This window comes from Emydura macquarii, unplaced genomic scaffold, assembly GCF_026122565.2.
Source record: "Emydura macquarii macquarii isolate MOO-44397 ecotype Brisbane River unplaced genomic scaffold, CSIRO-AGI_Emac_v2 contig_499, whole genome shotgun sequence".
Classification (NCBI taxonomy): Eukaryota; Metazoa; Chordata; order Testudines; family Chelidae; genus Emydura; species Emydura macquarii.
In genome coordinates, this window is record NW_027130636.1 from 8,694,511 (window position 1) to 9,847,943 (window position 1,153,433).

General features: G+C 41.4%; 6 protein-coding genes and 5 long non-coding RNA genes across 17 annotated transcripts; 7 read left to right on the top strand and 4 right to left on the bottom strand.

Annotated features, from left to right (window-relative positions):
• Positions 1-19,292: 19,292 nt before the first annotated feature.
• LOC137147116 (glypican-5-like) lies at positions 19,293-552,170 on the bottom strand. The gene is made up of 9 exons (XM_067538902.1): positions 551,987-552,170; positions 520,363-520,524; positions 404,869-405,563; positions 344,613-344,746; positions 337,726-337,785; positions 335,560-335,685; positions 212,574-212,694; positions 146,602-146,743; positions 19,293-27,618 (listed from the first exon to the last, which is right to left on the bottom strand). The coding sequence occupies exons 1-9, from the start codon at positions 552,168-552,170 to the stop codon at positions 27,416-27,418; spliced, it is 1,827 nt and encodes a 608-aa protein (XP_067395003.1). The 3' UTR covers positions 19,293-27,415.
• On the top strand, positions 468,082-469,341 carry LOC137147117 (uncharacterized). The gene is made up of 2 exons (XR_010918155.1): positions 468,082-468,203; positions 468,966-469,341. It is a non-coding gene; the product is annotated as an uncharacterized lncRNA (long non-coding RNA).
• Positions 552,171-675,446: 123,276 nt separating the features above from the next.
• Positions 675,447-679,604, top strand: OTOS (otospiralin). Of its 2 annotated transcripts, none has more exons than XM_067538641.1 (4): positions 675,447-675,487; positions 675,904-676,000; positions 676,336-676,362; positions 679,384-679,604. In XM_067538641.1, exons 2-4 carry the CDS (start codon positions 675,943-675,945, stop codon positions 679,566-679,568), a joined length of 270 nt encoding a protein of 89 aa, XP_067394742.1. In that variant the 5' UTR covers positions 675,447-675,487; positions 675,904-675,942; the 3' UTR covers positions 679,569-679,604. The 2 variants fall into 2 exon arrangements, with proteins under 2 accessions (XP_067394742.1, XP_067394743.1); XM_067538642.1 differs by having other exon boundaries at positions 675,456-675,476.
• Positions 679,605-681,255: 1,651 nt separating this feature from the next.
• COPS9 (COP9 signalosome subunit 9) lies at positions 681,256-689,338 on the top strand. Its single transcript, XM_067538903.1, has 3 exons — positions 681,256-681,484; positions 683,673-683,745; positions 686,136-689,338. Exons 1-3 carry the CDS (start codon positions 681,422-681,424, stop codon positions 686,171-686,173), a joined length of 174 nt encoding a protein of 57 aa, XP_067395004.1. The 5' UTR covers positions 681,256-681,421; the 3' UTR covers positions 686,174-689,338.
• A 10,664-nt stretch (positions 689,339-700,002) lies between these two features.
• On the bottom strand, positions 700,003-711,949 carry LOC137147119 (adiponectin-like). The gene is given in 4 exon segments (XM_067538904.1): positions 700,003-702,129; positions 707,472-707,681; positions 711,884-711,904; positions 711,907-711,949. Coding segments are annotated over 4 exon segments (801 nt in total). The 3' UTR covers positions 700,003-701,602.
• Positions 711,950-725,515: 13,566 nt separating this feature from the next.
• LOC137146988 (uncharacterized) lies at positions 725,516-727,323 on the top strand. Its single transcript, XR_010918120.1, has 3 exons — positions 725,516-725,613; positions 725,807-725,831; positions 726,962-727,323. It is a non-coding gene; the product is annotated as an uncharacterized lncRNA (long non-coding RNA).
• Positions 727,324-751,033: 23,710 nt separating this feature from the next.
• Positions 751,034-846,017, top strand: ST6GAL1 (ST6 beta-galactoside alpha-2,6-sialyltransferase 1). Of its 5 annotated transcripts, none has more exons than XM_067538907.1 (7): positions 751,034-751,075; positions 815,381-815,524; positions 818,832-819,519; positions 826,718-826,815; positions 833,390-833,491; positions 837,280-837,454; positions 845,240-846,017. In XM_067538907.1, exons 3-7 carry the CDS (start codon positions 818,883-818,885, stop codon positions 845,479-845,481), a joined length of 1,254 nt encoding a protein of 417 aa, XP_067395008.1. In that variant the 5' UTR covers positions 751,034-751,075; positions 815,381-815,524; positions 818,832-818,882; the 3' UTR covers positions 845,482-846,017. The 5 variants fall into 5 exon arrangements, with proteins under 5 accessions (XP_067395008.1, XP_067395006.1, XP_067395009.1 ...); XM_067538905.1 differs by lacking the exon at positions 751,034-751,075 and adding an exon at positions 751,638-752,112; XM_067538908.1 differs by lacking the exon at positions 751,034-751,075 and adding an exon at positions 751,638-752,112 and having other exon boundaries at positions 837,379-837,454.
• Positions 846,018-877,764: 31,747 nt separating this feature from the next.
• Positions 877,765-883,687, bottom strand: LOC137146990 (uncharacterized). The gene is made up of 2 exons (XR_010918121.1): positions 883,545-883,687; positions 877,765-878,986 (listed from the first exon to the last, which is right to left on the bottom strand). It is a non-coding gene; the product is annotated as an uncharacterized lncRNA (long non-coding RNA).
• Positions 883,688-910,447: 26,760 nt separating this feature from the next.
• On the top strand, positions 910,448-911,898 carry LOC137146991 (uncharacterized). Its single transcript, XR_010918122.1, has 2 exons — positions 910,448-910,758; positions 911,527-911,898. It is a non-coding gene; the product is annotated as an uncharacterized lncRNA (long non-coding RNA).
• Positions 911,899-925,532: 13,634 nt separating this feature from the next.
• Positions 925,533-1,050,720, bottom strand: LOC137147018 (vertebrate ancient opsin-like). The gene is made up of 4 exons (XM_067538672.1): positions 1,050,360-1,050,720; positions 1,037,793-1,038,121; positions 970,868-971,101; positions 925,533-925,796 (listed from the first exon to the last, which is right to left on the bottom strand). Exons 1-4 carry the CDS (start codon positions 1,050,718-1,050,720, stop codon positions 925,533-925,535), a joined length of 1,188 nt encoding a protein of 395 aa, XP_067394773.1.
• LOC137146992 (uncharacterized) lies at positions 928,048-948,399 on the top strand. Of its 2 annotated transcripts, XR_010918123.1 has the most exons (4): positions 928,048-928,212; positions 929,022-929,121; positions 944,118-944,266; positions 947,961-948,399. It is a non-coding gene; the product is annotated as an uncharacterized lncRNA (long non-coding RNA). The 2 variants fall into 2 exon arrangements; XR_010918124.1 differs by lacking the exon at positions 929,022-929,121.
• Positions 1,050,721-1,153,433: the final 102,713 nt, after the last annotated feature.

Genomic DNA, 1,153,433 nt, shown 5'->3' on the forward strand with positions numbered 1-1,153,433 from the left:
AGAAGGTTTCGGGTGAGGAAGGTTTTCAGAAGAGGAGTTGGAGGATGGAGAGAAGGGGCACACAAAAGGCTGATCCAAGGCCAAAGGGATATGTTGAAGGAAGGAGAAACCAGATATAAAATAGGAGAGATGGTGTGTGACCTGTGTGAGTACATTTTGTTAAAAGAGCAAAAGTGTCTTGAGCTACCAGTGTGGATCTTACATCACTGTATGATAATGTGACTAAAATAAATCAGGCAATAGCTTGGTAAACTAAGTGAAAAGCCTTGCATCAAGAAATATAGTTCAATGGTGCAATAAATATGTACGAGAATATCTTGTCCTCTTGGCAAAAGAAATGCCAGAATATTTTTCCATATTTCTGCCTTTGTTACTTCCGGTGAAAGAAATGCCCACAAACTAGGTCAGGATGACACATCACTGAAGAGAAGGCCTGCTGTGATGGCTGATCAAAACTGACTCTTTGGCACATTTTGGAATATACAAAATTCCACAATAATGTATGAACCTCACTGGGCAATCTGTGATACGCTTTTGGAACAGTTCAATGTACTGAAATTCTGAAAACTATATTTGTGCCCACAGGGGTAAAGTCAATTTAGTATTCAGCCTTTAAGGAAGATAGAAAGCATCTCCATAGACCAAACTGAAGTGTAGTTAACAACAAACCAATGCACTGTAGTCACCTTGAGTATAAAACCAGTGATTTCACAGCAGCTGGAGGTGAACGACAACCTATTCCCATAATGCTGCTTTACAAAAAAAAAAACAAAACAAAAAAAAAAACCCCTCACTTTAGTATTTTACAAGCAATTCAATGATGAGCTATAAACAAGCAGGACAAAGTCAAACAAGCAATCTAGTGGGAAATGTTGGTGATTTAATATTACATTAAGCTGATTTGGATAGTTAAGAATCAGTGGGTGCACTTGCACGGCAATAAACATGCAATAAAACAAACAAACAAGCAAATAAAAACATATAATCCTTTCAGTGGCTTGACAAGTGGAGGTAAAGAGGGAGAAGATTTCATGTATACACTAATGAGATTATATAAATGCAACCAGATGTCTTATGCTTCATAATACCCTGTGAGATATCAGTAGAAAGTGCTTTAAGGATTTCATTTTGAAATTCTGCCTTCTGCTTCCCTTCACTAATATTCTGTTTCTCTTTACAGTGGACACAGATCTGCTTGAAGCAGATGTTCAACTTGGTGCAATTCCATTCTTTTCATTTTAAAAGGATAAAGAGGTGCAAATAAATTTATGAATTTAGGGGCCCTAGAGCAGTAGTTTCCTGTTTGAGTAATGCTTGCATCAACAGAAGATTAAAAATGTGAACCCACTCTCTAGCACTTTGTATGCATTTTCAGTTTAATTGTATACTGTATTTTAAAAGCTTTAAACACTAGAATTTCATGATATAGTATTTATGGCAGAACTTAGAAAAAGTGTCACCATGGTAGCTATCCTTTTTTATTCTTTCTTAAAAGAACATGAACCTGGCAATAGAGGGCTGGATCATTTAAGGCTTGTCCCTGAGGACTGTAGTTCAATGTATAGCATATGAGCCTCATGGACCTATTACAGATGAGCTAATTGAGCTAAAATGGGCATTAATCTGATTGTTCATTACTCAGACCTGAACACATGAGATGTGAAACTCTAGGTAACCTGGTCCCAGCACCTGCAAACTTCAAATTGTCTCTTTTATTTAAGTCCACAATTAAAAATACAGCTAGCTAACATCTGTTGGTAAACAAGGGTTGGCTTTGGTCCTGAAGAGCTCCTGTGGCAGCTCAGACTTAAGGAATTATTGACTGGCTTTGGTCTGGCTTATGTTCATATCTGTACGTCCATCTCCACCTCCTTTCTGAATGAATGGCAGAGAACTGCTAGTGGGTAATGAGATCATAGAATATTAGAGTTGGAAGGGACCTCAGGAGGTCATCTAGTCCAACCCCCTGCTCAAAGCAGGACCAACCCCAACAAAAATCGAGTAAGTCCTACCCAAACCCAAATTTCTATTTCACTGCAAGGCAAGGCCCAGGGAGTTTATGCCACTGGCATTGTACCTTAAGTGGTCTATTGAAGGCTTCAGGTTGCACTACATGGCAGAACATTGAATAGACATGGGAAGGAGGCATGTGGCTGTGAAGCCACCAACTGCTCCCTTTGCATCAATATTTCCAAAGACCCCAGTGAGGGAAGGTATTCAGAACTTCATAGCCTAACCCTGTGGGTGCTAGGAGTGGTACCCAGAATATTGAATGGTGTAAATGAGGCATTTTTGGTTGGATAAAAATGTCACAGGTATCAGCTGTAGTGATCAGTGTGACAACCGAAGAACAGGACATAGGGTTGGGGTTATGCTTTAATAGAGAAGCCATATTAGGATTCTTTGTTTTAGTTTTAAGTTCCTAGCTGTGCCATTGAAAATCAGTAGGGAAGCTAGTGGTTGTACAGTACTTAACAAATGCTTTGGTGAGCTATCATGACTAAGTTTATAAACTAACAATAGACAATGCAAGTTTTAAAAAGGTGAAATGTAAGCAGAGACCAGACATCTATTTAGATGGAACTGGAGGAGTAAAGGCTGCATTTAACTCCAGGAAAGTCAAGATAACTGTGTAGCTGAGAATTAAAAAAGTTCTCTAATTATTTCCCTGTGTGTGGAGGACAAAAGAGGAGTTGTGAAGGAGAGAGAAATTCCAGATCTAGCAGTATAGCAGATTATTGTTCGAGAGAAAGCTTTCATGCTACTGGCTTGTCCAGATTGAAAGCAATGGAATTATATGTGGTGGATTTAGTTCAGAGTTCATGTCCTGCTAATTACTCTAGCTGTGACTTGATCCATAAGCAGTAATTGTATCAGGTGAATCAAGAGATTCCTTTAGATAGTCCAAAGTTTGAACTGTATCTAGGATGACCATCCTGGTAGTACCTAAACACTAGCCTTGTAAGAGCTATGTTAGACACTGTAAAACATGCAGCCTATCTTGATTGTCAGTGTCCAAGTTCCCAAACTCTCTTGCTTTGGCTGTTGGCATCCAATCATAAGTTTTAAAAAGTGCTGAAATATATGGAAGCCATAAAGAAGAAATCATGTTTTTCCCCCCCTTTTGATGCTCTGTTGCCAAGCGCTTGATTCAAGAAATTGTCCAAGAATAAAGTTGGGGAATTTTCTTTGACTCTAGAATGGCCTGTATTTTCCAAAAAGTCAGTGCAATTAAATCTGGATCACTTTGATCCAATGAAGCCAGATGGAGGAACTTCACTAATAGTTAGCTCCACTCAGAATCTCATCACTATGTAATAGTGAAAGTATGGTCCAGTGGAAAACACACTGGCCTGGGACTAAGGAGAACTGGTTTCTATTGCCAGTGCTGCCACTGACCGACTCTGGGACCTTGGGCCAGCCCTTTCCTCTCTGCATCTCTCTTTTTCCCTTCCACACTTTGTCTTGTCTATTTAGATTTTAAGCTTTCGGAGACAGGAACAGTCTCTCGCTAGATATTTGTACTGGGTATAGTACAGCGGAGGCCTGGGTTCAGTTTAACAAATAATGATGCTAAATGATGGTAAAGATTTGATCTGCTCTTAACTGCCAATCCAAGAGGAGGAATGTGGGAGAGAGAGAGCAACGCGTGTGTGCGCGTGTGTGTGCGCGTGCGTGCGCGTGCGTGGACAAATATAGTATAGCAAAGCTGCTGCTGGTTGGAGAGAATACCCCCACATAGGCTAAAGCAGCAACAAAGCAGAATCTACAGCATGTTGGAAGTCACCACAAATGATCTAGACAGTGTTTTTTTTTAATGTATGTTCATATTTAACAATATAATGTCTCATTTCTATTAAGCAACCATTTTCAATTTGATAATTAAATGCCAATTGTTGGCTATTTTAGTATTTACAGAATATTTTAGTATCACCCCACTTTTTGGGGATAACAGTGCACTACACGTACATCCAGAGCCTCATATTGTGATGTTTTACTGGTCAGCCTTTGGATGGAATACCAAATGGAGTTGAAAAGATGCCTGCTTAGTTCATAGCTCTGTTTCAGGGATGCTAACTGGAGGTACTGAAGAATTCAAACAAAAATACTTGATTCATTCAGGCAGGTAAATTTCCTGTACACACTTGCAGGTATTTCCCACTGGGAGAAATAAAGTAGGCTGATTATGTTAGTTAAGAGGTAGTTTAAGCACCTCTTCTGCTTAACTTCCAGGCAAGGACTACTTCTGGTTGCAACTGAGGGCAGGATAGCAAGGGCTAGTAACAGACTATTGTCACGGGGAAGGTTGGGTGCTTGTAGCTGTGTCAGTCCCAGGATATTAGAGAGACAAGGTGGGTGAGATCATCTTTTATTGGACCAACTTCTGTTGGTGAGAGAGATAAGCTTTCAAGGAAGGAAGGAAGATGGACACAAAGTGACACATTAACCATACTAAGGTGAACTCAAAAAAGGAGTTAATGAGCCTGGAGTTCATAATTCTAAATCCTGTTTAGCATTGGATACAACAGAAGATACCCAGGGTTTATCCCTAACCTCATACACCACGTAATGGACTACAGAGGCAAACTTTTTCTGCTTGGAAGCAGCCAAAGATTAACACACTATAGGAAAGCATCCAGCCAGGATGGTAGAGAAGAGGTTTCTTGGCCCAAAATAAAAGCTTCCCCATTGTCTGCTTCTTGGCAAGCCACAGTGAATCCTCCCATCCAAGTCTGAGCAGAGCTTTGGATAGGAGCCATGATTACTGTGGGCAATCTCTGCTGCTATAATCAAAGCTTTATCATCTCAGGAAAGTCTCAAAATAAAAGTCAGAAAGGAGCCCTGCTCATTAGGACACTCTAGCCCTGGAAGTTCCCACGAACACGGCTGCCATATCTGTGTGCTGCGGTATGTGATGTAATGGGAATGCTGGAGGAGAAGAGAGAGAATGGTTTGGTGACTAACATTAAGTAACAGTTACTTCTGATTTACCCCTGGTGATGTTAAAATCTCACTTCTGATATTCACAAGCAAAAATATCGAAAGAGCACCCATTCTACTAACACCAAGAAAGGGTGTAAGACACTCATTGCTACACAGAATGCTTGAAATATCAAAAGAGAGCCCCCTTTCTCTCCAGCTACCTTTAATTTATAGAAACAAACAAAATCAAACTTCTTGATTTCCTCGGACTCTTGAAAATTCTCATGAAATACTCTAGGGAAGAAGAAAATTACTTCCCAGGAAATTTCTTCAGCTCTGCTGAAGGGAAAATTGTCCTCAAGGTGTGAAGCAAGGTGGGGTTTTTGTTCTTTGTTATCTGTAAGGCTAAAAAATCAGTTTAACACACCTCCACTGACCACCCAACTCCACCTCTTTGATGCCCCAGGCAAGGGGCTTGTCCTATTTCACGAAGGGCTCTTATATCCTTAACACTGCACACTTAACACTAGGCTTTAGCTAGAAAATTATTTTGCTCTTCTTTCACTCACTTAAAAGACCACTAACAACTCCAGTTTCATATACCGGAAGAAAGGCTTGCAACCTCAAACTTGCTTTGTGAACCCATAAAATAGCTTGTGAGGTTTTCAAAATCCCAGACATCCATCACAGTTTGCCCAGCCCTAGTCACTGTCTTCTTCTTCAAACACGCTCCTTAGACCATAGAGCACAGCCTGCTTGCAAAGCACAGAAATGCTATTTCACTGAGCAACTTTAAGTGAGGAGTAATTTTGGCTTTTAAAAAATTTAAAAAGAGAAGGTGAAGAGTGTACACACTGGCTAATGGAAACCAAATTAAAATGGGAGTGGGAGAAAACACAAAAGAAATTAGAGCTCCACAGTCCAAAGCAAGAAAACAAAACATTCAATATAAAAAAATAAAATTTGACCTGAAACAATTTAACAAAATATTCAGCTAACTGAAAAGTTAAAGAAAAATTTTGGGTCCACGTTTTCATTTGGGCTTTATCCTAAAAAACTCCTTAAAATTAAAATTTAAGTACACTTTGAAACAAAGTACTTTGATTTCTTGATTTAAAACTGTTTTCTTTAGAAAAATGTCAATGAAGTATCTCAATTTTCAGAATTTTAGTTCCCCTCCCCAAACTGAAACAATTCAGTGAATTTGAAATGAAGCCAAAGTTTTCAGTCAGCCAAAATCTGCATTTTTTTAGTGAAAAGAAGTTTTGGCTGAAATATTACATCCAGCTCTAGTGCCTCACTCCTATAGGAAATCTATAGAGCATTCTTTTCCCTTTTGAGAAGGCCAGACTTTAGTTTTTGGAGGGAGATTTTTCAAAAATGCTTATCCCACCCTTATCCATACTAATAGTTTCCTGTTATTTTTTCTCTCCCTGACTTCATTCCTTTCTTCATGGTCTCTCTGTATTGTTCTTCATTCTGTCTAATCTCAGTTCCTAATGTTCATCCTGTTGGATTTCTGCTCTGTGCCCTGTCTTTGTTCCTGCGTCATAACCTCTCCTCCTGTGCAGGAGGCAAACTCAATATAATGCTTAAATCTGAGCTGCATCCTTGCTGCTGTTGCCAAAATGAAGGCCAACATTCATCTCTGACTGTGTTTTCTTAACCCTACATTTGCCTCTTTTCCTTGGTCTTATTTTTCCTTGGGTTAACTCTGCCCAATGGTTACCAAAAAAGCAAAAACAAACAAACAAAACCCCATGTAGCCAGGGAGTACTAGTTAGTCCATTCAGTTGGATGAACATGGGAGATGGAGTGTCACTGGAATTCTATTTGTCTATAGGGAACTTTTCTTTTTACTGGGTCTTCAGAGAGCAGCTAGCTTAGTTTAGTAGTCTGGCCCCAGCACTACCACTAGTACATATTGCTAGGTCTAGATGGCTCAGTAAAAGAGGGACCTTCATGCCAAGAGGAGTGTTTTAAAAAGGGGGTGCTACAGAGATACCATGGTGACTTGGAGGGGAGATGAAAGTTTAAGGCAGGTTAAACCTTCCTCAAAAAGCTACTAATAAAATAAGTCTCTTTTCCTCTCAGTACCAGTTTTTTGGGACTGACAGACATGAGGGGAGTTCTTCAGGAGGATGGTTCCAAAAGGCATGTCTAGATTTAAAAAAAAAAAAAAAAAAAAAAAAAAAAAAATTCAAATGGAGTGTGAATTGGGTTCACACCGTGAATTCACCATAGCGTATGTGCACTGCTTGACTCTTTCCCAGGGGATAGCTCACGAGGGTCCCCACTCATTAGGTTCCAGACAGAAATAAACCACTCATTCATTAACAGAGGGCTGTGTATCCTGTTCTTTCATTGATCAGTTAGTCATTTACAAAGACCATAAGTGCCAACAGACACAGCTTTTCTATTTCCCATGGATACACTCTCTTCGGATGAATAGTCACTTTTTACTGAGGTTTGGATTTCTTTTACTGTAAGAAAACATAACTGTGAAACTTCCCTGTTTTCTCAAACCTTAGTCCCTCCCTCCTGAGGCAGCAATTCCATTCCCCCCCAATTCTCCTTCCCCAGTGTACTGAGTAATTTGCTCCCTGGTACAGTTTGTGCTGGGCTGAACTTAGGGGGAAAAAGAGGGTAGAGCCTACCAGAGGACTCAAATCAGCCTTAAATGCAATACTCAGTACTCCTAGTAAATAATATTTTCCCTCAGGTAATTTCTCTGCATTAATCAATACGGACAAAGAATTGAGCTTCTGTTCTTTGGGGTCTCAAGTTTTCTGTAAGGGTGGTGAATTTCCCTTGGTAGGTAACATAATAGGTCAACAACAAAAGCAGGAACTTTCAATGCCACTCTACATAGAAGAGGGACTTTCCAACATCATGTGAAACATCAGTTTCTCTTCTCATGGGTGGCAGTCTTCTATTGCTGATTGATTATTTTAGTCCAATCCAAAACGTCCTCCCCATGCAGGCCAAACAAGAGTTTTTGCTCAGTTTAAGAGAACATTATCTTGTTTGGCAATTTTCAAAATGGTTCTCCCCATTCTCATTCCACTCACCACTGCTTTCCTGGTGATTTAACACAGCTAAGCCCCTGGACAAGTGAGCACATGAAAGGTTCAGGGTAAAAATCAGCTCATATTCCCTTAGTTCTATGCATTTCTCACCCTTCCATCATGGAACAAGTGAGTTCAGCCACTTCCACAGTCTTATTTCTCTTTTCTCCAGAGCCCACAGAGCTCTCTCATTGGGAGAAAGGTTGAGTGGGTTGAAGAGCACCTTGTGCTGTGCGGAGCTGGGTGGAGCCAGTGGATGGATATGTTTCCTCTCCCTGACCCATGGTAATTCTCTCCCACAGATGGAATCTCCATTTGATGTGGGTTTGGGGGTAGCTGTGGCCAGGGTGGTTGCTGTTAGAAGCAGACTGTGGATGGCATTAGGGCAGAGATTCTGCCATTAGTTCCACAGAAATAAAATCACCACTCCATACCAAACCCAAATGGGGGAAACTCTGAGAAATGACCCTTCCCTTAGCTCTTGCTGCCTATTAGAAGCAATAGTTTGGACTACTTCCACCTGTAGCTGGGGCCTACGGTAACTAATCACTCAGGAAAAAGACTGGGGCATCATCAGCATACAAATTTAGTAAGAACCACCCAACTGTTAGCCAGCATATCAAATGGAATGGAAACTACAACTGAAAATAGAACGCCAAGACAGAAATCAATGGGGCACCTTCAGCTGATTGCAGTAATCGTTTCTGGTCACTTCTTCTGAGGGGGGGGGAAAAGTTCAGAGACTGGAGACAAAATTTAATTTAGAAGCATAGGATAGAGATTTGTGCTAGAGACTGCAAAAAAAAAAAAAAAAAAAAAAAAACAAACAGGATGGTTTCCTTTATGAGAGAAGTATAAAAATGAATGTATGGTGTGAAAAAAGGTTAGTCAGATAAGAGAAAGGGTAAACAGGAGTAACAAGGACAAGTCCGGTGAAGTTGAAAGGTAACAAATTTAAAAGTGATAAGAGGATTTGCACACTCCCTCATATACACAATGCACAATTAACTTGTGGAACTTGCTGCCACAAGATACCTTGGAGTCTAGGAGTTTGGCAGGGTTCAAAATAAGTGGACACTTCTATATGGCAAATCAGAACACTATTCTGATATAAATATAAACCACCACACACAAACCTTCTCATTGTTCAATGCTTAAGACAACATCCAACACACTGGGGTAGAAAGAAACATCCTCAGGACATCACCCACCCCTAATGAGTTTTTCACCTTCCTCCAAAGCATCTGGTACTGGGTTACTGTCAGGGAGAGGTTACTTTGACTAACAAACAGACTAGCTAACCTAGCTCAGAGGTAAGTGGGACACCAGGAGGAGGGTGCAACAGGGGAGGCCTCCTGAATTGCACTGAGAAAGTAGGGCAATCGGCCAGTTATCTCAAGTGCCTATACACAAATGCAAGAAGCCTCAGAAACAAGCAGGAGGAATTTGAAGACCTGGCACAGTCAAGGAACTATGATATGGTTGGAATAACCGAGCCTTGGTGGGGTAAGTCACAACTGGAGCACTGTCATGGATGGGTATAAACTGTTCAGGAAGGACAGGCAGGAGTGAAAGGGTGGAGGAGTTGCACTGTATATAAGGGAGCACTATGATTGCTCTGAGCTCCAGTATGAAACTGGAGATAAGCCAGTTGAGTCTCTCTGGGTTAAGCTTAGAAGCAAGAACAAAAAAGGTGATGTTGTGGTGGGTGTCTGTTATAGACCACCAGATCAGGAGGATGAGGTAGATGAGGCTTTCTTCAGTCAGCTAAGGAAAGTTTCCAGTTCACAAGACCTGGTTCTCATGGGAGACTTCAATCACCCTGACATCTGCTGGAAGAGCAATACAGCAGAGCACAGACAATCCAGGAAGTTTTTGGAGAGTGTTGCAGACAACTTCCTGGTGCAAGTGCTCGAGCAACCAACTAGGGGCTGTGCTCCTCTTGACCTGCTGCTCATAAACAGGGAAGATTTGGTAGGGGAAGTACAAGTGGGTGGCAACCGAGGCAGCAGTGACCATGAGATGGTCGAGTTCAGGATCCTGACAAAAGGAAGAAAGGAGAACAGCAGGATACAGACCATGGACTTCAGAAAAGCAGACTTTAACTCCCTCAGGGAGCTGATGGGCAGGATCCCCTGGGAGGCTAATACGAGGGGGAAAGAAATCCAAGAGGTCTGGCTGTATTTTAAAGAAACCTTATGGAGGGTGCAGAAAGAATAGCAAATATGGTAGGTGCCCAGCTTGACTTAACAAAGAAGTCTTTGGGGAGCTTAAGCACAAAAAAGCAGCTTACGAGAAGTGGAAGCTTGGTCAGATGACTAGAGAGGATTATAAAAATACTGCTAAAAAATGCAGGAATGAAATCAGGAAGGCCAAAGCGCAAGTGGAGTTGCAGCTAGCAAGGGACATGAAGGGAAACAAGAAGGGTTTCTATAGGTATGTTACCAACAAGAGGAAGATTAGGGAAAGTGTGGGCTTCTTACAGAATGGGGGAGGCAACCTAGTGGCAGAGGATGTGGAGAAAGCTGAAGTACTCAATGCCTTTTTTGCCTCTGTCTTCACAGACAAGGTCAGCTCTGAGACTACTGCACTGGGGAGCACCGAAGAGGGAGGAGGTGAACATCCCTCAGTGCTGAAGGAACAGGTCCAGGACTATTTAGAAAGATTGGACATACACAATTCCATGGGGCCAGATGCAATGCATCCAAGGGTGCTGAGGGAGTTGGCTGAGGTGATTTCAGAGCCATTGGCTATTATCTTTGAAAACTAGTGGCAATTGGGGGAGGTCCCTGATGACTGGAAAAAGGCAAACCGTGCCCATCTTCAAGAAAGGGAAGAAAGAAGATCCAGGGAACTACAGACCAGTCAGCCTCACCTCAATCTCTGGAAAAACCATGGAGCAGGTCCTCAAGGAATCCATTTTAAGGCACTTGGAAGAGAGGAAGGTGATCAGGAACACTCAACATGGATTCACCAAGGGAAAGTCATGCCTGACCAACCAGATTGCCTTCTATGAAGAGGTGACTGGCTCAATGGATGTGGGAAAACAGTGGATGTGATATACCTTGACTGTAGCACAGCTTTTGATACAGTCTCCCACAGTATTCTTATCAGCAAGGTAAAGTAGTATGGGTTGGATGAATGGACTATAAAATGGAGAGAGAGAGCTGGCTAGATCAGGGTCAATGGGTAGTGATCAGTGGCTCCATGTCTAGCTGGTAGCTGGTCACAAGTGGAGTGCCCCAGGGGTCAGAGCTGGGGCCGGTTTTGTTCAACATCTTCATTAATGATCTGGAGGATGGGTTAGATTGCACCCTCAGCAAGTTTGCAGATGACACTAAGCTAGGGGGAGTGGTAGATAGGATACAGAGTGACCTAGACAAATTGGAGGATTGGGCCAAAAGAAATCCGATGAGCTTCAACAAGGACAAGTGCAGAGTCCTGCACTGAGGATGGAAGAATCCCATGCACAGCTACAGACTGGGGACCGACTGTCTAGGCAGCACTTATGCAGAAAAGGACCTGGGGGTTCCTGTGGATAAGAAGCTGGATATGATTCAGCAGTGTGCCCTGGTTGCCAAGAAGGCTAATAGCATATTGGGCTGCATTAGCAGGAGCATTGCCAGCAGATCGAGGGAAGTGATTATTCCCCTCTATTCGGCATTGGTGAGGCCGCATTTGCAGTATTGTGTCCAGTTTTGGGCCCCCCACTACAAAAAGGATGGGGACAAGTTGGAGAGAGAGTCCAGCAGAGGGCAACAATAATGATTAGGTGGCTGGAGCACAAGATTTGAGGAGAGGCTGAGGGAACTAGGTTTGTTTAGTCTGCAAAAGAGAAGAATGAGGGGGGATTTGATAGCAGCCTTTAACTACCTGAAAGGAGGTTCCAGGGAGGAAGGAGCTAGGCTGTTCTCAACAGTAGTAGGTGACAGAACAAGGAGCAATGGTCTCAAATTGCAGTGGGGGAGGTCTAGGTTGGATATTAGGAAAAAGTTTTTCACTAGGAGGGTGGTGAAGCACTGGAATGGGTTACCTAGGGAGGTGGTGGAATCTCCATCTTTAGAAGTTTTTAAGCTGCAGCTTGACAAAGCCCTTGCTGGGATTATTTAACTGAGGTTAGTCCTGCTTTTAGCAGGGGGTTGGACTAGATGACCTCCTGAGGTCCCTTCGAACTCTAATCTTCTATGGGCCACTGATCTGACTGGGAATGTCATGACTATATTACTTCTCTCTACGGATGGGCAGCTAATTCTGAGTAACGTTTTGCTTTATTTAGTCCCATTTGTGTAATTATGGTTTTTAGTTTAAGGATTTTTCTTTTAAAAACTTTGATTTTTTTAAGATAAACAGTGAAAGACATGCATTCATTTCCACATACAAAGATGCAGTCTGGAATGCCTAACAAGAACATTGGTCCAAGTAGATTCATAACACGGAATGACAGGTCAGTGACCTCTGCTCACAAGGTAACAAGAAGCTGTGTCCTATAGAATCATTAAAGCAAAACCCCTTAAAGTCATTTTTATAATTGTTGCCTTCCTCTTCATGAGCTGTGAATTAAGTCCCATCATAGCCAGCCCAGGGTCAGAATGCAGCTGCCAGTGACAATATCACAGCCTCATGTCCTAGCTAGACTCCTACCTAATGACTGGGGATTCTAGGAGAAAGATAACTTTTTCCTGCTGCTGATGAGAAGAAGTCTGCTAGCCAGGGAATACAGGCTCAAATGTTCAGAAGTGACCCATAATTTAGGTGTCTTGATTTTTGGGTGCTGTCACAGGTGTCATCTCACACACCCGCTTCACCCCCCATGGAGTATGAGGAGACACTGTACTCACCCAACCTCCAGTCCTCAGCATCCTGGTAGTCATCAGCACAGGGAAATATAGCCCTCTTCTGAGTCCCACAACAGGAGTCTGCCCCTTCCAGGGCTTTCAGAGGTCCAACAAACTGAGGCAAGCCTGGAGCTGGCTGGCCTCCTTTCCTTCAAGGGGCCTTGGGGCAGGCTGTAGGTCAGCTCCAGGCCCACAGACATGTCACTAGTTAGAGCTGCAATGCAACAGTTCAGAGTCCAGCCTACATTCCCCTCAGGGGGTTGAGACAGGCAGCAGTCATGCCAACCACCCCTCTGCTCAGCCACACTCTTCTCAGGGAATAGTAGTCTATTCTTCCCCCAGGGCTGCAGCTAACTGAGTGCCTCATTCCCCCTTTTAGGCCCTTCCTCCAGGCCTGCTACACCTTGCAGCTGTGGAAGGGTGGGGCTGCTTGAGCCCATGGCAGTTCATTACACCTGACCTGGCCGGTGCAGGGTTTGTACACAGGGTCACAGGTGCCCAACTTGAGACATCTTTTAAAGGGCTTGATTTACGCTTGGCTAGACTCAAAAAATCATGGACGCTACAGGACACTGGATTTATGGTTTATGACAGCAATCTGTAACCCACTAACAACCCCCCACCCATCTGCTGCCTTCTCCCATATGACTGGAGAGTTGTTTAACGGCCCACTTCACATTGAATGGTCCTGTGAAATATGTGTGAACTACTTATGCTAAACCATCTGTTCCACCTTGTATTTAGCTGTGACACTTTGAGTAACTTTCCCAGACCCAATGAAGAGCGCTGTGGAAGCTTGTCTCTCTCTCACCAACAGAAGTTGGTCCAGTAAAATATATTACCTCGCCTGCCTGGTCTCTCTAATATCCTGGGACTGACAGGGCTACAACAACACTGCATTCTTAGTTTCTTTTGAACTTTTAGTGCATAATCTTTTAGGAAGGAAACATATGCTCTGCAGAGCAGTTTTTTTTCAATCCAGTCATAGTGGCTTGAAGCAGACGGTACTTGGTTCAGATCAGGCTGTTGGACTATGCTTAGTGGATTGATCTATCTATCATCACTCCAGAAGGAGCACTGAGATCCTTCGTGAGTGTGTGGGGGACTGTGCCTACTATGCCAGTCATTTTGTGAGATGCAGTTTATACCCTGCGCTGTGTCAATCCTGCTCTGTTGACTGGTGTGGAGATAGCAAGTCCCTTTTATCTACCTATCAGGAGGACAAGAAACAAAGCAATCCTTGCATTCCCTGCAGCACACAGTGGTATCTGGCTGTTACGTGCACTGTGCATGGGGAGGGGGGAATGCCATGACTTTTAAGCTTGAGGGAGTCAAGCTAGGAGTGTTATAGAATCATAGAAAGGTAGGAAGGGACCTCGACAGATCTTCTGGTCTAGTTCCCTGCACTGAAGCAGGACTAAGAATTATGCAGTTTGAGGATATGTTAAACATTTTCTTCCACTGCTCACCACCTCAGAGTAGAGTCCTAGACCCTCTCCTATGTTTGCCAATACCAGTGAAGGTTTCCCAGTAAAAGCCATCTCCTAGGGAGTATTCTTGCTTTCTGCTGTGAACTCATTTATTTAACTCAGCAAATTTGATCACCAGTTATTGCACTAGGAAAGTGTTTGGCATGTTTCAGTTGATTGTCTGGGCTAATTACTTGTCCCCCTGCTATGCCAATTAGTGTCACAGAGAAACCCTGAATCACAGAAGAAATAATTCCAATCCTGGTCAGAAAATAGTCTTGAAACCTCTCCCCTCTACATCAGTTCTGTATTCTCAGCATTCAGATGAGATCACAGTATCCCAACCACCTATTTAAGTTAGAGAGGGTAGCTTGCCCCTCATACTTTATATCTGAAGTTTGATATTCCCTATTCAGCAGCAGAAGGGTTCCCTAATTTGCTTCTGCAGTGGGGGCACTGATTTTCCTATTCCATGATGAAATGGAGTATGTGAAAAGGGCATTGCTTGGAAGCATTGTTTGCCTTATTCCTGTGGCTGTGCTGCTGGCTGGTATTTAGGTAAGAATGAAAACTATTTAACATTCTTATTTTGCCCTAGTTTGGGGGGGTGGATGGCAGCATTAAGGAGAAGTGGAACAAATATTTTCCAGCTACACATCTATGACCGCTGCCTATGCCAGGTTGTGTTTTATTATTATTTTTTTAATTTTCTAGTCTGTGAAAAGGGGATATTACAACTTACTTACATATCTGTTGCTGAGGACATAACATGTAGAGGACGTTAGAAAGTCAACATTTGCCAACCCAGTTACCACTGAGATTTCGTGTTTGGAGTACAAGTAGTCAGCCACCCGTGGATAGTAACTTGGCACATGCTGATTCTTTAATTCAGTCTATTTTCAGATAGTAACTATGGTCAATATTATTCCCCCTTTACAAGTAGGAGAACAGAGGCTCAGAGAAGTTAATGAACTTGTCTGAACACAGTGCTCTATTAATTTATGCACAGACAAGGAAGCTGGACATGAGTGCCGACTGTGATCTGACACTAATTTATGTAACATTGATGAGAGTACGACGCTCTGAAATCCATTTTCCCAGCCAAACAATGAACTGCGGTCACTTCTCTAAGGTTGGTTACTTTCTCCACATGTGGAGTCACCACTGTAATTTTCTTTGTATTTCAATAAATGCTATAATGTAATTGATGCACTAAAAGTGGTTCAAGAGCTTTACATTGAGTTTAAGATGGAACCAAGAAATGAAAGAATTAAGATGACTGACTGCTAGGTAAATCGACTGGAGGTAAAAACTGTGATCAATTAGTCATGCAGGTGGGAAGGAGCTTGTGCTTTGGCAGACACAGCAGAACTGCTACCATTCATACAGGTACCTTGTAACACTTTCTGGTGGCACACAGTGGAAGGAAGTGATGTGGCATGTTCGTGTAGCAGGGGAGCTAGTGATTAATAGGTGTGTAGAAATCCACATTTTAATCCAACAAGATTAGGATACTTTCTGGTTGTGCAGATCTGAATTGCTCTATAATAAAATATTAATTTTCAACACGGAAAATCTGACTGCTTCAGATTGGGAAAATGGAGGCCAACTCCTTAGCATTTTGTGTAACAAAATAAAGAGAGCAGACTCCTGGAGCTATCTTGCTGCTTCGGAACTGGGAATGTCATTCAACTCTCCATTGAGTTCTGGGCTGTCTGAAGAAGGCCCCCCTTTTCTACAGGATTATTGTAATGCTGTGCGGTCTCTAAGACACTAGAGCCCATCTGCTTCTGCGTGCAGGTGATTCAGACTGGGCCTGAACATCAGTGTGGGAAGTGCAGGTCCCATGGTATCATCACCAGTGCAGCACTGCAGGGATTGGGGATGGCAACTCACTGGGATACTCTCACCCGCCACCCCATCGTTCACATCAAATGTGTTGTTGACAATAGTATTTTGCCATGTGTTACTGTTGCCATTGGAATTCAAAACCTTCCTATTTGTGTCCTCTACAGTTAACTTTGAGTCACCCTTGTGAGCCAATAAATGTAAATAAAATCAGTCTCTGCGCATGGAAGCAGAAAGTATTTTGCATTTGTCCTTTGGGAGGGTAGGAGACAATTTTTGGTTTCCAAGTCATTAGGATGTGATGAGCATTCTTTCCAAAGGGACTATTTCCTTCAGGGTGTAAAGCTGGCAAGCAGAATTTGAAGGACAACCTTTGTCCAGTAAAAAAGCCAGACCGCTCCTCTTGATTATTTGTCCTAATTCTGGTGAGGCCCGTCACTGCGTCTAGGGCCGAACTACAGTGGAATCACCAGGGTGAGTGAGGCCATGCAGCCACCTTTTGGGGTGGGATTTCCTGCACAAAAATGTGTGTATGAAACATCCAGACATGTCCTAGAGCAAAACGTCTATATTCTGTTTAAAAAGGACTTATCTGGGCCCATGCAAGGACTCCTAGCAAAGGCATCACACTGTTCATACAGTGCTACAATCATTTCTGCCACTGGGATAGCAGGCGGGCATGTTACTCTGTAGACTTGGGACCAGCATTTGGAAGAAACCCCTTAGCCTTCTGACCACACTTGCAAGGGCATTGTATATTTTGGGGGAAAATGAGAATCGAATCAAGAGCGAATCGGGCTTTAAAATAACTTTCCTATCGTGAAATGTAAAGGGAAATATATATTTTAATGTAATTAGGGGGGAAAAAAAGTCCTTTTTGAAGTGAAGTAAGGCTGGACTTCAGAATGAGGCAGTTCTACAGATTTAGACACCTACTTAACTGGAGGATGCATGTGAGAGCTTTTAAATTAAAAGGCCTTTTACCAACCAGTGTTTCAGAGAACAAGCCATCTTTTTCCCTCAGCAGAGGCATAGCCGCTAATACCTATGGAGATGGGTCAAAAACATTCAGCTCAGCAAAGACCACGCTGTGTGGACTGTGAGCTTTTACATTTACTGCCGGACTTAGAATGGGGAGCATTTTTAACTGAAAATGGCTGGTGGCAAGGGATAATTTAAGAGCCACAGCTAAAAGCACCTTAGAATGGAAAAGCAGTCTGAGTAAGACCAAAGACTTGGGCTGATAGGAGGAGGAAAGTAATTATACAGTAACTGGAGCACAAAAGTGTGTTGTGGTTCACTGGTCTGTTCTGCCATACAACCCATTTGAGAATTACTACAAGAGAAAGCATGGAGCTATTAAAATAAAGGTAAATAGAATCATAGAGACGTAGGACTGGAAGGGACCTCAAGAGGTCATCTAGTCTAGGCCCCTGCATTTATGGCAGGACTCAGTATTATCTAGACCACCCTGACATGTCTTTGTCCAACCTGCTCTTAAAAAATCTCCAGTGATGGAGAGTCCACAACCTCCCTAGGTAATTTATTCTAGTCTTTAATTACCCTGACAGTTAGGAAGTTTTTCCTAACGTCCTACCTAGACCACCGTTTTCTTCTTGTCCTATCCTCAGAGGTTAAGGAAAACAAATTTGTCCTCCTCGTGACAACTTTTTATATACTTGAAAACTGTTACGTCCCCTATCAGTCTTCTACAGACGAAACAAACCCATTTTTTTCACACTTCCCTCATTAGTCATGTTTTCTAATATTTTTTTGTTGCTTTTCTCTGGACTTTCTCCAATTTTCCACATCTTTCCTGAAATGTGGAGCCCAGAACTGGACACAATATTCCAGTTGTGGCCTAATCAGCATGGAGTAGAGTGGAAAATTTATTTCTTGTGTCTTGTTTACAATACTCCTGCTAATGCATCCCAGAATGAGGTTTACTATTTTTGCAACAGTTGTTACACTGTTAACTCATATTTAGCTTGTCATCCACTATAACCCCCACATCCCCTTCCCCATTACGCCTTTGTAGGAAGTCCTTTCCCATTTTGTATGTGTGAAACTGATTGTTCCTTCCTAAGTGGAGTCATTTATTGAATTTCATCCTATTTACTTCAGACCATTTCTTCAGTTTGTCCAGGTCATTTTGAATTTTAATCCTATCCTCCAAAGCACTTGCAACCCCTCTGAGCTTGGTATCGTCCACAAACTTTATAAGTGTCCTCTCCACGCCATTGTCTAAATCATTGATGAAGCTAATGAGCAGAGCTGGACCCAGAACTGAAATAAATTAAACAGATTTCATGTCTAGCCAGTTACTTTGACAAAAGAAGAGTGAGGCTGTTCTGACATGGGGGTAAAAAGCAGCTCATTAAAGGAATTTAAAACTATATTCCAAAATGGGAGTGTCTGCCTTTGTCATCTCTTGAGCGGCAAAGCAATGACTGAGGCATATTAATAATAGTCAACCTCCTGGTGGGAAACATTTAGGATTGGTTTCATTTTCCAAGGAGGAGAGAGAGCAAAGTCCATTAGTGCCTACTGGTGACAACACTAAACCCAACGTGGGATGTTTCTAATCTCTGCACATACAATGGTTGATAGTAGGATAGGATAGGACAAGAGCTTGGTCCGAGCAAAAATATTTCAAAAACCTCAGTCTGGTCTTTGGCAAAGGACACAGATATTCCGAGGTCCATCTTTTTGCCCAGGTGAATGAACAGGTTGGGCCTGGTAGAGGCGATTGTTTATGGGGCAATGGAGGTTTGGTGAAAAAAGTCCTGCTTATTCATTACGATAGAGCTTTACTGGAGTTTTCCTGGGAGGTTGCTGCCAGTTTTGTGTTATGTTAAAGAATAGCAGTTGGGCACCTGTACATCACTTTAGTGGTATAAATGGCAAGAAAGAGAAAATTGCTGTATACCAAAGAAAATGGTCATTTCTTAACTCTGGGTATGTTTACACTACAGTCAGAACAGCATTATAGGCAATTGCAAGCAAACGTGATCAGAGTTTACTCGCGTATGCCTACATGGACTACAGTCATGTCACCTGACTGCAGTGTAGCCGTTCCCTAAGGCTGACCAGGGGGCTTCCTCAGCAGTCCTAAAGTTCTCTCTCGATCATTCAAAGCACAATATGAAAAGGTTAAAATCCTTTTATTTTAGCTTTTATCAGTTCTGTAACGTACAATAAAGGTGTTGAAAAGTATCCAGAAAAAAAGTTACAAAAGATTCTAACGGAGGACACAAGTTCCTGTTGTGGATTATTTATTTTTATTACCATTCACATTTCACTGTCCTTTACAAATCACACCATTTATTACAATTTCTCAAAGTACTCTTGTTGATTACAGTTAAGCCAATGGTTCTGGACTGCTTTTTAAAAACTTTATCAGGTTCAATACTGAAAACAAACTGAAGAAAGTTGATGAGTTTAATTCAATAAAATACAAGCAAAAATTTTAAAAATAAAACAAGTGCTCGGCTGATATGAATAGTTGTTAGGGTTTGAATATAGCGTAGGGCCAAAACAATCTACTTTGGAGCTTAAAATACACACAATACAATTAATATAAAATAAAAATGTAAATGGTCTATTAGTTTCCATAAAGTAAGGAGAACTAAAGAAGACCAAGAGACCATAAACTAATTATTTAAAGGCCTAAATGACAAAGCAGGAATTTTTATTGCAACTTCTACTCCTGATGTATTGTAAACATTCATACTATATTAGTTTTGATACATTAAAGTACAGTAAATACAATAAATGGTTGTATATTGCAGGTTTAGTATACTGGTTTCTATTTTTTATTCTAGTGTTGTCCCATATAATAAATGAGGTACAATAAATGTTTGATATAGTATTGCTGCTACAATAGCCTTTTCCAGTAAACATTTGGAAAGTAGTTTTGGAACATGTTAAATCCATTGTTCATCACTAACATGAAATTCCAAAAGTTCCAGTAAAATTATTGTTTTTATTTCCAATTAGATAACAAGAAAAGTCTTATTAATGTTTCTCCAGGGTACTGCTTACGAAACTTGTCTAAGTGTTTTGCCCACAGATGTTTCATCATCCATAGGGCATGAGCAATCTCACCACTCCTTTCAAAAACAGAAAATAGCCCATGTATGGTCATTCCCTTTCATGCCAAGTGGGCAGAATTTGACTCAGTTTTGAATTAAAATGAAATCCTTCCCAAAATGCAGTCGTCTTTCGGGCCAAATTCTGATCTCAGTTTGTACCAGTGTAAATCACTGTAGCCAGTGGAATATATGTCAAAGAGATGCAGTGACCCCAGATCCTGTTTGACTCCTCACTAAGCTTGGAGGACCAGGTAGTATCAGTTTCCAAAAATGCCTTTTTTTACCTCCAGTTTGCTAGGAAAATTTGTCTTTTTGCCCCAGATGAAGAGCTGGCCACAGTGATCTGTACTTTTGTTACCTCCAGGCTAGATTACTATAACCAGGCTGCATAACTGTAACTCCTTGTACCTGTAGTTGATGTAAAGATACACAGGCTCCAAGTGGTACAGAATGCAGGTACCCACCATCTCCATGGCTTAGGCGACATGGAGCTTGTGAGCACATCAGGCCTTGGTCTTCATTTTCAAAGCAATAATAGCAAGCCCCAGCTGCATGAAAGATCAGATTTTTATCCGTGACCACCATGCTTCTATGGGACAATGCAGGTCACAAGGCCCAGGAGGAAGTATATAAGAGCTGGGGACAATGCATTCTTTGTCAAGTAGATCTGGCTATGGAACAATCTTCCAGAGGAGATCAAGCAAATCCAGTCTAACCATCTTTAGGAAATGCTGCAAAACCTTCCACTTTGAGAGAACCTTTCCACCATATGTGATGCTCCCAATATGAATACCTGCCTCTACCTACTCCAAACAGAGTTTTAACCCCAAAAAGGAATGAGTATCAGAGACTCGATGGGCTTGTCTACAAGGGGTCACTTAGGAAAGTTAATCCGAATTAACTAAGGTGTGAATTTAAAGTGATTAGTTAAACTGCATTAGGAGCCTGTGTGGACACTCTCATTCAGAAATAAAGTGACCTTAATTCAGGTTAGCTTCTAAACTAGGGTTTAATGCAGTACAACTAATCCATTTTAAATTCACACTGTTAGATAAATCAGATTAATTTTCCTAAGTACCCTCATGTGGCTATGGTTATTGATTGTATGGGCAAGGCGCTCACTGGTGATGGATGGCAGTATAAAACCCTAAAATAGACATGTTATCAATTAAGTTACTTTGGATTTCCATAATATAAGTAAGATCAGAATTGTGCCTGAAATAAGATTCTGCTCTTTGGGAAGGATTTAATGTTCTTGATCCAGAACCTTTGCCAGAGTAAACTGGCATAGCTACACTGAAGCCAATGGAGCTATGTCCATTTACAATGGGAATCTGGCCTCTTGCTACCAGTCGGCCTCACAAACGCATGGAAAAGCCTCAGAACCTCTCTGCTACCATGACATTTATGAAATAAGTAAATCAAATGCCATTCTTGCTGGAAAGCTTGTCTCAAATCTCCTTTCTTGACAGACCAAGTGATCTTCCTCAATATACTGCACATTTAAATAGAAAATATATCTAGCTAAAAATGTATATTGCTTAAACAGTCTGATCGAATATGCACAAATTTAACATCATATCCTTGACACTCCAGTATAGCAACACTTTTGATATAGTCTCTGATCAGCAGAACTTCCTAACATGGATATGCAGATACAGAATTCCATTAGGAGACATGTTCTTGATGTCTCATTGCTTTCTTTTTCATTACTGAATAAAGCAGGCTATAAATCCGATCTACAACAATGAATTATGGAAAAGAAGTATCTGACTAATTCCATTTTTAAAGTGCATGAAAAATGTCAGTACCTATTCTAGGTATTGGAGCCTAAAAGCCTATCATGTAAACCCAAAAGATACATGAAAACATAGTGTTCTACTTAGCAGAAAAGTAATTTTACAAGCGTATATTTGCAAGGAATTTACAAAACTAGCAATATATTACTGGTCAAATGTCCATATCTTGTAGAGTAATTCAGTCAGGTACTAATTAGGTGCATAGAAAGTTGCACCTAATTAGTGCACATTGTGGAAAAATTATATATCCCCCTGTAACAGATAAAGTGAATAAATGTTAATTGCTCATACTATGCAACACATGATTGTTTTAAAAATGGTGTTAAATTAGATGCTACTATTATAATTACAAAGGATTGGGCAATACACTAAAGATTAACTATAATAAAAAAGTGCAACTATAGAATTGTGCAAGGCAGTACTAATGCATTTTGCACAGATAGGACAATATTAGCAGTTGATACTTGCTATCTAATGAAGTATTTTCTGTATTGCATAAAAAGCACCAATAGATTTCAATTAGAATGTATGCCCATACATTCATGAATATCACACTGCTTTAGATTAACACTGGCGCTAAAAGGTCAATAAAGCCCAGGATTTTCAATACTGTACCACTGTATGGACTTGATACTAATCTCAGTTGCAAGGGTGCAGCACAAAAATGTGGCTCATCTGCTGTATCCTGCAGTCACTTCTCATAACTGTAGTGACATTGGGAAGGATTCTGAACTTTTCAGGAGATTAACTATTCAATCTAAAATTATCATGGTGGCAGGTGTGGGGTTTTTTGTTTGTTTCTGTTTTTGACTGAGGCATGTCACAGCTATCAAGCCAACTTTTGATCCGTCTTTCACATCTCATTCATAGACATGCCATGTGCCACTAAAAGCAATGACCCTAAGAACACAATGTTGCAATAGACACTGTGTGGCTCAAGCATATAGTATTGCTAGGTTATTTGAAATTTCAACAATGATATTGTGAGAGACGATGGCAAATGTACTATACGAAAGATGGTATTTCTGGTTTGGACAGAGTGAAATCTGCCCATGTGCATAGAGGATGAGCAAAGGTTTATGCACTGCTTGAGTTCTATTTGAGCAGTGCATAGGCCTCCAGGGGCTCTCTGTAAAAGGGTGAAATTTCACTCACACATTAATTATGCTGTTTGGATTCTGTAATTTCAGCTGAACTCTGCTTATCGCTGAGACCATTCCTATCAGTACCACACTTAAACACCTGCTTAAGTTCTACTGATGTGAATGGGGCTGACTTAAAGTTAAGCATGTGCTGTGCTAAATAAGGGCTTGCTGAATCAGGGTTACAATGCTTATATCAGTTAAAATGAGGCTCTATAAACATCCAGGAGGGAAATGACAAAGAAACCCATTCTAGATTGGAGAATCAAATCAAGATACATGGTTACAATATATTGCATGTAGACACACACATGGCTATGTGTTAATGACAGACCAGATTTGGAAAGAGATGGAAACCCACAGCCAGATCCCAATACACAGATCTTCTGAAAAAAATGGGGTGGTACATAACTATTGTTGTGCTGCCCTTACAGATCTCTGACAGGTACTATTTGTACCTCTAAAGATTTATTACTGAGCAAGAGCTCAGCTAGGAGTCCTAAATTTCTCTGTGCAATGACACAATAGCTTGTGTACTTGAAACTAGGTCTCACTGTAGCAATATATAGTCTAGAAATTATGAGCCAGGTGCTGGGGTGCAATAAATCGCACAGAGTACAAGTTATGGCATATGAACTTCAAGTTGCCTTAATATGCACCCTTGCAATCTCCAAATCCTGCTGCAGCTGTTTGCAGAGCCTCGATCCCTGTGCCAAGTTACCTTTAGGCTGCTCTCACTTCAGCAGGGCTTCAATAGCCCCAGGGAGGTTGAAAACACAACTGTGGATCAGCATGGCATCAAGGCATCTCATTCACACACCATTTCCTCCAATCACGCCAACTTTTCTCTCTGCCAGGAGAAAGAATATCATACAAACCTCTCTGTTCGCTCAATGCTATCAGGAACTTCACCCTTATACTGGGATGAACCTCACTAACTGGAACATAACCCTTACATTGGGGTGACTCTCCCTGGCCCAGGATAGACTAGTGGTATAGTGCAAAGTGGCTACACCACATGGGCCAGTTTCACTCTATAAGTTAAGAAGTACGCATCACTACTGAAAAAACTCCAACAAAACAAACAAAACCCACTGCAGACTCATTTTAACCCACAAATGCAAGAGTTCTCTATGTGTCAGTCTTTGCATTCACAACTACCAGATATTGCAAAATACTAAAAATCGATCGTATCAAAACAACAAACATAAAAAAGCAATGGCTAAATAAAACTCATAATTGCTTGGGAAAACTATCAAAATGCTTTTGCCTGGGTGTGTTACTTTAGGATGAGCTAGCACAGTGTAGGTCAAATGTGAGGCTAGAATATTTTAATCATTCAGATTCAGGATGTCCTCTGCTTTAAAATACATTTATGTTACATCTCATTTTTTGTCTGAAAAGATATACTCCCTGTGTTGGATATGGTCAGTTGTTTTTGCCTTAGGATGTGAATTTGATACCTAATGAAGAATATTTCTCAACTCAACTCACCCATGAAGAAAAATGCTTCATAATGTGTTGGATACAGTGCCCTATTATATCTTTAAAGCTGCACTACATTTCTGATGTACATTACGAATGTGTTACACTCTCTATGGGCAGGTTATTCCATAACTGCTTACTGCAGGATTTCTTCTACCTTCCTCTGAAGTACTGGCACTGGCCATGCTTGGTTATATGATACTAGGCTGGATGGATTGCTGTTGTCTGATTTAATAGCACAGTGCCTCTGACAGTGCAATTCTCAAAAAACACACTTTAGTACATTGTGGATGTTCAAACTCTCTCACAGACTTGAAGTTGAACATCTGGAATTTGGGAGAGCCAATTTCAAAGCACAGATACCTAAATCTGTATTTTGGCACCTAAATACACATTTGAGATACTCAAGTGCTGATATACTCACCTACATATTGATTTTAGGTTCCATAGTGTGAAAGTGCTGACTGAACAGCCAGATCCTCTGCTGGTGTAAATTTGTGAATTACTTCAAAAGAGGTTTGCTGATTTACACCACCTGAGGATCTCACCGTAGGGGTCTAAGTCAGCACTTGGTGCCTATTATTCATATTTAGGTGCCTGGTCACAGGTACAGCTGGCTAATGGCAGGCATCCCATCTGGTCTTGTGAAACTATAAAGAATTATGAAGTCTCTTCAAGGTATAAAAGGAACAACTTGCATAAATCCCCATGTAAATGTACACTTTTCTAAATGGAGGCAAGGGCCGTAAAAATGTGCGTAAATGGCTGGTGCTGTTCACTCACTGTATCAGTGAACTCTGAAAAATTGTATGACAGCAACTTTCATACTATGTTTGCAAAATTCATCCTCATTAATACGATGTGAACTTGCTACTTAATGGTATTAACAAGTTGAAAAGTCAGAAATCTAACACTAAACGTTTCACAATAATAGGAACATCTTATTCATTTTTGTCTTGGTGGTGTCAGATTGTTTTCCCCACATTAAAAGAACTGGAATGCTACTCTGGCCACTTTCAGTTTAGATAAGCATCCCATCCCCACAACTACATTCGTATGCTTTTGCTTATACAGTGATGCACTTACACGTTTTTAAAGATCAAATGCAAATATGTCAAAACCCCTTCTCTGCAAATATAAAGCTAATTAGTAATTTTTGCTAACATCACATGAACACACACACAAGTACAACAAGATCCTGCCCCCCTATTCTATAGTGTCAGACCCAGAAATTGGTTGATCCGATATAGGGTTGGTCTCTTGAATCAGTCAGTGCTTGTGTAAATCTAAGTGCTGAAAGGGCTGTTTTAGTCCCCACTTACCAAAAAAAAAAAATTAAAAATTAAAAATGTTTTTATATTAATTTTTGTAAAATGGTACATCATAATGATCATAATAGTCTGTAACATAAAAATGGACATGAATCGGTTATGAAATTAAGTAAATACGATAACAATCCCAATGCTTCATATATTTATCATGAATCACTGTACTCATACAATACCGCATGTGTATATTTCAATGGAACTATAAATACTGTTGTCAGAAAATACACATATTATTTCTCAACCCATCTAATGCTATCATAGTACCTTTCCAGGATAGTTCTTAAAACGCATCAGTTTCCTTGATTTAAATAAAAAACTCTCATCACGATAAAATGAAGATGTTGACTCTGTCTGATATAGAAAATCAAAGTGAGAAATAACTGAGAATATTGTTTTAGATTTCAGATTGCTTTACATTTACTTCTACGGTGATAGCACAATTTAAAACATAATTAAATAATAAACGGTTTATGAAACATATTGTACTGTAGAGGTCTACAATTCATGGAAACCACTTTTTGGGTAAGAGGAATCCAAACGTTTCTCTCTGACACTTAGATGGAAACTTTAAGTCAGTTCCTCTCCAACTGGAAGCATGTAAAATATGTTTGAACAAAGTTAGCTTTTTTCATATATAACTGAATTCAGCTGATTAAAACATTATAATGTTTACTTATGTTTCCCTTTGTCAGACATTCATCCAATAAGCTTCGAGCATATAGTAATGAAGTTTTATGGGGCAGGGAAACTCATTGTCTATATGCCTCAGTAAAACTCAGTGTTTCTAATAAAAAAATGTAAATGGCAACTATAGTTACATTACAGACATACTATATGCTTTTTATATTGTGTCCTACAGTCTAAACAGTAAGAGCGAAAACAAGAGGGTCAAACATGCTCCTATCTTCTTGGCCACTTAGGAACTTTATGAAACTAGTTGAGAATACTTCACTTAACATGGTTCACTACTGTAGACGTAGATTCACTAGAGAAACAACATAGGTATTAGCTTGCACCTGAAGACTGATCATACATTTGAACTTATCGGAAGAATCCAACAAACAGAAACAAGCAGTCAGATTACCCAGTGAGTAAAGTAAAAAAAAAAATGCCAACAGGGTAATTTACAATTTTAGTGTTAATTATTTCTACTCCAATAACTTAAGCTACTTCAATCCCCATCATCACTCACTTTATATCTTGAGTGGATAAAATATTATCAGGGACCCTCTTCAGACACAGTGTAAGTGCTGACACTCACTGTCAGCCAATCTCAGCCTTTTTAAATTTTTTTTATTTAGCATTCATTCTAACATACCGTATAATATTAGAGGGCCATTTAACTTTGTTTTCTGTTGGGTAAGGCTGTAGTTATAAATGACAATGGACAGAAATTCTTGGACAGTTACTGCAATACCATGCAGCTACGACAGGAAGTACCACAAAATCGCTAATGCTGTTACAATGAAAAGCGAGGAACTTGAGGCTAGCTTGCCCACATTTCCAGCTACATTGTGTTTAGAAGGTGACTTGGTTGTGGTTGTGGTGGCTGTGGTGGCAATCTTTTTCACAGTTGGTTTTGCTTCATTCCTATCTTCCGCGTAGACCTTCTTTTCTTTGAGTACATCTGACCAAAAAAAAAAAGAAGAACATGACAATTGTCCATCTTAAAGGAAGGCTTAGTATAATGTCTATTACTAGAATACCTTTTGAAGTAAGCACTGTAACTTGTATCACAGGTGCCCTATCTGAGTGTGTACTGAGGCTACAAGTATGTATAGCAGAGCTGGTCGAAACTCAGCAGCAGCCTGGGAACTGCCCTGGAGTTGGGGTCCCCCCACCGCAGAGTTGAGAGCCTAGAGGCCCTGAGAGCCCTTGCTTTAGCCATGGCTTCCAGGGCTGCCAGCCTTCTTTTTGCACAGCAGGGAGCCTGGAAGCCTTGAGAGCCTGCACTCACGGGCAGGAAATTAGGCCCATTTCCAACACAATTTTGTCTCAGTGGAAGTTCATTGAATCTGAGATTTTTTCCCCACAAAACACTTCTGTTGTGATGAATCTGCATTTTCCAACCAAAAAAAATTGGAAAATTCCCAAACAGCTCTGATATACAGTATGTTCTTGTGAAAGGCTCTAAAACTTTGTTTCCTTTCTACTGTCCTCATCCAACTTCACAATGTCAACTGCAATGGGATCTAGCCATAGGCCAATGGTGTTTTTTCCCTGTGGTACTGGATTAGCCATTGACGGCACTATGTAAGATCAATAACGTTTTTAATGATAATGTTAGGGGTCAGGTGTGGTTTTGTAAGGGGCACTGTGTTGTGCTGTCCCAGGAGCAGACTGACTCACTCACTGTCTGTGTCCTGGTTTCCCTTTGTTCTCTGGGGTCTGGGAATGAAAATCAGCACCATCCCAATTACCTGATGCATTCTATGTCCTTCTGACATGCTGGTTCAGCTGTGTTGGCCAGCGTGATATTAGATGGAGCCTAGTCTCTGGCTATTTCCCTAACCCTTTCTGTCCATTTTAAATGGGTGGGAGATTTAGCAGCCTGACATAAGCTGCTTTCTCCCCGTTGATCTACCCGCTGAATGAGTAGCTGACACAGGGAAATCAGGGGATGTCTTACCTCCCTTGGCTCCCCATTTCGGTGTACAATCTGGCTCAACGAGGAAAAATGAGTAAGAAAGTAAACATGAAAATATCTTTTTTTCCCCAAGGCTGAACCTGACCCAATCTCTTGAATGGTAAATGCAAATCAAGTCAACTTGAAACCATTTTCTTCTTGCTTGGAACTTGTTAAAAATCATTCCATTAGTAGATTCTGACACGAAATGTGGACTTTTAAAACAATGAGATGACTAATGAGGGTAGTTTTGGAAAGTCCAAGTAAATGAAGACATCTCCTTGTGTGTGGTACTGAAATCCTATTGCCCTTGTGCTCTTTCATAAGCACTGTTAGAAAAATTACTATTTCATCCAACACTGGGTGCAATTCATTTTAAAACATCCAAGTGTTTAGCAAAAACCAAAATAGTTTATTAATTAGCGGCCATTGTTCACATCCATACGTTGTGAAAATAAAGAATGCAATGCATATTTGCACAGAGAGCAAAGGCATACATTTGTAAGACAAATTAAGCAACAATCCTATTTTAAGATAACAACTCTGAATTATAGAAGCAAATTTTTGGAAAAGATTCCAGAAATGTAAATGCAATCTGACATCATTGTTCTGCAAGTCTAGTTTTGAACAACCATCAATAAAATCACTTCATAATAAAAATGAGCTATCGTATTGGAAAATACACATTGTTTTTTCACCCATCTAAACTGTAAAATAAAATGCAATGCATTCCTCCATCTGTCCCAGAATATCAACATTAATTTGGGAGGAACTAATAATTTCTAGAACTGAAATAAGGCTGAATGTAGGGAGAGGATGCTGGCAGGTATTCAGTGGAAACAGATTAGCCTCTCCAGCTGCTCTCACATTTCCACTACAGAGAATATAGTGATAGTTTCTTTTCAATAACTTTGTGGTAGAGTTCATAGAAGGAGGGAAAAACATGTGATAAACATTTAAAAAACATCAGTATTCTGAGAACACTTAAGGAAAAATAGTCAACTTTCAGATTGTCATTAAAGTAAATTAAGAATAAATCACTGAAATAGGTGTGTTCTGACAGTGCTTAGCTTCCCCTTCCATCACTGTCAATCTCCTTTTCAACTGTGGTAAAGGCAGCATTTCTCTAGTGCCTCTTATATCATCCCAGCCTGCTGACTTCAGCTCTTGTGGGCCAGTTGATTAAATTAAGACCTCACTGAGCAAATCTATTCCCCTCTTTCACTTGGCCATGTCCAGCATTGTAACTTGATTGGCCTCTATAAATCAGGCAGACTGAACTGTATTAATTCATTTATTTTTTTGATATTGACTTAACCAAAAATCTAAGATAAGATTTAATGCTATCAGTGAGGCTGTTGGTTTTTAAAAGCCTTTCTCTCAGCAGTGACTGCTTAATGCACTACACAGCAAGCGCTAAATAATACATTAGCAAATTCTGCCTTTAACATTTCCAGGGGAAGGACTAACATTTTAATTCTCTCTCTCTGCTTTTATAGCAAAGGATATTCTCTGATGCCATTCACAGCCATTTCTAATTTGGGGTTTAACTGTGCAAAACTGGTATTTTAAGATGCAAAGGACCTACTGTGGTTTAAATTCTTTTTCAAACATGTATTTACTTTTTATTCTACAAATTTAACTCTTGTAAGTATTTAACATTTTATTGCACTTAGATGGGCGTTCCTGTTGCTGACTCATGTGCTTTGGTTTTGAGATTTGGAGGAAAATGAGTTTCTCTCTTTAATCTCCATCTCAGAATTGAATCTAGTTATGTTTAGTTTAGTACTGCAATTCAAATGGGAAAGTATAGTGGTTGTGCTTGAAAATGTGTCAATGTTACCACTGGCTAAAAAACCCCATCTTGGACTGCCAAGCTCAAACTTTCAAAAACCAAGAGTCAAGGCCTCCAAAATCATGAGATTTCTTTTTAAAATAAACTTTGGATTCTTTTTACATTATTCTTCTGGTTTTTCAGACTTTCAGGTTCATGTTTTCAAGCTTTTCTCCACAACCATGACTTTTTAAAAAATGAAAGCTTAGATTCTCATGTAATCACATGGCTCCAGGAGCTAGGGCTTGCCAAACATCATGAGAATTGTGATAAAATTGAGAGAATTGACAACACTGAATCTTGATGTTATGTTATGTTACGTTCTGTTTATTATTATAATATTTTTAGTAACTTCACTTTATTTACTATAGGGAATATCTGTGAAGTGCAGTATTAGGAAAGACAGCTTGTAAGCTCTGTGGAGCAGGACCATCTTTTTGTTCTGTGTTTGTACAGCACCTAGCACAATGTGGTCCTAGTCCAGGCCTGGGCTCCAGGTCCAATCACAATACAAATAATACTGAACTAATGTTATCTAAGGCAAAATTTTAAAGTTTTAAAATTAAGTGACCACTGCACATGAACAGGAGGATTTCAGTAGTTCCAGCTTTCATGGGGTAATCTTTAGAGAGGATGAAACGTATTGACAGCAGCACTAGGATAGCAAGGTGAATTTCAGTGTTTTACTTTCTTTTGGGATTATTTATTGTGAATAATCTGATTGGTTAGTCAGATATGCTCCCCTTTCTGTTGGTAAATTATCTGAACACATTGTGATTTTCACTAATTTGTTACTCAATTAGTATGTTTTATGAACAAATTGGAGCTCGGAGTTATTTATTCAGGGGAGACCACCCCCCCCCAAGAAAGACCATGAAGGAACATAAAAGGACAGTGGAGAACAGGAATGAGAGTATGGCATGTGAAGCCCAGCAGAGAAACCCAGGAGGATGGGAATGGAGTAGTTGCCCTGAAATATGGCTAGGAAGACATCATTGAAGACATTGGCAAGAACAGTTTCAGTATCATAGCAAAAAGAGAATGAGTAAATTTAAGGAACAAGGGAAAGGAAGGGGCTGGAAGTGGGGCAAGTGAGGAACTTTGGTGGTAGTGGTGGTGATATGGCAGAGGAGGTGACAAGTGGTAGGAGGGAAAAAGGAAGAGATGGGAAATCTTGGTAGAACTTCGGCAAACACTGTGATGTCAGCAAGATGTTACACAGAAAGAGATAGGTGCAAGAACAGGGGAGGATTCCAGGAAGGAGTATGATCTGAGGGTGGGAAAGTAATGTTGTTTGGCCAGGAAGATGGGAGAACTGGAGGAAGAGAGAACTAAATTATGGTAGAGGAAGATTGTGTAGTCATGGAACCAGGAACTGAGGAAGCAGAACCTGGGGGCAAGCCAGAGCTGGATGTTTGTGAAATGGGTTTTGTGGTGAAAGAGGCTAAAAGTCAAGAGTGGAGAGACTCTGTGTGCCTGTCTTCCCTCTAATTGTAATGTGTTTATTCATTTTGTTGGAAAAAGTCAGGATTTTAAAAACACTCTTACTTTCTTCCTGGGTGACCATCTTCCACTTTGATTAAGTGTTTGAATGTGAATATAGGAATCTAGGGCAGATGTGCTTATTTGTACAGACTTTTGGGGGGCATGGGGGAGTGGGTGGGCATGAATTCCTGTGTTTACACAAATAAGAACTCCTCCCCAACATTAAATGATTACACAAGAGTTGGTGGAAAGGTGAAAGAAAGTGTATGAGCATGGTCAGATCAAATCCCAATTCTGATCTTGTGAAAATACTTGTGAACAATTTCCCAGCATTCAGCCAGCTCATCTGCTTTGCACATCGTAAACGTTTAACGTATGCAAGTGTATTTATTTCTACTTTTTCAAATGTTTATTGAGAATGAGGCCAAATATATCAAAATAATATATAAAAGCTCAATCCATGTTAGCTGTTTACAGATTCTTTGCCTTTTCACCAAAATTCACTGAATTAATTTTATTGACGTGAAGCATAATATATATATTTTTTCAATTTACTTCTCCATATACTTGCATCTGAAGAATTCCAAATAAAATCTAATCATTCCTTTATAAACAGTAGCAGTTTCCAGAGATATTTGGTGTTACTTCATCCCCCTTCCCTTCCAAACGTTGTATCCAATCACACATCAGAGAATACTCTCATGGCTTAAGGTTGACAACTGACAAAGCACTAAGGATGTTAAATGTCTACTTTAAAACATAACCAGTCATTGGCAACTAATTAGTTGCATTAGTCCATCCAAATGAAGACTTCATTCAAAATTTTAACATAAAATAATAAACAGTAGAGAGATGTATATTCATGTTCCTAAATGTGCCTTTAAGGAAGACAGGCTTTGCAAAATCTGTCATCCCTAATCTGATTGAACTATTGGGTATAACGGATTTGAAAGAGCATTTGCAAAGAAGACTCATGCCAAGAACATATGGCTAAGTCTTTGCATTGCAGAATTTACTCATGTTATCTACACTCGAGTTACTCCTCTCAAGTTAGCTTTGCTGGAGTAAGAGCAGTCACACTGCAAAATGATACTTGAACTGCTGTGTCCACATGGACGCTGCTCTCACTTGTGAGAGGTGCTAAGACTTCTGGGGGCCCATCCCATGGTTCTTTGCACTGCAGTAAATTGAGCTGCTCTAGGATTTCTTTCCCAGTGAACAGTGGGAGAATTTGTCTGTCCTTTCTGGACACACAAGGAGAATTGTGGGAAGGCAGTGGAGGACTAGAGGTCCTCAAATGGCACTAACCTGGATTCCCCCTGCAGAGTGCTCATGTTAGCAGCTAAGAGTGCTCACGCAAGCTTTAGCTTATACCCCCATATACCAATTGAGGGTTTTTGTGTGTTGCTGGGACTCAAATTATCTCTGCAAAGAAGGCAAACCCTATGATTTCCTTGGATAAGTACAAAAAGGAAAGTTCATGATTTGTTCATAAGAATTTCAACAAAGTTGCACACAGATATGATTTCCTTCACATAACACCTAGCCTGCAATATGTGCAACCCAGTGGCTAACAGAAAAAGAGAACAGATTGTGAAACACCTGTTTGTAAAAAGCTAAGCACAGTGGAGTGGACCCCTACCGTTTCTTGCTGGAGAACAGAAATACATTAACAGGTGACAGTGCTTAACTACGACTGAGATATTGTTTACATTTTATTTTGCCTTTCATAAATCAGCAGTTAAAGTAAGTCATCAGGTGAGCTACAACTCAAGAAAAGGTCGCTGCTAAAACAAGCTCATGAGTCCAGATATTAGAACAGGAATGTTAAGGTCTTACCTCTTTTCCAGGAAAAGGAGTGGTGTGCATACAGAATCTGGATGGTCAGTGATAACCTGGCACTGTCAAAGCCTAATTACACTACCAAGATAGAGATGAACAGTAGAGGAATTTCAGATGTTATCATAGACCTTTGCTCAAGTCACAGCCAGGTGATTCTGATTAATTGCAAAGTTCTATTTCCAGATCAGATGCGAATTTTGTTACAGTTCTGATGATCAAACCTAATAATTTGTTGGCAGATCCTCAGAGAAACCATAAGACAGGGACAATCATTATATTTACTATGCTGGCCGTGTTGTAAAACTGCCAGAGAGACTGAAACGTTAAGATTTGTTATGAATATTCAAACATTAAGTTATTAAATATTTGGCAAAAGATAAATTCAAGTCTATGTTAATACTAATCAACAGTGAACTTGATATGGTTTTTTTTCTTCTGTAAGCAAGGGATGTGACATTATGGGAAGTCAGCAGGTAACACTATTGCAGATGTTCTTGCTAGTTCCATTTCTCAGGTAGATCTTGAAGAAATGGCTATGGCCTGCTTTTTTTTTTTTTTTTTTTTTTTTTTTTTTTTAAGAAACTGACTATTCTAACAGATCTTGAACCTCATTCTTAGGTTCTAGCTGCTGCCTACAGCAAGCAAGTGTGGCACATTCACATACACTAGGGTGGTCAAAAATGTTTAAGTGTGGAAAATATAATTAAAAACTGAGTTAACTTGTTTAGGGCTTATTATGGTAAAACAGTAATACACAGCTGTGCTGGGTCAGATCTTGGACCCTGCTTTGCTCTCAAGAGGCACAAAGCAGCCCATAAAAACAGTTTAAATGGCTAATGGAGAATTCTCTTTGCCTGGGGTGTTAATCTGTGGTGGCATACAGCCACTGTAGTGGCTTGTATGCCATCCCCTCATTTTTATCCTCTGTGTAAAGGGTATGGCTGGAACATCCATACATCCCAATGATCTCCAGCTGCTGGAACAGCTGTTTGGAGCCAGGGGCTGTTGAATGTCAATTAGAGCAGCCTTGTGGCTGCTCTGACTCCTGTTGAGGACCAGACCAGTCCCTGATCAGTAAAGATGGCTTAAAATCTGCTAAAACCTCCCCATTTTGCACTGAGTGCAGCTCATCTAGACCAGAGGATCTGGGCCACTATTTAACTGATCTTGCATCCTTATTAACTGCTGTTAAAATCGTCTCTTGACAACATAAACAAAATGCTTAATGAATATTACTTGACCTTCATGTTTAGAGCATTTAGCGTTCTCTTCACCTCAAAGATCAGATTGCTACACAGTAATGTAAACTGTTTCTCAGATGGGGCTGCAATTCTCCTAAATACTTACACCGATCAATACGTTCCTTTGGAGAGGCTAGCTAGCCTGCTAGGGGAAGTTGAACATGTGAAGCCTTGTTTTGTGTCCCTATAGCTTTCATGCAATTGTTCTGCAGTGTGTTGCCCTGCTCCTGGCCCTGACAGGGCAGATTAAATATCACCAAATTATTTACTAGTAGTATAAATACTACTGCCCTCTAATTAACATCATCAGGAAGTCCTGCTTAAGTGTGTGTTACGGTTTTTTATTGACTCTCTGAGGGGTGGGCACACTAACTTAATTAAAATGAGAACTCCTATCAATTTTTGCCCTTCTTTTGGACTGAGTTGAGCTCAAACCTTTCTCTGATGTTACAGAATAGTGTGCTGTAATGCCCACGGACACTGCTGTATTTGCTCAGCCTCCCTTAACCCCTGACAAAATAATGCTTCCATCGAGACAAAGGTGAGACTGCCAAGTCTCCTCTGACTGGTAGTGTTGCTGTTGTCAGTGAAGAGGGGCAACAAAGATAAGAGGTAGGAAAAGTGATCATCTTGAAGTATGGGGAACTGGATGAGCTTCAGATGAGTGTTTGAACTGCCCTGGATATTTTCAGGTCCATCTCTTCCTAGTCTCACCATCTGATGGCTGCACAGTGAAGAGAATATTACTGACAGGTTTCTATTTTAGTGCAAGAGGTAAAACAGTGATATTTGTGGGCAGGAAGGTAGTCATGGCTCATGGGCTCTATTCCTCATGCAGCATGCATGTGATCAGCTGACAGCTGGGGAGTGGGTGCACATGTGAGGCCATGGATCATTACAGCTGACGAATGTACAACCTCTATGAGATTTGCTCTGAAGAGAGTCACAGAGTTTGTTTTGAATAAAATCAAAACTGAGATATTTGCCAGTCTACTTATAATGATTTTGTTTATAGTTTAGTGAGCTTAGGCTTAGTTTGTTGCGGAGTGAGCATCAGCAGCACTGAAGGGACCAGCTACTATCACTAAACCTCTAGGCTAGGACGAAACAAAATAGGGAGCTTGAGCCAGTTGCTTAAGGAGCGTGAGTTACTGGGGAGAACTTTCACTGGGCTGAAATCTGTGACCTTTCCTGGTTCTCCCTCCTCACATAAATTGCACAAAGCCAAATCTGTTAGGTTCTCCCGGGGCATTCGTGCAAGCACTATCTTTTGAGAAGACAAAAGGTGTCAGTGTGCATATCGGAGAATTTGTGCCTTGGTCATGAGTGAATTATCCCGGTTGGAATGAGAGTCATAACATGCCTCAAGGGAGGGATCGGTACCTGCAGTGACTTTTGATGTTGGTGCTCATTCACTTGGTGAGTTTTACTTCAGTCATAGGCTCTACGTTGGCTGACAGCTTTTTGAGAAAATTAAAGCAAGGTGCAACCTGCTGGAACAGGCTCTTAAATTACAGTAGGTGCTGCAGTATTATTATTAGCTTTTATCACCTTTGGTAGCACAAGCTGAAATTACTTTTACATATCCAAAGAAGGAGCCCTGAAATCTCATAACAATGTAATATCCATGAAATGCATAATTATTGAACAGCACCAACCATCTCCAAATGATGTATTATCCTGACATCATGACCAATACTAATTATTTTCAGATGCAGACAAATGGAAGAAATGGAAGATTATCCTTCCGAGAGTGGAAATGGGGAATTTGAGAACTCTCCAACTGTCAAAAAACCCCTCCCCATCGAGACTGCAATTCCGAAAATGTTGGGTTGTTTAGTGTAATTGTTTCTGGACGAGGTAGATAATATGACATTTATTGAAGCAGTAAGAGATAAGTTTAGTACATAAGATTTGGAATCCAAATGATCCCTTAATTAGATAAAAGTAAAACCTTTTTGGCCCCCAAATTTATGTAATGGTCTTAGTGTATCAAATTATTCCTATGGATTTGAGAAATGTGTACCTGTAAAGTCTGTTTCTCCCCAAAGCTCCTGCTAGGGTGGGGGCCTGAGGTAGTGGTGAATGAGGAGCTATAAAAATCCTAAGGAAGCCCTCTGGAGTTCAGACAATACATAGTGGATGCACAAATGAAATCTTCAAAACAAGTTTCTGAGGATACCTTCCTTTCCATTCGGGAAAGTTTGATGTGTGAAGTCCTTGACTACGCAGAACACTATTGATTACAGCCAACTTGCCTCAGTTTACCCATTTAACTAGTTAGTTATCTCAATGGGTTTTGGGTCAGGGAGAGGAAGATACCTTGGGAGACAAGGTTGTGAGGGCTAGCTGACCTCTATAGTTGGCATTGGTGCAACCACTGCTGGAATACCATGCCCAATTCTGAGGTCCACAATTCAAAAAGGATGCTGATAAATTGGAGAGGGTTCAGAGAAGAGCCAGGAGAATCATGAAAGGACTGGAAAACCTGCCTTATAGCGACAGATTCCAGGAGCTCAATCTACTTAGCCTAACTAAAAGAAAGTAAAGGGGTGACTTGATCACAGTCTATAATATCCAGTGGGGAAAAGATATTTGATAAGGGTCTCTTCAATCCTGCAGAGAGAAGTATAACATGATTTAATAGCTGGAAGCTGAAGCTAAGCAAATTCAGACTGGAAACAAAGGGTATATTTTTAACAGAGAGCTATTAACCATTGGAATAGTTTAACAAAGATCATGGCACATTCTCCATCACTGACAATTTTTAAAACAAGATTGGATGTTTTTCTAAAAGATATGCTCTAGGAATTATTCTGGGGAAGTTTTATGCTGTATGCTGGGGAAGTTTTATGCTGTATGCTTGTGAGTACAGGCCTGGACTGGGGCTCAGAATACCTGGATTCAAGTCCTTATTCTGCAACCAACTTCTTGTGTGCTCTTGGGCAAATCACTGAACCTGGGTACACTGGAGACAACATTTCTTCCTTTTTCCCACCCTTCGTGTATTTTGAATGTAAGCTCTACAGGGTGGGGACTGTGCCTAGCATCTTGGGGCACCAACGTTCGCAGGTGAGTCTAGGCATTACTGTAATAAAAATAAAATGTCCAAGAAAAAGGAGAGTGTGTGGGATAACTGTATGACAATTTGAGATGTTCGGCACACAGAAGTTATACTTCAACTGTAATGGCAGCCTCCTTCCACCACTCCCAGAAATCAGTACTGTATATAAACTTATGTGCAAGCAACATATTCAATATCACATTGACTTAGCCAAACTGTAGTAAGGAAGCCTGTCCCTACATTTGTTTTGCTTTTGATATACAGCTACTATAGCAAGCCAGGCATGATTTTCAAGAGACACAATAAAATTCTATTAGTTCTGAGAGCTAAAAAGTAAATGCACAGAGATAACTGCCTCAGTCTCCACAATGATAAAAATGTCAAGCTAGACCAATCATTCCTTTCCTTGGGAAGAAATAGACTAAAATATCCAACTGGGGTGTATCAGTGGTAGTACTGTAATCACTCAGTCATCCACAACAAAAGGTTTCATAACTTTGTGTGTATTAATAAAGGACCTATTTGAATGCGGACAAGCTGAAAGTATGTGTTCAAAACATGCCAAGCATGTTTTAAATGTCTTTGAAACATTTGTTTTTATTATAGTAGCAGACATGTGTTTATCATGGTTTCATGTTTAGGCTTAATAAGTTTACCAGGTATCCCAAGTGTGTGACATTATACTCTGGTACAGAATATGGAAGTATCTGTAAAACATGATATTCCTGGTATATATTCTGCTTATCTTTTGTTGTAACTTTTCTTGTACTGAAAGAAACAATGAAAATACTTTGACAGCCTCACTATATGGTACAATTAATTAATTATGCCTAGAAATTCTGCACATATGTAACAAGTCACCTACAAAAGCCTGAGTGTGACTCTGATCCTGCATGCTTTGCATGCTCAAGACTCCCATTAAAGTTAATTGGAGTTTGGGGGATGCCAGGAATGCCGGATTTGCCTTGATGGCTAAAAATAAACGTGTGCTCCCAACTTCAGAGGTTAGGTATTCCTGCCAATCTGGCGGGGGGATATAGGGGGTGGACGCGATCATAGCACCAAGCACTGAAGGCATCTGCTAAATGTCATGCCACAGCTAAAAGCCGTAATTAAGAAAAATATAAACAGACTCAAGGAAGAAAAATACTAATAATAATTGAAAATGCTTTGACTGTTGCATTTGTCCTGATGATCTCATTCATTTTGGTTGAAGAAACGACTCTCACCTTGGCTGACGTGGGGTGTGCTTTGTTTGTGTTCTCATTCCACTCCCATCTTTCCCAGTTAACTTTTATTGCTCAATGCAAAGGTCAAACCAAAGACTTAATTAAATTGAATACAGGGAAACTATAAACTTATTTTGGATGGGGGAATGAAAAACCATTTAAAGTCATCTCGCTCCTCTCCCCCACACACTCCTCATTTTCTTCAGACTGAAAAGAGCTTGCGTTGACGGTAATCATTCACTTAAAGGGAAACTGCACCTCCTTCACTTAAACGTTTCCATGATAAAAAATAGTTTCAGCCCATTTATCAACTGTTAATGGTATTTACAAAGCTGAAATTATAAATGCTGTTTTTAATGCTATCTAAGAGTGATAAAGACACAGAAGAACTATCTATAACAGGCAGACCAAGATGTGAAGGATTAGTCCTGAAGACCAAAAAATCAGCATTGAAAGTCAAGATACAGCAAAATCCAGTCTCTGCTGCTTTTGCAACTGAGAATAATAGGTCTTAATGAAACAGCTGAGTCTTTATGACTTTACAATTACACATTACGGAAACCGGGTAAGTGTTATGTTCATAGTTCAGTTAAAGATAATTGCTAATTGTACAGGAGAAAGTGGCTCTTGATCTTAAAAAGATTGCACAGTGGCCCACCAGAAGTAGGTTTTGCTTGATAATTCCTAAAAAGCCAAATATCAACTTTCCTGATGAAGGGAATCTAAGAAACACAAAAATATTTGTACCCTATTTACAACTGATTGTTTAATCAGATAAGGGCCAGATTTTCAAAACAGCTCAGCTCCCATTGAGGCATTTAGCTGAACTGGCTAGATTTTTCAAAAGTGCTGAAGCATCAAACATCTTCCAGTGCTGAAGCATCAAACATCTTCCATTGTTCTCAGTGGGAATTGCTGGGTGCTGAGCTCTTTTGAAAATCTCGCCCTTAAACCTACAGTAGTTTGCTAGAAAAGAAAAGATTCCAGAGAATCTACCTTGGTAAAGAACATGGGAAAATTGGTCTTTCAGGAGCAGTAAAAGCAGCAGCATTTGTTGAACTTCATTAAATCCTTGTTTAACTTAAATTGAGATGGGTGAAATTAACCTTTATATCCCTCTAGAGCTCTTCTTTTTGAAGCAATTGAATCAAAGCAGTGTTAGCAAGGGCATCATTCCATTTTATAACCTCAAAGAACATTTATTCAGAGATAGCATGTGAGTAACTCATAACTGGAGCCAGCCTACAGCAAAGGAGCTGCATACCAAACTGTTTTTTTTTTTAAAAGACTTAATTTGAGAAGAGATGGGAGATCTAAGGCAAAAGTTAGTAAAGATGGATGTGTTACAAATGGAGGTAATCATTTTCTAGAATGGTTCTAACCACTACTGGTCTTGTTACATTTGCTGGGATGCATGAACTGGCAATGAGCCACTCTCCCAAACAATTCTGGAACCAGCAAGACATTTGCAGCCATCACTCTGATTTCTCTGCTGTTAAATTATCTCTCTTTCACTTTTCAGGGACAGTCTTCCTTTCTCTGTTTAGACTATAAACTTTTTAGTACAAGACCTGTAATTTACATGGATCTACAGCACCTAGTACAGTGGAGCCCTAATCCTGATTGAGACAACCAGGCATCACTGGCGGTACTGGGAGGATTAGAAAAGAGCAAAAGGGTAAAATTCACAATTTTTGCTTTGATTTCAAATTAACCATTCACAGATGTGCACATCACAATCATCAGCTGTCCACGAGTGTTAAACTCAAACCAGAAGTCTCCATAACTCTGTAGCCATTTGATTCTCAATTTCAATTGAAAATAATTATAAAATGCAACTGAACGGTTCATTTCAATGAACCAATCTGCACTGAAACTGAATTATAATTAATATGCACTAAAATAATACAGAAAATAAATTCTCTCCAATCCCAAACTTTATAAACTCAGTAATATATTATTACAAAATCTCCAGAGTTTACAAGGATAATAACACTGTCTATTATGGGGCAGGTTGCTGTGATAAGGCGTATAAATGTCGTCTACTCTGACACATCACATATCAAATATCACGAGACTTGCAATAAAATTGTGAGAGACGGCAATGCTCAAAGCGCCTACTTCTAGCTTCCCCTCATAGGAGCAAGAGGACATAGAGAGATCACCTCACACTTATCTCCCCATGCCAGAATCCTGCTTCTTAGAGAAGTCAAGAGGGGAAGTTTAGCTCCACTATCAGTGACAAACATCACAAGGTGGATGTGCCTGGGTGGGGGCAGTGTCTTTAAAGCAACTCTATAGCCCCCCCAAGTTTGCATTTCGAATACAAAGGAGCCTCTAGTCAGGACAGAAGTCCAGGAAATGCTGCAATATCTTCCTCTTTGAAAAAGCTTTTCCTCCATAAGAATGATACTCAGAGCATTGCCATGGCTTCTTCTACAGCTAAACTCCCTATCAAAACCCCTATTGATTTTATGTGGAAGGTGTTCAGATATGATGGTGATAGGAGTTGGTATAAATTCGACAGATAGACAGACAGAATGAACTAGCTCACAACATTGGGACTAGTCTAAACACAAGCCTTCTCCCTAGACCCAAGGTTTTCAGGTGTTTAAATCTGATAGGCTAAAGAAATAGCCTTCCAACAAGCAAGCAAGTCAGTCAATCAGCTCACCAGGCAGCGCCTTCTGAACACCTTTTTCTCTCCCTGATTTCTCTGCTTCTCCCTTTGTAACCTCTCCCATAGTTTTCATTTGGGCTTCCTAATCCATTTCCCCAGGGACCACCCCTTATGTTGAGGAATGGGGTGCAGAGCTCACCAGATCTATTTCACCCAGAAACTCCTTGCTTCGTGCCAACAGATCACATGGGAGGGTCTAACCACTTACCTCCACAGGAAACATTAATTCTCACATACATGTGAGCAGCCATCTTGGCTAACACACCAGGAATTGACCTGGGGACCTCCAGAGCTGAAAGAGGAGCTATGACAGCTTGATATACAGAGCCAACACACCCTCACTGTGGGCTGTAACAACTCATGTCCTCTGTGCATGAGGATATTAGATGCAACCACCCACCCATGCCCTGGGTTACACCTGCGAAGCAACAGGCATCTGATAGGAATCCCACTTAGCCATACTCACACTGGGCATGCTGCGTTAACTACTGAGTAATCACAATGGAAATAGTCAAGTGTTTCAGATGGGTGGTGAAGAGGGTTTCGGTTTCATCCACAGGTGTATTTATTTTTTTTAGGGTTTTTAAGTAGAAAACTGGACATTTGAAACTCTGAATACCCCTGATTCTAAATCTGAAAAATGGCAAAAATTGACTATCTGCTGTATGTATGTGTGCATGTGCCCCATGAGTTTACAATCTAAAAAGGCAAATGGAAAATGACATATCTGGTTGGTTTGTGTGACTGAATTTGTAATCGTTTCTAAAAACAGAGCGCGAACATCTTGTAAATGGAATATTCATTGGGAGTTACTTCTGCAGAAGAGCTATCCGTAGGGACCAAAGCCATAAATGGCGTGTTGTTGGCAAGTGAGAGGAATTGCTGCATAGTGTAAAAATCCAATCTGTCTGATGCACGGAGGGTACATAAAATAAAGCAAATTACAAAACACATAGACATGGTGTACAGAGGCATGGGTGATGATTAAGGAGTCCCAGTGCAGGAAGCTCAAAGGCTGGCCAAATTTATTTTAATTTTCAGGCACCCATTCCAGCCGCTCAGCTAGTAAAGAGCATTTTCTGTTATGCAAGAATACATATGGTGAAAAGTTGTATAGTGATGGTTTATTTGGAATGTCACTGGGAGCTGCCATAACTATATCAGGACAATAATTCCTTTAACCACCTCAATAATCTTGGATAAAACTCCAAAGAGTGAGATTTGAGCAGCCCAGCTCTAGCATCCCTCAGCATGGGACAACTAGGATTGTGGGTGGATGTGCTATGTGTCACCATCACATTAAATGTCTGACATTTGGAGTCTCTTCTGTTGTAGTTTTACTTTCTGAACATTGGGTACATAACAACACATTTGTAATGTGTTACAGGAGTATTAGTCATCAGCCATCTCAAGGCCATGGATAATTGTTTCTGTTCCTCCGCAGTAGTCTTTGTTGTTTAGTTAGTTAGTTAGTTTTCTCTTTACTGTTTTTCTCTAGATATCCCAGTTCCTTCTACTTACTTATACTGAAGCCTTCCCCTTTAGCCCTCTAACTGCAGAACAACCAAATGGCTTAGAAAAACAAGGAGCACTCTCACTGAGCCTAGTTTTGTTCAAAAGGAAAATGTCTGTTACTAAGCACCCTCATTTTTTAATTTTAGTCAGAAATGATGGATCACTTAAGTACCAGGTCAAATTCTGCTCTGGTGTAGACATGGAATAACTTCAATGGAACTCTTCTGGATTTACAGCAATATGTCCAAGAGCTGAATTTGACTCAGCACAGTCATAAAGGGATTGATTTAGCTGAGGGGCAGGGATGGGAGATTGCCTTGTGCTTCAGTTGGGGTACCCAGGAAAATGCTGGGTTTGGTGAAAAACTGCTAACCTGACCAAAAGTTTGCTCAGATGAAGATCAGCAAGAGTCCTGATTCTTACCCCTTTTAAGAGAATCTGCTGTAAATGAAAACAAGGGCCAGGCAGAAGGAACAGCAAGTGGCTGTTCATAAAATCTCATTTGTGGGCATATTCAAAAAAGAAAGCAAACCCCCTGAAAATTATATACACAGTTGAGCTGATTGGGGCCTCTGGATGTTACAGTAATGAATAGACATAATAAAATAGGCATGGGTATTCACATTTTAGCTTTATTCAGCTTTGTTTCTTCACTGGTCTGGAGCAGAAATCATTGACAACATGCTGTTTCAAATGTCAGGCCAGCGTTTTTCAAAAGTGAGGGCCAATATGATTATGATATTCAGAGGATCTCTAGAAGATACACCACAAAATTAAGCATACAGCTGCATTCTGCACTAGCTGGTTTCCCAGTGGTATTTCAGGTGTAGTCTCAGGTATGGTACTTTCCTGCATTCCAACATGGAGATGAGAAAAAATTCATCTACTGTGTCCAAGCCAATGCCTGAAAGCATGTTGCTCAAGTGCAGATTAGAAAAACCTACTCATCACTGCAGCTACCTGAACATCAAAAGCAGCACAGAATCCAACAGAAGCATTGAACTGCAAATGTGAATAACAAAACCTTTCAGTACAGGGAGCAGACATTGCCTCCACCAGTCTCTTTGCTTTCCAGTGGTTTCCAGCACTACCTGGATCTCATCTTGGAATAGGATCATACATGTAGTTTCATCTCTTCCTCTTTTAAAAAAGATGACTGGTGCTTGAAAAGGAAAATGCACAGCATATATGACTATAAGGCCTGATTCTCCACTTCCTTAACCCCTATTGTCATTTTACCCCTGTGCAAAATGGGTGCGACATTACTTACCAATGTAAGTGTGTGGAGAATTGTGACTGGGTAGAACCTATTTTACAGAGATGTAAATGACTATGTACGGTTCCAGGCAGTGATGAATAAGGTCCACAGAATTTTTCTTTCATTTTCACTATTAAATGCTTCCCTAATACCTAGAGCGCAAGGTACAGTGGGAAAACCACACTGTTAGTGCTGCATGATGCACCAAATCCATCATGAGCCCTGTACGAATGGAGTATCAAGAGAACAGTGCCACAGCACAAGCACTGCAGTAGAAAACCAAAAGATTAAGCAGTTAATATATCAGCATTAGTAGGTATGAACTGCTTTCAGTTTATGGGTTACTATGCCCCAATCATAGTATTTTAGCCAATACAATTAAAATCACAGACCGCTTTTTACAGCTGCTGCAACTGATACTGTTAAAGTGCCCATATTATTTTTAAAAGGTCTCTCTGAAAAACTTGATAGAAATAAGGATGCAAATAAATAAAAAACAAAGCAGCATCCCCCTCCTTCAAACCCCCATCCTCCAAACATCCTTACTGCTTCATTACGGATATCAGCTTCTCTACTGTCTTCTGCCATTTGCCATTCAAAGTTTTTCTTAGTGTTAAGATAGTCATGGTATATAACTTTGCTCATCACCTTTAGTTTTCAAATAATCAAAATGTCCCATGGAAGAACTGAAAACACTGCATTCCTACAGCATCTTCCATGGAAGGATCTCAAAGCCTTTACAAATACTGAATCTGACAATGCCACTGTGAGGTATTTGCTTCATTCCTCAGATGAGGAGACTGAGGCAGAGAGAGGTTAAAAATGACTTGGCAAAGGTCACGAAGCCTGTGACAGAATCAAGAACACAGCCTATGTCTCTGACTTCTAGCTTTGTACTTTAACTGCAGACTGTTTCTAATTAGGAATGGACTTCTGCTTAACCTTTTGCTGCAGGCATTATGGTTTGGCTACCAGCACAAAGGGTTAATTACAGAAATGTATAATATCAGAGCCTAGTATAGCAAGCAGCTCATCTTAGTTTAGATCCTTCAACTAAGGCAGAACACACTGACTTGAAGTGACTCAAACGTCTACGACTTTCTCCTTAGTACATTCTTAGTGGTGGTCCTTCACCTCTGGAACTCCAGCCCATAATCCATCTAGACTGGACCTTGGCACCTTCAGAGAACACTGCAAAAATGCATCTTTGTTCAGGAATAAATATTAGGTATTGGAATCACCTTGATGAGTAGTGCTGGTACTTTTAGCGTACATCTACAGTTCTGGTGGCACGCAGAGTACAGACACTGCATGCCCAGCTAGCACAGGTATAAACAGTAATATAGATGGTGAGGCATGGCTCAGGTGAGTTGAGTGCCCTACATGCCTGAACCCCAGGTACTCTACACAGCTCTCTAGATGCCCAAGCAGTGCCTCTCCTGCCTATACTGCTATTTTTAGCAGTGTAGTATCCTGCTGACAGAGCCTTTCCCCACCACAGTGAAAGGTTCTGGCAGCGGGGAAAGGCTCAGGCAGTGGGGTGGCAGCAAGGAAAGTCTGCAGCAGCGGGGAAAGTCTCCAACAGTTCCCCATTGCCAGAGTCTTTCCTTGCTGCCTCCTTCCCACCAGAGCCTTTCCTTGTCACAGTGAAAGGCCCCAGTATGTGTGTGTATGTATGTTTACACCCCCACTCCAAAAGAGTCCATTCTGAAAAGGCCAGTGTTAAGATACCTAAGGGCTCATCTGAAATTTCTTTCCCTGTTCTCAAATGTAACACTATTTAATTCACATTCATTTCCAGGGGAACAACGTCCAATCTCTATAACAGTCACTTACATAGCAAATTAATTCATGATTTATACTACGAGGCTCAGGATAAAATGCTACTTTCTTGACTTTACCGGCAAGGATAAAAGTCTAGTAAGAAGCATATGTTACGAGCCACTGAAATGGTCTATAGAAAATCCCGTAATTATTAGTGCAGCTATTGTTACAATTTGTTATCATCAAACCCCGCTTGTTTTTACAGTACTGGCCTCTATACGTTGGGATGTAAAAGAGAAGACCAATAAACACTCATTATTACTGGGGTATGTATAAGCTTAATCTAAATTGAAAAGAATTTGATTTTGTACACCATGATGCCCCTCTTACCAAGATGTCCCAAAACAAGTAGGTAATGCTGTGATGTAGATAAATGTAGCAATCATTATACCATAGGATCAGCTCTAGCCTTATGCCCCAATCCTACAAATTCTATTTTTATTTAGATTAAGTTTATAGCAAAACAGGACTTGAATGGGATTAAGTGCTGGATACATCTTCTTCACAGGGGTGGATTCCACCCTTAGAAAATTGTCATTATGGTGCTGGCTTCCATCCTCACGGTAAACAGAAACAGTTTAATTTAGTCCCTTGAGAGAAACCCCTCAAGTGAAATGGTCCCTACTATTGCACTGCAGTTTCAAGGCAGAATGTGATCTAGAGAAAGGCAAATCCCAGGAGGTTTGGTGATTTATGTCTTGATCTTGCAAATATGAAGCCAAGGGAATTATTTATGTCAATAAGGTTGGCAAGGCTGACCCTTGGTGCAGTTCAGATCAGTATTATTTGAACCTCTCTGGGCTAGAAACTGGTTGAGAAACCTTGTGATAAATAGACCTCGTTTTGATCTGGCCAGAAAAATAGAGCTCACAGCTTTTCTCATGAGATTTCATCTTCCAGTCCTGACCCACATCAGCAAATGCAAAGGCACAGAAACAAGTATATAGAACAATAAAACAATATGCAACCTCATGAAAGTTTCACGTTTGGGTGACATGAGTTTGGGGTGAAGATCTGACAATATTTTATTTGACCCCTCCCTCCTATGATCCCAAGTCCCAGTGAGGACAAATGCTACCAGCTGATCACATGGACACTGACAGGGGAACATTTGTCAGGGAATGCCAGCAGCTGCAACAGGGTTCCTGAGCAGCTGCTGCTATGCATGGTGGCGATATCTGTGGAATCCCATTATCTACTATATCATTATTGGCAGTGATTGCAGGCATTCATTGTTTTGTGTTAGGCTTTTCTGTTACATTCTTCTGCAGCAAAATGTGGCAACTATAAGACATGGGATACGCTTTTGTATTTTTTTTTTTAACTGGACACTTGTTAAACTAAATTGGATAGGAAGAAAATTATAGTTTTCTTTTGTAATAAAATAACATTGCTGCCTGGAGCACTGTTTGACAGTTATCAGTTCATTAGGAAATTCCCAACATCTTTTAAATGTTGCCAGGCAACACCACCTTCTTGCTAAGAAATGAAGTTATCCAATGACAATTTACTTAGATTAATGTGTGACATATGCTGTGAAGCTAATTTTCAAAGGCTGGTATAGGGGCTTAACCTGCTTTTTGTCCTTCAGTTTAGAACCGCTCTATTATTATGTCATCATTGATACATAATGAGTTACCATGGAAAGACAACTGCATACCTGGTCAAATGTGAACGTAATTCACATTTTTAAACCATTTGGCGCATATCCATTTATTGTCTTGGTGCTTTTTTTTCCTTTCCTTATTCTTTGCAATACTCAGTTTTGGTGTTGATCTGCACTGAGAAACAGAGTGACCCTTCTCCTTTCAGCTCAGCATGAATCTGGAGTAATTCCATTGATGGGAATGGAGTCAGTCTGGTGTAAGTGAAAGGCCATTCAGAACCAGTAAAAATATTCTTATGAAAAGCATGTTAGCAGTGAATGTAGAAATTAGGTCCATAATTATGGTCCTGATCCTGTGAGAGGCTGTGGAAGATTGGTCTTCTGCTCAGTGATCTCAGAAGGGTTCAATTCCTAGCTCTGCTACTGTCTTCCAGAGGGACCTTGGGCAGGTCACTTAGGGTACGTCTGCACTGCAATAAAAAACCTGCAGCACCGAGTCACAGAGCCCACTCTCATGGGGACTTGGTCTTACGGGGCTAAAAACAGAAGTGCAGATGTTCAGGCTTGGGCTGGAGCTGGGGTCTGAGACCCACTCCTGTTACAGGGTTTCAAAGCGCAGGTTCCAGCCCAAGCCTGCATGTTTACAGTGTAATTTTTAGCCCCACAGCCTGAGCCCCACGAGCCCCTGTCAGCTGACCTGCACCAGCCATGCTGCAGTGTAGATGTACCCTTACTTTCTCTGGTCCAGATCTCTAAAGTTATTTAGGCACCTAGCTCCCATTGCAATGTGTCTCAGTTCCCAAACAGTAAAATGGGGATAACAGTACTTCCTTAAATACATGAAGGGTTTGTGAGATGCACAGATACTAAGGTGGCGGGGCCATATAAGTACCTAAGGCTATCACGATGCTGTGTAGAGTACATACACTGCACACACTCCTAGCCTGGATATAAACAGCATCGTAGACAGTGAGGCATGGCTTAGATGAGTACAGTAAATACACTCCTGAACCCTTATGGTACACACCCTACCTAGCTCTCTACATGCCCAAGCGGTGTCTCCTCTAGCTACACTGCTACTTTTAGTAGTGTAGGGTCCCACTGCCGGAGCCTTTCCCTGCCGTAGGGAATGGTCCAAGCCTTTCCTAGCTGCCTTCCCCTGCCAGATCCTTTCGCTGACATATGTAGCCACCCACTGCATAGGTCACGGCCTGCTTTTCACCCTGGCATGTAGCTATACGTGCCCTACATGCTGCTGCTGGTGGTGTGCAGTGTAGACGTAGTCTAAGATGATAGAATGTCACCTTTTTCCCAGCCCCTTGGAGGCTCGGCATGAATAGGGACTGCAAGTTGTGCTGGCCCTGGCCAACGAGCAGGGGGAGAGCAGGCTTCGTGTGCCGCCCACTCAAGGCTCAGACACAGTCTAACCATCAACTTTTAGCCTTGCTTCTTTTTCTTCCTTGTTCAGACTGAGCTGTTTCATCTGTCCTGTGGATAAAATCATGGAAGATTTTCTCTGAGAAATTGAAGTTGGGAACCCTCCTCCACCCTCAAGTGAAAGGCAAATGGAAAGAAAACCCACTGAACTTCCAGAATATTTCGGTAGGTAGTCTGCACTCTCTTCCCACATCTCTGCTTCTCCTCCCACTCTCCACTTACTTCCTAGAACCATGGCATTAACTTATCTTGCTTCCTCAGAGCCTTTCTGGATGTGCCGCATCCTGAGGGGAAAAGCATCAGTTCACCAATAGAGAGGATACGGTGTGACATTGATCTGCTTGCTATACATGGCGACACATATGGATGGCTTCATAACAAAAGTCAGTGTGTGTCTGTACGCGACACAGGTACATTTGGGTGTGATGTGTATTGAGCAGGTAGGTAGAACTGTGAGGCGGTTCTCAATGGAATACTTCAATATAATGCTTTTGTGATTGTCTTGCATGTAAACCAAGAGAGAACTGGTAGTCTGATCTTGATTTATGCAGAATAAATACATGCCCTCTGTTTTAAAAGAGAAAAAGTGGTTAAGATTTAGGGAGGGGGAACCTCTCATCAACAGCTTCTTTCCACATAAGTGAAAGGAATGAGCGCCTCCATACACAAATACTATAGAAGGGATTCCCCTTTCCCTCAGCACCATGGGCATTTTATGGCTCTAATTGGCTAGAGGAAGTGAAGGGAATTCATTTGTATGTACATCAATACAGCATTAGGAATGTGTCCCGGCATGCAGAGCTGTCATTTCAGGTTTATTTGTTTATGTACCTCTTTTAAAAATAATCATAGACCGTCATTATGAACTTGTTCTAATTTAAATCAAATCGGTAAAGCGATATGTTATTGCTGTCTCTTTTGGTCTGGCTTCTTTGCTAACTGGCCTTCTTACTTCTGTCAACAGGTCAGCAACGCAGCTCGGAACAATACCCAGGTCTCTCTGCTCTCAAGTCTAGTGCCCTATCCACTGGCCCATGTCACTTCTCTAGTCAAGCTACGGTATTTAGATTGTAAGGTCTTTGGGCAGGGAGTGCCTTTTCATTAGCCATGTAGAGATTGCTTAGAACAATGGGGCCCCTTTCCCTGATGGGGGCTTCTATACACTACTACAATACAACTACATAAAAATAACGTTGAGGGGAATATTTTTTGCCCTTGAAACGCATTAGCTACTGTGCCTTTTTAAAAGATTCTCCTGCAGTGGAATAATCCTCCAGAACCCTCCAACAAAGGCTTTCCTTCCCTCTGCCTCTTCTTTTAAATGACCTGAAACACCTGAGTGGAGAAAGACTGAGGAGAGAAAAGGGGAAAACAGCCCACAAAGGGGCCACTGACTACAGCTGTTAGTGATATCCTAAAATCGGACTTTGGGTCCTCAGGCAAAAATGAGTCAGTTCCACTGTTCTGTAGGAATACCCAGGCCTGTGTTTGGTTTTGATCTATTAAAAACACCAGTCGACTGATCCACTCTCCCCCTCTCCCTTGCTCCCCACCCCCGGAAACAAATATTTAGAAGTTCAATTGCTAATTTCTTATCTGCCTCTATCAGGTATATTGATTAAATCTGATGTGCTCTTTAGCTGGCCCATCTTAAATGTAACAATTTTTGTAACAGAAAATAGAACATCACCTTTCATTTTTATCCCCACCCCAAGTAAAGAGGCTGCCACATACTGAATTTGCAAATATATTCTAGAGGATATTCTGCTCTGTGATATTTCCAATATTGCATCCTATGGTTGCTCAAAATGAATATGGACAGATATTTGCTATAATAAATACCATCTGATAGCAGGGATTATAGTCTATCCTGGCTCTGCCATTTCTCTCTAGAGCAAGCGTGGTTAGAAGAGTAGTATTCATTAGAAATGATCTCTTCAGCATTTTGATCTGACACCAATTGTTCCCTCCACTGTGATTCAAAAGCACCTTTCCATTTGATACGGTACAAAAATTCACGCTGGTATCCTGCATAGAACAGTCACCATGCCCCAGAGATTAAAGGGCCATGATTTGTGTTGCAGTAGCAGAACGTGGGATACACATTGCTAATTGCTACTTAGCAAAAACAGTGTATGCTCAATCCATAAACTGGAAAATTAACATCAATACCACAAACATCAATAGAGAAAATGAAACAGAGAAACAGGGCTACAGCTGCATTCCCCGCTCCATTCATTATTGATTACTATTATTAGTGCGATTTGATTTTGTTCAAAGAGGTGCACTCTGGGTCTGTGGGTGGAGAGGAGGAGGGGCAAGAGCTCTGGGTAGCAGCACCTCCCGACACTTGCTTCCACTAATCTTATCTGGGAATGCCAGAAGAAGAGTTGACTGCTAAAGATCTTTGAATTTATGACATGGGCCGGTGGATATGGCATCCAAGACCCATGTTTCATGTCAGACGCGAATAGGTAATAAGGAAGATCAGATTTTCAGTAGAAACATGGCCATATATCCTGCCTAAGTGGTGTTTGAGGACCCACGTATTCAGGGGTCTCTCACCAAGCTGCTACTGCTGCATGACGCAGACTGTGTCTCCAAGTGCAGTCTCCCCCATATCGCTCTTTGGGATGGCATGGAGGGGCAGGGCAGGAAGGAGCAGCAGAAGCACTGCAGAGTGCCTTCATTTTTTTCTATGTTATTAAAGAGCTTGCTGGTTCCTATCATTTCTATCTAACAAACAAATAATGCAAAATGCATATTAAAAAAAGGACTTTACACATCTCTGAGGGCCAGAATTTCAAATGCTCACTCAGGTTAAATAGTACCTCACTCCAGAAATAGTCCCATTAAAGTCAGTGTTATTTTTCATGCATAGGGCAGCAGATTTGTCATGGGATTTTTTAATCAAAAATCACAGAGCAGGCACAGTAAATTTAGTAGAAATCACGAAGTGCAGGAGAAATGGTGTGTGGCCTTACCCACAACTTTACACATCATTTCCCCCTAAACTTGTGACTTTTAAGCTCCGTGATTTTTTATTAAAAAATGCTGTGACAGACAAAATCAATGACACCTCTTTAGACTCATAGGCCAGAGTCCTCCGCTGCCTCCACTGCAGAACCACTCATGTTTGGCTACCTCTCTGCCATGGAAGACATGGCAGGGCCAAAACTGAGTGGCACTGCAACCCCACGTGCCAGGTTGCAACACTTGGGGCAGAAAGATAAGCCCAGCCCCGTGGGACAGCAGCCACCACTGTGGGGTGAGAGCAGGGTGGTCTCATTTCCAAGCCTCCTTCTTCCCCTCCTCACTGGGCCAGGATTAGGTTTGTGGTCCCAGGGTAGAGGGTGCTGCTGCAAGCGTTCAGATCTCACTCACGGGCAGATAGAAAAGTCAGGGTATCCGTGACATTTTCACCATCATCACAAACCCGCAGCCCAGTTCATGGAATAAGGCAACGTTTAGAGAATTTGTGTACACATCATAGGGGCATTCATGTCACAAGGATGCAGAAAAGGCCCACCACAACAGAGACTGTTTTTCTAAAATGGCCTGCACAGAAATAATGATACGAAGGAACAGATTTCAATTTATAAAAAGTCACTGTCCTATGAAATTGTTCCAAATAGCGACAACCTACCATTTAAGTCATACGTTACATTTGCACCTGGCTTATCTGAATCTGCATGAAATTAGCACTATCTTCATCATAAAAATTACACCTATCTAAAAATCCCATGGAAAAGATAGATTATTGCACCTTTCCGTTAGCAGCTTATCACAGAGTGACAGGTTATTTTGATCATTCCTTTATGGCTGCACTCACAGGTTCTTGCTAAGATGCAATTTGAGGCATTATAGATAGCACCATGTAGCTGCAGTTGAAGGAATATCATTGGAAATTCAAGGCCAAATCTTGAGCCCTTCTTATGTAGCTAGGATACATGGGCTGTGAACTGGGAAACCATGCAGATGACTGAGAGTTTGAAATCCTCCCCCAAACACATGGGGAAGGTACAGGGCATCTGTGCAGTCCCTCTGTGGATGCTATTAGAGTCTTAGGGCTGTAGTGATAACCAAGGCTCACTACATACCCACTCCATACCCCCATATGTGGGTTGGGCCAGAAAATCCACGTAGCTGTTGATCCAGTGGTTGTGTCAATGCCCTCTATTCAGTCCCATCACCATAGCGGCCCTTCCATCAGAGACCTAGTATGGAGCTCTCTGCAGCACAGAGGGGGCATGGAGGTCTCCTCTGTGATCTCACCACACCTCACCTCCTCCCATTCAGTGGTTTCACTGTGCTCAGAAATTTCCAGGCAGGGTAGGAAGAATGCTCTAGTGCACAGGGCACTGGATTGGGATTCAAGAGACCTGGATTCAGCTCCCAGCTCAGCCAAAGGCTTCCTCTGTGCCCGTGGACAAGTCTAATTTATGCCAAGCCTCAGTTCTCCATCTGTAACATGGGGACTGTGCTTCTCTCCTCCACAGGGGTTTTGCAATCATCTATTTATGACTGCAAGGCTATAGAAATGCTTAAGTAGAGAGATCCCACATCCATGGAAAAGAGAAATTATGAATGCAACTGAGAAATGTAACCTTCTCTCCTTTAAGAAACACAGGAAAAGATGGTGAGATGCTGTTTGACTACCACTGACGAGAAAAGTCTCTCACTGAAACACCTGCACTGCTCACAAGTTTTTATGTTATCAGTCAATCAAAGGATTCATTATCGCAATTCATGAGCTAGGGAAAGTGGGAGAATGACTGACTCCCTTATCTTCCTTATTCAAGGCTAATGTCAGGGGTATAGTACTCTAAGGATTGAGGAAATTTATGCTGTGGTCTTTCAGCTCTGCATCTAACTTGTGAGATAAAAAATTACAGTTTCTAGCAACTTAAGAAACTTCAAGGGAACATGGAAATTCTGTGGCATGTTAGAGCTTTTTTTGATCTAGCTAACCTCACATTAAGCAGGAAATTGCTGCTGTAGCCTATTTAGTACAAATAAGTAGACCCGCTAGTAAAAGAGTCTTATCTATGGAATAATTACTTTTTACAGACCTCAAAGCACTGATAAACATGCATAAATGAGCTAAGGCAATAGAAAACAGTGCTCAAATAATTCTGTCACACTTTTGTTGCTGTAATGAGAACAAATAAATAAATAAATAGTCAAACCTTCAATAAAAAATAAAGCAAAGTCCGGCAAATATATATAAATATTGTGGGTGCCATTCCTCCACTGAGGTTGTCTGAGAGTACAATTTTGTCTGGCCTGTATCTCTGAAGAAAGAGTGATTAAATTAAAACCCATACTGCACCAAACACCTCTTGTCAAGCCCATACGTAAGTCCCATTAACGTCAATGGGACATGCTTAAGTGCTTTGCTAAATTGGGATGATTTGGTGAATCGGGGCCAAATTTGAGAGGGAACAACTGCTATCAAGTCAGTTGAAAGGGTTTGTCCCAGTTATTCATCTGCAGATAGTCATTTTTTTGTATGCACATGAGATTTACTCAGATTTAATTAAATGTCACAGAAAAGTTTACTTTTGTTTGGTTAATGAGGGAAGACACAGGCAGACATCAGCTCTTGTGTCACTGCTAGAATACTAACAGGACATCCTGCAGCATAGCAAGGTTAAAACCTTTAAAACAGAGGGGCTTCAACTGGAAAAACTACAGGAAAGGAAGTGGAAAGCATTGGCAGTCATGTCCACAGGCACACACACGAAGTTCAGTGTCCAAGACGGGGAGGAGACTGGCAGCATTAACATCCTTCAATTTCAACAATTTGCATGCAAGAATAAACTTATTTACTATGTAAAGCGACTGTTATGCAAAAATAAAAGACATTTAGATTTATTTGTTCCAAATGTTAGTCTATTTTTTTTGTATTTGGAGAGGACAAGGAGCCATGAGCAGCTTTATGTTGCTCAGCTTGTATTCTCTTTGGGTCTGATCAACAGACCTTTGAGGTCAGTGGAAGCACTTCTGTTTAAACCTGGCTGGTACTTGGAATTTCCAGTTTGGGGAATATTTCAACATTTTGAAATTTCCCACCAGTTGGAAAATCCCATACATTGTTTGTTTTGGAAACACCAACATATGGTGCCTCCCAGATGAAATAGGATCCCTGGGATTGGCAGCTGCTGACTGAAATTGACAAGACTGTTACCAGTTGAAACTACTGCTATTCAGTGGTGAGCAGCAGTGAAACTGACAAGAATCATGCCAATTTCAGACAGAGCTGCCACCACTTCCAGCTACAGCCCCTCCATACAGACATCCCTGAGGCCAGCGTCTCTAGGGCTGCCAGACTCCAGGACCAGCTGGCTCCCCAGAGCTGACTGATTTCTGCAGTCTGGTGAGGGTATAGTGAGACTCCCAGACTCCCAGCTCTGTGGCAGGCAGCCTGGAAAAGTCTGCATGGTAGGGCTGTCCTGAAGCCACAGACCCTGGAATTCCAGTGTGCTCAGCCCTAGGGCAGTTTGCATGGTGGGACTGCCCTGGAGCCATGGATCCTGGAAGTCCTAGGCCTGGTCTACACTGGCCGCGGATTTCGGTGGCAGTCGATGGGAGATATGCAGACTACTTACAGTAACTTGCGTATCTCCTGTCGACTTCCTAACGTCTACTTACTGTAGCGCCTCCACTACGCTGAGCCAACGGGAAATGCCCTCCTGTCGACGCAGCACTATGCTTCTTATCAGGGTGGATTTAGAATCAACTTCTGGGTTCGATTGAGCTAGTCTTCACTGCTGCTGAATCGAACCCGCAAAATTGATCCTGCACTGCCGACGGTAGACATAGCCCTAGGGTCTCCTACATAGTTCACATGGTGAAGCTGACCCAAAGCCGTGGCTCTGGAAGATCACAGAAACCTTCCTGTGGTTCTTTGAAAGTTTGTTGAACCAGGTATACTTTCACAAAAAAATTTCACAAAAATTCCTGACTTCTCCGTTCCTGTGGATATCACTTGGCTTTGGACCCGGCCCTTTATGTTGTTGCAAGATGGATGCATCTGGTACTAGGTACTTGAAAATGTTCCTTTTCAGAGGCCACCCCCTCTTTGTCTCACAGAATCATAGAAATGCAGGGTTGGGAGGGACCTCGAGAGGTCACCTCATCCAGCTCCTACACTGAGGATGGACCTAAGCCATTCCAGACAGGTGTTTGTCTAACCTGTTCTTAAAAACCTCCAGTGATGGGGATTCCACAACCTCCCTTGGAAACCTATTCCAGAGCTTACCTGTCCTTACAGTTAGAATGCTTTTCCTAATATCTAACCTAAATCTCCTATGCTGCAGATTAAGCCCATTAATTCTTGTCCTAGCTTCAGTGGACATGGAGAACAATTGATCCCCGTCCTCTTTATAACAGCCCTTAACATATTTGAACACTGTTATTAGGTCCCCTCCCTCCAGTCCTCTTTTCTCAAGGCTAATTATACCCAGGTTTTTCTAACCTTTCCTCACAGGTCAGATTTTCTAAACCTCTGGTCATTTTTGTTGTTCTCCTCTGGGCTCTCTAATTTGTCCACATCTTTCTTAAAATGTCTCTCCTAAAACTGCACACAATTATCTCCCATGTCTTACATACAACACTCCTGTTAACACACCCCAGAAAGATATTAGCCTTTTTGGCAACAAAATCACATTGTTAGCTCATGTTCCATTTGTGATTTATTATAACCCCCAGAAGCTTTTCAGCAGTACTATCACATACCCAGTTATTCTCCATTTTGTGGTTGTGCATTTGATTTTTCCTTCTGAAGTGCAGTACTTTTGCACTTGTCTCTACTGAATTTCATCTCGTTGATTTCAGACCAATTCTACAGTTTATCAAAGTTTCTAATCCTGCCTACCAAAGTGCTTGCAACCCCTCCCAGCTTGGTGTCACCTGCAAATTTTATAAGTATTCTGTCCATTCCATTATCCAAATCATTAATGAAAATATTGAATAGTAATGTACCCAGGACAGACCCCTGCAGGATCCCACTAGATACATCCTCTCTGACAGGCACCAAATCGATAATTATTTTGAATATGGTCTTGTAATGCAAGCAAAAAATCCACAATTGCTTTCCACCTTCACTCTTGTACCCATGAATGCATCAAGGGACCCCATTTTTTGGAGGAGAGGCCTGTTGCGCTTTTTCCTAATGGTTTGGGTAACTTACTCATTTTACTCCTATACCTGAGAATGAATGAACCTTTGCAATTCTCACTGTAGTCAGCTGGAGATGCAGGAACTCAGCATCTATCAGGATCAGGCCCCTTCTTTGTGAAATGTGGCATGCCCATGAAGCACCTGCAACATGTCACCTCTTTTTGTTGGCCTCTACTGACCCAGGAAGCAGGAGTTCAGAGTTCACTCAGAAACCTGACAGAATAAGCAGCAGCTGACTGGCCAGGCTGTTTTAGGAAACAGTTAACTTTTTAAGCCCATGTAAGCAATGGCGAAATACCCATTTGGCCTAGAAGACAGAAGAGCTATTGTTGCTTATTTATGTAACCTATATTAAAATAGAAACGTAACGTCACTTGAAAGGAATCTACTGAAAACACCCACCATAATTTCCTTATCATTTATCTTCAGTCTAAATGTATTCTTCTGCATTCAGCTGCATTGCACAGTGTGAACTAAATTTCAGTTACTGCAGAAGCCTTCAGATAAGCAAAAGTTATCTCAGATTCACAGCACTGACCTTGTCTTGGTATTTTGGAAAGGACTATCTTGTGTACGTCTCACTGTGGTAAAATGCTCTACAGAATGGTTTAGTGCAGATTAACTGCATTCTTCTTGACGGCAGATTCTTCACCAAATGTGGTTTTCCCATCATTTTGTCTTGTTGAAATGACAGTATTCTGATAAACATACAGACTTTGTATAATTCATCAGAAATTTAAATAAACATTGTCTCAAACTTCTAATTCCCTCTTCTTAACCCCAGTGGCATGTTCCAAAATAATAACTTCTGACATGGAAACACAAGACCAAGTTTCGGTATGCTAAGCTCTAATGAAGTCTCTCTGCACAATATTTATATATAAACTTTTAAACAGACACAGTGTATCTGAGTTTTCTAGTCTGAGGTCATATTACTGTAGGACCACAGCTCCAAGTTTACACAATCTGCTAGTTTGTTTATCAAAGTATGTGACAGTGACTAATTTTGTTTTACATGGCTGGGAGTAGATGAGGTGGGGTGAAGGTCAGCTGGAGAAGAAGGCATAGGGATGGGGATGCAGTCTATATTGGCAGTCAGGAGGTGGCGAGGGGCAGGTGGAGTAGCCAGGGAAAGGTGTAGCTTGAAAGCTTGGGGAAGGGGAAGGGCCAAATGGGGGAGAGAGTCTGAAAGCAGCGGTGTGTGTGTTTTTGTGTGTGTGCATGTGCTACTACACAGTAGCGTGAATCTGGGCAGAGCAGGGTGCTGTGGAAAAGGAAGAGGAGCAGAGAGAGAATCATGGGAAAGCACAGGGAGGCAGCACTGGAGAGAAAGGAGGAGACCCAGAAGGCAAATGGGGAAGGAGCAAAAGAGGATGATTGGCCAAGGGAGGAGAGGAAGGGACAGCTAACAATAAGGCAGCTATCATCGAAGGATGACCGCAAACACTTCAGCCTTTTGGTCTAATAAGCAACAAGGCAATGGAAGGAGTTTCAGGATATGTCTACTCTACAAGTGAGGGTGTGATTCGCCTGCGTGTGTGCACACACTCATGCTAGCTCTCATTGAGCTAGTGCACGTCTGAATCGCAGTGGAGCTGCAGCAGCACAGGTAGTGGCAGCAGAGAGCCGTGTCAAATACAAACCTCCCTAAAACTGGCGGGTGTCTACTTGGCACAGCTCAGCCGTGCCTCCGCTGCCGCTACCTGTCATACTGCAGCTTCACTGCTATTTTTACTCCCACTAGCTCGATGAGAGCTAGCATGAGCACGTGCACACGAGCAGGGGAATCACACCCCTAGCTCAGAGTGTGGACCTAGCCTAAGAGAAATACCTTTCCACCGTGGAACAGACAGAAATAAACAAGGGACTGGTACAGAAACCAAGTGCTCTGATTTTCAAATGTGCTGAGCATCTGCCCAGAGAATGAAAGTCAGCCCAGGGCCCAGGGTCAGGAAAAGCCCCATGCACCACTGAAGTCTCACTTAAGCCCTGTTCTGAGGGCATGAGTGGCGGGTAGCCATTGTGCGGATCTCTGCACCCTCACCCTGCCAGAGGTCTGTGGAGGGACCTGTGGGTGCTCTAAAGATCAGGCTGATTATTTAGGTGCCTAAAGGCCAGATTTGTAAAGTTATCTAAGGGTATATAAACAAAGCAAAGATAAACCTGCGGCTGGCCCACGTCATTTGACACGGTCTTGTGGGGTTCAGACTGCGGGGCTCTTTCATTGGTGTGTAGACTTCCAGCCTTGGGCTGGAGCCAGGGCTCTGGGACCCTCCCACTTCACAGGGTCCTAGAGCCCAGCCTTTTCTTTGTTGACTCTTCTTTGCTGTGTCGGTGTACCCTAGGTGCCTACAGATGCAGGTAGGCACTTAGTGGGATTGCAGAAGTGCTTTAGAAAAGCGGGGGGCATTTGAAAATCCCACTAGGCATCTAAACACCTTTAAAAATCTGGCCATGGATACAGATTTAGGTGTCCCACTTTAGGCATCCAAGTTTGAAAACAGCAACCAAAAAGTCCCTAAAGTATTAACTATAAAAAAGTTGGTTTAGCCTAAAAATTTCACACAATCATGGATATTCCCCCCCCCCCCCCCCACACACACACACACATTGTGTTACACTGCAGAAGATCACCCAGGCAATAGGTGTATGATCTACACTAGTCTTAGTCCATGCACCAATAAAGAATATCATTCTCTCAACCTAAAACAGAAGGAAATTAGAATAAATTAAAGATAAATTGAATCTTTATGCATTTCTCCAAAGGACCCAAGATATCCAAGTTCTATAATGGGATTTTGCCTTGATGCTGTAATAGAAGCTTAAAATAGATTCATTTAAGCCATACTTTAAAATAATACAGAAGACATTAAAATAATTAAGTAGCCTGAGATTTCAAATTTTTTCTGTTCTAGCTATAGATATACTCACAAACATCCACACACATGTATACATATAAAGAAACATTTAATTATTTTCTTTGAAATCATATAAAATTAACTTTTAAGCAGATCCCTAAAAAGTGTATTAATGCACTTGGATGCTTTAAGTCACCTTTTAACTCCAGTAACTGTTGGTTATATAATCTTCTCCTTTTTGTTCAAAGGTCCTCATGCAAAACATATTTAAATCCCACATTTAAAAAATGATCTGTTTGAAATATGTGCATTTCCACATTTATCAAATAGGACTTTACAGTGAAAACAAAATGAAAATCTATTAGCTGCCATTCAGAACTGTGACTACAGAATAATGGTTTCATTAGGAGTGAGGCTGATGTACATTTTTAACCATTTATTCTATTGCAGAAGCATCTACATAAAAACAAACACATAGCTCAGCAGCAACACAGCCTCTTTTCTATTTTGTTTCTTTCACAACAGCACACACAAGATGACCTTCCATAAGAAGGATGGTCCAGTGTGGTTATTTGGTTATTGTGTGACCCTGGGACTTAGGTGTCCCAGGTTCAATTCTCTGATTTTCTGTATGGCAAACAACTGAGGTTATGTCTACACTGGCAGCGGATTGATTGAGCAGAAGTGAACATCTGCTCAATCCATCCGGAAGTCTATATATTAAAACCACTTCCAAAAAAAGCGTAGCACTGTGTCGATGAGTACGCATTTCCTGTCGGCACAGTGCAGTGGAAATGGTGCACTAAACAAAAGTTACAAAGTCGACGGGAGTTATGCAAGCCACTCTGCATAACTTGCCTAACTCCCATCGACTGCTGCCGAATTTCGCCGGCAGTATAGACCAGAGGCCTTAGTCTCTCTGTGCCTTGGTTTCCCATCTGTACAATGGAGCCATCAGTACTGCCCTACCTCAAAAGGATGTTGTGAGGATAAAAACACTGACAGATTATGAGGTGCAGAGATATTACATTAATGGTTGGCATGTAAGTACCCTAGGTTGCCATTATAGTTAAGGTTGCATCATGACATCTGTTTACAAGTCAACTTTTCTAAGGCTCTAAAATTAATGTGCTTAGTCAGATTTCTCTGAAAACTGGTATGCCTCAGAAGGATGCAGCGAAGGGTTAGTGACCCAAAGGTGGAGTCATTTGAGCCAGGGCTTCTGGAGATATAAGCCCTGAAAAATAGTTATCTTTAAAAACATTTTTATGTGGATTATTTTTGCGCAGAGGTAGAGATCAAACTATTGATGTGTTGTGGGTCAAAATTGGTCTCAGTCTGTCACGTTTTATCCAAGATTGTGCACGGCACCCACTAAACATTTGGGGACCCAAACTGAGAACAGTATTTAAGAAAACGTACTTTTTTACACTGCACATGCTCCAAAACAGAAAAAATGGCTAGAATGTTTCCTTTTCTGCCATATGCTTTTAAGTGCAATTGTTGTAAATGCTCTAAAATCCGAACCATTGATTGGATTGCTGTGCAATTTGGTATGCTTCATGGGGGTGCCGCCTTGCATTAGTGAGCCATATTCAGGGTCATTTTACGAAAAGGTTCCAAAATTACAGCCCCCCTCACTCCCTCTCCCCCCCAAAAAAAAAACCAGTTTCCTTCTGCTGCCTTGTGAGGTACTGAGAGATACTAATGACTGGATGAGTCACAGCCTCCTGGAGATTGTTGTGAACTCACCCTTCAATTAACATATAACATAAAATCATCACAATCCTCCACCTAAAATAGAAGGATTTTGGACTGAGAAGCTGGAGATTGCTACATTTTGCAAGTCATGGGTGGCAATTTTATTTTGGGAGGAATGTAATCAAAGAATTGTTGGGGAAAAATTAGACTTGTAAATGCTTCATGGGAGTGGATGAGTATTAGGGGTGTAGGAAGGGGGGGAACAGGGCTAGGAGTTTGATGCTGCAGTGAGGGAGGAGTGTTATTGGAAGGGGGATAAATAGGGATGGATAGTAGGGGAGCTGAATGAAGTTGGGGGCTCAGATGAGGTAGGCATTGCACCCCCAGCTCTGCCAGTGCACCCCAGCCCCCTATACCCTCCAACCACCCTGAAAGCCTCAGCTCTGCGGGAGCATCCCAACTCCCATGCACATCACAGCTCTGCCAGCACACCCAAACCCATGTATGTCCCCCATCTCTGCCAAGGTACTCCCACCATCCTGTACCCCAGTACTATTTCACTGTAACATAGTTGTCTTTTGCTCTAGGCACTGCATGGAAAGTCAGATTATAGGAGGAGGAGAAAGTAATGGCAATAGAAAGTGACTTTCCCTTTAATAGTATAAAATGGAATCCTAGGGGTGAGAGTGAATGGGTTGTAAAAGCAGGTGAAGAGCTTGTATGATTCAGCAACCGTGGGGTTGGCAGTGTAAAGGTATGCATGCATAGTGGGGCATTGCTGAAAGAGGCGAGAGTAAGGTTTCATGGGCAACCTTAACTGTGCATTTCGGGGTTTTCAGAAGTTTGAGTTTTGCTCAAATCAATGCTCTGTAAGGGGATGATATACCACCATGCAAACTGAACTCTGTGTTAATGTACTTTTATGCCATTTAATAGATTATAGTGACTTCCACTGAATTTTAACAATAACTTTTTGGTGAACTATTAAAATGAAATCCATGTGAAGAAGCCTTTGTTCTCTACTCAATCTCTGTTAAACTTAATGTCAGATTGTGAAACAAGAAAAAACAACCACTTGGAAATTTAGGCCAGAATCTGAGTTGCTGTAAATTGACATATCTCCACTGATTTCTATGAAGTTATGCTAATTTACACCAACTGAGAATCTGGCCATTACTCTGGGGATTTACTTAAGCCAGGTGCAACATTAGCCATGGAATAAGACCGCTTTGGAGCTCTTAACTCTGTAAATTAGGCTGAATTCTTTATTTAGAATTGTGCTGATGAATGTAAGCAGTTATCTGTTTGTTTTCCTGTTGGTTAGTATCATTTATAACATCTGTGCCCAGGCTGTATACAACTCATATTGAACATAAAGTCAGGGTGATATACCATATGTCCCTGTGTGTATGGACAGTTGAGAAGTGTGGGCAGACTTGGCAAACTTGTTAGTTTATATTCTACCTGTTAATAATAAAATACCCCAAACCAGTCTTCAACAATGAAGATCAAACCTTATTAACCTGTCTTACTACACAGAATACTAAAGAAAAACACTGAAACATTTCATCTTCATAATTAATTCCGTGCAATAAATAGCAACAATGCAAGATTAAGGTTGCGAAATCAAATCCTCAAAAATCAGGAAAGTCAGTCAAGGTGAAAAGCTCAACCTTAACTCTTCTTCTTTGTGCTTTTGCCTTAAATTGTTGTCTTCTTTATATTTTCTACATTCTTTGTCAATTAATTAATACAAACTAAAGTTTCTCATCTAATTATACATACAGTACAGATGGTGTATGGTATGCATTATTCAGACTTTGCTTGATTTTAACCCTCAATAAGATCAACAAAACAAGGCTAATGTGAAGACAATCAGTTCATTTAGGCCATATTTTATTTAAAGCACAAACAAAGAGGCAGGATTAAGTTTGTGGTTTGAGCTTTTTTTACTTTTGAGTGCTTTATTTCTCATCATAATGTCATGTAAATATTATATTTTGTATGGAATTTCCTTGTTCTTTAAAAAATATTAAAGAGAAAGAACAACACTTCCAATGCAACGTGTAAGTTTCCTGAACAAGAACTATTTAGATTGTTGCATCTTGGGACCTGATCTCCCTTAACTGAGACCATCAAAAACCAGCTACCCTTGACAGGCTTTCCAACTACCCAGGAAAATATTACCTTTAAATTTTATTTGGCAACTTATGCATTAAGAGGCCAACTCTTAGAATTTAACTTCTGTTTAATACCACTTAACCATTTGGCACTAGCTAAATTTATGATCATTAGATTGACTTTTTGCTAATTAAGTAGCAGTCATTACCATTCACTATTAGGCTAATTCAATTTTCTAGGAAAAATCCCAATAAAGAGACCAATTCCATTCAGCATATCCCAGTTTTGTAGTGTATACTGTAATCATGTACATTTACATCGCACCTCTTTTCATCTTCAAGCAGTTTTTCAATGACATATGTACAGTATCAATAGATGTGAGCAGCCTCTAGGGTGGAGGGAAGCAACCAATCAGCACAGAAGATGCTGCATAACAGTGACAGGAAGATGAGGATGTAAATCAGTGTAAATACCTATTTCTACAAAATGTGTTACAGGACCTTAAAAATCAAAAAGCTACAGTTTTTAAGGTTTTGGCTGGGAAAAAATCACTTAGTAAACTACACTGAACTCAGTATATCTACCTCCACATTGAAGAGCTCAGTTGCCCCTGACCAGATTTTGAACATGAGAATCCAGGAAGCCTAAACATTTCAAACCTGATGTTTAGACTGCAAAGGAAATGTCTACACTGCAATTAGACACTGGCAGCTGGCTCATGCCAGATGATTCTGGCTCGCAGGGCTCGGGCTAAGGGGCTGTTTAATTGCAGAGTAGATGTTTCAGTTCAGACTCCAGCCTGACCTTTGGAACCCTCCTACCTCTTAGGGAACTAGAGCCTGGACTCCAGCCTGAGCCTGAATTTCTGCACTGCAATTAAACAGCCCGAGTCAGCTGGCATTTAATTGCAGTGTAGACATTCCCTGGGTTACACCTCAAGCAGAGTCAAGAAGGTCAATGGCTACTCTTTGCACTTTGCTTCTCTGCAGAAAGTGCTTCTGCTGATCATTCCCATCCAGGCCTTTTAACTTCTATACACTGAAAAAAAGGCAGAAAGAAGAAATGAAACAGAGATAAAAAGGAAAGAGGGAGACAAAGGAGGCAAAACAGAATGAAAGAACTAAAGGAAAGAAAACAAGAATGAAACAAATGTAGCATAGGATTCTCAAAAGCACTGAGCATCACCTATTACTGTTATTTATCATTTGTATAACCATCGCTCCCAGTGACCTGAATCCTGGACCACTGTGCTTCACTGTAGAATCACAGAAAGTCTCATCCCAAACAGTTTACAATCTAATTACTAGAGAAGAGACAACAGATGGATACAGAGTGACAGAGAGGAGCAAAAGGAAACAAAGAGACAATACTGGTCAGCATAATAGGCAGTGGTGTCAGAGCACCAGTGGCCTGACCATCGTCAAGTGTTTTGTAGACATCACAGCAAAGGAGAGTTTTGAGGGATTTGAAGGACAAGAATGAGGTAGCTTAGTGGATGCTTACAGGGAGCTCCTCCCAAGCATGAGGGGCAATACAGGAGAAAGCATGAAGGTGTTTACTTGAATATTTAACAAGTGGGCAACGGAGGCTGGCATCATGGGCTGACTGGAGGTGGGAGCTGACACTTCAGTAGTGAATGGGAGAGGATAGGGAGGGTGAGGATAGACTGTGAAAGGGCCTGGAAAATGAAGAGAAGTAATGTATGTTTGATAAGAGAAGGGGGAGCCAGTGGAGGGATGGAAAGAGATACACAACGGTCAAAGTGACAGGCTAGGAGAAAGATCTTTGCAACAGCATTCTTAATAGTTATGAGCAGGGCAAGATGGCATTTGTCAGAGAGAAGGATATTAAATCGAAAAACACAATTATGACAGTCTGAACGAGAGTTTTAGTTGTGTGGATGGATAGGAAAGCCTATATCTTAGAGATAATATGCAGAAAGAATCTGCAAGATTTAAACATAGCCTGGATGTGAGGACCTTGAGAGAGGGCTGAGTTCAAGGTGAAACCCAGGTTACAGGCCTGGGTGACTGGCAGTGATCAGGAAAGGAGGTGTAGGGGAGATCTTAGGGGGAAAGATTAAGAGCTCTGTTTTAGCCATATTGCGCTTCAGATGGTCAGCTGACATCCACGAGGAGATGTCAGAGAGACAGGCCAGAATTTTAGTTTGGACAGGAGGAGACAGTCTGCAGCGCAGTGGTAGATCTGTGAGTCATCAGCATAGAGATGGTAGCTGAATTGGGACTAGTGGATGAGATTACGCAGAGCGTAAAACTTCCATTGATTTACACCAACGCTGAGCGCTTCTGAAAATCCGACCCGCACCATTTTGAGCACTGTTTCAGAATACTGTAGGGACTTATTTTTTTTCTTTTAAAACAAGGGGTGTCCTCTAAGGAAGCCTGGGATGCCTGCAGCATAATTAGTGAAACTTTACCTCCCATGGGTAACTTCAGACTTTCAGGTTCAGGAGCCCCTCCTTTTCCCCCAAATCATTCCACACATCTAATAATTGATATATATTACTTTATAAAACCCACAGCTCACAAGAATTAAGTTGTTTTGAACCCTGTAAGCTTATAATAATTTCAAAGATCCAGAGAGTGCTGGAATTCAGTATTCCAAGTCATTGTTAGTCAATAAAATGAAAAATGCCATTCCTGTTTTAGCAGATGGCAGCAGAAATACAATACAAGGAGCAAGAACACTAATATAGAAATCAATATCTATTACAGTTTAAATCACATTTTGGTCCTGAAATGAAAATAGCAAATCTTTAAATCCTTTAATGCTGATCCTGTTTGTATTAGAAATCTGTTCAATGTGTTTCAGGATTTTAATTCTATTACTAAAATAATTACCTCTTAACGTAAATGTTCAAACACCAAACTCCCTCTCGTCCCCACACCCAGCACCCCTAACTTGAAAACCCCCCAAAACAAACCTAAGCCCCCTTCTTTGTTCCAACATAGTAAAGAACGCAGAGAATGGATTCTTAAGAGAATGGCTAGGAACTCCTGTGACATCTGTGGCAAGTGTAATTTAGAGTAATTCTTAAGGTGGGCATATTTTATACTTGCACTGCCTCTTTTGACATCTTAAGACTAATATAAAGAGGAAATAAAATGAAGCTTTAGAAACTAGAGGTAGAGTGAAGCCTTCATTATTTCAGAAAAACTGCAGTAGAAATCTTACAATAGAAATCAATCTTTTTGACATACTCAGAGCTGGGGAAACAATTCACAACTACTGTGTTTTGTAAATTTAGTCCTTTTTTCTGTGTGCAAATTATCTGTGCTCAGGTCATGATTTGCCCAAAGCTAAAGTTGTTTGGCGAATCATTTCTATGACTTGTTCAATTCACAAAACTGTTTGTGAATATGCACAGTAACTTATCATGATTTGCTATTCAAGATACAGGACTGGTCACCTAAGTAACATGGTATTGTTTCTCATTCCAGGCTGGAAGAACAAAGACTCAAACAGGAAAAGAACCTGAACAAATAATTGGGACTTTGATTCTCTCACACGAGCAGAGACTGGGAAAAGGAGAAATCTGGCAAGAGAGAGAGAGATGAGGAGATAATCAAGCTTAAGGAAATATTTAGCATCTTTTTCTATTCTCATCTGGACAAAAATTGGCTACATAAGTGAATCCCAGATTTGAAAAAATAACTGGAATCTTTGTGAATGTGGGAGAGAGAGAAATGTCACACTTATTGGCTCTCTAGAAAAATTTACATTCAGTGTTCTTTTGTCACATTCACACCAAGTGCCTGTGTGCATGTATGTGCATGTCTAGATGTTCATTACTAGATGGAAATGGTAGAATTGTCAATAATAATACAGAATAAAACAGAAAATGCAGAAGTGTTACATAAATATTTCTGCTCTGTATTTGGGAAAAAGCCAGATGATGTACTCATAATATATGATGATGTTCCAAAAGTAACTCTTAGATTTTAAATAACATCTACTAAAGTTAGACATTGCTAAATCAGTGGATCCAGAAAATTAGCATCCCAGAGTTTTAAAAGAGCTGGCTGAGAAGCCCTCTAGATCATGAATGTTGGTCTTTAATAAGTTCTGAAAAATTAGAGACGTTCCAGAGGATTGGAAGACAGCTAATGTTGTGCTAATATTTTAAAAGGATAAATGAAATGACCAGAGTAATTATAGGCCTGTCAGCCTGATGGATATCCTGGGCACAATAAAGGAATGGCTGATATGGGCCTTGATTAATAAAGAATTTAGAGATGGTAATACAATTAATGCTAGTAAACATGGATTTATGGAAAATACATCTTGACAAACTAACTTGATATTTTTAAGACTGTAAATTTGGTTCATAAAGGCAATCATATTGATGTAATAGATAGGACCCTATCAAATTCATGGTCCATTTGGTCAATTTCACGGTCATAGGATTTTTAAAATCCTAAATTTCACGGTTTCAGATATTTAGATCTGAAGTCAGGGGCATACCGAAGGGGGAGTAAAAGGGGGTGCAAGGCCCCTGGCACCAGCCTGTGGGGGGGGGGCACCAGACCAACCATTCACGATACTCAGGAAGTGGGGGGCTCTGAGGGGTGCAGAGCCTCCTGTGCCCCTCGCCAACCACCTGTCATGAAGGGATGGCCTGGAGTGTGCTTACCCACCACTCCAGCCCGGCAGCGGCTCAGATGTGGTGGCCTCACCTCCCGGACGGGGGCTGGACAGGCCCTTCACGATGCGTGGGCGGGGGGGTGTGTGTGTGCAGGAGTGGTACTGGGAGCAGCTGCCCCTCAGCCTCCTGTGCTCCCTGCCCTCGGCAAAGGGCTGACTTGACGCTCTCCCACCTCCAGGCTTGAGGGGTGAGTCCACCCCATCTGAGCTGGCTGCAGGGCTGGAGCGGCAGGTAACTGTGGTACAGGTACAGATCCCCCCGTCCCCAGGGCAGCTGGGGGGCAGTGCTGGGACCCCTCCTGTCCTGCACGGGGAGGGGGGCGTAAGGCCAGGGGGGTGCAAATGTAGGCGTGGCCCTCAGGTGCCGGAGGCCCTCTGTACACCAGTGTCTGAAGTTTTCTGGTGTTGTAAACATGGGGGTCCCAACCCAAAAGGGGGTTGTGTGGCATTTGCAAGGCAGTTGTAGAGGGGTCGCAGCACTGCCACCCTCGCTTCTGTGCTGCTGCTGGTGGCAACGCTGCCTTCGGAGCTGGGTTCCCAGCCAGCAGCTGCAGAGCTTCTTGCAGCCTGGGGAGGTTCCTGGAGGTGGGTCCGACCTGGCCCTAAGAGCAGCTCATGCAGGGGAAAAGGAAGTCCTGTCTCTCCCCAGCCCACCTGGGACTAGCAGCAGGAGCCCGGCGCATGGTAGGAGCCCCCAGCCGGGCCTCCCCGAGTCCTGCCTCTCCCCCAGATTTCACGGGGGAGACCAGATTTCACTGTCCAAGATGCATTTTTCATGGACGTGAATTTGGTAGGCCCTAGTAATAGAATTCTGTAAGGCATTAACTTGATACTGCATGACATTTTGATAAAGAAACTGGAGCAATATAAAATCAGCATGGCACAAATTAAATGGATCACAAACTGGCTAACTGAGAGATCACATTATTGAGGGGTCCCAGAGGGATTGGTTTTTGGTCCTACATTGATAGAGCTGTACACGAATTGAAATTTCCATTCAGTGAAAAATTTCACAATTTTCAAAATTTGTATTTTATTTTCTCAGTTGGAACAAAGAGTCGGAAATGTGAAATTTTCCTTGGAACAGAATTTTTTTCTTTTAAATTTTGTGCAGGTCAGCTGGGCAGCAAGCTATATGGGACAGCCATAGAGCCCAACTACCTGCCCACCAGGCAGGCAACCTGGGAAGCCTGGCAGCTGGCTAGCCAGGGAGCCTGCGAGCCCACCAGATGGACAGTTGGGAAGCCAAGGAGTCTGGGAGCCTGAGGAACCGGGCAGCTTACCCACTGGCTTGCAGGAAACCAGGTAGCCAAACTGCCTACCTAATTTCCATTAAAACTTTTGATGGAATCGACAGAGTCCTGAAGAATGTTTCAATTCTGTGGACTCAGCATTTTCCAAAGGAAAACTGTTGTGTTGGAAAACTTTCAATCAATTTTATATGCTCCCTGCCTCCCCGCCTCTGCCTGCCCGACTCCTCGGCTCTCCATCTTCCTGCCTACCTGGTGCCTTCCTGCTTCCCAGAGCCTAGCAACAGGATAGCCCACCAGGTAGGCCCCACCTGCCCTGCTATATAACATATACTGAGATGTCCAGATCCTCATCTGGCTCATTTCCAAGCCAAAGGGCATTCAGGGAACTGCAGTTTATTTTCCCACCTCACATATAACACATGCTATTAAATGCATCTGCTAAGTTTATAAACTGGGTCCACTGGTCTACATTTTACATTGTACTAACATCAACCATTCACCAAGTGACTAGTCATGTGTATGTGCACAAAAATATTTGCAAAGACTGTGCTCTTATCGGTTTCATTGTACTGGCTGTGTTAGTGCTAGGTCTCAGAGGTTCAGATTCAAGTTCACAAACACTGTTTTACTGCCATGTTAAGTGTCCCTTATACTGTTATTTTTCATATATCTACAAAGCTTTTTATTGGATTTTCCAATCTCCCATTTTCTCTCATTATTTGCTATAATCACTGACAATCACCAACAATTTAGTAGTCAGATGTGTGCATTCAGTCCTAGTTGTGAGGGTTGCAGTCACCTATTGTGTGTGTGTCCCATATGATTTGTTATTTTTTTAATAAACAAAACTCCCTTAAATGTGCCGGATACAAAAGATAAAAAAAGTTTATCAAAACAGTTTGCCTTTAAAACAAACTGATTAATTAAACAAAGAAAGTGATGTCTGTACTGAGTGAATTGAACTGATTGTTTCTGCTCACCACATCCTCCATGATTTTAGAATTAGTAGATCTCATCCTCTCACACCTAGTTTTTATTCACAGATTGGAAGAAGAAAACAAGCTTTCCTGCTTTCCTACTCCTAGTCAGTTTGCCAACTTTGAATGAACTAGTCATTGAACTGAACTGGCTGAATAATCTGATGTAGAGAAAAAAGTCCCTCTGTACCTGCAGAAAAGGCTACTGCAGTCAAAAGCTGGCTTCGCACGTCAACAAACTCTGGTTCCAGGTGCTTACCTAGTGACTTCCATTAGTTCTGTGATCTGACTTTCTTTAAAACTTGTCAGCAAATATTAAGTACTGCTTAATATTTTTGTATTTAATTTAAATACTTTTAAATACATTATAATAATTTGGGGGATAGTTCATCAATTTCACATTTAATTTTAAATAGGTTTATTTAAAAAAAATAAACCTTATTTAATTTAAATAAAAATCCATTTTTTAAATTAAAAAAAATCAATTTTTATCTATTCTGGTCTTTCATACAACTCAGAGACTGATCTGTTGACTTAGGATCAAGCCCATAAATAATGATGTTAAACGGTGGCAAATACTGTAAAAATAAAACAAATTGAAAAGCAAATGGTTACATACATCAGTCAGTATAATAAACCTCTGCTGATTTATTATATGTTTTTAATTCTTGCAATCTATAAAAAGATTAAATTAATCGTTACTATAGAAGCATATTAATATTGGGCTCAAATGACATATCTAGGCAGTGCAGTTTGCCTGGAGGAATAATAAAAAACGGATTATTAAAACAACTGGATTTGCCTCTGATTATAACAAAGGGAAGCAGCTGAATTACAAGGAGAAAAACTGGGCAAGTAAATGAAAAAGGATACACAATGCTGAATACTATACATTAATATGCACTAAGGAATTAAAGAGTATTCAAAACATATTAATATAGTCAGCAGTGAAGTGTGAAATACACCAGTAACATGTTACCCACTGCTATTTCAGAACACAAAGCTGCAGGGATAAGATATAATGAGAGGTCAGTCCGATGGCTCAGCATTTAAATACACTATCCCGCCTTTGGAAAAACAGAGGAAGTTTTGAAACAGAACTTTGCAAACCAACTATGTTTTCTTTTGCCCATAAGTATGTGTGAAAAATTAAATACTTTGCTAATGATCTAGAATCACATTTCATCACCAGGCACTACTTCGGTTTTGAATATGGTATGTTCTAGAAGTTGCTTATCACAAATTTGCCTTAAAGATGAAAGCAACCATTTCACAGTCAAACAAATTTCCTTTGTGTGTGTACAAAATGGCACATTTCCACCTGAAGAAGTCACTGGCTGTTTTCTCCAACACAAGCAATGAAAAAAAAATTGAGATGAGATTCAAAATTGTTTGGAGCTTTTTGGAAATCACAAAAAAAAAACAAAAAACCCAAGCCCCCCCCAATGGTTTTACAAGTGTTGAGAGTTGTTATTTCCACTGCTTTATTTTTCTACACAGGATTTGTTTGTGATTTATAAACCTACCTTAAACTAATATTAGAAATGTGTAGGTAGTGAACCACCTGCTTTTCTCAGGTAGCCCAATTACTTGCAAAGTTTTGGCTCAGTGTTTCATAATCATGGTGTTTCATATAAGGGGCCTGATCTTGAAAATCTTCATCCCATATGAGTATGCCTTACTGAGATGAATAATAGTGAGTTCAATAGAACTAAATTTGTGGACAGGGATTACTTGTATAAGAATAAAAGTGTTTATATGTCTGGAAATCAGGAATTTCGGATCCCCTTATTCTCAGAAAGGCTCCCAAATTCTTTTATATATCTTGTGGCAATCTGACAATAGCTCTCTGGATGGCATTTAATTAGGGGACGTTCCACATGGGAATCCCATTGATTCTGAAGACAATTCTGCTCATGGAATTACAATAGAATCAGGCTCTATGAGTGGAGATTCACTTGCTTAAACATCTTGGGCCTTGATTCTCCAGTGCCTTGCTCCTTGTTCACACCTAAGCAGTTCACACCCAAGTGACAAGAGGGAATTCAAAGTCTCCAGATCAAAATGTTAACTTTGATTTCCCCCCTGCTCCTGGAGGAGGGTGAAGTAATCTGCAACAGCCCTCAACCTGGAGCAGATTATGTCCTCTGGAGCACCTGACAAAACAGCAGGCTGAAACGAAGGAAGGGATGAGGAGGAATGAGCCAAGGTGCAGGAAGGAGAGTAGCAGTTTTGAGGAGGCTGTTCTCCCACCTCTGCAACCTTGCTATCTGTGATGCAGCCTGGGCAAGAGAAAATGGGTGGTTTTACGTCCCCATATTCTTTTATGCAGCTACTTAAATCAGTCACAGCTCATATCTGAACCCTAAATATTAAAGAAGTTCAAAACTGAAGAAGAAAAAAGGACTGGTTTGAATTCAGGTCTAAAAATGAGTAGAAACTTAGGGGACCTGGAAGAGCCTGTGTCAGATCCTAAAATGATGTCCTCATCCCCTGTGACAACATTACACATTTACAACTCAGGTGAGTCTCACTGTAGAAATAATCAGACTAAGATTTCCATGTAAAGTCTTATATTTGCACCTAGAAAATGTATTTGGCCCTATATATAACTTTGTTTTTATTCCTTGAAATTTAACACAACGTGCAAATCAACACCTTCCACTGCTATGGAAACCTTAGATATTTAAAATAACAATACAACAACAACAAAAAGACAACTGCCAGTAGCCTCACTCTTTGGAAACACTCCAGCAAAACTCCACCCCTAACACAAGCTAGTGGGTCAGACTTCCCCCACCAAACTCCACCTTCCATAAACAATGACCTCTATGAGGCCCCAGCCTTTACAGTCACTCTGACAAAAATATAGACTTTGCAGCATGCCTTGAAGGTCAACAATCCCTGACTACTTTGGACCAAAGGTGGAAATAACAAAAGTTGGAAACCCAAATAAATATATATTGATTAGTAAATAAATGCAAGTGTACTTTGCAGACTATTCAAAAAAGTCCTTACGGTGTGTTGCACCAGTGTGTGGCTTTAGGTGTGTGGTAACTCTATATACAACCAGTAAACTCACACCCAAATCAACTGCAATATAGGAAATTGTTCAAGATATTGAAACGTGCATTGAGTTGTTACAGTGCATCACCACAAAGGGCCAGATCATTGCAAATACTATCCATCTTCTGGATAGTGGAAGCCCAGAGAAAGCCATGAAGACCAGTGTGGTGTTGGGGTCTTGAGATATTGCTCACATTGAGGATGGTACAAAACATGTACTACTAAAATACTTAATGGCTCAAAATGTGCTCATGGCTTCTTTTTTGTACACTCTGTTTGGTTCTGCCTTTATATCTGACACATGTACCAAAAAAGCACAATACAGGCTAAACGATGTTATCAATATAATTGAATTTGCACTAAGGAAGAAATAAAAAGTTAGGAAGAACAATAGAAAAAGTCCACACTGGGTTTTGATATAGGATCTCTTACATTCCATGACAAAGGCAGAATAAGACGACAGATTGAGGTCAAATGAGAATATCTTTTTTCAATAAAAAACGTGAATGGAATTTCCTTTTTACCAGTGCATCCTGGCTTAAGATCAACGTGCTAATTTAGATCGTTGCATGACGTAAAGGAACAATACCGCTACACGAGTGTCCTACAATATCTTTAGTATATTCTGGACTTTATATATATCCCACAGGAAGTGGGTTCACAGTGACTTGGGCAATCTAGGACCATCCTCCAAAGTTTGGTGTCATGTTTGAAAGCATCGGTTGCTACCTGTCCCGATCATCATTTTAAGCAGATTGTGATGCAAAACTTTCTATGTACTTCAAAAACAAGCTTATAAATGTGTCAGTTACATGATCTCAATCCAGTTTAACAAGAGTCAGAATGGAAAATTTCTCACAGACAATTTCCTTTCTGCTAGCAGCATCTCCCCCAATTCTGGATGTCTGGGCTGCTCCTCTCCTCTAAGCAGCTTATGGAGGCAGATCAAAGTCTTGGCGCAATGCGCTGCAGCCACACCCTCTCTGCTCCTGCTTGCTGCCAGATGAGTTATTCCAAAGCTGTTAAATGATATAATAATATTAGTAACAAATACTCCAGCGGTAAGTAGACGAACTATGTAAGTAGGCCCAAAATGGTCACAAAGTAAAGAATTCACTCAGCATCTGACCTTTTGGCTCATAATCCATCCCGGGTGGGTAGAACTGTGGGAGACACTGCTTGCAGAAAGGAAAATATCAGCAAGACATTCTGTTCTGCTGTCCAGCACCTCCCACAGTTCTGGACAGCTGGCAAGTTGCAAGCAATGAACAGATGCAGGGAGCGTTACAGAAAAGGTCAGATAAAAGAGAGAAAAAAACCCGGTACCCCTTCCCATTAATAAGATGTGCTCAAAGGACAACATTATTCTTTCTAAGCCACTGCCTGCAGCACCTTCCTGCCAAAGGACACCTCTACAGAGACAGGAAGGCCACTTATTACTGCTTGATAAAGGTAGTAGCAGTTGATCAGGTGGCCAGCTTGTAAATTTCTGATGTGGACGCATTTGCTCTAGTTGCCAGGGATCTTGGGGAGCTGCCCCCATGTCTTCCAGTATTGGAATTTCAAAGCCCTGTATATCTCCTCGATGCATAACCTAAGTCATCTCGCAAGGAAGGACCTGGAAGCTCTGAGTCCCTGTCATTTTGGGTGAAAAGATATGAATGGATGCCAATCTCGTGGATTCTGTATGTCTGAGGTAGATTTTCACAGCTCTTATGACATCTAAAGTGGTCAGCTCTTTTCAGTGGGATGTTGCAGCCTTGGACAGAATGAAGGAAGAAGTGAGGAGTTCACCATAGGAATAAATGAATCTGGAGTTTTGAGCACCACCTTGTCCTCCTGGAACACGCAATGAGGCTCCTGCATAGTAAGGCTCATGGATAGTAAGGTTGCCAGCTCCGACACTTGCCTGGCAGACATGATGGCTATCAGAAAGCAAGTTTAGATGGACAAATAGAATGCTGACACTAATATCGGTGGATCAAAGAGATGACTTGTCAGCCTCTAAATGCAAAGAAGGTCCTAACCACCATCTTGGCTAATTGGATTGCTCTAATAAATCTAGCTACCTGGTGGTTTTCTGCCAGGGAACCCAAGGATCCTGCAAACATCATGCCACTAAAGGCAGACACCTGACATGCTAGGTTGGAGATCTTTGTCAAAGCCTTCTTGTAGAAAGCCTAAAATAGCCAGAAACCCTGGATTCCCAGGATTTGCCTTGTGTTCCTGGCATCAGCCACAGAACCTGGTCCAGATAGAGGAGTGAGCTTTTAGTATTGATATTCTTCCAGATGAAAGAAGTATTGATCACTCTGGAGGACAAACCCAGAGATCCTAGCGCTTCCCTTTAATAGCCAGGCTGTTAAATTCAGCTGGTTTGGTTCCAGATGATGAAGAGTGCCATATGAGAGACTGTCTTGTTGCTTTGGAAGCTGTAGTAGAGATCCTATTTTCTGCTCTATCAGGTCTGAAAAATTGGGTCTCCTTGACCAGTGTGGCTTATCGGTATTACTATTACCTGCTCTTGATTTACTTTCTGGACAACCTTCTTTAGTAATGGGAAGGGTGGAAACATTCAAAGGAGACTCTGCGGCCATCTGTGCAATAGGGCATCTGTCCCCATGGATCTGGAGTCCACCTCCGTGGTAAAGTATTTTGGTCTTTTTGCATTCTTATGGTTTGGGAATAGATCAATTGAAGGAAGGCCGAATGTTTAGTTGATTAAGTCAAAATGGTATCTGATTCAGGTACCACTCAAAGGTTGTTGTTGTTGACCTGGTGCCTGCTGAGCCAGTTCACCTTTTGGTTCAGGTCTCCTTTTATTTGAATCGCTCTGAAGAATGGGAGAATGCTCCATCCACTACATGATTTCTACTGATTAAGTCAAAGACCTCCTGATATAGGCACCACTCAGAGGCGGTTGTTGTTGGCTGACTGAATCAGCACATGGTTCCTCTTTATTCTGGATTGGCACCATCACAGCGCCACTTGACCACTCTTAGCTCCACGAGGTTTATGCTGTGAATCCTTTCCTCTTGTCTCCAGATGCCTTGAGCTGTTTGGGACCCAAAGTGTGAGCTAGAAATGGGCAGATCTCTTTGCTATCGAGGTGTCTGTGTCCATTCTTAAGTGAGTTATTTTGATAGACAGAATAAAGGAATTTTTCTTGACATTTACAACAAAGCTGTGTGCTTGCAGGAGATTCAGTTTCAAGGATGTGGCTGTTGCCGGGGATGAACCTCTGATCAAGATGTCATCCAGGAAGGGACACAGGTGGGCATCCTCTATCTGAGTCTGGCTATGATTACCACCACTGTCTCTATAAAGACCCTGAGGACCAAGGGCAAGCCAAATGGGAATGTTTGGTATTATACTGCTTCCTGCTGTAAGCAAACCTTAGAAATTTGCAGTGGCATGGTAAGAGGAGGATATGGATGTATGCATCTGCCAGATCCATTGATGTAAAAAAAATCCCCTAGGGACCAGGATAACAACATAAGGGGCAGGGTCTCCATCTAAAACATTGTTTTCTACATCCACTTATTGAACTTTTGAGGTTGAGAATGGTTAAGTTTCATCCCTTGCATTGCTGAACAATGAAGAAGATGGAGTAGAACCGTGAGAATCTTTCTTCTGAAGACATGCTTTTTATTACTCCAATATCTAAAAGATGAGATATCTCGCTTTGGATTAGATCTCACTTCAGAGGGTCGTTGGAGAGAGGGGACAAGATGAAGAATGGACATTTGACTCACCGTCTCTCTGACCTACTTGTCCATGGATGATGCAACCCTCTCCTCCAGGAAATGGGAAATTCTGCTCCTTTTCTTCAGCTCTGGATAGAGGCCATGCGGTCTTTGTCAGGAAGAGGTTTTGGGAGAGGCAGGGTTCCCTCTGGACTTCCCTCCCCAACCTCAGTTACATGGCTTTCCTTTGGAGAGCCTGCTGCCCCTTAGTTGGCATCTCTGTGAGAAGGAAAGCTGAAAAGAGTGCCTCTGTCTGTAGGCCAGTCTGTACTCTCTCCTGATGGCACCAAGTATACCCACTTGAAAGACAAATGTAGGGGAATTGCAGCCTCAGGGGAAGATTTGAAGGGAGAAAATTTTCTCTGGGGCTTACTCTCGATCTGTTTGGGTTGAATCTGAATAGTGGAGCCAACATTGATGCACATGGCCTAAAATTTCTCATGTAGAAAAGAAACCTTTGCTGAGTTTTTCTCAGTCAGTTATGGATTCAGAGTCCAACAATTCACTGTCCTCAGTTGTGGAGAGAGAGTAGGAGGAAGAGCCACAGGATTCATACCTCCTAGATCTTTTGTGCTTTTTTTCCCCCTTTTTTCCTTTCTCTGATTTCAGAACTTTTTTTGCACACTTTGAGATCGTGTGAGCCACTTTGGTAAGGCCTTGTGAGGCTAGTCCCCCAATACTTGGATCCACATTTGTGAAATGCAGAGACCAGGGAAATAGCCCACACATCCAGAATTGTGGCAGATGCTGGGCCGCAGTAAAATAGTTTGCATTCTGACTTTAAACATGTTTTAATTTCTTGATCCCAATGTTACGCCTCATTTAGAAATCTCTAAACTTCAGGGATTATGCCAGCTCCCAATACTAACAGCACATTTCAGCTTATCTTTATGGTTACAAGTCATGGAAAATTGCATTGTGCTAAATTACACATTGTGACTGAGAGGTTCTTAACCACGTGGAAGAGCCTTCTTGTCTGCCTCAGTGATTCTCTATCCTCATTAAAATTTTAGCTGCAAATGCATTCTTGCCACTGTGCACACTTCTCTTTTCTTTCTTCTTCTTCTTCTTCATTAACATGGCAAATCCCATAGCCTTCTTGCATAGTGAATGCCTCCCAGAACAATCTCTAGTGAGGTCCTTAAAATGGTCTGACTGGATATTCAGTTTATGTCCCTCATTGGCAATCTTATCACACCACTGACATTTTGGCGTCCAGGTGACCAGCAGTTGCGTAGTGGCATTACACGGTAAACATGCTTCCAAATTAATTGGTCTTCCAGCTTAATATGTCTGTACTGAGAGAGTCACCAAACTTGAAACAGTGCTGAGGGAGGCAATTGGTGGTTCACCTATGAATATCATCATTCCTGATCTTGTCCTGCCCCTTGATATGGGGCAACTGATGAAGACTCATATCTTCTGTTACTATTTTAGCTCTCCAACTGGATGGCTTATCACTGTAGAAGGTCACAAGCTGATCTCAGTTGACTTCAGTGGAGTTTACTGAATTGAAACCAGCCTAAGAGCTGTATAGGGCTCAAAATGTTTTGAGATACAACTTCCACACAAACTGTGATACAGAAGACGGACTTGATTCTACAATCGCCCTCTCCTCCTCTAAATAATGTCTGAAATCCCACCTGATCCACACATGCCACTCCTAGTCCATTCTATTGTACTGCCCCTACCTGTATTTTTGGAGAAGAGCTTCATTTCACTCTCTGTTGTATTTTTTACCAGCTGGAAAGGGATGTGTACACATAAGCACTATGTGAATAATAAATCATAAACATCACCTGGCGGTATGAATTGGGTTTAGCTAATATATATTGTCTCCTGGATAAATTTACTGGTGAGTACATAGGTCCATTTGACTGATACTGCAACCTTATTTTCCCTCCTAGAAAATTCTAGGGGGGAGGAATTATTCAGACTATAATATGCTGTTTGAATGGAAGTCTGATTAGGAAAGGCTTGTATATTTCCTAAATGAGCACCTGCTGTAAGAGAAGCTGCCAATATCCTGTGCAGTATCCTCTACCAAGAGTAGAGAAGTAGGTATTGATTGGTGCCTGCAGGGTGTGGGAAGCACTGTTAAAGGTCTCATGTGAGCACAGCCCACACTATTTCCTTTGAGATGTGTGAGTTGCCGGTAATAATGTTATCCCTGCAGTACCCGTAAGACAAATCTGCAGTGCCATGGAGCAGAACTGATAAAGACTTTTTACAGAACCTGTAATGCAAATGAGAATCTCATTTACTAACAATGTCATTTTAAAGCAGATATATTAAATGAAGCCCAATTCAATGTTTCTAAGTAGCATATTGTTGTGGGAAAATACTTTCTACAATGGGGACTTCTTATCTCTAGTGATTCCAGCTCAAAAAGCTAAGACGGATTATACGTGATGTGGTAAATGTCACTTAGTCACAATATGAGATGTTCCTCCCAACCCACAGGGAAGAGAAGAAAACAGATGGAACTACAGTAATTTTGTACCATTTACAGAAAGTTCAGTCACCAAAGGACCAAGGAAAGGATGCCAACCGGGTTGGGGTGAACAGAATGGAAGAGGGGAGAGAAAGAGAGAAACTACGGATGCTTGAATTATTATGAATGTTTTAAGGGTCTAAATTTAACTAACTAAGCAGATATTTTTGGAAGCAAAATACTTATTAATGTGATGCTCATATTAAAATTATAACTGGATTGTATACTAGTACAAAATATGTCACTTGAACTAGAATTTCCACATAATATGCTGTGATTTTGCCTTGAGGACACATGCTTGCACTTTTTCTTGAAGAAGAATTAAATAAAAGAAGGGAATATTTTTTTCCTCAACTGAGTTTTACATAATTATACAGATGAGTTTACACATTAAAAGATATGTTAGAAACAGGGTATTTGGAAATTAATCAATGATGATAAGACCCTTTAGCACTTCTTTGGCTGTTGAATAAAATGATCTTTTGAATCACTTTGGGGAAATACATTTGCTAAAGTATTTTTAGGTTCCAGTTTAGTACGACTAATTTTGGTGCTGCTGCTACACTATTAAGGGCTATAAACAACTACTTTGCAAGAAAAGAATGGTACGTCACTCTATTTCTTTGAAATACTTTTTGGGAGATAGGGTTAAAGGTAAGTAGATGAAGGTTATGGGGTGAGCCTCTGTGCATCCTATTAGTGAGATATGTGCAAAACCACTGACATATGTCTTGTTAGTGGGAACATGGAGAGGCCCATTTGAAGATGAACAAAAGACCATTTAAGCCTTGGGTTCTCAATCAGGGGGTCATAACCAGTTTTCAGGGAGAAGTCACCAGCCTCCCTTTTCTGTATGGTTAGTTATGGAGGGGAGGGTCCTTAAATATTCTTCCATTGTAACTGGGGATCAAAGGGTGGAAAAGATTGAGACATACTTCAATTCTTGATCGGGGACACCTTTTACTGCAATCAAGCCTATTTCATGATACGTTTGTGAAAACTGAATGACATCCTATAGCCAATATTTTCTCTTACATTAAAGAAATAATAGAGACAGAAGCAGGAAGGACACTGCTATTTTCAGATAACAGAAAAAGCTAGATACATTGAAATATTCTTAGCACTGTTTATTACACTTGCAAGAGAAAGAGCATATGCTATGCCAGTTTTTTTTATGGGCGAGGACTATAAAAGATTAGGATGGCAGCAACTATAGTACAGTGTATCATACCTAAATGGCTCAGGGACATGAAGAGTACTGTACATATTGCACTTGAATTGATGCTATGAGTCACCAATGTGATGTGGCTGTGGAAAAGACTAATGCAATCCTAGGATACAGGGAAGTGTTAATATCATTATACAAGGCACTGGTGAGACCTCATTTGGAATACTGTGTGCAGTTCTGATTTCCCATGTTTAAGAAAGATGAATTCAAACTGGGTCAGGTGCAGAGAAGGGCTACTAGGATGATCTGAGGAGTGGAAAACCTGCCTTATGAGAGGAGACTCAAAGAGCTGGGCTTGTTTAGCCTAACCAAATGAAGGCTGAAGGGAGATCTGATTGCTCTCTATAAATACATCAGAGGAATTAATACCAGGTTAAGCGCCAATGTTGATACAAGAACAAATGGATATAAAATGGTCATGAACAAGTTTAGGATTGAAATTAAATGAAGATTTCTAACCCTCAGAAGAGTGAAGCTTTGGAACAACCTTCCAAAGGGAGCAGTGGGGGCAAAAAAGCCCAACTGGCTTCAAGACTGAGCCTAATAAGTTTATGGAGGAGATGTTATGATGAGCATGTAGCCAATCTGTGACTGCTAGTAGCAAATATCTCCAACTGCCAGTGATAAGACACTAGACGGGGAGGGCTCTGAGTTACTGCAGAGAATTCCTTCCCAGGTGTCTGGCTGTTGGATCTTGTCAAAATGCTCAGGGTATAACTGATCATGATATCTGGGGTTGGGAGGAATTTTCCCCTGAGTCAGATTGGCAGAGACTCTGGGAATTTTCACCTTCCTCTGCATCATGGGGCATAGATCACTTGTACAGTAAATGGTGGATTCTCTGTAATTTGAAGTCTTTAAATCATGATTTCAGGACTTCAGTTACTCAGCGGGAGGTTATGGGTCTATTACAGGATGGGGTGGGTGAGGTTCTGTGACCCGCAACGTTCAGGAGGTCAGACTAGATGATCATGATGGTCCCTTTTAGCCTTAGGTCTATAATGCAGAGGCTCAACAAAATTGCTTGGTTTAAATATCAGTGCTTCTTAAAGAAAGAAAGAAACATTGCCTGTAATAGCATGGTAGATGGTTTGAGTCTTTCATCAGAGTATAAGAATAAGTTTTGCAAGCCCTTTGACCTCTGCCTGAAAACTGAATTATGGTTACTTCTTGAGTGACTAAAGGTCTGTTAAATTACTTGACTTCCTGCTGTGATTTAGTAAGCATGTTTGGCAAAACACAGTCAAAATGATGCTTGTCTCTGTGCTAGCTATATCTTGATGAAAGAGTGGGAGCCCCTGTGCTGTGACTTTAACAGATGGAAAACTCCACACACACTGAATGTGCCAGGCAAGCAAAACAAGTATTAACAATGAGAAAAGGTGGGTTAGTGCTCAGGGAAACATTATTTTAGCTTGCTACAAACTACAGATTTTCTGCATTTCAGCTTTCATACAAGCAAAGGGAAATTGTTGACACTAGTAAGTAGAATGGTGTTAATAATTATGACTGCTAGCTCAGACAGAGAAACTTTCATTGTATGGAGGGTTTGGTTTTGTTTTTTCACTCAGATGGGCATCTTCAAAATCTTTGACCTTTCGGTTAACAAAGGACTTTAGAGGAAACACTCAAAGTGTCTAACCACAGAACTAATAGTTACAACTGTTTTATTGACTTACTCTCAAAACCTTGAGGATGGATTTTTCAAAGGATTTTATGTGGATGTGCATTTTCTCACCTGCAGCGTTCAGTAGATACCTTGGCACAGTTTAACCTCACAATAAACTCTGTCTATCCATTACTTACACTGGTTTAGATGCACCACTCTTAGCACTCTCAGATGCTCCTATTGTTGGCAGGCTGCCACAGCCGTTTTTAACACCGCATTGACCTGCTCCAAACATTGGTGTCCCATATATACCAGGACTCCCAATGCACCAAATATCACCACCACCAAAGTCAGAAATGGTAGGGAATAGTTTAGAAGATGTCCCGAGAGTAGACAGGGCCATAGAGTCTAAACTAGGATTTTCATCTGTGCTTCCAGACTGCTGTAATAAGAGAATTCTATTTCAGGAGGCCAATTTAAATGAAGCTTAGGAAGAAGGGAAGCTGAATACTACAGAGGCCAAGAGGAGCATAATCAATCTCTTTATTATTAAAAAACATATTCGGGGCATGTGTTTTCTTATCTGATCACCGTCCAACAATCCCTCCTGCTGTGTATTAAGGGGGGGGGGGCGTGGAGGATGTATTATCTTAGAATTGTCCAAAATAGGCGCAACATTGTTCATTGATTTTTTTGCCAATTCCTTTTGCTCATATTTTTCCCAGAGTATTAATGTGACAATTCCACTTCCAGTCTGAAATCTTGTACTTGCCAGAGATCATGTGGCAACACAGTGACATTTTTGGTACTTTTGGTTTGTTATGCAGAAGAGAGAGGTTTAGGGCAGTACAAAAAATTCTAATTGGTCTCTTGCCTGGTAACATGTTGCTGGAGAGGCCATGGGAGTGGGTCTATTTCTGAGAACTTGGTGTCCCAGCCAAGGGAAAGGAAGTCACTGCCTAGGTCACTAGCCAAGGGAAAGGAAGACACTGCCTCATCCCAACTTTTGGACTGGCAGTGCTTTGTACCTCTCCCATATCCACTAGATCTCCCATCCTGCAATCTTGGAAAGGCAGTGGGCCAAAGTAAGCCACTGGTGTGTCAGAATAGAACTGTTGGGGAAAGCAGCAGGAAATTATTGCTGCTGAGCAGGAGCTGGTGTTGGCCCTCATTAGTGCCATCTCACGGCAGTGACAGGAACAATTGGAGCAAACCCTGAAAGAGGAGCTCCTGGTCGCTGAACCCCAGTATTGCTTAAATGACTGTGAAAATAGGACTTAGGCACTTTGGAAATTCCCTTCTTTAGGTGCTTCAATATTGAAATTTTTGGCCAAAGTCACAACAAATATTCATGGGTGTTACCACTGCGTGTTCATGATATAGAATTTTCTGCTTAACTAATCAATACATATTTCTAAAGTCCTCATCCCTGTAGCATCTTGGTGCACTAAAGCATTCGGAGAAACACAGGTTTGTCCATAGTGGCCCCTGCTGCCATCCACTCCTAAATTCAGATACCTTTTACTTTTTTCCCCCAAAAATTATTTTTCATGATGAATTTCCGCATTTTAATCCCATTCCTTTAAAAAGTCAGAGCACAATTTTATATGTATAGAAAACCCATAGTAAACAGCAGCTAACGTATGGGATGTTTTGAATTGCAGGTATTTATATCATATTTACTGAACTTGTACCTTGCTGTCTCACTCCCCTTTTACTGATGCACTAACTGACCTATTAAACATTGACACTGATGGCAACCGATTTACTAAATAGAAATCGTAAAGATTCACAAAATTATAGCAGCAGCAGCTGTTACATATTGACATTTGAGACCTGTACTTGATATATTTTAACATCCAGTGTTCGAGACACCTACTGATATATTCAATACTTGAGTCAATATACCTCATAAAAATCAATAATAAATACTGTATCACCTGAGAGGCCTCTCAGCGCTTGCAACATTTGCCTTGATGTTCAGGGTTATATGCTACTCCCTATTAGAACCATATCAAGCAAAGCCATACAATATATCAGCCCAGATAAATTCTTCACTAAAAGTAAAGCAAGTAGTGAAGTCTTGTTTCCCAGACACAAACCTGCCTCTGCTGTGATGTCTCTAAATCACTATCCTCTGAAAACCACATGTGACTCCTGGGGCCAATGTTATGACTAATTCATGCAAACACAACAGTATCCACTATATCTTGTTCTCACCCATTCACACAAACCAACATCCATTACAATGGGTGACGCTTTTGACATAAATGTCAGGGACCACAAATCCTTAGTTACTTTTGAAAATTTTGGCCTCTTTCCAATAGAGAATCACCACAGGACCAGCGTCTCCTGTGTTGAAAATAAGCCTCTTGGTTTTGCCTGCCCTTTGTATTCCATGGCGTCTCATACAGCAACAGGAAAGAACTTAGAAGAAAGCCAATGGTCCAGGGATTTGTGGTGGGCAGGGAATCTTTCTCTTCTAGACTGTCAGTCTGACTTTGGCCCAGATTGCTAGTGTCTGAAGGCTGTTACTATCAGAGGGAGTACAGTACCCTGTGTAAAATGGATTGGAGCTCTTGTCTCAACCCAATTTCTAGGGAACAAATATCTATACCACAAAACCTCCACCACCACAATTTGCCCCTGTTGGCAGAGTACCCCTCGCAGCCCTAAACCAATAACTGGATCACCCTCTTACTTCTACACCAAGCCCTCTAGTTCACAGGTAAAGGCTTACGCTAGTCCTGTAATTTACCTGCAGTGTTTCTGGGGATAAATAAAGGAATGTAGTCCTTCCACTGACATCAGTGGACTTTGGATGAGCCCCTAAAGATGTCAATCTGCCAACTTCCACAGACACCCAAAATGAGAGTTTGAATCAGGATTTGATTTCCTAGCACGAGCCTTTCTATATATTAAAATCTGAACGGCAATGAAGGATAAAACAAGTTACTATTAAACTTCTTACAATGTTAACTACCTCCCACCTCTCCCTCAAGAACAATGATGACAATTTGCAAAAACAGATCAAACTAAGACTGCAGATTGTGAGAAAACCATAAAGTAAATAAAGACAGACAAACCCGATGACTTCCTACAGTATATCACAGAAAGCAAATGACACTATTTGACATGGATTACTGACAGCAGCCCAGCGGAAGTCACATTTTGCCTGCTACATATCAGTTGTCTCCCTCAAAACGTTGCCAGTGAATCCTCTAAATTACAAAGCTATAAAGCAGCTTCATAAGGCTCACTGTATTAAACTCTCCTCTCTCGTAATTTAATTTATTTGGTGCCAAGACCATTTCTGCTCAGGATTGTTTTTCAATACCTGTGGTAGTGGATCATTTACCTAGATGACATTTTATTTCATTTTTACAATTCTAATCTAATCTGCAAGTTAATGGAATTGTTTTAGCAGCTGTAAATTCAGCAGCACATATAACAGCTTGATTAGAAAACAAGCTCTTTCTTTGCTGATGGTTTTAAAAATAAATGTTTCCCTAATTTTCATGTGTAAGATTATAAACTGTATGTTACTCCTGAGGTTAAATAGACACAGAAGGGTGCGTCTTCTGTTTTTATTAACAAACTTGAAAAAATTCAAAATCAGTCTCTGGAAACAGACTATGTTTCTCAGTTTGCACAGTGTGTTTATCTTTTTAAAATATCTCCTCATGTAAAATTTTTAACTACTAAACCAATACACATTTGTCCCTTTCAGACCTTTCAGACCTCGGGCTTGGCTGGCAATGGTTTTCCCATCCTGCAAATATTTTTGAGAGTTTGAATTTTCCTCCATCTCAAATTGGGATAAAAAGTCAAAATCTCAAAAATATTTGCAAACTGAAAAAACATTTATTTTCATTCAGGTCAACCAAAACATTTCATTTTGGTAATTCTGAAATGTTTGTTTCAATTTCAACATTTTTCTAACTCTCAGTCTTACGCGCTTAAAATTTCAAAACAAACCGTAATTTCAAACTGAAAACAGGAGGTTTTTTTCTTTTCAAAAACTTCAAACTGAAATGTTGCTACAATTTCAAAACATTTTTTCTTCACATTTTTTCATGTTGGGTAATTTGTTCCTTGAACAGTTTTGTTTACGACAAATCACCATTTTTGATGAAAAATGATTTGTTCGTATATTCTCTACCATCTCTCTGTATATTATGCTTTTAAATTTCTAGGCAATCTGCTCTCAAAAGAGCAAGCTACCATTTTTCTTTCTGCTGGATGCAGACTGCCAAAGGGGAGGACACAGACTGTGCTATCTAACAGAGACATGATTTTGTTCTTTCTTTCTTGTTTTTCATTCATCTAAAATAAAAGTCATTCAAACTATAACTACATGGTTATACTTGGAGCATGGAAGGATACAGAAACCATGGGAAAAGCTCTGCATCAGTATTGAAGGTCTAACTCCATGGGAAATTTCCAGCTGGATCACAGGTAACAGTGTTCCTAGTTTGACAATTTAATACTCCTCCTCTCTGTGCAACCAGAGCTCTTTAGCAAACTTGTGGGTATTTTTTTCATATTATCAAATAAGGACTTGAGCTTGCAAAGTACTAAAGGCAAGATTTTTAGATGCCCAGTGGGATTTTGAGTAACACCTGGTTACTTTTGAAAATACCACCAGATGCCTATCTGCATCTTTAGGTGTCTAAATACCTTTAAAAAATCTGTCCCCAACTGCCATTAAATTTCAGTTCAATTGGTAGTTGAGGGTGTACAGCATCGTGGAGCCCCAGACATTAAATGTGGGGGGAAAAGACTCTCAGTCTTCAAACCGTTTTGATGGTATGTGGGTAACAATCACACAGAAACAGTCACATCTTTGCCGAAACTCACGTTTCTTCAATAAAGAAGAGGATATGGTTCCATATCGCCTCTGAGATTTCTCAGCAAGGCCCCAATTCAACAAAGCATTTAAGCATGTGCTTAAGTCCTACTGAGGTTAATTGGATTCAAACATGCATTTCAGACCCTGTCTACACTTACCTCCAAGATTCGGTGGCAGTCGACAGGAGTTATGCAAGCTACGCAAAAAACTTGCATAACTCCCATCAACATCTCTGCTTCTCTTCTGCGCACCACCTTCACTGCGCTGCGCCAATGGGAACCAAGTTCCCGTCCACGCAGCACTACGCCACTTGTGAAGGTGATCTTAGTACGTCGATTTCTGGATCGATTGAGCAGGTCTTTACTGACCGCTCAGTCGATCCAGAGAAATCGATCTGACAGCAGCGACTTTGCCGCTGTCAGTGTAGCCGTAGCCACAGTGTCTTGCTACCCAGGGATGGCCAGCTGAATCAGGGCCAAAGAAGTAACACTGAGGAAGTGCAATTTATTCAAATTATAGTCTATGTTAACTCCCAAATATTGCAAGGAGTGTTTCAATCCTTTACATTGCAGCTTTCAAGACAATGCCTTTACACACTTTACTGAACCCTTCAGATATCTCAATGTTTGTCTTAAACCCAATTATTTCTTTAACAAACATTGGCTGGGTCAGTACAGGTTATATACAGTGAGTGATTGGTTTATCCCTGCACAGGATCCCTGGAGTTCCTCTACACTATTGAATCTTCCGATGTAGCAATATCTAAGCAAAACAAGAGGATGAGGATGCAGTACCTGGCAGGCAGCTCGGTCACATCTGCTTCCAGAGCTGAAAAGTTGCCTGGGAGGAACCATTTACAAACACAGACTCTGTGGGACATTTCTATCTGATCAATCCGGTTAAGGAATTTTGATTCACCTCAGATCTGGAGTACACAGAATGCTTTCAATCATATCCGGTATATTTCCTGCATCGAGACCAAAAGCAGCCCTTGGAGACTTGCAGTGTTACCCATTGATTTATTGCATATTTGCGTATTGCATATTGAGAAAGCCCACTTGGCCAGGATTAATTTCCACCTGCTGCTGGCTAACCCCCAATCTGGCCACACACCTGCAGTCAGCATTACAATGACACCATCTTACCCTCACAGGTCTGTGAGTCGACTAGCAGCTTTCTGAATTAAGTGTTGCAGCTGGGATCTTGTTTCTAGGGAATGATTAAAGACTTTTAGGAACATAAGAGTCTGGCTGCTGATCCTGGCAATAGAATTCATAGCTGTACCCATGCTCTCCAAATCTGTCTTTACCTGCCTCTTTTAGAGAAAGCTCAAATTCTTCTGGATTGGATTATTCATGTCTCTCTGTATCATCCAAGTGCAGCAATTTGAGAACTCTCTAATTGCCTATGGGTTATAGGCAGAGGATGAGGCATACAGCTCTTTACCGAAGTCCATGAAAGCCTGTTTGATCTCTTTTTGGATCCTTAGTTACCTTTCCCACAGGGGGGACTTTATATTTGAAATTACTGGGGATTTGTTCTGTTGTTGAATTTTCTGTCCTAACCATGTTCCAGCCTTCTTTCCTTTTTAATTATAAAGTTGCATAGCCTAAGGCAAACTGATGTGCTTTTGATTTGGATACATTTTGAAAGACAATTTAAAGTAATCGCATTTTTTGTTTGGTTGGGTTTTTTTACATCTATTGTTTGGGAATCTTCTCCTATCAGTTTAAGATTTCTTTCAGCTTATTTAGGGTTAACCTCTCTGTATATATTTTCCTCCTAAAATAAAAAAGCTTTCATTTTGAAAATAGGATTCCCACTTCCATCTGGGGCTTTGCATAATAAAATTGGGAAACTGCTGCATCAACTTTAACAGGTGAAAAAAGATTAGCACTGCCCATATGTCTAGTTAAAAAACTTCCATTGAAGTTAAACTGAGAGGTGTGATGTTTTGTTAGCAGGTTATGGTATCCCCCATTCTGATTTACCATCAGATGGTGCTATTAGGGCCCGACCAACCCATTGGCTTGGACAGTTACTTTATTTATTTTACTCAGGTAACGAAGAGGCTTTTTTGCAGCCCAGCTTGTTAGACTTTGCAGGATTCTTGATCCTTTTTCTGTCCCAGGACATGTGTCACACCCCTTACCCTTGACACATAATGATATGTTAATATAAAAGACACAAAGCTAATATTAACCATCCAAAATTATCAGATTGCTTGTGGATGCTATCTACATGCAGGCATGTTATCTGCTACCTAAAAGTCAGATTGATGCATATGAAGAGGTGACATGCTCCCACCTGACAGCTATTCTACATGGGGAAATTGACCAGCATAGCTATAGCAGACTAAGCTACTCAGCTATAGCTATGTCAGACAACTCCATCTATGGTCATACGATTCTGGAATAAAAGTGATTCCAAAAAAGGAATAACCAAGCACAGCTACAACAATTTCCGCATGTAGACAAACTGTAGGCCATGTGGAACCATAGGAAATCATGCCCTGGTTCCCCAAAGCAGGGAAGACCAAAGATCAAACTCAGGAAAGATCAAAGACTCCTCTGGCAGCGAAACAGAGTGAAATGGCTTCTTATCCATCACAAATGTAGACTTCAATGATGAGCAAATCTCCATTGTCAATTAACTATGGTCAAAATTTATCTGTGAAGGAAACCAAATAAGTTCAAAGCTCATCCAAATTGGGACCACTCCTTGACATGCTGTAGGTAAACACGGCAGGTATATGGGGGAAGTGAAAGAAAGAATAACTGATCTGTGACTTCCACACGCAACTAGTCGTTACACTTACCATGTGACACTGTGATGGGATATGCCCCGCACTAGAATGGAAGAGGTTAAAGAGATACTTTGGGCCGAGTCAGCCCCACCTTGCCACACCCACAAAGCTTGCATGGGCTGGAGGAGGATTTTACAAGGGGGAGAAGAAGACAGACAGTGAAGGTGAACAGGCCTATAACACTTAGCTCTTCGGAGGAAGCGCTCTGTGAGACCTACTTGCCTGGGGCCCCTGACTATTGAGAGTTTACCTGACCTGCTGAGAGAAAAAGGATTCTGGACACTTGCCCACAAAGTCTGGACTTCATCCCTGATTTATTTTGTTTATATGTCTTTGCTTTGCAGTTTTGTGTAATGAAGCTGGTAGGAAACAACCCAGGGGAACTGCTCCACAGCACCTTTTGGGGTGCAAAAACTTGTGCTTCCTACCACAGGTCCCTGGACTGAAACCTGTGTTTCCCTGCCAGCCCATAGATGGGGCTGAAGGTGGACAACCTACGCCTGATATAGGGAACATGGACCAGGAAGACCTTATAACCTGGGGGATCATGACTCTGGGACCTTGGTCTGGTGAGGCCTGGAACCCCTTGCCTGATAGCGAGGCTATCCTTTCTTGGACTTTTTGTATACTCTGAAAGGGGTGGACACAATTCATGGCCTGGCTGAAGGGCTGAGTCACTGAAGGGGCAGACCAGTGAGGGCTAGAACAGCTGTGTACGGAGGATGCTTAGAAAAGAGAGCCTGCTACAACCTTGACCACTAGGAGGTGCAAGGTGAGTGATTCCCCCTTCCCAGGCACACTACAGCTGGTTGCCCTATCACAAATACACATCATCGGTATTACATTCTTCACACTTCACTCACACGAATATGCAACATGACCCAAAATACTGCACTTCATACTGCTTTCTTGTGGAACCTAACCTCCTAGTGAGAGTCCACATGATTTGACAGAGGGGCCAAGAGATGAGTTACATGATTTGTTTGCCTATAACATTCTTGGGAAAACATTGTCACAGATCATTCACTGCAGAACAATATTTCAGGTTAATTCTTGTGACTCAAGTCTATTTGACCAAACATAGATGTGACTCAGACATTAGTTTGATATTCAGTGTGTAGGGCAGTAGAGTGAGTGACTAAGAAATGAGATCTGCATTTGCCAGCCACAACAGGATGCTTCGAATGAAGAAGAAACTCCAGTCTAACAGCAGCTGTGATGCTGGCTACAGTCATCAACCATGTGCTGGGTGACTGTGAAACTGGAAATCCCTTTCAGAGAGATCCAGGCCATTTAGCAAGCTTGCAAGCAAAGGACGATTGGAAATGGCACCTGCTGCTATGCAGAGAACCACACAACCAGGGACAAATCACCATGGCAAGATTATTTTCCTCTTAATTCAACAATAATTCAATCTGCATCTCGGTGTTGTTTTTTGTGTAGGAAATAGGGATTGAGTCTGGGTATCAAATTTATGCTTTGTCTCCAGTGTTCCTCTGCACAGCTTTTCTTTATATACAAACTACATTCTAGCTTCATTCCCCCGTGTCTGATTATTTTGTTCATCTAGTCTCAGAGCTCTAGTCTCTCTCTTAACTGCACAGGTATCTATGTGAGGAAAGGCCTGTTAAATTATGTATACATACAAAGTAGATTACAATCACACAGAAATCTGCATTGGAAAAGCACCCGTTATCTATAAAAATGACAGAAGAAGTAGCCTCGTCAGAATTAGCAGAGCAGTGCTGACACTGTGTACTATGCCTTGGGGGATTAATGTGGTGTAACATGCATAACAAGATGAAATACATCCATTATTTTGAAAATGAGCATTGGAACATAAGGTTCATATGCCAGTAGCTGTGATGGGACGTTTAATAGGGGGGGTTTTGAGTTATTACAGAGAATTCTTTCTTGGGTGTCTGGCTGGTGAGTCTTGCCCACATGCTCAGGATTTAACGGATTGCCATATTTGGGGTTGGGAAGGAATTTTCCCTCAGGGCAGATTGACAAAGGCTCTGGGTTTTTTTCGCCTTCTTCTGTAGCATGGGGCATGGCTCACTTGCTGGTGGATTCTCTGTACCTTAAAGTCTTTAAACCATGATTTGAGGAGTTTAATAACTCAGTCATAGGTCAGGGGTCTATTACAGGAGTGGATGGGTGCGGTTCTGTGGCCTGCATTGGGCAGGAGGTCAGACTAGATGATCACATTGGTTCCTTCTGACCTTAGAGTCTATGAGTCTTAATCTAGATTTATTTCTCGTTTAAATTTCATCCAACTTTTTCTAAATGACGCCTGCAATATTTTGATTTAAATTATAGTTCTCAGTTCAATTGTTCATTTCAGGTGTGGCAGTAAAAGGTAGTACACTGTAAAATTCATTCTTTAACTCACGTTAGGGAATCTTTTAAAAAATATGTGACTGTCTAAAATAGCTGCTGCTTTCTGTGCATTTGCCTTTAAAAATATCTCTAGAAACATTATTGCTAGAACACTGTGGTAAATGAAAGTACTTTCTCTGGGCTCCTTACCGGCAGAATTGGCTGTATAAAGAGAAAGATGCTGAGTTGTAGGAACTGCCCAGCTTTGTGAGAAAGCTAAATATAGATATGAGGAATGCATGCACATTCCCATGTGCAAATTGCATGGGATCTTACCTACTAACCTAGAAAAAATAAATAGTGTGTTCTAATGCACTCAGAGATACAAACAGCCAACTACCATTAACAAAAAGAAGAAGTCTAAACAGCCATCTTGAGAGACATTCCTGCGATCATTCTCTTCCTCTCCTACGTGCTGAAATCCTTTCTTCATTTATTATAACTGTGAAACTCTTTGGAAACTTTTTTTAGCTCAAGGGGACTACAGTAGCATACTGTACAATGCTTCAAATTCCTGTTTATAAAGATATTTTTATATGTTTTTTTCTCTTACAGAAACAATATGAGAGCAGCACAAGTTTCAAGCATACATTACTGCTGATGACTTCCCAAGTGGCTCCTTTAAATGCGTAGAGGGTTTGATTCCAAGCCCACCGAAACTAGTGGAAAGATTGTGGTCAATGGGCTTGGAAGGAGGCCTGACAGTGGTAATAAGAATCCAGTGGACACACCTCTGTGAGAACATACGTTTCCAGCTTTGCTTAGCAACAGTCTGATTTGCCCACTCTTTGGTCTCGAGGCCTCACAAGCAGATTGCCTGAGCTGACGGTTTGGCATTGTGTTTTCTTAACTGGCCTTTATTTATTCATATGCATTTCTGCAGTGCTCATCACTGGAATAGCTGAGCATCCCAAAACTATCTGTAAGACAGGAAAGTACTATCCTATTTTATTGAAGGGGGTTGTGTGGAAATTGAGGATCAGAAATGTTAAATGACTTGCCCAGGGTCATGACAGAAGTGGCACAGCAGAAAGAGAAGCCAGGTTCCATAGCTTCTACTTGTGCATCTTGACCACCCTTTTTTTTAAATTTAGATTTATAAATGTTTCAGCTTCCACGAAATGGTGAAGTATGCACAGATTTACCCACTTGGCACCTCCCATCCAGTGGCTGGACTTAACATACCTGTGTCCTAGTGGTTTCCAAATAAGACTGGAGATCAGCAGACCTAGGTCCTATTCTTTGGTCTGCTGCTGATTTGCTGTGTAACTTTAGTTGATTTTACTAACATTGTCTTTCAGCTTGCACATCTGTAAAGTGGGTCTAAGAGCTCAGACCTACTTTCAGGTATATGCTAATAGACTTGTTTATAAAGAGACTTTGTTAGGAGACTACAATATATAAAGTGCTGTGCTAGACATTATTGAAAGGCAAAATATTAATAATCATAATCATTCCAGCCAATCTTTGAACCAGAAACTTTTCCTCTGGTGAAAGCAGTAGCTTCCGTCGAGGAAACTGAATGCATAGTAAAGAAAATATAAGTGAGAAGTTGTAGTGGGTACATAAAGCGGTGAGATGCTGCAACTGAACTGTTGGTGGCCTATTGCCTAAACAGAATATAAGTAGTACCGAAACAGTTACATTATTTTACAGAGGTTATGTTAAACTACTGCATATGTTGCATTGCCAAATTAATACTTCACATGGAATGGAGATAAAGATGAAAATAATGCTGGCACAAAAGAAATTCATGTATTAAAGATCTAATAGTCAACTCATCGCTTAGTATAAAGCACATCATGCATCTGGTACTGGTGTGTAATATTTTTGGCCAGATTCTATGCTCTAATGCTTTGTTTATATAAACGAGTTGGTTTAAATATATCTGCTACCTACTTGCACCTTGAGTTATATGCTGGCATGACCCATGACAACAGGGGACTAGAATCTGCCCTTCTCTGTGTAAATTCTGTAAATTGTACACATGCAGAATAGGGCCAGAATGAGGGAATAATTGGTGTGGTTTTGTTCAGGAGCTGTCTGAACAACAACAAAAATGCATTTAGGATTGGTTTAGGATCGAACTGAAACTAAAATTTTTCTTGTTTTCTTGTTGAAATGAGAAATCTGAAAACAAACTGTTTTTGGCATGGTGTTTTCAAAATGAACCTTGCTTTCTGGGGATCAGCAGCTGCTGGGTGAACACCAAAAGAATGCCAGTTTTACCCAGAAGCAGCCCTGGGACTGTCTACGTGGCAGGGCTGCCTCAGAATTGCAGACCGTGGATGCTTGAGTCCTCCTGTTAGGCTTCCAGACTCCTTGCTGCAAAGCCAGGAGCTGAGACCAAGGTAGAGTTAGGGCTCCCAGAGTTTCCAGGCTCCCAGCTCCACAGCAGCAAGCCTGAAAACCCTGGCAGGTTTTCTGACCCTGAGCTGCAGATCCTGAAAGCACCAGTGTCCACAGAAACGCTCCACAAGGCCAGGCCAGGTTCCATGGGAACCCTGCTTTGGATTCACCCAAAGTTCATTAAACCCTGATGTTTCAAGTGACACATTTTGGGGTTGATGAATTGGCATTTTCCAACAAAAAATTTTCTGACGTGTTTCATTAGAAAATTTCCGATCAGCTCTAATGTTAAGTCATTGGGTGAGGCAAGTGGGAAAGAAGGTGCAGAGGTGCTAAGAGCCATCATATATCAGTAATGTTGCCAGGAACACCAACCAAGGTAGTCTGCCACAAGGTAGCTGGCTTTTGAACAGGAAGTCAGGCACCCCACCTACCTTTGACACACTCCACTAAGGAGAATGAGCCAATGCAGAGCCACCTGGGGATGAGTAATTGCCTCGCAGTGAACAAATTAAGGAACACCTGGGCGTTAGAAAGGGTTAGGAGGACTCAGACAGGGAGCAGAGCATAGAGAGAAAGCTCCTAAAGGACAGCGCTTCTTAGGGGAGCTCTCCAGGAAGGGAAACTGAGAGAGAGCTGTGATTGACAAGCTCTAGTGAAACCTGGTCCCTGTGGAGGCCCTCACTGGATAGCAACAAGAGCTCCAGATCACAGAGGAATTGTATGATATTCCAGAGAAGAGTTGTTGTGGTTTAAACTCTGGATCCCAGATGAGGAACCCTTCTCAGGTGATGTCGAGAGGGCATGTCTCCTCTGGTCCTGATAAGGAGCTCAGATGGATGAGGTAGATGGACTTCAACAGGGTTGATGGACTAAGGTTAACTTGGCCCCCATCTTCCCCCCACTTCACTCCATCTAGGACATTGGGGTGGAGGCTTATTTGCGTAAAAAGAAGCCTTTGGATTAAACAAACTAGACCCCTGAAGGGGCAGAGTTCAATATATACATAAGCCTATCTGAACTTATTGAAAGCGCACTATGGGGAACCGAGGCAGAAGTACACCCACTGTTCTGCACTGGGCTACCAGAGAGTGAGTGCCTGCCATTACATCGTAGCACTATTTCAAAGGCTGCACCATGTGCTTTTCATCATGCTGGCTTCACTATGCCCTGCCTTTGCTCCTCTCCTTTAGAGGAGACTAGGTATGGACATGGTTCTTGGACTGATCATGTGATGAACTCACACACATGCAGGCAGACACTCATGGCAACACTTCGTAAATGGGCTTACTCTTTGGGTATATCTACACCAGCACTTGGGGGTGTAATTCCCAACTCAGGTAGACATACGTGTGGTAGCAGTGTCACCACAGCAGCACGGGTGGTGGCTTGACTGAGTTGAAGACAGTCCCACCGAACCCACTGGGTATCCATGCCGGCAGCTAGCCTGAGCCACTGCCCATGCTGCCACAGCCACTCTGCTATTTTTAGCCACTAGCCTGAACAGAAATAGCATGTATATGTCTACTAAAGCTGGGAATCACACCTCCTAGCTACTGTGGAGATGAAGCCTGTCAGCTCCAACTGCAATATGTTTGTAACTGCTGAAGAAAGGGAGAAAAAAGACATGTTACCCTCCTCTGCTTTGTGCACCTATGCAAGGCTAGTCACAACAGGTATATGAGTGCAGATGGGTTTAGTCAACTTAAATGAGTTACAAAACACAGGGCAGCCAATTATATCTTAGGGATATAACATTAAATGGGCAGAGTAGAAAACATGGTGTTCCCCTTAGCATGGCAGGTGAAGTTCTCGTACTGGTTCAAATAGCCCCACATTTGTTACAAATAAGTCACAGTGTACCGTTGGAATGGCGATTCAGCCCCAAAATATAAAATGCTGGAAAAGAAAAGTCGTAGTACTTTTCAAATTCCTTCAGTGTTATTTCCTTCATGATCTTAATTGGTAAGACGGGCTCTTTTTCTTCAGGGTATTTTGCCGTACAGCAAATACAATTTTGCAGAGCTATGGTAGTTTCTAAACTAAAAGTGAAATACACTTCAGACAAATTATATGGTTCCAAGTCCATCTTCAAATGCATCCACTCTTTCATATCGAATAATTTCAGGGCATTTTGCATAGGCTCATACTCAACTAATATCCTCCTGTCCTGAACAAATGTTTACTGTAATATTTTTCTTCAGATACTGCTACAAGTCACACACAGTGATCACTATCACAATAATTTAAATATGTATTGGGAAAATACTCTGAAATTAACACTTCATTTTATCCAACTTTAAATTTCCTATTAATTTGAATGGATTGACTGTAATGGAGCCTGCTGTTCTGAATTATTCCAACTTTCTAACATATCTATAGATCCAATTCTTGGGTTAACTGGGCTAAACTCAGCCCTGGTGTAAGCAGGTACAACTTTATGCTTCAACGGTATTATACCTACCTATGCCAGGGATGAATTTGACCCACTGAGCATAAAGTAATGTAAAAGGGTTAAATTTGCCTTTGTTACTCCATAAAAGAGAAAATACTATAAAACTTTAATTGCTAGTTAGTCAACTTATTGCAAAATAAATGAATCATTATCTTTGCTTATCCCTCATGTGGTTTAAAATAGCATGAAAATTATATGTTTATTTCCCTGCAGGGCTCAGCAGTTGTGAACTATTTCAAAGATGAAACAATTTACCCAGAACCCTTTACTTCACTGTAATCACAAGCCCATAGTTGAATGTGTATATGAAAGAACTACCGGATTTCTTAGAGTGATAGTTGCTGAAACATGCATACAGCTTTCCATGTGAAGTAGGGTTTACAGAAATGAAAGCTTTTTGGAGATAGTTTTCAAGCACAATATCACTTAAGTTCTTAAATGCTCAAGTTTCCAAAACACAAAAAAAATAAACTGCCACGAAGTGTATAGTGCTGCCTTCATGTTAACCACCAAAAATGGCCCCTCACACAAATCCTGAAGACATTAAAAATGAGACCATGTGAAGGGAGGAGTTATTTTGCTTGTTGAATCTCTTACATTCAAATACTGTGGGCCTGTGTTTATGTGCGTGTGTGTGTTTTTTTTTAATATCAGTATCATTCCATTGGTTTAAATGGAGTTAGTTTAATTTACATAGTGAATATGAGAAGAATCAGAGTTTTGGGGCCAGATCTTCAGGTGCGCTGCAGCCGAAAAGGGCAGCCCACCTGGAGATGGCATCTTCTGGCTACCTTTCTACCCTGTTGCTCGATTCTGAGGCCCAGTACCTTGAGCGTCCTTTCCTGCTGTCTCAAGACAATAGTTGTAAGGGAAAGGAGCAGTGTGAAACTTAACTGAACAATGAATATCTGAATCTCCCATGTGGGTCTTTTAAAACTGCCATTGACTGCAGTGAAAAAGTGCTAAACTCTTGGAGATCTAAATTAAGATCTTGATCTTACATTGCGCTTTGCACAGGGAGACTCTTATTATAAGTCCACATGGTTTTAGAACAGAAAATATTCAATTAAATTTGCACTATATGTTTTGGCCACAGGACATGAAGTGGTGAAAATATTTGCTTTACTGTACAATAGCTCCAATAAAATGAGTGCAAAGGTCACCGAGAGGATTTGTGAATATTTTTTCTTCTGTTCTATGAACCAAGAGTCTCGAATGAATTAGAGCCAATGGAATTGGGAAAAGACGCTTCAGGCTGAGAATATAATGTCTGCAGCTCTGCTGAAAGACAGGACATAATCCCAAAATTTTCTGTTAAAAAGCAGACTGAAAGGAAAGTCTTCGTACACCACAAATACTACTTTGTAATCAGTCCTGTGATTACATTTTTATAGCATATGGTACAGTAAGAACATCTCTGTGTTCTTTATGGAACTTTTAAACACCTTGCAAACATTAGTGCACATTTTCTAAAATATTCCAGACTGTAAATGTATTACAACAGAACGTGGAATTAACTAAAATTGCAGGTAATCTCTAGGTAAAGGAAATTCAGCTTTTTAAAAAAACATCTAACTGAGAATGGAAAACAAAAAGCCTACTGTCTTAAATCACAGACAGCATACATCATCTGTGCTACAGAAGGAAGGGTTTGTTCCACTTTCCACATTACAGCTTGTTTTCCAGAGTGTTATGACAACATGAGAGTTTACTTTTGTAGAAACTAAAACTTTGGGATTATTGGAATGAAAGTTCTTTTTGTCTTTAATATGTACCTATAAACGAGGTGTTTGTCCCTCCTGCTGTTTAATGATGCTGCTCATAAACCAACATTAAATTTCTGCATGCTCTTCCCTTTAACTTAGACAGTTTAGCCACTGAAGTCAATGTTTTGCCAGAGTAAGACCATTATGCTCTTGCTCCCCAGAAAGACATATCATGCTCCATATGCAGGCAACAGCTCACAACCTGAAAAGAGGACTGTTTTATGGGAGGTTTCCTTCTACCATATGTGAAGATGTAAACTGGGGTAAGAAGGTGGGAGATAAGGTGTGTCATTCAAAGGAAGTAATTACCTGTTTCAGACACAGGTGATTGAATGGTTTGGAAGTCACTGTTGCAGGTGATAGGTGAGAGTCTGAATTATCAGCTACACGTGTAGCAGGGGAGATAAGGAGGGGCAGTGAATACAATGCTGTGGAATCGGCATTCCATGGCAGAGGAATCTTCAGATATCACCCATCAGCGACGGGGGTGGGGAATGCTGAAGAGAACCTAAAAAACTGGCTGCTTAAGAGGAAACCAAGGAAATCAGGTTTTGAAGGTCCCACGAGCACTATGAAAACTGAGTTTAACATGGCTGTGAAATACAATTATGATTCAACCCTGTTATCATGCTTTCCACTCACTCTATGCAAGCCAAAATGATATTTCTCTACTTTCAATGGTTGTTGAACTTAATTGCTGTCATAGTACAGGGCCGAAGAGAGAAGGAAAGACTTTTAACATATTGACTAGTGAGCAGAAAGCAGGAGAGCCTCATTGCATGGTAATGGCTGCAATAAGATTGAAAAGTATAAGGTAGAGAATAGAATTCCAATCTGTTCTGCTCAGCACAGCATAGGTAGTGCATAAATAAAATATATACTGTGTGGGCTTTGCCCCTTGTGAATTCTTATCTATGTTCACTTACAGCATGAATATGAGGTCTTAATTTAGCCCATCACATATCCTCTCTGCACACATCTGTAAAAGGCAAAAGTATATTCTTGCATATGGCTTACCATTTGAGAAATATAACAATTTGATTCAGACCCCTTTCTTGTCTGAAAACAATAAAGAATTTGTTCATAAATGCCTGATTTCCATACTGAAATTGGATTGTATGTTAGTGGTACATCATAGGGTTGAGGGGAATTATATTTGTGAGAATTCCTAAGGTTGGGGGGGGGGGGTATGTTGGGGGTGGATCATAGGGTGAAAAGGGTAGAGGTAAAATAAGAATTTTTCAACCACTTCTATTTGTACTGAAATAATTTCTTACAGATAACCTTAATATCTCATTTGCCAGTGCTTCTTCCCCCCCTCCCCCCACCCCAGAAAGTGAAAATACCCTTTGTTTTGGAACGCTGAGACTTTCACTAAATGTATTTATTCTTTTGTTCTTTAATGTTGTAAATAGTCTGAAATTGGTTTGGAAAAAATCAAAGATTTTTTAAGCCTTTTTCATTTTTTGGTCAAAAGCAATCACAAACATAATGCTAGTTTCAGCTTGCATGAGTGCTTTCTCTCTCTGAGTATATTAGGAAATGCTCCTGGGTACTAAATATTAAACACCAGGAATCAAAGTATTTCCTGACTTACACCTTGTGCAATCTCATTGGCCAAACTAATCCCTGGTGTAGCTGTACTGGAACTACAGCAGGAATGGATTAAGCTCACTTATTCCATTAGGGTTGCAAAGGATGTAAGCAAGTAGAGTATTTGGCCTGGGATTTTCTCAAATCTAGCATTATCTGACCTATTATAAACTAGAGAGAGAACCTACAGCTGAAAGCAAATATGTTTTGGTCTTGGCATACTTGCTAATCAGCAATGTTTGACAAAGCCGTATCCAATGAAGAATTAAAAGTAAAAGGAAGGGGATGGACTCAAGTGCATGTGTACACAAAGCACAATCTAAAACTTTCATAGATTTCCCTTCTTACGCTGTGGGAAAAGGCGTCTTTGCGGAGGCCGAGAGCATGGGGAAGCTGAGCTCCAATACACCCGATTGCTCTTGGTGTAAGTTAAAGTAGGTCTCTGGGGGCTGGGTGACTGAAGACTAGGGAGCTGTACCTGTTGGCTGCCTGAGGCCACCTCTCTCTCTAAGTGCAGCTCAGATGTAATGGAGAATCGGAGTCTGTATCCTCTTATGTATTAGTGAGCACCCAGCGCAATGGAGCCTCACGTCTGATTGAGGCCCGTTGGTGCTACAATAATATATCATCAAGCTACAAGGATTCCGGCATCTCCTACAGTGCTAGTGTTTGTGGGTGCCCTTATGACAGGTAACTAAACGGTTTGGAAATTAAAAGTCACTACTGGACAGAAATGATTCCACTCACTACCCCTGCTGACACACTACCTGACAATCTCAGCAGATACTGCAAGGACTGAATGGGTATAGATACCAGACAACCCTCTACTCATCTAAATGCTCCCAGGTTAATAGGAGGGCAGCCTTGGGATGCTGTTGCCACTGAAGTTACAACAGCCAGGATGAGGCACTACAGAAACTCCTCCACATCAAAATGTTCAGGTTGTAACAAAGTTTTGGAACCTTCTCCATGGAAGGAATCTTTTCCTCCCCTCCCCCACATTTTTCTGATCATCTCTAGGTATGTGAAGCTATGGTTGTAATTCAAAAATAGAGATGGAAAGTTTTAAGGAGGGATAGGTGAGCCTCTTTATAAAGCACTGAATACAAAGGACTGTATAAAAGCTTATTCTTATGTGGCACAGAGGACAGAGTTTCTTCATACGAGGATGAATTTCACCTGTGTGACTTTGCTTTTTAGTTGCTCAATGATCTGAAAAGGCTGTTCCTGTCACTCTGCTGCTTATGGTTTTTTAGAACATCCCCAAAAGAGCATTTTCTGCTTATCTCAGTCCATTGTCTGTGCTGCTGTAGGGTTTTAATACATTCTTAAATCCTAAAACAGTTGGGTATTTTCTGGGAGGAGGGAAAGGGAGAATAGTAATATTCCATTCATTAAAAGTGTAAAAATTGTGACAGTAGGCATTTTAGTCCACCTGACACATGTGCCAATCGACTGTATATATAACCATTTGGGACAAGTTTGATTTTCTTCATAAATCATAAAATGTAAATGACAACCTTTTTACACATTGACAGCCTTTTAATGTTGACTAGTCCACAGACTGTTTTTAAAAAACAATCAAACTACTCCAAAACAAAATATCAGGTACAAAACAGCACAGGGCTTTTAGTGCTTTACTTGTGTCCAAATAACAGGGCATATATCATTTTTCTAACAGGGTGTGTTGCGTATACTCCTTCTCTTATGTAAAAGCATTAGGACTGTTAACCTGTAAATGGCAACTGCAGAGTCAGGCAATAAAAATGCACTTAGAGCTCTTTTAGCTCCACATGTAAGTAATTTGAGCTTTTAAATTATTGTAAAATGCAGTAATTGTGACAGAAGGGAGATTTTTTCTCCCCTACAGTGCACATATTGCATTGAGAAGGGAAGATTCTGTCTGTTGGCTTTGGAGTTTCTCAGGCCCGGTCTAAACATGTTTTTTGTACTGGCATAACTGTCAATTAGGGGTAATTTTTTTATACTAAAATATCTATACTTGTACAGTGTGGCTGCAGTTATATGGTATAAAAGTGCCTTAGAATGGTTTATCTTATTCCGCATCCTGTGCAGAAGCACCTTTATCCTGGTATAACTGCATCCACACTAGGGGGATTGTACCACTTTAGGTATGGGGTGCTACACGTGCGGCCCCCATAGTGTCTCCCCTCCTGTCCTGTCCTTGAAGTGGAAGTGGCAGAGGCCATCCACAGAAGAATGGCCTACTCGACTGGTTATGGGAGCCAGCACCATTCCCTTTTGGGCACACATAGGTCTTCTTCCCACCCCAGACCATCGCTGTTTTCAGATAAACTGGAGTCTGCCCACAGGAGAGAAGATGGGGTCATTACACCACCACCTCAGCCAAGGTCCCCTGTGTGCGCACATAGGATGAGATCACAGCACTTCTAGGTCAAGGGGAGTTTTGCTAATGACTGCAGCAGTGCCAGGAATTCACCCACAGACTGCCCCACTGGGGTGGTCTTGGTGCAGATCCTGTCAGGATAGTGGGTCTCAGAGTTAACAACTCACTGAGACAAATGGGACCATTCACACTACTCAGTTACTGTTTCAAGCTGTCTGCAGACTCAGGCAGATATCATTGCATCACCATGTTTCCAAGGTCATCTTCACAAACGTAAGAGCTAGAAACAACCACGAAAGCTGAGGTTTTGAGATCATTACTTTACTCCAGGAGCTGGTAGGATGACCAGATAGCAAGTGTGAAAAATCGGGACATTTTTCTGGGGAATGGGTAGGAGGTATACTTGCATATATAAAATGAAGCCCCTAATATCAGGACATCAGGTCACTCTAGGAGCTGGAGCCTTAGGCACATTCCCTTAGTGCCTAAACCTGACTCTAACCCTGTTTTCACACCCTTACAAAAATCCCACCCTTTGGCAAGCTGACAAGGCTGCACAGCAACAATATTCTCCACTGACGAAAGATTTATGATAAGGCATCTATGTGGCTATTGTATGTTGCAGTCTCTCCTTCTCAAGACTTCATTGTGTATTTTAAGCCCACCTGCTTACAAGTGTCTTTTCCCAGTCATGTCTATTGTGCATTTAAAAAGTACTTGATGGATTAAAAGATGAGACGTAATTTAATGCCTTAGAATAAGACTTGGACTGAGCTGCATCATAAAAGACGGTTACTAACCTTCTGTAACTGTTGTTCTTCGAGATGTGTTGCTCATGTCCATTACACGTTAGGGGTGTGTGTGTGCATGCCACATGCACCGGTGCCAGAGAACTTTTTCCCTCAGTGGTATCCATAGGGTCTGGCTCTGGTGCCCTCTGCAGTGGCACTTGAATGCGCTGGTATATAGGATGCCACCCCTCTACCCCCCTCAATTCCTTCTAGCCAGAATTCCATCAGTGGGGAAGGAGGGTGGGTTATGGAATGGACATGAGCAACATATCTCGAAGAACAACAGTTACAGGAGATTAGTAACCGTCTTTTCTTCTTTGAGTGCTTGCTTATGTCCATTCCATGCTAGGTGCTTAGCTAGCAGTAGCCCCTGGAGGTGGGCCAGGAGTTCATGGACGCAGGGCCCGAGCATAATTTTTTTGGACCCCGTACAAACTTGGCCCCCTCCCACACACATACACCACAATCCCTCATCCCATACATGCAATCTCATGAGCCATGAAAAAGATTTGTATTCTGAAATTACTGTTACATATTTTACTTTTCTGAAAAATGCCCCCCTTTGCTATTTTTATTTAACATAACACCCAGCCTGAGAGTCCTACAGATTTGCTGACTATTTTGTATTTTTTTGGTCATTATAAAGGTATTATATCCCGTCAATGTCTTGATTTTTTAATTCTAATGGACCAATGTGACCGCAAATCTTTTATAATGAGGCCAATTAACTTTAAAGCTTTCTTTTTCTGGCCTTTTTCATTGCAAAATCATGAATTAGCCCCCCAAAGTCAATTTCTCTTGCAAGTTCATAATAGACAAGATAGCTATGTGGCTTAACCATTCTTGCCCCATTGTGGAACACCTGCAGTTTTTGAGGAGTGCTAGCTTGCTGAAATTTTTTTCAGCTTCTGCTACAGTCACTGGCAGTGTGCCACCACCAGACATGGCAGTATGGGGTGTGTGTGTGATTGTGAGTGAATTAAACACTTACTCACATATATTTTGGGTCTGCAAATCCTACCAGAAGAAGCAGCAGCACTGGCTCCCACTGCCTTATGGTGCTTTGCTTTGCCCCTCCCACCGGCTGTCCCTCCCGCCTGCCTTTGCACAAGGAACTCTGGGACTGGTAGTTCTTGATATGTTAGACCATGTCACAGAGAGGAGCACGAATCTCTCTGTCTCTCAGTCTCAAACTACAAGTCCTAGTTTAACTGCACAAGCACACACTCTCTATTCTAGAGAAGGGCCTGGGCTGGGCCAGCAGGCCCAGAAACTCACTGTTCAGAATGTTGCTTGAGACTGCTTGAACACTGCTTCTGATTGGCTCCAGCAAATCTCACAAGATCTGGACAATAGATACATAGATACAGGGAAATAAATGTCTATAAATATCCTCAGGCATGATCTACAATTTAGCCTCAATTTTTTCCTCATGGTAATGGGGGTTGCAGCCTGGGCTCTGGGCCCCGGTAAAGTGTACCCTTCCCGCCCCCCATGTAGGGACCTTGCATGGATGTACCTATTGCAAGACCACTCTGCCAAAACTTGCATCATCCTGTGTCTGCTGTACAATCACATAGTGAGATGCAAAGGTGTGTACGGAGGGCCAAGCTGCAGCCTTACAGATATCCTGAATTGGCACCTGAGCTGAGAAAGCCACTGCCTGGGCTCTCGTTGAATGCGCTGTCAGAGAAGCTGGGGGCGTGACCTTAGTCTGTTTGTAACATGTACATAGGCAGGAAGTGATCCAAGATGAGATTCTCTGAGATGACACTAGCTGGCCTTTCATGCGATCAGACACAGCCACAAGAGCTGAGTCGATTTCCTGAGAGGTTTTGTCCTTTCCAGATAGAAGGCCAATGCTCGCCTTACATCAAGGGTGTGCAAGCACCACTCCTCCTGGGAGCCATGGGGCTTAGGAAAGAATACTGGAAGAATAATGACTTGGTTGACATGGAACTGTGAGACAACTTTACACATGAACACAGGATGGGGCCTAAATTGGACCTTATCCTTATTAAAAAAAAAATGTGTAAGGAGGCTCAGAGTTCAGAGCCTTGATCTCTGACATTTGTTTTGCTGATGTAATCACCACCAGAACCGCGACATTCCAGAACAAGTGAAGGAGGGAGTAGGAGGCCATGGGTTCAAAGGGCGGTCCTGTAAGTTTGGAGAGGACCAAGTTAAGGTCCCACGGTGGGACTGAGTCTCTAACATGCGGGAAGAGCTTTTCTAGGCCCTTTAAGAATCTAGTTGTCATTTCATGGGAGAAGACCGGGCTGCCTTGAATCCTTTTGTGGAAAGCCAAGATCACTGCTAGGTGCACCTTGATGGATGAAAATGCCAGGCCTTGTTGTTTCAGGTCAAGTAAGTAGTGTAGGACAGCTGACAACAGGGCCTGAGATGGAGAAAGCTCACATTCCCGTGCCCAGGTGGAGAACCACCTCCATTTTGCCAGGTAAGTGACCTTAGTGCAAGGCTTCCTGCTCTCCAGCAGAACCGTCTGAACTCAGGTGGAGCAAGAATGTTCCTCCTGGCTTAACCATGCAGCTTCCACGCCATCAGATGCAGGGAGCTTCGGTTCGGGTGCAGCAGCCAACTGTGGTCCTGAGAGGTTAAGTCTGGACAGGCTGGGAGTGTCCAGGGAGAGGTCACCGACAGGCTCATGAGCATGCCAAACCAATGCTGAAGTGGCCATGTTGGAGCGATCATTATGATGTGCACCGTGTCCCTTTTGATCTTTATGTATGTATCTTTAGGACTTGATGTATGAGAGAAATTGGAGGAAAAGTACACAAGAGCCACCTTGACCATTGCAGAAGAAAGACGGTGAATACGGATTCGTTGTCCTGTGCCCTCAGGTAACAGAACAGCTGGCACTTCTTGTTCTACCTGGTCGTAAATAGGTCCACTTGGGGAGTTTCCCACCTTTGGAAGATAGCCCTCACCATGTCTGGGTGCAGAGACCATTCGTGGTGAGAGAAGAAAGACCTGCTGAGGTGATCTGCAAGGGAGTTCTTGGCCCCTGGTAGGTGAGCAGCCTCCAGGGTGATCACACTCTATGCAAAAACTTCACAGGCTGAGTGCCTCCTGGCACAGAGCTGAAGAACGTGCCCCTCCTTGCTTGCTTATGTAGTACATCGTCGCTGTGTTGTCTGTCAGCACGTGTACTACCTTTCCCGCCGTCTGGGGAAGGAACACCTCGCAGGCGAGGTGAATTGCTCTGAGTTCCCTGACATTTATGTGCAGAGTCAGATCCTTTGCAGACCACAGGCCCTGTGTTCTGTGATGGCCAAGGTGAACCTCCCAACCCATGTCTGAAGTGTCTGATACTAAGGTAAGTGAGGGGTGAGGTGCTGCGAATGGGACCCCTTCGGTCATGTTCGATGGAACTGTCCACCAGGCTACGGAGATAAGTATCGGGGTGGACGTGTGAGGACCATATCTATGTGTCGTGTCTCGATGGGAAGTAAGCCGATGCATCCACTTTTGAAGGGTTCTGAGGTGGAACCAACCTGTTTCTCTTTTTGTAGGACTCGCTCCTGGAATGGCCTGAGAAACAGTGCTGGTGCTGTGGTCAGAAGTGTTTCCTGGATGACTGAGGGTTGTACAGACCCAGGGAGCGTAATGTGGCCCTGGAATCCTTGAGCCCATGTAACTTGCCATCCGTCTGGTCTGAGAACAAGGACGTGTCATTAAAGGGGAGGTCCTCTATAGACTGCTGGACCTTGGACTACAGACTGGATGCTTGGAGCCATGACACCCTTCTCATAGAGACAGCTGATGCCATTGTTCTGGCTGCTGAGTGCGTGGTATTGGCGGCTGCCTGGAGAGAGCCCCTTGCTATCGTTTCCCCTTCTTCCAGGATGGCCTGAAACGCTGACCTTGACTCCTGAGGCAGGGAGTTTGCGAAATTTGACATTGAATGCCAGACATTAAACGCATATCTCCCCAACAGTGCCTGTTGGTTCAAAATGTGGAGCTGCAAGCATGCCATCGAATAAATCTTTCGCCCAAAGAGGTCTGGTTTCTTTGCCTCTTTACTTTTCAAGGTTGAGCCCAACTGTCCCTGCCTGTCACGCTTGTTGGCAGCTAACACTGTCAGTGATCCAGGAGAAAGGTAGGAGTATAAGTATTCATATCCTTTCTCTGGGACATAATACTTTTTCCCTGCCCATGTAGAATTTGGGGGCAGGGAGGATGGGTTTTGCCACAGGGCCTTCATCAGCTTTATGACCTCTTTGTGGACAGGGAGTGCTAACCTAGAAGGGGCTGCTGCCACCAAGATGTCAAACAGCACGTCAGTAGGGTCTTTCATTGCCTCCACCTCTAGAACCAGGTTTGCTGCCACCTATTTAAGGAGTTCCTAGTGGGCCCTGAAGCCGTCTTGTGGCATTGCGCTAGATGAGCCTGCCACAGCCTCATGTGGGGATGAGGAGAAGGATATCGGTAGTGGGGGCGTTTGCGGCCATTCCTCCATGGCTTGTGCCTCTTTCAGGAAGGACCTTGGTGTACCCTCAGTCTGGGACAAGTCATCATCAAAATCTGGGGGAGGTCGTGCTGTTATGATGGAGGACGCTCTGATGCCCCAGAGAACGACCAATGCTGGGATGCAGGAGCAACGGGGAACCCCCACAGGTTCCAAAATTGCCATGGTCCTGGCCACTGCATGGTCAGCCAGGTACCTAGTGGGACGGTGCCCCATCAACGCAGCTGAATGCCCACACGTCCCATGAGAAGGACTTTCCTTGGGGTCCGATTCCGAAGCGGATGATCACAGTGGTGCCGTCTTCATTTCCAGTTCATTATGATGCTGAGGGCGATGCTCCGGTGCCACGGAATGGCATTGAGATACTGGTGAGCAGGGCTGCGACTCTCCGGAAGGCCAGTGCTGTGGGGTCCCATGCTCCCGATCTCTTGAGTGGGACCTTGAGATCAGGGAACGGTACCACAAACTCAATGTCCCTTGCCGATGCTCTGCCAAGCGGTGCTGTGGAGCTGGTAAGCTGCCCTCCAAACTCCACCTGCTACTGCACCATGAGGGTCATGGTGCCGTTGGTGACCAGTGCCGAGGTGTCGGCGGGCACCATGGTGATGAGCCATATGGTGGCACCAGCGACACAACAGGGCCCTGACCAACAGTTTTTTCCCTTGAGCTGTCCTTGGCTGACCGGCCCTGTACAGCATCTCGGTGACTGAAGCTGTCCTCCGGGGGGGGTGGGCAGCACCAGGAGAGAGAGTATGTCCGCAGCTGCCTGGAAGGCCTCAGGCATGGACGAGACTGCTAGGTGCCGGGACCCACTTCCATCACCTGGTGCGGGTGGGGATGCCCAGGGAGCACTGGGAGCTCTAGGGGGTGAGGCCACCCCCGTTCCCGCCTCGGGTCTCATCTTGTTGTTTGCCCCCACTTGCTCCGTTGGGGTGGGGAACGCCCCCATCACTGTGGGACTTCCTGTGCCGCTTCTTTGGAACTGGCGATGGGGAATGGTGCCGGGATGATCCCAGTGCAGACGCCGGTGCTGGGGGCACACTTCTTGCTACCACTGCTGCGCTAGGTGCCCAGTCTGAGTGACTGGGGTCAGACATCGGTTTAAGTGCCGATTCCATGAGAAGGGCCCTTAATCTGATATCGCGGTCCTTTTCAGTGCAGAGTTTGAACTTCCTACAATTCCTGCACTTCTCTTTTATATGCTTCTCGCCCAGACACTTAAGGCAACTCTGGTGAGGGTTGCTCATGGGCACTGGCTTCTTGCAGGCTTGGCAAGACTTGAAGTCCAGGGACTGGGGCATGCCCCGACCCCCTGGCTGTCCCAGGTAAACAGACAGTCCTTAAAGTACTAAGAGTCACTAAAACTACTAAAATTCACTAAAACTGGTAAACTTCAACTGTGGAACTATATACAATACGAAGGAGAGAAAAACCACTGAGAAGCTGCTTGCTGAGGCAAGGACGTACCAGCATCGTTACAGGCGGTAAGAATGAACTGAGAGGAAGAGGGAATTGGCAGTGCCCTATATACCGGCACATTCGAGCGCCACTGCATAGGGCACCTGAGCTGGCCCCTAGGGAAATCACTGAGGGAAAAAGTTCTCCCAACACTGGTGCATGTGGCGGGCACGCACACCTAGCAGGAAATGGACACGAGCAAGCACGCGAAGAAGAATGTATAGTTTTAGATAACAGATCTAAGAAAATAAGACCAAATGTTTCATTAGGCAGTAATCAAACTTGTTTAGGCAAAAGGGCCAAATAAGAAAAATTATACTGGAGACTATACAAGAGTAGCCCATTTCTAGAATGCCCTTTGCCAGCATTCCAAATATCTTAGCAGTGCCAAAGTAGCCATGTTTCTATGTATAGTCAGTATTCAAAGCACCCTGCAGAGTGCTTCCAAAGCTGTTATCCATGGCCTCATAATGATGCATGTCCCCCCTGCAGCAATTTCTTTCCCCGCTACCCCCTCCACTTACACATGACTTGTGCTAATAATTGTGTTAATTGTGATTGGTTAGAAATTTGACCAATGGTTGCATTACATAGTGCATTTCTACAGCCTCTTCTCAGTCACTAGTTCAAGGCAATGGGACTTGTATTTGTTCTTAAGTCACTCAGGTGCTTTTGAAAATCACACACTCTGTCTCTAATTGTCCTTCCTTACCCATCTGAATCCAAAGAGTATCCTTGGTTTCTGAGGTGGCTTCCAGGACTGCGTCTACTTATATCCTGGACCTTGATTTCAACCTCCACTTAAAATTCCCTTGTTCATTGGTCCTTTAATTTTAAAGGGCACAATTCTGTACTCCAAAAGTGCCTCGCATTGAAACCAATAGAAGTTACAACTTTAGAAAAAACCAATGACCTATGTTTTTTAAACAGTGATATATTGGTAGGACTGAATATGGACTTATCACTATGTTAGAGCACTACTGGGTATGCCAGAGCTCGCAGGATTGCTGTAGTTGAAAAGCAATTTACTAATGTAAGTGTAACACACACATTGGTTCTCATAATAGGATGGACCGCAGCTTCAATAGAAAAATTACCTTGAAGACCTTCACCCCTTCGATTCACAATTGCACGAATCCCTTTCCTTCTCACTAACAGTCATATGACAACCCTCTGGCAACATCAGCATGCCAAAGAATGTTAAATTATCTAATGCATTTTTAGCTTCTTGAAATGTAATTCAGCAGCTGGAAACTTGGAGTCAGCACCACGTGGCTAGCCAGTTCTCCATGGCCACTAATAAGTGCTCTGTGGACCACAGACCACACTTGGAAACCCCAGACACGGAGAATAAAATAGAGTAGAACATACTGTACTGCATATAGAATAAATGTCTAGTTTCTGTATACAGTTATTCATTATACTCCAATTACCAGTGCTCAAATTACATAGGGTAAGATTCTTCCCTCAGATCTGCCCAACAGCTCTCAACAAGATACACTACACAGGGAGAAGAGAATACTCCACGTGAGGAATTTTGTTTGATGTCAGTGGGTGACCTGCACATTTAGGAAGAACAGAAGATCAGTGCTGCTTTGGAGATCTGAGAGGAGAAGTTTGCCCTCAATGTCTAAATGCATATTCATCTCGCTGTGGTATTTCACATTACTGAAGTATTTGAAATTTCTCCATACTAGAATGGAAAACATTATAGCAACAGTTGCAATAATTTAGCTTGCAGTTACTTCTCCAACTTACTGAGTCTGTTTCTTTCCTCCAACTTCTCTCTGAAGCTGTCTCTGTGTATTTTCTTTTCTGAGTCAGCAAACTTCTGTCTCTCTGATGAGAAATTTAGATGGAAGACTTGTCATGCAACCCATCAGCACTTTGTGTTCATTCTCAGTGACTGAGAACCAAAGTGAACATGTGGATACAAGGAAAAAGTACTCTTTTGTTATCTGAATCTGAATCCTGACTGGTTGCATGTTCAATTCTTGAACATGGCCTCCAAAACACAGTAGCTTAAATTCCTCTATTGACAAAGTCCCCAGAAAAACTGCAATGCAAGCCAAGAAAGTAGGTGCATGTACTGAAGAAAGAAGCAAAAATAAAAGATAACATTCACAGCTGCTAAAATAACTCAATGCCCAACAATTAGTAACAAATGCAAGTGGCAACAAAAGCCTTTTGAAAACATAAATTAGAATCTTCTCCCCTATACTGCTTAAAATCATCTGATATTTCTGCTTTAGCAAGACCCTTTGCACAACACTAGTTTTAAACAAGAGTCCAGTTCTGCTGAGATTTTATTCAAATCCAACACAAGGAATTCTTTAAGAGTTGTTAAGAAAAAAGTCTTTAATGGTTAAGTCAGTTAATAATTTGGAACTGATTTCAAAAGGTTTCAGTGTATGATCATCAACAAAAAAGACTCTGATATGCACCTTTATCACATTATCTCCAGGATGTCAGCTGAAAAAAAACTTTCTTTCTGACACCAGGAGTTATTTGATATCTGGAAAATATTTACACCTATTACAGTTCTAGTGCTGCTGTTACCTCAGAGCAATTGAGTCCAGACAGAATTGTTCTGAAGAAAACAGCACATTAAAAATACACACTGAGTTCCACAAGATAATTTATAATAAACCAAAGGTCCAAACTCTGCTCCCATTATCCCTTCATAACCCAAGTGTCAGTAAAGGGCTGCAGGTATGCAAATGAGTGTTGATTTTAACCTAGTGGAACATTTTCCACTTATGTCTACAAAGCATTGGTGGTTCTTGTCTATTGCTAAGGAATCTCTCCACACCTTCTCTGACACAAGCTAGAGAAATAAAGCAATAAGGGGCAAGATACATACTTGTGCCACAGCATGATGCCCGGCATTCATTTTTTAAAACATTATTTTGATGCTCCCCGTGATGCTGGTAGACCAGGTGCCAGCCCATGCCAAATCCCCTAGGTTTCACTGAATACTGACAAAGGCACAGGTGGAAGCCAGTCTGGTTCACCTGTGCGTTAGCATTGTCAAAATAGATGTTAAGTTTATAAAAATGTGTTTAGACGATGAAATCCTTGTAGGATGCAGCATGTATTGATCTCACTTATAACCTCTGTATTCCATGGTATAAAGTTATATTGAGTGTGCATCGGGAACCTTTGTAACTGTAACTCACCGAACAGGAAAGAAGCTTTAATTAATGTAAAATGCTAGTCCTGCACAGAAGGTGGCCCATTGAAACCAAGTGTGCCATTGTGAAATATCAAAGGACAAAGACTTTTTGATTTGTGCCTCCCTGTCCACCTCTGCACAGCCATGAATTGGGGCTGGGTGCAAACACTTGTCCCATCAGTTTGAACTCTGGGGGAAGGGAATAAAAATCTCTGACCAGAAGTAACCGTATCATTATGCTGCTTGGAATTTGGAGAGGGCAATATTTCTAAGCATAAGCACAGAATCCACAAACTGCTTGGCTTAGCAGAAGAGGATTGCTGTGATATGCAAACTATTACATTTTGGAACCTAAGATCACCAGGGAGCTAAGAGAAGCAAATGCAAGGGCAGAGGCAAGAAGTTTCTAAGCAGCAGGCCCTTATCTTGGGTTTAAGGTGATTGAGCCTCTGGCATTAATATGAGGATTGGGATGCGGGTGCAGATTTACACAGCACCCTGGTGAACTCCTCAGTAAGGACTTCAGGATCTGACCTGAAGAAAATGCACCCATTGTGGATTCAGTATTTGTAAAAAACCTGGCAGAATTTCCACTAAAAATCACAGAACAGTCACTGTAGTTTTCACCAATTGAAATTTGGAGCGCAATAGGCCAAGTTTTCAAATGTAGGTATCTAAAATAAAGTACCTAATTCCATATTTAGGCATTCAAATAATGATGTGCTGATTTGAGAAGCATGGAGTACCCACAAATCTGGCAATTGCCTAATGGATCCAGGTGACTAACCTGAGGTACCCATGTTTGAAAATTCTGGCATTGGATTCTAAACCTGCTTCTGATACCATTTCTGGTGAGAGACCTGGGGGAAGTCACAAATCTTTGATCATCAGTTTCTCCCTCTGTAAAATGGGGGTAATATTTATCCACCAAATTATGGCCCAGTCCTGCAAATACTTAGATGATTAATTTTACATATGGCTCCTTGACTTGAATGATACAACCTTTAGATGACTTAAAATAATTACAATGCACAGATGGACTTCAGCATGCCATCAATGGGTGGTATGGAAAGGATCCCAAACCATATAGAACACACAAAGTCTCTGACCACCCCCATCACTTCTTTGGACAGTCAAGAGACCGGGCTAGTCTGTTAACTGACAACATTCTAAATATGTTAGCTAATCCTCCATACATTGGCTAAACCCCTCCCAAATTAACATACTGTAACATGAATATTTCTTTTAGTCTGGGTCTAATCTCTGATGGTGACCTATATCTGATGCTTCAGGGAAGGGTGAACTCCTGCTGTGTGGCAAGTGCATGATACTGTACCATGGGGGCAAGGGGATGATTTCTTCCTGACTCCACTTGATCAATTCATGCCTTGAAGACTGATAGTCCTACCCCATGTAAGTGTGGGGGCCTTGAAAGGACATTCTAACTTCTACCTCATTCATTTTGCCTGGCAGTCTCAGGTTTCTTAACTGTCCCAGATGGCTCATTTGAAAGGAACTTACTTTTATACTTCAAATCATTCAGACTGCTCTCCTGTCCCCTGCTTCAAATAGATGAAGCAGTTACGTTAGGGTTCTTTGACTTGAGGGTCAGAACCTAAGGTTTACAGAGAGATTCACTAAACCACAGAGCACTGTGCATTGGCTATTCTCCAGAAACAGTAGTGTGGTGTAACCCGATATCTACTGTATTACACCTCAATCAATGTTTACACTGTGCATGATAACCTTTCAACTACAGGGCAGGGGCAAGATTCACAATTGGTCATGACACTCGTGGAGCCCTGCCAATTAGCAACAGCTGAAAACTAGCGCAAAATGAGTAGTAGTGTTCACATTTATTTCTGTTCATTCAAACTGATGCATATTTATTCAAAGTACAGTGTAAATGTACTTCTGAAGTAGGTCCGTTACACCTTTAGATTGCTAAATACAGTCTAGCTGTCTGAGACAAAATCTTATGTAACAGTAATTTATCAGGGGGGGCGGGGGGGTTGAATATCAAGGTGAGCAGAATTGCTTCTTCAGCTTAGTTAAGACATGGGAGGATTGTGTGAGGAACTGTCAAAGAATTTAACAATCTAAACAACCAAGGCAAGGCCGTTTAGGTACTTGTACCCTACACAAACATACATGGAGGTTACTTAACTGTAATCAGAGTTTTTTGAGACTGAATCAGCAGCACATTCATGATTCCTGCCCACCTTCCCCTCTTCCTTGGAGTCCTAACAACCTATCCAGACTTTGAGGTGGTGGCAGATGGAACTGAGCAGTTGGCACACCCTGTTCCCTATTATATCCTTGTCCTCTGTGAATTTTAATCTCTCTGCTTCTCTCTGGAAGCTTTTCAGGGCAGGGATTTCCTCTCACGATGCAATTATATGGAACCTAGTGTAATGGGGTTGGGGCCTCTAGACACAATTGTAATACAAATAGTAAATAACTAGAAAGCTCAGAGAAGACAAATTGGCACAGAAGAGTTCTTACAGCAGAGTGTTACGTCAAGGTATACTATGGCCACAGGATGGTCCCTTGGTTAGTATGTGACTCTGGACACCTGGGTTCAATTCCCTTCTCTGCTACAGACTTCCTGTGCAACCTTCGGCAAGTCAGTCAGTCTCTCCCTGCCTCAGTTCCCCATCTGTAAAATGGGGATAATAGCACTGCCATACCTCACAGGGATGCTGAGAGTATAAACAAATTGAAGATTATGAGGCACGCTGATACTATGGTAATTGGGGCTATATAAGTACCTTAGATAGACAGACAGTCGAGGTAACATGATGTTGTTCTGGTTTGAAAGGAAATGCCACAATGGCTGGGAGGGAGGTTTGAAAAGTGATAAGAGAGCACATTGTGTATTTTAGATCTATAAATTTATAGCTTTACAAACAACTATAGATTATCCATGATTGCTATATTGTCTAGAAACTGCAAGCACTGCTAAACAATTTTTAATAGCAAGGCAGTGACATATTTCAAGTCGTACTGTTTTGTAAGGTAATTTGAGGCCATTTTCATCAGCATTCAGATCCTATAGAATATCAAATTGTTGGAAGTACCATCCTTTCAAATGTTTTGTACACATTTTATCAAGCTGACTAGTGTCTTTACCGCAGCATGTCTCTGAAATACAGATGAATCAAAGACTCTTACAGGTATAATGGGGTAAAACTTGGCAGCTGGTTCTTGGTGCCAACAGGACAGGCTGTCATTGTTTACTGTCAGCTACACTACATAAAAATAGTCCATTACAGCCTTGGCTCATCCTTAATTTATACCAGGAGAACTATTAGATCGATGGGAAACCCTGAAGGAATCAAGGTGCATCTCTCTCCTGAAATCCATTCTGATGAAAGAATATGCCACTGACAGATATTGCTTGCAAGGACTGAAAACACTATAGCTTGCAGTGCACTACACTATTTCTTAGGGCTCTATCGCCAATGAAAATAGAAAAACAATATGGTTAAACAACAGAGCTAGCTGGGAAGTCTTGAACAAAATATTGCTCTGTCAGAACGCTGATTTGACAAAACTGAAAGGGTCACTTGATTTTTTTTTTTAATTCAAATTTTTGGAAAAAAGGTTAGAAAGTGTTGACTTTTCATTTTGACATTTTCTCAACAAAAAGTCCAGTTTTCTCAGTTCAGAATAACTTTTCTTTTTGAAATTTATAATAGTAAAAACAAAAACAAAGAGGAAAAAATGGATGAAATCAAAACATAACATTTTGAATGACCTAAACAGAATTTACTTTCAGACTTTTGATCGGTGAAACTTTTTGAAATTTTTACCTTTAGTCTCCATTAAGGAAACTTTGTTGATATCTCAGAATTTTTCATAGGTTGGAAAAACAGTTTTCCAGTCCTCTCTACTGCATAGATCAACATGTTCTCTGCCAAAGAGCTATTTAAATTATGTTGGTATTTTTTATTCAGTGCATCTCAGATACAGGATTACTTTTCAGGGCTAGGGTCATATTCTGCAGCTTTACAAAGGAAAATCTCCCGTTGTCAGAAAATGACTTTTGTTTTTTCTCTTTGATACAGTACTGCATTTCCTTGTTTTTCAAATGCACTAAAACTCCATTCCTGTCATCATTATGTTGAAACAGTCCTTTTAAGAGAACCAAAACGTTTTGCTTTTAAGGCTATTATGCTTTTAGCATGATAAATATACTTCAATAATAATAACTAATTCACAGCAGCAGGGGGAAAGAAATCACACCAGTGGCAAACTTACCAATTCCCATCTCTCACCCACCCTTCTCCTCCAGCAACTTCGTGAAATACAAAGTGTTTTTAAATAAGACTCAAATTTTGTTCATGAAAACAAATGCAGTTTTTGCAGGGGGAAAAATTCTGCCTTTCTGCCCAATGGGGAAGCGGGGAAAATTATGCAAGACGTAAAGTGGGCCTAAATGAAATCTGAAATAAGCCTCCTTCTAGGTGTGGTTAGGTAGTCAGGGACTTAAGAAGAAATTGCTGGAATTTGGCTGGAATTTCACCCAAATTCCAGCTATTTCTTCTCAAGACCCTGGCTCTATAGAGGATTGTTTTTATTGGCTGCTGGACAGTAAGGAGCAGAGATCCAGGACAACTTCTAGCACTGTAAGTGAATTTTGTTGATGTTGAGGCTGAAATTCTCAGATGGGCTAAAGAAGCAATGTATACTTCTCTATTTATATGCACCCATAAACATAGTATCTGTGCACCACAAACATTAATGGATTTATCTTTACAAGACTCCTGTAAGGTGAGTAAGTTTTATCATCCTCATTTTACAAACAGGGAAATGAGGCCCAGAGAGATTACGTGATTTGCCCAAGGTCACAGAGAAAAGTCTGTGGCAGAGGAAGCAACTGAACCCTGATTTCCTGTGTTCCAAGTCAGTGCCTTAATCATCCTCCCCAGAATGACCCTCAAACCATCATGGATGAAATCCTGAAAAACTGGGAGTTTTTACCATTGACTTCAATGGAGCCAGGATGTCAACCTAGGTTTGCATTCATTGGCCTGATACATCATGCATATGCATAATCTGGTAACTAGGAATGGGGATGGAAATGTATTAGTAGGCAGCATACAATGGAAAGGGCTAAAGTAACATGTCCTGCCTGTTGAGAGCATTAGGAGACATAAATGGTAATCTATACTAATGTATTTGCTAACCAAATGACAACTCAAAAGAATTCAAACTATGGGCCTGATCCTACTTGAATTTAAGCTAATGACAAAACTGTGATTGATACCAGAGGGATTTCTGCTGTAGAGCAAGGAGAGTATACAGCTCTAAGAATCAGATTTGTTTAAATGGGTTTCTCAAAAGGTCAGGTCACTGGAGGCAGATCATATTGCTAAGTATTTCTCTGGTTTGAGTCACTTTCTGTATGCCAGGAATGCTGCTGAGTGCAGCTCTAACGTCACCTCTGCCAGATTGACAGAGGGATAAAATGAGGCCATTTACAGTACGGGAGGATGCTTTTTTCAGGTTGATCTAAGCAGTGTAGACATTTCTTTTTTCAAGCTCTCACTGTAGTTACACCATCCCAAGCCCAATTCACAGAAAGGGTTAATTGGTAATTTATATTTGGTCAACAAGAGCTTATTCAAGCCACAACTAACTGTGTGTATGAATTACAGGGCAGTGACAGAGGTAATGCCCGGAACTACCATGTACCTTTTATATTGTACCTTACACAATTGTGTCCTAGCCCATTACAGTAATACTACTATTACTACTACTATTCTTTCTTAGCATCCATCACTTCCCCTGCTCAACTTAGATGATGAGAGACATATAGCAAAAACATGCTGAATTACTGTGCGGAGTCCTGGAATCTCCCCCAAACTTGCCTTTTGCCATGCCAATGCTAGGCATCTGCTGTGCTGAATTTGGTGTAATGAAATTGAAATATTCGTTGCATTGGGATACTTCAGTGTTGGGATAAGCAGATAAATTGAATGGAGTGAAGTGAGTCTGTTTTATCACACTGTATGGAAGGCTACACAAAGGATATTTTTTATACATAGCAATCTGATACCTGCATGCCTAAAGATTTGTGTCCAGGGCTTGAAGAAAATGCATTCTAAATATGAAATTAGCACATTACCAGGTAATACACTTTTAGCATGCTGAAATGTATTCCATTTTCACAAGGGCCATAATTCCACTGAGAATCAACTTTTATGGAAAATCAATTTTTGACTTTCATAGCCATATTTAAGTATTTTACCTTGGTTACTGTGTACTGAAATGGCTTTTATGATAGCTTTCTCAATATTAATAATAATCTCAAATAAGCAGAGCAATAAATATGACACTCAGCACTTATATCCATCTGGTTTACAGTTATACTTATGACTTTTTATGCCATCTCCTATGGAGGCTGACATATTTGTCAACGCTGCTTTTCTCTGACTTTTTCCCCCACAGGCTTATTGTTTCTAATTTTCCTCTTGGTCACTGCTGGATGCTTTTACAGAAAAGGAATGAAAAGAGATGAGAGACTCTCTGCTGCATCTATAGAGATTGGTTGTTAAGGAGCCTTTAAAAACTTTTGGCTCTTTACACACATTTTGGAAGCTTTCTTTAACTAAAACAAGTGTAACTTCTTATTTTAAATGTTACAGAAGCCAGAGGGCATGGTATGAGCTTAGGAAAGCAAGGATGAGGCGAATCAGCTGGAGGACACAACTCCTACAGTTAATAGGAGATGGCTAAATGGGACACCAAGCTGAATACAAAGGGCGGGGGGCGGGGAGGGGGGATTTTATTTTCTTAGGAATGCAAGTTTTTGAATAAAAGGTAGAACAGAGTCAGAGTTTTGGGGTTGTAACCTAAGGTGCTGGCAGCTACAGCTGAAGTCACCAAACCAGAGCGGCTTCACTAGAAGCCAGAAAAACAGGTTGCTTGCAGGGATCATTTGGTCTTATATGTGCACCATAATGGATGTGCACCAGATTGGCACTGACTAAGAGACTCTACTTAGAGGTATATGATTTTGAGTGCTTACAAAGTCTTGAATAAAATAAGTTCTCTCTCTCCTGTGCTTATCAGGTCCGCTATGGACAATATGTTCTTGAAGGCCTGGGGTAGTGCCAAGGACTGGAGGAAGGTGGGAACCATAGAAAACAATCTGGGATGTTTTCATTGAAACACAGAGAATTATTTTGAAAATCTGGTACGAAGGCCTGGAAAGACCAGGGTAGAAGAGGGTAATTCCTCACTATGGCTGCACTCCAGCAAAGAATTTAAGCACATGCTTAATTTTAAACATGAGTAGTTCTAAGGGGGGAAGAAATAAAATTAAGCACATGCTTACGTGTTTTCCTGGAGTAGGGCCTTCCCCCATTTAGGTTCAAATGTGGGCTCCGATTCTATAAACTCTTATGCACATGAGTTACTTTATCCCTCTGAGCTAATCTCATCCATTAAATATTGCAAGACTGGCTCCTTACCTTATCCCTACACAAATGTGCTGCCATTTCTCTTATTCAATATTACCATCATGATGGGAAAATGACACAATGTTATTTATGTTTGAGGGATTAAACGTGCATCCATCTAAGTCTGCGATGCTAGTCAGATCCCTTTGACAGTGCTCTCTACAACTGGACTTTGGCAGGAGTAGCAGCACAGAGAGCCAGCCTGGTAGAAAATGGTGGAGTTGGAACACAATGTTGCTGACGGGACGGTTTGATTTGCTGCTGCACATTAGGCATTTTTAAATTGCTGATGTCTCTCAAACTGAAAGGGAGGCATTTGGAAGGTATTTCTGCATCAGGACTAGAAGCATATAAATAGCCACTTGAAAAGTAGGATTAAATAGAATTGTGCTATAGTTGTAAATGGTCCTATTTGTGATCATGTAGAAATTGCCAAGAAAGTGTCTAAACCATGAAACTGTTCTTAGCAAACCGCAGAGACAGAATCCCACCACAGGTTCACTGGGTAGAATGGGCACAGACTGTCAGAACACAGGGAAAGTTCAGCTGATGAGTCAGTTGGAGCAAGGAGGGGGAAGGCATGTGACCTGAAAAACTACTTTGAATTGGAGGGGATCAGAAAGGAGGAAGCTGAAAGGGACTTTGGGAAAATCAGGAACGGAAAGAGCAGAATTTCCAAGCTGCTGATGGCCTGGATAAGAGTGGGGAGCCATACTTTGTGAGGGTGGATGGGAGCATATTAATCGTTTCTCCTCCTCTCTTTCCATTTTGTGCCCTGATTGGCAATAGTTTGCCTGCCTGCTGCACACACCAGTATCAAAAGTCATGTGAGATTCGTGGCTTCTAAAATACGGCCAGGACACTAATATTAACATATCTACTCTTGTAAAAAAGTGCCATAGGGTTTTCAATGAGCAAGAGTGATCAAAGTTTTGGTTTTACATTTCCCAACCAAAAGAGAGTCCTTCCCACTGATCTACTCATGTGCTCTTCCCCATTGAGTGCAATGCTTGAGCCAATATCATGCTGGAACATTTGTTAAGCACGATGGGAAAGGAAATATTCCACTTACTGAATCACTAACAGTGATCCCTGCACCACCAGCATTTTCCTCAGAAGTCTCCAACATAAGAGAAATAGGGCTTGATACGACTTAGCTCTTAAGATCTGGTAAGATCATAACCCAAAGTGGCGTGAAGTTGCAAGAAAGCATAAAATGGGTTTGAATAACGTGCGGGTGATGGGTTTACTACAAAATGTGAAAAAGAATCATTTTAATATGTTTTTTACAAACAGAATCTGAGATTTATCTAAAGCTAATCATCTTAATTCTGAGAGAAGACGAACAGACTAGAACAGTGGGGAGAATAATAAATCGATAACTGCATTTATTCATGTAATCTGAGAAATGACATTGAAAGTTGAATTTTTATGGTAATAAAATTATTTTAAAGTTACATTTTTATGTAGAAAACATAACTGTATACTCATGCAACAACAAAAGAAATTTAGGCCTGTTAAAATTGTCTCTAGTTTTTTAAATGGAATTATATTTTAATTTCAGCAAGTCAGAAGGTTTCACATCTTAATCAAAATTGTTAATCCAAAGGATGAAATGCAATTTGTTAATCTTGAGACAGCTGAGATACCAAGGGATCCTCTCTAGCAGCATTAACTGATCATTAATAACTGTGTTATAGTTTGAAACATATTCTGTAACATAAAATCTGATTGTTCTTTTGGCAGGGGACTATTTTCAGTTCATGGTCAAATACTGCCTGTTTTTCCTTAATAAATATTTATTTTAAAATTGGAGTTAAATTTTTTTTTCAGTTTAATACGGCACTTAAAGAAGAGGGGGATTCGCAGTTTCGCTATAAGTAGTGTTATTGCTAAGTTACGGTACTGACTCCATAATCTAATGTGATGCAGAAGAAAGAGATGAAGTGAATACTAAAGAGCAAGAAATCAGCAGGTGTAAATTTGCATGGGTGAACTTCATGGAGCTATGCAGATATACATCAGCTGAGAATATGGCCTCTGTTTTATTGGCAATACACCAATAGGATAGGAGTGTATTCTTACAGGACAAAGAGAAGCACTCAGAGAAGTTTTCCATCCTAATTCTAGATCCCTCCAAAATCCACAGAGAGGTTGCTTCACAGGCCCCCTGTGACAGATGCTGTGCAGAAATAAGGGGGTAATTTTGGGAATCGATCATACATTAAGGGCTATGCATATGGCTGGTGCTGGCTGGAGTAGAGGCCCATCTTCATGCCTTTGCAGTAGGAACCTGTGACTGTTTGGGGACCTTTTTGACACTGGATCAGATTTGGTTCATGGGGCCAAATCCTGAGGCATGCCCAGCACCTACAACTCCCATGGAGAACTAACAGGCAACTCCTGTGAGTTAACTCATAGGAGCCAATTTATTTTAATTTAAGATATACAAAGAGCACCTAACTCTCAGTGCCTTGAGGAAAATATTCAAAATTCAATTGGTCTCAATACAATAAAATAATATAAAAATAGCAATAGATCCCAAATTCAGCTCCTTCTACAGAGAAAATAAAACTCCCCAATCCTAGGTTCCCCAAGAACCCCTTTAAACCACACATCTCTGCAGTGTTTAGGATTTTGCCCAGAGTAACTTCACAGGCCATATTTAGACTGGAAAGTAATAAAGAAATCCATTAACTACATAGCAGATTGTTTTAGCATCTAGATTGTTTTAGCATTTAGAAAGATACTTGACTGCGATTCTACCCATGTAGGAACTCTGTTTATAGGTACCATTAAGATTTCGGAGAAAGAAATCTTATTGCCTGTTTTGATGTGATACATTTGTTTAGATCAGTTGCTGTATTTATGCCATAAAATTATAAATATAAGCAAAAAAAAGAAAGTCCAACAAAAATATTTTGGTGCAGCATATTAGCTTGTAGTCATTTAATTTGTTTGTTTGTTTGTTTCTGTATCAAAGATACTAAATTAACAAAATACTTAAAATCATACTTAGGGTATATGTAAGGTATGGAAATGAGTTTTTCCTAGCTCTGTATAATGTGCATGCATTATCACAGGCTACTGAAGCAATTATATATCAAAATTAAAAGATAATTTTAGAAAAAAACGTGTGGGCTTCCTACTGGTTCATCAATTATTATTTTCACTTGCCTTATATTACTTGAGAATGTAATAGTCATGCACATGACAGGCATTTAAAGGCATTAACACTGACAATTTTCTCTAATTTCTTTTCAGTACAAATCTCCTTAAATGTATAATATCTTAAAACTTTGCAAGAATAAAGACCTTACATCCTGAAACTTTATGTTAACACATTCTACATGTGACACATCTATTGTTACTGAATATTGTACATGACCCCAAGAGAAAACACTTTTTTACATTTGAGAAGTGCTGTGGGAATTACCATTGATGTGTATTTTGTCCTGAGCCTTCAAGCTACTCCTTACAATATGTGCCCATAGACTTCACCGAGGCTCTGCGTGGACACAAAGGTCTGCCTGCGGACTGCAGATTGTTATAAATACAGAAATAAATTAACCTTTCCAACCAAACTAATGGCCTGATCCTGTAAATCAATGGGACCGCTCACATGGTGATAGTCTGCAGAACAGAACTTCTATGCCTCAGAAGTTCATTTAGGGCCAGATCCTGTACCACTTGAAAGAAGACATGCTGAGCATCGAAGGTTAAAGAGACTGAAAACTCACTGGGAGAGGAAAGGATTCTGATTTAGACAATTTAAAACCCTGGTTTTTGTTAACACCTATCTGAATCCAATAACTAATGAACTGCTTGGATAAGCACTGCAAAACTGCAAAATCTGGGTAGCGTACATATGATATAAATCTAGCTAAGGAGGACAAACAACGAAGAGATGTAGTAATGGGTTAAGGTAGTCTTCATTACTGGTACTATGTGAAGAATTTAAAATTGATGATTTGATTTTTAACAAGATTCAGAGAGTTCGCACATGGTCAGTCAATAGTGTAGTACTTTACATAAATGCTTTACAAATGGTGACACAGTAATTACAATTCCAGCAAATGGTTATTATCTATCTGTTCTGCATTTTACAGACTAAGTAGAAATTTCATGCATATTGAATACACTTGTGCTAGTTCCATTCATTATTCCTCCTTTTATCATAAGTTGCATTTTAATAAAATGCATTTTTAATATAATACAACTGCATTCAAGCCATATGCAATGTTTCCATAATCTTTTGGAGAAAATTGTTGTTCTAGCAATTAATAATTTGCATCTCTCTTACCCCTTCATTTAACATTCTGTAGTGTGATGGCTTTTCAATGTGTGGTCTGTGTGTATAAATAAATATTTACTGCTAGTTGCATATTTGCTCTTTTGCAGCACAGACCTCTTCCTAGTTGGCAATATATTTTCATATATTTTGCAAAATAAGTTTGCTTTATCTACAGTTTATAAAATTAATTTCAAATCCTCTTGAGTACCAAGTACTTCCAATTTTTGTTGTGACACAGATTATGCAAATTGTCCTGACAAAGAGTATGCAAACTGATTTTAAAGTAGGAATTCAGCAATGCAGTTTAGTTGACTGTCTCTACTTCTGTATATTAAATCAAAGGCAGTTTGATTTCTTATGTATGGGCATTGGTGACTCTTTGTTAGGGGTTATTAAGGAGATTACCATTTCTGGGTGCTGTATTTGAGTATGATGCTTAACCACAGATATGAACTCATCACTGTCATGCATCCCTTTAATTTACTGATAGCCTGTCAAGGGCCTGTTGAGATGTCACAAGATCATGGAATATGATTAAGGAGGTTTTTGAATTAAACCCTGCCCTATAATAATATATAACCAGAGATGATGTGATGAGTGAGAGAGGCAAAGATCTTAGAGCAGACTGCACTTTCCTACTCAATTGGATAGGGATGCATATGCACGAGGATACCGCTAAAGAGGATCAATTCATATTAACTTATCACCAAATGACGTGGATATACCTGGTACCAATAACAACTACAATGCAGAGCAGAAATCAAGCCACACTGCAAGTATTTGCCAGCATGAGCCACCATTGGATCCCTATACATTTGTTCTTACAAACTTGCTTTAGAAGCTTCCAACTTTTTCTGGTAGGAGACATGCCCTTTCAAGCTGCATTTGTAGCAGCCCTCCTTCATCTGTGCCCTCTCACATCATGCCTTAGTGAGCTTGTCAAATCTCATTTGTTTACTGGTATTGTCTCTTTGATTTCTTGTTTGTTTTTCTTGTACAGGTGCTTTCCCTTGTTTCTACTTTCTAGTTTTCTTGTTTCTGTTTATCTTTATAGGTGTCTTTGTTTTTATCCCCCTCTTCTGCTCTACCTTCTAGATTTCCCTCACTGCTCTTTTTCCAGATCTCCCCTCCCTGTGTCTCAAAACATATTGTTCTTTCCCTCACGTCCCACCAATTTCTGTCTCCTCTTCTGTTACGGCCATTACTGTCACTGTATGTTCTTGCGCATCCTCCTCTAGCTGCCAGCTTTACACAGTGCAAGCTGCTTTTTACCAAAGAGAATGCTGAGAGAATACATGCCAATGATAACTCTGCTGCTTCCCCCTCCCCCAGAACCTCAGTAACACCCCATTCCCTGAGAAGTCTGGCATGCACCCCACAGGCTGGGAATCCCACCCTTACAGTAACATTCTCATTCTACTCAGCTGCCACATTCCAAAGCCTCAAACTCCAAATAATATAGAGCCACATTTAGGACAATTTTAGTGGCATTCACCAAACCTGCATTTGTGTTTGTATGTGGGTTCTTTAGATGTACTATTACTCACTCTAAGTATGCAATGGGTATGTTTAGACAATAAGTTTCTTGAAAACTTGTCTGGTCTTGATGAGCACAAAGTTTTCCCAGGGAAGTGATGTCAATTTCTGAGGAATCAACTTTATTTCAAAAGGAAAAACAAAATACTAAAACAGAGTGTTCCTTTTCCAAGAATGTGGGGTGTGGGCTTCAAATTTATCAGACACCTACTAGCAAGAGGCTAGAAGACAGACTACATTTTTCAAGCCCTGGTCTCTTTAAAATTTAGCTCTGGTATCTTAATAGAATTGAAGAGGTGAAAGAAAGACAGACTTCTGCCAATGAACCTGGATACTTGGGCACTTCCAAGAGAAATAATAAAAAATGATGTGTGAACATAAAAAGAATTTTTCAATCCCCACATGTATGATGCAAGTCCTTTTTATGATGAGTGATACAAATGTTCCAGCTCGCCTGACATAATACTGAATTGTTGTAATGGGATTTTATAGTTTTCCATGGGATGGGACAATATCCCAGTTTTGACCAAACACTTGCTCTATCACCAACAGCTAATCTTGAAACTCTGCCACCAAATTAATCGATTTATAAATAAGAATGTGATAAATACAGTATCATGTCTTTACTATAACATGGAACAAACAATATCATTTATATACATTGTGGTATATCAAGGCCAGATTCCATCATTATTACTTATGCTGAGTCATACCTCAGTCTGCAAGTAGCTTTGCTGACATCAACACAACTACTCACTGAGTGAGGTCCTACACAGAATGAATAAGGGAAGACAGAATCTGACCTTCAATTTGTTGAGCCAAACTGTCATCCCACTGGAGTCAAAGGCAAAACCTCTCATCAGTGTCAATGGGACCAGAATTTAGCTCTTAACTTACCTTTCAAACCCGTCTCAATCCTCAGGAGTATGAGTAATATTTCACATACCTATTACCATCTACTATGGCACAATTAATTGTTATTAAATATTTCCATACACAAGGTGTTCTCTATCATGCTTATTAGAACTGGCTGAAAATTTTTCCTGACAAAAAGTGCCTTTTTGACAAAACTTGAAAGTGTCTGATTTCATCTACATTTTTTAGGTTTTCGTCAAAAAACTGAAAACTTAAACATATTCTTCTGATTTAATTTTTTACTGTTTTTTAATGAAAATGATACGTTTTCATTGACACTGAAACTTTTCACAGGGCACAAACTTCATTTCTCGACTAGTTCTAATGATTTTATTGTGTGACAGACTCTTGTTGCTACTATTTTAACCCTGAGAGAGACAGATCCCTAACATGCTCAGGTTAGTCAAGCTAATTCTCTCTACTAGTTATAATCTATTGCATTGCACAATATGTTCTGCAGCACGATACATATTTAAAGTCTGTTCCTTTATAAGCACATTTCAAAAGATTTTATCTACTCACACTTTAAATAGGAAATTACTTATCTGATTTCACACCAGCAAGCTTTTCCCTTCCACATTGTCATGGATCGGATTATTAGTACTTCACTATTGAACAGTCAGTAGCATGTCTGAGTCACTAAGATTAATTTTAGTCTATAAATACCAGATGATTATTTATTACCTGGCAATTTCCACCCTGCAATGGCTAACACACGTCTTTTTAATTTGAGATAAGCAGAAAATAGTTTTGAAAGTTGAGAAATGCTGAAGTTCTCTATGCAAAGAATGGACAATTTATGGGCAAGCACAGTGAAGAATTTCTGCCCTTAATCAATTCACTTCAATCTATCCACTTTCTAGAGATTCAAAGGATTTTTTCAATCCCCATGCTGATCTAATCCTGTTTATCTTTTTGAATGACCTGCCAACTGTAGACAACAATTTGCTGGAAAATGAGCTAAAACTTCCTTTTTGAGAAAGTTTCATGATTTTTACAAATAAATTGAATGAAATGAAAGACCAGTTATTACCCTTGCATGCTTTTTAGATCATCACTGTTTAATATTCATGCTTCAAGGCTTGTTTTATCACTGCTGACATCTTGACTTTATTTCACATAAGAGCTTGTGATCTGACTACTGCCAGAAATCCTACTATATGCTTATTCAGAACCTGAAGTTCTTTCACCAGGATTACATTTATTGCTCTCACCTCCTACTAAGTGTTATTTATTCTTTTTAAAATAGAACTAGATCTCACTACTGTGCAGGAATGCTAACTGGGTAATATTTGCTAGTAAAAACACTGTGTGGATAAAGAAAAATGTGTTGTGTTCTCAGAACACATAAAAATGGGAAGCAGCCATTTATTTACCTGAAATGAAGACTATTTTGTAAACTTTTAGAGAGATGATCATTTGGAAGATGAACAAACTTTACGTTCACATAGTACACTTGGACATAAGAAAACAGGATTTATCTTGATTTTGTGGAGTAATTTAATCGCGTTCAAAGTTTTTCAGTTCCCACATGACTCTACAAACTGTTCAAAGTTCATAAAAACACAACAAAACTAATCAGGGACTGAAGGAATTTACTTGAGAGGAACGACTCAAAGTTAAAATGACTAAGGGGCAGGGGAACATACTGACAGTCTAAAAATCCATAAAAGTCCTGGGATTGCGTGGGACATTCTGAAATTCTGAAAATTCATTCAGATTTGGAACACAAAGTAGAAATTTCAAAATTTTTCATGGCAGGGAAAATATCCAGAGAAGTTAACTTTGGAAATAATCAAAACATTTCCTTTTTAAAGCTTCAAAATGAAACTGAGCCTGGGAACTCAAGCTTTAAGGCTCCCAGATCAGCTGTGACTCTCAGCACTTCTATGCTCCCAACTCAGCAGCAGATAACCAAGATACCCTGAGAAACCCCAGGGTTCCCAGGCTCCTTGCTGTACAGCAGGGAAGCTCTGGGATCTGCAGCCCAGGACAGTCTGGCCAGTGGGGCTGTTCCATAGCCATGAACCCTGGGAGCCCAAGCTACCCAGCAGCCTGCCAGGTGAGCCATGGAAAAATCTCCTGCTGGAAGTACTAGAAACCCAATCTATTGAGCATTGTAAAACTAGACTCTAAAATGACAGTAGAAGAGGTATCATAAGAAGCAATCCTGCATCCAGACCGAATGATCCAACAGCTCTTTTCCATCCATAATTCCGTGGCCATAGAAACCACCCCTTTCCATGGAATTATATTCATATCAATGTTAAGTTTTTCTCTCTCATGATTTAAAGATCACCTTGAAGACATGAATGGAATGTAAACAGAGGCACTGTTGCCTTCCTGAGTCTGCAACACAGCCTGAACCAACAGCTCTGACAGGTGTGAACTGCCCCTTTTATCTCAACAAGGTGTTCGATTTGAAAACTAATGATGAAAATTTAAATGCCAAAGTTAATTATTTCACTGATGATAATTTATCAGAAATATCCAGATAATGTGCTTAACCCACAAACCCTCCCTGCCTCCATATGTCTTCTCAGAGACCAAAACTCCTAGCCACCTCCTATGCAGCTTTCAAAACTTCCAGCTTCCTCCAACAGCAGCTCCAATGCAATTATGTGTCTCAACACAAAAAATATGCAGCACCTTAAAAAAAGAAAAAAAGAATGTGTGGACAGCATAAAATAAATTGAATTTAGGATAAAAATAGTGCAGGGGCTACTGTACCAATTGCATTATTCATTTCTGTATTTCATCAGTTAAACCCTCAATTTTGCATTATAAATGAAGCTACTGCAGAATTTCTGATCTACTGCACCAGAATGTTCTGGAATCCAGAAACCTTGCTGCTCAGTTTCTTTACCTGCTTTCCCCACCCCTAGTACTTAAGTAGTGCTGTCATAAATTATGGTGGACAGTTGTAAATACGCTCCGAGTCTTTTTCTTAGTCATGTACACCAGAGTTTTACTCCTAAAAAAATTGTGAAGTGCCCGATCACCGACTTCCTTGCAGGAAAGGTACCCAACAATGGGCTAGACCTTCAGTTGGTTTAAGCTATCATAAATACACTAATCTCAACTGACCTATGGTGATTTACACAAGTGGATCAGAGCCCAGTAGGATTATGCTCTTTTCAAGTGACCAGAGTCAGAGAACATGGTATACTAGGCCTGGTCTACACTGGCAATGGAGGTCAACGTAATGTCACTTACGTCGATCTCTGAAAGCCTGCGTCTACACTGGTACGGCAGTTCCGTCGACTTAAACCGCGGCAAAAGTCGATGTAATAAAACCACCTCCGCAAGTGGCATACCATCTAATTTGATTTTATTGGGTCGATTTTGAGTTAATGTAGACAGAGCATAACGTAATTCGACATTAATGGCCTTTGGGAGGTATCCCACAATGGCCCATTGTGACCGCTCTGGACATTTGTGCTCTGCTGTTATGTGCTCACGCTACCCGGAAATGGCCCCTCCCCTCATGCCCCAGGAAAGTTTGAATTTTCATTTCCTGTGCAGCGAGCGTGGAGAGAGCTTTGTCGCTGGACTCCTCATGGCTACTGCAAAGCCCAAACGCGCTCCAGAATGGAATCGACCGGAGGTTTTAGATCTCATCAGTCTGTGCGGCGAGGAGTCTGTTCTGTCTCAGCTCAGAGCCAGCAAAAGGATTTTGGACATTTATGGAAAGATATCCCAGGGCATGCTGGAGAAGGGACACAACAGGGATGCGCAGCAGTGCCGCGTGAAGATTAAGGAGCTGCGTCAGTCATATCAGAAAGCCAGGGAAGCTAACAGCCAATCTGGCACCCTGCCAAAAACATGCCACTTCTACAAGGAGCTGCATGCAATTCTTTGAGGCGATCCCACCAAGGCGCCGCCCCGCAGCATCGATACCTCCACTAGATAACAGTCCATGGACAATGATGAGGAGTCCGTGGATGAGGAGGAGGAGGAGGCTGAGGAGAGCAGGGTGCATGAGAACGGGGTGTCTGTTCTCCCAGACAGCCAGGACCTATTCCTGATCCCAGAGCAGTCCAGCAGCACACAGGACAGCAATAATGATCCCGGGGAAGGCACATCTGGTGAATTTTTTCTTCTTCTTAGCAGTTCTGTCCTTTTAAAGGGGGGTGGGGCTCAGGAAGGGGATTTCAGGTGTTTAGAGGACTTTACTGTGGGGTTACCCCCGGAACAGATTATTTACGTGCAGAGATATGCTCCGAGAATCATCAGTTGATATCTCAAGGAAACTTTCATGTAGGTAATCTGTTATCCTTTGCACAAGGTTTCGGGGGAGGGCAGCCTTGTTCCTTCCTCCCCGGTAGGATACTTTGCCGTGCCATGCTGCAATCAAGGGAGCCGGCATCATGGTGGAACACAGCATAGCGGCATAAGGGCTGGTACCCCGCTGCGTGCAGCAAATCTTCCCTTTCCTCGTGCATTACTCTCAGGAGACTGGTATCGCTTATGGTCACCTAGGGAAGATGGTGCATGTTTAAAATACCCAAGCTGTACAGCAGATATCCTGTACCTCTATATTCCCCACTGTAGTGTCCTACCAAGTCACTTTAATTATTTTGATTTGGTTTCAGAAGGGACTATTAACCCCCCTGGGCTATCCACAGATCCCTTGTGACCGCCTTGTGAGAAAACGGTCATCCAAATTAAACCATGTTGCTCAGGCACCCCTCTAATACAGGGCATTTGAAATGAGCTTTTTAAAGATCATTAATCCTCTCTATAGCACAGTAAAGTGCACCTGGCTTGCCATCTCTGTAATGGCACAGCAAGCTGACCCGTCTGGGATGACAGGAATAGAATGAGGGTCTGGGTTTGCCTTGTGTACTGCAAAGGGATTATTGGAGGTCTTGGAGGAGAATGGCCAGGCTGAAGTACATGATGCACTCCATCCCAGTGGAGGTGAGCAGAAAGCAGCAGCGGCCCCACTGACAGCTGGCCTGCAAGAAACCACGCTATCCCTTGAGACTGTGACTGAACACTACCCTGCACCCTCCAGGACTTGAATGTTCATAAATAAAAGTTTGCATCATTTCAACACGTTTCTTTATTAAATCATATCTTGTTTTGGAGGGATTTGGAGGGTACTGATATCGATGGTAGGGGGGGATGTTGAGCAAAGGCAAATAACATACACGAACAGAAATCAGTCCTGCATCTCATTGCAGAACCTGTTTTTCAAAACTTCCCTAATGCAAAGCGCTTCGCGGTTAGCTGACAGTGTAGTGCTGGCATCTGGCTGCTCATAATTGGCGGCCAGTCTTTCTGCCTTCACAGCCGAACCCTGGGGGAAGCTCTCCCTCTTCGCTTCACACACATTATGAAGAACACAGGATGCAGATATTTCTGATGGGAGGTTCTTTTCACTCATGTCCAGCCTAGTGAGCAGACTCTTCCATCTGGCCTTTAAACGCCCAAATGTACATTCAATAACCATTCTGCAAGTGTCATTAAAACACTCCTTGTGACTGTCTACGGTTCCCGGTCTATGGCTTCATTAGCCAAGGGAGAAAGGGGTAAGCAGGATCCGCCAGGATCACTATTGGCATTTCCACACCCCCGATGTGAACTTTTTGGTCAGAGAAGAAAGTGTCCGCCTGCATGTTAGAGAACAGCCCCAAATTCCTAAATATGCGTGCATCATGCACCTTCCCAGACCACCCACACAGATGTCGGTGAAATGACCCCTGTGATCCACAAGGCCCTGCAGAACCATGGAAAAATACCCCTTGCAGTTTATGTACTTGGTTGCCAGGTGGGCAGGCGCTAAGATAGGGATGCACGTCCCATCGATGGCCCCCCCGCAGTTTGGGAACCCCATTGCGGCAAACCTGTCCACTATGTCCTGCACATTTCCCAAAGTCACTAGCCTTCTTAGCAGAAGTCTATTGATGGCCCTGCACACTTGATTCACGGCTATGCCCACTGTAGATTTACAGACTCCAAATTGATTCCCAACCGAGCAGTAACAGTCTGGGGTTGCCAGCTTCCACAGAGCGATGGCGACTCTCTTCTCCACCGTCAGAGCTTGTCTCAAGTGAATATTCACATGCTTCAGGGATGGGGCCAGCTTCGAGCAAGGTTCAAGGAAAGTGGCTTTTCGCATACGAAAGTTTTGCAGCCACTGGTCATCATCCCACAGCTGCATAACGATGCGGTCCCACCAGTCTGTGCTTGTTTCCCAGGACCAGAACCGGCGCTCTGTGGACTGCAGATGATGTGTTACAGCCTGGAGCAATTGGGAATTTTTCCATTCAATGGGTTGTAGCAGGGCAGCCTTGGTGGCATTGCAGTTGCCTGTGCTTCGGCTTCTTGCTCTACTGTGAAAATACTCAATGATAAGCCGCAATGTATTAGTGACGCTCACAATAATAGTGCAGAGTTGAGCTGGCTCCATGTCTCCACAGCAATGGCGAGTGCGCAGCATAAACAAACGGCATGAAAATCGGTTTCCTGTTTGTTTGGGGGAGGAAGGGAGGATGAGGATTGTTGCATCATGGGACGATGAAATTTGTCCCAACAGCCACTGCAGCTAGTTGCAATGTGGGATAGCAACCCACAGTGCACTGCTTTGAATGTCGACACAAGCGTGGCGAGTGTGGATGCACGAGCCCGGCACAAAGAGCGTGGTGAGTACACACTCCAGCGCCTTCTAAAAATCGGTGGGTGAAAGTCGACTTTAAGTAAGTCGACTTCACTCTGCAGTGTAGACATACCCCTAGTAATATGCTATTTCCATAGGGAAATGGTAAAACCAAAATGTGATTTCTTTTGGGATATCACTGTGTTCCTAAATGATCTCCCCTCAGCTGGAGAGTTCAGTTAATGTGTCTATTGGCTTTACGATGGTCAGCCAGACTAGCACAACTTTGTGGCCAATTAAGGGCACATCTGAGACCTTCAATGGGTTTGTCAATAAAAATAGGGAGGACCAGAATTGACTTTGCTGATATTTCTTGGGGGTGGGGAGGATAAGCAGAGACAACCCCTCCCATGCTTTAAAACGGAAACCCTTCTGGCCTTCTGTATAAATCATAAGACAAGAAAAAAAGCCACAAATAGTTTTTTTCATTGGCGGCTCACTTAACTCTACCTTTACCACCAACCTTCCATGTTTCACGGCCATCATTTTTTGCATGTCAGAGGAACTGCAGATGAAGGAGGTTTTAAAAGGGACATTAAGAAGTTTGCAGCCTTTGTCATCTTTAAGTTATAAATCTGATTTGCTTTCAGAGTTGCCCCTGGAGCCAAGAAAGCCTTAAATACATACAAAATACATACATACATTCTGCAGCTAGATGTACTATGTTGCATAATAATGAGGGGGTAAGGTAAGTTCTATTTATGGGGCACTCCAAGCAGTGGTTCTAATTGTTTTCAAAGTTCTTGGATGTCCAGTAGTGCCAAGCCAAGCTGGTGATAGACTCCCTGTGATACAATCTGACTAGTGATCCTGTCTAGTTGTTAATATAATTTGACCCAGTGCTTGGGTCAATCCAGGGTCATCTGTCACCTGTCACTTAGGAACCTGTCTCAATTTGCCCAGAGGAACTCAAATTGATAGTTTTTATAAGGCCTCTGATTCTGCTTTTGCCATCTTTTTGTTCAGGGAGACCGACTACTGTAGATAGCCACATGTACATATACATTGCCTCCCACAGCTACAGGGGCCTCCACCAGAACTAAGGGAATCAAGGCAGTTACAAATGGCCGGTGGGGCAGGGGTTTAAACAGCCGCAACTGTTAGATTTCTGGATTCTTCTAAGGTAAGCTATCATGCCTCTTAGCTCTGGTTTGGTCCTAACTCTGTCCCCCTCTACCTGTAATGTGCCTTCTTTTCCTGCTCAGCAAACAGGGCTGCACAAGGCTAAGAAGGGATGCACAGGCTCTGAACAACATAGTGCAGCACATGGAGCTTGTACTACTATGTTCCTTGCCTGTCTGTTCGCCAGATAAGCATACCCCTGTGTGGAATCAGGCCTAATTCTTAACTGGAAACACTTTCCTTCAGCTGGCAGGGCTTTTTTAAAATGCACAGCACAATGTCGTTGACATTTTATATCACGCTTCCATTAAGTTATATGGTTATCTATTTTGGAGTAATTCTAAGGCCCTTTTATTATTAGCTCCTCCTAATTAATTTTGGCTTTATGGTATTTTCGGAGCAAATTTCCTTAGCCTTCACATTTATCCCATTGCTACTCAGCATGACCAAGCTATTACAGCTCTTGTCAGAGGGAGCTAAATCATATACCGCTTACCAGAGTTATTCAAGAAGAAGAGTTTTCACTCCTGTGTAGTCTTTCGAACTCTGGGGCTGGTACTTCCTCCACTGAAGTAATTTGCAAATGACTTCCATGGGAGTAGACACCCCAGTAACTAGGATCAAACTCTCTGCTGATCTAACTCTATTGACTTGAAACAGAGAATACAGTCTCTAATGTTTTGTACGATTAGCTTTATATAGAGTTTAACTTCCACGTATCTCCAGCTACCACATACCATCAGGCTGTGACTTCTCAGTCTGGCTCCATCATTGCTATCAATAGCTTCATAGCTCAATGCCAAGTTGATTTTTCTTTTATAAATGAGTATTTGTGAAAGAGCACTGTAATAAGTGTCCAACAGGGAGTTGAGTAGAAAATCAGTTTGAGGGAGCTTCCAACGTAGGGCTATTTACAAAACAAACCCCTGGCATGTATGTACTTAAATAGTCATTCCTGTGTAAAGTAGCCTAATCAAATATTACTGACAAGCTATAGTAAAATGTATCGCAACATAAAGTCTTCAACACAGTGTCTTCAAAGGACTCAGACTAATAGTACTATTTTTAGATTGAAAGCCTTCAAAATGATCTACCATAGTGTCTCTGATCTGTGGGGTTTTTTTTTATATAGGTGTATTCCAAACAGACAAACCCCAAATATCCTGATCTTGGTCTCCCCCGTGTTTACTTCACCCTTGTTCCAAAATGCATTTGAAGACATACCGTAAGTACCTGAAATGTTTTTACCTTTTAGTTGTTCTTAAGACCAGCTGATGAGAGCACAAATTTGCTGCAATTTACATTCATCTGATAAGATGGAAAATTAAACTTCACGAACTACCTTTGTGCCTCTTTGAACAAAGACGTCAAAGCTCATTCTACCCACTGTAACTACTAACGTTAGAAGAAAACTCCCATGATAGGACATGGTCACACAGTCAGCTGTAATGGGATATTATTAGAAAGGAGGATCTAAATCACTCTGTAATTCAATTATATGGCATGGCAACTATTAATGTCTCTCTTATTTGTCCACATATAAAAGTGACTGCTATGAGGCAAACTCAGATCTCAGTTACACCCAGTGTAAATGCAAAGCAAGTGAATCAGACACTATTACTTACATTTCTCAATGTCTCCAAATCCCCAGTTATGGGAGTATTAAGTATCTCATGCTTTTCAGTATAAATCAGGTTGTCTTATGAAGGTTGCCCTAATGACAACATATTACCTTTACTGTAAGTTAGCAGATTTTAACATAGATGTAACAAATAGGCATGGGAAAATCTTGCAAATGATTTTTCATTAGAATTTTTCATTTCTCCTTTCCATTTCTTGTCTCTGAATTGCTCCCTGTACAGCTCCTGATGAACATCACTAAGACAATGAAGTTATAACAGTGTAAATCCAAAGTAATTGGGATCAGAATCTGGCTTTCTAGGTTTGCTTATTTCCCCCAGTCTCTGCTCCATTTCTTCACACTGATTTTAATGTGTTTTTTCCATGCCTCTTCTTGTTACTCCCCCTTCAGTCAAGTCTCTCCTAAGCAGAATACAGACTCAGTAATGACTTTGGGACAAATGTTTCAGTCCATGGAATTAAAGGCCAACTGATGGGCCCTGCTTATGCTGTAGTTAGAAACAGGTAACTCTCTTCACCAACAGGATGAGTCACTTACAATAGTATAATAATAAAACTAATAAATAATAATAAATAATAAAAAAAATTAGTAAATGCAGTTAAAACTCAGTAGGAAACACAATATTTCATGTAATGAAGGATACAGAAAGGTAGTATCACGGGGATGATGTGTGATGTAGAGGATTCTAAGGACAGGAGAAAATCAGAGCTAAGAAAATGCAATATTCACATAGAATCATATAAGATGAGGGTTAGAAGGGACCGCAAAAGGTCATCTAGTCCAACTCCCTGCTCAAAGCAGGACCAACCCCAATCAAATTATCCCAGCCAGGGCTTTGTCAAGACGCAGCTTAAAAACCTCTAAGGATGGAGATTCCACCATCTCCCTAAGTAACCCATTCCAGTGCTTCCACCCTCGTAGTGAAAAAGTTTTCCTAATATCCAACCTGGACCTCCCCCACTGCAACTTGAGACCATTGCTCCTTGTTTTGTCATCTACTACCATTGAAAACAGCCTAGCTCCATCCTCCCTGGAATCTCCTTTCAGGAGTTAAAGGCTGCTATCAAATCCCCCCTCATTCTTCTCTTTTGCAGACTAACCAAACCTAGTTCCCTCAGCCTCGCCTCATAAGTCATGTGCTCCAGCCCCCTAATCGTTGTTGCCCTCCATTGGACTCTCTCCAATTTGTCCACATCCTTTCTATAGTGGGAGGCCCAAAACTGGACACAATACACCAAATCTGGCTTCCCTAGTGCCGAATAGAGGGGAATAATTACTTCCCTCGATCTGCTGGCAAAGCTCCTACTAATGCGGCCAATATGCTATTAGCCTCCTTGGCAATGCGGGCACAGTGTTGACTCTCATGCAGCTTCTTCTCCACTGTAACCTCCAGGTCCTTTTCTGCAGAACTGCTGCCTAGCCAGTCAATTCCCAGTCTGTAGGAGTGCATGGGATTCTTCCGTCGTAAGTGCACAACTCTGCACTTATCCTTGTTGAACCTCATCAGATATCTTTTGGCCAAATCCTCCAATTTGTCTAGGTCAATCTGTATCCTATCCCTTCCATACAGGGTATCTACCAATCCCCCCATCTTAGTGTCATTTGCAAACTTGCTGTGGGAGCAATCCACCCCATCCTACAGATCATTAATTAAGATGTTGAACAAAATCAGCCCCAGGACCGACTCTTGGGGCACTCGGCTTGTTACCAGCTGTCAACTAGAGATCGAGCTATTGATCACTACCCATTGAGCCTGATGATCTAGCCAGCTTTATAACCATCTTATAGTCCATTCATCCAACCAATACTTCTTTAACTTGCTGATAAGAATACTGTGGGAGACTGTATCAAAAGCTTTGCTAAAGTCAAAGTATATCATGTCCACCATTTTCCCCACATCCACAGAGCTAGTCATCTCATCATAGAAGGCAATCAGTTTGGTCAGGCATGACCTGCCCTTGGTGAATCCACGTTGACTGTTCCTAATCATCTTCCCTCTTCCAAGTGCCTCAAAATAAATTCCATGCAGACCTGCTCCATGATTTTTCCAGGGACTGAGGTGAGGCTGACTGATCTGTAATTCCCTGGATCCTCCTCCTTCCCTTTTTTGAAGATGGGCACGATATTTGCCTGTTTCCAATCATCTGGGACCTCCCCCAATTGCCACAAGCATTCAAAGATAATAGCCAATGGCTCTGAAATCACATCAGCCAATTCCCTTAGCACCCTCAGATGCACTGAATCCAGCCCCATGGACTTGTGGATGTCCAGCCTTTCTAAAAAGCCCTGAACCTGTTCTTTCAGTACTGAGGGCTGCTCACCTCCTCGCCATTCTGTGCTGCCCAATGCAGTAGTCTGGGAGCTGAACTTGTCTGTGAAGACAGAGGCAAAAAAAGCATTGAGTACTTCAGCTTTTTCCACATCATCTGTCACTAGGTTGCCTCCCCTATTCAGTAAGGGGCCCACACTTTCTTATACCTTTTTCTTGTAGAAACCCTTCACGTCCCTTGCTAACTGCAACTCCAGTTGCGCTTTGGCCTTCCTGATTTCATTCCTGCATGCTTGAGCAGTATTTTTATACTCCTCCCTGGTCATCTGACCAAGCTTCCACTTCTTGTAAGCTTCCTTTTTGTGTTTAAGCTCACCAAAGACTTCTTTGTTAAGCCAACTTGGTCACCTGCCTTATGTGCTATTCTTTCTGCACATCGGGATGGTTTGTTTCTACGCCTTCAATAAGGTTTCTTTAAAATACAGCCAGCTCTCTTGGACTCCTTTGCCCCTCATATTAGCTTCCCAGGGGATCCTGTCCATCAGCTCCCTGAGGGAGTCAAAGTCTGCTTTTCTGAAGTCCAGGTTCTGTATTCTGCTTTTCTTCTTTCTTCCTTTTGTCAGGATCCTGAACTCTACCATCTCATGGTCACTGCTGCCCAGGTTACCACCCATTTCTACTTCCCCTACAAAATCTTCCCTGTTAGTGAGCAGTAGATCAAGAGAAGCATGGCCCATAGTAGGTTTGTCCAGCACTTGGACCAGGAAGTGGTCTGCAACACTCTCCAAAAACTTCCTGGATTGTCTGTGCTCTGCTGTATTGCTCTCCCAGCAGATGTCAGGGTGATTGAAGTCCCCAATGGGAACCATGTCCTATTATCTGGAAACTTTCACTAGTTGTCTGAATAAAGCCTTGTCTACACCTCATTTTCCTGGTCTGGTGGTCTATAAGAGATGCCCACCATGACACGATCTAAGATAATCCGAAAGGGAACTGAAGAGATGTGGAGATGACAGCTTGATATGTGTGGCTGGCTGCCAGCAGATATTCCATCAATATTCTGAGATAACAATAATTATAAAAATCAGCAGCTGTAGAATTACTTATTTAGATAAATAGAAGTATAATATGGCAATTAGGAATGAAGTATGATTAAGATGCCAATTTGTACAGTACACTGATATTTAGAAAAGACAGAGAAGCAAAGAGGATAAGGACATAATAAAGGACAAAAGGATCCTGATATGCAAAAGAAATTCTGATGAGAGAATTCATGAACAATGAGAAAAATACATTAACCTTCAACAGCTGTTGAGATCTGATACAAATCAGGCAGAAGTTATCAAGAGAAAAAAGCAAGTTTTTTTTTTCTCTGCATTTAGAAAGAAAGGATGTTCTTAGGGAAAAAATATCCTGCTCATTTGCCCTCAAAAGGAAACGTGTAACCCGATAACCACCTGGTTACAATATTTGGAGAAGATGGGGGGGGGGAAGGTGCTTCCATCTAAATAGTCATGTAGGAAGCAAAGATTGGAATCAAATTGATTTAATAACCCAACCTGAATGCTATAATGAAATAAAATGCTGGGTATCTTTAAGATGATGAAAAGAAATGTGACAACAATTCAGATATACCACAAGGAGAAGAGTTTTTGAACAAGAGATGCTTAACAATATCACAAGTCGCAAGAGAGTTGTAAAAGAAAATGGTTAGTATCGTATCGATAAATGTTTGGCAAAATCGGATATTTGAATAGATGGCCATGTGAAAGAACATACTGAACACTCTTTATTCACTATTTAAAACCTGCTGACCATTCAGATGTCACAGCAGTTGCTCATTTATTCAATGCCCACTATATCAGATACAATTTTGGCTTATTGATGAACATTTGTCATACCTAAGAGGCAGCATTATTCAGGGTCTTCCTCTCATTGAACTTTGCAACCCCCTCCTTTTGGGTGGAGCTCCAAGAGTAGCAGTTGATGGGGAAGCACTGTTCTGGAAGAGGGTTGCCTATAGCTAGTGCAAAGGCACACCATGTCTTTATTTCTGAGATCCAGTGTTTCAAGGCTTTTTGGGAGGAGGAGGATGAACACCTGGCTTGTTCTGTTTGGGTGCAGTATTCCCAGGCTCTGATGTAGGTTATTTCCATGAAGGGACCACTATGCACTGACTGCTGCACTAGCATGAGGACAGGTGCATCTTTCTTTCCCTCCAGAGTAAGGGAAAGAAAGCACTAGATTGCAACTCTCAAAGTCACTCTTCTGTCTTACTGAGGCTGCAGTGCAATCCAGCCCTTGATATGCACTGTCGTGGCTCAGTTCTGCAAGGTGCTGAGTGTTCTCCTCAACGCAGGAAAGCATTGAAGTATATGAGTTAACTACAAGTATATGAGTTGTTGCATTGAAATCAATAAGATTACTCACATGCTTAAAGCTAAACATGTTCCTAACTGCTTTGCTGGACTGGGGACAGAGTGCCAAACTCTTGTGGGATGGATGTTGGTTCACTCCTATACCTAGAAACCCACATTATCTGAACGGTCTCAGATCAGACAGTAAATTTGCCCCTCCCCATTATACATTTATATGACTTGCTTTCTTCTTCCTTATTCTTTCTTTACAAAGCCTTGGTCACAAATGATCAATGGGCGTTATCTTTAAAGGGTCAGTACACACCAACAGTTACTATATGGTGTCACCTGAGTTACAGTGCTATTTCCACAGCCTTCCCCAATACTTTGAACAAGAGATACCTGTGGCAACTGGCAATGGTTGGAAAATGTTAATTTTTAATGGCCTTTATCACTGTGACAGAGATACAAATCTCGCACCAGTAAGAAAGGGGTTAAGCAGCTGCTCTGGATCCAGACAGCCCTACCCCACCATCCCTGCAAAGCATGCATGGCTTGGGGAAGAGCTTAAAAGAAGAACAGGCCAATTTATCAGGGCAGTAGACAGTGGAAATGGAGTGACCTACACTCTGAGCTCTGGAGGCCTAGGTGTCGTAAAGTTGCCAAACCCACAGAGAAGAGAATGGAGATTCTCAGAAAGTCCAAAACTTTCTTTGATTCAAGTTATTTAATGCCTTTACTCTTCCTGTTGGGGAAGATGGGTCTGGTAGGAAGTGATCCAGGGAGGCATCAGTATATCACTTTAATGGATTGGAACCAAATGGAGAGGGTGGGGCCGGGTTCCCCTACTAACTCTTAGGGGCGTGGAAGGCAGAAGCCTACCTCTAGGAGGAGTCTAGAGGAGAGAAGGCCCTGAGAACAGAAGGGTTAATTTCCTGAGACCTCAACCTAGGTGAAGATCCAGAGACCCTTTACCTAATCCAAAGGGCTACCCCGTTGCTGGACGTTTTATATACCTTGAAAGGGGTGGACATAATCATATGACCTGGCAGAGGGCTGAGTCACAGAAGAGGCAGGACAGCGCAGAATCAAAGCAGCAACTAAAATGAGGTGCCATGAAACAGGGAACCTGCCAAACGTTGCCCGACCTGTAGGTGGCACCTGTGGTGAGTGTTCCCCTTCATAATCATATATAATTCTTCAGAACTTGTTTATCTCAGTGGTATGAAATCATCTGAGTAAACACATGTGGTACTGTACATATAATTAAATATAGTATGCTTAAATGTATAAGTGGTGGTCTTTACAGATAATAATGGATTTGACTTTGAGTATAAAAGGCTTATATGTAACTGCCGAAAATAAAACACGAGTACTAAATAATACTCAAGGTACAAATCTTAATGGAAGAGATTAAGGGAACTGGTGAATTTAACTGATATTCAGAAAAGATTCTAGATAGCTGGAAAGTGGTAAACAAAACTTCAGAATTTGAAAAATGTAGAAGTCAACTGTGAAATATACCGATATTGGTTGTGTGTAAAAGCTTGAGGAGCTATGCATAAGTATCTGAGTGTAGAATTGGAATATACAATCGCAGATCCTCAGCTTGTGTAAATCAAAGTCAATATAAATACATTAATTTAAACCGCATCAGGATCTGGTCTCTAACTCTCTTTCTAGAAAAAACGAGAGCTCTGTAGCACCTTAAAGACTAACAAATTTCTGCGGGCATAATCTTTCGTGGGCTGCAACCCACGTCAGATGCATGAAGTGGAAACCACAGATAGGAAGTATATATATACATCCAAGGGTGAGCAACATAAAAATGGGGAAGGCAAAAGTCAATTCAGTTAGGGTAGATGAGGCCTATTCACAACCGTCGATTAGAAGGTGAGAATGTCTGAACAGTGACAATTACTTCTTGTAATGAGATAACCATTACAAGTCTCTATTCAGACGGGTTATCTCATTACAAGAAGTAATTGTCACTGTTCAGACATTCTCACCTTCTAATCGACGGTTGTGAATAGACCTCATCTACCCTAACTGAATTGACTTTTGCCCTCCCCATTGTTATGTTTCTCATCCTTGGATGTATATATATACCACTTATTTGTGGTTTCCACTTCATGCATCTGACAAAGTGGGTTGCAGCCCAGGAAAGCTTATGCTCGCAGAAATTTGTTTGTCTTTAAGGTGCTACAGGACTCTCGTTGTTTTTGCTGTATACAGACTAACACGGCTAACCCTCTCTATCTCTTTCTAGAGAAAGTGGGAACTGGGAAAGAAAAAAGTCTCCCTGACCAAATGTTATTAACGGTCCTACAGTTGAATTTGTTGAAGCAGGTCATCTAGATGCTGGTGAAATCCACGTGCTTTGGGGATTTATTGTTTTTGTTGGGATGAGGGCAGGGAAGGATGGTTCAATAATACTGCAAAAACTACTTGTAAGTAATCCATACACTATGGTTCACAGCAGCAATGTTTCTAAATCTATAGAGCATGACTATGTACACAATGTTTGTAAATTATTTTCATATAAAAGGTTAAATAAATGATGATTAATTTAGTGTACTTTGCAGGATTCTAGTTTAATCATTTCAGAATTAGATACTTAGACATGTCCTCTTTGGGGAGACTTTTGCATAGTCCAGGTGTTAAAATCATAATTATTATTATTGTTCTGCTAAAGAATTTTACCCTTGGAAAGCCTTTTTCATTACATTGAGACTTGTCATTTAAGGCCTGATCCAAAACCCACTGAAGTCAATGGAAAGATTACCATTGACTTCAGTGGGCTTTGGCTGAGACTCCTACTCAGTGCTTAGTTATTAGTTTCAGAAGTGCTCACTTCAAGTGAGCTAAATTTACTCCTAGTAGCCTCCTGTCAATGTAATATATTAATTATAAAACACTATTACAATTTTTACAAGATGGAATATCTACTCTTACTGTTCTGAATCCAAAGCATTCAGTCAAATTAATTGTAAATATATTTTTGGTTGAGATAAACCCTACCACATCAATGGAAGAGGTAGTTGTTCAAATGTAATTCTCCTTAATCCACAACAATCTCATCATAAATAATTTTATTTCAACAGATTGCAAAAAGGAAGGAGGAGACATTATGTTGCTTCCTTATTTCACATTACTAAAGTTAACAATAAACCATATTTCAAAAGCTTTTATTTTTTCATTTTTGAAATCGAACTACAAAAGAGCCACTGTATATTTTGGCAATTGAAAATGATTTAGTACCTGGCTACTGTTTATAATATACCTCATGGAGAAAAAAACATCACTTAAAACTTTCATAGCTGTAATCTCCTGCAGCTTGGGTATCTAGTCACATACAATACAAAAACAATAAAATATTAATTGGCGAGCAAATAATTTTTAATTGATAATGTATTCAGCTAAGTTTTCCAACCTTTGCTTGTAAAAGGTTTGTGAGAAGAATGTGGAAAATCTTTAACTTCATTTGTTATTCAAAATTATTTCTCTCCACATAAGAATAGCTCATGAAATATTTGTTGGAAATAGGGCTGGCTGAAAAACAACAATTATTTTTGTTTCACATAAAATTTCAATGTTTTGAAATTTGTTTTCATTCTGATGTTGAACAAAAATGAGACTTTTTGGAATTTCTTTGTGAAAACACACACACACACACACACACACACACACACACACACACACACACACACACACACCCACACACACACACACACACACACACACACACACACACACACACACACACACACACACACACACACACACACACACACACACACACACACACACACACACACACACACACACACACACCAGGAACTTGAACCTTGGTCTTCTACATCCCAGCTGAGTGCTCTAAGCATTGGGGTCTGTCTCTTTCTGTCCCCTCCAGCCCTGTCTCCAGGCATGAGAAACCTTTTTGTCAAAATCAATACTTTTCTGCTAAACATGTCAGTTTCCACAGAAAAAAAGTTATGTTGACATTTTTTCAAACTGCTGCAGTTGCAAATGTTCAGTATTTCAAATTTGAAAGTTATGTTGTTTTGGTTAGTTACCTCATGCCACTTTCCTCCCCTTGGTTATATAAAGTCACCAACACAATGTAAATTTCAGGTATTACAATCCAATATGGAATTTTAATTCACTTTCAGCAAATATTTAAGTTTAAATTTACTTTCCATTAGCATCATGTTTTCCTGTACCCATGTTCATGGAAGGGCTCCAAAACACAACTCAGTTGAAACCTGCTTTCAAATATGAATGAAGAGTCACAGAACATTGTTCCTGCATTTACCTGTTGTGTGAATTCTGTCACCAGATCCTTGACATCCATCTTCATCGTCACAGTCCCCGCTTGATTCCATTGCTTCACTTTTTCCACCCCCACTGCCACTTTCCCTTGGTTCCAACTTTGATTTTGTCTTCTCTTTAACCAGCTAAAAGGCAAGAAAACAAGTCACGATGAAGTTTCATGTCTTCACACAGTTCATGATGCAAGTGACAAAGAGTCTGAGTCTATAATGGGCTCAGGACCCTCGGTTCCCAAATACTGTGGGTCTGATCCTGCTATTCAAAATGTTATATTTCACTATACATTTAGTGCAATGTTTTGGGTTATTTTCATATGAAGTCAACAGGAAAGTTTCCTGGGCGGGAGGAGTGGCATCAGAGAGGTGTTGAGGGTGTTCAGTATCTCATACATGAGGGTCCCAGTACCTTACAGGATCGGGCCCTAATATAGGATTTTCGGGCACCGAGCAGTTGGCAAGATCAGGTTCAAAGCCTGTGCAGACTGCAAGTTGTGCATTTAGCTTTTACTTGAACCAGCAAAACATTTGACTGAAATAATTCTTGGAATCACCATAGAATCAGAACAAGCTGTTTCTGGAGTCATTCTGAATTCACGGCATTAAGTTATGCTAGCTGCAGTACGGTGTTTGCTTATGAAACAAATCTTTTTGAGCTTCATTCACCATCCCCATTTTTTGTGTGTAGTGGCTGAGCTGTCATACTTTACAATGTAAGAAACACAAATGTGTTATCACAAAATTCTACACCACCACTAAAACTAAGTGGCCAGCTCTTCTCCCTGTTTGTAGTATAGAAAGCTCTGTTTGGGGTAGGGCTTTTTCGGTGGTAGTTTGAGGGGGAAAAGGTTATAGCTGATGCTGTGAATGTCATTCTGGTTATGTTGGAAAAGCTCTCACAATAAGAAGGTGTTTCAGTGTTTCCTAAACTTGGCCGAACGCTGGATTTCTCTAATCTCCTCTTGGAAATTAGTTAATTCCCCAAGTGGGTGCCCTTAACTGAGAACGTCTTGTCCTTAGCTCTCACATACATCATTCTGGGCTTTGGTTTTGGCAGTTTGTAGATGGAGATATGGTCTCCAGTAGAGCTGGGACCTGATCTGATCTATTTACTGCTTTGAAGATTGGGACTGATCAAACTGGCAGTGGAAATGGAGTGGGATCTAATGGAAAAACTGGAGCTCAGACTTGATGCAGTCACAGAGACTTAAATGGTGGAAGAGGCAGGCAGCAGCATTTTGCATCACCAGGAACTCTTGAATTGTTTTCACATTCCTCTTCAGATACAGGAAAGTTCCATAATAATCCAATCTGGAGATGACAAATGCATGGATCACTGGGCTAGGGGTCTGTTCTAGTGAACAATAATAGCTATTGTACAGGCTAATTTACCTTTTACCTGAAATTGTCTGTTTTGATTATTGTGAAAACGCACATATCACTGCAGTGAGAAGATGAGTTTGTGAGGGAGAGGAATATGGATTTTAGTTGGGAAGGGCATTGTAAACCGTCCAATTGTTGTTGGATTTTTTTTTTAACAAGCTGCCTGATGTTGAGCATCATTATTCACAGGCTGAAAGCCTGCTGCCATGGGGAAGTAAGAGAGCAAATATTTTTAGCAAATGTAAAAAATAAATCTGTGTACGTGGAGGAAAGGATTATCCAGTTACTTCATAGATTTATTGTATCCTGACCGTCTTGGAGGAGACTCATTCATTCTTGGTTATAATCCTTCAGAATGAAAAGAAATGGGTAAGTGGTGAACAGAACAGATGCAAAATTTAATAAAGGCTTTTAATGATTGTTTGCCAGTCAAGGCAGAAATGTTTACTGCCTGTTAAGGTAATAACTCTTTCTAAAATTGATTTCATTCAGCACTCATGACTCAAAAGTGAATAACTGAATGGTGTGTGCTCAGCTGCCTGGGAAAAGGGCAGAGAAATGAACTCAGTTTTTAAATAAGGGTGCACTGCAGCATTTCCCAGACTGTTGAAAGCTAGGTCCTGCCTCCTCTTCAGAAAAACAGTTCAACGTCACTTATATCTGCTAACCCTTACATCTGCTAACCCTTTTCCCTACGCTCTACATTTCCTTCCCAAAACCTCCTCTTTCTTAAAGTCTTTCCCAACTAAGACTTCTACACCTGCAGTATCTCCCAGCTGGTGTAGCAAGGACCCCAACCAGGTCTCCACCTCCTCTGTCTGAAAAAAGCTCGTTTTTATAGTCAGCCCCATTTCTGGACTGCTGCCATGTGACTTTTGGTTGCCTGACTCAGCTCCAGGCCAAAGCCTTGCAACAGGGCACTAGGAAACATGCCTGTGCCTGAGGACTAGTACCCTGTTTATACCATTTATGCATTTTCATGTCCCTTGCCCCTACCTATCAATTGCATGTTCCATGCTTTGGGAAATCAAAAAAATAATAGATATGTGGGGCTGGAAGGAACCTTGAGAGATCATCAAGTCCAGCCCCCGGCCCTCTAATATCTAACCTAAATCTCCTTTGACATAAATTAAATCCGTTACTTCTTGTCCTACCTTCAGTGGGCACAGAGATCAATTGATCATCAACCTCTTTATAACAGCCCCTAACGTATTTGAAGCCCATTATCAGGTACTCCCTCAGTCATCTTTTCTCAAGACTAACCATGGCCAGTTTTTTAAATTTTTCCTCACAGGTCAGGTTTTCTAAACTTTTTATCATTTTTGTTGCTCTCCTCTGGGCTGTCTCCAATTTGTCCACATCTTTCCTAAGGAGCTACACTCAAAGCTGGACACAATATTCCAGCTGAGGCTCACCAGTGTCAAGTAGAGCAAGACATTTACCTCACCAGTGTCGAGTGGAAAGGAACAATTACACTTCTGTTAATACACCCTAGAATGATGTTAGCCTTTGTGCAACTGCATCACATTGTTGGCTCATAATCAATTTGTAATCCACTATAACCCGAGATCCTTTTCTGCAGTACTACTGCCTAGTTAGTTATTCCCAATTTTGTAATTGTGCATTTGATTTTTCTTCCCTAAAATTCAATAAGACAAATGCAAAGTATTATATTTATCTTGTTGATTTCAGACCAATTCTCCAATTTATCAAAGTCTTTTTGAATTCTAAGCCTGTCTTCCAAAGTGCTTGCTCCTCCTCTCATCCTGTTGTCATCCACAAATCTTATAAAACATACTCTCCCCACTCCATTATCCAAGTCATTAATGAAAATATTGACTATTACAGGACTACTGTGGCTGTACTGGAGCAGTTAACTAAATTAAAAATAGATTTAACTTGTACAACAGTCGCAACTTTAATTACTCCTGAAATGCTTATTGCATAATAAAGACTCAGATCACCTTCCCCACATGCATGCATGTAGGGTCTCCTCTTCATGCAGATCTCCCTTACTGCACAGAAGGGGATTTAACAGTTTCTACAGTGCTAGCCCGCCTCCTCCAGAGGTTTGAGAATCTGCACTAAGAAACGGATGGAGGCAGAGAATGGCCTGTCATGGGGGAGCTGGCAGGTTGGGGTGGCAAGAGACATTATCTTTCCTGTGGACCTTATGCAAAACAGATTATATGGCTTGTGGCTGTATTATCTTTCTGTGTTTGTGGGTCCTGGAGACAGCCCTGGTCAGGGTGGTCCTTGGTGCTTTGCTCCAATGGAGTTGTGCTGCCAGCTCATTGACTCATGGACTTTAAGGTCAGAAGGGACCAATATGATCATCTAGTCTGACCTCCTGAACAACGTAGGCCACAGACCCTCACCCATCCAGTCCTGTAATAAATTATTGAAGTCCACAAATCATGGTTTAAAAACTTTAAGGTACATAGAATCCACCAGCTGTGGGAGGAGTTTCCGAAATTGATGGATCAGCGCGAATTTTCAGCGGAGGGTAAGAGACGAGGGGAAACTGAAAAGGTAAATGTGGCTCTTTGTGGCTCTTCGTCTCTGACTGGTTTGCCAGTACTGGTACTAGTCTATAAAAGTGCTAACTATTGTATCTGAGGTGAGAATTCAGCAAAATAGAAAAACAAGGGCTCATTTTATCAAAAATAGTTTTTTTTCTAAATTATATTTTTCACCATACTTTCAATTTTATCAGGTCAGTGAATATGGCATTGAAAACCTATGAGGATACCATATGAATAAAGTCACCTAAAGGTGAGTGTTTGGAATATTCAGAGATGACTCCTATATGCTAATTGTTTCCCAAGAAGTGTGTTAATTTGTTTTCTCTATGATGTACTTCAGTATATATATTTTCATATTCCGAAAAGAGGCCATTGCTATGAACTGAATAAACTTGACAGTAGTCCACCTGTTAGTCAATTACAAAGAGTATGAGTCAAGACATCTCTCACTTGCAAAGTTTTCATAGAAATCAAGACTGACATAAGATATGCATCATTTAGCAACTGAAAGCAAAGCATGATCTTTCCTCAACATACTGACAAACAGTTTTCTTTAAAAAATGCTCTGGTGAAATACGTAGCATTATCTTCAGAGACAATGAATTTTGCCAACTGATGCATTAACAATGTGAAAAAGCCTAATATGGAAAACTAAAGTCACAAATGACTCAATCCTTCCAGTTAGAATATAAGTTTTTATTCTCAGCCTGCTCAGTGTTTAATTAAAAAAAGGCCTTTCTAATGTCTTATTAGGTCAGAAATGACTATAGCAGAATGAAACAATACTCTGCTTTCTTACCCCATTTTTCATAAGAAGTGACAAAATTATTGCTGTACATAAAGGGCTGCATTTTACTAGAGACTGACCAGATGCTCTGTCAATTCACAAAACAATAGGAACATAAGAAATGTTAGAACATAACAGCCACATATACTTATTCCAAACACATCCTCTTCTTTGAGATGACATTTATAGTCAATTTTCCTCCCTATGCGCACTTAATCCCCCCTTTAAAATTGTTTGCTTTTGTTTCTGCCCTTCACATTTACTCCATGTAATCCATTTCTTTCTTTTGGCATAAAGAAGCAAAACTCTTCTCATTCTTCAATCTCTTGTCAGGCATTTCCTTCAGTTTACTCTCCCTCATACTTGTATTTCACACTAACTCCAAAAGGCTCATTGCACTTGCCTTCTCTAGTCCCTTCAGAGAGGAGTTTAACTCAATGGATAACTCTTATGTTCATTTTTATCTAAAGAATAAAAATGTATAACCTTTTTGAACAACTGAGACCCCTAGGTATCATTCTGGTTTCCTTCTGCTGTATTTACCCCATTCCTTCCAATAACCCTGGCATAACAAATCTGGCTTCACCTACATGATACTAAAATAATCTAATTGAATTGTAATGCATACTTCATGCAACTTGGTTGAGCACTTTCAATGGTTTTAGAATTTTAGTCTTGTCTTCTCCCCACTCCCCGCAAGGTCCTTCTGCTTCATGTTTTGACCATTGTGGGTAGATTTCCTTTTCTTCGGTTTTATCCCAGTCTAATCACCTTCATTTGTTTATGATGAGTTTTATAAGTCACTTCTCTGCCAGCGTTCGTAGTTCATGCAAGTCATTTTGCATTTTGTTGCCTTTTCCTTTCTGCTTACTTTTTTCCTACTATTTTTGTTTCATCAGCAAATATCAAATTTTCTTTCTTCTGGCCATTGAGGATGATAAACGTGAACAAAATTGTTTCTTGTGCTGATCTTTGTGGTCTCCATTATCTACCTCAATTCATCCTGAATCACTCCACTTACAAGTTGACCTGAGTCTTCAATAACCAAGCCAATTCTTTTTCTATTCAAGCATCTCTCCTCCTACACCCATTTACTAACATTGCACATGATCACACTTTTCTAAGATCTAGATAATCAATAATTTTGGCTTCCACCAATTGATGTTTTTGTTATTGCGTTAAACAATTCTAAATAATTTTACATCAGTAGTTGTCCTTCTGTAAATCCATACTAATTAATTTTACTTAGTAATTAAGGATAAACTTTCAAAAGGGAATCCAACCTGCACCTTCAGTTGAATTACAGTGGCAATTCTGTATCTTTACCTAATTGTAGGTACAGTCTGCAAGTTAGATGACCAAACACTCAGATTTACACCTATTTTGATATTGTAGATACATAAATGCAGACGTAAATTACACCTGCAAAAAAGGAAGGTTTGGCCTCAGCCCTGTTGTAAATACATTAATTAGTTTACAGTAGATAGGTATTTTTTTCTTGATTTGTGAAACCAATATTTTTCTCATTGCTTAAGTGAAGGTTACAAGCTTGAAATTATTTATCTCTTGCCCAGACAGTCTCTTACTTATCAGTAAAACATCACAAGGCCTGTTGCTAAAGTATATTACATGTTTTTTCTTCCCATCTCTTTGCTTTCTCCCTTATAAGAGTTCTAGAAAGGGCTCAATCTGCTCTGAGAATTTTGTCAATTGTAAGTGTTTTCATTACTTGATCAACTCTGCTGTTATAATGCTGAGTCCCTTCAGCACTACTTATTCATCTCCTGGGAAATTTGTTTTCTTTCTTGCATTTCTCTACTTATTCTCAGGACAAATAATGGATTTAGTTAATTGGTGTGGGTTTTTTTAAAGTTGTTCTTGTTGTTTTTGTTTACCCTTGTCTATCATAAGTCATTAAATTACTCTTCTCAGGTCTTAAAAGCCATTCTGATTCCTTCAACTAATTTTAGCTCCTAACCTTTTTTCAAATCTCTCTTGTAATCTCTCTTTCATTCTCCACATATAACTGCTTCCTACTGTTTTACAACGTTAACTTCACTTTGTAATCTATTCAGTCCTTTGTACTTGCAGCTTTAGACTTTCATATCTTTCTTACATGTAATCCGTTTTTGCACTTCCTGGTTTATGCAAATAAACTTTCCAGTGTGTTGATTGCTAGATAACATACTTACCACTAAGGCAACATTCATTTATCTTTGAATAATTTCCATTTACCCTGTGTGTCCTTCCTCTAATTTTTCTTTTTGCCTACTCATTCTATTTCACTTTCTAAGGCCTTCCAGAATGTGCATAGTCAATGGAAGACCTACATCCCAGAATAAAGAGGTTAAATAAAAGCTACTTCTTCTATCAGATGAAATAGTCTTATTTAATCAGGACTCTAAAGTGGCTTTAGGAGTTTTACCCTGTTCGCTAGTTCAGGATTACTCTATCTATTTCTGATGTTAGCATTATAATTGTTACCCTCTCAAACAGTTATTAAAAACGGCTATATGTATGTTATGTTTTCACAGAGTGCTAACAGTACGACCAGTTTAATGAGTTAAAAGTCTTGGGTTGCCCTTGAAATATATTTACTCAAATGTATAGATTGCACAATGGAAGAGAAATAGGAATGTGAATTCTCCGAATCTTTTACGTTATTAACAAAAGCTCTATAGTAACCATGCTTCCCATTGGTCAAGGAACCCCATTGCAAATGTGCGTGCTACAGTGAAGCCTTCACTGTAAGCAATCCCTGGAAGTGGAATCTTTCCTTGAAAACATGGTTTAGGTGGTTTCCACCTCACAACACGTTTTAGTAGCATTTACAACAATATTTTATAACTTCACATAAAATCCAAGAGGATATTAATGTTTAGCAGATCAAGACTTTTCAAATAATACCAAACAAGGCATACTTTATACAGAACTTATCAGAATTATACGACATTGGTGAATATGGGTTTTTTTGGGGTGTTGTTTTCAGACACAGGGTGTCACAATTACTACAAACTATCAGCTGTAATTCACGAATTCTAATGATCTGAAGTGAACGTTTTCTCTCTTATTACTTTACCATTTACTCTAAACAATCACTTGTTCTATCTGAGCAGAAAAATGGTTTGAAAAGATCTGATGTATTTTGGGTGTTCAGTTTGATAGTCATGTCTCAGAAGAAGAAATAAGCACCTGACATATCTTTTTACATTTTAGCTACTCATAGATTACACCTGTAGGGATGAAATTCTTTCTGTGCAGAGAGACAGCACAAGACCAATGGACTACTTAAGTTTTGTGGCTTAAGTGATGAATACACCCTGTGCTCGTCCTCTGCATGGGGTAAATTTTCATCCATACACAGTCATTTAATGCAGCCCTTTAAAAAAAGATAACTTTCCTTTTTAATTGAGGTGGAATATGTAGTATGTATGCAAATAAAGCCAAGGGCTAAAAAATCTGTCATTTTAAATTAAGACTTTTTTTGGCACCTTACTACTTTTTGTAAACAATTGTAATAAAGATGTAAAATGATCACTGTTGTCACTTGTAAAGTGCATGAGAAGTCACTAGCAAAAACATCTCTATAGCTGGCAATTTTTGAGACCAGCCTTGCTTCACAAGGACTACTAGACACAACAGTTTCCTGAAGCATCTGTGTGTTCAGTGGCATAACAAGAGGACTCTGGTGCAAGAATAGGTTGAGACACCACTTCCAGATTCTGCAATTCACGCCCTTTCAGTTCCCTCACAGCCCCAACTGAGCCCCCCTTACATCCCCACATCCTGCTTAGCTTTCCTCCAGCTCCTTCACAGTCCCTCCTACGGACCCCTAGTTCCCCTCTTGGCCTCCTTCATTCCCCACAATTTCTGATCCAGCCCCCTCCCGGCTCTGCCTGAACCCTTCTACATCCTCCTTCAGTCCAGCCCTCAGCTTCCTCAGGCCTGTTCTAATCACCCCTCTAGGTCTTTTTAGCTCCCTTCCTGCTCCCCACTTCCCTGATCTGCCCCAATTCAAGTTCTCCCCTCCTGCTGTGTTCCACCCACACATCCCGAGCTCTGCTCCAACTTCCAAACTTCCCCAGTTCCCCCGATGCAAAGCAGCTGAAGTTTCTACCTTGTGCTCTGTCTTAGGGTATGTGTCTTAGGGTGTCTCCCATCTCCACACCCCTCCCGCCCCTGAGAATCCCCTGATGCTGTGATTCCCCCATGCCTTCTCTACACATCCTTGCTGGTTGCTCAAACCTATGTCCCAGGCTTGCTCCAGCTAGAGGTGCCATCCATCCTATTTTTCCCCCTGCCCTGGGGTCCAGCTGGCCCCACTCTCCTTCAGTAGTGGTGGCCTGTCTGTTTGGGCCCCTATCATGGTGTGAGGCTGGCACGACTGCACCACTTGCACTATTGTAGCTACATCACTGAATGTATTAAGAGACACAGAAAACTATGATCTTGTGATTCCACTTTTCTGTAAGTGTGACGGAACTTGGGAAAAGAATCAGAATGTGGGGAAAATGAGCATGGGGACCCTTAGAAAAGAAACAACATACACTGTCATGTCACTAAAGGGGCTTTTCCTTCTTCCTTCCAAGAGGAGATGGTTCAATCTTTGCTTTTAGCTGTAGTTGTCCCACTCCGTGACCTTGATCCATGTCATAGCCAAAACGTTTTGATTACAGCTAGCTTGGTCCTGGCAAGGGATGCTGGTGAGAGGATGCTTGTTGGGTGGCTCAGAGCTCTGCCTGGAGGGACAGTCCTTGTTGTCCAGATGCTGAAATCATGTGTTAGTTTCTGCATACATGCTGTGGGTTAGGAGGCCCATTATTTGTGGACCACCTTCACGATAGCTTTTTTATGGGGCATTCTGGGTCATCAAGCTGTCTGGGTTGTGTTGGCACAAGATTGTGCTCTGTACCTAGGAGAAAACTGCTGAAGGGAGCGAGGGGGTGGATTGAGCATGTTCCTTTTGAATTGATGCTGCCACCTCAGCAACCATGACAGCTGTGAGGGCATGTGATGGGATGTGCTCCCCATACTTGATCTGAAAGGGTTAACGTAGGCCAGACTGGCCAGTTATCCTATTAAGCTGCAAACTGGAGGACATTTAGGCTGAGATGAAAGCCCTAGTCCAGGGAAGCTCACCTGTGCAGGAACAGGCGGGACTTCTACAAAACCAGGGAACTGGTAGCAGAAAAGAGGCTGCAGGGAGGACAGCCGCAGTTACTCTCTCTGGGATAAGGGAGGGAAAGAGATTTGGACCCAAGAGGAGTGGTTTGTCTAGCAGGCCCAGAGGAAAGGGGTGTGGTTAGGAGGGGGGAGAATATGAGCATGAGATAGGCAAGGTAGGAAGTAGTTCAGAGGAGTGGCAGGAAAGTTTGTGGTTGCCCGGACCTTCGCTGCTGGAGATAGAGCCCTGAAGTGGAACCAAGAGTAGAGGGCAGGTCTGAGTTCCCTGATCAGCCAGTGAGTGAGTGGCACAATCTGGGCAGTGAACTTGGACGCTGTCCAGCACCATCCATACTAGCCCCAGAGAGGGTGGCCTAGTCAGGGCAGTGGAGTTAAGGACTGCCTGGGACAGTGAGGAAGATGTTGATATTACCCCGGAAAGGGGGAATCTTGCGAATTAGTGGCTAAGCCACAAGATGAGGCACTGCAGCCTCTGAGGAGCAAAAAAAGGGGCCGCAGACCAAGAGTGTGAGACAATAGGATGAAGAACCGCAAGAAGAAGGCATCAGACTGAAAGAGCTAATCTCCAGAGCAGCCAGGAGGAGGCACAGCCAAGTAAGTGGTGAGCAGAGGTCCCCCTGACAGTGCACCAATATTCAGGCTCCTGGTGGATGGTGCTCAGACTGCTGTGGGTCATATATAAATGCACCACAGGATTAAAGACTTCAGGGGATTGTCTGGACTGAAAGAGTGCCTTAAAAATAATTCATGTGTTGTGATGTCTTGCAATAAAAACTAGGGTTTTAGCATCTCCAATTCGTGTGTGTGTGTGTGTGTGTGTGTGTGTGTGTGTGTGTGTGTGTGTGTGTGTGTGTGTGTGTGTGTGTGTGTGTGTGTGTGTGAGAGAGAGAGAGAGAGAGAGAGAGAGAGAGAGAGAGAGAGACCCCACAGAAAGCCAGATTCTGTACAGGAATAGGTGGCTTGCAGATCAGCGTACTATGTTGGATGACTGGGGCACAGACACACCCTGTCCTACATTGACTGAAAGAAAACTGCAGGAACTTACTGCTGCTGGGCATCAGCTGTTATTTTCAGGTAACATTTATGATAAAGTTGTAAACTGAGAACTTTAGCACAGGAACAGGTGTAGTATATTTGTTTTATGCCATCCTGGAAGGTGACACTTGCCAATTCCTTGTTCCTGTCTGAACCGATTTTTTATGTTTATTTTAGTTTTCATTTTCTTTAACACCTGTTTCATATTTTGCTAGATTTTATTATTCTGCAACTGTTTATAACCTCAAAAATCATAAACCAGAACCACTCAGAGTAGCTTAAGCTACTGGAACATTATTTTCAAGACTGTCTAATTTCTGTTTGGGCAGGACCAAATTATGTCCACAGTTACATCTGTGCAATCCTATTGCAATCAGTGGGGTTTCACAGGAAGGTAGAATTTTACTCAAAGCATTTATTAATTATTTTTCACATTTAATCTGGATATGGCTGTCCTGTTTAACTTAAAGCTCATACTTGTTAGATTTTAGAGTTCTAATAATAGGACAAGAACATTCTATTTGATCAGACTTAGGAAGTGTGAAATGAGAAGTGCCTGCAATCAGCAGGTTGGTTTCACTCCATCAATCCTTGAATGGCACTCTTTTGATAAGCTGCATGTTTTTATGGGTTAAGTAAGTAAACAGTGGCCTCTCTAAATTGGCTGAAGGAACTGAGCCAAACCTTTCTTGTTGCTTTGTACATAGACAGCAATTACCTTTTTTATTTGCTGAAGGAAATGTTCATGACATGCTCCACTGCATGTTAATTCTGTTTCATGTTCGTGGATAATTATCTGTTTTCAAGCTCTCTGTTAGTGAAGATCATTTTCATCACAGTAGGAAAAGTTTGATGTTTCTCTTCGAAGACTAGTGAACAATCCAAACATCTCATTACAAGGTACCATTTACTGTGCTCAGGTTTTGAATTTGATGTTAAAACATAAATAATGCTATGTTTAGCTTCCCTGAAATTAATGCCATCAACTGAGCTCTTCAGTTGTGATATTCATCTCATTCTATGGATATGAATGTGGTGAAAATATGGCAGTAAGAGAGATAAGTGTTTGTGGGTTTTTTTAACATAAACAACCTAATTTAGTAATTAGCCAAGCTAACTAGCTGTAATACAGTTAGCACTCACTTCTAGTGAAGAGCAATGAGTGAGCATTGCAGCCAAAGGAAAAATCTAAAAACCATCATGATATCCCTGTTGGCTGCCAAGGCATCTAAAGAAGCAGGCTCACAAATGTGGTATATGATGAAACTCAATAAAGGCAAGTGCAAAATACTACCCATAGGAAGAAAAAAAAATCAAATGCACAACTACAAAATGGTGAATAACCGGTTAGGCAGTAGCACTGCTGAAATGGATCTCGGAGGTATAGTGGATGACAAATTGAATGAGTCAATAATGTGATGCAATGGTGAAAAAGATGATCAGTTTGGGGTGTATCAACAGGAGTGTTGTATGTAAGACGGGGGGAGGGAAGAAGGTAATTATCCCACTCTACTCAGCGATGGTAAGGCCTCAGCTGGAGTATTGTGTCCAATTATGCGTGCCATACTTTAGGATAGATGTAGATAAATTGGAGAGAATCCAGAAGAGAGCAATAAAAATGGTAAGAGTTTTAGAAAACCTGACCTATGAGGAAAGGTTAAAAAAGCTGGGCACATTTAGTCTTGAGAAAAGACTGAGGATGGATCCGATACATATTCAAATATGATAAAGGCTGCTATAAAGAGAATGGTGTTCTATTATTCTCCACATCCACCGAAGGTAGTACAAACAGCAATGGGCTTAATCTGCAACAAAGGAGATTTAAGTTAGATATTAGGAAAAACTGACTAACTATAAGGATATTTAAGGTCTGAAATATGCTTCTAAGGGAGTCTGTGGAATCCCCATCATTAGAGGTTTTTAAGAAAAGGTTGGACAAACACCTGTCAGGGTAGTCTAGGTTTATTTGACCCTGCATCAGTTCAGGGGGCTGGACTTGATGAATTCTTGAGGTCCCTTTCAACTCTTCATTCTATAATTCTATCTATTACACCAATCCTCTACTGATGTAAATCAGCATATTGACTTCAATGGAGCTACGCCAATTCACAACAGCTGAAGTTCTTGTCCAGAATATTTAATATGCTAAATCAGAGAATTTGATACAACAGAGAAATCTATCTAATTTTGTGTGGTTTGATATATAAAAAGACACTTATTTCCTCTATATTGTACCTTCATGATTGCATTCTATCTTTCCAGGACACATGACTGAACAACTTGTTTGCCAAATCAATTTCATTACAATATAACAGGTGTGTGTGGGTCTGGAGAGAGAACAGGCAGGAATTGGGCACAACCACACGCTCCCTTAATAGATCTTTACAGAGAGCAAGGGTACCTGTTGTACCAGTTACCAACTTTGCCTTTCACGTCAAAGATTGGGGTTCTTGTCTTGCCTACAACTACCACAATATATGAAATGAACTCTGATGCTTCAGTCTTTCTTTTAGCACATAGACTATCATCCTATCCCATTACCCTTTCAGAAAAGCACTAACAGGATTATTTGGTCACAAAGACAAAAAGGTATCAGATGATGTACTAGGGAAAAATGACAGCCACATTCTGCCTTGTATAGTACATGGCTATACTGCAATAGATGGAAATTGGCCCCAATTGCAATATATATAAAGTATTTTGAAAGCCAACAATTACCATCTTTGTATCTCATTCAGGCTACTTAATTAAGCTATTGTACTAGAGAAGAGGATTGAAATCTCCAGTATACTGCATTGGCTGCACTTTAGCACAGGGAACTCATTTAAGCAGTTTTATTAGTGAATACATGCAACATTCATTTGTTCTGCAGTTTTGTCTACTGCTGTGCATTTTATTTCAGATCACTTGGTTTACAATTAAAGTTCCCATTAAATAAATTGATATCTTCACTGAACTATACTTATTGAGACTTCTGAAATTTTTTCCATTTCTGTATTTTTACCCATCATCACAAAATTTAAAACAAATACCCTTTCCTGTCAGATGATAGGGCTAAATTAGATTCTACTCTTGAATTGTGTTGCAGATTTTAACTAAAGTTACAAGCAATGCTGGAGAAAAGCAAATAATAGAGAACAAGTCTATTAGCGACAGGAGAGAAATTCTCATTTGAGACACTTTCTGTTAGGGAAATGAGATTGGAATGGGAGAATTACAATGATTGAAAGTGTTCCCATCAAAATGATCTGATACTAACTCTGAGAAATATTCAATTTAGATATAAAATATTCTATTGATATTCAATTTTTTCTCTTCTCTGTGAGATACTTTTGCTCTTCATTTCATCTCCCCTCCCCTCTGTTTGTTTCTCTCATCCTGCTCCTCTGTGACTTGTCTCCTGTGTCTGTTGCTCCATCCTGTTTCCTCCCTAAATATAGTTCCCTGGTCCTCTACTCCCCTGGATACGCTGCATAGCAACCTAATCTTCTCTTTCCCCTGCTCCTCTGGAGAGTTAGCTATTACTTGTGAATGTTCTTCTTTTGTTGGTGGTTGGCAGCTCAAGTACCACTTGTGGGCTGGGCCTCAGGGTGTCTCCTTTCATTCTTTCATAGGTTAATAGTTTTTAAGGTGCGAAGACACGATTATGATCATCTAGTCTAACCTGCATAATACAGGTGATGGAATTTCACTCAGTTCTTTTATATAGGTGAGGCCTCTAATGAAAGCAGCTCAGCTGTTTTTTCCTCCTCGTTTCTAGCTGCTTTCGCACACTTCTAGCTTCTCTTTTATACCAAGCAGCTGGAAACAAGGAGAAACAGCAAGCACCATGACACCAGTCAACTCTCCATAGTCCATTAGCAAGTGCTTCATGGATCACAGTTTGTCAGTTCCTGGGTCACTCAATATCATACTGTTGTAGGCAAGAAATGTGGCCTGAGGGGCACTAATGTTTCCTTGGATGGCTATATTATCCAGGGAGAATTTACTCTCTGGCTGTAAATTGGTCCATGTTGGACTATAGCCTTGCTAGAATCTGGCATGGTGATGACCTCAGGTTTTTTGGGATGGAAGGAGGGAGAGGACTAGGAGGAATTGCTAACGTTTTGTACAAATGTCTGTTACTGTTTAATCATTGCCTAAAACTGCAGCAGGCACCAGAAGTTTCTCTCTCTCTCTGCCGGCATTAAGTTTAACATGAAGTGAAGTTACCTATGAGGATGATACGGTTTTGGAATAAAACACAAATGAACACTTAGACAAAGCTCTGACTCAGGCAAAGCTACCATTGAAAATAAGAACTATAGGATTTGGCCCATCTCATTTAGAAATAACCCTGTACATGTGTATCTAACTCTTCAAATGTGCATGTAATGCTTTACACGGATTACTGGACGTTATAACAAAGGATAATTTAAGCAAAAAAAAAAAAAAAAAAAAAAAAACGGCCATGGGCTTCGATGCAGTTGACTTGTCAGTTCGATGCAGTTGACTTGTCAGTATTATTAATGACCTATCACTACATTAGGTAGCTTTGATTTTGCCTAGGACACTCTCCCCACATTACTCACTAAATAACAAGAAAGACATAGCACATGGAGATTATGATTAAAATAAAAGTCTGGTTTAAATTTCTCATGTACTTAGACTAGATATTAACCTTCTTTCCTCTCCCATAGTTTAAGTTCTTATCCTAGAGTCCTGAGTGAGACTCCATTCTCACCAAACATAGAAGCTTTGACTATCATAGAAATGGAAGGTGCCGAGGTCTCTTAAAGAGCCACTGGCATGATTGCTATATCTGTTTTTTAAAAAAAGTATTCTTGAGGTACTACAGCTGTACTAAAGCTGGTTGCTGAAGCATAACATGATCAATAGCGATAACACTGCCCTCATATTATTGTCAGATATTGTCACCTGACACTAATTATATATTAACCTGTGAAAAGATGTAATCAGTCTTCAGGATAACTGCCAGGGCAGCATTCTTGTAATCAAGATTTCACCACAATTTTGGTAATGGAAGAGACATTCCTGTGCTTATAACTACAAGGGAAGTAGCTACAGCAGCATCAGGCTCACCAGGGGAAATCTAAGGAAGCAGTAAGGATCAAGAATGCTAACTTTTCGCCCCCTCTAATGGCCCTATTAGGTGACAGGTTGTTACTAACTTGTTTGGATTATCCTGCTGTTGTGGTCAATGACCTCCATGTTATACATCAGTGGTGAAATCCTGACCCTACCATAGTCAATGGGAGTTTTGCATTCTCTTCAGTATGGTCAGGACTTCAGCGCTATGTCTTCTGCCTGGGACTAGTGATCTGTTCAAACCATGGGCTACTGTGGGATTTCCCAATGAAACACCCACAAAAGGAATTAGGTTTCTCACAGGGAAGTTTCAGAAGTTTGTTATTGGAATAGTCTAGCCCTGGCCTAGTAAAGGCACATGATAAAGACTTCTTAATGACAGGGAAGTCTGGATTTCATGGAGAAGGGGGGTAGGGTACAGATGCCTGTTGAAGTCACAGGAATGGAGTAGGTTATATCTTAACCTCCTCACTTCCATCCAAATCTGAAACATGGACTGTCCATCCAACGCACATCCAGAGTACTCTTTAAAAAAATGGTGGCACTTCTGTGAGCTTTACTACCAGTACACTGACTTCATTGCTTGTGTGTTATATCCCTTTTCTTTACCCCTGTATGGTCTTGTCTATTTAGACCGTAAACTTTCTGAGGGACTATTCTGTGGGGGATGTCTACACTGCAATTGGAGGTGTGATTTGCACTCAGCTAGGCACACTGGCTTTAATCTAGCTAGTGCTCCTAAAAATAGCAGTGAAGACAAGGCTGCACAGACCCCAGTGTGGGCTAGGCATGAGAGTATCTACCAAGGGTTCAGCTGCACTTGTACAGCCCGCACTGCTTCATCTGACTGCAATGTAGACATAACCTGTGTATGCGAAGTGCCTGTACAATAGGATCCTGTTGTGGATCAGTCCCTAGGTCCTGCTGTAAACGATTGGGTTTTTTTTATTATTAATCTCTTTTTCTCTTTGTTCTTTCCATATAGTACAGATGGTAAGATTTTTTTTAATCTGATCCAACCACTTCTACTTTACAGTGTATATACAGCAGTTAACTAATCACGCTATTTTCATAAAGGAACGATGCTTAAAATTCTGCCCATATTACAGTCAAGCCTCCTCTGATGCCTTCTTATTTGACAGGTTTTACTCCAGGAGAGTTATATCATGACTATAGCCACTGAGAATCTTATCATGAATATTTAAATATATCTACGCACTAATTCTCATTTGCTTCAGGTGGTTTTTTTTGCTAGGAGAGATGGCAATATGGAACAATAATAAAGGATCTCCTTGTCAAATTTTATCTTCTAGAATTAACATGAAACACACATCTGAGGTATCCGTGTTTTGAAGTGCTTGAGAGGCTCTTTTAATTGCCACAACCTGTTATGCCTCTTAGATCTGTTTGTGAAGGTGTTGGGCATGGTATGCGTTTTCCGGATGAGCTTTTCTATGTCTTGCAATGCAGAAATGTTTTGTCTTGTGTCAGATGTTAAAGTTGCTGATATTTAAATGTTTAAAAATGGGAAATGAAAGTAAGAAGTCTGAATACTAACAAAAGAAGAAAAGCAGATGAGACAATGGCTGTTAGATGTGATGTAATATGTGATGTTACATTATTTTATTCAGCTCTTTTCCTTACAATAACTGGGACTCAGGGGTTTGTCTTTTAGGAATTACCAGTATAACAGTTTTCAAGGATAAAGTCAGTTTATTACAGCTAGCCAAATAAACTGTGCCTGTGTGTGTGCACGTGTTATTTTTAACTCTCTCTAGATATAGATAGGTTTATTCTTTAGCTTTGCAATAGATGTTTTATATTAGTGGCCTTTTTAAAAAATGTCTATAAATGTTATAGATACAGTAGGATGTTCAGTAATAATGGTCTACTCTCTTTGATTTTCTTTCCAAAGGTAGCTATTATAGTCTTTTTAAAACCCACTGCCAAAAATTTCCAATCATCCCTCCATATGGATGTGAATGCCTCAGGAACACAGAACTACACTATGAAAACTATACTTTGATATTAATGACATTATCTATTATCATCTACAGAGCAGTAATAATAATTACATAAAGTGGCAAGCCCAGAGCAGATCAGCAAGTAGTTATTATTTTATACTTCTCATTGTTTGTAAGTAGTGGTGGGTGAGATTCAGCAGCTTCATAATTAGAGTGCTTCGGTAATCATTATGAAATCTCCCTTCCCCTCTTTCTCATCCTTCTCCCTTCCTCCTCCCAACCAGATTATTCTCCATTCTGCTGACCACTGACTCCCATATCCCAGTAAGGGCCAATGACTCCTCCCCTAGATCTCTCCCCTAACCTCTCTGCCTGACATTCATCCTGCCCTCTATCTCCTGGGGCCGATGCTGGTATCCTTTCTCAGGCTGATTTAGAACAAATCCCTTAGCCTGCCCAACTCAATCACGGATGGTTGCTTACATCAGCAATTCTGAAAACCCTCCACTATTGCAGTTTAATTGCTATATTAAGTGGAGGCACTTCTCCTTTTATTCTGACATATACACGATAAAAAAGAAAGCATTTTGTGCCCTTCTAATCTCCTCGAAATGGAAGCATGCCTGATATTTGCACAAGTATTTATTGATATTTGGAGCATGATTCTGATCTCACACTATGGCATTAGCCACTGTTTGCAAGGTGAGAATTGGGAGGTTCAAAGATAACTTCTATACCACTCCTATGTTATTCATTGCAATGACCCTGTGCAATGATTTTAGTCAAGAATTCTTCATCTTTATGTTTCTGATAGAATTGCCAAGATATCCAATACCTAAGGAGGGATAATGGTCTTTCTCCAGATCTGCCTTTAATATTTAAAAACCTCTGATCAGTATTAATTTGGAGCAATCCCATACTGCATGCAATAGACGTCTCTCTACTGGTTCCACATCTGTTAAATGTTTTAGATATTTTAGCTTTATATTTACATAGCTGGGATGGAGTATAAAGTCTGTTAATATGAGAAGTGCATGAGGTTATACTGGGTATTCTGAGAGAGACAGATTTAGCAAGCGTAATAGGAACCGTTCAATCCTCTATTGAGATGTCAGATTTGTTTCTCACAGTTTTGCACATTATATTTAACTCTGTTCTTCCCATCAAAAGCAATTCATATATTCCAGCAACACATTCAGGCATGGCTTCCTTCTTAATTCCAACTGCAGTTCTTCAAAATAAATTATACCATGGACTGTAATGAGCAGACTTTTTCAAATGCAAAATGACATATCTGTAAAAATGTAATGGAGCCCAACTTGCTGTCTGCAAAGTGGTGGGCTCTCTTGATTTGATGATGGGGATCTTGTTAACACTTGACAGTTGGATAACACATGTCCAATGCAAACCAAAACTCTTCATATGAAATTTCTAAACCTTTGATCAGTCAAGAATGTAAGACTGGTTAAAACCACATACAATATGTCATTTAAACGTTCCAGATAATTTTAAGCTAGTAGATATACAAAGCTTGAACGTCATTAGGTGCATGGTGTGTTGGCAGTACGTCACTTTCAGTCACTTCATTTGGGGCTTAAGCTTTCATTTACTGAAATCAATAGGCCATTGATCCTGTGGGTCCAGGATCAGGACCTCCGTTTTCAAACATATCAAAGACACTTGTCCTCAATTGAGTTATATGAATATTAAGAGTCTTTGTGATAAATACTGCTGAGGCTGGTGCTGCAAGGACCCAGCCAGATTTAATCTTCTGCTACTCTCCTGCCAGTCATGGCAGGATTCTATACAGTGCACATTAGGGCACATAAACTAGAGTGAATTTTGATGCTATTCTTATAATTTCATATAAGGATGTTAGAGTCACAGGAAGTACTTTAGAAGCCAGGGGTACAGTTAAGTATGGCAGGTCTAATCAGTAAAATTCATACAGTAGTAATGTATCCCACTATCAAATCTCAATGCCATCATTTAAGGAGATCTTAAAAACCAGAGATACTCTTACAAGTCTTAGTGAATAAACTAGGTCGTACCAACCCAAAAGTTCTGCAGTGTCCTAGTGAATGAAGTTTTGTGTATTATGTCACAATTAGAGAGTGGATTAGTAGGATCTCTATTAAAAAGAAACAAAGAGACTCTTTTACTTTACTCTACTCTATAATTTACAGCCCTAATCTTCCAGTGAAACATATAGGTAGCAATATTTATTTTTATTTGTGATGTGATATATCACTGGTATTTTGCTGACAATATACACTTATGCAAGATGTTAATGAGCACTATTAGACAATTTTGAAAAACAACATTTCATTTTAAAATGTGTTCTATATGTATAAATTGTAAATTAGGAAGAAGATTTAATAAGGTAACCAGGAAGGACTATTAGAAAAGAACTACTCTTAGGGGGACTATACTATAATACAAAAGATACATTGCTGTTCGGTGAATTACCTTTACAAGCACTTGGTCTCTCATTACAGCATTAATCTTTGCACTTTTGATACAGGATTTAAGATTAATATTTCACATTGCTCTGAGAGGAACTAATGTACTGAAGAACACTATTGGCCTCTACTCTTGTCATCAGTATCTGAGTGTATCAAAGTCTAACCATGATAAACCATTTACTTTTGTTACATTTTGCACAGCCGCACAGAATGGCTCTGGCAGGGCGAAGAGGCTTAATTGTCAGATAATCTGACAAACCATCTAAATGAATTTACCCCACCTCTCCTCTGTATCCTATTCTCCCTTCCCCTGTTCTCCAGGGGCTTGCTCTGTCTAGACCAGCTCCCTATGGACTGCTCCACCAGTGGGGCTTCAGCAGATAACATTGTGCTCCATCCCCCACTCTCTCCAGACCCTATAACCCACCCTCCCTGCCCCAGAATACCCCTTCCCTGGCCCCAGCAGCCCTGACAAGCACCTGCGTTACAGGGAAGTCAGAGCTTGAATTATGGGGAAAAGTGGGGGGAGGGGGGAGCTTAATGACAGTAAATAATTAATAATTCCCTCCCTCACTTTGAGTAAAGAAAAAAGTGAGGTAGCTCCTAAAAACAGTAAGGGGCCAACCCCTTCAAACCCCTCCCCACATAATTCAAGCACTGGGGGGAGAGCTCAATGAGGAAGGCATGGTGCCTGGGGGAATCCCTCAGATGCCCCTGTATGGCAGCTCTCAGACCACTTTCCAGTAATGCAAAATGACTTTTGCAGCATCCAGGACTGGCCCTAAATGTACAACATAAAACCCACTTAGGATCGCAGAAAGTGCTTGGAATTGTAAAACACACAGGAGACATATTATCTGCACCGGCAGAGGGGGAAAAAAAAATCACATCATCTGTAATCTCTCAGTTTATCCAACACAACAGTAGCTTCCAAGGAAAACTAGTAGTCATCTTTTGATTTACACTTGTAACATCACAACCTCCGTGCATGATTTCAGAGGTCAGGGTAATACACTGAGTCCTAGGAGTTACAGAGTGAGTTCCTGGATAATTTTGGCTCAACCCCAAAAGGATAAATATGTCTAGATAAGACAATCATTTAAAATTAAAATGCTGTGATTTTAAATGTCACTCAGGAATGTTTGAATAATAGTATAACAAGCAATCATCATGGGGGAAAAACACCCCCCCCCCATCATCACCAAAAACAAACAAACAGACAGGTACCACTGTATTAATCTGATCCAGTGTAGGAAATACTGAAGCGGGGAGGGGAAGCACAAGGGAATGCATTTAAGCATATCAAATAAACCTGGGGTTTCTTCTACACAGTTCTGTAAATTTATTAGACATAAATAACCCCACATGTAAATACTGATCTTACAAAGGACCCTCCACAGGACACTGAGCACATCCTGAAAACACCAGTGAAAGGGAGTCCTCAGATATGCTAATGACTTCTTATGGAGCATGCAGCTACGAGCTGAGAGGAAGTGCAGCTAACACTGTCCATTAGTAACCCCAGATGGTTCCCATAAAAAAAAAAAGTAGAAGTGCAGGAAATGCCTGGACGATTGCGTAACCGATCATATACATTTGTGCAGGCTGGCAGACAGATTTTCATCATTCACTTCATGCTGGTTACATCCTTTGAAGAAACAGCAGTTTTTCGGGTGTTTGCAGCTGTGTTTGAAGCACACATTAGTTGGTCAAAACGATTTGCTCATAAACTTAGTGTCTAGCTTGTTCAGAGAAAAAAAATGCCAGCACTTTCAAGCTTTTGTGGGGTTGAAAGGACCATTTAGTTTTTCAGGATCATCTTTAGCTTTTTTATCATCATCATTTATTTGAAGACTGAAGAGACAGTTTGAAAAATGAGAGAGAGAGTGAGGAAGCATATAGCATTTTACTACTTGTAAACAATGTGCTCCAAACAGTTTTGCCACTTCGAAAATTGCTGTGGTACAGGTTTGGTCTAAGATCAATTGAGGAGATCCAATATTTTCTAGATATGTGACTGTATATTTGTTTCTCCTTGTTGCCTTTTCTTTTTCTATCTTTAATTCTCTATTCAATCTAACCAAAAGATCCCATTTTATAGGTTTTATTTTAAAATCCCCAACAGAAATAGGCACATTGTTGTGGACAGACAAACACAGATCCACTTGGTACACCCACCTGCCCTATTGTACTCTGCCTTTAAGGGTCTATCTACACACAAAAGCTGTATACAGGCTTGCTTGCCCAAGCTCTCATGAGTCCAGCTAGCATGAGTAGTGAAGACAGAGCAACGTCGCTTCAGAAGAGGCTAGTGAGCCACATGTGTACCCAGGGTCCAGGCCGGGCTTGTACCATCCACTCTGAAACCCAGGTTGCGATGTCTCCATTATTAATGTGATTCAAGTTAGCTCAGGTAGGCTAGTATGTGCACAACTTTCACTGTGAAGACATACCCTAAAAGAGTACTGGATAACTTCCTAAGGGACAGATGCTGATGTCCTTACTTACAATGAGCGGTATAGTCCTATGAAACCAATGGGATTAATTGTTGTGTAATATGCTATTCAACATGAGTAAGGGTGTCAGAATGTGGCTTTAAATGAATATCCATCACATGCAATGCCATTACATGAAGGTACATAATTGGCCTAGTTCCCTCAGCCTCTCCTCATAAGTCTTGTGCTCCAGGTCCCTAATAATTTTTGTTGCCCTCCGCTGGACTCTCTCCAACTTGTCCACATCCTTTTTGTAGTGGGGGGCCCAAAACTGGACACAATACTCCAAGTTTGGCCTCACCAATGCCGAATAGAGGGGAATAATCACTTCCCTCGATCTGCTGGCAATGCTCCTACTAATGCAGCCCAATAGGCTATTAGCCTTCTTGGCAACCAGGACACACTGCTGACTCATATCCAGCTTTTTATCCACAGGAACCCCCAGGTCCTTTTCTGCAGAACTGCTGCCTAGCCCGTTGGTCCCCAGTCTGTAGCTGTGCATGGGATTCTTCCATTGTAAGTGCAGGACTCTGCATTTGTCCTTGTTGAACCTCATCAGATATCTTTTGGCCGAATCCTCCAATTTGTCTAGGTCACTCTGTATCCTATGCCTACCTTCCAGGGTATCTACCACTCCCCCTAGCTTAGTGTCATCTGCAAACTTGCTGAGGGTGCAATCTACCCCATCCTCCAGATCATTAATGAAGATGTTGAACAAAACCGGCCCCAGGACAGACCCCTGGGACACACTGCTTGTTACTGGCTGCCAGCTAGACATTGAGCCATTGATCACTACCCATTGAGCACAATGATCTAGCCAACTCTCTATCCATTTTATAGTCCAATCATCCAACCCATATTTCTTTAACTGCTGATAAGAATACTGTGGCAGACTGTATCAAAAGCTTTGCTAAAGTCAAATTACATCACGTCCACCGCTTTCCCCACATCCACTGAGGAAGTCACCTCTTCATAGAAGGCAATCAGATTGGTCAGGCATGACTTGCCCTTGGTGAATCCACGTTGACTGTTCCTGATCACCTTCCTCTCTTCCAAGTGCCTTAAAAGGGATTCCTTGAGGACCTGCTCCATGATTTTTCCAGGGATTGAGGTGAGGCTGACCAGTCTGTAGTTCCCTGGCTCCTCTTTCTTCCCTTTCTTGAAGATGGGCACTATATTTGCCTATTTCCAATCATCAGGAACCTCCCCCAACTGCCACAAGCTTTCAAAGATAATAGCCAATGGCTCTGAAATTACATCAGCCAACTACCTCAGCACCCTCGGGTGCATTTCATCTGCCCCTATGGACTTGTGTATGTTCATTCTTTCTAAATAGTCCTGAACCTGTTCCTTCAGCACTGAGGGATGTTCACCTCCTCCCTATTCTGTGATGCCCAGTGCAGTAGTCTGGGAGCTGACCTTGTCTGTGAAGACAGAGGCAAAAAAGGCATTGAGTACCTCAGCTTTCTCCGCAACCTCTTTCACTAGGTTGCCTCCCCCATTCTGTAAGGGGCCCATAATCTTCCTCTTGTTGGTAACATACCTGTAGAAACCCTTCTTCCCCTTCACGTGCTTTCCTAGCTGCAAATCCAACTGCGCTTTGGCCTTCCTGATTTCATTCCTGCATAATCCTCTCTAGTCATCTGACCAAGCGTCCACTTCTTGTAAGCTTCCTTTTTGTGTTTAAACTCACCAAAGACTTCTTTGTTAAGCCAAGCTGGGCGCCTACCGTATTTGCTATTCTTTCTGCACATCAGGATAGTTTGTTCCTGCGCCTTCAGTAAGGTTTCTTTAAAATACAGCCAGCTCTTTTGGATTTCTTTCCCCCTCGTATTAGCCTCCCAGGGGATCCTGCCCATCAGCTCCCTGAGGGAGTTAAAGTCTATTTTTCTGAAGTCCATGGTCTGTATCCTGCTGTTCTCCTTTCTTCCTTTTGTCAGGATCCTGAACTCGACCATCTCATGGTCACTGCTGCCTAGGTTGCCACCCACTTCTACTTCCCCTACCAAATCTTCCCTGTTTATGAGCAGCAGGTCAAGAGGAGCACAGCCCCTAGTTGGTTGCTCCAGCACTTGCACCAGGAAGTGATCCTCAACACTCTCCAAAAACTTCCTGGATTGTCTGTGCTCTGCTGTATTGCTCTTCCAGCAGATGTCAGGGTGATTGAAGTCCCCCATGAGAACCAGGTCCTGTGAACTGGAAACTTTCCCTAGTTGACTGAAGAAAGCCTCATCTACCTCTATAACAGACACCCACCACAACATCACCCTTATTGTTCTTGCTTCTAAGCTTATCCCAGAGACTCTCAATGGGCTTATCTCCAGTTTTATACTGGAGCTCAGAGCAATCATAGTGCTCTCTTACATATAGTGCAACTCCTCCACTCTTTTGCCCCTGCCTGTCCTTCCTGAACAGTTTATACCCATCCATGACAGTGCTCCAATTGTGTGAGCTACCCCACCAAGTCTCGATTATTCCAACCATATCATAGTTCCTTGACTGTGCCAGGTCTTCCAATTCCTCCTGCTTGTTTCCCAGCCCTATATGTGTCATCTCTATTATATTCCACAGGATTTTTCCATAAGGAAATAAAAAATTTGGGCCTGAAAGCCTTGAGCATTCTTATAAAACTGTCCGAGGCTTGTGAGCCTGCAGGATTATTTTCTAAGTAGGAGGAGCATGATCACCAGACAAAGTATTTCAAGGTTCTCAGGGATCTAATGTGAAGTTACTTAACAAGTTGCTGAGTGACCCTGAATATTAAATATATTTTACAACTAGATGCTTTGCCAGCTGCAGTACAGCTGTAAGCATTAAATATTTAAAGAGTTGCCTTTGCCAGTTGCTGAGTGACTAAATATTAACCATACACATTTCCCCTCTCCCCCCCACTGGACCTCATTGGAATACAGCTGATTGTTAAAAGCAAGTGTGAGATTTTGTTGACACTGCCTAACTCTTGTTTTTCAGTTTGTCTTCCAAATCCTATTTTTCTCTGTATTTATGGGACCACCCATCTGATTTACACAGTAAGCTGTCACATCAAGTGGAAGGGAATTCTAAATTGGAGTGCATTAAAAGAATCCTGAGTGCAGAGTACATCATCAAGGCAGAGTGAAAACTTCCTGTAAGCACCCTTCTGGATGAACATCACTGAGTGGGCTTTTCATTTATATTCTAGTATGGCAGAAAATAATGTACTAGCTGGATATCTTTGTTCACGTGCTCAGCAATGTGAGTGCTAAGAATGGGGAAAGGAGGTTTATAGCAAGGAAAGTTTGGCGTGCAGGATACATACAGATTGAAGATTTCATTGTGCTGAGAAATAATGGTGTAATTTTCGATTGATGGGAGCATCTATAAGACTCAAAGCTGACTGCCTCTATTTAGAATTATCATGAGGTTCTCCATATACTATAGCTCCTGTAAAATGAAACCTGTTCACAGGGACATTAAGTGGGTTTTTTCTTTCTGATGTATAGGGTTTCTTTATTAACTTGCTCTTATGGGACTTCTGCAGGGTTTATGCTGCTATCACATAGTATTGTTATGTATACATATCATTGGGTCACTTTTTAAAATATACATCAATTTTAATTATATTTGCAGTGATTTCTCTCAGTGTAAAATCTTCCAATCAGATCTATGGGTCAGATACAAGATAAGCAGCAGAAAGGACAGATCTCTTTGAGCAAACAATATAGCTTCTCTGGTTACTTCCATGCTTTAAACAGGAATTCTGCAGCCTATGGTTAAAATGGTCATAGTAACAACATTTTCAAATGGAGCAAATTATTATTATTATTTATTTTTATAGTGCCATAAATATGCATAATGCTTTACAATACAAATGAAGCTGGAGTTCCTGTCCCAAAGACTGTACATAATAAGGGCTAGATTATGCATTTTAGCTCTGTTCCAGCAAACTACGCATGTGCTTAGCTTTAAGCACATAAGTAGTCCTAGTGAGGTCATACACATGGTAAGTGGTTACACAGCCCTGAGTAAGGGGAGTTGTGTAGCTACACCATCCCAGGAGGTGCTGTGCTTTAGAGAAGCGCAATGAGGCAGAGGCACCCAGAGTGCACAAGGGAAGGTAAGAGCTTGCTACAGTCTCTTTCAGGGTGAAATTTACTCCCTTCTGCACAGGGAAGTGGGGGTAAAGAGGGGAATGCAGCCAAGATTCCACCTACTCCTGGCCCAATTTCTCCTTGTAGGGAGAATCTGGGAGGAGCTTTTAAGTTCTGGATGCTGAGGGGAGTGATGATCCGGGCAGCTCTGATGCAGCCCTATATAAGGATTTGTCAGAACGTAACCCTAAATGATGACAAAAAACAAATATGAAGGGTTAGAACAGGGCAAGTACAGTATGATTCTGTGTTAACTTACGGAACTAGTGGTTGTGTCTTCAAGATAATAAAATATGGATTTTTTCATTTCTGTTTCAGAATTTGTGGAAATGAAAGCCATATTCCAAGGGAAATTTACTCCACTTAAAAAATAGGATAGCTGATGAGAAATGACCATCTTAGATTTTGTTAACGTCTGGTATATTTACTTTCTGCTTTGAGTGAGATTTTACAGTTGAATTGTAAACCACTTGGAGCAGGAAGTTCCAAACGGAAATGCTGACACACTCAACTATAGTGACATGAAATGGCGTGGCTAGAAAAGGCACAGCTATGCCTCATTTTCAGGGCAAGCCGAATGGAAAGTAATTTGTCATCACAAATATAAGCCACATTTATCAGTGCTACAGATGTCAAAAAGAAAGAATTTTTGGATATGCTCTGAGCATGTTAAAAATTAAGAGGATGCTGGCTTAAGACATTAATGCATACCTTACATCACAGATGATAAAACACAAGATCATGTGTAATGTATTGAGCATTCATTAAAAAATAAAACATATATCTATGCTTGTATATTGGAAATGCGGCTCATTTCTGTATTAATACCTAGAGGCAAAGATTCCACCAACCATTCTGGCCTGAACTAAAACATAAAGGAGGCTACGCCAAAGAGGAAAAAAACAAATGTATGTCACAAGGCCATTTAAATGACTGATATGGAATGTGAACCCTTAAATTCAGCATCTGGAAAACTGGGTTACAAAAAGTAATTGAGAACAAAGAATCCACAAACTTCACAGCATTTACAAAAATAATGTCTTCCTTTAAAACGAAAGATACAATGTTTCATTAATGCTCATATAGCCTTATGTGAAGTTTTGCTGCAGGTTGGTCTTATTATGGTACTGATTCCATGGAAAGCAAATACAAATTTAAAGAATATACATTGTCATTTCAAATACTGTTTTTTAAAATGTTCTCTGGACCTGCTAATTCCTACGGCAGGGGGTGGTGGAAAAACTAAAAGCCCCCACACATTATCATTTCCTTAATAGTTACCACTTTCTATTAACTGTGGTCAGACTTCGGGTCCATGGTTAAGTGGGAGAAAGTAGTACAGTAGCTTCTTGTCATTCTATTTCTGCTCTGACCAAGGTCAGTCAGACAGGTGCAGAAAGAACCAGAGGAGCTTTACAACTTTGTATGAGATCCTTGTTCTCTCTCCCCCTGCCTTGCTCCATAGATCCTGGTCCCCTTTCCTCCAGCTAGGATAACCCAAGGGCTGTAGTGGATTCTCCAGCTCTTGAAGTCTTTAATCAAGACTGAATGCCTTTCTAAGTGAGATGCTCTAGATCATTCAGAAGTTATGGGCTTGATGCAGGATTCACTGAGTGAGGTTCTTTGGTCTGTGTTATACAGGAGGTCAAGCTAGATGACCAAAATAACCCCTTTCTGGCCTCAAAAGCAACCAATATATCAGCTGTATCGTCTCAATGGAAAAAGATATTTTTTAAAAATCAATAGCTTAGAATGGGTGTATTGTTTCAGAAGACAGCAAGAATTAGAGGGACATCTTCATATTATGGAATCCACTTATGTCTAGGGAGCAAGACATTTTTCAAGACCATCAATGTCATCTTATCCTATTCTGTGCATGTGCATTTTAAATACCCTTAAATTCCTGGCTGTAGTGGAGTGCTCTTAAGATAGTTAATTCTGAAGGTATTCAAAATGTAGGCCACAATACAAGCACTAAATTCATGTTTCAATGGTCAAGACACTGTCTCTTGTAGTAAATATTGAACTTGCTTTTGTCTCAGTCAGCATTTAATTCTTGGGTCAATAAGTCTTGATGTTCTCCTCAATGCAAGTCAATATCTGTTTAATATTTCACGATGGAGCTAATCAGGGAGCACAACATAAATCTGCTTCCTCACACTGTGGGAAATGAACAGGAGTAATCCAAGATCTTGGAGAACATTTTGATTTCCACATAGTGTGTGCTGTGTAATGGTACAGGTTACCATTTTATTTCTGTTTATCTTGTTGTGTCTACATGCCGCAATCTGGAATCACCGTAGGTCAGAATGGCCTCTGTTTTCACTGATAAGCAGGTGATTGATACCCAGGCCTGCCGGACTCTTCCTGCCAAACATGCAGTCTTTCTTCTGTTTGAGTGCCTCAGACATTCAGCCCTAGATTTTAACCTAATGCTATGGATGTGCTGTTGGTTTCAGTCCATGTGTCTCTCGATACTAGTCAGATGTGTCCAGGCTATTAGAAATCTTGGTGTCTTTTCCAAGTCAGATCACTTTTCTGAAGATCATCCCTGTATAATACTAACCATTAGCCACAAGGGCTGAGTTGTCACAGCCCCTACTGGCCTGTGCAGGGGAGTAAGATGGAGTATGGCCTTTGCGCTGGAGGTCAGCACTGCTTAGATTTTTGTCTCTGGTTACAGTAAAGAAAGCAGGAGCTACTTGTCTGGTGTTTCCTACTGTGATGGGGTGGGAGTGGGAGGAGGAACACTCTTTGCTCCTCACGTCCCCTGCTTTCTATCCACCCACCAGTGAGAGGAGCTAGCTGGGTACACAGGGGAAGTAAGCTACTTCATAAAAGCAGGTGAAGTAACTCTTCCCAATATTCCTCCTCTTGCCTCAGAGTTTCCTCCCGGGCACCTCTTGTCATGCAGCTTAAGGATGTGGCTGACATCCCAATTCTACCTCTCTTAGGTACTTATACGGCCCCCAGTACTGCAGCAGCTGGGCACCTCCCAATCGTTAATGTATTTATCCACATAACACCCCAGTGAGGTATGGAAGTGTTATTATCCCCCTTTTACAGATGGGAAACTGAGGCCCAGAAAGACTCAGGCCCAGATCCACAGAGGTACATAGGTTACTAACTTCCAGTGAAATCAATGGGAGTTAGGGGCCTAAATGTGAGGCTCTGAGGATCTGGGCTTAAGTGACTTGCCCTGTTTCATACAGGAAGTCTGTAGCAAAGCAGGGAATTGAAGCCAGGTCTGCCAAGTCATAGGCTAGTGTCCTAACCTCTGGACCTCTGAATAAGTGGCTAGGCTGAGAACACTATTTGACAGGACATATTGGTGAGTCTCTTTGTCATATTATTTCATTACTATAATTAATTTATGCAGGACTCCCTATGGTGTCATTGATCAGCTTCAACTAATACAGAATGGTAGCTGCTTTTTTTTTTTTTTTAAATAATGGCAATCAGCCTTTTCAGTAGTTAACACTTTCTGAAGTCGCTCCCTGGGCTCGCAATAACATTTTAATATTTTTTTTTAAATTGACTGATTTTATTGCAAATTATATAGTAAAACAAACAGTGACATTATGTGAGCTTTCCCTGAATAAACTGTTTTTCTTGCAGTGGATACCTTGAGCAACATTGCCACATTTTTGGAGGGTTCTTTAACATAATTTTGCACCCCAATTTTGCAGCTGACACCCAATTTGGGCAGAAATTAAACAATGTGAATGTTGCTACATAAAACCACCTTTCCATAAACATTCAGGCCTTGTCTACACATAGAAGTTGCACTGGTTTAACTTAAATCTATAGTATTTCAGAACCCATTTAGTTAAACCACTGCCTACCCCTGCATAGACACTCTATTTTGGCTTAAGAAGGTCTCATTTGGGTTTATCTTAAATTAGTTCCTAACGGACTTGAGCTAAATAGATATGTGAGGTCCATTTGCACTGATTTCACCAAAATCAATTTTAGATCACCTGTCTACTAAGAGAGTTGTACTTGTGCCTGTGAGCAATCCCCAGTCTCAGGGGCCGAAAGGGATTATTTGTGTATGCATGGATATGTATGTGTGGAAATGGTCACAGGCACAGGGCCCAACCAGCTCAATTAAACTGTGAAGACTAAGTGCCTGTAATTTTGCACTTGCAGCTGACTGTGTATGTACATTTGACCTCTGTCATGTCAGTGACCCATATAGGAAATTCTCTCTCCTTGCCAATGGAGCAAGCACAAACTAAAAAACAAACCCTATGTCCAGGACTGTCCTAGCACTGTTAATGACATCCCTGCTCTTTACAAAAGTAAGGAAGTAAACACACAGGCTTGCTGGTTTGTGTGCCATAGAAAATGGAGGTGGGGAAAAAAAGGAATGTTGGCTATGCAGACAGGACCGACACACACTCGGAAGTCAATGTTACTTTGAAAGTTCTCAGAGGCCACAAGGAACACTGGGACAAAAGAACTACAGAAGGGTGGTTGATGTTGGGCTCTGTCCAGGTATCTACTGGATTGCAGTCAAGATGGGGGGAACTGCAAAGCAGATATTCACAGCTTCCCAGTTTTGGGGCCAACTGGCAACCAGCTCAGCCCCAATGTAATTTAGAGCAGCCTCAAGGCTCCTCTAAACTATACCTGATAGCTAATACTCTCACAGTTCTGTCTGCCAGGTGGGGATAGCCAGAATGAATCAGTGCTCTGAGTATGCGCTATCCCACTGGGAACGATCCCACCAAGCACCATATATTGTTTGTTGAGAAAGGGGTGGCTTAGAAGCTGGCTATATCAATTCTGCACCACCCACAGACTCACCCACACCGGGCAAACTCCAGCTGGGAAACTTTCTAACTCTTTTCCACTGCTCTCAGGGGGACTCAGGATGAAGCCTATGGTTTCTAATTATTGTGTTTGTGATGTCTTGTTTTCCATTAGAAATGTCCCTGAACCAAAAACCCTGGCTCCATACAACCCCAAATTTAGGAGACTTTCATTTCTAGAGCAGAATTTTGTAGTTCAGGCATATCTCTATTTACTTATTTACCCTTCTGAATGAACACAGGTGCTTCAAGAGAGCATTTTTTACTTATAGCTTTTAAGTGTTTGTGTTAGTGACAAAGAACTAGGCATTCACTGCCATGTGAGATGATGCCTGCAGATGTTATAGGGTATATGTGTAGTGGTATTTGGTTTTATGATTCCTTTTAAGATCAAATTATGAACTTCTATCATCATATTGGACTCTTTCTTATATTAACACTTTTATATTGGAATATAAAAACTCAGGTTCTGGAAACAAAACAAATAACTAATATACATCAATTATATAAGTGATTCCCAAACTAGTGTCTACAGTACTAGCTCTCATCTTGGTTTCCAAATGAGAAAAACAGAACAGATGTGAAAGGAACAACTGAAATAGATGGTGTGACTAAGTTTTTCAAATAGAAGAAGACTGTTGTTGCACCAAAACCAGCTAAAAAGGACAAATACTTTGCCATTTAGAATAATAAAATCATAGAAACAAAGGGCTTCTTTTACCCCTTCCCCTTCTTTCCCCTCCACCAAAAAGGATTTTTTTTTGTAAAAGTTAAATTAAAAAAATCTGATTTGTTGGTTAAAATCTTCTGAAGTTTGCAAATTCAATAAGCAACAACTGGCTGAAATGTCGATAAAAAAAACCATAGCATGTTCCTGAGACAGTCTATCTAACTAAGATATGGCCCACACAACGACAAAGTTTGGGAACTCCTATACGAGATTAGATAGTATCTTGATTTACGTGACATGGGTATATGTTAATGCAAACATGTTACTATTTCTAAGCCTATGATTAAATCAAATGACATTTGTGTCTTTAATATTGTTCAAATTTTTGCATATACATCTTCCTTTGAATGTAATTACACATATTTTCCCAGGAGTTTGTAGATTTTTGAGTCAAACAGGTCATGCGAATTATCTGGTAGCTTTTACATAGGATTCAGATTGTTAATTAAATAGAGATCACTTTTCCCAGAAAAAAGAAAATATATATCTGACAGTTTTGGGAGAAAAAATAGGATTTATGCCTATTGAAATTTTGCTTGTAGTGTATTTTAAATAAACTGAGCTACAAAAGAGCGTGCTAAGGCCTCTGCTAATCTGACAGAATGTATTTCCAAAAAAGGATTGGTCTCCATCTGCATGTTGAATTCTACCAAATTGCTTTGTGGGGTTCATCTGGCTGATGACACCTCTAATAATGCAGCACCACTGTAATATGGAACTGGAGCTTCAGCACTGGGGAGCGGTCCAAGCCTTCATGTTCCCTCAGTCTTTTCTCTATGCTTTTGGTCTGTTAAGGACTCTGATCCTGCTCAATTAAAATAGCAAAGGTCCATATAAACCATTTGCTGAGGTAACTGTTGTGAATGACTCTGAAATAACCTTAAAACCAACATGAATTGTCAGTGCTTCATTTTCCCTCATGAATATGCATAACTAATGTATAAAATGCTAATCTTGCCCTCCTCCATTTCCTTTCTGCTTTCCCTGTCTGCCCCATTTGGAATTAAGCACTTATCTCCCATGTAGTGAATAGGGCTCCATTATGTGAAGGCCTGCAGAATTTTAATGAATTGCAAAATATAGTTAATTATGGAAAAAGACATCTTCTGCACTTTTTCATGTAAATTAGACAAATTAATTGGCGTTCAGTATTTTTTTTTAAATGTATACAGCCCTTGGGGGGAAGAAAAAAACTTGACAATTCAGCATCTGAATCTTGACAGAGAAAGAAAGAAAAACAGAGAGGGGGCATTTTTGATATGTTGAGCTAATCCAATCTCCAAAGTGAACACTTTCTACTTCCAATCCAGAACCGTGAGAATGTTACAGAAGTCTGTTCGCATAAACTAAATTATTAATTTTTCAAGTTTCCTGTGGTTTCAGCTCCTGAACCTCAAGAACTAATAGCACTGATCTAAACTTATCATGAGGTAGGCATTGTGCAAACTTTCCCACACTGTTCTACCAATGCATCTATATCCTTATCTTCTCTTTAGATGACACCAGCAATTGTGTCAAATTGTATGGTGGTTCTGTGTTGGGAACAAATGTCCAATACAGACTACAATGAGCCCATTTGGCTAGTTTTCAATTATAGCCTATCAGTATTTGAATCCAAGAGTCACAAGATGAAAAATTAGCCATTATGTATGAAATCCTGGCCCCAGTGAAGTAAGAAGCAAACTGTACAGAACTGAGTGTACAAGACAAAGATTTAAATAAACTTTGAAACTCTGCTTAATTCGGTAATTAATTTGAAGGCTCAATTTTCAGTCATCGGTGCCGAGATAGGACTTCCAAATCAACGTTCAGGCACAGAAAATGGGCATTTCTGTATCTAACTGTCAAATGTGGAATATAGACTTTTCTGAGTTTGAATGTTGGGCTCCCAGTTATTTGCTCTACAAGAAACGTGTTTTATTTCATTAAACAGAAGACCTAGCACCACATAATTTCAGGGAATGTTGAGTGTCACTAGACAACATAGTGTCAATATACTTAATAATACAATAATAATAATACCCAGCTCTTATATAGCCAAATTAAGTGTTTCTAAATAATTCCCAAAATATATATTTTCATGCTTCTGCAGTTTGAAAGTATCATGGTAGCTTTATAACACTAAAATTACATTTTAAAATCTGATATGTTGTAGGATAAATGCCTCAACTCACTTAAGGTCAGATTCCGCACATGCAGACTGGTACCTAACTCCTGGAAGGGTCCCACTGAAATCAATTAATTATTACCACACACTTTTAGGAATCCAAACACTACTCAGCATTCTGCCAAAATATTGTTTCCTTTTCAATCTTGGCCCTTACTTTTTATATCTGAATTCTGAATGCCTTTATTCGCTCACATAATCCATCTCTTCCCCAAGTTTCTCCAGTTTGGTTTTAAACATTCTAACTAATGTAGCGTCCCCAAAAGGTTAAGAAAAATCCGCTTGTTTTTTCAGGAAACCATGGTTTTCTGTTTTTGTTTTTTCCCCTCAATTTCTGAACATTATAAATATTTGCATTATAGAAGTGCCGACATGCCTCAGACAGGATTAGGACCCATTGTATTAGGTGCTGTACAAACACATCTGAATAATAAATAAATAAATAATACCACCTAGCTATTATGCAGCACTTCTCATCTGCAGATCTCAAAGTGTTTTTCAAAGGAGGTCATTTTACAGATAGAGAAACTGAGTGGGGAAGTGCACAGAGTGGGGAAGTGACTTGCTCGAGGTAACCAGCAAGTCTGTGGCAGAGCCAGGGACAGAACCCAGCTCTCCTAAATTCCAGGCCAGCGCTCTATCTACTAGACCACAGTGGGATAAGAGGGAAGGTTCTCTTATTAGTAAAAGACAGGAATAAATGGTCAGTTTTCAGAATGGAGAGAGGTAAATAGCTGTAGCCCCCAGAGATCTGTATTTGGACCAATGCAGTTCAACATATTCATAAATGATCTGGAAAAAAGGGGCGAACAGTGAGGTGGCAAAATTTCCAGATGATACAAAATTCATCAAGATAGTTAAGTCCAAAGCAGACTGCAAATAGTTACAAAGTGATCTCACAAAACTGGGTAACTGGGCAACCAAATGGCAGATGAAATTCAATGTTGATAAATACAAAGTAATGCACATTGGAAAACATAAACCCAACTATACATATAAAATGATGGGATCTAAATTGCTGTTTACTAATCTTCTGTTACTCAAGAAAGAGATCTTGGAGTCATTGTGGATAGTTCGCTGAAAACAACCACTCAATGTGCAACAGCAGTCAAAAAAGCTAACAATGTTAGGAACCATTAGGAAAAGGATAGATAATAAGACAGAAAATGTCATAATGCCTCTTTATAAATCCATGTTACGCCACAGCTTGAATTCTGCATGCAGTTCTACTTGCCCCATATCAAAAAAGATATTAGAATTGGAAAAAGTACGCAGAATGGAACAGCTTCCATATGAGGAGAGATTAAAAAGAGTGGGACTTTTCAGCTTGGAAAAGAGATGATTAAGGAGAATATGAAGAAGTCTATACAAATCATGAAGGATGTGGAAAAAGTGAATAAAGAAGTGTTATTTACTCCTTCACATTACACAAGAACCAGGGATCACCCAATGAAATTAATAGGCAGCAGGTTTAAAAGCAAGATGATGATATACCCAGAAATCCATTTAGAGATTCTCTGAGAGGATATAGCTTATCCTTGCGACCTTTCTGCTATGACAAGAAAGAGCCTTGGTGACTTTCTAACAGGCTTGGTCCTCTGCAGGTAAAATGCCAGGGCGTGTCTGACATTGAGGGAATGAAGTCTCCTCTCTTCAGCAGAAGAAGAAAACAGGTAAGTGGACAGTGGAAGTCAGAAATAACTTTTAGGGAGGAATTTAGAAGGGAGATGAAGGGAGAGCTTTTTCTTATGAAAAATAGTACACGGTGGGCCTGTCAGGAGGGCTCCCATCTCACTCACCCTTCTGGCTGATGAAAAAACAACTAAAAATGCAACTGTCATGGATAGGTGGGACATGGAGCATATTGGCAAGGGTTTAAATGGTAGTCTGGTGAGTGCTGACTGGACGAGATTGAGGTGGACAAGAGAATGGGGTGTAGGTTTGACCACTTGCAGAGAAGTCTTGACTAGGCCTTTCACGAATCTCCCTGTCATAGGGTGAGTGAAAATGGAGCATCGTTCTACTGGAGGAAGGAAGGCACTGATGGCTGTGAGATGGACCTGCAGTGAAATAATAGAAAGACAGGAGTTTTTTAAAAACAGGAGATAATCTAAAATGACTGGGATACCTGCAGAAGGCTGATGACTCTGAACGCAGGTAGAGAAGCATCTCCATTTAGCTAGGTAGCAGGCTTCTAGCCGAGTCTTTCCTACTTTGAATAAGAGTAGCTTGGACATGTGCTAAGCAAGAACATTCCAGTTCTGATTCCCATCCAAACACCGTGCCAAGAGGTGGAGTGGGTCTGGACTGGGGTGTCTAAATCATCCCCCTTCCTAAACAAGGAGATCTGAGAAGGGGCAGATCTGATAGGAGGACAGATGCACATTCTCAGGAGTTCCAGGTACCAAAACTGTCTGAGCCAGTTGGGTGCTAGGAGAATGACTCTGGCCCTGTCGTGGCAGATTCTTCTCAAGACTTGTGATATCAGGGGAATAGGAAGAAAGGCATACTGGAGTTTATTTGTCCATGACAACAGGAGAGCATTGCCCTGGAGCCAGGATCCATAGCTCCTCTGGCACAGTACAAGGGAAGTTTTGTGTTTATTTAGGATATGAAGAGATCCCATTGAGGTGTTCTCCACTGAGTGAAAATCTCACAGGACAGACCTGTGAATCACCCACTTGTGGTCTTCAGAGAAGTATTTGCTCAGGTTGTCTGCTAAAGAGTTTTGAGCACCTGGAAAGCATGTGGCTTGGATGGTGATGCGGTTTCTGATGCACCAGTTCCAAAGCCTGACTGATTCTAGGCATAGAGGAAGAGATCTTTCTCTATTCTGTTTGTTTATGTAAAAGACCGTTGGTGATGTTTTTTGACATCAATTGGACATGGAGAGAATGAATGAGTGGGAGAAAAGCCCTGCATACCAGGTGGACTGCCCTCAGTTCTAGTATATTGATGTTCAGCCTGGCTTCCTGTGTGGTCCAAGTACCTTGTATGGTGTATTTAGGTGAGCACCCCAACCCATAAGGGATGAATCTATTACAATGGTAGCACTGAGGGTTGGAGTGATGAAGGGGACTCCAACTCTGACTTGATTTGGATCTGACCACCAGGTAAGAGAGGTGATGACCCTGGTGGAAACGGTCACTCAGGTGTCAATGTGATCCTTGTCGGGTGAGTAGTTTGACCAAAGCCAGGACTGTAGGCAGTGGCAAATGGTGTCACATGAAGCCCTGTGACCTAGAAGAGAAAGGCACACCTTGACCATAGTTCTTGGTCTCTGAGTAATCTGTGCTATCCGATTGTTCATTAACTGAAATCTTTCCATGGGGAGGAAAGCTCTTGCTGAAATGGAATCCAGTGTTGGTCCGATAGAGTTTATCATTGGTGTGGTGTTAAAACAGAATTTTTCTTTGTTCATACCAACACCCAGCACTGCTAGAAGATGGAGCAAGAACAAAGTCGCCAATCTAACCTCATGGCTGGAACACCTACTAAGAGTCAATTGTCAAGATAAGGGAAACCTGTGTAACTCTGATGTCTCATCGTCACCAATGGAACAGACAGTTCCTTCTTCTTGTGTGCTTTACCCTCCAGCCTGGGGATGTTTAGTGGTCCTGCACCCATAGGATCCATGCACGAAGGCTCACCTGAACTGGATGGGCTCAGGAGGGATCTCTTCTTTTATGGGCAGATCTGGACAGGGCTCTGTCCTTGTGACAATGAGTGTGCCCCCTACTTTCATGGGAAGCCCAGGAAGAGGAATCCTTGGGTTTAGCAGCTGTAGGCTCTGCTCCAAAGCTTGTGCTTGGATTGTGCTGCTCATCTGAGGGGGCTCATGTACCGGGGACCTCCTTGGCCAGGATCAGAGTGAGGCCTCATAGCCGTCTCCATAAGGTGTTTCCTTAATCGAAGCTCATGAAGTTTGTGCGTTCACAATGGAAACAAACGACATGCTGCACTTTGCAGCGATATGGATCTCACCCAAGCCGTAGAGACAGTGTTGGTGATCGTTGCTCACAAAGAAGGAGTGAGAGCAGGAGACAAAGTTCTTGGCCCCTGGGACTGTAGGCATAGTCCCAGACTATGGAGAGGAAGTCCCTAGTATGGGGAAAGAAAGCAATAACTAACTATGCTAATGTAAAAGCTATAAAATTATTAACAGTATCCATTTATAGGCTATCAAAGATAAATCAGGAGAAATCTGTGGACACATGGATTCTGACTCAGGCCATGTGGCAGTAAGAAGGAATTGGAGAGGAGTTGACCTGCACTGCCTCTTCTGCCCTCTGTCTGGAGCACGAGGAGAACTACTATGCATGTGCGGGCCAATGGACATGGCTTATTTTAATTTCCGGACACAGGAGCAAGGCATGTATGCGCACCCATGCGTGGAATACACATAGGCACAAGCACTCAAAGAAGAATTATAAGCATGTTCAGTCAAACTATCAGGCACAGCCATGACATAACGCTTGTGAACCATAAGCTTTTCAATATGCCATAACTATGAAGTACCATCCCATGAGAAGGTAACCTAGATACAACTGTGATGAATATGATATAAATATATCATTTTCCATAATAAATTCATTGAAAAACAAACAGGAAATTTAAGTCGTTTTAGTACATGTATCGTGGCCCCGATTGCTGTCTCAAGCCTGCAAGTGATTCTACATGAGCTAAATTCTGTTGACTTCAACAAGAATCAATCTGCAGACAGTCACGTGCAGGACTGGGGCCTTTGAAAGCAAGTGTTAGTTATCCCACTCAAAAAGATATTTAACTGATGAAATCCCACTATGCTGCATTTAACTCCCACTAGTTTGAAATTGGGTCCATAGTGAGCAATGGAAGAGCTAGCATGTAAAAGAGAAAATGAGAGTGATGCCTCTGTCCAAAGAGCTAGATATGTATATGGTATCTCAACACCTCTGTGGAGAGAAAAAAAATCTCCATGATGATCTTACTAACAGAAGCAATGAGTTTTTACTGTGCAGCAAAATCTATATAATTAAACCAATATTTTAGAGGACTATCATTCAGCTACCTGGTAACAAACTTTTTAAAACCATCTTTTATGTTTCCAGTTGTAAAAATGATTTGGAAACCAAATGATAAAAGTGTCTGCTTGGATTTTGAGATTTGCTTAAAATACAGTCACCCTACATCCCTGCCTGTAACTCAGTCTCACTGTACTTGCTTCTTATTCTGGAAGAGAAGGTTTAACAGACAAAAGTTGGGAACAGAGATCTGTGTGCTCTCTTTTAATTCCATGGGCCAGATTCTCAATTTACATTCTGGACCCTTTGTGCTGCCTGAATGGAACAAAGGGGCTGGAAAGCAGCCAGATCTGCCTCACTGAGAATTTTTTCAGCACAGGGAAGCTCTCATTTGGCACAGAGTCAATGCAGCTAGCCTGTGTACCTCCTCCCTATTTGGGGTTTTTGGAAGGGTCATGTCAGGACAAGGATGTAGTTGCAATACTGTGCACTTCAGGCTCCAGCTATGCTCAGCTGGCATATGGCCTCTTGGTGACCATGGCCAGATGATACATGTTAGAGCAGCCCCGAGGCTGTTCTAAAATTTGTCATTGCTCAATGCAGTGTGAATCTATCCTGAGAATCAGGAGGCCATAATAACTGACTCCTGGAGCAGAAGCTCAGCTCAGTGTCTCAGCCTATGTAGCTAATCAATATTTTCAATAGCATGTTTTAACAAGATATCTTTTTTTGCCTTCCAAACACCTTGGGTCTGGTTCATTACAAGCTTGCAATTACTCAGCGGCTACATTGTAGCTCTTATATAAGTAGCTATAGTAACACTTAGGCATAGTTATTCATGGTTACATGGTTGACCTATTCCAGAGATAGCAGCAATATCTGAAGGATTTTAGTATTTTTTAAACAAAGCTCCTTCATGTGTGAGACATTTATGCGGAGTTATTCAGTCCAAACACATAAAATGTGACTGACAGCTGTCAACTCTGTGATTTACCCCCTCAATAAAACAATGTAATTGTTTATGATTTAATGACATGTTGAGTATTAAAATGAACATCCAAGATACAATTAACACTGAAATTTAGTGGAGACATCCAGTATAAATGTCACTCCTGAGCGCTTAAAATTTACACTCTCTGGAAGCATGGGGGTATTTGCCATTCTTAGCACAGCAAGGCCCATCTGAAATGGCACTAACTTTCAGCAACTAGTCATTAACCACAGCACTGAGCTGAGGTCACATACTGGCTGCTGTGTACAGTGCATTAACCTAGCTTAAATTTTCCTCTTTTCTTCTCAGGGGAGAAGTGGGGTATATGAGTGTGTTCAAGCCCATCCTCTCTTTTCTTTAAAATAAAATGACACTCAACTTTATCATGTTTCTTTCTTATAAATTATGTTTGCTGATTATGCAAAGGTACTAAAATATGTTTGGTTTTATCATCCATCCTTTGGGCTTCAGTATAATCTACATTCCCATGGGACCAACCCAGTAGGAAGAGGGGAGAGGATGGGGGTGGGGAAACAAAACAAAATACATAGTAAAAACAAATAAAAAGTGCACAGAGGTGAAAAAAGGTAGGAGGAAAAAACCAGAAAGATAAAGGTGGTCCCTGGGAGTAGCAGGAGATGAATGTCACTTGTCCTCCTGTGCTGTTGGCTAATCTACACTGCAGAAATCTACTGAGAGGAAGTTGGAGACTAATCTGTGTTCCCTAGTGATATTTCTGTTGGGTCCTGTGCTGAGCATGCAGAATAAAATGGCAGATCCTCCTCCCTGGGCCACCTCTTATCCAAGTCATGCCTCATCCAACTCCGTAGGCCTTAGAAAGGGGGAACTTACTATGTTGGTTCTGCTCCCCCGGTTCCCTCTTCCATGGATGCAGGGCCTCTCAACCATATATTGCTCAGTTTTGCTCAACTCCATGCCTTACAGCATAGCACAGTGACCTTAATTTAGTATTTACTTTGGGTTACAGCACTATCATTACAGCACATATTAAACCCAGATACACCATAAGCCACTTAAGATGAGTATGTTAAAATGTATGGAATCACTGATTAACTTGTTTAATTACTGACAGCTGAGCTGGCTATTATTATATTACCTTGTATTCACATCTGTGTGTTTGAACAGCGGTACTCACTGTGTAGTGGACAACCTGTGATCAGATGCTATTCGCCAAGGCACTTGGCCTTTGAGAAGCAGCACTTCCAGGAAAGAAGCCAAAAAGATGATAGTCCCAAAAGCAACTAGATAAGTGTGGAGTGCAGGTATCAATAATCAGAGGTACCTAAATCATTAAAGTGGCAATCCGATATCCACTTCAGATAGGAAGAGCAGACAGAGCGCTGCTAGGGTAGAAATGAGGGAGCACAGGACCTGTAATTGTCCTTCATATGCCAATATTTGGAAACAACAAATTTATTCAAATTAATTACAGAACCTTATGGAGGAGAGGTTGGGAAATTATCTGTAAATCTTCTTCACTGAAGGTATTATTACCCTCCCTAGCATAAAACACATAAGAACTACCCTAAACTCTTAGATTTTTTTGGTCTCTTGGGGGATTAGCAGTTGAACAAATGTCTCTCCCCCATCTTTCAATCCAAATGCCTCTACCTCAGTTCGTTTTAGAACCTTCTCAGTCATTTCCTGAATGAGCAGCAAGCCAGAGCTCCCCTAAAACCCTCAACTATACATGAACACAATTGTCAATTTTCCAAAATCCACAGAATCTCCAGGAATTCTCCAATGGTGCAATGAACTCCTCCCCACACCTCTCAATTCTGAAAGCAACACCTCCCCCCACAAAAGATAGAACCTTAACTTATGAAGAGAGATGGATAGGAATTTTGTTCATGGAGATCTTCAAAGAAGATGAATTGCAAGATGGCTGTTATTTAGATACCCCCGGTGTCCCCCATGATTTCTGCTTTTGGAGAGGGGAAACTTCCCGGACGTTGCATAAAACAGAATTTAAATGGTGCAGTTCTATTGCAAAATAAACAGTGAAAAGAGTAAACCAACAAAGAATAAAAGTCCTCTATGCTTTATTTTTACTTAAACCCCTCCAAAACAAAGTTGTCTAAAAACTTCTGAGACATGAAGCAACTAAACCGCAAGGACACAAAACCCTTTCACGTGTGCCTCTCTGAAAAGGTCATCCTGAACCAAGGACAAATCGAAGGGATAGGCAAATTTAGAAACCCTCACCCTGGAAATGTAGAGCAACACAAATACGCAGTACTCAGACTTCCTGCCTGCAGACAGACGGTAAGCAGTAGTATTGAATAAAATGCCTCTAGGCCGATTATGATTCAGTCCAAACCTCAGACTGACGATCTTGCCACTGCCTCAGGATGAGAGCCAGGACATGGCCCTCAGCTGCTGTCTGGCAGGTAAGGGACATAGGGAAAGACATTAGTCAGCTCCTTAAAATGTTTATCCCTGAATGTCAACCCTGCCCCAAAAGTTGGTGTCCAGTGAAAATGTCTGAGTGAGTCCTTCCATTCCAGACGGAACATTCCATTCAAAGTTTGAAGTGAAGGGCATCACTAGTCTGGACATGGGGAAGGATAATGGATTGGACAGACCTCATCCTTAGGAGGAATCCAAAACTGAGTTTACTTGAATTTCAGTTCACAGAGTCCATCTGTCCCTTAGCATTCATGATGAAAATGCTACCGTCAGGAGTAAATCTTGCATGTAATAAGCCGATGCCATTGGTAAGGAGGAGGATCAGGATATTTTCATTTTATGGAAGACTACCAAAATGTCAGTCCATCATGACATTCCTCAGCTAACTGTCCCATGGGCCCCATGCTATCGCTCACTGGTATTCCTGTGTTGGGAAGTGGAAATGCAGAGAGTTTAAACTCACCATATTTCCTCTTCATTGGAGAATCACTGCTGTCTACCTCCCTCTCAGCCTTGAGAGCATTTTTCCCACAGGAACCATACTGACAAGACACTCCCCTATCAGCTGCCATTTCCTCTGGAACTCGTCTCTGGGTGCTCACAGCACGGTGGAGGAAACGGGAAAGTCATTGGAGAAACATATTCTGCTTTGCACAGGGAGATGACTCGAGTACCTGTCAAAGCATGGCCAGCTCCCCAACCTCACTCTAGTCATGGATCAGAATCGCTGAAGAGATTGAGTCTAGGCTGAAGTAAGGGACTAAGTGTGCATTATCCAGCTCATCCTGCTTCTGCCTCTCCTCCTGCCAGGGTTTCAGCTCCCCTAAACATCCAAAAGCAGAGGGGTGCATGTGGCCCTTAATTTGCTTCCCACCCATTCTAAGGCTATGTTTACATTACGGCCTGTGTTGACACAACTTAGATCTCTCAGGGGTTTGAATAAACCAGCTCCCTGAGTGATATATGTTACACTGACATAAGCACTGGTGTGGACAGCGCTATGTCGGCAGGAGAGCTTATCCCGCCGACATAGCTACCATAAATCGCTAGGGATGAGATCCTTACCCCAACTCCAGATATTTTATAACATGTAAAAGGCCCCCAAAAGCCCCATATGCAGCTAAGAGAAGAACTCACCAGCATGGAACATGGCTGCTATACTACCTCCCAAGGACATCGTTGCAAACCCTGGTGTAGGGGACAAGTGGGAGACAGGTCTGGGTCTGGGATCAGGAGGGGCAGAGCTGGAGTGGGCCACAGTACACAGTGCTGCAGGCATTCCATACCACGTGCTGGCCCATAGGCAGCCTTGGGAAGTGGCCATAACATAGATGGGACCAGCGTTGCCAACTCAGGGTTATTAGCCCTGCCCAGGGGAAACCCCACTCTGATTGGCTGTCTTCCCTATATCTCTATTGGGGAAAAGCAGCCCATCCAGGTTGCTAGGAGAGTCAGGACCAGCTCTTCCCCTTCTCAAGAGCCAGAGAAATTTTAGGGGACGGTGGGGGAGAGGAAGTGATCAATATTTTCACAAGAGGAAGGAAGGCACAGAAAGAGCATAAGCTGCTACAGCATGAACTAAAGAGGCAAAGTTCTGTAGCTGGGGATGTAAGAGACTCATATCCTCTGTGGTTCAGTAACACACACACATATTCACCAGTAGGTTGCAGGAGACGTGTAACACACACACACACCGGTGGATTACACCAGAAACCTACCTTCTGAGGGACAGGCTCTTTTTTGTTTCTGTAATCTCTTATGAGATTGAAAGTATCTTACTCTTGTGCAAAGTGTGACAATTTGTATGACATTGAAGTTAGCTTTCTATTTTTCATTAAATAATTTCAACTATAGTCACACCAACTTGTGTAAAAACAAAAAGAATGCACCAACATCATTGTTCTAAGCACAGCATTGGAAGTGCCACTTATGAGAAGTAAAAAGAACATAAAATAAGAAGTTATAGGTGATACAAAAATAAGAAGCAACTTTTTAAATGCATCAGTTAGATATTCAAAATCCAAAGGGACTTTTCCCTATCAAATTATAGTTATTTTTATGTATTATAGTTCCAATTCTGAGCTTTCAAACTTAGATTGTGCCTTAAATTATTAGAACATTGCAGTGCTAAATTAAAACCTCTTATTGCAAACTGTAATTATTCAGTTTTTCAAAATAAACTCAATATATTAGCTGTGCTTGAGTACGTCAGAACTGAAAAGCCATTTGTTATCTTTTGCTTGGATTACTCAGTAATATATCAAATTACTAGGCCAAAGGCAAATTACACATGTGGTAGATGTTTTGTAATTTTTCAGTATACTAAGTAATTGGAAGTGATTAGTAAAGCTGAATGGAAAAAAATCCTTTAAAAAAAGTGTTCTCACCAATAATTGAGATACTTTTTATAATAAGAAAGTGTAATATCATTTTGTATGGTTCATAAGCATTCTAAATGAAGTCCAAAATTGGATTTTTATACTTAAAGCGCTTCATTTTTAAACTCCTCAGTTAAAATTCCTTTATCATGCTGAATGACTCAACATTACCTTTGAGACTAAAACTTCATGCAACAAAGTGCCTTAATATTAAAGTTTTATTCAAGTCTCTGGCACAAATGGTCATTTTTATAGAGAAATTCAAAGAAGCTTCAATCCCACAAGGCACTGAGCCCTCACTTTATGACTTCATCCAGGCCCAATTATATTGTCTAAGAAAGCCAACTCTAAAACTTTCCATTTACCATTCTGAAATCCATTTTATATGATTAGATTCTCCTATTTCAAATGCCACATCAATTATGGGCCTGCATCGTTTTACTGCAGTGAAGCACAAATCATATTTCATTATATTATCCAATCAGTACCTTGTTTGTCTGACAGTTTACTCCCATAAACATGTCATTTTGAAAAACTCTACCGACAGAGGCTCATCTAAGAGATACCAGGAGGAACAAACAAATTAAAGCACAGACTATTGAAATGAGATTGAACACCCTTTGGTCATGTCTGCAAGTCTGATATGTAATGGGACATATGGCTGCACCTGAAACACTATATGTTACCTATTAAAAAGTCTGTATTGGAATCTATTTGCTTCTGGCTATTAAAAAGCTGCATTTAAATTTGAATATACTTACCCCATTTGAATTAGTTATTGGAAAGATGCTGATTGTACAGAGAAGTGTCCACTACTTCAGATGAGAGCTGGTAAACAGTTTTTAAAAGATGGAAATAATTTAATGTGTTCATTAGCATTTGATTTGCTTTTCTAAACATTTTTAAATAAAATTTTTACAATTTTAAATTTAACATACAAAAAAATTTGAAGGTATCCCAAAAAATGTACCCTCTCAGATGCCACTGTGTTGCATGAGTGATTTTTGTTTGTGTGTGGTTGCTTTAAGATTGAACTCTATTGTGTGAGTGTGTGTCCCAGAACCAGCAATGCAGATAAGTATGTGCATAATTTTAAATACACGAATAGTCCCTTTGGCTACTCACATGTATAGTTAGGCATGTGTTTAAATAGCTTGCTGAATCAAGGCCTCTGTCAGAGCCAAATACGGGAAGAAATGATGTTTCTGTGAATATATGAATAGTTTTATGGGAACTGTTTGGAATTTTGGAGGAGACAAATACCAGTTTCTATCACTTACACAACAAAATTGCTCCTTTCTGAAGAAATGGTAAAATTACACCATAGCGAAATTCCATCTGGAACAACTTGTGAAAAGCTCAGGTTTCATATATAACTATTGACATTAGGCGAAATTCATTTCTTTACAGAGGGTCAACCCTTAAAGGACTTACGTGGGACTTAAATGGTGCATAGACCCATTGCACTGAGATGTCTTTCATCCTGTATGAATACTGGCATTTTTGCACAGTTCTAATGTGAAGCAGGGAAAACAGGAATGAAAACCTAAAATCTCTGTATGTGAAGCAGCGATGCTGTTATTGACTAGCTGTCATTTTCACTTTAGCTATTACTTTTGACAAAATCTATCAGTTTCTGGGCAAAATGATATTCTGCATAAGTTAAAGGGCACCCTTAGTTTCTGGATCCCCGTGCACGAAACCCAAATAGTTCCTCTTCCTCCCTTCTGCATGGAGAGAGCGTTTGACTTCAGATGTATGTGAAAGATGAATAAATGCAGCAGCATCTCTTTTACTCGCATGCACACCCAGGATGCAGAGTGGATTGCAGGCAATACTAAGTAATCTATTGTAAAAACCTCATATTTGAAGAGCTGGCAACAGGAAGGAAGCATCAACTATGACAACCACAGAGGTGTTTTGGTAGCATGAGGCTTGGGTCTAAGGTTTTCATGGAGACAGATCCCAACCCCCTTATGTGGAATGGTTATAGAGTTCTTGGTTCTCCACAGACATCAGAGAGAACCGGGATGTGTTGCAGCAAGGAGCTCAATAAATGTAGGAACTTCCTGGGTAGGGACTGGGAGTTCTCTAGTTACCGCTTAAGCCATGGCTTTCTGCGTTTACGTCCTCAGACTACATGGAATCAGAAGTTAGTGGATCCCTCCTTCTAAATAAGGAGTAAAGGAAAGAAAAGAGATCACAAGACTGCCAGAGTGGTGAGTGGTGGGAAAAGTGGAAAAGCAGGAAGGAGACCTGTGAAAGCTGACAGGCAGGAGCGTCTCAGTGCAGCAATGGAGCCCATAGCACCAATGGTTCTGTTAGAGAAGTTTGATTTTGTTAACTTATGCAAGCTTGCCTTGCTGGATCTGTAGATTTGAGTGATTCTCGATGGCTTGTGGTTTAACAGAGTAAACACAAGAATATCAGGTACATGTCTTGATACTTACCTTGGGTGATGCTGCTGCTGCTATCCTACATGCCCTAACCCCACACAACTGGGGAAAAGAAAGCATACTCCAAAGTGAAAGAGGCTTTGATCCCATGTAACAGACAGACAGAAAATTACATATGAAAGGACAAATTTAATAGGAGGTACCAGGAACAAGGGGAAATAACAGACTTTTATTACTGGAGTTCATTGTTTTGCTTAACATTACAAACATGGAACACTAAAAGAACTAATAAGAGACAGGACAGTTGTTGGCATAAGAGATACCAATTTATCAGCACAGCGTCAGTTAGACCCAGATCTCTTACTAGCAAAAGCTACAGGAAAAATAAGAATGCAAGGGACCATAAGGCAGCAGCAGTGTGACTTACATTCTTGCAGAATAAGGTGATTGAATCAGAGTATATGGACCCAGTTAAGAGAAAAGATACAAATGTGACAGAAGCAGTCAGACAAAGTTTCCAACATAAGAGCAGTGCACAAGTAGAGACTGAGAGACCAAACAACCTTACAAGGAGGGAAGCTCGGAAAAGCTGTGGAAGACATAGCAAGACACCAAGCCACAGCTGGCAACAACGTCACACTGTTGCCATCCAGATGATTTGTTGGTATATGCCAGAGATAAAAGTGAACATGATGAATGATCACATGCAGTTTAGAGATGCTTCCAACAGGCTGAAAGAAATTTGAATTTGGAAAAGAGCAGATAAAATCTGTAGGATACATAATTAGCAAACAATGAATTCAGCTGGGTTCAGACAAATTCAAGGCATCACTCACCTTACAGAAACCTGAAGGTGTTTTTGATGTAAAAAGATTCCTGGGCATGGCAAATCATTTGGGGAAATTTTTACTAAAGTTAGTTCATCTAACTAAACCCTTATGAGATTTCCTTAGTGGTTACAATATGTGGATCTGGGGTAGTCACAACAAAACACATTTAATAAAAGAACTACTGACATCTCCACCTTTGGCACACTATTCAGTAAACTATCCAACAACAGTATCAGCAGAGGCATCTTCTTAAGGTTTAGGAGCAGCACTCACACAAACACAGCCAGAACGAGACCAGAGATCTGTCACATTCATATCAAGAAGCCTCCCAGAAACCGAACAGTGGTATGCTGAAGTGGAATAGGAAACTCTAGCAGTCCTTTGGGCCTGTGAACGGCTCAGTGCCTATCTGTTTGGCTTGAATTTTAACACAGAAACAGAACACAAGCCCTTAGTGGCATTATGGTTTCAAAACCACTGGATAACTTTCCACTTAGGATTTAGACTGATGTGATTTCTTTTCCAAACTGAACGCATACTAGGAAAAGCACTTATAGCAGCACTCTGTCCAAAGCTCCAATTGAGTAGCCACCAAAGGAAGAAGAAAAGGTTTTAGAGAAAGATGTCAAACTCTACACTGATCTTGTTCTGGCAGCAATTCCAGCATCTGCCAGCTGACTTCAGCATATTAGAGACAAACACCTAAAGGACTTGACAGAAGCTGACCTATTATTATATTGGCAGGACCAAAAAGACCTTCAGATGGCTGATGGTCTGCTTCTGAAAGGATGGAACATTCTTATCCCTACAGCACTTCAGAAAGGGATGGGCTCCAAAATCTATGAGGGACACCAACATATAAACAAATGCAAGGCACGAGCACAGCAATCCGTATGGTGGTCTGGTAAATTGAAGCAAATTCAGACCTTAGTAGAGATCCATGAGATATGAAACAAGGAAAAAATCCCAAACAATTGTCTGGACCTACAAAGCTATCTGACTGGAAGTGGGTGTTCGCAGACTTCCTTTTCCAGAAAAGAGACACATACATTAATGTAGTCGATTATTTCACCAGATGTCCTGACTTGGCTGTACATACACAGACTTTATTAGCAAAGATCATCCAGAAACCAAAGTCAGCATTTGCAAGACGTGGAGTTCCTGAGGTCCTTATATCTGATAATGGACCTCAATTTACCTGTGAAACATTCCTAGTTGTTGACAGGACTTTGATTTTGAACATCATAGTAGTAGTCTACATTGTCCCCAGAGCAACGGGGAGGTGGTGAGACCAATGTAGGGTTTAAAAAGTGGGCCAACATAAAGCGCTCCTGGCATATTGTTCAACACCGTTTGTATCTGGACTATCTCCAGCAGAACTTCTGATGGGAAGATGACTAAGGATATCTTTATCTGTTAAACTGATACAGGTTAACACTAAAGAGCACGACCTGAAGGTGTTTTGAAAATTCAGAGGCAATAAAATCTCAATGTTCAGCACAGAACAAAAGCATGACCTGAAATGAGACCAGGAAACAAAGTTTAGCTCAAAAGCTTCCAGACATTTGGAACTGTTTGGAACTTGGCAGCAACTCTCAGATCCTACCTAGTAGAGACTACAAATGGACTTCTCTGGAGGAACTGGGTTCATCTTCAATATTTTCCAATATAACAGAAAGAGGATCTGGAATCTACAGGTACTCTGCCAGGAAGTGAGCCCCCTCCACAGGAAACTTCACACATGAACTCAAATGAGAACATGGTGTGGAAAACTGATCAAACTCCCTCAGACTTGATCTTTAGAATACTTCTCAGGACTATTTAAATGCAATTGATATGGGGACATAGTAGTGTAAATAGTTTTAAGGAATTAGAAGTTTATTTTGAATTGTGGTGTGTATATACTTTCTTTATAACAAAAATTATAACTTAAATTATAAACCAAAGGCAGATGAGGAGTGGTTATAGAGTTTCTGGTCCTCCACGGTTACCAGAAGGGCTATGATGTGTTACAGCAGGGAACTTCATAAACGTAGGAACTTCCTGATTAGAAAGTTTATCTAGATTCTAGTTGATCCTTAAAGCTTACCTCTTTGTGTTTATCACCTCCCACTACACCTCACTGGGCATGTTCATGTGGCAGGTGTTCCCTGTATGCTTAGGAGCTGGCCATACTTGTAAACGCACCAGAACCATGGTGAATAACCTGATATGCATGTGCTACTGCTATTCAAAACACCAACAACTAGGCAACCAAAATATCTGCAGCTTTTCTGGGTGTTGCATGCAAGGTAGGAAACTTTGCCCTTAGCATTCCCATGTAACCAATAACAATACCCGCTCAAATTCTGCTCTTGGCAAATATAGCTTTGTGTACCCTGAATACTATGGGCCTGATTCTCCAATCCAATCCATCACATCAGTTTTACACTGATATAAATTCACGGAAGTTAGCAGGGTTACACTGGTATCAGGTTGGGGTAAGAGAGTAAAAGATCAAGCCCTGTATGTCTCTGATTATGGGCAGTTTCCCCCAGGCAGTGGGAGTTTCTGCTATCTTTCTAGTAAATTACTATAAACTGTTCTGCTTCATTCCATGGAATAGCGAGAGGCAGCATACACATATTATGTGAGTTAGGTGCCTAACAACCTCTAAAATCAGTCCGTAACCCTTCAGCACAGATCAGGGGTGTGACTGCTTGGTCTAGGTCTATGCATATCCATTGGCAACATTCTCTCCCCAGGAGAGGGTATGCAGAGGTCAGGCCAAGTGGCAGCAGAGAGGCTGCAGGGCATTCCCATTACTTGTGTAGAGGTTGAGGGTGGGTTCTGCACCTCTCCTCAAGTTATAGGTACTCCCATGTAGTTTCCCAACACTAAGCCCAGTTACTTGGGCTTTTTGCAGGAGTGTGACTCCATTCTAGATGTTGGTCCATTTAATCTGTTATTCATTTTAGCACTATCTCTCGATAAGATAAGCAGAATGATGGTTGGTGGAAATCTGTGTGTTGGTTCCATAATGCCAAGTTAAAGTTTTCCTTTCTATTCCCTAGTATATGTTTTTCAGACCTGTACAAGGGTGAATTGAATTAGGAGCAAACTGCATAGACTGTGGTTGCAGTGAAATCAGCTGATTATGCCCTTGGTCAAAGAGCTTTTGTTGTGCCTTTAAATACTGTAAATGTTTAATTTGATTATTTCAAAATGGGCTTCAGATAGGCTCATTGCTGGAAACAAAATATTTTCATTTAGTTAAGAAAGAACAGTAAACAAATTATTTTTAATATTTTTTTCAGACAGCCAAATGCTAGTAAAAAGTAACAGACAGTTAAAATTAAAGCACAGTGGGACTTGCAAAATTTCCACTCAATCTTCTGGTATTAGTGAGAGAGATGAACTCACATTGTCAACACATCCTAGGCCATGATATTGAGGCAAAAGGAGAAAATAACTAATATAGAACTAACTATAACTAAAAACAGATGTTCTTTTTTTCCTACTTCATTGCTGATTTGTAGTCAATAGCAGGAAATACATAGGAAGCAAAGTCAGTCACTCACTGCTGACTGCAAGTTTATCGTGAGAAATTCTAACAAGAGATTAAGGAGGAAACAGCACTTTAGAATATTAACCCTATTAATACAGACCGGTTCCCAGCTTAATGGATGTATTGAAAAGTTTGGAGGCAGGTGAAAGAGGCTTTGTTCCAGGATCTGGGAGGCTTTCTAGGAGAAAGAGAGCAGGGAAAAGGAAAGGGGATTAAGTAGGTGGCAGGTACATTGAGTCAGTACTAATCAAGTGCCGGGGCACTGTGCTGCCGGACGTACTATCTTTTGGATAAGATGTAAAACTAAAATCATGACCATTTGTGGTCATAAAAGGTCCCATGATGCTTTTAATTAGGAATTAAATTAAATTAGGAATTAGGAATTAAATTAGGAATGTTAACCACAATTACATTGTCAAACTCCAATTTGGGTAATTCTTACTAATTAGATTAATACCACTAAATATATTCTGTTTACCTCAATCCAGCTTGGCAGAATAACTAATGGTTAGAGCAGAGAATGCAAGTCAGGAGTCTTGGACTGCATTCCTGGTTCTACCACCGACTCGCTGAATGAATTTAGCCAAGTCTTTTTGTCTTCATTTACCCAGTCAGGGTGGTTGAGAGACACAAGTATATATTTTAGAGGAGCAATATATGGACAGAAACTAATGTGTCTCTCTTATAGGATGGTATTTGCTGAACTGACAAATGATGCGAGTACAATGGCGTGATTCTGGCTCTCATAAACAAAAGGTTTGCGCCTACCATATAAGAATAACATGTCAATGTTTCCTGAAGTGGAAATGAAAGATGGCAAGGTTTGTTCCAGAGACTACTACTCTTCAAAATCAGGCTTTTCTTTTTGAAATCCAAAGATAAGTAACTTTGATAAAAAGCGTGCAGATCAAGTGCTCCTCTGATGCCTGCTCTTGGACCTTAGTTTCTCCTTTAGAGATTTAGACTATGATATCAGGAAGTCTGTTTGCCCTTTTCTTGCACCTACATCATATGCCTTTTTAAAAGGAATACATGATTTATTACCCATATACAAATTTCATGAAACTGATTCATAGCTTTTAGCTTCTCCACATCCTCTAGCTATGGTTAGGAGACTTTTAAAAAAGGATATTTGGGTGGGTACGGAACTCTGACTTATTTTATATTATATTGTGAGGAGTCTCTGCTAAACAGCACCACCACTTCCTCAGTCTGCCAGTGTCGATGACAGTTTGGGGCTGGATCCTATATTCTTGGCACATATAAATCTCTTGAAATTCACTCATTCACAGCCAGATTCAGATACCCTTGCTCACGTTCAGTAGCATCTTACTTCAAGATTAATCACATTGTTATCAATGGGGCTACTGTGGGATAAGGCTATGCAAATAAGAGTATCAGAATCTGGTCCTCGGTTTCTTGTTACACTCCTGAGCAGAAATATTTTAAAGTATTAATTATGATTCAGTTAGGCTTATCCAGATAAAAATTATTTTTATCCCAGACTTGTAGAGCACGACACCCATAGTCCTCTCCATCATTCCCTCTCTGCCCTGTAATGCATTTAATGTATAATAAATAAATACAAATACATTAAAATAAAACCCCAAAATTATTTAAAAAACCAAAAACAACAAGAACAAAAATCACAGAACTACCATGAGTCTTGCTAACCACCACTCTGCTTGTATGGTACATCCTTTTCTGTCACACCTTCTCTGTTTTATCTATTTAGTTGGTGATCCGGCAAGTTGTAATATCTGTAACTGGCTTCAATGTGATTCTGCACAGGCAGACCACAATGGTTTGCAGGATTAGGGATTTAGTTTAGCCTTTCTGAGTGGTTTGACTTTGAACACTAAAATTTGGGCTTGATTTGTTTTAATTAAAATGTGTTTTAAATTGCTTAGAACATCTTTTTTGAAAGCATATGAAATAACCAAATACTTGGGAGGTCCTTGGGGAGGAGGACTATCTGTTTCCTTCATTCAGTGCTCGAACTGGGAAAAAGAAAAATGCTGGCCTTGTCCCAACCTCACATTTGGACCATGATCAGTCTGACAGTCCTTTCTCTGCTCCAAATTAACCATGATCTCCCCCAAAATTCTCCAACTCCCTTTCCATTTTAATACTCTTATCCAAGTCAACTCTCAAATAAACATATGATCATAGCTCAGATGTGTTCCTCAGAATGAGATCAAACACTGGCTGTCACAATCAGCCAAGAAGTGGCAATATTCCAATATGTCACATACCATTGTTATGTGTTAAAGGGATCAGAACATTACCCCGGGTTAATGCAATAATTTCTACCATAAAAATAATTGAATACATTGTAATTTTAAATAAACGTCCACATATCCATTGGAAATGATAATTGTTCCATTACTCTACATTTTAAAAAATTAAAACACAAAATCATTAATCAACATTAAAAATAAATTAACATATCGGTCAAAGATATTCACTCATATTTTTTGCCTCCTGTGACATTTCTGGTCAAGGACAGTGATGTCATCCTACAAATCCAATTTGACAGCTATTCAGTTTGGATAGTACCTTACATCAAAAAGGACGGTTTATGGAGTAAGGTAATACTCAGTGCGGGCAGGGTGTCACAATCTGACGACCTGTACTGAATGAAGGCTCTCCCTAGCTCTTTCCTCCTCTCACAGACAGTTCCCCTCAACATACAGAGACAGCTATTGTCTTATATCCACAACAAGTTCTTTTCCCCCTTATTCACAGGGCAAGCTCTGGTCTCCATCTCTCACTCATCCTACAGCAGTTTCCTCCCTCCTGGCTCCTGTCTCTCTGCCCACTCTCCCATAGTAGCAAATAGCATCCTTGGTAGATAGGACCAGAGCTCCCAGATGGAAATGCAACCACATAAGCCATTTTTGGAGGAAAAACAGGACTGCAAATGCATAAATCTACTTTGAGAGAGTCAACATGAAGGTGGTAATAAGCTGGGGCACAGGGGGCAGGGATACAGGGATACATTCCTTTCCTCACCTCAGAATGGTTGTGCCTTTACTTCTGGGCCCAGTCCAGCAGGCAGGAAGGGTATTATGCTGCTGCAGGAGCTGGACAGCAGCAGTATCAAAAGAAAGGGAAAAGCCAGGACTGGCCATACAGATTCTATTCCAAATAATTCACAAGTTAAAGCACCCATGAGACAGTGAATGCTGCTTCGTTACAAAAAAATGGGATATTTATAAGAGCAAACGTGCTAGAAGAAGGTTAGAATGTAAATGGTCAGTGTGAATTAGAGCTAACTCTATTACTTGTGCCACTCCCTGGGTTAGTCTGACTTAATTCTGGACTCCCAAGTAGAGGTTTATGAGCCCCTTAAAGAATTGCCCCTAATTGTGTGACTTGCTGAACTCAATGAGTGCATTTCTAATTCTTTCCTAAAATGGCTGCTTTAATACAAATCATATCGGCATGATAAACACTGGCCTAGAATGCCTGTGCAGATCTGTTTCATTGTCTATAAGCTAAGTGGCAGGCAGATTTAGGATGATTTAGTTGGGGTTGGTGCTGCTTTGAGCAGGGTGTTGGTCCCTTCCAACCCTAATCTATGATTCTATGATTTATAGGAAAGCAATCATTATTAACCATCATGAGAGGCCAGTGTTGCATATGCTGTCCTAGAGATCCAGAGATAGCAGCCCAGGCCTTTTTAGCATTCCTGAGCTACTGATGTCACAACAAACCAGATCCCTCCTGAAACCTGCCCCTTCTTCTTCACTTCCACTCATCACACTACAAGATACACAATGCATTTCAATGGGGCTATGCCAACTAATACCTGCTCAGGATCCAGCTAATTAGCTTTAACTAATGTCACACATGCACATCCCAAGGCAGACTCTGTCTCTTTAAGAGGATGAAATATGCCTTTTCTGTGTTTTTCATACATGTTAAATATTTCAGCTCAGCTATAGATGGAAACAGTAGGATTCTTTTCCTGATTTGGCTCAAGTCACTACAATAAGTCAGTATGTGATTTTGATTTAACATTAATTTTCTATAATGAACAAAATAAAACACACACAATGACTTATCTGGGCAAATTTCTTGACAATATTTGCGAGGCAAATGATATACCATACTCTAAGACACAACACATGAATAATAAATGGGGATTTTAGCATTATATTTTTGCCAGCACATAAGATATGTAGGATTTACACAGCGATTCAGATTGGTCTTATTTAAACATGTTTTATTTGGGTTTAATTGAGTCAGTTTACATGATCTCTGTCTCTCTAGTAAATCTTTATGCTAGTTTAATTCTGAAGAATGTTCCTAATTTATAATTACCTGTTTAATTATATCTCAAGTCAATGTATTTTACAAAAACAAACAGCGGCCCTGAATCTGCAGTTCTTAAGCAAACAAAACTCCACTGATTTCAATGGGAGTTGTGAATGCTTGCTGGCTCAGGTCCCAAATTAACAGTAAATTATAATGTTATCAGATACTCTCCCTAACATTTTGCATCAGAGGTGTTTTTTGCAACTGAGCACATCTCTGGGGGCTGGGGAGACAGGACAACCTTTGAAAGTGTTTAGTAAAAGCTAAAAAATTATAATTGCGTCATTGGGACATGAAAAAGAGATCCAATAAATCTCCACACAATTCAACTGTGTTTTTCCTACTCATGACTTCTGAGGTCTGTTTACTTTAAGAAATTTACACGGGTCTCACTCCATTGATGTAAGCTCCTACTGGAGATGGGCTGCGCTGGTGCAAAGTGAGGCATATGCCAGTGCAGCTTATTTTTCTACCTTCTAAATTTAGCTACACCAGTAGAAGCCTCATTCTGTGCCTGCATTAGGGGTTTGCTCTGGTTTAATCACTTAATTTATATCACCATTACAGCTTCTAGGTGAATTTGGAGACCATTCCTCCAGGAATGGTGCACAGCCGTGTGAACAGCTCTGTGTCCCTAGAAGATTTATGATGATTCAAAGGGAATGTAAGAAATCTGGATTTAGGGGGCAAACTGCTAACATTTCTAGAGTGCATCCTTGACTGATACGCCTGAAGAGACAACGGTTTCAGTGACAGTCATATGTGCTGACCCCTTTTGCTGATATTATTGTATTACTCCTCATGGAATTTTCCTCCCTTCATGACCCCCAGGCAGGTTTTGTAGTGGGAGTGGTGATTGGTGATCCCAGTAGAGATTGTTGGTTATACCAGAATACTGTACACACAACAATCTTAATACATTTAAAAACAGCAACATTTGTAACTTATTTTAACTAATTTGGACTTCTTTAAAAGCCACCATAGTTTGTACTTTAAAAGTTGTTTGCCATGTGCAGTATCCACAACAGTATCCAAACAGAAAAGACAGAAGCCTTGACAATGCCTTTGATGAATACAAAGACTGCCACATTCTCAGTTCTTTGCCTCTCTTCTGGAGAGATTGCCGTTTTTTAAAGGGCATCAATAAGTAAATTACTCAAACAACCAACCATCAAAATCCAATTCAATATAAATTAAACAAACGACTCCCCCACCACTTTTTTATGGACAAAAGGGAAAATAAAAATTCTCTTAAATGCATGAGAATGAACACAATGGGAATTTCCCTTCAGTGGCCCTAAACTTTAGTTACATAGAAAAGAAGTTTAAAGCAATATAAGTACCTAGAATTTCCTCTCTGTGGGACTACAACTAAGTCCAAACCTTGTCACTATTAAATAAATCTGCAAGAAGCACTTCCATAGTACTGGTCTTCCGAACTGATTAATTCCTGGTTTCCTACCTGACTGATAAAGCAGCAGGCAGGATGGTCTCTATTAGTGAGATGCTGATTGTCTCAACTTAAAACTTGTAAGCCCCCCAGATAACATCATGATGAGCTTCGAATAAATAGTTTTAGTAATACAACAACAACAACAACAAAAGAGGTCCGCACACGACTCTCCCAGAAACTTCTTACTGTTGCATCTCCAGAGAGCTATATGGAAACATATGGTTTTGATGTAGCGCTGTCAGTTGTTATAAAACGTAATTATGGATCAATCGAAGTCCTAATGAGCCAGAGGAAAAATACCCATAAATTTCAACAGGGATAGACTGGGTCCCATATAAAGTGTTGAAATATCAGCTATGGAACAAACCATCCCTTCTTTTGAAATTAGACAATATATAAAAATTACTTCTTATAGTTTCCTTCTTCCTGGTACACAGTACGCTGAAATTGCATAACAATCTGTTACTGTTTATTTCTAAATCATTTTTATTCAGTTCAAAGGAGAACAGATATTCTTGCTGAACAAAGCTGTTGGCTTTCTGTATTGCTAATGATTGCATTCAATGCCTCCAGGAAAAGAGGTTCACAGAGAATGTTTTTTGTTGAAATCTATTAATGATGAAATGAAGACGGGTCATTGTCACACAGCATAGCTCAATTGTGTAAAGTAGCTGTAAGGGTCAGGGCAGACCTACAGCAGCAGGAATCACAGATATAGATATCACAATGATTAAAAATTGGATAAGTTGGTTTCACCTGTCAGAGAGTAAAGTCACCCCTTCTGACATTAAAAGCCATAAAAAGGAGGACTCACCAAAGGAGGCGTGCAACTCATGGTTGGCTTCTGCTCTACCTCTGAGGAGTGCTGGATCTGTAGCAGAAAGTAATGGTTAGGACCACCAGTTCTTATGGAAGGCAGAGATCTGCAGGAGACCTGGGGTTAGTTCCTTATTCCTGAGGATCTAAACCTCCACTGCAGGACCATGGTAACACTTTCTCCTCCCATTGGCTGGGCTCCCACCTGTAGCTCATGTGTATCCTACCTGAGGTGAGGAAAAATCGCAGCTGGGGAGTGTCGATATTTTGTTTCTAAATGAATCATGTCATTTGAAAATAAAATGTTGATTCATAACAACACTTCAAATCAACATTGAAGTCTGCCACTTCAAGGCCTCACTGCTATACAATGCACCGTTTAACAGAGAAAGAGTGTTTAAAAAAATTCCTTTGGAGTGGTCAAAAGGTATCCAAAAACAGAATGCAGGTGCTCTGTCTCAGTTTTGATTGACAGGGCAATGCAAAATTACATTAAAAAACCCAAATATAATTAAAACAAAGATGACTCACTGAGAACTGTATATGACAGAAACATGCCTGGTTTCACATAGAAACCAAAGAATGCTAAATTACAACTAAACTTTTCTATACTGGGGTCAAACTGATAGTGGCATCTTTTCTGTGACAGACGTGACAAGATCTGATTCCTCAAAAATGTGTTACAAAGTGTTAATTATACCTGTTCATGTATATTTCTTAAGAAACTCAAAACTATGTGTGAGCCTAGGGAAACAAAAATTAAGCTTTGTCTTTGTCCCTAAGGGGGCTGGACTGTGTTAAGAGTTGGGATGAGTCTCTTCATTTCAAGTGCATTATGAAAAGGGCCATAAATAATCTTAGGGTAGGGGGCATTAAGTTTCCATCCTATAAACAAAGAGGTGTCTGATTCCCAGCATGTGGGGAAAGAAACTGTCTATACAGATAATTAAGATCCACACTATAAAAATAAAATAAAAAAGAAGAAGGGGAGAAGGGCAGGGAAACCAGTATGCAAAACTTATTAGGTAATTCGGAAATCCACCGATTGGTTTGTCTGGAGTCTGAGATCACCCAGTCATTACCCCCTGTGGTGGCAGTGGAAATGAACATAGAAAGAAAAAAATCACAATCTCTCTCAAGCTTCTTGATGTTATGAGATATAAAATAATAGGTATGAGATTTCATTTAGTTTATCTTTAGTTCTCCCTAGCAATGTACATTTCCTGCTAATATTTATAAAACTACCAGTGAATTTGCATTAATTTTGTTTCCATATATCATTTCCTCTATAGTTAATATTTGGATCTGAAAATGATGAGGTTTTTTATGTCACCCTTAGTTTCTGTGGGAGTAAATTTCACAAACTTCAGCCTGCCACTCAATCCAACTTTCCAACACTTATATATAACAGAAAAAGGCTCAGAACATCTATGCTTATGTGGTCAATTTTATATGAGCTTGAAAATGTCACATACAGTGCTTACATTTCAGTAAGCAATAGGTTTATTAATTTACTGAATTATCCTGTACTTCCTAACCTGATTTAACCCATTTTGAAGATTCAACTATTGCTGGCTCACACTACTTCTAACAAATCTTTTGGTGCCATCACTTCCATTTTTGCTAAGACAGACTTACTTTCAGTCCTGCAAGGGATTTTAATTGTATGCATTTCTTAGTTAACCAGTTAACCTGTGCATCTAAATCCCATTGCCTTGCTGAATTAGGACCATACTTTTGAATATTCACATCTTTTCCTGGCAACACTTAAATGCTTTGTAGTGTCAAAAATGTCAGTGGACTTAGGTTATGTTTTATTACACAGGACAAGTGTGACAGGAAGAGTGAAGGGTTAAGCTGGAGAGCATATAATATTAGAGAATGCCTACAGTAAGTGCTTTGTCATTTTCCTAACATTCTCATCATCTTTCCAATGTAATTGATTCTTTAGGATTTCTAACCTCAGTCTCAAAGTCTGTGGGTTTGAACTGTGAAAATGTATTCTACTGAAAAAAATACATTAAAAATACCTAAGTGTAGCTATGTGTTGAAAAGTGCCTCTAAAAAAAAGACAGTGTGGGATTTCATGTTTATCATCTCTCAGTGAATCCCAGATCCTATGATCTTTGTTTATGAAAAAATGGAAAACATGTTACTTCTTCAAAATTAACCTAGGATTTCATCTGATCTGACGCTGGTGCATTATCAAGAGTAATAAAGATTCTGCAATTGCAACTCAATTAAAAATTCTATTGATATGTAAGGCTGCTGCAATAACCAGAGTAAAGAGTATTAAAACATTATATGTTAATGATGCAAATAATCAGAGGTGATGCGTGTGGGCACATGTGGGGTCAGGTGCCCCACCTAGATTTGCTGCTTGGCTTTTACTGAGCATGCTCATATGGACTGAATGTGTTCAGTAACACTGCCGAAGCCGGCTGCCCTTACTCTGCCCCCCTCACCATTGGCTAGCACGGATCATCTCTGCAAACTATAGCATGGGCTGAGCAGTATTAACTAAATGCAACATTTAGAGAATTTTGGCTCTGAGAAGCATTTGTAAACCAGTCTTTTATTTGCAAATCTATTTGGTATTTAAAAATATAAGGGGTGAAATCCTGGCCCTGCCTGAAGACAGTGGACAGACTCCCATTGATTTCAGCGGGGCCAAGATTTCACCCTATATGTATGTTACAAATTAACAAATTGTGCAGTATGGACTGTTTGTGAAGTACCAGCTGAGAAGTACCAACCAGAGCAGTTTTACAACGAGCCCAGCTTCTATTCCTGAAACTGATACCAAACCTGAAGGGTTTAGCAACCAAGTCGATATTAACACTGGCCTCCTCTTTTACCTTTGACAGTAAAGTCACCCCCAAGGAGCTACACAAAGGAATAACTTTACACCCAAGAGCCTCAACTTTTCAGAGTAGGAGAATTTAAGGCCAGAAGAGACCACTGTGATGTTCTTGTGTGACCTCCCGCCTGCCCTGCTACATAACACAGCCCACAGAACTTCCCTGAATTAATTCCTATTTCAACTAGAGTGTATCTTTTACAAAAACATCCACTCTTGATTTAAAAATGTCCGCTTACAGAAAATCCAGCACAACCCTTGGTGAGTTGTCCCAATGCTTAATTACCCTCACTGTTAAAAATCTGCACCTTAACAGAGCAAAATTAGAGAGCCAGAGAGTTATAGACAGAGGTCCAAACATTCTGAAGGAACATGGACTTCTTGTGGTACAGCACTAATGCAAATTGATACAAAACTCTATGTGATGCACTCAACTCTGTTGGTGACCTTGGGCATGACTTGGTCAGCAGACTCCATCTACTTTCTCTTCCTCCACACAGGGTAAAAATCTCCTTCATTACCCAATTTAAGTCTTACATGTCAGAGGTTATTCTCTCTCCCCTACATCCTTGATGACTGATCCTTCAGACTCACAGCCTGCTTCTTTTGCTGTCTTAAAAGTCCATGTTTCTCTTTCTTCCAGGGAGGGAACTGGGTTTATACCATTAAGCAATGCAATTCAAAGAGGTGCTCACTTACTAGTGTCATTATTTCAAATCACTCATGACATGACACATTCCTCCTTACCCCTTTACCCTCCCAACCTCATCCTTCTCCAGGGTCCCTTCTGTAAAGAATACCTGCAGTTACTATATACAGTGAGGTTGCAAATTTCATACAGTTAATAAACAAAGGTAACACATTATTTGTCACATATTTTAAATTCCACCCTTTATATTGTTTGGGGGGGGGGGAAAGGAAAGAGAATTATTACTCTTTAAATTCAATTCACTTGTGTGACTGAATGCACCCCTGTATTCATACCCTACACACCACTGTAATAATCTTTGTACAAAATAAGCCTCGTGAGGTATCATTTGAAAACTAATAACTTGCTGGTAAAACGTTACACATAAATGTCTGAATTCCCCCTGCATGATGTTAGTGGCACATGTTCATACCTGCGTAGCGCCAATTAGGCAGGACTGGTCAAGCAGGTCTTAAACAAAGGAATGTGTGTTTACCTTAGTTTACATATAAGATGTGGCTAGCAAGGTCCTCGGACAGTGAGAGAAGGAAGACAGGAGACAAGAAAAATCTACTTTCTAGCAAACAACAGCATGAAACGCCTTTCACAAGCTCATGTCTCCAACCTCACAGCTGGAAGGAACTTTATATAGGGGTAACTCTCAGGAAAATGCATTTCAAAGGGTGACTGAACTCTGAAAGTAAGACAAAAACACCCCAAGTATCTCTCCCTATCCATCTCTCTTTTCCACCTAAGAAGAAAGAAGAAACAGCCTATGGACTTCAGGAGCAGATCCTGACATGAAACTTGGTCAACAATGATACTGGGAATCTGTGGTAAGAACTTCACCTTGAAGCAAGTCTAGCTTGCTAAGCTTAGAAAAGGTTTTATCTTTATTTCTTTTGTAACCATTTCTGAATGTAATGCCTCATTACCTGTACTCATGTCAAATCTCTCTTTGTAGTTAAACTTATTTTGCTCTTTAATTAAAACTAATCCAGAGTTGTGAATTGTTTGGGTAACTCCATTTAAGGCAGCAGACTGTTGTATGCTGAGGCTTTCAGAGGGGCAACGGAGCTAATGTACCTGGACTATCCAGGAGAGGGCTGGACAATGCAGAACACCTGTTTTGGAGGGAAAGTCCAGGACTGGTAGCCTAGGGGTCACCCTGCAAATAGCAACTAAGGCTGCTAGAAGCCAGAGTGTGGCTGGTGTTTGCTGACAGGCTGCGGGAGTCAGAGCTGCAGGACCAGCGCTGTGGCTGTACACAGATGCTCAGGGTGTGACCTGCAGGCTGTTTGGGAGGAGCCCAGTTTGGGAGCGACAGCAGCACAGCACTGTGAGGCATCCAGGTTGCAGAACAAGTGAGGATTGCACCATGGGGTGTCATAACCTGTAAAAACAGTACTGGCAAGTATATGTACTTTACACTCAAACCACTGAGGAGATTTTAAAATCCTGATTTATCTGGCTTCACAGTGTCGGTTTTTATTTGTATATTAATATCACAACTTAAATGAAAATCTCAAAAAACACAAAAGAGCTACATGTGTTTGATACTGGGTGCAACAGTCATAAAAAGAAATGTAGCAACATCTTTGATACTGTGATCTCCAAAGAAATCTCACTAAAAATTAGGATCAAAGGAATTTATATGATTCCAAGTACTTAACAACAAACCATCTTAGGGCAGAACCCTGTATTCTGTTTGATCCGTCACCCTTGCAATCTGTTACTTTCCAAGCATCTCAGTCTGATGGAACACAAGTTCACTTAAAAATAGTTTTCACTTAAAGCAGAACCAGAAGTTGCAGAAAGCAACTCTTCCATCTAACTTACACAAAGTGCTGGGGGGAGGGAGGGGGAAGGATTTTATACTACCAAGCAAAGCATGCTGCTTTTAAAAATAACATTCTAAGACAATAGGTGCACATCTCATGAAAATTAGAACCTTTAAGTAATTTTTGTTTAGCAGACAAATGGTATTTTTGACAGGCATCTGCTTTCAAATTAATCTATTTCTAATTACATCTGATTGTCAGAGTTTATAGAAGACTATTACACAGATCGATTATAATTACTATTTATAAAGTAAATTAACACTATTTGATAACATGCAAAAATCAGATAAATAATGAATTATCACTTTACTCAATCTGGCTCAATAATACTTATTTCACCTCAGTATTAAATACCACATCCTACTGACAGTTTTAATTCCCAATGGTAAATTAAATCAAACAGCATGGTACAAAGAATCCCTAAATCCTCAGCCTAAAGAAATATTAGAACCAGCTCAAATTTCATAGCAATGCTAATTGATGGCTAGACTGTGGATTTGCCATGAGCCCTGGGTAAGGGGAAAGTTATGCTTCTCCAGGAGCAGATGAGAGACCAAATTCTGACACAAAGTCACAGCTATTCAGTTCATTGTTTCCTCCCACACCCAGTAAGAAAATAATTCACCTTAGCACATTATCTGGTGCAGATTACTTTCTCCTCCATACTTTCCAGAGCAGATGAGGTTAGGTTCAATAACCATTGCCTATAAACTGCCTATTTTCAGTCTCCTGCTACACCACATTCTGATGGTGAAAAATTAGGGATGAGTTAATGTATAAACACTGCAGACTCAAGCTGTAAATATTTTTTCCACTGGACAAGAAAACATGCCTTCTTTAAATGAAAATCAATTGCTGTTAAATCCGTTAGTGCTGGCTAATTTGGACTGATGCTATTTCTGCAATGTGCAGAGTTATGCTGATGCAATAATACAATAGAATCATGATGGATTCAGCACTGAAAGACTGCAGTTTAGGCTGGACAGCAAGCACAATCAGTTGAGCAGGAGCTGAACATTTATGCAGGCTAGGTTAATCATGTTTCTAGTCAACCTATTGGCAGATCATCTTTCCTTTTTGGCTGGGAAGGATAGAAATGACACTCAGGCAAGAAAACATTTTAAGAGTTGCACAGGAGGTTAACTGACCTAGTCAAACTCTGTATTTTGACTACATCCTATATTCTAAGTAGGTACTTCCATACATTCTATGGAATTCAGTCACCACTAATTCGAGGATCCACTCTGACAGCAAACAAGTCTGCTCCAAGCTGGAGGAGAATTCCTCCAGCATAGCAACATCATAGGGTGGCATAGGCAGCCTCAGATTTGTCACAGGCCGCTGTGTAATGAATGGGGATACGGATGAGAGGGCATCTCCACAGCCCTCGGTACTACAGGAATTCTAGGTTGCAGAGCAGTCCATCAACAGCTGTGGGGAGGCTGCCATAAATTAGAGCAGTTCCCAAGGCACAAAAGTAGTTTATAGCCCAGTCTGCCACCATCCCACTGTGCTGTGCTTTCGGTTCCGTGCTTCTCAGGCAGCATAGCATACAATATGCTCCGTGTTTTTACCTTCAGATCCCTTCTAAAATCCAATGTGGACAAGCTTTTTATTGTGAAGACTTACTTACCTGGTTAAAATATTGAAGTTTCTTAATTAAAAGACTGATGAGAGGGTCTAATCCTTTGACTTTCAATTCTGGGTTATTAATTTGTGCCTTCAATCCATTGGAAACAACTCTGCTGGTGTAACTAGAAATGAGAAGGAACAAAAGATCAATCAACCAGAGAGAAAATATTCACCGTGAAAATGAGAAGGTAACATTTTACAGGCTATTTTCATTAAAATAACAAACATACACAAGTTTTCCTTACTGTATCAGAGTCAATAAACATATTACAAAGCAAACATGTTTGTAAATAGTGTAATTAGTGCAAACAATTCTTTCATTAACTCAAACCTGCATAAAATGACATGATTTCTTACAGTATTATCAACTACAACCATTCAAATATCATGAGTCAGTCCCCAAAAGATCAGGAGGGATTTTTTTAAAACCCACATTTCAGGTTTCTTATTTGTATTTTGGTGTTTGAATCTCGCAGGGTTATATTTCAAGTTTTTCTGTGAGACTTTAAGAGCCAGTAGCTTGCTTTAAAAAAAAAAAAAATCAAATTGAAATTCTCACATAATCACTGGAATCCAGGGGCTTTGAGGAAGACACCAAATATCGCAAGACTTGAAGTAAAATCACAAAAGTTAGCAAAATTGTGCAATTTCTCAATCAGCAGTGGAAATGTTTCACTCAGTGAAATGAGGCTTTTCAGGAGAGGTCAGCAATTCAGAAGATGAGATTGCTTCAACCTTAGATATACTGTAAGAACACTTTAAAGCAGCACAATCTGATACATCAGTGGTCTTCATCTCAGTCATACCTTATCTTTACCATTATAACTTTGTTAGGAGCAGTTCAGATACAGTCATGTTTAGGGCCTGCTTCTAGGCAATCTCATTTTAGACCTTTGGATCTGAAAAACGCTCACACAGTAAATGCATGCCTCTATCAGCATCCTTATCCTATCATCACGGGTGAAGTTATAAACACAGACCAACTAATCATTCAGTCACTGCTGTAGTTCTGCTTCAGCACCAAGATATTGGTTTTTTCCCTACTTGTTTTTACATCCTTAAGTAAAAGCAATAAATTGGTCCCCGTGGTTCTGAGGATCCTGTGCAAACTACTTTGATTTTCCTGTTCCTCCTCTGCAGCAAGCCTGGACAAAGAGGTACTCATTGCCCAGCTAGGCAGTGGGCCTGATGGGGAAGGTCACTCATCAACTGGCCTCCCCTGTGCATCCATATCTGCTTGGGAACTGTAAACCCTAATGCCAAATGTACGCCTTTGTAAACTCCAGCAGAAGGAGGTTGCATTCGTCTGGATTGGAACTCAAAGACAAAAGCCCTGTTATGATTTTCTCCTTAGCCACACCTACATTCTCTACATGGTAACTGTTATTTTCGCCTGTCAGCAATCTTCCTTTAATAGCCTTTTAAATCTGGAAAATTAAGGATGGTGTTTTCAAAGGGGGCTAAGAGTATTAGGTGTTCAACTTTTATTGGCTTTCAATTAGAGGCAGGCACCTAATGCCTTTTGAAAATGCCAGCATACATTATCTCTTATCTCAGTGACTAACAGAATTGCAAATTACAATTGGACTTTTACTAGGATGTTTGTCCTGTCTTAATTAAAACCAAAGGAGATGAATAAAGTTAGACTTCAAGTAAATCTGACAGTAAAAACATTACATACTGCAGGATAACATTTGAGGTCCAGGTGCAATTCTGGTGAAGACTAGAGGAGGTGGCATGGTTACAGGAAAACTATCAATAACTTTCACCTCTCAGACAAAGGAAAGATGACAAGCATGAAAGAGAGCAGGAAAAAAGAAAAAGTGCAAAATAATGGGGAAAAAAGAGAAAAAATAACATTCATCATATTAAACTACACAACCAATGGTAGCCTGTCTCTTAGTATTAGATGCAGAGAAGGCCTGTGATACAGTTCTTCAGGATCATCCTATTGTAATACAGGAGGAATTAAGTTATGGACATCAATTTATCTCCTCCATCAAACTGTTCTTCAATTCTCCACGTGCACTCCTTTGTCTGAACATCTTCCAATCACAAATGCTCTCTTTAAGCAGCAGCACAAGGCAAGAGAATGCTTCGTCACCTCTTCTCATTGCTCTATGCATTTTATCACTTGTTATAGCAATCAGAGTTTCTCCAGATATTCAGGGCATCACGATAAAGAATGTAAAAAATGCTTTTCCCTTCCTGCAAATAATATTGCTTTACCTCTGCAAATCACAAGCCTCCATTCAATGCAGCATTAAAGGCAGATAGCATTATATAGATTTTGTGTACATATGCCCAAACCAGAGGCAATGCATCTAATGATACTCATTCATTTTCCATGTCAATGATCCCCTGAGGGATTCCAATGCCTGGCTGTGCAAATCTCACTCCATTTTATTATACACTACTGTTGCTACATGGGCATCCTCTTTTACTTAATTTAGATCAAGAAAAATGGCATAACTTTCATTATCGGTATGTGGTTGAGTTCAAAGTCCATTGAGATCAGTGGAGCTACTTGTGTTCAAATCAGACTGCTACCCAAGTCTTTATTAGTGTTTGATATTTAGATTTTTAATTAGGAGTATCATCTAATCTTGGATGTCAAGGAAAGCAAATATCAAATGTGTAAGTCATGGGACAACTCTGTACCTTAGTGCTATTTATTGTATGTTAATTATGTTCATATTCAAGCCAATACACCTATAGCCAACTGCTCTCTGGAGGCTACATAGAGGGTTAAGGACACTCAGGATCTCAAGGGTTTGGTTACTCATATGCCTGAAACATGAATAGCCTGTTGGGGCCATACAAATACCATAACTGACATGCTTGGGTAGCCAACTGCAGGCCCCGGATATGGCTGGGACTGCCCAGACATCTGAACTGTGTTAGGAGCTGATGTTAAGTGCAACTAGAGGAAGCCATTTGCACAACACAGCAAGTTTTATTGCTCCTAGAAAACCCAAGAACTTTAGTACATCTTCTTGGGTGCCATTTACTGTTATCTTATCCATTAGGTGAGCATTTATATATAGAACACTTCTCTAACAAACTGAGTCCAGAGAGACAACGTGGCTGAGGTAATATCTTTTATTGGACTGACTCTTGTTGGTGAGAGAGAGGCAATTCAGATGACCTGAAGAAGAGCTGTGAAAGCTGGTCTCTCACCAACAGAAGTCAGTCCAAAAAAAGATATTAGCCTCATCCACCTTGTCTCTCTAGTATCCTGGGACTGACACGGCTATAACAACATTGAGTCCAGAGAGACACGTATTGGCTGTAGGTTCCAGCAATAAGAGGAGACACAGCCCCGCTGTTGCTCTTGTGGGGAAGGAGAATGTGGGGCACTGAAAATTGTGTTAAAATGATAAACTACCACTTGAACTTGAAAGGGGTTTCCTGGTCCTGCGTGCAGGCTAGGGGACTACGTAAGGAAGTGTGTGATCAGAGTTAGGGTGCAGAGCACCAGCCTAGAATAAGGTGGGTTGAATTATGCTTCTGTTTTAAGGAGCAGCTTGCTTTGTATCTCTGGGTTTTTGCGCTCTATTGTTCTGAATTGTAAGAAACAGTGTTATGTCACAACCTTCCAACAAGAGTATTGTACGTTTTCATCTAATTTCTCTGTGTGTAGGCTGTCAAACGTAATAGAAGGCACATGAACAACCCACGGCGAGTCACAAAGCTACTGAAGAGGGAAGAATATATAGGTGCTGGCACTAGGAGTGGTGGGGGTGCTATTGTACCCCATGGTTTGACATGGTTTCCATCACATACAAGGTTTACAGTTTGCTTCAATGGCTCTTAGCACTCCCATCATACAAATTGTTCCAGCACCTCTGGCGGAGTAAGTGCAGGCTGCCACAACTGGAGATCAGGGTTGTTTCAGGAGGCAGCTACATAACCATCTGACTTGAACACCTATCCTGTAAGCACAGAATTAACCTATTGGCTCTGTATCATGTCTAATAAACCTTGGAATAAACATACATTTCCTGAAACGTAATTTGATTAGTTGACTTTTTTGCACTTCATAATTTTTTTTTGCTGACAACAGATCCTGAATTACTGAGAATGCACATTAAGAATAGTCAGAAATTGCCTGATTTTATCTAATAATCTGTAATTTAACTAAAAAAATAATAGTACAGAATTGTTAACTCTAGTAATTCCTAGATTCCAATACCAGAAAGGACCATTGTGATTATCTAGTTTGACCTCCTGTGTAACATATATAACACAGAACTTGCCCAAAAATAATTCCTAGAGCAGATCTTGTAGAAAAACATCCAATCTTGATTTAAAAATTGTCAGTGATGGAAAACCTACCATTACCCTTGGTAAATACTTCCAATGGTTAATTATCCCTCACCATTAAAAATATATGCCTTATTTCCTCTAGTACTTTATTCATACTAGACACTGAAATGTCTGTATCAACAACCTACAGGTTAAAAAGACCAGGAGATTTGTATAAAACATCATCTATATGCAGCAATTCTGAACTATCCATTCTGCTAGTATGCAATGAATAGCAAATTTAGGAAGAATTACTAATCTGTTTCAAAACTGTGGGTTTAATAGTAACATTATTCTACTGACCTTCTGGGAAAAGCTAAAAATGTTATTTTAAAAAATCTTAACAGTTTTCCAGAAGTATAGTTTAGATTACTTTAGCTCATACAACTATCTTAAGTTGAAATGAGTCAAAAGCAAAATGTTGCTTAGACACTGGCATGAATAATATTTTGAATATAAATATACATTTCTTTCCTCATTTAAAAAATATTTTGACTTAAAAAGTTCTTTTGAAAGTCAGAACTATGCAAGTTATTTTGAAACACTGTATTATTTTTATTTGTAAGCTGAAAGAGGACAAAACATAGGATCCTCCCAAACTACTGAAGAAAAACTGAGATGAAAGGTGTTGCCTCAGAAATGTCCAAAACTAAGCCCATGTTTCCCATGGCTTTTTTAGATAGCTAAAGACTTCAGAGAACACCACTTACAATTGAAAGATTCCAGACAGACAACTGCAGGAGCTGCATTAAATATAATAGTAATGATATTTAGCCACATGAGACTGGGAGATGGGGGGTAACATTATCACACCATTCTCTTCCCTGCTCCCTAAAGGAGATGGTACCAGTTTTGTTACAAGCATATGATCAAAGCTCTTATAGTCAGCAATTCCATGTATTATTGATCAGTGTCCAGCTGTGATACCATTTCCATTGCTCCATTTCCCTCAGGATGCTATTACTCTGAGCTGGGCTACTATATGCCATTAAGCACCCCAGTGCTCTGATCTGTGGTGGCTAATGGTCCAGGATCAAAAAGAAACTGAACTCAGCTGACCAGCCTGAATGAACTCAGGCTAAATAATGACGTCAGCTTCCACATATATTCAAAGAATATATTCAAAGAATGTTTCAACATGGAAACCCCACCAAAAATCATATGTACTTATCTCGTACACTAAATTTCTCAATTCATTTAAAAAACATTTGTGTACTGGATACTTGATATTATAGCAAGATCTTTTAAAGGAATACACTGACCTTATCTGGTGTAAATCAGTGTAGATCTACTGACTTTAGTCCTATTTTACTCCATCTGAGGATCTGGCTCACTGTATCTAAACCTCAGAAGTTGACAAAAACTATCTGTGATGGGACTTTCAAAGCTGCTTATAGGGTTCAGGGGCCCAATTCTTAATAATTTATAGTAGAAACTGGGTGGCCAAGTCCTTTAGGCTACTTTAAAAATCTGAGCCCTCACTTTCTTCTCAAAAGTAATTGGTGAATACATTTAAAGATCTTAATGGGCTTTGCACATGGATCCAAATTTTACATGTCTTAGGTCTTTGATTTGCGGTCTTAAGTCCTGTAAGAAGTACAAAAAAGCAGCAGAATATTGGCCGAACCCAGAGACCGGAGTCTAGGCGGACCCATTCAGAGCACCGACCATATTTTTTCAGTTTGTTTGGCAAGGCACCTAGCACACTGCTGTGTACCTGGAAAATGAGATATAAAATAAAAATAATGGTGGATACTCTAATTAGATATTTACAAATAATTTACACTTCCTCTAAAGGAAGAGGACTATTTTATCATTCCCCACACTAGAGGGAGAGGAATATATACAGGACCAAGCCCTCTGGGCCCAATTCTCCTCCCTTTTATACCTTTGTAAATCAGGAGTAATTCTAGTGAAGCCAATGGAGTTACACTGGGGTAAAAGCAGGGTGGGTGATAAGACATTCAGACCACTGGGCACCAAAGGAAATCTTAACGTGCTAAATATTCAACACAACGAGGCAACAACCCTTAGTAATATTCTCCAAGAACTATATATATTAAATAACTATATAAAACAGAGAACTTTGGACAAGGAATAATGAATGCAAATTTAAGTGATATTCCTGAGAGACTGGTGTACAAGCAGCCCAATTCTAGATTCAGTATATAATGCAATGTCTAGGGAACCATGTCTAGTAAATGAAAATAAGAGTGAGGCACATGCAGTTCCCCTACAATCTCATGAGGTGGAAACAACTTGATGTGGATACTGTATCTGACATAACTGCTAAAATAGGCATTGACTTTCACAAATAGCCTTACCCAATAATAACAATGGGAAATGAAGACGAAATAGTTTGCTAATATTCTTCAATGGAACTAAGTAGATGGTGTCAAAAGAAACACAAAACTAATTATCTTTGTCCACTTTGTGTAGCGCTCAAGGGACCTTTTACAGTCTAGTTTATAAAGGAAAGCCTCCCGAGTACTGGCATGAGGGCAGGTTGGCAGACAGATTTAAGTAATTTGATGACACCACCTTCTGAAGACATTCTGGCTGCAAATATCATACAAGACAAAGTACACTTTGAAAAATTTAATGCAAGGTAACTCAGTCACTGGAGTTTGTATACAAATGATTAAAGCAAACCAAGTATTCTACCATTAGTCAAATCAATTCATTGGTTTTACTGGGAGCATACCGATAATGCATTAACCTAAGTTATAGAATACATTTTAAAAATGCTTGAGATGTGCCCTTAATAATGCTAATGGATACTGAAAATACTGGCTTACCTTCTTCTAGGTCTGTGAAAAGCTGCGACCAGGTAAATTACCAAAGAGAACTGTAGATGTTAAACAAGCAGGTTTTATTGTGGTGCGTGAAAGAATGTAGTTGCTTGGAATAACATCAGTTGGAATACATCTTCCATTTACAGTTGTATGGCCTTTACAAGGGCACTGAAAATGATTTCTGATACTTCCCTGTACACCTTTAATTTATCAAAGCCAAAATAATGGGGTTAGGAGACGAGTGTGATACAAAGTGGAAGATGATGCACTGACTTGGAGAGCTGGCTCAGATGCTCTTTCCTTTTAAAAGATTATTGAAAAATAAGCCCAGGAAACAGGACAATAAACAAACACAGCAAACATCTGTCAAGGAAACATTTGCAGCAATGCCTAAGGGACAGAGCAAAACACATAAAGAATTCTTTTTTCTCAATGACCCTACTAGTTTCCTAGACCACAAGATGGGATTTTTCAAGTACAAGCACAAGTGAGATCACAAAAGAGCCAAAACTAGACACAGAGCTCTATTCAAAGTCTCTAGGAGACTTTAAACTTGAAGCCTGACAGCCTGTAAACTTTCTCAACAGTTTCAGACAAAAATGCAGAATGTTGGACACAAACTGGAACATATTACAGACTAACTTTTTAACATGGGCAGCTAGATGACCACGGTGGAAGATACACTCTGAGGAGTCTAGAGTTCTTGAACGCTCAGAGAATAAAAACAGACTAGCAATAAACTTCACAGGAGTGGAGAGATACTGAAAATCAAGTGAGATCCCATAATACTTGGTCGATAGGACTTTTGGCAAGGAAAGAGGGAAGGATCCAACTAGCTTTACAGAAACCCCTGGCTGCAGAAATTTTAAAATTAGATTTTAAAGATGACCCACAATGTACAGAAAGATATTTTATGATCCCAACACAGAATTTGTTAGGAAGCATAATGGGGAACATCATAATTTTATATTATCAGACAAAAGTTATAGGTTTAGGATGTTGGCTACAGTTCATACAGAAACAAAACAAAAATTTATTTTGAGAAGTCAAAGCACCTGCTTTTTCCCAAAGTCAGTTGCTCAAAAGAGACACATTTAAATTTTCGGAATTAAGGAACAGCTATCAACAGGGAATATATGAACTGTAGTATTATATGCATCCCGGGATTGATCCCATTGACATCAATGGGCTTTGGATCAGGCCCTTCATGTTTGCTCTGGCCTCCACAACACCCACGTCATCCCCATCTCCCTTTAACCAACTCAAACACAGCTGATTATCTTTGTTGCCAATTGCTCATGTCGTGCCTCCCTCTCTTTGGGTTTGATCTTATGCTTATTGCAGTCAAAACTCCCACTATTCTAAACAGTGCAAGATCAGGGCCTACAATCCCTCAGCTGCATCAAGTTCAACTTCCTTGTCCTCTTCTTCAATGCTCTTCACAACTTTGACCACCCCTACTTTTCTCTCTTACTGTGCTATTTATGCCATCAGCTGTGCTTTTTTCTAAAATCACGGCCACCTCCTTGCTTTCTTCCATCCCATACAAATTAATTACCCTCCCCAACTTAGTCTCTAAGATCACTCACAACCTCCTTTTCAAGATCCCACAGAAGACCTTCTTCTAGTGTGACATCGAGACAAAACCACCAACTCATAATGGTTTGCAAAGGGCTAATGGGAATAATTGAAACTTATTGGGGAAAACTATTTTATGTTTTATCCTTTTCCTCCATCCACCTGCATTGCTTGACTTTAACTGTGAGCTTATTGGGATAGGTACCTTCATAAGATCAATCCTTTAAAGGTAAGAGACTTCTGTGGAGTTACAAGGCAAGCTTTCACCATCATTAAATGATGTGAGAAGTTTAACAAGATATTAGTACACATAAGGATCATAAAATAATCTCTCTGAATTAATGTATTTTCCCATCACTCAGGTTACAGTTCCATCAACGAAATTAAAACCATCTGACACAAGTTACCAAATGACGAACAGCCATGGTCAGTGGGTGTTTTGCTTTTACCACTCAATGAACTAGTTAATTAATTGTGAAAGGAACCTTAATTATTACTAATTTTACCAAGATGGACCTTTTAAACTTAAGGTATTGTTAAGGCTCTGACTATAATGCTGAAATCTAGTCATGTTATATTTTTATCTTTTTATATTTTCTGACATTTTGTAATAAATTTGAAGAAACTAAATACTTTTTAAAGAAAATCCAAATACTGAAAGTCTGACAGGATCAGCTATAATATTAGAAGGAAGTCACTTGGTTATACCTAAGCATAGCTATTATAATAATGAAAAGGGTCTGAGTCAAAAATTTATAGTCTTCAACAAAAGTTTCAAGCAAGTTAATTAAGAAGAGCATTTGTATTCAAAACTGGTGTGTATTTTACATATGCCATATTTAACCTGAAAATTAATTAGATTTTGGTCAAATTTATTCTCATTGAGAATGTGCAGCACACTTTTATAATAAGCAAAAAGCTAAGGCTTAAAACAAGAGACCTAAAAATTGTACAAAAAATGATCAGACATAGTAACTTCCAAACCTCTTGAGATTTACACTTGTTCAACCGCTTACTCCTCTTAAATCTTTCTCAACACACATTGAACAAAATCATCCCAAAGCAATGAAGTTCTAGCCACGTGGGTTGTGTAGCTACAGGTGGGCCACCACTTTGAAAGTGGGCCACCCACTTTGAAAGCAGACCCACCCAATCAGTTGCAGAAGTTATGCTACCTTGGCAACTGAAGCATTGGGCAGCTTGGTTTCTTGGCCAGTTGCTTCCCGAACTTCCGGCTTCCAATCATGTGGCCAGAATCTGGAAGTTTGGGAAGTGCTTGTTTTTTGTGCCCACTCGTGTCAACCACAGGCCCTGCCAAAAAATCAGTTCTGGCTATGCCCTTGATCCATGTAGGGAAAGCAACGCTTTGCGGGTAAAGCAGGACACACAATCTATTCACCTCACCAACAGCTTTATAGAACACAAGTGATTACTTCCTTTGCTGACATGCAAGTGGGCACGGATCAGGGAAAAAAAGAAATCAGCATTTGTTGATTCCTCAAATCAACAGGAAAAATTCAGTTACGGGACTCAACCATCTTTGGTTGGTTTCAATGACAGACCCATGGTAATTAAAACAGATCCACAAGCACCCCGTGTTTCTAGAATTCTTGACAGACATCCTAACCTATTCTATATCAAGCTCAGAGGGACAATGGACTGAATGTGGATCCTTTCAGAATTAGTTGAAAAGTTTAGGTCCAGCTCAGGTAAGCTGTGACTGAAATTTGTAGCCAGATGATGTTTGCTATCCTCTGTGAAATAAACTGTTCTCATTCCAGCATCTAGGAAAAGGTTCTTCTTACCTCCTATATGGCAATCTCAGTGTAAGGCAAGGATTACCTAGGTATATACAGACTCTTCTCTCTAAAATGGGTGACCATCCAGTTCAAGGCTGAAACACTCTAGAGCAGTAATACTCAGAGCTCAATGGTTCAGGAGACAAATTAACAAGCACCATTACCCAAAAGAGCGGCAGTAGTGTGAATTCATTGTTTCATTTACTATTTTTATGCATATATATATATATATAATTCTCACAGCAAAATGACTGACCAAGAATTATTATTTTATCAACTAAAGTTGGTTAATAACATAGTAAAAGCATCCTGATTGGTTAATAAGTAAATCACAGTGTTTTAATATCATGTGCTGCAAAGAGCCGCAGGAGATGTATTAAAGAGCCACTTGCGGCTCGCAAGTCTCAATCGGAGTATCACCACTTTAGAGGAAGCTTGCACTATCCTTGCTGCAGCTGTTTTGTGGCTAAATAAAGGACTTCATTCACAAGCACTAAATTCACTAAAAAAAGAAAGGTCCAACAAACTGACTTTTGTGCTATGACAAATTTGAAAGTGTCAAAATGAGAACATTTATACAAAAATCAATTTACTTGGCCTGTTTTTTTCAGTTCTTCTGCTGATATTGTTGAAGATTTATGTCTGATTAAGTTTGTTCTCCCTCACAATTCAGCTTCTCCTTCTACTTGATCCTGCAGTAAAGTCATAATCCTGGGTTTATGATTTCACAGTTTGCTGCCATTGACGTGATTGGTGTCACAAATTCAACACTATAAATTCATTACAGGATTAAGTAGGGCATGGTTTGGCTTGCTAGGGAGAAAACCCTTATTTAAACACAATGCCATCAATCGTTAACGTATTTACAGGAAAAATGAAGAAACATATGTAGAAGAAAATGGATTTAAATATAATGAGTGGTTTTTTCACTATGAAAACCCGTCTTCAAGACTCAAGTAGTTTAGGGCTAAACTCTGCCACCCTTATTCAGTGAAGAAGTTCTGATTCAACATGAGCAAGACTGGCAGAATGTGGTCCTTAATTGGTATTTCTAACCAGAATACCATTAGGTTGGACTGCTTTACTTATTGCTTCCTTGACATCCTCAGTTTATAATCACATACAATGTTAATCCTTGTGGCACATTTCCTCATCACCCTGACTTGGAATGAATCGTTTTTCTCCAGTTTTTTAATCCACTTCCTTGTGTCCACCACTAGGGCATTAAGATCTTTGTCAGTTTCGCTTTAGATACAGTCAACATGCTCTGACAACAATCCTTAAGTACCGAGAAGTAAATAAACTACACAGCAGCTCAACTGTCTCAACAAAAATAGATAAACTAAAATGAACTTCCTACAGCGTGCACACACACAAACACACTCTGCCCCAGAAAACACATCTATAAGCAAAAGGAAAAACAACCTGAACTAGAGACACCACTAAATGGAATAAAGACAGCAATTAGAAAGGAAAAGTGTACTTAAGTATATAGGGCTACATGGTGCATAGCCCTGCACGGGTGCACATCAGGAGTGAAGTCCTGGCCCTGCTTAAAGTCAATGACAAAATTCCCATTTTTACTTCAATGGCACCACAATTTCACCCCAGGAAAGCAGGTACAAAGGGTCTACCTTCCTGCCTCCACTGAAGTCAATGGAATTTTTGCTATTTACTTCCACAGGAGGAGGATCAGACTCAAGCTTTCTTCCCTTGTCATTTACATCCTTGTGCAAGTGCAGGAAAATTTTCTGTCCACACACTCTGAGTACACAAGACCAAGGAGAGTAGCAACAGTTTGCCCAAACAGAACTTGCCCTTCTGGCAGAGAGCTGATTTGGCTGAGGCAAGAAACGCACACAATAACCTGTTATTGTACAGCAAGTGGCTTGCCTGGACTGGAATTCCACACAGATATGGGGGTGTGCTTAGGAGCTCAGCCCTGACTGCCTCTCTGCTACACAAGCAGTAGTTTTTAGGCCATAATCTTGCCTGAAATGATAAAGTAACATCTTATTTTTGGATATTTAATTTTAAGGTGCAATATAGAGTATTGCAGATTGAAGATGACCACAGAAAGGACCTGGCAGTTTTTAGCTACTTTGATGCCCTGGGAAGCTACAGGAATCTTTCATAGACCAGAGCTGATGCCTGAAGGGAGAGGATGGTTTCAATCCTTTCTAGAGATTCAGAGAATTCTTGACACCAAATACACACTGGAGGCCACGTGACTCAGGGAAGTGAACATATACATGGCTTCACTCAGCTGTAAGGAAACGTCCGTAAACAGAAAGAAAATAAACTAAGTGGAGGAGTGAATCTGTTCTTCTGTTAAAATTAGCAATAAAGAGGCCACTTCGAAACTGACAGGAAGTCACATTTTTAATGTGTATGATAATAAAAGAACACAGCAAACTGAAATCTTCTCAAACTCAAGACAAAAGGAATGAAAGAATAGCAGGCAGTTTGTTGTGTCACAGTAGTCAATGACAAAGCAGCATTTGTTATCTCCCCGCAAAAAAAAAAAAATTATGATTAATGTCAAGCAAGAAGGAAAAATGAAATAATAGATGTGAGAATGAATGATGTAGAAACTTTAAAACAAGAATAGAAAACTGGTGACATTTCCACATTTACAATAGGATTTGAACAGACTTTGGTTTTCTATAGCTTCATTCATCTTGGAGAGATCCTGAAGAGCTTTACAAAGTCTGGTAGTGCAGTGACTGCACAGACTACTGGAGTGATCATTGTTCACAGAGCAATTGCTCACAAACAGCCAAAGACATTAGAATATGTTTTCAGTAAAAAGAAAAAACTTGCAAGTTGTGTTGCTATCACCTAATTCCTTCCAAAAGTGTCATGGGACCTCTAACTGCCACCTTGAACAAGTGTAACTGGATAGTACAAGGAAGCTGGTAATAGGCTACTGTTCCCTTTGAAGTCATTGGTTCAAATTTTCCTGTATCAGAGTTCGAGTATTGACACGGCTCAAAGGTTATTCAGCAGTCAATATCAGTGGTTTCATTTCCTTGTGGACATCTTGGGTTAAACTTTTCAAAATGACTAATGATTTTAGGAGTCCCATTTTTTGGGTGTCCAAACTGAGACAGCTTAAAGAGGCACCTTCTGAACATCAAGACTCTTAAAAGTGTCTCAAGTTGGATAGCTGTAACAGAGTTTGCTACACACCGCCTTGGCACCTCCTTGTGGCCCTGTCTGGGGATTAGTTCTTGACCAGTCTGGTGCCGCCTCCTTCTCCTTTGGTTGCTAATCCTGTCTCTCCCCCTTTCTGGACTTGATTGCTCCCTCTTTGTAACTCACGGTGCTCCCTTTTCATGACTTTGCCCTCCAGCCAGGCCACAGTAGTTTTTCCCATCTGGAGTATCAAAGTCCCACTGAATGAACTGTCTTAGGCAGTCTGCTGTTCCACTGCCCAGACTACAACACTTCCCCAGTGGCTGGTAGGGAAACCTGGGCCTGCCATCTACTCCGGGCTCCCGACAAGGGACCCTTTGTCCAAGAAGCAGTCTAAGAAATCCCAGACCCTGTCGCAGTTTCCCTGGGCTCTCTCCTACCTTCTTTTCTCTGTCTTCTGGCTAACCCCTTGGTTACCACTGGAACCTCCTCCATCCCCTACGGCTCTTCACTCTCTCTTGGGTTCCTGTCAGAGTCTGTACTCCCAGACAGGATCCAGGGTTTACTGACAAGGACAAGGACTCCTCCTCTCTTAGTTCCCTCCTCTCCAGGGAGGGATTGCAACATTCCTTTCTACAGCCCCTTCTTCCTCACCATTTCCTGGTTTTGTACCAGTTCAGCCTGCCCATGCGCAGCTGTGCTTCATCCTCAGTTAGAGCTTAGCAGCTCTGACTGTCCTCCAGGTGCAGCCTGTTATGGGGTTAATTGGCCCTTTTAACCTATTCAGGCTTTGTGAGGGATAGACACCCCATCACAGCAGCCAAACACAGAGGCCTCTAAAATCACGAGTCATGCCTATTGGCAGTCACCTCATGTCAAGGCCTCATGACTGAAGTGGCATGGTCAGTGAGCAGCCTCACCATTCCTAGAGGTGGTTCCTCCAGGGAAAGGTTGAAGCAGCCTGGTAGGCAGTGATGCTGTTCCCGATGGGGAAGTCTGTAACTTTTGATGGCCAAACAGAGCACTAGTGTTTCCTTCAGGAAACTAAATGAATTTTAAAATAAACTTAAATGGCAACTACTGAGAGACAAAAAGCTTTTGTTGGAAGGTCAGTATCTCTGACAGAACAGCAGCTATGAGCACTGTATTGTGTCAAGTGGATGTCAGTTTGTATGTGATGTGGTATTTGAACCCATGACTTTCTGACTCTGAGGTGAGAAAGGGACACACACATGGCCAACAGCAACAATTCAAGTAACCGAAGTGACAGGCATCTATGACACTCCCTTTATTGACCTACTGATAACATTATGGATTCACATAATGATTCTTATATTATAAAAAGTCACAAGACCAGATGTAGTAAACTGCCTTGTGTTAAATGGTGAAATTATCTTATTGAAGCCAACCTTGGTCACCTGCAAAATGTGCCCATTTTGCCTTATTTATTTAGTATTTATATATTTGGATTTAAATAATAAAAATGACACCTAACTAAGAGCGGCTGATGTCCTGACATTCACTCAGTGTCACAATCATAAAGCACTCACAGCAACATTAAAAAACAAACCTCCCAACAGGAACAAATAACTCAACTCGGCCAGCCTACCGAAGACTCCTCTGCAACAACCCCATCAAACAAATAGCTTTTGCAGCATGCCTGGAATGTCATCTAATGTGGGCTATTTTGGATGAAGTTGGGGGAAGCAAGCTCCAGAGTCCCGGAGCTCTCAGGGTATGTATACACTGCAATTAAAAACCCGCAGCTGGCCCGTGCCAGCTGACTCAGGCTCACGGGGCTCTGGCTAAGGGGCTTTAACTCTGGTGTAGACATTTGGGGCTTGGGCTGGAGCCAGGCTCTAGAAACCTGTGAGGTGGGAAGGTCCCAGAGCTTGGGCTGCAGCCTGAGCCTGAATGTCTACACCACAGTTAAACCGCCCTTAGCCCAAGCCTGAGTCAGCTGGCATGGGCCAGCCACAGGGTTTTAACTGCAGTGTAAACATACCCTCAGAGAGAATGCCCTGCCAGCAAAGCCTTCTGACCACAGCTATGGCAGTATGGCACAGGGAGAGAGACCTCCCTCAGCTAGGCCAATCCCAGGTCATTTGGGGCTCTATAGGTCAAAACCAATACCTTAAACTCGTCCAAGAGACCAGCAGGAAGCTAGTGCAGATCCCAGTGCACTTGTGTCATGTGCTGCCAGTGAGATGCCCCACTCAATAAGCAAGCTACTGCATTCAGCACCTGCTTCAGCCTTTGAATGGTCTTAATGTGTAGCCCCATGTAGATCACACTGCAGTAGTTTTAGGGTTCGTCTACACAGCAAAAGCTGCACATGGGCTGGCCTACCTGAGCTAGCTTGACTGCAGCTAATGCAGGTAACAATAGCAGTGAAGGCAATGCACCACAGAAAGGACTAGCCTGGTGTGGACCCTTGGTATATATTCAGCTTTCTGGTCCACTCAGAAACCCCCGCTGTGTTGTTTTCACAGCTATTGTTACCCATGCTAGCTGGCTTCAAGCTAGCTTGGGTAAGCAAGCCCATGCACACCCTGTATCATGTAGACATACCTTAGGTGACAAAGGTATGGATAACAATGGCCAAGAGAAAAGGTTGTAATCTTCTGGTCAAGTTCAAATGGCAAAAAGCTGACTGGTCACTGCTGAAATATGATTGACCCCACATAGCTGGGTGTCTAGAATCACCTCGTTGTGGCAAACCTTGGTAAGTAAGGGTGGACACACTCCCTGATTCAAAGGGACTGACATTACCTCTGCCCTCTCCTCTGGCTGCATCCCCCAATCCACCATCACCACCTTACATCAATAAAGTTAACTCAGTAAGGGCCTGACCCAAAGCCCACTGAAGTCAGTGGGAATCTTTCCCCTGATTTCAGTAGCTTTAGATTAAGTCCAGTTTATCATCTATGCTTCTATATATTTACTATAAGGAATACTCTAAATACTGTAGCAACATTATTTAATTACCTAAGGCAAATTGGCACTTTTTAAGGTGCCCACTATATCTTGAATCACTATTCTTATTCAAATGGCACTTGGCGGAATTTTTTTTTTTAATCACTATTGTTTTCCTGCTAAAGCTGACAGCAAAGGGCCTCAAAATGGGATACAGCAGTGACATAACCAGAGATGTTTTCTTCAGTAGGCAGCTGAAATTGAAGAGCCTAACAGAGTTGCTACCATTAATAAAACATTTTCCCTGGTTGAAGACTTTCTCTGGAAATTTGGCTAGGAAATGATGTCTGAAAGCTGTTTTGCTCTGATTCACAGGAAGAAAAAAACCTCTACACACCAGCCCCACTACTTGTACTGCTATGCAGAAGTAAGAAGAGAGGGCAGGGCAGGACCAGGATGATGTTCATCAACCATGGTAATGGTCCTCAATAATCCTTTCATTCAAAGGGCAAGAAAAAAGGAGGTGGGAAATCTATCCATTATACTAGGCTAATTTCTGCTCTCAGTTACACTGGCTTAAATCCACTCCACTAAAGTCAAAGAAGTTACTCCAGAATTCATGAAGTTTATCTGAGAGTAAAATATGGCTCCATTTCATGTTGTGCTGCCTCTTATATTAGGTCTTGTTAAAATGAAGATACAAGTGGCATTACTATTGGGATATCTTCTGCTTCTTTAAACCCCTGCCTAAAGAAGAGAGAAGAAAAACTTTTCACCCTTAATTGTTCCTATTCCGTTTGGGACTTTGTAAAATATTCAAAAATGCATTAGCGATTTAGGAACTTAATTCTCATTGAAAGTCAATGAAGCTAATAAGTTAATTAAGCACTTCTGAAATTTTTACCTGCTACCTTTAGGTTGGGCTTCCAAAACCATCTGGCTTAATCAAGGAAGAAAAGTAACTTCTACATCAATTCCTAAGCATTAGGAACTCAGCTTTTAAATCCAACCATTGGGATCTAGATATTTTGAAAAATGCATAGAATGCAGTTTGTATAATTAATTTTGATGTCAGCACATTCCATCCATATAGCTTTATATACGTTAGAAGCTCCTGAGTTGGATCTTGCCCTGGCATGAAAGTAATTATTATCAAAAATTAATAGTCTCCATGTAGACACTTATGGTCAGCAATAATGATCTCTAATCTATTCCTCCAAAGCATCACTCGAAACCTTCATGACAGCTCTCCTTCAGGCATATTGTGCAAGCAGAGGGAACTGCTTGTGGAAAAACATTTAATCAATTTTTTATTAGTTTGCATTTTGAAACAAGCAATATAGTACCCACATCAAAAGGAAAGGTACAGAAATAGAAGAAATTACTGGATGATTACTTATACCCAATACAAAACTTGAGCAGGCTAGACGATCAAAGCTATGTGGCTTAATGTCTGTGCTCCTTTTGCAGGTAAGTAAGAGACAAGTCCATACAAGCCTTCCACAAAAACTATAACTGCATCCAACCTCTCAATTTTTCACCAAAATTTAAAGTCGATCCCATTTTCTTAACCACAAGCAAACATATATTCAGTCAGCCCATTTATCAGAGCACATTTAGGCTCTGATCCTGCAATAAGAATCGTTAGTCCAGCCCCCTTCACCTGTGTCAAGCCTAATTGTCTGAATAGATGCAGGTGTCCATGCTAGAGAACATGATTGTAGAATGGAGGCCTTAGGCCCCAATCCTGCAAACAATTACTCTTGGGACTATATAAATCAATAGGATTACTCATGTGTTTAGCATTGCACATGCATAATTGTTTGTGAGATTGGAGTCTTAGTTAGCAAGCAGTCAGAGTTACATAAAATCTATTAGCACAGTAATCCAGTAAAAGCTATTGATGAAGGCATAGTGATGAGAAATGATCATACTTCATAACAAAGCGCAGACTTTCAGCTCATGGTCCACATTAATCAGAGCCCAAGAGGCCAAAGTTCTGTACTGAGCCTGTGAGAGGCACTTTCCAATTTTGGGATGCTCCAGTCATAACGCAGACACCCCTGGATTATTTCCAAAGTTTCAGTAGCCTGTCTCCAGCTGCCTTTGGGCAGCAGCATTTCCCACAATCTCCCTAGCTCAATGTGCTGCAGTTCCAACCCCTTCCACCACCAGCCCAGCCCTTGGAATGGCCTTACAATACAGGGGGTGTTGGTGGATGGCCTGCAGCTGCCTCTCTCATTTCCCGTGGATGTGGAGTGCTTCCCCAGAAAGATTCAGCACTTTTATTGCCCCTTTATGCCACTCCTGTCCCTTTACCCAACATAGGCCATGTACACACTGATGGTGGCAAATTCCCTGCCATCAGATCAATCTCTGGATCGATTGAGCGGTCGGAAAAGACACGCTCAATTGATCAGGGAATTGACGCACTAAACCACCCCCTCAAGTGGCGTAATGCTGTGTCAATGGGAACGCATTTCCTGTCGGTGCAGAGCAGTGAAGATGTTGCGCACAAGGGAAGTTAAGACTTTGACAGGAGTTACGCAAGCTACTCTGCCACCAAATACTCCGGTAAGTGTAGACCTGGCCGTACAGAGGCCGGAGTAGCAGTGAGAATATCACCCTAGAAATCCAATTATTTTCCCCTAAACTGGATGAATCTTAAGAAAGATCAATACATAAATAAGAATAACTGCAATCACAGTAGCACTGTGCATGAAAATCACAGCACAGTCACACCGGTGCTTAGCCCAAACGGTCTTGCTGAAGACAAGGCCCTAGAAGACCTCATATGGAAATGCATCCCTACCCAGTAATGAAAGGATGTCTGCCTTCCCATATTATTTCCTTTGGTGGGGGGGAGCAATGTCAACAATGGCTCCAAAGTGGGGAGGTGGGAGGGGTGGGGGCATTATTGCAAGGAGATATTAGCAGTTGTGCAATTCCATTCCCCTTTGGGGAAGAACATACTTGGTAATTAAAACAATCCACCTCCATCTGTACCAATATAACCCCCTTCTGTGTCTGCTGCTCCAGCATCCCAGCTGCACTACTTGTGCAGGTTGTTAAGGCCAATGGAGCCATGTAAAGACAGATCCAATATCTCTCCCAACTACTCATTCCTAATGCCACCTATTTGGGGCAGTGCAGACCCCACCCACTCTGGCATGTAGGTGATACAAAAACACCCAATTGTGGCTGCTCAGTGAAGACCATCTTCTGCAGGGCAAACACAAGGGTTATGTGTTTGCACGTAGGCCCTCTCTGGCGGTGTGAATTTCCCCCATAGTGAATATCAGTGCTTGCTTTCATTCCATCGTTCCCACTGAGGACCTCAGCACTAAGTGCTATATCTTCAGTAAGAGGAATAATTAATCTCACAGTTGTACACTAGCGGGAGCGGAAATGAAAAGCCTTTTACTGGCATCCTCATTGTTTAATGATAATTAGGCCCTAGTGTGACATAACTGCCCCCAATTCTTATTTTACAAATAGGAGGCAAATTCATTGCTTTTCCTACAGCTGTCTTAAAATCTGTTAAGTCAGACTCCAAATGAATAGGAAGCTGGAAATGCAATGGTGTAGCGGTTTTCATGTAATGTAGGGGAAAAGCAATCCCTTGCATAAGAAATGTGTGATGTTTTAGCTGCCTAACTTGTTCTTACAGCTTTTCAGTGCTGGTCTCCTGCAGCTCTACCGGTCTCATTTCCAGTTTCTACAATTACAGGAGGTACATAAGAATTGCTATAGAAGATAAGCTCACCAATGCAACTAGACCTGGATTCCTGCCTCTGGCAGTAAGCTAATACCTGATGCTTCCCAGGAAAGCAAAATAAATAAATAAAAGCTTCATAGTACTCCTAACAAAAGGTGTTGTCCTGAAATTTCACAGTTACCAGCCTGTAGCCTCAAGCGTGAGATTATTTTAGATTGCATCTTTATGCCTTTGCTCCAAGTGGCCTACCGTCATCTAAGGTTTATTTGTAAAGGTGGGTTTCTAACCTCCTCCTACCCCCCCCCCCCCCCCCAAAGTTCCCAAACATACTTTCACTCCAAGAAGGGAAAGCAACCTCTTAACCAATAAAAGGAAGAGAACCGCTTACCCAAATCATAAGCCAGAGGTGAAATCCACTGATGATTCCATTGATTTCACTGAGGCCAGGATTCACCCCAGGAGTTACTGGAGCCATGCACAAACTCAAAGCAGAGGCATAGCATGTCTATCTGAAGTGTATATAGAACTGTCATTAGCCAATGAAGACTTGACTTCAACTTTTATTTATTCCTTAAATATAAAAGCGTGCATTATATTTTTATTTTTAGTAGAAGCAGAGAAAAGCTTGTTTATTCCTGTTTCTGAGAATCACAAATCAACCAGGAAATTTGGCAAAAATTTGAAATGAAAGGCGGTGCCACTTCTAGCAAGTTTTGGAAGGGTGTCAGCGTAACTTTGAAAACTGCATGGACATAAATTTGAATATGTGGGAGCATGATTCTGTTCTATTAGGTCCTTATATCACGCCCATCACCATGGTATCATGAGGTACTGCAAGTGTGTTGTTGTTATTTTAACATTTTGAGACCACTGTAGGTCTCGATGATATTGCTATTAAATTCTGATTTTCTGTAAGAAAATGATCTTAGGAATCTTCATTTCTAATTTAAAAGAATGAAATGATAGAAAATGACTGCACCATGTGCTCATAGGACACGCCAGTCAGTGATTCTGCAGGAAATGTGTTCAATTTTAATATAATTCAGTATAATGGCACATCCATTGCTAAAGCACAATTACTGCCAAGTTACCATTAAAAGTTAGGTGGTACAGTTCAGAACTGCTGCCAGAGAAGAAGCATTGTATCATCTCACTTGTGTTGCAGAGCTCCTACGAGTGCTCTACTGATTCTTAAAGGATACTGTAATGTGGATATTGTCATGTGGTTAATATCTCTGTTTTGATGTCACAATTGTTACATGTGCATACGTATAATGTATATGTAACTACAGAATGCATGATAAAGGGCTTATTTTAGTGCCATTTTGGGTGAAAGAACAAAGCAGACTTATAGTTACATTCAATAATATTAAATCTATAATATTTCAAGTACCAGATTCTAGGAAAATCTCCATTTACAGTGGTGTCTAATGCACTAAACAGTTTACAAAACTTAGTTTGGCGAATAAAATGTGCTTTCGTAAAATGTTGCAATGAATATTTAGCAACTTTTTGAACCTTGAGCTCCCCCTTGTGTCAAACAACCTAATTACCAATAAGTTTACTTGGTTTTCCTTCACTCAACTGAATGTGTGACCCTTTGGTCAGTCAGTGTAAGCATTCATTTATGTAGCTGGTTCTACCCAGCACAGCTATGGAGTGATGTGCATGTCAATACAAAGTAAAAATTGATGACCCAAATAGGAAACACAGTGGAACCTAACTGCATTAATGAGACTCCTGTTGTGTGGCCCAATGTTAATCTTATACAGAAGCAGAAATAAGCCCACAGAAGGGAGCATGTAACCAATCGATTCATAGCATTGCCAACCCCAAGCATTCAAATTAGCAGCTCCCCGCCCCCCCCCCAAACAAAGAACCACATGAGACTGGCATAAAATCATGAGATTTGTTATAAATAATACATTTTGGGTTCTTTTTATTTGCGTTCTGGTTTCTGAGACTTTAGGATTCATGTTTTCAGGCTTTTCTCTGCACCTATGAGGGCTAGAATCTTACTTTAAAAAAAAAAAAAGAAAGCTGAGAACCTGATGTAATCCAAAAGCTGGGGTTTTAAGAAAAACACCAAATACTATAAGACTTTCAATAAAATTGCAAGAGTTGCCAACATTGTCTTCATTCACACACTGAAGAGTGAATCAAATCTCTGTCTCTTTACACATGCCCATACTCGTCACATTTCCCTCCCTTTGCTCTTGAGATTAAGGCAACTGGAGCACATGGGGTTTTCCTTTTGCTTAGTATGGAGTATGACTAGCTATCAACTTTCCTGGCCCCCTTGTGAATCTTTCATTCACACTTCCATTAGAACACATCATCCTTGCGGTTCATACTGCACATTCCACACGCAGCTGTAGGAGCAAGACTTCAACATCTTCCTGGTTTGATTTATATTGATAGGACCAGAGTTTGTGACAGTTTTCAAAGAAATAATCAATTTTTCTACACAAAAATGGAAATGCAACATAATCTGCTGCTGCAGTCCCAAAGTGATAATTGGCTCTGAAAATCAAAATATACATTGCATGCTTTACACAGAGCAAAAACCATAGACCAAATTTTCTGGTCACTAAGCTAAACCAGTTCTAAGGGAGAGTGTTTCACTCCAACAACTGTATTCCATCTTTCAGGCCTTTTTCTTCCATACCCAAATAGTAGACACTTCTGTGTGCTTGATCCTGTATACTAGCCCATGTGTAAACTCTCAATGAAAGTAAAGGTCATTTGGTCAGTACTGTGACTAGAATAAAGAGGTTTATTGAAGCTGACAGCTGAGCATTACAGAAATAACAGCTTTCTATTTAGTTTACAGAGAAACAAACATTTCTGAAAAATAAATAACATCTCCCCTGTAGAAAGGAAGACAAAATTCCCATGAAGAAAATCTATGTTGGTAACTGAATTTTGCTCATATGCAAATAAAAGTCTACTAAAAACAACCTTTCTCTGAAATCAAATGAATGCATCCACAAAATTCCATCACAAAAATCCCACACAAAATATTAGCAGTCACTCCTGCACACCGCCACACGATACCTGGCGCCCAAGGCTACTTCTACTGAAGCCAATGAGAGATTTGACTTCAATAAGAGCAGGATAGTTTGTACCCCTCTATCAAGTACCTGTCATATGCATAAGTATTTTAAAGTGCAACATCTAAGATATAGTATGACAAGTGGGCATGTCATGTGCAGGCATTTTGGAAGATCCATTAATGAGATAACCCCTTTCATTTTTTAATAAATTGTATTTATAATAAAATATGATAGAAACATGTCATTAAAAACTGTGTCAGAACATTCCTTAGTACCTTAAAGGTAAGTTCTACTCTGCAATGTGACTCTGTAAAACTGCCATCTTGGGGGGGGGGGGGGGAGGAGGGGGGTCACATTTACGGCATTGCTCATGATTTCTGTAGTAAATACATTCAATTTGCAAGTAAAAAGATGATACTTGAACTGGCAAGCCCTGGAAATATGATTGGGATCTATAAGCAGAGGTGAATTAATTCCTCCTCACACATGCTCATCAGTAATAAAGGTTGTAGAAGGTAAATTAGGCCCTCAGTGACCCTGGGTCCTATATAATCTCCATTGTCTTCAGTGGGTTTGCACAGATGTAACTTATTGGGAACTCCAGAAACCAATTCTGTTGATATGCATGAAGAAACAGACTCCAGCTCAGTGATTCTGCTATGCTGGCTCTGCAAGGCTAATAGGAGGAAAAAGCAATAATGGTTCTCAGTAAAGTCAGAAGATATGACAAAATACACAGAGGGAGAAGATCAGTTTTTGCATAGTCACCTTTCAGAGCAGAACCACATTTTAATTTACAAATTATTTTTGTGATATAGATGCACATAGAATAAAAATAGTTGAGTGACTACTAATAAAAAATTATTTTCGGATAGAAAGGAGAGCTAGATATAGTTAAGACAGAGTCAATGGAAATTTAACCTGTTTTCCCCACAGCTATACTGACCAGTACTTAAGATCAGCTTATTACATAGTTGTACTTCTGAGTATCATAATGAATGTGATTCTTTAAGTCCTATATACCTCCACTTTTAAGTTCTCTACTGGATGAAAAACTGACTGCTAAATGGCAAAATATAATTGATATACAAATTATCCCCATCATGCTCTACCCTGCCACCCATTTGAAAGTCATATGGAAATTTTACCAGCAATTAATATTTTCTTCCAGATTACTGACATAGATATTGTCTAGAGTTGGACTGAGAAAAGATTCCTACAGAACTGCAATAGAAACACCTTCGTTAGATGAGGATTCCTATTGCAATTACTTCTTGCAATCTATCAGTTAATCAGTTTTTGATTTATTGAGTATGGGCAGCATTGATTTGGTATAGTATTAATTTTTAAAAAAAATCAGAATATCATGTGGGACTGAGTCAAATGCCTTACGGACATTGAGATATATTAAGTCAAGTTACCTTTATCAACCCAACTTCTGATCTCAACAAAAAATGATATCTAGTTTGTTTGACAAGACGTATTTTCCATAAAACCATGCTGATAGGTATTAATTGTGCTTCCATCTTTTAATTCTGTACTGACTGTGTCCCATACAAGTCTTTCCTTGATTTTATATTTTTAATGAAGGCTAAAGAATCTTTAGTTTCCCAGGTCATACTATTTACCCTTTTAAAAATATTGGCAATCCTCTGGAACTTTCCTAGTATTCATGGATCCATAGATCCCAAGGCCAGAAGGGACCACAGGGACCATCTAGTCTGACCTCCTGTGTAACACAGGCCAGGGAACTTCCTCCAAATAATTTATTTTGAATGAGAGCATATCTTTTAAAAAAGATATATTTGATTTAAAAGATTAACAATATTTCTGTCTCCCAATATGGATAGTTATACATCATGGGCCAGATACTAGCTGGCATAAATCACTCAAATCAATGGAGTTACACCAATTTACCCCAGCTAAGGATCTGACCCCATATTTCAGCAATTATTGAAGCTTTTAAACTATAAGTATACAATGTGTACAGACAGCTCTGCGGCACTAGAGTCTATAAGAGCATTGAAGACAGCTGACAAAACTAACCACTAGCCTTGGCAACAGAATGTCATCGTGTGCTCAAATTAATTGTGTTCACTTTTATCCACCTTTCCCATCCCTGTGTTTGGCCACAAAGCAGTAAAACAAGACAATTAATATTAGGACCATATTCACAATGAAACAGCGGGGGTTTTCTTGTAAAAAATATAAGGTGGGATTTTCAAATGTGCTCAGCATTGGCCTAACTCTGCTTATGCACAAATCAATGAAAAAACTCCCACTGACTTCAAGTGGAGCAAAGTTTATTTTAAAATAGTTGTGTTTGAAAATACCACCCCTATTTCTTTCTCTGGAGCAGAACACCACACTAAGGCAGATTAATTCATAGTAAAATGGGCAGAATTATTAAGAATAGATGAACCAGCTTAGATGATAAAATAAAGAAGTCTCTGAACCTTCACTCACTTTAGTAGTGAGTCCCCTGCTGTTCACTCCAACTCCTTCCTGAGCACTCCCTAACAGTCTCCTCTCTTTGCCCTCGCTCCACCTGCTCCCGGGCTCCCCTCATGCCTCTCCTTCATCCCCTTCTCTCACCTTTTCCTTTCCCTTCTTCCCTTTGGCTCACGCCCTCCCCAAACAATTTCAACCAAAACATAAAAATATCCCAAACAATTGTTTGGGAGCAGGATTGTCTCTTAATCTGTTTGTACGGTGCCTGGTACAATGTGGCCCATCTCTCTGCTGAAGTTCCTAGGTACCATAAAGGTGATACGGCTCTCAAGTGTCTGGGCACCTCCAGAGTGCCTGAATAAAGCAACATCTGAAAGTGGACAAGCATACCTATATGGGGTGACACTTGCGATGGAGGGGGGTGGAGGAGGAACGGGAGGGGAAGATCCTGTCAAGCATATTGTTTATAGTTTTAAAATAAAAATGGTTTAATTTGATTCAGATGGACCCCATGTTCCAGATCTTAGGACCCCTGGATCCCACTGTATATGTCTGTAAAGGATAAAATAAGCCTGACCCAGTAGCCACAGGCACACAAACATGCACTCCTTCACCTCCAAAGGAGCAGAACTGGAGATGAAAAGAAGCAGCCATGAGCCAGAAGGTACAGATGGAAAGAATAAAAGAGGAATAACAGCATTTTAGGGAATTGTCCAAAATATTTGAAATATATTGAAAAATTCTTACCATAATTCAGCTCTTTCCATCTCCTTGTTCTCTCATTTTTCATCCCCCTCACTCTGTTTTTTCTGTTACCCTCTCTCTTGCTGGTTTATACATCCTTGCTCCTTTTCTCCTCCTTGTATTCAATACTTGTCTGTCCCCCTTTTCCCTCTTGTAGGCAATTCCTCTTCTTCTCCCTCCCCTTGATCCTTAAGTCACTTTTTTCCCTTCTTAAGACCAATCCCCTTCCTGTGTGTCCCTTTCCTCTCCACATCTCCTGAGTTCCCAACCCCGCTCATCCCTCCATACCCAGCCTACTAACCTCTTTCTCCCCCTCTTCAGATACAATTGGACTTTTTTTCCTGGTCTGAGCTTCCTCTGCTAAAGACTCTCCTCCTGTTCCCTCCAGTACCAGTTCTCTTGCCCTAAGACTACCCTTTTCCCGCTCCCTCAGCCAACCGTAGCCAAGATCTGGCTTTCTGTTTCTGGAAAGCTAGACCTATTGGACAAACAGTAGCAGCAAAGAGGGAGGAAAGAGTAATTCTGATAGCCAGGGCGGTAGTCAGTTGGGACAGAGAGTGCAAGGCGGGAAGAGAAGGCTGGAGCCAAAATTCTCATAGTTGACGAGTACACTGGCAATTTTCAATACCCCTCCCATTGGGGCAGAAGCAGCTGGTTCAGGGCATCACTACCCTGCTTCAGACAAGAGAATCAGATGCAAGAGCAGGGGAGAGGGGCAAAAACAACAAGAAGTCAGGAGTTCTGTGTCCTGAGGCCGCTAGCTTTTCTGCTCTTGCTACCGATGGTGGAGCTGAACCTCTCCTACAAACAGTGTAAGAGTGCTAGTCTACCAATGCCAAATTCACAGGACTGTGATATTATGGTTATAGTAGAATAAAATGCAGACATTATTATACTGTCATCTTTACGTTTGTTAATATTGTTTTTTAAAGCTTGCTTTTGCTTTTTGTAACTGGGAATATATGGATCGAGAATCAGTGTTCTGAGCCTGTGTTGACCTACCCAAATAATTGGGAGACAAAACCCTGAAAAACAAACAAACACACACGTCCAAACGGAAAAGGAAAAAAAAGGAGAAAAAGAACAAAAATGGAAAAGGGGGAGGGAAGGGTAAAAACAAAAGACTGAAAAATTTCAATTTACTTTTTCCCAAAAATGTCAAATAAACAAAAAATTGTTCCTTTTTGAATGAAAATTATTTTGATATGTGTGTGTATAACCGAACTCCTACCCTTCCTGGACCAGGTCTAATTGTTCTGTTAAACAAAATGAACCTTAGTGCTGATATGTTTAACTTACGGCAATATTTTTGAAAGTTTAATTCGATTAATAAAAATACATAATAAGGTGCCAAATCTGGTGTTCTGAACAGAAAATTGCAAAACCTTGATCACTACATGATCTGTGAATGAACTGCAGGAAAATTAAATTGGGGGAACTTTGTTTTGAGTGTGGGCAAGAGAAAAGTATACAACGTGTTGCAATAAAGCAAAGTTGATCTGTTGTCATCTCTCTTAATGTTGCTAACCCACTTGGCTTGAACATCACAATTTACCACGCAAATAGAGCAGCTGGAAAATCAATTTCTTCATTCGTGTTAAGTAAAACCTCCCAAAGCTTGATTGTGGGGAATTACTACCAAAAGTATGACGTATGAAATATATTCTCAGTTCAGTGCACAAGGCTCTAGTCGTAGATTTCAAAGGAAGAATAATGAAAGTTGCATTGTTAAATCCCACAATGCTGGGCAGACAATATACCTTTCAAATTTAAGTCTGGTAGTTCACTCTTATGTTTACATATTTTATATTTTATATCTGAGATTGTGACATGTTTCTATTTTAACATGCAGACATATAGCGGGTGCTAGTAAAAACATGGCTTCTTACTGCTACATGACACTTTCACCTTTTATCAGAGTGTTCCTTATACTTCAAAAAGGAAAATACCACCCATTCTACATTAAATTTACCACAGCTTGTGAATATCCGAATTTATTAGGGTGCTTACTGTTTCAGAAAACAATTACTGATCAGTTTAAAATGCAAATACACAGAATGCTTCCCCTTAGGTAGCTAATCCTACAAAGTTTATTTAAGCGAAGCCAGCCTCTACAGTGAAAATAAATAGAAAACAGAGAGATTTGAACAGAATCTCTATGGCACACGCTTTAATAATGAATGAATGGAGGATGTGGAGTTTAAGGTTTGCATGACTCTTTATATTATGTCCTGCTGTTTTGTGCTAGGCAGTACTATAAATGGTTTTAGTATAAAGTGACAAAGAAGTTACAGGGCCAGCAGATAAGAAGGACAAAAGTCTACCAAAAATTGCTATTTGAAAAAAACAAACTTTAAATACAATATTTTTTCCATGATTTATTCATTTTCTTTAAGCCTTCTCCCACATTGTTCTTGTCCATCTCTCTCCCTTTTATGAGCTCCTTTCTACTGTTGCTCTCAGTGGTATCTGTTGATAATTGCAGGCAGTGATAAAGTACAGTCCTACTAGCAACTGGTATGTTGGCTCAATAATGCAATCTCAGTTATGGACAATCCCTAAAAGGCAATTTATCAAAAGAAGAATAAGCCTTCCTCTTTGTCCCAAGGGCAGAGTCAGAGTTTTATTAAAAAAGGAGGAGGGTGTTTCAGACAGATTTCTTTCTCAAGAGTTTTTTATCATTAGATTTTTGTTTTTATTTCAGTACTGGAAAACCATGTGCTCCCCACCTCTCTTTTCTGGTCGCTCTGTATAAACAAAACTCATATAACAGGGCAGCAGTGAATGGTGGATTTACAAATGAAGGGATGCTCATCTGAGGGACATGCATACTGCATCTCATGTTTCCATTACATGTGAACAATAATATGATTTTCCTTCTGGAAATGTGCTGTTCTAGATATATCTAATCCATTCAGAAACCCAATTTATAACCTACTCTACCCACACAGAAAGAGGTTAAAGCTAGGGTCTAGGTCTATGCTGCTCTGTTCCCTGCCTCTCCTCAATCACCTTTCAGATGGAATCTTTCACTCTAATGGGGCCTGGTTTCAGAGCAGGGATGGCAGATGCCAGTTACAGGTTTGTTCTTGTTCCACGGTGTTTCAAAGGGCCTGCCCAGCTGAAAGGGGAAAAACTAGGGAGGACCTGCCTGCAAGTGAGAGATCCCTGGGTCAGATCCTGAGGGCCTCACTCAGAGACAAATTCTATTGAAATCAATGAGGACCTGATTATGTTCCTGGTGTCCACTTTGACTATGGCTATATTTGATCTGCTCAGCACCACAAGAGCTTCACCATTCTTATTCTTCTGGCTTTCCCTGCAGTTCAGCTTGAACCATCTCTTCCTACCTCGTTCTCCTCAACAATAACCTCTCCACGCCCTCCCTTGCCTTACCCACCTTCTTTCTCCTTTTGTGTTGGCTTGTCTGATCAATCTTAAACTAAAAGCTCTTCACCCAAAGAATGCACTTTTGCAAATGGAACAAGACACAATGTAAATTTATAGTGCTACACAAACAATCTCAACTAAATAATAACAATTACTCACAAGATCTTTTTGGGGGAAGTTATAACTAATTCAGAACTCACCCCTATGCACAGTCCATTTAAACTGTTCATTCGACTATACAGGACATGACACTGTTCCTACAGACCTCAGTTTGGCAAGACACTTCACCACATGCTTATGAGTAGTCGCACTGACATCAGTGAGACTAATCATGTGCTAAAAGTTAGGCACATACTTAAGTATCTTGTTGAATTGTGGCCACGATTTTTCCTGAATCAAAAAAATATCTATACAAAGCCAAATTAAAACATATGAGCACTGCTGGTTGTATGTGTCTGCATTCATCTGGGGCTATCTGCTCCATTAGGAAGTGAAGGAAAACCAGGAACTATAAAAAGGGAAGTGTTTGTAATTCACTCGCTCTCTTCTACTGGGGGTTTGGAGGAATCTAGGGACCAGACTGATTCTGGGATAAGGAGAGATGATTGGAGTGATTTTGCTTTTGGTTCCACTGGTGTAAATTTAGTATGTGCACATCAAGTCACTCAGAAGTTACACCAGTGTAAATCAGGGCAGAATTTCGCCTTTTGGCTAAAATTTGCCCTTTTGCTTTTTGTGTATCTGAACCAGCTCATGGATCTACATTTCTGGATTTCTCTCTAGTGCTGAAGCTAAGCTTGCTTGACTGGTGAGACTCTCAAATTCACAACTTATGGATTTCAAAAGAGACCAAACTCCTTTTTTTTTTTTTTTTTTTAACTTGGACTCACTTTGTATCTGTCTCTTTCACTTGCTGGCCCTAAGCTCAAGATGGAATTTATTGCAGTTTAATGTTGTGTAGCATGTGTACAACTATGAATTAATCATTGTCAGAGAAGAATAAAGATAATTAGTTTCCTACTGCATGTCTTTTTCTTTAGCTGTTAATTATCCATGTAGGGACTTGCACCTTTTACAGAGTCAGCACATTTACAGCATCCAAATGTCATTATTCAATCTCTCTCTGAGAAAATACTAAATATCTTTGATAAGATGCCTAAGCAGCATTACAAGTTAACTTAATCACCCAAATGTTATTAATTCAGTGGATATATTATTGTGTGATGACAGCAAAATTATTAAAATGCAGCAGGCTGCTACACAATAAACATTCAAGTGTGGAGGCAAATTCTCCTGACCAATTAATGTTGCACAATCTTTCTGAATTAGAAAAATGTATTTAATTAGTTAGGAATATAGCTGTGTTTCCCATTTATGGATGCTTCTTATATTTTATTAAAATGCAATAAAATAAGACACCACCACCATGTTTTCAGCAGCCATATTACTACTGCACAGAACTAATACTATACTACATAGAGACCGTTTGGCACAATGTATAGAGCACCCCAGACTGGGATTTCGGACACCTGTTTTATTCTCACCTCTGCCAGGGACTTTCTGTATGACCTAGGGCATGTTACTGAACTTCTATGTATCTCAGATTCCTTTTTGTGAATTGGGATAATGAGGCACTTTTGAGATCTGTGGAGAAAAGGCAGTATTTAAGGGCTATGTATTAATATTACTATGGTACACTGAAGCACAGAGAGTTTGTGTTATCTTTCCTCCAAAATAATCTCATATGAACTTTTGACCCAAATAGCATTTTATTTATAGAGCTGCTCTGGTCAAAAAACAAACAAACAAACAAAAACAAACAAAACCAACAATGAGTTTTTGCTAAAATGTTTTCCTTATTTCATCAAATTTAAACATTTTCTGCCAGCTCTGATAATTTACTGTATATCTAGTGAACCTAACCACATGAACAAACCTCAGAATGTTGCTGTAGACCTGGGATGGAGAAATCTTATCCTTTTTCTTAACAATAGTTTTGTAATCCAAGAAAAACTTGAAGTATAAAAGGAAAATTAAGGGCTGAGTTGTGCCGGTCGGCTCTGCCCTGTATTACAATACAGAATGCAATCTGCCCCCAGAGCTCACCAGTGTATGGAAACTGCAGACACTGCCATGCCTATTCAGGAAGTGCAGCATGTTCCAACTGGCTCCCGTGAAGGGGTAAGAGAGGTATGGCCCCACCTCCTGTGTAAAGAATCCATCCTCACCCCCTCGCTGCTCTGGGCCTCTTCCCCCACAAACCACATGCAGATCAGCTTCATGCTCCCACTAGTGCTCTTTATTTACAAGCTTTTCTTCCCACCACAAACTATTGACAGTGTCAGTCTCAGGCCAGGGGCTGCCCACACAGTCTCAGCCACCAGATCAGGGCAGCTCATCCACACCTGAGGTTTCTCCCTTTCAGGCTGACCCCTTGCCCCTTTGCAGCTGCTGCTCTTACTACCCTCCCTTTGGTGAGCCTCTAGTCAGCCCCCTGAGCTCCTTCCTGAGAGCCTTTATAGGGCCTGTCCGTTAGCCCAGTCCCTGCAGGCTCACTCAGCTGGCTCCATTCCCCCTTTAATTAGGGCTCCGTGGAAGGGGGCTGGCTTAAGCCTCAGGGCTCAGCCCTGTTACAGGCTGCTAGTACCCATAAGGCAACAGACCCCATTTAGGGAGCTAACAACTTGGATGAAGTCCTTGCATGTTGTAGCGGAAGAACGGGGAGGAAACATTAACACTGTATCACCACCCCTTACTTCTTTGCTGAACTGTGGCAATCTGGCCCTTGTAGATGTTTAACAACTGGAAACAAGTTTCAGGGAGGATTTTAGGATATAAACCAATGGATGACTATATTGTTACTTAATTCAAGTAGATAGACTGGTTTAATATGTATGTATAAGGATGTATAATCGCTAATATTCAAACTCCAGCTACACTGAAAAGATTATATACATGAATGATCTCTCATTGGCCAGAGGAGATACACTCCAAATTACACTGTGGAGAACGCAGGGCAGTTGTTAAACCAAATGACTTGGGTGGAAAGCTGGAAAATGAAACAGAACTAGCACAAAGCAAATATTCTGTGATGTGAACACATGGCTAGAAACCTGTAGCTTTGATTCTTTGAAATCAAAGTCCCTGTAGGCAAGAACTTGAAAGAGAATTTCAAAATTAACTTGCAAGAGTGGTCTTTTTCATACCACAGATCTCCAATAATGGCTCTCACCAAGAATAGGTCTGAATATTCTCTCTCCTAACAGACAGAAGGTGGCAATATTTCAAAATATTAATAGTATTGATAAAGAGAGATGTTAGCTGGTTTATGACGTTTGGATGCCTGCTAGCACTATATTATTGATTCATTAGAATTACAGGTCGGCAGCAACGCTACATGGTAATCTAGTGACTAAGGTATCTGAGAGATGGGAAATCAAACGGCAGTGTTGTTATTCAAGATAACTCATTCTAGGGAAGATGTATTAATACCTGCCTGCCTTGTGAGGTTACCTAACCCTATACAGAACACCAATGATTTTTCTGGAATCTGCAAAATAAGTTGAGTGAAAACATTCAAGATCATGAGAACAGAAGTCTCTATAGGAACACCACAGGCCTAGTCTTATAATATGAATGACTATCCCTTTAAGATCTATTCATTCTTTAAGGGTTGGTTTCAGAAAGTTTCATGAAATAATTTCCCAATGAGGACAAATTTGATTTCAGTCTGGATCTGTAACTAAAGGAGGCTGCCAAAGAACGAGTCTGGCCTACGTCAAAAGCCAGACCTGAGCTTACAATTTCATAATATCTATCAAGGTATCCTAACCAAAACCATTCCCACATAAATGTCAACAAAAGTATTTTGAGTATTTTTTGCTCAAAAATGAACAAACTGTTGAAAATCTTAGGATCAGGAGAAAACTGCCCTAGCCACATAAATATAGTGCACTTTGCTTAGACCAGATATGATTCATACAAAGCTTTGGTTATAAAACAGATGTCCAACCAAATAAATAATAAATTCAATACATTTTTCATTGGATATGAGACACAGAAATATCAGCTTTAATGGCCACTTTCTGATCATTTACATAGATCTTATTAGAGCACTTAGGACAGGGAGAGAAGAGCCCATGGGGAAGATGGAAGTTTTTAAAATGAGTTTTTAAAATGAGATAGAAGAGCTACTAAGATGTTTTCCTATCAAACAATATATCTGCATCTGACGAAGTGGGTTGCAGTCCATGAAAGCTTATGCCTGCAGAAATTAAATTTGTTAGTCTTTAAAGTGCTACAGAACTCTCGCTGTTTTTATCAAAAAATACTATTTCAATTCTGCTAACAACTTATATATTACCAAAGAAATCCTAAAATACAAGCATTCTAGTAACATGGCCCATCATATTCAACTTCCTTAGAAGCAATGACCAAGTCCTAGTTCTATACTCAGGGCCTAATCTCCCCAATTCTTCTCTCACGAGGAGGATCAGGAGGTCAGGAGATAAATGGGGACAAGTGCTGTGCCTCACCTCTGTGTCTTCAGTGAGAACCTTCCCCCCATTCACTGGCTTCTGTGTTGGGCATGCAGCCCCAGGACTCTTCTTAAAGAGGAAAACCACCACATGTGGGGAGTAGAAAGCAGATATTTAACAGAAAACCTGGTTGTGTTATGTTTCTGTAGAAATTTCCACAAGGCCCATGAGGGCTCCTCCCATTATCCCACAATAAACCTAGGACCCACAAGATCCTTCCCTGGAGTCTTGGGGAACATTGGCACAAAGGATCCCCTCCATGTGTAGATCTAGGGGCCACAATCAGGTCCTCATGGAGTTTGTCTGAGAAAATGCCAAATAAAAGCTGAGTTAGGCCCTCAGGATTTGACCTTTTATATATATATTTACCCAACTACCAAAGGAATGTCAGCAAACATGGTATTATAAGAAAACTTCTGGGCATGGAAGCATTATCTGGAGTCTCTCATTTTACTAATAGATTCTCTCACACTGGGGACATCCTGATCATACTTTAACACAATTAAACTCACTGGGATGCCTAGTTATGCTCTTCCTTCTTACTTTATAACACATCTGTCTACCCACCAGTAAAAGAAGCAGAAAAACCGCCAATCAAAATAGTTGCACATAATAGTGTTCGATAATATATTTTTATTTCTGCAGAAGAATTTTCTCATGGCTGCTTGTTTTTTTCATTTCTTTCCTGAATCTTTAAGACATACAAGTTTAGCAGAAGGACCCTTCAAGTACTCTGAAAAAAGGTTTCCACAAAGGCACTCTGGGAACCAAAAACAATACTGCTGTCTTATTCTGATGTGATCTGTGAAGCCTGAAAACTAATCTAAAAAACCATTGTGCTACTAAAAGAGGAAGATCCCTTTTGGGGAACAATATTTCCTTATGGCGTGATACACAGGAAAAAAATCACAAAGAAATATACAAATCTTGATTACACATAGAAAATTGTTTCATGTGCTTCAAAAGGAGCTCGTTTAGCTATGGTCAAAAGTCAGTCAGAAGGAACGACGTTAAAAATAAAAAACTATGTGGGAGATCCTTCCTGAATCAAAGGAAGTCTCTTGTTCCAGAAAGGAGAAGACAGCCACCCAGGAACTTGGCTTGCAACCTAGTTTTGTGATTGGGTGCATTTTAGGTTCAGAGGGTAACAACTCAGAGCCAAACTCAGCCTGAGCAGAATGCATAGGTTTGGCCCCTTAGGCACTAACTCCCAACATAAAAGACTTAAAAGACCTCTTATGTAGCTTATAGGAATTTTAAAATGGGAGATTACACGTTTGCTTTCAGATCTTTTGTATTGTCCTAGGGTCAGGTTCTGCAGTTGTTGTTCAGGCAAAACTCTCACTGAAGTCAACAGGAGTTCTGCCTGAGGAAGGACTGCAATGCGGACCCCTCAAATGTCAAACATCAAGCAACTCACATACATCGAATTATGATAGCTCTTTGTGGGAGGGGTCATCCTTTATTCTGTTTGTACATTACCCTGCATTGCTACGTGACTGCAGCCTCTGAGAATAACATGGTAACAACAACAGTGAACCCATTTCTTTAAGTGTATAAATATAAACCTGTGTTCAGCTTGTTTCTGGCAAATGGAAAAAATAGCAGCATTTCCATTTGATATTCTGGGATAAATTCTGCTCTTGTTTATACCTTTCCTTAGGGGTGCTGGAACTAGGGGTGCAGCAGCATCCCTTGGTTTGAAGTGGTTTCCATCATACACAGGGTTTACAGTTTTGTTCAATGCCTTTCATCACCTCCACTATAAAAAATGTTCCAATGCTACTGCCTGCCCTCAATGAAATCAATGGAGTTCTAAGGGTGTTAGAGAGAGCAAATTTTGGCTCACTATATATTTGTCTTGAATTATTAAGGAAGCTACACCCAAACCGGGAAATTGTAACAGTACCAAGAATCCTGCACTATACCCTGGTGCTGGTTGGAGTCACTCAGAACACCTGCTGTCCTGCTTCCTCATGGAGAACATAATGTAGCAACATGCACTCCACCATACCCCACTGGGGTCAGGAAATAATGCTTTGCAAATGTAGATTTTCCTTGGTTCTCTGCAGGACTGTACAGAATCTAGGAATTCCTTATTGACAGGAATTTTATACTTATCTGTCTCCACAGGAATATCCTATTAAAAGTTATTTATTAGATATTCAGTTGACAACTCCATGCAATTTAAAGCCATTTCTCAATGCAATCTGTTGGATAAGTAATAAAATTCTAGCTCAATCTTTTATTCAAATCCAATAAAACTGGGGGGCCCTGTGTACTTTTTTTTTACTTTCCAGATAGGATTTTCAAAGTTACCTACGAATACTGGACACTCAATTTCTGCTATTTTTATGGGAACTGAGAATCTAAATACTTTATGTAACATTGAAAATCTCAACCTCTGACTTCATTTTTTCAAAGTTTTTTTTTTTAAACTTGAACATGAATATTGTTGGCTGCCCCTATATTTATCATCTTCCCCAAGTCCCCTTTCCTAGAATTTTAAGCGGTTGTTTTGTTAGTGATGTTTTGATTATGCTGTATGGTCCCTTTGATGGGGAACACTTTATAAGTAAACAGCAAAATAAAATAAAATAAAATAAAATAAAGCTCCTTTCCCAGGCTGATAATGTCTGCTGTCTGGCTATACAGGTATTTCCAGAGAAGGAACATAAAGACAGAGGGGCCTTTCCCAGAACTATAGAGGCATTAATAAAGATTGTCTTTCTATCTAGATGCAAGCTAACCCAAGTGTCTTGGATTGCGAGAGCCGCAGTTACAAATAAGAATGCAATTGACATTTGTGGGAAAGATTTATCACTATAAATATGCAGTTATTGTCACTACTAATAGTGCTGGTTGGAAATTTTTTATCTAAACCTTTTCTCAATGAAAAATGCCATTTTTGTGTGAATTGAAACATTTCTAAAAACATGTCCACTTCAACAAAAACTCCCTTGGCAAAAAAATATTTCACAAGGAAAAAATGTATGTTTTGGGAAATCTTTGGTTTTGAAAAGTTTCAAATTTTGTTTTCAAATTTTGAAATTCCCTTTAAAATTTTATTTAATGTTATTTATTTTTATATTATTTTTACATTATTTCAGACACTAGTAATGGTTCATAAAAGACACTTCTGACATGTCATAATGTGACATTTATATAATAGTCTATTATTTTAAAAATCATTACGGGCAGCTGCTACTTAGTACTGATTGAAACATCTTCTCTTTCCTAGATTCTATGAAGTATCAGAATGTTTCATTACACCACAACTAAGAGGTACTTTGATTTAGAAAAGAAGAAAAGGTTACTTGCAATAGGGCTGACTCCGTATGAAGGTAGGAGGCAGAACCTTCTGCAAACCGAGGACTAGGTGAGGCTGTTGGGCACAGGCCTTAGAAGATGCACTAGAAGGCATTATGATGATTGATAGATCCAGTTCCTCCAAGCACCTCTGGTCAGTGCAAAAGGGGTACGGAGCTGTGGCTCTGCCCATTCACTGGCTCCTGAGATTGATGGGGCAGCATTTGCCATGCAGCCTCCTCACTGCCTGAGCCTAAGAGCTGTAATCTAGGCTGTGTGTATGTACAAATCAGATCCTTACCCCTTCCTACTCCCTTGCACAACTACATCCTAGCGAGGCACAGTAACTCACAATAGCTAACAGACAACTTTTAATACAGAAACATATTTCTTCCATTTAATGGAGGAAAAGGCTTGACAACGCTGTGGGCACTTCAGACATCTGGCTTCTTCAGCTTGTACTTTTAAGTGTGTTTGTTCCATACATTTAGTAACAGCGACTCTGTATTAGAATTCCCTTTTCCCGAATATTTGATTAATCATTTTGGTGTCTTCAGCCAGGGCTACAATTGCTGTGTAAAGTGCGAGCATCTGATTTAATTTCACAGCAGGTGCAGCACCTTTCAGCTCCACACCTCTCCACACCTGGACTTTTTGTTGCAACTCAGGGGCCTCTTAAGTGATCCTTAAGACAAAGCTGGCTTTAATTTATAAATGTCTGGGGATTTTACACAGTAAAATGAACAAAGTGCTGGGATTGCTAATGCAGGAGGGTGTGTGGATGCTGATAGGCTTTTGAATCAAGAAAAGAGAGATATATGCTCAAAGTTGATTTACTCTCAGCAAGGTAGTATACTGTATATATAGAAAACCAAACAAGATCCAAAAAAATAAATTAAGCATATTAGGGCTTATTATGAAAACAGATGGATCAGCCTTATATCATTTTTGGAAAAGTTTCTCCCTCAATTCATCAATTGAGACATTAACTAATATTCAGCTTATGAAGACATAAGGAACAGAATTTTTCCAAGGGGTGGGGCACCTGACTAAGATGGAAATGCCCCTGCAATGTAATCCATTTAAGTGCTACTAATGTGCTCATCACTGTGGTATATTACAATTAATTGTTACTAAATTGTATGTCCAAGAAAGAGAGCAGAGAGGGAAAAACAGCTATAGAATAAGAGGAAAAAAGGCTCAACTCCCAAACAAAACCCCTGCCCTCCCTTGTCACAACTTCTCTCCCTCCTCTTATCTTTCACACACCCCAAAACCAACCCCCCACTCTCCAAATCCCTCACTCCTTACTGGCCAAGTGCAGGCACTGAGCAGGTCACTTCCCCTCACACACAGGACATCCCTCATTTAACTGATGTGAGCAGAAGGGAGAGAAGCCACTTTAAATACGATGGCTTTTGTTCCCCTTCACTTGGAAGGATGAGGGAAGGTTGATAGGGGCCCGGAGGACAAAAGAGGTCTGAAAGAGAAGAATGGATCAGAGTTGATAAAGAGAGGGGGCTTCTGGGTTTGGTAAGGCAAGTTATAGGGTCAGCTGTAGTAAATTAGCTTCAGTGGAACTTCACTGATGAACTGGCCCTGTTTTTGTGGGAGGGCAAGGGGGCTGACCTGGGAGAAAATGTCTGTTTGAGGGGCCTGAATCTTCAAAATGCAAAAATTTGGTTGATCCACACTTGGGGCTGCCTCAATCTGCCTCTAGCCTTGGTATTACAAACTGAAGAACCCTCATCTTCCCCTGTGTTCTGTAGCTGTGAATTTCTGAACTGGTGACACTGAATTTTAGGAGGCAGTAGTTCAAAGATGAAGTTTGAAGGCTCAGTTACACCAGGCTAGATCCTGGGCCCAATTCTCCATTGGCCTGTACCAGATTTAGTCATTTATGCTGATCCTAAGTGAGGAAAAAGAGGGTGGAAAGCAGAATAGTAGCACCTGACACTCACATTGCACTGGCATAAATGACTGTATTACAACAGAAAACCAGGCCCTCCAAAGGTCAGTGGCTTTGCTCTGAAACAACACTGGAGCAACACAGAGGAATTTGGCCCCTGGACTTTAGAACTAGCTCTTATTCTCAGAACTTAAACATCCTATTTCTCCTTGAGAAGAGAAACTCTCTCCCCAGTCAGAAACAGGCAAGACAAGTGATCCAAATGCAAATATTTCAGTCTCTTGCTCAAGCACAGGTGAATGACTGGCATGAGTAGAGAGGCCACTTGAGCTGCCCTGGAGTACTCTACTCTCTTAAGTGAGTCACATTGTGGCTCTTTTCCAAAGTGAAGGTGCAAGAGAGTGTGTTTGAAAACATTTGTTGATTATGTTGGCAGAGTTCACACTAGAAAGCGTGAGCAATCCAACCTACTGAAATGCACAGGAGAAAAATTAACTGATAGCAAGACTAGGAGAAAAAAAAAAAGCAGCAAGGCACAGCACTGCTAATTTAACCCTCTACTAAGTTTGGAAGAGGCCATCTGTTTGTTCTGAGAAAAAGTCCCTTAAATGATTAACAGAGTCATTTAGAGCAATTCAAAAGAAGTGTGAATTGCTGGAGCAAGCCTACAGGCTAATGTGTGCTGTGTAATGGCTCAGACACATGGATAGCTTTACTCCAGAAACACATTCCTGTGCTGAAAAAACCCCACATTGCTCAGGGCTAGCAATATCAAGCTGAGGCTCCTTTAGGACTCAGGAACCAGGAATGTCTGAGGTGTCTTCGCAAATAAAGAAACCAGCTAGAAAGAAGTGTCTGACTTCGTTTGTTTCACTCCCTTCTGAAGAGGTTCCCTCTCAAAAGTTTCCATCTGTCCCTTCCTCCATCTAGCTAGCCTTGTTTTTCCTACAGCTTCCATCTCACTCATATCTAAACCCATCACCTCCTGCTATTTTATTCATCCCCCTTCATCTCTCCAATGTTATGCTGACTCCTCCCCTTTGGCTTCTTTTATCTGGTCTCACCATTATAGCCATATTTCTATTTCTCTCCCCAACCCCTCCTGAATGAAAAAGACCGAGGCCAGATTCTGACCTTCCACAGGTTTTACATCAGTGTGACACAACTAATTACAGTGGGATTATTATAGTTATTATAAGTGGGATTTTCAAAAGGATCTAAGAATTAGATGCCCAACTCCCAATTAAAGTGTAGTGGAGTTGGGTGCCTAACTCCTTTAGGTATTTATGAAAATCTCACCCTGTATGTATATCACTGGCATTTACGGGACCCAAATGAGATAAGGACCTTGTACTAGGCACTGTACAAAGGAATAGTAAGAAAAAGCCCCCATTTTAAAATCCTTACAATCTAAAAAGACAAGATAAAGGGAGGATCATTATTCCCATTTCACAGATGGGGAACTGAGGCATAGAGACACTAAGTGAATTGTTGGCACTGAGTTTGCAGCAGAGCTGGGAATTGAACCCAGATATCGAGACATGGCCCAGTACCTTAACCACAAGGCCTCCTTTGTCTTATCTGTAGCGTAGCCCCACTTCTTCTAGGTACTCCTGATTTAAAATGACTGGTGTAAGTGAGGTCAGAAACCACAGAGATTACCCATTTAAAGGCCTGAAAGAGTCTGAAAACTGGAGATGGGGGGGGGCTACTGTTGGCGTGGCCCTTAGAATCAGCCTGGACTACTGGCTGGCCCAGGTTCTCCCTCGTGCTTTCATTTGAACAAGTTTAAAAAAGAGCACCAACCCTTTTTTGTTTTGTTCTGTGCCTCAAGGGCAGAACTTTGCCACAGGAATGCAGCTTTATACCACTGCTTCCTCTTCCTTCTGCATGCCAAGCCACATATGCAAAACAGTTTTCCCTCATCACCTTTCTCTGCTTCCTGCTTTGCACATGCTCCTTTGTGTTGCCATCATCCTCACAGTGACAGATTGTCATAACCATTTCAAACAGATCGTTGGGCAGAAGGTGTGAGGAAGAAGGTGTCAGTGGATACAAATGAATTGTCAGTGATTAGAAGTTTAGCAACACATAGGCAGTCACACATTATAAAATAAAGCCAAAAGCAGGTGAACAACTGAGACCATCACAAGCATAATTGTATTGAGGAGTCTTTTTAGTCTAAATCCTTTTATACTTCATTATGAATTGAACTCTTTCCAGCTTAACAATGGTGGTTTTTTCCACTAGACTAATCATAACCAAAAGAGCTGCAGACTTCCTCAGCACTGTTGCTTTACTGAAAAATAGTTTGTTTTTAGCAAATTAGTTTGGAGACTCTATTAAATAAGCACAGTTCAAATCAGACAAGCGCCCTCTCTTCAAGAGGTGCGGGGGGAGAAAATTATCTTGAATTTCAAGTAGACATGTGAGAACTAGAACATCACTTATGTTTTGAGAAGGAAAAAACATATTTGCATCTGGCACACACATCTCATTAACAGTGCAACCTTCACGATCCATAAAAATAATACCATGGATTTACACAGAATCTATATGCAGAAGCAACTGACCCTGGGTCTTTTGATTCTGCATTAAGATGCTGTATAAATGTGTCTGATAAAACATTTCATGTGCAAAAATATATAGGCAAGTTAGAAACAGAACAGTTCTGATACAACAAGGTGATGGATCTGCTTCTCCACTGCCTTGTGGTCTTTTGCACTGACATGAAGTGGGTAATCTTCCACTTCCACTTTGCACAGGTTTAAGTGACTTCACAAGAAGTAGAGCAGTGGACAAAAGAATGGCATTACATATTCTCCAAAAGAGTGGCATTAGGAAAGGGCTGTCCACGTGAATGGCCAAGTTAAGAAAGAGATAAGCATCCAATTCCATCCTGACTTACAGTTGTGTAACTCTCATGAGACATGGGTGCATATTAAGACAGTCTGTCAAAAATTTCTTCCCTCAGCTGCAAGTAGAAAGCTTGGAATCAAAATGAGGAATCAATTCTTTTTTAGTTCAGCTATTTAAACGGCTGATTTTTTTTTTTTTTTTTTTTGGGAAGACTGATAGTGGATGGATGGGTGGATGGCCAATTTGTCTCTAGTGCTCAGCATAGCATGTTTAGAAAAAGTGTGACAAGCTAGACTTTTGAAGGAGTTAACAGCTGCTTTTCCTCCTTCACTTACAATCAGAAAATAGCATGCTATCGTCACATATTTTCAGATTCCCCCAGCAACTTCCTTATTTGTGAGCAGCACGGTCTAGAAGATTAGTCTCATGCTATCAGCTAAACAGGAAAGAGTTTCAGACCATTTTCTAAAGACACAGTTCCCATTTCTGTATGCCCACACAGGATCCACACAGCGCCTCATTGAATTCTGTTGGGCTTCATGCAAGCACAAGGCTTTGTCTGTGTGAAGCAGCTTGCAGCATCACAACCTTTGTCATCAGAAAACTGTCTCAATTTGTGCTGGATTCACCCCAAATGTGCAGTGATCAGGGAGCTGTCTGACTGCATGAGGATTTCAGAAATTGTTCAGCTAAACCCAAATGCAAACTCTGAGATGCAGTAACATCATGGAAATTTCCAAGACATGCTGCAGGACTTGGGCCCTGATTCTGGTCTCACTTAAATGGGGTTAGTTCTAGTGATAACTCCATAGGACCAGAGGAACAGCTGGTATAAATTAGCATCGCTCCCTGGATTAAGATGCAGCTATGCTGATTTACACCAATTGAGAATCTGGCCCATGAACCTCCGTAGAGTTCCTCCTGAGTGACACTGATTCAAATGAAATCAGCATTGTGCCCTTGAGCTTAGAAGCCAATGACTGACTTAACTAACCCAAAAAAGTATGGATTTTTTCCTCTCTCGTTATCATCTTATCTGACAGATATAATATAAATGTTCTGTATTAGTGTCCCACAGGAACAAGGGCTACTGAAGACTCAGGGTCAAAGTAGCAGCCACACAGAGAGCCACTACTGTTCCGTGGCCAAGGGAAGAAATTCTCCCTTCTCTACCCTAAACAGCCCCACTGCACTAAAGCCCAGATAGTTGGACGGCATAGGATAAGGGGCAGGAGAAGGGCTTAGTCCTGAGTGAACAGAGGGTGAAAGTTTCTCTCTGTAAAGAACCTGTTTCCTACATACAGTGCAAACAACAAGGCTCTAGAGGGAAAAGGGGTTCAGTTACAATGTTCAGTCTGCGGTGAGGTTGCTGGGATTTGGTAAACAAACATTTTTACAACTCATTAAGAGGAGTTTGGGGAAATGTTCTCATATCCGTTTTCAAGGGAATGTGGAGAGTCCATATTTTCCTATGGGATCATTCATTTTAAGCTAAACTTTCAGCATGAAGATGCAGATCAGGCTTAGGAACAGTGACATGTGTTAGTACTTTATACAACTGATAAATGGCAGATTATTAGTGGGTTATTGCTTTTACCTGTTAAGTTTGACAAAAGGGCAGTGTTTAGATATCATAATAAAACAACTGTAAACCAGCCCATGAAGATAATGCGTATAACCAGAGCCCTTGAGCTGGTTCTGCAAGAACAATAAGTAATTTTTGTGTTCTGTTATTCTCTATACCACATGAATAATATTTTCCATGTGTGCAGCTGAAATTTCCACCTATACTTCATAAAAGAAGCACTCGTCTCTCAGGTCCTTGGAGAGAGCAATAAAACATAGAAAAGCAGGGCTGGAATGGACTCAGAGGTCATTTAGTCCAGTTCCCTACACTGAGGCAGGACAAAATATACTTAGATCATACCTAATAGATGTTGATCTAACCTATTCTTAAAAACCTCCAGAAATGGGGATTCTATAATCTCCCTTTGAAGCCTATTCCAGGGTGTAACTATTCTTACAGTTAACGATATTTTCCTACTATTTAACCTAAATCTCCCTTGCTGCAGCCTAAGCCCACTACTTCTTGTCCTACCTTCCGTTTATACTTGGACATTGTCTTTCCATTATTCTTCTATGTCAGCTCTCTATGTTAAAATAATCCACACACGGAAGCCCATCAGATCCATGTTTGGAGGGGACCCATTGCACATAATTTTGGCAATCACTCAAAGAAGCAGAGGTGGATCAGCCGCCCACTCAACAGTGCCCTGCAACACCCCAAGGAAAGCCTTCAGTGAAGTACCCAAATGCACGTGGAGAGCACAGCTGGAGTGGATCACGGGCTGAGAGGGGCTGGTGAAGTGCACCATATCCTCCTCCCTCAGCTCTGCGGGGAATACAGAAAGCACAGATTTCTGGTGTATTCCTTTAGTGAAGCACCCTCTCTGCTCCTGAGAACCCCTGTATGGGGTGGTTTTGGGGGTAACGCCAGCTCAAGTGTCCAGGGCCCCACATGGGGGGTGAAAAGGGTACATTTTACTGGGGCCTGGAGGCCCTTGGGGGCCCAGCCAAGGCTGCAACCCCCATTACCATAAGGAATTTTTTTTTCAGGGCTCATGAGATTGTATATATGGGATGAGGGATTGTGGTATATGTGTAGGAGGGGGCCCGTGTTACATCTTTGTACTGGACCCGAAAAAATTATGCTTGGGCCCTACAAGTGTCTCTGGAAGCACAAGCTCCTGACTTGAGAGCCTGGGTCTCCTGGCTTTGATAGGATCATATTGCATCTGAACTGGAAAAGAGCTGGGGAGGACTCAGAGTTGGTTCAGGGCCTCCATGTGGTTTTGATTTTTTGTGGATTCCCAGAGCTGAGGACAGAACTATTGCCTCTTCTGGGGGATGGAGGCAATGTCCTAAGGGTTTCAGTTCCCCCGTTCCTCTGTCCTGTAGATATTTTAATAGGATCAAAGATACAGGCCATTATCAGGCACCGTTTATTTCTCTACTGTTTCTTGCAAACGGCAGCCCTTACTAGAATTTTTTCACAGATCTCAGAAAAGGTGTACATTATAATTTCAAAATCTGTCTATCCAGAAATATACTGTATTCTATACTTCTATATTGGTGGGGGGACGACGACGACAATAAGTCATGAAAAATAAATTTCATGGTATGAGTAGCACTATGTTACTAACTGCAAAAATGGTTCATGTTTGCAACTAAGCAAAACAAACTTCTTGGCTTCAAAGGGAAATTCCCTTTAAGAAAAATCTTTGCTTCTGGGATTATACTTTTAATAAGAAGTTTAGTGAGTTTGTGCTGACTCAGATAATTATCTAAATGTAGATAACCTGTTATCAGGTAACACTCTGCCTTTCTAATATTTATGGCTGTAATATTTTTGGGCAGGGATGAACCAAAAGTAGCAGCTAATACACAGGGTTTGCCATTAAAAAGTTAACAGTTACAAATGGTTATGATACAGTGATAACATAAGAATGTAAGAATGGACATATTGGGTCATATCAATGGTCCATCTAGCCCAGTAGCCTGTTTTCTGACAGTGGCTGGTGCCAGATGCTTTAGAGGAAATTAACAGAACAGGGAAATTATTGAGTGATTCATCTTTTGTCATCCACTCCCAGATTCTGGCATTCAGAGGTTTAGGGACACCCAGAGCATTGGATTGCTTCCTGACCATCTTAGCTAATAACCTTTGATGGACCTATCCTTCATGAATTTATCTAATTCTTTCTGGAACACAGTTATACTTTTGGCCTTCATAACATTCCTTGGCAATGAGTTCCACAGGTTGATTGTGCATCGTGTGAAGAAATACTTTCTTATGTTTGAAACATGCTGCCTATTAATTTAATTGGGTGACCACTGGTTCCTGTGAAGGGGTAAATAACATTTCCTTATTCACTTTCTCCACAACATTCATGATTTTATAGACCTCTACCATATCACCACTTAGTCATCTCTTTTCTAAGTTGAACAGTCCCAGTCTTTTTAATCTCTCCTGTCTTGGAAGCTGTTCCATACCCCTAATCATTTTAGTTGCCCTTCTCTGTACTTTTTCCAGTTCTAATATGCCTTTTTTTGAGATGGGGTGACCAGACCTGCATGTGGTATTCAAGGTGTGGGCATATCGTGGCTTTATATAGTGGCATTCTGATATTTTCTGTCTTATTATCTATCCCTTTTTCAATGATTCCTAATATTCTGTTAGCTTTTTTGACTGCTGCTGCACATTGAGTGGATGTTTTCAGAGGACTATTCACAATGACTCCAAGATGTTTTTCTTGAGTGTCTATGATACCCCAATTATTTCCTATGCAAAGCCCTTTATGTCATTATTCACCCAAATAGATCCCTGATGACAATGGGATTGCTTGTGGAGTAAGATGTTATTCACTGTGAGAAAGTGTAGTTGAATCTAGCCCATTATGTCTAAGCAACCTTCTTCTTGTGTTGTGATCTCAGTGTTCTCAAACAATTAAATTAAAAATAAGTTCTGCTCCTTCTGGGCATTTTTACAGCCATAGGAGGAGGAATAGGATTTTTCCTGCAATAAGTCATTGGACAGTCCAATAAAATCATGAAGAGCTCAGAACTGTCCCTTATATACAAAAGAAAATCCACATTTTACTTTTTAATTCGGAGCTGCACCTTAGTATAAGAAGTCATGATTTCTTACTATATTGTAAGAAGTAAGAACAAAGTAGGGTCTTGAAAATCATCATTGTTTAATCTATAGCTGTGCTTAAAATCTTAAGATTATGAACCAGATCCTCAATTGCTGAATATTGGTGTAACTCAGATTACTTTCATGGAGCTATGTCAATTTATACGTGCAGAAGACCGGGCTTTATCGGCCTTATTCTCCTTTAACTTACACCATTGACTTCAGTGATGTCACTCCTGATGTAGGGCTTGCTTTTGCAGAATCAGACCCTTATATTGGATAGTCAGGCTATGCACATTAAGGAATCAATTATATCAATCAGGCAGGCCATATTGTCCCTTTCTAGCCTGTTGGTCCTAGTTACAGTTAACATCTTTTGTTATGAATGTATTGCTGGGAATTTAATAGCTATACCTTGACCTAGAAATATTGTCAGGATCTGTAGCATTCAGAGGAATTGATAGTTACTGTCATCTAGAAAGAAAAATATAATTCAACTTAATGTAAACATCAAAAGCCTAGAACACAATTAGTATAAAGATACTTTGTGTAAAGGTAGGGTTGCCTAGTTGAGTAGAAAGCACAGGGAAAAGAGAAGAGCAACTCTGGCATCTGAGCTCTTCTGAAGGGTTAATGAATTTTATCAACACAAAAACCCTGTGAGGTAGGAAACTATTATCTCCATGTTACAGAGGGGGAGCTGAGGCACAAGGCAGATCAAGTCACATGTCCAAAGTTGCACATGAAGTTTGTGGCTGAGCCAGGAGTTGAACACAGCTGTCCTGATTGCAAGCCCAGTGCCCTATCCGCTACACCACTGTTTCTCAACCTTTTCAGCTTGGTGATCCCTTATTCAAAGACAAACATTTTGGTGGCCCCCTGATGTGCACATTTTCTTACTCTTACTTTTGCAGCATCAGTGGTAAGCCTATATAATTTTTGGTGTGTGTATTGCGAGACGTTGAGAGAATACCTGACCTTGAAGGGCATGTGTGTATATGAGAGCAAGATTTTCTTTTATTTAGACTGTGATAACATTTTCAATTCTTCACAGCCCCCCTGAGGGCCTTTTGTGACCCCCCGCCTCCAGCAAGATTGCAACCCACCAGTTAAGAACACAACACTAGATCATCCTTCCTGCCCTGCTAATCCATAAAATCCAGGACACCAAAGTCTTCTCAGAGTAGCTGAGAGAGATGTGGCCTGATATGAGGTCTTTCACATGACTGCTGTGATATGATAGCTCAAAATCTGAACTTTCCATTTTAGGTTCCCCATAGGTAATCTCTGGACTCACACACAGAGCTAGACATATCCACATCAGAGCACTTTTTCCCTCCAGCTGGACATGAAACTCCATGCCCTGCCAATATCCAAAAATTACTTACAGCAAATTTTACCTAACCAGTATGTCAAGGAGAAGAATTAATGAAGCACCATAACCTCCCCCTGATGACTGCTGTAAAGACACTCAAACATCTAATCATCCAATGCCACTGCTCCTGCAAATTGTTAGGGTTCTTTGACCGCCTGTGACAGAAAAAGGATGCTGTTTGAGAAGTTGAACATTGGTGGAGCAATGGCGAATCATAATGGTAAATCTTTTGAGGTGCTCTCTTCACCACTTTGAACAAAACATATAACCTTGCCAATTTTCCCTTAAGCATGTAAAATTGATTTCTCTGGCTGAATGTGGACACCTATTTAAATCCAAGTTCTGGGCCACATATAAAACTGAAGACATCATAAATATTTAACAGAAGACGATAAATAACTCATCCCATCTTTCCTTTGCTTTAGTGTTTTAAGGTCATTTTAGTTTACTGGGAGTTGTTCATTCTTTATCTGTTAACACAGGGAAAAAAACTAGATCACACAGAGTGGAATAATATTTGGTCATGAAAGAGCACCTAATTAAGCATCCTTCTTACGTTTTAAAATGTCCAACAGTTCACAAGTATGTTAAAGAAAGGATCTCTTAAAAAAGAAAGTGTATGAACTCAAACAACAACAAAATAAACTTAAAATCTAGCACATCAGTCCATGCTTAACAGAGATTTATATACATTTGAAAGCATCTTAAAATTCAAATACTGATCTTAGCTTCATGCTTCAAAGAGAACAGCTTACCCAATGAGGTGTGCTTGGAATTAATGTATTGGAATGAAATTTGCTGATTGGCAGGAAGTGTGATGAAGTCGACAGCCAAACATTTTCTGGGATTGTTTCAAATAAGTTATACAGGACTTGGATTATGACTATCCCTGAGGAAGGAGTCTGTCACTCCTGATTAGTTTATCAAAATGATTCTGTTTCTTTAGAATGAATCGACTTAATTCTTGCATTTGGTCAATTTTCCTTCTCACATTTTTTATTCATGGCACATCAAGAAGGCACTGAATTTTGCTACATTCTGACACTTCCCATAGAGGACAATTATTAATAATTCTTCAGTGGACGAAGATGAACAAAATTCCTTAAGATCATGTCAAATAGTGAGAGATGCTGAAAACAAGCACAAACAGTAACTCGTCAGCTCTGTCAACAGCAATTTCCATTATCTATCTGGACATGCCCTTCAGCACAGCCTTCCAGGCTCTCTTCAGAATGAAGTCTTCCTAATATTAACAGCCATGGCTCCTACTGTTGACACTGCAAAAGTATCTCACATGCAATGTTTATAAGTTAAAAAAAATAGTAGAGGCTCAAGTACTGCACCCATTGAAATAACTAACAAAGATCCCAAGAAAGGTGCAAAACATTTATATTCATTTTTCTGAATGTCAGAAAACAGTCCGGGTCAGTTCTTATATGAGGGCAAATTCTGGACCTTACTCTATTCACTAATCACTGAGTAAGATGCTACTCAGTGTGAGAAAGGGAATCTTGTAGCAATTTCCTCTTCTGTCCAATGTATCCTATTTCACTGTGCATTTCCCCCCATCTGGGTGCATAAGTAAAATAAGAATCACTTGTCAATTAAAGGATGCTAATTTTTAAAATGGAAGTAATGTAAAACTGTTATCACAATAGTTCGCCTATAAAACTGCAACACAGCATCAACTTTAACAACTACTCAAGGCAGACTTCCAGAGTATTGTCTGAAATAATGCTTGAGGCCCCAAGAAAAACAGAAGTGAGTTTCTCTTTTCCTTTAATACTTTTGTCATCTTTTACATCACTGAGAAAATAATAATTCTTCTGAAGAAAAAAATACCTTCTGGTATCATTAAAAGGCTTAAAACACTGCAAGATATAACTCTCTGAAGTCAAAGCAGCTATTTCTGTCAAAGAAAACAATATAGCAATTTATATCTCCACTCCCAAATTTTATGTTATTGCAGAAAATTTGGTCCTTTAACAATTAATCATAAATCCAACCACTGACAAGATATTGGCCTCTGATTCCTTTGAGAGGGAAGTGGAATGTATCTCAAGAAGCAAAAACAACAGGCTCTTTGCCAATTTGTCAGAGCAAAGCCCCGTTCGGGGATGTCTGAATTTCCTACCAGAACAGTCATATGGAATTTCTGATTCACCATTAACCTAATGACCTGGGCACCCAAGCTTTAGATGGAATCTATGGGTTTTCATATGAGTTGATGTTCTGGAATACTCAATGAATTTAGTACAGTGAGACTTACAATCTCTACTGAAATGGTTTCTACAGTGCATTTTTGCTTTACATCAGGGAAAGGCAGAGAGAGAGGCTAGGGGAGAAGACTTTATATGAACAGCAAGAGGGCAGCCATAATTTCAAGAGTGTGGAACATGAATTTTTCGCATGACAGATGGGCAACTGGTTTAATTTAATCAATGACCTTTCAAAGACACTCACAGTTATGGAATACTGGAGCCTTCACATTAACAGTGGTTTTAGGTGTCTGAAACAATTCATATGGAAAGAGAGAACTGCAAACTACGAATATAAATTGCTAAAAAATGTTAAAACTGTCCAAAATTCCTATATATGTCATTTATATATGTGGTATAGTTAGCTACCAATAGCTTAGGCTATATATTTATCTAGTTTGCTTTTTGTGAAGTAGGATGCTGTGTATGACACTTACCCATTATGTTTTACATGAGAAAGGATATAATCAAAGAAAAAAATGTAGTTCCTTGGATTTATGCAGAAGACTTCCAGTGTGCAAAATTAATGGCTATTTTTTCTCTGCCCTCTCAAGGTAGCTGGAGCCCTCCAGAGAGAAGGATTTGGGAGCAAATTCGCCCACATTGGGCAACCCTTCAAAGCAACAGATGACTCTTTCTTAGTAAACTTAAAATAAATGACCCTCAAAAAAAACCCCAGCCTATTAATGGGATGCATCTTTACTGTTCAGATAGGTTTTCTTGCTGATAAACCAAATAGGGTGTTCCAGACAGCAGCAGCCTCTCACAGATAAGGGTAAGCACCATGTATTCTTACATGTTTCTGGAGGAGTCTAGCACATTTTGAGATATTGTTAAAACCATAGCAAGGAACAACACCCTAATCTAGAACTAATGAGTTCTGTCTAGCAACACAGGACAAGCCCATAACAATTAGCTAAATTACCTTAATTTCATTTACGACAGACCATAGCACACTGACCCCTCTGACAGAAAGCAGTGTCATAGCAGGCACTTATAGTGGCTTGAGAAAATAGGAACTGAATATCAGTCGTGCTTTTGGTAAGGATTTAGAACTGAAGCAAATTCCTATTCAACCCAGGAAGAGTACGAGGAAGTGCACCCAACTAGATGAATGGGTGATATGATGGCAGATGAAATTCAATAATAGTAAATATAAAGCCATGCACACTGGGGGGGGGGGGGGGGGGGGAGGAGAACTGAACTACTCATACACCTTGTGGAAATTAAATTAACCGTATCGACTGTGGAAAAGGACTTGGGCATTGCTGTGGATAGGCTCAGTGAAGTCCTCTGCTCAGTGTGCAGTTGGGGTCGAAAAGCAAACAAGATGTTAGGATGCATAAGGAACATAGTTTTCCCATGCCAGGCTCTTGCTCTGTGTCCCTCCCTGTTTGCTGATGTAGATCACAACAGCAAAATGGTCTGTTCAGATTACAAGGTTGTCACTTTGATCTATGAGAGCTAACAGGGCTCTGGGCACTGTCTTGAGTTCTAACGTACTGATGTAATAGTTCCTGTCAGACCAAGGGTCCATGGGCTGGAACCCAAGTGGTTAAGGTCTGTCTGGTTAGACCTCCTGCTTCTTCCCTGGATTACTTCCTACGTTGGCTGATCTTCTCATATTCTCAGCATGTTTCTGCCCTGGGGTCAAGCCCCTGCTTCCAGTTCTCAGCATAAAGGAAAGGAAGCAAAATTACCAGAAATAAAGAGTGGCATGAGCTTCTCGGTCCTACCAAGATCCTCCAGCTGTCTATTCTACTGATCTGTGTTCCCTGTGCTCACAGTGTGCCGCCGAAGGTAGCTCAGCTCTCTAGGAGCTGAGGATGAGTGGTCCAGCATGGAGCCTTCTGAACTGAGCGGCTCCCCCCTCCAAGACTGGCATGCCTCATGGGTGTGGTGGGCAGGGATGCTTGAGCCCAAAGCTGCTCTTCAACCCTTTCTTGCTTGGAGTGGGATTTGCACACGCTATCATGACTGAATGTTGGCTCTTAAATCCCCCTCTTTTAGGCCTGGACTAAGGTTTCCACAGACAGGCATAAACCTGGAAACGAAACAGAAAGGAGAGCTCTGCAATGCAACCAACTAAATGTGGATCTGGAGTTCTTGAAAACCCAACTTTAACCGTGCATCATGGATGAAAGTTCCACTGGTGCTGCCTAGCAACAGTTTACCAAAAAAATCATATCAAATCAAGCTACCAAAGGTATTATATTCCTATATTACTGAAAAGAAAAATAACGTGGAGCTTATTCAGAAATGTTTGCCATTGCCATTTCCCTGACATTATTCTATGCATGCTGTGTATTTTAATTCTTTGGAGTGCTTGATAGAAGGAAATATTGCAATATTGCCTTTAGATTTGCACTGCAATGCTCAAAGACACATAGGGAGATGAACTGCTACACTACGATTTTTGTTTAAATTTGCCATCATTTTTCCAACAAGGCACAAGAGAATTTGACAGAATTTGCTGCAGTCTTCAAACTGAAGCTGGCTTGCAAGGGTCTTGCAGAAAGACCTGTACGGCTTCCAGGTAGCCGTGGTGTACTCCCAACCTTTTCGCTAGGCAATTCCACACCGGTTTATCAGGATGAGGCACTAGTAAAAAGTGCTGCTGCATGCCCACTCCATAAACCAGGCTGCAAGTGAAAGTGATATGCTGATGTAATATCTGGCACCAGGACTGTGGTTCCATATTCAAACCTTGATAGCATTTGGACTATGGATGATGGGCATTTCTGTGAGGTGTGTAGCACCACTGACTCCCATTAACTTCAATTAACTGAGTCACATGTGGCCTAAGGGATCAATCGCTGGTACGGAAAAAGGATCAAGGATGCGATAATTAAAGGGACTGGCCATTACCTCCCTTCCTGTAACAATCTCCCAAGTTCTCTTTAGAGATCCACTTTTTGGTCAACAGAATTGAGAAATTTTTTCCAACTGATATTTTAAACTTCAAATAGTCTGTCCTCATTTGTGCATTTCCCTTGGCAAGACAACACCAATGGCACCAAATGGAAAGCTTACTGGAAGGAGTAAAATGGGGGAAATACTGCTGCAGAATGTTCAACTAAGCCTTCTAAACATCTTCCACACTGACCCTAGGAAACAGCTTACTTGTTCTGAGATGGTGCAATCTCACAATTCAGGTCTGAATACTTAATATTACACTAGTCCTAACATCTCTGTGAAATATTGCTTGCTGCCCAATTTCCATATCATTTTCATACCTCATGATCCTGGTGAAATTGTTGATCTGCTACAGAGGCAATGAGTACAGAACTAATATGTAATCTTTTTCTCTCCTCTGGGAGTTTGCAGGCAGTTCTTCTTCTGGGTTTCTCACAAAGAAAAGCTGCAATTTCTTTGTTTCTGTTTTAGAACTACGAATAAGAAATCCTGATTACCATTTCTTCAGGGAATGTAGCTAAAATCCTCACTTGCCCTCAATTTAAATAACTGCTTAGTATATCATTTTTAATCTGTTATTCCTAAACAAAAACTTTTTATTAAACAAGGACTCAAGATTTAAAGCATGTCAATGGAATCGGCAAACATCTACAGAAAATCTACACTCTCTTTACAAAACATCTGTACTTTTACCAAAACAAAGACAAATGTTTAAAAGTCTGGATTGGAACAATTAAGGGATCCTGCCAGTCACTCACTAATGCCCCACTCAAATTACACCACTGGTTCAACCTTAAATTTGCCTCCTTGTTCTATTCTATAATGGAAATATACAGCTGAGCGCAACTGTTGATTTAATGTATTGTATATTAAATGTGCAGGTAAGATTTCAAACTTATATACTTGTAGGGTACATCAAATTATACCTGCATTCCAGATATTTTCTCATAGTGTATAGTGTTGGTGGAGCACAAGACTATTTTTATGAATAGAACTGAAATGACTTAACTTTATATTAGAGCGACAAGGTGGGTGAGGTAATATCTTTTATTGGACCAGCTTCTGCTGGGTGACAGAGACAAGCTTTTGAGCTTTCAAAAGGCTTTTTTTTACTGGGACCACCACAGCTACAACACTGCATAAACTTTGGGTTCAACCCAAAAAAGGATTTTTTTTTTAATCATCATAACTTGAAAACAGCTTTTCTGATTTCCCCCCCAAACATTCCAGGAAAAGTTTATGCTGGGATAAGATATGGCATTTAAAATTTGTGGGGAATTCATTATTTTGTGGGGGTGGGACGGGGGGATAGGTTGGGGGGGGGGGAGAGGGAGTTATAAAGGAATTGAATATTTGACTTACAATGGGAAGCCAGCGTCAACCTCACCTAGGCAATGGTTACAACCTGGCTACAATACATAGCAACAGACACTCTGTAACACTATTGTTCTACTTCAAGTTGCTATATTTTGCTTTGAGCAAGGCTCCCAGTTTAAATTCTGTCTTTATGGTTTATGGACAAGCCTGAAAATGCAAACTGTACTAAAAATGAACTCTAAGAACATCTAACATAAGTTAAGGGCTCTGTTATGATTCTCAGAGCCAGAGTTATGCCAGTGGGTTAGGAGCATGTGCACAGCACTGGCTAGAGACCAAGAATATACCGAATGCTCCCAGGTGTGCTGAGCAGACACGGCAACAGCCCTATTACAGCTTTGGAATGATGTGGATTTTGTGACGTGGAAGGGTGAGAGAAGAAGAGGATCCAGGTACCCTTTCACTTCTTGCATATTCAAACTGTGACACCTGTGACAGGATATACAAGCCCTGCACTGGACCAGCAGGGGTTAATCCCACTCTGTGGGCCGAGGAGGCCACACCTCCTTGGCTCTACAGGGCATGTTCCACCTGCAGCCTCAGTACAAACGGGAATAGCCCAGATCAGTTGGGGCTGACCACCAAGGAGAGAGGATGAACCTTGCAGGTTCCTGCCTGGAAGTGGATGGAGCCCTAGACTGTAGAGGCTGAGGACACCGCAACCTAGGCAGGCACTCCACTGTCCACAGGAGCCCCAGAGGGAACGGAGACACCAGGAGCTTCACCAGCCTACAACCCCAGAGATTCGGGAGGACTATAGACCTTGACACCAGAGAACAGGGAAGGAAGTAACCCAGGGGAATTAGACTGGGATCCGTTGTGGAACTGGGAAACTAGGCAGTCTGTTTCGGCCAGATTCCCGTTGACCTAGTTGCGATCCATTCGCAGCTAATAGGGCCCTAGGGTTGGGACTTGGTGAACTAGGGAGGGCCCAGTTCCCCTATCCCAGCCACCACCCACCCTTCGTCAGATGTCAAGTGGGTTACAGCCCACAAAAGCTTATGCCTGAAGAAATTAAATTTGTTAGTCTTTAAAGTGCTACAGGACTCTCGTTGTTTTTGCTGTATTCAGACTAACATGGCTACCCCTCTGGAACTTTTCAATTGGGAATGGGACTCTAACTGTCTTGTGTCTTTTGAAAACACCAGTACAAAATGTGAGGACTCAGGAAATTTGATAATCTGGAAATTATGGTAGTTGTTCATTACAGAGGGTTCGATTCTACTATTCCTCAGTCCCACTTTGCAAGCATGTACGAAAATACTTGTAAGTTTTACGTCTCACTCGTCGCTCCATCTCTGCAGGCTGCCACACACCAATCATTCCACCTGAAAGCTAGAATGGCTTTTTCCACTTAAATTGTTCTTTCCTTTAAACCAGGGTCAATATCATGGCAAAATCTGATTCAATAATGCATTGAGCTACCAGTAACCTGTTTGGCCAACTCACTTTCTATGTGGAGAATTCATTACCCTCTGTTAGCCAGAGGTCCCGTTCTTATGTAAAACACGATTTGGCATGAGAGCAACATCTAGTAGATCTCTAGCCAAGTCCATAAAGCAGCTCAGTTTTGAAAAAGCAACTCTGTGGGCCTGATTAAAGCATTTGATCATTCTACTGAAGTTCTCTAAAAAAGATCAGTATTAGTTCAACAAGTCAATGTTCTCTATAGACTAAAACAGTTTAACTTAAAAAATAAATCTATTATAAGTATGACATAACTTTAAATATTAACATGTGAGTTGTGAGCATTACTATTTTCTTATACAGTGAAACCTGTCTAAAGCAACCATCCAATGGACCACCAAAAATCATTTACCTAGTATATGTGCTTTTTAACTAAATGTCTAATAAAATTGTGCTGGAAAGCTTGGGAATACATTAAGAAGTTGCATGAGGCAGTGGTCTGTCAACTGGAAGTGTTTTTTAGTAGTTTCTTTGTATTTTATCCTTCTTTTACAAAAATCATACTAGTCTGTGATATTCAATTATCTTTTTACTTTTGCAATATACTTGTTCAGTGGAAAAACTGATAAATGAAGTTGAAAAGACATCACATCTACAGTCCTAATGATCTATATTTGATAAACTAATTGCCAAGCACCTGCCAATTTGGAGAGTTCACAATCAGCAATTTGGAGACGTCTATATCTTTTACCTACCCAAAAATAGGCTGCAGTGCTAAGCATCAAAATATGTTAGATTCAGGTTTCTAAAGCAAGATCCTGGAGCTATATTTATATGAATGTATCACACACACTCCTTATATATCATCCCTACAAAAGTGTGTTAACTTTACATTAAGTTTGTGAGACTGCAGACTACATGGAACTGAGGCAGCAGTGCTGGTGGAGGTCTTCAAGAACAATCTCTCTCACCTCAGCCCCCTATATCCACTCCTATCATGTCTGCTACCTCACCACCTACTACTGATGCCCACAACACCTCTCTCTCCCCCTCCTGTCCTCTGAAGAATTATTGAGTCAAACTCTGATACTAAATTAAATTATTAAAGTGGAAGTCAACAGAGACATGTCAATCCTGCTTAAAATGCAAATTTCAATGCAACCACACCTACAGAGTGCCTAGCAAGCCTTGGTAATATATTCTGTACATACACTCCACCTGGAGGTGATATCCAGATGATTTATGTGATTTATCCATGTGATAAATTTCACAGGAAATTTATCACATGCCTATGATTGCATCACATGCCCATTAATCCATCTCTCATTGATTCCCAAACCCTTGAGTAACTTTAAATAGCTATCTTTTTCCCCTAATATTAACTAACCTGTCAAATAAATTTCTGATTTTCCACAGCAAAAAATGTGGAATTTCTCTCCAAATTTCCACTCTGGACTTCAGTCAAAAGAAAAGATTTAGTCGAAGCCTACTGCCACCTTATCTAGAAAAATACCATGAAGTATTGAAGTCAATGGACCTGCACAGTTGGAAACGTAAGTTTGATTCTATCAAGAAAGGTGATTCCCTGACTTCCCACTGGGACTCAGAACAGACTCCTAGTCCTGGGAGGGCCCAAGATATTAGACTTTAAAAAATGTCATGATATTTTCATAGAGAGAAAGGTTGTTTAATATCCTTATCTAAAAGTGATATAGCTTAATTTTAATTTCTAGCTCCACCTGATCTCTGCCTAGTTGGGCTCACTGGGCCAGGTTCTCAGCTTGCAGTCAGCAGAGCTATGCTGATTTACGCCAGCTCAGGATCTGGTCTAGCAAAACGAAAGCATCAGGCTTTAAAGGCAGAGGTGTACAAGAAACAGCCTCACTGGAATTCTCTGAAACATTGCTTTTTTTTTTTTTTAAGCAGGAGGCAAATAGTGGGGTGTGGCATAAAGGTTTATTCAACACTCATTTGGCTTCTCCATTAGTGAATCATGCAATCATCTCAAATTCTGCTGAAAAAATCTCTGAAGAGATGATAACCTCATATTACACACATGTAGAAAATGATGTTTTTGCATCTTTTGGAAACCTAGCATGTACTGTGTAAACTCAACCAAGAACCTACCTTCATGTTCTCTTATTTAAACAAGTCTTTGCCTCTATTCATATTTTCAATGGAAAACTCAGCAAAACACAATGAAACACAGTATTCGTTGATAACTTTCTTTTTAGTCCGTTAAATAAAATTTTGGACAAGCTGATGCCTTAGAACCTTTTTCCTCTGAGCATTTTGATTTGGTACTGTAAAGAACTATCTTTTTCTCTCTCTACTACACTCATGGGAATTGAGCTAAACAGAATGACAAGAAGGTTAAAAGACTGAAAGCTTCTAGTTAAGCTTCTTCCTTGTGTTTCTGAAAATCTGTCCCATTTCTGGAACTGAGAAATGTGCTATGTGAATTGCTGATATGTAAAGCTGTAGGTATACTGAGTCCTGTTGCTGACTGCAGTCACTGATGTCCACCTGCCCAAGTCTCTCCTCTACAAAACCCCCCAAAAACATTTCTTATGGGGAGTTTAACACATATCAGCATAAGAGTGGAAAAGACTTCCTGGGTCATGGAGTCCAGTCCTCTACTATTGCAGGCAACCCCATCATGCACGTGACCAGGGTATTTTGCAGAAGCAGGAAGAATCAAGCCAACAACACTTGACAGCAGTAAAAGATGTTCAAAGTGAGTATAAAATCAGTACAGGTGTGCATGGGGACTTTTTAACAGCTTGGGTACAGTTAAATGTTTGCTTTCAGGTAGCAAAATGTAGATGCTGGCTTTAAAATAATGCCTAGGTGTGCTGCATCTTAAAATGTTTTTCTCTCTGCACTGTACCTTCACATTTCTATGTAGTCTTCCAATCTACAGCTTCAGTTGAACATTTATGCTCTCCCACGAAGCCTATACTATTGTTCCTGTTTTGTCATCTTTTTCTTAAACTAAAAGTCACTGAGTCTGAAGGATATGTTTTTTCTTTGTGTATGGAAAACATAACATGAATAAAACCTAATAAATAAAAATGTGTAGCTCTTACATAGCATTTTTCATAAGTACATCTCCAAGTGCTGCTCAATCTTTAAGGTATTTATCCTCCTAGAATCTCTGGGAGGAATTGCAGTGCTATTATCTGTTTTATAGATGGGAAATTGAGACACAGAGAGGCTAAGAGACATGCCCATGGTCACACAGGAAGTCTGTGGCAGGTCTCCCTGTGAATCCAGGTTTTCCAATTCCTGGGGTAGAGCCATAACCACTGGACCATCCTTCCTCTATTATGCAATAGTCATAGAAATTTTGTCATGAACTTTAATTTTTAAATGAATTTAAACAGTTTTTGATTCAGAATTAAACATTCCTCTGTGGTTTGCAACCCAACATTGCAACACTGTCCTAATGCATGAAAACCATCAAGTGAAACTGACTGTGACGAAAGTAAATTGGAATAATCTCTTGTCATAGAGCTGACCAAATAATTAACAAATAATAATATGATGAATTGAACCTCTTCTATTTTGTGGAATATCCAACAGCAGATCACAGCTTTCTCAAATGTATTCACTACTTCAAAGTACTATTCTACAATTTTTTTAAAACTCTACGGATTAACTGAGAATAGTAATTCTTTGTGAGTATTTGTCTTCCCACTGCACGAGTTACTTGTGATTGGTCAAATATATCACATGGTAAATTTCTGTTCCCTGACTAGATAACCATCTAAAGTTTAGTTTTCACAAGCATATGACACTTTGAAATTTGCTTTCTGCAACATTGTGTCAATAAAACTCTTCCAAGAGAATGCTCAAAAATGAGAGAAGCACATGCTCAAAGCAAATTTTAAAACATGAGTGGATATTCAGCATAATACTTCTGTGGTATTTTCCCAACTCTACTCTTCATTGTCCAACCTGAATGAACTGGAAAATGTAAATAAATACAACAATAAATAAACTATATATTTCATTTTGCTGTCACTTTTAAAAACCTGGATGTTGCTAATAGAAAAAAGAATGTGGTTTAATAAATATATAATATGCCTTTTAACCTGGTAGTCTCTTTTTAAGATGTACTGAAATCAAACAGCATAATAGATTCTGATGAAAGAAAGGGAATTATGATGAAGATGATGAAAAAAAGGAAGTGAAGAAAATCTAATGTGTTTAAAAGTTATAAGAAAGGGAAAACCGTGAGCAAGACATTGATTTGTTTTCTAAATACACAGGAGAATTGTAAATGGTAATATGACACAATCCAATTGCATTACATACTCAGAAGACACTTGCAAGCATGTGAAAGAGCTAGCAATTAAAAAAAAAAAAAAAAAAGAAGAAGCACGTTCAGGCCAGTTATGTATTTTGAAGATCCCTTTGGAGCTGACTAAATAAGTCAATTTGTGTCAGTGGTATGGTTTTTGTATGTTTATATAGACATTACAATAAAATGTTCCTGTACATACCAATGAGAGCCAAGGAGCTAACATATGCAACGTTAACAATAACCAAGCCTTCAGGGGGAAATACCAGGGTGGAAAAATTCAAGGGCCTTTCTTTTAATCACCTCATCCCTTTAGGAGAGAGTCAAGAGTGGATGCTGGAAGAAAAGGAGGAGAACAAGCTCCTAACAAATCAAATCATGTTGCATATTCTCTATTCTTATGTTCCTTAACACAGTGTTTCAATGTAAAACCTTCCTTTTCATGCATGGTAATAGAGTCAAAAATAAATAAATATAAGAAATGTGAAATAAAAGAAAGCAAAGTCTTCTCCAGTCTGGTATTCATACAGGAGAAGTGAACTGACATTTCCTCTATTTGCTCACATCACACTGTCCTGCTGTTTGTGTTATAATAAACAAAAGTGGCCCTCTGGCTTCCGGTGAGTTAATCACATAGTCTATGGCACTCAATAAGTGGGGCACTACTGAAACTAAAGACACCAAAACATTCATGGCTCTTGTAAAATCTCCTTGAGCAGAAGTGCTGTATAGCAGCTTTATGAATATCAAATACGTTCCTTGGCTCATCAGAAACTACTCTCTTTTAGCATGTTGGTCAGTTGTTGCAACTCAATAAATGCAGAGAGAGCTGAAGTTGCCCAAGTGTCTCCATTTTAAAGGGCCTTTTTCAGTTGCTTAGGATTTTCTGAAATATTACCTGTCAGGCTAAAATTTTGCCCATGGGATGTCAGCCTGAAAGCTTGTATTTTTGGAAAGTATGAGAAAAATTGGTGCAACTGTCTAACACACACACACACACCTTCCCCCCCCCCGCCCCCCCCACAACTTTTTAATTAAGATCTCAAGTGGTTCAGTGGAAGGATGTAGAAACTGGAAAATTGGCAGAGGTGGTGCTACATTCTGCAATCAGTTACATCAGTGTAAATTCAGAGTAACACCATCGACTTCAATAGATTACTGTTGAGTTTACAGCTTTGTAACCAAGCAGAGTCCCTAGACCACAGATGTGGTCCCTTTGAAGGTCCGGGGAATATAGTAGATTGAGTTACGAGGGTGTAAGAGTGCATTTTGCACATGTACACTTTTTATTTTTGGAATACATGTGCAGGTTTTTATTTTTATTAAAAACTCCTGCTGTCCTACTGACACACTGCATGGGTAGGTGAGGGGAAATTCTCAGTCACTGTATTGTGTCTCAACTTTCTATTGCATTTGTGCATATATGGCACTGCTAGGGCCAGAGAGCGACACTGCATTATAATCGGTTACATATGTAATAGCTTTCCATATCCAGAGCACGTATAAGTAATATCTAACTAATGATTAGAAGAGAAGGTCCACTCACTCATGGATAACAACCTCACTGCTTATGTGTGATGTGTAGAAGGTGACCTGAAGAATGTTAAATCACAGCAGGGCCTTCTAACGGGCATGGAAAATTCATCCTGATTGTTGGAGGATGGTTTATTACAGCATGAGCCAAATGGGCAACTTCTAAAGTTTTCAGATGAGGATTAAATGAGTAAGAAGTTCAAGGAAATATCTTTGGCGCTAGCCAATTTCTATTCCTCCAAGTTGCAAGAGGCAACTGATAATAGAGAAAAGCAGATGGTGAAATAAATCTGTACATCTATTAGCACCTGTGTATGTCCCTAGATCAAGAAAAACATTTGCCTTTCACATAGCAAAGTCTACCTCACAGGAGACACAATTGTGCCATTAACCCTTTCACTGCCATTGTAAAATACGTATGTTCTAAATTTTAAATTGAGCATCTATTCAAATAAAGGGAACAGCAGGATGTACTACTTATCACTGGCAGCACTAGACAAGCACATTTGATAGCTATACCCAGCACATCATTCAGCACAAAAATGATCAAAGATACCCTGAATCAAAATCTTCATTGAGAAAAGAAAAATCAGAAGATGGTCAACAAATCAAGTGTTAATATCCCCAACAGTCCAAAATTCTGCTCCAGTTTATGGTGGTAAAAAACCACATCAATGTCACTGCTACAGATCAACGCAGCTGAAGCCAGTGGAGTTAACTTGGCATTTACAAGCAAAAGCCGATTTTGGACCTATTGTTCAAAAGGCAGGAGATGAGATCTGACAGTGATGCGATTTCTTATTCAGAGCTTTAGCATAGAATCGTGTAGTACAAGCTGCTCAAAATAAAAAGTGTATTTAATTGAGAATGAAAATGGGAAGACAGTGGTGCTAACAAACAAAAAGGATTAACTAATGGCCCAGTTGCCATAGTAGCAATACTCCCTTTCACTGTGCAAGCCCTAACCCTGTGAAGGTACAATTTAGATGGAAAGGTTGTCAGACGTACTACTGAGTAGAGCCCATAGGAAAGGAGGAAGCAAATAGACTGGTATTTGCTGGGAGAGTGCTTAAGCTAACCTTTTTTTTTTTTCCCTACTGTGGGAATTTGACAAGCTGCCGCAGGTTTGTGTTGCTGGGCTTTTCAGCTCTTCTGCATATTAAATAACCGTTGCAACTTCAGGTTGATAATTAGATGCAAAGTTTGCATAGCTACAATTTCAAAACTTCACTCCACTATTTTGGTTAGGGTATCCCAAGGGACTTCTCATTAGCAGGAAAAAATCTGTCAGTCTTTTCCCTGGCAGATTTCACTTAGCTCCTACAGTCCAAGTTCAGTTATTTTTCTTGTTGAACTTAGCACATTATTAGCACCCATATCATGCCTAAAAGATTTCTGATAAAATATATTGCCTGCAGCACACTTTTATTAAAAAGACTTAACCCTACAGTATTCACATGAATTGATAAAACACCAAGTTATAATGAAAAAATAAAATATTCAAAGTCTTTCCAGTGTCTTTAAAACTAATGCTGAGTTCTACTAACTAAAGATGCTTCAAAGTCCCAGTTCTCACATTGCACATTCTTTACAGAGAAAACGAGACTTTCATATCATTATGTAAATTTGGTCTCAGGTAAAGTTTCCCAATTTGCCCACTAAAAAGTTAGTAACTATGCAAGTCCCAAGTCTTGCAAGAATGGAAGAAAAATACAAAACAGGTGATTTTCGAGGGACACCAAATTTTATCTTGACCTTTCAGAGGCTCTAGATTTTCTGGTTGGTTTGAGAAGTGCTCATGGGTAAAGACAGCATTAGTGGCTAGTGGGATTTGTAGTTCACATGAATCCATCCCAGACAGACCATGAAACTGAAGAACAATATTTACCCATTAGCTGTATATAACTGATGAAAAACAGTTTCATAAAAATAATTGCACACTTTTTTGCCAGTTCATATTATCACATTTTTGCATCCAGGAAGTGTCTATTTTTCATGAAATGTCAAGAGAATAGGATTTTTTCACAATGGTTTTGTTGGTTGTGTTTAAAGACTTGAAGAGAAAGCAATCCTTTTTGGTGGTGGAGGCAATATATTCTAATAGAATAGAATTGTGGGCAAGGCATTTCTGAATTCTAGTCCCATGACTGCCATTGACTGTTCTTTAACACTTTGCCCTTGATTAGCATTGCACTGAGACTATTTAGTTATGCTTCACAACACATCCATGCGATAAGTAAACATAAGTAACTCAGTTGATAGGGAAACAGACTCAGCGGGTCTAAGTGACTTGTCCAGGGCCATATAAAGATCATTGCCAGAAGGCATATCTACTAGACCAGTGGTTTTCAAATTGTGGTCTGCAGACCACTGAGGGTCTGCAGATCATGTCAAAGATTTCCAAATGTTTTTAGGGGTCCACAAATGAAAAAAGTTCAAAACCACTGTACTAGACAACAGTCCTTACTGTGCACTTCTCTAAGCCTCAGTTTCCCCATCTAGAAAATAGGGCAAATTACAGTTACCTACCTCATGGGCGTCTTGAGGTTCATTCCTAAACTTTATAAAGTGCTAAATATTAACAAGGCTAGACAGGTGCACAGGTGCAAAAGAGAGGACAGATTTCCTGCAGAGGACACACCAAGTGTGCAAGTGTATGCATGTGTGCGCGCACACACACACACACGCACACACACACTTATAGGATATGTCTACACAGCTACAGAGAGCAAGTCTCACAACCTAGGTTAACAGGCTCGAGCTAGCAAATGTAAATTAGCTGTGTAGACATTGTACTGATGTGTGGGCTTAGGCTGGAGCTCAAGTTGTGAAGCCCACCCCTTCTCCCTAGACTACAGACCCCAAATTGGAACATCCACATTGCTATTTGTAGTGCGCTAGCATAAGTCTCTTGACCTTGGTTGTGGAACTCACCCTCAGTAACTGTGTAGACATGCCCTAAATGTGGCTTTTTGAGTTAAAGGACCTTTTTGCGTTTCAGAAACACTCAGACGCTGGAAAATTAATGTATTGAAAAAAAATTGGAAATGCAAAATATTTTGCAAAAATGCAGCATTTTGCAGAAATTTCATAGGCTCAGAAAGAGTCAAATTTATTTAAAAATTAATTTTCCCAATGAATATGCCTCATTTATAACATTTAATCAGTACTCTATTTACATTCGACAGTACTGTCAGATTTATCTTAATTCTACATTTCTTGGCTTTTGTAGCATTTTCCACAGTCTTTCATTATAATAGCATTACTTTTTAAATAAACAGGAATTTGACTGTCCTAAGAAGAAAAAAATACATCTCTTTTACTGTAATGCTCTCATCTGTTTGACCCATTTTTGTTGGGCTGGTAGTGTAACAGTAGTGGTTCATGTCCTGTAACTCCTAGGTAGGCATAGGGGTGATCTGCTTTGTCTGAGGAACTCAATGCCAGATACTACACTGAAGTACTACCTTTAAAAGATGAATCAGGTTTACTCTGTCATTTCAATATCCTCTTTCCTCAACTGGGATTAGACTGATACAGGAGAAACTACACTAGTGCTAAGGAACAAAGTGGAGAGAGGGTGGTGGGGGAGAGACAGCGTAAACTCTTAGCATAACGTATGTGATAAGATATTAGTTCAAACATTTCCTACCAAACATTCCCAGACGTTCATTCTTACATTTCATAATGGATTGCATTATAAATGATGCCTCCCTTGCAGGTGCTCCTATAAAATGAAGAAATAATAGAAACATTCATGGGGCCTCTCTGTGTGAAATAAAGTTAATCTCTTACAAATTGACACAGCTGAAGTACAACAGAATGGCAAACATCTTTCTGCACCGTTCTTGTGTTACAGTAAGCCTAGTATTCTCAGCTTTTGGTAAAAGCACTCTGAGAAGTCTTTTAATTATGGCATGCTGGCTCCCTTCTTACTGTCAGCATTTGTAGAGTAGCAAAGGACCAGCAGGGTTCCTAAAATCACTCAGCAGAACCCCTGCTAGAATTCAGAACACCCCATCCTTTGAGAAGCCTATTCTGCTCTACAACAATTCCACCAGTATAATTATGTTTTTTCTCAGCTGTTGACACAAAGGCTGTTTTCAGATATGGGGTGAAGTGTCACAAAGTGGCACACATTTCTTTTTTTCAAGACAATCACAGATTTGAATGAAAGACTGATACTAACAATATTTTATTAAATTCCACTCTCAAGTTCACTCATATTCCTTATGTTGCAGTAAAACATGAGATATTAAATGCCATTACCAATTCTTAAAGCTCCTATTTCATTCCTTTGAAACTCACCAGCTTCAATAGAAAATTAAGTACTTCCCAGCTATCTACATTTTTTTTTCTTTAAAACATCACTACTGGCAATACAGGGATGTCAGACTTTCACAGCAAAGGCATTTACCTTGTGACATCTTGAGAAATTTATGTTGAAACCTTCTGATGTTGGTTGTGATAATTTCTTTGATAACTTTGAAATTACTATTCATCACAGAAGTGGGAAACATTCATTTAAGCAACTGACTGAAATTTTTTCAGTTTCTGGTTTAGAAGCTAGGATGGAAAAATAGCTAAACTCCGGCAGTCATGCAACATTGTTAGCAGAAGTACTAACAGCAGTGCCAAGAGGCTCCACATAGGTCTGTGGCAGAGCCAGGAATAGATACCAGGTTCCCCAAGTCCAGTAGTTGTGACAAGGCAGAAGCATTAGGAGCACTTTTGCAGGAACGCACTCTATAAACTTCATTGGACTGGATACTCATTTAGTCAGATTTCACCACTGCTTATAGTGCAATTAAATTTAGGAACTGCAGAACCCAACAGAACCAATCACTCAGTCATATTTTTGTTTTGTTTTCCCCTCTCTAGAGAAACCACAATTAGTTTTAAACCCTGCTTCAAACTACATTGCTCGACTTTGGCATTCTGTGTGTCTCTGCCCATGATGGGCTGGGCAAGAAGCAGCTATCGACGAACTCCAGCTCCAGGAGGTGCTGTGCCTGAGGCCTCTAGTAGCAAAGGGGGGAGCACAAGCTAAGGCAGCAGCTGCTCTGCATGAGTTTCCACCACTGCTGTCAGAGTCTGAATCCCCAAGAGCCCACGGACCAAGATGCAGTTGGCTTCTGCACAGGGGCACAAAGATGAAAGCCTCTTGTGAGTTATGTCCACCACCCACTAAAGTCTAGGCACAATTTACTCAATACGTTATAGGACTATGACTTCAATTTTATGATGTTTTATAGACATTTGGGCCAGAATTTTAGCTAGTGCAAACTGGCATCACTCCATTGAAGTTAATTTGCACTAGCTGAGGATTTGGCTCAATTATGTTAAATTAACAATACAGAATTAGCTAGATGAAACAGTTATCCTCTATTTTAGCAACATAACAGGAATTGCAGATGCTGGGATTGTGCTGAGTAACTCTCATGCCAGGCTTATTTGTACTGGTCTCCTTATTCAGCCTCACTGAATTAAAATAAACAACAAGCAACACAAAACACGATGATGCTCACTTAATGGAAATCATGTTATAAATGCCTCCAATGCAACATGCACCTGTTGGATGGGACATATGAAAAGATTTACACACAGATAGCCATAACTTCTAAAGGAATGCGAGGCAGAAAGGGAATACCCGTTGGCTGGGAAATCTGATATTTTCCAGAACAGATTCTAATAATGAATGGAGTTAGAGGAGATTTAATGGTCTATTACTTTTGCATTTGTCATATTCCTTCAAGTTCTTTTCCTTATATTTGATACAAGTAGTAAAATAAAAAAAATGATTGACAGAATGTATCACCCCTTTTTTTCTTTTCCAACAAGATGATGTGTTAATTTTGCAGAACACAAAAACTGAATAGTACTCTCCAGATGTATAACATTTAGGTTTAATGACTGACTAAGGCGAGAAATTCTTTTACAGGATCACTGTTTCCTCAATTAAATTTTAAGAGAAGTCAGCCTTGGAAACACTGAGTACTATATTTTATAGTTCTCACTAGGGAAAATAAAGAAAGGAAAATGTATGCCTGCTTTCAAAGTGCAGAGGGTCAATAAAGCATATTACTTCAAATTCATCAATTTTACACTCAGCTGTTCTTGGTTGCCTAAATTTTCACTGGGTAAATATGCTATAGTTGATGATACACTTTAGATTTTTTAATACTGTTACCATACTCTTCAGAGAATTATTATAGTCCACAGTCAAACATTAATTCAATACTTAGTCTTAAGAAACAAAGAAAGGAACACAGTTAATTTTATGGAGCACCGTAAGACCCCGAGTTGGGATCAGGGCCTCATTGTTCTAGGTCCTGTACACACACCCACTAATACGGTCCACGCCTCAAAGAATTTACCACTCATACAAGGCAGACATTGCAATCTAGCATGGATGTGGTGATTCTAATATTAGGGTGCAGTAAGCAAGTTGAATGCATGGTGTAAAGGCCATGTTTAGGCATTATATTATCTGAGGGAGGGCCAGAACTTTAATGACTGAAACCTGTTGGTTGTCTGAAACGCAGGTACTATTGGGACCTCTTCAGGCAGAAGTGTGCATGGATGTGTGTGTTTACATAATCAAAAGGCTGGAGTGGAAATCTGGATCTACATGGCATCAGTTAAAGTCAACAAAGTAAACCAACAAAGTTGGCAATAATTGGCTCCCAGCAGGATAGAAAAAGACAGAATCGGTAATAACAAGGATTAAAATAATTAGAGGCTGAAAAAATTTGCAAACAGACTTGCAGAATTATAGGTATCTTGTGGATACCATGTCTGCAGTAGAAAACTGCCAAAACTCTCTTGTAGCTTTTAGTTTCGCCAAACTTGCAAAATGGTTACCAAAATTTACTATCTCAGGTACAACATTTCCTTAGCCACCTTTTACCAAGTTGAAGAAAACATAAAAAAAACCAAACACCCCTAATATTTTACTGACTTTTCAAAACAACAAACAATAAAACTGATAAGAATTTTTCAAGACTGATTTTAAAGTACAAAAAAGAATGCAGGATGGCCTTCAAAATATGTGATCATTCACTTGTATGTTGGTGGCATTTCGCCATCCAGATTGTATCGTGAATGCAGATTTTAAATATTGGCAGACAAACCCCTTTTGTAACTCTCACGGGGAACAGCACAGCCTTCATAATTGCACAAGATTTGGTTAGTTTCATAGAAGAGTGTGAGAGAAATTCTTTACAAGAAACTGTTCATACTGATAGAGGCCCTGATTCAGGACAGCATTTCTGTTCAGAACAGCATTCAAGCATGTGCTTAACCAAAAAAGGATTTTTTTCCTTTCTGGAGAGAAATGGGAGGACATAGACACAGTAAATTATTTTACTTATTTGAAATTTACAATATAGATAGGCAACCCCTATTCTACTGTTGCTCTGAGATGATGTAGGTAATAACGAATAAAGACAGCACGTTTTCAGCCTATGTTTTCAAAAAGATTATCAAGACAAACTAGTTGTCCTCTAAATTAAAATTAGCCTTATGACTGGGCTATAAGAACTTGAACAACCCCTATTTAAGGACATCTAAATTCCACAATACGTATCTGTATTTGTGTTTTTATTTCTTATGGGCTTTTTGGCCTTCACAAACAATTTATGGGGCTGAAATAAAGGAGGAGCTAGTCCTCAGAAGGTATTTCTACTCTCTAGAAACTGAAATATTGTAATATTTCAGTCTCAAAAACTGCTTCCTAAGGCATTTCAGCAAAACGGTTTCAGCAACTAGGGACTTACCATGTAAATAGAAATCACACTGTATACACAGTCACTATATCCATGCTTTACCAACTACTTATATCTTTACAGAGGAACATAGCTCCACCCATAAACCACCCTACTCACATATGAGCGTGCTACATCAAACATATACCAACCCTACGACACCTAGAGCCATGTATAATGGTACATCAGTAACTATGCATATACTCACAAATGATATTTCTGTATAAATACAAGTTCTACTACCTACTATTGTAGTTGTGAGCCTACTGATATTTAACAAATCTGTACCCACAATCTACCTGTTGACATTGACCTACCTAGCTACTTGTAAATCTACCTACTCTCTTTAAAAAAAAAAATGGATTTTTAAAACCCTTTGAAGACTAGCACAGATAAAAAAATAGAACCCATATCCACTGTAATTTAGTTAAATAATTAAACTGAATTAGCTACCTATGTTAAAGAAATGTACAGTAAAAAACATCAGAATTAATGAAACAATAAATAGACTAGAGTCCTGATGTTTCCCCTGCCTTCCCACAATTACAAGCACATCTCATAGATGAGGTGAGTCAGGTAATATCTTTTATTGGACCAACTTCTGTTGGTGAGACAAGAAGCTGGTCCAATAAAAGATATTACTTCACCCACCTTGACTCACTAATATCCTGGGACCAACACAGCTACAGCTATATTGCACAAAAGCACGTCTGATGTCATTTAGACTTTTAGTTACCTAATTTGCAGTCACATTTACATCTAAATGGCATCAAAACAGTGCCCACATACATCTGTCCACACGGAAATCAGGCCTCTAACATTAATGTGCATCTACATCTAATGTATAAATGAAAATAAACTGTATTTAATATAATACTTCTAATAAGATTGGGAAAGAGAGTCTTGTCAGTCCAACTTCATCATTCGACAGCAAAAACCTGCTTTAAGGTTCTGTGGTGTATGGCCTGTAAAGAAAGCAACTTCTATGGGAGAAAAAAAGAAAAAGCCAGTTCTTTAAGGTGGGGTGCCTTTCAATCCCTCTGGCTGAACCACTAGCGACCTCGTTAGAACACTGCACAAATCACCTATCTCCCTGAATGAGCTCAGTGAGGAACTGCATTAGCAGAGCTACCTCTTGCCAAAGTGATAAATTGCATCTATCAAAACATCAGTACAAGGAAAACTTGGCCATTGCAGATTACTAACTCCCCTCCACCCTGACATACGCGTGCATGGGGAGACGGAGCCAAGGCTTCCTCCGCTGTCTGCCAGCTTCCAATGTGTTCAGTGCTGGATAAAACAGAAGACGACATATTTCCTTCTCAAAAGTTCTGAACCATATGAACTTATGAAGGGCCTTATCCAATACTGTGAAATTATGGGACAAGCTAAAAGAGACTTCTAGATCATATGATACAAGAGAAACAGCAACAAGTCAGCTGCATAAAGTACTGGCTAGCCCAGTGATGGACCCACCACACGTGGTGCAGCATTTTCTCTCTGAGTAGGTTTTTTAAAAAAGTATATAAATAATAGCATCTCTGCATATGGTAGAACACCTATTCTTTTATGGAAGAAAGTTCCAATGAAGACATCAAACACGCTGTAGTCTTTTCAATCAAGTAATTCCTCTTAGCACTAATTTCCCCTCTAATGTCATACCTCAGTCAGAAGCTCTCTCAAACAGTGGGATTACCTGACAACTAAAGGGTGGGAAAGCACCATCATTGTAAACACATCTGTGCTGCTCTGAGGAATTTATTGACGTTCAGATTTTTCAGGGGCCTCCAAGTTAGTTTGTTTCTACAAATTGACATGTTTTCTTCCTTCTTGGGTTTTTTTAAATGCTTTTATTGAAATTCCTTTTAAATTCAAATTCCTTTGTCTGTGTAGATTTGAATTTACACAACAATACTTCTTTCAGAGTGAAAAAAACAAGACAAGTATTTTTTTTTCCAGGGGAACTAATGTTGAGCAATGTGAAGCCATGGTAACCGTCAACTTACACAAGGTTGTGCTTTAAAGGAAAATGAATTGGTGTAACAATCTCTTAAACATTTCTGTGGGTTATCACCATAGTAAATCTAACAATAATACACTTCATCCTATAACTAGATTTTCATTTCAATGAAGGAAACCATTGACCATTTTAAACAGCTATTCACGATCTACAGTCAGTAGTTCCCATAGGAAGTAAATCTGTGCTGGGATGGGGGGGAGGAGGGGGGGAGGAAATGTATCTTTTTCAATGGTTTCTTTTCTAGGACTACAGGGCAAGGGTTGACAGCAAAGAATGAGATTTAGGGGCCCTTGCTGGGATAGGAAATGCTAGATAGAAGCAGCTATAGATTTCATGCAGTGCAAGAACCTACAACAATATTCAGCTTCGCTGTCATTTGAACAAATGAAAACCAATGACTGTGGGGGCCAATTAACTTCATGGAGTTGCTGAAGTTGTAACAAACACAGAATAAACTTTAGCAGAGCAGAGTCATAGCTAAGAGTTCTTGTGAAGACTGCTCCACATCTGTCATCTTACAAATGAAAATCAAACACCACGAAATCTCATTGTTAAAAATAACATTAATTGTCACTGTTGACACTATTAACTAGGTATATGTGGATCCTTTTACAGATGACAGGAAAAATTACTAAATGCATTGAGGAGGATCTAAAAATCCTGTATTTCTGGCAATGCCCACTGATGTCCCACACTGCTCTACCTTTTTCTAGCATCCTACACACTTCATTTGGATGATCTCATATACTTTCATTGTTCCTACCATCATCTCTATAATGACTTAGAAATCTCTGTGCTCCTGTCTTTTCATATCCTGGCCTGGTCTCTTGGAGGCTCTGATATTTCCTCCTGGATGTCTCACCATCATCTTGAACTCAACATGGCCAAATCTCAGTTCCCCATCTTCTTTCTCAAGCCCTTTCCCAATCTCTCTCTCAACACCACCAACATCCTCCCCATTCCTCAGACCTGTAATGTGGGGGTCATCTTAGATTCCTCTCTCCCCTTTGCCCCAGGACATTAAGCACATCCAAATCCTGCATTTTCTTCTATCTCAATAGCTTTAGGTCTTAGGATCTGATTTTTTCCTCTCCATCCTCACAATGAACCTTCCTCCCAATCTCTGCTTGACACTTGCAATTTCTTCCTCTCTGGCCATGCTGACAGCCACATGCCTCCCTCCAGTTCATACAAAGAACTACCATTAAGATCTTCCTCCCCCTTATTTTGGCCATGCTGCTCCTCCCACACTGGAGTTCCTCTACTGACTCTCCCTCCAAGCATCTTGTGAACAATCTCACAGCTCTGCACAACTCTACTTCCCACCCTGCATCACCACTTTCTGCATCAACCGCCACTGGCTCAGACATTTCATTGAGTCCAGCCTCATCCATCACACAAGCCTTTCTGTGCTTTCTTCCATGCTCTTCCCCTATTCGTGCAATATCCTTTCCAAGTTCATCCACAAGCCCCTAGCCCTCTTCACATTCAAATCCCTCCCAAGGTGCCATCTCTGTCACAGAGCCTATGGAAACCTCACTGGCTGACTGTTTGTGTTTCTATAGTTGTCTAACTTTAGATTGTAAGTCTTCATGGGCAGGGAGTCCCACGTTTCTGTTTGGAAAGATGACACACTGGAAAGATTACAACTATCACACAGAACATATGCTGAAGACTATAATTGGGTAATACTGGTTTCTGAACACCATTCTAAAGAGGGCCCAAGGAAGTCTGTATGGTCTATATTGAGGCACAGAGTTATAAATCTAGGAAATCCCAATCAGCTGATGTTAACTTGAAATCATAGTGTCTGTACCCCAGACACTAAATGTGACTAGCTCCCTCTTAGATCGATGTCTGGCTGAGCATTATTGCTGCAACCACAGAATTGACCATGAGGGAATAGGCACAGATTAACAATTTGTAAAAGCATTAAAACATTTGTTGTGACAAACTATTGCTCTACGGAATGAATTTTGGGGTTTCTTTGTGTTGCAACAAAGCAATTTGTAGAGAAAGATTACATATAGATTTCATCATGTCTTACACAATAAATCTGGTAGGGAAGGGACAATGGAAAAGCAAGTTTTACATAATTCTCATAGAGCTCAATGCAGGTAAAATATAGCAAAGCAAAAACAAGTCAAACCAACGGTTAGTTTATAAGACAATGTCTACAGTTTGAGCCAGAAATGTTAGCCAGGTAAATAACTCTGAGAACAAGAGAGAGATTAAAGGAATCAACACTTAGCTATGAAAAGTAATATTATAGACCAGCGGTTCTCAACCTTTTTTTCCCCGAGTACCACTCGGGAAAAAAGGAGGGGGGGACTTGCGGCGGGGTTTTGCGGCGGCGGCGGGCCGGGACTTTCGGCAGCGGCGGGGTTTCGCAGCGGGCTCCATGGCGGGAACACTGCCCTCCACCGAAACCCTTCCACCGTTTCCCCTCTTCGGCGGCACAGTTTAGCGAGGGTGGGAGGGAGGGCCCTTCCGGTGCGGCGGATTCGGCGGCGCGGTACGGCTCGCGTACCACCCAGCCTTCTTCGGCGTACCACCGGTGGTTGAGAACCGCTGTTATAGACTGACAATGCCAATGGGCTTGCTGTACACACTTGTAGAAAAGGGTTGATCCAGCAAGAGTGTCAGAATCATAATTATTTTGGTATTTATGAAAGTCTTCTAGAAGCAAGATTTCCCATCCTCTCGGAAACTATTTCTTAGCCATCAAGAAGACATCCTGACATGCTCCTCCAGAAGGCAGCCCCAATTTCATCCTAACACATGAGAGCTCAGCAGAAGGGAATCCAGTCATTGGAATTCCAATGACTCCTCCAGCTGTTTTAAAAGCCCAATGCCTAATGACATTTTATGTTTTAGAAAAATTAATGCAGACTTTGACTTTGTTTCACTTCTTTAAAAAAACATTTTGAGAAGTTTAATTGGTACCATTGAAGATAGATAAAGATATCTGGTTAATATCACCATTTCAACTGTGTTTATATTCCCAACAAACTGCTCAACAAATCTAACCATAAGTTTACATTGTGTGTCACTTGACCAAAACTGTCAGCGTTTACTATGTGTGGTTTCGTAGTTCCCAAAGACAAGAAATTAGAAGCCATTTACCAGATTGCAACCTTTTGTAGCTTCACTATAAGGTTCAAGAGACAGGTAACATGGAAACATTCAGAAGGTGACTCCAAATAGCATAGAGTAGAGATTTGTGGGAGGGGGTTGGAAAGGAACACCAAAAATGAACTACATTTGAAGAAAAACTTTTGGTATGGCCATTTTTAATTTAGAAGGTGTGCCGAAACACTAAAATAGATGTGTGAGGTTTCAGCTGCATTTCAGAACTCAACTTGAAATGTTCAGGTTATTGAAATGAAAAATTTTAGGCCATGAGAGTTTGTAATGAACTACAAACATCTGAATATTGGGAGGTGGGGAAATGAAACAAGAGACATTTTGTCAAATAAACAGCTACTAGGCAACTATAATCACTTATTAAAAAGGTCAGGCTATCTGCTGGTGTGAACTAGTGGAGCTCCATTGAGATCAGTGTAGCAATAACCCAGGTAGAGATAACCTTGGCATGAATCAGCGTGTTAGGAATGGGGATGCAGACGAGAAGATGGATTTTACGAATGGTATACAGGGAGAAATAACTAGATTCTGTGAGTACCAGGAGGGGGAGGAATCAAGGATAACCTTAAATTTGCAAGCTTCAGAGACAGGGAGGATACTGGAGTTGTGAGTGGTGATGACCAAAGGTGAGGGGTGCATGGAGAGGAAGAAACAATGAGAAGATACTCTGGGTTTATACCAATGTAACTGAGATGAGAACGTGGCCTAGTGTTTCCACTGAAAACCAATTGCCACTTAATAGGCTTTGTTGAAAATTTGAGAATGAGAAGTTAATTTATTTGCAGTCTTCAGGCAAAAGAAGATACTTACTGTGGAATATGACATGTCGGTCTCATGCTGCTTTACATGTTACTGTAATGAAGGTAACTAACCGTGGGAATTTTGCTATCCCTAAGGGAGCTGGACTTATTAGCTTTACCAAAGTGAATTTCTTAACATCATAATTGTGTTCCTCTACATGGTACAAAGCTGTATCCAAAATACTTGCCTTTAAACTCTTTGTAACAAAATACGGGAGATGAAATTCCTGACATACCCAATTATGCAATTTATGTATTCAGAAACCCTATGGTTACAAAAACTGTTCACTGTGAATTATTGAACACAGAAGCAATGTCACCAACTTTTTTAATAAATGCCAACATTTTAATTTTTCCACTGAAGTCATGATTGAACTAAGCAACTCTAAAATAGCATCCTTACCTCAACAATATGATTTAGAGAAAGCTGCTACAATGGACAAGCACAGGCATTCCAGAATTCAGAGGTTCTAGCTTTGTTTCAACAGCTTGAACAATTCAGGGCTTGTCTACACGTGTAAGTTAAGAACATAAGAATGGCTATACTGGATCAGACCGATGGTCCATCTAGCCCTGTATCGACAATGCCAATTACCAGATGCTTCAGAGGGAATGATCGGAACAGAGTAATTATTGGGTGACCCATCCTCTGTCATTCACTCCCAGTTTCTGGGAGTCAGAGGCTTAGTGACACCGAGAGCATGGACTTTGCATCCCTGACCATCGTGGCTAATAGCCATTGATGGACCTATCCTTCACGAACTTATCTAATTTTAATTTTGAACCAATTTATTCTTTTTGGCCTTCATAACATCCCCTAGCAATGAGTTCCATAGGTTTACTGTGTGTTGTGCAAAGAAGTACTTCCTTTTGTTTGTTTTAAACCTGCTGCCTATTAATTTCATCAGGTGTTCCCTGACTCTTGTGGTTGGTGACAGGGGTAAATAACACTTCCTTATTCACTTTCCCCACACAAGTCATGATTTTATAGACATCTATCATATCCCCCCTTAGTCATCCCTTTTCCAAGCAGAACAGCCCCAGGCTTTTTAATCTCTCCTCATGGAAGCTATTCTATACCTCTCATCATTTTTGTTGCCCTTCTCTATACTTTTTCCAATTCCAATACACCTTTTTTGAGAGGGGGCTACCAGAACTGCACACAGTACTCAAGGTGTGGTCAGACCATGGATTTATATAGTGGCATTATGATATTTACTGTCTTATTATTTATCTCTTTCCTAATGGTACCTAACAGTCTGTTAGCTTTTTTGACTGAGGGTGCACATTGAACAGATGTTTCAGAGAACTATCCACATTGACTCCAAGATCTCTTTCTTGAGTGATAACAGTTAATTTAGACACCATCATTTTGTATGAATTGTTGGGATGATGTTTTCCAATGTGCATTACTTTGCAGTTACCAGCACTGAACTTCATCTGCCATTTGGATGTTCAGTCACCCAATTTTGTGAAATTCCTTTGCAACTCTTTGCAGTCAGCTTTGGATTTAACTATCCTGAATAAATTTGAATCATCTGCAAACACTGCCACCTCACCGATCACACCTATTCTATATCATTTATGATTATGTTGAACAGCACTGGTCCCAGTACAGATCCTTGGGGGACTCCATTATTTACCTCTCTCCATTGTGAAAATTGACCTTTTATTCTTACCCTTTGTTTTCTATCTTTTAACCAATTACTGATCCATGAGAGGATCTTCCCTCCTATCTCATGACTGCTTATTTTTCTTTAGATCCGTTGATGAGTGACATTTTCAACGGCTTTCTTAAAGTGCAAGCACACTATATTCACTGGATCACCCTTGTCCAAATGCTTGTTGACCCACCCCAAAGGATTCTAGTAGATCAGTGAGGCATGATTTCCCATTACAAAAGCTGTATTGACTCTTCCCCAACAAATTATATTCATCTGTGTATCTGATTATTCTATTCTTTACTTTAGTTTCAACCAGTTTGCCTGATCCTGAAGTTAAGCTTACTGGTCAGAAATTGCCAAAATAACCTCGGGACCATTTTTTAAAATTGGGTATTACATTAGCTATCCTCCAGTCACCTGCTACAGAGGCTGATTTAAGTGATAGGTTACATACCACAGTAAGTAGTTCTGCAATTTCATTTCCCAGATCCTTCAAAACTCCTGTGTGAATACCTTCTGGTCTTGGTGTTACTGTTGTTTTATTTATCAATTGATTCCAAAACCTCCTCTATCGACACCTTAATCTGAGACAATTCCTCAGATTTGTCACCTAAAAAGAATGGCTCCAACGTGGGAATCTCCCTCTCATCTTCTGTAATGAAGACCAATACAAAGAATTCATTCTCCACCATGGCATTGTCTTTCTTGATCATTCATTTATCAGCTTGATCGTCCAGTGGCCCCACTGACTGTTTGGCAGGCTTCCTGCTTCTCATGTACATACATTTTTTTTGCTTTTAGTTTTTGTATCTTTTGCTATTTGCTCTTTAAATTCTTTTTTGGCTTGCCTAATTATACTGTTACACTTGACTTGCCACAGTTTATGCTCCTTTCTATTTTCATCACTAGGATTTGACTTCCAATTTTTAAAAGATGCCTTTTTGCCTCTAATTGACTCTTTTACTCTGTTGTTTAGCCATAGTGGCATTTTTTGGTCCTCTTACTGTTTTTTATTTGCAGGTATTCATTTAATTTGAGCCTCTATTAAGGTGTTTTTGAATAGTTGTAATGCAATGTGCAGGCATTTCACTCTTGTGACTGTTCCTTTTAATTTCTGTTTAACTAGCTTCCTCATTTACGTGTAGTTCCCCTTTCTGAAGTTGAATTCTACGGTGGTGGGTTTCTTTGGTATTTTTCCCCTACAAGGATGTTAAATTTCATTATATTATGGTGGCTATTACTGAGTGGTTCAGCTACATTTACCTCTTGGACCAGATCCTGTGCACCATTTAGGACTAAATCATGAATTGACTCTCCCTTTGTGGGTTCCAGGACTAGCTGCACAAAGAAGTAGCCTAGAAGTAGTCTAGAAATTTTGTCTCTGCACCCTGTCCTGGGGTGAACTGTATCCAGTCAGTATGGGGTAGTTGAAATTCCCCATTATTACTGAGTTTTCTATTTTGCAGATTAAAATTCAGACAAAGGTAGGATGGGTATTAAAAGAACAATAGTTATTCCACATGTAGACACTCTTACTATTCTGGAATGAGAGTGCTTTGTCCCTGTGTAGCTTAATCTACACGAACAGCTATTGCTGAATAACTCCATGTATAGACAAACCCTAAGCCTGCTCTTGACAAATTCTAATTGGCGTGTTTTATTATACAAATGGTCATTTTCCCAGATATTTACAAATATTAATGTCACTAAGGCACCGATTCAGTAAAGATACTTAAGCATGAATCCAACTTTAAACACCTGATTGGTTCCCTAAAAAAGTAGCTTGAAGTTAGGCACATACTTAAGTACCTTGCTAAATTGGGGCCTAAATCATCACTAGTCAGATGGTGTCCTGGATCACACAGTGCTAAATGGTAGCGTGCAACCTCATGTCTATCAACCATTTAAGTGTTAATTAGCACATCAAAACTCACACCCAAGTCATGGCTTTTATTTTAAATAGTATGGTATTTATTTTTGGTATAGCATAATAGAAGTTCATTTTTCCATTCCCAAAATCAAACAATGAAATTTCACGCTCCCACTCTGTATTACAAGCAGTCAATATGAAGCACCTGAAGTACTTAAATCTTTTTATCCCTGTGGGCATTCTGCTCCAATGTGGCATTGCTTATTACCAGATCTAAGGCAAAAAAGCCAAATTCTCTTATTTCACATTTGTGTCTGATATATGACATTACTGACATAAATATTAATATCTAGAGGATAAATTAATAGAAAATCCATATCTGATGCATATTTTAATGCTAATTGTTCTTGTAACTTACCAGAAAATTTCCATACAGTATTTACAGTAGCACTGTAAAAACAGTCTGTAAATACAAATGGAGAAATTCAATTAATTTAAAATTTTGATTTCGATATTGTAGAGCTTTTGCAAATCTGTAGAAGCCACACACACAATTGTCCAGGCTTTTGTAGTATAGAAACTGGGGATGTTTTTATTTTTAAACTGGATCAGCCCCTATTATTGAAGGCAAGCCCTTATACATATAGAATATGTAGGCTTTGTAAACAATTCATGTCAGTCTGTGAGGATAGAACTGAAAAAATTCTTCCTATTAAAAGGAATCTCTTTTTATGTTCTAAGTCTGTTTGCAATCAGCAGTCCTCTGTAGGCGCTAAGCTTAGCATCCTTTGCCAAATCTCAATGGGTGGCCACTGTCTGAAACTGACTAATTCAGTGCACTTGGAATTCACGAAATGCCTAGTTTTCCAAGGAACTTGTCAGATAAAAAAAACAAAGTTTAAAAAAAGATCTGTCATATTAATTTACATTTCTCTTAGATTATAAATTCTATTTAATTCAATTCACATTTAACTCCCAAGAGTTGATTCCTAAAAATCTATTTTGCTCAGTGTTAATTCCATCACCATCTATAAAAGGCAGCTACTTGCATAAAATAACTAAGTCTCTGGTTCAAATCTAGTACAACCTCGTAATGGCTAAAAGTTATTATCTGAAGGCTGGTAGGTGGTTTATGTGTAAAACAAACCTAGTCACATTACTTGCTGTGATTGTCTGACAAATATAGTATTCTTTTTTTCCAAGAATTGTTTGTAAATTGACCTGGATTTCTGTGAATGTGGTTGGCAGCTATAAGTAACTATCAAACATTTTGATCAAAGAATTTTTATCCCAGGGGCTGTTCACAGATAATTTTCTATTTGTGATATGTGAGTAGCCATATAAGTCATCTTGTTTTGCTTCTTCTCCCTAAAACTTTTCAAATCAAAGTATAACAAATAGTGAACAACATGCATGTTCACAAATAAATATATTTCTTTGCAGGTGAACATGTGTCTTAGTTAAAACAGCCATTCCCCAAATGTTCATACAGACAAGCCTTTTTGAATGCAGGTTCACAAAAAGTGAAACAACAGGGGCTCAATTCAAAAAGTTGGTTTTCAGTACTTGAGCAGCTGATGTCTTCTCCATTCTGCTCCTAGTGGGCTGGTGACTACATCACAATGTAGTAATCCACACCCACATGCACCTATAGCTCTGAGGCCCCCAAAACCCTCCAGGCGGCTGCCCAACAGCTGATCAGTGTGAAGGGGATCCCAGTGGAACAGCTGATTGGGTGGCAGCCTGCAGGGCAGCCCCCCCAAGAGCTCTTCCATGGGGGCTCCCCCGCTGGCTGCCAATCTGGCTGGCAGGGAAGCCCCTCAGAACGGCTGATCAGCAGCCAGCCCCTATCCCCGGATCTGAAAGGCGGGGAAGCACCCTCAAAGGCTATGAGCTGCAGAGAGCTGCTTCCCCGCCTTTGAGATCTGCATCCGATCCACCATCTGCCAGAAAATGATCTGCAGATATTTGCAGATATAAAGCAGATTTACAGGGCTGTAACAATGGGCACGCTAGTCAACCTCCGACAAGCAAAGGACTGGATGGGGATGGAGAATGAAGTAGGGGGCCGGAGGCTGAGGCACACTGTTGGGGCAGTCTGGGGAAGCTTGCACTCCAAAAGCTTGCATTGTACTTTTCCAGTGAAACAACAGAGTGTTTTGGCTCCTGTGACTACCAGCCCAGCACCTTTCACAAACATGGTAGGTTAGGGCCCTACATGAAGACAGGATTTTGTGTCCTCCTCCCCAAATATACCACAAGATGCCAAGTCTGTGCCATTGCAACTGGCAAAGAGGATTCTGGGGTGAATCTGTGTTTGTCTTTCCAGCTCCTCTGTCATTGTTTCAATGTCTCTCTTTCTTTGCATTTTTCTTGTTTTGATCTCCTTTTAAATCTCTTTTCCTGACTGTTTCTTCTTTTGCCTCCCCTGCCCCTCTTTTCTTTCTCTCTTTTATGTGGTGGTTATATTTTTAGCTATTTTCCCCTGTTTGTGCCACTTTGGGGGTTTTTACACATCCTGCTCTTCACAGATTCCACAGGGTCAGCAGCAGTTGCACTTTAAAATATGCAAAGGATACAGCCTGCAGAAAAACACACTCCGGGGGTTGTCTAGACTAGGAATTTTTGTACCAACATAGTAAGGTCCTTCTTTTTCAGTTGTTTTGTTTAAAATTTCCCATGAATGTATCAGTGTTTATTAAAAAAATAATACATGGGTGAAAACCAATGCAAAAAATTAACATCACCGTTTTCCGGATAAATATTGTGGTTAATACTGCAGGGTGAGAGGGTAGGAAAAAAGCAGCATATAGAGAAAAATAAGAGTAGTGAAAGAAAAAGCAGTTTAATTCTTTGATTTATTACATGAACTGTACATTAACAGTAGGAACACATGCACATATGTGTGTGTGTGCCTATCTTCTATGACAATGCCTTACTTTAACAGACAGGCTCACATTTAAATTAGGCTAATTTATTATTAACAAACATATCTACTGAATAAAACGCATTTGGATTTTCTTAACATAATCAGTATTTTCATGTAGTTGAGTGGTGTAAAATTCAGGTGAAAAATCAGTAAAAACCAAATAGCAGCTTCTGTAAAACTTGGGAAGTTTTCAGTTTAAAAAACAAACAAACAAAAAAACAGCTAAAGACTGAAAATGAATGGCTTTGTAGAAGAGCTTGAACCATCCGTCCCCCACCCCACCCCCGTGCAGATGTACCTCAGTGGTGTAAAGTGGAGCTTGCACTGGCTGGGGCAAATTGCACTTGTGAAACCCCACTTTACACTGGTGCAGCACTTATGCACAGGGGCCTTGGTCTAGGATAGCTACACTGATGTAGCTAGACAGGCACAAAAATCCCTAATGTAGACAGGCCTTAAGAGGCCTAATTAACTTCTGACTAACTCCTTCCATTCTGTCCATGTTGCAGGGCGAAACTGATTAGGGTCAGTCAGTAGCCTTTGGCACTCAGCTCTGTTCATATGGAATCTATTAAATACTGGACAGTTTACCTTGCAGCCTACTAAGACTTTTGAAAGCCCTTTTCCTTACCCCTTTGGCGCACCTGCACAGAGGGGCAGGCAAATCCCTGATACTTACAGTCCTAGACCTTGCATATAGAAGCAGGGTGCTGGCGTTCTCAGCAGTACTGGACACGCTAAAGCTATGTCTACGCTACGAGCCAGGGTGCGATTCCCCTGCTTGTGTACATATACTCGCCTTAGCGCTCATGGTGCTAGCGTATGTAGAAAACAGCAGTGCACCTGGGGTAGCACCGGTAGCGGCAGCAGAGGCATGGCTGAGCCCGTGGGTATGTACTTGAGACAGGTCAGCCATGCCTCTGCTGCTGCTATCTTGGGCACTGCAACTACACTGCTGTTTATACTCAGACTGACTCGATGAGAGCCGCCCTGAGTATGTGTACACATCAGACCCCTAGCTCATAGGGTAGAGCTGGGAGGGTGCAGACAGGGAAAGAAGAGCCCCACATTACTTTAATTCTCACTCCTGGGTATGCTCTTCCACTGCTCTGCCTAGCAAACATTTCTGACTCCTCACACACCCAGTCCAGGGCCCTGTGCATAACATTTGTTTGGAGGAAAATGCTGCCAGCCTCTCCCGCTCAGCAGCATTGAATGCACTTAACCAAACTGAAGATAAATTATACTGAATTTTAGATAACATTCAGCTTCTTGTAATATTACTGCATGACGGTTTATCTCGAGGTAAAAGCAAAGGGCTGGGACTAAGGTGATCTAGGGTCACCTCCAAACTCAGCTACAGACTTTCAGACTTTACAGACTTGGGTGAGTCACTTAATCTCCCTGTGCCTCAGTGTCTGTGGTATAATACTTTGTCTGTCTTGTCTATCTTAAATGTAAGCTTTTTAGGGCACGGGCTGTGCCTTGCTCAGTGTTTGTACATCCACTAGCACAATGGAGCCCCAGACACAGTTGGGTCCTCTACATGCTACTGTGATACAAACAATACATCATAATAATATTAATACCATTTAATTTAGGTTGACATTTTGGCACCCAACTCCCATTGAATTTAAATGGGATCAGAGTACCTAACTCCCTTAGGCTCCTTTGGAAATCCCAAATTTAACCAATGCAAAAGATAAGGGGATAATGGGAAACCATCACTATATTAAAATGTATCCATTGGTTGTGTGCTATTTTGCTCTTATCTAAAAAGGCAACTGATGTTCCAGTTCCTTAAAGTTATAGAAGTTTTAATCAAAGAGCAGTTTCCCTTTAAATTTTGCTATGTGGCTAACACAATCATGCCAGCTTCCAAAATCTTGGGGATTTTGAGGAGTTCATTCATTATACAGCCCCTCACATTGCATTTTGGAATCACACTGCATATTATTTTGAATCCTATTTGAAAGGCTTTATGCACATTACTTATTGCTGAGAAAAAAGTAACAAAGGAACCCAAGAGACTACACTATTTAATGAAGTCCCCAGAATTAAAAATGAAGGGATTAAAGCCTGGATATAGCCCAATGTAGTTCATAATTAAACTTGAATTCTTACTTGCAAACGCCTCCTTACCAAATCTGAAAAATCACTTGCATATTCCTTTATCTTCATGTTGAAAAATATGAGACAGTCTTCTTATACACATAGCTGTACCAAGTCAAGACCAAAGAATTTTTCCATAGTTTTGATCAAAGTTATAGCAGCTCCACATCTAGTTTGAATTAGTACAGCAGACACATTTTAAGAAAGCTATTGCCATGAAGTCAGCTCTGTGTTCTCACAAACGCTAGATACAGTGCTAAGAATGTAAAGGCAGTGTTTGTAAATGTTACTGTGCAGTGAGTATTGGAGATCACACAGGCAAGAATGATAGAGGACTTCCCAAACTTCCCCCTTCCCCCCCAAGGTCCCTTTGGCATCTGACTAGGTATCGCAGACACCTTTCATCACTGGTACTACTGGAACACCCTCTCCAGCATGGGAATACCCCTGCCTGAATGACCTCTCACATACATTGCACTACACAGACTAAGTATTGAGAACAAAATGGTGTCCTCCAGGTGGCAAAAGTGCTGGAATGCTGTTCTAGCCCTGGTTCAAGAGACAGATCCCTGCGCAACCCACAGTGGTCCTCCAAGGGCCCGAGGACCCCACTTGTTAGGGTTCCCCAGAGACCTCTTCTACTTGGTTCCCCAAGAACTCAGCCCAAGTCCAGCCTCACCTCTCAGGTTCCTTTATCTGGCATTCAGCAAAGCTCTGCTGAATTGATCAGACTCAAGAACGGGGGGGGAGGAGGGGCTATAGGGTGTACCACACATCTAAAGCTACACAGCAAACTTCTTCCTTTATATTTACATGTTACATTGCATTGACTAAATAGGGCATTACATATTGTAGAATTAGCTTGGTGACTTTGTAGGGACCAGTACCGGTACAGCACATACTATCCGTGCACTGTCCATGCCCAGTTTACCATTTATCTCATCTTATGTTCCATGGTTATCATCTCCATTGTTATCCTGTCCATTTTAAATGGTTTTCTGGGTGTTCCCCCTTACTTTAGCTAGTACAGACACCTTCTTAATCCATGTTCCCACAAAATAAGGCTTCGCCCATGACCCGTTCATTACTCATGTCAAGCCAGGCCTACATACCACCGCTTTAGTTTTTCATTGTTTTATATTTGCATTATATTCCCGTCTCTGTACTTTTTAAAAAAAATAATTACTACTGAGCAACACGTTCCCAAGACCAGAGTAGCTGTAGTCCTTTGAACCATCATTAATACTAGACTCAAAGTACGAATGAGGAGGTGCAAGCTCACCTCCGCTGGTATAGCCCAACAGGGTGTAATCCCATATTATAAACTTGCTCTACCTTTTAAGCATCCATTCATAATTTTAACTTTACTGTTATTTTAGTTACATTATAAAAAAACCTGGCAGAAGATATAAAAATCTTTCCATTCATCACCACAAGAAATTTAGGTGTGAAATAAATCACAGGCCAGCTAAAATAACATTTCCTGGGTCCATACCAGAAGTGGTCCTTTTCAGTCACCACACAATACTTATCACCAACAGAGGCAGTTTTTACTTTACCGAAGCCCCAGTGTTTCAGCTGTACGGTGCAATTTGGATACTGTTTCTCAACAGTGAACCCACATGTCGGCATCTCTGTACACATTACACCTGCACATATAAGTGTGCCGGAGGTGCAAACAGCAGTAAAAGTCTGGGGCTTTCCAGACAGTGCATTGTCTTGCAACATTATTTGAGAAGGGAAAACAAACTTCTTCCACACCATATGGGTTGCAGTAGTTTAGGTTTTGTGCCAATCTATTAAGTTTCTTTTAGTGTAGTTGGCTCCCACCTTGGCAGTCTTACACATTTTAAAGTACTGTTTAGAAAAGTTTTTTTTTTTTTTTTAAACACCCATTTTTAACCATATTTTGCTAAATTTAAATGGCACAATTTTGTAGGTAACTGCAGATTGGTAAAATTTAGTAACATTGCCACACAAATAAATTGAACATTTTTGTATAAATTTTAAATTATTTGGATCTATTTTTAGTCAAGGACATTTTATTTTTTAATTTAAAAAACTGCACTATATAGTTTTTGTTTTTACTTTCTTAGTAACATTTATTTGATACCATAGCTAAGCAGAACTTTTGGATATGATTTTAATGGTTGGAGGGTTTTTCTCTTATTTTTGAATGGCTACTGTACCATTCAAAGTAGCTTTATTATCTATAGTCATAGCATTTTAAAAGAAAACAGAATTTGGATGGCACTTTCTAACAGAATTTTGGTGGTTGGGCCTTACTATTGATGTTTACTGATTTTCCTTGGCATTGGCTTGATTTTTGCTTTAAACACTGCGGTCCCTTGCTATGTTGTAAATAGTTTATTACAAGAGACCAGAAAAATATTTTTAACTTCCTTGGCTTAACCTTGCCAGCTGAGCCTTTGAACTTTTTTTTTAAATGGCTTTTCACTTGAAGTGTTTGGTTTGTTTTTTCTGGTAAATTGTAAGTTATGAGCACATGACATATTTAAGTTGTTTACATTTTTAAACTGCAATTTTTATTTTTATATTTAAGCCTTCAATAAGCTTTTTCTTTATAGGAGACATAACTCCTTTGTCCTGGGCTTTAATAATTATTGTATTTTAGTAACATTTTGTTTTAATGTTTTTATTTTTTCAATTTTTTTCCCCACTGTTTGAGATTTTAGTAAGCTTGCTGTTGCACATGATTTTTTTTGGGATAGGCAGTTTTTGCTGTTTTATTTATTTTTTTAACTTAGCATTATAATTATTTGTGTGTGTTTAGATTATATTTTTACTAGTATATTTGAAAGTAGTTAAGCTATATAGAAGTTTTTATTTTTTAAATGATTTTAATTAAATTATTTATAGTTAAACAACTTATATTAGATTGTTTTTGAACTTGCAGCAGTCAGCACAATTTATTATTTACAAAAAACACATTTATTGGGACAGGCCCATTTTTTTCAGAATGGCTGTAAAGGCTTTTTTTGGGGAAAAAGGCATAGTGGTGGTAGTTAACACCTGACCTTTCTTGCATAATTTGTTTGATTACTAAGGATTTTATTAGGTCCAATGGCAGATATATACTGCTATAATGGGGTTTACTATTAAACTAAGCATTCTTTTTTCTTTGTTTCTTTTAAACACTAACATTCTTTATTAATATTTCAACTTTTTAACATTTTATTATTTTACTACTTTTGATTATTTAGGTTTATTTGAACTTTGCAATGTTAATTTGTGCAAAATCTCCTTTTAATAGCAGAAGCCTTTGTTTTAAATCACTTACTTCAGTTTTTCATTGTTTAATTAGACACTTTTAAAGATCTCACCAGCTACTATATTCTGGGATTGTAAATCTTATTTTATTTTTTCAGAGTATCATATTTTTAGCTGACTTTTTTAGCTTATTTTATGTTTTTGTACTTATTTTTTAACTTAGTACACTTTGCCTGCAAAGCTGTACTCACTAAGTAAAGTCCTTGAAGGACAGCTGGTCTTTACTTTTGATTTATGCAAATAGGTAACAGATATTTTGTTCTCCCTGACCTTTCAGGAATCTTTTCCATTTAGTCTGTTTTCTCTGATTTGCTTTTCATGCATTATTTTATTCATTTCTTAAAGTGGCACATTTTGTTTGTAAAGCTTTAGCCATCAGAAATAATCCTTGTAAAACTGCTGCTTTGATCTGGGCTTTTTTGGCTTTAGGATAAAAACAATTTTTTTCCAGGGCTGACAATGGGTCCTATTTTTTCAACATTTCAGTGGCATTTAGAAAACTTTTGCTGTGTTCTGCAAAAATCATTGATTTATGGCATTGGATGGATCTTGCCATGCTCTGCCAAGCATTCTGTTTTTTTGGGTTTTGTTATTTATTTGTTTATTTATTTCATAATCTAATACAACTCTGTGGAGTTCCTTTTTCACCTGATCCCAGTCTGCCCTTAATTCTTCTCTGGGGAGTCCATAGGGTCCGCCCTTAGATTTAACCAACTTCTCCAAGTGGTACTAAATTCCTTCTAATTAAACCCATAAACTCTTCCAATAACATTTTCCTTAATGTTAAGTTGTGACTCTCAGACTAAGGGGTGTATATGCTGATACGTCAGCTGGAGAAATGCGAGCTCGGCAGAACTACCATCAGTGGCTACATTATTTGTCAAACAACTGCAAACAAAGAATAACTATTAATGAAATGATGTCAGATTGGAGGTAGGTCTCAAGTGGGGTTCCACAGGGATCTGTTCTGGGCCCAGTGTTGCTTAACATGACCTGGATGTAGGAATAGAGAGCATGCTGATCAAATCTGCAGATGACACAAAGTGAAGGGAGATTGCCAACACCTTGGAGGATAAAGCTAAAATTCAGATGGATCTTGATAAATTGGAGGACTCAGCTATAGTCAACAAAATAAAATTCAGCAAAGACAAATGTCAGGTGCTACACTTAGGAAAGCAAAATCAAATGTAAAAACGCAGAATGGGGGATAACTGACTTGGCAGCAGCACTGCTGAGAAGGATCCAGCAGCTGTGATGAATCAACACCTCAACGTGAGTCAGCAAGATGATGCTGTTGCAAAAAAAGCAACACAATTTTAGGTTGCATTAACAGAGGCATAGCATAGTTATGGGAGGTGATAGTAGTGCTCTTCTCGGCACAGGTTAGGCCTCAGATGGAGTACTGTGTCCAATTTTGGTCACCAATGCGTAGAGTGGATGTAGATAAACTGGAAAGAGTCCGGAGATGAGCAACAAAGAAGATCAAAGGGATGGAATGCAAGCCATATAAACAAAGGCTGATAGAACTGGGTATCTTTAGCTTGGGAAAGAGGAGATTAAAGAGGTACATGATAGCAGTCTTCAGATACTTGAAAGACTGCCCTAAAAAAGATGGAGAAAAGTTGTTCTCTCTTGCCACAGAGGGCAGGACAGGAGGCAATGGGTTCAAACGACAACATAGCAGATTTAGATTAAATCTCAGGAAAAAATTCCCAACTATAAGAACAGTAGGACTATGGAACAGACTGCCTCGGGAGGTTGTGGAAGCTCCTTCACTGTAGGCTTTCAAAAGGAGGCAGGTTAGCCATCTGTCTTGGATGGCTTAGACCAGTGGTTCTTAACCTTTCCAAACTACTGTACCCCTGAAGCCTGAGTCCCACCCCCACGGGGCTGAGGCATGTAACTTAGTTTCATGGTGCCCCTGTGGCTCCAGGCAATTGCCTTTCTTGCCACCCCCAATACCAGCTCTGCACTTGCGACCCCTCTAAAACACCAGGTTAAGAAACACTGGCTTAGACACAACGAATCCTGCATGTTGGCAGGGGGTTAGATTAAATGACTCTTGTGGTCCCTTTTAACCTTATGATTCTATATATATTACCTGCTCCAGATGAGCAGATGCGCTTCACGGCACCGCTACGTTGGGGTTTCTCTGAGGCCTCTTTCGTTTGGTTTACCAAGAACTCACTCCAACTCCAGTCTTGTCACTCAGGTTTCTTTATTTGGCATACAGCAAAGCTACGCTAACTTGATCAGACTCAGACATAGGGGTTAGGTATAGGATATACCACACACCTAAAGTTACACAGCAAACATCTTCCTTTATATACATTTTCACATTACATTACATTTACGATACAGTGTATCACACATTATGGGATTGGTTTGGTCACTTTGTAGGAACCGATCCTTGTACAGCATACTATGTCCACACACTGTCCATACATGACTTAGGCCAGGTCGACACTACAGGCCTATATTGGTATAACTATGTTGCTTAGAGTTGTGAAAAATCCACACCCCTGAGTGACATAGTTACACTGACCAAACACCTATGGAGACAGCCCTGTCGACAGGAGAGCGTCTCCTGTCCACATAGCTACCACATCTCGGGGAGGTGGGTTAACTATACCGATGGGAGAAGATCTCCTGTCAGCACAGGAATGTCTTCACTAAAGCACTACAGAAGGCAAACTCCTCATTCTTTACCTCCTATGATCCAGGCTCATCTTATTCATTGTTATCTTGTCAATTGTAAATGGTTCCCTGGGTGTTCCCCCTTATCTGAGCTAGCACAGACATTCTGTTTCCCGCCTGCTGATTCATTTACCTCATTAATCCTGTCTCTCAAGAAATGAGGCCTCACCCTTGTCCAGTTACTCATGTCAAACCAGGCCTACACCACTTTGAGAACCACTGCACTAGGGACTCTCCATGCATCAATATCCCACTGACTTATCTTCCCCTCCAACTCTATGGAAGGCAGCTTCAAATAGAAGGGATTCAGAGCAGGTTTAGAGTTGGAACAAGTTGAAACATGGTGGTTTCTCAAAGGAAAGTCAGAGCCTTCCCTTGAAATGTTAATTTTCCAACATGGGATGGGATGCAGCTTCTTTCCCAGAGGCAGTCAGAGGCTACTAATACCAGCATAACACTGAACAGAGCTTATACTGCAAGGTTAAAAAGACTACTGACTTCAAAGATTTGAATTAATAGAACACTTCCTTCAAGTGAGAAGATGCTCTGCTGTATCTAGGGTGGTAATTTTTTCAACCCTCGTTGTTTCAGGAAGCCTGTGGTTCTGGCATTATGGTGCTGAACCACAAGTCTCTAAACGTAAAGTTACTCCCTATTTCTATGTTAGAAAACACTAGCAAAAATGGTCTCTTCTGCCACAGTTTGCCTCTGGGACAGAAATAAGGCTGCTTCAAAGACACCATTTCTCTGCAGGACCCAGGCAACCCTAACATTCTCTGGAGTAGGAAAGGATGTTTGATTTCTAAGTCCAAGAGAATGCCAGCAACTGGATAGGTCCTTCAGGTACCAACTACATTCCCACATCCCTTCTCTCCATCTTTTAAGATGGGTTCAGTGTTTCCCTCTGAAATTCCCAAACACTTGCTGCAGACTTTCTGGCAATAAGACTTGTACGCTAGACTTCAGCAGCAACAGTATGGTACTAGTACTTTCACTAGCTCGGCCTGGGTGAGGGCCACCTTCTGCCCTCAGCTGCATGTACGCAAGTCATGTTGACTTCAATTGGAGCAGAATTTGCCCTTAATGATTATATAAAGGACCTTTGCATATTACTGCAGGGATCCATTCCACTCTGAGTCTTCAGCTGATCAAGCTATGGAGTGGTGTGTAATACTCATATGCTGCTAGGTGGCATTGCACTACAGCAAAGCACAGGATTTGTAGGAATCCATTATCTCTCCATTTACTTCACAGAGACATTGCAAAACAGCAACCTTCCCTTGTATTCTCTCTCCCTTTGTGGAATTTATTTGTGGTTAACATCTTGCTCCTATTAAACTGTTTTGTTTCTTTGCAACACCCACTCAAACATTTCACTAGTAGCCTACAGTTTCTTTACACAGAGTGAAAGAGCAATAGAACACCCCCAGATCTTGTTCATACTATTCCGGACACAATCAAAAACACCAACACTGCCATTTGAGTCATTTAAAATTAGACTGGTAGAGCATTTGAGAATGTTCTATGAGGAACAGTTCTGTCCTGGCAGGGGCATTCTTTACTGTCTAACGTTCTACAAAATATCTTTCCTAAAATGATCTCTACCATAAATAATACTCTCGACGGATATGTATTTTCCTACTTGTTATTAACAAGCCCTCGGATTCTTTAGTAGTTTTGACACACCACAAGCATTACCTCTTAACACTCCCTCTCCAGGGAACAAGGCTATAGCAAATAATTAATATTAAGGACCAGATCTTCAACTGGCATCATCATTGGAACTAGGCCAATCAACAGCAGCTCAGAACCAAGCCCTCACTTGCAGTTTAGTATTTCATGTTTCATGAAACATGAAACGATAACACATCCCCTTGCCAAATCCTGTTACTTTTGACTCTATATAGAGTTTAAATGCCACCTTCTCTTCTAATACTTGACAAAGAGCGTTGCTGGCCAAGGGAAAATAACTAGATATCATCAGGCTATGCTGCCTTTGCTCCCCTAATTGCACTTGGCTCTTCTAGCCTCTGCTCCAACGTAATATGTAACTGCAGTAATTTTTGTTCTGGCCTCAGGTGTTGTTGTAGCAGCAAGTCATTGATTATCTTGCTTTACCTGGGGCACTTTCAAATGAACTAATGAGGACTTTACCATCACAAATCAACTTCAGGTATTTAAAACACTACCGAGAATGTTGGCTTTTCTTAGAGAAGCTGAGTTTACTTGTGCACACTCAAGATGAGAACAAGTTTTTAAGATGACAGTGCAAAGAAAATGTTTTAAGTGTATTTTCTTACCCTGTAACTGCTGCTATACTGTATGGATTCTGAGAAATCAAAACCACATGTATATTTCTTCCAACATCTGAAATTCACAGGGCCAAATTCTACATGCAGTCGACAGGGTTTCAGATGGTGCAAGTCAACACTGAATTCAGACCAGTCTTCTTATGTTAACTTATGAAATGTCTTAATATTTCCTCGCAGCTGAAAGCATGTCATTTGAGAATGCTGTTGGACTGGGCAAATACCGCACACCACTTTTTAGAATTAGTCACTTTTTTTTTAAATGAATATGCTTCTTGCCCCCTTTTGTGTTAACTTCCCAAAAACATTCATGCAAACAGCTTTTACTGGCCCAAATGTTCCAGCAAAAGTGAATTTCCACATGGCACATGCAAGTATTCTCAGTAATGGAATTCAAAAATTGCAGGTAGGATTATTATTATTATTATTTCTCTAAAGAGAAAGTAATCAGTTATTGGTCTATACTACAGTCAGATTACATCCCCTCCTCCCCCCTACGTCTCCATGCATCCAATGACATCACTCCCTTTTCTATACTTGATAATCACTCCCTCTATCAGTTATTCACTTTTTAGATCAATCCTCAAATACAAATTATTCATCTAAACTATGTCTTAAAATAACACTGATGGAATGTGAGAGAAAATACAACAGTGTTAGTAACAGGCCTGATCTAACGGCTATATATATGTGTGTGTGTATGTGTGCATATATTTAATTACTGCAGTCTGTTGGAGCTTCATAAGTCTTATATAACATACATAGCATTGGAGAATATTTGCTTGGAATGGCTTTTGCAGTTATCAAAGTTCCACTTCCATGTTTAACCATCCACAAAAGGCAGTTTATTGTTTTGTACACGCCGGTGATGTGACTATTATCCCTTAATTAAAAACAAGCATAACTTGACATTTTCATCATTTTAACCAACGAGTGAAATGATTTTATGAACAGCACCAAGATTTCACTGGTCGTATTCAAAAAAGTGGATGCCCAGCTTCTGTGGCTTACAATGGAAGCTACCATTTGTTTGTTTGTTAATCCAGCTGTAGTACCCGCACAACCACATAGTACTACTGTTCAGTAAATTTTCTTCCTACCCTAGACTTTTTTTTCCACCACTGGAACAGCTTTCAACAGTGTTTCAGCTGCCCTAAACTCAAAGCTGCCAAGAGGATAAATTCTGGGACGTTTGTAAACTCAAGGTCCCCTTTTCATGATCGAATCATAATTCTCACAAACAGAAATTGGATGGGCTGCCCAGAATACCTAAAAAAATGGTATTTATTTTAAATTGAGCTATGCAATTATGCTTACAAATAAATACAAATCTATGTCAAAAGGCAACATATTTAATAAAAAATGCAAAAGAAAATATATTTAATATATTCTTTGGTAGCATCCAAGTCATATAAAAGACTAAATGTGGCCAATAAAAATGACAATAGCACTTATATGTTTTAAAGTTATTAACAAACATTCAAAACACTTCAAATCAATATATATTTAAATGGCCAACATTATTATGTGAACTCGATAATTGCTAGAGCAGGTGATCTATTTGCAGTAAACAATTTGACAAATTAGACCCTTTTTCTGTTCATGAATTGCTGTCAAAGGCCCAGATTTTTAAAGGTATTTAGGTGGTGCTGTGCTCAGCATGATTTAGGAGCCTTAGAATCATTTTCAAAAGTCAGTTAGGCATGTAGGAGCCTAGGTCTCATTGACTGTCAGTGGGATTTTGACTCCTAAATGTCTAGATCCCTTTTGAAAATGAGATTTAGGCGTTGCAATGCTGACTGCAGCAACATCTAAATACCTTTAAAAATGTGTTCCTTAGAGATCTGTTGGTTATGTTAAATGTTTCTTGTAGCCTCTAAGACCTTGTCTTCACCAGGAAATAGAATAATTTTTCAGATCCATTTTTAACGATTGAGTTAGCTGACACGATGCTGACTGATCAGCACAGACAGGTCATGTTCAACATCAGGCTAGATAATCATGAGCAAACCCTACTGGGAATAAGGTTTAATCACAGCTAGCTGACATAACCAGTCCTTGATGACACTGAGCAGTCATTACTATGTCAGCTAACTTGATGGTTAAAAAAATCAAGTTTTAACATGATTAATTTCCTTATAAAGAAAGCCCTTTGTCAGCACCCTGGCCAGGGAATTGGGGAACATCTTGGAAAGCATCACTCTGTTGGGTTAATGAAGCACTTGTATTTGTAAAGGATGGTCATCAGCATAGACAATGAACAAGAGAGGGTGCAGTGGATGGAGAAACGGATGTGCAAAAAGCCTTGTGCAGATATTGTGCGGAGTGTTAAGTGGGGCACCACTAACAATTTCTTTGATACTCCAGGCAGTCTGGCTAATAGCAAACCAGGGAGATGTGCTGCAAAGAAAGGTAAGTCCTCTTTGGACAAATGAAATACCAAAGGTAGGAAGTCTACCGCTTCCACCCTCCCATAGCCTGACTACTTTATTCAGTTACAAAAGACTTTTCAGCTACTGGCCAGAAATTAATTTGATTACTCCAATTTATTTTTGTTAATACCTGGTCAAAACAGGCACTATGCTTGTCATCTGATGGGAGTCCCCAGGTAGTTCCAGCAAACTACACATTTCTTGTAAAACATTGGTCCAAAAGTCGCCCATTTCTGGGCTTCATTTTACTGATGAAAAAGGGTAATTCCACATGAATAAACATGAATCCTGCCTTGGGTCATCTCCCCAGGTTTGACTACTCTGAAGTTCTTTTCTCCACACCTGGTCACTTTTAGGAGCTTCCAGCATAAATATTTTCCCTCAGACTTGGTTGTTCCTAGGGTTCCTTCGTCTTTGGATCTCTCTGTCCCAGAGCCCAGCTTCCTCTCCCCAGAAGGCTATTCCCACTTCCCTTCAGGGTGGAGTCTGATGAGCCACATCTGCTCCCATGAATCAGCGATAATTAAACTGACACTCTCTGCCGGATTCTAACACCTGGTACCTGGGAAACCCCACCCTCTCTCCCCCAACCCCAGCTTCATCACTGTTCTGTACAGACACAGGAAAATGTAGCTCCTGGGCAGAAGAAAGTACAATCTAAATGACACATTTCTATAAAGAGTGGGAAACAGGATTCACCATACCAGCAAAATGGTCAGACGGGCCCTTGTACTGTTAGTGCCAGGTTTTAATTATTTTGGGAAAACAGTTTCATCATTTGGATTTGCTTTGTTCGTATGATCTATCCCTAGTCATCCTCTAATTACCCCCAAATGATGGTGATGGTGGTGGAGGTATTATTTTTATTATTACTATTTATTATTTGTATTGTGATAGCACAAAGAGGGGCTCAGCTCAGGAATCAGGCCCCTGTTGGGCTAGCCATTGCACTCAAATATAATACAATAGATAGTCCCGTGCACCGAAGTGCTTGCAATCTAAAGATCTGATTAGATGCAATATGTGGAGTAAAACAAACAATGTAGAATTTAAATGATCATGTTTGATACAGTAGCCAGCAGTCACAGCTACTCATGAATAATGTTCCCTGCTGTGTTTGCGGCTCTAAGAAGTACTACAAAGATTAGATGATAAAACACAGGTGGTTAAAGAAATCTCATTATGAGGCAGGGAGGTCATTATTATGCAAGATTTAAATGGACAGGAAAAAAAAATGTAAAAAACCCTACATCTTCCTCCTTTCCCCTTGGGTTATTAATCAGCCTCATGCAGAACAGATAGAGAAAAACAACACCGCAGCTATTCTAGCCTCTGGAATTCAAATAATTTTAGTGTGTTCATGTGTCCCTTATAATCAAGAGAAAAGCATTTAGGAAGTTCTACACATAAACTCAGCAATTACCCTCTCAAAAAGCTCATGGAAAAGCTTTTCTCCCTCCACAATGTAGACACACTTGAAAAGCCTTCCTTCCAGCATCAATTAAACATTCACTTTAAAGCTCAGTCTAATGCTAGCTACACACACTAACATGCACGTCTATCCTGATAAATCAGCAGCTATTATCCCTTCCTAAATAAACAGTTGCTAAAAAGATAAAGCCTATTATTACTCCTTTTTAATAGAGATAGAGGGACAAACCCATCAGGGCTCATGCAGTTGCAACTCTGCCTATGTCAACAGAACTTGGTCTCCTTGAGCCACCACTTAAAGCTGGATCACAGACCTCAGATAAAATTAAATCAGTCTGCCAACCAAACTCAAGGCATCATACACGACAACACCTGTACTCCATCTTGTCCTCGACACACTTCCTCCCATCCATGACACCTTTCCTGGGGTACGCCAGCTACATGAGAGTTGAAAACGTCCCACTGGCAGGAGTGTCCTCAGATGGGCAGTCAGGACCAGATTCAAGCCCCTTTTCATCACCTGTGCAATGCAAAGGGGCCCAAGTGGAGAAGAGAATCTATTGTGCAATCTTGAAATACTCTGGAATGTAGCATATCCACATAATTATTGTGGATCAAATATTTCACATCAGTTAGTTTGAGGCATTGGCTTAATTCCATGGAACTGAAAATAAAAACGTATTTTGTGTTTTCTCGCCCCTTTAACATCAGAGTTCAGATTTTCAATTGTTCTTGGAAATTCATACGGTACTTTAAGTAGCTGTACTGAAATGTTTGCATTTTAAACTGAGTGGTTCCAGAACAAAACAGATCTGTTTTTTAAAAAAATCAATAAAAAAAGGTCAGTAAAAGTACAGAGCAGATACATGAATTTAAAACAAGATGTTTGTAAAGTAGTAGTTTACCGAGGTTTTAAAATAAACCATATATAGTTTAAGTTTCTTTTACTTATGTTTAATGTACTTGCTAGTCCATCTTTGTGGCACCCCCACTTTCTACTAGATGGAATGTCAGACCCACTTATCTGCGCATGAGTGTGTCATCTTCTAATGCCTGAGCTATAGGGAATATGAACCTGAATACCATCACAGCTAACAGAAATTCTACTTCAGTTCAAGTAGAAGAGGCCTGCACATTTGGAATTGAATATCTGGGTTCTATCCCTGAGGATGCAGAGCTTCAGTTTAGCTCATGACTATGCTGGGCCACCACAGATTCATTATAGTAAGTAAAAAATACAGGAATCTACCCACAATTGTGCTGTGAAATAACTGCCCATTACCATCAATGTAACCATTTTGCTAAATTACCACTAGGAGTCAAATAGCACATATGCCTCTTGAACCTTTCATTGGCCAGGATTCAAGGTGGACAACAGAAAACTAATGAAAAAAATGCTTTAATCTTCCATGGTTCAATCTCACATACAGTGATGCTGAGTTTTGTCAATGATGTCAATAGAAGCAAGCCTTTGATCTAAAGCCACTGCCATGGCATGGCATGAAAATGAAGTAAATGTACAGAGGGAAGGAAACAGAAAGGAAGCAGCAAATGAGGGGGAAAAAATTATGTTCTGGCCTTCTAGATTGGAAAATATCAGAGAGAGATTTCCAGCCTACCCTTTGGAACTACAGTATCTGATGAGCAAATCACACCAGTGTGAATGCCTGATAAAGCTGCATAATGGATATGATCTATAGCAAAACAATATTTACTGTATCAGGTTTCTGAGGCAGTAGGACTTGGGTCAAACTGAGTAAAGATATTTGAATATCAAGAGGCCTCTCTCTAATCCTTTTGACCGTAATTCAGCAATCTATTTATGCACATATGTCCCAGGGCCCTCTTGGTGCCAACTGACAGAGGGCACCGGTAGTATATAGAGTTTTAAAGGGGATCCCTTGGGTCAGGTATGTACATAATAGTTTACTAAACAGTGGCACATGAGGTCTCAGTCATGAGCCAGTAGGCCACTGGTCATCATAATCATTTTAAAATGTATGTACGGATAATATTTAAGGAATTATGTATCTATCATGGAAATGTAACTCTAAGGCTTTGAGAGCATAAGGCAGGTCACCAGAAGATGACATGTCTTAGGTTCTTTTCAAGTAGGAGATAACAGATGCTTCCCTCTGTGTCTGGTCATGTGCATATTGGGCATCGTATGTCTCACAATGGAGGCCAAGTTGCATACTGAGCCTGATACTAGTTGAAAGCCTGCAAAATCTACAAGAGAGGAAATGTACAGGAAAAAATAAACAGCAAGAGGGGATCTTGTTTATAAGGAAATGCTCCTCACTAGGATGCCATTTGGTTTAGGGCCCAGGTCTCTAAGGTCTTGACCCAAAGCCCAGTGAACACCTTTTCATTGACCTGAATGGGCTAAGATATTGGGAGGTAGGTGGCTAACCACTTCTAAGATCTGGGCCCACATGCTTTTTCAATCATATTTTTGAAAGAAAGAGAGCATATGACACACTTCCAAGAACTTAGATCTTTCTATGGAATGGTGCTTCAATACTTGCTGGTTTTGTTTTAAAAACATGGCTCAAGACATAGCTTCTTTCACTTACTTAGTGATATTTTTTTCTCATTGCCTTAAAACCTCACCTCCAAGCAGCCACTAGCATCACTACCATTGCTACAGCAAAACTTTAAGAAACATCTCCTGCTTTTCCTTTCTTGCAAGTAACTTTTCCCAACTGTGGCAAACCCAAGTATAATATTATAGGCAAATACACATTCAGTTCTGCTTTTACACACATAGAGATTCAGCTAAATTGCTTTAGGTCATAACTTGATGCAAAGCTGAAAATAAAAAAGGTCACCCTACTCAGATTAGAACAAAGGTGTAGCTTTCCAAGAAAGGGAACCCATCCTAAAATTACCTCACATGTATTCTTGTTCCTGCATCCTACATTCATTCTTCTGATATTTTATTCCTAGCAGGTGTGTGGCTAAAACTGGAAATTCTGTTCCCCCATGTAGGCAGATACCACAGTTACTTCTAAACCATTACAGTCTCTTCAAAGGTTTAGGTATACCTAACACCATACTCGGCCATCAGTTGGGAATGTCACTCTCTTGAGAAGCTGATGGAACTTCATCCAAGATAGTATGACTGGTAACACAGGTTGCATCTCTGGGTATAGTATCCAGCTATCTTCTGAAGAAGTCAAATTCTGTTTTGTCAAATTGGTATTGTTTAATCTGGATTCTAGTTCAAGGATTCTTCACTTAAAATGAAATCATGATAAGAATGATTCTACAGCTTCTGAAAATGTTTTTGCCATTTTAGTTGCATGACAAAGTCAACCTGTATGTTCCAGCTGCTTTGGGCTTTTCAGGTGATGCAAAGTAGCAGTGAGCCCATTTTAATTGACAAACTGGAGCAGACTGGTGAATCTGGCCCTATAATTTGAGGTATGAGAATTAGGTAGAATATTAAAAGTGATTTTAATATGCTTGTTTAAGTTGACTGATCTGCTTTGGATTTTATGAGTTTTCAGCTTCACCTGCCCTTGATTAAAGTAAGATTTGCCTTTTCCTGTTGACACCACCATACACACATAGCTATTGCAAATAAATGCAAATAAAATTAAATCTCCTGGGTGAAAAGCCATTGATTAAGAAAGCAAATATACTAGGCAGCCTCAGAAATCAAATAATGCTCTCCTCTTTACATGTACTTTCTAATGGAAATTTGACTTTGACTTTTCTAATGGGAATGGGGGGAAATTCATTATGTTGGATTAAGAGCAAGAAAATAAACTTTAGCTTGAATGTTTTCCACTGAAAAATAAAATGTTGACTTTAGCCATGCCTATGTTGTTTTTCTTAGAGGAGTTTCAATGACTGGAACATTGCTATATTATTACTGCATTATTTTAATTGGGAAGTTTCATTTTTCTGACAAAACAAGGGCTGTTCTTTATTTCTTCTGAACAAAAGAATATGTAGGAAAAATGTTATATAAAATAAAACAAACCTGATAGTCATTCCTCTTCACCACCGTTCAGTAAAGATGGCCCTCCAGTTGCCAGAATGAAACATATCATACAGAGAGATCAAAATTAGCACCCATTACAATTGTATCTACATTACATTTCTGCACTGCTGCTATGTATAGGATTGTATAGCAAGACTTATTCTATCTCCCATTCTGTTCAGGATGGACCTGATCCACACAGCACTGAAATCAATGGGAGCCATTCCATTGGCTTAGTGGGTTTTGGATTTGCCCGTTCAGGTTTACCTCTCTCCACATTGCTTTCAAACCCCATCCCACGGCTGACTGAATCCTTGAACCTGATAAAAAATAGCAAGTTTTGATGTATTCAAAAAGTGTCTTAAGAAGGCCTTTGCTACTTAAAGCATGATTGGGATTTAGGAGAAACAGCACATTACTATTATTGATTTGTGCCATCAGTATATACTACGTAGGCATCTCATGATCATAATATTCAGAAAGAAGGATAAAAGCTTTCTACACAGTACATGAATGATAGATACGTTTCAATAAAAGAATGGCCGGGCTAGATCATTTTTAGTCAAAGAATGAAGCACTCCTTACTAGGGGATCCCTGCTCAGCTCTCCCCACATAACTCCCCCAACTGATGGGCAAGGATGGATTTCATCCTTTTACATTGCACTGTGCAGTGTAAAGTACACCATGTTTTTAAATCCTAATGTGGCAGATAAGAAAGACCCACTGGTGGGAAGAGGCTGCCCAGCTGCCTCCAGAAGGTGAGACCTAAGTGGCTTGGCAGCCTCACCCAGCCATTCCCAAGTGACCCAAGACCAGACCGGGGAGTACAGCAGTTGGTCACTCCTGCAGGGATCACGCACATAATAAATGGAACAACCGACGCCAACTCTCTCCTTCCATCCCCAAGGCAACCACCTGCTTCCTTGCACCGTCTTGGGGCCTAACCCTGCAGATATTTGTGCACATAAGTACTGCTCCTCACCTCACCTCAGAGGCACTATTCAGTGGGGTAAAGTTACAAATGTGCTGAAGTGTTTTCAGAATCAGACCTTTGGCACTCGGTTTGCACCCCTTCTGAATGACACATCATGTGAACTGCATCCGCCTCCTACTAGCGCCCCCTGGCAACTGGCAAAGGGAAATTAATCATCTCCCTTCTTCTCTCCGCTATCTCTTCTCTCTCAGGTACCGGCAAGAAATTCTAGTTAAAAAAGAAAAATCTCTTTCATGGAAGCTAATTCTATTCTATTTACAATTTCCAGCCTTGCAACCCATCAGATTTCCCTCCCCAGTTCATTATCAAACAAAGGAAAGAATCAGCTAGTCCAAAACTATTTAAAAAATAATCCTGTTTTAGTTTTGCTGACCTTGCTTCATTTTTCTTGAACACATGACATTGCCCTCCACTAGGTTTGACATTGGTGCATAACTTGTTCCCAGCCAAGGATCAAACAATGGAAGCCTTGTAGGTAGACTAGCACGCTGGCTCAATGCACCCTTATGCTAGAGTGTCAAGCCTTTGCTTTCACTTCAGTTAGCTCAAGTCCCAGCAGGCAGTAAATGACAATGTTATCGCAGTAAATTTCTGGATCTCAATTGCAATGACCATGCAGACATTCTGGTAATGAAAGCTGTTGCCTCTGTGAGAAGGAGAAACTAGATCTCGAGTAATCTTATGCATGCCCGTGGCCAGGAACACATACTGTGAACCTGTATACTCTTTTGATCAGGAGCAGATGTTGGCTAGGAAGTAGTTATAGGGAGTCTGTAGCTATAGATGTCTGGATGAAGCACATTTCCTGGAACATTCTTCAAAGAGAACCTGATTTCTTCGGCTCAGAAGTTTGAACAAAATGGTAAATGCTACTTATTTGTTGCATGTCTAGTGCTTTCTCTACTTGAATTGAAAGTTGGTTACATCTTGAATCTTCCAATTACTTTCATGCAGTTCATAGAAACTTCTTTTTCTCAAGCCTTCATGGTTAAAAGGCAAGTTCCTTGGGTCAGTGAGACACCACACAACACAGGTCAGGGGACAGGGTAGAAATCTGGGGTAAAGCCCCCCCACCACATATCACACCTCCTTTGCATTCCCCTGATCCTGAGGATGATGTGTGTAGAGCTCAGAGCATCCTCGCTGTAAGATTGCAGACAGCATCATCCAGAATAGCCCTTAGCCTGCACTAACAGCCCAAAGAGTCAAAATTACTCTTAACCCCCTTGCTCTCCCCTCCCCTCTCCACCACCACCACCCCGCCAGGAGAAATGATGCACTGAGAGGTACATGCCCTGCCATGCCCCACCTGGCCATTTCCCTATGCCCACAACAAGTTGGGGAACAGTGACATCTCTATGCTGGCTCTGTGCCCCTTTGTACTGGAATGACCTTACCAGTGCTAGAGATGCCGGTGTTATGGCCAGGAGCAGAGTGTGGTTGTGTTTCATGCAAAGCAGTTGTTTTGCAATAGAGGATCTGGCCCCAAGCATCTTTCCTGCCCTGGCAATGACCCTCTGTGGCATTCTCTCAGATATATGTTAAATAGCAAATAACAAATGAAATAAAACTATGATAAAGATGAAGAAAAAGAGATTTTAAATGATGCATCAGGGACAAATACAGAGCATGATTTGGACACAAATTCTTACCAATAAGGGACAGATTTTGAACAGAGCTCAGGTCTAGTTTTGGAAACGTGCTCAGCATCCAGCAGTTCCCACTACAATACTTGTGGGCAAGATTTTCTGAAGAGCTCAGCACCCAATGGCTTGATCTCTTCTGAAAATCTGGCCTCAATTGTGGGTGCTGTGCACTGGGGCCCAAGCATAATTTTTTCGAGCCCAGTACAAACTTGTAACATGTGTCCTCTCCCACACACATACCCCTGGGGATTGCAGCCTGGATCAGCCCCCCCCAGGGCCTCTGGGCCCCAGTAAAGTGTACCCTTTCCCTCTTCCCTCCCCCCCATGTGGGGGCCCTGCTGTGCACTTTGGAACATCTGGTCTTAAATGGAGATCAGAACTTCAAAAGGAGAACTCAAAAGAAACCAGTACAGATCTTAGGGCACATGTTTCTGGAATATTCTTGCCAATGTCTGCAACATCTTTTTGTATTAATTCATGCTGACATAAATATATGAAGGAAAGAGATTAGGGTGGGGAGTTATCTAACCTTAAAATACCAGCCTGAAATAACATTTGCAGGCCTGATCCAGTCAGAAGGCGTTGCTGTGGCTGTTCATTAGAGTTGCACAAAACTCAGTGACTTATGATTATCAGGGGTTTCATTTAAGCATTTTTTTTCTGCTTGGGTGCTTATGGAGTTATGTCTCCCAAGCTTTCTTATGATTTGGTGTTCAAAGTAACCTAAATTCTTGTAGCAAACTTCAGCTGAAAAATGACGGTTTCAGGTCAAAAATCACACAAAATTTCTTTTCGTAGTTACAAATGGTTTTATACATTTTAAAGGCTTTTAACTACAGGCAACAGAGCAATCAAAACACAGTTAAGGTGAGGATCTGTAGTGATCAGTGCAGGCAGTACCTCCATCAATAGACCGTCTTACTTTGATATTGTGTTGTTGTCTGGGTTGGGAGAGGGGAGTTAGGAAAAATTTGAGTTCTTCCTGTATACTGGAGTTATTACTTTCAGTGTCCTAATAAATCTATTTATTTCTATAAGCAAATATCATAGATCCGTACCTTGACACAAAGACCTTTCATCCTACATATTTGTACAATACTCCCAATAGTCCTCTGGGAGATTTCAAACCCCATTTCTCAGAGTACTCTGTTTTCAGCATAAGCACCTAAATCCTTCAGTTTATATCGGTCTATTGTATTTGTCTATCTGAGCTTGTGGAGGGGATGACAGCTTTGGGGTCAGTATATGGATTTTTAATAACTTCTACGTTGAATGGGATTTGTTAGTCGAAGTTATTGCGCTTTCTTTTGACAAGAAAAACCTTATTTACTGGAGGTGCTAGAAACAAATATCCTCTGCTAACTGATTATTTTCTCGATATGTTTGTATATGTGAAATGGACAGGAATGGTTTCATTTTTTTTATTTAAAAAAACATTTTTGGACCATATTTTCTGTTCCTAACCCAAAGCCACAACGTCTTTTTCTTAAATCCCATTTAAGCTTGGACTTGGCAAGTCCTATGGTATTGGGAAAAGGTACAGACAAATATATCACAATGTCCACATATCTATTTCCTAGTGCTGCTACAATGATTTGGAAATACTGTTTTAGCTGAGTGCTGGCTTTGTAAGTATCTGTTTTTAAAAGCAGATGCAAATTAAAACAGAACTCTGTGAATGCACTATTTATACCACATGTATTTTAATGAAAGTACTGTAGCTTTTTAATCCAAAGTAAGGAACAGTACTAATCCCATCCTGTGCATAAAGCTCTGGGTTTAAAATGTAATTGTCCCTTTCTGGCATCAATGAAATCTCTTGCCTTGTAAAAATGGAATATAATGCAAACTTCTATTTTTTCCAGTGTATCTGACAGCTATTAAGTAAGTCAGCTCTGTGCTGAAACTTGTTAGCTTTCTGGTAGCGCGGTCCCCAAAAGCTTAAAGGTCACCAGAAAACATATATCATTTTAAATCATGTGATTTTGGGATAATTTGCCAAATGCCTCACATAACGAGGGTAAGAGGGGCATTCAACATCCTTAATTTAACCCTTACCATCTTGTCCGGTTTTTTTTGTTAAAATGGTCCTAGACTCCCCAAGCTGGATTTCTGATCCCAGTTACACCCATGTAAATGCAGAGGAAGGTCACTGGAGTCACTGTGTTTTTAACCCCCAGTGTAACTGACATCAGAATTTGGCCTCTGGTGCCCAGATGTGCTGGCTCCCAGTTGTGGTATCTCAGCATGCACTGCTCAAGACCACCTCAAAACCCACCTTAACAGTTTGCTTTCCACCAGTAGCTTCCATCCCTGTACTGACTCCCCTTCCCTCAGGTCTCCATGTGCACACATCACAACCTGGGAGGTTCCCTGCCTGTGTAATATGACCTACTCTTTATATTGGTTTTAAAACAGTCTTCCCAGCCCCCTTACTTTCTCTGTTTTCTGCATATTCTAGGGGCCTGTGTGCATGGAAAAGTTCACCGGTACAGCCTAAGGCGTGAATTTAAACCATCTCCTGTGTGGATGCTCTTCTGGTTTATGAGTGGCTTTTTTCAACATAGCTTAAGTTGATGGGGAAAGATTTAAACTATACTGAAAAAGAAAGTCACTGAAACTGGAACAATAGTGTTTGCAGTGGTTTAATTATATCGATTTAAAAACCCATTCAAGTTAAACAGATACAACTTTCCTACGTAGACATGGCGTTTTGGGGGTCAGCTAATTTGGGGTCAGCCTCTCCCTTGCTCTTATGCAGATGCACAGGGGGAAAGGCCACAAGGAGCTTTCAACTATTACCTTTAGTACACCACAAGCAAGGACATGGGGCAATTGCGGTCCTTGTGCTCTCTCCATGTGCTCTTAAGGACATGCACGACTGCAGGGAGTAGTGGGCCAAGCAGACTGACCTGTCCTAAAAATGCAGGCAGCACATTCCCACACACACACTTACCAGAAAATCTCTGAGGGACACTCCTTAGAATCCAGCCCTTAATTTTTAAAGTTATATTTTGACAACAAATGGGCTAGTTGAAAGCTCCAATATTGTTTTGTAAAGCAATTCTCATTCAAATTGATAAGATAATTATTCATTTATTATTATTAATTATTTGTATTGTGGGAGCATCTAGCAGCCCCGGTCATGTAACAGGACCACACTGTGCTAGGCGCTGTACAAACAAACACTTAAAAACTTAAAATACAATCAAATTATAAGTGAAATCCTGTATTCATTCATTACTCATGGAAAGAAAGAAAAAACAGGGTCCTGTGTTGTCTTTTGCTACTTATATGATCCACTGCAGTGATCAGTGAAAAGGTCAATTCAGGAAGAAGAGAGAGCAGTGTTCTCGAGGTACTTAAGTTGCCCTGACAATTCTAATATGCCTTCGCTGACAAGCTGCCCTCCAGAGCCAAGACTCACAGCATCTGATCCCTTATTCAAAAAGAACTGCTTTGCCAAGAGCAAGTTATCGCATTCTCTTTTCAAATAACATAAGCGCCCTTGACTAAAAACTTCTTTATATACATATAAATTATGCACATGAAACACAGCCAAGGAAGAATCATTTTTAACAGAGTGGGGGGAGAAAAAGCAGGGCCCAGTTCAGACCTGGCGTTAGCGGGCTTGACTCCACTGGAGTTGCTCTCGCTAACATCAGATCTGAATTTGGCCTGCCTGAAGAGAAAGCAAAGTTATATTTAATAAGCTGTAATAAGTCAGATGTTGTCATATTCATGTAAACTGTATTATTTATTCAGCATAACCCAACTGGGACTGACTGTAAATTTTAAAGGGTACAATCACATACACAAAAGGCTAGACTGTAACTGTATAACCTGCCTTGACTCAGGGGCAGTGCATAGTTTCACCACCCCAAGAGCAGACCAGAGAACAATCTGCCATTCAGTCAGAGTTCCTGCCCTGACAAAGCCTTCTCTGCAACTTACTGGTTAAAAACAAGCACAGTAGCATAAAATACTAGTAGCCATTCTCTTCAGTTTCTTTGGGCCAGATCGTCAGTTGGTGTAAACTGGTCCAGGTCCATTGAAGCTAGTGGAACACCACTGATTTACACTACTGAGGATTTGCTTCTTAAAACCAAAGAGGCTGATAAAATGGGAGTGAAGAAACTGTGATGTGCCCTAACTACATTGAGAATGTGGTTAAACCATGGTATCCTATAGCTCCTGTCCAGTTTTGGCTATTTTAAATAAAGGGCATACATTTTCTCCAGCTCCTTGATTATCTCCATAGAAGGATTAGTATAAAGATTGCACAGTATTCTGCCCAAGGAACATTGGAATTACACAGCTCTGCATTATTCTCTTGGTCAGATTAGGCAAATGTATTTCTCAATGTCCATTTCCAATACAAGCAGTGCAGTAGGGCTTTTTTTTTTTTTTTCCCCTCTCTATATAAGGAACCAACATTATCAAGTTTGGGTTGTTTCCTATGAATAAAGTATTTTGCAGCTTCCACCAATGGGTAATCTCCAGAAATTGCTGGTATTGATGGCACATGAAGAGCAGAATAGGTTTAACACATTTTAAGTATGTTGATGCTTCAGAAGTTTTAAAGGATTTTGTCTCCTTTTTCTCTAAGCAGGTGGCTGCTTGCTATGGCCTTAGAAAAATTATAAAAGAGACAAGGAAAGTGCCCCCAACAAAACCACAACAAAACCAAAACAAAAAAGCAATCACAGCCTTTTTAAAAGTAGAACCTTTGAAAAAGAAAGTCACCCTGATTTGGCAGTTCCTTCTCCAGACCAGAACCAGAGGAGTTCTAATGACCCATGCAATGATCCACAGATAGCTGGAAGTAGGAGTCCTGCAAGTGCCCCATGACATACAAAATTCCAAAGAGAGGCATTAAAGTGGGGAGACAGAAAGAGAGAGTTTGTGGAAAGGAAGAAGAGATGCAGAAGCCAACATGATGGTATATTGCAGGGATGGTCAAACCGCAGCTCGTGAGCTGCATGCAGCTCTTTTACAGTTAAAGTGCAGCTTGTGGAGCCCTCTATGCTCCCCCCATTCTTCGCCTACCAGAGTGGGGTGAGGAGCAAAGAGCTTCTGCCCTGTGGCAGGGTGGTGGGGCTAGAGGATTCTGCCCAGCGGGCGGGGGGGGGGTGTAGGGGGTCAGTAAGTTTGGCCACCCCTGGCATATTGTCTCCTCCCACTTATCACCAATGACTGGGCAGCAAGGCTGTTTTTCTCAGAGTTTTTATTTCAGTGGTTACATTTGGAGCATACTGAAGGTGGGTCTACTCTGAAAAGTGGCTATGTAGAAATAACCTAATTTCTGCCTACAAATCAGACGTATTAAGAGTCAAACTGCTGATCATAGTGACACAAACACCTTGTTACTACTTTTCTCTCTTGATTGCACTTCAGAGCCGATATTGAGAAGGAAGAGTGAGAAGCAGGATCCTAGTCTGTCTTGTATGTTGTTAATTAAGTTCCAGATACAGGGTCACTACAGCTGCATAATCTCACTAAAGACAATAGGGCTGCACAGGTGTAACTAAGGGTATGTCTACACTACAAGCAGTGCAACTACACAGACATTTGTTACAGAGATGGAGGGGGTTTCTCAGTTGCTGTAGTAAATCTACCCCCTCGAGATGGGGTAACTACGTCAACAGAACAATTCTTCTATCAGCCTACCAGTGTCTATACGGGAGCTTAGGTCAGCATAACTATGTCTCTCTCTGGGGTGTGATTTTTTCACACCCTTGAGACACATAGCTGGGTTGACATAAGTTTTAAGTGTAGACCAGGCCTAAGGGTAGAAATTTGACACAATGGGTTTTGCGCATGTGTAACGGAGTTCAGAATTTGGCCTGCAGAATCTCTATGGCTGGTGATGATGCACAATTTAGTAAGAATTCAGCTTAACGTCCAGATTCCAGTCCAAGTGTACATGGGCTTGGCTGTTAGAAAAGACATTGCAAACTATGAACTCAGGAAATTTCATCTTGAAATCATTGAGAGGCAACAAAGAGGGAGTTTCCCCCCCAAGCCATTTTTCAATAGTCACTTTCCCAGTAGATCCAAACTTTAAACTCCTGATTTAGCTATTTAAACAGACGCTTCAAACTGAAACTTCTGTTGAGCCTGGCAGATGAAAGGAGTTTAGGGAAACAGAGAAAATAACAAAAAATTACAAGCTTTAAGCATTTTTACAAAGGTTATTTGTGCCCTACACACATTACCTAGCTCTGTATCGTATACATTAACTAATCTCAGGATAAGAATAGTAATCATGCAAGTGGTTCATGGTGTATTTAATTGGACAAGGTCAATTAAAAATATCATGTGTCTGAAAGTGTTTTAACCTGCTATTGTTATAAGTAACATCTAAGATTCCTAGAACAGAGAGAGGTTACTGGGGGATGGGGAGAAAACCCAAATTTTCTCCACTTTTTTTATTTGGTTCTCTTAGTGTATTTGAGCACCCTTTCTTCTATAGGCAGTTTCACCGTTTCTGTTGTTGGTGCGGGTCTTTCACACAGCAACAGGGGAGAGGATTTTAAAAAAACCCTTAGGAAAATATGACTGGCAAATCCACAAAAACTGACAAGGAGACTGCAGGGCAGGTGGGTACAATACCTAGAAAATAGTATGCTTTAAACTCTCTTTTTAATTGACTGCATGTCAAGTTGACAGTGTCCCTTTAAATTAGAGATGGACTGTAGAAGATTCACTCATTAACTACTGTGCCCGCTCGTGGCTAGGCATAGTGTAGCAGCCCTTCCGTGTCTGTCACCTGTGCCTGCAGCTACTTGGGCCACTCCATGGTCTGTTCCTTTTTACAACAACCCTCTGGACTGGGTGCTTAGAGCCTCGGTAACAAAACTCCAAACAAAAACCTGAAGTTTTAGTGACTATACACCAGGACTTCAGCTCTAATCTGGGCTCCATAGCTCTTGTCCCTTTACTCCACCCTTCTTCTCTGGGTTCCAGCCTGAGGTCCTTGTGATAAGCAATGAGGGCTGTTTCTTATTTTCACCTGTTTGTAGCATCTGTCATGGAGCTGCACTCTCCTGTTCCCTCTCCCTGTAGTTTTGTTTTTCTGTGCCCCTTTTCTCAGGTTGTTGCTGAGGAGCTTTCTCAGCGTGGCTCCCAGCCTCTGTGCCACCATCTGGAACCAGTATGAGCTTATATTGCAAGCTCTCTCTCTGCTCTCCATCCTCCCTTATTGGCCTGGCAATACTTCCTTTGTATGAATCACCCACACTGCCTGTGTGGAGTTCATACACCCCATCATGTGGGCAAAGTGGCTAAAATTGAGAGAAATGGCCTACATGTTGCCCAAAATCAAACCATATGTTAAAGTGATGTACAGAAACTCAGTGATTTATCATTAAAAAACAAAAGAAAACCCCAGTGCTCTTCCTTGTCTTTTCTGGAACTAGAGGCAGATGTATGGAAATATCAAAAGGCTATTTACTCAGGGTATTTCTGATCTCGTTGAAACCTGGATGCCCTGAAAAATCTTGTGAGAGCTTGTTTTTTCCAACCCAGTTCCCAGATAGTGTAAAAGAAGCAAATTGAATCAAGTCACTGTGATCTTTTGTGTTTCATTCCTCACTAATTTAAACAGGATATGACATCATCAGAAGGGTTAAACAAGCTAAATAGCAAGTTTCCTAAATGAAGACCACACCTACTCCTACTGAAATCAATGGTGCCATGATCCAGAGGTAGTGGAACTTTATATTCAAAATTGGATTATGCCCCTGATCCTGCAGTTGGATCCACTAGTATAGAGTGCAGGCAAATACCATTGTAGAGCTTCAGAGTTACAAGAGAACAGAGGCCTGCCCTAGTGGAAATAATTGCAGGATCCAGGATCATAGTTGTTAATCTTTAATTATGAACTTAAACTTTAGTAAAGCCATAAAATTCCTCTTCATTTAAAATAAGGAGCACATGTTCAGTGTTTGATTACATTATATAATTTGTAACTCCATTTACTTGTCCAATGGGCTTTCACTTAGATCTCTTGAAAATCACCTACAAACTTATAATTTATATATTCTACTTATTAAAACTGTAGTGTCTGTGACATCAATCATATGCACAGATACTGTGATAACACAATGTTATGACTGCAATAAGCAGCTGACAATGGAAAGTGCTGATTTGCAGTGTTCAAAATATAGCAGTTCCATATAAGCAGATGTAAAAACCATATGAAAGAGTAAGGTTTGTGAGTTTTAGTCCTACCATTTTGGAATTGATAAAAACAACATGGCCAGGAAAGTGCTTCACTGCAAGTTTTGCTCTTTCTGTGAAGATAAAAACCATCAAAAATAACCTCAAAGTCGAATATTAATGTTTTACAGTGAGGATTTTTACTAGCAGTTTCTGATTTAAGTGTCATTCAATTAATGCTATGAATGCTTTCATTTTTGGAAATAAATTAAGCACTGCCTTTTTTTTTTTTTTTTTTAAATTCGTATCCTGCCTCTTATTCTCATGGGAAAATCCTCTTTGATTTGAATGGAAGCAAGACTGTCGGCCCAAGATATTAGGTTTTGAACCACAAATAAAAGAGTTTGAAAATATTTTTGTATGGGCTGGCCAGAAGGGAGCACTGTGAAATGGTAAATAATCATCTGGTTTTTAGGGCAGCATTTCATTTACTTTGGAAATATTTAGATGACTGTGGAAAACCAGAAAAATCCAAGTAACATTCAGTTCCTCTTGATACAGTCTACCATTTCTTCAATTCTTTAGATTAGTCATTTCTAATACATACTGCAGCTCAATGAACCACAATAACCACTTCAGCTGCTCTCCTTCTCTCTAGAGATTCACTCCACCAAAGCCCATTATGTCTCCGGTAAACTAAAGCACTCATCTTAGCAATACTGAAATGTTATGATGGAATGAATGGTCTTAGAATGCTGGGGACTTTTGCAAAGTATCAATATATAACCATTAACTATGCACTTTTCCTTCACACTTTCTACCTTACACGTTCATTTGAAAGTATTTTGCAACCTTTGCGTCTACAATTTTCTGCTAATTGGCTTTGTACCCAACATACTTTTATGCAAAGGAAAAAGACGCACAAAACAAAATAACCCCAATCAGCTTGTCGAGGATTCTGAAAAATTTCTGAGTCAGCCAAAGATTTAGTCATCATTTCATCCTCCCCTTTTTTACATATGTTAAAATTGTACATTCTTCAGACATGCCCCATACATGTTACATACATGTAGCAATAAATGCACCTTAACAGAAATTACTCCCCTATTGGGTCTGCCCCAGAAATACCACATCACTTTGATTAGTAAAGGCAATACAAAACTCCTATAATCCTCCATTATGGATTTGTTCCTTCTGAGGAACAATTGCCTCTTGAACTTGAAAGCTTTCATTTCCACTAGCCAGGCCCACCTGAAGATTGACTATATTCAAATAGGCTTTTGGAACTGAAAAAGTAGTTTCAAAAGCAGCTAGAGAAGTAGTCTAGTTACCCCTTGCGGCCACGCCAGTTTATGCTGTGATCCGACTAGAACTCACAAATTGCACAGTGTCAAGCTGCGTCAGCACTGGGATGAGAGATTTCCAGGGAGTTCCTAGGTGCTGCAGGAAGGGCTGCTCATGATTCCACAGTACTCTGCCTCTGAGACAACAAGGAACCATGGCACAAGCAGAGCATTAGAGGACCCTATGCTGCTGGAGTTCTACCCAGGTATAACACTAACTAATTCACACAGTTCCATCCAGCCAAGGACTTCTGTGTGCCTTGCAAACACTAATTACAGCTTCACAGCACTCTTGTGAGATCTGTATTATCGGAGGCATGCAGCAATTAAAGACAAGTTTTCAAACCTGGATGCCTAATTTAGGGATCTAAAGACATATTTAGGCACATAAATACAAGTGGCCTAATTTTCATGTGTGCTAAGTGACTGCAGCTCCCATTGAAGTCAATTACCTTAGCTTTTTTTTTTTCTACCCTTGTTTTCTCACTGGGCAGGAAGATTAAAACTGTTCTTTAGCTTATTGTAATGTCACAATAAGAAAATGGTAATTATGCACTTTTTCAAATTGTAAAAGCAGCCATTAGGACTCGTTCCTGAAAAGCAGCAGATTCAATGTGTCAGTGGTAATTTCACGGTTCTCACTGGAGCCTGCCAAATCTTGCATTTGAATCCACAAGACTGCAACCCTTAAGTAATAAGAATGCATATCCACAGTGTACTAATCAGTTTAGATCACAAGTGAAAACAAGGGTGGTTGTGTCCTCTTAGTATATATTCACCCATACTGCAAAGATACGGCATGCTTCATTACAGTGTTGCATGATTCATCATTCATAGATCTGGCTCTAGAAGCAGAAGGATTCTGAGCCCACTGGCACAGTGACATGGGGAAATTTGCACAGTGCCTGTCTGTATTATGCTTGGCTCAGCCACCTGCATTAGTATCTCATTTTAATGAACACCAAATTTATTCACAATTGTTTAATTGCTCTAGATTTGGATTAATTGTGTTTGATTAATATTTATTACTGCTTCATCGGCCTTGAAATGGAAACTGCACACACTGATAAAATGACGGTCTAATTTTAGTGTAGAATTTGAACGTACCTGTACATCTCCTGCTAAAATGCTGTATTCCTCAGTGAGTATAACCAAAGAATCTCTACAGCACATCTGGACCAAGACTGTACCAGTGAGATTATAGTACTTGCCTTTCTCCCAGGACACAAAAAGGACCGAATCAGAAAAGATTGTTCTACTATAGCTCCGGCCATAGGAAATTAGATTCCTGCTTTTCTTTTGGATCTGATCCAAAGCCCATTGCAGTCAATGGAAAACCTCCCGCTGGAGCTTTGGATAAGGCCCTTAGTCACCTACATAAGTAAGATTTTCATAACAGGGGAGCAAATGGTACTTCCCTCTGAATTCCCATGGACTCAAGAGATGAATGTTAAGCACCCAAGTTCTGAAAATCATCGCCCAAGTCTCTTAGCCCTCTCTTCACTGACAATTACAAGACCTATACATACAGCCTGACTCTCTAGGCCTCAGCTCACAATGAAGCCAGCACTTTGCAGGACTGAGCTTTTACAAAAGATATGGAGCCCTTTTATCCTGCTGATTGGAAAGTGGGGCAAAGAGAGGCAGGATCCTCTAGTGACTAATGAAGGGCTCTCCCTAAAAGGAGTAAAGGGATTGTGTTCCAAACAGCAGCAAAGCAGTAGTATTTGCAAATACAGAAAGTTCCTCAGAGGGGTGTTGTGAGGTACCACGGTAAGTGGGAGGGTATATAAATACCCTACGATTATAATATTTCCCCCCAAGTTTTCATGAAATAATAGTGAAAGAGAAGGCTACGCCCCCGTGCAGTAACTGAGGTTCTTTGAGATGGTGGCCCTGTGGGTGCTACACTTCAGGTGTTCATGCATCCCTGCGTCTTTGACTGGATAGTTTCAGGAGCAGGGCTCGTCAGGCTCGTGCATGTGTTCTCCACATCTCGTGCCATTGTCGGCACCTGTCTCATGCCACATGCCTGACCCCCCTCAGTTCCTTCTCCACCACCAAGACTATAGATTGAACTCTGAAGTGGGGGGGGGGGGTAGTGGAGCACACACAGGGACAACATCTCAAAGAACCTCAGTTACTGCACAGGGTGAGTAACCTTCTCTTCTTCTACGAGGAGTGTCCCTGTAGGTGTTCCACTTCAGGTGACTGTCGAGCAGTGCCCCTTAGTGGACAGAAGGTGCTTTGGAGTTATGTAGGTAATAGATGACAATACAGTAAGTCCTACCAATACATCCGATCCAGACACCCTCCTCTTCAATCTCTTCCTCCTCACTGGAGAATGGAGGGGCCAGAGGAGAAGTGAGCTGACAAAGTGACGTGCATGCCAGAGAAACATCAGTGCTGAAGAGAGGTGATTCTGGCATCAATGAAACATGCAGGTCTGCATGGTGTAAAAAAAGGTGCAGTGCCCAACTGCCCTCTTGAGGTCACTGGCTTTCACAGTATGCATGGTACTGGAAGATCACGGTGCCTTGTAAGTATCATCCGTGGTGCGGTCAGTACCAAGGATGTACAGCGGGTCAGAGACCGCTTCTTTTTTGTGGCTCCTTGAGGGGAGAAGTCGAAGCTCTTTTCCTCTGTACCTTTTCAGGGGAGTGAGCCTTCTGCTGTGCAGTGGGTGAAGAGACTGTTATCCAGACGGGGTCTGCAGATCGGGATCAGATGCTGGGGTGCAGAAACTTCTCCATTAATGTAAGTTTGAGATGTGGGTCTCTGTTCTTCCTGGCATGAGGCTTCAGGTTGGTGCAGTGAAAGCACTTTTGAGGAACGTATCTCCCCCCAGGCAATGGATGCACTGAGAATGTCCGTCTGAGACCGGGATCGCCTCTTGGCAGGAAAGGCAGTGCTTGAAACCTGGTGAATCGGGCATGGCATAAGTTATAGTGGTTCAACCCTAACGGTGAGCCCTAACCATGCTAAGGGGTATTCAAACATGGAATATAAAGGAAAAAATTTTAAAGAAAATAAATGGGGAGAAAGGGATAAGTAAACCTAACTAGGGTACTAAAGACTATGTTAAACTATTTTAAACTCTAAGTATAGCTATCAGTCTTAACATTGCTGGGAACTCCATCTCAGGCCGAGGGTGGTTGAGAGGGAACTGAGGGGGAGTCAGGTGGCATGGAGCTAGATAGGTGCCAAAAATGGCGTGAGACAGGGAGAGCACATGCATGACCCAGACGAGCACTGCTGCTGAAATTCTCCAATCAAAGGCGCAGGGATGCACGAACACCTGAAGTGTAGCACCCACAGGGACACACCTTGAAGAAGAACCTCCTTTCCCACAAGAAAGAGTAGAAAAAATTCTATTCACAGGCAGAATAGGGTTAGTGACAAGAGGGGGTGAGGGGACTTATTCCCACTGATGTCATTCCATAACCCACAAAGGCCCCAGTGTATCAGCTTGGAGGTCACTGGTGGGGCTGTCTTTTGTTGTCCATCTGAACAGCATGGCATTGTCTGTTCATAAAACCTGCAGAAAACACTCAGTCTCAAACATGAGAATGAGAAATGACAATGTGAATTTTGCGTACTAGATCATTTGTCAGAACTTAACAATCAGCTATATTTGCTGACTGATGTACAAGCCCATTTTTTAATACTGTCTTGTGGTGTTTTATGTTGCATTTGTGTGTTATAAATTATGTAAGTGTTGTATTTGTTTTTCCTAAAGAGTCTAATTGTCAATTAGTGTATGCCATAAATAAATATTGTTCAGTTTCCAGATATCCTTACGAAAAAAAGAAGGGACAAGGAAATAAGAACTGAGATATTCGTGCCAGATTCATAGGCTGAGTAACCTCAAGCTAAGGTTCACAAGAGAGCCCACCAAATTAATACTGGAGATCTATTTTCTGATACTGCAGTAAGTCTCTATTTTGGGTTCAGTGCTATTTATTATGGAAGAAATCTTACCCTTGAAGTTCTAGTGTACTGCGAAGGGAGAAAGAGCAGAGAGAAATGAATCTTCAGGCAAGTAGCAGACCACACTGCTAAAGAGGGCATGAGGAGGAAGAACCGGCTACTATGCCAGCCTATTAAACAGGTTCTTAAAGAAGCTATACTTGTCAGCAGTGGGGGACATCCAACCCTCATCCAGCTATTACATGTGTGTGCCACATTCTCCTCCTTTACAGGGGAACAGCCATGTGCACAGAGCTGGTTGAAAAAACACATTTTTTCCTGCCAGAATTTTTGAATGAACAATTTTCATTTAAAAAGTTTTCATTTTGGGGTGGACATTTTAGATATCAATCAAAATGTCCATTTTACTTTGGTTTTTGAAAAGGAAATGTTTTCTTGATGTTTTCCTCACTTTTGGTGGCCGAAAATTATTTTGTTTGAAAAATTTTGACAAGCAGTTCATGTGCATCCTGCAGCATGTCTCTTGCCCTGCAGGATCTTCGAACAGAAGCACTGACCAGAACCACAGACAGGTAGAGCTGATGACTTCTTGAGTTTTCTTCTAGCCCTACATTTCTATGTTTCTAATACTAATTAGTGAAGAGCCCGGCTCTTTTTATATCACTATAAACTACTATATACTACTATATACACTGTTGCTGACATCTCCAAGATTAGTTTGCATGAAGATCATTTGTCATGCAAGTAGCTCCTTAAATATGAAATGTCCAAGTTATCTCTGGATACCATAGCCTTTTATTCAATTATGTTGAATAATTAGTGTTATAGTGTTATAAATAGAGCTGTTGAGGAACTTCTGTTTCATGGGAAACGTGGTGATGGCAAAATTTGTTTTTGTTCCAAATCGGACTAAAATATATCTCATTTTGAAATTTCCAGTGAAATGAAATTAAAAAAAAAATAATTTTTGTTTCAGATCAACTGAATTGTACTGTTTTGAAAAAACAGTTTGAAACAATGTAAACTGTAATCTATACTATAATATAAAATAAAACACAGCTCAAAACATAATTTCGTCAAAATCTACGTGTTCCCACTGAATGTTTTGATTTCAGTGGATTGGCATTTTCCAATGGGAAAAAAACATTCAGATGGAAAATTCTCTACCAGTTTGAGTTATAATGCACTGACACACACTTTGTCAATAACATTATTGGACACAGCTAGAGTCTAAGACCCTCTTTTCTCCCTAGAGTAAATGTTATCTTGTACTGTAAAATCATCATAGCAGAGCACCAGAAATAACACTGGAAAGAGTCCCAGAGAAAGAGTGAAGCACATTCTCCTGCATTGATTTCACTGGGCTGGGACAAGGTGGGAGAGACTGAAATAACCAATATTTTCATCTTCTTGTCAGTGAACGAAAGTTAATATACTCTCACATTACACAGCTCTCTGCCTGTTTCCATGCCGAATGATATATTTATATGGACTCCCCTGATCCATTCTTTCTGCTCTCATGAGGTCTTTGGGCAATTCCAAGAATTGCTGATGTGCACCCAAAAGAGCATTTCATAATTAGAGGATGAAGGTGGCAGCGGAATCCTTTAAAAATTTTTATCCTGATAATTTTACTTTTATGACATTTTTGTGTTTCAGACTCGCATATTTCTAGCAATGTCTGAGTAGTGCAAAAACCAAACAAAATCTCCAACTCTGAACTGAAGTACAAAGACTCCAACTGGTCCATATTATTGAGGAACAAATGAAGAGTATTAAAGAATTACAAATTCCTAAAGTATTTTTCTCACCTAATGCATTTCATTTGGGATTACTGAAGCCAAGGTTTTCAAAAATAGGAGCCTAAAACTAGGCTCCCTAAATAAAGTGATCTGATTTTCAAAAGTGCTGCACATCTAGCAGCTCCCACTGCAGGCAGAACCCAGCAGTTCTGGTTTATGATGATTATCTAGTGGCATAGAAGCAAACATGCCCAGTTCTCACCCACTCCTGGCTGCTGCTCAAAAGAGGACATGACTGGAGCCAACAGGCATTACCAAAGCTTCCCTATGGTCCCCTACTCTCTGGCTTCCATTATGACTTGTCAGGACAGTTGGTAGCTGGCATAACTTAGAATAGATTTTAGGCTGTTCTGTTGTTGACACCACATTGCCTGCCTGCCCAAGAGTGCCCTCTGCATCCCTTTACCTACACCACATGAGAGTTGAGGGCAGAACTGGGCTTCTAAAAAGGAAAGAAACATAGTTGTGTTGCTAGTGCTCCAGGAGCACTGGAAAGCAGAAGACCATCTCGTACAGATCACGGCACTTCAGCCCCTTGAGGACAAGCCAAGCCCAAGTGTTTCTGAGGCCATAGCCCTGTCCCCTCCCCCTCTCTGAACAGTAGCTTATGCCTCAGAGTAAACCTGGTGGAGTAAAGCTACCCTTGCAGAAGAGAGCATTCCCTTAAGCATTCCAAGGCATTATGCCTGCTCCTTGACTACCCATCTGTAATGCTTTCAGAGGCCCTGCTCTAGCGGTGCTCCTTGAGCAGGACTCTGACTAACAGAGACACAGGAGCCCTCAGTAACATGGCTCCTTGGAAAGTAAATGTACTAAGGATTTTAAATAAAAACACGAGTTCCAGTGAGGAACATTCAGCCAAAGTTTCATTCTCTGAAAAGGTGTGATCACATGGTACCTGCTGACTACTCAGTTTCCATATAACTAATGTCTCTTTTAATTTTAAAGACCATGTTTTGTATAGCTGCTGTGGTCTTGCTCCGTAATAAACATGAATTGTACATTGGTTAAATGTATCCAAGCAATATCTTGACTGGCCAGGAATCTATTGCAAAGGATGCTCAGTGAGACTCATTTTTCTGGTAAACTAAAAGAACAATAAATGAATTAAAGAGACACAATTTCAGCAAAGAATTCCCGAAGGCTCTAAAAATGGAACAAGTTGCAGGAAAACACATCTTTAAAACGATGCATATACACATGCTGAATTTGTGTACTGTAACGGCATGAAAGCACAGGACAGAAAGGAGTTTTACAACCACAACCATTTTTCAGTGGGAGATCATTGTTAGATTTCTTTAACTGAATTTGTCACATTTGTTCAGTTGCGAGTTGGTCCACTCATATTCAGATAAAAAACAAACCATTTCATGCAATGCGAAGAACTCCAAAGAAACCAATCTACGTTACCTTACATTAGTCTGCATTACATCTACATCTACATCAGTCTGCCTGTCCCCTGATGATAGCTGCTGCTATCAGTATCTCAGCTTCATCTGAAACAACGCATGGCTTCATCTTACTGTAGTTCCACAGACGTTGCTCAGAGAGAGCACAAAATGAAACCAGTTTCCTGCTTTCAATCCGTTGATCTCTGTAATGCTCCAGTTATTTGCTTTCATTGGTTTGAGGATTTTTGCACTAACCGTGACGGCAAGTTTACACCCAGCCCCACATGGCTTGGAAAGGGTGGAAGGAAGAGGGCACACACAGGACCTCCCATTTGTGCACACACGCACATGCAGCAATTGGGCAAAGTACGGTCCTTTTGCACTCCTGACTTCAATGACTATGCAGAGCTAATGCTGCAGCGAGCCATCTGTGACCATGCACTGCCCCCCCCCCCCCCCCCCACATTAACTGGCCAGTAGCACTGGCCAAGCACAAAGTGTGACAGATTCTGAACTTTCTTCATGGGTGATGAAGCAGCTGCTCTTCCCTCTGCATTCCCTGGTAGCTCCAATTAACACAGACTGCTTCAAGCACAGTAACTCCTGGAGTGGCACTGCCTCCCTCAGCGTGGGGCACAACAGAGCCTGTAAACCCCACTCCTGCAATGTGAGGCACATGGATGAATTCAACAGGGTCTGCGGGGGTGCAGCAGTCTGACTAGGTGCAACATATTGCAGGGTTGGGGCCTCCATCTGGATTCTCACTAGCCCTAAAAGAGTTCATGCCCTCTCTGTAGTCTGAACAAAAGTCTTGGATACACCATTTCCTAAAAACCAGTGCACCCTTGAGCAATTGTAGCAATTACTGTGCCTAGGAAATGAGTATTATTGTCTCTTGACGAGGCTTGCTTAGTCACCGGAAGGGGGCAGATTTGGTATGAAAGAGTCCAAAGTAAAGGAAATAGACCATCCAACAAAGTTCCACTGTTATTCTACAACCTCACTGAACTCTAAGGGGAATGTCTACGCTGCAATAGAACCCCCACAGCTGGCCCATGTCAGTGGACTGAAGCTTAAGAGGCTCAGGACGTGGGGCTATTAAACTGCAGTTTAAGTGTCCAATGTTCAGGCACCCAGAGACCCTATGAGGGCAGAGGATCCCAGAGCTTAGGTTCCAGCCCAAGCCTGAATGTCTACACTGCAATTTTATAGCCCAAGCCCCATGAGTCCAAGACAGCTGACCTGAGTCAGCCGTGGGTGTTTTATTGCCGTGTAGACGTACCTTAGGGGTCTAATCAACCATTCTGGAACATGTTCTTCGTCCTCCCATTTTACTTATAAAACAAAGGAGTCTGCACACTAAGAATGACTTACATATCACAACTGCACCATTTTCTTCTTTCTTCTTACCTTCAAGACTCAAAGCAGCTAACTTAACTTGGCTGAAAAACTTTACTGGTATGCAGGTTACAAAAGATCAAGACAGTACGATCTGGTATTTCTGGATCTATAGCGTCAACACTTTACTGTTAAAAGCATGACCCTTATACTCTCAGCAAGGAGTATCTGTAACTAGGTCAGCAAGTTATTGTAGGGGTACAGTGAAAAGTGAACCCAAAAACCAGTGTTGCTCAGTCTTCTCTGGAAAGTGTTTCAGTTCAATGTATAATTCATTAGAATTCAAAATGGGTGGGGTTCTTTTTGCATAGATATTAGAATAGAATCAAAGAATCATAGAATATTAGAATTGGAAGGGACCTCAGGAGGTCATCTAGTCCTATCCCCTGCTCAAAGCAGGACTAACCTCAGCTAAATCATCCCAGCCAGGGCTTTGTCAAGCCACAGCTTAAAAACCTCTAAAGATGGAGATTCCACCACCTCCCTAGGTAACCCATTCCAGTGCTTCACCACCCTCCTAGTGAAACTTAGACCTCCCCCACTGCAATTTGAGACCATTGATCCTTGTTCTGTCATCTACTACCATTGAGAACAGCCTAGTTCCATCCTCCCTGGAACCCCTTTTCAGGTAGTTAAAGGCTGCTATCAAATCCTCTCTCATTCTTCTCTTTTGCAGACTAAACAAGCCCAGTTCCCTCAGCCTCTCCTCAGAAGTCCTGTGCTCCAGCCCTCTAATCATTTTTGTTGCCCTCCACTGGACTCTCTCCAACTTGTCCACATTCTTTTTGCAGTGGGGGGCCCAAAACTAGACACAATACTCCAAGTGTGGCCTCACCTATGCTGAATAGAGAGGAATAATCACTTCCCACAATCTGCTGACAATGCTCCTACTATTTCAGCCCAATATGCTATTAGCCTTCTTGGCAACCAGGGCACACTGCTGACTCATATCCAGCTTCTTATCCACTGTAACCCCCAGGTCCTTTTCTGCATAAGTGCTGCATAGACTGTCGGTCCCCAGTCTGTAGCTGTGCATGGGATTCTTCCATCCTAAGTGGAGGACTCTGCACTTGTCCTTGTTGAACCTCATCAGATTTCTTCTGGCCCAATCCTCCAATTTGTCTAGGTCACTCTGTATCCTATCCCTACCTTCCAGGATATCTACCATTCCCCGTAGCTTAGAGTCATCTGCAAACTTGCTGAGGATACAATCTACCCCATCCTCCAGATCATTAATCATTATAATAAATTAATCATTATATAACACTACTTAAAGAACCCATTAGCGAGATCTCATGTGTTAATAATATGATCAGGTATTTAAGGATCATGAAGGTCAGAACTGTTTATAGTGTATAAAGTAAACTGACATTTCAAGACAGTGTATCGTATATCATAAAATACTTTTTAAAGCATCAAGAGGATGGAAAGAGGATGTACCCAAATATGTCATCTTCAGTACAAAATTTGACTCTCACAATTACCTTTCTACAACATCCTCTCCATTCCAGCAAGTTGAGCTGTCTCGCATCACCAGGTCCCCATCGCACAGTCTTTCTGCTATAGAGGCATAAAAGGTTCGGGATCGTTTCATGTAGTTGATGAACTCTCTACAAATTAGGAAGAGAAGAAATTAAAAACAGAGCAGTGAATTCATGGGGTCAATTAAATCATTGTTCATGGTTCTGTAAGCTTAGAAATTTGCATCCCTTTCAAAAAGAAAAAATCTAGCAAAGTTAATTTGCTCTTGTTTAAAGTGTATTTCTGTTGTTGATGTATCCTCCACCCCTTTTTACTAAGTGTTAATAGATTTACCTTTTAAACGCAAATGACAGTAATGCATCACACAATTGAAAAATTCTTCATTTAAATAAAACTTTTGTATCAACAGGTAACAGTAGAATGTCCAAATAATGTTTTAAGTGGATGTTTTCTGTCAATATTTAAAAGTCAATATTTTTACCCCCACCCCAAGCCAGGCAGAGATTAATTAATCATGCTGTCAATGCTACTACTGGATGGAGAAGACTACCTATAACCAACCATGCAATCCTCCATTTGGTGACCTGAGTACACAATTCAGGTGCGGAAAAGCCAATCTCCTTGGGTTGTGAGGGTTTCATATCACCACACTGTCGCAATCCATGTCAAGTTGGTCTTACGTAGGTGCTCCCTCTCATCAAGATTGGTGCCCAGCTTTTAGTAATGGCCTGTCCTTCATGTTTTTGAGGAAAAACAAGAAGCCTGGACCATGCAAATAGCCTCTAGTCTGATGTTGCATGGAAGGAAATATTCCTTCCCATGGGCAACCAGCCGATGTCCTAATACATGATTATACCTGTCTTACTGAGTTGACCATATAAAATAAACATTTACCAACCATGACCACCAGAGTATTTTTTTTAGAATATCAAGGAGTGAGATTATGGAGTATTTCTGTAAATTTAGGTAGTCCTAATTGGTACCCCCAATGTCTAAGTGTTGGTGCTATGAAGACACTGTTCTGGACATGAAGCACAGCAGTGCATAAAGACAAAAACTAAAACTAGAGCTCTGAAGGTCAATTGTTGCTATTCCTCCTCTCCCACACCATCAGCACTGCAGGATTGAACATTGTGATTTCATTGCTTCCAGGTGGCCAGCTGTACAGGATAAGGAGGACACTGCCTGGAGGAGGGGTTTTGTGATATGATGGGAGGACGTTGCAGGGGAGTTGTCAGGTTATTTGTTACTATGTTGGGGGCAAACAGAGGCCTTTAGCAATACTCAACTCCCCAGCATCCATCAAACACAGCAAAGCCACTAGACACTCACTCCTGCCAAACCATGGGTTTGGGGGAGTGGATTCCTTTTCCTCCAGCCTGTTTTAGGCCTAGTTTTCACTAGTTTTAGCTAATCTGTGGTAACTAACACATGACTGAATCCTAGCATGGACACAACTGTTGTAGTTTTCACACGAGGGCCATTCTGGATCCTAAGGAAGATTTGAATTGACCCTCTTCATGTCATGTTAGCAGAACTGTAGAGTCACTGTGCGTTCACAAGTACATAATGAGCACCATCACCTCTCTTTCCTCCTACTCCAAATTTTCTCTCTGCTTAGTGCAGTAATTAATTATGTAATGAACCTATGACTTAGATACATCACTACCCACCCATCCCCCATGGAATTAATTGTCTTAATGGCTATCGATTGTATGAAGGTGGCATAGATGCCTACCTTTCAGACTGGTCAGTTTTCCCAACAGCATTGTTCTCTCAAAGTGCACTCTTCTAAGAGTCTGCTGTTCATCTTAACCTGTTTTCCCAAAGTTGTAAAGTCCTTTGGCATCCTTGAAAGATTTCGGTTATGTTGTACACATATAAATTTAAAGTTTCAAAATAATATCATAGTAAATTTAAAATTACGTGTTGATTTCTACTGTTTTCTTTCATTTCTTACAAAGACAAACTATTTAAATTTTAATAGGAAAAATGGGTCTTCTGAATGGTTTACATGGTAATAAACAATTGTTAAGTGATTTCTAAAGTAGCCATATTCGAACATATGTCTTTCCTAGACCAGAATTGGTAATGGAACCAAGAGTCTTATAATTTGGATGAGCTACAGGAAGAGACAACAAAATATGTCACCTTGTTTTCATTCTTACCGAGAGATTTTTTTCAAACTTCTGGATTTGTCATTCTTTGAAGCTTTCAGAGGCAGAGAGCTGGAATAGGCCGGGGAGAATAAGCATCAGTCAGAAGAGGTTGGGGGGTGAGGGAGGAGCAGGAATTCAGGCAAATGAGGGAAAGAAATGAGAAACAAAGAAAAAAGTAAAAATTATTTGAAAGAAAGCACATGCATAGGATTATATCAGAAAACAAATGAGGAAAACAATCATGAGATTTTCCAAAGTATAGGTGCAATCAAAAATAAGTCAACACATTACTGAAAAACATTACAGGCTGCTAGTTGAAGAGCTTTTTCCTAACAAAAAAACAAACAAACAAACAAAAGTTACAATTACAAATGTAGCAAATACAACAACATGCTAAAAATAAAGTCTATGGACTTGAAATCTACCATATTCATATATGGAATGAATGAGTTGGAAATACAGGTCAGCTATTATGTATATGAGAAAACAATAGGAAATATGGTTTTGAATGGGCACCACACAAAAAGGAGTACAAGTGGAAAGTCTCTGTTGTTCAGGGTAATGGGCAATTTGTTGCAACTCTTCACAGTTATGCAAGAACAGATGTTTCGTGCTGCTCAGTAATGAACATCTGATAGCATTGAATGAGACATGGCTTCACATGCATAAGAAGAAGCTTCCAACATAGAAAAGCCAGCTCACAGGGTCATGCCCGAGGAAACAGCACAAAGGGATCTCTCTAGGAATGCCGCCATTTCCACAAGATGATGTCTTTTTTAACGGTCTATGTTAAAGCCCTTTTCAAGCATACATATGTGTTTTGTGGTACTGCCATCTTGAGCTTTATAAAAATATTTGGATTAAATATTTAAATATGCTCTCACTTACACCAGATAAATCAGGAGTAGCCAGTGTGCCTCAATACTCATGCGTACATGTCTGCACCTTACATGCCCAGTGAAGCTTTACTGAAGAAAAAGGACTACTTTTTCAACAGCACTGAGCAGCACAAAGCTGAAGTCAAAGCATTGGTGGGGATAAGGTGGAAGGCTGTTCTAAATTACTAATGGTCCCAAGAAGCCATAGTAACACCCATGCCCTGACTACCTCCTCATTCACCCATCATACCAACTACACAGCATGCTGTGCCACTAGAGGGACTATGGGTGTGGGTCAGACTACCAACACTTGGTCTTAGATATCTTATTCTTCTCCCTAGTCATTTGATTTGAGGTTGGCATTAAAAATGTATTTTGTACTTCCTCTTTAATGCTCAAATCTGATCAAACACGCGTACAGTTGGATCCAACAGATACATTTAATTAAAGTAAAATAGATGGAATTGATTTCATACATTTAGGAAACTCAAAATTAGTTTTTTCCAATAAAGAATAAAAGACCTGCGGGTCATAAAATAACAATGAAACCCTAGCCTGGTATGATTTCAACTGCTACCTTCTCCAATTAGAGACCAAATGCCATGTTTTATTTCCTTGCTAAGCAGAATATATTTCTCTATTTGTAGATAGATCTGTATCCAGTCTGTGTTTAGTGGAGTGAAATATATTAAATAAAGCACAGGTATTAAAAGAAGGTATCTTGGCTTTGCCAAGAGTCCTGGTCCAGGCCCAAAAAGTATTTTGTGCTGAAATCAGCAATAAAATCCCAATTCACTGATTGAGATATATGCTATGCACATTCCTACAGCATCATATAGCTTCACTTTTCTTGACATCCCTGCTATACATCAAAGTAACTGCCACGTTGAAAAATAGCTACAACACGCAGTGTTGCCAATTGCAGTTAACTTCTGAAGAGTTTTGTGCAATTAAAAAAAAGTCATCAAATCTATAAATCTTCTTCATGTTGTAGTGTTGTAAATACATTTAGAGTTAGAAATTAACTAAGATCATGCAGTATTTGTACAAATTTCAGTCAGCGTGCATTGTCTCAAAGGAGGAAGACTTAGCAGAGTTAAGAAAAAAAAGGGGCAGATAAATTAGGCAATCTATTTTAGTAAGAGGAAAAGTCTGGGCAAATACAAACATGTTACAGATATTTACCAAAGCTTACTCCCGCAGAAATTTCTTAGTCTTTAAGGTACTATAGGACTCTCAATGTTTTTGCTGTACACAGACTAACACGGCTACCCCTCTGGAACTTTTTACCAAAGATGGTAACCTGAAATATGCCAGCATGCGGTTCTGCAGGGTGCTGAGAGCTCTGGTCCTGAGCCAGGGGAGAGCACTTAAACATGAACTTAACTTTAAGTGCATGAGTGGTCCCATAGCTGAGCATGTGATTAAAGATTTAATTCAGCAGTCCATCCCTCTTCAGCATAGGACCTAGGCATGTGCTTAACTTGAAATACATCTTTAAATCCCATTGCACTCAAAGGGATTAAATTACGTGCTTATAGCTAGGCACCTGTTGAAATCCTGTGCTGCATAGGGATGAACTTAAGAATGTACTTGAGTATTTTGCCAGATCAAGGATAGAGTGCCAGCATTTTGAGTTAGTTTACTGAGTGACATCTAATCTATTTTACAACATACTGGCATTCCTCAGTAGGTACTGAGGTATTGGAAAACCTCTCTTTGGGACACTTACTCCAACACGTATCAATAAAACTTTCTATTTTCTCCCTGACTTAGTGTAAGTGGTGCAGCCCCTATTAAAAGGAACTGTTTAGCCAGAGGTATCAGACTGTGGTGTCTGATGTAATGTAGTAGTTTGCTTTTCTGACCATAGGGAAATATCTTGGAAGAGGAAGAGGGTGTGTGCACGTCTGCCTGCTGAGGCTAAGGTCGTGGTGGGATTACAAGGCAAAGATCAGTACAGAGGCTGCGTGTAGGTTACGCGCTACACAAAAATGATCCCTGTGGGTGGGAGAGATCAGGAATGGGCCCTGGGCTGGGGTGGAAAGAGGGAATAATCATGGTGCAGTGTGTGTTTGAATTAAGAGAGCCACAGCAGTGCACCATCCTCTCTGATCCCCTTCTCTCGACATGAGCAGGTTATGGGGACAATCCAGACCCACCGACAGCAATTCCGGGACCCAGGGCAGAACAGTAAACGGCCCCCATAGAAAGGGATGGCTGAGGTCCAAGTGGGCTTCTGCCAGAAGTTTTTACTTATTTATTATGTGCCAGGCATGTTCTTGGGTGGCTGAGGCAGTATCTGCTATTCAGCTTCCCAGGTCCCTTGGACTCCCCAGGGAGATGACTGATGAACCCGGGAAGCCGAGTTCAGATAACACCTCCTCAGCCCCCCAGGAACCTGCAAGACATATAATAAATAAGTTCGCTTGGGGAGGAGCGAAGAGCACGAGCGGTGGGAGCCTCGGGGGGGGGAGGGGGGGAGAGGACAGGTGTGAAGGAGAGGAGGATACATATGTATCCTACTATCTGCCAGGGCTCTTTTAAATAGCCACGCCCCTGGGCAGCTGCCCCCCTTGCCCTCCCATCAGCGGGCTTGAAACAACTAATAAGCAACTTGTCATGGATGAAGAGCTGGCTAACTCACTCTTCTGTTTCTAGCACTGTAGAGCATGAGAAGGGAGGCCACTCCCCTGAATAAACAAAAAAGGAGGGGAGTTTATGGATGGAGAGGGAAAAATACCCAGAGCTTGGGAAAAGGAGCTCAAATTTAGGGTCACAGATTCATTGTGCAGAGTAGAAAGGGATTTCACTGGTGCAAAAGAGGGCCGGTTAGATATGTTCAGGAATCATAAAGCAGCAAGGAGCGGATAGCACCTGTGGGCTGGGAGTTCCGTGAAAAGGAAGACTGAACTGAGAAGGTCCTTCTCCCAGCCAGATCTTACCAGGATTAGGATGGAAAGCCAGGCTGGTAAGTAATGGTTTCAGAGGAAGATAGAGGAAAAAAAGGTTCTGTCAATTAGCTATCATTTTCAAAGGTGCTGAGAACCCTCAGCTCCCACTGAAGTGAGTGTGCAGTTCAGCTGCACAGTGCCTTTGGAAATCAGGATATTAATGATTCAGGCCATGATTCTGCAAGTGGTCCTGCACAGATGAAGCCCTGTGTCCATGTGCAGCTTACTGCAGAATGGAGGCCTAGGTAAACAAATGCTTGGCGCACTCTCTCTATTTTTTTTAAATACAGGCTGTCTGATTAGGAGCTGTAGCAGAGACTGATGTGATTCCCTCAGTGTGTTGCGAAAAGAAACATGGTAAACTAGACTAATTCTTCCCTTTGAACTCGGGATCATTCTGGCAAAGGCTATGGGCCTGTTCTATGCTTCTGCACACTGCTGTTCCTCCATTCAATTCAGGATGTGTATGAGGGATAGTCTCATTTGCAGGGTAATAGATTGGGACTTGGGAGATCTGGGTCCTATTCCTGGCTCAGCAAATCACTAAATCTACCCTGTTCTTCAGTTTCCTCCCGTAAAGTGTGGCTAATACTTTCCTACCTCCCAGGTGTGTTCAGAGGGCAAAATCCACTAATTACTGTGGACTGTTATGAGGACCATGTTAGTACCGAAATATGCAGCTGAGAATCTAGCGCCTTGTATTTTAAATTGCCAAAAGTCATGGCATCACATAGCATTAATATAATTAAGATAATCTAGATTCCCCATAACAGTTAAAGTATCCGCCTGTCTAAATACATTTTAACGTAACTCACTGCACTTAGGAGTTCAGACATCAGTTATAAAATTTTATATTAGCTAAAATTGCTTTTTATTGATACCATATGCAATTAAATGACAAAGAATAGTAAGTCCATCACTGTATATTTCACTGTATTTATAGCTCTCCAGTAATTTCCAAAAGCAAAACACAAACTTTATGCACTGTGTTTTGCAGCAGGTCTTGGAAAGTTGAAGAAGATTCCCCCACATATTTACCAACATCAGGTCACACAGTAACTTCAAGTATGCTGGTTCTCCATCACATCTCTTCTTTCACTACATTTCTATAACACGTCACAATAATCAGTTAAATGTAAGGATGTACTTAGTTCAGCTGATGTTATGATGTTCAGATCAGCTTTTTGCAACACTTTATAATTAGTGGCAAACTAGTTTTATTATATTTTCTTTGGTATCTATAGTAATAAACACCAAAGGGCTGCTCTCTGGTTAATTAAAAGTCTCAGGGCCAGATCCTCAGCTGGTATAAATTGGTGTGGCTCCATTGGAGTTGCTCATTTACACCAGCTCAGGATCTGGCCCATGGGCTGCAATTCTGCTAAGATGCAATTCCAAGTGAAGACAGTAAGATAGATGATATTGGGGACAGAACTGGGCCTGTACACTTAAAAAACAAATTCTGTTAATTGTATTTTGATTTATACTTTGGATTACCACCACTGAATTTTTAAAAACCAAATTTCCTTTTTTTCAGCCATGCTACTTTCTTTTTTTATATCTCAGTCAGCTAATACAATGGAAATTGATTCGCCCCAAACACCAGCACAAGCTTCTTTATTTTGGTTGCACACTGCAGAAGAACATGCACAGCTGTCCCTAGGGTACGGCGAATTGGGGTGACCACCTCAGGCCCCACAGTTTGGAGGGCCCCACGCTTTGTGCCAAGACAGAGTGGGAGGCAGGCGGCTGCAGCCTGTCTCCCAGTTGGGAGCAGGAACCAGGCGGGAGGCTGCACCAGGGTCCCAGCTTTGCCCCGTGCTCCACACTCCCCCTAGGGATGGCCCTGAGAACGTGAGAGGTAAGTACACTGTAGTCACTTAGCAAACAACTTTTTTTTAAGCCAGTGTATTTGGTTTTCAGAATGCATGTAGGTTTGGACAAAAATCAAAACAGATGTGGGCTGCAAATCGTACAGCCTGAACTCATCTGTGCATGCACCCAGGTGGAGTAAAGCCAAACTCTGCTCTCAGTCACACCAGTGTAACTCCAGAGCTATTCCACTAACATCAGTGAAGTTATTCCAGATTTATACTGGTGTAAGGGAATAAAATTTAGCCAGTAATAAGCAGCTGTAATTCTATTGTAAATTGGCACAGAAATGCACATAAATATACCCTGGGGGAGATCAGCCTACCAAAGTCACACATGGAAGAAACCTCCAAACAGAGACACCCTCCCTTTCCCACCCAAACCCTAAGGGTCCAAGGTTCATGTGGGGGAGGGGGGTGAAGACTAGGCAACTTGGGGGCAGGAGTGTGTAGGACAAGGGAAGGGCCAGAGAGGAAGCACATCACAAAGCTCCCTCTCTCCCACCACACAGTTTAGGCACAAGAGAACCACGGCAGAGGGAGAGCTTGGTAGCACAGCTCCATTGTAGCTGCACTGGCAGGTGGTTGGAAGGCTGGAGCCAATGTGGAGGCACAGGGCCTATGCGTAGACGGACCTGGCCTTGCTCTGATCCCTGACAATTTACCAGATTTAGCAGGAGTCCATTGTCTAATCCACAGGGGGAGGAGTAGGTATGCCAAATTCTTTCCTCCACTACAGAATAGGGGAGTAACTCTGCATCATGGAACCCCCTCCCCAACACCCATATACACAGCCCAGTCCCACGAATGATCCATCCCCATATCAATAATCTTTAAGAACCTGGGGCAAACTGTAGACTACTATAAGGCAATGTCCTGAAGTCACTCAGTTTTTACTCTGGCACAACTCCCATTGTTTACAGTAAGAGTTTGTCAAATTAAAGACTGAGTCAATACTGAGTAATGACATCAGGACTGGCCTGTAAGAAATCTTGTCAGGCTTCAACTGGAAAGCTCCACAGGGACCAATTATTCCCTCAGATACATCGACGCAAGTATCAGGAAGGAAAGCCAGGAGGATGTCAGAGGACAGAATTGGGTTTAGACACTCCTGCATGAGAAACAGTTAATGCAAACTATGAGGAATAAGATTTATTTCAATTTATTTAGAGATAAGATTCACTAAAGATTACCTCCTTTTATTGTTTAGATTAGCTGAGTGCGCCATCGTGAGAACCTGCAGTTCAGCTACTTCCTTTGCTTGCACCACATTATCTGGTGAAGGTTTCGCTTCTCTTTCTTGGGGCTGCCCACACACTTTGTCAACCTGTAACAAAGAAGGAGGGGGGAAAAAAAAGTGTAATCATGTTGTTTGAAGTAAAAAACAGATTATGAATAGCACAGAAGCTAATTTGTCCCATTTGGTTCATGTGAAATACGAGGGAATCTCTGCACCATGCCATAAGAGGTTGTCTGGGGCAGATTCACAATGGATCTTTGCTTTCTTGAGATCATACCACTGCACTAGAGTGTTAATGTCAACAGGCTGGACATAGATGATTGCTACCAGCAATTTACTAGCTACTGGGACATCATGTGGTGTCCCGACTCTACCCCACTTGGAGATGCACTCCAAGGGTGAGCCTCAATCCCCTCTTCCTACATCACGATTTCACTTGACTTGGTGACCAACCTGAAATGCAATGTGTGTGGACAGCAGGACAGCTGGCATAAGGAGGCTGCCTAGCAGGAAGTTAGAGTGACCAGATAGCAAATGTGAAAAATCAGGACAGGTATGGGGGGGTAATAGGTGCCTATATAAGACAAAGCCCCAAATATCATGACTGTCCTTATAAAATCAGGACATCTGATCACTCGCATTGGAAGTACACATTGGTGTGGGGCCTTTCAATAGGAGAGGAGCTGAAGGAAATGTTTCTACATCCACTTGTGTTTACCTGGCAATCTATGCAGTATGTATAGGGTGAATGGAGTAAGATGAATCTCTGGCTTGTATCTGAAGGGTGAGGACTCTGGCTTGTATTTGGAGGGTGAACAGGCTAGTCACAAAGATTTTCTAGCTTGTATTAGGAGGTGGATGGGGAAAGACTGGAGCCTTCAGACCTTACTGAACTTTAAAACTTAAGATGCAAAATGATGTGGGCTCTAGCCTGTGGCAGAAGGATGGAGGGAGGAAGGGTTGGACCCCTAGCCTGTATGAGATGGTAAGAAATGAGATATTGGTGTCTCTGTTCAGAACTGGTGATTGAACTGGGCATGTAGTCCATACATGGGCGTTGTTCACCAGTCAAAACATAGGAAGTAGGTGGGTCTAGCGGATGCCTGCGGCCCACAAAAAGAAAATGCAGTTGGCATAGGGTGAGATACAGGGGTCAGGCTAAGGCTGGTAATGAACCTTCACTGAATTTCCTGACTTTTAAACATTGTGTTTCTTTTAACTGCCGCACAGTGCTCTGATAACATCATTTTTAAGTGCAATATTTCCAGTAGTAACTTGGTCTTAACTAAGGTTTGTCTGGGACTTATAGCCAAATTTCCAAATGTGGGTACCTAATGTTAGACACTCAACTCCTCATTTAGGGACGTAAGTAAAGATTGCCTGACTTTTAGTGAGTCTTCACAGCTGGCACAGGTTCTCATTTTGGTGCCTAGGCGCCAGTGGGCACTCAAGTTTCAAAAGTTTTAGCCAGCATATATTTTTTGTTCCTAGATTATTCCATCCTAATTAGAATAGCCAACGGTTGAATTTGACCCAAATGACACTGCTTATTGTAAACTAGCTTCTCAAGCTAGTTGTGGTGTATTGAGGACTGTGTTGGAATTGGAAGCTATCACTTTAAAAGTGTGGGAGTGGCAACGGAGGCGGATACTAGTCCTGATTGCACAGTGCGGTTCATGCAAGCAGAGTCAGTCTTCACTAAACCAAAAGCGGGGTGAGTTGTGTCTCTCTGCCACAGGGAGCAGCCTGTTTTCTCCCTCAGTTTTTGGGTTCTTGTGCATTATTGTTCTGATTTCTAAGAAAACAAAGTAGTGTTACATGGTAGCCTTCCTTTATGTTTTTAACTAACTTCTCTGTGTATATACTGTGAACATAACATAAACACCAGTGTAAGCTGGGGGTGTCTTGGCAGGACTTAAACAAGTAGGAATCAGCAGGAGCAATAAAAATCCATGCAAGTTACCATAAGCAAAATAAAATAGATTCCTCAATCGTAGGGAATCACTCAGCTCCCAGTCCATCCCATAGACCCTGCTCTTTTTCCAGGAGCCCTTCCCATGCGGATTTTCCAAGGGGAGGGGAAAGTTAAGTTAGTGGACTCAGGTCCAGGGACAGCCCCCGCATCTTATCACACGGTACACTTCTGTGCTGCAGTATAGACAAATATTAATACTAGGGCAAAAATTAGCATATTTCAATATTTATTTCTACATTAAAACCTTTACAAATATCTGAAAAACAACACAAAGAGATCCATCATCCAGCATAGCATTCAATTTGGTGTTGGGTGTCACTGCCTCTATCCCCTTCCTTATGCCATTTGATTATATGGATTCTTGCTGCACTGGGCATTCTACTGCCCCTATAAAAATCCCACTGAGTCTCTCTGTGTCTCTCTCTCTGCCACTTGCTGAGTATTCATGAACGTGGATGACTTCAAATATTTTCTCTCTTTTGCCATTTCACACTGCTGTCTCTCTCTCCTCAGCACAGAGCTGGTACAGGTAACTCCAACTTCATTTGCTCACTCGAAGAAAGTTACTGCTACATAAGCCAAAAGGAGACATTTGCTTGAGAAGTAGGCACAGTGTAGATATTGCAAATGAACAGTTGGGAGGCTGCATGCAAGATGCTGACAAACAGTGCTAGGAACATGAGTTACTGCCTATTCCAATGTAACGTGCTGCAGTGAATTTATCTTACGGTGAACTAATTTGAAATGCATTGGATTAATCCTAACATTTCATAGGGGAGTAGGAAATGAACCCATGCACCTGGCTCAGCAGTGGCATATGCTTTGGTCTCGCCATGTGTGGGGCATAACTTTAAATATGCTCAAGGCAGAGCTTTGTGAATAAAATATTTTATTTCAATCTCTTCCAAAACTTTAAGAGAACAAAAAATTAAAACCACATAATTGGAAACATACAACAAAAATCCTGTTTCAACCTACAGAAGACTGGCAAGATGGATGAAAAAGCAGCTGAACCACATTCCTGTGTAGCATTTCCTGCATCCTTTGCTCTGCACCTCATGGGTCTCACAAACAGCAAAGTTCCAACTTCCCAATAAAAGCTACTGAAAAAGCCTCTCTAACTAAACTACATCAGAAGCAGAAGCCTCTGCCTTTAAATCTTAGACCTGCCAAATCAAGTCTCTCACTGTGGATTAGCTTTAAGACAGTTCTTAAGGAATGAACAGAACTGATAGGGAAAGTGAAATTTTCTCCATGTGAAATTTTGGTTGGAAAAAAAAATCTTTCTTTGAGTTTTTTGGGATTCTGAGGAAAAACTTAAAACTCTGCTTTGAAACTAATATTTTCTTGCAAAAAATATTTTCAGTTTTGACAAAAATTTATTTTTTCGCAGGAGAATATTCCCAATAAAATATTTTGAGCAACTCAACTAAGGTTGTGCAGAGAGATGGTAAATCTCTCTGATAGTTTATTGTCTTTTGGGCGGTTCTTATTATTCCTCTCTCTTCATCACTATGCCACTGAAGGGGAGGAATGTTACATAAATCAGGATATCACACAGATCTTACCATGACTCCAAGTGGAACTAACAAACTGAGGAGTATAATTATTTATTATTTGTATAACAGTAGTGCCTGGAGGCCTGATTTGAGATTAGGGCTTCATTGAGCAAGGCACTGAAAATACACAGAATGGGAGACAGTCCCTGCCCTGAAGAACTTGCAACCTAAAAAGATAAGATAGGCAAAACGAAACAGGCACCAAGAGGTGAGTGACTTGCTCAAGACCACATGGCAGGTTAGTGGCAGAACCAAGAAGAAAACTTAGATCTTCAATCCCAGGTTAGTGCCCTATCTACTAGACCTACTGCATCCCTGACTCTTTCCATGGGTCCTTTCACTATTCCTGTTAGCTGTCTCTACATTAGGAACATTTGGATTAGCTGAGCAGTAATCTGATTTTAATTCTTTAATTTCTACATTTACTTCTAATGTCCCATTGGATGAGACATTTTTCTGCAGTCAACATCTGGTTTTTATTAAGTAGTTTCTCCAATAAACTAAATTTGACTCCTTCGAATAAAAAAAAAAACCAGATTATTTCATATACAATAATAAATGTACCAATCAATAAACAATTTTGGGAAAAAAACTAGTGAGGTTGATGGTAAGATTAAGGATTTTCACATACAGAACAAAACTAAAGATAAAGATAACGAGTGTAAATTAGATGAGAAACATTATTAAAAACAGACATATTCAGGTTTTAGGATACTCGAAATCTACTGCTACAGGTGATTTTTCTATTAAAGAGGCTAAAAAAGTTGAGACCTTAATTCCCTGGTTTCATTTTCACAACATACTACATTATTGCCAACCTCAAATTATAAATTATAATGAGAATGGCTTAAAAATAAGATGATAAAACAAAAAAAATTATCTCTGTATTTGCTTTCTGGTTTTTGAAACTTTAGGTTTCACAGTTTCAAGCTCTTCTCTTCTACTTAGAGGGCTAGAAACTTGGAGGAAGGGGAGGAAAAGTTGTATGCTTTTTGGAAAAAACTACAACAAGAAAAACAGAAGATGGAATCCCCTGACTCTAGGAGCAGATGCTTTAATGAAAACATAAAATATTGTGGGATGCAATAAAACCACAAGAGCTGGCAACACTTACAATACAAATCAATCATCAGTAAGGCTGGAAAAGAAAAACAGCTTGCTATTTTGCACAATTAATTTTTCAGTTACCTCAGATATTTCTAAAATAACTTCATAGTCAACATACACTATTATTAACCTAGTCTTCCAAATTTGCTTCTTTGAATATCCAGGCCTCAGGATTAGGCCTGATAAATTTCAGTTACTAATAGATGAAAAGTTACGTCTCTTTGTCAACTATGAAAGTGCCAAGCCCTTCCTATTGTCTTATTTTAATAATAGTAAAAATAAGAATCAAATGCTATTTTTAATGGTGAAGAACTATATTGAGAAGCTGATATTCCTGATAAGTTGTTGTCACCTGAATATCAATAATCTTTTATGAGGCCATATATTTTTCTTGGGTTTTTTGCTTTAAATGCCAAGGACTCTTAAATCCTAGTTTGTCTGATAAATAAATGTTAGCTAAGTTTTGATCTGTGTGTCTCTAAGGTGTTTTCTTTTGTGGATTTTTCTTAGCACAGAAACATACACTCACGTACATGAAGGATTACTTGACCCCTGCCATTTGTCCTTTATAAGAATGAATATCTGTAATTATTGCAAAGGCTTAACAAAAATAAACTGAAAAAATGTCATTCAAAAATCTTTTGAACTCTCACAGCTTGTGCAGCCTTAAAAATTAAGGTCATATTTAATATACCTAATATAATCAAACAAGGAGAAAATGTCATGCCCTTCTAGACTTGAAGGGAATCTTATTTCCCTAAATCTGGAGACCTTTTCCCCATTTCAGAACATAATGTTCTCTAATTCCACAGAGGGAAGCTTTGAAATTTTAAAATAAAAGATTTTCATGCAGTTAGGACTGAAGTTACTATTAAAGTACTTGGTGTCCTTTCAAACAGCTTTCTACCCTTAGCCATAATCATACAGCATCAGTGAAATCAAGTCCAATATGTGCCCTGACAAGTTTCACAATCACAGTGACTTCCAGGGTGGTTGCCCAAGTGTAAACAAGAGCACAGTTTTGACTAGTAGGGTCATGTGAGAAAAAATAAGGGTAGAGTTACTCATTTCATGTTGGGCTCTCCAGAGATCTTCCCAAGCTGACTTCAGAGATCATTCAATGCCTCAAGACCATTCAGCTGAGGGTTTTTTTTTTTTCACCTAAACCTTGCTTTGCTTGTCTTGCCCACACCCAGTCACTGTATCTATCTATCTATCAGCTACTTTGATGGTGCGTGAGATAACTTTCTAAGCTTGTCTCTGGAAAACAAAGAGTGCCCTGTGCCCATGTGCTAACAATACATAAAGACATTCAGCTCTAACTGTTGTACCAAATAATTGCAATAATTGCAGGTTAAAATATTATTCTCCCTTCAGAAGTGATGTGTGAGATCACTTCTGATGTTAGGTAAGCTGGAGCCAAATCCCATAAACCCTTATTCATTATGACTTCTCAGGAACAGGACATAGCAGTCAGTTCAGCAAATGAAAACAGATGCTCAAAATGTGAAGAGGAGATAAATTTTTTTTTAAGAGCAAACAAAACATAGGGTGGATAAGGAAGGGGATAGAAAGTAATATCGAAAATAATATAATGGTTTATATAAATTATTGGTGGTATGCCCTCACCTGGAATACTGTGATCGGTTCTGATCACCCTAATCCAGACTTGCAAACATGAATCATGATTTTGAGTCCTTCCATTTGTTTGATGCTGAATATAAGGCTTAGTCACTTTTGAAAATACTGGCTCTTTATAAAAAAGGATATAGACAAAAAGAGAGGGGAGTTCAGAAATAGGTGACAAGAGATATTAGAGGTGCAAAAAGACTTTCAGAGAAAGAAAGATTGAAAATACTCTGGCTATTTAGGAGGAGACAGGTGAACCAGTGCTTCACAGAACCTTTTCTTCTAATATAAGAGCCAGAAAACATCAATGAAACTGAAAGGTAACATTTAATAAAAATGTGTTTTACACAATAATAATGATAACATCTACCTTTTAAATAATGCTTTTCATCAGTAAATCTGAAAGCACTTTACAAAAGAGGTTGCTGTCTTTATCCTTATTTTACAAATGGGAAAACTGAGACACAGAGAGACGTGACATGTCTTAACTAAATGCATAATACAGTTGTGGAACTAATTGCCACTAGATATCATTGTGGTCAAGAACTTAGTACAAAAATGTGTTAGACATTTATATGGATAATGAGAACATTTGCTGTTATATTAGATAGGAATTTATTTGTTTAAATATGGGATACAAACCCCTAAGTGTCAAGGCATAAGCAATGTCCCCTCTGGCAAATTATTCCATAATAGTCTACTATGGAATTTCTTCACCTTTCTGTGTAACATCTGGTATTGGCTACTAGGATATGGACTAGATGGATCAAGGGTCTGATCCACTATGACCATTCCTATGTTTCTATGCAATATGGTCATTGACCTCTATGGGAATTTTGCTGAGTAAGGACAATAAGATTTAGTCCACAGTTTGAATGATGAAATTATTTTAATTAATAAAATTATTGCACTTCTATACTAAAAGCTCATTCAGTAAAGGAACTACCTGTTCTCCTGAAGGGTAACCACTGCTCTGGAGGCAATAATGTAGTTGTTGTTATTAATGATTTTTATGATTATACCTCTCAGGACGCAGCAGGGTCCATTGGGTATGGCAACAGGCTGGGAGTCAGGAGATCTGGGTTCCATTCCCGCCACTGACCACTTACATGACCCTGTGCAAGTCACTCCATCTATTGATGCCTCATTTTTCCCTGCTACCTTTTCTCTGCCTTGTTTATTTAGCATGTAAACTCTTTGGGGGCAAAAACAGCCTCTGAGTATGTGTCTGTGCAGTGCCTCACAAAACAGATCCTTGAATTCGGTTGGGGCGTATGGGTGCTATTGTAATGGAAACACATAACAACAACAACAAAGTTCTTAACATTTTTCATCCCAAGTTTCCTTGTGGAAAAAAATTGAAGTAAAAATGAAAATTACGTTTTCCCCTATTATCTAGTTTTTTTCTATTTTGGAATGATTTAAACAGCACAGAAGCAGACATTCAAAATTCTACAGAGCAAATGTGCCCTTTAAATTTGATCTATTATATACAAGCAGCTAAAACAAGTCCATTTTTGAAGAAAGCATATATATAGGTTTTACAAGTGAGAACTTGGCTGTTAAAAGTATCTATGTTAACTGTGGGTCTATTTTAATTATTAATTATTTCAATAGTGATAGTGCCTAGAAGCTACAGTCAGGGATCAGGGCCCCATTTTGCTAGGTGCTGTAGAAGAATACAACAACAACAAAGTCCCTCTACCAAAGAGCTTACAAACTAATTATAAGACAAAAGATAATTGGTGGATACAATAAACAGATGGGGGAAATCAAGATAAAACAGATGGTTATGCTCTTGAAACAGTTCTTTGTATACGATGCTCTTATATTAATTTCCCTTCCTTCCTAGCAAACAAAAACAACAACAAAATGCCATATTACTGAGAATGCTAACACTGACCAGACATCATTTTAAATCTGGAAACAAATTGGATTATTTGATACTAAATCCTCCTGAGTCATGCTCATTGAATTCCATTGACTGCAAAGGGCTTGTATGGGTGACAGCAATATTTTTGGTGCTTATGATGCTACTGCGCTGTACTCAGAGCAAGAGAACTGCTGACCGTGACAAAATCCAGTAGGATAAAGCACTTTCCCCATCACCCAAAATCTCCTCCTGGTTGCTGACATGCTCCTGACTGCTCTTCCATCAGTGCCTTGCTGCTCAGGGAAACCTTTTGCTTCAGGCTCTAGCTCCCTGTTTGGTCCTCAGCCCTCTCAATAATGTTTGGCAAATGAGATCGGCTGCAAGCATTTGGATGCCAGGTGTCTGAAGTGTGAAGGCAAAACTTCTTGGGAGGTTGTCACATTCTGGAATGCAATCCTCACCAGGGAGGGGCTACACAGCCTGCCCTGTAAACCTGGGTGCCTTCAACGCTCTGCTGCTGCAGCTCACAGCCTATAGCCAGCAGACAAGCATGCACACAGTGTCTGGCCTGGGCTATACTGTCGGCGAAATTCCGCAGCAGTCGACGGGAGTTATGCAAGTAACTTCATAACTTCCGTTTAGCGTGCCGTCTCCATTACACTGCGCCAATGGGAAATGCATATCCATCGATGCAGCACTTTGCTTTTTTTGGAGGTGGTTTTAAAAGATTGATTTCTGGATCAATTGAGCAGGTCTTCACTTCCGCTCATTCAATCCAGATAGATCGATCTGACGGCGGCGAATTTGCTCACTCTGCTACCCACCAGCCTTAGCTACTACTGGCCAAATGACTAACACACTGTCCCTGTCCTAATTTCCCCAAAACTCTGAGCTTTGCAATGTCCAGCCATTTCCTGGACCATACAGGGGAATAATAAGGTCCATTTGCTCCTTGAAAGAGTCAGCACCCAGCAGTTTTCCACATTAATTGGAGTTAACAAACACTTCAATTCAAAACACAGCAGTGGGTTGGTTCAGATTAAAATAAAACACATTTATTAGCTACAGGACATAGGCTATGTAATGCCAAGTAAAAGAAATGAAGGTAGAGATGGGTACAAGCAAATAAAAGTGAAAAACATGCATCTAAAAGTCCAAAAATTAATCTAGCAAGGTACAAGCCTTTAAGATAGTTTCTCTCATCAGTCACACTTTGCCCAGCATGGCTGACTTTCTCTCAGTCAAGACCTACTACCGAAGTACAGGTCTTCCTAGGTGAAAGAGAACTTGAGGTTATTTGTTCCTCTCTTCTATAGTCCAGTGAACCTTTGAAATGGATTCTTCTGAAGGTTACCCCCCAAAATAAAGTTAATTCAAGCTGTGAAGGAGGAGACGTGGAGTCTGGCTGAGAAGGAAGTTCCATGCTGGTTTCTTCCCCTTTAGGGTTTGCTGAATGCAAAATGATCTGTTCCTGTCTTCTCCGATGTAAATGAATGGCCACGTGACATGTGATTACTAATCGACTCTGATGACACCTGGTGGGAGGCACTGGCTTGTCCTTTGTCTGGGAGAAATCTGTTTACCCACACCCCAGACGTGTCTGGTAAACACATTTCAGTCCTTTATTTCCTTCATATTTGTATGGCCCCTTGGGCATTTATCATACACACACCATGCAAGAATATTAATGATTAATGTGCTATTAGTTTTCCAGTGATACCTTACATGATACATATCTGATACAATTTATGACATTAATGAATTGGGGTACATTAAACTAAACTAGTCAGGCCAGCTGAAACTTTCTACTGGATACCAGTGAGCCACTTGCACTGGGACGCTATTAGGGTCACTGAGATGCCTCGGGTTTACAATCCAAGCTCCTGGTCTTCTTCTCAGGGGATTATGTCCCATATATAAAACTGAATCATAATAAATGTGTGTTATTTACAATTGCAAAATACCGGAACATTATCAGTAACTCAAGAAAGCACTAATAAATTCCATGGCTAAAAATGGCACAGTAACTTCAGGCAGTCATCTCCTTTAAATTCATGGGAAGATTAAATGAAAGCAGTGGCCAGTTAGACTTCAACCACATTGCAGAGGAGGTAGGAAACTATTAATAACACAGATGCAAGAGAAGAGAAATTAGGGAGAAAGATGCCTTGTGGGACCCAGAATGCTGTAATACACTGTGCAAATATAGCCTATCAAATGATAATCAAACATTTCTTAAACTATTGGAATTGGAAAAATGAAAAGAAAGTCTTATTATTATTGTTATTTAAAGTTCACAAACTGTAACCTAATTATTGCTTCCCCATTCGTAAAGCAGAGTCAAAATAAGCTCTGCTGATGCTCCTGACTACGAGACAGGCTCAGCCAACCAGGGAACCAGAACTAATAACATGTGACCAATCCTAACCAATCCATCTTGAAACTCAAAAATGCATTGCAAAAAGATGCACTGAAATTTTCAGATATAAAGATTGGGGGGGGAGGAGGGGAGAGAAGGATCAGTGCCCAGTTTAGTGGCAGTGTTCATGAATATGAAATATTGAACAAGAATTGTAAGCTCCATGAACTCAAAAAGGTGCATATTTCAAGTATTTAGAGTTTCTCTGTGAACAATTCTTTAATTAATTCTAATGAAAAGTGAAAGCTTTAATAAACTCTAATATATTTTAAAAACAATCTAACCTGAGGCACTATGAGGTCAAATTGTGTTTCTGGACATCTCTGTGGAAAGTATCATGTAATGACTCTGTCCATCTACTCAAAAAGGTTTAATCTATCTTCCTTTTTGAATAAAAAGGTCAAGCTTTCAAGCTAGTCTATTTATTGGAAAAGATGAGTGTTTTGCAAGTATGACAGCAAAGAGTAGTTTGCAAACGAGCCATGAAATTGCTTATTAGGAAGTAAATGCCCTGTTAGGGCTTTTTGTGTGTAGCAAGGCGCTGTGGCCTTCCTCAGAGCCTGGGACTGAGGAAAGGTCGCTCTACCCCTCCTGGACAGAACCAGGCCCTGCAGGCACAGCCACCCGGAAGCAGAGGGGTGGAGCCAGGCCCAGGGCAGGAAGTATAAAAGACAGGCTGAGCAGCTCAGTTAGGGGGAAGCTGCCACTGGAGGCAGATGTGTCTCGCTGGAGGCTGCAGCCTAGGCCCCACCCAGGCCCCACGGCTGTTTGGCGTAGATGCCTTGCCACCTGGAGACACCAGACCTTGCCAAGCCTACCAGGTCCGAGTGACTGGAGGGGGCTGCCCGACCCTGGTGACTGGGTAGGGCCACCTGGCCCGGAAGACTGGAGAGGGTTGCTGGACCCTAGTAGCTGGGAAAAGCCAACCCTGCCCATTGGATGGGAGAAACCCCCGGAGGCTGATCCTGACCTGGAGGAGCTGCCTGACGCTGGGAAACCCTGGGGGCCCTGCGACCTGGAGGAGCTGCCTGATGCTGGGGAACCCCAAAAGCCTGGTGATCTGGAGGAGCTGCCCTCTGCTGAGGAGTTCCCAGACTTACTGCCAACCTACACAGAGGGACTGGAGGGCCTGCTGTGAGCAGAGTGCCCCAGCGACCCGGAGGAAACGGAAAGCAGGTACCTGGGGACCATGGGAGGAAGTGGCCCAGGGACAGCCATAGTCATGGCTGAGTCGGGGCAAGGCCCCGTCGGCGTGTTGCGGCGGGAACCCCGCCGACTCAGTGGCAAATGCCTTTGCCACTGCTAGGGCCCTGGGCTGGGACGCAGTGGAGATGGGTGGGCCTGCGTCCCCCTCCCCCAGCCACCCTGGGAGAACGTGCTCTCCCCTACCGCTACCGAAAGCAGCACCACTGCTCACTCGCCCGCCCTGCCTAAGGGGCCGGGGCAACAGAGTCCTAACAGACTGCTAATTCCCTTTAGCAGAGGCGCTGTGGCCTTCCTCGGAGCCTGGGACCAAGGAAGGGTCGCGATGCCCCAGCTGGGCCGTGCCGCCCACTTACACTGGTTATGTGAATATATATTTTCTTTTTCAGGTCTTTTCTATAGCAGAACAGACACACACTCCATGACATGCGGCTCTTTCATATACAAACACTGGGTCAGATTCTGCAGTTGCTAGTTGAGTAAAACTCCCAACATCGCCCACAGGGATTTTGCTCAAATAAGGAATGCAAAATTTACCCCATAGTGATTTTGGGGAAGGACTGACGGCCAGAATCAGCCACACATTTAAGAATGTGCTTTAGTTTATTTCTGTTAAGCAAAGCAGTTAAGATTATACTTAAATCCAATTAAAGCCCTACTGATTTTGGATTTAAACATATACTTAAAGTGAAGCTCATATTCATGTTCTTCAATGAATAGGAATAGTTTTCTGAATTGGGCCTTAGACAGGAACATGTATTTTGGAAATTTAATGTAAAGTCACTGTGAAATCTTTTTATATGAACATTTCAGAAACCAGCTGGGTATTATTCTGCGTTTAGACCAGCAAAAATGTGGGCTGATAAAAGGCACATTCATCTAAACAAAAATATTTTATGGCACTTCATGTAATCTGACTTTTTTTTTTTCCCTTCATTTGCTTTTCAAATGGCACATAGATCAGCATATCAAACAATCTACAAGGTATGTTAATGTACAAAATGTCATTGGTTAGCTTTTCAACATTTCATTAATGATTTAAAAACAAACCATTGCTATGCAGTAACCATAACTGATTGATAACTAGTTATCTATTATAAAAACTAAAACCATATACCAGCACTGAAGAGGGCAGTGATTGATTTCCCCCTACTAACACACCTACAATCACATACTATCATTTCTGACAGCCAGTCCTGCTTAGTGGTGGCATTTGTCCTTAGATATTGACAACCTAGAAAGGATACGCCTCATTTTATAATGAATTTCAATAATCTAGTAAAGAGAGGGAATTCTATTGGGAATCAATCCAAGTGAATCACTTTAAAAGCGCTCCGAAAAATTAGATAACTCTCTAAAATTAACATAAAAAGAAATCTATTAAAAGATTTCCATTTAGTTTGATTTCCTTTTATCACTTTTGAAATTAAATTACATTAAACCAGAAATGTAATGGCATGCAGTGTTTTTACTGTTCATTTTCATTCCGAAATGAAAATATTTTTTGAAATATTACTGGATTTTCTCCAAGCACTCCAAACTTAAAAAAAAAAAAAGAATAAGATAAAATCCATCATGTTGCATAGTACCTTAGTTCTCAAGTAGGTCCATTTCAGTGGGACAGACTGTGACCCCCTCCATCAAATATGTGATGCCACACCCACATGATCAGTCCCGTTAACTTCAGTGGTCTTGGTAACTGCCCATCAATGTAAGCAAAGCATTTCCAATCTAGTCCACTCAAACCAGTGGACCCACTTGAAGAGTAAGACACCACTCAAAAATGAATGCTTTGGACCCCATCTGGTCCTAAATTTAGGCTCATTGTTACGGATATTCTATAATTACACAAAGGGTGGTTTCTTGCAATTATATGGGGGGTTAAAGCCCTATGATACTAATTCCTTAATGACTTGACCCAGAGATCACTAGTGTGAGGCAAGGTAGTTTATTTACATGTAAAATGTTTTCTGTTGTTAAAATACACTTATACATCCTCTTCCCTGAAGCTTGTTTTTGGTAGCTTTTCCAATGATACTTGGAGACTTAAATTCCTGTATTTATCTATACAACAGCTGCAGCTTGAACAGGACCAGTAAAAGCTTCCCACATGGTCTCAGCAACACTAATTTGAAAGTACAACCATTATGGTTGAGTCTTCATTGTTGTTCATTTCTTGGCCTCTCTGGGACCACCACCAAGGGTGCCAATTAGTGACAAATGCAGTTGTGATTTCTGTGAATCAGATAAGTGGACTGCAGTAACAAACTTCACACACACAGATTTAATAGCTTGTTGTGAACCTGATCTGGATTTGACCCAAAGACGATTTAGAGGCGAAAGTTTCAGTATTTGCTTAATTCTCTGTGTGAAATACACCCACACATTGTGGATGACATCATAGCCTATGCAGATTAGTATTTGGTTAGGAGGGTAGACATGCAATTATTTCACTGGCACAACTGATGCCAATATTGTTACACTGATTAGCCCAAACATGCCTCTAAATTGATGCACCTTGTCTCCACTATTTAGAGGTCTGGCATCCATCACGGCTCATGAGAATTATTTATTAAGCACCAGTAACATGCCTAATGCTATATAATACATCTAACTGAAGGCAATAAACAAGGGCACATTGATCCAGGCTCACTCCTTGACTTGCATTACTTTCGCTGTCTGCTTGTTACTATGTTAATTGTTATCTGCTTTTTTACAATTTGCTATCACCTTCAAGCTTTGAAACTGGTTTAGCTAAATGTATGTCTCTCTTTACACACACTGCACCTTGTTGAGCTTATAATGAGAACTACTGCTCATCCATTACATTACTGTCGCTGAAACAATACTATCACACTGTCCTTTTTCTTGTTTTGTAAAACTATAGATAACTTGAAATGCCTCTCAGAATGGGTTGTATAATCTGCAAGGAACTCCCTTCCGGTTTGGGTTGAAATGACTATTTGGGTTTCTAAAGATTAAACCACAAGCACTACTAGAGAACGAAATCAAATTGTGTATCCCCAATAAAGATGCACAATGCAGAGGTTTACTAGATAATTTCCCATTCTTAACTGTGCCCAGTATCAGATTGTCATACATCTGTGCTGAATTATACAGCATAATGTTCAAAACTGTCCATTATTGGCCAAGTTGGGCAAGACCTGGTATAAATCAGCATAACGCCATGTAAACCATCTATGCCAGTTTACCCCAGCTGAGGATCTGGCCCTGTATTTATGGCCAACATATCAGATAATGTTATAAAAAAATCTTTGATAGTACATTATCTCTATATGGATGCAGTGATTGTAGCATTTATATGGATACTATGATGTGAATTATATTATAATGCAGTTATAAAGTTATAAATTATAAAGTAATTTACGTGAGTTAATTGCAGCCAGATCATCGCTCTTAAATAGCCTGATCACTAATGAATGAGATTCCTGGCAGAAGGAAATCTCCCTGAGGATTAACAGAAGAGATGCTAATCATGGCTAGTAGTCAGAGGAGATGGTGGCTAAACTCTTGTGGGAGGGCGTCTCAGATGGAAAGAACTGTCCGCATCACAACTCTCGCCATCTTGACATCCCCAGTGGGGTCCAATGACATCCTAGAAGCCAACACAGCATCCAAGCCTGTAGCATCCTGTAAAAAGGGTGCTGCGCCCTTCTCCACAGAAATCAGATCAAAGCACCCTTCTCTAACTGTCCTGGGAGAAGCCCCACTAAATGTTACACAGAAAAAAGCCGACTCTGACCTTACTTTTGTTTGACACAACCCTTTTTCCCTAAGCTATACAAAGACTTTGACAGAACAGCAGTATTGTAAGCGCCTACAATCCTCCTGTGATTGCTATATCTGCAAGAGGAATTACACACTGGCAGGCTCATGGACTCAAATAAGGCGCCTTTCAGCTATTGAACTGCATGAGGAAGCAAGGTAGTGTGTGCTTGGTCTATTTTCACATAGCATTTTGTTCATTTATTTAGGCAAAGTTCTGGTCTCCAGATGGTAACGGAAGGCAAGACATAGCACAGCTGGTGGGCTGTCCTTCACAGAGCAGACAATGAAAAAAACAGAACTCTTCACTACAGAAGTATCTTAGCTAATTAAAAAGCAACTTTGGGAATACTTCCCCCATTTATTTTCCTGAAAGAAGAATAAGGATCAAAATATCTAGTCTAACAGTCCTCCAGCAGGAACTGCCGTCCCCTGTTGGAGACACAACACAACTGAGCTATGAACTAGTTCAGATAAAATGCACACTTTTGCCTGAAATTCTAACAAAATACAAAGGGCAGCATTACTGAGGTTGAAAAATGTTCATCTACATTTTTAATAAAGTGTCTCTTACTGGGCTTTATAGGAGCATAATATCAATTTCTTCACCCAATGAAACACTGTATTTTTGTACACAGGATTCCCTCAGTCACTTCAAAGACACAAAGTATGTATCCCTAAACCTTCTGCTCCAGATGTCTTCTACAACGTCTAGTAAAAACAATTTGTGCAGGAAAGAAAGAGGCCGTGATACTAAGCTCAGACGTCATCAAATTAGCTGAAATCACCTTAGAACTTTTTGCAGTTGCTAAATAAATAATGTCAATAACAACTAGTTCTCAGCTCCCTCAAAAGAAGATCAGTGTGATTTTTCTATTTCATAGAAAACTTGGCTACACAATCAGAAAAAAAGAGCTACTGAGACATTTGTTAGGTTTCTTCTATAAAATCATAATTTTTTTTCAATTATTACTACTTATTGAGAGCAAAGAATGTATTTAGCAAGTTTCCTCTTGCTTTTATTTTGTCTGAACACAAATTTAAGCAATTTTAAGACAACATTATTAACAGGAGAACTTACTCAAGAACTGCTAGAGATATAACATACAGCAGCAGATGAAATATAGGTGGTGAATGTACTTAAAAGATATTTCTAAAGTGGCGACAAGATAAAATATATTCTAAAGCTAATTCCAAGATTCCTTTAGTTTGTCCTAAAAAAACCCCACTACTGTTTCTCTTCCAGTGTAATATCCTTATATTGTCTACAATGGAGCAAAGCGTTCTTTTGCTTTCTTCACTTCCAACCTGATCCTACTCCCATTGTTGTCGATGGGAGTTGTGCCATGGCACAAAAAGTAAAGCCTGATCTCTTTTGGAGGTTAGATCCAAACCCCAATTAAGTCAATGGAAAAATTCTCATTGATGTCAATGAACTTTGGATCAGACTTCTGGTTTCCAAATTTATGTGATCCTTCCAGCTCCCATTCCTAAGTGGAAGCCACTAACTCTATACCTGGTGAGAGGATGCCTCTATTTGGGGTTTGTTATTGTTTGTTAAGTAATCTGGTAACAACATAAAAACTGTCATCCTGAGTCAGACCAATGGTGCCTGTAATCCTGCATCCTCTCATCAACAGGGGGAGTGTGCAGAACAGGGCAATTTTGGAAAGATCCATCCCTGTCTCTGCTTCCCAGCTTCTGGTATTGTTTAGAGATCTCTGATAATCTACCTTCTTATCTTGCTTGATCTTCTCTTTAATAGTTGATACATCGGCTAGACAAATAAAAAAGGATACAATATTACTGTTAAAACCTGAACTATAGATCAGACATTTGATTTTTAATGATGTACCTTTACACTTTAGTGTGCGAAAGGTCTTGCTGGTAATATATTAAGCAAAAAGGCATTTTTGTGTATTTTTCCTATTTTAAGCTTAGAAACCCAAGATTAAAAAAAAACTAGACTGAAAAAGGCGTCGTCTTGTTAAATTGTGTGTTTCTGGCAGAACTCAGATTGTGCTGGAAGTGCTAGAGGGCCCTGTTATTAGTATGGCAAAGTTGGTAATAGAATAAAGAAACAGTATGAAAACCAACAGAGCAGGAAACAAGGAAGGAAAATGCTTATTATGGAGTCATGACTATGGCTCCATAGTTGTGACTGTCAGGTCTATTCCATTCCAAGCTCTATATCTGACCCATTCTTTGTTAAAACAAAAACAACAAAAGGGTCCACTTCACACCATTGTATCTAGCCAAGAAGTCTTGTCATTATTTCTCAGTCTATAAACCATTTCTTCACTGTAGCACACTGTGACATTTCTTAAGTCCATTCATGTACTTGTCTGGCCATTTCTGGTAAAGTTGTGCAAAGAAGTGGGGGAAGGGAGAATCTTCCTTTTGACCTGAAAATTCTCATGCTTCGTCAAAAACCACAGAAAAACAGTTGTGGAAAATGTGATACAAATCAGACAGGCTGTTTCTGAGTTAGAGATTGTAAAAAAATTTATGTTTGGACTTAAAAAAAAAACCCCACAAACTACGTATATCTTTGGGAGCAAATCATAACTCAGGAAAAATGCATTTAGACCCCAATTCAGCAAAGCACTTGCATAACTTTAAGTATTTGAATAGCCCTAATGAAATCTGGCACAGAGTCAATAGTGAAAGTGTGTTAAAGTTACATGCATGCCTCATTCCTTCCTAAGAACTAACAATAGTTTATTATTTACACAAAACTGGTATAAAAAAAATCAATACTTATTAGAACATTTCAGAGCAAACTGACAGGATAATGGCCACCGGCTCTGGCAACATGTTCAATTTGTGTCAGCAACTTTGTGAGGCATTGATTATGCCTCAGCAACCATGCATGCAGTAAACACATTATACAACACATGATCATTTACAAAGTAGCAAAGTAAATGTGTTGAGCCTATGGGAGAGCTGGATAGGTCCCAGCAAGCCTGTGGAGAATGAGATATGTGTCATATGTACTGTGTAGAGAAGAACTTGGCCTTGCAAGGAAGGATGATCTTATGGGCATAGATTAAGACTCAGACGATCTGATTTCCACTTCCTGGCTTAGCCACAGACATCCCGTGTCATTTTAGACATATCACTTAACCTGAGGGCCTGATCCAGCTCCTACTGAAGTCAGTGGTGCAGGATGAAGCCCTCTGTGCCTCAATTCTTCATCTGTAAGATGGGAATAGTATTTTCCTACCTAAAATCTATTCATGTTTGGGAGCTGCTCAGGTACCAGATATGTCTCCAAGGACATCGAAGTACCTAGAGCAACAGAAATTTTGCATCATTGCATTTCTAATTATTGCACTTAGTAAATATTCAGTACTTCCTAGTAAATACATGACAACCCTGAAGTGCTGTTGTTTAATATATTTATATAGTGTTTATATACACATTGTGACCTGTCCGTGCCTAGGGTAACCACCTGAAAATGCCAAGGTCAGGGCAGGCTGCAGAAGGAGAGCAGATTCTCTCAACACTGGTGGGACACTGAAGTCAGACTTCCCAACCAGCCACAAACAATGCTCCTGATTCCCCACACTGGTTATCAAAAAGCTAAAATAAAAATATACACAGCCCCCTTTACTGCATTTCAGTCTCTGGCTCCCAATCAGCCACTAGGTCCAGTAAAGAGATCAGTTATTTAAAACTCTATGCTCTTTACCAAAAAGGTTCTCCTGACCCCAAAGGGTCAGCCACAGTACCAGATCAATATAAGTTTAGATCTTACTCAAAATATCATGCTGCCAGCCAATCCTTAAGTAACTAAAACTAAAGGTTTATTATAAAAGGAAAGAAACAAACTAAGAGAAATGTTAAATGATTAAAGCAATCAAATACATAAAATTGATTTGAAAGTCCATATATATCAGGTTTCTAGTAGAACTGTGGAGTTTGCAGGCTTGTATAGTCCCTCTGATATACATCCAGTACCTGGATGGTTCTCTGTCCTTTGTTTCACAGCTTCAGTTCAGTTGTAGATGAGTTGATCCAGAGGTGATTGAAGACTGAAGACAAAATGGATGTGGTGCAGCTGCCTTTTATGTCCCGTGGCCTTTGACATGTTGCTTGTGGAAATTTACAGGAATAAGATGGAGTCCAAGGTCACATAAGTAAGTCCTGGTGACTCATCAGGTATATCCCTGACTTCTCCCCCTGGGCCCATTGTACCTGTGAGTTTCCTTAATGGGTCATTAAGCAGGCTATTGCTGCAGCCATCCTGTCTGGGGTGATGCCCAGAAACACAGCACAAGTTGAAATAAATATATATCAAACATATCCATAACTTCCATTACACATACAACACATGAACATAAACATTATCATCTTACTTAGCACATTATAGCCTTTCTAACGGTACCTGACACAGCATGTCTCATATGAATTATTATGATTTTGACATATTGATATTAAATAATATAATAAACAGCCCCCCTAATCCAGCCAGCGTCACACACACAGAATCATAGGACTGGAAGGGACCTCAAGAGATCTTCTAGTCCAGTCCCCTGCACTCAAGGCAGGAGTAAGTATTATCTAGACCATCCCTGACAGGTGTTTGTCTAACCTGTTCTTAAAAATCTCCAATGATGGCGATTCCACAACCTCCCTAGGCTTTATTCTTGTACTTAATTACCCTGACAGTTAGGAAGTTTTTCCTAATGACCAACCTAAATAGTTCTTGCTGCAATTTAAGCCCATTGCTTCTTGTTTTATCCTCAGAGTTTAATGAGAACATTTTTCTCCCTCCTCCTTGTAACTCTTTATGTACTTGAAAACTTGTTATCAAGTCCTGCCTCCCCTTCAATCTTTTTTCCAGACTAAACAAACCCAATTTTTTTTCTCTTTCCTCATAGGTCACACTTTCTAGAACTTTAATCATTTTTGTTGCTCTTCCCTGGACTTTCTCCAATTTGTCCACATCTTTCCTGAATTGTGGTACCCAGAACTAGCTACAGTATTCCAGCTGAGGCCTTATAAGCACAGAGTTGAGTGGAAGAATGACTTCTCATGCCTTGCTTACAACAACACTCCTAACTAATACATTCCAGAATAGTGTTCACTTTTTTTTTTCTAACAGTGTTATATTTAGCTTGTGATCCGTTATGACCCCCAGATACCTTTCCTAGGTAGTCATTTCCCATGTGTGCAACTGATGGTTCCTTCCTAAGTGGAGAACTTTGCATTTGGCCTAATTGAACTTAATCATATTTACTTCAGACCATTTCTCCAGTTTTTCCAGATCATTTTGAATTTTAATCCTATCCTCCAAAGCATTTGCAACCGCCCTCAGCTTGGTATCTTTATAAAAGTGTACTCTCAATGCCATTATTTAAATCACTGATGAAGATATTGAACAGAACAGGACCCAGAACTGATCCCTGCGGGACCCCACTCGATATGCCCTTCCAGCTTGACTGTGAGCCATTGATAATTACTCTCAGGGAACCGTTTTCCAGCCAGTTATGCACCTTCCTTATTGTAGCTACATCTAAGTTGTATTTCCCTAGTTTGTTTATGAGAAGATCGTGCGAGACAGTATCAAAAGCCTTACTAAAGTTAAGAAATACCACATCTATCACTTCCCCTCTGCTACAAGGCTTGTTACCTTTTATTACATATATACAAATATTACCCTTTGTTATATATATACACATGTAACAAAAACAAATAAGAACATTTCCACAGCAAGAAAACTTGGTTATGAAAAAGTTAAAGTGGCTCATTTAAAAACAAAGTCCAGGAAATGCTCAGTTAAGGTTCCCAGTCCAAACTTTATTATCCTCTCAGGGGTGTGCATTACAATATTTCATTACAGGGTAATTAGGCTCCTGTTGTGTCTACTTTTGGGGAGAGAATCCCCCCTCCTCACCTCTTGTTGCAACAACCTACAGTGGCAACTAATAATACCGCTACTTTGCAGGCCTATGGCCTTTCATGCAAAGATCTCACAGTGTTTTACAACTTTACATTATTACAATACCAACAACCTCTCAGAACCCCATATCAGACAGGTAAGTGTTTGTATCATCGCCATTTTACAGATAGGAAAACAGAGACAGAGGGAGGTTAAATGATTTGAAAAAGGTCATGCAGGAAAGAAATAAAACCCAAAATGCTTGATGGCTAAATCTGTTCTCTGACAAATCATATTCCCTGCTGAGTAGATCTGGCTAAGCACCCAAATGTTTTGATGTTTACGCTACATCTCCAAAACTCTTTGGTATGCAGAATCGAGCTGCAAATCTTACAACAAAAGGTGCTCACAGATTTCTTGCGAGTCAAAAGATCTCCGTCCAGACACCAACCTGCAGTCAACCCTGACCTCTCAAAGCACGTGCCCAATTAATGCCCATGGCTATGCATCAGCATAGCATAACAACAGTCAGTGGCACTGCCCACTGTTTAAGGCTGTCATTAGTTTTCTGAATAGACAAATTTGTTTCCCTCAATAAATGTTTTGCTTGCTTTGAGATAGGAATTGCAAGCACTTCATTAATTTAAAAGTCATTTTAGACCTCCCAAACACCTCTAGATGCTCTGGAGCCATTCTACTTTCTAAAACATGTAACTGGAATTTTTCATGAATAGCAGATATCCCTACACTTCCTCCAGCATTCACACACAAGAGAAGGGTTTACTTTTTCTCTCTCTCTCCAACAGCAGAAACATACCCCGGCACAAATTTATGCTAAATTAAGCCACTGGCCCTTTCAGCACTGATTCCAACAGATCCTGCCCTCAAAGTGCACGTCCACAGTAATGTAAAACACAGTAAAAACAAAAAGCAATATTGTTCCCTGGCTTATCGTGAAATCCTGATCTCTAGTCTGTGATCTTCTCCCTGAGTTGACAAACAGGCATTTGCACTAACCAAAAAGCAGGGGTTTTCCCTGTACTTTGTGGCGGTGGAAACAGCCCTTTAAGCTCAATAAATATGTGCTATGATTTCACTATGGATTTTGTGTTTCTAGCATTTTAGTAATCCTGACCTTAGCTTGTGCTTCATGCGAGATTCAACACCTATCCAACCTGAAGGCCATTTTCAGTTTGTTGGTAAGTTCAAAAATGACATTTTATTAAAAATAGAAAAAAATCATTCTTCTTAATTCCCTGATGTTAATATTGTTGTTGTCATCTTGGCCCACGATAATCAGATCAGATTAGGCCATGAAGTCTGAGAATGAATTTGGTGACTCTTACAGGGTGCTTTGTAAGGCTTTGATCCACAGTGTCAGATCCAAACAGTATTTCTTTCCTTAAAATATTACATTCAAAAGCGTGGGCAGATGTTAAAGCCTGTTCCTAACACCACTTACAGAGTAGATCTTGATTTCATCTCTGCTGATTTTCATTCCTGTGTTATGCCCTGTTTGCAATCTCCCAATAGTGGATGTTATTGTCTGAGATGGTCTGAGGATCTTTTGACCGTTTATTTCAGCTAATACTTTCCTTGATGGGGCATTAATATCCTTGACAGATGTCATTCCTACCTGAGCTTCCAATCTTGCAACTCTGACCAGATCAACAGGTACATCTCACTCCCATATATACCACTGTGCACAGGCGACTGGTAAATGCTGATAGTGGAGAGGCAACCCCCCCATCCCCTCGCCACCACAGCCACAGTCAACTTTCTTGGGACTGCCAAGGAACCCTCCAGCAACACACTCTTGACCATGGCACCCCCATTCATGGTATCCTGGGCAGTCACCCACCCTTAAGGCCAGACCTGCCAGAGTCGGCCTTAGGGAAAAGGGGCCCTGGGTGAACTTGTATTTTGGTGCCCTGGCCCCCGCTACCTCCCCCAGCCGATCCCTGCTACTTTCCCTGGTCCCCCCTATCCCTTGCAGTCTCCCCCACTCATCCTCCCACCCCCTGGTCCCTGCTGCCTCCCTGGGCTCCCCACTTCACCCCCAGCGCCCCTGGACCCCGCTGCCTCCCCCCATTGCCCCAACTCCCCAAGATCCCTTCTGCACAGCCCAGGTAGGCTAGTCAAGACACGCCCGAGCAGGTAACTGCAGCAGCTGGCAAAGGGACGGAATCAGCAGGCAGCCCCCACCCCCTGTGGCAGCAAGCCCAGTCTTGCTTCCCTGCTTTGGGTGACACCCTGGTATGGCTCAGTAAGAATGTTAGCTGCTGGTGCCCTTCAGCCACATTCAGCCCAAATCTCACCCTGGCAGAAATCTGGGGGAGGGGGGCATGTGACCTCATGTGCTACCCTCTCACCCCCACCCTGCATTGCCTTTACCACCGTGTGATAGAATCCATTGACAAGACAATTTATTGCTGGCACATAGTGCCGGTAGTACAGCATTCTGACCATCTGCTGCCAGCGACCAGGACATGGGAAGTTGTGCCTAGTAGTTAGAGTGGGAGTCAGGGCTAGTGGCTAGCATGAGGATCAGTATCCAGGAATAGGAGTTGAAGATCAGGGACTGAGTCAGATGCCGGAGCCAAAATCAGGAACTGGAGCCAAGGGTCAGAACTAAGTTAATCTGGAGTGGGCAAGGCTGGGGCCAAAGCAGGAGCAGGGCTCGAACAAGGCTGGGAACAAATACATGCAGGAGCTATCGCAGCAGTGGGCGAATGCTTTGAGCAGCAGCTGCCGCTGCTAGGCTTAAGAATCGGTCTGTTGACTCTTCCCACCCATCAGGCAGCCTATGACAGGCCAACTGCACTCCTTAGCTGCCCTGGAGATTAGCTCTGCTGCAGGCCTTGATTCCGGACACTTGCTGTGGTTGTTATAGAGCACCAATCCCTGCAAGGTCTGAGCAAACACACCGATGTCTGCATGACAATTTGGGAAGGTGTGTACAAACCTGTCACTTCTGGTTGATATTATGAAATTATGAGGTGTTACTATGAAAATCTCTGTATCAGGATAGTCTCTGTGTATGTGGATCCACCATGTCTGAGCACCTTGAAAAGTACGTCTACCTCTGATTGAGAACAATAGGAAGGTGTTCAACTTTTAGCAATGGTACTTTAGTCACAATAGCATGTGAAAGAGAGTCACTGCATCCTTGTACTATCTCGCTCAAGCTTTATATGATTAAGCATAAAACAGAAATAATGTGTTGGGCTTATGCAAGTCTCTCTCTCTGTGTTGAAAGCTTCACAACAAGTGCGTGCCTTTGGAAAGGATTCATCTGTAACCAGAAGATTCACACCTTTGGGGTGGTGTTCCAGGAAAGCGTGCGCTTAAGTACAGGGGAGTTTGTAGGGTCAGCACTGCACCCAGGGGCCAGCAGGCTCCAACTGGACAGCAGGTGCCAGCTCTGAGAAGGGGATGTGTCAGATAGAAGTCTGCACCCCGAGAGCTTGCCTAGGGGCAGTGGCTGGACTCTGATCAGGCTCCAGAAGGCTTAAAAACACTCTGGGGATCCAGGAACCCAGAGGCATGGATTCCACTCAGAGCATTTTGTTGGGTGGCTTTCTAGGGAGCGCCTGACCAGATTTGTTACAGACAGTCAAGGTCTTGATCCTACAAGGTTCTGGAGACACTGGCCTCAATTCAGCAAAGTGATTAAACACATGATCCTGACAGGCTGAAAGTTGAGCATGTGCTTAAGTACTTTGCTGGGTTGAGGCCAAAGCACCCAGAAATCTTGCGGGATCAAATACTAAAGTTGGATTCAGGACTGTGTATCCATCAGCTGAGCCTCAGGGACCTAGAAAGATACAGATTCTAAAATAGAAGCAATAAAACAAACAGAAAAGCTCTGAAGCATCAACTTGCAGAGCTGCTCAAAGGAGCAAAGCGCATGCAAGATAGCATCTCACACCCAGCAATCCCAGCTACAACCCCCAATTCTCAGTATGATCCATTTCTGCACCCAGGACTGTGCAGGCGCTCTGCTTCTCTCCTGATCACCATTATGACCGTCGTGCAGATCTCATCCACTCACATACATTACTCTCCCTCTCTCTCTCTCTTCTTCCCTCTTCAGGACACATGCTCTCTTGCTTTCTTTTCCTTATCAGTCTCCAGCATGGTGCTGCCAGCCAGGGGCAGCACAAGAATTTCAGGTGTGACCCCTTTAAAATTCTCCCCCAGGAAACAGCTGTTCCCTTACTAAGGGTATGTCTATATGGATGGTGGCAAAGTCGCCACTGTCAGATCGACCTATCTGGATCGATTGAGCGGTCAGTGAAGACCCGCTCAATTGATCCAGAAGTCGATGCTGTTAATCCACCCCCTCAAGTGATATAGTGCTGCGTCAACATGAATGCGGTTCCCGTCAGCGCAGTGAAGTGAAGACGGCGCGCAGAAGGGAAGCACAGCAGTCGACGGGAATTATGCAAGCTATTCTGCATAGCTTGCATAACTCCCGTCGACTGCCACTGAATCGCCAGGTAAGTGTAGACCAGGACTTAGTTGTTGTCCCTAGTGTCCAAGTGCCATGTGAGGCAATCAGGCTCCAGGGTCACAGGATGAAATCCTGGCCATGCTGAAACTCAGTGGCAAAACTCCCATTGACTTCAACAGGGGCAGCATTTCACCCACAGACTGTATCTATCTCTGAGAAGGGAGTGCCCATAGAGTGCCTAATTTTTATCCACATTACGGAAAAGGGACATACATAAAATCTGCCTTTGTCACTGTGGACCCTGCTGAATCTCATTTTGAACCAGGCTCATTTGCGATAACATTAGGAAATCTAAGTTATGGAAGACGGGCAAATTACTGAAAGAAGAACTGAGCAGATTTGTGACATTAGCAAATGGTCCACCTGAATGTAAACAAAACATCATCTTAGGACATATACATTTAAAACCTCACACTGCTGTATGAAGACGACACTGTAGTTTTAATTCCATTTCCATTTCAGTATCCTACAAGGCTTAGTTGTAAAACCAAGTAATGTTCTAGCAAGAAATAATAATAAAATACTATTTATTTCCCGTTTTTGATTCCTTGCATTCAGATTTTATTTATTTTTTATTGCTCTCTGTACGAGTTTGTTCACCACTTCTAGACATTGGGGCAAATTCTGCATTTCCACTGATGCAGCACCTGTGATGCCAATGCTCCAATGAAAGAGAGCTCAATTTGGCCCTTTATCTTCATGAATTTGGGGTGCAATGTTAAAATATACAAAAAAGGCCTCAGTGTTGCAAAAATTAAAATGGCCATTCAGCAAGCAGACAGGGGTTAAAACCGATCATAATTAGAATTCAGGGACTGACTGGCTCAGGGGACTGGCAATGAGATACAGACACTTTCATCCAGGTCAGCCACCCATTCAAATGCAGTAATAGTGACTGGAAATTGATACTATTAGATGGCTCTTCAGTTATCTCCGTGAAAGCTGATGATGTTAGCCTAGCTCCCAGAAGATGGGAGTTGCCATTACAAAATCCATCACCATCAAACTCAGCCTTACCAGAGAGACCAAGTACTAAATGGTTATGAAGACTGAATGCTTTTCTGTATCCTAGATGTGAGCCCTCCTTTTCAGAGATGAGGCATATTTGGGAACAGAGTGGGGCTAGATACTAGTGTAAAACTTGTACTGCCACTACCTGTGCTGTCCATATAGTCTTCAGTATCCTCAGCTGTCAATCCAGAGCAATAAAATCCTTTTTACACAAGATATTGATTGATTAACAAGACACACTGACTGACATGAACATGTGGCTGAAATCCATGTGAGTTGAAAGTGTATAGCTGTTAGCAGAAAGTGCTCAGCACCTTCAAAGGAAAATTACAAGCCAAAGGAATACTTCCAGACACTAAAGGCCTGATTCTGACTTATGCTACCCTGGCCATGTAAAGGAACCTATTTATACCCACTTTAAGATGTCCCCTTTACACTGAAAGAATACTGGAGAGGGGCCTTCGTGAAAGTGAGAATCCAACCCAAAATTAATTAAATAAATAAATTATTTTAAATAAATTTTAAAAAATATTTTTTTATATATAATGTCCCTTAACCAAAACAATTTTTTCAGCAGACTAACATAAAACACAGTAGGTTAAAATATAAAATAGACCTGTTTCTAAATCAGGTCTTAATACAGTATGTCTGTAATAACGAAAAAGGGTAAATGAAAAGCATGCCAACCATATTATTCTTTGCGTAAGGACATGCCCTTGGGTAGTATATGAAACCCCAGAAATGTAAAATATGAAAGTAATAAGCATACAATTGCTCAGAACTCGATAATGATCTTTGTGAAACAAAATCTGAGGATTTTTGGTGGTCTTTGATGAAACTGAACATGGAATTAAGTTGAATATATTTTAAATTAAACCTAAAATAAAAACAGCTGTTGGAAAACATGCATGACAAAAAATTCCATCTGAATATGTGCTGCTTTTGGCTATTTTGCTTTAGCTTATTCTAAAACTTCATTGGCATTCAGTAAATTCAATTTCAATATAAAGCAACTTACAGTAGCCCTTATTGGCATTCAGCTAAGCCAATGTGATTTTATAGATATTTGTCAAACGACTCAAAACTACACCTTCAGATGGCCAATTCCACCAATGTCAAGGTTTATATTGCCCAGCAAATGCTTTGTTTGTTGTTGTAGTTACATTTGTGTGATGCATAGAGTCTAGAGACATTCAGTCGTCATCCACTGATCTACTGGCACCTCCCCTACCTAACCACCATTAACCAAGATGCACATTATTTTTCTGTAGCCCAGGGTCAGTCTGAATGTACATAATGGGTTGGATCCTGAAACTGAATTCTCCCACTTTGAAGGACTCATGCACATCCAAACAACAAAGCAGCATGGAAACAGTCATGATGCATTTGACAGACAGAAGAAATGTTGTATGCAAGAAGAGAAATCTACACTTTCACTAATGGTTGTGATACCCCATTATGGCAAACTGGAGTGTATGATTAACAAAAAGTATAGAATTTGCTTCCATTTTGGATTAGATTACTGGGCAAAGGCTGGGTGGAAATGCTGTCACTGAATAAACTTTTAAATGCTGTTTCTTTGGGAGTCTAATTTGATAATCTCTGGTCCATCCCTAGTGCAGAATTTAAGAGAAATTCAAGAAGAGATACGAAACTCTGCAGTTTTGATCTTGAAATAATTTTCATTCCTGTAATGTTTTTGTAGCTATCAAAAGCCTTAAATCATCATTCTGAATGATTCTTTTGTAGTTGCTTGAGTGACAGCACAAAATTTAAAACATTCCTTTATAGAATACATGTCTAAAAATCATCCTTCATTCCACATTTAAGGACTTTCTTTTAGGCATGTATGCAGAGTGACACCAGCTGTAGAGGCAGCAAAATGTAACTTGAAATGATTTCTTGTAGGAACACTAAAGGAAGATTTATAGGGCCAGATCCTCAGGTGGCATAAATTAGTTCAGTTCTAATCAAGTCTCTGGAACGATACAGATTTGCACCAGCTGAGGATCTGGCCTATTATGTTTCTAGCCTAGAAATACTGCTTCAATAAAATGACTTCCAAATATAGCACATTTTTCTGCCAATGAATGAAAGCTACTTTTCTATCATCATCTTTGCCCAAATAGATTTGGTATTTGTTCCCTTCTAGGTTTGTAAAGATTATTCCCATGAAATCACACACTCCCTTCTTTCTGCTTTAATGTCACTCTATTATCTGCCTGTCTGGGACATCACTGCAACAGTTGGCAAGGGAAAGACATAGATTTGTCATTAATAGGGGCATGCAGTTATTTACAAAACATGGGCAAAACACCTTAACTCTCCCAGCTACCCAAAACACAGACAGCTAAGATGATGGCTAAAATTGAAAAACAGTAGACCAATTTTCTGGAGAAAGCAAAATAGTTATTTATGTTAGAGCTGACAAAATTCCTATTTATAGCAGGCCCTTAGTTACTATTTATGAAATGCAAAGACATGGGCATCATGTGAGACATATGCTCAAAGCTGGATGAAAAACAAAACAAATATATTTCAAACTACCCTTTTTTACTATAGTCTAAACAAATTAGAAAGATGAAAGAGGATAAATGCTCAAACAGTGGTTCTCAACCAGGGGGCCGTGGCCCTGTGGAAGGCCGCAAGCCAGTTCCAGGGGGCTTGTGGGGCTCCACGGCTGAAGGTGGACACCCAGTGGGGCTGAAATTGGGAATGGGCCACAGGGAGCCCCCCCTCCCCCCCCCACTTCTCTCTAAGATCATTTTTCCATGTCTTCTTCATCAACCATATTTAAAAGTAGTTATTCCTTCATCATACTGCACAAAATTCACCTCTCTCCTTCCCTGCCATCCATTTCACTTGCAAATTGAGTATAATTAAAAAGAAACCTAGGCAATTAGAGCCAAGATAATCATAATGTAATCAGTCTTCCCAGACCCCCACAGTGGTAACAGTGGTATTTGACTGATTATTGCTTTACTCTTTGCAAGCATGCGGGAAGCACTCTTGACTCTGAAGCACTTTGGTTAATGGTATATTCAGCAGGGCTTTCCCAAGTTTTTCAATGGTTTTCATTAAAAAAGGTTTATGGAAACTTTACTGAGCTTGCTTTATCAGGGTTTATTTACTAAATTATTTCAAAACAATGTCGAGGCTTCCAGGAATCTGGCTTGGAAACTTTCTGAGAGACTGTAGATCTTGTAAGAAATGGCTAAGCAACACAGTTCTCAGTAAATAAAACAATTTGAAAACCATACTGATAATGTTTTCAATACCATTTTAAAGGCACGAAAATCTTTCACAAAAGATTAAAAGATTAAATGTCAAGAGTTTTTTGGTAATTAATTCATTTTTGAAAAGAGAGAATTTTTCAACAAAAAAATCTTTTTATGCAAAACTTCTCAACCACTTCTACTCATCTATATGGAGTTACTGTCATATTTCCCAAAGACACTGTTTTATAAACAAGGACATGAAAGATTCACTAATACACACACAAATAATTGGTTACTTGCAAATATAGGTGCAGTTCAACCCCATTACACTCCTTAACACCCTTAATATACCCAGAGGGTAGAAAGCAAGTTCCTTTCAGTATTGAAATGTTCCCTTCTAAGGATCCAAATCCTGAGCCATTGAAGTTAATGGTACTTTTGCCACTGACAACATTTGGAGCAGAACTGGGCCCTATTTTAGTTGGCTACACTGCAAATTAATATTACATCAATTTCCAGTTTATTACTCTGGCACTGTAACTACATTCCTGGAAGAACCATCTAGAACTGTTTTTGAGAAAACCTATTAATTACTTTCGATATTGTGTTCACACTAAGCCAAAATTGGAGGATTACAACACATCACCATGTTTGTGTGATTTTTTTGTATCCTGTTATTGTTGTAACTGATATGCTGAGAATCCTAGGAAACTACATGTGTTTTTAATTTCTTCAGAAAGAAAAGACAAATACAAAGTATATACATTTACACTGGATTAGCAGACAAATCATCTTCATGAGCTAATGCAATTTATTTTTGGAAATTCCAAATGAGAAAGTTGTTGTCAATTTGAATTACATAACAACACATGTTTTGTGAAATAGGAATGTTCACACAGCCTTCAAGCTTACTTACAAAAGATGTAGGGAAAATAAAAAAGGAGTTTGGAAGCTATAGAAAATTCAAGATTCCCAAGAAAAGGAAGGCAGACATCAACAGTATCAATAAATAAAGCAAATATGATATTTTGCTATGCAACTCACAGTAATGTCATTTTCCTTTTCCATAGGATATTATTTCTCCAAGTAATTTACATTAATAGGCATTATCCTGACATAAAATGTACATCGTATTTAAAAGTTTATTTGAGAGAGGTATAATCTTACACTTTTCAACCGTGGCCTATTAGAAAAGTTTATTTGTGAAAGGATGATCTTCAGCAGTTTGAACTTTCTCACCAAGTTCTCTTCTCATTGCTATGCAGCGTGGGAGGTAAGAGTACTTGCAATGCTAAACATGTCTATTGAATAAGAACTAACCTTTTGTTCCAAATATTTTCTTTGCAACTTTTGGCCATTGGGACACACTCCAGGAAAATATACTTTTATGCATTTGAAGCCATAGTGTCTTTTAGATAATTCACCCCCATGCTGGTTCACTGGCAATAAAGATTCATCATTTTATGGAAGGTGGTTCAGGACTTATCATGTAAGGCAGAAAAATGTAGCCCTGTTTTGTCACATATACTTTATGAGTGCTAGATGTAAAGTAATATACAAACAAAACAAAGCATCTAAGATAATATAATTGAAAAATTATACTGCAGACTAGTATAAAATTACAGACTAGAAGACAGATTCCTACTGCTTATAAATATAGCAGCATGGCACAACTAAAGTAGATGCCAAAACTAAATCAATTTCTAAAAAATTAACATATTAAACATCAACATATTCATAATAGGACAAAACATATGAAGAGGAACAAAGAAAGACTGAAGATCAGGCTACTAGTTTTACTCTAAGAAAAAGAAATATTTCTTCGGGGATAATCATCCATAATGTATATGACAGAGGAATTAGGTTTTGTTCTCTTTATATATTACATATACATACGAAACAATAAAATAGATGTGCAATTACTATGCAATGCAAAAAACACTGCTACATCTTGGTCTCTGAATGGAACATACATACCACACTAGCCATATAAGTGAAAAAAAACATATCAAACATATATCATTTATATGCCAAGGGTATAATTTTTATCATTCTGAACAAAAAAAATTTAAATTTTGCATAAATTAAGCATAAAACTTTGTTTTTCAATATGGTTTCATAGGACATTTTAAAAAATAAATTAAAAAACAACTACTGGTAAAGCCGTACGCTGGAAGAGCAACACTGGGGAATCTGGTAAAGAAAAAAAAATCAGCTTTTTAGTCAGCCAACCCACAAAGCATCCACACAGTGTAATTCATCATGAAAGTACCTGGCTGTCTGACAGCTGATTGACAGGCTAGCAGCCCTTCCACTTGCTCCCTCTCCCCACATAGGAGAATCTCTTTGATGCAACACAGTTATTACTCATGACGAGACAAATATCTACACAGAGTGGTTGTCGACTGGATTTTAGCTAGGGAAACAGAGGGACATGTGACACAAAGGGGATAGAAAACTGCCCTACTGGGGCAGGTGGGGATTCTCCAGGTGAAGAGAAATGCCTGTGTGGTTAAAGATGCCATTGCCACTTGTTTCCCTCCTTGCCTTCCCAGATATAGGGGTGTTCCCTGGGCAGGCTGAGGGCGCTAAGGAATGTAGTTGGACTGAGCTGCACTTCAGCAATTTCCTGCCAGTTGGTCACGAGGGGACCGGTCTAGCCTCTGTAACTGAGAGCAGCTTAGGGCTGCTATGCCAGCCTGCCCCAACCAGGAGCGATAGCTGGCCGTGGCCCAGCTGGTAAGATACCTTTATCTGACTCCCATTGCAGTGCTGAGGATTGTGAGCTCAAGCCTGTTGGGTGCCAATGGAACAACTTACATGCTGTAAAGTGCTCTTCTGGATGGGGGCCAGAGTGATCAGCACCTTGCAGACTGAGCCCTGCCTCCCTATGCACACACTGTTAGCTGACACTTTCATGCAGGCAAAGCCCTTTAACTTGAGTTTTAAAGTTTTGCTTACTTTTTCAGGATTGAGCCCATTTCTTTGAAAGGCTACACACTCTGTGTCTAATCCTCCTGTATACTGAGGCCATTTTACACTGCTCTGCCAGTAAAGAGCTTCTCAAGTGGATATAAATGTAACTTATATCCACTTAAAAGTCCCTTTACACTGTCAGAGTAATGCAAAGCTGCACTGATGTACCTGAGAATTAGGTCCTCTTTCTGACAGAATGGGCCGTAGTCACAACTGGAATGACAGACACTTACCTCTGTAATGTAAGTAAGACGACTCTAGAGATTGGGTTGTTCCATCTAATTTTTTTATATTCCTTACGAACATTAAAATGTAATGGACTACAAATCAGTACAGTGAACAAATATTTCACAAATTTTTGGATAAAATGGGAAAAAAACACTAGCTTATTTATGTATCCAAATAAAAATAAAATATGAATAAATACTTCTATTCATGCATACCATCCGAAGTCAAAAATTAATGTTTTCTGTCACCTTTATATTTCAAAGATTCTCTCTTTAAAAATAACCAAGTGGACAAATTATTCTATTTTGTGAAATTTAACCAAAAAGCTGTCTTATCTTTAGTTTCCTCTTCCCCTCCCCCAACTCCGCACACACCTGTGGCTATGCTGGGTTTTTAAAAGGTTGCCATGGCACAAGTACACTTAAAAACTACTGGTCCCCTCCTTGTATTAAAATGTACACATATCCTTGAAGGATTGCTCTCAGAAATTAAATTAAGGAATATGATGAGAAACTATTGAGCAATAATAGAAGAAATTAACTGTCTTTGGGCTTGTTTCTAAAAGGTTCAAATACTATAAAGTGAAAAACTGAGATTCAGCTTCCAATAAACTTGCAGTGGGAAATTACATGCCATAAAAACCCTCACAAACCTAGCATTGCATTCAGTTTGAGAGAAGAAGTCAAGAAATGCTGCTACATGGTTGAACACACAACTTTACCTCTGCCCCTTTCTGCATATGCCTTAAAATTAGGCTCTCCTTTTTCTCCATAATTCTACATTATTGGTAACCCAAGAAGTCTAGGGATAGGCCAAGAGGCAGGGCCACAGGAACTGCCACTACATGGATTCTCTGTTCCTTCCCTCTCACAGAGGGCAGGAAGACTAGGCATTGTAGAGGATATTCAAGCCTCAAGGGTCCGCTGCTGCTCCACAGCATAGATGATGTCTCCCTTCTGCTTTCTCTGTACAGTAGTTTTTAGGCCAGTGCCCTCACAACTCATGCATTGGCCTCCCTCAACATGTCCCTCCTCAACAGACAACCCCACGTATCTCCAAACTTTGGACAAAGAGCATGCATGAAATGCTGAGTACATAGCTAAAAGCTGGAATTTTAAAGCATACCTGCCACTAAAAACAGAATCAATATTATTAAAGCAAATAATGAGACATCCCCCTTGGACGAGTCACTGCTTTGCTTACATCTCAGTCTCATGGCAAGAGGAATTCAATAGACTCAGACTATAAAGTCAGAATTGACCATTATGCTGATCTAGTCTGGCCTCCTGCACAACACAGGCCACAGAACTTCACCCACCCACTCCTGTAATACACCCCTAACCTAAGACTGAGTCCTTAAATAATGATTTAAAGACTTCAAGGTACAGAGAACCCACCAGTGTGGTAGATATTAATTAATCAAGAGTTTTTAGAATTGATTGCCTGAAGCATTCAAAAGTCACCACTGGACACTTGCAGTGAGTTCCGCAGCAGCAAACTGTTTTGGCTCTGAACAAGTCCCAGTAAAGTGTGCACAGCAAGCAGCACAGACAAATTCTCCCTGACCCCAGGACGTGTAGTACTGGCTAATGCTAGAAAACAAAAGGAAGATGCTGGCAAAGTCCATAGAAGCAAGGCAAAAATGTTGCTGATCCAAACTGTGCATCATGAAAGGCATTATACTCAAAGAGCACTGAGTTGGGAATGCAACAAAAATAAGTTCTCACCTGCCATTCCACAGCACAGAACCCCAGGTAGCTGGGTTACAGCTAGGTGAGGACTCAGTGAAGGGTACTGCTTGGCCATAAGCCACTCTCCACCTCTGCATGTCTGCCCTCCTTCTGTAAAGGGCTTTATGCATTGCTACATGTTACATTGCTACTGCTGCTTTTGGTTGCAACGGATCGTTAACCACACCCACTGATCGAGAAGACATTTCTTGTACTGTGCATCCATTGGTATGCTCTGCAGCTACTTCTGTTACTGTTCTCAGGCCTGTAATTTCTGTGTATATCACTTTCCTCTGTACTTTCCTGTGAAAAAGGAACTTTGATTCAAAGAAGAGTCTTATTCAATTATTTGCTATTACAACAGACACCAACTTTATTTTGCAGAACATCTAATAGTGTGTCTGATTCTGATTATGTCCATACCAGCATATATTTGAAGTAAGTCCACTGAAATCAACAGAGTAACACTGATGTACAAATCTTTTGAGACCAGAAGCCATAGACTCAAAACTTTTGTATGTTCACCCAATAAGGCTATCACAAATACTCCTAAGTTCAGTACAGTTCTGCTGAAAATTCATGATGCTCAGGGTATATTGGAAAGGATGTGATATTGTACCCCGTGATCAACCACTCTCTCCTCTCTCAGCTACCATTCACCTCATGCTGACAGATGAGCTTTAATAGCCCAATAAGCTTTCACTCAGGAATTGGTTGTTTTTCCTCGTGTAAAGGAGGCAGCAGAAGGCTTTCTTCTCTTTGTCTGCCCTATGCCCTCCAATATTATCCAAGCTTTGTGGGTGTTCTTGGTCATATAACCTATTTTTAGTTCCACTTTGGTAAGACAAGGCAAGACACACTCAGAGAAGTTCATACCCTGATGATTTTGCTTCTCCAGACACAAAGGTTTGCCATCCCGATGATGATTTTCCTATACTCTGCAGCTCCAGGAGACAAGGCCAGATCCATCAATCCCAAGTGTGGGGCTCCCTCTTCCTTATGCTGAGAGCGTGGGTTATGTTAATGTTAATAATGTTGGGTCTAATGTTAATATTAGATTAACATTTCCAGAGATCTACAGAGCATAGGAGAATAAATGATTAAACGTAACTTTAATCATATTGGAAGGATCCTAAGCTACAGCTTAATATGCATGGTGCAGCCTGTGTTGGGTGGAGGGGATATAATTTACAGCAGCAGTGAAGCCACTCTAGGACATTCCTACTGCCAATCATTGTCTAAAAATGGCCTTAGTTATTTCTGTTCAACATCCAAGCTTAGTTGTCTCTGTTCAACATCCAAGCAGTTAGACAAAGTTTTCCTGTCTCTGAGTATACTGGGGCCTTTGCGATAGTAAATCTTTCTCATGAGCAGATGGAGCAATAGATAGGGTGATAGTTACAAGGATCTCCAGGGCCAGGATTACTGATGCCATTTCTTACCTTATTTATCTTGGGGTTCTAGATATATGAAAAGGTGGAATGGCATAGAGAGGACTAGATGGCCGGCACAGGGACAATGCATCCACAGCTTTTTGCTCTTGATTTCAGTGTCAGAAGAAGAAAAGTGAGTTTTGGCATTCTGTTTGATTGCAGAATGGTCCCACATTTGTATTCCCTATTTCTGAATCAGGCAGTGGAGCACAAGCTGATGGAGGCTCCATTCTGCAGAGTCTATAAATTGCCTGCTCAGCCAAAATGCCTCTGTGCTAAGTTGGCCTTTGATATGTAGGGCCTGAATCAAAGCCAGATTGTATTGTGCCTATCTTATGATCAGCTTTGTCTCTTTGTGCAGGAACAATGATCCTGTGCTCTGATCACATAGACAAGAACCTGATTATGGCCTGTCACCATCAAAGTGTTCTTCTTGTGAGTTGTTCTTGAAGGGAGGAGAGGACTAGCTAAATGGTGCTCAGTTGCAGCAGATTTATACTTAGATGTCTCTCCTCCTAGGAGTGAGGACCACTGACTCTGTATCTTAATGTGATAGGTAAGGTCTCCAGCCAGTTAATCTAGTAGCCACACTGACCGTCTTCTTGTCCAGTTCTGAGATTCGGATTCCTTATCTGAAGCAGTCCACGCTGACCATCAAAACTGGAGAACAACTTATGTCTGGAGGATCTACATTATTGCAATGTGCATGGAGATACGTGCTCAAGGACAGCAGTAGGTAACTTTTGGTGGGATGAATGTGAAAGTTACCCCAAATCAGTAGGTCTCTGCAAGACGTTAGCATTCCAAAAAGAGATTCTCTTTTTCCCAAAATGGGTATTTCGATTCTATTTAAGATACTTTCAGACAAGGGTTTTTCCCTTTAAAAGATTCTATACCAACAGACAGAGGGAAACAAGGAAGCTTGCTAACATGAAAATGCCTGGTCTTATATACCCTTCTTCTTTGCATCTTGTTGCTTGAACTTTCAGAAAGAGCAACAGGAATTGTTTAATATTAGCAGTGATGGGAGATCATATGATCAAATATAGTGAGGTTTTTAAATAGGCTGTAGGGTGACCGGACATCCCCATAAAATCAGGACTGTCCCGATATTTAACCCTTTGTCATGCATCCCGATCAACGTATGATCAGGATGTCATCTGTCCCAATATTCAGGTAAAATTCAGTTCCTAACTGCCGCGGGCGGCCCCACAGCTCCGAGCCCCTGTGGCAGCAGGGAGCTTCAGGTCCCCTTGCCCCCAGCCCCAGGTGTCCCGATATTTTACTGTTGCAATCTGGTAACCCTAGTAGGCTGTGGTTTTTAAGTAGAATTTACTAGTGGAGTCTTCCCAGATCCTAGACAGAGTTTGCATGTTGAACCTGTTTGTGGATCACTTTCCAGAGTTGTTGTGGGGTTGTATTTTTTTTCCCCCCAATCATGACTATATCTGACCTATATGGAAATATCCAGTTCATAAATTCAGTTAACTCTCGTAGTGGCTTTCCCATACTTTGCATCTGATTAATCGCTGGGTTTTACCAGTTCTTTGCCAGTGTAATTCCATTGAAAGCAATGGTGTTACATTGATGTAAAGCAGTAGAAATCCAGTGGTAAATCGAGGCCCTTGTGCTTTAGTAAATAGATGAACCCTAATTCCTATTCTGAGAGTTCAAAGCTATGAGGCATTTTACACTTGCTGATCTTTTAAGGCTGGGATCACAAAACAGATTTTTAGGAAATGTATCTCGAAAGAACTGACACTGTCCATGGTATCTCAGGAACAAAGGTTTCCTTTGGTATGTGGACTGCTAGGTTAGTGATATGTTGTTTTTGGTGTTTTTATCTTTCCTCATTTTCCTATGTGAATTCATTTGCGAGCGTAGCGATTGTCTGGTTTCACTCACATAGTTGTTATTGGGGCATACAGTGCACTGGGTGAGGTACACCACATTTACCTCATCAAGATCAAGGCAGGGATCTTGAAAAGTGTGTTGTGGAGTGTGTTAATCATTGTAGCGCTGGAGATATGTTTGAGGGTTTTGCAGCTGTTGTTCTGACAGGATCTGTTGCCACCTTTAGTTGGTGTGTCCAGGTCTGTGTGGAGAACTTGCTTCTGATGATGGACTTGGAGAGGTTTGGGGATTGTTTGAAGGCCAGAAGAGGGAGTTCAGGAAAGATTTATTTCATGACGGGGTCCCCATCGAGTATCGAGTGTAGTTGTTTGATGATATCCCATAGAGATTCCAGCGTACAGTGGAAGGTGACAACTAGGGGTGTGTAGTGGAAAGGAGCTTTATGTCTGTACTGAAGCAGGTTCTCAGGATATTTAGGAGACATGTTCCATGATGTGATCTACTTCTCTGGTGGCGTGTCTTTGTTTGGTGAAGGTGTTTTTGAGCGTATTAAAGTGTATATCCTGGATTTTCTCCATGAAGCATATTCTGTGGTGTCTGAGTGCCTAGCTGTAGATAGGAGATTTCTTGGTGTGTTTGGATGTGGTTACTGGATCTAGAAATAATTTTTTCTAGAAAAACTAAAAATTTTCAGCCAGCATTAGTTTCTATGTTTATCATCACTCAATGATTTCCAGACCAAGTTTGCTCAGCTGAGACGTTAAAAGAAAGTTCTCTTTTCCTAATTTTAAACTCAGAAAATTCAATCCAGGCTCTGAAAGTCAAATTGGGTTGTTTTCTGTTCATGCATCATTCCATCTGTCTAGATACTTATACAGCTTTCATCATTGCATTATCTGTGCACTCCATCATTAATGGATTTTTGTCCTCAACACTCCTTAGAGGCAGGGAGGCATTATCCCCATTTTACAGATGGTGAACCGAGGCACAGAGCAGATTAGGTAATTTTCCAAGGTCACAAAATCTGGGAATTTAACTAAACCACAATCTATTGCCTAAGCCTCTAGACCGCCTTCCTACCCAGAGCCAGTAATAATGAACCTTCAAGTCAAAATATGTCCTCAATAACACATCATGGTCCACAAGTCATTGTCTCAAAGCAAAGTTTGTTCAAACAGTAAAGAAAACAACATGGTGCCTGGGGGTGAAGGTCCCCCCCATGCTCTTTCTTCTTCCCTGTGTATGCTGAAATGCAGATCTGCTTTGTCTCCCTCTTGCTGTCTCAAGGACCCCGTTTACTACTTATATGTAACTTGAGGTAAATACACATTCCTTTGTTTAAGACAGACCTGTTCAACACCTCTTGCCTAGTCAGGGCTGCATGAATCATACACGGGGAATTTATAACTTTTAATGTTGCTACATACATGTCACCATGATATTATTGACCAGTGAGTTATTAGTTTTCAAAGGATACTTCACAAAGCACATGTTGTGCAAAGACCATTACACTAGTTTGTAGGGTACGAATACAGGGGCGCATTTGGTCACACAATCAGAGAGGCTAGAGAGGAATAGGATGTGGCAACACTGGAAGTAAAGAGTCAGGAGTCCAAATGACGTAGAAATTGGGAAGCTCGGGTGACAGGAAGGATGGTGCAATCATCAACAGGTTGGAAAGGGGAAGGTAAGTCAGAGAAGTGAATGAATAAGTGTGAGGTAATAAGGATACAATTGATGAAAAAAATACAGTTGCTGCAGAAAAGTCTTTATCAGGGCAGAGATTGAGAGCTATTAGCTATGCAGCAGTCTCCCATAGGAAGTGGCCTCACTAGCAATCAATCGAAACTATGAAAGTGCAACTGCAGTAAATGGACGAGAAGGTATAAATCAGCACTGGCAGTGAGAGGGGGTCTTCTGCATCTCTGGGATCTGTGACTGTACACTGTGTGCACCGATGGCACTTCAACAATAATATTACAAATATCCCTTCTCTGTGATTTCTTTGTAAAATCCCAGGTAAGACGGGAAGAGAACAAGGACACACAAACATGCTGCCACTGTACCATACAGTGTGTTGTGATCTATTAAGTAAATAAATAACATAATGCAAACCAAAGAGAACTGTACATAAGTAAAAGGGAAAGAGATGGGTGAAATAGATATGCATTTCTGGATGCTGGGAAGCTACTGAATACATAAAGTCAAGCAATGAATACCATAGTGGGAGAAATTTCCCAGGCTTCTCCAGAAAAAAAAAAAAAAATTATTACTCTAAGTGCTAATACAAAATGCGTCCTTTTCAATGCCCTTCCATAAGGGCAGGTGTTTGAGTACATGACCTGCCCCCTTCCCCACCCTGCCAAGAAATGAAGTAGAACAGAAATTTAGAGAAGCAGGACACTCTGTTGGCCTTATCACAAACAAGAATTTCACAGAAAATGAAACGGCACTGGTGGCAAAGCCAATTTCCATTTCTCAGTGAATTTGTCTGACGTTAGAGTAAACTGGCTTCAAACAGCAGATATGGCTGCAATTATGATGCACAAAATCCTAACAGTAAGTAATGCAGCAAACCCCATGCTGCAGTCATCTGAACATAAACACACAGAATTTACACTTTCTCATCATGGAAAAAAGTGGATCTCCTAGTAGACATCAGTAAGTCCCAACCTCTTGCTTGGTCTTGGGAGAGCTGGGAGGAGAGTTAAGATGTTTACATTATTTCCTTCTTTTGACACTAGTGTCCCACTGCTAACACCAGTGTCGCCCCACTGCTGAGTTGTAGCAAAAAGGTGTGTTGCATGTCAGTGACAGAGAGTCAGAGACAGATACATTAGTCCTGGACAGAAGCCATCACAGACAGTACATGATCAGTCCCCTCTTTCATAAAGCTCAGCCCACACACTAATGCCCGGTTCCCAGGAACCACTCTGCCCCATAAATTGACTCGAGTTAGCAGATAGCAAATTCTCCCACTTTTTTCCACAGCTTCTCACAAGGGACTGTTGTATAACCAAACTAACAACCAGAGAGCTTTTCATCTAAGTCTAAACTCTTGCCAGCTTAGAAAAATAATTTGGAAGACTATGTGTAACGGCACAACCTGGTGACATCAGCCACAACAATATGGTGTAATTTAGTTAGTTGAGCTGATGAACCTCTCTCTCTCTCTCAGCTCCATTCCTTCATATATGTTATGGTTTTCCTTAAAACAACAACTCTCCCTCTTCCCCCAATTGTCTCTCTAACTCTCTGCCTATGGCCCTCATCTCCTTTGTCCCTCAACTTAAGTGTGCGGTCTGTTTTCACTCCCTTGACTTCCTTTCCACCTTGCTCTCTCCTGCATATCTGCCATCCAGTTTTCCTTCTTTTTCATTCCATGCAAACTACTCTCACCAACCATACCAGTTACCTTATCCTAGGCGTGTCCAAACATCGTTTCTGTGTTCTTATTCTCCTCTGTCTACCCACTCCATTTTTCTCTCCTTGGGCTTTTGTGACTCTGCTCTCCTGGTTCTCCTTCCTCTCTCCCTATTTACTAGTTCAGTATCTTCTGGTTTCTCATCCTCAAGTTGTTGTATCAGAATTTTGCCCATGGTTCTCTCATCTTTCCCATCTACACTTTAGATAAGCTCATCAGCTATATTATGGCTTCAACCACTTCTATGCTGATGACTCCAAATCTTCTTCTATACCCCAAACTTTTTCCCCTTCCATCTACTCTTATGCCAAGGCTACCAGCAACAACTCATCTCTGGCCTTGCTATTGCTTACTTTACTCCCTTGGTCCTTATCAAAAGGTGGTTCTAAAATCAACTCCCTTTTTCTCCTCTTCTAATCACATAGTGGGGAGTAAGATTACTGCCTTTACATGGAGCCCCATCAGTAGCAAAAGCGAAGCTAACATAGACAAAATACAAAATCAGAGCTCAAGTTCTCATCAGAAAAGCAAAAGACAAATACAGCCTGAAGGAGTCATTGTCCTATTAGGACTGGCATTACAAACCTTAGCTCCAGGATCGGCTCTCAAGGTGCTGCAATTCAACATCAAGAGAATTTCAGCAGCCAAGAGGGATATCCTCTTTCAGCCAGGAGCAGAACATTAAGCACATGTCATCTTGCATCAGGAAACACACTTGACTACTGACAACAATCCATCAATCAATCAATCCATTCCTGGCTTTGCTGTTGTGTCTCAGCTCCATCACAGGAATACAAGATGGCATCTTACCTCAGGGAAGGTATTTCAGCAACTCCAGTTTCATCTGGTCCAAACGATGTTAATGAATGGCAGGCTATAAAAGTGAAGGACCTGACTTTTATCAATGTCTACAAACCTTCTTCTGCCAACTGGTCAAATCCTGTCTTACTGTCTTCTTAGAACTTTTAGTCTACTGCGGTGATTTTAATTCACATCTTTTTCTCTGATGATACCGTGATGATGCTGTAAATTAAGTAAGGCTAGAGAAGTGGGTGTTGACAATCGACCTGCAGTTTCTATATGATCTTAAGCGGACACCTACTTTCCATAGCAAAGATGGACCTTGGTTTCTTTTTCTGACCTTATCTTTTTTCCAATTGGACTACACTCTGTGCTTGATATATTTCCTTAATCTCAGCATCAGCCATGCTTGATCATAACAGGCATGCAAATTCCAACTACAACAGGCTTCCAGAAACCTTGGAGGAATTTCCAGAAGGCAAGAAGGGATCTGTTCCAATCCAGGTTGGAGTCTCTCGTCAGTAAAGACTCAGAATCAGATATTCAGAACAATATCAATGTCATCTACCAAGCTTTCTGCAATAAAGTTCTGGCTGCTGCAAAGAAATCTATGGCTCGGGGATTTCATCCACAATTCATTACTGAATGGTCATCTGATGCAACCACACAATAGCAGGAATTTAAATCCTCCAAGAATGAGCAGGAGGTTTTTGACAGAAACAGGCCTTTTTTCACCTTTTAGATCAAACCAGCAAGAATGATGGAAAGAAACTGTTTCCAAACTGAACGTCACACATTCCAGTTGAAAAACCTGGCAAACTTTCAAGAGGCTGAGCAAAGATTTCAGCCTGGGCAAGAGGGAATACCCAGTCACAGCAAACTCCATCAAATCCCAGCTGGCAGCCAATGGCAGAGCTCCTAATTGAGATAAAGTTTTCAGCCACACAGTTAAAATGATGGTTGCTAAGAGATGGCAATCTCTGAGGATGGACACAAAATAAATGGTTCCTTTTACTGATCAAGAGCTTCACCTGTTTATACATCAATTGCAACCAAACAAGGTTCTTCTTGATCTAGATAACATCCACAACAAAGTTTGTCTCTGATTTTGGGACAATCACCAAAAGCTGGCTACTTCGATTTCTGAATCATTGTACCCAGGATTGTAACATTCAAAAAGTCTGATGAGGGCAAAAATCATGGCTGTTCCCAAGCCAGAGAAACCAGAGACCCAAAGAGCTACCTACCGATTTCCCTGCTGCATATTACCTATAAAATGGTGGAGAGACTAATCCTGATGCAGATTAATGAGGTAGCCAATCCTCGGCTGCCTCACGTTCAAGCTGGATTCAAGAGGAGATGATGCACCCAAGATTAGGTCCTCAACTCAAGACACAGAAAATACATTTGAGCCAGGAAAGAAAATTGGCGCAGTCCTTATTGACCTGATGGCAGCCTACAACACAACGTGATAGGTTGGGCTGAGTGCCAGTAGTGTGGTTCTTCTGAGAAACTATTAGTAACCGAGATTTCATCTGCAAGACGGGGAGAAAAATCAGTCACCTTAAATGTCTCTACAGTGGTCTTCCAGAAGGGTCAGTTTTGGCTTTCCTTTTGTTCACTACATACACATATACGGTACCCATCCTACACTGTCTATGTAGCCTCCCTCCAACAAATTTAACACTGCTCCTGTGCAACAAAACACTAGCATACCCAAAAGTACGCCTTTGTTATTACGCTCTTCACTAAGATCACAAAACGGCCTGCTTGGCAAATATGCTGAGCACCCAGCAACTCCCACTGACATCTCCATGCTGAAATATGGACACAGGAGCTTAAATTTAGGCACCCTTTTTTAATATAAATATAAATATTATACAGACACACACACATATAGAATCTTGGCCAGACTCCTGTATGGGTAATGCATTTAAAATATATCACTTCACTCTCTCTCGCCTCACTACCTCTCCTACTAACAAAGATGCTACTAGAAATGCACAGAATGGCTGCCAGCCCTACGTCTGGGAAGCTTCAGGTTTCATGTGCTGTCACAAATGAATAGGCAAGTGGGTTTCAAGCCTGCAAGGTGTCACATCTGGGAAAGTGAGACTTTACACTCAGATGCCTAAGAACATTTGGTCTTGAAAGGAAAGATCACAGCCAGCTGTGTGACCCAGACCCAGGGAGGCAGGCAGGCAGGCAGGCAATCTTCACCTGATGCTGGCATATAGGATATGAGGGTCTTACAATTTTAAAGTCCAAGACTTTCAAACATGCTTAGTGAATCTGAGCGTCTTCATTTTTGAGGCAACTTAAAGGGGCCTCACTGTCATAAAACGCCAAGCACCCATCTTCAGAAAATAAGGCTCATTTCAGGGGTGCTAGTTGGGCCTCTGAAAATTGAGGAACCCAAAAATCACTATTACATGTGATAACCTTGGACAAATGGGATATATTTAAATATATTTCCCCCCCACACACACACACACAACCCCTCCAAACTTCACTCTGGGCAGAGTTTTGTTGCATCAGGAGAGAGAGAGAGAGGCTACCTGGGGAAAGACACCCCCCCTCCCATGCACCTGTATTGCAGTGAGCCCTGGCAGCCACATAGACAGGGAAGGGACATGGAAAGGCCATGCCTGCACTCCCAGCACTGTGTATCTATATCTAGATGGCTCTCCTCTTCATCCTCTTCTAAAACCAGCTGCAGCGAGACCAAGAGCCAGGGATTCCTCTTTCCCCCTCCTCCCACAGGGCCATGCAAACTTCTCATCTCCTTCTCTGTTCACCTATGACAGAGGAGGGCAAAAGGATAATCCTGCCAGCCAGGTGAAGAATTTTGTGATGCATTCCAGGGGGTTAGCATGATGGAGCCTAACTACAGAGGAGTGAAATTCACTAAATAAAGAGTAAAGCTCCATTATAGTGAATGAAAGTCCATTGAAACACATTGAAGCCACTAAGGACTTTCACTCCACTTCAGTATAGATTAAGCAAAAAGCATAACATGAGTAAATGGCTTCCTAGGAGTTCTCTATTCTGCCCCTTGGACTCTCTCTCATGCATCCTGGCTGCCCTCCTTGTCCTAATTCAGTTTAGTTCCAGCACCGCACGAAGGATGGGGTGACACTGGCACCTGGCCAAAGTCTTACTGGTGCAGCTGGTATTTTTCCCTTCAGGCCAGTTGCTGGTAAAGACCATTTTTATTTCAGTTAATCAACTTGACGTTGACATAATTACTTGACAGTGAAATAAAAAACAGGGGGGAAACCAATTTGTAGCCAATTATATGGACTAATTAAAATATTTTCTGTTACATGGAAGAAATATTTTGTACAGGTGACAATGTTAGCTGGGGCAGGTGGGGGAAGCATCACCTCATGCTGCTTATGGTCCCAAGTTCACTTGGCCATCTGTCCTCAGCAGATACGAATCCTGTGCCCATATATTCATTGTTGTCCTGGGCTTCCCATTACCTCCTCTACCCAGATCCTCAGCTGGTGTAAGTCTATTAAGTGGATTACACCCTTTTACACACAGAGTGATAGGGTGAATCTGGGTGGCTGACTGGACCATGGATCATTCTCATTCTCCAGCCCTGAAATAACATCCCTCAGACCTGGATTCTCTTGCTTCTAGCACAGGCTTGTACCTTCCAAGGTCCTTGCTACCAGTCTTTGTTTGGTTTGGTCCTACAGCGGCAAGTCTGTTTCATCCTGGCTCTTCCTAGCTCTCCTTCTTATAGTTTGGGCTATTACACATTCTGTTGACCCCAGCTTTTATCTCAGTCTATGATAGGCTGCTCTTCCAGGACTCATATTTACCTCCTTTTTAACCTTGGATCCAGAGTCTACACCATTTCTAGACTCTCAAGTAAGTCGGGGAAATAACAGGACTCATCTATACCTCTAGCCAGGAGTCCAAGAGGACAAATTTTTTCTCCCAGGCTGATTTTAAAAGGTCATGGGGCATTTGGCTAAGTTGGGCTTTCAAAGGCTAGGAAACAAGTAGAGGCAGGAAGTTAGATACCTACATATGAGAAAAATAGCATATCCACATTGCTTGAATCTCTCCTTGATCATAAGACTGAAAATTATTCACAGCCAGTCCATTTTAAAAAAATAAACCTGTTTTCAAAGCAATAAAATTAGAGCATCAGGAATACGAAAAGGAGGGGCAACGGTCTTAAATATAGGTTTTGCTCTTGCAAAAAATCTAAGTTAGAGTAGATGTGAAATCAGTGACAAGTCCATATAAACAAATTAAGAATGTTTACTATTTGAATTGGCAAATCTTCTACCGGCAACCAAACAGTTAAAAAAAAGAAGCCCCAAGAGACCCAAGAGAATTAGCTGTTGCTAAAACAATTTTATGGTACTTTCCACTTCAGTGGAGGTAGTTTGTATGGCTGACTGGAATCTATTCAATGCTGTCAAACATCTAACACTCCCATTGCTAGACGCTTTACAATGAATAACAAGCAGTCTAGCTGCCAATATGCTGGAACTGCATTTTTTACCAGGGACTGGACCCCAACCCAGCAACACTCTACCTTCATTGTCTGAGGCCTTGTTACTTTATAAGACCAACAATTAACCACAACAAACAGAAGGGCCAAAAATTCCAAACTACTGCAGCTACAGAAATCCATTATATTTAATAAACTACAGCAGGCTTTAAAAAAAACAAGTCAGCTCCATAAAAGATGCATATTTCTTTTTTTAGTGTGAATTGATTCTCTGTAATACAGAGTAACACTCAGATATTTTCAGTGGGCAACGTATACAATGTATGTGAGGGTTACGGCAATTACACAGAATAAAATACAGAAAAAAAAGAAAGGACACAATGAATAGGGCAGATGCAGTTTTTTGGTGGAAATATTAGGCATATTTGAGTCATGCTGCTTAGTTGTGATTGGTCAAGTAATCATATCAAATTGCATCTACTTCCTGATTGGATGAGAACCCTTCCATATACAAATTTAAAATTCATGTTTTGTGAAAACTTGCACACCCATTTCTGAAATTTGCTTTCTCCAAACATTTTGGCAGTAAACTCAGATTGAACAAATGTTTCTGGAAGGTGTTATGGGAGAGAAATGAATGAAGCAAATTTTCTAACCAATTCAGATGACTATTTCCAGAAAAGTTTCTGTAGCATTCCAGGTTCAGAATGCTTGTAAATCAAGAAAATAATTTAGGGTGAGATTTTCAAAAGTGTTTCTGGCAGTTAGGTGCCCTATACCAATAAATCTCAATAAGTGTTGGATGCCTAATTCCCTTGGGGGCTTTTGAAAAATCTCCCTCTTAATTATTTGACTATAAGAGCAGAATGGTGTCTTAACAAGTATAAAACACAAGAACAAACAAAAGGCTTAATGTAGATTTAGAAGACTGGTTTACATCCAGGATGAATCTCAACCCTGACCTTTAGTAAAAAGCTCAGTCATTCCACTCTGAGCTGCTTGTGCAATACCCATTCAAGACAGCCTTCAGTGTGTAGTCCACTGGTTAGTGTCTCACACATCCCTCTCTGCGCCTGATCTGTAGAGAATTTCAGGCTGTAAAAGGCTCATTTAGTCTTGCCTCTTTAGCTCAAGATGTAGCAGCTCATACTTTCAGTTCTGGACATCCCTGGTGTGGCAGACAAGCTGGGAGCTGTCATAAATTCATTTAAATACCTTATTTCATTTTTAATAGACAGAACTTACAAGGAGAAAATTCTATTTCTTCACCGCTCACATGTCAGTTCCTAAGTTGTAGCTGGTTGTTGCTCTCATTTCCTGGGGGTCAGGTTGTTCCTCAGAAAGAGAGGCCCCATAGAATTGCAACACAAGTTATTTTACTGTGTCCCTAGTGAGTGCCCTCCCTGTGGTATTATATTAACATATAATTCACTGCACCTTTCTATTGTTCTTTTCAGCTGTCTAGCCACAAGAAATTAAATGTGATATTTTAAGCTATGTAAACTATGGTTTTGCCCTTGTTGACAGCTAGTTTTGATCCTTTGACACTGGTAAATTTTCAGGAAGGAAGCACCTGGAGGGTTCAGTTCCTGGTGTTCTCCACGAGTTGTTTTATGACACTGCTCAATCTACTTACCCAAGTAGTTAGTTACCAGTTGGCAGTTAGCCCTTGTGGCTATGAATTCACTCAGCACAGTACTGCCCTTTCCTCTTCAAATTTATAAATGTACTGTGCAGTAATCTCCTGCTGCTGTATATTCAGTAGCTTTTTCTCTACACTCAAGTTATTTTCCTAAAAGTGACTATTTTGGCAACACTAGACCAAATTGTTTATTTTTTTCTGCTCCCAATGCTTTCAAACAATCCAAAGGATCATCCCCAAAAACTTTGGATCCTTTGCTGACTTTGTTTTAAGAAACTTATTTCATCATTTCATTTTGCCCTCCAACTGTTTGTCCTTCAGCAGGTTCTGACTCTGTAGCCAAACTAATAGCTGTTCTCTAATTTAGGCATTTCAGTCTTTTTGAAAAGAACATGTCCCTTGAGGATGGTGCTGGAAACCAGGAAGAGTTCCTGATTCCACCTTTGCTACTGTCTCACAGTATGGCCTTGGACAAGTCACTTCACCTCTCTGGTTTGCTTCTCCGTCTGTAAAATGGTGATACCTACCTAGCCACAGTAAGTACTTCACAAGGGTGTGAAGTTGCCACAGGGTTGGAAGGACTGTATTTGGGTGGCTAGCCTAAGCCATTGCCTGTGCCTGCAGTTTTTAGGCAGTATGTGAGCAGAGCTAGCTCATGCACACTTATCTGCACTGGGTATTACACTCCCAGCTGCTGTGTAGACAGACATTGTGTGTTTGTACAGTGCCTCACACAATGGGGCCCTGATCTTGGTAAAGCCCTCAAGGGGCTATTATTCTGCTAATAAGAAGTGCAGAAGTGCTAAATATGATCAAGATGATGATCCTCAGGCCATGAGCAGTAAGGAAACAATGGAATTCTCATTCATAGATATGTGCTCACTGCAATGAAGCCAACTTTCTCTATAGTTTCTTTCAATTTACATATCTCTTTAAACATTAAGCAAGCCGCAAGGGCCACCATTTTTCCTCTTCTTTTTCTTTCAATGACACCTTCCAATAGTCTGATGGATAGAATCCAATCTGCCAGATATGAATTTTACCTTCTCTAGCTGGATGTGATATACTGTTTACTACACACACACACACACACACACACACACACACACACACACACACACACACACACACACACACACACACACACACACACACACACACACACACACACACACACACACACACACACACACACACACACACACACAGTTAAAAAAACATTATTAAGATTGCAAAGTCAAGCTCTCAAAATATAGGCAATGCCAGAATAGAGCTTGTCTGTGCACCCTTATTTCAGCCCTGTTGTGAGTATGTACTAGGATAGTGCATGATCATGTCAATGGAGATTTTTTTCCCCACGGACCTTTGCCTCATTCAATGCACAGGGTGAATGGTGCTCACTGAAAGAACAGCAATTCAATATTTTTTCTCCTCCTTTTTCAGTGTGTGGCTCCAGGTCTTATTTACCGCTCACTATTCAAATCCTGCTCTGAAGACAGGAATATTAATTTTTTCATAGGCTTTTCTATGGCGCTTATATTATCTGAGTGCTTCACAGATTTAATTAATTTAGTTGCTCAGCACCTTTGTGAGAAGAGGGTGTTATATTATTTCAGTTTCAAAACATGAGGAATTGAAGCACAAGGATTAAAGTCAAAAGTATCCACTAATTTGGGTGCCCAATTTGACATACCTGGGACCTGATTTTTCAGACTACTTAGCATTATAAAATAATTTCTATGTTCAAAGCACAGTTCCCAGGACATCAGCTACAGCTGTGAGTGCTCTGCACTTCTGCAAATCAGATCTCACGGTCTCAGGTCAGGCACCAAGAAATTGAGGAACACACACCCTTACAGGCCACCTGTGAAAAGTTTGGTTTAGTGACTTTCCCAGCATCACAAAGGAACTGTGTCAGGGGTAGAATCCAATTCTCCAGGGCAGCATTCAACTGTAAGCAGAAATAAGATACATTCAACCTTGAAATAAGACGCACTTTGTTAGCTTTAAGGGTGATTAAACATTGGGCCAGCTTACCATGGGACTCGCCATCGCTTGAAGCCTTTAAATAAGGTTAGATCTCTTTAAATCTAGCTTCAGGGAGAAATTTTGCAGCCTATGTATGCAAGCAGTCAGGGTGGGTGATCATGCTAATCCCTTCTGGCCTTGGAGTCTGATAGTCTCCGTCTTCATCCCCTTCCTTCATGGGCCACGGGCAGAAAAGATTGCCTGCATTGCCCTCAATGTGCTCTTAACATTTGTAGCTCTGCATTAAGATAACAACAATAACCAGGTCCCACACTTCAAGGTTTTAGCCTGTCACCTGCAGGGGTCAGGAAGGAAATTTTGCCCTGATGCACAATTGGCTTGATATGTTTAAGGTGATATGTTTGAGGTGTTTTTCACCTTCCTCTCATTCATCAGAGATTGGCCACTGCTGGAGGCTGGACAACAGATGGGATAGACCAGTGCTCTGAGGTGGTACAGAGAAGCCATTCTAGATGCCTGGCTGGTGTGTCCTGCTCACATGCTCAAGCTCTAATTGATCACCAGATTTGGGATCAGAAAGAATTTCCTCCCAGTCAGATTGTCAGGGACAATGGGAGTTTTTCACCTTTTTCTGCAGCCTGGGCATGGCTCTGTGACAATCAAGGTCCAGACACCTCAAAGGGAGAACAGGGGGGTCTGAACTCCCAAAATAAGCAACTGAATCAACTGGTTGTAAACAATGTTATTGTGTATAAAAATATGTCAAGTAAGGTCTTCTATGAAAGCTTGTAATAGCCTGAACTTGATGGTCATTAGGAGACCTGCATACAGGTAATGGTTATGAATATATGCACGTGTATATATGTAGAAAACTGTAACTGTAACTATAGCTTAACAATAGCAACACCTCACAGCAGTGCTGTGAGGCAATCAGGCAGTGAAGGCACCTCCCACATCAGGTGTTTACACAAAATCAGCTCCAAGCAACTAGCATTGTCCAGCCAGGACCATTACCCTTAATGGGCAAACACTGAAACAACTTGGAACAGAAAAGAGAACCCCAGTCTGCTCTGTGTAATCATGAATTACCATTGTCTGAGAAAAAGAGGGGGAAAACCCACAAAACCTATTAAAAGGGAAGGGATTTGAAGTGAAGGCTATCCAGAAACTGAGGGCCAACATCTATGCGGGGTGCTATCCATGAAGCATTGGATCCCCTCTAGGACAGAGGGCATGCTGGAAAACTATTCAGAGGCAATAGGTAACTTGTACTGGAGAAAGGAATTTAGCTAAAGTAGAAGTGTTAAGCCTGAGAATACATCTTTATGTTTATTTTCTGTATAACTTTGTCTGGGTTTGCTTTTCCTTACTAGTTCATCTTTGAAGCCATGATTTTTCTATTAAATAAACGTTTTACTCCTCGCAGGTCTCTGATGTACTAACTGGAGCCAGTTTCATGCCTTCAGGGGTGATGAACCAGAGGGGAAAAGTCCAAATGTCTGGTCGTTAAGAACTTGGGGAGACAGATTTGGGAGACCTCTTTTTAGCATGTGAATGCTCACTTTATTTTCTCTTCTTAATCACCACCTCAGGAACTAGTGCCTAAAATTCCTTTCACCTCCCACCCTTGCTTGGAGCAACAGGAGAAGAGTGATGTTAACTTCCCTTTCAAGAAAGAGAAGAAACACTACTGAAATGATTTTTCCAAATCAGGCCCCCTTGTTTCACTACAACCTCTTCACTTCTCCCCTTCCACCACAGCTGAAGTCAACCTGATTTCATCTAAAATATACCCAGTCTTCACTGGATCCCCTTTCAACCACAACAATCCACCTCTCCTGCTTTCTAACTCTTATCTCTATGCACCTGACCTAACTTCCACTGACGTCAGTGAAAAAGACTCCCCTTGACATTGGATTGGCCCCTATATCATCTCAATCAACTACACCATTTTTACTGGATCTTTCCCTAACAGACTTAAAATTGCCACTTACATGTTGGAAAAATCCCTCACTTGTTAACTACCATCCTGTCTCCATCCTCTTTTTTTCCCCAAGAGGTTAATTCTTTTCTCACAACTCTCCCGGTATAACCTCCCTGACCACATTCAGCACTTCTTTAATTGTGCCTCCCCTTCTCCAAGTGATTAATTAACTCAGGTCACAGATCCCTCTGCTTTCTCATAATACTTGACCTATGATCAGCTCCATCAAGATTTGTGTCACTTGTTGTTTTCTTTAGTATAACACAGAAAATACAACGTGGCAGATCCTCAGTGTGTGTAAATCAATACAGCTACACTGAAGTCAATGAAACTATGGCTCTTTGTGTCACCTCAGAATATCATCCAATTTCTCTCCTATACACCATTTTCAGGTATTAAGGTAGTGATAAAAGAAAATACACAAGGGTCCATATAAAATCTTTATGAAACACAAGGAACAATCCAGACCTAGGAATATAAGTCTTACCCAAACTCTATCAGCTTCCTCTTTCTAAAAATAAACCGAATATAGTTGCACAAATCAATGCTTTTGATTCTTGAATTCTAAGACCCTGATCCTGAAAGAAAACCTCCTGGGTGGACCCCTGAGCCACAAGCCTACCGAAGTTTATACACTACATCCAATAAATCCACTTTGTTTCCATTTGACAATGATATTCTATGAGCAAACACCTGCCATCTTTACAAAGGGCTTGGTCTTTCATGCTACTGAATGCTGCAGCAAGAAGTGAAGAGCCAAAGCAGTAATACCCAGCTCTGACGGGGTGTCCAAACTGGACAGGAATAGGATGGGTCTGTATAAAGCCCAGTAACTGAGTGTTACAGAGAAGTAGCCTGCAGTCACTCCCTGGGCAAAGAGAGACGTGTTTGGGACTATGGAGTGTAATCTGCAGTTATTTCTTGGGAGGAGGGAGTTTGGTCTGGCAAACCTAGGGGGGGGGAGTGGAACTGGAAAGGTAAGAAAGTCTCAGGAAAAAACCAGCAAGATATAGGATAGTACAGATCTTGGCTGCTGATCAGAGGGTCCCTGAGCTGGAACCTGGACTCAAAGGTGGGCCTGGGTTCCTTACCAGCCACTGGGGAAGTGGCACAAACCAGGCAGAGGGGAGTGGGCTACCTGGGACAGTTTGCTCCCAAAGATTTTGATACTCTGGAAAGGGAGGACCACAGTGACCTGGCCAGAGAGCCAGGACGCAAAGAGGAAGCTCCTGGAGCAAGAGGGTGAGTGGGGATGACAGGGATAGACCATCAGAGGAGGGAGCTGCACCTGGAAGGAGCTAATCCCCAGAGCGGCAAGAAGGAGGCGCCCGTAGTGGTGAGAGGATCCCGTGACACCAGCACTCAGCATTTTCCCAATACTTGTGCAGAGAGGTTTCTAGATAGTGTGAAGAACCATCCATGGTGCTCAGCAATGTGAACAAACCTGAGGACCTCACTGATAAGCTTCTCAAAAGGCACAAATGGCAGTTAGGTGCTCAACTCCCATTGAAAATCAATGGGAGTTGGGCTCCTAACTCATTTGTCTCTTTGTGTCACTGAACTGAGCAGTGGTGATTAGAAGAATTAGAAGTTATGGGGGAGGGAAGGTTAATTTGAAATGAGAGCTGATATTTTCATGTAGTCACATGACTCCAGCAGCTGAGGCTTTAAGAAAAACACCAAAATGTGACAGTTGGCAACTTTGCGAGCTTAGATGCTTAAATGCAACCCAGTGATTGCAAACGAGGCACTGATCAGCCAGTTGTAACTTGCTCAGCTGGTTCACTCAAATGCGCTTAATGGCTTAGAGGAAACAGTTGGGCTGTCAGCCATGAGCAGCTGCCACTGGCACAGAAGTGAGCCCAAGGGTTCTAAGAAAGCATTATATTCTCAGCAAGCGGCTCAATTCTTCCCAAGATAGATGAGACACGGAGTCCTTGCCAGCCCACCAGCCTGCAATGCCCACCTTATTGGACTGTGAGCAAAAAACCACCATGCTCAGCAGCCTGACTCAGGAATGCCTCAACACATCACTTATCAGCATTCACACAGGATCAAGCTGTCAGCCCTCGCTCAGGCAAAGCTTCTGTTGAAGTCGATAGGTGTTTTGCCTGAGATCAGTGGGAGTCTTGCCTGTATAGGGACTGCAGAACTTTGCCCTGTACAATTTTTACATTTCTAAAGGCTATGATGAATCTTTTCTACTTCTATTTTCAACTCCTGAATGTTAACAGAACTGTCCATTCGACTGTCCTGCCATACGCAAAGGACCAGATTGCATTTAGCCCTGCAGAAGGGCATACCTGAGGGAGAAAGGGTCCAAGGAGCCTTCCTTCCACAGAATCCTGACCTCTCTTGACCCAAAGGTCCCCACATCATGCACCACTCTGAACATGCAAGAGGAAGCCTAGCTCCTGGTGAGATTTAATTCTTTCTTGGGCAATAAATGAACAGATGCAGACCAAGGATATATCTGTTTTTGCTTGCAATCTACACAGATTCTCTTAACTTTGAGCAATGACAAAGGCATAGTACCATCTTCCAGAACACCAGCAAAACAGCCCAGTTCAAACCTCCCTCCGTGTCCAAATGCAGCTTTTAATCTATGTATTTTAAATCTAGCCCAGCCATAATAAAATCCCTTTGTACGAGACAGCACGTACTGGGTCCCGTCTGGGTTCCATGAGATTCATGAGTGATTGGCACTAGGGTGCACATGGACAGCCCCATCCCAACCTCCTCCTTCCCCAGTGATTTTACAGGGTTGCAGAAATAAGCAGACAAGGGTCTGTGGTCAAGCACAGCATGTTCACCTGGGCAAAAAAAATCTACCTATCTATACTTACATGGACTCCATCACTCTAGTACATGAGCACCTCACAATCGTATAGTACTTATCCTCAAAGCATCCCTGTGAGGTACTAAGTGCTATTATCCCCATTTTACAGAGAGGGAACTGAGGCCCAGTGAAATGCAGTGACTTGCCCAATGTCACACAGGAAGTCTGTGGAGGAGCAGGGAATTGAACCCAGCTCTCCCAAGTCCCAGGCTACCACTGGACCGCTCTTCTTCTCAGTTCCAGCCACTAATGAAAGAGGGCTAATCAGTGGTAATCTGGAAGGAAAGTGATCAGACTCAAGAGGAAAAGCAAATACTTATCTTCTCCTTATACCCAAAAGGGGAGAAACTTTAAATTACTACTGTCCTAATTCTTTACACTTTCGGTTCATAGGTCTTTAACAAATATTCTCTTCCCTGCCAAAACACATTGTATCAGACTGAACACTTCAAAGGTGATGTGTAGAAAGACTGAAAAAGGACATAGGGTCAAATTCACTCTAAGTCGAGGGAGATGCACTAGGAATGAATTTGTTTCATGAGATTTTAAACTCGTTAGGCCCAACTGCAGAACTCTGACTCACCTTGGTGAGCACTTACTGATGTTCACTCTGTTGGCATCATTTGAAGGTATGAAATGTTCATATGTATTTATATGGGTAACTGTTCACCAGTGTGAGGAAGGATTCCACATCCAAGCCTCTCTCAGCCCCCCACAAACAGCTGCAATTCCACCTTCCTTTGATTTCTTTCCACGAATTACTAACCCCAAAGCTGACCAGCACTTGATATACTAGCTAACTGATATATAGAAATGACTGCGGCATCCATTCAGCAATGCAAATGTGTGCTTAAGTTTCAGGTAAACAGAATTATGCATGTGCTTAAAGTTAAGTGTGTGCTTAAGTGCTTTGCTGAATAGAAATGGACTAAAAGCATGTTTTAAATGCTTTATTGAAAGCCATTATTTCCTTAATCATCATCTTTTAGGGACAGTGACATTTTTTTCTGAAAGTGAATGTGGGAATTTGGTTTTGATAAGCAAATTTCGTTTAGTTCCCACAGGTGCCAGTGGGTAGCATGCATTTCAGTCCTGCTTCACCTCAATTAGCATTTTGCTCAGGGATTTCTTCCACTTTAAAAATTCACTGATGCATGAAATACCCGGACCTTGCTACTAAAGTTGATTTTATGTACAATAAAAAATATAGCATTAGAATGCAAAAACATAAGGTGGGAGGGGGGGGCGGGGAAGAGGAAAGCCTCAAAGTGATATCAAGAGTAAACAAGCTAGGTCTCCATATCTGGCACCACAAGGCAGTCAGCATTCCTTTCAATATGACACACAATTAGATTCCAGCAGACGAAACAGAAAATAATGATTATGATTGCTGATGCTGCAGACCATGGCAGACTCGCATTAGTTTAAGAAGCTGGATGTATGCCAGCCTCATTGCACAAATGGCACTGCCTGTTCTATAGGAATCTGAAGAGAAAGAGAGTATTAATAGCCTAACGGTGACCTTTCACACATGCCATCCAGGTGAATCAGACTAATCTCTTTGCTGTAATGGAAGAGATCACTATAGGCCAATCTCAAAGAAGTTATGCACTATTCATGCAAATAGATTTTTCTTCTAACAAGTATGGAATACACGTCTCTTGAGTAAAGTACAGTAAGCACTTTTTTGGTTTACTTAACCCTTTTCTCACATGATAAAAAATGACAATGAATAGTGGAAAGTTGGCTATTAAACAATCAGCTAATATGAAACTTTAATTTTTAGCATATAAGCTCTACATCACTATTTCAAAAATTGTAAATGTTTCCTAAAAGGGAAGGTGCATTAATTAAGGTTGCCAGGGGATAAATGAAAGTGACTAGCAGTGCTTTGCTACTTGATTGAGTTTTCCATGGCTAGAGTATTTACTATTGAATGAAGACAAGTACAGTGTTTGTTACAGTCATTGCTGTCATATAAGATATGCATCTCCTTGTTTCCTCAAGCTGAAAAATAAACTGTCTAAACACAAAATGATCACTACATTGTGATATAAAAAGGAATGGGAAGGTCACATCTGTATTTGAGAGCGTGTTTCAAATGAATAAATACAATAGACACGAATACTGTCCGAGCAGCATAAAGGGGAACGAGTGTATTTGAGAATCGGGACCCAGGATTCTAATCAGCCATCACACAGCTGGACATTCTAACACCATAGACAGAACTCTCTTCCATTTCTTCAGAGACATCAGCCTGACTAAAGGAAATAGAGCATAATTGGGCTTAATCTTCTAAATAATGGTTAAACCCTGCAACTAATCACGAAAGTCATTTTTAAACCAATATCAGATTACATGCTTACTCAAATACCAGAATGTGCTCTGTCACAGAAATATAACATTACCCTACAGAAATCTGACAGCTGAAATGACTCGAAGACTGAGGATAACATGAACTGCAGTATCCTTTTCATTGTCAAAACACCAAATATCTTTTGCTAATCTAAAGACCAGTCCATAAAATAATAAAGAAAAAGAATATGCAGCTATCTTTGTACACAGAGATTCTACTAGTGAAAGAAAATCAGACGATCTTTGAAAGAGGAATGGAAAATTCCATGTATTTATCTAGGTGAGGTCATTTGGAAAGTTGAAGGAAAATGTTTAATGAAAGGGAATCATGTACGACTCAGATGAGACACTTAAATAAGAATTAACAGAAAGTTTCTCAGCCTGAAAGGCACTTCAAGACCCAACTGTGCTTCCACTGAAATTAAAGGCAAAATTCTCATTGACTTCAAAGTGCAGGATAAGATCCTAGATTATCTGATATTCACCTGCATTGTCTATTTCTCCCTCCCCAACACTTAACATAAAAGAAATAGAATATAATATTTCCTACAGCAGATACAATGCATATGTTAGGTCATTTTTTCTGCAAAATCCTAAATTTGCTCTCATTTACTCCTATGGAAGTCAATGGGGATGTATGGATCTGATTTAGGATAAAATATGGTCTATGTACTGTAATTCTCCTTGCCACCAGATTCACTTCTTATACAATACATACATATATACAAAATATCTCGGTCACCATATCTCCTAATGTACCACAACAATGGCATCACAGCACAGAGGAGTGGAATGGGTCTCTGACAATTTGTTCTTCAGGTATCTGAGGTATGGGTGGTTTTTTTAAACATACAATGCCCTATGATGGACTCATCATCAAATGAAAGGAAGTTCCATGGCTCATGTACGCTGCACAGTATCCCTATAAAATCACCATCCTGAATCATTCTATGAAACCAGACAACCTTGAGACCAGCAAATGTCTCCACATATTCAAGTGTGATTGAAGAAAAAATATCCTAGGCATTATTACGGTCTGTCTTCTAAGTTTACATTTAACAAATGTTTTGATCATACAGCATATTCTGAGTTTTTACATTTTCATTTGTGCTTTCACTGTTTTACCTGATCTGTTCAAAACTGAATATGTTGCTAATTTGATAACTTCATTATTTTTCTAAACTATAAACACTTAGGTTTACCATGCCGGCATACCCGTGTAGCACAAATTTTCCTGGTTTGGAATTGCATTCTTTTTTCCTCCCCTTTCTTTAGTCTTTCAAGTATTTTCCCCCTAAATAATATGGTAACCGAAATTCAGGACAGGACTTAACCTTCTAAATCTGTGCAACTCATTTCCTTCTCACTTTTTCGCTGCATGGTTTCCTTTTCATCAAAGTCAAGGGGATCAATCTGAATTTTCCTAGATCAGTCTCAACTCTGTTTTGAGCACAGTTGCCATGATTCTTTATTGACAATGGTGTTGGACTTCATGCAAGTGTAGCCAGCTGCATCATTAGTCATTTCAATAATTTTTGGCCCAGTGTTCAGCACTTTATCAGAAGGCTTGTCAGTTATGTGTTGCCATTATTTATTGTGTAATTCTAACATCCTAGCTCTGCCTCCCTAACCCTACCCCCATAAAAGATGGATCCACTATCAGCATATTTTTAGCCTTCACTCATGTATATACTGTACATTAAACAGCATTTTAATCATCTCACTACTCTTTCCTTCTCCATCCATTTTCTATTCTTTGCCATCATATCATGTTACGGTTTCCTCCCTCCTTCTTTCTTTGCTTCTTTCTCCTGATACTTTCTTTAGTGCTAAATATCAAGGTGCTTTTAGGAATTCTTAGCAATTAGAGATATTTACACTCACAATCCCACTTTCCCAACATTGACTCTTATGGAATCTCCCCATGTCTTTTGTTAAAAAGTCCTCAGCTGGAATGAGACTTCTGAAAAATGTTGCTAGGCATTCTAACATGAAGATATGTACCTGAAGTCCCATCACACATTGAGCGGATATGTAAAGTACTCTAAATTCTCTATTTAGCAAATTCCACAGAAAGTTTACAAAATTCTCTCTCAAGGAGCTAACTTTTCTTCATTTCATTTTAAGTCAGGCTCCAGTGAATCCCAAAGTAATTATCTGTGATATTTGCATGCACTATAGACAAAGGTCTTGTTGACTGCTAATTGATGCAAGAACAACATCAAGTGATCAGATGTGTATTCAGCAAATGAAAGCCGAAAACTGAACTTCAAAAACAATTAAGGAGTACTTACTGTGGCAGAGAGTTGTGGTCCATTCAATTGTGCATGCAGGATGGCTTCATTGACTGAATTCTTGATTCCCACAAGTGCAAATTCCAGATCATGTGACCCAGCCATTTCATTAGTCAGATTTTCCAGTGTGGAGATATACTCCCTCCATTGAGTATCCAGCTCCGACACACTGGCCAAACAGCCCCTCATTACATTTAGACAATATCCCACGCAAGGTCTGATTAGCGTCAGACCTTGGCAATGTGGACAATACTGCATCTTCACCAGCGCTTTGCTACATTCCTTTGTAAGAGCAGCATGCTCAGTCGTGTTTATCACTTCAATGCCCATACTGAGGGCCTGGTTTAGCATCCTACTTGCCCAAAGAGATTTTGACAGCTTTGTAACCACTTCTTTACAATAATGTCCAAAGGGATTTATGTCTTGTCTTGTTAGTCGGAGACACTCAGTATATTCCTCTGATAAATCTATAATTCCAGGGTTTATTAGCCGACTGTAAACCAAAGGAAAGAGACTGTTGAAGAACCGTAAAACTGCATTTTCCACTGTAGTCTCAGCACCCAAAATGTACAGAGAGAGGTCTGTAAAAAGTTCTTTGACAGGTTCTGCCGCTTCTTTTGCCATGGCTCTGTAAGCAGTCTCAAACAGGGATGTTGTGTGATTCTCAGCAAAGCGAAGCAATGACTCAAAGGCCTCTGCAAAACACAGACACATTAGAGGTTGACAGAAAAGTGGTTTATAACTTACGGATGCCCAGGGACACTGATAATAAAATTATACAACTCTGCCCCAACAAGATTACCAGACTCTGACTATTTAGGGCCTGATCCACAGCCAATTGAAGTCCATGGAAACATCCCCATTGATTGCAATGGGCTTTGGTTCAGGCCCCTGGGTAGCACCTGGCAGGGCAAATCCACACAGCATTAGTAGAGCCATCAGTGGTGCTGGAACAATTTTTATAGTGGGAGTGCTGACGACTGAAACCATGTATTTGTGTTGTTATTACTACTTCAAGCCAAGTGGTGCAGCAGCACCCCCCGCATACCAAGTTCCAGCACCTCCGGCTGCCATTGTATGTGGACAGGTCCATTAGCTACATTTCCAAAGCAACACTCTTTTTGACCAGTAAATGATATATCTCCAACTTACAGTGAAAAGTCTGTCATTCTAGTAACAAGTACAAGTGAACCAAGACAGCAGGCATCGAATTCCTGAATAGGCAAAAGCCCTTTCGATGCAACCTATGTCTGGCTGTAATGTGACAGTAAGACGAGCTGGTAGGATTGCTCTATGATGAAATGCGCTGAAATTGTAAGAAGCCATTTCCACAGTAATTGCTTTACCATGCAGCATACACAATTTTATAATATTTACATTTACTAAGAGTGAACATTCTTGTTCGCTAATGCAAATTGTGAAAACGATACTACGCTCTCAATCTTGTCATTCCTCAGTCTGTACCATTATCAGAATCAGTGATGAAGCTTTATAATATTAAGTCTAAAAAAACCCAGCTGAGAGTAAGAATCACTTAAATTACCAAATATTTCAGTCAATAGAGACTCCGATTTAGAGCATATTTGCACTTCTCAAATATTACCATGTTGAAATGACAGGACAATTAACTTAAGAACTCTATGCATGTGTTTAAAACACTCCTTGATACCATAACCATTGGGTAGTGTTTAATTTGCTTCCCATCTCACATAATCCACCTGCTACCCTTGTAGAACTATAGAAATCAGGCATCGAAAAGATAGAAAAAACAAGCCATTTCCATCCCTCTAAAGCCTATTCGGGTTAATGATTTGGACTTTTGATGTGGAAAGTGAATATGTATTAGAATGAAGACTAGATAAAGCTTGGCATATAAAAACAATCTCGGATAAGCCTGGACAGTAGCTCAAAGAGCACTTGAGAGACAACTGACTATGAAAAAACGTTAAAGTTTCTATTTCATAATGCTGTGACTAGGGTGCTTCTTCTTGCAGAACAGTACTTCAGGGATTAGGTTAAAGAATGAAATCAAAGCACACACCACTCTTATAGAGGGGCCAGAGCAGATGACTAGTGGAGTGGTGTAGGCACAGCTATCACTCTGACAATTACTTTCTCAATATTAACCTCCACTTGACTTGGTTTGTAGCTGATGTTTGGGATGAGGATGGGGAAGGGTGTAGGGAGAAGTTCGCTGCACACCACAAATAAGAAAACAAAATTACATCCAGTTAAAACAATCTATAGTGTATCTATTCCTCGCAGCAACAGGTCTCTGGTTAGGCTAAAGGTGATTGGTGGAGGGGGGCTGTCATGTCTAAGCCAATTCAAATTCCATCAGCCAAATTCTGTATGCACATGTTGTTGGCCTGGAAGCCAATGACTGGTGGGGGAGAGGTGGAATTAATTCATTAGGCTGCTTTTTGAATTAGAGAGAGATAAAATAACCCTCACCAGTTCTAATGTTCTCTCATAAGGCCCTACACCAAAAGGAACTTGGGCCCAAATCACCTTCTCCACCTACAGAGATGAGTTGTTCTTCTGAAGCCAGTGGACCTTACATCACTTTACACTAGCTGATGCTCTGGTCCAAACAGAATTATTGGCCTAATTTTAGTCTCTGTTTATTCTCATCCCAGCACTGTCATGCTGTTTGCTGCAAGTGTTCAGCATGGGCACTTCACAACAGAAGCACTGCCCAGCAATCTCAGATGCAAGTGCTTAACTAAGCATGTAAACAGGCTCACTGAAGTCAAAGGGGCTGCTCATGGGCTTAAAATTAAGCATGTGTGTAAATAAATCAGGATCTCAGCCATAACCACCATGCTATCAGATCACCTCAACGTTGCTTTAAAAATATCTAAACAAATGCAGATGACTAAGTTGTAATTTTTGTAGCTCAAGAGTTTAAAGCTCTATTAAAACAATAGTATATGAGAAATGACAGCAGTAAGTAGTGGGAGATTTTCAGAGGTAGAAAGGCGTCCAAATCCCATTAAAAAATCAATGAGATTTGAGCACATAACTCCTCAAATCTCCCCCAGATCTGCACTTTAAGGATAAGTTTATGATCAAGGTTAGCAATGGAATATGTTGACATTGTGGTATGACTATCCATCTGCTTATAATGGTCACATCATTACTGCTACACAGTTTCATTCTTCTGAAATGGAGCTTAAAATATTATTTAACATCGAAATTATCATGGTGACTAGAGGCCTCGTTGTACAAGGCACTGTACAGACAGTAAATTAAAATTCCTGCCCCAAAGGTCTTAACTAGTAAAATGACTTTCACCAGCTTTATTATTGGGACATTAGATTGTTAAGATGATGACATTATACTTTATTTCTAATATTCTTTTTGCTATGAAAATTCTCTATTCCATAAAAACAAAAACAAAAACATAGAAATGTTTCTCAGCCAATGCCATTTATTTCCTAATGTGGTGGGAAGAAGGTCATGGTGTCATGGTAGGTAATACCTCCTGGAAACTGAACTGAAATATGTCAAGTTCACAATATGAAAAGAATATTTTTGTTCATTTGAGATTTGCAGTGAAATATACTAAATGACTTTTGATTCAATATCACTATTCAACCACGGAAAAATGAGAACTGTCACTTCTAGGTACTCAACAATCTTGAAGGAAGGAAATCTGCATGATTTTTTCCATTGTTGTAAAACACTATGAAAGCACTGGCATGGCTGAATAGCCTTAGTCCTCTAATTAAGAATAATGGGGCCTCATGCAGTTGAATGGGTTCTGTAACAATAGACAGTTTCCACTCAGATTGTACAAAGGAAGCAAGCAGACCATCTTGTTTGAAATGTTTTTTAATTATATACTTTTAATGCACTTTGTAGAGTATGTTGTAGGACGTTTATAAATCACTACAAAGCTTCACCTTTATCTGAGGCAGCGGGTGCTCATTTGTGCAGTCTAATAGAGAGAATGTTAGAGAAATGTATAAACTTGCAAAAGATCATTCTAAGTCAAAGCTCATTTAAGTTAACTGAAAGACTAATGCTGACAGGCTTTGGATCTAGCCCTTTAACAGCAATGCATATTTCAGCACAATTTTACAAGTAATTTCTAGTGTGGAAAGAAATGAGCCTGAAACCAGATCCTGGAATGGAATGCCACTGAATTTGGGGAACATTCAAATTGACTCAAAATTTGTAGCTTGGGCCTCTCTCTAGTTCTAAAACATGGAGGGAAAATTAGCTTTATTTTCAGGTTCATTACCTGCCCCTTTCAATTTGACCCCATGTGAAATGTGAAACACAGGGTGTGTTCAGCCAACTTTTGAATTTTAAAACTATATGGGTGCACTCATGACTATTTAATGAAAGCCAGGAAATGTCATCTTCCATGGGGAGTGTTTTGCTCAAGTTGTTTATCTTGGTCAGAGTGCACTTGACAGTGCAGTTGATGTTGTGTCTGTGATGGCCAAACACAGTTGATCAAATATAGTTCACCTCTGGAAACTTCACATCTGAATTGCTGGTCCTTTAAAATTAGCTTCGGGAGATCAGCCAAGTCATTACAGATTCCAGGCCATCTCTGGTTTTGCATTGGAGGTGTAGAAACTATAATGCTGAGCAGCTGATTATTTTGTACACTAGGATTCTCAGTTGGTTCCTTGTGCTAATGCACAATAAGAAATAAAGCTTGATGCATGACACAAAAAAAGGACACACTTTCTCTTAGAGAGACAAGGTGGGTGAAGTAATATCTTTTATGGACCAACTTCAGTTGGTGAGAGAGACAAGCTTTCAAGACATACTTCACCTCATCCATCTTGTCTCTCTAATATCCCGGGACTGAGATGGCTACAACAATACTGCATACAAACTTTCACTTTGCATTTATAGCTACTGTGCTTATTCTTGAGCAATAAACACTGCATTCTGGAGTAATGCATTCCTTCTGGTCGAATGAAATTCACTACTTAAGACATGTGAAGGATCTTCTGCACTGGGGTGGATTCCACATATCAAATACAATAAGAAGAGGTCTGAGGCCTGACTCTGATCTCAAGCTAGCTGTACACTGGTGTAACTCCATTCACTTTAGTGGAGTTACTACTGATTTACTCCACTGAAAGATCAAAATCAGGTCCACAGTACCTCAGGATCTCTACTTAGTCTTCAAATACAAAGGGAGTTGAAGGGGTTCAGTTGTCTCTGCAGAGAGCACTTGCCAGTCCTGGAATCTGTTCAGGGTGGTCGAGACAGATTTAGGAAACATGTACTAACCCACCCAATAATGAAGAGCTACCATATTCCAGAGATCTCCTAACCCCTTCTGTGAGTTTCCTATGGAAGGGAGCAACTGGGCCCTCAGTAACAATATATAGACAAAAATATCACACAAATTGGACCAGATCCTCATTTGGTATAAATCAGTGTTGCTCCACTGAAATCAATAGACCTATGGTGATTTACTGAGGCAGGGGATCTGAGCCATTGTTGTGATTTCTTCTGTTATTTTTCAACTAATGTATCAATGTTTCAGTGCATGCTGCTCTCCACAACACTAATAATTCATTATACCATGCAATAACAGAACAGATGTTGAAGTTATTTAAAAAAAATCCTTTTAACAAGCAAGCCATGATGTTAACTCTAGTAAGCACATTTAGTAGCCATCAGAAGCTAAAATGCAAGCAATAACAGAATATAGAAATACTTTTAAATGTATGTAATGCAGTCCCACACGTGGGCATTGGCAGCAGGGATCAAATCTGGGACGTCTGGAGCTTAATGCATGAGCTTCTACCATAGGAGCTAAAAGACATTATTAGCCAACACTGTAGAAGGCTCATCATTCTCTATGGGGCCTAGCCACCACTAGAGAGGGACAAAGCATCTCCCCAAGCAAGCAGGGGTTACATGTAAAATGTACATACAGTGTAACATAAGAAAGCAAATGTGATGAATTCAAGTAGCACTGTTATTTGTTTAGCTCTAATATAGTCTCTTAAAGCTACATTAATATTTGGCTTTTTATCCTTCAACACCTTGCATAGATTACAAAGCTGCAAGCTGACAGAAAGCCACAATCTGTAGACCAATAGGTGCTGCTTTTGAATGCTTTTAGGTCCTTTAAGCTTTCTGTATGATTCTTACAATGTTTGCTAAGTTCCAGTACAACAACCGGACATCCTTCCGCAGCAGGGCTTAAAAGTCAAAATTTTAAGCACAAAGAGCTTAATGCACGCAAGACAAATTCACATCTAGGGGCATTATAACTACAACCCTCTGTTGCCTGGAGATGAGAACTACTGATAAGAATAAAACATGAGCCAACCCCTAAAACTTTGCGTGTTCGATCTGGTTCCCAGCAGTGTGGATAAAAATCAATGATTTAAAAGAAAAATTAAAATAATTTTTTAAATCATTTTTTTTTATTATTTATATTAAAATACTTTTTCTTTTAAAAAATAAACCTCTTTAAAACGAAATCTGAATTTTATACAAAACATGCTGAGGCCTAAACTTATTATAATTTCTTAGAACATTCAAATAAAACAAATATGCTGAATCCATGAGCCTTTATAAAAAATTTTGAGCTAAAGGCTGTTTTTCTACAAGAAAGAAAGAATCAGGGGACAAATATCGAACTTTTGTGGTCAAGGTTTATGAATATGGCACAACTGGTCATGTACCGTATTCAGGGTTTGTTTTCTTTTATTAAAATAAATGTTATATGCTCTTATGTGTTTAATTAAATTCCAGTTACTATCCTAATGAAACTTGACACAGATCATGAACAAAAAGTTAAATATTTAGTAAATAAGCAATATATCATTCATCATTTTCTAACATACAAAATATACAATTAATAAGAATCTGAAAATATTAAGCTATATAATTGCTTAAATAAATGTATATAGTTATACATATATACATTTATATTTATATCCTCCCAGACAGCAAAAAGATGTACCAAATCTAGCGTCAGGGCTCTATTTAGTTGTAACTTAATGATTTAATCGTTGTATCAACCAATGAGAATGCATCTTCCTTTAGAAAAAAAGTACAAATGGAAAAGTTGATTAAAATAAATTATTCAAATTGAGGCTTTTCACTTGGCAATTTAAATCATGATGTAAAATCTCCTTGATGTAAATCAGTCTACTCAGGTTCACAGGGGTGTCATCCAAATACATATGGATAGCTATCGTTTGGAAATCTCAAGAGATTGGGCTCTCACTTGAGACTGTCAGAACTTCTGCTAACAGCAATAAATCTAAAATAAATGGAATTTTAATTTCAGGTTTGGCCTGGTTTTCTGTGTTGAGTGAAGGGTGGAAGCTTCATGTATGTTGTTAGTTTTACACTGGCAGGCCATATGGATGTAGTTGCTCTTGATGAAGCTGACAGCAGAAACAATTAAACAAGAGGGTTATATCAGCACTCTTGCGGCAGCAAAATGGCCATGAGGCAGGAAATTCAAATTGGAAGCCCTGTGCAATTAAACACCCGTGGCTGGCCCAGGTCAGTTGACTTGGGCTCGCAGGGCCCAGGCTACGGGGCTGTAAAGCTGTGGGGTAAACGTTCAGTCTTGGGCTAGAGACCAACCTTGGGGATCCCGTGAGGGTTGAGGGTCCGAGAGCCTGAACTCCAACCTAAGCCCAAATATCTACACTGCAATTCTATAGCCTTGCAACCTGAGCCCCATGAGCCTGGGTCAGCTAGCACAGGCCAGCTCCGGGTGCTTAATTGCTGTGCAGACATAGCTTAGAGGGTGCTACATCCAGAGTGTTTCTGCTGCTGGGAAACGGACTATAACTCAGGTCATTTCAGTGGGGAAAACAGGTAGTCCCCAATGAGACAGGAGAGAAAAAACACTGGTGTATGACAATCTTCCCATATATCTTGATTTGCCATTCTATTACACCAGTTTTACATCAATGTAACTCCACTGCAATGATTACAATGAAATCAAGTGTTACACAGTACAGAATACAGCTCTCAGAGTATGTCCACTCTACAACGTAAGCCCAGGGTTAGTATAACTCAAGTGAGGAGACCCTGGGTTTGTTAACCCTGAGCGTCTTCACTTATTTGTAACCCCAGTTTAGAAATTGTTGAATCCTCAGTCCCAACCTGGGACTCCAGTGTCTCCACTGCATTAGTGAGCCTGACTCCCACCACCCATGCCCCAGACTTCATAGTGCCCTCCCACAATGTGGCCGCTCTAGCCTTTTCTTTGTGTTGCAGTGTGAGAAAACTTGACTGTCCACTAAACTTGACTGCCCAGAGGACAGAGACAGTTGGCTTCTGGGATTGTAGAATACTTTTGGTGGAGTCCCAGATCATCAGTCCAGTGAGGCTGTATCTACAAACAATAGGGCTTGAACCCTGGGTCCTGGATTGACTCAGGCTTGGATTCTGTACTCCCATGGGTCCAGGGATCTTGGGTCCAAGCCTTGGGTTAGTGTGATCTGTCCGTAGAGGGAAGAAGGGATAGCCTTGAGCCTGGGCTTACACTGCAGTGTAGACATACTTTGCGACTACAAGGAAAACAGGAATTAATGGGCTGTTTATCCTGTTGGACATCTATTAACTTACAGTCAATTCAGCTATTTAGCCACGTATGTTCTGTTTCTTTTCTCACACTTGGGTAAATCAGGAGTAATTTTAATGAAGTCAGTAATTACACTGGTATAAAATCAATAGAAGAAAGATCAGAATCAGGTCAAATGTAGTGATGTACATGACTTTATTCTAGCTATAAAATCAATTAATTTTGAATACATCCTCTGCAGCTAGCTTTTTTTTTTTTAATATATAATGTTTGCAGATGTTCAGTATATGAAAGGATACTATTGCTTATCTCAGGGATGGGTAACTGGTGCCTGCATCTGGCCCCCAAATCATTTTATTTGGCCCACCATCGCCCAGCTTGGGTTAGGCTGGGGGCAAGATCTGACCCCTCTCCTGGTGTCACACACCCCCGTGGGCAAGACCTGACCCCCTGCCACATCATACGTCGCAGCCCACCAAAGCATTTTAGTGGACTTTGTGGCCCTCTAGTACCTTAACATTGCCTATCCCTGGCTTATCTCATTTTACTCTGATACTGAACACCACAAACCTGGTGTTCTGGTACCAACTTGTTCATAACCAAACAGGCTGTTCCCATATTGGGAGGCTCTATTTGCTTCAAAAGGAGCAAAGCTAAAACCAAAACATGTTGGCATCAGCTAGCAAAAGGGATTAAAGGGAGGCAGAATACTTTGAAGTTATGCCAAGAGAGCATCTTCTGAACTTTAATAGCAGCTGTACCCTGTATAGACAAACAAAGCCAGTGTGAGACAGCTGCCCATAAAACATATTGTATCTATTGCACAAAACAGCAGTACAGTGTCCAATCACCATGAGCATATAAACCTATACATTTTATAGACCATCTTTTGTATAAATCAATTATAGACAACCCCGGTGGGCAAAAAAAAAACCCCAGGAATCTGCTATTGCATTTATAGGTAATGCATTTAACTGCCTCTAGGATTCCTTCTTTATCTCTAACATCAAACAAGGATCTTATGATGATATGGCCGATATTGCTCTTCATCCCAGTTTACACATAAGAATCTGGTAGTTCCTTTCAATAGACGTTGGTGCTTGGATTCCCTAGTTTGGCCAATCTGTGCTTAATATAATACCCAGTGCCTATTACTAACTAACTAAACAAACTAACTAAGCAACTTCTACACTCCATGTACACTGCAATTGGTCTCCAGCATAAGTTAGACTAGGCCAAAGGCTGCTGAAACTTATAACCAGCTGCCCAAAGCTCTTAAAGGTTCTGGTAACCGGGGATGGCCATACCACAGAGACAGCCGGGTCTTGCCCCCTTTCTTTAGGGATGTCCCTTGCACCAGCAGTTGGGAGCAGGGGAACTGTTATAGTGGCTCTAGGATACCTACTGATTCCCCAGTGCAGAGTGACTCCTCAAGGGGACTGGCTTTATGGCTGCTTTGTGCTAGTGGAGAAGACACAGGCTCTTCAGGTGAAATGTGTTTCCAGCAGGATTGTAAGGGGATTGATTGGTTCCCTGCCAAACTCCCACTGAAAACCCCAGTTTAGGCATATAAATCACCCCTTGTATATGAATAGAGGAATACACAAATCTCTTCTTCAGAGTCAGTCAATCTGCAGGGTTTTCTTCAGCTCTTTAACTTGAATTGCTAATTTAATTTGGAATCAAACAAAATGCTGCTGGGGAACAGGGGGAGGAACATGGTTCAATTTTTGGTGAAACTGACGAACATTTGAAACAACTAGCACTGGATTAATTTTTTTTCCCCTTCTGTATTTGATGTGGGCACATAATAACAGTGACAGAAGTGATATCACCCAGACAAAGACAGATTCATCACCTTCCAGGTTGGCAGCACAGTGAGAAACAAGAAGCTAGACACATGGGTATAGGAGGCACTTCTGTTACAAAACAATTTAGATACAGCTCTATATTTTCATTTGCACTGGTTTAGCCGTTTCCACATGAAATTGAATGGTCATTTCTGCAGTTCGTATTTTGGAAATATTTCTGCACCGTTGCATATAGCCATCATAATTCACCATTGCCAATCTTAGGCGTCTTTTTGCTTGACTGTTAATAAAACAGCAATATACAATGAAGTCACTATTGGCTGCAGAAGTATTAATCAAAGACACAGTCTATGGAGAGCTGCATATATTTCACTGCCAAGCTGCTTCTGCAAGTGTTCTTTGGTTGCTATGTCTTGATCACCATTGCTGAAGAAAACAGTGGATGGAAGAGTTTAAACAAAAACTCCTCTCCAAGATTTTATGCTTTGGACAATTGGCTACAGAGTTTTTTAAAAGTTCTTTTTTACTGTTCAGCATTTAGTCCCTCTTCATAGTTTTGGTAAATATAAAAGCACTGATCAAGATTAATTAGCTAAACAATTAAACTGGAACTGTTTATTATTTTGCTATATGGCATTTCTATACAATTGTCTATTATTCCTCTATACTGTAATTGGAGATGGTAATTGTTTATTCCTTTTTCAGGGGAGCAATTTAGATTACAACTAGCTCATATTAGTGGTGAAAAGGCTGGAATCCAGATGTGGTATAAGCTTTCACTAGTGTGCTTCCATTGACAGAAAAATAAAACAAATAGTTCTAGTATTGCTGTAGGAGTGAAAGGGATTTCTAATGTTGCAATGGGACGATGAGCTAAATAACAGAAAGTCTTAAGGACTGTGGTTATATTCTTAGTTATAAAAGTGCAGCTATCCATATTATTTAATCAATCAATTAAAATCTATCATTCACATGATCTAAACCTGCTGAATTTGAGCCTGTAGCTATTATTTTATGCTCTCAACTCATGATATTAACAAGAACTGGGCAAGTGCAATCAAATAAAAACAATGAATGTGCTTCAACGGTATTTGCAAGCACTATTATTTACTTTCTGAGAACATCTGTGTTAGGAAAAAATGTTCTGAAGAATGTGCAAGGAAAGGAAAATGCTACAAATATGTATTTGCACACAAATAATCTTGTATTTATGTATTATATTAACAGAACAGGCAAAATGCATTGAATAGACAGTTTGCTGTGAAGAGTTCACCTACTTCAGCTATTTTAATAGATAGGAAAGTTTTTGCAAAGGGCAGTATTTCAGCTAAATGGACTCAGAGTAAGGGTATGTCTATACTGTGGAGTGAAGTCTATTTATTTTAAATCGACTTTCACCTGTCGAATTTTAGAAATTGAAGGAGCATGATCACACCATGCTCATTGCGTCGGGGGATCGCGTCCCCACTAGCCGTGCTTGGGTCAACAATCAAAGCAATGCACCATGGGTATCTATGCCACAGTGCAACTAGTTGCAGAAGCTTTTGGGAAGGTTGTCGTCCTCCCCCACACTTCTTGTCCCAGTCCAAACAAACAGACGGTCACCTTTTCGCGCCATTTGTTCAAACACTTAATTCTGCCACGCACACGCCATTGCCAGGGAGGAATAGAACCCCCTCAGCTCTGCACTATTATTGTGAGCATCACAAACACCTCACGACTTATTCTGCAGTATTTTTAGGGACAAGACAAGAGCAGCACCACTGAAAATTGCGATGTTACAGAGGCTGCCTTGCTACAAGCCATAGAACAAAACAATTCCTGTTTATTGCAGGCTGTCACACACCATCTGCAGTCAGTGGAGCACCGCTTCTGGTCCCAGGAAACAAGCAGTGACTGGTGGAATCTCATCATTATGAAGGTGTGGAATGACGAGCAGTGGCTGCAGAACTTTCAAATGTGAAAGGCCACTTTCTTTGAACTTTGCAGAGAGCTCTCCCCAACCCTGAATCACATGAATACTTGCTTCAGACCAGCTCTGACAGTGGAGAAGAGAGTGACCATCACTCTGTGGAAGCTAGCAGTGCCAGACTGCTACTGGTCAGTTGGTAATCAATTAGGAGTTGGTAAATCCATCGTGGGAGCAGCTGTGATACAAATGTGCTGGGCCATTAATAGACTTCTGCTAAGAAGGTTAGTGACTTTCGGAAACGTGGAGGACATAGTGGAAGGTTTTTCCACAATGGGGTTCCCTAACTAGGGCAGGGGGGAAAGGGGCATAGATGGCATGCACTTCCCTATCTTAGCCCTGGACCACCTAGCCACAGAGTACGTAAATCAAAAGGGATACTTCTCAATGGTGTTGCAGGCCCTTGTGAATCACAGAGGATGCTTACCAACATCAATGTGGGGTGGTCTGGAAAGGTGCATGACGCGCGCAACTTTAGGAACTCAGGTCTGTTAAAGAAGATGCAGGTGGGCACTTTCTTCCCTGACCAAAAAATAAATTCTGGCGATGTTGAAATGCCAATAGGGATCCTGGGGGGTCCTGCCTACCCCTTGCTCCCCTGGGCTAATGAAACCTTACATGGGGCACCTGGACAGTGAGGAGCGTTTTAATAATAGGCTCGGCAAGTGCAGAATGGTGGTGGAATGTGCATTTGGACATTTAAAGGCATGCTGGCACAGTCTGCTCACTAGGTTAGACCTTAGTGAAAAAAAATCCCTATATTTATCTCTGCCTGCTGTGTGCTCCATGTCTGTGAGACAAAGGGGGAGACGTTCCCATTGGGTTGGGTTGTGGAAGCAGATAGGCTGGGCACAAATTTTGAGCATCCAGATGCCACTGAAATGTTGAGAGCCAATCGCAGAGCGCTGCACCTCAGGGAACGAGACACAACAGTAATGGGCATTGCTTATCTGTGCTGTGCTTTCACTTCGCATCCCCTACCATCTCCCACTGAGCCAGTTCCCCTCCTCAACCCTCACCCACCGTTCCAGTCCCCACATCCACCTCTGTTTATTCCCTTCTTATCAATAAACAAACAGCAATGAATTGTGAAGCAGTATGGTCCCCCCAACCTTTCCCTTCCCCCTCCGATCCATTCCCTCCCCCCAACTTCCCCCTCCCTTTATTCCCTTGTTGTCAATAATAAAGAGTAATGAATTGTAAAGCAGTACTTTTTTTTATTGGTGATCCTTCACAGAGGAGGGAAATGGAAGATAATGGAATGCTCCGCATGCATTGTGTGGGGCCCATTTTGGCTGTGCACACATGGAAGAAACACACATCCCACTCCTTAAAGAGTCCATCGTCTCTTTCTGCTCGCCTCAACCAGCGAGGAGTGCAGCACATACTGCACCTTGCTCAACCTCCTCCTAGACCGTTTTAGGCTGGGGCTAGGGAAGAATGTGTTAGCTCAGAGTTTTGCAGGGGCTGCAGAGGGAATCTGTCTTGCTGCTGAACTTCCTGAAGCTCAACCAGACGCCTCAACATGTCTGACTGGTCATGCATTATACACAGCATCTCTTCTTGTGTTGAGCACTCATATTCCAGTGCTGCCTTCCTGTTGTACATGTCCATGTTCAGTTTGTCAGATAATGGAATCCTCCATGCTCTTAGTGCTGTGTCAGCAGCCGCAGAGGCATTCATCAGCTCATTAATCATATCCCGGGGGTTTTTTTTCCCTCCCTTCTTATCTGCAACAGGTGCTCTGCAGGAGTATGAGATGGTGGTGCGCTGAAGGCCACGTTGTCCACTGTGAAGGGAGCAAAGCATGAGGTACCGATTGTTTTCATGCATGGGATAAGTTAACAATGTTACAATGTAAAAATAAGTCCCCTAAACATTCCCAAGGGAAGACTACAACCGCATACCAATGTCTGACTGTTGCAGGGGTCAGAGTGCCATTCCAGCCATGGTAAGTAAGGGGCGAGTGCTGCACAAGTCCATGCTCCCTAAAGCAGCATGGATGTCGGGCTCCCAACTGATGAGACTTTTAACAGGCGGTAGAAGGGGCGAGGTGTAGGTATGGGTTAATCGTCTGTGGAGGAAAAAAATGAGAACCTGTTTGCAGATGTCCAAGGCCCATAGCAACAACATCCTGCTTAGGGACTTGCGGTGTGCTGAACCAAGAAACCATTCCCAGCTGTGCAATAACACACAGTTTAAAAAACTTTCTTGGGTGGGTACTGTAAATGTGCACCATCTTCCCTAGGTAACAATGAGTGATATCAGCCTGCTGAGGATCACACAGGCGGAAAGGGAGGATTCACTGCAAGCATCTGGCTGCAGGCTGGCCCTTATGCTGCTATGCTGTGTTCTGTGATGATGCCTACACAATTAATAACAGGGTGGCAGGGAAATGTGTCCCATCGCAGTGGAAGAAATAAGGCTGCCCTCCCAAGAAACTTCTGCAAAGGATTTCAGAGTACCCACATGAAAGCTTCCTGGAGATATTCATGGAGGATTCTTGGAGCATCCCTGTGCACATAATCAATCTTTTCTGGAGTGAACCCAATGCTTAAGCACACCAAATATGAGGAAGCACAGCCCCACCGCCACACACACCACTTTTCCCCACTGGTACAAGATTATGGACTGGGGATATAACCAAAGACATGCAATTTCCACTACATACTCACCAGATGTGCCTTTCCCGGCATCCCAGTCAGTCATGCTTTCCTGTATCTGGCTGGGCTGCTCCTGTGTTGCAAACAGCTCCTGGCTTTCAGGGAGAAGAGATACCCCACTCGCCTGCCCCCTGTTCTTATCATCCTCCTCCCCCTCATCCACAGACTCGTCCTCATTCATCCTGGCCTTGGATTCCCCTGAGGTATCAATGCTGCATGGTGGCACAGTGGTGGGGTCCCTACTGAGAATCGCATGCAGCTCCTCGTAAGAGCGGCATGTTTTTGCTGAGGAGCCTGAATGGCTGTTAGCTTCCCTAGCTTTCTGATACACCTGACTCAGGTCTTTGATCTTAACATGGCACTGCTGCATGTCCCTGCTGTGCCCCTTCTCCAGCATGCCACAAAATATCTTCCTGTAGTTATCCAAATTTCTTTTGCTTGCTCGGTGCTAAGCCAGAACAAACTCTTCACCCACAGATTGATGAGATCCAAGACCTCAGGTCGACTCCAGGCTGGAGCGCATTTGGGGCGTGCAGTCGCCATGATCTTGTGTTGTGCTGGCAAGCTCTCTCCACGCTTACCTAACAGGAAATGGGAATTCAAAATTTCCTGGGACTTGCGGGGAGGAGCTATTTCCTGTTTATGTGGCCACAATGCAGCAGACTGCGAATGTGCAGAGCAGTCACAACAGAGCATTATGAGATACCTCCTGGTCTACACTGACAATGTAGGTTGACGTAATGTGGCTTATATCGACAACATAAAGTATGCATCTCCACTGGCATGTCAGTTCTGCTGACCTAAATTGCAGTAAAATTCGAGTTAATAAAACTACCTTCTCAAGCAGTGTAGCACTGAAGACAAATTCTGTGGGTTGAATGAGTGTCAGTGTGGGCAGAGAGCAAAGTAAATCAGCACCATTTGGCCACCAGGCCACAGCTGCTCTCATGATGGATTTACTGACTCTGAATTGATTCCCACCTGACCGGTAGCAGTCTGGCATTGCTAGCTTCCACAGAGTGATGGTCACTCTCTTCTCCACTGTCAGAGGTGGTCTCAAGTATTCATGTGTTTCAGGGCTGGGGAGAGCTCTCCGCAAAGTTCAAAGAAAGTGGCCTTTCACATTCGAAAGTTCTGCAGCCACTGCTCATCATCCCACATCTTCATAACAATGGGATCTGACCAGTCACTGCTTGTTTCCCAGGACCAGAAGCGGTGCTCCACTGACTGCAGATGGTGTGTGACAGCCTGCAACAAATGGAAATTGTTTTGTTCTATGGCTTGTAGCAAGGCAGCCTCTGTAACATCGCAATTTTCAGTGATGCTGCTCTTGTCTCGTCCCTAAAAATACTGCAGAATAAGTCGTGAGGTGTTTGTGATGCTCACAATTATAGTGCAAGGCTCAGTGCATTCCATTCCTCTCTGGCAATGGCATACACATGGCAGAGAGTGAAAGGTTTGAACAAATGGCGCAAAAATGTGACTGTCTGTTTGTTTGCTCTGGGACAAGAACGGGGTGGGAGGAGGGAGTACGTTGCATCATAGGACGACGACAACTTCCCCAAAAGCCTCTGCATCTAGTTGCACTGTGGGATAGCTACCCACAGTGCTCTGCTTTGAAAGTCAACCCTTTCAAAGCACGGCTTGTGGGAACGCAATCCCCCGACACAATGATCAAGCTTCTCCAACTTTATGGACTTTATATTTTTTTTAAATATGCATTTTTTTTTTAAAGCAACCGCCTACAGAATATTTAAATAAAAGTAAAAGTCAGCCAAAACCAACTTTAATTCACAGGGTTAGACCAGCATTGATTCTCAGTCACTCTTTTAATCAGGTCCTTTGCTAAGGTTCTAGATAGAATGAGGTATAATGATTAAAAATTAGCTAGAAAGATTGAGTCCTTGATCCAACCATGGAATGAATTTCATTATGTTAGATCAGCCCTAAAATAATTAAGTCTGCCCTGACTGGTCTTCTTGAAAGTATAGGTGTTTTGAAGTTAAAATGGTTGTTGTGCCATCACATCTGCAATTGCTTGATGGTGAATTTCAATATCTACAGTTACAATTCATTTGAGTGAATACAGGTTCCAGTGGCTTTGAACAGTTTTTATATTGCTTTTCTATACTCTAACAGTCTGATTATTGAACTGTAACACACTTTATTTAGAACTTTATTTAGCTGCTACAAAAACACTTCCCAAAGGTGCCGCTCTAGGGATTTCCATTTGGTGAGAAACCTAAGGAGAGAGCTGGATTTGAGGATGCAGGGGAAGCAAGTTCTCTTTGTGATTATGCATGTAAAGTAGTGACCCACAAACATGGTTCTGTCACCAGGAGATGATGTGAAACAAAGACCTCATTTGTGTTAGGCTCCTATGGCAATTGATGAATGTCACCAGTCACTGGATTATACATGCTAGGGAGGGAGGGGCTTTTACATAAAGTTAATATGTTTAAAATAATCTTTCAGGGTTACTTGGGAATGCTAAAGCTGTACTCTTATCTTGCTTTCCTGGACAACCTGTTACTACAATTGTTTTCTGAATGAACTATACAATATATACAGTGTTGTCATTGCCATGTTAGTCCCAGGATATGGGAGAGGTAAGGCAGATGAGGTAATATCTTTTAATGGACCAACTTCCACTGGTAAGAGAAACAGTATACACACTTAGAATTTTTAAAATATTTAGGAGAAATAGCATGGAGTCTTCATCCCTGAACATTTGCAGATATTTACCAGTACAATATGAACACATGTTGAAGACCTGTCATTCATCTTCATTCTTTGAAATGTGCATAATAAAATACATCACAACCAATGTTTATTTTGTTTCTTTTGTGCATCCCTAATTATTTGTATTATAGTCTTGCCTACCAGCCCCAACCATGATCCAGACCCCATGATGCAAGACACTTCACAGAGTACAAGGCAGTCCCTGCTCTGAAGAGCTTGCAATCTCTAAAAACAAGACAGTGCATTGTCAAAGTACACAATGATTAATCATGAGCTCAGTAGTCTAACAGAGGGAACTGATAGAGATTCTGGGCCTAATTCTGTCCCAACTTCAACGCGAGTTACACCACTGTAAATGTGATCAGAAATGGACCTATTAATTAATGCCTCCCTATAGACACTCAAGTGCATCCACCAAGATCAGGCAATTTGAAATAACTGTGAGCAGCAACTGAATGATAAAAGAACACTTAAGGAGTAGTATACTAGAAAAATGTGATATGCTGGTAATGCACCAATAAGTAGGTAAAATGTAAACATTATGGTACTATAGCACCATACTATTCTGAAGGTGGGCAATATTCCAGAAACAGAAAAAAAAATGCCAGAAATTGTTTTCGCAGCTTTTATGAAAATGAAAACCATGGAGAAAGTAAAGACTATGTCAACCCCATACAGTGCCAGGTGACGGTAGTGGACAGAAAAAAATGCCACCATTGCAGAGAGAGGGCATTTAATGTTGGTGGTCTGCTGAAGCTCAAAGGCATTGCAGATTTAATACATTTGGGCTCAGAGAGAGCAAGTGGAGAATACCAGATGCACTGCAGAGTGCTCTCTTTTGCCCGATTCACAGAATGGCATTGATGATGAATCTCGAGGGGCTGAGCTTTGGATTGGTTGCATGTGGACAAAAGGAGAAATAAGGGGTCTAAATTATTCCTGTAGAATCTGATCTGAACCTCCACTACAGTACTGAATAATCTTAATATAATTGCTCTGACACGTTGTGGCATTATATATTTGTGTACCTTCTGGCAGGGAAATACTTTAAAGCAGCCAGTAACTTTGGGGCAAAGCAGAAAGTGAGATATTTTCTTTGTATATCTCTGGTGTATTGTAAGCTATGAAGAAGGGAATGACAAATATTTTAACAAGTTATAGTTGCTTGAAAATAATTTTTTTTCCTTTTTAAAACTCATCAAGGGAAAGCAGGAATATGATCTGCTCAGATATAAGCCTTTCTAAACACTTCTGGGAACTTTTTCATTAACGGGAGTAGCAACCAGACATGTGTCTCTTGAGAGACTTTTCTTGACCCTCTGATTAGACAGTTCAACTGGCAGTAGGAAAACTAATATGTATTGCTTCAGAAGGTCATGAACTTTTTCATGATTTCCAGCTGAATTGGTTAGGTCATTGACCTGTTCCTAAAATCTAAGAGAAAAATAATAACCACCCTAGACAGTACTAAGTTTAACCAAGCTAAAGATTTTTTAAAGTGTTCTTTTTGCTCTGTTGTTTATTTCCCCAAGTAGAAATATGCCAAATATTTTGAGTCCCGTTTGAGGACTGGGGCCATGACCGGGATGGAAGATAAAATAACCCTCCCACAATTAAAAAAAAAAAAAAAAAGGCGATTAAGTGCACATTTATCAACAACTTTAAGATGAAGAAAACAACCTTTTATTTAGGGAACAGCAATAATGCAACCCTGTGTGCTCTACAATGGAGAGTTTCTAATCCAGAACTGCCAGCTGGCTTGAAAACAACTCCCTGTGCCCACATGCCAAGATTCCAGCTCTCCATTGCAAGAGGAAAAAGGATCATCACTCACCATGGCAGCTAGACACTGAATGGAATTTTTCACAATCACTGTGTTCCTAATTTCTTCAAAAGAGTGGGCCACAAAAACTTTTGTGCCATTTCTCCTGGTTCTGAATTGGCTAACATGAACTGGACTCTCACTAACTTCATCCACCCACGTTTCTCAGAACTTGTTTGATATCAGCCGGCCACAAGAAAGTTAAAAGAGATTTCCAGCACCAGCAGGTTTCTCTGCTTTGAGAAACAGCAGGTATTCATTAATTTTCTTTTCAGTCAGACCTAAGGACTTGATCCAATGGACACTGAAGTCAATGGAAAGACTTCCATTGACTTAAATGGGTGTTGGATCAGGTCCATCATGAGTATGGGAAAGCATGGCTTGATTTGCTTTTTAAGAGCTTGACATGTTCACAAGCCTAGGGAAAACTTAATTAAACTCAGTGGAGACATTAAATGTTGAACGACATTTCAGGTAACCGCAAAGAAAAACATGTTAAATTTCTCTCTTATGGTAAAGATTTCCTTCTTAATTCATCTTCCCAATACCCTTGGAGTAAAATGACTGGCATATGTTCAGCATATGGATCTGCACTGGCAGAGGTATAGGTGTTGGTGATTTTACAGTTAGCCAGATGTTTTGAGGAATCAGCTACAGTTATTCCACAGAGAGAATGCACAGTCCATTAGTGCTAATAAATCAATAACCTTATATTTCTCTATTGTAATTTCCCCTTTAAAACACACACACACACACACACACACACACACACACAGAAGAGTTTAGTGTCATTTTTCCAATCTCACTAACTACTGGAGGATAGTACAGAACAAGAGCAACAACATCATAGTAAAAAACAATTACAGGGCTTGCCTCAGACACACAAAATAACCTCTAACATTTTAAAATAATAAAATCATCACAACATGCTTACACCTAGGCAGCGCCTCACTGAAGCCAAGGGGGTTCCATGAGGTCACAGAAGTTTGTCTAAGGGCAAGAAGTTGCAGGATCAAGGCCTACACTTGTTCATTTGTCGTATGCTTAAGCAACTGTTGTTGTTGATGCCACAATTCAATAACTGACCACCACATCGGATGAATTTTGAAACAGTGGGTTGGAAAAGCTTTGTCAGTGTTTTGAGATATAAAACTGGCTTTTGATTAATTCTTGTTTAATTTATCCCTGCCAAAAACATACCTACAGGGTTTAGGTTTAAGTTAGTCAATTCATGCTCCATCTTGACCAATGAGATCAGTTGAGGTGTTCTCACTGAGAATCCTTAGATTTGTACATCTGGAGTCTGGCAACAAGGCAATATAAGTGGAGGGCCCTTAACACTGGAATTTTCCCATTAACAACCGAGCTCAAGCCTGTTGACCTTCTGGATATGCTGAAAGGCTTATCCATTTATCCTGGCTTTTGCCAGCATAAAGGGGAGTTCGAGGTTCTTTTGTTTAAGGAGGTTTCTCTTGAGCTACTCCTGAATCAATTATGTGTTTTCATTTAAGTAGCTTTATTATGTATATTCCTCTAGAGAAGGTGATAGTCATTTTTGATACATGAAAACTAGGGCAGGATTGTTCTCCCATGACTGGACACAGTGTGTTACCTTTTCATTCTCCAGTGAAAAGGTGTATTGTGTGTGCTGGTAGAGAGTGGGGTGGGAATCAGCTGTTTCTATGGTAACCCTCTTCTTGGGACCCCCCTCAGAGACCTCTCCAGAAGCAAGAGTTCTGACGGAAGTCTAAGGGAGAAGCATAGCAGAGAATCCACAGGGAGGGTAATCCAACCTGGGGCCAGTTGTTCTTAGCCGTCATTCTGCACTGTGGAAAGCCCCTGTGTAGGAAGCCCCAGGAGCAGCCATCACACTGCTAAGAATATGGAAAATGGCAGCAGTCCTCAAAACCAGTGCAAAGGCACAGAAATTCTGAATGGATGTGCCACCAGCAGATTCCTTGAGATCTACAGGGATCCAAAATGTTTCATGTACAGCATTCTGGGCAATAGTGTGAGATACCTCCATTCGCATTAAATTGAACTGACTATTAGACAGAGCTTCTCTGGCCGTAACATGGCATTCTAGGCATTTGAACATATACTGACTTTTCGGTGCCTCTTCCAATTCTTCCTCCCTGAAACCCACGCTTCTCTCTCCAGGTTCCATGCAGGCTAGATAGGGGGCATCACTGAACTTCCTTCTTGGTCTTCCTCTGGACTCTGGGAAGGTGGGATGACCTCTATTAAAGGGAAAATCTCATGGATTTTTCCTTCCTTGCAACCTCTTGCCACAAAATGGAGTGGATCCCCCACTTCTCAATAAAAGTTTCCTGCTCTTTTTTTTTTTTTTTAATTTAATTTTATGTTTAAGGTCCCAATTCAGCAAGGTATTTCAGCATGTGCCTAACTTCACTGGGACTATTTGTGTGCTTAAATTAGATGTGTGCTTAAGTACCTGACCGAATCTGGGTCTAAAGAAAGAAGAGCAGTAGATAGGTTTGGTAACTTATCTAGGGCACAATTTTCCTCTCCCTTTTTCTCATACTATGTCGTAGAAGCCTTCCATGCATTTCTTCTCTATTACTTACAAGTGATTTTGCATATTATGTCCTATATATGGTTTGTTTTGGTTAGTTATGGGTCACCAGAGATGGAGACTCAATTATAGAAATATTATTATGCTCCTATGAATTGAGGCTATGTCAAATATATCTGTCACAACTGAGGTTTTATTGTGTAGTTTTTTTTAGGTCTCATTTGTATGCAGCCTTTATGTTCATGTTTAATGTTTTCTGTTCATTTAATCAACAATCTAATGAAAAAATAAGGGTTGCAGATAAATCAATTCGACAATAAAAGCAAATTAGCCATTTTATTCCAGTAGACTTCCAACATGAATTATTGAACTGAAAGGTGATTGACTGCACAAAGATAATACTGGTATTCTAATTACAGTTCAGAACTTCCTTTGCAGGTAGCCTTAATGAAGCTAATTAGCATTCATAATTAAAGCTCTGATTCCACAATCTGATCTGAGCAAGTGGGCCCTGAGGGTATGTCTAGACAGGGATAAAGAATCTGTGGCTGGTCTGGGTCAGCTGACTCAAACACGTGGGACTCTGACACCAGGGTTGAAAAACTGCTGTGTGATTTTTGGGCTCATGCTGCAGCCCAAGCTCTGGGACCCTGCGAGAGTGGAAGGTCCCACAGCTTGGGCTCTAGGCTGAGCCCGAACATCTACAGCACCTGCATCAGAGCCCCATGAGTTTGAGTCGACTGTCCCGAGCCAGGCATGGCTGTGCCATGGGTCTTTTATCCTGGTGCACATCTACCCTAATTGTCCTAACGAATTCCAATAAAGCCAAGCACTCCATGTAGGCAAAAGGGTTGGTTGGCAAGGGTTAGATTAAAGGATCAGGGCTTAAACAGTTCCCCAAAGTAAATAAATGAATGAAGGTCAGGGGAAAAAAAATATTTTAAAAATTGGCTGAGAGGTTGAACTCAAAGTAGATTAAAATGTGCAGAACCATTTATAGCCAGACTGAGATACCATGACACTCTTAGTAGAGCCCTCTTCCACCAGTAGCCTTATAGATTTTAATGGGATGCCATAATGCAAGATAAAACTCATTGTGAGTAAGGATGAGAGCTGGGGGAAATTGTTTGGCTGAAATGTTTTTGAGAGGAAAATGAAGATTCAGCAACACCAAAACATTCTGTGAATTTGTGTCTGTTTCACCAAATTGTTCATGTAGAAAAAGTCCAAACACGTTGTTTCAACTTTTTTAAAACAAAAAAAGCATTTTGATTTAAACAACTTTTCATTTTGAAATGTCCTTCAATTCTATTAAAGAATAAATAAAACTATTTTTAAAATGATGTCAGTCAAAACAAAAACCTTTTTTTGCAATGGCCAGGAAACTAAAATATCAGTTATTTGTACTGCTCTAGTGAGGATATTACAATCTGGTCTAATTAGCATAGATGAACAAGGGGAAAGGGACTGGGAGATACTGTGTTGGGGTACAATCTACGGCTGAATACAAATTGCAAAAATCTCTTCAGTTCTATTCTTAGGAGGCTAGACACATGCTTTTCTCATATTTAATGGCTTCTGGAGATTCTCTAGAGTTTTATTTGGGGGGAAGATTCCTCAAAACAGATTTTTACAAAGATGCTCCATTTCTATTGAACGTCCTTCCTGAATGACCTATTTTCCTTACCTGTCTGATGTTATTAGGGACCCTTATCTGCAAAGAGTTTGGGGATCTTCAAAACTAGAAGGGAGTTGGAACCGATTAGTAAGAAATATGAGGAGTAGCAGCTTTACTGAAATGGGACTGATCTGTTTACAGGAGTTCTAACAGTGGTGTGCTTCATTTTTCAATTATTACCTGCATTTTGATTTTGCCATCTACTATCCCTGTTCAAATGTGTGCATATTTGCAAATAAACCGCTAGGATACAGTATCTTGCCAGGAAATAACCTACCCCTGAAGTCCAAACTTTCCTGACAGCTCTGAGCCATAGAGGAATCCTAGTCCATAACCATCTCAAAGACATAAATAGTCATGGTATTATTTCAAACATGCCAACCTTCCAATTTAACATGACAATATAGATTTGAGCTTCAGTATATGCAGTGATTCAACATGCTAAAGTCTGTCATGGAGAATCACATTTGTTCTCACTGCTGTAAGAAATAATGATTAATTCTCACTGTGGGGTCACCAAGCAATTAGAGATATCTTTTCAACACTAACTACAGCAACTTCACAGGGAAAAACTTGACCATTCCTTTTTGATCTAACATTATATTATGTTAAATTGTGTGTAATGTGCAACCACATACACTGCTAAAATTTAGATGCCACATTTTTAGCCCCTAATAAAATCCCAAAGAGCATCCTTAAGGTAAGTTTGGTTGGTTTTTTCTTTTGTTTGTTTGTTCTTTTGGGGTGAGGAAGGAGGAGAAGAATCATACAACACTCTGGCAGCAGTCACATTGCTTTGACCACAACGGTCAACTTCATATTTTTCCCCTTCCTCTGGATTTTTAAATTTATTTCAATAAATATTTCAAATGGCTTAAATTCCTGAAAGTCTGATTGCTGCAAAATGTATTGATGCCTGATTGATCACGTAATGATTTATGAAAGTGTGGGTCAAAGCCCAGGTAGCCGCTTTGCATATTTCTGTGATTGGCACGTTATGCAAGAAGGCTGCAGATGTAGCTATTGATCTAGTCAAATGTGTCCTGACCGTTTGGGGTGGTGTTACTCCCTACTGTGTGTAGGATATTCGGATACAGCTGGAAACCCACTTTGATAGCCTTTGGGTAGATGTGGCGTCGCCTTTGGAGTGTTCTGCAATGGACACAAAAAGTTTGGGAAATTTCCTAAAGGGTTTTGTTCTTTCTAGGTAAAATGAGATGGCTCGTCTAACATCCAGTGTATGGAAGGCTGCATCCTGTGTATTAGCATGGGGTTTCGGATAAAACATAGGTAATGGAGTGCTGATGACGCTATGACCTCATCCTAAATTTCTCCCCAAAGTGTTACTTTATCTTTATGAAGTAGTGTGTATGGTGGGTGGGCTATAAGAGCTGCAAGCTCACTTATGTGTCGTGCCAAAGTAATTGCTACTAGAAATGACACTTTTATTGACACGTGTAATAACGAGCAAGTCACTAAGGGCTCGAATGGTGGTTTGATAATGGTCCTTAGGACTAAACTGAGGTCCTAAGGTACTGTGGGTGGACGTATATCAGGATACACATTTTGTATACCAGTCATGAAACGTTTCACAATTGGGTGTGCAAAGATTGTGGTATCCTCTACAAGATCGTGGAAGGTAGTAATAGCAGCTAGGTGTACTTTAAGTGAGCTCATTGATAGTCCTGCTTTTTTTTTTTTTTTTATTTCCAGGAGGTAGTCCATTAAGACGGGTATAGGCGTTACTGCTACATTGATTTGTCTCTGTTGACACCATAAGGAGAATCTACGCCACTTTTGGAGGCAAGTTTTCCTAGCGGCAGGTTTTCTGCTATTCAGTAAAATATGCCTCGCTGATTCTGAGCATTGTAGTTCCGTTTGTCGGAACCATTTAGGAACCATGCTGTTAGATGTAACTTCTTCAAATGTGGATGGGCAATGTGTCCCTTGTCCTGAGAGAGGAGATTCTCAATAGTGGAAGAGAAATTGGCGTGCGAATTGACATTTGTGTCAGGTAAGTAAGCCATGTTTGTCTGAGCCGCGCTGGTGCTATCATTATCACCTTTGCTTTGTCTTTGCGTATTGTGTGTATGGTTTTGGAAATCATGGGAATGGGTGAGAATAAATAAAGGAGATTTGTATTCCAATTGATGAGGAATGCATCTCCCATCAATCCTCTGCCCAGACCCGCTCTGGAGCAGAAGTAACAGCACTTGAAATTCATTGTTGTCGCAAATAGATCGATTGTGGGGCAACCCCATTGTTGGAATATGTTTTCCATGACTTTGTTGTGCAATTCCTACTCGTGATTGTTGCCAAATTGTCTGCTCAGATTGCCTGTGGTAGTGTTCTGGATACCAGGTAAGTATGCTGCTGATATGTGGATATTGTGGCCTATGCACCAGTTCCATAGCCTTATGGCTTCTGAACATAGGGTGTCGGATCTTGCCTCTCTTTGACGACTGATGTAGAACATACATTCCATGTTGTTCATCATAATTTTTACGGTTTTCCCTGCTATGAGAGGTAGGAGATGTTGATAGGCATTGCGGACAGTACATAACTCCAGCAGGTTTATATGCAATTTGCTTTCCTGTAGTGATGATTTTCCTTGAACGGTGTGGTCTTGTAGATGTGCTCCCCATCCAATTAGTGATGTGTCCATAGTGATCATGATGGAAGGTGTTTCCCTTATGAATGGAATCCCTGACAGAAGGTTGCTGATTTTAATGATTGCTTGATCTTTTTTGGCATCACCACATTTTTGTATAACAATTGCCTGTGTAGTGCCATTTTTTGAAGTGGGCTATGAAGAGCTGCTGAGGGCTCCATCTCAGACCACAGATGGTTGAGAAGGTTCTGAGGGGGTTGGGTCACACACATGCCAAAAAGGGCGCCAACAGCGCTGTGAGATGGGGATGGTGTGTGCACAACCTAGATGGGCACTGCTGACAAAATCTCTGATCAAGGACGCACCAACACCTAGAGTGGAGCACCCACAAGGACATTACTTGAAGAAGAATCTTCCCTACCTTTGCACATCCTCATGCAAAGAGTCTCTCTTAGAATCAAGAGCTTCCCTATTAAAGATAGCCTTAAAGCAGTGGGAATTCATTGATGCCAAAAAGCCTGCACTCTAATTTAGAGAGGCAGGCCTGGAGAGAATTCTCGAAACAAGTATTTAGCAAAAACTAACAGACAGCCTGGAGACAAAAGCCATTGAAAAGAAAGTGGCACCAAGTGAGACGTTCTCCAAATTTATGGAGAGGGTGAGTTCTCAATCTTCTCCTCAGGTGGGAGGTTTGGTACTTGGGGAATTTCATCATGATGAAGGAAGAGGAATGGGGAGAATGGCAGAGAAGCATTTGATAGGAGTCATTAATCTGATTCTGAACAGTGCAGAAAAAGATAATATTTGAAAGCTTTGTGAAGTTTGGGTGTCTGGATTTGTTTAATATTCTCTGTGCAATGCTGAATCAGGAAGCTCATACATTTCTTACAATAACAGATCCTTAATTTTACAGACCTGGTTACATTCCATTTGGATACAGTAGTGTATATGTGCAGCCTTTTAGACTGGCAAAAACAAACACCAACCTGCTGTTAGTCAGTTGACAACAGTACTGAGGACAAAAGGACTGAGGCTGTTGTGAGAGTTTAGGGTGCAGAAAGCACGCAGCACTTGGCCCTAAATTTGGAATTTGATTCAGCTGAAAACCACAGAAATATCATGAAATTGGCAGGGAATTTTACCACTTTGTATTGGGTTTTCGGGGTGGGAATTTTGCAGCCCATTGTGATTGTCACATGCAAAATATAGAAATTGCCATATTGGATCAGAGCAGTGATCTATCTAATCCAGCACCCTACAGCAGAGAGTGGCCAGCACCAGCTGTTTCAGATGAAGGTACAAGAAACCCTGCAGTAGGCATTTTCTGGGGTATAGAATAACTTCCCCATAGGGACCTATCCAATTTCTCACAGGCTTCCTGTTTCTCATGTACTCCAAGAATTCCTTGTTATTTGTTTTTATGTCTTTGGCTATTTGGTCTTCAAATTCCATCGTATACCCCCTAGTATTCTTTTGACACATCAAGCAGCATAGATTATGTCCCTGTCAACTGGATTCAATAGGGCTGGATGTCCATTTTCTGAAGGATACCTCTTTGGCTCAAATAACCTCTTGAACTTTGCCATTTAGCCATATGGATTCACTTCTTGCCTTCCTGCTTCTTTTTTTAAAATCTGCTCTGACTGTGCTGTGGTATGCTGAAGTAGCCTCCACGCCAAAATGTAAGGGACTTTAATGTCTTGATTTAGTCACAGTTATATATTTAAACCAAATGTCTATGAAGATACCACCTCCTGGAAGTGCCCTAAGCAGGCCACTCAGACCAAAATTAGCTTCAAAAAGCAGCAACTAGGCATCTGCATGTGGGTAATTGGAAAGCAGGAGACCCAACTTTAGATCTAAGATCAGTCTTCCACTCCCTAATTTTGTAAGAGGCTAGGTCTTTGTGAAGGTATGGGCAACAAAATAGTATGTACTATAGTAGATTTCAGATAAGATGCAGAAGTCTGCATAAGGCAGTCAGATATGACTGCCACTTCCCCATTCTAGCCGCTTGTAGCACAAGTTGAAAAAAGACCATGTGCCCATCTCCTGCTGTGATTGCTATGGAGGAAATAAAGAGGAAAGGTTTCACAGGCTGAATAGTTATAGGGCTTTATATCCTTTCAGGATGGATAATGGGACAGAAAGAGTCCCTCGAAGAACAAAGGAAAAATAAAGTTAGGACAGGAGAAGACTGTCCTAATAGGCTGTTAGTGTTCCATGGGCAATGAGGTTACAAGCATGTCACTTAGAACAGTAACATATGAATTTAGATGAATTATAGGAACACCAAAAGGGTTCCAGGTAGGCCAAAGACAATTCATTTAAAACTGAAGCAAATGCTCCGAATTTTTGGCCAGGCTTATATCACTCTGCTAAATAGGCGAGTGCCCTATAAAGGCTGGCGGTTGTTTTCTCTGATGTTCCAAGTAGGATAAGAAGGGTTTGCAAAGTTTGTACTTTGAGTTTAAGAGTTGCCTGTCCTGAGGCTGCCAGAGGATTTGCACATTTAAATAGGACTCTTCATGATCGAGGCCCGCCTTCAAATTAACTGAGCCAGCCAAAGAAGAAAAAAGGTGTTGGGAGCTATGAGTGGAGAGCAAGCGACAGCTCCTGCAAAGGCTATCGGCACTGTGAGGATAAGCAGCATATTGTCTTAGCACAAACCTGTGCACAGGAAAGGACAAACAGAATTTTATAAAGGGGCCAACATGGAGAGCTTTGTGACAGAAACACTTTTTGAGAAAAGCAGGAAGCCCAGGAACTCAAAATCCACCACTGGGACCCTAGGAATTTGTATAAAAGAAGTTGATTAACAGACCCCACTAAAACCGTTGAATAGGTCTAAATACAATGTACTTGGGAATCTCAGACTTATTTTCCTTTTGTCTAACCCAATAAAAGATAAGGGAGGGCCAGATTCCGATTCCCTTTACTCATAATGAACAGTACCTTACTAGACAAGCAGACCCATTCATTTAAATGGGGCTACTCAGAAAGTAAGATAACTCTTCATTGAGTATCTGGGTATCAGAATCCAGCCCTACGTTCTTTACATTTGGTATCAGAGGTCTCCCTCATCTAATAGACAGATTACCCCTAGACTGATGGCAAAAGTAAATCTCAGTAGGTCATCCCACTTCAAGAGCCTCTGTGGATTTGCCTCATCCAACCTCTCAATTATTCTCTTCCTGTGTTCCAGCCCATTCATCATGCTCCTCAAATGCCAGACTTCCTTCTCTTCTACCTCCCACTCTCTTTATAGCCCACAGTATCTTTCATCTCTGCTGCAGTCACAATTTGGAGCAGCCTCCCTGGCTCTGTTAAATCCCATCTCAAGAGCTCTTTTTTCTGGCATTGAACTTCAAATCTCTTTGGAATAAAATAATTAAATCCTACTCCCTGTACCTCTGTTTTCTTGCATCATTGTTCCTAAATTCGGTCATTGTCTGACCTCCCTTCATGATTAGCCTTTGATATTTACAGATGCTACCTGCATGAATATAATGTAAATTCCAAATTCAGATTTGCATATCTAGGGACAGATACTCCACAGGTGACAATCAGCACAGTGAATGGAACTACACTGATTTACATCAGCTGATGATCTGGTCCATAGCAGACTGCAACTGGTTGGGTAGGGTATAGGTGTTCTTGTATGAAAGATACAAATATAACTTTAATTTACTATGTTGTCTGTCTTTGAAGGCCAGTAGCATTTTGGAAAGAATTCTCAATGTGTCAGTCATTTCACATTTAGTTGTCATTCAGTGACAGCAATGGCATGTTTGCAAAAATAGCTTCACATTGTAAATTTTGTAGAATCCCATTTTCTTGCAGGTTGCTACCTAAAAAAGCCTTTCTGCTTTATATTACTGTCAGATATTTTACATAAAGATAAGCAGTGCTTAACTCTATGTCAGTTTCAATACCGTATTGATAGAAGAACACCAATGATTTCAGTGGCCAGTTTTGGAAATGTAATGAAAACATAATGGGGTCCCATTCCACTCTCCTCACACCCATCCAGTCCCATTTAAGTGAGCAAGGATGCACTGACATAACTGAAGGCAGAATTTCACCTGTTAAATTTAACACCCTATTTTATTTTTTCTATATTCATTTATCAACATCAACATCCATTTACACCACCTTTGACAATGTAATTCTCCAGTGAATCAGGACTGTTTACTTAATAAAATATATAATAAATCTCTGCTAAGTAAAACTGTACAGTAAAGACTGACTGTTTACACCACTGGTGTTTGACCTGTTCAGGCGGAGTGCAGAATGTATTATACCTAAAGGACAAAAGGTCACTGGAGGGCAGATTCTCTTCCTTGTTCTCCTCCCTTTGCAATACTCAGGTGCACAAAGGCAGTAGAAATCACTTACATGTCCCCCACTGGCAATTGCCATAGCAGGAAGAAGTAAGCCTTGTCATGCCAGTAGGCACTGAGCCAGCTCCCCAGCTCTCTCTCTCTGGAGCACCTGGTACAAAGGGTACCAGGGTGGGGAGGAGGAGTGGAGTGTGATGTGCTCCGGCTATTCCTAACTGATGTATGGCCCGTTGGGACCAATGCGAGCTACTGTAACCCCAGTGTGTTGTGCTATGAAAACCAGGCAAAAATGTATTCCTTTGAAAAAAAATCATTTCTAAATCTAAAAATCACAACAGTCAGATTTGTTCTTCAGTGGTATGAAATAAACTGCGCTTATTTTTAAAGTATTTCTAATATACACCCAGGCATTAAGAGAGAAGACCCTGGCCTAGCCTATACCCAGCCATGGCAACACCCTAAAGTACAGGTGTTACAGACACTAAGTCTGCACAAGGATTCCCTCATAGAGACACCCCCCTATTGGAGGCAGCAGGTCCCCTCTAAGGAAAAGAGAATGAGCCGTTCCCCTAAAGCTGGCAGATCAGTGGGGGGACTAGAGCCATCTGCCAGAGGCCCTCTGTTGCTGCATCAGCTCTACCCCAGCACTGTGCGGCCCCAAGTCCCTGGCAGAGTAGCTCAGTTTGAACTGCGCTAAGATCATTCCCAAGGCCAACCCGGGTAGATGGGAAATGCCATGGACAAGATACACAGATGCAGGGTTTCACAGATGACTTGCTTCCCCATGTTTAAAATTGTTTCATTAAAGCCTCATCTTTCAAGGCACAAAGCATTATCCGTGTTCCCCAATATATTCAAAATATAAGTAATAATATTCAGAGCCACCTGCATTGTAAAATATACCTTGATCTGTGAATACAACAGATAAATTTCCAAAGTGTCTAAGGGGCTTAGGAACACAGTTCTTATTGAAAGTCATTGGGACTTATGTTCCAAAATCGCTTAGGTGCTTTGGAAAATCTCCCCCATAACTAAGAGTTACAATATATTGTCAGCTTATTAATACTGCACAGTACTGATGTAATCAAGTAAATGAACACACACATGTAAATTACATCATATCTGGCTATGAATTAATGACTTTTATAATTTCAATATACAGCATATTGCATAACAATTACTTATTATATAAAAATATTACTTAAAAGGCACTTTTTCAGAATACATCATCTCTTCCAGGGCTATTTGGTCCAAAAGACACCCGCAGAATACTCAAAGGCTAAAGTGGGTCAGAGTGCACAAGCTGGTGGGAGTGATGGAGGCACTGCTTTAACTTATTCCTTCCTGCTATCACCTTTTGACCACTTACACTGCTGCAGATTTGTCTTAATGAAGCCTCTGCCCGGATGTGGCCCTGGGACCCCGTCTTTTTGAGTCATGAGGACTCCTCTTCTGAGCTCCTGGGTGTTTTAAGTGGAATTACATCACTTTTCCATAAGTCCCAAATGGGCACAATTTAGAGCACCACTTTGGCTCTTGCGCACACATTCTGATCGTGCAACCAATACATATAACTTATGCCACCATTTAATGCCAAATACGATAATGAAAATAATTCAGCTTAAGTGGGACAAAGGAAATATCGAAACTGATCATTTAAGATGAAACACTGTAAATACAGATTACATTTCACCTTTCCATGATCCACTCAGTCTTCCATAACTGAACTCGCATCAAACCTCTCTCCATGCAAGCCTGAGAATTACTGGAAGCATTCTAGCTATTTATGTATCTGTTCTGCTTAGGCCTTTCCTTTGTCTTAACCCTATTGATGTCTGGGTGTATATATAAGCCAATTTTATGTTCCAAGAACAACATGCACATCTACTTCATAATAGACTCCTATAAGATCTCTACTTATGATTGCAGTATCTGAAACATGCATGCTCCATTTTCGTCCGCCGCATTGCTTGGTTATGGTATTACTGAGAAATACTATAAAGGTCCCTTTAATAGTGAAAATTGCTCTGTATGGCCAAGTGCCGAAGCCCTGGCTGGGATGATTTGAGTAGGTGGTTGGACTAGATGACCTCCTGAGATCCCTTCCAATTCCAACCTATGCTTCTAAGAGCCCACTACCTCTGTCTGGTCTCTTCTTTCCATGACCGTTAAGTGTATGGACGAAGAAAGAGGGCACAACTCTTCATCTTCCTACGGGAAGAGCAGCCACCACATACATTTACAAAAATGAGTTAACCCACTGAGCACTTTGTTTCAACTTTCTGATCCAAAGCCCATTGAAGCCAATGAAGAGACTCTTGACTTCAATGGGCTTTGGAGCAGGCCCCTTACTTCAGACAATTAAATGATATTCTCAGGAATACCCATGGTTAAAATCAGCTTTGAGAAAAGGTATATTGACTTCCTAATGTCTCCAAGTTTTTGATCAGCAGTAGGCTGATCCTGCAAACCCTTGAGATCTAAATTAAAAAACAATGAACAAAATTCATCCTCCAACTAAACACTGACATTAAACCAGTTGCACTGAGGATTAATTGGGCCATTATCCTGTAGACTTCCTAAGCAGCAAGTCCAAGGCTTCTGCACAAGATAAATGACAGGTATTTGCCAAGACTGGTCTCAAAACACAAACATTGGCAGCCTTAGGACTTTCAACAATTTCTTGGCTTTTAGGGAATAGGTAGCACCAGGAACATGAACCAGTAGAAAAGACCTACAACACAAGTTAATCAGTATCTGCTGACTGCAAGAGACAAGAAACTGTAATCTAGATAAGTCAAAAGTTAAGTGCCCACTCAGGAGTATAGTGTCATCTCAGTGCAAGATCACGCTCCTTTTATATTAATTGGACTTAAGTAAGTGTACCAACAGAATGCGATGCCCCTGAGTGTGCCTCCACATAGATTATCATTAGCGTAAATGCACATTTAGTAAGGAGCTTGATTTACTTCAAAGAAGATTCCAAAATCCAGCTGTAGTGGAGTAGATGATTTTTAAAGCAAACATGGAATTCATATCTTTCCATAAAATACATATCAATCAATCAATGACTGTGCTACACTGAGCATTAGCTATCATTTTCTGGGACTGTATAATCAAGAATTTGAACAGCATCACGCACTGTTGATATCTACAAGACTTCTGAATAATCTAACTGAAAATGCAGTTATAAAATTGGTTTGCTTATGTATACTGTTTTCTTATTATATTTGTATACTTCCTTTGATATATAGCAAATTGAATAGGTTAACAATTGATATTTTTCATCATAGGACCAATCCTGTTCCCTGCATATCCCCTCCTACAACTACCACTTCACAGCCTGGGAGAGGTGTATTTCTTTCCCATCCCACAACACAGACCTCCTCAGCACACAGATAATTTACTCAGGCTGTGTGGTTGGGTAAGGATTTGGCCATAAATAATGGCTTCTCACCCCCAAATGAGTTAAAAACTTAAGACAGCATAATGTTTACTTTCTGTAAAAATACCTATGGCCCAGTTCTGCAAGTATACAAGCACAGGCTTAATTTTACACAGTTAATTCCATTGAAGCCTGTGGCACTATTCAGATGCATAAAGTTAAGAACATGTTTATATGTTTGCAGGATCTGAGCCTATATTTGTAACTTTGCACTGTGACATAGGGGTCAGAAATTGGCCTTACAACTCTAACACCAATGCAAATCCAGAGTCATTCCACTGAACTCAAGGGATCACTCCTCATTTATACTCCTGGAACCAAGAGCAGAATTTAACCCTTAATTCGAGTCTCCATATAGCTATGAAAAAAGACTAAGCTTTTTTCTGTTCTGCAGAGTTTCCCCCCTAAGACTAGTCCTTTGACATACAGTGACAGCTAAGATTTTTTTTTTTTTTAAACTGACAGGCTAGCAATTAACCTGCTGCCATAAAAAAGTAACAAAAGATAAAACAATAAAATGTGAGATATGAAAGATTAATCTCTGGTGTCAGAGACAAGTCTAGAAACAGCAGAATTTTTGTTTGGGGTTATTCTCCCCTCCCGTTCATACAGTTTCTCACTTAAAAATATGCAGCTTTTTAGTTATTATTTCACCTTCAGTATTTTGTTACTTCTGGGCATTTGATAGGCAAGAAAACAGGAAAGGAAAGCAAAAAAGAATGAAAAAGAAGAAAAATAGCCATGAAAATCTGTACTTAGCTTTACAGATCTAATAAACCCTTATCTAAAGATACAAGAATTTAAACTACTTTGTACTCAAATGGAAAAAATACACTGACAATGAGAAAATGTAGTACTTTTTTTTTTTTTTTTTTTTTTTAATTGCCCACTAAAATGTTTTGGTTCTTCAATGAAAACCAAAACCAGAAACAATTTCTATAACTGTTTACAATAGAAATGTTGGAGGTTTGGTAAGAATTTTTTATTTGAAAGAAAAACAAAAAATTTTGTTTCTCTTAAAAAAACTGGAAAATTTCAATCAAAATTAAAATTTTCCACACAACTTTTTAAAATCAAAAAAGCCATTTTTCAGTGAAAAAATATTTCAGCAAAAAAATTCTACCAGCTCTACTCAAAACCGTCAGCTCCCCGCATTTATCACACTCCCCAAGACATGCTAGGTCTGGGAACAACAATGTTCTTTTATAGAATCTGCCATCCAAAAGTTACAAAGCACATTCCAGACCTTAGGGTGATATGTGCCATGGGACAGAGATGCCAATGCAAGGCCATCTATGTCAACTTAAGCCTTTCATGGGATTATCAAGGTGACCAATGGCAGAATGCCCACACTCAGGAGCCTAAAAAGCCCTCCACTCCTGGTGCTGCTGAAGAGGTCTATGTGCTGGCCCCATGGATGTCATCATGGTAGGCCACAAAGAGGGTGGACCATGGCAGGGACTACAGATGAAGTGAGCCACAGAAGTAATGTGGCCACTCTTACAGGCCTATGGGTGGCCTGCATGCAGTAGCATACACTTGGGTCCTGGGTTATTCGGGTGCCTTTCACTTCCCCAGTCACTCCACACTCCACCCATCTACATCCTAAATATTGACCTGTGAACAAATTCAACACCCTTCCAGGTAAGTATTGTTATCCTCATTTCACAGGTGAGGAAACTGGAGTGTCAAGAGAAGATAGCAAGTCTGTGGGAGACCCAGGAAGAGATCCCCAAAATCTCTTAAATCCTTGTCCGGCATTTTAGCCCATAGATGTGTTTCCATAACAGCCATGGTGAGCATTCCCCATGCTGAACTGGTATCTCCTTCAATGTTACTGCTACATGGCCAATTTCTCTGTTTTGCCACCTTTTTTTCCCCTTTAGCATTTGTTATTTCCCTGATAAAACTGCTAGGGTGAATAAATTACCTGTAAAAAGGTATACACATGTCCACTTTTTGCAGCATTTCAGTTCTCTAGTGTTCAACACAGAAATAGCCTATGAGATACAAAAAGGCATTTTTAATTCTTTTTTCCTTCTATGCTTCTCTTTTCTTAAAAAAAAAAATACAATGTGGGCACGTAGTTCTCTTAAATGAGGAAGCAGTTATTCAGAACCTCAAAGAACTCTACCAATACACTTCAATCCTGATCTCTGATTGTAAGCTCCTCATGGCAGGGAACTCTGCCTTCTTTTGCTTGTGTACAGCGCCTTGCAGAATGGGGCTCTGATCCAGACTGGGGCCTCTGGGCTCTACTGCAATAGAAATAATATGTAACACCTCTCTTCTATTTTGTGTCTTTCTACAGCAGCCATATCCCAAATGGCTTTAGAACCTACATGAGGGATCCTCTCTCTCCCTCTTCCATATCGCCACAGAGGAAGGCAGCAGACTGGTATAAAAGAGAAGGGGCTATTGGTAGGGAATGGAAGATGGATGGCTTTGGAATTTCCTCCTCTTGGTCCCAAATACTCCAAATATGACGACTTTCAGAGCATGTAAAAATGAGGTTGGGGTGAGAAAAATTGTCAGGCTGGGGAATTGCTGTAGGATGGCGGTTTGAGCTTTTAAGTTGTCTGGTTGGTTGATGGTGAATTACCAGAACTTGTACTACTGAGCTTCAGTTGTGTTGAGGCAGCATTTTTGTTGAATTTGAAAGTTATTTCAAGGCTACCAGAGCACATGAATTGACTCTCTTTTCTAGCAGTTGTAAACACGAAATAAATACCAAATTGTGTGGTAGTTTTGCAGCACAAAGATAAGATCACTGAAATCATTCCCAGCTGTGACTCACGTCAATGTTTTATCTTAGGTCTCCGAAGATGAATAGCTAGTGTGCACAAACATGCATAGCCCTCATAAATTGAAACCTCTTTCGCTATTTGGGTTTATCATTTTTAAAGGTTTCTAGGAAATTAAAAAAAAACAAAACTTAAGCTAATTGTACAAAAGAAATTACACTGGTCATTAGCAAGGAAAAACTGCTAAATTGACAAACTTGGAAAAGCACAGAAAAAGCTTTTAAATGAATTTATCTGCATTCTACAATTTAAGCCTCACCCAAAAAAGAGCACTGCAGATTTATAGTATGGTAATGATACATTAATGGTTCTTCAGAAGCGCTTTGAGTAACAGAACAAATAAATGAACTCTATTAACTAACAAGCAAGTTATAATTACAATAGATTTTCAACCATTGCAAAATAAAGCAGATATTGAGTTATTGAAATACATACTCTATCCATCTCTCTCTCACACACAACCCTCTTTCTCTGCCTGCACTCTGATCACATGTTAAATATTCAGAACATGTCCACATTCCCCAATCTACACATCATATTCACCCAATTACTACTCCTTATTCTGTCCTGTGCACCATGCTGCATGAGGCCTCTGAGGGCACTGCAGACTAATCACCAAAATGATCATATCTAAGATTTTATCTTCATTTTATTTAATGCCATTCAGTTAGACCTCTATAACAGCCTGTGGATTCTTTTTTTGGTTGTGCTTCTTGTCATCGGTTTGACTATTTGGCAAGCAAAAAGCTTTTGATACCAAGTATATACAGTAAATACAAAAGTGTCTTTGGAGTGGCTCTCCCAATTGAAAATAAATATTTTTTGCTTTAAAGCAACATTCCTGGATTATTTTCACTATGAAAGGAAGGCCACTAATTTATTTCACCCAGCAACAGCAGCATAACTTTTTATTAAAGCGGTCTGCAGTTTCACACAACACCTCTTGCTGACTTCTATGGGAAGTTTTGTTTGATGAAGAACACAGTAAGAACTTCAGAATCCAGACCAATAGGTACATTTATAAACTGTCCAAACATTAACTGTGAAGTACACGGACATGGTACTCTGTGAAAGGTATCATATCACCATAATTTGACGTCTTGAGGTCACTTTGAAATCGGCATTGGGTATACTGGAGTTTTAGTCCCTAGCAAAAACTAGTTTAATTTGTGCAAGATGGGAGTTGTAAAAGGGATTCTGCAAACCTTTATAAGCTTCTACCACTAACACATATAATTAAATCATCTTACACTTTTGTAAATCCACACTAACTCCCCTGAAGCCAATAGATTTACACCTGTGTAAGTGACAGCAGAAATTGAGCCCAAAGGCATTAAAACCAATAGGCAAGATTCAGGCAGGACAGACACAAGCAGAGGGACCACAGCAACAGAAAGTCTATCTGAAAAGGAGATGTGAAGTGGAGCAAGAAACCCTCAAACACTCTTCTCATGGAAGGTTCACAGCCACCAGCATTGTACAAAAGGTGGGCAGTACTGGCTGGGTCAGGACCTGACTTTACTCAGCTCAACCAGTAGGCAGATTCCATCGGCAGGGATCATGCACAGATTAAAGCAGCCCTCCCAGGTTAGAAAACCAGGCAGGCTTGTGAATCCTCCCCAGGACAAAGCAGGCCATGCTGGTGCAAGGAGATGCAATTTTCCCCTCTCCACAGCACTTTCTGCCAGTGAAATTGACAAAAGCTTTCCCATAGGGCTGCCAAAGCTGAGCACCCCAGATCTCAGACTTTCCAGCACCTGGAGCTGGGGGAGGCAGGAGATGTGGAGGCTGAGTGCTTGCTCAGCCTCCCCCGCCTCTCAGGCTGAGGATCCCTGACCTGGGAGGAGCAGTTGTACTCTTTGCCTCTCCAACACTGGAGCTGCAAGGCTGTGTCAGTTTCACCTATGAACCTGCAAGATCTTTCCAGCCTGGCAGACAGGAAGCCAAGAAGTTCCCACACAGCATGATGGGCTCGTGAAAGCCCATCTTTTGGGCACAAAATTTTTCAAAACCCCCAAATTTTTCACAGGAAGGGATTTCCATTTTCTGGCCAGCAATAGTCATTAGCGTTCATGTTGTACACAACAACAGCTTTGATTGTGTCTATATTCATTTGGCTGTTCACTCCAAACACTATTCAGTGTAATGAACACTCAGTCCACTGGACGTTTTGTAGGAAATTCTATTTGATAGAACAATATGCATTGAACAAACATGTTATCGTAATAAAAGACCAAACATTTTGACTGCTAAATGAAAAACTGGAACCTTTCTGGTATCTCAAAAGTAAGTTTTTAGACATCACATGAATCACAGATATCCAGTCACTTTTAATTAAAATATCATCCAAAAAATCTCCATATATCAGCATAGTATATGTTTTTATGAGGATAAGGAAGAGAACTAGGGTCACACTCAAACCCACATAAAAAAAGAAAAATAGAACAACAAAACTAAATGGAGTCTATCGCTCTCATGAAAAATTGTAACTTTGCAGTTATGAAAACTTCACATAGCTTTTAATAAGTGTCATGTTTTCTCTCCGAGAACAAGAAGAAAAGAGTACAGCTGCCACTGCCACTCTAAAATAATGAAAAAAAATGCCCGTGTTCCTAATTAAGGTGAATATCAGCCATCTGTTATGAAGCTGGACAACCAATTAGAAGGAAGGTTTCTAATTTGTTCATCCTTCATTGGCCCGATTAATCCATTAGAGGAACCAAACAATGTCTAATCTTTTCTAATCACTATCTGGTTAGACTGGATTAATCAAACAGGAGGTAGCTGATGTTCTAACAAAACCCAAACACCAATACTGTGTGTGTTTTCATTACTTCATTTTTTCTCTTTATGGACAACACTAGATCACTTGCTGGAGAAAATGTTTTCCAAAATTGTCATACTCTTATCGAAGTAGAGGAAAAACCAACCAGTAAAGCAAGCGACATTTGTCACTAAATAAGTAATTCTTTGGTAAGATAACACACATCTTTTTTTCCCACTTTCTAGTGAAATATTTGTCTCAAGAAAGGTTAAAATTGTAACCACCACCTTATATCTACTTTGCAATAGAAACAATGCATGAGCATATTAAAAATAGCATCCACGGTTTCCTTATCTGTGAAACATCAGCACATAATTCATAATATATTTGCATGGGAGAGCTGACTATAACGGATGTACATCATGAGTACACAATATACAACAATGGATCTATCAAGGCTTTTTACATTGTACAGTAGGTGTCCTTAATTCACTTGTTGATACTTGCTGCCTGATTCCATGGGACCATATGGATTCCCCAATTCTGGGAGGTCTTTAACCCTAAAGAACCTGCAAAGTGGACTGATGGAAAGCCCCTCCATCTGTAGCTGCTCTGCTCACTAGCAGTCACAGACAAAGTACTGGGGAAACAGTGGGGAAAGATATTTGTATACATATAGGTGACTTTTCAGCAGAGTTTCCCTTTGCCCATATTCACATCTTGTTTTTTATTAGGTTTATCACGAGCATTTGGCTAAGTGAAAATCTGTTCATATGAATGTTCACAGAAGATTAATTCTGGGTCCAGAGATGAGATGCATTTAATCATGAAACAAAATTCAATTTATGACTAAATAAAGTTAGAAATGGAAATAGTTTATAAAACTAACGCCAATCAAGCAGGAAACGACTACAATACCATACGATTTAAGATGCCTAACCATGCTGCTCTTACATCGAACCATGAACAACAATTGATCAAAGGAATGCAATGAACAATGCACAGACCAAAAGCTCAATTTGTTCATATGGTACAAAAGATTAACTGTATATACAGAAATTGAAAGTGCTTCAGTAAACATTACATAAAATCTAAAGTCAGTTGTTCATGCTGGGTTGTAGGAATGCATGAATTTGTTAATGTCCATGGTAAGTTTTCATTCAAATCCTACAAAATAAATCTGCACCTAACATTTCCATTTAACGTATCACACCAAAGTCACCCCTTGTGCAACTCCACTGACTTTAGTAACGTTAAATCAGGGATTACTAAGGATATGTACACATTGATGAGGGCAAATTTGACACCATCAGATGGATCCATCTGGATGGACTGAGCGGCAGTGAAGACCCGTTCAACCTGATTCGGAAGTCAATTCAAGTAAACCATCTCCTCAAAAGGCGTAGCACTGTGTTGATGGGAACACATTTCCTGTTGGCGAAGCGTAGTGGAGATGGTGCGTAGAAGAGGATTTAGTAAGCTGACGTGAGTTACGCAAACTACTCTATGTAACTTGTGTAACTCCTGTCGACTGCCACCAAATTTCCCAGTAAGTGTGTACTAAGCCTTAGACATCAAAATTTCATACTACCAAGAGTGTCTGTGGCAGTGAAAATACTTTGCATTTCAACCTGGCTTTACCATTTTTTTCCCCCCAATCTGGAAGTACTTTTTTTTTTTTTTTTTTTTAAAGAATACTTTCAACAAGATGCATTTGCACAACCAAAATTAATAGAAAAGTATAAAATAATGGAGGTCTTTATTTATAATTATTAAACTATGTTTTATTCAGCAAACCAACTGCTCCTTGAAAATAACAGACCATTGCAAGTACAATGGAAGACGTGAATAAAAGGGAAGCTGTCACTCTTTGAAAGGGCACATTACTTCACGATGGCACTAAAAGTCTTTAAGGGAATATCAACCAAAGGGGAGGGCACTGTTTACGCTTCTAAGATAGGATCTTCAAAAGAGCCTAAGGGAGTTAAGCACCCAGCTCCCTTAGGATCTTTTGAGAACCCAGAAGTAAATCATTTCTCCAGTACAGCCTTCTTTGGCATCATCTCATGTTCACCATCTTAGTGTAGTGGACAGAGTCACTTGCTGATGTCATTTTGGGTGAATGTCACCTGATCACTATCAAAGGGACAATACAGCACTAAGTGTTTTGCACTTTGTCTTCTCTAGGGCATAGTGCTACACAATAAAGAACTTTTATCATGGCGTATCAATGATTTTTTGGAGGTCACTATTCTCAGTTTCCTCCATTCAAAAGTGAATGATGTATTGAAAGAAAAAATATAATAAAAACTAAAGCAAAGGCAGTCAGTTTCCATGACCATTATTTCTCAAAACATATCAAGTTAAAAGGACATCAAGTCAAAGGTTTGTGGGGAGAACATTTTGCAGATGTCAATTAGCCTCACACGTCATTATAAAGGGAAAGGTTATAACTTCACCAGATTGACTTGTCTGTGTGTTTAGTTCCATAGCCTTGGGCACTTTCAGCAGCCCGACTCATTATCTGTCTAGGGATGGGATTTTAATATCTCATTCTTGGCCTATAAGTTTGCTCTCTCTTCTACAGGCAGAGGTGACATGTGCCGGGGGGGGGTGGGGGGGGGGGGAAGACGGGACCTGCCGCCACAGGGTCATGTGCTCCCTCCAGCCTTCCAAGATTTCTGCCTTCCATTTAGCAACAGCTAAATGTTCCAAGGGAACACATCCAGAGGGGGCGCTGCACATTCTGCCCCACCGAGCAGTGGGGGGAGAGGGGTATGGCCTCGGGAGAGGCGGTGGCAGCTTCCTCTGGCGGTGGCACTGATCATGCAGCACAGGGAAGGAGGAAGGAAGCAGCAGGGTGACTGGCTGCAGGCTCCATCCCCATCCTGCCCCTCACTGCTTCTCCTTCCCTGCTGCTGGAGTCCAAGTGCTTCCCGCTGCCTGCTCTGCAAGCCGCCGTGGAGTTAACGCCCCAGGCCTGTTCCCATGTCAGAGGCCACGCTCCCTTTTCTATAACAGGGGTTCTTCCCTGGGGAAACTGCTCCTCTCACACTGCAGCGAGGCTTGCCCTGCCTTCCATTTAGCAACAGCTTCTAAGGTGAGTCAGGGGGTGGACATGGCTCTCCTTCCCTGAGCCCTGACCCGCAAGGCTGGCCTGATGCTGCTCACCCCCAGGAACGTTTCTGCATGCACCCCTATGGGGGCTGCAGCCTACAGCTTTGTTCTAGATCCAGACACAATGCATGGGGTGGTCATGTGCATCCCTCCAAACCACAGTTATGTGTCCACCTCTGTCTACAGGGCCACATCTTGCTTTGGTCAAATACAAATACCTGCACTTTAGGCAACCAGCAATGAGCAGCAGGTGAGCAGGTCTACCAATTTGTCCTCCAAATAGCAACAACACAACTGAAATAAGCTGTGAAAACCTGTCCATGGTCATCCCTACTCTCTGCCCACACTGTGCCTTTCCTGTCCCTCTCTTTGTTATGGAACAAGCTTTGGAAGCACACAAAATGGGAGAAGCATCCACAGATCACATGGCTGTGCATTGAAAGGCTTGCAATCCTGTTATATCTGTGCCTCTTGCAGATGTGCAAAAACCCTTTCATTCCTTCTCTCACAACACACACAATCAACCATGCGGTTTTCAGGAATTTTCAGTTGGATGTGAAGAGCTTTGGGAATAACCGATTTCCAAGTTTTCTAATAACTATTATTTACATAAGACATACAGTATTCTTTCCCATAGTAAACAACATTTGTTTTTAATTATCCCTGGTATTTTGCACATCCTACTCTGAGTTCAGTAATCCTATATTTAAAAAACCCTGCTTAGTATCATGAGGACTAAAGAACTATCTTCTTTTTATGCAATTAAAGGCTGAGTGCTGTGAAAGATTTAAAAAAAACCTATGCTTTTATCATTCATATAGTATAGAAACTTGATAACCTTGATAACTTTTCCTATAATCAAGCGGGTTTGCAGGCAAGAAGTCAAAAGACTCTTGGTTCAAGAAACTGGGCAAGTTAAGTAGAGAGATCTTCATGCCTAAACTTAAATAACTAAGAACTAACTATTAAAGTAGAACTCTTTTTACTTCCTGGAGGATTCTCATGCTCTTACTCTTGTACAAAAATGTTCTTCTTCCTAGATCAAATACACTGCTGACATATAGATAGTTCACAAACATTCTGCCTATTCAGGTGCAACCATATTTATATTTTTCAATCAATGTGTAATAATTTGAGAGGAATTGTCCTATGCCTTATGAAAAATATAGGAAAACTTTCTTTGTTGCAATGATCTATCATAGTAAATAGAGCAAGCTATACAAATGAAATCATTTGCAGGAAAAGAGCAGCTTATTAACAGAATTATAACTGTGGCTACCATTGCAACATACATAGTTGCCCAAAAGTTCCCATTATTTCCTTCTGATTTCATTCACACACAACTTTGCATAACATTTGCCTTTGGTTTTGAAAATGTTCATGCTTGGTCTCTACCCAAATGTAACAGTGACAATAACACAAAATATTTAATAGCTGCTTTGTCAGTCCTCACTATCCATCTTGTGCATGGAATGAGGCAAGGTTCCTGAGGAAAAAAAATACCTTTTGAACTTGTAATTAAGGACTATTGTAATGCATAAGCACAAGGGGGCTAATTAAGGTTGCACAGGCAACTTAATTCTGCTTTGCTTAACTTTTGAGTGCTTGACTTTGCAACTTTAACATTCTTTTAATGTAGTTTTTTGCATGCACTGTAATTGTAAATGTATCATTGAAATACACATGGGAAAATCTTCTACAAACCCCAGCTGTTACATCAGAGATAGGAGAATATCATAGATACCTTTAAAAATGTAAGTAGATCTGTGCATTTTAGGGTCTTTGTAACTTCAGCTCTTTTCTGCAAATTCTAAACTTGCATATAAAAAAATCCAACATATATTTTTGGGCACAGTCCTCTAATCCTTAGTCAAATCACCCCTTTGCTCCAAGGACTATCGTTTTCCATTGTAAATATAATCACAATATAAACCAAATTGCCTTCAAGCCCAGTGTAGCGATGAAGAGTCTCTAACCTATTAACAGCAGGCTGAGAGTTAGTTATCTGATTACTGTAGATCTCCCAGGTGAACAGGGAGGACTCAACACAGCAGAGTGGAGCCTGAAGGTTCCAGTCAACATTGAAAGAAAAACCAGGGACTTCTAATGAGAGCTTAATTTGTGCCACCTAGGCAGAGCCCCAAGTAGGGAGGCAATGCAGTCGAGCTGGTTGTAAATTTGTTGTTGTTCCAAACCAGAATGGAAACAAATATTTTCAAAATTGCCTATGAAATGGAAATTTCAGAACAAATCCATTTTGAAGGTTTCATTTAGGAATATTTTTGAAAATTAATCTCACAATGAAATTTTTGTTTGACGTTTACTTTAATTACTTTATATATATATATATATATATATATATATATATATATATTATTTCATGACATGTCAGCAGTAGTAAGGCGCAACATTACATGTAATACGTCATGTTAGGTCATATTATGACAGTCAAAAATATTCAGTAGTCTCTTCTATTTTTGTCAATCTAGGGCAGCCACTGACACTTATAAGGCGTTTCAATTTATACTCATTTTCCAGTTCAAAGTGTCTTTTGTTTCTGTTGTACTGAATCAATCTGACATATCGAACAAGCAAATGAACTAAGCATTCACTGTTCTAAATTAGAGGAGCAACTGTTTTCAGTAAAGTTGTGTTAACCTGGAATCATTTTTCAGTAGTAGGAGTCTATAACAGGTCATTGCCATGTCACAAAATAATGGAAATAGTAATAATAAACATGACAAACACAAAATAGAATGCATTTCAAAATGAAAATTTCATTTAACTAAATTGGTTTTGTTTCAATTTTTCCCCCCTTGCTGGACTTTTATCAAAATCTATACCACTTCACAACATTTTTGGTTCCATCAAAACGGTATTTGCTGACAGAAAACTCAGTGAAAATTTCCCAGCCAGCTCTACAATGCAGAGCCACACAACCTCTCAGGTGTTGCTTAGGGAGTGTGTATACTGTACCACCTTTTAGCTATATAGCATAATATATTTCTGGGTACACTGCAAAGTAAATATGGCAACACATGCAGGATGTGAGACTGTAAATGCGTTGGCCACCCCTCATGTGCCCCTTGTGGCTGGGGTGCTTCTGCATTGCCATGTTCTTTATTCTCCCTGTTCCAGGCCCTTTCACACAGATTCCACACACTTGCTCATCCACTCATCACCCTTATTGGGGCAGGGATTATTCAGACAAAACAAACTCAAAAGTAAACTCAAAGTCCCAAAACTCTATCCCAGGGCATGGTTCTTACCTGACAGCTTGGATGAGTGAAAGGGTTTCCTTCACAGGGTTTTTTTAATAGTTCTTAGGGGGTGACCCACTCAGGGGGTGGGAAAGGAGAGGGAGCTTGCTGCTGCCCTGCTCAGAGCTGACTCCCTTTCAGATTTCCCAGAGTCAGCTCTTATATGGAACCACCTCCACGAGTTTCCCTCCCCGTGCCAGGTGTCTCTGGTTGACTCATTTAGCAAGCCAGCGCCAAGCTTCCACTTTCTTGCAAAGAACTCCCTCGTTCCTGTTTCCAGACTTGCCCGTTACCTTGGGGTATGCTCATTTATTAGGGTTACCTTCCTGGAAAGGTGGGGGGGTGTACTTTTATTAATGTATTGCTTGTGTTACTTGGGGTGTGTGATTCTATTAATGTACTGCTTGTGTTACTTGTGTGTTCATATGGCTACAAGTCCCCTCCCAATGGAGCTATCCTGCAGGACCTAAGGTTTTCAGGGCTGGGTTCCTCCAGACCCAGATTCAAATAAACCCCCAACATATATACACACACACGTTCCAGATTAACCGAGTGCATCAGCACTCTCAGCTGCCTCTCTTATATGCCCCTGGACTCCATAGCCTAGGCAGAGCAGCACTTCTCAGCTGCCTCCCCCCATCACTCTACAATTATTCTAGCAGTAAACCCCTTGATGAGCAAACCCCATAGGATTTTTGGGCACTCCAGGGATCTTTGGCTTAGGTAAAATAAGCGTTGCTGCAGAGCAAGATAGGGAAACCAAGAACACAAAGGAGTAAATGCAGTTTGGAGAGAGAGAGAGAGGCAACCAGCTTGATAATAACAGTTATTTTATTGCCAGGTATATAAAACTTATGATACTAATAGTAATATCCTATAAGGAGAGAAAAACAATCACACGCTTACAATACTACACAATTACAGTTGGGGTATTGGAGAAAGCTAGCCCAGGTTTGATTACAAAAATAGGAAGTTATACCTGGACTAAGAGAGAGAGGGAGAGAGAGAGAGTGTTGGGGGGGAATATTGGGGGGGGGGAGGGGTCTCACCACTCCAGGCAACTCAGAGGTTCCCAGGAGACAGGCTGTTCAGCTTAGGGTCTGGAGCACTTGAGACAGGCAGAGCCCCCAACACGATCAGTCAGGAAGAGGGGAAGTTCCAGTGGAACTGATGCAGAATTTGGATCCAGGCATCAGAACAGGGGTTTGAACTTGGGTAGGGGTTTTTGTAGACCACCAGGTTTGTTTATGGGGAAACAATGTCTCGAGGAAGTATCCCAGAGTGGTTTTCTTTATGCTGGACAATAGGATCTGATCATTCCTGGCTTTGGGCAGTGTTCCTTGAGGGACCTCACAATGCAACCAGGCAGATTCAGTGTTTTGCATATCAATAACTAGAATGGTCTGATAACTGCGGAGCCGGATGTGTGCAGGTGTGAGTTCATTTACATCAAGAGCAGAGATCTCCCATCATGTGTGCGTCCCTGCTTTGGCAATCCCAGAGTTCAGTGTGGTCCCTGCTTTGGAGGTTGATTCTCCATACACTATGCTAATTCTTGTTCCATCTTCGATATAGATGAGGCTTCTGTTCTCTATTCGATGTGCTAATTGAGATGCCTCCTCTTTACATCTTTGATGCAGATGAGGCTAGGGGAGTTGTATCACCCTTGTTGGGAGGGTTTTAGGTGTGTCTTCCACTGCCTTTTCATATTGAGATGCCTTTGGTTTCTGGTTCAAGCAGGGGGTGGGGAGGGATTCATGTGAGCCAGAGAGAGTAGGGGTTTTGCGCCCTGGTTCTCCAAGAACACAGAGCTGCCAGGTAACAACTCCCTCTGCTTTCTCACAGAGATATTGCTGAGTTAATGTTGTTATGGGAATATTGTCTTTTTCACAGATGATATCTCAGAAGGCAATCTCAGAAGAAATGCCATCTTAATATTGTATTAATTCAGAGTATCTACATTTAACACAGATACGCATTTGTTACTGGAGAAAGACAGGGAAATATTCCTTTCTGAAATATTGTGCAACTATTTCCCAAAATGATTTCAAAAGTCTCAAACTAGTACAACCCAATTCAGACTTCCAAAAGATTCACATTAAACAATAGACTTTTAATTTTCTCCTCCAACATTTCTCAGTATCATATCATTTTTTCCCATCACAAATATTGGTACAGGAAATCTATAACAAACGACCTTGAGGGTTTCTTCAACATTTGTTCTATATTACTTAATAAAAATGTTTAATTTACAAGTGTCCAGAGAACAGTATATTGAATTTATTTTTAAAAAGGGTTAAAAATGTCTGATAGATTTCCTAGGGGGAAATTCCACACCTCAATGCTTAGATTGGAAGATGCACAGAAATCGTAATAAAGGATCCAATTCAGCAAACACTTAATATTGACTGCAAATAAAAGTATTAAAGACAGCAAAAAGTCATTTCTAGACTGAAAGATGGAGGTGGAAACTTGGAAGATGAGACTCTGTTAAATAATGTATTGAAAACAAGCCCAGTTTTTTAAATATTTGTTTCTTTTGTGTTAAAGTATAATAAAAGCAACATCAGTTTTCCTAAACGAAATTGATTATATTAATAATGCAAAATTAAATCAGCCATATCTTGTTCAAATATGAGACTTATTCATGAATCATAATTTCATCTTTTCACTCTACAATTAAGCCAGAAGCAAAACGTACATTATGCATTGAGAATCTTTGGTCCAGATTCTCAGCTGGCCAAAAGCAGTGTAGCTCCACAGACTTCATTGGAGCTGTACTGATTTACACCAGCTGAGATCTGGCTCTTTGCCCACAGCTCCATTAGCTTGGCATAAAATAGCTCAGCACAGTAAGATATTTTAGAGTTCATTTTAAGGGCTGCCTTTTTTTTTTTTTTTTCTTTTTTAGTTCAGAAGTAATTTGTCTGGACAAGATTCATAAATGTAAAATTCAAGTTAAATAAAGAGAGACATATTAATTGCTCAATTCAACATTTTAATATATAAAAATTAGTTTAGCTCCCTGTATAGCACAAGGCACTATCCATTATCAAGGGAGTGCTACAATATATAGTTCAGGAAATAATCTCCTCATATGCTATATTGTGCATGGCATTCAAATATCATTTCCTTGTGTATGTAGTTTGTACCAACTTTAACATATGATCTTGATCTAGTGAGATCATTTTGTGCACTCTTGGATCTGTAAGTACTATGTTCTTTCCATTTATAGGCCTGCAGTTTTATTGGGCCATTCTTCATGTCCATAAGAAGTTTAAATGATCTCTTTAGTCTTCTATTAGCAGCTGCACAATCACAACTACATTGTTACTTATTGCTTATTTCAGACCAAATATCACAGTGCTTCAAGCCCAGGCAAAACTCTTGCTATTCTTTGGAGCCATGTGATAATTTGCACATTAACTTGAACTACATTTGTTAATATCACCGACAAGGTACTTTTTATTCATTCCAAAATGGAGCCCCTCCATGTGATGCGACTGCTTTTAAGAGTTTGTAACCAGCAGGAGAATCCCAGGAAGTGAGGCTGCCTGACAGTGATCTAAGAGAAAGGGACTTCAAAGAAGCCCAGAGTCCTAAATGGAATGTTGCAGAGTCTGCGTTACAAATAATTGAGCCTTTTGAAAGAGACAATTGGTAAGATATTAACTGGCCAAGGTGGTATGATCCCTACTGTCTACTGACAGTTCATTTAAGAGAGAGAGAGGTGTCAAATATATGGCACCTCTGATGCATTAATGCGGCCTGTACAACACATCCAGATTCTCCAGAATATAACCATTTTTAAAGCAAGCTTCTAATCCTCATGGCTGCAGGAAAAAAACCTTCCAAACATTAATTATGTAACTGATGCCTGAAACAAGAACACAGAGGTGTGAACTCCCCCACCATCCAGGATCCCTTTTAATCTGATTGGATGTCAAATCTAGAAACGCACTAATGACACTTCAATGTCAACATTAGCAATGTAATCACTGATCATGTTGCTAGGGTAAGAGGTAGGACTGAAGCACTCTGGGTTGAGAATTGCAGCAGGAATAGAAATGCATTTAAAAAAATAATGGAGGAGCCTCACAGAGACAGAGAATGAGGAGAAAAACAGAAAGAAGGATGGGGAAGGAAGAGAAACAAAGGGTACAAGTAATGATGGTCTAAAGTGAAGAATGTTTTCTCAATGAGTAATGAATGAGAAAACAACACACCGAATAAATAACAACAATGTTAAGTTACTACATAAAGGCCATATTCTTCCCTTGATCTCTGTGCAAACATCATACGGACAGTGGTGGGTGCATAGTCCTAAATTTATGTCCTAACCTGTGGACTATAATTCAACATGGAATTCAGCTCTCTCCCCCAAAAGAAAGAGTCTGATACTCCGACATAAGCAATGAAGTTCCAGGTAAAAGTATCCACAATACTTCTGCATATAGGGTATAGGTTGCTGACTGTAGCTGCACACCTGCTCCATAATCTGGCTCCATAATGGGGTGAGGTTTCCATCCAGACAGCCCTTTACTTGCACGTAAAGCCTGTCACTTCAGGCTTTGCATGGTTGAAATGTATCTAAGAACTTGGTCCTATATGCAACACATTTTGCAGACTGGATCCATGAATGAACAAATCAGGATAAGCAATGCATGTCCTGGTCACGGTGCGGTGAGTTAAATCAAGATGATGTAAAACGTTCATTTCAAATCACCTAACATTGACTTTAAATAATTTATTTAAGCCAGAATGTGAGTCTTTGGAAAACTGATTTGAAAATCTATATTACTGTGATTTATTATTTAAAATTTCACATGAACTAAATAGTTGTTTTTTAATGCCACTACTGATAGGGTGTCTTCTCTGAAGTTCACAAATTTCTACAGATAAACAAAATATTGAAAATGAACGCCCAAACCTGCAAACACATAAGCAAGTACTATGCTCACCCATGTGCTTAAAGTTAGGCACGTGTATAAAGTTTGCAGCATCAGGGGGTTAGAATTACTTTTTATTGAAAACATTCTCTTTGTGGCATAAAATCGTTGTCACTTCAAATCAAAATTGCTTCACTGATGTCAGACAACAAATGCTGATGAAGAAACACAACCTGGCTGCAGCATTCCAGTTTTCAACATTGTGGAAGTTCAATATATAAAAAGCAAATATTGGCTACAGATATAGCACAGGCTTGCTAATCATTCTGTCTTGTTCTCACTGTGAGGATGTTAGCAAAAACCTAAACTTGACATTTGCATCTATGCTGAAAAAGACAAACTGTCAGATATGAAATTCTACCAACAATGAGGAAACTAAATTAGAGAAACAAGTACAAAATTGTGACAGTCAGGGTCCAGACACCTCCAGTAGAGAACAGGAGATCTGAACTCTGAAGAGTAAGTAATTGAATCAACTGGTTGTGTACAATGCTTATTGTGTATACAAATATGTTGAGCGAGGTCTTTTATGAAAGGTTGTAATGTTCTGATGGTCGTTATGAAATATGTACGTTGACTGCAGTTATGAATCTATGTATTTAGAATACTAAGCTCATGACCTGTACTGCAATTTCAAATACACCTCACAGCAGGGAGGGATTCCTCCCAAGCCAAGTGTAAACACAAAAAAAGATGCAAGTAAATGATCTATTGTGCAACCCTGGAAAAAGACAAATGATGAGCCATTATAGTTAATGAAAAGACACACAGATGCTCCAGCTATCAAGTCCAAAAGGAATTACCCCCTCCCACACACATGCACACAGTGAATAACCATGAATTACCATGATCAGAGGGGGGAAAAAGGGCAAAAACCTGGAAACCAATAAAAGAACTGAAGTGAAAGTTAACCAGAAAACAAGGGGCAGCTTCTAAGCGGGAAGTGATCTGTGAAACGCTGGATCCCCTCTATGACGGGGGCATGCTGGGAACCTGTTTAGAGGCAATTGGTAACTTGTATCAGAGAAGGGTATTTTACTAAAGCCTGAAGTTGCATCCTGATGTTTATTTTCCGCATAACTTGTCTGAGTTTGCTTTTCTTTACCAGTTCATCTTTGAATATGTAAAATTTTTATTAAATAAACTTTGTTTATTTTTAGCCCAAGCATATCTCCGTTGTGCAAACTGTGTGGAGTGTGTGTGTGCCAAAGTGAACTGATAACCAGAGGCTGTTTTCACACCTTTGGGGGTGACGAATCAGAGGGGAAAAGTTGGCGTGTCTGATAGTGAGGAACTTGGGGTAGACAGATTTGGAGAGAATCTGGGCTCTTTGTGTCAGTCTGAGAGGAGTAACTAGGCTGGTGGAGCCAGGGTGAGACCTGTGTGCTTGAGGGCTGGCTACTGATGTCAGGGCTCTGAGCCATAGCAGGACAGCATCAAGGCAACCAAAGTTACAAGGCTGGTGGTGACTGAACCCCTTACTGGTTTGTGTGAACCCCAAAACATCCATGTTAGCAATTTAAGACTATCAAATGGGAAGAAAGGAAAGAATCAGCAACATATAAATACAAATTTAATTTATAGGTAAATATGGTTTAAATTTAAACAATTTTTTAAAAATCATGATTTTTATTCTGGTTGATTTAAACTGCTTAAGATTGTGTCTAAAAGAAGCAAAAGGCAAGTGACACTGAAGGTGATTTTAACCACCCAAGAACTTCAATTCATTTGTAAAGTTGTATGTAAACGTAATGAGGTTATTTCGATAAAGGAAACTTCCACTCAGATATGTAAAAAATTAATCTTCTTGGAAGGCACTGTTAATGGTCCCTTCTCGCTAATTATACATAGAAAGGGAAACAATTAAAATTGGCCATTTTGTAGGTATGACAAACATATACAGGGTATCATTGGCAACCAATCAGAAAGCTCTAATTGTGTCCAGAGCTCTACAGTAATTTCATAATACATGTGTGACTTTCCCTGGGTACAATTTGGACTATTTAACCGTGGTGTACCCTTGACTCTATAGCCTGGTGTTTTTTTACACTGATTTGCTGTGAACATCCACCACTCCTGGTCCTGCTCATACACAGCAGCCACTAGCATGTAAAATCACTCCCAGGTGAATACGTGAATGCTCTTCCAGCCACTCATAATTTACATACAACCTGTAAATTCTTAGTCCCAGCCTTGAGCCCAGAAATGTGTGTCTTGTACTGCACAGTACCCGCCTGGACCATACTAGCTTATAGTAAATTCATCATTTCAAACAAAGGAAAGTGATTATGCACCAGCCTTGTCATCTTAAGTGGGGTTTCCCAAACAAATACACCCTGGATTTGATAATATTAACTACAGAAAGCTAGACTTTAAGTGATTACAAGTGATAAGGTATAAAAGTCAGAATTGACTACAAAAGAAATAAAAAGATAAAAATGCAAGCTAATTCCTAAACTTTAACAAGCTAATGGGATTTAAAGCAAGTATCTTTCTCTCACCAGAAGCTGTAATAGTTCACAGGCTGGATTTCCTGTCAGCCAGGGAGCCCTACCCCACTTCTGAGTACTTCAGGTGTTCATTGATATCAGGAGCAGAGAAATGGGAGGAGGAAAGGTGAGTTGGAGGTCACTGTCTGTCTCTCTCTCATGTCACCTTCCCCTCTTTGAGGATTACACCTTGCTGGGTTGCAGGTGACACGTAGTCCCTTGTGGACATTCCTATGATGCAATGTAAATTTCTTATTTGCACCTTCTCCCTGCTGGAGAATGGCTGCTTAAGTAAGCGATAGCCCACTTGACTTTGTTGATACCTGTCTCTGTTGATACCAGTGTGTCTTTGTCTCTGAAAACTGGTTTGGACCTGCTTGTCTTAATCTTGGAGCATGTTATAACAATGATACATAGTAGAATCTAATAACGTCTCATACAGTCTTGATACACACATTTACCAGGACAACAATATTCAGCAGATTCTGAGTTTTCAAATGATATCTCACAAGGCATACTTTGTACAAAATGTATCATAGTTTTGTAAAAGTGGTGACTGTAATAGTGTAGACTGTCACAGTATGTATATTCTACAGTACCATAAAGCACCCTTTTTGTTCCTTTAAAGTAAATACTGAGATAGAAAATGATCTGGCAAACAAATTCTATTAATGTACAAACACCTAGGGGAATGCAATGCCAATGAAACTCTCACCCTATTCATTGTCCTGCCAACACCAATGATCCACATGTTCAAATCTATCCATATACATGGACTCTCTATAGTTGCTTCAAGAACCTGCTGCAGCATTTTCACATGCGGGCTCTCATTTTTTTTAGAAACGATTTTTGCATTTGTCATCATCTACTGTGTTTCTCTTTCTTTGAGGAATGAAATAGGGATTATCAACCGCCCAGAAGAAGTGCATTTGAAGGGATGGACTTGTATTACATTTCTGTAACATCAAGTGGTCGGACAGCATACCAAACATCAGAGTCCTGGAGTATGCTGCATGACTAGCACTGAATCCCTAATCATAAAGGAGCAACTCTGCTGGGCTGGTCACCTTGAATATATGGATGACATGCATCTGCCTAAAGCCATATTTTATAGGCAGCTGAAAAGGGAGAAACATGCACGGGAAGGCCAACAAAAATGACATAAAGACACTCTCAAAGCTCACCAAGTCAACTCGTATGCACAGGAAGCTGTTGCCGCCCTCAGATCAGGATAGTAGAAGTTCTGTTGGTCTGCAGCTGAAACCACTGAGAACAGCAGAACAGAAACAGCCAAAGGGTAGTGCGAGTGGAGAAAACAGGCTGTGGCAAAAACATGTGGCCGCATCCGCCTGACATGTGGACACATCTGTGGATCTCTCCATGGTTTAGATTCACACAAGCCAACACACTGAAATAAACTGATCATCATACATTGCGCCTGCAAAGACCCGTTCCCCATGCTGAGCCAAACACAGGGGTCAGCCACAATATGATTGGGAGTTCCATGCCTGTCCATGAATACTGCTGGCGGTGACACTCTCCTCCCCAAAAGAAAAACCCAAGAACAGCATGAGGGTCAAGCCAGCAGACTAAAGAAGGGATTGCTCTTTGGGCCCTGCTTTCACGGTTACCTCTGATTTAGATTCTTTTAAACATACCATTAAAAATATTTTAATGGATTTACGAGAGTCTTTCTGAAAGCTATAGCTATAGCCTTCATCAGATAAACATCTCAGTTAATAGTCATGTTCCCTTGTTTTTTTATTTATACTTTCACAAGCTGTTGTTTAAGATGTTTGTAACCAAACCTGCTTTCCAAAGTATTGTGAACGATGAGCTACTTTTTTAGGTAGGCAGGGAAGGGTTAGATTTTTATCAATAAATGTCGATTTCACCATACACATACAAACCGACGAAGAAGTCAACTGGGAAAGTTTCCAGTTCACAGGACCTGGTTCTCATGGGGCACTTCAATCACCCTGACATCTGCTAGAAGAGCAATACAGCAGAGCACAGACAATCCAGGAAGTTTTTGGAGAGCATTGAGGACAACTTCCTGGTGCAAGTGCTGGCACAACCAAGTAGGCCGTGCTCCTCTTGACCTGCTGCTCACAAAAAGGGAAGATTTGGTAGGGGAAGTAGAAGTGGGTGGCAACCTAGGCAGCAGTGACCATGAGATGGTCGATTTCAGGATCCTGACAAAAGGAAGAAAGGAGAACAGCATGATACAGACCATGGACTTCAGAGAAGCAGACTTTGATGGGCAGGATCCCCTGGGAAGCTAATATGAGGGGGAAAGGAATCCATGAGACCTGGCTGTATTTTAAAGAAACCTTATTGAAGGAGCAGGAACAAACCATCCCTATGTGCAGAAAAAATAGCAAATATGGTAGGCGCCCAGCTTGGCTTAACAAAAGTGTTTGGTGGGCTTAAAACACAAAAAAGAAGCTTACGAGAAGTGGAAGCTTCATCAGATGACTAGAGATGATTATAAAAATACTGCTCAAACATGCAGGAATGAAATCAGGAAGGCCAAAGCACAATTAGAGTTGCAATTAGCAAGGGACATGAAGGGGAACAAGAAGGGTTTCTACAGGTATGTTACCAACAAGAGGAAGATTAGGGAAAGTGTGGGCCCCTTACAGAATGGGAGAGGCAACCTAGTGAAAGAGGATGTGGAGAAAGCTGAAGTACTCAGTGCCTTTTTTGCCTCTGTCTTCACAGACAAGGTCAGCTCCCAGACTACTGCACGGGGGAGCACAGAATGGGGAGGAGGTGAACATCCCTCAGTGTTGAAGGAACAGGTCCAGGACTATTTAGAAAGATTGGATATAAACAAGTCCCTGGGGCCAGATGCAATGCATCCAAGGGTGCTGAGGGAGTTGGCTGATGTGATTTCAGAGCCATTAGCTATTATCTTTGAAAGCTGCTGGCAATTCAGGGAGGTCCCTGATGATTGGAAAAAGGCAAACATAGCGCTTATCTTCAAGAAAGGGAAGAAAAAGGATGCAGGGAACTACAGACCGGTCAGCCTCACCTCAATCCCTGGAAAAACCATGGAGCAGGTCCTCAAGGAATCCATTTTAAGGCACTTGGAAGAGAGGAAGGTGATCAGGAAAAGTCAACATGGATTCACCAAGGGAAAGTCATGCCTGACCAATCTGATTGCCTTCTATGAAGAGGCGACTGGCTCTGTGGATGTGGGGAGGGCGGTGGACATGATATACCTTGACTTTAGCAAAGCTTTTCATACGGTCTCCCACAGTATTCTTATCACCAAGTTAAAGAAGTATGGGTTGGATAAATGGACTATAAAATGGATAGAAAGCTGACTAGATCATTGGGCTGAACAGGTAGTGATCAATGGCTCCATGTCTAGCTGGCAGCTGGTCACAAGCGGAGTGCCCCAGGAGTCGGTCCTGGGTCTGATTTTATTCAACATCTGCATTAATGATCTGGAGGATGGGGTAGATTGCACCCTCAGCAAGTTTGCAGATGACACTAAGCTAGGGGGAGTGGTAGATAACCTGGAAGGTAGGGATAGGATACAGAGGGACCTAGACAAATAGTAGGATTGGGCCAAAAGAAATCTGATGAGGTTCAACAAGGACAAGTGCAGAGTTCGGCACTGAGGACAGAAGAATCCCATGCACAGCTACAGACTGGGGACCGACGGGCTAGGCAGCAGTTCTGCCGAAAAGGACCTGGGAGTTACAGTGCAGAAGCAGCTGGATAGGAGTCAGCAGTGTGCCCTGGTTGCCAAGAAGGCTAATAGTCTATTGGGCTGCATTAGTAGGAGCATTGCCAGCAGATCGAGGGAAGTGATTATTCCCCTCTATTCGGCATTGGTGAGGCCGCATTTGGAGTATTGTGTCCAGTTTTGGGCCCCCCACTACAATAAGGATGTGGACAAGTTGGAGAGAGTCCAGCGGAGGGCAAAGAAAATTATTAGGGGGCTAGAACACAAGTCTTATGAAGAGAGGCTGAGGAAACTAGACTTGTTCAGTCTGCAAAAGAGAAGAATGAGGGGGGATTTGATAGCAGACTTTAACAACCTGAAAGGGGGTTCCAGGGAGGATGGAGGTAGGCTGTTGTCAATGATAGTAGATGACAGAACAAGGAGCAACAGTCTCAAGTTGCAATGGGGGCGGTCTAGGTTGGATATTAGGAAAAAGTGTTTCTATAGGAGGGTGGTGAAGCACTGGAATGGGTTACCTAGAGAGGTGGTGGAATCTCCATCTTTAGAGGTTTTTAAGCTGCAGCTTGACAAAGCCCTGACTGGGATGATTTAGCTGAGATTAGTCCTGCTTTGAGCAGGGGGTTGGACTAGATGACCTCCTGAAGTCCCTTCCAACTTAATCTTCCATGATTCTAAGAAAATATTTCCAGCTATAATTGAACTTTACAGATCGGCAAAGTAAGGTTCTCAGATAGCATTTTTTTATCAGTTTGATTAGAGGACATTTACTTTATATCTTTTTACAGGTGATTGACAATTTGTATTTTAACTGGTATAATGCTTTAATTTTGAATCTCAGCATCTATTAAATAATTGTCTGACCTCCCTATAATTTCCTGCAACTGTGAACATTTATATAGATAAAAGTAAAAAAATAGTTAAAAATAAACATCATTGCTATCCATCGAAATGATAAAAAAAATAAAAATAAAATTCTACCAAGCCTACTGTTAGCTTGTTTTGTTAAACATTTTCTGTGCCAGCCTCAGTGATGGAAAACAACGTAATGATGAGAACATTTGGAAGAGGAAATAATGTTTATTTTTTATGGGAAACCTTTGGATGTTTGAACTAAGTAACATCATGGTGAAACTTACTGGGAAAATATTACCGAGAACAGATAGTTTGGAATGAATGCTTCATTTATTCAAGTCCCTTTATCAAACCCATATGTACACAAAGTTCTTCATTTCAGCTACTGTAAGTGGCAAGTCTCTTACAACATTGAGTGAGCATTGCAGAATGAATCTGTCATGCTCAGAATTTAGCCCTTTTTTCTTTTAATGAATTATTCAAGAACAGCCTGTGATATTTCCTAATTTGAGCCGTAATTTAGCCAAGTGTTTAAGCATATGCTCAATTTTAAGCATGCAAGTAGCTGATGCCAGTGGAACTACTCACATGTTTAACTATATATTGCTGTACCAGAACCTTGGTAGCTTTTCCTATTTGCTTAATAAATCTTTGGTGGCAGATAAGTTTCAGCCTATGAACTGCTTGCACACTGTTCAGTGTAAATACGCATGAAAATGTTCCCTACTCATGCTATGTGATTGGCCATCCATGTCAGGCGGGATTGCTTTTGCACCTATACAAATCGAGCGAGAGCCCTGTAGCACCTTAAAGACTAACCAATCTATTTGGGCATAAGCTTTTGTGGGCAGGTTTCTGCCCACGAAAGCTTATGCCCAAATAAATTGGTTAGTCTTTAAGGTGCCACAGGACTCTCGCTGTTTTGCTAAAAACAGACTAACACGGCTACCCCTCTGGAACTATACAAATAGAAGTGCCTAAAGAGTGGAAAATGAACAGGTTTAGGGATTTACAGGACTTGAAAAACATTCTCCTGTACTTTTCTGCATTGTATTCAGCTCCATAAATGGACTCCAGATTTTTCAGAATACCTGGGGTTCTTCGTGACTAAAGAAGAGAGGAAGACTTTACTGGCTCTTTGGCAGACTTTGCATACCATTTTCTCTTTTCACACTGACAAAGTAGTCAGTTGCATGCATGTTCATAGTGCTATTTGTGAAAGGCGCAACCCTGTTTCTGTGTGTTTCTAGTTCTTGAGCGTTAGGTCTCTGACCAGTATGTTTTCAGGGGCTGTTACACACGCCTCTCATCCCAAGTACAACACACTGAATCCAGTGGGCTCTTCTTTGTATCAACCAATCACCAATAACTACATATACAGGTTTGATCTTAGTGCAAAGGAAGTGGTCATTTACCCCTTGTATGGACTGTGTTGGTGCAACTCCTCTCTCTTCCTGGAGTCTTGGGAACACTGTGTTACTGCTAAATGAACCCATCCCACATACATCCCTCTCCAATTTTCTCTCACCACAACCATTGCCAGTCATCAGCAATGTAGTAGTCATATTTGCAATGTCAGACCTCTTTTGCAAAAGATGCAGTCACTTCCCTTTATGCATCTCCTTTAGCTAACTGCCTGAGGCGCACAGCTCTGGCCTGGAGGTTTAAGAAAGTACTGTCTTAATTGCCCTGTTATTGTATATAAAATTGGGCACAAGCATTTAATTAGGATATTGGTCACCATATATTCAAGCATTCACCACATTTTTGTCACCTGCAATTTAGTAACAATGCATACATCCTCGGTACCAGTTGAGAAGGGTGCATCTCTTGATCTGCCTGTTCACCAGCAGTTTTACGGTTACTTCTGTCCTCATGCTGTGTTAATATGAAGCAGTGTCATTTTAGTTTATTTTAGTTATCCTTTATGTGCCCCTGCTAATTATTTCAAATCACAAGCAATAAAAAAAGAGGAGAGAGCCAGTAGCATCCCCACAAAATAGTTAAACAAACTGCACAGTGCAGATATCATAAGAGAAATACGGCACCTTCCCTAATCACCACCCTGCAAGCAGCAATTACCTCTCCAAAAAGCCCCCTTAAAAGATTTGTGCCTTGAAGGGCAAAGAGAGGGGAGGTGTAATCCAAAGGAAAGGGGCAGTTACATGGAATGCCCTGCCCACATCTCCTTCTTTTACACCGAGGGGGCTATGCATCTGACCAGTGGCAGCATGGCACAGAGAGATAGATGATCTCTCAACTAAACAAGTCTCAAGCAATTTAGGGCTTTATAGATCAATATCAGCAATATATGATTCAGCCAGAAGCCCATACGTAGCCAGTACAGGTTACAAAACAATGGTGTAACATGCTCATGGTGGAAAACTCTGCTTAACCAGCGAGCTACCATATTCTGCTCTAGCTTCAGTTACCAAACAGATGTAAGGTCTATCCCCAAGTAGAGTGTCTTAGGGTAGTCCAGTCTAGACGTGACCTAGTAATCAGTCATGGTGGACAGGAGGACCACATCAAGCTCCTGGTCAGATATATATGAAAAAAGCATATTAGCTACTGCTTGAAAGGTGGACTTCCAGGTATAATGGAATCTAATCAGTTGTGAACATGAGCAGCATGCCCTCAATCAAAGGATTAGAAATAATTTCTGCCATATCTTCCGATCGCTTCTCCCAACCCACCAACATCACCTTTATTTTACCTGGATTGAGCCTCAAACACTTAACAGCAGAAAATTGCCCAGTAAGTTACTTCCAAGATTCCAGTAATATTACTGCAACATGTGCCACTCTATCCCACCAGAGAGGCCAGGAAGGATGCTGTCAACACACCTGCAATCCAGTTTCTGGGTTAGCCTCCTATGTATACTGAAGTGCAATGCAAACTACTTCCCCCAAACACCAGCGAGCTAACACCACACCTGACCTCTGGTCTTCCATGTGACAGTGCACAGCACTACCCTTGACTTGGCAGGGTTTGAAATTGTACAAAGGAAAACATTGAAACAGACATCAAAGGATATATAGGTGACTGACTAGTTCATTGTTAACTTGGCTGAGATCAAACAATGATTAGATCAATGTCTCTTGAATCTGTCCCTTTTATACAATCAAAGAAGAGGACACTGTAAGATACATTATTTTTATCCACTTTATGAAACCAAGAACTGGCCAAAATGTAGAACACTCACTGACCATGTATTTTTAAAGATTTGAATTGCCAGATGTTCTAGCATGTGATAGTTGGCTTCCTTCCTTACAAATGGAAAAACTGTTTGAAAAGAAGTATATTAAGTAAGTTTTGGGTTTCTTTTTCTTTTTTTTTTTTTTTTTTTTAAGTTTACATAAAACAAATATATCTACAAGAACACAAAGATGAGTTGACTATTCACCATTATCATGGAACTGTAAAGAACATGATGCCCTTAAGTTCAGCAAACTCTGAAAGATTCTTACATTTATCTTTTGTGAGTTTAATACAAGAGAGAGATTGCAAGGAAAAGGTTTGAGGGTCTGACAGATTCTGAGGGTTATTTGACCGAAGTTGGTCTGCAAAATTCATCAGATATAGTTGACCCATTTTGTAATACAAAAATACTTTCTCCTATTTAATGAGCCCTAGAAAGTGATTTGGGATACAGTACTTTCATAAGGCAAATTTTGCAGAAGATGACTAGAAAGAAGAGAACATGAATTTTCAAACCCATGAAAAAATAAGGAATTTCACCTGAGCGTCTCAATGTACCATTAATGTTCTGTTCTGGTGTTGATTAAATCAGTAATCTTATATTGCTACTGTGGAATCAAAGAAATAAGCATTACATTTATTAATAGAATGCTTGGCCTGAAACTGGTCATGGAAGGCCTGGCCTGAAGTTGTAGCCTGAAACTGAAATAGAAGGCCCAGGCTAAACCATTAACAGAATGCCTCAACTGAAATTAGGATAAAGATGTTAAAATCCCACAAGAGGTCTCTGAACCACACCCGAGAGGCAAGTCTCTGTTATGAGCCTTAAGCCTTATTGAAGTCTGAACAGACTTCACCTGTTTGATAAGTACCAGTACTTGTCCCTTTGTCTTACCGGCCCCACAGAGACTCACACCATTGTATACTCAAGTGACTCATTGGGCGTCTCTGGGAGGGCGTCTGGTGTGCCCACTATGCATTGTGATTGTCTACCTTTTTAAGTATAAACTGTTAATCCAATCCCACTATATGATCAACATGTAAATGAACCTAAGCAACCCCTATATAAGTCTTTTGTATCTGTTAGCCAGTTGAAGTACATTTGCTCAGCATCCAGACATGCTGCTTGACTTCCCTATAGCCACCTGGGTTTTCCCTATGGCTATAGTATTCCCCATAGCTATGATTATGTGATTGTGTGTGTCACAATTAAAGCTGCACCCGATCCTACTCTAAAATGTAGCTGTGTGATTCTTTTCCACGACACTACTCATGTCTGTAATTCATCTGTTTTAAACTATACTGCGTGCACAGTAGGGCCAGATCCTCAGCAGGTGTAAATTGATGTAGCTTCATGGAAGACTTCAATGGAGCAATGATGATTTAAATCAACTGAGCATCTTTGTAGATTTAAGGCCAGAAGGGATGGCCATATCTTATTCTGACCTGTTTCATGATACAGACTATGCAATTTCATCCAGTAATTCCTGTATCAAGCCCAGTAATTTGTAGTTGAATTAGACCATGTATCTTTTAGACATCTAACCTTGACTTAAAGATTTCAAATGACAGAGAATCCACACCTAGATAAATTCTTCCAATAGTTAACTACCCTTGCTGTGTACCTTATTCCCAGTCTGAATTTGTCTTGCTTCAGCTTCCAGCCACTGGATCTTGTTCTGTCATTGTCTGCTAGATCAAAGAGCCCTCGACTTTGTGTGATAAAGTAGAGGTCAGAGGGCCTCAAAAGGGCATACCAGGGCCAGAGTGTGAGCCCTAGAATGCCAAAAACCCTTTCTCCTGCAAGCAGAGGAGAGATGATTGCAGGGCAATTAGAGACACCTGACCCAATGAAGGGCTAGTCCAGATGTACTTAAATCCTGCCTTCCCTAAGGGGGGGGGAGGGGGCACAGGAGAAGGAAGCTACCAGAAGGCTTCTGGAGGAGAAACATCCCCCAGGCTAGGAGACGGTGGTTCTCTGCAGCCAGAGGGGCAGAGGAGGAGACAACCCTTGACCCCAGCCGGTAGGAGGGAGCCACGGTAAGGTACCCCCCTGGCCCTGGGGGCACGTTGAGGGGAAAGGACAAAAGACTTGCCCAGCCTGGGGAGATGGGGTAACTGGTGACTTCCTAGGCCCCTACAAGGGGTAGAAGCGTGAGACCCACAAGGGTGAAGCTGGCTGTTTGCCACAGTTGTAATTCCTGATGCAAAGAGTTTAACTTACGGCTTTCTTTGTCAGATGCTTCCTCCAAAAATCTTTCTATTAAACAGGTCCAAATGACTTGCAATCACATCCATTTCTATTTATTTGTTACCCAGTTTCCAGGATGTGATCTCCACCAAGTCTTCTGGCAATAATTAGGGATGGTTTTGGCTTAGACAACGGAGGACTTGTTCACACAAACATTTAGTTCATGGCAAGCCGGTGTGTGAATCTACCCTGCACTAGCCCGCCACACGCCTGCTATCCACATGGACTCTGCTGACATGCATCAACAGCTCGTTAGCGCACTGGAATCTACCTGCTTTGAAACAGGAGCAGATTACAACACACTAACAAACTGTCAGTGAGCATCAGCAGTGTCTACATGGGCCGTTACGGTGCGGCTGGCTAGCGCAAGGTAGATTCATACCCCAAACTTGCCGCAAACTAAATGTTCATGTAGATAAGCCCTAATACATTAAAGAACGACCCACAAGCAGTAGAAGTACATGCCGTCTCTTCTTGACACATCCAATCTCCTTTACTCTACCTGTTCCTTGCTGTCCCCCTCTGACCAGTTTTTATTTTGAATTTTGCAGGTTTTAAGAAAACATAAGCAATACAGACAGCGGGAGACCATGTCATCTAGTACGTAGAGTAGGGATCAGATACTCGGAAGACCTGCATTCTGTTCCCCATTCTGCTACTGAATCACTGCCTGACCATAGATAATTCACGGGTTAACCTTCCTGAGCCTCAGTATCCTCATCTGAGGCAGTACTACTTCCTGCCTTGGTACAACACTCTGCGAAGCACACCACCGGTGGGGGGTTGTTACTACAATACAGATAGCTTGAATTCCTTCTGTTCACTCTTTAATGTTCATTTGTAAAATTTAAAATTTTATTGGTTTCCTCAAGGCAATATTGTTTCATTTATTACCCTTGACTGCATTAAAGCTTGTAATGGCTGTTGCACGTTTCTCCCTGTGCTGCAGGTCAGAGAGCAGCAGACATGGGGCAGGATCAGAACCTGCAAAAGGGGGCACTGGGCAGAGATTTGTGGCTCAAACCACAGGGCTATCAGGCCAGATTCGCCCAATGATTTCACTTCATGCACCTCTCAGTATCCCCAGCCCACAGAACCAACAAGCCTTGCAGCCATTGGCTGAATCCCACCTGTTCCACAGTCCTGAACCCTCTGTGACCCTCAAAGCCCCTCAGTGCAGTGGTGTAGCTATAGGTGGGCCTGGACGACCCATCCACTTTGAAAGCAAGCCCACACATGCTCCGCATAAGCTACCTTGGTACGCGGCTGGAAGCAGGAAATTCAGGAAGCGATCAGCCAAGAATCACTAAGCTGCCTGATGTCCAGTTGCCAATGGTAGTGTAAGTGGCACATCAGCAGCAGTGTAGCCTGCCACTCCGCTTACACTACCCTGGGCAACTGGAGCATCGGGCAGCTTAATTTCTTGGCCAATTACTTCCTGAATTTTTTGCTTCTGGTCTGACCGGAAGCAGGAGGTTCCGGAAGCACTTGTTTTTTGGCCAGCCCACCCTTATCAGCCACAGGCCCTGCCCAAAAATCACTTCTGGCTATGTACCTGCCTCAGTTCCCAGAGGGCCCACATACCGTGACTCATACCAGGGTCTGACACATTCACCCTGCACCCTCACTGCTGCCATAGCACATACCTTATGATACACCTCTTAAATATCACATGTAAACTGGTGACACACTGGCCTTAAAATATCAAATGATGCATGTATGGGTTGTGTACCAAGTGTTACAGATGGGGGCTGGATACATGTCCTTCAAATGTGTTTGGGGGGCAGCGCATACACCCAGCCTGCCCTAGATGAAAAAATGGGAATTCACCTGTCTCGCCACCTTGATTACAGGCAGAGGACAATGAAAGGACATTTATATAAGGTAAAGAAATCCATAAAGTTAACAAGCAGCTGCTTAGTAAGCACCCAGGGGACAATCTGCATCCCAGAAATCCTTGCTGGCTCAAGGCAGGACTTTGGGTAATTTAAGGTGAGCAAAAAGACATTTTAGTTATGCATTTCTTCAGGTGCTGTTCCTTATGTCCCCTGCGAGCCTGTGAAAATTGGATCCTCTTGGCCTAAAGGGCACGAGCTGTTGATAACTTGCTATACATGAGAGCCTGTTTCAGGCAAAGATTTAACTTGCTAGAATAAAGGTTAATCAATAGAAAACATGTTTTGTTTTTGTTTGTAACCATAACTGCCTTTCCCTCTTGCTTAGGATCACTTAAATCAGTATTCATTTTTCATACACATTCTTTGTTTAATTACAAAACCATCTCATGCTGCAAATTAAAAGTGAAGCATGTGTCTTCCTGCTAACCTAAGAGGCTGGCATGTTTCCTGTCTATTTGGAGGTAGCAAACAATTTCTGAGGGTGTCACAGTAAGAGGGACTGTGGTCTTTATTTGTAAAACAGGGACAATTCTTCCTTTGTCTCATCTACTTAGGCCCCAATCTTGCAAATACCTAGCAGTATACTTATTTTTACAATTAAGCACATGCTTCGTGTTTGAAGGAAAAGCCTGTCAACTCTCTGGGCACTATTTCTTACTGCATGTATGTACAGCGCCAAGCGCAATAGGGATAGTACAAATAAATAATTATGTTAGCATACTTTACAGTGCCAAGCAAGCTAACAGCTCCAAATAAAAAAAAAATCATATTCCAGAAGTGTGTTGTTTCAACCATTACAAGCTTCTCTACACAACAAGATATTTCTGTGTCAGCTGTAACACATGTACCATAGAACCACTGATAAGAGTGTTTCTGAATTACTGTTTTTGCTACTTACTGAGCTGTATTAACAGGCGCTGATATTGTTTTTAAAAGGTAATGGAACTTTATGAAAGCAGCCAAGGTCAGCCATCAGATGCACTCTGATTATTTCAAGGAATTCATTTGGTGTTGTTCAAAATATGAAGTGGCTGACCAGTGGCCGTTCTATCAATCTTTCATGGTTATTTCTTTAGATCTGGTGTTATTTCATACTTCCCACTAACTTTTTATATAAGGCCCTGATCCTGAAGAAATGTAGACTTGCTTAAGTTTACACACTGAATAGACCCACTGAGATCAATGGAATGACTCCCAGTGCATAGTTAAGCAAGTGCTGAAGTCTGTGCGGGATCAAAGCATTAGTCGCTGCGCCATTAGAGACTTTTTCTAGGGGAAAAAATACAATATTTGGAAACTTATTTTCTGCATACTGAACAGATTAAATAGAACCCTATAAATCCTGTGGTGGTCTTGTTTTATTGGTGACACCCGGCAATCAAAGAATTCAGCCTTATATTGCTTTAAAGAGAACATTTTGATATATTCAGTATACATGTTTCTGTATCTACAATCCTTGCTACCTGATTCCACCTTCTGGTACAGGATACTATTACCTGCTTTATTTGAATAACTAAGCTAATCAAACATCACCACTTGACCAATAATCTACAAATCCTGTGCTTTTAAAACCACAGACTAAAGTGGTAAAACCATTGCAAATTCTTGAAGATTATGTTACATCCACTGAATTAATGCTAATCCAGTAAAACTGGATAGACCTTAATCAATTAAAATGTAACATTTGGCTTTATGTAGTTTGTCTGCTGGTCAAATCTGAACTAACAGAAACCAAAAGCTTGGTTACTTTCACAAATGTGCTAAAAAAGTGATCATATTTCACAGATTTTCCTGAGCTGGAACCTTGTTGGAATTAACTGCATATAATGTGAAACACTTTCATCCAAATATGTTAAATTCAAATGAAAAGGAAATTAATTTCTCTGTGCCAATACAGTTCGCAACTATCAAGAATATCACATACTCTTATATTACTAAGGTTTGTTTTCACTTTTTTTTTTTTTGGTTATGGTTAACATTAAGTCTGGGATTTTCAAATTTCCTGAGGTCTGAAAAATACCAGTTTAACCCAATGGTTTTATAATATAGGATTGCTACATATTGTGGCAGAGCTTCTTCTCCACCTCCATGGGTCAAGGGTTTCCCTCTAGCAGCAGGCCAGGGGTACTCCCTTGTCCCTCGGGATTTCCCCCCTCTCTGGTGAGTGAGGGTAATTCTGCCTGTCAAAATGGCCATCCCCCTATGGCTTTCAGTCCTCTTTCTAGGTCGCTAGGCCCTCGCCTCCACACTGGGTCTCTGGCCACCCCATTGAATAGCTGGTAAAGGAGAGAGGACTGTCCCACCCTCTAATCTGGGCCCCTACCAGGGGCCCTACAAGTAGCAGCTTCGTGCTGCTGGCTTCCACAAAAACGCTGCAAGCTTCCCTGAGTTACTCCCCGCCCCCTTGACTTAGCATCCATGCCCTGCTTGGGCAACATATCTCCCAGCCTTCTTGCCTGGGGAGCCTATAAGTCTCTGATAATCCCTCCAGGCATGGCAACACCAAACGAAACACACCGTTCAGTTGCTCCTCTGGAAGGGTGTTTTCCCTCAGATGTCTGGGGCTCAAAAGATCCTCAGCCCTTTTTGGGCAGGGTTTCTCCCCAGTCTCTGTACCTGTAGAATTCGTTCCTGGTCCTTGCCAGTGTCTGCATCATCCAACCTTCCACTAGCTCACTTCACTCCACAGCTCCAATCACTCACACTTGTCTGGCAGGAGGAGAGAGAGACTTAACAGGTTCCAGGAAGGTTCTTAATTGGCTTCAGGAGTTCTAATTAACCTCCAGTAACCCCTGTTCAGCTACCCAGGGACAAAGGGACCTGCTTATCCTGGGATTGTTATATTTGCCTTCAATCAAGGTTTCAGCTGGTTGGTGGGCGAGCTCCTTCCCACCCGTGCTTCAGGCCATCTGGTGGCGCAGGTCCACTGCTCTATCTGTGTTTACCTTTCTGCCACTCATCCTTCTCCGTAGGAGAACTGGGAGGATTTGGAAGGCAGGGTGGCTGAGCAGCTCCAGAGGTGGACAGAACTGCTCGGGTGCTTCTCCCTTTGGGGAAGGGCACTGGTGCTCAATCAGCTGGTCCTGTCCATGCTCTGGCACTGACTCAACACCCTGGTCCCTACCCCAAGTTTCCTGGCCCATCTCCAGAAGACCATTCTGGAGTTCTTCTGGCCAGGACTGCACTGGGTCTCTGCAGGGATCCTGGTGCGTTCTCCAGGAGGTGAAGGCAGCCTTGCCCCCTGTTGCTCAGGTCTACCTCAAGCGGGTCTTGCGAGAGGGCACTCCCTGTCACCCACCCCCAGTCCCAGCCCTTCAGAGCTTTTCAATCGGGCCCAGGTCTCATGTGCCCCCACCCAGCTGCCCTCTCCCCACGCACCGAACCAGCTGCTAGACTTGCAGCCGGTCCGTTTCCGAACCGCACCCAGGAACCATCTATACACGCTCGTGCTCCACATCCTTCATTTCCTTGCCCTCGTATCCCACCCAGACACCAAATGGCGAGACCTGATATCACCTGTGGAGAGTGAGGGTCCCTGGTGGGCCAGCTTCTATTCCACCCTGACCCTGCAGCCCGCTGTGGACAGCAGTGAGCAGCTTCTTCATGGAACCGTGAGCATGGGCATGTACTTGGTGTGGTTCACCCCTCACCCCAACACCTGCCCCTTCTGCAGCTTGAGGGAGACCCTGGCACACACTACCTCGAGTGCAGCAGGCTGCAGCCCCTGTTCCAGCTCCTCCAGAACCTCCTGCTGAGGTTCTGGCTGCACTTTTCCCCACACCTGTTCCTCTATGCACACCCCATCCGAGGCCCCACAAAGTCGCAGGACCTCCTCGTCTACCTCCTCCTAGTGCTGGCCAAAGTGGCCATCTATAACACCAGGGAGAGGAGGTTGGAGGGGGGGGAGGGGGAAGCGGCATTCTGCAACTGTGGAGCCTACTTCCGTTCCTCCATCTGTTCATGCATCTGGGCACAGTTCCTCTGAGAAGCATCTGCTAACTCCCTAGATACCTTCCGGGAGCAGTGAGTGCTGTCCAAGGTTCTCTGCTCGATGTCCCTGTCAGGTTCCCTCCATTTAGCCTTTGACCTTCACACCTGTCCCTGTTTTTTCATCTGTTGTCCCCCGTAATTAATTGAGTCCAGGCTCAGTGGCTCTTCCCCTCAGGCTGGGGGAGGAGCTTTCAGCAGTGGGTGGGCTTGTGCCCGCCCATGCCCTGGAGCTCAAATAGGATCAAGGTTTCAGTTGGATTTCCTCATCCCTGTTTTTAGGGAGGGGCTCAGCTCCCAGTGTCACATAGGGGGCTTATTCCTTCACTAACTGCCCTCAGAGGGCTTTTCTCCTTGTTTCTGGAGTGAGGAGGGGTAGATGTCCTGTTTTTCAGTTTCCTACAATAGCAGGTTCTGGATTGAATGACACAGGAGCCCCCTTCCAGTCTTATGTTCCTACTTCTGGAAACACAGGTTTTGGGGGAATCTTTATTTCTTACTGAAGTTTTTGCCTAATTGGATTCTGATTTTCACAGAAAAATTTCCAATAAAATGTTTGTTGTGGGAAAAAAAAAATCACTCTCCTGTAGGTGTGTGGCCTGACCCTGTCACAATATCTAATGCACTGATCCCACAAACACTTACTCATGCTTTACTTTAAGCTTTCAAGTAGTCAATGGGACTACTTATGTGTTTAATGGTGAGCAACTCTTTAAATTTTGCATGCTTGAGATCTGTTTGTGAATATGCAGAGTACCCAGTATTGTACCTGTTTGCTCACTGTATCCGTTTATAAAAAGAAATGTAAGCCTTAACTTATGTAAATGCTTGGGGTTGGAATTACTTGTTAATGACAAAACTTCTTCTAATTTTAAAGACAGGAGGACCAGGCCCTAAATAAATGAGTGAACTAAATGCAGAGTACAACATGAACTCCAGCAGTGAGTGAGGTCATTCTCTGTGATAATCCAGGGCATCCCTTGTTTTTATTTATTTATTTATTTATTTTATTAAAAGTAAGATTGTTTAAAACTAGGAGTCCCTTAAAGGCTACTGGAATTACTGTACAAGACAAGTGCTTTCCTGTGCACTCTCTCTGCACTTGATCAATACTGTATGTAACTTTGTTAGAAGCCCTAGTTTTTGATGACAGCAGTTTTCCAAATGTGTGTGTACATCTCATAATCTCTGCTAAATCTCAGACACCTCTTCATGTAATGAAAGAGCTATTAATCCACTAGTGTTTTCAAATGAGAAGGTGTGCACACAGAGAATACTGGCAGTGACTGTCTACAAATAGCTTTAAGAATTCATCCATAATTACTCATCAGCTGATCAATTATGTCTACAGAAGGATGGTATATTACTTCAGCTCCTTCCCTGTACATTTATGCATTTTCACTGTCCTTTTCCTGCCTGATTAGTTCATCATTGTTGTCTTAATCAGAAAGTACTAAAGTAACCATCACAGGAAATCAATAGGTATGATGCTGAAGTCATTTATTTTAATATAATCACCTGAATCTTTCATTACTCTTAGGCTTCTTTGCTTTCAGCCTTTTCACTGCATAAAGTAAACAACACATGTAGAGTGAAGAACAGTTCAGCTTCCACAGGTTCTTAAAACAGAAACTTAGGAACAAAAAGAATTACCATCTCACATCAGAACAGCGTTCCACTTACAACCATCTCCCGCCTCTGTAGCCAAACACAGTCTGACAGTGACCATTACCAACTGCTTCAGAAAAATGTGCAAGAAACCCTGCAGCAAACAATTATGCAATAAGCTGCCCACAGGCGAACCCCTATCAATTAGAAATGTGTTAACTCTAATTTTTAAGAGTCCTATCTAACATAGTTGAGGCTGTTCTCATTCACTATAGAAAATCCTTTCTTGAATATATTACACTCCTGTCCTTCATGATATCATGTGGTAATGAGTTCCACAGGTTAACTATTTTGTATAAAAAGAATTTCCATTTGTTTTATTTTAAATTAGCTTTTTAGTATCATCGAACAACCCAACCACTTATCTTAGTATCATGAGGAAAGGGGGATAATTTTCTCTGTAAACAAACTATATAAAGTATTGAACTGCTTAAAAATGAAAATGCCAAACTAGGTAGTTCATTTTATGATAAACTCTAAGTCCTAGCCATTTGTCAGTAATAGAAAGAAAATAGGGTTACCTACCAGTAACTGTTGTTCTTCGAGATGTGTTGCTCATATCCATTCCAATTTAGGTGTGTGCGCGCCCCGTGCACAGGTTCCCGGAACTTTTTTCCCTTAGCACACCCGCAGGGCTGGGCGGCGCCCCCTGGAGTGCTGCTCTCATGTCACGGTATATAGGGCGCTCCAGCTCCGCAGGTCCCCAGTCCCTTCTTTCTGCCGACTCCAACAGCGGGGATGGGGGGTGGGTTTGGAATGGATATGCGCAACACATCTCGAAGAACAACAGTTACTGGTAAGTAACCCTGTTTTCTCTCTTCGAGTGATTGCTCATATGCATTCCAATTTAGGTGATTGAGTAGCCATACCCTTGGAGGTGGGTAGGAGTCACTGACGAGCGGCTCTACTCAGCACGGCTCTGCCAACCACTGCGTCGTCTCTCGCCTGTTGTACAATGGCGTAGTAGGTCATGAAAGTGTGAACTGATGACCAGGTGGCTGCCCTGCAGATGTCCTGCAGTGGCACGTTCTCCAGGAAGGCCACTGATAAGGCCTGAGCCCTGGTCGAATGTGTCATTACCATTCCTGGCAGTGGCACTTTCGCTTGCTCGTAACATGCCTTAATACATGACATAATCCAAGAAGAGATTCGCCGGGTGGAGACGGGAGAGCCCTTCATCCGGTCTGCCACTGCCACGAACAGCTGCGTTGATTTACGGAAGGGTCTGGTTCTCTCCACATAGTATGCCAGTGCCCGCCTGACATCCAGCGAATGCCATCTCCGTTCCTCCTCCGAACCGTGCGGTTTAGGGAAAAACACAGGGAGGAAAATGTCTTGATTACAATGGAACTGGGACACTACCTTGGGCATGAAGGCCGGGTGAGGCCGCAGTCTAACCTTGTCGCTATAAAAAACCGTATATGGGGGCTCCGATGTTAATGCTCTTATCTCAGAGACCCTCCTGGCCGAAGTAATGGCCACCAGGAATGCTACCTTCCAAGAGAGGAGCAGCAGAGAGCATGCAGCCATGGGTTCAAAGGGGGGTCCTGTCAGCATGGTGAGGACCAAGTTTAAATCCCAGGGAGGGATTGGGTCCCAAACCTCTGGGAACACCCTCTCCACCCCCTTCAAGAATCTGACCGACATGGGGTGGGAAAACAAAGACCGCCCTTCCATCGGCTGGTGAAAAGCCGATATGGCCACCAAGTGTACCTTCAGGGAGGCTAAGGCTAGGCCCTGGAATTTAAGGTGCAGAAGGTACTCCAGGATCACCTGTATAGGTGAGCAGGTTGGTGTGATACCCCTGGCTTCCGCCCAACCCGTAAAGCGCCTCCACTTAGCCCGGTATGTAACCTGTGTGGAGGGTTTTCTGCTACCAAGCAGAATCTGTCGGACCTGTAAGGAACAGGCCCTTTCACCCTCTGTCAGCCAGAGAGTCTCCAAGCTGTCAGATGGAGGGAGTCCAGGTCCGGGTGCAATAGGCGCCCCTGGTCCTGGGAGAGCAAGTCGTACCGGTTGGGAAGTGGGATCGGTGTGGTGATGGATAGGTCGAGCAATGTACTGTACCAGTACTGCCTCGGCCACGCTGGGGCAATCAGGATGATATTTGCCCTGTCCCTCTTGATCTTGAGAAGGACTTGAGGGAGGAGTGGGATGGGGGGAAAGGCGTACATCAGGGACCCCGACCATTCTATTAAGAACGCGTCGGACAGGGAGCCTGGCTCGCGACCTCTGAGCGAGCAGTATTTCGGGCACTTCCTGTTGCAAGAGGACGCAAAGAGGTCCAGAAGGGGAATGCCCCACACTCGGAAAATTGAAGTCGCTACCTCGTGGTGTAGCGACCACTCGTGCCGGGGAGAGAATGACCTGCTGAGGCGGTCCGCCTCGTCATTCCTGATTCCCGGGAGGTGAGAGGCAAATAAATGAAAATTGTGCCTTACTGCAAATTCCCATAGACGTGTAAGCCTCCTGGCACAGGGCCAAGAAGCGCCCCCCCCATCTGTTCATGTAGAACATAGCTGCTGTATTGTCCGTAAGGACCTGAACCCCCCTGCCCTTCAGGAATCTTAGGAAGGTCTTGCAGGCCAACCGGACCGCTCTGAGCTCTCGAACGTTGATATGTAGAGCTCTCTCCGCCGGTGACCATAACCCTTGGGTGCTCAGGTCTCTGCTGATGTGGGCTCCCCATCCCACATCCGAGGCATCCGTGATAAGGGTCACGGATGGAGCCAGGTCTCTGAACGGGACTCCCTTGAGCACCTCTCTCGGGTCCCTCCACCAATGGAGGGAGGACAGCACCTGTGGGGGAACTGTGACCACCTTAGTCAGTGAGTGTCTGGAGGATGCGTAGACCGAAGCTAACCATGCCTGTAAGGGCCTTAGCTTGAGACGGGCAAGCCTTACCACATAAGTGGAGGCTGCCATGTGCCCCAACAGCTGCAGACAGCGTCTGGCTGTCGTCATGGGGGACCTCTGTAGGTCTACGATAATGGATGCTATTGCCTCGAAACACGGCAGTGGTAGGAAGGCTCTGGCCTGTATGGCATCCAGGGTGGCGGTGGCCCCTATAAAGTCTATGCACTGCACCGGGGCGAGTATGGACTTCTGCTCATTGATGAGCAGCCCCAGTCTGGTGCATGTGGTGCAAACCAGCTCCAGGCTGCTCTGCACATGATCCCGTGATCTACCTTTGATGAGCCAGTCATCCAGACAGGGGAAGATTGGTACCCCTTTGCGGCGCAGGTGGGCCGCCACTACCGCCATGCACTTAGTGAAAAATCTCGGGGCTGAGGACAGGCCAAATGGGAGTGCCGCAAATTGGTAGTGGCCTCCCTGTATCCTGAATCTCAGGAACCTCCTATGTCCTGGTAAAATGGAGATGTGGAAATAGGCATCCTTTAAATCGAGGGCAGCGTACCAGTCCCCTGGGTTTAGGGCAGGAATTATGGAAGCAAGGGAAACCATACGGAATCTAGCGCGTCTGATATATCTATTCAGACGACGGAGGTCCAGGATCAGCCTCAGTCCCCCTTTGGCCTTGGGGATCAGGAAGTATCTAGAGTAAAAACCTCTTCCCCTTTCCGCCTGCAGAACCTCCTCTACTGCGCCAAGCCCCAGGAGTGAGTGGACCTCTTGTAGGAGGAGTTGCTTATGCTCGGGATCCCCGATAGGGGATGGGGTGGGAGGTGCATCCGGGGGGAAGAGTCGTAAGCTGCAGGGCGTAGCCCTTGAGGATGACCCCCAGGACCCAATGGTCCGTAGTGATTGCTTCCCAAGCATGATAGTAAGGGCAAAGCCTGTTTTCAAAGGGTCGGTTAGGATCCAGGGGAAAGGAAAGAGCACCACCCTCGTAGTCGCTGTCAAAAGTGTTTATTACCGTTTGCACCACCAGCTTTGCCACCATGCTGCGCCCGCGCCGAAGAGCCCTGCCGTTCATGGCGATTAGGCCCTCTTAAGCGGTCCCGCCCCCTCCTTTGCTGACTGAGTCTGGGGGCTGGCCTTGGCGGGGGAGGTGGCTGCCGCTGTGGTTGGGGGCGGGACTGGCATCTTGATGCTTGAGGGGTGTACTGCCCTAAGGACCTCAGGGTGACCCTTGAATCTTTAAGGGCGTGTAACTTGTCGTCCGTCCTCTCCGAAAAGAGGCCGGAACCCTCAAAGGGGAGGTCCTGAATAGCCTGCTGGACCTCTACCGATAACCCAGACGCCTGTAGCCAGGAGCAGTGGCGCATGACGATGGCGGAAGCCATCGCCCTGCCGGCGGTATGAGCTGCATCACTGGCAGACTGCAAAGCTGCCTGGGCCACAGTCTCTCCCTCCTGCGCTACTGTGGGCAGGTCCGCGGCTTGATCAGGGGGAAGAGCGGCAATCAAACGCTGCAGCGAGGCCCACAAATTTTGGTTATACTTCCCCAGTAGGGCCTGATGGTTAGCCACCCTTAATTGCAATGCGGCCATAGAATATACTTTGTGGCCGAAAAGATCTAGCTTTCTCTCCTCTTTGTCCTTAGGGGTACTTCCCTGACCACCTTGGCGATCTCACTGATTCGCCACATCCACAACTAGGGTTCCTGGAGCAGGGTGACTATACAGGAACTCGAATTTTTCCTTAGGCACATAATACTTCCTCTCTGTTCCCTTAGATGTTGGGGGAACAGAGGAAGGAGTTTGCCAAAGGGCCTCAGCAATACTCATGACCCTGTCATGGGCAGGGAGGGCTACCCGCGAAGGGCCTGAGGATCCTGAAGGGCCAAACAGGATTGTCCTCCTCGGACATCTCCTTAAGCGGTAGCCCTAAATTGTTAGCCACTTGCTTAAGAAGCTCTTGGTGCGCTCGAAAATCGAAAAGGGGCATCTTATGGTCCCTGGAGGTCCCTTCATCAGGGGATGAAGAGGAGGACAGGAGAACAGGGGGACAGGCCCTGTAGAGGGACCTTCCTCTGGGTCTGTATCCCTATCAGAGGGAATGTGTGGGGGCAGCTGTGTAGGAGGAGGTGGAGGCTGCACCACCCCAGAGTGGAGCGAGTCAGCCCCCTGCCCTGGCTGAGCTGCCCAAGGTCCCCAGTACGGCCAATGCCATGGCCCTTGCAGCCACCCTGGCACAGGCAACTGCTGGGCGTCCACCTGGCAACCCCGGTGGCCTGAACCCATAGACCGTCTCTTATGACGTCTCTGCAGGGAGCAGCTCCGGGAAGAGGAGGATGAGTGGCGCCAATGTCTGCGGTGCCTCCTAGAGGAAGACCGACTGGTGGAACTAGTAGACCTCCTACGTCTGCGACCCGACCGCTTGTAGCGACATTTCCCACTATAAGAGCGGGAGCGGTGGCTTCTACGGCTACGAGATGAGGATGCCGAACGGGGACGTTGTGCATCCCCCAGTGCGAAGCTTGGTGCCGAGGCGGTCGGAGCGTGTGTCGGTGCCCGTGCCGCGGTCATCGGTGCCGGTAGACTCGGTGCTGAGTATATCGGTGCCATTAAGGGCGGTGCCATCAGTACCAGTGCCGGTAGTATCGGTGTCAGAAACCCTGGAGCCGCCAACATCAGGGCCGTTGGTGGTTGGGACACCAGAGGAGCCGGAGGCATGGATGGTGTCGACCACATCAGGGAGGTCTGTGGTGCCGTTATGGGATCCGGCAGCGTTGTCAGCCCCGGTGCCAGTGCCACTGCGGTAGCCAAAACGGTCGGTGCCGTTGTAGTCGGTGCCGCTGCGGGGGGAGCCTCCTGAACATCGCTGCGGTGTTGCGATGTTCTCTGCGCTGGAGAGCTCGAGCCCGACCCCCTGGTGGTGCTGGAGTCAGCGCTAACACTCCTGTGCCGGCTCTTAGGGCCTCTCGACCACCCCCGGTGCCGCGGTGCCGAGGCACTCGATGACAGAGTCAGAGCTCAGAGGAGATGCACTCTCCACCCTCCGTGACTGTCTGGGTGAGGATTGAGAGCGTTGATCCCTCCACCCACCGGGGCTACCCAGCGCGGGTTTGCCCCGAGACACAAGTCCTGCACCCCTCGGCCGAGGGTGGGACAGAGGCGTGGGCAAGGCTATGAGGGCCCTTGCCACCACGAATGCCTCCAGCATCGACGGCCCTTGTAGGGGCGCTCCCCCACCCCTCAGAGTCGGGGGAGGCTCCCTACGAGGAGACACCGGTGCCGGAGGGACCTCCATGGCACGTGGCTGGGGTGTCTCCTGCTCCTCTCCGTGCCTCACTGGTGGTTGGGAGGAGTCCCTGGAGGCGGTGCCGGATCTCTTCTTCTTCGACACCGAAGCCTTCGGTGTTGGTGCCGGCGGTGCGCTCTGCACCGAGCGTACACTCGGTGCCGGGGATCTCGACGGCTCGGATGCCGGACTGAGTGCAGCCTCCATGAGAAGCGCCTTCAGCCTTGCATCCCTTTCTTTCTGGGTACGGGGCTTGAAGGACTTGCAGATTCTGCACTTTTCCTTTCGGTGCTGCTCTCCAAGACAACGGAGGCAGCGATCGTGAGGATCACTTACAGGAAACTGCTTAGAGCACAGAGAACATCTCTTAAAGCCCGCGGAGCCCGGCATGGCTCCCTCAAAAGCCCCTAAGGGCCCTTTAACACTACAACAACTATCACTAACTGTTTTCTTTGAATAACAATACTTCAACTAACTCACGAATCTAGATTTCTACAAGAGCAAAAAGGCTAAGGACTGCTGCTTGCAATAGCAAGGGGCAGAAGTTCCAGCAACCGTCAGAGGCAGAAAGAAGGAACTGGGGACCCATGGGGCCAGAGTGCCCTATATACCGCGACATGAGCGCAGCACTCCAGGGGGCGCCGCCCGGCCCTGTGGGTGTGCTAAGGGAAAAAAAGTTCCGGGAATCTGTGCACGGGGCGCGCACACACCTAAATTGGAATGCATATGAGCAATACTCGAAGAGAGAATAATAATGCTTATACTCTGAATCCAACTTTGAGGGAGTAGAAGGAAAAAAACAACCAGTAATTTTGCGTGCATGCAAGCTAGCTTTAAATTCAAATAGCTCCATTCATGTCAGTGCTAGTTCTAGAGCTGGTCAAAAATTTTCTGCCACATTTTCTTTTCTTTGGTCAGAAAAATCAGCTTTTCAAGAAAATAATTTTATTGGAGAATGTCATTTTCATTGGGAAACCAAAAACCTGAAACTCAAAAATATTCTGGTTTTCAGCTGAAATGTTTTGTTTTGAGGCCAAACTGGGGCACACCATTTTTCCATCTGCAAATTATCCTACCAGCTCTAGATAAAGTACTTCAAATTATTCCCTAAACTAATCTCCCCCTGCTCCTCTCCCCACCAAAAAAAAAAAAAAAGGAACTTGCGCATTACACAAGGTAACATTGGAGGTTTCTAATATGCAGATGCTTATGATTTTCTAAGCACATTCATAACAGAGTAAATAAGTAGAAAATAATACAAATCTCCTATAGTTTTTTCTGTTCAATGAGAATTTATTGCAATGGAAAAATGTGGAAATAATTTTCATTATTAATGCAAACATTCAAGGCCCAGTACCGCATTTTTTGCCCATTGATTTCAGAGAGAGGTCTTGGTGCATGGCCAGGATTAAGGTACACTGGAAGAGCTACCTCACAGTGCACCCAGTCACCAAGAATGACTTTGATATTAAAAAAATAGAGCCCATCTTCACCATAGTGTAGAGTCGTGGGTGTGAGCAAGGATCATTAGCTGTGCCCATGACCTCACTCTGCCACCCCACCATCAGCAAGCACAAGTCACCTATGCTTTTGCAGGATTGAAACTACAGGGTGAGAGGTAAATGGGATAGAGCCTGTTTCAAGGTGCTGCACTGTGTTTTACTGCTATCTCACGGCTGTTGAATTTGCTAATTAGTTTGCTTTCAGGATCAGATGTAGAGCTGCATAAGCAAGTCTAATAGGTTGTCCTCTGCTTTCCTACTTCACAGTATTACCAAGAATGGCGATATGAATATAGACAGGTAATTGTTAGCAGAAAGGCAAAAAGAGAAAAATTAATTCTCTGTAATTCTTCTATGCTGAAGAATCCAACAGAATTCTGATCCGAGTGCCTCAGTGCAAGTTTGGCAGAATTCCCTCAGCTCAAAGATTTTTGACCCTTGAGAGCAGCAGTAATGGAGTAAAGTGTGATACTACTGGATATTGCCCACTGTATAGCCGTATATGGATACACTGTATATAGGCTATATTGTGGGATATGAATATTGCCATCCAAATATTCCCATAAGTTTTTTTGGTTGGGCGGTAGGCAATGCTCATAGGAGGGTAAGGATGATAGTCTAATTTAAATTATTCATTTAGACTTCATATCAGCATAAGGGCCTGCCACAGAAAAATTGGAGCTCTGGCAAACAGTATCAGAGTCAATAATACTGGTGTTGTCTTCGCTACACGATACACACAGCTTGCGATGACAAACGGTACTGGTGACTGTGGTTAGTTTAAGAAAGTTTGTCCAGAAGCGCTTCCCTTTATAAATTTTCTATTTTTAACTCTTTTGAAATGCTCATAAAAGTGTGAAAATAAAAAGAGACACAAGTAAAAAGATTCTGCCACTGTGACATGTGTATCAGGCCCTTTGATGCCCCCTGCTGGAGGCCTTATGACCTTACCATACCCCACCCCAAGAAAAAGCAATAGAGATGGGTTCTCCAGCTTGCCTAGAGAAGCTGCAGGAAGCAGCCAATCAGAGCCCAGCAGGCTAATATAAAAGGAGCTGCTGGAAAGAGCACATCAGTTGCTGGCTGGAGCCATGGGAGCAAAAATGATGCTCCTGGCTATGTGCAGGAGACAGGCAGTTGCTGTCTAGAGCCAGAAGAGCAAGGAAGGTGGACCTGGCTGATGACTGGGACTCAAGTAAAACTTGAGCCCTGAGGTAAGGTTGAAGGCGGCAAAGAGCCACAGGGGAAGGTGAGTGAAGGTGCAGACATGCCCGGCTGGCAGAGGGCACTCATGTGAGGTGAGTGGCTCCACCAAAATCACCTTTTCTCCCTGAGCAACCTGATTGAAATGAGTAAGACAATTTGTGGAGTAAAGTACTAATCAATGTAAATAAGAGGAGTCAGACTCTGACCTCAAGTTCCCAAGTGTAAGGACAAAAGTATGAATAAAACTATCAGAGGCATACCAGCACTGGCAGTGTCCCTTACTACTCAGATAAGCTGAAGGGCCATTACAGTTGTATCAAAGATATTATCAGTCCATGTGAGGTCAAATAGTTAACATTTCATCATGGAACTACAGGTTAAAATTGCCAAAATTAAATTACCATTCTCTAAAGAGGGTTTATTCTTAGCAATATTAAATAAAAAGTCATTTTTGTGACTAATGGTCTTTTTCTATTGTAAAAAAATATCAGAAGGCTGAATCTGTCCACCAGACCCAAAGCTTATGTAGTAAAGTAAATAGATTTATCTTGTTTTAGGAACATTCTGCTGAAAAACTCTTGTCTAATCTGTCTTTCAGATTCAGAAGATAAACTCATACAATATTGCAAGCCTCATCCAAATCCCAAACACTTTATACTCCTAAATGTGTTTGAACATGGCAATAAACTAAGAGCTAAGACTATGACAAAACTCTTCCAAGTTCATGCAACTGAACAGTCTCTCAGGGTTGCTGCAGTGCTTGGATTTACTGTGAATGAAAAAGCAGAGCAGCGCTCCAGCCACACTGCCAGGATTTCCTGGCTCTGCTACAGACGATAACTTACTTGACTTTGTGGTAACAGTTAATTCATGATGTCAAGGAGCAAGTTTTGGGATTGTCTTTATTATCAATGACAACATCGGCTTCCATTTTTGGTGCATTAGTGTTTACGACAGTGCTATCAATGTTTCCCATCTGCTTCTGGATAACCAAAGATCATCTGTCATTATCAGAAACTGTTTCACATAAGAAAGTTGCTTATTTATAATGATTTACACTTTCCTTTGTAGTGAGTCCTAATGCAAATTCTTAAGGTGCCTCTAATGCATAGTTGCATTGACCATGCTAATAAGACCAGTCTTCTTAGCTTTATCATTTGATATTTCTAATGCTGATAAATGAAAAATTATACCAAAAAAAATCAAAAATCACTGCTTCAACAGACAAGTGGCTATTCCTTATTCTTTTTAGAGATTTGTCCATAAATAATTCCAGACAGATCAATGAGAGAGGGATAAATCTAAGAAGAGAAGCAGAGTCAGGTAAATTATGATACAAGGGGGTCTGTAAAGCAGTCAAATTAAAGAATAAAATAAATTCCAAACAATAAAACGAACAAAAAAATAAAGGAGGATAAATCAAATGGAAGACAGTTTGCTTGAGTGGCCATTAAATGATAGTTGACCTTGCCAACAATAAGGAAATAACGTCTCCTAACATTTTGCCCTTATCACTTGGAACTGCAAAAACAATGTGTTCTGGTCAACTTTATTTGTCTTGAAATCAGGCCGGGATTTTCAAAAAGGGCCTAGGGAAGTTAAATGTCGCACTTCCATTGAAAGTGAATGAGAGTTCAGTGCTTAACTCCTTTAGGCATCTTTGAAACAACCCGTCTCATTGTTTCTAGCTGCTGGTTTCAGCTCTGTCTCTTTTCCAGGTGGCTCTAACAATCCTTAGTAATAAGTTTCTGAATGAAGAGAGTGGGCTTGCCACCTGCTCACTCTTCAGAGACAGCAATAGCATGTATATTGGATCTCCTGCTTCTCTTTTCAAGATCCCTGCATCTGAAAAAGAACCCTGTTCCTGTTTTCTAAGATCTCTAGCTTCCTCTCACGTTCTCTGCGTCCTCCACACTCTCTATTATGGATTTAAAGGAATCCATTACCACCTACTATAGACTTGATTTCACCTATTTTGTGTCAGACTGCACTCTGTGATCTTTAGATTTTTTCCTCTTTCACTAAGCACATCTGAAGCCTCTAACTGTACGGTATCCTCAGAGCCACTACCTGCTATGCTGCTGCAGTAGGGCTTTGAATGCTGAGACCCATTACCAATGCTGGGTGTTTTCTAAGATAAACAAACATTATTTTAATGGTCCTGTCTGAGACTGTGACATTCTCCACCACCATTAGCCAGAGCATGTATCCAACCCAACCTCAACAAAGGCAGTTAAGAACAGAAGAGCAAATGCTCTTCTGGTGTAACTGCTTTGAAGTTAAGTGGCCCTGTGGCAAAGTCTGCTTACTGCCATGTTCAGTGATCACTCAGTGCTTAAAGTGTTTGCAAGATCTCTGCTTTATTTTGTGTCCTGTTCACCAGGACAAGACTTAAGAGTCTCACAGCATATGATAACATGCTTCCCCAAAAGGTGGAAACTCTGGAAAAATGTTGACAAAGTTCTACCAGCTATTTCTGAGCTGAGTAAGAGTGAAGGATATGCTTTGGGCATTACAAAAATATCACCCATACTAGAGTGAGTGCTATAGGAGAGTATGAAACCTGAGCAACTTGACCCAGAATTGACAGAATCCTCACTGACATCTGGTCACTTTGGTTTGAGTTACAAGCATTTAAAAATAGCATATTGAAGACACGCAATAGATTTGCATGTGTAGCTAGGTAAGGGCCTGATCCTGCATCCACTTATGCATGTGCTTTGCTTTGAATTCAAATGAAACTACTCAAATGCATAAAGGCATGCACCCCTAAAGTCTTTGCAGGATTGAGGCCTAATGATCTAATCCAGAGTCTGTTGAAGTCAATGGTAGCTTCTCCATGGACTTCAATGGGATTTAGATCAGACCGTAAATGCACACTTTACACCACCAGTTTACTGTCTTCAAAGACCTATAACTTATCACATGTAGACCAAGTTTCTTTCAGCTTGATTTGTATGCTGGATTTCATTGAGACCTAAAAGTCTGAAGAAAGACAGATCAGCAATGGTCAAACGTTTAAAACCAGCAAACAGCAACTTTTTTCCATTGGAAATCGCATTGAACAAATAAACAGAGCATTCAATCAAACTGTATTAGACTACACAAAGCAACTGTCAGGAGGCAATATGACTTTTCCTAGTGCCAAATATTATACTGAAACTAACCTAGTTCAGCAGCATCACAGATTTATTGGTCTGGAAAGAGTGAGGAGTCTCTCAAGCCAGCATTACTACTGTGGGAGTTGAGTTGGATCAAAACACTGGACACTGTTACACCAATGGGACTAAATGAAAGCACTGAATTTACACTTATTTTTATAATTATGATGAAGTCAGTATCTGGCTTCCTTTGCTAATACTAACATTTTTAGTACAGTTCATTGTTATGCTGTATAGCTGGAATCAATTTATACTTTTCTAGACAGACACATCCAGTAGGGGGGTTTATAAATAATGTGTCAGAAAAGAAATATTTTTCACCTGCTGCTTAAAATGAGAAGCTATATAAAGTTTGACACATTGGTATTTGGCCTTGTTGAAAGGGTGCTGAGACATGTAGGTTCTACTGTATTTATCTTGGTAAAGAGCAACCAAGCGATACTTGCCACTTGTTACTGTACAGAATAAAGACATTTCTATTTGAAAATGGAATGAATCACTGAGTCTCTCCTGAGTTTTGCCAGCACTGACTATGTGCGTTCTTTAATTATATTAATTTGTAAATCTGGCAAAATAAAAGAGAGCTGTCGAACTGAGATATAAATGTATTAAAGTGGTGTTCTCACCACAGGGAAAAATAGACTCACTGAATGCAGTTCTAATCAGAGATAGTGGTGTTCAAGAACAGTAACAGAATTGGAAATTCATGGCAAAGTGCACTGACTTTTTCCCAGGTTTGAATCAAGGCCATGAACTGTAAATGGAAACATCCTAATCTGATATAGCAGCAACGAGAAGCTCCCCATGTCCTGGTGACACATCAGATAGAATCTGGGGTAAGGATCATATTTCCCAAGAAAGTTGGTCAGAGAATATACTGAATCTTTCACCAAAAAGTTTTCATGAAATTTGTCCTAAAATATTTTAGGTTTTCATCAAAAAACAACAGAACATTGTATAGTGTTTCATTTTATGATGAAAGCCAAAAAATAATTTGATAAATTTTCAACCAGCTCTCCTTTTGAACCTCTGGGCCATAGTGCAATGTATTTTTCCAGATATAGGACAAATTGTCAGAAGTTGGACACTTTTCCACTGGGTGTCTGTAGCTAATGGATTGCATCCTGCAGTTTGTACTCACAGTTCAAATGCTGGTGCAAAAACATAGTAATTATGGGCATGCATTTTGCAGGTCCACGTTCGGTAGGTGCAAATTGCACCAGCAACCTTGGAGGCTGAGGTTTTTTTTTGTTTGTTTTTTTGTTTTTGTTTTTTTTTGACAATCTAGCCCTATATATTTTAAATTTGAAAAACTTTAAAAAATAAACTAATAACTTTTGAATAAAAACAAAAATCAGACACTGGTCAGTAACCCTCAAAATTGGCCTGCAGCAATAGGGGTGCCCTATTAGGTTTTTAAATCAGAGTCCTTCATAGCTCCTTACTCCCCTCCCAATATCTCACTAAAAGTTTATTTTCTATATCTAGTCTACATTTTTTGGTTTTTTTTAAATCTCAGATTCTCTGTTATGCTTGGATTGTGATCTTAGAACCATCTTTTTGTCCTGTGTTCATACAACACCTAGCACAACTGGGTCATGGTCCATGCCTGGGCCTCCCAGAAGCTACAATAATACAAATAATTGATTAAAATTGATTAAATTTTTAATCAAATTGATTAAAAACAAATACTATCCATAAAGTCTTTATGTACATAAGAAAAAGAGGCATTAATGGGAAAGTTACATGAAGCTTAATCTAGAGAGTGGGCCTGTGTTCAGGACCTAATCTCATTCTCCTGTCCCACTGAGGCAACAGTGTTTGCTCAGGTGCAGTAGTTTGGATAAGAGTTAATCTCTGTTCTGTTTCTGGTGCAACATCCATTGTGTACAATATGAAGTACCCACTCCAAATCTTTCCATTCTATTACACACTAAAGCTACACTAAAAGAGCATTAAGGTTGCAAGTCAAGCAATCAAAAGTTATGAAATCTCAAAATGAAGGTTGCCTCTGCAACCTTAATTTAGCCCTCTTGTGCATGTGCATCATGATGCAGTCTTTAATTCCATGATCAACATACTATTTATCCACAGGATCCCTGCTTCATTTAGTGCATAAGATGGCCAGGGCTCACTTAAAGAGCAACTATTCAATATTTTGTTTTCCCTTCACCACTCAATGTGTGGTCCCAGGCTTTATTTATTGTCACTGTTCAAACCCTGCTCTGAAGAGAGAATTATTAATTTCCTCATGGGCTTTTCCACTTCAGTATCTGAATACGTCACAAACAATGAATTTATTATCTCCATGTTACAAATAGGGGATTGAATCACAGAGAGATTAAGGTCAACAGTATCCACTAATTTTGGGTGTCCAACATGAGATATCTAAAGCCTGATTTTTCAAAGTACTTTGCATTATATAGCACTTTACATGTTCAAAGCACAGATCTCCCTTGGATTTCTATTGCAGATGTCAGTGTTCTGCACTTGTGTATATAAATCAGTCCTCAGGGTATCAAGTTGGGCTCCCAGAAAATGAAGAACACAAAGTTAGTGGCCACCTGGGAAAAGTTTGGTTTAGTGACTTGCCCAGCATCGCACAGGAACTCTGTGGCAGAGGCAGGGATGGAATCCAGTTTTCCACTCAGTGAGCTAAGCCATGAGACAAACCTCCCTTTTCCTGCAATCCTTTGCCTGAGTCACTATGTATCTTTCAAATTCTGCAACAAATGAGGAAAAGGTCCTACAGACAATAACCTCATTCACTAGAAAATCCTGATTTATCCCCAGAGCAGGTTCATCCTGTGCACTGAATAAAACAGGGGTTCCCATGGAAAAACAGTATGTGATCAAGTAACTAAAGACTGTCATAATGCAAACTCACAAGAGGGCCAAATTAAAGTTGCATAGTCAATGGTACTTCTTACCATTTCAAAAGCTCTCCTTCGGTGTCAAAATCTCTTTGCATTTACCTTGGCCAGAATAAAGCTATTTTCCATTTTCCTAGGGACATTTTGGCTGTGTTCATTTTGCATTAGACCGACGTCCACTCCTCATTCATTTACAGTCATGTTGCCATATTTGTCAGTCATTGCATACCTCTGGAAAATACTAATCTGTTTCAATTATGTTTACACAATGGATGCTATATAGAGTCCATCATGGGGGACGAGGGGAGGGAGGAAGGAAGGATGCAGAACACAGAAAAACAGGACAGGGTAGAACTCGGATAGGGACAATGGAAACCATTATTATACAATGCAGAAAGAGGCATGAAAAGAATAGGATGCTGAAAAAAGAAACAAGGAAAGAAAAAATAGTGTAAAGGCAAAAAAGAAGAAAAAATGCAAGGAAGACAAAGTTCCCAAATTACTTATTAATTAATATCAGGGTAATGCAAAAATGTAAATAGTCCAGCACAAAAATGGGCAGGACTTGAGTGAAGGACTCAGGGAAGAGAGGATTCACAAAGGCACTGGTTCAGCAAAGCACTTAGGCATGTGCTTAAGAAGGCACTTACTAACCAGAGACAGATTTACTCGTGCACTGAAAGTTAAGCATATGATTTGCTGAATCAGAGCCATACTGAAATTCACTAAGATTTCAACTCAGGAAAGCACTTAAGTATGTGCTTAAAGTTAAATATTCTTCCTTAACATGAATGTTTTCCTGAATGCATGGCCCCAAGCAGCTCAGGGTGAAATTCAGACCTATGCAAAGGACCAACACAGAAGCCTATGCACCTCTTAAATCCCACTTAAGTCCTCAAAACAAACAAACAGGACATAAACCGTTCAGAAGCCTTGTGCTGCTCCCTTCCAGAGGGAGTGACTCATATTATCTCTGCCAGTAGCACTTCTCCATTAGTGTTGTGTCTTTCCATGATTAGCCTTACTTCATTACAAAGCCCTTGCTCCATCATTCTTGGCCATGACCTTTTACTTTTCCCATTTTACATTTTTTTTCCCCAAAGCATTGGTGGCACTCAGTCCCAGATTAGCACATTTCTGAAATAAACCCTGTGGCTTGCTCTATATTAAAGATAATTTGCAAGTATCAGGAACACACTTGTTAAGCTCAGGCATGAAACAATACTATTAAAATATTTAAAAGACAAAGTATCTTGTAAATAAACAGGCTGATCAGATTTTAAAAGAACTAAAGGTAAAACACTGAGGGGACCAAAGAAAAGGGGAGAAAACCCATCCACTGCAGAAGAATGTCTCAAATATCAATACAATATTTTTTTCTAAGGTTAAATGGTGAAAGATAAAACTGGCTCTCAAAAACAATAACAGAAGACCTAGGCAATAAAGCACTAGCAAATGCTGCCTAGTATAATTTACCTAAAGCACAGATCAGATTAGTAGGTACTGCATTTAAGAAAAGGAATTAGGGACTATAAAGCTAGCCTTGAAAATGGTTAATAAAATGGCCCTAGACATTTACAGGCAACTAAGCAATATGTGGCCATGTGCTGTGCATGTCAAAAGAGACTTAAAGCATAGTCCAACTATTTATAACCAGTTATGCTTCTATAGATGTTTTTGCAAGTTCACTCCATTCACATGTAACTATCAGGACTATAACTAGCCAATTTGACTTTGTACACCAAGGCCTTTGATCTGCAAACAAAAGCCCAAGCATAATTGTATTGATATGAGCAGCTCCTTCACTATCACAGGAGATTTTTACCAAATTAAATATGAAAAGGAATAATACCATCAGTACAGTATTCCTTGGATTATTTATTTTGATGACTGCTAATTTTCCAATATGTACCAAATATTCAAAATATGGCAAGTGAGATGACCTGGCTAACTATAGGCCAGTTACCTTGACATCAGTTCCAGGCAAAATAAAGGAAGAGCTGACACAGCACTCAAAGGATGGAATATAATTAATGTCAGTCAACATGGCTTTTATAGAAAATAGAATGAAATCAGGTTTGTTTGACACCACCTTTCAGGACCTTACAAGTTTGGTTGCTAAAGGGAACTGCATAGATGTAATATACTTAGACTCTTATAAGGCATTTGACTTAGTGCCTCATGATATTCAAATTAAAAAATTAATACTATACAACATCAATAAAGCATCTATTAAATCAATCAATCCCTGCAGCCTGTGGATTTAATAGGCCTACCTGGCCACCTTAACCCTTTCCAGTCCTGTGCTGGGTGGACACCCCATCACAGGGTGTCTTCTCTACATTCATATAGTGAGCTGTCCTTTGCTTTCCATTTGTGTAGGGGGTACATGTAATGCCCAGGCAAGGTTCTGATGGGGTTCACTGATCCATCTCTTACAAAGCAAGGTGAAGCCAGGTGGTTGGTCTGTAGGATCCATGATCAGGTCTTGATTCTTGGCCCCGCTGTTTCCCCACAGCCTTCACCATGTCTCTTTTGGTGACAATCCGGATGTTCTGAGAGTTTTGGCTGCTAATCAGTATGGGTTCCTGGATTTAAGGTGGCATCATGGCTTTTGAGAGAACTTCACAGATGGGCAAGTCTGGGTTCATCTTCGCACAATATATTATTGCTGCTTCTCTGCAGAGGGATGGTGGTGAGATACACATGAGGATGGAGAGCCAGTCTGTCTGTGTTAACTTCAGCACTCCTGTGACCTAGCAGTATTCAGCTTCATGTCAACACATTTCATATGTATGCTACCTACTCATATCAGCTAACTGACAGATCTGAAGAAGTAATCATCAATGGGGAATCATCAATGAATGCGGGTGTTTCTAATGAGATTTCAGGAAGTGGTGCTAGGCCCAACACTATTCAACATTTTTATCAATGATCTGGAAGTAAATATAAAATCACTGCTGATAAAACCTGCAGCTGACACAAAGATTGTCGGAACAGCAAATAAAGATGAGGGCAGGTCAGTCATACAGAGTGATCTGGATCACTTGATAAGCTGGACCAAGTCAAACAATTGCATTTTAATACAGTCAAATGCAAGATCATACATTTAGGCATAAAGAATGCAGGTCAGACCTACAGAATGGGAGACTATGTCCCGGAAAGCAACAACTCCAAAAAGAATCCAGAGATCATAGGAGACAAGCAACATGACATGAGTTCCCAGTGTGATTCTGTGGTGAAACAGGCTAATGTGATCTGTGGATGTATAACAGAGGAATATTGAGTACGAGTAGGGAAGTGATTTTACCTCTGTATGGCCATGGTGAGACCAATGCTAGAATACCACATGCAGTTCTGATGTCCACATTTTAAAAAGGATGTTGAAAAACTGGAGAGAGTGTAGAAATGATTGACAGCTGGAGAAAAACCTTTTCAGTGAGAGATATAAAGAGCTCAATCTGTTTAGCTTAATCAAAAAGAAGATAGAGAGGTTGACTTGATTTCAGTGGGTAAGTACCTTCACAGAGAGAAAATATTGGCTGTTAAAAGCCTCTTTAATCTAGCAGGGAAAGGTTATAACAAGAACCAGTGGCTGGAAGCTGAAGCCAGACAAATTCAAAGTGGAAATAAAAGACAGATTTGTTAACAGTCAGAGTGATTAATAATTGGAACAAACTGTCTAGGGAAGTGATGCATTCTTCATCTCTTGATGTCCTCATATCAAGACTAGATGTCTGCCTGAAAGTTACGCTTTAGCCAGTCACATGTTCGCTTTAGTCAAACACAAGCTATTAAGTTACTGGGCTCAATACATGGGGAACTGGGTGAAATATAATGGCCTGTGAAATACAGAAGGTCAGACGAGATGATCTAATGGTCTCCGATGGCCTTAAAAACTCTATGAAAACCCTCTTCACATCTGCACAAATGATTGATGCCAGCAGCCTAATCTACAAGGGATGGAGTCATTAGAGCTGCACTGACATTATGAACTTGTATTTATTAACATGCTCTGGATGGAGATTAATATTTTCTGCTCAGTATTTATCATGGTTTCACTTGCCTGGAAAGGGGATGTGCCAACAGTTTGGTAAACTTAGAAAGCACCCCTGCTCGTACTGTATCTCCTCCCTGGACCCTTTGCTGAAATGTTATTGTATAATTTCCCACAACTGTGGTACAAAACAGTATTTAAGTATTGGGTTTTTTATTTCATTCTAGTTTTAGTATGTATGTATCCACATTTGCTTAGTATTGAACACTATCTGCATTTTTTCAATTTACTGTATTCAGTGAGACCGAAAGTCAACAAAGCACTTAAGCATGTGCTTAACTTTAACAACATTAAATCCACATCTATTAAACTAAACATTTAATCACAACCTTAAATGTCACTGACTTCTATAAATTGTAAGCATATGCTTAAGAATGAGCTGACTCAGGACCTACTACTGTACAGTGGAGTTGTAATCCTGCTTTATTTGTTGATGTCTTCACAGTGCACAGAAAGCTATAAAATCCAGATAAATATACAACTATTTCCCATTTATCAACTTTCAGATTTTAATGAACAGAATGTCATTTCTCAGTTACAATTTTTTTAAACAAACTTATCCCTGATCCTGCAGACACTTATACAACTGCTTAATATAAGGCACATGAATAGAAACTAAAGACTTTCATGATCCGGGCCTTCCTCATTAACCCTTCACTTGTTACCTACTCACATTTTATAAACATTTGTTAATGGTAAGAGCTCATTATGATCATATAAGTGCTCTAGCTTTGCAACAACTGATAGGAATAAACACTTCTCTTCATCAGTCATAGAAATTTAATTCCAAGGTAGACCTTGGATTTTAATTTGAGGATGCACACAACACAACAGAATATTGAGGCAAATTCAAGGTGTTGGTCCTTATCTTAAAAGTGCTCAAGTGGGCCCAGAATTTCTAAAAGAACCTAAAGTTCAGGATGAAGATTGGGATCAACAACTCCACTCCTCTGGCCCAAGGGAACTCTACAATAAGAGTAAAGCGGTATGAGAGCCAGAGCTGTTTTAGGAGCTTGTTGGAGACCACGGATTGAAATTCTCCAGAAATGGAGGCCCATCACAAACCTCACCACCTTCCACTCCAAGTTTAAGGTGCACTTCTTCTACCTGCCTTCTCTAAACGTTCACAGACCAAATCAACTCCTACATAAAAATAAAATAAAACCTTACTAAAACAAAACATTCCACTGCACACATAATCCTCCTTCTAGGGAGTGAGAGAACAAACCACACGACAGATGTTTAGTCCATTGCTAAATGGACTGCTGTTGGATGGTGCTCAGGTACTATAAAGATGAACAGAACAGAACACTGGAAATACATTGTGTGCTAATTAGGCAATAAAAATATGCTAAGGTAAAAAGTCTCAGAAAAAAAGTCTATGAAAAGTGAAAAATGAGAATGAGAGAACATTTGAGTGAAAAGTAAAAAAAAATTTAAATCCACTTGTCTCTAAAATTCCTGGAGGATACGCAAGGGGAACACAGGTGTGCTGCTGTCTTGTGGAATTCAGAACTCTGGCCCCAGGCCCTCAATACAATGCATGGGGAGAATTAGGCACCTAAGAATGGGATTCACAAAAGCCAGCTAAGTGGGGAGCTGCCTAAACTGGCCAATAGGAAATGCCAAGGAGAGGGGTGTGGCCCAAGCCCTGCTCCTGCAAGAGAGTTAGGTGCCTATCTCCCCACCTCCCAGATGAGTGCTTTGACGACTGAATTATGGAGTCATTCTCACTCTGTCTGCCCCAATGAATATTTCATTATTTATACACACTGGAACAGCTTCAACAGGAGAGACAGAGAGAGATTCTCCTAGAATATCCCATAGCCCCATAGTAAGGGCACTGGAAGGTGAGAGACTTAAGGTCAAGTCCTTTTTCCACATCAGATAGAGGGGAATTGAACCTGGACCTCCCACCTCCCTGGTGAGTGCCATGACCACTGGAATAAAGGTTATAAGGAGACCACTACCACTTTTGTATGGGTTAGGCATGCTCAGAGCACTCCTACCAGACTGGGCCCCAAAGGCAAGATAGATGGGGGAATGCCTAATTGGTGAGTTATGCTGGGATTTAGGTGCTGAGCTTCTGGGTGGTGGAAGGACTGAGATGGCAGTGGGGTGCCCAGCCACCAAAAGTAGGCACTTCAGGCACTTCAAGGAAATTTAGGTATTTGGGGAACTTTAAGTTCCTATAAGGTTAAGTGGCAGCTGAGCTGCAGTTTTGTGAATGCCAGGAGCACACAGAGGTTGGACTCAGATGCCTATGTGTCCCTTGTGAATGCCACCCCTTGTATGACTTGTTCCAAGCTTTAAAGAAAAACAAAACATCCTGGAATGAGATACAAGCAATGTGATATTTGATGGTCTTGATTTTACTGAAGTGGGAAGAGAGGTACCAATACATTAAAAAAATCAGGCTTATAGCACTAAGCTAGCTTCAGCCACGGAGAGACCACACACCTCTCCATAATAAAGGGGATCTCTCTTTTAAACAGCTGCTTCTAAGGTGCCACTTCTACAGAAGAGTGTTTCAATTAAATGTTGTTTAGCCAGCCAACAAAGGTGATCAGATGCCATGGTGATAAACATGGTGTCAATACCTAGATAAATAGATGGTATTTCAAGTGGTACAATTATTTTTCCTCTGTGGAAAATGGAAAAAAGAAACCTCCACAAAATGTTCTTTGCCTCACATATATAACAGATATTTAGTGAATTAATTTTATCTAAAGTTGAGGAAATGTGTAAAAATATGAGAAGTCCCCTTATTTCCAAATAAAGGCTGGTGACACATCCACAGATGGAATGTGAATGAGATCAGGTGATGAAACCCACACAAACCAACGCTTGATGCTTGCAAACTGGACTAAAAGAAAGCCAAAAATAGTACTAAGGAGAGATGGGCCTCCACACAATTAAGATTCAACACAAACATTAAAGCAGACCCAGTTATTATGTCATAATGGCATTCTCTGAAGCATGGGTCAGGAGCTGCTCATAGGTTTGAAACAAGCCAAGACAAAAACATGTCCAAATAACTCTAAACATCACCATAAAGATTTAATTCCATTTTTGAACCAAATCACTAATCATGAAACCAATCATCCTATACAAGTATCTGGGAAAACCAAAGGTTAATCTGTAAATAGACTTGAGCTGCATTGTTCAAGAGCCCTAAGATAGTTGAAATTCATTTCCTGGGGAAAAAACTAAAATGCATAAGAAAGGTGAAAGACACTGATTCTGCAAGGTGGTGACCAATCTCACCCAGCCACACTTTTAAGCACATAAGAAGCCCCAGTGAAGTCAGGACTGAGTCCCAACTGTGTAAAATCACCGTCAGGAACTTGTGCTGCAGAGGGAAACCAGTCTAGAATTGTTGATCTGAGGAGGGCTCAAAAAACTCAAACAGCAGAAAGAACAAGGGACTGCTAAAATATCCACAGAGTTTAGCGCATTACTGTACTGCAGAACACAGGCAGATGACGAGCTGCTTTGTTGATTTAAGAAATAAATTCCTTTTTAACCTGCAAAAATCTTTGGAAAACATACTGAGCTTACTCCATGAGTAGTTCCACCAAAAACAGCGGGACTACTTGCAGAGGAAGATACTACTCACGGAGACATGGAGGAAAAATTTGGCTGTTACCCAGTTGTGGTGAATGGCGGTCCGGAGCACCACAGGGCATGGCTGAATGGCACCTGTTGCAGTCATCATATTAGCGTGTGAGTAGACAGCAGTAAATATAGCAGGAAAGTACAACTGCATGGTAATATATTGCAATGGATACGCAGTTCTAAAATGACTGTTCCCTTCATAAATAAGTACAAGAACACGCACTGGGGAAGGAAAGACGGTTTTGCAGTTAGGAGTCTAATGCACTTCGGCCCCAGTCTTGCAGTGAAAATTCTGCAAATAGACCTTTGCACCCCACCCTGAAAATCAAGGCGTATAGTTGTTTCCCCTTTTGGCCCTCATCCTCAACATAGCTGAGGATCTGCCCTGAAATTAGATGGCTCCATTTCACTTTGGGGGTTCTCATGAGCACATCAGGAATAATTGTTTCTAATAGTATTTTGATCTTGAGAGTGTTACTTCAAATTTGAGACAACCAACACATTGTCCTCCCTGCAAGATCAGCGGGAAGTCAGCAATGGAAGATAACTCAAGGAAAAGGACAAGACTCTCTTCCAGTTCCTGAAGCTGAGGGGACACTAACAGGATGGCTCTCAACTGCAGAGGCATAGAATGGAGGGAATTGTCAGCTTCCAGGCATAATTCCTTGTTCCCCAATGGATTCCCCAAGGATCAGGCTCCTCTGGTGCTTGGGCGTGGTTTGGAGAAGCCACATTCTTCAGCACTTGCACATGCACCATCAGTCTCATGGCAGCAGACATCCAGGTGGACAGCTGTGGCTAAATTACCTCTCCCGGAAGCAGCATTAAGCGAGTCTGCATTTGCGCCTCTTTTCAGGAGAAGTATTTGGGTAAGTGCTGAACAACAGCAGCATGAGAGAGGAGGGGCAGGGCAGTATCATAAAAGGGGAAGGTCTTCCATGGGGCTGGAGTCCATTTCTGGTGAACCCCCACCCCTACTCCACCCCTCTCCCCAAACAAGGGAGATTGGAAGGAAAGTGTGCATGGGTCACTTTGCAAAAGGTTTGTGGGTCTCCCTATCATTCTCCCAAAATTTTGGCCTTTTCAGGATTTGGCTTGAACACCTCTTTGTAAAAGCAATAAAGATGGATACATTAATATTGGTTTGTAAATATTTTCCACCTCGCCCAGGAATGCCAGATTGCTACACTTCCTCTAGCCACATGCCAAGCCCTGAAAGATGTTGCACTCCTTTGACTGTCAAACCTACTCCTGCTCCTGCCCCATTGAAGCCCGGGGGGGTGAGGGGGGCGGGAGGACGCTGAAGCTGCTCTGTGCCTCTTTGTATTTTGCTATTTATATTTAAATTGATTTTGAAACAAGCTGCAAAAAGTGATTACAAAACCCCCGACGGTTAGAAACCAAGATCAAATACAAAGAAAAGATGCCAGCATGAGGAGCAGACCTTGATGATGGCTCAGAAACACATAGAAAAGCATATCCTTAAATAATATTTATAGCCTTAAGACTACTTCATTCAGATGGATTATAAAATTAGATAAAACTATCTATTGCCTTGAGTGATGACAGGGAAATGAACATGTTTTCCCTGGTGCAGAGCCAAGAGATTTTAGATAAGATTTGTGTCAATCTTCACGGGATAAATCATAATGGGTCTCACTCTTCTCTGGTTTACACCAGTTATAAGCAGATGTTATTTCATGGACTTCAGTCAAGTTATTCCAGATTCACACCCATGTGACTAAGAGCAGAATCAGGCTCTAGAGAGTGACAGATAAATTAATGAAGGTTCCTGAAACTTCTTAGCTATTTTGCAATTTCCTTCAAGCTATGTTATTCTGAGCTTATTTTATCTGTGCCATTCATTAGCTGACTTTTTCTAAACATGTCGTTCTCAGATATGTAAATAAAAAACCACCCAAATATTTAACATTTCCTATATTTCTGTTTCTTGTCCTTGAATTCCTAAATATTCTCCTACTTACAAGTGCCAAATTTATTAAAATATTGCTGAGGCTAACTTTGCATCAAGGAGATTCAGTACAGAAATAAAAATCAGAGCCAGGAAAAAAACAAAACAAAACAAAACCTGGGAACTTTGTAACATTTTCACAAAAAAAATGTGATTTTTTTTTTCTTCAATCGAAGAATTTCTAAACAACATTTTTCAACCAGTTTTGGAAGAAATATCTCAATCATTTCAAGCTCTGTGTGCCAAAAAGCAGGTGGCATTAAAGTGTCCAGTTCTGCAAACTTTCAGCTTGTAATTCCATTGACAGTAACAATACTCAGGTAAGGGCTGCAGAATTCAGCCAGTAAATTTTAAGGATCAGATTATTGTGCTTGGCCTTTGTCCAGCTGTGCAAGGGAAGAAAAAGTCAAAATTCACTTCTTCCAATTGTATTCGTATGCCGGGACCAGGTCACTTTGGGGCTGATCTTGTGCTCAGTTAGGTCAATGACTACATCCATTTAAGTCTATGGGCACTCAGGATGAGAGCTCTCTGCAAAAGGACCATGCTTAAGTGCTCTGCTAAACCAATTTTATGTCATATGTTGCAACCTTAATTGTTTCATGACGACACTCTTTGTGTATTGCTACTAATAGTGTTTGTAAATTTCTGTCTTTACATTTTGGTATCGAAGTAGTATTGGTTTCCTTCCAGTATTTCATATTATTGCTTCCAGTCAATGACAATATGAGCCAGATCCTCAGCTACTGTAAATCAGTATAGCAACATTCAATGACATAACACCAGTTTACACCAGGCAAGGATCCAGCCCTATGGACTTAGAATTGTGAAACAAGTATTTTAAATTAATATTTCTAGTTTGTATGCAATAAAATATATAGCATTATAACCTCATTTGGTTTAGGACTAAACCTCACAAGGCTAGATATTAATTCCTACTATAATTTTTTTTAATATAAAACATAACCCCTTCTAAACCCAGTTCCTGTAAATAGGATTATTAATCTCAAATGAGAATAGAACATCAGAAGTTTCAAAAATGGTAAAAAAAACCACTGACATGCTGCATTTTATTCTAATGGTTCTTGCTTTCTTGCAGGTCCCCTGCATGAGTGGGTGAGTAATCTTCCTCTCAGGAATCTGGTGTTTTGGGCCAAATAGCAGGTTACCAGAAGGAGGTTTCTCAGTAATACTGGCCTATAAGGACTCATGCTAACTGTGATTCACACATTTGTCATTTAGCAATATAGTCCACTCAGCTTCCCAATAACATAGCTATGCTTGGGAAATTAAAGCCTCTCCTTTAGTCTTCTTAGGCATGGACTGTCATTTTAAAGAGGTACATGTTTGTTTCATTCCGACAAGGAGCTGGAATGCCGATGCAAAGTCACGGAAAGACCCCACTGACATTAATGGGCTTTGATTCTGGACTTGAGTATGCACTTCATTCATTTTGTAAAGACTATTTTTAACAGTTTTAAAATCACAGGGGAACATTTTCATTTGGTATAATAGGTGTAGAAGAATATTCATCTTGGTAAGAGCTACTTCTGCCCCACACGGAAAGTCACCTATCCATATCTGCCTTCATTCCATCAATCAATGGCTTGATATTTAAAGGAAGACCCTCAGCTGGTGTCATTAGAGCTCCATTGACTTCAATGGCACTTTGACAATTTACACCAGGTGAGGATCTGTTCCTTAATGTTTATATTTTCTTAAGATTGGAAAGAACTGTAATTCTTGTATGTGAATCCCCAAATGAAGTGCAAAACAGGCAAAGTAGGGCTATAGAGGAATTTCTCCTGAAATCCATTTCTGATTTATTAAATTTTTTTTACCTCTTGGTTATGTGCAACACCTTTATTGATCCAATCAGCACTGAAATAATTACTAAGCCAGCATCACATAAATCTGTTTTGTGTGGTTCGGTAGCTGTCTTTTCCCTTTCATCTCATTATTTGCTCCAAGAGGAGCAGTTAAGGGTTTTAGAACCATAATGAAAAGCAGGGTTAACAAGGAACATCCCTGCCTGGTTATTCTGGTTAGGTAAAATGAAAGAGAAATATTTCCATTAATAGCAGCAGCAGACAATCAAATGGAATATTTTGAGCCATTGATGAAATTCTGCACCTAGGCCAAATCTGGCAACAACTTGAAACATGAAGAGCAACTGAACACTGTCAAGAACCTTCTCTGTATCTAAGAAAATCATCATTGTTTCAATGTTTGATTTTGCTGCATAAATAGGATTTCCTGAGGCTCATCTCTCTTCACAAAGCCTGCTTGGTCATTCTGTAGACTACCTAACCCAACAGTCAATATTTTAGACAAACGTTGCATGTGAATTTATCTCTGAGATTAGTTTTCAGACACATCAGAAAAGGAGAAGAGAGGAAGTTATTTTCCAAGTTTATGAATTACTCAGGGGAAGTATTTTTCTTTCATAGGAGACCCTATACATTTTTAAAGGAATAATGAATTGATCTATATAAGTCTGGGAGATATCAATAGCAAAGCAATTTGGGCTAAAGGATTTCTTTTCCTGCAGTTGTTTTATTGTCTCTATATTCAAATTCATTTAGTAGTACCCGTAAAACTTCCCTTTGTTGGTCATTAGTTTAGGCAAGATTATCTTTTCTAAGTACAGATTTATAGATGACTGTAGTTGAATTAGTTCATCTTTTTGGAGCATTTAAAGGATTAGGTAAAAAGCAACATTCCTCAATGTCCCTTATATTTGTAAATTTACATCCACTTTTGTCTTTGAGGACCAGTGTTTTGGCCTCATGGTTATCATGTTTTAATTTTACTGTATAGAAATGTATTCAATTTGGGCTTTTTTTTCCATTGCACATTGCAGCAGCTCAGAAGAAATTCAAAGTGTACCTTGCTTCCTGGAGACTTTAAAGTACATATCCGAGATGTCAGTTCTAGACACTTCTTTTACTAGAAATACCATTAAAGGGCCCAATCCTGCAAACCTTAACTCAATCATATAATCGGATGGGACGATGCCTGCAAGTAAGGACTACTCACATGTGTAAAGGCTCCCAGTCCTGGGCCCAAGTGCTTATGGTCCAGATTTAGAGAGAGGTTGTTAGGCACTGCGCCACTCAGTGTTGCAACAAATAACTGATGTAGGAGCCTAAATCTCATTTTCAAGGTAATTTAGGCATTTAGGAACCTAGTGAATGGCAGGCTCCTAAATGCCTGTCACATTTGCAGATGAGACAGGCTCTTAAAATCAACTAGGCACTGAAACATTGAGCCAGCAACGCCCAAACTCTTTAAAAAATCTGGGCCTTGTAAGTGACTTGCTGAATCAGAATCTTCCTGACTGATGGGTTTCTCCACGAGTCTAAATTGGCATATCACCCCCGAAATGGGTGAAGCTACGACAAGCGAGGGTCTGGCTCTAAGATCCTCTTTCAAAGGAAATAATCTGTGCACTCAGGAGGACTGTTGATTGTCCTCTGAGTTATTGGACATAAAATCGTCAATATTTTCTTATCACATGAATAAAAAGGAGTAGCTTATCAGAGTGGCCTGGATCATCCCTTTGCTGAGCCATGCATGGAAAAAGACTCATTGTGGAGCTCTCCCCCTTAAGCAGGGCAAGTAAGGAGTGACACCTTTATAGCACCTTCTCCACTCCCCCATGCTGATGTCCCTTCCCCAGGAGTTCCAGGGGGGTGGGAGCAAATAGAGGAAGGGGGTTGCATCTCCCAAAAGACATGATCCCCTACTCTCTGCCATGCTTTCCACACACAAATCTGGGCCAGGAGTAACAACTCATTATTACTTCTCTCCAGGTCCCTATGCTTCGTTATTGAGCAGCCACAATCCATGGACAGCATGGATCCTGCTGGGTTTTTGCTGCAGGAGGTAGTATGACTAGTGAAGCCGCAGCAAACGTCCACTCAGATTTACATGCTCAAGAGGGAGCATATCCTTCAAAATCTGTAGCCTCCCTAAGCCTTGAATAAGACATCAATATTGATGCAATATCTGTCTCCTCATGTATGGCGCACGGTGCCAAGGAGCCAAAATGGAGACTCTTATAAGGAATCTGTTTTGCTTGCCTCCTCCCTCCTTTGAAATCCACAAAGCAGGCAGATGATGTTGATTTTTATAGTAAACCTCCACTAAGTGTAAACTGAAAGCTATGTATAACCACAACAGAGACTTAAGAGTCACCAATACAAGAATGGGTAGAGCAATTAAAAGATCCAGTGATGCCCCTCCCCAGCCATCTGACATTAGTTACAATAAGCATATTTCTGGAAGACACACAAAATTTGCCCAAGAGTTAAGTACAAAATAGAAACAGCAGCCAAGGAGCAATACCAAGGATACCGATGAATGGCTCATTGAGGCCTTTTGCTTCCAGTAAGAATCCTGGTTGATTTATTTTATCTGATCACCATGATGCGTTTGTATTATTTCCCCCATTTCAACCAGAGAATGACTTAAATTTAAGTATAAAATGAGCTTCTGCAGACCCCTCTGGAGTCTGAATTTAGCACGACAAATGACTGCTAGAGACGCATGGTTTCACTGAGTACACAAAGTCAGTTTCTCTCTCTAGCCCTTTTCCTTCCAAATGTAAACCTCAATTGCTAGCCTCAAGTACAGGGGCTGATGAGTCCCTCATGACTTGCTAAGGGCCCTCCCCTCCTGCAGATAGGAGGAGGTCCACAGGAAATGGGGTGGGGAATACCCCTGGATTCCTCACCTCCCAACTGTGGTCTCACCATCCCTGCCACTTCCTGGAGCCCTCTGTGGCTTGTGGCAATGGGACTCCCCTCTCGAGCCATAAAAACAACACTGGGTGGAAAAGCGAGGGAGAAGCAGCACTGCTTTACTATTTCCCCTCTCTCTTGCTCCTCCTGCAGCACCCTGAACTGCACCTGAGCATGCTCTCTGTTCCTGTCATCCTTCCCATGACCCCAGCAAGAACACTTACTCCCCTTCTACCCCCAAAAGTCCCTCTTCCTCATCCATCTCCACAGAACTGATTTTCTCCTAAGTCCACTCCTATGCTCCCCTAACTTCTCCACCAGAGACCTGATGACTGGGGACTCCGCATCATCTTAGGGTGCAAGAAGAGAAGGTGGTGGGTGGGGCGGGGGGGGGGGGGAGAAAAGGAACCATCAGTGCACCTCTTCCTTCTCCACCCAACAAAGCTCCTGGAAGAGAGGGAGGATGTTGCATCAAGAGTTCCCTGTTAAGGAATGCAGAGTTTGCAGTGTAGCAGCAGTGTGTGTTACTAACTCATCCAGACTCCAGACCCTCAAACTACACCACCACGTAACTTCCTTTCAGCACAGTCTGGAAGATATTTAAGAGAGGGGATGATAAATATATACTAAAGCTGTCCCATATTTATTTATACATTAATTTGCAATGTGTCTCTCAGAATAGCTACACATGGTTATAAAATTGACCCAAAATTTTCAAAGCCCAGTCAATGGGGCTATAGAATCAACCCACTCTTCCAAACTGGTAACAAATCATGTATGCTCTGCCCTGGAAACAGCCAGCAAAAGCATTGCAGCCAATCAAATCTGGCATAGTGGAATATCGGGGAGGAGGCAGCATCAGATACAGCCAATAAAGCCTTGCAGATAATCACTGGCACTGTGATGTACACTGAAAGTGAGCATGAACCCACTGTAGAGCTTGGCGCAGTTGTATGCCCATAACAGCCTGCACCATTTAATAACGGACAGCCACATTCTGCGTTTGCTGATTTAGCGTTTAATACTCCCCTATGCCTAATATTTAAATATCCATTACAAAATATTCCTGATAATGTAGTATCTTGTTTTGTAGTTATACTCTAAAACATCTGATTCTGCAATACACATCTTAAGCTTTGCGTAAGGATACGGTAATTATGGATGTAATGTTACACTGAATAAATCCAAATTCCCAAAGTAAACAACAAAAATAAAGAAAGGCTAGAATTCAAATAGCTACATTTCCAAGAATTTCCACTCCACATGCAAAGCTAAAAACATGGAAATGCGATCCAACAGATAGACAGGCATGGAAGTAGAAGTCCATGTTAGTTTCATACCAGTGCAAACTTGCAATGCATAAATTTGTGTACATTTTTGTGCAAGACAAAAATCAGCAAAATGGTTTGGGGGTCAGATCTAGAGTAACTTTTTGCTTACAACTGTGTTTATATACATTAACATGCTCATTTGGCAATGGGCCTCAGCAAACCTGTGTGTTCTAGCCCCAGCAGTTAATGATATATCACCATACACCTTCAAATTGTCATTTACTTATATCTCTGTTAAATGATGCCAACATCAGCAAAAGCGGAATGTTTTAGGGACTGAGTCTCTCTCATTTACTTCGGTTTGACTCAGCTGACAGCAGTGATGCTCCTCCCAATTTATGCTGCAGTAAGAGTAGAGTCAGACCCAGAGGATTTAGGTTATTTTGGTGGCACAGTGACTACTAAAGTGGGGCTCACCCACCACAGGACTAGGGGACTTCCCCTCTGGGCAAATATGCTCTCTCCATCACCTCCAATAGGAACATCTCGAGGACAAGCATAAAAGGAGAGAGAAGTAGAAGGAATAAGGAGACAAAATAATAATAAAGCACATATGTCCCAACATGCGTAAGTGCTTTGCGTGTAAGGTATAAAATTACAGATCAAGTATAAGAAAAATTAGTTTTGCCTTCCTTCACCATTTAATACAACTTTTTTAAATGCATCAATATAGGGGCCAATCTATGGACCAATGTCCACAGCTGTGAACCTTCCCAGATCTGCCTCACTCCCTTTCTAAAGCCAAACATTCCAAGCACATTTGTCTCTTCAATCCTACCCCCCTTCCCCTGCCCCGGGAACAAACAGATCATACAGTGTGACCCAAAGGGCAGCAAGCTTTTTGTGGAGATCATGTTAAATGTTGCAATTCAAGCACAGAACCAAGATCAAAGTTCGGGGGAGGTAAACACTGCCTTGTTTTAAGTTTAGGGAAAATTTTAATTTTCAGTGCTGAGATGAGACCACTACCTAGCATGTTGACCAATAATGTCTCATTGTTTCCTTGTACTCTCCCATCTCTCTGTATCTGCTGTCGCTTATGTTATACTTAGACTGTAAACACTTTGGGGCAGGGATTGTCTTTTTATTCTGTTTGTGTATACTGCCTAGTGTGACAGGGTCCCATAACTGGGCTCCTGAGTGCTATGGTAATAAAACATACAAATCATTTTCTGTTAACAATTTGCCATTTTAAATAGCTTTTCCAAACAATAAAAAAAATTCTATCCTCTGATATGCTCTCAGTATTTCCAATCACCAAAATCTATAAAAATAAAAAATAAAAAGTATAAAAGCGTCCTAGAAAAGATGCCTTTGTTGCTTATCTGCTCTTAAAAGAAGGAATGACAAAATAATAAACTCTTCTTCCAGAAGGATTTAGAAGGATCTATACCACTACCATGCATTTCCCTCCTGGAACAGAGTCAGTGTGATGAAAAAAAAAAACTTCCTAATGTCATTTTATCCTGAAAAGTTGCTTTTATTCTTCTAAAAGTCATTCATCCAGACTCTGCAGTGGGCAGGTGACATAATGCCGCAAGCTGAAATGGAATATTGTTATTACTGGGCCATAGGGCTAAGATTTGCCTCTACTGTTTTCTACAGAACACATTTGCTTTCAGATATCTGCTCTCTTAACCTTGTCAGTCTCACTCACCCACTTCCTTTTAAAAATATAAAAATGTGACAATGAGAATAAAGTGACAATTTCCTGCAAACCAGCCCTTTCATGTTTAGCTGATTACCTCCAATGGCTATTTTTATTGAATTGCCCAACAGTAATAATACATAATGATAACATATATTCTTCCTAAAAGAGATTGTTAAATTGTGCATCTAAAAGGAGCACAAGGGCTTGCTTGTTCAGTTTTCAATTTCATAACAAAGACTAATAAAACAATAAAATTAAATTACCAGTTAATCACCTTTCTTTAGGCGACAGGGAAGGAGATGTGTAACTATGCTGAATCATCATTAAAATAATAATTATATACTGAAAGTTATCCTGGGCAGCTGCCTAAAGCCCCCTTGTTAAATTTTTGCCCACAATTTCCATTATAGGGATGAATTATCTGCCTTTAGCATGGACTAGATTTTATCAATTATCAAAATTGGAATATACTAATCCCCAGCCAGATCAAACGTCTTCAGCCTCAACATGAGCTTCAGTAGGCCCATTGCAAACAGGGCTACATTATTAATATATTCATAAATAATATGTTTGTTTGCCAAGGTCCCAGTTCAACAAAGCACCTGCTAGTATCTCAGTGAAGTCAATAGGATTTAGGGCTTGTCTACAAGGGGAAATTGACCAGACTATCTTCCCGTGTGGACACTATTCCGGAATAAAATTGGTTTTATTCCAGAATAATTCATCTGCTTTGAAAGTGCATTAATTATTCCAGAATGGAATGGCCACACATGGAGCAATTCCAGAATATTTTACTCCACAATAGCTATTCGGTCAATTTCCCCACATAGATAAACCCTCAATCTCCTATGCTCACTCTGCTCTTGGTAGGTTTTTCTACATTTTCTAGACAGTTTACTCATTTATCTTTGTGCTTTCCTTCTTTTGGGATTTATCCATCAATTATCTATCAACTTAATCCTCCATTGTGCATTCAGACACTGGGGGGAATACAATGACCAGCCAAGGCACTTTCACAGTGTTGACATGCACTGCAGTCATTTAAAGCCCGTTACATTAAAATATTGACACGCACACTGATGAATAGATCCCCACTAAATTGTCCTGCAAACTTAGCACTATGAGTAGATTTCAAGTGTTAACTCTTTCCTGTTTTCCCACAGAAATCAAGGTGGTTCTTGTGACAATAGGTGGCTAAAACATGGAAACCCGAACATTTAAAATGAACCAACAAATAATATATTACATCACGTATTAGTTGTACTGCAGTGGCATGTAAAGGTCCCAGCCCCATTGTGCTAGGCACTATGTAAGCAGATAATGAAGAAACAGTCCTTGCAACAAATTGCTTACAATCTAGGTATCTGATGACAACCAACACATGGAGTCAGACAGACAGACAGAGACTAAAGAAGCCCAACAACAATCAGATGACCAGATGGCCTAAACTGATTGTATCTTATGTTTTGGTTTTTTTTAAAAATAGTTTTTAATATAATTTGGTTTTACCTTTTGACATATAATTTTAAAAATCAAGATCACCAAAGCCTCTTAAGTTTCCTGATCCTAAATGTATACTTTCTAAATACTTACATTTAGAATATTTATAAAGGTACTTATCAATATGCCTCTAAGTGGATGTGATAAAAATCAACTCTCAGTATAGGAATCAAAGCAGTGCCTTTCTAGTAACCAATCAGAAGAGAAATATTTGCATAGTCACAGCACTATTAAGAAATAACAGTGCAATTATTATACAAGTCCTTGGACTCAGGCTGGTTTACAATGATTGTCAGTCACCCAGAGTACAGGGTTCTGCAAACCATATAGTTGAAAAATAACCACATAGTGATCATACAAAGCAGACTTGCATACAGATTCATGAAACCGTGTAACAGAGGACTCATTGTACTAGTGGACTAGTACCACTTCAGCATCCCTATACTCTGATTGGCTAAGATAATTTACAACACTGAAATGGGCTTATAAGACTTGATACAAGGGTCTTCTCTACATTTAAAAGGAAACAGATTATGTTTGCAATGCAGTCACTTACCCCTTTTAGTGATCATGTAATGACTCCTTTGGACATGATTTATGTCAGTGGACTTGGTTTGCAAGACTGATTTATAACTGAGAGTTAGGATTAAGTGTTCCCATTAGGTTTTTGTTCAATTTTTCATCTGAGGCTGCTATTTTGAATGCGTATCTGAAAATCAGCTGAATTTTTAGGATATCTTTTCCTCCCTTTGCCCATCTTGATTTTTCAAATTTTTAAAAATATATATATATCCTAATCACACAGTCAACAACAAAAGGCCAAAGAAAAAAATAGCTCTTTCCTTGTACATTCAGAAAACCCCACAAAACTCAGAAGACAAATACCAAGATTAACAACAGATGAGGAGTACCACCACCACCACTGCCACCATAACTAGGAGCCCTAATCATGGACCAGGATCCCATTGTGCTAGGTGCTGTACAAACACTAAACAAAAAGATGGTCCCTGCACCAAAGAGCTTCCAATCCAAGTGTAACTCAAGACAACGGGTATATACAAACAGGGGAGCACAAGGAAAGAACGAGATCGGTCACTCTGATTGACACACGTGTCAGTACACCAGAAGTGTAATCATTATTAAGTGTTTAGTAGGCATCAAGGCAGATGACAGTTTTCAGAGGGATTTGAAGGACAATAATGAGTTAGCTTTGCAGATGTTTATGGGGAGTTCCTCCCACGTGCGAGAGGCAGCATGGGAAAGTGCTTGCTTGAAAATTTAACAGTGGAGGGTGGCATCATGGCCAAATGGAATCAGGAGTCAACATTTTGATGGAGAATGAGAGATGATAGGTAGGCTGGGGATAGACCATGAAGGGCTTTGGAAATGAAGACAAGCAGCTTATGTTTGATGTGACACAGAAGTGGGAGTCAGTGCAAATATTCTAAGAGAGGGGTGATGTGGTGAAAGCAATGGGCTAGGAAAATAATCTTTGCAGCACCATTCTGAATGGATAGGAGCAGGGCAAAAGTGCATCTGTCATGGGCAGAGAAAAGAATGTTGCAGTAATCAAGAGGCAAGGTGAGAGCCTAGATAAGAGTTTTAGCTGTGAGGATAGGAAAGGTCGTACCTTAGATACGTTATGCTGAAAGAATATAAAAATTTAAACCATCTGGATGTGAGACCCTAGAGAGTGGTCAGAGTCAAAGATGTTTCCCAGGTTACTGGACTGAATGCCAGCCCAAGATGGTGGTGTTATCCACAATGACCAGAAAAGTACATGGGGTCTGGCACGGAGAGAAAGCTTAATAAATCTCTTTTAGCCATGGTGAGCTTAAGCTGATGGCTAGATATCCACAAGGAGAGGTCATTTCTTTTTGTATTGTACATCCTTTCTCACCTGCTCTATCTTGATCTTTAAGTTCCAAGTGACATTTTGATAACAGCGTTCAACTCTTGTGTAGATTTTTTCCTCCACAGAACTCAAAGCATCGGGGTGTCATTATCCTCACTGTCCAGATGGGGAAAGTGAGGCAGAAAGGTAAAGGCACTTGCCTAAGATCACAAAGCAACTCAGTGGCAGAGTCAGAAACAGAACACAGATAAATGTCAGGAGACCTAACTGGACCAACATACTTTCTTTACAAGCAAATATTACTGTGAAAGAGGATTTTGAGGCATCACATGAAAAACTGGACTTGATTAATGTTCCTTGGTTTAACTCAAATTATCACTTTTAATACAGCTTTGTAATGTTCCATTTCTACAAATTAATCCACTGACACATTTTGGGATGTAAGCCATTTAAGTGCCATTTTATGTTTATAGTAAAGTCAATAGGAACTTTTTCACAGTAAAAGACAATATGATGATGTGATAGCATTTATCATACTCAGATATGAAATATTAAGAACGCTGTCATTGCTCATATTAGAAAAGAGAAGAAAATTTCCTAGTGTTTTCTGGGATTTTTAAAATTAAGTAGAATTGATTAAATAGATTCTGGAAAACTTCTTCAGACTTGCAATAATGTCAGAAAGACAAAGTTTAAAATAGTCATAAAATTAGAAAGTAGTCAATGAAAACAAATTCAAAAGCAAACCTTATTTCCAGCAGCTAGAAGCCTGGAGAAAATAAATTAGAAAAGCAAAAAAGATGCAGGTATGTCCTGCTTGTTGGGCCAAATTCAGAATTAGTGTACGTAAAGTCAATGGAGTTATGATGATTTACACCAGTAGAGGGTCTCTGTCCTCACCCCTATTTACATACATGCTTACGGATTTCCCCGAATTAGTCACAATTTCATAGTCACAAAAGAAGATCAGGAACTCTGTGGTCTTCTAGCCAGTTAGGAGAGCCTTACTATGTGCTAAAATAGGTATAGAGTCTCATGCTGAATCATGCAGAAAATGAGTGGCCAAAAACCACATGAGAAGCCTGCCTTTTTGGAAACCCAGGCACATTTTTTAATTCAAAGAACACAATAATTCTACCACCACTGTAGGAGAGCTCTGGAAATGCCACTGCTCTCTGAAATGGAAGGTTTAGACTTTATACAAAAAAAAATACAGCAAAAACCTGACATAAAGGTTATTGATCTGAATACAAAATGAATAAGGATCTGGATTATCAACACACATCCTGATTGGTTGAGTGCCAACTTGTAGTATTAATTTATTCTTTTTTATAATAAATTAAAAAATACCATCCAAACTATACAAAATATTCAATGCTTCCAGTTTGGACTACATATAACCCTTCTTAATACATGTTATTACTCTGTATTGACTATGGTTTTGCTGACTTTTTTCTCCCATTACTTGAAGATCTATAATATCAATACATTCAGTACTCCTGGATGCAATATCTAAAACACTTTCCTTGCATTCATTTATGTGTAGTAAATTACCGCACTGACAACGTTCTTTGCAAACTAGGCCACACAGAGTAGACAAGCTGCACTTTTCTTCTATGGCATCAGAAGTTACAATCGTTTTTCATATGAAAATATGTCAGTCTGAATTTAAAAACTCAGAAAGAGCCATGTACAACTTCTGACAATGTACTGTATTTCATAGGCTCCCAGAAAATAATCCTCTTTTGCTCCACAGCCAAACAAATGCCTCATTTCATTTTAAGAGTTTAGAGGTCAAGTATGCACAAGATGCGCACTGCAGTGCAAGCTCTATAATCATTCATTCACAACATGATGCTAATATTTATTCATGCTCCCTGGCACAGCTCAAAGGTATTTTAATTTTACATGTTCAGAAGATAAAAAGGTTAGAACTTCAGGGAATATTGGACATTGCAAAGTATAATTCAATATGTTGCTGAGAAAAGGAAACTGGTCAGAAAGAAGTTTGAACTTTTACTCTCCATATGTAGACTAAGATTGAAAGTGTGAGTAAAGCAGTAACGGGATGTACACAACATTTATGTATTCTGTTTGTTTCTTGATGCACAGAGTGAGAGGGAGCCAATGGAGGAAATGAAGAAAGGCGGGGTATGCGTATAATGCTGAGCATGAATTACTTCAACAAAGATGATCCTTCATTCAGCATCCCAAGCCAGTGCCTTATCCCTGCTCTACACTGCCTCTCATGAGGGACAAGACTGGGACTCAGGAGACCTGGAGTCTATTCTTGGCTCTGATACTGGCCTGCTTGGTGCCTCGGGCAAGATACTTCACCTCTGTGCCTCAGTTTCCCCATCTCCCCATCTGTAAAATGAGGAAAGGATACTAATCTTTGTCAAGTGCTTTGAGATCCATAAATTAAAACTGTGATAAAGAGCTAGGTATTATTATTATTAATGAAATAATAATAATAATAAAACAGACAGCAATGACAATATGATGGAGCTTGATGTAAGCAAATGTATCTTATGTCTGTGAAGATATAGTGCCATCCCAACTAGTAAACATGATCACAGCCCAAAGCCAACAGGAGACAAAAGACTCATCATGCAGAAGATGCCAAGGCTAAAAGGGACATTCCAATCTTCCTTTTAAATATTTTTCAAAAATAAGAGAGCGCCTTTGCAGCTACAAATAGCGATCATTTGGCCCATTAGACTGGAAATGAACAGCGTACAGGAGGGGACGTGAAATACTCTAATGGAGCCTCTCCCCAGTCTCTCACCATAGGGAGCCCTTTGTGCAACAAGCCAAAATACAATTATACTCCCTGGCCAACTTTCAGCTCAGTAGGTCAGTAGGGTCCAGGACACTACTTAGCAGGGTCATGCATGTGGAAAGGGGTGTGTAACAGATTGTCCGGATAAAAGACCAAGTATGAGATTACAAAAAAACCTATTTAAAAACAAGACTCTTCGTTCTCTATCATCCAGCAGTAAATAATGAAAACCACAGGCAGGATTTTTTTTTTTAAAATAGCTCATTGATTTTGGATGCCATCCATTTGCCACACTGTGCCCACATTTCATATAGTAATTAACTGCAAACCAGAATGTATTTCTGCAGCCAAATCTGTTTTGTTTTGTTTTGTAAATTTCATTGCACATCAGCTTTGCTAACCAGTCGCCCACATTTCAAGCTGATATTTCCAAGTTCAGTAAAATGTATGTGTCAGCAGCATTGTGACTCAGCAAATTTACATGCAGAATGCTCATTTTCATAAGAGAGCCAGGAGGCTGGTGGTGCTGGCTAGTTACAGTACTCCTTTCTTAGGACGCCAACATCATGCAGGAAGGGACGCCAGTGACATGAAGACCTGTTCCAGGGCCCATTGAAAGCAATAAGTCTTTCCCCTGGCCTCAAGGAAAAAGCATGCAGTTCCCGATCCAGCACCCGTTGATTACTGCACTGTCACTCATTTTACTGTCTGCACTGAGAAAAGGCCAGAGGGGATTTTGGGTTTGTAATGGGGGCATAAAATGGGAGGCAGAGTTGCCTAGAGGGCAGAGCACTGGCTTGGGAGTCATGAGTCCTTAGCTCTGTTCCTGGCTCTGCCAGTGAACAGCTGGGTGATCTTGGACAAGTTGCTCCACCTGTCTGGGCCTCCCTTTTCCCTCCCACCTATTGCCTGTTCAGATAACAAGCTCTTGAGGACAGGGCCTGTCCCTTAATATGCATAAAATCTCAGCTGGAGATGCTAGGCACTCTTATTAATAATACAGTAGTAACAGGGAGCAGGTCTATCTTGCATTTCCCTACCCTGTGCCAGGGCGAGGCGCTGTCATGGCCCCTCCAGCCACCTCAGGGGCAATAGGGAGGCAGGGTGAGGGAATGGCACCAGTTGTGAATTCCCCATGTGTCAAGGCACCATGGGAAGGAATGCACCTATTGACTCAAATGGCTTCTTCCGCACAGCTGTGTCTGATAGGACAACTAAGCCCCAAGGGAAACACACTAAAACTTGGCGGGGGCACTGGAACCCAATGTTAAGTAGTAGTTCTGGTTTGAAGCAATGATCCACAGAATAAAAATATTGCTTTCTGGCCAATATGCTTTTCTTCACACAACAGTATTCGTGAATGTATATTTCCTGTAGCCTATTGTGAAAGGTAAATAAAATATGAGGGAAATACGTCAATGAGAAACCAAATTTGTCAGAAACAGTCAAACTCAAACAAAGCATACCTGCTAATTTGAGGACTGAAAATTGGTATAGGTTTCAAAGTACATTGTCCTGCCTCTCCCCAGAGATCATCAGCCGAATGAATAAATTACAAGCATTTGGATTCTCATTACCGCAAATTAGCCTCAGCATAAGATGACAGGAGCAGAGCCAGCCTTTTGTGGTCTCATACAGAGCACCTGTTACCGCTCCATTGAAAGGATATTGAGGAGGGAGGCAGGTTTCTCTCTGCTGTCTGCACACAACAAAGCTTTATTGTCGGACTATTGAAACCTCTTCTGACAGCAACTTTCAGTCTCCACACTCGCGCCACTTTTTATCCACTAACAATGAATCAAAGTCGCCTTGTTTGGAACTGTCTCCATGAAGAGTGGGGGGGGGGGAGGAGGTGCAGGAAGGGGGTAGGTGTCAAATAATGTGTAATATCACCACAGGCAAATTAATCTGTTAAACTCTAACCTACAGCAATTCAACTGATGACTTGCAAGCAGAAAGGTCGGAGAAAGGACCATTTAGTTCAAGAAAGGATATTCTTTAATTCATTTTGCACTTTGATAACAGAATGCAAGGTTTTGTTCGTAATAAGGCTGCATTTTAGATTCTGTTCAATTTAAAAGTGGGGAAAAGAGGATTAGTTGGTCAGACTCATCCCAGTCTGGGGATAGTGGGGCGGGACAAACTCACTTTTCCATTACTGCATATGGTAAAGTACAACCTGATAGTGGCTAGGAAGTTGGCAAGCTGTGATCACTCTACCTGGCCGACTAAGAATTGTAAACACTCTATTCTATTTATGTGTTACACTGTTTTCTCCATCCTGGCCCTCTTGTTTGTCCCATCCACCTTCTACATCTTCTCTTTTAGACTGGAAGCCCTGGATTGTGGCTGGGACTGTCACTAACAATATGTCTGTACAGTGGTTGTGGCTTTTAGACTTTGCCATGATATAAAAATGTTAAATAATAGATTAAAATTAAACAACAAATCCACCAATTTGCCCATGAAACCTTTACATGGGAGCCTGGCTGTATTCAATATGCCAAATACACAAAACGACTTTTTGATGTTGCATGATTTCATAGACACTCAGGACCTGATTCTGATGACAGAGTGTCTGGTTCTTTTATCATTGTTGAATCTAATTGCTGGTGGTGCCTCTCATGATCCAACTGCCCAGCTGGCACCAGCCTACCAGCATCCATCCATCCCCAACATTACCAGGAAAGGTGTCTGTCAGACTTGTAGCCAAGGCCAAACGGGCCCTTTTCCTGTTCAAGTCAGGTATTACAGCAACAACACAATAGGCAGGAACTCGAACTAAGACATCTGCAGAATGTGAACGTTTGATTTATTATTAAGTGTTTGTACTAGTGCTAGTTTGCTAATATTGTAAAAATTAGAAGAAAAACAAAAAAGATTCAGCAGTAGTGCTAAAGCTGCCCATATGCATGAAATGGGAACTAATCCAAACATAACAAGTGTAATACCTTTCACTGAGTCTTATACACTAATTATTTTGTGAGACTCTGGCAGCTGTTAAAAATAGTCCTATTTCAGCATTGACTGCAGAATTATTTAAATATCTGTGTTGTGGTGTTTTTTGTTTTTTTTTAATTGAAAATAAAATGAAATCTCCTTTGTCCAAAATATACACAGCCTTTTGGGGTTCACATACATTTCAGAGAGAGTATTCAGATGAACCCTCTTCATATTGCCCTGCTCGCATCAAAATCCCCTCCAATCAAATATCCAAGCCTTCTCATTAACACACTTAGAACCCAGTTATGTTTTCATCTAAGTAAATGGAATTTAGCCTCTACTCAGCAAAATGAGAAACAACATTGTCAAAATGGGAGGGTTTTTAAAAATGCATCTATCATTTTAACCTAAAGCATCTCTTTAGGGTCCAATTCTCATGTGTGCTCAGCACTGCCCTAACTATTCTCCCATTGAAGTCCAACTCCCACTGACTCCACCAAGAGCAGAGTTAGGTCAGCACTGAGCCCATATTATAGTGTTAAGAATCACATACTCAAAGTGTGTATAATACAATGATTTTGACTTGTGGGAGTGCATGAAAGCATCTAAGGCTTATTTTTTCCCCCAATAGTAGGCAACAAGGCCTACTAGTGAGCTACCCTCTAAGAAGCGGAGATCTTCTAAAACATTCAAGAAAGCAAAGAAAATTGCACAAACAGACACCTTCAAAAAATAAGCAACTCTATATGCTCTGATATTGGCAACTTTATTGAATGATGTCCTATTGTCCCTACAGCCACCACGTCTAAGGAAGACCTGAGGCCCTTTAAAACTAGGTTTGTTGAAACTTTAAGCTGATTCATCTCTTTGCAGCCCTAACTTTTTAATAATAATGCAAAACAGCAGCAAACTAAAATGGACAAAAAGGACTGAACTAATTCAATACAAAGAACTCTTTCGGTAAGTGTCTCGTATCATAGCTCTTAGCAACAGAATGTTTATACAGTGTCAGATAAAGAAAGGAACTTAAGGCTTTTCTTTGCATAAAACCGAAGAACAAATGAAGCTCTCGGTGTAACAAAGCAAAGTTACATTTTCAAAAGTTCTCACCTAACCTAGACAGAAGATAGTCCATAACTTACAATAAACAACCTATTTGCCCATTTCTAGAAAACACTTGTAAATTTAAGCTACTTGAAATGTCCAAAGACTCTTTTCCCTCCCTCAGAAGGCTTCATCAGCATCAAGGAATAAAGCAGTTGGCTTGCCCTAAGAGGTTGATAGGTTAATCTATTCTGACCTTATCTTTATTCTGTAAGGATACTGAAAGATCACTTGAATCACTCACCAGCATTCAACAATGCTGATGAATTTCCCCGCTTTACCACAGTGCTGCTCAAAAGGACCTTGCTACCGGATTTTAAAGCAATGTGGGATACTGAAGCATTTCCCAAGACTAACTGTGAAATAAAACAAAATGCCATTTCTCTCATGCTGTCCCCTTCCTGCCCTCCAGCTTGTAACATCCAAAACCAAAAGCAAACTTTAAGTGTGTAATTTGACTGTCTTTTTAAGCTTTCAACATTTGTTATGGTCATACTTTAAGCTGGTGGTTTTCAACCTTTTTTCATTTGTAGACCTGTAAAAAATTTCAAAATGAGGTGTGGACCCCTTTGGAAGTTTCAGACATGGTCTCTTGACGCTCAGGGGTTTGTGGACCACCAGTTGAAAACCACTACTTTAAGCCATTTACTCATTTCTATTTATTTTAAATCATCTTTTTTTCCCCCAAAGGCAGCATCTAGACAAGAGATCTACAAATCTGCTGAGAACACCCAGTATGCACGGTGATGCTAATTCTATTAATCAAATGAATCTTGGTCTATTTTCCATATGGTAAGCTATTTTAAGGACTTAATCCTGCAAGGTGATGAGCACTCAGGCCCAGATACAACAAAGAATTTAAGTACAGACTTATTTTTAAACACAAGTAGTCCCCATCCAAATCAATGGGATCACTCACATGTTTAAAGTTAAGCATGTGCTTTGCTGGGCTGCTGGCAGAACGCTTAGCACTTTGCGGTATACAGTCCTATACAAGCATTTGATTTTCCTTAGTAATACTGTGACCAGAAGACACCAGCCCATATATAGCAATCTCCACATGAAAGACAGTTCCTACCTGTTGTTATTAAGATAACTGTCACTACCCTCAGAGGTTGGAGATTAATCTTACAAGTGTCTGTTCCTTCATGTATTCACATTTAACTGTGTGTTATGACTCTTCAAAAAGGAGTCAGGCTTCAAGTGACTCAATAGCTCGTGAACATTTTAAGGCATCAGTCAGATTAGAGTTCTCTCTCTGAAATGTATCAGTTTCAAAACAACAGGCTGGAACACAGCAACTCAGAACTCTGCAACTAGTGGATTTTAAAGACAGTGTTAGGATGACCAGATAGCAAGTGTGAAAAATCAGGATGGGAGTGGGGGGTAACAGGCACTCTAACATCAAGGAAGAAAAACATTTTATTCTACTTTCTGTGCCTCTACCTTCCTTGACGCTGAGTGGGAGGCACAAATGTTTCCAGTGTTGTTGCAGCCATATTGGTCCCTGGATATTAGAGAGGCAAGGTGGGTGAGGTAATATCTTTTACTGGATCAACATCTTGGCAGAGGCAGAGATCTTCTCAGATCTTAGTTCCTATCTGCCATTTGCGCCTTTGAAAATCCCAACTGAGTCTTTTTCAAGTCTAGAACATAGGCTCCCAGTTCAGTTAAACACTTAAACATTTGCTTAAATCCATTCCAAGATAGTAGAGAATTTAAGCATGTGCTTAAAGTAACACACATGCCCAAGTGCTCTCCTGAATAGGGATGTTTTCCTGAATCAAGACCTTAAAGTTCTGAGACACAAACAATGACTCAATGTCTAGCAGAAATGATAAAAACCCAAGAGAGAGAAGCTTGATGGCAACTGTAATAGCATCTATACACATTCTACAACATTAGCTGGCTTATTTTATGTGTTCATTAAGTTTCATGTGTTTCCTACCTTGAAAAGCTGTGATATGACCAACTATCATATATTTCAATTCAAAGTTCAAGGCCTGGATGTTCTGAGTCCTCTCTCTCCGAACAGCTGTCTGGTAGCTTTCTTCCATCTTTTTAGTGCAACAGGTTGGTGCTCTGTGCTGACAGATCTGCAAATCTGATTCTTTTGGGGGTAAAAAACAAAAACAGAAATAGAAGAATTAAAAAACTAGCTTCTAGATAAATACCATACAAGTCAAAGAAAATTATTTTCTTACATTCAAATTAACAACTTAGGTGGATGTCCTACAATAGGCAACACCTACCAAGAAAGAAATGTTGAAATTGAGTTAGCACTTGAAGGGCTCTCATTTATTATATTTTATGTCAGTATCAGCTAGATCTGGATAACTTCATAGTGTTGTGTGCTCCCACTCTGTGTCATATCACTGTTAAAAGCTTGTCACTCATTCCATCATTTGTCAATGCTGAGTGTCATGATGAAGTACTTTAAAAAAACCACACACACAGAAGAAGTAACAACAGCATAAAACAATAGGCACAAAATCACCTGAACTAAAATACTAAAAGACAAATCATGTTACAGGGATGTCCCTTAAACCCACTACATTTAAAGGAGCAGCATTTCCTCTAGAAAACATGGAACACAAAGTGTCAACTCAGAAGTGTGAAATGTTTGTGTCAGATTCTGCTAGGCTGCACTAGGAATTATGTGGAATATAGGTGCTACTGTAACAAAATAATAAGACCTGTTTTTAATCCCAGACTTATATTGAGGAGCCTCCTTACTAATAAAATAATAATTTGGGGGAGTTTTATTTAAATAAAATGTAACTTTAAATATTTAGGGCCAAATTCTGCCCTGCCTTAAAATGCAACAGAACTGAAGTCACATTTGCTTTGCAACCACAGAGAAAGCAACTCATTAGTTTTTATGTAAAAATAAAAGGTTCTTCTGGACGATACCGGTCTGATTTTTTTTTTTTTTTTCCATTTTATCCTTTTATGTGTTTTTATGCAAGTTGTGTATTCATGATTATGGAATTTGCACTATATACAGTCACGATGGATGTTCACAGGTTACATATTGTATTTTTTCATAGCGATAGCAGAGGCCATAAAGTTCAATATAAGGCATGATTGTAGAATAGAGATAAAAATATCTTTGTGATGATTCATAAAATGTATTTTGTCAGAGGAAAAGCAAGAGGCTATCAAAAAGAACAGAGAAAAGTTGAGTGAACACAAATAGAAAATACCAGTGTATAGAAAAAACATTTTAAAAAGAGAGAAGAATTTCCTCTCTCATGTATGCAATTTCTAAGCAAATTCAAAAGGTTAAGAAAGCTCCTAGAAGAAAAACTACCTGAAGTGAGTGGTTTTAGGAGTTTACAAAAAAAAAAAAAAAAAAAAAAAAAAAAAAGACAACATTTTCTTTCAATGTAAAAATAAAACTTCTGGATATCAGGCAAATCCTGAGTGTGACCATCTTTAGGAACTGTTGCACAATCTTCCTTCACAAAAAAACCTTTCTACCATAAAAATGACACTCGCATCACTGACTCCCCCTTTCTATTATTACCCCATAGCAAAAAAAAAAAAAAAAAAAAAAAAAAAAAAAAATTAAAAAAAAAATTTAAAAATTTATCCCAACCAGAGTTTTGACCTCAAAAGGGAGAAGTGCCAGAGACTCCATCAAGTCCATTAGGGACTTGGCTAGTGCGATTGATTTTACTTGGAAGGTGTGATAGATATGGCAATTTCCTGCATATCCTTAAGAGACTTTACTGAATTAAGATTAAGTACCTTTGGGCCCCACTGTATTAAATGCAAAGATTATGTAATACTGTGCGCCAGGATTGCATATAACCTCTCTAGGGGAGAGATGCAAAGTGAGGTCTGGGAGTTCAAAGGATTATATTGAAAATGTTCCAGATAAGAATGGATAATTGGGAAAATATGTGTGAAGTGGATTTCCTGGAGAATACCTAAGGAAAGATGAATGCAAAATTCCCCACATCTGGTTATGCAAAAACCCAGCATTTTGCAGCTGTGCAATGAGGACTGGATCACCTGTTCCTGAACACTGGAGATCAAAGGGTCGAGCTGTATAAAGAAACAGCTGAATTGCCCAGCCTGGGTTCTGGTTCTGACTTTGAGACAGTCATGAACATGTAGCTGGGGCAAAACCCGGTTGTAGGTTTGAAGGCCTGACACCTATCAGAGGCTCAGATTGGAGATGGGGTGACCTCTAGTAAACTTATTAGTATGTATGTAGGCTTTTATTGTCTTTAATAAGTTTTCATCTTAAGAATAAATGTGCTTGTATCAGCTTATCACTGTGGGCAACACACTGGTCACAGCCTCTAAAGAAAAAGCAAAGTGCAGATGAGCATTTAGGTAGTCTGACGTGGTGTGCACACCACAGTATAAATCTACAGAGATGTGCAGCCATAAAACCCCGGTCTGAAAGGAGTGAGATACCCAAGAGAGGTGGGGAGCCAGAAACCTACAGTGGGTGCCCTGAAAGGACCATGAAGGAGGAATACAGATGCAGTTGGCCTGAAATTTCACCAGAAGCACTTAGCTACTAAGTTGCTGGGCAGCAGGATTCCACCCTAAAATAGAAACCTTGAACATCTGCATTATTTGCAATACCTACATTGTTTTCGAAATATTAATATGGTTTAACTTTCAAACTACAGTAAGTGAATAAAAAGAAAGATTAAAAAAGATATAGGTCACTAACTACAATTAATAGATTGTTGGCTGGATTTTCAAAAGTGCCTAATGGTATGTCAACACTGCAAGAAAAAACCCAAACACCGAGTCCCAGTGCCTGGGTCAACTGACTCTGGCTTGAGCTGCAAGGCTAAAAATAGCAATATAAATGTTCCCACTCAGGCTGGAGCTCAGACTCTAAGACTCTCCGTCCCTCCCTTCCCCACCGGGCTTCAGAGCCGGGATTCCAGCCTGCGTGTGAACATCTACACCGCTAGTTTTAGCCCTGCAGCACAAGCCCCGCCAACATGAGTCAATTGACCTGGGCTCTGAGACTCGGCCCTGTGGGTTTTTCTTCACAGTCTAGACATACCCATTGTTGGTTAAATTCAAGTCAGAGGCAATAAGAATTTTGCTCCTAACTCATTTACACGCTTTTTGAAATTCCACATTGTGTAACTAATATTTGACCTATGACAAATTAACTAATGAATATGACCCCAATTCTCCAAGGAAATTTATTTGCACAGATTTCAAGTGGGTTATTCTGCATCTGAATCTCTTTGGAGAATCAAGCCCAGCAACAGTAATACTAGTTAGTATTTATATCTGTTTGGCTTTTACAGACTAATTAGTGCACTGTAACCTTGCATGGACATATAAATATGAAAAAAACATTAAATAGTGCACAGTATAGAGAAGCATATCTGGAGGAATACATGTTTGTATGCTGCTAATTTAAATTCAAAATCCATTGCATGACAACCATCATTTTAGAAAATACAGCTGTTTTCCACCCACATATACACATGCACATGGATTACATATATTTCATGGACAACATAACTAACTTGGCACTATGGGCCAATTCTTCATATTGATGCCAAGCAAATCGACTGTGCACACGGGTAAATGCAAGTAGGGTTGAAGAATAAGGAAAGGGTAATATTTTCCAAAGTATCTAAGTGACAGAGGAATAGAACTGCTTGGGAATTTTCCAACATTTTTCAACAGAAAATACTGGTTCATTGAAACCAAAACTGTTTCCAGGAAAGAACTGGTTTTGATGATTCATTCAATTTGAAAAGACATTTGGAAAAAAAAGTTTTGAAACTGTGAAATAAGTCATTATGGCATTTTTCAAACTGAAAAGTTTTGTTTTTTGGTTTGAAATGAAATTTTATGGTTTACGCTAAAAAGGTAAAATAAATTTAAAAAGTTGAAATTGAAATGAAAAGCTTGGGAATTATTGAAATTAAACATTTTAATTGACTGGATCCAAAATGTTTCGGGAATTATCAATTTGCAAAAAAAATTTTTAAAGATTTTGACTTTTTGAACTAATTTGGGATGGGAACATTTTTCAAAGTCTCAAAAATTCTTGTGGGACAAGAAAAGTGTTTCTTGCCTAGCTCTAGTTACAAGCATGAGGGCTTGTCCATACAAACGCTTAGTTTGCAGCAAGCTGGAGTATAAATGTACCCTGCAGTAGCTGCCGCACACTAAGCATCCATGTAGAGCCTGCATTAAAAGTTCAATAGTGGCTTTAATCTCCTCCCACTTCAAAGTGGAGTAGATCAAAAAACAGAACTTTTAGTGCACAGAAGAGGGTCCATGCAGATAGTTAATGCGCAGCAAGCTAGTATGGGGTAGATTTACATCCCCACTTATCGCGCACTAAGTGTTTGTATAGACAAGCCTTAAGACTCATTGAAAGTCAATAGGACTTAGGTTTCTATGTGACCAAGTCACTTTTAAAAATAGGATTTAGGCTCTTTTGGAAATTGTACCTAATAGCCATAGCTCCAAGCTGTTGTTACTCAGGATGCTGAACACTTCTCCTTAGTTTCCCTAGCCCCTCCACCCAAAGGCATTCTGAACTTCTGCTCTGAGAGCCCCTGAAGAGCTCAGATTCACAGTATATAGAGTTTGGGAACTAAAGCCCCTTATTGCCAGCTCAGTGCTCAGCTGGTAAAACAGAAACATGGTAATTCTGTAGGTTATGCACCTTGCAGGCCCATGCAAAGGGCCAGAGGATTTGAATCAAAGCAGCTACCTGGAAGAATCTATGTCTCGTTAAGAAAGCTTTAAGAAAGCTGCAGGAAGCCTCAAGGGAAGCTGCTTTCATGAAACTCTTTGGATGAATAGTTCAGGAGGCTGATGATTGTGTCTGCTGATTCAGAACCGAAAGGATATAAAAGACATTCTTAAAAAGAAACAGCACAAAGACCCTGAAAGTTAAGAACTTGATTTAATACTCTTGTGTTCTACAAGATCAAGAAAACAAGCCTTAGTCTCCTAATGATACTTTCAAGTCAGTATTGTTATCATATTGTGAGCTTGGCAGCTTTCTTTTATTTAGTATTAGCCTGGGGGTAGAACCTTTTACCCAAAAGAACTTTAATAGAACCTTTCTTTGCTCTACATTCCTGGGTACTGAGATTAATTAGAGATGATTAGCACTGGGTTGAAGTCTTCAATAATGCTGGAAAGATGATAATAACTTCATCCCATTACATCTTAATGCAAAACACAGTCTCCATCAATAAGGCATGGGGTAGAGTTGGGGGAGGGGGTGACTGAGTGGCAAACTGCAATAATGCTGCTGAGGCAGGTTCTGGAATACATCTCAGATTTCAGCCAGGGGTGCTGTGCAGTTGACTTACTAAATACAGCAACTGGTTCTGTTTGATAAGGACATCACAACACATGACTGTTCCTAGAGCTGAGGTGGCTAAACTTCCCTTATGAAAATCTCCTCCAAGTACATCTTGAACAATCACCACGATAAAGACATTCATTTAAAATTACAGATGTAAAGAAAGAAGAAAATTGATCAGTAACATCATTTCAGGCAGAGGCTAATTATGGTAAATTTCAACCCCAAATAGGAATGTTTTGGACAGTTTTGAGCATGGGAAACCAAAGGCTCCTCTTGGATATTTTTCTGCAATCTTAAAAATATTTCACATGCACAAATGTGCAAATGCTATTGTAAAATACACCCTGAGAGCAGCAGATTAAAGCTCGATGGCCAGATCCGCAGCTGGTGTAAATCAACATATCTTTATTGAAGCCAGTGGAGCTGCTTTGAGGACTTGGACCAAAGACCAGCTGAAGTCAAAGAGAGCTTTGCCACTGACATCAGCAGAACCAGTATTTAGAGGTATATGCACAAGTCCCCAAATGCTAAAAAAAAGGCTGGGAGTTAGGAATGAAATCCCCATGAAACTAAATCAAAACACACCCCCTCTGAAAGGTAAATAAATATTCATTTTGATGCACAGAAGTTTAACCACACAACTTTCATTAACATCATCAGAAGAGAAATGGCCAGTGCTCTGCGACGTTTTCAGACACCCAAGGGTAATACAAAAGCCATGTTCTGAAGACAAGAGCCGGACCCTCAGTTGGTGTAAACTAACCTAGCTCTCCTGATTTAAATGGAGATAGGCCAATGTACACAAGCTGAAGCTTGGACCTATTGTTTTCATGGTATAAAGTATAAAGTATCCCTGTGCTGGCACTATCAAAAAGCCAGCTCAGTATAATCTCTCTGTTTCTCTATATTTTGACAGCTTTTTAAACAGTATTTCCACAAACAAAAACCTGAAACCTGACTTCACTTTCTCTGCTTCTCCTCCTGCATCCGAAGGAAGAAGCACAGCGGAGGCCTTGCCAGCCCCACTGCGGGGAACCAGCACCACAACACTGCTAAACACAGGTGAAGCAATCACAGGGTAAGGTAAACCGAGGTAGCCTAACCAAGTGAGTTATCAACCTTTCCAGACTACTGTACCCCTTTCAGGAGGCTGATTTGTCTTGTGTACCCTAAGTTTCACCTCACGTAAAAACTACTTGCTTACAAAATCAGATATAAAAATACAGAAGTGTCTCAGCACACTGTTACTGAAAAATTTCTTCCTTTCTCATTTTTACCATATATTATAAAATAAATTGTAACCCTTAGGTTGAGAAACACTGCTAGAATATAGAGAGCTGTACAAACAAGTCATTGTATGAAATTTTAGTTTGTATTCTGACTTTGCTAGTACTTTTCATGTAGCCTGTTATAAAACTAGGCAAATATCTAGATGAGTTGACATATACCCTGGAAGACCTCTGTGTACCCCCAAGGGTATGTTGCCCCTGGTTGAGAACCAGTGGCCTAACCCATGCGAGTGCGATCACATTGGTTTGCTGTCACACCCCATGTCCACACTGGTGCTGGATCTGGCCATGACAAGCAATACAGGCATCTGGGCATGTATCCCAAGATGTATAGCACCATAATATACTATGCCACTCTACGCTCACATTTGCAGGTGTGGTGGGACAATGTGGCTGCTCACATTGGGAATTGTGGGAGGAAATGGTCCAGGCTTGCAAAAGTCATTTCCTGGCAGGACCCCAGCTAGCATGCTGTTCTGTGCCCTACGTATGGATCCCGCCCACCTCAATAACCTACCTCTTCCCCATTCTCCTTCCTGCCCCTCACAGGCCGGTGGTGGTAAGGGTAGGGCCAGTCTGCCTCTAAAAGCCAGTTATAGTCCACTTCCAGAGCTTATGGGAAGAGATAGGAAGATTATCAGGTCTCAACTGGTGTGACTGCACATCTTCACACATACCTTGTGGTAGCAATACACATTAACAGCTACCTCTGAGTCTGTGCTATAGGCTATAGCTCAGGGAGTGGTGGCAATTTTGCTATGTAGCATGGACAGAGGTGTGTAGATGTGTGAACATGGAGCATTTTAAAGGCAAACCCATGGCTGAGTCTGAGTTAAGTATGCAGTGAAGACAAGCTCCAAGACCACTACCTGCCTCCAAACATTATAACATACCCTTAAAAGGGGGGGGAGAGGCTCCCTATTTGTAATCCCACTTCTCACTACCCTAGAATGAAGCATTACCAGGCTTTGTCCCTTCCCAGAGCACACCAACAGCATGGGTAAGGCAAAAATTTACCATACCTGGGGCAAAGTCATGGGGTCACCCACCAGTTAGAGCACCCCATAGCTCCCACAGGTGAGTAAGCCAAGTTTCTGCCTCACTAGTGTCCCTTCTAAATGTTCAAGGGTTCCCTTCTTCTTTTGGAGACTTGGCCCCCCAGCCAGGTTGCACACCGTTGCACCTCTTTCAGGATACCGAAGTCCCACGTCCAAAATACATAAAAGTCAACCACTACTCTCACTATCTTCAGGCCTTCCTTCCTGGGCTCTGGAGCCTTCAGGGCTTCCCCTGGGGTTCCCAAACATAAACCGCTCACTCAATACTAACTCAGATATTTGCCATTCTGAATAACTCCCCACCAAAGTCCTGTTCCTATTCCTTCCAGGGCCCTATTTTGGGTTGCCACAGCAAGAATCTCTCAGTTCCTTGTTGGCTCTTTTTTCAGGCTCAGTTCCACGTCCTCCTCCTCTCTCCCCTCAGACTTCACAGGCTTTCTACTGCCACTCAGGTCTCCCTTTTCCCAGCCTGCCTGGCTGTTCCATCCTGAGGACTTCCTCCTTTACCAAAGTCCCTCTTTTCCAGGTGTACCAGAAACACCCCTTTCCCAGGTGCTGCAAGGCTGTCCTAACAAAGAATTGCTCCATTTCATTAATCCTTTCCTGGGTCCTGTTCCTTTTCACCTAAACTCCCCTGAGGGAGGCCGAGGACCCTGAACCAGCCCCTGTGACAGGCTGCACCCCAAACACAACTCACCATAACCAAGTCCCTTGGGGAGTGAAGCAGTCCTGTCACTCTCTGTAGATCCATTACATCACGAAATCACTACTGCTGCTGATTAGGCAACCACACCTGCCAGTCTGCCCCAGGCATCTCGTATCATACCATATTCTCAAAAATAAAACCAGGATGCTTTTGTGGAGGTATTTTTTAGGGCTGTGAAACCATCATACAAAATACAAAAGCACATTAAAAAAAGCAGCTGTGCACTAGTAGTGTCACAGCTTATTACGAAATATGGAACAAGTGACATTGACAATCACTATGAGCAATCAAACAGCTTTGATAGCATCTATATTGATTTGACTTTTTGCTTCACTCCAAACCCCATTTTCGCACTGAATGCTCGTTCCACCGGACAGTTTGTTTTCGGTAAACACAGAACAAATTCCACCCATATAACAAAATGCCTAGAACAACATTCTGTATTTATAAAACCTGGGATATTTCAGGTGTCCTGGAAAAAATTCTTGGGATACCATATGAAAATTGGGAGTGTCCCACATAAAACCAGGATGCATGGTCAATTTAGTCATAACAATAACAAACAGGAAATGCTAACCAACCAAAAGGTAATGCCAGCCAATCTACAAACAGCTACCTCTGATGGCCCCAAACCATCCCTCACCGTAAGATTTCAGTCTTATGATGATCAACAAGATCTGAAGTCAGTAAACCTTTGCCCTCCATGAGATGCTTGACCTGGCCTGCATCACAGAAACCTGGCTGGCTGATGCCAAGGATTGATGTTAGCATGCTGTCTTTTTCCTCCTTCCCTGCCACCTCCCAGCCCCAAATATTCATCACACACACACACAGACTCGAGGAGAACAAATCTGGAGGTGGAGAGATCAGCCCATTCTTTCAGGCTCAACTGTAGGGAAAGCTCACTTGAATCAAAACCCTTAAGTATTTGTATTGTGGTAGGACCTACAAGCCAACCAGGTCCAGGATCCATTGTGAGAGGTACTGTACACACATACAGAAAATGACAGTCCCTGCCTCAAAAGTTATAAATCTGAGGAGTACACCTGCCAGGTGGAGGAGAGAAGCAAGTGGAAATACTTTTGCAATCTTGGTAGACTCTTCTATGAGCTTTAAAGATTCGTATAACTTTCAACCCCAAGTACTCAAAAATCATAAATCAGGACAGCCCAAAAATATCAGATTGGCTGAAAAATCATGAGGTTTCTTTTAAAAAATATAAAAAATTTGGGTTAGTTTTATTTGCCTTCTGATTTTTGAGGCCTTATTCATGTTTTCAAGCTTTCCTCCACAAAAGATAAAAACATACATTTTAAAAACATGAATGCTGAAATGTTCATGTAATCACATAACTCCAGCAGCTGGGGCTCTCTAAAAAAACAAACAGCAAATATCAGACTCACTCAAATTGCAAAAGTTGGCAACACTAAACTTTTTAAAGGATTTTAACAATATTTTTGAAGAAACAGGGCACACAAAGTAAATTAAGCCTGTCTAGTGGCATGTCTGCATTATCTAACAGTTACTACTTGACTTACCAATGTTTAAAATGCATACAATTATTTCTGGGAGGATCATTTGTGTCACAACTAATCAGGGAACTCAACAGCCTTTACAACAGATTAATTATAGGAGAACTTTGCTCATTTGCAGTAATGAGCAGAAAATCCATTGTGGATTACTGTTAGCATAACGGACCTGATCCTATAAACTTTCACACGTGAGCAGAGTAGAGGATAAATTAATGGTTGTTGGAGTAGGGCACAACATCCCCTCTTCTGCTAAAGCAGTGGGGGGAGAGGTCTAATCTGCCTGCTTCCCCCCATGGATCTGATCATCTGCCTTCTCCTTGACCAGTACAGAGAGCTCCCAGATCTGTTTCAACATACTCCCACCACTGTGCCAGAGCAATCCCTATATTAACCCTATCAATATGCAGATTACATAAACTATGTTAAAAGAACATTATTAAGTTTGCAAAAGCCAGCATTCAAGAGTTAAGAAACGCCAGAATTAAGGTTTCCTATGCCAATAAGGTGCCCTTGTGCATATAAATTATCACAGTCTGTAAGGATATGATCACATACTAGTTTTTCCACAGGACCCATCACATTCCATATGACATTAATTCTGGAATTTTCTAACTTTTGAGCACTTGACTTCACAAACTTAACTTTCTCCTAATGGAGGTTTTTGGGTGTGATTTCTTCTGTTTTCTAAAAAGCTTCAAAACTGACAAAAAAATTCCATCATCATATGGGATCTTGACCCTCACATTGGTCAGCAGGAGAGCTGGAATCTTTGTATCCACACCACAGTTCTCCATTGCTTCAGGAAACAGGGTAGCTGATAGCAGTAAAAGGCTGTTATCTTCTGTGTGGATATGCCACTAGAGGGGGATGGAGACACATTTGCCCAGCAGGTTACACCGTTATTTGCAGACAGCAAAGGAATGCTGAGACTCAGGAATAATGGGTTCAATATAGAGATATGTGTTCTAGTGGTTACAGACCCTTCTGCCCTTCTTCCCCCCCCCAGTCCCTCCCTGTTCTTTCTGCTCCCCATCTTATGACCCTTTCCCCAGCCCTGCTTCCTCTGCTTCCAAACTTCTCTCCCCCCCCCCCATTCCCTGGTGTTCTGCCCCCCTCTGCTCACACCCATTCTCCTCTCTGTGCTCCACAGTCCCCACCCCAACCAGGTGTCTATCCTCCCCCTTCAATCATCAGCCCTCTCCATGCCAGTGATTGTTCCTCGTCCTCCTCCACGCTGGGTAGGTGCCAGGAGGATGAACATTGTGAGGACAGAAGAGAGTTTCCCTGCTTTTGGTTCCTGTGCCTGGCGCCACAGCAAACAAGAGGAGCAATTGCAGGGAGAGTCTGGCTCAGTCCCTGCTCTGTGGGGATAGCACACTTGTAGCCCAGCCAGCACATCGAAGCTGCAGCCAGAAGGAGAGTGCACAGTACAGATGGAAACTTCAGAGAATTTCACTGCCAACCTCTAACAAGTCTCTACTGTATCTGTGAGAACTGAGATTTTTCAGAAATTTATAACATGGCCAAATGTTCACATGGATGGCAAAAAGGTACATCCTTAACATCAGGGCCATCCCCGGCCACAGTTCAAGTCCCTTCTCCGAGGCATGGAACAACTATAGTTATTCTTTGAAATGGTTTGCAAGAACTTTTTTCACATGGGCAAAACAATGGATTTTTCCTTAGCTTTATCTCACACGGATGAATCATTTTTGCTGAAATTCCCACATTTCTTCCCTCCCCACTCCCCCAAAAACTAAACAAAACAAAAAACAAAACCCACACAGCCTGCGGCAGACACCTGGCATAGAAAATCTCACAGTGAACGGCTAATGTTTGATGATGTCATAAGCATCTGAAAAGAGGATTTTATAATGGAAAGGGTGGGACAGCCTTAAATATAGGTGGTGCTGCCTACAAATGGAGTCAAAGGATTTTCATTCAAGTGAGTTTCCCTACTTTTGAGCCTGAGAGGGAATGGCAGGGCTAGTCCACCTCCAGATTTGTCCTCCCAGAAACTGGTGGTGAATAGCTTAATCCTGGCTAGAGGAGATGAGCTAACTCCTGGCCTGTGGTGTCAATCAGCCAAATTTTTGTGGGGCAGAGCAATTCAAGCGACTCATCAGTGAGAAAATTGGGGATGGTGAAGGGCTTACCAACCCCAGAGCTCATGTGACTTTGATGGAGTTACTCTCGCTGAGGAGTAGGCCCCCATACATATGAGCATTGCAACAGAAGTCATGTGCAAAGTGAGTAGAAAAAGCAGCATGTTATTTATTGTAATACTAAAATGTTGTTTCTTAACTTTTCCATAACATTTATCATGGGACAAATTCCCAGAATTGTGACAGATCAACTGAAAAAGTCTAGTATCATTGTTGCTTCTCTATGTCCCTCTGTATCTGCAGCATGCCAGAAATGCTATCCTTTGATGTCTTTAAAAAGCACACACACTATTTCTTACAGCAGCACAATAAATCTCTCTCTCTTTGCTTTTCAGGACCACAGTCAACTAAAGGCATTGTATTTCCTCTCTCCATTGTGGGAAGCATATCATTCTCACAAAACTTTGAGCTACAGTGCACCAAGAAAAGTGCCACATGAAATATATGCAGTGGAAATTCTAAACTGAAGCGCTGATATGTCTATCTCCATGGATTAGTGTTTACAGCAGAATTGAAGCTGTGATTTTTAAATGAAGGAAGTAGATTTCTAGCCCCTCTACTTGCAAAGAAAAACCTCAAGTGCAAATCAATACAAGCCTGTCTTTCTAGTGCTGCAGGGAGACAAAATGAAATAGCTCCGAGAGGTGTGAACTGCCTCATTCATCTCAACTCCGAAGCCAAATGATAATTCAGATGTTAACACTAACTGCTTTTCCAGTGACAGACAATCATTTCAGTAGGCTCTACCTGCTAATAGCTTCACTCACTGTGGTAGGATTAATTTGAGGGGCAGAAGGTGGGAAAATTTCCAAAATACACATAAATTAAAAGTTCTATCATAGATGTGATTCTTTTTTCTCCTTTTGGCCCACAGCGTAAGAGTCTATGAGAAGAGTCCGGGCTAAAAGGGAGGTGAACACAGAAGATGATTCTAAAGCAACTGGAAGATCTTTGGGGTGGGATTGGAAGCTTTTGGGGGAGGGGGTGACCTCCAGTGTGAAAGGAAAGATTTTAAGGAAGTGTGGAAGAAAAGGTAAAGTTCACTGAAGTTAACTCTAAGGGTAGGATTTTCAAAATTAGCTAGTGATTTTGGGTGCCTCGATTTTTGATGAAATCTTAAAGGGGCATAATATACAGAAAATGATGTGCATCTGCTTTCTGAAAATCAGGCCCCTTTAAAGGGATCAAGTTTGACACCCAATATTTGAGACACCCAAAATCAAACTGCTTTTGAAGATCTTGGCCATTTGTTATTTGAAGCTAATCACCAAATAGACATATAATGCATTGAATAGTTAAATTAATTTATTAGTGTTTTCATCAATATTTTGAATAATGTAGTTTAAAAAAATCCAGATTTCCCAAAATTGTTCATCAAATTCCAGGGGTCTTGTTTGGTTGGTTGGTTAGTTAGTTTCTTTGGAGGCGGGGAAGGAGGAGGAAATTCTGCAAAATCTGGGAAAATGTCCACAGATTTCCAATGACCCTATTCAGGACCTTTCTATGCCAATAACATTAGCAATCCCACAGAACTGAACTAAAATCCACAGCTGATTACAAACAAGTTTCAAAGATTCTGTATGTGGCTGATGCTGAAGATGCGTTGATCATGCCCCTGTAACTACTTACAATAGCGGGTAACAATGACCCAGTGTAGCCAACTTTCTGGGCTCGGTTTACCACTGTGTTACTCCAGTTTTAGGCCAGTGTAATTCCATCAAGATCAGATGGAATGACTGATGTATAACTAGAGTAATGCAGTGGTGAACTGGGCCCACTGTGTCTAAGATGATAAACCCACAGCTGACAAAAGGAGTGAACAAACAGCCAAAGATGCATACCGTTTATTCATTATTCATGAGTTTATTCATCATTCATATCATCGCAACTCTTAAGAGCCCCAGCTGAGGACTAGGACCCCCTGTGCTAGGTGCTTTACAAACACAGAACAAAAAGACGGTCCCTGCTCCAAAGCATCTACAGTCTAAGTGGAGTTGATTGGCGATTAATGACCATATAAAATGGCTACGCAATACATAAATAAATGCTTGCAAATGTTGTCTCAGCAATTTGGCATGACATCTTAATCTACATCTTAGAGTAGAGTGCTGGTAAATGAAGAGTACAAATTATAGAGTAGAGTGTCTTGCTCTTGGTTGTGCTATGTTGAAAGATGCTATACAATTGAAAAATACTATTGCGTAAGCAAAACCATAACATTTTCTACAACTATCATGAACTCCTGCCTGGAAACACCAATTAACAGCCTTGGTAGACATTTATAATAGACTTATCAACTTGCTTCTGAGAGTCCTCTCTGTACAACCATCAGTTCTCATGACTACTGCTCAGTTGCCTCTGTGCTATATCAATTGTATGAGCCACATGTCATACAAAGGATAGGAGGAAGGCATGTCCTTATCTTCTGAGTTTTGGAAGCACAGGTCCTAACCCAACATGTGAGGAAGTCAATGGAAAGACTCATTGACTTCCATATTCATGAGTCATTATATCAGACCCATAATTCTGCTGCTAGCTATATATAATTCTGAAATGTGGAACCATAGGAAAGAGATAATTTCAGGCCACTATGACCCTGACTTTGAGGGGTGTGGATCAGGTTGTTAATGTGGATCAGAACATCAGAGTCCTGAATACCCACTGGGCAGACCATAGGCATGCAGAATCCAAATGGCCGTTAAGAGATCTGCTAAGAATAATGATTCTGTCTCTCTTTGGTCACTTCACAGATACAATGCAAGACAGTCATCTACATGCTTCCACAGAGTTAATTGGGATTTCAGTTGCAGGAAACCCATTAAAGTCAGTGGGAGGTCACATAAGATACAGGATTGGCGGAGACCTTGTGAGACAAGTCCAGTCCCCCACTATCACAAGGAACCTTATTATAGAATCCTGTTCATAAATGTATCAAGCTATGTCTTAAAATTAGCTAGGTTATTTGCCCACCACTCGCTATTGAGAGGTTGTTCTAGATCCTCTGATGCTTAGAAATATTCTTCTAATTTCCAGCCTACATTTATTCAAGGCCAGTTTATAACCATGTGTTCTTATGCTAGCATTGTCCTTTAGTTTAAATAGCTACTCTCCCTCTCTGGTGTTTATCCCCTGATGTATTTGCCGAGAGCAATGATATCGCCTCTCAGCCTTCACTTTGTTAGGCTAAACAAACCAAACTCCTTTAGTCTCCTCAGTAAGATACGCTAAGACACCAGGCAGATTTGCAGGCTTTGGGGCTAGTGGTTAGTTTTCATCTGAACTCATTTCAAGTTGTCCAAGAAACAATATGGTCCCATTAGAAGACTGTATTCCACATGAGGCGAAGATTAAGTGACAACACTTCCACTTTTACCGGGGGTGTTCTTTGAATGTGTGACATCAGCAAAGGAAGGAGATCTGTGCCCTTTCCCTTCCCCACTGCTTTCTCTTTTCTTTCCTCTATCCACCTTGACCATTGATAATAGTTTGGTTGTTCTGGATACAAACTAGCATTTTATTCAAGACTGTTGCAATGAGAACAGAGAAATTATTCACTGGGTAAGAGAAAATCCACAGTGAAATGACATCAGAAGAGGTCTCTTACCTATTTCCTAAGGTCAGGGCTAGGGATAGCCAGCATGGGATCATCACAGATAATTGTATCTGCTGTAGCTTTCCTGCCCCTACTGGATGAGTTTAGCAGTAGGTTCTATTTCCGAAGAGATTAAGTCTGCTGAGGTGTTTTGAATTAAGAGAATGGATTCTAAAACAGATGTTCCCACCCCAAGAATTGAAGACAAGAAGGGCTCTGTGGGACAGTTCCAAAAGTCTTCACACTGTGATTACAGATCAGAAAAATGTGGAGTCTAACATGGAAACCTGTGAAGCACTTTTAAGTGTGCTGATGGAAAAGACCACACTACCCTCAGGCAAGTCACAAAGTCTCTGTGCCTCGGTTCCTCATCTATAAAATGAGGATAATATTTCCTCTCTCCTATATTTTATCTGTTTTGACTATGTAGATTGCCAGCAATTCAGAGCTGAGGCTGTCTTTTATTGGGTGTGTCTGTACACTGTCTAGCACAATGAGGACCTGAGGCATTATATACATAAATAATTTATAATAATAAGCCATGCTTCTCTCACCTGAGACACCAGAACAAGACACCACTCACAGTACATTGTGCTGATTTTGGATCATCCGGTCTCCTTTGCTCCTCCATGAACTAGCCAACAACATTGACATTTACATTATTGTGATGATGCTTCAGGGTTAACACACCACAGAGATGGATGGAATAGTTCACACCTTTCAGTGCTGTTGTTTCAAGCTGGCTGTAGACTCAGGCAGAGAATGATGTATTGGTTACACTGTATTCCCATTTAGGAGGTATCATCACAGCTATGAAGGCTAGAAGGTTGTGTTTGAAATGGCAGCCGAGTACAAGATGGCAGCATCTAGAAAAGCATTCCAACTTGCCAAATTGACATATATTGACCTAATTCCACCTCTGCTATTGATCTAAGATATCAGCATCTGTGATACTATCCCCAGAATGAACTTTTGGATTCTTGTCTAAATCAACAGCCCTTTTAAAAGAAAGGATATTAGCATTTAAACTATTTTCTCCCCAGAGGGGCTATTTCTGTGAAAGAGGGATACAGAGAATGGTAGGTCAGTGTTGAGTGACTGAAGAATATACCAAAAGTTTTAAACTCACAAATAGGTGCAGTCAAGTCACAGTTTTGGGAAGGCATATTTTTATATTTCCTGACTTATCTAGGGCAACCCAGTTTAGGAAGGGAAATTTTGATTTATTGAATCTTGAATCCATACAGCTTGAAAGCGAGGAGGCAATATTTTAGCCTACTAAACTCTGAACTGCTCTGAATGGCAATAAATAGATTATCTTAGACTTCAACAAAACTTAAGACCTTTTACAACTCCAACATCTAGCACTCCTGAGAACATTAATTTGTAGACACTCCTTTGATTGGTTCATTTGAAGACAACGATCTTTAACAATTCTTACCTTCCAGAGTTCTGCTCCATTTCTTTGCTATATTCTCTCACCTTCAGACTTATTATAGAGCTCTTCTAGGTTGTCCATATAAATGTAACGTAGCTCCAACACCATGTATCACTCTAGTGGCTGGCAATCTTTATGTGAGGTTGCTCCATTTGGGATACATTCTGACTCACCCTGCGCAGGTGTGCAGTGGAGAGGGAACACCTCTACTACTAATCCTTAGCTCAGCCAGACAAAAATTCCACTTATTTGCTGAGCACTGGGGGGGGGGGGGAAGAATCAGTTGGCAGCGCACGTGTACCTGAGGCAGTATGGCCACGCTAGCTTTCATTTTTGAAAGCGGGGAAAGAAAGGTTGCTCCACAGATTGGGGCACTAACCTCAGAGATGGGAGACCTGGATTCAGTTACCTGCTGTACCCCAGGCTTCCTGTATGACCTTGGGAAAATCACTTAAGACAGATCCTCACTAGGGACTAGGCACCTAAATACTTTTGAGGATCTGGGCCTTAAGGATCTAAGGCACACTGAGACTAATCTGTGAAATCAGGATACATACATTTCTCTGCTTCATGGGGATGTTGCGAGGATAAAGTGGCATTCAGATACTACTGTGACGAGGACCTGAGATGGAACAGGATGGCATCAGGTGCCAAAATACAGAGGGGAGCATATTCAGCATCTTGTAAGCCAGCAGTAAGTAGTGGTGTTGTTAAGTTTGCTCCACTGAAGCACTGACACATTATGTCTCAGGCCACTTCCATACCCCTGTAGCACGCCAGCTCCATGTTATCGCCCTGCTCTTCTCACTAGCTCCGCTGCAAAAGGGACGTGTCTGCATTTGGTCATTTGTAAATAGATTTTCTAATGTAGTCTTCCTCTTCTCTTTCATTGTATTGCAAACAGCAGATTAAAGTGGTTTGGGAAGATTTTGTTTTGCTTTAATAAATCTAGTATACCATTTTTGTATATGATTATATACCCCATCTCCAATGTTAAAATGCATAAAGAAAAGAAAATTTTAGTCTAATATTAGACTTCATCAAAAGACTTAGGACCTGATCCTCAGCTAGTGTAAATTAACATAGCTCCGTTGATTTCAAGGGCCTTAAAGTTGTAATTTTCTAATCACACTTCCTTTTTACCAGATTACCCTCCTTTTACAGACACCTACCAGCAGGAATGTATATGGCAAACAGTTCTGGAGATTGACTTCACTGGATCTACACTGATGTACATCTAGTGAGGATCTGGCTCTTAAACTTCCTCGAGTGTAGCATTTTTGTTTCACATCACAGAGCTTGTTCATTTAACTCCATATTTACGGAGAACAAAGAAAAGACTGTGCCAATGTCCTGCTACTTAGACTTGAACAAAGTGGAAGTGAACGTTGTAGATGTAAAAGAAGTCCTTTTCAAAAGGAAAATGACTTTGTCCGAGTCCCTCGGCACTATGTGCATGGATGGTTTGCAACAGAACAAAAAAAAATGCTGGCCTTGCACATCACCCATGTCAGAGATTAGAGCACTTGAAAACCCTTAGGAGTTCAATCACTTTCTGGGACCTGAAAGGCTCTCTCAGGCAACGTCTAGCTTCTTTATGCTGCTTTGATGTGCACCTAAGAGTGATAAATCTTAATATGCAAGTATGTGTGAGGTTTTTATATGGAAATAACCCTACTGGATATTAACCAGAAAACCTCGCTAGACTCTACCCTTATTAATATGAGCCAAGATCTTTCAAAACTGGGTTTAGACTCCTGGGTCCTTATTTTGTGGCTTGAATTTCCAAAGTGATGGACACCCGACAACTCCTGCATAGGTTTCCTATTAACAGCATCATATTAATATTTATACCTACTGATTCTCTGGATATCCTCTATCACTCTGCATCCATGATAAACCAGTACTTACTTAAATAAAAAGGGATCGCAGAAGTTAGGGAATTTGTGAGAATTTGATCCATTTCTTGTGCATAGTACACAAACCGTCTTTTCTAATTGCAGATATGGATGTGTAAAACATAAGCTTTATTCTCCTCCTCACTATGCACACTTACCCCCCCAGCAGCATTAATGAGAATTATGCATGCGTAATGAGTGGAGAATAAACCCTTCATGAATAGGGCCCTTGTTGATATAATGAATACATTTAACCATTCATGGTTAAGGAGGTGCTGAACTATTCCACAAAGCTACCATGACCTGTCTGATATCATGAGACTCTGAAGGTGGATCTCTGAAATTTGTCTTTTGTTTGTTTTGTAACAAAATGAGGGCATTGTGCTCCTCTCCTCTGAAAATAATGGATCTCCAGAATGGCTTGGTGGAAGAATCCTAGAAAAGCAGAATGATCTGAGTAAAAATGGCAGGTGGAATAATTAGAGTCATACAACATCAACAAGGGCCCAATGCAGTCCTCAGATTCGTATATACAGTTTCAATTCATTTCAGTGGAAGCCCCATAGAAATATTAAAAGACCAAATAGAAGTCAAACTGTATCATCAGGAAATGGTAGGTCAAGTGGTAAAGTCTAGTTAACGAAGACTTTAACTGGAACAACTTGCTCTCTGCTGCAACTGGTGGAGTCACTACGGAATTGCCTTACTACATGCATCAGCTAAAACAGAGATTGAAATGCAAAACAGAGCACATGGGGACATTACAGGTATTAATGACATTTCCTGAAGGATTCAGAGTCCATAAAATAATGAATAAATTTACTAGCATCATCTATGAGAGATCTAGAATTCTTCCAATATTGACTGCTTTGTATAGCCTCCAAACCAGTGTTCTAAAATTTCAAATGACAAGCCTCTTTGTATATGAATTATGCATGCATGCATGAATAAATTGAAAATATAATTAATTTGGCACCATCTTTTAAAACTGGTCTTCTAAAATGAGCAAATTAGATGCAGTTTTATTTTAATTAACACACCTGGGACAATGCTTACCCAAAACGTGACATGGGGTTGCAGCATTTTGCATTACTAATTTGTCAAAACTGATAATGTGCTTGGTGCTGTACAATAGAAAGTTCCTGCTCAAGGTATCTCCAATTTAGCATACCACACATGCATAAGATCGCTGGGTCAGCAATCATGTCATCTTGTGTGTTTGTATAGCACCTAACATAATGGTGTTGCCAAGTGATAGGGTTTTAGGTGCTATTACAATGTTGAATAATAATACTGCCATTGTACACCCTATATGACTTTTTATGGCCAAACAACATGAGAATGACAAGCCTCCCATTTTAATGATACATTTGCTACAAAAAGCTGAAACCTCTTTTATTGCAATGCAGTAGTGTCTAGGCACATTGTATGTCTGAGCTATATAATTTATAGCCCTGTGGCATAATGGTTAGGCAAAACGGACTGTGTGACTCACTGTGTAGCCTTGAACAAATATTAACCACCCTGGCTCTACTTCCTTCTCTGTAAAATGGGGACAACAATAATACTTTTCTTACCTGCCTCACAGGGGTGTTTTAAAGATTAGCCTTTGCTAAACACTTAGGGTATGCAAAGTGCTAATCTGGGTATGATTATTATTACAGAAAATGTTTAAATCTAGCCCACAGTGGATGTAGCAATTGAATGAAAAATGATCACATGTTTCTAAATGCAGATCTACAAACACCCCTCCACTGCTAGAGTTGCAGCGGGAGACCAATGTTCATAAAAGGCACAGAATCAAAGAAGTTTCATCATGCTTATGCCTGAATTAGCTAACATTCTGGACTGAAATCTTGGTCTGATGCTATCGCTGCTTTTAAAAAAAAAATATATAAAGTATTGTGCAGAAATGTTTTGCTATTTTCATTTAAGCATTTCCCCCGCTCCCAAAACAGCATGTGGCCACAAAAGCTTAGCATGAAGTGGTGACAATCTGTTGCTTCCAGTTCTCTTTATCCACAGAAAAAGATAACTTGTTATATATTAAGTCAGGCATGTGTATCGTTTCATCTAGTGGTGCTTCTTCCTACAAATGTACTCTATATAATACGAATGAAACATGTTACATCTTAAGAGGTATTCAGAGAACATATAATATGTAAACCAGGATGATTCAATCACATTAAACGGGGATACCTAATCAAACTGACTGACAAGACTGAAAGACTGGCATAAATTCTCATTGTGTCACAGGCCTGGCTGGTGTTAGGAAATTAATTCTGATCCATCAAAACACATTTTCCCATAGAAGCAGATGCTGTCCTCCAAAGTGATAAATGATGAGAACCTAATGAAGTATTATTAAGCATAAGCCTTTTTATCGTGTAATTTTATGCTTTCATGTAATGGGGATCTAATTACAAAGCCGTTGGAATACGCTGAACTTTGTCTATGTTTTTTATACATAAACATTTTTTTCACATAAGAGAAAAATCTGCTATATTGTCTAGGGTACATTTTACATATATCTTTGCATTTCTAGGATCCTCAGCTTTATGTCAGTTTACATGATTAATTTCTATAAAAGCTCTTACTAATTTTGATTTTATTGATTTATATAGCACCTATTACCATGGCAGCTTTGTTTCCATTTATCATGTTAATGCCTTTTTATTAGTTCTGCCCTTTTGTAGAGCACCTATTACTATAAGTAGAAAGAGGGCTAAAGTCTTTACTGTACTGTCTGTAGCTAAATAAAAGACCCCTAACATTTCCATCCACAGTTACCATCGGTTCAACTTCAACAGTGGGAATGCTAACATAGAGAGAAATCTAGATAGCCACTAGCATGTTAAAGACCATGTAGTGCAACCTTGGTTTTTAGTAAACTTGTTCCAAGTCTGAGATACAGTATAGTGTTAGATCCACTACATCTTAGGAGAATCAAAATAAATAAGCTCAATAGAACCTTCCCAGCTGAGATAGTGGCTCTGTGCTTTCTATTTCTGATAGGTGGTAGGTAGCTTTCCTCATAGGTTGAGCTGATCCTATCATGTTGTCATTAATAAGTCTGGAACTTGTCCAGAGGGAATTCTTCCAATTTCTGGATAATTCCCAGTACACCCCTGTTTTAAGTGCTTGCTCTGCATCCAGAACAAAGGATTGGAGTCCAGTGCCTATGGACATGTCATTCTTGGACAGGGTAGACTTGAAGTTTTCTGCTGTAACTGTTTCTGGAGAAGGAGTTGGATCTGACAGAGAAATCCCATCTAATCAAAGACATGAGGTCTAGATATGTCCAATCATCATCTGAAGAAACTGAGACATTTGCAAACTTGTATACCTGGCAGAACTAACAACTCCTACAGAACCAGCTACATTCCCTTTTTGACCTTTTGGAGGAGAGCAGGGAATCTTTTCTTTTCTCACCATTCCAATAACTGCTTTAACCAGAAAGCTTTCCTCCAGAGTAGTTAGGTGCAGCCATTAATTGCTTGGTTTGAGAGTCAGCCTTCCATGACTTCAGCTAAGCACAAAATACAGATGCAAACTGAAAAAGACAAGAGACATCAGAAACAAAGGGCACAAAGAGTGATATTTTCTGCAAAACGGATGTGGACCTTCTGTATTAACTGAAAGTTTATCTTTACATGATAAAATGGCTTGTGAGGCATATTGATGGTGTGAAAGCAATATGTTACAGTGCTCTCGTACATTCTGACTTTAAGAAATGTATAGTCACATCCCTAGGTTCTTTGGCTAGAAATGTCCCATAAAGAGAACTATCATATATTTCATTAAAGAGGTAAGAACAGCACTTCCCAACCCCACCTGCCCGCCCACCCACCCCGGTTAATAAAAGAGATCGTTTGATTAGCTTTCCTGCACTGACTAGAACCTCTGGGTTTCCCTACTGACTATCTGAGCAATCTCACACAGCTTCTAGGTCTGCTGGAAGTGTTGAATATCCAAGTTCCTTTTCTGAACCTAAAGAGAAATACTATCTAGTCATTCAATTGCCTTCCTTGGTTTTCTTATCCCTTTTTCTTCCAGCTGCTCTTGCTCAGGCTGAGTGTCCAGCATGCTGGTGGTCTATTTTTAGCATGCTGGTGCTCTATTTTTAATCACAAACTCCTAATATTAATGAGGATATGAATGGATGCTGTGGATATCATCCTCTGAACAGTCATGCTCAAATTCAGAAAGTACTCCTTTCTCAAAATCCAAAGTAGACTGCCAGAGCATGAGGGACATGTTTTCCTATTGCTTTTGACAGGGAATTTCCAAGGAATCTAAGGAAGTTAATAGATTCCAAGGCCAGAAAGGACCACTGTGATCATCTAGTTTAGCCTCCTGTGTAAAACAGGCCATAGAACTTCCTCAGAATAATTCCTAGAGCTGATCTTTTAGAAAAACATCCAATCTTGATTTAAAAATTGTCAGTGATGGAGAATCCACTGTGATCCTTGGTAGATTGTTCCAGAGGTTAATTACTCTCACTGTTAAAAACATACACTTTATTTGCAGCCTGAATTTGTCTAGCTTCAACTTCCAGCCATTGGATCATATAAAATGTTTCTCTGCTAGAATGAAGAGCCTTTTTAAAATATTTGTTCCCCGTGTAGGTACTTACATACTGTAATGAAATCACTCCTTAACCTTCTTCTTCGTTCAACTAAATAGGGTGAGCTCCCGGAGCCTATCAGGCAGGTTTTCGAATCCTTTAATCATTTGTGTGGCTCTTCTTTGAACCCTCCCCAATTGATCAACATCCTCACTAGGCCCTCAAATCCATTGAAAGGCAATACATTAATAAATAAAGCCGAATTACTTCCTTGAGTACAATTTTTTGAGGAATTTTCCTAACTATTGGATTATGAACTTATGAACTTGAACTATGGGACTGCTTGCTCTTTCCTTTTTGTAATACTGGGGACCTATCAAATTCCTCAGCTTCTGATGAAGTTGAGGAAGATGAACTGGAGCATGAAGGGATGGCCTGAATCCTCCTCTTGTTATATTGGATTTATTTCCAATATTAGGCTTAAAGGAGAGTCTGGTCTGAATCACTAAACGAGTCACTTTTTGCTCACCTGAACTAAATGTTCATACAAATCACTGAGGATATTGCTGGTTTTCTGAGGCTCGGGGCTAGGAGGCTGGAGATTCTCATCTGGCTGTAGAGCAGCAAATTCCATCTAAGCAAATTTAAACAGATTTTCTTCTTATGGATTGCACCTGCGGGGTAGGGGGCATTACAGAGTGGACAGCTGGCCCCATGTCAGCTAGAGATTCATTAAACAGTGGAGGAAGTAGAGGGAGAGAAAGGCAAATATTGCCACTGGCAGGAGTCTTGCCCGCTTTTACAACAACAAACATGGCGAGGTTAACACTTCGAGGGGAACATTGGAACCTGAAGACCTGTAACATGCTAGCTGAGAAGAATAATGTAGATTGCCCAGGCCTCTGGAGTAACTGCTGCCTTACATAAACTGTCCTCCCCATCCCTCAACTTCCCCACTCTAAGGAAAACTTCAGATTCATCCCCCCCATTCAGCAGGGACCTAGTCTAATCTCAGGCTGCTCTGCAGGTAGGGGCACAAAAGTTAATTTGCTGGAGGAATGAAGAGAACTACAGGAGACATAGGTAACAGTCAGGAAGGTTATCTTACTCTTTTATAGCTACTTTTCCTCTGCAGAGCTCAAAGCACTTCACCAAAGAGGTATCATTATCCCCATTTTACAGTTGGGAACACTGAAGCACAGAGCAACTTGCTCAAGATCACCCGGGAGGACAGCAGCAGAGCTGGGAATAGAAGCCAGGTCTACTGAGACCCAGTTCAGAGCTTTATCAGCTATGGCACGAGTCTGACCCAGAATCTGTGGCTTAAACCACTAGGAAGAAGGCAAGTGTGTATCTAATGTATACATGAATTTTAAGTGCTGTAGGAAAGGTGACATACTGTACAACAAAGCAGCATCCAGGAGCTCTGGCTAGTCTACTGCAATTGCAGAGATTTTCTGCAGAAAACCATGAGATCATGTAAATAAAAGGAAAGGAAAGACATAAAATTTACATCAAACTTCTGCATCATTTCAAAGCATTAATGTAGTCAAGCTTCAGCACTAGCCACAACTCCTCAGATACATCCCTAGTTCAATGCTATTGATTGCAATGGCACTACATCAGTGATGAACTTGGTCGCACAAGATCAAATATCAGAGTTAAGAGTAAACTTGAATATAAATTACAATTCACAACAGAATTTCAGTCACTAATTCTGATGTGGTAAAAGCTTTCCAGGGCCAGTGAAACGGGTCCAATTTGCATGTGGTACACACCAGAGTTATGAGTAATGGCAGAAAGCTGTTTGAGCAAAATGTGTTTCGGCACCACACCTTTAGCAGTGGGAATTACACAATTCTTATTAAGATGAGAGAAATAAAGAGTTGAGCAGTCATAAAGGAAAGGAAAATAAAGCAGTGCATGACCCATTTTATAACGAAAAAGGTAAGTTTAATGGATATTCTCAGACAGCTCCTGCTCCTTCTTAACTCAGTCACAAGCTTTGTCACAGATTTCACTTAGAGCAGATCCGGCCCAATGTGTATACTGTAGCAGCACTCGGTTATTGATAGGAATCTATGTATTTCTTATAGCTATTCAGAAAGAGAAGCAGTTTACATGTTAATGCCTAAAGTAAATTGTTACTTCATGCCTGATCTTGCTATTGGATATGCAGAACATATCCATGGTAGCAGACTAATTTACCAATTTAAGGTGCGAGATCAGGCTCAGAAGGGTGAAGAAGTTGTAGTTAGGACAAAGGTATCAGTCACTGAGCATGGTCTGTGCAACCTGTGTGTGTTACAACTACTAGAGAAATAAAAGCAAGCATGACAGGGAAAATATTTTGATATTCCTCCTTCACAAAGTGAATCAACACAGCCATTTAGGAGGTAACAAGTTACTGGAGTAACTACCCCTTCCAGTGAAATCAATGGGATTGATTTCCATAACAACGTGCAAGTCAACAAAATTAAAAGAGACAAAAGTGAGCTTTTAGAGAGGAAGGATGTTCTTGTGGTTAAGGGACTGGGCTGGGAATCAGAAGATCTGGCTTCTGTTTCTGGCCATGCCACTCCCTAATTGTGTGAAAGCAGGTATGTTGCTTACCTTTTGCCTCAGTTTCCCCACCTGTAAAATTGGGAGGATACCCCCTCATAGCAGTGCTGTGAGGCTAAAGATGTTAGTGTTCAGGTGATGTTCAGATACTATAATGCTTAGCTCCACAGAAAATCTTATAAATATGGGAATGTAAAACACAGCATATGTGTAAATAGAATCTAAATAGATTCTTAGTCTCATAATATATCACTTACTACCAGCCCCTGATGTGGAGGGTGTGGGTACCTTGTGGGGTCTAAGTACCAGGTTTGAAATATCTAGCTTCCCGGGAATCCTAGGCTTTTCAGTCATAGTTTTAGGAGCACAAAATGGCTGAATTCCACTGGAATCAGGGAAAACATCCCAACCCTCCCTTAGTTTGAAGTAATTTGAATGAGAAGCTCCTGAAAATCTCCAACAGCTCCCTTTAAAATATAACTAGCGTAAAAGTTATTGCAAGTGAGTCTTGCAGATGACATCATAAAAACAGAAGCCCTCTCTGCAGCGAATGGCCCTTATGAAAAATGTCTTGATTTCTTTAAGGTAGTGGTTTGCTCAGGTGTCCCTGGCCAAAAAAAATCCCTTCTCCACACTATTGTGCAGCATGTAGGCTCCCTTCTTCCAATCACACATAACTGAATTTCAGTCAGGAAGTGACATGTGTGTACTGCATATATTGTATAAGGCCAAATCCTCAGCTGGTGTAAGTCTGCAGAGCTCCACTGACATCATTGACAGGGACTACAATCAGTGACTTCATTGGAGCTACATGTATTTATACCACATGAGAATCTGGCCCAGGGTCTGGAAAGTGCTTTAGGATATGAAAAATTAGTTTTATTATTAGTTGAACAAGCACCACCTATAAAAGGAACATAGCTCCTTGCAGGCATCTCACACCCTTCCTCAGCCTGATATGCAAAGGTGCATCTCAGCTTTTAAATATTACTCAGTTCTGCACTCATTCTTATGACAGAGCTGAGAGCAGTGTATCTGAGCACCTTCCAGTAGCACGTTAAGCAACATGACTAACATCTGTCACATGGGTTTTATTCCTTTTCTCATCTTCCCCGCAAGGAGTAAATTGTGTGTACAGTGAATTTGTTTTATTTTGCTCGGGGGGTGAGGGAAGGAGGAGTGCTGACACCACACTTCTACAGACAGGTAGGGTTCTCCCGTCTACTGGCAGGAAAAGTTTGACAACCCGAATATGGCAGGGCTGGGCCCACATTTTACATCTGTTTACAAGCTCCACAGAAAACACGTACCGGTAAAAATGACGCAGTTGCCTCTTACTAAGACAACAGACTTGAAACGAACCTGAACTGAACTGAACCATAAAGTCCATCACACCACACCTCTGCTGTGATGCCTACAAGAAATCAGCCGACTACAGCTGGTCAAGTCAAAGGGAGCCAATATGTATTTTAAAAGCAAAAAACAAAACAAAACAAAAAGCCCATTCAGAGGGTTCAGAACTATTCAACTGTGCACACAGGGCATGATCCAAAGCCACTCAAGTCAGTGGGCAGTCTTCCCATTAGATTCAATGGGTGTTGGATAAGGCCCTCAGCAACCCTATATAACTGAACGACCTTCTTACTGTTCCTTTCACCTCACCCCTTTCCCGCCTATTGTGCGTTACCCTCTTTTGTGTAGAGTATTTAATTAGATTGTAGACTCTTCGCAACAGGGACCTGTCATCCTGTGTGTTTGTATGGTGCCTAATACAAGGAGGCCCCCAATTCTGACTGAGGCTATAAGTGCTGCCACAATATGAATGACAAATAATAAAACAAAGAGCTGGTCACTGTAAAAATAATTTGTGGTTTCCTACTGGGGGACGAAAACCCCACAAACACAAAGGTAATTAAATGAACAACTGATGTACTGGGAAACACTTGAATATTTAATTAAGAGGACACAAAATAGAAGGCTGTATAGCCTGACAACAGATATTAAGAGGTTCAGAGTTAAGACTTCTGGTGGAGTTGGGAACACTTAACGCACAAGGAAGATCAATATTGCCCTTTGTGCACTTCTTCCCTCCTCCCACTTAATTAAAGAGAAACCGCCATGTCAGCCAAAGTTTAAAAGCACATTAACTTTTAAACATCTGTAACTATTCTCTTCTGTATGTCACTTATTTTTGAGAGAGTTTGCTAGTCAATGGGAACATTCTATGTGAAACTAGCATGCTAAGAAGACAACCTCTCCTCTGAAACATCACAACAGATTGCTACTTGACATTACACTGAGAAATCTAACTTTCCTGTGCACAGGCAAAGGAACAGTCCATCTCTTCCTTCTGAAAACACGCCCTTTCTCCCATGTTTTCCCTATGATACTAGGAGGCTCCCTAGAGAATGGAAAACAAATAGGCAAACTTTCTATTTAAGTTTGAAAAGTTTCTTTCAGAAAGAGCTCTTTTGATTTGTATCCAGAGAGACAGTCTTCACCCACTTGTAAATGCTCTGAAATAATTAGCGGTTAGATAGTCCCAGCCACACATGGGCCTAAGACATCCCCACCCCTTACTTTTCAGACCCCCTCTCAGGTTGTGACTCTGGCCACAGCATGAAGAATAGATGCTACTTGCCTACTATTCCCCATTGTAGACAAATGGTTGGGGAAGGAGTGGAAAGGCACAGAGAGTGCAAGGAGCCCTGACTCTGTCCCCACCAGCCAAAGAGTAGTTTGCTGGTCACGCAGGGGGAAAGAAGCTGCTCCACAAAATGGGGTGAAGCAACTTATTCCCCTCCCTAGAGCATGCAGGGACTAAGGGTAGAATTGGAGTGTTCCAAGTCACAATTCATTGATTGATCTGCTTCGGGGGTGTTGTAGATGTGAGCCACCCTGGTGGTCAAAACCTATCAGTAGCTAAAACAGAGGTATAAGAAATGCTTCTTTTGAAAAGATAATCTGACATATTTTAGGAAACAAGAAAATAGGTTGTGCCCAGACAAGTCTCATCAAACATTTCATTAGCTTTCATACATAAGGGCCTGAGGGATAAATAACACCTACTTGCTCCTGGTGTCTACTACTTTATTAATACCAGAGACTAGTAAAATAGCTCAAGTTTTCAAAACACTGCTCTTATTATTTATGATTTTGAGACACGAAGAGATTCATATCTAACTTCCATACAGAACTTTTATCCACAGATCTCAAAGCACTTTACAAAGGAGAAGGCAATGGTCACCTGCACTGAATCCACACAATGGGCTACAAACACAGGAGTTGCCATAACAGAACAATCCGTCTAATCCAGTATCGTCTCTCTGATAGTGGCCAGCAACAGGGGACTGATCCAAACCCCAGTTTAGATTATGGAGGTCTTTCCACTTCAATGGGCTTTGGATCAGGCCCCAAATGATTTAAAGAAAGGGGTAAAAATAACCCTACCTAAATGGACATTTATGCAATTGCATGTCTATAGCTTTAATCACTTCTTAACAATAGTAGTCAATAGTTTACTTACAACCTGAAATATGAGGGTTGATAGTCCTCCTGACTTTTAATCCTAGTTCTTTGTATTATATTCTTAAAACCCAGGCATACTATGAGATATGTGTCTAGATAGATAGATGGCAATTCATATAAGTGTTTAATCATTGAACACTACAAAGCTTTGCTTCTGCAATGTCCTGTGATAATGAGTTCCACAGGTTAATTATGCACTATGTTAAAAAAAGGATCTTTTATTAGGTATAAATGTGTTGCTTTTTCATTTAATTGGGTGATGCTTTGTTCTTGAATTGTGTGATAAGCTAAATAGAAACCCCTGACCAATCTTTTCCATAACATTCATAAATTTAGATGTAAAAAATATCACAGATACTATATTAGCTATATAAAAGCTGGGTTCTGTTTATTATTCTATACCTCCATGTTGCCTCTTATTCATGTCTCTAAACAGAACACTCCTAACCTTTTTCCTAAGTCATCTTGGCCCTGAAAATTGAAATAGAAAATTACAGTACATCTATTTAGAGAAAGCAAAGAAAAAAAATCAAACTATAACTTATACTTTATAAGAGTATTGAGTATTGATTCAATTGACTCAAGAGTATTCCTATTGACTCAATTGTTAATCCATTTTCCATAGACGGGATTATGAAAAATGTTCCTGTATCGAGTCCTTCCCAGACATCACAGAGTTGTTGTTTTTCTTAAGTTAAGAAGCATGGTAAAGAATAGTCAATTCTCAGATCTTGTTTTCGCATATTTTAGTGAAATTGGATGTATGGAGACAATCAGTGAACTATAGTAGCACACTTTAAAAAACAAAAAAACAAAAAACAACAGCACTAGTAAAAGCACAGCTGCCACTTCTAATTATAAAAAAAAGTTTCCTTTGATTTTAATATATGCCAAATGTATTGAATTTTATCCCACCTGTGATCTAGTAAAAAACTGGGTCAAATTCTCCAGTGAAGTTAGGTCAGGAGATAATTTGGCTCTATAAACCTAAACTGCTCCTAGCTAACCAGTATCCCCTTTTCTGTAGCAGGTGCCCAAGAGACTTTGAAAAAACCTTTTTAGATCCAGAGAGGCACAGTGATTTACTCAGTTCTGAGATTTATTGCATTAACAACTTCTCAGAAAATAAACACAGTAGTGTAAAATCGAACTGGAAAGAGCAGAGCACTAAGATTGTCAAGGGTAAAGAGTATCTAGTATAATTAGCTATGACTGAATTTTGAAAGTATTTCTTCAATCTTCTCAGGCATCCAAAAAAAGTTTATGTTTTTGTTTTGTATTTAAAAGCCACATGATGACAACAATCAGACACTCAAAACTGCTGCTCTGAAGGGAACTTTTAAAGAGGGCTGGGTAAAGAGATCTGCATAGTGAAAATGAGTCATGAACACTCGGGAAACTTTGTAGCCAAATGTAGGTATATTTAAGTTTCAGCTCGTATTGTTTTCCCCCAATTAGTCTGTGATCTCTGCTCGTTCCTCCACTCAGAAAAATGCATGGGACTGGCACTGTCTGACCAACTTTGCCCCTAACCTCTGCAAGATGACTAAGAGGAAAGTTCAATCAGGGTTTAAAGAGGACACTATCCTCGAATTCGTTCATATCTCACTGAACTATTGCAGGAAAGTTCATCTGCTGTTGTCCGCATCTATTTAAACTCCGGTGCATCCTCCCACCCTCCATCTCTCTGGCTTGGGGTCTGTACGTCTCCCCCTTGTCTTGATGCTGCTCTGGGTCTGGGTGGTGGTGGTTAGCCTCTATCCAGATTTCCAAAGTAGTTTCCTTTAGGTTTTAAAGTGTGTCCACGCGCGAAAGCTTCAGAGCCCCTGCTACCAAAGGGGCCCGGCGCAAACGGGGAGGAGGGGGGAGCGCCTGGGAAAGAGGAAAGAGTTAAGGGCAGTACTGACCAGCAGTGGGCACATCGGGAACCAGCTTGAGCGGGCCGATCTGCCGGATCTGAAACGCCGTCCTCACTTCGTGGCAGCTGGGAGACTTGACTGCAGAGACCCCGCCGCACAGCCCCGCAGCCGCCAGTAGCAAGAGCCCGAAACGCCGCCGGCAGAAGACCCCAGGGCTCCTGTCACCAGCCATGTCCACATTCCCCCCGGGCGCAGAGCCAAGCCAGGCACCGCAGCGCGCCCGCCGCTAGCCAGGGCCAGGGCCCGAGCCCAGGAGCGGGACCGGCGCCCGGGTGAAGTTGCGAGCTGCAGGAGGCTAGGGGCTTAGTTCGCTCGGGCACCGAGCCTCGCGGGAGCCTCCGAACCCCGCCACCAGCTGAGCAGCCTCGCGGGAGCTTCCGAACCCCGCCACCAGCTGACCAGCCTCGCGGGAGCCTCAGAACCCCGCCACCAGCTGAGCAGCCTCGCGGGAGCCTCCGAACCCCGCGCCCGGCGCCCGCTGCCTTGAAGGAGTGCGCCGGCCGCCGCCTAGCCCCACTCGCTAGGCTGGGTCTGGAAGGGGAGCCTCCGATCTGCTCATTGGCTTGTGCTATAATTAGACTTTAAAAAAAAAATCTTGGAGGGAGTCTCCTTTAAAGCCGCACTGACTGACTCCGCAGCTAGCGGGCAAGCTCGCCGCCGGCCCAGTCCGCTCGCTAGCTGTGTTAGCTACCGCGGGGAGCCCTCAGCTGAGCGTGCATAATGGGCCGCCGGGCGACGCTGAACGGCACGCCCTGCCCTGCAACGCCCAGTGGGCTCAGGTCTACCAGAAAGCCAGGATACCCAAACGCCAGAATTCACAGTGGCCGATGGGGAGAGAAAGCACTAGAGAGGAACTCCTGCCCCACTGAAATCTAAGAGAGATCTGCTGGAGTCCAGGACGGCTAGGATTCCCAGCCCCTGGCTTCCGAGCCGTTCCCTGGGCAGAATCTGCGGGCAAGGTACACCACCAAACGCAGCACCCTAAGATAAAGGAAACACTCAGGCCAGGCTTGTAAAGCCCTCTGTATAGGGAGAGGGAGCCCACCTCTGACAGTGGCTGCACCACTGAATTCTTGGGTGGCCCTCAGCCAGCCACTTCACTACCCTCTACCTCAGCTCCCCTCCCTCTAGCAGAGACAATTACCATAATCTACCTGATACTTAGTAGGTGCCAAGCACTTTGAGAGCCTCAGCTGAAAGGAACTCTGAAAGAACAAACTATTTAGTATTATTTATGTATGGGTTGTGCTGGACCCCATGCAAAATGCAAGGCACTCAAATCCAAGGGTAGGGCTATATAACCACCTAGATAGAGCTCCACTTCAAACCAGGCCAAAGTCTGATTCCTACTGAGTTTCACTTTAATTTAGCTCCAGCATTTGGGGAGGTGTAAATCCATGTGAACAGACAAAAAGGGGGGAAGGCTTTCTGGTCTTCAGAGTCACTGGAACTTTTAAAAAAAAGTTTTACAAAGTGATTCATGAAATAACATCTGACAGTCACTGTGGTTTTTAGAACCCCACCTACATGGGGCAGGTATCAGGGAAGTTTGGGTAGGATCAATTTATAGAAGGGTTTCCAGAGGGGGGAAATCCATACTAAAAGAGACCAGCTCCGCAGGGGAAAGCAAAGCCTGGTTCCCAAGGAAAATAGGTTTAAAGATGAGGGAGTACACAGTCAGTGTTTAACAGCATTATATTTAAAAACACTGACAACCACAAAAACTTAAGCACAGTAGGCTGGAAAATCCTGGGCAGGTTTGTTTTATATTCCAAAAATCCATATAGAGGACATTGATTGCCAAAGGAGAGTCCTCAGAAGACAGTTAATAATTACCAATAGACACTATCGTAAATTGGAATACCTTTAATTTCACACCCAGGAAATCCATACATTTCTCTCTACTGCTAATAGTCAGTTCTTGCAATAATTCAGTCGCCGTTAAATTCTGTTGCATTTATAGTGTTTCAAGCAACACAACACTGAGATTACTTTGAGAACCCATTTGGTGCTTTAGATGATTCCTGGAGGCATTAAAAACACATAAACCAATAAATCTGCCTGCAAATGTATCAAGTATCAGGAAGGACTCTGCCACGAAAGGTACATATCCATGTATAAATGCTTTATAACAAAAGAGTTTATATGCTGATTGTGTTACCAAAATAAGCTATTCTCCTCTCTGGAGGCTTGATCTCATATTATCTACATAGGCAAAATACTGCCCTTCCCAGTGGAAATTTTGCCTCTGTATCAAATATAGGATTGGTCCTACTGGCCAGAGTTTGACCTTACTTACAACTGTGTGAATCCAGAGGAACTATTGACTTCAGTGGAATTACATCATTGTAAACATAGAGTAATTGAGATCAGAAGCTGGCCCTCTGTGTTTAAGAAACTTGCCATTCACTGGACACACTGGGAAAGATTCTGTGCCCCATTTCCTGAGAACTGCAGTACAGATTGTGCAGCCCAGGTGGGGAGAGAAAGTGGCTGCTATGTGAAAGGAACCCTAGCGTAAGTCAGAGAAGCCCTAGTCAAGCATTATAGTTACTCTCCTTCTCACCCTCTAGTTTTGATCTTGTAAGGAGGTGCAGCACAGACCCTGTGTTATCCCTTTGCTGCCCCTGGGCTGGGGGACTTCCCCCAACCCCATGTGGCCTGTCTATACCACTGGAGAACATTGGGGCTGTACATTTCCGTACATAACTTTTCTGTGGCTAGACCCTAGCGTGCAGTAGCCAGTTCCACTGCCATTGAGGTCATCTGCAGGCCTTTGCTCAAGTCGCAGGAGTTGCCCTGCCATGTCAAATGGATTAGTGCAATCTGCAGCATACAAAAGTGTTCTGCACCCAGGAAAATGTTTAGGTATTCTCAAAGCATCAAAACAAGTAAACTAGGCTAATTTGCATGGCATCGTACATGCAGAGCATGTTATGAATTAAAAGAACTAGCTTTGAGGCCATTACATTTGATTTTTTTAAAAATGACTTGCAGTTCTCAATATGCTTTTAATGTTCTGAAGGAACAATGGGGAGCCCACCTGTAGCTAATTTAACTTTTATAAATTCCCAGAGGTGGTAATGAAAAACTGAGCAGCTTAATACTGTAGATCAGTTGTCTTTGTTATATTTCAAAGGGGAGGAGTGCAGATCCCCTAAGTTTTTTGCCTTTATTAACTTTTTCCATCAAGGCAGTTATAGATTAATTCTTACCACTTTTGTAAAGTAAAATCCACTTTGATTCAAAAACACTTATCATGCTAACTAAAATCAAGTAAGAAATAATATGGTTCAATCACTTAAATGGATTTTCTATAAAAAACCGAGCCACATTAGAAAAACATGGGTCACTCAACAGTTCTGAACTCCAGTTATTATTTATTTGAAATGCAGTAGCTCTAAGAGGCCCCAGTTGGGGATCAGCACATCATATAATGAAAAGAATTTGCAGTCTAAGGCCACAATCCTATAAACACATACGCAAATGCTTAATTTTAACATGGGCATAGTTTCTTCAATGGAATTACTCTCATGCTTCCAGGATCAGGCCCTAGATATAAGAGGAGAGACAACAGGTGGATACAAAAAAAAACAAAACAACAACAACAGACAGCGGAGCAGGAGGTAACAGTGAAATGATTATTAGCATAATAAAATGAGGTCAAGTACCCCAACTGCCTGGTTATTCTCAAGTGTGTGGTTTTATGAACCCAAGGAAAAGACAAGAAGTTAGCCACAGTTGCATTTTTTTTTAAGCTTTGGGCCCAATTCAGGCAAAGTTCACATTGATTTCAATGGGAGTTCTGCCAGAGAACAAAAAGACAAGATAATGGATCTGTCCAATAATTTACTTGACAAATAACAGCATTATTTGCCATATATATTACTCTATGAATAGTGTCTGATCAGTTCTGTTTAAGGGCTGGAGGCATTTAATTCCATGGAATGTTTGCCATGGTCTTCAAAGGGGGTCAATGACGTCAATGATTAAACCTTTTCTAATGTGACTGTTAATCAAGATGCCACATATTAAAATGCTGAGACTGGTTTGTTTTGGGGTTTTCTGGTCTTTTTATGGGTGTGTCAAATAGTTTGGTCTAGATATATATTTTCTAAATGGGTTCTCATTTTGTTATAATGAAGCCATCCCATCGTAACATATTACCATTAAACCACAAAATATACTGTTAAGGGCCTGAATTACACACACAAAGACAAAGAAAATGTGGAGCTGGAGTTACAAGTACATAAATTATGAAAAGCATTCATGTTCTGAAAGCTTTGTAATAACTAAGCAGAAGACGGGGAATTAAAGATGGTCCATTTGGATATATAGTTTTATGTCTGAATTTCTTTTATTTGCAGATAAAATGCAGTCTATACATACACACTGTATGAATATAACTTTTGCCACTGATTTAAATTGTATTTTTAAACAAAAAAAGATAGTCTAAACTGAGTTTTATAGTAGATGATCATTTCCTAAGCAATATTTAGACCACCATTCGGTTAACTGTGAGTACATATAAATATGTATTTTGACAAACTAAAAACACACAGTGTTGTTGGTATATGCGCATACTGGTGGGTGATGATAATCACCAGCATTAATAAATACTATCATGTAATATGCACTGATATATAATATAAATATATATATATAATCAAATTTTGCTCTCATTTACACTGATGCAGTGCTATTAAAGCCACTGAATTTATGTCAGTGTAACAGAGAGCATTATATGCTCCATGTGATATTATTTTGATAATGGTCTAACAATAAGTCTCAATGAATGTTTACAATAATCTGTCATGTTGCTGCTTAAATAGTGAAGTGATTGATGCCTTACAAATCAGGAGTTTTCCTCTGTCAGATGCTAACCACTCCTGTGAGATGCTGAGGAACCTCAATGCTCACTGACTACCAGGGAAACTGTGGGAGCACAACACTTCACATGTGTTTCAGGATGGAGCCCAAATACCTTAGGCTCTGATCCAGCAAAGCACTTAAGCACATGCCCAACTTTCAGCTCAGGAGTAGTGACACTGCCTCATGGGGAGTACTCATGTGCTTAACACACATGCTTAGGTGCTTTGCTGGATCAGGGCTGTAGAAAATATAAATAGATATTTAACCAAGCATTTGACATGCCTTTGTCACTCTGCAGCAGTTTGCTTGGAACCATCACAATCCACCTTGTCAATGGGTATTGGTGGGTTTTTTTGGGGTATGTGTATTTATTAAGTTAAGCGTATAGTATGACAGCCTAGAGTATCACATAAACCCTCAGTACAAAGAATAGCAATATGAATATATACAAACCATCCACTATGGCCCTGATCCTGCATTGCCTGAGCATCTAAAATGACCGGTGATCTCACTGGCAATTTTGGATATGCAAGGAAGGTAGGACCAGGCCCAGGAACAGGTTCGGCATGTCCATTGACTCAATCCTACTCCTATTGGAATACACTGGGAGTTTTGTCAATGATTTCAATGGAAGCAGGGTCAGTTCTCGTACATTAAAACATTAAAGGTAGGCCTCTGTGACACTCTGTACCTCAAAGTAGCACCCTGGAACCCCATTATTCACCACTGTGATATGATTGTGATGTGTTAGGTATAAACGCATGCCTTGTGAGGTATCATTTTAAAAGACTTGATTTGTTTAACATTAATATCCTGCTGGATTGTATGTACCATCATTGTATGTGAAGTTATGAACTATTGCTATATGTGCTATTTAAATATGTTGGGAGGCTGGGATATGCCCACAGTCAGACTTTCAGTAAAGACAAAGGAGCAGGCATCACTGGCCAGACGGGTGTTGATGGCCCTTCAAAAAAGAATCCACTATCCCAGAGGTTCCTTAGAGAAGGCACATATGAAATGGAGACTGCTTGACCAATGGGGACTGGCTGACCCCAAGTCACAGCAAAGATCTTTCTAGCAGCTGGAAGAAGGTATAAAAAGAGAAACGGTGACATCATCACTTTGCCTCTCCCCTCCCCCCCACCTTCCTCATCTCAACACCTGGAAGACAAACACTTTGAACTAGGGAGTTTGTTCCTAGACTGGAAGAGAGTCCAGTCTGGATATTGAGTAACTGTAAGCTGCTTGTACCATCTATTTGGGCGAGAAACGGTTTGATTCAAATCTTGCTTAGTCTGTTTAAATTAGAATTTAGACTGTGAATTTATTTTTGTAGTAGAAAGAGAGCCTGAGGCCTAGTAAAATGGGCCTAGATGCAAGATCTGAGACCTGAACCAAAGTTAGGCTTTATGAAACAGCAACTGCTTGCCTGCTTACAAGTTCACTGACTGGTGCAAGAACTTGGCAGAAACACAGCATTAGTAATGCATTGGCATTCCTAAAAGCAGTAGCAGAAACAGCATTGTTAGAGCACAACTCCCCCGATACATAGTAATTGCAGAAACATAATCCTGGGAGACAGTCCAAGTACTCCTCAAACAGCAATACAATACAGGGAGGCAGTATAAGCTCTCCCCAAGATGCAATAGTGCATGAACACAATCATGACAGACAGTAGAGAGACACCCCAACCTAAAGTAAAGACAGGAGAATGGATGAAGACGTTATGCTTGATTTGGAGGCAAAGTATGGAACAATAGTCAACATCAAAGACACACTAAAACTTGTTTGCATCAGAGTATAAGAAGAGGGCCCTAGCAAGGGCATCTTTGTCTGGCCTAGGTGATAACAGAAACTTCTGCTAATAACTGAGCTAGTCCATTGTAACAAACATACACATTGTAGCACCCCATAGGAACTACAGGTACACTAGCACCATGGTTTGCTTACAATAAATCTGGCCAAGTGCCTTCGCCATCTAACCGAGTCTGTCGTTATTCCTGGGCAGTGCTAATGAGGTCTGCCGACTCAGCTAGCTGCAGAAGCTGAGATGGCATATAGAGGGGAACTCAGACCAGCAAGCACGCCTGACTGATAATTTTTATTTCTTAGGTAACCAACTTTGATCTCTATGTCTGCTACTTATAATCACTTAAATTCTATCTTTCTGTAGTTAAAAAATCTGTTTTATATGTTACCTAAAACAGTGTGTTTTGGTTGCAGTGCTTGGGGAATCTCAGCTCAGATTACAAAGGGTAGTGCATGCCCACTTTCCTAAGAAGAGACAAAATTATTAATAAGTTTGCACTGGAACATTGAGCAGTGCAAGATGGTACATTTTGGGGTGTAAGGCTGGAGAGCTGGGGGAATTGGCTGAAGCTTCTCTATTGAAGGTTCATGAGTGGCTGGGAAATCATTCATGTAACTCAGACTGGATCAAACAGTGGTGGACCCTGAATGTTCAGTGGGATGGATTGTGGATAGGAATGGGAGTCTGTTCATGCTGATTTAGTTGGGAGATCAGGCCCTTTAGTGTGCATGTCCATTAGCCAGTCCATAAAACTGAATAACCTAGCCATTACAAACTTATTTTATTTTTAGAGGCCCAGTTCAACAAGGTGAGCATCTGAGCAGTCCCACTGACTTCAGGGAGATTATTCACCTGCTGAAATAACTTGCTGAATCAGGCCCTAAACACCAAAAGAGCCAACGCTGCATGCAAATTTTTGTTTAAAAACAGCTGAAGTTGTCTTTGGGCTTGTCTACATGGAAACTTAATGCGTGGCAAGCCTGGGTGTGAATCTTCAGTGCACTAACTGGCCAGGTGGGCCTGTGGAATTTTTAGTGAGTCATAAAGTGGTCCACATAGCCAGTTAGCATGAAGCAAGCTGCTGCATTGTAGATTCACACCCCAGCTTCATGTAGACAAGCCCTTTGATCTAAAAGTGGTGCAAAAATCTCTGTTGATAACAACCAGTAAACTTAAGACATTTTTCTTTTTTCCATTTCCATCATTTACAGTAAGCAAGGATAGTTAGAGGTGAAAAACAAAAAATTATATGTATATTTCCAGGAGCTGAATGAGTGTGCCATGTTTCAGTTCAGGGTAAATTTTAAAACTGAGTTCTAAACTTCTAAATATGGACTTTTCAATATTAAAAGCACTCACTCATCCACAGAATAACCCTTAACTATATCAAGACTAGCAAGCATTGCTCAAATGTTGTTTCTGGTAATTTTGTTAGAAATTTTCTATCCTGTCAAAAATGATGAACATCATGAAATTCTAACAGAACAGAAAAACTGTCATGCTCTTTTGGCTAGGGATTCCATTACCTTCTCTTCTCATTTACCTTCAGTACTTCTGTGAGCATAATGGAAATAAGTGTTTCCATAACATGAATTGTTTCCTGTGCTGTACGAATTCCACATGGAAAAATGTGCACAGTCCTTTGTGAGGGTCAAAATGTAGTGTTACTCTGTTCTCTTATGATTCAGTGGATATTTTCCCTTTATTTATGCATTACCAGACCAACCTGTTCAAATGCCTGCATAAAAAGCACCTTCTGCACTTACACCTTTTTGAGGTTAAGAGAAGAAAAATCAACACCTGAAAGGCACAGCTGTTAGCTATTCAGTAATGCTCATACATTCTATTTAGACCACCACCATTAAAAAGCTATGAAAGAAATGTTAACAATATAGAAACCCAGCAAAAGGCAGGACACTCTTGTTATGCTTAAGGCTGAAAGCCTGGGCTTGCGCTCCAAACTCAAGGCACAATTTCCTCTCAGAGTTGGCCCAAGGCACATGTTAAGAATGGCGTCGCACAGGGCTCTATTTGGTCACCACTCACCTATTATCTCCTCCTGTGACCCCTCCCCCCCCATCTCACTCACACACACACACACACCCCTCTTAAAGGTGAACATGAAGGTCCAGCTTTCCTGTGCCAAATTCCCTTAGTAGCTGCCAGAATTCTTCCTCCCCTGGTCCCACAGTGCCAAGCAATCAGGGCAAGGGGTGAGGCAGAGGGTGGAAGCTGAGAAAGAAAGAAGGGCTACAAAGCAAGAGGGACATGAATTTCCCTGGACCAGTCTGACGTGGTGTCTACACAGACACTAAATCGATTTAACAAATTCAATTTAGGCACTACGCCACTTGCAGAGGTGGTCTTATTAAGTTGATTTTCCAGGCACCTTAATTTGAATTAACAGTGGTGCCAGTGTAGATGCGGTGTAAGTAGGTCGACATAAGTGACTTTACATTGACCTATGTCACCAGTGTAGACCAGGCCTGAATTGCATTAGATTGGAATGTACTGCGACAAGCAAAGGGCTTGGGTCCTCCATGTGGTGGAGGGAAGTTCAATTAAGCGTGATTGTAACTATCATACTGCTTAAATGCCTATGCCATCTTCACCATGTTTATGACAGCCAATGAAGATTCATTGTCTGGATTGCAAACAGGCAAAGGCAAGATAGACAAGGAGAATGTATGTATACAAAATCCTTCATCTCTCGGGTCACCACTTCAAATCTCCCCCAGGTTGTTAGTAATCTAAGGACATCATCACCTGAAGGCCGATGGGTGGTCGGTCTGTGTGAAACAAGTTTGGGATCTGAGTCTAGTCACCAGCAGTAGAGTGCTCATGTCAAAAATACACCATCCCAAGTGGTACTCTCCAGAGATGCCAGGGACTGAATGGGCATGGAGACTGAACCACCTTCTCAGCCAAAATAATGGAGTCTCAGTCAGAGCTGGGCTGCAATACATGTGTAGGTTTGGGAAGCTAGCACTGTAGATAACTAGGAGTTCAGTCGCAAGTGCTACTGGTCTGTTTTATTCAGGTTCTTATGCTGCCCCATGTACTGTGGTATCCAAGCACCTATAAGCATTACTACAGCCATTGGCCTGATCCTACACCTCTTATTCCCATGGGCTAGATGCTGACCCTTTCCTTCTGTTGAATAGCACCTTAGTGGTCAAATAGTCCTACTGAAGTCACAGAGTACTTGCAGAGTATGAGGCGACACAACATGAGTAAAGGTTTCTGAATCTGGTCCATGTTTATTTTCATTTATTTCAGTGGGACTAACCAGAAGAATAAGGGAGGCAGGAATGAGCCTTATATCCATGTAAATTACTGACCCACCATGATTCTTCCAGAAATTCCCCCTCCTAAAAACAGCACTGCTGAGACTGGTATTATAGATGCTGCAATTTGGTGTATTAGTAGCGAGTACTGTATTATCATTTAAAGTACAACCTCTTTCAATACACAGTTCTTGCTGGAATCACGTCTCAGGAGCCCTGAATTCAATGTTGAACTAAACTAAAAAATGTAAAAGGAAGTGTGTGTCATTCACTGATCTCAAGAAGGTCTTCCACACATACTGATATACGGTACCACATTGGATATGTCATTTTTAACCACAGGACAATTTAAGCCTAAACATAAATATTAAAAATCTGTCTGAAATTTCTGATAGCCTATAAAACAAATTAACTGTCTTACATTTCCCCCCCCTAAAATAGTAAAAAAATTGGTTCCTATTACAGGCAAATTACAACACACTGGGATTTGTTTGTTTGAAGCTGTTTATGAGATAGCTGAACATCTAAAGCCAACCACTTTTTCTAAAAAAATATTGCTTCTGAACCAGGTGCCTGTTGCATGAAGGAAATTCACCATCTAAATTACTAATCCCTAAAATAGTTTAAAAGATTGGATAAAACAATAGAAGTGTGAATAACTTCATAATATTTGTAATAGCTTTTTCTGGTAGAACAAAATGCTCTAACTTTCATTTGTCTAGCTGGACACTCAGAAAAGAGGATTTCTAACAATGTGTCAGAATTTGAAATTAATTAAAACTAATTGCTCGCTGTATTGTAAATGATGCCACTGAATTTTCAAATAGCTCTGTGACCGTGGGATGGATTTACTTAATGCTGGTCTCTCTCATGCTGACTTCTCTTTTTGACTTAATTGTATTGTTTGAGTTGTTTGTCTGTCTTCGAGCTTGTTACATTACACAGAAGAACATCTACACTGCAAGGTTCATAGTTAGGATCAAAACTTTATCATCAACATATGATGAAAACTCTTCCTAGAGGATAACTAGGTTGTGGAGATAAATGACCATGCTTGAAATGTCCCATTCCTGCTCACTCTAGAAACCAACTTTCCGCCTTCTAAATATTGGTTTACCTCTCATTTTGATTCTTAGCAAAATGGCACTTTTCCACAGTTCCAAATTAATCTACCTCATGAATGACAGTGTATTGTACATCAACGTTAGCATATGACTTGGGCTAAAGTAAATTTCTCTCTGCTGACAGTAGTAGTAGATCTATTAGCATGTATGTTATCCAATCACTAGAAGGCAACATCAGAGAGAAAGAATGAACAATATGATACTGTTAGGTTAGTTGCCAGTGCACTCTTGTATGCAGTGGTAGAATCCCATCAGCAAGCCCACATCAATGTTTGAGCATTAAGGAGTGCAGCTTTGCTCTCCTTACTAGCTTTCTCTCCTTACACATCTGGAAAGTATTTAAAACCAGGTTTCTAGGATTGCTGGGGGCTCAAGTCAGTACATCAAAATACCTTATATCTAATTAAGTAATTATATTTTTTGGCATGAGGACATGCCTTTTGAAGTTATCCCATACACTCTACCCTAGTCCAGTTTCCAGGGGTCAAATCATGCCCATACTCATTCCACTGTGCAAGGGAAGGTGACCAAAACAAAAAGGCTTCACAGGAGTATTTTACACACTGTGCATGCCATGAAGTAGAGCTGTACTTCAGCTCTCTGCAGCAGCACAAAGTGGAAAGGGATGGGAGGAGGTAACATGACCAGTTGGTGTATCCACTTGCCAAAACCAATACGTAGGGATCACGGATGCCAGCTCTTCCTACAGCCCACGTGACTGACTACTAGCTTTGCTTGTGCTCCATGGGTAGGGGATGATTCTGTTTCAACCAGATTCCACGGAGCTCATCTGTGCAAAGCATCCAAGCTTTGTGCAGGGAGACCCAAGAACTTATCCTGTGAATTATTTTATTGTTTTAGGATAGTGGGTTGCATTACAATAAAGAATGCTGGTTTTAGTTTTAGACCAGTGTTTTTTGGTTAAAGTCTGCTGAAAAAATGAAATCACACTGATTCATATGTAGAAACGTGCAGTGCTTCACAAATCTGATCAAATTTCAAACTGTTTCATGATACTCCTAGTTAATTACATAATGAAGGACAGTGACAGATTGATGGCCTGGAGGCGGGAGTGCTCATATCAGGATTGGCACAAATAAATTGCTGAAAAATGCCCAGGAAATGTACTTGCAAAATTTTAACACATAGTTGTTGAAAATACAAACCTCATAAAAAATACATGTTGGGAAGAGTTTGTTCTAATTAGTATTCAATTTTGCTGATTTTAGACAAAATACTGCTGCAGCTAAAACACATTACATTTGCAAAATTGGGGGAGAAATCTGCACCTTCGGGGAAACCAACGAACACTTTTATTGTCTCTGGACGAAGAAAAATTCAAAATCAAATTCTGTGATAATGGTGTAACTTCACTTCACATTTTTCCTCCAGCCACTTCTGTGTTCAACCCATTAACCTCACATGAACTTGTACAGATGTCACTGAGGCATAATCTGAAGACAATGTGTTTAAAACAGGTAACACTGAGGGCATAAATCTGAAAGCGTGTATTTTAGGTCATAATTTGGCCTGCAGAATCTTTACTATTGGTTACGATGCACAAGATGGAAATGTTCCAGCATGACTGTCAGAGTCGTGGAGTGAGTTTCCAGGGTTGCCAAAATAACACCTCTTTACTTGCAACCTGAGCAAATGTGATCCAGAAATCAGTGAGAAACAGTGCATGTGCAATCCCGACATGCCATTTGTATTGAGAAGAATTGCACTTTACAACTTAATTCTTCTGGCTAGCCTTCCACTAACCATCATCTCCTGCTTTCTTGCCTTCCACACAAATATAAAACGGACAGCATAAAATATTGTTATTGACCCCCCTGTAAAAATCCTGGAACTGAACAATGTTAGCCAAACTGAACTGCAAGTCCCATGATTTTATTAAACCTAAGTACTCAACCTAAGTTTTCCTGCTAGGCTTGCTCACAACAGTAGTACCAGAGATGTCAGTGGAATTCTTCTCAGGATTACAGTGAACAAGATTTGATCCTTAAGTCCCAATCTTGCATTTGGAATCCACTGTCTTATCACAGAACTCCCCTGGAGTCCTACTGATTTAAAATAAACTTTGCACCGTTGCAGGAATCCATGTTAGTGGATCTTGACAGAGGAACTTGGCTTTACATTGTAAGCTCATTGGAACCTGAACTGCTTCTATCTTTCTCCAGAATTCCATGTTACATCTATGACTGAAGAAAAACAAGGTTACTTACCAGTAACTGTTGTTCTTCGAGATGTGTTGCTCATATCCATTCCAATATAGGTGTGTGCGTGCCCTGTGCACAGATTCCCGGAACTTTTTTCCCTAGCAAGCCCCGCAGGGCCAGCCCAGGAGCCCCCTGGAGTGCCGCGCTCATGTCGCGGTATAAAGGGCGCTGCTGGCCCTGCGGGCCCCCAGTCCCTTCTTTCTGCCGACTCCGACAGTGGGGACGGAGGGTGGGTTTGGAATGGATATGAGCAACACATCTCGAAGAACAACAGTTACTGGTAAGTAACCTTGTTTTCTATCTTTGAGTGATTGCTCATATGCATTCCAATATAGGTGATTAATTAGCCATACCTTGGAGGTGAGTAGGAGTTATCGGTGACCTGCTCTTGTCAGCACGGCTCTGCCGAAACCCGCGTCTTCTCTCACCTGCTCCACGATGGCGTAATGCGATGTGAAGGTGTGGACCGATGACCAGGTCGCTGCTCTGCAGATGTCCTGCAGGGGCACTCGCTCCAGGAAGGCTGCGGATGAGGCCTGGGCTCTAGTTGAGTGCGCCTTCACAGCACCCGGAAGGGGCACCCCCGCCTGCTCGTAGCAGGCTCTGATGCAGGCGGTAATCCAGTTGGAGATTCGCTGGGTGGAGACCGGCGAGCCTTTCATCTGGTCAGCCACTGCTACAAACAGCTGACTTCCGAAAGGGCTTGGTCCACTCGATGTAGTAGGCCAAGGCTCGTCTGACATCCAGCGAATGCCACCTCCGCTCCTCCTCCAAACCGTGTGGTTTAGGGAAAAACACGGGGAGGAAGATATCTTGATTACAATGGAACTGAGACACCACCTTAGGCAGGAAGGCCGGGTGGGGCCTCAGCCGGACCTTATCCTTATAGAAAACCATGTAGGGGGGCTCCGAGGTCAAAGCTCTTATCTTGGAAACCCTCCTAGCCGATGTAATGGCCACCAGGAAGGCTACCTTCCAAGACAGGAGGAATAGGGAGCATGTGGCCATGGGCTCGAACGGGTGTCTCATCAACATGGTAAGGACCAGGTTGAGATCCCAGAGCAGCACCGGGTCCCAGACCTGAGGGAAGGTCCTCTCCACCCCCTTAAGGAACCTAACTGACATGGGGTGGGAGAACAGGGACCGCCCCTCCATCGGCTGGTGGAAGGCCGAGATGGCCGCCAAGTGCACCTTCAGGGAAGCCAGAGCTAGGCCCTGAAGCTCAAGGTGCAGCAGGTATTCCAAGATTGCCTGAATAGGCGAGAAACTTGGCGGTATACCCCTAGACTCCGCCCAACAGGAAAACCGCCTCCACTTGGCCCTGTACGTAACCTGTGTGGACGATTTCCTGCTACCCAGCAAAACCTGTTGGACCTGTAGGGAGCAGGCTCTCTCTCCCTCCGTCAGCCACAGTCTCCATGCCGTCAGGTGGAGGGAGTCCAGGTCCGGGTGCAGCAGGCGCCCCTGGTCCTGGGAGAGCAAGTCGTAGCACCTGGGTAGCGGAATCGGTGCGGTGATGGAGAGGTCGAGCAGCATGCTGTACCAATGCTGCCTCGGCCGTGCTGGGGCGATCAGAATGATGTCCGCTCTGTCCCTCTTGATTTTGAGAAGGACTTGGGGCAGGAGCGGGATGGGGGGAAATGCATACATCAGGCCCCCCGTCCAGTCTATAAGGAACGCGTCAGACAGGGAGCCTGGCTCGCGACCCTGGAGCGAACAAAACCTCGGGCATTTCCTGTTCCAGGCCGATGTGAACAGGTCTAGTTGGGGAACACCCCACTTTTGGAAAATTGAAGTCACTATATCCTGGTGCAGTGACCAGTCGTGGCAGGGTGAGAACGACCTGCTGAGGCAGTCTGCCTCATCGTTCCTGACCCCAGGGAGGTGAGAGGCCGATAAATGAAAATCGTGCCTCACTACAAAGTCCCAGAGTCGGATAGTCTCCTGGCAAAGAGCCAAGGAGCGTGCTCCCCACTGCCTGTTCACATAAAAAATGGCCGCCGTATTGTCCGTGAGAACATGGACCACCCTGCCCCTCAGGAATCTGAGGAAGGCCTTGCAGGCCAATTGGACTGCTCTGAGTCGCGTACGTTGATGTGCAGAGCTCTCTCCTTGGGTGACCACAGCCCTTGGGTGCCCAGGTTGCAGCTGATATGGGCTCCCCATCCCACATCGGATGCATCTGTGATGAGAGTTACTGATGGAACCAAGTGTCTGAACGGGACTCCCTTCATCACTTCCCTTGAGTCCCTCCACCAACTGAGAGAGGGGGGAACCAGGACCACTCTAGTCAGTGAATGTCTGTTTGGCACATACACGGAGGCCAACCATGCCTGAAGAGGCCTAAGCCTGAGGCGAGACAGCCTAACCACATACGTAGACGCTGCCATGTGTCCCAACAGCTGCAGACAGTGTCTGGCCATAGTTGTGGGGGACCTGTGGAGATTGGCTATTATGGTCACCATTGCCTTGAATTGAGGCTGTGGGAGGAAGGCTCTGGCCTGTACAGCATCCAGTGTGGCCCCAATAAAATCTATACGCTGCACCGGGGTAAGCGTGGACTTCTGCTCGTTGATGAGCAGCCCCAGTCTGGTGCATGTTGCACAAGTAAGCGCCAGGCTGTTCCTCACATGGGCCCTGGACTTGCCCCGGATCAGCCAGTCATCCAGGTAGGGGAAAATTTGTACCCCTCTGCGGCGCAGGTGGGCCGCCGCCACTGCCATGCATTTTGTAAAGACCCTGGGTGCTGAGGAAAGACCAAAGGGCAGGGCCCCAAACTGGTAGTGGCCGCCTGCTACCACGAACCTTAGGAACCTTCTATGGGCAGGTAATATAGATATATGAAAGTATGCATTTTTTAGATCGAGGGCAGTGTACCAGTCCCCTGGATCTAGGACAGGAATGATGGAGGCGAGGGAGACCATGCGGAATTTGATGTGTCTGATATACTTGTTCAGATGGCGTAGGTCTAAGATGGGTCTAAGCCCCCCCTTGGCCTTGGAAATCAGGAAATACCTGGAATAGAATCCCCTCCCCCTCTCGGTTCCTGGGACTTCTTCCACCACCCCGAGTGCCAGGAGGGAATTAACTTCCTGTACGAGGAGTTGCTCGTAGGCAGGGTCCCCGAGGGAGAATAACGGGGGGGGGGGGGGGGGGGGGCGGCGGAGTCGGGGAAAAGATGTGAGTTGAAGGGCATAGCCCTTGAGAACCACCTCTAGGACCCAACGGTCTGTAGTAATGGCTTCCCACTCTGCATAGAATGGACGAAGCCTTTCCGCAAACGGTCGGGTAAGATCCAGGGGAAAAGGAAGAGTGCCACCCTCGTGCACACTATCAAAATCGTTTATTAGGATTACCGCCTTTAGGAGGCCCTTGCCAGGCCCCAGCAGAGGACCCCTGCCGACCTCACCTGTTTGGCCCCCGGTAGCAATCCTGACCTCTCCTTGGCTGGGTGGGTCGTGGAGCCGGTCTCGGCCAGGGGGGCAGTTGCCTCTGGGCCTGAGGCCGGGACTGGCGTCTTGAGGCCTGGGGAGTATACAGCCCTAGGGACTTCAGGGTAGCCTGAGAGTCTTTTAAGGCATGCAATTTCTCGTCTGTCTTTTCCGAGAACAGCCCGCTGCCATCGAAAGGGAGGTCCTGTATGGCCTTCTGGACCTCTTGTGACAGGCCTGACACCTGGAGCCAGGAGCAACGACGCATGACAATAGCCGATGCCATGGCCCTGCTAGCTGTGTCCGCTGCATCACTGGCGGACTGCAGGGCCGCATTCACCGCAGCTTCTCCCTCTTGGGTCACCGTGGCGAAACCCGCCGCTTGGTCAGGTGGTAACGCCGCTGCAAATCTCTATAGTGATGACCAGAGGTTGAAATTATATTTCCTCAACAGAGCCTGGTGATTTTTTAATCTGAACTGCAATCCTGCAGTAGAGTAGATCTTCCTCCCAAAGAGATCTAGTTTCCTCCCATCTTTATCTTTGGGAGTATTCCCTTGGTTCCCCTGGCGGTCTCTCTGATTGGCTGCATCAACCACTAGAGACCCGGGCATCGGGTGATCATAGAGGAACTCAAAGGGCTCCTTGGGGACATAATATTTTCTTTCTACGCCTTTGGACGTAGGAGGTACAGAGAATGGGGTTTGCCAGAGGTTTTTGGCAATTTTCATAACCCTGTCGTGTACAGGGAGGGACGCTCTTGAAGGGCCCACCAACCCTGATGGCCCAAAGAGAGGGTCCTCTTCATCGGACATTATCTTAAACTCCATGCCCAAGTTCTCAGCGGCCCTTTTAAGAAGGTCCTGATGGGCCCAGAAGTCAAACAGGGGAGCCCTGTGATCCCTGGCCACTACATCGTCCGGAGACGAGGAGGAGGATTGAGGAAGGGGCCCTGTAGAGGGGCCTTCCTCAGGGTCTGAGTCTCCCTCCGTATCATGCCCCTGGGTTGACTTAGCTAGCAGGGGTGCTGGCGGGGCCGCTGAGGAATGCAGCGACGCGGTGCCTTGTGCCACTTGTGCGCCCCATGGGCCCCAATAAGGCTATTGCCACGGCCTTTGGCCCCATCCTGGTACCGGTATGGGCTGTGGCTGGTGTGCTGTAGCGTGCCGGCCACCTGAGCCACCAGAGCGTTGTTTGCCACCCCAGTACAGAGAACGGCTTCATGACGAGGATGTCGACCGGCGCCGACGCCTTCAGTGCCAGCAGAAGGACAAAGCCGAAGAAGAAGAGGTCGAGGACATGCCCCTGCGCAGAGATGTCTTGTGACGCCACTTGCCCCCTCGAGAGCGGGACCGGCGTCGGTGATGGCTGCGTGGAGCAGATCTGGACCACACAGCTGTCGGTGCCAGCACGGGTAGCGGGACCACAAAGGACGGCAGTGCCGTAAAGTCTGGGACCGGTGCGGAGGCTGGTGCCCGGACCCTCGGTGCCGGTAGTGATGCCCGGACCAGCAAGAGTGGGCTGCTGTCCCTGGATTGGCTGCGGCTGCAGGACAGGGATCTGGAATGGTGCCACGGTGGGCTCCGCACCGGAGTTTGCAAGCCCGAACTGCGGTCCCTGCCGGGGTCGGAGCTGGATCTCTGACGACCCCAGTGCCAGCCTCGCGACCGCCCACGGTGCCGAGGAGCTCAAAGACCTAGAGTCGGAGCTTGGAGGGGAGCCGACGCTCTCCACCCTCCGTGACCATCTGGGAAGAGACTTAGATTGTAGACGTCTCCACCCACCGGGGCCACCCAGCGTGGGTTTGCCCCGAGACGCAGGTCCCTGAGCCCTCGGCCGAGGGGGGGATGGTGGCGTGGGCATGGCCACGAGGATGCGTGCTGCAGTGAACACCTCTGGTGTCAACGGCCCTTGCAGGGGCGCTCCCCTACCCCCAGGAGTCGGGGGAGGCTCCCTGCGTGGAGACGCTGGTGCCGGAGTAATCTCCACGGCATGTGGCTGGGGTGTCTCCTTGATCTCTCCCTGCTGTCCCGGTCACAGGGAGGAGTCCATAGGTGCGGCTTCGGGCTGCATTTTCTTCTTAGGCACCTTCAGCCTCGGTGCCGGAGGAGCACTCCGCACCGACGACACGCTCGGTGCCGTCGGGGACTGCGATGGTTCGGATGCTGGCCAGAGCGCGGACTCCATCAAGATGGCCTTCAGCCTGGTGTCCCTCTCTTTTTGCGTCCGGGGCTTGAAGGCCTTACAAATCTGGCACTTGTCTCTTCTATGCTGCTCTCCGAGACATCGGAGGCAGCGGTCATGAGGATCACTCACGGGAAAGGCTTTAGCGCAGAGGTCACAGCTTTTAAAGCCCGTAGAGCCAGGCATGGCTCAGCAGGAACCCCTAAGGGTACTTACTCTAATCTACTTAACTAACTATTAACAACTACTTAACACTAGAACTTCAAAGAAGAATCGAACAACAGCTAGGGTATGAATGCTACTTGCAGACAGCAAGAGGCAGTAGTTCCAGCAACTGTCACAGGCGGAAAGAAAGAACTGGGGGCCCGCGGGGCCAGCAGCGCCCTTTATACCGCGACATGAGCGCGGCACTCCAGGGGGCTCCTGGGCTGGCCCTGCGGGGCTTGCTAGGGAAAAAAGTTCTGGGAATCTGTGCACGGGGCACGCACACACCTATATTGGAATGCATATGAGCAATCACTCGAAGATAGAACAACAAATATTATGATAACTCCTCCTGCCTAGGAAGTCCCCTCACTATCCTCTCTAACTCCTTGCAGAGCTTACTCTTCAGTCCAGTATTCTCAACAGGCACAGCGCTTACTACCAGGCATAGAATTTTTCCAGTATATGGAAGTAACCCTCTCTTCTCTGACACTGCAAGAAAATGTGGCTAGACCCTTAGCGAGTGTAAATTAATGCTGACATGAGCCTTCCCATCTATGATGGCAGAAGGGAGCTGCCTGGGGAAGTGAGTTTTTGGACATATCTTTCAGCTAAATCAAAGCATCTCCTGCACAAATCAAGCACTTGGGAGACATTGTTGAGATTTACAATGCTCCCTGCAGGACAGTGGGGCAATAAAGCTATGAGCAGATTACATACCCTCTTTTCTTCCTGTTGACTTGCAAGATTTCTTAGAGAGAATGGAGAGTGGCAAATCTGAGAGGAAACTTTACCAGTACTTCCCGATGTAACAGTTTTACTTTAAAGTACAGATTGCTGCGGTGGCAATAGTACAATTATTACAAAAAGTTTGGGCTTTTCTCAAAAAATGGAGGCTATAGGACAGACTGCATACTGGCATCTCCCTACACAGGAGAATCAAAATTCTGCGTGGGCTGTCTACTATAGGCCTGATCCAAATTCTATTGAAGCCAATGGAAAGACAGACTTTGGATCAGGCCCCTTATGCTTTAATGTGGCTAAAGACAGAACTTTCTTACATCAAACTGGGACCTATGAGAATGACAGCCTTGCTCTCACAAATGGGCCCCAATGAAGTACATACATTGTATGCAGGTGCCTGGGACCGGCCTTTGTTCTAGCTCTCCAATCCAGCCATTTCTTTATTGCGCATGCAACAACATACAACAAACCAGAATAGTAATTTAAGGTCAGTCTTTGAGTCACATGCTGACACTGAATAATATCTTGCTCCACAAATAATCCCACTGACTTCGGTGACACTACTCATTCAGTAAGGATATCAGAATTCAACCCTTAGGCAAAGATTGCTTGAGGAATAAATAATATTTGTTAGAAACTACTGGCCCTAAGCATTAGCCAATATCCACATCAGCAATAAATTCTATGCTAAATATTCTCTCAGCAAAATCACACATAACACATAGCCCAGTATTACCATCTACCTGACCAGCATCACAACATTTTGCACTTAACTAACATGTCAAATTCTGCATCTCTTATTAAATGCAAACTCTTATCCTATAGCTGTAAGAAATGGAAATGCTGCATATGGCTGAGTGTAATCCATTAACTGGTTTATGGTGCCAAAGACCTTCAGAGAGCATTACAAATCCATCTAATGTCCCTGTGTGCCAGATTTAAAAACCTGGATGTACGCGCTGTCTGAAAGATGCCTAATATCATATGTAGGTCTCCTATAACTGGGCATCATATACTTTGTTTATGCCAGCAAGAACATGGAATATATATTTTATATATATAATTATATATAAAAAAATATACTGAGCTCATTAACTGTTTTCCTGATACATTACTTTCCAGACAGGGATACTTGGTGCATACTGATTTTAGGAACTGATACAAAGACACCCCAATACAAACAAACAAACAAACAAAAAAAAAGATTACTCAGTTTGTGTTGACTTCACCCCTTTCCCAGTACAGCTGGTTTATACAGACAACTTCCCTGCTCCCTGGCGTGTATCTAAGGTTTGTTTATATGGAGCAGTAATGAGGACAATGGAGGTGTGATTTCTGAAGTGCACTAACATGTTGCACATTAATTGGGCTGTGTAGACTCCGGTGGGGGAACTAAAGGTTCCCAAGTGAGCTTTAACGTGGTGCTATCTGTATATACAAAGAAGAAGCCCTGAAAGCCCCCAATTTTTGGACATCCACATAGAACTCAGAAATTGCTTAAACAAACCCTGGAAAATGAAATTAATAAACTCGAAAACCCAGAAGCCTTATTGGTGCATCAAGAAAAAGCCAACTATTCTACTCAAACCGTGTCACATCGGGGGATATTCAAGGATAGGTAGTGTAGACAGGTGTCCGTCGTAATTTGCCTTTTGCAGGACAGCAATTCATCTGGTGCAGCTACACCTTGGAGTGGAGGCTGAAGCTTTTGAGGGGAGATTTCCAAAGACACAAAAGGTTACTAGGTGTCCAAATTCCATTGAGAGTCAACAGAAGGGTGCCATAACTGGCCTTTGGGCAATAGTCCTCAAACTATAAGCAGGAGCCTTGGGTCTGCTGGAGACTCCAGGAGGAGAAATCTCCTGTCAGATTAAACAAAGCGCAGTGCCTCCACCTCTGGAGACAGTCTTCACACCATGAACACAGGCTTTAATTCCCACTCAGCCCGTAAACTTTACAGGGGTGACCCAGAGCATCCCACTTCCACTAATGGGAGTGCTGCACGGTTCTCAATGGGAAATGACACTTTGCAAAACCTGACCCCAGGTGTAGGTGCTTTTATGGAAACAACCTGTGCTACTGAGCCTTCCTCACGCATTCCTTCTTCTTGACTGGCTTCTCATGGCAGCAGTGGGATTTTTCTCTCCATTTTAGGCAGTCACCACCTTGCTATCTAGGCACTGACAATGTAAGAGAGCTGCCACCTGCCTTTCTAAGAAACCCTGCAAATATTCCTTTTTAATTGCTTGTATTCAGAGAGAGAAGCCAACACAGGAACACAGAGAGATGCAACACAGGGAGCGTTTTTATTAAACTAACAATAAAACTAGCCAGGACTGGCTGAGCTATCCCCTAATAGTCTAACTCTATTGCTATGGCAACAAGCTAAGCTCCGTTGCTACAACAACCTAGGCAATTAGGCAAGACACAAAAGACACAACAGTAACTTTTGCTGGTATAACTGAGAACAGAATCTGCCCCCAAACGTTTACACAACAGTGCCTAAATATTTTAGTATAGTGAATGGCTTTGTCCGAGTGCAGTGGTTTTTAACCCATGGTCCACGGACCCATGGGGGTCTGCAGACTATATCTAAGGGGTCCATGAAAGATTGTTGTTACCATAGAACAGTGGTTTTCAACCTGTGGTCCGTGGACTCCTGGGGTTCTGCAGACTATGTCTAATATTTCTAAAGGGGTCTGCATCTCCATTTGAAAATTTTTTAGAGATCTGCAAATGAAAAAAGGTTGAAAACCACTGTCCTAGTGGACCATCACCTGTATGTTTTTGAGCATCCCTTATTCAGAGAATCTCTTTATTGTCCACTCCAAATATTACCATGGCTGCAGGGTGATTGGATTAATGTATTTTGGTAGATATGATGTAAATAGGAGCTTTATTTTCAAAGAAAAAGCTTGCCTCCAGATGGAGGCACAACTGTAGCTAACGAACTGATGACGATGTATTAGAAAGACCAGCTCTATCTGAAATTGTTATTTCATATCTTTGATCAAAGGTGTTTCAGTATACTTTAGCTATGGTTCTAGAAACTGGGTAGCATTTCCTCTGTTAAAAATGGGTTTTCCCAAGTACACAATAGTTATAAAAAATTCTTTGAAGGTTGTCTTTTTTAAAAATAAATAAATAAATAAAAACACAGTTGATGTTGACAGTGCAGTAATATAATTTCTCCATAACATTTTACCATAATCCTTTCCTGGATACCCACAAGACTGCCTAAATAAATACTTGATATACAAATAAATCAGTCTGTTGAATACATTTACTAAACACCGATTTTCATAAATCCTCCATTGGCACTTCAACTTTTCATAAATGAACAAGAAAAAAAGGGCTTTAAAAAGAAAAATAAACCCAAAAAATAATTGTGCTGATGATTAAACTATGTGGATGTTTATGATGTTGAATATATATGGCTGGAATATAATATATTTTATGCATCAGCATATATATCAGTGGCATATGCAATGAAATCTCTCCTTCCCCAACGCATGTAACAAAGGAATGAACATGTTGCAGCAGTAGATTTACTACGCATCAAAACTGCACTTTCAGAGGTCTCCAGAGCAGTATCATCTGCTAGGTACTCTCTGATTGATAGCAACTTCCAGTTCAGACTCCTTTATTCCCTGACATATTTCACTATCACATTAAGGGGCTTTGTTTGCTTGCTCTTTTTCTTTGCATGCAGAGAGTTAAGAACAGGGATACTTGCTTTTTAAAATGCTGTCTAACTTATAAGGGCTCGATTCTGACACCTGAGCTCAGATTAAGTAATACCGTATTCATGTATTTCTACTGATCTATGGGCTATGCACCATAAGTACATGTAGCAGAATCTGGCCAGTGGGAAAAGCCTACATTTCAGTTCTCTGAAAACCACTGCACTGTATACAAAAACACCTAATATAGCCTCTGATCCAAAGTCCATTGAAAACCATAGGAATCTTTCCCCTAACTTCCATCAGGTCCTTATAGCTTAAAGAAAATCATTTAGAGGTACCATTGTATCAGAAAATGGCTTAATTTTACCCCTTCTCTGGGGAAGGATTTTCTTCAGCGTGGACTGAAATAGGTTGGATTTTTGAGCACTCCGTGCTACGTCTCTGTACTCTCGGGGCTCTATTATTATGCAACCAGCAGAGCATTATAAGTAATGGAATAAAAAAAAACAATGATCCATATCATGCCATTGATTTTACAGCAGAACACCCCATTGAAACTGATACCATGATATGATCCAACATTATTGTTTGATTCAATTACTAATTCCCCCCACTGCCCCAGATTGGTGGATTTTCATTTTTATGTCACTATAAACAAGCTCATGATGATTCGATTAATTACAATTTAGTAGTGGCATGCACGAAACCTCACTAAAATCAATAGTGTAAGGCCCCAATGCTGCAAGAACCTACACACATGCTTAAAACTTTAGGCTTGGATTTAGTCCCATCAAAGTCATTTTAACTACTTGCAAAAGTTAAGAACATGCCTAAGTGCTTGCAGAATCAAAATCTAAGTTGGGAGACAATTTGATCCAGTGTGTTTTATATCTCTCATGCAATATATTTGTCTGCCTTATTCAAAATTCTAAAATTGGTTACTCTCCTTTTATGAGCAGATTTTTCTTTATTTTATTGATTTCTGTCTTATTTCCTTTAAAAACAGCAATTTTATGTAGATATATAAAAATGGGTAACAAAATATGGCACCCTGTTTGTTTTGAAATAAAGAACTAATTTGTACATCTTATATTAAATAAAAAGTGGTGTAAATAAAGAGTGGCATAGAGTAATTTTGAAAAGTTTTCTTATGAGAGAAAGTCTGTTTCCTTCATGCCCATATTTGCTGTTTACATGTTTATCCATACTTTCCTAAACCTGCCTCACTGCCAGGACATATCCAAATAAATCTAGGATTATTTTTTTCTTACCATTTGAAACAAGTGTAACATGTGATTTATACAACTGGATTGCACTGTTCCTGCAAATTTTTATGTACTATTCAGGTTCATAAATCAGACTACATTTCAAATATGTATTTGGTTTTAGATACTATGTAAAATAGTATATTTCCTAGAGTCCTATGGTCATATTTATATATTCTCTCTCCTTTTTTCTGGTTACATTTCTCCTGTTTATTATGCTGCCATTTACTAAAATCAGTAAAGAAAACCCACTGCCCTACACTAAAGTCCTGCTAATTAATTACAGATATTCTTACAGTACCATGTTCTGCTCAGCGGGGGAAAAATAATCTGTGTCCCATACTTTTCCTTTGTTTTTAGACTTCCACACCAGGGAAAATGGCTCTCGCTTTGAAACCCTATGCTGGATGTAATGAGATGCAAGACTCTTCTGCTTCCATGGTTACTATTTACTAACAAAACTGATGATGTCAGGAATTTAATTGGGTTGTTTCTAGCACAGAGATTTAAACCATGAAATCATTATACTGTCTAATCTTTTCTTGTTTTGTTTTTATAAACCCATCCCCGACAAAAAACCTAAGCACCAGTTTTCTATTGCAGAAAGCTGAATTCCAAACATTTTGCCAGGCATAACATACTAACAGGTTTAGGAGTAATTAACACAAGCTATTCCATACAAATTATTTTTTCAAGCCAGATCACAGCAACAACTGTCACTAGCATTGCTGTAGTTAAGAGAGTATATCAGTATTTTTATTATAAAGCCTTATTTTCAAGATAACTTTGTTTAAATAGTGACTTCAGTATATGTGCTCAAGCAATATTTTTTTTAAACCGAAGTTGTTATAAATTGGATTAATTGATTTTTCTTTTTTTTAGGGGTGCAGAAATGTAGATGTTTTGTGGTTAAAATGTTTTCTGTATTCCTTGAACACAACTGTACCTTAATGATAAAAGACAAAGACACCATATCACCCGTGGGCAAACCCTTTTCACAAAGCAATGGCTCTATATCTCACTTCAGTCCTCATCCTCAAAGGAAACCTGCACAACACCTTCAAAAGATGATCCTGGGAGCTTCAATTCACAACTCTGCTAGACACGAAAAATCATGAATTTAACAGAGACACTCATTACAAATTACAACAATTTGTAGTACACTCTACAGCCTGCTAACCTTTAATTGTCCACTTAATTTTAAATGGTCTCCTGCAGCATGTATGAAACCCTTATGCTTAATTATTTGTCTCACCTTGTATTTAGCAATGCACCCTGGTTATCTTCTCCAGACCTGAAGAAGAGCTCTCTGAAGCTTGAGAGCTTGTCTCTTCCACCAACAGAAGATGGTCCAATAAAAGTTATCACCTCACCCACCTTGCCCTTCTCATATCTTGGGACCAACAAGGCTACAACCACACTGCAATCAACTGTACCTTTGTCACTCTAATCACTCATCACCTTCCACACTGAAACAACTTGGGGTAAGATTGTCCCCTGAAAATCCTCATGCACAGGGAATCTTTCAAGCATGGCTCCCCAACTGTCTATGTGATCGCCAACTCCTATGACTATACCTCCTTCCTTTGGCCCTGCAGATGACCCTCATTAAGGCTGGAAATCTGTGAGTGGGGAGGGATAGTGATTTTGCCCCTTCTGTGCCTTCTGGGGAACACACTCAGGAGTTGATGCAGCTAGTGGGGCCCTGCCACTCTGTGGAAAGCCCTTACAGGCAAGGGGCTAGGAGATAGTACCAAAAACACAAGTAAACTGATCTCGGGGATCCAGTGAATCCTGGATTCAAACGCCCTACTTGGGGAGCAGCAAACTCCATGCTCCAAACTCCACAAAAGGAGCCTCACACTTTCCAAGCCCACATGCAGGGCTAGTCCATTCACTGTCACTTAAAATCAGCGGCGCATCTTAATTGCCTTCATCTTTTAATTTGAGTTCTTAGCACAATTCTTCATGCTCCTCCTAATGCTTTCAGAGAGCACGCACACCAAAATCTGACTCCCTGAGATCCACATAGATCTCAAGCACTTCCCCAGAGGTGACTGGGTTTCACCCACAGATGCTTTGTCACTACGCAGCCACTCCGTCCTGGCATCCTGCTGCCCATTGATGGGGACAGGGGCAACGTTAGAATGACCCAGTGCGTGGGGAGGGACCACAGTAGGGAGGAGGGACCCTCACAAGTTGCCACGGATGCTGTCTGCAGCAACTTGCACTGTGATGTTAACAAGGGTGGAGGCAGGCAGAACACAGCAGAGTATGTGGCCACTCCCCAACTGGTCCTTTGTGTCTGCCCCCTACTCCTCACAAAGTTACATGCACCTACCGAAGAGCTTTCGCAGGATGGAGCTGAAGCTGAAGCGCCCATCAACCAAGGATCCACTGGAGCCTCTGCTCAGAAACAATGGAGCCAACAACAAGCAAAAAAGGTATAGAAAGTCAACAAAGCCTGCCCAGTATCCGCAACACACCATTCTGATGTAGCTGGGAATAAAGGAGGATTGGGCTTGAGGGGCCAGGGTGCAGAAGGACTTGTTTTCTGGGAGCTTTGGCTAGGAGTCTGGATTTTACAAACTAAAAGCATGAGCTATAGCTCAGTGAAGTCAGAGGGAGTCTTTCCATTGACTTCAGTAAAAATTGTATCAAGCCCCAACTTGCACAATACACCACCAATATGCCATTTAACACAGTGTATGATGTCAAAATACTCGACAATGGCTGGGCCCACCAGGACTACTGTTTTTTACTCTAATCATCATCTCACAGTTACCTTGTGCTCTATTCTATCCAGCCATTGTCTATTATCTTCTACTTAATCTGTAAACTATTTGGGGCTTGGGCTGTCTTTTTGTTACATCTCTGTGTACAGTCCTTAGCACAAATGGCCCGGAACCCCAGTTGAGTCTACCACAAGACAAACAACGCTAGGGCAGCTTAAAACTCATGAGCCCTCAACAAAGCCGCCACCAATGGAGAATTCAGTCCCCTTTGCCAGAGCTGTGGTGGCTAAGCCATTGTTTCAAGCATAGTAACAATAGTAATGATGTACAGAGCAGGGGTATCCTGAAATAAGCCATAGGATGCTCAGATAGTCAAATAACAAACCCAAGAAGAAAGACTTTATTAAACCCCATATCTCCCAGAGAAAAAAATGCAGACATTCCTGCAGCTTCCTTTTTGTCACTGAGAGGAGAAATTCCATGAAGGAGGTGTCTGAAATTCTCAGTTACATGAATGTGATCACACATAAGAATCATTCCCCAGAGAACAAAAATTGAAAGGTATCACTTCAAAAGTGAAATAAGCTAGAAAGCAAACTCGAGAAAACAAATCAACACATGAAATCACTGGAGGCCACAATCATTTTTCTGAGCAAACCCTTTAGATCAGAAAACTGATGAAAGGTAAATTGGCAAAGAATCATTACACTGAATATTTGCAAAATCCATGGACGGTGCTTGAGGTTTGTCATCCAAGAAAATCAAGGAAATTCTGATTTGCTGACATTCATGGATAATATCCTCTCCCCAGAATTTAGGTTAAAGATTAAAGATTATTTTTCCCTCCTCTTTGTAGAGTCCACCTTAGGTTTACAATAAAGAAAGGAAACCCATGTGTGAAGGAAGACCAGGAAGCACTAGATTAATATCTTCATCTAACCTGTGACAGTTCTCCAGATGACATATGCAATTCAGAATGGAATTTGTTCTAAGCCAGAAGCAATAGTTAAAGGGGTCATTTCTGGACAGAGGAATGAAGGCTTTTATGCTATTCCTAGGGAAATTCAGTTCACTGCTGTATTCCAGTGGTGAATGAAGTGATTGTGTGTGTATTTGTTTCTACATATTCTGCATATTCACTTGCTTGCACATGCACACACATGTACAAGTATAGCCTGTCTAGTGGCTCCCATTTCTAATCTTCCCACATCTTGAGATGTTGGATTTTAAGCTGTCACTGGATTGGGGATGAACACTGACTATCATAGCGATAATTTTGGGAGAAAAATTCACATTTGATGGGAAAGGAGGAGACGTTTCTCTAGCAGATTGATTTTTCAAAATGGCAGCTGTTCAAAAGTTTCACAGGTATATTTCAAATGTTAGACATAGTCCTGGTGGAGATCGCATAATGGGCCAGAGTACAGGAGAGTAGGTCAAAGCTTATAACCACAACCACGTTCTAGTAATAGTAACAGTTCGGAAGGGCATGTAGAATAGGGACAAAGGTATTTTTTTCCTCATCTTCCTGAGTAGGGCTGTGCTCACCTGGCAGAAATGGCATTATGTGGGCCTTATCCATCAATCTCTGAACCTTTTGAGATACTCCCATCTTACTGCTTTCCCCTCTGTAGAATCCCTTCCCTATGTACTCTTCTCTTCATAAAATACATTGTAAATAAATAAATACTGAAAACCCTTATGAAATTGCAGTGTCACCTTGGGTCAGGTGGGAAAGGAGGAAAGAGGAGATTTTATAAATAAAATTGGGAGCTGATCACAAGAAGGGGATGGTTCTCCTTCCTGAATTATTCCATCACAGGCATAAGTCCAGGACAAACAGCCTGTGGTTGATGATCCACCCGAGTTGTGGACCACCCACCCAAGATCTCTGGTCCCTGGACAGAAGAAATACTGCTGAAGACTGTGTCTGCCCTCTTTCTTTCCACACAGGGACTCAGGGAACCACACGAGGAAAGTCTATGTCTGCTGCAGTCCCGCCTCTGATTGGGCCTTAGGGCCAAATTCTGTCTGTAGGAACACACTGACATCAGTGAGGTATGTGTCTGGGCAGAATTTGCCCCACACATTTACACAGAGTTCTGCATGCCTGGTAAAATAGCTTAAATCTGTAGGTAAGGGAGGTGGAGACTGAAGAAATATTGTCAATTAGAACTTGGCACATTTAGATACATAAAACAAGCTTTTGGAAAAGCTGAGAACAACTTAAATGTGCCCACAAGATTTTTGTGTTTTTAAAAATAGGTCTGACCATGACCAACTAACATGTTTTTAACCACCCTGTCTACACAGAATGTGGCATTAAAAAATGTTAACTAATGTATTAACTAATGTTCACCAGTCATAAAGGCAGTCTAGATACTATTTACTAATCTGCACTAGACAGTCTAACTGTACTCTCTATGATGACATTTTTGTCACTCATTCTTGTCATTCACTTTTATAATAACCATACCTAGTTTACACAGTGCTTTTCATTCACAGCCCTATAAGCACTTCAGTCTTTCAATGAATTTATCCTTTTTTGCAGCCATGTAATTATCACGTGTCTGTATTAAAAATGCTTATTTGTTTTTATGGTAAGTTTTACATAAATGATTTCTTCTTCTTTGATCACTTAGCAAGACATACCTCTTCCTGGATAAAGTTGTGCTATTGTTCTCATCACTTTCCTCAGACCCTAGAATACGACAGTGTGCCATGTTATTGCACGAAAAGCAGAAACAACTAGTTCTGGCTGTCTGTCATTGCGCTTGTTTTCATCTTAAGTGCAAACTCTTTTCTTGGCAAAAATAATGTGTGTGTCACAGCAGGGAGGGCAACAATATGAGCTGAAACTCAAAAGGATACATTCTGCTCACCAGGACATGTTTTCATGGGCTGGTTGTCACCCATGTGACCAGCTGACTAAGACTTACTAAGGAAAAGCAGCTCATGCAGGGATCCAATGAGAAAACCTTGGCAAGTTACAACCCTGAAGCTTCAGGTGGTGGAAAATTAGCAAGATTCCTTCATCTTTATTTACATTGTGTTGGAGAAAAATATTTTGAGCATGGTTTATCTTGTCAGGGAAGAGCGAGAAGGATGGAGTGGAGCAAAGGATTGTTATCAGAAGTGGGGAAGTGTTTAGTTGTTCATACTGTAGAGAAAGAATGTGATTTATTATTGTGTCCTTCCCCTTTGAGCTCTCTATCTAAATAAGATGAGGCAAATAAACACATGACAAGATATAGGAGCACCATTTAGAAGAAGAAGGTTGCGAGACAAGTGAGGAGGGATTACTTGAGGAAGCAGAATTTAAAGGAGTGATCTGAATGAGAACAGAAAGGCTGTTTGGTGGATGTGGCTATGGAGACTGATGCAGGCATAGGAGGTAGACTATTAGAAAGCATGAAGCCAAGAATGGGAATAGAGCAGGGCAAGATATATTTTTCCCCATCCCATGGAATTTTTGAGATTTCAAAAAAATTTCCCATGACAAATCATGGCAGAAAGTCTAAATCTCAAAAAAAAAAAATTTACAAACTGATAATCCAAACAAAATTTCAGGTCAGGTCAATCATTTTGGTTCAATTTTGACTTTTTTTTTCTTTTTTTTTTTCAGTATAAATTAACTAAATTTCAAAATGTAAAGTCATTTCAAACCAAAACCCAAACCCTTCATTTTAAAACAGTGAAATGGGATGTTTTGATAGTTTAAAAAAAATAAATCCATCAGTCAAGAAGTTGGTCAAAAATTACCCTTTCCCGCTAAAAGTTCAGAAAAAAACGGTTAATTAGAAAATTCCCAGCCAGCTCTCAGTGGGAGTGAGGCTTGGTTCTGATCTCACTTATATTGGCGTAATTTCTTTGACTTCAGTGGCACTATTCCACACTCACCCTAGTGTCTATGAGATCAGAAGAAATAGGTTGAAAGGTTGCAGAAAGGCAAAAGGATTGAGTGAAATTGTAGACAGGAGGAGGGATGCAGAGGAAATGACAGAGATGTGGGTGATGGCAAGATTACATGGGGCCTTGTTAGGTGGGTGTTAGGAGCTAAAATCGGATGTGGTAGATCCTTTAAAAGTGCCAAGAGAGAAGAGAAAGGGAGGCATGAGTTTCTGTGAGGAAAACAAGTTAAAAGCAGATTTCAAAAGAGGTGCCATACTGAAATATAAGCTCTCTACTACAAAGCAACCAACTAAATGAACTTTATAAGAACATATGTAGATTATTCAGTTTAGTTTTTCAATGGGATGAATTCAGCCCTTGTATAAGCATGAGCAACTAACTTCAGTGGAGTTGCATCCATTAATGGAATTCCAGGTCTGAATTTGACCCTTCATGTCGTTACAGTGGTACTTTCAATTATCTGTTATTCATTTGAAAAGGGCCATCAGTCTAAGACCTGGGCTGAAAAGAATGAGTTGGCAGAAATTTAGGAACAATAGGCATAAAACAAAGGAGGCACTGTGTTATTAATCCAAAGGAATGATGACAAAAGAGGAAGTAGGTGATGGCTTTGATTTGGGATAACTTAGTTTTGTTCTTCTAATGGACAAAGTATAGTAGAATTGTAATTACAACACCATCAGAATAAAGGAACCTGTATGTCTGAGCAGAGAATACTTGGGAAGGTGATGCCATACTAGGTCTCAGAGTGGCACTCAAAGGATAAAATTGCTCAGGAAATCTTCAGCATACCAGCCCCAAACGAAGGCCTCAGAACCTCTGCAGTGTGGCTGCCAAATAATGAAGTTGCATAATAGCGTGAGAAATGTGGGTTGTTTTACTATTGCTATGGGCCACACTGTGACCTTCTTACTCATCCTAGTACCTAGTTACTCACATGAGTAGTCACTGCTCACCAGCAAGAATAGTGAGTATGTGTGTCACAATGTGGCCCTTGGCTACAGCTCAGGGCCAGCATGTGAAGCTAAGGTATTCGCAGGTCAGGAGATGTGGGTTTAATTTGTGGCTCTGCCCCAAGCTCCCCTGCCTTGCCTATAAGGGTAAAATGGGATCTTTACCTTTAGGTGGGAGCCCTAGGCTACAACACAAGGAAATAAAACAATTACAGAGATGTTAAACTGCACCTACATATGTGTTAAGGGGAGGATTTCAACTGAATTAAATTAATTGCAAAAAGCACCTTTTGCTCATGTCAACATACCCCCCATGTGACCTTTGGCAGAGCACTTCGTTTCTCTGGACCCAAGTTTCCCATCTATAGAATGGGGATAATATTAACACTTCCTTTGACTGTCTTGTCTATTTAGATCGTAAGCTGTGAGGCAGATACTTTCTGACTATGTATATGTACTATGGCTACCACATTGGGGCCTAGCTCTCATCTGAGGCCTTTATTTATTTATTATTTATAAAACAAATAATAAATTCCACACAGGAGCCTCTGAAAATTCTGTAAAGGTATAAGAAGATCAATCAATATAAAGAGAATTGTTGAGGCACTCATAGTGGAAACAACTGCGTTAGTGATTAATTTAATTTATTTAAAAAGTTATTTGGTTATTTAGGGAAATTAGCTTTTATGAAATAGGCAGAATTGTCAGCCCTAGAAAATGATGTCCTCTTTTAATCAATTGGTAGAGACCAAATACCACACGGGCAGCAGGGATGCAAACTTCCTTGTGCTTCTTTGTCAGCACTCCCCCAACGGTAACTGGATCTGGACAACAAATCACTAGGAACTGGACAGAGACCACAACTCATTTCATAGGTCCACCATATTGCGACTAGTACAAACTCACCACTGACTTGGGCTACACATTTTAAATGCTGTTCTTGAGAGGAAGGATGGTTCTGAGGTCAAGGCGCTGGGATGAATCTTAGCCTGGGTTCAACTCCTAAATCAGCCATAGACTTCCTGTGTCCTTGGACTAGTCTCTATGCCTCAGTTCTCCATTGGCAAAATGGAGTAAATACTCCCATTTCTTCCAGCTTTTGCTGGCCATGTCTGTTTAGACGTTAAGCTCTTTGGGTCAGGGGGTTGTCTCTTACTACATGGACATGTGGTGCCTTGGCACAATGAAGACCTGATCTCAGTTGGGTGCCCCTGTAATACAAACAAATAAAAATAGCAGCAAAAGGCTCTGCATCAAATTATGAGTCCCCTGAACCACCTAATCCACTGCACTGGTGGTGTATTGAAAGGTTTCAAAAACCATTTGACCATTTCTTCTCACAGCGTAGCTTGATATTGGTACAAAATGTGTGAAAAGGAGAGAGAAAACATTTCCCCCCTTATCTAGAGAGCTGACGGTGGAACAGAGGTCAGTGAGTTTGCCTGAGTAAGGATTGAGTACAAATTGAGTAAATTCCTCAGGATTTGATTCAGTTGGTTTCTGTAACACAGCTCTCTTTCATATGTTCCTTGCCCATCTGATAAATAAAGTAATCTTACATGTAGGCCCCAATTCTGAAAGAGAACCATGTGAGCAGACCATTGTGACTACAAGGAGCACCACTGTCTTCAGCAGAGCACCATGCAGGCCCCTGTGGTTCTCCTTGCAGACACACTCCAAGTTCTATATGCAATGACAGCCATGGATGGAGGCATAGAGAGCACAATGAGTTTGCCAACCTTGTATTCCTGAGCGCGGGGGGCTTTATAACAGAGCCTGACTTCTTTGGGAGGAAGGGATGGAAAGTTGGGTTCGTCAGAGGTGAGGCAGTGAATCCTAAAAATATTGTTTCAAGCCCTTACCCTATCAGGTTTATGCCCTTCAGACAAACTGATGTTTTCTTGAGAAAAATCAGTTGTTTTGTCTTTGTCAGGAATAAGCTAGCAGAGCTTGGTGTTTTTCCTCATTGCCTGAAAACCAGAGTGCATTATTCATAGCAAACATCTCATCCCACCTCTTGTCATCAGAAGCTAGATGACTGTTTAAGGTGAAGTTATTCCAGCCAATGGGCTTCTAGAGAACTATGTGCCATGACTATTGAGGCGAGGAGTTGCTATTTGTTATTGACTCTTCCTGATGGGTAATTGGGAACCTATGACATACACTTTTATTTCTGCTTCCTAACTGGATGATTCCCAAACCCACAAAGGTCATGTGAATGCTGCTGGCATTAATAACTCATGAGAACTTACACACATGCAAATGTGTGCACAAATACTTGTGACAGACACATTCCTCTGCACAAAATTTCAGTAGCACAAATAAATGTTTGAAAAGAGAGTCTGACATTCTTAGGGTTTTGTATTGGCATTTGTCACCATGGCATCTGAAGTCTCCCATCTTATATCAGCAGAATAAAATCAGGGGACTAAGTCGAAATTAAGAGACTGATGTCCACTGACTTTCTCTATTTTTATACCAACATAGGCTAAATTAGTCCATATTACTCCAGAAGAAATTAGCTGTGTCTACACTTGCCGCCAAATTCGGTGGCAGTTGACGGGAGATACGCAAGCTACATAGAGTAGCTTGCGTATCTCCCGTCAACTTCCTAACTCCTACTTACCACGGTGTCTTCAGTTCGCTGAGCCAATGGGAAATGAGCTCCCGTCGATGCAGCATTACTCCACCTGGTGGAGGTGGATAAATAGCATCCATTTCCAGTTCAATTGAGCGGGTCTCCACTTCTGCTCAATCGATCCGGATAAATCAATCTGAGGGTGGTAAATTTGCCACCATCAGTCTAGACATAGCCTTAGATTTAAACTTGAAAGTGGCAAAGCTAGATCACATTGGCTCATCTTTTTTAGTGAGAATCTTTCATCTTTGAACAGCAGTTCCGTGGATTAGATTGATTGTATATCCTGCTCTCAAATTTGGGGGAGGGTGTGCCCTAAATGGAGCACAAAAATGAACATTAAATCTTCTTTATTTTAATCAAAACAGGGTTTGTTTTTAGGCATGGTACTTGAGAGGGGACTTTGTCCAGAAATAATAAATCTCGATCCTATATATATGGTACATTAAGCTGCCAGTGCAGCAGGTGGTGAATTGCCAAAGGCATTTTGGCTTTCATTTAACTGAGGATGACTGCAAAAAAATAGGGAGGGTGACAACACAACTCCACAATTTGCCAGAGCTAAGAGTCCAAATACAAGCTATTTTACAAGACTCATTGGGCCCCCAATGAAACTTAATTTCATGGATAATAAGCTCTGATAGCAATGTAGGACTGAATTTGAACCCTTTCAGCTTATGATGTGCAGCAGAATTCTCAGTATAAAGGTATTCTGGGTTGTGCTTTTTCATTTTAGAGTCCAAGTGTCTAGTATAAAGTGGCTTCTATTTCTTGAGCTTCAGAGGGAGGTGATGAGCTCACAGACCTACAACCTGAGTAACTCCATTGACTTATTAGTTACCCAAGGATACATAGGAGGAGAATACAGCCCTGCTTATGCATGGGATTTACAGCAGTGTTCAGCATTGCCATAGCCCAGCCTCTATTGAGCTAAATGGTAAAACTGTCATTGACTTTAATGGAAGTAGAATTAAGCCAAAGGCGAGTACTTTTAAAAATGCCACCCCAAGACTCTGCGAGAGGCTAGATTCATCTGCACAAAGGCTCTGAGCCTGATTCATCTTCATGCCAGCCGAGAGAGAAAGAGAGAGAGAGAGAGAGAGAGAGTAGTTGCAAAGACTTTACATAGAGCCAGGTGGCTGCCTGATATGCACAAAACTATCTATGGCCCTGTGATGGGGTACTTACCCCACACTGGCGTAGAAAGAGTCAACCATGCCCTGCTCTGAAAGGAGCAATGGAAGCGAGTCCTCCAAGCAGCCCGGAGAAGCTGCATGGAGCAAAGCCAATCAGGGAGGAGTTGCAAGGAGCAACCAGTCCGGGCCTGGCAGGCTCACATAAAAGGAAGCTGCAAGGTAGAGTAGGATCAGTTGCTGCTGGGAATTAAAGGAGTAAGGACTGTGTCCCTGGAGGGCTGAGAGTACTGTAAGCAACTTGCAGCTGCTGGCAGGGACCAGGGAAGTGAGAAGGCACTCCTGGCTGGCTGTATGACTGAGCTCAAACAGTGCCTTGAGGTGAGGGCAAAGAAAGTGCTACCCAGAACTACCAGGAGGAGGCGCCAGTCTGATGGTGAGGGCTGCACCCCAGGACAGGCCCCAAGGTGCCATTGAAGTAGATGGGAATAATTGGAGCATAGCAGTGCCCCAGCCACGCCCCTTTTCCTCCAGGATCAACCCCAACACACCACCTCCCAGAGTGAGAAAGCAGCTAAATGTTAATATTAAGTTTCCTTGCTCAGAGTTGAAGGATTTAACGCACAACTCAGCTCATATTAGCAAATGCAAAGCTAACTGCAATCTGGACAGATGCTATGTACTATATATGCTGAAAAGCTATTAGTGTTGAAAGCTGTTGCTACCTCAATTAATATGAGTCAGCATTTAGGGGATCCTCTTCCCTTATTGCAATAGAGAAAGGATGAAAGGGAAAATATTATTCTACCATATGGTTAGTGTTGCCTACAGGTGCACAAAATCAGATTGCTGTGTGAGAGTGCGATGGGGTCATGCTATCTTGACACTTGGGTGCCCTTTCATGTGTAATTGGAGATTCTCTGCCTTTTCAAACTTACGTATTTTGAATGATGCCTAACATTTGTAAGAGCTTCCCTAGGCATGGCGCATCTCTGAGAATATAAAAGGGAAACAAGCTAGCTTGCAGCTTTAGGGCCAGAATGAGAAATGCTTACTCCCACGCACACACTCCCATTGGAGGTAGCAGGATTGCTCCTGTAAGTAATCCTTTCCTAGAGTGAACAGGTGGTTCACAACTGTCCTGTTATTTATCAGTGTGCTGATGTGTGAGGGAGGTGACATCCAAAAGAGCCCATCAACACAAGGTGGGATTTCCTCTAAAGCTCTCCACATTGGACTAATTCTGCTCCTATTGAAGTCACTAGTAAAGTGCCTATTTGACCTAAGTGGGAGCATATTAGACCAACCCTGAGCACTTTAGAGAATCCCTCCCATGATAAATATCAGACCGTTTCCGCCATGTCCAGATGAATAAGCACTAAATTAAGGGTTAGGAACTTTGTTTTTGTTATAGCCCTCCTTTTTCCTCCCCTTTGCTTTAGCATCCATTATAGTTTAAAACCTTTGTAAAGGCACATTTCCCTGATCCAAAGGGAGAGAGTATTGATTCTGAGTAACAGCTGATGTACAGCTTTGTTTTCCAAAGTACTTTAGCTGCAGTTTTTGGGGAAGAGACTTGGATTGAGTTTCCACCCAATAACAGAGACATGTTGCCTGTCTCACTGTGAGAGATAAAGTTAATTAGCTGCTGACAGCACAAACAGGCCTTAGAGAAATTACACACCACTAGGTTTTTATGATGGGGAAAAAAAGCAATGAATTGAAGTTGTGGCCTACAGTGGACAAAAGACACCAAGGTAACAGATGCTGAATATGCCAATGGGCTCCCTTTACACACTCCTGCTGAAGAACTAATGTAAATAAAAATTAACAACCGAAAGAAAGAAGCAGCAACAAAGGGATTCATCTGAAAAAGCTACCGGGATGCTCTATCAGTTCTACAGACTTTCAACTACCGAGGATTTTAAACTCCTCTGCTTGCAGTCAGTGGAACTACACAGGATTTACATCCGCTAAAAATCTGTCCTCATGTGGCAGATTCTCCTCTTATTGACACTGGTGCAGTCCCACAGACACAGAGGTTGTGCTAGTGTAATTGAGGAGGTGGGATTTGTCCCCAGCACCTTCCACAAGTATTACATTTCACCTAAATAAAAATTAATGAAACACAATAAAATGGTTTTCAAGTGCATTAAGTGGGGACTGGACTAAATCAACAGCAGTTAACATCTAGAATAGGAGATGCTTTGCAAATGAAAATATAAAGCTCTGAGCTTCCACCAAGACAAACCTTTAATAGTGGTGAAATTCCAGTCTCATTATTTAAAACTTCAAAACAGCCTGGCAAGAAGGGCCCACAACAGAACATCCTGTGTTTTGCCAGTTAAAGGTAGGTCAGGAACCAATCAAATGCAATATCTGCCCAGCTCTTAACTCTTCTGGCAGCTCAAATTCAGGTCTTGAGCACTGTGGTAGGTGAGGCGTTCCCTGAGCAGGGAGAGAAATGATGTTTCCCCAAACAGATTGTAAGTGGACTGATGAATGGCCAGTTGGGACTGCAGATACTGCTGAATACTGTATTTGCTCAAAATCTATTTGCTTAAGGAATCCAGAGATAAATCACTGAATGGCCAATCAGGAAAGCCAACTGGAGATTGTAAATAGTGCTCCCAGTAGAATTGCCTAGAAGAGCAGCTAAAAAACAGACATACTTCTGCATGAAATTTAGATCATTTGAAAGTTACAGAAAATGATCCTGTACAGAGACCAAACAGAAAAACAATGCATTGGACCGTGCTGCATTTGTCCCATGCTCATAAGTTCTCTTTTGTCTTCCCTAAGGGCTACATTTGGTGGCTGCACTGCAGGTAGATCACCAGCAATAACTGACAAATTCTGAACAAGCCTATTTTATCCAGAATCTGGTTTTTGCTGTGCATGTCACTGATGGAGAAAGGAAGGAGCTATAAGGTTTCTCCATAGTACAAACCATTCTCAGTAACTGGGAAAATATGCTGAATCTTCACCTCTCTTCCCCCCCGACTCTTCTGCTTTCTTGCTGACATACAAACATCAAAACTTATATTCAGGATGAGATCATGTCACAATGACCTCAGTCTGAATATTACCATATGGTTTTAGAAGTTTTGTTGGCTCCCACACTAGAAGCAGTTTAAATTTTCCAGAAGCTCAGTGGCCCAATTTAAGAAAAGAAAACAAAAAAACAAAAAGTTTTGTACCAAATTAATCCTTGGTGCAATTGCAGGGCAGTCAATAGATCTACACCAAGGAGAATTTGGTTCTCTCTTTATATCATAAAGGTATATACCTAATATACTGCATAAGAAACAGTGTTAACATCTAAGGAGAAATGAAGTTATGCTTTTTTTTTTTTTTTTTTTTGTAAAAAGAAGAAAAGAGATGCCCCAATTTAAACAAGATTCAGCATCACAATTTATAATCCATTTAAGTTTGTCTAGGTCTATAGTTCACCCACAGCTTCAAGAAGAAAATAATGTGGACATTCCACCAGTAAAAACATTCAGAAAAGATACTTACATTTAACTTTGCCACAAATTTAAATGAGACATAACCTTACATACACATGTAGATTACAGGCCTCAGCTCTTATTACCAAACATTGAGCCCGCAGCTATATTTTTTATAGTTACTACATGCACACTTTGGTGTCTGCTATACTGAATCCTTTCCAGAATTATATAACCTTGTTTTACTCAAATTACTAGCAAAATCCTTCCTCCATAAATTCTACCTTATTGTAAATAACAGTCAGCATAGATTTGTCAAGAACAAATCATATCAAACCAACCTAATAGCTTTCTTGGACAGGATAACAAGCTTTGTGGATAGGGAGGGAAGCGGTAGATGTGGTATATCTCTACTTTAGTACGACTTTTGATACAGTCTCGCATGACCTTCTCATAAACAAAATTAGGGAAATGCAACCTAGATGCAGTTACTATAATGTGGGTGCATAACTGGTTGGAAAAACTTCTCAGAGAATTGTTATCAGTGGTTCACAGTCAAGCTGATAGGGCATATCAAATGGGGTCCCAAAGGGATTAATTCTGGGTCCAGTTCTGCTCAGTATCTTCATCAATGATTGATAATGGCATAGAGAGTATAATTATAAAGTTTGCAGACAATACCAAGATGGGAGGGGTTGCAAGTGCTTTGGAGGATAGGATTAAAATTAAAAATGAGCTGGACAAACTAGAGAAATGGTCCGAAATAAATGGGATGAAATTCAATAAGCACAAATGCAAAATACTCCATTTAGGAAGGAACAATCAGTTGCACACATACAAAATGGGAAATGACTTCCTAGGAAGGAGAACTGGGATCTGGGGGTCATAATGGATCACAAGCTAAATATGAGTTAACGGTGCAATATTGTCGCAAAAAAACCCAAAGATCATTCTGGGACGTATTAGCTGGAGTGTTGTAAGCAAGACACAAAAAGTAATTATTCCACTTAATTCTGCATTGATTAGGCCTCAACTGGAGTATTGTTTCCAGGTCTGGGAGCCACATTTCAAGAGAGTTGTAGACAAACTGGAGAAAGTCCAGAGACGGGCAAAAAAGGTGATTAAAGGTCTAGAAAATATGACCTATGAAGGAAGATAGAAAAAATTGGTTTGTTTAGTCTGGGGAAGAGAAGACTGTGGGTGCACATTATAACAGTTTTCAAGTACATAAAAGCTTGTTACAAGGAGGAGGGAGAAATTGTTCTTTTTAACCTCGGAGATAAGACAAGAAGCAATGGGCTTAAATTGCAGCAAGGGCAGTTTAGGTTGGACATTAGGAAAAACTTTCTAACTGTAAGGGTGGTTAAGCACTAGAATAAATTGCCTTGGGAGGTTGTGAAATCTGTCACTGAAGATCTTTAAAAGCAGGTTAGACAAATACCCGTCATGGATGGTTTAGATCAGTGGTTCTCAAACATTTTATAAAGGCAACCCCTTTCACACAAAAAGCCTCTGAGTGCAACCCCCCCGCCCCCTTTAAATTAAAAATACATTTTTTATATTTAACATAATTTTAAATGATACATGTATAACCCTATTGTTTAAAACAAAATTACCTTTTTTCACCACTTTTAAATTAAGTCTATTATTGTTATTGATAGAAGCAGAAAAGGTTTTTTATTTTTTGGTGTTTTTGTTTTGTTTTGTTTTTTTAAATAGTTACTGTTTAATACTGGGGGTGTGAAGAAACTGTCAATATCACTTTTCACAGCAGATTTAGCACCCAATTGCCACCCTTATGTCTGAGCTGCTGCTGGAGGTGGTGCTGCCTTCAGAGCTGGGTGCCTCTCATCCCCACATAACCACCTAGTGACCTGAAGGGATTGCAATCCCCAGTTTGAGACCCTCCGGTCTAGAAAATATTTAGTCCTGCCTTGAGTGCAGGGGGCTGGACTAGAAGACCTCCCAAGGTCCCTTCCACTTCTACAATTCTATGACTGTATATGTCAGATAAAAACTTGGCAAGGTAATACAATGTTATATTGTCCCATAACAGGTACAGTCATGAACTCAATTTGCTTACACCTTAGCATTCGATATACCACAGATGGCTGCTGTGATACAGTTATCCAGAAATGCTTTCTTAGTTCAAACCAGACCTCTCTTTTTAGTCAGAGTCCTTGAGCTTTTTGTTCCTCTGCTCCCACTTTTCCCTCACAAGATCCTATAACTCAATAATATAATTTTAAGTGGGATATCGACACTGTTCTTCTGTTGGATTCCTGTGGCTGGAAGCCTAGTATTATCAGGTGTATTGTGGGATCTCCTACATCCAGATCCAGAATTTCTGCATTCATTTCCTCTACCAATTCAATAAGGCACAGACCTCTGGTATCCCCAGGCCTGTGGCTATGTTTTCCAATAAGGTTCCCCATTTTTTCCATGCACGCCTTTAGAGGCTTTAGGCCAGCTTTTTCCAAAGTGCCTTAGACAGTTGTCTTCAGTAGCATATGGTGGGTGCAGAGCATGTTTGAAAAATCTGACTCCAGCAAGTAGGTGACTAAGCAGAAATGAAGCTCTTTGGAAAACCTGGACAGTAATTTAGACACTTACGTGACAGCTGTTGAATGCTGAGCTCTTTTGAAAATCTGGCCCTCTTGTAGCAACGCTTCTAGATGGGTCATCAGCAAAGATTGAACCCACTGCCTCTAGCTGGAAAAGGATGAACATGTATTGCCTGAACTAAAGGATCGGGGCCCGATTTACAAAGATATTGAGGCACATCGTAGGATTTACAAAAACACCTAAATAAGTTAAGAGCCTAACTTCCACTGAAAGTCAATGGGAGTTAGTTGCCGAACCAGTTTAGGCACTTTTGAAAATCCCAATAGGTACGTATCTGCATCTTTAGGCACCTAAATCTCTTTAAAAATGTGGCCCCAGTTCAATTAGTTCAAAGGTAGTAGCAGACTCAAACCTCTATGTCTGGTCTAGCCACTCATCATGATCATACTCCTAGCAAATCCCAAAAGGACATGGCCTCCTTTCAGATCAAGAGCCTGAGAAATCAATCTCTGGCTAGGTTTTTTAAGTGGTCTGACTGTATATTCAGTTTATGTTGATCACTGGCAAGCTTATTGTGCTACTGAAGCTTTCGGTGCCCCCATGATTGCTGGCCATGTAGTGACATTACTGGGTACACACACTTTGGAATTCGCCAGTCTTCCACTCTAATAAAAATGTCCATACCACAAAAGCTGCCCAGACTGAACCAGTGCTGATGGAGGTACTTGCTGGGTTTGGTTCTGAGTATCTCATTGCTGATATTGTCCTGCCACTTCATAAAGAGTAGCTGATGAGAACTGAAAACATCAATACAGTGTTCTTCAGCCTTCTTGAATGTCCGTGTTTCATTTCTGAGCAACAAACAGTGGTTCTATAGATCCTCAGCTTTGTAATAAACTTGATATCATAGTGTCCGTCCCCCCGCAAGACCACTGATGGGCCCAAAACATGGCAGCAGCTACTTCTATGCCAGCATCCACATCTTTTGAGCATCCTCCAGCATGGTCTGTGATACTGCCCAGATACTTGATAGTTGCCACCTACTCTATGTCCTGTCTGGACAGGTTAATACCGATCTGGTGGCTGTTTGATGGTAATGGCCAGGGATTTCTCAATCTGGATAAAACTAACTAGACGAATGCATGCTGCTTCTTGCCCAACCAGGTTGTCCATCAGCTGCTGGATTCACCAAGTTGGGCCAACAAGACAATTTCATTGGCATATTCGAGATCTCAAAGCAGAATGGTGCTCAGCTGACCACCACCACAACAGCTGCCAATCAATGCCAATATTAAACAGTGATGGTGACTAAACACAACCTTGCTGAGCTTCCATGAATACTGGAAGCCATGCTGTGTATCTGCTACTGACTCAAACACCGCTTTCTGTTCCATTATAGATCTTTTCTATTAATGACAATACCAGGGAAGCTGAATTGTGTTATCAGATCCCACAATTTTGCTTAATGCACTGAATCAAAGGCCTTACAGAAGTCTAGAAAAAGTGCTGTATACAGCCTATAAAATTCAGCCATCTTCTCTAAAATCTGTCTGAAGATAAAGATTTGGTCAACAGTGGAACAAACAGCTCTAAAGCCTCACTAAGTATTCCAGCCTTTGTCATAAAGTGCATCATTGATTTGAGACTTTCCCTGGGACCGACAGCAGCAAATTACCTCTGTAGTTGCTACATTCGGCTATATTGCCCTCTTTGAACAGAGGCAGAATGACACCCTTCTTCCAATCATTGCGGATGATATTCATGTGCCAGATGGTCTGGAGGAGCCATTGCAGCCATGATTAAATATTACTCTGACCTGTCTTCAGAAACCCAGGGTAATGAACCCCTGGTGCCTTGCCAGATTTAAGCTTATGGATTGTGATCCAGATCTCTTCTTGGTTGAGGGAAGGTGGCTGTACTGTAACTTCCAGGCTCTTCAAGTGGAAGAGGGGACTGCAGGTGATGGAGAATTAAGCATCCCTCTGAAGCATATGGCACCTGTCAGAAGACAGGATACTGGGCTAAATGGACCATTGGTCTCATCTAGTATGGGCATTCTTATGTTCTCACACAACGACTTGACAATGTTCCAAAGTTAAACCCATTCACCCTTTACCTTTGCTCTCAGTAAATGTGTCTTTGAAGACTCAGATTGTAGCCTTGCTTTTTCTTAGCTGCAACTGCAGCAAGCTTCAACTCACTGATCCACAGATGTTTGAAGGATTTGAAGCACTGAGCTGGCAGTGTTCAGCACTGATGAATTGAAACAATGCCATTCCTCATCAGATGACAGAAGCAGTGAAACTTCAGTTTTTTTTCTAATGCTTCAATGGCCCTAAGCAGTTCAGAACAGAAAGCCATCCGATAGCTTGTTTGTAATGAGAGCTTTTAGTTGACTCGCACTAAATTTTGACCCATAAACTGGCTGTCTTCGAAGTCAGAGGTGCACGATTGTCAGGAGAAGCATCAAGTTCAGCTCTTCTTCAAACTCATACATCCGTGGTTGTTGGCTGCCAATGATTGTTAATGAGGACATGACCAATCATAGTCTTAGTGGAACATCTGGGCTGTGTCAGGTCTGTTTATGAATCTGCTTGTGAATCTGATGGAAGAACATGTCAGCACTCAACATGTCATTAGCAGCCACAAATTCCAGCAGTTGCTGCCCATTCCTATTCTTTTGCCTGATGCCAAATTTCTTGAGCATACTTGCCCAGGTGTCATTATTCTTTTCTACCTGTACATTAAAGTCAGTCAAGATCAGCATTGCATCTCTTCTCAGAGTTTCATTAACAATTGCAGTTGCTGGTAAAAATTATCGACAGCTGCAATGTTGAGTTTGGTGTTGGTGGACTTCATATTGCGATGATGGTAAGATGCCCATGAACAGTACAGAATCAGACACTGATATGTTGCTCATTAATAACCCGCCAACCCTGAAATGCCTGTCAGGCATTGAATGAAATTACAGTGATCACCCCTTTCTGGAGTAACCTGACAGGATGGGTTGAGAACAAAATGCATTGTCCTCAACTTTCTCTTCACTGCTTCCTGGCCAGCACACTTCAGATAAAGAGCAGATATCAATGTTCAGGCTTTTCAATTGCTTCACAAAGGGGACAGCTTTACCTGTTTTGGACAATGTTCAAACATTCCAGGCACTAATTTTATGTTTACCACCAATACACAATATGCTGGAATAGACCTTTCACGAAGTTTCATTGGTCACTTTTGCATCAGCTGCAGAGAAACTCTTGGCAGTTTCAGCTACAAAGACAATAAAGCAGACTGTTTCAAATGGTCAGCTTCAGTTATAAATATCTTCATAATTTGAATGTACTGACGCAGAAGGTCTAGCCACCAGAGGGAGACAAAGCCACACTGTTAGTGTGAATGAAAAGTTGTTGAGTTCAGAAAAGTTATGTTCATTAAGTTTCAAATGGCTTTGTTGTGATCAATTCAAGTAAGAGGAAAACATCAGCACACTTAAAGATCTAGAAAAAATAAAAGCTTGTTGATAGACTAAAAAAATTCCAGAAAAAAATGGATAAGCACCCTTCCATGTGAATACTCAGATTACTAATGCTGGCAGAATAAATATGGTGTAAGAATGGCCAGAAAGATCCTTAGCACAGCAAATGACAAGTAGGGTGGATTTCAATTCATCACTGAAATAGAAAGACATGAGAAAAATGTTGCCAAAATCTAACTGACAGAAAACTGGCTTCTCTGTGATAGTAAATTAGACAGTGTCCTGACAAAGCGTAAGCTATTTGCATGACTTTCCTCTCTTTCAGGGGTGATGAATGGAATTAATTATTTATTTCCGATCTACTTGAAGGGTTAAGGTTTTTTCCCATTAGTTGGTTCTTATGGAGTTTATTTTCCATCATGTCATCTTATTGTTCCTTAGATGACTCAAGCAGCCCTCCATGTTGCCCATCTTCTGCATGAGCAGCACCAACAAGTCTTCATTAATCCCACTGATCATATCTAGTTAAAGTCTCTACAAGATAATCTGTTTGATTTTGATCTTGCACTGGATTTACATCTGTGTAAATCCATTGCTTTCAATGGATTTAATCCTGGTTTATGGCAGTGTATGAAAAATCAGAATCTGGCCCCAAAAAACACTTTCAGAGCTAAGGATTGATGGCATTATCTACAAAAGCTGTCTGATGAAGGGAAAATGGCACATAAGAGCAAAGCTAGGGGATCATACTTGGAGCGTCTAAAAGTTTGATTTGATTTATCTGTCTTGTTTATCTTCCAGACTCCCTAGTGCTATAGAATCCAGGCAGAAAACAAACCTCTTTATGGAGAACTAAATAAAAACTAAAAACCAGGCAGAAAACAATCAAAATACCAAGCCAAGAGAAATTTCTACTCATAGACAGATAAAGAAGGCCAACCAACTTGCTGCCAGTCTCTCCCCTTGCTGGCATTATTTTTAACAGATTGTTAAGGCTGATCAGGCAAGCCAAGATAATGAAGGTTCCAATTCACTTCTCACATCGGAGTAAATCAGGAACAAGCCCATTAAAATCAACAGAGTTAAACAGAGGTAGGATGAAGATCAGAATTAGGCCTGAAGTTTTTGTTGTTTGTCTTGTTATGTTATATTAGTTTCCTCAGATTAAGGACTCTTGCTAAGGCTCATCACCAAACTGGAGGGATTTGCTCAGAAGTTCAGCCTTTGGACATCTTGCTGAAGCTTTGTATCTCTGTTTGACCTTGATACCCAACAGCACAGTACATCAGTACACACTGCCCCTATTTCTTTGCCATGAATAACCACCAAAGAATTCTGAGTTTAGTACTAAACTGAAAATGGTTTCATCTTCTGATCAGTGTCTCAGTGTAGCTCAAATATTAGTTAAATGGAAAGTACTAGGCAGCTCAAGGAACTGGTAATAGGGCACACTGAGTTTTACTTCTGAGTCACTGATTTGAATTTGACCCAGGTTGATAATGTTCATTGCCATTTGATGGCTATTTGGGTCATCTTTGAGAAACAAGTCGGTGGTCTCAATCCAATTCTTAATGAGCAGGTGTCAACATCACCAAAATTGCCATTATATTTATCGCTAATTGGCATTCTTGTTTTCAAGCTCAATAAGGAAGTCAAGAATGTAATAGAAATAGACACCAGAACTGGTCCCTCCAGCTCAGAGTTGAGGACTGAGAAGTGGGGCAATATAAAGAAACATGACAGCATTCACTATCAGGGCAGTTTATTTAATGGGTGGATAAGGACAAAAGTTTGTAAAGCTTTCACTCTGACATTTCTTTTCTATTAAATATAAAAGGCTACAAATTAACAATTTACTTGAAATAAGCCTTTATTTTAATATTTCAAATTGCCTTTTAATAATGCCCCATTAAACAAACAGTGAGACTCAAGAACACAAATATAGGAGCCCAAATTCATCTCCTGTGTTAAAAGGTGCAATGCCAGTCTCCATGTGTGAATTTGTCCCAGGAAGGGCCAACGAAAGCCTAACAAATGTAGGAGCTGTAGATTTCACAAGGTAAATTTTAGGGTTTAAGCTAACATGTAGACAAAATAGTCTGAACAGGCAATGTTAATTAATGATCAAATGCATTCTCTGTTCACTGAGTTGAATATAAAAAGATAGGGGAAAAAGTTTTAAAAAAAGAGCAATAGTTGGAGAAGATTAATGTGGGTGAATTTGCAATGTACCTATGTTCTGTTATCATGCCATTACTTATTATTAAAAGAGAAAAGGCTGTAAGAGGTCATTACCACATGACTTTGAATGGAATTACTGGGAGTAAGTCCCTCCCATTAGAAAAGAATAAGGATAATGGTGAACAGCTCTGAGGGGATATGCAATTAACATTTCTTGTGTTGCACTTCCAATGATCTGGAGCAACCATGAATATTAGACAAAAATGTTAACTCTGATTAGGGGGCAATTAAGATTTTATAGTCTGCTGAACTTTGACATTTAAGGAAATCGGTCTGCTAAATTAAAAATTAAATAGAAAAATATTGGGATTTATGCAATTTGCTTGCATTTGAGTTTTGTTTTGGTTACAGTAACTATAGCCAGGGACAGATTAAAGCATAGACATTATAGTCCCATGCCCAGGGACCCAGTTCTTGGAGTCATCTGATTACATCAGAATCTCAACTCTCAATAGAAGCATTTCTAGCTCTCATGTTTGCAAAAAAGAGCAACTTGAAAATGGGATTTGAGAGTAGTTTGTAGAGGGCTTCAAACAAAACTGAAAGGGGAACTGCCCATGCGTCTCAATGGGGTGTTAACATCAATGCCCACTGCATTGAGGAACCCTGCCAACACTACAGCAGATGACTGTGGCAGGAGAAAACTGCTAGCAAGGGCTGGTCCAGTCACACAAGCAGATCCTGGGGCAATAATTGGGGGGCTCCCATTGCCACACTTTCCACTCCAGAGGTGAGGCCGCCTGTTGCCACCTCTGCTACTCCCATGTGGAAGGGGCCCCTTTGTTGCCATTCCTGGTGAGAAGAAAGAGAACCCATGCTGCTGCCCCTAACTATCTGTGGGACGGATGGACCACCTGCCTGCCATTGCTATTCCAAGGTGGGTCAGGGCCACAGGGACTCGTGTCATGGTGTACCAAGAGCCCAGATTGCCTTAATCCAGCCCTGACTATAGTGTAACATTTGTAATATCATGAGAAATAATACCATCTGTCAGTAGGTTTGTGTTCTCTTTGGGGCTCTTGAGCACAATGGGACTAGACTCACGCTTAAAGTCAACCAAGATTAAATTTAAAATGCATCACTGGATCAGGCCCTCGACTTAAACTGCTCTTGGATTCAATGGTGAGAAAAGTCTGTTACACATCAATTAAGATTTCCTTTTCCACTTTGGGTTTCCTTTAAAAAAACCACACACCCACACACGCCCCGCCCTGCCCCCCAAATGACTCATATAAACACCTACTTAAATTCCCTTAATAAAGGAATCAAGCATGTCATTCCAACCATGTAAAGGTCAGATTCAAAATGTTTTATTCATTTTAAATGTAAGAAATTGTCTCAAACTACTGGTAAATGCTAATCATCTGGCAAGTCTAGAAGTTCAGTAACTTCTGGCACATTCAGATAGATGGTCTCATCAGATAAAAATGTTACGGGAGTTATCAGTCAATGTAATCAACTTCATTTTGGCAAGAATATAAAATAGAGTAAATTGCTTGTTAGCTTTTGGAAGTGTATGTGTCTTCCATAGAATTAAAGAAAAATACCCCAGAAGTTTTCATCTTGAAAAATTAAGCAATGAAAGGCATGTTTCAAAATATTCTCTGGCAAAGTATGTGCTTGATTCTGCATTTTGAAAATTTACTCTTATAAATATCAGTGACTGTTGCCATATCAATGAAATCAGATTAGCTAAAGCACTGAGATTTGAGGTACAGACACTGCCCAACCTGTTGGAACACTGATTTAGGATGTGATCATGCTTTGCTAAAAGAACTGACTGAATTTGTGATTCACAGATCATATTTAAGATGAAGAACCACTAACCCATTTATCATCTTAGAACTAAATAGAGAAAGATTTTCCTTGGCCTTTTTGAATGAAACAAAGTTATTCAAATCAACCTGGTTAGATATTCAGCACACACTTTTTTTTTTTTTTTTTTTAAAGTTATGAGTGTCAACGGTATGCTCAGTTCTGTACAAAGAAAGAAGAAGATAAGGAATCAACTCAAAGGCTGTCATTGCTGCTGGGCTCAGGGGAGGTGGATGGAAAGCTGGAGAATGTCCCTGCAAGGAAACAGGAAGAGGAGATCAAGAGAAAGAGACAAAGGGATATTTGGGTCAGAGGTGTGAAGATATCGGGAAGAAATGAGAGTAAAAACAGATATAATATTGAAGTTCCCCAATGGCACCTTTTTTCCCCCTGCAGATCAGTCTTTATTCTTTATTGCAAGGGCTAAATCCTGCTGCCCTTAGTTTATAATTCAGACAAAAAACTACCACTGTTGTCAATGGGAATTTTGCCCATATAAAATTTGCCTCTACACACGTACATGACAGGCACAGGAAACATTCTTTTGTGACACCATCTGATAACTTAATGAGCCATGCCAAGATTTAATTTATCAATGTATCAAAAGAAAGTAGAATAGAATTTCTGCTAATTATTGTTATTTCCAGCTTCACAAACTCAAATCTTGAGTATGGAATTCCATGTATTTTGATTTTATATAAGATATTCTCCTGCAAACAATTCTGGGTTTCTGCAAGCTCTACCTAAAGTTTCTCTGGGCCTTCAGTATTTTAAACACCTGCAAACACTAAACCAGGAATAAGAAACAATCACTGAATACACCTTTTATACTTCTCTGTGGATCACTTGCCCCGGCTTTCCCTTTGGCCCAATCTTGGCACACCTATCTGCATCACAATAAAATGACACATTCTGTGTCACTAGAAATACTGGCTATGTATCAGTGGATACCATGCCATTTATTTTACCATTGTTGAAATAACAAGCACTCTCTCCCTAGGTAAGATGTTGAATACCTGTGCATAAATGGCTAGGTTTACATGAGTTATATAACAACCGCTTCCTCTTTTAAAAAAAAAAAAAGAAAAAAATTATTAAGCAATAGTCAATGGAACAAACAATAATCAAGTGAACAAGTAACACTTTTTTCTATTTTAGTGCAAGCTATACTATTACAGCGTAGTGTAATTCAGCCTTAAAGGGATTCAGTGTACTACTTAAATAAAAAAATCTTCTTAGAAATCTTTAAAGCCTGTTCTCAGGTTATTTCACTAGAGCAGTGTTTCTCAATTAAATTTGGCCACGGAACCCTTTTGAACTCCATAAATAATTGCGAAACACCCCAAACTCTTAGCAGTCTTCAAATGTTGAAATAAGCAAAGGTCAGCATTTCTCACTTAAATTAACTTACACTGGATACCCTCCACCGGAAAATCCGAGACATCTTCCCTTTTTCGGCGGCGCGGAGAACAGCTGCTCTCGGAACCCTAACACTGTTCCCATGGAACCCCAGGGTTCCACGGAACACCAATTGAGAAACACTGCACTAGAGAATTCTAAAACCACCTTTTATTTAAAATTATTGATCACCCAAAGAAAGCATCCATTTAACTGCTAGCCAGACTCCTTAACTAAATCATAGAAGACAGAATGTTTAAAATGGCAATTCTGCCACAAAGCTGAGGTCCTTGTATGCTTTTTTTTTTTTTAATTGGGTGGGAGTTTTAGTTGATCCGACATTGCAGTAAGGAGAAGAATCCCAGTCAGACAGCTTTTGTCTGAACTCCTGTGGACTTGCTGAGACTGGGTAATAGGTTCTGCTTTCCTGATTATGGAAACAAAAGCCAAAAGGTTTCAAGCGTGGGTTCCTAAACTTGTGTTTAGGCATCTTCATAGCAGGATTAATAATCCATACTAAATACAGATTTAAGAGCCTAATTTTAGAAAACTAAGACTGAAAGTTTTGGCCAAAGGTATTTAGGATCAGCTGATAGTCTGGATGTCAGAATCTACCTAGGAAATGGATTGCTGATTGGTGTTGGGTGGCCCTCGGATCCGGCCAGACCGCTGAGGCCCTTCCTCGGGTCCAGACACTGGGGAAGGCCACAGCGCCTTCCTAAATGGGGAACAGCATCTCTGTATACATCGTAGTCCGGGCCCTCTGGCAAGGTGGGCAAGCAAGCAGTCAATTGCTCCGGCCCTCTGGCAGTGGTATGGGGTGGCTAGGGAAGGAGGGAGAGGAACGCAGCCCACAGCCCTAGCAATGGCAAAGGTGTTGCCACTGAGTCGGCGGGGCTCCCGCCGCAACATGCCGACGGGGTCTTACCCCTTTCTCAGCCACAGCTATGGCTGTCCCTGGGCCACTTCCTCCCTGTATCCCCAGGTACCTGTCTCGTCAGGCTCCTTGGTGCCATTGGGGTACTTGGTCCGGGGTAGGCCCGCCAGTCCCTCCTCATCCACAGTTGGCAAGGTGGGGAGTTCCTCTGTGGGGGGGCAGCTCCTCCAGGTCACAGGGCTCGTGGGATGGCTCGGCTCATCTAGTTCCTGTCCCATCTCTTGTGGCTCGGCGTCAGGCAGCTCCTCCAGGTCCTGTCCGGCCTTGAGGTGGGGAGGGGGGGGTATCTCCCATCCGGGTTGCTCAGGGGTCTCGGTAGTTTGGTCGAGTCACTGTGGCCTGGTGGCTTGGTCCAGCTACCCTAGGGCCCCACCCAGTCTCCAGGCCCTGAGGCAGGATCGGGGAATGGTCGGAGTCTCTGCTCTGGGAGGCGAGCGTCCCTGGTGTTGGCTCAGCTCGGCTCCACTCCAGTCTAGGCTTCAGCCGGTGGGGCAGCACATCTGTCTCCAATGGTACTCTCCTCCTTACTGAGCTCTGGGGCCTGTCTTTTTATACTGCTCCTTCCTGTAGAGGCTCCGCCCCGCTGTCGCTGGTTGGGCGGTCCTATCATGGCCCGGCCTTTTGGTTGCCAGGCAGACTGGCCTGCCGGCCCTATCACAGCCCAGCCTCTCTGTTGCCGGGCAGACTTGTCTGCTGGGCCTGTTTCAGTCCAGCTGGGTCGCTGTGGCCCTTCCTCGGGTCCAGACTCCGGGGAAGGCCACAGCGCCTTCCTACAATTGGCAACAAAATGTAACTTCTTGGGCAGTTTATTAGCCAAATATCCATGTTGTGCTTCTGAAGCAGTTGGTTATTTTAACTGGCACCGATCTCAAGGAATAAATACAGCAGCTAGGGAGAACTACAGCACAGAGACGCCCCCAGCCATGCTCACTTTCTCCATGTGCCCAGCAGAGTTTACAAGGAACAATAATACAGACTGGGATTGCAATATCATTTATGGATAGACCCCGCCACAGCTGAGATCCCTTTTAATGGAGCTGGGGCATGTGTTCCATGGTCAGCCAGGATCATGAACAATGCCTGGTAACATGGCAACACCCCTAGGGATTGAGGCTGCTAGAGCCAGAGCTACTGCATAGACCCAAGGGCTGCCTTTCGAATTGGTTGGGCCTCCCACTGGGTCTCAGGATCCACGAGGATCCCAGGGAATTTGTGATGTTTGGGGGTGAGCATAGTGCCCGATTATTTGGGGGAGTTTGTGTGGGGAAATCTACAGACACTTCCTATTACTTAGATTGAGAGTTCTTTGGAGCTGGGACTGTCTCTTATTATGTGTCTGTACAGTACCTAGCACAATGGAGTGATAGCCCACAGGCACCACTGATTGGCATCCTTTCATCTGTGAGAAATAGTGGAAATTGCAGCCTATAACATAGATGGTTTGCAATGTCTCGTGACTAAATAGTCCAATCCGAGATTTGCATAATCTTTGGCCGTTATTATAAATATACTTGTCTTGGATGGGAGTTGCTTGCTTCTTACAAGCTCTTTTCTCTTCAAGCTGTATGAACCAGCTCCTGTCATGGACTTTGATGCCCTGATGGAGACAATGGCACCACTTGTTATGATCACTTGCCAAGGTTTCCCATTGGTCAAGATCAATTCTACGTGCCCTCATATCTCACTTGCACGTGGTCTTTATAGCAAAGCTTGGGACGTCCCATTGTTCTTGTTCCCTCTGATAGCTCCCCGTATAGTGTTTCTTTAGGTATGTGTCCATCTTCCAACCTACTCAGATGGCCCAGCCAGCTCAGTCATCTTTGCTTGAGCAGGACTGTCGCACTCTGACTTCCCAGTGGATATTTATAGGAGCTTTACTCACTTATTTCTCACAGAGAAACCAACACCATGCAGATTATTTTCTTTCCTGCTTTTACCCTGCCAATAAAAGGTATAATTGGCCTCTTGGACAGAATTGGCATCTGCAAATCTTGTTCCCCGAAATGCTGCAATGTCAAGGCTGAGTTTGTACAGCTCACGCTCTATCAAAACTGACTTCCGCATGCTGCTTGTGTATTGTAGGTCCTCATCATTTGTCAGTCCCGGACACGTGGTCCTGACATTCCAGCATCCAAGCTGGAAAATTTGTAGTGTCTTATTTTTTCCAGATGCAAGATTTCTTGTCTACCTTTCGTGTGGTGTCATGCTGCCAGAAAGGATGGAGTGTCCTCTCCATGTAATATGGCTGCAATAGCCCATGTGTCAGCGTCTCCCTCTCGGCTTCACTGATTTGGACCAAGGGAAGGGCACAAGTCGATACATTTGGAACCAGCTATGCTGCAGGAGTTGCCGGTGCAGAGGAGACCTTCCATCTGCCTGCCTTTGGGGCTCCATTCCTAGACTGGTTATCAGCCGCAGCTGAAAGGCCCAATCTATCCTATGTGGATACTGTTGGCAAATACACTAAACAAATTTACTCATCCATCTTTTGATGGCATTTCCTTCATCAAGGGTTCCACTACCCAGCTCAGGTGCTTATCCGCCCAAGGCTGTCAGCACTTCCTGAGGGTTCTGGGTTAATTAACCTTCACCCAGCACTCAGCACCACCACAATACAAAATAATAATATATGCTCCAAGGTTACTCAATCTTTAGCATTTAAGAAAAATTAGATGATTTCACCAATATAAAAGAATAACTAATTTAAAGATAAGGAAAATGGAACAAGCCATTTCTATTATAGAACAAATTACTGATAGGCATAAATCATCCACAGAGAAGGAAATTTAAATGTCTTAGATAGAGCGCAATGTTATTTTGAACAAATATTGTATATGCAAGCTAAATTTATATAAAGGTCCAGCTCTCCAGCCAGTATAAATCACCCTACCTCCTATATTTATACACATTTAGTTTGCTTCCAAGAAATTCTGCAATTGGACAATTATGAAATAGCCAGTGCACTGAAGTCAGTGTAGCTATCCACCCAGTTGAGCACAAATTATGTAGACAAGGGTGCTGCAGCAGATTTTTATCCCTGAAGCAAAGGCTATGTTTACACTGGCGGCGTTTACACTTTCATGATCGATTGAGCAATCAGTGAGACCCACTCAATAGATGAGGGAGTCAACTTAATAAGTTCACCTCCTCAACTAGCGTAGCGCTGAGCCGACGGGAACACTTTTCCCGTCGGCTCAGCGCAATGTGAACAGCTCACAGAAGCAGTCAACGGGAGTTACGCAAACTACTCTGCACAGTTTGCGTAACTCCCATCGACTGCCGCCGAATTTCCAGGTAAGTGTGAACAAGTCCAAAGACACCATCGATAAGAACTGGATTATGTGCTAATACTAATGATACCTCATTCTGCAGGAATATGCACATTTTTATTCTGCCTTGTATAGGTCTCATTTTCCTAAAACTAAATTACGGTGGTTTACTTCTAAAGATCATTTCCCATAACCTCGACTGCTTGTGAGGCCATTTTCCATGGTAACAGAACAGTGTCTCAGGAAAAAGGCTGTTTGGTGCTCAAAGATTTACTTCATAATATCCTAGCCCAGACAGATTCCCCACCAAGCAGGGGCAGAAAGGTTGGCCCCATAAGTTCCACAATATCTGGGGGCTCTGATTCTCGGAAGCCCTGCAGGAACTAGTCATGGGGGAGAGATGCTAATGAGGCTGCAAAAGCTTGCTACAGGCCAGGAGAAAGAGGGCGATTGTAGGGCTGCTGGCTTGTCCCTCAGCCCAGGAAGGACTAACACCACCCCAAATCTCTTTCAGACCCTTCCTCAGGGCATGGGTTGCTAATTCAAATAAACTCACAAAGTAACACAACACAAAAGCTTTTCCCCTGACCAGAACAGGCTGCAAGAGCCCAGAGGCCTTTCACTCTGCTACAGGGCCAATCACGGGAGCCAATCTCCTGGCTGCAGGTCCCCATTTGCACAGAGCTCTTTCAGATCTTGGTAGGAATTATTTGCTGCCTTCCCATCTGAGTCTGATGAAGGAACAGGACTGGCTGGGCCCAGGCCTCCAGGCTCTTAAAGGAGCAGGTCATCCTATTACAGTGAGACTGTTGCAGGACGAGGTTAGGGGGAAAGACAGACAGAGGACAGTGAGCACTGTTAAATCCTCATCCCATGCAGCTGCTCTCCAGGAGCTTATTAAATTTCCATTTATCATCTGATTAAAGCCCAGCTCCAGGAAAACACGTCAGCATGTGAGTAATTCCACTGACGTCACTCCTGTGAAAGTCACTAGAGCTACCCACATGCTTAATTTCATGCTCATGCTGAAGCAGTTTGCTGGGTCAGGCCCTAAATCTGGAATTTCGCAATGATCAACATTTTGCAAAAAACTTTCTATGCCCAGCTTGGAAGCGGCCCAGAGCCAACTAAAGAATAATAACTAGACAAGTCGCCTGAGTGAAGGGAACAAAGCACTTTGACAAGCCCCAGAATTCAGATTATTCCCCCTCAACCCTTTTTCAATATTACCATATCTTTTCCTTTCTTAAATGTAGGCAGATTCTCTGCCCCCTGCATCTGCCACGTATTTATCTATTTGTTTGGTTATTGTAACTACTGCATATCTTTTTTAAAAGGATTGAGAATATCCTTGACAATGTTGTACTGCCTGCCTAAAAATGCAGGCTCTTGACAGAGCTCTAAAGCAAGTGCAGCTGGACTGTTTCTGGGTGGGAATTTTCCTTAGGGGAATCTGGCTTAATTGCTTATTGGATACATCAACTTCTTGGAGGTAAAAGACAAATAAAGGCAAAAATTCAAACCAAAAGGCACTACGGGGAGACCATTATTTTCCACAGCCATCTTGTACTGCTTAGCATACGAGCACTCTGTTATAATAACTTTTCAGACAATTCAATGCGTACACCATATTAATTAGAAAAAACTTGCTAAGGACTTGAGAACAAAGACATTTACTTTAATGACTTACATTTCTGAAAATATAAGCTAGCAAATGTCTGTGATACCTTTCCCCTCTCAGTTCATTATCATATCCATTGTCACCCACTAAAAAAGGGGGGAGGGAAATGATCCATTTATCAGTAATTGATGCCAGATTACTCTTTCCCTGGTTTGTTTTGAGGTTTTTTTTCCATAGTAAACTCACTGCAATAATTCTTTCCACGTGGTCATGCAAGCAGGAGGTCTGTGACCTCAAGCACTCCACATGCTACTGCAACAATGGTTGTACCATATTTGCCTTGTGAGGTACCATTTGAAAACTAATAGCACGCTGGTCATTAATGTCACTGTAAAATGCAGGTGTTAAATTTCTATGTGAAGTTATGAATTCCTTCTCTATAATGGTATTAGAACATGTGTTAAGAAGACAGGTAAAGGTGATAAAAAGGTCTATCTTAGGAAAAGGAATGTGGGTTTACCTCAGTTCACATATTAGCTGTAAGGAAACCAGCAGGGGTTGTCTTGACCCTGAACTTGCAAAGACAGAAAATTAACATGGCTCCTGCACCCCAGAGAGACACAGGTGACTAACTCCCCAGTAGACCTTTCTACCTTGGAAAACAAAAAGACACTTCTTTGGGAATATAAAGGACAGAGAGACATTCCATCTTTATCCTTCACCTCAGAAGGCAAGGGAAACCAGCAGCTCGTACATCTGTGGAAGGGACTGATATTGAACCAAGAGTGAAGCCATCTTAAAACAAAGATTGTGCCTTGCCAGATTATGTTTTAGCCTTTTAGATGTGTTTTCACTTTTGCCTGTAGCCATCTCTACGTTTAGTTCTTTTACCTGACCTCACTTAACGTATGTCCTGTTGTTAATAAACATGTTTTATTTTAATCTAAACCAACTCAGTGCTGTGTTTGAAGTAATTGCTAACTCCAGTTAATGTGGCAAGCTGCTGGGTATTCTCTCTTTAAAGGCGCAATCTAACCTTATTGTTTCTCTGTGTGGTCCAGGAGAGGGCTAAACTCTTCAGGGCAGATGGTGATGGGAAAATTTGGGACTGGGAGTGTGTTGGTATCATCATGGCAGATGTAATCAAAGCTGGTGGAAACAAGAGTGAGGCTGTTGTGTTGTGGAAGGCTGCTGGGATCAGAAACACTGAACCACGGCTGTGAACACATAGACACTCAGAATACTACAAGCTTGTCTGCTGGCTGTTGGTGTTTGGGCTGCAAATCACAGCTGCACCCAGGGTTACAAGGCAGGCAATGACACAATCTCTCACTGGTGTGGACTGCATCTCAGAATGTGATAAGTCATGATAGGTGAATACTAAAAATAAAGTGAATTCCTATCACTTTAGATGTATTATGCACATGTAGGTGGAGATGTTCCAAGCTGGCAAGAAGATCTGGATGCTCAGTTCCCACAAAGCTGAATTGGGGCCACATCACTGACACGCTCTAGAAATGTTAATTCAGACCTCAGGGAAACTACCCGATTGTCAGTGGTAACAAGTCTCTTAATGGGCGTCTACATTTCCTAGGCAATTTTAAAAAAATTCACCTCTAATATCTTGCAGAGTGAAGGACCATGTAGCACAGCTTCTGCCATCCTGATGAAGCATTTGATTGGAAACTTCATCAGTGGCCCAAACCTTCTCCCACTGAAACCAATGAGATTGTTGCTCATGATTTCAAAGGAAGCAGATTCTAGCCCCAAGACTGACTACTCCCAGCCTCACAGAAATGATGCCAGAACTTTTCCTAGAACACCAAAGTTGTACTGTTGTCCACAAAGGCATTGTTCAAAATTGTGCGCCAGATTTGTCACCACTGATAGTGGGGTGGTACTTGCAACTTCTGAATCAGCATCTCTAGTACAGCATCACTAAAAGGTTACCACAGATTTTGCAGAAGCAAAAGCTATAGTTAAGGTTGAAAATCAACTTCTGTTATGATCCCCATGTCACACATACCTTTTCCAAACATCTTTATTTGGGGCTACAGTTTCACTTTGGGTGCTGAGCCCTTGAAATGAACTATGAAGATCATAGTGAGTTTGGCTCCTATTTTGGCACCAAAGCAGGAACTGAACTCTTGAAAAATCCGACCCCAACTGTGGGTGCTGAGCTATTGAAAACCTGGCCCCTAATCGCTGTGCCTCAGTTCCCCATCTGTGAAACGGGGATATTACTTCTCTTCTCCCACTCTGTCTAATCTATTTAGATTAGAAACTCTGCCGAGGAGAGCCGGTCTTTTATAATCCTGCCTATGCAGCTAGTACAACTGAGTCCCAGTCTCAATTGGGGCCTCCAAGTTCTACTGTAATACAGTAATTTAAAACACTACCTTCATCTTTTCATTCCTGGGCTTGAGTGTTTAAATTTGCAACCTTAATATGTCATTCAAGTAAGTTTTTGTATTTAATTCAGAGCATATTTAAGAAGAGGAAATATATACCAATTGCTACATTTGCAGGTCCAAAGAACTGAAATAACTTTTTGGCATGTAGTCCATATAACATCTTGATGTAATAGGATTTTAAATCTTTATTATTGTACAAAGAGTGGCTGGCTGAATTTTTCCCATTGATGAGGTACAGTACTTTATGCCAATTTAAAGTTAGATATCCATGAATAAATCTGCTGGTTACTGTGCTGGAAAAATGGCAACTACTTCTAAAATAATTCAAACATTAGAGAGCATCAGTTGACAACCATTTTATGAGAACTATAAACATGAACTATCTGCTCCCTCGTTCTACAGAGATGGTGCATATCTCAGATTGTAGCCCTCTGTACTTTCCATGATTGAGACAGGCTAAGAGTGGGCCTGGCCTTATGTGTTTTGGTGACACACACACAGCTGAGTTCATATCAAAAGGTGACTGACAGATCAGCAATGTAGGCCAGGGGCTAAATTCTGCTTCTAGTTTCACCAGTGTCAATCCAAGCTAACTCCACTGAGACTGGGGCTGGTGTATCTGGAAGAGAATTGCCTAATATGTCTTTTTTTTAAAGGAAAAATGGGAAATCTATAAAACACAGCCTTGTAACATGCCTTTAATATACAACATAACTGAATAAGACAAATTACACTGCTTTGTTCTAGATTGGCAAATGGAAAGAAAATCAAGACATTTCCTTATGTGCTTTCCCCATTCATCTTTTTTTGTATTTTCACTCTATTTTGTCTCTCTCTAACCATTTCTTTCTCCATCCCCTAAGTCCTTCTCCAAAGCCCCATTCTATTTACCTCTCAGGGATATTTTGGCTCCATCCCTGTGTGCGCCCCACTCCACCCTCTAGTGCTCTGTCTCACACACACACACTCTTTCTCTTCCCATACTAATTTTTCTCTTGGACTTCTGCACTGCCACATACACACCAACACCCCTCCCTCTACAGTTCAATGACTGCAGTGGAGAGGGTAGTCTCTGCAGTGACTGGACAGAATAGGTAATCCCCTCTTGATCCCCAAGTGGAATAAAAATCTCCATAGTGACCACACACAGATCTGACCACTTCACATAGATCTACCAAGATGCTGCTGCCCACTTGGCTCTGGTTCCGGCAGTGCAGAGGCAATGAATTGCTAGGTCACTGAGGAGCAGCAGGCTGCCCAGCAGGATGCAAACCAATCAAGTGACTCTATCCGTGTTCCAGAAGCATGTCTGGTTTGCTGGTACTGCACATGCTCCTGTCTCCAAGCATGTGACATGCCTTTTAGAATTTCCCCAACATGGCTTTACTTTACCTCAGGCCTGTGGTACATGCAGCTTGATAAGACAAGCAGCTGGCAAGGGCCCAGATCCTGTGGGCAGGCCCTCTTTCCCCATGCCTACTATCTTTAGGACCATGCTCCCCAGTTTCTTGGCATATCTGAGGAATGTGCTCTCTATGCATAGTAGGTCCCCGGTAGCACCAATGCAGTGGCAGTGCACGCTACAGAAAGGATGCCACAGGTTTTGAACTAAAGCACTGTGAAAGACACCCTACTCAGGACCTGTCCATTATCTTTCAGCTTGAGAAACCCCTGGTGCTTAATGCTGACCACCAGGACTGGCTTCTGTGAGAGCTGCAGGTTTTAGGCACCACTCAGGATTTGACAATTCAAACTGAATGTTTTATTTGGAAGCCATCCACGATAAGTGATTCATCTGCCGCTAACTTAAACCTATCTACAGCTTCCAGGAATCATTTGCAACCTATTTAATGTCATTATTGTATGTTGCTATGTTGTGACAGTATTTTCATTCCTAGGATTTCACTCTGTGCTGGGTGGATTGAGCATTAAGTCAGTGTGGTAAATGCATCCCAGGCATCCCACAGCTGCATCAGTCATCAGCTCCATTTGGAGGATATATATCCAGAGCGTCACGTGTTTGTCTCATGATATGACTAGTAAACTTAGTTCCCCCAACCAAGGTAGCAAAGGCTCCATGGAGACTGAATGAAGTATGTCATCTAACTTACAATGAAAATGTCTGCCTGCTGTGTACTAATCTAGGCAGCCACTCAATGAAAATAATGACTAACCTATCTTTCATTCCCAGTAGATAGTTACCAGCATTCTCCATTTTCTCTCTCTCTCTCTCTCTCTCACACACACACACACACACACACACCCATTAGTTCAAAGGGGTAGAATTTCTTCCAGCAACGAAGGATCCTAACACCAGCATTTTATAGACCAAAAAGTGAAGTGTGTGCACTTCCCTTTGAAAAATTACTATTGCTTGTGTAAGATTTCATTATTATACACAGTCTTTGACCGTCATGGTGTGTGCCTAAGACTACAACTAGAAGCAGCAGGAGTCTGTATTCCCAGCACAAATGTCTGTCAATTAATTTCCTTCTCTTCCTTTAACAGTTACCATAGGAGCTGAAAGTCAGCTATGTGTAAATAGCAAGGATTGTGTACTCAGTGGGGGGGGACCAGAAGGAGTAAAATAGGTTTCTGCTGAAGGCATATGCAATGGATAAATGTTTTATACCAAATATGACTATGAAGAGAGTGGAACTTCAGAAAATATTTGATGCTCTGTTATTTTAAGGATGCAGCATTTTGCTTATTACTCAATGCTTTAATGGGAAAGTTGAAGTTGCACAGTGAAAAATATAGTATTTCTGAGCAGTTGTGAGGGAGGAACTTAAATACCCACCCCCAACTATGCCTCTTAATTTGTTTCAAGAAAACAAATCCAGAATAGTCATCATAACACAGCGGAGTAAGCTAGAAAAGCATTCTGGGTACTGTTGTTGCTATGCTCATTTGCAAATTGTTTCTTAGATTCCCGTATCTTGGGCTACTACCTGGGACATGTTGTACAAAGAGGCATATGAAGTGAATTCCACACTCAGTCATATCGGTGTAACCCCATTAGATTCAGTAGGACTGGACTGGCATAACCAAGAAAAGAATGTAGTTCACAATACATTGAGTGCTGGCCTCAGAACTATGGCAGTGATAAAACTTCCTGTCTTTGGATAGTGAACCAAAGAAAACCCTCAGATCTTGAGTCTATCTGGAGCCACTATTACATAGTTGTGGAGAAACCGTAAGGAATGTTCAGGTTTCTGAACCCTACGTGCTTGGAGCAATTTAACTGTTGGAAAGGAAATTTTAAAAGGAGTATTATATAAACATTATTTTCTGCAACCCTCCACATATTTTTCCTGCCCTAACCACACATATGCAAGTAAGGCTCACATCCATGACAGGAGCCACGAATACCAGTGGTCCTGAATTATGCTAAGCCACGACTGCATATTACCCAGTTTCTACCACTTTTTCCTTATATTCCAGCATTTCATCTTCATCCACAATCTCTCTCTCCAACTAACAGTATCTCTGAAGTTTTAAACAGACAGTCCTAGCCTCCTCTTTAAGCTTCTGACACACAAATGATACCTTATGTATTATTATTATTCCAGCCCAATAGTTGTGAGTTACATCAAACTTCAACAGGTGGAAGAACAGAAGTTCCAGTGTTGTCCTTTAACCAGAATCCTAACTTGTAAATCCATCCAAACTGTAGCACTTTACATTTCTTTACAGTCAGTGCCATTAAAATCTTGACATCTACCACTTGCAGTCATTAAACTTACAGTGGGATTTGTGGGATTTCTCCACTCTAAGTATAATAAACACCACAAATAGCATAGGAAAGGTAAATAGTGTGGTGTGCAGGAAAGGTCAAGAATTTAATGGTGCCCATTATACTGCCTCATGCCTCTCAGATACCATTGAGAATTGTCCTTTCTTTTGCTCCAGGAAGTTTTGTGTATCAAAAAACAGGTTAGCTGGTTCTACAGTTAACTGGAGAAGAAACTTAAGTGTAATTTACTAACAAGCAATGAGCTTTTCTAGATATAAACAGTCTGGGCCATATCCTCAGCTAGTGGATAGTGGCTTAGCTCCACTGACAGCAAAGGTGCTACACCAATTTACAGCAGCTGAGGATCTGACCCACTCCACTTAGTGGGTTGCTCTTGTAGCATGTGTTGTTCCTTCTTTCTTTATACTGAAGAAGGAAACTGCAGATGAATTACAGATGCGGGCAAAATCTTCCAAGCCACATTCAATTTGGTTGCTTTATCATTTAGTCCAGATACCATGAAATGTACAACTACTCAACAACATGGATTCCAATGTCACACATTAATGTTATCTATTATTATACGCTCACAAAAAACACTTTTCTTCCAAGCTGCATATTTTTCACAGCTGTTATTTCAGTGCAATTTTGAAAAGATAATGGATTATTCCTGAACTCTGGCATCCATTTTGCAGCCGGGCGGTTGGATGGCTGAAGCCCATAGAGCCTAAATTAAGCATTTCAGTGCACAAAAAAAAAAAAAAATATATATATATATATACACACACACACCTCACTTCAGCCATTTTTCAGCAACATCTGAGGGTGAAGGATTCTTGGGGCAGTAGACAACAGCCTTTAACATGGCAGGAATAAGGGCAAATTTTCAGTTAACGTTACCATTTTTGTATGTTTTTTTAAAAGAAAATAAATCAGTTTTTAATATTATTGGTTAAATGCATTCAGGCCTGGATTGGGCCTAACCCTGGATAGATGTGCAAGGATCCTCTTGAACCCCGATGCAGAGGCTGGCTACAACTGTAGTCAGTCACAGTTCCTGGCTAGCATCACTAGCAGCATTATGGTTCTCCACCCCTTCCACACTGGCTGGGCTTGGAGGGCAGTACAGGCTGCACCCTTCAAAGGGATGACAGTGACTGCACCCTTCGGGAGGCATTGTACCTGTTTGAGTCCAGAACTTCTACTAGGACTACACAGCCCAGTAGTGGGGGCAATACAGGGCTATCCGGAGTGTTGAGGGCACAATGGCATATCAGGCCTTAAAGTACATGACCAGAAGGAAGAGAGCACTTCCAGCTCACGCTTCAATTTTTTTAACTGAAATATTGTGGCACCATGTAATATTTTAGTTCACATGGGTATATCCATGCACATGAACAACAACTCTTAGAGGCGTTTCAGGCAGTGAACAACTTTTTTTACTAGTGCTTCTAACATGAGATCTGCATCACAACAAACACAAAGATGTTGTCTGTCGATCGAGTTGCCTATACATTTGGTTAAACAGAATTTGGACCAATAGCTGTAATAGCGCCCTCATGTATCTTTTTAAAACTTTCCGATCCAGCGAAGAAAACTTGCAATGTTTTTAAGCCCTTAAAATGAATAATCCCTTTCTCTCCCTGCCTCACCCCCCGTACAACAAATACATTTCTGGATACATTCAGCAGATTAGCAAGGAGAGATGCTGAGAGTCTCATCCACCATTTTTTCTGCTCCCAAAAGTCCTAGGCATTTCAATGAGAGTTTTGGGTATATGAGGAGGAGCAAATCTTTCCCTCAATTCACTATCTGAATAACCAGGAGGTCCACAGGAGTTGGGGAAAGACTTCCATGGTGAGCTACTGACTTAACAGCTTCCACGGTTCCACCCCAAACTGAGCTCCATTAAATGCAAGTCGTGCACCACAGACCCTTGGGTTTATCTAAGCCTGCCCTACCTGTGTAGGGGCCAATGCATCATCATTGCAGACAGGTATCTCAGGAAACCAAATTTGCCATTGAATACAGAATAAGGCCCTAAGTGATGAATTTCTAAAACATGAAACCCTACAAAATACAGGCATGCTGCAGTCTAAATAACTTAAGCAATTGCTGAACCCACGGAGCTCACCCATCATCATTTATTTTAAGGCATGCCCCAGTCTCTGTGCCAGAAGGGCTATGGCTCCTTTTGAATCTATATAGGATACGCTGTGCCATAGGTCAGAAATAATCATGCAGAGGATTGTAATGCTGTGATAGCACAATATCATGTTTGTACTACAAATAAAACACTGCGGGCCAAAGTCGCTTAAAAATACATTTTGTCCAGTATTCTTCATTGGGTTGTCCTTTGTATCCTCAGAATGTAGATTCTACAGGTGAAACCCTGGTCTCCTCAAAGTCGATGGCAGCTTTGATCTCCCTTTGTGTTTGTACAGCACCTAGCACAAATGGCACCTCATCTGGTTGGCCTCTGACAGCAACAGTAATAATGATTATATGGTAAAATGTTGAGCTGAATTTTTCCCTTGCTGCATCAAAATATTTTTTTAAAACATACGTGTATGCAGAATGTTCTGTACGAGTCTGAGAGTGCCCTAGTCAGAAATATCACACAAGGCCTGAGGATCTCAGGATAAAAATGACTTAACTAGTTGCTTCTTGGGGTCTTATTAAATTCCTTGGGTCTCTAGTGTAATATCATTAATCTTGATAAACTTAATTAATAATAATGCCAATGCCAGCTCTCGTAAGTGCTTTCCACTGTAAGGCAGCACTAATTGGACTATTACTTTTAACAGTAAGTGGCAATTTTTCAATCATGTCCTTTTTCAAATCCCAACAGTGACATCCCCTCATCTTCTGAGTCAACTTCAAACCGGTTCTCCTCATCACTGCTCCATTCCTGCCGATGCCGACTCCAGCCTTTGTCCTCATTGCCACCTTCTTCTCTGGTCTATGCTCCTCCCTATTATCCCTCCATAAGGGCTCTTTGCATTCTTCTGCCACTCCGACCCGTGTGCTTTCCCCTTTGCTCAGGGACTTGGGTGCCAGATCAGCCCCTCCTCTTTTTTTTAAAAGAGAAAACACAGCACCTGGGGGGCCTTGCAGTCATAATCCAACCATAGACATAAAAAGCCACATTCCTACAGCATTAACATGTAAGAATAGTATGAATCCATTAGGCTGAATTCTGATTTCAGTTCATGAGCGTAAACCTGGAGGAAATCCTAGTTCACACTGTTGAGAGATCAAAATCAGGGCTATTTTTGTCATTTTTATTTTTAGAGTACCCAACAAGCTTGCATCATTTGCAGGCTGGACTTTCAAAATATGTATTACAATTCCTCCCCCTGATTGGCTAAGAATTGCACACAACTTATTTTTGTTAGTAATCACTTGTCTCCACCTGTTGTGTCTTGTCTTTTAGATTGTGGGCTCACTGGGACAGGGATTGTCATTTTATATATGCTTCTACACCACCTACCACAATGGGGCACCAACCTAGCTGACCTATAGGCACCATTGTAATATAAGTGTTAAATAATGTTATTTTTTTCTGTCTAAACTGAACAGTGCACGTCTGATTTAGATTGAGAGCACCTTAGGACAGGAATTTTCTCAGCTCCAAACACCAACGAAGCTCAATGAATCACCGAAGTTCTTTGTGTTTGGATTTTGGAAGTTTGTCTTTAAAATAATATATTTCCTTCTAAATATTTTAGATGCATGAGCCAGGGTTGCTCAAAGTTAATATCAAACTAAATATTTGTGGCCATAAAACATTGAGATTAACTAGAGCAGATGCTGTAGTCCAAAACCAGCTAGAGAGTAAATTCAGGTTATGTGCACACTTCTTTGCTCTGGATGTCTATTTCAGCTGGCTATATTTCACTGCTAATCACCTTGAGACATGGACAGAAGGGAAACTTCAAAGAACTCTGCCATGATAAAACAGCAAGGCTCATCTTAACTCAGACAGCAACCTTCCTCGGCAGAGGTTAAGCAGATACAGCTGCAGCTGTGATAAAATAAGACTAGAGGAAAAGGAGATTAGATGTGTGTATTGCTTTCACAAAAAATGAACTGGTGTTTTGCCCCATCCAATTCATACTTATAAGGGTTATGGTGTTTAATTTTAACTTGCTGTTTTGCACTGTGATTCAGAAGGGGAGTTTGATATTATTCATCATAACACAATAGCACCTAAAGACCTCAGATAAGATCATGGACCCACAGTGCTAGGCATTATACTCAGACAAAGAGTGGGAGGAAGAAAGCGTTATCCCCCATTTATTTCCAGTGAACGGAGGCATAAAAAGAGTCGACTCGCACAAGGTTGCAAGGCCATCTGTGGTAGAGCCTAGAACTTGAGCCCAGATTTCCTGAGTTCTACTCCACAGACCATTCTACCTTTCCGATACAGTTTTTCCTCAGACTACCCAGAGAAGCGAATCATAATTATGTGTGGATTTGTGGGGAGAAGAGGAGAAATGGGGTCATCATGTGAAGGAAAGTTGAGGTACATGGCAGGCAACAGCAGTTCAAGTAATTGTTCAGAACCAAGATTCCTGGATATACACATCCAAGGGATTGATTCACTCCACTAGTGATGGATACTTATGGTCCTATTGACAAATCTCATGGTAAGCGTGTACTGGTTACTGATCTTGCTTTGGTTCCTGAGCAGACAAGCTTGCAAAATAAGAGATAATTCCTCATTCTCCAGACAGTGCTAAGTTCATCTCAGTACTCACTATTTATATTTTAAAAGACTTATTCCGTCTGGACTTGGAGCTTACAGATGCTTTTATATACGTGTCTTTACATTATTATAGTCAGGGATTCCAGTATTAGGTTTAAAGTGATATTTACTGTTGTTAAAAGCCTGTCAGAAATAGATTGGCAAATATTCATACTATAGGAAAAAAGAACCCCCTTTTTCCTGAGGTACTGGTTTCTGCACTCCAGGTCAGCTTCCTGCCACTCAGACTATTTCACACTGGAGAGCAGTTTAGCTCGGATATCCAGAACTATTGGGAGCAGCACAGAAAAACAGGCACAAAAAATTGGCCTTTCCAGCTCTCTATGTAATTTCCTTAACAAGACCTGTGACATTTTTAGCCAATAAATGCTAAAGCCTGTAAATCCCCATCCTAGCCATTTTTATCACATGCACTGCTAGGGTTTAACATGTTCTCTTTCTGCGGTCAGCATGATTTGATCTCATTTTGGATTTCCTGGGTGAGATTCTGGGCTATGACTAAGAAGTGCAGCACAGAACCCACAGCACAGGGAAAGGCAAGTTATGATGGCTTTAAGCCGCACTTGTACCCTCCCAGTCCTGGCTGCAGAGGCCCTATAAACTGTTCCACTTGCTGCTGTAGCGCCACCTGGTAACAACATGTCCTCATCTCTGCCACCCCCTGGTAATCAGTTCTTTGGCCTCATGGTGGCCTGTCTGTTTACATCTTCTGTGGCCCAGCCTCTGGCCTGGGCACATTTAAGTTCAGTCCACTTCCTGCATGACAAAAGTCCAACTAAAGAATCCAAATCAATTATCCTTCTGCCCCTCATCAGCTGCACTGAAGTTCTCTGCCCTTCACCCAATCTCCCAGGGACTGCAGACTTCCTTCTTCGCTCCTTTAGCAGAGCGCTGCTTCCCTGGAGGCCCTTCTTCCTGGCAAGTGCCCTCATTGCCCCTCCTCTCCAGGGACTGACAGCTTCTCCCCAGGACCTCCCAGCTTCTTCCAGGCCCTATCTCAGGGCATCCCACAGGAACCTAGCCTGCTCCCTGCCTGCCTTCGCTAGGAACAATTCTGATTTCTCTGCTGAGAGTCCCCTCCCCCACTGAGCTCACCTCTCTCTGAGACCACCCTGAATCTTTCACATCTAAGGTTTCTTACAGCAAAGCCTTCAGCCAAGGATCCACTGGGGGACATCTGCTACCTCACTGGCAAGGCTGAGCCCTGCTTGCCTTAAAGAGCCCCCCAGTGTAACAGTCATTTCTAATAGCCTTGCTGCACTGTTCTACAGACTCTAAAGTGTTGTGGCACTTTACCTCACAACCAGTCCCACACCCCCTCCTCTGGTTTCCCATCCCATAGTCTCTCACTCTTTCTGGAGTCAGGTTACTCCCTCTTCATCACTCAGGGTGCTACCTTTTCATGGCTTGACCCTGTGGCCAGCTCAGTGTGTGTTTTTTCCCTCTTCCAGGGTATCAAAGTCCCTCCAGACCAACTGACATCTCCCACAATCCTGTGCCACCTCCCAGTGGTTGATAGGGGAACCCAGACTCAGCTGCTACTCCAGGCTCCAGCTCAGGAATCTTACAGTCTCAATCTTCTAGCCTCCCCACTCTTTCCCTTAACTGCTTCCAACTCTCTTCTCCACTCTTTTAGATGAAACCTTCCCTCAGGGTAAGGATCCTAGGGCTTCTTGCTGGTTCCTCCTTTTCCCTCTCTTAGCACCTTTCTGCTGCAAACTTCCTGGCTTTATACTTTAGCCAGCTTCTTTCCCAGCTGGGCTTTATCAGCCATTAGTCATTTTCAGTCAAGCCAGACTCCCCACCAGGTGTGGCCTATAAGGTTAATTGGTCCTAGCTGCACCACTTTAAACCATTTCAGGAATGGAGGACCCCCCAGCACACTCCCAGTGAAGTGAATGGGAGTTTGCCAGAATTAAGACCACATAAAAACTGAGTAAAGGAACTCAAGACTGTGATTGCCACTGAGCCCTACTCCTGATAAATGTATATAACTCTCTCCTCTTTACAGGTGGGAAATGAAACATGGATGGTTTGATTCTCCCCTGCCTTGCACCTTATGGAGACATTTACATCTGGACAAAGTGAAGGCAAAGTTCTGATTTAGTAGCATCTCATGCCCACTTTGCACAGTTGTGAAGGACTATAAAAGGCACAAAGCAGTGGAAAATTAGGTCCAATGAGCCTAGCTGTACACCATAGACTTTAATAGAATTACTCCTGCCTTACACCACTGGAAGTGAGATCATAGTCAGACTCAAAGAGAGTAGGTGACTTGACCAAAGCCAAGCTGCAAGCCAGTCCATAGTCAGAACTAGAACTCAGAAGCTGCTGGCTCCCAGTCCCATGGTCAGTGTAGCAGATCACTGACAGATTGTATCACTGAGTCAGAACAGCAGGTGATATGACTAATCCCATCACCAAACATCATCGTAAGGCTAATTATGGCCCAGCAGCATCATTGAGATGTATTGCTCTGGAAGAAGCACAGTCTCTCTCAAGAGGGGCAGAGAGCAAAGGAGACTATTACAATGAAAGTGGTATTAGGTTGCAACATTAGCTACAATTTCACCAAAGGGATTGGATGGAAACATAGAAAAGATTGGTTTTCTGTAACGATAATGGAGGCAGCAGCTGGTGTCATTTCTTTAAAATGCTCATTTTTAGTGTGATTTTTTTTTTTATTTCATGAGGAGACTTTGTTGTGTATGTGCACACTTGCAGGCAACACCCAACGGAGGGCTGCTGGTGGGTTTAAAAAAGGGGGGAAAATGCACATTCCACATAACTAGAGATTTGCAAAAAATAATAATTAAAAAAAAAATCGAAGAGTGTGGCTGGTATTGCATTCCTCCTTCATTTAGGCTTGTTTTCACAAAACCCAAACTAAGGGTGGTGTCCCTATTAAGTGCGGGGGTATTGAGATAAGTGGCCCCATTTTCTTCCCCTTTCTATACTGGCACATTCATATACATACAACACTATCAAAAGGAACAGAGACAAACTAGCCAGGGACCAGATGAGATTTGGCATTTCTCAGCATAAGCTACACAAGTTATTGGCAAATGAAGGAGAGGTGGGGAAGGGCAGCTTTGTCCTGGTTCAGAGACAGTGGAGACGTGCACAGAGTCTATTAAACAAGAGGCCCTTCATTTCTCTCCCTGTAGGGCAGGCAGGCTGTCCTTGGAACCACAACAGCTTGCTTGAAGGAGAGTAGGAGCAGTTTTCATCCTGACCTTCTGTTATTTCAGTGTACATCTTTCTACTTAATCATTCTATAGCAGAGAGTTGAACTATGATACTGTCAAGGATGGGTGTCAGCAGCCTGGCCTAGGGTTTAGTGTTGGGCACAGACTAAGTATCCAGGAACAAGTTACCAGGAGTCAGGCCAGGCTGGAATGCTAGGAGATTAGAATCAACAAAAACAATTGGAAAAGAGGAATCGGGAGCTAATCACCAAGGGTCAGGCTATATCAGCAGGTCAAGATCAGAGGGGAGAAGCAGGTAAACACCAGCCCAGCAGGGTGAAACTCAGTTGTACAGACAACTTGGTGTTTCCTCCTCTGGCTGAAATTGGGGCTGTGGCCCAATCAGGAGCTTTGGATCTCTCCCAATAAGAGTATAGAGGTGGGGCTTGTACACTAGGTCCCTGTGATGATTCCCACAAACCCAGGCTCAAGACTCACAGGGAGGAATTTTAGCGGGGGGGATTTTCACAGGCACTTGAGTTTTAGGAGCACAAGTCCCAGTGAATTTGTGGGATTTATGTTTCTAATGCCCTTTGGCCTTTTTGAAAATATCCCTTTAACATGGTGATTGTTGCTTAAGGGTAGTAAGGCCTAGTAGTTAGTCAACACCTGTTCTGTGTTAAAGACGTGTCCCTTAGACTTTTAGAGTGACTGAAGATTTAGAAAAGGCAGAACTAGGTGGGGAGAGAGGAAGATGGTCCCAGGAGAATAGTTAAGGGTTGGGGAAAGCCCTAGTTTCTGTCTTTAACAGCCTGGGTCAAGGAGCCTTGTAGAGTGGGTAAGGTAGGACTGCTCTCTCACCCAGCCACACAGGAGATGCTCTGGGAACTATATGTGTTCTGTTTCTTCCCTGAGACCAAGAGACACACCAGTAGGAGAATGTGTGCCTGGTGAACTCTCATCTTAAGGATGAAAGGACTGACTGGGGGAAAAGGACCAGCTGGAGAGGAAACTGGCTGAGGCTCTACAGCTGGCTTCCACTCCAGCTCCAAGGAGGAGAGTTGGGGCTGAAGCAGATGGCAGACTCCAGGAGAGCAGAAGATGACTCCAGCCAGGTAGGGCTGGGAAACAATGAAATGTGGACTTTAGAACTGATTTATGATAATAAACCAGGGTATTATTGGAAGAGTGTTAAGGATTCTACAGGAAAGTGAGGTAGGGTACTGCTAAACCTTGGTTGGCCAGAAGAATATGCTAGAAGGCAGGTACACCCTTTGACACCCCATTAATTTTAATCTTTCTGTAGGGAAAGCCAGACATTTGACTAGTGCAGGGGGGCTTTTAAAAAATGAAAGGTTGAATCTCACAGCTAGAGCTAAAAAGTATTGATTAACAACAACAACACTTGAATTAAAGGTTAAGAATGCAATAACTAAAACAAACATTCTATAAAGTTAGCAAATGCCAAAATTAGGGCTGGGTCCTTCATTCAGCCCCCTCGTACCATGCATTAGGATACAGTCTTTAATGCCATGATCATATATGACTTTTTCCCCCCACAGAGCTGGAACCTTTAAAGCCACAGCACAGACCTCTGCCACTTGAGCTGAGTAATGCTGGCAGTAGTAAGCTGTCATCCTCTAGTCAGGCCAGGAGTTGAGGGGAATGAAATGCACTTTGCCAGAGGGTTTCACAGATAATTGCTGACAGCAGAGGATGGCGAGACTTGGGAGTCTTGGACTCAATTCTAGTTTCTGGAGGGGAGTGTCTGCCCCAGGTTCTGCCAGTGTCCCCTCTAGTCTGTCCCCTGTGTCAATCTTGTCTTCTCCCTTCGAGGTCCAATATTCATACTCCGCTAGTCCCAGTCTCTCTCTTCTCTGCCTCCTTGCCCCAATCTATTTCTTCCCCACCCTCTGGTCCACTCTTGCCCTCTCCGCATTTCAGCCATACGACCTCCTCTTTTACACAGCCTGGACAACAGAAGAGGGAGCACAGGAGAGAGTCTCTCCCTGCTCTCAGTTCCTGTGCCCAGCACCACTGCAGCTTGCTGCAGACAGGAGCAGCAATTGCAGGGAAAGTCCTGCTTAGCCCTAGCCTGCAGCATGCCCAGTGCAGATGGATTAACTAGAAAATTTGGCAGCCAAACTAACTCATCTCTACTGCACATGTGTGAACTGAGATTTTTCAAAGGGATTATAACTTGGCAAAATTTGGGTGGCTTTTCACAGGGACAGAAAGAGGCCCTTCTGCTGTCACTAAGGCAATCCCCTTGCTAAATCTGAAGGCCCTGCTCCAAAGCATGGAGGCACCAGAGCTCCTCAAAGAAAAGGTTTTAAGAATTTTTTGAACATGTATTTTCCCCAGTCTCATGAACTGGCTGAATAATTTTTTTTGAAGCTTTCCAAACACGTTTAGCGTGAGGCAGACACTTGCCAGGGAAAACTTAGCCCAAACGATTCAAGTTTGAGAGACTCAAGCAACTGAAAACAAATCTTAAATGGGAAGTTTGGGCAACCTTAACCATAGGGAGCAATAGCAGCTCCACCTATAATTCTGAAGAAGAGTGCTTTATCTACCTATCAAATTTGAAAAGAGAAACGAAAAGTGAATGGCCTTCACTGTATTGCTCTTGCTGTTCTCCATATTATCAGAGATGACTATTAGCAAAGAGCTTTCTCCATCAGCTCAATTGTACAGGGAAGTCATAAGCCTGTTTACAACACCAGTCAGTTGCTATGGAGCTGATTATGATGTCAACATTATGACTAATGTAGGATGAAAGGCAGCTAGATGGGTTGCAAGGAAGAAACCCCCAGTTCAAACATAACATCTTGATTAATTATTACTGAAAATTAGAGACAGGCTCAAACTATAATTCTGGATGTGGATTTTGAAGAGCCTGAGGTTCAATAGCATTGAGCTCTCAAGTGTTCGTTTTGTCCCTTATAAATCTAAGAACCATTTGTATAATTTGGCTCTGGGTTCAATTTTTGAAAACCCCAAAAGTTCACAGCTATTGGTTTCTGAGGTTTGAGTCTAGCTCTCATCTAGTGGAAATGGCAAGGAAAGTGATGAATATAGCAAGAAATACTTCCTCTTTAACTGCCATATCAGTTACTAAGCACATATCAGAATCATTGGTGTAATACAAAATACTGTAACTTTCCTGTCAACTAAATGTAGTAACATTGGAACAAAAGTATTGAGTGTCAGTAATGATGATGAGAAGGTTTTGCTGGGAAAGAATCAGATACTGTCTGACACATGGAACAGCAGCAATAGTGTGGAAATTAAAGCTCCAGACATGTGCTTTCTAAAATTATCTATGAAACTAAAACCATGGGCAACATACTTAAAATATTCTTACAGCAAGCCTGCAGACAGTCTGTGTGTAGGCTGCAGGACTGCTGTCAGGAGAAGTGAACAGCAAAGCAGTCTTCTGTGTCACTCCTGGAATTTGCCTTTGATACTAATGCCCTGGAGTTTGACACCCGGTTATCCTGCCTTCCCCACCCCAATAGCTGGGGCCTATAGTGCTGCGCATTGTTAACATTGTTCGTGCAATGCTGCAGGACACACCTTCAGTGGCTCTTGTTACATACGAGAGTGCTCAAACAACATATTCCACATTTATTTTGTTATGCCCTAATTGATTTTCCTTCCCCCAGGATAACAATCAAAACATCTTTTTGGATGCAATGAGATTTTAAACTGACTGCAGAAAACAGCTTAACTTTTGAGGACAAAAAATGAAACTTCAGACACTTATGCAGAGAGATGGTAAGATCCATGACTAGACTCATGTAGAAGGATCGTCTATTGCAGGGTTTCTCAACCTTTTTGATACTAGGAACCGGCTTGCTGTCTTCCTAAACAGCGTCAGGGAGATCTCAGGGACTGGCACCGGTCCACAGACCAGTTGTTGAGAAACACTGGTCTAGTGGATAGGGCACTAGATTGGCTCCCAAGATGACCTAGGTTAAATTTATGCTTCAGCCACAGACTCCCAGAGTGACCTCTGAGCAAGTCATTTAATCTACCTTCTGTCTCAGCTCCCCATCTGTATAATGGGGAAAGCACTTGTCTACATTAGAGATATTGTGAGGATAAGTCTATTAATGGTGAGTCACTCATATAATGGTGACGAGGGCCGCCTCTGCAGCTAAACAGATAAATTCATGCTAAGCCACGGCTCTCTGCATTGTTTTTTCATCCATTTTCTTCCCATACTTCAGTGATCTACCATTTCAAATAGGCTTATTATATTAAAATAGTGAGTAGCATCAGATATTTGGACATGAGACCTCACCAATGACAAGCTTTGCTCTAGCAACACACTCTAATTCATGGTCACTTTGATTTCCTTCCACCAGTTGTCCTCTAAAGCTTCCTGGGGCCAATGGAAAGATTCCTCCTATTGACTTCAGTGGGTTTGGATCAGGCCTATAGTCTTTTGCTGAAGGAAGACTGCCTTCCTTCTCCCACTTAATGTATCCAGCAATGCCAAGAAGATTGTGCCAGGTCCTACTGCCACTGCTCAATCGGTCCTTTAGCCTTACGCAGGGGCTGAGGACCCCCCACCTCCACCAAAGAGCACACAGCAATGAGGGGATCTCCCTCTACCTCTTCAGTACATTCTGGGAGGCTTCAGCCCTGGAATGGCTAAAGGTGCAGTCCAAAGGCAGCACTGGGACTTGGTGGAATCTATGATCTCCCAAAGAGATCAGGGACAGCATGGAAGGGGAAAAAAGATGCCAGCTCCCAGAAGAGTCTGAAGCAGTGGATGAAAAGACGAGACAGCTGTTCCTAAAGATTCTGGGACAGGGGAGGGAGCTAGGAGGGAACTACCCACCCTAGCGGAGATGCAGGGTGGGGAAGTAAAAGGCACTATGATGTTGGTGTTATCAGGAAGACCTCAAGCAAAAGCAGGGGGGGGGAAGAGAGGGAATGTTGGGGTCTGCTGGAGGAAGGGAGTTCCTACAGGGAAACAAGAATGGCACAAAACTTGGCTCAGGTTTGTCAAAGGGGCCACAAATCTCACCAAGACAAGTTCTGGCCCTGTAACAAATCAGAGAGTAGCTGACATCCAGAATCTGGCTCCACTCCTCATTTGGAAAATTCTATCCAGTTGAAATCCTAATTTCCCTCCCATTTCTTACAATTTCTATCACCCTGTATAAATTCTTAAGCTAAATGCCTAATGTAAAGATTCACAGAGGGACTGCAAATCAGGAGGCTCGTTTAATGACTTCAGCTGATGCTCCACAGTATTTCATGCAACTTGTAGCCAGCAGTATTTTATTAGTTGCAGACTAGCGGATCTATGGCTAATGCTATTATTTAGTCTAGGGTAGATCAAGCTATATGACAAATTCCAGCTCAAAGGGAGGACCAGGGGGGGCAGGAACAGATTCCCCCCTTCTTTCCCCCCTTAGTGTCAGAAGGTGAGCAGAGACAGAGCTCTTATTTAGGAGAGGTTGGTGGATATGGGCACAGCCCTCTTGTTTTAGAGTTGGAGCAGTTTAGAAGAGTGCTGGTTGTTCCTCCCCCTCTGGGTCAGAGGGAAGCCACACTGCCTCACTCACTAGCTCACTATCCGTTGGCAAGGGGCATTAGCCAATCAGCCAAGTAGCAGTCTATTGTCCTGGCCCTCAAGAAGAGTGGGGCACACAGGGCAGTCTAGCACCCTCAGCCCTCAGGCAGGGCTAGGCCAGACAAAGAGGCTGTGGCCCAGGGAAGCTTCAGAGGCCAAGGTGAGGCTGCCAATCCAGAGGTGGAATGGCAAAGGGGAAAGGAGCATAGACCCTCCCGACTCCACTGCGTCCCAGCCCAGAGCCCTAGCAGGGGCGGAGTGTTTCACCACTGGGTCAGCGGGGCTGCAGCTGCAACTCACTGACCTGGATGTAGGCCACAACACAACCAGACAATTGTCTTGTTCTTCTGGGATCCTTCCTAACCCCCTTCCTTTCAGTACCTGGGCCTCAGTGTCACCATTGGTCTCCCCAGGGTAAACCACAAGTGATAGCCCCAGCAGGTCCTCTGCATCACAGGCAGCTGGAGGCTCCAGGCAGCTCCTCAGCAGTGCAACCGTCAGGCTCAAGCCCCAGCCCTGGGAGAGAGATGTCCTTCTCCTTTGGCAGCTCCCTCCTCACCAAGCTAGAGGCCCTGTCTTTTGTACATCCTGTCCCACCCACTTGTACTTCCTGTCCCACTTCCAATGGGAGGGCTGAGGTTGGTCTAGCTCCACCTCCTTGGGTATGGAGGGTGGCTCCTCCCACTCTGGCTCCAAGGGAGGCCACACCACCTCACTACAGGCAAGGTGTAGACAGAGCCCTCTCAGGGTCAGGAAGATGGCACCAGAGCTTCAATCACAGGGCTGGAGAGAAAGATAACCAGACCTGTGTATGTGAGGTGGGGGCCTCCTAACAATTGCCCAGTTCTTTTGAGGAACAGGGGAAAGGGCTAGATATTTATCAGGATATCGGGAGAATGAAACAGTCATGGTGGCCAGGGAACATGGCCTCTTGCATTGAGTTTGAGTTTAATGTACATATGTATATAGAAGATGTAGGTTTTTAATTACAGTGGGCACAAAATACATTTAATACATTGACTAAAAGTCCTGTCCCCACTTACAGATACAGCAGCCACAAAGAATCATAGCTCCTCTAAGATGTAGAAAGGGGCAGAGAGAATTTAGATTTCTACAGAACGTGCTCCTGCTGCCTGCCCAGCTGGAAAAGTAAAAGATGGGCCTGAAGTGCACAGCTCAGATATGGACCCTTGCTTCCCTCAGAGCTGTGGGGTGCTTGGAGACAGGGTTTGCTACAACCACTTACACACATGCTTAATTTTATACTCAAGTATAACCTCTCTGCAAGGATATTTTTCAGTCCTGATTTCAATGGGACCATTTCCTCATATAAAGTAAAGTATGTTAGGTTTTACAGGGTGAGGGCCTTGATTTGGGCCAAACTGTAGCAGAAATGGATAAACATCATCAGCCACCTGCCACAAAGTGAAATTATGAAGTATGTAGAGCACTTTGAGATTGTTGGCTGCAACAACCTAGCCCAGAAGTACAACTGCAAATATTAGGCAACTAACTGAACCATGCATTACATTTGAGCCTACCACAAGGGCAACGTATAGATTTCAAAATATTTATTAAAGACAAAACTTTTGTAAAAAAAAGTATTGATATTCAGACAAAATAGCCAGCAATAAACCTGATTCAGTGCGAGCAGATCTCTGTTCCCATGCAGAAGCCATTACAGGACTGGAGCCTTGGACACCTAAATTCATATTTAGGCAAAGAACACCTACATTCATATTTAGGTAGATAGGTACCCATTTTAAGGATCAAAGGGCTGATTTTAGTGCATAAACTATTAGCTGTGGGGCCAATCCTGTGGAGTGCTGAGCATTGTAAATTTCCAGTGAGACTGATGAGAGTTGGAGCATTTGTAAATTCACAGGATCTGGCTCTTTAAAAATGGAAAGAAACATTACTGCAATACAATACTTCCGCTGCAGTTAGCTGTAAATACATCTAAGCCATGGATGAAGTTGAGAAGGCAGTGGATGCTGCTGTTTAGTAGCTTGGTGGTGGGGATTAAAAATAAAATTAGCGAGTGTTTTAAAATCCACGTCAGTCACTACCACTTAGTGAATATTGTTAATAGTAGGCTTCAGCTTATAAATGGCTAGGAAACAAAAATCAGGAGGATATGAGATAAATGTTCTTCAGATGAAATAATTAAAGGTTAATTATAGCATATGTCTCTGAGGATACCCATTCTCCCTCTTCATTAATGAAAAATCATCCAGAATTACAACACTTAATTATTAAATTTCTAAGATCCATTCTGTCTCATCCAAAAAGAGACCGGAGTATGCAAAAAGTTCACCAAGCTGGTGGAAATCTCTTCAGTCTCCCAAGGCTTGTTTCTGGGACCATTCTTCCTCTCAAACTATAATGAAAATTGAGGCAGCCCCTTGGTCATCTGTACCTCACTGAGGCTAAATGAGAAAACTGCAGAGCAAGGTCATATCTGAACAGTGAAAAGTCAATAAAACAAAACAATCACACAAACAAGAGGTGCAAAAGATCTTGTTCTCTTCCATTCTGCCACAGTGGAACATTCCCTATGGTGGATATTCTAGCATTGTCCAGTCTAGTTTTAAGTGCCCCAAGTTATAGGGCTGCTCCCATTTCCCATTGGAAAACTATTCCATAATCTTATACATGGTAGGTGGTTTCCCATTGTTCATTTTAAGTCATCACTGAGTGAAATTGAATCCTACGCAGAGGTTGTCAGCACCATCTAAGCAATATATAGGCATCTGCCCAGGAGTCAATTTAATGCCACATGAATATTGATGTGATAACCCAGTATTGTGCCTGTTCTCACTGGGATTTTCAGAGGAGCCTAAGGAAATTAGGCACTCAACTCCCATTGAACTTCAGAGGGAGATTGGCTCCTAACTATCTTAGATGCCTCTGAAAATTCCAGCCTTAAATTCTAAGGTGCACGTATTGTCCCTTAGTACGTGAATACTAGTTCCTAAATTCCATGATAATCAGCTTTCAGGGAGCATTGCTTCAATATAATGTATCATGACAGGAGAGGTCTTCTGAATGCAGACACCATAGTTTGTTCTCTGAAAAGTGATGTTGTAATAAGACTGTTTGTTTATTGTTTTCATTTTTAGAGATTATGAGGGAGGAAAAAACATTATTTTCTGCAATGAAAGAACAATGCCCTCAGCTTTGGTGGTGGTACTGATATTTGGTGCCCTCTATTGGTACTAATATAGCAACACTATTTGGTTCGTCTTTATAATGAGTGATTATAATAAACACACAATCAGGACTTCTAAACTTAGCCCCAAAGATTAACTCCATGCTAAAATGTGTTAAACAAGATCCTACAAATTGGCAGAGATGGGGACCTAGGCCAACTGGGATACTACAAAATTAGAGAAGTGCATAAGAGAAGATATTCTGTGGAATTAAAAAAATCATGATTTTTATGCCACATATCTCCCCCACTTCCCCCATGCTTCATTTTCCATTATAAAATTCTGCAGTCCCACCATATAAAATTAAGATATGATTGGTAGAATGCTGTCCTGAATACTGGCAATGCCTTGGACAGCAAGATAGGGAATCTGACATGAGTTATAGTGTATTCAACTCTGCCTGGTGCTTCCAACTGCTGATTATAAAGCATGGATTGTTTAAAAATAAATACATCTGTGTTCATTTTAAAATAACTCATTTTTAAGAATTGGCAACACTTTAAAACAATTGGCTTAATCATCATTAGTCCTTTTGGAATGAGCTGTAGCAACATTCATTACCAATTAACTTTGTGACTGGCACAATTACAGTGAATACTACAACCATAATTAACATGGAGATTGTAGGTAGGTTTTCTCTGCATCTCAACATTAAATATTGCTCATGTTAAAGTGTTACAAAAACTATTCTAACTTTCTAAACTACCACCATAGGGTGACTTTCTTTAAAATATATAATACAAGAACAAGAGGCCATTCTATGAAACTGAAAGGAGGCAAATTCAAAACTAATAAAAGGAAATGATTTTTCATACAAGCCCACAATTAGCCAATGAAACTCACTGCCATGAGATATTGTTGAGGCCAAGAGCTTGACAGGTCTCAGACAGGGACCAGGTGTTTATGAGGATAACAAGAACATCCGGAGTTGTTATAGTAACTATTAAGGACATCAGCAAGAGTTTTGGAAGGGATATAAACCTTCCTGATTCAGGGCATGAGCCAGCTTCTAACTACAGGGGCTTAAGAAGAAACTTTTTCTTTTCTGGATGGGTTATTCCAAAACTGCCAACTGCATGGTTTCTTCCCGTGAAGCATCTGGTGCCAGCTACTGTCAAAGACAGGATACTGGCTTAGATGGACCTCAGGTCTGATCCAGTATGCCAATGCCTGGAGAAATAAAGTTCATATTTTTCTTAAGCGTATGGGTTATTATTTGCATTGCATTAGCACCTAGGAGCCCTAATCATGGACCAGGATCCCACTATGCCAGTGCTGTACAAACACCGAGCCAGGGCAGACATTATCTTCCTCCTCTTTGATCCTCTGTTTCACAAAAAATGGAGATAGAAAAGACCTGTTACCATTCAGTCTAAGCCCATCTAGTCTAAAATAGACTAATCTAAGTTAGACTAATCTACCATCTAGTCTAAGCCCTCACAGAGTTGTTTGCAACAGTATTTTTCTTTTCTATCCATCTCTACTCTGCTTCTGTGTCCAGTCCTATTACTATTGACCATACAGTATAGCCCAGCTTATGCAAAATATTGTAAGGATGCACAGGAAGACAATCCATGCCTCCCAGAAGTTTATGGTTCATAGTGACAAAGACAGATGAAATGTGGGAAGGGAAGGGATACAACACATAAGCCCAGGTTTGGGGGCATTGGCCACACCATTTTTATATGTCAGTGGGACCAGAATTGGACCCTAATGAAATACTTTTAACAATGACTCTCTCTTCTACAGGGTTTGGGTCACATTTTCTTTCCTAGAATTGGAAGAGTCTCTCCATTAATTCTGCCCCTTTATAGTTCACACAGCTATGGGCTGAGGTACAGTGGAACTAAAGTCAAGTGGATAGTCAAGTGGACAAGCCACAGGCTTTCTGTGTGACCTTGGGCAAATCACTTAGTCTCTCTGTGCCTCAGTTCCCGATTTGTACAATGGGAATAGGAGCACTGACCTACCCCCCACAAATGTCTTGTAAGCATAAACTCTATTAATGATTGTGAGCTCACATGCTATGGTGATGAGGGCCACAAAGGCACTTAGGTAGCCTGGAAACAAATCCTTTATTTCCAGCCTGGACAGGAAGGCCTGGGTTTAGGCTTTGCCTACACTAGCACTTTTGTTGATAAAATTTTTGTCGGTCAGGGGTGTGTTTTTTCACCAACTTAAGTTTCACCGACAAAAGTGCTGGTGTGGACAGCGCTATGTTGGTGGGAGACACTTTCCTGCTGGCATAGCTACTTCTGCTCATTGGAGGTGGCTTAATTATGCCGGCAGGAGAGCTCTCTCCTGTCAACATAGAGCGGCTCCACGGGAGACCTTCCAGCACTGCAGCTGCAGCGACACAGCTGTGCCACTGTAAGGTCTGTAGTGTAGACATAGCCAAAGTGTATAAGGTAATCACAGAGCACACTTACTTATCTTCAGTTACTTCTGTTAAAGATAAGCCACAAATCTCATACATGGAGCATATTTGTTTTGAACTGTTTTGAACATATTGTTCCTGTTTTCACTGGTTCCCAACCCCACTCTTTTCTCAGAGATGACTGCCACTTAGATACCTTTCCTGTGGCCAAGAGTACATGTGAGCAGCTCATCTCTTTGAAGCAGATGCCAGTTTGGGCTGTGTGTATTATAGTTGAAGTAGCGTGACTGAGTGCCTCATCCCTTCGCTATGTCCAACCTCCCTGAGGGTTTAAAAATCTGAGCTTGCTCCTAAACCCACATCTCCCCACTGGCAGAAAACTGAAGTAAATATTTTCAGGAAGCATCCTCCTATAATTTCCATTCCTCTGCCCCTTAAGCCTCCACCCCAGCCCCCCACCCACATCTGACTACACAGAAATATTAAGAGTCACCCTATGTTCACAAACGGAATGAAATCTGAGATTCTCACTCTAAGTCAAGCTGACACAAAGTCATGAAAGGCCGGGTGAAGTGAATGAAAAGGTTTCTGTTGATTTCAATGGACCTTAGCAGCCCTATAGACAACACAACTGGCCTTTGTTTAGAAAGGTGTTGGTTTCACAAGTCACAAATGTAAGACATTTTATGAAACATCTAGACCTTCTCTGAGCTCCAACATTAAACAGAGTATACTCAAGGTCCGTGTATTCTGCCTTCTATGCAGAACCAACAATAGAAAACTACAACAAAGGAGAGTATAAGGCTTCTTTTCAGATATACAATAAATAAAAGATGAATACAAAGAGAGGGCAATTTTCAGATCCAGATTAGGCTGAGGTTGGGAGTTCACAATTGAGACTGGAACACAGCTAGTGTTCAAGGTCAGGTGAGATGCTGCAGAAATGTCAAAGGAGTGGGTGGGGAGAGGTGAATTCAGATCTAGGTATCTGGATGCAAACCCTCCCACACCCAAAATTTAGAAGGTGGAGATCTGATCTGAGTTTCCTGTTCAGGTCCTTCTCCACACTTTATCTTAACAGCAGCAGCAAAATCACGGCAGCACAAGCTTTACAACCCCACCTGGGACCCTGGATATGCACTTCAACTGCCATTGACATTCAAACTAGCTAGATCAAAGCTTGCTTGGATATGTCTATATGTGCTGCAGTAAAGACATCCAGACAGTGAGGCCCCAATCCTGTGCTGAGTACCCACTAGCAGATGGAAAATCCCAGAACAGGGTTTCATAGGACATTAGTCTAGATCTGGCCCCAGAGGTGCAGTGTCAGACAGCATCAGTTAAGAGTGTTTGGTTATCAGCAATGGATACAAAGGGTATGTCTGCACACTTGGAGCTGGAGGTGTAAGTTCCAGCTTCGAGGGGATATCCTGCACCAGATCTGATCTAGCACTAAAGATAGAGTGTATCCGTGATGCAAACAGCAGGAGGAGCTACTGACCTGAGCATGTGGCTAGTGTCTCAGACAGGCGCAACCTTGGGGGTTGGCTGGCCCCTTGCATCTCGGACAGGTTGAAGCGGTTGTCCCCTCCCACCACTCGCACCACAGCAGCTACACTATTTTAGCATGCTAGCTCAATTAGAGCCAGCCAGCTGTGTCTCCTTGAGCTGGGAATTATCCCTCTAGCTCAGAGTGTAGATATACCCTAATGCTCCAGGCCCTGCTCCTGCATTGTACAGTGCATGGATACACTGCTGCTCCCACATGGAACCCAGCTGAAGTCCACAGGGCCGTGTGCAGGCACAGCAGTCTGGCTGCACACCACACAACACAGGGTGGGAGTCAAGAGGAGCACCTGGCAGCATGCCAATGGAGATGACTTTAGTGCCAGCCCACAAGCAAGGAACATTCCTGGCTAGAGAAATTTAAGGTAGCAGTCACAGTAGCAATTTCTGAGTGAGGGAGAGGAACTGCAATGCAGAAAGCCAGTTTGAAGACGAAGTCTGTTCTTCATTTTCCTAGAAGCCAACCTGCAAAACACACCTTGCAATGCCTGCAAATCCTATCAAGACCACCCTCCCTGAGCAGCAGACTTGGGGATATGTATTAGAGAATAGTAAGAAATATGGTAAATCTACCAAAAGCTGCAGTTTGGTGAAAGGATTAAAATATCAGAATAAGGGTGATAGCCACAGATCTGAGATTATGAAAAGACCTCTCATGTTTCTATGACACAAATTATTCTGTCAGTCTCCACTGGAAAACATTTTGCCTATATATTTACTTCCCTAAACTTAACAGCATCTGGGGGAATCCTCATCACGGCCTCATTGCAAACCAAGCCACGCTGGAATTTAAGTAGGTGGTATATAGGGTTTGTATTAACTTCTCATGTGACTAAACAAAAAGGTGTCAAGCACAGAAAGTAATCAATTTAATTGCAAACATATTTCTTCTCCATTAGCAATATTTAAAGGGACAAAGACATTTTTAACAGGCTCCAAATCTACCCTTTTTAGCTGGCTCTGTGACCCAAAAACTCTAACAGCTGCCCAGAAACATGACTGCAAGCACTTATGCCCATGCTTACCTTTACTACTGTGAGTAGGCCCGCTGGGATCACTCCTATTAGTAAAGTCAGGCACATATAGAATTACTTGCAGACTCTAAATTTAACTACTAGAGTGGACTGAATCACAAAAAGCAGGTCATTTTTCAAAAAAGGTTGAAACTTTTTTTATTTGGGAGTTTTCTTTAAAAAAAAATTCAACAAAAATTGTATTTTTTTAACTGGAAGTTTTGAGGTTCTAGTTTTCCCTAATTCCTCTCTATTTTGCCACTGAAAAAGGGGGACAAGGGAAAAATGTGAATAAACCCAGGACACTAGGAGAAGGAAACACAAAATAAAACAATTTTGGGCAAGGGGAAGATAATTTTGAAAAAGTTAAGACTGTTGGGAAAATTTTGGTTTTGGAAAAAAAGATCATTTTTCACAGGAAAAAAATGTCATTTGAAAAATTTCAGCCAACTCTACTAACTGATCTGAGGAGTAGTCTTCCAACATTTTACCCAACATGCTGTGTTTTTTTAAACTGTGGGGCTATCAGCATAGGTGACGCAAGCACACATGTTAAATTTTCCTGCTGTCCAGTCAGTCTGTCTGCTCAATTCTTGTGAGTCAGCAAAGATCTCAGCATGCAGAGAAAGCCAGCTGCTCTAATATTAGATTCAACAAAATCAAAAGCAATCCCAGCTTCCTTTTAAAACACTCACACCAGTCAGAATATATTAAGTACGACTAATCTCCACACCACCTTTTTTTAAAAGTCAAGTTATGGAGTAAACACATAGGAATCATCACAGCAAATATTAGCAATAGTTTTAGCCAGCTGATTGCACTGTTTGCCTCATAGTTGGTCTTATTCTTACGCTGGCATAAATCAAGAGTGACTCCAGTGAAGTCAACAGAGTTTCATTCATGTAAAACCAATGTAAGCAAAAGGAAAATAGTGTTTATCCACAGGTAAAAATTCTGAAAATTAAATCTCACCCACAAGTTTTCACTAACAGAGACATACCCAAATAATGGGCAAATTCCTTGTTATACATTGCTTTCACTGAAGACTTTGAGAATGGAAAAAAATTGCAGCCATACTAGGTTGATTTAAAGTGACACTGTAGCATTACATTTCAACTGATTTAAAGAGCAGGATGTCCCAATGGATGACAGCAGAAATATTTGACAGTTGCTGCTAGCTGGGAGTGGGCATTGCAGACTTTGTAAAAAATACAGGGACTGATTCAAAAGTAGAAAACAAAGGAATGAAAATCAAAGGCTTTGGTTCCTTTTGATGTTCAATTACTTCTCTCCCTCTCCCCACACCCCCTTAAAATTAAATTCACTGCACTGAAGTTTCATGGATGTGACTGAAATCTTCAGAAGATGAAAATCTAAATCACTTTCCTAATATTTCTTTCAGAGGTTATTGGTCACGCAGGACCCTTTACATCATTAAATGTGCGTAATCAATACTAGTAAGCTCACCGTCACTAGATTTGAAGAGAACTGGCTTGATTGTAATTAAAGTTACAGTTACCTTAATCAACATCCACGCTGGAGCAGAAAAACATATGGAAAAGTAAATATCTCATCTGTACATGATAAAGACAGAGTGCGGATGTTGAAACTGGCAGCTTGAAACACCATATAACAATTCCTGTGCTCTAATGATTTCTCTGGCCTCTGAAATACAGACTGTAAAAACAATGAGCCACTTGGACCAATTCTTCTGGGATATGTACAAATACAGATATGGAGCAAGGGTTGAGAGAGAAACAATTTCTTCACGTTGACATGCCTGTGTGATAAGAATTCTAGAAAACTAGCAGAATGAAGGAGAAGAGCTGCACTGGGTACAGTTAAGCGCCAATGATGAGATCTATCACTTCCTGTTTGCCTGCAGTTTCGATAGAGAGTACTAAAATAATAAATGATCAAAAAAGCAAGTCATGGCTGTTGTAAACAGGGAGCATCAATCCATCAGTGGTGATGAGAAAGCAAGCAGAGAAGAGACATTACAACAATTAACCCTGAAAGGCATCCTAATTATATTAACATCCTTCCCTGCAATGGAAAAAGAGAGTAGGAAGCAGCTTCTAGTCACACATTGCAGAGTTCTGTTGCCCTTATGACTGGACCCTCTCACTTGAGGGGCTCTGACTTTTTTCTGCATCTAGTGGCCCAAGAGAGGTGACCAGCACTTACTAAAAGATGCCACATTGGGATCACTTGCATGGCAGGAGTGCTAAATTGATAGCCTCACATAACACCATACAATAGAGAGATGTAGCATTGCAGGTTTTCATGGAGTGAGTGGGGAGAAAACAGCAAAAATCTGGTTCATGTTTGTCTGCCTTTTGTTTGTTGTTGTTGTCTTGACATGAGTGGCTGGTGGTGGTGGCCTCTTTCCTTCCTACTGGCCAATAGGGCTAAGATGGCAGATGGCTCTAATGGTTAAAATCAAAAACACATGCTAACAAGGAAAAATGAAAAGAAAAAGGTGGTGATAAAAGGCAGCATGGCGAGGACTGGTTGGCTGAAATCAAAGGCAGATATAGTCAAGATGCTATAAATCTGAGCCCTGAGTTTGTAAACTGCTCCATATGGGTGGACCCCTATTAACCTCAGTGGGGCTCTGCATAGACACCAGGGTTTGCCTGCCTGCCTGCCTGCAAGGAGCTGTTTTCAAGAGTGTGGATCTGGTCTTCAGCACCCTTAGCAGGCCTCAGGCCTCCTCTAAAGGTTGGATCTCCTTGGAAGGGATCGTTTTGACCTGAACTGATATTTCCTGAATTTATGTAAAGATATTTAATCAGGAGTTAATTTAATTTGAAATTTTATTTTTATATATAATAGATTTCAGAGTAATCTGTGTCCTTCATTCCTTTCTTGCTGAATGACTACTGATCCTGCAAACGCTTAGGCACAGACTTAGTTTTAACCTTGGGAGTAGTCCCATTGATGCCAGACTCTAAATGACTTGAGAGCCAGAATCAGGTACATAAAAAAGTGCATGGGTTCGTAGGTGCAGACCTGATTGAAAAAGTGGGCTTTATTGGACAAAAAGTGAACAGAGATCATAAATAAAGGAAATGAGCATGGTTTTGTCTTTCTGTGGTAGACCCCATCTCAGAGCCCCACTATCTGTAATGTATTTATTCTCACACCACCCCTGTAAAGCAGGAAAGCACCACCATTTTACTGATGGGGAACTGAGGCACAAAGATGCTAAGTCTGAGGTCACAAAGGAAGTCTGTGGCAGAGCAAGGAATTGTATCCAGGTCTCTCAAGTGCTAGGCTAGTTCCATGTTCACTAGACTACCCTTCCTCTTGTGGTCAAGGCAGTGGGGCTGAGACAGGAGGGCAGAAGGAAGGGGAATCCAGGCTTAATTTCTGGCTCTGTCATAGGCTTTCTGGTTGACTTTGGATGAGTCCTCCTCTGGGCCCCAGTTCCCCTGTGTGTGAAATAGGGACAATAATACTCTTGTTTTCTACCTTTTGTGTGTGTAGGCCTGGATCCTGCAAAATTTTCTGCAGGGTGTTTACTGTGCACACTTGAGTAATCCCATTGAGGTCAAATCCCTGCTCCAATGACCTTAAAGTCAAAGGTCTGCAAAGACTTACACATGTTCTTATCTATATACTTGTAAGTAGTTCCAATGGAAAATTTATTGTTGGTTTTTGTTTAGTTTAAGACACAATTTTAAACAGGGAAGTGTCCTTTGAAATGGCTTCATCCTGCAGTTTTTACTCAGGCAAAGCTCTCATTGAAATCAATTGGACCTGGGAACGGGCCCAACATTTGCAAGTACATTTATATGTTAAAACAATTTATCTGATTTGCACATTTTTTTAATAGGAACTTTTTATGGTTTTATGTTTTTAAAATTAACCTGATTTAGCAGTGCTGTAAAACGATACAGAGCTTTTTAACTGCACTGGAAAAGCAGATTAATATTTTTTAAATAAGTTCTTATGAAAAGTTATTTCTTACTGCTTTTATAGTTCAGCACTGATGTAATTGGTGTTGTTTCATGATCAAAGCAACACTGATGCTGAAATAGGGATCGGGGGATGGGGGATCACCAATCCTGCAGTGAGCTCCACATGGGATCGGAGCCATCAGAAGCTGAAGGACAGCTGACTTCAGTCATGTTGCAATGGAGAAGTATTTGGACATTGACGTATAATGTTCCTTCCTATCTAATGACAGTTAGAATAGGATTTTTGAAGGAGCCCAGGAGAGTTAGGTGCCAAAGCTAATGAAACTTTTGAAAAATCTCAGCCTGGAGTTTTGAGGGCTTAGTGTTTGATAGAGCATATAATGCGCCAAATTGTACTTGTATGAGCAATCATGCAAGTAATCCTGCTGATGTCAATGGCGCTACTCACATGACTAAGGCTTGTAGCCTATCACACCCTGGAAACCATTCACTTATTTCAGCGAACTGCGAAGACTGTACCTCAATAGCAGCTGGGCCTGTCTAAGAAATTTGCTCACTCATAAACTGTTACTGAAGGTACTGACTGTTCACAGAAGCAACCACTTGAGTCATGGATGTTCTGAGGCATTAGAGATGTGCACTCTAGTGCCTTCACCATCAGACCATTCTTCCTGTCTAAAGAACAAGGTGTAAGGAGCTGGAAAGTCATTCTGTACTCATTTTACCAATGGTTTTAATTCAGTAGGAATGCAGGTTAACAATCATGAGGATCCCACCTGAATTTGCATGGAAGCTCATGAAATATTTTGAAGTCAGGGGAACAAGAACAGACATGAGAAGTCTTGAGACCATAAAGATGTGTTTACAGGTGACCTCATGTTACATTTTTCTGTCTAAAATTCTTTATAAATACAAAATATGACTAATTGTTTTCCAAACACAGTGGCTCATAAATCATAAATCTTTAGCCCAGACCATCAGAAGTATTTAGGCGCTTAACTCACATTGAAATCAGTGGTGCCTAAATATCTTTGGGGATCTTGACCTTTGCATGTACATTGTAGGGAAAATTCTGCCCTCCTCTGATTGCAGAAGACCCAAAAAGCAGTGGAATCAGTGCAGTTTCACTGCACAAATCAGAGCACTGATAGGATGATGGGAGCCCACAAAAAGGCTGTGCCTTCTGGTGCTCCCTGTCCTCCAGTAGAAGAGTGTTTTGCTGTGAGAGTGATGGGGCAATGAACAGATCCACAAAGATCCCTCCACAAAGAAGGACTGTGACACATATGGTGGCACTTGTAGCCCCAAAGCAGCAGACATGAAGTGGCCTGCAGAGAAAGGTCCGTTCTTGGGCCTGAGGAGGAGAATAGTGATTATCTGAACTGTACAGAAAGAACAAAACTGAAACCAAAGACTACAAGATGTTATTATCCAGTATCGACTGAGTTTGCTCTTGAATATTGTCATCCACAAAATAATCCTCGCAGAGGAATAAAACTGCTTAGGTGAGAGACTCTGATGGACCATTTTTCACAACATGGACCAATAATTACAGCAGGGGTTCTCAAACTGGGGGTCGGGATCCTTCAAGGGGTTACGAGGTTATCATGGGGGGGTTGCGAGCTGTAAGCCCCCGTGCATGCCGGGACTGCAGCTGTCAGTCCCGTGCATGGCTGACTTCCAGAGCCTTCAGAGCTGCGCGGCTGGAGAGCAGTGGCTGCTGGTCAGGTTCTCTGAAGGCAGCGCTACCCACAGCAGCGGCACAGAAGTAAGGGTGGCATGGCATGGCATGGCATGGAGGGGTGGGGAAGGGTGGCAAGGTATAGGGTGGGGGGTCATCACTTTTTTGGGGAGGTTGTCACAGCCTGAAATATTTTCAAAGGGCGTTCCAGGGAAAAAGAGTTTGAGAACCCCTGAATTACAGACTACAGTCACAGCTGTTCAGCATTATACTGCTGCAGAGCTACCATTTTTCTCTCCAGTTCATCCTGTATGAGTTTATTAGATGACAGATTTGGAAACTAGAGAGGCCTATGGTGATATATTAACATACTATCTGGTTGCTTCTTCAATGAATAGCCTTTAGCCATCTGGAAGTCTCTTTACATTACTGGCCTGTTTCATGACAAAAACCTGGACTGATCAGAAATCCAAATAGAAACGATGAAAAATCCAAAGAAAAATACTCAGAAATCATCTTGGAGAATGGGGTAATCATTCAGGACCTGATCCTACAAAGACTTATGCACTGCGAATACTTCCATTAAAGTCAACTTTTTTCATAGTTCATAAAGTTAAGCATGTGCAGAAGTCATTGCAGGATCAGGGCCTCCATTTGTAAACAAAGATGATAACTTGAGACAAACAGGGATCCCAAATATACTGATAACACCATAAACCAAATTCAGCCCTAGTAGAAGGCCCCCATTCAAGAAAACAGTTAAGCACAGGGTTAAGTCCATTTCTATTCAGGACAGCACTTAAGCGGTGTCCTGAACAGGGACGCTTCTCTGAATCAGGGTCAAAGTGAGCACAACAACCACTGCAGTCCTAATATGGCTGGATTTGGCCCGCGGGCTCCAAATCACTATGTATGTTACAATGTGTTCACCTGTTGCATGGCACTCAAGCATTTTCCCATAACTTGGTTGTGAACAAATGATTTTAAACTGGTCTTCTGAAGCCCTGGTATTATGAAACTGGGAAGCTGTCATTCTTCTTGCCTTTTTTAGGGCTAAGAGGCGGCATTCCTGTTTTTCAGTAGCTAGCTGTAAAGGCTTTATCTCTAGATAGCACTTCAACTCTGCTGCTGATTTGGGTGCTCTGAGGTGCCTGTTTTATCAACTCCACTTGTAATGCTGGGTTCTGTTTGCTGAAGGGTGGTTGCCATGACAGTTTATGCCTCTCTTACTGGGGGGCCTTTTGCTGCTCATTTTTATATTAAGAAGTGTGGTAAAGAGCGAAGATCCACGAAAACATATTACAAATCGTTTGATATAAAGTACAAAGTATAATGCCTTCCAAATTAGAGACCACAATGGACCCAATCCTGCCAAGTGCTAAGCACCTTTGGAAGGGTGCTGAGGTCTCAACATCCATTGCTGTCAGTGGAAGTTAAGGCAGCTCAGTGCATTCTGTCATTGTTCAGAGCCTCCCATGACTGGGTCAATGTTTGTAGTGTCAGCAAGTGGATGTGACCAAAAGCACCCATTAATCAGACCCAAAAAACTGCAGCTACTGTGCTGGGAAACATTCAGAGCATGTCATTGTTATATAGCAACATCTTTATCAGGGTCTTGGCGTGAGGAAACACGCAGCAAATCTTTTGGAGTCCGTGCAATCTGCTACACAGAACACCATGTGGAGATGGTTCCTGTAAGCGTCTTCTTACCCCTGACTGCCTTGTTCAAACTGATTCAAACCTAAAAAAGGTTTGAGTTTCATTCAGGAATTTTTCCTCATTGATGAGGGTCAAATAAGAGAAAGAAGCATGATGACATGAGGAGAGAGAGTGGTGGGATGCAGAAAATACAGGGACTCAATAAAGCTGATTTAAGTTCCTGCGTCAAAGTTATTTATGTGTTTCATAGTTATTGGACCCCAACTAAGAACTGAAAACCCAAGTCAAACTAGAACCATAACTTACTCTGTTTTATTATTAGGTCTAAACCAAGATCTTGGTCCATTTCCCCCCCAGATCCCCTGCCCCAGACTTTGGGAGTTTTTATTCTAATCTGAATTTTGCAGTTTAGGTCCTCCTCTCTTCCAATCTAGTTTGTAACAGGAAAGAGATGGTATGTTTTAATAATACTTTTCAAGCCCTATTGTCAAAGTTTCTCATTTCTCCCTGTCTAATGAGACATAGCAAGATCCCAGGTCCTGGAAATAAAGGTCAGAACCTTTGGAGGTTTTCCCACCCTTGATATTTACATTTTAAAATGTTTCACAGTGTAGGAGTCTGAGAGGCAGTCAGATTGATTTTCATGTATTTGTTTATCTAAACTGATTGACACTGTAGCAGAGAAAGTTATGAAATAATAATGAGGTTTTCCACTGCGACACAGCAGGAACTGCAGTTTCATTATCAATCCAAGTCATGTCCTACCATGGTGGGGCCATTTGTCAAATCACAGTTACTGAAAACTTTAAACCTAAGAGGCCTTCTGCCCTTTCCCCTCTTCCTCTTAATGTATGTAACCAATTTATATTACTTATGTAATGAATTTGTGTAAATATAGATGCTGGTGATATGGTAGTACATAGGGGTCTTAACCAGGTCAGGGACACATTGTGTTAGGCACAGTTTAAACATACAGGGTAAAATCCTGGCAAAATTCCTACTCATCAAAATATGGCCAGGATTTCACCCCTAGTAAATGACAGTCCCTGCCCCAAATAGCTTACAGTGTAGATATACAAAACATAGCAAATGAGTGAAAGCACAAGCAGCAAGGGGGAAGGAGGATGACGCAACAACAGTGACGGGGTGCTGGATTATAGACTAGCTGCGGGCACTATTTGCAAATTCAGTAAGCCAATTGCTAGCAGCAATCCCAGTGGTGGAAAGTACATTCCATTTCGGAGATTCTTGGAGTTGTCAAAGGGGCTTCTCACAGGCACAGGGACCTGCCTGTGGATACATTTGCAGGATCAAGGCCTATGATATTACTTACAGCACAGAAAAACAATATATGGAGCCTGTTCTTTTCCAAGGTGTCGAGTGCCCAGTTCTCTAGCTGAAATCAGCAGGAGCTGTGGGTACTCAGTATGTTTTAAAATCAAGCCCACGGTTTTTTATCTGGAGAGAAATGATCCTTTTATGTCTTTTCTCTTTGTTCAGTGGAATATCTTTGACATCTACAGGAACCCAGTAAGCAACACACAAGTAAGGGTCGTCTAGTTCATTCACAGAGAATCAGTTGTTACCTAAATCCTCCTTCCTCCCAACCCCAAATTCTTCTAGTCCTTCTGCCACTGCCTATATACTTCAGTGATGGACTCACATCTCTAAAGTTTGTATGGGAAAATTAGGGGGTGCCAGTGTGTCTTATCCTTGTAATCCTACAAGCCCATCTAGGTTTCATCTGGAGCTGCATGAGCCCATGAAGAATTTCCCAAGTCTGACGCCCTTTCTGTCTGGTTTCCTTTAGTCTGATGTGCTGACCTATTGGGTCCAGCCCCTTTGCAGAACGAGATGTTGCCTGCTAAGTTAGCCAAACCAATTTTTCATCAACCCTGTGTCACTGGCCTTAATCGATGGAGAGGGACTTAAAAATTGATTCAGTACTGCCTGCTAACTTTAAACTGACATTTTATTATTTAAGAGCCTCTGATTGGACCATTCAGCACTTTTGTTTCCTCAAACCTTACTCGGGTCAACTTGAGGGCAAGAAAATACCTGACTGTCGATGGCTACAAAGTTAAGTTATAGCTACGTTCTGCTATGCGGTGAATGATAATGATATACAGTAGAGACCAGAGCAGTAGAGGGGGCAGAGCAGCATCTCGTATTCTGCTCCCTACCCCATAGACCGGGGCGCCGCACTTTGGAGGATAGAGAGAGGCCAGGGAGCAGCTGCACCTCACAGTATTCTCTCCTCAGGGAGAAATCTATCCCAAGGTTACTGTTGTTTGAACTCACAGTAACAACCTCTCCACAGCTGCAGCCATGCTGAGAGGTTGTTTCACTTGAGCTGTTGGTGGAGTCTAGGAACCAGGCAACCACAGGGGTAGGCAAGGGAGCAGCGTGGAGGCCATGGCGCTACACGAAGGGCAGCTTGGTATCTATGTAGAGCTCCAGACCTTCACAGGCCTAGGAGGCAGTGACTTAGGCCAGTTCTGCAGGCACAAAGCCTAGGGAATTTCTTACTATCTGGGCTCTCCTGGACAGGGGTAGGGTGGAGGCCCACAGGATAGGTGCTTTTGCCCCTGTATTATAAAGAACCCGTTGGTTTCTTACTAGGCTCTATGTTTAACCCTCAGTGCAACATGCAGTCAGCAGAGGACTCCATAATTCCTCCAGCACAGGAAAGACAAGTACTGCCAGAGCACGGAGGGCACCTGAGTGATGAAGACACAGAAGCAGCAGGCAGGAGACAGCAGCCTGGGAGCTGACTGCAGAAAGAAGGCCTGATGGCAGGCCGCCTGAGAGCTAGGTTTGTACAGTCTGGGAGCTAGGGTGACTTGATAGCAAGTGAGAAAAATCGGGATGGGGTGGGGGTAATGGGCACTTATATAAGAAAAAGGCCCAAATATCGGGACTGTCCCTATAAAATCAGGACATCTGGTCACCCTACTGGGAGCTGGGCTGAGATGCAGCCTGTTGCTGGTAAAGGTCAGAAGTGTCCGCAGCAGAAAGATAGAGGTCTGTAACCTGCAGGCAAGAGGATGATGCAGAAGGGTTACACTGGAATATTTTTACCTTTTCTCTCCCTGTATTGCACTGCCCCAAGGGGCTGGCGTGGGAACGGTCGGTTCACGTTTTCGGTTTATAAATGCTTGCAACTTGTGTGTTCTTGCAGCCCTGGTAAAGGAATTCTCTATCTCAAGGAAGTGTGTGAGTTGTCCTGGGAACCCCCGAAGGCTGGAGCCTGGAGGGCTTAGTGTTTGAAGTGCCCACAGCACTTGCCTTTTGAGCACGAGGCAGCCAGCATGATCCGGTGACTGGTGACACAGCACTCACAGTGACACCCTGCCGTGGGGTCAGTGACAGTATTCTCCAACATAGGTGGGTGGTATAAAGGCCTGTCCATGATGGCCAGAAGCACCACCTGCAGCTGGGATGCTCCATTCTGAACTGCCCTGAGGCCGAGTGAAGAATAAAACTAGAAATTGCTTGGGCGGGTGAAACTTCTCTTTTCCAAACGGTCTGGCTGCATAGCTGCTAAGGGGAAAGACAGTGTATCATACTGAATTGGGGGATCTGCTGAAACAGAAAGTAGAACTTTGGATAAGGTACTGCCCTGGGACTTGGGAATGGGGGTATTCAATTCCTGGCTCTGCTACACCCTTTAGTTGTAACCTCAGGAAAGTCAATCAATCTCATCTGTAAAATGGGGATACTTCCCTCCCTCCCTGGGCCATTGTGAGGATACATGAATGAATGATTGTGAGTTGCTCGGATAATACAGCGACTGGGTCATGTAAGTACCTAGAGGGATAGTTGTGATTCCATTACAGATCTCAGCTTTGCACTGCTTGTGTACCACAATCTCCCATTTGATTTCAGTGACAGTCTTTGATGCACAGAGGTTTTAGGATAAAGACCCATAAACAAATCTTAAACCTGTCAAGAAAACTTGATCCTTCTGTGGTCATAATGAGAAGCACACTGCCTGGGGTCTTTCAATGTTAATGCTTACTACATGTTCAGGTTATTTCACATATCTACCAAAAGAGGCTCACATCAGCATTGACAGAAGCAATCATGGTGGCATTCCATCAGTCCAGTGGCTGATCCAAATAATGAAAAGCATATGGCTTCCTATTGTGAAAATTTTCCAAGTCTTTCCTAAGTAATTGATGTCAGAATCAATACGCTGCTTTTCCTTCTATATCTTAGCGGAGTTTATGATAGGTTTCTCTTTACTGTACTTTCATTTTTTCAATTTCCTGCTCTTAGAATCCTGTCCAGTAAATTCTTTGAATGATTTTTATGGAGTTTTTTATCATGTTTCTTAGACAGTAATTCTTTTGGGATGTCTCAGGCACTGAGGAGTTCAAAAGAATTATCATCACTGACAAGATGTTTGACCATGAACAAATGTTCTTCATTAAGAAAAGGTTCTATTTTCTACCTATAAAAACAAACTTCCTGCAGATTGTGTTTACAAGAAACCAGCCATATTTATATAGATGAGTTGACATTTAAAGCCAACAAGATGCTTGAGCATAGACTGTGCCTGCCTTGGCCTTTTCTCACGTTAGTGTTTGCTTTTCCCCTGGCATAACTTCAGAGGAGCTATTCTCAGTAGTTCATCAGTTTTGTGCCCTAAGCAAAACAAAACAATCCTGCAAGGTTTGCTTGGACTAGCGTAGTCTGTTGGGGCCTTATAAACATACCATCCAGCGCCTTCCAGTTCATCCATTCCCCTGCTCCCATTTAGTGTATGTTTGTCTTAATAACAATTTTTAGCTCCTAAATAGTGTTTTGCATCTATAAATCTCCAAGCATTTTACAAAGGAGATCAGTATCATCTCCATTTTGATAGATGGGGAAACTGAGGCACAAGGAGGGTGACATGACTTGCCCATGGTCACCCGGCAGGCCAGTGGTTTATTTTTTCTTTTCTTGCGTCTTGCGTTAGGAGTTAAAAAATAATGGTGACTGTTACAATGGAAGTAAACCAGTGATAACTGATGGCACCAGGACCACCTACAGCTGTGCGGCAATCACAAGAAACCCTCTGCATCAGATAATTGTAGTGCCAACAGCTATTTCCAGCACCAAACGGGAAGCAATTTTATTTGGTTCACAAGCAAGTTAGGCATGGCTTTAAGTGCTTTGCTTATTAGGGAGGGGATTGCTTACATGCTTAAAATTAAGCATACACTTACATGCTTTGATGAACCAGGGCCTCAGTGAAAGTCCAGGGTCCACTGATGATAATGGGAGACTCTCCATGACCCCAACCCAGCAAAAGCACTTCAGCAAGTCCCTGAGTGGAACTTATTGTCAGGGGATGTTGTGAAGGCCAAAAGTATAAAAGGGTTCCAGAGAGAATTAGATAAGTTCATGGAGGATAGGTCCATCAGTGGCTATTAGCCAAGATGGTCAGAGATGCAACCCCATGCTCCGGTTGTCCCTCAACCTCTGACTGCCAGAAGCTGGGACGGGATGAAAGGGGATGGATAATTGCCCTGTTTTGTTCATTCTCTCTGAAGCATTTGGCACCAGCCACGGTCAGAAGACAGGACACTGGGTTAGATGGACCTATGTTCTTATGAATAGTCTCACTGACTTCAGTGGGACTCCCTATGCATGAGCTTAAAGTTAGGCATGTGCCTAAGTGTTTTGCTGGATTGGCATCAGAGTACTCAGCCTTTTAGGATGGAGCTCGATATCTATAAAGTGCTTTGAGCTCTCCACACGAAAGGCACCACGTTATACGAATATAATGTCTTTATTTCTATTTCACATTTATTAAATAGACTCCTGAACACACACCCTTGCCGATGTGTGACCCAAGAACTGATTTTCAGAGCTCTCACTTCAAAATGTAACTGTGTAAGACTATATGGATATTAGATTACTCTTCAGTCCTAGGGAAAAAACATTTGTCATTTTCCTAACAAATATTTAAAACATTAGATGCTTTGGGAGCCAGATATAAAAGTAGCAGCTGTGGTCATTCCAGGCTGGGAGGGGAAAAAAGTGAAAAATGGGCTACCTAGAAGGATTTATAGCCTTTATATCGGGTCTCTCCTGTGTAACATATAAAAATGGGCATTTGCTATCATCCATATGAATTTCTCATTGCCCTAGGGACACTTGGAAGTATGTGAGAGAGGACGGGAGGGCAAGAGAGAAAGGGAATAGAAGAGTAATACTAATGTGAGGGTGGTCTCACATTAATGATAGTGGCTAATGAGAAATGGGAGTTGTTTGTTAAGAAATATTGCTGGCTATAAGAGAGCATGGGAGCAGGGGAGGGAGGTGCATGGTAGGAATAGTAAATCATGCTTACTGTGTTTTGATTAGGCCTGTAGTTGATTATGGATGTCGGGCTTATGTTTCTATGTCAATTTCAAAAGGATTAGAAATTGTGCTGTTTTAAGATTTCAGAATGTGTTGTGAGACTTATGTTATCTCCTGTACATGCAGTTCAGATAATGAGGAAAGAAATGACACTGTGTTGGAAGGGAAGGTATGGACCTTCGCCTCCAGGCCAGGGCCAAGGTAATAAAGAGTCTGGGATAAGTGGGTACATTTTTTATAAGGGTGAGGAATTTTCTGGTGCCTTGTTCAGGGGGAGTAGTAAACTACCATTTGCAATTAGAAATTGGAATTAAGCCAAAGGAGATGGTTTAATGATCTAAATATAAGGTTTGAAATACCTGGAGTTAAACATTTTTGCTGGTGGAAGTTGGTGAAATTCAAGGAGTTGTGCCAATTAACACCAGTAGAGATTTTTTGGTCCCCATTCTCTATGGAGCTAAAGGTTCAAATCCCATCATCATCAGTTCAACCTTTCCTGAGGAACATCCATTGAGAACCATGTAATTTCCAGGTCGGAGGGAACTGTCTTGCAGAAAACCATCTAAAAAGAGTAAGGGACTTCATAGGCATTCAAGATTAGTGTAAGTCTCATAGGGGGGCTATCCCAGACACCTTGGCCAGATGTGTTCCTTTCTTCCATTGGGTTACAGGTGCAGAGTTCTCATATTCTCTTCTTTCCCACTGTGTGGTTAAAATTGTGTTATGCTGTGCTAAGAATGATTTGGTGCTGCAGCATATTTCAGATACTTAGTAACAGAGCAATATATTTGGAAATTGATATTTCAGCAGGACAGTCCCTATCCAATGGTTGATTTCCTTAAATTTACTCTGCTCAACAGAATGATCGAGCAACTCATAGACAACATGTTCCCAGAATCACAGTGTAGATTCAGAGCTGGCTGAGGAAATACAGACACGATATTCACAGCCAGACAGATTCAGGAGAAGTGCCTGGAGCAAAACCGAGGTCTATACATGATCTTTATAGACCTGATGAAGGCCTTTGACACAATTAATTGCAATGGTCTGTGGAAAATCCTCCACAAACTTGGCTGCCCAGAGAAGATTGTATCTCGCATCAGATCCTTCCTTGAAGGGATGATGGCTAGGATGCAGGAATGTGGGAAATCCTCTGACCCCTTCCCAGTCTCAAATCACACAAAACAAGGCTGTATATTAGCACCAGTACTCTTTTCTATCATTTTCTCCATGATGCTCCTGGAAGCCTTCCATGATATGGACCGTGGTGTCTACATCCAGTCTCGTACAGACGGAGGGCTGTTCAATCTGAGATGTCTGCAGGCACTCACTAAGGTGGTAGAACTAGTGATTAAGGACCTGTTGTTTCACAGACGATTGTGCATTGGTAGCTCACCCACTAGAGGACATCCAATTTATCATTATCGGTTTGCACAGGCAGCTAGGTGCTTTGGACTTAATATCAGCTTGAAAAAAACAGAGGTCATGTACCAGCCATCTACAATCACGGACAATGCTGAGCCTGCTGCTGCTATTGAAGGCACCCAACTTAGAGCAGTTGACCAATTCTGTTATCTTGGAAGTCTACTCTCCAACACTGCCAATGTTGACGCTGAGGTAATTCAGCGCATTGCCAAGGCAAATTCCTCCTTCAGGAGACTTCATCATAGTCTGTGGAATGAGAGAGGGGTCAGATTGCTCACAAAGATTAAGTGTATCAGGCAGTGGTGCTGCCCACACTGCTGTATGGAGATGAGTCATGGACCTCTACCATAGACACCTTAAGCAACTCAATCAGTTCCACCAGCACTCCCTGAGATCCATTTGTAACATTCAATGACATGACAGAATCACCAATACAGAGGTCCTTTAAAAATGCCAAATTTCAAGTATGGAAGGCTTGGTGCTGAAAGCCCAGTTTCGGTGGGCTGGACACATTAGAGGATGGAGGACACCAGAATCCCTAAAGCTGTGCTTTCCAGTCAGTTGAAAAATGGACAAGGATCACAAGGAAGGCCACATCTGAGATATGAGAACACCCTGAAACAAAATCTTAAGGCCTGTAACATCGATACTGTGGAGACTGAATCGCATAGTGGCGTCTGCAGCACCACATGCACTGCCCCCCCCACGTGGATAAAGAGGCAGCCTAGGGAGGGTTGACTCAGCAGCACGAGCCGCATGTACCTGTCTCCTTATAAGGAAATGAAGTGACCCCACCTGCTGGTGCGTGGTCAGCAACTGCCCAGGATAATTGTAATCACCTGGTTGGCTGGTTCATACCTGCCCAGGAAATCAAGAGCACCTGGTTGGCTAAACTCCGAGCCATGACCTTAGAAGGTCATGCAGCAAATAGAAACCAATGGGGCTTAGCCTCTGCTGACCAGGGGAAACTATAAAAGTTCAAACCCAGGTGGCAGAAGGCAGAGAGGAATTGAATCTACCCGGCACCCCGTGTATCTCTTGGTCGTGTCGGCTCGGCGGGCTGACGCATCTTCCCCAGCCCACTTCACTGTGAACTGATCACTCACAGTGGCTCTCTCCCGTCTGCAGTATCTAAAGCAAACGGCAACTGAATCTGGCCAGCATGGTATACCTCTATATAATGTTTGTGAGTATGGATTAACTGTTTTCTGTTGTGTTTGTCTTGTAACTTCTTTGGGGAACTCCAAAACCGGGCACCTTAGTGTCACATGCTGGCAGCCATGCGTTGATCCAGGAGAGATCACAAAACGTTAAAGTCTTGGGTGGCACATTTTGTCCTTTCGTGCACGGAGTTCTCCTGCCCTTTGCTATCACTGTTTGCTGTGCAATTGCTTGCTGTGAAACTGTTTATTATAGAAATAGAACTGTTTTATTATAAGGATAGGATTGTTTATTGTAAAATAAAGGGTTTATTGATTAAGCAAACCCCCAGAATCATCACTGTCTCGCTTAACCCCCTGTATCCCAAACCGAACCTATCAGAGAGTTTTTCTCTCCGTTTCCACAGATACCAACTATTGGGAGGACTGGGCCATGGACAGGGCCAGCTGAAGGCAGTACTGTCATTTAGCTATTAAAAACTTTGAAATCACACAAGCAAGTATAAAAGAGGAAAAGAGAGAAAGGAGAAAGACCATCTCAGTAACTCCATCAACGGCAAGTTTTACCTGCAGTATCTGTGGTCGCATCCGTGGATCAAGGATTGGCCTTATTTTGCACAAACCCACACATAAACTTAGTCAAAAAGGGTTGCTGATACAACTCATTTGTTGACATCAATGGGAGACTCCATACCATACTATACCCTTGACTTCCATACAGTGTGAGATATGTGTGATGGAAACAAAATCAGTTGGATAAACTGCACCTGGGAAAGGGTGTCCTTTTGATTTTTGCTAGGGAGTAGTAACTCTGCACAGTAGTACAGTTTAATTAGGACTAAGCAATACAGTATATGAATAGTGCATGTGATCAGTATTTAGTGCCAGAACCTGTGGTTCATTTTGAAGGCCAAGCACAGGGAAGAGAGAGATTTTGTGGTTGAGTGGGATCTGCTTGAGAAGGTGCAATAAAAATAGGGAAAATGCAAAATAGCCCTTTTTGCTGTTTGTGCTGAGTGAGCATATAACTGGAGTATTTAGTCATGTTTATAGGTGTATTTGTTTATTACATTCACTGAAGTCAACAGCAGGTGATGATGCTAATAGATAGTATGAAGATTCTCTATGATGTTACCATAAATCCCCAAAAGTCCCTGGAAAATGTGAGAGATTCCAGGAGCTACTGGGTGAACCTCAGTGCTGAAGCTAAGGGACTGTAAATATGGCATGCCTGTATCGTGCCTGTCTTGGTAAGAGAAGGGGAGAGAATTTAACTATCCCACAATCACAGGTCCACTGCTTTCCTGACTGTGAACAGATCTTTAATACTGAACTTCTCTCTTCTCTTTTGAAGGGAATTACTGTAACGTACAGCATCAATTTACATCAGCTTGAACAAAAAACAAAACAAAAAAAGTGTGCACTCATTCTCAGCCCTCTGCCAGGAGTTGGAGGGATATTTTAAAGTTTGTTATTTTATGCATATATTTTACACATTCTGATGCAATTCCAGTGCTTGCTTCCTGGGTGACGTTGTATGACTGCTCCACTACAGTAAAAGAAGAAGCAGGTGAAAGGGGCAGGTTCTACATTCTCACCTCTTGTGCAGTCACAGTGAAGTCGATGGACATCGGTGCAGAAGTTGACTTGGGAGAATGAACAGATAGCAGTGCAGGCTGCTGAACAGCTAATCCAAAGGCAACATGATGCTTTGTAAATGATGAATAAGTTGGTGCTCGTGGAGCCCAGGTGGTGCATCGGCAGTGCAGTCTGCTCAGAGTGGAGGCACACAGCACAACTGCTCATGTAATGCTATGCTCCTACATGGATCAGAGGCAGCTGGGATTTAACCTGAGAATTCTGGATCTTAAAGCAAGAGCCTCCACTGCCTGAACTAAGGGACACAATCTGGCTAACCAGGGCTGCCACAGCCTCAATCAATCTCTGTATGTGCTGCAGCCACCAGTAGAGGGGGACATAGTGCCACACTGAGTGATTTTAGGAAGAAGGCTCTCAAGACAGAAAGTGGATGGGGCTATGTGAGGAGAGAATGGGACCAGTGTATCTCCCAGGCATCCTCCATCTATGTCTAGAACTTTAAGCTGCTCCCCCTGGCAGAACCCATAGGGAAGGCCAGTTGTAGTATCTGGCTTTCGTGTACACCTCCTTCAGCACAGCTGCCCATGCAGATGCACGAGTGAATCCAGCCTGTTGTCTACAACTCTTGGCCTTTTTTCTGTCAGAGAATTTGAAGTCCCTTATTTGTTTAACATTTGATGCCGAAGGAAATGGGAGACAAAGTTTCACTGGCTGCCCACTGCCAAGTGTGGAGTGTGAAAGCATCATGCAGTGGCAGTGGGCACAGTTGAAAATTTTAGGGAAAAGAGGCTCATGGTGCCTTAGCCACAGACTGCCCCCTCGTTACACAGATCAGCTAAACCAAACAACAAGCAAGAAGGCAACAAGAGAAGAAAGCTCTGACCCTCTCCTCTTACAATGAACAAAGAGGCTCAACATGGGCTCTCCTTAAATTCTGAACAGCAGTTGGAAAAGAAAAATGGCGCTACAAATAGTTGTAGTCTAAAGGCCTCCTTCCAAGTCCATTGAAGTTAACGGAAAGATTCTCACCAACTTGAGTGGGCTTTGCATGAGAGATTGCAGTGGTATTTTGTACTTTACATTGATATCTGTGCTCATTTTATAGCCTGTGTTTTTTACTTGACTAAATGGGCAGTTATCTATGGAAGCTTACAACAGGAAATATGGATAATATTGAACAGAATGGGAAATATTAATTTTACCCTCATTCCCATGCAGAGCTCCCAGGGATATATGCCCTGATTCAGCCAAGCAGTTATGGATGTGCAGAAGTCCCATCAAAGTCAATAGGACATAAAGTTCAACACATATTTAAGTTCATCCCCATTCAGCAAAGCGCTTGAGTATATGCTTAAAGGTAAATGTATCAGGGCCCTAGGGACTTTGCCCAGGTCACCCAGGAAGTCTATAGCCGAGGCAGGAATTGAACCAATGTAGGGCTGTAGCCACAAGACCATCCATCTTCTTCTAACATGCTCATGGACCAGTCCTCAGACCTTCTCCAGCTCCTTAGGTGAACAGAAACCTAGGTAAGTTTCTTGCCATCTTTTCCTAGTGATAGAAACACATCTTTTGAGCAATCCTGCTGCCTAAAGCATGTCTTGGTAGGTAACCTGGGAATTCCCAAGTTTAGCTTAGATTTTTTTAAGCCTGCCATTCTAATTAATAAGAATTTTTTATTCTAGCTGTTTCATGGACCCCAGCCCACTCTGCATATGAACATATTAACATTCTGAATGCAGCTTTGACATTCAGTTTGAGTGAGCATGGGTAGTAGCTTCTGTGTGCAAAATACACACTTAATACGGACTACTCCTGCTCCTATTGAAAGCCAGTCCTACCCTAGAAAAGGTTTTCTGGTATAGCTGTACTAGGAGGCCCTCTTAGTGTAGATGCAATTTATACTAGCAAAAAATTGCTTTTGTTAGTATAGCTTATACCAGTTTCTCAACTGAAATAAATTTTACAGGAAAAAGCACTGGGCTTGTTCTGGTATAGAAATGTTGCATGCTTGCTCACACACAAAATTATATGCCTATCTGATATTGCTATATCAGCAAAACTATCTAGTGTAGACTTAAGGGAAGCCATTGAAAGTTTGGCTATTGGCTACAATGGGTATAGGATCAGGTCATTTATACAGCATGCAACTGACTCTTTTGCTCAGATCACAAAGCCTGATCTTGTATTTTTCTTAATAAAATCAAAGTAAGTGTATCTGTTTATCTGAGCTAGGTATTTATATGACTCTTTACTGTAGCATCTGCACACTCCACACCTTCAGTGTATTACCTTTGTGAAGTAGGAAAGTATTATTATCCTTACTTTACAGATGAGAAACTAAAGCCCAGAGAAACTAAGTGATTCACCCAACATCACACAAGAGGCCTGTGGTGGAGCAGACTTGAATCTTTTAAGTCCCGGGCAGCACCCTGACCACTAGATCATCCTTCCTCTACAGATATTTCAGTTTTTCTTAACAGTACATCTGCTCTGAGCTAGTCCTCCACAGACATGTTCCCACTTGTATTTAAGACCTGCTATCCATTAGACTTTCCCTACAGTGTATATATCAGAGAAATATGGACAGCCCACTGAAAATGTTTTAAAGAGTTTATGTTAAATGTCCTCCCTGCAGAAAAGTGGACTCATTGCTGCCATAGCAGCTCTTCCCTCTCTATCACCTCCTGGTCGCTCTGGTCCTGTAGTGGTGTCTTCTCACAACTTGGCCCTCCAGCCAGTCACATGTTAGTTCCATCCCTTTTGGGGTAACAGAAAGTCCAGCAATCAGTGTCCTAACATCTGGACTTCCACCCAACTCTGAAACTCAAGGTCCTTACACCCTTTTTCTCAGGGCTTTAAATCTTTCTTATCCCCTTATGTCAGGAGGCTTCATGCTACCTTCCTCGTTGTTAATAGGGGAATCCAGGCTACTCACTGCACAAGGTTTCAGTCCCAGGGATCCTATAAGCAGCAGCCAAGGACAGCTTTTCCCATCTCCTTGCTGTTGTCTCCTTAGATTCCTTCCTACTGTAGCCTTTTTTCAGGCTCTCTTCCCACAGCCTCCAACTTCACACTTCCTTCAGCTCTTGCCTGGTATCCCCCAACAAAATTCCAAACAAAGTACATACTTAAACCAACTTCAGCCCTTTCTGCACTTCCTCTTAAGTTTCCCATGCTCCGTTCCTCAGTTGAACACCTCCCACGACTCTCTCCCTAGAAATCCAGATCCTGCCCTTTTATCAGGGCTCACCCATCAGAGTGTACTCCATCCCAGTGGCTGTTCCATGTTGCTCCTGGCTTCTTGCCAGGCATCATTACTCAAGAAAAGGTCTCAAGACCAACTATCCTGTTGGGCCTCCTCTGTGACCCTGTCAGTCTCACCACTCTTACTAAAAGAGGGACTGCAGAGCTCTCTTCCTCCATCCCTGAAGCCTCCTCAATATGTTAAAATGTGCATACCTTCCCCTTCCTACCCTAGGGATTTGAGTCTTCACCCACTGAAATCAGAGGCAAAAGCTCTCAGTAATGTTCCATCTACCTTTTATGAAACTGACCTGGTGCCACTGAATTATAATGGGCACAGTATGACTAAGGGTTTGTCTTCACTGCAGAGTTAACTCGAGTTATAACTTGAGTGTTGCTCCTAACTCAAGTTCTATCCACATACAGAAACCCTTAACTTGAGCTGGGCGGTGCTTTTAGCTCAAGCTGGCTGGCCAAACAGGGTTCTCAGGCCAATGCTTGAGTTAGCACAGCTGGTCTGCTGCTAACATGACCACTCAGAGCTTGTCTTCACTACTTAAAAAAAAAAGTTATATCTTTTACCTTGAGTGAGCTATCCTGAGGTTAAAAAAAGACCCACGAAGAGCAGCCACTGTAGTTTTGCCATGAGGTAAACACACCAAGGTCAGCATTATACCCCTGCATGAGGCTGTCAGCAAATGTACCTCGCAGCAAAACTACAGTGCCTGTCTTCACTGTTTTTCTCTTGCGATTGCTCACAGGCATTAGTCACGCAAGGTAAAAAAAAAAAAAAAAAAAAAAAAAAAGATACCTTTTTTAGCAGTGAAGGCAAGCCATGTGCTGCTGATACAATCATGCTGTGCAGATTGAGTGCTATTTTTCAGTGTGACTGCTCTCACTTGAGTTAGGCTAACTCAAGAGGCATTAACTCAGAATGTAGATAACTTGAGTTAACTCTGCAGTGAAGAAAAAGAAAAAGATGCACCATATCTCTGGAATTCAGAACAGTTTTTCCTCCTCTCTGCAGCATCCTGTATGACCAACACAGTATGTTAATGTAGCTTTTGGATGCTAAAGAAAACCATAAGCATTGATCTGTTTCCTTCTGCTGGCTAGACAGAGGTGTCAGAGTTTTAAAGGAAAAAAATCAAACATTTTATGAGATGATGGAACCTTACCCACTTCCAATAGCTTCCTTGACTGCCGGAAAAGCCAGGCGAGTAAATAAAAATGTGTGCCAGACAGACAGCAGAGGGAGCTAGTTCCCTTTCCATGGAGGGAAGGTTGGTTAGACTGGACAAACTGACAGCGGTGACTGAACAGTATGATCAACAACATTCGTTTTGAACCGTAAAAAAAAAACAAAAAACAAAAAACATGTTGGAGGCAACATATTCAACTAGAAAAGTTGCACAGACCTCATCCATCTAACCAAACAGAACCATAACAAAAGTGAAAGCACTATTGAGCAAACATAGAGGGGAAAAGCTTTTTATTCGGATGGGTGTAAGAAATTCTTCAGTGGTCATGTGTTGTCAATACCAGTGTTCTGCTGAGGTCAACCTGATCACTATTTAAAATACACACTGGTGTGGCTAAGGTTTTCAGCTTGATATAACAAGGAAACTTGCCACTGCAAGCAGTATCAATACCTATTATGATATATTGTTTGGGGTCTGAAAGTAAATAATTTAGCCAAAAGACTAATAAATATAATTTACAGAACCTAATTTAATACTTATACTTTATATTAAAATGTATTTCATTAATGGTTTTGATAGGGCTCAAATGATTAATAGATATCAGCATATTAGCTACATTAGTATTATACGTTGATTGTTATAAGCACCTAAATAGGGGGTGTTACAGATGGTTGTAAACCATGTTTATAAACAGCTTTTTGACCTGTTGGATTCTACAACGATCAATCAAGTAACCATTTAGAAATCCTTTGCAAACTACTTCCACATGAAACGTTAATATAAAGTGTGGCCAATTTGACTAAATACTTTAATTTAATCAAATTATCCACCCAATCCAGGAATTAAAGCACGCATGTTTTCAATGGATTAAAAGAAACATTTATAGCTGCTGCTGAGTGGCAAGTGGAACTCAATGAGGCAAATAGATTCAATAAGGATTAAATACTTTTCTAAACAAAATTAGTGCCTACAAGTATATTAGCTAGAAAATTTCAAGCTCTGTCCATGTCCATTCTTCACAGCAATAGCTAATTGCCTGCTGGGGTCAGGAAGAAATTTCCAAACTGCTATTTCGGCTTAGGAGTTTAATGGGAGTTTCCAGCTGAAGCATCTGGCACTGACCACTGCTAGTAACGTAAAACCGGATGAGATGGATCATTGGTCTGTTTTGGGACGGTGAATATTATGTTCTTTTTTCCCAGTCTTTAAAAAAGATATCAAACCAAACTCTCATGAAAACCAACAAAGCAAAGCCCCCAACCAGAAAAGAAGTATATTCAGGTTCCTGTGTTAAGTGCCATATTTCCCCTCACCGCCCACTCTCACATGGAATGTTCAGGGGAGAACAAAATATTCCAAACTCTGTATTGCTTCTGAGATGGAGTAATTCGGCCCATTCCTCCTCCCACACAGGACTGGAGGGCAGGCAGAGTGGTTGAGGTCATGGCTACATGAAGAAGAATGGTGGTCAGAAATCCATTAGGTTATGGTCAATGTTTCTTGCCTGGCTGGCGGGACAGCTGGGGGCTCTTTCCCCAGGCACAGCAGTAGATCTGGTTCCCAGCTATAATTCCATTAGCTGCCAGGCCAGAGCCTGAGCTCTATGATCATTCTTGCCATTGGACACAAAAGTTACAGGGACAGTAATGCTGCTTCAACCCTCCATTTTGAATACCGATGTTGTGCTACACATGAGGGAGAACTTTCCTCAAACAGAACTCCATCCCCTCACCACCGCCATCCCTACCAATTCTCCCCCCACACACACACAGTCCACTGGTCATTCATATATTGGGCAAAGGGACTATACAAAGTTGGGGGCCACAGCCTGATTCTCCATTTTACCCCTCTGCATAGCTCCATTGCAGCTTTTTCCATACTTTTTGTTCCCTTCATGCCACATGTCAACAGGGAGCATATAAACTTATTGGCCAGATTCTGATACCCTTGGTCCCATTGAATAGCAGCACCTTGTTCACAAGGAGTCCCATTCACTTCAGTGGAGCTACTTAACATGAGTAAGGGTATCAGAATCTGGCCCCATTCTTGCACATTGTAGCAGAGCACCAGCTTTGCTATAGTTAAGACCAGCTTTCTTTTATAGCTCAACTCTTCTAAGTACTCTAAAAATCTACATGGTTATTCAAATTGCCTTGAAATTTGGTGTGCCTCATGGGGTTGGTCAGTGTTCCAAACTGAGGCTATTTGAACAAAGGGTTCCCTAAATACAGCACTCTGAAAAGACAACTTTTCGAAAGGTTGACATATTTTGGCAATGTTTTTTTTTTTTTCCCCCGGATCTGGGGAATCAAACCATGGCTTTGATCCTAGGGGACAAACTTGCTTAAGCTTAGTCTTAGAGAGTGCATGGCATCCATCAGCTCCTTGGGAGAGCAAAATTCAGAGTGCTATTAACAAAAGAGTTTGGTTCTTCTGTTAGGTGCTTGACTAAGAGCCAAACACTAAACAGATTATACACTGAGCATGTGCAGAGAGAGAGAGAGAGGCTAAGAGGTATTGTAGGTGGAAAGCTTTTATGGCAGCTGGGTAGCATAAGGGGTTAAGCAGTGAGTCTGCTCTTGAAATCAGCCAACTAGTGTCACTTCAAGTCCCTCCCAGCTCAGAAATCTAGAAAAGTTTTGAAGGTCTGTTGTTAAATCTCTCTCTTGGGTGTGTGTTATTTTGGAGGAATGTAACCAAAGTATTTTTGGGGGGAAAAATAGATATGCATATGCTTGCTGAAAGGGGGGTTGGGATGGAGGAAGTAGGGGAGAAGGCTTAGGGCTGCAACAAGGAGAGAGTTGTACCAGATGACTGAAGGATAGCTAATGTAACACCAATTTTTAAAAAGGGCTCCAAAGACGATCCTCTCAATTACAGGCCAGGAAGGCTAACTTCAGTGCTGGGCAAATTGGTAGAAACTAGAGTAAAGAACAGAATTATCAGACACATAGATTAAAATGATTTGTTGGGGAAGAGTCAACACAGTCATGCCTCACCAATCTGTTAGAATTCTTTGAGAGTGTCAACAAGCATGAGGATAAGGGTGATTTGGTTGATATAGTATTACTTGGATTTTCAGAAAGTTTTTGACAAGGTCACTCACCATAGGCTCATAAGGAAACAAAGTAGTCATGGGATAAGAGGGAAAGTCCTTTCATGGATCAAAGATAGGAGACAAAGGGTAGGAATAATGGTCAATTTTCACAATAGAGAGAGATAAACAGTGAGGTTCCCCGAGGAGCTATACTGTGACTTGTACTATTCAACATATTCATTAATGATTTGGAGAAGGGAGTGAACAGTGAAGTTGCGAAGTTTGCAGATGCTGCAATATTATTCAGGATAATGAAGTCCAAAGCTGACTGTGAAGAGTAACAAAGGGGGTAACAAAGTCTCAAAGGAGTAACAGTCCCAAAACTGGGGGACTGAGCAATAAAATGGCAGATGAAGTTCAACATTGATAAGTGCAAAGTAAAAAAATTAATCCTACTACACATAATGATGAGCTCTAAACTAGCTGTTATTTCTCAAGAAAAACCTTGGAGTTATCGTGGAAAGTTCTCCGAAAACTTCAGCTCAGCGCATAGCAGAAGACAAAACAGCTAAAAAAGTTAAGAACTATTAGGAAAAGGATAGAAATTAAGACAGAAAATATCATAATGCCACTATATAAATCCATGGCACACTTTGAATACTGTGTCCAGTTCTGGTTGCCTCATCTTAAAAAGAATAGAGTGGAACTGGAAAAGGTTGAGAGAAAAGCAACAAAAATGATCAAGACTATGGAATAGCTTCCATATGAGGAGAGACTAATAAGATTTGAGCTGTTCAACTTAGAAAAGAGACAGGTAAGGGGGGACATGATAGAGGTTTATACAATCTTGAATGAAGTGGGAAAAGTGAACAGAGAAGTGTTATCTGCCCTTTCCCACAATACAAAAACCAAAGGTCACCTGATGAAATTAATAGGCAGCAGGTTTAATACAAACAAGAGGAAATACTTTTTTCCACACAATGCACAATTAATCTGTGGAACTCATTGCTATGTGATGTTGTGATGGCAAAAAGTATAGCTGGATTTAAAAAAACCTAGATAAATTAATGGAGGATAGGTCCATCAAAGGCTATTAGCCAAGATGGCTAGGGATATAATCCCATGCTCGGGGTGAACCTAGATTGCTGAGTGACAAAAGCTGGGAGGGGAAGACAGTATGGATCTCTCCAAAATTACCCTGTTCTGTACACTTCCCCACTGAAGCTCTTGTACTGACCACTGTTGGAGACAGGTTACTAGGGTAGATGCAGCCTTGATCTGACCATTATGAGTGGGGATTGTGAGGAGGGGATAAATCGGAATGGCATGGGTGGGTTGGGCTGCTCAAGTGAGTGAAGGGAACATGGGAGTTAGTGGCAGAGGGTCTGGGGGAGAATAGGGCGGGGGTACCTTCAGCCCCACATTCTCCCCTTCGGTGTGTGTAACCAGGATCCGGGGATCTAAGCCCATCTCCCTGCCCCCTGGGTGAGCCAGGATCTGGGGAAGCCCTGTCCCTCTGGGTGCAGAGCTGAGAACAGAGATTATGCACCAAGAACACTCTTCTGACCCTGAGATGAAGAGCTGAGAACAAGCAGATTGATGCATATCAAAGGTCTCCAGCAGTGGGAAAGGAGGATAGGAACACCCACTGACATGAATGGAGCAATTCACATGTCGCAGACCTATTGTTTCAGGCTACATTCATCTCCATGGTCTGTTCTCATCCAGCAAAGACAATCACTTTGAGATGAATAGGCTCCTTTACATCTCAGCAACTCCTATACTGTCAGGATTTTCCTGTGCTGGGGATCTGCATATAACAAAGCAGTAGCTGATTATTCATTTCATAAATATTACAGCAGAGCAACAGTTCTGCTACAGTTATGATTGAGAACATTTTTCTGTTTAAAGGACGATTCTTCTAAGGCTATATATACACTACATCTGATGTCAGTGTAAGTTATACATCTGACGAAATGGGTTTCTGCCCAAGAATGCTTAGGCTCAAATAAATGTGTTAGTCTTTAAGGTGCCACAGCACTCTCGCTGTTTTAATATAAATTAGGTCACTCAGGGGTGTGAATAAGCCACTCCCCAAGTGATGTAATTTACATTGACCTAAGCACCAGTATGGACAGCACTATGGCGGTGGGAGAGCTTCTCCTGCTGGCATGCATCCGACGAAGTGGGTTGCAGCCCACGAAAGCTTATGCCCACAGAAATTTGTTAGTCTTTAAGGTGCTACAGGACTCTCATTGTTTTTGCTGTATACAGACTAACATGGCTACCCCTCTGGAAGAGTTAAGATACACGCCCATGCAACCTTAACTCTGTCCTCTTTGAGCAACACATCTAAAAACATACTTGCACTCTCCCTGTACAGAACAGGAGCTACTGACACTTGGCCTACACTCAAACACTTAAGGTACGTCTACACTACAGCTGCTGCAGTGGCACAGCTATGGCATTGCGGTGTGCCACTGCAACATAGATGCTTCCTAGAACAACAGAAGGGTTTCCATCCCCCTCCCTCCATCAATGTAGTTAATCCACCTTTCTGAGTGGAGAAGCTAGTTGGACCTAACTATGGCACTTAGGGTATGAAATTTTTCACAGCCCCAAGTGCTAATTTTTAAGTGTCAATCAGGCTTGTAGCCTATGCCCCAAAAAGCACACCACATCTGCTAAATTTTACAGTCCTTTCAGCCCCTTTTACAAAACCTTCATCATTATGTGCATGATGCCATCTAACATTATACTTTCCCTTACCTTTTATTAAACTCACAGACCACACTCATCTCCCGCCTAATGGCTGACAATCCCCATGGCAAAAAGACTGCTGTGCTCCATTAGAGACACAGCGTACACACTGCAGCGCAGATATGAGGTATACTGCTTCTCCCAAGGTTCACATGCACCTTATTCCTTTGATCACACACAGGCATCAGGAGGGGAAGCTCACACACACCAGAGCACCACAGCCCTCCAAGATCTCCTAATATCTCTATCCCAGCTCTTCCAAGTTCTCCAATTTATTCCTTCACCATCTGGTACAGCTATACTTAACACAGAGAATGAAGTCGGAGTTCATGTAGATAATTCCTAGTGGCTATTGCCAGCTCGAGAAGGAAGAATTAAGGTTGTGTGCGCATGTACATTAACTTCATATTTCCTGGTTTTCACGAGTTTGAGTTTTGCTGAACTCGACCTTCCGGAAGGGCACAAGATACCCCTGATCAACCTTAACTCTGCATTAAGAGAGGCTTTTTTTTTTTTTTTTTTGCCATTTAATTAATTAATTCAGTACAAACTTTCTCAACATCTATGTGTATTTTAAAAAGAAAATGTTTGAAGGTGCAGGGGTGGCATTTGCAATCAAAATGATTTAGGAGCACGAGTCCTATTGAAAGTCAAGGGGCTTGTGCTCCTAAATCATGTAGGCACTTTTGCAGATACCACTCTAAAACAATAGTTGATTTGATAAGAGCCATATCCCCTTTTAGGAGTCTACTTTATAAGGCCGTACTAGCACTTCCCATGTGTTGATAATGCAGGCCCCAATTCTGCCACCTTGACTCCCTGAGTACTCCCACTGAGTCCAGTGGAGGACGGTGCTACTCAACATGAGTAAACGTTGGGTCCATCAACATTCTCCAGGGCTCACGATACTGAAACTAATGCATGGCACAATCATTGATACAGCTTCCTCTGAAGCGTGCTCTTGCTGACATTAAGTACACCTACCAGCTCTTCAGACCTCTCTGTGATATAAGCCATTTGATACTATGTTATCTTTTCATCATCTTATGATCAATTTTATTGTAGCTGGCTGCTGTATAAAGATGGAGCTATCTTTGGACATGAACAACTCCCATTGGCATTGAAGGAACTTAGGTGCACGAATCAAGGGAAGAAGATTCCCCGGATTATTGGCAAATTTTTGTTCATGCTGCAAAACTCTGGCCATTCTTTGATAGCATCAAACATGTAATTAAGTCTTATATTTAAAAGATGATTTCTATTGCCCCGTGGCATGAAAACAATAAAATGCTGCTGATTGCTTAATAGCTAAAGTGCAGCTGGGGCATTCAATCAATCTGAAAAACAATGTACTGTGAGTATATTACAAAGCAGTGGAGATTATTGCTGTGACACATCTACCTGTATTATGAACACAGAACTACATCTTCCCTAAAAGGGTCTGAAAATGCTGTGTGGCCAGTTTTTCAGATGCTTGGCTTAGTTCACCTTGGGACATTGCTGCTATGAATTACTAAGTAGGGATGAGATGCAGGACTGCCCAACCGATAAACTAAAAAAAACTTAATTGAGGCTTTCATGTAGCTGCAGAAAGGAGGGAACATCTCATGGGAGGTCTCCCACCAGAATTTAAAATACTACTCGTGATACGACCAGTGCCCAGGGTAGCCAACTGATAATGCCAAGGTCAGGGCAGGCTGCAAAAGCAGAGTAGATTCTCCCCATGCTGATGGGTGACACTGAAGCCCGGCTTCCCAACCAGCCACGAACTGCTTCTGATTTCCCCACACTGGTTATCAAGAAGCCAGTCCACAAATGCCCGCAGCCCCCTTTATTGCATTTCAGCTCCAGGCTCCCAAATCAGCACTAGGTCCAGTAAAGAGACCAGTTACTAGAACTCTATGCTCTTTACTAAAAAGGTTCCTTCTGACCCCAAGGGGTCAGCCACAGTACCAGATCAATATAAGTTTGGATCTTACCTAAAATACCACGCTAGCAGCCAATCCTTTAGTATCTAAACTAAAGGTTTATTGTAAAAAGAAAGAAATAAACCATGAGAGAAATGTTAAAGGGTTAAAGTAAATCACAGGTATACAAATGATTAAAAGTCCATTTACATCAGGTTTCTGGAAGAGATGTGGATTTGCAGGCTTGTATAGTTCCCTCTGGTTCACATCCAGTACCTGGATGGGTCTAAGTCCTTCAGTTCAGTTGCAAGATGAATTGGTCCAGGGGCAGGTGTGTGTCTGCAGCTGGACAGGATCATAGACCAAGATGGATCCTGTGGTTTGATCTTATAAACCCCCTCCCCCGGCCATGCGGCCTGCGGACAGTCACAAGACCCAAAATGGAGTCCAGAGTCACATGGGCCAATCCTGGTGACTCTTCAGATGTGCCTGGGGTTCAGTCACATAAGCAGGTTCTGGTAACTCATTAGTGATGCTGGCTTCTCTCTCTGGGCCCCTTGCACCTGGGAAGGCCTTAATGGGCCATTACACTGGCCATTGTTCTGCAGCCATCCTATCTGGGGTGTTGCCTAGGCAACACAATTTGAAATACAGATATCTCAAATACATCTATAATTTCCATTTCACATATTACACATGAACATAAGTATTATTCTCTTACTTAGCATATCATAACCTCCCTAACCACACCTGACATGGCCTATCCCACATGGATTATTATGATTCTGCCATGCTGATATCACACAATACACTAACTGCCCCCCCTCTCAAGCCAGCCCGCATGACACTACTACCTTGTTTTATCTGCTGCAGATTCTTTAGGTGGGTAAATCCTACCACTGATGATGACTATCAAAGCAATGGGGGTCTGTCTACACATCCAAAACAACCAAAATGATGTTGGAAAGAGGATGCTTGAGTAAATTGGCATAGCTTTGGACCTGGCCCACAATGTCTTCTAGTGCTGAATGGGGTTGTAATGTGATTTGGCCTACATGGAAAAGGCCAAACTATGTTATAACCAAGTTAAAAGTCATGCTTTAGCCCTGATCTATAAGGGCTCAACTACTCAGCTCATTGCATCTGTGCTAGGCTCAGCTATGATTTGTAGCCAGTATTGATGCGAGTTTAGTAAATATAGATCAATTTGTCCACACACCATGCTTCAAAGACATGTCCGAATGTGCACACTATGAGAATTTCTGACAGCTATCGAACACCAGTTCAAACACCCCCCGATGCACAGTGCATTCTGAGTAAAGATTAATCTGAACTGCAAAACTGCTTGGATTTCAATCCCTTGAAAATATGGGATGTTCAGATCTTCAGTTTCAGTTTGGCCCATTATAAACAGAGGCCAGATGCAAAAATGAGGTCTCGACTTCAGACTCCTGTGTCTGTTTCTGGGAGGTTTGGCTGCCAGTCCCAGAATCCACAGGTGGTAAGTGCGCTGCAGGCAATTCTGAATATTTCCAAAATGGCCACCAGCCTGGCGGATGCTTCTTCTTTGTTCTCTGGCTTTGGAAAGGGGTCCGGAGGGGATGGCACAGAATACGAGAAGCAGAAAATACCAATGGCTCGATGGCCCATTGCCATTCAAGATAGAGTGCCAGCAGTGTTAACTGGTTTTCCAAATTGTGACTTGAGCTGACAAGTCTGGAGCCAGCTGTATTCTGTGCACTGGCAGAATGGGGCTACAAGACCAGGTTAGGGTGACACTAAATGGCTCAAAAACATCAAATGAACAAGGTTTAATTCCGCTTTTGCTGCAAGGAGTTTACTGTGATGTTATAGAAACTATCTACTCCTGTGGGAGCTGCAGTCCTTGTGCAGGCTGCTATGTCTGGATCCCAGCACTGGGCCAGTGTGCTTTCAAACTTTCCTAAGTCTGAGCAAACTTTCCTAAGTCTGAGCAAAGTCCAGGCACTGCCTCTAGCTCTTGGTTTCTAGGCACATTCTCAGGGTGTATATTCTCTGTCTACCATCCCTTCCTCTAGCTGAGACCATGCCATGCAACTGCCTAGGCCCTGAGAATAGTGTCAGATCCCCCAGACTCCCCAGTTGCTTAAGCACAACCTTTCCGAGAGTTCCAACTTGTGGGATCTCTGGTTTATAGTTTACCTCTTCAGTGACGCATTCTAGTTGAAGCAAACAGACAGAGGCTTTGCAGAGAGTTTCTTAAAACAATTACTAAGCACACAAGAAATACAGATGCAAGTAAGGTCAGAAACATCTAAACACCATTCCCTGCCTCAGTTTCCTTATCAGTCTTGAGCATTCTTTGGGATTTGGATCAGTGTCTAAGATGTCCCAGCTCCTTCTCCTGTACATGGCTTCTCCTCCAAATCACAGGGTCACTTTTGGACCTCTGCAGTCAACTTCTTCCCTCTCTAACTGGTTCACCAGGCAAAAGCATTCTCTCTCCCACATAAGCCTCTGAAGTTTTAAAGGCTAATGCTAATATCTCATGTCCTTTGTTCTCTCTCCTGAGGAAATTCCATTCCTTCAATCCCTAGCCCTCTTCAGAGAAGTTAGAGAAAACTGGGTTTATCTAGGGTCCCGTCATTCCTCTGTTCTGCCTGGTCAAGATCTATCCAGGTGCTAATATTCTTTAACAACCAACTTATTCATATATAAACGTCATTCCCCTGTCCCTTAGCACAAGAAGCGTGAGGTAAGAACACAGTAGAAGACAGCCATAAGATAAGGATTCAGACAGTTCATAAAATCAAAGTGGAATTCATAAGTTGTAAATAGGCAGATTCCCCAGATTGTCAAAAAGGGCAACAAACTTTAAATTAGATGTGACAGTAAAAGTACAAATGCAATTTATTTTTCAATAAACTGATATTACATGACTGTGGAGGGAACATGTATTGATTACATGAGAAACATTTTATATCTCAGAAACAGACTGCATGGATTATTGCATTGCCCTGGAGGACCATCCCACTTTTTCTGGATTTTGGATTCTAACTCCATCCCAATGGTGCTATTGTAAAGGCAAAAGCATCCATATGTTTCTTTTTATACATGCACCTTTATTTCTAGTCACTAGAAAAAACAAGAGAGACCTGGTTTGCTCCAAAGAACATCACACAGTGCTTAGGTCTGTGCAAAACTGATTGCTTGGCCATTAGAAATGGGGCCACCCTGGGAAAGGCACCAGGTGCTGTCAGTTCCAGAACTATTCCCCATCAGGGAGCAAGTCACATAAAGAAGTATACTGGCCAAACTGTATTTCCCTATTCCCAAGGGGAGCTTGTGAATGTTCCCTTTGATTCCAGCCTCTGACAAAGATGACCAATGTGCCTGCTTGTACTTCCAAGAGAGAGAGAGCTACAAAAAGTACTTATTGATTGGATCTGCCTGGAATAGGCTGGTGGGATATATTCTTTAGTACAAGCCACTTCTATAATGCAGGAATAAAGCTCCTGTGAATTAATGGCCTTTTTATTACCAAGATTCTTTAGCAAGCGTTGGAATGTAGACTCTGAAGAACTGAGCCTTGCTCTTTGCACCACATAAGCCGTTTGAATTAATGATCCTCCCTGATAAAGGAGCACAAATATTTGCAAGTAACTTAAAAATAAAAATACTTGTTTATTCCAGACTAGCAGGGAAAATACTGGGCTCTTTCAGCAGATGCTGTGCTGTTAAATGCTACAGTATCTGCAGGAAAGGGTGGTCACTGCTGTGATCAATTTGCATTTGTGGTCACCATGGAATTTTCCAATTACTGCTCAGTAGTGTGAAAAAATGCAAGTCGGTGATCACTAATAAAGCGTTCTGCTAATTGATCTGTACAAGCATTTGTATTGAGCACAGTGAACTGTTGCTTCTGCAGTATTGTCACGAATTGTCATTGACAAAGGGAAGACAACCAAATGAGAATGCATGCAGCATATTAAAAATGCTGCCAGATAGTGCACAGAGTACGTGTTGGGCAGCTTCCAGAAAATGTGGAATTTGGTTTGGCATGCAGTGTTAAGAGTGAACATTTATTCTACTCAAGCAAGAGAGCAATCTGACTAGATCTCTCCATTCCAACAACTTCTGAATTAAAAAGTCAGCTCAAACTCCTCCATCTTTCTGTATTCCAATGTCATTTTCAATCTGAGACAGGCACAGTGGGGAATCAGTAATTACAGCAACTCAGACCTCTTGTTCAGTTTGTTCTACAGCAGATACAGGTATTCTAAATTTCATTTGAGTCCTCTGTTTATAAATGCCTGGGTTCCATTTAGTGTTACAGAATAAAAATTCTTATAATTTATTTGCATTTTCAATTTGTGGTTAGCAAACAGAAAACTTTGAGATAGTTAAGGTTGAAAGTGTATATCGAGTAGAACACAGTTATTGCCATATCAGAAAAGATACATGGTCCATCTAGTTCACTATCCTGTCTCCAACATTGGTGGGCACTGGGTGTTTCAGAGAAAAGTATGAGAAACACAATAGGCAGATGGGGGATAGTCTGCCCCCCGTGAATCCCTAATGGTTGGAGATTAGTTTAAAATCTGAACTGTGTTTGATCACCCTTCCAATTCCCTTCTTATTAGCATTAACTCTTACAACTCTGAATATTCCTGTTATCCATATAAGGGTCCAATCCCTCTTTCAATCTAGCTCATATCTCAGCCCAAAGGGCATCCTCTGGCAATGAGTTCCACAGGAACTGCGGTGTCTACCTACATCCCAGAAAATGTATTACCATTTCCATATAATCCTTCTTTTATCTCAAAAGGGAGATCCAGAGGGGTAGCCGTGTTAGTTTGTTTTTAGCAAAACAGCGAGAGTTCTCTGGAACCTCAAAGACTAACACATTTATTTGGACATAAGCTTTCATGGGCAGAAGCCCAAAGCATCTGACGAAGTGGGTTTCTGCCCACGAAAGCTTACGCCCAAATAAATTTGTTAGTCTTTAAGGCGCCACAGAACTCTCGCTGTTTTTCAAAAGGGAGAGTCTGGAAAGGCACAGTTAAGGTATGTAGTGACTCCAGCTATGCCATTATTCTGCCTTGCCCTCATCCCATGTGAGTTACATCTCCCCACCTAACCTAAACTACACTCCCTTATGGTGTTCTGGAATAAAGATATAATTTGGTACTGCCATGAGACACGGCACTCACAGTTGGACTGGCGTCTCCTCCTAGTCACTCTGGGGATTAGCTCCAGGACGACACCCCCTGTCTGTGGTTTGCATCCCATCACTCTCTCGCCGCTCTTGCTGGCAGTCTCTCCAGGAACTGCCCCATCCCCTTCATGACACAGCTCTTTGGCCGTGTCACTATCTGTGTTTCCCCCTTCCAGGAGTCAGAACATCACAGTCCATTTACCCAACCACTTCCTTCAATGGCTAATGGGAGAGGACCTGGGCCCACCCACTACTCCGGGTCCCAAGCCAGGGATCCTGTAGTGGCAGCCTCATGCTGCATCTCCTCTAACTGCTCAGTGCGTTCCCCTGGGCCATATCCCTGTGCTCCCAGCACCTTCTTCACCCTTACTTCAGGGCTGCTGCTACTGAGGGTATGTCTTCACTGATGGCGGCAAATATGAAAATTTGCTATCATCAGATTGATTTATCTGGATCGATTGAGAGGAAGTGAAGACCAGCTCAATCAATCTGGAAGTCGATTTAGTAAAACCACCTCCACAAAAAGTGTAGCGCTGCATTGACAGGTACGCATTTCCCGTTGGCGCAGCATAGTGGAGATGGCGCACAGAACGGACTTTAGGAAGTTGACGCAAGTTTAGTCGAGGTAAGTTTAGGAAATCTTCGTAGCTTGCATAACTCCCATCAACTGCTGCTGAATTTGCAGGTAAGTATAGACCAAGTGTCAGTCCTAGCAGCTAGACAGCAGCTCCCCTTGTTCCCCACCAGCAACTGCTCTGTCCATGGTGCTAGCACCTCTTTTACCTGCTAGGAACCCAGATCTTACCTCTGGAGCCCTAGACTGTGACTGCATGACTCTGGCCAGTGGCCACTCAGCTCTTTTTACATGAGCCCTGCTGAGCCCAGATTGGTTGGTCCCTACAACCCCTCTCTGATTAGTTGTGGCCCATGCAGCTGCTCTAGGTCGCTCAGAGGACTCACCTCCACTGCTCCCTCCTGTGTTTAAACAGGTCCATGCTGGTGTGGGGTAGACACTTCCGCACAAGGGTATATACAGAAGCAGTAATATGGTATTTATTTAATTAGAACTAAAAATTTCAAAACTTACTGAGTCCAAGTGTGCATTAGTATATGTCATAGCTCTTATTGGCTTCCGCTAGTACGATACACTGACTGGGTGACAAAAGGGAAAGCGTTATTTGTGGGTTTACAGAATGTGTTGAATTTACAGACCCACATCTGCAGAGCTGGCAAAATGAGGAAGGGCACTTTTACACTCCAGCTGCCACTATGGGAACTAGGGATCACGAAGCACCAGAATTCTCTGGCCACATTACCTTTTCCCCAGTCCTGCCCTCAGTGCTGGCCATAGGGAGAGACTGAGTGACATAGAAGCTGCTCCAGCAGCTCTCAGCCACCTGAGGATGCTGCTATGTAGGGAAGATCATCTAGGGGCTGGATCTGTTGGGTTTAGGGCCACTAAAAGGGAGGATTAACTCCTTTATGGAGTGTTTTGGGGCCTGCTACCTCAGGATTGTTTTTCTAAGATCCGTAATATTCTAAAGACACAAAGATGTTTCCTTTCAGAGAGGCCTTTACGAATCAAGGCTGTAACGTGCTCAGCTATCACTCAAGCAACCCCGCATGGCCAGAGGTCACTGTGCAGCACCCCGCCTGTTTTCTCTCTGTTCAGGGGACCTTACACAGACTCCAAACACTGTGTCAATGGTCAAAAGTATCTCTCTTTAGGGGATGGGTTTATTCATAGAAGATAGACTCAAAATAAAACAAAGTCCCAAATTAAAGTCCAACAAACAACATTTCTCTTCCTTCTGCCAAGACTTCCTGCCTGGGGCCTTTTCTTTTAGTGGGCTACTCTGAGGCCTTATATGGCTGGAGTCTCAGTCCGGACTCTCTGCTAGAGCCTACTTTGTTCCTATCAGTCTCTGGTCCCTGAGCATCCCCCTTCTTCTTCTTCAGTTTTCTGGAGCAGCAGACTCACTTCTAGATAGAGTATGATTTCCATGTACTGTGCTTTGTATCTTGTTCATGACTTAGAGTCTTGTACCCTTTCCTTGTGTTCATGGTGGATATTGCCAAGAAATTCCACCTCTCTGCAGTTTCCAGCTGCCCTTTCTGAGGGAAATCACCTGATATTCTCTTTCAATAATTAGGCGCAGGCCCTCCAGCCCTTACTTACAGGGCAAGCCATTCTGTTGCAAAGGTCGCAGAATCATTCCTGGCAGGAACGACTTAATAGAGTGTGTAGTCGGGGAGGAGTTCCACCAGCAAGACGCATCTGAGCAAAGTTGGGACACCCTGCAAAGTCATTTGGTTGGGCCCACACACACCAGGCCCAAGATTGAGAGTGTAGCCTTCCCCACCCCCACTTTCCCCAAACTGCATTCCTATTCCACATAAGCAGGTTCTGAGTGGGGGCATGGACCAGTCCCACATATGAAGGGATAAGGGAAATAATAACAAGTATCTCCAGAACTGGTGAGAGTGTGTTTCTGCAGAGAGTGAGAGGAGCAGTGGCTGGAAGCTCTCTGTGAAGCAGGGGGAAGGTGAACCTATGATGAAGGAGAGCTCACTTTATGATGGTCATAGATCTCTTAGTCTGTATAAGACAGCTCACACTCCACACCTACAGAGTTGGAACATGAGCTGTGAACATCACCCAAGTGATGTACAAATTAAATCACCACTGTTAAAGACCCAGACGGGAATCCACAGTATCCATTGGCACATGGAAAACCAGCCCCACTCCTTTAGGAAATAAATGTAAATAGCTAACTGCACTTTAATGGGCCTCACTGAGCCTTGTCTGAGCATCACAATACACAGACCCAGGCCCAGGACAGTTAGTTGGGGACCACAAGCATCAGCACAACATCCAAATTGTTGGACACCCAGTTTCCTTTGTGTCCCACTCAGAAGACGGAAGTTAACCTGCCTCTTTAAATGACAACGTGAGCTAAGCAAGTAACCTGTGAAAGTGACAAACAGACAATTTCTGCAGTATTACATTTATTATTAAATCATTGCTATTAATTTTATTTGCTTGCACTACTGAATAATTATAGACAGACTTGCCCCCCGCAGCTATTACCTCAAAATTTACAACAAATGCCAGCCAGAATAACCTATTTCTGAAAAGACCTTTTCCTATAAAGATAAAAATTAGAGAGTTATTGCAAGCAGCAATTACTAAATTAGCTGCTGGATTTTTTTTCTTCTAGCTTTATACTATAGGAATTTTTTTTCCAAAGCTTATCTGGATATTTCTGACTATGGATGGCGTTGCAATATATTATAGATATGTGCAGCTATATACTTTTAGATTAGATTGAAAAAAATCAGATTGGTGTGCTAAGTAAGTGACGTTCCTTTCCTTATTCCCCACCCTTCTCTAAACAGTGGTGCTATTTTACAGAAATAGAAGCCCATTCAGATTTTTGCAGCTGACTCAGAGCTACAGACCTCTACTCATATAAGAGAAAGGTGGGAGAAAGGTAATTTCTAAAGTAGCCACACACAAAAAAATAATTCCTAGACATTTACTTTCATGTCAATGCAGGTGAACTTTTATTGATTTTTTAAAATGCCATAAATCCAGAAGGATATCATACTTCAGTGCTGTAGTTATTTTAATATACGGAAAGTTTTTTTTTTTTTTTTTTTTTTGTAATTAACAATTTTTATAAGAGCATAAGAACCATATTGGATCAAAACAATGATCTCTCTAGCCCAGTATCCTGTCTCTGGCAGCGGCCAGTTCCAGGTACTTCTGGCAGCTGGAGGTTTAGGGACACCTGGACATGTTATAAAAATCTTATTGTCACTGTAGTAAAAATAAATTATTCCTGCCTTTTTTTTGTATAGAAGAAAAAATGTGTTTTGATATATTTTGATCCATTTCATTTTATAGATTATATTTCAGAAACAGGAATAATAATTTCCAGAGACAATGAGGTTTATCTTTATTGGCTTAATTTCTCTCTGCATGTTGATGAATGCATTAACAGGTAAGTTAACTTTTATATTTATCCTTGTTTATTTTTTGTCAGCTGCCATAAATATTTCAATCAATATATGTTCACTTGCATTTGATATCAAATGTTATTTGTATACTGGTCATATTTGCCTCATTATTAGCAAACAGTATTCAATTTGTATCACTGAGTGACTGGAAACAGAGAATTCTTTATTCAGCTGTTTCAGACACAGAAGTTTAGCTGTCAGTAGGCTCCTATCAATGCATTACAGAGCTTGTCAGCTTCTGGGCTCCACAGCACCTCTTTGTACACTGCAAACCCTTCCATCTGAGACCTTCTACTTATGATTTTTTATTTATTTACAGATGCCCGGCCAATACAGGATGAAGATGGTAATGTTTTCAGTCTTTTTCTCCCCCTACATTCCTAAAAATTGGAAGAACTACTTGTAACTAGAGGGCCCAATCCAAAATGCATTATAGTCAATGGAGAGATTCCCATTGACTCACTGGGCTTTGGATGAGACCCTGATAGAAATGTTTTCATCTGTTGCTGACAGAGTAGGAAATGAGTAGTAAATAAATAAATATGTGAAGTGATGCTAGGTAATTGATTAAAATTATGAACTTATTTTGCATATTACAGAGAGCAGATGTGCTAGCAAAGTTAAAATAAAAACAGTAAAACTGATAACTAAGGCAAATCCTCAGATGACCACCTAAGTTAAGAAACACCAGACTTCTAAATATACTGGACATACAGGAACCTCTGTATGTATAGCATAAAATTCGTGTTTACTTATTGGTAAGAAATCCCAACTTCCAGGCCAAAACCTTAAAATCTACAAATGACCAGAAAGCCAATTAAACAAAACAAACAAATAAACAAACAAAAACACATCCTCATCTGGTAAATATCAACATAGAGTTTGTGGAATTATGTTGATTTACATCAGCTGAGGATCTGGCCCATCGTATGCAATGTTTGCCTTTGCTTTAAAAAAGTCATCCTAATAACATTTCAATTGCCTTATTGATTGATTGATTGGTGCTTTAGAGGTCAGCTAGTTCTTTCTGAGGACAGCATGGGGAAATTTTGTTGACAAAATATTTACTTAAATTCTTGTTGAGAACAAAGAGCAGCATTTTCTAGCACTGCTAAAAAAATGCTGAACACGAATACTATACCACGTTCATTGATACATGTATTGGCATGAGAGCAATGTCTGTCCTGGATATGCTGATATCCAGTATAGTAACAGTCCACTGGCAACAGCAGGGCTCATCAAAACATGAACGTGGGCATACAAGGGGGGATGGCATGGAAGGAATTTAATTTGACTGTATGTTAATTAAAAACAAACATTTTTAACTTCACACAATGAGCCTCATTGACTTGCTTTAATTACAGTACAAAAACTCAAATTTTTTTATAATGTTTTCTGTGCTCTAACAAATTTAAAGTGTAATAGGGAAAGTGCAGTATTTTATTTGAATCCAGGAAACAATTTTTGATGCAACATCCCAATTAAATAACCACACAACTCTTCTGTGTGTGTATTTTATGTGTGTATGTTACAGTATAAAAAAACCTAGCCTGGGTAATAGTTTACAGCTTGCATCAGCAAATATGTATTTGTTTCACATTGTGCCAAGGAGCAGATTGCAGCATGAATCTGAAGGTCAGCTAATACAAGCAGTGAACTCTATTCATTTTTAATTAATTTTGATTTTGTTTTGTTACAATCTGTGACTATGCACTGTAAATTCTAGCTTATAAAATTAGGGTCTGATCCTGTGACTTGCAGAGAACTCCTAGATCCCACTAAAGGGTCTGATCTGAAGCTCATCAAAGTCAATAGAAAGACACCCATTGATTTCAGTGGGGTTTGGATATAGCCCAAACATTAGGCGTGCAGAGGCCTTCATTCAGCAAAGCACTGAAGCACGCATGTAACTTTATGTTTGTTAGTTGTTCTTCAGCTAAATTCCACATACGCTGATTTGTTGGTTCAGGGCCTGACGGTGTTCAGAACCTGGCAGCATCGAGCCCATAGCTCACTGAATTGGAAACCCAAGTCCAGATTAATTTTTATGTCCTCTTTAAAAACAAACCAAAACCTGGTTGTTTGCCAAGTGGGAAATGTCTGCAGCTTCTGGACACTTCCTAATTGGATCTCTTTTTCCTTCTTTGTAGCCTTTGGTTTCTGTTATCAACTGAGAAGAGACATAATTCTGAGGCTTCAGACTTCTGCAAGGCACCTCAGGCCCTGCTCCTGATATTTGACTCCTTCACCCAAGCAGAGCCCTACTGATGCAAGGGTCCACCTGCATAGATCCCACTTGCAGGATCAGGTCTCAGTGTGGCTCTGCTGCTGCTCCCACTGTGTATGAGAAGTCTCAGGATGTGGTCTGCACCATGCATGAAGCTGAAGCCAAATGTTAATAATGTTATAACGGAAAAGTACAGAAGCGTTCTCTGCTACTCACATTGTATATGGGGAAAGGTTTGTTTAGCTGAAAGCAAGAATCGAACTTGGCTGGCATCCAAGCAGGAAGGACAGGGCACTGCTAAAAAGTATTCCACTCGAATCATTTACAGTGTATAGGAGAAGCCATCTTTATTTGCAGAATAATTAATCCAAGGTGAGGTGATCTTGGAAGGCCTAGCTATATAAAGCCACACAATGCCATAAATTTTCATGCAAAGCTCCCATTGATTTCATTTGTCTATGAAATGTTCTAACATTGAGTACAGCATTTTCAGTTACAACCTACTCAATTTGGAGTACTTCTAGCTACATTAATAATAGCAGTACTTTACTTTACAATCACGAAGTGGGTAAGTACCTCAATAAGATAGTTCACAAGGATTATATCTTTCACAGATGGATCTAATGACACACAGCCAGATTCTCAGTTACTCCTTTCCTGTCCTGGGCAGAGGGAAAGTGGCAGAGGAGGATGGCAAAGATGACTCAAAGCCACCTTTGGCTGCCCTAATTTTGGACTAGGTCTAGTCCCCAACCAGTCCAGAGCACAAAAGTAAAGCAGCGTCAGGGCTCTTCTAAGTTGTGCCGGCTTCTAACAGCCCTCTGTCGGCCATTAAACCAGGTCACAATGTTTCTGACCATACCCTCTTTTACCCCCTCCCTGCTCTGCCTATCATTCCCCCCACACCGGGGCAAAAGATTGGGCAGTGTAGAGCTTTTACACTGCTTGTATGCCAGGCAGAGAACCACTTGATGGCATAAAGGGCCATACCATTAGAGAGAATCAGGGCCTGAGTGAGAGTAAGTGACCTGCTCTATAGTGAGACCTAGTACTAGAACCCAGGAGTCTTGGCTCTCAGTTTCAGGCTCTAACCAACCCATTTCATGTTATGTTAATCTAATTCTGCAATTTTTATTATAGACCCATATGAGGAACCTGCAATCCTGCCATACTGGCCTTTCTGGTCCAGTGATTTTTGGTCATATGTGGAGTATTTCCGGACGCTGGGAGCATACAACAGAGTCAATGAAATGGCCAGAACCCTCTTTGCTCAATACCCTTTTGGAAATACGCTTGGTTATGATGTTCCCTATCATGAGCACTAATGATTTTTGCTCGTTTTGCTAAAGCTAGTGCAGTGATCTTTACTGCAGTCGGTAAACACACCTGAATTGCCCATTTAGTCTGTTATGTTGTTTCAATGTTTTTAAACATTCAAGCACCCTTATGTTGTAGAGTGTTTCCATGTGTGTAAAATGGAAGATAACATTAGTCTGGCTTTTCCTTTCAATATAGTATATACTTTTATGCAAAAATAAAGAATCCATTGATTTCAGTCCTGTTCTTAGTTGTTTGTATTTTAAAATGTATAAAAAAGTGACCATTGTGTAAGTCTCTGGACTTTGACCAATATATAAAGAGTAGCATCCAAAACTTAACCAAAATCACCCTTATGAGCCTCTTCCAACCCTATTAGTCACTTTTTTGCAAAAGCCAAGAAAGGAGATTAGCCTTATGTCTTCTGATAACCCAATATGGCCAGGGAATGCCACATCAAGGGCCCCCTACTGACAATGCTTTGCCACCTGCTCCCTGACTTTTAAATTAAGAGTTTGTGGTCCCCATTCTCTACTATGCCTGAGCACAACTGTGCAGAGTCGATGTTGGCTCCCTCATTCACTATTACCCAATTACTACTAAATTAGTGTAGAAGAGATCCTACTCTAACTTATGCTGCTGCTACACCACCAGCAAACCAACTGAAGCAAAGATAAGTTTGGCCCTATGGCCTACCAACCTTAGCATGTTCCTCCCCTCCTTACTTTGAGTGTGGAGGACACTTGGCACAGGTGGCAGAGATTGTCACACGGTGTGCTCCCCCACCCTGAATTTCTCTTTGCAAGCAGTCCTCATATACTCTTATATAAATTCACCACAGAATACGTTTGACAATATTTTAGGCAGTTTTAAGTTCCATCCCTTCAGCATACCCCCGGCACCAGAGAAGGGAGTGGAGACAGAGCGTTCATTTCTCTGAAATCCTGGCCCTATGCTACTCCAACTCTGTCACACAGATACTCTTCCTCCACCAGCTCTACACAAGCTGGGAGCCTCCCTACACAGGGGAAATACTCTGCTAGGAATCTCCAGGGGATTTAAGACCACCTTGCACTGCTTAGCAATGGTCTTGGCAGAATGGACAATCTAGGAATTCTTCTATCCACCTACCTACTGCTTTTTGAGGATGTGGATTTACTACCGTGATGGAAAAACTCCTTCTGTCGCTGTAGCAAGTGCCTACATTACAGTGGTGTAGATGTACTCTTGGAAGATAAAGTCCCGTTTTTAAGAGACCTAGGCACCAAGGAATCCATGCGTCACTGAACGTTTTTGGGACCTAAATGCCTACGTCACTCGTGAAAACGGCTCCTTACGTCTGGTCTGCATACCCCTAGAGCTGTGAGTGAGGTGTGTGATCTTTCCCCCGTAGAGTTAAACTGGCCCGATCCCTTTGAGGCTGCCGTTATGCCAGTATAAATAAATAAATAAAGCTCATCCCCGTGGGCCTTATACAGGAACACTTATGCTGGTCATCTTCGTAGCGCTACTGGTCGCACGGCAGCCACACCCGACGGTTGTACTGTGTCAGTCACACCCGGGCAGCTAAAGTGGTTCCGCTTCCCCACTCCCCGGGCAGCCAGCAGCGGAACCAGCCAGTGCCAAGGCTGGGGGGCGCGACAGAGCAGCTCTGCGGGAGGGAATGTGCACCATAGAGTGATCGGTCCTCCTGGCTTCCAGAACAGCCACGAGGAGAACGGAGCTGCGCCTGCGCAGACGCTCCAGAGACCGGAAGTTGGGGACTTGAGCAAGTTTTTTGAGCTCGGAGGACCGGAAGTGGTTCCGAAGGGGGAAGAAGGCGCCGCCAGGGCCGTTCGCGAGCCGGGGAGCTGACAGGGCGATGAAGCCAGCTGTAGACGAGATGTTCCCCGAGGGCGCGGGGCCCTACGTGGACTTGGACGAGGTGATGATGCCGCCAACGGGGGGCGGGTATTGGGGAGGCGGCGTGCGCAGTCCCCAGTTAGAGATGCCGCGGGCTGAGCCGGCGGTTACGGGCCCGCCTCGCTCGCGCTGGACTGGGGCTGGGGGACGGGGAGAAAATTAACTCGCGCGCGTTGCCTTGTGTCATGTCGCGCGCGTTGACTGATGACGAGGAGGAGGCTGGGCTGCGGTCTTACACCTGATTGGCTGGTTCCTAGCTCCACCTACAGGGCGGGGCACCCCAAGGGGCGGGGCAGGCAGTTCTCTCCCTTCGGGGCAACTGTGATGGCCTGGCCTAGTCTAGAGCCTTCCTTTTCCAGTGCGTTTGTTTTGCCTGTAGGCAGAGCTCTGTGTGCAGCCCTGCATAGTCCTCAGCTCACCGCCCTGCACCTTGTGCGGCTCTTTCCCAGGCCGATGGCAGAGAGAAAACCATCAATTGTAAATACCTGGCGACTAGCGCTTGGGGGCAGCGGTAGGAGCTGAACCTACTTTTCACTCACACTTTGAACAGCCTGTACCTCAACTCAGTTGTGTCCCTTTGAGATGGAAGCTCACTTCAAATATATTCTGTTAAATTGCCATCTTAATCCTAGACTATTATTTGGGTGTATGGTGGGGAAGGGTCACACCGGTGCCACTGTCTGATGTAAAACTGCAAATTTAGAACTGTTTGCATTGAAAAATGTATAAGGTGATTTGCTGAAAAAATGCACGTTTTTTGCACGTGTTACTCAGCTGTTCATGTGTTCAAGTAACAGAGTTGGACTTGAATACTTTTATCGTTGATAGGAATATTTCAGGTGAATTTTTCACAAATGTTCTTTGGTCAGTTATAGTTGGAAAGCAATGAAATGCTTTGCTTGCATGCAGCATATCCTGGATAAATGTGAAAGCTTTGGGACCTGGACAGTAAGAGAAATTGGACAGTTTACAATAAAAGGATAGATGCGGGAAGAAGCAGTTGCAAGAGATGATTTACTCATGGTGTTGTAGTCGTACAACCTCTCCATTGGAATAGAGGAGGGATAGGTATAATTTCTGACCTCACAATCCTTTTGGAGAGGAAAAGAGATAATCACAGGTCATGATCCTGCACTAGCATTCGCACAGAATAACTAGCATAATCCAGTGCAGAGTCCCATTGAATTTTAAAGCAATGGTCATAGAATCATACAAATATAGGACTGGAAGAGAATTGAGAGATCATCTAGTCCAGTCCACTGCACTGAGACAGGACTACTGAATAACTAGACCATTCCTGACAGGTGTTTATTTAACCTGTTTGTAAAAACCTCCAGTGACAGAGATTCCACAGCCTCTCTAGCTAATTTGTTCCAGTGCTTAAGTACCCTTTCAGTTAGGAAGTTTTTCCTGCTGTCTAACCTAAATCTCTCTTGCCACAATTTAAGACTATTCCTTCTTGTTCTGTCCTGTGTAGGTAAGAAGAACAATTTGTCACCCTCCTCTTTGTAACAATCTTTATGTACTTGAAGACAGTTATCATGTTCCCTCTCAGGCTTCTCTTTTCCACACTACACAAACCCAGTTTTTTCATTCTTTCCTTACACGTCGTGTTTTCTAGACCTTTAGTCATTTTTATTGCTCTTTTCTGGATTTTCTCGAGCTTGTCCATATCTTTCCTGAAGTGGGGTTCTCCGAACTGGACACACTACTCCAGTTGAGGCTTTGTCGGTGGAAGAGTGGAAGAATTATTTCTCGTGTCTTGCTTACAACACTCCCGCTAATACATTCCAGAATGATGTTTGCACCCTCCCGCCACCACCACCCCTCCAACAGTACATTACTGTGATCTTCTATGCGGGCACCACAGTCTGTTTGCATAGAATTTACTGCAGGATCGGGACGTTGGTTATGTCTGTCATGGTTATACTAAATTTCTTAGTATATCACAGGCTGGGAGAAAATGAAAGTTATTACTGATAAAAACAAACTGAGTGCACGCCACTCAAATCAATTGTACAGATGGCAACAGAGAAGGAGGAAAATGGGGCAATTTACTATACCTGAAGTCAGTATTATTTTGCTAGGTATGTAAATGTTTGTGTGAATGATCAAGGATAATTAAACTATATAAAATTTTAAATAATTAATATTGTTACGGTTTGTCACTAACTACACGCAGTAGATGATAAAACATTGTTCTTTCTTAGGCAGGAGGAAGTACAGGTTTATTGATGGACTTAGCAGCTAATGAAAAAGCAGTGCATGCAGATTTCTTTAATGGTAAGACAATTCAATACATTTCAGTTCCAGTGCTACTTTGTTTTCATATTTTAGTCATTTTGTATTTAGTTATTAATAGTTTAATAGGTTTGCAGTGTTTGGTTCTAGAAATAAACAACCAGAATCATTAGTTTCGGAAGGAGGAATAACCAAGGCAAGCCTAGCTTGAGTAATGCACCATGACAACTTCTGCCATATTTGAGTTAAACCTGCTTTTGGTTATTGTATTCTTCACATGTCTTGAACTTCAGTTTTTGAATGGAAAAATTACATATTGTGATATTTCAGTTTGTACTTTGTCACATTTGTAATAATTAAATCACATTTAAATATAAAACTGGGCAATGTCTAAACACTGCTTGTCTGCCTCAACTGTCCCAAATAAATTGGCTGATTTATTTCCCAGATTTGGTCATTTCAAGTGAAATTGCCCAGTCACAGTTGCATGACTGACTCTGTGTTTGTAAGCTTTTACTAGTAGTATATGGAAATTGTGAACCAAATTATCGTTTACAAGAAATTATCTCATATATCAATACCTCTAATCCTTTACATAGTAAAGTAGATGGATGTTACTATTTTCAAGAATAGTCAGTTGCATAGTTGGAGGAATAAGACATCTTTGTATTTAGCCAGTTTTGGATGGGAAATACAACATATGCCTGGGCATTACACATTTTCAATGTATGGTAAATAATACAGCTTTGACAGCTATATGGCAAAGAACTAACACAAACCTGTGGTATTACTAAAACTTGCTGTGGTTGAGGCATCATTGTCACAAACTATGGAGAATGTTTAATCTCAAAAATGTCTTGAGACTATTTAAGGTTTCTGTCTGTATTCAAAATGTTTTAGAGTTTTTTGAAGTTTTTAGATCTGGTTATTCAACCCGTAAATTAAAGGTTTTACTTGGAATGACCCAGGTTTTGGTGGATATGTCTTACAACTGAAAGAGTGACTGCATAGGGTACAGCCAGGCACAAGTGCCATGGAAGCATCTCCATAAAGTTCCACCAGTACATTTAAGTCAAGACATTGGAGTAACAGTGGGATCTAACTTTGGACCTCTCCTAAACAGAAACTATGAGTAATACAGTAGAGGCTTGTTTGCAGCAACACCTTGTGAGAGCAATCGCGGCTTACAGCAACATTTCCCCTGGGAACACTTTCCCTGCTGTGAATTGTTGACACTCCCCATAACAGCAACAGCTGCTTAGGAGCAAATTAGCAAAAGGGTACTGATACATTGCTACTAATGAGCTTCTACTGTAGCAAATTGTGGGGCAATGTTCTCCCATAAGCGAATGTCCAACAAGACTAGGTTTCTATGACAAGGCTCATCTGCACTTGAAACCTTGACAAAGTACAAACCCCAGATTTCAATGCACATTATAAAAAAAAAAATTCAATTAAAAAATTACTTAATAGAACAAAGGGTGCTTAGGAGTTCATTCGAAGTGTATTATGAGGTTACAGTGTGTTCTTAGAAAAAGAAACATGGGAGTAGCAGACATAGCTATGATCTCAAACCCAGGGTCCTGAATCTGCAAAATTCTTAAGCATGTGTGTCAAGTTCTGCTTGAATGAGTGTCAGCAGAATTGGGGCCAAAGTCTTTAGAGCAGTGGTCTCCAAACTGTGTGGGGGAACGTGTGGGGGGCATGGCAGGGCCCAGGCCAGTAAGCCGCGATTGCTCTCACAAGGTGTTGCTGCAAACAAGCCTCTACTGTATTACTCATAGTTTCTGTTTAGGAGAGGTCCAAAGTTAGATCCCACTGTTACTCCAATGTCTTGGTGTGGGTCAGGAGCGCCACCCAGCCCCGCTCTGCCCCAAGCTCCACTCTGTCCCCAGCCACAACCCTGACCTTGGCCCCCAGCTGCCGGCCGCAGCTTTGGCCTCTCCCAGGAGGGTGCAAACCAAAGAAGTTTGGGGACCACTGCTTTAGAGGGTATATTATCAATTAAGGCCCCAATCCTGCAAAAATGTATGTACATGAGACCACTTACATACTTAAAATTAAACACTTAATTGTTTTGCTGAGTAGGGGCAGAGGGCTTTGTACCTTGCAGGATTGAGCCCTCTTGAACACAGTGCTCAGTCAGTTGATCTTGGAAGAACTTTTTCAGGGCTTGATCCTGCTCCTTTTGCAGTGGCAAAATTCTCACCGAGTTCTCTGTTGCAAGATAAGGGCCTCAGCAGACATCTAGGGTTGGTCTTTTCTCCCCTCCTTCTTTCCTACTGTAAATTATTTGGTGTAATTTTTATACTTCAGATTAATTTAGTTTGTTGAAAATGTATGTGCCTTTCAGTCCATAGTAATGAAAAACTGTATGTAAATATCATGTGCATAGGCACTATATTAATTTTCTTTTGTTGTTTTCTGAATAGATTTTGAAGATCTTTTTGATGATGATGACATCCAGTGAAATTAGTCTTCCAACTATGCAATGCAAAGGTGTGGAATCCTCCTGTGGGATTGTCTCTTTTGTTTCTTTAAAAAAAAACCACCCACAGAGAATCTGTATATTATCTCTGAAGTGCTATTGAAAACTAGAAGATTGGTAAAGACGACAAAAGAGAAAGGAGTTGTGAACTGTTGTCACTAGGATTATAGATTTTCTTCAGTTTTACTTGCTGATGTGTCGTTTGAATAAAATATGAACAAAATATCTCTCCAGGATGTACTTTCAATTTAATAGATGTTGCCACATCCTGAAATTCCCTGATGAGCCATAGTTTTGTAAATCATTCACCATTACTTTTATTTATTAGGCAAAGACAAATTGCAAGCCATACCATCTGCTAGATGAGTTTTGTTTTCCTAGTGTAGGAATAAGCTATTCACTCTTTCTCTGAGTAAAACATTGAATATATTTGTGTATTTATACATAGCACTATGAAAGGAATGTGCTTTCTACAATTTCAGGTTTTAATATCCAGTTTCTATACCTATTTTAACTCCCATCCAGCAATTTTTTTTTTCAATAACAATAAATACAGCAATAATGTAAACTTAAAATGTTAAGTGGAAACAAAAATTTTGTGATCCTAGATCACATTATAGGAATGTTGATTTAAAATACACAGATCTATTTTAACGTTTGAAAATAAATTCCTCCTTCACTATTGTGCCAGAATATATTTTAGCATTTTGTTGCTTCTGAAGCAGTTTGTGCTCATACCTGTGTTGAAGAGTACAAAGTAGGCTAAAGTTGACTGTGTTACCAGGGCTAAATTTTATTGCTCAGACCTCAGTGCAATTTATAGTTAAGAAAGGCAAGTGTTTGTGAGCCTGTTCCTCCTCCATGCACTCAGAATCTGTATTTTGCAGTCAAAGGTACAATGGAAGTTTGTGATTGATGGATATGTTTTCATATTCAGGAATGCTACCCAGTTTAATCTTAGGTTTGACTGTATTCCATAATTCCTCATCAGAAAAACTAACCTTTTTGACTGTGGTCCTTATTTTGGCCTAAACCATGTCCAGGCTACTCTTTTATTAACTGCCTATAGCCTAATTGTAACCATGATTTTGACCCTAATTGTTGTATTTCATGTTCCCACACTCTGACTAGGACGGTGCCCTTGTCTTTTTCACAGTGGGACCTTGCGCTTTAGATTTGTTCTTGCTTGAGCAAAACTCACACGCTGTCTTTATATTTAAAAAAAAAAAAAAGGTGAAGGGCTGGTGTCCTTGCTTTCCCTGGCTTTATTTGTATGTCTAAATCATCAGTAAGTTCAAATTCTCCTTTTGCCATCTCTTCTTGTATGCTCTCTTCATTCTGAATCAGCAGCAGTATCCATGTCAACTGTAGCTTCCTATCTGGCTTTTGTAGCTGGACCCTGGGGCACTACACAGTTATTGACCTTCATTTCCTTTTCACATGTAACTCCTCTTCAGAAGATTTGAGTAGGTTGAACTAGAGGCCCCATGCTTCCTAAATTTCATCTTTACCACTGGGAAGTGCTGTTATTATACCACAGTGTATACTGAAGCTCCAGTTTACTCAACTCTGTCATTCTAGCTTTTCACACATTAGTCTTTGCATGGTTTGATTATTTTTGTCTTGAAGTACTCTGTCTGTCTCTCTCCCTTTGCTCTCTTTAGCTCAGCTACAGTAAAGTAAAGCTCATTTTCAGACATGTCTAACGTGATGAAAATGGGGGAGAAATTTCTGTGGCTGCCACTTCTGTCATCCCACAGCTAGTGTAGGTTCCTTTAGATTATCACCTACCCTGTATAACAGGAACATTCTAACATTTGCTCTGCACATTGTCTCTGTAGTGTTTCTTTTAGCTAATGGTGTTGTTGACATTGCATCTTCTTTTCCACTGCACACGTGGGTTAAAGATGAAGGGTCAAATCTCCTCACTGAAGCCAATGGCAAAACTCTCAGGGTATGTCTACGCTTCACACTATGGTGGAATGGGACTCAGGCTTGTGGACTTGGTATTTTCAAACCTGCGCTTAAGCATCGACACTGCATTGTAAGCTTGGCTTAAAATTGCTGGAGCCAAGTCTCACAGCCATGCTAACGTATCCATAGTGCACGACACAGACCTTCTGACTTGAGCTGCATCCACATTGCAAAATGATGGGGCTTGGATCTGACTGAATCCCAGCAAGACTTGGGCTCGGATCTCCTCCCACTAAGGTCTTCAGACCCGTGTCCTGAGTGTTTGCTGATCCGAGTCAGACTGATTTATATGTGGATGGAAGGGGAGCTTGGACTTAAACCTAAGTCCGAGCCTGGGCTTAGTGTGCAGTGTAGATATACCCTCTGTGACGTCAATAGGTGCAGGTGTGTTAGTGTAGCAGCAGTTGCAACTATACTGATGATGGGTCAAGTGTTACATTGTGAATTTACAGAATGTTACTAATTTATAGTCTGAGAATGGGGATGCTAAAAGTAAAAGGCTGCTGGGTTGTAAGAATGTGGCAAATACTGAGATGGTGGGGGGCCGGGCCGGGCCGGGCCGTTGGTCCAGCTATTTTAGTCACTTGTTTCTGCTAGAGAACTATTTGCACCAACTTCATCCGGGTTGTGAAACTTTTCCTGATTTATCAGAGTGGATACTTCTAATGTTATTTTCTGTCTTTCTTGTATCAGCATAGAGCTGTGGCATGCCTAGGTATTCTCATGTATTCACACAGATGCTGTCAAAAAGCAGTGCAGTCCACTATGTCAATATGCCAGTAATAGTTAATATGAATCAGGTGAATGGTCCACTATCTTTTCCAGCACCTTCTCTATAGAACAACATGTTCAAAGATTAAAATCAAGAGTCAGCTTAAAGCTATCCAGGGCTTGAGACACATGCCATCTATACCTATTTAATTCCAGTCCAACAGTTTGCTGTTATAACATGCAGAAGGGTGCAAAAGCAGAATCAAGTAACAAAGCTGGATGGAGTGCAAGTCTTGGCTGTGGCTTAAGCACTGAGCCTGTTATGTAGAAGATTATGTATTAATTGGTGCCTCTGTATATGAATAAATCTCCATTTCTCTGTATAACATCTGTGTTCCCCCTCCCAAAAATACTTTAATCTTTTTAGACAAAAATAAAACACCACATAGAGTGCTGCTGACAGCTGAAAAGTGTGTTGAATTTGTGCACAGTGATGGAATTTATGCTACAATCTCTGTAAAAACACACATTAAATAAAGCCCCCTGGAAAAATACTGCCGGTTTTCAAGAACTGTCTCGAAAGATGTGCCATTCTCTAGCTGATGATACTGCAGATACTGAGTGTTTTACTATTCAGCTGTAATCCACAATGCGTCCCAGGACACTGGCTAGATTTTATGCCCTGCTTGGGTTTTGCTTCTCTCACCCTAATACTCCACTGCAGAGACTGAACAGGAAGGCTTTTGCAGTGACAGAAGGTGTCACACACAAATCAAATAAAAAAACACAAAAATCAACCCTAATATCAAGGGCCAGCCTAGCAATACAGCACCAATAAGTGGGCTAGTGGGAAAGGCATAGGGCAGTATAAATCCAGCTCCAGTGGTTTAGTAAAGTTATTCTGGATTTATGCTGGTATAAGGGAAATCAGTGTTTGGTTCATGGTCTGCTTTGTAAGCTGACTTTAGAACAAAAATTTCTCTCCCTATTAGGAGGAGAATGGAATACAGTTTCTGCTCATAAAAAGGGTTTTTAGACTCTTCAGTGAGAATTCTCATCAGGAACTATAATCTGTTGTTTGGTTCATTTTGGGATAATGTTAAAGCATTGGTTAACTTAAGCACAGAATGCCCTTGATCCTCATACTGCCTTTAGGAGTCTAGGTGAACCCATGGTGAGGCTGTTTTCAGTCTAATTAGTCTGCAGGCAATTTCCTGTTCTCAGGAAATAATCATATGGTCCAACCCTGTCCAAGAAGTTGCTTTAAAAGGGCATTTTGCCTGCCTCAACCATTTCATTACCCAAGGCTTGAGTCTGTGTCCTGCACCTTGTGATGTTATTTACTCCAGTGCAAACAGACTGTATCTGAATGAAAGGGTGAATCTGATTTGGTAGCATTTTACGCTCCTTTTGCACTGGTATAAATGAGTTTACAGGCTGCAGCGCAGTCAGGCTCTTGGGCCCAGATCCTCAAAGATACTGATTTCAATAGGCGTTAACATACCTTTGAGGATATTGGCCTCAGTATACAAATAAAGGTCCTGCTCCTCAAAAGACTTACGCAGGTGCTAAACTTTATGCACTGTGAATTATCCCACTGCTTTCAATGGAACTATGCACAGTGCACGTTCAGCATGTACGTAAGTCTAGGCCGGATTGTATCTGAAGTGCTAATGCTCTATCACAGGATAGCGTAGTGCAGAGATAAAAACAAATTATAAAGCACTAACTCCAACCTTTTCCATAATACGTCCCTTCCCAGGAATCTGATTTCTGACCTAATATATGTTGGGTTAGTTAGAGAAAAGTGAGCACATTTGTAAATATGTATATAGATGGGGTTTATATTACAATTTTACAGTTCAGTTTCTATTAAGGAGATAAAAGAGCAAGGCAACATCTTGTCAAATAATTGTGAGGATCTACTTGAAAGCAGCAATTATAAGACTGCAAGGAGTTTGCTCTACTCTGTGTACATCGTTTCTGCAGTGCCTCTTCTGAACTGACTACCAGCTTAGCAGGGGAACCTAAAGTTCCAGGGCTCTATACAAGCTCTCATAAGAATAATAAACAAAATCTGTTTCAGATCTGGCAAGATTTTTAGTTTTTGTTTGGTTCTTTTGAGTCTGAGTTAATATTTCTGGAGCGGAAAAGAGGCTCTGCTACAAATATTGCATGTGAATGATGGAAATACACAGTATTTTCTCAGTAAAGAAGGAATTGATCTGGATGAATATATCAAGGCTTGGCAGAATTTGATTTGTATTTTTTTAAATAATTTTGATGGATAATATCAATGTTTACTTTTAATTTTGTTTTAGATTTTTGTCAGTTTAAATTTTTACAGTTGTATGAAATTATGGGTTTGGGGGGTTGTCTAGACAATTATTGAATGACAGTAGACATTGATATCAACATCACATGTCAAAATGTACAAAGTAAATATCCTTAAATCAACTAATCCTACCTGTTTTTACTACTCATTCTCTAGTCCATTTGTAACAAGCCTAATTCAAAAGTCTAAATCCCCAGATTTTGACTCAGATCTCAAGCAGCATTTTTATTTGTCTAGCTGTATATTTTGATTATTATTGATTATTTCATCAGTTTATGTTGGTACAGTGAAATTGATGTTTACCGTGATGAAAATCTAGCCCTTCCAAGCCTAAATATATCAATTGAATTAATCTAGCTTCTTCAGTCTGTGAGGGAGCTGGTAGTTTCCTTCTCACACATTCTAAATGCATATTTATTCAGCATATCAAAACACACAAGGTGGCACTATTCTCTGAAAATCCCAATTATCAGTGAATTGAGGTGAAACATTCATGCAGAGTCGGTGTCCCTGAAAAACCAGGTCCAGTTCAGACTGAAGTACTCTAAGCAGGGGAGGATTTGTAGAAAATAAGTGAGTTTTTTTCCTACTTTTCATCTTCCAGATTTGTTGTTTGTATAATTTGTCTCACCTTTGCCTGACAGCATCGTGAAAATTCCCTAAACACCCTTGTAGCCCTTAGCCCCAGCTACAGACAAGGTGAGCAGAGCCTGAATTAGAGGCAAAGGGGCAGTGTTTGCAAAAGCAGTTTTTAGTCCAGCAGGTTGGCCCTTTCTTATGAAAATCGTGTTCCTTTTTAAAGCACTGAATTTCAGATTGAGAACACTTCCAGCCAGCTCTTCTTTTAGCCACCTTCATCTTGGTCAGTTGCGCATTCGTTCAAGGGATCCATACAGGAATTGTTGGGTGCAGGGAATTCCGAGCCACCTTCACTTCCCTCTGGTCATGCCCCCCAAATGGGCTGCAGGGAGGAGGGTAGTGTAGGAGCCCCTGGAGCTTGCTCCTACAGTGAGATGAAAGATCCACCCCAACCACCTGTGCCATCTATAGGGCTTCTTTCTGCTAGTGGAGACATGACACTTAACTGAGACAGAAAAACCTGTTTGTTTCCCCAGCACAGGGGTCGGCAACCTGTGGCACGCAGGCCAAAGGTGGCACCCACAATGTTTTTGAGTGGCACACGGCGCCGCTTCCAGCCCCAAGCAGGGCCACGTGGCGGCCGCTCCTCCCTTCCTACCTTGCCCCACTCACACATGGGCCCAGCAGTGCCCTAGCCAGAGCCAGTGCAAAGAAGGGGTGGCGGGGGAGGAGCGGCCGCCATGAGATACTGCTCGGGGCTTGGAGCAGCTCCTGGCCAGGGCCAGTGGTGCTCCGAATCAGCTGATCACTCAGCCTCCTATCATCCTGGACCCTCCACTGCCCCCCTGTTGGGCAAGGACCTTGGATGCGTAGGGGCCAGGCAGCCTCCACCCCCTCCACTTCCCCCCCTCAAAGTGGGGGGGAATCGGGAGAGCAAGAAAAAGGCCCACAGACACTGCCACTGCTGCCGAACACCCACTGGGCCCACGGCACGTAGGAGAGGGTGGAGGAAGGCTTGGCATGCCCCTTCCCAAAGGTTGCTGACCCATACCCCAGCGGCTGGGGAAACCATAGTAACATGGCTTAATTGGAACTGCACTGTCCAGGAGCAGGAAAAAGTTGCAGGGGGCCCTGTATCTGTGCGGAAGCGCACAATCTTGCTGAGGCTATCGTGCTTTCAGTGGGTCCCATGGATCAGAGGAGACCGCCAGGAGTGACAGAACTCAGGCCCAACCCCCTTGTTTCTTCTACAGGGCTGGAAGCAGACGCCAAGTGGAAGAATTTGGAGAAGGTCTTTGAGATGAATCTCTCTGAGATTTTAGGCCAGATCTTCAAAGCTATTTAAGTGCCTAACTCCTATTGATTTTAATGGGAGTCAGACACCTAAATACCTCTTGAGGAGCTGAGTCCTCTGCCCTCCTTGCTCTCCTCCCACAGGGTTTTCTTCAGGAAGCCACAGTCTGGCCAGTGAGTTAGGGATGTTTTTTAATGTCCATTTCCCTATCTGTAAAATGGGGTAAATTTTTCCTATGCCAGGGGAATGCTGGGAGGGTTAATTAGCTCATGTTGATCCAGTGCTTTGACCATGTAAAGTGTTATATCAGAATGAAGCATTACTCTGCGAATGGTGTTTGCATACTGAGAGAAAGAGCTTTTAACCACAGGATGCCCAGGTAATACCAGAATACATGTGTGGCCATTTAAAACTGCTTCACAACGGATGCCAATTAAAAAGAAGTCCCTCCCATTTTCTATAGTGCCAGATATGTCAGGTTTAACATGGATACTCTTACAGTTGAAATTAATGTATTACTACTGGAGCAGGAGTCAGAACTTCCTGAGTCCACATCCTACCAGCAACTCTGGTTGCCAGACAAATCACAGCTAAAGGGGAAGGCACCAGGCCTGGGACCCTGCTTCCTACCCCCTCTGTCACTTTGTAACAAGGGCTGCTTGTAAAAGTGGCAATCTTCCCTTTTAGCTTGGCTGCCCATTTGGTCACCACACTTTTCTGCAGCTGCGTTTAAGGATGAGTTGTGCTGCCACGCAACCGCCCTGAAAAGCACCCGAAGGATCTGGGGAGCCTTTAATTGAACTGCATGTTTATTAGGAGTACGACACCCAGGGCACATAGGGATCATGGCAGCAATTAGAAAATTCTTGTACGAACGCTTGCCAGGGTAAGATTAAAGCTACTGCAATGGCAACCACTGAAAAGTAGCAAGGTCACACAGGGCATGAGAAAGAAGGCAAACGACACAGATCACTCCTTCATTCCAGTGGGCTTGTGCTTCTTGTTAGGGCAGCTCTTTTTCCATGATCAGTACTGTCTGTCCATCAGCCCCAGCCAACTAGTGACCTCAGTAATTATTTGGAACGGGAATAGGAGCTATGCTGCTTTGGAAAGACACTACAGTGCAAAGTCACTGCTGGTTTTCCTTCAAGCTATGCCTGAGAAAGGGACTTTAGGCTTGAAAGAAAGCAAAGAGAGTGGGATAAAGCCCTGCACTTAGCTAACACGCCATTGTATCATTTTGCAGCAAGCATACATGAATGAATCATAGTTTATTTTTCACTGTTTTAAAAATCTACAAAGAAACCCTGTATGGACCCCGCCTTGCGCGTAATGTTGCCAGACATGGCCTGTCTCTATGCATCTTTGCTAGATGTAGGTATATTGCTAACAGGCTCTCTGTTCTGGCAAGTTGCTGAGGCCCCAGTTCAGCAAAGCACTTAAGGATGTGTTGAGCTTCAAGCCGTTAGAGTTCCCATAACTAGTTCTACATCCAGAGAATCCTCAGTTGCTCACTTTGGGCATTTTTCCAGCCGCTGGTGCTAGGGCCGGTGCAAGAACTGATAGGAGGTGCCTTGTGTCTTTCCTGTTCAGAGTGGCTGGAAACTGTTTCAACTCCTGGCATAGAGTAGGGGGGAGCCCTCAGACCCAGTGCCATAGTCCTGTTCACTGCTCTGCCTTGCCTACATCTCCAGCCCTCTGTTCACTCTTTGCCAGCTTCTGACTGAGCTGGAAACTTCCTGTCATGACCCTGCACCAGTGGCTTCTTTAGTAGGAAAGTCTCCTGTTAGCTTGTTATTCCTCAGAGGGGGCTTATGTCTACCCTACAGCCCCTTTGTGGCAGCACAGCCTGTACAAAGCAGCTGTGGGGCAACAATGAATTGGGCAAAGTGTTCATAAAGCCTTTGGTGAAAAAGGAAAAGTATTATTGGGACCAATTCCTTCTTGGATGAACTACCAAAATCACTGTTACAGGAGGGTAGATCTGTGACACAGCAATAAACAGGAGACACAGAAGTAGCATATCTGAAATATTTACTATATGGCATGCACAATTTGATGTGTCAAGTGTAATATACATATAAAATCATGGTAATTTAAGACCAGAGGTAGAGATTTACCCACAACGGAAGCATCTGGGTATGGCATCTTGATATTAGGAAAAGAACTAAGCTCCTCCCTCACCACTTCCCTGTTCCACCACACCGTGCACTGTATGATCCAGATTTTCAAATGAGCTCAGCAGCACTCAGGAATTCTTAATGTGACACTTGTGGCCACTTTAGATGATTAAATAGCAGGTGGCCTTCTAATGATTAATTTCGTTGCACCATCTACTGGACATACATGGTAACTGAACTCCAAACCACATAAAGCATTGGTTCTTTAAACCTTTTCATAGTGTGGGCAGCAATTGTCATTTGCAATTGCATAAGATTTCTGAGAAAATTATTTTTTGATGTATAAAGTATATTTTATAGTATTGTTATTTGCTGGAATTGTGTTTTAAATGTTGTGTAGCTGTATTTTGGCAGAGAGCTCTTGATAAATATAAGGACACCAGTGAAGAACCACATTTCAAAGAAAACAATGCATTGTACATACAGTAAGCCATCAGAAATATATCATGAAAATGTGGGAATAAAGTATATCTATCAGAAAATGGGAGTATGGGAACAATCAAGTCCAATTAATTGTGTCGGTGTAACCTGGACAGATGCACAGACTTTGGCTCAGGCAGAGACGATGAATAATTGTGGAGTGCTTTTAAATGGAGTTAAATTCCTCATATTTTGATAATCACTTTTTAATAGAAAAATATATTTTCCTATGTTCACAGTCTTCAGCATATACATAATTAAGATTTCAGCCCAAACAGTTAAAGTTTGGCCAAGTTATATGCAACTGAAAACAGGGTTTTATGATAAAAAAGTATCAGGCAATCTTAACTATAGGCAGTGCTACTTGCATCATCTATTAGGGGTATTCTGTAGCATTTCAGATATAAATGATAGGCCTTGAATTAAGTTACAAAATCTTGATGCTTCTAATGCTATTAAGCCCCAGGCCCAAGATGAAAAGTAAAATATTCAGTGATTGAACTGCAACTTGCAGAAAACAAGCACAATTTGATATCTGTCTCTGAATTTATATTAGACAGACAAGGTGGGTGAGGGAATATATTTTATTAGTGCAACTTCTGTTGGTGAGAGAGACAAGCTTTCTCAAGAAGAGCTCTGTGTAAGCTCAAAAGCTTGTCTCTCTCAGCAACAGAAGTTGGTCCAATAAAAGATATTACCTCACACACCTTGTGTCTCTAATATCCTGGGCCCAACACCACTACAACAACTCTGAATTCATATGTCGTTTTTGCCCTAGGTGCTATTGCCCAAATTTATTTTCCTTGTTATTCCTCTCTGTACAGAGCTCAGAAATTTCTGAATAGCTCTAGTGGCCAAATGCAGACCTCATGTAAGCAGATGATTTCAATGAAGTGGCACCCATTTACACCAGGTTTATGTAGGCCTTCTCTCCCTGAATGTATAGTTCTGGTATATCACTCTGAGCATCCTGATGGTTCCAATCCATCCAATAGTCTCAGTGTAGCAGCAGTGCCATCTAGCGGGCAATCAGTTTTTGACACTATTGTCCCTTTTGTTTTTGTAGCTTAATTTCTTAGTTATTTTGGAATTGCTGACATTTCACCTCAAATGTCATCTGTCTGGTCTGGAATCTCCTCACGTCTGTACAGCAAGTGATTCTATCTGTCAGCTCCCTTCTCAGACCCAACAAAACCCAAACAGCTCAGATGTGGAGTCTGTGCTTAGTGCCTGATGTCTCTGGGTCGTTCATATACTCATGATGCAAATTATTGTGCTCTTCATACTAAGTATCCCCAAACAATTTATAATGAGGCAAAATAAAGTCTTACACTTTACAAAGTTCGGTACAGCAGCTCAGGGAAGTATGGACAAAAACATTTAAGAAGTGGTGAAACATACTCTGACATGGATAAAAAGAGATCATATTTAATAATATTTGGCATTCTTATAGTGCTTGTACAGAGTACATTGTACAGAGGTTAACTGATCAACCCACACAATACTCCTGTGTTATTTATATATATGCATACAAATAAGGAAACAGAAAGTGAAGTGACATACCCAAGGCTACACAAGGAGTCAATGGTTGAGTGAGGATTAAAATCAGTGCCTGTTGACTCCCAGTCCTGTGCTCTTCCCTCTAGTCCATGCTGTCTATGGTTTAAAAGTGGGTAACAATGTAAATTCTTGCAGACTAGTGTTAATGACGAGATGAAAGGATGCACCAGTTGCTGATGGGGAGGTTCAGGCTTTTGAATCAGTCTTTGATTAGGGGCAAAATTATCCCTGGATCTTCTCTGGAGCATTGATCTATCACATGCGCTACTGTAGTTTTGGATGCATTGGCATTGGTGGACGTACTGTAAGTGGAACAAGTGCAGAATATGCAATCAACATTCACAGTCTGGATAAGAAATCTATAGCGTGGCTGGGAGTTGGAAATTTTGTCCCCCAAATTTTAAGTACACGACATTAAAATATGTAAAGAAGTCATCTGTGGCAGTGTTAAGAACTGGACCCCAGTCACCTGAGTCCTAGCTTAGTGCCTTAACTGCCAAATCATCTTAGCTCCCTTCTTTGAAATGCATGCAGTGCATTCCTGGTATATGGGACAACACTAGAAGCACATTTATACCTGCTGTATAGGCAGCACTGAAATGGTTACTTGACATTGGTTTCCTTCTAGGAAACCAGCTTGAGATTGTTTAAATTAGGTTTTACTCCCAGCGCTTAGTCCAGTTATGTTTAAGCACTGTATTTATTTCTACTTTCACTCCACTCACACACTTTAGATCTTCAAAATTGAATAATGCTATAAAAGGTCTGACCCTGGTGCATTTGGTCTAAGCCTCTTATGCCATTAAATACAGCAGTCACTGCATTTCCGTTCCCTTTCTTGCTTACAGATTAGTTTGTTTTTCCATTCTCTTTATATTAACATGCTTGGCAGGGGACAAGGCCCCTTCAAGCTGGCTGCGTTAACAGTGATCAGATCTAGCATCAGATTGGTTCTTACTAAATCCAGCATTGACATTTCCCTGTTTAAATCTCCTGTCCCTTAGGGGATTCTCTCTTAGGGAGGCCATTCTTAAGTGATTTAGATACATTGTTAGCTTTGGGCAAACAGTCTGGAAATAAATCTTTCCACAAGTTGTTCTCATTATCTTACAGGAAGGCTGTCATGGAGGTAACCAGAAGTCTGTGTGTGTGGCAGGGCAGAGAGACAGAGCCAAATTTTTTTGCACATACCACACAACAGTGCTTTGTGGAAACGCTTTGACACATTGCAAGAATTCTCTAGTCATAGGACATTCCTAGAGTTGCTAAAGGATATCTTATTTGAAAAGAAGAAATACATTGTAATGTTTTCGGAGACTACATGGTGGGTGAGGTATAAAAATCTGGATGTAGGGTAGGGCCAGGTCGGATAGGGTGGGTGAGTAGATGGATAAATACATCTCCTTTGGCTTTGATGAGAAGAATCTTACATCTTACAGGAAGCAAAAAGCAACTTCCCATGGACAAAGCTTAACAACCCTGTTACTGGTTCAATGAAAAGGAGCCATCCTTTCAGTTCACGTGATAGAGCTGCTGTCTTGGGCCCATGAGGCTCCTGATCAGAGTCTCCACTTGCTACAGCTGCTGGTAAATGGAGGAGTGGGTTTCTGTTGTCCAGTCTGCTGCAAAGCCATTCTCTCTCCTAGGATGTGTCTCACCTTCAGTATATTGTTAGCGCAAGAAGATGATGAAAAATTAATCTGTAATTCTTAAGCAGTAAAATAAATATTAGAGCCCTAAAGCACCCAATCAAGGTGTTCATCTGTAACTGGAGGATCGGGGTGAAAATGGAGTTACATCTGCCAACATACATACTGCAGAGAAAATATGGAACAACATTGTCTTCTCATTTGTTTTGTCTGGCCAAAAATCTGTCCTTCAAGAAATCTTGGCTAGCATCTGACTTCATGTCAGTGAAAATTCCACATCTGGCTAAAGAATTAGACTTAAAATCAATTTTGTTGAAATACTAATAATGAGCCAACTTTAACTCTCTTGATGCATAGTTAATCCATTGAATGGAAGTATAATTCCATGATGTATGAGTTGTGGAGCACATCTTTAGAGATGTTGAAGGCATGGAGAGATACTGAAAGTATTCTTACAGGATCAGATCCTCAGCTAGTGTGGATCAGAGTAGTTCCATGGACTTGGATAGAGCTATGCTGATTTACATCAGCCTACTGCTTATAAAGTATTGTGAAAAATCCATCCTGTATGACCCTTGCGGTCCCTTCTAACCCCATGGGTCTATGAATCTACGTACAAGTTCCTTCCAACTCTACTTGTGATGGGACTCATTCTCCACTGCCTTGTGCCTTCCATATTCATTTATTCATGTGCAAGTGGATCTAAAGTCTTACTGTTGGTGTAAAGATGTGGCCATAACCCTAACCCCCCTCTGTGCTGACCAATGTCTGACTCTATTCCCCCCCATTGGCCAGGCGCTTTTGCTGATAAGTAGCTGGGCAAGAATAACAATGGGCCAAATTCTGTCCTCACATGTTTGCACACAGCTACCTTTGGAGTCCGTGGGAGTCAGAAGTGTGCATCAAAAAAGGATTGAGGACCTTCTTTATGTTACTTTAAATAGATGAAGAATCTTTCAGTTTTTCTCCTAGATTTTTTTAAATGGCTTGGCACCTGGCTTTTGTTCTGCCTGTTTGTGTTAGGAAAAAAATGTCCCTTTGTCAGCCTCCCCAAAATAACAACACATCAACCCCGCCCCCCCCCCCCCAAAAAAAGCCACAGAGAGATCTTAGAGAGCCAAATATTTTTATTTATAATATGTTAATTTATTGGATTATAGAAAATATTGCTATGAAAACTATTTTTAGTGGAAACAATGATACTATTCTCCATTTTTAGTAATGTGTCAGTTTAGGAACCAACCAAAGCAACCAATCTATCAAAGCAAAACTGGATTCTTCATCTCCAAATCTATTTGAGAAGCTCTCAAATTTTCTTTTAGATAAAATCAAACGGGAAACTAGGCTGGAGATCAGCTCATGGTAGGAATGTTACTAAGATCACCAATCCTAATAATTATAGCAACATAGAACTAGCCTTGAAGATAAGTGGGACAGTTTGTCTGCTGGTGTGAATTAGTGTTACTCTTGTGATGTCAATGATGCTGTGCTCATTTACACCAGATGAGGATCTGTTCTGTAGGTGTTCTAATCATTAATAGATGTATATTTATACGATGGAAAAGTGATTGCTAAACTGAAGGCACTACTGGGTTTTTCCATAGAGGAGAAGGCAGAGAAGACTGCAGGTGAATTAACAATTCAATCCTGACCTCCAGCTAAAATTAAAGCTATAAAATGCTATCAAACCAAACACACATTACAGCATGAGTGCTGAACTGCTACATTATTAAATCCAGTGTTTTAATTAGAGATGTGCATATATTTAAATACCTGCCCAGCTGCCTGTTGGTGCCTCCTGTTGTCCAAATATCAGGTATGTTGTTTACAGGGGGAATGCCATGATTTTAAAACAGTGACAGAAATATGGTCTCCAAAGAAGTGAAGCTGCTGGAACAATCTATTATTCAAGATGGTAGTAGCCATGAGTTGTTGTTATGGGTTATTTATGTAGGTGTAGTAATGCTTTACAGATAAATAAAAAGACACAGCATCTGCCTAAAGAGCCTGCAAGCTAAATTAGATATAAGGTTACAAGGGAAAACACTAAACAACGGGTGGAGTTAGAAGGCCTGAGTAAATTGCAAGATTAAAATGGCAATGAGTTGTGTTTATTGGCACTGGTTGAAAACCTAGAAACAAATGTCATGTAATTTTCATGAAATACCTTCTTCCTTATTTTGGTAAAAATTTGAAATTTTGACTGAAAAGTTCACCAAAATTTTGAATTTTGAAAAATTTCAACCAGCTCTAAATTGTGAATTTTGTCATTGACCTTCAACATTTTGATAATTATTTTGGTCTAAACTGTGAATTTCAAAAATATTTTAAGTAGCCCTATTATCTGAGACCATATTTGTTATTTGAATGATCATATCACTTAGGAGTCTTATCACGGAACAAGATCTCAGTGGTTTAGGCACTATGTTATGCTTTAGTTAATATATTGATATTTGGGCTCAGAGTTTGGAGAGAGAGCCAAAATAGTGATATGGGATGAAATTATGGACACATTGAAGTCAGTGAAACTCCCATTGATTTCAGTGAGGCCAGGATTTTATCCACGGTAATTATAATACCCAATCTAAAGGCCTGCAAAAACACAACCAGAAACCACAGTGTAGAAATAGTGCTTAGGAAAACCTAGAGTGTTCCTAAATCAATTCCTTGGCTAATCCTCTCTTTCCTCCCTGTGTACTGCCTCACGCTTTAATGAAGATCCAAGTCTGGGTAAAGGAGGAATCCCATGAAAGTAGAATCATTGATATTATCAGCATAGACTCCATTATTTTCTTCTTCTCCATACACTTGAAGCCAAACTTCTTCCCCAGCACCCAGGTGAAGCAAAACAGACCCAGAAGCTTGGTCGACATTGTTTTTCTGGAACTGATCATAGGTGAACAGCACTGCCTTGTCCTTCTTGTACAGACTGACTTTCACATCCGTTAGATACACAGTGAGGTGGTATGCGAAATAGTACAGGCCAGGGATGCTGCAGCGGAACTTCCCTGTGGTTTCATCGTAGTGGTTTTGTTCATTGTAGAAGATCTTTGTGAATCTGATAGGAATGTTGGGGTGGGGGGCTCTGCTTGTGAGTCCAGCGCTGAAGGCAGAGCGGTAAACATAGGCACCTTCTCCCTTCTCCCCTTTCAGCCCTGGGATTCCTGGAAATCCTCTTGGGCCTTCAGTGCCAGCAGCTCCTCCCTCTCCAGTATCCCCTTTTGGGCCTGGCTCACCTACAAGGGGAAATGATTTTGATTAGAATGATAATGCTGTGAATTTCCAACAATAAACCAAATCAGACTTATGTCAGCATATGTGCTGTTCTGATAGTTCCATTCTAGGAGATGATACAATCCCTCTCTGAGAACAGTGGGAGATGTTGGGTGCTGACCAGTCGGGTGATTTTCGATAGGCTCACTAATGCCTATGAAAAACAGACAGTACCATGAGATTTTAAATCCTTATTCAAAGACTTCCATAAAAAAAAAAAAACTCCAGCATGGAGCTCAATTTGTCTCAGAAGGACAAAGGGTTGGCTCAACCCTGCTGGAATTCACACCCATAGTTCAAGTGAGCCTAGATATTTCAAACCTGATGCTTAGCTGCAGTAAGCCATCTCCTCTGGTTTCAGTGGATACTGCTGAAGTGGTCCCTTGGAGCTCTTTGGGACTATGATTTGCCTTCAGCAGAGACATATATGGCTCACTTTTGGCCACATCATAAAATCCCCTTTGAAGTTTTTGTTGTTGTAATTTTTTATGATTAAATATTTTATTGATTTTCATAAAGAAACAGGCAATGAAAAGGACAAAAAGGTAAATGACTTACAGCTAGAATACCACATGCTTCATGGGATCGCCAATGGAACTACCCAGTTTTACAAGGTGTCAAAGCTGCAAGACCAGACAACACCAAAGCAGACAATACTACATAGACATACCATGTTAGGTTGGTGGTAACAGTAACAAAATAGGAGAAGACACATATGAATAGGGAGAGAGAAGGAGGGCACTGGCTGAGGAAAGAGAACACAGGAGATGTTGGGGTAGGTGGAATGAAGGTCTGCCACTCTTTGAGTCATCTCAACATTTTTATCCAAAACACGGGGTCTGCATTTTTTCAGATTCACATAATTGCTTTCTATGGTCATAAGTTATTATTTCTTTGGCTGCTCAGACAAGTCCAAATACCATTGCTCTATGTTGGGCATAAACCTACTCTTCCATTTTTGTAAAACCATGCACTTACTGATCATGGCAACTCTCAAAACCCAACATCTTTATGTCATAGTTATACCCAGCTTAGCACATGAATAATCTAAAATATAATTTTTGGTTGAAATTTGTCTGCTGGAGCTGGGCATTATTTTAACACTTGTGTCCACCTCTTTTCACAGCTGCCTGACTATTGGACAGCTCCACTGCATATGCATCAGAGTTCCTTTTTCTTTGTTACAGCACCAACAAACATCAGAGGATATGGCCTTTTGCAACCTCTGTGGTGTCCAATACATTTGGATAAAATCTTCTGTTGCAGCAAGTCTAGCCTGAGATCCACAGAAGCATTCGTAATTTTACGTAATATGCTCTGCCAGTGGGGTTCTTTTAAGGTCTGTGATAAATCCCCTTCCCATGCTCTCACAAAGAACCCAGACTAATCGAGTTCCTCTTCATTAACAAAGTATACACAGTGAACATGGCCTGGGGCGTTTTTGAAGCATTCTTAAGGTACTTCTGGGCTTCCGGAAGTCCTAGGTCATCCAGACCAAATTGATACATTAACAAATGTCTTAGTTGAAAGTACTGCCACTCCACTGAGGGTGGCAGGTCATAACTTTGCTTTAGTGTTAGAAAAGGGACAAAGCCCTCACAGCTGATTAATTCAGAAATCCATATAATGCTCCTCCCCATCTCATACTTCTAAATTACAGGTTTGTTACCAATTTGCATGTCTTGGTTACCCCTAATAGATGCTTTTTCATATTGGCAAGGATGAAGCCTCTTTGCTAGGATGGCCCTGACCCTTCATGCAGCCACTGCCATAGGCACCTTATTTTTTTCCATCAGACAAAAAGAGGAGACCTGCCAGGGGAATGGGATGCATTAATATCTGTTCAGTTTCCACCCACATGAGAATAAGGGTGCTAGCATGATGAACCATTTTGACATTGGTGACATGATAAGAACATAAGAATAGACATTCTGGGTCAGATCAGTGGTCCATCTAACCCACTATCCTGTCTTCTGACCATGGCCCGTGCCAGATGCTTCTGAGGAAATGAACTGAATAAGGCAATTTATTGAGTGATCCATTCCCTGTCAGCCAATCTCAGCTTCTGGCAGTCAGAGGTTTTGGGACACCCAGAGCATGAGGTTGCGTCCCTCTCCATCCATAGCCATTGATGGACCTATCCTCCATGAACTTATTTAGTTCTTTTTTGAATTCTTATACTTTTGGCCTTCACGGAATCTCCTGGCATTGTGTTCCACATGCTGACTGTGCGTTGTGTGAAGAAGTGGTTCCTTTTACTTGTTTTAAACCTGCTGCCTACTAATTTCATTGGGTGACCCCTGATTTGTGTGTTATATGACAGGGTAAATAACAGTTCCTTATTCACTTTCTCCATACCATTCATGATTTTATAGATCTCTATCATATCCCCCTCAGTTGTCTCTTTTCGAAACTGAACAGTCCCAGTCTATTAAATCTCTCTTCATATCGAAGGTCTTCCATACCCCAATCATTTTTGTTGCCCTTTTCTGTACGTTTTCTTATTCTAATATATCTTTTTTGAAATGCAGTTGTCATGCTGGGTAAATGGGGGGGAGAGCATTCGTTATATTGTTTGACATCAATATGTCAAAATCATAATAATCCATGTGGGATATGCCATGTCGGGTACTGTTAGAATGGCTATAAAGTGCTAAGTAAGATGATGGTGTTTATATTCATGTGTTTTGTGTGTAGGAGAAGTTTATGAACATATTTGAGTACCTGTATTTCAAATTGTGCTGCTTGGGTGACACCCCAGATAGGATAGCGGTGGGACAATAGCCCGCTTAATGGCCCATCAAAACCTTTACAGAAAGAAAGGGCCCAGGAAGAAACTAAAGGCATGCCTGAAGAGTTTGGATTGGCCCATGTGACTCTGGACTCCATTTTAGTTCTTGTAACATTCCACAAGGCCGCGTGGCCAAGGACAGAGGGTAAATAAGAGCAAACCACAGAAATCATTTTGCCTTCTATCCTGAGCTTCAGTCACCTACTTACCTCTGGATCAAGTCATCTGCAACTGAAGCTGTGTAACAAAGGACTGAGGCCCATCCAGGTGTTGGATGTATACCAGAGGAACTGTACAAGCCTGCAACTCCACTATTCTCCCAGAAACCTGATGTATATGGACTTTCAATCATTTGTATGTATCTGATTTAACATTTCTCTTATGGTTTATTTCTTTCTTTTTACAATAAACCTTTAGTTTTAGTTACTAAAGGATTGTCTGGCAGCGTGGTAGTTTAGGTAAGATCAAAACTTATATTGAACTGGTACTTGGCTGACTCTCTTTTTAGTAAAGAGCATAGACTTTAAATAACTGGTCTCTTTACTGGACCTAGTGCTAATTTGGAAGCCTGGAGCTGAAATGCAGTAAAGGGGACTGTGTGCATTTGTATACTGGCTTCTGTGGGGATTCAGAAGTTCAGTTTGTGGCTGGTTGGGAAGTCTGGCTTTAGTGCCACCCACCAGTGCTGGGAGAATCTGCTCTCCGTTTACAGCCTGCCCTGACCTTGGCATTTTCAGGTGGCTGCCCTGGGCACGGATGGGTCACAGCAGTGACCAGAACTGCACACAGGATTCAAGGTGTGGGCAAACCATGGCTTTATAGAGTGGCATTATGATATTTTCTGTCTTATTTTCTATCCTTTCCCTAATGGTTCCTAACATTCTGTTAGCTTTTTTGACTGCCACTGTACATCGAGCTGATGTTTTCAGAGAATTATTCACAATGACTCCAAGATCTCTTTCTTGAGTGGTAACAGCTAATTTAGACCCCATCGTTTTGTATGGATAGTTGGGGTTATGTTTTCCACTATGCATTACTTTGCATTTATCAACATTGAATTTCATCTGTCGCTTACTTGCCTATTTTCTATGATAAAAACATAATAGTAATTTTGTAAGTCTGGGAGACCAAACCCCTTTGGCTTTAGGGAATTAGAGATTTTTAAATGGTAGTCAAGGTCACTGATCAGGGCTCAACAGGAAGGCTCTAATAATGCTATTAAATTTTCTAAAACAAGACAGAGGGATATATACGGGGAGGCCACTTAGAGTATGTCTTCGCAGTAATTGGACCCGGGCATGCGGGTCTTGGGCTGTGGTGCCATTTCATTGCAGTGTAGACTTCCAGGCTTTGGGGCCCTCCCACGCTGCAGGGTCCTAGAGTCTGGGCAGTGTAGACATACCCTTAGACTATAGAGGAGCTTAGGCAGGATATACGTTTTTATTGTGTTAACCCTTCCCCACAGCCTGTGGGATGGATGATGCCACGTATTTGTATCAGTAACTATCTGGGTGAATACAGAATCTAAATTTATTTTCACTAGTTTATTAATATTTCTTGGGTTTTTTTATACCTAGGTACTCAGTTGCATCAGTTTGCCTATGGAAATTCCATTGAGAGAAAGTCCCATTAGCTTCCAACCAGGAGATTTCCAATAGTTCTGATTTTTCCCAGGTTATTTTGTAAGCAGATATTGATCCAAAAATCTGAATTAATGATAGCTCTTATAAATGTTAATACATATGCATAATAACTGAAATAATGGTCTTTTTTCATTTTATTTCTAGAATACTCAAAGGCACAAACTGTAATTTTTCAGCTCAGAAAACAAAGCTAACCAAAAGGTTAATCAATGATAACCCAAGGATTATCTCAGATTTTCGGGAAGAGACCTTCTAAACCAAATTTCAGGTGACAGTTACATTTTATAAATGACTTAAAAAACAGCTGCTTAAAATGGAAATGCCAGCAATGTTTATATCTGATGCCGCTGAATAACAAACAGTGACTGCAAATACAAATAAATATTGGCAAACTTGATTAGCTTTCTTTTCATTGCAAAAAAACCTATACACTGCATTGAAATAAAAATGACCACCACATCCTTAAATATTCATTTAACACTCTGACACCAACAGAAGCAGGTCATTACATAGACACAGAATCAGTGGCTTGTTTATAGGGAAGAAGCCAGGGAAATTCCTTCCTCTAAATTGTGACCTGGCTCCTAATATTTCATAACTTCCTAGCCAAAGAATATATTTGTCCCCTCTTCTATATATGTATTCAGTGCCTTGTGCTCTCATTTGCTAAATATGTGATGACACATTATTTACCTCCAAACAGCTCTGAGTACTTTAGGCCAGATCCAAACCCCGTGGAAGTCAGCGGAAGTCTTTCCATTGACCTCCATGAACTTTGAATCCTGTCCTTCCTTACTGAGGTGTTCTTCCCCCAGAAGTCCAGGTCAGGTTTGATTGAAATGGTGTAGAATATTTAAAGCCTCACACAGACCTGGCTCTCCCTTCTCTCCCTTTTGCCCGTCTTTCCCATCTTTTCCATCTCTGCCTGGGACACCGTTGTGGCCTGGGTAGCCCGGTGCACCTCCCATCCAGTTTGCACAAGGCCCTTTAGGTGGCTGTGGTTCTTCATCCTCAGCATAATACAGTTTCACCAGCAGCAGCAAGCAAAGGAGGAGGTTTGGAACCAGCTTCATTGTGAACCCTGAAACGGACAAGAGTTCTATCAGCCTTTCTGTCCAAGGAACTTGACTGCAACAATGGCGATGGTTGTTGGGCCAGCAGAGACATAGAGGACAAAGGGTTGAATGCATAAATCCTTCCCCAGGGAAACTTCATTCCACTCGAGACTGATACAGTCACAGGGTGTAATTCTATTCCTTGCAACGCCTCTTCCCAACTCAGAGTTGGGCACCCTCAGCTCCCATTGAAATCCCAGGATCAGGCCCTTTGGTACAAATGTACCCACCAATGGCTGGTTGAGTGTCTTGATTAAGCACTGAAATTATGCTGGCTATGGTCCCTGCTCCTCATCTGAGCCACTCCCACTCCCATGTAAACTCAAACGCTTGTCTCTTTCACCAACAGAGGTCGTTCTGCTAATATCCTGGGACCAACATAACTACAACACTGCAAACATTGGTTACTTTTGTGAACACTAGAGGAAATTTCACTTACCGAGCAGCAATAACTTGTATATATTTTCCCACACTCTTTATTGTATCTTCAGTGCTTTAAAGCAATGACTGATCAGAAACAGTGGTCCTAATTCTGATCTCTCTTACCCTGTTTTAAATTAGACAGAGGAGTTTTTCTGGTGCAAAACTGCCGTGAAATCCAAAACCAAACCCTCCAGAACAGATTCTGATCTTACTACTGGTGTAAATCCAGAGTAATGCCATTGAAATCAACAGAATCTCCAGTAACTCCTTTGACATTAATGGAGCTTTTTGGATTAACACCAGTGTAGTTGAGGTCAGAATCTTGACCTTAGATTTTGATGTTGAATATTGTGATGCCACAATGTCTGCTGTCTGTTTCTTTTGCAGTGTTCCAGTCAATTAGCTGATGACACAGTCCAACTTTCTGCTTGGCTGAGTGAATAGCTCATGCAAAATACAGTCTGGTGGAACTCATCAAAATCTGAAATGCCACGGTGCTGAACATGCAATATATTGTTACAGATACAGTACACTAACCTTGGAGCATCTACGTTCAGCAACAATTACATTCAGATTTCCAACCTCCTATCAGTGATCCTGTCAGATTTTAATGCTTTTTTGTTTTCCATTGAGATTTGTCTATGGGGAAAAGTAATCGGATGCACAAAGTATCTGAGAGTTTTATTATCGAATTTTTGCTCTTTCAAACTGGTTGTTTTTATATTAAAAGCAATCAATATGATTTTCCAGATTAGCTATTGGGGTGGTACTTAAGATCAGGTTTAGAGAATAGAAATCCTAAATTCACTATTTGTGGGTCAAATTCACCCCTATGCAGAGGGACATTGGATTATACAGTGAAACAAAAAGTAATCCCGGATATGATGATCACAAGAGGCATGACGGATAATAAATTTTAGTAAAGGCACGATCATTACAACAAATCATTTCATGTTTTATCTTGCTAAAAATAAAAGATGCTTCCACATTTCTGGATGGATTTTCTTATGAAAGCTATTTAAATGTCATATTTTGAATGACATGTTATCAGCTATGGCACAAATATGTTTAAGTGGTTTAAAGGGGGAAAAATAACAAAAGGAATCATGGAGAATGCAGGGGTTGTAAGAACTGGGGGATTTAAATAAATATTCAGCGTTCCATTTAATAAAATACTGAAAGCCTGTAAGGATCAAACAAGACTTTCAAACTCTAAAGCTTTGTTTACTCAAGACCAGATCCTTTGGTAGCAGTAGTACAGTAATAGTATTTTACTCAGGCAGCAATCCCATCGATTTCTATGGGCCTGTTTAAGGAGTAAGGAACTACGCAACAATAACTGATCCTTAGTGACTAGATGAGTCTATAGGAATTAGAAACAATTAAACATTTGCTAAAAGTGCCTTTGTCCCTTGTTCAGAGAAGTCTGCTGCTCCAATGGCACCAGGGATCCAGCAATAGTTTCTGAGCAGAAGGGGACAAGTGAAATTGATGCCTGTAAACTCCAAAGGAAAAAGTTATCTTCAGGGTGAAGGCGTCTCTGAGAATGTTTGGCAAACGGTGGGGTACATATCTGAGCATGGTCTAGCAACGCCACTTCACTGTACCCAGAGGGACTGAGATAAGCAAAGGAGTGCTGGTATGATTGCCATTTCAGGAATACATGTTCAGGAACCAGCTATGCTCAGAACACATGCTGCTCTAGTGTGCCAGCTAAGTACTCTGTCCAAGCTATTAGAAAGTGCGTTGGTAACATTAGTATTGTATTGCTGTATTGTTCAGTGTCATATCATTCAAGACAGCAAGGTTGTTAAAAATTAAATATTTTAAGCAGTGTATTTTGATGATCTTATTGGGGCCATATTCTGGTATCACACATGTGCCATGTATCTGAAATTTCTGGTGTGATATTAAAAAGCTGTTCATATTATATAGCCCTTGGGCCAGATCCTCAGTGGGTGCAATTTGACTTCAGTGGAGTGACACTGACTTATATCCGCTGAGGGCCTGGCTCCTTTTGTTGAAATTACACCAAAATGGAGTTCTGAGATAAATGAAATCAAATTAATCTCAAGGATGCTATTGAGGGGACAGGAAATCAGTTGCGAGTCCTATAATTTTACAGCAAAACACCACTGACCACAGAACTCGATCTATTTTCCTTGTCAGAAAGGCAAATTACAGTGCAGACAACATCCTTGCCGAGTCACGTAGAAGCTTAGCACTGAACAGAAGGATAAGTATATGAAACACAATTGTCAGATTAGAGCATTAGGTATTCATTTGGCACCCAGCATAGAGAGTTGATTGTATTTAAAATTATTTTTGCTGGCTACATTTTCGTGTTTTTCTCCTCCATGATATGAAAGGCAGCACTATGCCATAGTGTGCTAGTTAGAATTCATCGCAACTGGATACAAAGCTATTCTGTGTTTGACTGTAGTCCCAAATCTTTTGTACATGACTTTTCAAAGATGCCAATTTGTTGGCCATAAATATGTTGCTAAAGGAGAATGTTGGCACAAGAACAAATGGTTATAACCTGGCTATGAATAAATGTTGGCTGGAAATTAGAAGCAGCTTTCTAAGCATCAGAAGGTCTGTAATTGCCTCCCAATTTGAGTTTTGGGGGCAAAGAACCTAACTAGTTTGAAAATGGAGCTTGATAAATTTATGAATGGGATTATATGATGGAGTTGCTTGCAATAGCATGGACTGGACTTGATGAACTAGGAGGTTCCTTCCAGTCCTGCATCCTCTGTTTCTATGTCCTATGCCGCACCGAAGAAAAATTTCTAGGGTGTGTTGCACATTTGGAAACAGTTCTGAAGAAGAACACAACTCTCCATTAGGTATAACACATTTACACTGTCTGCATTTTCATTCCTTTTTTTATCCTAACACTTATCAACATAATATAAAATCACACAAGGATAAATGAAATTTAATCACAAGGCTGAGCTGATAAATAGATGAGCTAATTTTAGTGGGTTTCAGTTAATTTTGTAGCTTTCAAGAGAATTTAAATTAAAATACATTTTATAAAGTGCATTTGTTTATCATCATCGGTCTACATAGAAACAATGCTATTATGATGTGGTTAAATAATTATTTTAGAACACTGTGCTAAAGCTGTATCAAAAAGCATATTGCACAAAGCCTAGAAATAATGTCATGATAAATTATCAAACTCAAACATTTTCTTTTAGCGAGGACTGACCAATGATGTGGGAATTATTGATTATTGTTATTTATCTGGATCAAATGCAGACCGTACTGAATGCCCTACAAGACACAACTACATTCGCAGTGACTGCCCCACGGACCTTACAACCCAAAACTGTGCTATGTAAATCTTTACATTTCTGTATGGTAAGTGTGTGAACTGCTCATAGTTTAAAGATAATTGGAGCAAAATCAAGCTTTTCATGATTCTTCTAAGAAAAAAGAGTGAGTTCTAAATGTTGTAAATTTTCCATTGTTTTCCCGGCTGTTCCAGATCTGTTTCGAATTAATTTTTTTATTGTTAACTCAGTGGAGCACTTTTGAAAGCAAAGATCACCCACTGCCTAAAAGAGATGTGTTATTCTGGTTTTAAAATAATCATTTGTTTTTCCAAGAATAACAAGACCTAACCTTAATAACAGTAAATGGGGTTTCCTTAGAATATGAAAATCTATATGAATGATGATTCTGTCCAAAAGAAAAAAAAAACCCAAACAGCTTTAACAAAAATGGGTCTTACCAGCAGCTTTGGAGTCCTGTTGGTTTGCTGCAGTCCCTTTAGAAATGCAGTGGAGAAAACAGTCATGCCACAACATCATTATCTCCAGGGGGCATGTGGAACTGTCAGTTAAGATGATCTCCTTTCTATTTGCTGTTGAGCTGATTTAAAGCTTGGGATTTCTCATCACTTTCCTGTTTGCAGCTCAATTTTGGGTCACTTTTCTAAATTCTAATCACAAAGTAATAAGTTTTGTTAAAGAAAAAAAAATGTTGATGTTTAGAAATTTCAGACCAACTTGAATTTAAATTGATTCATTCATTGTTTGGTAGAAAAGTCTATATTTAAGTTTTAAGCTGTCAAGGGCTTGGCTTTTATAATCTGCTATCAACATCTGCAGCGTAATGTAAAGTAGGAAGTCTTGTTAACAGTCCATGGAGAAAATATGTTTGCAGATTCTGATTAATACATCTTGAATGGGAGTTCTATGTTTTCACTATTATTATTACTTAATGAACAGCTGTGTAACATTAATTTCTTTTGCTTTTTAACATAAAATCCATTTCAATCTTCTGGAATACATACGCTATGATGTCAAATTTATTATTTCCAACCCCCACCACCAGTAAGGGAATGGACTGATGAAGAGAGCAGTACTGGTTGCTAAGAGAATTTGACAGCAAAAGGACCTTGTTGTAGTTCTTCTGACCGATAGGGCAACCTAGCCCATCATCAGTCACCAGAGTAATTACAGCTCATGGGTCAACATATCAGAAACTTGCTGCCAGCCTTAGAGGTGCAAATAAATCTTTGTCCTCTATGCCTCAGAGGTCTTAGGCTTTCTTCTGTCATCATCAGAATGCAGCCCAAAACTTACCTAAATGTAAATTAGGAGAACCAATCCTGATAAAAATGAATGAGGACAAATATTATACCACATGTGCTGTTATAAATGGATGTAACTGAACACCGAGGTTCAGGATCTCAAAGGTATTTACATGCCTAATTTCCATGGAAAGTCCTTTAGGCACCTAAAATCAGTGGGAGCTAGGCAACTAAATATCTTTGAGGATCTGGGCCTGAGATTCTACACAGCTGAGCATGATCAAGGTACTCAATACAGAAAGAACATATAGCTTCTGAAACCACTTCCATATGCAGTTGAATTGCTGTGTGACCCTAGTAATTCATGGCACAATGTTAATGAAGGGACTATAATTCTATTGAACAGGATATGAGCATTCAAGTGAATTAACTGGACAAACTCTTCATTAAGGCCAGAAATGACCCAATGTGAGCTGGTGATTTATCTTCATCATTGAGTTGTTTAATATTAATTCTTCCTATAAACATTGGTTACATAGAAAAGTGGAGAGGGGCAGGAGGGAGAGATGTGAAAATATCTGTATTGTTTCTTTAGAATGGAGATGGGAGGCAGCCCGGAAGGAACCGGATAAGATTCCAGGCAGCAGCTTTACGGTGAAGCAAAGAGAGAGACAGTATCTTTAGCAATAATGCTGTTTTCCTTATTCTAGTAATGTTCCTTGTTCCGTGTTTGAAGAAAGTGACTTATGTGCTCTTTACCATTGTCAGCAGACTATGATTTTATAGGCAATGGTCAGAACTAAAGCAAACACTGTGGGTACACTTGTGCCTAATCTTTTTTTGTAATCACAGACAAAAACTGGGGCAAATTCAGACCTGAAGTCAATGGAGTTGCAGCTGCTTACACCAGGTCTGAATTTGACCAATGGCCCTCTACTATTTTAGCAATGCTAAACTGCAACAGCTGCTGTGGGGAATCTCTGCATCAACAATACTTAACCCAATGGTTTCCTGGACACTGGCAGAACATGTAAATGACTGAGGCCTGGATGCAAGTTTTTGACCCAATTCTGCAGTCCTCACATAGAGCTATACTTCTCATGGGCGCAGAGCCCAGGCCAGTGGTGAAACGTGACAGTGTGGATCCATGGTTTGCAGTAGCAGTTGCGGAGTGGCTAAACAGGTGCTCTACAGTCTATGGGGAGAATCCCATCCCCTGGACCCATACAACTTCCCAGAACAAAGGACCACGCTCAGACCTTCCATGTTCATTTCTGCAGCCCATCCATCCGCACAATGGCAGATTAATTTCCTCTTCCCCAGTGCACCTCCACAACACCACCAAGACCCCTCTTGGATACAGACCCCAGCAAGACCCCTGCACAGATATAGCCCTGTGGTGCATTGCCACAACATGGACCATATCAGTATGAGTCTTCTGTGACCTTCCCTCTCCTGTGCAAGTCCCTACACGTCCAAGTGAGGTTTGTGGGGTGGATGTGAGAGGGGAGCAGAACTTGTTCATAGTCCAGTGGGAGGTTTGCCTGAGTAACCATTACAGGATTTGACACTGTTGTATTGAAACTAAAGACAATTTGGCAAATGGGGAGCTCAGTTTTTGAACCCCCTTCTTTGGAGGCTCAGTTTGACAGTTAGGCCTATTTTCTCTGCCTACAAGTCATTGAACTCTAAAGTGCCAGATCTGGAGGTCTTATTAAGGTGCTCAGATGAGAAAAGTGGGCCCAACATGTTTAATTGCAGATGTTTCTTCTGAGGAATGGCATTTGGATCCAGCTCACTGCAAAATACAGTGGTGACAAATCAAACAATATCAGCCTCCAGCAGCTTGCAGAATATTATCACCAAGTTCCAGAAGCGGTGCAGAAAGCAACATGACTGCTTTGTGGCTGGAGAAACAATCAACAGATCGAACCTCCTGCAGCCTTTGATATTTGCAATTATTTATGTTTTATATACACTTGGTTTGCAAATCAGTGCAGGTCTTAACACAGCCAGCCCTTGTTTTCACCAGCTGAGTGAAATGTTATATGATCCAGTAAGTTATATTTGGCTGCATGATGCGAAAGCCCTTGAAATGCTCTGCATTCTGCCTGGTGACAAGCAAGAATCACTCCACCAAATTAGAACTGGAACAGTGGTGTCAAATGCGAAGATGTCGTTCAGAGGCAGCTGGTGCAGTTGGTGTGGCTGTGTCTGGTCAGTGCAGAGATAGTGCCGGAGCCCATGAGCTAACTGTATTCCTTAAATGCACTTTCTGCTTTCCGCGTGTTCAGCAGATCAACGGCACAGGAGAGCAGTCCCACTATAGTAACAGAGCCAGGGATCCCGGTCTGGGCCTGACACTGTTTTCTCTCTTAGTGTCTGATTCAAAGCCCATTGGAGAGAATGGAAAGATGCCCATTGACTTCAGTGGGCTTTGGATCGGACCGTTCTTTAAGAACTAGATCTCAACAGAAAGTTATTTTTAAAGTCATGTAAACATGGATACAAATCTAGAGGGAGTGAGACTGCATGTTATATTGTCTATGCTCTGTCTACATGGGGCCAAAAGCATCACTGGTATAATTCCAGGACATCAGGGAAGGGGGAATATGGCCCATGATTTTTTAACATTGGTATGTTAGAGATGTATTGTTATTGGCAAAGCTTTCCAGCGCCGCTGACTCTGGCGGGAGACACTTTATGTTATACTTCCCCAAGCCAGTCTAATCCTGGCAAACAGGATTCACCTCTACAGTGGGCACTGAAGGCAGATTTAAAATCTCCATAGGAACCCACTGAAGCTGCTGAGGGGATTTGCTGAATCAGTGTAACCCTGGCCACTCCGGCCATGCCCCCTCCAGTTAACACCACTCACGTTTTGGCCTCTGCTGACTTTCCCCAGCCCTCAGGAGATCGTGGCTTGTTTGCTCTGGAATATACCGTGCATTGTGAAGATAGGGGCAAAGGAGCAGAGAGTCCAGCCAGTGCCTTCACTAGACCTATCTAAGCTAGGTTTGCAGTGACTTCAGATATCCAGAGGTCAAAGCTTAGTGCATTAATCAGCAGAAAAACTCCTATTCAGATAGTCAGATATGGTCGTTTCACGTTCCCCTCAGACAAGTAAAAAGTGATTAGGCCACGCGTTTTTGTAAAAGCCATTTTTACACTACCTGGACATCTCTGCAGTGAGCAAGCTGCTAGAGCTCACTGTGGTGATAGAGGTATTTTGATTCCACTGATAGTCCCTATACTTGCAGTGGGGGAGCATGTGTGGGTCACTAGTACTGCTAATTGAATAGGGTGACCAGATATCCTGATTTTATAGGGACAGTCCCGCTATTTGGGGCTTTGTCTTATAGAGGTGCCTATTACCCCCCATCCTCCGTCCTGATTTTTCACACTTGCTATCTGGTTACACTATAACTGAATGGATTTGGGAAGTGGGCCCAGGGTAGATTCTACTCCTAGAATTCAATAGTGTCCAGACAGATTTTTATTAATTATTTTTATTACTCCTGGGCTGAGAATTTCTGTGCTAAGTGTAAAGCAGGATCAAACTTGCATGACTCAGTCTGAGACCCTTGGAAGCATGGCTCCTAATATAACAATGAGAAATCCTCTATAGCAGGCTTGTGGGAGCCTTTCCATTAAGTTCAGTGGGCTTTGGATCAAGCCCTATTATTGTTGTTTTGCATAAAGAGCCCCCAGTTCTGCAGGCAGACTCTGCAGGATTGGGGTCTAAATCAGGAATATAGCACATGAGAAGCACATGAGTTTGTTAAATCTCTACCACCAAGATACTATTCCCTGTTTATTACGCTCCCAACTCTACTAAAGAACATTACCAACTGCTGCTGTACAGCAAGATATCATTTAGTCCATACTGGTAAGAGCAACCCAGGTTCACTTAAAGGTCAGCGTGAACCACCAATCAAGGGATCAGGGCTTTGGGAAGTTTGAGAAACAACATGGAACATGAAAGGGGTCATTGAGGCATAACGTTAAATAGAAAAAAGGCTTTATTTACAATAATACCTAGGGATTCTCCCTTCCCCCCTCCATGTCACTCACGTTCACACAACAGAGGCAGATCGCCCATTATTTGTCCTGGGAAATTGCTTCCAGGGCTTGGATCTCTACAGCTTCCCTAAAACAATTCTAAGCACTCCAGAACCTGTTTTTGGCTGTTACTTATTGAACCTTCTCCTAGTTCTTAAGCTGTAGAGCCACTGGTTCCCTTTGACCTGCTGGATCCTCCAGTCTGCTCCTGGATTCTGCTTCCTTGACATTTCTGAAACTCTCCTGGCCTGATCCAAAGCCCACCGAAGCCTATGGAAAGATTCCCATTGGCGTCTGGCTTTGGAACTGGCCCTTAGTAAGGTCTAAGTCCCAATGATCATTCACAGCCACCAGTGCCTGGGCAGAGGATAATAAACAGAAGCTCTCTTTATTAAATAGATGAGGTATAATCACTTTTTCCATTTTATTTATAATTAAAAAAACCCAACAACAAAATCAGGAACATTCATAGTCACAGGAGAAAAAATAGATAAACAACAGGGTTAACAATAAACAGGGTTAACAATAAACATTGTATTCTAAATCTCTGTAAAACTTTGGTTTCCTGACTTCACCCCTATTCATAATGAATGCAAATAATAAATGTGATAAAATACATGTAGTTAAAAACTAGAAATCCCTACTGCTCTGCTTTCAGCAATGTTTGGAAGTAGAAACTAGTCAAATTCCATTTAAAAGCTAAGGAAATGTTAGGATAGACTAGAAGAGATACTGAAAATATTACTATACCCTTACAAAAATCAGTGGTAAAGTCTCGCAGGTGGAATTCCCTGTCCAGTTCTGTTCAATCTGTCTCAGCAAAGAAATAACCAAAATAGAAGGGGTTCAGTAACATGATGATTCCTGGAAAGATTTCCTTATGGAGAGAGACTGAAAATATTGGAGCTGTTTAGGTAAAAGAAGGGATTATTGTGAAGGTAAAAGACAGAGGCAGGCAAACAAATGGACAAACACAATTATAAAAATTACTATTTTTAAAATAAGAAGAATGCACAATTAACCTCAGGAACTCAGTGCCATGAGAGATCACTTAGGCCAAGAGCTTAGCAGGATTCAGGAAAGATTTGGGCATGCATATGAACAAGGAAAATATTCACTAGTGCCCATTCCTCATCACTGAACACAAGAGAATAATCTCCGTGACTGCTGGGCCACATTCAGCTCTAACGTGAGCAAATGCATTTCCACTGATGTCAGTGGCTGCATCTGCTTCCATCAAGAGCAGTGTTTGGCCCATGATGATTCATGGGTGGGGAGATAGGAATTACCTCTCACCATCGCTAAGGTGGCTGAGAAAGTGTCAGCTTCTCTTTGAAGTGTCACTGCAATATTAACTGCTCTAGGCCACATTTCCAAGGGAACCCGCCACTTCACTCAGCCCCAGCCGTGGTCACCGGAAACAATTCCCTTGTGTTATATTTGGACTAGTGGGCGTAGGTATGAAGTGTTCTGACATTTTGGGGTTCAGACCAGTAAGTGGTTGTGTCACCACCTGTCCTGCAGCTCCGGGAGCTGTAAGTGCTCTGATGCTGTGGCACACAGCCCTGATACCAACAGCCAACACACAAGCAGGCAGGTCTCACCCTGGCTTCCACTGCCCAGTTACTTTTTGCAGGATGACCCCAACACACTCCCTGTCCCAAATTTCCCCAACACTATCTGCCCGATTGTGTCCAGTCCTCTCGCTGAGCACTTACGAAAGTTATGAAGTTCGCTGCTCCCTTAAAGGGACAGTATTCATTAGCTTATTACCTTAACTGGGGTTAACAAACCTTCTCTTTTATCAAAACACTGAATTGGTTTGTAGTAAAGGTAAAACAAGTTTATTAAATAAAAAGTCATAGGTTAAGTGACAGCAAGGCTAAGGAATGAAAATAGACTGGGCTCCAAGCAAACAAAAGTAACAACACTCTTCTAAGACTAAAACCTGAGTTAACCAATGAGAGTCTCTTGTTCAAAGAAGTGGTTTTTTACCAAGTCTCTTTTCCAGCATGGCTGACCAGACCCTCTGGCCAGGCCCCTTCACAGAACTCCAAGTGCTCGGTTCCTTTGTCTCTTCAGGTGAAGGAAGTCAAAATGGCTTTTTCTCTCTCCTTATATGTTCCCCAAGTTCACTAACCCTGCTTCAAGAGGCAGGAAGGCTTCCTGGGGATGAGGGGGTAGTATCCATCTCCCCATTGAGGTTGTTGCTCTCCTGATGGCTTTGTTTACCTTGCATGTGAATATGCTTTTCTTTCATTGGTCACACCTTGTTTAATCTACATCGAGACCCATTCAGACAGGTGGAAGCACATTTGTTTGTCTGGAGCAGGCGTGGCTTAGGCACTGCTCGCCAAGTACTTTTCAGGATCATATTTCCAGCACAGACCTACAAATTCCTCTGTGGATTTATCATACATACGTCATGCAAAATTATTAATAATCAGTGAGTTATTTGTTTTCCAATGATGTGTGACATGCCACCTTTGGGTATATATCATGCCAACAGTGTGGCAACTGGCACTGGGTGCTCTTCTGGTCACAAGCATCCATTTTTGAAAATTTGAAATTATTTAAATATTATAATCCTAGTCCATGTATACCGCATGGAATGTGGGTCAAACAATCTGACTGCTTGATGGCTGAACGCAAACCACAAATCCATGTTACACTTTGGGCCAGTTAGATTGCTAGATTAATCACAGAGAAATATTATTTATTATTTGTATCATAGCATCTATAGACTTGAATCATGGTCGGGAACCCTCTGTGCTAGACTCTCGCTGTATAAACTTGGGGCCAGATCCAAAGCCCATTGTAAATCAATGAAAAGACTCCCACCAATTTCAATGGGCTTCGTGTCAGGCCCTTAGAGTCAGAGATGGTCCTTGCCCTCGTGAGCAAAAGTGAATGACCTTGCCTGTGCCAGGTATAGTGTGGAGGGAGCCACAATGCAAATCTCCACCCTCACTCCTATTCAGCCGGTATTGCTCCTGATCTGAACCAGTCCCCAGGGTCTCATGTTACAGACAGACAGACAGACAGAGAAATACCATCGAGTTGAGTGTTAGGCCTGACTTTGTTCCCAACTAGATTTTGTGACTCGTGAGGCCCAGTTTATCCTGGGTGTAATGTCATTGAATTGGTTTATTTGAATGCCAGGATTTCACTGTTCTTGCAGTTTACACCGATCATGCCCTTTGCCAGTTTAACTGTGAGAGACAGACATTAGGAGGAGATTGTTATCAACCTGAAACCAACAGCAGGGTCTGTGGGGGGTTGTAATGTTAACTCACAAACTTTCTTCCTTGTGGACGCTGAACAGAGGACAGATCCTCAGCTGTGCTGAGCTTACACTAGAGGCTCTACGCCGGCTTTCTGCTCCTGCCATCCCGGGGCTCCCTGGAGGAGCTGCTCTACGTTACCCCAGTGGGAACAGCCCACTGGGGACCTTGCTGCTACTGAGGCTCCTCCTCAAGCTGGGAAGTTTCTCAGCACCCCTGATGCGCTGGTTCAATGAGCACAAAGAGACACCACAAGTTCTTTGACGTCCTGGATGAAGGAATCAGTGTAATTCTTGTTCCTCTAACAGCTATTATCCAGTATGGTACAGTGGTCGCCTCAGGTGGCTGCAGACAGTAGGATGATCTCCTCTTGCACTGGTTCCTCTGGAAATAAATATTCACTGAGCCACAAGCCAGAGCAAGTTCAGGGACTCCCTGGTGATATATTTTCTCATTCTTTTAAGAACACTAAGTGGGATACTGCAGTCTTCTTTTCCAATGCCAGGATGAGACCATGGCACCTTTAAAACCAAATAATCCTGCTGAAGAAATGGAGAGATGGGGCCATGAGGTCTAGTAGGAAACTCCCCCATAATGAAGGGGGGGTAGTTTGATTTGGCTCAGCTGTGATCTGATTGTTCAGGCATCTCTCAGTCACTGTGCTGTCATCGTCAGCATGGCCACAGAACGTGCCATGGGATTGGTGCCATGCAGGGCTGCCATTGAAGGGGCAGTGCTGGCTCCAGGTTCACATGTGCTGTATATTTCCCCCATTCTACAATCAGTTACAAGTCCTTCTTGAGAGTAGGGCAGATTATAACAGCTGTTGCTCTGTGGGTGCAGTGACTGTATTTCATCCCCTTTGTCGCATGGTGGAGGGTTCTCAGTAGATCTTATGAGCACTTTTATCTTTCCCACAGTCTCCCTTTGCCCCTGTTTGTGCCATAGTTCTGCAGCAGTGCGACATGTACGTCAGAACCTACCTAGACACATGAGATCAAGGACCAGCTTGGACAATCCTAAAGGACAGCGGCACTTGTAAAATCTCTGGGGCTTTCAAGGGGCTATTCAGCTGGCAACAGAGAGCTGTCAGGTTTTGGCGAAGTCCTTCCTCATCGATTGCACCTGGAACAGGTGGAGGATGACAGGGCAGGATTGTGCAGTGTGACTGGCCTGTGTAACAGCCCTTTTCAGGGCATGCATATCCCATCATGCCATTCTCAGTCTCTTCAAAGTACAGAGTGAATTCCACTTGTGAAAAGTACTTTTAACACTAACACTGAGGTGCCCTCACCACCTCCAATTTCTTTTCTCTCCTCTCGGAGGGTGTGACCCAAAGCCCTTTGAAGTCTTTGGGAATCTTAGGACTCCAGTGGGCTTTGGATCAGGCCCTTAGTTGTTATGGCTTATCAGATCCGCCAGCAATTTCATTTAAACATGGGGATTTAAATAAAGAGTTCTGCCAGATGGAATTGTAGCATTTATTAAACTCTACTTGGACGTCCCTGCTGCCAGGTTGTTTTCCTATGATTTAAATCCCTTTACAATATTAGCTGAGAAAAGGACCCCAGGATACCCCCTGAGTATCCACAACAAGTTTCTGCTCAGTGCTTCAGTTCACACTGGATATTTTCAGCTCTGTTGGCTAACAGAGTGCTGTATGCTCTGCAGTCCCATGCTGAGCAGTAGCTTTAGGCACTGCTAACACCCCATGCAAATCTACTGACTTTGTTGACGTTGTTTTGGATTTAAGTCAGCACAGGGAGCCCAGAGAAGAAAACTTCTTCTACATTCTACTTCTGTAGCTATTCAAGGCTCTTTCTTGTCTTATCCCCCACTCCAGTGAGCCTAGTTGAAGCCAGAGCTCTGGGACCAATGAGTTGCTGGATCCCATCTCATCAACTGGAGGAATATATTTCTGACCTAATACCATGGACAATGGATGTGTATTAGGATGCTGGCAAAGCCTTCTCTGTTACCATGGTGAGATGCTGCTGCAGAACATGCCGCAGTAGTTTACAACTAAAATAACTAGTGCATCCTATTCCAGTCTGATAAACTAGAACGTGTGTAGCTAAAGTTGGGATGCCTGGCTTCTAAATCCCTGCTGCGCACTAGCATGACCTTTTAGCTCTCACTATTGCTCGACGATGACATTGGGTTATAACTAGTGTTAATTGACATGCATTAAGTGGGCATAATTCTGAGCATGACTTAACTCTTCTTGAAACCCTACGATCACATAACACACTCTTGAACATGACAGTCCTTATCTACGCTGAGTGCTTAACGCTGTGCCAGTTTATACAGTTCTAACACAACTTCATTACCGGTGCAGACAACACCGGTTATGACAACAAATCTCCTCCCTGGGCCATTTTAGAAACAGCATAAATGCATTGCTTAGGACCTGATCCAATGCTCATTGATGTCAATGGAAAGAATCTGGTGGATTTGTACGGGCATTGAATGGGGCTGAAATTCTACAGAGCCTTAGACAATGGGAACAGCTTACTGGGGAGTATCACAGAGTGCCTTTAAGGAGAAATGGGGCCTAAGCCCCACCCATGAGAAGATCATTCACCTCCCCAGGTGGTTAATAATGAATGAGGTAATGAGCTCATGTGATTAATTCAGGATAGGCCTGGGGCTAAAAGGAAGAAAAGGGGGGGGGGAAGAATGCTTCTTCTGGAGGAAGCTGTGTGTGTTCGGTAGGCTAGGAACCTTGGAAGCTGTAGCTGAGCAGGAGGTTCCTGTGATGAGACCTTTGACTGTGTTTGGACTGGAGGGAACACTCCAGCTAGCAAGGGCTGGGAGTGTCAGGTTGGGCAGCAGCCTAGGAACAGCAGCTGAGATTGCAGGCAGTGGCAAGGCCCCCACAGGATCCTGGGCTAGCTGCTAATTGTTTCTAATACCCCTTCTAACAAGCTTCTAATACCTTTTCAGGAAACTAAAGCTGAGATAGGTGTTGATTAGCTCTTGGTTTCAGTTAGTTGGTTATGTCAGTTCTCAGACAAGTCATCCTACTGAAGACAAGTTCCTCCAGGGACTCTGTTGAATCAGGGAAGGATTAGGAAAGCAGCAGCAAGGGACCTCTGGGCCCCTCAGAGCCAGAGTGGGGGATAAGGCAAGCAGATGCCTATGCAAGGACCCAAGCTAGAAAGGGTAGGGGGAGCTTTATTTTGTGACTTTACTTTGAGGACTGTTTTAAACTTAGACTGCAAGGAGGGGTGTTATTGGAGGGGAAGCCTTTGAGGATTATGCCTCTGAACCTGAGCAGAAGGGGAAACTGAGGTAGGGGTTACAGTGTGCTTGGGGAGCAGGCTGACCTGTTACAGGGTGGATTCTTACAATCGCTCCTCTAAATGAACATGTCTCAAATCAGTGTAAGTGTCTAGCAGGGTCAGTTGTACAGAGATAGTTTGGGGGTTTCCTGTTCCATTAGGAAGACTTCATTTCTCAGGTTCATAGACTGGGCTATAAATGCTCTTCTGGGCTGAAGCTTGGTGCACAGCACATTTCTGATACAAAATTATTTTTTAAAAATGGTTTTTCTTTTTAGCACTTAAAAAAAAAAAAAGAAGAAGAAAGAAACCTCCAGGCAGCCGGTTTGCTTTTCCACAACACACAGATCTTAAAGCAGAATGAAGGCTAGTGGGGGGTTGATGGGGATCATTTTGAAATGGTAGGTCAGTTTCATCTGGAAGTGAGGTTTCTGCCCACAACTGGCCTGGGCCTGTTTTTTCCCAAGTGCTAAGTACCTGCAAGTGTTTACAGGCTCCATACTGGGTTATAGGACTTCTGAAAAATCAGGCTTTATGACTCAGGGTTAAAATTTTAAAGGTTTGTTGCATGTAGAATTCTCTCTTTATTTGGGCTGGAATGAGGTGGGGAGAAAATTCAGGGAAGTTCCCTTCTCTAGATTATTTCTGTAGGAGTCCCTAGGTTTTGCTCCTCTCCATACTGCTGATTTAAACACAGGGGCTTGTCTATTTTATTAAGCCATGTAGCACACCAGGGAGAGAGGGTGGAGAAGTTGAGGCCTGCAGAGAGAGAGAGAAGGTTTGCAGTATTAGAGATTCCCTCTGTTTTTTAATGATCAAGTTAAACATGTCACTCTTCAGTGTTCCTATGGGTCTCATTGCCTCCCCACCTCCCACTGGAGACTGAGACCAAAGAGTCTCTGCATGTCACGCACTGTTGCCAACAGACACCAGAAGGTGTAAATAACAGAGTGGACCCAGCACTGCTGCCCTCTTCCCCACCCACTGAGGTTCACGTCCATTGGGGCAAGCCTGGTGTCGGCAGACTGACATGTCTCTAGAACTGGATGTGATGACCTCAAACCTGAAGCACTGTTGCCTTCAAAAGCCGCAAGGGATAAAAATACAGGGGGGATGCTGTTCCTTGGCTAGTGATGCTTGTGTTTTTCTCATAAATGCTGGACAGTGAACAGCACCCAAGGGGAAATCCACTGAACAACAGATCCAGGATTTGTGTTACCATCCTGGAGCTCCTCAGCCCCTTCTTCGGCCCGACCGATGTAAGCCACCCCATGTCGCTCTTTGGAGTGCAAGCTAAAGGCAGCTCTTTCTTACACCCAAGCTCCACACTTGGGTACAAGGCCATCTTTCCTGTGAATGCGAACTTCTCTGCAGACTTGCTGTGGTACAGGGCAAAACTGTGCCTCCCATGCAGGAAGAACTTTCTCATATCATAGATGGTAGTTGGACAGTCTTATGCAGATTGGCCAATGCAGCCTGAGGCATTCAGCACATGTTGGGCATGGATCTGGATCCGAATGAAGGAATGGGTCTTCAGTAGAGGGAAGAGGTTGGGGTTAAAATTCAGGCCCTGGTAAGGGACACTGACCTCAGTAACAGTCAGCTTACACCACAAGTAAAGTTGGTCCTAAGCCCAGAGGGAGGGGTGCAGTATGGACCAAGCTGGGAAGTTTCATGCTATGTACAACACTTCCGAGAGCAGTTGCTATTAGAGGCGAGTGAATAAAATGCTTGGGTTTTTTTGGAGGGGAGGGGAAGGGTTGGGGGGCTTAACTGCAAAAATCACCAAAAAATTTTGGTTATGAACAAATCTCTAAATTTTCATGTCTAAATGAAGCACGTCAAATGGAAACAACATTTTAAAAAGTTTGTTCTGATGAAAGTCTTCCGGAGGTTTTCAAAACAGTCTTGACGCTTCTGCAACTTTTTCAGGATTGGTTGTTTTGTTTTTTTGGCCAAAAAAACCTGTTGTGCCAAATTTGACCAGAACTTGCAGGTATCTTTGCCTCCAAAAATGCATTTCCCAGCAAATTTACTACTTGCTTGGGGGTAAAAGAACAATTGCCCCACTCTACTTGCTACTAAAAGTTCAGTTATGAGTTATTTACCACCCCAGTGTCTGAGACACCACAGTAACTTGCTATGCTGAGTGATGCAATAGGGAGGAAATCTGTGGTGTTCAATGTTTGTGGTGGCTTTGCAGACCCTGTGGCCAATGCTCCGGATTTTGCTCTGGCTGGACATATGGTTTCCTGCTGAGTCAAGCTAGGAGAAAGCAGAAGCTATGAGGCTGATGGTATGTATTTTTAAATGTTCCCTCTTAGTCCTAGCTGAATAAATAGGGTTCACTTCTTGGCAGTGGGGATGCCAGTCTCTCAGCCTGTTTCACACACCCAGACACGATACAAGCTATTCCCCTAGGTAACAGCAAAAAAAGGTCTTTTTGAGCCTCAGCAATGTGTGTTTTCTTTTTCTTTTTGTGTTCACAGATAAACTTCGCTGCCCTGGGCTTGGGTAAGTGAGTCTTACACACCGGGATTTCTGACACAGATTAGGACTTCTAGAGCTACTCTCTCTGGAAATAAGACATGTAAATACCCCTTCACAGTTGTTTCTATTAATTGTATAATTCTTCCCACAGTAACAGTTTCTCCATCGAGTAGCACCACGGGAGTCACTTTTGATTAGCTATATTGCAGCCTTAGCAAAAACCCATGCCAAGTAAATAATATAACCCAGAGAATAACATGCAGTGAGAGCATTTATTGCCACCCACTGTCCATATTATTGTCCCCCTGGCCCTGCTACAAATAGGACAGAGATGAATTTTACCAGCCCCAGTTTGCCCATCTGTCCTTGAAATGCTCTGAAGTCAGGATACCAATGTAAAGTAGCACAAGGCACTGACAGTCCTTAGCTAGCTCCTGTGTCTCTGTTTGTGGGTGATACCCTTTCCTACATGCCGGTTCAACCAAACCTATGGTGAGCAGCAGACCTGCTGCAGTGACTGCCCTCAGCAGAAGTTGTGTTGCATGTACTGCTAGAGCCACATGCCTGGCTAAGAACAAAAAACACATCAGCACCTAATAATAATTGCCACAATGAGTTTTGTGAGGGGTTTTGATGAGTGACTTCACTGTCAATTAAAATAAAAAAAGTTAAGTGAATGCAAAAATATGAATAAATTCAGCCCTAAGATTGTTTACACAGTACCTAGCACAATGGGACCCCAATCCTGATAACAGTCTCTGAGCATTGCTCCTTATTTACCACTTGTATAGGAGTAATCTCAAAAGCTCTTGCAAAGGGTCCTTCCATAGTCTGCTACCAGGATGGGTCCTCCCCTTTTAGAGTTGCATGGACTTTGAGGTCAGTTTAGGCCCAAAACACACACAAAGCTTTACAAAAACAAATAGTAACTGAAATGTTTTCAGGACGTGTATAAACTTCCAGCTGAAACGGTTACTCTCTAAAGGAGTAACAGCAGCGTTGGCTACACACACAAAGCAGCTTCCTACTTAAATATAATAACAAGAAAGTGACCCTAATTAGAAACCTGCTCCAAACCAAAGCTGAAGATGACCAGTCAGTTTTCTTGGTGTGAGTTGAGTGAAATGCAGAAAACGTTTTTTTTGCTTTTTCAGGTACAGCAATTTATGAAATGTCCAATAGTGTTCTACAACTTTCAGTCTCAGAAATCTGAGGATGCCTTGTGTGATGGACATGGAAGTGTTTCAATGTTGGCACAAAATCGATTCCTCCACCTCTACAGTGCTAATGATCGCTTTGAGAAATTTAATGATATTAGTTGCCTGTTCAAACAAACGATTCAATGCAGGCAAATGGGGGAGTGGAATTTAGTAAAGCTAATCTAAGGTGTTACTATTAATGCAGGCCCTTGAAGTCAATTCTGTATTTTAGATGTATGCCTACAGATTAAAGTCTAAGCATAAAATCAGATTGTTACAAAGATGTAGTGTTTGAATAATGCCAATAAATAGTTCTTGTCCTATATCTGTCTTTATATTATAAAAATTAGCAAGAATCCTCTTCAGTTCTACATTTTCAACAATAGATGGTGCTAAGAACCTCTACATTCACTACAAAATTCCCAAATTAAACGGTCAGAGTAGTCTCTGTATTGAAGCAGTTGACACTCAATGCATCTAATAGGATGGTGTATTTGTGCAGGGCTTCATTCAGAAGACCTGGTGACCTCAAAAGATAAGGGTGCCATCTGGGGATGTTTATTAAGAGCACCAGTTTGAAGGTAGAGGAGGAAAGACAGGTGAGGAGTCAACAACATTAATTTCCCTAGGATCCCGTTATTCCAGTACAGCTCCTATGCTGTCTCGATGGAAAAGTCCTTTTCTAGGCTATGATGCAACTTTGCATTAAGTCCATGGTAAGGCACTTCGAGAAGGAGGGATAGGGGAGAACTGCACAACCCAGATACGCCATTAACCATGGAAATATCATTAGCGCTGCCTTCTCCACAGGCCAGTGCTCTACAACCTTAGAGGAGCTCCACAGGAGATCTCTAACAGAGACCCATATTCCACTAGAGCTTCAGCGGCAACCTCTTATCTTCAGTTCAGTTTTACTAGTTAGAGCCTCATCTTGGGGGGCTTTCTCTTTGGCACTGGCACAGGGTGACTAGTCCCTTTTAAAAGGGAGCAGGTCCAGTGCACCTGTGACTCATCAGCTGCTTCTCACTGGAGTTTCAGAGGGCACCTGGGCTACATACGTGGGAGAGCACAGACTGGCGGAGCAAGGAAAAGGGCAGGCAAGGGGTTGGCAGGTGAGAGCTGATAAAATGGGGAGATGAAAGAAGGTTTCAGGGGAAAGCTGCAGAGAGCTGGGCGGGGCCTTTCCATCAGGAAGCTTGGCCTGCTGCAGAGCTAGTCTCCAGGCCACCTAGCAAGCACTGCTGGCTTGCAGCAGGCTGCCTGATTGACTGGAAGGGCCAACAGCAGCTTGCTGGCTGCTCTGTGCTCACTCACTGTGACTAGAACTGTGTGGCCTTCTTCCTGCTGCCCCTGTTTTGTGTCCAGCCTTGCCTCAGGCCTGTCCCTGCCTGAGACCCTACTTTGCCTGTTACCCTGGTGATTCAGGCTCTGGCCTTCTGCTCTTGGCTCTGGTTCCCATCTTTGCCTTTGAGTCTTGACTTTTGTACCCAGTTTCTGAGAACCAGCTTGACTCTTGGCTCTGGCTTCTGACTAGTGCCTCTGGCCCGTCCCATAGCCCCTGTTTCTGATGCCTGCTCCGCCCACTAGACCTGATGCCCGCTGGAAAGAGAGAGAAATTGTCAGGAAGTCAGTGGAGGGGATACCCAGCTGACCTTCCTGGGCTGGAGATCCAGTGCCAGGAAGCTGGAAAGAACTGAGGGCTAGGAGATCAGGGGAGGGGTCGACCTTGTAGTGCCAGACTATGCTTTGTGTAGAAGAGTCATGAGACTGGTTTTTCTCCCACTTGCCTTCAGAAGTATGGGCTGGAGAGAGGAGCCCTGGAACGAGGGCAGAAAGGAAGAGGAAACGGAGTGCTAATGGACTCAGGGATAGGTGAACCGGAAGTGATGTCCCTGGAAAAATGAGTGGAAAATTGCTGTATCTTGATATGATATACTGTGGTAAGTAGCGTGTACATGAATTAATTAGTCCCAGAGGTGGGACTTTGAATTGGACAGTGAAAAAGACTCTGCTTTTTGTGGCTGTACAGAGGAAAAACTGAGGCAGGCACACTTGTTATGCTGTAACTTGCTGCAGGAGGGCACCCAGCAGGGGCTGCCTGGTCACCAGGATCCATCTTCATTAAGGTTCCATTAAACCTCCCCATCCATGTAGCTGCTGCCTGCTTTCTGCTGCACCATGGAGTATCTGAGTGGGGGGAGGAGGAAGGGTAAAGCAGCTCAGTAGCATTTCCCATGGTGTTGAGTATCAAAGTGCAATTAGTAGCCATCATTAGTAATGGTGATGTTTAACTACACCATGCAGACTGCCCTGGGGCTGGGGAGTCTGAGTCTCTGGGGCAGACAGCCATGGGGACTGCTCTAAAGTTGGACTCCCTTTCCCTGTTTTGGGGGGTTTTTTTAAATTATTTTTCATTTGTTCCCAAGTGCAATTAAACCAACCTCTGAAATATCAAAATCCTCAGTAAAATGTAGCTACCTCTTATACTCATATGAGAACATCAGCCCTGAGACTTGCTCCTGCAGTCCACTGTGGTGTCATTCTGGATCAGAGACTTCCCATTCTTAACTCTTCCCTCTTTATTTTTGGGAATCCAGGACAAGCTGCTGAAGATGAACTTTCCCTAAAGCACTGCGATGCTGGGCAGGGCCACTGCAGAGGAGAACACAAACTTCCACTTGTCCTACAAATAATTGCTGCTCACGCACAGCGGTGAGTGAGACGATGTTCATATGTTCTAGCGTTTTGATTTAAAAAACCAAAAACTATCCCTTTTTTTGGTAAAGTCCAGTAGGGATCTTGGAGTCTTCTGGTACAATTCTTGCTCAGGGAATTCAATTATACTTTTGGGTGGACACTCCCTGGTCTCTCTCACAGTGATTTTCCCCCATTATCTCAGGGGCTCTTCCATCCCCTATAAAGTATTCTTGTTCTCAATGGCAGGGACGGCAGGGACTTATCTCTGGGGCACGGCCAGAATGCTGTGGGGCTAGAGTGGACTGCCTAGAGATTCTAGGTCTCCACAGACCATGATTACTATTGCTTGTCTAGGGTTGTTAATACCTCCTATCCTACTAGCTTTGGAGAGCAGGCTTTTGGCCTAGGAGCCAAGGAACCAGAGCCTGTCACCAGTGTTTGTGTCCTACCTGACTTCACTACCTCAGTGCGGGGTGAGGAGTTGTAATTACACATTAATTTCTAACTGTTTAACCTAAGGGTAATGATCAAGTGTCCTCTTAGTAAGATTCCTGCTAGCTCAGAGGTAGCTGTTGAAGTTCCTACCTTTTCTGGTGTGACGCAGGCTATTACAGGCTTCTTGATCTGGGACATTCAGGGACAGATTTTTCAAAGCTATTAAACACGTATCCATTTGCTTTTCCAAAACTAAAACTTGTGGATGTAAATGGACATTTGCACATGGGAACTGGGCATCATACAGATGGCCTCTGACACAAGCCATCTGGCCTTTTCAAGGAGATGGGTCTCAGCCGCACGTGTGACCGAGCCAACTCTCCTCCCCGGGTAGGGAAAATGAAAGTCCCAATCCAGCCTCTGAGATAGATAAGGAAGAGACGCCAGGTTCCTGCATCTGATAGGGCTGACATTTCTTTTCCTCCCCAATAACTAGTCCTCTCTCTGCTCTGTGCAGGAGACTCAATCCCAGAAGCTTCCCCTTGTCTATTACCTCAACCAGCCTCTATCTGACGGGGCTGCTCCGCCTCTCTGGCTGTTTTTCCTACTGCACGCTCAAACCAACTATCCACTTTCCTGCTTCAATTATCACAGAACCTTCAAGCTACAACATTCCTTCCTCTGCTTCTTTTAAAGGGATAGTACGCCCAAAATCCCACTTTCCTCACCACTACCCCTCTTTGACACTCTTGATCTGCTCTTTGACCAGCAAATGTAGGAAAGTAACTTTATGGCCCCTAGTGTGAACAGTAGAGCTGGGCAGAAAATTTTGGGCAAAGGGTGTATTTGATAAAAAATGCAGTTTCAGTTCAACTGAAACTATTTGTGAAGTCGAGTCAAATGTGACAGAAGACGTGGGAGTAGATGGGATGCAGAAGAGAAGACTCTGAGGACATATCTACACAGCAACTAGACAACCATGGCTGGCCCGTGCCAGCCAACTTGGGCTCCTGGGCTGCGTAGACTTCTGGGCTTGGGTTAGAGTGTGAGCTTTGGGACCCTTCCACTTGGGAGGGTCCTAGAGCCTGGGGCACCAGCCTGAACCCAGACTTCTACACAGCAATGAAACAGCCCCGCAGCTGGAGCCCCACAAGTCTGAGTCGGCTGGCACAGGCCAGCCGCGGGTTTTAATTTAATGTGTAGCTATATCCTGAGAGGGAAAAGAAGGGGCCAAGGCCAGAATCTGGTGTAACAAAACAGAGGAGGAGTACCGAACTGAAAAATCAATTCACTCAGCTTTAGTAAACAGTGGTCTGTGAGGCTCCTAGCGGTCTGTAGTTCACCAGTCCCTGTGTGACACACTCCCTGTAGCGTGCCAGGCTCACCTCAGCGAGGCTGGCACTTCTGCTGCTAAGGCTATATGATCACTAATACCTGGTGGTCCCTACATGCACTCCCTCAGTGCCATTAACACCAGGGTCTTTCCAGAGCCCCACACTCTGCCCTGGGGGCCCAACTGCCACGGAGCTTTCCCCTTCTGCTCAGCGTCCTGAGTGGTAAGAACAGAGGAGCCACAGATTTACTCCCAAAGGATTCCCCAGACTGCCCTCCCCTCTGAAAAGGATGTGTCCTTGCATCTGTGTGTAACTCACCAGGGGATCTGCCCTCTTCAAATACCATCATGGCTTGGCCATGATGTAAGAGTCCAACAAGATCCACCTTTGTGGCCTCTTCTCAGACATTTATTGTTACAGATTACTCCAATGAGCCAGTTGGTCAGGTCTCTTCCATTCCAAGTAAATGTGCCAAAAATGCAGATTTTGGGTCAACCAAAATATTTCACCATTTGTGTCGAATGTGTCAAATTCTTTTGGTTAAAAAAATCCACCGTTCCAAAAAACTCAAAAGCATTTTGACTCTGACTTTTTGCTTCAAATTTTAATTCAGCTTTATTAAATTCTTTTATAAGGTTTAAAAAAACCTTCAGAAAATATATGTAACATGTCTGGCCTGTGATTGGGATTTCTGTGGAGTTTTCACAGGATGGGACTCTTCTGCATCTTAATTATGGAGAAGCAGTACTGAGCTGGGTATTGGCTATGAAATTAAGCCATGTATGTTCTGACACTTAATTTCCCAAGACTTTGAATCATTTTTACCCCCCTCTGTAGTGTGAAGTTGAGGTTGTGATTTGTGGGCATGGGTGGTTAACTTAGCTGTGTGTATCTTGTCAGGGTTCTGTAGGAGCCACTACTAGGTTGGTCAATACTATTCTCTCCTTTATAGTGTAATAATCTGCTGACACATCCCATGTGATTTATTTAAAACTTTAAAAGCTATGTCCAAAACCAAAAATCTTTGTTTCAAAAACCAAGTAACCTGTTGAGTGATAGCAACTTCCTTATCTATGCCATTATGGACAAAACCCAACCACTCAAACAAGGAAATTAATAGCTAAAGGCATCATAAATCTTACCCAGCCCACAGAGTAAGTAATTTTTATAAAGACTAAGTAATTTATATTTCATGAAAAACAGCCATCAGTTTTTTGAAAAACATTTCTTTGTGATTAATACGAATGTGTTTATAGTTATTATGTAGTAGTGCAACATTTATGATGGCCTTAAGTATTTATTTCCTTGTTTTTAGGTGCTTGGGTTTTGTAATTTAGGCATTTAAATTACAATTTAACTGGTTTTAGCCACCAAGTTTTTGTTCCTGGAATTAAACTAACCTTTTTTATCGTGCCCATGTTATAGAATTTCATACAAGGGGAGCCAATGGACTGCCAGCCCCACAACAGCCTATGCTAATCTTGCATATCTGACTGGCTTTGGAAAGCAGGCTTTTCAGTCTCTCAGCAAGGCACACAGCATGGTAGCGTGAGCAGTGACATCACCCCAATGTTATCAGTTGTGGGTGAGAGTCCCTGGGACTCAAGTTACTCACAAGATTTGTCAGCCTTGTCTGAACTCTTTCCTGTGTAAACACTCTTCAGTCTGTGCACAACAATGCTGTGTAAATCGTCTCACTTCCCACTCCAAACATCTCCACTCCCTCTTTGAATCCTTCCACTGGCTTCTGCTTAACTTATCTTCCAAATCCATTTCATGTTCCTGTCCTTCAAAGCTCTGTTCACGCTAGCTTCTGTCTACCCCTCTATGATCTTTGCTTCTTACTCCTCCTCATTTCTGCCAAGCCACATGCCAAACCACCACCTTCTTTGTTCACTCCCAGGCAGCCCCACTTCCTTCTAGCCCACCACTTGGTATTCAGCTAAATGTCCCCAAATCCTGGAATGGCCTCTTGGAAGTGCATGATTCGCTATTCATGATTAGTTATTCTCCTTTTTTTTTTTTTGGCCAGTTATCCAATCATAAGTCAACAATAATACCACCTGACTTTCTGTAGGCAACCAACCAACCACCACTGAATAGACAAAACAAATAGTGCATGAGCAAGCCTTGGAGCCAGACCCCCAGCTGCTGTGAACCAGCATTTCTCCATTGACTTCCATGGCAAAGACTGACAAATAGCCAATTATGTGGGTTGTGCAGGAGAGAACCTGGCCCTTAAATCATTGTTTGTTTGATTTTTGTCATTTGCAATTATCTTCATTTGACTTTGAAATATAAATAATTGCTTAAGGATTTCCCATTTCAATTTGTGATGATCCTGAAAATATTGACATAGGTTTGCAAAAAATTGGGATGCTTTTGTGGTCACCAGCCTTGGTGTCTCTCTCCTTCTTCCATTTGTTCTTTTTTTTTTTTTTTTTTTTAATTGTTTCCCACTTTCCTCTCAAAGTGTGAAGTGTTTTGAAATGGGGTTATGAAAAATAATTGGGTTCAACATTTGATCATTCTTTATTTCTTTTGAAATAGAGAAAAGTGGTGGCCTAGTTCCCTCCACCTCAGCAGGTGTTTTATGTTTTTTATTGTGTTATGCTGCAGTTCAATAAAGGATCCTCCTGCCATCCCATCCAACTTTTTTCTGCTTTTATTAACAACTTACCATCCTTAATTCTCTTCTTTTTTTTTAATCTTGATTGTAATGTATTAGTAACAGACATTCCTTTCAGGGACAACACAGTCAATCTGCATCTTTAGTAAACTTCAAAGTTTAGCATATTTATCCCTTTTTCTCCAATTACTTCACTCTAAAATCCAGAGTAGCCACAATTTTAAGTGTTTACAATAACTATTTCTCTCATATCCCCCATGCAGAGACAACTGCCATTAAAGCTGCATACATAAATACAATTAAATTCACTAACTTAAAAGATGTGTATCACTTCTTCTTTATTCCCTCAGAATAGCCCGCAAAATATAAAGCTCTGAGAGCTCCACTGTATAAGACACCCAAGCAATATTTCAACATTAAGGCAGGTGCTGAGTAGGTAGATGCAGCACAGTTTAGAGAACAGCATTACTAAAGGCCATATCCTTCCTGGAAGCTGGTAGCATAGTGGAGTACCTGAAGAATGTGTGAACAGCGGACCAGTTCATGGCCCTGCAGATGTCCATGCCTTTAAGAAGGGCTATCAAAGTAGACTAGGCCCTGGTGGAATGGACGGTTCATCTAGGAAGAGGAGGCACCCCAGAAGCTTTGAAACAAGCTGAAATGCATCCAGAAATCCACTTAGCGAGTCTTTGAGTTGAAATCAGCTGACCCTTCAGTCTCTCAGTGAAGTAGTTGAATCTGGGGAAAATCCTGAGGGTCTAGTTCCATTGAGATAGAAGGCAAGCGCCCTTCTTACTTTCAGGATATGGAGGCTAGCGTCTTCCCTTGAGGAATGAGACTTGGGACAAAATGCTGGGCAGTCAAATGTCTTGGTTTGAGGTAGAATTCTAAGTAGATCATAGGCAGGAAATGAGGATGGGGGGAAAGGCCACCTTATCATGGCAGATTATAAAGGGAGAAGGGGTCAGCCATGAGCACTCTGTTGCTTTTCTATCCTTCTGGCCAAAGTTATGGATCCATGGAATGAAGCCTGGAAGGACAGATGGAGGAATGAATATCTATCCATTGGTTCAAACGGAGGATTCCTTAATGGGTTAAGAGCCAAGTTAAGTTCCCAAGGTGGGGTAGGTTCCTTGATGTGAGGAAATAGGTAGACAAGCCCTTAAGGGACCAAGCTGTGTGGGGCACATGAAAACAGAAAACTATTCAATGTGTGGGTGAATGTTGTAGCGGCATCCAGGTGAACTCTAATGGGTGACTAACAACCCTTCCATCTTTAAGTTCAGCAGGTAGTCAAGTACGTCTGTGAGGAGGAACTCAGAAAGTGATGTGGATTGTTGGGTACACGAGGTCTGGAAATGTTTCCACTTTTGCTGGTAAACTTCCCTGTGGCAGGTTTTCTACTGCCCAGGAGAAAGGATTTGATTTTGGGAGAGCAATCCAACTCTATTCCCAAAACCTGTCGAGTAGCCAGGCCTGAAGGTGCAGAGATAAGAGGTTGGGAATGGATTATACTGCCTGTGGCAGGAGATCTGCTGTGAGAGGAAAACAGAGAGGCATTTGTAGGGAGAGATGAAGCAGATCCGGGAACCACGCTTGTCTTGGCCAGGATGGTGCTATGAGAATAGCTACTGCTCACTCTTGTTTTAGTTTGTTCAGAACCTTGAGAATCAATGGTGGAGGGTAAATGTACATTGGGGTGCAAGGCCTGGGGATGCGGCAGGCAACCCCCACAGAGTTGCAACCATACCACCTGCTTGGGCAGAAGAATCAACACTTGGCATTGGATGGTGTTGCAAAGAAATCTGCCTCTAGAAGACCCTATGACTGGCAAATGTTCTGAAAGACCACATGTTCTGGTTGAAATTGCCAGCTCAGGGCATCTGCTATGGTGTTTTGCAGACCTGGAAGGTAGACCACCAAGCTGTCTATGTGGTGGGAAATATACTGGTTCCACAGCCTCAGGGATTCTGCACATAAGGATTGGAATCCTGCTCCCTCTTGACGATGTATATAGTACATTGCTGCCCTGTTGTTGGGCACCTCTTGATGTTGCCAAGGAAGTGCTTGTTCATGTAGCAAACTGCCCTGCATTCCAGAATGTTGACATGGAGAGATGCGTTGGCGTCCATTTACCCTGTGGAGTCTTGGAAACAGGCACCCCAACCCAGGAGGAGAGGTCTGTGATGATGATCCTTGATGGCAGCAGATGTGAAAAGGGAACTTCCACACAAACCTTATGAGGATCCTTCCACCCGTGGAGAGGGTCGAGAACTCTGAGGTACAGTCACCCACTTGGAAGAAATGTGTTGGCTGAGGATGAAAACAGACTTGAGCCAGGCCTGAAGACATTGAAGGTATTGTCTTGCATGGGGTGTTATGAATGTGCAGATCAACATATGGCCTGTTAGCTGAAGGCAAGCCCTTGCTGTAGATTGTGAACTCTGCTGTAGTGTGGATGTGAGACTGGCTATTGTGGTGAATCTGTCTACAGGTAGGTAGGCTTTAGCAGTTGAGGTGTCCAGGGTGGCTCTGATTAAGTCTATATGCTGTAACAATTTTATATTAGATTTCTCCAGGTTTAGATGAAGATCCAGGGAGAAAAAGAGGGTGAGGGCCTTTCTGTTTGCCAACTGGCCCTCAAGGAAGGAATGATTCTTGAAGAGCCAATTGTCCAGATAGGAGAAGACAGTTCTTCCCCACTGATGCAAGTGAGCTGCAGTGACAGAGAGGACCTTTGAAAAGACCTGCAGGGAATCCAAAAGGGAGGACGTGGTACTGGTAATGCTCTGTGAAGCTGACGAAATGTAGGCAGCATCTGTGGGATGGGTGCATAACTATATGAAAGTACATATCCTGGAGGGCAATGAATCAGTCCCTGGGATCTAAAGATGGAAGTATTGTTGCTAAGGTTACCATTCTGAAATGCTGAAAAAGTATAAAGGTATGAAGTCCAGGATCAGCCCCCATCCATCCTTCCTCTTGGGAACCAGGAAGTACCTGGAATAGAATCCCCTTCCAGTGAATCTGAGGGGGTAACTGGTTTGTTGGTCCCCAGAAACAGGCGAGATTGAACCTCCTGCCTTAGGAGACCATTGTGAGAAGGTTCCCTGTCAAGAAATAGGGAGGTGAAATGGAAGGGAGAGAATGAAATGGAATTGGATGGACTATCCCGTTGAAACCACCTGTAGGATCCGTGGGTCTGAGGTGATGAGCTCCCAAGAAGGTAGAAATGGGGGAGAGAGGACCCAAATGGTGTGTAGAGAGTGGTTTCATGCAGTTTGAGATCCAGAGTGGGGGCGATTCACTACCCTCAACCCATCTGTCAAGATGGCCATTTGGAAGAAGGCACAGACTGTGAGAGTACTGACAAGGAAGGGCCTTTTTTGTGAGGTCTGAACCTCTTTCTGGGAGGTTCTGCAGGTCTCAGGTGTGGAATTGCACTAGACTAGCAGGCTGAGCTGTCTATGATTTGCTGAATTGTCTCTTTGCTGTGTATACCTCCAAAGCAGTTGCAGAGTCACCCTAAACTGGACAGCAATTGATGAGTAGCTTTTTCGGCCCAGGAGGTCCAGACATTTTAGTGCTTTCTCTGAGAGGGTTGATTTGAAGCAAGTTTGCTGGGGTCTCTCATGAACCACATCCACTGTCAAAGAGTTGGGGCAGGGATGGGAGAAAAAGTATTCCAGTTCCTTGGTTGGTAAATAATACTGTTGTTGGCCCTCTTGCAGATCAGCAGGATGGTATCAGGTATCTGCCATACTGTACGAGCTGGTGACAGTAAAGTCTCATTAATGGTTAAGGTAATCTTGCCCTGGGGGTAGATTGAAGAATGTCCACCAAGGACTGCTGAGTTTCTGGAAGTTCTCCAAGGGAATTTGGAGGGATTCTGCTATTCTTTTCATCAGGTACTGAAAAGTCCTGGAATCATCAGTGTAGGACAATAGCTGGGGCATAATGGCTTCATCATGGGAGGAAGAGGACTTAATGGATGGAGGTGTTGTTACCTAGCATCTCTGTGTTCTTGGGTGACACCAGGGGTGTCAAACATACGGTCCGTGGGCCGCATTTGGCCCGCGAACCTTTTTTATGCGGCCCGCGAACCTCTCTAGTGGAGCCGCCGAAAGTCTGCATTGCTACTTTAAGAGATTTGTGGGGCCAGCGTCTTAAAGCGGCAAGACCTTTCACTCCAGCACCCTGCCGCCGAAAAGGGGAACTCGTCCTAATTTTTTTCGGTGGCGGGTATCCCTCCTAGAAATCTCTTAAAGTGGCAATGTCAGAGTCCCCACTGCGAAAGGGCAGCGCTGAAAGCTAGTGATGCTTGGGCAGATTGCCTGAACATTGCATGGCCCCTTCAAAGTAGAGGTTCTGTGATTTCGGCCCGTCACTTTGAGCGAGTTTGACAACCCTGCCCTACACTCTCTCTGGCTCACCAAAATCCCCCCGCCCTGCCCCCACACCAGTCCCTGCTTGAACCAGAAACCAAAGACTGCTTGAACCAGAAACCAAAGGCATCTCAATATGAAAAGGTAATGGACACATCTAAAACCCTCCCATCAAGAGTGATACAACTCCCCATGCCTCATCTACATCAAAGACGTAAAATGGAGGCATCTCAATTAGCACATCACTGGAGAACAAAAGCCTCATCTACATCGAAGATGGAACATGCACTGAACTCTGGGATTGGTAAAGCAGGGACGCACTGCATCTTGGGAAATCTCTGCTCTTGATGTAAATGAACTCACACCTGTACACATCCAGCTCCGCAGTTATCAGACCATTCTAGTTATTGATATGTAAAACACTGTATCCTGGTTGCACTGTGAGCTCTCTCTCAAGGAAAACTGCCCAGGAATGATCAGCTCCTTTTGTCCAGACATTGTTTATCCATAAACAAACCTGGTGTCTACAGAATCCCCTATCAAAGTTCAAACCCCTGTTCTGCTGCTTGGATCCAAATTCTGCATCAGTTCCACTGAACTTCCCTCTCCCTGGCTGATCGTGTTGGGGGCTCTGCCTGTCTCAAAGTGCTCCAGACCCTAAGCTGACCAGTCTGTTTCCTGGGAACCTCTGAGCTGCATGGAGTGGGGAGACTGCCCCCCCCCGCCCCCTCCCCCTTTTTCCCCCAACACAGTTTTTCTCTCTCTCCCTCTCTCTCTCTTAGTCCAAGTATAATTTTCTACTTTTGTACTCAAACCTGGGCTAGCTTTCTCCAATACCCCAACTGTAATTGTGTAGTATTGTAAGCATTTGATTGTTTTTCTCTCCTTGTATGGTATTACTATTAGTATCATAAGTTTTATATACCTAGCAATAAAATAACTGTTATAATCAAGCTGGTTGCCTCTCTCTATATATCTCTCCAAACTTTATTTTACTCCTTTGTGTTCTTGGTTCCTATCTTGCTCTGCAGCCACACTTCTCTTACCTAAGCCAAAGATCTCTGGAGTGCCCAAAAATCATATGGGGTTTGCTCACCAAGGGGATTGCTGCTAGAACAATTGTGGTGTAAAGGGGCATATGAAGGGGACAACTGAAAAGTGCTGCTCTGACTAGCCTACAGAGTCCAGGGGCAAATAAGGGTGTGGCTCAAGGTGCTGTTTGACTCAGCCTGATTGAGTCCAGGGGCAAATAAGGGGGAGGAGGGGGGGGCAGCCAAAAAGTGCTATTTGGACCCAGCCTGCTCAAGAAGTGCACTCTATTCTGGTGTGTTGCAAAGGGGCATATAAGGGTGGCCACTGAGAGTGTGGTGTCACCCAGCTTGCTGAGTTCAGGGACACATAAGGGATCAGCTGAGAGTGCTGATAGCCTGGTCCGCTCAGACGCACTCGGTTAATCTGGAATCTGTGTGTGTATCTGTGGGGGGGTTTATTTGAATCTGGTGCTGGAGGAACCCAGCCCTGAAAACCTTAGGTCCTGCAGGATAGCTCCATTGGGAGGGGGCTTGTAGCCCTATGAACACACAAGTAACACAAGCAGTACATTAGTAGTAGAATCACACCCCCTTCCAGGAAGGTAACCCTAATAAATGGGCATACCCTCAGGTGAAGGGCAAATGTGGTAACAGTGTCTTCTCCTCAGCTGTTAGCTCTTGGACCTCTGGGATTCCTCTTGGGAAAGAGGTTACTATGGTACCAATGGCTGTTGTAGTACCAGTTGCTGATCCACATGTGGCCTCCTGTGGGAGGGTACCCTATAATACTGATCACGATAAGGAGTCCTCAGGTTCCAGAAAGCCCAGTGCAGTGGTGCATAAGGAAAAGGTGTGCTGGGTTTTCCTGTCAGGGATGATGTGGATGTCTGGTGGATTCTGGGATCTTCTCAGGAAATACCTCCAGAGACGGAGGGTGGTATGGGAAGAAGGTTGGTAGAGTTCTGGACATAAACATTTAAACCAGAGGCGGCATCCTCTCCTGTGTCCAATGGAGGAGCTCCAGGCATCTATATAGGGAGCTGTAACGGTACTGGAGGCTGAGGAGGGACTGGCGATGGAGTTGGTACCAATGGTCGAGATCTTGTACCTCTTAGGAGGGGAGATTCTGGTTTCCTTGTAATTCAGAGCTCTTCATGAGAGGTGAGTCTGGATGGTCCCAGACTGGAGAGCTTGGTGAGTCCTCAGCAGGAGCCTGAGAAGGCACTGGGCATGGTGTGGTAGAACAGGAAGAACAGATGGTATAGAGGCATGGTTCATGGGCTCTGTGAGTCTGCAACTCAAGGAGGGTAGTACTGGAGCCTTCTAGAGTCCTTGTTCCTGCAGGAGTCTCTGTGTCTGGAGTTCGCAGCCTCTATTAATGAAGACATTGCCTCTTGGTGTGGTTGTTGGTGCGAAGTGTATCAGAGGGAGTCTTGTTGGGTACCAGCACTTTGGTACTGGGGCTGGCAAAAGCCTCATTGCTATCCATACTAGAACATGAAGTTTCCTTGTTTCCAGTCCTGAAACGCAACTTCCCCCTTCTGATGGAGTCTCTTTCTGGGGAATGTGTTTTCCCCTTTTTGAATGCTACCTTTCCAAAGCTGCCACACAGTTTCTGGTAGTTAGCGGTGTGGCCTGATAGACTGAGGCCAATGTATGGGGAGAGAAAAAGGGGGGAGGCAGATCCCATAGGCCACAAGAAGCGCTCCATCAGGAGAAATTTCACTCTATCCTCCCTCAGCTTGCGAAATCTGCTCTTAAACCAGGTGCAAACCTTGCACTTGGATGGGATATGGGACTGTCTGAGGCAGCAGGAAAGACCTGTGGCAGATCTAGCAGGGTTTGACACCCGAGGTGGGGCATAACTCGAGCAGGAAGGCAGCAGATGACAAAGTTCAAGGACAGAAGGCCCTTGCCATGGAAACAAGGGGTTGGGGGAGCCCCCGTCCCCCAAAAAAGCACAAACCAAAATAAAAATGAATAAAAATAAGGAGGAAAAATAAATAAGTACAATACTTAAGGAAGGAAGACGCTGAAAATCTGGAATTGGACATTCCAATACTCCAACTTGAGCCAAAGGTGGTTGAGAAAGAAGTGGGGTGGCAGCGGGTCCACCCATGCCACTGAAGCACAAATATGTGTCTGAAGGGCACAGGTACAGAGCAGACCCACACACTGCTGACTGAAAGGTCCAATCAAGAGTGCACAGCTGCACGTGCCTCCTACAGTGGAGCAGCCACAGGGACAACAACTTGAAGCAGAATTGATGGTAACAAAGAAGAGGGCATAGGGGTGCTGAGACCCAGGAGATGCCCATTATAATTATCTTTCTATTAGAGAGGCAGTGTGATCCTGTGGATAGGATACTGGAATGGGTTTCTTTTCCCAGTTTTGCTAATGAATAGCTGTGTGAACTTGGGCAAGTCATTACCTCCCTGTGCCTCAGTTTCCTCATCTGTAAAATAGGAGTAATGATTCCTTTCTTTGAATATTTTCAGTTGAAAAGTTAAATATTTTATTGTCAATATGTTAACAGAACTAAGCAAGAAATACATGGTGACTGGTGACCGTAGGTGAGAAGGTGGGCTTCTACAGAAAGAAGAGAGCAGAAAGAGGAGGAAACGTTAGCTGGAAAAGAAAGGTGATTAATCCCAATCATAGGACAGTTGTAAATACTCAAGATGCTTGCATATTCTTCGCATCATTAACAGCTTCACTTTTATATCTCAGTATGCTGCACTGGGTGTGAAGGCCAGTTAATTTGTAAAACAATCCAAAAAAATTGGCCTTTATTTCCTCAAAGCACTTCAGTTCAATGAGTCTTTTGAAAGCAACCAGCTTATACTTTGTTCCACTGCTCCTCTACGTATGGAACTGTTGATCCAGCATTGCAATACCATTTTCTTGGGCATCAAAGAAGCCTGGAGGAGCCATCTCTCCATTGTGTCTACATGTTTAAATTATCTGAGGCTCCTAGTTAAAACAGACTGTGCAAGTGATATAGTCACCTGATTTGGTTTTCCAGTTCCTGGTTTTAGCCTTCTTGCCTAAGTGCTTTATTGTATGGCCAGTCCAGGGCTTGCTTACTTCTCTATTGCATCTTCTAGCTCATATATGAAAAAGATATTTCTCAAGCCAGGATACTCAGCAATATCTGCATGCACATTTTTAGATTTAGATGACTGGACATTCCCATGCCATGTGTGCTGACAACCCCTGTGTCCAACACATCAAACAAGTTAAATGTGATTATTTATTATTATTTGTATTGTGTGGGAACTCCAGTCATGGACCACTGTGCTAGGACCTGTACAAACATAGAACAAAATGATAACTCCTTCCCCAAAGAACTTACAATCAAAGTAGACCAAATATCTGCACCTTTACTACCAATACTATGTATTTTTGCAGAGGTTCGGTGTAAACATAACATAGCTCTTTATTATATAAATCCATGCCAATGCTCTGAGGATCTTTTAACATTGACTCACGTGGAACGACTAGCTCTCTACCCACCATATCTGTCACTTGTTTTAATATGTTGCCTATAATAGGGGGCACCTGCCTTTTAAGGCAGGTTACGGGCTGAGCAAGACCTTGTTCCTGGTTATATCTAAAACAGTAGGAGTTGTAGTCCCAGGCCACATGATATCTATAGGCCTGTAAGCAAGGCATACTGGGAAGGGAAACTATAAAGACAGGTCTATTTCTGCAGTGGGCATTTTGGCATATACTTAAAAATACTTCAGGTGGTAACAACTGACAGGTTGCTGTGGAGCTATTCTGCTTTACATCAACTAATGATCTAACTAATAACAGTTAACAAGAGAAATACAGGAAATATACTGTCTATGATTTTTGAACCATGATGTTAGACCCCTGGTCTTCCCACATTCAGCTTCAATCAAATTCAAAGAACAAGGAATGTTTGTTTCTTTAATACAAACATAAACATATTTTATCTCTAGGCACTAACCTTAGTGTGCCAGACACACCTGCTTATCAGTGTACTCCACATCCAGCTTGAGAATGTGAGCCCACCAAATGTTCTTCATGGCTATTGCTTAAGAGATCCTGCACCAGCAAGAGGTATGTTTGAGGGCTGTATGTATGCAGACCCCAAAGTATCATTGTTGTCAAGCCCTTCCATCCCAAAGTATTCTCTCCCTCTCCTCATATATATTGTGAAGCACACAACATGCCCCAATCACATGTATGGTGCTAAACAAGTGTGTAAGCAGTGCTATCTTGCTTCCAGTTGGCCAATGGCACATTCCACCACTTGCTAAGTGTGAAGTTGAACTTCCTCTTGTCCTGTTAGTGCAAATCAGAACCAGGCTTTGTCAACCAGAGCAACAGAGGGTAAACCGGGTCAGCTAAAATCAGTGAAGAGGGCCAGACCATTGATAACTGTATTAGAGGGGGAATAATGTACCAACTTGCCCATGTTAAGACACGCTAAACCTCTAGAACATCTTGGCATTACACAGCCTGCCTGTTCATCTGATGTAGGCATCCATGAATTTGTCATGGTGTCCCAAAGGCATGCATAACAGAATAGTTTTCTTTGCTGTTAATGTACTCATTTGCTTCAAAGGGGGTGGGGACGGATAGGATGGTTATATGTGTTCCACGAGTAGCACTTGTGTCACTCAGGAATCCCATCTGCTTAAGCCCTACAATTATTTTGGGAATATTTTCAATACTTCAAGTGCAACTATAGACCAGGCTAAACCACTTCCCACACTGCTTCAGCAAACATGCCTTGCAACTTGGTTCCACCTTTCTGAAATTGAATTAAAAAAGGTTTTATCCTACCTTGCCTTTCTTTGTGTAGACAAAGCTTAACTCTTTTCTGCTTAGGCTCAAAACCTTGATGTGTGCAGTGCTCTGACCATACTTTTCTCACAGGAAAAAAAGTTGGCTTACTATTGTATTTGCTATCCAGAATGTTTTGTGTGCCTGAGCTTGTTTGACTTTACATTATTAATTCTTAAAAGTATAGCTTTTGAAACAAATCTTTGGTACAGGTTGCGTTGACTTTCTGATTTAAAACAAAGACTTAAAGAAAGAAATCTCTCTTTTCAGTCTAGCTGTGGGGGCAAAAATGAAGTTCAACCATAAAAGCGGTTCCAAGGTTTCTAGCTCAGAAATAGGTCTCTGAGGAAAGAAATAACAAAACTTGTAAGGCACTGGAGACTGCTTTAGGACTGTTTTGGATTAACATGCCCCAGTTTGTGGTGTGGCGGGAGGAGTAAAGGGGTTGATGTGAGTCAACATGAGTTAGCTGGCACTAGAGCATAATGGCATATGCAAAGAGTCACTGTGATGTAGGAGTGTAATTATTGTATTGATGCCTAGAGTCAAAAAATCAGCCTGAGGCTGTTGGTTTCCCCTAACTACAGTATATAACCCTTTGACAAATGTGGCTGCTTTGCCTCTTATACATTATATGTGCCAGCTGTTCTTGGATTTATAACCCCCATCCCAGGTGTTTTTAGTTTTGGCCAAGTTCTGGTCACCTGCCAGCTCAGTTTAAACAAACATCAGGCTTACTTGAGTATCCCCATCTTCCTGTCTTCATGACCTGTCTTGAGGAGACTCTACTCTTGCCATTTGCTGAGAGCAGAGAAGAGACACCTGCCAGTTTTGCAGACTTGCTGGGCTTTAAAGGGCCTGTACTTTCTAGTCCAATGAAATTTCTGTGACTTATCCTTGAGTTCACTGAGCAAATAAAACTTCCTTTGAGTGGAGGCAGTCCTGCAGCTGTAGCATTACTACACTTCAGGCATTGTATTTCTGGCAAATTAGTCTAAGATCCCACCTACACGACAACATCTACTGTGGAAGGATAGTCGGTTAACTCAGAGTATTCCCCTAATCTGTTTGTGCCTTGCACTACAGATGGGACCAAACTTTGTTTCAGAATCATTTTTTCACTTTGCAGGACTAGAACCTTATTTGAGAACATGGTTAAAACATGGTTTGGTCTTTTTGCATTTAAGACTTTATATTTTAACTGGTTATCAGAACAAAGTAGATTTTATACTAGTATTAGTTGGGATCTTAATCTCAATTGACTGAGGTCATTTTAATTGTTGGTTTTCTACTGTAAAATATTTTCTAACCTCCTAGAAATGCACTGCCTGTCATACCTTGTTTGCTTAATTGTAAAAGTCTAATTAAACATTTTCTACCCTAATTAGCTAACAAGAAGAAGTAGAAAAGCACCCAAAAGGTGAAGGTTCTGTTAAGCCCTAAAAGATATTGGTCCGTGTCTAGTCTAAACAATATAATGGGCATTGATCTTCATTGAGTTAAAAGCATGTTTCACAATAAGTACCTCTCTCTTCCTGCTATTTCATATGTGCTGGTACATGCATGTGGCTGGGAAGGTTAGCTTTAAACAGTATACATGACACAGCTACAGTCCTGCTGGCAGAAACCATACCAAAAACATCCAGTATTTGATCTGAATTCAGCACATACACTATCACTCTCTCTCTCTCTCTTTCTCTCTCTCCTTCTCTTTCTGTTTAAAAAACAAATGTAGGTGAATGTGGTGCCTAAGGGTGAGGAATTAATATTTTTTACTGGACAAAAACATAGTACAGGAGGAAGCTGTGCAAGATTCCCCATACACATGTTGCCATGCACCACAACCCTGACTTGCAGCACCCCTCTTTCTGTGCCAGTCCTTTGCCCTGAGTAAAAACAGACAATTGGGCAATATCCTTTGTGATGTGAAAAGAAATTCTGAAAGCCTAAGATAAAACCATCTAATCCACTTTCATTTCATAGAAATGGCATGTCTTGAATTAAGGACTCCTGGGCTCTGTCTATGCTAGGAAATGTCATACTATCTGTTTTTTCCCCAGCAACAATGGAGCTGCACTGGTGCTACTGACAGCATATGCAGAAGATGTAGACTAGGCTCTGAGTGGGATTAGAGGACATGGATTAAAAAAAAATGCTTGCAGACAGTATACTACACACCAACAGTAGCATGGCCACAACTTTCCACTTCTGAAAGTTGAGAGAGAAGTTTCTTAGTGTGAATGCATCCCAGAAGTGAAAAGCCAGATCATTGAGCATCTTATCCCCTCTAATCTGACCCCTTTTGTTGGGTTTGGCTCTCTTCATTGTTTGATTTGGAGCTAATCCTGCATCCTTACCAAGGTAAAAACTTCAGTTTCATTAGGAACCAGAATCCTGGGGGCTCTCTGTTATATTCTTTTCATTTAACTCTGGAAATCTGTCCTTTTTAGTCTGACTCTTTCTACTTCTTTATGATCCCCTGCATAGTCCAGATCCTGAGAAATCAGTGCTCTAGGGAAAAGGTTACCTCTCACCAGTATATTGCAATTCACTGAAACAGATTTTGTAAATAATAGATGGGTTCCTCCTGCCTCTCCTTCAGGCGGTGCTATCTGTAACTGCAATCAGAGACAATGTAATCCTCTTAGTAGGTTGCTGAGTGTACCTTGTGAATAATTCAGCAGCAGAGTGACATCAGGTTACTATCTATCGTTACAATCTATCAGTTGCTGCTACTGCAACCTGCACATTTTCTATTTTTAATTGCTTACTAAAACCATGAACAGGAAATATAAAAGTATAATGAATTGTCCACTTGGATAGCTTTGCTGCGAAGAGGTGACATCATATTTCAGAGCTTGGTTCTTTTCACCTTTGCCAACAGAATGCACATAAATGAGCTCTACAAAAGTGTTATTCATATTTGCTTTTATTCTGGCTACCCATGGACCCATCCACAACCCCCATGCACAGATTTCTGTTGTCAGAAACAGCCGTGATCTGAACAGCTGTATGCCTCCATGGGTGTGGATGAACCACATGTCATAGCAATATATATTTTCCCAAAATGGCCCTCTGCAGCAATGGGGAAAGTATGGGGTGTGGAAAGACAATGAATAATAATAATAATAGTACATTGCTGTAACCCATAATGTGATCATTTGGTGTCTCATCTTAGGCATACAAACATCTTAATAGTTCAAAACTTTTTAAAAACTCATAACTGTTGTGTCACTTCTTTTGGGTAGCATAGAAGAAGGGGGAGTTTGAAAGATGAAAAGGTCGTGGTGGACTGGAGATGGGAGAGCATTTCATGTATGGGCGGGTGGGAATGCATGGGATAATTGTGGAAGAAATTGCATTATTGAGGCTGGCATGGTTAGTGATGCCATAGGAGATACTATATCTAATTGTGCAGAGCCATCTATAAAATGTGTGTCACGTCTCATCTCTTTTTATAGGAGGGAGGCTATGGCTCACAGCTACTAGAACACAAATATTTAAGCACAAAAAGCATTAGGAAAAATATTCAGTTAAGGATCTCATTCTGACCTTAATCCTTTCACAGCAGGTATGCAACACTGTTAGGGATAAGCAAAATCACTTCTGCCAGAAGAACAGCACAAACTCATCTCTTCAGTCATCTCATTTTTTGGGCTCAGATTGGTTCAGTTAACTCTTCCCCTTCACTTTTGATAGTGGGATGTCATATATTCTGAACCTCTTTTCTAGCACTTCTCCAATAGAGGTGATCCATGCTATACAGCAAGTTAAATTCTGCCCCCAGTAAAATGCAGATTTCAAAAAGATTGCACAAGTCTGAGTGATGGCATTATTTGATCCTGTGCCAAGGATCTCTTGGGTTGCAAAGTTCACACTTTTGTGACACCAGTTGCTGTATTAGCAACTTGCTTGGAGTCTAATTTATATATAGTTTTACAAAATATCTTTATGCACACAATCATAATATTTGCTTGTGCTTGTGCCATCCACTTCTGGAGAGAGAGTAGCATGAGCCACACTTTATGATGCTATCTATGGGCTATATTTTGCTCTTGGGTACCTGTTGTGCTCCCCTTTTCCACAGCTTCCCACACACTGTGCACTGTCAGTTCCAATGTATCCCTAGGGCAAACCAAAACAGCTGGTAGCAAGGGAAGCCAGAAAAGCTCCTTCCCCCCCCCCCCAAAAAAAGGGGGGCTATCCACACTAAACCTACAAGCCAGGCAAAATTGTTTTGCTTTAGCCTGATTATAAAATACTGCTATGGTCCATTGTACACTTCAAAATAGAATCACATTGTAATCAAGTTGTAACTAGTTTCTCTGGCATGTTTGTATTTGTCATATAGGTTACGTCTTTCACTGGAGGAAAAGGTACAAAGTCTTTTTCACAGTGTCTTTCTGGAGGGGACAGAGTTGGAGGCTCAATGGATTGATCCAAGAGTGCTGCTATGAAAGGGGAGGGGAAATCTTTCCTACAACAGACACCCTAAATGCCCTTGTTATCATCCAGAAAGCCCCTGGTAGTATGATCCTGCAAGGGAATAGTTAAGTTTATTGTTGGAACTGTAAGTGAGAATGGCCTTGCTCTTCCTGTTTAAATTCTAGCTCTTCTAACCATTTCTGCCGTCAAGGACAATGGCAACCAGTGTTGCCAACCCTCATGATTTTGTCATGAGTCTCATGATAATTGTTTTCCTTAAAGCCCCAACTCCTCAAGTCAAGTGGATATGAGATGATTTCAGCTTCATTCTTACAAAAAAAGCTCTTGTGGCTGTGCAGAAAGCTTCAAAATGTGACCCCTGCGCACCCTAGAAGCTTAAAATTCAGAAGGCAAATAAAAAGATAACCAAATCTATTATTTTTACATAATCTCATGATTTGAAAGCCAATCTTGTGATTTTTTGTGATCCTGATTCATGATTTTTGAACATTTGGGATTAGCAATACTGCAGTTACATGTGGGAAAAACAAGATTGTTCATGATCATTGCAGGCTGTTGTGTCCTTGCTTTGCACTGTGCATGTTTTTTGTGTAAGGTGCTAATGCGCTTTGCTTCAAAGCAGTTAAGAGTGACATAACAAATCTTCTGCCACCTTGCTCTGTTGTGGGCTGTTGCTTCCCAGTTGCTGGGGTCAACATGACATGCTTTCAAGTATGAGTTCAGTGTATCTTTGTATCATTGGTATAGGACACCATCAGAATGGGTGCCTTGCATTAGCTGACCATAAAAATACGGCAATGGATATTCTTGAGTTGGCCACAAGACTGAATGCAGTGATGAAAGATTTCAATAACGGGAATCTCATCCCACTATTTTACCCTGCAAACACACCAAAGACAGATTGCAAAAAGGAAAGGATTTTGCTAAGCGCTACTACTCTGCCCTGAATAATTTAATTCTTTTCATGCGCAGAAAGTTTGTTGATATGGTGTGCAGCCACAACCCCATGATCATGGCTCACAAATCCCTAGCAACCTGCACAGCCTTACATCTCAGGCTCTGGTTCATGGCAGCACTGAAACATGCACTTCCCTGAATCAGGGTCTCAATTTCCTTGTGTAGTGATTGATACCTGCGGAAGCAGTTTGCACTCATTTTGTAATGCAGAATTCTCCACTCACCTCAGTGGTAGTAGTTAAGACTAAATTAAGAGAATATGGTAAATTTTCTTGGAAAGCTAAGATTTCTAATAGCCTGTTGTAGTGATCTGTGTCACAGTTTCCGAAATGAGGCTGATTCCGCTAAATGGTGTGCAGCTACATCTAGAGCTGACATCCATTGTTAGCATGAGGTGATTTTTGTGGTTGGACTGTATCAGCAGCCACCCAAACTGGAAATCTTCCTGCCAGTCTTCCATTATCAGTAACAGCCCAGTTCATAGCATGAGTAGACTCCTGCTCTCCAAGCAAGGAAGAGAACAGCACATTTTCTATTCCCTTTCCTTATCTATAGTGATACAAAAGAGTAAGGGACAATGTTAGAGGGGGCAAATGTATGAATTTTTAAAAATAGTCTTTGTGCAATTCAGCGTGTATCCTGCCAACCTACTGAGAACCGAGATTCATAAAAATTAGTGCAATCCTGGTATTTGTTTTATTAGTTATTTATTACTAATTACAGCGCTTTGCACGTAGCTTCTTTCATGCAAGGATTTCAAGATGCTTTCCAAACATTACATTTGCAACTAAAGCATTATCAGTCCTCCAGTTTGTGTTTTTCCCCATGCCTTGCACCTTGTGTAATCACTACACTTACACAAAGTAAAAGGCTGCCACGGAGACTGAGTTTGACACCCCACCTTGACACCCCAATCTCAGTGATAGCAAGGGCCAGGGGGCAGTGGAGAGTCCGACAGACCCCCAGCCAGCCAACTCAGTCAGTGTAGGATGGGGGGAGAAATGATAGAGCTGAAAGGGGCCGTTCAGGCCGGGGAGATGGAGAGCTGCTTCGTTGTTTGTTTAAGGCTCAGTACACGCTGAGCTCTTCTCAGCTTTTAGTCTCCACTGTCTTCTTTCACGACCCCTGGACTTTCGGACACACAAAGCCTCGCCTTGTTATTGGCGTTGGCAGCCTTCCTCACCATTATCTCCACTATGCCAGAGGATCGGACACGCACCACGCTGCGGGCTTTGTCCTCCCAGTCCATAGGCCCTGGCCGGGAAGTGGGGAGGGGAGATCCCAGTGCCGGTAGTGAGGGAGAAGGAGACGGAGCCCCACCGCACAGCAATGAAGAGGTAGGACTGGGGGGCTTTAGCTGGGCGGTGGAAAGTCCAGCAGAGCAGAGAGTGCAGAGCTTTAGCACGGAGGGGTTCAGTGCCCGCTCCTGCACCCGGCGCGCGGGGATGGGGGCCGGACCGTACCCCAAGCGGGGCTGGAGCGAGCAGCTCCCCAAGGCGGGCGGGCGGGCTCTGTGCCTCCGCTCCCCTCAGCGGCCGCCCGCCGGTCAGTGCCCGGCTCGCCGCGCCGCGCCGCGCCGCGCGCTGTCTGCAGCGGCTCAGACAAAGGCTGCAGACTCAGAGCTCCGGGACCGCGGCCCGTCCCTCCGCGCGTGCATTGGCCGGGGCAGGGTGGGGGGATCTCGGCCGGGGCGGGGCTCTCCGCGGGGGGCTTGGGCCCGTGGATTTCTGCTGCCCCCGGAGCGGCCGGCCCAAGGGGGGGGGCACGTGGGGGCTCTGTAGCCGCCGCCGCCGCCAGCCCCCCTGGGGGAAGGTGGTGCCCCGCCCCACGGGGAGGGGGGAGCCGGGGTCGAGGGGGGCTGCCGGGAGGGGGTGCCCGGGAGCGGGGCGGGGCGGGAGAACAGCGGCGGGGGGCAGCCGGGGGGCACAGCGCGGAGATCCGGGTCCGGGCAGCTGGAGCGGAGCCGTGCTGCGGGGAGCCCCTGCCCGCGCATGCCGGCTCCCGAGGCACCTCTCCCCGCAGCAGGTAGGCTCCGCGCCGCTGGACCCCCATCCCCGCTCCGGCGGGGCTAGCTGCATCGCGCCCTAGCCTCCGAGTTTTGCATAACGCCCTCCGCATCCTCCTCCCCCGGCCCGTCACGGCTGCCTGGGGTGATCTCTCCCCGGAGGGGCGGCCGGGCGGGCCCCCCATCCCCCCGGCTGGGAAGGGAAAGGCACTTGGGAGGACGCTGCGCTGGGGGAACCAGCCAACGACGGCAGCGGCTTGTGAATGGCTGAGAAGCTGCCGGGACTGGAGCTCCGAGTCAGGGCGCCAACAAAGGGGACGGGAGGCTGCCCGGACCCTGCTTAGAGTAGCTGCAACCAACCCCCAACACGTGAGTAGCCCCAGCAGCAACTTCTGGGTCTGCTTCCGCGGGCCCGCTGGGCGTGGGATTGTCACACGCGGGGGCACCCGGCCTGGGTGGGAGCCTGGGCTCAGCGGTCGGGGTTGGGGAGGGAGTGGGCGACACCGCTGTCTGCACTCTCAGAAGTGGAGGGATGGTATTTTTGAAAGCAGTTGCATTGCAACTCTGGACTCTGCACTGCTTCCTCCTTTTTTAAAGCTCGTGCAATTCTTTAGAGCGAAATCCTTGTTAAGTACAGTACTTTTAAAAAATGTTGCTATAAATAAATAAATTTAAAAAAAATCCACTCTGTCAGGATTTTGGCTGCAACATAGTCTAAAAAAGAAAAGGTTAATCAACTGTTGGGTCTTCAAAAGACCAGTGGTAGATTTTGTGGTCAATGTTTTATTTAAAAATCAGATAATTATCTTTTTTTTAAAAAAGACGAAGAATGAAAAGAAGCTGAAGATGCCCTTTGATGTACAGTTGCAAGTTTTCACCTGGAAACTAAATACAGGCCTAGATAATCTTCCAACCTCTAGATAAATATTTCAATTTGCACCTCCAAAGAAAATGGTTTCTGATTAATTTTTGCAGGGAACACCTGTTCTTTCTGGATATGTTTGGTGTTTGATTTTGAATCTTTAGACTTTGCTTAAAACACTTCCTAAATAAAGGGATTTGGTATGACTCTATGTGGGGCCTTCATTGTATGCTAACTCCTGCTTCTTGCAAAAACTCCTATGAACTTTTTGATGTGCTAAATAAGTTGGCAAATGTTGACCATCAGATCAGTATATAGTAATAGCAACCTGCTGAGATGATGTAACAATCAATACTGCATTTCTATAAACTCCAGGTAGTTTAACAATCCACTGTTAGAATCTGGTAATTTTCTGCTTTTTAATATATACGTACTATATATATTTTAATATGAAGAGAACACTTTACCTGTATACGTACTGCTGTTAATACTGGAATACTTTCCTTTCAAGTTTATGCAGCATGTGTGTAACTTACTTTAAAGGAAACTAATGGGGATTCTGATTTTCAGATTGCATGCACTGCAATCATCTATGAAGCTTGTAAATAAAGATTTGGATTTTGCAGATTTCAGTTCAATAGGATATTATATACAAACATTTCATTGCACAAGTATACTCCCAATGTTTTGTTTTCAAACTGATAGATTGAACATTTGATATTGCCAGGCAGCGTGTAGACTGATTTTTTAAATTTGCTGAACTTGAAAGTGACACATCCAGGTTTAAAAGTGCTGTTGATTGTAGATTTTTGAAAATATTCACCTGTAGGACCAAATTCTGCCATCCTTAGTTAAGCAAAACTCCCATGGGATTTCTGTTGAAGTACAGGACACAGACTTTGGCCCTTGTTTAAATTGCTGCCTTATTACCATTAATGAAAAGAAGGATTGGCTTAAACTATATATATGTATAATGAGAGGGTGAAGATACTGTTTTGATGGGAGAAAATTACCACAAGAGCTCTGTTTTCTTAGAGTTAGTACTAGATGGAAATGGTAGTCTGAGCTTGAAGTGTTTTCTTTCCACTTCAGAAAAGAATATTGTCAACTCATTTTTATATATTACATTTCTCCCTTTCCCCCCCTCTACTGTAAAAGCATAAACATGAAGGGGCAGAACGTAAGCTTGTAAATGTAACTATGCTCATTTATAGCTGTAGATAACCAACCTTGTTACCTCTCTCTTTCCCATCCCCTCTATCTTCTGTATATGCCTATTTGTAAAGTCCCACCCTTCACATCACTACCACTACCACAATCTCTAACATTGTCTTTTGTCTTCTTCTTTTTGTATTATTTTTGGGAGAGCCACAGAAGGGGAGGAATGGGAGCACCTGACAGTGTTATATGTTGAGTCCACTTTCCCCTGATGTTGAATGGAGCTCAGACTGGTAGGAACCTTCTTGGTTAACCACAACCTGCCAAAACATCTTTGCATGCAAGTCTCATCTGTTGATGTCAGTACTACTCTGGGAGCAGGGTTTTAGCTAAGCTGCAGAATGAGTAGAGGAGGGACTTACCTGTGTGTCTCTGTATTGTTGCATTTAGCAAAGGAGTAATTTACAAAAAAAAAAAAAAAAGGTTATAATCTAGGATTTTTCCACCCTCCAGAATTATAGTAGCATGAAAAAAGGAGCCTAGAAGCTTTTGTTTCCTGGAAGTGTGTTTGGTTCTTTGTTTTCTTCCACATCTTCCTAGGACCGTATTTTGTTTTCAGTTGCAACCGCTCATGTGAGTTACTTATGTATTTGATTATTTAATTCCTAGCATAGTTCAATTTGCTGTAGCTTGTCGATACTTCACTGGCATTTACTGCTATTGTTATATTATGTTTTAAATGTTTTTATTTATAAATCAGAGTGGAGCTAGGAGAAACATTTGTTTACCCATTTAACATTTTTTATCTTCTCCATTCTCTGTCATTTTCTTTTTGGGGCCAAATGCAGTTCACTTTACTTGTCTGCCTATTTTCCAGTGAGGTCACAATAGAATACAAATTGGGGAAATAAGAGATGAATTAATGAAATCTGCAATTTCATTTGATGGAGCATTTTTGACGTTATCTCACATAATTGTTTACTATAAACTGATATCACTGCTCACATTAAAAACAAAATAGGGACAAGTGTCAGAAAAATCCCAGTGCAGCTGAACATAATGGAAGAAACATTGTTTCTGAGCACTGGGTGAAAAAAAGGATTTCAAAAGCTCTTATTGTTAAATGCTGTGAAAAGTCTTCTTGCTTGTTTAAATAAGATTTTCTAGCATAAGGTCCAAGCCCTCAATTTTATAAGTATCCTTGCGTAAACTCTGTATTTTCATAATTTCAGCCAAATTTAAGTAGCAGTTTAAATCTTTGTGTGTTTAAATAATTCAGCACCATATGATCTTGTCCAAAAATAGCAGTGCAGTTTCACTGGCATTACTTAAGGATGGAAGATGCACATAACAGAAAATGAGTTTGGCTAACTGAAAAATAGATGTAACTTGTAGTGCATGTGTTCCTTTTCTGTCCTTCCAAATGTATTACACTCATGGCTAAGAGAGCGTTAAATAAGGTGAGTTGCTTAATGTCTTATCTGTGCTGTAGGGTCACTTGATGATTACCTTTTCTATTCATTCTCTCTGAAGTACCTGGCATTGGCCACTGGATACTGGGCTAGATGGACCATTGGTCTGACCAAGTGTGACCTTTCTTATGTTCTTATGTCTTCACTGCCATGCTAAGTCGATCTTAGTTACACTACTTAAGTTACGTAAGTAACAACTTAAATGGGTACCATAGATCGACTTACAGCAGTGTTCACACTATCCTAATTTAGCGTGATAGTGAAGATGTGCCTATAATGTGCATATCACAAGCCAGTTTACAAAAAGATTGCACCCAACTTTTTCATTTTGCCAGACCTGCGTTAAATATTTGGGAGTATTATGTTGCACACCTGCTATACTCTCTGGTTTCCCCTCAAACATTTCCCTTTTGCTTAAAACAATGGAAGAGGAGTTTAGTCAATGAAAAGAATACCTCATAAATTCAGTAGGAAGCATGGATATTGATTATTTTACATAATCATTATATAATTATTATTTTACAAAAAATCATACTTTTTTTCTGTCCCTAATACTTTCCTCACCCCCTTCCACAAATCTAAGAGATTATTCTCTAACTTCGTGCAGGGCAAGACCCAGGATTAAGTGAAAATGATTACAGTGGAGCAAATGCAAAGAGGGACTGGCTATTTCCAGCGCTCAAGCTTAACTATGAAGGGGCACATCTAAAAGTGTGGGGGCTTTATTCCTGTAACTGCCACTGGGTCCTAATGGATTGGGATCAATCTTTTCTAGTCTAGGAAGAAATAAAACTATATTTATAGTGCTACAGCAGTTCTTAATACAGTAGCCTTTGGCCAGAACTATAGTATTATCAAGATCATAAATAACAGAGGTATGGAATTCTTAAAGACATGGGGTGGTGTTCCCAAGAAAATAGTTGGGAGAAAGGCCCAGGAAGCTCTTGGGATCTGAATTTCTTTTTCCCCTCAGAAGGGGGAGGGTTTAGGGGGCTTCAGAGTGGGTTTTATCTCCTTACCCTACAGACTTTGGGAATACACAGGAAAGGAAAGCTCCTGTCTTGGAGGAGCAGCCCCTCTGCTGTTCCCCTGGCTTCTCCTCCTTTCTGGCAGGACAGCTACTTGGCTCATCAGAAGACACATGTGCTGAGCCTACTTTAAATAACCTATTTCCTTCTATTTATATAGCATTCCCAAAGTGTTGGCCTGGATATATCTTCTCCCTGTGGAGGCCAGTGTGTTGCAGAGAATGGCAGTTCCCTGGCACCAACTCCTCATAGCCCTGAAAACCTGGGATGGACTAACCAAGAAGAGCTCCACCAGAGAGGCTTTTCTGGGTCCCAGAGGGAGGTACAGTGTCACAGAGATGGTGATCCCCTGTTCTGTGCCTCCCAAGCTGGATCTGTCCACTCTGACTCCTCTCCCCTTATGGAAGTGGAGGAGATAATCAGAACCATATTTTTGTGCATCTTCCCGGTACCTCCTTTTTAATAAACAAAATACTCCTCATTTTACAGGAGAAAGAACTGAGTTTCAGGCAGTGGACACAAGGGATTGTGGCTTTTATTTACACGCCTTTGTTATGCATTGTTTTGACTGGGTACCTTTGTGACTATATAGGAAACTGGGTTTAAAATTGTTCCTTTGATTAAGAAGAGCCATCCGCTCTTTGGACATGTACCAGATTCCTCGCAATGTCTGTTTCAGGATCTCTTATACATCACCTAACATCTTCTGGAGTTGGCATTATGTTCCTATAAGACAGAAAGTCCTGTGCAGACAAACTTGGTGACATACTGTGGCAACAAGGATGCTTTGTATAATAATTTATGAGGTTACTGTTTCTTGGGAAACTTGTTTTTTACTTGGTTAAGTTAAACCTTGGAACTGTGCATAGATTTAAACCTGGCCTCTTGTTTACAGAGACATGGAGTTTTATTGGGGCAAATTATAGAAATGCTTGAATGTTAGCAAGGCCAGTAACAGCTACAATAACTAAATCCCATGCTGCTAGGGCTGGAAATGTGTCTGAGAAAAGTATGTCCCAATGTGAGACAGAGATGGATTACATCTAATCATTGACAAAATGCACACTTATGAGATCTGGTACCACTTAATCTCCATCCACATGTCTTCATCACCAAGTGTGTATTTAAAGGTTGTGTCAGGTGACTGGCATCATTTAGATCCACTGCCAATAGTAAAGGATATGTGACTGTTTTTGAACTTGCCTTTTAAATAAATTTTAATAAATTAAAAACTAGAATGTGAAAGGGATGCTGTCAAGATTGGTAGGTCCAAAATTTTCATAGACTTTAAAACCAAAACAGAATCACTGTGATCAAATAGTCTGATTTCCTGCTAGACTATAGAATTCCCCAGTAATTCATGTGTTCAGCCCATCAGCTTGTAGCTGAACTAGAACATATCTTTTAGAAGGACATTGATTTAAACACTCTACATATTGAAGAGTTCACTACTTCCTGTGATAATCTGTTTCAGTGATTTATTGCCCTCATTGTTAAAAATGCACATCTTTTTTAGTTTAAAACTTGTTGGCTTCAGCTTCCACCTTTTGAATTTTGTAATATCTTTCTTTGTCAGCAGATTAAACAGCATCACATCTTTTCCCCCTGTAGGTATTTATAAACTGTGATCAAGGCATCTCTTAACTTTCTCTTTAAGTCCTTTGGCTCTTGTTGTAAGATGTGCTTTCCAGACCTCAAATCATTCTCATAACTCTTCTCTGAACCCTTGTATCTACTTCTTTCGCTATTTCACTTTAGAAACTGATTCAGTCTCTCTTTTGTTCAAAGCTGTTTTTCTTAAAACAAGATGCCTACACATTTCAGCACTCAATAACAAAGCTCTGCAGTGCCATGCAGAGGATAGCACCTGGAGGGAGAGAAACTGGCCAAAGCTCAAGTGAGGCAAGATAGAGATGATGCCCATAGGAAGAAGGAAGCACTTCTGTTGAGGGTACCTGCCCACTGATTATGTTGTTGCTGTAGGGTACTTCTGGATTTCTCAATGCTATTCAATATGCAAGTATACATGGCTTTGAAAAATGCCCACTAACCCTGCCACTGGCTATATGATTGTTGCCCTAGCCTATCAGTTGTGGCTGCCAAGCTTAATTACTGCAATTCAGTATATGTGGGAAGAAAGCCATTCTTCCCCCGCACCCCCCTCTGAAAAGACTCCCACTGGCACGAAATGCAGCAACCCATCTACTCAGAATCTCCAGTTGCTGTGAATACATCACCCCAATGCTCCACTCCTTGTGCTGGCTCCCTATCATGCTGACACTCTGCGCTGAGTTCAGTTCAAGGTCCTTGGCCTGATATTTGTTGGATTGAGCACCCCATTGGATTGGTCCAGCTGAGACTTTGCCCCTCCCTTCACGCCCATGACTTTTCCCTCACGTTGGAGCTGTGAAACCGCTGACTGATACAGTAAGTCATGGGAGCACTGGAGATATCTGAATTCAAGTGAGAGCTGGACCTAGCCTCAAGAACTCACTCCTACAAGCAGTAAGAATGGCCATTGACTTCAGTGGAACCAAATGCAACCTCAGTTTCTTCTGGTAGCTTTTCCTGGTTGGCCTGTCTGTGAATCTCACGTGCACAAATAGAAATATATAAATAATACTGAAAAAAGTCCACTACCTATCCAAGCTTTTCCCTACAGCTGGCAAAGCAAATATTTATTCTTTTATTTGTTTTTCTTAGCTACTTGGGCAGGGCTGGGATGCCATGGCAAAGAAAGCCATATAAGTACATAGCTGGCTGTACAGACAGCTGTCTCCACCCGTTACAGCAGAAATAAATGTGTGAACGCTCTCCCACTCTTCTAATGTTACTAACCCCACAAGGTGTAAACTTCAGAGCTGAGTTGGGACCATTTAAATGCTAACTGTATGAGGCTCTAAATATCTTAGTACCATATTTTTATGCTCTCAGAGTCCCTCTCCCTCAGGACAGGCTGTTAGCTTAATTCAGAGCAGAGTGGACTTTGTCACGCTGCCCCGTGAAAGGAGATTGGGGGTTTCTGCCCCTTCGTTCTTGGATTTTTTTTCCTTTTAATTTCTTGATCCCTTCTGTGGAAAGTGCAATGGAGAATTGTCTGTTGGCTCCTAAGTACTGTCAGGGCCTCCGCAGGGGGGAAAGGGTACAGTTTACTGGAGCCTGGAGGCCCTGGGGTCCTGGCGCAGGCTGCAACCCCCAGGGGGTATGTGTGTGGGAGAGGGCCTGTGTTACAAGTTTGTACTGGGCCCGAAAAATGATGCTTGGGCCCTGGGTACTGTACATATCACCTGGGAAAGTGGCTTCTGTGCATTTATGACAAGGTCAGCGTCTTACTCTGGGGAGCTCAGCAGATACTTAAGTAATGTACAGTCTGTTTTAGATCATAGAAGAGGAAGGCTGATTACCAAGAGGAATTCTCTGTCTGCTCTACTGAGGCAGAATCCTCTGTTTTTTTTTTTTTTTGTCTGAGCTCAGCTTCTTGTGTTTACTTACAAGAACAACAGTGACTTTATTTAGATCAGTGGTTCTCACAACAAATTTTTTGTTGGCCTCAGAATGTTGGTTGCTCTGCCAGTTTTTCCTAAAAAACTTAAGTAACTTTAGGAAAATAAACATGCAATTTACACATCCAAATCATTGTAATTTATTTATGTAGTTTGTTTGTTTTTTGCAGATGCAATGATAAAAATAATGTACAGTTGTCTGTCTTCTTTACTGGACCTAAACAGAGTAGAAACACAAATAAGGTGCTTTTCACGTTCTTATCTCTCTTGTTGTTTCTTTTGCTTTTTTGGTAAAAGGTGGACGTCTGTACAACAATTCTGAACTAAATTTAAAAATGCTTTTACATAATAAAAAAGTCCAAATAATAATGAAAAAACATATCTGCAAATATGTCTAACATTTCTTTCTCTTTCACAAACATAGCCAAAAAAAATCAATCCAATCCAGTAATAATAATGATAATACTGTAGTAACAACAAACATATTCCTGTTATATTGTACTTTCCTAATCTAGCGTGCTAATGAAATTAAAGTTCTGGGTTTTAACACATCCACTGTGTGAATCACGCTACTTACAAAAGTTCAAAAAGGATCACAGATCTGTGAAAGTGGAAGGGAAGATTCCAGGTTAGCATCAGTGAGGCAATTTCAGTACTTGTTTTTCAGAAAATGCAGTGCACGGAATGCCGTCTCACACAGCGCAGTAGTATAAAACAGGGAAAAGCAAAGCAACTTTAGCTAGGGGCTTGTAGGTGTCCTCAAACAGGTACACATTACTCCAGAACTCCTGTACTGTAACATCAGGCTGACTGAAGTATGTTTTCATTCTTGCATCACTGCATATTTGCAGCACAAGGTAATTGGGATTGCTTAAATCTGAAGAGTCAAAGGAAGCTAATCAGTCCTGCAGCTAGTTTGTTTGCAGCCAAAAAACCTGGACGAGAATTGCTGAATTGGTCAGTCACGAAGGTGTTCTGATGGAAAAAGTTTCCCTCACTGAAACGGTTTTCAAGTTACTCCAAGAGGATATTCGGGTATTCGGTTACAGCTAAACCGATCTTTCACTGCACATTCTCATCCTGACAGCTGAGAAACTGACTAAGCTTGTAAAAAAGCCTGAAAAGTCTGATTCCTCTTGTAGTTGCTGGATGAAGTCAGGGATTGTCGTTCTGCATGTATTAATTACTTCAATGCTGTCAAATATCGTTAGTTGAGGTTACTGAAGCTCCAGGTTCAAGGAAACAAACTATGGTAAAAACTCTTTCAAAAAGAGCAAACTACTATGTACTTCTGGATCTTGTAGCTTTTGGGTCAGATCTGGTGAAACTGTGTTCAGAACCTCAATGAGGGCTTCCTGGAGCTCAGATGGCATCTGTCCACTGTCATTAAACTAAGCCAGTGGACTGGGTTGTAATTCAGCAGCACCTCATGTGTCTCGCAGCCCATTTTGCACAGAGTTGTGAATGTCCCTTTATTGACTCCGCTGGTGTTGACAGTGTGGATGAATTTTTTTCACTGTGGATTCAACCTCCTCCATACTTTTCATTGCAGCCTTGCTGGCAAGTACTTCTTGGTGGGCAAAACAATGAAACAAAAAAAGTTTCTGAGTGCAGCTTTCTTAGAAGCAGTTCAGCACCTCGACTCGTGCACCTTGCGTAGCTCTGCTCCATCAAGCTGCACAGCCTGTCAAAGCTAATGCAGCACTCATCTGTTCTCACCTGAACACACTGAAAAATGTGTTTTCCAGTTGGCCTATCACTGAGGCTCACCTGACATAAAACACCTTCAGAAAAACAATGGCGATCACAGCCAAAAAAGCGAATGCATACAATGACCTTGGGATTCCTCACGCCATCAAGGCTCTCATCCAAGCACAGGCTGAAGAAAGGGCTCGCTTGACTTTTGCAGCTATTTCATTTAGTAGAAAATTTGCCAGATCCCTTGTGCTCCTCTGTAATGTGTTATTGCCCAGTGGTATATCTCTAAAAGGCGTATTTTCTGGTTATGCAGCCAGAACAATTTTTTTACAAGTTCTCCATCGCTGAATGGTTTCCTTGCTTACCCCCAAGGTAGTACAAATTTAAAAGTAGCCACCCGTATCTGATCTGCTTTATTCAAAAAATCTCTGAGCCATCACTGTTGTCTTTCAAGTTTGGTTTTTGCATCATTTAACTACTTGGGCTTCTGAAATGCACTGTAGTTATTCTGTCCACTTTCCCTGCATGAATACTATGGTGATGTTACATTGCATACATTTTAATGTGGTGAATTTCTTTCTTGCACACACTGCAACTTGCTCGGAAACGGAATTGGATGGCTTCAGAAACACAAGGGCATTTCCCACAGGTCCTGAAATGTTCGGTTTTTTGCTTTCCATGTTCTGCTCTTTTTAGCAGCAGGTGGCTTCTCTGGGACAGTCTGTGTATCACATTTAGGGTCATTTTCTGGCATTGATTTTTTTTGAAAAAGTTTTGGTATCCATTCGCATTTTTAACTCTTTCACCTTCCGCCACGATCACTTTCAGCCTACCCAAACACCATGCAGTGATCGTGCCAAGGAGGATGTTGACCAGTAGCCGCTGATGGAGCTACGGTAGCACAAGATGTAAACATAGTGATTAGCTAATAAATATGCTTTGTGACTGGGAAGAAAACCATGCCTGTATAGTTCAGCTCTGTCTGCACTGCACTGTAATATTTAGAATGGAAGGAGTGCACATTATTATTTATGGCATTTACAAATCAACTTTAACACTTAACATCTCAGCAATTGTTTGGGGCACTTTGGAGGCTGTCATGGCTGCAAAAAAAAAAAAAAAAAAAAAAAAAAAGTCCGCTGGTGAACACATTTGAGAAACACTGATTTAGGTTACTAAGCTAATGAGCAACACCAGCGCAATGAGCTGCAAAGCATTACAGTACTTCACACAACTTCCTGCAAATCCTTCATCACAGCTTCCTCTCTCTCTGCTGCAGTGTGAGAAAGCTCTTAACTGTTACAAATGCTGCAGCTGTTGGCTTGCAGTTTCAGGAAGACAGCACGGCTTTGATCTACACTTCCTTTATATTCTGAAGAAGTTTAGCATTGCAACAAAAAGGCTGGGACTGCAGCTTTTTACCAGGCTTAGATTCTGCAGAAGCTGATATCATTGGCTTCCCCACTCACTAGGGGAAATGTTAGAGAATAAGCAACAGTTTTTTCAAGTTCTGGTAGATACATCTTTCGATGCACAGGCAATATATTTTTTGTGTGTCTGTAAAGTGCCATGGAGACCTAGGGGACTATATCAGTATATTGTTTTCAGACAGCATATGAGGTTGTCCTTGTTTTTTATTATTATTAACAGTACTGTCAGACACCTTCAGAATCCATCCAGGCATTTGTAAGCTCTGCTCCGCATATATTGTATAGGGATACTTTCCACCTTTTGTTTAAAGGTCAGATTTAAAAAAAAAAAGTATGTTTGTGCTCACAGACGGGTGTGAAAAATCACATATTTACCATAGTTGCATCCACGATTTACACATTTGTGTATGCAGATAGGTACTTAGATACCTACATGCTGGATATGTGTATGTAGTTGTGGTAGCTGCTCTTGCAGATGTAGGAGTGCAAATGGGTGCATTGTTATCTGCAGATCTCAGATATTAAATATAATTTGGCTCTGTGAGCTCAAGGAAGCCCATTCTCAAAAGAAACAATTGGGTTTGTTGATTCATTTTCTTTGTATAAATTCAGTGACTTTTGTGGTTTGATTCTTTGTAGCTTCAATTGGCTTCTTTTTTCTAATCAGGTTTGCCATCACCTCTCCAATATTTGCCATTTGTCTGACAAGCTGCTGTAGAGGCCTGGATGTCTCCACGTTTATAACTCTGCCAGCAAGTTTATCAAATTTTGAGTTTAATTCTCTGCTGCACTTTATCCTTTTCTCTTTCATTAGTAAGGTATGTACAGAAACCAGTGAGGGTTCCAGGCAAGGTGGTACGTCGATTATTCATATTGTTCACTGGCTTTTCAAAAATAATTTAATTTCTCTGAGCTTTTTATCTACTAGAAACTGGCTGTGCAGGATGGCACCGCTGCTCCCCCTCTGAGGCAGTGGGGGAGGGAGATGTAACCCCTCTCCTCTCCTCCACAGACTTGTCTCGGTACAGTGGAAATATGCAAATGCAGAAATAAATTGCTCTGTGTTGTACTCTGCCAAAATTATTCTGGCAACTTTTATTTCTTTTGGGACCCTGCAGCTGCCAAATAGCTACTAACTAAAATATGCCTGTATGCTACTGCGACAACCACAGAACATAAATCTAACTATAGAGCTGATGTTACCTCTGCAGGGCTTTTAATAACCATCCTCCCTACAACCTCCATAGAGAGAACTGTTCTTGTTATTTGAATGCATTTATCCCTATGAAAGTGTACTCTAGACCCTGGTTATAAAAGGACACTGTAGGTGCTGGTTAAGTGTTAGATTGTGTCTGGCAATGTTTTCGTGAACAGATCAGACGGCCATGTCCCCCTGCGTAGGTGCTAACCAGAGTCTTACTCTTTGCTCTCCTTGAGCACTAGGGGGCTGATCCAATGGGAGGACTTCTCATTGACGTCAGTGGACTTTGGAACAGGGCCAGGGCCAGCGAGTCTGGGACAAGAGTGGTTCTGGACTTGCCAGAATGGGTAGGCACGAGCACCCCCTTCTGCACCAGCCAGTGGAGTTGGGCCAGTGCTTTGTGAGATACACTCAGTCATAGGATGGTGCAGTTGCTGCTCTGTCGTGCTCCCTTTTCCCAGGGTACCCAGAGTTATTCTGAAGTCCAGCCATAACCACAGTATAGCCCGTAAGCATGTAGAGCCAAGAATGCCTAGACAACGGGAAACTCTGTTTCTCTGTTATGATTTGACTGGTCTCGTTTTTTCTTTTAAGGAACAGAGAGAGAGTCTGATCTACAGATTTCATAGCTGGGCAGATGCTTTAGTGATGTCAGTCTTGTCTCCGGTCACTTAACAGAAGGGGTCCCCCCAGTCAGAAGGGAACGTGAGAGTCTATATCCTACCATGCTCTGTCCCACACAGTGAGGCAGGGAAGATGGGATGGAGGGTAAACAGCTTATTGGCTGAGGTACTGAGTTTGAGGTGAGCAGTAGATCTATATATATAATCATTAGATGACTGCTTTCCTAGTATTAACCCAAGCTAACACTTACATTGTAAGTCCTTCATTAGTCATGCTGAAATTTTCCCCCACCCCTCCCAAATTAGTGAAGTAGCTATTATTTCTCAATTACACTCTACAATGTTACAGAAGAAAAAAAGTCCCACACATGGGTGGTTGTTCCTGACACGGGTAGTTGATGGCTAATGTTTACTCCTCTTTTGCACCTTTTCCTGCGATCAAGAAATATGGGCATACTCCTGATTCCTGCAAGGAGACGTATTGCAATCAATGGGGTGTGTGTGTTTGTGTAGTTTGCTGCAGGGATATGATTTGGAGGATCAGGAGCCTATTTTGTATTTGTTAGACTGCAACTTTTTTTTTACCCCAGTCAAGACTCAGGATGACCTAGACATCGGAGGATTCTGCAGGTCAGAGCTGTCCAGAGAAACCTGCGTAACGCCTGTACTGTGTCTGCTTTCTTATCATATTAGTTTTCCCAGCAGGATATCTGCTAGGTGTTTGATGGGTCGTGCATATGTTGGATTCCTTTTGGGGGATTCTGCTTAAAACCTTGAAAGCCAAGCCTAGTGTAAATAGTGCAGGATTGTGTGAAATGTCTGGGAACCTTTGCACCTTTTTTAATTTAAAAAATGCTAAGTCTTCATCCCTGATGGTTTAATATATTTTGGGAAGTGTTAATGAAGAACAGCCTGAACATCACAAACCATAAATTATTGATTGGATCTGGTGCAAGATTTCCTAATGAAAGGCAAAACAAATGGTCAAGGCATTGGACTGGAATAACTCTTCTATTCCTGGCTCTGCCACAGACTTCCTGTGTAACCTTGGGCAAGTTGCTTAAAGACACTGTCAACTGGAACAATCTCTTCTGAGATGCTGATAATTAAGGTATTCATATAAAAATAACCCAACATTCTCCAGAATGCACATACAGCCAGGAGGCCAAGTGACTTCCCACTGATCTATAACTTATTTGCAGAATTTTCCCTTGTAATTTCTTTTTCAGTTGCCACAATGCAATGCTATCTGTCTTCTTGGCCTCCTCATTACTGTGGGAAAAAGGAAGTTGTTTCACATTATGTTATATTTATATATATATATATATATTAGCCTTAGTTACTAGGATGGAGCAAGAGAGGAGGAAGCCAAATGCCAAGCAAATGATTTACAGTGATTAATTTTAGGGAACTTAGCCTCGTCTTTGCCTCTGTAATGTGCATAAGTTCATTATTTCTTTAATGTATTCATTAGTTGGTATTCAACTTTTTATCTTAAACACTTTATAGCTTAATTAGAGCTGGTTGTCTTGAGAAGTTTGCTGTTTGATCTGTGTAACTGCATTGGTCAGTCTAGTCATTTGATATTGTTTCTGTACTCTGACTGGATGAATACACATGCATTTCCAGGACAAATACTTGTGTTCATGAATTTGAAGTTCACTTCCATGTGCATGTGATATCGAAATTCACCACCTGCGGATTTTTGTGCCTCTGAGAGAGTAGAACGTGAATGTTTGGAAGAACAGCAGAGGCATGACCATGGCACAAATGAATACATTTAAAAACTCAAGCAAATATTTATGAAACGCATTTTGCAGTGTTTATGTAACTCTCTAATCTTTCAAACTCTCTTTTGCCACTGAACAAAACCCATGCTTGATGAAGCCTTAGATGACATGTTTAAGTTGGTGTAAATACTAGCTGATGGGACAGTTTACATGAAGATTTCTAAACGTGTCATGAGAATACCCTCACCAGAATCCTCCAAATTATGCAGAGGCAGGAGGAAATGATGGGGGAAGATGGGGGAGGAGGATATACCTCTGATGTTTTCTACATTCTGCAATTTTTTGCAAATTCTTAGCTTCCATTTATTTTTTTAAAAAAGGACTGATCTCTTTCCATTTTGATGAGCGAGCTCTTGCCCCATTAAAAGACTTCCCTGAAGAAACCTGCCTTCAACCAAACAATACTGGCATGATGATGTTGGCAGAGATGCAGGAGTGTATGGAAGAGGAGAGGTTTGGGACAGAGAGGTAGATTTGTGAGAATCAGCGTAAAGGCGCTAGCTGAAATCACAAAAGTGGATGAGATTGCCTTGAGAATAAGGGCAGGAGGGGAAGAGGAAGGGACCCAAGAAGCACAGTCTCATGGAAACCTAGGAACAAGAGGGGTCTGAATGAGAAAGAGGTGGCTTGCTGTGTTGAAGGCACTGGGGAGGTCAAAGAGACTGTACACAGTTGAGGCCCTTTAGCCAGGAGAAGATCACTGCTGACCTCAGTCGGGGCATTTTTAGTAGAGTGGAGATGGTGGAAAGCAACATTAAGAGGATTGAGGAGTGGAAATCAAGGCAGCAGGTCTGGAAGCCATGTGAGAGGAGCTTGGAAATAAACAGAAGGAGGGTGGTGGAATGGAAGTTGGAGCGTCATGTGGCATCAAGGGAAGGTTTCTTTAGGATTGTGAGGTGAGTGGCATGCTTGAAGTTGGAGGGGAGAGAGATTGGGGGTAAGAGAAGGAGTGATGGAGGAAAGGAAAAGATGGAGTCCAGGGAGCACCAGGGATTCAGAGACCAAACTAACAAAGGAGAGAATGGAAGGAAAGGTGGGGTTGAGGCGAGGGGATGGTGGAGGAAAGAAGGGCCTTGTTGGACATTGTGAATCCTGGCTTTTGGAGAAGATCCTGCATAGAAAAAGGAAGGTGGAGTTAGGAGAACGGGGAAGAACAAGGCGTGGGAAGAGCTGAAAGTGATTGGGGATTCGAGGTGTGGAAATGTAATCATGGAGGAGGAGGGGCAAAGAAGAAAGCAGATGTCAGAGTGGAAAGAATCAGCCAGTGTCGGTAGAGTGGATGGAGTGGGGCTGCAGATTATGGAACCAAGGATAAAGTTGAAGTCTTCGGCCTTTTAGAGTTGACAGAGGGGGAGGGAAGGAAGGGGTGTAGGGAAAGCTGCTCCTGTCATTCACTCCTTCCATGACATATAGCAAAGGCAGTAGCAACTGGAACGAGGAGAAAGAGCTGTGTTTGAAGAACACCACTGTGAGAGTGATGCACGGCTGAGTGGGGGCTGACTACATAGACTGATGAGAAACAATAAGTCACTGCAGATGAGCTGATTACTCTGAGAACTTTCACTTTGGAATTTCCTGACTCTAAGGGTTTAAATTCCTAAACTTTGTGCTGTATAAATTTAAGTGGATTGTTGTTTTGTTTTTGGTCCCTCCCCTGCCCCCCCCCCCTTTTCCCCCCCGAGAATAAATAATCGCTTGGACTCTGGCAGGATGAGTAGTGCATCTATTGATCAGGTAGCCTGAAAGATGTAGATTGATATTTGGCTTCTAGTAATGAAATGAAAAGTGTTTTACTTATGAACCTCAGCAGCATGCCCCATACAGCCAAGTATCAATTGCACTGAGTCAGCTTATATATGTAGCCCTTCTGCCAGACAGAGTCGGCAGCAGCAAGGGCCGGGTTCTATAGCTCGGGGTCCCTGTCAATGATACCACACCAAACTGGCTTGAGCCCCCACCCAGTCACCTGTGAAATCGCACACTATCCCCTGGGCGCCCCAAAGGCAATATTTCCCCTCTTGCAAGCACAGAGTCTGAATATAGAAAGTAAAGCTTTTAATAACAGGAAGGAAGTAACACAGCACTGTTTTGAGAAACAGAATTCATGAACTCAATGAGCCAAACCCACCCCAGAGTACAAGGCAAGTCCTTCGCCTCTCCTTCCTTGCTTTCCCCTGTACTGACCGTCGTAGTTGCAGTGTCCACCTCTCAGTTGGGGCTCAGCCAGTTCCCTTCTGCAGGCTCCTGCTGGACGTGGCCTTGACCAGGTCTCCTCTGCTGCTGGCTCCTCCAGGCCTCCCCGAGTCCCTGCTGCTGGCTCCCACCATCTACAGGCGCCCAACGTCTGCTGGTGCTGACCACTGTTGCTCCTGCTGTCTGCAGGCACCACCCACTGCTGTGCACCACCCACTGTTGGCTCCTCTCTGCTGGTTGTCTGTCAAGGTTTCCCAGTTCCCCTAGGGATCCAGCTCTTAGTGAATTTCAGCTTTCAGCTCGTGGGAAAACCTTCTGCTGACCAGAAGCAATGTCCCTGCTTTTAACAAACAAAAGGCTCCAAGAGGCATCATTAATTTTACCTTTTAACAGTGGGAGGACATCATCAATCCATGCCTGAGGGTAGCTTTTTGCCAGGGCTAGTGCAATCTCAACAGGAGACTTCCCACCTCCTCCCTATTCCCCTTGCAATGCTGAAACATCCATCTACCACCCTTGTTGGGCTCTGTTTAGGTGAGAGTGAATTTTTCATCAGAACAGGCTAAACACAGATCTGATGCCATTTGTTCATATAATCGAAGGACAACATTTCATTGCAGTTAACACAAAAGGTGACTTGTAACACAATAGCAGACATATTGATCATTTCCCATCATGCTCAGCACCTAGTGTGCTTATGCAGTATGCTGAGTACTTAATTGTACTCGTGCAAATACAAAGCCCATGCAAATAACGTGCTCCCCTTTCAGCGGCTGAGCAGGGAGAGTGCCACTCAGACCTTGCTTACATATGAATTTATGCTTTATCATGCACTTCATTCACAGGAGCTCGGACCACAAAAATCAGGGTGAGTTTTAGTGGAAAGTCAGTCATTTTAGGACATTTCTAATTTTTCTGACCCTAGCCAGGCTCAGAAGTGGAAGTACTGAAGTACTGTGACTGTATTCTTGTTGTGATTCTGGTCTTTGTGTCACTGGGAAAAAGCTTGTTCTAGTGAAAAGTACAGGCCAGCTTTTAACTTGGAGTTCTTCTGAGTATCCAGTGCTTTTGAGAGTTACTTTTCTCATATTTAAATTGAGTCCAGTGGTTTGCACACTAGCTAACTGGGATTTGGGAGACTTGGGTGCAATTCCCAGCTCCACAACAGACTTTGTGTGATTGTGGGCAAGTCACTTAGCCCCTCTGTGCCTCAGTTTCCCGTCTGTATAATGGGGATAATAGCATAGCCTTCCCTCATGGGGTATTGTCAGAATAAATACACTAAAGATTGTGAGGTGCTCAGATACAATGGTAATAGGGGTCAGACATGCAACTTAGATAAATAGATAAAGTAGCACATCTTTGATACTTAGAAATCTTGAAATGTGTTTGGATAGAAAATAAATGGCAAGCTTCACTATTTCTTTTCCTTCACTGCATCTTGGATTTTACATTTTACGATGACAATGAGTAAAACTAACTTTTTATCAAAGGCTCTGACTGGTCCTGCAAAGACTTAAGTACATGATTAACTTTACACATGTGAGTACCCCGTTGACTGCAGTGGTGTTACCCATATGCATAAAATTAAGCATGTGTATAATTCTTTGCAGGATGGCCTAAGCTGGTAGTTCTGGCCAAACTCTGTTATCAGATAAGAACTTGGCAGCTCCTGTTAAAGTTAGTATAAAACATGGATGTGATTTTGAAAGCAGAAGTTGGCTGTAAGGGTAAAAGTGCAACTGTATGCAGAACATCTTTGATTACTCTAGGGGCGCCTGCCTCCACAATCCCTTCAGTAAATTACATTGACTGGATTTCAGTAACCACCAGTTTTTTAATCCAGTGTTGTTTGTGTGTCTTTTTTTGCAATCATCCTTACTATCTGGTTGCATTACTAAGATAAAAGTGTTTCAGTTTGTGCATAGAGACATATGGGGGCAGTTGTTTGATTGCTTTCAATTTAAGAGTTCCCCATTGACTACACAGCATTTGAATAAGGCATCACAATCTTGAAGCTATCTTCAAGTGTTGCTTAGATCATCCTCCTTAGAGGCATCCTGCAGGGGCTTGGTACCCTGGCCATGTCTGCATCTTCAACCCCTACAGCCTTTTCTCTTGGTCCAATAGCAGTCTGTTCAATTGTTCAAAGACACTCCCTCCATCTATACGGTCCTGCCTAGCCTTATGGGTCCAGCTGCCCCACATATCTCCCTACGGATATCAGACGCTTGGGCTCCTCTCAGCTCAAGTAATGGTCCTTTCCCGTGCAGAAGCTGAGCATCAAACCAGGGTGGATTAAAAAAAAATTCGATTTTTTGTATTTAAATAAGATTTTTAATTTTTTTTTTAAATCATCAATAATATACTAAATTTCTCTCTCGTTTAAAAAATAACAGTTACAATTAAATCTCATCACAAACATGCTATACCTACACTTACAGTCTCACAAAAATGAATTAATGGCTCTAGTCTGTCCAGCCTAACTACCAGCTCTTGCTTCTTGAAAGTTCTGGGCTTTCAGTTTTTGTTTCTCAGCAGACTAAAGTCACATGTGCAAAGAAAGACACAGACTGGATAGGGTTGTTGTTGTTCTGTGCTTATGTGGTGGTGGAGCTGGACCAAGCAAGGCAGAGGAGTTAGTTAAGACACTGTCTTAAAGACACAGAGACAAAGGACAAAGGCAGAGTAGAAAGGAACAGTGGAGTGGACTGGAAAGAAAAAGGGAAGACATTATTCAGTACACACACAGCTTCCTATATTCCCCCACACTTTTGCCACAGAAAAACTGGAAGGTTGTTCGGTTCATTTATGCCACAATTTCTCCTTTTCACACTGTTAACAATCAACACTTCATTGATATGGCTGAGTCCTTACGACCAGGCTACACTCCACCTGGAAGAGCAGACGTTGGTGGCAGGTTGCTAGACACAGTGTATGAGAAGGAACTTGAACAGTGGGGAAGAAATACTGAGGGGAAATTTGTCAGTTTAAGCCTTGATGCGTGGAGCAATGTACACAATGATCCAGTAATATGTGCCTGTGTGACAACAGAACATGGGTTGCATATCTTTCAGAAACAATAGATACATCAGGAAATGCCCACACAACAGAATATTTAAAAGAAGTGGCAGTGAAAGCAGTAATAAACTGTGAACAAAAATTTAACTGTCATGGGCGCTGTTTTGTCACAATGTTGCAAATGTGGCAAAGATGAGAAGATACTTAGAAGAAGAAATGGAAGGATGCTCTTAAGTAACATATGGCTGCAGTGCCCATTTAATGCATCTTTTAGCCAAAGACTTAAGTACGTCTTCTCAAGGAATAAAAAAAATGTTGAAGTCGCAAAATACTTCCATAACAGCCATTTTGCTTCAGTTTCACTGAAGAGAGCAGGAGGATCCAAACTAATTCTCCCTCAAGATGTTCGATGGAATTCTGTGGTTGATGGTTTTGAACAATTTATTAAGAACTGGCCTACTCTCATAAAACTTTGTGACGAAAACCATGATAAAATAGATGGAAATATCTCATCCAATGTATCTAACATTGGATTAAAGAGGAATGTAGAGGATATGCTCAGTATACTGGAGCCCATATCCATAGCCTTAAACAAACTTTAGAGAAATTGTTGCTGCATTGCTGATGCTGTCGAAATTTGGAAGGCATTTCAAGAGACATCGAAGAAAGAAATACCTCACTGGAAAGTTAAACTGCAGGTAATAAAGAAGCGAATGGATCAAGCACTAACTCTACCTCATTTTCTTGTGAACATTCTCGACCCCAGATATAAAGGTAGATGCCTAACTTCTGAAGAAGATGATGCTGCCATGGCATGGGCATCTCAAAATCACTCCTCAGTTATGCCAGTCATAATAAATTTCAGGGCTGGAGCGGAACCATTTAAACAGTACATGTTTACTGATGATGTTTTGAACAAAGTCACTTCCCTGAATTGGTGGAAATTACTAGCCAGGCACCTTGAGACAGTTTCCTCAGTTGCTAAGCCAATTTTTCACACCAGTAGCTTCCTCTGCAGACACAGAGAGAATATTTTCATCGTTTGGTATTATTCACTCAAAGCTAAGAAATCGACTGGGAGTTGAAAAAGCAGAAGAACTCATATTTGTTTGTCTATGAATAAAAATGACAGGGTGTGGGGAAGATGAGCTAGTTGTAGAAGTTTAAGGACAGCGTATGTTTAGTGTTGTGATGATTTGTCGGTCAGAGTTAATAAAATTTGAAAATAAAAATAAAATAAAAAAAAAGTTTAAGGACAGGCATCAGCCAGCAACTCAGGAGACTGCTGCAATTGCAAATGTGAAACATTTATGTAACATTTAAGATTTAGTTTAATAAAATATAAGTGCTATTGTATTTGTGTGTGTGTGATTTAGTTCTTACCGTTCCTAATGTACTGCTGCTGCATCTGCAGCTTGACACAGGTAATGAGTATTATGTGTATTTCTTAAATTAATAAAAATCAAGTTATCTAAAAAATTACACGAAGTATACGCTCCTAGATGTTGTAAAATGCAGTATTGAGTTGTAAATTAACATGTTTTAGTGATCAGATTTGCACCATTGTTTAAGAAATATGTGAAGAAGTGTCAGTGAGAAACTTGATTTAAATCAATGATTTTATCTTGATGATTTAAATCGCCTTGTTTTAAATCAATCCACCCTGCATCAAACTTTGAGAACAATGGGCTCTGTGTACTTGGGACCCCCAATCCTACATGTATGTATTAATGGGATTCAACAATATATTTACAGACAGAAGGGAGTTCTCCTCCCCTCCTCCTCCTCCTCTCTGAACCGGGGACTCTGAGCTGAAGCCTGTCTTGTATCCCTACAGTGATTGATCATCAGGGGAGGTGCATAGTCAAGAGTCCCCAGAGAATGGAATCTCAACCTCTGTATTTTCTAGCAAATATAAACTGGGATGGGGTCCCAAACAATTGCCCAATTTGCCTCCTTTGAGTCTACACCAGGCTCTTTGAGCCAAAAGCACTAGAGATAGACACTGTTGCATGGCATGGAACTGGACTACCTCCCTTTCCCTATTACCTAGAGTGCTAACAAGAAAGAGTTGATATTGCTAGACCCCTGACATCTACTGACTTTTATTTGGAAGTGTTGGGTCTAATACAGGGGTTTCCCCCTTTTGGACTCCTCTTCCATTTCGATCTACTGGTCCAGGGACCAATCTTAGTCTTTTGCAACATGCTGTTCAGGTTGGCAGTGTGAAGACTGACAGGAGCTGCTTCACAAGAGATTTGTCTGATGTTGTGAAATCCTACGTTTGTTCTTTGGGGGTACCAAGAGAAACATCTTCACCCGTACTGGGTCCCCTTCACGATGGCTTTCACTTTCTCCTTGCAGGCATCAAGTACGATTTTTAGTCATTGCCATCAAAGCTAATTGTGATCAACTGTTTCTGGGGTCATGGCTGGCAGGGATAGCAGATCATGTCTTTGTGGCAGGAGACTCTTCCACTTCTTATTGCAGCGATATTGTCCAGTTCAATTGTTCCTCAGTGGAATCTCTCTTGATATTTCTGTGCTTGTGGGCCCTACATAGGAGCTACCGGAAGAAGCCCTCTGAAGCTCATAAGCTGTTCTCTTTGTCATGATAACCTTTGCTAAATAGGTGGGTGAACTGAGCTGTCTTGTCATAACCCCTGTAGGGTAATTTTTACTGACTTATTCCTTCAGTGAACATCATGGGCCTGATTCTAGTTTTCCTAAGACAGGTGTAACTCCATTGGCTTCCGTGGTGTTAATCATAAGTTACACTGGTGTCAATGAGAGTAGACTTTGACTCCAAGCTCTTTATTAAGGACCTCGCTCATCTGGTCACATTTTTCTGTTTCTCTGCGAGAGAGGAACCAAACTTCTCAAGCACTAAGTGCAAGTGGACATTTGGCTTGTCTTATTATTAGTTGTTCAGAGAGGTTCCAAAATCATTTGTGTGTTTTGAGGGCTACCTCTAAATCTCAGTTACCAGCTGGCCAGTGATCTTGTCTCCATTATCGAAATTCTGCTAGTTCCCCACTGCTGCAATCACTGTCTCATCTCCACCGGCTTTAGGAATGGAGCTCTAGTGGAGACCAGCTACTGGAAGGAGTGGGTTTTTAAGCACCTGGTCATGTAGGCCTGCTCTGAACAGTGTTGAATTACATAGCATGTAAAATAATCGCTGCTGCTTCCCTTATTGTTTCCGCTCCACTAGTGATAAAGTGGTAGCAACAGTGGGATACTTTAGCCAACGTAGCCTAGTATATTTACAGCTAAGATGTGTATTTTACTGACTTATGACCAGGGTGATCGTCAGGAACCAGCTCCATAACCACTCATCCTGGGCTGTTTCCATATCATGGGCAGCGTGGACTGAAGCCTCCACATCTCAAGAGTCAGGTCATCTCCCAGGACTTGCATATGGGATCTTGTAGCTGAATCTGTTTGCCTCCTTTGGCTGGAACGTCCTACAGGCTACACATTGAGGTAAGCCCACCTCTCTTTGCAACACCCTCTGTCTGTTCTCACATGTCTGGGGTCATAGGATGGAAGAAGAGGGATGTATGACAAGGGAAAATTACTCACCAGTAGTTCCTTTTGTCATCTTTCCTCACATCACACATTCTGCCCTCCTCCCATCTGAGCCCTGTATTTTATCTACTGTATCCTCCTTTCTTCCTATCATGCTGGAATTTTTCTAACTGGTTGGAAGGGAATGGTCTGGGGCCTTATATACAGTGCTTGACTGACAGACCTTTTGCCTGCTTAACTCTAGTAGGTGGAGCCATGATACTTGAATGTCTATGTTCGGAGAACATAGAGACAAAGGGCTACAAAATAAGGAATTATCAATAAGTAAGATTGTCTTGCTTGTCACAGTAGATTGAAAACTTGACTGTAGTGCACAGTGGAGCAAGCTGATTGTATTTTAATGTAATTTTAAGCCTCTTTTCCACATTAAGGGGAAGAGGGAACCAACCTGTTCTTCAGTTTATCCTAAGCTTGTTGGGTTTGTTAGTCTTATATGCAACAGTGCTAGTTGGCAATGTATGCAGATGCTGTTCATCATAAGGGTAGAATGCTATAGGGCTCATTGCTGTTTCACTGAAAACTAGTACTCTTGAAGGATACATCTTTTTTGTTCTTTCATATTCATGGAATGGCATTTGGATTTCTAAGATTTCTGCATCATATTCCACTGAAATGGTTTAATTTCTGCAAAAATACACATCTTGGATGTTAATAGAATCTTCTGTGTAAGGATAAGCTACATGAAAGAGGTTGCACTGGAAAGAATTACAGCAGTCTGAAAAATATCTTGTTCTGTTCTAGCAGTTGCCGTGATGAAGGGGGAGAATTCCCTTGATGCTCTTGATGTTTGTACCTCAGTTTTCTACTGTGCCTGGCTTCCACAGCCTCCTTCCGCTGTAGTCTTTTGTTGAGACAATGAGTATTAATGTTAGGTGTGGAAGATACATCTGAACCAGGAAGAGGATTTTTAAAAAATACATAAAACGTAAACACAGTCCAGGGAGTTTGCTTCCTTAAAGATGGGCCCAGTTTACCTTACAAATACCACAATATCAAGAGAGCTGATTATAACAAGGTCCCATTTTGTAGCATGGGTAGCACCTTAACAACATTAAGTGTATTAGTGTCTTGTTAAAACTGAGAATTTAAATGTGTGTGCATGCACACGGAAAAGGAAATGCAAAGTTTAATCTTCTCCGAGCACTAGTATCCTGTCAACAACACATAGCTATGTATTATTAGCTGGACTGTTTACATTTATACTTTAAGTATTCACAAATTCCTTCTACGCTAAAAAAACATTAAGCTTGCAAAGTCAAACACTTGAAAGCTAGGAAATGCCAGATTTCAGGTTGCCTGCAAAGCTTTAGTTTTGATCCCCCTTGTGCATTTGCACTAGAACATTTGTTAATGACACAATCACTTGCTATTTTTTTTCACAGAACTCCTCCCTCATTCAGGGCACAGAATGGATGGTGCTCACTTAATGAGCAGCCTTAAATATTTTTTTATCCTCTTTGTTCAGTGTATGGCCCCAGGCCTTATTTACTGCTGTCTCTTGTAACCCTGCTCTGTGGATAGAAATATTCATTTCTTCATGGACTTTTCTATGGCACTCATCATTATAGTATCTGAGAGCTTCACAAACACTGGTGAATTTATTTTCACAACTCCCCTGTAAGTGCAGGGGGTGGTATTATTCCCTTTATACGGATGGGGGCTGAGCACAGAGAAATAAAGGTAAAAACGATCCACTAATTTTGGGTGCCCAATTTGAGATTCCTACAACCTGATTTTCAGGGTACTTTGCATTATATAGCAGTTTATATGTTCAAAGCACAGCTTCCATTGTCTTCAGTTGCAGCTGTGAGTGGTTGGCTCTTTGGCAAATCAGATCCCAGGGACAGAAGTCAGGCACATAGAAAATGAGGAACACAGTTAAAAGTTTGATCTAAGTAACTTGCTAAGCATCATGTAGGAACTCTGTGGTAGAGGTAGAATCCAGTTTCCCAGGGCAGCATTCAACTACCTTAGCCTTAGCCATGAGACCATCCTTTCCCTTTCTGCAATCCCTTGCCTCACTCATGACACATTTTCCAGCTTCTGCAACAAATGAAACAGGGGTTCTACAGACAACTGTTGTCTTCACTACACAGCTTTGATTCATCCCCAGTGCAGGCCCATGCAGTGTGCTGAATGTGGCAGGAGTCCTGTGGAAAAAATAGTATGTGACCATAAAATTAAAGTTTGTGTTATAATGCATACACAAGAGTGTTGCACAGAAAAACTTAATACTGCATTTCCTAACTTTTAAGTTTTTTTTCCTAACTTTTGCAACCTTAATATATATATATATATATAAAGTTATATATATATATATCTATTGTACCTGCAAATATTGACGTAGTAATTAGATCTACTGCATGGACCTCTGCCATTTGTACAAATGTAGTATCTGATAGGGGACGACAACCTACTGCTGCTATGTGAACAGTACTAAAGGAGGATGAGACAGAATTTTTTAACACTGGCAGAACAATGTATTTTTCGGTAATCTTGTTCTTGGAAATGGCTGAATCATTTGGGCTGAAATTTTCCAAAAGAATTCAGCTGAAGCAGATTCCAGGCATGGAAAATTGAAGCACAAATGGGTAAAGTTCGGGAAAATTAGAAACAAATGTAAATAGGTCTTATAATGTAAGTGTTGGGCAACCTTAATAACAGATGGTGCTACCAGCCTGCCTATAATAAATACAGGGTATTCATTCTTGTAGTAATGCTTAGGGAGCATGAGTCATTTTCTGTCTTGGTTTTCCACATGATATTGGGATAGTATGGTTCCCATAAGTTGACAAATCCTGTAAGGATGCTGTAGGCTTCTAATCATAGTATGCTGTGTTTATTGGAATTCTTTGTATGTTGTGGCCAAATTTGCAAGTACAATCCAGTCGCTTCGCATTGTAGCCCAGGTTTACATCTGCTTCGTGTCCATATGGTGGTGCATAGCAACCAGAACTGGCTTGCGAATTTAGCTCTGTATATTTTTTTTATGATCTACTTTACTGATCTGTGGAAAACTTAATAAAAGAAATAGTGCGTAGAATGTGGGGAAGGAAAGCTGGAGTACAAAACAGTCTCCAGTCATTTATCAAAGGTGAAACATGATTACATCACCAATAACCATTTCAAATAGAGCCCGTCCACAATTGAAGGAGGCAAGGGGAGGCATCAGAATTTTAATGACACTACTATTGTGATATTATTTGTATTACCATAGCACTGAGAGCCCCAGCCATGGACCAGGACCCCATTGTGCTAGGCAGTGTGCAAACAGAGTACAAAAAGTTGGTCCCTGCCCCAGGTGGCGGCTCCGAGTGAGCTGTGCAAATAAGTACTCACCGCCACTGGTTACAAATCAAGAGGAAATGCGTGTGGAGGAAGTGGGGAAGGGACAGGAAACGCCTTCCACTAGTTCTTTACTGATCCTGGCCCCTCTCCTCTCCGCACAAGAGCCTGTGCAGCCCTGGGGCCAAACAGTCCTTGCAGAGCTGTGTGATGATTTCCAGTGATGGCTTCACCATCCAAACACTAGTGCTTGTGGATAAGGCTGCAGAGGCTCAGCTGCTGTCTTCTGACCTCAATGATATGTGATGAGTGGTGGAAGGGCCTTCAGGCCAATGGGCACTATTCACAGCGGACTGCTCTGGAACTTGGTGGTGGGGAGAAGGGCTGATTATGCTGCCTTCCCTGCTGTCCCTTATGCTGGGAAATCCTACATCCTGCATGAGACTTTGGTCTTGTGCCGGCAAAACTTTTGTTGCTCAGGGGTGTAAAATAAACAAGCCCCCCCCCGAGTGACATAAGTTTTGCTGGCATAAGCGCTTGTGTGGCCAGTGTTACATAGCTACCACCGCTCGTTTAGGTGGGTTTATGATGTCGGTGGGAGATGCTCTGTCCCGTCGACATAACATGGTGACACAAGCGCTCTGATAGCGATACAGCTCTTGTACCGATACAGCTGTGCTATTGTGAGTTTTAAGTGTAGACTAGTCCTTTGAGGCAGGCTCAGTTGTTGCTCCTTGATGACCCCACTGACACATATGGGTGTATGTGTGGGGAGTCTGGGACTCTGCCTCCTGGAGAAGAGCCAAGGCTGGGTGCACCTGTGCAGACACTGCCATACTCTGTTCCAGTTGGACTTGGGGGGCACTGAGCCATGACAGGCTATAGAGCTTTATTCAGGGTCCATCTGCATGAAGTGGGAGGATTAGGGTGTGGCCCATATAGTGTTTCTTCTCTGGAAAGCCTCTCCTAACGAAAGGGTCATTCCTCATGTCACATCGACTGAGTAATAAACATACCCTTGCTTCAACCGTCCTGCAAGTCAGGTGGGATTCACAGGTATATCTGAAGGCAGAATGTAGCCCACGTGCATCACCATAGCCCCAAGATACAGGAACATTTTGGCCAGGATGAAAAGACAGCTTGTTCACTGCTAGACCAGCATATAGAGAATTGCCCCCTTAAAAAAAATGGGGTAATTTCTGCTGTCCTTAACACCATGCAAGGATACAAGGATCTACCTACTTTTTCAAGGAAAAATTCTCCCATCAATCTAGCGCTGTGTACACCAGGTGTTGGGTTGGTTTAATAGTTAAAGTGACCTAATTTCCTAGCCTAGAGCAAGCCTGCATGAACTCAGAGAAGAAAGTGTGGTTAGATGTTCATGCACTGTGTGGTGTGTGTGTGTGGGAGGTGCGTGGTCTATAACCCCCCAGTAAAATTACATGCATTCCCTCCCAGGGTTTCAGTTTGGTTGCACTAAATAAAAGAGACCAGAACTTCGGCCCATCTTTCTCAGGTACAGCTGGCTTTTGTAGATTACAGAGTTTGTTTTTAAAGTACATAGCTATATTGGATGTCTGAGTCATACCAAAGCCCTATACAAATAATATGCTTGTGGTGTAATAACTGTAGAAGCTAACCTTGGCCATGATGAGTTTAGCAACCGCTTAAACATAGCCCTGAGCACAAGACCTGTTTTACTGAGCGAGAGACCAGGACCACACAGTCCCTTTCTTACAGCGATTTGTTAGATAGATACAAAGATTAAAACAGCCCAGTGGCCTTAGTCTTTCTCAGGTGTGTTTCTCTTCATAAGTAGATGTGGCTCTCAAGATGGCACACAGCTGTGTGCAAGGCTTGAATGTTTTTCTGGGCAACTGCTAGCCAGAGGCTGATACAAAAGATGGAGGGAAGGCCACCATGATGTCCTAGGCATAGTGAATGCTGGAATTCCTCTGGTATGCTATCCTTGGATGGGCTGGGGCATGCCAGGCAAGATTCTGAGCTGTACCTCTCAGGAGGTACACCTGGGTGTGGGTGGCAAAGGTCATATATCATATCATATCTTTGTGCCTCCTGAATTCTGGCCTCAGCTGGCAGCCTGTGTATTCATGGTTGCTTCCCACTGATGGGTATTTCTGCAGTCCAGAAGAGCTAGAATACAAACCTCTGTGACCATGCCCTTCCCACTCCACCATGCCCCTTCCTGAGCCCACCTTGGGACACCTGCGTTCAAGAGGCTGGAAAGCAAGATGTGGCAGAGGGCCGTTGTGCCAGGCCTATGCAACTTGTGGAACTTTCCAATACTGAGGAAATTCTCAACTGGGAGGAGCTGGTTGTTTTCCCACCTTTTTGTTTCAGCAGCACAAGGGGTCAGAATGCACCAGGGAACTGGGGCCCTGATCTTTTCCATTAGACTGGCTAGCCAGTGTCTGTTAAATTTGAATTCCCTTCATCTCCCCTTGCTACTGGGATAAGAAAAAGAGTTCGCTTATTCCTCCAGTCCCAGAGGCTGTGGTGGTGTTGTAGATGCCATCTAGCAATCTCAGAGTAAGGGCTTGTCTACATGGAGAACTAGTGCACAGCCAGCTGGGGTGTGAATCTACAGTGCATAGCTTGCCGCACTCTTAATTGGCCCCGTGGACCTTGCTACCGTGCACTAAAAGTACTGTTGTGCGTTTTCACCTACTGCCCTTTCCAAAAGCACAGTGCTAATTCTTCTATGGTAATGCAGTGCGCTTCACTGTTGGCAGCCCACATCTAAACTTTGGCTTTCACAATCCTCTTTGAGAAAATAGGTAGCATGTCAATGTTCCCCATTTGTTCTTTGTCCCGCTGTCTTTTTCTCTTATTTCTTGTTTCCTTTATTTTCTTTATCTTTGTTCTGCCCATTTCCTTTCCTTCTCTCCTTCTCAGAGCAGAGTAAGGAGACCCACAGAATCAGCTTACCTCTGGGATCAGCTGTAGAATAAAGTAGACTTGTTTGCTAGGATTCAGTCTGCAACTGGCTTCATCTGGAAAAAGATTTCAGTGGTTCCTCCTCTCTGCTAGTGCTGCCAGTGACCTTCAGGGGAACATTAGGGTAGGCTGAGTTGTGAAATGCTGCTGAAAGAGAATTCCTCCACTGCTGAATGCTTTCTCTCCAGGGAAATGTCATATTATTCTCTGGAATAGGTTGGCTAATGTCACAAATGTGACACTCTTGCCTCGTGAGGCCAAAGAAGAGATTATGACTAGATAAGTTTGTTTTGGTCTACATTTACCTCCGCGATTCAGCGGCAGTCAACCCGACAGGAACCGCGTTCCCATTGATGCAGCGCTACGCCACTTGCGGGGGTAGATTAATAACATCGACTTCTGGATCGACTGAGCGGGTCTTCACTGACCGCTCAGTTGATCCAGATAAGTCGATCTGACGGCAGCGACTTTGCCGCTGTCAGTGTAGACATAGCCCCCGTCTTTTGAAAGTAAATCTGCAGCCTATTCTTATGGAGATGTGTATATGGGTAAATGAGAAAATCTGGAAAGGACTGGGGAGAAAATGGCCAATCTGGCACTAATTCCTCTAATACAATTTGAATTAATAGAGCATCATTTTTTTGAAAAGTCTCAGAAAGCTGATCATAAGGGCAGAACTCAGCAGTCAAGTGAAATGGTGCAACTCCACTTAAGTCAGTGAGTTTCCCCAGGCTTATGCCAGTGGTGAATTTTCCTGGTGTCTCTATATACTATAGCTCACCTCAGCTTCTCTTAGTGATGGGCTCTGAACTGGAGGGAGTGCTGCAGAGATCCTTTTTGTCTCTCTGATGCACCCTCACTGTTGGAGACGAGCGTAGCACAGCCTCAATGATGGACACATCACTTTCTGCAGGGGAGGAGGAGCCATGGGGCCATGTTCTCTGTTGCCATGTGCCTTGTGCATTCCTGTGCACCAGTGCAAAGTGAGAGGAAAATGCTATCATTCTGGTATGGTGGCATTTTACACTTGCTTTACACTGATCAAGGTGCAAGGCAACAGAGAATCAAGTCCAGTGGTTCCCCACCCCCAGCAGGAAGTGATGTGGCCATCATTTCTGGCTTAGTGCTGTGAGGGTCCTTCACAGGAACGTACCGCGTGCATTTCAGATTCCGAGCTTACACGTTCTTTTTCTTCCTTTGGGAAATTTCTCCCTCCTTTCTTTTTATACCAGTCTGAATCTCTTCCTGGGCAATGCGGACGTCTCCTGCTAGTGCTTGTCTATAATTCTTTGCCAGGGCTGTGCCTCAGACTGCACAGAGTTTAAGTGGATTTAAACTTCTTGTAGCTTTTTTGTTATAGCCTGTAGGAAGGGCTTCTGTTTTCAGGGTTTATTTTTAGTAATTTTTGAGCTTTATGGATATGCCCAAAAATCAGGGTGTTTTGGGGTTTCTCTTTGTATACTGTAATGAGTAATGCATATAATATACATTACTCAGTACAACAATATATTCTATATTGAGTAATCTCTTTATAGTGTTCCTTTGTGTGCTTTAGCATAGTACTGTTTCAAATAGCACTACATTAAAGCACACTAGGGAACCTTTAGTACGCACCCTTATGGTCTAAATGGTCCAATTAATGCGTAACATGTTAGTGTGCTTTACAAATCATCCCCTTTGCCCCGGCAGTCTGCATTATTGCTCTGCATAGACAAGTCCTTAAATACAAGTAAACAATTTCTCATGTTTATTGGATAAGCACTAATATCTTTTTTGTGTATGTGTGTCAGGGGTGTTTTATGGGTTAAAATTAAAAATCAGAAGTCCTACCAATAGGTTTCAGCTAGCAGGCAGTACTGATTCTGGGGCAGCGTGTCTTGGACCTCAGATCCCCTCGCATCAGGAACTCTCCCTCAATGAGTTTGCCAAATTCTGACTAAAACACTGGCACTTATTTCCCATCAGACGTGTGAAGTTATGCACACTCCATGACAGAAAACGAACTGAGGTTTAGAGAAGCCTATTGTGGGTTGCTCCAGTTGAAGACAAGTTGAGGGAGGCTAGGCTACCTTGGGATGGGCATATCCAGTGGAGACTGGAGAGCTACATCGATAAGATGGCTCTTGCAAGGGCTGTAGATGGAAGATGACTAAGCGGGAGACCAACGACTCGCTATATGGACTGGATATCAGCAGACCTCAGAGAGATCAATTTTGCATGACAGCCTGGAGTACCACCATGAATTTTGAAGAAGGCTATAAAAGTTGCCAATCCTGAACAGGGCTATGGCAAGAAAGAAGGAGAAGTATGAGATGTTTTATTCTCCTTGTTCAGAGACCCCTGAATCTGTACAGCTCTTAATCCAGTTCTGGATCTGTGCTCCCTTTTCCTCTGTGCTGTTGCTAATGGGAAACTGATCCTTGGTGACATTTCTGAGAAGGCAGTCTTGTGAGCCTTTTCCTTTTCTTTCTGCCTGATGGACTGCGGTGAAGAAAAGTGTTTAGCTGCCATACTGTTCTGTGCGTGGCTACTTTGTTGTATGGGCCTGAGAGAGCTTGAAAAGATAGTGGAACACTTACAGCCTGATTCGCCATTGCATCCTGCGAAGTCATTTCCACCTGTGCATGGTGAGGGTACAACGGTGCCATTCTAATGTTGCAGAGTTTTGCACTGCCTCTGCACAGGTGGCTATGTCTACGAATTGTACAAGGCAGAGGAGAATTAGGATCTACCTCTGAATTCACTCTCATTGGTGTAGTGCAGCGGGTTTCAAGCTTTTTGAGCTGAGCTCCCCCTTTGAGTTACAATTTTTGGTTGCGGTCCCCCTCCCCCCAATGCAGACAAAACCCTCAGGGTTGCCTGCTGAGGTTAGTCAGGGGGTAGAGGTGGCACTCCTTCCCCGAGCCCTGCCATGTGGAGCTGGCCCAAGCCTTGTCTTGTGGGGTTGGCCTGGGCCTCTGCTTCTGGCTTGGGGGCGGGGAGCACAGTGTGGGACCTTCGAGGGGTGCTGTGGTCACACATGGGGGAGCAGGTCTCTGAGTCGCATTCAGGAAAGTGGGCGGTGACCCTGCCAACCCCGGACTCACGGACAGACAGCTGAGCCAGCCGTCTCCTACGCAGTGAGCCATTGGGCACCCTGCAGTGACCTCTGCTGTGGGGATCTGGCCACACCAGGAGTAGAGGAGGATCCACAGAGATCCGAAGTAACAGCTTAGGCGGTACTGACAGCGTCGCCTTCCTGGGCTGGGCTGAACAGCCCGTGGCTCACCGGGACAGCAGCAGTCGCAGGCAGGGAATTAACCCTCTGGGAAACACATGGCTGCCCATGGAGGATGGAGATCCCGCCCTTTCGGCCACAGCTCCAGCCTGGTCACTGCAGTGGTGGGGCCCAGGGTCCCCGTCTAGGTTTCTTTATGCTGTTTGTCCCATCACACACTGGCCAGGATGCCCTGACCTGGACTGGGGGGGCTGACGGCAACCTGCTGCTCCGCCCCTCAACAGGGCCAGGCACAGGCAGACCCCGGGCATCAGGAACTTACAGGCAGGGGGCAGCTCCCCACGGCACTTTGGGCACCAAACACAGTGCTGGGACCCAGGACAAAACAATCCTGATCCCCCAGTCCTCCCCTTTGGTACCAGAAGCCATCGTCCGTGCAGACCCCCGCACTTTCTCTCCCTAAGTCCCTGCTGTGGCTTGTGTGTCCCTCTCTCCTGGCGCTTGGAACTATCTGTGGCTCAGAATGGCAGCCTGTTTCAATTTGCCACTAAATGCCCAGCAGGGAAAGGAAAGGAAAGGAATCTCTCGCTGTGACATCATTGCAGGGGCAGCCATTGGGGTACAGCCACCCCGTCACGTGAGCGGGGAAGGGGCGGGGTCTGCATGCAGGTTGGAGGGGTCGCTGCCATTCATCCCTCCCCTTTCTACTGCTATGTTTCTTTGCCTAGATCATCTGTCTTGTGCCTAATTCTTGTGTCGCTATACGTGCAGATGTTTGGTCCATTTCAGTGGTTTTTGCCACTGGTGTTTGTAGAAAACTCTTCCACTGGTAATCAATTTCTTGCATTGCAATGACTTTCATACACATTTCCCTGTTCAGTGTGTCTTGTGGTGAACTGCCTTTAAAATTAAATATGCATGGGATTCTTCCGTCCTAAGTGCAGGACTCTGCACTTGTCCTTGTTGAACCTCATCAGATTTCTTTTGGCCCAATCCTCCAGTTTGTTTAGGTCATTCTGTATCCTATCCCTATCTTCCAGGGTATCTTCCACTCCCCCCAGGTTAGTGTCATCTGCAAACTTGCTGAGAGTGCAATCTACCCCATCCTCCAGATCATTGATGAAGATTTTGAACAAAACCGGCCCCAGGACCGACCCCTGGGGCACTCCACTTGTGACCGGCTGCCAGCTAGACATGGAGCCATTGATCACTACTCGTTGAGCCCTATGCTCTAGCCAGTTCTCTAGCCATTTTATAGTCCATTCATCCAACCCATACTTCCTTAACTTGCTGATAAGAATACTGTGAGAGACCGTATCAAAAGCTTTGCTAAAGTCAAGGTATATCACGTCCACCGCTTTCCCCACATCCACAGAACCCATCACCTCTTCATAGAAAGCAATCAGGTTGGTCAGGCATGACTTTCCCTTGGTAAATCCATGTTGACTGTTCCTGATCACTTTCCTCTCTTCCAAGTGCCTTAAAATGGATTCCTTGAGGACCTGCTCCATGATTTTTCCAGGGATTGAGGTGAGGCTGACTGGTCTGTAGTTCTCTGGATCCTCTTTCCTCCCTTTCTTGAAGATGGGCACTATATTTGCTTTTTTCCAGTCATCAGGAACCTCCCCCAATTGCCACGAGCTTTCAAAGATAATAGCCAATGTTTCTGAAATCACATCAGCCAACTACCTCAGCACCCTCGGCTTTGGCCTTCCTGATTTCATTCCTGCACGTTCGAGCAGTATTTTTATAATCCTCCCTAGTCATCTGACCAAGCTTCCACTTCTTGTAAGCTTCTTTTTTGTGTTTAAGTTCACCAAAGACTTCTTTGTTAAGCCAAGCTGGTCGCCTACCATATTTGCTATTTTTTCTGCACATCGGGATGGTTTGTTCCTGTGCCCTCAATAAGGTTTCTTTAAAATACAACCAGCTCTCTTGGATTCCTTTCCCCCTCATATTAGCCTCCCAGGGGATCCTGCCCATCAGCTCCCTGAGGGAGTCAAAGTCTGCTTTTTTGAAGTCCAGGGTCCGTATCCTTCTGTTCTCCTTTCTTCCTTTTGTCAGGATCCTGAACTCGACCATCTCATGGTCACTGCTGCCTAGGTTGCCACCACTTCTACTTCCCCTACCAAATCTTCGCTGTTTGTGAGCAGCAGGTCGAGAGAAGCACGACATCTGCCCAGTTTCTTTCTGTTAAGGGTTTTAGCTAGCTGTACTCCTGAGTGATTGTCTCAAACCTCTGAGTCAGAGCATTTCCTTGTTTCAGTTGTACACCTAAGACCTGACTGTTTATTAAAATGCAGAGCTGCTAATGTGAGATTGCAAAGACCTTTGTTTGTTTGCTTTGCAGTCACATATAAAGGGAAGTTCAAGCAAGTTCTTGCCTGACCTCACTGGCCCTTTGAAGAATGATTGTATTCTTCAATTATTTTGTTCTTAGTCTGAATTCTTTGGAGAGGTGTTTTTTACCTGGGAGTTTGTATTATTTAACCCAGCAGTGGTATGAAAGACCACCGTATTGTCCCTTCCTCTCTTCCACTCTTCCCGCACTCTTTTTCTATTAATTTTTATTTTAAGTTGCCCAGCCTATAGCTGTTAGATCTATGGGTCAGACTTCATGTGGAATGTACATTGTAGAGATCCCAGTCTGGTGTCACAGCCCCAATATATTTCTTTTTCTGTGTTCCTTTTTGTTTTCTATTATTCTTGCTTAGTGAAAACAAGGAGAATGTGAGACAAAAATGTAAAATATAGGCAGAAGAGCAGGGAAGGAAGCTCGATGTGATGTGGAATTCACTAATATCAATAAAGAGCTGTGTAATCTTGGTTTACATGTTCTGCATTCTCACTGTCCATAACTTAGAGAGGCGACTAGAGAGAATACAAGTTTTCATGGGGCAAAGGTAAATTTGGATGGACCTTCCTAATGAGGTAATATTGAGAGAGATGAGTTAAAGCCAACTTCTGTTGCATAACGTTTTGACTAGAATGGGTTGGAAAATACTGATTTGTCAAAACCAAAACTTTTTGAGGAAGCAAATTGGTTTTGACAAAAGTTTGGGAAGGTTTCTCGGGTCTAGGATAAGAGAGCAAGAGAGCGCCATTTTGTAATCATGTATATATATTACATCCCAAAGGCCCCAAGTATGCATGCATATATTTAAAAAGTGATGAAATATTAAAGATTTAATTATTTTAAATCTCGTGACTCTATAATCAGCATAGTCGGGGTGGGGAATGAGGAGGGTACAGGAACATGGGTTCTGAAGTAGGGGAAGGGAGACCTATGAAATCCTTTTAAACATATCAGCCACTGATGGACTAGAATTGAATCTAATGTGCAGCTTTCTAAACCCATGCACGTGACAATGTTGCTGAAAATAGTCCGAGAGCTTTTTGTAGAGCTGATTACAGGCTGTTTTATTTTCCCTTCCTTCTTCACAGAACCCCCTTTGTAGGGTTACATTTCTAATCTTACAAAATATGTGATGTGACTAAGCTTCCGCAGGCTGTTTAAATTATTCAGAAGACACACACAGTGCATTCAACATATAACGTGCTTTGAGTTCCTTACTTTAGATTTAGGCCCTGATCCTGCAAATAATTACTTAAATGAGTGACCTTACTTATGAGTGGTTCCACTGGGGCTACTCTTGTGCGTAATGTGCGTGAAGTTACAAAGACCCCGGTCCTTCAACGAGTGTCACCTGGGCAGAACTCTGCACCTTCATAGAGCTTGCTGTAGGATCCAGGCTTATGGTCCCAATCCTGCAAAAGGTTACTCAAGAGCTTACCTTTGTGCACGTCAAGTAGTTCCAGTGGAACAGTTTGCAATGCATAAAGCTAAATACTTGCATAAAACTTTTCTGGTTCAAGGCCGTTATTAGCACGTTACAACATAATGCGGGGGGAACTTAATAGAATTTTAAAGATGACCTGCAAAGTAAAAGCAAATAAAAGAGCATTGGCTTTGTTCCCTTCTTGTTTCTTGCATGAAAAATATCTGAAAGATTCTTCATGTGCTTTTACTTTAAAGAGGTTTCTGCTTTAAGAATATCAAGAATGTCAAGGGTTTTCCCTGGTTTGCTAAGTCTGAGTTGTGTTCACAAACAGTTTTAACCAGAGAAGATCTAATATAAAAATCAAGCAAAGAAAAACGTGTTAAACAGCTTTCTGTCCACCTTTATAAGTTATAAGCTAGAAATGACACATATTTTCCCCTTCTTTCAGATTACCTTTAGCATTGCAAGATTAAGCATTCAGATTGGGGGAGGAAAAGGGAAGTGGTAAATTATACAGTCAGTTTGGAACTGAGTCAGTTTAAAAATAATCGAGTGAAGAATAGTGTTAGGTGCTACATCAGCCCTGGAGTTTTGCTATTTTTCTTGGTTTTACAATTGCCTTTTTAAAAAAAAAGGTTTTCTCTCCCTTGTTGCTGTGTGAACGTCCCACACAAACAGGAGAGGAAAATTAATGGGGGTCTGATCCAAAAGCCATTGAAGTGAGTGGAAAGTCATCTATTGATTTCAGTGGGCTTTGGGTCAGGCCTTAAATGACTTCATAAGGGCAAAGGGAGACAGACTATATATAGAAACAAATGTTCGAAGTAAACCAACTGAAAATATAGAGAATAAAGAAGAACTCTTCAGGTGGTCTAACTTGGTGTAGTAGCTACATTGACTGAGGATCCTGGCCCATTTAGGGGCAGATTTTCATAAGTGCTCATCAACCATGATTAAGGCCAGACTTTCCAAAGAGCTGAGGCCCCAGTTCAGCAAAATACGTAAGCATGTGCCTGACTTTTATGCACATGAGTAGTCAGTCTCATTGCTTTCTGCTGGTGCATGTAAAGTTAGCCACATGCTTAAGTACTTTGCTGAATGAAGGTCTCGTCTCCTGTTTGGGCACCAAAACAGGGGGCCAGACTTTCAAATACTTGCAGTACTCGTCCTGCTCTGGGAACTGCTGGGAGCTGAGCGCTTTTGAAAATCTGTTCCTCAGCCTCTGACTTACAGTCAAACTTGCTCTAACCTTTTCTAGCTACAAGTTCCAGACCGAAGTGTGATTTTGGAAGATGACTTATTCCTTTAAGATAATAAGGGGAAAGAAACATGTTTTCATAGTAGGCAAAGAAGGCTGGTAAATTCAAATAGTTCAGTGTGAAAATGATTGTTTTCACTCTCACAGCAGTTTTTACATTATGCTTGGGTCCCACCCAACTCTTGGGGTTAAGAAATGTAAAACTGAAGCTCTGTGCATTTGCTGGAAATACACCCCACCTGCACATCGGGCCTTTTCTCTCTCGCGGTGATCTGAACCTGGGAATCTAAACAAGCTTGCTGTAAGTAACAAAGCTATAGATGGGATTATCAGTCTGTGCCCTGGATGATTGTGTTCTCGAGCAGCCAAAGCTTTAATTAGCTGAGGTTTTGACTGAAAGGTTCGTTAGGGATTCTTACTATTGGAAAGGGAATGTTGCCCTCCATCTGACTTTCAGCATTTGTTATTGCATTTTACCACATCCTTCCTGCTCCAGTATCTATGTCTGAACAAAATACTCCTTAAATTAATCACTTGCTGCTTTCCTTCAAGACAGAGCAATGTTTCCCAGCATGGGGGCTGGGGCCCCTTTTGATGCTGCAGATTAGCTGGTGGGAGACAGAAGAGGGCTAGGGTTAGTGTGAGTGAAAAAAACTATAGGAATCATGCTGCCAATGTGTTGCTGCATCTATAAATAATGCAGCAGATAAGCCACTCACCCTCCCATCCTATTCCAACTGCCACTCCATGTTTATGTGGATGGCAGTAGGATTAGCCCCAAGGTAAAAGGCTGGGAACTCAGACGAAGTTTTGTTGCCTTGCTCCTATGGCGCTTAGGCCAGCCGTGTGTTGCACCATTGGATGCCTTCCTCCCCCGGAACACTGAAGCAATGTAGATGGAAGGGGGGGAGCGTGGGGAGCGGGATCAGAATTAGCAGAGAGGATATGGGGAGTAGGGGAGGGGACAAGGAGAAACACACGAAAGAGGGGGAGGGGGAAGACACAAAATTGCAGAGCAAAGAGTAGAGGAGGAGCCTAGAGAAAGGAGGGGGTGTGAGAGACAATGGACCAAATGAGAGAGAATGAACTGAGTCAGGATATGTTGTGGGAGGTCGTGGGGAGTGTCCATCTGCCAAGCCAGGAAGGCCACTGAGCTGCAGCACTCATGCTTGTAGTGGAACCCCATGGAAGGAGTGTGCAAGGGATCTCGTGAAATCAGTGGCCTTCTGACCTCTCAGTACAGGTATCCACATGGCAGGGAACACAGAGGCAGGTGAGTGGAGGGCTGGCCATCCTGTATTCCTCTCCAGCAGGAGCCATGTTGCCTTTGGCAGAAGCCTGGGGAGTTTCCAGCAGCTAGAGAGGAGTCTCCACAGGTGCGAATTGGCCTTGAAGCAGCATTAACTCCTTGTGGAATAGATCCATCCAGGAGCTATTCCAGAGAGCATCATATCCCTAACACCTGTCCCCTCCTGCCCCTTTTGGCACCTCTTTCTAGTTCTTCTCATGTAAATCTAGGAAAACACGTATGCCATAATGATAAAGATGGGTCACCCTGAAATTGAGTGCTTAATCTCCTCCCAATAATTGCAAATAATTTGGTACAATTCACAAAGATAAACACTAAGAGATTATAGCAGAACCAGCTCTTCTAGCAAAGGCTATGTGATAGTTTCCATTCAACTCTCTTGCTTCCACTCACTCAGAACTTTGCAACTTTCACCCTTGCAGCTGAAATTTTCCAGGTTTAGCCTCTGCCAAAAGGTAACTTTTTAAAAGAGCTGTTCAGTCCTTCTTGAATGTGAGTTGATGACCCCCCCCACACTTTTCTGTTATTGGAAACATTCTTGCAACCTTGCCCTATAAGCAAACAAGGGAAGAGCTGAAACTCCTCTGGAACAAAATTCACCCAATGGCTTTGTTCCAGAGGAAACTAGTTTGATTTGACTGAGTTTTATGAGTCTTTGAAAATCACATACCTAGCTTGGGCAGTGGATTTATTTATTTATTAAAATTACTATTACCTAAGGAGTTTCAAGAAGAAGATAATCTCTATTATAAGACTTGTTTGCAGTGTGCTTTCAGTTTCTCAGCTAGTCTGTCAGTTTCACATTTTTAGCTTGTTAACTACTTGGAAAGAGGTAGAAAACACACAAATCCCAGGATAGCAAACGTGTTTTAAAAACTACCCAGTTTCTACACACTCTTTAACTTTGGTCCCATCCCCATGCCAAATATATTAAAAATAATATTTTGGCAATCCATTTTATTTCAATAAGGAATTGATAGAAGTGTCCTTGAACTTATGAATAATATTTAAAAATGCAATTTCTGCTGCTTGCACTTCAGAAAGCTCAGCAGAACTGCCTTTAATTTGTAAAACACAAATCTGCCAACAAAATATGATTTTTTTAAATCAGAAGAGATTTTAGTTTTGGGATGGTCTCCCTGTTGTGTTTCAAAAAAGGGGTTCTCAACCTAGAGATCTTGACCACTTTGCTCTGGTGTTGCTAAATGGGAGAAAGCAAGAACTGATAAAAAAAATATGGGTTTTTTTTAGGACTGTCAAGTGATTAAAAAATTAATCATGATTAATTGCAAGATTAAAAAAATTAATCATGAATAATCACAGTTTTAATTGCACCGCTAAACAGTAGAATACCATTTCTTTAAATAAATGTGACTGTTTTCTATATTTTCAAATACATTGATTTCAGTTACAACACAGAATACAAAGTGTACAGTGCTCACTGATACTTATTTTAGATTTCAAATATAGTTGCACTGTAAAAAGATAAACTAAATAGATAGTATTTGAGTTCACCTCATTCAGATACTAGAGTGCAATCTCTTTATCCTGACAACTGAACCTACAAATGTAGAGTTATTATTATGTTTACATAACTCCCTTCAGCTGAGTCAGCCCTTTTTTGCAAGGAAGGGTGGATTTGACCTCAGGGACTTAGCCTGCGGCAGGGAAGGAGAGGCTGGTGCAGGGATGCTGTGCTTGCCAGGCCCCTGTTCTCCATGGCAGTGTTTCTCAAACTTTGTGCTGGTGACCCCAGTTGGACTTTAAAAAAAATTGTGACCTCCCCCCCTTACTAGAAAAAATTGTGACCCCCACCCCCATCTTCAGCCCTCCTTGGGGCTTCAGCCCCATTGCGCTCAGGGCTTTGGGCTTCAGACCTCCCCAAGCCTCCAGAACAGGGGTTTCAGTCCCTCCGGATGCTTATGCCTCCCTCCATGGTCAGAGGCATGCGATTAATTCATTAACAAAATAACACGTTCAGTTTGTTGTCAGTTAATCGCAGGCGTTAACTGTGATTAATTGGCAGCCCTATTTTTTTGGTTATGTTTTTCCCTGGGGAAAACTTCTATTCCTTCCCCCTCTCTTCCCCCAGTGGAATTTCGAATATTGAAAACTTTTATCCAAAAATGAAAGAAGGCACGGCTTTATCAAGAACATATCAGGCCAAACCAGCTTGATTTCCTTCTTTGAAAGGGTAACTGGTTTGGTGGATAGGGGGAATGTGGGTGACATCATATAACTTGATTTCAGGAAAGCTTTTGACACAGTCCCATGTGACATTCTGATAAGTAAACTGGAAAAATGGGGACTTGGCCGAACTACCATCAGGTGGATACAGAATTGGTTAAACTACCTCAAACAAAAAGTAACTATTAATGGAATGATGTCAGATGGGAGGGAGGTCTCCAGTGGGATTCCACAGGGGTCTGTTCTAGGTCTGGTGTTGTTTAATACATTTATTAATGACCTGGATATACATACAGAGAGCATACTGATCAAATCTGCAGATGACATAAATCTGGGGGGCTGAGGGGGTTGCCAACATTTTGGAGGATGCAGCTAAAATTCAAAGAGATCTTGATAAATTGAAGAACTGGGCTATAGACAACAAAATGAAATTCAACAAAGACAAATGTCAGGTGCTACACTTAGGGAAGTAAAACCAGATACACGAATGCAGAATGGGGGATAATTGACTTGGCAATGGGTTCAAACTACAGCATAGCAGATTTAGAGTAAATCTCAAGAAAAACTTCCTAACTGTAAGAACAGTAGGACAATGGAACAGACTATCTAGGGAGGTTGTGGAAGCTCCTTCACTGGAGGTTTTCAAAAGGAGGCTGGATAGCCACCTGTCTTGGAGGGTTTAGACACAACAAATCCTGCATCTTGGCAGGGGATTAGACTAGATGAGCATTGCGGTCCCTTCTAACCCTGCAATTCTATGATTCTAATATGGTCTGAGGAGAAAGTCTGGCATATGCACCTTAACACATACAAAACTGCCTTCACTAAACAAGGACACTCCACCAGAGCAGATTGCATCATGGAATAGGCCACCCAAATACCCTGAGAACATGCCTCAATACAAAGATAAACCCCACTTCGACCGCAGACCCCTAGTTATCACCAACTACCCCACACTGGAACCCCTATTGGGTATCATCGAACAACTACAATCCATACTCAATGGGGACCTCATCCTGAAAGAAATCTTTCCTGAACCCCCTCTTCTGGCCTTCATACAATCCCCCCAACCTCTCCAAGATCATCACCAGAATCAAGATCCCCACAGACCAGGACACACCAACTCAAAGCAACACTGAACCTGGCCAGAACAATAGATGCAAAACCTGCAGACATATCTTCACTGCTACAATGATCAATTCCCCCCACAACACACCTGTCGAGATCCAGGAGTCCTGCATATGTCTATCACAACATGTGGTGCACCTCATCCCAATGCACTAAATGCCCCGATAACAACTATGTGGGTGAAACCAGGCAATCGCTGCATTGTTGAATGAACTCACACAAGAAAATAAGACGAAAACACCCTGCCACCTTAGGTGAACACTTTTCACAAAATGATCACTCTGTATGTGACCTCCCAGTCATCATCCTCAAAGGAAACCGGCACAAACAACACTTTCAAAAGACGAGCTAGGGAGCTTAAATTCTTAACTCTGAAAATCATGGTCTGAACAGAGACACTGGATTTATGGCTCATTATAACAATCTGTAACCTACTCCAACCCCTTCCTTGTCCTATGACTGCTGAGGGTAAATGGGCCATTTCACCTTGAAAGGTTCCTTAGAATATGCGCTAACTACTTATGCTAAACAATCTATTCCCTCTTGCATTTAGCTGTGGTGCTCTGAGTACCTTTCCCAGAAGAGCTCTGTGTAGCTTGAAAGCTTGTCTCTCTCTCTCTCACCAGCAGAAATTGGACCAATAAAAGATTACCTCGCCCATCTCGTCTCTCCTGTGCAACAGTACAGACAGTTGTCTGTTAAACCTACAAAAGCAACTGAATTTTAAAAAAGAAACCACACACAAACAACTGTCCCTCCAACACAGAGGACCTGATTTCACATATCAGCAAAGTGGAAGTGAAATCATGCTTTCCTTTTAACTAGGTTGGGCCAGTGAAGTAATGGGCAAATCTGTTTGAATTAAATAAAATGGGACTGCAACGTTCACCCAACATTTGAACTGTGCCAAAATTCAGCTTTGTTGAAAGCACACTGAAGTTTAAATGAATAGTAGTGTGGCACTTTGCACTTCCTGGTATTGTCTAGAACAGAGGTTCTCGAACAGAGGTTCTCAAACTGAGGGTTGTGAGGTTATTATGGGGGGTGGGATTGTGAGCTGTCAGCTGCCACACATGCCAGGGCTCTGGCTGTCAGCTATGCAAGGGGCTGACAGCCCGAGCCCTTCAGAGGTAGGTGGCCAGAGAGCAGCGGCTGCTGGCTGGGTGCCCCGCTCTGAAGGCAGTGCCACCCCCAGCAGAAGTCAGAGTGGTATGGCATGAGGGAGGGTCGTCACAACCTGAAATACTTTCAAAGGGGGTCCCAGCAAAAAAAAAGTTTGAGAATCCCTGATCTAGAAGCTGTAATTTACAAGAGAAGTGGTTGGTAGTGAAACCTGCAAGTGTTTCAGAGAGACGTTTTATTCATTATTTTTTTAGGCCAGAGAGGACAAACATCTAATCAAAGGAATCAAACTTTTTGTGGTCACCCATCTGTAGTCCGCTGCCACAGTAAGCTATCAATGGCCGTGCAAGTTCCAATTCAGCAATGCTCTTCTGCATGTGACTTGACTTCAGTGCCATTTAGACATGTGCTTAAATGCTTTCCTAAATGAACCAAACTGTGCCATAGAACATCTATGGGTAGTAATTCCATGCTTGAGCAATAAGAATATAGCAGGAGGGATATACTACCGACCACTTGACCAGTGACTAATATTAATTTGGCTGGTAACTAGACATCACAGAATCTGGCTCACATCAACGCGATTTACTGTATTCCAACAAAGGCAGCAGGTTCTTATGACTAGGAAATCTGACTTACTTATGGTTTTGCAATCTAAGGCTGTAGCATGTTGTGTCGAACTTCCATTTATACTGTACCACTGGGAAGTGGGTGGAGTCTGCCTTGGCAAGTGCTTGAAATTAAGGGATTTATGATTTCTGTTACCTTGTCCAAAACTCATCAAGAACTGCAAAACATTAATAACATCTAAAGTACACTAGTGTCTAGACATATCCAGTTTCTGATGTGGAAGAGACACAACACTTAAATCCAGTTCTGCCTTTCACTGTTTTTAAAATCTGAACTGTAAGTTTGTATGTATTTGCTTTTTAAATTGGTTCTAGAGGAATTTGATGGTGATAACTTTATATTTTATTTGCTAGGAAGCAGCTTTGTGTATTGCAGTTACCTAGCTGGAGCTACTGTGTACATTTGGAATGAATCGTTTATTAGTTACTGCAGAGTGAGACACATCAAAGTTGGGTTTTTTTTCACCCCAGGGGTTTGACTTCATTAGTTCTTGGACAGAACTGAAATACCAGCACTGAAGCTTTGTGCTTCCCTGCATTGTACCTCTGAGCTCCACTAGCTGCTCCTCTCTACTGGCTTTCTGTCCTTTCTACTGCTCCCAGTTATCAGCTGATATAACCTACACTAGTCGCGGGTCCCTTCCTTGGTGGGGCGTGGAAGCGCTAGCTGCTCCCCAGTGAAAAACTGGGCCATGCAAAACACCTCTGCACCATATTTGCTCTTGTGAGAGCAGAAGAGAACCTGGTGAAGAGATCCCTGCTCTTGTGGGAGCAGAGGAGAACCTATAAGGCAGGGCAGCCTCTCTTCGGACTGCTCAGCGAGGCATGGTGGGAGAGGCTGTATTTATTATACAGGGCTTCCCATGGTTCAGGGCCTCTTTCGTGTCCCTTTTTATGCACACACATAATACCGAAAGCAGAAGGAGGAACAGCTGGCTGGCTTCTCCAGTGCCATTTGGCTCCTTACCAGATGGAGGGAGCAGGTGGCTGCAGACCCGTGGAGTTCTTTATCTTATTAGCAAGGCTGAAGGCTCCTCTCTCGAGTGACTTAGGAGTTTTGCACGGGTGCGGGTCTTGGCAGGCCCCATCTCCCATACAGTGGCTTGTCTTATCCCCTTTTGACAATGAGCTAGGAGCAGCCAGGAAGCTCTTTTGTTTCCCTGGGAGGTGCAGAGGCCCAACAGACACTCCTGGAGGCTGCTGGAAGGTACTTGGATACTACGAGGATGAGGGCAGTAGAATAGCCTATATAGAATAGAGGGAGATGGGGAAAACTGGCCCTCTAACTGGGAGAAGAGCTGTGAGGCCCATGCACTTCCACAAAGCTGTTACCTTGTCCTAAATCCCTCCTTAAAACTCTGCTCTGATGCCTGCAAGTCCCTCCCATCCATCACTGGATAGGCAAGTGGGGTGCCGAGACTTCTATTTTCTCGTTTAACTCTTTGTTCTGTACTTGGTTCTCCGATGCAGCACGCTTCTGTTTCATCCACCCGTCGTGCGCTCACTGGCACCCAGCACCTGAGCTGTCGGTGGCAGGGACTGTCTTTGTTGCTTGTCTGTACAGTGCATAGCACAATCGTCCCTGATCCTCAATCGGGGTTTCGGGGGCATTGCCACAGACAAACAAACAACCAACGCAGCTGGTTTTAAGCAGACTCATGGGAGATGGAGCAGCAGCAGTGGTACCTGGCCAGTCTGGGAACACAGGCTAGTGACCTGGGACTGCTGGGAGTTCCCAGTGCTGCCTGCCTTTAACAAATTATACGTACATCTACGCAAGTTTCCATGGCACCACTGCCTTTGTGGGAAGAGGACGCCACTTCCAATAACGTGCTGTATTTGTGAGAGTCAAAGACAGACCTGTGTGTGTGTGAAGCACCAGTGGGTTTACGTGACTGAAGGGGAAACCGGCCTACTATGAAATGAGGCACCTGTTTAAGAATGGTAATTGCAAGCACTTGTGGACGCTATTACTTTGACCTTTCCCAGGCAACACTTACGAGCTCCATTGGTCAAGCTTTTTATTACTTTTTCCAGAACTGCTTTCGTTGCCTCAGGAGTAATCTCTGGGGGGTGCATGTGTGAATGCCACACTCATGCCCAGCCTGCCAGAGGAGGGAGAGGCAAGTCTGAAAACCCGTTTGCAGAGGTGATCTTACTTGATTAGTCCAGGTGGCTCTAAAATAGCTTCCTTTCTACCGGTATTTTCCCTCTGAGTTTTCTGTAATGTTAATCTTTCCTTTTTCTGTTTAGTTCTGCTGGCAACAAGCTCTTCTTTTTCTGGGAGTTATTTTTCTTTCCTGATTCTTCCTTTGAACTTCACTTTATTTTGTCTTGCACATGTGCTCACCAGTCTCCTTTTACTGTGTCAGGTCTGGCCACAAAAGCTGATTGGAAAACAATTTTGAGGAAGATCTCAAATTTAAAAAAAATGTCTCCTCGCTCTACTGGCTGCTGCCTTCTCTGGAACTAATCCTGTCTTTGGAGCTCAGTCTTCATGGCAGCTCAAGCTCCTTAGAGTCCCCTTCCCCTCACCCCTAGTCCATCCACCTAGATCTACTCAAATTTTTCCAGACCTTGACACAATTTTTCGACAATTTTGAGAAGGGAAAAAAAATGTGCAAAGCTCTTCTTGTTAACCGGCTTTACTCCACCAGAGCAAAGGGAATAAAGGAGGCGGCTAGCTGCTGACTGCTTCCCTCTCTCTCCCTGAGTTGCTCACTTCTCTCAGCTGTACTTGGCAAGAAACTCAGATCCTTGTTGGTTGGGTGTCAGGAGGGAACTGCTAGCAAGCAGTTCTCAGTCCCAGTATCTTGAACATGCCCCCTGTTATGATTCATTAGGGCCCAGACTTGGGTTTTGCAGATACTGTTCATCACACTTGTTCTCCCGGGGAGTGAGTGGCAATGGCTGAGAGGTTGTGATAGGGATTTGCTGATGCTTAAGAAGGTTTCGCTCCTGAATTTTTAAAATGTAAGATTTTGCAGATGTGTTTTGTGTATTTCAAACTGTTTTTACTGAGTTTAATGTGCCGAGGGTTTTAAATAGGTAGATAGAATTGAAATTAAATAAATAAGTAAATAGCTTAGTCCAGTCTCTTATGTCTCTTTCTGGGTTTGTCAGGACTCATGTTGAGTCAAAAAGACAGTGTGCTAGATCTTCAGCTGGCGTAAACTAGTGTAATCCCATTGGTTGGAGCCATACTAGTTTATAGCAGTTGAGAATCTGGCCCAGCAGGGATTCGTGATCATTCTCTGTTAACTGTTCAGATGCCTGTTGATGTGTTTCTGCCTTCCTGCTACCAGGCAAGGTCATTTTCCAGCAATTCTTTTGGGGCCTTATTGACCAGAGAGAGATTTGGAATGGATTTACAAAATAGTTTGGGATGACCTTAAATCTCTATGGATCTGGTTTACATTTAAGAGTGAGCATTTAAGCTATTGCATTAATGATCTCTTGGTCATCAGTTAAGCCATTTCTGTTCAATTTATGTCTAATATAGATAAACTCTGAAAAGGGAGCATTCTCATTGGTTGAAATAACCATTAAAACATATTGATTTACAGCTAAATAGAGCTTTTAGGCTAGGTTTGATACATCTTTTTGTTAGCCAGGAGGTTACACTATAACTATATACATTTATTTAAGCAATTACAGAGCTTCATATTTTCAGATTCTTATCAATTGTACATTTTTACCATGGTAGAAAATGGTGATATATTGCCCGTTTACTGCATATTTAATTTTTTGCTCATGATTTGTGGCAAACTGCATTAGGATAGTAACAGGAATTTAATTAAACACACAAAATTGCATACAAAATATATTTATTTACCAAAACAACCTTAAATATTTTGGATACATAACCTTTTCTTGTAAAAATATGTATCAGATGTACAACTAAACAATTTATTAAACAGAGGGATCAAGTGTAGTCCCTTAAACTGATTATTTAAACCTGTGAAAGTGACTGGAGCTTTAAGTTCGTACTCACCAAAGTGTCTTGAAAATAAGACAACAGTCTCCTGAGTTACCTAGACTATCCTTCAGACTTTTCAACAAAAATTTGGTTCCAGGTGCTTAGCTAGTGACTTCCACCAGTTCGGTGGTGTGACTTTCTTTAAAACATCATTAGGCAAACATGTGCTGCTTGAATGATTCACCGCCAGCCCTGAAATTTATTATGGTTGGCATGACTGATGAGTGATTATTAGATGCCCATGTCATAACAGCATCATCTTTTTCAACAGTTAGGCATCTGACCTTTGGGTTAAGAGTATGGCAAGAAAATGAGGTGGAGTAAGTGCTTGATCCATCCTCTTCTTTACTGTCTGCCATTTAACTTTGTTGTTGGGTATTTCTTTCTTCAACATCTCTTGAAGATCTTTCCAGATTTCAACAGCAGCAGCAATCTGTCTGTAGTTTGTCTCAGGCTATGGAAATAGGTTTTAGTGAATTCAGCATATCCACTACTTTTCTGTTTAGTCTGCTGTTGATTAGTTTTGTTCCATGTATTTTGTCACAATTTTGTTCACAAATTATCATCAGAATAGGCCAGTTTTTAATAAATAGCTCAAAACAGTCAACCCCTAAATTCCACCATACATCATGGAGGGAAATTAATTTGCATCCTCCTCCTCCTCCCTTCAGCAAAGTGGCTGTCACAGAAGTATTTTGCAATTTTGGCAATATTTTCATTTAATCCTGGAGTTGTACTTAAGTTGTTGGCTAAAAGATACATCAAATGAGCACTGCACCCATGTGTTAAGCTTCAGGTTTCCTTCATTGTTTTCTGTTAGATTTCTTCTCATCTTGGTAGCATTGTGTGCGACGAAGCTACTCACTTGACACTGAAATTTTTATTCACTGTTTGTTATAGCTTTTACTGCTGCTTCTTTTAAGTATTCTGCAGTATGGGCATTTCCTGATGTATCAGTTGTTTCTGTGAGATAAATGACCCCATTTTCTGTTGTCACACAAGCACATATCACTGGATCATTGTGCACATTGCTCCACCATCAAGTCTCAAATTTCTTGTCAATGTTTTTGCACACTGTTCAGTTTCCTTCTCATACACTGCATCCAGCAACCTTCTAACAATGTTGGCTCTCCTGGGTGGTGTGCAACCTGGTCATAATGATTGAACCATGTCAATGAAATGTTTGTTCTGAACAAGACGAAAGGGAGAATTTGTTGCATAAATGAACCAAGCAATCTTTTAATCTATGGAGTCTTGCTGGAATTTGCTGATCCTGATTACGAACTCATCCAAGGGTTTACTGCACTGATTTAAAAAAAATGAGATTGTAAATGAAAGATTCCTCCTACAGCTATTTGTACCACTGTTTAGATTATATAAATTATTCTAAAATCAGTTTTATAGGGAAAATATAATCAATCATAAGGATTATCTATATCTATGTAAACCCTTCTCTCTAGCAACATCCCAAACAGCTTGAAAAATTTAATTCTTAAAATTCATAAATGCCTATTAAAACTTCACTTTTAAATAGGAAATCTTCACCTAGGATGGTTGCATCTTGGCAGGGGGGTAGACTAGATGACCCTTGCAGTCCCTTCTAACCCTGGGGTTCTATGATTCTATTTGAACAATAAAAACCAATCATTGCAGAAGTTCAGCAGTAATAGTAAAAATGTAATTGATAAATATTCCCACAACAAACTACTATATCAATTGTATTTTGAACACAAACATTTTGAAATTCCTAAGTAAGGTAATCTACCCAAAACATTAATTTACGGCAATAATCTAAGAGATTATTTACTAGCATAGTAAGAAATGGTAGGCAGTCCATTAGAATGGTGCAAAACTAAATTTACTAACCAATTGATCCATGTTTACACTTGGTGCATGGTTCCTTTTTTACCCAGAGTACAGGAATTTCTTGAAAAGGTTCCCAAATAGGGTCTTTTTTATGACCTGCAGCCATAGCATTTGTTTTTTACAGTTCCCAAATTTGAAATCAACATCAGAAGGCTTAACTCCCCACCCACTCCCCACAGAAAAACAAAAGAACTAACAACAATCCTGTTGTACTTACCCACATGCAGTTTGCTTGCTTTGCTTTGAGATAGAGAGGGTGGTTGAAAAAGTCATGGATTTCTATTGGTATATCTGCCTTTACACATGCGGCAGAACACAGCAAGGCCATTTACTTGAAGTACCCAGAAACATCCAGATGCACAGGCTGGGAGTTATTGGACAGATCAGTGTTTTTCCATGAGCTAGAGAGTAAGTTTCCATGGTGGGTGAAGTCACAAATACTCATAATTTGAGAACTGAGCCAATCAGAGCTCAGGTAGTGAGGAGCTATAAAATAGGAATGAGACCACTCAGGTAGGCTCAGTGGATGATCAATATGAAATACACAGTGATGGCTCCTGAAGTCAGAGGCTGAGTCCTAGTGGCTGTGATGACTTTGCCAATCTCTTGCACCCGTGTGTACAGTTCCTGGATATCCCACAGGATCAAGCCTTTAATACAGTACATGACCAATTGTATCATATTTATAAAGTTTGATCTCAAAAGTTAAATATTCCCCCCCCCCTGGTTTTCTGTATATAGAAAAGTAGCCTTTAATTCATGTTTTTAATAGAGTTTATGGCTTCAGCATATTTATTTTTTATTTAAATATTTTCAGAGATTATAATAAATTTAGACCTCACATCACTTTATATTAAATTCAGATTTCATTTTAAACAGGTTTATTTTTTAAAAGAAAAAATTATTATAATTTAACAAAATTTTTAAAAAACCCTATTTTTATTTTATTTTGTAAAAGAAAAAATAATCAATTTGTATCCACCCAATTCATCGACTAATGTTAACATTTTATGGCTTTATTTAATCTGGATCCATGCATATCTGTACTGCATTTGGCTTTTCAGTTACAGTCCTGCATTTAATTCAGCTTGTTATTGATCAAGAGTTTTTTGTTCAGTAACTCCCAACTTTCACATATTATTCACTTCAATATTTATTTTACCAGCAAGGACAAATGGTGTGTGGCCCATAGGAGGTACTGATTTGCCTGCCATACTGTGACATATTATATTCATCCATCCTAAAGCATGGAAGACATCTCAACATTTCTCATATTATTGTACTTTATTTTTTCCTCCCTTTTCCTGTTGATAAGGATAACATATTTAATAATCAGTTACTTCTGATCTTTTTTCTTCTCTTCAGTGACTCTACAGATAGTAGTGTATTTATGGTTTAGTTATTGATATTTTAGTCTGTAAATTGTTTAACACTGACTTCAATTTCTTTTCAACAAGTCCTTTTCATGATCTAGCAGGTATCCATGCCAACTCTTCTTTAATAATAACAGCACCTTCACAATGACGTTATCTGCTTAGTTCATTTTTTTCTTACTGGCTTAGTCTGAGCATGCTGAATGTCAGCTGATTCCTCCTGGCATATTAATATCAGAACTGTGTTTTGTTTTTCGAATGTGTCCACAAGTAAACGACTGTCACAAATGATAGATTATATGAATTGCTTAGAAAAGGCAGGGCATTGTTTTTTTTTCATTCACAGAAGGGGTCAAAATCTTCTTTCAGGTATGTGGGCCTGATTCAAAGCCCATTGAAATCAATAGCAAGACTCCTATTCATTTCAATAGCATTTGGATTAGACCTCATGAAAATCCTAGCCCTTTTGAAATCAGTGGGAGCTTTGCCACTAACTTCCATAGTAGCAGGATGTCATCCTAAATACAAAACTCCCATTGACTTTTTTTAGTAGTTATATGTGTGCATGCATGAAAATACATAATCTCGCTCAAGTTTTCTGAAAACCTGGCACCAAAGTAGGATTAATCAAGAGGAGTTTTGTATCTGTTTCTATTGTTCATTATTATAGCTCATACAGATGGAATTAGATTTTCTCCCAATTAGTATGAGCCAAGAATAACAACTCTTAAATCAACGCTGAGGATGTGGAAAGGTACCACGGGGATGATCTGTAAAAGTCTAGACGCTGAAATGTGGAAATATTGACAGAATAATGACAATTGGCACAAGATTTATTGACTACACCTCATAATTGGACAGGCCCTGAGGGGCAATAGAACATTATTCAACATTTGTGTAGTGCCTTCCATTATAAAGTGTTTTATAAACAAGGCAGAAGAAAAAACTACTTTGGGATGACAGGCAGCATGCAAAATTTGAAGTGGACTGAGTTTGGATTTGGCAAAGAGATGGTGGCATTAAAACAAAAGCAAAGCATAACTACTCAGATTGGTAGTTTGCCAGCATGCTGGGGCTAACAAACATCTGTCTTGTTAAAAATACCATGAGATCACTAATAATCACGAGCAGTTAGCACCTCTGTTTTACACCTCATCTGCAAGACAAAACTGTGAGTAGCACAGTGCTCATCACAAAGTCTATGGGCATTGGTTCAGAGCTCACTGGAAGGAAAGAACATTCCCTATTGAATTACCAATACCGATTCTTGCTGTACCTGCGAGGTTTTGTTTTGTTGTACAAGTACTAAGTAGGCCTGAATCTGGTTAGTTTTTGCGATCTGATAAGATCACAGCCTGGAATGATATAACAAATAGGCTCTTTCCACACTTTGCATCAAACTTGCATTTCTCTTTCTAATTTTACTCAGTATCTCTGGGGACACCAATTTGTATGTGCAAGTGGAGGTTTTTGCTTACACAAACAGATGGACCTATAAATAGTGTGTTTGCAGTTAGAGAGGGCAAATGAAAACACAGCTGACTGTCAGCCAAATCTTCAGCTAGTGTATATCGACTTAGCAACATTGACTTGATGTGTTCCTTTCAACCTGAGGTGGTTGTAAGGAAGGTACTGGCCATCCTTTGGAAACCATGAACTTGAATCTTTTCTCAACTAGGCTCCAATCCTGAAAAAGACTTGAGCATGTGTTTAACTGTAAGCACTTAAGTAGTTGGGCAAGAAGCAGCACACATTGGTCTGGTTATTAATCTGGATAAAACCTGGCCATTACCATCAAGCAGTCTCCAGCTCCAGGTTACAGCCAAAAGATAGGGACGTTTGTATAGCAGTAGCTGCTGCCATGTTTTGGGTCTTTCAGCGGCCTTTATGGAAATGTCATCACATCAAGCATGCTACGAGGCTGTGAAACTATAGAGCCACTCTTATCTCAACTTGATTGTATAGCAATGAAATGTGGACACTGAGGAAGGCTGAAGCACACCGGCTTGTTGGTTTTGATTCTCGTAGTCCGTCAGCTGCTCCATATTAAGTGGTAGAAAAAGATCAGCAATGAAGATATTTGAAGTCGAAATCAGTAATTGCCTCCACTGGCACTGGTTTTGTGTGGCAATGTTCTAGGTACGGGTATGTTAGAATGGAAGGCCAATGAATTCCAAAGCATGTTTACCAAAGAATGCCACCACATGGCTGGCAATCATGTGGTTACCAAAAACTGCAGTGGCACAGTAAGATCACCAGTGATGGACATAAGGTAGTCTGACTGAAAATTCAATTTAAGGAGCAATTTAAGGTCCCTGCCTAGGATACATGTGGTGTAAAACTGTTGTGAGAAGGGAACTGGGCCTCTCCTTTTAGTGTAGTAGTTCTGAAGGGATGTGCCTGTGCCTGTTGACCAGGGACATGTTGATGCAGCTACTGTTCCACCTTTTCTTTACATTAATGCATAGTGTCAAGGGACTTTTATGGATCAAACAGTGTGTGACATGGCACTTACTTTGGCTGTTGCCATGACACTTGTTGGTAAATTGTATAGTCAATGGCTTGCCCACACTTTGGTTCGTTATGGAATATACTCAAGAGACCAAGTAACCAATGTCAGTTAGTTTGACTGCTAAAAGGAATAATAGTACAATACAGGAAAAAGTTCAGCACAATATCAGTTTCTGGGGAGTCATCTCATGCTGTGTTGTTGAATTCACGTTATGAAAAAGCCTTGCTTCCAAAGTTGTACCCTTATATACCCTTTTTATATATCCTTTTTATACCCAACTGGTTTACAAGTAAAAAAAATGCATCATATGAGGCTAGATTTATCCAATAATCTTTCTGCCTTGTTTTTCTGGCACCATGATGTATCCCTTATCTCTTTGTTTTGAACACATGCATTCCAGGTACCAGGGGTGTGAAGGCATCTCCTAGGCGTGTTCCAGTGTAGAACGCCCATGTATTTTATCTTTATCTTTGGGACATTCCAATACCTGTCTGTGAGAGTAACTCCATGCCTGTTACTATGGTAAAACACTCATATGTCCTAATCCTGACAGTTTTCCTATCTACTTAAGCCAAAACTTACTTCTGCTAATGCAGGGTTTTATTGGGATACTTGGCATAAGTGAACAGGATTATAGAAAGACATAGGCCAATTCAGGCCATGTAACTGCTAGAAATATATATACAATATAATGTTATATTGGTATTGTGTCTTTAATATATATTAATATATGTGGTGTGAATAATATATATTGATTGATTGTGTGTGCGTGTCTATATATATATTAGCCCAACTTATATTGGTCAACACACTCAACAGTTTTATTTCCCCATTGAGCAATCTCTTATTTAAGTAATTAGATCTGCCAGGATGTGTGGAGAAGTCTAGTTAATGATATTCCTTGGGATTGCAGGCAGGAGGCCAAAAGTTGAATGTGTTATAAGCACACACTACTGAAAGGAGTGCGGGAAAATAATTCTAGGGTAAAGAAATATCTTTTTGAAATTAGATATAGTGTTATATTTGAGGAAAAAAGTCCGAAATAACTTAGCCCACTATTGACCTACCCCTGTCATCACTGAAGTCAATACTACCATGTCAACTACCAAAACTTCAGTGGGATGAGAGTTAGGCTAACAACGAGCACCTCTGAAAACCTATCTCTAGGTTTTAATGATAAACCAGCAACTTTTTTCCAAGTCATGTTTATGCATCACATGAACGATCCATTCTTTCCAGTTGAACTTGAAACTGCTAATGTAAGAAAAGTTGGAAACATGATTAAATGAAATGACTAATGAAGTATTCACTGTATTAAAAGATTTAATAAAATAATTGAATGATTTTGTGTTTAAGATTAATTTGCAGACTGCCAGCAAAGGCAAATGATTGCTAAGAAGTGGTTCTGCCTTGAATTTTTAAAATCCCCTTACAATGTAGACCTAGCAGTTGCCATCATTTTAATGGCAATTTGAAATTGACTGAATACAGGGGAAGATCGGGAAAGCCTCTACTATTCCGCCAAGTTCTGCTGCACTAGCTACCTGAATGGAAAACAAAAGTAAATATGTCTTTAACTGAGTTTTTAAAACAATGAGCAACCATTTCTTTTTTGAATCCACAAAGGAAAGGAATTCCTTGGTTTGCCTGAAAAAGAGGAAGTGTATGTTTTAAATGAAATGCCACTTTGAAGAGTATTTGTAAAGTGAAACCATGGGGTTCCATATCTGTCCTCTCATTGATTCTGCATAATACTTGCAAGTAAACTGAAGGCTTTCCTAAGTACCAGTCCTTCAAACTCTTGCTGGGTTCTGGGAATCAAGCTGAGCTCGGTCCTTCTCATGCATCATCGTCACTAATAATAAATATTCTGCAGGCTCTGCTGTCTTCATATAACGAAGCTGCATTGTAATGGAGCAGTGCCAGTTAACACCAGGTGAAAGTTATATTACTGTGCATCAGTTAGAACTGTGTGATCAGTAGGTGTGGTAATCCACCAGTGAAAGAAGCACATGTGTAATTAAGAGCCATACTTTATGAGTAGGCTGTTTTCTGGTATTCCTGTGGCACTGTATGTCTGATCTATATTTCTTACTAATTAAGGACTAGATTGTGGCTGGCTCCATGTGAAAGCAGTAGGATGAAGAGCCTGAATCTTTGGATCCTTGAGCAAGGGCTGTCACAAACTAGTCAGGAAGCATAGAGACAAGCATTAACCTCCCAAAAGGTGCTGGAGTGAGGTGGGGATCACAGCCTGACCACTCCCTTCCTCTATATCAGTCGGTCGGGGCCACAGACCCAGTGTGAAGGGGAAATGCATGCTGCAACCTCTCTGCCGAGCTGCCACACTGTCAAGCACTGCCCCAGGGTCCCTGAAGGAATTCAGACTGATTTGGCCAGAAGTCCTCTAGCAGCTTCTCTCCTCTTCATCCTCCCATGCCCCTTTCCCCCACGGCCTCCACAAAAACATAGTCCATAATTAAACTACAGCATGGGCCTTGGACTGTAAAACAATTGGGGCAGGGCCGTATTTTTGTATGGCTTGTATAAGACCAAACACACTGATTGGTGCTTCAGACAAAATAAGGAAAAGGCATTAAGCCTTCTGATATTACTGTTGATGTGTTATTCAAATACCCACCATCCTACCAAAATCACTTTTAAGGGTCCGGGCGCTCTGCATTTTACTGATAATCCTCAAAAACCTCCCACGGTAGCTCTGTTAATCCACTAAACTCTGTCAGATGCCAGAAGTGCTTGAACGCTGCAAGGCCCTGTCCCCCAGCCTCTACACTGCCCCCAGCCTGGAGCCCCGCTCTACACCCGATCTGTCTCCCTGCCTGGCACTGCCACGACAGCCCATGTCAACGTTCATTATGAAAATTTACTGCAGTACTAGAAATTCACTTAGGGTGTGCCTGCCCTCTGAGCACACCGGTGCCACAGCATTTACATCAATGGAAGGGGTTTTTCTGTTGATGCAGGTAACCCACCTCCTTGAGCCATGGTAGCTAGGCCGATGGGAGAATTCTTCCAGCGTTTACACCGGGGGTTAACTACAGCGCTCAGGGGTGTGAATTTTTCACAGTGCTGGGCAGCATAGCTAAATCATTCTAAATTTTAAACTCCCTTTACTCATATAAGCTTCTCTCCTCACATGTTTAGCACCCCACTGTATGAAATACACATCTAAAATTCTGCATTCAGTAGTGGGTTCTCTGACTTGTATCTGTCTGTCAGTGTGGGAAAGTATATTAAACATCAGTTCCCTAGGGAATAAGTGAAATGAAAGATCACAGCAGTTATCAGCAGATATATCAGTACAGCCTACATTATTTTCTCTGATAGCTACTTACCCTGACCAGCTGAAGTTTGTTATCCTGCTCAAAGAGAACATACTAAGCAAGCTGACCAAATGTACTGATTACACTCACTCTGTGAAGATCAAACTCCTTTTAAAAAAAAAACAAACAAACCTCCAAATCCAAACTTTCAACATCTTAAGGTTTTTCTTTTACGTGAAGTTTTTTGAGCTGCCTGTATTGCAGAAGAGCTAAAGAAATACAGCTACATGACACCGGTGCAGCTGCATCACTGTAGCACTGCTAGTGCAGATGCTCAGACCTGTTGGGAGAGAGCTCTCCTGTCGACTTAATTACTCCAGTCCCTGCAAGCGACGGCAGCTCTGCCAGCGGGAGAAGCTCTTCAACCAACATAGTGTTGTCCACACTGGTGTTTAGGTTGGTGTGAATTTACAACACAACTTATACCGATGTAAGCTGTAGTGTGTACATAGCCAAAGACACGTGCTATAATGTCCTCCCTATTCTACTTCCATCTCACCAATATTCAGGTACTACGGAGAGAGAAAATAACTTTTGTTGTTGCATGCAAAATGGGGAGCTCAGTTGTTCTAGGTTCAGTAATTGTTAGAGCAGTAGTGTTGCCTAGTGGACTGAGCACATGGCTGAAAGTCAGGAATTCCTGAGCCCTGATTATTTGTCTGGTTCTGAGCAAGACTCTCCACTTTTCTTGCTCAGTTTTCTGTATGAGTGTATTCTTGGAAATGAGTTTCTCTGTGGATAGGAATAGAGACAGGAATCTCGAGTTCCTGTTTTGGAGAGAGAAATCTATTTCTCAGAAATAGAGGCATACTGTCAGACAAATGATCTTTTATTTTCTTCCACTAATTGCTATTAGTATGTACCTTAGCTATTAAATGAACTTATTTCCTGATTCTATGTCTTTGAATTGATTCTGCAATAAACACAACATTTCTTTATTTAAATAACGTAATGCAAACCAATTAAAATCAGAACATTTTACATTAAAGCCCATGCTTAATTATAAATGAAAATACAGGATTTATGCATTCAGGACTAGATCTTCAGATGGTGTAGGCTGTCCATTGTCTTCATCACAGCTATCCTGATTTACAGCAGCTGAGGATTTAGGTCCCAAATAGGAAATGGGATGCACTGTAGATCATTTTGTGCATGTAATTTTAGTGGCCAGTTTTGGAAATGAAGTCTCATGGGGTATCCTAGCAAAGCTTGTTTACTGATGTTACTTGAATGCTTACAAAAAGTAAAAAACTTTTTTAAAAAAGGTTTGGCAAAAAAATAAAAAGATGTTGCTATATTGAAGGCCAAGTTCCCCTCCAGAGCACACATGTGAGCTGATCTAAACCTCTGAAAATAGACAAGGAGATGCTGACACAACCAGAAATGATGGCCTCACTGATTTCATTATCTCCCTCTAAGTTTGACACTTAATTGTTTTCTAATTAGGAGTTATCTTCCTCTTCTGCTCTCTAACAGTTGTTTTTCAGTTGGGACTTATTGTCATATCTCTCCTGGCACCTGTTTTTCAATTTATGCAAAGCTAATGGAACATTTTATTCTCCTGAAAGCAAAATAGATAACAGTGTCAGTCTAATGTTTCTCATTTTAAATTAAGCCATGCTCTTCTCATAAACTCAAGTCACCCCCCACTCTCCCGTCCATCTGGTTTTGATTCTATTTGGTAGTATTAGAAACACCTACTTAAATGTGCTGTTTATTTTCATGCATCATTGAGCTTTTCACAAGCAGTATAAGTCTGCTAGATCAACTGACATGCCTCGTTTATGCATTTTCAAGGTTCAGTTCTGAGAACTGGAAATATGGGGATGTGTTTTCTATTGGAATTGACTGGATCTGCCGGGAATAGGATCAAACACCACTGTTCATGTCTCTTTGACTGTTTCAGGGGGACAATGCCTATGCATTGGCAAATGTGTTCCCATGTTCCATTCTACCCTTATCACACAGTTAATCACAAAACCAAAGTTACCTCATCAGTTTTGCAAAAGTGACACAGGCATGGCTTACTTAGAGAGGGCCTGAGCATTTGCCAGTTCATTGCCCATGTTCCTGTGGAGGAATTCTGAATATATAGAAGAGCAGACATGGATTTAATATGATTATTTTGGGGGGCCTAATTCTTCCTCCATCTTTAAACGTAATGGTTTGGTTGTCACCTTCACCCTTCCATTTTATTCCCCTCTTATTTCTTCTCCTTCAAATTCCAACACTCTTTTCCAGTTAACCTATTTCACATCTTTGAGGTCTGCTGACGTAGGCCTCCACAACACTAACAATTCTCTTTATTCTTCCCTTAGATAAGTAGCTCATCTTGGATAACTAACTGTTGGGGAAACCCAGATGTTATCAAATAGTCTGTTTAAAAAAAACAAACAAACAAACAAAACCACAAACAAACCCACCCCAACATTTGCCGTGGGCACCTTTTCTCAGACTCTCGCGTATGTATGGCAGCAAGAACTTTGAGGAAAATCTGTCCATCTCTGGGGTGGAACACCAATGGCAGCCTCTCACCCTACTGATTGGCCTAGGTTAAGATTGGTATTACCTACCGTTATAAACCAGTGGGATATTTGATGAAGCTGTCCCTGTGCTGCATGAAGGCATTTTGAGTGTGGGAGGAGGTGGGCAGCTGCAGATCTGCTGGTTAAGATCTCAGTTGAGCAGGGTATTTATGCCTGTGTTTGAGCATGTGAATAGGATTTCGCTCCCTGAATGCCATGGAGAATCATGCGAAGTCTTTTGACTCAGGCTTTGTGCATAGGACCAAGAATTGACCCTAGAGTATTTACATTTTTAGCATTGTTGGCTGACAAATTGGTGCACCATTGCTTTTGAGAAATTGACCCTTGATAATCACTTGACAGATGTCAATAGATTTGAAGACAGCATCTTGTATTATTGCTGTAAATAGCTATTTCACTGTACTATTTGACCTTTGCACTGTTGATACAAGGGGTATCATTATGACATTTGTATTCTTTCTGGAGTTTTGCTTATAAGAGTGAATTTGTTTACCCTTGTGGTGTATGAATGACTGTCTGTGTGTCTAAAAATGTTTTATCTACAAATGTGTAAATAGAACATCGATCATCTGCACTACCTTAATTTGCACATTTTTTTTTCATTTACATAGAAAAAGGGTTCTCTTCCCACTTGCCAGAGCAGATTCAGTAGCAGGATGATCTAGGAAAATCAGATGTTGTTAGGACATGATTTTTAAAATATACTAAATCAGTACACCAGGAAGTATTATTAATACTAGCCCACACTTGTGAAAATAAATGAACAGAGGACATTCTGTGATTCAGCAGTGTCTGTTTTTTAAATGGTTTGCTTACTTCTCTTTCTAGTTTACAAAACAGAACAATGTCTTATTTGTTTTATAGAACCCCTTAAAATCCTCCTAAGCACCTGGTTTCCCATTCAATGTGAATTGGCAACCTCCTACTGGACAGATAGTTGGGGAAGGCCCAAAACATACACAGCCTGGATGGTTACCCTGCATGGAAGGGAACAGGCTGTAGAGTGAGTTCAAACAAGTTGTGAAGGTGCCTATGAACTTAAGTTTTTAGTAGAGACTCTGCTTCTATATGACCTATATCTACCAGTCAAGGGAAAATTCAAGCTAAATGCCAAACTAGTTTTGCGTCTCTTATCTGCAATCCTGTATGAAATCACAGCCAATTGAAAAGCGATGGAAGGATGTCCCTAGGTTAAATAAACGCTTTGAAGAAATTTAGGAAACATTAACCATGGAAAATGTAAATTATTTAAAGAATGTCATAGCAATAAAAGGGACTTCCAGTGAGTCCCACTTAATGGTTAGACCCAAAAGATACAGCCCTTTACACACTTAAAAACAAGTAACAGGGAAATTTTATTGCCCCTGAGATATAACAGCATCAATAGATGCCAGTATATTAAGACAGTATAAAAGACTGCCCCTGATCCTCTTAGCCCACCCCCTGCTCAGAAGTCTGAGAGGAGAGAGGGAGGATGGGTTTTACAGCAGGCCTGCAAGGCTGATAGATCCGGGCTGTGGCAGGGAGGGATTTCCAAAATCAAAATCCCCCGCACACAGAACACCCTGCCAGCAGCTCCATGTTGCTTATATCAAGGGGGGAACCATGTCAAGCACCTCTGTGGAGCTCAGCTGTGGCAGTATGACACAGCAAGTCAAACTGTAAAACAGCCCAGGAACACCTTGCACGGCCAACCTCGTGGCAGGCCTTGTACAGTGTCACTGTATTCTTGTCAGTGCTCTGGCTTGCTTTATGCACAGCGTCGTGGTATATTCAGAGCTCCATCTTCTGTGGGTTGTGTTAATGCTGTGTCCCGTCTTATGCAAAAAGATTAATAATAAATTAGTACTAATTTACAAAACCAATAGCCAGAGGCTCAGCTCGGGGAAATTGCCATAGGTCCACTGAAGTCAACAGAGCTGTGCCCGTTTATATTGGGTTGAGGAGGGCAAAAGCTATGAAGAGATTCTTTGTGTGTTAAATGGACACCATAACCTGGAAATTTAGTCGATTAAAAAAAAAGTGTATAGTTTTAGGTACTACTCTTGCCCCTGACAACTCGTTTGGTTTTACAGCCACATTTTTCCTACTTGGTAAATGATTTTCGCTCCCTTCTTTCTGAGCAGAAGGTCCACACAAACAATAGGAGATTTGACCCAGTGAGATTACTAACAGGAATAATTCAGTATATGCATAATTGATTGCAGAATTGGAGCCTACCAACAGTACAGGGGAAACCATGAAACTGATTAGGGACAAGGTGCTCAGAGCAAACAAACTGATGAAATCGATATTTTTTCCTTTAATCTGTTGCAATTTTATGTTACTTGAAACAATAGCAGGTTTACAAACAAAAAGCCCTGACTGAAGGACATTTTTTAAGATCACAATGTCCTTTAAATCTTTCATGCAACTGATTTTAATAAAAGGCTAGTTTAATGTACGACTGTCAATAAAGGCAAATAACATTATGTCCTATTGAAGCACGTTACAACAAACACTTGTGATTAAAAGTTCCTTAATGAAAGTGAGGACATGTTTGAATTTTAACCACTGAATCTGTGGGCTGAGAGCACATGTATGGCAAATCTGCCTATTTTCACTTTCTTTTAATCTTGTTTGATTATTGACATTAAAAGAAGTTTTAATAATTTAGGCCTCTATCCTGCAAACAGTTACACGTGTACTTAATGCATGTGTGTAGTTCTACTGACTTCAATGTAAATGTAAAGTTAAGCATATGTGTAATTTTTTGCAAGGCCATAATGGTTTGTAAAGTCTCCCCCTCTCTTTCACTGAATTTCCTTCCATCACTTTCCCTGTAAGTGGCTTCCTTCCCCCACATCTTTTTTTTGAAAGCAGGACATGATTTATTTTAGGCTAGTGTTTGCACAGCACTCAGTAGGTACAATGGGACTCTCGTCTAATGGGGCCTCCGGATGAGACTTAACTACAAAACACTGCTCTTGTGAAAACTAATATTAAGACTGTCCAGCACATAACTCTTCATGTTTGTTTGGTGGTGTTGCTTTTGTGCTGAAGAAATAAAGCAAGAAGAACACTTTATTTCAGAGAACCTGCAGTAAGATATTTGCAGAGCAAAAAGCGAAGTGCCTAAGACGCAGAAGAAACTCATAAGGCCACTGTTTAACTGGATGATTTTAAAAATACAATCACATATTCACGTCAGATTTACCAAGAACATATGCTCTCTAGGAGATTAAAATGACACCAGTGTACAATGTAATAGCCTTGCTACCCAAGCTGGGAAGGAGACATGGAAACTGCGAGGTGTCTCTAAAATTGACTGTGAGACTCTAGGTCTTTTTTAACTGAGAAAGCTAGAAGATGTTTTGCTTTGTCACAGGCAAAGTTTGAACAATTCCTGTTCATTTCAATAGACATTTGAGCTCTCGGAACCTTTTTACTTTATTAATATTTTTTTGCTGCTGGAGGTAGCCAAGTCTGGCTATCAGAATTCTCTCTGCAAGATTCCAACACATACCTAAGAAAATCCTTGTTGGTGCCCTGTGCCATTTGGTATTTCTCTAATAAAGTTCTCATTTTTTTCAGGTGGCTTGTGACCTTTTTTAGAAATCTTCTCATCTGATGTGCTGGATTTGTAAGAGAACGCAGCTTACCATCGTCATTAAAAAAACCTGCAGATACTTAAAAATGAACAGGGGTTGCTCTAACTCAAGTAATAGCCAACAAAAGGTAACAAATACATTAGCATTTCATATAATACAGAGACTTCAGTTTGAAGTCTGATCATAGATTTCATTGTCTTTATTGGTATAACCGTCCTTTAGTTCAGTGGATCTCAACCAGGGACACATGTACTGTTGGGCATACACAGAGGTTTTCCAGAGGGTAAATCAGTTCATCTAGGTATTTTCCTACTTATACAACTGGCTACATAAAAAACTAGTGAAGTCAGTACAAATTAAATTTCATTCGGACAATGACTTATTTATACTACTCTGTATACTACATGAGTGCAATATTTCTATCCCAGTAGATTTACAATTATATGGTAAAAATGAGAAAGGAAGCCATTTTTCAGTAATAGCGTGCTGTGACACTTTTGTATTTTTATGTCTGATTTTGTAAGCAAGTAGTTTTTAAGTGAGGTGCAACTTGGGGGTACGCAAGACAAATCAGACTCCTGAAAGGGATACAGTAGTCTGGAAAGGTTGAGAGCCACTGCTTTAGTTAGTCAACATTTGGACAGCTTTTTGAGGGTGTAGAGTGCTACACAGTGCTTAAATGTTAAGTTCATAGAGGCTTGCTCCTATGAGCAAGTTGACAAATTTCCTGTTGGTTTTAGGGGACACAGGATCAGCTCTATAGAAGCTCAAGTAGTCTTCACTCATGTGAAAAACTGATTTCACTGTGACTGCTTCTACTGCACTAGAAATGCTATGGCAGCACAGCTGCAGCACTGTAGTGTAGACATTTACTACAGTAACAGAAGGCATTCTTCTGTCGCTGTAGTAAAATCCACCTCTCCAGGAGGCGGTAGCTAGGGCAACAAGCTTAACTACACTCTAGAGGGTGTGAAATTTTACACAGCCCTGAGGGATGTAGGTAAGCCACCTAACTCTGTAGGACAGGCCAGCCCTAAAACATACACAAGGAAAGTTTTGCATGTTTGGGCCCTAGTTTTGCAGATCCATTTTCCATGGCTCAGTCTATACCATCACTTGCCTTTTAAGTGGCTCCATTCCTTTCTCTGAGAGTTCACAGATGACAGAAATAGAAATATGAACAAATGGCTGAAACTCGAGGAGACTGAGTTTGTTCAATCAGAGGTACAAGATTGGCTCCAAGAGGCCAAAATTTGATGGCCTGTATTTCAAGTGTTAAACCTTTTCACTCTAGCGTAGGTGGAGCCTGTACTCTATAATTACAGCTTCTGACTCGGTTTTAAATGATCAACACCGATAAAAACACCCCCAATTTAAAAAAACAACAACCCAGTGTCTGTCCAATAAACACCAAAAATGGTTAGTTGTATCTAAGGGCATGTCTACGCACAGCAGTAATGCAGGTTATGGGTGAATGATTTCTAAAGTGCGCTAACATGCTGCGCATTAATTGGTCCATGTAGACCCTGCTGGTGTGCACTAATGGTTCCCTATTGTGCTTTAACATAGTGCCCTTTGGAATAGTACTACATTAAAGCACATTAGGAAACATTCTGAAGAGAATACTCCTTGTATATACTACAACTGATTGTAGTATATTGTATTGTATATACTACAACTCATTGGAGTCTATACTACACTCATTACAGCAAATACAGAGAGAGTCCCGAACCTCCCCTGTTTTAGGATGCTACATAAAACTCAAAAATTGCTAAAAATAAACTTTGAAAAATGAAATTAATAAATCTTGAAGAACATAAGCCCTACCTATGGCCCTACGCCAGAAAAATTGCTTCCACATGCTGATCTGTAGTAATGGGCCCTGTGTGTATGGGTTGCTAATTCTCCTCCAACTCTTGTGCACTTCTGGAATGGGAAACCATCCCCCTGCACTGATTTGCAAGATGGGGAGACTACTGATCTCCCCCTGGGGGACAGATAGTCCAATACAGATGCATGGGGGTGGGGCGCCAGGGCCCAGCTCCTCTGCACAGCAGTTCCAAGTCGTTGGAAGTCTTTCCAAGTCCTCCCATCACACCACTCTAGTATCTCTTTACTGCTTTCATGCTCCCAGGCCAGGTCTACACGAAAAAGTTAAGTTGACCCTGCTGTGTTGCTCAGGGATGTGAAAAACCTACTCTCCTGAGTGACATAGTTAAGCCGACCTAACCCCATGTAGACAGTGCTAGATCGATGGACGAATTCTTCTGTCAACCTTGTTACCACCTCGTGGGGAGCTGGAGGAATTAATGGGATAGGAGAACCCCATCTATGGCTGTATTGAAGTGCTACCGCAGCACAGCTAAATGTAGACATAGCTAGAGCAACACACCTGAGGGCACTGGCATGTACAGAGCTGGCAACTCTGGTCACCTGTACTGTCTACGTGTGTCCAGGCACCATGCATTGCTGTAAATGCCATGGCTGCTTTTAGAGTGCCAGCACGTCTTCCTTTACACCTGTCCCATTGTACTCCACTGGCTTTGACCAGAGGTTGAATAACGAACTGCCCTCTGGGCTTTCCTGCAGTTAATTTTTTGCCTCTGCATCATGACAAACTCATGGAGCAAACTCACCTCCTCCTCCATGCAGCTGCTCATAATGTTTTCCCTTTTCTGCTGAATGGGGTGTTCTGCATTTGTTGGCACGTTGTGCTGCAGAAAGCTTTCTCACTTTCCCCAGATATCCTGTATTGTACCCTAAATTCAATATCGAACCAAGAGCATTTTGAGAATAAAAAAAGGTGCAAAACAAAACCCTAACATAGACTTGTTGGCTCCAACCAGCTATTTAATAAGGTTGGGAGTGCAGTCAGTCAATTCCAGATTGGTAGAAGTTTCCTATGAGCTCAGTAGGGTTTCAGTGCAGCTATCTTGAAACTCGCATGATGTTTATAAATTCAGGTTTTCCACAGTGTTCTTTAAACAAGCTTTGTTATTGAAATGGTAGTTTCTGACCATAGACAAGAACCAGGGATAGATTCAGACAGGGAGCCTTGACCCTGGATTTGCTGGTGATATTGAATCAGAAATTAACTAGCTACTTTAAAAAAAAAAAAAAAAAAAAAAGCAAAAGCAAATTGGGGATTTTCACCCAAGCTGGCATGAAATTTGCTGTTTTTATCTACCTTTGGAGAAGGAAATACAGGGATTTGGGGTTGGGGGAGGTGTCTCAGATAACTCAAATGCCTGGGTTAATATTGACTTTAGGACTTGATCCAACCTCAGTTAAGTCTTTCCATTTCTGTTAGTGGCTTTAGATCAGGCCTTTAGATGAATGAGAAATCTGGAAAATATTCCTAGTCCCCCTCTCCCCCCACCTCACCCAACCCCCCATGCTCCTTTTGACTAGTTGTTTCTTGCCCTCTTTTTCAGGCTCAGCATCCTGCCCTGTGTTAATCACCTCGTTCTGATGCACCATACATAATGGTTCACATCAATCTATTGAAAAAAATGATGTATGTACTCTTGTTATTGCTTGTGGTTCTGACTGTTTGTTTGTGGAAGGAAACAAGAAAACTCTATGACGTTCCCTTCAAAACAGAAAGCAAAAGTTTTCAGATTCCCAGGGCTCATACACTTCTCTCCAGAGTCCTTTCAAGCAAAACTGTCAGCAAGAACAACCAGATACCTGCTGCTTTGCTGGGCGAACTGAGTAAACTAAAGGGCAGCCTCTCTCCAACAGCTCCAGGAAACAATGCAGAGGCAAAGCCCAAGAAAAAAGTGGGCAATGTGAATGTCTGGAATGAGGACAATTCATCAAAGAATCTCATACCTAGGCTGCAAAAGGTCAGAATGAATTACCTGTCCATGAACAAGTACAATGTGACTTACAATGGGCAAAGGAATACTGCCAAACTCAGTCCAGAGAAACTGCTGTGCCAGCTCCGGGACAGAGTGAATGTGACAATGATCCATGGGTCAGATGGTCCGTTCAGTACCTCTGAATGGCAGGACTATCTACCCAGAAAAAACCTCAGCGAAGAAGTTGGCCACTTGGGTCGATGTGCTGTCGTGTCCTCAGCAGGATCTCTGAAGTCCTCGCACCTGGGACCAGAGATAGGTTGGTATTATTCTATTAGGATAATACAATACCATCTGGCTTTTGAACTCTACGAGACTGGAACAATCCACCATCGCACTTGGGGCAGGTTTACCCGTAGGACTTTCTCCATTTAAAATTAATCTGAGAATTCACAGACACTTTTAGCAGCTTGAAATATCCAATTAAGATTCTTATTGATTGCAGGTGTGTGTGGTAGGGAGCAGGAATAATGAGCAGGCACCCTCAGTGCCCATAACACATATTTAAAATGTGTACATTTAATCCTTAACACATCCAGACACAATTGGTTTAATTGAACTAAGTGTGGGCCAAGAGTTAGCTCAAGATCCATGCTGATTTCTGCCCATATAGACTATGCTGGAGACCCGCAGTGGGAGAATTCCCACTGCAAGGGAAGGCTTGCATCAGTATAAAGAAGCTGCAGTCTTCACTCTGGGGAGTCCTCTAAAGAAAGAGGGTAAGGCAGGCTGGGGACAGGGCATGACCATGGCAGCTGCTGGAAGCACTGATTCAATGCATCTCTTGAGCAACTTCTACCAGTAGCTGTAACCTAACACTACTGGCTACAGCCAAATGTTGTCATCTCCCAACAGGAAAGTAGAAAGCAGCACTGCCAGACCTCCACTGGAGTATATAGCCCAGCTGGAGTACATAAATTCAGATGACACATGGGCACAGCTTAGACTGCATGCCTCACCTTGGTGGATCTCCCCCCTTGTTTGTTATATGTTCACGTTGCTCCTCAGAGGAGAGAGAAAATGAATTGGAAAATAAGAAACCAAGTTTTCCTTTGGTCTGCAGTGCATTTATTTCCGGGCGGGTCTGGGAATGGTTGAGGTAATGTCCAGTGCTCTCACTCCTGTCGGACAAGAGCCAGGAAGACTGGGACTGAGGGAGAATGAGGGAACATAAGAAGGGGAAAAAAAATTAGTAAAGGGCCATGCTTATCTGGGGCTCCCTGTTTTGACACACTGAAGTGCTGAAAGCACTTGTCTGCTAAACACAAATTGAACCACATGTGATCAAGCGAACTGCTGAGTGCCAGAAACCCAACAGATCACACCCAACCTGTGTTGTACTCTTGCTTTGTTAAACCATGGGCTGGATCCTCCGCTTGTGTCAATCATTGTAGTCCTGATGACGTAAATGGAGCCACGCTGATCTGCACTGGCTGAGGATCTGACCCAGTAATTGTTTTTGATATAACAAGGCAGATGTGCAGGGCTTTCTTGGCCTGGTTTAGGAGCACAGTATAATTGTTCCAGTAGAAATGTATGTCCCAGTCAGAAACCAGGGCTTGATCCTCTATTCCCATTGAGGTCACTGGGAATTATGTCAGTGACTTCACTGAGTGTGAGCCCAGGCTCAAATCAATCAACAGCCAGAGTAACAAACACCTTTCACTGCCCAAACAAGAGTCCCTTCACTTTCCTTAATGGAATGTAAGCAAGACAGCTCCTTAGAGCTGAATTCTTTTATTTTTCAGCTGGACAGAATGATTAGAGAAACAAAGGGATGGGTGGGACAGTTTGAGCTGTGATCCTTTGGCACTGTGTTAGATTTAACAGTGCATCTCGTGTTTTCTGCATATACAAATATATATTTCACTTTTTTCTGTCCATACCAAAGTTCCTTCTAAGAAAGCAGTAGCTGACGGAAATGAATAGAGTGTCCTGTAATTCAAAGATTTCATGATTATGACAAAACAACGTTTAAAGAATAAAAGTGGCTTGTCTTGCTTACTTCACTTGTCAATAAATGACATAATTGTCCTTGAAGACTTAGTTAACTAGGCCCCAATCCAGCAAAACCCTTTAGCACATGCTTAATTTAACACCCGGGAGTATTCCCTTTGTGAGAATTACTCACAATCTTAAAGTAAAGCATGTGCTTTAGTGCTTTGCTGGATCAGAGCCCTGATTATTCACTCACTCCCCGGAAGTGTTGATTTGCCCTTTACCTTCTGAAGCAAGTAACGGAATAGGCTAGTTCCCGGACCTTTTGGACGAGACTGTCAGAACCATAGCTCTGTGTGGCTGTTAAGATCTCAGAGCACTCTTGTAAGAGTATAGAGGATTTGTTCTGATGTACGTGGTCAGAATTTTCCTTCCTCCTCTACTGTGCACTCTACTTGCCAGAGGTGCAAGCCTGGCAGTAATATTGTCCAGTCTCCAAAGTGCTTTAGGATCCCACAGGAGGAAAGATGCTATTCAGATGAAAAGTATTATTTTTAACAGTATTAATTTGGAAGGGTTGTCTTGTGGGAAGCATAAGACTTGACTCATAGACTCTGAGGTCAAAAGTGACCAATATGATCATCTAATCTCACCTCCTGCACAACGCAGGCCACAGAACCTCACCCACCCACTTCTGTAATAAACCTATGACTGAGTTATTAAACACCTCAAACCCTGGTTTAAAGACTTTAAGATACAGAGAATCCACCAGCAAGTGCGGTATGCCTCATGCTACAGAGGAAAGCAAAAAAACCCCAGAGCCTTTGCTAATCTGCACTGGAGGAAAATTCCTTCCCAACCCCAAATACGGTGATCAGTTAAACCCTGAGCATATGGGCAAGACTCACCAGCCAGACACCCAAGAAAGAATTCTCTGTAATAACTCAGAACTCCCCCCTCCCAATCTAACATCCCTTCACAGGCTATTGGAATATTTACCACCAGTAATCAAAAATCACTCGATTGCCAAACTAGGATGTCCCATCATACCATCTCCTCCATAAATTTATCAAGTTCAGTTTTGAAGCCAGCTAGGTTTTTTTCCCCCACTGCTTCCCTTGGAAGGCTCTTCCAGAACTTGACTCCTCTGGTTAGAAACCTGCATCTAATTTCAAGTATGAACTTCCTGATGGCCAGTTTATATCCATTAGTTCTTGTGCCCACATTGGTGCTAAATTCAATAATTCCTCTCTCTCCCTGGTATTTATCCCTTTGGTGTATTTATAGAGATCAATCATATCTCCCCTCAACCTTCTTTTGGTTAGGCTAAACAAGCCATGCTCTTTGAGTCTCCTCTCATAAGGCAGATTTTCTACTCTGCAGATCATCCTAGTAGCCCTTCTCTGCACCTGTTCCAGTTTGAATTCATCTTTCTTAAACATGGGGGACCAGAACTGCACACAGTATTCCAGATGAGGACTCACCAGCGCCTTGTATAACGGTACTAACACCTCCCTATCTCTACTGGAAATACCTCGTCTGATGCATCCAAGGACCACATTAGCTTTTTTCACAGCCACATCATATTGGTGGCTCATAGTTATCCTGTGATCAACCAGTATGCCCAGGTCCTTCTTCTCCTTTGTCACTTCCAACTGATGCATTCCTAGCTTATAGCAAAAATTCTTGTTATAAGTCCCTAAATGCATGACCTTGCACTTTCCAATATTAAATTTCATCCTATTTCTATTACTCCAGTTTACAAGGTCATCCAGATCTTCCTGTATGATATCCTGATTCTTCTCTGAATTGGCAATACCTCCCAACTTTGTGTCATCTGCAAACTTTATTAGCACATTCCCACTTTTTGTGCCAAGGTCAGTAATAAAAAGGTTAAATTAGATTGGTCCCATGACCGATCCTTGAGGAACTCCACTTGTAACCTCCCTCCAGCCTGACAGTTCATCTTTCAGTATGACCCTTTGTAGTCTCCCCTTTAACCAGTTCCTTATCCACCTTCCAATTTTCATATTAATCCCCATCTTTTCCAATTTAATAATTCCCTATGTGGAACCATATCAAATGCCTTACTGAAATCTAGGTACATTAGATCCACTGCATTCCCTTTGTCTAAAAAATCTGTTATCGTCTCAAGAAAGGGGATCAGGTGGTCTGGCACAATCATCCTTTTGTAAAGCCATGTTGTATTTTATCCCAATTATCATTAACCTCGATGTCCTTAACTACTTTCTCTTTCAAAATTTTTTCCAAGACCTTCCATAGTACTGGGGTCAAACTAACAGGCCTGTAGTTACCTGGATCACTTAATTCCCCTTTCTTAAAAATAGAAACTTAGCAATTCTCCAGTCATACGGTACAGCCCCTGAGTTTACAGATTCATTAAAAATCCTTGCTAATGGTCTTGCAGTTTCATGTGCTAGCTCCTTTAATATTCTTGGATGGAGATTATCGCACCTCTCTCTCCCCAGCCCCCCATTTAGTCCCATTAAGCTATTTGAATCTAGCTTCTACCTTGGATGTGGTAATTTCTACCTCGATATCCTCATTCCCATTAGTCACCTTACCACTATCCCCAAGATTATCATTAGCCTAACTTGAGTTTGAGAGCTGATTTCTGTTTCTGCCACACTCTTTCTGTGTGACCATGAACAAATCATTTACTCAACATTTTCAAAAGCATGCTGATTTTTGGTGCCTTACATAGTTTTCAATTATGGCACCCTCCAACTTCCAAAATCAGTAGCCACTTTTGCAAATTCTGATCCCAATCTCAGTGCCTCAGTTTCCCAGGTTGACCATGAGGATAATATACCTGCAATACATCATAGGGCTGTTGGTAGGCTTAGTTTATGATTGTTGGTAAAGCTTTTGCTCTTAGATAGCTCTTTCCTGTCAGGATCTGAAAGTGTTATTTTGTTAGCTTATTGCATGTAAATTAAATTCCAGAACCAATATTGTCTGGATTCAGGATCTGAAGGGCCAAGCGTTAAGGTAGAGTGGACTGTGTTCTGATTGCTAATCAGCCAAAAAGCACAACAGACTCAAAAAGCAATTGCATTGTTCATCCGATCAGTCTGTCAGCTTGTCTCCTAAACTGAAATGCCAAGTTGTTCCATGTCACAACAGATGAATTCTGCAAAGGCCATCGTTTAATATACTCCAGGCATGCATCATTAACTCTCTGCTGATAACCCCGGTCAAGATTTTTAATATTATTCTGAATCACAAGATTAAACATTCTGCTTCTGAACCCAGCCCTTCTCCTTTTGCAAAGTGTCAAATAATGAAGCACACAGATTTCTGTATTTCAGCAGATTTCACAGTGGGGGTTTTTAGATTGGGTCCTACATATAGGAAATGGGGGCTCTCACTAATTCTTGTATGGTGCTGAGAGAAGCCCTGTACATCAGCCCAAAAATACTATAATTCCCCTATTTGAACCTTTTCACATAGGATCTTATTCTAACAGATCTCTAATGACAAATTTAGACTGGGAGGGAAATATCTCAAATTTAGGTTTAAGGCCCCATTTCAGCAAAGTACATGACTACGAGTGGGGCTTAAACACATGCTCATATGCTTTGCTGGATAGGATTGACTGCTGAACTGTTGTTTTCTGCTGTTTATGTTCCCAAGGGAAATTTGCTGTTTGGTCAATATAATACCTATTTGTGTGGTGAGGAGGTGGAGAAGTGAAATGAGCCATTAAAGTAAACGGAATTGAGGAAGACAGCTTGTAAACATGCGATCCTTTTTCACGTTATGATTTGGCACTAAAGGAGAAAAGGGAACCATAAGTGAGCAATCTGCAACCACTGGTTTTCAAAACAAAGCCAATCTGAAGAAATGACTAACGGTATGTCTACACTGCACTCAGAGGTGTGACTGCATCGCAGGCTTTTGGCTAGCTGGCCTATCTAGAAATAGCAATGAAGACATGGTGGTATGGGATAGTAATGTGAATACATACTCAGGGTCCCCAGCATGCTTGAATAGCCTATGCTGAAGCCTGGGCCATTGGGTTTTCACTGCTATTTTTAGCCATGCCAGCTAGATTAATGCCAGCACAGGAATGTCAGCATGTGTTGCAGCCAGCCACACCTTTGATTGTTGCATAGACATACCCAAACTGAGGTTTTGTGAAGACTTACTGATCTGCCTTTATGCTTGTACCATGCTTAGTGCCAGATGGGCAGCTGGTAGATATCATTATATGTAAAATGCTGAGGACAGTGAGTTGAGGGCATTTAGCAGCTTTCAGGATCTGCCATTTGAGTGCCTTTCTTTGATTTAATTTATGTCACTTTGAAAGGGGTTTAAGCTAAATTGGTGGGGGGAAAAAGCTACTCTTAAAATGGGAATGAGTGTCCACACGGGGTATTTATAGTGGTATCACTGTATCAGTTTAGCTATACTGATAGAATTATACCAGTGTAACTGATAAAACTTCCCCATGTAGACAAGCCCTTTGGCTCTGTAGGGAGGAGGCTATGTTGCCTAGTGGGTAGAGCACTGGATTGTCACTCAGGAGACCTGCGTTCTATTCCTGGCTCTACCATTGGCCTGCTGGGTGACTTTGGGCATGTCACTTGGCCTCTCTGTGTCTGTTTCCCTTTTTACAGTGCTTTTAGATCTACTGATGAAAAGTGCTATATAAGAGGTTGGTGGTATTATTATTTGTTTTTATTCAACACCTGCTTTCTCTGTAACAGCAGAATCTCTGGCCTAGCCCAGCTCTTAAGCGCTACTGCAATTCAAATACATAATAATAGAGAGGAGAGAATATGGAGGAAGACACAGAAACAAAACTCAGGAAAAGCTATTTTGTGATCCCTTATAGGAAAGAAAAAAGAGAATGAAACCAGGAAGGGAAAATATAGCACGACCAAGAGTATGGTAAATTACATTTGACAAAGTACTTATAAACATTACACAGTTGTTTTATTCCTTTAAAGTGCAAGAGGCATGATGTTGAGCTATGAGATAGTATAGCTATTTTCCACCCTGGCCACTAGGCTCAGTCTACAGGCTATCGAACATCAGGTTTTTTAGGCCCAGAGAAATAAAGGACATTCTTCTTCATTATGTCCCTGTCACTTATTTGTAACAAATCACAAGGAGAATTATTTGCCCAATCATCTTTTGGGGACCTATATTCAGCAGGTTTCTTGGATGGCAGCTTGTGCTATCTACACAGGTGCTGAGTTTTCATAATAAAATACAGACAAGTGGAGTGTTAGTTTTATTTAAACCAAATTAGGAGACGGAGAAAACCACACATAGTAATCATTTAAATGCCAGCACAAAAAGTTTGGACCTTTTAGTACTTTTGACGAATCCAGCTCTGTATCAATAACAAACAATTATTATGAGGAAAATTCTGCATTGATTATATACCTGCTATATTTTTAATTTACCTGTCTTAGATGTTTTTCCCCACTCACCCATAATAGCCATTGATTAACTTTTAATAACTCTTCCCTCTCTGCTGCTTTCAGACACCCATGATGCAGTTTTGAGATTTAATGGGGCTCCTACCACAGAATTCCAGCAAGATGTAGGGGAAAAGACGACAGTCCGCCTTGTTAACTCCCAGGTAAGTCTGCCTGGCATAAGTGCTACACAACAGAGAGTGAAAGTGTCTTGACTACGTGACTGAGGGCCCATTTCAGCGCTCTTATTGTGGTCTCTCCTTCTCTGCAAAGATAGAGGTAGGAATAGCACCAACAGCAGAGTGATCAGTGGTGAGTGGCAGCTTTTCTTATGGTATTTATAGAAGAATAGAGCCACATCTCTGGCTATGAACATGAGATCTTTACCTTATACTCTTGGGATCTGTATGTAGCAGTACCTCGGGCTATCATTTATCTCAGGAGGGAGAGAACAGGTGGAGCCTGCAAATGAATTCAATAAGCAGAATTCACAAATCATATCCTCCTAATATTTATTCTTTTGCTAGACTCAGTCATTCTCAGACATGCTTTAATTAGCTTTTATAGAATGATACTACTCTATCTAAAATGTCCCATAGGAATTGGATCAGACCCAAGGTCCGTCTAGCTCAGTATCTTGTCTGACTGGGACCAGCACCAAAGGCTTTAGTGAAAGGTTTAAGAATCCCACATTAGGCAGATGCAGGACAATCTGCCCCCACAATAGGTTTTTAATACCTGTGCTGTGTTACTTCATGCTGTATTTCAAATACAGCTTCTTATTCATGGTGCATTCACCCATATAGAGCATTGGTCACTGGATATATCTTACTTATTATCTCATGAGATGCAGCTCTTTACATCTGCATTGAGAAACAGGTGTGACCTCAACTCCCTGCCTCCCGCTCCTTTGTGTGCTAAGCCACTGAGACTTTCTGCTTTCTACATCTTATTTCTCAGGCCTTTCTCCTGCAGCCCTTCTTCCTGCTTGGCCTGCTGAGCTCCTGTGAGATGGGTGGAATCCCCTCATACTGGAGAATGCAAAGTAGCGCCTAAGCATCATGTACTTTGAAGCACTTGCCCTCTCTAAACTTGCCAAGCCCAGAAAACCCTGCAAAAAGGCTGAAAACTCCAAAATGTTCAAGACAGATGTTTCTTCCTTCAAGTGTGTCCATGCCTCCTCTCTTCTGCCTCAGTTGGATGACAGGCAGATTTAATGAGAAACGGACCCCATTAGCTGACAAAGTCACGCAAGTCCTTGATATACAGAAGGAGGAAAAGGCCACCTCTGTTGAGGATTCCCTTGAAATGAAGAAGTCAGAGGGGATTATGGTTTTCCTATTATCGAGTGGGGATGGGGGGTAATGAGAGTGAATTGTTCCACCTGAAAAGAAAAGGTCTGCTGGCAGAGTTTCCCGTAAGCCATATTAAGTTCAGAAAGAAAGCAAAGTCACCTCCTTCCCAAGGATGGATGGGTTTGTTTATATGCTGACTTAAAAATATAATCATTGTCTTTGTTGAGGGAGCTGGCGGACCACGTGGATATCAATCGATCAGAGATATATAAATGATCGTGAATGCCTTGTAGAGGAGATTGCGATAGCATTGGCCTGCCCCAAGGGATGTAGGTAAGATGGGTTTGAGCTCCCCAGCATCTTAATGAGAGACTCCCTCGAGCCATCGTGGAGATGAGTGATGAGCAAGGAGTGAGGTACCTGGTGTTTCACACATCATTTTGTACATAAAGAACCAGAGAGGATTTAATCTGAGGTGTTTACTGACACATTTGTTCCAAGGTTATGGGGCCTAATGCAAAGCATGTTTTGGTTTGGTTTATATTATCAATGGGAGGGTCTTTTGATAAATTATTCCAATACTAAAGTAATTGTTTTTAGTCAAAGATGGAGGTTGCATAAATGGAGACTTGATGGGCAATATGTTTATAGAGTGACCAGCTAGCAAGTGTGAAAAATCGGGAAAGGGAGTGGGGGATGTTCCATCTAGCCCTGAATATCAAGACTATCCTTATAAAATCGGAACATCTGGTCATCCTATATATATTGAACAAGTTAATTCTTACTCCTCCCTGGATGTCTGGTTCTCACAAAATGGGTTGTGGGATAAACATATTGAGGTGACAAAAGAGAGAGCCTCAAATTCAATGCAAGCTGTGTTACATTTCACCTGAATTCATGGGGACAATTGAATTGAACCAGCCCAAAGAGTGTTTGAGGCTAAGGCACGCGCTCAGATTTTGTATAGTGTAGAATTATGGGGGTGGAATGCTCAAATGGGGCTGGAAGTGTTTCAAAACCGATTCCTCAGGATGCTTCTTGGTCTCCCAAATAATACCCCAGCTGCTCTTCTTAAGAGACGAGACAGGCATGAATTCTGTTCTCTTCCAAAGTGAAGCACCGTAATATCCATTTTTGGTTTGGCATTCATTGTATGTACCCACAATGTTGGCCAATGCTGTGCTTAGAGGAGCAGCTCAGTCGGGCTTTGTCATGTGTATTTCCTTGGTGAGAATATAGTCAACGTTTTTTGCATTCTCTAGGCTTCTCAGAATTCAAAATGATTAGATTTAAATTTAAATATGTGAAATCCCTAATCAAGTTGAGATTAGAGGATACTAATAAGCAACTAAACAAGGCATTTGTTTCCATGACAAATGTATCAGCTTGGTTCCCCCTTGTTAAAAAGACTCATGAGCATGCCAAATATCTAGACAGTTTGTCCAATAACAAGTTAAGAAGAGGCCTTAACAGCTCCCAGTTTTCAATCTATGCAGACAGCTTACTTAGTAGACCGATATACTGGCACTGAGAAATGTAACCACCTCTGTGCATATGGCTCTGGATATGTGGAAGACATATGCTTTCATTTATTATAGTGTAATTTGTATTGTCCCTTGAGGTCAAAATGGCTTTCCATGGTTTTGTCCTGGGTGCCTTTTTCTGTGACCTCTTAGAAAACAAAATATTTATTAGGAACTAAAAATGTATCTGTGATCTTAGGGGTTTCCCTATTTGCATGGCCAACAGATAAAACTAGGAAAAGACAAACGGAATGGTGATTATATATGGCTTAATTGGTTTATATTATTTTTAATGTGTATTTATATGTATTTTAATATTTTAAAATCCAGGATTTCGTTCTAAGTTTTATTGTAATATATTTTGGTTTTGGTGCATTGGCTTATGGCTAAGTTGCTATTAATAAATTTGACAAGAGACAAAAAATAGTTACAACTGGCAGACAAGGGGAGCACAAGGAAACAGTGAGAAAGTTGAGAAATAAGCAGTCGTCAGAGCACCCTAACCATCCTTCCAGTAAGTGTTATGAAGCCATCCCTCCTTAAATGGATTTATCAAGAAGGGCTTGATAAAGGAAAGGAATGAAAGGAGGCACAGGCTGAAACCACCCCAAGTAGGGAGAAAAACAGAGCTTCATCCTCCAGAACCCGCCTGGTCACTATCTGCTCACCTCTTCATTCTATCGCCATGCTCTACAGGACTGAAATTCAATCATCTGCTCTCAGATGAGTCTTCCTGGCTGTTGCTTTGGAATAAGGGTTGAATCTTTCAAAGATGTGCAGAGGGTTTAGCCACGCTTATTTGATCAAAGTTCATGGCTAAATCCCCTGCACTCTCTTGGAAATTGCAACCAAATTCTCTAATCTCTTCCTTTATATGAATTTTTGTTGCTCATAAATTTTAACTATCTTCCTCATCAGAATTTTTCTCTCGCATGATTTCTGTTATCTTGCCTCCTGCTGCTTCCCAGTGGTCTCTGCTTCCTGTTTAGCAGATGCAACATAAATTAAAAATTGGACTTTGTCCTTTGTTAACTGATCTTCCCGCAGCAGACACATTCAGCAATCTGGAGGCTCCCCGCTTTGCTATTTATATCCTTACTTGTCTGTGTGTATTTGTGTTACTGGGTCAATAGTATGTTCTCCACTTTGGAAACTATCTCCTGGGGCCACATATCCAGTGCCAGCCTAGCTATGATATGTAAATGGTGCCAATGAAAACATTTGTCCTGCTTATGTGATTTTTGGACTTGTTCTACATGGAAAAATTTACCCATATGATTATGCAACTGTTCTACCAATACAACTCCCCATGTGGACATATTTATTCTGGAATAATTAGTGTTAAAAGGAAGAGAGATGGATGATGGGGAAATAGAAAGGGGACAGTGACACAGCAAAGGAATGAGGTAGGAGGCTGGGGTGGGAAAAGGGACACCATTCTTAGGGTACAGGTCAGCAAATGTGGTATCAAAGGTTATAATCAAATGAGTTAATTAATCCAAAAGAGATTATGTAAATGATAAATGTACTAGCAATGATGAATTAGCCAGGCAATCAGGAAACAATTAAATCAGCTAAATTGGAGCAGAACAAATAGGCAATAATCAATGCCTCACACAGTTAGGAGCAAAACAGCTGGGCAAGACAAGTGTGGTAGCAATTAAATGACAGTGGGTCGAGTGGAAAGAATCAGTCAATTGGTAAAGCAGAACAGATAGGCACTACAGGCAATAAATGGGAAGATCAGTTAGGTACATTGATTAAATGAGGACTGAGTCAACAAATTAAGGGCTGGCAGCACAAACAATAGCAGGGTGTGAATGAGGTTGCAGGGAGTTAAGAGATTGGTTGCAGACGTAGGGGGCAGTGACAGCTGCAGTAGAACTTGGTTGCCTGTGTCTTTGCCTCCAGTTGTTCCTGCTCTGCTTAAAAATGGGGGCAGGAAAGATGGCAACAGCCTGGCAATTCTGGCATTTAAATGGTCCTCTCAAACATTTGCTACATCTCTCTGCTTTCATGCTGCTGGATGATTCTATCTAGAGAGAGGCCTGTGACTCCTGGATTCACATATTTCCATTCTCTTCCCTTCTTTTCTGAACAACTCTGCTTCCCCCCTCTAAGCCCTGGTCTACACTACAAAATTACTCTGATGTAACTAAATTGCTCAGGTGTATGACTAATCCACATCCCTGAGCAATGTAGTTACACCAACCTACTCACCATTGTAGACAGCACTGCGTCGGCGGGAAAGTTTCTCCTGCTGACATAGCTATTGCCTCTCATGGAGGTAGAGTTATTAAGCCGGTGGGAGAGCATCTTCACTTCACAATGCTGCACTGTAAGTCTTGCACCTCTAACACCTACCAACACTTGGACTCTCTCCTGAAATGCGCTTCTCAACCCACCCTCTCCTCTGCCCAGGATGCTGCTAAAAGGGACCCGTTTTGTTTTATAAAATATCTGGGAAGAATCCCCTCTCCCTCTGTCCTGCTGTGTCCCTCTTCCCCTTCCTGCATTCACCCCATTCTGACACCACAGTCACTGCTACTCTGCCACTTTTCCTCCTCTCCTTGCAATCCCATCTTCTCTAAATGTTCTTAAGACCCACAAACCTGGGAATGAAAAACTCCAATCCTATCATATGCACCTGCAAAGGATTGTGAGTGCCAAGCTGCACTCTCAAACTTATGGCCATGTTTGTAAAAGTGACCTAAATATTTTAAATGGTGTAGGCTGAGGAAGCCATGCAGTACACCTCAAACCTAATTCTCTCTCTCTTTAAATTGAGACCATACACAAGCAAATTCTTTTTCAGTTATAGAATAGTGTGGGTCTGGAATGACCAGGCAGACATGGTTGTAATGTATTGCTAACAGGGCCAGCTGGAACAGCGACTGGATGCTAGCAATGGCTGGGGGGGAGGGGAATAGCATATTTATAAAGATGAATCAGCTCATTCTGAAATAGCTCCCGTTCGGCTTGGATTTAGGAGGGGCTGTGTCTGGCATAGTAAGGGTTTCGTGACTGCGCTCTTCCTAAGCAGCTGTTAACAAGCAGCGTCTGAATGGATTGTCTTTATGAATAAAAGGACAAACCCCTTTCATCTCATTCGACTCTGTTTCTCCTGTAAGCAGTGCTCCAAAGTGGACTACCCCAAGCTGAACTCTCTCACCTGCCCTGGAACAGTTGTTGGATCATTAAAAGGATAAAGCTGCCACCTGGCTGATTTTTGTCACTGTAACTTAGCACCAGTGGCTCTTTGGGGGAAACAGACATTTGGATCATTATTCTGAGTGTAACTTTGTGGGTTTGTAGTTAGCATCACTGTGAATTGTGGATTCTTGGCCCATGAATGCTTTTTTCTTTTGTTTTTAAATGAAATGTGATCTGAGCAGCCTGTTGCCCTATCCATATGTTTTTCCTTTTTGGCATTGTGCCTATAATTGCCATAGAGTTGGAGAAATCCATGTAGAATTAGGTCTCAGTTACTGCTACTACTCTTCTCCAGACTAATTTGAGTGACTGTAATTTTAGTGGCTGAATTCCACACATGTGCCACACCGCTGTCTGTGGCCCATATCCTCTCCTTTCTGTGTAAAGTCCAGGTAGAAAGGGAGATTTGACATGCATAGATATGCAGCCATTGCTCCGTTGACATTCCACTATATCCTGACCAGCTGGAGACAGGAAGAGCAGGAGAATTACAAGGACAGGGTATGGTCACTAGCTCTCACAAGGAAATACATTTTCTATAGGAAGTGTAATCTACAGACAGCAGAGCACTTTTTGAATTTCAGCCAATCCTCCCCCCCAGTGGCAGATGGCTACAGCTATGCTTAGTGATACTTTCCTGCCAGAACTTCTGCAGATTGATACATATTCTGCTGTGTTAGAAATCATCTTTCCTTGTCTCTTTCAAGCTTGTAACTGTTGAAGAGCAGAAGTTCCTTACAGAAACGTTGTACAATACTGGAATCTTAATTGTCTGGGATCCATCACCATATCATGCAGAAATTCATGAGGTAAGTTCAGAACTGTGTAGTAAATGAGTTTTACGGGGTAGCTGTGACCTCATTTCTTGCCGTACATGCCTGCATGTCTAGGGTCATTCCTTTTAAAGTTGTTGTTTGTTGCTGTGGCATGCCGGATGTAGCAGTTTATGTGTTTGCAAGTGCCTTTTGCTATCCTAGCATGCGAGCAGCTTACACGCAGGGCTGCGATTTTTGTCAGAGTGGTCAGGGAAACTGTGAATTTGAGTAAAGTCCATGAAATGCCCCCATGTGGTATTGGGAGCTTGTGTGCTAGGTTGCAGTTCCCAGAATGGGGAGCTGGGCCTCACAGGACAGGAGCAACTGCTGCACGGTGAGTCCATTTCCACTCCCTATATCCCCCAAGGTCCCCAGCTCCCCCCTTTTTCTGTAACTTCCTGGTTTTTTCCCACACCTCTGTTGTGACAGTTCTTAAACATTTCTGTGACAAAATCATAACCCTTCTCATGGGAAAAGTCTTTTCCCACTTCATGGAAAGTGTCTTTTCCAGGCAAGTGTGAAGGGCCCTGAATTGTCTATCTTTTATTGCCACAGTAAGTTTACCATTGGCCGACCTCCCATCAGGGTGACCACTGCTGTATATAACACTCGCAAACTTGCTGTAGAGTGATAGTCTTCCTTTTCTCAAGAATCCAAAAGTTAGGCTGGACAGTCTGACCACAGCAGACATTTTGGTTTTGAAAGCACCAGTCTGTCATGAGGTATATTTGAATGGCTTGTAATTGATAAGGAAGCCCTATTAAAAGGCTAGCAAATCCCATTTACTCATGTCAGCTGGATTTTCTTTTTTAGGTATTGGATTCATAAAGTGGAGTTACTTGTGTAGTGACTTCAAAGTAGCTGCACAATAGCTCTGTTAGTAGTCTTCACAGTTACCTTTTGTTATAATGAGCTCTCCCTCTCTTAGTAATTGGGCAGATGACCCATGTTGGCAGTGTTTTCAGAACTGTATTGCAGAATATATCCTGTTGTGCCTTCCTCAACCAATCAGAAGTCAGAAGCTTTGAACCTCCTCCCTCCTTTAAATGATAAGAAAATAAAATCAAAGCATGTTCTTCTCACTTTGCAATGTGTTTCTTGACTGTGCAGTCAGTATAGTCAGAAATAGGAGAGTTTGTTCCATTTTAAAAATAATAAAAGACCTCTCAACATTTGCACTGAAGAAGAATTTCAGTTTCTGAGGTACTGCAGCCATCTTTAGATTTGGCCTTCTTCGGGTACAGACCTTTGGTTGTTCTCCCCTTTTCTCTCACATTTCCTCATTCCTGATTTGCTCTGATATACCTCTATTGAAATCAATAGTTACATCATAATACAAAACAATAAGTTAACATGGCAGCTTCAATAATAAGTTAATATTTGTCAATATACTATTTTTACTGAGCTTCAGCCTAATATTCCAGGGCCAGGGAGCACGGATCACGCAAGTGGCATGACAACAAAACTAAGGATTACCCTCTACATCAAACTAAACCCCAGCAAGCAAAGCATGCAAAATGATTAACAGCAACAACTTCAAAAGCCAATCCAGTGTAACTAGCAGCCAGAAGATATGTGACTGTGAAACCACTGTCCCCTCTACAGGACAGGGGTCTAAAACCCTGGAGTGTGTTATTAAAAGTCATCCTTGGGAAAGTGAGTTAGGCTGCTCCAGTGTTTAGGGTGCTAGCCTAGGCGATCCGGTTTCAAGTCTCTGCTCTGCCACAGACTTCCTATATGACCACGAGCATGTCACTTAGGTCCTGATCCACAAAGGCACTTGGAAACCTAACTCCCGTTCTGCCGTCCACAAAACTCCTGCTGCACCTTGTAGGCACCTAAACTCGACATCGAAGTTTTCAGTGTAAAAATTCCCTCCCGAGTAAGTTTCTGCTTCCAAGCATGCACACTGCCACCCCACTCTAGTATCTGGGCACCCATCTCCCGCCTAAACCCCAGAGTGATCCACCAACTAGGGGAGCTAGGCGAGCAAATGCCTATCTCATGTAGGGGGCCCAACTCAGGCAGTATGCTCAGAGGCCGCCTACCAGATTTATTCCCATTCAAAATCCGTTTTAACTTTTAGAAAGCCAAGGGTTATAGAAACACTTACATACATTCTTCACTTTGAGTGGATTCAGGTCTGACTAAACAAAGAGACCCTGCAGTGTTTCTAAACCCGATTTCACAGCATTGTGCTAATGCATTCTGAAGCTGAGTGAAGTCATTCGGAAATTAACCGTAAACCAGTGAAACTGACTAGTTTATTGTTAAAGTTGAGGACAATGTAGATAGTGGGCAACCTCAAACAGTGAAAAGTAAATTCAATTTTTAAAATTCTTTCAACTTCGGTAGCTTACAGTGCTGTTTGTAACACACACTAGAATGATATCTGTAAAGGGTTGCTGATCCTTCGACATGCATATCTGCATCAATCCTCAGCTCTGCTGTCTCTTATTAGTTATCAGGTTACTCCCTGGCTTCCTAGCTCACAGACACTGCTCTGAATGTCCAAGCCTCTGTCTAGTCCCACACCCCAAAGAAGCAAGGGTGTGTATGTATCATGCCTAAGAACCTGTAATGAGCTAGGCTGGTATTCATTGCCTAGCAAAATCTCCTCTCCTCTAAATGGTTCCAGATTTTAAGGAAACATGAGCCCTACTTCAGTATTTTTACTGAAGTAAGATAGTGGGAGGAAAGCTTATACATTTGAAAGCTCACAAATACACATAATTACAGGTCACTGCACATACTGTACATTATCCTCTTCTGGTGCAATGTTGTGACAAAAGATGCTTGTGTGCCAACCTTGGAATATGGCCTTTTGTTCACTGAGATGAATATAACAATTGAGAATGGTATAAAAATGACTCACTGCATGTAAGGTTGTCCTTTCAATGTCTTTCTAGATCTCGTGAACAATGCCACTAGTTGAATATTCTACAAGGAGAAAGGATGCAGGGTGGTAACTCTTAAAGGGTTTGGGAACTGAATGAGGAAGAAATGGGACCTTTTCCAGATTTTATTGCTAGTGAGCTGCTCTCTTTCATGTAGAAAAGAAAGAATTTTCTGAATCTTCCAGTTTAAATATCAGACAGACATACCTGATCCAAAGCCCATTAAAGTCATTGTGGTTCTTTCCACCGCTTCAGTGAGATTTGGAGCAGACCCTAAAGGCAAATAAAAATGGAGTCGTTGGCAATACACTTTAATGAACTGGATCACGGTCACACTCACCACTGACGTGTGGAAGATCTTAGTTCATTAGAGGTGAGAAACTTAGAAGTATTAGAAATCCATAACAGTCTACTAAAGGATGAAATGGTTCTCCATCAGCCTTCAGTATGAGGATGTCTAATAATAGAGACTGCAAGAAAGGAGGGAAAAGTGCCATTTGACTGCACTGCTTTGTGAACTGCAATACAGCCTGGTGTGATACGCATGTGAAATTCCATTCCACTTGTAAAGAAAGAAATTTCTCTCACAGCATCTTTAAAGTTATTCTGTGAGTATTGTAGACTTTTGTGTTTCCTTATGGGTGCCGTGGACTCACCTGTCTGGTGTGTGATATCTCTTCCATCATGCTTCAGCCCATCAGCACCTTGCCCTCTGAGTTAGAATGCAGGGACAATACTGAACGGCATCCTGTTATCTGAAACATAAGTTACTGGATCCCACAGCAGTGCCGAGCAATAATAGATGCCTTGAGTTAACTGTTCTGTGAGAGATTTTGTCCTTGGAGGGAGGGGAAAAGGATCTGACTTGTTAATTCTGTTTTTTAGTGGTACAAAAAACCAGACTACCGTTTCTTTGAAAACTACAAGAAGTATCGTACTAGACATCCTAATCAGCCCTTTTTTATCCTGAACCCAAAAATGCAGTGGGAGCTCTGGGATATCCTGCAGGAGAACTCGTTAGAGGACATTCAGCCCAATCCCCCTTCTTCTGGAATGCTTGGTAATGTAACTGTCCAGTAAATACTTGGCTTTATTAATTTTGGATGGGGCTCTTTGGTTTATTGAAGAGTTGATTATGGTAGTGTTTTCTGTTTATCAGATTCAAAGCAGCCCTTTGGAGCTTCCTTTCAACTTCTGTAAAATATAATGTTTCCCATCTCAAAACACCAGCTTAATTATGTTAGAAATCAGCATTTTTTAGCAGCAGCTCTCAAACTCTTCTGTGTAGTACTGACTCCAGAAATAGCTTTACTCAGACTAAACACAGGTGCAGGCTGGAACATTAGGTGCAACAATGTATCACCTTTTACTGCTTGCCAGCATTTTTAGCCAATAGGAAAAGAGCAACTCATATCTGTTATCTAAAGCACAATGAAGGCTTTCAGGGCTTTCATTGCTCTTCCTTTTCATTGCTTTTTTCTTTTAACATGCTTTTAACATTCTTTTAACATATGTACTCTCTACTGAAGTCAACAAATAATTTTATTTTTCAAATTGATGAACCATTACCTATTATGGGATCAGCAGAGTTCAGAAAGAAAGATTTGATAAGGGAAGAAAGTTGTCAGAACTCAGTAATAGCTATAAAAATGGTCATTCAGCCAGCCTTTTCCCTCATTCTGAAGCCCTTCTGTTTCATCACTTTGTGCTACTCTCAAAACATTAGTGAAGATGTTCATTTTCCTCCCAGACAGAAATTCTATTCTGGCAGGGTTTTCTCAACCATATTTAATGAGCAACAAAATGAAAAGGAACCAAACGCTAAGGAGCGATCTATAAGAATGCTACTTAAAGTGGTGTTGTCGTCTTGTTTGCTCTGTTGGTGACAAAATTGCTCTGCTTTGGTTACCACCCTACTGCTTTCAAGAGGGCACTCATAATGTAAGATGTTCTGCAGGGGAACACACGTGTGTGCAGAACTAGATCTTAACAAACTTAAGTTAGCTAATTTTATTTCTCCCAATCAGACTTCTTGTTTCTTTCTACAAACTCATATTTCTGCCTTCCTAGCTATTAAATCATTACTGGCTTATGTTCAGCCCTCATATGTAATAGGGGAGACAGCTGATTTTAGAAGGCAAACAGAATGCAAATGATTATTGGTTAGAGCAGAAGGCTTGCAAAGGCAGGACTCCTGTATAGCTCAGTCTCTTGACTTTTTATGTCTCAGTTTCCCCATCTGTGAAACAAGTATAATCTGACTCCCAGAGATGAGAGAGAGACAAGCTGACACAGAGCTCTTCTTCAGGTGACCTCCTCAGAAAAGCTCTGTGTAGCTTGAAAGCTTGTCTCTCTCACCAACAGAAATTGGTCCAGATAAGAGATACTGTTCTCACGTGTGGAATACCCATAGGGACCACCACACTGGCTGTGAGTTGACCCACTGTGGCCCTGCTGGCCGGACCCCACTTGTTGCAACCCTCATAACCATTCTGGCTGTGATCTGACCCATTGCATCCTCACGGTGAGTACATGTGCATGCCATGTGCTCGAGTCTGGAGTTTCTTCTTGTGTGCAGTAACTCTCCTTATGTGCAATAACTCTCCTCATGCACTCGACCGAGGGTATAAGAGGCAGTGCAGGTTGACACCTCTCCGGTTCCTACTCATTGCCACATGGCCTGAGTGGGAATCATGTCCTCCTTTGCTGTTGCACAACCTGTACAATGTAGTTGAAAATAATTGATATCTTAGCTTAGGAATTCTAGTTAGTTACTAGATCGTTAGTATAGAATAGAATACAGCCCCCCTTTTCCTCCCCACCAGTCAGGGGAAATCCTCTCCAGTCCCAGGACTATGTCCAGGGTCCCAAATTTCAAGAACTGTGGTTCCTGCTCTCATTCCTTTCCAACATCTATGAGCATCACCAACTCCTGTACTGTCTGGTGAGAGATATATCTCTGTAAAATACAGAACCTATAAATCCTTCCTGCCCAGGACTAGAAAGGCCTGAAAGCTCCAACTGGAAAGGTTCCTGATGGAGGAGGCTAGGAGGCCCTGTTCTGAGCTGGGCCCAGGAGACGCTCTGTACATTGGCCTCAGCTGACCAGCAGTGCCCTTCCGTGCACAAGTCTTGGAGCAAAGCCCTTAACATCGAAGCCCAAGGACTCATCATGCCGGGCTTCCCATTAGCGTAAGGGGCACTCTCATGGGCATTAGGACAGATCCCTGCAGCAGACTGTCCAGAAGAAACATATTTCCTTCCCAAGCTGGGCTAAGTCGGGTGCGACATTGTGTACGGAGTGCATGGAACTGGCTCCCTCAAAGAATCCCAGGCTGGAGGGTAAGGCAGGGAAAAAGAGGGAGCCACTGGTTCTGACGATGACTGCGGTATCAAGGCGAAAGATAGATGCTCCCAGTTACGAGTGCAGATCCAGATTCATCATTGGTACCACCTCACCTATCCAAAGACTGTCTGGCTGTGTCAGACGAATCAGGCCCTTCAGGTGTTTTCACAGGACCTCCTCAGACTCTGGGCTGTAACACTGGAGGATATCTTTCTTCCCTACCTGCAGTCTCCACTCCTTTTGGGCCCTGCCATCTTGAATGTCCTTAACTGGGAGGAAGAATCACTACCATTGTCTCAAGAGAGGTCATATCTCTATCTGTCCAACAGGAGCACCCCAGTACCGATGGTACCATCGTTACTGACAGAATCAAAGGAGTTGAAGGAGATGGCTGTACCAGTATCTCTGCAAAAGCATGGAGCCTTAACAGACAGTCGAGACATTATTATCCGTCTAGTTATAACCCTCCCAGGGACACCTGGTATTGATTCCCATGGGGCCACCATGACCGATGGATCATTCCTTATTGGGGCCCTTGGGACCCCTATGACAGGTGCCCGGACCCCTCTCAGGAGTCATATCACTCCTCCCCCTCTTGTCAACTGGTTACATCCATGTACGAAGAGGAGGAACTAGAACCGTTCCGTCGGGTGGCCTCATCGTCATCTCCAGACACCGCCGTCACTCTTTCATCACCCTTTCCACTGGATGACCCCTGGCAACATCAGGACTTGTTGCACAGGGTCACTAATGATCTGCAAATCCCTTTAGAGGAGATCCAAGACCCTCAAATTGGCTCCTGGACATTTTACAACCACAGGGACTGACCAGGGTGGCCCTTCCAACTAACGAGGCCATATTAGAACCGGCCAGGCACAAACCAGCCTCCTGTGGCCCTATGCCAAAAAGAGGCGAAAGATGCTCTTTTGTGCTGGCCAAAGGTCTTGACTTCTTGTTTTCCCATCTTGCCCCTAATTATTTATTGGTGGTAGAAGTGACTATAGAGAGAGCTCGGCTGCACTACCAAAAATCTATCCCAGCTGATAAAGGGTCAAAGAGACTGGACCTCCTGGGTAGGAAGGTTTTCTCCTCTGTAGTCCTCCAATTTTATAGAGCTGATTACCAAACTTTATTAGCCAAATACAATATTAACACCTACACCAGGCTCTCTGAATTTAAAGATAAACTCCCCATGGAAGTCCAGTCCTCTCTGGACTGGAGGCTCTCTAGGCTGTGGCAGATGCTGTTGATACAGCATCCAGATCTTTGACCCCAGGACTGGTCATGTGAAGACACTCATGGCTCCAGTCATTAGGCTTCCTTAGGGAGGTCCAAAATATTATCCAAGACCTCCCCTTTGACAAGTCCTATCTTTTAAAGAAAAGGCAGATGAGTTTAGATCTGGATTTGGATTCACAAACCAGGCCCCAGAAATAGCCCTTTCAACCTTGACTATCCCATTTGCATACCTCATACTGCCAGTGTCTACCTGAACCTTTCTCACAAGTGACAAAGAATTCAGAGGGCCTGTTTCTCAGCTCCCTTCACTGTTACACACTTCACATACTCCCAGCCACTGGCTAAAGGCCATTTTTGATGTGCATATCTAGACCCACATACCACCACCTATGCCACTTACTTCTCCCATTATCTTTGGAGGCCATCTTACTTTCTTCACCCACAGTTGGATCAAGATCACCACAGGCAATTGGGTTCTGGAGATTATCCATCAGGGATACTCCACATAGTTTCTTTCTTTCTGTCCTCACAAACCACCTGCCTGACCTCCCTTCTGGGACCCCTCACACCAATTGATTCCTCAAAAGAAGGTGGAATGCCTGTTACAACAGGGGGCAATAGAGAGGTCCCGCCTCAGTACCAAGGGAGTGGATTCTACTCCCCATGTTTCCTAACTCCCAGAAAAATGGAGGGTGGAGACCCATCCTGAATATTTGGCAATGCCTTTGTCCGAAAGCTGAGCTTTTGGATGATTACACTGGCATGTATAAACCTCTCTTCAAGGAGTGTAGTTTGTGGCTATTGACCTAAAGGATGCATATTTCCACATGGACATTCACCCATCACACCCGGCAAAGTCATGGTGAAGACTCCCTTCAACTCTCCCATACTGAGGGCCGCCCTTTTGATGGATGCCTCCGGTACAGGATGGAGCACTCACTTGGACTGCCACATTGCTCAGGGTACCTGGACCGCACGAGAAGCTAAACTACATATAAGCTTACTGGAGCTGAGAGTGGTCCACCTGGTGTGCAAAGCCTTCCTTCCCCTCATACGCTCAGTCTATGTACAAATAATGTCAGACAATATCACCACAGTGGTCTATATAAACAAACAGGGAGGGATGAGATCTGATTCCCTCTGCCTGGAAGCAATCAGACTTTGGAACTGGTGTATCACAAATCATACCACCATATAGGCCACATGCCTCCTTGGTGTTTGGAATTCCCTGGCAGACAGGTTAAGCAGAAGCTTCTCTGCAGGCCACAAATGGGAAATCCATGATATAGTCCTAACCACCATATTCATACTATGGGGGACTCTACTATGGCACCTCTTTGCATCCCAGACAAACACACAGCTGCAGAGTATTGCTGCAGGAGAACCATAGGCCAAGACTCCCAGGGTGATGATCTCCTGGATGGACAACCTCAGATACATCTTTCGGTCCATCCCTCTCCTACCGCACATTATATGAAAGATCAGCTTGGCAGAGCTACCATCATCATCCTAGCACCTTACTGGCCCAGACAATTCTGGTTCACAGAACTCCTAACGATGTCCACATCCCCCCTATCAGGAAACATACATTTCAGGATCTCCTAACTCAGGACAGGGGGAAAGCCTGTCACCCCAACCCGGGCTCACTCCACCTCATGGCCTGGTGTTTGTATGGGTATCAGAGGTAAAATGGTCATACTCTGCCCTTATTCAGGAAATCCTGACCCACAGGATTCTACTAGACTTCTGCTGTTTGGCTAAATGACAGCAATTTTCAGCTTGGGCACATCACCACCAGCAGTCACTTGATACTGTGACATTCCAGTTATCCTAGACTATCTCCTCTTCTTAAAGATCTGAGGGTTAACCCTCAGTTCACTGTCAGTACAACTAGCAGTGATTAGTGCCTCCCTCCCACCGATGGAAGGACATTTTATCTCTACACACCTTTCCACAGTTCGATTTATGAAGGGCTTGATCAGGACCTTCCCACCGTTTATTAAGCCTACGCCTCAATGGGATCTTAACTTGTACTCTCAACATTCCCAGGCCCACCCTTCGAAGTCCTGGTGATGTGCGCCAGGACTCACCTGTCCATGAGGTTGGCGTTCTTAGTAGCAATCACTTTGGTCAAAAGGGTCAGTGAGCTGAGATCCATGATGGCAGACTCTCCTTATACAGTACTTCGCAAGGAGAAGGTTTCCCATAGGTTACACCCCAAATTCCTCCCCAAGATTGTGTCTGAGTTCCATATCAATCAGTCAATGCATTTATCTGTATTGTTCCTGAAATGCCATGCTGCTTCTGAGGAGAAGAGACTTCACTCCTTGGATGTCGGGCATGCCATGGCATTCTACCTGCAGAGAACCAAACCCATTAGAAAATCTCTGAGATTCTTTGGTGCTATGGCAGAAAGGTCACCGGGACAAGCCATGTCCTTACAGAGGGTTTCTAAGTGGGTTTCGGAATGCATCTTGGAATGCTAGAAAATAACAAAGCTCCCTGCTACTGGGTATATCACACCTTACTTCGCACATGCAGAAGCTGCTGCCACAGCAGCCTTATCGGACGCTCCACTGCAGGACATCTGCTGGGCAACAACTTGGTGTTCCAGCCATACTTTCACATCACACTGCTCTCTAAAACTCAAGCAGCAATGGTGGATGCAGCTATAAGCATGGCAGTACTACAAACATCTCTGTTGCCAGTTTCCTCGCACCCTTCTCCGGTCTGAATGCTGTTTGAATACAAATAGGGACCAACACTAGAAGAAGAAATAGAGATTACTTACTGTAACTGGAGGTTCTTTGAGATGTGTGGTCCCTATTTGTATTCTATTACCTGCCTTCCATCCCCTCTGCTTTGAATCCGGTTAGATAGCGGTAAGAATCGGAACTGGATTGGTGTTGACCCACACTGTTTCTTATACCCTCAGTCGGCAGCATGAGGAGAGTTATTGCTCATGTGCAGGTCAATGGAGACTACTTTGAAGAATTTCTGGACTCAGGCGCATGGCATGGATGCGTACCCACGTGTGGAATGCAGATAGGAACCACACATCTCAAAGAGCCTCCAGCTGCAGTAATTAATCTCCGTTTACCTCTCCCACCTTGTTTCTCTAATATCCTGTGACCAACACAGCTACAGCAACACTGCATATCCCAGTGATGATGTGAACCTTAAATTGTGCAGTATGCTTTGAGAACCTTCGGAAGGCCCCATGTAAGTGGAAATAGTTAAGTCTAATCAAATATTTTTTTTAAAATGGGAAATACAATTTGACAAAGTAGTCACAAAATTCAAAATAATTTTTTGTGTAACATTAGTAGATTCCCTAGTCATCCTTCCAGATGTCACAAATATATTCAGATATGAAACTTAGCATACTTCAATGGGATGCTAGAAAATAAATATTGATCCAGATTCCTTGGTATGCCGTGGGTGCTTTCCACTGCTTTTGCAATGTAAAGCAGCCAGCAAACCTGGATTAATTGTTACCTCTTTAACAGCTGCTTTGCAGAGAACATACCGCGGAGTCTGGCTGATCATTATTAACTGCATTCTGGAATTGCTTGTGTCCTTCACATAAGACACATGAGGGCAACACTACTCCATCTAGGGAAATTGCTTTGAGCTTGAAAAGTAGCATACTATTCAGTGAAGTTGAACTGCAAAACGAGGCCTCTCTAGGTTTGTGATTTTTACAGCCTGTGTGTCCATTAGGTGAGGTGTTGCATTCCTCCCCCACAACACAAAACCCTTCCCTAGCTTTGAGACCGGCCAATTTGGCCAAGTGAAATACAGTGCATGCTTGGTTACTCGGCAAGTTTTCACCCAGTTATCAAGCAGCAGTAGCATTTTTTAAATGCCAGTCTTATAATTGCTGTCACAGTCTCTTGATGAGGCTTTAATGGGACAGACTGTGCTGTGTCTGACAGGATGCAGCATCCAATCATAGCATCTGGTATTCTGGAGGTGTAACCAATTTGTGTGTCAATGAGTGAGCAGCTCAACAATTAGGGAGACTTTAATGGGGTTCAGCAAATGGCTCCCTCCAGTCACAGCCTTTTCTCCCTCTCCATGTGGGCCGAACTTTAAGAAGACCATCTCTTGCTGTGAAACCCCACCTCTTCCCATCATGGAAGCCAGAAGGGGATATTTCGCCTAAACCTCTGTCTCCCATTTAAGCAAGAAGATGGTTTGTTTCATTAGCTCTTCACCCACAGGTTGATTAACTGGTGTCTTCTTTACCCCTGACAGGCATTGTGATCATGATGACCCTCTGTGATGAAGTGAATGTTTATGAATTCCTCCCTTCCAAACGACAGACAGACGTCTGCCACTATTACCAGAGGTTCCACGACCGTGCCTGCACCATGGGTGCTTACCATCCACTGCTGTTTGAGAAAAACTTGGTGAAGCACATTAACCAAGGCACAGATGAGTACATTTATACCCATGGGAAAGTGACTTTGCCTGGCTTCAGAAACATTCACTGTTAGCAATTAAACCTCTACTGTGCATAGATACTTCTGTTGATTTTCAAGACACTTTTAGAAGGATTCTGTTGAGATTGTTAGGCCTAAACATTGATGTGCCTTGACAGTTCTTCCATAATACAACCCTTATATTAAGGATTCCTGTGATGTAACTTCTCCAATCTGTACAGCAGTAGAAAGCATTACATATCCTCCATCAGAAAGTTGCAGAAAGTAGTTGCTAGTTTTGCTGTCCATAATATGCATTCTTGTGCTGTTGCACAGCAAAAATCTTTTTCCCCACTAGGTTGAATTCTGCCCTCTGTTGAACTTGTGTGTCCCAGTTGGATTCAAGGGAGAGCTTAGCCACCATGGATCTGGATCTACTGAGGAACCCTTGCATCCTATGTGGAGACCTATTGACTTTAGTAGAGCTCTGTGCAGATCCAGTTGCAGGATCAGGGCTTAACTGAATAAAGTTCTAGTGAGAAAATACACATCATGGTACCTGTAAAATGAGAATTCCTATTGTTTTTTAATAAACAGGGGTTGGGCCTGGGGCCAGTTTTGTTCAACATCTTCATTAATGATCTGGAGGATGGGGTAGACTACACCCTCAGCAAGTTGGCAGATGACACTAAGCTAGGGGGAGTGGTAGACACCCTGGAAGGTAGGGATAGGGTACAGAATGACCTAGACAAATTGGAGGATTGGGCCAAAAGAAATCTAATGAGGTTCAACAAGGACAAGTGCAGAGTCCTCCACTTAGGACAGAAGAATCCCATGCACAGCTACAGACTAGTGACCGATGAGCAAGGCAGCAGTTCTGCAGAAAAGGACCTGGGGGTTACAGTGGATAAGAAGCTGGATATGAGTCAGCAGTGTGCCCTGGTTGTCAAGAAGGCTAATAGCATATTGGGCTGCATTAGGAGGGGCATTGCCAACAGGACGCGGGAAGTGATTATTCCCCTCTATTTGGCATTGATGAGGCCACATTTGGAGTATTGTGTCCAGTTTTGGGTCCCCCATTAAAAAAAGGATGTGGACAAGTTGGAGAGAATCCAGCGGAGGGCAACAAAAATGATGAGGGGGCTGGAGCACAAGACTTATGAGGAGAGGCTGAGGGAACTAGGTTTGTTTAGTCTGCAAAAGAGAAGAATGAGGGGGGGATTTGATAGCAGACTTTAACAACCTGAAAGGGGGTTCCAGGGAGGATGGAGGTAGGCTGTTGTCAATGGTAGTAGATGACAGAACAAGGAGCAACAGTCTCAAGTTGCAGTAGGGGAAGTCTAGGTTGGATATTAGGAAAAAGATCTATAGGAGGGTGGTGAAGCACTGGAATGGGTTACCTAGGGAGGTGGTTGAATCTCCATCTTTAGAGGTTTTTAAGCTGCAGCTTGACAAAGCCCTGGCTGGGATGATTTAGCTGAAGTTAGTCCTCCTTTGAGCAGGGGGTTGGACTAGATGACCTCCTGAGGTCCCTTCCATTCTATGATTCTGTGAAATCCTTGTGAGAACATGGACTCAGATTATGATCTCAGTAAACGAGTGTAAATCTAGAAAGATTACTGTGAAGACAGTGGAATCACTCCAGATTTACACTAATGTATATGAGATCAGAATCTGGTCCAATATTTAAATAATGCTTTTCTTTATTTCTGTACAGTTCTGCAAAGGCTGTATCTGGATAGTAGTTAGTTTCCATATGGGACTTATTACCAATTTCAGTTGTTGTACCAAATGAAACCATCAAGCTATTTTCATTAATTATATAGCAATGTTTTAAATGTTAAGTGGAAGCATCAAACTCAGCATTTTTTAAATTTTCTGAACACTGATCTTTTAAAATAGTTTGAAATAATACCGAAGGATCCAAAGAAGATGTACAATTTGTAATAAAGCTTGTCTTTTTTTAAAAAAAAAAAAAAGGAAGAAGAGATGGTCCCTGTGTCATTCTTCAATTGAACTAACATCAGGACTTTAAATGTTGTTTAATTTCTCCCCCCTCCTTTCCTTCCCATCCATTTGTGGGCTTGCTAATGCTTGACAGCAGGAATAATTCAGGAGAGACATAGCAAACATCCCTTCACCACTCTGCAGTGTTACTCATTTATAGAAATCAAAGGATGTATTGGGATGCTGCAAATAGTGTGGCAGTTCGGCCCACCAAGCTGCATCTGCAGTGAACAGGAGAAGGAATTTAAATCACGGTTATCACACAATAGTTGCCAACAATTCAAGATCAACAAGATCAATAAGGATTTATTAGGACATGTGTAACAACTCCAGTACACACAGACAGGACTCAATTTACTCCTAGAGCCCTCTCCATTCCAAGCAAGACAACAACATAATATTAAAACAAGAGAGCACCGCTATGGTAAAGATACAGCACCACCTATTGGTGGAGGTGCTGCCTGCACTGATCATTACACTACCTTTCCACTCCATTGTGATACTGGACCTTGAATGGAAGGGAGTACCTGTAACATGGTGGCTTTTTTTATTTTTAAATGTGGGCAAATATTTACTAAGGTCCTAATTCCACGGCCTCTGAAGTCCTTATTTCAGAGTCTGGTTGACTTAATATGTCAGATAACTCCATCCCCTCCCATCTCTCTCTTGCTGACATCCCTATCTCTTAGAAAGTCTGTCGGAGCTCTGAGAGGTGCATAGGTAGTGTCCACAAAACTACACTCCATTACTAGATGCAGCTCACTTCCTCACATGTGGCTGGCAGGCTCTGTGGATGTTAGGCAAGCAAGTTAGAGCCCCAACCCTGCTTCCTCATTGCTTGCTTTGAATGTGCTGCATGGCCCTAGGGGAGCAGGGAGGCAGCTTTCTGAGCACAGACTAAATTCTTTCTGGTATTTATACAGGGGAGACAAATTGGGGAAGCTCCTTACACCTCCTTCCCCCCAGGTGTGGGCAGAACCGCAGGCCAGCTCCTGGGGGTTTCCTATCTAATCCTCTTTGTGCTGCTTGTGGGGCAGTAGGACACCTAGTGGTGACCAGACACAATCTAGCCTATTCATATGATATCAGAGCCCAATTCTGCCTCTTACTCATGTTTAGTGGTACGTCACTCTGCAAGCAGCCCCATTAAAGTTAGTGGGACTAGCTATGTACTAAAATACTCCTCCTCCATGAATGAGGGAGCAGAATTAGATCCTTCTTTGTCATATATAACCATTTGTACAGGGTGTGCTGTACTTGTAAACACAGGCCTGAAGCCAGGCCAGCCCAGCATAGCAAGGAAATCCTGGGAGATGTGATTCCTAGCTCTTATGGGAATTGCAGACTGAAAGCAAGGCCTGCTGGGAAAGGGGAAGCAGAATATAATAAGCAAACTTTTCCCCAGGAAGGGGGAGAACAAGAAAGAGACTAGATGTGTTGTGAGCCTCTAGAGAGAAAGGAACATCCTGACAGGAATAGGACCTGCCATCATTCTTGTGGAAGCAGCTGATGGGGTCTTCAATGAAATGGTGACTAGGTTCTGGCTGATTCCTGCCGAGAGTAGCCTGGGAGGGGACAGTCTGGTAAGCAAGGTAGTACTCAACATGAGGGAGGCAGAATTAGGCCCTTCATCTATAACAAGCCCTACTGTTCCCTAGCTTGTGAACTGACCTTCATCCCACGAAAATCAATAATTTTGCCATTGATTCAGTGAAAGCAAGAGCCAGCCCCTTAAGGCCACCTCATTTGAATGAAGGTTTGCAGAATCAGACCTGTGAGCAGCTGCACTTGAACTTTGACAATCCAACCAGCGTGACAGCAACATCTGTATTGGGGGGAGGGTGTGTGGCATTTATTATGTTATTAACACCAATATGTCAAAATCAAAATCATAGTAATTCATGAGAGATATGCCATGCCAGGTACTGTTAGAAAGGCTATACTGTGCTTAGTAAGATGATAATGTTTATGTTCATGTGTTATATGTGTAATGGAAGTTATGGATATGTTTGATATATCTGTATTTCAAATTGTGCTGTGTCTGGGTCACACCCCAGACAGGATGGCTGCAGAACAATAGCCCGCTTAATGGCCCATTAAGACATTCACAGGTGCAAGGGGCCCAAGGGGAGAAGTCACCAGGACTTGCTCATGTGACTGGATTCCATTTTGCTTCCTGTGAAATTCCACAAGCGACATGGCAAGGGCCAGAGGACATAAAAGACAGGTGCCCGGGATCCATTTTGTCTTCAATCCTTTTCAGCCTTTAGCCACCTATCTACCTCTGGATGAATTCGTCTATAACTGAAGCTGTGAAACAAAGGACTGAGACCCATCCAGGTACTGAATGTAGACCAGAGGGACTATACAAGCCTGCAAACTCCACAATTCTTCTAGAAACCTGATATATATGGACTTTCAAATCATTTGTATGTATCTGATTGCTTTAATCCTTTAACATTTCTCTTATAGTTTGTTTTTTTCTTTTTATAATAAACCTTTAGTTTTAGTTACTAAAGGATTGGCTGGCAGCGTGGTATTTTGGGTAAAATCCAAACTTATATTGATCTGGTACTGTGACTGACCCTTTGGGGTCAGGAGAAACCTTTTTAGTAAAGAGCATAGAGTTTAAATAACTGGTCTGTTTACTGGACCTAGTGGTTGATTGGGAGCCAGAGACTGAAATGCAGCAAAGGGGGCTGTGTGTATTTGTATTTTGACTTCTTGATAACCAGTATGGGGAATCAGAAGCACAGTTTGTGGCTTGTTGGGAAGTCTGACTTCAGTGTCACCCACCACAGCTGGGAGAATCTGCTCTTCTTTTACAGCCTGCCCTGACCTTGGCATTTTCAAGTGGCTAACCTAGGCACAGAAGGGCCACAGTTGTATGAATTAAACAAAGTGGTTAAGCAGCATAATGTTAGTGCCTCTCCTAATCATCTCTGGGTACCTACATTCAAATCTAGTCTAAATTACAAATAACAATTAAGTTTGGTATCAGTAAAAGCCAAATCTGTCTTACTAACAGGTTCTTTGCAGGATCCATAAATCTTCATTGCTCAGCAATAACCATCTTCTCAGTCAAAACCAAGATGTAAAACAACTCATCCCTTCATGAAGCAAGAAGTGAGCAATGTCAAAGGTAACAGCTATCTGAATCATCCAGTGCTATGAAAGAGACTTCACAATCTTCAGGAGGAAACCCATACAATCTTCAGTGGAGATGGAAGACAACCACATGCTCCACCACTCTTCTTCTGTCCAACCAGTGGAAGCCTGGGAAGTGATGCCTAATAGGTAGATCAAATCTTCTGCTTTCCTCTAGTTTACATCTGAGTATTTCTATTGAAAAGTGTCTCACATACCAGCTGCTTTATTTCCCCTGCCTTCTCCGAAGATCCAGCTGTTCAATGGCACTAGCAAATTCTATGTTTCATGGATTACTTGCAAGTGAAAATTTTTCTACCTCAGTAAAACTCTTCCACTGCACTGTTTAGCACCTAAATGACACTTAGCTGCCAAATCAGATGCTCCACCTAATTCTACAGACTTTAATAAAGCAATGCTTGCACTTGACAAGCACTTCAGCCAGCCAGCAAATATTGGTATTAGATGCTATTATTTCTGTTGGAGTACAATCCCCTGGGGAGCAGCTGGATGGGTATGTAATTGCATTATGTGAATTAGTCTCTACTAGCAATTTTGAGAGCCTATCTGCTACAGATTAAAAAAAAATCCTTGACATGACCTAAAATTCTAAAACTAGAGAGAGTCTGCAATTGGAAAGAGATTAACCCTTCATAAAACTGAACTCGTTAAAAAAATTGACGCCTCCATTAAAGTTGTGAGAATGCTATTTCCTGCACAAGCAAGTGCTGTCAAACCGCAGTGATAATGCCAGTAACTAGAAATAAGAGATAATCCCCATATTTGTAAGTTAGCAAAAATATAAACCATAGTACAAAAAAACCCAAACCCAAATCTTATTTTATATGTGTTGATGTCCAGCATGTGGGTGACTTTCCATTAGGACGTCAGACAAATCCCAGCTGTAGATGGATTCAATCCTGAAACTAAAGCAGTACTTACTGCAAAGGTTAATGAATACGAAGTGAGTGTGACACTTACCTAGATAGGGTTGGTAGAGTGGTCAGGAAACTACGGTTGCATTTCCTTCATGAACCAGAGTTGTTTAGAAAGAACTGGTATTCAGGTACTGAAAAAAAGGAGCATTGGCATGCTACTGAGCAGAGTCATGTTTAATTTCCTTACAGTAGCCCACTAATTTCAGGACTGCTCTACCCACTAACTACAGTATTCACTCTGAAAGGTTCAGTAAGGAATTGTTTGGTGGTTAATTGAGTTAACAGAGTTGAGTTTACAGGCAGAATGTATGGGTCTAAAAAAATGTCACTGGCCTTAGTAGGAATTGCAGCCTGTGGACTTCGTGAATTGCAGTCAATGTGGTGCTCAAACTTTCAGTATATAGACTATTATAATCATCCGCTCTGAAAGCTTTTTCCAGTCAGTGAAAGCCATATTGGTTTGTTATAATGAAAGCCATCTTGATTTGTTTCTCTGAGCAGTGGTTAGGACAGGACTTTTGGTCACTAGCTGTGGCCCAGCTAATCAAAGGACCTGTGTCAATTTCAAAAGAATTTGATGTTTCTTGCAATTCCTTACATATAGAATGGCAGTTAGTACACAGGAAATGCTAGGTGATGTCTTGGAATGTCATTAGATCTGTGAGATTACTGACCTTTTAAATTTCATCCACATGAAAGTGAGAAGCTCCATAAAATACTGAGGTAATGTTTCCTGTAATATTAATTCTGCTGGTTTTAGACTAACCATTATGTACTTATATTCTCCTGCACTACATGGTTTCATTTTCTTCCAGAACTTGGAAACCTGACACATTCATTCCCACTTGAAATCAGCAATGCATGACCTCAAGTTTGAAGTCGTGCCCTATGATTTATAAATGTGATCCAGTTCCCAATAGACACATTTCACTGGCTTGGCCCTAAAAGTGGGAATATATTTGTTTCAGATTACAAACAATAATGATTTAAAGAGGCTTGTGATGTGGCTCACCTAGCTATTTGAGCAGTAAATAAAGGGAAGTTCCCCACGCTTAGTCAGAGTTATCTGTAGAATAAAAACAAACTCACTAGCTAGTAGGGGGTCATTCGCCTCGGCCATACACCTTGTGCCTGATTCTTCCCTGCTCTGCACCTTGTAAAGTCATTGACACCTGTTTGAAGTGGGTGTAACACTATCATCTGATTTGGAAGCATTTTCACACATTTCATACTGGTATGAGGGACTTACAAGGTACAGAGCAAGAGAATCAGGGTCCTGTGGAGTCCACTCTACTTCTGCAGAGGGTGTGAAATGCTGATATGGAGAGCTGCGCACAGCAAATCTTCATGTACTATGACTTGTCTATACTAGAACTTACTTTGGTATAAGCCACACCCCTGATTGACCTAAGTTATACCGACCTATGCGCCTGTGTAGACAGCTCTGTGTCAGAGGGAGAGTTTCTCCTGCTGACATAGTTACTGCCTCTGACAGGAGGTGGAGTAATTAAGCTGACAGGAGACAACTCTCCCATCAGCTTAGTGTGTCTTCATTAAAGCACACGCTGCACCACTATAAGTGCTGTAGTGTAGATATAAACAATATCTTCACTGTATAGAAACCCACCGGTATGGAAATTAGTGATGCAATTTTGCAACTAACCATCAAGCTCTACAGAAGTGGTCGGTATTTCTGCTCATCTCTTTTCCTTCCATCCCCTTGTCACATTACACCCTACAGCATTGCTGACCAGCATTTGAAGCACTCCTGCTTGGATCTTTGTATCATTTTAAGATGCCCTCCCATAAGGTTTTTAGAATTCCAAGCCAGAACCTCACCTGGTATAAACCTGCATGTCTTCATTGAAGTGAATATTTTAGTGGTGTCTGTGCTGCTTTAGACCAGCTGAGGATCTGGCTCTCCACCCTGACTTCAGCACTCAGCTTCTAAAAGGAAAAACCCAGCATCACAGAATTACTGTGCATTATACTGCAAGTAAGTTGGTAGATGTGTAGTACCTCTCAGCACAAGCCAAATTCTACCCTTGGCTTTTATTTCTTAAAACAGTAGCAATGTGTTCCATTCCGTACACTACAAAAATATTCAGACAGACCCTGGCTCAGAAGGCTAGTGGTCTAAAAATCAGCACAGGGTTGAAAGTAAGAAAATCATTCTTTAAGAGCAGTGTGTGTGAAGATATATGGCCCATAGCCTCAGCTGGTGTAGCTCCTCCGATGCAGAAAATGGAGTTACGTTGATTTATACTGGTTGAGGATCTGGTACATTTTAAATATCATTTTAAATATCATATGGAAAAATGGATACTACTGCTCACCTCCTTGGGAACTGCCCACATCAAGCATTGCATTGCATTTTCTGCATCAGTAGCTATTTTTGTAGCACCTTAGATATTCCCAATACCTGACGAAAAGCATGAAGAAGAAACAAGATCCCTATGCTGAGGACTTACAATACATTAGGTGAGCCAAGAGTTCAGGGGCCTATGGTTTAGATTTGCAAGGAAATAAACATGGGAAGACTTCCCAGGAGAAGTGGTTTTCGAAGACACAGTGTTGAGTGCACAGATAGAATAGGAAGCTGTTCCAGGCATAAGTGGTGGCAGGAAAAAGAGATGATGTTGAGAATGGAAGATAGAGTGAAGCAGGTAACCTGTTTCCAGGGGCAGGATTGAGAAGGTAGAGGGCATGAAGGTACAGAAATGTATTTTACAATGGCGTTGTTCCAATGGTAACTTGACCAGTACAGTATTTCAAGTTCCGGTGTTTCAAATCTACCATCTTTTGACACTCTGTCCCTTTATGGTAGTGCCAAACATTAACAATGCAGTAGAATGCAGCAGTGTTGGAACAGAAAAACTGGCTCTATCGCCAAAGATAAAAAGCCCCGTCTAGTTCAGATAAATAGGATCAAACAAATAGTGGCATTTGCTGCTTTCTGACCGTGAGGGAGTTGTTACAGATTTTGCTAAATCTGATTGTAACACTGGCAGAGCAGGTGCCAGCTCATGCCAACACCTCAGGACTCACTGAACCCTGACTAGTGCGTAACTGAAAACTCATCTGGCTCACCTATGTGTTGGTATTGTTAAGATAAATATTGGAGTTGTAAAAATGTGTTTGATGTTTAGACCATATGAATAGCTGATAGGATGCTGCAGGTTTTATGTATCGGTACCTCATAAGGCAATAGCAAATGTTTGCATTGTAAACCATATTGTGTAACTCATCCTGCAGGAGAGGAGCCGTCTCTAATGCAAATGCTGGCTTCCTACAGATGATGTTAGGTCCTGCCCAATGAGAAGGCCTTTGAACTCAATGAGTCAATGTGAGACATCAAAGAACAAAGATTTTGTTAATTGCATTCCTCTCCCGCTCCAGGAAGAGGAAACCTGAACATGAACTCATCCCATCAGCTTAGGCTCCAGGGAAAAGGGATAAAAATCCCCAACAAGGAGAAACTTGGTTCTTTTTGCTGATTGGATTCTAAAGGGGCAAGAATCACTAAGCATAAGCAAAAGACCCCAAGCAGTTTTGCCTGGCTTAAACCTAAAGGACATATGGCATTTGCTTATTATAGAAGTTTCTATTATCTTTTGGAACCTAAGACTGCAACTTATTTGTGTGTGTACTTACATGCTTTAACCTTGTAAAATCTCTCATTTCTTTTTTCCTAGTTAATAAATGTTTACTTAGTTTATTACAGGATTGGCTACAGGAGGCCTCTTTGGTTGAAATCTGAAGTACAATTAACCCTGGATAAGTGGCTGGTCCTTTAGGACTTGGAGTAATCTGAATATTTTTGTGATCTTCGTAAAGCATCCATCTATCACCAAGTCAAGCTTGCCTGGGTGGCAAGACAGATCGGAGTACCAAAGAGAGGTTATCTGTTACTCCATGGTAAGGTTGTCATGGTGCTTGAAGATTTCACACTTGTTACTTGGTTGGTGAAATCTAATTATAGAACATACAACGAATTTGGAGATTGTGCCCTGCTCCTTGGCAGGTTGCCCTGAGGCTAACACTTACAATCTTGACGGACAGCGTGCCACTGAATAAAAGGGTAAGTACTTCTGTAAGAGAATTAATACATTTTCAGAGACTTTAAAAGCCATAAGAATTTAAGAATGGCCATACTGAGTCATACCGGTGCTCTAGCTAGCTCAGTATCCTGCCTTTGACAGTGGCCAGGGCCAGAAGCTTCAGAGGGAATGCACAGAATAGGTCAATTTCAAGTGATCCATCCCCCATCGTCCCGTCCCAGCTTCTGGCAGTTGGAGGTTTAGGGACACTTGGAGCATGGGGTTGTGTCCCTGACCATCTTGGCTAACTTACTTAATTCTTTTTTTGAATCCAGTTAAACTTTTGGCCTTCCAACATCTCCTGGGAAGTAGTTCTACAGGTTGACTGTGCATTGTTATGTGAAGGAGTAAATAAGACTTCACTATTCTTTCTCCACACCTTTCATGATTTTATAGACCCCTATCATATCGCTTCTTAGTCATCTCTTTTCAAAGGTGAACAGTCCCAGTCTTTTAAATCTTTCCTCACATAGAAGCTGTTCCATACCCCTAACAGTTTTTTTTTTTGTTTTGTTTTGTTTTTTTTGCCCTTCTCTGTACCTTTTCCAAATCAAACATACCTTTTTTTTTTTTTTTTTTTTTGAGATGGGATGACCAGAACTGCATGCGGTATTCAAGATGTGGGCGTACCATGCATGGATTTATATAGCGGCATCATGATATTTTCTGTTTTATTATCTACCACTTTCCTAATGGTTCCTAACATTCCATTAGCTTTTTTCACTGCCACTTCACATTGAGCAAATGTTTTCAGAGAATTCTCCATGGTGATATAACAACACTCCACAAACTCATTCTTCAGTGGTAACAGCTAATTAAGATCCCATCATTTTGTATGGATAGTTGGGATGATATTTTCTAATGTGCATTACTTTGCACTTATCAATGTTGAATTTCATCTGCCATTTTATTGCTCAGTCACCCAGTTTAGCGAGATCCTTTTGTAACTCTTCTGCAGTCAGCTTTGAACTTAACTATCTTGAGTAATTTAGTATTATCTGCAAATTTTGCCACCTCACCGTTCATCCCCTTTTCCAGATAATTTCTGAATACGTTGAATAGCATGGGTCCCAGACAGATCCTTGGGGGATCTCACTATTTACCTCTCTCCATTGTGAAAACTGGCCATTCATTCCTACCCTTTGTTTTGTATTTTTAACTGGTTACTGATCCATGAAAGGATCTTTCCTCCTATCCCATGATTGCTTACTTTGCTCAAGATCTTTTGGTGAGGGACCTTGTCAAAGGCTTTCTGAAAGTCCAAATACACTGTGCTGCCTGGATCTCTGTTCACATGCTTGTTGACACTCTCAAAGAATTCTAATAGATTTGTGAGGCATTATTTTCCTTTACAAAAGCCACGTTGACTCTTTCTCAACATATTGTGTTCATCTATGAGTCTGATCATTCTGTTCTTTCCTGTAGTTTCTACCAATTTGCCTGGTCCTGAAATTAGGCTTACTGGCCTATAATTGCCAGGATCACCTCTAGAGCCTTTTTAAAAAAAATCTGCATTACATTATCTATTCTCCAGCCATCTAGTACAGAGATTGATTTAAGTGATATGTTGCATACCACAGTTACTAATTCCACAGTTTCATATTTGAGTTATTCAGAACTCTTGGGTGAATACCATCTGGTCTTGGTGACTTATTACTGTTTAATTTATCAATCTGTTCCAAAACCTCCTCTAATGACACCTCAATCTGGGACAGTTCCTCTGATTTGTCACCTAAAAAGAATGGCTAAAGTTTGGGAATCTCTCTCACATTCTCAGCCTTGAAGACTGACGCAAAAAAATCATTTAGTTTCTCTGCAATGGCCTTGTCCGTTTGGCAGGCTTCTGCTGCTGAGGTACTTACCAAAAAATTGCTGTTATTTTCTGTGTCTTTAGCTAGTTGGTGTTCAAATTCTTTCTTGGCCTTCCTTATGCTTTTACACTTGAATTGCAAGAGTTTACGCTCCTTTCTATTTCCCTCAATAGGATTTGTCTTCCAATTTTTAAAGGATGCCTTTTTGCCTCTAACTGCCTCTCTTACATTGTTGTGTAGCCATGGTGGCAATTTTTTGGTCCTCTTACTGTTCGTTTCTGTTGTTTTTATTATTCAGGGTATACATTTAGTTTGAGCCTCTCTCATGGAGTTTTTATGCAGTTTACATGTATTTCATCCTTGTGACTGTTCCTTTTAATTTCCTTTTAACTAGATTTCTCATTTTTGTGTAGTGCCCCTTTTTGAAGTTAAATGCTACTATGGTGGTTTTCTTTGGCATTTTCCCCCTTTCCCCATGGTTGTTAAATGTAATCACATTATGGTTGCTATTACCGAGTGGTTCAGCTATATTCACCTATTGGACTAGATCCTGTGTGCAAAGTAGGACTAAATCAAGAATTGCTTCTTAATTCCTGTCTTTTTCCAAAGCACATCATTTTAATGAGTGTCTCTATTGCTGGGTACCAAGACAATTCTAAAGTATAGAGAAAGCAATGTGGTATGTTAAAAAAAAACCTTATCCCCATTATCATATTTAGGACACCTGAGGAGTTGTGTTGTGCTTTTAGGCTAGGAGCCAAGTCTAGGAGTCCTTCTTTGTTGGTGTTAGTATAAACCACAAGTGGAAAAAAATCCCCTTTAAACCATGTACAGATCAAATATAGGGAAAAATTATGAATAAGCTGTTTTTTGCTGAACAATCTTTGATCAAGCCAGTTAAGCTGAATTATTTATTTCTTCAATTCCTGGGCTATTTCACTATTTGGTTTCAATAGATGAATTAGGCAGATACTGAACTTTAGAAGCCTTGACTTAATTTCCAATTAAGAGAAAAACTTAAGGCCTGATTCTCCTCTCACTTAACTTGGTGTAAAGCAGGAGTAACTCCGGTGAGGTCAATGGAGTTGGAAGAGAGGCGCATGTGACAGGCAAATAATGCCTTTTACCCAGACCTGGCTGAAACAGTATAGAGTTTGAGAACTGGGGTCTTCGTGATCTTTGTCAGTGCTTTTAGACCAATGGTCCGCCCCACCTTTTCCTCTCGTGTCTCCCCCTTACCAGTAATAGAATGTGTCTGTGCCCCCCAGGCTACGAGTGGCGTCAGGACCAGGCTGGGGTCTATGGCGGAGGGTGGGAGCGGGGGCCAGAGGTCGAGAGCAGGGGCCACGGTTGGAGGCTGGGAGCTGAGCCATGAACACAGCTCCGACCAGAGGCTGGGGCCAGGGGCTGGACCAGAACAGAGCTGGGGGCAGAGTGGGGTTGCATGGTGCTCCCTCCCAACCCCCTTCGTGGGAGCTGGCCAGGTCCCACCGCGCCTCCACGCCCCCTAGGAGGGCCCACCCCTCAGTTTGCAGACCACTGTTTTAGACCTCTCAAGCACCCTGGCTACAATGTTGATGTGGAACATATTGTTTAGATGCTACCAGAGCTCAAGGGACAAATTCAAGATGGTTGTAAATAGGTACTACTTAACTGACTCTTCATGGAACATAAACCTACTCACCCTAACATTGTCTTTGTCTGGCTCAAGATTGTCAATTTTGTTTTGGGTTGGATTTTAGGATAGAATGCAGAAATCTTTCCAATGGGAGGCATCAAAGCTTTCCTGTGCATATACATTTGTCATTCAAATACTTGGTTTTTTAATATATCAGTTGTACTAGTAGACCTCTTCCTGAGGCCAGCAATATGCCTGACTAGACAGAATAGCATAGGGAACAATCCTATGTAAGTAGAAAGAGGGACCTAATGAGGCAGTAGGAGATTTGTATCTCTAACTTCCTTATTGGGGTGGTTGTAATTTATTGCCCCTTTTCAGTGTATTCCTTTATTTTTCATTTGTATCAACAGATCAGTTCATTCCTGTCAATCATTTATAGTTCTCAAAATAAATCAATAATTGGTATGTGATCCTGAGCTCCTTCTCCTCCACTTAACACTTTACCAGTGTGCCAGTCAGTCTGCAGTGGAACAAAACTAAAGTTTCTGGGAATCCAAGAAATGTGTGTTAAATAAATCCTCAGTTAAAATATATTTTGGAAAAATTCCAGCAGCGGTAGCTTGCAGAGGGTACAGTGAAAAATGACTGTTGAAGTGTCTAGAGAAAGCTGACCTTATGAGTATATTTGCTGGAAATAGTTTTGAAAAGTCAAACTAGTATAAAAGTGCATACCCACATTAGTCTATTTCCAAATTGTATGAATTTCTGAAATGAGACGGAGTAAACTCTGTCCGGAAGGCATAATACCGATATAATTATGTTTACATTCTGTGCAATATAAACAAATCCAAAGAAAAAATTTAACAAGAAATATTAGTGATGATAAAAGAACAGACAGCCAAATTAGCAGCTTAACCTCTGCTTTAGATGTTAGTGTGTATTGAAAGTTATATCTTTGGGCTTTTTGGTTGGTTGATTGGTGGGGGGCAGAGGGGTTGTTTATTTGTTTTCTTGTTGTTGGTTTGCTCAACTAACACCTCTGTTTTCATCCCCCCAAAAGAAGTTCTAAAATTGATGATGATTTTAAAATGCAGAAAGAGGGTAGTGTATGGCCCCATGAGCCCTTCTAAGTAGATGACAGAGTCCTCTTCAGTACATGTGAGCCAGCTGTTCTTCGTATAAGGAAATGCCTCAATTTAGTCTTTAATTTATGGATACATGATAATTTTACAAATTCAGATACTTCTGAATTTGTTGAGTCCTCCAACTGTATATGGATTTGTAAAGACGGGTGGACTGTATTTTGACATAACCACTTATAAGCAAATGAGATGTGTTTTTGTTAAGAACTTTATATTGGAGATGGTCATACTTAGTGGCAATACAGTACTCACTATTAATACCAATTCGCAGCATCTTTATATCCATTCTCAGCAATTCTTTTTATAAGAGAGGGCATTTCTGGAAGTATCATGATGGGTCAGTAATTACCTGAATGTGAGGCACCTTCCTGCTTCCTTTATGTGTATGCATATTCACAATGGAAGTAAATGGCATTGGCCAGATTCAGACATCCTTGCTCATCCTTACTCCCCAAGCAGTCCCAGTGACTGCAGCGATTATTCGCAATGAGGCACTAATCTAATTTAGCATAAAGGGACCAACATCTATCTAGCCCCATATAAATAAAGGGTGGAGGGCCAGACTCGTAGTTAATTTAGGCTCCTACTTGTCGTGGCTCCTACTTGTCAGGCTTGGAGGGAGGCCACTCAGACTTGCTGTGTCAGGCAATGCACCAAAGTTGATTAGCAGTCCTAAGCCCATGTCTCCGGGCTAGGGCAGACAGTAATCACAGTCTGGGCTCTGACCCTCTGGGCAGGGCAGAGCAGGGAGCACCTAAGCTGTCTTTGGCCTAGCCTCCTGGCTAAGGCAGACAGCAAATACAGTCTATATTTCCACAGCCTTCTGGCTGGGGCAAACCACAGGCAAGGCACAGGCCTTCCAGCCCAGAGCGAGTGGGCCGTCGCCCCAGGGGTGAGGTTGGCAGCACGGGGGGGAGGTGGACTGAGGCTCACTCTACTCCACCAGGTCCCAGCCCAGGGCTCTGACAGTGGCAGGATCAGAGGGATCCTGGCGTAACATGCTGACTCCTATTGCGACAGCACAACCTGACTCATGTCTGGTACCCCTGGGCTATTTCCTACCACAGTTTATTGGTGTGGATCCATAGTCTGTGGGTCCTTGGTCTCCTTAGGGTAAGTGGCAGATGGCACTTCCAGCAACTCTTCCCCACTCTCAGTCTCCTCCGGGAGCAGGGTGCTGCATGGCTCGGGGTCTGGTCCAGAGTCCTGCAGCAGGCTAGAGACATCTGGCTCCAGCCCAACGGAGCTGAAGGAATATGAATAAAGGAAGCAGGAAGGGGCCTCGTATTCAGGTAGTTACTGACCCACCGTGATACTTACAGAAATTTCCCCTCTTCTACTTCCTGTCTCTCCCTACTGCTTCTGGTGTGGGGAGTGGGGCTGGGTTGGCTCTTCCCACCAGGGAGAGGGTAGTGGTCCCTCCACGTCAGGTTCAGAGGGAGGCCACTCTGCCTTATGACACTTGGCAGAATTCAATTTTATTTTTTTTGAATTTTGACAGATAACATCAATGTTTGTTTTACAGAATTTTTTTCTGGTTTTATCAATTTACATTTTCACAGTTATGGCAAATTATGTGCCATGAGACAGTAATTATTTATTGACAATAGACGTTGAGATTCAAAAATTTAAAACTTTATAACCATTAAAACACAAATTGTCAACATCACATATCCAAATATGCAAGCAAATATCCTTAAATCAAACCTTAAGAAGTTCTCAAGGAGCTTTTTTCTCATTTTACCTATGTGTACATTTCAATTATTTTCAGTAGAAATATTTTTTCTTCGGTGTGTGCAGATGCGGTGAAATCAATGTTCACCAACATTTACTGGTAAAAGTCTAAGCCTTCCAAGCCTACTTGTATGAACCCCAAAGGGCTCAGACAGCACAGTGCCAGGGGCAGCATGAGACCCTGACAAGAAACAGACCTGTGCTGTTTAAATTGTGTTCATTTAAATGTAAAATATTACATAAACTTCTAATTTATTTGACTATTAATGTCAAAATCCACTAATTCAACAGCAGCCCCACACAGGGCTCTTGATTTGTACCATGTTATTAACACTGACATTTCATATGCTATTTTTTAATTATAGATATAAATTTACAAGAAGCCTATAAACTGTGGCACATTGGAGTTGTTGTCCGGAATCATAATATTAAAAACATATACATGGCATAATAAAAATGGGTTCTAGTATTTATAGCATTAAACTAATGTCAACTATAAGCCATTTGTGAAGCATTAACATGCATTAGAAGAACGATGTATGTCCAGTGAGACATACTGCCCCCAGTTGCATATAACACTATTGAGTTCATGCATGTAAATAGGAGCAGAAATCAGTCCAGTAAACCTGAGAGAAGGAAATTCCTTGCAGAGATGAGACAAAGCGCTTCAGATGAAATAAAAGCCTCTCTGCATTTTTGCCTTTTTTTAAAAAAACAAACAAATTTCTGGGTTTTGACTAGGTCCAGAGGTACTAGAGGCCCCAGGACTGATACCTTCTTATGAAATGTCTAACACCACTAGGCAGACTGAAGAGCCTTGTCCAGAATGGATTGGCCTCAGCTAAGCACCTAACTTTTCTCTAGGGCAGAATCTGTCAAGGTCTGCCCATGCCCATGTAGGGGCTGGACCATCCTTGACCTTTGCCTCGGCATTTTTGCTGGGGGGGGGCTATAAGGAGTGTCCCCCCCCCCACGTATACCCTGTGGAAAGTCTGGTACAATTGGTTGTTGCATGCTGGAGAATGCATATACTGCTCCTTCTGGGATTAAAGCTATTCCAACAGGGGGATGGAAAGATGGAGATGGGATGGGGTCATGGCTGTCTGCCAATGTTCCACCCCAGCCTGCAGGCTGCACCGTCCCAATGGAGAATGGAGCGCGGGCACTCCCCCTTTTGCTGTGTTGCTTGCGAAGAGATTGAACCGCTGGAATACAGCCGCTTCCCCCCTCGGAGTAGTGCAGCCTCCCAGTGCTTCAGTGCCAGGACGTATGTCAAGTACACAAACCAGCCCTATCAGGCGGGGAACCCTGCTACCTAAATTCCCCTCAATTTTAAGTAAATACCAAATTTCTTTCCATGTAGGGGGAAAAAATTAAATCACAAATGCCCCAAATGAGCGTCAATTAAAGAAAGGTGGATTTCAGCCACATCCATTAGTGTAAAAGCAGGACATTGGGGTGTTGAATCTGACAGCTAGGTCTGGCCATATCATACACTGACAGCATTTACATAGGCACAACCCCCAAAACACTATGTCCAAGTTGTTGAAAGACTAGAGCGGACTGTTTTCCCATTCCTCTCCTTCTGTTAATCCTTCTGAGTATCTGATGTCTGGCACATCTTTTCCTCCTCTGTACTGAAACGGCAGCCATTAGATGGCCCTTCAGTCAGCCGGGTAGGGTAGATCGATATCTCCCAGTGTGGTCTGAGAGCAAAGAACCTGAGGCCTCCTTATTTATAGCATCTTTCAGAGATTGCAGATCATTTTTATATCCTAGCTAGCTACAATATATATTTTGCTGCTTTGAATTTACATGGGAAGTCTGTTGGGGGAGGAGGAGACAAACATTTAAGCAAGAGGGCTAAAAAAAATGCCCTTTGCTTTGGATGAATCATTTGTGCAAGGTATTTCTGAGAGCTAGAAAACTGTTCTGCCTGCATGGAAGGGAAAGGGTTAGATCAGGTTAATTTGCCCAGGATAGCTCTTAGAGGCTCACTGAGAGGGTAATGAATGTTGCTATGAACAAAATTAATAACAGGACAGTTTTTTTGCTTACTGCCAAATGTGCAGCCTACCCAAAGGCATTTTATTCTTCTTTTTTATAAGCTGAGCTCCTCTTCTCACTTTGTTTTAGGAGAAAGACAGTCCCTGCAGAACTAATTAACTTTGTAGTTTTACAAGTACAATGGTCTAATGCTCGTTTGTTGTAGGGGGCCTGGCATATTGTTTCACATGAGACATCAGTTAATTGCTGTTATTAGGCTGACGTTAGTCCCTGTGTTTGGCTTTCAAAGACTGAGTGCTGGGCTTGATTCTGACTATACTGAACCACTTTTGTTGATATCTAATAAACAAGGGATTTGGGGAAAATACTTGCTCTGTTCAGCCCCTATTCCTAGTACATCCCTTCAAAAGAATTCAGTTTCAAAGGCTATCATGAACTGCAGCCATTAGAGAAAGATCAGTTGTGTGGACTCATCCCCTGAAATAGACTACAGTTTCCTTATAAGGCTCCCTTTCTCATCTACTGATTCCCAACATAGTTGTCCATGACTCAGATAAGGCTTGTTTCTTTCCTGTAAAACTGCCCGTAAACAGACTGAACTCCATTGTTAATTTACCCCACTGGCTCTGACCCTACACATATATTGGCTTTTCCACAAATGCAGTTGTGTGCAGTTATTAAAAATAACCTGTGTTCATGAAACCAGAATACCACCACCAAAATAATAATAAAAAAACCCAACATAAGGAGTTAAAGAACTCCAAGGTCTGCGAGGATGGGGGGGAATCTCTACACCAAGGCCAGCCACAAGAGATTGAAAAGGAAGAGACTGCATGTTCTCTAGATTTAGGGCTCTTCGTTACTGAAGAACTGATTCAAGAAGAGAAACCACTTAACTATGGATCTGAGAAATCTATTATAGTAAAGGCAAAAAGGCCTCTCTACTGCTTACAGATCAGGGATAAATGTATTCTTATTACTGTAGTGCCAAAAAATTCATAAAGGATTAAAAAAAGAAATGGCACCCCATGAAATATAAAATAAGTTATTCCACTGGTGTTTTTAGTGTAAGTAAAAAGCTAGGTGACAGTGAAGACAAGTAAACTGGATGCATGAGATCAAGAGTTGGGAAGAAAAGTTACTAACAGGAAGCATGCATGTGATAGGAGGTGAGTTGCACAAGAGGCAGAATCAGGGTCAGGAGGAGAGCAGGAGAAGGAAATCACCAGCTGTTACCAGTTGCTGTTCCTTAATCGTGCCAGCACTACTGAGATTTTTTGCAATTGTGCCAGTTTTGACAGAGTGAGCCCACATCCCACAATTGTGTCTTGCTAATAGGAAAGTTAATAGGTCCCAAAGAAACTATCAGTGGTTAAACCAAAAAAAAAAAAAAAATCATCATTTTGGATTTACCCAAAACAATTTTTTGTGTGTGTGGTTTTTTGTTTTTGTTTTTTTTTAGGGGGAGCAGGATTGTAAAGGTTTACTGGGTTTTAAAATTAATGTTAGCTATATTTCCAGAATATCTTTCCAAAACACAATCAAAATGTTTCATTTCAGAACTGTCAGACCAAAACCATGACATTTCTGAAAAAATTGTCACTTTTTTTTTAGGCCAATAGGTCAAAAGTATTTGCTGAATTTTACCAATATTCATGAATGGTTTCAGTCAGCCTGAATCTCCATTTTTTTTGCAAACAAGCTAGTTGCACAGAAGTGCTCGGATCATATCGTGATAGACAGTAATACAAATCCCTAAGACTGACACATAGGCATAAATAAAGCAAGGGAAATTAAGACTTTAATAGCTCTTACTGACACTAAAAAACCTTGACAAGAAACTATGTAAAAAATGTACACACTTGAACTGAGGTTGGGATGGAAATAAGAGAAAGACTTGTTGAAAGTTTCTGGGTAAGGATAAAAGAGGTAAAAAAATAAGGGTGATGTCATGATATGGGTCTATTACAGACCACCTAACCAGGAAGGAGACATGGATGAAGCTTTTTATAAACAACTAACAAAATCATCCAAAGCACATGAGTTGGTGGTGTTGGGGGACTTCAACTACCCAGACATCTGTTGGAAAAATAACACAGCAGGGCACAGATTATCCATCAAATTCTTGGAATGTATTGGAGACATATTTTTATTTCAGAAAGTGAAGAAAGCTACTAGGAGAAAGGCTGTTCTAGATTTGATTTTGACAAATAGGGAGGAACTGGTTGAGAATTTGAAAGTGGAAGGCAGTTTGAATGAAAGTGATCATGAAATGATAAGAGTTCGTGATTCTAAGGAATGGTAGGAGTGAAAAAAGCACAATAAAAATAATGGATTTCAAAAAGGTAGCCTTTAGCAAACTCAGGGTGTTGCTAGGTAAGATCCCATGGGAAGCAAGAATAAGGGGAAAACAGTTCAAGAGAGCTGATGGTTTTTCGAAGAGACATTATTAAAGGCCCAAGAACAAACTATCCCACTGTGTAGGAAAGCTAGGAAGTATGGCAAGAGATCGCTCTGGCTTAACTAGAAGATCTTCAATGATCTGAAACTCAAAAGAGTCCTAAAAAAGTGGAAACTAGGTCAAATTACAAAGGATGAATATAAACAAATAATACATGTATGTAAGGACAAAATTAGAAAGGCCAAGGCAAAAAACAAAATTAAACTAGTTAGAGACATAAAGGGTAACAAGAAAACATTCTACAAATACATTAGCAACAAGAGGAAGATCAAGACAGGATAGGCTCATTACTCAATGAGTGAAGAGGGGGGGAAGCAAAAACAGAAAATGTGGAAATGGCAGAAGTGCTAAAAGACTTTTTTTTGTTTCAGTTTTCTTCAAAAAGTTTAATAGCAATTGGACATCTAACTTAATAAATGCCAGTGAAAATGTAGGATCAGAGGCTAAAATAGGGAAAGAACAAGTTAAAAAAATTACTTAGACAAATTAGATATCTTCAAGTAACCAGGACCTGATGAAATACAACCTAGAATACTCAAAGAGCTGACTGAAGAGAGATCTAAGTCATTAGCAATTATCTTTGAAAAATCATGGAAGATGGAAGAGATTCCAGGGGACTGAAAAGGGCAAATATAGTACCAGTCTATAAAAAGGGGATTACGGACAACCCAGGGAATTACAGGCCTGTCCGTTTAACTTCAGTACATGAAGCAAATAATTAAGCATCTGGAGTAGATGACCTCTCGAGGTTCCTTCCAATCCTATGATTCTTTGTGCTGACTATTGTGTGTCACATAATCAGCACTGTGCCAGCTGTGCTGGTTTCTATTCTTATCAGTATGAAACTTCATTTCCATTTTCCACCATGACTCACCTTTGGGTTATAAACCTCGAAACTCAGAGTGAAACTCCACCCATACCATTACTCCCAGAAGCCCACAAAAGGAAGATTTGGGGGTTTCTCAAGACCCTGCTCACGTTTCCTTTAAAGTGTTGAGACTCTCTGAACCTGGGCTAGTTTTGGGTTTGAAATAGCACCTGAAACCACAAGTTTTCTTGATTCTAGGTTTCATTATGAACATTTCATGTAGGCCTGCACGTGATGCATTTGTCTTCTCATAGATGACTAAGTACCATTTGTTGAGCTCTGTCAGCTGCTATGGGATATGATATAAGGATCAGGCCCTATTACTTTAAGGCTTGGGTGGGAAAGTGTAAATGCAACATCACAAACCAGCACATGTGCAGGATGTTGTAATATGATGACATGATCTAGGAAGGTCCATGTGTCAAAAAGCGTTTTATTGGTTTTGCCAATATTGGCTACAAAAAATGTTGCAGTGTAGGTGATAAGTTTGACTTGAAGGCAGCGGGCAGATGAGTATTATTGGAAAGCGAAGTTTGTGTTGTGTTCCTGTAGAATGATTTAAAATATAATAACTGGCCATGCACTGTGGAGCTAGTGGAAAGACTCTGGACTGGTGGGGTTTGCAGTCCTGTTTTCTGCAACATGGGCCATTTCTTGAGTCTTCGCCTTTTTTTCTTTTTACTAAGTTCTGGATCAGGCCTTTCTCCATTGCCTTCAATGGGAGTTCTGTCAGGGGACTTCAGGATTTGTCAATAAGATACTTATGGGGAAAATGTTGCCTTGTAAAGAATTAGAACATTAACTGCAACTGACAGCAGACTTTCATTTTACAGCATAACATTATATTGCTGTGGCATGTCTTTGATCTTTACTGGGTGTTAAGTCTAACCTCATTATCTCACTGGATTTATTTCTTGTGGTATATAGGGTTTAGAACTGGATGTTGTCGTGGAAAATATCATGCAGCTACTTAATTTGAGGTGGATTGAGCAGAACTTTAATCGTGACAAACGCACAGAAAGCTATAGCTATAGGGAAGCCCAGGCAGCACGTCCCCATGCTGATCTCTGGAACTTCACCTTGGTACAAAATACAGATGACTTATATAGGTTTGTTTAAGATTCCTTTTTACATACAGATCATATAGTGGAGTTTCTGATACTTAACAGGTCATGTACTGCACATAGGGTACTTACAACACATAATGGGGGTATCCCGGTGCCAGTAAGTCCCAAGTCACATATAGTCACTTGTTATCTATCTGACAGGGTATGGCTGGGTGCGGCTACAAAGGTAGTTAATGTCTTAAAACATAGATCAACGATTTTGCATTTCTATTGTAGTTCTAAGACATCCTGCCCGAATTTAGCATTTCTATCACAGTTCCAGTGTAAGGCATCCTGTCTGAATTTTTGTGATTCCACAATGTCCAACAACTGATATTTCCCCTCCAACCCACTAAGCAAAATAATTCAAAATCCAGTGCTGCTAAAAAAGCTGAAACCTGCTAGATACTCCCCAAACATGGCTAGCAGGACAGAGAAACAATATTAAAACATAATCAGAGTTTTCAGCTCATCATCTTGAACTCAGTGATATTGGACCAGTTTTCACTAGTAAAGAATTTGGTTCACACTGTCGAAATGGATAAAAGTCTATCTTGATTGAAGGTTGCTATATTATTTCATTCTTTTAAAGCTGTGATTTTATGCATGAGTCCAGGAATCAGAATCTGTCTCATTACTTACCAGGGGATAATTTTTGCTTTTATTCAGTTCTTAAAGATAAATACTGATGTATGGTCTTTAAAAAATTTGTCTTACCTTTCAGTAAAACGTTTCATAGAAGGTAGATTAAGATAGATATGTTTGCTGTACAAAAAAAAAAAAAAAAGTTGGTAATTAAATAGGAATTGCTATAGCAAGGAAGGAATGTAGCCAAGTGAAAGTAGCCTCTCATGGTCCTGCTACAGTCTTGCAAGCATCATTGCATGCAAATATGTTTCATCTGCTAATGTAATATGCATCTTGCTTATTGATAATACAATTGGTTTTGTGAAAGACAAGCCAGGGTAAATGTAAGGTGGGCTTCTTAATTATTTCCTCATGAAGTAGTTAGGTATTTCCTAAATTTCATAAAATCTAACAGTTCCAGTTTGTTGTACATTCTAAATATCTAAACTAATCTATTAAAGTCAGGCAACCACTGAAATTGACAAAGGGTGAGATTTTCAGCTGGTATATATCAGATCTGGGAAGTCTAAATGAGTTGCTGAATTTACAGAACTACATATTGTGCTATCCTTCTCACTTTGCACCAGCATTTAACTAACAGCCTATGCAGTCGATTTATTTTAAATAGACTTTCACCTGCCAAATTTTAGAAGTAAGCATGATCACACCATGCTCATTGCGTCGGGGGATTGCTTCCCCACTAGCCATGCTTGGTTTGACAACCAAAGCAGTGCATCATGGGTAGCTATCCCACAGTGCAACTAGCTGCAGTGGCTTTTGGGAAGGTTGTCATCCTCCCATGATGCAACATTCTTCCTCCCCATCCCTTCTTGTCCCAAACAGACTAATGCTTTTTTGCACCATTTTTCTAAACTCTGTCTCTGTCATGTGCCCCCTATTGCTGGAGGGGCATGGAGCTCGCTCAGCTCTGCATTGTCATTGTGAGCATCACAAACACTTCACCTCTTATCTTGCAGTATTTTCAAGGGCAAGACGGGGGCTGCAGTGCTGAAAATTGTGATGTTACTCAAGACACTTTGCTACAAGTCATAGAATGAAACAATTCCCCATTTGCTGCTCGCTGTCACACAGCATCTGCAGTCGGTGGAGCACCATTTCTGGTCCCAGGAAGCAAGCAGTGACTGGTGTGACCACATAGTTATGAAGGTGTGGGATGATGAGCAGTGGCTGCAGAACTTTTGAATGTGAAAGGCCACTTTCTTTGAACTCTGCACAAAGATGTCCCCAGCCCTGAAATGCATGAACATTCACTTGAGACTGGCTCTGACAGTGGAGAAGAGAGTGGCCATCACTCTGTGGAAGCTAGCAATGGCAGACTGCTACCAATCAGTTGGGAATCAATTTGGAGTCAGTAAATCCATCATGGGAGCTGCTGTAATACAAGTTTGCTGGGCCATTAACATGCTTCTGCTAAGAAGGGTAGTGACTTTGGGAAACGTGAAGGACACGTTTTCCACAATGGAATTTCCAAACTGTGCATGGGGGGCGATAGATGGCACAGATATCCCTATCTTAGCACTAGACCACCTAGCCACAGAGTACATTGATCGAAAGGGATACTTCTCAATGGTGTTGCAGGCCCTTGTGGATCGCAAAGGACGCTTCACCGACATCAATGTGGGGTGGTCTGGAAAAGTGCATGACGCGCACATCTTCAGGAGCTCAGGTCTGTTCCAAAAGATACAAGCAGGGACTTTCTTCCCTTACCAAAAAATAATTATTGGCGATGTTGAAATGCCAATAGTGATCCTTGGAGACTCTGCGTACCCATTGCTCCCCTGGCTGATGAAGCCATATACGGGGCACCTGGACAGCGAGAAGGAGAGGTTCAATAATAGGCTCAGCAAGTGCAGAATGGTCATGGAACATGCATTTGGACATTGAAAGATGCGCTGGCGCAGTTTACTCACTAGGCTAGATCTCAGTGAAAAAAACATCCCAGCAGTTATCTCTGCCTGCTGTGTGCTCCATAATGTCTATGAGACAAAGAGGGAGACGTTCCCGTTGGGTTGGGTAATGGAGGCAGATAGGCGGCTGCCAATTTTGAGCAGCCAGACAGCAGTGCAACACTGAGAGCCAACCGTGGAGTGCTGCGCCTCAGGGAAGCCTTGAAAAAAATCGGTTTTGCAGTGAGACCTAATGTTTCTGAAAAATCTGTGTTCTGTCTTCCTTTCCCATCCCCCACACATTCCCCAGCACTACAGCATTGTGCTCCCACACCCCCCCCCCCAGTACTAATCCCTGCTGTCTCAATAAAGAAATAGTAATGATCTTTAAAGCAGTAAATGTTTATAGTTGGTCATTTACAGTGGAGGGAAAAGAAGTTATTTCAACACTCTGCATGCATTGTAATGGGGCTGTGAGGGGACACAGAGCAAAGTTTCAATGTGCAAACAGCAAACAACATGATCCCATTTCTTAAAGAGGCCAGCACCTCTTTCTGCTCCCCTCACCCAGCATTGAGTGGAGCATATACTGCACCCTGCTCAACCTCCTTCTAGATCACTTGGGAGTGGGGCTAGGAAAGGGTGCGTGAGTTGAGAGTTTTGCAGGGGCTGCAGAGGGAATCTCTCCTGCTGCTGCTCTTCTTGAAGCTCAACCAAACTCCTCAACATGTTCCTCTGATCTCTCATGCGCAGCATCGCCTCCTGTAGTGCATGCTCACATTCGTGGGCCACCTTCCTGTTCTCCATGTTCATTTTCTCCAATAATGAAATCTTCCAGGCTCTTAGCTCTGTGTCAGCAGCCATGGAAGTGTTCGTTATCTCGGTGAACATGTCATCCCATTTTTTTTTTTCACCTTCTAATCTGTGACAGGCGGTCAGCGGGAGTATTAGATGCTGAGCTGAAGGCCGCGCTGTCTACTGAAAGACAAGCAAAGCACAAGGTATCCATTGTTATCTGGCCCCATGGACGAAAATCAATTTTACAATGTAAAAATAACTCCCCTTTATATTCCCAAGGGAACAGCAGACCGCATACCAACCTCTACCTATTGCAGGGGTCGTAGTGCCGTTCCAGCCATGGTAAGTAAGGGGCTGGTGCATCCATTTCAGGGAAATCCCTGTAGTGAATGCTGTATAAGTCCATAGTTCCACAACTAGCAGGACTGTTGTGCCCCCCTCACCCTCCCAAAAATTGGTTTTTGAAAAGGCGATACAGGTGTAGGAGGTGGGTGAAATTCCCCCGGGCAAAACCGTATGTGGGCACCCATCTTGCGACCCCCTACGACTCATTGCAGTCAAGTGCCCTCTTGTAACTTGTGCTTTACGTACCCCAAAAAACCTCCCATGGCAGAGGGAAAAAAACCCGATTGTGTGGAGTGTGTACTGCAAATTTGCACCATCTTCCCTAGGTGTCCATGAGTGATATCAGTCTCCTGAGAGTAACAGAGGTGGAAAGGGAGGATTTACTGCAAGCATCTGGGTACAGGCCTGGCCCTTATGCTGCTCTGCTGTGTTTTGTGACGATGCCTACACAATTAATAAGAAAGTGGCCCGGGAAAGTGTCCTATCGCGGTGGAAGAAATAAGGCTGCTCTCCCCAGAAACCTTCTTCAAAGGATCACAGAGTACCTAAATGAAAGTTTCCTGGAATTAGCCATGGAGGATTCTTGGAGCATCCCTGTGCACATAAACATTCTTTTCTGAGGGGAACCCCTTGCTTAGGTGAAGTAACAACAAGAATGCTCATCACCACCACATTCATTTGTTTTCCCGCTATGACAAGAATCTGGACTAGGGAGATAACCACAGGAATGAGATTTGCAGTACATACTCACCAGATGTGCCTTCCCCGGCATCTTGGTCACTCATGCTGTCCTGTGTCTAGCTGGGCTGTTCTGGGGTTACAAACAGCTCCTGGCTTTCAGGGAGAATGGATTTCCCAGTCGCCTGGCCCCTGTTTTCCTTCTCCTCCTCATCCACAGAGTCCTCCTCGTTCATCGTGGATTCCCCTGATGTATCTATGCTGTGTGGCGCTACAGTGGTGGGGTCACTGCTGAGAATCACATGCAGCTCCTCATAAAAGTGGCATGTCTTTGGTGATGAGCCAGAATGACTGTTTGCCTCCTGAGTTTTCTGATACGCCTGCCTCAGTTCTTTCATTTTAACATGGCACTGCTGCGCATCCCTCCTGTGCCCCTTTTCCATAATGCCGCGTGATATCTTTTTGTAAATATCTAAATTCCTTTTGCTGGCTCAGAGCTGAGCAAGAACAGACTGTTCACCCTACAGACTGATGAGATCCAAGACCTCAGGTCGACTCCAGACTGGAACGCATTTGGGGCGTGCAATCTACATGATCAGTTGTGCGGGCAAGCTCTCTCCACGCCGACAAATCAGAAATTGGGAATTCAAAATTTCCCGGGGCTTGAGGGGAGGGGCTGTTTCTTGTGTATGTGGCCACAGTGCAGCAGAGTGCGAATGTGCAGAGTGGTCACAGCACAGCATTGTGGGATATCTACCGGAGGTCAAATACATCAAAATATGCTGTGCTCCGCCTACATGGCCATTCATTTGACCCAAACAATTTGATTTCAGCACGACGCCACTTGCGGAGGTGGTTTTATTAAGTCGAATTTTCCCACAATTTAAGTCAAGAGAACTGATATGCCAGTGGAGACACATACATTATGGGGTCTACAGAAGCTGCATTCCGTTGACCTACCTTCGCAGTGTAGACCAGGACTCAGAGCTATGCTGACGATCAAATAAAGTTATTGCAATATTGCATTTTGCACAATATAGCAGCTTCTATAAGTTGAGGGCTGTGGTTGATTTGCGCACACCGTAATGACATGTTCCCATTGCACTTACTACTGACTCAGCTCAGTGCAATCACCAGACTGCTCCAAGCACCGCTAGTTTGTTGCCCCTGGAGCCTCAACCTTAGAACACAAATTACTCACAGATGGAAGCATTTGCAGGATCAGGCCTTTGTATACTTTGATGTTAATGCTGCCAATTGTTCTGATGTCTATTCTCCCTTGCTGTGGCTGAAGAATTAACTAATTAAGTAGAAATAAGCAGCGGTATTAAAATAAAGAAAACAGAGAGGTATTATAATAAATGGAAAGAGGTACTATATTTTTTCAAAGGACATAGGTAGTATTAAAAACTTGCAAGACAAACATACGTAAAGCAAAACACAGCCTATGTAACAGCGTGATTTTTTTAAATGACTGTTCACTTGTTGTGTTGTGTTTTACAAGTATGTTCTGAACATTTCAAGTTAGGAACTGTGTTACCTATTACCTGTAGTTGTATAGTCCTCAGAATAACAGAGGCCCAATCTTGCTTTGGGCTTGGGTGCTAGTGATATTGCACAGGTATAATTGGGAACATAAGTTTACTTGCAGGACTGGTGATGTAGGGGAAGCAGAGGGCTCAGGTTGAATTTGCAGGGCTGGTAGATAGAAAAATTATTTTTCTAAACTGAGCACATCTTGATCTGGAGATACTGAAAAAAAAAAAAACCCATGAAACTTAGGATGCCATTTTTAGGAGATCTTGAAGACACATGAGGATTCACTCTCACAGGGAGAAGCAGGAAATAAACAGGATTCAACAAGCTTAAATCTTTACTTCTCTAGCCATAGTTCGTCCTGAAGGATCTAACCTATTTAAAGTCCAGATTACTGTCGATTTCATTGGCTGGGTGTGCAGCTTTAATTTAGTCTTTTTCATGTTTCAGTTCTTAATTGAGCCAGGCTTGTGCCTGGTGCACCAGAGGAGTGAGGAAGTGAAAGTGGCTCTCCTCATTGTGGACCGGTGAGGGGCCTAAACGCAGCACTAAGTTACACCACCCCCACAAAGACCACAGTGCCAGCTGACAATCAGTGCTCCACCTGGCACCTGTATGTGGAGGTTGTGTGCAGATGGTGGTGTGAGTGACAGCTATGCTCTGGAAAGGAGATGTTTATCTAGGGACATAGTTGGACAAACTGCCAGTGTGTGATGCTCAAGAATATGTAGCTCACTATATGAAGCTCTTAGCAGAAGACCTAAGGATTTCCATATAGGGCAATGTACAAGGCACTGTGGCCTTCCTCGGAGCTTGGGCCCGAGGAAAGGTTGTGATGCCCCTACTGGACAAAACCAGGCCCTGCAGGCCAAGCCACGCGGAAGCAGAGGGGCGGACCCAGTGCCAGGGAGGGAAGTATAAAAGGCTGGCCCAACAGCTGAGTCAGAAGGAAGCTGGAGGCAGATGTGTCTTCCCAGAGACTGCGGTCTAGGCCTGCCCCTGCCTGGAGCAACCACTCCACTGTCTGAAGCCCCCAAAGCCTGCCTGGATTGCCAGGCCCGAATGACTGGAGAAAGCCACTGGGTAGGGCCGCTGGACCCTAGTAGCTGGGAGAAGCTACCTGAACCCGCTGGGTGGGAGAAACCCCCTGAGGCTGGCCCTGACCTGGAGGAGCTGCCTGATGTGGGGGACCCACAGAATCGGACTGAACCTCCTGGACCAGAGGAACCCCTGGTATCCTGGGACCTGCCCACTGCGGATGACCCTGAGGAGTTTCTGGACCTGCTGCCGGTCGACGGTGAGGGACTTGCAGGACTCCCGCATGCCATCTACCCCAGCGACCCAGAGGGAAGGAATTGGATGCAGGTACTCAGGGACTGGGTGGGAGACAGTAGCCCAGGGACAGCTGACTAGAGAGTGGCTGAGTGCGTAGCCAACCCAGTCAGTGTGTTGTGGCTGGATCCCTGCTGACTCAGTGGCAAACCGCTTTGCCACTGATAGGGCCCTGGGCTGGGATGCAGTGGAGTCGGGTGGGTCTGTGTCCCCCTTCCCTAACCACCTTGGGAAAGCTTGGCTTCCTCTGAACTCACTGGCCAGAGGAGACCAAGCTTTACCAGTCCTGTCTGCCACTAAGGCCGGGGGCTTTAAACAGTTGTACTTGCCTGCCCCACCCCACCCCACCTGAGGGCCAGGGGTACCAGACTACTTACCAGCCCTTTCCTCTTTGAGGGCCAGGGGCCACAGAGCACTTGTACTTGCCTCCTCCGCTTGAGTGCCAGGGGCCAAAGACCATTTTGCCTTGATTGTGAGGAGTTTTGCCTTTTGATTGTGAGGAGTTTACACCACGTGGGCTGCACCATGTATTTTGTGATATACAGTCAATCAGCAGTTTCCCAATGGCTGGGTGTGGAACTCTAATCCCATCACAATTCATTATCCATCCTCCACTGCGAGCAGATGGTTTCCGCACATCTGATTTTGATATTTCTATATTTTACAGAGTCAGTAGCTTACATAACGTTAATCTTAGCAAATAAGCAATAAAGCAGCTTTGTAAAAGATCATGTTGCAATTTGTAACAACTGAGCGGGTGCTGGAACTGGAACCTATAAAGCCTCACTGTCACAAAGCAAAAATTCTCTGGTGCTCCCTATCTTTGTGGAATCAGAGAAATATAGGACTGGAAGTGACCTTGATAGGTCATTTAGTCCAATCCCCTGCACGGAGGCAGGACTAAATAATAACTATACAGTCCCTGACAGGTGTTTGTCTAATCTGTTCTTCAAAACCTCCAATGATGGAGATTCCACAATCTCCCTAAATAATTTGTTTCAGAGCTTAACTACTCTGACAGTTAGGAAGTGTTTCCAAATCTCTAACCTACATCTCTCCACAACAATTTAAGCCCATTACTTCTTGTCCTGTCCTCTGTGAATAAGAAGAACAATTTATGACCTTCCTCTTTATAATAACCTTTTACATAGTTGAAGACTATTCTCATATTTCCCTCAGTCTTCTAAACGAACCCATTTTTTTCAGTTTTTTGTCATAGGTCATGTTTCTAGACCTTTAATCATTTTGTTGCTCCCCTATGGACTTTTTCCAATTTGTCAACATCTTTCCCAAAGTGTGGTGCCCAGAACTGGACACAATACTCCAATTGAGGCCCTATCAGTGCTACATACAGTGGAAGAATTACTACTCATGTCTTACACCATGTCTGCTAATACATCCCAGAATGATGTTTGCTTTTTTTTTGTAGCACCATTACATTGTTGGCTTGTATTTAGTGATCCACTATAACCCCCAAATCCCTTTCTGCAGTACTCTTTGCTAGGCAGTCATTTCCCATTTTATATTTGTGCAATGAATTGTTCCTTCCTAAGTATAGTACTTTGCATTTGTCCTTATTGAATTTTTTCCTATTTCAGACCATTTTTCCAATTTGTCAAGATCATTTTTAGTTCTAATCTGTCCTCCAAAGCGCTTGTATCCCTTCCAGTTTGGTATTGTCTGCAATCTTTGTAAGTGTACTCCGTGCATTATCCAAATAATTTATGAAGATACTAAATAGAACCAGACGCAGCTCAGATCCCTAAGGGACCCCACTTGACTGTGAACCAGAACTACTCTCTGAGTACGGTTTTTCAACCATTTGTGCACCCACCTTATAGCAGTTTCATCTAGGTTATATTTCCCTGGCTTGCTTGTGAGAAGGTCATGTGAGACAGTATCAGAACCCTTACTGATATATCACACCTACTGCTTCCCACTCATCCATGAAGCTTGTGACCCTGTCAAAGAAGGTTATGAGGTTGGTTTAACATGGTTTGTTCTTGTTTAGCAGAGTTTTTTTAAATCCCCAGCTGTCTGTGGTTTTGATTTTGAGCCAGTGGTCAGAAGATGGTTGCCTATAGAGGACAATAATAACTAATGTATAAATACTGACTCTAAAATCAGGGCTGCTTCAGGCAGTTTCACCTTGATACATTTTATGGAATCACGCTATTGAAGCACAGCCAATAATGGTTGAAAGTAAATGGGTTAATTTCATGCATGTGTGATTCCTCATGGCAGCCCTGCTAAGTCACTTAGCAGCACTGCAATCAGACATTCCAACAGGCACTGGATGGATGCAATACTTTAAACATTTGGATTTATGTGCCTTTGTGATTCTGACAATGGGCCTAAATGAGCAGCAGCAATCAATTGAGGGCAAAATTGATTAAATGTGGCAACCAACTGCTTATGGCCCCAATCCTAAAACTGGCTTAGTGTAGTCACAGCCCTACTGACTTTAAAATGGGTATTAGGGTCTACCTACATGGAGCCCTTTATTGGGTCAGGGCCTATGTTCCTTATGCCTTATTTGTGTTAGAGCAGCATCTAGGAACCCCAAATGGGGTCAGTGCTGTACAAACACATAGCAAGACAGCCCCTGCCCCAAAGCTCTTGTAGTCCAAATAGACAAGGCAGACAAAGAGGAGAGGAAAGAAAGGGTCAGGAAAGGATATGACTTGTGCAAGGTCACAGCAGGTCAATGATAGAAGCCAGATCTCCTGGCTCCCAACCCAGTGCCCTATCCACCAAACCATGCTCCCTCTCCAAGCTTCTACTGGTGTAAACCTGTGTCACTCCATGGATTTTCATGGAACTATGTCAGCACGCATCAACTGAGGGGTCTGCCCTCCACAGGCACTTAGATGTCTAAATTAATTCAGTAGGTGAATTGATCATAGCTAGAAAATCAGATGCCAACTTGAGGCCCCTGAGCCATGGCATACTGTTGGGCCCCGGGGGTGGGGAAGCCATGTTGATTCCCAATGGCGGGAAAATGGTCGGTCATGTATCAAACAACCTACTATCCACCATTAGGTTGATAGCGAGTAGTCACGTATCAGGAAATAGACCGGGATAATATGCTGTGTCCGTTATGTCCTATAGGGTATAATTCTCTCAAATCATATCAGTACTAGTGGACCAGAAGGGGGCGGTCAAGGCATGTCCATTGGGATCTAATAAAACTCCCGTGACAGGAGTGAACGGTGCTTCAGATGACCCAGACATCGACTGTCCCTGATAGCCCACCGGAGCTTGTTAGACCTAGCTAATGCTGTATGATAGCGCGGTGATTGGGTGACTCGTCTCTAGATGCGGTTGTTGTTTCCCTTTTCCCAATAAAGGTTTTCTTCACATAAGTCTTGCCTGTTGTATTCCATCCTCCGGACCACAGCCCCTCTGACAGTACCTTAAAAAAAATTCAGTGGCAATTATAGAGTTATTGATTGCATCACTCCTCCATCGTTATATGGTTTAACAAATGCTCTGTGACTTGTCTAGATTGATTCTGCATGACTGAGAAAGGGGTAGTATACAAAAATTAAATTAAATTGCAGAGAATCAGAAGACTATCTCCAGGACTGAGAAACTATTCTAGAAGCCAGATTCTGACATATTATACTAATTTGCACTGGTGTGAACAGTATTTTCAACTCCAAGTGTTCAAAAATCACAAGCCAGGACTCAGTTATGACAGATTTTACATCATGACTAAAATAATAGTTATTTGCCTTTTTGTTTGAGGTCTTAGGGTGAATTCATTCTCAAGCTTTTCTCTGGAACAAGGACTAGAAATTTACCTTGTTTTAAAATTAGCCCTGAGATTCCCATGTGATCCTAGGAACTGGATCTAAGTAAATAAAAACAAATATCACGATTCATGATAAAGTCATGAGTTGCCAAATGAGATGAGTATCTGGGCCTGTCTGTCTTTTAATAAAAGAAAGTAAGCAGAGGTCATTTAATGTTAGCCTGCTGGTAGGGCGTGTTCTGGTGAGCCCCCCACAAACCTGCTTTGTTCAACTCACATCCTTTTCAAATTTGCTCCACATTTATTTGCTAACATTGGGGATAGGAAATCTTCTCAACATCAGTAGATGATTCAAGTCTCTTTAAACCAATAGCAAAAGTCCCCAGGAACACAGCAAGCCTTAAACAAATCTATCTTTGAAGACAAAGAATTTTACTTGATTATAGAATTTTGCCCATATTCTCTTGTCTTCCAGGGAGTGGAATATTATGTCAGAGTTAAAAGGGATAGAATTCAAAGCGTTCCATAAAGAGAACCTGCAGCTCTAATATCTAAGGGCAAAAATTTCTGACATTGCATTGTGCAACCTGCCACTGATTGTTACTGCTGACGTTACTAGCAAAAGATGAAGATCCAATGGAAGATAAAGTATCTAAAAAGGTATAAAGCCAGATTGATCCTGTTACAAAATGACTGTTTTAAAGCGCTTGTATTGAGTATAGCAAGAATAGCAAAGTATCCAGTATCACCTAAATTTTACAAAAATACAGCCTAATCCTGCAAACACTTAAACGTGAATAATGATATGCAAGTATGCAAACCTTTGAGACATTACTGCAATGTAACTGATATCTACAGTTAGCTCTTGGGAATCTACTGAAAGAAATGATCCAGAGGGGTAGCCATGTTAGTCTGTATACAGCAAAAACAATGAGACTCCTGTAGCACTTTGTTAGTCTTTATAGCGTTACAGGACTCTCGTTGTTTTTGCTGAAAGAAATGAGTAACTTCTACAAAAAATTTTCCAGTCTAAACCAGATCTTCATTAATGACATTAATTTCCAGAAGTCTATGTACCATTGGGATCTCTTCTGGTTTTCATTACCCTATTATACATAAAACTGCACAAGGAAAAAAACTGCAAAAATTTGAGAAACAGCAGTGTATTCAGCAGGAATAATAAATTCTTACAGGATCCAAGGATTTTCTGTTCCAGCAGTTTCCCCATTTGTGTATATTGTGAGTTTATAGTTAGAGTTTTATACAATAACATATGTATTAAGTTGTGTATTCTGTATTACACTTTCAATATTTGTTAGTCTGATTTTATATTTTCATTTTAATTTTGGACTCCAGTAAAGATAAATCAGGAAGTTTTTGTGCTCTATATTTTTATGCAGATGCTCAGTTGGTGTAAGTAAGTGTAGCTCTGTTGGAGCTTTACTAATTTACAACTGCTAGGAATCTGTTCCTTGGTATTTATTGCAATGTATTGTATCAAGGCACAAGGATTCCCTCATTTTTCAATATTATGGGAGTCTAACTATCCTTCCCCTACAATTTGTGTGGTTCTAATTTTTTATCCAGTACAATTGTGTTATAAGAAGGAGGAACAAATGTAGGCTGAAATTTAGCAAATGTTTGTGCAGATGCTTACTTTTAAAAAAATGAATGGGACTAGTCATGTGTAACAAAGTGTATATAAGTGCATGTGGAATCTGGGCCTTATGTGCAACAGGTGTACTACACAAAGTATTCCTTCCTATTAGTGAAGAGTGCTATACACAGATCTCTTTGAATGGACGTGACCCAGTACATAGTTGTAAGAAAGAAGAAACACAGATCTTTCTTTATATACAGGATTTAATAGCTGAATTTAAAAGTTCATCTATAAAATAACCACCTACCTTTCAATTTTTCAAGTATGAATTACAGGAAGAAAGTTGCATCACAATACTCCCAAGAAGGGATTTCTGTATGCCATTCTGGCATGTCCATTGCACTTCCAACTTTTTCATGTTTATTAGATGATGCCTCAGCATGGCTGGTGTATTATGGGACCCTTTCAATCTATATATCCATTTAATTTTCATTCCTCCAGGGTTTTTAGCCTACTGGGTCTTGTGGGTTCTGAATTAGGCCCAATGTATAGCAGACCCTGCTGGCTCTGCAGTAGCTACAAAGTCTAGTATCCTAATATCTCACTCTGGTCATTATTGGCTTTTGACTACATAGAAAAATACCTGTAGAGTTTAATAGAAGCTGGAATAATTTGAAACAGAAATAGGAAATGACACTAAATACAAATTTAACATATTGGGCCCAACTCATTTCTTTCTTCAGAAGTTCTCAGCCAACAATGGTGTTATTCTAGTGTGAGACTGGAGTAACAGTATTGAATCAGACTCAGTGTTTGTAATCACAAAAGGATAAAGGTAAATTGTGCAACTGAGTTACAAATTTTGTCCAGCAAAAGTATATAGGTAAGTCTCACTCCATTTTATGAAAAAGTCACATCTAAGAAGTGACCATTTTAATTTGTGTTCACTTCAGTGGTGGTGTCATTCCAATTACACTTTTTCTTCCAATTTTGTTTTATATCCCAGTGATTTTATGTTTTTACAGTTCTTGAAAATGCATCAGGTAGGGTAGAATTGGACCTGCTCAAAGTAGGATGTTATGTAGTGAGATTGTGTTACATAAATTGATGTTCCTGGTGCTGGATGATATCTACTAGTTGAGCAAAGAGTTCTAAGATCAAATAATTCAGGGAAGAAGTGGGTAAATTGTCCATTATACCTAGTCCTTCTTAATTGTAAACATTTCTTTTCTTGCTCTAGGTTTGATATATTAATTTAATCTTTTGCTGCTGAAAGCAAAACCTACTCAACTTTGTCGATGGCCTAATCTGTATCATCTTGTTTGATTTTTCCAAATCTTCAGTTATTCATTTAATATTATCTAATAAATTCTCCTGTCTGATCCAATAATTGCTAAACCTTTAAAAAAAAAAGTTATGTAGCTGAATGCTTTTCTAATTATAGGGGTGATTTTAAGTTGAAAGCCTTTGTAAAAATCAAGTCAAGGTGATTTTCCTGAAATTAAATATATTAAGTTAAATATAACTTTTGAAAGTTTTCCGGCATTTGTATATTTTCTTTAGCTAAAAGGATGGATAAATTTGTCATAGCTAAGTAGTCTTCTGTTATGGATTTTTAGAATTCAAATGTGTATCATGTATGATGAAATGTTAAATCTTATTTTTGTGGATGTTAATTTCTGATTAATCTAATAGCTAATTGCTTTTTGAGTTTCTTTGTTAAATTCCCTGGAGAATAGCTTGTCTTCCTCCCACCCTACTTTGTCATGTTCTTGTGCCTTAAGGCATAATTTTCAAATGCTAGTTGTTCATTATTTTAAATACTAAACAATATGGACATTACCCATTTAGTTTAAAACAGCTTAGATTTCATCTTTTCTAATACCTGGTGCACAGCTGTGCCTCAATTTCCCTCCTCCAGAAATAGTCTTCCCCAGGCTGGTAGAGTAATCTGGGAAGAGCAAAAAAATCTTCCACAGGGGTGATTAATTTTTTTTGGGGGGGTGGAAGGAAGGCAAAAAGGGCATTTTCCAGTTTTCCCCCAAAGCTTTTTTTTTTAGTATTAATCAGTAAATTTTGGTAAATAAAAAAATTCAACAGCTTTTTTGATAAAATTTTCAATAAAAAAAAAAGTTAATCACAAACTTTGAAAATTTTCACAGGAATAGATTTCTCCCTTTTGAGGAACTCCAGCCATCTCCTTTGAGATGAAATAAAGGCATGAATAAAAAAAAAAACCAAAAATAAACTCCAAAAAACAAGTCTCCCACAAACTAGCCCTTCAGTCCTCATTGGCACAGCATCAATAATCTCACCACATAGTAAATAGGATTCTACTGATTCCCTCATAACAGGAGTCAAGCCATCCTTCAAACCTTGACTGCTGGGTTGGCTACTCAGCCCCTCCAGGTGGCATAGCTGACAGGCAGGGGAGCCAGTGTGCTCCCAAGGCCATAATGAATAAAGCAGCAGTTCAGTCCAGCAACCAATTCTTTCCCCTGGGGTTACTTCATACACTGCTTTGGTTTGCCTGCTGCTTCAGCCTTTGCTCCAGCCCTTCTACAGGCTTCTTCTGCTGAGAGTAAATAAATAAAAGAAAAAACCAATATACCAGACCTAGCTAAACATCTTGGTTCAGCAAGAGAGCCCTCAGTTAGGATTGCAATAGACCTTCTCACAAGCTCCTGCTCCCTCTCAGTCCTGGGAATGGCTCAGTTCTGCTGCCTTCCCCCAGCTGGACCATAGAAGAACAGCTCACTTCCTGCTTCCCACAGGCCAGACACCATAGACTTGCTCTTCATGCTTAAATACCTGTCTTAATGAGGCCAGGTGGAAACCTTTCCTTGATTAACACACAAAAACAGGTTCTCTGGGATAGGGCAGGTCTTAGCTTGGCTCCTCTAGTAGGAAATTAATCCCTTCCCTTACCAATCCTGTTCCTATGGAAATTCTTGTGCCTGCCCACGTTTGAAGGCCCTTCCCCCAGCCTAAGGGAAGGAGCTACTGAATCCAGGGTTCAAATAAATTCCAGGGACAACAAATGATAAAACAGGAAAGGGTGTGAGGGTCACAGGGTCCTAAGCAGGATGCCAGAGGGGGACAGCAAGCAGAGAACTGCTTACTAATCCTGTAGGGGAGGAGGTACAGTCATCCCAGCAAGGATATCTATCTATTTATCCATCCATCCTCCCTCCCTCCTATAAGTGCTTCCTGGTAAATTAAGGATGATTCTACCTTATTAACAACATTCATTTCTTCAGTGTAATGTTATTGTTATTTTTATGAATACTTTCTGTTGGAGGAAAAGGTCATCAAAAGTCCATATTCTCTCACAGCTCACCTCAGATCCCATTTTGAGCATTTGAGCATTGAAATTTGTAATTTGAGCATTGGCTGAGAGATGGATTGAGCCAATATTGCTGCTTTCCATCTCGAGCTGTTATGAGATCTTAGAAGGATATCTGTGGTGGATGGTAGAAGGAATATGTAAGTTGTGTGTCGTTTTTCTCTCCATAGATCTGCATCTTTTACACATATTTCTATTGCGAGGATTCTGTATGAGGATTGATTAAATTATTGTGCTGAAGGAGGTGAAAATCTCTCTGGATCAATATTGTTTCAGCAGCTCTGTCACTTGTAAGAATAATCCCAGGAGAAAAGTGGTGTGTTCAGGTGTGGAGCATAAATATCAACCATGTTGATTGTATTATTATTGGTCCAGATCACCCCTCCCACTGAAACCCCATGGAAGAAGGTTAAGGAGGAACAAATCTTCCAAAGACCCCTTCACAGAGATTTACCTGGATTGTCCCATCAGGGGCTGGAGCTTGCCCGTTAACCACATGGAGAAGGTGTAGAACTGAACCATACCTTGGTTGATCCTGCCCCTAAGGTCTGAAGTAGGCCAGGGCTATCCGCTCAGAAATGCTGTCCACTGCCCTGGTTCTGATAGCCACCCTCTTTAGCTACCAGGGACCGACCCCACTAGAGCAGTCAATGGGACCCTGGGGCAGCACAGCAGATTTCTGAGGAAAAGGTAATGCAATAATATAAAGAGAAAATACATGGTCTTTGAATTTTCTTTCTATTTTATGTCTGAGAAATCATCATGCAGCTGGACTGGGTGACATTTTGCATCCTCCCCATCCCCAACCTGCATGCTCTTCCAGTTTCCACCTCCTCCTCCTGCATGAGCACAATTCAGAGTCAGATAGGGGCATGGGCTAGTGCCATGGAAAAAAATTGAATCCCCCTCCCATGGAAGGGGGGAGAGATCTGTGCTGGGAGTTTTTCCCCATCTGAGTGGTTCTTGGGATCATAATTTGAACCCGTGCTACTACCACACATCATCACATATCACCCATTTACATCAATACTAGTACTGATAGGGTAGAAATTAATTCTTTTGTTAACTACACAGATTCCCAATGCAGTAGCTGGCACTGAAAAAGCATCTCATCCATCCTTTTTAAAAATGTTAGCTACTTCTTCACAAATGTGCATCTCTTACATCAAAACAATATAAAAAATGGAGCATAATTTTATTGTGGAAAAATGAAAGTAGAGGACAGAATAAAAATGCATTTATGGACCAAATACGATTAAACAAAGCAGTGATTAAAAAGAACCATACTCTTATCACTGTTTTATTTAATCCTATTTCATCCATAAAAAATTTGTATTGTGTTCTCTATTGTCATTTTTCTACAATGAAATTATGATAAAATGTTCTGTAGATTACATTTTTGATAGCAATGAAGTCCTGTGTTATTACTCCTCATAAATGCATTCTCTGTGTATCAGATGTTTTAGCCTGTGCACATCTGTTTTAGTGATGCAAGCTTTTTTTCTGGAATGTATTTTGCAGACCTTTCAAATGACTGACTAGATAATGGATTGCTTCAGTCAGTTTTATTTTTATTTGTACAGGTCACAGCATAAAATATAGTTAATAGAAAATGTACCATGCTACTATGTACCAGCTAGAACTACTCTCAAAACGGGAAGTTCTAGCCTTAACTAACTGGGAAGTAGTGTGTCGTCATTTCTCCTTTTAAAGTGAACATGACTTTGTGAGATAGTGCAGGAAAGAACTGGGACTGATTGGAGGAGCTGACTGAGTGGCCCAGAGCTTTTGATTGCTCCTGTGCTGGTGCTAAAACTACACTGTTTGCCTGTGTAGCTTGCTTGTGTACTGTGCTGACAATTTGCCATTGTTTGTTTTAAATGCAGTGCCCATGGCAGTGAAGACATCATGTTTAGTCAAATTGTGTGTGTGCGTGCGTGTGTGTGTGTGTGTGTGTGAAAGGATGCTTCTAATACTGTTATTTTCTCCACGCCTGGAGGATCTTTTTGCACATCCTTTTATTTTTAAACCCACTTTTCCACTCCCACACTCAACTTGCTACACTGTGGCCACTAAGCCTTCCCTGTGATCAGAGTGCTGCCTCCTGGCCACTTGGCAGCTGCTCAATGCCACCTGCTTCAAGATATGTAGATTATTAACGGGGCCACACAGACCCAGCTGGCAACTGAGAGAGCTATCTGCCAGGCTGAAGATCTTTTTTCAAAGCAGAAATGCAGGGGTGGGGACTGTCTGCCCAAACCTCGAATGCAAATGAGAATGCCTTATTCTCTCCCGCTGATCCCCCTTCTTCCCCACAGCAGCACCATGAGGGAGACAGGTGGCCATGTCACAGCTCAGGGTAACTGCACTGATATTTCTTCTCAGTGGTCCAGCAAGGGCAGCTCCCTGTCAGGCTTCTAACTCCCCTGGCCGTCTGTCTCCCTTAGGTGAAGATACACTACTCTCCCTTCTGACCAGGGTACCTCCAGGTTGAACAGTTTCCTGCTTTTGTTGTGTTATTCCCAGCAAAAGATGGGCTGCCTCAGCAGACCTGCTTGCTTGCTCTTCAGAGACTAATAACCATGTAAGTGCCCTCAGTTAAGCTACTACACAGCTCTTTCTAGTCAAGCTTTTTTATTCTTGAGATAAAAGCATTACAGAGAAAACATATTAAAAACAATAAAAGAACTTACATACATAGTAATAAGCTTACCAGAGATCACCCCAACTCTGACATGGGCTCTGACAGGTGATTAGTTCTTAAAACCCCACAAAAGAGTCTCTTCTATGGATACAAGTTCTTAATGGCATATTGGGCTGCATTGGTAGGAGCATTGCTAGCAGATTGAGGGAAGTGATCATTCCCCTCTATTCGGCATTGATGAGGCCACATTTGGAGTACTGTGTCCAGTTTTGGGCTCCCCACCAGAGGAAGGTTGTGGACAAATTGGAGAGAGTCCAGCGGAAGGCAACGAAAATGATTGGGGATTGGAGCACATGACTTATGAGAAGAGGCTGGGGGAACTAGGCATGTTTAGTTTGCAGAAGAGAAGACTGAGGGTGCATTTGATAGCAGCCTTCAACAACCTGAAGGACGACTCCAGGGAGGATGGAGCTAGGCTGTTCTCAGTGGTGGCAGGTGACAGAACAAAGAGCAATGGTCTCAAGCTGCAGTGGGGGAGGTCTAGATTGGATATTAGGAAAAAGTTTTTCACTAGGCGGGTGATGAAGCACTGGAATGGGTTACCTAGGGAGATGGTGGAATCTCCATCTTTAGAGGTTTTTAAGGTGTGGCTTGACAAAGCCCTGGCTGGGATGATTTAGCTGAGGTTAGTCCTGCTTTGAGCAGGGGGTTGGACTAGATGATTTTCTGGGATCCCTTCCAACCCTAATCTTCTATGATTCTATGAACAGCCTCAGCTCAGAACGAACATACTCATTCAGGCCTTGTCCACATTAGCACTTATTCCAGCAGACATTTTGTCATTTTGACCTGTGCAAAAACACTCCCCTGAGCGACATAAGTTTTGCCAGCATAAGTGCTTGTATGGACAGCGCTATGTCAGTGAGAGACGGTCTCCTGATGACAGTCACTGCTGCTCGTTTAGGTGGTTTTATTATGTCAGTGCATCGAAATAACGTGGCTATGCAAGCGCTCTTACAGCAGCACAGCCACTATATGTTTAAGTGCAGACTAGCCCTAAGAATTTAGTCTATCCTTTATACAGTTCAGGAGTTTCCAGATCAGTACACAATGGGTTTTTTTCTCCCAGCCCGCAGCTTCAAAAGAGAATGCCTTATTCTCTCCTGCTGATCCCCCTTCTTCCAGAACATCCTAGGAAACCCACTTCACATGTATTCTCCCAAACAGTTCTTTGAAGTTTATTACATTTCCCCCAGGTTTACGTTATTCAGTTTCCTAGAAAAGTTATGTGCACTCTTACAATAATTTTGAATAAGAGCATTTTCCATACAATGGATTCCAAAGATATTAAACTTAATTCAATAAAGTTTAACTTAATTCAGTAAGGTTTATCCAGGAAATTGCATGAAATTGCCCTTTGGTGCAGATGAGATATACACAGGCTCTGTATTTTCATGAACTCCCTGTCCACTGCAGAACCATTTTCCATTCTTTCCATGCTGGTCTTTCCATGATGAGATATAGTCAAGCTGATGTAGCATCACCTAGGAGAGATGAAAGGGCCTACATGTTCTTTACTCCCTCAGAACACAGGATCAATATTTGGTCCTCATATTTCATTCCACCTGACACTTTGGTTTTGATGTTACCCAAATGGAGTTGTGGGAGAAAGGGGAGACTGTGAGCTGAAGAACCAGAATGGGGGGACAAGGAATCTGTGATGTGCTGGTGGAAGGGGTAGGGGACTACGAGACATACATTGTCCACAAGGTATTTTTTTTTCTGTTCACTCAGCAATTCTGCTCACAGAAGGAAAATAATTAGATGGAAAATTGCTGACCTTGAGTACAAATATTTCCCAGTGTCGTTAGGAGCCTTTGAGTGCAGTCTGCAATTTCCCAGTACATTCAGTGTTCAAGTATGTGTCAAGCAACCTTGAAATAGAAATGGCTCTCTCAAAAATAAAGATGTGAGAGCTAAAAAAGATGGAGTTCTAAGACTATGCAAAGGATCTACATTTATTTGCTAATAGTTTTTCCATATTAGGAATATATCAGACCAGTGGACATGTGCCTTTTTATTTGATGGGTGTATCTGACACAGATTTGTTTACTCAGAAAGCAATGGAATCAGAGGGTTTTTTTTTAAAAAAAAAATCACTCTATTGTTTACCTCTAAATTTCCTGCTTTACAAGTAGCTTCTCTGTTATATGAGCTTTAACAGATTCAGCAAGAGCTTCTGGACAGAAACTTTTTGAAAGTCCTATAGTTTGCCAGATGGTTTTGATACCCACTGGCACCTGAGAATAGCGTGGGTGCAGCCAGATTTCAGCTGCTATTTCTGGAGCTGGTAGCTGGTTTGATTAGCATCAAGAGAAGGCTTCCGGAGCTCAGGTCAGACTGTTGCAGGTTTCAGCAGGGGTGATTGTGGTCAGGTGTGGTGTGAGCCTTCGCTAGTCTAGAGTTCCATTTCCCTGCTTATGGCATGGACTTTCCTTGATGTTTTCAAAATCTCGGTTTATAAAATTGGATCAAACTTCAACAGGAAAGCAGATGTGATCACTGATTTGGGTGCTTTAAGACTGGCAGGACTGCTATGAATTTGATCTATGCCCACTCTCTTCCCCCACTCCTGATTTAGGAGCAAACCATGAAAGAGCAGAGGAAAAAAGCATTTGCGCTGGAGGGGACCTGGTTAGGGAACAATCTGCCAGAGGAGAGCAGGCAAATCCAGTTTTTCCACCATAAATCGTGCTCACAACATAAACACCCCCTTCCACTACCAACCCCTAACAATTCCCCCCTCGAAAAAACACATGAAAAACTGCTTCCCACGCAGCATTTTGACCTCAAAACAGAACAAATGTCAGAAACTGCATGAAGTCCACTAGGAATTTCAGTATTGCTATTGATTTTTACGTGAAGGTGATTGGATGCTACAGGGATGGGTGGCAGCAGGAAGCCCTAAAGCTATGCCTATACTGCAGCTAGAGATGTAATTTGCAGCGCATGTAGATATACCCGTGTTAGCTTTAAACTAGCTAGCTGGCTAACGTTAGCAGTGAGGATACAGCAGAGTGGGCCAACAATGCAAGTACATAGGTGGGCTGAAGTCCATGCTGCCCTGTCCTCACTGCTATTTTAGCAAACTAACTAAATTAAACCTAACATGGGTACATCTCTCTAAGCTGCAAATTACAGCCCTGGCTGCAGAAAGGACATAGCCTGAGAAGGAGAGATACGTGAGAGAATTCCTCACAGTAAGAGGGAGTCAGATCTGCCACTAGGGGCAGACATTCTGGCTCAATTAGATGTTCTGTTCTGAACAGTGGTAGATGGACCCTTCTATTTGTTACAATTAAGGAAAAACTTGTCTGTTCAGAGTATAATGTGCGACCCAATGATAATGTAAGGATCCTTTATGCGTGAATCCTAAGACATGTCTATCAGACACAGGTAATAAAGTATATCCCAGCTACAAAGCATTGATAATGTATCTGTAAATACTGATTTTCAACTATATTTGTCTGTATTTGGATTAGACAAACTAAGCAAATAGGATTTTTTGACAGGCAGATTTGTATTAACTCTGCCAGAATAAGCGGATTGACTTTATACTGTTGCTAATATGGAATTATTCCTCAATTTATTTTTTTAAATAGTGCACCGTGACCCTCATCCACCCACACAGACAGAACAAGCTCTGATATATTGGCTAATCAAAACTCTTTTTATAAAATCCAGCGAGTTTTTCTAGTCCTCAGGCAGTCCTGTCAAAGGTCAGTTCTGCCTTGTGGCACCTCCTACTGGACAGCATGGCTCTGGAGTGGTCCTGCCTTCATTTCCCCCTTCTAGAGGGTCCTTAAATAAAGTCCATACAGGCTTTTTTGGTCCAGTAATGCCTTTTCCCCCAGGGTCTAATTTTTGGCAGGAAACAAAACAATGCTTAGTCTTGTGCCTTCTCTCCTCCCTGCTGAGTCTACTCTCCCTGGTCCTCAGCCTCTGCAGCTCTCTGGCTTTCTGGACCAAACCCTTCCCCCGCTCCAGGACACATGTATAACTTGTTCACCATAGCTCTTCTAAAATCTCTGCAGTGGCTTCCTTTGGTTGTCTCTCCTTAAGGATCCCTGCTCTCTCTGCAGCTTCCTGCTGCTCTTATAGGGAGTTACCAGATCCCTACTCAGAAAGGTAATTCACCTTGTTACAAGCTCTTTTATTTCAATAAACTTTGAGATCATCTCTTTTAGGTAATGGTGAGGTGTGTTGGAGGCCCAGTACAATTTGAGTTGCTTGACCACTATCCTACAGGCCTAGCATAGTTTCAGTTGCTTGCTTGGCTATTCTAACCCCTGTAGCATGACATGTTCCAGTTGGCAGAGACTGAATAACCTCATAGATGTCTCAGTTTCTGCATAGCACGGCACATAAGACAAAATACAGATACTGTATGCTTGCAGCTGCACATAGATAACGGTGATGGGAACAACAAGTTATCCTTGAATGTCTGGGGTATACTATTTTATTGCCAAGGGGCATATTTTCACTCTGTCCCGCCTATCACCAGATGTTGTTCTGATGACCCCAATTATCATGGTGAGAATGGAATGTAGTTAAGGGTGAAAACCCAATGTAGGTAATTAGCATACATGATAATAAGAGAAAGATAATTAGGTGAAGGTTGTTTATGGAAGGGTATAAGTAGCCACCACTTATACAAATGGAGGATCTCCATCAACACCTGACTTTGCGGGAGATGCTGCTGGTTGGACCAGAGGATCCACTGACTCCCTGGTGGGGCCCCTGAAGAAAGCTGTTCCTGTATACAGCCTTCTGAGTGACTATTTAGCTCTTCAGGCTTATTGAGTATGCTATATTGTAGTTAATTTTAGGCTTTGTATCTAACTAGTATATTTATAAAAAACCTTGCATGTTAAACCTTATTGATCTGCAAATCAGGCGTACCGTGTCTCACTGGTATCCATACTGATCACAAAGTGTCCAAAATCAATGAAGTGAAGGTGCCTGTAAGCAGGCAGCTCTGTAGTATTACTGGATTCCAGATAAATGAAAGTGAACTTTAATGGTATCAGTGGAATTTGGTTTTAGCAATCACAATTTATTGTCAACACATAGCCATTGACATCAATATTGAGAACAAAAGCCAGTTCTTATTGGGGTGGAGTGGTTTACCCTCATTTGTACTGATCAGTGAGCATTTTTTCCCAAGGAACAGAGAAGAAGTAAGAAATTTTGATTACTTTTTCCCATGACGTCTTTGAATATTGGAAAGATTTCACGCATCTCTGAGTGAGACCCGGCAGCAGGAGCTCTTTCAGAACAAATTAGACCAGGATGAAGTTGCCCTTGCAATGCTTGGATGGCTACATTCTACTGAGCCATGAACTTAGGCTATTTACAGATTGATAGATTTTATGGCTTAGCAGGACTACTACGATCCCTTAGTCTGACCTTCTGCATAAAACCATGGAATGATTCTATCATACAGGCCATAGAAGCCCATCCAATCTTCTCTATTTAACTATATTTAATGCTAAAAAGTACAGCCAAATATTAAGGGGCAGATCCTGCAAAGACTTATGTACCTACTCAGTATTATGCACTGTAGGTAGTCCTATTGATTGCGTTGCAACTACTCCCACTGCATAAAGTTAAACATATGTGTATGTCTTCGCAGGACAGGGGCCTAAGATTGTGGTATCTGTTTCCAGGAAGCACCAGCTCTCAGAAGACTCCACATTTTTCAAAACCTGCCTGTTGGGCTAATCCTAGAAGTGAATCATGTCGGTATGTTCTGGAGAGTGAGAAGATGCACACATCACAAGCCCAGATCATGTCATACTTATTTTGGAGAGATTAATTGTCATGCCTGAGTTAGTCTGTGCTCAGTTATTTCTTTCTCAGTTGCCATTTTGTCACTCAAGTGGCTAAGCTAAAAACACAGCCTGCAGCATTGCAAAAACTTCCAACAAAACACATGGGTCAGCCGCCTGGGGACTGCTTGATGTTTGAGCTCTTGAAGCCTCTGGATGGAATCTAAATCCATCTGCCACGTGGAAGTGGGTACAGAATTTGAAACACAACCTTCAAGTGATTATGACTTCCAGTGAGAGAAGAGAGGGGATTTTCTGCATCCCATCAGAACTACTGCCTCCATGGCTCCCAGTCTCAGTGGAAGGTCCACCAGAGAGGCCTTCCTCACTGAAGGCCTGTCTACACAAGAAATTACTGCAGAACAAACCAGGGTGTGAATCTACAACACACTAGCTTTCCACACAGTAGCTCAATATGTGGTCACAGCTACAGCTCACTGAAAATCCTGGGGTGTGGCACTCTGATACTTTCATTGCAGACAGCAGTGTCCATCTGGTGAGTTACTACAGCACGGTAGAATCACACTCTGTCTTGCTAATCAGTAACTTGCCATGTACACAAGTCCTAAGTTCAATTATAAATAACAAGGCTCCTAAAAGTATGAGCAGCATTTGCAGGGAAACAAAGAACTTCAGGAAATAACTTAGGTACCATCAACAGGAATCAGCAAGCTCTTTCATAAAGCTTAGAGAGGCCTATCTCAGACTTCACAGATGAAGTTTGCAATACTGGCTGAGACTGAGTCAGCTGAAGAGAAATTAGTGAGAGAGAATAGGGGAATAGCCAGGGACCCTAATTTATCTCTGAAAAATGAAAAAGCAAACAAGGTATTAGCTATGATACTTTAAAAGAAAATTGTGTGGAAAAATCAATATAAAGATATTGAATAGGCCTGGAAATAAAGAGGGGGAAAACCTTGTGAAGTTTTATATCTATCTAAATTGTTGAAAGAATCTCTGGACCTTTGATAAAACATTCCTTTAAACAAGGAAAGGGCCCAGAGAGATCTTCTGCAATGAGGGATTCTGGTTGAATATATCCTCAGCAAATTGCTGATCTCCATGAGATCCTCTGCAAAGGAATTCATATGGTTCTAAGCTTGCCACTTCAAATGGAAATGAATATGGCAAAGGATTAACAAATAAGATAAGTGGATTTTAAAATACTCTTGGACTGCACCACTTCCCAGCTCCTTGTCTGTATGTTGTCTGCTTAGGCCTGCTCAGGGATCCATACAAACTCCCACTCGGTTGTGCATCTCCACCTACCATGCGCTCTCTCCGAATCGCAAATCCCAACAGTTAAAAAATCACACAATTGCCTTATAAATCATGCGTTTAAAAATAATGAAAACAAAAAGTGGAGTTGCTTTTCTTTGCCTTCTGGTTTCTGTGTCTTTAGGGAACATTCACTTCATTTTCTTCAAGCTTTTCTCTATAACCGTGAGGGCTAGAAAATCTCTTTTTTTAAAAAGAAATTTGAGATTCTCATGTTATCTTCTGACTCCAAGAGCTGGGGCTTTAACACCTAGTATTGCGGGGCACATGTGGGCCACATTGCTCTGTCATGAGTTTGTGTCCCAATCTTGCTCAAAGTGTGTGGTGATGGAAAAATTCTCTTGCTTATTATTTAGATCTTGCCTGCTGTTAAAAAACTAAACATGATGTTTCAGTGATTCATTACTGGGAGAAAGTTTGCAGAAATGGAAAGAGAAGGGTATTGAGTTCCTGAATTGCACATAAGACTAAAACAGCTGTGCTGTAACTCCCACTTCTCATTGTGGTTGATTGGGGAAAGTTTGTATGGGAAGGAATACCACTACTTCTGTATGTGTGATCATTGCTAAGCTGAATGAGAAGGTGGCATGTAACATTACACTGTTTGCTCTCCATTGTTAGCAAACAGGGGAAGCCTGCAGATTTTTTGAAACTCTCTTGGAGGATCCTGGAAAGGCAATTAGTCTGAGTTTAAACCCTGTGTAGTGACACCACAAGGAAAAATGTAATAGAGAATCAAATGTCTTTACCAATCAATGTAATCTAACTTGAGACTTCAATCACTAAAATGCTTTAATCAAACACTATTGCATGGGGATACTACAGGACAGATTTAAGTTTGTTTAGGTCACCTAATTTTGAACTCTGTACCTTAGCATATATGGATTTCATTTGTTTAACATTAAACTCAGGGTTTTCAGAGTCAATTATCATGCTTCTTTCTGGGATTACTACAACATTATTACAACAGAGGTACTTTACCCTAAATGACTGATCTATGCCCTGAGCCATAGCTCCATCTTTACCATAGTTTTTCTCTGGGAGCAATAAAGGAGAACCTAGATTCTAACGTTACCTCTGTAATAGGCTGTTGGTCCTGTAAGTGAAGCTCCACACAGCAGTTACAAGAAGCTGGAGCCTTTAAGGGTAGGGTTTTAGGACAATCTCCAGCTGGAACACATGATGAAGAAGGGTCATGTGAGTGAGGATCATATGACTATCTTTTGGGGAAGTGAGGCAAAGCTCTTGATGCTATCAGAGAAATATAAAGTTTAGGGAGAGAGAGACTTTATAATAACTAAGGAAGTAAGAACTTGGCAAATGCAGGTGCTTATTCTAGGGAGCGATCAATTGAGCTATGAATTAGGTACTGACGCCTGGCCACTTACATGAAAAGAGGAGGATTGTGAAGTCCTGGAGAAAGGTCACAAGAATTATGAGTCCTGGAAGATTCTGCCTTTGAGTTGGACTGTAAATTCATGTAAATCAATCCAGACCCCAGAAAGGGATATCTTGATTTACAGCCTGAGTTGTGTGATTGCTAGAAGGGGAAAATGAGGCAGCAGTGCACCCAGAGGGTGAAGGGATAATGACCAATACAGTGATCTTTAAAGCCTGCCAACCTGGCAGAATTCAGAAGGACCCACATAGAAGATGTTGTTAGCCATGGTGAACTTAAAACACTTGTAAAAAGGATCAGTTTGGTAATAACCAACTTAAATTATCTTATTCTTTAATGGAAAGAGCTATGAACCTGCGTTATGTGCTCAGTGGATGGAGAGAGATGAGGTCATCGCACAGAGAGTGCTCTTACTTTCTGTGCCCTTTGAGCATTGTGGAAAAGAATTTCTGCAACAATGTTAGATGTTTAGAAAGTATTTGAGAGGATATATTAATAGACCTTGTCTTGATTAACGAATAACATGGCCATTTAAGTACATTCAATGAAATCTCTTCGTTAAGGAGCTAGAATTCAAGAATAATCAACCTTGGTCATGTGAAATGTCACAAGTTAAAATATCAGGAAAGACTTGAATAGTCTCTTTAAAGGAGAAAAAGGAAGCAAGCAATTCTGCTTATCAAACAAAGCTTACTATGAAATGCAGCCAGCAGAGCACTCTTCAATTAAGAAACAACAGTCCTTTGCATGACCCAATAGGCTAACAAATAAAACTGAAGTGAGTGCCAAAATTCTTATACACTATTGCCCAACAGTCTGTAGTGGAATGGAAGTTACATGCAATGTGGGGCATAGCATTGGAAGGATTAGAGTTTTACATCTATAAACATTGATTTCACCATACACACATAAACCAATAAAATATTTCCATCAATAACTGAAATTTACAGGTAGGCATAGTAAGAAAAATACGGCTTGAAAAATCGTGAGTGCTAGATTTAAGGATATTTCCTTTGTATGTTTTGGCATGTAATGTTGTCAATTTGTGTTTTAATGTTTATAAAGATTTAACTTTTTGAATCTTAGCATCCACTGTCATTAAATAATTATTGTCTGACCCCCATGTAATTTCTCACAAGTGTGAAAATTTAAACAATAAAAATAGAAAAAAAGAATGCTTAAAATAAATATCAATATTATCCATTGAAATTAAATTATAAAAAGTAAAATTGAATTCTGCCAAGCCTAGACATACATTACAATGAGAATGGTCAGGAGTTTTTCAGTGGAAAATACAGATTTGTTGAAACCAAAACTCTTCATGGGAAAATGTCAGTTTTCATAAAACTTTTGTTGGAAAGATTTCTCAGGTCCCGGAATTTCTGGGGTGCGAAATAAAGACTTGATGGATATCTCTTTCTTCCCACTTACTCCTTCCTGGAAAAAAAAAATCAAAAGATCTCCATGTCATCATGATGCAGAAAGAAAATATTCTTACTTTTCATGGGATGGGAAAACTGTTCCCTACCTCCCCCAGCTCAAACGACAATGTGCCATATAAAATTACAAAGCTGGATTCTGAGCCTCTGCTCAGATTTCAGAGGGGTCTCTACTGAAGTCAAAGTGATCATTCATGAAGTATGTTGCTATTCAAGCCAAGTCAAGGAGCTGGAATCTGTCCCCAATAAGGGAAATCATAGGGCCCTGATCTTGCGAGGTATCATGCAACTTGACTCTCATTGACTTCAGTAGGAGTTGGGCCACCAGTGAAAGACTCAAACATAGATAGAAATCTCACAAAAAGAGAACAAGAGGAAGAGGCCAATCATTAAAACCAAAAATGTCACTAGCTCCAAATGGATGCTGGTTCTTATTAATTCTTTTTTCCTGAAAATGGAGACCAGCTTTTGCAGCCAGTTTTGTCTTTAACATAGATATGTTTACCCCATATGAGTGAGAACTTATTTTGATTCTACCCAAAGAGAGCATAGCTAAATGTTTATTCTTTCTTTTCTAGACACTGACAGTCAGGTTATGAGAAAAGTAGCCCGTGACTTCTCTGGCATACTTGAATCAGCCCGAACCAAAGGCACTGATCAAGAACAGATGGGGCTCAGGTAACTATAAAAGGGAAAGAAAACACTTTTGCACAGATTCAAAAGAAGGCCAGTTAGATGCTGACAAAGCCTTTGTCTAGGGAGGTGTCACTAACTTGGTCAGAGATTTAAGGCATAGGAACATTAATGAAGAATGTCTGGATTTTATAACAACGCTGTCTGGGACTCTTAAAAGAGACTAAGGAAGGTAAGTGTATTGGTCATTGAATTCCCTTATTCTCATTTGACAATCCCAGCCTCCCTGGTGAAGGCTAAATGGTCCATACTCTGCACCAAGGTGAATGTCACCTTCAGAAGTGCAGAGCAAGGCTCTCCATCTCAGTGGAGTTCCATTTGGCAGCTAGGAAAGGGGCTGATTGTAGACTGGCTACGCAGTGGGGGACTTCGTTTCTCCCATGCTGCTGGGCATATGTGTTGGCTCAGCATAGGCTGGCACAGAGTAATGTTATGGTGGCAGAATCCAATGGCCTGAACACATTTTGCAAGTGACATAGATAGGCTGTAGCCAGAACTCCAGCACACTGTTGGGAGTAGTGGCTGCTGTATAAGAGGATGAAGGATTGCACTGCAGTTCCATGACTTGGCCACAGGATGCAGGTGCTATGGGCCCCAGGTCCGGCAAACCCACAAAGGGGCAGAAATGGTAGCCTTACTCCCTCAGACTTCACTGTGCAGGCATGTCACCTGAGTCATGACACAGGGCTGATATATCAGGATGAGGGCTCACCTGTGACTGAAGTCAACATGCTGTATTAAGATAAGGGCCTTTACATTTACCTGAATGGCAAGGTTTCTCTCCATGATGCTGCTTTGGCTTTCAAAATCACAGCGTCTGTCTCCCCTTTTGTCCACTGTTACCTTCTGAAAGGTGTTGGCCTTCTCCTTCTTATGTTCCCATCATGAGCCTTCAGCAGATGGACTCCAGCTGCTTAATTAAAAGTTGTATAATATGTAAGAGTCTCCCTTAAGTGCTACTTGGATTAGCTGTTCATTCAGAAGCATATGTCCATGGTCACTGAAAGTCTAATCCAGTAAGTGGCCTGCTGCATAGTTAATGCCAGGAAGGACAATATTTAGTCTACCCATTAATTTCTTTAAAAAAAACACAATAAAAGGGGTTATTGCTAATGGGCTAAATGGAGGAAGTCACGCAAGATGAAACTGAGCAGAAATGACACCAGGACACAGATGGCCCCTTTATTACTGGAAGGCTATTTCAGCAATAGCACGGGTTGCTGATTGTGTTTTCTTCTGGAGATGCAAGGTGACTCCTTTTTTTACATGAATGACTTGCTCTTGTCTAATGTGAGTAAATTACATAAATCAAGTAATTTTCAGAGCTGCAGACATCTAACTGTTTGCCACTCCAGTGAGCTCTGCTGAGCCATCAGGTGAAAGATTTAGCTAAGGGTGGGATCCATGAAGCATTAAACATAGCAACCCTGAGCATCATGAGCCCTTGCTATTATGCACTTAGAAAACACCACTGTGACCTATCAAACCAAGTTAGGTGCCAAAGAGACAGAGAGGAATCTAGGATTGTGATCCACAAAATCCAGCATGCAAGCAGGGAGCTGCCTAAGATGGCCAATAAGAGATGTTGATTCTAAGGGTGTGTGATAAGCGCTGCTGTTCTCTTGGAGATAGTCACCTCAGTCCAGGCTGCAGGGAGGCACTTATGCCAGCTTAGTGATCCATGAATGGGAATCTGCTGCCTGGAGTTAGATAGTGTAGGCACCTAAGGTGTTTATTGAGGGAATGAGTTAGGTGCCTGCCTCCCTCGTGGTGATGGCAGCCGTATCACTATTAGTCCAGAGTTAAAGCACTCACCAGGGATGGGGGAAACCCATGTTCAGTTCTCCCCTTTCTGTCAAAGGGGAAGAAACAATGTGAACGGGAGTCTCCTACCTCTCATGAGAGTGTTGTAACCACTGAGCTGTGGGATATTCTGTCCCGCTGAAACTCCTGAAGTGTGAATAAATAGAAAACAGTGATTGGAATGAAGGGACTGGACTCAACATCTCCCACCTCCCAGGTGGGTACCCCAACTCCTGGACTAAGTGTCATTCCCACTCTCTTCTCAATGGCTGTTCCATGGTGGATAAATATTAAAATAGTCATTGGGCCAGAGAGAGAATGGAATGACTCTGTAGTGCAGGGGCTAGGGCACCCTCTGGGAGGTGGGAGGCCCGGGGTCCAGGGATGGCAAAATGGATGGTATTTAAGAACTAGAGCTAGAGTCACAACAAACATTTGACACCTCCACTATTTTTCTGGATTAACAGATATATGCCCAATTTTCATCTACGCTAAAGGCCCTTGGCACCACCCGGACAGTGTAAAGGACCTTAAATAGCCACAAATTAGTTACATCCACTAGAAGCCTCCTTTAAATTGACAGAGTGGTGCAAGGAGGTTTTAGGGCTAGATTCACAAGGGGGATGTAGACGTTTCGGTGTCTAACTTTTATGTGCCCTGTTGCCTATTGGAATTCACAACCCCAAGTTAGGCACCTGGGCTCTCCATTTAATGTGTGGGGAGAGTTAGGTGCCAACAAAAGGATTCCCAGAAACCAGCACACTGAGTGAGAGTCATCTCAGCTAGCCAATAGGAAATGCTGAGAAGGGAATGGTCTAAGCCCCAGCCCTCCACAGTGCGCTGCACGGAGACTCCTCCCCCCCCCCGGGGATTCACAGCTGTGAACCCTCTCCTGGAGTTAGGTGCCCATGACAAGTCAGTCCTTTACCATGAAAAATAGTGGTGGCCCTGCTGACCCAGTAGCCAGACTATTCACATGGCATGTGGAAGAGCCAGGTCCAAATCCCCACTGTGCCTGATTTGGAGCAGAGACTTGAACTCAGGTCCCCCAGGTGAGTGTCCTACACATGGGGCTGTAGAGTCATTCTTCCTCTTGCTCCAACCCAACGACTAAGTGTAACAGCAGCAACAGGAGAGAATGGGCCCCATCTCAGAATGCCAGGGACCCAGGGGTGAGGGCACTCAACTAGGAGGAGGGATATGCAAGTTGAAATCCCTGCCCCAAGTCAGACACTGGGGATTTAAACCTGGCTCTCCCACACTTGAGATGAGTGCTCTAATGACTGGGCTCTTGGGTGTAAGTGGGGGTGGAGGGAAGCATTACCACTGTCTCCTGCTCAGCAGCTGTCTTTTGTGTGGGTTAGGCGTGCCCAGAGGACAGCCACCAGGTCAGGCCCCTCAGGTGGGATAGGCAGGGCCACACCCAGCTTGTGGGGCTTAGGCATCAGTTAGGCACTGAGGAGCTGAGCAGTGTCAGAATTTAGGTGCCTTTGCTTCCCGGCAGAAATGTAGGCACCTAGCAGACGTTAGATGCCTACAGAGTCAGGCAGCAGCTGAGTAGCAGTTTTGTGAATGTCAGGGAAGCCTAAATGTTGCATTTAGGCACTTAATGTAAATCCAGTCATTTGAAAAACGGTCGAGGTGTCATAACCCTCACGTCCCACCTTTCTATAAATATTGGCTTGCTAATCATTTTAGCAATACAGAGAACTAATTTCCCTTAGCCATATAAGCCTATTGTATTTTCATGGAACAGGGCTATATGCAATCTGTTCTAATCCCATTTTACATTCCTGGTTACATGAAGTAAATATTTTTCTTCATTGTCCATTTCACTTTACAGAGTTGTAGCTTTCTCACAGGATAATTTCACATGATTGTTTAAATCATATATTGCCATATTTATTTTATACTCCCCTTTACACATATTTCTTTTGAGATTATTTTCCCCCCTATTAGCATCAGGGTAAATGTTGCAAGATCTTCTCGTGTTTGTATTTCATTCTCTCGCACATCAGTTAGATAGTAAATAAGACGTGTATACATACTAATCTGCAGATTCTTTATCAATTTCTTTGGCAGGTTTCTTACATCTTCCAAAGCATTATGTGCCTTTTATTCTGCATTTGGGAGTGCTTTTGCAAGGATTTAATGCTTCTGATTATCTAACTTTGGTTTATTTAGTGAAAATACATCAGTAATCTGACTAACGTCAGCAGCTATTTGACAGAAACCACTTGTGAAGTTGTCTTCCCAGTGTGTCACATGGTCTGCCATTATGACACATCAACAGAGAGCTTCCAAGATTCTTTATGTTTTGCTTTTGTCTAATTATTACTGTAGTTTAGGGTATATTGGAATACTGTCTGAGTTAAGCTATCTGTTGTAGAGAGTGTCAGCAAATTACAGTGGGAGTTCATTAGGAAGAAAGTTATCCAGAATTAAAGAGTGTTATTGCAGCATGGATGAGGCATACCCTCATATAGGAAACTCCCTCTTCAAACCCTTGTTTAAGGCTATGTCTACACTGCCCACAGTTTGGACTACAGGGGGAGGAGGGAGGGTTAGGAAGGGCAAACTGCAGGGCGCCTACCAAGATGCTGCGCTGTAACTCCCTTGTGGATGCTGCAGGCGCAAACTAAAAGGTTCCTAGTTCACATTAATGTAGTCCTCTTTGAAGAAGACTATGTTAATGTGAACTAGGAACCTTTCAGTGCATGCCTGCAGTGCACTGCTATTCGCATGTCCATGGTCTGCACTGTGGGGCCGTGTAGACAAGTCCCAAGTGTTAATGTCGTCTTCTCACATTAGAAAGAGAAGTAGCAGTGCTGCAGGCTGTCAATAAAAATTAGCAGAGCTGGGTGAATTTATTCACTGTGAATAAATTATCCAGTGAACTTAGCTCTTTTCTGTTCACTAAGTGACCCTGATTTCTAGCAAAAACGAGAGTTCTGTAGCACTTTAACGACTAACAAATTTAATTTCTGCAGGCATAAGCTTTCATTTAGTTTTTGAAGTTTTTTTGTAGAAAAAACAGACTTCAAAGAGAAACTGCAGAATTGGAACCCATCTGCAAACTTGACAGAATCAAACTAGGTCTAAATAGGGACTTGGAATGGTTCTCTCATTACAAGAAGTAATTGTCACTGTTCACACATTCTCACCTCCTACTCAATGGTTGTGAATAGGCCTCAACCACTCTAACTGAATGGACTTTGCTTATACCTAACTTCCCCATTGTTGTTTCTTAACCTTAGATGTATATATATACCCCAATCTGATTTCTATTCCTTACATCTGACGAAGTGGGTTACAGCCCACAAAAGCTTGCGCCTGCAGAAATTAAATTTGTTAGTCTTTAAAGTGTTACAGAACTCTCGTTGTTTTTGCTGTATACAGACTAACTACCCCTTTGGAACTTTTCACCTGATTTCCAGGAATGTATGGTGTTAACTTCAATGAGGGGTTCATGGAAAACAATGACTTGTTTGTTCATGAACTGCTCAATCTGGCTATGCATTCTTTGTAGTGTGTGATTGGTCACCTCAGTCACATGATAGTGATTCTGCTCCATGACTGGATGACTGCAATTTTATAACTGTTTCTTTATTGAAATGGTTGTGGGTTTGATATAAAGCTTGCCCTGTGGTCCTGATTCAGTGAAGTACTCGAATGCTGAGTTATGCATGTGCTTAAATACCTTGCTGAATTGGGGCCTATTCAGGTGTGGTGCATAGCAGAAAATAGGCTCAACTCACTAAGTAAGATACTGGCTGAAAATTAGTCTCTAAGCTCTAATTAAAGTGCAGTATCTGTTCTAGCCATCTGTCCTTAGCTCCAAGTACTAGTTCAATGCAAGACATGATGTAACCAAGGGATGTCTAAGTAAGGTTATGTTGGCAGAGTGTCTCTTCTTGAAGAGAATAACAGAAAATGTGATTCTGAATTTAAAACAAGCCTGCAGATGGTGCTACTGTCTCAGACACTTACCTCCTCCATCCCACTGAAAAAGTTCTACAAGCTGCCTTACAACTTTCACTAACCAAGAGGGTCAGGCTCTTTGTGTTATTCTTAGACCTCTTTTTCCATAGCAAACAGTGTCCACCTGCAGTTTTCTGTTGTGGGAATCACATTGACAGTGACCAAAGCTTGTAATGAGATACACATTCCATCTTGATAAATGCCCATTGAGAATCATGGCAATGAAATGTTCCAAACCTACAGTCTCTTCCTTACACTAATGGTAATGCAATATTGCTAAGCCAGCACTGATTTTCTTTCTTTCATTAGTAAGAAAATAAAAAGGCACATAAGAATCGCAGCAAAACATTCCAGGGTATGCATTAGAACAGAATAATTGTACTACAGACATCTGCAGGTATCCTTCTTTCCTTCTGTTTCACCAAGGTAAACAATAATTCCACTAAAACAAAGTGATTTATGTTACTTCAACAGAATCTGGAAGTGATGTGGATTGCATTTTTATTTTTGAGTTGAGCTTGCTTTTTAGTGCATTAGGATTCTATTCCAACTGACGGATATCAAACTTCATCCGTTGCTTATTATGTAATGTGGAAAAAAAGAGAAGTGATGCAAATATTGTGGGTCTAAAATCCAAAAGGAAGTTATGGATCTGACATTTCAACTTGCTTTGTTATATTGGTACATATGTTTTACAACAATACATTGATAAGCTGAGGCTAGTATAATTAAAGGGAAAAATTTCTACTCTTAAGTGAACTCAGTATGGAAACGGAATAGAATTGCCATATGTTACCCTTTGTTTGTTTCTTTATAGCACCTTTCTTCCTTTCATTGAATCTGTGTCTTCCAAAGTTTGATAGCTGGATGAATAACCTTCTCCTCGTGCTGATTCCTACCCCTATTTTTCCAGTGTTGCCCACTGCCTGCATCTTCAGAGATCATGCAGATTATCAAGGAACTTTAGCTTAAAATGAATGATCTCCTAAAATAAAGGATTAAAGCATTGGAGATTAGAATTCAGTTCCCTTGGGCAAGTCACTTTAGGGCTTAATTCAAAGCCTAATGAAATCAATGTAAAGGCTTTTGTTGACTGCAGTGGACTCTGGATCAAACTCCTCCTCCCTGCCTTAGTTCCCCACATCATGTGAAATCAGGATAATAGTACTTGGGGCTTTTCTTAAAAGAACCTTCTATTGTGCTAGGAATTGCAAAGTGTAGTGGGATAGATATAAACTGAGAAACATACCACAGGAATAACTCCGCACCTCATTTTGATTTTAATTTATATTCCAGCTCTCACGGTAAGCAAAGAGAAGTGTATAGGTCTCAAAGTCTCAATGCAAATCAGCTATAACAAGCATAACAGGCAGCCTGAGGTGGAAGAACTTGAGACTCAAAAGCCAGATTCTGCCATCTGATAGACATGTGTGTCTCCCATTGTAATAAGTGTTAAAATAGGTCAAAAGAGGAGTGTAAATTCATAAAGGGCTGGCCTGTGCAACCCTTAATCATAATGGTGAGCCCTTGCCTTCATGAGTAGTTCCACTGTTCACCAATGTGAGCAAGGATTGCCCAAACATGGAGGCCATTGTTCACTTGCATTGAGATGTTACATGGTGACGCAATGTGTCATCTCTCATACCAAGGATGGACCATGGAGAACAGACAAGGAACAAGTAAATATCTGTAGAGCTAATGTAACTATGGAAGCTTGTAACCAGATCAGACTAAATTATTACATATAACTTTGTCCAACTAACTTTGGCTTTTCTGTCAAATTTATTGCTCCAGTTGTGCCTGCAACTATCCAAGCAAAATCTTCCCAGTGCGTCCCTTTCCTTATGGCTATCTATAGAAATGCTAACCTCAACTTGAACACTGGGATGTAAGTGGATGTGTAGGCTCCTGCCATGGAGGTATTTGAAATACAAAGTGTATCTTCATGCATTTGAGAGGACTAAGATATGCCTTCATGTTATAATACTACATAATCTTCTGTCTTAGGCTGGGCCCTATCATCGTGTGTGAGCACCTCACAAACTGTAATGTATTTATCCTCACAACATGCCTGAGAGGCAGAGAAGTGCTGTTATCCCCATTTTACATATGGGGAAACTGAGGTGCACAGACACTGGGTCTGTCTACATAGCCAAGAAAACCCCATGGCTGGCCCATGCCAGTTGACTCAGGCTTGTGGGGCTTGGGTTGTGGGGCTCAGGCTGCAGCCTGAGATCTGCTACTCTCCCACCAGGTAGGGTCCTAGACTCCTGGCTTCTGCCTGAGTCTGGAAGTCTACACAGCAATGAAACAGCCCCGTAGCCTGAGCCCTGGGAGTCCGAGTTGGCTGGCATGGGCCAGCCGCGGGTGTCTAGTTGCTGTGTAGACATATGCTAAGTGATTTGACCAAGGTCACATGTGAAGTCATGTCTCCAGATATATAAAATCAAACATTTAGCTACACTATATCAATGCATTTTATCATCAGTTTTTCAAAAACCGTTTTTTTCTTGCCATATCTTGGATATTAGTTTCTTTCCCCTCACTCCTAATTTTTTGTGACTACTTGTTTCTCTTTCTCATTTTTATTTTTCTCTTCTAATTTTCTAATGACTTGTAAAATCAGCCAGCTTGAATAGGCTTCGACCCATCCTTTCATTCTAGACTATGTTTCCTTGCCCTCCATTATCTAATCTCCTCTTCCTGCCTGCACTTCATTTCCTGGGAACACTCAGCACACAGCTGGCTTTGGGAAGGACAGGCAGCCTCCTATGCGATTGCAACCCTGCTTTCTGACCAGCTGTGTGACTTCTGCCTTTGAAATGAAACAAGTTCCTTGATGTTTCCTTATCTGCTCCCCAATCTTTCAAAGTTGGATGCAGCTTTATCAATCTGGCTCTCGGCATGGGCTGTATTTCTCTGGGGTAGAATGGAACTTACTCCCTAGAAGCACATCCTGGAACAATATTTTATATTGCAGGTGGAACATTTGAGTGAGCTGTGTGGAGTTGCTTGGTGGACCCCTGAAACAATAAAAATTACATTTTTATAAGTTTCTTTTCTACAACAAACCCATTGCAGGGAATTGCATTACTTTTTCCTTTATATTGCTTATAAATCTAAGACTGAAAACTTCATACACTCATTTGGGGAGTGGATTTCTGATGTCATCCTTCCCTCACCTTTTCAGTCCCTTCTGCTAGGGCTGGAGCAGGACTGACTACCATGTCTTCATGAGTCAAGTGCCACGGCTGGCGCTGAGGTGGTATGGGTCACTGCCTATAAACTGGACCTTTGTACCTCCTGGCTGATAAAATCCAAGGGGAGGTAGGCACCATTGGAGCTGACTGCTGATGTCTCTCTGAGGACAATATCGTGGCTTCTCTTAAAGGAGCCATCGTTAGGCTCTCAAACGGCCATCACTTCTCATGCAGAACCTCTCCAAACTATTGCCCATCTTAAATCTCCCATATTGGGGTAAGATTAATAAAGTTAATACATTAATAAAATTAACAAAGCAACTCTAGCAATTTAGCTGAACTCTTCAGGTCTCTCTTTCAGTAGTTTGCACTATTGGTTTTGATGTTTATTATCTCATCTCTGCAATGGAAAATTCAGGTGTGAAATTCTGGCCTGTTGAAGTCAGTGGGCCAAGGACAGATTTTTAATATGATTCTTCTAGCTTTATCCATTGATTTCAGCATTGACAATACATCTGTGGTCTTTAGTAATAGCTGATAGGCCTACTCGTGAGTGGCTCTGTTTCTTTTGCTGTGAACTGCTGGCTGAATACATCTTAGTGCATGCACTTAGTAGGAAGTGTGAACACCAACTATCTTCCTTTGTAGTATACCAAAGGCTGAGGTACATTGGGGGCCAGGCAATGCCTAGTGTAGTACAAGTTTTCAAAGCAAGGAGAGGATGGAATGAATATCCTTGCACCCCACTGCGGCAGGCCACAGTTGAAGTCCTTTCAATTTTAATTTCTTTTCCTCTGTTTCCAATACCACTGTAGCTTATTAGAATAACAAATACTTGCATAGTGCTCTTCATCCACAGATCTCAGTGCTTCACTAAGCTGGATAGATGATTATTCTCCCCATATTATAGATGGATTGGGGGAACTGAGGCATAGCAGATAAATGACTTGTCTAAAGTCACCCAGCCACTTCATGGCGGAGCTGGGAAAGAAGTCTGATCTTCTGAGTTCCTGTGCTGTTCATTTGGCCATGCTCAAGCAGAGTAACTTAAAATCCAGCTAGTCGCTATTTCTGATCTCTGCTTGCTTTTTTCCCTTCCCTGTTATAGTTAAGGTTGTTCAAGTACAAGTATTAATTAGGGCTGGGATATATATGTAGGTTTACAGCAACCTAAACAACCACAGATCCTAAATATAAACCTTGTTTAAAAAAAACTTGAAGAAAAATAAACATTACTAAACAGTTACTTTTAAACAAAGTGTCTTTCTTGCTTTTTCAAACCCCACAGTGAATCTGACTATTAGCAAAAGTTTAACTGATATCACTGGATTTTCACCATTTCTTTCCACCAGCTTGTCAAATAAACCAGTCTATTCTCAACTCTTCCATGAACTGGGTGATCTTGGGTAAGTCACTTGTCTTCTGTGCCACAATCTCCCCATCAGTAAAGTGGTAACAATATTCTACCTGTCTCTATAAAGCAAGTACTTTGAGATCTATACTTATCAGGTGGGATTTTCAAAAGGATTTTACTTTGAAACTTGCTCCTAAGTCAACAGGTGTCTGCAAATTCCATTCTGTAAGCACTCTTCATGTAAAGGACATTGAGATCTAGTAAAAGACAGGTTGAAAATACCACTAATTATTATTGCTATTTTATTCTAATAACTAATGTGTCATTAACCACATAGATTAAAAAATGTTGAGACTACACTTTGCTTTAAAAGCTCTCCTACATTAGTTAAACTTTGGTGCAAGCGAACAGGGTCTTCCTGATCTCGATGGCACTGGTATAAATCCACTGACTTCACTGAAGTTACTCTAGATTTACTCTGGCATAAGAGACATCTGAATCTGGCCCTATTTCTCTTCTTGCTCTGATGATACATCTAAGCTGCTGCCCTTCTGTCCATTGTGCTGAATTTATATCAACTTGAAGAAGTATGCGTTTTATATGTATCCTCTTTCCTCAGGGAATTGCTGATTGAATGATGTATTATGACTTTTGAAATGCTACAGAGATGAGTTTCCTGTGAAGTGCTTTAGAGGTAGCTTTATAGCACATGAAGCTGTACTCACCCTGTTAAGGTGAATTATTCAACGTATTGGTAGGATGAGCTAGGGTGCTCGCTATCAGAGCAAATTGATTCAAACACTACGGCATGTGTTCTAGTACTTGTGAAATGTATTTGGACTAGAAACCTCAATGGAAGTTCCTGACCTAGGCTCAGAACAGTCAGTACAGGACTAATCAATATATGTAAGCTTCCTTCATCACCCTGTGCTGCAGGGGCCATTTCTAGGCTAATTTAGGAACAGATAACCCCATGGGAGTAAACAAATCTTCCCTTATGCCCTCATCTGGGCTATATGGAGCTGGGCCAGAAACACAGAATAAAAGGGTGTAGTGTATCCAGTTGGTCTCTCCCTGGAGCAGATGGGTGAGGAGTGGGCAGGCAGGCAACTAGCAGAAGCTCCGTTCTACCTCTACTGCTTGCCAAACTGCATAGCTAAGCCAGCACAGGAGCTATAAATTGCTACATTACCAATGCCCCATACTGAAAAGTCACCAAGCTGGACTCATTAAAGTCATGTGACTGGCTTAGATATAATACAGGCCAACCACCTCTCAAGGACCCCCTCCTGGGTAAAGGTCATTCTACAATACTTGCCTCTGTTCTTCCCTTCCCCAGGGCCCTTTAGGTACTCACTCAGTTAAACAAGTCCCTTCTGAGGGACCATTTATTGAGTCCTCAGCTGCATACTAGCTGTCTAGGCCCCAACCGCAGTTCAGTCTCTCACTAGTCCAAAATAACAGGTTTTGAAAACAAAACACAAACTGTTGTACTCTTTATTACAGCTTCAGCAGGGAACAGTCCCTCCTCCTGGAGAGTAGGTGGGTGCATGCATATCCCAGCCCCTTCTGCTTGGAATTTGTTCATCTCTAAAGGGTATCTTTGTTAATACCTTCCCTCTTCTTACTATTCTCTGTAGTATTGGTAGACATAGCTATAGTTCCCTTGGCTTCTCCCCTTCATGCCAGGTCTTGCTCCTTTTGTATTGGAATCACTTGATTCCTTTCAGATGGAACTCATCCTGTAATCAGGTTGGCTTAGGCCCAGGTTCTCCAGTCCCTGGGGCAATCCTCCCTCTTACAATCAGTTTTTTTAAATCCAGTAATGTTGAGTTCTTTTTCTCAGCCTTCTGGTTTGAGCATTTAGGGTGCACTTTCTCCAACCATGGAAACGAAAACTTTTTTTTTGGTTGAGATGCTCATACAGAATCTGGGGCTTTAAGAAAAAACCTAAATATCATAGGAGCTGAAAACACTGTATAGGCCAGCAACAAATTGCTGCCAGCAAGGAGAAAGCAAGAGAGCAATTCTGATTTGGAGGGATAAGGGAGTCACTGTGTCTCTCACTACCACTCTGGAGCAGTGTCATTCATGCACCCCCTGTTCTCAGGGTGGTGCCTAAAATGTCTTTGATGGATACTGGGCTTACTAGAGCACAGCTCTGATGGTGTAGAGAAGGAGGGTCCGGCTGTGGCTCCTTGAATCAGGGCCATCAGGTCCCAGCAAAAGTTTATGACACTCACAATTTACAAGACCTTATTGCTAGCGGATGATTAGGGGTAGCAGAGCTCCACTTGGTTGTGCAGCTCATGCCACAGGTGATACAGGGTGTAGATGATGGTAGAGCCAGCTGCACCAGCAAAAAATTAACCAAATGGACCTGCTACTGCTCCCCCTGAAGTAGAGTTGCTCAAAATCTATTGAATGGGAATCTTGTGGTCCGAAACGCACACCTCTAAAATCTTTCCTCAATTCTTTCCTCAACATTGTCTCTCTTCTGCCTTTTAACAGAATATTATCCAGAATGAGTAACAACCCTTGCTTACTGAAAACCCGATGATGTGTTTGGATTTTTTTGGGGGGAGTCTGCTAAAATTTCATTATGAAGCTTTCATTTCAAATTTCTTGAAACATTTGGTGACAATAGGCTTTCAGCTCTTTGACCAGCTCTGCACTGAAGTGAGTTGCAAAATTCTCTCCGACTGAAATGGAAGTGGTAGCCGGCTGTAACACAACAGAATACATCTGACTTTGGAGAGATTTTGCTTCTTGTTCCTCTCCCCTGTGATTTGAGATGGCTGGGTGAGCACCTCTTTTAATTAAGCTGCTCTGTAATCAATTGTCTTCTAACACAAGAGAACCCTTCACACTCATTTTAATTCAACTATACCAGTGCCCCAGCTGAAGTGAGAGTATGCACTATAAACATTGCATACTGAATAAGAATATTCCAAGTACCCTCATTCCTTTTTTAGGGTATTGTGTTGGGAAAAAACTTGTGCTCTTCAGTCCAAAAGGATTTTGCAGGGGGCATGCATATTGTTCACTTTTCCCTTAGGTTCTTATTAGCAATTTTCTTCACCTGTGAGTTACTGTTCTCACTTCTGAATTAAGAATACTAGGCTTACCTCTGAATTCCTTTCTCACTTTAAGACACACCCTTCAAGAGTAATTGTGATAGTATAGTGTTTTCCCTCCATTGCAATCTGGCAAAATGGCTTTGATTCCAGCTTCTGTTTTTCCTCTGGAATTTTCCTTGACTATTCTGCTAAATCTCAGAATGGTATGTGTGGGGAAAAATGCAGGGTCCTTCCCAGCAAGTTGTACCCTCCCCCGGTGTTTACCTGCAGTGAAATCACGCTGAACTTGTGTAACAGATAGCCATGCCACTAGCACAGGATTAGCACAACCCACTTCACTGCAGGATCTAGTAACAGCGAAAGCTGGATTGTGAATAGGGACTGAATACTTCAGACACCTTTCTTACTTTTCTGCTCTTTTGCTGTCTGTCTTTGAACTGGAAGAGTTTGTTGATGCATGAACAGAGCTAGAATTTTTTTCCTTTTGCAGGAGATGCCCTCTGGGATCATCTTGCCATTCCCTGCCCCCTCCAACATCAGGCCTTATAGCATGGGGACATTCTTGGGAAGAGAAGAGCTGAAGAGCCACATCCGTCTTAGTTCATGAAAGCCTGACAAAGGAGGCTGCTTGTAAAGAAAAGTAAAGGGCTTCTCTTTTCTTGGAGGATTTCTTGCAGATTGATCCCAAGATGGGGAGTGAGGGACAAAGCTGGATCCTAAACTCTGACCATCTCAGCAGGCACCAGTTTGAGCTTAAATGGTTGGTTATCATGACAGCTGCAATTACATCTGCTAAGTAGTGATGAGTACTGTGTTTAAGGGTAATAGGATTCGACACCTCCTAGTGTATATAGCTTGTAAAGTCCTTTGTGATTTTCTGGATGAAAAGCGCTATGAATAGGAGAGGACTTTAATAAAAAGAATACAAAAGGTACCATAAATTTCATCTACAAGTAACACACAGTGGGAAAGGTAAGGAACACTTTTAAAAACCTTGCTATCTAGGTACATCGGCAAATGACTCAGCTGCATTTGGAGTTCACCCTCTTCTAATACTTCCTTGCCAACCTAATCTTTTTCCTTTTACTGCAACATATATCATTGATTCTAATCAGTCTCTCTCCACCTGAGCTTGGTACTCATCCACCAAGTCAATTTCTGCATGTGGTGCCAGCTGCTGGTAGAGCCTATGAACTTCGATGCACATTGTAACTTTCCATGTAATTTCAGAGGCTCACCTTTAAATCTGTGACAGCACCAGATGTATTCTTTGCCAAACTATTGCTATCACAACCTAATTAATTTCTGGTGAGAGTCCAACTCCTAGCCTCTTTGCAAAGACTAAAATCATTACAAAAGCAGCACAATTATCTAAAATCTGTCTGTTTCCTCCTCTCTCTGTCTCTTCATCTACATACCTCTCTTTTTTTCCCCTTTTCTTTTTAAGTTCCTTACCCTCATCAAAGCTTCTGCTGAATTTTAGATCTGTCTAAAAAGTGTATAGACCTGAGGGTTGTCTGGTAATAGTGGGAATGTGAACCATATCTCTATCTGGGGATAATAATTATGAACTAGTGTACAAGGATCTTATGCTGGATCCTTCCTATCTGCTGCTAGCATAAGAGAATAAGGCTGGGGAAAGAGTTAATGGTCAACTGTTGATACTATGCAATGAAATAGAAAGCGACACGTTAATAGTAGGGAACTTACCTGTTAATTTTAGTTGATAGAGTCTGGAGCAATACGTTTTTTGTGTCACTTGACCTCAGCTTGAAGAAACACGTGGTAAGACCAGTGGCAAAGCATGTTGATAAGCAGTTGTGGAAGGATAATAAAATTAATATGACCTTTCAGCAAGATCGCTTCATTATTTCAGGTTTCATGGCATTTCCATCTTTAGGTATGAGTATTCTGTGTGTGAAATACTTATGAGGGATATTCTGGTCTCTGTGCCAACAAATACTCTTTTCATCCACCAACTCCAGATAGTGTTTCAACTTCATATTGGAGCTGAGTGGATGCTGGAGGAAATTATTCATCAAGATGTTCACTTGAGCAAGCAGATTCACTCTCTAGTTTCATGACCCTTTCATGAAAGCCATTGTTTCATTGACAAGAATGTGTACAGAATACAACAATCTCACAAGTAGTCCTATGATATGCATTTGAAGATTAAATCTGGAAATCACGTGCCTGTCTTATAAAAGTTTCTCTTCTCTATCACTGAGACCAACAACGCTGCACTAAGGTGAACAATATTACAAGGTGACTGACAAATAGAGCTGGTTTTAGAAAAATAAACACTGTGTGAAAATTTGTGAGGTTTTTTTTCTTTTTTGGGGGTCAAAACTTGAAACTTCAAGAGTGTCTCTTACTGTAAATTTCTATTCTATGGAGATTCCACTAGGGCAAAATCTAGGCCTAACATCTGAAAATCCAATGGAAGTTCCCTAGGGATCTTTCTCTGTATCCCTGTCCTCTCTGTGCCATATCATTTCAGTCACAATATTACCTTCTGTTTGTATATTCACTTATGCCGTTTTATTAACATTTGTACATGTATAGGAAATTCAGGTTGATTCTTGATGAAAGAGTTTCTATCTTACTGGAATTGATACAATTAGCATCAGTTAATTGATGCACAGGGAAAAACTCTTAATAGTCAAGAGTAATACAGAGAAATCAATGCTTCCTTGCTACATCTGATGGGTACCCTACACTCATATTTTCTACTTCAGCTCTGGCTTGTTTCTCCTAGGTGAACTCAACCCTTCTACAGAGAGCTTGCTAAAGGCCAAACTATTATAATTACCATCCCACAAACAGAAATGTGATAAATTAATTCAACTATCTGCAATGCATAACTCAACCAGGGTTAATCATTTCCTTCCTACCAGTCCATTACTTTCTAGGATTACCCAAAATTCGGACACACTCAAGACTTAAAAAATTTGTGCCTAAAACTAGGCACTGTCTATAGCTAAGCACTGTGGGTGGGACTCTTTCAAGAAAGACCAACACTGAGTACAGCTCCACTGCCATTACATAGATGATAAAATTCCCTTTATCGGGGCTGACCTCAGCCACCACTGATTTCTCCTGAAAAATCAGCAGTGGGGTTTTTCAAACATGCAGGACAGCCAGCAACTGCCACTAACTTCAGGATGGAGGGGATCACATTGGAGTCAATATATGCTGCATGCTCAGCATGCTTAACACTCAGTCAGCTTATTTAGGTGCTTAGACATAGATGTAGGGTCCTAATTGTAGCCATTATTTTTGTGTATCTTGGCCTCTTATTTTGCTAAACTGCACAGCTTTCAAAACACAGGCTGGTTAGCTCTACTGGAGGTGGGAGAGGCAGGAAGAAATTTGAGGAATTCTTTTCTTAATAAACAGACCCTAATTCTCAGATTAGTGATTCTGCCAAAACACCGTGGAATACATTAACCAGTTAGTTGACTGAGGCTGACATTTCCAAATGCACCCAAATGCATTTCCTGACTCTCCTCTTGTGCTGCAAAATGTACTAGCTACATCCTCCCACACCACTGATTTTTGATGGGGATGTTGATGGATTATAGCAATGCAGCAGGGGGCTATCTGAAGAGGAGTTAGCAGGGTACCAAATAGATTCCATCACGGATATTTCAAACTGCACAGTAAGGATGGAACCAGTTAACTAGATGGTCATGCACAGCCTGCAAGTGAAAGGGTAAAAGGTGGGAGGAGGTTTCCCACAAATCAACCTTCTCTGCACATGCTGTTGTCTGGTATTTGGCAGACCCCAGCAAATCATTGTTAGCAGAAATAAGGAGGAAATAATTTAGTTTAAATCCAGGATTCCTGATTATGATAAATCAGGAATGATAACACTGACACTGCACACAGGAGTATATATATTTCCTCTCTCTCTATTTCTATATAGGTATGTATAGGGAACATGCTACAAATGGACAAAGAGCTCCCAATATTTGGCATGTAGTGCACAGCCAATATGGAAAGCCAATTCACTATTAATTGTGCCTAGCTGTTCAAAAAGCTAATGTATTTATGCTTGCAATTCTCCCTGCATATCTATCTTTATTCTAGACAATGCCTATAAAATTCCGGAGAAAACATGAGCTGGCATACAAAGGTTTATCTCCCAGCTTATGTTGGAAGAGAGAGCAATGCCCCAGAGTGATTCAGTGGGTGACAAGTGTTCACCTCTTAAGTCCTGTGTGGGACCCAATCCTGTAAATATGCTCAAAGGCCTATTGAATCAGGCCTCTCAAGTGAGTTCACACAAAACAGCCAGAGGAAGACTTCCCTCATAACTTTAGCCTAGAGCAGTCACCTGCGATGAGGAGACCCTCCGTTTATAGCCTCCCTCCATCTGAAGGGAATCAGGGGTTTGAACTAGGATCTACCATCTGTGTGGGGCACATTTAACCAGTCGGCTAGAGGTTATCCTGATGCAGGGCTCCCTCAGTCTCTCCTGTTGAAGCTGTTCCACTGTGGAAAAATAATCGAAGCATCACTGGAGCAGGGGGATTGACTCCTGGGTCAGCCACATGCTGGGTGTGTGCCCTAACCACCAGCCTGTAAAGAAATTCTCACATCCATGCTCTCACACTCTGTCTCTCTCCTTCTCTCTGACCCAAATAACTCTTTAATTAGGGAATCCAGAGTGGAACAGCTTCAACAGGCAAGAGCAAGGCACCCCTACATCAGAAAATCATGGAGCCCCACAGTTAGAGCGCACCCTGCCAGTGGTGGAAGAGCATTGTTCTAATCCTGTCTCCCCCTACCCCCGCTGGGTGCCCTAATCCCTGGGTTAAAAATTATGAGGGAAGTCCTCCTTTTCTCTCTCTCTCTGTTGCTGCTTGCAGAAACAGCTTAGGTGCCTAGCTCCAAAGAAAATGTTTGGCTGAGAATTGCTAGTAGAGATAGGTGCCTATTTGCCAGAGAGAGGTGGGGCTTAACACACAGCCCTCTGGGTGACATTTCCAATAGCTAGTATAGGCATCTTCCTGCCTGGAGTGCTGGCTTTTGTGACTCACCCTCTAAGGCACTTATCTCTCCCCATTCACTGAACAGGAAGCCTAGGGCCTAACTCAGGCTTTGTGAATTGCAGTGTGTTCTGGTGATTATCTAGGTGCCTGAAAGGTAAGTGCTGTGATGCTCAGTGTCACAGCACCTACCTCCTTTGTGTATTCAAGCCTAAAACCAGAAGTCTTAAGTAAGCATCAGTGGCACTAAAAATACAGTTTTGCTCTGGAAAGGCAGCATGTAATATTCACTTCTTGCGCATCAGTCCTATGACCTCTGTGTGTACAGCATTCTGTCTGCTTACTGGAGTGACACTGGAGCAGGGAGGTCTGCCACTTTAAGGGTCTGCAGAGCCTGGGAGCAGCAAACCCAGGCCTACTGAGAAGCCCAACAGACAGTTGTTGGGCAACAGCTGATCCAGCTAAGCAGCAGCTAATGACTGGTTCTGATTCCCAGCTGGGACGTATAAGTAAGGACCCAGCAGCAGAAGGGGGCAGTGCTGGGTTGGGCTAGGCTAAGATGTTATATCTCGGAATGAAACAGGTAGGTCCTGTGAGCCCTATCCCGCTGAGGCTCAGGGAGGGCTGTGCCCTGGAGCTAATGGGTGGAAAACCTGCAGTGCTAGTCAGCTCAGGGTTATTGTTTGTTATTTTTCAATATTTCTTGTGTTTTTGTGTGGTGGAGGAATAAAGAAGCCTGTGCTGAGGGCTAAAACAGAGTTGGGTGTGGCTGCCTGTCTGTTTGTTTGTCCTCAAGCCTGTGGACTGGCTCCCCAGACTGCAGACACCAATAGTACTGCTTTCTTTCCCTATTAGCCCTGGAGATCTGACACAAATAGGGGACGGTGAATTGGATTTGGGTCTTGAGCATCTGCAACAAAATTAATAATGTCCCACTTAGCTATATCTGTGCAAGCACATGGGGGATGCTGGCTTGCACAAGTATAAAAGGTCAGAATTTGGCCTGCATCACTAGCAGTAATGGGCCTTCTTAAGAAGGAAAGAATTCTGTGTGACTCTCATAAGAATGGCCATGCTGGATCAGATCAATGGTCTATATCTAGCTTAATATCCTCTCTCTGAGGGTGGCCAGTGACAGATAATTCAAAGGGAATGAAAAGGGGCAATTTCTGATGATCCATCCCCTGTTGTCCAGTCCCAGCTTCTGGCATTTAGATATTTAGAGACACTCAGTGCATGGAGTCTTGTCTCTGAGCATCTTGCTGGTAGCCACTGATGGACTTATTCTCCATCAACTTAGAACTCTCCTATTCCATGTTGAGTTCTTGTTTCTTAAAAATCAAAATACACCCTAGCAAATATGACTTGGGAAAAAAAACCCAAACTTTACTCTTGGAGACCTTTAAAGCTATGATTCAAAATGACACTAACATCTGGTCTCTTGGGTTCATGTACTTAACTATGACATTTCAGTACACGATTGCATAAAAGTTAATAAAGACAACCCTATTCAGCATTAGGCATGCTGGAGATTCTGACATTAGAAGGTGCCTAAATCTAGCAGACAAAGGCATAGGAGCCAATGGCTGGAAGTTGAAGCTAGAAAAATTCAAACAAAGTACAAAATTTTAATGTGAGACTAATCAATCCCGGTAACAGCTTAGCAAGGGATGTGGTAAATTCTCCATCACTCAGTAGTCTGAAAAATCAAGACTGGATTTCCTAAAAGAGTCTCTAGTTCAGCTACAAATTGTTGGCCTATGTCTCATTCCTCCGAGTCGTCACCATGGCTGCTACAGGGGAGCTATAAGGGACCCAGGAGTCAGGGTAAGAGAGTTGGCTACAGGGGTTCCAATACTGTCAGATCCCAGAGCTCAAGGTTTACAAGGTGGCATGTAAAGTACAGATGCTACACATGTAGCTACACACCTCAGTGAATGACTCTGGCATGGGGGAACTTACTGCTAAAAATAACCGTGTGGACATGGGTGGCACTGCTTGGATGTGTAGAGAGCTTGTGTTGGGTTCGGGTGTGCTGTGTTTGCACTCTACCTACTGCCATAAGTGTAGCTGTGTCCCTGGAATCCTTCTCTGTTTAACCCTGTTCCCCAGAGCAGATGATGCCAGGAAAATCTGCAAGGGGAAACTCTACATCAGTTAAGAACAGCCCTGAGCCTGATTGTCTTGGTTGAGGTTGGGTTCTATGCAAGGTCACATGTACAAAGTTTCAGGGAGGCTTCTGAACAGTGGGGGAGTGTGGTGCGTTTGAGGCTCTGCTGGCTGGCAGTTTGTTCTGTTTTCTTTTCCCTGTGCTCTAGAGAGGGGTGTTGCATGCCTTGACAGACTTGCTATCAAGTCCAATATAGCTTCATATTGGACATGTGCCTTGCAGACATGGTGTTGGAATGTCCCAGCGTGGTGTCTGAATGCACTCTGCTGCTGAAGGTGCCTCTTTTTAGATGAGAGATAAAGCTGGGGTCCTGACTGCTTGTGGTTTTTAATGATCTTGTAACACTAGGATTTTTAGTCTTTGTGTACTTGCCAGATTAGTTTGAATAACTAAATCTGCCTACGTGAAATCCCTGCTGCAAGTTCAGATAAGGTATTAATTACATCCTATTCTGTGATGTTGCCGTGTGCTATTAAACTTAGCCAAGTTTCACCCAGGCGATGGCTGATGTGATAATCCTGTATAATTTGTAAAACACTTTGAAATTCTTCCAGAAAGGATCTGTATTTATAGTGATCTTTCTTTAACAGCAAGTGGAGAAACACCTACTCTTTGTACAATACATTTCACTCAACATAGTCAGTGTCTGAGGCGTGTGTTATTCCATTACAATCTGAGTCCAATATTTTAAATAGATCACGTATACAGGAGGACATATTGTCTACTTTCTTGTCTGATAATCCCAATTTAGTCTATACACTATCTTTGTTTGGGGGGAGCAGATCTTCAGTTTATCACTAGCAGCTGCCTACATAGATCTAGGGGTGATGTGGCCCTTTGCTTCTGTGCTAATGGTAGACATTAAATGAGAAAAGGGTTTTAAAGCCAAATAAATACTGATGATGAAAGCCTATTTTAGAAAACTTTTGTATTGGGCAAAATTCTGTTTCCCCCCTGAAAAAAATGGGGGTAGTTCTACTGCTTGTACTTGCAAAGGGAGTAGGAACTAGTCCATTGCTTTAGATTAATACATGACATTCAGTGCATCTCTTATCTTGTAAGAAGCGTAAGTTAAAAAACTTTATGAAAGGCTACTGAGCTATCTTTCTAATACCCATAAGCAGGAATAGAGCAACACAGATGAGCAAATTCCAGCTCCTGTGGTCAAAGGAGTCTCTGACATCTGTCTTAGAAAATGCAGGCAGAATACAGAAGTATTTGGGGCTAACACAGCTATAGGCTGGGGAAGAGAGGAGGGTAGACTGGTGGGTTTCTTACTGGGAGAATTGACTGACACTGTGGAACAAGCAAACAAAAGCCAAAGGTCCAGTGTGGCTGTATGCGGCTGTCCTGGAGTGCAGGCATGTGGTAGAAGGGCTATTTGAAAAGATCCCAAAGCCACATACCACAATCCGGCTATTCTGGTCGAGGGAGGGTTGGCCCTGCCTGTGTAACTCTTATTTATCAACCACAAAAATATGCAGAATAGCCATTTCTCCAATTGTCTTACTATTGCCCAGCTTGTCAAGTAGACCCACACTCCGCTAATTCAATGCATTTGGATTTTTATAGATCAGATGTAGTCAGTTCACATTTTAAAAATTGACTTAAATGAGACTTAAGCATGAGTTTGATTAAGTACATGCTCAAGTGCTTTGCTGAATTGAGACCTTGTGTATGGATACCGAATGTGGCCATCCATAGCTACATGATTAATGAGTGTAGTGCAAAAATTCTGTATAAGAGCATTGTTAATATTAGGCTGAACTGTGTATGTGCAGAGTGATTTTGAAGGGGTCATGTACCACCAAATCAAAACCAGTACTTGCAAGAAATCTTAGAGGCATATCTTCTCTGTGACGCTAATAGTGGGGCCAAGTGTCCTTCTTATCCTAAGCCTGCTTGCTGCTAGAGCAAAAAAGGTCTCAGGTTTTGGTTTTGGTTTTTTGAATGGAGAGTGTATTTTTTAGTCATCCTATACTCAATAGTTGCAATCCCCCTCCCTCCATCCCCCACCAATTTGCAGAAATTCTCACCCATGACCCAATCCTTACAAATTCAGCCCAGAAAGGTTTGGGAAGCCATAAACTTCTGGAAACAGGTTTTTGGAATGCATTCTCTTTTATGAAAACTTAACAGTAGCAGTTGCTGCTGCTTCCAATACTGTAAAACTCTGTTCATACAGTTTCCTATGCTTTTATAGATGTTTCATAGATAAAGTTTTACTGGGGAAATCAATACATCAATAAATGAGGCAATAGTAATGAGCGTAAAAAATGAGTTTTCTTGTAGTTGCAGTGTACTGTATATCCAAAACACATCACTTCAGTCAGCCACTTGCTGTAGAATCTTTAGAGATAAAATATTTTGAAATGGCATACTGCTTTCCAGGTGTACATACAGTAAAGTCTGTCTAAATAGAAATGTCAGCTGAGATGTTCCAAAACTTTAGAACATCTTAACTTTAATGGGAACTAGGGGTGCCATTTTCAGAAGTGACTAAAAGAGGTAGCCCAAATTTTAATGGAAGTTGAACCCCTTTAGTTGCTTTATTAAAATCCTATCCTGTATGTCCAAATGCATTACATGGTTCTGAAAATCTCAGCTGTTGCTTTGTCTTAACAGTTGCACGATTTGACATAAGACGAACAAATTTCCTGCTTAATTAGCAATTTCTGTTAAATAAAAACAAATAAGTTAACATTTTTAACAGGTCGAGAACATACACTGAGGCTAAACTGTCAGAATACAAGAAATGTATACAAGATGGAGTCACAGGCAATATAAAGCTCATAAGTATGCAAAAGCCATCACTAGTGTGGAATAACAAAGTCAATAGTTAAGTAGAAACACACTTGACACTTAATAAAACCATTTAAATTCAAGCAGAGGAAAGAGGTGCATGGAAAACCTCATGGAGAGTTTTGTGATCTGAAAAGGACAAAATACCATTTAAAAACGAGCAGATTTGGCAATTGATGTACAGTATTCATTATCACTGCACACACATTAACAGTTTGTTTTTGACTTTTTCCACTTAGACTTCTTCCACTTTAAGCTTTCTTATTTTGTTGGCTCTAGTTGTGTTTAAAAAATATCAGGCATCATTCAAATACTTCAACTGAAATCATGATCCAAGAACAATACATTATAAAAGAAATGTAGTCGCAGTTTGTTTACTTACACAAATAAGGAGGCTTTCAATAATGAGGGTAACAAAGAATACACTTAAAGAGTTATAATGAAACTTCAATTTACATTCTACCTTGGACATCAGGAAAAAGTCATCTACTTGAAAGGGTTCCTTTTGTACAGGCCTTTAATAAAGTGTGTTTCTTGGTGAATAAGAAACAGAGAAATACAGATTAAGCCATCTGAACTGTACAGTAACATTGTACTGTATTTTGGCCATGTTTAAAGCAGATAATCAGCTGCTAGTTAATATTCTCAGAAATGTAGAGATATGCTGATCCCCACCTCCATGCTGTATCTCCTGTGACAGCATGAGCATTCGAACAAACTTGCTGGTATGATATTCATCTTCTGTACAAAGCTTGCTTACCCTACCATCAATGTTACACCACCAAGGTTTCACAATCTTGTGCAGTTCACATGTTTGTTGTATTTCTGGCTTCCATCAGTAGCCTAAAATCTCATTACAGGTGACAGGCTGTTGCACTGTGTATAACGGAAAACTGAGGATGTCAAGTGTGACACTTTTCTTATAGCTTAAACTGAAAATGAGACTTACGCCAGTTTAAAGATTTGGGGCGGGAAGTGAAGCTGATTCTTTAACTCTTATACTCTTGGTGCATTATTTAAGATGTAAGAAGAACGCAGTCTCTTATGATGACAAAATGATGGGAGGAAAAACAACTAAACTGAAAAAAAGCTATTTCTGCCTGGGAGAGTGGAGGGCTCAGAGCAATGTTAATGAGAAATGGAACCATTCCCTGCAGCCAGGGCCTCCAGATGCGGGGTGGGGGGGGGGGAAGGGTGCCATTTATCATGGCCCAGAGGCCCTGGGGGGCTCAGCCCAGGCTGCAAACTCCATTACTATGAGGAAAAAATTGAGGCTAAATTGTAGATCATGCCTGAGGATATTTATAGAAACGTATTTCTATGTATCTATTGTCCAGATGCTGAGATTTGCTGGAGCCAATCAGAAGCAGTGTTCGAGCAGTCTCAAGCAACATTCTGAACAGTGAGTTTCTGGGCCTGCTGGCCCAGCCCAGGCCCTTCTCTAGAATAGAGAGTGTGTGCTTGTGCAGTTAAACTAGGACTCATAGTTTGAGACTGAGACACAAAGAGATTTGTGCTCCTCTCTGTGACATGGTCTAACATATCAAGAACTACCAGTCCCAGAGTTCCTTGTGCACAGGCAGGCGGGAGGGACAGCCGGTGGGAGGGGCAAAGCAAAGCACCATAAGACAGTAGGAGCCAGTGCTGCTGCTTCTGGTAGGATTTGCAGGCCCGCAATATATGTGAGTAAGTGTCTAATTTACTCAGTCACACCCGCCCCCCACCCTCTACTGCCATGTCTGGTGGTGGCTATAAATACAAATCAGGCAGCCAGAAACATAAGGAGGTAAAAGAAAGGGAACTAAAAGAAGCTACAGGACACCAATCTATCCTCCAGTTTTTTGTATCAGACTAGGCTTTTCTGCAGTCAGGCAATATACTAACTAGGGAAGCAGATGAATAAAATCAGGATGAAAATGATTTCAATATAGAGACTGTGTCTGTGGCAGTGGCAACTGATGACAAAGAAAAGCTGCTGGAACATGTATCATGGGATTCCAGTATAATATGCTTCAAGATAATCATGTAGTATCGCCATTAGCACCCCCTATTCAGAAGATTTACAAGAAACAGGAAAGAGTAGTGCTACACTAGCTGATTCTTGTCTTTTCAAAGATCCAGGCTTATGGCCTGAAAACTTCCTGAACATGAAAAGAGCATAGAACATCAAACTTGCTACTGTCAGTGGAAGCAATTATAGCAGTCGCTGTCAGGTGGACATGGAGTGGACAGTGAGATTCAAAAACAAATATTAACAGAAGCTACAGGATGGAAAGAAATATTGGAAAGATTGTTGGATGTTACCTTATTTCTTGCTTCACGAGGTTTAGCATTCCAAGGAGATGATGATCTGATAAGTGAACCACACAATGGTAACTTTCTTGGAACTCTTGAGATTATAGCTCACTATGACAGCATCACTCGTGATCATTTGGCTAAAGTCAAACAGAAACAGAGGGCAGAACAGTGAAAGGACAGGCTCATTATCTCTTATGGGAGAGTCAGAATGAGTTTATTGAATTATGTGATAAGTGTGTGCAGAAGGCCATCCTTGCAGGGAGAGAAGGCCATTTATTATTCTATCATATGTGATGCTACTCCTGATGCCTCTCACCACGAACGTGTGTTGATATTGTGATTTTGCAGTTCACAACAAAGACAGTGGTACATTTAACATTAAAGAGAGATTTCTTGAGTTTATCAACTTTGATTTTAAAAAAGGAGAACAGATAGCTGAAATGCTAATTGGCAGCTTGAAGTGTCATAACATTCCTCTGGATGATTGTAGAGGTCAATGGCTCTAATATGTCAGAGAAAACAAAAGGTGTTCAGGCCTGCATTATGTCCAAGAATGAACTTGCTGTGTATTCTCTTTGTGGTTCTCATTCACTAAATTTTATAGGGGTTAATGCTGCTGCAGCTTGTACTGAAACATTAACATTTTTTTGGGTTGTGTTCAGCAACTTTTTGTGTTTTTCAGTGCTATTCCAGTGAGGTGGAAGGTTATAGCAGATAGGATACACTGCTCACTCTACTCTGTCAGACACACGCGGGAGTGCACGTGTTGATGCTGTCCATCCACTCACATAGCATCTTCCAGGTATTCTGGGAGCACTGGGTGCTCTTGAATTAAACTTGACACATGAAGCTCTATCACAAGTAGAAGCACTGAAAAGGTACATCAGCTCATTTTTATGCCTTTTGGTGCTTAGCTCCTGGTACAAAGCTCTTTCAAATATTGAGGACAGAAACAAGATTTTTACAAGCCAGAGGAATCTCTCTTGAATCAGAGGTAGCTCTCATTGCTGATATTTATTGAAGAAATAAAACAACTGAGATCAGTGGCCCAAAATTCTACAGGAAGCATGTCTTGTAGCAGAAGGTATGGGAATTTTGACACAATTGCCAAAGAAGAGAGGAATGAAACGGAAAAAATTTCATGATGAGGCATTTGACCCTGAGGAATCATGTTCTACCATCTCTGAAAATGAATCAGTCTTTATTCAGAAGGAATGTTTTCGGTGCAACTTTGGACAATGTCATCTACGAATTAGAGCACAGATTCAAAGCAACCAATAACATTTGTTTGACATTCCATTCAGTCCTAAAATATGTGACACTAGAGCCTGGGGAACTGAAGAAGCTTCTAAATGTCTACTTCACAAGTATCTTACAGATCTTTCTGAGACTTTTCCTTGTGAAACGTTGCACTTGAAAAAAATCTCAGTCTACTTTTGGAAAAGAACATGAACTACACCCACTTATCTTATTAAATGAGATTTACAAAAAACAACTGCAACTAATTTTCAGTGAAGTGTGCATAGTCCTCTGGATTTCTTTGCACACTGCCAGTGACTGTGGCAGAAGCTGAATTTATTGTCTAATTTATCTAGCAAGAATTAAACTCTGAAAGTTTTAAAATGTCCAGTATGTATAGCTTAAATTTGTGAGAATGGCTCAACATATTAAAAATGTATAATAATCTATACAGGCTTGTACTGGAATGCTAAGTGAGTTTGTTACAGTATAATCCAAAACACATGCTTCCATAATTTGAGAAAAGGACCTACTCTGGAATACTGCTGATGTTGCATGCTAGTAGAGAATAAGTTACTCATTCACTGGGCTTCTATTCAGTGAGGATCTATCCTGACTGGGTACAATAAGAGAGATCAGACCTCTCTCTAGCATAATGAAAGTCTTTGAACACATTCTAAGTGTTGTGGGTTTTTTTAATTTAAAAAACCACTTTCTTAGGGTAGACCCTTGTTTAATAAAACTAAACCCAAAACTTCTGAAATTCCATTTATGGAAGGATCTTTAGGCATGACAGCAACAGCAGGTTGGTGGCCTGAACATATGTCAATTTAAGTAGCAGACATATTTTCAGCAGGTGCACCTCAGATCATTACACTAAGCTGCATGTATATCCTTACCTATTGACTTAACCTAACAAAACCAGTTGACAGTTGTTCCTCCTGTCCACCAATGCTCCCCAAATCAAGCAGCATAAGTTAGTGTTTGCCTTGATTAAGCGCTATAATGAGCTACAAGCAACACTTCTCGTTTTGCCTTTGGGCTGTTGTCCATGGTTGGCTGTGGATTCTGCAAGCTAACCGTAGCCTCCTGCTGTTCCCAGGATGGCTGTCCTGCAGATGCAGCAACACATGTGAAGTTGTTGTCCAGTACCCTTGGTGTAGTGCGACACACACGAGTGGACTTTGAAGAACACTTGTTGCTGGAAGTAGCAGATGTCTTGTTGCATTTCAGAAGTGCACAAAAGCATCTGTAAAACTAAGGCACAAAACATAAACAGTGAGAATATTATTTACTCACACCTATTCTGTGAAACATTGCACCCAATTATATTCATGTGCCCTCCTTTGGGTATAGCACTTCATTTCTTAGAACAATAATGCAGAGTGCAATGGGTGGTTAACTAATTCATGTTGCAATTCAACTTGGATTGCTTTTCTTTTTTCTTCAGTACCCATCAGAGGCCCAGCTGAGATCAGGACCCTGTTATGCTAGTGATTGTGCAAAACCATTTATTGCCCTGAACAGCTTACAATCTAAGGCACCAGTTCCCAGCATGTAGGTGAACTTCTGTGCCCATACTGAACCCTCTAACTTCATGGGTGCAGGAGTCCTTCGTGTGCAAGATGATGATGTGGGATCAACTAAACCTAAACTAAGACATGATGCAGTAGTGAGTATACAAGCAATAAGGAAGATCAGAAGAGGGTGGCCAAAGGAAGCAAGTAAAGAATATGCTTAACATGGGACATCTACATGCACATCTAGACTATTTTGATTATCCTCTGGTCCAGTGCTCTGTAGTATGCTAAGCTGTTAGACCTTTATAGAAAGATAGTCCCCAATCAAAAAGCTTCCACTTTAGTTTCAGAAGCAATGCAACAAGCAGGTGAAAAACAGGACAGGAGGCAAGGGAAGAAGAAAGATAAGAACAAGATCATGCAATGACTTTGATATGGAATTTGCACACATTGGGTTTCTGTTAAATACAACTGATATTTTGCATAGTTCACTATTTTCTTGTTGACAAACAGCAGAAGTGATTTACAAGGAAGAGCTTAAATAAGGAAAGGGAAGAGGCTTGACCAACATAGAATCCTAGAAGTGAAGGGTTGCAAGGGACCTCAAGAGGTCATAGGGTCATACATGTTCCATATATGCATGGAAATGGGCAGGGGAGGATGTGAAAAGGGACATCAAGGCTGGAGTTGCTGCAATTGAAGGGTTGAAGTATAGTAGGAGATTACTACAACTCATTCCTATGCTGGATATACAGAATATTTCATTATTTTATCTCTCAAAGACCTTTAAATTACAATGTCATATTGTCCCATTATGATTTTGTTGGCTGTAAAAGCCCTTCGTTTTTTCAGAAATGTTCACCATCTATTTAATTACAAGTCTGGGGAAGAGCAATAATGTTGAGTGTGATACCACTAGGCTTGTGCAGTGTAACAACCTAAAGGAATGTGGGCATTTCTGTACCGTATATCTATCTACCTGTTGTAGCCTAATTTATTTCATCCACTCCTGACTAAAAGGCTGTGTTCCTCAGATGGAAGAACTCATGGCTAATAGTTTATAGGCTTTATTATAATGACTATGTAATCAAAAGCAAAATGCATTCATTCAACCATGGTCTTAAAAATCTGCCAGAGTGTGCTAACGATACTGGTAAATCAATCATACTAGCCTGTGGCTAGCTTATTGAAAAGATGGTGGGCTTCAGTTAACTGAATATCAGAGCAAGAGTGTCTGCCTAATTTAATCTTATTGAGGAAATAAAAAGGAAATTAGTTTACTGGAGTTAAACCTTCCAGAAAGACTTTCTGTTAGCAAGTATCTGTTACACAGTTGATTTTTTTCAGATGTGTGGCAAAAAATGTAGGGCACTGGAGACTACAATTTGTCCATGAAATGAGATTTAAGGCAATTACTACCCATTAAACAAATTAATACTCAAAACATGCCAGATTGTTGAAAGATCTATATTTTAATGAGATTTTTTTAAAGTCTTTAGTTCTGTGTGAAATTGTTTTTCATTTATTTTCAACCAACAGGAAAACCGTTGAATTTTAATTTTGGTAAAAAGCCTTTTTCATTTAAAAAAAGAAGTGTTTTGTGCTATATTACAGAGGTCAGCTATGTTTGGTTTCTCCATTGCTGTGGAAAAAAAAAACCCAACAAAACAAAAAAACCCTCCACTAATAGCACTTTAAAGTCTTCTCTCTATCAACTAGAGATGGGTGAGATCTGAAATATTAAATTACCTGAACTTGAAAAACTCTCAATCACTTCACTGCATACAAGGAATATTTTTCCCCTCCCAAGGTGGGGAATAGGGTTGAATGGTTCTTTACAAGTGTCACAGGGTAACTGGCCCATTGAAGAGTTGGTCCAGTTCACCTGTGACTAATTAGCTGTCTGATAGAAGGCACCTGATGTTTCAACCTAGGCTGTGGTTAGGACAAGGAGGATGAAGAGGCAGAAAATTAGTGGGGTGGGGATTCTCTGGAGCAAGCTATATGAGTTTCTCTTGAGAGAGCACAAATTGGTAGCTTCTTGGAGGGAAAGAAGAGCTGGTCTAGTGGAAGAACTGAGGAGCGTTGGTGGATCAGGACTGGCTGCAGCTGGGGAACTTCACCAAGTGGAAATTCTATGAGGCAGCCTCTAGGTAAAGGGGAATATCTGGCTCAGCCTGGGGCATATGGTGATCCTAGAGGAGCTCAGTAGGGGTAGGACTCACAGGTGAAGGAGGCCTGGGGAATGAAACACTGCAGGAGCCCTGTGATAAGAATTGCAGCAGAAAAGTTGTAAGAAATTTGGAGATGGGTCAGTGGGGTGGAGGCCCTGGAGTAGGTACACAGGAGTCATGGAGTAGGATTGTTGCCTCTTATGTAGACGACCTGGAGAGGTGTCTCTCTCCCAGGATAAAAGACAGGGACAATAGACTTGATGAACTGCTGCCTCTTTAAGATTTGTGAACTATTTCAATTTGAGGGACCTGGGAATTGATGCACATGTTAAATGTCTGAAAACAGAAGTCCTCTTCGATTTTGTAAAAAGGATTGCTTTCCTTTTGTGTGTGGGTGAAATGGCTGTTGGTCTGGTCTATGGGGAAAGGAGAGGCAACTCAGTTGGCTTTGGAAACTGAAGGGAAAAATGAGGTAGGATGCACATGTTGCACCAGCATCTGCCATTTGAGAGTGGCCTGGTGGGGAGGGACCCTGTGACAGAAACTTTAACTGTCTCTTGGTTTTCACAATTAACCTCTCCACTCTGGTTTTAAGACCTCTTGTTACTTAGTCTAAATTAAATCATGTCTTTTCAGGTGTTATGACTACAGGTCATCCACCATGAAGCTAGTGCAAAGAATTTGTGGGGAATAACTGAAGAGCTAAGGATGTTACAGAGAAGCTAAATTACTTCTTTGTTTTAATCTTCACTGCAGAGGATAATGGGGAGTTGCTTACTCCTTTTCAGCTAACAGATGAAGCACTGTCCGAGACTAAGGTGTCAAAAGAGGAAGTGATGAAACAAATGGATACATTAAAGAGCAACAAATCACCAGGACTAATATACAGTGGGTCCAGTTCCTTCTACATTTTTAGAGGTATTCCTAGTTCCTGCAGCATTGCCCATCAAGTATAGGGAGTACAGTTCTTGTCTTCTACTTGCACTGTAAGACCTTTAGGAGAGGGACCACCTTTTGTTGTTTTTGTACAGTGCCTAGCACTAGGGAATCCTCATCCATGTCTCCGAGGTGCTATGGGGATACAATTAAAAAATCTCTAAAATTGGACTGAATCTTTTAGTATTTCCACTGTGCAGCAAAGAGTTCTGAAGGAATCTAAGAATGAAGTGGCTGAGCTTCTAAGACTGTGCAATCCATTATTAAAATCAACTACTGTACTAGAGGACTGGACAGTAGCAAATGCAGTCATTTCTAGGACCTTTTAAAATGTAGTGATTCTAGCAATTACAGAGCAGTAAGTCTACTTCAGTATCTGATAAAGTGATTGAAATGATCACATAATCATGTTGTGACTTCTTTTCCCCCCCTTAAGTACAGGAAAATTATGCCTTCTAACCCACTACAATTCTTTAAACGTGACAACAAAATAATGGACAAAGGAGAATCGACTGGTATAATTAATGGGGGAGATTTTCACCAGGGACTAAGGCACCAAACTCCCAGTGACTTTCAGTAGAAGTTGGGTGCCTAAATGTGTTCAGTGTCCCTTGGAAATCTCCTGCTATAAGTCCCTGACAAGGCTTTTCAAGAAACCAAGTAGTCATGTGGTGAGAGGTAAAATGTTGTAATGCATTAGAAATTATTTCTACTGTTTTCTCTGAACTAAATGGTCAACTTTCGGTAGGGCTAAAGGTTAATAGTGGGATGCCACAAAGGTTCTGCGCTAATACCAGGTTTATTCAATCTGGAAAGGGGAGTGAAAAATGAGATGGCAAAACTTGCAGAAGACAATCCCTTCTTACTGCAAACTAGAGCTGGTTGTGAGTGAGTTCATGGGGGAGTTAAAGCTGAGTGACTGGCATTATGATAGTGTTGGAAAAAGTAATCACTGACACAGGCACATAGGATGGAATTATCTGATACACATTGTTGGATTCTAAATAACTATGATGACTGGGGGATGAAGGGGATGCTTGGGTGTCACCGTGGACAGCTCAATGACAGTCTGCTCAATGCTGACAAAAAACAGAATTGTGGGTGCATAAAGTCATGGAAAAGAATATAGTATACTAAACATATTTAATACCATTCTCGGAACTGATGGCATAGCCTCTTTGAGAATAATTTATACAGTTCGGGACACTATATTAAAGTTACAGCAGAAATAGAAGGGGGTCAGGGACATTCAATGACATTGAAAAGCAACATATTTTAAAGAAGATACATTTGTATTATGCTATACATTGACCTGTGGAGCTCAGTGCCTCAAACTGTTATTGAGGCTAAGAGCTTAGTAGGATTCAGAAAAGGATTAGAGATTTAGGTGGATAATAAAAACATCCCCAGTTAGATTAGAGGGGCTAATGGGGTTTAACAGAGAGACCCTCATGCTTCAGGGCATGCGCCAATCACTAACTGATTGGGGGTAGGAAGAAACTTTCCTTATGGACAAGTTATTCCATAGTTGTCCGTGTGGGGGGTTCTTCCACCTTTCCTTGGAACAGAAGGTCAGAGACAAGACGCAGGCCTAGATGGACACATGGTCTAGCATTGCAATTCCTAGCATATGTTCCTTTGTGACTATCACACTTAGTGAATGTGAGTTTCCTCGAAAAGCTGCCCCTGATGGATTTCTCTTGAATAAGGATGGTATTTTCAATCTAAAATTTTGTCAATGCCTGGAATACTACAATTCATTTTCTGCTGAAAAGACAATTTACATTGGAGCCTTTTGTCTTTGAATGTCTCAAATAATAGTGGAAAGTGAATGACGATCGGGCAAGACCAAGGAAAACAAGACAATGGGGTAGGACAGCAGCTTGGTGAACAGTGAAATAATGTCTTTGTACATTCTATTGAATTCCTAATCAAATGAATTTGAATAAGCTTACATCCCTTCTGTCTTTCTGGAAAGAGGCATAAAAGCTAAACTTATATTTGCACAAATGTTCAGGGGAAGCTTCTGTTTAACAGGTGTTTATAAAGGACAGTTTGTGGTATGTCAGTGCACCTTCAGAAACAGGTCCATGCTTACACAGGCATGCAAAATTCACTGATAGAAATGTTTAGAGCCCCAGTTCTAACTTTTGCATTCAACTATTCTGTCAGATATGCACAGCCAGCTCACTCAACATTTTTTCAGATGCACATAAAAAGGCATAATGAATGCATCTGAATGATAACTTGTATTTGTGCATAATATATTTGACTAAAAGTGATCATCTGAGTTAATTGACGACCCTTATGTGTACATGTAGTCAATCCTTTCCCATACAGGATTGGCCTTGCAGGATTGGGCACTAAATAATGCTCCATAATGCAGTTTGGTTCTATGTAAGCCAGTGTACAGTGTCAGGTGGGATGCTAAGGGAAAACGCAAACAATCACTTCCATGGAGATTCTGGACTCACTTAGGGTTGGTGTAAGAACTTATTATGTTACCATCATCATGCTTATATGTGTGGTCAGTTTGTATGGGATATATAATTACTCCTGTCAGTTAGTAAACACAGCCTGGAGAAGCTAAAAACTTGTTTATCAATTCTTGAGCCATCAAACCCGAGCATTTTCTTTCCTAAAGGGAAACAGATCACCGAAGTGTTACCCGAGCTATTGTTTGAGGTTATTCAATTAAATGAAGCAAATTAATTTGTTTTCTTAGTCCACAGGCCCAGTTTCACAAGTGAACAGTCTCCAGTGATAACATTTCAATAGACTGGTCTCTTTACAGTGACAGCTGCGATTTATGAAATTTTTCCTGAAATTAGCTGAGAATTCAGTGCTGAGTTTCTAGCAGCAGTCTTGACTGGGTCTTAGTAAATTGAGCTTTGCCTATGCTGTTTTGAATCTGACACAGTATGAATTGGTTAATTTTTTCATTAAAAATTCAGAAGTATACCCCTATCTGCTGGCTTAACCTACCAACTTTCAAACATCACTGCCTCAGATGGTCAGATACTAAGGTAATGAGTGCAGTCCAAGAATCTGGATAGCATACATTGCTAGGGCTCTAACCTTTGAGATGGAGCACACCTAATACACACCTTAATATAATTTCTTATCCACTTTGCATGGTTACAGAGTATTACGTGTTACAGAAATATACCGTCTTCAGGAACAGATTGCCTCACCCTTGTTCAGGTGCACTGAGAGTTCGGGAAACACAAGGAGTCAGGCATAGTTATGGTCTCTGTGTGCACTCAGAATTCCTTGTGGTACAAGCCACTTTCAGTGAGGCAGTGATGTTGCCCCATCTGTGATTGAAGCAGTGATGGAAGAGCTAGCCAGATGTGCTAGATGGAACATGCCACTTCAACATATAGGATGATGCTGGGGGCACACTTCGCCTGTGCTCCCGGGATCTCCATACAAGAGTGTCTCCCTGTGGCACGATTCTTCTGATAGCTCCTCCAGGTCAACCCAGAGTCTTCAAAGCACAATCTGCCTCTTGACTTCTCTTGTGCCATGCCACCAGCCCTCATTCAGGGATGGAAGTGAAACCAAGGGCCAGTATCCAGGGGCATATTTTGAAAACCACATAGCTTTTCTATTTAGAAACCAAAGGGTTTGGAAGCAAACAAATGTACATGGACATTACCTTGCATCGTATACAAGTTTCTTGAGATGCTGGCTTCAGCACTTGCTGCTATTGGCAGAGTATTTTACTTTTGGGCAACATGAGCATATGGGACTAAGTTCTTTCCTTTATAATGTACTCCTCAGCCATGGCTAGTTGGCCATATCCTAGCTGGGGTGAATCTGCCTAGCATCATTGGCTTTAGTGGAGGTATGCCAATTTACAGCCGAGGATCTGGCCTGTTTCATATATTTCAAGTCTATACGCCCCTAAATATGTAAGATAATGGAGACATTCAATCTTAATTAGAATGTATTCTGTATTCTTCTGTCTTCTACTTCCTTAAAAACATCTGAGTAAGATAATATAAGTAACTATCTGACCTTTTTCTTTACATTAGCAATATTTTTTCTGTTTTCCCACCTTATTACTCAGGAGCTCATATTTACTGGTGAAACTCTTATTGTGTGTTTGTTTGTAACCGTAGAGGAAATTAATGGCTTCCCTTTCAGTTCAAGAGTACACTTAATGGAAAAAGCTTCCTCTTATCTCGTTCGTCTCTTCAACCTTCACCTATTTCTGTTGCTTGGAGAATTTTTTATTCTACAAACATCCCTTATTTTTTCCGTTCTCTTCTCTAGATCAAAAATATAGAACTCTGCCAAAAACGGCAAAGTCAGAAGAAAGAGAGTAGGACATATAAAGGTCAGATCTAGTTAGAAGTACAATAAGCCAAATTAGTAAGAGGAAAAATTAGGGCTAATTGCTTAAATAAACATCCCCCATGTGGATTGTAATACCTTAGAAGGAAGCCCAAGTTATCCTTAACTGTGTTTTGTTGAACTTGGTGATTTAAATGGCTGTTTCCTTTCTAATTTGGCCTGTTTGGTACATACGAAATAATGTGAATTAATATGCACTTGTCTTACTATTTTAGCCTTCCACTTCTAGAGGGAAGATGGCTTTATAATTAAAGCACTGGAAAAGGACTTGGGAGATGTGGATGTAATCACTATTTCTTCTTCAGATTCCCTATGTGATCATGGACATGTCACATGATCACCCTGTGCCTTAATTTCCCCATGTGTAAAATAGGGATAATCATCTTCTACCCTTTGTCCCTATTAGTGTAGATTCTAAACTCCGACAGGGACTGGTACTTACTATTTGAACATACTTAGCACAAAATGCCCCTGATCTCAGATGGGAACTTTAGGTGCTGCTGTAATTTAGATAATTTCCTATCCATTGCCACTTATTCTTGCTTTCACTCCTGAGTTTATTATAAAACTAGCAAATTGCATATGTATCTTAATGTTTTGTAAACTTCATCCCTACCCTGTCTTCCCTTCTCCCACTTTTAGTGTCACAACTTCTTGACCAAATTGCACACAGTGCTGATTTCCAAATAAGCCCCATGGAGGGCTCCAAATGCAGACAATCCACAGAGCAGAGGGAGGCTGTGGTGAAAATTGTATGCAATCTCCCTATGCTGGAATGGCAGTGATGAAGAAACAAGGAACCAACAAGACCACTCTGACCTGTAACCTGGGTGTTACTTGGGAGTCCTTGACTCAGCCCTCTGAAGAGCCACACATCCAGGCAGCATAAAAATCTTGCTCCTTCTTGCTGCATCACCTCTCTAGCTCCAGCCTTTCTTCTCTGTCCACACAGCTAAAATTCTCCTCTGGGCCTCCATCTTGTTTTGATTACTGCATCCTCCTCCTCTCTGGTCTTGAAAAATCTCATCTTGTCCCATTCAAAATGTTCTGCAGAGATGATCACCTTGGCTCATCAGTTTGACCATATCACTTCTTTCTTTGCTTCCCTCCATTGGCTCCCCTTCACCACAGCAAACGTGAACTTCTTGTCTTTGTTATTTTTAAGGTCCTTCTCTGCCTACCCCACCTTATCTATGATCTCTGATACACAACTGAGACGTCCACTCCCTTCCCCACTGTGCAGATCATGCTAGACTCGAGTGCCCATTTGTAAAATTTTCCTACAAGCACCTCCAAGTTTTCTTTGTTGCCAGTCTTTATGCATGAAAGGGGCTCCCCAGAAGTATCCCCACAGCCTTTGTCATCCTCTGTCTCCCTCCTTAAAACTCTCCCCTGCTATGATGTCTGTAGAAAGCTTGGTAATGGCTTGGCGGTTGGAGTGGGGTGACTGCTGCGTATCACAGTGGCTTTTGTCTTGTACCTGGCATGATGGGGCTGAGGCCTCTAGGCGCTGTTGTAATACAGATGGATAGAGGAGCAGATGGATGCACTGATTTGTTCCTAGTATACGTTAATGTGACTCCCAAAGAAGTCCGTGGCAGTTTTGGGGTAGCTAGGGCTAAATTTGGAATCAGGAGGGTAGGGAATTGTGTGGATGTCCAAGTGTGTGAATCAGGGCTCCTTCCTCTAACATCCTATTTGGCTTTCTCCCATCTCTTCTTCTGCCTTCTCAGTGTGTAACATGCACTGCACTCTCGATGGATATCAAACGGATACGAGTTGCGCTTTGTTTTCACCAAATAGGATACACAGCTGCCAGGCTCGTAGTGATGCAAAACCTGCCTAGGTGGGGTGGGAAATCACAGCAGCATTTGGAAAACCCTGCTCAGTAAGGGGCAACCTAGCACACCAAAAATGGATTGGCATGATGCTATGCTGATTTTACCATATCCCTGGGCAGCTGCTGTTGCTGGGCCTCCACTGCAGCCCAGGCTGTAAGTTAAAGCTGCCCCTTGTTGGCCAGGGGAGAGGTACAAACATGTGGAAGTTCAGGATGACTCTCATCATGAGCCCACTGCACCAGCAGGAATGGCCTCAGCTCTGTACCTTTAGGGAACATACAGGGAGAACAATAGTCATTAGAATCCTCAGTGGCCTAGTGGACAGAGCACTAGACTGGGGCTCGGGAGACCTGGGTTCTATTTCTGGCTCTGCCACTGGCCTGCTGGCAACCTTTGGCAAGTCGCTTCCCATCTTTGTGACTCCATTTCCCCCTCTGTAAAGTGGGGTTAATGACCCTGATTGACCTCCTTTGTGCAGGGCTCTGGAACCGACTGGTGAAACACAGCACAGATTAGACACCCTTCTGTCACACTTGGTGAGAGCTACGTAAGGTCTCTTCACTTGCATGGCAGCTGAAATGTGGATCTAGAGAAAATGCTGAGCTCTTCCAGCCCCTGAGAACCAGGGAGATGGAATGAGTATGGAATGTCAGTAGTACATGAATATTAAAATTGGTTAAATGTGGCATTTGCAGTCACTATCTTTCCTGTCAAGGAGAGCATCTGTGTCTGGGGATTTAATAGGCAACAGCTAAGAGGATGTATTGTTTCTTTCACATGGGACATTTGGATGCCTAAATTCAGAGGTCAAATTAAAAGGTAAATAAGCTATCCTATTTTAAGGGTTGCCTGAACTATCAAGGGAAAGATCAACCTTTTCCCCCTAATTAATTGCATAGCTAGAATGTATTCCAAGTGACCTTTAACACCTTCTACTAAGAGATTGTTGGCTCAGATACATATGAAGAATGTTGTCTAAATAATGGGCTGTGAGATATAAATGTTTTTCATCTCTGGGTCCTGACTGGCAGGTCACTCATAGGTCACTTCTGTAAATGGGAGAGTGAAAGTAATGGAGACATGATTGGAGCATAAACAGCTCTCTTTCAGGTGAAAAGTGAGGAAGCAGCAGGGAATTCATTTTGATCCAGACCCAGAAGTTAACATACACGTGTTTTAACCATTTAAGTGTGTGCCTGCTGCTCATACATATTTACTATGTAAAGTCTAATATGCACTCAACCAAACTGACGTGATTATGTTCTGATGTGTAAGTTTGAACCTTGGTGCCTTTTCAATGTAGCTGAACAGATAAGAAGATATTCCAGAGACAGCTGATGCTTAATTACACAAGGGTCTAAAAAGCAGGCTAGGAAGAATAGGAATATTGGATATAAAAGGGGAGGAAGTGACCAGCAGATGATGAAATTACTATAAAGCAGGTTAACTAACTGAAAAACTGTACTCAGAGTAGTTATCTATGGTTCACTGTCAAATCAGAAGGAGCTATGCAGTGGAGTCCCGTGGGTGTCTGTCTGTCCTGGGTCTGGTACTAATTTATATTTTCATTAATGATCTTGGGTAATGGAGTGGAAAGCATGTGTATAAAACTTGGGGATAACACTGAATTGAGATTTAAAAAAAAAAGATAAAAGGTTTAGAAACTCTGACCTATGATAAGTTTTTAAAAAATCTAGGCATATTTGGTCTTTAGAAAAGAGAACTTGGAGGGAGGGGGGAACCTGATAATAGTCTTCAAGTATGTTAAGGGATGTTATAAAGAGGACAGGTGATTAGTTGTTCTCCATGTCCACTGACCTATAACCTCAGCTAAGATGGAAAGAACAAGCTAAGTAAAGTCTGGTGAATATGGTACGTGGGGAGAAGGTGGACTTTGGTGACTATACACTGGAAATATGAAATGAATTTGCTGCATTTCTTGCAGCTTTTTCCTGTTGGCAGAAAGCAAACACGTGTGTGAAGTATTTTTGGTACAAATGTTGGCAGAAAGCAAACTTGAGAGGCTTTTATACACAAATGTTCAATTTGTACACATTTGTATTTGAGCCAGAGGTGATGGTTATAGAAATCTGAAACCCAGAGCATATTGAGAGCCAGCCAGACAACTTAGTACTATCTTGCTAGGCACAGCTTTGTTTTTATGCTTTTGCAACATAACATGAGTCCATTCATATTAACCAATAGGCAGATCATTTACTGCAGTTAACGCGAGGTTCAATCTTTCCCTTAGATACATGGATTAATGTTGTGTGTTGCCATATATCTTTTAAAATATTCATCCTATGTGTAAGAGCTAGAGCAAATGTATGCAGTGATTGGCTCCAGGATATGGGAGACAAGGTGCGTGAGTCTTTGTTGGACCAACTTCTGTTGGTGAGAGAGACAAGCTTTTGAGTTTATACAGAGCTCTTCTTCAGGGCTGGGAAACTTATTCAGAGTGTCTCAGCTATATACAAGGTGGAACAGATTGGTCCCATGAAATGTGTTAACTACTTATGCTAAACGTTCAAGGTGAAGTGGGAAGCTTGGGGGGGAGAGAGGGGTTCTAGTGGGGGTTTTAGATTCTTGTAATAAGCCATAAATCCAATGTCTCTAAGGTCATGATCTTTGGTATGTAGCAAAGTGATGATGAATTTAAACTCCCAGGCTCATCTTTTGAAAGTGTTGTGCAGGCTTCTTTCTGAGGATGAGGACTGGGAGATCAGATAGTGTGATTCATTTGTGAAAAATGTTCATCCACAGATGATAGGGTGTCTTTGTTTATCATTTTTCTGTGGGAGTACATGTCTCATTTCATCCACATAGCTGCTGCTGTTGGGGCATTTAGTGTGCTGGCTGAGGTACACTGCATGTTGCGGTGGGCATGTGCAGGACCTCAGGGACCTTGAAAGGTGTGTGATGGGGTGTGTTGATCATTGTAGCAGTGGAGATATGTCTGTAGGCTTTGCATCTGTTCTGGAAGAGTCTGGTGCTGCTTTGAGTTGTGTTGTAGTCTGTGGGGAGCTTGCTTCTGAAAGCTTCTTTCTTACCAACAGAAGTTGGTCAAATAAGAGATTGCCTCACCCACTTTTTCTCTTAGCTAGAGCAAGCATCATACTGGTGGCAGTGATATGAGAAGTTTCTGCTCATGGCCAAATATAACCTGTGGATGCTGTGCCTTGCAAAGCATGTTAATATTCTGCCAGCAACTCAGACTTATGTAAATGTGGGTGAAGTGGAAGAATCAGTCAATGTAATATTTAAAAAATGCAGTGGAGAACTCCAGGAGATGGAAAGACATGCTGTTGTGCCAAAGAAAGCAGCCTTCATTCTGCCAACTAATTAATCATTAACGAACAGTGGTGGGTGGAAATGTCTTATTCAATGGGAATTTCTTATGCCCCAATAAACATAACTAGGACAATTCCCAGAGTAAAATCAACCCATTCCCAGCAGTTAGACTGAATACACTAAAGTCTGTTTCTAAATGACAGTAAAAGATGCTTAGAATCCATATTCATTTTACACAATGAAAACTGAAAATCTTAGCCAGAGAGCCTCTCAGTTGTTTGGATTTGCTAGAGACAGGAGAACAAATTATTCTCCTACTTACCCTTATCCAAATCCAGAGTAATTTTCCTGAAATCAGTGAAGCCATTCTGGATTTATGACCATTCAGTATTTGGTCAAGGAACTGGGTAAATGCAGAAGACATGATCTCACTTCCTGTGGATTCATGGTTCTGTGCTATATGGACTTCCTGGAACTGTCTATATTTCTGAGGGCCCATGTATAACTCTAAACCTGCTTGTATTCCCGTGGGTGTCTTTCTTTCTCTGGCCTAAGGCCTATGGTTGGACGGACTTCCGCTATATAAGTATGTACCAATTTCTGCCTATTGATTTTAAATCCATTCTTGGATTAGCCATGTCTTGTAAATGCTAACAAAATTCCTCAGTTTGCAGTAGTTGCATGAAAATCCTTAAGCAGAACATATGAGCGCTGACTACACAGTACAAAAGAGATTACTCGAACTTGTCAAAACTCATAACTTTTGGTTTGTAGGAAATGGCAGAATTATTAAACAAATTTTCCCCACAGGAGTATTTATGGTGTGTGCTTGACATTGACACATCTCATAATATTTCAATTTCAATGAAAATGGCATTTTTGTCTAAAAACCAAACAAAAAATCTTGACAAAAGACTTCACCATCTCTTAGAAACTACAATTTCTAAACATGTTCAGAAATTATGGTTTCTAAGAGCTGGTGAAGTCTTTTGTCAACTAAGTAGATTGACTAAATGATGTTGTTCAATATCTGTAGAAAAATAAACCTGTAGTTTAAGCTACATACTCTGAACAGCAACCAAGGGATTCAGAAGCAAAGATAATCAAATACAAATGCTACTGGAAGAGAAACCAAGTATAATAACAAATGTAGTGAAACTATATTAACTGGCTAATGATGCAGAAATAAGACTCATCTCCACAAAGAGCAACAGAAAACATTTTTCTAAAAAGATGACTGATCTCTAGGCTCCTATACTGGTGCCTACTGGTCACTGACATATGGTGCAGGGTATAATAGCCTTCCATTTGTGCTCTCTTACACCTGGGATCCTGTCCAGTACGTGCCACGCCAGAATTAGGGGAGCACACGGTGAGCAATATGTCACCTTCCCCAGTTCTGCATTCTCCTTACTGGCAACCAAATATCTTACCTTGAGTTTGGTGGGAAAAGGATTGGGCAGCAAATACATTGGAAAGTAATTGCTTAAGTAGTGATACTTGTTTGGATTGCTGTAGTGCCCTCCTGTCCCCAACAGAGCTGTAGTGTTGCAGAGAGAGCCTGGGTAGGTTAAATAAGTGGGATGTAAAATAATACTACTGCAGCAATGTTGCTATTTGAAGAAAAGCAAACTGAGCACTAGATGATTGTGCAGGCAGGTCTGGCTGGCTTATTGCCAAGTAACAGTGGCTTTTTTTCCTCCCCAAGAGGTAATATTTCCGCTTTTAAAAAGTCGGAACGCTTTCAAATACTCAGGAGCAAGTACAGCATTGGAAGTGGAATTGCATGTAGTGGGCATGCAACCAGCAGGTGAGCATCTACGCCTGTGCCCTGCAGTACCGAAACTGATCTAGATGGCATTCAATTGACTTGGATCCCAGCAGGAACCCTTTAAAACAGTTTCTCACCCTGCCTTATGTCAGGGTAAGATTCCTCCAGGGCGGAGATGATGCTCCAAAGTGACATGGACCTGAAGTACAACTGCATTGGGGAGGAACCCTTTAAAATCTCCTCTTCTGTTTTTGCAGGTCAATGGTCTACAGATGACTCTTGACAGATAAAGCAAGGTGGAATATAGTTGAAGTATGCGGGGTGGTGGCATTTTGGTGTGAGACTGACTGGTCGCAGTGTAAAGAATTTATGAACTCTTAAGCCATGGTTGTGCAGGAGACAAGATTTTTCTTCACCTCCATCAATCATCCTTGCTGTTCCAAGAAGTGGTCAACCCAGGATACCTCTACTAAGAATAGTCTAGTTGCCAGCTGTGAAGACTTTTCAGTCTTCATTGTGGCTATGATTGCTTGGCTCTGAATGGAGTTGTCTGTTTCCTGTGGTGGCAGATCCATATCTGGGTGGGATGAATATGAAGTATTCCCTGTCTGAGTTTCAGCTACTGTCAATTGCTGAGATTCTGGAAGTACTAGCAGAGCCTTGGGTACTTGGTTGAACATATTTAGACTCTTTTTTACTAAATGTCCCAATGACAACTTCTGTATCTCATGCAATCTTGCTGCAGTGGGTGGAAGTTACTAGGGCTTCATGTGTTGTCAGTGTCCAGTCTAGACATAGCAGTATATATTCCTTTTTTAAGAAATGAAGTGGGATAAGGCAGAGGGAAATAAACTGTAAGGAATAGAGCTGTAAGAACTGAGGGGGTTTTTGTTTTTGTTCATTTGTTTTCTGCCCAAATTGGGGAGAAAAATAAAATATTGTTTTGGGGCGAACAAAATACTTCGTTAAACCCAAAACAAAATTATTTGAGTTTTTGTTTTGAGTTTTTAAAACCTCCTTTGGTTTTTTTTTTCAAAAAAAAAAAAAAAAAAATTGTTTAAAATTTTCCGAGAATCAAAATCAAACCATTTTAGTTTTGAAAATGTCAAAATGAGACAGTAGGGTTTGGTGGGTTTTTTTCAGAATCTTTGTTCCAGTTTAAAAAAAATTAATTTGACACACTTGCAGAATATTATGGTTGACCTTAATATGCTTTTTGTGTGTGCGTGCAGTGCGGGAGGGAAACATTGGCTGAAAATTTGCCCCAGCTCTGATAAGAAATTAGTCTTTTAATACTGGAACATCCCTTCTCCCATTTATGTACTTTCACTGTCACTTCCTCAATACATTCCATTCCATGGGCTACTAGGTGTTTGCTATCATCCGGCTCCAGTGTTTAATTCTCTGCTTCTATAGACTCAAGTGAGTATTTTTTTTGGCCATCAGTGTAACATAACGGATTCCCTGTTATATAGATAGCTCTTTATGAACATCTGTACCTCTGTCATTAATTAGCAACATCAGGAACACTGAAAATGGTTAAATCCTTCCTGCCAATGCATTCCATTGTCCACAGATAATAGTGATAAGAAGCATGCAAAAATCTAATTATACACTCATAGAAAGGAAATGTTAACTTTGATGGTTGGTCATTAATTATTTTCCATCCTTTCATTTCTTGTCCAGTTAGTAAATTCTTCAGTCAATTAAAGAAGCTCTGACTAGCAAATTAACTCTGCTACGCTATTCATGCAAATTGACTTTTCCCTTTATATGACATTCTTGAGTCCTGTGAAAGTTGACTTATAGGTAACTTTTGTGTTTGAAGAATACATGAACAAAAGAGTGTTTATACCTCCTAATGTGATGTGAAGTTCATTCTTCTGAAATGTTTTTCCAGGGGCTGGCTGCCCTCACTTTTAGGTGGTGGAGGGGAAAATCCTAATAGTATCATGTGTCATCTAAATATATGCCCAGATGGCTATATGCTATGTAAAGCATGCAACATGCCATACAAACATTGTACCTGTTAAGTATGCAAGTGAATTTTTTAGAGCTGAAATGATTTAAAATGGCTTCCTACTCAGTTGCCAGCTCTTTGCATTTCTACGAAAAATTGCCAAAGTGATCAGTCCCCTCTCTGAGAGAACAGGCTAGATCATGGTGTAGCCAGTCCTTGGTGTATACGGGATATATTCCCGTTCAGAGACTTGTTCATCACTCCTCCTCCTGGAACTTTGAAACAAAAATCTATGCTGCTTGTTGCTTTTATAATTCCTCCTGTTCTGCAGGGGCACATCCTACCTTGCAGGATCGATTTACTGAAAAACTTTGAGTTCCTGTTAAACAAAAATAAATAAATAAAAACAAAATCTTCATAAGATGGGAGGAATTTTAATATGGCCTAAATAGCAGCAACCAATCAACTTAAAACAGTTCTCAGAGCAGTCTTGAGAATGTTTCTTGCACCAGACATCTCGTGTTTGTTTTGCCTCTTGTTTTGTAGGGGATTTCCTATGTGTGGGTGAATTCCACTGAATAACACTGGGTTCCTATAAAAGATAATGTGTGCCTACAGAATTAGAGGAATTGTAAGAATCCAGAGCAGACTATTTTCTTGCACATTGTTACTATGCTGTTGGAAACACTTAGCACTATAGCAAATTAACATGCTGAGTCATCCATGGCAGCCTTAAGGACTGTGCAAAAGTGAGAAATAACTTTAAAATAAAGATCTTGTTTATAACTTTGCTAGATTACAGAACATTCACAAATATGCTTCAATTTTGTATAAAAGCGTGATTGAGCTTAAATGTGAATGTTGACCTCGCCTTATGATGCTTGAGACTTTTAGACTTGCACTCCAGGAGGTTTAGCTGCATTATCCATCAGTTTTAATGGAAGGATTTGGAGAATTGATTAGGCCTCCAACTCCCTTACGAGGTTTGAAAAACTTCAGCTCTGCCATCAACTCTGTATAGAAACAGCCTTTCTGTGAATCATTCAATGCTGCTGCTCCAGTAGAACTAGATTTGGTGGGGGGACAGAGAAAATTTCTGGAGAAGTTAAGTTTTTAGGCTGAAACACTCTAACTGAAAGACTCTGGACAAAACTTTTCCATGAAAAGCGGACACTTTTGGGCGGGGGAAATCCAACTTTTTGTCAGAACAGTTTGGAAAGAATTTTCATTCATCCCTACTGTCTAATAAATACCTTGTTTCTATGTGTGCAAGAGAAGAATAATATATGGAGTGCATTGCACCACCTTATGTTAGGTCATCTGAAACTAAACATTTCCTTTTTAATAGGCATGTGGGAACCTAGTGCAGGAAGCATTTTCCACAGCTATGCTATTTTTATCTTTTACATTCCTCGGTGGCTCTCTCTGAAATAAAAGTGTGCTTCAAGGTTCCCGTAGCCCAATGGAATTTCTGACTGAAGTTAGATGTCTTGAGAAGCCTAGACAGTTTTCAAACTCTTATCCAATTAAGTCAATGCAAGCCATGGATGCTCAGTACCTCTGAAAACCAGATCACTTTTTTTGATGTCTTTAAAAAGATTAACGTGCCAGAAATCGAGCACTTGAACAGATTTTGCCCAGTCTGTTCACATATATGTATTTAAACATCAGGGACTGAAATCAATGGGTTTTTTTTGTTTTTGTGTTTGTTTTGTTTTTACAGGAATTGGTGTGGTGAAGTAAACTTCAACATCTGAGACTAAATAGCACCAAACAACTCAACAAGGTTCTCAAACTGTGCACAGAGAAGTGTGGATTAACAGCTACCCATTTGATCCCTGCCATGACTTCAGACATTAACTGAAGATTCAGGTAAAAGTTGTCCTCAAATAGTATTTGTTAAAAGAATTGAACCTAGCAAGAAACTCCACATACAACTGTGAGGAGGGAGCAGGACCTAGAATAAATGCTAGGTATGGTCGCCAAGTAGGAATTCACTTTTGTCCAGACTACTTTACTGTAGGATTAATCCTGAATGATGGTGATGGCCTTCTGAGAAGTGCTAAACATCCTTGAGTCCTAGTGAAGTCAGCAGAATTTGAAAGCACTCGGCATCTCTCAGGATCAGGCCCTCATGCCAGGAGCCCCCAACTGCTTTGTTAAAAAGGCCTCCAATAAGAAGCCCAACATATCTAAATCACTGTCACATAGGTACTCAGTTCACAGCAAGCTTTAGGCAGTATTGCACACAATTTTAGTGACATCAACTTGGCCCCTAATGAATGATGAGCTGGTTCCATGAGAGAGAAATGTTATGTGTACTATTTCTTTATATCTATAGCAGGAAGCCAGACAGGATAGGGCTAGAAAATTTTGGGAAAAGCTCTACAGTGATGCACAGACTGAATAAATGTAGGGAGAATTCTTTATTGTAACATAGTTCTTCATTCACTGTTGGAAGACAATGGCTTTTACCATTGTCCTATAGTAGAAAAACTAAATATCTATTTGCTATAGCTTTGTATTAAATAAATGGAATTCCTATTCAGCATTATCTAATTTTGCAATGTAATGAATAGTTCTAGTAATTGCCAAAAAATTTTCCTCAGAGAACCAACATAGAGAAAGAGAATGTCATTTGTATGTGAACAATGTTTCTCTAAGTAACACTTACTATCAATTCAAACTATTCACTGCATTTCAAAAGTAGGTAATTTAGCAACTAGAAATGCCATTTATTCAATACAATTTGAAAGATGAAGTGTTGTTTAGATCTTGTTCAGTCTCCAAATCTGCAATTACCATAAGCGAACTAATTCCAAACATCTCTCAAATGAATTTGCCCTAACAAAGAGAGAGTAAAAAAGAGAAAAAAAGTTAGTACAAACTATTAATCCGACTCCACTACTAACCTATAAAAAACCAGAAAATAAGCACTATCCATTTCCTCTCTAAGTGATAGCCCTATAAGAAGCCAATGAATATGTCAGCAATCCACTAGCTAATAAAGTGATCGTATTGAAATCAAAGCAATCAGTGAGCCCACCTACAGCAAGCACATACAAATTAACACAGCACTACCAACCTCAAAAGTGAAAATATCACACCAGACTTAAACAAAAAAAAAAAAAAAAAAAAATCCTGATGTTGGCCCAAAAGTCCTGAAATTGTTTTAAAGGTTATATTGTTTTTGGTCTGTCTTTTGATTTCTTTTCTTGTCTATCTTTTTTGAACTCCTCCCCTGAGCATCTGCAAGACATGTATCAATTAGTATTGGCAACTCTTCCAGATTTTAGAATAATGACTTAATTCTGTGTCCTCCCACCCAGTCCCACATTCGCCCATCCTGTATCCCAGCAATTATGCTCCCCCAGCCTCCATGTTGGCCCAGTGGTCTCCTAGCACATATCTGCTCTTTCTGTCACTCCAGAGCTCTTCACCTCCTTCTCCCGGGCCAGGGGCCAAGTGCAGTGGGGCCCTCTTCTCCCCTTCCCAGGACTTGAGGGGTGACTTCAGGGGTTCTTCAGTCCTGGAGCACAGAGGTGGGGAGAGAAGCAGACAGCAGACTGACTACTCGTGGGGGGGAGGGGTAAGGAGCAGGGGGAAGGATTAGAGTTGCCCTGAGCTGCAATGCTTTTTCTGCTCCTTGCCTTCCCCCCGCCCCCTGAGAATCTGGGAACTGCTCATTCTTTCCCTCTCTGACCCAGAAATTCCTCTCTGCCCAACAGGGGGAGGGAGAGTTCTGATTGTATCCTGTAGCCATCCTGACTGGCTGCCCTTCCCAGGGAGGTGTGGAAGTGGGTATGATAGCCAATCAGAGGGGATTTTCCCTGGGCAGGGCTAGAAATGATGTGAGGGCTGGAACTTCCCATATTATCCCCAAACTGACTCCAGCAGGGGTCAAAATCTAATTATGCACGATGAAAATTGTGCAAGAGTTGGTAACATTGTAATACTAGAAAGATCTTTGCAAGTAGAAAACTGGCTTATCCCAGGGCTCAAAAGAGACCAGCTAGAAAAGTGCCACGAAAACTGAAGTTCCCCTGGAACTGAAGGCCCCATTTATTATATGCTTAGACTAGGGATTATCAACAGTGGATGACTTGCACTCCTTTGCATGGTAGAATCCCCGCATTACCCCAGCACAGGTGAAGCTGTGGTTGAAGCAATCATACAAGTGCCTCTGTGCACCCTAGAAAGATAAATTCTGCTTTGGCTCCAAGGTCTGTTCTACACTACAGTTAGGTTGATGTAAGGCAGCTTACGTCGACTGAACTCTAAGCGACTACATTAAAATGTAACTGGTCTACGACACTAACTTAACTCCGTCTCTTTGAGAGACGTAGCGCTTAGGTCAATGTAGCCAGGTCAAGCCAGCGTCAGGGTACATGCTGTGTTGCTGCCTTTCGGAAACCGTCCCACAATGCCCCACACAGACAGTTACTTGCACCGCTTTGCTCCTGATAAGGACATGCACGGCTGACACAAGCAGCGTAGTGTGGACCTGCAAAAGTGATGTAATTACTGCAGTGGCTGTATGTCGATGTAACTTAGGTCGACTTCATTTTGTAGTTCAGACTTGCCCCAAGTAAGCTGGGGGAAGTGGAAGAGTGAGGTGACTGACGGGTGAAGCTCCTGCTTAGGCACAGCTCCACCGTAACTTGTTGCTAAAAATAATAAACGGTTAGCTTAAGGAAACAAAAGGAATCCAGACAGTCACCTGCACTCATGTCTAGGGAAAAGAGGCAAGTCTGGTAGAGTTTAGTCACACACTCCCTCTTTGCTCCTGCTTGGTTTCATGTGCCATCCAGCCAGGGGCTATTACCTGTGTTAGTCCCTCAGGGTTAAAGAGATCTGTCTGTCACTCACACAGCCTTCAATATCATGGGGCACTGTCACAAGGGGGAATGCTGCTTCAGGATTCTTAAAGGTTCATTGTCTCCTGCTAGGCAGCTTCTGTTTTCAAAACAATCCTCCCAGCAGTTCCTATCCCTGACCATGAGGGGAGAGCACTGAAGCAGGTGTAGGTCAGTCTGTCACAGCATCCTTTAAGCATGAGGCAGTTGGGGGCGGAGGAGGTATCTGGCAGTTGTCAAAAGTGGCTATTTAAAAAAAAAAAAAAAAGTTTTTCATTTTGGTGTCAAGTCTTTGAATTAAGACTTCTGGAAAAATAAAAGTAGCAACTCCTTTGAAAATACCATCTTCCTGAGCCATTGTACCACTTGAAAGGCAGAGCTGTCTGAGAGCAGAGTCTCTGAAACAAAGTCAGAGCTAATGCAATATTAACCAGACAAGCAGCCTGCTAGAACAAACTGAACAGAAAATAAGCTACCAGGCCTTACTTTACAGTTGAAGACTTTAATAATATATATTTTCCCCTCTACTGCCTCTCATATGAGGGACTCTAGGAGGATTCAGTTTTGCTTGTTCATTTCTCCTTTCAATACGTTTTTGTTTTGTTTTGTTTTTTTAAATAAAGATTTTGTTGAAATATTTCAAGAAGTACCAAATTACAGCATCACAATGTAACTCGGCAGCATTAAAGCGAGGGTCATTTGTTTTGTAGGACACAGGTTTCCAGGGCTAAATGCGGGCTGGTGAAGAGCCACATCCCCATAGAAGGAGCACGGGGAAATGGACATGATGGGGTGATCTCGTGCTTGTCTTTCCTCTCCATAGGTGGTGACTAAAGACAGGGGGCAGGTCTTTGGCCTTGCCTTTTCCTCACAGTGCCCTGGTTATTTACCAAGAGTCCATCGGTGCAGGGCTCAGAAGAAGACAGAAATTAAAATTAATGACCTAAAATAGCTCTTCTCCACTTCTAAGTGTCACATCTTTCAAGATCATCTGTGGCCCCGTCACAGCTAGAGACAAGTGTTGTGTCCCCTGGTAGGAAACTGGGATCAAGTTTGAATTCATAGTGCAGTGAGGTATCCAATAAAGTTGTGACATTTTGCTATCTAGATGTTATGATACCCAGGATCTTATCCTTCATGTTCCAGGCCACAGGCTGGGGTAATTTTAGAAGGGAAAATACTACATTTGGGGGAGAAAAAGAAGAAACACTTTTTTTTTTTTTTTTTTTTTTTTTAAGGCAACTCTTTAAAGTGGCTAAGTATTTTGGAATGTTAGAATTGTATCTAGATGAAATTTTATTTGAAATTCTGAAACAAGTATCTAGTGGGTTTTCCCCCTCCCCACAAGAAACCACAAACTTTTGGAAAAAGCTTCCATTTTTTTTTTTCAAAATGTTCTGCTTTTTGTCAAAGCCAAATTTTAGAAATTTCAAATATTTATATATTACCCCACCCTTTTCTCTCCCTCTTTTTTCTTTGTCTCACTGATTGCAATGAATGATATACAGAGTCTTTCTTCATTTTCATTTCCCCCTCCTTTTTTTTCTTTTCCTACACTCTTCAACTTTTCCTCAACTTTGGAAAAGTCACAGTGGCAGAGTTAGTGTACTTTTTTTCGTTCTCTTGCTAAAGTAACTTTTCCAAAGTTTGAGGAAGTTTAGAAAAGTTATAACAAAAGGAAAAATGGATGGGCTAGGGGGGAATGAAGGCCCTATATATAGTTCATTTTATATAGCACTCAGTGCTAAAAAGGAAAAGAGAAAAGGGTGAAAAACCCCAAATCTGAAACACTCAGTGAAAATATTTTTCCATGTTGTTTCAAACAGCACTAGTTGAGAATAAATCAAGTGGAGATGAATCAATGGGCAAATGATGCAGTGTAATGAGCCTGTGATAAATTGCATAGTAATGATAAATTGATTGCAACCCTCTTCAACTTGCCATGTATGGATGTGATATGCTTTTGGTGTGTATGGATCGGTCTTAAGCATACATATTTACATTCTCGCTATATGTAAATGTAACTCCTTTGCCAAACAATTCACTTGATTCCCGTGCTCTAATAGTTTCATGCTATGGCTCTCAACTAATTTGTAAACTGGTTAATCCTGAAACATCCCCAATAGGGTGTGTCTTCACAGCACAGTTAGCTCGAGTTATAACTTGAGTGTTACACCCAATTCAATGCCTCTCCACACACACACATCTCTGGTTTGGATTAAGTAGTGCTTTAAGATCGAGCTAGCTAGCACACAGACAAACTGTGCCTATCTATAGTGGAGAGCCAGAGTGAGGGTAGTCAGCTTCAGTAGTATTACTGAGCACACTCGGTCCGTATGAGCAAGTTCAGTACAAACCAAGCAGCAAATTGGGGAGGGGCACGTGACCCTGCATGTGCCCCCCTGGCCCATGTCTTGCTTCTGAGCTAGCCTGCTGGGAGAATGGGGTTGAAGTTGAGGGCTGCTGATGCTGGAGCTAGTAATGTTATGTGGATCCAGCATCTCCAGTTAGAAGTCAACATCTGCCTATCCAATCACTCTGGACTGCTAATCAAATCATTTCGTGTAACTCCAGTGTTTTGCAGTGTGACGGCTCTCATGCAAGCTAGCCTAGCTTGAGCCAAATAACTTGTGGGCTAAATTGAGCTGCCTGTTGAAGTGAAGACAGGTCAATAGTCACTTCCTTTTTCATCCTCTAGGCAATCTTTCAACCTCAACTCCAGACAAAATATATATCACATATGACGTATTTTGAATTATCAACAGAAGCTTGCTTGCAATTTTAGGATTTTTTGATCAAACTATCCTGTTAGCAAAGTATAACCTTGCTTATTGCTAAGTCACAAATGCTGTTTAACTGTGATGCTTATTCTTGTATGTAAGAAAATTGAATAAAATAATCTTATGGATTATTATTCAAATGGATCCGCCATTTTAAAGTGTACCATAAAACTTAGATGTCAGCCAATAAGATAATACATTTGGCCTTATCCGTTATAAGGTTAAACATCAATCAACCAGATGATGAGGTTTAAAAGAGAAATGGTAGCTCGTTAAATTGGAAGCTGTTTGTATCTAGGATGTCTCCAAAAAAGGAAAGTTGTTCATGCTCCCTAAATGAAGATTGTAGTTCAAAACTGGTGCAAGAGGAAACCCCTTGAAAGATTTGACTCTTCTCAGTTATCAGCAAGATGTTGAGGAAATAACTCTGATTTGCAAATGATATTTATATTTGCAAGATCAATACTTTTTGGCCTTTAAAGAAGTTGAACAATCAGGGGTATCAGTTCTTTTCTGAAGCAGCTGATGTGTACTGTCTCAGCAAGTTGACTTTTCAAACTTTGCACTACGTTAACTGCCTGTCAACTCCAAGAACTCTCAATTTGATGGGATTCAATTGTATGTCTAAATCCAGAGAGAAACAGAGTCTGGTGTAGGTCATAGGAGAAATCACAAATGTTCAGGAACTGAGGTTAAGTATTTAATGTTAGCATCTGCCAGGAACAGATTTTTTTTCAGAAAACATCTGGCAAATTATTTCACAGGGAATACTTGGAAAGTGCTTTGTCAAAGGATGGTCAGTTAGCAGAAGATGGCAGGAACTGGAGAATGGCTGCCAAAATAATTCTTTGCTGTGAAAAAGCAACACAGTAAGAAAGAGAGATGTATCTGGGGGAGAGAGGAAATATAGGAAATGGAGAAAGGAAGACTGGCTGCAGATTTGGGTCACAGATTTGGGTCCAAGTTGGAAATATTTGCGTTCCATAGATGCTGGGTCATTAGAGTCTACAAGTGATATGTAAACCTATGCAATCATAAAACTGTAAAGCAGCTAAGTTTTTGTGCTGCATGTCAAAGAATTGCTTGGCAAAACTAACCTGCTGAGATACTTAGGGCTTGATCTGGCTCTCACCGAAGTCATTGGAAAGACTCCCAACTCCCACTGAGATCCACTCTGATGTCTGTTAGCCAATGACCGTCTTTTCATTGATGTTGGGCATTTAGAGACAGATTTTCTACAGATCGTTCTCAGTTGTGCATACCTATTTTTGATCATGCTGCTGTGTATAAATAGCAATTTCCAAATATAAAATGGGTAGCCAATTGCATCAGTGTTCAGTGGTATTCAGAACCACAGCCTGCTTGATTTCTAGCCCTCCATGGTCTTGTGAACCCTCAATGCTTGCTGCCTTTAGTGAGGATTGTGAAAATCAGGTCCTGAGTGTCCACAGGTACTGAGAGTCTACAGCATCCATTGTCTTCAAGTACTCCACACCTTTTAGGCTCAATTTGAGTATATAAGAAGGGGTGCACCGTGCAACTTCTACAAGCACAGATTGAGGCACCTCTGACAATCTGACTTGGAGCTCATTAAGTCAATGGAGTCTTTCCTTGTGCTTCTTAACATGCCATGCAATGCCTTCAGGTATTCTATTTAACTGCACAGCATAATAATGACTTCAACCCACCAATACATCTCTGAATTAGAAAGTAGACGAGGGGATCCTTCAGAACATGGACTGATAACTCGGGCCTGAATCTTAACATAAAATGAGCGTGACTAGAATTATGAGGCCTGAAAGCAACTACATTCCCAGAAGTTTGGAGTTATATGAAGTCCTTCAAGTGATCGGGATAATTCATAACCAGCTCCTCTGTAGCATGGGAAGACCATGGGATTGTGATTGCTTTTGCACCAAAAAAAAAGTCTGTGGTGGGTGATTAATTCCCTTTCTGGTGTGGGGTGAAGGCAGCCTAGGGGGCAGCCAATCGGGGCCTGGCAGGCTTATATAAAAGAAGCTGCATGGCCAGAAGCAGTCAATTGCTTCAGAGAGCCCAAGGAGAGAGGCCTGTGTTCTTTGGAGGCTGCAGGAAGGTAGCACCTTGGACAGAGCAGTTGCTGGCAGAAACCGAGGGAGCTCCTGGCTGGCTGCTGGGACATGCTGGCTGGAGGCCCTGATAAGAGGGTGAAGGTGTTGGGGCTGTGGGGAAGTGGCTAAGGGAACTGAAAATTCACTGGTGGAGAAGTGAAGGAGAGGCAGCAGGAGGATGCTAGCTACAGGGTCCCTTGGCCACGACCCAGAGTAGTGCGGTAGGCCTGGGTCTCCCCCATTCTTAATGGACTGTAGAACTGGGAGATTCCGCCCCCCCTCCCCAGAAGGGGGAAAAACACAGATGGTACGGCCCAGCTGGAGGGCTGAGTCAGGCAGAGGATGCTGAAGTACTTGGACTGAGGTGGGTCTGCAGGTGGAGATGACGCCAGGAGAGGACACAGCAGCCAGCAGAGCCAATCCTTGAGATGCCGAGCAGGAGGTGCTGCCATGGTGAGTGAACCCTATGACAGTCATTACCGAACCTTAGAAATACCACGGCAACATACAGTGTCGAAGGCTCTGCCCAAGCTATAGCTGGGGTAAATCCTGGCCCCAGTGACTTCAATGGAACCAGGACTTCAACTGAGGTATTTAACATCTTATTTCGCAGGATAACCATATCTAGTTTTACTAATTACTAAAACACCAACATCCTGTATTTAATGTCACCCTCCCCTGAACAGCTGGAGTCTCACTAAAGCAATGGCCATAAGAAAGTTGAAAACACAAATGCATTGAAGATTCCTTAGAAACTAGGAAGCACTTATACATCATGTATTAGAACAAACTATAAAGATGTTTAATATATTCAGGAGTAAAGGCACAGGGACCAAAATACAGTATCAGAGAAAGGAGGAGACTTGTGGTGTCTGTCCTGGAGACTTTACTTCCTAGAGCAATGAGGAAAACACAATGGGTAGATGATGCTGACTCTTATTTCTGCATCTTTTCAGGTAGGCTGTGACAACGCATTCAAATGTGAACTCTCTCCTCCTTTCAAGCATTAATCAAACAAAGGAAACAAGGCTTAGTAGGCCTCTTTCATCCTCTCATATCAGATTTATTTTTACTATCAGAAGTGCCACAACATTTTACTGTTTCTGAACTCTTTACCATAACAATTACAAAAGACAAAATCACTAAACATATTCGTACTTACCTTGTCTTCTATTCATGAGCATTCCACGGCTTCCTCCAAAGCAGCCGTTCTTCAGCAGATGGAACGTTACCTTGAATCTGCACAGCATTTTTAGTCTTCAACTCGCCTCAACTCACAGTTTCCATTTAACGGGCTGGGAGGAATTGAAGACTGAAAATGACATACAGGGCAATCAAATTCCACTTCCCTGGATGACCTAGTCCTGACACTGGTGTCTGCTGTGTATAGCTCTACCTGGAATTTTTATGGGAAGAAAATTATGGTGAAGACTGCAGAGGAGAGACTTGTTCATATTGAAGAAAATATTTGGTGCTATAAATAACTTGGATCTATTGGTCTGTGTTGACAGTAATTAGAAATTGCAGCAAGTTTGCATGAGTTAAGTCTTCAGAAAATTGCATCAGATGGTGAATGCAATACTTCTTGAAAATTCATCTAACAAATTAAAGATTTTCCAGATGAATGATAATATTTACATGATCTTTTCTGAAGTAAAAAGCTTCTACTCCTAACTGACTTCTCCCCACAAAAAACCTACTATATGATCTAAATTGTGGGGCACATGAGAGGCATCTAGGGAATAGCTATTCTATGAATACGTTTATTGACTATTAATTTTTACTTTCTCAAAGGTGTCATTTTTGAAGAACATATACTGTGAACAGTACCAAGCTCCTGTGTCCACGAATCTGTAACTTTAGTGATTTCAACAATGACTTGCTAACATAACTCACCAAAACTGTTGCCCTGAGCCTGCATCATGCAGAGTAGCACTGCCAGAAGCCCATATTTGTATTATATAGGCAACATGAAATACACCATGATGCAGAGGGCCAGCACAGGTCCCATGCACCACTCATGTCCCACTTAAGTGAGTGAATTTCATCTGCAATGAACACCTGGTAACATTCTAGATGTAACTAGCAACTCACATTACTGACTGAGAAAGCAGATTCAGTGTGTTATCTACTCATCTTGGAATAACATGCTACAACTGCAACAAGATCTTAACAGAGGTTCAAACTGGTAAACAAGCCCAAGGAAGCTTACTTGGAAAAACCTGAAAAGCCTGTGCTGTCCCCTCAGAAGATTCAGGACTAAATGGATGGATTTCCATTCAAAGATTCATTGCTTGAAGCCAGTGGGAAAGAAAAAAGAACTGGGGCCTGGTCTACACTGGTGGCTTAATTCGAATTAAAGTCCCTTAATTCGAATTAATTACTCCCGCGTCTACTCTTGCACATTGTTAATTCAAATTAAGGAGCCTTTAAAATCGAATGAATAAAACCACCTCTGCAAGTGGATTAGCTCCTGAAGCGCATCAGTTAATTTGCATTAGTGTGAGTGTGGATGCAATGGGACTTAATTCAAATTAATTGGCCTCCAGACAGTATCCCATGATGCCCCATTTCAGTACCTTCCCCCAAAGCAGCCTCGGGAAGATTTAAATCTTAATTTCCTGCTGTGAATGGGTTTAAAATCCACGCTGCGATCACCCTCACACACACACAACAAGCCCTTTACAGTTTGTCCCTTTAAGGGTTTGAAGATGTCACACACACACCCCTTCCTGCCCCCGCGTGGTGAATGCGTTTTAACTGCCCAGCAAGCCCTTTGCAGTTGTCCCTTTAAGATTTGTCCCTTTGAAAGTTTAGCCCTTTAAAGTTTGTCCCTTTGAAAGATTTCACCACCCACCCCCCTCCCCGCGTGGTGAATGCGTTTTAAATGCCAGCAGTGAGAGGAAATTCTTTGCTTCATTGTTTCAGTGGCCAGTCATGGAAATTGATACTTTCTTAAGAGTTTATTCACAGTGCTACATGTGGATACATTATATCATGCTTTCCTTCAGTGAAATGGAAACATTTGTATCACTGTATTAATATACTAACTGACTCCCTTGTTATTTACCTTACATTCTATAGACACCTGTAGAATCAAAATCAAAGGCAAGCAATATACAGGGTGTGGTAGAGGGAGCATAAAAGGCAAACAGCATACAGTTCTAAAGTAATCCAGGATAAGCTGCGATGTATTTGTCACGGTCAAAATGAGAGCACAGTTCAGCTGGCTCCATATGCCTGCAGCAATGGCGATCGGGGGAGTAAAAAAACAGCATGAAAATCCTTTTCCTGTTTGTTTGGGGGTGGGGGAAGCAGCGCTGCATCCTGGGATGATGACACTCGTCACAACAGCCTCTAGGGTTAGTTGCACTGTGGGATAGCTTCCCACACTGCACTGCTTTCTAATTCGAATTAAGGCTGACCAGTGTGGATGTAAGAAACCAGCACAAACACTGCAGTGTGGAGAGTCTGCAGCACTTTCTATAAATCACTTTCTGTCATTCGAATTAAGCGAATTCAAATTAGTGCTGCAGTGTAGACATAGCCTGAGTGTAGAACAAATAATCTTTGTCATTTTAAGTTTTAATTGTAGTGTCAGCTATTATTATTTTTTAATTATATATAGGTGCTCATCACCAGACTATCCAGGCACTAAGGACAATTTCTAAACAAAGGATTAGAAATAGCAATGTCTTCAAGAAGGTGGGAGGGCAAACTTGTTGCTCGTGGTACTGATGAGTTTACAGATCTTTGCGAGATTATATGCACATAAAACTAGATCCAAAGCCCTTTGACATCCACCATCTTTCCATTCACTTTACGGGGCTTTGAATCAGGCCCGTACTCACCCAATAAAATGCTATTGTGTCTCCGCTTGAATCTATACCTTTTGCTTTCCCCCTCCATGATAAGTGCACTATCTATGCACTGGGTGTCCTCCTAGAAACTAGATGTCTGTGAAGGCTGTATTATCTCTTACCACTTGTGTAGCAAAAGAGCTGAGCAAGCAGCCTCACCCACTGAGTAGGCTTCAGCAGGAGAACTTCCATTAAAGCTTTGCCTGAATAAGGATAGCAGGATGGAGGTTCCAGATGAATGATCAGTGTGCAAATGCACATATTTAATGCAAAAATCCAAGCCGTGTGTGTTTGTGTTACCATAGTCCTCATTCCAGTTTGTCAAACCCACTTGTTACATTTGTATTAGAACTAGCTTATAAAGTCTTTGGAACAAGGATTGTCTTACTGTACATTTGTACATTGCCTAGCATAATGACACACATTCTCATTAGTTCTATTGTAATATAATTATAACTAGCTAATTATAGTAACAGAATTTAACACTCTATTTATAAAACTGATGTGACTTCTCCCTCATTATGTAGAACTGTTGCACATTCTAAATTCAGCTGTGTAATTTAAATGAGTAACTTTTTAGAAAATGACATTTAAAATGTGCTTGCCTTGATTTTTCACAATTTCTCCCATTCATCCCATTTTCTCTCTATATATTAAACAAGATTTTAAAACCTATGTAACAATTACATTATATTTCTGGATCATAGAGACCTTACTGTTGTATGGTTTGGCTCTCAGTTGCATTTTCTCTTTATTGGATGAGAAGAGTTAGCTGGTTTCCCAAGGTGGTAACTACACATTACCTTGCATCAGGGTATTACAGTGCATTCATCCTTGATTTGTGTGTGTGTGTGTGTGTGTGTGTGTGTGTGCGTGTGTGTGGTTCACCTCATTTTTAACTTACACAGCCCTTTTGAGGAAAGCATTTCTCAGCTGAAAAGACTTATTTAAAATGACCTACAAGAGTGGTGGGTGTGATTGAAAAATTCAGAGAAAAGTGGCACATGAATGGATAAAAAAAGACTGTAAGCCTTGTCATTTATTGATTCATCAGACAGTTATCTCTCTGTATGCTCCGTACCAAGCTGGTGTGTGGATCTATCCTACCAAATGATCCCACATCTCACAAAATAGCGCACTCGCAGCTAGGGATGTAAGCGGCTAAATGTTTAAATGGTAAGCAGCAGTCTTAAAGTTTGCTAATTAGTTTAAACATTGCCCTTGGGGGAGGTGGGAGGAGCTGAGCCCAGCGTGGGCCCTCGCTGAGCAAGGGAGGAGGAGGAGAGCCGCGCGGGCTCAGCTCTTCCCTGCCGAGCAAGAGCTGCCCAGGGCAAGAGCCACAGTTAGGCAGCTCTTGCTGGCAGGGAGGTGTCATGCCCAGCATAGCTCCTCCCCTCCCCCGCACGTGCAGAGCTAAATCGTTTAAACGTTCTGTTTGTAGAAGTTTAAATGGACTGTTAGTTAAATGAATTTTTACATCCCTTGTCGCAGCAGAATGTGAGATGAATTAGATATTCTGAATATCTCATTTTCCTCTAACCTACATTTAAAAAAAGACCAGAATGTCTTGAGAATGCACGCATTATCAGATGAAGAATACAATTAAACAGCCCACTGTATATATTTGGGAAAACTTTACTGTCCATAAAGTAGATGGTTGGTTGTTATTGTACACTGAAAACAGTTGATGTCCTCGTATCCGATGATAACACGGTTTCAATTCCACTGGTATCTCTGGAGGAAGTTAGAGCAGCTACTAAGGTTAGACATCTTTAAATCAGCAGGTCTGAATAACCCAAGAGGTTTAAAAAAGTTGGCTAAAGAGCTCACTGAACCATTAATGTAGATTTTTCAATATTTCTTAGCACACTGGAGAGATTCCAGAAGACTGGAAGAAAGCTAATGTGCCAATATTTAAAAAAAAAAAAAAAGATGAGCAGGACTACCTGGTAATCATAGGCCTGTTTATCTGATGTCAACCCTAGGCAAGATAGTGGAGTGGCTGATAGGACTTGATTGATAAAGAATTAAGAGGGTAATATAATAATTAATGACAATCAACATGGGTTTATGGAAAATAGATCCTGTCTAACTAATTTGGTATCTTTTTTGGATGAGATTACAAATATGTTTGATAAAGGTAATAGTTGTATAATATATTTAGACTTCTTTAAGGCATTTCTTTTGCTGCCGCATGAGATTTTGACTTAAAAAATCCAAAAAACTAGAAAGATATAAAATGAACATAAGCACACATTAAACTGATTAAAAGGTGGCTAACTGATAAATCTCAATGTAATTGTAAACAGGGTATCCTCATTGAACAGTTATATTTCTAAAGGTTCCCCACGGGGTTTGGTTCTTGACTCTACACTATTTTAACGTTTTTTATTAATGACCTAGAAGAAAACACAAAATCATCACTGATAAAGTTTGCAGATATGAAATTGGAGGCGTGGTAAATAATGAAAAGGGCAGGTCACTGATACAGAGCTATCTGAATTGGCTGGTAAACTGGGTGCAAGCAGACAATATGTATTTTAATGTAAATGTATGATCTAGGAACAAAGAATGGAGGCCATACTTCTGTGATGGGGGTTTTTACCCTGGGAAGCAGTGACTCTGAAAAATTTTGGGGTTGTGTGGATAGTCAGTTGAGCAAGAGCTCCCAGTGCAATGCTATGGCCAAAAGGGCTAATGCAAATCTTGGATGCCTAAACAGGGGCATCTCAAGGTGGAGTAGAGAAGTTCACCTCTGTATTTGGCAGTAGTGCAACCAGGGCTGTAATACCGTGTCCAGTTTTGGTGCCCACAATTAAAGGAAGCTGTTGATAAACTGGAGAGTGTTCGGAAGAGAGTCATGAGAATGATTAAAGGCTTAGAAAACATGCCTTATAGTGATAAACTCAAGGAGTTCAATCTATTTAGCTTAAGAAAGAGAAGGTTAAGGGGTGACTTGATTAGTCTCTAAGTACCTACATGGGGAATAAATATTTAATATATTGGATTCTTCAGTCTAGCCGAAAAAGGCACAACACAATCCAAAGGCTGGAGGCTGATGTTACACAAATTCAGATTGGAAATAAGGTGTACATTTTTAATGGTGAGAGTGATTAATCCCTGGAACAATTTACCAAGGGTTATGGTGGATTCTCCATTGCAAGCAATATTTAAATCAAGTTGGATGTTTTCTAGAAGCTCTGCTCTAGGAATTATTTTGACCTGTGCTGCACAGGAGGCCAAACTAAATGATCACAATGGTACCTTCCGGCACTGGAATCTGATTGGATTTCATTTTAGGCAAGAAGAGCATCTTTGTACATTGGAATATGGCATCTCCATAAAACCCTAGAACATAAAGGCTTCTATTAGGAACTTAAAGCTGCTTGGGAGCTGTGTTGAACATTTTTTTTTCTTAACAAAAAAGGAGCTATTCTATACTTAGGATCCTCTTCTAGTTTGTGGTGACTTCTAAAGGGTGACTAGAATTTTTTGTGGGTAACTACAAATTGATTGATCTCTAAACTTCTACAATAACATCTTGATTTAAATCAAAGATTGTTTTGGGTAAAATTTGTTGGTTATCTTTGGTAAACACACAAAGTTCTGCTCTATGGTCTGATCTTGCAAACTCCCAATCGCACAATTAGTCTCACTGAAGTCCACAAGAATAATCGTGTGTAAGGGTTGGTAGATTCATGGATTTTTTTCTGGGTTTTTTGTTTTGTTTTGTTTTTCTTTCAGACCAGAAAGCATCATTGTGATTGCAGGATGAGGCCCTAATATTTTGGAACGTTTGCTGCAATACATAAACTTAATTTGAGATTAGAAAACCAATTCTGACACAATAAGAGCCACTTCAAAATGAGCCTGTGAGGTTTGAAAAAGGCAGCCACCCAGCTGTTCTTATTCTTTCATAATTTTTCTCTTTCATGTGCTTCTGGATGTCTGGTTCATCACTCCCCTTTCTAGCCAAAATCACTTCTTACTGTTATACTTTGTTGGATCTACTAGGTTACAGGATCCAACTAGATGTGCTCCATGCCCCCTACCCTTTCCCTGTCTACTCTGGCTTTGCAGGGGTAAAGCAGTCAAGCAGGACTCAGCCGAGGCTGCCTAAGGAGGCCTCATGAGATCCTGATAGGCAGTATATGGCAGTGTGGGCCCTTACTCATTGCCTAGTTAATTTCTAGGCAGTTTCTAATTTGTAAAGGGAAATGTCATGGTTGGCCTTTGCTGCAGTTGGCTACAGCTCATTTGCTAAGTGTAAAGGAATAAGAAGTTCGCCCCCATGTGTTTCATGTGTATACCAGGTAATCAGATCTCACCTACTTCCCTATTAAAAATAGGATTTTACAAGGTAGGTCTAAAGCCAATTTTGTTTTTGAACAAGGCTTAATAATCCAATTTGGAACAAACAAAAATATTTCCAGCAGAATAAGTTATCTGAAATGCAATTAAATGAAAGCCCATCTCCTGGCTACTGAGGTTCTATTACGTTTGTTTTAAGAGGCTATATTTCTTTGTTCATAGCAAGCTTTTTTGAGTGCATGTATTAGTGGTTTTGATTTCTTCAGAAATCATGTGGTGGTATTGCTTTCAAAGATAGTCCCAAAGCTAATTAACATAATATTTATTTCTTGCTCTTTTGCGAGTGAGGCTAGCATTCAATAAGCCATGACTTACGTTTTCCACCATATGAGGGCAGCCCCGCCTCAGTTTTCCTACCTGGGAGAGTGGTTTAGTGCTCCAAACTGAAAACCCTTTATGGGGGAGTAAAGGCCATGTAAACAAACAGAAGCTCCAATACCAGCATTCTGTCACCCAGTTTTTCTTCCAGAGTTCTGCAACCTTCACCTAGTCTCACCTTGAGTTGCAGCCCTCCTTTGACTTGAGTCTTCTGCCCCCTGCAGAGGTCTATCACAGTCCTAGGTCTTAAACAATATAGTGGACATCTGGTCTGAACCCACACAATCCCTAATTCTCTCCCCTTCCCTCACCCCCCCTTCCCAGGACTCTTCTATACACTTTGTCTCTCCTTAGGGTTCTCCAGGAAACTTGTCTGTTGGCACGCTTAGCCCAGTCCCCCTGTGGGTTCTGTATCACATTCCACCAAACCTTCCCTTCTCTCACAGAAAGAGCCTTTTCATCTAGCCATGTTACAGGCCTTCCCTTTCTGACAGCTTGCCTCACAAAACCTTTTAGCAAAGAGAGCTGGAGTCCCTGCCCTTTTCCCAGTCCCCCCCTCATTAGAGAACCCACAGCCTGCTCTTTCTCAGCGGGAAGATTCACCAAATGTCTTGATCTCTTTCTAGTTCTCTTGCACTAAAAGACCTTGATACAGCTACCCATCCTTGCACTCTTTGCTACCTGGCCTATATAGTCATCAGCCCCGGGAACTGGATGGAAGTTGGAAAGAGGGCAGCCTGGCTATGTAACTTTCATTATGACCCAGCATAACCTGTTATAAGTGTTTTATAGCTATCTAGTGGCACTGCCTGTAGTTAAATTTGGCTATCACTTCTAATTATTAGATCCTGTTTTCAGTTATTCATAATGTTGCCAAACTGAAATGGTTTGGGTTGAAATTTTCCATATGAGGTGCCAGACTTGGGCTGATTTTTTGGGGGAAACTTCAAATGGAACAGTTCAACTGTTCTGAGAAACAGATTCAAGAAAAACATGTTCTTTTGCTCATGTTAAAACATTTTCTTACAACTGTTGAGAAACTCTAGCACCTCCGTGTTTCAGAGCAGAGATTTAAATTTGGTGGGAAAGATGGCCACTCTAATGTCAGAGATAAGTGTCATCTTTTGACTCTCAGGAAAATCAGCTCAAATGCAGCAAAATTATAAGCCTCTGAAAATCTGTTTGCACATGCTCAGTAGAGATTTGTTAAAGTACCCTTTCAGTGAGCATTGCTAAACTTTATTCTATTTGTCTTCCTCAATCAGTGTGGGTGGTTCCAGGCCTTATTTAACATGCCATCCAGCACCTGCACTGAATAAGATTATTAATTTAATCTATGGTGCTTTCTCCATAGAATCTGAGTGATACACAAACATGAAAGTGCACCCTGTAAGGTGAGGTGGTATCATTTATCCCCCCATTTTATAGCTGGGATAATATGGCTCAGATTTAAGGCCAAAAGTGTCACAAATAGCCACTGATTTTGGATCCCCAATGTAAGGGGCCTAGAGACAGATTTTTTTCCCCAAAAAAATTTTTGTACTTAATTTTGATTTAAGTGACTTGCATAGTAATTGTGGCAAAGGAGAGAGACACACAGAGAATTGTGTTCTCCAGGGAGGCATTCAACTGACTTAAACAAGAGACCATCCTTTCTCTTCCCTCAGTCCCATGTCTCATTCACCACACAGATTCCAACTTTTGCAACATGAGGCAGGGGTCCTAAAGACAATGGCCTCATTCACTACAGAGGCCTGATTCATTCCCAAAGCAAAAGCCTGTCCTGTGCAGTGAAAGAAGCATGGCTCCTATGAAAATATTGGCATGTGGTCATGTCGTTGAAGACTATATCGTGTGTGCACCAGGGGGCAACTTACGGTTACTCAGGCAATCTTAAGTTTGGCATTTCCTAACTGTTCAGTGCTTGATTTTGTGACCTTTATGTTCTTTTAACATAGGTCTATTCTAAAATTTAATATAGATCTACACTGGTCTATAGCTTTGTTTCTCAACAGGGAATCTCCTAGCTCACTCGGGAGAGATGCAGCAAACCCATGGGAGAAGTTTTCCCTAGAAAAACAGAAAAGTGATGTTCTGTGAATGTCAAATTATGGTGTTTCTGATATCCTAATTAAATAAATTGGACTTTAATTGTATCCCCTTTGATTTTATTTTCACACCTGTCAGCGTATGCTAACTTCATTGACAGAGGAGATGTCTTGGTGGCTTTGCTGAATGTGTGAAAATACTGCAGAGAATGCCCAGAGCTGACGAGAGAGAGGAAACACTACAACAAATTATTACTTTCCCTGACACTTGACATTTTATATGCATTTTTATTGTGAGCTTATGGGTTCAATACACACAGATGTGTTTGGAAGTTCCTGAGAACAATTACTGCTGCTTCTGACATATTCAGTTAATTCACTGTCTGTGTTGATCTCCTTGGGGTGACATGAAGGCATGCATTTTCAAAAAGCGTCCATTGATTTTTGTGTACCTCAGTCATGAATCTGGCCTTGATGGGAACTATGTGTTCTCAATATCTCTTTGTGGCTGGAGAGAATCAGCCCCCAGGAAAGCACCAAAAATGTATAGCACCTAACATTAATGGACACTTTCAAAAATGTATGTTGGATTACCGGTGTAGCAGCATATCCAATACTTCATTGGCTGCTGGTTCTGCTTACTGGACTTATGATTCCAAAACAGTACTACTTGTAATGCTCTGTGTACACATGCTCATCGCTTTCAGAAACATCTGATCTTTTGAGGCTGAAATTTCCCATTTCTTGTCTGCTTAAAATAATTTTTTTGGGGGGTAGGGGCAGGAGATGATGGAATTTGGGCAAAAACTCAAATCTGACTAGTAGGATATTTGAAAATGAAGAACACACTTTTCTCACAGTAAAAAACAGCTATTCTAGTCATTTGTTTTTAAAGCAGGATTCTAGCTAAAATGGCTGAAGCCTGACACTTGAAATGAAGCAAGGACCTGATCCAATGCCTATTGAAGTCCGTAGGAATCTTCCTATTGAATGTAATGGGCATTGACTAAGCCCCATAGTCCTTATCAATGTGAGGGAAGGGAGTATTCGAAGAGCCTTCCTCCACATTGGGCTGAGCAATTCCATGCCGATCCATGGATAATGCTGGCAGTGACACTCTCCTCCCCAAAAGAGAGACCAAAGAACAGCATGAGGGTCAGGCTAGCAGACTAAAGAAGGGGTTGCTTTTTGGGCCCTATCTGAGACAGAGAAAGCATGTTCAATTTTTGGCTGAGTCAGGAATGATTCCTCTTTGGGGGTCCAACAGCAGCATGGCTCCTGCTTTTCTCCCTCCAGTTCAGGCTGGGAATGCTGTTGTTTGTTGTTGCTGAAGTGTCCCGTCGTGGTTGACACAGGAGGATCAGTTTATTTCAGTGTGTCGTCTTGTGTGAATATAAAGCAATGAGGGCAGACGTGGCCGCATGTTTTTGCCGCAGGCCGCTTGCTTTGCTCACGCTTTTTTCTGTTTGGCTGTCCTCAATGGCTTCAGATGCAGACCAACAGGACTGCTGCCACCTGATCGGTTTGCAGCCGCAGCTTCCCATGCCTACGGGTTGACTTGGCTACCTTTTAGGTGAGCTTTAAGAGTGTCCTTGTGTCCTTTGTTGGCCTCCCAGTGTACGTGCTCCCGTTTTCTGCTGTCTATAAAATATGTGGAGTTGCATGTCATCTATATGTGCAAGATGACCAGCCCAGCGAAGTTGCTCCTGTATGAAAATAGGAATTCAATGCTAGTCATGCAGCATCGCGCCACGACTTCAATGTTTGGTATCCTGTCCAACCACTTGATGTTACAGATAAGATTCAGACAGCGCATGTGAAAATGCCTTAGTTGCTTCAGGTGCCTGTTGTAGGGTGTCCATGTTTCACATTTGTAGAGAGGATTACTTAACAACATTGTATGATAGATAATAATCTTGGTGTGAAGTTGAATGCCTCTCACGTTCCACAGGCATTGACAAAGTCGACCATAAGCAAAACTGGCTTTAGAAATGTGCTGTGCGATTTCATCGTTGATCTGCATTATTAAATAAGGTGCTGCCAAGATAACAAATGTTTCTACTGCTTTAAGCAGTGTGTCATCAATTGCAGGCTGGTAAAGCACTTCAGTTTTCTTGAGGCTGACAGAGTCAAAATAGCTTTGCTGGTCTAGAAAAGCATTTGATTAGATGCTGCATGTCTTCAATGATATGTGCTAAGAGTGCATAATTATCAACTTGCTCATCAAGGAGTTCCTCTTTGCTGATCATTTTAGTGCAAGCATGAAGATGCTGGAGATTGAAGGTGCTACTATCAGTGTGAAATTGCATGTAAATATAGCAACCATCCCAGAAGATATTTCTAGACCTGCTGAACTTCCAACTTTGCTTTCAGAAAAGGCAGGAGGGCTAAGGGGAGTGGGGAATATATCTATTGTCACTAGTCTGTAAGTATCACCTTTAGCCATTTGAAATGTTCCTAATATCATGTATGTTTTGTGGAAAAAATAACTTAAACATAAGGAATCAAGGTCTAGATACTGAAAGATATTTAGGCACCCAAATTCCACTGAAATCAACCTTTAAGGTTACAGGCCCAACTAATCTGAAGAGCACATCAAGATATGTAGAGACTGATTTTCTGGGGAAGGAATTCCCGATGCTACATGAGAACTGGATTTCTTTGGATTCTGAAGTCTTGGGGAATGTAAGAAAAGCAAGGCAATTGAAACACTAGTTTGCAATGATTCTGGAGGCTTTTTCTTAAACATGGCCTTTCTCCACTTCACTAAAACCAGCATACTAAGAAAGAAAACTCATCTAAGTGCTGTAGTTCATCTGAACTTTTCTGTAGCCCACTCCCCAGATTAGTATCAGAGCCCTTATAATGTATAGAAATAATAATCATCCTGTCCCCTATTACTCCAGTCTGCAGAGCTCTTGGTACACTGGGATCTGCAACCCATCAGAAGAACCATCAAACAAGTCAAAGTAGTAAATCCCTCACTGTTCTTTTTGAACATAGATATTTGTCATTCATTTTCAATCCCTGACTTTTGTTTTTTATGTGTGCTAGTAGCTGACATAGCCTGTGTTTGCAGATCAGGGTCTTGGATTGCAAGTCTGGGATCTCATAGGTATGTGAAGTACCTCACACAATTCAGGGTGCTGTAGCACATGGTGACAGATCATTGTGTTCTGGAACTCTAATATCTGAGTGAGTTAATGTCCAAGTTATTCCATATATTCTAGCAAAACCTGCCCAGATTCCAGAAACACACCCTGTTCCACTTCCACCCCATGATACCACTTGACTTATCTTTCCTTCATCACAGCTACTTAAATCCAACATCCAAAGATAGTCATCTCCTAGCTTCTGGACATCTGACTCGTCATGATGAATGCACCCAGACACCTGGCAAGATCTCTTCCTTCCCAGCTCAGCCAAGAACATCCTGCCCAAACCTCAGTATTTGAATAAGAGATGACTAATCTATACTCTGAGGTAAGTACATGTACTTACATCATTACTTTCTACTAAACAACCCATCTTATGCTGTGAGACGAATTATGTCCCCTGCTTACACACTAAGATCCGAAAATAAGACTGATGCTTTACCACTTGAGGAAGTTTTGCTGTTTCCCACAATAAAATCTCTAGATTACTGACTTGCTCCAATGTGAAGACTTGTTTCTCCATGGTTAGTGCTTGGGTGAAATAATAGCAACAATTGAAACTCCATTTGTTAAATATTTGTGTTAAAGTCTGTGAGTAGTGAATGCAAAAAAGGCAGGGGAATTTTCTTCCCAATGAATCTCTGTGGCGGGGGGGGGGAAGTTATATTGTAACACTATTGATTTCGCAATTTTGAAATTCTGCTCCCATGCTGCAAAAGGAAACCAGAGATGAATAGCTGACCTCATTAAACACAGGAGTTCAGGTCAGGTATTGTTTCTAACCTCATTTGATACTTAAAAATCTTTTTAAAAAAATCTTATCAAGTACATATTTCAAATTAAATGCCCTACTGCATTAATCCTAAAGCCCAAATACTTGTTACTATAACTGAGAAACAAACACTTCTGCAGTCTTCTCATGCTGACGTTATTGTGAAATGCACTGATAAAATATGCTTTTCTGCTGACGTTAGGTTTAATAACTTGTTCAGGATAAATGGAGTAATGGAGGAGCAATTACCTCTAAAAGAAGCAAACAAAAGTAAATCATTTGAGGAGTGCATACAGGTTGTGACCAGGAACAGACACACTTTAGATCTTTTCATTCTCAATTTGCCCGTGCATTTGAGGTGTTTTATAAAATTCCTTCCTGCAAAGAGACTGAATTAAAATGTGAATTTGTAGGATCCTTATCAGACTTGATATAGGGTCCTTTGTCAGATCACTAGTAGAAGATCACAGTCACTACCCAAGCTTTTCCTGCTAAGTTTGAGTGATGTGAATCAAGCAGGGAAGAGTGAAATATCTGGTCAGCCAATGCAGGAAGAGCTGTTTACCTTACTATGGCAATCCTACAAAGCGAACAGGAGAAAGGAGTCACTAGTTTGGGATGGGAGAGATCAGATTCAATTTAGGAAAGCAAAGGATGATTTTCATTTGGGTCTTCTTTGTACTATGAAAGAGGGGGAAGAGGTTAGAGTTTATGCGTCTGACTATCCATTTCTTTCCCCTTTATGTAATCATCTATCACTTGTGCAGAGGGAATACACAGTGCTTCCATCCTGATTTGCTAATGCAAATGCTTATACAAAGTGCAAGGCTCTGGTGGGATCAGATCACTTGATTCTGCCCCAGATGTGAGCTGCTTACACCCCAGGGAAGGAAAAGTCCACTCTGACATTTCTTACAACTTTATTTCTATCTTAAGGAAGATTCAGGCCTGGGTAGTATTAGGCTCATTTAAATCTTCAGATTTATTCCATCTTCTAAATAGTGGTAATGTTTAAACAATTTGGACAATCATAAATTATTCCTCCTGTAAAACTAACACACAGTGTAGTATTGCGGTAAACATGCTTGTTAGGCATAATAATATAGGCTGATGTTCTCAAAGCAAGAAGGGAATATATGATTAAAAGAACCATAGTGAAGAAAAGCCCAGGGCTAATTTAAACTGGCATTGTTCTGGAAGTATGTTGATTTACATCAGCAGAATATCTGGCCCCAGGGACTTTTATTCATAATGGAAAACCTGCTGAAATGCTCACCCTGGGGCAGTATGTGCAATATCGCTATGGCAGGCTAGATATATTTTGCTGATTATTTTCCCAAGTTGGATATATTGTACATAGTGGCTTTCATTTCACAGCCACTTCACCAAGTGCATTGACAACGAATTTATAACCTTTCCCATGAAATGCTAAACAGAAGAGAAGAAACACAGAGATTTGTTTTGTAGTTTCTGTAGGATTGGTCCAGGCACAGAGGACACCAGTTTAATTTTGTTACCATATCAGACACTACCCACTGTCAAGTCACGTTTTCCTAATACAAAGAACAATGAGCAAAAGAAATAAAAAATTACTCTGGAGTACCGTGCAGAGCGGCAGTGCTGCGTGATGGCTGTGCAAAAACAACTTCTCTTAAGTACTACTTAACTACTCACCTGGATTATGTGGCCTAGACACAGTAATGCTCACCGGTCCCAGAGCCTCAAGAATAACAAGATAGCTTTACTTTATCTCTAAACTTTAGTTTCAAGCCATTCCCAGCAGAATGTCTATAGGCATTTTGAGGCCCCCTTGCTCAGGACTCCTACCTCCATTTCATGCTCCTGCCAGGATTGATGAAGACTGAATGGGACCCTTCTTTTCCCCAAACCAACTCAGCAATTCAATGCTGATCATGTGAATCCCTGCGGGAGGAAGGGAAGAACTTTTGGCAGTAGTATGTGGCAGAGGCTGGCAGTGGTGTGGAAGCTTAGCTTATGCTCAAGCAGAGTGGTCTCGATGTCTGTCCCCTGGAGACACCACTCTGTCTCTGCAGTCAGAGATTGCTTGGATCCAAACTAAATAATCTTCTCCTACATAACAAGGAAATGTTTCATAGGGAGAAAAGTTTGACTTTTTCATTGAATGGTAGCAACCCAGATTAGCTGAACTGTCAGCTGCCTATTACGCTTCTGTTGATCAAGACACTGCAGATATTACGGAGTGCCGAGATACATATGGTCAGGCAGCTATGAAAGTGTGCATGGAGACCTCATAATGGTCTGGCATAGTTGAGGACTGTAAACATCAATGAGCAGAGCTGACTGCAGGATGACAATTCTGTTTCGTGGCAACTTTTGAGGTTTCAAAACTAGTTTTTGTTCTACATTGGCATGAAAATAAAAGCTTTTGAATATTTTTGCAGCAGTGTCTTGGTATTGGTCTGGGATGAAAGATGCCTGGGTTCAAGCCCCTGTTTTGCCTGATTTGGAGCAGAGTTGTTCATCCTCAATTATCCCAAATCAGGCAGTATTGGGACTTGATTCTGGGTCTCCCATGTTTTAGGCCAGGACCCTAGTCACCCAGCTATAGACAAAGTCTCTGTGTGACCCAAAAATCTTCCTGGTAAAAATGTAATGGAAACAGATTTGTCTGTGAAATGTTTTGCTTGTGGGGGAGTAACATGATATAATGGATCTCCCGTTCATTTAAGCCCGCAGTTTATTTCTGCCAATAAAAATAAATTAGGTTTCTAGTGTTGAACCATTAGTTAAGAAATGTGATGATGGTAAAAAAATCAGCCTGTTTTCTCATCTATTTAACAATGCTTGAAAGTCAGACTATGTAAAGAATGACATTGTCAACTTGGTTGTGTTGTGTGTCTTTGCCCTCAAAGTTTTTTGAGCATATTTGTGATGAAATTGCACAGCTGAGGTACTCACTGGCTGGCAGGGCCAGGATTTTTGGAGAATGTGAAGTAGCCACAATACAGACCAATATATCATGAGAGCAGTGTTGAAAGAAAAATGAGATGCAAACAACTAGAGTTGGGTGGCTTCAGACTGGTAAATGGATTCTGAGAAGGGAGTGGACAGAGTTAAGTGTGTGGGAGAGGGAGAATGACTTCAAGACAGAGGAGGGGGAATACTGGATGTGGAGAGGGGGAGGGAGGACAGGAGTTTTCATAGTTGTGGGTTTGTTTGGTTTTTTTTTAAAAGCAGAAGCAACCATTCTGATTATCAAGTCTGACCGCCTGTCCCCATCTCTATTTACCACTCCATCAATTTTTGTGTCATCTGTAAACTTTACCAGCAATAACTTTATATCTCATTTCACAACAGTGATAAAGTTACTAAATAGCATTGGGCTAAGAACAGATCTTTGCAGGGCCCCTAGAAACACCCCTGTTGGCTGATGATTTCCTATTTACAATTGCTTTTGACGAGAAGCAGATGATGACAGAAGTATGACCCAAGTTTTTGAGAGGGTGACACGAAATGTGAAACAGGAACGAAAAAGCTGTGGGAGAAGAGAGTAACTATATCTCTGTACTGATCATACTGTGGTGGAGAGTAGATGGAATGGAAAAGCATAGGGTCGTTGAGATCTTACACCTAAGCGAAACTTCAGACTGAAGTAGATTTCTGAGGAATCTGGTGCCAAACTTGCTGAAAAAATGATTTCCTCTGTTTGGTATCTAAGTCTTAACTCTCTTTGTTTGGATGGCAAATTATAATTGACTAAGAGAGAGAGAACTTCAGTTGGCCATTTGAGGTTTGTTTTATTTTCAATGCTTCAGACTTACCAACTTCTTTATTTTGGAAGCTGATCTCCATGCTCTCTAGTTTCTGTCTCTCACACTTTTAAGTTATGTCCTTGGCAACCTCCTTATTCCCCTGGTGAGTTTCTACATTTGTTTTTCTTTTACCTACATTTGCCTTTCAGAGGGCCGTCCCCTCAGCTGAAGAGACAGGTGGGAGGGTTAGAGCTCCATTACTTTCTTTTACATTTGGCATATTTTGCACTGTTGAGCCAGATCCTCAGTTGGTGTAAAATAATGTCACTATGCGCTGAGTTCACTGGAGCTACCTCCACTGAGGATCTGCTTCATAGTCTCTTTCATTACGTGGTTATTCTAAAAATGTACCTGCGAAAAAGATTTGTTTCTACAATGTCACTGCACATATTGCATTGGAACAAACCTTAGGGATATAACTTTACTTACTTGTTTGTTCAAAAATATGTAGATGACTGGATTGTAGACTGTACTACTTTTTGCCAGGACTGACGGAATGATGCTGGCTGATGGCGTAATTAGACCAGGTTTTCCAAAAGTAGCTATCAGGGCCATTATCCCATATGGCAGCCAGCAAAGAAGAAAACAAATTACCATCACAACCACCATGATCAAAACATGTTGCTCTCTTGTCCGGCCCATTCCTTTAGTAACACCACTCACCTGAAATAAAGAAAACATGCATGTGAAAGAAACATTAACACAGTGTAGTATTATTAAAGCTGAAAACGGGGGAAAATATGTCTGTTACTTGAATTATTGCATTGGCAGTGTGCTGGAAGATGAATCATGCATAATCCTGCGTTTGCACTGATTTGTGGCAGTATCATTTAAAACTGTGTGGGTTAGTGGACAGCTAAGGATTTGGACAGAATTTCAATACTATCTCTTTCCATCTTATCGAATTCATACTGTCTAATGAACCCAAGCCAATTATACTTAATGATGGCATCTTTCATCCAGGGGAATACAAAAGCTTTTTCTTCAAGCTACATTTGTGGGCAAAATGTTGTGCTAAGAGGCAAGTGTATACTAGCAGAGAGACGTGGGAGCCTCCCTAGGCTTATTGCACCTGAATAGCAGTTGGATAGTTGGATAGCACCGTTGGTGCTAGGCTGTGAGAGTGTCCACAGAGGCCATGGTCTGTCAGTTTGGTGGTAGGGTCTGGCCCCCAGCATGTCCTGCTCTGTGAATGTGTGAGGCTGTTAGTAAAGTGCTTCAGGGGATCAGGGAAAGATGCCCACTGCTCATCTGTAAATGCATGTTCTCTTACTCTATAGAAAAATAGTTGTGTTCCCCATCTCCAATTACTGAAATGCAGCCTTCTCAAAGTGGAACTGGGCAAGTGTTAGCAGCACAGAGCAACACTAAACAGCTAGGAAATGGAAAATACTTTCCTCTGGAGTGGATGAATTTATAGAGGTATAGGGGTAATTTTAGAGAGGCGTAATGCAATTTCCCTAATTGGAATTTGGCTGGGGTACCCTGGCTAGCACACCAGTGGGTGTGTATATCTGCATAGCTCCATTGACTTCACTAGTTCAACTAACTTGCATCTCTAGCGACTTGAGGCTGCTACCATTGGGGGACTGTAGAGAGCCATTGGATTTGTGGAGGATCCCAAGTGGTCACTTCCAAAGTTTTTTGCATTTCCATCACGTAGAATCAGTCTTGTACCCTTAATGTAGTACTGATGGAAAAGGGATCTCTGCTAACTCCCCATCACTGCTTCCTTTAACAGCTGAGTTTTAATTAATGTCTCCCATCCAAACACCTACCAGCTTGACCCTGATATAACAAAAATCACCAGCTGGAGACATTCATTACTTGCCCATGTATGTAAAAATTATATCACTGTATGTTCACAATATGAATGTAGAATGAGAATGTCAAAGGACTCTCATGTCTTCAAAAATATTGTTTCACTCACCTTATCTATTTTTTTCTTACTTTAAATTGCCACCTATATTACAGGATGTATGTTAGCTAGTGCACTGTATCAAAACCAACTGAACAAATCCATTATAGATTGAAGAATATTTAAGTGTCCTCCTCATGTCTAGCTTATAGGCCTCTTCCCAGTCATGAATTGAAGATATTTGTAATAACCTAATTTAAATCAGGGGAAGTTGTATAATTTTTGAATGATGCGCAAACTTGAATGAACTATTTCTCGTTGGATATGCTGTACTCAGGATCCGTTTTTCTCTGTCACTGGAGTGCAGATCTTGATAGTGCAGTTTTTGAGCTGACGCCTGTGATTGCTCTAAGGTGTATTTGATCACAGGCAACTGAGTTAAAAGAGGATATAAAAACTATAGACTGCAATGAGCTCTGGATCAGGCCCTAGGAGATTTGAATGGTGCAGTTAACCACAACAGTGGTGCTTAAGTACTTTTTCATGAGAAATCTAAAGTGACTAAGCCATGGTTTTCCCGTTTATTGTTATATGAAACTAAAATCCCTCCCCAAGGTATTTTTATTTATTTACTTTCTTTCTTATTTACTCTGGTTTATATTTTAGGCCTGTAGCTCTGACAAAGTAGATCAGATGTTTCTACTCATTCTTTCTCAGGACACAAGAACAAGAAGACTGTCAAAATTGAAAGATGACAAACTTAAAACTGATAAATAGGAACTTCATGGGCGTCTCACTTTAAAATGATTGGAATTCTCTTCTGCCACTTGGAACCCGATGATACAACCCTCAGCTTCTTGTATGCCTAATAATTCTTCTCTCCTAATATACCCCTACCTGTACTGCTTAGCCCCCTATTGATAACTGTCCTGTTACACACCCAAAAAACCCATAACAAACCCCTCTTTCAGATTTTCCTCTAATGGTTAGGATCTCTCACCTCCACATCAGACAGCCTGCCCCTCACAGCCCTGCCACTGGCACCAAATTCCATCCCTTATTAGTCTCTTATTCTTATGTAAGTGAGCATGTTGAGGTGCACGAGCCTACATTGCTCTGAGGGGTCTCTTGTTTTCTCTCCAACTTCTAAATCTGATTTTCACCTTTCACTCTCTTACAAAACCTTACAGTGGCTTCTCTCAGCCTTGCAGGTTCGAGCTGACCAGAGCACATCTGCATCCTTTTGCTGCTTAACAGTTGACTAATGGCAGCCAACTAATGAAGGAGTTCAGTTTAGATTTGGCAAGGAGAATGGTGTTAAATTAAGTCAATATACTTGGCAAACCTACTCAAGCATTTCCTTGTCTTCTTTCCTGAGGGTAGCAAAGCCCTGAATGATTTTGTAGGATTAAAAAAACCTGATACATGTTAACATTTTTTTTTATTTGATCATTTTTGCACAGGAAAAGGTAAGGGGTAAGTCAGACTAAAATGAATGTTTTCAGTCTTGAATACAGTAAGCCAAATTGTAAAGCTTGGCTTATTCTTTCATAGTGATGTGAGCCCTGGAGAATGACAATGTTTATCAAACTTTGCTGCTGCCAAGCTTAGCAGTCCCATAACATGTCCTAATGCACTAAATAAGCCTGGCACTAAAGTACTATACGTTGTAAATATTGACATCTGCAAATTACAGCCTGGCCATGTAACCACAGTGAGCCACTCCAACTTGAGTTAATGAGCATTACATAGCCTTCAAGCTACTGCAATGACTGCTCCTTGCCTTTATATTGGAAATTAAGTTTTAGACTGATATATTTTATTAGCAATTCAATTGTCAGTTCAAAAACCTGCTGCACTTTGGGGTAAATTCAGATGGAATGTGTGTCCTGAAATTACATTACATTTTTAAGAAAAAAAATAAAATAGAATCATCAGTTTTCTTGCATCTCTTGTAATGTTTGTTAGCATAGACAATACCCTCATAATATTTAACTATGCAGTAGAGTGATTGTTTCTAAAAAAGGAATGTTGCTAGACAACCGATTGCATTTCAGAAAAGAAATGCATAAAATTCCAAGTTGGGACCAGATCTTTAGCTGATACAAACACCATGTTACAATCTCATGAATTCAAGGGTTCTCAGCATTTTTGTGGCATTCTGCAAACTGGAAGCTTTCATGAAAATGAAAGTAAACCATACTGTCTTCATGTTGTGATATGCCGCAGACCTGTTAACCCAGCCTCCCAGGAAACTTAAGGCAATTCTTAAGAGTAGCATAGATCATAGCTCATCCCTCCACTGTTCCGTTCATGTCAATGAACTGTGAGTTTTTATGCTTAAATGGGGCCCTTAAACACTATTAAGCACAGGAAATTTCTCTCTCCTCTCCCCATCACACCTAACTTTCAAAACATGGAGGAAATTAACTGTAAGCAGCTCAGTTAATACCATGTGGTGATTGCACAATTAAAATTGCAAGCAGTAAGATCATGTAAAATGTTTGGGAGGCATAGTTTATTTGATTGTGTTCCACATACTTTGCATGGTTTAATCATGTTTCTGGATAAGGGGATGGTTGTGGCCTGTCTGTGCACTGGCACAAAGGAGCAGAAGGGGGTGTAAAGCACCCCGTTATTCCTTCACACTCGTGTGATACATTGTGCTCTTGCTTCCCTGGGGCGGGGTCAGGCTCCTTAAAGCTACTATATTTCTCCCTCCACCACTTTGGACAGATGGATGAGAAGAGACTCAATATGCCCAGTGGCCTAGTCATGCTACTGGCGCACTGGGGAGCATGTGTTGTGATGCTAGGTGTGGTGAAGTTTGCTCTCTCCATGGAGCAGTGGGGAGATCAAGAAGGAGGTATTGACTCCTTGAACTATGGTCTTCCTCCTGGGCTGCTCCAAGGGCTAAATGGTTCAGCTCTGCTCCCATTGAGGTCAATGGTAAAATTCCCATTGACCACAAGAGTGACAAAGTTAGAGCAACACTGAGCACTTTTGAAACTCTAAATGCTCAGAGCAGGATCAACAGTGAGATAGGCAGCTGGGTCTCCAAGCTGCCTTGGTAAATGAGGCAGTGCACAAGACTGCACATAATTCCAGCTCCTATCAAAATGCTGCCTGTCTTGTTTGGCTTCAGGGAGATTGGCAGCTGTGCAGGATTGCTAATGTTGCTTTAAATCTGTTGTCATGAGGGTCATTCACCTAGCATGGTTAAGTCCCTCTGAAGTTCTTCATGCTCTTCTTCTAAATAACTTAAACATTATGTTGTACACAGATTTTTGCCATCTCACTGTTCATCTCCTTTTCTAGGTTTCTAATAAATATATATTCAACACTGGTCGTGATATAGACCTCTATAGCCCCCACTGTTAATTGCAATGAGGGGAGTTTGAAACTCACCAATGTGCAAGTGCTGTGGGTAATACTGGCATTTACATTTTAGTCCATCTTTACAAAACCCTTCTCCAGAAAGGTGATGCATGCCTGTGCTTAAAAATGGAAGAATCACTAAAACAAATGTTTATTCGTAAATGGAATTTAACAATATTTTATTTTATGATGTGATTTCCCATGATTAAAAAATTATTCAAGGGGATCATAGTGGAGCTATGATGCAAATAAAAATGTGAATCAAAATAGTTCATTTAGCAGTAGGTAAATATTCCTAAAGCACACCCAACTGTATGAATAATTTGTTTATGCAAAACAGTATTTTAAATGTTTAAAGAATATGCCTATTTGTTTATCTATGGGAGAACTGCTTTCAAAATGATGTCTCTTGTATCTCATTATATTTGCACAACTCATTAAAGTTCTCATGAGCTGATGCTCTATTAAATGTCTCTGCCACAGTCAGGCAATCTTTAAAAATTATCACTCTGTATAAGGGAGAGGAAGAGGGACAAACCGGGACAGGAAACGTTTTTGGAGAAAAACAAAACAAAAGCATTGTATATAAGGTTACCACAGAGGCTGGAATTTTCAAAGGCTACTAAAAGACTTAGGCACTCATACTACATTGAAAGTCAATGGGAGTTGGGTACCTAACTTCATCAGTCACCTTTGAAAATATCAGCCTGTATGATGATCTCTAGTACAATTGTGAGATCTTCACGTCATCTTCAGGGTAGATTCAAAGAAACAGACACATGAATGCTCAGAAACATGATCCCAGGTGTATTTGTATAGTGAACAAATGCAGCATTCTCGAAAATCTGGTCTCTATTTCAGGCCCTACCTGGGAACCGCTCTCCTGAAATCTGTGCCTGATTGTGAGTGCTGAGCCCTTGAAAAAGATTCTACACCTTTTTTTCAAACATTATTTCAAACCGAAATTGTTTCAGATGAGGCAAAGACTCCAGCCCCATTCCAAATGGTTCACATCTGAAGTTTAAAAACCAAAGCTTTTTTCCTAGTGAACCAACCTTAAGAAAAATTTCCAAATACATTTTAATAAAGGAAACATATCTTTTCTCCCTTCATTCAAGTAACTCAAGAAACGACAAATGGATTCTTGGTTACTTTACAAACCATATTCATTTTGAGAAATTGGTTAAGAAGCATATGAGCATCTGAAGATTTTATATGTATTTGTTACCAGGTAACATTTAGCTTAACAACAGGTCACATGACAGCTCATGTAATAGTCTTTCTCCCTTTTCTCTTTTCCCAGCACTCTGATACAATATGACACACAGCTAAAGGGAAAAATAGCAGCTTTTTTAGAGTGGATTAAACACTGCCTGCATTCTAATTGCACTGACTTCAATAGGAATACCTAGGAGAATCCAGGCCCAAGTCAATGGTGTTATCATGGCACCCACATGAGAGGGAAAAAGGGTACACTTTACCAAGGCCCAGAGGCCCAGGCTGCAACCCCCATGGGTATGTGTGTGGGGAGGGGGGGGACCTGTGTTACACGTTTGCACTGGGCCCAAAAAAATTATGCTTGGGCCCCGGGTGGTGGTCTGATTTACATCAACTGAGGCTCTGGCCCATTTAGCGTGAACCAAAATAGATCGTAGAATTCCTTATCTCTACTAGGCTTTTTATTTAAGTGTCAATCAACATAAATGAAGAGCAGTTCTATGCTGCAAACATGACACTGTGGGGTTCTATGTGAATTGTCTCTCAGTGACTTCCAGACCCAATGTGTTCTGTTTACAAAGTTGTTTGTTTCTAATTGCCAGCCAGGCAAAGTTAACATAGAATTTGAAAGTCAAGCTAGGTTCTTTCTGGCTTATGCATTATCGTCAATAGAGGTTCTGGAGCTGGCACTTAGCTAACAGTTCTGTTCACAATGCATAGCTGGTATAGAATCTGGATCACTCTCCTGTAGTTATGTTGGCTCTTCAGGGCTCAAAGCAAATAAAAAATGTATTTTTGTCAGTAGATAGAGGGTTTGCATGTAAATAAACCCCAATAGAAATTAGATTTTTAGCATCTTTTCTTTTGTGTATTGCACATTGGGGAGCTGTTTCTCCTGAGTATCCTTGCCCACCTGGTGCCATCTACAGTGAATCATTGTTCTGTTTTGCTCTTTTGGCCTAAGTGTAGTACGTATATTGCCCAAGTACCCAAGTGCACTATTGGTCATTTTTTTTCAGAGACATGCTATGGTCACGGGCAAGATTCTGTGCTGTTGCCCTATTAGTCCAATCCAATATGGCAGATCCCATTTTGCTGTAGTGGTGATGTTGCGAATTATAGGATCCTGTTGAGTCAACTGCCTTAAATTGGATTCCTGTCTGCAGTGTGGCTAAAAGTCATGATTGTGGCTCCTCTAATGAACAGTTTTATGTAAGCTTACAGTGATGTGTGAATGTGTCTCAGAGAAGTTAGTTTTTAGATGAAACATGAAAAGCTCAGGGAGTGTTTGGGAATCTCTGCAAACACTCTCAAAATGTCTGTTTGTATCCAGCTGGGGTCCTGACGAGGTTTCTCTGGGACTTTATTTTGAATTCAGAACCCATGCCATATGCAATTCTTAAAGAGAGAGAGATCATCATGGAGATCACTGCTCACTAATGAGCAGATAGTTTAATAAGGGACTGAGGTCACATCTCAAGACAATTGATATGAGCAGAAAGAAGGCTAACGTATGAGAAGCTTACTGTACGACTTGGTTACATGACATCTGATTTCTGAGCACGCACAGAGCAGTCTGCATATCATTGTTTGCTATTTGCAGCTACGGTGCATTTGGGGTTTGATTCTACAAGCTGCTGCCCTCTTTGATTTTTGGACCAGCAAACCACTCAAATACATGCTTTAATTTAAGCACGGGAGTCATCCCATTGAAGTCCATGGAATGTTCACTTGCTTAAAGTTATCCCTGCATTTAAATGCTTGCTGGCTTAGGTCAGCGTGCTCAGCACCATAAGGGTTAAACCCTCCTGTTAGGTACTGAGTCCCCCCACACCTCCTCCCCTGACAGTAATGGGAACTGTGTGTGTGGAGCTGGGCAGCGTAATGACCCTAAATGAAAGCAAGGATATTGCCTTATCTTTTGTGGTAGCCAAATTTTTTAAAATTCAACTTCAAAGGAAATCTCTAGATACTCTATGAAATCCGTCCTTTAGATTTTCTGTGACTGCATCCAGTCTATCTGCCCACAGCCCTGTAGCAGCCATATCATGTGTTACAATCTTTGTCAGTTAATTACAATATTACACTAGGAGATGAAAAGACGAGGATGGGGGAAGACATTAAAGACAAGCAGGGATGAGAGAATGAGGTGGGAGGAGGTGGGTAGGGGGATGCAGCACATGTTGGGTCCTATATGGTTTAAAGATGGATAGACCCCATATTTCACGAGTTCCCTTGAGTTCTAAAGATTGGCCCCACATAGAAAGCTGGACTCATTCTGTTCCTGAGGAATCGGGCATTTTCTAAGGACCGTGAAATACAGATGTTTATCTCCACCCATACCCAGTCCCCATCACTCCTCTGTTGTGTAAGAATTGTTCATGTGTTTAAAAGGATTCCTCTTATCTATGACATATGTCTTAGATGACCTTGGTAAGGGAGTTAAAAAAGCTTCTTCAAACTTTGAAACACAGGGAGAGTGATTAAAGTCAATAGAAATTTTGCGGGTAGAGACAACAGAACAAATAACTTACCAGTCAGTACATGTCATAGAAACTCAGCTTAAATGTGCCAGACTAATCAATATTTACTCATTGTTTAGCGCACACAACATCAAACTTTGTCTGTTTAGCTACATAGTATAAGACCTTTCTCAGGGCTGATTAGATATGGGCTGAAAGATGGACAATGGGTCTGATCCAAACCCTGTTGAGTAAATGGAAAGGCTTGCTTTGACTTCACTGGGCTTTGGATCAGGTCCAATGGCATTTTGTTACCTAATTGGGGTCTGATCATGCATCCCGCAGGAGTTCCACACAGAGAGGATGCAGGGTCATGGCTTTCCACGTGGCCCTTCGGAGTAGGTGATGTTGATTCATCCAGAGGACTTTATCTGTTTTGATTTTGATGGCTGTGCTGCTTTTTTTCCCCCCTAAACATTTTTAAACAGCACCAAGAAATGTGTATTGTCCCATATGTGCCTGGTCTTATCAAAGAGAAATTCAACTCAGCAGGTAAGTCGTGTGGCCTGGTAGATAGGGCAAGGATTAGGACTCAGAAGATTTGGGGTCAATTCCTCGCTCTGCTGTTGGTCTGCAGGGAGACTGTGGGTGAGTCCTGACCCTGCCCTATGCTTCAGTTTCCCCATCTATAAAATGGGGGTAATGATACTGAACTCCTTTGTAAAGTGCTTTGAGTCTGTCTTTCTTTCCAATGCTTTTTCTAAGTGTTCACTTTATAGATTAATAGAAAACAAAACAAAACAAAAAAATATGATGCCTTAACATTTATCCTTCCAAGTGGGCTCAAAACATGTTCAACCTTCTTTAAAAAAATAATAAAAGTAGCTTCTTTGAGGAAATCAAAATAGTCGAAGAACAATATTTGAAAATGGGAGTGTGACAAAATAACACACTAGCCACTGTGACATTAAATAATATACAGTCTATTTTACTGCCTTCTTTTCTGCCCCAGTCCAGCAAAGACGTGAAGCATGTGCCCAGCTTTGATGATGTGAGCAATATCATTGAGGTCAGTGGAACCGCTCCCCTGCTTAAAGCTAGGCATATGCTTAAGTACATTGCTGAATCAGCGCCTTAGGCCCTCACCCTCCAAGCTGCTCAAGGGAGAGAGATCCTGGTGCCTGTGTGGATCCTGTCCATGTCAATGGGGTTCTGTAACGGGGTGGTACAAACCCCGCACTGGATAGCAAGGGCTTAAGAAACTGCTCTGGGCTCAGCCGGCTCTGACCCGCCACACATGCAAGACATGGAGAGGCTGGAGGAGGAGTTAAAAGGGGAGCAGAGCAGCTCACTTGTGGGCAGACCAGAGAAGGGAACAGACCTTCAGCTCCTGAGAAAAGGGCTGGCTGAAGGCAGGAACTTCCCAAACACCACTCCTTGAAGGCCCCTCCCTGAAGGAAAGAAGGGACAGATCCTGATACACCCTCTATGTTTCACTAACTGAGTTCGTCTGTGTTAATTCCTCTGGCTCATTGTTTATGAACTAGCCTGGAAGCGGAGAGATTTTGGAGTGAGCTGGCTGGAGGGCCAAGTCACAGGAAGAAGACACTGGTCCTGATTCCTAGATGGTACCAGTGAAGTTCCTGTGACTTGACCTGTAGGATTTTAGAAGGGATGCTTCAGAGACCTCCTTTATAAATGATTTAAGGAATGATCTCTGATGCCAGCTTTCAAAGTAATGGGAGGGTGGGGAAGGAGGAAGCCATGTCTGCCTAAAGCTCAATGCCAGCATATAACACACACAGCTGAATTTGATTTGCATGGATTCCCCACCTGGCTCTTTTCGTACCCCTTGAGTTTCACTTGGAGCTTTGGGACTGAAATGAACCTGAAGAAGCTGAAACTCAGTGCAGAACTGGTAAAATCTGGTTCAGAATACTTGCTGGATGTTAAGCTTTGTTACTTGCTAACTTTTGTTCAATGTTGGCTAGGCATTTCTTAGTTTTTAAGTTTGGAATAAAAATGCCTGGTAGACTAGCTGCCATCTTTGAATGGTTCACAGAGGACTTGTACTGTAGTTAAGAGGAAAAAATATCAATTGCAAGTAGAGAAGAGGACACAAAAGATAATCTGCTGGATTACATGTAGGTTTGGGAGTTCAGGAAGATGGATTCCATTCCTGAGTCGGCCAAAAACTATTTGTGTGATCCTGGGCAAGTTACTTAACTCGCTGTGCTTTTGAATTCCCCATCTGTAAAATGGAGATGATGATGATAATACCCACCTTCTAGGGATGCCGTGAGCTAAATTCACTAATGTTTGTAAAGCACTTTGAAATTTTCAAATACAAGGTATTATAGACTCTCGTTCTGTGGCCTGTGCTAGCATTTTCATTTACACTAAGGCCTGTTTACCCCACTCTTGCAGTGTAAAGAGGCCTTAAAGTTGGTTGGATGTAATTTTTTCCTACTTCAAGATCCCTTTACACTGCTAGAGTTGTGTAAAGGGGTCTTAGTGTAAATGAGAATCTGGCCCTTAATGTTTGTTTTTTCTGGCATGGAAAGGATGATCCAAGCAGACTCTGATTGCACATTCAGACAATTGCCTCATTATCCTACAGAGAGAGAGCAAGACAAGTCAAGCTACAGTTTACACATCTGTCCTTTTAGGGATCAGTGCATTGCTTTTTCATTATTCAGTATGCCTGACTGTAAAACACACACACAGCAGTAACAGCAAAGATAACTCATTCCTATGCTAATCAGGATACCAGACTCTCAGTTGTTTGAGAATAGCAATTTATGGTGACAAAATGTTACATAGCATCAATGTGAGCCAACAGAAAGGAAGGGGAATGCTCCCATGCGTCCGTCCAGAGATGAGTGTTGTGTAAAAACCAGCTTATATGTCTGCAACATGAAATCTAGTAGATGGAGAGAATATGAGGCGATAACTGGCTCTGCTCCTCTCCGACCTGAACACCAGCCACTTTACTCCAGCTCAGGTCCATTAAAATCATTGCTGTGATTGTCCTTCCTAGATTGTCACTCCAGCCACATCTCCCCTCTTTCCCCTTGCTGTACTGCATCAAACACACTCTCCTGTCTTTGCACCTAAGGCTCTTCAGCATGAATCCTTGCCACATCTATCAGGTCTGCTAGGTTATCAAGTTGTCAGCTCTGCCTTCGCTGCCTGGCCAATGACTGGTTAACTACCTGTCCGCTTCCCCCTCAAATACCCCTCATTCACGGGAGAAACTCCCTGTCAGTATTTGTATAGCAGCTACTTTATCCTCTTTTAAATCTCTTCTTAAAATCTACCTCTGCCACGAGGCCTACAAATCATTCCCATCTCTCCATTCATTTGGTTACCTCATCCTCCCACCCACTCCCACTCCCTGCTACGTTGTGCACTGTCTGATGCAGGGACTTCTGCCGTTGCACTAAGCGTTATACAGAAAAGAAACACTGAGGCCCTGATCCTTCAGTGAGGTTCCCAGGTGCTATCATAAGACACATGGCAGGTAATAACGATGAAAAGGAGCACCCAGCAGCTCAGCAGTGTTTCTTTATACAAAGCCCTGCCTTGCAGGGTGGTGCGGCTCTGTACTGGCCAGGAAAGTACTACAAGGGATTGTATCACAGAAGTGTTGTTCCCTTTCAGAATTCCCCGCCATGTGGGGTATTGTGAATGCTGCTCCATCCTGCTGAATGGCATAGCTTGCCCAGTGCTCTGTCTCCCCCTGGTTAGGAAAGGGGGATGCGGAAGAGACTCCTCTTCCTCATGCCACCTGCGCTGGTGCTGTTTGAACCTGCAACCAAAGAGAAGTCTTCTCTAGTGGGCAGACAGAAGGGATAACTTGGCTAATGGCACCACAGTTACCACTGGGCAGCTTCCTCCAAGGCGCTCAGGCTGTGACCAAGACGCTTCGCTAGGGTCCACTCTGCAGGAAACAGATGCAGGTTGGTGTCCAGCTTGGAGAAAATATAGACTGCCTTAATGTTCTGCTTCTGTCAGTAGCTGGTCCAGTATACGGAGCATGGAATTGTACCATAGTACCCGGCTTCAGCTAGTGGCAGGGAAAACCATCCTGTACCTCGGCTCCTACAAGATGGCATGTAACAAGCACATGTAGCTTAAATGGCCACTGATTTTACAAGCTGTTGTAAGCATCTTGTCCAGTTTCCTGGCCTTCTTCAAGAATACCAGCAAAATCATAGTCATATTGTGCAAACCAGGAGACATTGATAAACCCATTGGCACAGTTGTTGGATGTCATAAACTCAAGGATATGGAGGTGATGCATCCAGCTCCCCTCTAACTTGTGCAAGAGATTCAGCTGAACAGAAAGTGACTTCTTAAAGCTACACATCCACAGTGCGTCATGCTGCTGATGGCAGATGTGGTGTTCTTCTGGCTATCCAGCTTGCCTACCCAAAGCATCTCCTGTGGGTGCTTATGTTCATATATGCATGTCACCACAGGTCCGCAGAAAAAATAGTCTCCCACAGTTGGACTGAATAGTCTTCAGTTTTCCCGGGACATCTTGCACTTGCTGCCTGCAGTATTTTGAAAAAGTATGGGAAAGCTCTTGTTGAGAAACATTGGCATTTATAGCGAGAGCCTTGGGTTAGCCATCTCATTGTAGGGTTTTGCCATTGGCTGACTAAGTTGTATGCTTGATCCCAGACCCTTTCTGGGCTTTCCTTTGCTACTTTCCTCTGCTTTCTTAACAGCCTTCCCCAGACAGACTGCAGCAAAACACCTGGATTACAGACAGAGACCAGAAGTGGCTTGTCCTGCTTTCATAACTCATACAACAAGAGAAGGCAATGCTGCTGCTTCTCCCTGTCAACATTATGGTCCCCAGGGCCCTGATTTCTCTGTTGTGTTGTCTGATTCCAGCCCTGTGTCTGCCTGCTTTCTATGTGTGTAGCTGGATCAGAATGCCAACATGTTTGTGAGACCAGCTGGGTGAGGTGCAATACCTTTTATTGGACCCAATTCTTTTGGTGAGGGAGACAAGTATTCGAGCTTACAGAGAGCTCTTCTTGTTTGTGAGTGAGATGCTAGATAATCCTTTGCCAACTCAAGCGACAGTCTATATTGTTGGATCACTTGAGTCCTCATTAGAAAATGCTCACACACTGATGTCTTTTGAATTTTAACAGCTGGTGGACGACTTGTGTGTAACAGAATTTGGCTCCGTCAGCACATGACACTGATAGAAAATACCTTGGGAAAGCATAAAAGGGAACAGGATCTGTATTGTCCCTATTCTCCTTTCTCATCCTACATCCTCTACATTCCCAATACCTACGTAATTCCCTGCCATTTCCAGTAACTTGACTAGGTCTAATTGATGATTCTTCCTATGAAACACAACACGGCAGGAGAAGTTCAGATGCTGCAGGGCCAAGGTGTAAGTTGTTATTCCTGGGAGATAACATTTTACAGCTCCCTCCATAGACTTTAATCCTCATTAGTGTTACTCTCACTCACCTCCTCTGTGCCTGTGCTGTCATCAGCTTTACTGACTGAAACATAGCTCATTTTGATTCAGGACAAAAATCTACAGCCATCTGGCTTTGGTGATGTTCCGGGTTTCATCATAAAAGGTTCAGAAAACTCTAACAGAGTCTGGATTCTCGCTGTAGCCTGTCTTTCTACATCATAAAAAGATATGATGGCTATGTTTTCTCAGAGTTGTGTATATATAATAGGTGATACCATGCCTGATGTGATATACCTAACTCGATGCATGTGGTTAGATCAAAATACAGTGTGAGCAATGAAGGCACTCATTTTAGAATGGTAAATTCTTTGTGATGAAAGAGACACATGAATATGCAAGTACATAAGGCTAGATAAGATCCCTAAGACTTTATTCTACAGGGTGCTGGCAAGACTTTTGACTGATGTATTTAGATTTAAAAAGGTATAGATGATGAGATTGATTCTGGTTTTATTTAGACAGGTGTAAATTGGGATTAATGGAAATCAATGGAGTTAGACCAGTGTAAATGAGAAGAAAACGAGGCCCAATATCATTTAAGTAAAGCACAGATGGCATGGCAACAGACTGTGGAAATAAAATTTAGAACCATCATCCTGTAGTTACATTCCTTGCAGAGCATGATCAATACCATAGGCCTGATACTCAGCTAGTGTAAATCACCATAGCTTTATTTAAAAAAAAAAAAGTAAATGGAACTATGCCATCTTGTACAATTTGAGAATCTGCATATCTTCACAATCCTATTTATGTCCAAGTTGTTGGGGAAAAACCTTTAAGAGTCTTTGGGAAAACAATGATGCATGTCATGGGACATCTGAAAAAGGGAATAAGTCTTGTTGGGTTAATCTAGCACTGTTAAAAAATGCACATGCTTTAGGATTTCATGACAGATATCTCCCTATTTTGGTGGTGGCACAAACTGTAACCTCAGCTCAGATCCATGGAGAGATTTGCTAATATTGTCCTGGGCCGAGATTTGAGTCAACCTGGGCGAATTAATTTTGACAGCTATTGAAATCCAGCACTTAAGTAATTTTTTCCCCTTTGGATATTTGGATTCATTGAAACCCAAAAGGAAAAGCAGCAATAAAGAAATGTGAAATGAAAGCTGAAAAGTTTGTACAAACTGTAATTCAAATCAGTGGTGTCTTGCATAACTCTTAAAACAGCATTGTGTCTGCAAGGTCCATTTTCAGGTTGTGCCAGAGTCTAATTTCTTTGTATTTTAAGTGACCAAGAGAAAATTTTACTTGACGGAGGAAGCCTGCAGTCTGTGCTTTCCCTTGTAGACTTTGGGATTGATTCTGCAGACAGTTACTTATGAATATATAATCATTGGCTCCAATGTCCCCATTAAGGTCAATGGAAAGAATCCATTGACTTTGGCAGGGTTGATTCAGGACCTGTATTGAGTCCCACGTGGCGATCCATAGCCCCGCGTGGAACTCAGTGCAGAAGTAACTGGCTATACACCCATGAGTAACTTTTTGCAGGACTGGGCCTTAAGGGAGCTTAATTAAGTTAGTCTAAATGTCTTGTCTGATATTAACATAAAAATCTTCAACTATAAGTTCCTGGAAAAGAATTCAGAATAGGACTTTAGTTTCAGAAAGCTCTCTCCAAAAATTTCAAGCCCTTTCATTTATAATGTTACCAGTTTCACTTATAAACTTAGAATTAGATGGCAAAAATCTTTCCTCAGGTAAGCATACAGGCAATAGAACTTGATGAAGAATCAATTTAAGAGCCATATTGTGCCATAACTTTAAAAAGAACTCTCCACTGAAGTGGAAGCTTCTTCACCATAGAGATACCCCAAGGTGCTTAAGTTGTGTGCTGTGTGCTTATTGTATTTATTCTTGGATCACAGTCACTGGAGATTGGGGAGGGTTAAATGGACATTGTCCCCTCACTTTTTAAATAGGGAAGCATTCACCTCCACTTTTGAGAGCCTGAACTCAGTAGGGGCATATTAAGGAGGGATCCAGGGGCCTGGGATCACCCTTGGCCCCTGACCAGAGCTGGGTGGTGTAGCAGCCAATCTCCTTCCCTGATGTCATGATGGACGGTGCCTGAGCCAAATTTGAGTGAGGGGCATGGGGTCATGATGCCACTCAAATATGGACTGCTGTGCTTCCTTGTCATCATCCCCCCCCCCCCCACTCCCCCTTCCCCCGGTCACACACACGGCTTTGCAGTCCTTGCAGCATCCCTGTCCTGAACAATTCAAAGGTTTCATTCCAGCACCATGGTCAGTTCTCACAGCCGTTCTTTGACTACACTGCTGGAAGAGCAATGGTGTTCAGTTATAGGAAGGAGAATTTTAGAAGCAGCAATGAGTTTTAAAGAACACTCCTTTTATTGTACAAGGACAAAGCTAAAGCTCAAGTAGTGATGAGCATGATCTGAAAACATAGATAGATAATGGCAAATTCTATGCTTAGGAAAGACCACGTTTTATAGGGCTGAGGAAGGCAAAACTGCCTAGGTATAATTCCAGTGGAACAATGGGCAGGAAGATTTTTTTTTTTGTGCTCTGTCAAAATTGCCTGTTTTCTGCTCTTTGAGTTCTGATTTCACAGTGAACCAGGGAAGGGTCTGGGGATAAGCACAGTGGGCCAAATTCTGCAGTCATTTACACTGGTGTCAGCGTGGAGGAACTCCGTTACTTTAGTGGAATTATTCTAGATTCATATCTGAGTAGGTCAGAACAGAATTTGGTGGAACCAGTTCCATATGATATTACCATATACGGTCACTAAACCCTTCTCACATCAATACAAATAAAGTTTGCTGCTGACACTATGTTAAAAATCCACACAATGGATGTTTGTTGTTTACTTGCAATTTCAGGTCGCTCTTCAGAGGCATCTCTAGTTTATGCCTCCTTCAGTTTCATTCAGCAACATCCCTGCTCCTCTCACACTTGCCTGCAAACTTCATGTTAAGCAGTTTATGTAGTACAGGGTATGGAATAAATACATTCCATGCAAAACTAACAGCAAAATTAAATACACGTTCACAGCTTCTAGAGATTTACTTCCTCTGCTGGAGGCAGAACCACACTGTGTTCTGCTGCAGAGCTGGATGAGTGTGGTGCAGGGATGGTTGAAATAAATCTTGCATCTCAGTCAAGTCATTTACTAAAACTTCACATTTACAGATTCATTTTGTGGATCTCAGATTCCTAAGCCATAGGAGTTGCTTGAGTCTTAGGTGGAAGAGAAAGGGGAGGAGGATAACTAATGTGTCTAGTCCTGCCATGTGTTTTTTCTGGAGGGAGTTAGGAAATAGAACAACAAACCAGAAAATCAGGGAAGATACTTGGTTTGGTTCCAAAAATGTTTGGTGTTTGCTGGCAAATTGGAAAAATACATTTTGGGTCAGCAAAGTGTGTGCATTTCCCCCTCTCCAATATTTTAGCTCCCTGGTTCGGGCATTTCCCTGGGATATGGGAGTCTCTTTTTAGAGCAAGTATTTGAACTCTATTCTTTCCTCTTCCACATGAGCGCCCTGAGCAATACAGTTGCGCTCAGTGTCTCCTGTTTGAAGCTGTTCCGCTTCGTATAAATACTTAAATATTCATTGTGCCAAAGAGACAACAGCCTGATAGCTGGATGATTAAGGCGCTCTGATGGGAAGCTGGAGATGTGGACTACAATCGTTTCTTTGCCTGATCCAGAGGAGGGATCAAACCCACAACTCCTACCTCCCAGGTGAGAGCCTTAATCACCAGTCTGTATCATCATTCCCACATACTCACTCTTTGTCCCAATGAATATTTAAGTATTTTACAATGTGAAACAGCTTCAACAGGCGAGAGAGAGAAAAGGCCATCCTGAATAACCTGGTGGTTAGGGTGCTCACCAGGGTAGATCTGAATTCAATTGCTTGCTCCAGAGTGGGGATTCAAACCTGGTCTCCCACATCCCAGGCAAGTGCCCTAACCATAGAGGTTAAAGATTACAAAGGGGGCACAGGCTCGTGCGCACACTCACACTCTCACTCTCTCCCCCAACCAAAGCTATTGGGTCAGATTCATGAATAGTTTTGGGTCAACCAAAATTGCATTTTTGGTGAATAAACTATTTGTCCAAAACATTTTACCCAGCTCCATTGGGGAGCAATGGATGGAGATTTCATCTTAAACAGGAAGATGGGAAGAATCTGCATGGAAGTATGATGGGGATGTAGAAAGCTCATGCAGATGGAGAGCAGAGAAGGGTTAATTTAGGCCAGGAGGAAACAGGCACTGCATCAGCCTGGCCAATTATGCATGACCAATTATGACCCATTACATAAAGGCTGAGTGTTTTCTTTGAGGAGGGAAGGAAGATCCTCCTAAGGCTTTCTGAGAGAGTTGAAGGTGATCAGGACACAGGATTTGACTAGCTGTAGCCCTTGGATCAGGAGGAACTCAGCAGATTAGTCTCATTTACAGGCAATTTGTTTTTGTGGGGCTGATTAGAGTGGGTCACCTGCTTTTTTCCCCTTCCCTTTGGCCTGGGCTACAGAAGGCCTAAAGTACTTCTTAGTTTGTAGAACTCTTATGTACTCTGGAAGAGTAGGACTTTCTCCAGTTTGGCAGGAGGGCCAACTAGCTGATTGCTAGAGGAAACTGGTGCTAAACCAGAGGGGAAACTGAGGCAGCAGCTGCACCTCACAGAAAAAAGTAAGTCACTTGTCCACATGGAGACTTCCTGCTCCCTTATATAGCTCAAGATGCTGTTGATTGGAAGCTCCCTGGGAACATGAAGCAGCTTATACTTTATACCAGGTGGTGCTGCAGGATAAACAGTAAATATCACACCAGCTCTGGTGAGGATCCGGTGACACATGGATCCACTGCATGTTCTGAACAGGCCCTGGTATGCTAGAGAAGAGGTGCCATGTGCAAATTGCCGTTCCAGTTATAGTTGTGCTTATAGTAAACTGTTCCGTACGTGCATGGAAACTACTTCGCTGTGAGCATAAACCTGAGGGCCTCTCTCAGTTTTTACTTAGTCCTTACGCAGGCACATCCCTATTAGGGGCATGCCCTCTAACTGCATCAAGATCCAGAATATCTGGTGGTCTTGGAACACTTAGTAAGACAGGCTGAGGGGACAGGCTCTTGTCCTGCTTTCTGTCCCCCCACTGCCCACCCCCCCCCATAACTGTGTGACAGCATGGCTTACTCAGGAGAATAGCTTCCATTGAAATGACAGCTACTGTTACTATATTTCAGGTTCCCAAATAGAGGATACTGCTGGGGGGTGGAATAGAAGAGGGTGCTGTTGAGGGGTACTGGAGAGGATATGTATGTTGGAGGTGTGTGGGAGCGGTCTGTCTACTAGGAGGGAACATTTGAGGGTGAAGGAGGGATACGTGTCCTGTGACGGGGTTGGAAGGAGTACTTGCGACCTCACCCTTGAGGTGAGGGGGCAGTGTCACACTCCCTGTAATGGTGGCAGAGCAGCCGGCACAGAGGTGGCATGCAGGGCCCATCCATCCATCAGTTCCTGCCTACAGGCCTCTTCCCCTTCTTAGGGCGGGGAACCAGGGGCCTGCCTGTTACCCTTCCCGGCTAGGCTGTGAGGTTCCGCAGTGGGACTGGCGTCCCAGCTGAGAGGCACTTGGCAGCTCTGCTTACCTGGAAGGCTGGGCCAGGATGGATGGGATCCGGCAGCTGCAGATGCAGGGAAGGGACCAATTGGGGCATGGAGATGGCTCTTTCTGAGCTGCAATGTCTGGTCTGGAAAAAATCCCAGAGACTTCCTCTTTGAAAAAATCCACCTGTACTGAGGGCGGAGGGTCAAAAAAGAGGTCATGTCTGAGAAATCCCAGATGCATGATAACCCTAGCAACAGCTGTGCATGACCAAGTCCTAGTGATGGAATGACAGGTAATGGAAGTGATTAGTTTGCTGAATGGGAGTGAACTTTGCTTTGTGAGCGTGAATGTGGTAGGATTTGAAGCAGGATTGAATGTTTATGTGGAGAAAAAGAATATGCAGAGTTCTTATAGCTAATGTTAAAAAGAGGATTGGAAGGGATATGAAGCCTCATGCTTCAAGGCCTATGCCAGTCTAACTTTTAGGTCTGAGGATTCAATCTTCATGGGGGCAGGCTATCCCACATCTGCCTGCTGTGGGGTTTTGCTCATGTTCCTGGATGAATTCGGAGCAAGTTAACAACTGCATGGAATTATAACTGTGTACAGAAGGCAATGAGATGCAGATGTATCTTCTGCATTAGTCCTTATTAATTTTTCTGTCTCCTCCTCCTGCTGTTCCTTTCACTTCATAAAATTAGCTTTACTTGCTTTTTTCTGTGTGTGCATCCATCTGAGTGTTTTGTGTTTATGTGAAATGTACCTAGGTGATAGTGCAAAGGAGTAAGAATTCCCTTTACACTGGCCTGTGTGTCTGGACCCAAAGTCTGGGTAGCAGATAGCCCTACTTAATCCTTCCCTGAAGCATACAGGTGTGGAATGGAAGTGCACAGCTCAACCCCTGCAATCACTGGCCAGAGTAGGGCATAGGATGGATAACCAGGCAGTAGTAAATTATTGCCCTCCAAAAGGCAGGAGAAGAGGAACAGAGAGAGGCTTATCTGAGTAACACTACCTTATGGGGCAATTTATGCTCCACCCCTTGCTTTGAATTATACCCTTACTTGATTAATTGATTGAAACAAAGGGTCCAAAACTTTGCAATCCCTACCTGGTCAAAACTCCTAATGAAGACAAGAGAAGCTTGCTTAAGTAATGAATGGGTAAGAACTGGATGGTGGTCCAAGGCGCACTTTTTTTTTTTTTTCCAAAAATTTACAGTGACTATTCACTCTAAAGGGTTATACCCTTTTTTATTTAGTGTGGAACTGTTTTTGCATACATTGACACTGACCTTAAGCCCTTTACAAAGCATACACACACACTTTTCATTCAAATAAACCACAAGCAGAGCCCATGTTACTCAGTGCCACATTGGAGTTAAACACTAATTTAGATAATGGGAAAATTGCCCAAAAATAGACTGATAACAGTTGCAGGTGTTTGGAAGGCAGCAAAATTACCCTACTCATATCAATTGAGGACAAGCAAGATCCTGGATAAAGGAAAGAACTTGCACATCATTTCACAGCAACTGGCACTCACTTCTTGGATATCTAGGGATTTGCGGCCCATGCTATTCGCCACCTGCTTCCTCTGGTCACGTTCGTCAAATCAATATTGAGGGATTTTGGATACTCTGACAGTAGCAAAAGGCCCAAAGTACCGAAGACCAAGAGATCTGGTCATTTACACCTGTGCCAGCAAGGTGTAGAAAGTTACCATCTGGCAATGTGAGTGTGTGGAGAGTTCTGGCTTAGTAGCATTGCTTCCACTTTGTGCTGATGTAAATGATTGATTGCATAAGGTGCAAATCCATGGAGAATCAGACTTTTTGATTGCAGTAATCATTCTCCAGGAATTAAAATGGGTTTTTAGTGTGAAATTAATTCTTTTACTTCTTATAAGAGTTGCTTAGAGAAATGGAATGCTTAATTGCATCTTTATACTTGACATACTCTTTTAGAGCAAGTTTGTTGTATCTTGATTGTCTGTTTGATTTGTTAATACGTTGTCTGACTTATGCAGGCTTGAACCAGCATAAGCAAGAGAGGCTTGTACTTGTTAAGACTACTTAGAACCACACTCATTTGTGGCTATAAAACTATTAACAGATTAACAGATTGATCTGCATTTTATATCCTTAATTTTCTTACTTGCTTCAGGCTAGAAATGTAATTGATAGGACATGGGTGTGATGGGATGTTTCCTGTTGCATAACCGTCTGTCTGAAACTAGAATAGTCGAGGGAAAATGGGCTATCTAAGCATCTCACCGTGCAAAGAAAATGCAAATTAGTGGGTGAGGAATCAGGAAAAAGTGCTTCTGATGAAGCCATATCTTAATCTGTGGTGATTAAAATTTAAATTAAATAATCTGCAGCCTAGAATCAACCTTGCAAAGTTCTATTTGCCCACTTTGCAGAGAGCAATTTTCTTTCTCTTTTTCTCTCTTTTCTGAATGGGATTCCACAGTGCAAGAATCCCGTTTGCTCTTGCTCTGATTCTGCAATGTGCTGAGCATCCTGGACTCCCAGTATAGTCAGTGTTACCTTTTATTTCATTATAAAGAGGTGCAGGAAGATTCTGGAGGGAGGGGAGGAGGAGGGAGGGGAGAACCAACCCAAAAAAACCAAGTAGTTTTGAGACATGGACTGAGCTCATTGCAGGAGTCTGTTTGTGGGATAGATAATTAACAAAACTGATATTTTAGTTTTGATACAATCTCTGGTTTCGTAGTATGTGATTTAAAGGGACATTAGCAAAAGATAAAGTTTGCTGCACTATTACTGTGTGTGCATAGAGACAGGCAAATCAGCATTGACAGTCACCATGGTGTGCAAAATCCTGGGCTTTCTATGCTAATAAATGTTCTGTGAATAAAGTGGAGGGCTTCAGTTTCTAGGGCAGTTCATGTTTGCTTTGCAAAGCACTCATTTTCTAGCAGACTTTTCTTTATCCTTTTGTTATCCCCTCTGATGTTTTTCAACATCTCAGTGACCATTAGCATTTCTAGTGAACCATACATTGTATGTGATATGATTAACACTGAACTGTGCTGTATCAGGAGTAAGGGGCAGACATTTCAGATCACACTAAATCCCCCGAAATACAGCATGAAAAGGGGACAGACCACACTTACTGTGGCAATTCTGTACCTGACATTGCATCTGAGTAAAGTTCTGTATATGAAGTTATTTTCTAGGTTATGATTATACCATATTTCTGATCTCATGGTGCAGCATTTATCTTTCTTACCTCTGTTTTATGGCCCTCTTGTTTTGACCTGAAAAACGTACTGTTCCACTGAAAGCGGTATATTAACATTCAAAGTGTCACACGATTTTATTTTCTAAAACTACATTAATATACAAAAACCTGTCTCTTCCATTACCATGCTGTTCGAATTCTAATAAGGTTGCTTGGACGGAATAGCCTCTGCTGTTTTTTGCTTCAATTTCTCAGAAATTGGTCTTATTCTAATTTATGGCATTAGAATCACTGTTACATTCTATTCTGGATGTGTCACAAATTGAGGAAGGCGAATACTAGTAATTAGCCAGTGAACTATATGTTCTTCTCAGGCTGGAATTCATTATCCAGCTTTCCTGCTCCTGTTTAGGCTAAGAAAGGGGGGAATAGTATGTGGGAAATAAATCTGAATATCTTACTTCTGTATTTAGTTCGTTGACATTTAATGTTGTAATTCCGGTTTGTTTGTTTGGGTTTTTTGGGGGAGGGGGGAGAAGGAGAGGAAATTACATTAGCCAACGAACAGAAAGGAAGTGTGCAAAAGAAAAAATCTTCTTTCTATTTCAGTCTTCAATATCTTATTTATTATTTGTATTATGTAGCACCTGACAGCTGAGAGATCAAAGCCCCACTGAACTAAACTGTGAAAACTCATAGTAAGAGTCAGTCTCTGTCCTGAAGAGTTACACTAAAAGGTAAGACAAGGGTAGGTCTGCTCGGGAAAAGCTGTGCATGGGCTAGCCTTCCAGAGTTAGCATGAATCCAGCTAACGCAGGTAATAGCAATGAAAACAGCAAGCCGAGTATGTATCCAGGGTCTGTGCCAGGCTCATGCTACCCACAACAAAGTTTGCATTATACTGTCTTCATTGCCATAGTTATCCATGTGAGGGCTTCTGCCATGTAGGTTTGCCCAAAGAGTGAGCAGAAAAAAGCACAGAACAGCAGTGACTTGCCCAAGGTCACTGGCAGAGCTGAAATAGAACCCAAGACTCATGACACACAATCCAGTTTTCTGTCCACTAGACTACACTGTCACAAAGAAACTCCCTCTTCAGACACTGTCAACAGTGACTTATGTGACTCCTATAGTGTAAATACAGGTTTGTCTAGAGGAACACTTAATGTGCAGCAGGCTGGTGTGATGTCGATACACCCCCCAGCTTGCTAATTGGACCCTGCTCCAGTGCACTACAAGTTGCCCTAGTGCAATTTGAGCTACTCCTGTTTCAAAATGGGGTACACCAAGTTGTGCCCTAGAACTTTTAGTGCATAGCTGCAGGGTCCGCACACACGTTTAGTGTGTGGCGGGGCAGTTCAGGGTAGATTTACACCCCAGCTTGCTGCGAACGAATTGTTCATATGGACAAGCCCCTACAGCGCTAAAAAAATAAAATTCACATGGTTCAAGTCTTCTTCCCTTGAGTTTACTGAGTGCTAAAGAGACCAATTTGCAGCTTCATTTCATAGGCCGGTATCCCCAGTTTTCCCTTGAATGGAACAAAGTCTGGGAATAAAATACAGCATAAACTGGAGGGATTTAGATTTAGATTGGTTGGTCACAAAGTGCTATGTAGGCCGTGGATACGGAACTGAGACTAGAACTCCAGAAACCACGTGGAAACATTGGAAGAAGCATTCATGCAGGTTACAACTGAGCTTAAACCCCACAGAGGAAAATACAGCCCCACTGAACATACTCGTGTGAGGTATAAGTTAAGATATTAAATCCATCTCCTGTGAGACTGACACTTCAGAAAATACAGCACACAGCAAAAATGTGCAACTGCTGCGGGTTCCTGGAGGGTAAGCACTTATCTTTATTTGTTCATCATCTAATAACTCAGTCTGTCCTAAACACGGAGGAAGACATGATTTACGCAGCACATGCACACTTCCAAGGGGGGGCTTCAGTTGGCAGTGAGGGACAAGAAGAAATGATCATTTGCAGTAGCATGCTGGATCTTTGCTGCAGCCAGAAAACTAAAGGAAATTCAAATATGAAAAGGGGCAAATCTGTTTCTTTCCAGCCTTGGGACCAATTAGCCAACAAAAGAAGGGCCTTCTTCATGCAGGGAACCCAGAAGGCTTGTGTTGCAAGGTTTCTCTAAACTGACACGTTCCTGCAGAAAGTGTCAATTTGGAATTGGCATTTTCTGACTAGGAGAAAGTTCTGTCAGAAAACTTCCAACCAGTTCTAGTTTATTGGCAACTGTCAGAGGTTGAAATTCTGCACCTACCAAGTTAAGAGAACAATGAAGGTTTAAATTAAAGATGCAGGGCGTGCAGTAGGTTGCAATACTCAGTACCGGAGAGTTGTAGGATCACTCTGAATTTTACTTTATCTGCTCAAATTACATAGACGTATAGGCTGCTGCTGCAAATGCTGAAATATGTAACTAGTTTTCCATATGACAGTCACCACTGACTTCAATGGGACTACTCTCATGCTTAGGTATTGGGAAGAATGAGGCACAGTTAGTGCTAAAATTGAATAACTTCCCCCTTTTGAGCAAGAGTGCAGAACATTTTTATAGGTCTGTTGGCCTGACGTTGATCCTGGGCAAACAATGGAAGAGTTGATATAGGACTCTGCTAATAAAGTATTTTTAGAGGGAAATAAAACTCCTGTCAATCAACATGAGTTTATGGGAAACAGATCCTGTCATACTAGCTTGATATCCTCTTTCGATTAGATCACAAGTTTGATTGATAAATAGCATTGATGTAATACTTAGATTTCTGTAAGGCATTTGACTGGGTACCATATGACACTTGGATTTAATAAAAAAACTAGAGTGATACCAAATTAACATAGCCAGTTTTTAATCCATTTAATATGTGCTGACAGGTCTCAAATTGTAACTGTAAACAGGGAATCAACATCAAGCAGGTTTGTTTTCTAGTGGGGCCTACAGCAATTGGTTCTTGGCCCTATGCTATTAACGATTTTTATCTGTGACATGGAAGAAAACATAAAATCGCCACTGATAAAGTTTGCAGATGACCTAATGAATTTGGGAGTGATAAATTATGTAGGACAGATTACTGACTAATATCCAGTGATCTGGATGACTTGGTAAGCCGGGTACAAGTGAACCATATTCATTTGAATACTGCCAAATGTAAAGCTACACACCTAGGAACAAAGAATACAGCATAGGGGATTCTATCATGGGAAGCAGTGACTCTGCAAAAGTCTTGGGGAGGGAGATTAGGAGGGGGTCATCGTGGATAATCAGCTAACCATAAGCTCTCACTGCGATGTGGTGGAGAAAAGGGCTAATACAATTCTTGGATGCATAAACAGGGGAATCTCAAGTAGGAGTTAAGGAGATTATATTACCTCTTTATTGGGAACTGGTGTGACCACTACTGAAATAATATGTCCAGTCTGGCTGTCCACAATTCACAAAGGATATTGATAAATTGGAGAGGGTTCAAGAATGATAAAAGATTACAAAACATGCCTCGTAATGACAGACTCCAGGAGCTCAATCTATTTAATTTAACAAAGAAGATTAAGTGGTGACTTGATCAGTCAATAGGGGATCTTAATCCTCCCATGGGGAAAAAAATTAGAAAATAAAGGGCTCCTCAACCTAGCAGATTAAAAGGCGTATCAGAATCCAATGGGTGGAAGCTAGACCAACTCAGATTGGAAATACATTTCTAAGAGTGAAGGCAATTAACCATTGGAACGATTTACCAAGGGCCATAATGGATTCTTCATCAAAGACCATTTTAGAATAAAGAATGGCTGGCTGTTATTTCTAAAAGATATGCTCTAGTTCCAACTGGAATGAATTCAGGAAAGTTCTAGGGCCTGTGGTCCTAGATCATCTAAGGATGTGATCGGACTAGATAATCAGTGGTCCTCTCTTTTCTTTTCTATAATTTCTGAAAATTAAAATATTCAAGGGGGAAGTCCCACAGAATTAGCTCTTCATGGAGCCAGATTTCTTGTACAGAAAAGTATTGCTTAACAGGATTTATTCTCTACTAGATAAACTTTTACAGGGGGCATCTCACACAGTGACTTGTGGAATGACACTTTTATACTATCACTTTCCCTGGCCCCTACAATAACCACACTTGAAATCCAGACTCTGCCTAATAAGAGTATTTTTAATCTGCTGTGGCTTGTATGCATGATACCAGGCATCAGAAGGCTCACAATGTTCAGATCATTACATGTGGCTTGGTTTGTTCTCTTGCATGCCGCTCTTTCCACTGCAGAGGTTTTGACAGCAGATGGCTTGAAACTGATTTAGCAGCGTCTCTCTCATCAGTGTATCTAAAGGCTGTGCAATGCTGAAGGAAGTGATTTGACTTTGAAAAGAAGCAGCTTTTTCTTCCATATCAAAGAAATTTTGAAATTTAAAAAATAAAAACCGTGACCCAGTGTGGGGAAAAAAGAAGTCTGGCCTTTCATGTTACCTTTTCCAAGGCCCCAGTTCTCCAATGACCCAGCACTGGCAGAGAAACTGCAGTCTCTATGTGAGTCAGGGATCAACCTGCAGGAAGTGTATTGCATAATGGGGGCTTCCGTGAGCACCTGCCAGTTAGAATGGCAAACTGTACAGCGTTGTTCCTTATAGCTGCAGCATCGGTTGGTTGGAAAATAAACCTACTTTCAGGAGTTGAAGAATAGCACTTTCCAGCTGGGCCCACTGTCAATAACATCTGTTCTCTATCAATCTATACACACATTTAATTACTTTGACTGACTGGGTCTTTTCAAGCTGTGACAGTAACCACCTAAGAGAATAAAATCCAAAATGAAGGTTGAATTTTTTTACTTTTAATGTGTCTTTGATACACATTATGGATATGTGGATATGATGCATACCACTTGTTGTTCTGGGACCCTACAATGTAAAATGACAAGAGGATAACTAAAGAATGGCATATCAAATTCTACATGCCTCTGGTTTGCTTGTCAAGAAACTGATGTTATTTTAATGTTTTCTCTGTGTGTGTCTTGTACTATTTAAAGAAAAGAGAAAAAACCCTTCACCAAAGATCAGAGCAGATGGTATGATAGATCCTGACTAAAATTTACACCCTAAATAGTTCTGTAATATAATCACTGTTCAGCGAAATAAAAGAAGTAATATACTTCAGCTGTGATGATGTCCCTTGCTTGGTTGCTTTCCTCAAATCTTCTAGTGAGTCAACTTATTGGCAGGAAAGTTCTTGTAAAGAGTAAATTGTAAGACTAGGTTTAATACAAATCCAAAAATATTAAGTGTACATATTTATATGTTCTGCATCCTTAGCAAAGAGTGAAGGTGAATTCAGGTTAAGTTGAACAAATGGAACTCTATTAAATGTTGTGCACAGCTCTGTCCATGTGGCTGATTTGCTTTCAGCCTAACACCGCCCCTTCCTTGTTTTCCTGGTACCATGAATAACAGTCCCTCCTGGGAATATGGGCACTCTGACTCGTTCCACTCATGATACATTATGCATTTCATATAACTTGAAAAATAGGTAGGGAAGGCAAAGCACAAGGTCTTATCTCTTGGTCCGACCTGCTGTCGTGTTGACATTACATATGATTTGCAAAGGAAAACACAAGTAGGCTTTTGCTGCATGCAACTTAAAATTCTTTTTATAAATGAGTGTGCAGATGAAACAGGAATGGAGTCGCAGCTGAAGGGTTTATTTTTCATGGGACACTGTACAACATAATCAGAACTCATGGTCCATGGGTTTTATGTCTTGGTGTTTTTTATATTAATTTTGACCTAAACTTCGTAAAAGGGGTCAATCCCACCTGCTAGGAGCCCTGACATCTAGCGAAAATACAGTCCATAATAATAAAAATCAATAACAAAACAGCAGCCAATAGCAGCTTACAGAAAAGATCCAGGCACCACAAAACATATTATAACAAGATTCCCAAAAGACATGGGACGTCAGCCTTCCCCAAATGCCTACCCAAAAAGATGAGCTTTGCAGTGTGCTCTGATGGTTAGCAAATTCAGGCTAGAGTGAATTGCACAGGGAGAGTGAATTGCTAAATAAAGGGGCCCTAATAGAGAAACTCTGCTGCTACAGTTCTCATAAATGTAAGGGTATTCCAGCCCAAGCGCCTCCAGAGATTACGGTTGCAGTGGTGCAAGGTAAGGGGAGAGAGGTGTAGACATAGGATAAATAATTTAACATCCCAGATGTTATCCTGCCTCTGCTGATAGTGGCAGAGGTCCACATGCCACACTTCAGTCTGGTAAAGGCTTTAATTGCTTCTCAAGCATACGTGAGACTCTCTGCAAACAGTGGAGGAAGCACAAGTGTTGTCTCCGAATGCCAGTGGATCTATTCGTCATAAAAACCTGATTCTGATGGTGAGGAGCACCTCACTCATGTGAACAGTCTCATGTACTTGCCAATCCCAAAGAGAGCCAGAATGTATTACCTGTGCCTCTGCATCTGATGGAATATAGACCTGTTGCATGTCTGAAGCTCTAGAAACCCTGAAAAATAGACAAGATAACCACCTCAACACAATCCATATCCTTCTGAGTGGCAAAGAACAAACTGTGTCCACTGCTAACAGAAATTACCAGTGACTCCTTCAGAGAAAAGAAGCTACCAGACCCAGTGAAAAGCATATTAATCTGCCAGATCTTCAAAAAACAAACACTTAAAAAGAAGAAAAAACAAAAAAAAATCCCTATTACCCTGTCTCCAGTCTCCCATTTACCAGGCAAAAGCATCTTCAGCTGGCTAGGAGCCGTCACCGCTACCTCATGCAAGATAATCTTGCTACAGTGATCCATGCTGTCCAGACTGGATTCCTATAGCTTTCAGTATCTGAGTGTCAAGGTCAAATCAGTCGAAAAGGGTCCTGCTTGCGCAGAAGGCAGCTATTTTTGCACCTTCCTCAACAAGGTGTCCTATCATCACTTTTTGCTCTCAGTAGGTGTCTTTAGCCACCTCTCTGTGTTCTCTGTATGTTACGTTACTTCAGCAGATTGTGTTGTTTTTTTTTAATCCATGAGAAAAGTGCACTGTATTCTTGTAGCAGGTTTTTGCAGGCCTTCAAGCTTTTCCAAATACATTTAATGCTAAAGGAATACACCCTCAGCTTTCATCACGGGAACTTAGTCATTTTATAGATGATGCTATTATAAATATTATGGCAAAGTTGAACTACCTGCAATGATGTTCAGAACGGCACTGCTCCAAGGGGAGCAGAGAGGAATATTCTGCTTCCCAGCGTGCAAAGGGGAGTAGGTCTTCTGCAATGCTTTTTAAGGAGTGCAGCATATTGCCCTGCTATGTCAGCCCCACTCCATGGGCTGATATGGAGGAAGGGAGGTACTGGCATTTACCATATGGGAGGTTCAGAGGGGGAACTATGTACTGCAAGCCCCCTAGGCATAGGAGCTTCAGATCTGCCTGGTCTTCATTTGTGGTGTACCACAGTAAGGGCCATGCAGAATCCGTCCCTTAAGTCATTAGTTTGAAAAGTACTTAAGGAGGGGAGGAAGATGCTGCCTGAACACCGTGATAAACCTGTCATTCGCACACAGACTGCTTAGTGTAATCAGACTGTCACCTTTTTCAGTTGTTCCATTGTAATTGTTGGATTGCACTGATTTTTAAACTGGCCCTCTTCTGTCTGGGAGAACTGGCTCAGTTAGTGAAGAGCAGGACAGGCAAATCTAGGAAATTAGTACTGTCAAGCTCTAGGAAATTGCTCTTCTCTGAAAGGTCTTGTCTATATGGAGATGGTATAATAGAACCATTCTTCTGGGAGCTGGTGGTGTCTGTACACAACTACTATTTCCTGAAATGGCAACCAAAAAAAATTCACACTCCATACAAAACCGATATAGTCACAGGCTGCTTAAAAAAAGGAGATTACCCTTAAACTGGAAAGCCAGAATCGTGTGGACAACAACTGAAGAGCCAAATTCATTAAAAGGGGCCAGATCAGGTACAGGATGCACGAAGTGGGCTGCATAAGTAGCTTTAAGTCCTCTTCATGCCCTCCTGATTCTGAGACCGCTGTTCGTTGGGCCAGTCTTACTGATCCCGGGTTGCTCAAGGCTCCAAAAGGTTGTGTCAGGGACCTTCTTAATGCAGCAGCGGACTGGCCATTTCCCCTTCACAGAAGGCTGGAAGGGTCTGGCATAGGAGCTGCCATTACTGACCTCTAGCACTGCCATGAATCTGGCCCAAGGCATAATGGCCTACAAACCACATCCTCCCCAAGTAATTTCCCAATTACAAAATAATTGTTACAGTGCCTGACTGTATGAATTAAAGTATTAACTAACTCAGATAAAAACAAACATATCACCCACCCAATAGAAAAAGGGAACCAAATAAAAACCTATTAGGTACTTTTACCTCTCATTTTAGGAACAATGTCCTGGAGAGTGAGATGGCGCTTTCCTGCTACTCAGAACTGACATAGGAAAGGGTCTGAATTTTGCCTGAGACCTTAGTCACCATTGCTAAAGGAGCAATTTCTTCAGAGGTCTATGAGTGAAGCTGTGACTTGACTCCATACAATCTACTGTTGGTGGAAATTGTCCATTAATATCCCTAACACCTGGGGTGGACAAACAAATTCTTCTGTTATGGGAATGCATTGGAATAGGGACAAAAAAGTTGACTACCCCGTATGAATTAATAGGGCAGTAGTTAGCTTTGTGGCAATACAAAATGGTGGACCAAGGGAGCAATGGCATTCTACATTCCAGGCTGGTGACTCTACTTCTTAGAGGCTGACGTACTTGTGTGCCCAACTGCTGTATACTCTACTAGTATATCCTAACGCCCAGTCAATGCCGTGGCAATATTTTGGGGATGCTACTTGCCGGCCTTCCTGGTTGGCAAGGCATGATGAGTGCAAATGTCTGGAAGAAAGAGATTAAAAAGTACCATTCAATCCAATGGTACTCCAATACAATAGAGAGCTGATGAAAATTTAAAAGAGAGTATCAACCTGTGTCTTGGACCGTGTCCTACAACTAACTCAGTGTCTTCAAAGAGGGTCCATACAAGTACTGGGGTCTGTCTTTATGGAGTTCCCTGAAGGATCAGAACTTGGTTAGAGCAAAGCTCAATGAAAGATGACTACCCTGTGACTAATTGGGAGAGTAAAGGGAAAAGTACTACTAAGAATATAAAAATATGTGGGTTATACTTCCAGTGCATTGCAAACAGTTTCAAGAAACTAGGTCTTAAAGCATGGCACATCCAGCCTTAGCACCGAATGCCTTGATTACAATTTAGCTATTTATACTGTTACTTATTTTGGAAGTTTCTTCCTGAAACAGGCATAATGGCTAGAAATTCTGAACGTAGAAGGTTCTAATGGTGTCAGACAAATACAACACCCAATATTGCTGACTTGATCAATTGAGGGAAATATTTGCATTTTTTAAAAGCATGTGGTTTCTACCTGAGGTTGAAAGTGACATGCTAAGGTTAATTGATTTTGTAATAAGCTGTATTGACACATCCATCACTTTATGAAAATGTATGTCAAGTGTCTTCTCAAGACGAGAGGTTCCTGAAAGGATTTGGGTTCATGTCTGCAGCTGTTTATGCACCTGTTAAAGATTGCTCTCGGGAAAGATTTACATGTGAACTAAGGCTGGAGGCGGTATGTCAGTCACTGCCATAAAGCCTATGAAAATGGCTAGGTCTAGATGCATGCAAACAACATTAACACAGGATCTTTTGAATGATTCACGCAGCATAAAGACTTGAGGCCCAAAACTTGGCTGAATTCATAATAAGCTCAATTAACCAAAGGGTTATTGCAGTCTCTCTGTTGCTTTAAAATTAGAAACTTTATCTTAAAAACAGAGTTGATTGCTTATTTCTTTTGCTTGTAATGCATGGTTTCCCTCACTGATTGCCTAGCTTTTGCACCACAACTGATAGTGGAATTTCATTAGTTTAGGTGAGAACAGAAGCAAAGCTCCCAAATAATGTGAGAAGCTACTCTGATTCTGTGGTGTCTCTAAAGCAGTGGCTCTCAACCTTTCCAGACTACTGTATCGCTTTCAGGAGTCTGATTTTTTCTTACATACTACCCCAAGTTTCATCTCATTTAAAAACTATTTGCTTACAAAATCAGACCTAACAATACAGAAGTGTCACAGAACTCTGTTCCTGAAAAGTTTCTTACTTTCTCATTTTTACCATATAATTATAAAATAATTCAATTGGGAAATAATATTGTACTTACTTTTCAGTGCATCATATGTAGAGCAGTATAAACAAGTCATTGTCTGTATGAAATTTTAGTTTGTGCTGTCTTTGCTGGTGCTTTTTATGTAGCCGGTTGTAAAATTAGGCAAATATCTAGATGAGTTGATCTACCACCTGGAAGACCTCTGTGTTCCATCAAGGGTATGAGTACAAATGGTTGAGGAATAGTCTGTGCCAGACGCTTGGTGAAAAAAAATCCATTTTGAGATTTCTAACCCACTCGTTAGCCCAAAGATATCTGAATAAGTATCTAAAATATTGGGTGTTAGCCCTGCTGAAATGTTTCTGCGCTTTGCTATATCTCTGGAGTGAAGTCCTGCCTCACTGAAATCAATGGGAGACTTGCCATTGACTTCATTGGACCAGAATTTCTCTCACAGATTTTAAGGACCATATTTAAAATACCCAGCAACCACAATGAGGGTATTTTTTTTCCCCTCTGAAGAGCTCCTCTGCCAGATTTTTCAAGTGTGCATAGCAGACGACAGCCCTCGTTCTCTAGTGAAACTGTTGGGTGCTAAGTGCTTTTGAAAACCTGGTCCTAACCCACTGTGCAGTGCCAAACATCTGCATGTAAAACACTCTTGCATTTAGGATGACCTGGAATCACATCCCTTGTGTTTTTATTGCTATAAGTCTACAATTGTCAATAAAATACAAAGCGGGGGGAGGAGGAATGGGGAATTCAGTTTTAACTGTTCAGTACTAGAAATACAAACACTGTGCTAATCAGATAATAAATAATACAGTTAAACAGGCACACATGAGAATCAGGCTGCCTTCATCACACTTCAATTTATTGTCCTTGGTCTGTCAGTTTAAAGATTAACAAATTATTAATAGGAAATGACACAAAATTGACGAACACTTTAACAAAATGGGGATTTTGATTGTTGATTTAGCTAGACTATTATATTTTTGCCTCTCTGTGCCTCAGTTTCTCCCTCAGTAAAATGAGGTAATGGTATTTATTTCCTTTGTTAAGCACTTTGAGATTTAGGGATAACAAATGCTGTAAGTATTATTGGTCTATCTGTTCCTAATACCATGAGGGGTGCAGTCACTCCAGAAAGTCTTGGCCATTTACATCCCACCCTGAATAATGTACAATCTGTCTCTGTCTGTATGATAGTTAGCACAAGTATGCTCTGGACTCAGTTTTGCCTCTAGGCATTGCTGTAATACGAATAAAAAATAGAGAGAGAACAAGCTTCTAGCACTGCCCAGTAACTGCACTTCTCAGAAGAAGGAAAGAATCTATAATGCAGCTAGCCGTTTCCATGGTGCTGTACCTACTAGGAAACTTCCTTCTGACTCCTGCAGCTGATCAGCCCCAAACCTAAAGCATGAAAGATCATCACACTAATCTTAGGTTGTATAGCTACAAATACTGTGCTCCTCAATATTTCTGAATGTTAGAAGTAGCTGTTAGGAAATGATCAAATTAGAGAAAAAGGCAGGGAAAATCAATTTATACAAATAATTTTTAATTGTGCATGTTTTGTGTCCTATTATGTTTTTGTCTGTTGGACATGAGGTTGCCAACTAACAGACTTTGCACATTTTACCAAACAACTGCCTATCACTTGAATAGCGCATTAGTTTTGTTTGGTTTTGTTTTCTTCCCAAAAATCCATATCAGGCTCTTTGCAGTGGCTAAACAGGCTCGCTACAGCTATTTTTCCATGTAAAGTTAAAAATGTTATCATTTTTAGCCAGAGATATAACTTTCCCCTCCTCCCTGAGGCCAGCACATAGCTCGTTACTCTGCTTTCATATGTCAGTTTTGCTGGTGTTCCAAATTGAAATCTAATCTTCTCAACACACATGCTTACAGTTGCCAATGGAATATTTTCCCCAATTCTTATATGGACCAAATGGGTAATCTGCAAACAGAGATAATTGTGGTAAATAAGGAAGGAATGTGGTTAATTCAAATGAAAAAGTGACAAAAGTGCTCCACAATGGATCATTAGAAGCAGCTCCAAATATTACCAGCTGCTTTTGGTTTGGTTTTGTTTCTTTTTTTTTTTTTTTTTAACCTGAACACAATCTTTGATTGTCTGGGCAATGATGATGTAATGCACTGTTACTGAACGCTCTTTTGGGTTTAATATTCTTCATGCTGATGTCTCTTGTCTGTCATCTTATTTATTTGGTACTTAAGCTTTACTGCTTCTTGCATTAGGTGATGTGTTTGTCACATCTCTAATCTCAGTGGGTTCCAGGTAAGTACGAAAGAAGCATAAAGTATGTTCCAAACAATTGTTAAAGGAAAAGTATAATTAATCTTCTCCCATCTAATGTTAATAGGAGGGAATTTATGAAAGATGTTTTCCTGCTCCTATATGTCTTGTGCAAAAAAAAAAAAAAAAAGAACTAGACCTACATTCACTCCACTAGCATTAGAATATTGAACATAGAATGATCACTCATCAACACGACGAAATTAAGATATTCAGTATCAAATAAAAACAATGAGAGTCCTGTAGCACTTTAAAGACTAACAAATTTAATTTCTGCAGGCATAAGCTTTCGTGGACTGCAACCCACTTTGTCAGATGCAAGAAATAGAAATCAGATAGGGGGTATATATATACATTCAAGGGTAAGGAACAACAATGCGGAGGATAGGTGTTAGCAAAGTCCATTCAGTTAGAGTAGATGAGGCCTATTCACAACTATTGATTAGAAGGTGAGACTGTGTGAGCAGTGACAATTACTTCTTGTAATGAAATAACCATTCCAAATCCCTATTCAGACCCAGTCTGATTGTGTCAAGTTTGCATCTGAGTTCCAGCTCTGCATTTCTCGCTGAAGTCTGTTTTTGAAGTTTTTTTTGTAGAAGTATGGCAACTTTCAAGTCGGTTACAGAGTGTCCTGGGAGATTGAAGTGCTCTCCGACTGGTTTATGGATGTTACCATTTTTTATGTCTGATTTGTGTCCATTGATTCTTATGCGTAGTGACAGTCCGGTTTGGCCAATGTACATGGCAGAGGGGCATTGCTGGCACATGATGGGATATATTACATTAGTAGATGTGCAGGTGAATGAGCTCCTTATGGTGTGGCTGATGTGGTTAGGACATGTGATGGTGTCACTAGAGTCGATGTGCGGGCAGAGCTGGCAATGGGGTTTGTTGCACGGATAGGTTCCTGGGATAGTGTTCTTGTTGTATGGTGTACGGTTGCTGGTGAGTATTTGTTTCAGATTGGGGGGGCTGTCTGTAAGCAGGGATAGGTCTGCCTCCCATGGCTTGAGTGAGTAAGGGATCATCTGCTAGGATAGGCTGTAGATCTTTAATGATGTGTTGGAGAGATTTTAGCTGGGGGCTGTAGGTGATGGCCAGTGGTGTTCTGTTGTTTTCTTTGTTGGGTCTGTCCTGTAGTAGGTGACTTCTGGGTACCCGTCTGGCTCTGTCAATTTGTTTCTTCACTTCTCCAGGTGGGTATTGTAGTGTTAAGAATGTTTTATGAACATCCTGTAGGTGTTTGTCCCTGTCTGAGGGATCGGAGCAAATCCGGTTGTATCTTAGGCCTTGGCTGTAGACAATGGATTGTGTAATGTGTCCAGGGTGGAAGCTGGAGGCATGAAGATATGTATTGCGGTCAGTTGGTTTTCAGTATAGGGTGGTATTAATGTGACCATCCTTTATTTGTATTGTAGCATCCAGGAAGTGAATTTCTTGTGTGGACTGGTCCAGGCTGAGGTTGGTGGTGGGGTGGAAATTATTGAAATCCCAGTGGAATTCTTCGAGGGACTCTTTCCCATGGGTCCAGGTGATGAAAATGTTCTGTAATGTTGTGCATATTTGTTTAAGCTGATTCTGCATTTATTCCCAAAGATGTGTAGATACCCAATTGCTGCTAATACCTGACATGAATAAAAATCTAGCCTAGCTCTGAGTATAGAGATTTGAGTTAATATAACATGGCAGCATGTCAACATATCACAAAAATGAAAAGCTGTTTTCTTCCATACATTCACTACTAGCAGTTCAGGCATTATAAATGCTCACCCTACATCTATTTGGCTAATTTGCAAGTCAAAAAACCAACCACAAAAAGCAAGTATTTTGAAGATATGCTCATAATGGTCCTATTCAAGTAGATCATAGCTGCAATATTACAAATGGAAACAGATGTGAGACAGTTGTGCTAAGCATGTAAAAAAAAAAACCTATCTCCCATGCAAAGCATTCAAAATTCTTGAGTAAATAGACACTTCAGTGTTCAATGTAACCCAAATTAATTGGCTCAAACTCTAATGCATATATAATTTTATAAAATGGCAGATTGAGCCTACTGCCTGTTTGCATTATTCCCATTCATTCTGAGCTCTATCACATGTAATTCTGGCACAGCTTTATTTAATAAATAAATCATATGCACTTTTGTAATACATGACAGAAATGATAACACACTTAGTAAAGGATGTGGCTACTCAATATTTACCCTGCCAAGGGAGAACATTCACTTGTGTGCCGCAGTGCGTTTAGGCCCAAAACGTGAGCCCAATATGAGGGAGTGGGATATGACTGTCACACTGAAGTCTGGTTTGTACCTGGTCATCATGGCAGCCTTGATGGCTCTCAATCTGGGCTTTTTACTTTGACTGTCAACTCATACCCTAGGAACAATCGTCTTTCTACAAAGAGACCCACAACCTGACTGTTGGTTATGGAACCTCACAGTCTAAGCCTGTGGCATAGAGATGAAGGCCCTGTTTAAGAGCGGGATTCAGCTCTGTGGTGTGGGAGTCAATCTTTGCCACAGGTAAGAAGTTCTTGCAGGAGGGACTCTGCACATCCTGTACCACTGAGCAATGGACTCTTAGAAAGGTTGAGCTCAGACTAGTGGAGGGGACATCTCGGGACTTCTGTTTTCAAAGATTTATATCTCAAGTGCTCTAAGGGTAAAGTCAATGTGGTTAAGAAATTGCTCTGCTAAGCCTGTGTTCCTGGCTCTCCTGCCAAGTTGTCTCCAAAGAGGTTAAATGAGAACACCCAGAGTGCCCACAACCTAGGAGCGTCTGTAAGCAACTGCAGGGTTCGGGAGGTCTTTGAACTCTGTTTTCAGGGTCTTCTGCAGCTGGATGCCCAGGGTCCCCCATTTCAAGGAAGAATGTCAGACAAAAGGTCTGAACCTGGGAGTCTCAGAGCTAGAAATGGTACTAGATTCTACTCAGACCCAGTTGGCTTGGAAGCACATGGGACCCAGTGACTAAATCCACTTGCAACAGACTGATAACTGTACAGTGGGTTATTGGGCCAGTTTGCAACATCCAGTGTATCTGCTGAGTTGCCAGGATGTGGCAGTGCAGGAGTTGCAGATAAAAGAAATCTCATCCTCTCTCAGAATACAGAGCAGATGTGATCTGCTCCACAGAGGCTATTCCAAACCAGTACCAGATCCTCCAGTCTTTTCCTGAATCCCCTCTATCCTACTCTCATTGAGTGATGTTCTTCACCATACAGAGGTGCACTTCTCTTGCATAACCTCCCTCCCAGATCTAGTCCTACCTTATGCAATGGCACTTCACAAGTTCTGATCCCTGTGGAAGCACCTGTACACATGAGACATGGAGCTGAATTTGCTTCTTAGAGCAGGGCTCTGTGGCATACAGTTACTACAGTGGTGTCAAATCTGAGGTCCTTGCTCCACATATAACCTTTGATAGCCCTTGGTAGGCTCTTCTTGGGTTTGAACAGACCTTGTTTAATGTCCTGACACTCATATGAGAGTTGCTGTGGTTACAAAGTGACAATTTAAAACAGACTGTCTCAGAGGAAGATCTGGGTGGCTGTGACATGGATAGAGCTAGACTTACCTAGCAGACAAACTTTGAATGCCAGATCACTCAGTATGCTAAACAATAGGGCTCAGGTGTAACCTTTCATTAGCTGGAATAATGAGGAGACTAGCCGGGGCTTTGTAATAATCATGTAAAATATGGCTTCTTGTTCTGAATCTGAATTTCATGGGTGATGAGCAGAATGGCTCTTCAGTGGTTTGAGGACTGAGTGCCACTGCTGTGTACACACTACATAAGATCTGTGTATGATGGGGGCTAGACAGTGCTATGGCTCTACAGGACCATGCGGAGAAGTCATCCTGTGTGAGTGTGTAGGACCTCTCCAGAGCTTGGAGATTGCAAAGCAAGTGCTGTACGTCAGGTATCCCTCTTAAAAGCAAGTGAGAGGGGAGTCCTGGCTCACCTCACCTCCATCAGTAGAGCTGGGTCAGCACAAGGCAGCCTAATAACATATACCTTTAGCAGGGCTGCAGTAAGTTACCAACTCCCTCTTCTCCCCACCCCCACATCCCCTCCAAAGAGCAGCAAGGGGAAAGCAAGGAGTGAATTGTGACCCACTCCATCCCTTCCCGGGGTTCCTCAGTTGCACATATTCCTTATGGCTCAGTCTAACCCTAAGGGTGTGTGTGTATATACATATATCTGTAAATACATGCACATGCATTATACATGTATTGTGGCGCAAAGCTTATTGCCATAGTTTTGTGTTATTCACAGGTATTCATGCTATGAATGAGTTAGGCAGGCCATATCAAATTTATGCCAATACAGCCTATAAATGGGACTTTCAATACAGCCTATAAATGGGACTTAGTATTGGCCTAAACTGTTCCAAATCACTTAACAGGGATCAGAAATAGCCGATATAGTATGTTGGAAAATTCCCCCCATATGCTTTGGGCAGGCTCTCTTAGTGACATAAATCTAACTGGGCGGAGAGGGAAGATAGATGTTTCAAGACTTTTGACTCAGTTTGTCAGTGAATTCTCCTTAGCCGTGCTCATGCTCATTTTGTGCTTGCTTTCTGTGAACATGAGAGCCAGCAAGTTTTACCAGCATGAATGTTCAAGAGCTAGTTTCAGCCAAAAAAGGGGATTATTTTGTGGAAGCCAAATTTTAAATAAGCAGGCATGAGTATTGGTGCTAGATGTGCTTGCTCATTCATCCAAACAGAAGACAGGATCAGTATGATGTTTGTGTCTTACCAGTCCAGTCATGACTAATTAAAAGGTCAAATAGAAAATGCTCACAAAGTATTAAAAAGATTTACACAAGGATACTCTTTGGTTACCACTGACATGGGAGACTATGTTCCACAACTTTCCTGTATTCTATATATTGACGCTTTGGGAATATTTGCATGTAAGTAGAATAGAAGAATGCAATGGTGGACGAAAGTTTGACACTGAGCCAGGACCACGCCTAAATGCTGATCCTAGGCTCATTTTACTGCAGACACTGTCTCCTAGCTGCCAAACTGCCAAAGGGGGCAGGGAGCAGAGAAGCCATGTGCCTCTCCAGCCAGAAAAGACAGTGTGTCGTAGAATGGAATGCCTGCTGGGTGCCTCTGTTGGGAAGGGAAAATGCTACCCCTGAAAATTGGGGAGCTCTCCCTGGCTATTCCTTTTGGGAGGAGGTGCACAGTCACACCTCTTTAAACACAGGTCAGTGTGTGACAGACCCAGTCTAGTCTTAAGGTGATGGTTTCCACCATAACAAGACTAGCATAAAATGTTACAGGAGCATTTCTTTAAATATACCATGTGAGTAATGTCAAGATGCTTGGGAAGCAGGGTAACTCAGTACTTTTTGAACTGCTAACAAGTGGAATGACCAATACAAATGCAGCTTTACTCAGTATGATGCCTATCTAAGAAACATGGATTTCAACTTACACAGAACTATGTATTGCCCTGGCTGTGGAATGCCTGTTGAGATCAACGTGAGTTCTAGGCACAGTTCCTAAGACAAGTGAATATAGTAATAATAAATACAAACAGAACCATTGTAAATATATGCACATACACAAGTCTTTTCAAGGTGCACCAACCATAACTGATACAAGGTTAGGGTCCCTCCTTTAGTAGAGTAACCTATAGCAGGTGGGGCAGAGAGGTAACCCTCAAGGCTGACCTCTTGAAGTTTCCAGGGAATTGTCTCCTTGTGCGAGAGAGATTTAGAGAGATGTGGGCTGGATGAGGCACATAATCTCTTAAACCCTTGATTCCCAGCATCTGGGGGATGGGGAAACTTCAGATGTTCATAGAGAGGAAATGGCCACAGAGGCCTTGATTGGCGGGGCTCCTCTGCTAATTAAGCCAATATACTAGAGAGAGGAGTCCCCCTGAAAATGCACAGTAGCAACCACAGATGGGCATTCCTAGGAATTTGTGCTGCACTAACTCCTGAGATACATATTAAATCATCTGGGAGCAATGTTGTTTTCAGCTTCAGCTCCTTTCTCCGGATCCTCCCCAATTCCTTGTTGGGCCTGCTGTCTACTGTGCCCTCAGGGGGGGACTTCCTCGGGGTGACAGGGCTCGGAGGGAAATCCCCACTCCAATCTGAGTCAAGTGCCTTCTAATTATGCAAGTTGAAGGGATAACCTGGCCCATCCTGTGTCATACATCAAAAGGAACTAACTGAATTGTGTTGAACATAGTCACTGGCAGGTGTCAGTTTTGAGTGGCAAGTTTGTGTCTTAAGTATATCAAGAGAAGGGCACTGTTCTGATGTAATCTGACCTTGTTTTGCCTCAGGGAGAATTTACCGATTGCAAAGATTGTGATGGAAACATAATGTCTCTGTTCTTTACTGGGAGAATGGGGAGGGTTAAGACTCTGAAAAATCAACACAAAGCAGATCATTGTGGATTAAGGTCACCATGGAACTGCATGAAGTACATACTGGAAGCCAACAATACACTTCTGCAGGTTGAAAGAATCTATTACACTATGAATACAATTGTATGCTGAGGAGTTCAAAACTGGTTCAATCTCTGCTTGCAATAAGCCATATAAAGAAACGTGTAGCTTTTGTTCTGTTTAGACAAAATGAATGTTTTGCTAGATAATTGCTTCTGTTCTTGACTGGAGAATTTCTGATACACAGATAGCCTGTCTACTGGACATTTATATAGCGCTAATTATATGGCTAAGCACCAGTTTCACAGGATGAGTCACAATAAAACAGCAGTTTGAACGCAGAACCCCCTGTCGTTTCTGACTAATTTATAGAGGGGAAGATTATTAAAGAGAAGCACATCAGTGAACAATGTAAACACTAATTTCAAATCACAATAATGTAGTTTCCATCAAAGCTAAACTAAATTATGTTCTAGTCTATTGATCTGTCATGTGAAAAATCTGTTCAAGTTATCCACCAGCAGTAAATAGGCATCTCTACAAGCATTTACACTCAGCAAATCATTTGTCACTTTCAGTAAAGTAGTTTATGGTTTTTTGAGCTGATTAAAACCAGCTTTGGAATCTGGAAATATCATGGCTGGCTCTTGTGAGGGCAATTGTTCATAATATGGTGGGCAAAGAATTGGTGCCTCTCAGATCCAATGGGGAGACGGAAGCTGCGAGATCAACTCCCTGTGAATCGTGATGGGTATTTACCCTGCAATATCTTGCTGGTTAAGAAAAATGAATCCTCTTGTGAAAACAACATATTTCTGCTTCAACACTTTTTTCTGTATTTAGATGCAGGCAGTTCTTTACGGGCACATGTTACTTCACCAGAGACAAATAAACAGATTTGTTATTCTTAAGGCTCCACATAACAAAAAAGAGAATTTGAGTCAGCTACTCTCTCCCAATCCCTACTGACTCTGGGAAAGGGATGCTCTCTATTAATATATGTGTACAGTGACTAGCATATGGATACCCTGATCCCCAATTCGGGGCTTCCAGGCGCCACTACAATACAAATAACTAATAAAAGTGACCAAAGCATGATTCACATCCCATTGAAGTCAATGGATAATCCCATTCAGTGGGATTTTGGATCAGGATCCAAATGCCTGGCTGTACTTCTACTTTCCTTGTGTGGGGAGTGGTTTAAACAGAACACATGCTACTCTTGGCTACTTCTCCACCAGTTGCAGAGAAGGAATTCAGCATAACTGGAACTCTGAGAAAAGTTCAATACATGAAATGAAACTTTTGGCTTTTAATTGGCTTCAGCAAAAAGGCAAGAAATCCTGTTTTTTGCCAGTGTAATTTTACTTATTTTTTTCTCTTGGCGAGAATGAATCCTGCGTCACACCCAAAGCATGTGGGCTGAAGGTGAAAGATCAATTTCATCAACACATTATTGTAAAGTGAATTTTACTGTTAGCAGCACTCAGACATATACTGGGAAAGGTTTGCAGTGAGAGCAATTTATTAGGATTTTTCTGGGGCAAGGGAGGAGGTGTATAAGTTAAATCAAGTACTGTGTGAAATGTGCATTAAGTGGGCAAAAGTTTCTACCCTTTGCTCATTTAATACACTGTATTTCTTTATTTCGTTATCAAAGTTTACAAGTTACTTGCGGATTCTGTTTCAAATTGTTCATTGTGATGAATACTAAGCTTCTACCTTGGTTAGTAAATTGTTTACAAGTGAGTCCTGAGTCTGTGAATTTATTTGTATTTGCCAAATAACTTGGATAAATTTCAGCATCTTGTCTCATGGACTATTTGTTTAGTTGAGTTATCATTCATTAATCATGTTGTGTGGTTGGCTGACTAAATCACATAGTATTGTTTCAGCTCCCTTGCTGGATGATTGAACTACTTTAAAGCAGCGATACAGATTAATGAATAAGATTGAGATTTTCAAAGCAGGCCAGAGATTTTAGATACATACTCCATTAAAATTTAATATCTCTGTCCAAAATAGTTTTACTAAAGTTGGTGTTTTGGGTCCATAAGATCTCTCCCTCAGTTATGATTGATCTGGGTTTTCACTTCTGTATCTTGCAGGTATGGCTTCAAAGTGAAACTCGGATGACAGTAATTGATTTTTTAAAATAGCTTCATACGAAAGCCATGCCTTTTCCTGGATTTGATCAAATCTAGACTTGGGCTCATTCAAAAGCTTCACAAACCTTTCAAGAAACCCGGTCAGGTTTTTTTTGTTGTTGTTTCATTTTCTACCCAGATGTGAGTTACTCTTGCCTTGGGTTTTGTTGTGAACTTTTTACATAGCTATTATCATAAAGTTGCATATAATAAAGTATTAGCTCAAGTGTGCACTACAGCCTTTTTTGCAGCATGAAATGTTAGACCAGATCAAGTAAATGTGACCATGTTACCTTTTGGTCACTGGCCTACATAGACTATAGGGCCAGATGCTTAGCAGATATAAATCAGTGCAACTTCATTGAAGTCAAGGAGCTATGTTCACACCAGCCCATGATCTGACCTATAAATCTTAATACTGTTTTAGGTTGGCTAGTGTACATTTCTCCTTGAAGGGTAGGAGTCTTTGTTTTCAAGCAGGACTGTAATGCTGTGTGGTAAAGTTAATAATGAATAGGTTGTACACGCAACCAATAATTTCTTTTAAAATTTCTTATTTTCTTTTGTATTTCATAATTAATTCTCTCAGTAGAAGTTTTTAAATCTGCATTAAGTTGGTAAATGTAGCATACAAGAGTCCTGCTGATTTCCTGACTGTGTGTTTAGACAAACTATACGTTTTAATAAAATTTCTTGGAATACTGATGATGAAGAAATCCTACTTTCATAAAAGCTTTACTGCACTATTAATGAACTCTTTTATTAGGATTTCATGTGGCTTCTATCATTTTGTTCCTGAATCTTAAATTCCATCTGCTGTTGAGTGATATCATTTTCCTGCCCTGTTCTTATTTTGAGTGCATGTAATATTTATGACAGAGGATTAGTTCATACCATGAAGTTCCGTGATCAATGGAACTAATAGAACGACTAAAGGCTTTGTTAAGTAAACTAAGTATTGGGTGTTTTGAACTTTATACCAAATCCTAGTCACCCCATCGTCACAAGTCATTCCATTCAGGAGTGCCATTTGGGAGGAGCTGAGGGGGGCTCCGCTTCCCTCCCCTCTCCCCCCGAGTTTGGTACAGGAGGTCTGATCATGGCACACATCCTAGTCCACCTGAGTGTGGAATGAGTTCTGCAGAGGAGAGGGGCTGCTCCCAGCGTGTGTCCCTGGGGCAGGGAGTCAGGATTTTGTTTCCAAACAGAGGCAGGAGGATTAAGGTCAGAAAGGGCTGGTGATTAAATGAAAGCTCTGGAAGTCTTTAGCTGAGCCTGTAAACCAGGAATCCTTCTGCAGCAGAGGGTGAGGTGTTGAAGAGACAATGCAGGGGACTCGGAAGAAATACAGCCGAGCCCTCTGAGCCAAGGTTTCATTCAGAAAAAAGAGGGAGATGTGAGAGTGATAGTAAATAGAGGGGCCAAACCAAGGGAAGGGATCGCAGTGGGATAAGTTCCCACTCTACCTATAATGCTTATGTGGCCCCATCACTGTAGTATCTGAGTGCCTCACAATGTGTAATCTATTTCTTCTCACAGCCCCTCTGTGAGGTAGAGCAGTGCTGTTATCCCCATTGTACAGATGGAGCACTGAGGCACACAGATTTTCAAAGGTATTTAGGCACCTAGTGTGATTTTCAAAAGTGCTTAGAAGGTTAGGTGCTTTGTGAACCTCACTAGATGCCTCGTTGCATCTTTGGGCGCCTAAAAACCTTTGAAACTCTGTCCCTAAGGCACTGGCCTGAGGTCATACAGGAAGTCCATGGGGGAAGTAGGGAAATGAACCCAGGTCTCTCAGGGTTAGCTCCCTATCCACTGGACCAGCCTATCTCTCTACTGCATGCTGCAAAAATAAGAGAACTCTGATAGATGGTAGCAAAACCAAAGAGGCCAGTTCTCTGAGACTCCAGCAAATGATCCCATGAAAAGCTGCACAGGGGTCAGGAAGGATGAAGAAAGAATGAAAGCGAGAACGAGAGTCAGATGAGAGGCGATCACTTAATCCCCTCTCATCTGCATAGCAGAGAAGAACATATGGTCTTAGAGGAGATATCAAAGATTCCTAGAACCTGGGAAAGGCAAAGAGCAGAACGCTCTGAAGTCCATGATAGATCTTGCTATGTGTATCTAATTCACTGGCACATGAGTTAACTACTACAGTGATTTATAGGTTATGTTATTGTCACCTACCTGTGAAGGTCCAGAAGTTAGTCTGGAAATTAACGCAGGGGTAGGTGAATGGTCCTCCACCCTGCCCTCTGCTCCTCTGCCACAGCACCAGTGGTCTGGCTGGCACCATTGCCATGCTCCCAGGAACACCCAGGCCACCTGAGAACCCCTGCAGCTGGGGGGGTCAGTGGGTGTGCATGGGGGGTCAGCATGAAGTGATTTCCCTTTTCCATGCTGTATTTGGGCTGTATTGATCCCTCTTCCTTTACCCACATAGCTGGTTTGGGTTGGAGGCAGCTTTGCAGTGGGCAGAATGTTACCACAATCGTAGGAATTGCCATGCTGGATCAAACCACTGGACCATCCAACGCCACATCCTAAATTTAGGAGATTAATAAGTGGCATCTTATTCACCATATCCAAAAGAGCTCCAAAGAGTTCTGGTGGCTTGTCCCATTAAGAGATTAGTCTTTTTGGGGCGACAATTCTGTTAGTAACAAGAATGATATTAAATAAGAAATAGCCCACAGTTGAAGGTAAAACTTTGTACATTTGAAATGTTTGAGAGTAAAAGAAAGTGGCTTGGATCTCAACTCAGCATGGGACTCTAGTGCAGATGACTATTGGAATCATCAGAGCCATCTCTTCCAACCAAAAAAGGGGGTTAAGAACCTGTAATATACAGTCACCACCTACTGGACACTGAATCGAATGCAGCTCAGTAACCTGGGAAGCTGAAATCTGAACGGCAGGCCTGATAGCCAGAGCAATTGGAAAAAGGGATTGCTGCTGTTCTCAGATACATTTCCCCACTCCAAAGTAAGTCATTAAATTCCAGCTAAGCCAGGTAGATCTGTGTGAGTGTTTGTAAACATGCCACAAGTTATCTAGAGCTCTCTCACTGCTCCTCGTCCAGCCCAACAGTCACTAGCTGAAACCAAAACCCAAAGAAGATACAGAAACTCTACTGCACTCAGGAATGTGAGATGCTGATGAGATCTGATTCCAAAATCCCCACTTATAAGTAACTACCCAATTTTTTTAACCTGGATCTGAGCCATTTAACTTAGGCAAGGAGCCTGATTCAAAGGTACTGAGTGACTTTTAGCTCCCACTGACATGAATAGTTGGGTGCTAAGAACTACTAATCAGATTTGAATTTTTGCCTTTGTAAGTACCTATTTAAGAGACCTGAAATCCTCTGCAAACCGTTCTCATTCATCTGGCTTTTATCTAGTTCAAAGAAGCTGATATTGAGGCAAACAGATTATGTCTGTGTCTGCTACTTGTTACATAACTTTACCACCACCCAATTACTTGAAAGAGCATTAAGATCTCTTTAGTAGATTAACTGCTGACTTTAAGAATTACAACACACTTGCCATAAACTTTGTCTTAATAAAGCTATCACATACTTACTGCTTTTGAGCTTCAGACTAACTTTGTATAGTCACTTTCAAAACACCTGCTGCCCCAGGGTTAATGTTAGGGTTGTTTTCCACAAAAGTACTTTTGCTGCAATAGTTTCCTCCTCTCAAAAGCTGAAGTGTGTGTCTTGAGCAAAGGAATCCTGACAAATAACAATCTGAAGCTAGAGTATGAGCTGTGCGGACTTACCTTACTTGTGTGGGTAATAGCTCACCAATGGGAGTAAAGGGCTCTTAGGGTACCGCATACTCCTTATGGTGGAGTGTAGCATACATATACTGTATGGTCCCCTAGCATGGGTAGAAGTAGCAGTGTACGTGGTGGGGCACTGCTTAGGAGAGTAAAGACACATCTGAACCCTGTGGGTATGTATCCTACCATGCCCAAGCAGTGCTTCCACTGTCTAAGCTGCTAATAGCTGCGTAGTGTCCTTCCATTGCATGGAGCTGCTGGAGCCTTTCCCAGTGAAAGTGAAAGACTCTGGAAGTGGGGAAAGCCTTTGCTGCTGAAACCTTCTCCCGCTGCCTTCCCACTGGCAGAGCTTTTCACTGTTGCGTGTAGCTACACATGCCCAAAAACTGCCACCAATGTGTGCTGTGTAGAGGAAACCTGGAGATGAAAGCCCTGAGTCTTCCTTGCCTTACACCTCGTCTAGTCATTTACACACATGGAAAGTGGTTGATGAATGAGTGTGAATGGCTACCACCAATTAGGTGATCTCTGATTAGGTAAGATTTTATACACCCCAACTTTGTAGAGGTGCAGATGACTGCAGGATAGTGGAGAATTGGATCCTCTCATGGTACTGACTCTACTCCTCCAGAATCATGCTCCATGGGAACTTTCAAGGCTCCAATCCCCTAGCATAGGCTAACAATTTATCTTCTGCAGACTGAAATTGGCTTTCCTCCTCTTGGCCTACCCTATTGCTCAAGAATGTGTAGAAACGCCATCAGCCAGCATGCAGGCAATATTTTATGGCCATTAGAAATGGTCCAGTTAGGAAGCAGAACGTGGTGAGGCAAATCCTCTGAGCTCTGTTATGAAGCCAGCCAGTCTTTATGCACTTGCCACTGTTAGAAGATGATTCTGTGCACTTTGCTGGGCAATGTGTGAAGTAATGTTTGTGTGGGGATTTGAGGATGGAGAAAAATATTTATCTTCCTTGCAAGGATGCTGTGAGGCTTAATTCATAATACTTTTTAAAATGCTTTGAAATGCTCACATGGAAGACACTACTGAACATGCTAAATAATAATTAAAGTGCAAATGTTCTATGTGTATTAGAGGAAACCTGTGACTATAGAAGAACTAGCACACTCAAATAGACAGTCTAATCCAGCTAATTGCTGTTACAAAGGTGATACATAATTATTTTTGCCTTCTTATGAAATAACATCCAAACTAGTTAGGTGGGAGCAAACAGATACGTCAATAAATGAGTGAGTAAATAATACGGTACATTCTTGTGCGTTCTTTTCAGAATTTTTCTGTGGCTTCAGTCATGTTACAGAGCAGTTCTAGGAGTCAGGCTGAAGTGCTACCCATAATCATCTGTTCTGGACGTTATTTTACTTCGTACTAACACCACCCAACCTGCAAAGTCAGATGGTCCACAAAGGAAAAAAAATGAATCAAATGAATTATGCTGCTGATGTGGCAGTGGACAAGGGAGAAAAAATCCAAATGGTCCTCCACCCTGTGAGCCATGTAACTGAATGGTGAATTACAGCTGCCAGGGTTTTCCTTTGAATTTAGGCTCTGAATTTTTAGGCAGCCCTTCACATCAGCTTCCTTGTTTGTCTAATCAGTACCTTGGTTTATAATCCTGAAGTTTAATGGGATCACAGAAAGCACAATGTCATAATCAAGCTCATTACAAACTGTTAAGCAGAGGATGACTTTTGAAAGAATAAACATTGGAAGATTTTCTAGTTCAACACCCTGGGCCAGATTCAATAATGTGGATTCTGGGGATACAATTTACTCCCTCTTGTTTCCTTGAGAGCAGCTGCAGTGGAGAAATTATTTGCCAGGGGAGGCCAGCAATTGACTCTAGCCAGAGCTCCTAGGGGCCCTGCCAGCAGAGGCTGCTGCGGGCTGGCTTTGAATCATCCTGTCTTACAGCTGGCCTGCTGTGGAAATCTCCCCCTCCCAGGTGAGCCCTGTCCACTTCTGGGGCAGGGCAGTCCAGCTTCAGGTCCCCTGGTGGTGTGGGATTGAAGACTGTTTATGCCTTTGCTCCCTCATCCACACAAGCCCATCAGCTGAAGGTTGCACTAGTAGGAGAATTTACAGGTCAGATAAATACCAGAAACAAACAATATAGGAACTATAGATGCCGTCTCTACTACTCTACCACCTTTACTGATGAGACCCACAGATCAAATCCTGCCTACTGACTTGAATGGGGTTGGATAGAGTAAATCAGACAGGATTTGGTCCATAATGGAATAAAAGGGCTACATCTCTTGGCTCTCATAGAATGTGAGGTCATTTAAGAACATGCATTTAAAAGTGACTATCCTCTCAAGTATAAAAGATTGTATCAGACACGCAGCATGCTGGATGCACTGTTTTGAAAGTCACTTAGCAATATTTCAGCAGCAAGTCAAAAAGGAAATTGTATTTTAAAGTTCTTTAAAGCAACATATTGGGACAAATGAATATGGTATTGAATATGGTATTAATGACCAATTATAATGTGTTAGACCCAAAATCCATTTATAGTAATTTAATAGTTGCTCTTTTTGGATATAATTGGGAATGATCATAATGCAGGTAGAATTATTTGTTTCAGACAGTGCAATTTGCTTAGAAAGGGAATATGTATTCTAAAGATAATAGGAACTGCCATTACAAAATAGATGAATGGTCCTTCCTAGTCTGGTATCCTGCCTCCAGTAATGGCTAATGTTGGATGTCTCAGGGGAAAGTATAAAACTCCAACAATGCCCCTGACTGTACAGTTGTAGAGAAGGAAGATTTCTTACTGGTTACAGGTAGTGGTGAGCTTATGTCCTAACGTATATTAAAGACTGATAGTCTCACAAGTGCATCCTAGCTAATGTCTTCTGAATAATGTATTGCTGTTTGACATTCTAATATTATATCCGTGTAACAGTGCGTTCTGCAGTTTAATTACAAAATTAGGCTCTTTTATGTAATTTAAGTTTGCTAGGTAGCTCCTCAGCTAGTGTAATAAATTGGTATGGCTCCATTGATGTCAGGGGAGCTAGGATGATCAGCCGAGGATCTGACCCAATGACTTTCATGGGGTAAGTTTTCAGACAAGTCTGTTTGAACCTGTTTTTAATCTACGACAGGACTTTATTACTCAATTCATAGTTCCCAAGATTTCTGATTCCCTCCTGTGAGAGACTTGTGAACAGCTAATTAAAACATACTCACTGATTTTCCTTCATTGGTTTTTCATTAAATAATTCAAATAATGCTAACTGGTTAGGCTGGATTTAACTTTGCAAAAAGCTTCTGAAAACATGTTTCTCCCTTTTCATGTCCATCTCTCCTTTCTCTTTCATCTTCTCAGTCTGCACTGCTCCCCTGGCCCCAGATCCTGTCTCTCTTCTCATATTGTGCGCGTCCCTCCACCTCTGGCTCCTGGAGTAAGGCTAACCATTTTAATTCCCAGTATCTCAGGTAGCACCTTTAGAAAAGATTACAGTGCTTGCTGCCATCCAGTGCTCTGGAATAGTAGCTGCTTTTTTAAAGATATTCCTTGTGTATATATTTAACAGCTGAGCTATTCTAAATTTTATTTCCTTGAGGACTTTTGGAAGAATGCCATCCAGTCTTGGTGATTTATCACCATTTAATTTCTTAGGTTGCTGCACTGCATCTTGCTTTGATCTCTCTATTGCTGACAAATTGATGCATAAGAGATATTTTCAAGTGCATGTTTTAGACAAAAAGAAGCTGACTGACCCTTCTGAATGGAAGTACCTTCAATATATTCTCCATATAGGAACATGACTTTTTTTATTTCATTGTCTTACTCTGCACAGCACCAGGTCTTATATCTGCAATTCCTGAGAGTGATGTTTTTTTTGCATGGTGCTGGACAGGTGGCATAGCAAGAAATGTAGGATTCCAACCTCCACTTCTTAAAAGGAGAAACAAAACTACTCTTCTGAAGTCTAGTCACACCACCTTAAATAATGGGGACTAGAACCTCAGCTGGGGAGAGCCAGAACTGTACAGTGGATAGGACACTGTAGTGGGAATACGGATAAATTGCTTAGAGTGTAATGTGTACATTTTTTCAGGGCAGGGACTGTCTCTCGCTGTTTGTACAGCATTTAGCACAATTGGGACCAGATCTCGGCCAAGGCCTGTAGGCGCACTGCTGTAATACAAATAACTAATAATGCTGTAAATAGGCATAGCAGCATTGACTATCCCAACTTGCACCAGCTGAGGACCTGGCCTTAAATCTATATGTAGTTTATTAGCATGGAAAAATCATAAATAAAGTAGACACTTTGGGTAAGATTTTTAAAAGCACACTGCAAATCTAATGTGGTGGTGTTTGCTTAGCATCAGTGAATGGCACAAAGTTTATTTTGAAACATGATATATTCCATAAATCCCATTATTGCACATTGGTTTTGTACAAAATACAGCGGAAGGCTGATTTCCTGCTCCACTGAGCTTATATCTTACATTACATAACCAGTTAAAACCTGTAATACCCAGAGACAAAGTTGATACTGACTGAGCTCTCACTGATTTAATGCTTTTCTTTCTTTGGTGCTGCATGAGAAGCAAGCAATATCATCTATTAGCGTAGTACCGCTAGAGTGCATTACTGCAGTGCCACCACTGCAGGAGAAGCAGGAATGATTGGGATTAGTGTAACTAGCAACTGTATACAAGTGTTTCCATTGTGTGAAGTAAACTTGAAAATAAAGAGAAAGGAACTCACTTGCCCATCCCTGGAGCCAGCCTAAATCATGATGAAGCTCTGTATCATACCCAACACAGACTGTTGGGTGCATGACACTGAGAGTATTTAATTGTGGAGTGTGTTGTGTGTGTGTTTGTGAATACCGATCAGAAACAGTTAGAAAGACCAAGCAGAGAACCAGACTCAAGAAAGATCCAGGCAAAATTCTTTCACCAAATAGTTATTTAATCAAAAAATGCATTTTATGATGAATACTTCAAAACTATTTGTGAATTGGGATAAAATTCAATGAATAGTTGCAGCCGAGAAACTGAAGAAACAAATAAAAAAAATGTAAATGTTTTGTCCTGACCATTTCTACTTTTCATTTCAAATTCAGATTTGGCCAGTTGCATATGTGTATTAAAAATAAAAGTGACACAGACAATTGGAGAAAAATGCCAGAAAATGGCTGAATCTAAATGAAAAACTAAAATAAAAAAAATTGTTTTGAATTGACCTAAATGTTTTGGTCATTTTGAAATTAATTGAAAAAATGATCCATTTTATTTAATATTGACACAAAATGTTCAGGTCTATTTTTAAAAAATTTTCAAATGTTTTGGTTGGATGAATTTTTTTAAAAAGGTTTCTGTTTGAACTGAAATGGATTGGTTTGGTTTTTTTTCAGATTTTTAGGTTCAGAGATCGAATTGAAAAATGTATTATTTGTTCAGCTCTAATTATGATAGCAACCACTACTATGAGGGTGGAAATAGGGGTATGAGGGAATATTGTCAGGATTGAACTGGAAATCAACTGTCCACTGCACTTGGGTAAATCTCTATGAGCACACAGCTTTGGAAGTTACTGAAATGTTTCACTAATGTGCATTGTGAGAGGTTCTCTGGAGTGCCTTGGAGCAAATACATCATTCTTGTTTTATGCTTTACTCTTGACTGACTTTGTTCTAAAGATTGCTTTTAAAATCGGAATTGAATGTGTGTGAATGGGGAGGATTAACAGCAAGACTTGAGCCAGGTACAGGGTGGGATTGTGATGCACCCCATGCGGGCACAGCAGAGTTCAGAGAACGTGTAAATTGCCTCAGTCCTTGATGGGTACATGGGATGGGCCCAATGCACTCCTTTACGTATAATGAAGCACCAGGAGTGTATGAGTCCAGCAGTGCTGTTGGTCCTAGATTCTCCATAATGGACAGAGAGGGTCAAGCAGAGACCATGCCCCTCAATCCCCCAGAGTGGATGCTGCAACTCAGTGTAGAGTACTAGTCCCAGTATATACCGCAAGGAAACACCACTATTTGTTTCTCTTCAGTCTGAAAACTGACCATTTATTCCTACCCTTTTTTTCCTATCTTTTAACCAATTACTGATCCAGGACCAGACCTACCCTCTTATCCAAATACAGCTTACTTTGCTTATGGGCCTTTGGTGAGGGACCTTGTCAAAGGCTTTCTGAAAATCTAAATACACTATATCCACTGGATCATTCTTGTCCGCATACTTTTTAACCCCCTCAAAGAATTCGAATAGACTAGTGAGGCATGATTTCCCTTTACAAAAAAACCTGTTGACTCTTCCCCAACAAATCATGTTCATCTATGTGTCTGATAATTCTGTTTTTTACTATAGTTTCAACCAATTTGCCTGGTACTGAAGTTAGGCTTACCGGCCTGTAATTGCTGGGATGGCCTCTGGAGCCTTTTTTAAAAATTGGCATCACATTAGCTATCCTCCAGTCATCTGGTACAGAAGCTGATTTAAATGATAGGTTACATACCACAGTTAGTAGTTCTGTAATTTACATTTGAGTTCCTTCAGAACTCTTGGGTGGATACCATCTGGTCCTGGTGACTTATTACTGTTTAATTTATCAATTTGTTCCAAAATGTCTTCTAATGACACCTGAATCTGGGACAGTTCCTCAGAGTTGTCACCTAAACATATTTTAGATTTGTCACTTAAAAGGTTTTAAGTGGTTAAAAGTAACCTTTTAAGTTACATTGAGCACTAGGAGACTGTTTAACTCATCCTTTCTGTGTCTGTCATATAAGGATTTATGCTGTGAGATGCTGAGCAATACGAATGCTTCCCAGAAGGTGTTTTGTGCATCTCTTGTAAACTCCTTGAAGGGGTGGGGAACTGTCTTTATTTGCAAATGAGCTACACTTCATAATTAATCATAAGCATTAAGAGAATCAATCTATGTGTTGTAAATGAATGTTTGTTATATGTTGTTGCATTCTACTTCTCATGTGAGCAGGAGAGAGAATGGAGAATTCACATGTGCACAGGAAAAAGTTCAGTGCAAAACCTTCATACGCAGCTTTTCTAGCTTTATCTGGTCATACTCAAGTTTGTCAAGATATTCTTCCTGATCAATTCTTATAGTGGGAAAGTTTGTTTTATCATCTGGAAATAATGCTAACTCCCATTGAGGTAGAGGGCTGTGTGTGTGTGTGTGTGTTTAACTTTCTGTGAGATGGACCCATCAAGAACAAATCTGACCATTAGGACTTTTTGTTTGTTTGGCTTGTTAGTTAAAGCAAATTTAGTCCAGGTTTTGTGAACCATGCTGGGTTGCTAGATTTGTGACTGAAATCCTCTAGATATCCAGCACAGAAAGTGACAAGTACAAGCTTTCTTATACTGTCCCATCAATGTGATTGAACTGTGACCTGGAGGGCCACTTCTGGCAGTGACAAAGGAGATCAGTCTCTAGGTCTGTTTAGATTTTAGCTTGTCTGCTGAAACTGAGATCCTAGTTAAAAGGTGGTCTTTATCATCTGGACACTTGTCCACTAGACATTGGCTGAGACCACTAATTTATTTCACATAGACAAACATAAACTGTGCTGAGTTAATGACAATATTAATTCATTCCCAAGCTGAGCTAGAAATGAACCTGTAACCAAAAGGCTTAATAACCCTTTAGCAGCCCTCTAAGCTGTCCAGTTTCCACAAAGCATGTAATTTGATAATGTGAGAGCTTTAATTATAAAAAGAAATCTAGGGCAAGCAGTTGCTGGTTAGTCGATTATTAGGCTAATTAATTTTTCATTTCCTCCCGGCAATCCAACAAATGCAGCAGCTATATACCAAATATTGAACCACTTATTTTTTATTATTTTCTTGGAGTCACTGCACCTGGCAGATTCCAGCAAAATCTACATGAATCACTGAGGCAGGAAGGGAGAGGAAAGTGATGCAATGTTGTTCTCTTCATAATCCATGCAAATGTTTTCACTTTTTCTGAACTTCCATAGTAACTGAGTGCATGGGTTCAGTGGATGTAAAGACTTTTGATGTTTAGACCATAGGATGCTATGAATAATTAATTGTTCATCAGTCTTTCCTGTTTTACCAAGATGCTCATTATTTCATGTCTGCATACATTCTGTCTCATTGCCTCTCTCTCATTGAAAGAAGGGAAAGAGCTGCACGTCAAAGTCAAGATTAGCACTGAGTGGAATAATCTCATTCTGCGTTGGGCAGTTCCAGTGTAGAAGTGTAGGTTAATAATGCCACCTCCTTCTGTCCTAGGCAGGTTTATTAATGACATCACATGATCATTTATGGCTCTGCTTTGTTTCATGTTTAATTTGTATACATTCATTTGGTGTCTTTCAAATTTTCCCTGCTGTGGGACTGCATTGTTTGTTTTGCAGTTGCCAAAACCATCTTCCATAACCTGATAATCTCCCCACCCTGCCCACATCCTGTCAGCAGCTGGCTTATATATGACAATTATTGTTTGTTTCACTTGAAGACTTAGCTGTATGTTTCTCAAATGGAAAACTTTCTATTTCCTTTTATAAACAAAACTCGCATGCATTTCACAGATCAGTTAGCCACAATCTGCAGGTGATACTCACAAGACTCCATTGTCTTGCCATGGCTTTACGATGATTGACATCTCAAGTGCTTGAGGTGACAGCCTCAAACGTCAGCAATATTACAATGTAAAACTAAATGCTTTTATTTCTAACTAAGAATAACTTGGACTAACAGAGCTTGATTTAAGGTATACTTAATTCTACCTCATCACAGGTGAGATGGACTAGATGACCTCTTGAGGTCCTTCCAGTCCTACATTTCTATGACTCCTTTCACCTACCTTGGTGAAACCCCACAGTGTTCAACAGAGTGACACTTGATTAAATTGAGGGGAGGACCAGGACCACAAAGTTTCCATCTTCCTCAGATACATGAGGTCTGCAGTGACCATTGCAGGTTAGCAATTGTCAGGAACCAGTTCCTACAGCAGATGTAGTCTCCAGGCAGCCTCATCAGTACAGCTGGCCTGCAGCAGGCTACCTGATGGCCCATGCTGGCTGATTGGCTGCCGGGGTCAGCAGGCTGGCTGTTGGGACAGCAGCGGCTCTCTGGCTGCTCAGTACTCTTCCCCAGCATGGTTCCTGCTCCTGTGTTACCTTGTTCCTGCTGCTCTTACCTTGGATCCAGCCTTGTCTCTGTCCTGTACCTGCCTCGAATCCTTCCTTGCCTGGTACCCTGCGTGCTCCAGTTCCTGCTTTCCAGCTTGACCATGAGGCCTGACTGCCCTCTGCTCGGCTGACAGCAATATACTGCAGAAGTGTATTGTCTCTCAAAACTTAGAATCGGAGTCCAGTCTAAAAAGAAACTGCATGCACGAGGAAAGCCTGCTCCTAGCAACAGCTCAGCTAGCTGAAGTGGATGCGTGGGGTCTCTGCTGGGGGAAGATCTAGCCGAAATGGATGTAGGGAGAATCAATCCACCCATCTTCGTCCAGGATGTTACTCTAGCCTTAGTGAGGGACTGTTTTTGCACCACAACTAACAGATGATTTAAGGATTGGTGCAGTAGTAGATTCATTAGCCCAGCCCGCCCTCATGCAGAAATAAGGAGGGTATCTTCCAAAATTCCGATCCTCCTACAAGATTCAGCTGCTGGTCAGGTTCCTCTGCAACCACGCAAGAGGGCACCAGGATTTGAAGCATATGAGAACTGGCAAACATGGCCTCTTTCTTTTTGCAATTTGTGGGGAGGGGGAGAAGAACATAAATTTGTTTGCCCACTCAGCATGGTCTTGTGAATTTCAGTACTTTCATTACTTCTGAGAGCTGTGAGTGAATGAGCAGGCGGAGAATCTACAAGTCCAAAATCAAATCTAGCATCTGTTCCTCTGTGATTGAAATCTAAGCCACGGGGTTTGCAGAGCTGATTGTCACAACCGGGAAGAATTTAGGGGGAGAGAGATGCTGCTGGAGACAAGAATGAATACATTGAAAATATAAGGTCAGATTTTCCAGCTGAAGTGGAACAGCAGAACTCCATTCGCTCCAACAGAGCAAGGCTACTAGTGTGCCATTTCCCTCCTGCACCCATCATAAAGTTAACTTTAACCTTTTTTTTCATGTTTTTTGGTGATTTGAAGATAGCAACAGTTGTGGTAGGCTGGGAGGGATAAGGAGAAAAATATAATCCCAGAAAACAAAAAGGAGAGCAGGATGGGTGAAGTTAAAAAGAAAACTGGACAAATTAAAAGTAAGGTAAAAACCAGACTACCCCAAGCAGCATGTTCCCCAGAGCTTTCCCTGTGAAAGGGAAAGATCACAGAGTATAAGGAGAGCGGATGCCAATTGTGTATCTTCCACTTGCCAACTCATTTTAAGTAGGAATGATCCTTGGTGGTGAGGGGAGGTATGCAAGTGGAAAATATATAGACCTTTATCACTGTTGGGTTCATGCCCCAGCAGAAAGACCTGCTTCTCACCTCTGTATTTTTTCGGGCCTGGTTCTAGCACTGCTCTTCCAAGCTGCTCTGACTAGGGAATAAAGCTGCATTCCAGGGGAACTCCCAATCCGTAGCTCCCCTCCCTTTCTCCCATCCCACATTTCCCATACCAACCTGGTGCTTCTCTCCTGACACCCAACCCATATGACAGTCATTCCCCCTTCACCTCATCTAAGTTGCTTGTGAATTTAAGACTGAAGTGTAACATGCATACTAATTCTTTAATGATTTTATAATAAATATGATGACAATAACCGAAGCCAGAGGGCAGCCCAGGTCTAACATCAGTGTGTGCCAGAGACCTGTTTGCAGACAGTCTGTTGGTAGATGACGTTTCAGCACACAGAGTCTGCAGATTCTGTTGTTCTGGGCTGACAGAACAAACAGAGAGGTGAGTGGGTTCCAAACAGTGGGTACTGTCTGGAAAGGGGGCATGGCCAGGGCAGCCAGGTGAGGGGAGTTGGTGCTTCCCCCTCAGCTGCTCCCATTGGTGGCGCGCCTGTGACAGGGATTAAAAGCTATCCCTGGGAAAGACAGCAGCGGTAGTAACTCTGCCTACCTTCTGCTGGGGTAAATCTCTCCAGCTGGTGCAGGAGACTTAGATGGCATAACTTCCGGCACCAACTTTTCCAAATTTGGCCTCCAGTACATAGTAATAGGTTTATTATCTCTGTTATCCTGTAATGCTATTTCTGCCGAGAATATGAACTACTCTTTTTTGTGTCCCTCCCATCCTGGGCAGCGGCCACAAATATTCCTTAAATATTGAATCCAAATACCAATAGACACTGTTGAGTGAAGGAACTGGATGAGAAGATGGGCAGGGATAAGGTGCTGGTGCTACAGAAGGAAGTGGAAGAGAGCTAGGCTATAGTATGGAGCGGGGCGGTGTCCTAAAAAATAGGGATGATAAGCCAAAAGTGCCTGGGATATACATAAAAGGACTATCCCCAGGCTATTTTATGTGTTTATATTTTGGTATTTATATTTGTTTTCTCAGTATTGGATTTGCATGAATATGAATAACAGCAAATGGAAAATTGGTAAACTCCATAGATGGAGAACAAAATAATTTAAGATTTCATACCTCTACCCTGCATGAGAAGAATGGCAATTGAAAACATACCTATGAAATGATCTTTAAAACAAATCTCTCATTCTTAAGGCTTCTGCGTTACACTGTCTTTGTATAATGATTTTTGCTTTCCGTTAGGCTCTAATGAGTATAGTGGAATGTCCCAAGTACTAGCAGTATAAATGTTTTTTGGTCCATTTTGTGAATTTTGCACACATTCAAAATGTTTCACTGCTGTTATAAAAACATCTCTTCTGTAGAAGTTGCTTCTACTCCCACATTACCAATGAGCCTATATTTACCAGCATTGAGGTTACTCTAATCTGTGGTAATGATCAAGTTATTAAATGTATGCAGTTTGCAACTCCAAATAAATCCCAAATGAACCAGTTATAAAATCCAAGATCTACATCATCCATAAAATATATCTCACTCTCTTGTCCCTGTATTCTGCCAGTGCTACTCTTTTTTCATCCCTAAAAAAAAGAAAAAAAAATCTTCAAGTAAGTGTTCCATTTGGATAATGTCTTTTTAGTTGCCACATTGCCTAACAGCAGTATTAACAATACAGTTAGTCTCAGATAAGGGTCAGAAAACCGAGATGACTGAGGGAAGTGTCTTCGTGCTTTCAATATGTTTTATTTATTGTTCCAATATAACTTTGCATCACTTTGTGAAAGATCAGCACAAACAAACAAACAAACAGTTAATAGTGCATGTGACATGCTCAGCGATGGTTAGGAAGCTATTGCAGATTGTCTGCTAGTGGGTTTTCTGGGATCATTTTCTGTTCCTCTTTACACAATCTCCTTTTCCCACTCCAGTCGCAGACCCTATACAGCAATAAGTCACCCTCTGGCTACGAATATTGCCACCTCTGGAAACTGTCAATACAGCTGGAACATATGCCAGATGGGTCAGTCACGAGTGAGAAAGCATTTTCTTATCCTAGGGGCTCAGTAACCAACTGCCACAACATTTACAGCTTCTGTGGACTGAAGTGTCAGGGAAGAAGGCATTTTTTCATCTCAGTTCCCCAGCAACACACCAAAGTTAATAAAGCCTCTAATTTTGTAATGTAGCTCACAGAGTAAAGGCTTTCTTTTCCATGAGCTTGAGGATGGGATGCGTATATTGCTGTATCTCATTTCTGAAGAAGATTCACGAGCTTTCACACTAGTTCACATTCAACTCAACAACTACCATTCTAGCAACCATACAGAATAGCACGTGGTCAGGAGGTAATGTCCAAACTCCACTAATGTAGAGCGTCACTCTATTGCTATTTGTATGCTTCCTCCTGGTTTTTCTCTGAAGTCATTTAGATTTTTGTCACTGATTAAAAGCTACTAAGCATTGGACCTCATCTACTCAGGATCTGGGTTACATAGTAATAATTAATTGATTAATAGGTTGCATGTCTTTTTAAATATTGACATCAATGGAGCCATGCCGATTTACACCAGCTATGGATCTAGCCCCTTGCGTGCAGCCGGTGGCTAATGCAGACATCTGGTAGAAGGAGATGTCTGGCACTCTGGGCCATAAACTTAGGTGGGATAAATGACCTTGCCCTCTCATTATTTGTATTGCTGTAACAGTTGGGGTGGACCAGGAACCCCATTGTGCTAGCCACAAATCCTTTTGTCCCATCTTCCTGAGCACACCCTCCCCCCAACAGTAGCAGCTCAGATCCCCATCTTCTGTGCTGAGAAAGTTAACAGTGTTCACATTTAAGTTGTCCATAGGTGACTTTCACAGTTAACTCTCCATTGAGATGAGGGGTGGTGGTGGTGCTGAAGGTGGAGGTTTCGCATCTCTCAGAACTATTGTTTCAAGTTACTGCTAGAATATGGGTGCTGTTGATTGATAATATCTAAATAAACCACTTGCAATAACTAATTCAGGAAATTAATGGAGCTATGCTGCCTTACACCAGCTGAAGAACTGGCCTCGGGTGTATAAACTAGTAGCCAAAACACTTTCAATCGTGATTGAGCAGGGAGCTTGTGAGGTGCGGTGGAAAGGGGCTGTTTCTGACACCATTAGTTAGTGAGTTGTGTTCTGAGAGTCTATAGAGCTGTTCTTTTGTATCAGGCCAAATGCCTATTAATAGCAGGGCATATAGAAATGAACCTGGTGGTATGAGAATGTCTTAAGGAGCTCTCAGCGCTGGATGAGGATCAGAATGGTGCCTCTACATGAAAGTATCTGGTCTTCTCCTCCAATATAACTGCACACTTATGGAGGGGAAAAAAACACTGTCAGTGCCTATTACTAGCATCTGCCAGTGCACTTCAGGCCCTGCGCATGTGGCTGTGGGACTTCAATACAGAACACCGCAGAGTGTGCTGGGCAGTGAGAAATCTGATGTTTGTTTTTTGAATGTGTTAACTGCTTGAAGGTTAATCAAAGGACAGCTGAGACTTGCTCAAGCATAAATTACTTGATTTCCTATTTTGAGGAGGGCAGTGAAGTATGAAATGAAAAACCTATCAATGCACATTTGAAAAGGAAGATCTTGGCTGAGGGAAACTGCTTAAGTAAAATAGTAATGGCCAGCTGTATGTCAGGAACCAACAAGCTAGCCAGGGCTGCAATAAAGGCTCTACTCCATAAACTGTGTGTACACCTGCTCACACGTGAAATGTTTAATCTGTTAGATCTTTTGCTTTTCTTTCCCAACCCAGCTTCTCTCCTTTACCCCATAGGTACGGTTGGCTGGCTCCCACAGCAAAGATCTTCCAAGATCCAATATCAGAGAGTAGGGAATTCACTGTTTTAACTTTACCTCTTCATCACAAGCAACCATTTCTCCCTTCAAATCTCTGTCTTCCCATGTCACTTAGTAATTTTCTCAATGGAGGGAGTACAGCACCTTCCACCCTCTCCCAACACCCATGACAGCATCTTGTCTTGCCCTCTGTCAGACAAAGGCTGCTACAGGGTTCTCTGGATAGCATCCAGCCACCTTTTTAATCATTGCCCAAATTAGCCAGCATGTGACACTCCCTATACTAACTTTCTCCTCCAGTCTGCTCCTCTCTGCAACAAAGTTTTAAATCACAAATTAAATAAGAGATAATCTATCCATGCATACCATAGAGGCTACCTTGTGGGGGGAAGCTTGTCCAAAATATAACTTCCAGTCTCAAATGAAACTGTTTCAAGTCAATAGAGAACTTTAAAGTTAAAGATTTTTTCAGGGGCTGAGCTATAGTACTTGCTGGGAAAACAATAGCACACACAAAATGAGTAATCTTCACTCTTTTCCACCCACCCCCACCACAAAACACCAAGCACTCTCCCCCTCCCTTCCCCCAACCCTGCATGCAGGCAAACACAGTTATATTTCCATCAGCAAGATGGACCTGAATGCTTATTGGAAGGATCTGGAGTCATTCCCTGATTCTCCACATTGCATTGCAGTAGATCAAGCCATAACAAGTCACTGAGTCAGTTCCAATGCAGTGCAAATTGCACTATCTGCCTTTCTTCACTAAGCAACCCCTTTATCTTAAACCATCACTTTACCTTAAAGTATTCACAAAGTGTCTTGTACTATTTTGTTTGACTTTTAGCTAAAGACCTTATCTTCTAGGCAAACATTTTTTCTGCCTCCTTGGGGAAGTTACATGAGAACAACCGATTTCATGGGTTTAAAAAAAAACCAATACAGTAGTATTACTGCTGTTCATATCACTATTATTACAGTAATATTTTCAATTCTATTATTTAATGACTGCAGGGATCAGGATCCTGTTTGAAATTAATTTAAAGCATAGGTTTCTCATTACTATGGTTTAAAACTGACTTGCTAACCTCTTGAGTTGATTTGAAATTTGATCCTGTTGTGCAATTCAAATCCTTTTGGATATTAAGCACTTTTCCAAAAATCACATCTAAACAACCAAAAGCTAAACTAATACCGTGTATGAAAGGTGCCCTGTTCATGCAGAATGAAAGGCCAATATAATAACAAATAAAGGTTTTTAAAGAACTTTAGTTAAGCAACATGGAAATACAAAATGGTGTCAACAGCTGAAATCAGAAATAAATTGGCTCTCTATAGACACACTAATGTACACCAGAATGATAGTAACTGTACATACATAGGTTTTTCCAGTACTTTTCTGAATGCAGTCCTTCAGACTAGACTATATAATTTTACAAAGAAAGTAAAAATACAGGGGGAAAATCCAAAGGGCAAGAACAAGCTTGGATTTTCAAAGGGTGTTATTTTAATGCTTCCAACCTACCATTGAGTAGGAGGTGAGAATGGGTGAGCAAAGTAATTTACCTTCGGTAATGAGACAGCCACTCCAAGTCTCTGTTTAAACCCAGTTTGAATGTGTCAAGTTTGCAGATCAAAACTGAGTGCCCTGACCACTGGCCTACAGTCAGCTGTGTCTCTGGCCAAATGAATATTTATAAGAGGAACTTCTCTAGAAGGAGCCAATGATCCACCACAGGATAGTTGATGTCCTTGTGGCTAGGGCCTTCTCCAGATATTGGAATGGAGAGAGCTGGCTAACGGAGGGGGCATAGAGAATGAAGTATATACTGTGTGAGATAGAAAGGGGACAAAGGCAGTAGCTGGATAGATGTTCTAATCTGTCCTCTCCCCCAGGTTTGTTCACCCCAAAAATTCTCCATCCTCCTCAGGCTGTCCAGGCTCACTCACTTCCCTCCTCCAGCTTGTAAGCCAGCTGGCCTAGATGCCCCAACTTCCCTTCCCACCTGCTTCTAGGGCTTGTGTATGGAAGGCATAAGGGGAGGAAAGGATAAGCTTCTGCCTCCTCCCACACCTGCTCCCACTGCATGGGATGAAGGAGAGAGACTTGGAAGGGGAAATAGTGATTTGTTCTCATCATCAAGAAATGTCACGCCCTGAGATGAACTTGGCAGCTATGGGAATTGACCAATCTCTTGAAATTTCAGTCTGTAAAATATTTGGCAATGGATCTGCCTTAAGTCAGGAAAACAAATAACTCCTATACTCTGAAATGTAAATATTACCATTGGGAAACTTGTGCTTTTCATGTTCCATGGGGTGCATGTTCTTTTCATAAAGCAACGTAAATAGCCAGGTTAATGCTGCCTCGACAACAGCCTGGCCTTCCACAGTTTTCTCACATTTTTGTATATGATATGTACAGTCCATCTCATCTTTCCTACCAGTAGGAATACTTTTTTCTTTGAGCCTGAGTTTGAGGATAAGACAAATCTCACAGGAGACTGCCTTTGTACCTAATTTCTCATATTATATAGGCCTTTCTGATTCATCAACCAAACCTCTGTTGAGGTGAGTTATTGCCCCATTTGTCCTTGGAGTTGCTTGTTTCTCCACTATCTTCACAATGCCCAGCAAAAGAACACTACTCTGAAAATAACACTGAGTCCAGGTAGGCTGCTACATTAATAGAGAGCAGAAAAAGAAAAGGACCAGGTTAATAGTTTGCCAAGAGCACTTTGTACTGCGAGTGGCAAAGAGAAGCATATTTCACACCACTTGTCCAAGGCAGAGTAAAGAAAAGGAATTGCTGATAATACATTTATTCCCAGGTTTCAAAATCAAATTTTGGAAGCCGTTTCCATCCTCACAGCTTCACTAATCAACCTAAAAACAAGAAATATTAGTTTGAAAAAGTGAAAGGTCTTTTAATAAGTAAGTCCTTGTTGTTGTTTTCTAAATCACTTTCACATTTTCAAACTAACTTGACATTGTATTTGGTAGAGAACAACAAATGGAGCAGGAAATGTTTGGGCTAAGAAGCAAGGACACTGCATTTTGTGTATTCTCAAATAGTTATAATCAAGGATCGTAGTTTTCTGTGACAAATAAAAACAAAATTCTCTGATTAAAAAATACATAAAAAAAATATCCACAATTTTCCACAATTAAAATTAAATCTGACAGTGGGAGCCCTGCTGCCCGGGACCGACAGCCAGAGCCCCACCAGATAGTTGTAAAAATGAAAATTCCGCATTTTTCCATGTTTTTCCACGGCAAATGGATTTCTAGGATCCCTGGTTAGAATCAGTTTAAAAAAAAGAAAAAGGCAAATTTAGAGAGACTGATGTTCTTTAGAAGATCAATAAACACCCCAGGTTGGCTGATGATCCTCCAGAGATGCAAGGGAGGAGGTAAATTGTAGGTTGACTGTGTAGGACTCACTTTCTAAGGAAGACAAAATCCTGCAAGAGGCAATGGTGGTGGCTATACGTAGAGGTTAAAGGAGGGAGATGGGGAAGAGGGAGTGTTCAGCAAGGTCCCATTTTTGGACAGAACTAGCGATTATTTAAACACTACTAAACAGCAATCTTCCCTGCATATCTAAGTGCAGAATTTATCCCATGGTATAGATTTGCTGTCTTAGATTAACTGTGATTCAGCAGCATTCACTGTGTCTATATTCTCCATGTTAACAAAATATATATACATACTAGTTATGTTCTATTGTAAATATATTTGTAAACACAAACTTTAAATTGAAAAACCCTATAAATCTGCAAGTGAATTTACGGAATGTGTCCAGCCCAGACACTTACAATTACAGAGGAAAAACCTAAGTGACAGCACAGTTTGTTTAAAAAATCTAACTCTACCTCTTATCTCAGACTGTTGTACATACCGTTGCTATTTGTAAAACATACTTGCTTCTAAGAGAGCTTTAAAACATCTTACAAACAAAATTTCAGATTAAGTGTTGTAAAAATGTGTAAGGTTTAATTTATTGTTAATGTAAAAATGTTCTCTTATTTTTAGGGAAAACAAAGAGTTTTTTTTTAAAGAAACAATTAAGCATAACCTGATTGCTTGGGATTTATTAACCTCAAAAGCATAAGAACCTTCACTGTTACTTTGTTGAGCAGAAAAGACCTTGAAGTGGCTTAATTAACGTACAAGCAGAACTCTCTAACTTAAAACATTTTGAAAGCTGCTTATACAACTGATCACCTCTCTTTCTAAAAGAAGAGCTGACTTTCTGTAAAAATGTAGTCCTCTTGAATATAAAGATTAATTCCTGCAGGGGGGTTTGATGGATGAACAGGTTAATGGACCCATGATAGGTTTATGAACGGGAAAGCTCCACTGATCTCTTTCCTCTAAATCCCTGGCTTTATTGTCTGATCCAGTGGTAATTTAATGATAGTAGGAGCGTACATGTGGTTATTTGATTTGTGTCCATTATACCAATAATGTTTATGAGCCAGAAGGTAGTTCATTTAAGTCTGTGGGACTGCTCAGATGCTTAAAGTGAAGCAGATTCTTAAGTGCTTCGCTTGACACAGCTAGAGGATATTCAAGAGAGCTAATTCTGCTCCCTCCCTGATCTTCCTCAGCTGCAAAGGGACTACTTCCATGGGACAATTCAAGTATTTACATTTAAGCATGGGCTTAGGCCCTTATGCAGCAAAGCACTTATGTCACTGTCAAAAAGAAACTGAGTTAAATTGGACCTGGTGTCCAGTTTAGTGTCCTTCAGAAGTTTGTGATATTCTCCACTGACATCTTTTTGGTCAAGTCTGATCAACCAATGAAAGTTAGCCATGAAATGTGAACAACGTATGTTGACTTCTGCTCATGTTTACAGTGCAATAAAAGGATACGTAAAAATATACTTACCTGCTTTATAGCACATAAGAGCTTCCCATAAGAGTAAACAATAACGAAAAAAGGAATTATGAGGCAAAAGATGAAGAGACATATTATGTACGATATATTGTTAGCATCCCTTGAATGCCAGTTTACTGAACATGTTGTCCCTGGTCCTTCCGGTCCATAGCTACTCCATCCAAAAAGGGGTGGTAAGGTCCAGATTAAAGAGTATATCCATGACAAGAAGATTCCCATCCATATTTTCCCATAGTTTGTGGCATCTGCTTCTGTAGTTCCCATCATTGTACGGTATCGTTCATAAGAGAGTACAGCCAAAGATATAAGCGAAACAGTACCTGTAATAAAACACATGTATTTTTATTACCCCAAACAGTTGTATGAAGATTTAATTTTTGCTGGTATATGTTGTCCCAAAATATATTAAATCAGAAATCATGGACTAAATTAAAGATGAGATTGAACCACAATGTTTTCTGGAATAGCATTCTCCAAGAATTGGGAGTATTCTAATTTAATTTGGCTAATTATAAGCAGAAGCCAGCTGTGGAGTTTGGATTCAGGGTTCCAGGTCCCCAAAGTCTGAGGGTGTTGAAACAAGTATGTGACTCATATAAGCATATTAAAGGAGTTTTGTCTGGGGGGGGTGTTTAGTGATCAGGGATTCTAAAATTTCCAGTCTGCATAAGAGTCGAGGCTAAAAAACTTCTATGTTTCAAATTTTAATTAGACACTAGGGTTCAAATCCTGGTCCCATGTAGGTCAATAAAAACTCAGGTGCCATTATGATGGGTGACAAAAACGTAGATAGACGGATTTTGTCATTAACTGCAGTGAAAGCAAGATCAGAGATCTGAAATTTCAACTCTTGGCCACCATTTGTGCATGCACATAACAAAGCCTGTACTTTAAAGTGTAGTTTTTTTTACCTGCAGAGTAAAACCTAAAATAATTACTCAAGACACAGCCTAATGTGTATGCAGGTATTAGGATTTGCACTCAACTCAAAGAGACCAAAAACAATTGCACTCACATCATTGCAGGCTGTGTACAGGACCTCATAAAAGTTTATAGTCCCAAACGATTAATAATATTGAAGTCTCTTTAAAAAAGCAGAGAATCACATAATGATCTCCAAAAGAGTATGAGTAAAGCCTTGAAGAGGCAGTTTTTAATCGTTGAATTGTCTGCCTCTGTTTTTGATGGCATTTCAGAGGTAACCAAAATGAAAAGGATGTATCTGATATCTGTCCATCATGAATGAAGTTCTGAGCTAGCTAATAAATCACTCTTAAGAGTGGAAAAAACTCTCCAAAATGTCATACTACTGACAGCTTAAGAAGAGACAGATTGGTCAGGTTAGCATGTTAGCGAGTGCCAAAGTTTCAGTGTACACACACCGTATGAGGCTCTCTCTCGTCTTCTCAAAGCAAATTCAGTACTTGTGGAGAGTCTCAGATTGATGCTGCTTGAAAATTAAGTCCTCTATTTATCTGCTATTGCTGGAGACCAGAACACTCGCTCAAAGTGAGCAAAAGAAAACAGCCTGATCTTCAGGCCACTTGCACAGCAGCTGATGGGGACTGGAGCATGGAAAATCTCCAGTGGAAGAAGAGAAACAGAAAATGTGGCAGAGACTGCTTTCAAATGTCACATTCTCCAGGCAACAGCATTGTTACCTCACCAGAAAAAGCCCCACTGGTGGAGCAGGGCAGGAGGGACTCCACAAGGACATTGATCAAATTCAAAATATTCCCAGGAGTGCTGAGGACTCTGAGGGGGGCATTGCATTCGGGACTTGGTCATCTACTGTGATGTCTAAAAGTTAAATGTGTGTGTTTAAGAAGTTCCTGTGAAAAGTCGGCTTCCTTTGCTTTCAGTGTTATGTGACCTCTGAAGGTCACACTCTAAACCAGAGTGACCACAGCAGGTCTCTGGAAGAGTGTACAATGAAGCCTCGGGAAGTCTCAGTACTGGCTTTGGGGCTTAAGGCAATTGAACCATGGAGTCTCTCTGCCCATGAAGGGTTCCAGATCAAGAGTCTGACCCTGGGAAAGTGCCTTAGGAGCCTCACAGACAGAAGCAGTGACTGAACTCTGCCCAGATGCAGATGGTTTGGAAACCTTTGGGATCTGAATGTTGGGTTCAGTTATAACAGACTAGTGACCTGCCACTAGGGGGACTCTGCCGGTTCTGTGCCACATTCTATTAGGCCCATGGTCAATGGATCTTTTTCTTTTGACATGAATGGCCTTTGGATAAGGCCTATTAAAACAATGTTTAAGATCCCAAATCATTAAAGCATTTTGTTTTATCTCTTAGATTCTATTTTATGGGAAAAGGCCATTTAAGGACCTGAACTTTTTTCTACTTTGCATGTGAAATGCCTTTTGATTTCAAGGGTTGTTCTGCATGTAGAACAGCTGCACAATCAAAGCCGAGAGAGTCAATAAAAGACAAAGTGAAAGAGATGGGTGATTGAAGGTTCTGTCTAGCTAATGCATGTAATAGCTGTGCTCTGACTTAAATAAGCACTACGACATTTTTATATATCCATGTCTTCATATCAGATTAAGCAAGCAGATGGAGCAGATGTGACTTTGATTTAAATATATATACAATGGTAACAAAACAAACTGCATGACTATGATCACATGCCACACACAGCAATAGAAACTATCCTCTTATTTTGTAAAATACCAGTCTGAAAACTTTGCCTTCTATCCTCTGCTTTATATAAAAGATCAACTTCTGTGCTTAGGTTTATATAAAAGATCAACTGGTTTTTATTCAGCTGTTTTATGCCATTCTGCTGTTTACATTTTTTGTAGACATTTTTATTATTTTGTAAGCAGCCATAAAGAGCAGCGGCTAACTCTGTTGATCCATAAAGCTCTTCAAGAGATGCATAGAGAGGCTCTCATTGACTTGGAAGTGTTTTACATCAATTCCACCAACTTCTGAGATGAAAAAGGAAAACACAGAAATGTGAGTGTTTTGAATTCTCTCCAGGCCTGAGGCTCCCCTGTCTGGAACCTTGTGTAGTCATTTACACCTGGGCAAAGTAAGCACCAGATGCTACTACCTATTTAAGAGAGTGGGGAATTTTTAGTTGGTAGCATTTTTCCATCCACTTTGCACGAGGTGTCAAACAATGATGATTCAGGTCCACTATTTACAATTCCACAGATATGCACAAGCACAGTTCTACCTGCATACTCACCAGTCTTTCAAGTTGGAGTATCCTTCCCCTGGTAACCACTTAAGAAGTTCATACTTTCTGGGACCTACTGCAGAGAACCAGCTAATCAATGTGTTAACCCTCTCTGCCTCCAATAGGTGGAATCCTCGTGCCTTATTCTAAAAAATATAGCATTCTAGCCTGGTTGTGCCCAATGCTGAACTAACACTATTACAAGCTGTGGTATATGGAACTGCTATTGTTGAACATTCTAGCTGAGTATTCTCTTACGCCATAGAAGCATGGCTATTGCGTAGCATACCCATTGACGACAATATTCCAGTGTTCAAAGATGTCCAAGCATTTGGACAGTCACTCAACCTGGTTAATGCATAGAACTACAATAAATAGTACTCAGCACTGTCTCTCCAGACATCAGAGAATCAATCTCAGCTACACAGAGCAGAGAAATAGTACCTCATCTTTTGTAGCACAGACACATGAGTGAACAGGGTGAGAATAAATTATGACTCTGGCAAGGATTTGTGAAGTCATTTAATTCAAAGGAAACTAAAGAGGTAAGAAAAATGCAGAAACCAGCAAAATGAGATTGAACATGGAAAAATGTAATGTGGGAGAACACAAACACAGATGGCCAATAGGAGAGTGATACCTGGAAAGAATGGTAAAAGAAACACACGATGATAATGGACAATTTGTTTAAAAATATGTAATTTGGTTTGGTGGCAAAGAAAGGTCAAAGGAATTTATGGTTACTTATTGTCTTCAATTGGAGTAGAGTTAGGCCAACACTGAGTGCTTCTGAGACCCTGGTCCATAAATCTCATCCTCTGGGAGCCCAGGTGATGATGCATGAAAATGGTACGCACAATGGTACACCCGCAAATGGGGTCCAGGTTGATATACCATTTAGAAATCAGGCCTGTAAGGGTTTCTTGCTGCCACCCCTCTGTTTTGGCCACCCTCTTTGTCACGAATGACTCCAAGACACTTGTGCTTAGCAATCCAGTGCGGTTTATTTACAATATGCAGTCCTACCACTTACAGCTTGGTGAGCTGCCTCAGGAGCCTCTGTTCCCCTTCCACTCCCTGGCTTCTCCTTTCCCTCTGCTTCCTTTACCTGGGCCTCTTTATAGCCCCTCGCTAAATAGGCACATAGCTGTTTCCCCTGCACCAATCAGGTGCAGGTGCCTCTAGCCAACGCCAATTTACCTCCTCAGCTGGGGCTGGCGTGACAGAGGGCTGACTAAGGGGTTGCTGCCCAGCATTCTGTCACAAGGCCCAAAAGAAAATACTTAGCTAAACTGTTATTCCAAGAAGAAGCATTTAACCACCAACTTGGTGCTGTTCCCACTAAATATTTTGGCTACTCACCAGGTTGGTTCTCAAATCTTATCTAGTTTTACAGGGCACAGAAGCGCAAGATTGGCATTGGAAAACATGGATTAAAAAACACTGTTCATCTCGCTGTTTAGGCTACCAATGCCAGTCTTTCAGAAAGAGAGAAGGACGATTGTTGGATTTTTTTTTCCTTATATCAAAAAGCTTGAGGTTTCTTTATGTCAAATTCAATTTTTGGCCTTTCTAATACACTTAAAACATTAACATTATTCCTATGAATTTCTATGCATAGAAATGTGTACATTGAGACCTACCCAAGCTTTCAAACTTTTGGAGGGTCAATGGTATTTACTAAACTATCCTGATTTGTGTTTTTCTACTCCATTGTTTTTGCTGGACAGGAAATTCATTTACTTCTGAGCACTTCTTTGCTGTCTCTGGAGAACTCTTTTCTATGGTCATGTTTTCAGTATGCAAACAAATAAATGATGGAATACAAATAATGACTGAAGAAAATAGAAAAGCCTCTGCAGAATTTTCACAGGATATATGCTCTCCAGACATTTTTTAACTTTTCCCAAAGATATTTTACATCTAATCATGTCTTGCTGGTGTAATAACTATTTGTCATGGTTTTGTGTGTTTGTCTGCTATGACTCATCAACTCAGCCATTACTGACAGGTCAAGTTTTTCAGATTATGAACCAAGGTGAAGACACAATATTATCTTCCTAGTCACACAGCTCTTACAGGATGGAAAAAAAAACCCCCACAAAACTGTGCTTCAAGAACAGTAAGAAAGAACTTGCACAGTATTTACAATACCTGTAGTATTGAATATTTGGGTTTGCATGGGCTTTCCCCCTGTGAGGAGCGCTGCAACTCTCCATTTAGCGTTTTAGGGTTTTTTCTCTTTAGGATTTCTACAGGGTAGGTCAAGCTTGCCCCTAAATCCAGGGGCAAGGCAACAGGCCCGACTGGACAGAAGTTGAGTTCCTCAAGTATTGTCATATTTATAATATTGCCAACGAGAGACATTCAAAATCATGAGTCAGCCCATCATTCCAAAGTCCTGGAATTAGCCTAAAAACCATGATATTTTTCAAATATATATATTTTGGGTTCTTTTTATTTGCTTTCTGGCTTCTGAGACTTTAGGGTGCAGTCAAGCCAGGTTTTTCAAGTTTTTCTCCAGAACCATTAGGGTCAGATGCTCTACTCCAAATAAAATAAAACTGAGATGATCATGTAATCATCAGGATTCCAAGAGCTGGTGCTTTAAGAAAAACACCAAACATTGCAAGACTTGTGATAAAGCCATGACAGCTGGCAAAACTGTATTTGGGTCTACGAAGCCCATACACATCTGAACAATAATTGCTGTTGAAAGGAACTAACCCTGAAGACTGAGCACATCAGTGTTAAATATAATCTACTTTCCAGGTGTGCAGCTGCTGACCTTGAATCTTGAATCCTGATATTGGAGCTAATGATGAACGGGCAAGAGACAGTCTCCTAGCAAATGCAAAAAACATTGCACAAGACAGTTTTAGGTCATTACCAAAACAAAACAAACACATCCAGACTAAATACAATAAAATAAAAGAGCCTTGAAAACACTGATTAGTTTACGGACCAGATCTGGATGGAAAAGTGAATAAATACACACTAGAGCAGCAGATCAGCACCGTACTGAAGCCAAGAGAATACAGGGGGAAAAGTTATGCAACTCTCTCCCTTTTCTGACTGATTACTGATGAATGGAAAAAACATTTATTGCATAACAAGACCAGACTCCTTGTAGATCATGTTAATGATATTAATGATTTACAAATCTTGGGTTGCTGGAGAGAGGCAATGAATTTTTGAAGTGAGATTTATAGGAAGACCCACTGCTCAGAGATGGAATCTGCTCATGAGCAACGAGAGTGAATGTTAACTATTCCTGATAGAATGACTGTTTGAATCTCAGATTTCAGAGACAAAAGAAACATTCTAGCAATGGCCCTACAAACAAAAGAAGATGAACTGTATGGAACACAACGTCCTTATTTCCCCAGTTTTTGGGCCTCGCGTCGGGTCTAGCAGTGAGAATTGCCGCTAATAATGCAATATTTACCATCTGAAACATTGACATCTTTATTATACCTAGCAAAGATAAAATTTAGATTAGAAAGGGGAAACAATCTCTCTTCTGAGATGTAATACAGAGATCCTGCTTGGTCAGTGTAGTGTAGCGTTCTATGATGTAATTGGAATTAGAAAATAACAGATAGGAGGTAAATGAAGCATCTGATTGTTGTTTGGATTTTGCCATGTGTATTGCTCCTATGAGGAGAAGACAAACTGTAATGTTAATATTACATTGTTCTAAGGTATTTTAACACTGTGATGGCAAAATTGTGAATGAGAGTTTAATTTGACCTATTGTCTCAACACAGATAACTGGTACTGACACATCCAAAATTAAATCTTTCTCTGTCTTAAAATGCCATCACGCGCATTTGGGATACAGTTTATGCCACTTCATACTTTTACTAGAGAGAGGCTACAACAAATACCTTGAATCCAAATTGCAGATGTGAACTTTTTATCTTTAGAACTGGCATAATCAGCACCTTAGGTCAGAGCATTCCTGATCCTGAGGTTTCACAATCTGGAGCTGAAGATGGACTGGTTTCAGTGTTACCCCGGATCATTATTACTGAGCGTCAGTAATGAGTCCATAATTAAAGTTGTGTCCAGGCTTCCACGGTAAGCCCTATTTTTTTCTACCTGTATCTAACCTTCTAATTGAAAACAGTGAATTGTCTGAAAAGTTCTGTGGTTAAAATAGGTTCAGAGAAAATTGGTCCAGAGAACTTTGAAATTAGAAGATTTAAAAAAAAAAATCTGTACGATACTTAGTTTTGTTTTGAACTTTACCAGTATCTCATGATTTTTCTGCCACCTTTTTCTTACCACAGAAGGTATTTAAGAACTCCAGCTTTCACATGTGTGTGTATACAGTTCTCTCCACATTCAAACACATAGTAGTTTTCACAGAGAGGGCAATTTAAAATAAGTTTATTCATGGATCATCTTTGTTATTGACTGGATCTCTGGATCTGCCTAGTGATTAAAATTTGAATCTTCCAATACTTAGTTTTGATTGACTTCAGAGAAAGTTGGGGGCTTTAATCATCTCTTAACAGAGCCCATTGTCACACTCAGTACGAATCTATGTCTGGTGCAAAAACTTTAAAATTTAATTTGTCTAGATAGACAAAGGAAGTTTTATCCCCATTGTACAGCTGAGAAACTGAGACAGAGAAAGACTTAATGACTCTTTGAAGGTCTCACAGGAAATCTGTGGGGAAAAATAAGGAATTCAACCAAGAGCTCTTGATTCACAAACCAATGCCTTAATTACAAAACCATCCTTCCAGCCACAACCTTATCTGTGGAAGCACTCTGGTCTTTCCATAAAGATGACTGCTAAGCTTCCTGATAATGGGTCAAAACTGGCTTGCCCCACTTGCACCATGGATCAGTTCATCTTGCCATGAGAATAAAGTAAGCAACACCTGGCTCAATGTTTACAACAACCAAACTGCTGTTGGGGAGGATAGTTTAGTCATCTAAGGTTCCACGGTCAGATTTTGCTCCCCAAATGGAAATTTTGCCATTGGCTTCAATGATAACATGATTGGACCCCATATTTCAGACACGGAAACCCACTAGATTAGAAGAACAAGCTCATACTCCAGTAGAGACAATTCCTTGTTCCTAGGTAAATAAATTGAGTTTTCTTTATGAGAATCTTTCACGTAAGACCTTAAAAACTGAAGTCTTGCCTATTCTGTGTGGGTACTAAAGATCCCCTGGCTCTTTTGTAATGTTATGGATTTTCATTAGTTGTCCTGGGCCAAAATTCCTTCTCTCTAGCACTTTTGTGCAGTGTATTGAACACCAGCTGGTTTCTATCCTCCACACCAGCTGCATGTCAATGATGCTATAGATATCTAGTTTGTAAAGCACTTTGAGATCCTACCTTCTTCAGTACAGAGGCTCAAGAGCCAACAACCCAATGTGTCTTTGAGTACCCTATTCCAAATCTGTCTATCTGTTCACATACACATACACACACGCACGTAGAAAGTGGTCCTGGTTGTTCTTGATACTTTCAATCAATAACAAATGAGTACCTTAACTCTGTCAGAATGGGAAAAAGTTCAGATAGTAAATTACCTATTCTTTAATAATGTGTAGGACTGCTGCTAACATATTGGCTGAAAATTTTAACTGATTCCTAATTCGATGCATCTTTGCACTTGTGCAGATTGTGTATTACGCCAGGCTCATACTCCAAGGATATGAAGCAACACTAATACACGGTTAATGCCAATGCTCCATATCATTCTTTCCACAGTAGGATGTGAGATCCGGTAGATTCTGGTGAGAGGTACAGAGGGTGGAGCTATGGCTCTTATATATTGTGCCCCCCCATCCCTTAATTTGTAGAAACTATTCTGTTGGCACTCTATGGGACATCGCCTCTGTTGGGTTTTAGGGTGCTGACTGGGCTGGAAGGCAGTGGTAGAGAGGCTCAGGTGCCTCAAAGGCATCATTTAGTGCTGCACCAATGGATTTCTGTTCAGAAAGCCCTCAGGAGTCAATACTGCTTGAAGCAGCACTAACTCTGGGCAGCTGCTCCTACACAGCCATGCTGAGATTTAGTCAAAGGAAGATGCTGCCTGAATGAGTCATGCTAGCAGAGGGGAGCCAGGCCTCCCCACAAACTCCACTGCCTCCCTGGCTCTCAAACTCTTCCTTCCGTGATGATTCCCAGGATCTCCTGGGCTGGGAAGCCACATCTCCCTGCCCACCTCAAGGGATGATGTACTGAAAACTCCATTCTGTTGGAGATGTCTTTCCCCATAGCAGTGTGGATGATGTAGTGCAGTTGGTGGCTTGGGCTAGTCTCCTGAGTACTGAGCCAGGGTCAGATGGGCTTGTACGTGGGCATCCAGCACAAGTCTGTCTCAGTTCAGGACAACGGCACCTGCGGTCCTCCTCTGTGGTCCAGCAAATACACCCACTCTTAGGCTTCTGGCTCCCAGGTGTCACTAGTTTTGGTTAGAGACACATGTCTTCAGGCTGCACAGTTCCCTGCCTTCACTGTGAATTCTCCAGCAAGACAGACTGCCCCATCAGGCCTGCTTGCCTTCCTTTCTTGGAGGCTATAAACAGTGTAATTGCTCACAGGTGCATTACTACACAGCTCTTTCTAAGCAAGCCCATTTATTCTTAAGGTGAAAGCATTGCAGAGAACACAGATTAAAAACAATGAAAGAACCTACATGCATGCTAACAAGCTCACCAGAGATCACCCAACTTTGACAAGGGCTCTGGCGGTGAACAGTCCTTCATATCCCACCATAGGGTTGTGTGTGTGGTCACAAGTTCCTAACCTCCATGTCTCCAAATCTGAGAGTCCCTCCTATATACAGTTTGGGTCTTTGCTCTGAGAACAGGCAATTCATGGGCAATGGGCCTCCTCCTCAGGGCAAAGCTTTGCAAGGCCAACTTCTTGTATAACAGGAGGGTTAAATCCCGGGAAACCCACTTAACTTTACGCACATTGTTTCAAATAGTTCTTTTGAAGCTCATTACCCTTCCCAGGGTTTACACTAATCAGATCCCCTCCCTAGGGACATTTCATACAATCCCACAACAAAACAGACATTTGCATTTTAATTCAATGAACTGCTAAAATACTTAAACTTAATTCAGTAAGGATTGTCCAGGAAATTGCCATATTTGTCACACTGTCCATCTCTTTTTGGGGGTAACCGGTCTCCTGAGGTCTCTGTCTCCCTCCACCCCCCTTCTTTTGGCATGTCTGCAGCACCCTCCTTTCTTCCTCTCCTATTCTCTCCCTTCAATTCCCTGAGTTATCCCTGGTTTGATGAATTGGGATTTCTCTACATGTTCCCCCTTGGTGTGGGAGGGAGATGATGTAGCCCTCTTGAGTCCTCTTTGTAGGTTTTACACGTCCATCCCTCCTATTTCTTGGTCCTCTAACCCCTTCAGATCTCATAGCCTTTTGCTCCCTCCCCACAATAGCATGTATAGTCCTGAATGCCATCTCACAGCACCCCTAGCACTTCAGTAGACCCCCTTTAGGTTGACAATCCAGCCCGCCAGCCCCCCAAAGCACTCTTCAGTCCACTCTTCACCAACATCTTCTTCAGACCCTTCTCACACAGCGTTTTGGCACCCTCAAGTACACAGCTCTTCAGTGCCCCCCCCCCCAACACACAGAGCCCCACACTGCTTCCCCCTTTCCTCAAACATATATAAAGCCCGTCATGCTCCCTCCCAGGTTTGTGCGCACACAGCCCTTCACTCTCCACACACATGCCTTCACTTTCTCCGCTCTCTCGCTCTCTCTCTTCCCCTTACATCCCTCCATTCCTTCTTGCTCTCTCTCACTCACACATACCACTTCCTTCCCCCCTCACATTCACACACACGCTTGTCCCTTCTCCCCTCTTCATCCCAGTATTGTCGACCCCAAAAGTTTTTAAAAAATCACAGTTCTGGTCCCCAAAATCATGAGATTTAAATGATATAATACATGTTTAGTTCTTTGTATTTGCCATCTGCTTTTTTATCCTCTGAAAATCATGTTTTCAAGTTTTCACCACAACCATGAATGCTAGAGACTTTTTTTTCTTGTAGATGAAAACTGAGATTCTTACTGATGACTTATACATGACTCCAGGAGCTGGGAATTTAAGAAAAATGTGAAGCATTGTAAAACTCATGATAAAATTGTGAATGGGGAACTGACTCCCCTCACACACACATACCATGCCACAGCCTTTCACAGATCCACACTTGTGTAGTTTTATGACCTTTTATCACTCACCCCAGATATTTACAATCCCCATAGCTCTTCATCCTTTCACACACATACTCAGTGACACAACTTTTCACATGTGCCCTACAAAGACACATGCAGTGTCACAGCTCTTCTGCCCCATGCAAATAGTGCCACAGCCCTTCTGTTCCCTCACCACACATATACAGTCCCACAGCTCTCAACCCTGCCACATGCACCCAGTCCCACAGCTTTTCACCGCTTCACTCATACAGACACAGTCCCACAGTCCTTCATAGAGGACATATACAGACCCACGAACCCTTCAGCTTCCCCCAGATACATAGAATATCTCTATGATGAATTGAAAAACCTGGTCTGTGGGACTTGGGCCTGCAGATTCAGTGTTTCCAAACCCACACTTGAGAATCCATACTGTGGTTGATCTGGGTCTCTCAGCTGTGCTACAATGTCCGTACTGCACTACACAGACTTTGGGACTCAGGTCTGTAGCTTGAAGAATATTCATACTGCAAAGAGGCAGGACTTGGACCCAAGTTGCAGCAGGACTCGTGCTCTGACCCAGCTCCCTAGCAGGGTTCTGGGACCCGGGTGCCGAGTGCTTGCTGACTTGAGTCAGGCTGATTGGTGTCTGTATAGAAGAAGGGCTTGGGGGTCAAACCAGAGTCAGAGCTCTGGCTCAGTGTGCGGTTAGGTGTATAGAGCTCTGCACTCTCACACACATGCATACAGCCCTTCACATCACCCACCCACTCACACACACCACCCTGTGACCCTGTCATGTCGGGGGGGTTCTTCTGCTGGTGCTCTCTGTTGCTTCCTTTTCACACCACAGTGAGGGGACGCAAAGTCTTCTGGGAAAGTAGTGAGCCGGGGTTCAGGTGGATTTGCTGCTGCCTTGTGTGTGGAGTTAGCTGGGGGGGGAGGCGGGGGGGACAGCAGCTCAGGTTGTTTATCAAAGGGGGGCCAGGAGTGCAGGATGTTCTTTGAAAACCCTGTTCCGTGTGGGGAGACCTGGCTGGGGAGATGAGTGGTGATGGGCCCTCGTGCCTCCTTGTGTGGACAGGCTTGAGAGAGACTCCAAACCCTGCAGGAGGGGAGGCCACATGCTGGGCACGCATGGGAGCAGTAAGGTGTCACTTACCAAAGAGGGTGTTGACGAAGCCATACCAGATGCAGCCGACTGGCCCGATGAGCCAGCGTCCCTGGGTGCTGGCGGCAAAGCTGAAGGGGGTGCCCACGACGCACACCATCATGTCACTCACAGAAATGTTCATCAGCAGCAGGTTAATCGGAGACCGCAGCACTTTATTCCGGCAGAAAAGTATCAGGACCAAGAGATTATTGAGGAAGCCCAGGCTTCCGATGATGCCAAGGCAGATGGCTGTGATCAGGTGGCCGGTGGGACTCAGATTCTGCTCTTCTGCATGTCTCTGGCTGCCGCCGCTGCTGCACCAAACACTGTTAACACCACTGCAACTGAGGCTGATGTTAGGCACGGTCATCTCAGTAGGTCTCTTTCCAGTTCTGCTCCAGCTGCTTGGCTAAGCATCGCAATATCAGCAGAGTAAAATCTCTGATGCACACACTGACACACCCACAACTCACTAAAAGCCCCCACTCTTTTATGTGTGTGTGTGTGTATAAAATATATATAATGCTTTCTACTTAAGTAAACTGGAACATCAATGAGTTAAATGTTCCAAGCATTTGTTTCTTTCTTTAATGCTCCACCATGTGGCTGTTCGGAGCTAGCTCTTTCTGCCTTCCTCATTTGTGCCTGGTGTAGAGTATGAAATAAAAAAAATGTAACTGCAGCTACCTGATAATGAAATGTAGGTCAGGAAAACGTACACAGAAAGGGGCTAATCCTAACACTTGAGAACAACAGACTATATACCATACAAAAATGAGGGAGGGGATGAGGTGTCTGTTTTATCCTTCCCCTGTTTGTGTGTGTGTGTGTGTGTGCATGTCCTTTTTAAAAAAAAAAAATTATATCTTAACGGTGATGTGAGAGTACTCTGGATAGTTACAACATCAAAAAAGTTTTCAAAAAGTTCTATAAATTGCTACATCTGGGGAATAAAAAGGAAGCTAGAATGAAAAGTCTCAAGAAAGTGCTTAGCATTTAAGTGCCAGCTGAAGTGTACAACTGCCACAGAGCTATATAATACAAAATGCAGGTAGCTACAGCATGGACTACTATAAGGCATTTCTTTCCATTGGAAAAATATTTATAAGATACAAACCAAAGTCCTAAAGAAAACTGATTGATCGGTGACCGAGTCCTTATTAGTAATCAGAAGGGGTTTCTATATGAGCTATATTTTTGCTATCAGTTTTATCTCTTAAAGTACAAAGAGGAGCTTGCTAATGAGTATCCAGGTTATCATATTCAGATCCATCCAAAAGGAAAGTATGCGGCTCATGCTTAGCACACAGAGCTAAATGATTTATATCCAGTGTGGGGAAACAATTTTATTTTAAACAAGAGTAGATATTTTCTAACCATTAGAAAGGTATGAAAATTCATTAGCTTCATACCTACCGGCAATTGGTGTTGAAAGGACACTATTTAAGGTAATTTTTCATGTGTTTAACATTGATTTTTGTTTTTAATTGGGAAGAACAATTTTGTTGCTCTGAGATTTAATTTTTTTAAAGGCCTTTTTTTTTAAACAAAACTTTAAATGTTGGACTTAAATTAACCTGAGAACAATGGCCAGGCTTAACTGATGATGCAGCCCAACTATGGAGTGGCTCAGGGAGGACTACATACAGAGGAAATTTAGAGCAGAAAGGGGCTACAGGGAGAGAGTGAAAAGCTCTGCAGTCACTCTGTGGGACTAGAGAGTGGAGAGACCAGGGACGGGGGGAGGATGTCTGAGGGAGTGTCGTCTCTGGGATCCTATCATAATAGAGAAGACTGGCCAGGGACCAGGAGAGACTAGGAGCAGCCACTAGGGTGGGCAGGCTGTAATGGTGAGCCCTGATATAGGGGTAGTACCTAGACTTCCAGGGAGAGAACCCTGGTAGGCATTCACTTGAGGAAAAAAAGGTCATGTCTGAGGAGGGCAGAAGTTGGTTTTCAGTTTGTGTTTTTGGTTTGGGATTTATTGGGGGACTCCAGGAGGGATAAGCCCAGAGGGTCCTAGCCCTGAGTGAACCTAGAGAAGTTGTGGGGAGAAGGCCTGGGAAAAGGACACAGTAGGAAGAAGCCCAGGGAGGTAAAAAGGGTGGGTCAGATAGACAGAGCTTGCCTGCTCACTACAGGGTTCCTGGTTTGGGATCCAGAGGATTGGGAAGATTGGGTTCTCCCCCCAGCCACTGGAGAAGATGTTATGAAGTCCCCCCCCCACCCGATGAAAGAGGATAAGAACATTCATAATGCTGAGCCAAGAGGGTGCATGGCCCATGGGGCCCAGAGTTGGGTCCAAAGACCTGTTGCAAGGGTACTGGACTATTTGTGTGATTTTTGTTATGCCAAAAGGGGTGCTCTTAAACGTGACCTGACCGGAGGGCCGAGTTATGGGAAGAGAGACCACTACAAGGCCAGACCCACTATTGGCAATGGGTGCCAGACAAGAAAGATCCTCCAAAGCTATTCCTAGCCACAAGTGGGCGCACACCAGTGGTGAGTGCAGTCTTTCACAGGGAGAAAGCAAGAAATCGCTTCTTTGAAAATTTAACATGTAGGTGATGGACATTTAAAATCAAGTCAACATCTTGATTATAAATTAGAGATAGGTGAGGGTGGGGGAAAATTACAGGAATGGCTTTGAAAGTGAGGACAAGTAGTTTATGTTTGATGCCATAAAGGAGTAGGAGGAGCCAGTGGGAGAATGTAAAGAGCGGGGCAACAGGGTCAAAGAATGGACGAAGGAAATGATCTGTGCAGCAGCAGTCTGAATGGATATGAGCAGGGCAAGATTGCATTTGTCAAGGGCAAAGAAAAGGTAGTTATGGTAATTGAATGGTGTGTATCTATCTGTTACGTCTTTGTTTTACACTTAGTTTATAAGGGGACAACTCTGTTCTAGCAATGTTGAGTGAGAGCAGGCAGCTAGTTATCCACAAGGAGATGTCAGAGACAGACTGAGATTTTTGTTTGGACAGAAGGAGGCAGGTCTGGAGTACAGAGGCTGATCTGTGAGTTGTCAGCATAGAGATGGCAGTTGAACTTGTGTTTGCAGATGAGATTAGTTAGGGATAAGGTATAGATGGGAAAGAGAAAGGGAACAAGGACAGAGCCCACTGGAAAGTTGGAGGGTGAAATGAGGAAAATCCTGTGAGGAATGATCAGAGAGAGTCAGAAAGAAGAGAACCAGGAGAGGGCACTGTTACAGTATCACAGGGAGGACAAAATTTCAAGGAGAAGAGCATGGCTGCTGTTGGTGTCAAAGACAGCTGACAGTTCAAAGAAGATGAGGACGGAGTGGTTCTGAGCTTTGACTAGGAAGACGTTATTAGAGCAAGGAGAAGAAGCTGAATTGGAGAGTGTCTAGGATTGCATTGGAGGAAGGAAGTCATCGATGCAGATGATTGGAGTTCATGGAAAGGTTGAATGATAGGGCATGAAGGGAGGGGGCTTATGTTTACCCTCATAGGTAAAGCAAAATGCCCAGAGTGGCAGAGTCTATGGAGGCAGATAGAAAGCTTTGAAGACAAAGACCAAGAAGGTAAGACAATATGTTTGTCTGATGGTTCCTCATGAGTATTATCTGATCTCCTGGAATTGCTTTAAAAATATAAAATAAAGTTCAGCACTGATGTACTTGTTTTTTAAAAATTACATGGACTTTGAAAAGAGATGAAAAAACATGTCTACCTAGACAACGCCAGTAAACTCAACGGGAATCTTCCCATTGACTTCAAAGGGCTTTAGATCAGGCTCTAAGTGGAGACGTGGAATAATTTCTTTTAATACACTGGAGTAACGTTCTTGTGATGTGTAATTTTTCTGAAATTACCATTACATTTCTTTCCAACTGTCGGACAAAAGAGGGTTTTGTATATCAGTATTATACACTAATCCTTATTAAAATAAAATCCAGTGCTTTCCTCCTCACCATGTATCAAAGTGCCATTATTTGCTAAGAAAGAAGTGTGTAAAAATGGCCTCTTGAGGTTCCATGTTTGGTTCTCAGTAATTTCCATCTATTCAGATTATAAGAAAAATATGTATTTCTAAGTTGAGACAAGGAAATAAGACATGAAGAGATGGAGTCAGTGAGATGGAGACACTGGAAAGCTGTTGGAAAAGACAGGAGGCGTAGATGACATGGTGCAAACTTGTAGTTTAAACCACGATATACATTAGGAGTGCAGAACAGCCAGTGGTCCCTCCCAGAATTGTTGGGATTGATTCTATCCTGCCCTGGCTCCTGGTGTAAAGAGCAGAGTGGGTTTAAAATGTTACCAGCTCAGAATGACAACACTTTTCAAGCCACTTGCACAGGTGGAGAATCAGTCCCACTGTGCTTGAGACAGATGCAGTGGTTCCAGGCTCACATGCCTGAGCAGCACATGCTACGCTCTTTTACAGGGTTTAATCTGCACCCTCTAATATGCCAGTCCAGATCTCCTGTCAGGCACATGGCCATCCCTGATTCCTCCTCATACCAATTTCCACAAAGGGGCTAGTACCACTGTCCTTATTAGAATAGCCCAGTCCGTGTGCATCAGGAGTTCAAATCTCATATTATGCCTGGCTTTTTTGCAGTGACTCAGGGAGAGGGGAGGGATTTCTTTTATTTTTAGAATAAAATTGCGTTGCGTTGAGGGTGGTTTCCAGCATGTGGTTGAATCCCTTACTTTGAGGCAGGTAGCCAGGGAGCTCCAAGTCCCCAGACCTGTGGGGGAAGCAGAGTGCTTGGACTGTCTGCCTCTCTGTGTCCATAGCTCCTTTAGTACAGAAACCTGATTCACTCACAGAGCAGGACCATCCTGTGCACTGAATGAGGCAGTGATCCTGTGAAAAAATGGCATGTGATCATGTAATTAAAGACTGTATCATAATACATATGACAATGGGGGCTGAAGTAAGATTGCACGGGCAACCCTAGTTCTGACATTTCCTAATTTTTAGGTTGCTGACTTTGCAAACTTAACATCCTTTTAATGCAATTTTTTATGTGTCTCACAAAAACACACCCTGCTAGTCTACCATTTAATTCCCTCCACACCAAGGGAGTGTCAGATGGTACAAACTACAGACTAAAACTAGTCATCCAGTCAGGGAAGATTTAAGACAGAGATATAAAGTGGTAAAAATTAGGGGTGACATGGTAGGGGTCTACTTAAGAACCAGGAAATCAGAAAGAAGTGGATGAGGCATTTCTAAAACAAATAGCAGAGAAACATCCAAAACAAAAGACCTGATAATAATGGGAGACTAACTATACAGATATCTGCTGGAAAAGTTATATGGCAAAACACAAAATTTCCAATATGTTCTTGGAATATATTGGGGTTAACTTTTTGTTTCAGAAAGTGGAGGAAGTAACGGGGGGAGGACAGCCATTTTAGACTTGATAGTGACCATCAAAGGGAGATTGGTAGCAAATCTGAAGGTGGAAGGCAACTTTGATGGAAGTGGTCATGAAATGACAGATTTCATTATTCTAATGAAAGGAAGGAGTGAGAGCAGCAGAATAAAGACAAGGAAGAATGTGGACAAATTGGAGAAAGTCCAGAGGAGAGCAACAAAAATGATAACATGTTTAGAAAACCTGACCCCTGAGAAACAGATTTTTTTAAAAATGGACACATTTAGTTTTGGGAAAAGAAGACCAAGGACCAGATAGTCTTCAAATATGTTAGAATTGTTATCAAGAGAACAATGATCAATTCGTCATGTCCACTGAAGATAGGACAAGAACTAATGGGTTTAATCTGCTGCAGTGGAGTTTTAAATTAGCTATTGGGAAAAACTTTCTAACTGTAAGGGTTGTTAAGCTCTGGACTAGTCTTCCAAGAGAAGTTGTGGAATCTCCATCACTGGAAGTTTTTAAGAACAGTTTGGACAAACACCTGTCAGGGATGGTCTAGGTTTACTTGGTCCTGCTCAGGACATGGGCTGTACTTGATGACTTCTCAAGGTTCCTTCCAGCCCTACATTTCTATGATTCTATGTTTACATGGAATATTTGATAGATAATAAAAAAACCTAACAACAAAAGACAATAAAAATTTTAAAAAGTAACTTCAATTTTCACAGACAAAAAAAGCTGCTGTTTAATAAGTCTTTCCCCTTGAAGTTAAACAGTCATTCCCCAACAGCCTCATAGGCTGTGGCAATTTGCAGCATGCAGCAGATTTATGTACCGGCAATGCATAATGATATCATAAAAGTTATCAGCAGGAAGCCGCAGGTTTTGGCAGCTGGGCAAGGAATAGCTGGGTCTTTTTTCGCGCATGGTGAGGAACTGGGAGGTATTATGTTACAATTGCATAAAATCAGAGTCACTTTTTTTTAGCAGTGAACAACAAACTTTATTAGAATAAGAAAAACAGTATTAACTCTAAAGTTACTCTCATGCTGTAAAGGTTCTGCCGACTACCTTATCCAATCCCCATCCTGCCTGATGTCTTGATATAAATTTAAAGAAACAGCACTGATAGTCTCATACACTCCCCACTTATTTTCTGAATAAAAAAGACATTTAACAAGCTACGGATCCTGAGGATCCTGTAGATCCAACTAAATCACTTGTAAATATCCGGCCATCCTCTGGCCTTAAGGAGGGTTTTGTCCCATTGATTGATTTTTATTATCGAATGCCAAAAGTGTTGATTCCTGTTCCATCGATTTAGGACAATTTTCAACAGGATTGTCTCCTTTCTCTAAGGATGTGGTGTTAGCCCCATTGCGACATGACAATTCAACTAGGTTTGAAACCAACTGAAGATGCTTTCAGAGTCACAATGATGTAGGATTGCAGAGTGCAGCTATATGCAGGTTCGTCAGGATTGGGTTTCCTGGATTAGGCTTTTGTGTGCTTTGGGCTGCATCCTGACTGCTGAAAAAGCCTAAGAATGCTTACCTTTGGCATCTTTTAGCTTCACTACATTCAAACAGGGATATCATTTAGGATACACTTTCACATTTCAGATAATTCAAAAAGAAGCTCAAGTGATTTCACTCCCATTTTCTTGTTGATAGAACTACAGAGGGAGTCCTAACCAGCCCTTCAAGCTAGAGAAATCTATTCAAATAGAATAAAAATTCCTTGGGGTTAAAATTTTTTAGGAAGTGTGCCTTAGACCCCCACCCCTTTCAGTCATCTCTCTTCTTTAGCTGCATACATTATAGATTTCAAGTCCTCAGTAGTTCAGGTGCCTCTTGGAAGGGTGTGAAGTGAAATGAATTGAGCAAGCCACGAGAGGCAAGTCAGCAGGCAGCTGAAGTAATATTGCTGCTTCGTTGACGGGTGGCCAAAAATAATTTTCACTCGGTTGTTTGGAAGCGTCAATTTGAGTCCCATATTGGCATGGTCTAATTTTCCTTCCTAAAACACTTTTGATACTGCCCCATGAAGTGTTTGGGTACAGTGAGCACGGATTTTGTTTCACAGTTTCACTAGCTGACAATAATTAGGCGGAAGGGGAAATGAAGAAGGCAGCAGCCTGACTTGGTTCTCTCACTTTTTTCACTAATCCAGAAAACATATGCTGAGCCAGCTGCATGATTTCTTCCATGAGTGCAAGTCAAGGGAGGGAAGCAGACTTCAGCAATCAGTGTTAAAAGGCCATTTGGAAGGAAGCGTCACTAGCTGGCACAAGAAAAGGTCAGGAAAAAAGACTCTGGGTCATGCCACAGTAGCTACCAGTGGGAAAGAGGAGGAGCAGGCAAACCATTTATTTTGATGCCTAGGTTATCTGAATTTTTTGTATGATCTGACTGTGTTCCAGAAAGAATACTCCAGCTTCTTCTTGTGGTTTACAGCACCACAGAGAGTAGGAAATCTAGGGAATAGAAAAGCACAGCTACTGTATAGATAATCTCTTGGAACAATGCCCATCAGTGTTAAAAAGCTATTGACACAAGTTTCCTTGTCTAGTAAATACCTTCCAAATCTGCCAGTGGCAGAGTCTTGAAATAAACACATTTCACAAATGTGAAGGGCTCAATGTGATTTCCAGAAAACTTTAAATCAAATCAGTGGCTGAAACTGACTTGTGGTTCTCCTGCGTTCTTCTTGAAACTGTATAAAGCTGAGATAGTTTTTATGTTCTCATAAGCTGATTGAAGCTGGTTGATTCTTGCCCATCCCATGGAAACGGGCAATCTATGTTTGTGATCCCTTTGCTCTGCTTCCTCTATAACAGACATTCAGGAAACATGCTAGTTTGTAGGAACTCTAAAAACAAAACATATTACAAGTAGGGTTCCACGTTTAAGTCTCTCAGTGGTTTCTTTATCAAATATACTCCATTTCTAAAACTAAAGTCTCCTCCCCACCCCCATCTGATTCCCAGCTTGAAAAGCTCAGCCTGGCATCTGAGTGTCAGGGTGGGTCCTTTCCATCTAGTGTATCATCACCAATAATAAAGGTTCAGGAAGGAAAAGAAACACCTCTGCACTCATGCTGTTGTCTTTGTTCCTATTAAGTCTTCAGTGTCATCTTTGCAATCCTATTACTAGCATAGTCTGTCATTGTGGGCTTTGCTTCATGTAAAATATCAAGTCTGAATTAGTGCCTCGCCTGATTCTGGACTTGCTATGGGTTACTGCTTCAGTTCCTCATTGCTGAGCAGTTCTGCTAGAGAAGAGCAGATCTTCAGCTGATGCAACTCAGAATCGCTCTGCTGAAGTTAAGGGAGCTGTGAGCAATTTATTCCACCTGATACTCTTTACAGGAGATCTCACGTATAACTTCCTCAACCAACTGATCTTTTTTAATTAAATGCCTTTATAAAGGAGGCTTAAAAACCCAACCTTCCACTCATATCTCTTCAGGTAGGTCATCTAGCAGTCTGTGAAAAGGACTTCTGCTAATGCTTATACCATAAATGTGAGAGTTATCTCAACTACTTTTGCATATCTATTTCCATGTAACCTTTCAAAAATCTGCATATGTAATATTCTTTTCTAAATAGTTTTAATAGGCAAAACTACACACTCTCATTACCAGGGTTCTTGCAGGTTTGTTTCTGAAGGTGCCACTAAATAACTAATCACGGAACAAATATTGCATTAAGGTCTTTATAAATGTGAAGAGTGGTTCTATTCACACTGAAAAGCAATATCATGAGCCAAACTATTAATTCAGGCATTAGTTCAATCACATCATTTTCCATTAGAGCTCTAACCCAAAATATAATGAATCTTTGGTACAGCTGTGGTTATAGATTATCTAATACTGAGTGTAATGAGAATAGCAGACTTGTAAACAATTAATGGGTAAGCAGTTCCAAAGATACAGTTCCATAGATATAGACTCAGGGATCTGTGTCACATCAATACATGCAGATAGCTCCTTTTAATATTAAGATCAAATGCACAATGACGGAAGACTAGACCCCTTGGAATAATCTGGGTTAGGGTTAGTTAACCTTTTAAAAGCACAGTATTGGCTTTAACCTACCTCAAGCTTTGTCTACAATGGGAATTTCAGCTGTCAGTGGCCAGCCACCCACATAGCTATACCACTTGAAACCTGTAACGGAGACAGGCAAAGTCACTGTAAGCCGAATTTTGCAGCCATGTAGCTTACATGGGCTGATACACTGGTCATTGGCAATAATGGCAAGGCATATCTGTAATGCGGGTAAAGCCTCATTTGTGTAGCAAATTTAAATGTCTTTTGATCAAAAGTATGTTCTTTCATTAACACACAGTTCAGTACAAAAGTTCCCAGTACCATTGCTCACTGTCTGCGTAAATGCCATATGTCATTCCCAAATGCTGTACACATAACAAATGACAATATTTGTAATCTATTTAGCAAGCTGCAGAGAACAGCTTTTTTACAGTTGAAATGAAGAAATGATTCAAATCTTAGTCGACACAATAAACCGTGCTGGAAATAGAACATTAGAGACACAGATAAAGTTGCTGCAATCTAGCTGAGGCTAGCATTATCAAGTCACCAGCCAAAGAAAATACAGATTCAATATAAAGCACGGCCTCCCATACAGCAGTTGATCCTGTTTCACATTCAGTAGGAGTGTTGTGTGTGCAACCTCCACTGACTTCAGTTTTCATGCACTGATCCAGATCCTACAACTGCAATGGTGTGAAGGGGCCACATCCTCTTTCTGGCGGAGAGGAGACTAATGAGCTCTTCTGGGCCTGTTCAGCATTAATATGGTGAACCAGCGAAGCTCATTCTGCTCGGAGGTAGGGAGAACTTAAAGCCGGAAAACTCCCCACAGGAAGGAGGGCTCCTCCACTTCAGAGACTTCAGTTGACAATAGAGACAGGTCAGCTGAGAGGGAGACAGTCACAGGCCTCAATGCTTCTGAAGCTGCATGGCCCAGCTGCAAAGCCGGCTGCCCGGAGAGGAGGGGCTGGAGGTAGCCCTCATTAAAGGTCTATTGACCTGCTGATAGGCCAGGCCTGAAGAGCTGAATCCTGAGAAACTGCCTGAGAGCCAGGCCGCCTTTTGCCTATCTTTGCTTTCACTGAGACTCCCCTCTCTCATAAGGGAAAGAGATTAATTAAGGCTATTAGCCAAGGGAGTTCACCTTTCACTCAAGTGCTGGAAGCTTGCGGATTTGGAGCTGTAAAGTGTCAAGTTTCAGCACCTGGCTCCGTTGAGGCATGTGTGATTTATCCTGACAACCGGAAAGCCTGTACAGTACAGAAGAAATAAAACCCCCTCTTCATGGGAAAGGGATCTGGTTAGTTATTCTAGGGCCAACACAAGTCTCTTCATAAAGACCCTCAGCTCCTTATTCAAACAAAGGTCATAGAACAAAATAAGCAAACAGTAAAGACATGGAGATAATCATTTGAAGAGTGGAGAGCAGTTTTCTTTCAGGAGTGGTCCTCCTGCCTTCTTTGCTGCCCTGTCTCCTTGAGCTCTTGAAGGTACTCTTCTCAGTTCCAGCTTTCCACTTAGAAGGTAGATATTTCCTTCCTTCATCAGTGAAAGTGGGACAAGATGTGATATCATTACAACAGTGGCCCCCTTGTGAGCCCCAAAGCATGTGTACTATGGATCACATGGCAGATAACTTGCAGGGGATTTATCTTTTTGTGGCTCCATGGGTGTTATAAATAACTCAAATCTTATAACTAGTCCCTGGGGACATCACATGAAACCATGACCCTTCGAAACCTTGTGTCCATAACTCAACAAGTAGACTACAACCAGCCACGTATGTATTTTTTTCATCTGTGGCAGATGGGAGAACAGACCGTAGTGGAAATTGCTTTGCCAAAATACATTGCTATCTATATTCATCAGGTGCATTTTTTGCAACGCTTTTAAATTTTCTTATTCTAGCAGTCCCAAATACCACACTGGAGACAAGTATAGTATAGAACACTTCCTTAACACATATACAGAGATTGGCTAAGCTCTTTGGACCCTGTAGTATCAGCCACAGCTTTGTTATTTTGCAATTTATTTCAGTTATACATGTTATACATACAGGAAATCCAGAACCAAGGGGGAGATTTGCCCCCTTGGGGAGCTGACTCCTTTTTGTCTCTTTGAAAATCTTCCCTTAAAACCCAAATATTAAGGGCAACATCAGTGAGCGGGCTCTGTCCTCAGGAGAGGACAAGGACTGGAATTGTGCCTGGCCCCTGGATAAGTGATAAAAGGGGAGGAAGGCTCTGGAAGATCTCAGTATTACCAGCCCCAAGCATTCAAAAGTCACACCTCAAGCTGCTTAAAAACCATAAGATTGGCTTAAAAATGACAAGACTTTAAAAATAATAAATGATGGGTTCTTTTAATTTCCCTTCCGGTTTTTGAGCTCTTAGATCAGGAATTAAAATAAGGGCTCTGCTTTGTCCCTCCCCTCCCGACCTCAGTGTCTGTTGTTGCTCTCGAGGTGCTGCCTGCTGATAGCTGCTATTGGAGAGTGACCTCACTCTTAAAAGTCACCATGGGAGATGCAAGAAGCAAGATCAACTGGAGTCAAGGTGTAGAGCTGGTTGGGAACATTTTTCCCTCCAGGGATAACCCTCACCTCCTCCCTCCCCCCCCGCCTGATATAGATTACATGATGCACAAGGTCTCCCCTCCTGCTGAGCTGCTGCAGTACATCAAAGTTATTGGCCATAGTGCATCATGGAAGATTTTCAATGCATATCCCTTGGTCTATGGCTAATGTGAAAGTGACAAAGGTGATGAACTTGGATATTGTGCTGAATAGTGTTTAGTAGATCTACTCAGCAGGTGACATACCTGAGATAATGCGTCGCACCCATACTAGCATACACAATAGGGAGGTGAGACAAAGAGGGAAAACATTTTCATGTCTGCTTTGCAAGCCATAATTCTAAAACTTTCTTTACTGTTAACATCAATAACCTTTTGTTTGGTTGTTTGGTTAGTTGGTTTGAAAGACCAGCACATGTAATAGTAATTCCAGAAATCTTCTGATTCATTTAATACCTCTTAGTTAAGATAAGCATGTGAAAGATTTAACCGTTTTGCTAAATGCCTCTTGGGGTCAAATCACACCTATTTGTACAGATTCACGCATGTGCATGTGTAAAGCCTCTGTTCAGGGGAGATGGAAAAATATGAGTGGGATATAAAAATTAGAGACGGGCAAAAGCTGGGATTTCTAGTCCATTCAGGGTTTCCCAAAACACCTCTCTTTCCTATAGCAGAAAGGGTTGCTGTCATTTTTAATTATTTCACAAGTGCAACCTTGAGAAGTTTATTTAGGGGAGATTCTCCATTTGTGAGAGTGCTGACATTTAAGGTGGCAGAGAAGCCATCACTGGTTCAAATTTAGGTTGACTTTTTAAAATAATGTATCTGTGGCTCTTTGAGCACTTCAATGTTTAGCAGGGTCCTGTGCCTTCAGAATCACAACAATTAAACCATTCTTGCATTCAAAGCATCCTGGTTGCTGGGCTAAGCCTCCTATCACAGAAGCAGTGTAATAAGGGTCCTGTCCTGCGGGAGATCTGAATTTAGAAGCACATGCAGAGAGGTCACATTTTAGAGAGGAAGGATGGTCCAGCAGGTAGTTTGCTAGCATGGGACTCAGGTTCACTTCTCTGCTCTCTCACCAACTTTGTGTGTGACCTCAGGCAACTAACTTAGCCTCTCTGTGCTTCATTTTCCATCTGTAAATGAGAATAAATAGCACTGCCCTGCCTCCCAGGGGGATTGTGATGATAAATGAGTCACTCAGACACTATAGTAATGGGGGGCCATATAAATATCTAAGACAGGAAGAATCACGCCAATGGAGACATGACTGGTCATTCCTCTTTATTCCTCTTCAGATATTTGTAATTAATACCTGTATGGGGCTGGGTTTGGTGCAGTGATTGGGAAAGTATGACGGCAAAGCTTAAAGTAATTGAATATGTTGGAAGAAAAGAGTTGACTCCTGCATTACTGCCTTTTCTGACTCACTTTGATTTAATAGCTTATAGATATTTACATGCAATTTCATCATGAAATTGAGAGAGATTTTCTTGTATTTATTTTTGCAGACTGGGTTGCATAGATGTCTTGGTCAGCATTTGCTTGCATATTGGACAACAGATTTCAGTTCTAAAACACATGATTGCCCTGCAGCAACTTTCATATGTAATATTGACAGGTCAAGGTAATACAGTACATTTAATGTCATGGAGAAAGTGGCAGAGGGATGGAGTAATCCTGAGGGGCAGAGAAGAAAGGAAGCTACATGATTTCTTAATGATCAGATGGATGAAATGCCAGAGGTGTTGGCTTCACAGAATGCTGAACTGTGAGCAGCCAGCAAAGATTAATGGTGAAAACCAGTGTGGTCCGGTGACTTGTGGTGCTGACGTGGGAGTTCAGGAGAGCTGGCTCTGTTCCTGGCTCTCCCAGTGATGTACGGTGTGATGCTCTGCGAGTCACTTCCCACTTTTGCTTCCCCTTCCACCCATTGTTGGTCTTGCCTATTTAGATTTATAAATTCTTCATGGCACCTAGCACTATAGGGCCCTCTGTAGGGCTACTGCAGTGATCACAATAATAATGGAAGTGTCACTGAAGTCTAGCTAACATCTGCCATATCAAAATTCAGTACCTCTTTAAAAATCACACAGTTCAATGTCTGGAAATGAACAGTGAAGGGATTCAGCTGGTTCCCTACTGCCGTTGTCTGTCATGTGTCTCAATTTTTACTACCCACCCACACTTAATTATGTTTGTTCTGTTCTGTAATGGAAATTTATGGTTAGATTTTAATCTAGATGTCATGTATTGTTTATGAAATGTATAAAGAAGATTCTGAAAGGAATGAAGTTCCACGGTGCAATAAGTTATGCCTGAGTTCCCAGGGTGGTGTGCTGGTGGAGTAGAAGAATGATTGATTGATTGATTGAACTATTTGGTGTTATGTGGTTTGTGGAAATTTTGGTGTTGAGAGTTTGTGTAAATCTATGTCAACCCTACGAGTTTGTATTTTAACTCTATTATGTAGCAGCATGCATACCTTGGATTTTTGAAAAGAATAATGTTGTAGTGCTGGATGCTAGACTATATTGGAAACGGGTCCTTGGAATAGAAAATGCGAATGTATTATTCCCTAGTAATTGGTGTGTCTGGCTCCCTTCCCGCATGCTCTGGCAAGTCCATAGGAGTTTTTGAGTATGTGTATGTAACAACCATGATAGCTGACACAGGATCTCTGGAGCTGAAAACATGAGTCTCCATAGGTTGTGCTAAAGATTCAACTCTCAAGTTGAGATCTGTCATAGACTCAAGTCTTCTCTAGATTGGGCACAGCGAGGGACACAATATATACTGAACAGTGCATTATACATATGGTCTAAATTACAGAATTAATTAATTCTGGCTGGTCCCAGCTTTGAGGGAATGCAAAGTGATCTTGGGCCCTACCAACCTCAACTGTGCAAAGGGCGTGTTGGCATCAGCTAAAAATCTAGCTCCTACTGTAAGAAAGTCTCTGTATCCAATTACCAATCCCCTCAGCCACACATTTCCCCATCTCTCTCTCTCTCTCCAGTTTTACCCAGGCATAACACCATTGACTTCAATGGAATAGTGACTCTGACTTGACTCTCTGTGAGAGAAGAAATGGCCTCCTGTGTTGGTTTGACAAGTTATATCACTCTTGATGCTACTTTGGTTTTACTGTCTTACTGTGCTTCCTCCCATTGGTCACAGCATCCACACACCAGGATAGAAAAAGAAATACCAGCAATTTTCATAAGCTTTAAAATGTCAATGAGCAGCAGAAAATGCAAGTCAATGACAGCAGTAATTTTCCTTTTTCTCTCATTAATTGATGGTAATCCCTCACTGTACTAATTAAAGCCTATAAAAATATGATCTTGAAAACCTGCTATCAGTGCCAGCATTAAAGAATTAATATTTACATAAGAAAAGGTGTGTCTTTGAATAATGATTGTACACAGTTTTTTTCTCATTCAGTTTATTTTGATCTCATAAAATCTGAGAGTAACTAATCAGAGACAAATAAATGCCCTCCTAAAAGGAATAGGGGAACTTTGCAATGACACAGCTGTGGTTGGTTTTGATAGCTCAGCTCTTCAAAGGTATTTAGGCACCGAACTTCCATTGAAATTAATGGGAATTAGGCTTTTAAATATTTTTAAAGATCTAATCAGATGTTCTCTTGCAATGAATGGTATTCTGTCTTGTTGGACCATCAGTCACAGAGAGTGCTAACATTCCCCATTCTCCAATGGGACGTCTATCATTTAAAATATTCTGTGTATTTCTCATTAGAATTAATCAGATCAGGGAGCAAAGTAACAGGTCATACCTCATCTCTTTGTCTATCAGAGGGTTTTGTATAAAGCCAGTCCTGAACCAACAAATTTCTATGCACAAGTTTAACATTGCATTGCATTTTCTTGCTGATAACTGTATGTATTGTATTGCAAATTCACATAATGCAGTATAAAATAATGCCCCCAAGTCCTTTTCAGCACTACTGCTTTTTAGGTTTTTCCTGCCATTGTGTAACTTTTTTTGGATTTGGGCTAAATTAATCAATTCTTCAGGAAAAGTGTTGGAATATAAGGGAAGAAACAACAGTTCTGCTGGTTTGTTTCCCCTCAGATGGAAAATGCTACTGGGCTTCGACCAACCATTTGTAAGATGTATCTGTGTCTTTCATGGCTAATTATGGCCAGGGAGAGATGTTGGTCGTTATTAATGGTGAGAATGTTAATACCTCCTTTGCCAAGAGTGGCAAATTTCAGGCTTTATCCATCAATGTGCTATTTTTAATTATTGTTGCAACTAATTTACAAGTACAGATGTAAGGCTCACTGGTCTGTAATTCCAAGCATCACACAAGTAACAGCATTTACTATTCTCCAGCACTCTGGTATGGTCATTGATTTTAAGGATTATATTATTTTAGTTAGCAGATCAACCTCTTTGTATTAATTTCCTTCAGAACTACTTGCAGCTCACCAGTAGAAATATATACCATCCAGTCCTGGTGACTTGTTTCAACACCTTCACTTGATACTTCTCTGACAGACCCCATCCGTGGGTTGGCAGAGAAAGTGCTAACCCCTTTGCCTTAGGAATGGCCACAGCTGTTTTCAAAGTTACTCAGGAGGGGATAGAGACAGCTGTGAAGAAGGAGAAGTTCCTCTGTTACTCTATCTAAGAGGGTACTCACCGTAGGCTTCTAAAGTTAGGGGACATGCTTCTGTAAAATGCCCCAAAAGGATCCATTTGAATCCCAGATGACAGCCTAAAAGACTGAAGTATTTCTCCCCTCCCCCTTTCTTCTTGGAGTTGTGTAGGAAACTCACAAAAGACTGGGAGTGAAAAGCAGCTTGGAGATGGAATCTGAGGTAGGTCACTCCCCCTTTGTGACCTGGAGAGAGCAAAGAGCAGTTCTTTCTGACAAGTTGAGATTTCTGTTTCGCATGAAAGGGGTGGACTCTTGGTTTGGCTGGAGAACCATGTGATCTAACTTTTCACCCCATGATTCTTGCTGCTTGCTGTTGTCTTCTGTATTCCATTCTCCAAAGTATGTGTTTGGCTCAAACAAACTTTCAAGCCCTGCCATTTAACGATACTCTTCCTTACAGATCCCTCTCATTGAGGGATATGCATGCCTGTTGTGACTTATTTGTGTTGTTTGAGTAGAATCCATGCTAACTTTAAAACCTTAACTCTATATTAGAATCTCTTTGATTAGCTGATTCACTCTTTTTCCCAAATCCCTCTTGCTGAAGTTTATAGTGTCAATAGTGCTAGCTTCTAAGTAAAATTACTTCCCTGAAGATGTTGAACTTAATTATATGGCCATCATTTTTAGTGACTCAGTTACAGTAACTACTTGAACCAAATCTTATGTTAATTCATGGATTTAGTCAAGAACAGTCACTTATGTGCTTTCCAACTAGATGTGGCTATTTAAGGTGCCCCAAAATTACATCTCTAATACTTAGAGAGACAAGGAGAGTGAGGTAATATCTTTTATTGGACTAGGGATGTGCACTTGGAGGGTCTTTTTCCCCCATATTGAAGCAGGTTTTCTCAAGGTATTTGGGTGGCCCATTCTAGGAGAGAACTTGCTTCAATGTGGAAAAAAAATCCCTTTACAACCGCACACTCCTAGTTGTCACCTACTGCCCCACACTGGAACCTTTGTCATTAAACAATTAAAACCCATACTCAGTGGGGACCAGATTCTGAAAGAAATCTTCCCCAAACCCTCTCTTCTGGCCTTCAAGCAACCCCTCTAGCTCACCAAGCACATCGTCAGAAGCAAGCTCTCCATAGACCAGGACACACCAACTCAAAATGGCACAGACTCTGCCAGAACGACAGATGCAAAATCTGCTGATATATCTCCACTATGATGAACAATCACCCCCATAACGTACCTTTCGAGATCCCTGAGTCCTACATATGTCTATCACAATATGTAGTGTACCAGTGCAGCCAGTAACCCAGTAAATGCCCCAGTAACACATATGAGGGTGAAACAAAGCAATCGCTATGCTCTCAAATAAACTTACACAGAAAAATGATAAAAGACAAAAATCTGTGGGCGAACACTTTTCACAAAACAATCACTCTCTATCTGACCTCTAAGTCCTTGTCCTCAAAAGAAACCTGCCACAGCACCTTCAGAAGATGAGCCAAGAAGCTGAAATTCATAACTTTGTTAGACACTAAGAATCCTGGTCTTAATAAGGCCGTTGGATTTATGACTTATTAAAGCACTCTATAATTCCCTAACCCTCCTTTGTCCTATGACTGCAGCGGTGTTAACTGCCCAGTTCACCTTGCATGGTCTCTTACAACATAGTATCTCCTCATGCCAAACAATCAGTTCCACCTTGTATTTATCTGTGACATACTGAGGACCTTTTCTAGACCTGAGGAAGAGCTCTGTGTAGCTCGAAAGCTTGCCTTTTTCATCAATAGAAGTTGGTCCAATAAAAGATATTACCTCACCCACCTTCTCTCTAATGTCCTAGGACCAATATGACTACAACAGCACTGCAGATCTCTAATCCTTTTCCCACTGTGACGCTTGACTAGTTTATATGTGGGAATTTGAAGTCATTCATACTCATTGGTATAACTTACATCACTCAGGGGGGTGAAAAAACACCACCACCACTGACAGAATCGCCAGTTTGGACAGCACTATATGGGCTGGAGTAGCTACCACCATTTGTTGGGCGTGGTTTTATTATGCTGATGGGAGAGCTTTCTCTCGTAGCCATAGATCGGCTACATGAGAGAACTTTCAGCAGCACAGCTGCCTCAGGACAGCTATGCCACTGTAAGCTCTGTAGTGTAGACGTGGCCTTAGTTTTGTTAGGACTTGATTGCCTCTCTGAGATCCCTTAACATTGTGTGCTGTGTACCTGATCCAGCTCCTATTGGAATTGATGTGACTTCTTCCATTGATCCCAGAAGGAGTTGGACTGGGCCTCCTTTTCCTGATCAGAATCTGTAGTGTCATAATACAAGACTCGCAGTCACACTGAATATTTTACTTCAGAATAAAGAAATATACCAATCAGACTATTCTCCTTTATAGACACTTTTGTTTATATATATATATGACTCCACAGAATGTATAAATACAAAAATGTAACTGTTGGGTAGGGCTGACTGAAAAATGGGAATACTTTTCCATGGAAATACTTTGAACAAAACAAAAGTTTTATTTTCTAAACGTACTTTCTTGAAAACCTTCAGTTTTTTGATGGAATAGCTGAAAACAACTCAGTTTTAATCAAAGCAAAATTATGTTATAATTTACTTGTAAAAATGTTCTTAATTCAATAAATCATTTTTGTTGTACCTTGTGAGCATATTGCTGGATCCTCTCCACCTTTTTCTCTTGTATTAAAATGTACTTACACTCTCTCTTTTAAAATAAAGAGCATATCTGTCTTATACTTTTAAGGTCAGAAGCCCAAATTTATCCTAGTGTGGCTTTGTTTCTTCACTGGTACATCAGCAATGAGTTTAGCCCATTCTCTGTTGTTTATATGTGGGATTTTAAAAAAGGCTCAACATTGATCTAATTCTGTTCTCATTGGAGCCAGCGGGAGTTCTTCTAATGACTTCATTGGGAGCATCTAGACTCATACTGAGTGCATTTGAAAATCCTGTCCTATGTACTTAACTGAACGTTTGTTTGATTCCCAAGCACGTGCTGCATCTGGGCTGAATAGCAGCATGGTGTGGTCTGTCTTGCCTGCCCTCTAGGAAAACATTGCACTTTATATAAATACCTTCTGTCTATTTGAATGACAACAGTGGGTGAGGTAATATCTTTTATTGGATCAACTTCTGTTGGTGAGAGAGACAAGCTTTCAAGTCACACAGAGCTCTTCCTGAGGTCTGGGGAAGGTACTCTATATTTTTCCAGACAAATATTGAATAGCTTTTAAAACAGTCTTGTTTTAACCAATATCAATATGGGAAGTTGTAGCCATTGGTGGAAGCAAAGTCATTATAAGTCATATTTTTTGTCTGCAGTTTTTCTTTACCACATGACTTGTGAGGAGGGAATAGCTGGACCAAAGCACTCTTAGGATCAGAGGTGAGAAAATGTGACTCCTTTGTACACCCTGTGTCAACCTTTCTCAGATACACAGGTGCTCTTTGGCCTTAGCTAAGGATCTGGACTACACCATATAGAGGAGGCAAACTTCTAAGATTTTTATATAGCACCCATCACATCGTATCTGCGAAGAACTTATAAATAAGGCAACCCACAAGACTGCCATGCCTGGAAGCCTATATTGCCCCTAAAGAAGCCTCAAAAATGGAAAAATACCAATGAGAAGTCAGTTTTATATCTTAAGGTGGCCAGCAGAGTCTAACCTACAGTACAGAGAACACACTCAATATTTAATCAAATGAATAATAGAGAGTTTGAGGGATTATCTGCCTGCCTCCTTTGGGATATGCAGTGGGACATAGAAATTGTCGATCTTAGAGAGACAAGGTGGGTGAGGTAGCATCTTTTATTGGACCAGCTTCTGTTGGTGGAAGAGACAAGTTTTCAAGTTTACACAGCTACAGCTTGCATATCTATCAGCACTGCTCTATCTATGTGCACAGGCTGGGTGGACCAACGCTGGAGAATCCACTGTCCCCCGACATATCCCATCCAGTTGCCCAGTAGTAAACTTCTTGTATCTCCTTGCCTCCTTGAGTCTGTCATATTCCAAATCTCACCTGAAAACACAACTTTTCTCTCTTATCTATACTGCACTTCTTCATTTGTTGTTCATTTGTCTTTCTGTCAAGTCAGAATTGTCACCTCCTATCCTGACAGTACATGTTCCCTGATGTGCTAGGGCTGTCAGGGAGGGGAATGGGTCTAGTCTTGGCTGTGCTCTCCCAAGCGCCAGTCAGCAGAGCCAAGTCAGCATTGAAAGGGGCATAACCTGCAGCTACTTTCATTCCACCTCTTCTGGAGCAAGGGGGAACCAGGGAGGGAATTGTGACTCTGTGACTGGATGATGGACAAAGTTCAAACTGGAAAAATGCCAGTTTAGGAGTGAGGGTAGTTACCCACTGGAACAATGACCATGTGATGCGACAAATTCTCCATCAGTTGGAGTCTTTAAGACAAGGTTGGATGTCTGAAAGAGATGCTCTAATTAAACCACAAGCTCTTCTAGATGCAGAAATAATGAGGTGGAAATGATGACCTGTGTTGAAGAGCTCAGACTAGGGGATCATAATGGTCCCTTCTGGCCTTAACCTATGAACACTTTGAGGTTTCCTCCTCGTGCAGGGCAGATTGTAATTTCACAATCTCATCATAAATAGTGATGGAATCAGCACTATGTAGCTAGCCACTCTCCGCATAGACTCTCAGACTCTGACAGATGAGGCACTGGGATACCATGGGAAGGTACTTACATGTATGTATTTTTAATGAGTACAATATGCATAAAACTTTAAAATGTATAAAAACTTATATTCTGCATTACAAAGCTTGCTGCACAGCTGCTGAATTTTGGAAATGCCATTGGCTCAGCTGTTCAGGTTCAAGGTTACAGAATCTGCTGGCAGAGTATTTTGTTCTGAATATGATTTTTCTTTTAAGTTTCCTTGAACAGCATTGTTTTCATACCTCATCTTCAGTCACAGCACAATAGAGTCACTCTCTTAAAAGGAAAGTATACCTATCCACAGCAAGTCTTCAGATATTGGTGTCTCTAAAAAAAATTCTCTCTCTTGGACAGGGTACAGTTTATGGTCCTGAAGCAGCTATTTAGGTCCCTGTGATGGAGCATGCAGATGCCATCCCTAGGCTGGAAGGAAAGAGTTAATCCATCCTGGTGAGGAAGGGCCACAACTGGTTGCACTCAGTATAAAGATGCTTGGAAGGTCATGTGTGTGACTATATAAAGCAGTGCTCCTGGCTCAGTCTGAGAGGAAGGTCTGCTATGGGGCTCTCTGTGAAGACCAGCAGATGGACTGCTGCCTGAGAAAAGAGACATGGCCAACAGTCCAGTGTGAACTTGGGGAGAGCCAAGCCAACAGGTGAGCAAGAGGAGTGGGAGATCTTGATAGGGAATGACTGTGAATAACTGTGTGCCCCCTCCTGGTCACTCTGTGGAATAGGTTGCCAGGTCAATGCCCCTTCCCGAGGTTGTATGCTGTCCTCTGCCTCTCTCTCTCTCTCTGAGTCTGCAGCCCCTTTCTTGTTCCGCTGCTGCTACTTCTTGATGAGTTGGCTCTCTGGCCAGGTCACATATTTGTGTTTTCCCCTTCCAAGTCCTTCCTCCCTGGCTGTCTTCCCAGTCACTGCCTTGTAGTGCCATTTCCTCTGTGGCTGGCAGAGGAGTGTGGGCCCACTCTCTACCCCGGGTCCCAGCTCAGGAACACTCTACCCGGCGGTCAAGGTCTGTTTCCTTCTCGACCTTACTGCCTTTCCCTGAACCCTGTCCTACCTTCCTGTTCCTCTCCCCCCACCCCCTCTGGGTTTGCCAGTCCAAATGCACATCCCTTCTCCCAGGGAGTGACTGCAGACTTTCCCAGCAGCCCCGTTCTGCTTCCCATTTCCTGTCTCTATAGTCCCAGCCTAGCTCCTTCCTCCCCAGCAGGACTCCCTCACTTAGCCAGCTGATTCCTTTCAGCTATGGCCTGTTGGATTAATTAGCCCCCTTCTTAGTCTTCATTAACCCTTTCAGGGCAATTATGGGGTAAACATCCCACCGCGGCCTGATACAAAGGTTCCTGTGGCCCAAAAAGATTTGGGACCAGGAGATTTTCAGAAAGATTATATGTTTTGGGCTGTCTTTTGATCTCTGAACCCGCTCTTCCCAACCCCAATGTGTGTCAGTTAGTGCTGCCAGTTATCCCAAATATACAGAGTAAGGTGTCTGGCCCACTCTATGGGAGCTATCGCAGGCTGCCTGAGGGAGCTGAGCTTCCAGCTTCCTCCCAAACACAAAACTTCCATAATTCAGTCTCCCCCAATGCACCATACCAGCTTTGCCCTGCCAGCCTTGACATCTCCTTGTCCACCCAGCCCCACCTCCGCAGCTTCAGGGCTTCTTCACCCCCTTCTCCCAGGCCTGGGGGACAGAGGCAGGGTAGTCATCTTCTCCCCCTTCCCAGGCCTCCAATTTTGTGTGCCCAGCCTGAGACACCTGCAAGGGGGCCTGATTTTCAGAAAATGGTGAGTGCTTGTCTTCTGAAAATCAGGATGTCGAGCTAGGTGCCCAAAATCACCAATCAATCTTGAAAATCTTGGCCTAAGTGTTTGTTCAGTGGTTATCTGGGGATCCCTAGATGGGAAGGGGAGATGTAATTTTTTAGATGTTACTGGAAAAAAATGGATACTTCTCTTGGCTTCTCTAGTACTTTATAGCTGCTCTGAAATGATATGAGCATGCCAGTAAGGGACAGGGTCTCTTGGTGGGAGTGCCAAAGTTATAGAAGGTGTTTTCTCTTGATCCTTTTCACTCTCCTTCTGAAGACCAACTTCCTTTTTGTAGAGGCCCTGATTTCAGCTAGGTTCTTAACCACATGGCTAACTTTAAATATTGACTTCAAAGTCCTATTGCTTAGAGTTACACGTGTGCTCAAATATCCTGTGAAAGCAGTTATATATGTAGTTCCCATTGTAGTAACCGAAGAAGCCTCTGTAGGCTCTGACAGAGGAGTAAGATTCCTATGTCCTTTTAAATGTCATCTGCCATAGAAACAACTGTGATGTAGCGAAAATGAGCACTGAATAATGGATCGAGGGAGGGAGCGAAGACGATGGGCCATAAAGGCAAGAATAGCTCCCTTAAACTTACTTTGAGTTGCAAAAATGTCAAGAACATTAAAAGCATATAACATACATGGATTTTTCCTATCGTCCAAAGCCTATTAAACTTTCTGAACTATGCTAGATACAAAGAAGTCTGCACAGATCTAGTATTAAGGACGATAATGTAACTCTGTCATCTTTCCTAAGTCAGAAAATGGCAAACATCATAAACCATTCAGAAGTCTTGATCACAGGTGAAGTTCTCTGCCAGTCTTGAAGTTTGTACCAAACATACTTTTTGTGAGCTTTGTCTTTGCTTCATTCATTCAGACAATACATCCTCTTTCTATACTGTCCAGCTAGGAAACACTTATCACCTAACACCCTGGAGTTGGCTCACTAAAAATATCTAATTGAAAGAAGGGGACAATACCAACCTTGGCAAAGCTATATTAATAGATTTTTTAAAATGGACGTATATTTCTCATTACACACACACGTGTCTGCAAAGGAGACTAATGTGCAGCATCAATGGTAACAGACCTTTTTAAGCTGTGGCTTTCTCATTATGGTGCATGGCAGATGCCTCATGGTGGGTGTCTAATATTATGCTAGAGATGGCTAAACTGGGATTATTGAATGAGAATATGTCTTGAGACTGGTTCAATATCTATTACTTCATGTATCAGGACTTTTAGATTTGTCTTTTTGTAATTGCTTTGGTTTTCTCTGCAATGATTCAGAAGTCTGTATTCCATCATTCTTCAATCGACTGCTAAAACTTTGGTTCATACAATAATGGGTCAGCTTCATAAGTACACTCCACAGATGCAAAGGACCTCTACGTGCTGCTGAAGGTGCTGATTATGATGGGATTTCAAACCTCTTTGAAACACAAAGCAGCTAAACTGGTCCTAAAGTAAGTCAGTTTATTTACAATGAGAGTTCTGTAGTACTTTAAAGCTAACAAATTTAATTTCTGTAGGCATAAGCTTTCGTGGGCTGTAACCCACTTCATCAGATGTAAGGAATAGAAATCACAAGGCACATATATACATATCCAAGGGAAGTAACAACAATGGGGGAGCAAGGTCCATTCATTAGAGTACTTGAGGCCTACTCACAACCGTTGATTAGAAGGTGAGAATGTGTGATCAGAGGCAATTACTTCTTGTAATGAGATAACCATTCCAAGTCCCGATTCAGACCCAGTTTGATTGTGTCAAGTTAGCAGATGATTTCAAGCTCAGCAGTTTCTCTTTGAAGTCTGTTTTTGAAATTTTTTTGTAAGACTATAGCAACTTTCAAGTCAGTGACAGAGTGTCCTGGGAGAATGAAGTGTTCTCCGACTCGTTTATGGATGTTGTTATTTTTTATGTCTGATTTGTGTCCATTTATTCTTTTGCGTAGTGACAGTCCAGTTTGGCCAATGTACATGGCAGAGGGGCATTGCTGGCACATGATGGCATATATAACATTGGTAGATGTGCAGGTGAATGAGCCCTTTATGGTGTGATTGATGTGATTAGGACCCGTGATGCTGTCACTAGAATCGATGTGTGGGCAGAGCTGGCAATGGGGTTTGTTGCAGGAATAGGTTCCTGGATTGGCCTTCTTTCAGGGTGTATGGTTGCTGGTGAGTATTTGCTTCAGGTTGGGGGACTCTCTGTAAGCAAGGATAGGCCTGCCTCCCACAACTTGAGCGAGAGACAGATCATCTGCTAGGATAGGTTATAGATCCTTAATGATGTGTTGGAGTGATTTTAACTGGGGACTGTAGGTGATGGCCAGTGGTGTTCTGTTGTTTTCTTTGTTGGGTCTGTCCTGTAGTAGGTAACTTCTGGGTACCCATCTGGCTCTGTCAATTTATTTCTTCACCTCTCCAGGTGGGTATTGTAGGTTTAAGAATGTTTTATAGAGATCCTGTAGGTGTTTGTCTCTGTCCGTTTATTTACGTGAAATTAATCACAGACTAAAGTGTTGTAACAATAAACAAAAAAATTGCCCACTAAATTTACATTGATGTCAAAATTTTGACTAGTCCCATAGTGGTTGCCACATAGTCAGCATTTACCAAAGGTAGCAGGCAGTGGTATTTTATATGATAATTATTTCCTATTCCAACCAAGGGAGAAAAATGTTTAACACTTGCCAGCTGTTGATTTTTCTAGTGATGACACTCATGTTACTGAGGAAGGTTCTATCAGCAGCTGTTTGTAGAGTGCCTTCAGAGACGACAATATTGCATCTTATGGGGAAACGTACAAATTCCAAATGCGTGAACTGAAATGGTAATATAGTCCATCAGTTTTCATTTGGGAGCAGAATATAAAACTGTGAAGTCAGACCCATTGATTTATAGGAAATAAATCTACAACTCATAGAAGGGGTTGTATGAAAAGAACTGGCATGGTCTGATAAGTCTCAGAAGGAGGTCTAAATCAATGCAGAATTGATCCCTATACATTCAAGGATTATGTACAACTTAAACTTCATTATTCAAGTGAACAGCCTTCAGATCCAAACTTTACAATGAGCTAAATTTCAAACCTCCAAATCTGGGGCATTAGAAAGGAGAGATTTGTTCCTGTCAGCTATCTAGCCAGAGCTTCACAATTTGGATCCGGGTCTCCAAAGTTCATGGACAGAGCTGAAACATGTGGGTTTTTGATTAACCATCGCTAATTTAATAACTCTTCTTAGAAATCTGGAAATCAATTCCTTCATTAAATTTTCTCTTCTGACGCTAAAACAGTGTAGTTCTGCCTGGTGAGTTTGGTGCTAATGTTTGTCCATCATCACTTCATCTGAAGCAGTTGACCCATCCCTAATTGGAGTGTGAGGTGGTAAGGGTTTTTATTCTTAACTGAACAGCCATTGCCCATAAGTGAAGAAAAAAGGATGGTCACATACTGCAAAACAAAATATTTTGGGAAGGTACAATATAAAACGAGAGAACACTTGCTCTGTCTCTCCAAAAGCCAATGAGAGCTGCCTTCAGTGGAATCTGAAATCCGCAGCATTGTGTAACTGAGGGCAAAATCTGGTGGTGCAAAGTCCAATAACTGCATACATCATTTGCACTTGCAGTACCTTTTCCTAGCTGCTAGGTGCTGCTGCAATATAGTAAATAGGATGAGGATTTGGAAAACCCAAGGAACTCCATGTTCGGGAAGCAAAACTACAAAAGTGTCACCCTGGCACTAACTTCCTTGATCATTCCTGTTATACTTCCCCACACAGAGCAAAATGTGCTGTCTATTAAGTCTAAAATGACTGAGCCCTTTTTGGGGAAAGCAAACCCTCCCTGAGAGAGTTCAACATGGGTCAAAGAGTAGCCATTGTGCAGACTTTGCAGTGTTTTTAAAAATTAAAAGGTGCAGTGCACATTAAACAAAGGCACATCAGGATCAAATTAAATATACTACAACGAAAAGCTGAATGTTGAACAGCCTTCTGTGATCACACACTGCTTTGGTAGCATCTCTTAATTAGGAGTATCAGCATTTGTCCAATGAACACAGACTTATTTTTATAACACCTCTATTGATGGCCTCATGGTTCAAGCTCTGGACTGAGATTCATACAATCAAATTTTGGTTCTTGGCTCTCCCAAAGACTTCCTGTATGCCCTTGGTCAAATAACTTGACACCTTTGGTCATTTCTAGAAACTTAGTCCTATATACCGTACCAAAATTGGAGGTTCTCTTGAATACTTAGCCCTTAATTTTTTGTCTCCATTTCCCAATAGTAAAATGAGGCTACGTATCCCCTTGCCACATTACTCTTGTGAGGGAAAAATCCATTAAATAGTTTGCTGTGCTAAGGTATCACAGCAGTGGGGAGTTGAGTAATCACAAGGATAGGCGTGAGTGTGGCTTACAGAAGTTCAAGGGCGCCAGTCAGATCTGTGTAGCACAACACCATGTGTTGAAGTTTGTAAGTGTATGGATTCAAGACTATTACTTGATTTTTTGAGGGGCTTTCCATCAAAATGATTGACTGTAGCAACAGTTGCTGAAATGTGTAATAAAATTACATTGGCACTATCAATGCATGCTGCTTCTTTTTAGAATAGGTTTTATATAGCAGCAAAGGTATTGGTTTTTATCATATATTTTCAGGCACTGTTTTACTTGATTCAAACATTTTTATGCAAATGATCTAAGTCGGGAACACATTTAAGAGTAAATTGTACAAAATATTTCTTCTGTTGTCAATATCAGACACTCTTTATTACAGACACATCTGCAAGTCTGCAGGAAAATTTTAGTTATTGCAAAGATTATTTGTTCAAAGTACATTTTATAAACTATAAGCCAGTCTGTTCTTCATTAGATGTAAGGTACATTTAAAGTCTCATAACCAAAAAATATATATCTATATATATATATCACAAGAATGTAGTAATACCGCTGCAAGTACTATAGGTTAGGAAGAATACATACAATATATATTAAATGTATATCTAAATTGTATGCAATTGTCTTCCCCAGACACCGCCATTTTTCATGTCACTTTTCTAATGGCTAGATTATGTCACCCTCACGTACTGCCCAATAGTCCCATTGATTTTTAATGGGTATAGTGGAGTTGTCATAACAATGAGATTCTTTTCTACGTGATCCTCATTTCTTTTCTAAATCTCTGATTGTCTTTTGATGATCACTCTATCTGGAGCAATCAATGTTCTTTTCCAAAGACAAAACACAAATAGCTTTCAATAACTTGTCTCTTTTAAGGACCTCTTTATTGTTGAGAGCTGTTCTCTCATAGTTGCTTTGTTTCTGTCTCAGCTGATCTCTGTCGTGTGTGAAATGTTCTCTCAGTCCATGACTGCTTTCAGCACTAACAGGATTTGCCTGGCTTTTTCATTACAAACAGACAGTTCTTCCAGCTTCCAGTAGGTATAACTAATGAGTCTCCATTTCTTTAGAGCCTGTTTATAGTCACACTTTGAATTTATAGTACCAAAATCTGCTCTCAGTTAACTAGTGGAAATCCAGAGGGAGTTCTTTGAAGACAGTGGTCTAATACTGAAAATGTTATAATGCCATTAAATAAATCAGTGGTATATCTCACATTGAATGTCTAATTCTGGTTATCTCAAAGATACAGCAGAAATGCAGACAGACGTGAAAAGACTAGTTTTTCTTCACATCTTTTTCAGCATCAGACATATTGATGACACTTGAATAATGTACACTTTTCACCATTACTAGTTAGGCCAAATAGGCACTGGAAACTCCACAATAGCAGCAGTGCTATATGTTCTTGATCTGCCTGGTGTCTTAAACCTCAAATATGTATGGGGCTGGTTCTGCAGACCTAACACAATGAAAACTCCTGCCAAGGTCATGGGAGCCTTGCCTGTGAAGGGATGCAGGGTCAGACCTGTGGTAATAAGTATTGGTATTTCTTTATTAATGGAGTTTCTGATATGAGTCTCACTTTTAAAAAAATAGGTATCTATTTGAATTTAGATTTATATACTCTAACAGTACATTTCAAGGTACTGGAGGATCATTCAGTTTCATTGCCATGTGTTGTATAGTCTTAGGACTACTTCTTTATTTGTATTACAGTTGTGACTGGAGCTGTGCAACAGCTGAGATGAGGGCCCGGTTGTGCTAGGTACTGTGCATGCACATAGTAAGATGATCCTTGTAAGTAAGAACTTTCAATCCAATCAAACAGACAAAACAAAGGGTAGGAGGAGAAAGGAAGTATTGTCCCCATTTTGCAGATAAGGAATGGAGTTACAGAAAGTAGCAGATTCAACTACTTCTTTAAGGAGAAAAAGGAGTTCTGGGACAGTTGGGAATTGAAGCGAGACCTAAGTCTCTATCAAATCTTTACCACAAGACCAACCTTCATCTGTACAGCACTGGCTAATAAAGTCAAAAGAATCCCTGGTGCAACTACACTGACTTCCTTAATGGAGTTGCATTGGAGGTGGATTTCACCCACTATAGTCAAGCAAATGGGGCCAAATTCTATTTTTTTGCTAGTGCATATGAAACTTATTTCCACTAATATACATGGCATCTTCCCTTCTATTTAGGAAGTGAGCTAGAGTACAACTAGCATGGGTTCATCTACATGAGCTGCCATTCACACCCGTGGCTGCAATGGAGACATACCTTAAATGGAGAAATGGACTGGACTCTGCACCTTCCAATACTATACCTGTCATATTATAAAATGTGGTCGCACAAAGATTTCAGTGTAGTAGCAGAAGCCTGAGGCTCTTTATATTTTGCCTACCTTGAAGGAATAATTCATCAAAACACTGGTGTGAGGTTGGTAATTTTAGCCCATTTTACAGATGGGAATAATGAGACAGAAAGATTAAGTGAATTGTTTACGTGAGAGACTGGCAGAACTGGAATTAGAACTCGAGTCTATCCCCCTGTGCACATTCCTCCAGATCTCACTGACTCTAATGATTTTCTACCTCCTTGTTTGCCATCCGGGGCAGGATTACAAACGTATTATTTTCTGTTCCCAATGAAGACATGTGCCACATGTACGAATTACTTAGGTGGTTTCATCCTTGCCTCCGTTTGTGCATGTTGGACAGAACAGTGCCAGGGATGTTCCCCAGCAACACTCACCCACATGATGCCTGGCTCAAGACGCTGCTGTTAATCCCTCACTTTTTTCTTAGTGCTAAAACCACTAATCAACCTGAGAGGAGACTAAAGTGAAGAGCAAATCTTGTTTTCAGAGATTCAGAAACTTGTCAGACAGTCATCTGCAACAGTCTGAAGTCTGCACTCTTGAGTTTTTCTTATAAAGATTTTATGATGATAATAGCTTCTGCATTTTTCAAAGTATTGAAGAGACATTCATCAACTAAAGGAAATGCCTTTGGTGACTAGGTTATGATTTGGAGACAGAAGGGAGGCTAATGAGGGGTGTGTGTGTGTGGTTTCTTCTCCAGTGCTAAAAAAGTCACTACAATTTTTCAGTGACACAGTTCAGCTAATACAGATCGTTAGACGTTTTTCCTCTTCATAGTTATTGGCTGCCTTCTACAGAAAAAAATCAGCCATTCTTCTTTACTGATACTTGTTTTGAACTCCAGCCCTTCACTATTCTCGAATTCCAGTCTTCATTTACAATGAACACCATATAACCAGTTGATCAAGGTTAACATCAAATGTAAGCCATAAAAGTGTTGGAGAGCAAAACTTCACTAATTATTTTTGTAGCTGATTTGCAAAAGACAAGGAAATCTTAAAATTAAGAATCTCAGTGCACTGCAGCATTCGCCATCAGATAGAAAAAGTTGTGATCATAAGCTCGAGTTGATTTAGCATACTGAAGTACATTGCTTTTAATTGTGGTTGTGTTTGTTGCAGGGATAGGTTCCTGGGTTAGTGTTCTTGTTGTATGGTGTACGGTTGCTGGTGAGTATTTGTTTCAGATTGGGGGGGCTGTCTGTAAGCAAGGATAGGTCTGCCTCCCATGGCTTGAGCGAGTAAGGGATTATCTGCTAGGATAGGTTGTAGATCTTTAATGATGTGTTGGAGAGATTTTAGCTGGGGGCTGTAGCTGATGGCCAGTGGTGTTCTGTTGTTTTCTTTGTTGGGTCTGTCCTGTAGTAGGTGACTTCTGGGTACCCGTCTGGCTCTGTCAATTTGTTTCTTCACCTCCCCACATGGGTACTGTAGTTTTAAGAATGTTTTATGGAGATCCTGTAAGTGTTTGTCTGAGGGATCGGAGCAAATCCAGTTGTATTTTAGGGCTTGGCTGTAGACAATGGATCGTGTAATGTGTCCAGGGTGGAAGCTGGAGGCATGAAGATATGTATTACGGTCAGTGGGTTTTCGGTAGAGGGTGGTATTAGTGTGACCATCCTTTATTTGTATTGTGGTGTTCAGGAAGTGGATTTCTTGTGTGGACTGGCTGATAGTGAGGTGAGGTTGTTAGTGGGGTGGAAATTATTAAAATCCTGGTGGAAATCTTCGAGGGACTCTTTCCTGTGGGTCCAGATGATGAAAATGTCATCAATGTAGTGTAGGTAAAGGAGAGGTGCTTGGGGACGAGTTTTGAGGCAGCGGTGTTCTAGGTAAGCTATAAAAATGTTGGCATACTATGGGGCCATGCGGGTGCCCATAGCTGTGCCACTGACTTGAAAGTATAGATTGCCTCCAAATCTGAACTAGTTGTGGGTCAGGACAAAGTCACTCTGCCCACACATCGACTCTAGTGACAGCATCACTGGTCCTAACCACATCAGCCACACCATAAGGAGCTCATTCACCTGCACATCTACTAATGTAATATGTCTCATCATGTGCCAGCAATGCCCCTCTGCCATGTACATTGGCCAGACCGGACTGTCACTACGCAAAAGAATAAATGGACACAAATCAGACATAAAAAATGGTAACATCCATAAACCAGTCAGAGAGCACTTCAATCTCCCAGGACACTCTGTAGCTGACTTGAAAGTTGCCATACTTCTACAAAAAAAATTCAAAAACAGCAAGAGTCATGTTTATTTCACAACCCTGGAAAACAATTTAAGCACATATGGCTAAAAGCTTTTTAAAAAACACAGACAAACTCTGACCCAAATCTTTGACTCTGGGTTTTTCACAGCAGACATCTCACTACATTCCTAGACTTACTGGAGACCTGCTAAAGTGATTGAGTGAATATGGAATATATCCGTAAATGATTATCTAAATATGGTACTAAGCCCCAAACACTCTTATTTTGTCAATATAATGGCCAATCTCACTAAATGTTCAACCATTTGCCAGCTAATACATTATGCCTTTTGCCTGCATGATCAAACTCAGATTCAGAAAACTAATTAGGGGCACAGGAATTCTCTGTTGGTGCAGATCAAACAGCCATTTAATGACTCAGTTTTCAAAGTCAGATGCTAATGCTGAGAAGCCTGAATCTGTTGTTAGGCATTTATATACTGAATTCGATACCTACTTTAGGAATTTGTGGCCAAAATATGGAATTCAAGTGCTTGATTTGACCTGACTTTCAGAGGGCCTGGTACTTGCTGCTCCCACTGAAACTTAACACCATGATACTGTATCACTGAGGAAAACTTTTTTCTTCAGCAAAAAGCCAGTAAGCAGCTAATGCTCAGACCCATTAGCATGGCCACTAATGTAAAATATAGCCTAACTAATGTAACTGTTGCTCCTACTCTTATTCATAAGACTGCTAGGCAGATTGAAAGGAGTAAACCTTGTGACAGGACATCAGAATTGGATCAATGGCTTCTCCTGCAGCCCTCTGTCCAAAACATAGGACTTGTCTGGATGGGGAGACTTAGGAAAGAAAGTCTGAATTAACTAATGGTGAGAATTTAAAGTGGAGTAGTTAAACAACATGAAATCTCTGTGTGTACATTTCAGAGGGGTAGCCGTGTTAGTCTGTATGCAGCAAAAACAACAAGAGTCCTGTAGCACCTTAAAGACTAACAAATTTCTGCGGGCATAAGCTTTCATGGGCTGCAACCCACTGACGAAGATAAACTGAATTAAGGCCACTTTAACTCTGAATGTGCGTGTCCATTTAGGGTTTTTATGCAGTTTAACTAATCTGCTTTAAATTCACACCTTTAGTTAATCCGGGTTAATGGTCCTGAATGTCCCCATGTAGACAAGACCTTAGAATGCTATTGTCTCTGTAGTAGCGGTAAGTTTCTGATTTTAGATAAATGCGCTAATTTATATCTCTTGGATGATTGCTTCAAACAATCTGCAGGTTCAGACAGGCCTCAGTTACACTTAGGTCATGGTTTTTCTTGCTTCCTGGAGTTCTAGAAACACAATCTATAGGTCTGTTTTTAAAATATGGGGCTTTAGTGATAATTCCACTTCTCACAGAAACTTCAATTCCATAAAAAAATTGGTTTTTGACAAAATTTCAAAATGTAAAATACAATAAAAATTTTTTGAAAATCTCTAGGAATTTTCATTTTGGAGTGGGAAAATATTGCTTTTCCTGCTCCGTACACCCAGAGGGGAAAACGTTTTTACCTTCTTTCTACTGGAAATGTATGTAACACTTATTTTTATAACTTTTTTCAGTGGAAAGAAGTAAATTAAGTGTGTGAGATGGAAATCCACTTTCTCTCCCTTCTTTCAAACGGAGAGGAACCTAAAAAAATAAAGCTTAACATTTTAATTTTGATTTTGAATTTTGATTTTTTTTCCCCTTACTGGTTGGAGATGAAGGGAACAAAATTCCTGACACTCTGAACAGAATAAGAAGTTTTTTCAAATATTTCACACTGATAATATTATTTTTATGAAAGCTCAGATTCTGATATAATCCCAGGACTCTGAGAGCTGGGGCTCTACACACAGGCCTATACTGCGTATGTCTTAATCTGCCCTGCAAGAGTAAAGATAGGCAAGTGTATAAATGTTTTCAGGCTTGGGGTCTTAGACTATAAACTCTCGGTGGCAAGGACTGTATTTTACTGTATGTCCAATGCTGGGCACAGTGGGGCCCTGGCCGGGTAGAGCCTTCTAGGAGCTATTGTAATATAAATATTAGAAATACAACCGTACCATTTTGGGACGTTAATATTTCTCTATTGTAATTTAAATATGCTCAGAGGTCAGTGAACAGAACAATACTAATGGAAAAATTAATGGGATTTAAGAACATGTTTGAGGGCCTGATCCAAAGCTTGTTGAAGTCACCAGATGTCCTTCAACTGAGTTCAATGGGCTTTGCATCGGATCTTAAGCCCTTTGCCAAACAGAGAAGAATTTAACCATTAAACACATGCTTCTCTTGAACTGGGGCTTTAGTGCACGTGAACCAGTAAGTGTTCAAATGTCAAGAAGATTGTCTCCTCCTCCCCCACCCCCCCAATATTGCCCCCTCACATTCAAACTAAACCTGTCATTAAAACTCATGTAAAATCAGCTCATTTTACAAGTTGTAAAGCCCTTTTGTTAGCATTTAGGGGCAGTGATAGTATAAAATACTAAGTTTTAAAAATTATTTTTTAAGATCTGATGGAGATGGATGATGTTCCACTAAATAGCACTTGCTACTGAACTTTCGGGTGGTCCAAAGGAATAATTAACAATAGATCCTGCTCAAAGCCAATGCAAACAGACTGTCAGGAAAATTGGATGCTAAAGTGCAATCACAGTGTAAGTGAAAACAAACTATTGTGTGCAATTATTGGGAATCAATCCAACCAAATCAACCATGCCTTCCTGAGGAGTGGCAGGTGGAGAGAGACAAACAGACTGGGGACAAACAAAGGCTTATTGAGTTGATTTTCAGTAAATCAAGAAATGATAGATTTGAATTGGAAAGAATAAAAAGTCACGATTTCACTTGCTATCACTATATTATTTACAAGCTAAAAAAGAAACATTTTCTTTAAAAAGGTCCATATTTTGATCTCTGTAACTGCAATGTAAATGCAACTGCATTCATAGGCATTACTCTAGATTTATAAGGCTGTATGTGAAAGGTGAATATGGCCCAAATTTTGGCTTAGCTCTGCAAAGCCCTCTGTTAAATTTCCCCAAGGGTCACGAGAAAACCAGCCCTCAAGTAAACCAAAGTGAACTGACATTCACTTGAGTTTTAAGTATTTTCATGAATACAAATGCAAAGTCCACCTCCTGGGCTCATTTGTTGTATTTCAATATTGGACAATTGCTAAATATTTATACACATATCTCATGAATTGTAACATGAACTATTATTCATTGAAGCAATAACACTAGAGAGAGAGAGGGAGAGAGAGACTTTCTACTTACCATCTTAGTCTCCCTGTGTTTTTGCAATGTTATCCACTCAGAAGTGGAAACACCACCAAATAGCAAATAGACAGAGTAAACCATCAGTAGCCTAAAAACTATTCATCCAGGCTATTTTGTATGTATTTATGAATAACAAACTTATTGAAATCAGGATGGGTTCATAAAATTAAGAAAAAGGGGGCTAAATATGTAACAAATAGTATCTGTAATCAATTCAGTTGGCTCTAGTTCTAGAGCCTGATTCTCTGCTGGGTAAATCAGCATAGCTCACTTGACTTTAGTGGAGCTGCAGAGATTTATATCAATTGAGGATTTGGCCTTAATGTTGATTTTCAGCCAACATGAAATTAAACTTTCAAAATAAACAGAAATTGCAGGGCTAAAGGGAGTGGTTTTACCTGAATTAAAAACACACTTTTTTTTCTTTTTTTTTTTGCAGTGTAGACATTCCTTAAGTGTGAATTTCCTGTATGATCATGGAAGATTCCCTGTCCTGACTCTGCAAGGGGTGAATGTATAGGCAATTTACACTGTATATGCCATCACACAGAGGCAGATCCCACCAGGGTGGTGCTTTGGAGCCACTTGGATTCTTGGGCAATACACAGTCTTGAAGTTTCTCATCACAATATGCTCACGTAGATGCCTCTGATTCTGCCCCTTCAGATTACTGCTTGTTAGGTCCTCAAGGTTTGTGACAGTGCATTCCCCCTTGGTGATGGGATTGCTCATAACTCTGGATCGTTGCATGCCTGATGTTAAAGGAAAGCCTCTGTGTGCTTAGTACTTAGAAGAAAAGTGTTCGTTAATGGATCACCCATGTGAAAATATGGCCCCTTCAGTCCTGTCAAGGTCACTGAGACCTATGGTAATATGCTGACTCCATGCTGCCTGTGCAGCTTAAGGTTGCTGCACTGCTGGGTTGTTTAATCTTACATCTCTTTCTTTGTCATCAGTGCATGTTTTCATTCCAAACTTTATCAGAGTCATATAGCTGTGTTATGAAGCATGTCTATCAGCAGGAGTGGCTTTGCCTTTCTGTACTGTACAAATATGTAATGAAGTTCTAAGGACTGTAACCTTGATAGAAAGGCTTTTGGCTGAACTCCGTGGTCACGAAAGCTGTTCCATTCTGGTCTTTTCGGCTTCTTACATCATGCACATCGCTATGGTATCTGAGCATCTTCCAGTACCTTTTTAAGGCTCTGATTCAGCAAATCATTCCAATTGAGCAATGCACTTAAGCACAAGCTTGAGTGCTGTGCTGAACTTGGGGGTCTATGTGATGTACCTAGCATCTATCACTTATGGTTCATTCTTTCTCTCTTCCTTTCCTCAGAAGGAAAAATTGTGTGGACTATTTATTTTTAAAATAATATTTCTTATTTTAAAGTTTTATGTATGTTTTAGTGAAGACAAAGTCAAAGAAGTGTCTTGCACTTGGAACCAAGGGCACCAGAACCTTTGTAGATGTATTTCGGGGGGGAGGAGTGCACAAAACCAAAGTGTCCCCTCCCTGTCCGCAGTTGGCTGAGCCAGTGTTGCACCAGCTACACTATTTTCTGGCACAACAGCATTCCCTGGTGGGCAAAAGGTGTAATTAAAGCACCTCCCCAGCAGAATCTATTATTCGGGGCGGGGGGAGAGAAATCTGTGGGGGACATGAATTCTGTGCTAATGTTTCTTCTGTAAAAAATGGGAGGGCATGGCCTCCTGGCTCCCCCAGTTCTGGCATCGGTGCTTGAAACAGAAAATTGCAAGATCTGTGGTGGTTCTTGGATCATGCAGGAGTGCATCCTGCACTCCTGGACTGACCCTTGTGTCCCACCTAACAAGCTTTACTTATGTGGTAGACTATTGAATGGTGATATTCGTTGGTGGGGAATCACTCACAAAGTGTGCATAACTTATTTCCTCTTTCCTTTAGTGACATTCATTTTAACTATTATCCAGGTTTAGCCATTTTAGTACCCTGAAGTCTCAGTGTAACACAGATTATTTTTTGATAATGCTGTTTATTTCACATTTATTGAGATGAAATACTGTGGCTGTTACTCTTTAAAAAAATAGAATCCAGTGAGTTAGAACATTTTGTTTTATACTGGTTAGCATGTAAAATAATTATCACATCCATACTGTCTGCAACATTCTTCCCTGACAACATTAGAACAGATTTACTATTCTCTGACCTCCTAGCTTAGAGATGAGACCTATTAGATCATAGATACCATCTCTGCATAAGAGCAAAATATAATTGTCTGTTCAAGAACAAATCAGATATTATATGGATATAAGTACTCCTAATCTTTGCCAAAAGGCCAAGAAGTAATGATTGCATTTACACAATAATGATGAAGATTGGTCATATCCTGGGGATTAATGACTGGATAGAAGGAGGCAATTCTCTAAGGCCTGGCTTTGCCCCAAGATGTATTTTATACTGTTTTCTTCTGCAGCTTAAGTATGAGTTTTTCTGTGGATGCTCACTTTAAATTGATATGATGAGTAATTTCCGAGAATCAAGCCCCAGTGTAAATTTGCCAGATTCCTTGAACTGTCTCCCAGAGCTCCATTCAGTTCTTAATTTTCTAGCAATATTATCTGAACAGAGCCATTACTATTTATGGATATTATATGACAAGGCATGAATTGTTCAATTCATGCAAGTGTGTGGTTTGACATGGGTCTGAGGACTTGTCTACATGGTGTTCAGTCCACACCAGAGGGATGTGCGTCCATGTGGACCCTGCTGGCGTGCATCAAAAGTTTCCTAGTGCGCGTTAATTTAGTAGTGTTTGAAGTGGGACCACATTAACATGCACTAGGGAACTTTTAGTGCACACCAGCAGGGTCCACACAAGCCAATTAGTGAGAAAAACACTAATGCAAACTAAAATTTACATCCCTCTGCACCGTGTGCCATTAATATAACATAGGTGTAAATTCAAGGGTACTCTGACTCCTAGTGATTAAGACATAATAAAATATTTGTTATACGTAAGTTTGAGGCCGAGTGAATTGGGCTGTTACAACCAGTGGTCTTTAAACTATTAGCAGTCAGAGAACCCACTTTCTTCTTTATAATGACTGATAAAGGAGAACAAATCTGTGCTGCTATTAATTTTACTAATCAGGCGTGAGTGGATATGCTGCTGTTCAGATTAGGATATGTCAATGAGGAGCTGGCCCCTAATAGTGTTTAGGGTTCAGCTCACTCGTGTGACATGTTTGGGTCAAAACCAGAGGGATTCTGGGACTTGTAGTCCAACAACTGTGGGACCAGTAGGCTGTTAATAAAAACTGGCCTTCTTTATACCCAGCATGCTTTTGTTCGATCTGGAGAAGATGAAGGACGTAATAGAATCTGCTGTGGGTCTCTCAGCTAAAGATAAGTTGAGGAAGGGGTGAGAGTACTTATTCTTCCCTAGGGAAAGGGATTAAGAGGAGCCATGCAAGGATTAATGGGGAGCCCTTCATGCAGAGGGAGGAACCCCTGAGAAAGTGGAGAAGGTTCACTACTCAGCCTCTGATGATGTTTCTATAGCTCAAGGAGGTCTCTTTTGTGTGTGGACTTTTTTGTTTGGTGGGAGGGCTAAAACCACCCCACCAGTGGAAAAATTGATGAACTGGCTGCAGGTGATGGATGGTAATGCAAGTTACACTCTCTCACACTGTGATAGCAATATTTGATCTTGTCATTGAGATAATATTCAGCCCCCCAGTAGATCATCCAAGTCAGATCAGCCTCCATGTCTCCTCCCCTCCTCCCAGGGCCTCGTTAGTCCTGATGACACAAAGGTCTTTGCCCACCTTACAAGTGAGGGGAGGGTGGCTGTGCTGGAGATCTTTGAAACTTGGCCCCTCCAAGGCATAGGGAGTCCATTGCCAATGGTGGGCATCAATTCCCCTTCTCCCGCAATGGTTATTAGTGCCACCAGGACTCATGTCCTTGCAGCACCTTCAGAGAATGAGGGAGGTCAGAACTGGTGGGAGTCTCCTTCCTGCAAGCTGATGATCAGCACTGATATCCTATAGAGGAGGGTAGGGAGACAGGAACTCATCTGTTCCTACCTCCCCAGCAGGCAGGGAATAAGTAAGGTGGGTAAGTGCCTTAAACAATGCTGGCAACAGGTTTGGGCTTTAAGGCCGTCTGAGCAGGTGGAGCGTTGCACAGTGCCTCTAACTTGGCTCTGCTGATAACAGCAAATGGATGTTGTCAGCCAAAAATTAAGGTGCATGAATAAAATAACACCAGGCAGCTAAATATTGTCCCACTGATCTCTGGAAATATTTCCCTGGCTGAATATGGCCAAGATAAGTGTTACAGCGCAAATCTGTGACTAGTGCTGGCTGTAGTCACTGGGACGGAGCCTCAGATGGTTTCAGTTAGCACGCTCCACTGAAGTAAATGGATTGATAGAAGAAGAGAGTCTGGCTCACTGCTTTTAAGTTAAAAGATTCTTCTGAGCCAGGAATTGTGCTGTTCTGTGGTCACACCTCACAACGTTTATTACTCAGTCACATCACTTTATTTCCACCACTGCAGCTATGAAATAATTAAGGGATGAGACATTTCTTTTGTCTTCTGAGCCTCTAGAGACCTGGCCTCGGCAAGGACCCACTTTTGGCTGCTCCCTGCTTCCCTGATTTGTCAGCCCTCATTTTTTAATTTGGGGGTATACATTTAATGTGAGGTTCTATTATGGTGTTTTTTTAAGTTTCCATGCAGGTTGCAGGAATTTAACTTTTGTGATTGTACCTTTTAATTTCCATTTAGCTAGTTTCCTCATTTTTGTGTAGTTCCCACTATTGTGGGCTTATTTGGTATTTTCCCCTTGCCCAAAAATATTTAATTTAATTATATTATCCTTGCTATTACCGATCAGTTCAGCTATATTCACCTCTTGGACCAGATCCTGTGTTCCACTTAGGACTAAATCAAGAATTACCTCAGCCCTTGTGGGTTCCAGGACTAGGTGCTCCACGAAACAGTCATTTATGGTGTCTAGAAACTTAATCTCTGCATCTCATCCTGATGTGACACATACCCAGTCAATATGGGATAGTTGAAATCCCCTGTTATTATTGAGGTGTCTATTTTTATAGCCTCTTTAATCTCCCAGATCATTTCATCATCACCATCCTTTTCAAGTGGTCAGTAATACATTCCTACTGCTATATTTTCTTATTATTCAAGCATGGAATTTCTATCCATAGAGATTCTATGGTACAGTTTGATTCATTTAAGATTTTTACTCTATTTAATTCTATGCTTTCTTTCAGATAAGGTGCCACTCCTGCACCAGCACAATCTATTCTGTCATTCCTATATATTTTGTACCTTGGTATGACAGTGTCCCACTGATTATCATCATTCCACCAGGTTTCTGTTATGCCTATTATATCAACATCCTCATTTAATACCATCTTAGTATTTAGACTTCCAGAATTTGTATACAAGCCTTTATAAAATTTGACACTTCTTAGCAGTCTTCCATGATGTGATGGAATTGAATGGATCTCTTTTTCATTTGACTATTTCTCTTCAGTTCTTAACTGTACTTTATCAACTTCACTTGCCTCCCCTTTGCTAAGGTGTAGAGAATCCCCGTTAATAGAACCTCCTCTATGGAATGTCTCTGTCCAAACCCTGTGCCCTCTGCACCTGTCGGCTTTTCCTCAGCCTTTAGTTTAAAAAAACTCCTCTACAACCTTTTTCATTTTACATGCCAGAAATCTGGTTTCATTTTGGTTTAGGAGAAACCCATCCTTCTTGTACAGGTGCCTCCTTTCCCAAAACGTTCCCCAGTTCCTAATAAATATAAACCCATCCTCCCTACTCCATCCTCTCATCCACTCTGATTTCTAGAGCCCATCCTCAGTCTCTGAGGGCCATGCGCTTCTTGCACCAAATAGACGCATACACCACCTGCCACCATACACGTTGCATTCAGTGCAATTAATTGGATGGACCCCACTCTGCTGCTGGATTTCTGCCTGCATTCTTTTTTTACTCCTGCAGCTTTTTGTTTTTGGAGGAGGGGCGGAGTTTATTGGCCTAAGTTTAGAGAATGTTAATCAGGTGTATCCGGCTCTCAGGCTCTCTCTTTCAACTCTCTCACAAAACTCCTCTTGTTAGCTGCTCCCATTTGCTAGCTCCTCTTGTCAGTTTTAAACCCCTGTTCTCCCCGAGTGGCCCCGCCTCCAGGTTAGTTGGTGCTAAAGCGATAAGGGATTAAATTCTGTTAAGAAACTCTCAGCCTTGCCTGCTTAAAAGATCCTTCTCTAGCCAGAGGACAGAAGATCTCTCATCTCTTTGTCAAATTTGAAAGAATGCTTATTACCCTGCTACAGCCTTGGTATAAAGAGACCTTTTCAATAGAAGCCCTATGTAAAGCCCCTGGTATACTGTGAACTTAGTACACTTCTATATTAGAAGGAAGGATGGTCCTGAAGCACTGCATTGGGACTCAGGAGATTTAGGTTCAATTCTCACTCTGGCACAGATTTCATGTGTGACTTTTGGCCTGATATGGCTGTGTACTCCATGTGGGGAGATCCCATGCTTCCATGGGGCCCTATTAACTTCAGTGCTGGTCCTTCCTAAGAGAGTTATTTGCAAGAAGGGGCTTTAGGAGAGATTTTCAAAGGCACAATGGCAGTCCATCATGTTCTTCCCACTGAAAGTCAATCAGAACTAGGCACCGACTTTTTCCCCAATAACTCTTCTCAAATGCTATTGAAAATTGAAATTCTTCATTTGTCCATAGGTGTTTGTAGTAAAGTGAAAAATTCTGATTAAATATGTTTTTTTTTTTTAAATTCTTGGAAAAGAAAAATGTGTCCATTTTAAACTCTTCAGTACAAAAAAGCTTCACATTTTCCATGTGAAAATAGGTTATTTTTTTCCTTCTTTTTAACCAGCTCTACTTAAAACATGCCAAGCATCCTAGAAACACATGCTGCAAAAAAGTTCCTATGCAAAAACAACCCTACAGTGGGAAGAATCCATACAAGTTGCCAGTTGCAAAAGAAGGAATTCCAGGTACACACAATGACAATGCCTTGTCACACATACACTCTGTTTCCATCAGTAATGGAGGAAGAAATCTTCAGGCTTTATCCTTTAACCCCTCTTTTTCTTTCATGACTATAATGACACTACTTTTACCTTTGATGGGCTGGAATGGTTCTTTTGTTTAGCGGATGCCACTATATGGATCCCCAAACACAAAGTGTTTTGTGTGTTGATACTGTTAGTCTTACCTTCTTAGGACTGTGGTGTGTGTGACTGAGGTGCATCTGAGCTCTCCTAGCAGGGAAATGAAAAATCTGAGGAGTTGCCTGCCCTGATGCAATAGGAAAACTTGCATATCATTTCTCTAGCAAAAATAGTTTCCTTAACACTTGCCAAAACAGAAGCTGGGCAGTTAAAAAATGAGAGGGAGTTTTCAACCGTTAAAATGAACATCTGCCTTTCGGTACAGAAGAGGACACAAATGATCTGAGGTTAATGCACTGTATACTTCATGTTTTTTTAATCCACCAGAACAAAAGATTTTTCACTGATTTCACCAAAGAAAAATATGTTGTTCACCTAGCTGTACCTGTGTGGGATGTCTGTAAAGGGTGGAGATAAGAGACAGTTCTATTCTGTTGTGCTAGGTGCCATGTTGTGAGCTGTTTTGTTCCATTTCGTTTTAAAAAGGTTATATATGTAAATGGTCTTAGTCTGAGTCACATGACATAATATACTTCAGTTGTGGCACTCATAAAAATGCTTTTAGACAAAAAAAAAAAATTCTTCCCAGAATCGACACAAATACAAATGTTAAATCCCATGGATACACTTCCACCTATTTGGTAACCGAGCAATTAGTTGATATTGGCAAATAATGCTGCACCTGTGCATGGGAATTAAATATCAAAAGAAGCTAATCTCTTTCCCCTATTTTCCCCCTCTTTTCCTTTAGTCTTGGCCTGCTAATTTACTTTCTAATCTGAGATGTGAACTGGTGTCATTATGTCACTTTTTGTCTCTGCCTGTGGCCAAAGTTTCAGCCTGTGAAATTGTTGGACTCTACAGCACATTTCTGCATATTGCATTAATATTTTAGAGGGAAAAGCCTCACTAAATTTTCTTAAATTCTGAGAGTGTATTCTGACCAATTCAGGGCTTTTTGTGGCAGTGGGGGAGGGGCGGGGGCGCGGCAGAGAATAATGTAAGCAAAGAGTCCACATGTCCTGGCTTTATAGGAACATCCTTGTTTATCATCTGTTGTCCCAAAAACTTCCTTTGGGATGCTTCGAATATCCTGTTTTAATTCATTAATCAAAATTCCCAGATTTCTAGAACCCTGTAAGGTTGTCCATTGTCCATTGTGTTGTGTATCCTTACCTGTCCTGTTATTACACATGAGATGAAGTGTTTTTAAGCACCCTGCTACACATTTAGCAAAGCACTTGATTTTCTCGCTGAGGCTGTATCACTTTTAAAATCCAAAACTTCAGGTAATTGAAGCAAAAAAAACTGATTACCATGACTCCTGCTCAAGAAACTAGTGAACTCTTTCCCCTATGCAAAAATCTGTAACTGCAGTGATAAAGTTTTCACATTTTAGTGATATGGGCTCTCAACCTGCAAATACTTAGGCATGTGCTTAACTTTATTCAGATGCATGTTTACAGGTTCAGGGGCATAGTTTTTCCTTTTTTTACATAGTGTTAGTCAGGTGAGCATCAGGATGCATGGTGTCTGGTCACAAAATACATGTAACTTAGATGTGATGGAAATTATGGGGTAAGTCAAAATATGTTGAGTTCTATTATAAGGTGTCTAACTTCCTCTCCTGAGTATGTAACTTTTGTTAGTGTCATGAGGAGTTAGGAATGCAGAGTAGCCTCTCCTGTTGGAATGCTGTAGCTGAATAGATAATTTTCTTTTAAATTTGAACTAGTCACTCATTTAAAATGATAGCCTGCTCTTAAATTACTTAGAATTTAAGAAAAAATTATTGGCATTAATTCTACCTCACAATAGAGCTAGCAAAAAAAAAAAAAAAAAAAGAAAGAAAAGAAAAGAAAGAAAGAAAAATGTTGAAGTTTTGTTTCAGCAAAGTGCACAATAGACCCAAGGTTTTTGTTTCACATTTTTATCATTTAAACTATTCTAATACCAAATATTCTGAGATTTAAACCAAAATTGAAAAGGCTTTTTTAAAACAAACTTTGTTTTCCCAAGATTGACCAGATCTACCTCACAGTATGTCTAAGGTATAAGTACAGTGTTATACCCATTATGTAAATGAGTAAACTGAGGCATAGAGATCTTAAGTAGCTTGCCCAAGATCAAATAAGAAGTGGCAGAGCCAGGAATAAACTGCTTAAGTCCTTATTTTCTGTCATGTGTTCTACCTACTAGACACAATTCCTCCCATAAACAGCTATTTCCAGTAACATTTGCTTTATAGCATTATTCTCACTTTTTGCCATTCTATTTCATTTTCTCAGATCACTGGACTCTCGGTGTTTTATTAGAAAAGTAAAGACTGGCATTTACAATGTCAGCATATTGAAACACTCTCTAAACCAGAAAAGTTCGGTATATACAGACATCTTTATCCTGGAACATAAATAGGGGCTTGGAAATTCTACTAGTTTGATTGCTGTGTCATTTTAAAATATATATATTTGCAGAAAAAGGCTGGCTGACAGCAGTGCCTGATACTGTACACTGGGAATACTGTGATTTACTCTTCCCTGACACCAAATAAATGCTTGAAGGTGCACAAAGTGTTGAGAAAAAACATTTATCATCATTTGTGTGCCCACTGTCAGCCATTTTATTTCAGTGATTTCTAATGTCATCAGCACATTTTCCCTGTCTTATTTCTGTTGCTTCTCTTGTATAAATGGCATTCTCAATAATTTAGTTCTAGATAAGGCATTGATCTTCATTTAGTTAGGGTTGGCTGCTCACAGCCCCACTTATGGTTGTGCCATTTGTGTGTTAGAACATTTCTCCTCATTAATTCATGAAGATAAATTACATGTCTAAATTTTTAAACCATTATATTTTTATGGTCAGCTGACAAGTGCCTTGGTTTGACAAACACTTCACCATTAATTCTTGTCCAAATTACTCTTTTGAAACTAGGAATCTGTTTGAGCACTTTGAACTGAACCGGAATTCACGATATTAATTTTATAGTGACACTATTGAATAGACCTTGTACAGTTCAGAACCACCATCATTTATAGAGATTTAGAATAAAAATTTAATTCTGCTATAATGACTTCTGTTTTCCTAATGGATTCAGGCAGACAGCTCCATGGCACAGCATGAAAAATTGATAGGAAAACAAAAGTGCATTGCAAAAGTTTTTTGGCCTATGTTACAAAGGAGGTCAGACTAGGTAATCATAATTGTCCTTTCTGTTCTCAGAATTTATGGATCTTAGATTTAAGTGATTTGTTAAGAGTCATGAGTAGATCAGCCTATCCTGGAGAAAAACCTGTAAGGGGAGGAAATCTCTGTAAGGATCCCCCGTATAGTTCTGTTGCGCTAGGACGTTATCTTCCTCCAACATGCACATACAATTACCATCTGTGTGAATTAGATCTTGGGGGCTACCCCAAATGCCACAGATCCTCAGGGATTGATGGGATGCCAGGCCTAGCTATGCAGAGGCCATATGCCTTTATAGTGGTTCCAACTCCTGGCAATCCCTATCTCTTGGCTTCCTATTAAGCCGGTTCCAATAGTACCCCTCTAACAGGGTTTCCCTCTAGTTATGGCTGCACATGGTTGGGTTGATGAGGGAAGGGGCAAAAATCAGCATGGATCTTTGTCATACATCTCTCACCAGGGAGTCTACATGGAAAGGATGATGTGTGTATCTCTGATCTCACTCTCCATCCCGGCCCCTACTGTGGACAATAGATGGGCCTCACAAGGTTCCAGGGATGGTGTGATGGAGGCCAAGAAAGAACTTTGTGGAGAGGGCCCTGATACTAGATGATCTGCTCCTTAAGCTCTGCTCGCAAATTCAGTGCACAGCGAGGTTGACGTGGCAATAAATGCCTTAGCAGTACTGTAATAGCAGGACATGTATTGTCTGATGGATGGAATCAGTCCCACCCAGAAAGGCTCTGTATGCCACTCCAAAAGCAGAACAGAAATAACCATCACAAACTTATGGTAAAGTTGTGCTGCTCAAATTAACACATGCTCTCTCAGAACCTGGCTATGTGTGCAGGTTCCTGGCAGGTGGTCTGTTAGTAGTGTGGTAAGGGAACAAGCTGCTAATAGTTGGAAGGAGGTTGTAGGCATGGATGATGAGTGCATGTAACTCAAGAGCTATAGTCAGTGTTGAACTGTGGATCCAAGAACCTAAGCATGGTTTAGACGGCTACTTTTTTCCATCAAGCCATCTCTCGTGCAGCTAATGGGCAGTGTGTTATAACTATACAGGATGTTACGGACCAATTATGCAGTTAATAGATTTTTTCATACTTTATATCTCTCTCTCTCTCTCTTCATTCCTAGAGGTTTTGTGAGCTAATAGTCACTTATTGTTTATATATAACACATACTACATATCATATGTAACTCATGTATGTAACTTGGTTCTTGTTATGGCAATTTGCTAAATCCATCATTGTATTTCACTTTGGTTACAGTGCATTATGCTGTACTCTTTTTTCGTCATTGATTTATCCTTGCATTGCATCTGTGTTGCCTGCAGATTTAGTCAAATATCAAAAAAATATTTGAAATATAAATTTCCATTGTAATCCATTGACTGATCAAATATATCACATTGATCATCTAAGAAATTATTCATTGATAAATGGGAAACTTAGACAAACTATTTGGATATTATTTCATTAGCTCTGATCACTAACAAGTTTAGCAAAGAGGGACTCATCTAAGTCTCACTGAAGTCAAAGGAAAGACTCTGGGAGCTGGAGTGAACCCTTATAAAGTTGGCACTGGGTGCAATTCCCACAGCATAATTTCTCTTCAGCGCACCAAGTCATCAAGGTCACTTCTGAAGGCCATAAAACACCTTTTTAAATAATCTTAGTATGTGGTTAGGAAACAAATCAGTGTGAGGCTTTATATTTGCACTGCAATTTCCCAAGATCTTTATTTGAACAGAAAGCTAACAACTTATCAAGAACTCTCTGTGTTGGTTCTGTTGACATAAATTGCTGTCAAATGATAACATGCATTTATATAGCAAATTTTCGTTCAATAGATAGAAAATATCTGAAGTGTTTGCTGCCTACATGGAAAATTATAAATGGTTTTGAAGTTCCTTGAACAACTTGCAATTCTTGGGGGGTTACAATATATATGCCATTTGAAGGATATAGCCACGTATGAAATTTTCCTTTCTCTAAACTACCATAATACTGAAAAATTCCTGTTAATTCATATAAAGTCTATTGACCTTCAATTGTTTCCTCATATAAGGCTGGATCCAAAAGCCCATTGTTACCCCTTGAAAGGCTTCCTTTGACTTGAATGGGTTTTGAATCAGTCCCTTTGCCCTCATTTAGATAATGAAAGTGTCAGTATTTTTCAGGTTTTCGTTTATATTCCCTATGGCATTCTAGCATTTTAGTAAGGGATAAATTGAGTTCAGTTCAAATAGCCCAGAACTTGTAGCTCATTAGATTCAAAGCCCATTAAAGTCAGTGAGGATGTTTTCATTGATTTAAATGGTTTCAGATTAGGTCCTAATATTCCAGCCCTTGCAGTGGCATTCATGTATGAAAGTACATTAAATGTACAATACTTTTGTCATCCTAGTCAAATGTCCACTCTACCTCAACCACAGTTCTCCTTCCAGCGTCCATATTATTCTAGTAAGGATATTTTGAATCTTATCCTGAACCATTGATGGTTTTATCGTATGAAGATATAGCAGCCATGGTGAAGGCACAAATGTCGTATTTCACTCATCCTGGAGTGGGATTCTGAAATTTACTTGCACGAAACTACTTGCCCATGAGCTACTTCTCTTTCACAGAAACTGGCAGGGGAAGATCTATACTTGCAACAGCTGTATACAATGAGGGCTGCTGCCCTAATATTCTTTTTTTCTGATTCTTATGCTCACAGAGCTCTAGATGCTGTATCAAATATTTTTAAATGTACCATTAAATAGCAGAGCTGCTTGAGCAATGAATTTTTTTTTGTAATTTCCTGATGAAAATGTTTAAATTATGTTTGGAGGAATTTTGTGACTTTAGGACATTGCTTCTTCATGAAATTTGAGAACAAGGTTGTATTTCCCCATGTTTTGCATCAAATAATATAAAACTCAGTTAAACTGTTTTGCCCAAACTGTCATGCTTGTAATATGTCTAGCCGAACTGGGATAAACTGTTCTTACACTAAAACCAGCCAGTGTTGTTATCTGGTTATCCTGAGTACATAGGATAAACTCCATCTGTTAGGGGACCTTAAAAAAAAAACTTGGTCATATGACAACCTTCTCAACTTAGCTGGAATCTCATAAAAGCACCAAAATGATTGCAGACTCCAGATGATAGTACAAAGATTTTCCCACCCAGCTTTTACTTAACTTGCACTGAAATCTATGAGAAAGGGATGTACGTAAAGGGTACTTGAATAATGTATATGTATAATTTCTACCTACAGATAAAGTACATGATCATGTGATATGTAAGCTTTATCAGCACAAGTTTAGAAAGGCTGTATTAACAGTGGTGAACATCAGTCCACAGTGTCTCATGTGCCTCTGCAATTTATCACCTTGATATTACCTCAGCACATGTGGTGCACCTGTATAATGCAAACTTCTATGTGTCTATATACACACACAATGCTGATGGAGAGACTAAAAGGCTGTGTTAGCAAAACTTGCGTCTCTTAGGGATGTGAATAAACCAGCTCCCTGAGCGACATAAGGTGTGTCCCACCGACATAGATACTGCTGTTTGCAGAGGTGATTTTATTATGTCGACAGGAGAGCTCTCTCCCATCAGCATAAAGCGTCTTCACCAGACTCGCTGCAGCTGCATCTGTAACAGCTGTGCTACTGCAGCACTGTATGTGTAGACAAGCTCTAACTAACTCATCTTGGACAGTAATGAGTGATCTCAGCTCTGTTAACCTCTCTGTCTGTAGATTCAATTACCTCATTCGATCTTCTAAAGATATTGAGGGTCAAGTGATTTATTCCTATAATCTTCTTCATCTCTTCCATTTAGGATATTTTCTGTTGTCAGATGAAATATCTCCTCACAAATCTCCTCCTCCTACAGAATATTAACTTCTATTTCGTATTGTAAGGCTTGAACTTGTTTTCAGCTAACAAGTTGTAAGTCAAAACTCATGTAAATGACTAATGAGCATACCTGATCCTCAAGGCCAATGGCTAGTGTAAACATCCGATGGCTCAGGAAGCCAGATGTCCTCTCAGTGTTTCTAATTCCAATGAGAACAGCACACTTGCTTTTAGAATTTCTGTCTGTCTGCCACCTATCTTTAAGGACACCCCCCTTCTTCCTCCACCCTACCCCCCACCGAGTGTAACCCTAGCATTCTTGATGTAAGTAAAGTGATTAAAAGTGTCTCTGCATGTATGTAACGACCATAATCACTGTTGTTCTCTCCAGATGGGACAATGTCTGTTTTTGTAAGTGAATAGATAAAGAAATTAAAATGTACTATGTAATCAATAAGAAAGTGTATATAATGGACCACTGTAACACAATGAAATTGAAGCTGATTTATCAGACTTCCCAATATCGTGAATAAACCTCTTCAGTATTGTCTATGCTACCTAATTCTTGGAGAAAGAATCCTTTGTGCTTTACAATTTGGCGCAGTGAGCAGGGTGTGACTGGGTTCCTCGGAATGCTTCCCAAGCCCATGGAGGTGAGTACATTTTATGCTTACCACCTCTGGCGGCACGCACCTTGGTCTGGGACTCCCTGAGATACCCCTTTGCACCCTTTTTTATTATAAAACAAACCACGCGTAAGGCAAATAGACAAGAGGACTGAACAGGGATTGTGTTTTGGGGTTGTAGTTTTGGCCACGTTTTCGGGGTGCAGGGATTGCTTCGGCGAAGGCTGCACTGCCAGGGTCTTTGGGGTGCAGGGATTGCTTCAGTGAAGGCTGCAACACCAAGTACTGAGCACCAGAGGGTGCTTCAGTAGTGCTGAGTACAAGGTGCTCGGCTGATTCCCCTGAAACACCATTTAAGTGGGTTTTAGGAAGCTGGGTGACAATGTCGTACGAATTGCCCCAGGGTTCTTCGATGATGCCCTCAACGGGAGGAAAAATCATTGAATTTCTAAAAGAAAAACATGCAGAGGTTCAGAAATCTATGGTAAAAGATGGATGGACTGGTATAAGTGTAAAAACAGTTTGTTGTGATGGTCTGGTCAGACAAAAGGAAAGCTAGAGAAAGGAGTTGTAATACTTTACTGTGAACATGAAAGAAAGGTAATAGAGTTAGAGGAACTTCAAAAGGTCTTCACATCAGTGCAGAGCCAAAAGGCAGATCTGAACCATAAATTAAATTAACTCCAAACGGAGAACAGTGCTTTAAAGATTAAAATGAAAGAATGTAACTCCTCTGCACATCATATTACTGCTATCATGCAACAGGAGAATCACACCGATTTTGGTTCAGACAATGATAATGAAAATAACCAAAAAGAAATTAATTGGAAACAGCTCACAAAACAAATACAAAAATGGAAGCTGGCACGCACAGAGGGAACTCGGGATAATTGCCTTCTTCCTCCTCCTCCATTTAACCCAGAACCTGATGCCGGCGCTCCCCTGGCCCCATTCCAAGTAACCACGCGATGGATGGGACAGGGAGATAACAGAACAGTTCAGCATACTTATAAGTATACTCCTCTCAGTACCGAGGAAATGAGGGGCTTATGAAAGGATCTCCTGGATCTAAAGCCCAAAGACCCAAACTTGATATTTTGGAAGAAGATAAATCAGATGGTTATAACATATACGTTACATCCTAGGGATCTCCATATCCTGACTAAAGCTAAATGCCCTGACCTTTCATGAGTCCAGGTCCTTTTAGAGGAACAGTGAAACGGCAATTGGACCTCTGTTTAGTTTGAATCAGAAGTTGATATGACCCATGCTTGCACTGATTTTAAAGAAGCCGTTCAAAATGCCCTGGGCAATGGAGCTAGGAACTGGGGACTGATAGTGGGCTGTGTGCAAGGCAAGGATGAACCCACTGCCAAGTACTGTGAGCAAAAATGGGAAGTGTATTCAAATAATGCAGGCATCTCAGACCCCCAAAAGACCGATCAGGCATTCTTAAAAATGTTGAAGGAAGGTTTCAGTTCCCATCTGCAAACCGCCCTTAATTTGGGAGTAAACCCAAGCTCCGATTATGAATCTATCTGCTTGTGGGCTTCTGAATGTGAAGCTAGACAAGCCAAAGATAAGAAAGAAAAACTTGCCCACATTTCTGTGGTAACAGGAAAAAATAAAATAACTTGTCATAACTGTGGGGGTGTTGGGCATACCCAGAAAACCTGTAGGCGTAAAGTCCAAATCAGGGACCGGACCACAGCCAATTGAACCCCCGCAGTTCTCTGCCTTTTTCAGTCCTGTGCTGGCCCTGCTCCTACCACCCCTCCCCCACTTTGCCATGTTTTATCTGTGGGGGGACTAGACATTGGCAGCTGGATGCCCAATCTGGATGGCCCCGGGTAACCAACCCCAGCCAGCAGCTCAGCCCATTGCCAACCCCTACTCATACCTGAGCAGGGAAGAAATGGCTAGACTTTTGAACTCCATGACCTGCTAGGATTCAGCAGCCCCCTTATCCATCAGTGCTATGGAAACGGAAATAAACCTCTCAAGATTACATTTGCAAGCATAGATAAGGGGCCGGCCATGCACAATTCTTGTGCACACGGGAGTGTCCGTTTCCCTTACTGACCTCCTCCTCCCCATTACTAAACAATACATTACTATTTCAGGGGTAGGAGGAACACGCATCACTGCCTACAGGAACCACCCTGTTCTTATAGAATTCAATCTATTTTTCTGGACTCAATCTTTTTATATGGCTCCAAATGCTGAGGGAACTATTTTGGGCATGGATGCCCTCCGCGAACTTGCAGCTACTCTAAATCTCACTCAGAGCACAGTTACATTTACTGATAAACTCATGCGCACTCACACCATTCCACTTTGCAGCAACAAATTTCTTTCTTCTATTGCCACTGCTAAATCTGTAACTTTCACCTGGAATACCTCTAACCCTTTTCAAGAATTATGTTCCAGGTTTCCTTCCATCTGGGCTGAGGACAAGTTATCTTGCGGTGTAGTGCCTGCTCATCTCTGCCCACCCATCCAGGTTACCGGTTAACTTCCCCCACCTACCAAACAATATCCTCTCAAGCCTGAGGCCTTAAATGCGGTAGGTGACATTATTCATTCCTTACACCAATGAAGCATACTTGTTCCCTGTTCCTCCCCCACCAACACTCCTATCTGGCCAGTTAAAAAAAACCTGATGGCACCTTACCATCGACTACCGCACCATTAATCAATATGCAGATAAACTTGCCCCCATTGTAGCTGACCCATCAGTCGCCCTTTCGGGCCTTGATCATTCTTACTGCACCTTCACTGTGTTAGACATTGCATATGGCTTTTGGAGCCTCCCCATGCATCCAGAGTCACAACATTGGTTTGCATTTACCTTTGGCCCCAGTCAGTTCAGCTGGACTCGTTTGCCCCAAGGACATCATAATTCTCCTACCCCTTTCACTGGGTTATGACAAAGGCCCACTCTTTGGTAGACTGGGCTTCTGCTAATTCTACGTGTTTGCAATATGTTGATGATTTATTTCTTGCTTCCTTCACTGTCTCTGACCACTTACATGCCCTTCAAATGCTACTCCAGGCCTTAGCCGATGCAGGCTTAAAGGCCAACCCTCGGAAAGCTCAGATAGCTCTACCTATAGTTCAATATCTGGGTTACACAGTCTCCCAGGACTCCAAAGCCCTCACTTCAGAGCACTGGATCACAATTGCTGCAGCCCCGCAGCTGACAACAGTTCAGGAATTACATGAAAATGTGGTTCCTCCTAATGATCCTTCTCCTGGGCCTCAATGCCACATACTCCTGGGACCCACCTGTAGTCCAAATCACGCAAGACACCTGCCTCAAGGCTGGCCAATACATGCAACTTCTCAAACGGGTAGACGGTGAGTGGGTAAGAAAACCCGATGTATGGCTTACTACTCACCTTCTGGAAAGGGACCCATCGTAATTCCTGGGTCCATCCACCGCTCAGATTATAACATAGTCTCACCCCTTCTACCCACCCCTGGGAGCGGAATACAACTACTTGCGTGTAAATATGCCAGATGCAACTGTACCTGGAACTTCAACCCTAAGGACTGCCCACCCATCCACACTATAGGGTATCCACCAGGCCCAGCCGAATGTGTTCCATTTTCAGAACGTAATACAAGGAGGCAACCCTTCAAGGCTCTCCCCCTCGAGAGGACCTGCAACCTCTGCCCTTTTTCTGGAATACTGTGCTCCCTTTTTCTGACACCAGTGTATTTTCCTTCTGCTAAGCAATAGCAGAATTCTGGGGCCATACAGGTCAGCTTCCCACTGGAAGAAAAATCAGGAATGTGGAGTCTGGATATGTGCTAAGTGTAACTTGCTCTATTTAGATGTATACACTAGTCCTGGAACAGAAGCTGTCACAAATAGCTTGTAGGCAATCCCCTCTTTCACAAATCTCAGCCGCCCCCCTCAACCCCCCCCACCTCTCCCATACCAACACCCAGTTCCCAGGAAGCTACCCTAACCCAATAATTGCCTCCAAATGTTGAGACTAAAGCAGAGAGCAAGTACTCTATCTGCCACAGCTTTTCTCTGCATTGAAGTTCTACCTGCAAATCTAGGGCAGTATATGGTTCTTGATGATGTTCTTCTGATGGCCAAATGGACAGTTTAATTAAGTGACCATCATTAATTCTATCAGTATGGAGCGATGGTTTATACTTGACGGATACTGGCATTTAGCCACTGCTCTATGTTGTATTACCCAGGGGGAGCTTGGGGAGGAACTGAGGCACTATTTTTTCCCTGAGTTCCTTTATGCACCATCAACTGAGATGCAGGTAGACTGGGCGCTGAGGGTGGGCAGATGCTGAGGGTGGGCAGATCAGTTATGGTTATGCCTCCTTGTTTCCCTCCGCAGAATGGTATACCCCCTTACTCCTGCCCAGCCTCTCTGTGTGCCCACAGAAGAGCCAGGGAAAATCTTACCCTCAGATGCTCACTTGCTATCTGAGAAGGGAGTACACTTGTTTGGTCATATGTCGGTTATTGCAGATTTCCAACCAAATGAGGTTTAAATAAACCATGTAAAACTAGTGTCCAGAAAGGCTCCTGATGTTTACTGACTGCTTAAGTAAATGCTATGCCCTGTAGCTCTAAACATGTTAGCTCAAAATAGATGTTCAGAATGCAAGTTCAGCATATAGCCAGAGCAAACATATGCTGACAGTGCTGGAAGTATCCTCTGATAACCTCTCTATCCCTATATACTCTGACATGGTCAGACTAGATGGCTACCAGAGAGTGCTAGAAGGCCAATATATCACCCCAGTCTCAGCAAGTCCCTTTTCCCCTGGTAGATGAGCAGGGGTTACTCCAGATTAATTAACACACCTGGAGCCAATCAAGGCCCTGCTCAGGACTTGTTAAAAGTCTCCCCTCCAGAGAAAGGGTGTGTATCTAGTATTGTGGGAGTGAGGCGAGCTACCAGAGAGTGTGTGAGCAGGCAAGACACTGTCAGAAACCAGGAGGGTTTAGGAGAAGGAGCAGAATGCTGGCAGCAGAGAACCCTACAGGAACAAAGACTGAGGGAGGGGAAAACCCTGCCCAAAAAGTGCAAAGGACCTTTCCCAGGCCTTGAGGCTTGAGGGAAAAGACCCCACCAGAATGGGAAGACAGAATTGGACATTTGGTTTGGCACTACCATGCACAGTGGGGCTGTCAGGGGTCAAGAGCCTCCCCTGGCAAGGAGGCTAGGAAGGGCCCCTGTCCGAGCAGGGTACGGACATTAAGGCAAGGGGCACAGGGAAGTAATCCAGGGAAGCTAGCAACTTTCATGAAAACACAGCACAAGGCTGCTACTTGCAGGGTCCCTGGATTAGGGCCTGGAGTTGAGGGTGGGATCAGGCCACCCCTACCCCCTACCAGCCATTCACTGGAGGGGCAAGAGCCCCAGAGAAGAGGCAAGGGCCTGTGAGAATCAGAGACAGGACCGGAAGCCAGCTGGGAGCGGCCATCTTAGAGAGGCTGTATTACCCTCCCCCACCACTAGAGGGTGGAAGAACACTAAAGGGTGAAGCAGTTCCCTGACCTACCACTAGAAGGAAGCGCTGGACCCACTGAGATAGAGGAAGACCTTTGTCACAATACTCTTCACTCTTCCTTCTTCAGATATTAGAAATATCTATGTGAAGCTGTTTGCAGCTGTTCATTTCAGTGGGTACATTTTGGAGTGATACCATGTCCTATCCCTGGATATTGGAGTTCTGGAGCTTTATTGCAGAGGTTCATGATCAGGGCTAGGTGAACAGAGGAGGAATTTTCTGAGACTGAATTTTGCTTCATAGAGATGTTCTATGTCCATCCTCCTCTTAATTTGTTTTTCTGAAAACATGCATGCTGTAATGGATTTGAGACCTCCAGACCATGCTGTTTTGTGTAGTCTTACACATTTTCTTTAAAGGGATAATGTCTGGTTGGAGCCGCACAAGGGAAGCCATTTCACAAACTTTGCTGTGGAAACTGAAAAACTGAATTTGATAAATTGATGAATCCAGATGTCCTTTTGCCCTGTAAAATGTTCCTGGAAAAGGTTTCATTTCCTTCGTCATCATTCTTATTAAGTTTAAACCAGAAGCTCTGCCCCACTCTGGCTATTAATAACTTAAATGTTTCAAACTATATTTAAGTCTTTCATTTATGACTTGAAGTCATGTCGTAGATAGAGATTATGCTGCCAATCAGCTGAATGTAAAAATAGTACTGCCTCAAAAATCGATAAAGTAATAGAAATAAAGTTGAAATGGGATCTCCAAACTGCATATTTAAAAATGTTCTCTGTTTAATTTTGTTCACATTTTGTTTAGTGTTCTTTAAGTGCATGCAGACTTCAGAAATGCAACTCTCAGGTTTGAGTTACTTTTTCATTGTGTTATTAAAGTGGTTTTTTAACCAGGGAGAATGCTATTCCACAGTCTGCTTGCCTTCTCCTTTGGTTTTATAATAGCGAAAACACAATATCCTTGAGGACATTTAAAAGGCAATTGGAATAATTTAAAGGGCACCAAAGAATTCTTTACCGCAGCCGGCTAATTGTGGGATTAGATGTAGAAAGATGTTGTAAAAAACTGAGGGTGTGTTGGTCCGTTGGATAAAGGACACTTAGAGATAGCCCAGTACGATAACAAGAGGAGAGTGAGAGCTGGGTAATGGGAGCAGCTGACAAAGCTGTGCTGATGTTACAGTTGATGGATGCCAATATACATGAATCTGGCTAGTCGAGAGGAGCTCTAGGAGGAAATGAGAAAGAGGCCCGGATTTAGAATGTCTGGAGTGGGAAGGGAACCCTGCAGTGACCCAGAAGCGCACAGAAGGGAACAACAGAAGAACATGTACAAGGAAGTGTCACTTTGGCCCCTATCAGAGCACCAGAATGGCATAGAAAACTTTATAGCCTCAATAATGCCTATTGCTCAAGCATGCAAAGGGAGCACATGTGGTGCTCCCCCCCTCCCCTGGCCAGCCAGGCGACCCAACAATTTGTTGCAGGCCAGTCATGTCACCTTTAATGTAACCGCTTTTCTTCTGTGATTTGGAGCCCTTTCTCTGAGGGGCATGTGGCACAGACCCACTGGCCTGTAAAGACACACTGAAAGCATGTGGCCATGCTCCTATAGGAACCTGCTGACTTGGAGCTAAGAGCCAGTACTTATCTGAGCACAGTTCAGTGGGGAGCTAATACTTCCTCACACCATGCAGAACAGGAGCATTCCAGGGGAACTTCAGTAATGGACATTCCTGGGATTTCCCTGCACCTACAGGGGAGCAATGTACCAAGTGCAGCGTTTGGCTCTACATGCTGTCAATTAAGCATGTCAAGTAAATGTCTATGCGAAACTACCAGAGGCAGATAGAAAAGGTGGCTTCCTGCCTGTAAGAACTGCCTTCATTTGGACATGAAAAGGACAGAGAAACAAACTATTTTTTACACTTTACTTATTACCAGAGAGACATGGTTTTTCAATGGGTTTAAATAGCAAAGCTTTTTTAAAAAACAAAAACCAGCATCAGTATTTCAGAGCAATTGAAATCTCAGAGAAAGCGTTGAGTACAACAAGAAAAGCACTTTGCTTCAAAATAACTTCCCCCTTCCTCCCTAATGGGGCTGAGGCCTTTCAGTTCATTTTAAAGTCACCCACAAAACTGATAGCATGTGTTTTCTTACTTTTCCGGAAAAGAATATATTACATTCCATGGTAATAGCAAAGCAATCTGTAACCCCATCAGTGCATGTGCTATCTTCTTGGTAATGTTTGTTTTAAAACTGAGCAACTTGGTGATTAGGGAGGATATTGGTGGAACGGTCCCATTTCAAGCAATACTAATTACATTTTCACAAAGTCACAGTGTTTCATTAACAGGCTGTGTCATTTTTCACAGAAGCTGTTTCATGCTACATTGCTTGCTTTGCCTCTGCTAACATGGTATTTCAGCAGAATTGTTTCTCTTCCTAATTGTGCTCCAGGAGTTGTTCAGACGGAGAGGATGTCTTTAATACTCAATATTAGAACAACGTTGAGGCACTGCCTTCCTTCTCCTCAATCTCAGCCCTTACACCCCATTTATATTTCATTTTCCTTCTCAGTTGGAAACTGCTTTGAAACACATCTTTTAAAAACTGTTTTGGTTCATGTGGCTTTGTCAGGGGCGGTAGATGTGCTGTGCCTTTTCAAACAATGTTTGTCTCACAATGTTTCAGACTAGGCTGCTTCCTGGTCTCCAGTGTGTTTGAATGGTTTAAACAGAATTAATAGTATTATGGTAATGCCTAGAACCCCAGTCGAGGACCAGAGCTCCATTGTGCTAAGTGTGGTACAGAGATGTTATAAAGAAGACAGTTCCTTCCCAGAGAGCTCAGATCCTACACGTCAGTTAGGAAGCAATAGGTGGCAATGAGCTGGGAGGATGCAATAGCAATAAAACAAAGAGTTTAGCAGAAGAGCAGAAGTCACATGACTCTAATATTTAACTGTCTTTTTATGGGTAAAAAAGCTTGCTGTCTATGCTTTGGTGTGTGTTAGATTTCTAATGAATCAGAAACTGATTTTAAACAGAAAATTCTGGGACAACCAGCCTAGCAGCTAGGGAGGGACAAAGCCATAGCTCTATTTCCTTCAAAGCTGTTTCAAATTTTGGCCCTAGATGTAGGGACAGATCAATTCAGGGACTGAACCTGATCAGAACTAGTCAAATAACGTGTGTTTAAAAAAATGCGACTCATGAATAAAAGCACGGAGTTATATTCTGGATGATTCACGGGGTCATATTATTCATTATGTGCAAGTACTGGGACAGCAGACTGTTATTAGCGAAAGCACTCACAAGTCTGGCAAGTGTCAAAAATTTTGGCCTGAATTGTTATTTGCCCAAAGCAGTCAAACTGAACAGTTTAATAGCCTAAAGTAATCATTTAAAATAATCATCTGAATTTTCTTGTGTAAAGCTCTAAACTAAATGAATGATACATAAAACAAATCTTGAGACTAATCAAGATCAGTTTCTAAATGATTTGCTAAGAGAGCAGTTTGAAATATGCAAAACCATTTCCACAAAAAACTGTGTGGAGTTTTTTCTATTTGTTGTCAAATTGTCCAATCAGCTTTATTGGCTCTTCTCAGAAAGAAGCGAATTAAGTGATTAATATTAATTTGTAAAAAACAAAAACAAAAGAAGTTTAGACAGCTCTAAACACAAAGAGAAAGATAATTGATCTGAACTCCATGTCTACTATAGCAAGCAGGCTGTTAATAATCACTTTTTAAACATGTTCTTTAAATAATGGTTTTTGCTAACTCCATTTGGCCAGGCCATGGTGAGTGGGCTATCATTTTAGCTGTGCCTAACATGGAAAAAAAGGTAGGAAAGAAGAAGTACCCTGCATAAAGTGCAGTAATAAACAAATCTGACTACACAAAGGCTACATTAGTGTAGTTTATTGGGAGGCCTAATCTTTGGCTTTCATAGATATGCTGTAAAGATGAGTAGGTAGCAATGCAGTCTGATGACCATATTGTACCCTTCTGCAGAGCCCTGGGCAAGAAAGGCACAGAGGTCCCAGGAAACTTGCTCATTTATTCCCATCCAAGTGAAGGGTTCTGTGGGTGGTGGAAGGAGGAAAGAGTGACTGCAGATTCAGTCCCACAGAGGGTCAGCTCCTATGCCCTGTTCTTATAGACCTTACCACTCCTGCAGCACCCTGTGTCTATCTGGAGCCCAAAGTAATGCTTCAAGTTAAGTGCTAATGTCCACTCCAGCTATCTGGTGCCTTAGGAAAGAGATCAGCTGCTTTCTGCCTCCATCCTACTCTCAGATCCATCTTCATGGTACCCAAGAGCCTCAATGCTGTAGGCACCGCACACCATGACATCCCAGAGATGATGCTGCTGCAGACATAGCACCTGCTTTGGTCCTCAGACCAAACATGTTCAGTCTGTGTCCACTCTGCTGATGGAAGTAGAAAAGGTGATCGAACTCCTGGCATCAGTATTCATCCTTTAATTGTGAGAATTTTTTTCATCATTTTGCAGTCATTTGTATTTTTTTTTTTGAAAATCGCAGCGTTTCACTAAAATATTTCCATCTCTCTAAATTTAAAATGCTTTGTTATAATGTAAAGGTTCTCTTGTGTATCCAAAGTATACACATCTCAGCTCTCTGAAATAATGGAGGCATAGCAAATCTTGATAGGGAAAGCTATTTCTCTGCATTCTTCATATTTCCCTCCATTTGATTTTTTTTTTTTTCATTTTCCAGTAATGTCATATTGATTGATTCTTAGCTTTGTGCTTGAGCTACACCATGTTTTAAGGGGATGGGAACACAACTGCTGAAGCATTGTTGTGGCTGGAGCCTGCATTATTTACCAGTGGAACACGTCATCTCTGAGAGCTCTCCAGGGAACAAAGGACAGCTTGGCCATTGCACCACCCCTTCGGGGATACAGCGTGCATTTTCCTTTGCCATCAGCTGACTCCTGGCCAGTGCAGAGAAAAGGACCTGGCCTTCTCCCTAGCATTTTTGTTTTGAGTAGCACAGGTAACCTTGCATAGCTTTTGGGCTCAAACACCCACCTCCACAAAATCTCGTAGCTCTTCCACTGCCAGCATCCTAGCTTTCTTCCCTGCCACTTTATCTGTAAACCAGACTGCTCTGGATCCCCAGACCATGTCTTTCCCTCATATTGATGGCCACAGAGAGAAGATGGATCTAATATTCTACCAGGCCGTAGTGGTCCAACAACTGAACAGAAAGTTTTAGGACCCAGCTGAGTCCATTAATCTTCCAGGATTAATCATCAAAAGGTGCTTATATACCTGGCTTGTTTGAGATGGAAGAATTAATATCCCTTAATAACTTTAAGGCCAGGGGAAGATGATGAAAAAGTAACATTCACTGTACCGTGATGTAACATATGGCAGGTCGATGTTTGATCTTCCTCCCTATTAATAAAAAGGACTTTCAAAACTCTCATTTTTTACAAATAAATATTTACAAAAACTCAAGGTGAAAGCTCCCATTGACTTCAACAGGACCAGGATTTCATCTTCACTATTTCTGCTGCATTTTGTCAATGTGATTATCCATCTTCCTTGCTTATATTTATTAATTATAAATCTAAGTGGTCAGTATTATAATTGGTCTGGTTATGCGCAGGCCTCTCTATCTCTTTTAATTTTAGTTTTAGTTTTAATGGGTTATGTTGTATGAAGCATAATAGGTTTTTAGCTTATTTTTTATATTAAAAAAGAAAAATAGATCTAGTAACCTGACAGGACCATGTATCCTCCTGGAGAGGTGATGATGTGACCACTGTGACAGTGTGATTGCTATAACCTCTGGACCAGGTCTTCAGTCCTTCTCCTGAGCTCTGCAGCACATAAGGTATCTGTGACCCAGCAACCCCTTGATGAGCAAACTGATAGAGGGCACAGGGAGTTTATAGGCTTATACAAGGATACCCTGGCTCAGATATCTGCAGAATAGTTCACCAAAGGGTGGCATGTGAGGTCTCTACTAAGAGCCAATAGTACACTGGTCATTATACTCACGGCAAAATGTCTCTACAGATAATAAGTAAGGTGTACAATAAGTACTGAAAATTATGCTCTTAAGGTCTTGGAGTTAAGGGAGATCACCAGGACGTGAAATACTTGCGAGAGATTCCCTTCAGGCAGCATGTAATTGACACCTATCTCCCTGTCTGGCAATTTGGAAATTTTGTCTTGTATGACTCATCATCTTGTTTATGAATAAAGTCAAAGGATTGACCTGGTATATCTTGAAGTGCAAAGAGACACATGGAATCCTTCACCGCGGAGGCAAACTGATAGCATGCATGTCTCAGGAAAGGAGAGTCATAGCCAGCCTGGCTGTAAAACACTGCAAGGACTACACTATTAGCTATGAGAGTATCTTTTTAACTAAGTCTTGGTTCTAAAATTTCTTAGGATTTTAATTTATATGAAATCATTTGTTTCCAATATTTCTACTTGCTACTACCCTGAATTTCTCTGCTTTGTTAAATAAACTTAGATTTGTTTACAGTGGAATCAAATTTAAATGCTGTGAGTGGAGCAGAGTGGTGAGCTGAGGTGGAACTGGGTGAAGCTGGGCTGTGCTGTTTCTTTGGAAGCAGCGAATCAGTAGAGTAGGAGATGCTCAGAGTGTTTGGGGTTGAAGTGTGCTAGTCACTAACCTGTAGGAGAACACTGGGGCCTGTGAGGCCTAGAAAGGAGGGCTTGTGTTGCCCATGGGAGGTGGAGTTGGGGCTGGTACAGACAAGACTTCCTCATGCTAAGGGCAGGTGGTAGTGAGACGCCCACAGCTTTGGGAAGCGTCACAGTAACCTAACCCAAGGGCTGGGGGATTCCCCTTGCATAGCGCCTGCCCAAAGCACAGGGAACATGATGGGAGCCCAGAACACTTGCACTCTAACAATCCTGGAACAAAGCAGCCTGTGGTTCCAAATATTAGTGTAAGTTAAAGCAGCTCAGAACTGACGAGAATTCCTGCCCAGTTTGTCATCCAGTGCAGCTATGATATATTCAGATAACCCTTAGCGAAGTATCTACATTTTTAGGTGCATATCCAAACCAAATCCGAAACTGCTCACTTCTACTGTCACTTTTAGAAACCCTGCTTTGGGGTCATACACATTTTAAGGGTTATAAAATACAGTTAGTCAAATGAGGCAGAAGTAAAGGAATAAGCAATGTTAAACAATAGACAGTGGCTGACAGAAAATCTCGCTGCTGTACATAAAAGTAGTAGGTTTTCTAATATAGCAAACAAGCTATTAAAAATTGCATATCCCCTTCTTGCAGCATTCATAAAATATCAGATTTAATTTATCCTCAAAGACTGTGTGCGGAATGAATAAGGACAGGAGAAAGAAAGCAGCAAGACCTGAAGAAAATCAGTTTTAAGTAGGCTTTTCTTTCATTACATTAGAGCTTTTTCCCCAAATAATTCTGTTTGGGCTGTTTTGGGCTTTTGCCCCAAATAATTCTGTTTGGGCTTTTTTTTATTTAAGGGTTTCCTCTGTAACTTTTTTACCTTAAGAATAAATGTGCTTAGAAAGAGCTGTGTGGTAACTTATAACTGCTGGCAATATATTGTTCATAGCCCTCAGCAAGAAAGCAACAGACAGGCATTGGCCTTTAGGTAGACTGACTTGCTGGGGATATTGCGGTGTAAGACAGGGAGCTGTGCAGCTTCAAATCCCCTCAGTCAGAAGGGAGCAGGACAAGGATTGCTGCACAGAGAGAGGTGATGGTTGGAGACCAAAGATCTGACGGGACACTCCTGGAGAGGACCAGAGAGGAAAGGAATACAGGTGCAGTTACCCTGAAACTCTGACAGATATTTTCTAACATTTTTTGAATGAATGGGCATTTGTCACATTATATGGGATTTTTAGGCCACTTCATGGTAAAAAACAATTTAGTCTGTCTCCTTGAGGCTCATATCATAGGACGAGAGATATTTAGAGGTGTATTCAAGCCCAAAGGAAGATTCCCAACTGAAGTTGCCTAACTTTTTGGCCATGATTTCTCTAAAAGAGAAACTGATACTACTGATATTATTCAGGATAAAATGAGATACGTAAAAAGCCAGAAGGCAACTAATAGTTGACAGCTGGAGAATGCCTTTCTGAATGCTGTGTTCTCCAAGGAATCACACTTGGTGATTTTCATTTGATGTCAAAAAAAGCATTTGAGCTTGTCAAGTGGGGAAAAGGAAATTAAATAAGATAAACTAAGTTTTTCCTGGACAGTTGAATCATAGAATCATAAAATCATAGAATATTAGAGTTGGAAGGGACCTCAGGAGGTCATCTAGTCCAACCCCCTGCTCAAAGCAGGACTAACCTCAGCTATATCATCCCAGCCAGGGCTTTGTCAAGCTGCAGCTTAAAAACCTCTACAGATGGAGATTCCACCACCTCCCTAGGTAACCCATTCCAGTGCTTCACCACCCTCCTAGTAAAAAACTTTTTCCTAATGTCCAACCTAGACCTCCCGCCCTGCAACTTGAGACCGTTGCTCCTGGTTCTGTCATCTACCACCACCGAGAACAGCCTAGCCCCATCCTCCCTGGAACCCCCTTTCAGGTAGTTAAAGGCCGCTATCAAATCCCCCCTCACTCTTCTCTTTTGCAGACTAAACAAGCCCAGTTCCCTCAGCCTCTCCTCATAAGTCCTGTGCTCCAGCCCCCTAATCATTTTGGTTGCCCTCCGCTGCACTCTCTCTAACTTGTCCACATCCTTTTTGTAGTGGGGGGCCCAAAACTGGACACAATATTCTAAATGCGGCCTCACCAATGCCGAATAGAGGGGAATAATCACTTCCCGTGACCTGCTGACAATGCCCCTCCTAATGCAGCCCAATATGCCATTAGCCTTCTTGACAACCAGGGCACACTGATGACTCATATCCAGCTTTTTATCCACCGTTACCCCCAGGTCCTTTTCTGCAGAGCTGCTGCCCAGCTCGTCGGTCCCCAGTCTATAGCTGTGCATGGGATTCTTCCTTCCTAATTGGAGGACTCTGCACTTTTCTTTGTTGAACCTCATTAGATTTCTTTTGGCCCAATCCTCCAGTTTGTTTAGGTCACTCTGTATCCTATCCCTACCCTCCAGGGTATCTACCACTCCCCCCAGCTTAGTGTCGTCCGCAAACTTGCTGAGGGTGCAATCTACCCCATCCTCCAGATCATTAATAAAGATGTTGAACAAAACCGGCCCCAGGACCGACCCCTGAGGAACTCCACTTGTGACCGGTTGCCAGCTAGACATGGAGCCATTGATCACTACTCGTTGAGCCCTATGCTCTAGCCAGTTCTCTATCCATTTTATAGTCCATTCATCCAACCCATACTTCTTTAACTTGCTGATAAGAATACTGTGAGAGACAGTATCAAAAGCTTTGCTAAAGTCAAGTTATATCACTTCCACCACCTTCCCTACATCCACAGAGCCAGTCACCTCATCATAGAAAGCAATCAGGTTGGTCAGGCATGACTTTCCCTTAGTGAATCCGTGTTGACTGTTCCTGATCACCTTCCTCTCCTCCAAGTGCCTTAAAATGGATTCCTTAAGGACCTGCTCCATGATTTTTCCAGGGATTGAGGTGAGGCTGACCGGTCTGTAGTTCCCTGGATCCTCTTTCCTCCCTTTTTTGAAGATGGGCACTATATTTGCTTTTTTCCAGTCCTCAGGGACCTCCCCCTGTTCCCACGAGCTTTCAAAGATAATAGCCAATGGCTCTGAAATCACCTCAGCCAACTCCCTCAGCACCCTTGGGTGCATTGCATCCGGCCCCATGGACTTGTGAATGTCCAATCCTTCTAAATAGTCTTGGACCCGTTCCTTCAGCACTGCGGGATGTTCACCTCCTTCCCATTCTGTGCCACCCAGTGCAGCAGTCTGAGAGCTGATCTTGTCTGTGAAGACAGAGGCAAAAAAGGCATTGAGTACCTCAGCTTTCTCCACATCCTCCGTCACTAGGTCGCCTCCCTCATTCTCTAAGGGGCCCACACTTTCTCTAATCTTCCTCTTGTTGGCAACATGCCTGTAGAAACCCTTCTTGTTCCCCTTCACATCCCTTGCTAGCTGCAACTCCAATTGTGCTTTGGCCTTCCTGATTTCATTCCTGCACGTTCGAGCAGTGTTTATATAATCCTCCCTAGACATCTGACCAAGCTTCCACTTCTTGTAAGCTTCTTTTTTGCGTTTAAGTTCGCCAAGGACATCTTTGTTAAGCCAAGCTGGACGCCTACCATATTTGCTATTCTTTCTGCACATCGGGATGCTTTTCTCTTGTGCCCTCAATAAGGTCTCCTTAAAATACAGCCAGCTCTCTTGGGTTCCTTTCCCCCTCATATTAGCCTCCCAGGGAATCCTGCCCATCAGTTCCCTGAGGGAGTCAAAGTCCGCTTTTCTGAAGTCCATGGTCCGTATCCTGCTGCTCTCCTTTCTTCCTTTCGTCAGGATCCTGAACTCGACCATCTCATGGTCACTGCTGCCTAGGTTGCCACCCACTTGTACTTCCCCTACCAAATCTTCCCTGTTTGTGAGCAGCAGGTCAAGAAAAGCATGGCCCCTAGTTGGTTGCTCCAGCACTTGCACCAGGAAATTGTCTGCAACACTCTCCAAAAACTTCCTGGATTGTTTGTGCTCTGCTGTATTGCTCTTCCAGCAGATGTCAGGGTGATTGAAGTCTCCCATGAGAATCAGGCCCTGTGAACTGGAAACTTTCCCTAGTTGAGTAAAGAAAGCCTCATCCACCTCATCCTCCTGGTCTGGTGGTCTGTAACAGACACCCACCAGGACATCACTCTTGAAATTGAAAACAAATTAAGATTTGACCCTGGAATTAAAATAATATTGAATCATTTTGTTCCCAAAGTGATTATACAATGAAAGTGATTTCTTAAAATAACAAACAAATTATTCCCAGGGGAGGGTTGAATGGGAGATGTCTCTTGCTTAAGACTGTTGCATTTAAGTCTTGATCCAAACCCCATTAAAGTCAAGGGAACTCTTTCTACTATTGAGTTCAATGGATTTTGGATCCCTTAAACTAGCCAGACATCTGCTATACGAGCTTTTGTTTCTCTCTGTTTAGTCATCCATATAGACAATAACAAATCAAAACACATTTGTGAAGCATACTGATCATAACACAGCTATCCACAATACATGCAGAATCAAATGTATTTTCTAATCACTCATACTTTGTTGCTGGTCACCTACCAATTATAAGAGTGTCAAAAAATTAAAAAATATTTTTTTTAATTAGCTCTTCATTTTTGATCTACGTATGTAAAGCCACAGTTCTACCATAGGACATTATTTCACCCATGTTTCTTTGATGTTAATAATCCAGGTTTGTTGACTTTCTCAAGAGAGTCTATTTTTTTTTCTTACTCTTATTTTTACAACTATACCTGAGATTCTTTCCCTCTATAGTACACAAATGTTTGACAAAGCTACATTAACATTAGCAGTAGTTTCTAACATTTCTATACAGACAAATTCAAACTGGAAATAAGGTGTAAATTTTGAACAGTGAAAGTAATTAACCATTGGAACAATTTACCATGGTTTGTGGAGGGTTTGCAATTTTAAAATCAAGGTTGGATGTTCTTCTGAAAGACCTGTTCTCAGAATTATTCTGTGGGAGTTTTTTGGCCCGTGTTATACAGGAGATCAGACTAAATGATCACAATGGTCCCTTCTGGCCTTGGAATCTGTAAATATATTTCATAGCTGGACAGTAGATTTCTGCATTGGATTGGAGAATTCCATTGCTTCTGGGGCTGAGAACTGATTGCTCATAGCAGGCTTCTCTAAGGTCTTGCACAGGACAAATTTCAATAGGTTACTAATCAAACTGAAAAGGTGGCTATTAGGTCCTGATCAAGTACAATCAATGATGTGGTGTTCAGTGATCACTCCATGATAAATTAACTTGCAAGAGATCTTTTTTATTCTGTGTCCAATTTCAACTGGCAGTGCATTGTAACAACAAGAGCTGCACAGCACCCCTCCCAGACTCTACTCTTAAAGGCTCAGTTGTTAATGCCGCCAATGGTACTACTCACATGCTTAACGTTCTGCATGTGTTTAAGTGTTTTGCTGGATCTAGGCCATAATGCCTGTTGCATAACCAGCAAATTCATCAGGTGCTTAAGAAAGGTGTTTGCTTCTGAAGAACATGGTCTTCATTCCTATTGCAGATTTCACAATAAGATAACTGTTAATATTTGGATGTGTGTTCTGTTAAATTATACAAAAAAAGAAAAATATCTGCTGGTTAAGGAGGGCTTTTTGTTTGTTTGTTTTGTTTTGTTTTGTTTTGTTTTTTGTTTGTTTATTTTCAGTAAACCTCAGTGTGTTCTGCCTTAGCCTCTATGTCCATAAGGGAGGATGTGGGAAAGGCACTGGTGGAAAACAAGAAAGTACTGCAAAACTATAGAGCATTGCTGGAAATGAGATGCTAGAGATGAAACGTTCCTTAGAGAATGAAAGGCTGAGGTGGCTTATGCACTGCAGAGTTCTGGTGGAAATACAAAAATAAGTATAGATTTGGAGAAGTGAGGATAAAGGAAAACTAAAGCCAAGAAATAGCCATGCTCTTAAAAAAGTGACGCAGAATAAAGGGGTATTCAATAATCTCTGTGGAAGAAACTCTACAAAAAATAACCATAGAAAAATTACATATAATTTTAAAAAGGAATTAGAAAATATTTTGAGAAAAAAATATTTCAGGGCTTCTGTGAACTTGTAGTCCTGTGATGCCTTCATTAATTGACTTAACAGCAATATACTAATGTACCCTCAAAATGATCACCAGTCCTAGAGCATAAACCTATAATAGCCTTTTCAAACTAGTTAGACCAGAATTGCATATACTGTAGAGTTCCAAAGATAGCTACACAAGTATTTTATAGAAGTACATATCAAATTTCTCCAGCATCTATTTGATATCACTCTATACTGTATACATTGGAGAACTGTGCTGCTTTTTGTAATGTAATGGTGTGGTAAGAGTTTTATCCACCCCATCATTTCTATATCATTCGTGAGATCACTATATGGCTCTGAAATTATACATTTCCTTTCATATTTTTCCCCTTACCTTCTTTATTTTTATTTCCTTGCTTATTTCGCTTATTCTTCCTGTCTATCCAAGCCGCTCTGAATTTTATTACCATCCATCTATTAATTTAATGGTACTACCCACATTCCTCAATGCTCCATAATCTTTGCAAGTCCAATAAAATCAATAGAGTTGTAGTTACTTACACTAGCTCTGAATTTGATCCATTGTAACTTGATTACCTTGTAAATTAAATGTGGACTGAAAAGGAAGAGGACGGTGAAAGACAACATAATGACATCCAGTTGGTTAGTAGGCTGTCACTCTCTTTACTAAGGACCCAGTGTCACTATCATTTATGCATGTAACTATGCACGTGACTACTCACCAAATTATAGAATGTTTGATGTAAACTGGGCTATAATATGAGCCATGATCTCACTTCCCAATATCCCTGCCATTTGGCAGTGAGGGTTGTTGCAGAATTGGTGCCCAGCTCTGGATCTGAATTTAGTAAATGGGCCCTCTATTTATAGTGGGTCACATTTTCTATTTCCATAGGAAATTATCAATTTTATAGAATGATTATTATTTCTATCTCCACCCCATCTACTGATTGGCTAAGTTTACTCACAGTAAGCCCAAGGACATGGATTCTCATCTGTGTGCTCCAGCAACAGAGAGATCCCAGGTGGCTCTGCGATACATTTCTGTGATTGCAGTATACTGGACTACAACAAGAAAGAATCGCTTTTAACAGTTGTTAAAGGAAAGTTGCTTAATTTCTTAGTCATTTCTCACTTGACAAAGGCTGCAATTTTTAATTCCTTCACATAAACGCTGTAGAAATTAAACCAGTTTTTCACATTCATCTGCAGTTCCTGCTGAGCATCAAAGCCTCTATGGGGCTTTTTTATTATCTGCTTGTGCCTTAACCTTTTAACTCCCCCCGGTATGTGTTTTGGTTTTTTGTTTTTTTTTTATAGTGGAAGTTTTTCTCGGTAGTTTCATGGTGGCTGTCAGTTTTACTCCACTTGTTTCAGTCTCACCATCAATTCCTTTTTCTGTTCTCTGAGAAAGCACTTTTTATGGCCTGGCCTGGTCACCTGGTGCAGGGGTGGGAAGCAGTGTTTAAGTTAAAGGTACAAAAGGCTAGTACGTGTCCAACTTCCACTTGTGCCTTTGTAAACTTTCCCAATAGCTGATTACCTAGGCCTTGACCCTGCAGCAAGCTACATACAGGCAGATCCCCACACCTGTGTGGACCACAGCTGCAGCCCTCACCCATGTTGAGAACTGTCTACATGTACCTCGTTGTGGGATCAGGACCTGAGACTGTAAACTCTTTGGATCAGAGACTGTCAAGAATCAGGGCCCACAGCAGAACCAGTCTCTGGGCAATCTAGTGAGCATAGCTGGCCTGCAGTAGCCTACCTGATCAGCTACACTCCCTGATTCGTTTGGAAGAGTCAGCAGATCAGCTCTTAAGGCCAGCAGCAGCAGCTATGGTTCAGAGGCAACTCAAAGCTTTCACCAACAGCTGCAATTGCTTCTGTGTGTGTCTTGGACCCAGCCCTGCTCCTCTCTTGTCCCATTCCAGGTAACCCATTTCTGAACCTTGACTCTGGCACCCAGCCTCTGACTTCAGCTCTGACCCCAGGCTCTGATTCCTGACTATTGACTCCTCAACTGACTGCTAGGCCTGACTCCTGCTGCAACCACTACACACAACTGCCCACATCTCCATTACATGACAATTTGAGCAGCCTTAACAAACAATAAGAGAACTAGAGCTGATATGGCAAGCATGGATTCCACAGAAGCTGATGTCTCTCTGACAGAGCTAATGGAGCACTACAGGCCTTGCAGGGCCAAGTTGCCACCCTGCAGGTACAGAGCTCAAGCTCAAGCCATGCCTGCAAGCTCAAGCCATGCACCTTCAGCTCCAACTCCTGCTCCCTGCGAATCCAAGCTCCCCCTACCAGACAAGTTCAATAAGGGTTGTAATAAATTTCATGGATTCATAAATCAGTCTCTGCTTCTATTTCTGCTATGCGCATAGTCGTGCTCCAATGACCAAGCCTGAATGGGATTGATTATCAGCCTGTTTAATGGGGAAGCCCTGGCTTGGATGTCTCTGAGCCTGGAAAAATCAAGCTGGCTACTGGGACAATTTGAGGATTTAGGGCTATGGCGGAACTCTTCAGTGACTTAAGTTGGAAGCATACTGTTGGAGCCGCACCTTAGGTGGTGCAGCAGGGGCTTTGGTCAATTGCTAAATATGCAGCAGACTTCTGATGCTTGGTAGCAGATTCTGAGTGGAACAAGGCAGCCCAATGTTATCATTTCTGGCTCAGCCTAAATTACAATATTAAAAATGAACAAGCACAGATGGAATCCCCATCCAGCCTGGATGCCTTCATCCTGTGTATTAAGACACCTGTGTATCAAGATCAAAGACTTCCTGACTGAGCACTGCCAAGGAAATAGGTAGCCCTACCAACTCCTGCTGGCTCCAATTCCAGTATCACTAGTCCCTCCTCGGTTACCTGAAGCCCTGCAAGTCAATCAGATCCAGCCCTGCCTCTCTGACATGGAGAAGAATTGATCTAGGGTTCCAAACATATGCTTATATTAGGGGGAGCCAGGTCATTTTGCATCTAGCTGCCCTGTCAAGGTCCAGTTTGCACCCTGGCCAGGAAACTCCAAGCTCCAACCCTGATGGGAGGGTCCAGGCTGGGTTGGCACCCATCCCCTCTCCCCAGCAGCTCATCTTAATTCTTGTCTGACAGTACCCTGGTTATGGCTTCCATATCATGTATGGACATTTTGAGTATTTGGTCATGCCATTTGTGTTGAGCAATACCCTGGCAATCTTCCACCATTTCATAAATGACATGTTTAGGGACATGCTGTGCCAATATGCCATTGTTTACCTGAAGAACATCCTCATCTTCTCTGAAAATCATGACCTCCACAGTCATCATATGAGCACTGTCTTGCAGAGACTCTTCCAAAACCACCTCTATGTGAAGCTCAAGACATGTGAGTTCGATAAGAACACAGTGGAATTCTTGGGATGTATCGTCTCACCCAAGGAACTCGATATGGACCCGTGTAAGGTGGCAGCAATATTCGACTGGGCCTCATCCAAGGATGTATGTGAGATGCAGCAATTCCTGGGGTTGGTCAGTTTCTACAGGCAATTTATTAAAGGATTCTCTAGCCTGGTTGCACCCATAATAGCACCCCTGCAAAAGTGGGCCTGGTTTGCCAGGTACATGGAGATTCAGTTGGCCTTTGATCAACTGAAGGGGACATACACCTCAGCACCCATCCTGATTCACCCAGATCCCAATAAACCATTTATGATTGAAGCGGATACCTCAAACTTTGCCATTGGTACAATATTATCTCAATAGTTAGAACAAGGAATTGCTGGGTATCAAGGCAGTTTTTGAGGAGTGGCACCACTACCTAGAAGGAGCCTGATTCCCAGACTAAGTCCTGATGCCAAGTCCTGGCAGACAGCTTTGGCAACAGGATGGTCAACAGAAGGGTAATGCACCCTGTCAGCACCCTGCTCACTGATAAACTCTTCACAACCCAGATGCGATGATGGGATGATGCGGATACCTGCCCAACCCTGAGTTCCAACTACAGAATGGACTCCTTTATTGCTAGGATTGTATTTATGTTCCAGAGGAACAACCTGGGCTTCAGGTATTGAAACTATGCCACAATTTACCTCTTGTGGGCCATTTTGGCCAATTCAAAACCAGGAATCTGTTCTTGCGGAACGTCTACAAGCTTACATCAAGGATTATATAAGGTCCTATGACTCTGCACCCATATCAAGAAGCCATGATCAAAACCCCTAGGTCTCCTCCAGCCTCTGCACTCACCTCCACAGTCTTGGTCTACTATATCAATGGACTTAATTGTAAAACAGCCACACTCTCAGGGACACTTGATAATCCTGGTTATTGCTGACCTCCTAAGAAAGATGGTGCATTTCATCCTGTGCTACAGTGGAGGCTGTTTGGTTCTTCCTGGAAAATGTCTTCTGCTATCACAGGTTGGGCATTGTATCAGACCAGGTTCCCCAGTTCATCTCCTGATTCTGGTAGGAATTTCTCAGACTTATCATCTAGCCCCTCACCTCATCCACCTATCACCCACAGATTAGTGGGAAAACACAGAGTCAATCAAATCTTGGAGCAGTTGCTTTGCTTCTTTTTGAGTTACCCCCAGGACAACTGGTTTCCTCTGCTGTGCTATGTGCTCTTTTAAATGTGCTATGTGTTATGTGCTCCTTTAAATATTTTTAAGGAATTGAAAAATGAGGCTTCCCACCAGATGCAAATCCTTTAACATCCCACCCTTAAAGGATGCAAAAACCATATGTAGTAAAAGTGTTCAATGTATTGCATTCCAAATTCAAGTGTTAGATACTAGTACTATAGCTACAGTAGGATGCACTAATGTAGGGAAAGAAATATTGCTCAATAAATATAGAACAAATGTGTCTGTGTTGAGCTTTATACAAATATAATTCCAACACATTTCCTAGCATGTGACTGATGAAATGTGGGTTCAGCAAGGAAAAGTGAACAGAATACAAGAAATAACTGATATACTATGTTTTTCTCCTCTAAATTGACTTTGGATAAGATAGTTCCTTCCAGAATGTATAAGTAAATGAACACACAGGTTAAATATATTATTGATTTCATACCTATTCTCTACTTTATTAAGGTCATTTTGAATTCTAATCCTGTCCTCCAAAGTGCTTGTAATCTCTCCCAGGTTGGTATCATCTGCAGATTTTATAAATATTTTCCACTCCATTTTCCAAGTCATTAATGAAAATATTGACTAGTCCTGGACCTCATCCAATATCCTTTCACCCAATGCAAAAGCTTCCATTAACTTCAGTGGCATCAGGTGCCTGCTGCCTTAGTGCTAAGTTAAAATTTGCTAATGGATTTATAATGCTCTATTCCCATTAGTTCACAGCAAACAGGAATCTGAGCTTTTCTACTTCAATATTTTTCACATAAACCTCTTATTACTAGGGTGTAATTTTCTTTAATGGGCTTATCTGTAAATCACTGTAGCTTTTGCTTATAATGTTCTGTTGCCAGGGCCAGAGAAAGAAGCCCAGGAGAGATGAAAAAACTCTTTTGGCTCCCTGTTGAAGTGAGGCCCGGAGTGGTGGTGGCAGAGAGAGATTAAATGGAAACACTCTGTAATCTGAATTGTTAGAGCCATGCTGTGATAAGCAACATTTTAATTCAGTCTTAAGCCCTGTGTTCAAACAGCAAATAAAATTATACATTTGAACTTTCAAAGGAGAAAAAAGGTTATCCAAGCCCAACAAGGCAGAATTAGTCTACAATAGATGCATTTCAATCTTCCCCTTTTTCTCTCCTTTTTTACTGGTAGATTCATTAGTGGTTCTAGTGGTATTTGCCTTTCTAGGTATTGCTTTCTCAAATCAACAATTTCTAGGTGAAATTCTATGGCGTATGCTGTGCAAGAGGTCAGATTAGATGCTGACAAAATCATAGAAATATAGGGCTGGAAGGGACTGTGAGAGGTCATCTAGTCCACAACCCCCCGGGTAACCTATTCCAGTATTTAACTATCCTGTGTGTTCTGGGTGACTGGGCAACAAAATGGTAGATGAAATTCAGTGTTGATATATGCAAAGTAATGTGCATTGGAAAACATAATCCCATCTTTACATATAAAATGATGGGGTCTAAATTAGCTGTTACCATACAAAAAAGAGATCTTGAAATCATTGTGGATAGGTCTCTGAAAATATCCATTCAATGTGCAGCAGCAGTCAAAAAAGCTAACAGAATGTTGGGAATCATTAGGAAAGGGATAGATAATAAGACAGAAAATATCATATTGCCTCTTTATAAATCCATGGTATGCCCACATCTTGAATACTGCGTGCAGATCTGGTCGCCCCATTTTAAAAAAGATGTATTGGAATTAGAAAAGGTACAGAAAAGGGCAACTAAAATAATTACAGGTATGGAAAAGCTTCCATATGAGCAGAGATTAATAAAACTCAATCTTTTCTGCTTGGAAAAGAGACGACTAAGAGGGGATATGATAGAAGTCTATAAAATCATGAATGGTGTGGAGAAAGTAAATAAGGAAATGTTATTTACTCCTTCTCATAAAACAAAAACTAGGGGTCACCAAATGAAATTAATAGGCAGCAGGTTTAAAACCATCAAAAGGAAGTATTTCTTCACACAATTCATTGCCAGAGGATGTGGAATCCTTGCCAGAGAATGTTATGAAGGCCAAGACTATAATGGGATTCAAAAAAGAACTAGATAAGTTAATGGAGGATAGGTCCACCAATGGCTAGACAGGCATTGCTGTTTGCCAGAGGCTGTAAATGGCCAACAGGATGGATCACTTGGTGATTAGCTATTCTATTAATTTCCTCTGAAGCACCTGGCATTGGCCACGGTTGGAAGATGGACCATTGGTCTGACACAGTATGGCCGTTCTTATGTTCTTGTGGTTAGAAAGTTAACCTGAATCTCCCTTGCTGTATTTTAATCTGATTACTTTTTGTCATTTCTTCAGTGGGCCATCATTGGAGAACCATTGATCACCATCCTCTTTGCAATAACCCGTAACATATTTGAAGACTGTTATTGGGTCCCCCCCTCAGTTGTCTTTTCTCAAGACTAAACATGCCCATTTTTTAACTTTTCCTCATAGGTCAGGTTTTCTAAACCTTAAGTCCTCTCTTCTGGACTCTCTCCAATTTGCCACATCTTTCTTAAAGTGCTCATAATGATCATAATCATAATGGTCCTTTCTAGCTTTAACATCTATGGATCTCTTATTTACTAGGAAAAAGGCTTTATATTTTAACTGAGCTGTTTGTATGCTAAATGAATATAAAATGTCTCTAGCCATGTAGATTAAGAGTACTGGGAATCAGGATTCTTATGCCAAAGGGATGGGGTGGGGGGCGAGAATTCCACAGTACCTATTTCCTGGGCAAACCTCCAGGTGAAAGGATTTCAAGACACCTCAATAGTTCACCAGATATTTGAGAATTTCTAGAAGGGCAAGGAAAGCATTTAGGAGGAGGAGTTAGCTCTGGAACAGCCCTAAATGTGTGTGATCATGATAGTCAGTTAAATGCCACAACCAAATGCCAGCAACCTCTGATCTTTATGCACTGACTCATTTTCTAACGATTTGGTGAATTCAGACAGTGAGCTATTTCCTGTGGGGCTTTTTGAGTGCATTGTTTCCTGTCAATCCACTAAAATGGGACTTCAGAAGCGCCCTTGCAACACTGGGAATTCTGCCATTGACTTCAGTGGGGCCAGGATTTCACCCTTTATGTCTAATCACTGAGCGAATGTATTTTTAGTGGTGTTTAATTTCCCCATTGTTATATCTGGGTTCCATGATTTCCACACCGAATTCCTTCACATGGACTCACCTTAGTCCTTGATAACGTTCTGGACCTAGTCTCATGATCCTTCCAAGGGCAAAGGTCCCGTTGACTTGAACAGGAGCTTTGACTGCACAGTGGTTTCAAGATATTAAGTGTGCACACATGGCTCCAGTTAGAAGTGGTCAGGACGTGATCAATCTGAGGGCCCGATCAGGGCCCCATTGTGCTGGGTGTTATATAAATGTATAATAAGCCTGTCTCAGCCCCAAAAAGCATATATGCTAAATAGGGACAAGATGTGACACACGTGGCACAATGGAGGAGGGGAGAGAGAAGACAAGGCAGTAATAGGAACACAAGGTTACATATATGAAACAATTATACAATTTGAGGGAATCATATGTTCTTGTTTTACATGAGATAAGTGAACAAATGATACTAATGATTCAGTAACAGGTCCCCAGCTTTGCCCCAAGGTTCACAGGAGGGAGCCCCTCGGTACCCACCTTTTTAAAATGCACATGTGCTCCTCCATGCAACATAACAAATGGGGATTAGGCAGTGCTCCTGAGACACATTCACCTTAACAGATCCTGTGGGCACTGCTTCACTCACCCTTCAGGATGCTGAATGAAAGAGAGAGGTGCCCCTGTGGAGAACTATCTTATTCTCTGTGCACCTCCGTTACGTTTTTCAGGGTGTAGCTCAGATAGCCATGCATGTGCAAGGCACCTCCATAGCTGCACACTTTACAGGCTCAGCACTATTAATATGAAACATTTATTGTCTATCTGGATCCACCAGTTGTCTCTTGCCATACACTTAAATTGGGAGTTTTTTGTTCTATATTTGTACAGCATGTAGCACAATGGTCCAAGACTGGGGCTCCTATATGCCAGAGATGCCATTCAGGTGCGGGGTCAGGACAGTTGCCCTCTCCATGCTTCATACCATATGTTAATTTTAGGAAGGATACGTATATCTACAATGTGTATTTTATGTTCTTCTATCTTATAATTTTCCCACCTGGTGCCTACTAACCCCACAATCCACCAACTCAGTGTGAGAAAGATAGGATATAGAGCAAACCTTAATTAAGCAACTTTTTAACAGATTACCTGTTTTACCTTCCTTAGTTCTATTAATTTCAATTGCTTAACTAAAGAAAAGAAATCAAGAGTTGAATTTAGATTTATAGTATTTATTATATTTTCTTAACTATAGCAAATAACAGTATAAGATGGCAAAAATGGTATTGTCTAAAATTTGGCTACATTAATTTGAAATTTGGTTGATATAACCATTTAGGTTTTCAGAATCCAATCATACAAGAACAATAGCAAATAACACTTATATTCAATTACTATCTTGGGAAGGTGACTTTGTTTCAATTTTTTTATTAAGTCCCTGAGAATAGGGCGTCAGTTGTGCCAGTCACTTATCAGCTCCAGTTTTGCTAATACAACAGAGGAAGAACAGTCAAAAACTAGCTCGTAAGACAATTTGGTCAGTTACTTACCTGCCAGTTTATAAAGGTCTTCTTGCCAATGAATCTATAGTACTCAACCTTTGTTACCTATTTTCCAGAGAATGATATTAGCCTCAGGATCTGGCTATCACTCCTCACTGTCTAACATACACTTCTACATATATGACAGTATGAATAGACTGAATGCCATCCAAAACACTTGCACATTTGGTATCATTTTATGTCTATATATACCTAGAACTTGAAAGGCAGTAAAACCATTAACTATGGTAGACAGATATACAGGGTTCTGTTATCCTAGATAACAGTAACTTCAGTTTTAAAGCTGCTTTAGAGCAATCTTGATTGGAATCTGTAACAGAACAAAGACACCCTGAACGCTGTGACATTCTTTGAAACACAAACAGAAGCATGTGCACTTCCATTCTAATTAGGTACTTTGGTTTCACGAAGTGGTCAATTGACTGATTTAGATCATCACCCAGAAGAAAGTCTGTGTGTTATTTATCATCTGATCTTCACTCAGCCATCAGCTTTAAGCTCAATTATCATTCACAGCTGGAGTTGATATTGCAAACACAGGTGGAATGAAGGATGGCATGACCATAATCTTTTCCTGGTGTGCTAGCAGGCAACCAGAATTGCTGGAAGATCGAAAGAGACAGTCAAAGGTACCTATCTGAGATAGTCCTCCTGGTGACATTAAGTACCTATTGGGTGGCTGGCTGTAACCTGATCTACAGATTGTATTGATTACTTAAGAATTTCCCAGTTATTACTGTGAGAGTTGACAAGTTTTTGTCCCAAGATCAGGCCCAGTATTATTCAAATTTATTATGTAGTTGGGAACCCCCATAAGCACAGTTACAACACTCACACCATAGGAATTCTTCTATAATTATAAATAGTTTTATTAATACATTTAGCACAGTCACAAACACCCCAAGTCAGTAAGGTAGATAGATGTACATTCTGTACATCCCTATCTGAACATCCATATACTCACACCATCTCAAGCAGAACAACTTGAAATGTTAGCCATCATCTTCCTCATCATCATTACTTTTCCCTTCATCACCAGTGGCCATCATTCTAGCACCTCCCAAGGACTACATCTCTTTCTCCTACTGCCCCAAGGGTGAGATGTAACTTTTATAATATAATACACTGATGCCACTAGGTTTGATGCATATTCAGTAGGGAATTTTCCCCTTTTCCTTATTTTCTCATGTTACTAATGTTGGAGTGTTTCTCCTATAGGTTAGTATATCAGTGATCTCAACTTATTATCATATAAGTCAATTCATTACCATTGCCCTCCTGTGGTTAGGTATTTGCAGCTGAAGCTTGTATACCAGTTATGTACATCAGTTCATTGCCATGACACTCTTGTGGTTGAATCATGTTCCTGTGGTTAGAAATTCTTCTTAAACACTTTATTTTCAGCTCCCCAGCACTGGGGGAGGGGGTTCCTCTGGACCATTTATCTGTTCAATGTTTATCTGTTCAAAGTTCATAGGCCTCAAGCCTTATGCTAACTTGCTGGAGGTAATGTCTTACAGGCAACAGGCCTATAGGTTCCTTGCATTACTACTGAATAGAATGGAAAGCAACAAATATAATAAAGGCATGGCCCAGGACCTCAGTCTTCTCCCTTCCAGGTAGCTTCAGATTTCAGGAAGCAATGTGCTGAAGGAGACAGGCTATTTTATCCTATTTCTTCTCAGTGGTCCATTTTGATTTCTCTTCTTGGAGGTGTCTGGTTATGATTCCTAATGTACCTTGTTGAATGAAAATTTATTTTTGGTTTTTGATAGTTGGAGACAGAAATAAGGTTGACTTTGCTTTTTCCTTTGCCAAGCAGCTACTATTGTACTGATTATGTTAGTGGCAGCTTTGAAGGGGGCTCTCTTCATTCATCTAGAATTTCCAAGTCAGACTTCCCTAATTAAAACACTTTAACCAACTGTATTTTTCACTGTTTTATTCATAATGAGCTCTCAGAGCATAATAAAGCATTAATTAATTGCTTCTAATGTTTAAATCACCAGTTAATATCTCTGCATTAGGAAACATTCAGTGTATTCAAATAAAAGCACCATATCTGCCGGAAGCAAGTATTGCCATGATAAAGATAGTGTGATTAGGTTTAGGCAAGCTGCAGATTTCCAACAGGGTCTGGCAAGGCAAGGATATGAAGACTCTCAAGTTGACTGAAGGTGGGATATTGGATGAGGAATTGTGTTGGTCAGCTGAACGTGATATTTTTTGCGTTTTGTTTCAGAAAATAAAAATATAACTAGTACAAAACTTCCTGTTGAGAAAATTCTGGGCAAATCTAATATGAACTGTATTTGCAGCCTACTGAACTTGAACATTTCATGTCTAATTGGCTCCTAAAACTTTCATTTATAAACAGTGTAATGGGACCACATCAGAAGATGAGTTGATACTGTGATGAACAAAGTTAATGTTTTAAATTAGAAAGAGGAAAGCCATGAAATCACCTGGAATTATTTTTCAATTTGTAACAGTAAGGAACCACACCACAGACTGCAGTAAATATCATTCAGGCTTGATAATGGGGGTTTATGTATATGTGGGAAAGTAGATTTTTAAAGTAAATTGCTCAATTTTCTCTACTAAAAATAGTAGCAATATATCATACTGTGTGACTGAACTGCTACTTGTGTAAAGGCTAAAAGACTGATACATCAAAGCTGTGGGATCAATAATATTTGTCTCCTGAGTGTTCTAAATTTTATTGCTTTTTACATTTGGTGCTGGGTCTGCACACCATAGGTGCAGATTGATTAGCTTTAGAAGTTGCCAAATTAAGGCCAGTTTTAACTAGAAATCTCAAAGGCATATCTGCTCTGAAATAATGACTTCCCTATCTAGCATCAGCTTTCTGCGCCAGCCACATCAGCTCTAGAACTGCTGAAAGAGACAAGATATTTTTTTATAATGGGGACAAATTTTCCTTATACTCAAAAGCATTTTTACTCAGAAGTCCCCAAAGAATCATCTTTGAGCAGAAAACAAGCCTAGAAGATGGTAAATGGTTTGGAAAGTTATCAGTGTCTGAAAGCTGCAGCTTAGAATGGAAATGTTTATGCAGCTTTACCTATAATGTGCCACTAATGCTAAGAGTATAATAAGCTCATATCTGAAGAGGAAAACTGGAGGAAGAATCCATCAACAGGCAAGAATATCCACAAATCAAAAATGAACTGACATAAATCAGGAAAGAATTCTTCCACATGAGCCCCAACTCGTCATTAAATCTGCCACAACCCTGGAAAAAACTCAGCCGTCAGATGCATGTGCAGCACATCCATTGCCTCATACATACATCTGGGGTAGAACTTGGCTCATTATGCTGTAACCTTCAGCCACTGATTAGGTGCCAGTTCTCATTAATTTATAATAGATTAAGGAAATTTGGGTTTTATTCATCACTGTCTCTAATCATTAGAGTGTTTCACTGGAAATCATTAATCAGTGTAGCCTTTTCATCAGTGGCATCAGCGTAGCTACAACCATCCTTCAGTCATATGTTTGAATTTGGCAGTTCTTCCTCACTCCAAAGAACATAGCCCAGTCTCAGAGCATCTCCATCCCAGCAGAGATTTGCTGTATATGTTGGTTTCTACATCTGTTGTTCTCATTTCACTGAGATTGAAGCAGAAAATACACATTGTTGTCTGACTATATTTTAGATAGGTGGATTTGGCTTCACTGATGACTGTGTAGTGATCGTTTGCCTGTATGGCTCAAAAACTGCTTTCCAAACCCGAATTCTGGTGGGTAACTGGCCTTACCTGAGGGATCACTAGATTGCTTTGCTGCATCAAACTACTGCAGAGAGTTGTTAAAACACAGAGTGCATCATGAGTTCGTAGGCAAGCGCTGTGGATTTTTCAGCCCTAGGCTCTGGTGATCTGCTGAGTTCCCAATAAGCTTTCGCACATGGAAGCCAGTAGTCAGTGTTCATATCCTGTGTCAGGAGAACTGGGAGCCAGATAATAGAAGCAGAGAGAGAACCAGTGAGATGCAGCCCAGAAAATTAACGTTTTTCATACTGCAAGTACATAATGCAACTGAATTTGTTCCTAAAAGGTGCTGTGCAACTCCCATTAGCCAAATCCTGAGCCTATGATGCACAGCTCTAACTAGGGGTAAGGATGCTTAGTGAGCAGTCTGGATTTTATCTATTGGTTTTCAGTCAGAGCTGCTGGAACCTGTAGATTTCTCAAGTTTTTTATTATTTGTTTTATGGTATCAACAATAGGCTACAATTGAGGTTGGAGCCCCATGGTTCCAGATGCTGTACAAATACATAGGTAATCCCTGGACCAAAATTCCTTACTGTCTAGATAAACAAGACAGCCAAAGGAAGAGTTATCCTTATTTTATAGGTGAGGAATTGAGGCACAGAGATGTAATTGTTATACAGAAAGTCTATGGAACAGCCAGTAAATGGACTCATGTCTCCTGAATCCCTGCCCTATGCCTTAACTATGATAATATCCTTCCATAAGTGGTGATATTGATGCAACGTTTGCTTTCATCTGAGTGTGGCCAAATTTTTTCACCAAACAGAGCTGGCTTGCCATTGATCATGCCCTTTGTTCTGTATTAGAAGTGTTTGTTCATTCCTGGCTATCTTCCTTCCTCGCACATGTAGAGATCTTAGCCTACCTTCTCTCTCTTTCTCTCTCTTCTTTTGTGTCTTCTTCAGCTTAGCCTCGTGGAATTTTTTATGTTTTGGGAATATCAGTCATTCAGAGTGTTGTTTGAGCAATGGGTACAGTATGTACAATGGGTAAATTCTCTGTAATTTGACATCTTTAAACCATGATTTGAGGACTTCAATAACTGAGTCAGAGGTTAGTGTTCTATTTCAGGAGTGGGTGAGGTTCTGTGGCCTGCATTGTGCAGGAGGTCAGACTAGATGACCATGGTGGTCCTTTCTGACCTTAAAGACTGTGTCTATTGTTTCTTTGGCACTGCACGTCTAAAGAGCATATGCATGAATCTCTGGTGTTACAAACTCTGAACGGATACAGACTGTAACTCTACAAAAGTCTCCAGGTGGTTTATTGTCTCTTTTTGTTGATCATGTTTGAGTATTGTTTCCTCTGATTGTCTCCAGCTGTTTTATGGTTTCATCTTCAGTTAGAGTGAAATTCAAAATAGGCCTTAAGTGATGCATTGTGCTATCCCTTGACATATGAGTGAATTTCAACTTAGTGCTTTTTATAATTTAAATGGAGATACCAAAATGCAACATTTAAATGTATTAGCACATAAAGTCCATTTTCACAGTATTTGTGTGAGGCTATTTAGAGTTTGTTTGCAGTTCTGTAAATTAAAATCCTTAGTTCGAATTTGACATCTATTTACTAATGTAGTCCCTGATCCTGCAAAAACTAAAGCACATTCATAATTTTGCATGCTGCAGTTATTGCATGCTGCAAATTTAAATCAGTGCAGCCACTCAGCCTGCCTAGAGTTAAGCATGTGTATAGCTCTTTGAAAGATTAGGCTCCAAGGCCCCAATCCTTCAAAGTGATGAGTACATCCTGTGTGGAGCAGAGTCATTTGAATGCCCATTAGAGAAATTGGTGTAGTAGCACTGTGCACATCTGACATAATATAGAGTTGGATGACACTGGCTCATGACTTCTTTTGAAGCACACAGGCTCATGAGTGCCTCCATGTGATCTGATATGTAGACAGGACAAAGTCCTATGGGTTCTACAGGGGAGAGCTGTCAGAAGAGAATAACCCACTGTAGTGAGGTACTGGCCCTTTAATGCCAGAGATGCTAGTTACGCTATTCCATGTGTCCAGGGAAGCAAATGAACCAGTCAATGGGAGAGAGGAAGATGTTCCTGGTCAGAGGGATGGCATAGTCCATCTTAGACTATTGTTTCTGTATGGGCTTGACCCCAGGAGCCTTGTAGAGTGGGGCAAGGTTCCCCTCTCTCCCAACCAGTGCAGACAGGTGTTTGGGATTACTAAACCCACCTGGGAAAGGTCAAGAGATTTATTAGTTGACTGAACAGATGACTCAAAATGAGGCTCCAAGTCCAGTCAAGTGGATAAATGCTGGAGAAGCTGCTGAGGAGGAAGCCTTCAGAAAAGCTCACAGTCCCAAGAAGCAAGGTTGTGAAACCCCTGGATCTGAGGTGGAGAATCTGCATGCCAGGACTGGAAACACAATCCCAAGAAGGAAAACTGCGAACCCTAAACCTGAGAGGTAAACAAAAAAAAGCCTTTTTGGGAACTGAATTCTGTTTACTAAATTAAATTCCAGGAGGGGGGGGGGGGAAGTTGTTTCAAAGACCTTGGCTATGACTGATTATTCTAGGAATCTGGAGGGAAACTTGAGGCAGGGTGTCTGCAGGGCCACCACAGGCAACAAAAGGTGTCCCTGGAATGGTACCTTTCTACACCAATTTAAGGCAGCTCATTCACTACTCCAAGAAGATGATCATAAGAGAGGAAAGTCAAAGCACCTGTTTAACAAGCTGGTTGTCCTTCCCTTATTACATGCGTTGGCTTGAAGGTTATTCTATATGAAAATAAATTAATTATATTTCACGTTCAATAAACAACTAAAATAATGGGCCAGATTCTCCAGCCTGAGTAATCTGCTTTGGGATCATCCAGAAGCAGAGAAGTAGTCCCTTTACTATAGTGTTCAGATAATAAGAATTGATATACTCGGTTACTAAATTAGTCTGTCTCCTTTTCAGAATGAAAAAATGCAGTAGCAGTATTGTTTGTATATCAATATATTCAAGTCCCAACTGGAGTTGTGTTTGATTATCTTTGGGTGCCACTGTTGAAAACACTCATCATTGGTTTAACTCTTCTTGCATCAACATCAGTGGAAGGTCTACCATTGATTTGAGTAGGAGCTGAGTATTTTTTAAAAGCTTTGCATTTGATACTGTCTTTCTTTCTCCATGTACTTATATGGTTCCCCCATCAGTGTAATATCTGAGTATCGTCCTAGTACTTAAATAAAAATATCCTTTCTTCCTTCCCAGCCTGTAGGAGAAATAGCTTGTTTACATTTATGTCTTTATGTGAATCAGTGCATGTGGTGTGGATGTTTGCACAAAATAACTGTGGGAAGATGAAGTAGACAAAATGACTTTTGCATTGAATTCTAAGAGTGGTTCATTCAGCAGCTTTATATACTAGGACATCCTAATGTGCTATGCTAGATCAAAATGAATTGATGACTCATTCAGGATGAAGGATTTACAAGGATACACACACTACTTTGATGCTTTTCAACAAAGTTAGATGCCTCAGTTTTGAAGTGACCAAAAGCCTGCTTTTCAGAGGTCCTGAGCATCTACAGCTCCATCTGTTGTTCATAGGCACTATAGGTACTCAACAACCCCTCTGAATTGCAAGCCAAAGTATTGTAGGTAGAGCATTCAGAAATAGCAACACTCAACATTAATAGACACTGTTGATGCTTTATGCACTGTGAATAGGAAAGTTTAAGTCATATTATCTTGAAAGAACCAGTGAACACAATCTAGAAATTTTCTTTTCTGTTGCTCACAGAAGCAATAACTTTCACAGTGTCTCTTTCTCACCTACCGTGATTGCCATTAAAATGTGTCAGCATTGGCCAGCAGTTCACACAGTGATATCTGAGATCACTACACTTGGATAACTTTTAAATAATTGTGGTAAATCTGTGGTGGCAAATATTGGCCTGTTAATGGTAATGTGTATATAGTGGAGAAGGATCTGGATGTATTTAAATAAGGGAAAGAAGTGGGAGAAGAAATGGAAGAGGGAAGACCTTATAAGGCTTGAATAAGTTAAGAAGCTATGCTTTTTAAAACTATCCCAAACTGAATGAAACCTTCAGACTGACATTCTCCTATCACTTGTTTGAAAATAGATCAAACATGACCCCCTAAGAGTACTGGAAATTGGTGAACTTCTTAAAATGATGATCTACAAAACCTGAATCTGTCTATACATCACCAATTCAGCTGTGTAATGAATTCCATTCTGTTATTCAAAATATTTTAAAGAGTTTGCAGATACACGCTTGCCTAACCATGAAAGAAAGGATAGATGGATTTGACGCTAATATGGGAAAAAGTAAACCTGTTATGAAATACGATTTTAAGTTGCTTCCAAAAATTAAACTAAATGTTTCTGAGATCAGCTATTCAGACGAAGACCCCAGTCATGGTCCCAGTGCTGATACAGATTCTAAAGACATTTGGACACTGATCTGAAACCCACTGATATTAAAGGGAGACTTTCCATTGACTTTAAATCAATTTTTATATAGGATTTTATTGAAATTACTGTGAAAACCTACAATACCTTTTCTATAGTTGTTTGTTTGGTAACTGTCCTAATGAATCTTATGCTTCACAAACCTATAGAAAAGAGATGCTCTGCTAAATTCTATAGATCTCGTCCTTTCCCTATGGGTGAAGTCAAGATGAGTTTTAGCATTGACTCTAATGGGAGGAGGTTCAGATCCAAAAAATGTCAAGAGTACAGATCATTCTTAATCAAACAGCCTCCCTCTCTGTCTCCCTCACTCAGTCTCACACACACAGTCACTCACATTCACTCTCACTTTGTTCTGGACACAATAAAGAACTTAAATTAAAACAAATGTAATACTGTTTTATAAATGGTATTTGAAAATGTGGTAAAGATTAAATACTTTGTTAGCAAAGTACCATACATTTTGACTATATTGTGACCCTTCTTCAGATGTTTTTGGTAAAGACAAGGGCCAGGTTCAAATAGCTAGGGGATCTCTTAAAACTAGCAGACACTTCCGGCTTGAGCCCCTGTCCAGAATTTCTGGGACCACTAAATACCTTCCCTGGGTACCCTTAATAGGCAATACTTCCCCACTCACAAACATTGTCTGTGTATGAAACAAGAAAAATGTTATCAGGGGAAAAAAGGGAACATAGAATCAACTAGAGAAAACACAACAATTATCTATCTAAATGAATAACAATAAAACGCTCCCCCATGGTAAATTTGGCCATAGTCTATTAACAGTGGCTCCCCACCCACCATCGTGAACATTCAGTAGGCACATGTCACTTTAACACATTACTTCCCCCTTCCCCATCCATTGAACCCGACTCATGTCCCAGAGCCTGGTCAGTGGGTAGCATAGTCCTAAGTGTGCAAGCCTATCTCCAGTGCAATGCTGCTCTGAAGAGGGAGGTTATGTCAAAAAGTGACTGATGGTGGAAGCCCTAACATAGCAAGACACTGACATGTAAGAGAGCCCTGAAGGTTTAATTAAACATCAGAACTGTTGGTAACTCCATTCCAATTGCCCTAGGATAGACATTGTCCCAGAGACAGTCATATTAACATTTTCATAGTTTCCTCATCATGAGAGCTCTTTGCTTCTTTGCTTGAACGGACAATTTAGCAGGGTATTTTACAGACACAAAACGTAACTTGCTCTAATACAATAGATCTTGAATGTGGGCCATTATCCCATGAATTACATCATTAAAATACTGTCAGCCTTCACAGTATTATTCACATCTCTGACAACGTGACTGGCTTGAAGACTTTGAAATACACCTTATATTCCTCACTTTACTTGACCTGCACACAGGAAGTAAGACACAGATCAGAGAGGCCAAAATATAGCCTGGGACAGTGTAAGGGAACGCACCCTGATATTCATACCTTACACACTATTGTAGTAATCTTCATACAAAATATGCCTTTTAAGGTATCATTTGAAAACTAATAACTTGCTGGTCAATCATGTCATGATAAAATATATGTAGCAATATTATATATGAAGTTATGAACATAAGCAGAAATCATGACTTAAATGTGTTTTACCAGACAAGTCTGAGGAGTGGATAAACCTGTTTCTCAAAGACAAAGGGCAAGTTGTCGCCCCAGCCAAGTGTCATCATAACTGATGGGCCATCACTTATCAAATGGCCATTCTTTGGCAAAGAAAAGGAGCAGGAACAAACAGATCTGACCTTAGCAAACAACAGCATAAAACCTCCTCTCCCTCTCTTCCCTCAGACTCCATGTCTTCTTGCTCTCAGCCGGAAAGCACTTTAACGAGGGCTCACTGTCAGGGAAATGCATTTCAAAGGGTGACTAAACTGTAAAAGTGGTGGGCAGAAACACCCCAGTTACCTGTCCCTATTCACGTCTCTCTTTTTTCACTTAAGAAGACAAAAGGAACAGCCTATAGGCTTCGGAAGCAGATCCTGACCTGAAACTTGGTCAGCAATGATGCTAGGAAATTGGAGTAAGAACTTCATCTTAAACCAAGTCCAGTTTAAGCTTAGAAAGTGTTTTATCTTTATTTTTCCTGTAACCATTTCTGACTTGAATGCTTTATTATTTATATTCTCTTAATTTATCTCTTTGTAGTTAAATAAACTAAACTAATAAAGTAAGCTCCACTTACTTCACTTTAGATGAATGAGGGTTGTTGCGACAATTGAACAACTCTGACTAAAGTGATTTTTTTCCAGGTATCTTTTTAGTATGATTTCTTCTGTTTCTTAAGCCATATTGGAAGACTATTTGTCTGGACATTTTTCAGAGTTGGTTGGGAGTGATCTATTGAAATGGTTTTTTTGACGGAAAATGTAGTGTCTGTTAAATCAATTTTCTGCTGGAAAATTTTGATTTTTTTTCTTTTAAATTTTCCATCAGAAAACTCGAAATGTAATATTTCATTTTGGGTAAAGTGGTGCTGAATTGAAATATTCTGGGCTGTCAAACTGTACTGAAACATTTCATTTCAAGTCAGTTTGACAGTAGGCTGTGTATACTTAGCTGCTGCAGTGTACATGGGGACTGTATTTTGCTTACCTCTTGGCCTCATTCTCCTTTCTGGGCTGGCCTCCCTGGCTGGGCTACAATTCCCATGGTGCACCATGCAGTCCCCTCTGCAGTACATTATGGGAGTCATGATCACAATACATTATGAACCATGACAAATGTCAAAATTTCACTGCCTTTCTTTAAAATTTCTTTAGCCTATCCTTGCACCTAGACTGCTAACTTGACTATAGCTTGGCTGCAATACTGCATCGTAAGAAAAGCTGATGTGCACCTAGAATATCAGGTTTGTAGCCATAGATTTTTGTTATGAACTATTTCAATCTGCTAGGCAGAATAGTCAGATAAAAAGGAGTTGCAGAAAAGCCTCTGTGACCCGTCCACGCCTAAGGTAGCCACCTGAAAATGCCAAGGTCAGGGCAGGCTGTAAAAGGAGAGTAGATTCTCTCAGCACTGGTGGGTGACACTGAAGTCAGACTTCCCAACCAGACACAAACTGTGCTTCTGATTCCCCAAACCGGTTATCAAGAAGCCAGTACACAAATACACACAGCCCCCTTTACTGAATTCCAGTCTCCGGCTTCCCAATCAGCCACTAGGTCCGGTAAAGAGACTAGTTATTTAAACTCTATGCTCTTTACTAAAAAGGTTCATCCTGACCCCAAAGGGTCAGCCACAGTACCAGATTAATGTAGGTTTAGATATTACCCAAAATACCACGCTTTGTCCATAAAGTTTGGATGCTTGTGATCTGAGTAAGATTCTCCCTCTCTACCCATCCAGCAACTGCCTGGCCTAACGCTTGCTGGATGATAGATTAAGACTTTTAGCAATAATGTATGTATAGAGTGTTATATTAATTAATCTTATACATTAATACTTATTGTTAAAATAATAGTGTCAAGTATTATAGTGATAAGGTATTAATTATAGTGTTAAGTTAGTATTTATTGTATTATAAATGTTCTAGTAGTCTACGTCCTATTTTCTGTATCGTATATCTTCTAATAGTTGTATTCTGATAAATATATTTTGTTATATGGTTACATGTCATGCTTGATTTATATCTCTTTTTACTTAATGTAACCATTCACTTCTAAATAAAACTTGGTATCTGTTTTTGAAGTATCACAGCTTATGTGTTCTATCTTGATCGGAGGGCTGTATCTGTCCTTTCACAGGATTGTCGCCCTGGAAATTCCAATAGAGCGAACTATCATACCAGGAGTTTTTAGGGGTAATCCTGTACTCTAAAGTTCTCTCAGTAATATCAAATTGGCTTCCCTAACTTCTTGCTGGTAACAGGTTAAATAATTGTTATCTGTATCTGATTATTCAGTTCAAGGAAGACCTGAACATTGTGTTTGAGGCTGCATGAGTTTATTACAGAGCACAGCTATGAGTTGTTTCTGTACAAGGTGAACAGTTAGAAGTTAAATGATGTTGTTCTGTGGAGCTGGTCAGGAGTTTTTCAACTAAACATTTTGAGATTCTTAAAATGAAAACGTTCTGTTTGTCGGGTTAAAACAACTTTGTTTCACATTTTAAGTTAATTAGTTAAAAAAAAACCCTAAAAATATTTTTAAAAAATGTTCAAATAGAAACATAATGTTTTAACTGACACAATCCTTTTCTTTTTAATTTTGGTTTATGAAAATTTTAGATTTTGACTTTCTCCCAATCCGGGGACGGGGTGGGGAAGAAATTGTCATTATCGCAAAAATTCTTACAGGTCAGGAAAATTGTTCCATGTCAACCTCTGTTGTATAGATTGGGCCTGGATGCATTATATGATTATTTTTCTAGTCCTTCAATGTTGCTTGCATTTCGCAGTCTCTTCCTTTTTGTCCTCAGTTTTCTCACTGATGACCTTCATCTCAATGCAATATTAATAGGATACTTCACACTTTCTCTCTGTTTTGCTTTCTCTGATAAGGGCCTTTATATGGTGGCAGAAGTGTAAAGCTATGTGACATCCTGGTATTCAGATAAACTCTGGAATAAAATGTTCTTGATATAACTCAAGGTACTTGGTCTATTGGGAGTATCTTTGACTGTTAGGTTGTACAATAATTTTAAAAATGATTTTCTGGTCTCATTCCTACGCTCCCTTTGAGTCTTACTGAATCTTTTAAAACTACGCTAGAACAGAATAACAAACCTTCTGGGAGCTTAAAGAGCAATAGGTTTGTCACCATTTGCACTTGTGCTGCTGTGAATACTTCTTTGCAGTAAGTGTTGCTCTACTTAATGCTATTAATGACCTTCAAAGAATGCTGGGTTGAAAAAGCAGGTCCAGATTCATCTGTGGTGAAATTGCACTGAAGTCAGTGGAATTACAGCAAGGCACATTCTCTTCCACCTTCATAAGTGCTCTGGTGTGAAAATAAGAGCAAAAGCCCATGGGCATGTCAGTAATGGAAATAACTTGGAAATCTGTTATGAGAATCCTGCACTCTTACTTACTGCCCCAGATTCATTGGGCCTTTCAGCAGGTTCTCTGTTCTTTAGTTTCCCCATCTGTAAAGTGGAGGAGATACAACTCTCAATGTTTCAGAGCTCTTGGAGATCTTTGAACAGAAGAATCTAGTCTATTTACAAAACATGAGAATTTAGGGCTACACTCTGCCTTTAAAATACAGCTCTGAGTAAAGGGTGATGCAAAGCTACACTGCCCTAAGTGGAGCTCAAGGGAGCATTTGTGCCTCAGGAAAGCACAGTTCCTTCCTTGAGCTCCACAGACATGGAGGTGCATGAACTGTGCCGCCCGTAAGAGGGGTGAGGAGAGCTGGACAAGAACAGGATTTTTCCTTTTGCAGGAGATTCCACAACTTTGAATTATTTTCTGTTCTAAAATGGAATGAAAAAAATAGAAAATTTCCTGCAAAATGAAATTCTGAAAAAAAAAATTTTTTTGGATTAGTCAAGAGGTTTTGTTTCAATAAGATTTTAATGTTTTCTTTTGCTTAAATTGAAACATTTAGTTCTGATTTTTTTTAAATATGATTTTAGACTGTACAATATAAATTAAAGAGTGTTTTCCAAAAAGGTTGGAACAGATCATTTCAAGCTACCGTAACTTCTACGCTGGGTTTGGCTTGTTTTTGATTTTCCAAAAAGAAACTGTGTCCAAACTGACATGTGTCCAAGAGATGTTTAGATTTCGACAAAATGGTACTCTGACAGAAGAATATTGCCAGAAAATTTCTGAGCAGCTGTAATGACCTAGACCCCCGCCACCCCACTTTTGTGTGCCCACAGTAGTCGGTAGGGTAGCAGTGACTGTTCCTTAAGTGGGGTGTGGGCAGGGGGAAGGCTGCCTGTGCCCTACCATTTACCCCGCATCAGAGCTAGTTGCATAGTGTCCACTAGCCTTTACAGGAAGCTTTTGTAGAGATTGCTGTCAAAATAGGAGAAACGCAAGAGACTGGGCATGAGCGGGGGGAAGTGTCAATTGCTCATCACAGTTTCTAGGCTAAATGAAAGCCCAAAGATATTAGAATATTAAGGGGACCTCATTCCTTGTGAAATCGTGTGCTAACGCCATTGAGATGTTGTTGAATGTGCCCATCAGCAGTAGAGGAGGCAGCTTTTTTTGGCTCATGACACAGTTGCCAAGGGGAAAAGGGAACTTTACTGTCCAAGAACAATAATCTAGAAAAACTTGTTTCACTAGTTTAATTGAAGATGTGGAAAGCTTAGTTTAATCCTCTCCTCAGGCTGAGGATTTGTGGCTGTGCTGCTCTGCCAACTATGGATTTTAAGAGATCTCAAAGATTATCTTGGGGAACATGTTAACTTGGATTGAGTGGGGTGACTTAACCGAAATTCTGGATCACTGACTCTGGGGTGGTGGATCCGGCCCAAGCTTCCTGGACCTGTTTGCTGATTCCTAGGAATATTAACACCCTGATATTGCAAGGAGACACCAGAAGAAAAAGGTATTTTTGGAAACTGGTGGGGATGTGTTGAATTTCCTTATATAAAAAAGCAAAACAAAAGCTCATTGGGGCAGGGGCCATCTTCTTGTTCTATGTTTGTCCAGTGCTTAGCACAACGGGTTCCCAGTCCATGACTGGGACTCCTAGGTGCTACTGTAATACAAATAATAAAAAAAACCTTGTTATTGTTATTACGGAGTTCTTCTGTGAAATTCTCCAAAGAAAACAAACTTATCAGTTTATATATGAGAAATCCATGTACAAGACATCCCAAAGCTCTGTTCAGGCTAAGCGAGACACTCAAATTACAGCCCTTGAAAGCACAGATCTAAATTAAGATACAGCTTATGTACTCTACTTCTTGACACCAGGAAAAAAGAAAGCCGGACAAAAGAGACCTCTATGACCCAAAAGACAGTATCTTTGATAATGTGTATGATTTTCTCTTTTTATACCAAACATCAATAAAGCACAGCCCACAGAAAGCTCCTGTGCAAGTGTATTGTTAAACTATATTTGTTACTAGGCTTGTTATGTTACTGTCAGTCTGACACAACTCTATAATGCGTCTGGTCTCCGAACGGCATAAAAATTCAGTTTTGCAATGATAACATGGAGGATAAAGTGTTTTTTTTTGTTTTTTTTTTTTAAATGTAGTCCTTCCTTTCACATGTGTGTCTAGGGATGGAAGGATGAACTCGTGGCTGAAAAACTGGGTTGGGATTCAGGAAACCTGAGTTCTGACCCTGACTCTGCCACTGGCCTGCTGGATGACTTTGGGAAATTCACATAGAATCATAGAATATTAGAGTTGGAAGGGACCTCAGGTCATCTAGTCCAACCCCCTGCTCAAAGCAGGACTAACCTCAGCTATATCATCCCAGCCAGGGCTTTGTCAAGCCTCAGCTTAAAAACGTCTAAAGATGGAGATTCCACCACCTCTCTAGGTAACCCATTCCAGTGCTTCACCACCCTCCTAGTGAAAAACTTTTTCCTAATGTCCAACCTAGACCTCCCCCCCCTGCAATTTGAGACCATTGCTCCTTGTTCTGTCATCTGCCACCACCGAGAACAGCCTAGCCCCATCCTCCCTGGAACCGCCTTTCAGGTAGTTAAAGGCCGCTATCATATCCCCCTCATTCTTCTCTTTTGCAGACTAAACAAGCCCAGTTCCCTCAGCCTCTCCTCATAAGTCCTGTGCTCCAGCCCCCTAATCATTTTGGTTGCCCTCCGCTGCACTCTCTCCAACTTGTCCACATCCTTTTTGTAGTGGGGGCCCCAAAACTGGACACAATATTCTAAATGCAGCCTCACCAATGCCGAATAGAGGGGAATAATCACTTCCCGTGACCTGCTGGCAATGCCCCTCCTAATGCAGCCCAATATGCTATTAGCCTTCTTGACAACCAGGGCACACTGCTGACTCATATCCAGCTTTTTATCCACTGTTACCCCCAGGTCCTTTTCTGCAGAGCTGCTGTCTAGCTCGTCAGTCCCCAGTATATAGCTGTGCATGGGATTCTTCCTTCCTAAGTGGAGGACTCTGCACTTTTCTTTGTTGAACCTCATTAGATTTCTTTTGGCCCAATCCTCCAGTTTGTTTAGGTCACTCTGTATCCTATCCCTACCTTCCAGGGTATCTACCACTCCCCCCAGCTTAGTGTCATCCACAAACTTGCTGAGGGTACAATCTACCCCATCCTCCAGATCATTAATGAAGATATTGAACAAAACCAGCCCCAGGACCGACCCCTGGGGCATTCCACTTGTGACCGGTTGCCAGCTAGACATGGAGCCATTGATCACTACTCGTTGAGCCCTATGCTCTAGCCAGTTCTCTATCCATTTTATAGTCCATTCATCCAACCCATACTTCTTTAACTTGCTGATAAGAATACTGTGAGAGACAGTATCAAAAGCTTTGCTAAAGTCAAGGTATATCACATCCACCGCCTTCCCCACATCCACAGAGCCCATCACCTCTTCATAGAAAGCAATCAGGTTGGTCAGGCATGACTTTCCCTTAGTGAATCCATGTTGACTGTTCCTGATCACCTTCCTCTCTTCCAAGTGCCTTAAAATGGATTCCTTAAGGACCTGCCCCATGATTTTTCCAGGGATTGAAGTGAGGCTGACGGGTCATAATCCCTCCATGCCTCACTTCCCTCATGGTAAATGGGTATAATAATTCTTTATTCCACTATCTGTCTGTTTGAACTGAGAGCTCTTTTACTGCGTTTACGTACAGTGCCAAGCACTGAGGGGCCTTGACTTCAGTTAGGATGTCTACTTGCTACTGTAATACTAATGTAATAATAACAACATGCTTTATATAAAGGAGATAGTCTACTTATCCCTACCCAACATAATGTCTACAATTAAAACTAGTATAAATCCCATGAAAGAAATGGGTTTGGCTAGTTGTTGGCAATGTACAATAAAGTTTATTGCCAGTTATAGTTTTCTTGCAGTGGTTGCTGTTCTTAAGTAATTGTCAAGGAGTCAAGAAGCAGGGCGATGTTTCTCTAGTTCTGTTCTTATAAATCCAAATAGAGTGCAAGGCAAAGCAACCTTTACTCATGTTGGAAAGCATTAATTTACTGTGGAAATCCAAGGGACTACTCAGATGAGTAAGCACTCACTAATAAAAGTAAGGTTTGCCCAAACTTTGCTCCAAATAAGTATAACAGTTCTATGGTATGTGCAGGCTATTTTCAGAGACTTAGGAGTGTTATTCCAAACTCTGTTTGCTGTCAGTGAAGCTCTATTATGTGCTTTTCCTCCTCAGGCTCCTGGGTCTTTCTATTGTCTGCTTTTTCCTTCTCAATACTATCTGAAATATTCACCCTCCGGGCCCTCTGTTCATGGTCCAATATAGCACTGGTTTGCAGGATCTCACTGAACATATCTTCCAATCTGATTTTCTTTCTCCTCTTTATCACGATCTGGTGTTCCATGCGTGTGGAGGTTGGACCCCTCAAGGTTACAATGAAAGAATCTACAGATAAACCACAGGTTTGTACCATTGTCTAGTCACAAATGAAAGAAGAAGTTGAGTTTCAGAACTCATTTCCCTTGCTCCTCTCAAATTTTAAACAAGATGTTCTTGTTGACACTTCATCTTTTGACTGCCTGTGCACAGCACTGCTCTCCAGCTCCAGCCATGGTGCGTATGGCCCAGCAGGTGTGTGGGGAGGGAGGGAATGAGGAGGGAATTGTTTGTTTGCATGAAACAATAAAATTTTAGTCCCTATTTCCATAGTGTGAGTGCAAAGCAACAGCACTATTTTCCACAGGCAGCGATAATTTTGGCTGATATTTCACTCCTGAGGGTAACAAAGGCACAGAAAGCACAGCTACTGCTGACATGCTGAAGCCAGAAGGACCCATATGTTACCAGCCTGTTAACTTCAGCAGGCACCATTGTAGTAATCACTGAATGGCATGGGAAAGTGTCCTATCACAGCAGAAGAAATAAGGCAGTCATCCCTAGAAACCTTGGGAAGAGGATTGCAGAGTACCTCCATGAAAGTTTCATCGAGATCTCTTAGGAGGATTCAAAGGACATCCTTGTGTACATAAACAAATTGCTTCATATCTCTCCTCCTCCACACCTGGCTAATTTTACAGGGCAATGAAAAGTACTCTTCCACAACTTTGCCTCTGTTTGTTATTCTGCTACCTCTTCTAGTCACCAAAGTATTCCTCAGTCACCAAAGGACCCATATAAAATAAAACCCGTGAAAGAGATCATCCTCGACTACTGAGGAATCGCCAACAACAACCACCACCTTTTGGCCTCACAACAATTATTGATCTGTTCTGTACATCTGTTGTGTTGTAGCAACCATAGCCGTGGTGACTTTTCTTAAAATGCATTACAGTAACGTACTAAAAGAGTAATACGAAAATGGTGTGGGCCATTACTGTAGAATATTTCCTTCGTTTTTTAAGGGTAACCTGGGTGAAGGTTGCTGTCATCTCTCTCAAGGAATTCACTGACTATTATGGGCTTTTTTCTGAGCCTAAATGCTATTTTTATGCAGTTTTTCTGTTTTAATATATTTGTGTGTATACTTAGGTCATAAAAAGATGAATACTCCTCATTACAGGAAAATTTCACTCATTTGATATTTAATTTGCCCTTCAAAAACACATGGAAATTGCTAAAACAGTGCTTTCCTACTGGGCTAAAAATACCACACATCCCTTTCTGTACTTCTCTAATTGCTGTATGCACTCTATTCTCAGTGTCTAGCAGTTCAGGGCCAGAAAGCATGTTTTACCTCGTTGTAAATTTTTGGCCATGTAGTGAAAGGACAGGGGAAGTTAGACTCTCCCATGCCATTTGTGCATGCTCAGCAACTGCAATTAGGGTTGCCATTTGGCCAGTTTTAACTAGCCTGGCCAGTTTTCTTACCACCTTGCCAGTTAAAAGATTTAATGTGAGGTGTTTTGGTTTTTTTCCCCTTGAGACAGTTAAGCACAGTGACCATATAGTAGTTCAGATTCCGTGTTATGTGTTGGGATAAGGTAAGGCAAATGATAAAATAACATAAAAGTACACATATTGGCTAGTGTGTTGTGCTTCATGTGTGCAGTGTGTTTTTATAAAAGCATTCTCTAAAACACATTAGTAATAAGGAGCTTTAATCATCACTAAGACCATTTGTGTTGGTTGTGGGAGTTGCCAAAGGCCAGTTTTTCTGCATCTTGTAGATGACAACTCTAACTGCACTGGAGACTGTAACAAATGGGTTGAAACTATAGTAAAGAACAGAATTATCAGACACATAGATTAATACAATTTGTTGGGGAAGAGTCAACATGGTTTTTGTAAAGGGAAATCATGCCTCACCAATCTACTAAAATTCTTGGGGTGGGGTCAACAAGCATATGGTCCAAGGGATATAGCGTACATAGATTTTTCAGAAAGTCTTTGACAAGATCCCGCACCAAAGGCTCTTAAGCAAAGTATGCTATCATGGGAGAAGGTCCTCTCCTGGACCAGTAACTGATTAAAAGATAGGAAACATAGGGCAGGAATAAATGGTCAGTTTTCAGAATGGAGAAAGATAAATGTGGCGTACCCAGGGGTCTGAACTGGGACTAGTACTGTACAACATATTAATAAATGATCTAGAAAAAGAGGTAAACAATGAGGTGGCAAAATTTGCAGTTGATACAAAACGACTCAAGATGGTTAAGTCCAAAGCAGACTGCAAAGAGTTACAAAGGGATCTCACAAAACTTGGTGGCTGAGTGAAAAAAATGGCAGATGAAATTCAGTGCTGATCGATGCAAAGTAATGCATATTGGAAAACATAATCCCAGTTTTAGGTATGAAATGATGGGTCTAAAATAGCTGTTACCACTCAAGAAAGAGATCTTGAAGTCCCTGTGGATAGTTCTCTGAAAATATCCACTCAATGTGCAGCAGCAGTCAGAAAAGCAGAATGTTGGGAATCATTAGGAAAGGGATAGATAAAGATGCAATATGATATTTTCATTCTTATAAATCTATGGTATGCCAGTCTCCGGAATACTGCAGATCAGATCTGCAGTATCTCAAAAAAGATAGATTGGAATTGGAAAAAGTAAAAAAAAAAAAAAAAAAAAAAAAAAAAAAGGGGGGGGGGGGAGGCAACTAAAATGGTTAGGGGTATGGAAAAGCTTCCATAGGAGGAGAGATGAATAAGACTGGGACTTATCAGCTTGGAAAAGAGACGACGAAGGTGGGATATGAAAGAGGTCTATAAAATCATGACTGGTATGGAGAAAATAAAAAAGGAAGTATTATTTACTCCTTCTCATAACCCAAAACTGGGGGGGTCACCCAATGAAAATAATAGGCAGCAGGTTTAAAATGAATAAAAGGAAGTATTTCTTCACACAATGGACAGTCAACCTGTGGAACTCTTTGCCAGAGGAGTTGTGAAGTCCAGAACTATAACAGGATTAAAAAAAGAACTAGGTAAATTCAGGGAGGATAGGTCCATCAATGGCTATTAGCCAAGGTAGGCAGGAATTGCTGTTTGCCAGAGGCTGGGAATGGTTGATGGGATGGATCACTTGATGATTACCTTTTCTATTTATTCCCTCTGAAGCACTTGGTATTGGCCACTGCTGGAAGACAGGATACTGGGCTAGACGGACCATTGGTCTTGACCCAGTATGGCCATTCTTATGTTTTTATGAACTGCTATCCCTTCTGGGAGCAATTCAGTAAAGGGGACAAAAAGTAGATAAAGACATGTCTCCACTCTCTGTGCCAGCCAGGTACTGGTCAGCTATGCCAGGGAGGAAAGTATGCTGCACTCCTTGACGAGGTGTAGCAGGCAATGCTCTCTATAGTGGCTCTACAGGGACTCATACAACAGGCTGTGGTTAGCAGGCACAATGTAGCCCTCTATTTTTTTTAAATCCTGTGTGAATTTGACATATATTTTTAATCATAACATGAATGATGATAACCTGTATGTGTATTTGTAAACTACCTTGTGCAATCACATGAGACAATAATTCCTGACTAGTGAAAGAAATACCTTGATAGGCCACTGTCTATAACTGATACCTTGGCTCATGTTTCTATGTTGCAGAGTAAAGAAAGATGCATGGAACTATTTGAAAACAATTTATTTCAGTGCTTCGCATCTTTTGTGAGCGTTCAAAGCTTGTGTATGTTTTGGAAAAGCAAGTCACACATGATTACACAAGGTAATAGGATACACCAGAGTCGGAGATCAAACATTGTCCCATAGTGTTTCCAGCCAAAGAACTTGATAAAGGGCAGTCATTACTCTGGATAAAAGCCAGTGTACTTTAACTAAAGTGCTTCCAAGAACTGAAATTTAATTAGTTTAAATTTGTTCAGCACTTGCAGTGTCTGGATCATTAGCCATCTCCACGTTCCAGAATTCCTATGGAGTGAGTCTTCATATTATTGGTGGGTAAGTTAGCACCTTTTCAAACAAAATGTGTCATTTCATGTGCCACACTTCATTGCATCTTAGTTGGACTTGGCTCAGTGACTCAAATGGGAAATATAAAATATGCAGAAGCGTTTTTACAAATACAATATTACTTATCAATTAAATTGCTGGAGGCCTTGCTGATAAACTTGCTAAAGTCTCTTACAGCTCATGTTCTAGTGCCTATTTTTCCAATAGTGTTTTTAGCAAAAACAGTTTGTTTGCTAGACATTAATTTGCTTGAAAGTTATATTCAGCCATCAAAATTCTTTAAAGAGTGAAATCAGTATAAGAGATGGAATGTACTGCGGACTCTCCTACATTGGCTACTGATGGAGACAGTTGACGCTAGGGGAAAATGTGTTTTAAATATTCATCTTTTAAAATGTAACTAAATACTAGTCTTTTTCTAATGTTTCCTGCATTGTGCAGTGAGACTGAAAATTCTCTGTCAATTCTCACAGTGGGACGCTCATTAGCATTCAGAGTCAGGACATTTTGACTCTAAGCACTGCCTAGTTAATGTCTGACCTATCCACAGGTGATCAGGTACTTCCAGGATATTTATGTTTCGATTTTCACAGATCATTTCTGGAATGATCAGCACCTCTATAGCTAAAATCCTAGGATTTACAATTACAGAAACCTTGATGATCATCCAAAATGCCGCAGGGCTCACTAACATAAGAGGTAGTTTTGGGGTCAGGTTAGGTAGGTTTGGATTTTTGTTTTCAACAACCAAATAGTACCCTAACAAATAGGAATTGGGGAATATTCTTCTCAACTACCATAGATGCAGTAACCATCTTTTCCTTGTTGACCTTCATTGTGCTTGAGGCTGCAGGATTGAGCCCTGTATTGAGACTTTAAAAACTATATTCACTTGAATAACTGTTGCTGCAGAGCAGAAGTAAGTATCTTGGAAAGCAGGTTAATTTGTATGAAAGCTCTCAAACTTTGATGTTTTGTGTCTTTATTTTAGTAATTAAGTTGCTTTGAAATTTAACCACACTGTAACATTAATTTGCGCAGTGACCCATTATGAAAACAAAACTGTGTGCAAGACAACTGTGACAATCATCCATGGAAATTTCATCCCCTCTTGTCCTAGTTTTCTTTAAATGCAGGCCAAGAAAAGAGTTATAACAGTACTGAATGCACTTATTCATGTAATTCACTTCTGTGCTGAAGTATGTTATGATGATTCATTAGTACTGTCATTCACATAGAAATACTACAATTAACTGAGATAACTTTCTCTATCATGTGCCACAGTGTTCTGGGTCTGTTGTGTTAACTCAGCTGCTCGTCTGGAAGACATTTATTTTTTTCTGCACACTTACTATTAATTGATGAAACTGAAACATACAATAATGTGTGAGGAAAAATCTCAGTCCACACAAAAGGCAATTAAAAGGGCATACTGGTCCCATACCCAGATCCAACCACCAGACCTTTCCTTTGATCCACAGTAAAATAAGGCAGAAAGGGAGGAAAACATACAGAGGACCAAATCCTCCTATCTCTTTTCCCAAAATATACATGGTGTAGGGAATGTGCAAGCATAAACCACTGTGGGCCAAAAGTCTGCTTCACGTGTGAGGTCTAAATAACAGAAATGCCATTAGAATCCATAAATTTAGCTATAAGCCTAGATTCTCTCCTGTGCCAAGAGTCACCCAGGGTGGGAGTTTGGGAACCTATTATGACCTTAACCTGCGCTAGCTCAGGCATATGTTAGAGCAGCCATGGGGCTGCCCTAAACTACACTAGCTGGCAAAGGCCTAAGGGACCACCAGCAGGAAACTGCTGTACTCCACTATGCTCCAGCTATGCTGTATCCTCCATGCACATCCTAGTGGCTACACCAGGTCTGTGCTCCCTGAGGAGAAATGGAAACTTTTTCCCTCCTGTAGTGCAAAGGTAGCTGGGAGAGGCCACCGTATTTGTCTCTTAAATGGTTTCTGTGCACTGCCTAGTCACATCTGTGGGTGCTGTAAAATAATAAATATAAATCCTCAGGATAATATATTTAGACAAAATTATCTGAGGTACAAAAAACCCTTGGAGATCAATAAATCCAGGTACACGGTATCTGAAGCCATAACTTCAACTAGCATGTCTGAAAACTGGACATCTGCACCCTGCTAAAGAAATGTTGCCACACACAGTCCAGAATCCATTATAAATTGTGCATTCTAAATTGAAACAAAAATACAGTCCTTTGATGGGTCATCTTCCTTTTTGTGGGATACATCAGTGACCACTCTAAGTCAACAAAACTCAGACATGCAATGTTTTGCTGTCAATGTTGCATTGCTAGAGGTAACACTAGCAAAAATATATTCTTTCTTCTTATTAGGGTTTTTCCTCCTCTGCCTCAACAGCCTGCAGGACTCTGTCACTCAGAACTGGAGAACAAGACAATTGTCAGGGAACCTACAGTTGCCCTTTAAAAACACTTATTAAAGGCACGGTGTCTCATACAGATCTTGGACTATATGTAAAATGAACCTCAGCGGCCAAATGAGTCCCCAGATTTACCGTCATTCTGTTTAAAACTATTGTTGAATTGTGTTCCTTTTGCTCAGTACCTGCTGGTAAATCAAGAATCCTTGGATTTTGAGGCATTTCGTATTCTCCATTTTCCTGCGTTGGTGTTAGTATTTATATTACAGCAATGCCTACAAGCCTCAACCAAGAATCAAGTCTGCCCTATATGTATGATTGCCCATGGAGGAAAAACAATAGTCATGTGCTGCTAGCTAATGCATAGACTGGAAGTTATTCAAGCGAGGGATCATGACATTAAGTGTATGTTGCATATGCCTCTTTACGCTCATGACTCCATGCACCTAGCACAGGAGACAGAAATCTTCAGTGTTTGCACTGTGTGTGCTTCAGTGTGTGCTACTGTCTGTCCCAGAGGACACCATCAGCAGAGTTTTCAAAAGGCCCCCAAGGAGCCCTAATCCCGCTCCAGAGATCTGGGGAATAAGCCAGAGAGACCCCAGCTGATTGGTGCGACAGCATGAAATGTCACCACCACCTCCTCCTCTCCTAAAAGTGTTATCTCACAGGGAATACAGAGGGACAAATGTTTCCCTGGTGTAACTCTTCTGACTTCTGTGGCATATAAAATGGACGAATTTAGCCCACTGTGCTCTACTTTTCTGCAGAAACCATTGGGAATTCCATCTGGAATCATCATACAGATTACATTTAATGTGTTGTCCATGCTGTTGAAGAACAGTTATGTTGTTCATAAATACCTGGAGAAGCAAGTCTGCATCATGTTATCACCATTAATAAAACATATAGTTA

Bases quoted from the DNA above. Each gene is read 5' to 3' on its own strand.
- OTOS (XM_067538641.1), top strand. From the start codon at position 675,943: ATGAGGTTTATCTTTATTGGCTTAATTTCTCTCTGCATGTTGATGAAT. The intron at 676,001-676,335 runs GTAAGTTAACTT...ATTTATTTACAG, and splicing joins GTTGATGAATGCATTAACAG to ATGCCCGGCCAATACAGGAT. The intron at 676,363-679,383 runs GTAATGTTTTCA...TTTTTATTATAG, and splicing joins GCCAATACAGGATGAAGATG to ACCCATATGAGGAACCTGCA.
- COPS9 (XM_067538903.1), top strand. From the start codon at position 681,422: ATGAAGCCAGCTGTAGACGAGATGTTCCCCGAGGGCGCGGGGCCCTAC. The intron at 681,485-683,672 runs GTGATGATGCCG...GTTCTTTCTTAG, and splicing joins CCTACGTGGACTTGGACGAG to GCAGGAGGAAGTACAGGTTT. The intron at 683,746-686,135 runs GTAAGACAATTC...TTTTCTGAATAG, and splicing joins GCATGCAGATTTCTTTAATG to ATTTTGAAGATCTTTTTGAT.
- LOC137147018 (XM_067538672.1), bottom strand. From the start codon at position 1,050,720: ATGACCGTGCCTAACATCAGCCTCAGTTGCAGTGGTGTTAACAGTGTT. The intron at 971,102-1,037,792 runs GTAAGTATATTT...TCTTTATTTCAG, and splicing joins TCTTATGTGCTATAAAGCAG to GTGAGTGGTGTTACTAAAGG. The intron at 925,797-970,867 runs GTAAGTAAAGTT...TTTGTGCCTTAG, and splicing joins ACATATTTTTGAACAAACAA to TTTTACAGATGCTTTTGTGC.
- LOC137147116 (XM_067538902.1), bottom strand. From the start codon at position 552,170: ATGGCTGGTGACAGGAGCCCTGGGGTCTTCTGCCGGCGGCGTTTCGGG. The intron at 520,525-551,986 runs GTCAGTACTGCC...TACCCCCAAAAG, and splicing joins TCCCGATGTGCCCACTGCTG to AATCAGATTTGCAGATCTGT. The intron at 344,747-404,868 runs GTAAGTACTCCT...TCTTTGTTACAG, and splicing joins GACCACAACTCTCTGCCACA to GTTGACAAAGTGTGTGGGCA.
- ST6GAL1 (XM_067538907.1), top strand. From the start codon at position 818,883: ATGGTTCACATCAATCTATTGAAAAAAATGATGTATGTACTCTTGTTA. The intron at 819,520-826,717 runs GTTGGTATTATT...TGCTGCTTTCAG, and splicing joins GCACCTGGGACCAGAGATAG to ACACCCATGATGCAGTTTTG. The intron at 826,816-833,389 runs GTAAGTCTGCCT...GTCTCTTTCAAG, and splicing joins TCCGCCTTGTTAACTCCCAG to CTTGTAACTGTTGAAGAGCA.